Source organism: Mustela erminea, chromosome 14 (assembly GCF_009829155.1).
Source record: "Mustela erminea isolate mMusErm1 chromosome 14, mMusErm1.Pri, whole genome shotgun sequence".
Classification (NCBI taxonomy): Eukaryota; Metazoa; Chordata; class Mammalia; order Carnivora; family Mustelidae; genus Mustela; species Mustela erminea.
This window is the reverse complement of record NC_045627.1, coordinates 10,326,742-11,480,174: the sequence shown is the minus strand read 5'-3', so window position 1 is coordinate 11,480,174 and position 1,153,433 is coordinate 10,326,742. Positions and strand designations below refer to the sequence as shown.

At 39.5% G+C, this 1,153,433-nt stretch overlaps 3 protein-coding genes, 1 long non-coding RNA gene and 3 pseudogenes across 27 annotated transcripts; 3 read left to right on the top strand and 4 right to left on the bottom strand.

Moving 5' to 3' along the window:
- Positions 1–102,578: 102,578 nt before the first annotated feature.
- On the bottom strand, positions 102,579–102,782 carry LOC116573822 (annotated as a pseudogene).
- Positions 102,783–142,321: 39,539 nt separating this feature from the next.
- LOC116573598 lies at positions 142,322–232,851 on the top strand (annotated as a pseudogene).
- Positions 232,852–493,230: 260,379 nt separating this feature from the next.
- CHRM3 (cholinergic receptor muscarinic 3) lies at positions 493,231–1,000,017 on the top strand. Of its 16 annotated transcripts, none has more exons than XM_032314023.1 (6): positions 493,231–493,437; positions 638,306–638,411; positions 722,213–722,275; positions 768,395–768,497; positions 973,520–973,588; positions 996,755–1,000,017. In XM_032314023.1, the coding sequence occupies exon 6, from the start codon at positions 996,777–996,779 to the stop codon at positions 998,547–998,549; it is 1,773 nt and encodes a 590-aa protein (XP_032169914.1). In that variant the 5' UTR covers positions 493,231–493,437; positions 638,306–638,411; positions 722,213–722,275; positions 768,395–768,497; positions 973,520–973,588; positions 996,755–996,776; the 3' UTR covers positions 998,550–1,000,017. The 16 variants fall into 16 exon arrangements, 12 of the variants coding, with proteins under 12 accessions (XP_032169914.1, XP_032169916.1, XP_032169913.1 ...); XM_032314025.1 differs by lacking the exon at positions 973,520–973,588 and adding an exon at positions 499,014–499,124 and having other exon boundaries at positions 996,758–1,000,017; XM_032314024.1 differs by lacking the exons at positions 493,231–493,437; positions 973,520–973,588 and adding exons at positions 494,369–494,481; positions 499,014–499,124 and having other exon boundaries at positions 996,758–1,000,017.
- Positions 1,000,018–1,043,083: 43,066 nt separating this feature from the next.
- On the bottom strand, positions 1,043,084–1,116,328 carry LOC116573597 (zinc finger protein 33A-like). Its single transcript, XM_032313762.1, is given in 11 exon segments — positions 1,043,084–1,046,302; positions 1,058,881–1,058,976; positions 1,059,240–1,059,366; positions 1,067,919–1,067,976; positions 1,069,684–1,070,136; positions 1,092,443–1,092,618; positions 1,092,621–1,094,692; positions 1,103,052–1,103,147; positions 1,103,423–1,103,567; positions 1,114,971–1,115,101; positions 1,116,224–1,116,328. Coding segments are annotated over 10 exon segments (4,692 nt in total). The 5' UTR covers positions 1,114,986–1,115,101; positions 1,116,224–1,116,328; the 3' UTR covers positions 1,043,084–1,044,848.
- On the top strand, positions 1,108,634–1,109,231 carry LOC116573563 (annotated as a pseudogene).
- Positions 1,116,329–1,128,352: 12,024 nt separating the features above from the next.
- LOC116572649 (zinc finger protein 33B-like) lies at positions 1,128,353–1,153,095 on the bottom strand. Of its 9 annotated transcripts, none has more exons than XM_032311794.1 (8): positions 1,153,007–1,153,095; positions 1,152,172–1,152,575; positions 1,149,812–1,149,955; positions 1,148,454–1,148,584; positions 1,143,865–1,143,923; positions 1,136,703–1,136,829; positions 1,136,302–1,136,397; positions 1,128,353–1,132,510 (listed from the first exon to the last, which is right to left on the bottom strand). In XM_032311794.1, the coding sequence occupies exons 5-8, from the start codon at positions 1,143,877–1,143,879 to the stop codon at positions 1,130,277–1,130,279; spliced, it is 2,472 nt and encodes an 823-aa protein (XP_032167685.1). In that variant the 5' UTR covers positions 1,143,880–1,143,923; positions 1,148,454–1,148,584; positions 1,149,812–1,149,955; positions 1,152,172–1,152,575; positions 1,153,007–1,153,095; the 3' UTR covers positions 1,128,353–1,130,276. The 9 variants fall into 9 exon arrangements, with proteins under 9 accessions (XP_032167685.1, XP_032167682.1, XP_032167683.1 ...); XM_032311791.1 differs by having other exon boundaries at positions 1,152,976–1,153,084; XM_032311792.1 differs by lacking the exon at positions 1,149,812–1,149,955 and having other exon boundaries at positions 1,152,976–1,153,084.
- LOC116572652 lies at positions 1,136,836–1,139,189 on the bottom strand. Its single transcript, XR_004278457.1, has 3 exons — positions 1,138,009–1,139,189; positions 1,137,315–1,137,949; positions 1,136,836–1,137,083 (listed from the first exon to the last, which is right to left on the bottom strand). It is a non-coding gene; the product is annotated as an uncharacterized LOC116572652 (long non-coding RNA).
- Positions 1,153,096–1,153,433: the final 338 nt, after the last annotated feature.

The following is a 1,153,433-nucleotide window of genomic DNA, read 5'->3' as shown; positions in this document are numbered from 1 at the left end:
CTGCTCTTGGCTCAGGGAGTTCTCCTCAATAAGAGATACTTGTAATTGTCTTTTGTTTTCTAGACACTGGCTTAATTAAAAGAAAAAAAAATTCCACTCTGGTTGCTATGTTAAGAATAAACTGTATGGCAGCAGGAACATAATTAGGGATATAAATTTGAAACCTGTTCCAAAACTCCAAGAAATGAAGATGTAAGAGAATTTGTCAGATTCGAAGTTTGTGTTGAAGCAGAACCAGATTTCCTGGCTGACTGAATGTATGGCATGAGAAAAAGAGGTTGACTTTGATTCTAAGGTAGAGGCACTGATAATACTAGATGATTTAGAAAAATGAGGGATCAGGACTATGGTACAGCCTCCCTGAGTAAAGATATCCAAAGATCCAACCCTTTAATTCAGCAACAGCCTTTTACAAGGACTGTATTTCATCCAATGTCAATCTCTGCCACATGTTAAAGTGAAAAGAATGCTAACCATCTCTAAACAATGTTAACAATAGCGATTATCATAGAGACCCAATAATTAAGAAATTTGAGCTACACATGTAGGCAGAGTTTGTATTTCCAGAAAAGCCAGCAGCATTGAATAATGCACAAAGCAGTTTCTATATCAAAAAAGAAGCATATATTTGCCTATAATATTCTTTTGCTTTCATCTTCACATATATACTTCTTAAGAGTTGTTTATACTAAATTTGCTACTTCTTTTCTTCCTATTTCCCTTGAAACTTCTTGAAGATTTCTATTAATGCTTGCCACTCAGCTGAAACCGATTCTTGTCAAAGGAACCAACTTCTCTGAGAAATTCAAAAGACAAATTTGAATATAACTTTTTTCTTTAGGTCCCAAGAGAACTATTTCCTCCACTTGAAAATTGCTCTCTGTCCTTGACTTCTATAAATGGTATCGTAATCTGGTTTAATCATTGGCCTTTTTTTTCTCTCAATCTACATAACTCCTTTTCCACTGTTAATTTGTGTCTCAATTTTTTAAAAGATTTATTTATTTGTGTTTTAAAGATTGTATTTATTTATGTGTCAGAGAGAGAGAGCACAAGCAAGGGGGGCAGCGGGCGGAGGGAGTAGCAGGCTCCCCACTGTGCAAGGAGACCAATGCAGGATTCGATCCCAGGACCCTGGGATCATGATCTGAGTCAAAGGCAGACACTTAACCAACCGAGCCACCTACCCACCCAAAAGATTTGACTTATTTATTTTAGAGAGACAGAGCATGAGCAGGTGGGGCAGAGGGAGAAGAAGAGAGAATCCCAAGCAGACCCTGTGCTGAGTGCAGGACCCAATCCAGAGCTCTGTCTCATGACCCTGAGATCATGACCTGAGCCAAAACCAAGAATCCAACGCTCAACAGACTGCCCAGCCACCACAATTTACACCTCAAATCTAATGATAAATGAATCTGTTTGAGTATGTAGCTATCTTCTCCTGATTTTTAGAAACATACATCAAATTGCATGTCTACTGGATGCCTCTGTACCCAGTGCCCAAAATGGAACTCTTCATTCTTACCTTAACTTATTACTAGGCCTGAGTTCATATTTTTGAATAGCATAAGTATTTATGTGCCTAGCAAGCCATATAACTTCGAAGTTTTAAAAATTTTCTTCTCATTCCTACAACCATTTCCTGGTGACCTGTTTATCTCTTGAATCCATACTTAATTTTATCACCATTATTATCTCTCCCTGGATTATATATAATTATTTTAGTGGATTTTAATTGTATCCAGTATGGAGCTATGTCCAATACATTTTCATTGGATGAATGCATAATAGAATAAATTATATTTACCTAATCTAATTTTATTTTTTTAAGATTTTATTTATTTATTTGACATAGAGAGAGATCACAAGTAGGCAGAGAGTCAGGCAGAGAGAGAGGCGGGGAAGCAGCCTCCCTGCCAAGCAGAGAGCCCTATGAAGGGCTTGATCCCAGGACCCTGGGATCATGACCTGAGCGGAAGACAGCGGTTTAATCCACTGAGCCACCCAGGTGGCCCTTACCTAATCTAATTTTAGACCTTATCTTGCAGATCAAGATAATGGGTAAGGCTAGGAGTAGAGGTTTCCTAAGGTTTAGAGTCCAGCTTAATTTAACAATAGACATGGCTAAAAGATTCCTATCTTTAAGAGATTTTAAAAAGGTTTTAAAAGGGAGGAAAGAGCTACGGAGACCGTCTAGAGCAAGTTTAGAAGCCAAGTTTCAGTGACTTGGTTCAAGTTGAAAAACACTGGGAATAAGTGAGAAACAGGAAATACTGAGAAACAAGAGGAAAAGGGATTTGAGAAATTTTGTTCTTTAATATAAATTTAACTTTATTATTCCACTTGCTGGTATGTTCTTAGAAAGTACCAGAAAGATTTTAAATTGTTTGGTAATTATATTTGGATGCCACTCTGGTTTGTCTTTGAATGCTGTCCTGGATCAAGATGGAGCCACAACATAGCCCCAAGCTATAGTCAGTTTACAAATGAATGAGTGTAAAATCTTCCAGATCACATCTATGACTGCAGTCTTGAAATTTTCTAAATCCGTTTTGACAGTCAGAATGGTACCTTTTCAGCACAACCTTAGCCAAGTTAATTCTCTGCTTTAAAATCTTTGATGGCTTCATTTTTTTTTTTTAAAGATTTTATTTATTCATTTGACACAGAGAGATCACAAGTAGGCAGAGAGGCAGGCAGAGAGAGAGAGGAGGAAGCAGGCTCCCTGCTGAGCAGAGAGCCCGATGCGGGACTCAATCCCAGGACCCTGAGATCATGACCTGAGCCGAAGGCAGCGGCTTAACCCACTGAGCCACCCAGGCGCCCTGATGGCTTCATTTTTTAGAATAAAATCCTTACCACCATTTAGATCTATGCCCTACTTTCCTCTTCTAATGATATAGCCCCTATCTGACATAACTCTCTTTTTCTCCCACAAATAAATTGAGGGTTTTTTTGCATGTTCTGAATCATTTTTTTAACATCTCTTTGTTTTCTAATAATGTATACACTATGTTCTTTATTCACTCAATTTTGAATATCCTCATCCTACCCACTTCCACCTACCAACCCCACTCCTATTTATCCTTCAAGACTCAACTCAGACTTCTTCCATCTCATTGACCATTGTCTTACCCAGATCTTTTTTTTTTTTTTTTTTTTTTTTTTATTTGACAGAGAGAGAAATAGCGATAGAGGGAACACAAGCAGGGGGAGTGGAAGAGGGAGAAGCAGGCTTCCCATTGAGCAGGGAGCCTGATGCAGGGGTGGATCCAGAGACCCTGGGATCACGACCTGAGCCAAAGGCAGATGCTTAATGACTGAACCACCCAGGCACTCCTGTCTTACACAGATCTTGCTACAAATACTCAGAAGTCTCTCTTCTGTGTTCTGATGGTAAGATAATCTTACCAAGCAATGATTATGCAATTATTAAGCAGTGATTACCTTGAATATATTTTATATCATATGTTATATATTATATCATATATCATATCATATCATATCATATTATTGTGAGGATCTCAGAGCTTATCCTAGTGCTATCGTTTTAATGTTTGTGTCTTCCTCAAATTCATAGGTTTTAATCCTAATGTCCAAAGTGATAGTATTAGGAGATGGGGCCTTTGGGAGGTCCTTAGTTCATGAGGATGAAGCCCTAATAAATGGAATTAGTGCACTTATAAAGGAGACATCACAGAGCTCACTGATCCCTTTCACCATATCAGGACATAACAGGCAGTCAGCAGTCTGTAACCCAGAAAAGAACTTTCATAAGAACATGACCTTGCTGGAAGCTGATCTTGGACTTCTAACTTCTAGAACTATGAGAAATAAATGCAGCCATCCAGTCTGTGGTATTTTGTTATAGCAGTATGAATGGACTAAAGTACCCAATGATGTCTTAGTAACCATTTAATAAATATTTGTTTAATGAGTACATATCACTTCATTTACTAAATTTACTGTAAAAATACAAAAATAAAATGCCGATTATATTTGCAATGCAGTATTCATGCCTAACTTAATGCCCAAGAAGAAAAAGTCAAGATGACTCAACTATAAAATATAAGAAAAAAGCAAGAAGAAATTCTTTTTTTTTTTTTTTTAAGATTTTATTTATTTATTTGACAGACAGAGATCACAAGTAGGCAGAGAGGCAGGCAGAGAGAGAGGAGGAAGCAGGCTCTCACTAAGCAGAGAGCCCGATGCGGGGCTTGATCCCAGGACCCTGAGATCATGACCTGCGCTGAAGGCAGAGGCTCAACCCTCTGAGCCACCCAGGCACCCCACAAGAAGAAATTCTTTAAATCAGTAACAATGTTTAAGAATTCCATATATTTACTATACCCTTTCCAATATACTTAGAATCATTTGTCATCATTTTAGAGAAAAGAATATTGTATGTAATAAAAATGTAAAGGCAGCATCAAGTTCAAAGTGAATGTTTTTTTATTGGAAAAGTTTGTTAATATATTCTGTGTGAGTCTTTGCTTGATTCTCAACTCACTAAACTTGTATTTTATCTTCTCTCCAATGATATGGTATTTGACTCAGTGTAAAGACTTGTGATCATTTATTTGATTGCAACCATCTGTTCACTAAAAGTCATTTATCTCTCTCAGGATTTGGAATGATATCTACAGATTCCTAGGGTGCCCTCTTTCTTTTCCCTTGAGGAAAATTACTTTGTCTTGATTGCCTGTTTCTTTTTTATTCTCTCCTGGGTTTTGTCCTAAATCAACCCTGTCTATGGGGAGTTCAAAGGCAGCAATTATAAAGCTTGAGTCTAAGAATTACCACAGACAGCATATCAGAGAAAATGATTATGTGTGTTCAGTTGCCTATTGGGGCTTCTCATGGACTTTCAGCCTTTTAAATTTCCATGCAAAAGCAATAGCATACAGAAAAGTCAAACACTATAATATGGCTTTCTCTAGATAAAATATTGAGGTGGTAAGAAGAAATCTGAGAATTTACCATAATGGGCAGATAGTGTATACTCACCACCATGCAAGGTAATTTGCTAGTATAACCTATTAAGCTCTCAAGACAAATCAGAGTTAGGCATTTTTGAGCTATTTTTAAAGTAAGAAAATTGAAGATCACTGACTTGCCCAAGAAGCTCCACTTAGTAGCAGAGTTGAATTTAAACCCCGGTCTGGAAAACTTCAAAACATGTTCTTTTGTAAGAAACTCTTCACCTCATATGGGCATAGAGCAGCATTAGCATACTTTAAACTTAGGTCTTTAAAGTTCTCTGTCAACTTGGTAATTTGTAAGTTCTATGATTATCTGAGTATAGACAGGGGAAATATTAGATATGTCTCCATATTGCAAGGTGTTTATAGTCTCATTGGGAAGACAGGATATGAACCTGGGTTAAACATTTAATTTAAAAAGTTGTAATGAAAATTTAAAGGCACAAAACTTTTTTCCATTTTTTTTCCTACAATTTTTAAAGCTGGAGGGTCAATCCCATCCAGTTATTCCTGGCCAACACTAGAACTCATTATAAGCATCAAAGTCAAGCAGTATTTTCTTCCGACTTTGTTCATCCCTTTAAAAACAGTTTGGCTTTTCTGTGTCATTAATATTTCTATATAATTTTGTAACAAATCTAATAATTTCCAAAAAGATTCCTCTTGGAACTACAGATGGAATTCTTTGGAACTTATAGATCAATTTGAAATTAAATTACACTTTAAAAATATTGAGCCTTCCAATTTGTTAACACAATGAATGTTATTATCATTTGCTTAGATTTCCTTTATACCTGTCAGCAATTTTCAGTGGTTTTAGTAAAGAGGTCTTACATACTCCTTATCCCTAAGTATTCTATGTTTTTGGGCACCATCATCTCTTACAGTTTTATATATTTTTAAAAAATTTTCTATATACACAACTAGGCACTGTACCTTTTTTTCTTGCAATGACTAAGACGACCAGTATAAATAAGACTGAATAAAAATGTGGGAATGGGCATGAGCCTGCTGGCTTCATTCTCAATCTTTAGGTAAAGTTCTAACATTTTCATAGGACAGGGAGTTTTTTACAATAGTGTCACGAAACCAGCATAACCCCCAAACCAAAATCTGACAAAGACAGTAACAGATATAAAAATTATCAACATCCTAGGACATGCTATATCCTGTTTTGACAAATGTCTACAGGTAGGAAACCAAGGCCAGCTTAAGGCTCAGTGGATGTCTTTCCCTTCCTCAGAGTTCACAGCCCTGAGCTGCCTATTGTCCAAAATCAAAAAGAATCAACAGAAGTTATTCCATCATGGACAGAAGAGAAAATCTCCAGAAATGCTTTACTTTCTTTTTTTTTTTTTTTAAGATTTTATTTATTTGTCAGAGAGAGGGAAAACACAAGCAGGGGGAGTGGCAGAACAGAGGGGACCCTCCTCCCTACCTTGAGCAGGCAGCCCATGCGAGGCTTGATCCCAGGATCCTGGGACCATGAGCTGAGCTGACAGCAGATTAACTGACTGAGCCACCCAAGCACCACATGTTTTTCTTTTTCTTTTTCTTTTAACTTGGTCCCCCATCAAAACCTACCAAGTTTATATTTTCTGGGCACTCAAATAGGCTCTTGAATTATAGTCACTATAAAAATCAGCATATTTTAAGCCTGTTTTCTGATGTATAACCATCTTACAAAATGAGCTTCACTTTTATCTAAGTGCTGAAAAAGACTTAATGTAATCCAGCCATTTTGATTGGCCATCCATCAAATGGAGGCTTATCATAGTTGTTGAGGAGATCCGTCAAAGTTTGTACACTATGAAATGTTTAATTCAAATTATTAAAGTACAATACAATTGCCTCTTATTCTATGGTGAGAAATAAGGTGTATTTTTCTAATGGAATGGTATAGCATTTATTTTTATGTGGCAGTGTGTGTGTTGAGAAAATGTATTGGTTCACAAGAGTATTAAAAGATTGTTTTTTTTCCACTATTCTCAAATTATACATTTATTTAAATTACAGAATTTGTAAAGGCTTTCCATGTAATTTAGATAGGCTTTCTCAGAAGTTTTCATGATTAATATAAAAACACATACAGATCAAGTTTCCTTTTTGCCAGAATTGTTCAAAATTCCAAACTTTCTCTGCATCTCAAATATTGAGGTAATCTGAACATACAGTTCCTTTCAATTTAAAAATGCTCTCTCTATAATGAGCACAGGGTAGGGGAAAATAGCACAAATTTTTAAGTTCTTCAGAGAAAGCTCTGAAATAATGCATTTCTTCTATTTTTTTTTTCCATTTTCAAAGGGTGAACTGTATTGCCATGTACCTCTTAACTAATAAATGTGCTTGGTTATACAAGATACACTGCAAGAAAATAATTTGACTTTCCCTTAGTTCTTGCTATTAAGTTTTGTTTTTGAGATCCTTGGATAAAATTGTTAACATCTCTTTGTCTATACCACACTGTACAGAAACACACACAAACAAATGAGCTTTAGTTTATTTCTTAATGACTTTCCTGGAGCACTGTATATCAAATTACATTTGTTTATCTACGGGGAGAGAAAATAATAATGGGTCATTTCATTAGTTATTGTTCCTCTTTGCATTAGTCATGCCAGACATTAATTATCTTATTCAGTGATGCTTCTTTTATATTAAAATATTATAAACCTCAGGGGCGCCTGGGTGGCCCAGTGGGTTAAGGCCTCTGCCTTCGGCTCGGGTCATGATCTCGGGGTCCTGGGATCGAGCCCCGCATCGGGCTCTCTGCGCAGCGGGGAGCCTGCTTCCTCCTCTCTGCCTGCCTGTCTGCCTACTTGTGATCTCTATCTATCAAATAAATAAATAAAAATTAAAAAAAATATATTATAAACCTCAGAGTATGTCTGTAATTTAAATCCTTTATTTTTTTAAAAGATTTTATTTATTTATTTGACAGAGATCACAAGTAGGCAGAGAGGCAGGCAGAGAGAGAGGGGGAAGCAGGCTCCCTGCTGAGCAGAGAGCCCAATAGGGGGCTAAATCCCAGGACACTGAGATCATGACCTGACCTGACTGGAAGGCAGAGGCTTAACCCATTGAGCCACTCAAGTGCCCCCTTAAATCCTTAATATTAAAAAAAGTCTTGGTGAATCAATGCCTCTAATATTTTAAATATTTCTTAATTTCCAATAAGCTGAATAATCTCAAAAGAATGTTAGTCCCTCATAAAGAAGATGCTTGGTGGGATGCCTGGGTGGCTCAGTGGGTTAAGCCTCTGTCTTCGGCTCAGGTCATATCCCAGGGTCCTGGGATCCAGTCCCACATCAGGCTCCTTGCTCAGCAGGGAGCCTGCTTCTTTCTTTGCCTTTGCCTGCCACTCTGCCTACTTGTACTCTCTCTCTCTGACAATAAATAAATAAATAGGATGCTTGGTAAAGCTGACCATGGCATAGCAAATAGCAAGCAGCTGAAATTCCCGTATCTTGCAAATTTTCAAGAATATAATTATTCAAAGGATGATTTTAGTAGAAACCATTGAATATACCCTCTGAATTTTATTTGAACTTGGTCCAGCCATGATATTTGATCTCATCAACAGTGAGACCACATTTCCAAACTGTGGTTGCTGAATGCTCTTAACATAATGGTTACTAAGGATGGAATTGAGATTCCTGAGATATGTGAGAGCTTCGGTTCCTTTCAAAAGGAAATTGTCAGTGCTACTGCGGTGTGGCGTAAGCTCTTGCAGACAAGAAGTTCACATCTGACGTCACTAATGACCTTCAGAACTAAGCATAGAAATAAAAATAAATTTTATTTTAAATTCTATGCATGTTTTTATTCTTTCCCTCCTCTAGTGTACATTCCGTAATAGCAGTTATTTGCTATTTTTCCTGGTAAGTTTTGGGATCTGAGGCTAACCTAAGAAATGCAGAAATTAACCCGTTCTTAGATAAGGTACTATGTATACGGATGGGTACATTTAAAGACCTGAGCCACATGTGAAGTTATATTAAGATGATGCACTTCTGTTTCAGAAGACCAGACAGACTCCTATACGAACTGAATCCACAACCTGGTTCAGCCAAACACAGGAAAGATCTCAGTGTATTTCAACATAATGTCCACTGTACACCATGTTTGATTTACTGTGCTTGTGACAGGAACAGATTGCATCTACTGGAGTAGCATTAAAATCTCCAAGGACTTAGAAAAGCGCTATATGTGAAATCTACCCTTTACTCCCAAATATGCCCCCACACCCATAAAGGCCTTTTCCATACACCTCTGAAGTATAAAGTTGACACAGGACATCTTGAGGACTGTGCATATGTGAAGGAGTAATGTGGGAGAATAAGAGAAATCCTATCTGATTTACCACAGAAACATTCTAAAGGGGAGTTACCAAGTTATGGTTTCAACTCTGATACGTGAAACATGAGTTGTGTCACTCTTATCCTTATAGTAAGAGAAAGCTGAACTAAAAATTGGTGAATTTTCTTGGACTCATCAGATAACTCAAGACAGGATAAGTTGGCCATCTTTAATTTCAGAAAGAATTGTGAATCAGAGTCGCAGAAATGATCTGCTTACTCGAAGCAGAAGTCACAAGAACCATGAGCAGGTAAGAACACTTAAATGGTAGTTTTGGAGACTCTTCAAGGCTGAGTGAGATTGGTAGAAGAGGCCTGTCTTAGGGGTTTCCCACGATTTGGTGGATTTTGCCTCAAGGAACTCAACAGGTTCTCACAGTGAAGATCCTGAAAGACAATGTCATGGTTCTGGCAGAGGGAGCAGAAAATTTAACATTTGGAGTACAACCAGAGCATTCCTAAAAATAGAAGCTTACTCTCCAGGAAAAAGACTTTATCAGAGCCTTATTACACCTGATATGTTATTTACTTGATTCATGTCCCCACCAGGCTTTCTGTCTAACCTTAGGAGGCAGAAAGTGGTTTGGTACTGGACTCGTGAGCCAAACTGCCTACTAAAAGTATCTATAAACTGCAATATCTGTATCAGATTCCTAGTTTTTAAAATTCATAAAACCTGCACAGCAACAGAAAATTACAAATAGACAATCCCAATGTCATTCATTTTAGCCTTAATAAAATGTTTTTAACATGGAATAATACAAACAGTATATAGACCTTAAGATGTAGAAAAGGACTGAGATTGTTTTAGATCACTCTCTAGATGTACCTCCCCAGTACAGTAACCACTAGCCACATGTGGGTATTGAACACTTGAGATGTGTCTACTCCAAAGTGAGATATTTGTAAATAGCACTAGATTATGAAGACTTAGTAAAAAAAAAAAAAAAAAAAGTAAAATGGACATTTTATATTTTATATTATTTTATATTTTGTATTTTATATTTCATATTGATTATATGTTCAAATAATAATATTTTGGATATGTAGTGTTAAATAATAATATTTAAATTGATGTTAAATAGTAGAATACTGGATAATGCATATGTGGCTCTCATTATATTTCATTCGGACAGCCACTCTAGAAGGACGAAAACACAAAACTCCTGATCAGCCATACTTTTATCAGTAATATAATGAGTCATCTGATGACTTACAATAAAATGTGATAGATTAACTCAAAATATTTTTTTAGCTTATTGACATCATTTCACTGATCTTTTTTTCCAACAAGCTGAATTTTTCTATGAGGCTTGGCATTGCGAAGACACAAGTCAGAAAACACCATTATGAATTTGTCAGAATTTTAACTCAAAAGCAGCATGCATGAGTATTGTCTGGAATAATAATTTTTTGAATTTTAGCTTTAGCTATACCAATAGATAACAATCATTAAATGTAAAAGACTGAAACATTTATCAAAGTTAGTACAGCTGGTAATTTCCATTTCATTAAAATGCATGTGTTTCCATTTGTAAAGTTTCTTAAACTCTCTGAGATCCATGAAACCTTTCAAAGTTTATAGATGGAGATCATGAACTCAGTAAAATTTTTTTAACATTTTGTGGATTTGTTGATTTTTCTGTTCTGGAGAGAAGAGTCACAGATTTTGTCAGTTTTCCAAAGTACTCAATGATACCAAAAAAAAAATTGACTTCCTACTGTAGAGCTAGCTTAATTTCTTTACAGGAGTTTGACATCTTTTTGGTTGAGATAAAGACTAGCATAAATTTCTTCAATTTAGTCTCAGCTAATAAATTTTTTTAGTTTCTGAGTTTTAAGAAATTAACTGGAAGTATTGAAAGACAATAAATCCTTGGAGTACAGAGTGAGGGACTGATTTTTAATCTGAAAATGACAGCAAATTTATTTGGTTTCAATCACATTTGACATTTTCTATGTATCTGTTCTCTATAGTGGAAGAGTTAAGCCCTTCCTGAAGAGCAGTTGTTGTAAAAGGAACCCTCTTGCACTATTGGTGGGAATGCAAACTGGGGCAGCCACTGTGGAAGGCAGTATGGAAGGTCCTCAAAAAGTTTAAAGTAGAACTAACCTAGGATCCAATAATCACACTACTGGGTATTTACCCAAAGAATATGAAAACACTAATTCAAAAAGATACATGTACCCCTATGTTTAAAGACAAATACCATATGATTTCACTCATATGTGGAATTTTAGAAACAAAACAAATGAACAAAAGAAAAATGAAAGAGACACAAACAAAAAAAATAGACTCTTAATTATAGAGAATAACCTGATGGTTATCAGAGAGAACGTGGGTGGATGGGAGAATGGGCTAAATAGGGGAAGGTGATTAAAAGTACCCTTATCAGGATGAGCACTGAGTAACATACAGAAATGTTGAATCACTATATTTTACACCTGAAACTAATAAAACACCCTATGTTAACTATGCTGGAATTATCATTTTAAAACAAATAAAAAAGAATAGTTGAGTCTAAATTGTCAAAATTTAGCTGAATTAATTTTGTATGAGGGCAGTCATCAAATTTTATCCAAAAGGAACTTCCTTGTTGGTATTCTCAGACATCATTAACTTCATAGACACACAAGCTATTACAGAGTAAAACATCCCTTCAGCTCTATAAAAATAAAAACAAACAACTCTCCACTCTGTTCCTGCAGTCTTTAGCATATGAAACAGTGATTTCCCTATCACAGGAGCCAGATTTGCCTTAGAGAACACTAATTTCATGAATTTGCCCCCAAACTTGCTATAGTCTGAAAACACAACCCTTAAACAACAGAACAGTGTAAAGTCTTGAAAAAAACTAAACGATGTTTTTTTTAATAAAAGCTCAAAGTTTTATTTGGTCTTATGTCTATGCCAGCATAATAAAGTGGTCAAAGCTCAGTGCAGCAATTGCGAAAATCTGAACCCCAAAAGTGTGTGTATTAGTAAATAATGGATTTTTTAGATTCCGAAGTATTCCCACAATGTAACAATAACTCAAATTATTTTAGGATTGGAAGCAAAGAGCCACTGCCTACACAAGATACAGGATAGGCAGGGAGTCAGCTGAGTCTTGTGGCACTAACAATTCCAGGCACAAGCCTGGGCTAGAGTGGAGTCTTGAAGAGTCATGGCTGGGAGGCACCATGTACATACTATATTACCCATAGATCAAGGGAGTCCAGAAGAGAGACCAGAGGTTGGACTAGGGGTTGAGATAGACTCCAGAAGACTCAGTACAAGGAGTATGTTCTCTACTTTAGAGATGTTTTTGATATGTAGCTCTCTCTACAGGAAAGCCATAAACTTTGACCATAAAATGTAATTCCAGTGTCTCAAAAGCTATATTCATACTGATACTGATTTATTGTATGTCTGTTTCACTACCATTTTCTTAAGAGTGAAGAGTAGAGATTCCAGTAAATGAATTAATAAATGTTTAAAATTTTTTCTTAGTTTTAATTTCTAGTTGGCAAATTTTAATAGCATAACTCACATAAACAAATGTTCCTTGAGGTGCCCAGTAAATTTTCAGAGTATAAAGAACTCCTGAATCAAAAAATTTCGAGAATCATTATCCTACATTAACACATTAAAAATAGAGAAACACAATCTTCTCAAAGGGCATTTAAAATTCATTTTATACAATTCAACATTTTTCTAGCAAAGAAAAATGCAGAAGTTATTGTTAATAATAATTATCACAGATTCAGTCAAGCTATACTCACATATGCAAAGAAAAGTTTCCACCTGATTGAATAATCTGAAAATTTACACTTCCAAATCAAGGATAATTTGGTCTTTTCAAGTTTAATTGTCACTTTCCATACAAATAGTCAATATAGACAGCATCCAAGACTCATCTTCTTATTGGTTGCTGAATTAGAGAGTCTTTTTGATGACTTTCTCTCCTGAGTTAAGTGCTTTAAAAATCCACTTTTCCTTCCTCCTTCCCAAAGAGTATCCAGTTATGAAGATTTCCACTCTCTCTCTATGGACCCATAGGGTGTCTCACAGTTTCTGCCACAGTCTCCATCTGGCCTGTTACCTTGGTTGGCAACTCCCAAGTGCAGCAGATCCCACTGGGAATTTTGATTGGTTATATTGGGATACAGTATCCAATTGCTTGTCCTAGCCATTTCCTCATGCTTTCAGGGTCCTCTTCTCTATGATTAGGCCTCTGGGTGTCCAAAGTCCATTCTCAGAACTTGTGCATTTTTCTCACTAGGGTAAGCAGAAACTTATGGATCCTCTCACATCATGTCCAAGCCATGTGTACCAAGGAGTTCCTCTTCAGACTCTGCAATGAGGTCCCAAATGACCCTCATCTCTGCACCACCATGCCCACTCCCTGTTGGAAATTGCACTGGGCCAAAGTCTTGAGAAGCAGAACAGTGGAAACAATATTCTTCAACATTTATTTAGATGTTTCTAAAGCAATACTTTCTCATCAATGATCAATTTCAAGGAGTAGGTAGAGGAACTCAAAATCTAGTTTATTAATCACTGTCCTCTGCTATCTCTGCAGAATGTTTGTATTCTGCAGAATGTTTGATAATTCTGCTTGATATATGTTTGATAGCATTTGAATGTTTGAAAATTCAAACATTACACTTGCCATCTCTTGGGTCTAGAGAGACAAATCCCCTTTCAGTTTTACTGTGATCACCCTTGACTCCCACTTCTTCCATCTTGATTCAACTTTCCCTGATAAGCTCTCATATGAATAACAGAAGACAAATCAGTACTCATTTCAAAAATTTTACATATATGTAAATTTTTATATAGAGAGAACTTCTATTTTTTAATAAAACATGGAATAGATATCTTCAGAAATCTATAGCAGACATTATATTGAATAATAAAATGTTAGAAACATTTAAAGTAATGTCAAGGAAAAAAATATGGATGCTCAAGATCATCTGTAAAAGTCAATAATTGCCAGCAATTTCTGTGTAACAATCTTAAGACATTAAAATAAAAGAGATATAAATATCAGAATGAAAGAGATATAACAAATATCTTTATGGCAATGTTATTATTGCTGGTTTGGAATAACCAAGAGAAGTGTCTGTCACATTTGTAGATTTGTTAGAACTTCCAATAAAGTGGTCTTCTATAAAATAATAAATAAATATAAGAAAACCAGTAGCTTTAGGGGTGCCTGGGTGACTCAGTGGGTTAAGCCTCCACCTTCGGCTCAGGTCATGACCTCAGGGTCCTGGGATCGAGCCCGGCATCGGACTCTCTCTGCTCGGCAGGGAGCCTGCTTCCCCCTCTCTCTCTGTCTGCCTCTCTGCCTGCTTGTGATCTCTGTCTGTCAAATAAATAAATAAAATCTTAAAAAAAAAAAAGAAAAGGAAACAAGTAGCTTTAGGATACCTTAAAAAAACAAGTGAATTAAATAAAGTTCACAACAGCAATTAAACATCAACAATACACGTTAAAACACTTTGCTCCCTCTTTCATTTCTCCCTTTCCTCTCATTTCTCAGAAGCTATAGCTAACCAGCTGGAAAAGAAAAGCAAAGAAAGAAACCAAAAGTCAAAGAGCAGATATCTGCTTATCAATTATCCTTTCTTGCAGTACCTATCTGGGGATGGTAGATATATTTAAAATTAATTTCAAAGATTTCATTATATAATGGTACCAATTTAATTTGTGAAATGAAATGCTTTAATTTATAACATGAAGACATATGACATGTGAGTACAAAATTCAACCACCATCATAGTTTTCATCCAGGGCAAATGGAAAAAAAATTCTATGGCATGTATTTGAAAGAGACCGGGAAGACAAAACTAAGTTGCTTTGTGGTTTCATTTATGAGTAATGCTAGTTTAACTTGCTGGTAATATAAATTAATAGACATGTATGTATTTCAATGTCTGACTTTCTTGAGTCATAAAATAAATTATGTACAATGTGTTTTATATAAGTAAGTTATTCAAATTATGATCTTTGCTTTGGCATATGTTTGGAAAATTCAAAAGCAATTTTTAAAAATTGTAAAATTCTGATGTTAAAATGTACATATGCATTGTGTACTAACCAAAAGGAATTCTAAGCACTTTCACAATATAATGCTGGTTATTTTAAATAATGAAAAACATAATTGTTATAGGAAGTCATCCACTTGCACAACTTTAAGATACTCACAGTATTATGTATATCTGCAAAATCTTATAATGCTGAGCTCAATTGCCATGAACCCTGTCAAATCTTTTTCCTAAGCTCCCAAATAAAATTCACTGCTTCCTTTTTTTCACTTTAAATAATGCCTCCATTTGGGATACTTCAGTGAAATTAGATATCTCTTCTATTAGATAGGTTAAGCTCCTTAAGGACAGGATAATTTCCTCTTCATTGTTGTATTCTATGTGCTTTGTATATGTTAGATACCTTTTAAAAGAATGATGCATAATAATTCTGTTGAAAGAAATATATATCTCAGAATTCTGAGCCATTAATTTTTCTTTACTGCTGTAAATGTTTATGATGTTTATCTAAATTTACTACATTGCTTTTTGCTATTACCTCATTTAACATGTTTTATTACACAAATTCTTATTATCTGCATGACCTATACCTAAAAATCATCAAGAATGATTTCTTTTGAGAGAGGGGAACGATGGTGGCAAGTCTTACTTGTCCCATGAATACAACTGGATAACTATCAGATCATCCTAAATACTCCAGAATCCAATCAAGACTGGAAGAAAAAACTCCACAACTAAAGGCAGAGAAGAGGCCACATCAAAGAGGGTGGGAAGTGTGGAGACATAGCTAGGAGAGAAAGGGATCATGTCTGCTACGGTAGGGAGGGAGCTGCGGTTGTGGAGAAGAACAAACAGACTAGCGCACAGGACAGTACATTAGGAAGATGATTCCCCATAGCAACTGGCTTGGAAAGCAAGAAGGCCTGAATTTCATGAGTTCTTGCAACCAGCAGGGCTTAAAGCCTGGAGTTTTAAAGGTCAGAGTGCTTGGCTCTGGGAGAGCACAGAAGACATTGGGCTGCTAATGGAGAAAAGGCAGGGCAAACAGCCTGTGGACTACAGCATGGAAACAGTGAACCGAAGAGCACATGGGGTGCACAGTGGGGAGGTTATTTATTCATCTTGGAGCATGTCTCAGAGAGGCAGTGTTCACAGAGAGACACTTCCAGGAACAAATGAACTGGAAGGTGTCATTTCCTTCTCCCAGCCCTCAGCAATAAATAGGACCACTTGCAGGAACCATCACAAGGCTGACACTGGCTACCTAACTTGGTTAGGCAAAGCCCCACCCTCCATACTCAGGAAGAGTCACCCTTCCCAGGCATACTTTTCTCAGTTCCAGTGTAGAAGACAGGCCCAAACCCCTGCCGATATTGCATCTTCCAACTCAGGAGTTATCCAAGGCTTTGGTTTTGGTGGTGGCAGTGACAAGTCTCATTTTACAAGCAGACCAGAGCACACCTAGTTAGAACTCATCATGTTCAGACCAAGGACCAAACACTTCCCACAACAGACAAAGAAAGCCTCTGCAGGTGACTGGCCTGAAAATAACGTATACAGGACATGACAGCAGAAAGTAAGAAAAAGAAATCTCAAACAACCTAACCTTACACCTAAAGGAGCTAGAAAAAGAACAACAAATGAAGCTTAAAGCCAGCAGAAGGAAAGAAATAATAGAGATTAGACCAGAAATAAATGATATAGAAACTAAAAAAGCAATAGGACAATCAATGTAACCAGGAGTTGATTTTTTTTGGGAAAAAAATAAAAGTCAATAAAATTGATAAACCCTTAGGCAGACTTAACAAGAAAAAAAGAATAAGAAAGGACCAAAATAAATAAAATCACAAATGGAAGAGGAGACATTAACAACCAACACCACAGATACACAAACAATTATAAGAGAATATTGTAAAAAACTATATGCCAATAAACTGGACAACCTAGAAGAAATGGAAACATTCCTAGAAATATATAACTTACAAAACTGAAATAGAATGCAATCAAAAAATCTGAACAGACCAATTACCAGCAAAGAAATTGAATCAGTAATCAAAAAACTTCCAACAAACAAAAGTCCAGGACCAGATGACTTCACAGGAGGAATTCTACTAAACATTTGAAGAGTTAATACCTATTCTTCTCAAGTTATTCCAAAAAATAGAAAAGGAAGGGAAACTTCCAAATTCATTCTATGAGGGTAGTATTATCCTAATACCAGAACCAGATAAAGACACCCACCTCCCCACACACACAAAGAAAAAGGAACTACAAGCCATTATCTCTGATGAACATAGATGCAAAAATCCTTAACAAAATACCAGGAAACCAACTTAAAAAAAATACATTAAAAAAAAAATCATTCACTACAATCAAGTAGGATTTATTTCTGGGTTGTAAGGGTGGTTCAGTATTCTCAACTGAATTAACATGATACACCACATCAATAAGAGAAATGAAAAGAACCATAGGATCATTTAAATAGGTGCAGATAAGGCATTTGACAAGGTACAGCACCCATTCATTATAAAAAACTTCAACAAAGTAGGTATAGAGGACACATACCTCAACACAATAAAGGCCATAAATGAATAACTCACAGTTAACATCACCCTTAATGGGGAAAAATTATGGACTTTTTTTGTAAGGACAAGAACAACACAAGGATGTCCACTCTCACAACTTCTATTCAGTGTAGAACTGGAAGTCCTAGCCTCAGCAATCAGACAACGAAAGGAAATAACAGTCAAATAAGTAAGGAAAAAGTAAAACTTCCACTATTTGCAGATTATGTGGTACTATCATGAAAAACCTGAAAGATTCCACTAAAAAACTGTTAGAATTGATAAATAAAATCAGTAAAGCTGTAGGATACAAAATCAACCACAGAAATCTGTGGCATTTCTATACACCAATAATGAAGCAACAGAAAAAGAAATTAAGAAAATAATCCCATTTACAATTGCACCAAAAATAAGATACATAGGAATAAACCAAACCAGAGGTAAAAGATCTGTACTCTGAAAGTTATAGAACACTGATGAAAGAAATTGAAAACAACACAAAGAAATGGAAAGACATCATGCTCATGGATTGAAAAAATAAATATTGCTAAAATGTCTAACTACCCGAAGCAATCTACACATTTAATGCAATCTCTATTAAAATATCAATTGCATTTTTCACAGGTTTAGAATAAGCAACCCTAAAATTTGTATGGAACCATGAAAGACTCCAAATAGCCAAAGGAGGCTTGAAAAAAAAAATGGAGGTATCACAATTCCAGACTTCAAGGTATATTACAAAGTTGTAGTAATCAAAACAATATTGGCACAAAAATGAACACACAGATCAATGAAACAGAACAGAAAATCCAGAAATAAACTCACAGTTATATGGTCAGTAAATCTTCAACAAAGCAAGAAAGACTATCCAATAGGAATGTGTTTTTAACAAATGGTTTTGAACAAATTGGACAGCAGCATGCTGAAGAATGAAATTAGACACTTTCTTATACCATACACAAAAAATAACTTCAAAATGTACTAAAGATCTAAATGTGAGACCTGAAACCTTAAAAATCCTACAAGAGAGCACAGGCTGTAATTTCTTTGATATTAGCCATTGCAACTTATTTCTAGATATGTCTCTTGAGGCAACGGAAACAAAAGCAAAAATAAACTACTGGGATTACATTAAAAAAAAAAAAAGTCTTCTGCACAGGGAAAAAAACACCAAAAAAACTAAAAGACAACCTACAGAATGGAAGAAGATATTTTCAAATGATGTAGCCAGTAAAGGGTTTGTATCAAACTCAACACTCAAAAAACAAATAATCCAAATAAAAATGAGCAGAAGACACGAACGCTTTTTTTTTTTTCCAGAGAAGACATATGGAGGGTCAACAGACACATGAAAAGATATACATCATCATTTGCAATCACAAAAATACAAATCAAAACTGCAATGAGATATCACCTCACACCTGTCAGGATGGCTAAAATCAACAACACGGGAAACAACAGGTGCTGGTGAGTATGTGGAGGAAAAGGAGCCCTTGTGCACTGTTGGTAGGAATGCGAAGTGGGGCACCCACTATAAAGAGTGTGAAGGTTCTTCAAAAAAGTCAAAACAGAACTATACTAGGCTCTAGCAATCCACTGCTGTGTGTATTTACTCAAAGAATACAAAACACTAATTCAAAGGGATACATGCACCCCTATGTTTATAGAAGCATTATTTACAATGGCCAGGTCATGGAAGCAGCCCAAATGTACATCAACTGATGAATGGATAAAGAAGACTGACTTAGGGGTGCCTGGGTGGCTCAGTGGGTTAAGCCACTGCCTTCGGCTCAGGTCATGATCTCAGGGTGCTGAGATCGAGTCCCGCATCGGGCTCTCTGCTCAGCGGGGAGCCTGCTTCCCTCTGTCTCTCTCTACCTGCCTCTCCATCTACTTGTGATTTCTCTCTGTCAAATAAATAAATAAATCAAATCTTTAAAAAAAAAAAAAAAAGACTGACTTATGGAATGTAAGTCAGCAATAAAAAGAACAAAATTTTGCCATTTGCAGTGACATGCATGAAGCTAGATAGTATTATGCTAAGTGAAATTAGTCAGAGAAAGATAGATATGTGATTTCACTCATGTGGAATTTAAGAAACAAAATAAATGAGCAAAGGAAAAAAAAAGAGAGAAACAAAAAAACAGACTCTTAATTATAGAGAATAAATCAATGGTCACCAGAAGGAGGTAGACAGCAGGATGGGTGAAATAGTTGATGAGGATGAAGGAGGGAACTTGTGGTGAGCCCTGACTGAGGGATCAAAATAAAAACTTCAAATAAATAAAAATTTTTAAAAAGAATAGACAACTTCGAAAAAAGAATGATCCCTTTTGCTTCTGTCTTCAGAGTTACATTTACATAAACTAGGAAAACTGCTATAATATGTATATTAAAAATTACAAAGGATTTGAGTGACATTGTTATTACACATATTGTAATAAAAATATAATGTAATTTAAATTTCTGAAACTGAGTAGTAGAAATTTATAACATTTGCTATTCATGTCATGAAAAATGAGTAAAGATTTACTTTGAAAAAAACAAAGCAGTCATAAATTGGTGTACTGATTGATAACAAAGCCAGTATTTTATTTTATTTTATTTAAGATTTTATTTATTTATTTGACAGACAGAGATCACAAGTAGGCAGAGAAGCAGGCAGAGAGAGGGTGAAGCAGGCTCCCCGCCAAGCAGAGAGCCCGATGTGGGGCTCGATCCCAGGACTCTGGGACCATGACCTGAGCTGAAGGCACAGGATTTAACACACTGAGCCACCCAGGTGCCCCACAAAGCCAGTATTTTAAGGAAAACAAGATAATGGTTTAACATATTCCAACTGAATTTTAAATTTTATAAATAAAATATAAGTAAGTAGGAAGGAAATTAATATTTTAAAGTGAAAGGAAAACAGTATATATATGACAGAAGCAAACTAAAAACCACAATGTAGTTATCTGGTAGATACTCTATAATTTCACAGTGTACCATGAAACGATCTATACACAGTCTGTCTCATAACGTACTCCATTGCCTCAATTTGGCATCATGTAAGAAATACAGATGGTACATGAAATACAGATGGTGTATTTACCCTATTTTCTTCCTTTTAATGATGTCTATGTCCTCTTCTTGGAATGCAAAATTTACAACATATACGAGATGCATTTTATGTGCATCTTTACCTCCTTCTTTCCTGCCCCCTAATTTCCCTTCTTTCCCTCCCTCCCTGTTTCTTTCCTTCTTTCCTTCCTTCCTTCCTTCTACCCTTGACCTTTATGATTCATGAGAGATATGTTCATCTCAAGCCCAAAAATCTTTTTTGATGGATGTAAGTCAGTAACAGTGGTTCAACTGTCCTTACCAAAGGTTGGTTTAAAAGATGCTATGGGAGGGGTGCCCGGTTGGCTCAGTTGGGTAAGCATCTGCCTTTGGCTCAGGTCATGATCCCAGGGTCCTGGGATTGAGTCTCGCATTGGGGCTCCCTGTTCAGTGGGAAGGCTACTTCTCCCTCTCCCTCTGTTCCTCCACGCTGTTCATGATCCCTCTCAAATAAATAAATAAAATTCTTAAAAAATGCTATGGGACACCATTTTGGCTAATGAGACAAAAGGTAACTTCTGACAAACTTCTAGAAAATGTGCCTTTGCTCTTACTAATTAAAGAAGAGTCCCTTTTAAAACCTTGGATATTATAGAGACTAAATGAGATAGTCTGACACAAATGAATAAGTGTAGGATAATCTGACATAAAACAGCAAAGAAAAAGATTTTGAAAGTCTGGGTTCCTGAGACCATAATTGAACCATGGTGTCTTCAGTCAGCTGCTGTGACCAAATACCATAGACTATGTAACTTAAACAATACACATTGATTTTTCCCAGTTTTGGGGGCTAGATGTCCGGTAAGTGTCCTCCTCTTGGTTTGTAGACAGTTGTCTTCCCATTGTATCCTCACTTGCCAGAGGGAGAGGAAAAAAAATAAGCTTCTCATCTCTTGCCATAAGGATGCTAATGCCATCATGAGGACAGAAAAGGAGAGCCCTCCCAAAGGCCTCGTTTCTAAATACCATTACATTGGAAATTGGGGTTTCACCATATGAATTTTGCGAGGCCACAAACATTCCAGCTGTAGCACATGGATTCAACATATCCTAGCGCTCCCCTAATTCTGGACTACTTCTTTTTTTTCTTTTTTTTTAAGATTTTATTTATTTGACAGACAGGGATCACAAGTAGGCAAAAAGGCAGGCAGAAAGAGGGGAAAGCAGACTCCCTGCTGAGCAGAGAGCCGGATGCAGGGTTCCATCCCAGGACCTCGAGATCATGACCTGAGCCGAAGGCAGACGCTTTCACTGAGCCACCCAGGTGCCCCAATCCTGGACTTCTTATTTGAGAGACTAGTTCTCCTTTTTGTGCAAAAATCTGAATCTGAGATGTTAACATATAACTGAAAAGATACAAGATATAAAACAATTCTACGATCACATTATGAATGATAACACCTGTGAAGGTCGATGCTATAAATCTCTTTGTGAGTGTATTGTGCTTTCTTGTATCCATCTTCACTGAGTATTCCTTGAAATACATCATGTATTAAGAATGCCATTTCTTTTCTTGGTAATTTTCAGACTTTCTTGGTAAAATTACTGTTTTACATTTTTCGCTATTTCTTAAAAGTGAAATATAGTATGTATTCTGTGTCGGCAAGTACAGAGAGCACACTCCTACAACTCATTGTACAACTCAACAAACCAAGTAATCATGTAAATACAACTCAAATCAGAGAAGAATGCCAGAGCCCTGGAAGCCTCCTCCATCCCCACGTCGAAGCACAACCCTGACTTCTAACAGCAGAGATTAGCTTTACTTATTTTAGAACTTGTCATAAGTGGAATTACAAGGAATGCATTATTTTTATTAGATCATTTCTTTCATAAGAAGTATGGTTCTAAGATTCATGCATTTTTGTAAGTAGTTGCTGATTACCCATTTTTTTTTTTTGCTGTACAGAATTTTAATATGAATATACCATTATTTACCAATTTTAACATTGATAGACATTTATTTAAAAAGCATCATTAAAAATGTGAATATTCAAGCCACAGACCAGTGAAATGCATTTGAAATACATAAAGCTGACTGAGATCTTACATCCAGAATATATAGAGAATCTATGGCCATACCACCCTGAACAGACCCAACCTTGTCAGAATACATGAAGATTCCCCAGAATTTGATAAAAAAGATAACCAAGAAATAAAATGTACAAGAGACTTACAAGTGCTGTACAACGGATAATGTCCAAGCCTTCAATAAAAACCTGTAAAGATTATTTTTATTAGTAGTAATCCAAAAAGGGCACATTAAAGCATAATTAAATTCCACTATACAATGTCCCAGAATGGCAAAAACAAACGAAAAAACAAAAAGAAAAGCAAAGTCATGACAATACCAAGTACAAACAAGTTTAGAAACAGAAGTTCTTAGACTGTATGAAACTGGAATTGGCAAATAGTACAATATCTTGGAAAATATTTCCCTTGATCTTCTAAGCTTTAGCATTTCAATATTCTATGATCTGAAATTTTCATGCATAGGTATACTCTCACTTGGTGGTGATTTGTTTCAGAGGACATGTGTATGACTATTTTTAGCAGAATCAATCTGATTTATCTTTAAAAAAAATTTGAAATTAGGGGGAAGCAAGATGGTGGGGATGTAGAAGACCTAAATTTTGTCTAGTGCCAGGAATTCATCTAGACAGTTATCAAACCATTCTGAACACCTACAAACTCAACAGGAGATCAAAGAGAGAAATAGCAGCAATTCTAGGAACAGAAAAGTGACCACTTTCTGGAAGGTAAGGCATGTGAAATGAATCCAAGGTGACATACAGGAAGCTAAACCATGGGGGGATTGGTCAGCTCCCAGCAAGCGGTAGAGAAGCTGAGAACAATAACAAAACTTTTAGAAGTCTTCTTCACAGGGGAACATTGCTCCAGAGGCTAAGTGGGGGTGAAGCCCTCGTGGGGACAGTGTGGTCTCAGGACCAGTGGGATCACAGAAAGACCAGGGGTGCCCAAATGTGGCAGAGCTCCCGAGGTATCAGGGTGGGGAAGCTGGCTGTAAAGATCGAGCAGAGGAAAGGCTCTCAGCTCAAGGTTACCTTAAACCATGATCCGAGTCACAGTCGGGCTGCTGCTCTTCCAGCAGGGACCCCACAAGTGGCAGATCCAGGGAGACTCACCTTCCTCCCCGAGGCTGAGTGGCATTGGAGCAGGTGCGGGAATCTCCTACGTTTGGAGACTCCAAACGGAGCCAAGCGCCAGAGACAGAAACGCTCGGTCACAGGCCAGGTGAGCACAGAGCGGGGCCAGAGACCAGAGAGACAGGAGGAATTGACTGCTTTTCTCCGAGGGCACACTGAGGAGTGAGGCCCCGAGCTCTCGGCTCCTCCAGGCTGGACGTTGGGAGGCCGCCATTTTCATTCCCGTCCTCCAGAGCCCTATGGAAAGCGTTCAGGGAACAAAATCTCCTGAGAGCAAACCTGAGCAGAGTACTTAGCCCAGCCCCTGGCAAGGGCAACGCAATTCTGCCTTGGGCAAGCACACTTGAAAATCACTGCTACACGTCCCTCCCCAAGAAGATCAGCAAGACTGTCCAGCCAAGACAAAGTGCACCAATGAATGAGAACTGCAAAATTTCAGAGTTAGGGGAATATAGCACATAGAATTCATGGCTTTTATCCCACGATTCTTTAGTCTTTCAAAGTTAATTTTTTTAATTTTATTTTTTCTTATTCTATTTTTAAAATTTTTCCTCTTTCCCATTTTAACCTTGTTTATCATATCTTATTAATACCTTTCTAAAAATCTTTTAAAATTTTCATTGTTACAGTCATATTCTATCCCTTCATTGTAGTTAACCTTATTTTTTGTATACATGTAAGTTTTTCTTCCTTTAAAATTTTGGTATAGAGTTTCTTCTAACAGATCAAAATATGGCCTAAATCTAACGTAGGGCTTTATTCTAGTCTCCAGCTTAATCACATTTTCTTTTTTCTTTTTTCAACTAACATCTTATCAATCCTTTTTTTTTTTTAAGATTTTATTTATTTGTCAGAGAGAGAGGGAGAGAGCGAGCGAGCACAGGCAGACAGAGAGGCAGACAGAGGCAGAGGAAGAAGCAGGCTCCCTGCCGAGCAAGGAGCCCGATGTGGGACTTGATCCCAGGACCCTGGGATCATGACCTGAGCCAAAAGCAACTGCTTAACCAACTGAGCCACCCAGGCGTCCCTTATCAATCCCTTTTTTAAAATCTTTTCAAATTTTCATCTTTACAGTCATAATCTATTATGTTTAGCCATGCTTACCTCCATCATGTTTACCCTTATTTTTGTATATATGTAAGTTTTTCTTTCTTTAAAATTTGGGGAGGCAGTTTCTTCTAACAGACCAAAATCAAGTGTGTGGCTCTGTTCTATTCAGCAGTCAAATATCATATCTATATATCTATATGTCTCTATATATCTATATGTATCATATCTATATCTCTAATCATATATATATATTTTTTTTCTTTTCATTTCTTTCCTTTTTTTTTCTTCTTCCCCCAGTTTTGGGTCTCTTTCTGATTATTTTCCTGGAGTCCTTGCTACCCTTTTAGTATTTTCTTCTCTCATTCATGTATTCTTCTCTGAATAAAATGACAAGGTGGAAAAATCCACCTCAAAAAAAAAAGAACAAATGTTCTACCATACCAACTACCATAATGACCCATTATGCTGTCTGCAAGAAACTCATTTTATTTTATTTTTATTTTTTATAATTTTATTTATTTATTTGACAGACAGAGATCACAGGTAGGCAGAGAGGCAGGCAGAGAGAGAGGAAGGGAAGCAGGCTCCCTGCTGAGCAGAGAGCCCAATGCAGGGCTTGATCCCAGGACTCTGGGATCACGATCTGATCCAAAGGCAGAGGCTTTAACCCACTGAGCCACCCAGGCACCCAAGAAACTCATTTTAGACCTAAAGATACCTCCAGATTTAAAGTGAGGGGATGGAAAACAATCTACCATGCTAAAGGACAGCTGAAGAAAGCTGGGGTGGCAATCCTTATATCAGATAAATTAGATTTTAAGCCAAAGACTATAAGAGATGAGGAAGAACACTATGTTATATGTAAAGGCTCTGTCCAACAAGAAGATCTAACAATTGTAAATATATATGCCCCTAACATGGGAGCAGCCAACTACATAAGGCAATTAATAACAAAATCAAAGAAACACATCGACAACAATACAATAATAAAAGAGGATTCTAACACCCTCCTCACTGAAATGGACAGATCATCTAAGCAAAAGATCAACAAGGAAAAAAAAGCTTTAAATGACACACTGGGCAAGATGGACATCACCAATATATTCAGAACATTCCATCCCAAAGCAAAAGAATATACATTCTTCTCCAGTGCACATGGAACATTTTCCAGAATAGATCACATCCTGGGTCACAAATCGGGTCCCAATGGGTATCAAAAGATTGGGATCATTCCCTGCATATTTTCAGACCACAGTGCTTTGAAAGTAGAACTCAACCACAAGGGGAAAGTTGGAAAGAACTCAAATACATGGAGGCTAAAGAGCATCCTACTAAAGAATGAATGGGTCAACCAGGAAATTAAAGAAGAATTTTCAAAATGCATGGAAACAAATGAAAATGAAAACACAACTGTTCAAAATCACTGGGATGCAGCAAAAGGGGTCCTGAGAAGAAAGTATATAGCAATACAAGCCCTTCTCAAGAAACAAGAAAGATCTCAAATACCCAACCTAACCCTACACCTAAAGGAGCTGGAGAAAGAACAATAAATAAAGCCTAAATCCAGCAGGAGAAGAGTAAGAGTAAAGCTCAGACCAGAAATCAATGAGATAAAAACCAAAAGAGCAGTAGAACATATCAACGAAACTAGGAGCTGGTTCTTTGAAAGAATTAATAAGATTGATAACACCAAATAAGTACAAACAATTATAAGAATATATTCTTAGGGTGGCTGGGTGATAGACATTGGGGAGGGTATGTGCTGTGGTGAGTGCTGTGGTGAGTGATGTGGTGACTGATGATTCACAAAAAAGAACATATTATTAGCAAGTATATGCCAACAAATTAGACATTTAATTCTTTTAAAAAGGAAGCCTAGGATGCCTGAGTTGAGCATTCAACTCTTGGTTTCAGCCAGGTCATGATCTCAGGGTTATGGAAACCTGCATCAGGCTCTGAGCTCAAGAAGTTTGTCTGCTCGATGATTCTTTCCATCTCCCTTTGCCCCTCCCTCTGCTCATGTGCTCTCTCTCTTTAAAATAAATAAATAAATCTTTAAAAAACAAAAATTAAAAGGAAGCCCAACTTTGAACCCTTGTCTTAATTTAATATAATGTAAACTTATACACAGGGGTTAAATCTCCTCAGAAAAAGTAAATGAAATGGATAGTTAAATACAAAGGAAACCAATCTTGCAGGAAGCCAGGTGAGAGTGGAAATAAAGAAAATTGCAGGAATTTTTTAAAAATCTAAATTGAAAAAGGTAAAAAAATCACACCGAGAAGATTCTCATGCATGGGGAGAACATGTGACAATTTCAACAGTATCCAAAATATTACACCAGGACATAGGTTCAAAAAAATTGCCATTAGTATTTCTGTTGTAGCCTCCAAGGAACAAAGAAATCTTGCTTCTAAACTATTATTTTTAAATGGTAATATAGATACTTGTTTTATTTACTCATCTTGCTAACACTTATTTACCATGATGGTCTTTTGGAGAGTGGAAGGGTATATGACAAGGAATAGGTTTGGTTGGTTGTATATTCTAGTTGAAGAAAAATATTCATAAACAACTTTGCTACAAAGCAGTAACAAAGTAACTGTTATGCAAGATGTTAAGAGCCATGGGGATAAAAGAAGGGAAAGGTGACTGACTCCTCGTTGGTGTGATCAAAGAAGACCTCATAAGAAAAGTCACATTCGAGGGAGTCCAGAAAGATAATAAGATTTCAACACTCAGAGCTCTCAGGGTGAAGACAGTCTCATAAGGATAAAGAATACTTTGAACTGAAGCCTTAAAGCAGAAATGTAACCAAGGAATGATAAAGAGATCCCCTTGAGTGCACAGCAGAGTGTTTGAAGGATTGTAATGAGTGGCTAAATTAAAGGGTGACAGCAAGGCTAGATTTGTAGAATGTTTAAATCTGGATTGAAGATTTCTTTATAAATTTTGCAGAAAATATTAATTTTAATTTGACTAGTTTATTTTATCTAGAAGTTGTTATAAGTTGTCAGATTTGAAGAGTTGAGATTTGATGACATTATCATACATTAGCCAAATGATGCTTCACAAAAGTACCTTCCATTAATTCTAACTGTATCATGGACTGAACATTATAACAGCAGAGACCCAATCAAAGCTTAAAGGCCACCTGACAATTCAATGCTAAGAGGAGGAAAACCCCAGGGGGATCTAATTGGATATGACAATAGATCAGCAAAAATATTAGTACATTTTCCAAAATATTTGTTTTTTTTTTCTAAGATTTTACTTAATTATTTTAGAGAGAGAGAGCATAAGCAGGGAAAGTGGCAGAGGGAGAGGGAAAAGCAGATCACCCTACCAAGCAGGGAGCTCGATGTGGGGTTTAGTCCCAGGACCCTGGGATCATGACCCGAGCCAAAGGCAGACTCTTAATGACTGAACCACTGAGGCACCCCATTTTCCAAAAAAAATTAGTTTTGATTTGCAATCATCACTTTTATTGATGAAGTTTGCCTTTCAGATATAAACTAATAGGGGCGCCTGGGTGGCTCGGTCATTAAGCGTCTTTCTTCAGCTCAGGTCATGATCCCAGGGTACTGGGATTGAGCCCCACACAGGGCTCCCTGCTTGTTGGGAAGCCTGCTTCTACCTCTCCACTCCCCTGCTGGTGTTCCCTCTCTCACTGTGTCTCTGTCAAATAAATAAAATCTTAAAAAAATATATATGTAAGCTAATAAAAGTATAAAGCCATTGCAAATAGCTGGGTATTGAAAATACTGCATACTTAATCATTTTTAAAAATTCTTCTTTCATATTTTAATATCAAAATATACTGGCATAGTAACACATGCTACTTATTTAATACACATGCTGAGCTTTTAACTAATAGTAGTACTCAATCAGAAAATTTTAGAAATTCTTATAATGTATAAGACATTACAAGAATTACACATATCAAGAATGTGGGTTGTGGTTCAAGCCATGGAGATAGAGGTGATTTTCAGTGGAGGGTGTGACAGAGTTTCTTTCAAGAAAAAAATCTTAAGAGACATCCTCATTTATTCTACAATTTCATCTACATTAACATATTTTTCTATAACCACTCAGACTCCAAAGTTTTGATTTTTTTGGTGAATTAGAGTTGAGAGGGGGAAAAAATAAATCAAATAAAGTAGAATGTAGTCCCTAAAGATAACGACATTAAATCAGAGCTTGCAGATAAGAACTTTTAAGTGTTATTCATAAGAGGCCATTACTGTAAAGATGTACACATTAAATTCTGCTCAATTTAAAGACAGGGACGTATTAGCACTATTAAGGTCAATTTAATTAAAACTGGAAAAAAAAAATCACACATGCTAAAGATTCCATACTCCATTTCAGTGGCCCTGATCACAACTGCTTTAGAGAAATTCTTTGGTCTATTTTCAGAGAAATATTTTCTCAGCTATAGAATTGGTTGCTTTAAAAATGTATGAACTACAGGGTTTTGATTCCTTTGAAATGCCATTGTAAGCAAACCTCTTTTCTTCATCCTATGATAGTCAACAAAGATTTTTTTAAAAATATAAATTATTTGCTAGAACATACACTAGATGAATCATCATGTCATTTATACTATAGTTTCAAATATTTTCTTTTTTATATTGCCAGGTTACTACTGATAAGGACAAGATAGCACTTTTCTTTAAAATTGTGCTAAAAGAAAGAAATAAAATCAAGGTGTGATTTCTGTAAAATTAATTTAGAAGAGTTGCAGCTACTGAAATAGGCAACATAAAAGAGAGCATTGCAAAATCGACATGGATTAAGACTTTCTTGTCTTCATCGGTTTATACTTTAAGTTAACCTTTCAAGACTTCTTCCAATTTAGATCAGTCTAGAGAACACACAGGAAAGCTGAATACGTTACGTAAGTAAACAAAAGAATGAAATTAGTATTTAAAGGATTTTATAGCCAAAGAGATAATACCACTAACTGCTCAAATTTGAGGGTTATTTGAAATAATCAAATATTTTAAAATTTGATCATGTTTATAATTGAAAAAAATTCTTAACAAGAAAAATTTTGCTTATTTATTTCATAGAGAGAAAGAGCATGAGTGGGGGCAGGGGGTGTGCAGAGGGAGAAGGAGAAGCAGACTCCCAACTGAGCAGGGAGCCCTATAGGAGGCTTGATCCGAAGACCCTAGGATCATGACCAGAGCCAAATGTAGATGCTTAACTGACTCAGGCACTCAAACTGAAAGAAATTCTTAAATCATCTTCCTCAATGATGAATTTAACTAATCATGACAAATTTGAGCAAAACCTGAAAAAAAATTCTGTATGTTTATTTCTAGGAAAGACTCATAAATAGGATAACAACAGTAAGCTGTAAGGAATATTTATAAAACAGAATAAGTGCAGGTAATTGTTAAAATAGAATACTCTCCTAGAAAATCAATCCTTTAGTTGTGTATAATTACTATTTGAAGTAAGTAAGAACAGAAAAACGAAGTGTGTCCAACCAACATTCATTCTGCATCAACATGGGGTCTTAGTAAATCAAACTGGAAATTGAAAATATAATTAGAAGACACTGAGCTTTTTGACAGATGTTCAAAAAAGATACTATTGAACGAGTTCAATGATTCTGACAAACCCTGACCAAATATGTTGAAATACTTACAGAGCAGCAAGGAAGCAAAAATTAAAGAAGAAAGCAACTATGTATGTATTTACTAAGCAAGCACAAGCTAAGAATATACTAGAGGCTTAATTTGATTCATTTACCCTTTCACAAATCTATGAAGAGACTATTCCAGGGGCACATGCTTGGCTCATTTGATAGACCATGCAACTCGATCTTGGGGTCATGAGTTCCAACCCCATGTGGGGTGTAGAGATTTCTTTAAAAAAAAGGGAGAGAAAATATTCCACCTGAAACCATAATACATGAGAAGGTCAGAAATGAAAATAATAAAAAGCATGCTTCTTCACAGGAGAGTTTGTAGCTTGGTTAGGCATGAAGAGACATGACCTGACGTGTTTAAGATGGTGAGAATGGACACACAGTTCCCAGCGGAAGGACGAGGGAGGAAATGGGAATAGTGGGACCAAGGAACCATGACTACATTTGTTCAGCTGTGGTGAATTACAATGAAACTCAAGACAAAAAATTTCAAGATTCAGAGGACCCCCTACCCTGTTTTACAGAGTAGGCAGCATAAACCAACGGGCATACCAAGTATTACTCACGTAAGAGGAACTCAGAGATTCTATTCTAATTTCACAGTATCTCTGAATTTCACTCTTAGTCCGAGTGGAAGAGATTGTATTTGATAGAAGCGAGACATCAGAAAGTCTTAAGAAGTTTCTGACTGGACTAGAGTGCAAGAGAAACACCAATGATGAGAAAGAATTAGTATCTATAACTACTATTTGCTTCCTTATAGGAACCCAAAATGGGTCTCAGGTTTACTTAAGTATAACTGTTATGATTAGTGTATCTTTTCCTAATAGTTTTTTCCAGTTTGTTAGAATAAAATCAACAGAATTTCCTGGCTTTACCTTTAAGGTATTGATGTGGATCTTTTGTTTCGTTGTTTTGTTTTTTTGTTTTGATTTTGGGGTTTTTTTTCATTGTGGTCTTTTTGTTTTGTTTGTTTGTTTGCTTGTTTTTTAACTGTGTCAATTTTGCCAAGCTGAGATGACATTTTCCACATATCCCTCCTCATATAGTTCTGGGTTAAGGCTGACCACAGGAGAAGTCAGCAGATGTGGATGGCAGGAGGGAAGCAAAACTCCCATGTGTTGTTGCTGTTGGCTGGCTCACCTCAGTGACACGGGACAGCCAGGTCCTCAACCCTCCACCTCCCACTTCAAGGCTACCCATCAGCAAAAGCAGAGCCCACAGTTCTGCACAGTTTCTGTCCCCAGGTCCCTCTTTCATCTCTGGTTGGTGACTTTTCTCTAACCTACCAACCATTCCCATTCAGAATTCATTTCCCTGACTTCTCCCATAATTGCAGGAGGTCTTGACCTCATAATGAATATTTTATTCCATAGTATATACCAGATCTTACGAGATATAGGCATAAGATGAAGAGGTTTTATTTTTCTAGCTGAACTAAGAGTTTAAGTTCTACCTTTCTATTAGTCAAACTGCTTTCAAAATGAACTCAGCATTCATTTAAATGCCATTTTAGAATACTTTCCTCCATAATGGAAGACTTTACATTGAGAAGATGTTAGTTAAAATAACATAAGTTGTAACATGTTTTCTTCTGATAAGGGCTGACTCTGCTAAACAAAAAATTTGGCCATGACTATTCACCACATTATTTGAGTCTATCACAGTGGTTTTGATCTGTTCTTTGTTTTGTGGTTTATCTCCTCTACTGTGCTTCATTCCTTTTTAACGTATGGGCCTTCAAATAATCTGAAATTCATTCTGACAGGAAGATGTTTGAAATGACGGACAGGTCACCACTGAGCCACTAGAGGTAACAGCCATTTCTTATATCTGGTGTCACTAAGATAGCATTTCGGGGTGCCTGAGTGGCTCAGTGGGTTAAAGTCTCTGCCCTTGGCTCAGGTCATGATCTCAGGGTCCTGGGATCGAGTCCCGTATCGGGTTCTCTGCTCAGCGGGGAGCCTGCTTCCCCCTCCCTCTCTCTCTGACTGCCTCTCTGCCTATTTGTGAGCTCTGTCTGTCAAATAAATAAATAAAATCTTAAAAAAAGAGAGAGCATTTAAAACAAATACCATATGCCATAACATGTATTTTTTTAGATGTAAATTCACTTAGTCTTCTCTATCATTGAGCACATAGAAGTTGACATTATTCTTAAACATGAGGAGCTGAGATCTCAAAGACATTTTAAAATTGCTTGCAAGTCATTGCAGCTCCTAAGTGGCAGAGAAAATATCTGAAGCCAAATCTGCCCATTGTCAAAGACTAGATTCTTCACACCAGACTTCTGTCCTTCTCTTCACGAATGACCTGTTTTCCTCTTTTCTTTTAAATATTTTATTTATTTATTTGAGAGAGAAGGAGAGCACTAGAAGGAGGGGAGGAGCAGAGGGAGAGGGAGAAGCTGACTCTCCAATGAGCCAGGAGCCTGATGCAGTGCTCGATCCCAGGACCCTGAGATCATGACCTGAGCCCAAGGCAGATGTTCAAGTGACTGAGCCACCCAGGTGCACCTCATCTGGTTTTCTTTATTTCAAAACTCATTCTTTTTGTGAGAAAAATTTAACATACACCACAATAGAACATGCTTTCTTTGTGTCTGTGTGTGTATCCCTGCATATTAGTGATGTCAAGCTAATACATGAACTGTTTTGTATGGCTACCTTAAAATAATTTTTTCAAAGTTATTAAATCTGACAGGGCTGTTTTGGTCATCTAAAAGCAAAAAACAATGACAACAAAACAGAAAAGCATCGAGAGAACGTTGGAAGTTGGGTCTCCAGCCCAGAGTGGATCCTTGATAGAATGAAAAAATTCCAGCAATGCTTCCTCAACTCAGCCACCTTGGAAATAGGACAAGAACCATCTATCTCATGACATTACAGTATTTCACTTGTCATACATTTTAAGAGTAAAAAACAGAGAGAGATGTGTATTGGCTCTAGTCCCAGTTTAAAATGGGTTTGCCCACTCATTCCTAAAAGCACTCGTATAAATGCTGTCAGCCAGTCCACTCAGCCACTCGCATTGATAAGCTTTGTTTACTGAGAGGTTGTGATCTATGGGGCTGGGGAAGACCGTGTCTTTTGCTGTTCCCTTTTTACATTTCCAAAGTATTGAAATGTAGATTAAGAGATGGAAAGTGTAATTCCTCTTTTATGCTTTCATGCCCACGGACCGATTTCCCCGAAATGTTTTTGTCATGACAAAAACTGACGGCAATTTTGATGTTTCAAATAGAAAAGTGTAGAATATGAGAGTGAGAACATGAAAGAGAAAATGCTGAAATCTATGATTAATTGAATCAGCAAAGATACAAAGCTTGAGCATGAGTGAGAAATGATAAATTTATCTTGTAATTTAGCAATAGATAGCTAATAAGAAACCTGTCCTATCTAATTCTCTCAGTGGGAGGAGATTATTCAATCAAATAATCTGGCATTTCTCCCTGAAATAGCCACTCTCCTTAATTTAAAACAGCAAAATTCAGGGGCCCCTGGGTGGCTCAGTGGGTTAAAGCCTCTGCCTTTGGCTCAGGTCATGACCCCAGGGTCCTGGGATGGAGCCCCGCATCTCTCCGCTCAGAGGGAGACTGCTTCCCCCTCTCTCTCTGCCTAGTTGTGATCTCTCTCTGTCAAATAAATAAATAAAACCTTTTTAAAAAAAAAATTCAGAACGCAGCTGGGAAGTCCTAGCTTATTTTGCATCGTAACCTGACAATTCAGTTAACTCTTTACTCCTTCCTTCTATAAGCATCTCCGTTATTTTATTCAGGCGTGTGGGCATGTGTGTACAAGTGTCTCTGTCTAACCTATGAGTTGAGTAGTTAGAATTTTGGAGCTGTAGTTTGAGAGGAGAGAATGAACAAAGTTGATGGGATGCTTCACATATATTCACGCTAACTAGAAAGAACTAACTTCCAACCGGGGAGATCTGATAAATATAGTCAGAAAACGGGCTACAGGCATAGGAAATGCTAAGGCTTGTCCCCACTGCCCGGAAATCTCCTCAGTCCCTTCACCGGACCTCAACTCAGAAACAATTTCTTCAGAGGCTCTTTCTCCATGTCCCCTGAGGTCTCCTGAGTCTGTTAATTTGCTTTGTTGCATAATCCTTTCTCATAATTTTCTCAGTTCAGAGGATGATTTGAACAAAATGGGTAAGGCTTATGGGCAGACAACGTTTTGGGTCTTTGCCCCATTGTATCTCCAGTGACCAGAGACCAGCCCTGCGGTTAGAAAATGTTCAGTGCTCCTAAATGTATGTTGAAACAATGCTCAGATGAGTAACTAATCTACAGTTAATGAATGGTACAATCCAGCCAGCAATTTAAATTTGCTTGTCATGAAAGACAAGGGCAGAAATGTTAAGAGAAGCTAGAGGTGTATAACACTCTTTTACAGTGCAAAAGCAAACTTGATATTCCCTGACACTAAATGGTAAGAAAACTTACATGACACACTAGAGAAGCCAAATTGACTTTAGTATTAATGTTGCTACTTTTGTATTTCTGAAGGGCTTGGTACCTCAGACTCACTGTATGAGAAAGTCAAGGTTGGGGGTGGGGAGGGAGATTGCAATGCAGATCAGCCCGGGTACATATTTGATTTACTGACCGGCTGGTCTTTTCTGACCTTATCAAGGGTTGCTTGGGGTTCCTGGGTGGCTCAGTCAGTTAAGCTCTTGACGCTTGATTTCAGCTCAGGTCATGATCTCAGTGTCCTGAGATGGAGCCTTGACTGGGGCTCGATGCTGAGTGTGGAGCCTGCTTGGAATTCTTTCTCTCCGTCCCCCGAAAAATAAATAAATAAATAAATAAATAAGTAAATAAGTGAAAATTAAAAAGTGTTGCTCAGTGGAGTGATCCTCTAGCAGAAAGATCAAAGATTGATAATAATAGTATCTTCCTCATATCACTGTTATGAAGATTACAAGATTTTTGAAAGTTCAAGTTGTCTAGTTCTTGGAGTATAATAAACTCACAATAAATAAGTTCACAAAAATACAGTTCTTTTTATCAAACTAAAGACTTTGTGGATCTTTTCCAAAATGGAAGTTAGATACCATCATCACGATGATGTTCTTGTCATTTTTATTATTCCAATGTCGCCAGGGTGTTTGTCTTTTAAAGGGTGGGATTGTGCCTCGGATGTGTTGCTCCAAAAGTCGTATAATCACTGAGTAATAATGTGCAACATTTAAAGTAAAGTGTGTGAAAATCTGTCTAAACAAGCTAAGCTGATTAGGCTAATTTGCTGAGAATAAAAAACACAAAAAAGAAGCCACAGATTTGAAAAATAAACAGTATGTATGTTATTTTATACATATGCTGATGATAGAAAATTTGGACCATATTCACAGGAAGAAAGAATGATGTTTTTCTCTCAGATAATGGGATTGTATAATAAACAATTTTTTAAACTAGAGTGCCTTCTGTGTGGTTTACCTTTCAGGATATGCAAAAAGAAGTGGATGATATATTTTCTGAATTACAATGTGATATACAATATTGAGCCTAAAACATAGATTTTTCTCTTTTCTTAGTTTGAGAACTAACTCACTAGAGATTGTTCCAGTATACAGAAAATAGGAAAAGCTGTTTGCATTATGTATAGATTATTGATATCTGGTAATAGGCACAGATAACATTTGGTTGACATCAAATACAGGTAATTAGAAATTACTGCTGTCAATTCTATAAAAGTATCTTCTATTACCTCAATTTGAAGATCTTTTCAGCATTTATTTAATTTTGACAAGCTCTAGGGATGCCTGGGTGGCTCACTCAGTTAAGTGTCTGCCTTGGGTTCAGGTCATGATCCCAGGGTCCTGGGATTGAGCCCCAAGGCAGTGTTCTGCTTCTCCATCTGCCTCTGTCCCTCCCCCCACTAGTGTGCTCCCTCTCTCTCTCTCTCTCTGAAATACATGAATAAAATCTTTAAAAAAGAAAAAAATTTAGAGACGCCTTAGTTGAAGACAAAAAGCAAACATATTTTTAAGTATCAATCAAATCCTATATATCCATCAGTAAGACAAATTTAAGTTTATAACTAAGAGTCTTTTTTTTTTAAAGATTTTATTTATGTATTTGACAGACAGAGATCACAAGCAGGCAGAGGCAGGCAGAGAGAGAGGGGGAAGCAGGCTCCCCGCTGAGCAGAGAGCCCTACTCGGGGCTCAATCCTGGGACCTGGGGTCATGACCTAAGCCGAAGGCAGAGGCGTTAACCCACTGAGCCACCCAGGCGCCTCATAACTAAGAGTCTTAAAGGAAGTAAAAACTATTAGGAAAAAAATTTCTAAATTAAAACTGCTGGATAATCCATAAATTCTTTATGAATTAACTCAACATGAAATTCAATGGACAAATATAATTTTATCTTCAATATTAAATTATTCCAAAAAGAGATTCTTTCTTCATAAAATTACTTGCATCTTCCAAAAGCATTTCCATTAAAATTAACTGGGAAAAACAAGAAACGCTAATAATGGTCTTGAATTTCAAACGTGATGGTTGCCTCTTGTCACATGCTCACAGTCAGGTAATGAAGGACTTCTGGGTTTTTTAAGGTCATTGCCTTGTACACAGAATAGTCACACTGGAGAAACAGTGTCAAGGTTCTATGTGTTATGCTAGTGTTGCTCAGAAGTGTGGGATTGCTGAAAATATTTTCTTGTAGAAGTAAATCTAGCATTGTCCTTTGAGACCCAAACCCAGGAACGTGGGCAGTCATCTATAAAGAAATAAGAGCAGCAAGCTGGAAAAGGGGCTTGAACCAATTTCTGTTCTTCCCACACTTTAAGGCAATGTGAATCAAGAGTTCATTAAAACTGAAAAATCTCAGCAGGCATTCTGATAATAGTTCCGGCTACAACTTTTATTTTACTAGTAGGAAACACAAACGAACTTGCCCAACATAGTTAAAAAATCAAGTTCCTCTTGTCTCTGTCCTCTGATTTCATTATCACATTTTTCTTCTCTAGCTGAAAAGATCCTACAACCTATCTTGCCATTCTGATTTTCAAGCAACATTTTGTATTTAAAATGTTATTAACAGATTGTTATAAAAACAACCCCAGGCCTCTCTCTCTCTCTCTCTCTCTCTCTATATATATATATACTATACACACACATTTATATATATTTCAGCAACTAAAAATGATGGATGAAAAATGGCACCATCCAACCACAAGAAACTTTATAAAAATGTTAAGTATTAGTATTCTGAGTTTTATTAGACAGACACTGACGAATGTTTAATATAGTTGAAAGTCAAATGTTAAGATATGTATATGTATACAATAAAAACCGTTATTAACTGTATGTTGTATTGAGACCAATGGAGAAGTCTCACTACAGTTGCACAACTTCTTGCTTGATTGCTTAGATAAATTTTAAAAATGGCAAGTAACAGCTGCTGGAGCTACTGAACTTGACTCTACATTCATGACCCTTTTTTCCTTCTTCTTCTGCATATAATGTGGATAGAATTGCAACCTGCAGCGTTAGACATCCATTACAACTACTTTGAACATGCTACGTGTTATTTTTTAGCAAGGAGACACGATATTTTAATTTTTTATTTTTTATAAACATATATTTTTATCCCCAGGGGTACAGGTCTGTGAATCACCAGGTTTACACACTTCACAGCACTCACCAAAGCACATACCCTCCCCAATGTCCATAATCCCACCCCCTTCTCCCAAACCCCCTCCCCCCAGCAACCCTCAGTTTGTTTTGTGAGATTAAGAGTCACTTATGGTTTGTCTCCCTCCCAATCCCATCTTGTTTCATTTATTCTTCTCCCACCCACTTAAGCCCCCATGTTGCATCACCACTTCCTCATATCAGGGAGATCATATGATAGTTGTCTTTCTCTGCTTGACTTATTTAGCTAAGCATGATACGCTCTAGTTCCATCCATGTTGTCACAAATGGCAAGATTTCATTTCTTTTGATGGCTGCATAGTATTCCATTCTGTATATATACCACATCTTCTTGATCCATTCATCTGTTGATGGACATCTAGGTTCTTTCCATAGTTTGGCTATTGTGGACATTGCTGCTATAAACATTCGGGTGCATGTCCCCCTTTGGATCACTACGTTTGTATCTTTAGGGTAAATACCCAATAGTGCAATTGCAGGGTCATAGGGCAGTTCTATTTTCAACATTTTGAGGAACCTCCATGCTGTTTTCCAGAGTGGCTGCACCAGCTTGCATTCCCACCAACAGTGTAGGAGGGTTCCCCTTTCTCCGCATCCTCGCCAGCATCTGTCATTTCCTGACTTGTTGATTTTAGCCATTCTGACTGGTGTGAGGTGATATCTCATTGTGGTTTTGATTTGTATTTCCCTGATGCCGAGTGATAGGGAGCACTTTTTCATGTGTCTGTTGGCCATCTGGATGTCTTCTTTGCAGAAATGTCTGTTCATGTCCTCTGCCCATTTCTTGATTGGATTATTTGTTCTTTGGGTGTTGAGTTTGCTAAGTTCTTTATAGATTCTGGACACTAGACCTTTATCTGATACGTCGTTTGCAAATATCTTCTCCCATTCTGTCAGTTGTCTTTTGATTTTGTTAACTGTTTCCTTTGCTGTGCAAAAGCTTTTGATCTTGATGAAATCCCAATAGTTCATTTTTGCCCTTGCTTCCCTTGCCTTTGGCGTTGTTCCTAGGAAGATGTTGCTGCGGCTGAGGTCAAAGAGGTTGCTGCCTGTGTTCTCCTCAAGGATTTTGATGGATTCCTTTCGCACATTGAGGTCCTTCATCCATTTTGAGTCTATTTTTGTGTGTGGTGTAAGGAAATGGTCCAATTTCATTTTTCTGCATGTGGCTGTCCAGTTTTCCCAGCACCATTTATTGAAGAAGCTGTCTTTTTTCCATTGGACATTCTTTCCTGCTTTGTCGAAGATTAGTTGACCATAGAGTTGAGGGTCTATTTCTGGGCTCTCTATTCTGTTCCATTGATCTATGTGTCTGTTTTTGTGCCAGTACCATGCTGTCTTGATGACAACAGCTTTGTAATAGAGCTTAAAGTCCGGAATTGTGATGCCACCAACGTTGGCTTTCTTTTTCAATATCCCTTTGGCTATTCGAGGTCTTTTCTGGTTCCATATAAATTTTAGCATTATTTGTTCCATTTCTTTGAAAAAGATGGATGGCACTTTGATAGGAATTGCATTAAATGTGTAGATTGCTTTAGGTAGCATAGACATTTTCACAATATTTATTCTTCCAATCCAGGAGCATGGAACATTTTTCCATTTCTTTGTGTCTTCCTCAATTTCTTTCATGAGTACTTTATAGTTTTCTGAGTATAGATTCTGTGTCTCTTTGGTTAGGTTTATTCCTAGGTATCTTATGGTTTTGAGGGTAATTGTAAATGGGATGGACTCCTTAATTTCTCTTTCTTCTGTCTTGCTGTTGGTGTAGAGAAATGCAACTGATTTCTGTGCATTGATTTTATATCCTGACACTTTACTGAATTCCTGTATAAGTTCTAGCAGTTTTGGAGTGGAGTCTTTTGGGTTTTCCACATATAGTATCATATCATCTGCGAAGAGTGATAATTTGACTTCTTCTTTGCCGATTTGGATGCCTTTAATTTCCTTTTGTTGTCTGATTGCTGAGGCTAGGACCTCTAGTACTATGTTGAATAGCAGTGGTGATAATGGACATCCCTGCCGTGTTCCTGACCTTAGCGGGAAAGCTTTCAGTTTTTCTCCATTGAGAATGATATTTGCAGTGGGTTTTTCATAGATGGCTTTGATGATATTGAGGTATGTGCCCTCTATCCCTACACTTTGAAGAGTTTTGATCAGGAAGGGATGCTGTACTTTGTCAAATGCTTTTTCAGCATCTATTGAGAGTATCATATGGTTCTTGTTCTTTCTTTTATTGATGTGTTGTATCACATTGACTGATTTGCGGATGTTGAACCAACCTTGCAGCCCTGGAATAAATCCCACTTGGTCGTGGTGAATAATCCTTTTAATGTACTGTTGAATCCTATTGGCTAGTATTTTGTTGAGTTTTTTTGCATCTGTGTTCATCAAGGATATTGGTCTATAGCTCTCTTTTTTGACGGGATCCTTGTCTGGTTTTGGGATCAAGGTGATGCTGGCCTCATAAAATGAGTTTGGAAGATTTCCTTCCATTTCTATTTTTTGGAGCAGTTTCAGGAGAATAGGAATTAGTTCTTCTTTAAATGTTTGGTAGAATTCCCCCGGGAAGCCGTCTGGCCCTGGGCTTTTGTTTGTTTGGAGATTTTTAATGACTGTTTCAATCTCCTTACTGGTTATGGGTCTGTTCAGGCTTTCTATTTCTTCCTGGTTCAGTTGTGGTAGTTTATATGTTTCTAGGAATGCATCCATTTCTTCCAGATTGTCAAATTTATTGGCATAGAGTTGCTCATAGTATGTTCTTATAAAAGTTTGTATTTCTTTGGTGTTAGCTGTGATCTCTCCTCTTTCATTCATGATTTTATTTATTTGGGTCCTTTCTCTTTTGTTTTTGATAAGTTGGGCCAGGGGTTTATCAATTTTATTAATTCTTTCAAAGAACCACCTCCTAGTTTCATTGATTTGTTCTATTGTTTTTTTGGTTTCTATTTCATTGATTTCTGCTCTGATCTTTATGATTTCTCTTCTCCTGCTGGGCTTAGGGTTTCTTTCTTGTTCTTTCTCCAGCTCCTTTAGGTGTAGGGTTAGGTTGTGTACCTGAGACCTTTCTTGTTTCTTGAGAAAGGCTTGTACCGCTATATATTTTCCTCTCAGGACTGCCTTTGTTGTGTCCCACAGATTTTGAACCATTGTATTTTCATTATCATTTGTTTCCATGATTTTTTTCAATTCTTCTTTAATTTCCCGGTTGACCCATTCATTCTTTAGAAGGATGCTGTTTATTCTCCATGTATTTGGGTTCTTTCCAAACTTCCTTTTGTGGTTGAGTTCTAGCTTTAGAGCATTGTGGTCTGAAAATATGCAGGGAATGATCCCAATCTTCTGATACTGGTTGAGTCCTGATTTAGGACCGAGGATGTGATCTATTCTGGAGAATGTTCCATGTGCACTAGAGAAGAATGTGTATTCTGTTGCTTTGGGATGAAATGTTCTGAATATATCTGTGATGTCCATCTGGTCCAGTGTGTCGTTTAAGGCCTTTATTTCCTTGCTGATCTTTTGCTTGGATGATCTGTCCATTTCAGTGAGGGGAGTGTTAAAGTCCCCTACTATTATTGTATTATTGTTGATGTGTTTCTTTGATTTTGTTATTAATTGGTTTATATAGTTGGCTGCTCCCACGTTGGGGGCATAGATATTTAAAATTGTTAGATCTTCTTGTTGGACAGACCCTTTGAGTATGATATAGTGTCCTTCCTCATCTCTTATTATAGTCTTTGGCTTAAAATCTAATTGATCTGATATAAGGATTGCCACTCCTGCTTTCTTCTGATGTCCATTAGCATGGTAAATTCTTTTCCACCCCCTCACTTTAAATCTGGAGGTGTCTTCAGGCTTAAAATCAGTTTCTTGGAAGCAACATAAAGATGGGTTTTGTTTTTTTTATCCATTCTGATACCCTGTGTCTTTTGACAGGGGCATTTAGCCCATTAACATTCAGGGTAACTATTGAGAGATATGAATTCAGTGCCATTGTATTGCCTGTAAGGTGACTGTTACTGTATATGGTCTCTGTTCCTTTCTGATCTACCACTTGTAGGCTCTCTCTTTGCTTAGAGGACCCCTTTCAATATTTCCTGTAGAGCTGGTTGGTGTTTGCAAATTCTTTCAGTTTTTGTTTGTCCTGGAAGCTTTTAATCTCTCCTTCTATTTTCAATGATAGCCTAGCTGGATATAGTATTCTTGGCTGCATGTTTTTCTCATTTAGTGCTCTGAAAATATCATGCCAGCTCTTTCTGGCCTGCCAGGTCTCTGTGGATAAGTCAGCTGCCAATCTAATATTTTTACCATTGTATATTACAGACTTCTTTTCCCGGGCTGCTTTCAGGATTTTCTCTTTGTCACTGAGACTTGTAAATTTTACTATTAGGTGACGGGGTGTGGGCCTATTCTTATTGATTTTGAAGGGCGTTTTCTGAACCTCCTGAATTTTGATGCTCATTCCCTTTGCCATATTGGGGAAATTCTCCCCAATAATTCTCTCCAGTATACCTTCTGCTCCCCTCTCTCTTTCTTCTTCTTCTGGAATCCCAATTATTCTAATGTTGTTTCGTCTTATGGTGTCACTTATCTCTCGAATTCTCCCCTTTGGTCCAGTAGCTGTTTGTCCCTCTTTTGCTCAGTTTCTTTATTCTCTGTCATTTGGTCTTCTATATCACTAATTCTTTCTTCTGCCTCATTTATCCTAGCAGTGAGAGCCTCCATGTTTGATTGCACCTCATTAATAGCTTTTTTTATTTCAACTTGGTTAGATTTTAGTTCTTTTATTTCTCCAGAAAGGGCTTTATATCTCTCGAGAGGGTTTCTCTAATATCTTCCATGCCTTTTTCAAGCCCGGCTAGAACCTTGAGAATTGTCATTCTGAACTCTAGATCTGACATATTACCAATGTCTGTATTGATTAGGTCCCTAGCCTTGCCTCTTGTTCTTTTTTTGTGTGTTGAATTTTTCCGTCTTGTCATTTTGTCTAGATAAGAGTATATGAAAGAGCAAGTAAAATACTAAAAGGGTGGCAACAACCCCAGGAAAATATGCTTTAACCAAATTAGAAGATGTCTCAAATCGTGATGGGGGAGAAAGGGGATAAAAAGAGGTTCAAAAAGGAAGAAAGAAAAAAAACAAGAAAAAAGAAAAAAAAAGAAAAGAAAAGAATTTAAAAAAAAGAAAACAAATAAGAAAAATATAAAAAAGAAAAAAAATATATATTAGATAAACTAGTTTAAAAACGTTAAAAAAGAGAAAGGTAAAAGTTAAAAAAAAAATTTAACCAGAAGGCGAGAAAAAAAACAAAAAATGAAAAAGAAAAAAATTAAATTACCTGCAAGACTAAAAAAAATCACAGGGAAAAAGCCATGAGTTCCGTGCTTGGCTTTCTCCTCCTCTGGAATTCTGCTGCTCTCCTTGGTATTGAAACCGCACTCCTTGGTAGGTGAACTTGGTCTCGGCTGGATTTCTTGTTGATCTTCTGGGGGAGGGGCCTGTTGTAGTGATTCTCAAGTGTCTTTGCCCCAGGCGGAATTGCACCGCCCTTATCAGGCCCGGGGTGAGTAATCCGCTCAGGTTTGCTTTCAGGAGCTTTTGTTCCCTGAGCGCTTTCCGTAGAGTTCTGGAGGACGGGGAATACAAATGGCGGCCTCCTGGTCTCCGGCCCAGAGGAGCCGAGAGCCCAGGGCCCCACTCCTCATTGCGCCCTCAGAGAACAGCGCCCAGTTACTCCCGTCTGCCTAACCTCCGGCCGGGCTCCGAGCTCACCGAGCCTGCGACCGGTTCAAGGTAACACCGAGCTGTGAGCTTACTGTCGGCTCTGTCTCTGTAGCCGGCTTTCCCGTTCCAATACCCGCAAGCTCTGCGACACTCAGACACCCCTGATCCTTCTGTGACCCTGCGGGACCTGAGGCCACGCTGACCCCACGTGGGCTTCGCCCTGGTTTAGCCTCTGGAGCGATGTCCCTCAGCGGAACAGACTTTTAAAAGTCCTGATTTTGTGCTCTGTTGCTCCGCCGCTTGCCGGGAGCCGGCCCCTCCCCCCGGGGTCTATCTTCCCGTCGCTTTGGATTCACTTCTCCGCCGGTCCTACCTTTCAGAAAGTGGTTGTTTTTCTGTTTCCAGAATTGCTGTTCTTCTTCTCTTCGATCTGCCGATGGATTTTCAGGTGTTTGCAATCTTTAGATAAGCTATCTAGCTGATCTCCGGCTAGCTGAAGTAGTCTCAGCCTGCTACTTCTCCGCCATCTTGACTCCTCCCCCCGGAGACAGGATATTTTAAAAGGATCAGCTAAAACACTGAAGTGTGATTACCAAAATTCTTTCTGTCTGAACACCATTATTGCTTGATAGTTCAGCTGGTGAAAGACATCTAAATCCTTGAACGTGAGCTTGTTGTTTGGTTTGTTAATGGACTGTTTGAAAAAGAAGGGTAGCACAAAATCTACTAGGATAAGACTAGAGAATGCTCGGGAGTTCAGAGGAATGTGAAAACATGGTAAGAGGGTAGCAGAGGGGGAATACATTAATAGAGAATGTTACACTCTCTGCAAGATGGCAGCCTGGGGTTTGCATCCCAGTTAAGGCCAATGAGCTGTGGGAAACACGGGAGCTCCAACAGAGTAACACACAGGCGCAAAGACAAAAGTTGGGACATCACCCGTACCTGACTTTTAGAAGCTAGATCCATAAAAAGGGCCTGGAGTAATCTCTTGGTAAGTATAGTTTATAACACAATAAGGAAAGTGTTAATCAAGTTGGTTAGGAAAGGGCCTTATCATTTGATGACACTCAATTAAGGGCAAGGGAATACAATTTCTGCTTTTATAGTCCTACTCAGTTTTTGGCTTTATTTATATTTTATACTTAATTACACAATTACTATGAGTTCATTATAGTACAAAAATCATGTAATACAACCACGGAGGAATAAATTTTGTTTACATGCCACCCGTTTTCTTTATTTATTAAGATACATAATTGGGAGCCTGGATATATACAATTAGGTAATTTCTTCTCATTTCGTAACAAGTTAATTTTTTCTATATCAATAAATACAATACATATACACAAATTATTATCCTTATTCTCATTTATGTTTTTGATTACTTTTGAATTGGAACTCATCATATAATTAAGAATCATTTACACCCTAATTTTTTTTTTAATTTTGTGTGTACTTTATTTCTGTGTGTAAGACCTCTTGAAGGAAGGCATCAATTTCTGTTTAAGATGCAGATGTTTTCCAAACTGAGGGTTGCTGGGGGGAGGGGAGTGGGGTGAAGGGGGGTGGAGTTATGGACATTGGGGAGGGTATGTGCTATGGTGAGTGCTGTGAAGTGTGTAAACCTGGCGATTCACAGACCTGTACCCCTGGGGATAAAAATATATTATATGTTTATAAAAAATAAAAAAAATTTTAAAAAGATGCAGATGTTTTCATTTTTTTCTTAATTTTTGACATGTATTTGAATTTGTATGAATTAGAAAGTTTCACTTACTGGAGTTTAATCTATATACCTTTACTGTTTTGTCTTTGAGTTTATGCTTCAAAATCCTTCCCCACCACACTGACATTTCTCTTAATTATGGTTACAGCTTCTCTCTTTGCATTTAAATATTTGGTCTATACAGAATTTATTTGAGTAAATGATGTGAGAGAAACTGAACTATTAAATGATTTAGTTTATTTTTCCAAGTTGATAAAAGCAATAATATAATCCTGCATATTGATTAGAGATGCTCCTTTATTACTGATCAGAACTTTACATTTAGAAAATCTGTTTTACCCCTCTCTACTTGAAATTTATTTGGCACCCACCTATTTTACTCCTTCTATTAATGTGACTTAATATCTGGGAGGTCAATTTACATTACAAAATTTTTCAAAAACAATTTTTTTTAATTTTCAAAAAATTTCCTGGCTATTCTGTCTTTATTTTTCCACACTGATATGAGAATTATTTTTTGCAGAAAAGGAAAATCTTGCTAGTTTGATCCAAATTTCATCAAATCCCAGGTGAGTTAAATTGTTATGCATATATTGAATTACCATATTCCTCAGCAAAACTTGGTAATTGTTTCTTTAGAAATTCTAAACAATTCCTGTTTTACTATTTCTATATATTTTATAATTTTGTTGTGATCTCTTTTGTAACTGATTGCAGTTTTATTAATATCTGGTGGTCTAGTTTTTATTGTTGGAAGCAGTTGATGTTTCTTTAAGGAAATCACTTAAAATTATTCTTTTCACATGTGGAACAAAGTTATGTATGTAGGGAAGGATGACATTAATATAAGTATAGGTATGAATTTAGATTTTTCAATTTTATATATAGTTATAAATCAATACAAAAATCTTAACCATTTAGATTCTATGATTGATATATGAAAGATAAGTTTTTTAATAGTTTCTATTTTTAATATACTTTACAATTCTGCTTGATTTTATTTAAAAATTCTTAATTTGGCAAATCATCAAAGGATGGCTGCATTAAAGAGCAGTAATAATAAAAAATTCTTTATTTTTGTAGTAGCCAGCACTTGTAAGTGATACATGAGTTATATTTGACTTTACTTATTGCATTGTTTTGTTCTTTTCATTATTTTCCTTCCATTATTTCATAATTTTTCTATGATATTAACTATGACTGCTAGTGTTAAATTTCTTCTGTTTTCCAGAGTGTGCTTACAGGTGTTTTGGCTTCTGTTAATAATTATATTTCACATTTTCATAGGTATTTATTATCTGAAGCTATGTACACTTTAGAATCAAATATAAACCAGTTATACCCTGGTGAATTATATAAACATCAAGTCCTTCTTTAGTCTATGTTGGGCTCATACCACCTGTTACTTCCTTTTCAAATGTTTTGTTTGTAAATTACTATTCCGTACAATGTTACATTATATAAAACTTCTATGGAGAAAAATTTTATGTTTGCCTTCTTTTAGCAGTGACACGTAGAACGGTCATGTCATCTTATTTCTCTTTTAAATTATATAATCCACACAGACCACCTTTCTAAGCCTTGCCTTTCTTGTTCTTACCTATACTTGATAAATCTTCAGTTCCTTTTTTGTAGGCTTAAAAACTATGCTATGTATTAGAACTTTCTGTAGCTTTTATACACAGAAAAATGCAATTAAAATTCTCTGAATTTTTTTTTTTAAAGATTTTATTTATTCATTTGAGAGAGAGAGACAGTGAGAGAGAGAGCATGAGCGAGGAGAAGGTCAGAGGAAGAAGCAGACTCCCCATGGAGCTGGGAGCCCGATGCGGGACTCGATCCCGGGACTCCAGGATCATGACCTGAGCCGAAGGCAGTCGTCCAACCAACTGAGCCACCCAGGCGTCCCTAAAATTCTCTGAATTTTAATGTTTTTTAAATTTCGTTAATGATTCGTAGAAACCTGAAGCTATCACTTTTTTCTTAGGTTTATGCGAAGTATAACATTTCATTAGTGTTCTACTCTCCTTCCATTCCTCCCTTCTTTTAGAATATTTCTTCAATATTTTTCTTTTTTTTTTTTTTAAAGATTTTATTTATTTGTTTGTCAGAGAGAAAGGGAGAGAGAGCGAGCACAGGCAGACAGAATGGCAGGCAGAGGCAGAGGGAGAAGCAGGCTCCCTGCCGAGCAAGGAGCCCGATGTGGGACTCGATCCCAAGATGCTGGGATCATGACCTGAGCTGAAGGCAGCTGCTTAACCAACTGATGTGGGACTCGATCCCAAGATGCTGGGATCATGACCTGAGTCGAAGGCAGCTGCTTAACCAACTGAGCCACCCAGGAGTCCCAATATTTTTCTTTTTAAGAGAGTAAAAGGAGAGACACACACGTGGCGCGGAGAGGCAGAGAAAGAGGGAATCTTAGGCAGGCTCCACACCCAGCACAGCAAGGAGCCTGATGTGGGGCTCGATCTCACCCCCCTGAGATCACGACCTGAGCTGAAATCAAGAGTCCCATGCTTAACTGACTAAGCCCCCCTGGCGCTCTGAGGATATTTTAATAGTACCCTCTTTTGTAAAAGTCTGTCTTCCTAAAAGACAGTGTCCCTGGGTATAGGATTCTAATTCAAAGTTATCATTCCACTATCTCTTGGCTGTGTCATTATTTCTAAGAAACAAATCATCACACTAACTGTCCCTTTCTGGTGACTTTTAAGATCTTCTCTTTAATTAGAGAATCTTCTGTATTTCAGTGTTATGTCTCTGGGTACAGATTTCTGTTTGTTATTCCTGTTTGGGAATCACAGGGTTTCTGAAATGAAGGACCTGTGCCTTCCATCAATGCGGGGAACAATATCAGTCATTTTGAATTTTGAAAATCTCATCTCTTCTGTTCTTTAGATCATCTTCTTTGGCCTGTTGTTCATCTTTTATATATGAAAAAATTTGGACCTTGTATCAAAATATTTCTTGGTCTCTTCTCTATTTTAATTTTCCTTTCCTTCACATTTCCCAGCACCTCTTTGTCGCTTATCTTAGGTTTTCTAGTTTTCATTTGTCTTAATCCAGTTCACTCTCTTCCCAACTGTGCTCCCCACTGATTGACTTTTTTTTTTTTTTAGATTATTTATTCATTTTAGAGAAAGAAAGTGCCTGAGCAGGAGAAGGGGCAGAGAGAGAGCGGAAATAGACTCCCCACTGAGTGGGGAGCCTGTTGTAGGACTCATCTGTGGACTAGAGATCGTAACATGAGCTGAAACCCAGAGTTGGACGATTAACCAAGCAAGCCACCCAGGCACCCCTTATTGATTTTTGAAAATCAATTTTTAGTTTTTAATTTCTGAAAAGACTATTTGCTTTTAATTAAACAAGCTTGGTCACATTAATGGATATATTTTATCATAATTTATTTTTATGGTTTATTTTAACAAAAAAAGAAACACCATTATATTCATTATATATAAATTTCCTTATCTGCATTGTACACGTTGTTGGTTTTGTTGATGACCATTTTTTCCCTTATATATTAAAAAGTTTTCAATTACAAGTTTATGTTTCTTGCCAGTTTATTTAGAATTTTTTTAAATTTTTTATTTTTTATAAACATATATTTTTATCCCCAGGGCTACAGGTCTGTGAATCATCAGGTTTACACACTTCACAGCACTCACCAGAGCACATACCCTCCCCAATGTCCATAACCTCACCCCCCTTCTCCCAACCCCCTTCCCCCCAGCAACCCTCAGTTTGTTTTGTGAGATTAAGAGTCACTTATGGTTTGTCTCCCTCCCAATCCCATCTTGTTTCATTTATTCTTCTCCCACCCACTTAAGCCCCCATGTTGCATCACCACTTCCTCATATCAGGGAGATCATATGATGGTTGTCTTTCTCCGCTTGACTTATTTCGCTAAGCATGATATGCTCTAGTTCCATCCATGTTGTCGCAAATGGCAAGATTTCATTTCTTTTGATGGCTGCATAGTATTCCATTGTGTATATATACCACATCTTCTTTATTTTGAGGTGTGTTTTTAAAATGCATCCTTCAAAGAAGATTTTAGTATTCTTTTGTTAATTTCCTAAAAGCACTTACCAGATGGGAAGAATGAGAATATATATTTTAGCTTGGGTTTTTTGTGGCCACATAGGTAATATGAATTGCCCTAAATGCAAGTAAGATTAGGCTTCTGTTTAAAAGTTTCCAAGGGAAAATTTTTTCCCACTCTATTTAGAGCCAAGGTTAAGATAATTATAGATCCCACCATTGTCCTTTGTAAAAGTTTTTTTGTGTTTTGTTTTTGGTTTTTCCATATGGTCAGCTCACAGGGAATGTTATCAACTTTCAGTTGTTCCAGAATTACTGAATGGATTTCCCATTTGCTCTTCCGTTTTCTGATTCTTTAGTCTAGTAATACCTAGATTCTTTTTTTTTTTTTAAAGATTTTATTTATTTATTGGTAAGAGTGAGAGAGTGCACAGAGGGAGAGCAAGAGGGAGAAGCAGAATCCCCACTGAGCAGGGAGCCCGATGTGGGGCTCAATCCCAGGATCCCGGGATCATGACCCAAGCCGAAGGCAGCCATTTAGTGAACTGAGCGACCAAGGCGCCCCTAGTAATATCTAGACACTGCGTCAACAGAAATAAGCAATATGTCCCAGGCAAGCAATAGCTCCAAGATTTTCTTGCACCAATGAATTTGTCACTTCTGAAGAATTTCTTTTCTTCCACACCAGTTCAGTCATGTATTTAGGAAAATGTATTTTCATACCTCAACCAGCATTTCTAGCTGTGTGCCCAGAAAAGGGGGTTCTCTAATCATTCCATCCACAGTATTTGAAAAACAGTAAATCAATTTAGTTCTTTACACCCAAAAGTATTCATATATTTCTTTTCTTATGTTTTTCCTGATTATTTACTTCACATGTTCTCGGGGATTATCAAGGTAGAGTCTCACTTAATTGCATTCAACATGAATAATAGGGATAGAGTTTAGATACACATTTAAAAATAAATAATAGTGGTTTTAACAGGCTTAATAAAGGCAGAGTTTATCTCTGTCATGTAATATGGGTGTTCTAAGACAGGTATAGTGCTTTAAATATCACTGGAGACCTAGGATTCTCCACACTAGATTTCTTCCTCATAGTCCAGGTGACTGTGCTAACTCCAGCTGTCATATTGGCATTGAACCCAACAGAAAGACATAACATGGAGACACTGCCTCTCTTAAGACTTGTCAGAAGTGGGGTGCCTGAGTGGCTCTGTGGGTTAAAGCCTCTGCTTTCAGCTCAGGTCATGATCTCAGGGTCCTGGGATTGGGCCTCGAGTCAGGCTCTCTGCTCAGCAGGGAGCGTGCTTCCCTTCCCAGCTCTCTGCCTGCCTCTCTGCCTATTTGTGATCTCTGTCTTTCAAATGAATAATAATAAAAAAAAAATCTTAAAAAAAAAGACTTGTCAGAAGTTATACACACCACCCCTACTTATGTGCCACTGACTGTGACCAGAACACTGTCACATTGCAACATTTATCTTCAAGGTAACTTGGAAAATACCAGCTTTATACTGGGTAGTTACATGCCCAATTTATATTCTAAGTTCCTATTAGTGAAAAAAGATAAAAAGAAATTGGGGAAGAACCCTTGACCTCTCATACAATATATCCATCCATAAGCACTGATCCTTACACAGGGACCACACTGATTTTCACCCCCAAAGGGGCAATTCCGAAGTTGTCAGTTACCAAGCTTCTTCTAAGAATAGGATACCTAGGGGTGTTCGTTTTTTTCCCTCAAGCCAAGATATGACCTCGTATGGCCTGATTATTTATAAATGGTGAGTATAAACCCTGAGAGTAATCACAATTAAAGTTTCCAAATAATAAACAACTAGCAGGTCAATAGCAATCACCAAACCTTCCTTAATAACACCAAGAATGATTTCCTTTACTTGCTGTACAGTACATTCTTAAGCTTGTTCAGCTGCCAACACCTGATTCTGTTTTGAGGGTGGGGGCTCCTTTTCATCTGCAGCACCAGTCTCTGTCTTTGGGAGACTGTTCTTTGTCTGAAGATGTCCATCCTAAAGCATCCAGAGTTTCCTGTGACCTACAGATTTGGGACCCCTCCCCCCAAACTGATTATCTTAAAGGATGAGTTTTCACTACTCTTTATAGGTGAGGCACATGAATTTTCACTCACTTCAGTTATTTTCAAAGCCTGTTGATTTGTTTGCTTGGTCCAAGGTACAAGAAACCACAGCCAGGCATGTTTGTTTAGACATAGATTTAAGCCTAAAAGCCAATCTTACACCTTCTAGATCCTGAAGTCTTAGCCCATTTTTCTTTCCTCGAAGAAGCTAGATCATGTATTTCTAAGACAACAGTTTTGGGTAGAAAGACAATACACTCACTTGGTCTTTACCTCTAGGAGGCTTACATAATGGGAAGAGAACTCTTAACCATGGAAGTGCCTTCTGCCAAGGCTGTACCTACAGAGCCACCACTGGGAAGAAGGAAGGGGTGAAGGAGAATATTTTCTGCAGAATCTTTCCTGAAGGTCTCTTGTATTGTACTCCCACGGCCACTTCATCACGTTAGATCGATCCCATCTCTATGACGTCATCCCCTTTTAATAGAGCCAGTAAAATTCGTCCTATATGCCAAAAGAATACCTGAGAGGTCTATTACACTATACGTGGGGAGAAAAACATTCCAAGAGCTCTACCTGTTATCGTATGACTTCTTTGTTTTTAGTTCAGTTAAGAGCTTGGATTATAAGACAACACCTGAGTTCAAACCTGCATCTGTTACTTTCCTCTGGCAGGTTTGTTTCAAATGAGGATGATACTATTGCTTATGTCCTAGGGTTGTCACAAGAATAACAACAAATACAATTATGTTAGCAGAGTGTCTGGCATGTAAGTACAGAGCCCTATAAATATTACATAAAATTATACTAAATTATAAGCTTATAATAACAATGATAATGATTATATTATTTGTCCTGCATCCCTTAGATTTACCCTCAGATTTACAGTGCAATGAAACTGAAGACCATATTTCCAGTCAATTCTCTGTATCCTTATGTATTTAATAACTACTATGTACTAGACCCTGCTCAAGGCACTGGTTGAAGCGGTAGATAAACAAAAATCCTCCTCCAATGGAACTTAAAGCAGTCTCCAAGGAGCCTGATTCCCTGTAACATTCCAATGGGAATCATAATGTCCCAATCCACTGGATAGATACAGCAAATGAAGAACTACAATCTCCCAAGATGCACTGCTCTCAGCGTTTTTCCTGAAGACACATGCCTGCCTTTCCTCAAGAGATTACGCTCCCAGAATAAACCCTCAGTTGTCTGACGGCCGTCGTCTTTGCCTGGACTGAAAAACATTTCCCCAGGTAAGCAACACAGGTTGGAGTTCATCCTGTGTGAGTAAGCCTGATAACATACGGTGAAGGAGATACTTAGTGTCCTCCTACCTGTTTCAGGTAGACTCCGTTTCATGAAGCAGATTCAAAGTACACTATGTGCTCGAGTCTTAGAAGATTATACTCACTCCAGATCTGTCTACCTTATAATTACTGTCAAAGCTTCCAAGATTCTGGCTGTAGGTGTTCTGCCAGTCTTTACTTTCTGTACTTTGGAATTTTTTTTCTCTTGCCCCCTATGACTTCGGAAGAATTTTAATTAGAATTTTAGAAAGAATACATGCGGCGCTGCTAAGTGCGCACCATTCAAATCAGATACAGCCACCATTTTTCAATCATTTCTTCATTTTCCTAAACATGTTATAATTTTCATTGTTAATTTGACTTGATCTTCTCCCTATAATATTTTAGCACTTTATTTTGCTTTTTAATATCATAAAGAATTCTAACCAGACTTACTTATACAACATCCTTAACATCTATATAATTTTAAGATCTGGTTAAAATATTCTTTTCAGAACATAATTTTATGTTATGGTTTCTTAATATATCTACCACCTTATATTTACATTATTAAATGCATTAAATCTATTACAAAAATTATACCTAACCACCCAAAAATATATTTCTTGGGCTTCTTCTTTTCTTTTTTTTTTTTTTTAATGACTTTGAATATATTTTTAAAGTATTTTAAAATACTGTTTATTGATAGTATGGGTTGTTGGTGAGAAAAAAGGGATCCAATATTTACCTGAGTGCTGGAGCATATTTCCCAGCATCCTTAGAGACTGTATTTTGTTACGGACACACAGCAAATGTGGCCCTGGAATTACGTCCCAAGAAAAGCCTTTCACGCCATTCTCCATGCCTCTCTCCTCCCTGGCATCTAGAATAAGCCTGGATCCCCAGATGACTAAGCTGAGACAAGAGTCTCTTCTCTCACCACTGCTGGAACTTCTTACAAACAAGACATAAACTTCTGTTATGGAAACCCGTTTAATTTTGTGATTGTTTTTTAAATTTTTTAAACATTTTTTTAAGATTTTATTTATGTATTTGACAGAGAGAGATCACAAGTAGGCAGAGAGGCAGGCAGCAAGCAGGCTCCCTGCCGAGCAGAGAGACTGATGCGGGGAGTTTGATTCCAGGACCCCCCTGAGACCATGACCTGAGCTGAAGGCAGGGGATTTAACTCACTAAGCCACCTAGGAGCCCCTGTTTTTTTTGTTTTTTGTTGTTGTTGTTGTTGTTTTACAGTAGTAAAGTTAATCTGACTGATTCAAAAACCAAGTACAGTGATCGCCTTTCTATATTATCTCCTAAGAAAGGGTGAAGCAAGTCTCAATGGTTGGGTGCACAGCAAAAGGAAAAACTATTACAGTATTCATCTCTCCTCTTTGTTATTCCATCCCCTTTGGGTTTCCTCCTTTTTACTAGGATTCACTCCAGGATGAGCTTTTGACTCATCACAACTGTGGCCCCCAAATTAAGGAAAGGACCTAGGGCCCAGACTTTTGGGTTTGAGTCTTCTTTGTTTCTCCTTTGGCTGAGTCCCTAAAATATAACAAAATTGTCATGAATTTATCTTACTTCTCTCATTAGAAGCCCCAGTGCTCGATTTATCTAATCAGTGATAACATTAGGTTGTTGAAGAGAGCAATGAAATTTAGAACACCCTTCATGGGGACTCAGGTACACTACTTCCAATGGGGCTATACATACATAGGACTCTATAATAAGCAGTGTTTATGGTTGTGTTTTTATTTTTATTTTCTGCTGTATAACCAAACTCTTTCCATTACAATGACCAAAAATATACTGACATGGTAATAACTTAGGGATTTGCAAAGGTACATTCATATTTCTTTCATTACTTAAGTAATAATACAAATGACATAACATTTCCAAGACATACAACCATCATTCAATTTATAGATGATCTCTTGTCTGTGTCGGTTCTCAAAATCTCCCCAAAAGACTCATCTCCCTTGTAAAGGAAGTAGTGGCTGGCCAAAGGTCTTCAGTCAAAAAGAAAAAAATCAGAATTTTGTTATGAATAATATTTAGGTCCTGATCTCTTTACTGAAAGGGACATTCTAGCCACAAAACGGTAATAAGATCCCAAGCAATATCCAAAATCATCATCGTGAGAAAATGAAAGTTTTTGAGACCTACAGAATATTGCATGTGATAAAAATCCCAACCTTTTCAGCGTAATACAACCTCCTTACAAAACTGCCAGAGGGTAAAACAAAACAAAACAAAACAAAAACCCTTAGTGTGGATGGCTGAGGCTGAATCAGACAGGCATTCTTCAATCTTAATTATGTATGTCCCCAATAATCTCTCTATTTGAGATTACATATAGATAGATAGATAGATAGATAGATAGAAAGATACATATATACATAAAAAATATATAAGCATATATAATATACAAATATTATATATACATATAGATAGATATATATGTACATAAACATATATTAACATATATATGTGTATATATATATATATATATATATTCTGTTGTTGTTGTTCATGAAATTAGAATGTGCATTAAGGATTTTAACTCCACAACAATAGTGGCCAATAGCAATTCATAACCTATATGAACGTTTCTCCAGATCCAAGAACTAGAGCTTAACCTCCTTGTTTATGCACATAAAACAGCTTAAATAAAGGTAGATATTCCTGCAGCAATTGTTCTTGGCACACCAATGAATTGAGAGGTTCTAATGTTGATCAAAATGCATTACCCATAACTAACTGAGCATTTTTAAAAACTCCATTAATTTTAAATTACCACTGTTGGCTTATAAAGTGTGAGACTTAATAGGAGATCTTTATTCGTGCTTATGCTCTCAATGGAATGGAATTGTTTATAATATATGTTGTGGTACACAGAAAAAGCAACTGAAGAGTCCATAGAGAATATAGTGGAAGATTGCCATGAAAAACAAACAGTATTTTTACCTTCATGCATTAAGATAAGATTTTACCTTCATGCTTGAGATACTGAAAATACTAGAAAATGCTATCTAAATACAAAAGGTAATTCAAACATAAACAACGTGGCCCCAGCCTTGGGGAAAAAAACAAAGCAAAACAAAACAAAAACCATTTTGGCTAATATCAGGAAGTGTGTCCATTTTCCTGGCCAAGACAGCCACTTGATTGTGCCTGCAGAGGGTACATGAGCTAGATTTTATTGGTAGCTGTAAGATTGCGGCAATCCTGAATAGTCATTCCATACCTTGGACATTTCATACAAATTGAGGAATTTCATCTCTGTTGTTGAGGATGTAGCTGGTTCACGCCTCACCAGCTGTACTAATAGTCTACGCAAAGCCATGAAGAAAGGATACAGTTCTGAGCCAGATCCAAAGGACATCAGAGCTCCACAGGATAGAATTATCCTGTTGCTCATTCACAATTTTATTAATATGTGCTCACGATTATCTTAGAATCTCTGAATATTTTGAAAACCTCAAATCCAAAAAGACCATTGCAGTAACCATGGCAGAGAAACTACTGGACTGTATTTTTTTTTTAAGAGTTAATACATACAAGTACTCACTTTATTAGAATGATCATAAAGGAATTTTGTAAAACATGAGCATTTGATAAAAAATTTTATTACCTCCATCTTCTATATTTTTAGGAGAAATACAGCACACAAATAATACTATGAACTCAAATAAGCCAAGCTCACAGAAGATCTTGAATAATATTCCTTTGGCCAGGACTTTTGACCTTCATGTTAACGACCATTGTACATTAGTGGTTTCCAGATTTCACACACTAAACTCTATGAAATGACAACGGGAAGACTTATTATGGTCTAAGAATAGCAGTAGTCATCACTGATTCTGCCTTGACTCTTGAAAATCTGGCTATGTATTTTTTAAAGGCTGAGTCAATATAATTCTTATTATCTCCAGATATAAATTTCTTTTCTTTAACACCTATCTTCAAAACATATCTGTGTATGTCTTCAAAATTAAGTCTTCTGAAAGATATACTACAGAAAGTCTTCTTTGAAAATGCTCTAGAAAAGATACAAGTCATCCTGACAAACATTTGGGTAGCTAAATTACAAGGTGAATCCTGGAACTGATTCACTATAGTGTAAAATGAAGGCCAAAGCACAAACGTAAACACATATATTAATAGAAAAGAACAGAAAGTCAAGAAATAAACCCCGGATTATATGGTCAATTAATCTTCAACAAAGAAGGCAAGAATACAATGGGAAAAAGACAGTCTTTTCAACAAACAGTGTTGGGAAACTGGACACCTACATGCAAAAGAATGAAATTGGACCACTTTTTTACACCATACGCAAAAATAAACTCACAATGGATTAAGAATGTGAGACCTGAATCCCGAAAAATCCCTAAAAGTACTAGAAGAGAGCACAGGTAACGACTCTGATATCAGTCATAAGGATATCTTTCTTGTATGTATCTCCTGAAGCAAGTGAAATAAAAAGCAAAAAATAAACTATTAGGACTGCATCAATATAAAAATCTTCTGCACAGCAACAGAAAGACCAACAAAACAAAAACACAACCTACCAAATGTCAGAAGATATTTGTAAAAGAGATATCTGATAAAGGGTTAGTATCCAAAATACATGAAGAACTTACATAATTCAACACATGAAAAATGAATAAAACAATTAAAAAATGGACAGAAGACATGAATAGACATTTCTCCAAAGAACACATAGAGATGGCCAACAGACACATGAAAAGATGCTCAACATCATTCATCATTAGGGAAATGCAAATCAAAACCACAGTGAGCTACTACTTTACACCTATCAGAATGACTAATATCAAAAACACGAGAAACAACAAGTGTTGGCAAGGATGTGGAGAAAAAGTAAGCTTTACACGCTTTTTTGTAGGAAGGCAAACTGTTACAGCCACTGTGGAAGACGTTGTTCAGGTTCCCCCCAAAAAATTAAAAATAGAACTACTTAATGATCCAGTAATTGCACTGCTGGGTATTTACCCAAAGAGTACAAAAACACTAGTTCATATGTACCCCTATGTTTAAGGCAACATTCTTTTTTTTTTTTTTTTAAGATTTTATTTATTTATTCGGCAGAGAGGGAGAGAGAGCATGGCTGGGGGAGCAGCAAGCAGAGAGAGAGGAAGAAGCAGGGTCCCCACTGAGCAAGGAGCCTGATGTGGGACTCAATCCCAAGACCCTGGAATCATGAGCCCAACTAAAGGCAGATGCTTAGCCGACTGAGCCACCCAGGTACCCCTACTGTAGCATTCGTTACAATAGCCAAATTATGGAAGCAGCCCAAGTGTCCGTTGACTGATGAATGGATACATATACATATATATAATGGAATATATATAATATAATACATATAACATATAAACTGTATATTATATATAATTAATTATTTATGTGCTATATATATTATACACACACATATATAATGGAATATTATCCAGACATAAAAAGGAATGAAATCTTCTCATTTGCAACAACATAGATGGACTCAGAGAGTATAATGCTAAGTGAAATAAGCCAGTCAGAGAAAGATAAATACTACATGATTTCACTCATATGCAGAATTTAAGAAATAAAACAAAGCAAAGGGGAAAAAAAAAAAAGACAAACAAAAAAAAAGGACTCTTAACTATAGAGAACAAATAGATGGTCACCGGAGGGGAGGTGGCCTGGGGAGGGGGGAGATAGGTGAAGGCAATTAAGGGCCCACATTTTGATGAGCACTGAGTAATATGTGGAATTGCTAAATCATTATATTATACACCTGAAATCAATATAGTACTGTATGTTAACTACAGGGAATTAAAATTCTAAAAATAAATAAAAAATCAACATACACAAAAAATTGAAGGCCAAAGAAATTGTGTCAAAGATAACACTCATATTTTTAACCAAGCAATTAGTGGGATGAAGTCATCTTTAAACAGTATGGAAAAAATAAAGATAAAGTAGGATTAGTGCAGTTTAAAAGTAGAAAAATTATCTAGTGTTCACTACTGAGCCTGTTACATTAGAATGGATTTTAGACATCCAATTTCAAAATGCTGAGTTAAACTTATGAGTCTGCAGTTCAGAAAAAATTTTAGGGTAGACGTATAATTTGGGAGTTGTCATTATTTTTCTGTAGGGTTTTTCTATCTATTAATTAATTTATCTATGTATCTATCATCTGTAGTATATCTGCTGTGAACTGAATATTTGTGTGCCCCCAGGGCTCATATGTTGAAACGTAATCCTCAACAGGATGATATTTGGAGATGGGGCTCTGGGAGGTACTTAGATCCTAAGAGTAGAGCCTCATGATAGAATTAGTGCTCTTTTTTTTTTTTTTTTTAAGATTTTATTTATTTATTTGAGAGAGAAAGTACGTGCACGGGGGAGAGGGAGAGGGAGAAGCAGACTCCTCACTGAACAGAGTGCCTGACATGGGCCTTGATCCCAGGACCCTGAAATCACAACCTGAGCCAAAGATGGATTCTTAACCAACTGAGCCATCCAGGTACCTAAGTTAGTGCTCTTGTAAGAAGAAACATGAGCAAGCTTCCTTCTTCTCCCTCTCTTCATCATGTGAAAAAAGCAAGATGGCTTCCATCTGTAAACCAGGTACAAAGTAAGCCAGCACCTTGATCTTGGATTTCTCAGTCTTCAGAACTGTGAGAAATAAATTGCTGTTTGAGTCATCCAACTGATGCTATTTTTGTTATAGTTCCCCAAACAGACTAAGATATTGTCCATCTTTCAACCACCTATGCATTTAGATATAGAGATCTATTTCTTCAGCCAAAATCAACTCTCCTGAAACTTGATCTCAAGGAACCAGCCGAGGTAGGGATACCATTTTGCCAGAAGTCATCTGCTAAGTCAAAGACTAGTTAAAACTGTAGTTGAGAACTCCTGAATTTTCCTTATTTTATTAAATGTTAACTTCAGTTGTCAAGTACATAAAACTATGCACACATTTACACACACACATAAAAACACGCATGGACCAAAGTAACGGGAGTGAGAATAAATAGAAAATTAAAAAGCCTGGCTTTCCTGTAACTAGAGAGAATCATGTATATGCTGTTCCTAATTCTAAGAAACAAAATGACCACTATCTTCCAAGCACAATTAGACAATAAAACTTGTGAAAATGATCCACACATGTAGCATGAGGTAGCATCAGGAGGACCCCAAATGTTGATCAACGTGTCTTCATATATTCAAGATTCCTCTCATCGAATTGTAAGATGCTTTTCATTGCCCAGACTGTCTGAGGTACCACGTCTAAAGCACTTTACCCATCACAAGTTTCATTAAACTACGAACATACATATATAGAGTTAAGTGAGTGTTTGAGAAGGGCTAACAGCAAGTCTAAATGCTTCTTCTGTGAAAATAATGACTTAACTCTACTAGCACCGTTTCCCTGGAAACCTGATGGTTTAAGGTAACTGCAGCCCCTAAGTTCTGTTACTAAGCTGTGATGTTTATTGCAAAAATAATTCATATTTGATTAACTGCATTTGGGTTTGCAGGGCTGGGAGTGAGCTATTAAAACCTATCAAGGCCCCCAAGCTTCATGGGACATGGTCTTCTATTCAAGACTTCTCTTCTACAGAACCGACATTAAGTTGGAGCTAGCCTCAAGGAAAGAGTGGCAGAAGCTTGAGTAAAGCAACCCCCTTCTGCTGAGGCAATTCCCTGGAAACGATTCCTCTGTGAGCTGCAAACAGGCAGCTTTCCCAGCAGCTGGAGAAATGAGTGTGTGACCCGGAAGGGAAGCTGAGCAGAGGAACACTGGGTCCCCTGCAGCACCCTTCATGAGAGTGGATACTAAATCCATGTTTATTGAATTAATAATGGTGAGATAGTCTTAAGACGTATCATTTCGTGATTGTGAAATGACCCATACGGTCCTGTCTGACACAGTTTCCCAAACACCTGTGCCACGGCATATGGATTACAAGTGTCCATTTATGGATTCCCTCAGGCATCGGGACAGCTGGCTGGAAGTCATGGATCAGAGCTATGATTCGGTGACATTGGGCCATGAGGAGCCTTCTCCACCAACTATATTCGGTGGACTTTAGAATATTTCATTTTCTGTGTGTTTCATTACATGGCAAAGGTTGAGAAGCACAGGGACACTGAAAATGAAAGTAGAGGAAATATGCTGAGGACTCTTTAAGGCCTGAGACTATACCATTTTACTTACAGAAAGTGACAGGACATACACTTTCCTTTTACTAATGGAAGGCCATGACTTATATGTGAAAGAAGAAGAACTAAGGTGATTCTCCTTAAGGTTTAAATCACAGTAAGGAACCACATGTGGCTATAATCCTTTTCCAATTGAAACACAAGGCACACCCAGCATCTTTTATTCAAAGAGCTCCATCTGGTTTAGGGGTTTCTCTTTCTGTGAGTCAGCAGGCCTGGGGGTAAGGGACCCTTTGACTCCTGTTCTGAAGCACGGTGGAGAGACAGAAAACTTAGCCAAATTCATTTTCATAATCCATAGCTGAAAACTAAGAGAAATCCAGGAAGAAACTCAACTATGATAACTTAATATGTTTTCAAATCATTTCTGAAATCTATTCATTTAAAGTGTACTAAAGTAACTAAATGACAGTTCAGAGAACAACCTTCATTTATGACAACTCACAGAGAAAATCCAAAGGACTCCTGTATTTGCCTTTCCTAATGACTAGCCTCATAATTTGCTATATAATTAAAACCACTTCTTAACCTGGTTGTGTTTACCTCCCCAGGTTCTACGTGTTTTAAGAAGATATTCTTTACAACGAAAAAGAATGTCTCTAGGGTGAACATTTGCAATTTCAGTTAACCATAAACTTATTTTCCAAGTTTAGGATATGCCTGTGACTCTGTGTTACCCAGGATGCAATCCTGGAGTATACCGTCCAGAGCTACGGCTCTATGTATGGCTGGAAACTAGACAAGACTGGAAGGTCATTCTCTACCTTCAGTGCACCAAGTCATCTACACTGTGTGTCTCAAGAGTGTGTTATAACAGCTCTACAAAGATGTTTCCGATGTTGAAAGACCTGTGCCACCCATATCTGTTTAAAATCTAAAAATGAGAGTGTAAGACATTCAAGAAAGAGAACGTGGTGGCACACCACACTCTAGCAAATCTGATGAAGAAAGGATGATGAGGGCTATGGGTATACTATTTGACACCTCTCCAGTGCTGTTTCAGATTCTCATTTTATTCTGTTTTTGAAGCCCTTGATGCTTTGCTCATCTCTAGCTGCTGAGGAGGAGATCCACTCATCAGGCATGCTGAAAGATGCCAATACTGACCAATGGAAGATGCCCCTATTTTATAGAAGGAACAATTAAGCTTGACTCTGAAATACTAGGTACATGTAAGCATATGTTCATGCATCATCTACTCAGTGTATTGTAGAATTGTGCACTATAATACACTGCAGAGTTCAGTGTAATGTACTCTAGAGTTACATATATTGATTATTATCACTAAAGTCTACTTGGTTTCCTTTAGTTTTCTTACTCATTAGACACAAATTACATTTAAATCTCTTACTAATGAGAATATCCTAATACTTCTGCACCTGTAAATATTCAGATTAAGCTAAATATATTTATTTAGCAAAGATGAATGGCTGTCACCAATATAATCATAATTTGGAAGCATAATAACTAAAATGAAATGCATTTTAATAAATAAGTAGTAATAATTCTGCATTAAAGAAAATGATATTCTGTTCTAATTTGAGCCATTAAATAAATAGCTTTGTGGTTTAGAACAAATGATTTAATCTCCCTTGTCTTCATTTTCTTCATTGGCAAAATTTCTAAGCTGAAAACAATCTGGTTCTTTATCATTTAAACACAATTTTTCTGCATGTAAGCTTCTTATAACTTTTCATATGATTTATCACTCCTTTTTTGTCTCCTATTGTGTAGGTAATATTGTTTTGCCCCATTTAGAAACAAAGACTGTTTTGCCAAGGTGGCACACACTGAGTTTCCAATCCACTATGATATTGTGTAATGTTTTCTGTCTCCTTAAGAGAATTTTTATTGAGTTCTAGGGATTTTACATTGTTTTAGACACTTTCTATGAACCACAACAAACATCTGCTTTTGAATTCATTCTAAAACACTTGAAAAAAAATTTACTGTAACATGCGATTATAGTTTTAAAATGAATGACTCAGGACAACCCATAAGAAAAGCAATATGAAGGAACACCTGTGTGGCTGTTGAGTTAAGCCTCCGACTCTTGATTTTGGCTCAGATTGTGATTTTAGGGTTTTGGAATTAAGCCCTGGCCCCATGTCAGCTCCCCGCTCAGCAGGAAGTCTGTTTCTCTCCTTTCCCCTCTGCCCCTCCCCTGCTCACTCTCTCTCAAATAAATAAATAAATAAATCTTTAAAAAGTAGAGCCATATACAAATCCAGAGTCCGTACAAGTTCTTCTAAATGAAACAAGTATTTTGGGGGGCTTTTTATTTGTGGTATGCACAATAAGGAAGGAAATAAAAATGACACAAGAAATAATATAATAATATAATATTATTAATAATAGTATTAATATTAAAATATTAATATTTTAATGTATATTAAAATCAAGGCGAAAACCCATATTCAATGTATTAGCGATAAAATTTGAAAATCAACTCTAAAATTCAGAGCCTAACAAATTACAAGAAACACAGATTAACATTTTATTTTTTATTTTTATGTTTTGGGGTTTTTTTTTTTTTTTTTTTACTTTTTTTAAAGTTTAGTTTATTTTTTCAGTGTGGTCATTAAGAGTAGATTTGAAAATTTTTAACAGTCACTCAATAAATATAGAATAATAGGGGTGCCTGGGTGGTTCAGTCGGTTAAGTGTCTGACTCTGTTTCGGCTCAGATCATGACCTCATGGGTCGTGAGATGGAGCCCAGGGTCCAGTTCTGTGCTCAGTGTGGAGTCAGCTTGAAGATTCTCTTCTCTACTCTACCCCTCCCCACTTGGTGCATGCTCTCTCTTTCTAAAATAAGTAAGTAAATCTTAAAAAAAAAAAAAATAGGGATACCTGAGTAGCTCAGTCAGTTAAGCATCTTCCTTTGGCTCAGGTCATGCTCCCAGGGTCCAAGGATCATGTCCTACATTGGGCTCCTTGCTCAGCAGGGACCCTGCTTCTCCTTCTGCCTGTCATTCCCTCTGCTTGTGCTCGATCTCTCTCTCTCTCTTTCTCTCTGACAAATAAACAAATAAATAAATAAATAAAAATTAAAATAAAATAAATATACCATGATCTCAGAACTAAGTAGCAAGAATTGGGTAGGTAATTGGTGAAGTCCAGAAGACTCTTATAATCAGGGAATTTGCAGTCCGGTTGGGGAACAGAGAGGAAATTTTGATGCATTATAAATGGGAAGATTAAAATGTCCTGTTGGAGCATATGACATAGGTATTGCATTCATTAGTGAGGAACAGGAAAAATAAAGAATCGAGGGATAGGAAGAAAGACAATAATTTGGGCGTGGGATAATGATTGTGCCCCAGGTAGAATAAGCAGACTATAAGAAGGTCTGGAGATAGAAGCCAGCAGCGCAACTGAGGACTTCCAAAAAGCCCAATGCGGCACTTGCATAGAGTAAAAAGGTTAAGAGAAGAAAAGAAATAAATAAAAAGCAATAGTCATCAATGAATATTTATTAATTCCTTCAAATTCAAAAGTGGCTCTAAAAGAAATTCTAAAAAATTCCCCTAGTCTATATCCCACTTACTTTGGATACTTGGAGTTTTTTTTTTTTTTTTTCCTCTGTGGTAAAACACAAATGTTTGTTATTTTTACCACCACCACCATCATCATCATCGTCCCATCACTACCACAATCATCATCATCCCCACCGTCGTCACCATCGTCATCCCCACCGTCGTCACCATCATCGTCATCCCCACCGTCGTCACCATCATCGTCATCCCCACCGTCGTCACCATCATCATCCCCACCGTCGTCACCATCATCGTCATCCCCACCGTCGTCACCATCATCGTCATCCCCACCGTCGTCACCATCGTCATCCCCACCGTCGTCACCATCATCGTCATCCCCACCGTCGTCACCATCGTCATCCCCACCGTCGTCACCATCATCGTCATCCCCACCGTCGTCACCATCATCGTCATCCCCACCGTCGTCACCATCATCGTCATCCCCACCGTCGTCACCATCGTCATCCCCACCGTCGTCACCATCATCGTCATCCCCACCGTCCTCACCATCGTCATCCCCACCGTCGCCACCATCATCGTCATCCCCACCGTCGTCACCATCATCGTCATCCCCACCGTCGTCACCATCATCGTCATCCCCACCGTCGTCACCATCGTCATCCCCACCGTCGTCACCATCATCGTCATCCCCACCGTCGTCACCATCATCGTCATCCCCACCGTCGTCACCATCATCGTCATCCCCACCGTCGTCACCATCGTCATCCCCACCGTCGTCACCATCATCATCCCCACCGTCGTCACCATCATCGTCATCCCCACCGTCGTCACCATCGTCATCCCCACCGTCGTCACCATCATCGTCATCCCCACCGTCGTCACCATCATCGTCATCCCCACCGTCCTCACCATCATCGTCATCCCATCGTCTTCATCACCATCACCACCACCATCATAACTTTAAACTAGGATATATACATCTTTAGAAAAAATGTTTAGGTAAATATAAAGAAAAAAAAAATCACGTTTCAATGTGAGCGCAACCTAGTACGTGTCTACAGCCTTAGAATGTTTTTAAGGAGCTACAAGAATGCGGCCTGCATTCATAAATGCTTGAAGAGGATAATCTAATTTTTAAAAGGAAATATGTTCATTATCAAGGAAAATGAGCACATGGCTAATAATAAATGAAAATAATAAATCCCAATGAATAAAAATAATAAATTCCAATGAATAAAAATAACAAATATTTGGCATTATTAACAAATTTTCTTGTAAAACCTCCCCATGTTTGTGTATTTCACTTCCCTTATACTCCTACTTGATACTCCTCCATGGACTCTGTTTGGTTCCATCCTCCAGGACTTATCTCTTCCCATGGTGTATATTTCCACTAGTAATCTTTTGTTTTTCTTTCCTTGCAATTGAAAATAGACTGACAACTTCTAAATCGACTTCCTCATAAACAACTTCATCCCTGTTATATATGATCTTGTATGAGTAACTGAACAGTGGACATCTTCATTTTTTTTTAAAGTTTACAGCTACTGGATGCTGACAAATCCAATTTTTATATCACCAATTTAAATTCTTTGATGACTTTTCCATTATTCATTCAAGTCAGAAGGCTTATAGTTTGTCCTTATTCCATCCATCATCTGTTCTCATTCTTAGAATCTACCTGGTTCATAAGGCAGACCGATTATTTTTCCTTAAACCTGTGAATTCTTCTCTTCCCGGCTCCCTATAATTATAATTTCTGCCAAAGCTTGTTAGTCTTCCTGGATAAATCACACACGTTCACCAATCTCTTTTCCACATCTCAACAGAATGATTTTTTCAAAATGTAATTATAACAACAAGCCCTGAAAAAAAGTACTTAAAACCTGTATTGCCTCCCCAAAACCTTAAAGATAAAATAACAAACGTTTAACGTAGTACTTAAGAGACTTACTGATAAAATTTCTATCTTAAGTTAAACAATAGCAAGTTAAAGTTCCTGTTGCTCACTTTACTACTGTTTAGTCTTGTAAAACTTCATTCCTAAATAGGCTAACCTATATGTGTTTGGATCTTTGTACCTTTTACTTGGGAACATTTTTTTCATCTGATAGCATCTGTTAATTCTTTAAATTTCATATTCACATTCACATTTGAGAAATTTTTTAATACCTAAAATCTGGAATAAGATTCTCCTACCATGAAATCCTAAAGGATTTGATTATCTGTTAGCTTTGTTGTCTTCTTATAATTTGCACACTTTGAAAGCTATGGTTTTATAAGCTGTACTAGAAACTCTTTAAATATTTATAGAAAAAAATCAGGGAAGTTTAGAGTTTCAGACTCAGTACAGAAACAAAAGCATTAGGAGTTCACTTTCTTAAACCTCTGAATCTGGCCACCATCCTATGAGTTAGGCAGGAAACGTGTATTTATTTGACTTTTTAAGTGAAGGAACAAAACCTCAGAGAGATTAAGCAACTTTTCTGCAGACGTACAAGTTGTGTGGTATGTTCTCATTATCCTTAAGCTAAACAGAAAATGGGCAGGAGGAATGCAGTAGGGATACAGGTATGTCATGCTGAGTGAAGTTTGATTCAGTTCAAGAAAATTTATTGAAAGCCTGTGTTTAAAGCTATGTATTTTGGCAATACCTTTTTAAATTTTGAAGTAAGTTAGATTTATGAAGGAGGTGTGAAGTGTTCATGGAGCTCACATATTCCCTTCCCCAGGCTTCCCTTCAAGTTAGCAATGTATATAACAAAGCAACAATTATCATTCACAACATTATGAACTAAGATAAAAAATATTATTCAAATTTCACTATTTTTCCCTCATAACGTACTTTCCTTTTTTCTGTCCCAGAACCCAATCTAGTCTTTCACATTCCATTCTAATCTGAGCCAGCTCCTATTGACTTTGACAATCTTTGACAATTGTGATGAGTACTGATATTTTGTGGAATATATGTCCATTTGAATTTGTCTGAAATTGAGTAATACCTTTTCTTGAAATACAAAAGAAATTTGCCTCCATTTTCAGAGGGACACTATGATCCCAAAAAACATTGACCATGATAAGCACCCATTTTTCAAAACTCTCTAGTTTTTACACATTATGACAACACTATTCAAAAAACCAAAGTACATTGAGTTTTTATACGTATGCATTGAAATCTGGGAGAAAATCTACTTAGATTTTAAGAGAGGTTGTTTCTTATATATTTCAAAACTGTAGGCAGTTTTTCCTTTATTATTATTTATGTGGCATGCAAAATTGTTTACTATGTTGTGCAGTCTTTTTTGTAACCTATAAATAAAACAAAACTTTAAAAATATATTTCCAATTTCCCCATTATAGCATCTACACCTGTGATATTCAACATGATAGCCATGAGACTCATCTGGCTATTTAAATTTAGATTAATTAAAATTTAAAAATTTAGTTCATCATTTAAACTGGTCACATTTCAAGGGCCGAAGAGTAATATGAGGCTAGATGCTGTATATTGGACAGTAGAGATTACAGAACAGGCTAGTCATCACAGAATGTCCTATTGAGCAATACTATCCCTGGAACACAACTGTAGGAGACAGTCTTTGAAATACACAGAGACATTTTTTTTTTCTGTATTGTTGCTAGAGATTGAATGTTTGCATTTTCCCGAAAGTTCACAGGTTGAAACCTAATCCCCAGTGTGATGATATCTAAAGGTGGGGCCTTTGGAAGGTGGTTATTGCATGAGGGTGGCCAGTGCCCTGGTCATAAAAGGGAACCGAGAGGGTTTACAGCCCGTTCCGCCATGTGAGGACACAGCAAGAAGACAGCGTTTAAGAAAGTGGGCTCTCACCAAACACTAAATCTGCCAGTCTCCCTCTTGGACTTCCCAGCCTCTATACCTGTGAGAAATTTCTCTTGCTTATAAACCATCTAGTCTATGGTATTTTTGTAGCAGCTTGAGCAGAAGACAGTTGTCCTCCTAAATCAGGAAACAATGTTAATTTTGTTAATAACTACACAGATCTCTCAACTTTAAGTTATTCTGCTTTCTTCTGTCATTTATAAATATAGTTTAGTCAACAATCCCTTGCTTACCTTACGCAATAGTAGAAATAACATGTATATTGGCACTTACGTGGAGAGAATGCTATTTTAGTTCCTTACTTATTTGTCTTATCAAATCCTCACAACTCCATGAATTAGGTACTAAGAAATTCCCATTTCCACAAGAGGAAACTGAAGAAGAGAGTTCTCCAGAGTCACACAGCCAAGGAATGATATGTTCAGGATTTGTCCCTGTTCGTTCTTTTTTTTTTTTTTTTAATTTTTTATTTTTTATAAACATATAATATATTTTTATCCCCAGGGGTACAGGTCTGTGAATCGCCAGGTTTACACACTTCACAGCACTCACCAAAGCACATACCCTCCCCAATGTCCATAATCCCACCCCCTTCTCCCAACCCCCCTCCCCCCAGCAACCCTCAGTTTGTTTTGTGAGATTAAGAGTCACTTATGGTTTGTCTCCCTCCCAATCCCATCTTGTTTCATTGATTCTTCTCCTACCCCCTTAAGCCCCCATGTTGCATCACCACTTCCTGTTCTTGATCGTTTTCCTATGCTGAACCAGCCGGAGCGCCAATTTCTTTCTTTTTTTCCTTCTACGTTGGATTACTATTTCAAATTTCTATATATCTTCTGGGAAATTCCTAAAATGAGCACCAGATGTAATATATTTGGGAGATGTAGTAATCGATAAAAACCAAAGTTATGATTAGTTATCACCCTAGATATTCTAAGGAATATTTTTTAATACTGTAAGTGTTCACTTAGTTTTAACAGATCTGAGAAGGTTTAGAGAAATTAAGTTTTGAGCACGTAGTAGTTTTATTTAGGTAGGTACTGAAGGGTTGCTTTGAAATAGTCTTCAAGAGAAGTAAAAAAAAACAAGTGATATTGTTCTTTCTGACTAAAGGGAACTAGAGAATGAGGATCTGTTCTAGAGCCCATTAAAGAAGGCTGTGATTTGTTGCATGTTTCCGTGTATTGTTATTTCTTTTTTTTTTTTTTTTTTAAGATTCAGAAGGAGAGAGAGAGAAAGAGCAGGGCAGTAGCAGAGGGAAAGGGAGACAATCTCAAGCAGACTCAGCAGCTGAGCACAGAGCCCAATATGGGGCTTGATCCCATGGGTCTCCATCCCATGACCCTGAGATCATGACCTGAGCTGAAACCAAGAGTCGGACTCTTAACTAACTGAGCCACACAGGCACTCCGGTTATTTCCTTTGTAAATGAAAATGCATTCTCGTCCTCAGGTACAGACTTGATTTTAGCATTCCCCAAAGTTAAGGTGACATCTAACTCATTTATTAAAAGGGTATCCAGCCAGATCTTGAAGAGAAAATGTCACTGACATATCTGCCATATCTGATTAATGGAAGCGATAGTGGAGATGTGTGAACTGGAAAATGATAATTAATGTTAGTGATAATTCACCTTACTGTGCCATACATTAATAAAATGTTTTAAGGGTGCCTGAGTGGCTTGGTCAGTTAAGTGTGGGACTCTTGATTTCAACTCAGGTCATGATCTCAGGATCGTGGAATGGAGCCCCCTCTTGATGAGTGTGGTGCCTGCTTGGGATTCTCTCTCTCCCCCAACTCATGCACTCCCTTTCTCTCTCTCTCTCTAAAGAAAAAAAAGATAAAAGATAAATTAATAAAATATTTTATTTTTTTAAACATTACTGATTTTTTGAGAGAGCTTATGAGCAGGGGAGGTACAGAGAGAGAGGAAGTAAGAATCTCAAGCAGACTCCCTGCTGAGTGCAGACACCACTCCCCCCCAGTGAAGGCCTCTATCCCAGGACCCCGAGATCATGATCTGAGCTGAAATCAAGAGTCAAAGGCTTAACCAACTGAGCCACCCAGGTGCTCCTTAATAAAATCTTTTAAAACCCCACCCCCTGAGTCATTTTCATTTTATTAAAGCTGTAGACCTCTCAAACACTCAAAATGATTTCACTCCCATTTCTATAGGGTGTTCTTACATTAGATTCTTGAACTCACCAAAAGTGTTCATATTCAGAAATGTTAATTTCATCTGTTCTGGTGGGTATTTCAAAATTCATGACGTTCCATCTCTGGGTGAGTACGGTACTTTTCCCTCCTTCTTCTGTTCTGCACTTAATTTGTACTTTCTGTACTTGGTTAATTTCCTCCTCTAATCTCTTCTCTGCATTTATTTTCTTCCTCCTCCAACTAACCTCCTGATACACTGTAAGTCTCTACTGGTTTTTATCTTACAGCCACTGCACTTAACTTGCTAGGTCGCCTGCTTTCTGCCAACTACTGATGGAGCTCACCTCCTCCCATTCCTCTGCCCCTCCAAAGTAATCCAGGAGACACAAAGTGCTTGCTCAGCCAGTTAAACCAGGACATCAATTTTTAGCGCTCAATAATGAAACGGGCTGACTCTGCAAGGGAACTATAAGGAATTGCCCTGCTAACCCTTGCCCAGCTCATCTACATTTATTGATGATAGCACATTATTTCATACCATTTTCTTGGAGAAGAGTATAGAAACACTGGTGCTCCAATTTTAGGCAACAGAATTAAATGCTATATAAGCCATATAAAATCAGGGATTTTATTATTGCATCATTAATGACTACCCTCTCACTCTATGAATATAAATAATATTTAATCATTAGTTCAGATTGGTGTGCAAGCTAATGTGCAATATAAAGTTTTATCCATGCAAATTTTCTATTATCTTTACACTTACTTTTAGAAAGTATAAATTTGGGGGGTAAAAAAACATAATTTCCTATTTCATCCCCTAAGAAGGTATAATCTAGAAACAAGATTATAAATATATTTCATGTGATCACTTCTGAAACTGCAAATTTTTTCATAAACTATTCCTTAATTTAAATGACTAGGGGTCAGCACAATTTCCAAACTAAGCTGACAACTGTGGCAGGAAATTATGGCAAACACGTCATACAGACAATGTTGCATTAGGTCAATATTCTTTCTCCAAAGGTGCCACAGGTTAAGCGAGGCAGTCAACCTCCATTGCATCACCCATTCAGGTCATCAGTAATCTGGGGTTTCCATTTCTCCTTACATTTTTAATTAGATATTTATTTTATTTGTTTAGTTGTGAGTTAAAATATTGACCTTCTTCCTCTCTCTATTTTCAGTGAATGACAGTCATTCAAGTTTTCAACCTATCAGTTTTTTATTTTCAAACCACCTTCTGTTCTTATGCATTTATCTTGGCCACTATTGTCATTTAGTGCAGGGAGGGGGGGAAGCATGTGTCTAATTTGGAATGTTTTAAAATTCTCACTCCTGGTTTCTTATCAAAGATGTTATCTTAAGTAACAGTATTCTTTCTTGATTTTCACACACTATGCTCCCTTTCTGTGACAGGGGAAGTACATTCTTTGGCAGAAACTAAGCAGGAAAATACAGCTTGCCTGGAAGAAAAGCAGCGATGCAGAATTCACTTTTGACCCATGACTTGGCCCCCAATAAATCCAGTTACTTTCCACATCAGATGATTTCTTCTTAAAATACATTCCTCCTCTGACATCTAAGATGATATATTCTCCTGTTTTCAGGCGACTGCTGTTTAGTCCCTAACTATATTTTTCCATTCTCCCATCTACCTGTAAAGGCAGGTGTTTTTCAGAGATAATAGTAAATAACCTTCAGTCTTCCCACTGCCCACACTCTCCCCAGACACCCACAACTCACACTTTCACATGTCTTCAATTGTCATCTACATGCTAGCAAATCCTGGATCCATATTTCCTGACAGCACTTAACCCCCAGCTTTATACTCATTTAGTAACTGCTTAGCGAACACCTCTGTAACCACATCCCATTGCCATTACAGACTTCCCATGTCCAAAGGTGAACTTCCCTAGATAGGTCTCAGTTGATGAAAAATTTGCATCAAGCCAAAAACCTGAAGCTCATCCCTAAAACTTCAGATTCAATTCCACCTCATTTATAACCAATAAATGTCCAAGTAATATCCCATTTTCTAAACATAATCTCTTATCTGTCATATTCCCCTTACCATTGTCACTATCTTTGTGCAAGTACAGCTAACACATGTATACCACATTGTTCAAAGCGTTTCAAAAATATTGGCTGATTCTTACATGTTAGGTACTATTATTAACCCCATTTTATAATTTATTATTATTTATCGAGGTTGAACCAAACAGATGTTTTGTTCTACAAAAATGACAATTTGTTACATTTTAACCTATTTGTCTGATTATCTTTAGAAGAAATCCCAAACTCCTTAAAATGTACATAGTCTCTGAGCTAACTCCAGCTCAACCCTCCAGGCCCTGCTTATGCCATTACTTTCTAAATTTTGGCACAGCACAAAATTTTAACTCTATTTTCTCTCAATTACTGGCTTTTGCCCATGGAAGATTTCTGCCTGGTACATTATCTTCTTTCCTCATTTGTTTTGTTCAGCTCCTTTAGTTATATACACTTATTGAATTCTCATTTCCTTTGGGAAGGGGAATCTTCTCTACTACAGCAAAACTCCCTTGGAGGCAAGAATCACATGTGACTTGCTCACATCTAAATTTCTGCCTTTAATGCTATGGCTGCTACATGATAGACAGTCAGAAATATATGTGTTGGTTGAAACATTTGTTGTCAGTTTCATGCCTGTAAATTTACATTTGTTGTTTTTGACATGTAAAAAAGATTTTTAACCCAATTTTATAAATTATAAATCTGAGGTGCAGTTTTATAATTAATTGATGAAAAGTATATGCTTAATAAATATCAGACCTCAAAATCAAACCCAGGGCTAGTGATTCCAAAACTTAGGACTATGCAGCATTACTCCATATTTCTAACTAAGTATAGAAACTAGGTCAATATGAGTTAATTCAGATGATTAAAAATTTACTTCAACATAGTTAGGGTCATGGATTTAAGTTCTGTAAAGACTTCTAGTAGACAATATACAACACAGTTTTGTTTTGTTTTTTAAAGATTTTATTTATTTATTTGACAGACAGAGATCACAAGTAGGCAGAGAGGCAGGCAGAGAGAGAGGAGGAAGCAGGCTCCCTGCAGAGCAGAGAGCCCGATGCGGGGCTCGATCCCAGGACCCTGGGATCATGACCTGAGCTGAAGGCAGAGGCTTTAACCCACTGAGCCACCCAGGCACCCCTACAACACAGTTTTTGACACTACTATTAAATTTAATTGGATACCTATCTTAAGATGACTCATATAAAATAAATTATTCACTACGAACTAGATATATACTAAACATACGAAACCACATGTAGTTGTATCAGAAGAATAGTGCCTTTAAGAATCTTTAAAGCCTCAGGTGCCTGGGTGGCTTAGTCAGTTAAGAGTCTGCCTTTGGCTCAGGTCATGAACCCAGGGTCCTGGGATCACGTGTTGCATCTGGCTCTCTGCTCCACTGGGAGTCTTTTTCTTATCCCTCTACCCCTCCCCACTGCTTCTATTCACTCTCTCTTGCTCTCAAATAAATGAATAAAATCTTTCTTTAAAAAAAAAAAAGAATTTTTAAAATCTCAGTCTGGTATTGTTTTCTGGTTATGGTACCTTCATTTAAGTTTTTTAGAAGTGTGTGTATGTATGTGTGCACACAAGCGCATGCACTGTGAAACCAGAGGAATAGTGAGAAAGAAACATTCTAGTGAAAAGAAGTACTTGGAATACATTCTTATATTTTAATATCCAAATATATTTTAAGCTTGGGGCAGTGAAAAATAAATCAGATTGAACTTACCAGTGCCAAGGTATTGCAACTGTAATTTATATATAATAATCATTCCATTCAAAACTGTTAAAGAAGAAATCATTGTATGTTTTCTTGTCACCCTTTTTTCTTACAAATGTGTCAGTTTTCAAGGAGCTAATTTATAATGATATCATGTCATGCATAAGTATATAAAAATGTTACTAATGAAATGCAAATTCAAAATATAATGAGATACTGCTATACTTGTGTTAGAATATCCAAAGTACTAAAAGACCTACCACATCAAATATTAACAAGTATTTGGTGAAACTTGATGTCTCATACATTACTGGAATATATAAAGGTACAGTTTTGAAAAACAATTTGGAAATTTACATGTCCCATATGCTCTAGCCATTCTACTATGAGTATCTGCTCAAGAGAAAAAGCTTGCCCTTAAAAGGCTTCCATGCAAGTGTTCATAGCAGCATTATTACTAATAGTCAAAAACTGGAAATAATCCAAATGTTCATCAACAGCCAAATGGCAAAAACAAAACAAAACAAACAAAACAACTGAAGTATCTCCTTACAATAAAATAATTCTCAGAAATAAAAACAAGAAACTATTTATATAGACCATAATATGGATGAATCCAAAAATAGTTATGATGAGCAAAAGAAGTCAGACAAAAAATAGTGCATAATGTAGGATTCCATTAATCTGAAATTCTAGAAAATGTTAATTAGTCTATAGTGCCAGAAAGCAGCCCAACAGTAATGGAGAATAGAGATGGATAATGGGAGAGATAATAAGGAAAGGTTACAAAAGGCAAGAGAAATCTTTTGAGGTAACAGTATGCTAATTATTTTCACTGTGGCAATGATTTCACAGATATACATATGCCCTAACCTACCAGATTGTACAATTTAAATACATGCAGTTTGCTTAGTCAGTAATATTTTATTAGAGCCATTAAGAAAAAAAATAGGAAAAATACTTTAATCAAAGCTGAGGCTTAAAAACAGACATGGAGAGCTTAATATAGTGATTCATGAGGATACTAGCAAGAAGAAAGGATAAAGTGTTGAAGAGAATAAGTAACACTGTCATTATTCACAGATAGGACACATTAGGAAATTTATTTTAAAAATCTATCATTATTGGTAAATTTAGCAAGTCACTATAAAATTAATTTTATATCTCTATAGTAATCATAAACAATTTGAAATTAAATTTAAAATTATCTGATTTTTTAAAATAATTTACAATATCCCATCAAGAGTCTATGAATAAACTTAACAAAAGATATGCAAGACCTACACACAATGAAAAATTACTGAGATAAATTAGAGGAAACAAATAAATAGAAACATATACAATGTTCATGGAACTGATCTATAGACTCAATGTAATCTCAAAATTCCACAGGCTTTTTAAAAGTATATTGACAAGTTGCTTCTCAAATGAGTATTGAAAGGCAAATGAGCTAGAACAACCAAAGGAAAAAGAAAAAGAAGAAAGAAGGAGGAGGAGGAGGATGGGGAGGGGCAGGAGGAGGAAGAAGAGAAGGGGGAGGGGGAAGTGGAGGAGGAGGAAGAGGGGGGAGTGAAGGAGGGGGGAAGGGGAAGAGATGGGAGAAGAGGGGGAGGGGAGGAGGAAGAGGATGGCAGAAAGTTGTTTCAGAAAGAAAACTAAGTTGGAGGACTCTCAATAGTATCTGATTTCAAGACTTACTATAGAGCTATAGTCATTGAGATAGTGTAGCACTGGCTGAAGGATAACCAAATGTATCACTGGAACAGAATAAATTGTCCAGAAATAGAATCAAGTCTATACAATTCTCAATTCAATTATATTTTAAAAAGGAAAAATTACAAATTACAAATTACAAAAATTACTTTTTGTAATACTGGGCACCCATGTTTTAAAAAAAGAACCTCTGTCACTGCATACAAAAATTAACTCAATATAAAATACGGAATATAAATAAACATTATTGAATAAGTGTAAATACTAAACGGCATAGTTTTTAAAAGAAAGCCCAAGATGATACTTTTGCAAACTAGGTATAAGCAGAGATTTTTTTTTTTAATATAGGACACAAAAATCATGAATTAAAAAGGAAAAAAGAGATCACTTAGACTTCATCAAAATTAAAATTTTCTGCTTCTCAAATACAATTAAGAAAATATATCAGTAGGTCAAAGTGAGGTAAAAGACTAATATCTATAAAATATAAAGTGACACTAAACTATTAAAAGAAAAATAATCTACTTAAAAATAGGTAAAGAACACAAACAGATAATTAAAAAGAAAAATAAGTAAATGCCCAATAACAGCACAGAAATATTTTAATCTCATTAGTTATCATGAAAATGTAACCAAAACAATATTTAAATATATTTTATATCCAGTAAAGGAACTCAAATCAAAAAGACTAAAAATGCAAAATGTTGATGAGGATGTGGAGAAACTTGAACGCTCATACATTGCTGGAAGGAATGAAAATTGTATAACCACTTTGAAATGCTCTTTGGCACAGTCCTTCAATTTTAAATGCACACCTATCTTGTGATCTAATAATGATGCTACTAGGTATTTCCCCAAGAGAAAAGCCTTTTGCAAGGAAAATCTTAGGAGCCTTATTCATAGTCATCAAAACCTGGAAACAAATGTCCGTCAACAAGAGAATGTTTTAAAATAATTGCAAAATGTTTGCTAAATTCACTAATAGTAATAGAAAACAAATCTACTACGAGTCACAAAAATATCAGGTTGAGTAAAAAAAAAAAAAACAAAAAAACTTCTACGTAAGAATTTACCCTGATCCTATTGACGTGAGGTTCTAGAACAACTGAAATTAAGTTTATAGTGATTGAGATCAGAACAACGGTTGTCCATGGGTGAAGAAGTGTGACAGAAGTTTCTCTTGTGACTGAAATATCCTGTATGCTTTTTAGTAGTTGTTACATGGATATATATGATTTTCAAAAAAAATCAAAGTAAAACATAAATCTGTGAAGATGGAAACAACTGTATATTAATACTCTGTTAAACATAAATGCAAAAATCCTTAAAAATTAGCAGTTGAAATAAAAAATTAGTAAATTGAATGTAGCGATACATAAAGAGATATTGCAAGATAACCAAATGGAGTTTCATATGCAAAGATGATTTAGCATTATTCACCTTACTAAGAGAAAAAAAACAAACAAAGTAGTAAGACCATATGCTTACATTAATCAGTAAAGAAAAATAACTTAAGAAAATTCAACACCCATCAGTGAATAAACTCTCAATATTCTTGATAAGGATAGCCTGAAAGCTTTCCTCTAAAGATAAAGAACAAGCCAAAAATGTTTCTTCTCACCCCTACTCTTTAGAATCATATTCAAGATCTCAGTCAGTGCAAGGCAAGAAAAATAAATAATAGGCATACAGATTAGAAAGGAAGAAGTAAAACTGTTATTTGTAGATGACATGACTGATTATATAGATCATCTTAAAGCATCTGTAAAATGCTACTAAAAATACCAGGTTAATTTATTTTTTGTAAATATTTACTTATTTGAGAGAAAGAGAGAAAGCACATGGTGGGGAGAGTGGGACAGTAAGGGGCTGAGAGAAAATGCCAAGCAGGCTCTCCAGTGAGCATGGAGTCCAACACAGGGCTCAGTCTCATGACTTTGAGATCATACCTGAGCTGAAATCAAGAGTTGGAGGCTTAACCCACCTAGCCACTCAGAAGCCCCAAATCCTAAATTAACAGGATACAAGGTTAGTATTCAACACTCAATTTTATTCCTACATAGTAGCCATGAATAATTTCAAAATAACATGGCTGACTACAACTAAGAAACAATTTCCAATTTTATCAAACCCATAAATTGAAGGTTTACTTAACAAAATATGTGTAAGATCTGCATACTGAAAACTACAAAACACTGCTAAGAGAAGTTAAAGACCTAAATAAATAAGTATATATACAACGCTCCTGTTTGGAAAATAGTAGGAAATCAATTGTTCCTAGATTGACCAATAGATTCAATGCAATCCCAATCAAAATCCCAGCAGGATTTTTTTTAGTAAAAATTTATAAGTTGATTTATAGAAGTATATGAGGATAAACAGGGCCTAGCATAAACAGAACAATTTTGCAAAAGTAGAATATATTTAGAGCAGAAGGACTTACACTGCCTTGTTTCAGAATTCATTAACAAACTAAAGTTATAAAGGCAGTTGGGTTCATATAGATCAATGAATCAGAAGGGATCGAGGAAGTAATATGGGCAATTGATTTTTTAACAAAAGTGTCAAGGTATTTACATGGGAAATTAAAGTCTTTTCAATAAATGGTGCCAGAATAACTGGATATCATTTGGAAGAAAAAAAATAATAAACCTACTATATTTTCTTTATAAGATAAGGAAAAATTAACTAAAAATGGATTAAACCTAAAATCTATACCTGTAAAACTTCTGGAAGAAAACACAGGGAAAAAATAATCTCTCTCTCTTTCTCTCTCTTTTAAATTTAAAATAGGTGGAGATACCTTAGTTGGGTCATAAAATGAAAATAACTAATAAATTGGACTTCACCAAAAATAAAAACTTTGGGTTTTGGGTGAGAAGGCATGACACAGACTAGATAAAATTTCCTATATGTATATCTGATAAATCACTGGTGTCCAGAATGTATAAAACCTACATTGTGCAATTATATATACATTCTTTATGTCTATTAATAAGACAGTAAATGGGCAAAAGATAGATCCAAGCACCTTACAGATTTATGAATTGATAATGAACCACATGGATGAATCTCAAAACCATTTTGTTGAAAGAAAAACATTTGTTGAGAGGATTAAAAGAGTGCATACTCTCTGATTCCATTAATATATAATTCTAAAAGAGAAAGCTGATTGAGTCTGGCAGAAAGCAGATTAGTGGTGGCCTGGAGACAGGCACAGAGAAAGGCGGCTACAGAGAAAACACAGCATCAGGAGGGTACTTGTGGAAATGACAGAATATTCTCTTCCTAGGCTTTGAGTACGTATGTGTTGGGGGGAGGCATATTATATGATGTATATATTTGTCAAAACTCATTAAATGTGCTATTAAAATGGGTATATTTTATTTTATTACGCATTAATAAAATTAATTTGAAAGCAAAATGTGCCTATGTTTCATTATTTAAGTTATAATAATGAAAGGTATACAGAAAACTATAGTAAAGTATAATAATGATAGGGACCAAAATGAAAAAGAATATCTATTTTAATTAAGGATATCCTTTAGACCCTTTCTTGAGGGTTTAGATACTATGCATAACATAACATATGACCAATGAGCAAATGAACTTTGGCTCAAGAGCAGAAGGCTTTGTCCTTCAGATCCGTGCAGCTTGAGACACGGAGACAGAGCAGCGGACGGTTCATGCCGTTTAAAAATGGCTGCAATCAAGAAGCTGGCAATTTTCCATCAAATGTACCCATGTTTGCACCCCTGCTCTAGGGAACGTTTTGAGCTTTGGGAATGAAGTTTAGGTGGCCAAACTGAACTTTGGCCAAACTGAACTTGTAAGGACAATAAAGGGAATATGCTTGCATAACAATCCTCAAACCTTCACTGGAAGCAGGGACATTGATTTTTACTTTGAATAAAAAAATTCCTCGCTTTAGAAGCATATATTGAACTTTTACTAGCTCCTGATACAGTACTTAGCAGATTGCTGACTATGGGATTAGTCTAATATGATTTTATGGAAATAAATGGGCAGGGAACAGAGAGGTATAAAATCTTTTAAAATGGAAGACCTCCTTGATGATTCTCCAGTGCCTCTGTTACAATGTTACTTATCCTGGATTTTTGACTGCTGTGTCTAATGGCTCACCTCTAGCTACATTTTGTTTTGCTGAGAAAAATATTTTAAGCAGTATAAAATTTGCATTTGAAAAGGAGCTGTCAACACTGCAACCCTAAAGAATATATTGTGTGTTAATTTCAAGAGTTACAGAAAGGCTAGCAGGGGACAGATTCTTGGCAAAAAAAGAAAACTTTCCCTATGTCTACCTTTCTCCCCAGCCTCCTTATACGTTCATATTATTACCAGTTATTTTTCGGGAGTTAAAATGAAATCCAGTGCGATAATGTGCGTCCAGGTCTTCTTTTCTATTTTAAGGAGTAAATCATCAGTCTAGTAGGTAAGAAATACATTCTTTGAGAAAGACCAGCCAGTGGATCATTGTAGTGTGATTAAAAATCTGTTAGTAAATCAAATATGTATGGTAATTTAGTGTAGGATAAAACAAGACAATAAGCACATTATAGACTTCAGTAAATGGGCAACTGGACATCTATGCAAAAAAAGATGGATTTGGAGTTTCATCACAATACACTGTATTACTACCATATGGATCAAAGATTAAAATGGAATAACCCAATAATAATCAGATTCCATTTGAACAGTGTGGTGCAGAATACCTTCCTGTAATTCATCATCATAGACAATAAGGGAAAGCTAAATTGGACTATGTTAATAAACAGCAACAACAAAAATTTTAAATGTGAAACTTTAAATTGGCAAAATTTGATAAACAAATGTGAAAGAAAAGTGACAAAAATTTTGAAACTATCCTATGAGCAAAAATACTAAAGTTCAATGTCAATTTCTTTCCTTGGAGAGGCTATGATGAATTGGGTTCTTTCATATACTGCCGATGAGAGAGAAAATTCAACCTTAGTGGAGGAAATTTCGTCAATATTTTTCAAAATAACAAATACATGTATTTTCAACTTGGAAATGTTACATATAGGAATTTATTTTCCTGACAGATATATGTACATACTTGCAAAACGACCTCTGAATATTCATTGCAAAAATTGTGATGGCAAAAGATTGAAGGAAAAACTCAAATATACATCAATAAGGTACTGATTTGTCTTAAATTATGATGATTTAAGTTAAAATAATTTAAATGAGTTCATTTGTAATTCTAAGTAATTTAAATAAAAGATAATTAAATTTTGCCAATCCATAATGATATATGGGACTGTAAAAAAAAAAAAAAGGAGGAAAATATATACTGATAGGGGAAGGACTACAAAATATTTTAAATACAAAAACCAAGAGGTAGAACAGTGGTTTAATATGCTTTGTTATGTATCAATGGGGAATAGAGAAAAAGAAAATCTAGACAGATACAGAAGTCAAGAATAATATTCCATGGATAAACATAAAGAGTGAGCAGGTGGAAATAGGCCTGAAGTAGGCACTGAAAATTATATTTTTCTCCTTTTATTATCAAACTGATACAAATGAGAGTTGGGCTTGCCTCAACCTAGCATGAACCATCCAAGACTTGCTCCTTTCAGTATGTTCTGTCAGCCTTTGCTCCTTCCTCTTGACTCTTTTGACTACCACCGTGACCTTGGATCCAAATTCAGGACCACATGAGACCAATATTTTCTCCCTTCTCTTTGAGAGCCAGAGCATGGAATGCATGACTTAAGTTCAGCAAACCTATAGTCCACCTTTAGTTTGAACCTTGAGTGAGTGACAGAGAGTCACAAAGGCAGACGAGAAATCACTCACAGCCAGAGCAGTCCATCCCATGAGAATCCCGCAGTGACAGGGCACTGACCAAGGAAGGGGTGATGATGTCCCCCGCGGCACTGAGAAGCTCCATCAACACAACCATCAACCTTTGTCCCTTTGGATTTTATAAAGTTAAAGTCCTCAGCCTTCCCTCTACATCTCTGAATTTCCCAGTGTTCTTCCCATAAATGTCATTTCCTTTAAGGGTAACCACAGTTAGTTTATTTTGCTAGCTGATGTGGGAAACAAACACAAAAGAAAAAATTAAATTTCCTACTGCCTAAAGACCATTGACAACTCCTGGAAATAAAAACTAGGAACTCAGTTGCCTCGATATTGACACTTTGGGCAAAAGGCAATTTTAGCTTAACATTAGCCCCCTCCCCACCCCCAGGATCTTGTGAGTCTACTTTAAGCATATAGAAATTCTTTCAGAAGCTTCCAATCTCTACCTCCCAAGATATATGTTAGCAATCATCCTCCAAGCATATGGCCCACTGACACACATCTGAAGGGTCTCATGACTATGGTTTTACCACGCAGTAGTAAATGACCCTTTCCTAACAATAGCTAGCACCTCAAGGTCCTGGAAACCTTGCTTCTGAAATTCCTTAGAGAATTACGCTCTCCATAAAACTCTCCCAAATATATAATCACCCACTCCTCTTTTTGCCCACAGGTCTTGTCCCTATGCTTTAATAAAAGGTTTTTGCACCAAAGATGTCTCAAGAATTCTTTCTTGGCTGTCGACTCCAAACCCTAACATTTCCACGTCACTAGCCAAATTTAGTTATACGGCTACACTGAATTTCTTTTTCTACGCTCTTTACCATTCAACTCTGAGCCTTCAGAGGTCAAGAAGTTAGTCTTGTTTAATGCTCATAAGGCCTAGCGCTGTGCTTACCATATAACAGTAAGAGGTCATTGAGATAACTGATTAATTAAATGACTTAGATTAATATTTGTATGAGGGTTTTTATTCATTGATAATTAAAAAGCTTCAAAATAACAAAGAGCTTCCGATGTCTAAGCTCTGGGTTTGTGTAAAGTTTTTATGTTAACTGACTTGCTCAAGTTCCCAAGCTCTAATCTAAGAACAGATTGAATAATTTAACATTATAAAAAGAGGTTATTATTAAGAAGGCATTGAATTATTTTTGCTTAAAATAAAACAGCAGGGAAGTTGTTCCTAAAAATATATTTAATACTAAAATGAGTTGATATTTTCAGAAATCATTTCTTTTAAAATGATAAGTTTTACATTTTAAATTATTCTCACTTTTAATGACTATTATTTTACATCCTGGTCACTCTATTTCTCTTGCACAAAAGAGAGGATAATGTCTATTAGATCATTTTTCATTCAGTTAAACAGTGAGAAAATAAATTTTCTAGCAAGTAAGAATCCCTAAAAAATACAATGTTTACTTTACACATGACAACACAATAAAAAACCCATACTGGAATTTATATCCCAGAAACAACATTTTACTGTGTTAATACAAAATCCAGAATGTTACTGAAATAGATTAAAAAAAAAAATTCCCACAACATTCAATATCTTGAATAATATATTTACACAGCACTAACCATCTTTAGCTAACATAACCCTGGGAAATGAAAACAAATGTGAAATTTATTTGATTAATGTAATTAGAACATTGTAGAATCCCCTATTTTTCCTCTAGATAGAGACCGCTTTCCCTGTACTTCCTCTTCCTTGTTAACCCCAGGTGTTCCTATGTCGATAACATTGATGTGGCAATTTGAGTAACTTCCCCATCAGGGCACTCCAAATGGTGACTCTTTTTATATATGTGGTTTATAAAAATACAATGTCACTGATGAGCCCGGGGGTGTTATACGCAACTGATGAATTATTGCACACTACATCTGAAACTCATGATGTACTATATGTCAGCTAATTGAATTTAAACTAAAAAAATACAATTGTCAAATATAATTCTTAACCACTAAATCTCTCCATGTACCATGAAAAAGACAAGACCGTGTGAGCCACAGAGTTACTAGCTCAAGGATTACAGTGGCTTTGCTCAAAGGCTGCTCTGTCACTCTTGAAAAACCTTCAGGTACTGACACATTCTTTGTTCTCTTTTTCTGATTCTTCTGGATGAATCTTCTAACTCTGTTTTTATCTAATTATATTCTCTATTCTTTTTCTTCTTTACTTTCCTGCAACATTTCCCTCTCCTGCATTTTGAACTTGCTACTGAATGTTTAAAATCAGAACATATGCATAATGCCCTTCTCATGGCTTTTCTCCCCTTCTTTTCCTTGCATTCAATGCAACATTTTCTCTTAACTCTCAGTTTTGTAGTTTGTTTGTTTCAGACAATAGTTCTGTTTTCTCTTAGCTCTATGTCTTTGTTTATCCTGGACTCTCTTTCATGCTAGCAATTTTCCTCCACTTTGTGCTGGTTCTCACAGTCTGTGTAAGGCATATTTCATAAAATCTAAGGTTGCATAAGAAAAGAGTTCATTGCCAGTTAAATTACAGTAAATGTGTAATCCAGTATTTAAGAGAGAAATTAAAATCCTGGTTGGAAGTTGTACATTTATACAGAGGCATTTCCAAATCTTGGACTTCTCTGTAAGGTGATCATGATACCAAGAGGTATCTTTTTCTTTAGAAGAAACAAAATAGCACTTATCTGATCATTTTTCCCCCCAAGCATGGAGACTGATTTGTTTTTCCACTTCTATTTTTAAGAAGACACCTATGTAATTCACATTCACTTAAAAAATGAAGACAGAAATAAATTTGAAAAGAAGACATGGAAGCAATCCCCAAAATGTGATAGCAATTCATTTAGTTATCATCACTCATGGGCCATTAACTAGTGAGCGTTAATTTTTCAGACAAATTAGGCAAAAGCATTTGATCATCCAGTTTATTTCAACTTCTTTGGCAAAAAAAAAAAAAAAATCTAAAATATACCTCTTACTTCTCATTTTTCCTAGAGACTACTGAATATAATTAAACTTCTCTTGGTCATTACGAAGAACATAATAGTGACATAAAACAGAAACATGTCTTTTAGGGCTACTAAGGTATGGAATGCCATTTACCCCTTTCCTGCATTTACATAAACGTCTATGCTTTTTGAGTTATGCTGATTTTTTTAAGTCTCTATATCTCCTCTTAAATCAGCTGTCACTTTTTGCTGCAGCCTGTGTGTCTGCTTCCTGAAAAAGGCCCCTAATTTGCTTCCTAATCTGCTGTGCACTGAAAAACCGCATTGCCAAGCTTCCATAATTGTGTCTAAAATAAGAGTAAGTAAACTCAGAGATGGCTAAGGCGGCTTTCTATCAGCAAACTGCATGGGTAAGACCAGTCTCAGTGCTTGCTACTTTGTTAGTCTCTTAGCTCCTTACTAAGAGCTTGCCAAAATACTGAATTGAGAATGGGTTTGCCGTATTAACTCGTGTTAATTCAGTTTCATGGATGTTTCCGAATATCTACAACTCTGCTAATGAGTTCAATCTTTGAAAGAGAAATGGGTTTTAATAATTTTTTATTTTAAAAGATTTTATTTATTTATTTGACAGAGAGACAGAGACAGTGAGAGAGGGAACATAAGGAGGGGGAATGGAAAAGGGAGAAGGAGGCTTCCTGCTGAGCAGGGAGCCTGATACAGGGTTTGATCCCAGGACCCTGAGAACACGACCTGAGCTGAAGGCAGATGCTTAACAACTGAGCCACCCAGTTTTTAAACCAGGCTCCCAGGTTTTAATAATTGTTATATGTGTCATCAATAAATAATTGCATTTATTTCAGGGAAGTGCTAAAAATGTCATTGTTCTTAATTGTTTGAAATGAAACACATAAACGAAATTTACAGCACTGTCTATGTGACTTCAGATCTGTTCTCCAATGTATCTATTCTAGAACTAGCAGGTTGAGACTAAAAATGCATGGAGAATTCAGTAGGTTCTGGCTAGCTGGAATCTGGGGGAATGTGTTGCTCTAGATCCAAATTTTCTCTAGAGTTGAGAATTCGGCCACTATAAAGAACTCAAAATTCGGAGTTGATTTTTCAGGAAATTGTTATAAAATGTATCCTTATACATCACTACCTCCTAAAGTAATAAACAAAATACGTTTGTTTTTATGTCAAAATGAGCATTCCTAATAATAATTTTTTTATTTCTGCAGACTATTTTCCCTCATACTAACTGGATCTATTCTGATGTGCTTTTAAATTTTACATCAGGAGAATTTATTCAGCTTCATCGAGCTACTTTTAACCTGCTTTGGGTTTCAAAACCAGATAACTAAGATAGTTAGAATTCTGTATAAATTGAAAGTGAATTGAATCTGAATGAAGACCTGATACTTTGAATATAATTTTGTGCATGGACTTCATAACCTGTATTACAGTTAGTCATCTGCCTTCTTTGTCCATTATCTGTTTTTTGTGTCTAAAATAAATGAAGTTACTGGATTTAATACATGAACTCCAAATAGCTGAATTTTGATATACAACAGGAACCACTTTGTTTCTTCATTTTACCTTATTTGTAGTTAATTTTGTAATTCCTTGAGTCAGATTTAAACCCAGGCTCTCGAGTTTCCAGTTCCTGTGGTAATTTCCATTTGAACAGCATCCTTAACTAGATGCTGTTAAGAATTTCACAGTAGTATTCTAGTCTAGCACAACAATGTGAGGAACTCAGTGGATTCATTCCTCAATGATACAAGGGAAAATTATATATATACACATTGAAATTGTACAGATATATACATACACATTAAAATTACATATATAGGGCGCCTGGGTGGCTCAGTGGGTTAAACCGCTGCCTTCGGCTCAGGTCATGATCTCAGAGTCCTGGGATCGAGTCCCGCATCGGGCTCTCTGCCGAGCAGAGAGCCTGCTTCCCTCTCTCTCTCTCTGCCTGCCTCTCCATCTACTTGTGATTTCTCTCTGTCAAATAAATAAATAAAATCTTTAAAAATAAATAAATAAAATAAAATAAAATTACATATATAAAACACATATTTCATACACACACACAACAGTCTCTAGAAACGGTCCCATAGATAGATAGCAAATGAAGAAACATTTACTCAAGAAATTCTACTAACATTTGGTAGGAACAGTGAGAGTTTATTGTGTTTGAAGACCTGTTCTCTTCCTCCTACCAATTCATCCCTGTCTGGTACAGCCAAGAGAGGCAACCCAAGAGAGGCTGGGTTGCCTCTCCAGCCAGTGTCCAGATGGGGAGCTAATTTACTATCCCCGATACCTGTTGCTGAAACGAAGTTGTGGGCAAGTGCAGGTGAATAGTGAGGACCCTCTTCTTTCATCCATCCCTCCCCTCTTCTTGCCATCCATTCATACTTGGGCATGGAGCTGAGAAACTTGGGGCCCCAAACACCCTTCCTCTAGCAATGATTCCATGCCAGGAAAGGCATGCATAGAAGTCTTAAGACAGAGGTGCCTGCCTGGCTCAGTCGGTACAGCATGCAACTCTTGATCCTGTGATCCTGGTGTCATTGGGCACAGAATTTACTTTAAAAAAAAAAAGTCCTGAGTCCACTGCTTCTCTCCATTGAGCTTTTCACTCCCGAAGCAGTGATGTCATTCAGTGAAAAGTGCACTATTATCCTCAAACTTAGCTCCAGATTCAAGTCAGTTTTGTTTTTTTCCCTCCAGGGCACAGAATAAGGGTGTTAAACAGGTAGCTCTTAATGTTTACCTCAAAGACTGACTTCTTTTGCAATAGAGCATGAAGAAGTTCAAGCCTAAGGCCCCCTTCAAAGCAGTGGAACTTGTAGTGAAGGACAAAGAGGGGAAGCTTGGTGGACTCGTTGGCATGTACTGTATACATATAACGGGCATTGAACTATAGACTGGTTGGTTCATCTATGAAAACATGGACCAGAGACAGCCGCGAAGAGCCTGACTGGGGTCCAGACACAACCCACACATTAACCTCAGCAAATATTCTCTTTAAAGGAGTCTGAAAATGATTGGTAGGGTCTTTTGAGGAATTTAGGTCCCAGAACAGGGTCGATAACCATAGAGCAAACAGCAGATGGTCAGAGGGAACCATGCCAAAGCCACTGTCTTTCCAGGGTGACTGTAGGCATAACCAAGTCTGTGCCTCCCAAGAAACAACATTAGAGGCTTACTCTGTGATAAGTAGAATAAATTCAAATAAGTAACACAGTCAGTCACTAAATAAACTGTAACAAATTTGGCGAGGGCTGGTGAGTGGGTGGCGTGGGAGGGGTAAAAGGAGGAGTAATACCCAGAGTTGCTGCAATATATTACCTAAAATGTAGTTTATATAAAAAATCATGAAAAATGAAGGGTGCCTGGTGGCTTAGTCATTAAGCCTGTGCTTTCGCTCAGGTCATGATTCCAGGGTTCTGGGATAGAGCCTCGCTTCGGGCTCCCTGCTCAGCGGGTAGCCTGCTTACCCCCTCCCACTCCACCTACTTGTGTTCCCTCTTTCGCTGTGTCTCTTGCTGTCAAATAAATAAATAAGATCTTTAAAAATTATGAAAAGCAAATAAACAAATAAAACAAGTTTTAAAAAGTAGAAAAGAATGTTACACAAGGAAAAAAGAATCGGGTAATAGAAATCCTTATAATGTGGCCCCTGACTAGAAGTTACTAACTGAAAATTCTGTATAACCCATATGTAACCACTCATAATCTTCAGAATTTGCTTTGTAATTTTGACGGAAATGTTATAACCACTGAAAATAATGCAAGCAAAAAAATTTTCCCCAAATACAGATCATTTCCGATCTCCTTTCCCTTCCTTAGCTACATATTTTCAACAGGTATCATTTTCTTTCTGCCTGATGCACCTCTTCTGGTGATCATTTATTTCAGATTTTCCATGTCTTCATATGTCATTATACCATGTTCATTGTCAAGTATATATTTATTGGTACAGAATCCTAAGTTGACAGAGTTGTGGGTGTTTTATGCTTCTCAGTCCTGGAAAGGTGTTGCTCCACTGTCTTCCGGCTTGCATTGCTTTCAGCGAGAAGTCTGCATCATTCCTGTCTTGGTACTTCCATAGGGGAAATGTTCTCTGACTCCTGATGTCCTTTAACATTTTGTCTTTTTCTTTAGATTACTATAGTTTGAAGAGTATATGATTTGTTATGTCTCTGTTAGTGTTTAACCTGTTCAGTATTCTCTGAGACTCTTGGGTGGGTGGTTTAGTGTCCATCATTAATTTTAGAAAGTTTTCTGCCATTGTTGCTTCAAATATTTTTTTCTTCTCTTCATTATTCCTTCTTCCTTTGCTCTAGTTTATAGAGAAATTACACATTTTAGTAGTATTCCACAGTTCTGTGCTATTATGATTAGGGGTTTGTTGCTGTTGTTAGTGTGTTCATGCTTCCTTCTCTTTACATTTCTGCTTGTGGGCAGTTTCCGTTGACCCACATTCAAGTTCACATATTCTTTGGTCATGTGAAGTCAACCGATGAGCCAGACAAAGGTATTCGTTTTGTTACTGCCTTTATTTTTTATTCCTAAGATACCATTTTGATTCTTTCTTAGAACTTCCTTCTCTCTGCTTATATTACCCATCTGTCTCTGCATGTTGTCTCCCTTTTCAATCAGCTCTCTTAACATGTTATTCATGGTTATTTTAAATTCTCTGTGATAAGTCCAGAATGAGTGCCTGATTCTCATGTTTGCCATATTTCTTCATGGTGTGTGTGTGTGTGTGTTTTCTTGCCTTTTGTCAAGCTGTGTCACTCTGCTTTTTGAAAGCCAGACATGTATCAAATAACAAACGTGGTAAACTGTCCTCGGTGTGAGTATTATGTTACTCTGACTAGCAGTTGGCCCGGGTTTAATGTTTGCTCTAACTGTGACTATCTGAGGCTTTGTATTTCTCCAGAGTCTTGATTTCATCTGTATGCTTGACTTTGGGCTTATGGAAATACTTTTTCCCAAAGAAAGTCTACATCTTGCTGTTCTTTTAACTGTAACTCATTATTATTATACTGGAGCCCTACTGGTGTGATGTTAGAATGGAGAAAGGAGGAACACTCTATAAACTTCTGAATAATCCTCAGCCATTTAGTGGACCTGTTTTGCGCTGCAGATTTCACAAAGGATTCTTCCCCTCGTTTAGATCTACAGCTTTTTCTCCTAGCCTCCTACTGCCCTTCCTGGCTGTGGCATTTCCAGTCTTTTTTTTTCTTTTTTTTTTTTTTTTAAGATTTATTTATTTATTTGATAGAGGGAGATTGAGAGAGAGAGAAAGAGCACGTAAATGAGATTGGGAGGAGCAGAGAGAGAGAGAGAAAGAAACTTCAGCAGACTTCACACTCAGCATGGAGCCCAACACAGGGCTAGATCTCACAACCCTGAGATCACACCCTGAGCCAAAACTGAGAGTCCCATGCTTAACCAACAGCAACACCAGCCCTTCAATCTATTTTCTTAAAGCCCTATTCCCTGTTGAAATGTGAGCAGGGAGGACTTGCTTTCTCCCAACTGGGAAAAGGTTTCAGAACTGAGTTCAGGCACAGTCCTTTCTCTCCTGCCTCCCATATGACACATCCTTTTAAGCATTGGCTGGAAATGCTCTGGGTTTCTTTCATGGTGATGGCTCTTCTCTCAACCAGTCAGAGCTGAAAGGGCATGTTCTCAGGTCTTTAATGTGAAGAATGTGTGAGGGCCCCCTAAAAACTCACTCACTGTGCCTCTCACTGAAGCCTACACAGTCTCCAACAATTAATCAAAATGGCCATGTGTTTGGCCCTCCTGATTATGACTTCCAATGACTCTGATCCAGACAGTCAGATCTGGGCTTCTGGATCTGGATGTGTCAGAACATCAGTCTGCCCATGAGTTCAGTTACCTGATGAGTCCTAGAAAGGTTGCCAATTTGCATTTGCCCAACTTTTTCTTGTTGTAAGGATGAGAATAACAACTTCCTAGCCTTTTACATATTGGAGCTAAAGCAAGAATACTAGATTTATTTTTAGTTTTAAAAGTTTTGATCCATCTGGAATTTACTTGGATTTAAAAAAAAATGAAGTGAGGGAATCTTATTTAACTTTTATGGACCTGAGCTACTCAGTCTTTTAAGTCATTTATTAAATTGTCCACTTTTATTATCAGCTATTAATTGTCACCTTTATTATATTCAGAATTCCTATTTGAACTTAATCAAATAATTCTAGTATTAGAAATCATGAACTATATCACTTATTTTATTACTACAATATCTGATTTTGAAAACAATTATAATAGAATCATGATCATGGAAAATTATAAATCTGATGGACTAATTCAGTGATGTCATGAAATTATCTTAATTCATAAAACAGTGGTTATTAAATATTTAATGAAATGGTAAGCAGTTATTAATTAATAGAAGACACTCATTTAATTCAACAGACAGATAATACTGAATTTTGAGAAATTTGGCAATTTTAGGTCTTCCCGACTAACTTCAAATTAGTCTTAATATTTGTGGTGACTGACATGAACAATCTTGGCATAATTTTCATCAAAAAGGCTGAGTATGTTTTTTAACTGTTCTTGGTTTTTAGTTCACCCATTTGTTAAGTAATCAGCCTAAAAAAGTTCAAGTCTGTTGGAGGCTAGTCTAGAAAGTTATTCCTCTCAACAGCCAAATCCACAGTTTATATTTAAGCTAAGACAGAAGGTATTAACCCATTTAATCTGACACAATTACAGGCTAAACAAAGCCTCCCTTCTTAAAGAGAGTTAGTTTCTACCTGATTTTACTTAGTATCCTTACATTTCTTGGGTGAAAACAGAAAAAATAATCAGGCATTATACTGTGAACCATCTGAATAATGGAGTTAGCTTTGAAGATTTAGGTACTATGGAAAATATTCTATATTTTATGTGACATTAAAATGTTGAGAAGCAATCACACTCATAATTCTGCTTAAGTTTTGTATTGTCAGTATTTCCATTTATAATTATACCGTTCATAAGAAAGAAGACTCACTCTCAACAGTTTCACTTTTACTACCACGTTCATATTATTCTCCTTACTATGGACCTCATTGTATTGTACAAGAGATAGTGACAGCTGCAATTTCTCAGAACAATACAAAATTAAACAAACCAAAGTCTCCTACTATCCTCATTTTTCTCTCAATGGCTTTAAAAAAAAAAATCTACTCACATCTAAACTTCTTCAGATGGTGTATGTTTGGGGGCACGTGGTTGGCCCAGTCAGTTAAGTGTCTGACTCTTGAGTTTGGTTCAGGTCATTATCTCAGAGTCCTAGGATTGAGCCACAGTTGGGCTCCATGCTCAGCATTCAGTCCATTCTGCCCCTCACCCCATTCAATCTCTCTCCTTCTCTAAAATAAATACATAAAATCTTTAAAAAAAAAAAAAAAGAGAGCAATGTGTATTTTCCCTCACTCAACTGTAAGTCACAGATGCTGAGGTTTCAGATGATGTTCAAGCCACCAAAATGAGTGGTGACCTACCCGCGTCCATCTTCCTTCATCTCTCTATACCATCCGTTTTGATCAAGGCCTCCTCATCTCTTAAACTCTCTTCCCTTACAGTCTCGTTGCCTGTAATTCCAGTCTTATTCAGTTCCCTTTCCCCACTTCCTTATTTCCATGGCCTCACCAGCCTCCCCCAGCTGAACATTAAAAGCCAGTAGCTGTTCTAGATCATGATTTGCACTGTCTCCATCTCACATGTGTGACTCCGCCTCAACCCTGAGGTCTCAGCTACAAGTACTTCCTCAAGGGAGAGTTCTCTGGTCCTTCTGGTTATAGTTCATTTTTTTTGCCCCTCATAAATGGTATTATTTGTCCAAATGTAGTTAACTTGTTTAACTAGTCTGTCCTGCTTTTTTGGTTTCATGATTCATAAGACCAGGAATATATGTAATCTTTCGGACCTGCCACAGAATCTTATCCAATTGTTTTTACTTATTCAATAAATCGATGTGGAGTCTTATACAAATTCAGAATATGTTAGGGCATAATAAAATATTCTTGCCCAATAATTGGTTGGATTTCATTTCCTGCCGACATCTCAATATACATTCCATTGTCTTGCTGAATGTTATTAATACTTTTAAATATTAAAAATCTTAAAATAAATTTATCTCATATTTTTCCCTTTAAGAAATGCAAAAGTGAATAGAATATGTTGTAAGTTTAACCCCAAGTATCTGAATCTCCATAATACTTTTTAGGCTTCTTCCATAAGAAGACCTATAGAAAGTGAAGATTTTGTCCAACTGAACATTTTTCTATTTAAGCCCTTATGATATTGTATTTAGCTATTCTTATGTCTAGTTCACCCCATTTAACCTTTAACTCTTTGGGAATAATGAAAAACTTAAGATGCTTAAGATAAAACAAAAATGGAACCTATTGAAAGTATACTTGATTCTAATCTCTTATTGGAGTTAAGAAGAAATGTTTTAATAAAAAGGGAAGCAAATTTGCTTAGATATTTATCATTAACTGATTTTTTAAAAATATTTTATTTATTTATTTCACAGAGAGAAATCACAAGTAGATGGAGAGGCAGGCAGAAAGAGAAAGAGGGAAGCAGGCTCCCTGCTGAGCAGAGAGCCCGATGCGGGACTCGATCCCAGGACCCTGAGATCATGACCTGAGCCGAAGGCAGCGGCTTAAACCACTGAGCCACCCAGGTGCCCCTCATTAACTGATTTTTAAAGGGAATTTAAATTCATCTTTGAAGGATTTTCTCCTGAAAATAAGAATTCACAAATTTCTCACGAAGACATTTTTAAAAAGAACTTAAGGACTAAAATGAATATTATTTCCACAACATACCAAAGTGTTATTCATATTAGTGATTTTAATATTAGTTCTGTCCAAAGCAGAGATAATAATATTATGCAGGAAAATGATTAATGCAGCTGTGCTTAGGAAAGTGATAGTGGGTAGTGGGTTGGTCTCATATACTTATCCACATTAAGTTGAGAAAATGTATAGCTTATCTATCTGAACCCTCTCTCACTGTTTATAGAGCTTTCATCCCCAGCACATTACACCTTATCTATAACATATCATAAACACTCCAGTACCTATATACAGATATGGTCATGATGGTCTTCATGCTTCCACTCCCAAATTTCTAATCCCCAGTGAGATTACCATGAGATGTCATAACTTTTCACTTTACTGGATGTTCTGGAACAAATTCCTCTGGAAATAGTGCTGAAAATGCTCTGTATCTTGGCCACTGTGCCAGTATTGTCCCCTCTCCAAAGTCCTGTCAATACCTCCACCTTGCATCCTTCTTGCCCTTTGCTGCTCAATGACCCCCATGTCACACCCAAGGGCTGCTGGCATGTGGGAAGAGACACTGACCATGACTCAAGTAAGCAAACTGAGAGGCAGATGTCTTTTTAATGTTAAAAAAGTACAATGATCTCAAATCTGAGCAAAATTCTCGTTACTTACAACTGTCCTCAACAAATTTAGATGAAATTCTTCATCTAAGAATTTCCTGCGCTTATATTTCTTAATCACTCAGAGCTTTAGTGTTCTCATCCACAAAATGGGAGTGATAATACTAACATTATTTCTAAGAGATATGACCGTGGTTATTTTACCTTGAGAAAAGGGAAAGGGAAATCACATAAGGAAATATTTTGGTTTAGAACACATTATTCTAAGTAAATGAAATATACATGACTTTGAGTAGGACAATATCACCAGGCTTTGGTGGCAGTACTGTTTTCAAAGGACATTTATTTTCCCTGAATAAAATAAGGCAATTTATAAAATCAACAAGTCAGGAAACAACAGGTGTTGGAGAGGATGCAGAGAAAGGGGAACCCTGTTATACTGTTGGTGGGAATGCAAGCTGGTGCAGCCACTCTGGAAAACAGTATGGAGGTTCCTCAAAAAGTTAAACATAGAGCTACCCTATGACCCAGCAATTACACTACTAGGTATTTACCCAAAGGATGCAAACATAGTGATTCAAAGGGGCACATGTACCCCAATGTTTATAGCAGCAATGTCCACAATAGCCAACATATGGGAAGAGCCCAGAAGTCCATTGACAAATGAATGAATAAAGAATAAATGAATATATATATATATATACTGTATCATCTTTATTCATTCATATATACACACACACACACACACACACACACACACACACACACACAATGGAATAGTACTCAGCCATCAAGAAATGAAATCGTGCTATTTGCAATGACAGGGATGGAACTAGAGGGCATTATGCTAAGCAAAATAAGTCAATCAGAGAAAGACGAACATCATATAATTTCACTAATATATGGAATTTCAGAAGCAAAACAGATGAACATAGGGGAAGGGAAGGAAAAATAAAATAAGATGAAATCAGAGAGGGAGACAAACCATAAGAGACTCTTAACTATAGAAAACAAACTGAGGGTCCCTGGCAGGATGGTGGTTGGGGGATGGGGTAACCAGGTGACCCGCATTAAGGAGGCCACTTGATGGAATGAACACTGGGTGTTATATGCACCGGATAAATCATTAAATTCTACCTCTGAAACTAATAATATGCTATATGTTAATTAAATTGAAGTTAAATCAAAAGTTTTTAAAAAGTCAGCTTACATTAAATCATCATGCCTCCACTTCCCTGAGTATGTCTTAGCATGTCTTAGGATACATTTGCTTCTCTCCTAGATCCTAGACAGATGTTAAAAGAAAGACATTGCACTATACTGACTATAACATAAATAAGAAATATAATCAAGATAGCAGCAAAGTCAAGTTGGTTTGATTTATACCTAACTGTGGTTAAAATTAAATATTTTGAGCATCATATGGAAAATATCCAGAAATGACTGAATGTAAAAAAATAAAAATCCTGTTGTTTTTACTGCAAGGGCACTGAGCATCTTGAGCATACCTTATCATCAAGAGAAGACTCAGATTGTTTTTTCAATAGTAAGGAAGTTAGATGAAGAAAACAACGCTATTATTCTCGGTTTCCTCTATTGACAAGTAATCTGGGAGACATACAAACCATTTATTCCTGGGAAAAATGCTGAATCTTTCTCTAACAAACTAAGAAACAGCAGCATTTAACTTTAGTACTTGTTGAGAGATGAGCTTCCAACTGAGAGCTGTTAATTCTGACCTAGAGAAATAGTTTCAGTACCTGCCTAGGTCAGGCTCCATAGCTTGAGTTTCTTCTTGATTTAATAAGACTCACGTTTCACTCCAGTGATCACCTGTACCTCAGAAATACCAGTCCTCAAAATTCTTAAAAAATGCATTTATCCAAAGAAGCCATAAAATACAGCTCTTTTATGAGGGATACGTTAAATTATTTGGGAAGAGTGTGGGATAGATAGTGCCAGGGAGGTGTATATTGGAAGAAAAAGCTATAGCCGCATATTTGAATCAATCAATAAGAAGAATAAGAGAGTACAGTTCCTAGGAGAATGAATGAGGATGCATTTCTTTTCCAGTATAAAGACTAAGGGAGAAATGAACTACAATGTCAGTCTATCATTCTAATTTAGAACAGGACTGCTTCTACCTTTGAATGTTGTGCATCTTAGCTGCTATTTGCAAAAGGATTTAAAAAATAGATTAAGCATGGCTGGTCAAAAACTAGCCATACATATCACTTTGTTTTCAGATAAATTATACCCATATATCCATGCGTATTTTTTTAATTGTAAGGCACCTTATTAAAATTAAATTATGTTAAGTTGGGAATAGTAGAATTAAGAGATACATTTTAATTTAACACCATCTGAATTAAATATTCATGGTATTTTAAAATCAAAAGCTGTAGAACTATTTCTAAGACCAAGTTTCCATAACTCTGCACTAATAAGACTTGTTACGTTGAGTGCTGGCATTGTTAAAAATAAAAAAGATGAGGAGCAAGATATATTTAAATATGCCTGCCATAGAGTATTTTCATGGTTATAACCTCTATAAAGCAGTTCAGGGGCGCCTAAGTGGCTCAGTGGGTTACGCCTCTGCCTTTGGCTCAGATCATGATCTCAGGGTCCTGAGATTGAGCCCTGCATTGGGCTCTCTGCTCAGCAGGGAGCCTGCTTCCCTTTCTCTCTCAGCCGCCTTGTGATCTATCTCTCTCTCTGTCAAATTAATAAATAAAATCTTTTTAAAAAAGAATTTAAAGCAGTTCAATCCTGTCAGAAAAAAAAGAGTTCTGATTTTAAATATATTTTATAGCTATAATGGAATAGTATGAAAGTTAGAAAGAGTTTTAAAAGTTGCAGTGACTTCTTTAACTGGTATGCCTATACTAGTTAGCTATATTGTTGAATAACTAATTATTCTAAAACCTAGAATTTAAAATGACTGATATTTATTGTATCATTTATTCTGAGCATAACTATTTGACAGTGGCTTATCTGGGAGATTCCATCTCAGAACCTCTCATTAGGTTATGGCTAAGATGTTGGCAAAGACTTCTGTCATCTTCAGGTTTGACTGGCTGGAGGATTTTTCTAAGGAGGACTGCTCACTGTTCAAAAAGCCGGGGCTGGCTGTTGGCAGGAAGATTTTATTCCTTGTCCTATAGATCTCGTCAAGAGTTTACCTGAGGATTCTCATGGTGTGGTGGCTAGTTCCACCCAGAGAAAATGACTCAAGGAAGAAAAGCATTCATTAGAATGATACCATTTCCAACAGATCCATTTATCCCCTGTTAGGTAACAATCTCTCTTCTGGGAATGTGATTACAATTTTTTTTTTTTTTAAAGATCACATATACCCATGATATATGTATATGTGATATACGGCTACTTGGAAACAAACAAAAAAATTCAAGAGGAGAAGCATTATAAAACAGATATGCAAGCATTTCTGGAGGACTCAGTGAGTATGAGGAATGAAAAAGGAAGTCAAAGTCAAAGACCCATTGATGACTGAACCGTAGCCATCATTCTCATCTCAAGCTTTAGCCTTTTATCTGGGGAACTTGAAGCAAAATGACACCAGAATGGATAATGATGGAGACAGGGACTGTAATAAATAGATGACTTAAAACTAGGAGTTATGTTTTGGTCAAATGTCCTTACCTGATGAAGAGCCTTTGACAATTACGATTAAATTCTAAATTCTATTCACTATAATTTGAATAATCGCCTACAAAAATTCCCTCTTTTGTACCTGAAGTCTTGGATTTTAGTGTTTTATTTCAATCAACAAATAAATTTCTACGACAAAGAATAGGAGTAGTTCATTGTTCCATTTATTCTAGAGAATGAACATATCTACTTTTCATGGCATTCCTAATTATATAGGAGATGAGTTTGGGAAAATATTTCTTCTTATCGTCTCTACTCTGCATAAGAAAAACTCAATTAAATTTCTTACAGTTCTCTCAATAGCTCATATAAATTATATTTAATATTTGTAACGTCTCTTGTTGATGTATTTGCTTGACACATTTTCTCAGATATTTACTCAACTTTTTAATATCTCTATTCTTTTCCCAGAATAGAAAAAAGCAATGTATGCTTGAGAAGCTTCAAACACTGGCAGGTTGTATAAAACAGAAAGTGAAAGTGCTCTGTAACTGGAGTGGAAGTCAGGGTCAGGGAGATTTATACTGAGTACAGTCCTTGATAATACGTTTTGAAAGAAACTCATTTGTATAGATCATGTAAGATAAAACAAAAATATTTGAAATAACAAAAAAGAAAATAATTTAAAAATCTATGCCCTTTTACAATGTTGTCTGATGGCTGCAGAAGAATACTCATGGAGAGATGATGAACAGATAAAATCTGAGAGAGTTAACCCGAATCAGGCAAGAGTTGATGATGGCTTTAAGGACCCATGCATATTAAGAATCCCTGGGAATACAAGTAAGTGACCTTTACAGACAAACTACACAGATGCAGAAATACAGGGAACAGACACAGAATGGCTGTCCAAATGGTACGGGAAGGGAGCTTGGGCTCTGGGTGGACCAGAATAGGAGTTTTTGGAATGCAGGATTTTTGTCTCTTTCATTCATTATTAAATCACCACTGTCCATAACACTTCCTGGCCTTTATTTATATTTATTTAAAGACTTTATTTATTCATTTATTTATTTATTTATTTATTTGCGAGAAAGTGAGTGAGCATGTGCAAGCAGGGGGAGGGGCAGAGGAAGAGGAAAAGAGAATCCCAAGCAGGCTCTGAACTGAGCAGGGAGCCCTCCTGGGGGCTCCATCTCAAAACCCTGACATTAGGACCTGACCTGAAATCAAGATTTGGTCCCTTAACCAACTGAGCCATGAATGTGGCCCTGCCCACTTCCTGGCCTTTAGCACTCAGTAAAAGGCTGCAAAATAGAGCAGTGAAATAACAAATGAATTGGGACTCATAAGTATATTAAAGACGAGCTATTCTGTGCCCATCCTCTAGCTGAAAGAAAGTTCATTTAGGCAGTGGTACCACAAAGATGATAGCAGCAGCATAAGATTCTTAAATGAGTCTCTTTCTATTGGTTTGGCTTTTGAAAATCTTCTTTTGCGTTTTGGTGGTTTGGTTTTGGTAGTCTGTATATCATACAGTAGCTTCCAAACCGACACTGTGGTGAGTCTTTGGCAAATATCATAAACGTAGAAATGAGGGTTCACGAAAATACCTTGGGTTCTGTATTTTCCCATCCACTTTATCATTGAATATAATACTTCAGGGCACCTGGGTGGCTCAGTTGGTTAAGCTTCTGCTCTTGATCTCAGCTTAGGTCTTGATCTCTGTGTCATGAATTTAAGCCTGGCAGTGGGCTCCATATTATGCGTGGAGCCTACTGAAAGACAAACAAATGAACAAATAAACAAACAAAAATAAACAAACAAGGGGCACCTGGGTGGCTCAGTGGGCTGGGCCTACTGCCTTTGGCTCAGGTCATGGTCTCAGGGTCCTGGGATCGAGCCCCGCATTGGACTCTCTGCTCAGCAGGGAGCCTGTTTCCCCCCAACCTTCTGCCTGCCTCTCTGCCTACTTGTGATCTCTGTCAAATAAATAAATAAAATATTTAAAAAATAGAAAAATAAAAATAGTAAAAATAAATATACAAATAAAAAACAAAGCAAACAAAAAAAAATACTCTTCATTTCCCATGCATAAGCAATGAATTAATGTTATGTAAAGGAATATTAGATATAGAATTCCCAGGAAAAAAACATGAGTGTACTCATCTACAGCTTGGCTCAGTGGAAGTCAGGTTTCTTGAAGGCAGCTGTTATGTCTTATTTACATTAACCATAATGGGGCCTAATCATTCTGAAACAACACAAACTTTCATGAACTTTTTGATTTTTCACAACATCAGTGCTTTAAGCTCCCACCACATTTTAACTCTGAATTATTTTTCTTTTAATAAAATTTGTATATTTTATTTCTTGGGTCAGAAACTCTTCACTCATTCATTGTTATTGAATATCCATTATGTTAGTTGATAGGGATACAGAAAATGCATGGTGGGTACCCTCAATGAGTTTATAATACTGGAGGAAAAAAATAAAATTGTTTACATGTATAAGTCAGATCCAGACTGACCCCATGTGGGGAGCATGCCTCGGACTGCCCATCCCTTACTTGTCTCTGTCCTGATGTGGCGACCGAAACCCTAGTCCTCACCTTCCCAGCTCTGGTGTCCTCTCCCTGCACCAAGGACCCATGGGCCAGCCAAGGCAACTCCATGGCAAGTACTAAAAAATGCATTTTGTTCAAACAAATCCTACTTAAGCTGCTGCATTTTAACACAAAATAGCTATTCACATTTATTGCTTGGCCTCCCCTAGTATCAGATTCCAGATGTCTTCTCAACAATTGGCTTAATGAAGTTTAGAGCAACTATCTTCTCTCCCACACACAGAACTATTTTTAAGACTTATGTTAATGTGTTGTTCTGCTCACTTTTACTGAATTTACTCCTCTTTAACATTCATTTTGGCAGTGATAGCTTTAAGCAAAAAAAAAAAAAAAAAAAAAAAAAAAAATCAAAGTGTCATTTTCAGGAGAACACATTTCTCAACACCCATTAAACAATCCTGTCTATATTAGCTGTGCTAGAGGATAACATTCGTATTTCTTTTCATTGCCTTCATATAGCTCATGCCACAATACTTCCAATCTGAAGTAAATTTTATACTAATATCTTATCACTATTGATACTTATTTTCTATCTACGTAAAACATTGTCATGAACTTCATTTCCTAAGACTTCTTCCCTCCCCAGCCTTTTATACCGAAACTTTTTTCTTCCTCTTTCTAACAGCATCATTCCAAGGTCTCCTCAAATAGAATCTTTTCCTACTATTTAGTAAACTCAACTATAAGGAACATATCTGGAAGACCACAAAAAGGAAATAAGCAGCCATCTGAGCAACTGAAATCCAGAACAAATGGTGAGGTTTATGCAAATTAGTTACAGAGTTACAGCCTCTGACCTCTTTCATAGATTTTTATAGGACTTGCAGTGACTGTCATTTTCTATGGTTCTTAGCTTATACCAGTGCTTTTAGGACGCTGAAGAAAATTAGACACAGCCTAGTGTGCCCTAAAAATGCAAAGCATTAAAGTGGGTGAATGACACCGGCCTTCTGTGACCACCATCTCACATGACCTCAAGGAGATGTCAAAAGTAAGAACCAAAAAACCAGTCAAATAGGAGCATGCAAGAAGTACTTTGTAATAATCAGAGAGGAGAGAAATATAATGTGTTAAGATGATCTAAGGACCTTTCTCATGTCTCTGTGGAAATTAGTAAACCTTCATTTTTTTCAGCTGAAGAAATTATATTTCATGACATGCAAGGATGCCTTGGAGAGTGGCTTGCAAGCAGATACCCTTCCCCTTTCTGCCAGAAGCCCCTCTATGGGACAAGCTTGGGAGCATAGTTGAGAGCAATTAGAAAGACTTTCTCCTGGGCTACAACCCTCAGTAGGATAAAATAATCTAATCTATTTTGACAATGGCTTTTTTTTTTTTTCAGTTGACACTATAGATATAAGGACTGGACAGAGAAGTACAATTGTTAGCCCCGCAGAAAGATCAAAAGGGAAAACCCCAAAAGGCAAATCTATGAAGCACACTGAAGCCTAACATTCAGGGGCCATTTAAAGGAGGTGAGATAGAGGACGTATCAGATATTAAACTGATAAGAACAGATACTACACTTGATCTTAGCCAAAAGGCCGAGAAGCGATGCCTTTTGGCTAAGATCAAGTGTAAAGGAGGTGGGAGCCAGCCTAGGTATCAATAGAACCTGAGTGGTCTTTCCATATTAGAACACAACTTGTAAAGTTATGAATAGTGGTCACCTAGAATGCATACAAGTATAACTAATCATCAATTTGTTTCCTCATTTATTCATTTAGTCACCAAGTGAAACACGTGAAATGGATCTGTCCATGCTTTACCCCAAAATGGCAATCTCACAAGGCAACTGGGAACAAAAGGGTTTTCTGGAAATTCTTGACAGGTGGGAGACATACCTCACCAGGTTATACAGTGGATAATTTAAAAACAAAGTATAGATCTCTACATTTTAAATCACTTCAATCATTTCAACTAGTAAGAACACAGACTCTCTCCAGATGCTAGGTAGCCTCAACGTCCCCAGCTCTGTTTGTTTTCTTCCTTTATAGAAAGTTTGACCACATCCTCTTCCTCTCCTTCACACCTACATCATCTGACCTCACCTGGGACCTTTGAGGGATTCATTAAGGAATTTTCCTAAACGAAGACCCATTCTTTTGCTAAGAAGAATTTCTGTCTTCAGCTGGTAAATACAGTAATTTTTGTCATGTCTCTATAAGAATAGTATATTTAAGAAATATGATCCCGTAGTAATGTTTTAAAATGTTTAAAATTGCAAGGATTTAGTTTCTAAAATTTTCAAGAGGCCCAGATATATAAAGGTGACATGTTACCAATACATCATTGTATTGATAGTAAGTAAAAAGTCTACTTATTTGTTCAGTTGTGCTGAGTACAGAATGGATTATAGTTGGTTCTTTTCCTAGAGTCACTAGTCTCCAAAATTTTACCCTTAAAGATTGCTTCCATTGGTGAAGCACTGCCCTCTACAGGCAAAATTGGCAAAAGTATCAATTCTCACTAGACCACATACTTGGATCCATGAACATTTGCAATGAATTTAACTTGTAAGATTAGAAACTTTGTGAGGTCAAGCACATAAAAGCAAAACTCTAGGAAATGACACAAGTCTTGACCAAATCTGTGTAACTTTAAGATAAATTAATGAGATGTTTCATTTGTTTAAAGGCTGAATATGTATGATTTTTAATTCTCTGCAATCTCATGAATGATAAAGCCAAAAAGTAAGAAAAAGAGTACTTTAAGACTTGTGCAATGAACAACTCATTAGAAATTATTTCAAAAGTGTCAGTTAGGTCCACAGGCCTGAAATTGTTTTCTCCTCTTAGTAATAAAAAGAAAGGCATTGTCAGCTTATTGAAATGAGAACAAATCTAATCTCAGAGAAATACATTCCTAAATATTAATTAGCTTTTGCACCTTGTTTTAAAAATTAAAGAGTATTTCAATGACTGATGAGAGATCGAATTCTATTTAAAGGAAATGCTTTAGTGGCTAAAGGCAAGCTCTACTGGGTTATTCCTAAAAAGAGAGTATAAACTGAAGAGCCTCGTTGTAAACTTCTTCCATAAGTTTCATTTGCATCCCCAATTCTTCATTGTAGAATGAAGCATTGTGGAAACAAACGACCTTGTTAATTTTCTGTTGATTCCCACAAAAATTTTACATATATCAGTACATTTTATAAGACTACTTTTTGTTATCAACTTATTCATTCTGAGTAAAAATTTTAAAAATTGCCTTTATTTGAGTCCCTGATTACATCCTATGGGGACCTGGAATATAAATCTGGATTCATGACCCTAGACAATGAATTTCAAGTTGTGGACTCTCGAAGGAAAACTGTAACGTCTCTCAACACAAGAAATGTCTGTGACCTCTGGAGAAAGAACATGCAATGTGCCAATAATCAAGACAGACACATCCCAAAATATAAAACTACAGTCAATTTTTAAAAGTTAAATTTAAAAAATAGTATAATTGTGTCAGAGAATGTTTCTGTGACTGTAGTTTCTAAGAAAATCTGTGAAGTAAAAAGAAAAAAGATTTCAAATTAAACATTTAAAAAATCACCAATTTTGAGTTTTGTTTGAATCATGTTCCCAATAAAAGTATATATTAATTTAACTACTTTGTTGTTATAAGATGCATAACAATTAATCTACAAGCTTGAAAATCGATTAAAACTTGTTATAAAAACTATCTTGAAATGAACAGTAGGTTGGAAAATATCAGCTTTGACCAGTAGATACACAACGAAAAAAACTAAATTTGGAATGGAAAATGCTGGATTCAAGCTATATTTTCTTTACATTTTCTCATAAGGTGTGTGATTAGTGAAACAGACATGTTTTGTAGCTGGACTTTTGGTTTCAGTCATTGGCTCTACTCTTTACCAATTCTGTGATAGCCTGGACATTTGCTTCTGAGTCTCTGTTTCATCACCTACGAACAGACATATATACATATACATATATATTTTTTGAACAGACATATATTTCTTGTCTCTCAGGGTGTTGTGTGGATTAACTCAGACAGCAGAGAGGGATTCTATATCATAATGGGTGACACACAGTAAATGTTCAATAAATGTCAGTTCTGTTTGTGTCTCGTTCCTCTTCACTTTTGGAAGCATACTTTCCTTATCTCTAAAACTGGAGCTATAATAAAGCTAACATAAATAAATCTAGCACATTATTACTAAGATAGTTAATAAAATAAAGATATATTTTCCTTGAAAATGCTTTTTAAACTATTAAACTATTTCACCCTTTAGAATTTAAAGCATAGGCTAACAATCACACCTAAGTTCACTGCTTGTCCATTATCACCTACAGTAAAGGGTATAGTAAGAAAAATATATTTCTAAACGTAGAAGAAAAGGACCTACACCGCAGTATAGAAATACCCCATTCAGAATACTGAAATCTATTTTATTTGTATTATGCTCACCAAGTTTGTTCAAATAATTTCATGAGTAGACTTCCAAACAGGGGTCAGTTCCTCAGATAATCGGTCTCAATTATCACGCCAAGTTAATCCATCCTTGTAAAATCCGTTAGATATACCTACATTTTTAAATAAGTCTCTTATATGTCTAGTTCTGTGATGCAATAGTAAAGCGTCGGATACTAAATGTGATGTTTTAATATTATGACAGCATGAAGAGCAAAATAAAATCTCCAAATGTAAACCTGAAATCCAAGACCCTCCATTATCTGAATTTACATGTAATTCCAAGTATCTCCTCCAGTGGTTCTTCTCACTCAATCCAGATCCTGTATTGCAAGCTACTTTTTTTAGTCTATGTTTTAATGAAATTTTTGAGCTATAGTTTATGTACTCTAAAATGCACCCATTTTAGGTACACATTTTGATGAGTTTCCACAAATGTATATGCTTGTGTGCATACATGCACGCAGCTATCACACACATACACACACAAAAACGATATAGGATAAATCCATCCCCACAGAATGTCCCCGAGTGCCTATCGCTAGTGTGTCACTAACCCAACCAGGGACCAACGACACCTGCTCTGCTTTCTATCTTTTCTAGTGTTTTATTTAAACAGAAGTGTACAGTAAGTTTTCTTTGATACCTTCTTTAACACAGCATACTATCTTGAGATTCATTCATGTTTTGCACATATCAATTGTTGAGTCTTTCTTATGGCTGTGTACTATTCTATTGCATGACTATACCAGGGCTGATTCACCTATTTACATTTTGATGGATAGGCTGATTCCTATTTTGGGCCATTCTGAATAACGCTTCTATAAATATTTGTTTACAAGTATCTGTGTGGACATATGTTTTAATTTCTCTTGGACAAATGCCTAAGTATGTAAATATTTATAAATGTTGTTTAACTTTTTAAGATATTGACAAACCGATTTCCAAAGTCGTCGTACCAATTCACATTTGTGTGGGTTAATTGTGTATACCAACATTGTGTGGAATAACTGAAATCTTAATACTGAGTCTTCTCATCTATATGACATACATCTCCATTATAGGTCCTTTAATTTTCTCTCAGCATTGTTTTGTCATTCTCCTTTTCCATTCTTGCATGTATTTTTTTAAATTATCCCTAATTATTTCATGTTTTATGCTGTTATACATAAAAAATTGATTACCATTTTCCATTGCAAATATGTAGTAATACAATTAATTTTACATATTGATTTTGTGTCAAATAACCTTACTAAAATCATTCTTTTCCCTACTTGTAGATTTCCAGGACATTTCTGCATACATGATAATATTGTCCATTAATAAAGACAGTTTTACTTCTTTTTTTCCTAGAATGTATGCTTCCCCCCCTTTCCTAGTGCACTTGTTAAGACCTTCAGTATAATGTTCAATTTCAATGGTAACAGCAACATCCTTGGTTTTTCCCAATCTTCGGGGTACAGTATTCATGCTTTTATTCTTAAGTAAAATTTTAGCTTTAAAATCTTACAAATGTTTATTTTCAACTTTTTCAAGTTGAAATTTTTTAATTTGCTAAGGGTTTTTATTATGAGTAAATGCTGAATTATCAAATGTTTTCTTCTGCATTTATGGGGACAATCATGTACTTTTTTTTCTTTTATTCTGCTAATATAGTAAAATATATTGAATGGTTTTCAAAGGTTAAATTTTATATTTCTGGGACAGATCGCACTTGCTTTAACTGTATTATCATTCAATATAATTTGTTAAAGTCATTTTAATTTTTTATTTTAATTTTTTGTTTTTATTAACGTATAATGTATTATTTGCCCAAAGGGTACAAGTCTGTGGATCATCAAGCTAACACACTTCACAGCACTCACCATATCACACACCTTCCCCCAATGTCCATAACCCCACTCCCCTCTCCATGACTCTCCCCCCCCCCACCCCGGCAACCCTCAGTTTGTTTTTCAAGATTAAGAGTCTCTTATGGCTTGTCTCCCTCCTGATCCCATCTTGTTTCATTTTTTTTCCTTTCCTACCCCCAAAATCAAAGAAACAAATCATTTCAATATATTTTTAAATTTGATGTTAAGAATAGGAAAAATATTTTTGCATCCATGATCATAAGGGGTATTAGACTGTGGATTTCTTTCTTTTTGATGCCATTGTCTGGTTTTGATATTGTAGTAATGTTGGCTGTACAAAATGATTTGTTAAGTGTTCCCTCCTTTAGAATTTCAGACGAGTTTTGTAGAATTGATATTAACTTTCATTAAATGCTTGGCCAAAATTAGCAGTGAACTTACCTGAACTTAAAACTATCATTAGATAAAAATTGATTGATTCTATTGAGAGATACTCTGTTTGTTTGTTAGTCAGTTTTGGTAGGCTGCATTCCTGAACAAATTCGTCTGTTCCATCTAATATAATAAATTGGCATAAAGTTGCTTCTGATAATCCCTCAATGATAAACGCCTTCCATTGTTGGTATTAAGAATTTATGTCTCCTCGTTTTGCTTTGCCTTGATAACAAGAATATTTTCTCCATTTTTTGGACCTTTTTTATAAAGTCTGCATTTGGTTTGTTTTTTTTTAAATTGTTTTCCATATTTCATGTTGCCACTTTCTGTTTTTAATCTCTATATCATATTTTATATTTATATTTGTTACTTCCTCCCTATATTACTTTGGATTGAATTCACTCTTCTTTTCCAATTCTTTCTTTCTCCTCCCACTTCTTGTTCTTCTCTCTTCCTTCTCCTCCTCCTTTTTCTTCATTGCTTATGGTAAAAGTTTAGATTATTGATTCTACGTTTTCTCTTTTTTAACAATGGTGTTCAAAGATAAATTTCCCTTAAATCTATATCTCATTAATCACACAAAGTTTGTTATATTTTCTTGCCATCTTTATTCAGTTCAAAATATTTTCTACTTCCCATTGTAGTTTATGAGCTGAAGTGGGCATTATAATTTCTCCAATATTCAACAATTTTTCACTCTTTCTGTTATCCCCGGCTTAATTCCAATTGTCAGTTAATACATTCTGAATGACTTCTACTTTTATGAATGTATTGAGACTTGTTTTATGGGTCATCATATGGTCTATCTTCATAATTGTTCCATGTGCTTTAAAAGAATGTCCATTTTTTAAGTTGTGTGGAATGTTCTATAAAATATATTAGAACAACTTGGTCAATAACTTTTATATAAATCTCCCCCATCCCTAAAGATTTTCTCTGTACTTGTTCTATTAACTACTAAGCTGTGAGTTTTGAAAACTCTTATTGTAGACTTGCCTATTTTTTTTTCAATTCTGCCTATTTTTATTTCATGTATTTTGAAGTTAAGCATATAACCAAGTTAGAACTGTTTTTCTTCTTGATAAATTGATTTCCTCATCATTTTGAGTGTTTCTCTTCATCCTCAGAAATATTCTTTGCCATGAGGTCCACTTATCCTGAAATTAGGACACCTACTGTGGCTTTATTATGATCAGTGTGGAATTATATTGATTTATATTGATTACCTTACTCTAAAATTTCTACTTTCTTTATAATGATGAATATTTTTGTCTTTAAACCTCTGCTTTAACTAAACAAACTACGGAGAGAGGCCAAATGTCCATCCCCCAATGAATGGGTAAAGAAGGTGTGGTGTGGGGTGTGTGTGTATGTGTGTGTGTGTGTGTGTGTATATATATATATATATATATATAATGAAAATTACATAGTCATCAAAAAAATGAAATCTTGCCATTTGCAACAATGCGGATGGAGCTAGAGTGTATTATGCTAAATGAAATAAGTCAGTCAGAGAAAGACAAATATCATATGATCTCACTCATGTGTGGAATCTAAGAAAGAAAATAGGGAAGCCTGGGTGGCTCAGTTGGTTAAGCATCCGCTTTGGCTCAGGTTGTGACCCCATGGTCCTGGGATCGTGTCCCACATTGGGTTCCTCACTCAGTGGGGAGCTTGTCTCTCCCTCTGCCTGCCATTCCCCCTGCTGTACTCTCTCGCTCTCGCTCTCTCTGACAAACAAATAAATAAAATCTTAAAAAAAAAAAAAAAGAAAGAAAACAGATGAACATATATGAAGGGGAGAAAGAAAAAAAAAGGAGAGAAGGAAACAGACCATCAGAGACTCTTGATGATAGAGAACAAACGGAGGGTTGATGGAGAGAGGTGGGATGGGCTAGATGGGTGGTAGCTATTAAGGAAGGCACTTGTTGTGATGAGCACTGGGTGTTGTACATAAGTGATGAGTCACTGAATTCTACTCAAGAAACCAATATTGCACTGTATGTTGACTAACTAAAGTTTAAATTTAAAAAAAAAAAAAAAAAGCACCAGATGACAAACACCAACATGAATGACCCCAGGCAAGCCAAAAAGAACTGCCTGGTAAACACAGTCCAAGTTGCTTGCCCACAGAATCATGTGTAAACAAATGGCCAGGAAAAAAAAACAAAACCACAAAACAACAGCAACAACAACAAAAATCTTCTGCTTTAAGTCAGCACGACTAGATTATTTGTATAATAACATTTTTTATATGATTGGGTTAAATCAACCACATATTCCCATGTCTTTTCCTTTTCATGTTTTTTCCTGTGTTTTGTGTATGTTCTTGCATTCCATTTTATCTTGGGTTATTAGCTTATTAACTATACCACTTTGACTCACATTTTTAATAATTATCATATTTTGGGTTCTATAAGAAGCAGGCTCTGAGACCAAATTTAAGGCTTATTAGGAAGTACCTGTAGAATTAACGCCTATGATGGAGGAAGAAGAAATATGGGGCAGAGAAAAAAGGCAGATATGATATAATAGAGTTGAGAACTTCCCCTAACCCCACGGAGAGTTATGAAGCTGAAATAGTTAATCAGAATTGTCCTGTTTTGGACTGAAATTCCCAGAAGTATATAACTATGCTTTGGTCAATCATGATAGACTATTTGATATATGCCCTGAGGTCAGTAATAAAGTTCTGTTTTGTTTTGTCTTCATTTTGGACAGTTTATTTTACTGTGTATTCTAGTTCACTGATGTTTCCTTCTGCAATGACTATTCTACTTATAAGTCTACCAACTGACTCTTGCATTTTTAGATATTATATTTTTCATCTCTAGAAGTTCCTTTCAGTTCTTTTTTCCATGTGTTCTTTTCGCCCCTCACTCTGCTCCCAAAATATCTTTAAACATATTGAGCATCTTTAAGACATATTCTTCAGCACCCTAGTCTGCTAATTTTGTCGTCTGTATTATTTCTAGAAGTTTTTATTGACTAAACCTGTATCTGAATGTGGTTAATATTACTTGTATTAGATGTGTGATATTTTGATTATTACATTTTGGGGTGTTGGGTTTTGTTTTCTTCCTTTAAAGAGTTACAGGAGTTTAGATTTTGTTTTCTTAGATTTTGAAGTTTGCTTTTGTAGGCAATGAAGTTGCTTCCAAATCAGGTTGATCTTTTGGAGTCTTATTTTTTAAGCTTTTGCAGAGCAGGTCTACAGCAGCCTTTATTTGGAAATAAATTAGCCTTATGAATAAGGATTGACCTTTCTTGGGGTTCTACTGATTATTCTTCAAAAATTGTTCAAAGTGGTCTCCACACTAGCTGGATTTTAAATTTTTCCCAACTCTGCTGAAGACTGGGAATTATTCATATTTATGAGTCCTGTCATTCCCTTTCCTTTACGAGGATTTACTCGTGTATGTGTGTATCCTATTCAGCTAAGGAATCAATGGGACCCCTATTGTGATTTCTGGAGCTTTCTCCTCAGGGTGCCCTAATTTTCAGTGCTCTGCCCAGCAAGTTCTGCCTGCAGCAGATTTCCTGGACTTTGATCTCTAGCCCATCAACTCAGCAAGGCCATGGGCTCTGTCTCAGCTCCTCCTCTCTGCACCGTGATTCAGAAATTGTCTCTGAGCAGAAATCTGGAGCAATCACGAAGTTTACCATGTTTGTTTCCCTTCTTCAAAGAATCAGTCCTACAGTGGTTATTGCCCAACGTGGCAACAAGTTTTATGATGTTTTGTCATATTTATTTTATTGTTTAATGAGGGAAAACCTGATATCTGGGTGCCCCCAGGTCTAGGAATAGAAGTGTTTACTCAATATTCTTTTTTCTTCCTGTGACCTTCTAAAAGAAGCATACAGCATATCCTTCCCAGCACTAGAGTAGGCTATTTGGTTTCTTCCTTTTCTCCTGTTTCTTTCTTTCTTCCTTTCTTCTTTTCTTTTCTCCTTTCCTTCCTCCCTTCCTTCCTACTTTTCTTTCTCCTTCCTTCCTTCCTTCCTTCCTTCCTTCCTTCCTTCCTTCCTTCTTTCCTTCCTTCGTAGGCTCCACACCAGCATGGAGCCCAGTGTAGGGCTTAACCTCACGACAGTCAAGCACTGAACTGAGATCAAGAGCCAAACACTTAACTGACAGGACCAACCAGGCGCCCCTATTTGGTTTCCTTTTATTTCACACATCTACATGTCTCCCTCCCCAAGTCACATCTATCTTCTTTCTTAACTTCAATGATCAACGGCCCTACCGCTAGCCTACGTCTTCATTAGTGTTTTTATCTTGGGTGGTTATTGTAGCATAATAAACCATCCCCAAATTCAGTGGCTTAAAAAGTGACTTTTATAATTCTGTACGTTGACTAGGTTCAGCTGGAGAATTCTTTTCCAAATGATATTAGAAGTAACCTCAGTAATCTGGAATTCCAAGTCTGCTTACATATGGGGATATCCTGAAGGCTGAGCTAAGCAGAGATTCTGGTATTGAGTCTCTCTTCCCTTCCTGACCATGTCATCTCTCCATGTCATAGTTCCATATAGTCTCTCCAGCTGGGATTAATTATTTAAAGACTCATGACTCCTAAAAGTGGAAAGAAGAATCTGACAGCCTTTCTTGAAGCTTAATCACAGAACTGGCAAAGGTCGTTTCCACCATATTCAATTGTTAAAACCATCAGAGATACCAAAGATTACTATAAAGTTACAGTAATTAAGGCACTACACTATCAATGCAAAGGAGGAAAAATAAACCAAATAAGCAGACCCCACTGCTTAAAAATCATCTATTTATTTTGGAATAATTTCATATTTAAAAAGGATTTTTATATACGAAAATATAAAAATAATATAGAAAGTTTCCATATACCTTCACTCAGTTTCCTTTAATGTTAATATCTTACACTACTGTGATACATTTGTCAAAACTAAGAAGCCAACATTAGTACATTGCTATTAACTAAAATCCAGATTTTTTGAAGAATAACCAATTTTCCAATATCTGTTTCTGTACCAGGATCTATTCAGTGCATAAAAGCCCACTTTGATATGGTTATCTGATTAGGATAACATACGACTACAATCCATAGGGCATAGAATTATCTTTCAAAAAAGTGACACTGAACCAATTGAATATTGTAGAGAAACATGAACCTTGACCTTCCTTTGTGCCTTTTACAAAAGTTAATTTGAAATGAATGATAGCATTAAGTTTGACATGTTAAATTATAAAGCTTTTAGAAGAAAACATAGGATACTATTTTCATAACCTGGAGTAGGCAAAAGTTTCTTAAACAGGGCACAAAAACACCAAACATAAAACCAAAAGATAAATAAATTGGATTTTATTAAATTAATAACTTCTGGTAAATAACAGGCAGCACTGAGATTGGAAATGCAAATCTCTCACTGAGAAATGATAATTCAATACATATAGGAAACAAATGACTCATATCTTAACTCTATAAAGGAGTCCTAAAAATTCTCCAAATCCATAGAATATAGATCAAAATGGAAAGTAATATGGACAAAAGATTTGAACATATATATCATAAAGGGGCAATCTAAATGGCCAGACTATGACACATCAATACCCACCATTAAAATGCAAACACATGACTATACATCTACACAAATGACTTAAACCAAAATGAAGCCAGGGGTGGTGAGGATGTGAAGAAACTAGAATGGTACTATATTGCCAGTAGAGCCATGAAATGATAGAATAACTTGGAAAACTTATTTGGTAGAATCTACTAAAAACTAAACAAACTTCTTCCTTATGACCCATCAATTCTACTTCTATACATATTCCTAAGGGCAATGAGTGCATATTCCTAAGGGCAATGAGTGCATAACTTCATGAAAGGACAAGAATATCCTACCTTCACAGAAAACAGCAGTTTTATTCATAATATCCCCAAACTGGAAAAATTAAAACAAATGCCCACCAATGGTAGAAGGAATTGTTTTACATATCATATATATCCACATAATGAAATACATTTGGCACTAAAAAGGGACAAATTATTCATAACCAAGAACATATTCATACCCAAGAACACAGATCTATCACAAAAAAAAAACATTATATTGAACAAAAAACTTCAGAACAAATGTAAATACAACATAAGTGTGACATCAGCAAGATGGAGTTTAGGAGGTCCCGAAGCTTGTCTCCTCAACAAAGACAATAAATAAACAACTGCAAAACGAGGACAATAGCTCTAGGAAATCTCTGGACTCCAATAAAGAAACAGCAAAAACTCATGGAGACGAAAATCCAAGGTATAGGAACCACTTTACCTACAATGCCCTATCCCCTGGTCCAGAGAAGCATGGGGCCAGGAGATCCCTTCAGAGGTATTTCACTCCAAAGGGACAGGGAGAGTCAGAGAAACCCTATCATGTCTCACCACCACAGACTTTTGTATATTTTGCTACTGAGAATGCCCACAGTCTTTACTAATATTGAACCCAGCTGATGGAGCTGCCTCAAGTGTCTACTACTGTGTCTCTTTCCTAGGGCTGAAGCTGTTGCTGTGGTGAGACTGACCTCCAGGGAACCCATTAATTGCTATGCCCTGATCTCTGGGATCAGGACACCATAGAACCTCATGATCTGCAGGACTAGAACTACCACTGCTCTGTGACCCACCCTCTGTGTCCTAAGCTGGGGTTCATATCTGCCATAAACACACCTGAGCTACTGCTGTTCTGTGACTGTGCCCTGGGGCCACAATCAGGGCTTTCACCAACCATCCCCAAGGCATGCTGCTACTGTATCTGTCTCTGGGCTCTAGGTTCCATATCACTGCTCTTCCCCAATGCTCTCGGAGCCTGAGTCACTGTGGCAAACTCCAGAGACTCAGATCATGGTTCCATGGGAGAGGTATACCACCCATACCTCAAATACCAGCACCATCACCACAGCACATGTACCAATGCCCAACACCCAAGTGATACAATAGTTCCTGATGTACGTGATCCCAGATCCATAGTTCAACTACTGCTCTAAGTGCCAATATATCAAATTGGTGTCAAAGGGGATGTCCTTGGCTAAAACTTCCCACAGGCAAAAAGAGAGAATAAGAATACCCCAACAGCCTTTGCCTCCAAGGACCCTAATAACCCTAGTCAACAGAGACACACAGAGGACCTTTGCAGTTTTGACTTCAGAAGACCCCCAGAGTTCTCACTGATGTTGCCTTCAGGTGATGGAGTTACGCAGAGAGTATGACCACTGTGTCCACCCAGGAACCAGAGATGGTACATGCCAGCCAATATCCTTATATCCTTATAGCCACCCTTAAGGTAAAATCTTTCCCCACAAAAGCTAGTACAAAAAGGCTAGAAGAGATGACTGCTTCCTCAAATGCATGGACATCAAACCAAAGCCATCAGAAACAAACAAAAAGTAACATGACACCACCTAATGAAATAGTAATTTTCCGGTAACTGACCCAAAGAAAGACAGACCAATGAGTTACCTGAAAAAGAATTTAAAAAACCATTTTAAAGACGCTCATGAGATTCAACCAAACACAAACAGACAATTCAGTAAACTCAGGAAAACAAAGCATGAAAAAACAAGACATACAACACAGATAGAAATTATAGATAAGAAACAAATAAGAATTCTGGATCCGAAGAATACAATGAATGAAGTGAAAAATGCAGTAGAGAGCTTCAACACTGGGCTCAATCAAACAGAAGAAATAATCTGCAAACCTAAAGATAGATCTCTTCATATTACCCAGTTGAAGGAAAGGGAAGAAATAAGAATAAAAAAATTGAAGAAAGCTTATGCATATTATGGGATTCATTAAGCAAAACAATATTGGCATTACAGAGCCTTAGAAGGAAGAGAGAAAAAGGGACAGGAAACATATTTAAAGAAATAATGGTTGAAAACTTCCCAAATCCAGGGAGAGATAGGACTATCCAGGTACAAGAAATTCAGAGATCCCAAACATATTCAATCCCAAAAGGTCTTCACCAAGACATGTTATAATCAAACTCTCAAAATCAAAGAAAATAGAATTTTGAAAGCAGCAAGAGAAAAAAAAGACTCATCACATAGTAGGGCATCCTAATGATGCAATCAGCACAAGCTAGGTACATGAAAATGCGCTTGACATCATTAATCATCAGAAAACTGCAGATCAATATCACAATGTGGTGTCACCTCACACTCGTCAGAATGGCTGTCATCAAAAACACAAGAGATAACAAGTGTTGATGAGAATGTGGGAAAAATAAAATTCTCATAAACTGTTGGTGGGAATTTAATTGGTGCAGACACTATGGAAAATAGTATGGAAGTCCAGCAATCTCACTTCTGGGTATATATCCAATGGAAGTGAAATCATTTCAAATCATATCTGCACTCCCATGGTCATTGCAGCATTGTTCACAATAGCCAAGATATGGAAGTCCTTTAGTGGATGAATGAATGAATAAAGAAAATGTGATTTATATCTATAAATATATAGATATACATTATTATTTGGTCATAAAAAGGAAGGAAACCCTGTCATTTGCAAGGACAATTTCATAGAAAGTGAGAAAAGAATGGTGGTTGCCAGGGTCTGGGAAAAGGGGCAATGGGGAGCTATGGGGGTACAAACTTTCAGTTTTGGGAAGAATAAGTTCTCAGTATGGTGACCTGTTCTATATACTTGAATATCGCTGAGAATACATCTCAAGTGTTCTAGCCACACACACATACACACACAAAGTTAACTCTGTGAGGTAATGGGTATGTTAATTATCTTGACCTTGGTCATTATTCCACAATGTATATGTCTAAAAATCATCGTGTTGTACATTTCAAATATATGCAATTATTATTGTCAATTATTCCTCAATAAGGTTGGGGGGAATACATTCTGTGTGATTCCACTAATTTAAAGTTAACAGAAAAATCTGATCTGTGGAGATGGAATTCGTCATTAGAATCCACCAACCTATCCAGGTTTTCCAAGACTGTTCCTGATTTTTGTACTAAAAATCTCATATCCAAGCCTGGGCAGACCTGGGCAGATGGTCAATCTGGGTGATAAACTCTGGGAAATCATAATAGTTATTATTGCTGTAAAACAAATTATCTCAGAACTTCATAGCTTAAAACAACAAAGAACACTTTTCTCACATGGTTTATATGGGTTATAAATTGTGGAACACTTTAGCAGGGTGGTTTTAAAATGGGAGTGTCTCATGAGGTTGCAGCCATGCTATCAAGCATGAAGGCTGGCCTAGGGCTAGGGATGTGTTTCCAAGAAAGCTCACTCAGAAAGCTATCACTTTGGGGACCTCAGTTCTTTATCATGTGGACCTCCATAGAGAGTGGTTTGAGTTTCCATGTGATCTGGCAGCTGGCTTCCCCAGAATGCATAATCCAGGAGAAGCAAGAAAGAAGACATAATGTCTTTTATGGACCTAGTCTCAAATACAGCACATCATCTTATATGCAATAAAACAGTAATAATAAAAGAACCTTCTTTTTATGCAGGGGGACTAGACAAGAATAAGGATCCCACAGGTAGGGTTCCCTGGGATCCATCTCGAGGCTTGCTGTCACTGGTCCACTGACAGGGAAAGAACATGAAGGGATCTCCTGGGGATGCTGGAAATGTTTTATATCTAGGTCTGGATGGTGGTTACATGAATGTATTTGGAAGAGAAAATCCATCAAGCTGTGCACTTAGGAATTGTGCACTTTGTTCAATGTATAATATGCCACAATCTAAAAAATAGAGATAGAGAAAGAAAAAAAAAGTGCAGCTTTGAAAAAATGTGTGTGTATTTTATATATATATATATATATATATATATATATATATATATATATATCTGCACAACTTGCTCCTCTGCTTAAAATTTTTGAATGACTTCATAATTACATCGAAATGGAGACCAAAATCCTTACCATTGGCGGTAAAGCCACAATCAGGAGCATATCTCTTCTGGCATGATTTTACTTTCCTCACCCAGTCCTTCATTCTGCTGTTTACTTTCATAAACTATATCCCTTTTAAGTCTAGACTCTGAAATACTGTTCCTTCTGTCTGAAAAATTATTTTCTACTTCTTGTTCTTCCTTTTGGTCCTAGTTTAAAACTGTTTCACCAAATGAATTAGGAACCTAACTACTTGTTTAGAGAATTGGTAATTATAGGGGAAAAATAGGCATTTGTAAGGTCTTGTCAGTAAGGATTGTGTTTCAAGTTTATCAAATATCCCCAGTTGATATTGGAGAGGACTTCTTCAAAAACTATTAGCTAAACAAAAAATACTGAGTAATAGAAAACCACAATTTTGCAACTGTAATGGTATAATTGGTAACTGCATAAAATCACTGAACACTACTACTCTATCAGTAGTAACTGGACATTTGGCATATGACTTGAGGTTTTATCCCAGTTTACTTGCTAGATTTGGATACATTTATAACCTCTTATTGAAGACATCTTTCCAGCTATCTGTCAACCTGGAAATCAAGCTTAAAATAACTGATAATGACAAAAACTACATTATGCATTATATAACTTTTGAAACGATACAATAAAAAGTACACATGATTATCTATGGAGTGAATCTTCTTCATTCTGTAGACTTCAGTTTAAATTTACATAAAATACAGGATCTAGGAAAACAAGTTAAATATATGAAAAGGAAATGATTTAGACCTATCCAGAAGGTAAAATATTGCCCAAGCCAATGTCACAAGTGTGCATGCACATGAAGGGGATGATATTATAAATTAAAACAGATCAATGCAGTGCATGGCCTTGACTTTAGTCTGTTCAAAAAACAAAACAAAGCAAAAAAACCCTTTAATTATTTAAAAAAACAGTTTGAGAAAACTGAATATGACTGGGAATTATATATTAGGGAAATGTTGGTGCTTTCTTAGTTTTAATAATGATTTTTAAGATTATATAGAAAACATTCTAATATTTTAGAGATGTCTACTAAGCTCAATAAAATAAAATAATACATAAATATTTCAGTTTCAAAAACTCAGCAAAGGATGACATAAATATAGCAGAGTATAAATAATTTTTAGAGCTAATGGAAACATTCAAAAACCATTTTATTGGATGGGTTTCTCTCTCCTCCACCGAGTTGACTAAGTAAGAACCTATGAAAACACAGTCACAATATTTTTTATAGCATTTGTCAAAATTACAATTATTCATTTACTTAATTATATTCAATGTTAGGTTGTAACTCCTTAAAGTAAGACCCATGCTATCTTATTCAACATAGTTTGCAAATATTCAGTAAATATTTGTTAAATGAAAAAATGAAGAACATGGATGATTCCCAATTCTTTGATCATTTATTTCTTACCTTTTTTTTCATGTTTTTCCTTTATGTTAGCCAAGCTACTCTCCTAATCTCAAATCTATCAGCTGAAATTTTGCACATCTCCACTCAAACTCTACTGCTTCTGTGAAGTTTTCTTTCACTTTGCCAATCAAAGTAATTTTTTCATCCTCTGCGTGATTAGTAGTCCATCATAAAATGATGAAAAAAGACATGCATAATTTCTATGTAACCAGCTATTTATTTGGGTCTGTATTACACTCTATTTACACAAAAGCAAGGACTCTGCATTTTCGTCTTTTTCTCTTAACCACTTCAGTAGTTTGTAAGGGTATAATAAATACCCTTTAAATTGGGTTCTTATCAGTGTGCGCACGTGTACCTTTTATTGTATCTTTTTTTTTTTTTTTTAAGTTCTGGTATTCTTTTGTAAGAAAATATTGAGGGTCTTTTCCCAGGTGTTCTGCAGTTTCATAAGGATCCAATAATGTTAACTAACACAATAGGATTAACAACTTCCTTAGACAAATCCAATCTTTCATACTGATGCTCAGAACCAGGCTGGATCTGTGCCAGAGTCTAAGCCCACAGAATGCAGAAGCAGGGATGCCAACAAAACAACAAAAGAAACTGAAAGAGAATTTGGAGCATGGGATTCTGTCGGTCATACTGAGCCCCTGGGGAACTCAACTAGATGTGTTATCCCGAAGATTATAGTAAGATACTGGGATAAGTCTTTGGATGTATTATCCCAAAGACAACAGTAAGAGATTGGGAAATTTCTGAGCCAAGGAATTCAAAAGTACATGAGATGGGAGGAAAACCTATAGAAATTGAAAGGCAATCCCAGACCAAGACCCAAAATGCACAGAGTCACTTGTATTTTGGTAGGGTTGGCTGCAAAGGGATGACTCTTCGAGTTACTGTCTCTGTTTTAATTCCTGGTAATCTGCATGATAGCAGTCATGTGTGTGAGTGCACAAACATGAACACCTACTCTACAGCTTTCCCCTGCCTGCTCTCACCTATCCCTGCCTTCTGCCCATCTCTAGAATGGGACATGGAGAAGAGAAGAAGGGAAAAAAACCCCAAAGCCTCTCAACTGGATTTTCACAGAACAAGTGTCTACAGGAAAGCAAAGCACACTGGCCTTAGGCTCTGCATGTTCTGGGGAACATGGTTCTTCTATCACACCTTGTTGGGAGGAGCCATTGGGCTGGAATTCACATCCCAGTGACTAGGAAGGCCAGGGAAGCATGACTCAGAAGGGTTTCCAAGGAAGTAAATTATCCTTAACTTAGTGCTTTATTAACAGGGGAGAGCCAGCTGCTGCTCTACTCTTATTCCTAAAATATACCCTTGCTTTTATGTTAAAATGAATAGAAACTTTTTCATTCTGTAAGTATGTAAGTGTGTACATAATATACCTTTGTACTTCTGGCTAGATATTGTTATTCTATTATTAATCGATCTTCATTTTCCAGACCAATCATGTTATAAACTACTTAATAAATACTATGATGCACCACATTTTTTTCCAAGACAAATTGAATGGGGTATTGTATAAAATATAGCGTAAAGAAAGTGTGTTTTTAAGGATATACATAAGACAAGAAAAAGAAACTCATAATTCTATTATTTGGGGAAAATAATTATTATTATCTTAGTTTATAACATGATTGGTCTGGAAAATGAAGGCCAAGAAAGAAACTCTGAACCAAGCCTAGGCCAGAGCTTCATGCTGAGCAGTTGCTTTACAAATGTTAACTCAGATTGGAATGAGAATTTAACCAAAATGAAGACATGGTACAGCACTAATATCTTTCTTCAGATTATCCATGTTGCCCACTCTATAGAATTCACAATTATTTGGAATCCAAAAGTTTTCATGAATGTTAAATAAACTGGATCATCTGCAGATTTTTTTTTTAAATAGTTTATACACCCAACATGGGGTTTGTTCACAACCCCAGTATCAAGAATCACACCGTCTACAACTGAGCTAGCCAGGGGCCCCGATCATAAGCAAATTAAGTGTATAAGGACTTATACACTATGACAAATCTAATTTTGTATTTAAAAGTCATGATGATAAGAAAAGATCCACAATGGATTTTATATCACTAAGATATGAAGGAAATACTATTTTTAAAATAAAATTTTCTCCATTTAAATGTCATTGTTTATTCAAAGCAGTATTAGATTGTAGTTTGGAATTTACGCCGTTCTTTAAGTACAGATCTAAGCTAATCTCTTGATCTGAAATAAGTTTAGTGAAATATGATCGATATATAACATTATATTAGTTTCAGGTGTATAATGTAATGATTCAGTATATGTGTATATTGTGAAATGATCACCGTGATAACATTCATTCCTACATATAGTTACAGATTTCTTTTTCTTGTGATAAGAGCTATTATAATCTACTCTCTTAGCAACTTTCAAATATACAATATAGTTATAATACATAATCCAATTAGTGTATATTAACTATATAGTGACCATATCCCCAGGACTTATTTACTTTGTAACAGGAAGTTTGTACCTCTGATAGTTTTCTTACTACTGATTATTAATCACGGTCAAATCTAACATGTACTTAGTATTCTGTGGTCATAAAGAACTTTCACATTTTCTTTTGCTTGCATTTCAGGAACTCTCTGGAAAGACAGTATCATTATTATTATATTTCTTCATTTTTCTAGAGCTAAGTAATTAAGAAGCTTGCCCAAGAATCTAGTTAGTAAATATCAAAATCTTTATGATCTAAAGTCCTTCTGATTGACATTATAGCATGCCTAACTCTTGGCATCAACTTACATAGACACATCTTCACAAGCCCGTAAAACTGGAGTTCCCAAAGAATCTAAACATCATTTCAATATTCAAAACATATTATCGTTTCTATATTTGATTCCCCTTCCTTAAACATTAAAGCTGTACACAGCAAGAAGTTAAGAGCCGAATTATTCAAACTCTGTGAGAGAGTTAACCCATCTGACTTGCTAAAGAAAGATCTGTTCAGGTTATTTAAGCAGGTGAAAAAAAAAAAATGCTCTTCTGTCTGGTGTCCTAAAAATATGTTCTGAGAATATTGTAGAGACACAAATGCTTAGCTATCTCCTGGTGTCAAAATAAATTTGCTCTTCATTTCTACTGGAAACTTGGAAGGGAAATACAGAATTTAAGAAGACAAGACCCTGAATCAATATTAGTTCAGATCCACAGTGCACCAGGGAGGGGCTAAGTCCAGTCACTAGTGAGACAAAGAGCAATGGAAAGAGGAGAATTTTAATACGCCCATGATTTGACAACATCTCATATACAGAGTTCTTCTGTCTTATCAGGTGAGGTATAATTTCAATCCAATTTATACAGGAATGATGCTGATCAATTATCACCTACATTGGTCTGGAACAGTAAATTCCTTTTTTTTTTTTTTTTTTAAGATTTTATTTATTTGAGAGAGAAAGCATGGAGGGTGGGGGCAGAGGGAAAAGGAGACTCCCCGCTGAGCAAGGAGCTGACATGGGACTCCATCCCAGGACCCTGAGATCGTGACCTGAGCCAAAGTCAGCCACTTAACCAACCAAGCCACTCAGGTGCCCCTAGAACAGTAAATTCTTATAAACGACAGCATATTAAAAAAACAAAACAAAACACCCTGTTCCAGTATTTCATTCTAAAAAATTTGCAAAATAAAACTTCTTTGTCAAAAGCAATAAAGATTAAAAAGAGCATTGTTAGCTTTAAAAGCTCTACCTGCCACCTCTCTGTGTCTGAAATCATTGGAATGAGGATTACATGCTTTCCCTCTTCAGAGAACATCCTTAAATCCATGGCCTGGAAAATCATGAATTGAACCCAAAATGTTAGTTCTTGTTTACCAATCTTTACAAAACCATGCACTGCCCCTAAGAGGAAAAGGGTGTTTTAATTAAAAGAACTTTGCTGCTTTGGTGGACATTGAAATGCTAGCAATTTTAAAGATTTCTACGCAAATTCAGAACCATGAATAAATCACTGTTATCATATTATACCTGTGTAAGATAAAAGAACATCTTGAAAAGAACTTTTGAGATTTTTATTGAATTACTCATTGTATTTAAAGTTAGATGAAGCCCAACACTGCGGCTTTGGGATTTAATACAGTTGCTTACAGCAAAACCATCTTCCACCAGAAACAATCAGAGGAGTTGGGTAAAACACGCCATTTGCTTGAATACATTGCAGAGTTGCTGCAAAAACAATGAATACTGTTACGCTGGGAAAAAAAATAATAAATAAAATTAAATTTAAAAAAAAAGAAACTAGCATTTTGAGAGGTCAAGATCCTGGAGAAAAGGGAACCCCAGAATTGTGAACCTTTCTGCTCAGGATATTTGCTGGTATGTAACATAGAGCCAGAGGCTTATAAACCACTCGTAGGAATGAAGCAAAGAGACAGCAGAGTGAGGCAAGATTTGACAATCTCCTAAGGGGAAGGGAAGCAAAACTTGGAGTTTGCTTCTGGCCAGTCATTCACGATTCAGTGAGCCAAAATCTTGAGAAGGAAAGCGAAGGGAAGTAATGGCAAACTCAGGGGCTCCCCCCTGCAACCCCGCCCCAATGAATTTTTAGCCAGGAAAGAGCAAGATGCTAAAAATGAAACATAAAACCACCAAAAAGGCAGAGCTAAGTTATCCATAGTCTCAAGCTGATTAAGAGATGAAAACGAAGTCATGCTAAGTAAGAAGGGCCCCATAGAACAGTTGGTATCCCTGGAAATCCACACCCTACAATAGGGGGTAAAGCAAAGGTAGAAAAAGTCATGCCGAAATTGCACCTCAATTTTGAATTAAATGCCTGGTTGGATTAAGGTGATCCCAGTGATTTCATGTTCTACTTTTCCATGTTCAACACTTTTTATATTTTCTCTATTTTTATATTTCCTATATTCAACATTTCTTTCTCAACGGGCTCCTTCCCCAGCATAATTTCCACATGCTCAATTATTACCCTTTGTGGATGGGGGGGCCCCCAGGGCAGGGGGCGGAGGGACTTCTCTTCTCTTCCCACTCCTGTGTCGCACTACATCACTATCTTGGCTCCATCTCCATTTCTCACATTGCACTTACTCCTGCGCTCAAGGCTGCCTTCCTTCTGTGGCTGACACACCACAAAAATTGCTCATCAAAGACTCCAGTAACTCCATGACCCTCCATGTTCCTCATAATGAACATTTTTGGTCTTTGTCTCCGTAGCTTTCTACATCATTCCAATGAAAAGGTTTACTACTCTTCTTGTTCTGTTCTGTTTTTGTTTTTGTTTTTGTTTTTTTTACCCTTTCCGCCTCTTCTTTCTAATCTCTTTTAGGCATTCTTTATGTTCCTCAAACTGTTGCTATAATTTTCTTTTCCTTCCAATCTCTACATGCTTTGAGCTAACTCTTACAGTTTCAGATGTCACTTATATACGATGTTGCCTCCTAAATGAAAGCCTCTAGCCCTGTATATACTCACGGTTTCCAATCAAACACATCCAACTACTGTTTTGAATCTCCACCTGGGCAATTTAAATGCCCTTCAAACTCAGTATAATACAAATACTTCCTTGCAATAAACTGGGAGTCCTTCAAATTTTATTATCTCAACCCTCCTGATATGTTGTCCCCAAAATATCTTATAAAACTGATCTGTTTCACCATCTAGTCTGATCTTCCACCATTTTTTTTTCTTTGGCTGTGGTAGTTCCTTGCTAATAGTCCTGCACATCTACTCTTAGGATGTTCTAGTCCATTTTCCACCCTGAGATCCCAGGGGCCTTTTATACATTGCAGATCTAATCATGCCACCTCTCCACTTAATAAGAAATGATTACCCTGGTCACCATCAAGCCCTGTGGCATCATGGTGAGCGAGTTTTTTTCTCTTCATTCCACAGAATTGCTCAAATTTCAGTTCCTTAAAGGAATCATGCTCCCTTCTTCCCCAGAATTTTTGAAATGCCATTCCTTCCACAATGCCTCTGTCTGCTGAGCTAATTAACACCTACTCATCTTTCCAGTCTTCATCTAAATGCCATTGCCTTAGGACAGCTTTTCCGGACATCCTCTGGCCATATTACACTTCTCACATACTTTCTGTATGTTTTCCTGAAGGAGAATGTAATTTTGTGTTTGATTATTTCCTATCCATCACACATCCAACACCCCAATCCCAATCAGATTGGTAATTCCATGAAGATAAGAACCATATCTGTTTTATTTCCACTGTATTCCCAGCACCACATTGGCTCCTGGCAAACTGTAATACATAATACAGTATGTAATACAATAAATACATGTAAAATAAATGAAGACAAATGAATGAATAGATTCTAAGAAGATACAATACAGAAGTTCTTTGGGTATCCCCAGTTAACTAGCATATCAAGGTATAGTTGTTTGTGCTAGGCTTACTTGGATGGGCAACTTTCCTCCTCAAACCCTAAGTTCTCTCCTACACCTGCTGCACTATGATGGCTCCATGGAAACAGATTAAACATATCTTCATGGATTTAATTAGTAAGTCAGATTTCTCTCTCCCATTCATATTCCCAATGCACATGGATGTACGCACACAAAACACACACACACACACACACACACACACATACAGACTCAACTTCTGGGAAAAAGAAAATTGTATTATTGTACTTAGGGGTGTAATTTTCTCAGAATGCTGCCATTTCAAATTTGTATACAACCAACAGATGAGTTAAAATATAGACTATTATTGGAAACTTATATTGACTCATTGAACTGACCATTTAGTTTCTGGAAAGAATGACTCCAAATTATTTTGGTTTTTTTTCCTCCCAGTTCTTCCTCTTTTTCCTCTCAAACCTAAAATATATTTAAAATTAAAACAGAAAAGAATAGGTTTGAAGTATGGAACTTCTAAAATCCTCAATTTCTAAGTGCTTCAGTCTCCTGTAAGTTTCCTAAGAAGATGCTTGGCTGCCATTCAATCTTCAAGTGACATTAAGATTCCAGAGCAACTTATTTGATATGCTTACTTTCATACAGTGAAAAATGGGTAATGGAACAGAGAAAGTTATTTTAATATTTTACATTGTACCAAGTGCATTTATTACTGTCCCAAATTATTTGGTGCTAAATGTTGAATATGTAAATATCCTTCATATTTGGTCTGATAAAATCAAATTTTTTTACAAATAATTGGCAACTGATGAGTTTCTTAATATAGTTCATCAAATTATGTTCTTGAAAGAGGATATTCAGAAAATATATTAATAAAACTACCATTATTATCTGTAAGGACACCTATATTTTCATATCATAATTGCTGCAAATAGAATATAATTTTGTCTCAGAAAGAAAAATCTGAATGTGTCATGATTTAAGAGTGAAATATCTTTCCAGAGAAAAATAAGTCTTTCATTGAAATACTTGCTTAGAAAAGGGAAAGGTTTTGATGATAGTGAAAGCATTTTGGATGATTTATTCACATATACAGTCCTTTGGAGGCAATCTTTGGAAGATTCAGAAAACATGCATATTTGCTTCTTTCGGAGGCAGTTGGCTTTTGTACTCTCTGATATCTTAACAACAAAGAACTGCTATTCAAATGTATTAGCGGCAGAAGGAGCTAGTATTTGACTTTTTCTAAAAATCTTCTCATATTTCCTATGAAAATTAATTCAATATTTTTCCTTTTGTTTTTAAGACCATAAGCCCAATACAAATCAGAGTCTTAACTCAGAGTAGGTATAGAACTGATGTTACTTGAATGCATGTTGAATTCCCTACAAATCACAGTTTATTTTCTCATTATCCACACAATTTTCTTGTAATCATTGCTCATTTGTCTTACAAATAACATCCAACACTCCCAGTAATAATAGTGACTTTTGTATTTGGATTCTTCTGGTTATTCCAACTACAGTATAATTTTAGGGCTGGCTGTCTAATGTATGTGAAGTACGTTAAAAATGGCATTTATGTAAATATTTATTAGTATTTCCAAAGTGGGTCACCTAACTTAGGAGCTCAGAGTTTAAACACTTGTTCACCAACATAAACACTGCTTTCATATCTTTACCTAATTGTGTGGTTCCTTATCCAAAGACTATCCTTAAGGAAATAGAAAATCAGTGAAGAGTGATTTCACTGCCCCCAGCAACTGGTTTTGGAACTTCTCCCCTCTTTCTAGGATCTCAGTGTCTGTCTGTTATATACTACAAATGACAGTCTTCAAACTCTACTAAACTTTTTATTTATCCTACTGGGTAACTGACAGCTTGATTTGTTTCATTTTTTAGGCCCAATTATGCTTTATTAGCATTAGCAATAATAATAACCGATTTTTATTCATTGCTTCCTATATGCTAGACAACCTAAGTACTTTTCAAGTAATAATATTTTCTTTCCGTATTACCCCAGCATAAGCTACATTGACTACAAAATGTTCAGTAAAATATGTTCAACAATTTAAAGATGTATAACAGTATATTGCTTCTGGACCACTGAGTTATTGAGCTGGTCAAAAGTATGTTATATTCTCTATGAGACTATAGCTGTACTTGATGCAGTTTTAGAAAACTTCAGTCCAATACCAAAAACATGGATTTTATTTTTCCTCATAAAAAACGCTCAAGAGAAAAAAAAAATGACTTTATGTTGACACACATAAAAAGAAAAAGAGACAAGAAAACAAAACGAGAGTGAAGCAAATAAAGAATAAGAAATAGACTAACAGGAAGCCAAATTTATCTTGGAAAATTAAATTGGATGTACCCCCCCGCTCCACCTACTCTCTTGTCAAACCTTACAAAAATATCAGTGGTAATAAGAAAAAATATCAAAGATGTGACATAATCCTAGAGCTAAAAATATGCTTCAGATATAACCTTATCCAGCCTAAATCACATTCCGAGGCCCACAGAGGATCAGCGGCCACAGTCATGGGCTGATTGGCAGAGGAACAGAGAGTGCACACAGGTACTCTGAACGCCAGGCCAAGGTAACTTTGGCTATAGACACTGTCTTCTTTTTAACACTGAGTTCTTTGTAGGCATTTTATAGTATAGTAATTATGATTCAGAGTATACTAATTTGACTTCTGACTTAATTCCACACTGACTATATGACCAAAAGAAGGGTATTTACATTGGGAAACAAATTCACTTCTCTACAAAATGTTGTTAAAGATACTGACTTCAGAAGATTGTTTTGTTGATTAAATAAGTCTGCAAGGTCCAGGATGAAACCTAATCTGAGTGGACATCTGTGGATGATAAATAAGTCTGCAAATACCCTTTATGGGGCTTTGCCGTAAAAATAACAGCTGATATTTATTGAGGAATTACTATGTGTTAGACCCTGTTTGAATTTATCCATATGTATTGATTATCTTATCCCAGCATCAGCTTGAAGCATTTACCTTACAGAACTGGAAGGGATTATGCTGGAAATTAATGATATCAGGTAGTCTGCCCAGAGTCTATATAAATTAACACAATATACAGGAAAAGTATTGTATATAAGAACAATGTAATAAGAATGAGCAACCTTATTCCACCTCAGAGCTTAATATAAAGAACAGTACTAATAGCCTTAAAGATGGCATTGTGCCTTCCCTCATTGCGGCCTCCTTCCTCATGTCCAGAGCTGATCACTAACCTGAATTTGGGGTAATTGCTCCTTTGTTTTAACTCACAGTTTCCTACGTCTGTGAGAAAAAAAGAATGAGGGCACATAGATTGTTTCCATTTCCAATTTACCTTTTTTTAAGGTGAACTTTGATTTTGAAAAATTTTAATTTTAGGGTAGACACATTAACCAAAAATTTCCATTATGGTCAATGCCACGTTGGCAACCTATAAATATAAACAAATGTTACATATTAACACCATGACACAATCTCATTACTGGTCCATGCATAATCACTTTAATTTCTTATTTAGTTTTTGAATTTATTATGTATTATATTATATAATTACATTATATCATTCATTATGTGTGAAATCATCACCCATAACCAAAGCTAGGGCCTGAACTATAGCTTACATCTACCCCCCTTGTTTTTAATATATCATCAAATTTAAGTTCGATAATATGAAAATGACAATAATATACATTTTGATCCACAAGTGGAGAACCCTTACTATTAAATGGCAAAGTTTTGAAGACCTTATTAAATCAGTAGTAGCCTTTTCTACTCCTTAGCCTCTGAGTGATAGTTTAACAAGGAATATTTTGGTGATATTGTAAGTCAAAACTAAGCTCCAGTCTAACTAAACTCCATTCTACTACATAGCACTTTCTAGAAATTTCAGAAAACTTTTTGCTTAAATGATTCCATGAGTCCCCACTTATGTAAACACACACACACACACACACACACACACACACACACACATTTTACCACTCTGCTCTTGGTGTTAAAAAATGACACTTTCAGAAACAAGTTTCTTTTCACTATTTATGAGAATGATGTTGCTGTGAAAAAGATGACATTTGAAGAATTGCTGGAAAAGAATGATGCACTTAACCATAAAATTTAAGTCAAGGAATTTAAATGACTCCGACATTCCCATTATCTGTGCAGAATGTTCCCGTTGTACAATATCCAATATGCTTTGTTTGCTGTGTTTCTTCCAACTTTGTTTCTTCCCCTGTTTATCCAAGTCTTGGCAATAGAACGTTTCGGCCCTTATAACGTGAAGCTTATAACTTCTGAGACAAAGACTTGGAAAGCATGAGGAGACATACTAAATCACACAATAATTCTCCAGTTAGAAGTATTAAAATGTAAGGTTACTGGAATTATGTTTAGCTTTTATTTTTGTCATTTAGAGTGAATAGTTTACATATTTCTCTAAGGCAAACTCATGTTTCAGAGGTCTTTTGGCTTAATTGTAAATCATTTTGTTCTGAAAGTGCTATTACCTCAGGTAAGAGTAGGAAAACAGATAAGAAAACTTCCCAGTTTTTCAGTGAAATAACAGAAGCTCCTGAGAAGCATGCCTAGACATTTTGTTTGGGATTCAGTCATGGGAAAAATATACCTTACAAGTGGAATTAATCTACTTAACAATGGATCTACTCTACTCAGGAAAAATGTGTTAGGCACTAAAGTCCAAACTTAATTACTTCAAATAATCTTAAATTCTAAGCATAGAAACTATCTGGAAATCTCTTTGGTATCTACTAAAAGTGTTTAGAAACATGACAAGTGGATCAGTGTATCATTGCGTTGAGATAGAGAAGAGCTGCCTGTGATGTCCAGGGTCTGGCCTGGCATGTCCAGGGAGGCCACAGCATCTGCACTTTCATGGAATGTCAGCAAAAGGCAAGGCTCCTCTGTGACCATGATGAATTGAGACAAAAATCATGGAGAACACTCTAATTATGAACACTGTCTAGGCTACAAGAAGGACTAAATATGCCTCTATCTTGGATAATACGAATGACTGCTGCTCCTTTACCAACTATACTTTTGCCTTGATCTATACCTCCCATCTTCTGTCCGAGGTTTATTAAGATACCCAGTCGTAAATTCAGCCACAGTTCCCAAAACCTCCAATCGAGAGCAAGTACCCACATCTACAAGCCCTTTCTCATACTTGCTGATACATATCCAAATCCTGTAAGTCATTTTCAATACCATTTTACTTCTATGTGCCTTCTCCCTCCCTGAAATGGGTAATACAAGCAATTTATACAACTACAGGTTTGTTTTTGGAGCTAATTCTCTATCCCTTCAAATGGAAGACATTACAAATTGCAAGACATATTCTGATTTCATGGGTATTCAAGCATAGAAATTGTGCATCTTAGAATTGATGGAAAAATGCATTTTTACTACATTTACTTTCCAGATGCAGGCATGCATTTAGTGTATACATTAAACCTAAAAACTGAGGGAAATCTTTTATGTTTAAGGCAAGACACCCCCTCACAGAGATTCCTAAAATATTCTCTAAGGAAAATGAATCTATACATCATATGACATATGAAGCAGAAGCTTGGTAATTTTTTTTTTCAATTTGAGAATACACGAATATATAATGGATTTTTAAAAAGTATTCTAGACCAGAAATTGATAAATTATGGCCCATGGACCAAATCTACCCCCCTTTCTATTTTATAAATAAAGTCGAATTGCAATATAAGTGCATCTGTTCATTTATATATATTTTCAGTGACAAAGTTTGTTAGCTGCAACAGATCTGGTGGCAAGTGAAGCTTGAAATATTTACTGTCTGAAACTTTAGAGGAAAAGTTTGCTGAGCAATCATCTTTTAGAGTAAATTTAAGCAATTACCTAAAATTAGGAATAAATATATTCCAGGTTCATAACACTTGTAAAATACATAACCACTTGCATGTAAACCACATTGATAATGGAATAAACAAAATCTGTGATCCAATCTCCTCACCTATAAAATCAGCATTATAATCATAGCACCTACTTTACATAGCTATTATGAGGATTATGTCTATTAATATAGCTGAAGTGTTTGGAACAGTCCTAGCATATAAGAACTGCTAACATAAGTGTTTTCTGTTTTCATAGTTGCTTACAACCAGTAGCAGCCCTTACCTTTAAACATTAAAGCTCATTTCTGGAAAATAAAAAACACTGATGAGCACAAAAATAACAAATGAAGGCAAGCTGGTTTCTATCCTAACCCTGGCCAAAAATCACCCAAAAAGGAGAAAGAGAGAAAAAGTAAGAAAAAAAAGCATTACATGAAAAGTAATGCAATTATTTTATTGGAAACCAGGAAACAATTAATAAAACTGATTAGAAGCAACAACATACATGATAGCTTTTCTGGAGTAAGTGTTCCACCATTAGATTATGAACAGATGTGAATATAATAGAGTTTTGAAACACCCACGTGCTAATTAAATAGGAGAAACCTAAACATCCAGCCACACACCCGTCTTCTGGAGAAATACCGTGTGGTAATTAGTCTGTCCTCAGACTGGGAGTTAATTTCTGTGTCTTCCATTCTTACTTCACAATGTTCCTTGGAGGAGAAAACCCTCAAGTTGAGGCAAACTGATTGAGCAAATTAAGGAAAATACAGGGTAACTTCCTGTGAAATTTTATTATATCTATATAATCTATATATCTCCAGGTAGATTTTCTTGAAAAGTCATGGGACTATAGAGTCTGACTACAACCAATAACTTTGTTTTCAAAGGTGACATTGTTACAGATTAAAGATTGGCTTTAACATTTCTGTTTACCAGATATCATCTTTTATTATTGAAGGGTGATTATTGGAAGGTGATATGTGATATTGGGAATTTAGTAGATTTCCTGTTTCTAAAGACAAATATAATTTTTCTAGATACAGGAAGAAAGTCTTGAAATAAACTGTTTTAAGTGTCATTTTTCTCTGCTTCATTTAACAGGAAGGTATATGGAACACGTGGTCGAAGGTTTGGAGCCAAGAAATCAGATCAGCAAAAAAACACAGTGATTCAGAAACAGGTTTCTACATGCAATGAATCAACCAAGCATTCAAAGTGCAATGTTTCCTCTCTCCCCTTGTCATAGTTTGAAAGAGCTTTGACTCAAATATTTGACCCACAGAAATTTCTACATGTTCTTTTTATTACTAAGTGACACCAGCTCTGCATTTAGATTCACAACACCTAATAGTTCTGTTAGATTAATACAGTTATTACCATTTTCAGGTTTGACTTCACCATGGTCATATAATCAAGACTTTAGAAAGCTACAAATTAAGCTGAGAACACTGCCAATATTCTAATTCTCTTCACTAGGTTGAATCAAAGTTTGGGAGAAAAAACATAATAAAGGAGAAGTAACAAAGGGCTTGTCACTTTTATTGCTACATGGATATCAGTCTGGAGAAGACATAAGGATTTCTGAAAAATGGTTCTGTGGAATAGAATAAGTTCAGTAAAATATACTCACTTGCATATTACAAAGAGTTATGAGGCCTATTCATAATAGATTTCATGCTTTTCATTTCACACTGAGTTTTCCTTTATAAAATAATGCCAGCCAAAAATGTTATACATGGAAAGACTTATTTGTAGGTAAAAATATTAAGAGGTCATTTTAAGAAGGAGATATCTACACATATTTATATGAAATGACTTTCAAATTCTATATTTGGTGAGAAGAAAATGATGGAAAACATTTTGGTGGAGTGACTCTAAGATGTCCCCAAAGATTTTTGCCTCCAGTATTCATACCCTTATGTAATCCCCACACCTTGTGTTTGGTGGAAACTGTAACTTGTTTCTAACAAGAAGAATATGACAAAGGTGATAGGATATCACTTAAATTTAGGTTACATATGATTGTAACCTCCATCTTGCTAGTAGTTATGTCCTTGGTTTGCATCCTTTGGTATAGTGAGTAGCCATGTTGGAGACATCCCCATGGGAAGAAATTAAGGGAAGCCTTGGACCAATAGTCAGCTAGGAACTGAAGACCTCAATCCAATGGCCCAGAAAGAGAGCTTATACATGGAGTCTTTCCAAGTTTAGTGTTCAGAAGAGACACCAGGCTTATATGACACTTTTATTAAAGGCTCTGAAAAGCCCAGAAACAGAGGACCCAGCTAGGTTGTGTCTGAGCAACTGACCGTAACTAAAATATTGAATATGCACTGCTTTAGGCAGCTTAATATGTGATAATTTGTTATCTAGCGATAGATAACCAATACATATTTTGATACTTGGAAGTGGGATGCTTCTATAACACAGTGTGGAAGTGACTTTGCAACCAAACAGTAGTTGAAGGCTAACAAGATCTGGAGAAACATAAATAAAAAAGCCTAAATTCCCTTAGCCAGGCTGCTGGTAGAGATGTGAACATTGAGGGCACTGCCAATGAGGAGTCAAAAGAAATGAGGTATGTATTCCTGGAAACTGGAAGAAGGGGGATCCTTATTATGTAGTGGTAGAAAGCTTAGCAAAAAATTTTATTGTCTCAGTTATGTGGAAAACAATATTTACATGATAAACTTGATTACCTAGTTAAGGAAATGTCTGAGCAAAGTATTGTATATGCCACCTCGTTCCTTTGTGCTATTTATAGTAAAGTGCAAGAGGAAAAAAACAGAAAATGAATTGTCAAACAATAAAAGAACCAGAACTGATTATTTGCAAAGTTCTCAGCCTCATCAAATGGCAAAGGATGCTAACATTAAGAAATGATTTCCAGGCATTCTCAGAAAAATGTATTCTAGAGGTAAGGCCTGACTCGGAGATAAAGTTGAGTGTGTAACTGGTCAAACCTTTGTTAAAACTTCAGAAGATAAAATATTAGAGTATTAAGTCACCAAAAAAAAAAAGTCATTTAGAGAGATTAATGGTATGCCTAACAGGGACAGTCAATCAATCCATAGCACATTTGGGACCCTTAGAGCATTGTTCCTCAGCCTCTACTGGAGCCAAGGTAGAAGAAAACTTAGCCTGAAGACATTTGGGATATGGCTTTTGTCTAAGGGAGTGAATCTCAATGAAATTCACAGAAGGCCCATGGAGTTTTAAGAAAATCTTGTCACCAAAAACACTGACAGTTTTAACTAAAAGAAGCAAGAGAATAGAAAATGAAATGATACTGTTAGTGTCCCCTAAATTTCTACTGGCAGTGAGCACACTGAGAAAACTCTTCAGGTGCAAACACATGCTACTTTACATGAAAAATAAGCAGGGAGACTCAGAGGACAAAAAGAAGAGCACAGAACACAGAGCCAGGAGCTCTCAAAACTAAGACCAGAACAATGAAACAAACCAAGGGAAAACTTGCTTTCTGCATTTTGGCACCACCTACCATCTCTGTAAGGGCAATATTTTAACACTATGTTCCTCAAGTATACTCTCAGCTAGTCTAGAATGGATGTAAAAAGATTAAAAGGAAGGTGGCCTATGTGGGACTGTCACTTCTCCTACTGTCACAGACTGATGTTGTTAGATGTAGAAATAAAGACTTTCACTAGCTTCATAGCTGCAAACATATGTGTTCCATAAGTTTTTCCATATGTCCTAACAGGTGGCAAACTGAATAGCCAGAAAGTCATTCAATAGTAGTTAATTTTTTTTTCCTTCTTAATTTGCTAGGTAAGACCATTGGGATTTTGAAAGGTAGTAAATGTAGTAGAGAAATTAACACCTTTGAACAACTCCTGGAAAAAAAAATAATAAATTCTAAACTGGGTACATAAATCTATAAACAACAACAACAACAAAACCAGTTTCAAAGAGTTACTCCTAAACCTTGAACATAATCAAGGACCTTCTAATATTTGTGCAGATGGATTTCAAAATCATTATGGATTCTTATTTACTTCCCATCTGCTCTGTTTTGAATGTATGTGGCTGCTGTCCTATGCATCACTCACCATTGTATGCTGGGAAGACAGACAGAGCGCATTACAGGCAACTTTCTCTTTAGTTTCAAATGTCAGATCAAGAAAAATTGTGTTCCAAGATTTCTACTTAACAAGTTACACTTTTTTTGCCCCTGAACCTGACCCTGAAGATGAGATTTTGAACTTGGAGCAAATTCTGTAATAGGTTAGTACTCACAAGGACTTTGGGGATGGGGAGGTTAATGTGTTTGGCATGTGAAAGTGATATGAATACTTCAGAGTCAGGGACCAGACTTTGGGGGCTTCAGTGATGGCTGTTCACAGACTTTGGAAAGCCCTCCCCTTAAGAAACTTGCTTCTAACCAATAGGGTACCACAGAGTTAAGAGGTTATAACTTCTCTGATTAGAATTTCATATGACTTTAACTTCTGTATATCGCTCTCCTTATTACCTTCTCAGAGATGTCCATGTGCAAGAAACTGAGGATGGCCTGTGGAATACTACCAGTTAAGGACTGAGACTTAATCTCATTAGCCCATAAGAAACTAAATCCTAACAACAGATGTGAAGTTTAAAACATCTTTCACTGTTTGAGCCTTCAGATGAGACCACAGCCCTGACCAACACATTGACAGTAGCCTTGTGGGAAATCTTACAGCAGCAGGTGCAGCTAAGCCATCGTCAAACTCTTAATACATAGAAACCAAGAAGTAATAAATGTGGGCTGTTTTCAGCTGCCAATTAATTTGTTATATAATAACAGCTTATAGAGATAGTATTTATGTAAATGCATGCTTTAATATGTGTAGAACATTTCTGATATAAATACAATAAGGAGAAGAGGGTGGTATCTATGAAGAGAGAATAGGGCCTTTCTGAGATGAGAAGTCATACTTTTCTTTGTATACCCTTTGTAGTTTTTGAACTTTTTATTTTTCAAACTTTGTGTTACTAAAAATACTTATTATTTTTAAAGAAATAGGTCATTTTATATTTGTCATTTAAAAATTAACTAAGAATTCATCTTATACAACACTTACCCTGTTAATTCTTTTTTTAAAGATTTTATTTATTTATTTGACAGACAGATCACAAGTAGGCAGAGAGGCAGGCAGAGAGAGAAGGGGAAGCAGGCTCCTTGCTGGGCAGAGAGCCCGATGCGGGGCTCGATCCCAGGACCCTGGGATCATGACCTGAGCCAAAGGCAGAAGCTTTAACCCATTGACCTACCCAGGTTCCCCCCTGTTAATTCTTTTTTATCAAAATGAGACAGCTTGAAATCTAAGATGGTGAATTTTGAGTATAACAAACTTTCAAATCAAAGAACAGTCAAGGTGGGGACATACCTCAGTTCAATCACTTGACAAGAAGTGTTTTGGAGCTAAGAAACCAAATCTGTGATAATTTCTGTATAACCCCTTTGTATCAAAAGCAGGTATCTGAATGTATCAGGTTCCAGTAAAGATGTAAGTGGCAGGTTGTAGAACCCTTGCTTTCTTGTTATGGCTTAGTACGTATAATAGTGAAAAATCTTATTTAATTTTCTACCTCATAAGTTTATTAATAATTTTTATATCAGTAGTAAAATTCTTAAATCTGAGATAAAGTTAACCTGTAAACATTATTTTCTTCTTACACACATTATATCAATAATGAAATAGTCTCCTATAATTTATTTCCTTATAAAAACATATACTGAGGGGCGCCTGGGTGGCTCAGTGGGTTAAGCCGCTGCCTTTGGCTCGGGTCATGATCTCAGGGTCCTGGGATCGAGCCCCGCATCGGGCTCTCTGCTCAGCGGGGAGCCTGCTTCCCTCTCTCTCTCTCTCTGCCTGCCTCTCCATCTACTTGTGATTTATCTCTGTCAAATAAATAAATAAAATCTTTAAAAAAAACAAACAAACAAACAAAAAAAACATATACTGAGTACATATTAAGTACTAAGCACCAATGATGAACAAGGTAATTTCTACTCATAGGAAACTTGTGTTCTAAAAAAGAGAGGTAAAAATAAACCTTCGAGAACATGTCAGTATGGTAAATGTTATAAAAGGCATGTGTACAGGAAGGTTAAAGGAAAAAGATAGAGAGACACCCGAGTCTATGAATGGGGAGACCTGAAAACTTTCCCAGAGGAGCAAATACGCAAACTAGTGTTTTCTATCTCCTTCGTGACTGATAAAATTTAGAATTTTACTTTATTTGCCTTGGGATTTTACTCTTATCTCTTGTTTGCTGTTGTGCCTTTCTGCCTGATAATCCCATTTTATTCTCAAAAACACACAAGCTTGTTGGTGTAACTATCAGATTATGCCAGTAGCAAGTCTTGAAAAGACTGGACATCTTTGCAACGTTGGATGTGTGGGCTGGTGATACTAAGCCATGAAATAGGAGGGAAGAAGCACTGTGGAATAAAAGGAGCTATGCTAAAGGATCTAAAAGAATGTCAGTGAGTTGGCATGGGAGGACTTGAAGGAGCAGGAGAGGCACAGCAGGAAATGCTCTCACTGGACTAGAGCAGATGGCAGAAGGGGAAAAAAAATTACACACACACACACACATACACACACATTTAAAAGCTGTAGAGAGCAGCCTGAGAAGATTGAGTAGGCTGACAATTACCATACCATATTATCTATTATTTTTAGTTTGCAGATTCCTATTTATTTCACTCGGGGAGTGCTCTGCAGTCGACCGCATATTTTGAAATGCAGGATTTTAGGGAAGAGTGGGTGAGTTCAGGAGAGATCAGAGTGACTCAGTGGAAAGTAAGCACAGATGCTAGGGCAGACCGCCATCCTGTCTTCCTGGGAGTGCACATAGACTGACTAATGACATTTCCTTGGGGGCTCACAGTTGCTCCGAAGCTCAGCCCCACAGAGCCCACGTTAAGGCACATCAACTGCTTCACAGACTTACTCCATCTCTGTGCACAAGAACCATCACAGCTGAAATTGTGGCATCTCTGGGCGCACTCACTGGATTCTGTGAGTTTCAGTGTGAACACAGTTGTGTCATGATTCTTACTCTCTGAGAATGAAAAAAGAAAAGTTGTCCTTAAAAACAAAACTGTATGCCCCAAGATAGGAGGCATTTGCTGCCAGCTGGAAGAAAGATACTTCACAAATCTTTAGTTCAACAACCTTCCATTAGTCCAGCAAATCATACAATGGTCTGTATAGGCTGGTATGCTAAAAGAGGAAACATGCAGAACGTTATTGTTAAAACACATCGCTTACTCATAACAAGCTACTGAGAGCAGAAACGGGAGATAAGTGAATGCCATGGATGAATTAGGGTTTGGGTGAGTATTTTTGAATTTCAGTCTTATCCTCATATGTACTTTTGGTCCTTCCACTGTTTGAATTAACCTCACCTCAGCTACACTGTCTTCCCAAAATGTTGAAATTAGTTTGGCAAAATCAAGTGCTCTTATGGAAATAATAAACAAAATGTCAAAAATATGAAAAGTTTAAAGACATTGTCACCAATCCTTCATCAAGCTTTGATTTAAATGACAGGCAGGAAAAGGTTTTGTGATACAGATTGTTTTGGCTTTGTTTTGTTTTCTGTTTTCCTGTTGCCTTAATCTTCCTCTTTTCCTTTGCCAGGAGGTGAGTTATTTTTCTCAAGATCCCTCACAAGCCAGGATAAGAGTAGAGAGGTGTGAATTAGTGAAACCATTAAAGCTAGATTTTTTTTGTCTGTGAACCTCAAATTACTATAAATCCAAACAAACAATTACAGAAATACTCTTGATATGATACACAACAATCAGGAAAATCACTGCCCTGTTCACAAGAAGTCAAAAGGAGGGAGGAGTAAAACTGAAAGGTAAAGGGAGAATGTGACCATAGTTACAGATAAAATAAATACAAATGAAATTTATTTATTAATTTATTTCTCAGTCCTGTAAATTTTGCATTTTATTCTATAATTATTACTTCTACTAATAATGGTAATAATTATAACTTAACATTTACTGTCTATCTCTCTTGTGTGCAATTACAAACCTAGTATTCATTACCCCATTTAAGCCTCAACACCTGAAAAATGAATCCAATTAAAAAATGGACAGAAGACATAAACAGACATTTTTCCAAAAAAGACATACAGACAGCCAACAAACACATGAAAAGATGTTCAACATCACTTATTATTTTAGGGAAATACAAATCAAGACCACAATGAGGTATCACCTCACACCCGTCAGAATGCTTATATCAACAACACAAGAAAAAACAAAGTGTTGGCGAGGATGTGGAGAAAGGGGAACCCTCTTGCACTGTTGGTGGGAATGCAAACTAGTACAGCCACTCCGGAAGACAGTATGGACTTCCCTGAAAAAGTTAAAAATAGAACTACCCTATTACCCAGCAATTGCACTACTAGTATTTACTCAAAAATACGAAAATATTAAATCAAAGGGACAGATGTATAGCATCTATTCTTTGCAGCATTACTTACAATGTTTATAGCAGCATTATCTACAGTAACCAAATTATGGAAACAGCCCAAGTGTCCATCAATAGAAGAATGGATAAAGTGTGTATGTGTGTGTGTGTGTGAGAGAGAGAGAGAGAGAGAGAGAATATTACTCAGCCATCAAAAAGAATGAAATCTTGCCATTTGCAATAGGGATGGCACTAGAGAGTATAATGCTAAGTGGAATGAGCCAATCAGAGAAAGACAAATACCATATGATTTCCCTCACATATGGAATTTAGTAAACAAAACAAACAAGCAAAGTGGTGGGGGGCAGGAGAGAGGGAGCCAAACCAAGAAACGGGTTTTTAACTATAGAGAACACACTGATAGTCAGCAGAGGGGAGCTCAGGGGAGGATGGGGGAAATAGGAGATGGGAATAAAGCACAAGATATTGTGGTCAAGTGTTGAACCACTATATTGTACACCTGACACTAATATTACACTGTGTGTGAACTAGCTGGAATTTAAACAAAAACTTGAAAACATAAACCTTTCAAAAACTCTTTGAGATGCATGCTATCAATATCCTCATATTGTAGATATGGAGACGATAGCATGAGATTCTGAGAACTTCACCACACCTGATGCCTAGTAACTGAAAGATTTAATATTAAAATTCAATTCCAAAACTATACTTCTCTGGACCTCAATAAACACATTATAATTTTCTATAAATTTTAAGTGATATTTATATGTCTGTTAAATATATAAAAAGTTTCTTCTTTGCATCTCAGGATTAAATATATTCTTATATATACACCTATATGCATGATGAATATATCTATAAATATATTATATATATACATATAAATAAATAAATATATATATATATATGATGAACCACAATCCTCTTTAGTAACTGAAAATTTATGCTTTTTCCCCCATATTCCAAATTTGTATTAACATTTTTCAATAAGAGTCTGGTTAGAAGTATTTATTTTAACTTTTGGTCACAACAGTACTTAAACAAGATGTAACTTACTTGTAGGTCATCACTGTTATACCTTATCAGGGTGAAATACAGTGGAGTCTGGTACCCTAACATGAATGGCTGCATTATAGATATCCAAAATATAACTGGTGTCTCAGCAGGGGGAACAAGGTTATGATACCAAGAAAGGAAACCAAGAATTTTGGCAGAAAAGAAAAAAAGAAAAGCATCGGACTAACATCAAATACTCACTGTCACTGAGAAATGATACTCATTGAACTATGCTATCAGTAGAACACGGTTCTGATCCAGGAGTCAAATGCAACAAAATTGATTACTAAGAAAAATTAAACTCAACGAACAAAACCAGTGTTGCCATTTTGTCATTGCTAGAAGTAAGCAACAAAACTACACTTCAAATACTTGAGAACAAATGAGCTCAACAATATTACTGTGTGGGAAAATAAGCTATTATAGTTCAATAGATTTTTAATAAAAAGGCAAAATCAATTATTATTCATTTCTCAGATTAAAAAAACAAACAACTCAATATATTGTCTGAAAGGTACCAGTGGGTGACAGATCTTATTTTCAGAATAACAGTAATACAAGTAGGAAGTGTCACCTACTTCCTACTTTATTCCTCTCTTAATTCTTTCTGAAAAAGAAAAACAAAATGAAAAAAAAAAAAAAAATGAAGCAAACAAAAAAACAAAAAACCCAAAGCCCTCACTTGTATGTTTTCAAGGATTTTCAAGTAAAAGTTTAGAACTCTGATTTTAACACTGATAGTGTCTGTGAGGACTCAGACTCAACAGAGAATCTGGGGTGCATTTGGGCTGAGGTGCAAATGAAATATAAGCCATTATTGAATCAAGAGTAAGTGACATGCATGGGGCACCTGGGTGGCTCAGTCAGTTGAGCAACTGACTCTGGATTTTGAGTCGGGTCATGATCTCAGGGTGGTGAGATCCAGCCCTGAATGGTGCTCCACGCTCAGTGTGGAGTCTGCTTGACCCTCTCCCTCAGATCCTCTCCCCAACTCTCCCTCTCTCTTTCTCAAATAAATAAATACAGTTTTTTTTTAAAAAAAAAAAAAAAGAGGAAGTGACATGCATATTTGGAGAAAAATAAAGCCTTATTAACAAGGCAAATTTATTTTTTTTAACAAAGCAATCTTAAAAGGCATCTTATAATTCATGTCTAATCTTTGAGAAGTTGGGCAGAGAGACTAAGTTTTTCAGCCAAGGTCGTGATTATAAGATGCAGTATCTCCATGCAGATGACGAAGGGAAAAGCCTATGTGGGACGCCTTGGATCATCAGAAGGAGCTGAGGAGAAACAGCATCTGGCACAAGAAGAAAACCTAACACAGGTAAGAACTGCAGCAGTTCTCGGAGTCACATCTCCTGGGGCATTTTCTAACTAATCCCATTTGACTATATATGTAAATCAACATAAGGTAAACATATATCACGAGTAATAAAATATCTTCAATGTTGTTTAAGTAATTTTGTTATTATGCTATAGTAATCCATTAAAAATCAAATCTAGCAATAGATCTTACAAGGGAAGAAATTTCAGTGAATATAAATTTACTGTTAAGAATTGGGGAGGGGTCGGGGCACCTGGGTGGCTCAATGGGTTAAGCCTCTGCCTTCCGCTCGGGTCATGATCCCAGGGTCTTGGGATCGAGCCCCTCATCCGGCTCTCTGCTCAGCGGGGAGCCTGCTTCCCCCTCTCTCTCTCTGCCTGCCTCTCTGCTTACTTGTGATCTCTCTGTCAAATAAATAAATAAAATCTTAAAAAAAAAAAAAAAAACAAAGAAAGAAAGAAAATTGGGGAGGGGAGTGGCTCAGGGGGTTAAGCCTCTGCCTTTGGTTCAAGTCATGATCTCAGGGCCCTGGGATTAAGTCCGGCATCAGGTTCCCTGCTGAGCAAGGAGCCTGCTTCCCCCTTTCCCTCTGCTGCTCCCCCTGCTTTTGCTCTCTCTCCTTCTCTCACTGTCTGTCAAATTAATAAATTCTTTAAAAAAAAAAAGAATTGGGGAGGGTATGTGCTATGGTGGGTGCTATGAATTGTGTAAGATTCACAGACCTGTAGCCCTGAAACAAATAATATATTGTATGTTAATAAAATAAAATAAAATAAATAAAATAAAACAAGTGCAGAAAAAAAAACCAATTCATTTCAATTTCCTGTATAAATACAAAAAAACGTAAACTAATAAAACAATCATAAAATATTCCCCAAAAATTAGGTTTTATTCAAAAGGCCTTCTTTTGGGGTGCCTGGGTGGCTCAGTTGGTTAAGCACCCAACTCTTGATTCAGCTCAGGTCATGACCTCAGGGTCGTGAGATCAAACCCCCAGTCCATCTCCATGCTCAGCAAGGAGTCTGCTTGAGTCTCCCTGTGGTTTGTGTTCCCTCCGACTCTCTCTAAAATAAATAAATAAATAAAATAAAATAAAATAGGGGAGGAGTGAAGATGGCGGAGAAGTAGCAGGCTGAGACTGCTTCAGCTAGCCGGAGATCAGCTAGATAGCTTATCTAAAGATTGCAAACACCTGAAAATCCATCGGCAGATCGAAGAGAAGAAGAACAGCAATTCTGGAAACAGAAAAACAACCACTTTCTGAAAGGTAGGACCGGCGGAGAAGTGAATCCAAAGCGACGGGAAGATAGACCCCGGGGGGAGGGGCCGGCTCCTGGCAAGCGGCGGAGCAACGGCGCACAAAATCAGGACTTTTAACAGTCTGTTCCGCTGAGGGACATCGCTCCAGAGGCTAAACCGGGGCGAAGCCCACGCGGGGTCAGTGTGGCCTCAGGTCCCGCAGGGTCACAGAAGGATCAGGGGTGTCTGAGTGTCGCAGACCTTGCGGGTATTGGAACGGGAAAGCCGGCTACAGAGACAGAGCCGACAGTAAGCTTACAGCTCGGTGTTACCTTGAACTGGTCGCAGGCCCGGTGAGCTCGGAGCGCGGCCGGAGGTCAGGCAGACGGGAGTAACTGGGCGCTATTCTCTGGGGGCGCACTGAGGAGTGCGGCCCTGGGCTCTCGGCTCCTCCGGGCTGGAGACAAGGAGGCCGCCATTTGTATTCCCGTCCTCTGGAACTCTACGGAAAGCGCTCAGGGAACAAAAGCTCCTGAAAGCAAACCCGAGCGGATTACTCACCCCGGCCCCGGGTAAGGGCGGTGTCATTCCGCCTGGGGCAGAGACACTTGAGAATCACTACAACAGGCCCCTCCCCCAGAAGATCAACAAGAAATCCAGCCGAGACCAAGTTCACCCACCAAGGAGTGCGGTTTCAATACCAAGGAGAACAGCAGAATTCCAGAGGAGGAGAAAGCCAAGCAAGGAACTCATGGCTTTTTCCCTGTGATTTTTTTTTAGTCTTGCAGTTAATTTAATTTTTTTCTTTTTCATTTTTTTTTTTTTTCCTCGCCTTCGGGTAAATTTTTTTTTTTTTAACTGTTACCTTTTTCTTTTTTAACGATTTTTTACTAGTTTATCTAATATATGTATTTTTTCTTTTTTACATTTTTCTTAGGTGTTTTCCTTTTTTTTTTTTTTTAATTCTTTTCTTTTTTTTTCTTTCTTCCTTTTTGAACCTCTTTTTATCCCCTTTCTCCCCCCTCACGATTTTGGATCTCTTCTAATTTGGTTAAAGCATTTTTTCCTGGGGTTGTTGCCACCCTTTTAGTATTTTACTTGCCCCTTCATATACTCTTATCTGGACAAAATGACAAGACGGAAAAATTCAACACAAAAAAAAGAACAAGAGGCAGTACCGAAGGCTAGGGACCTAATCAATACAGACATTGGTAATATGTCAGATCTAGAGTTCAGAATGACAATTCTCAAGGTTCTAGCCGGGCTCGAAAAAGGCATGGAAGATATTAGAGAAACCCTCTCGAGAGATATAAAAGCCCTTTCTGGAGAAATAAAAGAACTAAAATCTAACCAAGTTGAAATCAAAAAAGCTATTAATGAGGTGCAATCAAAAATGGAGGCTCTCACTGCTAGGATAAATGAGGCAGAAGAAAGAATTAGTGATATAGAAGACCAAATGACAGAGAATAAAGAAGCTGAGCAAAAGAGGGACAAACAGCTACTGGACCACGAGGGGAGAATTCGAGAGATAAGTGACACCATAAGACGAAACAACATTAGAATAATTGGGATTCCAGAAGAAGAAGAAAGAGAGAGGGGAGCAGAAGGTATACTGGAGGTTCAGAGAACGCCCCTCAAAATAAATAAGAATAGGCCCACACCCCGTCACCTAATAGTAAAATTTACAAGTCTCAGTGACAAAGAGAAAATCCTGAAAGCAGCCCGGGAAAAGAAGTCTGTAACATACAATGGTAAAAATATTAGATTGGCAGCTGACTTATCCACAGAGACCTGGCAGGCCAGAAAGAGCTGGCATGATATTTTCAGAGCACTAAATGAGAAAAACATGCAGCCAAGAATACTATATCCAGCTAGGCTATCATTGAAAATAGAAGGAGAGATTAAAAGCTTCCAGGACAAACAAAAACTGAAAGAATTTGCAAATACCAAACCAGCTCTACAGGAAATATTGAAAGGGGTCCTCTAAGCAAAGAGAGAGCCTACAAGTGGTAGATCAGAAAGGAACAGAGACCATATACAGTAACAGTCACCTTACAGGCAATACAATGGCACTAAATTCATATCTCTCAATAGTTACCCTGAATGTTAATGGGCTAAATGCCCCTGTCAAAAGACACAGGGTATCAGAATGGATAAAAAAACAAAACCCATCTATATGTTGCCTCCAAGAAACTCATTTTAAGCCCGAAGACACCTCCAGATTTAAAGTGAGGGGGTGGAAAAGAATTTACCATGCTAATGGACATCAGAAGAAAGCAGGAGTGGCAATCCTTATATCAGATCAATTAGATTTTAAGCCAAAGACTATAATAAGAGATGATGAAGGACACTATATCATACTCAAAGGGTCTGTCCAACAAGAAGATTTAACAATTTTAAATATCTATGCCCCCAACGTGGGAGCAGCCAACTCTATAAACCAATTAATAACAAAATCAAAGAAACACATCAACAATAATACAATAATAGTAGGGGACTTTAACACTCCCCTCATTGAAATGGACAGATCATCCAAGCAAAAGATCAGCAAGGAAATAAAGGTCTTAAACGACACACTGGACCAGATGGACATCACAGATATATTCAGAATATTTCATCCCAAAGCAACAGAATACACATTCTTCTCTAGTGCACATGGAACATTCTCCAGAATAGATCACATCCTCGGTCCTAAATCAGGACTCAACCGGTATCAAAAGATTGGGATCATTCCCTGCATATTTTCAGACCACAATGCTCTAAAGCTAGAACTCAACCACAAAAGGAAGTTTGGAAAGAAACCAAATACATGGAGACTAAACAGCATCCTTCTAAAGAATGAATGGGTCAACCAGGAAATTAAAGAAGAATTGAAAAAAATCATGGAAACAAATGATAATGAAAATACAACGGTTCAAAATCTGTGGGACACAACAAAGGCAGTCCTGAGAGGAAAATATATAGCGGTTCAAGCCTTTCTCAAGAAACAAGAAAGGTCTCAGGTACACAACCTAACCCTACACCTAAAGGAGCTGGAGAAAGAACAAGAAAGAAACCCTAAGCCCAACAAGAGGAGAGAAATCATAAAGATCAGAGCAGAAATCAATGAAATAGAAACCAAAAAAACAATAGAACAAATCAACGAAACTAGGAGCTGGTTCTTTGAAAGAATTAATAAAATTGATAAACCCCTGGCCCGACTTATCAAAAAGAAAAGAGAAAGGACCCAAATAAGTAAAATCATGAATGAAAGAGGAGAGATCACAACTAACACCAAAGAAATACAAACTATTATAAGAACATACTATGAGCAACTCTACGCCAATAAATTTGACAATCTGGAAGAAATGGATGCATTCCTAGAAACATATAAACTACCACAACTGAACCAGGAAGAAATAGAAAGCCTGAACAGACCCATAACCAGTAAGGAGATTGAAACAGTCATTAAAAATCTCCAAACAAACAAAAGCCCAGGGCCAGACGGCTTCCCGGGGGAATTCTACCAAACATTTAAAGAAGAACTAATTCCTATTCTCCTGAAACTGTCCCAAAAAATAGAAATGGAAGGAAAACTTCCAAACTCATTTTATGAGGCCAGCATCACCTTGATCCTAAAACCAGACAAGGATCCCACCAAAAAAGAGAGCTATAGACCGATATCCTTGATGAACACAGATGTGAAAATACTCAACAAAATACTAGCCAATAGGATTCAACAGTACATTAAAAAGATTATTCACCACGACCAAGTGGGATTTATTCCAGGGCTGCAAGGTTGGTTCAACATCCGCAAATCAGTCAATGTGATACAACACATCAATAAAAGAAAGAACAAGAACCATATGATACTCTCAATAGATGCTGAAAAAGCATTTGACAAAGTACAGCATCCCTTCCTGATCAAAACTCTTCAAAGTGTAGGGATAGAGGGCACATACCTCAATATCATCAAAGCCATCTATGAAAAACCCACCGCAAATATCATTCTCAATGGAGAAAAACTGAAAGCTTTTCCGCTAAGGTCAGGAACACGGCAGGGATGTCCATTATCACCACTGCTATTCAACATAGTACTAGAGGTCCTAGCCTCAGCAATCAGACAACAAAAGGAAATTAAAGGCATCCAAATCGGCAAAGAAGAAGTCAAATTATCACTCTTCGCAGATGATATGATACTATATGTGGAAAACCCAAAAGACTCCACTCCAAAACTGCTAGAACTTATACAGGAATTCAGTAAAGTGTCAGGTTATAAAATCAATGCACAGAAATCAGTTGCATTTCTCTACACCAACAGCAAGACAGAAGAAAGAGAAATTAAGGAGTCAATCCCATTTACAATTGCACCCAAAACCATAAGATACCTAGGAATAAACCTAACCAAAGAGACACAGAATCTATACTCAGAAAACTATAAAGTACTCATGAAAGAAATTGAGGAAGACACAAAGAAATGGAAAAATGTTCCATGTTCCTGGATTGGAAGAATAAATATTGTGAAAATGTCTATGCTACCTAAAGCAATCTACACATTTAATGCAATTCCTATCAAAGTACCATCCATCTTTTTCAAAGAAATGGAACAAATAATGCTAAATTTATATGGAACCAGAAAAGACCTCGAATAGCCAAAGGGATATTGAAAAAGAAAGCCAACGTTGGTGGCATCACAATTCCGGACTTCAAGCTCTATTACAAAGCTGTCGTCATCAAGACAGCATGGTACTGGCACAAAAACAGACACATAGATCAATGGAACAGAATAGAGAGACCAGAAATAGACCCTCAACTCTATGGTCAACTAATCTTCGACAAAGCAGGAAAGAATGTCCAATGGAAAAAAGACAGCCTCTTCAATAAATGGTGCTGGGAAAATTGGACAGCCACATGCAGAAAAATGAAATTGGACCATTTCCTTACACCACACACAAAAATAGACTCAAAATGGATGAAGGACCTCAATGTGCGAAAGGAATCCATCAAAATCCTTGAGGAGAACACAGGCAGCAACCTCTTTGACCTCTGCCGCAGCAACATCTTCCTAGGAACAACGCAAAAGGCAAGGGAAGCAAGGGCAAAAATGAACTATTGGGATTTCATCAAGATCAAAAGCTTTTGCACAGCAAAGGAAACAGTTAACAAAATCAAAAGACAACTGACAGAATGGGAGAAGATATTTGCAAATGACATATCAGATAAAGGACTAGTGTCCAGAATCTATAAAGAACTTAGCAAACTCAACACCCAAAGAACAAATAATCCAAGCAAGAAATGGGCAGAGGACATGAACAGACATTTCTGCAAAGAAGACATCCAGATGGCCAACAAACACATGAAAAAGTGCTCCATATCACTCGGCATCAGGGAAATACAAATCAAAACCACAATGAGATATCACCTCACACCAGTCAGAATGGCTAAAATCAACAAGTCAGGAAATGACAGATGCTGGCGAGGATGCGGAGAAAGGGGAACCCTCCTACACTGTTGGTGGGAATGCAAGCTGGTGCAGCCACTCTGGAAAACAGCATGGAGGTTCCTCAAAATGTTGAAAATAGAACTGCCCTATGACCCAGAAATTGCACTATTGGGTATTTACCCTAAGGATACAAAGGGGCACATGCACCCAAATGTTTATAGCAACAATGTCCACAATAGCCAAAACTATGGAAAGAACCTAGATGTCCATCAACAGATGAATGGATCAAGAAGATGTGGTATATATACACAATGGAATACTATGCAGCCATCAAAAGAAATGAAATCCTGCCATTTGCGACAACATGGATGGAACTAGAGCGTATCATGCTTAGCGAAATAAGTCAAGCAGAGAAAGACAACTATCATATGATCTCCCTGATATGAGGAAGTGGTGATGCAACATGGGGGCTTAAGTGGGTAGGAGAAGAATAAATGAAACAAGATGGGATTGGGAGGGAGACAAACCATAAGTGACTTTTAATCTCACAAAACAAACTGAGGGTTGCTGGGGGGAGGGGGTTTGGGAGAAGGGGGGGGGATTATGGACATTGGGGAGGGTATGTGCTTTGGTGAGTGCTGTGAAGTGTGTAAACCTGGTGATTCACAGACCTGTACCCCTGGGGATAGAGTATTATGCCTCCATCAGAAAGGATGAATACCCAACTTTTGTAGCAACATGGACGGGACTGGAAGAGATTATGCTGAGTGAAATAAGTCAAGCAGAGAGAGTCAATTATCATATGGTTTCACTTATTTGTGGAGCATAACAAATAGCATGGAGGACATGGGGACTTAGAGTGGAGAAGGGAGTTGGGGGAAATTGGAAGGGGAGGTGAACCATGAGAGACTATGGACTCTGAAAAACAATCTGAGGGTTTTGAAGGGACGGGGGGTGGAAGGTTGGGGTACCAGGTGGTGGGTATTATAGAGGGCACGGATTGCATGGAGCACGGGGTGTGGTGCAAAAATAATGAATACTGTTATGCTGGAAATAAAATAAAAAATATATATATATATAAAAAAAATAAAAAAAAATAAAATAAAATAAAGGCCTCTTTTACTTAAATAATCATGTATGAATGTATTAATTTTAAAATATAGAAACCAAGAATCATCCTTCTCACATAATCAAAAATAATTTGGTTAGGATACTGTATCATTTAAGGATGGATTGGTCCCTTCCAATAAACACTCAATACAAATGTAAATCCATTCAATTAATGGAATTACATACCTAAGATTTGATATGAAAATGAACATTTTTGCCAAGTCTCTGATCAAATCCAAATAGTATCTCAAGAATAGAGGAGTTCATTTTACTTTATATTTTATTTTATAGCATTGCTTTTTAGTATAGCACCCACTTCTAGCTCTTGGTCAAAAATCTAGAAGTAATCTTATTTAAAGATTTATGAGCAGTTATGCTCTCAAGATATTTTTTGAGCCATATTCAGGTTTTGGGTTTTTTTTTACAGAAATCTTCAAACAATGCTCAAACGTTCCTACTTTCTGAAGCAATGTTAGAACATCAGAATATGCGTTTTCTTTGGTGTAAGCTTTATTACAAACTTGTGCTGGAATGTTCTTTTTATGTCAGTGCTATAATGGGTTTCTAAAGTATACCCTTGTACACTATCAGTCTTATAAATTATGAGCTGAGGGATTCTGTCTCTCTCAGGAAAGTAACTTCTCAGAAATATGTTAATAAATAAGTTCATATTTGACAGAAAATTTGTTCTTTTTATTTTTATGGAGCTATACATACATTCTTCAAGATTCATCTTCCTGAAATCTTTCTTATTAAAAAGAAAAATATATATATTTGGCTTTTAGGAACAGCAAACCAGAGAGAAGATAATTTTTGGTGTTTGAAAATCTTTCCTTTGAAATAAAATTCTACAAAGGGAAAGGCTCACTTTAGGAATGATTCTTTTCATATTAATTTTTGAGTTTTGGCTAATGTGTCAGAATCTACCAGATAGGAATTGTAAAATTTAATTCCACATGAACAATCATTTAACCTAAATGATTTGGTTAAATATTTGGAAGATGCCAAAATTAGAGGAGTTTCTTTTAATATTAAAGTGTTCTACATAATTTGACTCCATCTCTGAGAATAATTAATACTATTATATTGAGCATATTATGGAGGGTATTTTAAGGTGAAGAATCAAAGGATATTTCAAGGTAATAATTCATAGACTTCCATGCAGCTTTATGATGTTTTCTTATTCACTGACTTCATTTCAGGTATGCCTCAGACTCCTGGCATAAGCATATTACTTGCTCCGTCAGGATCACAAGTGGTTGTAAAAATATGCATTTTCTATTTCTGCCCACTGTGAGGGAATGAAAGCAATAGCACCCCAGGAGCAATGAACACACCTGGCACACAGGTATGAATTTATAAATGCCATTTACTTAACATAAGCTGGGCTCCTTAGAAAAGTTTTTCCAGCACTGGAGCAGGAAATACACAAAGAACCTGGAACAGCTTCTCATTCCAGAAAGCAAACACTTGCTCAAAGAATGACAGAGAATCCTCGTGAGAACACAGACATCAGCTTGAAGAAGCTCCCACTAACCGAGTCTGGGATAATTTCAGTGTAAAAGTAAGTGATTACATGAACGGACTGTATCACATTGATTAGAATCCACCGAATGAAATAGGAATAGTCTATCCTGAAAGAAATAAATGAAAGAAAGACATGCTCTTCCTTGTAATAGAATGTCAGCTAATAAGTGGAATAATAGCAAAGTGGTTAGAAAATCATTTGACACATCCTAGTAAAAACTGATGATGGATTAGATATCTCCCTGTTCTCAAATATGCTCCTAAAATATTAAAGTTAATGACATCAGCAAGGGCGTGAACCAACCACAGCTGGTCCCTGATACGATGCATTTGAGGACACAATCACTTTTGTGCTATGTCTGCAAAAATGTAAAACTTCTATCAAATCCTGTGAAAACCTCAGGCAAAGGCCAAATCTAGAACATTCTAAGACAAATAAATAAATAACTGACCAGTGGTCTTCACAAATCTCAAGGTCATGCAATAAATACAGGGTGAGACTGAGGAATTCTTCTAAATTAAACTAGAAAGACATATGGTTCTTGTTCTTTCTTTTATTTATGTGGATAAAAATATATGTTTATAAAAAATAAAAAATTTAAAAAAAAAAACCTTGAAAGACATGACAACCAAATACAACATGTAACCTGAGCAAATGTTTCTTTCCCTTCCTTCCTCCCTCCCTCTTACTCTCTCTTTCTTTCTTTCTTTCTTTTCTTTTCTCTCTGAATTTGTTTTTAAGTAATCTCTACGCTCAGTGTGGGCCTCAAATTCATAATTCTGAAATCAAGAGTGGCACGCCCCACCGACTGAGCTAGTCAGACAAGGAATTTTTAAGGATAATTTATGAAATGTGAACAAAAGATGTCAATTTTATTAGAGTGTGAACCATTAAATGACCTTATTTGAATCTGAAGCTATGTAAAAGAATGCCCTTATTCCTAGGAAACATACATAACTTTTACATGTAAATGGCAGCATTATGTCCTCAAACCTCAACTTATTCTCAATGGGTTAAGATATATGTAAATTTTATTTTATACATAAATTTTATATGTAGGAGTGTGTATGTATAGAGAAAACACTATAAAGAAAATATAATTAATATTAAAAATAAAGGAATCCAGAAAATTGTATGTGGGGATTCTTTTCACTATTATCGCAAATTTTCTGAAATCTGAAACTATTTCAAAAATTGAGACTTACCTTAGCGGAAAAGCTTTCAGGTTTTCTCCATTGAGAATGATATTTGCGGTGGGTTTTTCATAGATGGCTTTGATGATATTGAGGTATGTGCCCTCTATCCCTACACTTTGAAGAGTTTTGATCAGGAAGGGATGCTGTACTTTGTCAAATGCTTTTTCAGCATCTATTGAGAGTATCATATGGTTCTTGTTCTTTCTTTTATTGATGTGTTGTATCACATTGACTGATTTGCGGATGTTGAACCAACCTTGCAGCCCTGGAATAAATCCCACTTGGTCGTGGTGAATAATCTTTTTAATGTACTGTTGAATCCTATTGGCTAGTATTTTGTTGAGTATTTTCGCATCTGTGTTCATCAAGGATATCGGTCTTACAAAAATGCTTTTTATGCTATTTAGCTTTGAGTTCTTTGGAGTCATAGAAATTTAGTTAGCATCTACTCTAGAACACACTTCCTTTTTTTTCCCCTCTAGAACCACTTTTTTAAAAAATTTAGATATACTTGACAGGTAGTTTCAGATGTGCAACATAATGATTCAGCATTTCTATATATTACAAAATGATTATCACAAAAACATTAGTTAACAGTCATCACACAAACATTTTTTTTTTCTTGTGATAAGAATGTTTAAGATCTACTCTCACAGCAACTTGTAAACATGTGAAATGATGTTATTAACCATGGAAGTCAGAAGGGCAGTTTTAGCTGTACAAATGCTTTTTTTTTTTTTTTTTAAGATTTTATTTCTTTGACAGAGAGAGACACAGCAAGAGAGGGAACACAAGCAGGGAAAGTGGGAGAAGGAGAAGCAGGCTCCCGGCTGAGCAGTGAGCCCAATGAGGGCCTTGATCCCAGGACTCTGGTATCATGACCTGAGCCGAAGGCAGACAGGTAAGGACTGAGGTGCCCAGCATAAATGCTTTCTAAGTTTAGTTAGTTTAATGTAGCTTAGTTTTGCTTCCGATATACATAGCATGATATAAAATAGAATTAGTTTTAGTCACTTAAAAGAGTAAAATTTCATATGTCAACGCAATTTCCAGCTTTCCTGGAATATAAATTTGGAAAATCAAGGCCCACAACTCCACAAGACAAGAACCAGAGATGAGTCACAGTGCCCCCTTTTGATTGTGCTTCTGCTGTCCTATATCACTGTTGTGTTACTGACATTATGATATTGGTGAGACTGCCAAATGATCACATTAAAACATAATTATTTTATTTACCCATTAATGGATGAAATTACTCCTCAGTGGATATGTTTCCTAATGAATCCTGAGGGAATCAAAACAATCTGACCTCCCTGATCTTGGATTGCCATTACAATTCGTCTTCACCCAAAGCTCAAAAATGTCTCATAGCAGAAAAATAATGGGCATAATATGTTCTGATTTGTTAGGTAAAAAAGGCAAAGATTTTTATTTTAATTATCACTTATTTGGTTTTCTAACGAAGTTATCATTTGCATACACTTAGCAAACAGGCTATGTCCTTTATCAGCTTTCTAATGAAGCATTTGGCTCATTTCGTTCCCTTATTTCTCTTTTCTTTGAATACAAAAGTATCACATAGAGTTTTAGGAAAGTGAAAAATGTGAAAGCCAAGTGAACTAGATTATGCGCAGGCACTATTTGCATTTAATGTGCATGCTTCTAGGTGTTTTGCTCTATGCAAAAAAATTTTATATATATATATATATATATATATTTGGCACCAATATGTATATAGAAACACTTAAAATTTTTAGTTCAAGGAATCTATAAGTAAAGGATTGATGACACTACGAAAGAGATGATGCAGAAGTGTGAGCAGAAGGAAAGTAAGTGAAGGAGCTAAAGTAGGATCCTGCCCATGGGGCACAAGGGTCCTGCAAAGTGCAGACTGCTCAACCAGGTGACACTGAGGTAGTGTTCCGTAACAGCATATCTGAATGCTTGTAGAGGACACGAATGTTGAATCAGAGACTAAATTTCATTTGCAGTAATGGAACCAGTATAACCAATCTAAGTAGCCAAGGGATTGCTCCTCCATGTTCAAAAGATCAAGTGGTAGGTCAGTCTAGTTCCATAGCAATCGCAGGAAGATCCAGTGAACACGACAGGAATCCTGAGGATCTGGTCTTCTCTCAGCTGCCAATGGATCACATAAGCTAGATCCTTCTCCAGTACCTACGAATACTCTACTGAAGAAGAAAGGGAAGGGAAGAAGAGGTCTGGAACTTTCACCCTCTAACAGCAAAACAGTTACCTAGAGAGTCTCTTTAAGTTCAGGAGTCAAAATAAAATGATAAAATTAGGCTATTTTTAATTTTCTGACTCTTTTTGGATGTACCGATCACATCATCATCAGAACATTTTAAAACATCATTGGATGTACTGATCACATCATCATCAGAACATCTTAAAACTAATACGATTTTGTAATGAATAATTACACAAATTACCTGCACTATATTCTGTTAAATATGCATAACCTGAAAATCCATGTTAGCATATCCTCAGAGTTATACCACACTCTTCAGAACTTTCCTGAACATGTGATAGCACATGTGATATTTCTTCTATCTCATAGATTGATTAATTGACCCTATAACATGAATGACCACTTCATATAAATTAAAATCTTTAAAAAGAGTCTATTTATAAGACCCTCTTGCATTCCACTATGGAATCAACTCAAAAGCTCTTGAATTACAATTATAGACCCTCGGAAAAATGAATCTTATTTGGAACTAAAGCTCTATTCTACAGACATCTGGGTCTTCTCTCGGAGGGGAAGCATTAAGCCTACTTATTTCTTATATGAAAGATCTATTCCCAGAAGGAGAAAAGGCACTTTTCCAAAGTTTTAAACAAGTTCTTGGGTTTTAACAACCATGAGCAGTTTAATAAAGTCAAGTGTTTAACCAATAAAGTCCAGCTTTACAGTTCTCATAAAGTACAATCTTGTTGCAGCTTAGGATTATTAATATTTTATATTATAAATAGTATTTATCAAGCTCTTGCCTGTCCTTGCTTCCACTGATGGCAGGTGGTTCAGTTTGGGGGAAGTAATGCTCTGTGCAACAAGAGCCCTGGGTAAGGAAAGCACCTGAGTTCTACGGTTACATATCACTGCACACCCATTTATTTAACATGATCAAATTTTACTGTAGAGTCTAGAGATACATTTCTAGAAAGAACAGGAACACAATCCCGAACTTCATGAAGATGGTGTCATCAAAAGACAGATTTTTATGTTTTTTAAAAATATGTATGTATATATGTAATATGTATGTATGTATGTAATGTAAATATATATTTAGAGAGTGTGAGCAGGGAGGGGCAGAGAGAGAAGGAGAGGGAATCTCAAGCTGTCTCGATGCTCAGTGTGGAGCCTGACACAGGGCTCTATCCCACGACTCTGAGATCATGACCTGAGCCAAAATCAAGAGTCAAACACTTCACTGAGCCACTGGGTGCCCCAGATACAGATGTTTTTAAATTAGACTATTCTGCCTATACTGATGGCATATTGTGTAATGTCTACCAACCTTTTTACTAAGAATGGTGAGAAATACTGGAAAATATGTTTTTAAAATGTCTTTGAAGACATAGGAATGCTACAGCATAATGAATATAAAGCAGAGAAGTAAGAGAAGGAAACACTAGTAATTGAACTTAGCACTGGGATATCTTTTCTACATGGGGCATCTGCCATTTCCTGAATAGAGGGCGAGATACTGAGCAGTGATTGTAGCAGGCTCCAGGGGCTGGAGGATACAATTGAAATCCAGATCATGCCAAAGGGGTAAACCCTTATTGACTCCCACCCTTTGTGTAGACCATAAAGCACTGTATCCTAAAACAGAAGTTAACAAGTATTTTCTTTAAAGGGCTAGACACTAAATATTTCAGGCTTTGTGGGCCGTACTGTCTGTAGCAACTGCCTAGTTCTGCTTTAGTCACAGAAATGCAAGCACTGACAATGTAAATAGATGGACATCACTGTATTTCCTAAAACCTTATTTATAAAATCAAGCACCTGCCGTATTTGACCCACAGTCTATAATTTGCCAACCTCTGCCCTAAAGAAAGAGTGAGCCGGAAATATACTAGACTTAAAAGGAAATGAAGCTTAACCTAAATCATATTATTCTTTGTAACTGGGTTAAGGTAAAAATGCATTTCTAGCATCCATGGCTACCTTTAAATATCATACTTAAGTCATGTCAAATGGAAGGTAGCAGGATCCTACAAATTATGATTATCCACAAATGATCTCTAAAGCTTTTTCATGTATCTCATAATCAACTGAAACAAAGTCCCACAGAAAATAAGATAAATAATAAACAAACAAACAGGTGCAACTATACAAAAATCCCAGTTTTTTTCATTTTTTTAAGAACTTGATGAGTTCAGTCTACAATTTATATAGAAATTTAAAAGAGCAGCAAAGAGAAATACTCCTAAAGAGGAAGTAGAAGGTGGGATCAGATTCTCTACTAAATATTGTTTTGAAAATACAGTATTTAAGAGTGTCCTATTGAAGCACTGTTAAATAAATAGGCAAATAGAACAGAATAAAAGGCCCAGAAACAGATCCATATACACGGACATGTGATTTGTGATTGGGGTGACACTGGAGTGTGTATGAGATATCAAAGATGAATTTTACTTGAATTATAGCACTAAGTGTAAATGCAAAGAAGGAACCCCCACAAATATCATATGTGAGAATATCATGATGTGGAAGAGGGAAATATATTTTTAAAAGATGTAACTGTAGTTAATAACGCTGTTGTGCATTTGAAAGTCAGTAAGAGTAGATCACATCACAAGGAAAATATCTATTTTGTGTTATGATGGATGTTAACTTATTCTAGTGATAACTTGAAATATACACACAAATATCAAATCATTATGCTATCGTTATACCTAAAACTAACATAATGTTTTATTTTTATATTTCATCAAATTTTCTAATATAATGTTATATATGTTCTATTAAAAACAGAGGATTGGATAACTTTTCTTACATCAGTGAGGAAGAACTACTTATGCAACTGATTAATTATGCAAAAATAACATTAAGTATAAAATAAACACAAAATACACTGTAAATTTGAAAAGATCAAAACAACCATACCTGCGTTATGGTATAAAAAGAAAAGTGGGTAACCAAAATCACTGAGGACGTAGTGATTAAAGTAGGCATGTTGAGTGGATGCTCTGCCATGTCTTCTGATGTTCTTTTTCTTGAGAACTCTTAGTAGTTACATGAATGTTTCCTTTTTGATAATCCGTGTGTGTGTGTGTGTGTGTGTGTGTGGAGCCCAACGTGGGGCTCGAACTCACAACCATGAGATCAAGACCTGAGCTAAGATCAAGAGTCAGACACTTAACCAACTGAGCCACCCAAGCACCCCATTTTTGATAATTTTTAACTGCGCATTATGTTTTATTTCTTTTTGTCATGTGTGCTACAGTGCAATCAAAGTTTACATTTAATTATATGTATCATCCAATGATTCAACAACTACACTGATAAATCTATGTAGTTCTATGAAGTTCTATGACAGACACAAAAATATTAGTGTCTCAAACAAAAGACATTTACCTAATCCAAAGGGCAGGGAAGGCTGAATCTCTATAAAGATTAACAAGATTAGAGAGGTTGAGTAGAACAAGAGGGCAAGGGGGTCATTTAGAAACATGATAATAAGAAGCAGGACAAGTTGACTCACTTGCTAGGACACAACTGAGACATAGTAAGTTAGATGTTTCCACCAAGTGCTTGGGAAAGTCAGGGGCTAGATCTTGCAAAATATTGCAGACCATGATCAAAAATGTTTTTAAAAGATTTTGTTTATTTATTTGACAGAAATCACAAGTAGACAGAGAGAGGTAGGCAGAGAGAGCTCCCCACTAAGCAGAGAACTCAATGCGGGGCGTAACCCACTGAGCAATCCAGGCACCCCTCAAAATATTTTTAGAAATCATATTCTAAGTTGAAAATCAGTGAAAGTTTTTACAAGGAAAATATCAGATTTGGTTCTTGAAAAATGGCTGCTGTGCATGGACCATGCGAGTAAGGTGAGACCGCAGGTGGGAAGACCTACAGAGGCTATCCTGACCATCCAATGACAGTGACGATCACTTTTGCTGATGTGATGGCTGCGAAAGTGGCAGGTATTAAGATTTCTGAAATTAAGGGGTGCCTGAGTGGCTCAGTGGGTCAAGCCTCTGCCTTCGGCTCAGGTCATGATCCCAGAGTCCTGGGATCAAGCCCCGCATCGGGCTCTCTGCTCAGCAGAGAGCTTGCTTTTCCTTCCTTTCTCTGCCTGCTTCTCTGCCTACTTGTGATCACTGTCTGTCAAATAAATAAAAAAATAAAATAAAAAAGATTTCTGAAATTAAGATATACTGCAAAATTCAAGGTACGTTATAGTTTAGTTAGCAGTGTTTTATAATTTTAATGTCTCTTAAGAATATGTATGATATTTGTGCTTCTTACATGAGGACACTTATACTCAACGAAAATAACACTCCAGAGGTCATGGACCAGAACTTCAGATTCGATTGGATAGGCATGATGATGGCAAGTCAGTTATTATAGACTCACCCCAGCCATGGGTAATTGTGCCATTTTGTGTATGCCAGTTGTGTATGGTGGCATTTTTTGAGGGGGAAAATTGAGGAGAAAAGCTTAAATCAAAAGTTCTTGGGGATCACAAGTTACATTTTGGTGGGCTATGTTTGAAATGCCAGTGCTTCACAAGAGGATGATACCACAGAATCCACTGAGACCCAATGGAGCTCAAGAGAATGATCCAGTTTACTATCTAAAAAAAAATGAACTCTCTGGGCAACAATGAAGGACTATGTGAGGTAACGATCTAGTTACATATATGATATCTTGTTGAGGAATTCTCATAATCTGAATGCTGAAAGGCATGTTTTTATAAATTAATATCTCAGTACATACTAATATATGTTGTGGCATGGTATACAATCATTCCATGTGTCCAAAAGTTCCATTTTGACACTTCCTGATTGAATCTATGTTATTCTGGTATTTGCCATATAATAGAGAATTTTTTTATTATAAATTTCTAAATTGTAACAACTAGAATTATCTTCCTTCAGACTTTCTTTTCTGTCCAAGGATGTTGTTTATTCTTGTCAATAACACAAATGTTGATAATTTGGAGTTTGTAATTATTTGAACTTTCTTTTTTAAAGATTTTATTTTTAAGTAAGCCCAACACGGGGCTTGAACTTGCAACCCTGTGTAAAGGATAACTGTATTAACTCACCCACCTATAGTCACTGCAGAAAAGTACTATGATGGAAAACAATCTCTACTCTTTGGAAATACTTGGGAAAAATTCTTAGTTGCCTTAACATATCTTAACATTATACACACACACACACACACACACACACACACACATATATATACAGTATAACATAGACAGAGGCATGTAAATGTTAATATACATACCTCTGCCTATGCAGATAAACTTCAGCACAAGATAAAGTCATCTAGCCCAACAGACATGGGTTTTTTTCTGCCATGAGCCTAGCAACTCTTTATTTAGAACCTGATTTTAACTGGAAAACAGTTTATTTTTATTCTGGAAATCAAACAAGGAAATTCTAGAATAGTAAGCATTAGAAAGTCAACAACTTTAGGAAAATGAATCCAAATTGTCTGGTATGTGTGATTTTGCCTTAGAATCCTAATTTCCTCAGGCTTTTCTAAGAAATTGCATTACCTCCTTTAATCAATGATTTTAACGTACAAAGGAAAATCAATACTAATTTAACCAACTAAAGTCAAATTAATTTACCTCAGTTGCTGGTATATTTTAGTGGTTTATGTTTGGATGACCAAGTTTTCCATACAGTCATTTAAATACTCCACTTTAGAATACAAAATTATTTAAAGAGCACTTCAAAAAACAAAATGTAGAGCACTATACAAATAACTCATGTTTAATTCTCCTTAAAGAGTAAAAGATAATTTGGTTTTAGAACTTAGAAAAGTACTCCCAAGACATCTCAAGGTTTCTGGTTTGTTTTGTACTGTGTATCCCTGTCAGTTTTAATATAATCATTTTTAGCTGTCTTTGCCCTGTTGGATTGCTTTTCAGCTGACCCTAGCCCAAGTCTTTTAAGAACAAAAACTTCAGAGAGTTCTGTGAATTGCATTTAGGTTAAAAAAAAAAAAATAGGATTTTACTGTGGAAAGTATTTATATTTTTGTTTGAGCTTAGACCTTATGAGAAACTTTTACTGAAGAGTTTAGCAGGGTAGTAACTCAAATTTGAGCTCCATAAACTCAATGTTTTATCTCTGAAGTAATCAAATTTTCCCCCACAAGGATTTATATTTTAAAGGGAGGAATTCTAAATGACATAGAACCAAAAAATGATGTAAAGACAAGTGCAATTTTTAAATCTGACTAGGCATAACTGTCTTATTCTCCGCTTTTTTGCTGGGTAAAAACACCAAGATACTAGTAGCTGTTACTTATTTCAGTTAGTTAAAGCATGGGACTGTTGAAGCCAAGGTTAAAGTTTTTTTGGGATCCAGTTATTTTTCTACTTTGCTAAAGTCTCCAATCTCAGCTGCCTAAAGAGAAAATAGAATATTTAGTCATAAGGGACAGAGTGTTAGTGCATTTGCTCAAATTTATTCTCTCTCCATCTACAAAAAATGTAACCTTCCATGATTTATAAAAGCTGGGAGCATCACTTTATTGAGAAGCACCTACCACAATGGAAAGGGTCATTATTTCAGAGTCTAAAGACATTTGCTTGAGCACTAAAACCATCTCTAAACTAGCTGAGTGTCCTAGGAGACATACAATTTGAGCCTATCTTTCTTCATCTGAAAAAGAGTGTTAGTCATGGGTCTCCAGAGAAATAGTAATATATATATGATTAATAAAAAGGAAGATAAAGATATATAAGTAGATAGATAGACAGACAGACAGACATAGCCATAGATATATAAAGATATTGATTGTAAGTAATTAGTTCATGTGATTATGGAGGCTGAGAAGTCCCACGATTTACCACCTACAAGTTGGAGACCCAGGAAAGCTAGTGGTATATTTCTAATCCAAGTCTGAAGACCTGAGAACCAGGAGCACCTATGTTGAAAGTAGCTATCCATGGGTACAACAGCATCAATGTTACAGCTCAGCAGAAAGTTCCAGCAGAAAGATAGAATTCTACTTTCCCCCATCTATAGGTTCAATTGAGTCCCTCAATGGATTGCATGATGCCCTCCCACAGTGAAGAACAGTCTGCTTAAACTCAGTCTACAGATTCAAATGAAACACATTCACAGAGACACACAGAAATAATACCTAACCGTATTTCTGAGCAACCTATGGCCAAGTCAAGTTCACCTATGAAATTAACGATCACAAACAGGGTTGATAAAAATTATACTAAAGGCCATTTTGGTTTTTTCAATAGTAAGTCAAATGAGACAATGTATGTAATTTAATTCTGTATGTTAAATTTTGTGAAAAGTTTACTTACTTTTATTAAAGTATGCAAGTATTCTGTAAGATTTTTTTTAATGGCAGATTCTAAACCTGAGGCATGATGTCAATATAACCACCCAAGGAATGTGATGATTTCTGCCATTCTGGTAAAATGTTCCATGTAGGTGAATGAATTACGCTAAATATAATTATAGCAACTCATTATATTCTGTGAACTAAATATAGATTCTGAAGTTTAATTGACATTTTGAAAGATGTGTGGGAGAAAAGGGTGATATGTTTAAGAAGCTTTGATTCATTTATCTTTTTATTTAATTGAGTACTCTTGCATTATCAGTACACATTATAATGAAAGATCATCATCTTCCATTCATTTAGAAAATATTTTTTATTTTACTTCATGGTTACAGCTCATGTGTTTATCCAGTTAATTTTTCCCCTGAAGAACTAAGAAAGCATTTATGAAAATATTTAAAACATAGTTACAAGGGGAAATACAAGTCAATATTTTCTGTGACATGGGAAAAAAAGGTGGATGTGGTTTGAATCCTACTATGTAATGTTTTAAAACAGAATGTAATGAAATATGAGATGATTTTAAAAACAGAAAAAAATATAATGGCAGAAAATGATATATAAGAAATAAAGAGTAAAATCAATAATGCCAAAATTCTCTTCATCAATGATGAAGAGAATGACATTGAGAAAAACTCATACATAGAGGAAAGCAAGAACGATGTTGGAGCCATTATGGAGAAGACATTAGTGAAGGATTACAGGCAGTGAAAAGCTAACATATAATTAGATACAAGTTTTCTTGAAGAAGAGGGGAAACTGAATTCACAATATACAGAGCAATACTAGAAATAGAAATCTTCCTGAACTAAAAGTTCGAAGGTGTTAATTGTATGAAATTAATCATTAACAGGTAGGACCTAGATTATAACTTAATAATAAAGTATTTGGTTTTAAGAACCAACAGCATTATTGAGACATAGAGAAAATCTGTTAGATGCAGAGGTTAAAATAATAAAAGTATTTTTAGATTTCTTTTCAAGAGTAGATGCTAGTAGACCTCTCTAAATCAAATATATATTACCTGGATAGACACATGGTATAGAAATATATGTATGCAAAATCATCTCCCGGTAGAAAGTGGGGTGTTTCTCAGTAAGATGGGAGTACTGAATAAAGAACTCAATTATCCCCAAAGTAAATTAAAAAATTTAAGATAATTCCAGTTGTAATATCAATCTAATTTTGATGGACCTTAAAAATACAGATTAAATTTATGCCAAAAAATAAACGTGAAAGAAAAGTCAGGATATTTCTGAAATTTTAGCTGAAATAATAAGGGATAAACTCAATCACTTATTTAAAGTAGAAAACTAATTAATCAAAAGAATATGTTTCTTGGCCCATTATAGGAAAATAGATCAATAAAGTCAAGAAGCAGATTCAAGAATATATAAATTTTAGTCTACAGTAAGTCATCATTTTAGATTAAAAGAAATTAATAACCTTGTCAATATATTTAATTGGTAGTGTTTAGTTACATTATTTTAGAAAATACATCTCCAACACCAAAATAATATCCAAATAGACTATTTATATGTAAAATATGAAGACATAGAAGTAGAAGTAAATACATGCAGATTTTTAAATATTATGATAAAAAGGTCTTCTTGAGCATGATTAAAAAGCTAGAAATGAATAAATAAGATTATGAAATGTATTCACTGTAAAATCCCATAAATAAAACTGAAAGACAAATAAGCTCCCGGTAAAAAGCATTTGTTACATATGTCACAGATAAAAGTTAATAACCCTAATAAATCAAGAGATCATACAAATTTGTAAAGAAAGAATAAGCACCTCGTAGAAAAATAGGCAATTAGATAGATCTATCACAAAAGAAGAAATACAAGGGGTCAATAAACATAAAAAGGTATTTCCATAAACATGCATTACAATGAATATAAAGGAGGTCAGATTTTCAGGATTCATGTGAGTATAAAATAAACATCTAATGCATAAAGCTGGAACAGGTGTACATTCATGAGCAAAGTATAATGTATTAATAAAGTTATCCTAGAGGGTCAACATTTCATGTTGTTTCTTTTTCCTTTTGGCTTACTTTATTATCTCTTTGTTCCTTAGGTTTGGGTCCATTTAACAAAAATTAAAGACCTTACTTAGAGGTTTTATGTAGTGGGAATTGTATGTAGTGGGAATTGTAAAATATAGAATATTAACTAGAAAGTTTTCCAAGAAGACTAGAAAGAACATTTGACATTTGTGAACCTGTAATTCCTGTGTTGTCCTACTGTTAACTAAGGCTATTTGATCACACACTTTATAGCTTTTAATGACAATTTACTTTATCTCATTTCAGTTTGGCCCCTCTTAACTAAGAAAATGTTATAGTCACACTTTGCAGCACTCTGTGGGCTTTGAAAATAATGTAAGAACAGTAGAATTGTCCCACTTCATCATAGGTCAGTGCCACCATAGTGTGAAAGGTCTGATACACATTTCCAATAAAAATCTCAAAACTAAGTTTATTTTTAATAACCCAAATAATTCCCAACAAGCTCTTTTCAGTGATTTCTAGCCTGGATGATTCTGAAAGGCTCCCAACGATGTGATAAACGGCAGAGTTGCCCTCCAAGGTTAAAACACAAAAGGGGGTAGACTATGCGTAGCATGTCAGAGACACACTCTACCTGCCACATCATGGCTAAGTTGTACTTAGAAGAAAGGACAAATGGCAAGAGAAGGATATTAGCAGTTACTGCTGGATTATTGTCACATATACGATTCCCACCAAATTAAAACATAAATTTATCACCTATCTTTGATTCCCTTAAGACTGAATGTTGTAGGGAGTGCCTGGGTGGTTCAGTCAGTTAAGCACCATGATCCCAGAGTCCTGGGATCGAGTCTCAAATTGGGCTCCCTGCTTAGCCTAGCTCCTGCTTCTCCCTCTCCCTCTGCTGCTCCCCCTGCATGTGTTCTCTTGCTCTCTCACTCTCTCTGTCAAATAAATAAATAAAATTGTTAAAAAAAAAAAAGACAACATTGTAAAAATCTGTAGGTTGCCATTTTTCTATATTCATATACTGCTAAGTGCTTTAACTTACAACTTGTGAAAAACATATATCAAAAAAATTTAGATCAATTGCTCCCTTCAGAGATCTTTGAACTTTTGTTCCTTTAGGAAAACTTATCTCAAAGAGAGATTTGTCATACAATCCATCTCTTCTCCAGAAACCCACAAGTTTCTTAGAAGAACTCATACCAATTCTCAATGATGTGGATACAGTCTGTGGAGTCATAGGACGTTCAGATCCCTATCTCTCCACATGTTTTGGTGCTAGCTCCTTTTTTTTGGCTACTTCAGCATTACGGTGCATTTCTCAAAAGTGAAGCTGGTTAACACAAAGTGAGTTTCAGTGAACTATATTTTAGACTGATTCAATTCATGCTGTTAAACTTCTAATATTGAAGTTTTAATATTTTTATTGAAAACAAGTACATATGGATATAACTTACTGAAATTCTTGGTGTCAGCATTAAAAATCTACAAATCTAAGGGCGCCTAGATTTGTATGGCCATATTCCTCCTTAAGCTTTCCATACTTCCTACAATGGCGGTTCAAATTCCCCTCACACTTTGTTACTCTGTGACTTCCCTTCTGTCACATATGTCTTGCCTGCAGCTAGGGAAAGTTCTCTGCTTTGAAGAGGTCATGCGATTAGATTCAGCCCACCTGGATAATCCAAGATGATCTCTCGATTTTTAAGATCCACATACTTAATTACATTTACAAATCCCCTTTTGCACTGTAATGGGACAATTTACAGTTTCTAGATGGCTCAGTACATTACTTGTCTGCTTGTAGCTCATGTCATGATCCCAGGTTCCTGGGACTAAGCCCCATGTTAAGCAGGGAGCCTTCTTCTGTCCCTTCCCTCTAACACTCGTGCTCTCTCCCTCTCAAATAAATAAATAAAATGAAATCTTTTTAAAAAAAATCTATAAACCTAAAGTACTTCAGTGGAAATGTTAATGAAAATGATAGATTAAAGTTAAATATATATTTCTCAAAAAAATTAATTGAGATTAAAAAAAACAAAAACAAAAACAAAACCCTGGCTCTATCACCAGACCTTCCAAGCCCTAAAGAGTTAGGCTTGTAAAGCTTTCTATTCCCATTCAAAAATCACAGATTATTTGGTAGGAAAAATAGCTGCCTGAAGATGTCCACACCTTAATCTCTGGAATCTGTAAATGTTCCATTACAGTGCAAAAGGGGATTTGTCAATATAATTAAGTATGTGGATCTTAAAAATCAAGAGATCATCCTAGATTATCCAGGTGGTCTAAATCTAATTGCACGACCTCTTCAAAGCAGAGAATTTCTCTAGCTGTAGGCAAGACACATGTGACAGAAGGGAAGTCACAGAGTTACAAAGTGTGAGGGGAACTTGAACTACCATTGTAGGAGATATGGAAAGCTTGAGAAGGAATATGGGCATCCTCCATAAACAAAGCCTGGCTGACAACCAGCAAGGAAACAGGACCTTGGTCCTACAACTGCCAAGATGGGAGTTCAACCAACTCCCAGAATCGGCCTGCAAATGAATTCTATCCCAGAGCTTTCAGTAAGGAATGCCCGATAGCACCTTAATTTCAGCCTACACAGACCTAAAGCAGAGAACCCAATCCAATCCACCCAGACTCTTGACTTATATAAACTGTGAGATAATATGTTGTTTTAAGCAACCAAATTTGTAGTAATATGGCATGAACAGAAAACAAAAACAAAACAAAACAAAAACAACAAAAGTTATCAAAGGAGCATTCCATCCCAGCAAGCAGATTTTTTGCATTTGATCTAAAGCCACTTATCTTGTCCTTGCAAAACCAGAAACAACCATTTACAATTTAATCTTGCTTTCTTAGAGTTTCACTTTTAAATAAATCCATTACAATTCACTGATAAAGTGCATTTGAATTTTGCAAGCACGCTTTCATCCCGCAGTTTCCAGCTCACACAAATATCTCACATGTCTCACCTTCCATCAAAATATAAAGCCTGGGGTGCCTGGGTGGCTCAGTGGGTCAAAGCCTCTGCCTTCAGCTCAGGTCATGATCCCAGAGTCCTGGGATCGAGCCCTACATCGGGCTCTCTGCTCAGCAGGGAGCCTGCTTCCTCTCTCTCTCACTGCCTGCCTCTCTGCCTGCTTGTGATCTCTCTCTGTCAAATAAATAAACAAAATCTTTAAAAAAAAATAAAGCTTAACTTGAAGTAATATTTACTCAGGGGATTTTACTATCAATAAAAATCATTTATAAGTTTGGTAATTGTTCTTCCCTAATGAACAGAGAGAATATGTATGAAATGGTTGTAGAATACTCAATGCACTTCAGGGGCCTCGATTATGAAAAATAGCCACTACTTAATTAAGAACATCCTGGAGCACATGGATGGTTCAGTCAGTTAAGCATCTGACTCTTGATTTGGGCTCAGGTCATGATCTCAGGGTCATGAGATCCAGCCACGAGTTGAGCTCAGTGTTCCATGGGAAGTCTGCTTGGGATTCTCTCTTGTGAGAGAATCCTGCTTGTGCTCTCTCTTTAAATAAATAAATAAATACTTCAAAAGAAAAAAAAAAAAGAACATTCAGGTTTGTATTCATTTTGGATAGGTTTCTGTTTTTATTACTAATCTTAGAAACATAGTATAAATTAAATATATATGCACAACTAAAACTACAATGTTAACTAAGTAAACTATACAATGTGACATGATAATCTATCCACTGGAAATGATTCATTGTGCATTTACTATCTGGCCAAACTCTGCTAGGCACTGTCAAAGGGATATAAGACATTATTTCTGGAGGCAGAACCATAGTCACTTAGAAGGAAGTGATTTATTTAATATGTGATATAAGTGATTTATTTTATTTATGGGTTGAATGGTTAACCAGGTACCAAAGTCATTAATTCAGCAAATATTTATCACATGCTTACTGTATGTTGGGCTTTGTATGAACAATAGAGTGACCACAAGCCTGAAGACTAAGTCTGTGCTCTTAACAATCTAGCCAGGGAGTCAGGTATTAATGACAGGACTATATGAGAGAGAAATAAGTCAACAGACCTACACACAGTATCACATATGAGGTCCAGGAGTATCAGGCAATCAGGGCTCAAGAAGAGTTTTCTGTAAGAGAAACCTCTGAAAGGAGTCCTGAAGGATGAGCTAACTATCTCCCTTAAGAGATCAGGGCATTTAAACCAAAAACAGTTATCGCACTGAAAGGACCAGAGGCAAGGAGAAAATGAAACATTTGTGGCAGCCTGTACATGTTTTAGTGAGGAAAAACACACATCTATGAGTGGGGATGGGAGAGATAACAAAGGGCTGATTCCAAAGGGCCCTGTGGCATTCTAAAAAAGAAAGACTTTATCATGAAGGTGGCAGGAAGCAATTAAAGAGGTTTCAGTAGGATATCACATGGGCAGATTTGCATTTTAGAAAGTTCAGCCCGGTGGCAGAGGATAAAAATAGCTGGAGAGAGACAAGATTTTTCATAGGGCATTGTATAGAAATCCTATAGCAGCAGCGTCATAAAGTTATCACGAAATACAAGTACATGGTCTGTTGTCTGACAAATCCTATTAAATAAGGAAAAATAGATTGCTCTTTGATATTTAAATTATGAAGGTAACAGATAGTGGAAGAATTTGTTCAAACCCCACTAGCTTGAATAATAACTTGGGTGTAACAAAATAATCACTCCTAAGTCTGCCAATAGGGCTATAGCATTAGGCACCCTGCCCTTACTAGCATGTTCAGCTTTCTTCTGATATGAGTTCATCATTGCAAAAAAATGTTATGAATACCCCTAAAGGAAAAAATAAATAACAAAAGAAGATAACCAAAGAGCACAAGGTTGGGGGGAGGCATAAGTGTTTTCTCATTGTGAATTATATTAATATTTCATTCCACTCTTTAGTTCCCCTTTCTAACCAAGTCAGTTTCTCGTGGTTTGTTGATGGATTACTGACAAGATAACATCTCTCAAAATGGAGTCCTCAAAATGGAAAACCAGGGTCTTCAATGTGGTAAAGAACTTGAGTTACTACCACTAAATCTTTTCCTTCATGCAATTTCATGTCCTTCTTCAAATGGCTAAATTCAAGAAAGAATTCATACTTATCTGGAGAGAAGTGTGTGGATTGCAAAGATGGGAATAAAAGAGGAAACTTGAATAACTTCCAGCATTCTAGCGTGAGCTACTGGTGAGTAATATTGTTATTCACTAAAGTGGAACAGAATCAGGTCTTGACTTGGATACAGAGGGAAAGGAAGGAAGATGGTGGATCATATATTTAAAACATGCACATGTGAGGTGTCCGCTCTGTTTTGCAGCTGGAGATTTCTCATATAAATTGGAAAGTTAGGTATGAAACTTAAAAGGTGGTGACTGAAACATGAAATTTGAAGCCATCATTGTATGACTGAAATCAAAAGAGTGGGTAAAGTCACCCAGTGGAGGAAAAGGATCAACTAAGACAGGTGAAAAATTTGAGAGGAGATGGAGAATCGGGAGTATAAATAATAAAACTTCACTAATGAGGAGAATAAACAGGAAGTACAGGTTATGTGAAAGTGATCAGGAATTAACCAAAGCTCTAGGTTTGGTTTGAGGAATGTACTCCTTATGAAGTACATGGGGTTCAATTCAGGGTAAATATCGGAATTTAAGCATCATCAATATTTGTTCTGGAAGAACACTAGACAGAGAAATGACATAATTAAAGCAATGTTGCAGATTTGAGAAAAAGAATGGCTTGTTCCTACTGTAATATGCCAATAGTCATAAGGACTCAGACATAAGTAACAGTAGCAAAACATTTCTAAAGAAAGGAATAAAAAATTCTTAATTTCACCTGTTGTTTAATTTCCACTTTTTCATATTTTTCTTCTTTTGCTTCACTGGGAGAAGAAGGAAACTAACATTTTTGAGTGTCCGTACATGCTAACATTTGCTCTACCCTAACACTGAGATCTAATTTAAACTATATGACAACCTAGGAGGAGAAGGGCACTGCCAATTTCACAGAACAAAAACTCAGTCTCAGTGAATTTAAATTGCTTGGGTCATCAAACCTATGAAGTGACAAAACTTGTATCCCATCCAACTGAATCCAATTCCCAAGCCCAGGTGCTTACCACTACACCTGCTCTCTCTTCCTCAGGTGCTCCTTCTCCCACAAAATTTATCTGGAACTGTCATCACTTCTCTCTTCCATCTCTTCCAATCTCTCCACCTTCTTAAGGTTTACCTGAAGTTCTACTTTGTTCGGGAATTCTTGTTAATGACTTTATCTGAAAAGTGTTTTTCCATTCTCAGAATTCTTACAGAATATTTTTCAAAGTGTTTTCTGAAAACACTGGTTTCCCAAAACTCTACAATTGGGTCCTGTAATCAAATAAATTAGAAATCCTGTAAGTTAAATCTATTCGGGGTGCAACCTAGTATTTTTTAAATCTTTTTTTATAATGGAAAGAGTATTCTTCAGGCACCCTTATGGTTATATAGCATTAACCCAAGTCAACTGCTCACATGTTATTTTATCTTTGTTCTGGTAAGTCATCTTATGAAATAGATTTTAATCTTCAATGTCATGACCAAGCAGAGATTACTCTGCATGTTTAATTACATGAGAAGTAATTAAAATAAGTTAATTGATTCATTTGTGGGAAAAATAAAATATAGACAATTCTTTCTGTCTAAAACAGTAAGAAAAAAATTCTGGAGATTTAGAAAGTGAGTGGGGGTGTGACAAGAAAAAAAAATATCTTTTCTGCAAGTTTGAATCTATCTTTTTAAAATTTTATCACATCGAAACTGAGTAAACAGGTTTTTCTTATGACCCAAGTGGAGAAGTGTATAAAAGACCTTCACTCATGGGGTAACACCAAGATAAATCCAGATAAATTTTTTTTTTAAATCTTATGAATAAGACTGTCAAAAGCAGTGGACACACACACAAAACAATTCTTGATTAACTGGTTTTCAGAGAGAAGAGACTTTCATAGGTTATCTCTAACTTAAGGCAAACTCAGTAGGCAAACATTATGTCAGGTAAAGGAGAAGCCTTATAAAAGACAAAGAGTCAGACGTGCCACTGGCAAAGGGAAGGACAGGAGGTCATGGATTAGAGTCTGAAAGACTCCTAAATGCATTTTGTGTGTGTGTGTGTGTGTGTGTGTGTGTGCAGCATTACAACTATGCTCCCCTACAACCATGTCTGAATTTTGCTGAGAAAAAAGTAAGTATCTTGAGATTGTAAAGCAAAATGAACCCACATAGCTCAGTGTTTTTAAAGCTGCCATCAGGCCCCAAGAGAATAAAAACTTGGTAAAAATCTGAAAGATCATCACCTCCCTTCATCTTGCACACATAAGGGAAAAAAAATCACATTCTTTGTGAAAAATAAAAGATAATAGTCTACTTCAAACCCCACTAATTTTTATACAAAGTACTATATACTATCAAATATGATGAAATATACAAAGAATATAAATATGTTTAAAAAATAAAAAGAATGCACACACAGAAAAATCACAAATCCAAATAAGTAACCTAGACAGAGCAATATCTTCCATTATCATTTTCTATGACCTGACCTTGACACTCTTCCCATCCAAAGGTAGAATCTCTGCCCTTTTCACTTGAATCCTGGCAAGCCAGTGACACATGTTTAATGGAATGTGACAGCAGTGATGCTGCATGACTTCTAAAGGTGGGACAGAGAAAGCAGGAGCTTCTGCCATGTTGCCTGGGACACTCATTTTTGGAACTCAAAGTCACTAAAGAAACAGGCTCACTACCCTGAGACTTCTGTAGTGTCACAAGACCAAGTCTCCTGGAAAGTCCACATACTGGCATTTTATCAGCAACCATAGTGTCTGAGATATCCCAGGCCCAGTGCAATAAATGGTCTGAATCCAGCTTTTAGCTAACAAGTCACAGCAATATTTTAGTCTTCACAGACGATGAGGCGGTCCCAGGGGAGCAGATACAATTTTCCTGATTTGATTTTCTTAAATTACTAACCCACAGAATTCATAGTCATAATAAAATGATAGTTTTAAACAATTTAAAATTTTAGGATAATTTGTTACATAGCAATTGAAATAGCTGCTATACATTGCAGGGGACACAGATTTCACTGCCTCCTAAGAACTGAAAACAATAATTGTCAGATAAGCAAAACAAATTCCAGAGATTTCTATATCATTTATAATGTCTGGGTTTTGCCCCCAAATCACAAGATATGGAAAAAGGAGAAAAATGTGAACCATATTTAGGTAAGAAAAGCATTGGAATAGGATTAGACACTGAACAGTTTCAGATGATGGATTTAGTTGCTAAAGTTTTCAAAGCAGCCATTATTAGCATAAATTAAAGGAAATATATTTGGTATTCAAACAGTGCCAAAAGAAAAATGAAAATACTTTTTAAAACATCAAAATGGATATTCAAGAACTTGAAAGTATAATCTCTGAAATAAAAAAGTCACTAGACAAGATGAAGAGCAGATTTGAGATGCCAGAATAAGGAATCGATGAACTTGAAGACAGATCAGAGGAATGATCTATTTCCTCTCCCATCCTCCTACTCCCCCCCTAAAAAAACAAACAAACAAAAACAAACAAACAAACAAAAAACAGACAAAAAATAAGACTGAATGAGGAGGAATAAAGCCTTAAAAATCTGCAATACTATAGCAAGTGGTCCAACTCATATATCACTGATTAGGATATATAATAGCTACTTTGATTATCTGTTTAGAAGTTTCTTATAAAATATACCTACTTATCGGGTGCCTGGGTGGCTCAATGGGTTAAGCTGCTGCCTTCGGCTCAGGTCATAATCTCAGGGTCCCAGGATCGAGTCCCACATTGGGCTCTCTGCTCAGAGGGAGCCTGCTTTCCTCTCTATCTCTCTCTGCCTGCCTCTCTGCCTACTTGTGATCCCTCTCTGTCAAATAAATTAAAATAAAAATCTTAAAAAAATATATATATATATATACCTACTTATCTACCTGCAAGTCAATGCTGACATATAAACCCAAAAGAAATTCAAACATATGCCCACAAAAAGATCTGCACAAGAATGTACTTTGCAGCTATATTTATAATAATAAAATAATTGAAACAATATTAATCACCACCAATGGAACTGATTAATTGTGGTATACTTATAAAATATCCTACTTAGATGTAAAAAAAAAAAAATGAATTAATGATTTGTGCAAGAAGACAGCCAAATCTCCTAAGTATCATATTAAATAAAAGAATCCCCATATAAAAATGAATGCACTATATAATTCCATCTATGAAGTTCTAGGTGGCAGAAGAAGTCTACGTGGGTAAAAATTAGGGTAACTGTTAGCTCTCAAGGTGAAGGGGATTGTTCAGAATGAAGCACAGGGGATTTCTATGGTAATACCTTGAAAAGAATAAGGGTGAAACAAGTGTAATTATTTGCCAAATTCATCGAGTTATTCGGTTACGATCTCTGCATTTTACTCTATAGTTTTTTTTAAATTCCAGAAATTAAGGAACATTTGTGATATTTCTTTTTATTTATTTCTTCTTAGGAAATTAAATTGAATGAACTACTTTTTGGTTCCCTTAGTCACTTTTTTAAATTATTAAAACATTGAGATTGGAAACAGTATAGGAAATCAGAGTATTTTTGAGTAATCTCAAATGACTATAATAATCTCAAAGTGAATCATTTTCTGTATTTGGCAAAATTTAAGTTAGATATATCTTTATAGTTAACAGGCTTCACAAAGCCTCAGTTTAAATAAGGAAGTAAAGGGTCTCTGTTCGATAATGATGTACTAGTCTATTGTAAGCCACTAATGTATTTGAAGGTAATGAAAATATATTTTCTTAAATAAAATCTGTATTTCTGTTTTCTATTAATTCAGATTATTGCATTAGCTACATAGCTCAAGTTAATAAGGTAATGTTTTTTTATTGGTATAACAAGGATTTATTATATTTTGATTCCTATCACATTTCACTACCTTGAACCTTTTCTAGACATGTTACATAGATCTAAATAAGTAGGCACTTGTCTTAATGCTGTTTCATTTATGTTCTTACATAACACCAAGTATGGTGCTGAATAAAAAGCGGAGGTAATACTAAATGTAAGATCACTAAAGATGTTGTAAATTTGAAGTAGATGAATAGAGATCTGTGTACTATGGAAGTACAACCCTCAACAATATTTTCTTTCTTTTTTTTTTTTTAATTTTTATTTACTTGACAGATGCAGTGAGAGAGGGAACACAAGCAGGGGGAGTGGGAGAGGGGCAAGAAGACTCCTGGCAGAGCAGGGACCCTGAAGCGGGCTTGATCCCAGGACCCTGGGACCATGACCTGAGCTGAAGGGACACGCTTAATGACTGAGCCATGCAGGCGCCCCAACAATATTTTATTTCCACTCTTTTTTCACTTTTAACATGGAGATAACTTTTTTTAAAAAGACAAATTCAGGGCCCCTGGGTGGTACAGCCCATTAAGCCTCAGACTCTCGATTTTGCTTTAGGTCATGATCTCAGGGTCTTGAGATGGAGCCCCACATGGGACTCTAAGCTCAGTGAGGCATCTGCTAGAGTCGCTCTCTCTCTCTCCTTCTGCCCCACGGCCACATGCATGCATGCACGCACACTCTCTCTGTCTCAAATAAATAAATAAATCTTTTAAAAAATAAAAGGGAAGAAATAAAGAAACTCACCTTAAAATTAGTTCTAGATGCATTTAACTCATGAGATTCAGGTAATGATTAAATTATGTGCTATTTTCTTTTAGTCATGAAAAAGATGGTAAATATCTTTATCATGTCCAGACAGGTTGAAAACATAGAACTGCCTGTCACTTAATAACTACACCAGTTAAGGGAGAAAATGTTCAGTTTTCTGAATCTTGAAAAGATATTTTGTTGGAAAGATTTTAGGGACACCTGGGTGGCTCAGTCACTAAAGCCTCTGCCTTTGGCTCAGGTCATGATCCCAGGGTCCTGGGATGAAGCCCCACATTGGGCTCCCTGCTCAACAGAGAGACTGCTTCTCCCTCTGCCCGTGGCTCCCACTACATGTTCTCTCTCTCTGACAAATAAATAAAATCTTTAAAAAAATATTTTAACATTATAATTTTACAGAATGCATGAGAAATACTATGTATAATACGCCTGACAAAGAAGAGGCTTGTACATATGTAACTACATAAATATAAAACTTTTCATTATTATTACTTTCACTGTTATGGCCCATCCAGAGGAGGATACAATACAGAGGGTCCCACACATTCTCATTTCATGGCCCCCTGAGCATCTCAGAAGCCCTACAGCAAAGCAAACATCTGTTTCTTCATTAAGTAGATGACACTAAACAACTCAATAATATTCATGTCATAACATTTAGTATTTTAAAATATAATACAGATGAGGGATGCCTGGTGGCTCAGTCAGTTAAGCATCTACCTTCAGCTCAGGTTGTGATTCCAGGGTCCTGGGATCGAGCCTCACCTTGAGCTCCCTGCTCAGCAGGAAGTCTGCTTCTCCCTCTTCCTCCAATCCCCACCCCCTACCCCCACTTGTCCTTGTTCTCTTGCTCTCTCTTTCTCTCTCTCTCTCAAATAAATAATAAAATCTTTAAATATATATATAATACAGATGAATTAAACACAAAATAACAATTCACTTTCACTCTGAAATAAATCCCAATAACTGAAATATGAGATGTAGGCATTCACAACTTCTCAAAACTCAGAAACAGACAGTACAGCATTGTCCCCATTTCTTAGTTCACATCAATTTGTGCATAGCAACTACCAAAATTCAGCTTTGTAAAGATATACTCTAATCAAAAGAATGTAGCACGGCCTAATGTTGAAATTATGAAATATCTCAAGCCAGCAGCTTACACAGTGTTCAACATGCTGTTATCACTGTGATTCTTTATAATTTTTTTAAAGATTTTATTTATTTATTTGACAAGAGAGATCACAAGTAGGCAGAGAGAGGAAGGGAAGCAGGGTCCCTGCTGAGCAGAGAGCCCGATGTGGGGCTCGATCCCAGGACCCTGAGATCATGACCTGTGCCAAAGGCAGAGGCTTAACCCACTGAGCCACCCAGGTGCTCTCTTTATAATTTAAAAAGATATCATGGTGCCCCATGAGTTTGCCATCATGCCCCTTGGCACTTTGTCAAACAGTTTGGGGGATTGTGCATATCATTAAAAATAAAATAATAAAAACTTCTGATTATAAAGTACAAATTGAAGGAACATTCTCTGGAATTAGAATGAGAAAATATGTAATATATGAACAAGTATTAGACTGAGAAATTAGTAATTAATGAGTTAGTAATTGCCCCAAAGAGAGAATGAATAAAATTTAGTTTTTTTACTTTCATGAGACTTAGAGCAATTAGAAGAACTGTAAACCAGAAACAAGGCTGCCACACTGAAAAAAAAAAGTGTTTGAGAAACACAGAATGTTACTTTAAGATTTTGCCACATAATACAAATGTTTGACAAGCAGTAATCCTGAAAATTCCATGACTTACTCCTACATTTTGAAAAGAATTTCTAATGATTCCCTGAACTACCTTCAGCTCAAGAAATAGATGTAATAACCCTTTAAGATATTTCCCTTATAGAAACACACAACAAGATTATAAAATATGATTGGGAGATGATTGGGAAATGGCATCAATTTTTTATAAATGTTTTCAGGGAAAAATATATAGTTTATATAAAAATGAGTATGATATTTTCTTAGAGTGAAAATGGTAACAGATGTAGTTTGTGCTGATCCTATGATGTAAAACTGTGACTATAAGAAATAAATATATCAGAGTACAAATATTCGCCAGCATGAGATTTGACTGTGTGTGTACCTTAGGAGTTTGTAGCCTATGCGTTAGACCAAGTGAAGATTATAGTGGTCCACAATCCTTCACTGATAATTCTAAAACAGAAAGGCTCTGTGGAAATTTCTTTATAAATTTGGTAGTAAAACTTTTTGAGGAAGGGGTTGCCTGGGTGGCTCAGTGGGTTAAAGCCTCTGCCATCAGCTCAGGTTGTGATCCCAGGGTCCTGGGATCCAGCCCCACATGGGGGCTCTCTGTCCAGCAGGGAGTCTGCTTCCTCCTCTCTCTCTGCCTGCCTCTCTGCCTACTTGTGATCTCTCTCTCCCTGTGTGTCAAATAGATAAATAAAATAAAACAAAACAAAACTTAAAAAAAAACAAAACACTTTGTGAGGAAGGAATCTGTGTCTACAGTCAAGATGGAATAACAGAGACCAATTTACCTTCCTGCCTAAAACAAACCAAATGTTCTAACCAGGGTTGTTGTACCTTTTTTTCCTTGATGTCTGTTCATTGTTTGGTTATATATTTTTTGTCAACATTCCATGACAACCTGACAACAATCTTTCATTGGTTTACTTACATATTAAAAATGACAAAAAAAATCACTATCATTCATTTAAATTTCTTTTTTTTTTAACTTTTTTTAAAAGATTTTATTTATTTATTTGACAGAGCGAGATCACTAGGCTGGGATCATGACCTGAGCCAAAAGCAGCCGCTTAGCCAACTGAGCCACCCAGGCGTCCCAGGAATCTCCTTTTCATAGAACTCACAAACTATCCCAAGGGGAAAAAAAAGAACAAATAATAATCAAATGCCTGTAATCAGAGCTTATAAATATGGAATCTGGGGTCCAAGAACGGTCCCATGAGGAGGTTACATTCATGCTGCATACAGAAAGATGAGTCGTACACACCTTAACAAAAAAAGGAGAGAAAAAAAGGAGAGAAAATGGAATCGGGCATGACAAAATTAAATAAAAGTTATGAGTGAGTTTTGAGAGCTTTTAACTGAATTGAAATATTATTTTTAACTTACTTTAATTACTATATAATTACTTGTAGGTAGAATTGTCAATCCCAGAGTAAAAATAGGGAGAAAACATAAAGTTTAACCATCACAAATATATGCGTAGGCACTTGATTACAAGAGATCAATGAAAAATACTACTAAAATTTTAAAATTTAGAAAATGTTCTTTCTTGCCTCTTCAAATTCCAATTAATAATTCAGTGGGGGTTGGGGGTGCCTGGGTGGCTCATTCGGTTGAGTACCTGCCTTCAGTTCAGGTCATGATCTCAGGGTCTTGGGATCAAGCCCCACATCAGGCTCCCTGCTTGGCAGGAAGCCTGCTTCTCCCTCTTCTTCTATTGCTCCCCATGCTTGTGTTCTCTCTCTCAAATAAATAAATAAAATCTTTAAAATAAATAATTCACTGGAGGAAAAGATAGCTTATAATAACTTTTGAAGAAAGGAGGATAAAAAAACTACATTTGCCTGTATTATTTTGAATATTCAGAAATCAGTCCTTTTTTTTAATAGTTTGCATTTTAAAGATTTTATTTATTTATTTGACAGAGAGAAATCACAAGTAGACGGAGAGGCAGGCAGAGAGAGAGAGAGGGAAGCAGGCTCCCCGCTGAGCAGAGAGCCCGATGCCAGACTCGATCCCAGGACCCTGGAATCATGACCCGAGCCGAAGGCAGCGACTTAACCCACTGAGCCACCCAGGCGCCCCCAGAAATCAGTCTTAAGAGGCTCTAAGAAAAACAATAATTAGTAAAATGAGAACATTTAAAAATCTAGCATAAATATTAGCACACAATAAACGGCTCTTAAATTTTTTCGTCTCTTAATTCAGTATAATCTTCAATATATCATCAGCATGAATTTAAATTTTGAAGAATGCAACCATAATAACTGAAGGAAATCATATTATCTACCTTAGCAATAATTAAGGTATATATGTATAAATAGATATATATAAAAATGTAGACATAAATGTTTGTGTATTCATTATATATGTATATCTATATATATTCACTTTATATATTCATATATACGTATATTCACTTCAAGTACACTTGTTTTCTATATACTAACCAATTAGTTTTCCTTTAAAGTCTGGGTAAGCCTGCATGGAAACCAATACAATGACCTTCTTTTTGTTTGCTTCTTGAGCACAGTTATGAAACCAGTTTTTAAACATAAAAATACAAAACACACAAAAACAAATGGCCCTTAACTGAGAAAAAAAAAAAAAACTAGAAATATTTCAGACTATGATCAGATTCATGTCCTGTTTGAACATTGGCAGGTATTGTGTAAAGAGGCACTCGGTCGCCAAACTGTGGAAGGAACCAAGATGCCCTTCAACGGACGAATGGATAAGGAAGATGTGGTCCATATACACTATGGAGTATGATGCCTCCATCGGAAAGGATGAATACCCAACTTTTGTAGCCACATGGACGGGACTGGAAGAGATTATGCTGACTGAAATCAGTCAAGCAGAGAGTCAATTATCATATGGTTTCACTTACTTGTGGAGCATAAGGAATGACACGGAGGACATTGGGAGAGGGAAAGGAGAAGGGAGTTGGGGGGAAATTGGAGGGGGCGATGGACCATGAGAGACTGTGGACTCTGAGAAACAAACTGAGGGTTTTGGAGGGGAGAGAGGGAGGGGATTGGGGTACCAGGTGGTGGGTATTGTGGAGGGCACGTATTGCATGGAGCACTGGGTGGGGTGCATAAACAATGAATTTTGGAACACTGAAAAAAAATAAAATTAAATTTAAAAAAAAAAAGAGGCACTTGGTCTGGAAGACTCTTCAGTAATGAACAGCGAATTACTAGAGTATGGAATAGAAAAAAGAGTGATAATAGATATTCAAATTCAGTTCCACACTCTTTTTCAATAAATTTCCCTATATACTAAGGTACAAATGAGAAATTATCTTAAGTGCAAACCCTTCAGAAACATACTTCCTGAAGCACAACGCTTAGCTCCAATTTTTCTAAGACCAGTTGATCACAGTACAAGATTGTCCTTTGAAAGTAAAGATAGCCCACCGGAACAAATTTACCACCACTCAGAAAAATCTGACAAGGGAATGTCAAAGAAAACTATCACCTACTTTATTTTATTTTATTTTAAAGATTTTATTTATGTATTTGAGAGAGAGCGAGAGAAAGAGCATGAACAGAGGGGACAGGCACAGGCACAGGGATCATGATCTCAGCCAAAGACAGACCCTTAACTGACCAAGCCACCCAGGCACGCCCACTGTTCACTTAACACTTAGAAATGGGATACCATGAACCAAGCTTATTGCCAAACATCCAGGAAAACTGAATGGAGCCAGCAGGCATGCAAAGGAACCTACAATGATCAAGTATCAGGATATTTGCCGCACGAAAAACAACAATGGCAAGACCTTTCAATCTACAAAGATAAAGTTTTTAAGGTAAATAGTGAGGTATAAAAATGAGGAATACAGTTAACAAAGGCTCACCTAAGAAATTGTTGAAATATTTGAAACAGGCATTCTTCAACCCTGAGTCTAAAAAAAGACCCAGTAACGTAAAGGAAAGCATCAGTCACTACCAGAGAGCGAAATCATTAAAGTTCAATTCCTGAAAGAGTCGAGGAAAGATGTTTGCCATTTTTAAGGTCAAAGTGCCTAGGAGAAAAAAATTCACCTCTCCTTCCAACAAATAGATCTCCCTTTTTTCAAGTAGGATGATTTAGAAATAATTCCAGGTCTGAGTTATGCAAAAACACCTGCAATAATTCTACAGCATGGGGTTTGAGCCCACTATCAGAGTACTGAACTCATAGGTCCAATGCCCCAAGTCTACATTTCTTTGGGGCTATAAATACTATTAATACTACCATTCCTTTGGTAGGGTTTCTCCTATATGACACAACTATTTCTATAAAATGTTAATGCCTTCCTGTTAAAATGAAAAATTGTGTTATGGATTAAAGTCTGTGCACTGAATTTAAATGAGAGTGGACAGGAGTGCTGTGCTTTAACAGATGGTACCTGTACAAGAATGGGAGCCCCACTCTGTGTTGAAGGGTAATCTGCCTGAGGTGATAGAAAAATACATCAGGCTGACAGAAGCTAAGCGATAAGTAATAGATTCTGTTATGAAGAGAAGATACCGTTTCCTTGTATACACTTCTCTACTAGGTTAGTGAATGCTGCATTATTAGTAGGGGAAAAATAATTTGCTGTTTGTTGTAGCTAGTGGGATTGTCAAACCCAGACAGGTAAAAGTCAGAGTCAGGGGTTCATTAGAACCCTTTCTAGAAAGCACATTACCAAAACATTTCTGTAAAATAAATAACTATATTTTTAAAAGAACTTATAAATACAGTCAAGGTAGCTTTTTCCTCTTGTGTGTACAGTTTGTTCAGAGAAAGGAAGTTAATTAGCACATACGGAACATCTACTAGGAACCAGAAACTGTTAGGTGCTTCATATAATCTGTCACTTGACTCTCTAAAGAAACCTTATAGGTAAATATTATATGCTCTCCAAAGATCAGGAAGTAGGCATCACTTATTCTATCTCTTACTAAGCCAGTTCTCCAAGAAGTCTTACGTCCTGGGCATGGAGCTAACTTCTAAGGGTCATGTAGTGAGTAGAATGGGTACAGTCTCTTGGCCTCATGGGATTTACCCCTGTGAGTGAAGAAATACATCACATAAATTGTTGTTGTTTTAAATTTGTTTTTTTTTAATAACATCTATGCATAGTATGACAATTTTTAAATTATAAAAACATTTTTAATTTTATTTATTTTTTTCTCACCATAGTATATGCCCTTTCTACTGTCCATCATCTGCCCATATTATGACAATGTTAATAAAAAATATGACAAAAGCAGACACGAAGATGACCTGATTTTATTCAGGAACTGTGGAAAATTCCTCCAGTGAAAATAACTTTATGACTCAGAAGATTAACTTGTCCTAAGTTGTAGAGCAGCAGCTTGTGAAAGAAACACCATTTGACTTTGTCAGTCTGATACCACAGTCTATCTACTTCACTGTCATGTGTCATAATATTTAGTTAGTTAGATAGCCAATTAGTTGGCTATTCAGAAAGAGTTCGTGTGCATTTGCTGTATAAGTGTCTGTACAGAATCCGTGTCCAGGAGTATGTCATATGTGCCTTAACCACAAAGGAAATAACAGGCCCTGAAAGGACCTTGCTCCATCACCCACTAGTGGAGAATCCAAGGAGCACCTCAGAAGTAATCTAAACCAATGGCAATGGGCCAAGAACTAGCAACCCCAGACAGTCCTCTTTTCACATCAGGTCCCTTTGCACTGATGTTGGGTGACCTCAAGCCACATAGTTCAAAGCGGCAACCGACAGCTAGACTTCAGCTGCATACTTTCCTCCTATAGTAGCCTGTCTTCCATTCATCCATGACCTCAAGTCCCCCAATTTTTCAGATCTGAATTCAGTGTGATAACAGATGTGCTTGGGCCCAATTAATTCTGTAGATGTGTTTCCTCTCCGACACATGCGGCTTGCTGCCTTCACTGGGGCACTGGGGCTCACGCCCTGCTCCTTCCCCTATCAGGCCCAGCCCAAATATCTGAGTGACCCAGAACAAACGTACAGATAGCGGCCCACATACGATAGTCCTAATATTCAAAGTATATATGTCTCAAGCCAATAAACCAAGTCAGCTAAATCCAAAGTCAATCTGTAGCACTTCCTTTCAGACCCACTATGTGTTAAGTTCTATTTGTCTAAGTTTGAAAACTGTTTTAATTTTGCCACTGAATGAGTTTTGATGTGGGGAAAAAAAGGCAGAAGAAAAATTACGAAATTTCCTTACTACTTAGAGCCCACTGACAATGTCTTGAAACAGGCAGAGTGACATTCCTCTAGGGACTCAACTGCCTTGATGTTGACACTTCGCTAAGGGCAAAAGGCCTAGCCTAATGTCAGTCCTAGCCTGACCCCTAGGACCATGTAAGTCTACATTAACATATAAAAATATCTTTGGAAACTTCCTTTATCTCTATCCCCCCAAGATACATGTTAGCAATCATCCCCCAAGCATATGGCCCACTGATATACATCTGAAGGGTCTCATGACTCAGGTTTTATTAGACAGTAATAAATGACTTTTTCCCAATAATGGCTTGCCCCCTCAAGGTCCTGGAAACCTTGGATCCAAAACTCCTTAGCTCTCCCCAACCGCCTCCTGACTTGAAAGTATACAATGGGCCACTCCTCATGTCATGACCCCAGCGCAGCTCTTTCTACCCATGGGTCCTGTCCCCACGCCTTAATAAATCACCTTTTTGCACCAAAGACTCCTAAGAATTATTTTTAGGCTGTCAGCTTTGAACTCTAACATCTTTCCTACATCAAGTTTCATCTAACGGAAGTATTAGCTGACATTTTAGATGACAGTATTAATTAACACATTAGAAGACTAGTTTAGGGCGCCTGGGTGGCTCAGTGGGTTAAAGCCTCTGCCTTCGGCTCAGGTCATGATCCCAGAGTCCTGGGATCAAGCCCCGCATCAGGCTCTCTGCTCAGCAGGGAACCTGCTTCCTCCTCTCTCTCTGCCTGCTTCTCTGCCTACTTGTCATCTTTGTCTGTCAAATAAATAAATAAAATCTTTAAGAAAAAAAAAAAAAAAGAAGAAGACGACTAGTTTAATGCCTCCTCAAACACAGTAACTGAATTCTATATAATTCAGGCCAGTGTAAAACCAAATGGCTATAGCCAAAACGACATAGAAATGTGGCATAGAATTTACGCTGCTCCTCAGTGGGGGAATCTTTTTTCGCTTTAACTCAGCTTTGAGCTTACTTTTCTTACTAGAAGAGCAAATTTAAATTTTACCCTCTGCCAGGATCAAGGCACAGCAGCAGGAGGTGTGATGGGGAGGAGGAAAAAGGCCAGAGGGTGAGGCCTGCAAGAGAAACACCTTGGGGGGCTAAGGAGATAGCATCAGGGATTTGACAAATGCTGTGACTTTGAATAACACAATTCAAGAAGTAACGTTGAAAAACCTTAACTTTAAATAATGATGTGCAGAGTGAGACATCTCTATAACCAGTAAATAATGCTCCTTTTACCAAGAAAATACAGTACTGGGCAGTCTGACAAGGGTCCGAAACAACATACAACACTCCAAAAAGGAACAACTTTATGTTAAATATATAACATATAAAATATAACAGAATTGCACACTAGAGCGTATCCCTTTAGCCACAGTGGGTCAGTTCTTAGCAGAAAACATTATGTTAAGACTGGCCTATCTCTTTATTATTTTAAATGTTTGTACAAAATCACATTTAGCCATAAAATAAACCATATCCAATTTTCATTCCAGTGGCAGCATTCGTGTGTATAGGTATTTTCAACTTCTTCTTTTATTTATGATGAGTATTTATGACTACGATTGAAAACTGGATTTAAATTAGCACAAATAGCTATTTCAATAAGCATTCTCATGCATGGAGTGTGCAGACAAAATAAACACTTCGCTTTAAAGATTGTGAAATTGGCCAGGCTTCTTCCCTGTGGATTTGCTACACCTGACATTAGCATATCATACTCCATTTCAACTAATTTATTCCGGGAGAGGCCCTGTTAATAGGCCTCTTATGTTGTGTTTACATATTAATAATAGTAGTAATAAGTAATCTGAGAAATGAGACTGCTTTTTCAAACAGCCACTGAGAAGGTCCTACGTAAGTAAATCATCACAAAAATTACAAATCCAAATGCTGAACAAGGGTGAAAGCCAGGCAGCATACACATTTTTTTAAAGAAAGCAATACAAAAAAAAAAAAAAAAAGCGCAGCAGAAGAAGAAGCAGCCGCAGCAGCAGCAGCTAAACATCCCAAAGAAAAGTACTTTCTTTCCTATTTCTATGCTAATTCAGGGGGTTTACATAATAAAATAAACAGCATCAACAAGGTGTTTCCTTCATAAAAGACATGCATCTCAGTACCTGCATGAGACGACAGATTTAAAGACTTATCCTGCACAGATTTTTGATGACAACAGCATTTTGTATTTTAACAAATTTTAAGTTCACAGTTGTCTCCTTAATGATTTTGCCAGTGAAAATGTGCTGCTCAAAGGTAACCTTCTTCTCTGAATATTATTTTTTATCCAAGAATGCTACAGATCCACAAAAAGCCACAGGATGGCTGCGTTTGAGACCTTTTGTTTCATAATAAAATAATTTTTGAAAAGGAGAAAAGATAGAATATCCCAATATAATGAAATTCTCTGAAGGAAAATTCTATAGAGACAACTGATATTTAATTTAGTGAATCCTGATAATTGCTTATCTTTAAAGTTTGAACTATAATTGTAATACACGAGATACAAATTGAAATCTTAAGCAACTGCTGAAGGGATACTTTGATTCAATGAAGTAGAAATTTAACTAACTTAATCTTCCAATGTTGGAATAAGATTATTTAAATATAGTAAGTATCTAACTGTACATGTTTGCCACCCAAGTTACCAGAAATGTGGGAGTCAAAAATTGCTAGGCATTTGTATTTTTTTTTTAATGTAGTCTCTCCTTTCCACTGAAAAAAATGATAGCAATTTAAACTATGATTGCAGTTGGGGAAAAGCTGTTGAGTACAATTTGCATCATAGATAGAAAATATGTAATTAGAGATACCCAGAGAGAAATGCTGACAGGTCATCTGTCTGTGTTAGGTTGATGGTCATATAGAGGAGTGAATCTTGCATGATACAGGTTATTAGTAAGATGTTTCATTTACATCATTTGTATTGGAACTAAATAAAAAGTGGAACAGATAACCTAAACCCACAGAAAGGTGAACCTCCATATTGCATTACATCTGTTCTTTAACCTAACAAGTAACAGTCAGGGTACGATTTCCAAACTGTTAACCTTATCACAACAATTAACTGCTCTATGTTGTATGTGAAAGATAACTCCGTATGAGGCCCGTTAATGGACTCTTCTCCCAATCCCATCACTTCGATCTGAGTCTTGTGTTCCCACTCTTCTGGGATGTCATTCCTATAATGCTTTCAATGGCCATCAGTTTTCCGTTGGCTCTCACATCAAGATCCCCATCTCCATGCCCTGAGATCCTGGAGCGTACATCCAATGGCTCAGTGCATGTTTCCTTCTGCTTTTGATACAAACACCTTAAGCCTTTCTGCCCCCAAGTCAGTGCCCCCTCCACCATTTCCCAACCATTTCTGCCTTCAGTGCTCCCATTCTGCCATCTAGTCATTTATTATTGAATCATCTTTGACATATACCCACTATTTCCCCTTCACATGTAATCTACTGCCAGGGTCTTTCAGATCTACCTCCAGGATGTACCTCGATGACATTTTCTTCATACCACCTCCATGATGACATTCCTTGTCTGAGCTATTATTAGCATTTGGCCACACGGGTGTGATGCAGCCCTCCTGCTCCTTTCCAAGCCATTCTCCACAATTAAGCCAGAAAAATACCTCATGATGCAATGCCCTCATGAGTGCTTGAAAACCTGAACTTCTTCTAATTAATCTTGAGTGAGATCTAGAGGATACGAGTCATTCTCTCAAAAGTCATGGTCGGTCAGATAAGGTGACAAACAAAAGCAAAGGTGTCTAGCAGGCCTCAGATAATGCTCTCTTCTCTGTTTCATGTACCTTTTAACCACCTTCTGGCCCTATTGACCAAGAACAGCCCCAGGTTCTCTACCAGGTCCTTGGATGTGTACCTATAGGAGAAGCAGCTACACAGAGACAATGGGTTCCCATAACTCTCCCTCCAATCTTCCCCTTTTTGTCCCATCTACAGTGGTTGGACCAGGTTGACTTCTCATATTTTCCCATTATTCAACTACTAAAATACAAAAAAAAAAAAAAAAGGCAAATCTTAAAATCAGCAAGGGAAAAATGAAAGATGATGAACAGGGGAATGATGAGCAAATAAGTAGCTTTTTTTCTGACAAGAAGACATTTGCCTCGTTGGTTAGGTTTATTCCCAGGTATCTCATGGGTTTTGGTGTAATTGTAAATAAGATCAACTTCTTAATTTATCTTTCTTCTGTCTCATTGTTAGTGTACAGAAACACTCATGAAAGAAATTGAGAAAGACACAAAGAAATGGAAAAATGGTCCATGTTCATGGACTGGAAGAACAAATGTTGAAGTGTCTATTCTATGTAGAGCAATCTAGACATGCAATGTAATCCTTATCAAAATACCATCAACTTTTTTTGCAGAGCTGGAACAAATAATCCTAAAATTTGTATGGAACCAGAAAAGACCCTGAATAGCCAAAGGAATGTGGAAAAAGAAAACATAGCTGGTGGCATCACAGTGCTGGACTTCAAGCTCTATTACAAAGCTGTCATCATCAAGACAGTATGGTACTGGCACAAAAACGGACATATCAATGGAACAGAATAGAGAGCCCAGAAATTGACCCTCAACCTACGGTCAACTAATCTCCAACTAAGCAGGAAAGAAGATCCAATGAAAAGACAGAGTCTCTTCAACAAATGTTGTTGGGAAAATTGGACAGTCACATGCAGAAGAATGAAACTGGACCTTTTTCTCATGCCATACATAAAAATAGACACAAAATAGATGAAAAACCTAAATGCAAAACAGGAATCCATCAAAATCCTAGAGGAGAACACAGGCAGCAAACTCTTTGACCTCAGCCACAACAACTTCTTCTTAGACATGTCTCCAAAGCAAGGGAAACAAAGGCAAATTGAACATTAGGACTTCATTGAGATAAAAAGCTTTCACACAGCAAAGGATATAGTTGACACAACCAAAAGACAACCCAGAGAATGGGAGAAGATAGCTGCAAATGTCTTATCAGATAAAGGGCTAGTATCCAAAATCTATAAAGTATTTATCAAATTCAACACCCATAGAACCAGCAATCCAATCAAGAAATGGCAGAAGACATTTCTGCACAGAAGACATCCAAAGGGCAAACAGGTACATGAGAAAACACTCAACATTACTTGGCATCACAGAAATAAAAATCAAAACCACAATGAGATACCACACCAGTCAGAATGGCTAAAATTAACAAGTCAGGAAATGACAGATGTTAGTGAGAATGCAGAGAAAGGGGAACCCTCCTACACTGTTGCTGGGAATACAAGCTGGGCAGCCATTCTGGAAAACAGTATGAAAGTTCCCCACAAGTGGAAAATAGACCTACCCCATGACCCAGCAATTATACTAGTAGGTATTCACCCCAAAGAAACAGAAGTAGTGATTCAAAGGGGCAACTGCACCCCAATGTTTATAGCAGCAATGTCCACAATAGCCAAACTATGGAAAGAGTCCAGATGTCCATCAACTGATGAATAGATTAAAAAAAGATGTGATACACACACACACACACACACACACACACACACACACACACACCATGGAATATTACTCAGCCACCAAAACAAATAAAATCTTGCCATTTGCAAAAATGAAGATGGAACTAGAGGGTATCATGCTAAGTGAAATAAGTCAATCAGAGAAAGACAATTATCATATGATCTCACTCATATGTGTAATTTAAGAAACAAAACAGGCTCATGGGGAAGGGAGGGAAAAATGAAACAAGATGAAATCAGAGAGTGAGACAAATCATGAGAGAGTCTTAGTCATAGGAAACAAAGTCAGAGTTGCTGGAAGGGAGGGGATGGAGGGATGGGGTAACTGGGTGATGGACATTAAGGAGGGCAGGTGAAGTAATGAGCACTGGCTATTATATAGGACCCATGAATCACTGAACTTTACCTTTGAAACTAATAATACATTATATGTTAATTAACTGAATTTATTTATTTATTTAAAGATTTTATTTATTTATCAGAGAGAGAGAGGGAGAGAGCGAGCACAGGCAGACAGAATGGCAGGCAGAGGCAGAGGGAGAAGCAGGCTCCCCGCCGAGCAAGGAGCCCAATGTGGGACTCGATCCCAGGACGCTGAGATCATGACCTGAGCCGAAGGCAGCTGCTTAACCAACTGAGCCACCCAGGTGTCCCAATTAACTGAATTTAAATTGGAAAAAAGAAAGCAGAAATCGAAAGAAGAAGAAGAAAAAAAAAAAGAAACCATGGATGTCAGTTTAGAGTGGAACAACAACTATAAAATGTTGAGAGGGGTATCTGGCTGGCTCAGTTGGTAGAGCACACAATTCTTGATCTCAGGGTCATGAGTTCAAACCCCACACTAAGCTTGGATCCTACTTAAAATTAATTAATTAATAAATTATTTTTTTTAAATGCTAAAGAAATCTACCCAGAATTCTGCATCTTAATGAAAATACTCTTCAAAAATGAAGGCAAAATAAATTTTCAGAGGAAAGAAAACTAGCAGAATTCTTTGCCAGCATATGTGCTTTATATGAGATGATAAAAGAACTTCTTCAGGATTCATGGAAATTATATCAGACAAAAACTCAGATCCACAGAATAAGCCAAAGCATGCTAAAAATGTTGTGTCAAAGTAAATTTAAAAAGTGAAATAATTTTTTTTTATTCTTCTTCATTTCTGTATAAAACACATAACTGTTTCAAGCAAATATTAAACATTTCCTTAGGGTTTATAATCTATGTAGATATGATATATAATAATTACAACATGAAAAGTTAGGGGTAGTCATGGCAATATATAGTCACAAGGTTTGCTATATTTTACATGAACTGATACAGTATTAATAATAGACTTAAAAGTTAAGGGCATATGTTTTAGACAGGAGAGAACCTCTTTTTAAAAAAGAATTTAGCGGGGCGCCTGGGTGGCTCAGTGGGTTAAGCCGCTGCCTTCGGCTCAGGTCATGATCTCAGGGTCCTGGGATCGAGTCCCGCGTCGGGCTCTCTGCTCGGCGGGGAGCCTGCTTCCCTCTCTCTCTCTCTCTGCCTGCCTCTCCATCTACTTGTGATTTCTCTCTGTCAAATAAATAAATAAAATCTTTAAAAAATAATAAATAAATAAATAAATGTCAGTTCAATCTAAAAAACACCTTTACCAAAACATCCAGAATCATGTCTTACCAAATATCTGAGTACCACTGTCTAGCGTTGCAAAGTTGTCACATAAAACTAGCTATCATGTCTCCAACTTAACAAAAGACAAGCTACATTGGGCAGAAAATATTTGCAGAGCATAAATCTGGAAAAGAGCTTGCATCCAGAATATTTACAACACAATATTAATACGACAAATAATCCCATAAAAAACAGGCTACGTACTTGTTCGAAGCTGAAAGAACTAACATTATGTTGGCAAGAATGTGGAGCGATTGGAAGAATCATGCCCTGTCAATGGGAATGACAAATGGTATAACCACTGTAAAAATACTATGTCAACACACTCTAAGTTTAAACATAATTTTACCATATGACCTAGTAATCCCACTCACGGCGTTGTGCAACACAACAGCCACTAGCCACATGTGACTATTTAAATTTAAATATAAGTTAATTAATTAATTTAATTTAATTAATTTAATTCAATTAAAATTAAATAATAAATAATATCCAAATAAATAATATCCAAATTTAGCTTTTTCAGTCACACCTGTCGCACTTCAAGTTCCGAAGAGTCACACACGACTAGGGACTACCTTGTCATACAGTGTGGCTATAGGAACATATCTTTATCACAGAACATTGTATTACATCATATTCCATTAAAGATATTATCTGAGAGAAACCCAAGAAAACATATATCTCCACAAAGACTTGTCTAGTGATATTCACTAGCAACATTATTCATAGTAACATCAAATCAGAAGCAACCCAATTGTTCATTAACTGAAAAATGGATAAGCAAAATGTGGTATATTCGTCATATGGAATGCCACTGAACCACACAAAAGAACCAAATATTAATAGACACAACAGTAGGGATGGCTCTCAGAAAAACGCCAGAGAAATCAGTCTAATACTAAATTCATGCAGCACAGTATGTTCATACAGTACGGACATATGTACATGAAGTTCTTGAAAATGTAATTAGTGACAGAAAGCCTGTCTTTCTGTCGGTAGTTGTGCCTGGCTGGTAGTCTGGAGGGATCCTCCTGCAAAGGGGACTGAGGAAACATTATAGAGTGACAGTACTCTATATCTTGAACTGATGAGGCTCCTCTGATCGTATATAATTAGTGAAATCCATATCTAATATCAGTGGTTTTTTTAATATATAGAGTATATTTCAATAAGGGCGCCTGCATGGCTCAGTTGGTTGAACCACTGCCTTCGGCTTGGATCATGATCCTGGAGTGCCAGGATCGAGTCCCACATCAGGCTCCCTGCTCAGCATGGAGTCTGCTTCCCCCTTGGACCCTCCCCCTTCTCATGCTCTCTCTCTTTCGTCCTCTCTCGCTCTCTCTCAAATAAATAAATAAAATCTCTAAAAAAATAAAGTATATTTCAATAGAACTAAAAGAAACATGAACACACATACACATAAATACCAAACCACTATATATGACTTAGTTTACCCGAGTTTTGTATTTTCAAAAGAGAGACCAGCTACACACCCGCATGGGTATTTTGATAAAGATGTCACTGCAATGCAGGAAGAACTTTTTTCTTAAATAAATATTACTGTGTCAGTTGGATATGCGTTTGGAAAAAGTGACTCTTGATCCCAACCTCACACAGCATATCAAAATTAATACCATATTCATTGCGGATCTAACTGAAAAAAGGTAAAACATATATCATCTTCGGGACTTTGGAGGAGGCACAGATTTCTTTCACAGGGCATGAAAATAAATAATCATAAATAATAACAAAAACTTCAGTGGGTCAGAACATACTATTCAGGACTATCATGAATAGAGAGAAAAAGGCATGTCATGGAGTGGGAGAAGGTATTTGTGATATCTGAACAAAGGCTTGCATCCGTAATATAAAGAATTTTTACAAGGTGCTAAGAAGTCAAGATAAAATTTAAATATTGGCAAAAACTTACTCAGGAAATTTGTGCACGTATATTCTACTGGCCAAAACTCATATAATGTGTGCTCAACCTCTTCGATATGAGGAAAATGCAGGAATCATGCCATAGAATTATATTCCTATGAGAATGGATACAATGTGTAAAGAAGATGAAGGAAAGGGAGAAGAAAATATATACCAAGTTTCGGTGAGAATGTAGTAAAACTATGACTCTCATGTATTGTCAGTAGTGTTTATATTGATGTATTCACTTTGGAAAACTATCTGAGAGTGACTAATAAAGCTGTGTATGAGGTGCCTCGTTAGCGCAGTCGGTAGAGTGCTATGATTCAGCAATTCCACCCATAGGTATATATCTGATACATATGCATTTGCATTTACCAGAAGACATGCCAAAAAATATTAAAAATTGTTCATCAATAGTTAAGAAAGAAAATTGCCTTTACTATTAGTTACTGTTACTTCTGTAACAGTGAGAATGATCTGCAACTATATGCAATGATATCATAAACTCAATGCTGAGTCAAAGAGTCCAATCAGGGGGTGCCTCTGTGGCTCAGTGGTTTAAGTGTATGCCTTCGGCTCATGATCTCAGGGTCCTGGGATGGAACCCTGGGCCTGGCTCCCTCTCCCTCTGCCTCTCCCACTGCTTGTGCTTCCTCTCTCTCTCTCTATCACATAAATAAGTAAAACCTTAAAAAAAGAAAGGAAGGAAGGAAGGAAGAAAGAATCTAGATAAAAAAAGAGTACATAGTGTTAAATTCCAATTCCTGAAAATATCAAAAAGCAGGCAAAACTATTCAATGCTGTTAAGAGATTAGGACAGTAGTTGCTCTTTGTGGAGAAAGTCACTAGACATTAAGGAGAATTTGTGTTTTGTTTCTTTATCTCTGTGCTCTATATAAAGATGTGAGCAATTTGTACAGATTTTATTAAACTGCACGCTATTTGAATGTTCACTATATTTTAAGAAAAGTTGCTTTTAAAGACAGCAATTGAAGAAAAAGAAAGAAGTGGTTTATTATTGAAAGCATGACATCAAAAGCCCAAAGGGCTGGAGATGGGACAGAAAACAGGAATTTTCAAGCTACGCAGAGAAGCATTATTTATGGAGGTATGAAGAGCAGTTTTGTAGATACTTATCCCAACTTCCTCAGAGATCTATTAGCTAATTGAACAACATCACTTATTTTGCTTCCATTTTAAGTTGGTCCTAAAAACTGAAAGATCTCCGGATCTTCACACGGCAAATACAAAAGATGTCCACGTGAGTATCAGATGCTGACAATGAGAGATAGTACAGGAATGGCTCTCCCTTGATAGCCAGTAACACCATGTGAAATACAAACAAATATCTGCTTGTCTCATTGTGCAAAGTGTTTTCAATTCCTTATCACATTTTTTTTTTCAAGTTGAAGTTTCCCTTCTGTAAGATGCTGGCAAAACCTGGAGGAAAAGGTCTGACAGAGAATGTCTTTCAAATTCAGGAGATAAAACACCCTATATGTTAAAGAAACAGAAAGAAAAACTGCCTTTAATTGAGTCATTTGCATGATGTTATGAAGAGAAAACTCAAAATCTTATTCATGAAAAGTGAAAGATCATTGCAAATAATTGAAAAGGGCATGCAAGTTGTATGAGCTTGAAAAACCTAATGAAAACATATTAACCAAATACAATGGTTTCTGTAAATAGAACAAAGCCAAAGGGATTTTCCCTTTGTGAAACTGACATAGCAGATTTTCCACACAAATGAGAATCACATAAATTTTTGTCTACTTTAAAGTTGATAAATAGGATAAAATATTAAAATGTAGGCAAGGGTAAAAACCAAATGTCATTGCTATTTCTGTCCAAGTAAAATGTCTTCCAATTTGCATGTGAATTACCTGTGGTGAAGAAAGGGAAACTCACACACAGGCACACAAAAGAAAAAGTTGCCCTGATGTCCATTATCTGCACAAGCTATCCAATAATTTGAAGCCTCCCTCAAAAGCAAAAGTGGTTAAGTATAACTTTTTCAGGAAGATTTTCCTCATGAAGAGCTTCTCCCAGAAATTTAGCAATTAAATCTTCAGAAATTAATGTTAGTCTACTGAAAATGAATTTCACAAAACAAAGGAACAGTGGCACATAACTCTTGAAATCCTTGAAGGAAAAAAAAAAAAAAAGGAATCCCAGAAGAAAAAAAAAAAAAAAAAAAAAACAAGTAATAAAAGAAATCCCTTAGAAAAAAAATCAGGGTAAGTTTCAAGGAAAACAAGAGTTTTTAAAGTATTTTATACTATTCTTTATTTTCCATGAGGATGATAGAATTTTTGAGAGCTTAAAATTCAAGGTAAGCCCCTTTAGCTCAATTTCATCAGTTTAAATAAGTGGGAAATACATGACCAGCAAAGTTAGATCAAGTTCTCAAATCACATAATAATCCTGTTTCAGAGGCAGCCCTGGCCCCCAGCCTCCTGATTGTCTCATCCACGATTCATTGACTCTTCTACACCTCGTCTCTTTAGGACTGAGTTACAGTGGTTTGCTATGTCTTGCTGCAAGAAAATGAATGAAATTTTTCCCAAACTCCCAGTGCCCCGAATCAAACGTTGCTGGCTAAAAATCAAATTAACTTCCCAGGCTTTGCCTTCATAACATCAGCTAGAATCACTGTGTGTTTTTTTCACCGTGATTCTAGGAAGGTCAGTCTCCCTTCTTGTAAATAATTCTTTAAATATGAGCGTTCTGTATCTCCAGTTTGTCAACCCACTCTATCATGCCTGCACTAGTATATTTGCCAGAGCTGATAAAATCCTGCTTTTATTCCTTCAGAAGTAGCCCTACACTAAGCCTAGTACAAAAGCTGACAGGAGGGTAGAGGTTAAGTGCCAGTGTTTGAGTTTAGGCTAATTGAACAAGAAAGCCGTCTACTGGATGAAACATTGCATTTGAGATCTAGTCTCATCTTGCCCATGAGTGACGGTCCCCTGCAGCAGCTCTCTATCCCTTCTTTCTTCTCCAGATAAATGAGGTTTGGTAATAACATCTGAGAGCAGAATGGCAAGGATTAAAAAGCAAGCAGTTCCTTTCACGTACTTCCCATTTATCAAAGATACATGGAAGCTGGCATAAATAGTACAATTTCTGGATCCCTTCCACCTGAATTGAGCAGTAAGACATAACATATAGAATCTGGGTTCACTCTCAACTCTTTAACCTCTCCTCTAGACACTCGGAACACCCCAGAGGTAGGTCTCAAACTCTCAAGCTATCTTTCTGTTGATGACGACTATGCCTCCACTTACCTAAGTGTAGGGACTGCTCCCTATTTTCTTCTAAACAGTTCCATGTAGTAAGGACTGATAGGATTATATCATTGCCATGCTCAAGACAATGGAAGTCGGCTCACCATAAAATAGAGAACAAAGTCACTGGCATAGCACCCAAAGCCATCTACCAACTGGTTCCAACGTCTTTCTGTCTGCCAATATACCCTCAACCCACCACAGAAATTCACATTACTTTTCAAGTATTTCAAACACCTGTAGAACACTATCCTTCTATTGATTTTTTTTTTTTTTTTAAGGAGTCTCTATGCCCAGCATGGGCTCCCACGTGGAGCTTGAACTCATGACCTTGAGATCGAGTCCTGCCTGAGCTGAGAATGAGTTGGATACTCAACTGACTGCACCACCCTGGTGCCCCCTTCCTTTTCTTGAATTCTAGCTGTATCCCTTTGTCAGCTTTTCAACAAATAAATTCCATGTTCCCTATGAAGTTTCCCCAAACCTCCCCTGTTCAAATATTTTTAATTTCCCTTTGTGTTCCCTCTATTTTGCCTCTCAGATCATGTCGCAGGGTGTCTTACACAAGCTGTGTGCTTTCTCTCTTCTAGCACGTGTCCTTTGAGCTCCTGAATCCTATTTATGTCCATGCTTGATCAGTACCCCGGGCAATGCGCCTCATAAATAGTACACACACACTGTGGCAACTCGAGAAGTATGTATGTCACACTAAAGTGAGAGGTGAATTCGATGAGGCCTCGTCTGACTTGGCAAACATGAAAGGATTTGCTCTGGAATGAAATTTGAGATCCGTTGTTTTCAGAAATGAAGAAAATTAGTGTATCAGTGTTTCATTAGGGAAACGGACATTACAGCAGCTCTTCCAAGAAGGAAGGTATTCGATACAGAAAATTAGCAGCTCTCGAAACCATTTGGAGACCTCGCAAGCAAGGTCAGGAAAAATCTACTGATGTTCACGAAATTAGGAACTGCAGGAGACAACAGCCAGTGAGCTCACAACAACCTGCCGCTAGGTACAAGGAATGACTCGCAGGAGGATGCCCGAAATCCCTGGAAATGCCTCCCGGCTTCCAAGGCCAAGGCCCACACTCCTGCCCCAACCTGCCAAGAGGCATCATGACTTCTGTGTGTTTTCCACCTCCCAAATTTCATACAAGTGTCTCTAACTGATGCCTCCGAGTGCTGGCAGAGGTTCTGAGAAATGTAGTTACACGATTCTAGGCCCTCTTGTGTAAGAGGCAATATTGGAAAAGGAACAAGATTGTTAAATGTTTAATGGCTAATTGGGCACACAAAGACCCGGAGGTCACCCTGAGTCAGGACTGTTTTTTTTGAGCCGTGGAATTGAGATACAAACATACAGGACTAAGTGAGAGAATTATATGCAACGGCCCAAAACTTTAACCCAGTTCAGCTAAATGAGTTGACCCAGGATGTCACAGTGTAGTTATTTAGCTGACAGAGACCCAATTAAAGACTCAAAAACAAATAAATTATGCATTTCTGAAATGTGTCTTATTGCAAATTCTAAGTGATACCATTTTAAAAGATTAATTGATAAGAAGAAAAAAAGAACTTTGAAATTTCATTATTTTCATGTGAAAGAAAGATTGTTTTTACCATAACAGCGATCTCAGTATTTTAAGAGGCTGAAGTTTCCAAATCAGTACTAAAAACTATTACTTCAATGTGGAAGAAAAAAAAAAATCGAGCCCCTGACCTGAACTCCACCAGAAAGCCACCAGTGTTCCATAATTGGCTAGAAGGAAACCGACATTTTCCGTGCTTCTTTCTTTCACGTAACCACATTTATATTTGTAATGCAGCAGCTTCTGGAACATTAAAATTCTGTCAATTTCCACTCATTTCTTCAGTCTGGCTTTTTATTTCTGTATTCTTCAGGATTTGCATGAGCGTGTTTTAGGAAAAAAACAAGACCTGGATTGTAAGAAAAGCATGAAACCCACAGCTGTGAGGTTCAGCATGAGTAACGTTTAAAGCAAGTACTGTCAACATCTAGGATGACACATTTTAGGGCATTTGTCCCCTTGCCAAATAGGATGGGGGCTATAGGGGTGTAGAAGAGGGGGAAAGCGAGAAAATATATACAATGTATGTACGTCTGTGAAGCATTATGAGATGTTGGTGTTTATATCACTAAGCGGTATGTGATGTTCGACAAACTGTAAAATATCTCTGTTCCTCCATTTTGTTTGTTCTTTAACCGTATCAGTGATGTAAAACTGTCTGCCTATAGCCCAGTCAGGCATTTCTCTGACGGGAGCACCACAAACTGTGAGGCTCTCTGCTTCAGCCTGTGCAGTCATTCTCCCTGGGGAGTCTGCGTCAGAGTCCCCCGGAGCCGAGGACGGCTGAGCCCAAGAACAATTTCAGAAACACTGGTTTAGTGAACTACGAAAGGTGATGCCCTAGGAATGTGATGATTTCTTTTTGTCGGGTGGCATTAGATGAAACCTCCCAAGGGATATAAACATCTGTCTATTTTAAGAGGTGTCCAGGAAAGAAGACTTCATTATGGCTTTTGTGCTATATTCCTCAGCCTTACTTTCCTCCTGAACGTCTCTTTGGGGGTTTTAGTGTGGCTTCACCAGTAATCAAAGAAATAAATGAATGCCCCTATAAAAGACCATTTTTCACCTATCTGATGAGGGGGAAAAACAAAAAAACTCAAAAGGAGAAATTTTCTAAAGGATGTGTATAGACAACAATTTCTTATATTTCCAAAGAGGTTCTAAATTGAAACAGAGTTGTGGGAAGGAAATAAAATTCGTAATACATGTCGAAAGCATGCCCTGTTCCTGCATATTGAATCCATAGTGTTACTTCCATAAACGAAGCCTAAAAAACAGTCCAATGTTTCCAATTTTGTCCAACAATACAAAATTATTTGTCAATCCAGATACTCTTTCCTGCACTATTCTCTAGCACAGATTAAGGGTATCACATTAATTGTGCTACATACATGCATATACTGGTATATGTAGGCAATAAATACAGGCTTTTGAGGATTGTTAATGACACAGGAGACTCTTTTATGATGTAATGTTAATTGTAAGAAAACAGAAAATGCATAGCAGAAATGCTACAATACAGTAACAGGGGCTAAGGGTGGTGAATATTTGTAAGATTTTCCATTTATAATATGTTTTGTATTTTCCAAAGGATAAATATCAAGTTCATCATAAACAAAAGGTTATTTATATAGAAAATTGAGCAATTTTATATGCAGTGGAGCTGCTGAAAAAAAATGCGTGCATTCTACAAGATAACATATGATGTAATGAATGTGTTTTAGACTGTGTCTATCCTTTTAAGTCAAAGTGAAGAACATTGCTGGTCTACTTTATTTTATCTCAATTTCAATACAGTGCAAAGCATTCTTTCTTTCAGCAATCTATTGCTTGACATGAGAGTTGACATTTTACCTCATAGCACTGACTCATCTAGATTCAGTTTCCCAATACCTAAATTTAAAGATGATCACTCGTTTGCTAAACTACCATCAACAATGAACAAAGCCCGACACAAGTTAAAGTGATATGGACAGATTTTAATCAGTAATAACTATTGCAATATGGAAAAGAATGCACCTTGCACAGAACCCCACCTCGATTTGCAGACGACTGGACGGGTTGAAGGAGGAATGATGGAGTAGAAAGGGAGGCGGGCAGGTGGGGGCTCAGGAGACTCCGGGAAGTGAAGAAATCGCCAAGGGTTGGTCAGTGTAGATGTGATTCGGCCAGCTGTGTCCGCTCGCCGGTAGTTATCAAAGTTAGGATTCTATCCTCCCACAGAGGTCTGGAGACAGAGGCTGTGTCCTTCCTGATGATTACATTTGAAAGGATGGCTTTCAGATTCTTGAGAAAGACCCTCCCTTGTGGTAGTAGATACACATACACCTCGAACAGTCAAATGAAATATTGCCACTGGCAAGTCTTTTGAATAAATGCTTCACAAAAACATGGTCAGGGGTGTATTCTCAGGTGCTGTAGAGCAGTCCATCTTTGTGAGGGTCTGGTGCTTTCTCAGGCAGACACTTCAAGGGGGCTGGGGTCAGTCTAAGGATGCGACCTCAAGCTATTGGAAACTATGTTAGAGTGTGTTCAAGTCATTGCACTGCAGAGTTCAGACCTAGTGGAGACAAGAGCTCAGAGAAGCCTGGCTAGAATTTGGTCAAAGAGAAAATCTTTGTCAATACCAACATCTTCCGAGGGGGATCCCACTGCCTAAAGTACATCACACAAGAAAGAAGAAAGTTCTTGCAATTTAGAAAGTCCATGCATGATGTATTTATCCTTATATTTAGCAGAAGTTTTTTTCTTTTTTAGCTCCCAAGGATCTGACATATATGCTAGCCGAATAATATTGAGAGCTTGAGCATGATCTATTGAAGTTATTATTACTCTTTGTTTTTACTAGAGAAGCCCAAATAAAGTACTTTTTTTTAAAGAGTTTTTAAATTTATTTATTTGACAGTAAGAGACACAGTGAGAGAGGGAACACAAGCAGGGGGAGTGGGAGATGGAGAAGCAGGCTTCCCACTGAGCAGGGAGCCCGATGCGGGGCTCGATCCCAGGACACTGGGATCATGACCTGAGCTAAAGGCAGAGGGTTAACCCACTGAGTCACCAAGGTGCCCCCTCAATAAAGTACTTAAAGCAATCAATAATACATATAAATCAAGTTCATACTGCAGATTCAGCTATGTAAGGGTAATATTTATATATAAAAAGTAACTTGGGGAAAATAGCTAAATTTTTAACTCATAGACCTGTTCATAATTCATTCATTACATTCAATTCAACAGTCATTTATTTAGAGTCTGCTTATAACAGGTAATGTGTTTTGTAACTCAGTACCCATCTCAATGAGTTCTTCCCGTGGTAAGACAATAATTCAAAATGAATGTTTTTGTGGAAGATGTTTCAGGAATCTTTTAGAAATAAAGTTAGTAGTTGAGCAGGCTTCATCCTGATCTCTAGTGTGAATATTCCCATACTAAGCTGGGATACGGTATCTGTATTTTCAAATACAGCTGTATTTCAAGCTGTATTTTCAAGCTGTGTATGTTTGTAGTTTCAAGAAAGATATATTAGAAACTGACCAAAGACATGTATAATTTGATAACTTCCCAGAAGTAAGGTCATCTTAAAGGAAACTCCTAATATTGGGTTTAGAAGAAAGGTCTTTGGAGTCAGGCAAACCAAGAAATGATAGTTCAATTGTTCTCCAGGAGTGTGACCTGCACAAGTCACTAGGCTTCTCTGGGACTCCATTTCACCTGTAAATTAAGGCTAACAATTCTTGCCACATGGAATGTTGCTCTAAGGTTAGATGAGAAAATATAAGTGCAACCCCTGATACATCATAATGTATGTATGTATGATGATGAACTTCGACTCAGGTCACGATCTCAGGGTCCTGGGATCAAGACCCGCATCGGACTCCCTGCTCAGCAGGGAGCCTGCTTCCCCTCTCTCTCTCTGCCTACTTGCGATCTCTCTCTGTCAAATAAATAATAAAAATATTTTTAAAAAATACATTATTGCTAAAAAATGCTAATCATCATCTGAGCTTTCAGAAAGTTGTAATCTTTTGGCTGATGGAGGGTCTTGCCTTGATGTCGATGGTGCTACTGATCAGGGCAGTGGCTGCTGAAGGCTGGGGTGGCTGTGGCAATTTCATAAAATAAGACAACAATGAAGTTCACTACATCCATCAACTCTGTCTCTCATGAATGATTTCCCTGGAGCATGGGATGCTGTTTGACAGCATTTTACTCATGGTAGAACTTCTTTCAAAATTGGAGTCAGTCCTCTCAAACCCTGCCGCTGCCTTATGAATTAAGTTTATGTCGTATTCTAGATCTTTTGTTGTCACTTCAACAGTCTTCACAGCTTCTAGACCAGGTATGGATTCCATCCCAAGAAATCACTTTCTTTGCTCATCCTTAACAGTTTTATCATGACATTGCAGAGATTCAAATATAATAATATGAAAAAAATTTAAATATAGTGAGAATTACCAAAGTGTGAGACACAAAGGGAGCAAATGTAAAGCATAATAAAACAACGTATGCCTGACATTGGAGATTTTTTTTTTTAATATATAAACATGGAGCCCAATGCAGGGCTTGAACTTGAACTTATGACCCTGAGATCAAGGTCTGCACTGAAATCAAGAGTCAGACCCTCACTTAATGGACTGAACCTCCCAGGCATCCTTGTAATTAGATTTTTCTATGGGACCCCTGAATTAGAAGAATATAATGAAGTAGAGTAGACAGACCAACCAAATGGTTAATATCAATATATGAAAACACAAATGTGCTAAGTGTTCAAATGGAAAATGAAATATAACAGGATAATAGTTGATTTAAAGCTAACACTGCCTGAAGAAATTCCAGAAAGATCAGAGAAAACATAATACTTGAATTTAGTCTCAAGGAATAAATACATTTCCTAGGTAAATCAAAAGAAAAATTTGTATGTAAGAAGCATCATGTCCAAAAACTAAAGGATGAGGAGGGTGATCTGGGGAAAGACAAAATTAGTGTCATTGAAGTAGACACTTGGTTGGGGTGAGTGCAGTGATTTGGGGAGATTAAAGCTTCGTTTGGGTCACATTATGTGGGTGTTTACCTGGAGTTGTCTCTTTTAGATAGCATGCACCCAAATGAAGAATTATTATTGTTGTTGTTATTGTTATTATTTTAAATTTTATTTATTTATTTGAGAGAGAGAGACAGTGAGAGAAGGAACACAAGCAGGGGGAGCAGAAGAGGGAGAAACAGGCTCCCCTCTCAGCAGGGAGCCCAATGCAGGGCTCCATATGGGACTCCATCCCAGGATCCTGTGTGACCTGAGCAGAAGGCAGACACCTAACAACTGAGCCACTTAGGGGCACCTAAATGAAGAATCATTATATGCACATCTGTGTTTTAGGATGATGGCTTGGGCTTTGCCTCATAAAGTGTGCAAATCCTAATTTTTCTCTTACTGGACATACATTTTGAACAAGTTCATGAGTTACAGAAAAGAAGGGAGAACTTTCAGTTTGCAAATTAGTAATATTATTGAGATTTTTAAAATTTGTTTGCCTTGGCATTTACAACACCCAGCTTTACTTTTGGGCCTAGAAAAAGTACAAGTCCCCTCTCCTAAGTGCCCTGACACAGAACCCACAACAAATCTGCAGCTTAGGGTCTCTGCCCCATGTTCCCTTGCACCAATAGAGAAGGATTCAACACACACGAAAGTAGGGGTCAGCTCTGAGGGGATTTATTGCACATAAGGAAGCCAGGAAACCATGCCATCAGTGCACTAGTAGGCTTAAATTGGAGAAGAGCTTTCCATGTTTGCTGCTCTGTTGGACACTTGTGATAATATCTGAGGAAGATTTCTGTTTCTGAGGAAATTTATGTATTTGTTTTAGAAAGGGAGAGCGTGATGGGAGAGGCAGAGGGAGAGGAAGGAGAGAATCTGAAGCAGACTCCCCGCTGAGGACAGAGCCAATGTGGGGCTCGATCTCATGACCCTGAGATCCTGACCTGAGCTGAAATCAAGAATCAGAAGCTTAACCGCCTGTGCCATCCAAGTGCCTCTAAACTGTCCTTTCATTATTGCACCAAAATAAGCTGTTGAATACCCAGCAGTACCGCACCTTGTTTCTATGCTACCAAGTTTATTTCCTAACATAAATAATACACCTTTCAGAGTTTAAAAGTTCATGTGGAGAAATGGCTTCGCATACTTACTGTGTAGTGCAGATCGCCTTGATGGTCATCAAAACTCTTATTACAAAATTTATTTTAAAATCATAAACTGTTGGAAGATAATGCAACACATACTTCAGGCCTGTCATTTCACACATATAGGTTTCATCAAAAGGACTGAATTAATCTTTAGTAATATGATCATTGAGAATTGGTGACCAAGATGACAGTCTTGCAATGTCCAAAATCAAATCCTTGATATATCTGCCAACCACACCAAACCTAATTGTATTCCACATTCCATTTCCTCTTACTTCTGTTAATAGAATCACTATCCTTCTAGATAGCCACGCTTTAAACCTCAAAATTGTGTTTAAATTCCTCTCTCCCTTATCCCTTCAAAATCTGGTTGGCCAAAGCCCTATAGGTTGAAATATACTATTTCTAAGATACCTCTGATTATATACACATACATACATATACATATATATATATATATAGTGTGTGTGTGTGCATATGTATTTTGTGTGTGTGTGTGTGCTTGCTATCTCACTAGTTCAATCATTATTTCCTTATCTGGACTATTCCAATAACTTCTATTGCCTTCAGGCTGTCTCCACTTAAGCCAAACCACACAGTGTTGTCATAGGAACTTTACTCCCTTCGGTCCCTGATCAAATACTTTCAACAGACTCCCCTACACCTACAATATAACTCATTAGCTTTACATACCAAACTCTCCAAAAACTGTTTTCAAACTCTCTTTCACTAAACTTTTTCATTCACTGTCTATTCTTCCCAAACAGGATCTCACCATTGACCTGACAATCATCAGTGGTATTTTGAGATTATTTTGGTTTACATGATGCATATCAATAGTAGTGATAATTCTTCCCACTTAAAGGGCTAGAAAATTTGCTTCTAAATATTGTTGCATCTTATGCCTTCTAGCATGCATTATGCACAAGCATGCACACACACACTGCAGACACACACATACGCATGTAAGTTTATGTTATGTTCTCCATAATAGCATTTTTCATAAAGATTTTATTTATTTGACAGAGAGAGAGAGAAAAATCACATGTAGGCAGAGAAGCAGGCAGAGAGAGAGAGGGAGAGCAGGCTCCCTGCTGAGCAGAGAGCCTGATGCGGGGCTCGATCCCAGGACCCTGAGAGCATGACCTGAGCCAAAGGCAGAGGCTTAACCCACTGAGCCACCCAGGCACTCCTCTCCATAATAGCATTTTAAAGCTTTGTTAATAGGATCTAACTGGAGGGCACAGGGATAACTATTAGGAGAGAGAGAGAGACCTGGAGAGAACTAGCAATAGCATAACTCTTCACAGACCCAACATTACTTCAATCCAATAGCTAGGAATTTTTTTTTTTTACTTTAATAAAGTATCGTATGGTATTCAATTTTATTTTTTAAGTAGATGTATTGGTTGGTTGGTTGGTTTATTTATTTTAGAAGAGAGACAGAGAAGGAAAGTATAAGCACGGGGTGGAGGATGGAAGGAAAAGGAGAGAGACTCTAAAGGAGGCTTCACGCTGGGCATGGGCTCCATCTCATAAACTTGAGATCATGACCAGGGTGGAAATTCAGAGTATGCTGCTAAACCGACGGAGTCACCCAGGCACCTTCTCCCACTTTTTTTTTTTTTTTTTAAAGTAGTTTCTACTGTTGTTTTGTTTTTTGTTTTTTGTTTTTAAGTTTGGATGCTTATTTCTAAGTTAAGAGACGTTTTACCCTGACCTCCTAAGTATCTGTATGGACAGGAGATCTAACACACAATCTCTCGGGATTCTCCAGAATCAAACTTCCTCTAGGAAGGGGTAGTTCTCCCAAGAACTTCGAATGCAGCATCAAAGGTAAACTTTAAACTGAGACCCCCATACTCCAGGCCTCCGGCTGAAGTCTACTTAGTCTTTCCACCATTCTCTTCCCATTGTTTTCCCCCACTGCCTTGCGTTAACGTATTTGATTGCTAGAATGAAGTTCTGAAAGTTTCTTCTCCTAACCCTGGTTGTCCGGGCAAATCTTGAGAATGAACACAGAGGCATTGGGTATCAAACCTACCTTATCTAAAAATTTCAAAAAGGGTGGGATCTATTCTCCTGACTAATTCCTGCTGGGGCAGAATTTGTTCTAAGAGGCATGGTCCCAACATTTCTGATACCTGTCCTGTCCAGTTTGGTTTTTTGTTTACTTATTTGAGAGAGAGATTGAGAGAGAGAGAGAGAGATTGAGAGAGAGAGTATGAGAGTAGAGACGGTCAGAGGGAGAAGCAGGCTGCCCACTCAGCAAGGAGCCTGATGTGGGACTTGTTCCAGGGACTCCAGGATCATGACCTGAGCTGAAGGCAGTTGCTTAACCAACTGAGCCACCAAGGCACCCAAGGTAACTATTTCAGAAGTCAGCAACAGTTTCTCTGCTGACCAGAGGACGGCCTAGAAAGAGACCTTGAAAGACTAAAAATTTCTACTGTGGCACTGGCATTACTTTGACCCCCAGAACTTTCTCTCGCCCCCCCCCCAATTTTTACAAACGACTTTAGCCCCTGCAACATTTCCTATTCCACCTTCTTGCGAAACCTAAACTATCCCACCAGCCCCTGCCAACTGCAGGAGTAAGTCTTCCCTTTTCCAAAGATTCTTTGACCTACTCTTCCTTAAATTAGTTGAATTTTTCTTATGCCTCCAACGCTCTGGAAAAACTCCACCTTCTTTCCCAAGGAAGAACACTGCTTCAGAGTTCTCATGCCAGAGTATTACAAATAAAGGCTTATGTTTAACATGTCTTGGTTCATCTCCTTCCACATTACCCTACTCAAATCAGATAAGAACTGGCAGAGCGCCAACTCACAGATCTTCTGCCAATCTTAGTGGTATAGGACACTAACTCAAAATCACAACTGTCACATGAACATGAAGTAGAGAGAGATTTTTTCCTGGTGATAGGTGATGGGGCAGATGCTTAGGAAAATACAAAACTCAAGCTTAACACTCTGGACACAAACATGTAATGAGATATCCTTCTTGAAGGCATGTATGAAACAAACAAATACCAAGCAAGCTATAAAAATTTCACGACAACCTATTACTACTTACACTCATGGAGGAGCAACACTATCGTTTCCTGAAGTCCCTCATTTAAGAATTCTGCTTCTTTGCATTTTCACTTGTAGAGATCAGGAAGAACCTTGCTTTTAGTGTCCAAAATGAGCCAAAAACAATGTTGACATTTCATTTCTTCATGGATCAACAATTTATGCTCAAAGCCATGGAAATAAAGGTTAGAGCCCTCTTGCAGCTTGCAGGAATGGTCACTGGCTACTCTGAGTAGGAGCTCACGGGAAGCTGCTGTCTGGACGCCTCCATTGTCTGACCCCTTCCCTATCACCCCCGCCACCATCAAGCCACCAAATATACCAACTGTAAAGCTCGGGAGGGTCAGGACAATTAAAGTCTTCCACCCTCAGGAAAATCGCTAGAAGCAGGAAAGGAGAAACATGAGTGTGATGGAATAGGCCCTCTATATCAAGGATGCATTGCTTTTAGAGGCTTAGAAAGACCTTCGACTGATTTTCAGGTTTTTGTTCCCCTTGTATTGTCATTAAAAAACCAAAGCACGGCACAATTCAGAGATGTAGGAAGTACTAAATTCGGCAGACTGCATGAGATGTGGTTAGAACGCAAGCATATACCGAGATGAGAATGGTACGGAGCCTTGCACACTGTAAGGAATAGTTAAGCAGGGCAGTTCTTCACAGCTGGATATAGAGTGACATCTCTGGAATGAGGAGGCACCTAAAAGGATAAGTACTATTTATCAGCTCTGCCTCAAACTACGAATCAGTGATCAGCTGTCGTGCTGCCCAGATCCCCTCCTCAGGACCAAGATGCTCGATCCCCAGCTGCTGAATCCCTCTCTAGGTAAGTTCTTCAGGCCAAAGGGAGCTGCCTTGATCAAGGTTGTAACTCCATCCAGGGACACCCAGCAACCACTGACTGGTGGATAGGCAGTGTGAGGACCGCGTCTGATCTCCAGTTAGAGCAGTTCTGAAATTGCTGGGAACTGTGCTCTCAGTTTATAGTAGGTCAGCTTCTCCATCAGCCCAGTCCTATGCCCTGTTAAAGCACCCACAGAACACCTACAATAAACCTCCTGCACAAATTATATTTTCAGGAAACCTGGCCTAAGACAACAACTTTCCTAGGGTCAAACTTCTCAAATCACCAATTCGTTCATAGATGTTATAAAGCCACCAGCAACAGAACCTTTGAGTAAAAAAAGAGACAGCCGGATGAATCATCAGAATACATTTAACTCCAATAGAAAGATTTGTATCCTGAAGTTAATTTTCCTGATCTTACATGGGACACTCTGGGAACCATGGTTCTATTTTTAGAACCCCCCGGTTTAGACAAATGTGCATAATTTGGAGAGGTTTCAAAGGCAAGTTAAATGATTAAATAATGAGAATGAAATTAGTATAAAAGTGCTAGGAATATTAAGCTTTTTGAAATAAAGGGGAAGAGGCTATCTTAACAATAGCTTTCACATAATACCTATTTATTCAAGCAAGTTGAGGATAGAGGGTTGTGAGGCCAAACTGGAGGGACAGACAAGGATGGGGATCACCATGGACCCAGGTTCTTGCCCTGGCCTCTGTTCAAGGCACCCAGTCTCCAGTCTTGACCCCTTACATTTCAGTCTCTTATCAGCAATTCTCTAAAAAGCATCATGACAAATCAGTTTGTTCTTCCTCTCAAATCTGTCTCTTTGCTTCCCATGACACCTAGAATAAAATTCTAGGTCCTTATCATGACTTAGAGATGTTTAGGGATCAGGCCCTTGTTCTGTGGCCTGTCTCCTCCCATTGGCCCTGTACTGGGGTTCATGGGGGCCTCCAAAAGACCAGCCACAGTTGGGTATAGGGATCTTTGCATAGCTGGGCTGGTAGACCAGGAGTTCTACCACATCCAAAACCCTGTCACTCGGTCCCTGCTCAGTGGCTCCTAAGGAGGGATTTGAAGTAAGACTGCTACTTACACTTTATTCTCTTACCCTCATTTACAATGCCTCAGAGATTGTTTTAGTTCTCTAATAAACTCAGAGTATGTATAAGTTTTCAATTTTCTAATATTGGTATTGATAAATTGCTCTCTCTATATCATTATAGATTAATGCATATGTAATTTATATTTAATGCACATATGGATATTAAATGCATATATATTATAGGTTAATGCATATATATCATTATAGATGAATGCATATTTATATGTTCTTTTTTTTTTAATGTAGACAAATTCATTTAGACTCATTTGGCACCCCAACCAAAATGTAAGCTTCCTAAGAGTAGGGTCTCCAACACTTACTTAACTGCTCTAAGACCAATGTCTAGAAACATGTCAGACATTTTGGTAGATAATAAAGAATGGGTAGCTGGGCGAATGTGTGAATGTGATTGCTGTACTGTGTATCCTCACGTACCACCTCCCTTAAGGATCCAGTAGATAAACAACCCAAACTCTTTTTATCCACTCAAGGTGGGGGTGGCCCTGGTCTTTCCCTCCTCTCAACCTGCTACGATGGAGAGCCGCCCAGGGTTCCTACACCGCCAGGCTCCTTCTTCTGTTTGCTGGAATAGAAAGAGGATTATTTATTATTTATAAAGAGCGATCTAGCCCTGGTATCTTCGAGGAGTACTCAGGGTCAGGTTTTTGGAAAAGTTAAAGCTACATTGGATCTTTAGTGAGGAACACTTAATCACATGTTTGTTTGTTTAGTTGTACCATCTGTTTTCCCTCTTCCTTCATTAGAATTCTGATTTATCAGGGTGCTTGGGTGGCTCAGTGGGTTAAGTGTCAAACTGCTGGTTTGGGCTCAGGTCATGATCTCAGGGCTGGTGAGACTGAGCCCCGGATTAGGCTCCACTCTCAGATGGGAGTAGGCTTGAAATTCTCGCCCTCTACCTCTTCCCCAACTCATGCTCACTCTCCCTTGCTCTCTCAAATAAATCAATAAATCTTTAAAAACAAAAGAATTTTTTTTTTATTTAATTTATTTTTATTTCCAGCATAACAGTATTCATTATTTTTGCACCACACCCCGTGCTCCATGCAATCCGTGCCCTCTATAATACCCACCACCTGGTACCCCAACCTCCCACCCCCCGTCCCTTCAAAACCCTCAGATTGTTTTTCAGAGTCCATAGTCTCTCATGGTTCACCTCCCCTTCCAATTTCCCCCAACTCCCTTCTCCACTCTAAGTCCCCATGTCCTCCATGCTATTTGTTATGCTCCACAAATAAGTGAAACCATATGATAGTTGACTCTCTCTGCTTGACTTATTTCACTCAGCATAATCTCTTCCAGTCCCGTCCATGTTGCTACAAAAGTTGGGTATTCATCCTTTCTGATGGAGGCATAATACTCTATCCCCAGGGGTACAGGTCTGTGAATCACCAGGTTTACACACTTCACAGCACTCACCAAAGCACATACCCTCCCCAATGTCCATAATCCCACCCCCTTCTCCCAAACCCCCTCCCCCCAGCAACCCTCAGTTTGTTTTGTGAGATTAAAAGTCACTTATGGTTTGTCTCCCTCCCAATCCCATCTTGTTTCATTGATTCTTCTCCTACCCACTTAAGCCCCCATGTTGCATCACCACTTCCTCATATCAGGGAGATCATATGATAGTTGTCTTTCTCTGCTTGACTTATTTCGCTAAGCATGATACGCTCTAGTTCCATCCATGTTGTCGCAAATGGCAAGATTTCATTTCTTTTGATGGCTGCATAGTATTCCATTGTGTATATATACCACATCTTCTTGATCCATTCATCTGTTGATGGACATCTAGGTTCTTTCCATAGTTTGGCTATTGTGGACATTGCTGCTATAAACATTTGGGTGCATGTGCCCCTTTGGATCACTACGTTTGTATCCTTAGGGTAAATACCCAATAGTGCAATTGCTGGGTCATAGGGCAGTTCTATTTTCAACATTTTGAGGAACCTCCATGCTGTTTTCCAGAGTGGCTGCACCAGCTTGCATTCCCACCAACAGTGTAGGAGGGTTCCCCTTTCTCCGCATCCTCGCCAGCATCTGTCATTTCCTGACTTGTTGATTTTAGCCATTCTGACTGGTGTGAGGTGATATCTCATTGTGGTTTTGATTTGTATTTCCCTGATGCCGAGTGATATGGAGCACTTTTTCATGTGTCTGTTGGCCATCTGGATGTCTTCTTTGCAGAAATGTCTGTTCATGTCCTCTGCCCATTTCTTGATTGGATTATTTGTTCTTTGGGTGTTGAGTTTGCTAAGTTCTTTATAGATTCTGGACACTAGTCCTTTATCTGATATGTCGTTTGCAAATATCTTCTCCCATTCTGTCAGTTGTCTTTTGATTTTGTTAACTGTTTCCTTTGCTGTGCAAAAGCTTTTGATCTTGATGAAATCCCAATAGTTCATTTTTGCCCTTGCTTCCCTTGCCTTTTGCGTTGTTCCTAGGAAGATGTTGCTGCGGTTGAGGTCAAAGAGGTTGCTTCCCGTGTTCTCCTCAAGGATTTTGATGGATTCCTTTCGCACATTGAGGTCCTTCATCCATTTTGAGTCTATTTTTGTGTGTGGTGTAAGGAAATGGTCCAATTTCATTTTTCTGCATGTGGCTGTCCAATTTTCCCAGCACCATTTATTGAAGAGGCTGTCTTTTTGCCATTGGACATTCTTTCCTGCTTTGTCGAAGATTAGTTGACCATAGTGTTGAGGGTCTATTTCTGGGCTCTCTATTCTGTTCCATTGATCTATGTGTCTGTTTTTGGGCCAGTACCATGCTGTCTTGATGACGACAGCTTTGTAATAGAGCTTGAAGTCCGGAATTGTGATGCCACCAACGTTGGCTTTCTTTTTCAATATCCCTTTGGCTATTCGAGGTCTTTTCTGGTTCCATATAAATTTTAGCATTATTTGTTCCATTTCTTTGAAAAAGATGGATGGTACTTTGATAGGAATTGCATTAAATGTGTAGATTGCTTTAGGTAGCATAGACATTTTCACAATATTTATTCTTCCAATCCAGGAGCATGGAACATTTTTCCATTTCTTTGTGTCTTCCTCAATTTCGTTCATGAGTACTTTATAGTTTTCTGAGTATAGATTCTGTGTCTCTTTGGTTAGGTTTATTCCTAGGTATCTTATGGTTTTGGGTGCAATTGTAAACGGGATTGACTCCTTAATTTCTCTTTCTTCTGTCTTGCTGTTGGTGTAGAGAAATGCAACTGATTTCTGTGCATTGATTTTATATCCTGACACTTTACTGAATTCCTGTATAAGTTCTAGCAGTTTTGGAGTGGAGTCTTTTGGGTTTTCCACATATAGTATCATATCATCTGCGAAGAGTGATAATTTGACTTCTTCTTTGCCGATTTGGATGCCTTTAAATTCCTTTTGTTGTCTGATTGCTGAGGCTAGGACCTCTAGTACTATGTTGAATAGCAGTGGTGATAATGGACATCCCTGCCGTGTTCCTGACCTTAGCGGAAAAGCTTTCAGGTTTTCTCCATTGAGAATGATATTTGCGGTGGGTTTTTCATAGATGGCTTTGATGATATTGAGGTATGTGCCCTCTATCCCTACACTTTGAAGAGTTTTGATCAGGAAGGGATGCTGTACTTTATCAAATGCTTTTTCAGCATCTATTGAGAGTATCATATGGTTCTTGTTCTTTCTTTTATTGATGTGTTGTATCACATTGGCTGATTTGCGGATGTTGAACCAACCTTGCAGCCCTGGAATAAATCCCACTTGGTCGTGGTGAATAATCTTTTTAATGTACTGTTGAATCCTATTGGCTAGTATTTTGTTGAGTATTTTCGCATCTGTGTTCATCAAGGATATCGGTCTATAGCTCTCTTTTTTGGTGGGATCCTTGTCTGGTTTTAGGATCAAGGTGATGCTGGCCTCATAAAATGAGTTTGGAAGTTTTCCTTCCATTTCTATTTTTTGGAACAGTTTCAGGAGAATAGGAATTAGTTCTTCTTTAAATGTTTGGTAGAATTCCCCCGGGAAGCCGTCTGGCCCTGGGCTTTTGTTTGTTTGGAGATTTTTAATGACTGTTTCAATCTCCTTACTGGTTATGGATCTGTTCAGGCTTTCTATTTCTTCCTGGTTCAGTTGTGGTAGTTTATATGTTTCTAGGAATGCATCCATTTCTTCCAGATTGTCAAATTTATTAGCATAGAGTTGCTCATAGTATGTTCTTATAATAGTTTGTATTTCTTTGGTGTTAGTTGTGATCTCTCCTCTTTCATTCATGATTTTATTTATTTGGGTCCTTTCTCTTTTCTTTTTGATGAGTCGGGCCAGGGGTTTATCAATTTTATTAATTCTTTCAAAGAACCAGCTCCTAGTTTCTTTGATTTGTTCTATTGTTTTTTTGGTTTCTATTTCATTGATTTCTGCTCTGATCTTTATGATTTCTCTTCTCCTGCTGGGCTTAGGGTTTCTTTCTTGTTCTTTCTCCAGCTCCTTTAGGTGTAGGGTTAGGTTGTGTACCTGAGACCTTTCTTGTTTCTTGAGAAAGGCTTGTACCGCTATATATTTTCCTCTCAGGACTGCCTTTGTTGTGTCCCACAGATTTTGAACCGTTGTATTTTCATTATCATTTGTTTCCATGATTTTTTTCAATTCTTCTTTAATTTCCCGGTTGACCCATTCATTCTTTAGAAGGATGCTGTTTAGTCTCCATGTATTTGGGTTCTTTCCAAACTTCCTTTTGTGGTTGAGTTCTAGCTTTAGAGCATTGTGGTCTGAAAATATGCAGGGAATGATCCCAATCTTTTGATACCGGTTGAGTCCTGATTTAGGACCGAGGATGTGATCTATTCTGGAGAATGTTCCATGTGCACTAGAGAAGAATGTGTATTCTGTTGCTTTGGGATGAAATATTCTGAATATATCTGTGATGTCCATCTGGTCCAGTGTGTCGTTTAAGGCCTTTATTTCCTTGCTGATCTTTTGCTTGGATGATCTGTCCATTTCAGTGAGGGGAGTGTTAAAGTCCCCTACTATTATTGTATTATTGTTGATGTGTTTCTTTGATTTTGTTATTAATTGGTTTATAGAGTTGGCTGCTCCCATGTTGGGGGCATAGATATTTAAAATTGTTAAATCTTCTTGTTGGACAGACCCTTTGAGTATGATATAGTGTCCTTCCTCATCTCTTATTATAGTCTTTGGCTTAAAATCTAATTGATCTGATATAAGGATTGCCACTCCTGCTTTCTTCTGATGTCCATTAGCATGGTAAATTCTTTTCCACCCCCTCACTTTATATCTGGAGGTGTCTTCGGGCTTAAAATGAGTTTCTTGGAGGCAACATATAGATGGGTTTTGTTTTTTTATCCATTCTGATACCCTGTGTCTTTTGACAGGGGCATTTAGCCCATTAACATTCAGGGTAACTATTGAGAGATATGAATTTAGTGCCATTGTATTGCCTGTAAGTTGACTGTTACTGTATATGGTCTCTGTTACTTTCTGATCTACCACTTGTAGGCTCTCTCTTTGCTTAGAGGACCCCTTTCAATATTTCCTGTAGAGCTGGTTTGGTATTTGCAAATTCTTTCAGTTTTTGTTTGTCCTGGAAGCTTTTAATCTCTCCTTCTATTTTCAATGATAGCCTAGCTGGATATAGTATTCTTGGCTGCATGTTTTTCTCGTTTAGTGCTCTGAAAATATCATGCCAGCCCTTTCTGGCCTGCCAGGTCTCTGTGGATAAGTCAGCTGCCAATCTAATATTTTTACCATTGTATGTTACAGACTTCTTTTCCCGGGCTGCTTTCAGGATTTTCTCTTTGTCACTGAGACTTGTAAATTTTACTATTAGGTGACGGGGTGTGGGCCTATTCCTATTGATTTTGAGGGGCGTTCTCTGAACCTCCTGAATTTTGATGCTCGTTCCCTTTGCCATATTGGGGAAATTCTCCCCAATAATTCTCTCCAGTATACCTTCTGCTCCCCTCTCTCTTTCTTCTTCTTCTGGAATCCCAATTATTCTAATATTGTTTCGTCTTATGGTGTCACTTATCTCTCGAATTCTCCCCTCGTGGTCCAGTAGCTGTTTGTCCCTCTTTTGCTCAGCTTCTTTATTCTCTGTCATTTGGTCTTCTATATCACTAATTCTTTCTTCTGCCTCATTTATCCTAGCAGTGAGAGCCTTCATTTTTGATTGCACTTCATTAATAGCTTTTTTGATTTCAACTTGTTTAGATTTTAGTTCTTTTATTTCTCCAGAAAGGGCTTTTATATCTCTCGAGAGGGTTTCTCTAATATCTTCCATGCCTTTTTCGAGCCTGGCTAGAACCTTGAGAATTGTCATTCTGAACTCTAGATCTGACATATTACCAATGTCTGTATTGATTAGGTCCCTAGCCTTCGGTACTGCCTCTTGTTCTTTTTTTTGTGTTGAATTTTTCCGTCTTGTCATTTTGTCCAGATAAGAGTATATGAAGGGGCAAGTAAAATACTAAAAGGGTGGCAACAACCCCAGGAAAAAATGCTTTAACCAAATTAGAAGAGATCCAAAATCGTGAGGGGGGAGAAAGGGGATAAAAAGAGGTTCAAAAAGGAAGAAAGAAAAAAAAAGAAAAAAGAAAGGAAAAAAAAAAGAAAAAAGAAAAGAAAAGAATTTAAAAAAAAAAAAGGAAAACACCTGAGAAAAATGTAAAAATGAAAAAATATATATATTAGATAAACTAGTAAAAAATCGTTAAAAAAGAAAAAGGTAACAGTTAAAAAAAAAAAAAATTTACCCGAAGGCGAGAAAAGAAAAAAACAAAAAAATGAAAAAGAAAAAAATTGAATTAACTGCAAGACTAAAAAAAAAATCACAGGGAAAAAGCCATGAGTTCCGTGCTTGGCTTTCTCCTCCTCTGGAATTCTGCTGCTCTCCTTGGTATTGAAACCGCACTCCTTGGTAGGTGAACTTGGTCTGGGCTGGATTTCTTGTTGATCTTCTGGGGGAGGGGCCTGTTGTAGTGATTCTCAAGTGTCTTTGCCCCAGGCGGAATTACACCGCCCTTACCCGGGGCCGGGGTGAGTAATCCGCTCGGGTTTGCTTTCAGGAGCTTTTGTTCCCTGAGCGCTTTCCGTAGAGTTCCGGAGGACGGGAATACAAATGGCGGCCTCCTGGTCTCCGGCCCGGAGGAGCCGAGAGCCCAGGGCCGCACTCCTCAGTGCGCCCTCAGAGAACAGCGCCCAGTTACTCCCGTCTGCCTGACCTCTGGCCGCGCTCCGAGCTCTCCGAGCCTGCGACCGGTTCAAGGTAACACCGAGCTGTGAGCTTACTGTCGGCTCTGTCTCTGTAGCCGGCTTTCCCGTTCCAATACCCGCAAGGTCTGCGACACTCAGACACCCCTGATCCTTCTGTGACCCTGCGGGACCTGAGGCCACGCTGAACCCGCGTGGGCTTCGCCCCGGTTTAGCCTCTGGAGCGATGTCCCTCAGCGGAACAGACTTTTAAAAGTCCTGATTTTGTGCGCCGTTGCTCCGCCGCTTGCCGGGAGCCGGCCCCTCCCCCCGGGGTCTATCTTCCCGTCGCTTTGGATTCACTTCTCCGCCGGTCCTACCTTTCAGAAAGTGGTTGTTTTTCTGTTTCCAGAATTGCTGTTCTTCTTCTCTTCGATCTGCCGATGGATTTTCAGGTGTTTGCAATCTTTAGATAAGCTATCTAGCTGATCTCCGGCTAGCTGAGGCAGTCTCAGCCTGCTAATTCTCCGCCATCTTGACTCCTCCTCCCAAAAGAATTTTTAATTATCATTTATACTATTTGGGTTTTTAAAAAAAGATTTTTATTTATTTGAGAGAGAAAGGGAGAAAGCATGAGCAGGGAAAGGGCAGAGGGAGAGAGAGAATCTCAAGCAGACTCCAACCAAAGCATGGAGCCTGACTTGGGTCTCCATCCCAGGACCCTGAGATCATGACCTGAGCCCAAATCGAGAGTCTGCCACTTAACGGACTGAGTCACCTAGGAACCCCTGGCTTTGTTTTTCATTTATATTCTTTCCTTTCTCATTTCCATTCTAGTGTAGAGTTTATTTTTGGTTTTCTAACTTCTTGAATGGAACACTACAATAATACGTATTTATATGTGCTCTCATATATATTATACATACTTATATGAGAACATATGCATATTAAGTAAATATGATATATATTCTCTTAGATGACAGGTAAAGATATACATTATATTTTATACATCTTGGTAACTCTTAATATAGTTAATTTTTTAAATGTCTTGTATTTCTTGAAAAGAATATACAGGTTTTTAAAAGATTTTATTTATCTGAGAGAGAGAGAGAGCATGAAGGGGGGAGGGACAGAGGGAGAGGGAAAAGCAGACTCCCCACTGAACAGGGAGACCTGTGCAGGGCTCGATCCCAGAACTCTGAGATCATGACCTGAGCTGAAGGCAGACACTTAACCAAATAAGCCACCCAAGCACCCCAAGAATATAGTTTTATTTATTGCGTATGATGCTCTGTGTTTAGCTATTAAGTCAAAGTTTTTAATTATGTTTTTCAGTTCAACTCTAATCTTAATGTTTTGTATTTACTTCATCAGTCTCCAGGAGATTAACATTGAAATCAATTTCTGTAAGAAAACATGTTCTCAAAAGTCTGAAAAGTTGATTACTTTTAAAAGAGTTTACTTATACAGTATTTATTATGGCCCAGACACTCTTCCAGAACTTTGCAAATATCAATTCACTTAAGGCCAGCCTTATTGCATTTTTTAAAATAATTTTTTTCTGTTGTTATAAAGTACTTTTCCTATCAGGATTGAAGTTGTTAGATTTTCTTTTACATGATGTTTAGGATGTAAAATTATTATCTCACACATGATGCCTTAATTTTAGCAGTAGATTTAGTTTTAATGTGACGGTGTTTGGGTTCATTGGTCTCTTTTGCGCTACCTCCATTATTAAAGGGTATTTTACCTGGGTATGTATTTCTAGATTAAAGATATAATTCTGTTGCCTTTTAATGTCACATCTACTAACAGTATAATTACTGTGGATCTGAAGATAATCCTTTTTTTCTGGTTGCTTTTAAGAATTTTCTTTTTTTTTTATCCTTGATATTGTTAAATTTCACTGCATTTTATCTATGTGTGGGTTTATTTTATCTACCTTCACAACACTTGTATTACTCAGTTACCATTGTATAAAAACGACTCAGTGCTTTTAAAACATCACTCACTGATAATCATGCAGCTACAGTTACTCTTGGGATCAGCTGACCTAATGGGACTTGGCAAGAGGGAGCCTCCAGCTGTAGGCTGGCCCCGGGCAGAACACTCTCACCCTGCTCACATGTGATTGGCTAAAGTCAGACATGTGACCAAATACAGAGTCAAGACAGAGGGAAGGGGACATTTCCGCTAAGTGGAGGGACTGTCCCCCATGACAATGGGAGTGTTTCATAAGGGGGCTAAGATTCATTCTACCATAATCCTGTAAATTAGTCCCAGGCTGAAAACTCCCCTACCAATTTATTATAAATATTCTCAAACTTCATCCTTTAGAATATTGTTTCCAACTATTCCTTCTGTTTTCATCCTCGGTAGCTTTCTTCAGAACATGTGCTGCAGGCTGACAAACTATCCTCACGTTTCAATTTTATTTTTCATAGTTTTTTTCTATTGAGTGTATATCCCTTTTTTATTCCTGACAAGAAAAATGACATTCTAGCTAGTAATTTTTTATTCCTTTTGGGTATCTAAAAATAAGTTTTATTTCAATTACATTAATCACACAATAAAATATGCTCATTCTACAGAAATCTTAAAATGTCTATAATGTTAACTCTTCAGACTTCTCCTGCCTCTACTCAGATGCTGAATGTTAATTCCCAACTCCAAAAATAAACATTTTTGTGCATTTAGTGTATATTTGGAATTCCTAATCTGCTTGTTAGAAAATGTATATATACATGAATATATAAAAATACATCTTTGTTTTGTGAAAGCCTTTTTTACACATGTGATATTATAAGGTACATATTTTCAGGGGCAGATCCAAGAATTGGACAGGCCCCATGAGAGTGGTAAATTTGCCCATCCATATATACATCCACTTCTTTTTTTTCACTGAGACATTTACACTGGCTATATTTTCATTGCAAAATAATACATAGCTCACATAGTCTATTTTAAATATTGCATTTAGTGTTTGTATTAAATCATCATATTGTAGTTTTAATCAAAATATTTGTCAGCCGTGTTGTTAATGGATAAATATTTCTTCCGGATGCACAGCAAGAACCCTAGTCTTTGAATAAAAGATATACATATTTTTAACCTGAGCATATATTGTGAAATTATCCTCCAAAGAAACTGTTATAATTTATACCCTTTTTCAATAAGTGGTATTATTAATCATTTCCCCCATTTTTAAGCATTGCACTCACTGGTATATCTTATTCTATATTGATGAGTTTGAATTTTTAAAATGTGTGCTTTTCTTTGTTAAAGAGGATGAAACTCTCGAGGGATAAGATGGAAGAATAAAAATAAAATATGTATCATTTAATGAGCTTGAAAAACAAAACGCCAGGTGAGACAGCCCCATTCTACTTCATCAAAGAAAACATAAAACAATGGAAACACTTACACATAAACTTTGGAATAATAATGTGGCATTATCTACTGACCTGATGATACATGTAATCATAGTTTCCCCCAACAGTCCTAATTTACTTGTTGTGCCAGCATACTGTTCCGTTTAGTACTAATGGTTAGGGTACCATTGTTGCCCTTGGCTGCCACTTGGCTTACCAGCCAGCTGTTCCTATACCAGCATGCAGTCTGCAAGATGTGGAATCTTCCACATCTTGCAAGAAATTATAGTTAAAATAGATGTGAAATATACATTTTTCTTTAAAAGCTGAGCCATCCTGCCATGAAATTTCTTTTTTATTTTTTTTAAGATTTATTTATTTTAGAGAGAGCATATGCATGCAAGCAGGGAGGGGGCAGAAGGAGAGAGAGAGAATGTCAAGCAGATTCTCTGCTAAGTGCCAAGCCTGACACTGGCCTAGATCTCATGACCCCGAGATCATGACCTGAGCCAAAATCAAAAATGGGATGCCCAACTGACTGAGTCACCAAGGTGCCCCCAGGAATTTCTAAATAATAATCTGAATACTTTTGCTACAGTACCTTTGATATTTATCATAAGCTGTATATTTATTACTATTTTATTATGATGTTTGATAATATTCATTTTATTTTGTAATAACCTCTTTAAGAATAAATGGCTCAAAAGTCAAAAGTTACATATAAAATGTAAGTAATATAAACTGAAAAAATGAGCTATGGGATTTTCATTTCATTTCATTTCATTTCCATTTCTTAGAAAACTGAAATAGACAAACATTTCACAAACATTAACAATGTTTATAACATCATAAACATTAACATTAACAATGTTTATGATTTTCTTATGTGTTAGAGTGATATTGTTGTCAAACTTTTTAAAAAACTAAATAAGATACAATCCTGTAGAATGATACTCAATACCCACTTTAAAAGTTAGTAAATTAAACACAACTACCCCTAAAGTGGTGATTTAACACACAAAACTGGGGCGCCTGGGTGGCTCAGATAGTTAAGCATCTGCCTTTGGCTCAGGTCATGATCCTGGGCTCCTGGGAGGGAGTCCCTCATGGGGCTCACTGCTCAGTGGGGAGTCGGCTTCTCCCTCTGCCTCTACCTTTCTCTCTCTCTCTCTGTCTCTCATGAATAAATAAATAAAATCTTTAAACACACACCCACCCACACACACACACAAACACACACACACACACAAAACTGAAGAAGATGCATTTGTTTTGAGAGAGAGCACACACATGTGGGGGCGGGGGGGTTGCAGATGGAGAGAGAGAATCTTAAGCACGTTCCTCACCTAGCATGGAGCCCAGCTTCAGGCTTGATCTCAGGACCCTGAGATCACAACCTGAGTGGAAATCAAGTTGGTTGCTTAACAACCCAAGCCACCCAGGCACCCCAGAAGATGCATTTATACATGAAACATGTAGGTCTGTGAAGCACAACTTTTCATTTAGATCAGATGTCTAGTCTCTTAAATAAATTTTTCTCATATCAATGAGTTATTGTGAATAATGACAAAATGAATTGACTCCCGTTAATATGGTGACTCTAGCAGTTTCATCAGATGCTTGAAATAGAAATCAATTAATTCCAACAGCATTTTTTTTTCATGGAAATTAAGGAGTCAAAATAAAGTGTTTAGAAATTCATTCTGACATGACATTATAATAAATGCTTTGGTGAATTTATTAAAATGTTGGAAGATAAAACTGCTTGGTTCATGGTAATAATAGAAATACAAATTTTCATGGACCATGAGAATGTCCATGTTTCACAGTAAACACAAAGTTCTTACAAAATTAACAAACCTGGGCCACAGAAATAAACTTGGATCTGTGGTGCATACAAAAATTCATAAATTTGTCTGAACAAATTATAATATCTCAATGACCTAGACAGAAGCTGTAGTTGTTAAGCTTTACATATACGTGATCTGAGCAAATAAACCACAAAGATTTTATGATAAAGTTGACGTTGAAAAAAAAAAACAAAAAAATATCCTTCACCACCTTGGGATGCACCACACACTGGATTTTAGAAATGTCTGAGTCTTTGTGGCACCCGCTTGGTTCAGCCCTCTAAAAACATAAATAAAGAAAAGAAAAAAGAAAAAAAAAGAAATGTCTAAGCCTTTGAAGAATTATTTGGCAAAGCTCGACCTAATGGTACTACAACTGTATTAATTTTTTTTTCTTTGTAAAAGGGTCCTCCAAGAACCTTGTTTTTCTAACACCAGTAAAATATTCAAATTATTTAATAAATTTAGTATCAAAAATCTTTGAAGCTTTCACTGAATTAGTAATTGAAAATAAAGTATACAGTCAGTCCCCAAATTAAGATAGTTGGGCTTAGGATATTGTTTCTCTATACTGGTGTAGAAATGATATGCATTCTGGAGAAGACATTATTCAAATTTTGATTTTTGATCTTTTCCCAGGTGTGACATGTGGTAGGATACTCTCTTGGGATGCTGAATGGTGGTAGCCCCAAGGCAGCCACACTATTATGAAGGTAAACAATGGATACAACTAACCACTCTTTACCCATTCAACCAATCTGTTTTTCTCTTGCAGTATAGTATTTAATATTGTATATCAGCTTTGTGTTCCATATTTTGTCTAGCTATACACTAATATAAGTTTTCTGAAGATGATTAAGGCAGGCTAAGCTAAGCTGTGATGTTTAGTAAGTTAAGTGTATTAGATGTACTTTCAGCTTATGATATTTTCAAATTATGGGTTTATCAGGACATAATTGCATCATAAGTCAATATCTACACAAATAAAAATACAAGATCAAGAGGAGAACTGAATAAATTAAATAAAGACCATCAATCTTCTCACAAAATTTTATTTTTAAATTATACTATCCTTTTCTATAGAATCTTGTCTTGCAGGAGGAATTTTTTTTAATTATTTTTTATAAACATATAATATATGTTTATCTCCAGGGGTACAGGTCTGTGAATCACCAGGTTTACACACTTCACAGCACTCACCATAGCACATACCCTCCCCAATGTCCATAACCCCACCCCCCTTCTCCCAACCCCCCTCCCCCAGCAACCCTCAGTTTGTTTTGTGAGATTAAGAGTCACTTATGGTTTGTCTCCCTCCCAATCCCATCTCGTTTCATTTATTCTTCTCCTACCCCCTTAGCCCCGATGTTGCATCTCCACTTCAGGAGGAACTTTTTTATGGAGTTTCTATTTTTAATAGGATATGTGTTTTTGTGGGTTTTTTTTTTTTTTTTACGAGAATGGAATGAAATTAAAAAGGCCTATAATTTTGCAACTTGAACAATTTGAGAGGGTTTTTTCCTTAATGAAACTATTTGGAAGAAGAAAAAGATTCTTAAAAGAGCCTAAAAGATAGTATCTGTGAAAATACTTGGTGTAAAATAATAAAAATTTTCAATAAAAATATTCTTCAGTGAGTAAAATCTTTTCTGAGTTTAGATTTATGTCAGGCCCTTCATAGAATATCTTGCTCAATTACAGAGAAGAGTGGAAAATTCAGATTTATTAATCCAATAGATAAAATTCAAGGAACACTTATGGCAATTGCAGAAGAAATTTGAAAATATTAAGACTACATTAAAAAATACATTCAACATACAAATAGTGATGGATTAATAAACTGGTTAATAAAAGTTATTTATCTAAATCTAAGATTATTTTGATTATTTATTTAAAACCTTAAATAATAGGCATAAAGCCTTTTTTCAACTTCATATTCATTGTACACAAATACTATCCTTATTTTTCAGGACTAATTGTATTACTTAAAGCTGGTTTTGAACAGGACTATTTAATTAGCCAACCAATGTATTATAACCTATTTGTCAGTCAGTAAATACAAAAAAAAATCTTAAAATTACACAATGCTTTTTTTTTTTTTTTTTTAAGAACACTTCAACTCTCCAAGTATCCCAGTGTCTATAATAACTTATATGGTAACCCTGTCTATGACTAACACTGTTCTTATTATTTACCAAAAAGAACAGGAACTCGAAGTGACAGAGTCAAAAATGTTCATAGCTCTATTATGAGGTTGAAATCAAAATCCAATTGCTTGAATTGTGTGATATACAGAAAAGTCATGAGGAGAGTATATCCTAAGGGTTCCCATCACAAGGAGAAATTTTTTCCCCTTTTTTATTTTCTTCTTTCTTTTAAATTCTATCCATATGAGATGAAGAAGGTAGACTGGACTTACTGTGGTAATCTCCTCATGATATATGTAAATTAAACCATCACACTGTATGCCTTAAGCTTATACGGTGATGTACGTCAATAATTTCTCAATAAAACTGGGAAAAATCCAAGGGCTCAAAACCAGAACAATGACTAAATATAGTTTGCTATTGATTACTACATTACTAATGAAATGAAACTATAAAACACAGATGAATCATACCAACATAAAACTAAGGAGAAGGAGACTTACATACAAAACACCAAAACCAGATTAGATTATAATTATTACCCAGATATTCACAGGAGACAAAATAAAAAGAAATTTTAAGAGTGTTGTTACTGACAGAGAGAAAGAAAGAATCAAGGTTTTGGGGGTTCCAGGAATATTCTATTTCTTGACCTTGATGGAGTTCAGACAAATGTCTCCCTGACACTAATTAATAAAACCTACATTTGGATTTCATTTGTTTTATTGTAGAGGTGTCAAAAAGTTTTCATTTTAAAAAGGAATATAGAGAAACATTCTGAAAACGTTCTGAAAATTTTTACTCTAAAAGCCTCTTTTTGTCATTTGCCACAATAGTTGATACTTTTGAAATACAAAGCTATTAAAAATTATATATCAAGGTGATTGTTCTAATCTAAGTGAGCGTGTGTGTGTGTATGAGTTGTGCTTACATGTATGTTTCTGTAGTTTCTGCATGTATAAATGCACATCTCTGCTTATGTGTTTGTCTGCATGAGTGTGTGTGTGTGTGTACACATGAATTTGCACGTGAGAATGCTTTGTATGCTTTGGGGTAAAGTAAGGATACATTTTTTTTTACATGGGAAAATATGATTTTCACAGAAAGATCAAGATGAACTGGGAAATTGAAAATGAAAGCCCCAAAACAGAAAGCAAATTTCAAGTAAAGGAAATACAAGAAACCATGTATTGTTTTCATCAACTTTGGTGGTTTAAGATACATACTTTAATATTAGCTTATTCCCAGATTTTTGTTTTCTCCGTGTTTGGTTCATGCAACTCTAATGACTTGGTGAAAATAGAGCCCTCAGCTAGACGAAGAGGCGCTCCTCCTGCTATTCTCACATTACTCTCAGTTCATACTTCTTTTCACTACCTCCTTAGGAGTATTATCCCCAAACAAAAACAAGAAACACCTGCTGTATTATACACAACTTTCAATCAATTCACCAGTAGCTTTAGCATAATAGAAAGAAATCAAGCAAATTATTAGTCTGTTTGGGAACTGTGAGAACAGATTTAAAGGATGTGAGTATTTTCATTTCAAAGTAATTTGGTTTCTTTGCCTTTTTGTAATTATGGAGCACCAAATTCTTTTTGCCTTGCCACTTACAATTTTCATCATTGCCTTTTATGATATTTGTTGAAAAAGTTTCTGAATATTAGGCACCACCAAATATAAAGACACACACACAAACACACACACAAATACACACACCAATCCCACATACACAGATAACATTGTCCAACCTTTTCCAAGAGATTCAAGTTTCATGATAATCACTCTGCCATTCCCTCAAGTTCTGAATTCATTTATTTAATCCTCTCAGTCTTTAATTTGGTACTTTGATTCTCAGGTAGCAAAATTCACTTAAACTAACCTAAGCAAAGGTTTATTGATTGTTACATAATATATTGGATAAAAGCACAAGCTCTTACAGATCTGCCTTTGAATAGTAGCTCAAATGATAATTAATGTTGTACACATGGGGCACATTAGTTCATCTCCATACAATTCTACCTCCTCATTTATAAAATAATTATAATATCGTGAGATAAAACTTTAGTAATGTAGAAACTAGCTATCAAAATCAAGCAAAAATGAAGTCATTATTAGAAAGGTAGACAATTAAGATTATTGAGCAATTGTTAATTTCCCAGCTTTGTCTAGTAATGCAAATATTTGGTAATTTTTTTTCTTTTGTTGCTTGGTTTTACCTTAAATGAGTGGGATGCAAACCGAAGTATTTTATAGGGTTATATCAAATTTTATGGATCTATTGCAAAAGTTGAAAAAATAATAAATAATTGGACTTTATCACCGAAAGAAGTCACTTGTATTTTTGCATAATCAAATGCACATGCAAGTGCAAACCATGTGCTAATATTAGTAAATACAGCATAGCAAATAACTTCATTGCTCCTCATCAGTCTCCAGGTTGGAAAGCTTAGGGAAAACATACAACCCATTTTCATTCTATGGGATCGGTTTAGTGAAGAAAAGAAGGAAGGGAGGGAGGAAGGGAAGGGGGGAGGGAGGGAAAGAAAGAAGGGAAAAAGGAAAGAAGGAATGAAAGAAAGAAAGAGGAAAGGAAAGGGAAAAGGAAGAAGGGAGGGAGGAAGAAGAAAGGAAGGAAGAGAAGAGGGAGGGGGAAGGAGAGAGAGAGGGAGAAAGAGAGAAAGGAGAGAGAAATACGGGGCACCTGAGAGGCTCACTTGGTTAAGCAGCTGCCTTTGGCTCAGGTCATGATCCCAGGGTTCTGTGACTGAGTCCTACACTGGGATCCCTGCTCAGGAGGACACCTACTTCTCTCCCTGCCTACCACTCCTCCTGCTTGTGCTCTTTCTCTTTCTCTGACAAATAAATAAAATCAGAAAGAAGAAAGGGAAGACGCAAGGAAGGTAGGAAAAGACGGACGGAGTCCAAAGAACTAATGTTCTCATTTACCATCCTTAAGTATTTCTAAATTTTTAAAATCTTTTTTTAGTAAAGTTAAAATAATTGTTGGGCTGTGAGTTCTTTTTTTTTTTTTAATTTAATTTAATTTAATTTCTTTCAGTGTTTCAAAATCGTTTATACACCACACCCAGTGCTCCGTGCAATATGGCTGTGCATTCTATTACCATGTTCAAGGTACATTTTGAGTTTGAAAATGTCTGACCTGATCTTTCTAGTCATATAGGCTATTTACTATAATAGCCCAGGTTATTAGTACCTCTATTCCCTTGTGCAACACAACAGATCCATAAACTGGTGCAACTCTGGGTAGCGGGTGAAGAAAGCTCAGGGGGAGATGAGCAATGCTGAGAGCAAAGAGGTGACTTTTTTTGTTTTCTTTTTTTTGCAAAGCAAGAACTTTTTGCTTCCTCTTGTCTATGAGACCAAGTCCCGCTAATTCCCTCAGGTTGGTGGTTTTGTCTGTGAAATAGATGCGAGAAATAGAGTGGCAGTAGTATAGTCTGCTTTTTTATATGAAAGGCAAATTTGCTACGTTTGGGGAAATTATGAGTTTGATGCTCAGGACTATGGACACGGAAGCTCCAACGCAAATACAAATTAATGTCTTCTCACAGCCTGGGGCATGGCTAATGGACTGACTTGGCCTGAGGGCCGAGGGTGCTCAGAAGGCAAGTGTATTAATGGAAGGAAAGAGCAAGAGTCAGGCAATATGAAATCCAGTGTTCTGACCCTATACTTGAAAAAAAAGAAGGTACAGGGGTGGCAGTAATTCTGGAGGAGTCATGGCAAAAGAATACTTTGAGTGACTCTATTGTTCCTGCATGATCCCATAGAATGAACCTCTAACCTCGGTCCACAAGGACTGCAACAAGTAAGGAAGCAGTCCTATGTGGCTGGTGTCTGATCCCTTAAGCCCTTGAGTCCTGGATCACTCACCCTATAAAGACTCGTCTAGCTTACTGAGAAAAATATCAGCCTTCAGGGAATTAGCCAGGGCTTGTTCTCGCTGACATATGGAGGTGAAAAGTTGTTTATTTTCTCTCCAATATTGGTTGGCTCATAGTTTTCATTCATTTATTCAAAAATATACATATTTAGAAATGACTATACCAGGCTTTGACTTAGGTATTCAATCGCAGGTGTAACACATATTTCTTCTTAGAGCTTACTATCTGAAGGAAGAGAGAAATAACATAGAGTAAACAATCCAACACAAATAGTGAAATGATAATCTGAGAATACTATGGTAGAATCAAATTAGACATTTTAACTATATGAATTCTTCTGATCCATGAGCATGGTATCTTTCCATTTTCTGTGTCAACTTCAGTTTCTTTCACCAACATCTTATGGTTATAGGATACAGGTCCTTCCCCTCCTTGCTTAAATTTATTTCTAGGTATCGTATTCTTTTTGATGCAGTTGCAAAAGGGGTTGTTTATTTTCTCTTTCCACTAGTTGATTAGAAATGTATCTCATTTCTGTATATTAATTTGAATCCTCCAACTTTCCTGAATTCATTGGTTAGTTCTAATAGTTTTTTTTTTTTTTGAGTGAAAACAAGTTTTAGTCTGAATATTATTAACTTTTCAAAGCTTCTCTTAATTTTGTATGCTTCTTTATTTGGTTTAGAGAATCCTTCACTAGTCCAAGGCTAATTTTCTGCTAAGATTTTTTAAATTATGTTTATCACATTTTTCCTTAACCTATCTGGAACTTGTTCTTGCATATTGTGTGAAATAAAGACCTTATTAATTCTTTTAAAGTGTGATTCTTGAAGAGTCTGCCCAATCACTACTGACCTATAATACACGCCATTCATATACATGCATGCATCTGATCTTGGGTTCTTTACTCTTTTCCTTTTATTTCCTTTCCTTTTCTTTTTTCTTTCTTTTCTTTTTTTTTTTTTGTTGTTGTTGTTGTTGTTGTTGTTGTTGTTGAGAGAGAGAGAGAGAAAGAGACATGAGGTAGGAACAGAAAGAAAAGAAGAAAGAAGAAAGAGAATCTTATGACACTGAACTCATGACCTGAGCCAAAAACAAGAGTTGAACACTTAATCGACTGAGCCATCCAGATGTCCCTGTTTCATTTTTCACTTTCCCTATCATTCAACCAAAAGAATACACCCCTAGTTGCTACAAATATATATATTTGTATATACACACACTCCAAGTACAAATGTCCCCCCTACTCACTCTCTCTTTTTTTTTTTTAAGATTTTATTTATTTGACAGACGGAGATCACAATTAGGCAGAGAAGCTGGCAGAGAGAGAGGGAAGCAGGTGCCCTGCGGAGCAGAGAGCCCTGAGATCATGACCCGAGCCAAAGGCAGACGCTTACCCCACCAAATCACCCAGGTGCCGCCCCCCCGCAACTCTTACATATACATTGTGGAATGGAAAATAAATATTATTGGCATTCTCATTGGAATTACACAAAATAGAGCTAAAGTTTTCAGAAAAATTGATAATGTTATGACACCTAATGAGCCTTTTATATCTCTCTAGTCAACTTTGATCTTATTTAACATCTTTCATTGAAGTTCCAGTTTACTCCATAAAGGTTTACATAAATTTGTCATTTATATATACGCAGGTACTTATTGTTGCTGCTATGCAAAATGGATTTTTTGTTGTTGTTGAGGAATGTTCACATGCTTTTAATAGCATTCAGACATCCTTGGTACTTAATTTTTTTAAGATTTAATTTATTTATTTGAGAGAGTGAGAGGGCAAACATGAGGAGGGCAAGGGGCAAAGGGAGAAGCAGACTCCCCAGTGAGCAGGGAGCCTGATCTGGGACTTGATCCCAGGACCCTGAGATCATGACCTGAGCTGAAGGCAGATGCTTAACTGACTGAGCCACCCAGACATCCCAATCTCTATATAGTCATTGCTATGCTAGGTAAAAAACTTCCTTTGGATAACATAAGGAGAAATGAACTTCATTATCTAATCCTGCTCTTACTTTCAGTAAATTTGCTATTTTATTAATGTGAGTAATTTATAAGTCCTGCAGAATTTCTCTTGGAAGAGTTCTCACGTCTGTCCCTGCCTCGTGTCCATCCGTTTGCACACAATCGCACTTTCTTGCCGCAGTCCCCCATCACATCAAGCCCCGATTTCCAGAATAGCTTCTCAAATCAATCCATTGTCTAGTGCTCCACCAAACCCAAGTCTAGACTACAGAAAATCTCTGAATGAATGAAATGTACCTTATCCACGAATAAAAATGTTCAATGGCTAAAATTCAGATCCTATTAGATTTTCCCTGTCTCTCATTTAACTTCCTTTAGAAGAGCTTCTGTAATACGTACTCACAATCTGTTTTTCCATCTTGGTATCCTTCTTTCCCATCAAATCATCAGGCCTCTTTGCCATCTCTCTCCCCTTATCCCCACGAGCCACATTCACTCATATCCCCAAAAGCTTCTTTTATATTTGTCCCTGTCTCCTAATGTTTTCTATACCTCTCACAAAGAAAACAATACGCTCACCTTCAAAATCCAAGTTAAGCCCCACTTTGATTTTAGGTTTTCTCTCGTTACTCTACCCACATTCATAGCTCACAATCTTAAATTCTTTAGTAATTATTCTTCACACATTCATACTGTTAGAATCTAACCATATAATGTGCTGTTTTCGTGTTTTTATATTTCATCTGTTGGCAATATTGGATTGAGTTTGTAATATGGCCAGACTTTGTTTCTGCAACCAAACCTCTTTGGTATTTTTCAAATGGGACTTTTTGCATCTCCCAAAGGAAATGCATTAACCTAAAAAGTAATAGCTGCTCAAGCAATATTTGTTTATTAATTTCCCTTATTTACTCTTCAATTCCTGTAACAGAGCACTTGTGCACACATTAAACACTGAATGTTTATTTAACATACTTATGTGCATTATGTATCTCTCCTGAAGGTAAAATATGTAGTATTTTTTTCTCTTTCGAACTCGGGAAGTTTTTATAAAAATAATAGTGTTTCTCTGGAAAAATCTGTATACAGTGTAATGAAAATGCCAGAATCTTCATATAGGTTTTGTTTGATTTGCCTAATCTTTATTATTATAGTTTGCTTATTCCAAATCAACTTAACAGAATAAGAATTCAGAATAAAGCATGAACACTTCGTTGTTAACATCAAATGGAGGTATGTTAATACTTCATTATAAGTATATATTACTAACTTCTCTCTCATAGCCTATCAGTGATGAGTATATATGACTATCAAATACCTTATTTATAAAAGAGGATATTTTACTTTAATATCTTACAGATAACTAACCATTTATTAGGTACAATTTCTACAGTCTACCTATCTATCTAGGAGTCAATTAATTTGCTTCCAACTGCCTCCTTTAAAGACTGCAGCATTTCTAACTTCATCTACAGCTTAATCTGTTTGAACTTTAAGTTGTGAAAACTGTCATAACGGGAGCCACTTCAGAATGGAGCTGGAGTGGCCACTGCAGAGATACGGCCTTACCCACCTTTGTTTCATCTGGGCTCAGACCCCTGGCCTGGTTAAATGGCCATTGTTTTAAGCAATTACTTGAGGAGTCAGTAGGAGAAGGAACATTTTGATCACAACACTGATAAGGGTTTCTGAAGATAAAATCAGTCACCAATTGATGTCTAACTGAGTTAACTTGTTAACACCTAGAGAAAAACTGCTTTTTTTTCTTTTCTTCAACTTATGTAATTAACCCCCTTCCTATTCCTCAAACAACAACAACAACAAAAACAACAAAACAAAAACCAGTGCCTTCACCCTAGAAGGAGGAACACTATTTGGGTAACCTCCTGAATTCAGGAGGGCAACCTCCTGAATCTGTGCTCCCCAAATTGCAATGCTTTAACCCCAAATAAACACTCATTTGCCTCTCATTGTGGCTCTTTGTCTCCAGGTTGACAAAGACAGGAAGTAGCCATTAATGATTTAACACTTACAGTAAACTCCCTAAGTGGAAACGTATTTTTGTAATTCCAAATATATAAGTTTGTAATTTATAATTGAATGACAAATATTTTTAAAGATTTATTTACTTATAGGACGCCAGGGTGGCTCAGTGGGTTAAAGCCTCTGCCTTCACCTCTGGTCATGATCCCAAAGTCCTGGGATTTTTGCCTGCCTCTCTGCCTACTTGTGATCTCTGTCTGTCAAATAAACAAAATATTTTTTTTAAAAAGATTTATTTATTTATTTGAGAAAGAGAGAGCAGGTGGGGAGGGAGGAGGTAGGGCAGAGGGAAAAGGAAAGAATCTCAAGCAAACCCCCACTGAATGCAGAGCCAGATGCCAGGCTTGATTCCGGGACCCTGAGATCACGACCCGAGCTGAAACCAAGAGTTGGACATTTAACCAGCTGAGCCACCCAAGCGCCACTTGAATGAGAGGTATTTGAACAAATGAAGAGAAAAATGATCCATTTCTTCTGTCCCTTTTATTTCAGGGAAGTAGTAGATGATAAAAAATACTGGAAGTATGTTTCCAATTATAGGTCCTATTATTCTAGGGAATATGGGTATAGATAACTAGTTAAGCTCTATATAAATATCTTTATGAGTACAGAAAACTTAAAAACTATCAGCTTATACTCTTAACAGTTTCTTATAATCCAAGCTTATTTCTTCCAAAATGTATTGTCTATGATATTTCATCATATTTTTTACCATTGATATAATTTTTTTTTTACTATTATGGATAGTTACCATTTCTTGCCCTTTTTTTTCCCACCCTTCAAAAACTATATCATCTAAAAAAGAAATAAAGTGGCACCTGTGTGGCTCAGTTGGTTAAGCGTCTGCCTTCAGCTCAGGTCGTGATCTCAGAGACCAGGGACAGGGCCCCACATGGGGCTCCCTGCTCAGTGGGAGCCTGCTTCTCCCTCTCCTTCTGCTCCTCTTCCCTGCCCGTGCTCTCTTTTGTTCTCTCTCTCTAAATAAATAAAGTATTTTAAAAAAAATAAAACAAAAATTAAAAAATTAAAATAAAAACTGCAATAAGTCACCTTTGAGAAATTCCAACAAAAACAAAATTTAAACAATAGTTCAACTGAACGTTTTATCAGAGCTTTCTGCCTATGGATGCCGCCGTGTAGGCATCCATAAACTCTCCCTTCCCACCACTGTCATATCTAAGTCAGAGTCTCCTAAGGAGCCTGAACAGCTGCAGAAGCTCTTCCCCAGAGGCTTGAGCTTTGAAGAATCTGACAAGGAGCCATTATGAGCCATCAGGGACACTTACGGACTGTGTGGTGATGAGAGACCCAAATTCCAAGCACCCCAGAGGTTTTGGGTTTGTCAAGTATGCCACTGGGGAGGGGGTGGATGCAGTCATGAATGCAAGGTCACACAAGGTGGATGGAAGAGCTGTGGAACCAAAGAGAGAAAAGGCTCAAAGACCAGATGCCCACTTAAGTGAGAAAAGGATTTTCCTTGGTGGTATTAAAAAAGACACTGAAGGACATCATTATTTTGAACAGTATAGGAAAATTGAAGTGATTAAAATCATGACTGACCACTGGAATGACAAGAAGAGAGGATTTGATTTTGTAACACTTGATGACCATGACTTTGTACGTAAGATTGTCATTCAAAAATACCATACTGTGAATGGCCACAGCTGTGACATAAAGAAAGTCCTATCTAAGCACGATATGGCTAATCTTTCATCCAGCCAAAGAGGTAGAAGTGCTTCTGGAAAATTTGGTGGTGGTGATGGAGGTGGTTTTGGTAGGAAAGACAACTTTGATCATGGAGGTGACTTCAGTGGTGAGGTGGTTTTGGTGGCAGTCATGGTGGCAGTGGATATGGTAGCCGTGGGGATGAATAACAGATGTGGTAATGCAGGAAGCAATTTCAGAAGTGACAGAAACGATAATGACTTTGGCAATGACAAAAGTCAATCTTCAAATTTTGGACCCATGAAAGGAGGGAATTTTGGAAGCAGAAGCCCTGGGCCCTAAGATGGTGAAGGCCAATACTTTGCCAAACCATGAAACCCAAGCAGCTATGGTGATTCCAGCAGCAGTAGTAGCTGTGACAATAGCAGAAGGTTTTAATTACTTCCAGGAAACAGAGCTTAGCAGGAGAGGAGATCCAGAGAAGCGAAAAGAGAGCTACAGATTACAGGATTTATGAACCTAGTCAAGCACAGTGAATGCAGGCTCTAGCTGCTACAAAGAAAACGTGTTTTAGACAATACATATGTGTATGGGCAAAAAGCTCAAGGAGTGTATTTGTGACTAATTATATAAAAGGTTATTTTAGTTTTTCTGTTCTGTGGGAATTTTAAAGCATTTCAAATGATTTTAATGCCATTTTGTTTGTGCACCCATGCTATTGATTGTTAAATGCTATGGTCTGATCATGATGCTGAATAAATTGTGTCTAAATAAATAAATAAAAATTGTATCAAAGATTTTAACATTTTAATGTGCCATATGAAATTTCAAGAAGGACAGTACTCTGTACAAGATTTCCTGAAAATTTATAACCATGGAACTGAAGGACCAAAAATCTTCCATCCCAAGAAATGGCTCTTCAGCATGTTGATTATTTTCAGCTAGGTTTTTTTGTTTCTTGGTGGGTTTTTGTTTTTGTTTGTTTGTTTGTTTTTACATTTTAGAGCAAGAGAGACAAAAAGGAGGGGCAGAGAGAGAGGGACAGAGAGAATCTCAAGCAGACTCCATGCTGAACATGGAGCCCAATACCGTGTTCGACCCCAAGACTCTGAAATCATTACCTGAGCTGAAACCAAGAGTCAGACACTTAAGTGACTGGACCACCCAGGTGTCCCTGGTTATTTATTTATTTTTTAAATAAGATCTACACCCAATGTGGGCTTGAACCCATGACTCCAAAATCAAAAGTTGCGTCTTCTACAAACATTGAGCCACTCAGATTCTACCTTAAGATGGTTATTTTTAAGAAACTGCAGAGAAGGTCTGAAAACTGTAGAAGCTACTCCTTTGTAAGAAACTTACATTTATAATGTTGTAAGGGTGTCTCCCTCACTATACCTGGAAGAGGGAATGGCTCAATCTCTAGAAATTTATCTGTGGAGAAGGCAATAAGTGAAATCTGTGTAAGGGCCTTATCTTTGCTGACTGTTTTTCCTGGCAACCTCCCATTATGAACACCTCATCTCTAATACCTGCCTTTGTCTTTAGCTGAAGATGGTATTTAAGATGCTATGTTCAGTCATTTTGAGGTGTTGCTCAGCTCTTGGGTCTTTCCATGTATGTATACATGTTATTAAACTTTCATTTGTTTTCCTCTTATTGATCTGCTTCATATCAATTTAATTATTAGACCCAACTGAAGAACTTAGAAAGGTAAAAGGAAATTTTTTCCCCAACAGAACTGTTCTTTTCTCAACTTTACTGTAGGATTGAAGATATTTTGAAAAATCTTGGTATGGTGGAAACACTGTGCGTTTTTGGATGCCTGGAGACTACATTTAAATCCCAATCCCTTCCAGCTCTGTCTTTGTTAATTAAATATTTGAGCCTTGATATCATCATATGTAAACAGGAAATATTACTGACCTAATAGGACCATTGTATGAATGCAATAAGCTAATTCAGATAACTCATTTCAACATTTACTTAGGTCCTAGGCAAAGACCAGCACTTGGTTAGGAGCCAGAGATAAACAGATAATTAAGACATAACCCCTATTCTCAAGGAATTCACTATTTTCAAACTCACTGTCCATTTGTTAATATGGGAATTCTCTCTGGCCACAATGTTCTTATTTTCTATATTCTTCTCTGTATGTCTCAATCACTCTTTTGTGGCTGGCAGCTCAAAACTCACTTTCCTAATCAGAGCATTTTAGTTCTCCATTTCCCCAAACCAAATATCCTTCAACATCTAAAGCCCACAGATGGAAATCAAAAGGCCATATTCTGGATATCTGTCCTTACAAGTACAAAGGATGGAAAATACTTGAAATCAGAGATTTTTCATGAACAGAGTTCGGATAAGATTTGTAACAATTATCTCACCCAGTGTTGACATAGGTAGAGTGAAGCAACATCACTGTATTTTCTTGAAGGCCCTGAGATCATCTGGAAGTTTTTGTTACTATTATTTTGTCCATCTTCACTTGGCTAGTCCTATTTAAAATGATAACTTTTTCAGGGTGCCTGAGTAGCTCAGTGGGTTAAAACCTCTGCCTTTGGCTCATGTCATGATCCCAGGGTCCTGGGATGGAGCCCCACATCAGGCTCTCTGCTCCACGGGGAGCCTGCTTCCTCCTCGCTCTGCCTGCCTCTCTGCCTACTTGTGATCTCTGTCTGTCAAATAAATAAAATCTTTAAAAAAGGTAAAAAATAAAAAATAAAATGATAACTTTTTCAAGAAAACAAATTAAAATAAAAGCTTTTTGAGCCAAATACTATACATGCAAAGTGTGGATCTCTCATAAAAATCAGCAGTTGTTCTGATGAATATAGCAATGCACTCAAATAAGAAAAGAAAAAAAAAATAGATATAAAACAACAAATTCACACACAAAAAATATTCATATGATTATTAATGCTTATTTATTTATTTATTTATTTATAGATTTATCAGAGATGGGGGGGAGGAACAGAGGAAGAAGGATAGAGAGAATCTCATGCAGACTCTGCACTGAGTGCAGAGCCTGACACAGGGCTTGGGGCTTGATCTCATGGTTCTGAGCTGAAATCAAGAGTCAAACACTTAAGCAACTGAGCCACCCAGGCACCTCACATATTAAATGTTTCTTAAGTAATAGATTAGAATGTGCTTAGCTAAATAAATCATAATTTATTCCAATTCAAAATGAATGAGTAACCAGTATATCAAAGCAATAAAGGCAGTTGCAAAAAAATTTAAAAACAAGGTACCACCTCAGCATTGAAATAATTTAAATGTTATACCAATGACAAACAATAAAGCATTTATTGAACCACTGCTGTGTGTTTAGCACTGTTATAGGTCTTTTTGTTTTTGTTTTGTTTTGGATGTGAAGGAAAAGATTAGAAGCTGAAGCTTCAGATTAGAATTTGCAGGAACGAAAAAGAAAAATCTTGTAATCTGGGGCAGACAGGGCTGACTTCTACCTGTTAGATAGCAATAATCATAGAACACTTCAGATATATATCTTAAGGGAAAAATTCACCCAGCTAGTTTGTTAGTTTGGGTTGATTTTGTTTTCCAAGTTGGTTACTCTTAACTGAGGCTAGAGGCAAATCTTTTATTAAATTATGTTTTACTAAAACCATCAACAACAACAACAAAACCCAATAAAATACGGTAAAATTAGACATACCAAATAATAAAAATCAAAGTTAAAAATTTTTTTAGATTATTTATTTATTTATTATTTATTTGACAGACAGAGATCACAAGTAGGCAGAGAGGCAGGCAGAGAGAGGAAGGGAAGCAGGGTCCCAGCTGAGCAGAGAGCCCGATGCGGGGCTCGATCCCAGGACCCTGGGATCATGACCTGAGCTGAAGGCAGAGAGAGAGAGGAGGAAGCTGACTCCCAGCTGAGCAGAGAGCCCGACGCGGGGCTCGATCCCAGGACCCTGGGATCATGACCTGAGCTGAAGGCAGAGGCTTTAACCCACTGAGCCACTCAGGCACCCCCAAAGTTAAAATTTTTAATGTCCTCTGAGTTGGCACAAAAATATTTCCAACAGTGTTTTCCTTCTACTCTATTGCCTGCTTCAAATTTGGATAGCAAAATAAGCATTAGACACCCATGTTTTTTATCTCAATCCATAAAAATCCAGGAATGAGCATATATGGAAGAATAAAGATTATAAGGGCAAGATTGGATTCTTGAATCAACTAATGACTTAGAAAATAAGGTTGCTGTTGTTTTTTACATTTCATAATTTTATTCCCAACTCAGTAAAAATGTAACATCATCCTGTCTTACCTTATAATTTTTCATCATGCAAAAGGAAAATATTATTACTCACTTATTTCCATAGAGGTAATATATGGAAGGAAAACCTCTCCTCCACCCTATTAACTGTAAGGACTGGGGCTTAAGAATTAAATTGACAAAAGACAGATTAACAGGAGAAAGGGGATATACATTTTACTGATGTTAATATTCTTTCATTTATGGGAACTTCACAGAAAAGAAATGAAAATCCAAAGAGGTGGTTAGACCTGAGAGTTTATATACCATTTTAATGAAGGGTGATACTTTCTGGAGAAGTAACTAGGTAAGAACGAAGGGGTTTGGGGCTTCTAAGGACAATAAATTGTGGGAAGGTAAGTATATGGAGAAACTCATAGAAAATGAAGGTCATTTTGTTTGTGCAGAATCATTTCACTGTTTTCTGTCTTCTCCACAGCCATAAAATTCCCCTAGAGTGGGGATTTATGGCAATCTTCATTTCTTAGTAATTTCTGCTTTTCATCAGATAAGGGAAGCTCCAAGACCTTTCTGAATCTGTTAATTCTCAACTGCCGTCAGCACAAAATAATCCACATTCCAAAGTGGCATATTTCGAGGTGGCATATTCAGATCCCCTTCAGTTCAAATGGCAGCTCCAACAAAAGCATTGTCACTATACTTTCACAGTTTCTGTTACTGGAAACTAAAGTCAATTAACTCTTGATCATGAACAGTTGTCAGGAGTCATACCCAGTCAATATTCCAGCTGTAGTTTCATTTCCTGGAAGAGCTTCAGCTCAAGGTAGAGAGCCAGATTCCCTCCAGCACTTGGAAGATTCTTATTACTTTAGGTAATTCTAGAGGCTCCTTCCCTCATGAGTTTCACTTATATTTCCAAAGATCTTACAATGAACAAGTGTACCCACATATTCAGAACATGAGCTCTCAATTTTTGAAAATGCATTATTTCTGTGATGCAAATATCAAGGAAAAGGAACCTAGTCTCCCTTTATTCACATATTCCTGCATGATGCTGTGGATTCCAGAATCAGACCCATTAATCAAATCTGTTACCACGCAATCACCAGAGATTAATAGCTTCCCTTTGTATTTCATCTTTACATCTTGTTCAAATGCCAAACGTCTCTTGTTAACAAAATCCAGGTAGAATACTGCTGGCAAGTAAGTCAGAGAAAAACTGTTTCCGGGGTTTACCTTCCTTTAGTAAAGGGGAGACTTTAACAAGGTGAGGGTAATAAATGCATCCTGATACGTTACATATAGGTATGACTTCGAGTTATCTGAACAATTCACAAATATTATCAAGTAGCTCCCCTGACAGTTTTTGTTCTACTCAACAAAACATCAGAGTCGTCTTCCTTCAGATTACTTTATCTGCTATAGAACCTTTTATTTTTTTAACTGTACAATCATCAAAATAAGTTTTCCAGAGTTAAGTTCTTACTGAAAAGATAAGTGAAATGACTGAAGCATTCTGTTCATTTACCCCAAAAGAGTACTGTGTCTTTTCACCAAGGAAATAAGGCTTACATGCCAAAGCGATTACATGTAGGTTTCAGAGTTGGGTAAATATAACAAGCAACAAAATACCAAATCTAATGTCCCTTACTTTAGGCAAAAACTAAACCAAAGGATGGTGTTCTTCCAGGTGGTCCTTTTCAAAATTTTCCCTAATCTTAGTATTAAGAAGCATGTTAAGTATCAGCGATTCCTCCAAAATATTCACGCCCAAATCTGCTAAAACACTGTTTGCTATTAGACTATAAATTTAAAAAGTAGCAGTAATTCCATTAAGGACTAGATCTTGTCACTTTGGACTATCTCTTGGGTGTCTTATCAGCAAATGTGGAAACTGAAAGACAATGTGTCAGTCCAGTTCTCTATCCTCTCTCGGTCAAAGGAGCCTTTATCAGGCAGCACACTCAAACTAAAAAAGGATGAAAGAGCCAACTCCACTCATTTCTTTTTTGTGTATAGGGATGGAAAGTAAACTACAGCTCCCAAACCGGGCCACGGTGTATATTTTACTCAGTTGTCTAGATAAGCGCACTGTACATGCTATATGATATGAACAGAACCTATAGCAGTATGCACTTTTTTAAAAATGCCATTTCTATTACTTTAAATCAAAGATATGGGAGCTGATGAGCAACTGCCTGGGATGAGAGAGAAGATCAAGCACAGGATGAATGATCACAGTCTGACTACGGGGCGACACTGCAAAACAAAGGCAAATTTCAGTTTTGGGTAATGACTTTTCTATGTAACCTACATTTTTGAGTTTAGGTGATCTATCATTTTTGAGGTTACGTTACTGCTTACATTTTAAGAATGGAACATTGAATCGCATCTCCAATGAATTCAGTTGGGTAATAAAAACGTTGCTAAGTGAATTGAGTGTAAATAGGAATAAGAACGTAGGCATTTATTCAGTTGTAACTTGGAAGTTACAACTTCTTTTATCAAAGCAGCCCTTAGCAACTTCTCCTGTGCAGTATTTGGCTGTCAAGGTTACCAGCTGTTCTTCAGAACCAGCCAGGTTAATAATTTTTTCTCTGTTGCATAACAACAGAAACGGAGATAGGTTATATAAACCTTGGAACAAATACAGAACAGAGCGTGTGTTATTTTAAATATTTTGTAAGCTATAGATATACATGGAATTTAAAGTATCAAATGAAGCTAGGTAATTATCCTCTTAATTTGGAAGATCCATTTAATCAAACTAGAAATTTTGAGCAGTATCAGAATATCAGTATTTGGGACTTGGGGGTTAACTTAACTGAAGTGGTTGTGGGCTCTACAAATTCATTTTATTACATCAATGTGATTGCATGAAAATATATAACTTTAAAGTAAAATTGTAATCATGAATAAGGTAAATATCATCTAGGTTGTTCTTCCAACCCAAATATGATGGTTATTTAGTAAGTCTTTTATCAATATTTATGATTTCAGATCAATCATACAAAGAGCTTGAGAGACATCAGTCCCATTTTTACAAAAAGAAAAAAACTACACAAACTGAAAACCAATGACTTTTCTTAGATTCATCAGAGAATTGAGGTCACATGGCAAATAGCCTCCCAGAATTCCAGAGTACCAGGTATATTCCTTATGTGACACAGATCAGAGAATTACGGACTGGCTCAGCTTACCTAGAGCAGAAATCAGTGGATCCAGACACAGGTAGGAACATTAAAATGGTAAAATTTTCATGAACTACTAAAGGCTGAACATGGACTAGCTCAAAAGAAAAAAAATCTTGAAGGCTTTAGTTTTATGAGAACCCCATACTTCTATGGGTTATGCCTCTGGGTGCCCCACAAAATTCTCATGATGAAGAGCCAAGAATGATCCCCTCATGGCTCTGGTATAGGGAATTAGCCAGTTTCCATGATGAAGGGTTGCTCTTCAATTTAAAAAAATAAAGACCTTAGTTACACCTAGAAGTAAGGGCAACTTACCCACCTGCCTTTTTAGGCTTCCTGTGTCATCTAGGTTGGGAAAGGGAAAAAGAAAAAAAAAAATCGAAGATACACTTGCTAAGATTGTATCCCAAGCACACAAATGACTAAAAGACTGAAATTTAATCAAAAGATGACAGAGTACTTCCCATCCCCTACTCCTTACTACCACCAAAGGCTCTGGGATCATAGCAGTGGATGCAGCTGAATGAGCTGCCAGGGAGGGCTCTTTAAGAAGTTCTAGGGGGAAGTCAGAGACAGCATGAGAGACAAAGGTACCAGAGGAATCTGAAGACCCTAGCACCTGCACCAATAGCAAATATTACAGAGCACCCAACTCTTAGCTCAATTAACGTAAAACTTCACATTCATTGACCTCATTCTACTACTCAATATATCATGTCCATTTCAACAAAATTACAAGACTTGTTAATAAGCAAGAAAAATATACAATCTAAAGAGACAAAGCAAGTATTAGAACCAGATTCAGATACATGACACAGAAATTGGAATTATCATTTTAAAATAACTATAATTACTATAAGAATTCTAAAAGGAAAAGTAGGTGGGTATCATAAGCAGAATACAATAATAGATGGGTAATATAAGCAGAAAGATAGAAACATTAAGAAAGAATAAACAGAAATGCTAAAAGTAAAAAACACTAAAAGGAATGAAGAATGCCTTTAATGGGCTCATCAAAAGTACTAGTGAATTTAAAGATACAGAAACAACAAACTGGAATACAAAGAGAAAACAAATGAGAAAGGGAGTAAAAAGGGGACTTATACTTTTTATAGTGTTTTTTTTTAAATAATGAGTTTGTATTATGTTTGTGTTGAAAAAGAGAAAAAAATATATGTGAGAAGAATTGTCCTCCTTATGTAAGGCGTAAAGTGAGCTGCTAAGAAGTCTAAATAAAAAATCATCTCATGGAGTTATCATAAGTTTTATGATGAAATTTGTAATGTTTTCTATTATATGATTGTCTATCAATGGAAAATATTTTTTCACTAATTCTCATCCATGACCATTGGGATTCTCAATGATACAATCAGTAGGTGGCTGATGTATGTGTATTACAGAGACATGAAAGAGACATAAAAGGTATTCCCTTCTGTCATGTAGGTCACACTCTGCCAAGAGCCTGTAGTGCTAACAAACTTCTGCAATAATACCCAAGAACAACTAAAATACATTTAAAATTTTTAAAAAGGAAAGAAAAAAGAAATAGAACACCCCAAAACTGAGAAAATTTCAAAAGATATAATATCCATATAATTGGAATACCAGGAGAAAAGGTAAAGCAGAAGAAATATTTGAAGTAATAATAGCTTAAAACTTTCTAAAAATTAATGGCATGCACCAAGTCAGATCTAGGAAGCTCAGAATACAAAACAGGATACAAAAAAAAAAAAAAAAAAAAAAGCCCAAGTCTACAACTACTCATGTCCTATTCAACATATAGAAAAACAAATGAGAAGAGAAGGTTTGAAAGAAGCTAAAGGCAAAATATACCTTACCAACAAGAAAAAGAATAAGAAATCCTGCCCACTTCTCGTCAGAAACCATGCAAACAAAAAAAGAATGGAGCAACATATTGAGTGTTCAAAGCAAAATCCACCCACCTAGCACTCTATATATCCAAAAAGTTATCCTTCTAATGTGAAAGCAAAATACTTTCTCAGAAAGACAAAAAGTGAGGGAATTTATTGCAAACAAACCAGCACTGCAAGATGAAATCAAAAGAAGTTCTACACAAACAGAAGTGCTAAGGTCAGAAACTTGGATCTATGCAAATAAAGAAAAATAGTCAGGAAAAGGATAAATGAAAGTAAATGAAATATTTTTGCATTCTTAATGGATGTAATAGGCACCGTGTGTTCAAAGTAATGATAATAGCAATGTGTTGTGTGGATAAGTGAAATGAATCATAGCAATATTATAAGAAAAGGGAGGGAAGAATTGGAAATACTGTGTTATAAGTGAGTTGCGCTATCTATGAAGTGGCATCATGGAATTTGAAAGTGGATTTAAATTTGTTTTTAGTGTGTTCTGCAAGCAGTAAGGCAATCCATAATTTAAAAAATCAAAAAGAGATCCAATATAGAAGGAGAGGAGAGGAAATAAAGTTATATAAAAGCTTCTTCTAAAGCCAGAGTTGGCATGAAAAGAAAATATTTTTTTAAAAAGAAACAAAGAAGGGCACCTGGCTGGCTTGGTCCATATAGCATGCAACTCTTGATCTTAAAGAAAAAAAAAAAAAAAAAAAGGAAATAAATAAATAAATAAATAAATGAAGGGCAATGAATAGAATAGAAAACAGTTACAAATGTGGTATAAATATATATATATGATAAACACGTGATATAAATAATTGAATACATAAGTAAAAGGAAGAGAAGAGACAAATTTCCATTGTAGAAGTCTGCATTATTTATATAGATACTCTTCCTTCAGAGGGAGAGCACAACCACTCCCCTGCCTTGTTAAGTATTATTTAAAAAGCAAAATGCAACTGATACATTTTAAAGATTTTATTGCCTTCATTCAATGACTCATGAATTAGGCAGCATCCCTTCTAGTAGATAGATAAAAGCTCCAAAAAGCTGTACAAAATGAGAGACATTTATAGATGGAAGGATGGTGGATAAAGAAATAACTAGCCAAGCAAAAATAAAATATTGGGAGCTACATCAAAATAAAAAGATTCTACACAACAAAAGAAGCAACCAACAAAACTAAAAGGCAACCTATGGAATGGAAGAAGCTATTTGCAAATGACTTATCTCATAAAGAGTTATTATCCGGAATATATAAAGAACTTATAAAACTCAACACCCCCAAAAGAAATAATCCAAGTAAAAATGGGCAGAAGACATGAACAGGCATTTCTCCAAAGAAGATATCCAGATGGTCAACAGACATATGAAAAGACGCTCATCATACTTTCCATCAAGGAAATGCACACTAAGGGTACAATGAAATATCACTTCACACCTTTCAGAATGGCTAACTTCAAAAACACAAAAACCACCAGATGTTGGGAAGGTTATGGAGAAAAAGGTCTCGTGCAGTGCAAACTGTTGCAGCCATTCTGGAAAACAGTATAGAGGTTCCTCAAAAAGTTAAAAATGGACCTACCTTATAACCCAGTAATCACACTGGATTTGTATTTACCCAAAGAATACAAGAACACTAACTTGAAGGGATATATGCACCCCTATGTTCATAGCAGCATTATTTACAATATCCAAGATATGGAAGCAGCTGAAGTGTCCATCAATTGATGAATGGATAAAGAAGATGTGGCAGATGATAGAGAGGCAGATAGATAGGTAGATAGGTAGATGGATGATAGATAACAGATAGATAATAGAGAGATAGAGGGTAGATAGAGAGATGATAGATAGATATGGCATATATCTATGTCTACATCTATATGTCTATATTTATATATCTATAGATGTGGCATATATGTATATATGGATATCTGTTATTCAGCCATAAAAAAGAATGAAATCTTGCCATTTATAACAACGTGGATGGAGCTAGAGAGTATTACACTTACAAAATAAGTCAGAGAAACACAGTGCCATATGATTTCAATCATATGTAGAATTTAAGAAACAAAACAAGTGAGCAAAGGGGGAAAAAGAGAGCGAGAAACCAAGAAACAGCCTCTTAACTATAGAGAACAAACTGATGGTTACGAGAAGGGAGGTGGGTAGGGGGTAGGGATAGTAGGTGGATAGGGATGGGGGAAATAGACAATGAAGATTAAGGTGTATACTGGTTGTGATGAGCACTGTGTGATTTAAAATTAAAATTTTTTTAAAAATTAAAATTAAAACAAATTACTAGCAAAGAGGTAATTGTTTCAGGCAAGGTCACCTTCCTTTTGGGGACAACCATGTTCCCTCAGGCAGATTACTCTATTAGTTTTGACCAGGTAGTTCTAGAATGACTAGGTAAGATTACATTCCTGTAAGAAGCTAATACTGTAAATATATTAGGTATTAAGTCTTGTTTTGGGACACGGACTTAGCATAAGTGAATCCATTTTGAGAATGTTGTCTCTTTTTTAAAAGGGTGAACCACACATAGTAACTTCCTACTTACATACAAAAGTGTATTTGAGGGGGAGGAGTCAAAATGGCGGAGAAGTAGCAGGCTGAGACTACATCAGCTAGCAGGAGATCAGCTAGATAGCTTATCTAAAGATTACAAACACCTGCAAATCCATCCGCAGATCGAAGAGAAGAAGAACAGCAATTCTGGAAACAGAAAAACAACGACTTTCTGAAAGGTAGGACTGGCGGAGACGTGAATCCAAAGCGACGGGAAGATAGACCCCGGGGGGAGGGGCCGGCTCCTGGCAAGCGGCGGAGCAACGGAGCACAAAATCAGGACTTTTAAAAGTCTGTTCCGCTGAGGGACATCGCTCCAGAGGCTAAACCGGGGCGAAGTTCACCTGGGGTCAGCGTGGCCTCAGGTCCCGCAGGGTCACAGAAGGATCGGGGGTGTCTGAGTGTCGCAGAGCTTGCGGGTATTGGAACAGGAAAACTGGCTACAGAGACAGAGCCGAGAGTAAGCTCACAGCTCGGGGTTACCTTGAACCAGCCACAGGCTCGGTGAGCTCGGAGCACGGCCGGAGGTCAGGCAGACGGGAGTAACGGGGTGCTGTTCTCTGAGGGCACACTGAGGAGTGGGGCCCTGGGCTCTTAGCTCCTCCGGGCCGGAGACCAGGAGGCTGCCATTTGTATTCCCGTCCTCCGGAACTCTACGGAAAACACTCAGGGACAAAAGCTCCTGAAAGCCAACCCGAGCGGATTACTCAGCCCGGCCCCTGGTAAGGGCGGTGCAATTCCACCTGGGGCAAAGACACTTGAGAATCACTACACCAGGCCCCTCCCCCAGAAGATCAACAAGAAATCCAGCCAAGACCAAGTTCACCTACCAAGGAGTACGGTTTCAATACCAAGGAGAGCAGCAGAATTCCAGAGGAGGAAAAAGCAAAGTACGGAACTCATGGCTTTCTCCCTGTGATGTTTTTTAGTCTCGCAGTTAATTTAATTTTTTTCTTTTTCATATTTTTTTCGCCTTCTGGTAAAATTTTTTTTAACTTTTACCTTTTTCTTTTTTAACGTTTTTTAACTAGTTTATCTAATATATATATTTTTTCTTTTTTATATTTTTCTTTATTCGTTTTCTTTTTTTTAATTCTTTTCTTTTTTTTTTTTTTTTTCTTTCTTCCTTTTTGAACCTCTTTTTATGCCCTTTCTCCCCCCTCACGATTTGGGATCTCTTCTGATTTGGTTAAAGCATATTTTCCTGGGGTTGTTGCCACACTTTTAGCATTTTACTTGCTCCTTCTTATACTCTTAACTGGACAAAATGACAAGACAGAAAAATTCACCACAAAAAAAAGAACAAGAGGCAGTACCGAAGGCTAGGGACCTAATCAATACAGTCATTGGTAATATGTCAGATCTAGAGTTCAGAATGAAAATTCTCAAGGTTCTAGCCGGGCTCGAAAAAGGCATGGAAGATATTAGAGAAACCCGCTCGGGAGATATAAAAGCTCTTTCTGGATAAATAAAAGAACTAAAATATAACCAAGTTGAAATCAAAAAAGCTATTAATGAGGTGCAATCAAAAATGGAGGCTCTCACTGCTAGGATAAATGAGGCAGAAGAAAGAATTAGTGATATAGAAGACCAAATGACAGAGAATAAAGAAGCTGAGCAAAAGAGGGACAAACAGCTACTGGACCACGAGGGGAGAATTCGAGAGATAAGTGACACCATAAGACGAAACAACATTAGAAAAATTGAGATTCCAGAAGAAGAGGAAAGAGAGAGGGGAGCAGAAGGTATACTGGAGAGAATTATTGGGGAGAATTTCCCCAATATGGCAAAGGGAACGAGCATCAAAATTCAGGAGGTTCAGAGAACGCCCCTCCAAATCAATAAGAATAGGCCCACACCCCGTCACCTAATAGTAAAATTTACAAGTCTCAGTGACAAAGAGAAAATCCTGAAAGCAGCCCAGGAAAAGAAGTCTGTAACATACAATGGTAAAAATATTAGATTGGCAGCTGACTTATCCACAGAGACCTGGCAGGCCAGAAAGAGCTGGCATGATATTTTCAGAGCACTAAACGAGAAAAACATGCAGCCAAGAATACTATAACCAGCTAGGCTATCATTGAAAATAGAAGGAGAGATTAAAAGCTTCCAGGACAAACAAAAAATGAAAGAATTTGCAAACACCAAACCAGCTCTACAGGAAATATTGAAAGGGGGCCTCTAAGCAAAGAGAGAGCCTACGAGTGGTAGATCAGAAAGGAACAGAGACCATATACAGTAACAGTCACCTTACAGGCAATACAATGGCACTAAATTCATATCTCTCAATAGTTACCCTGAATGTTAATGGGCTAAATGCCCCTGTCAAAAGACACAGGGTATCAGAATGGATAAAAATACAAAACCCATCCATATGTTGCCTCCAAGAAACTCATTTTAAGCCCGAAGACACCTCCAGATTTAAAGTGAGGGGGTGGAAAAGAATTTACCATGCTAATGGACATCAGAAGAAAGCAGGAGTGGCAATCCTTATATCAGATCAATTAGATTTTAAGCCAAAGACTATAATAAGAGATGAGGAAGGACACTATATGATACTCAAAGGGTCTGTCCAACAAGAAGATCTAAATATCTATGCCCCCAACGTGGGAGCAGCCAACTCTATAAACCAATTAATAACAAAATCAAAGAAACACATCAACAATAATACAATAATAGTAGGGGACTTTAACACTCCCCTCACTGAAATGGACAGATCATCCAAGCAAAAGATCAGCAAGGAAATAAAGGCCTTAAATGACACACTGGACCAGATGGACATCACAGATATATTCAGAACATTTCATCCCAAAGCAACAGAATACACATTCTTCTCTAGTGCACATGGAACATTCTCCAGAATAGATCACATCCTCGGTCCTAAATCAGGACTCCATCGGTATCAAAAGATAGGGATCATTCCCTGCATATTTTCAGACCACAATGCTCTAAAGCTAGAACTCAACCACAAGAGGAAGTTTGGAAAGAACCCAAATACATGGAGACTAAACAGCATCCTTCTAAAGAATGAATGGGTCAACCGGGAAATTAAAGAAGAATTGAAAAAAATCATGGAAACAAATGATAATGAAAATACAACGGTTCAAAAATCTGTGGGACACAACAAAGGCAGTCCTGAGAGGAAAATATATAGCGGTACAAGCCTTTCTCAAGAAACAAGAAAGGTCTCAGGTACTCAACCTAACCCTACACCTAAAGGAGCTGGAGAAAGAACAAGAAATAAACCATAAGCCCAGCAAGAGAAGAATCATAAAGATCAGAGCAGAAATCAATGAAATAGAAACCAAAAAAACAATAGAACAAATCAACGAAACTAGGAGCTGGTTCTTTGAAAGAATTAATAAATTTGATAAACCCCTGGCCCGACTTATCAAAAAGAAAAGAGAAAGGACCTAAATAAATAAAATCATGAATGAAAGAGGAGAGATCACAACTAACACCAAAGAAATACAAACTATTATAAGAACATACTATGAGCAAATCTACGCCAACAAATTTGACAATCTGGAAGAAATGGATGCATTCCTAGAAACATATAAACTACCACAACTGAACCAGGAAGAAATAGAAAGCCTGAACAGACCCATAACCAGTAAGGAGATTGAAACAGTCATTAAAAATCTCCAAACAAACAAAAGCCCAGGGCCAGATGGCTTCCCGGGGGAATTCTACCAAGCATTTAAAGAAGAACTAATTCCTATTCTCCTAAAACTGTTCCAAAAAAGAGAAATGGAAGGAAAACTTCCAAACTCATTTTATGAGGCCAGCATCACCTTGATCCCCAAACCAGACAAGGTTCCCATTAAAAAAGAGAGGTATAGACCAATATCCTTGATGAACACAGATGCAAAAATTCTCACCAAAATACTAGCCAATAGGATTCAACAGTACATTAAAAGGATTATTAACCACGACCAATTGGGATTTATTCCAGGGCTGCAAGGTTGGTGCAACATCCACAAATCAGTCAATGTGATACAACACATCAATAAAAGAAAGAACAAGAACCATATGAAACTCTCAATAGATGCTGAAAAAGCATTTGACAAAGTACAGCATCCCTTCCTGATCAAAACTCTTCAAAGTGTAGGGATAGAGGGCACATACCTCAATATCATCAAAGCCATCTATGAAAAACCCACCGCAAATATTATTCTCAATGGAGAAAAACTGACAGCTTTTCCGCTAAGGTCAGGAACACGGCAGGGATGTCCATTATCACCACTGCTATTCAACATAGTACTAGAGGTCCTAGCCTCAGCAATCAGACAACAAAAGGAAATTAAAGGCATCCAAATCGGCAAAGAAGAAGTCAAATTATCACTCTTCGCAGATGATATGATACTATATGTGGAAAACCCAAAAGACTCCACTCCAAAACTGCTAGAACTTATACAGGAATTCAGTAAAGTGTCAGGATATAAAATCAATGCACAGAAATCAGTTGCATTTCTCTACACCAACAGCAAGACAGAAGAAAGAGAAATTAAGGAGTCAATCCCATTTACAATTGCACCCAAAACCATAAGATACCTAGGAATAAACCTAACCAAAGAGGCACAGAATCTATACTCAGAAAACTATAAAGTACTCATGAAAGAAACTGAGGAAGACACAAAGAAATGGAAAAATGTTCCATGCTCCTGGATTGGAAGAATAAATATTGTGAAAATGTCTATGCTACCTAAAGCAATCTATACATTTAATGCAATTCCTATCAAAGTACCATCCATCTTTTTCAAAGAAATGGAACAAATAATTCTAAAATTTATATGGAACCAGAAAAGACCTCGAATAGCCAAAGGGATATTGAAAAAGAAAGCCAACGTTGGTGGCGTCACAATTCTGGACTTCAAGCTCTATTACAAAGCTGTCATCATCAAGACAGCATGGTACTGGCACAAAAACAGACACATAGATCAATGGAACAGAATAGAGAGCCCAGAAATAGACCCTCAACTCTACGGTCAACTAATCTTCGACAAAGCAGGAAAGAATGCCCAATGGAAAAAAGACAGCCTCTTCAATAAATGGTGCTGGGAAAATTGGACAGCCACATGCAGAAAAATGAAATTGGACCATTTCCTTACACCACACACGAAAATAGACTCAAAATGGATGAAGGACCTCAATGTGCGAAAGGAATCCATCAAAATCCTTGAGGAGAACACAGGCAGCAACCTCTTCGACTTCAGCCGCAGCAACATCTTCCTAGGAACATCGTCAAAGGCAAGGGAAGCAAGGGCAAAAATGAACTATTGGGATTTCATCAAGATCAAAAGCTTTTGCACAGCAAAGGAAACAGTTAACAAAATCAAAAGACAACTGACAGAATGGGAGCAGATATTTGCAAATGACATATCAGATAAAGGACTAGTGTCCAAAATCTATAAAGAACTTAGCAAACTCAACACCCAAAGAACAAATAATCCAATCAAGAAATGGGCAGAGGACATGAACAGACATTTCTGCAAAGAAGACATCCAGATGGCCAACAGACACATGAAAAAGTGCTCCATATCACTCGGCACCAGGGAAATACAAATCAAAACCACAATGAGATATCACCTCACACCAGTCAGAATGGCTAAAATCAACAAGTCAGGAAATGACAGATGCTGGTGAGGATGCGGAGAAAGGGGAACCCTCCTACACTGTTGGTGGGAATGCAAGCTGGTGCAGCCACTCTGGAAAACAGCATGGAGGTTCCTCAAAATGTTGAAAATAGAACTGCCCTATGACCCAGCAATTGCATTACTGGGTATTTACCCTAAAGATACAAACGTAGTGATCCAAAGGGGCCCGTGCACCCAAATGTTTATAGCAGCAATGTCCACAATAGCCAAACTATGGAAAGAACCTAGATGTCCATCAACAGATGAATGGATCAAGAAGATGTGGTATATATACACAATGGAGTACTATGCAGCCATCAAAAGAAATGAAATCTTGCCATTTGCGACAACATGGATGGAACTAGAGCATATCATGCTTAGCGAAATAAGTCAAGCAGAGAAAGACAACTATCATATGATCTCCCTGATATGAGGAAGTGGTGATGCAACATGGGGGCTTAAGTGGGTAGGAGAAGAATCAATGAAACAAGATGGGATTGGGAGGGAGACAAACCATAAGTGACTCTTAATCTCACAAAACAAACTGAGGGTTGCTGGGGGGAGGGGGTTTGGGAGAAGGGGGTGGGATTATGGACACTGGGGAGGGTATGTGCTTTGGTGAGTGCTGTGAAGTGTGTAAACCTGGTGATTCACAGACCTGTACCCCTGGGGATAAAAATATATGTTTATAAAAAATAAAAAATTAACAAAAATAAATTTAAAAAAGTGTATTTGAAAAACAGAGAAAAAATATAAACTTTACAGTGTAGAAAACTGATAAATACTATGTCAGCCAGATGGCCAAGGTCAATATCAAGAGTGATATGTCACAATGATTTCATGTAACCCTGATAAGAAGTTAACATGGTACTTGACCTCTGTGGTCTTTCTCTTAAAAACCCATAATTCCAGGCTAAGCATGAGGAAAATATCAGGAAAATTCCACTATACATGAATCCCACAAAATGCCTGACTAGTACTCCTTAAACCTATCAAGGTTGAAAAAACAAGAAAACAAGGAAATTTTGAGAAACTATCCCAGCCAAGAAGAGACTAAGAAGGCAAGACATATAAATATAGTGCTGTATCTGAGATGGGATCCTGGAACAGAAAATGACATCAGATAAAAATAAGGAAATCTGAGTAAACTATGTTTATTTTTTTTTTTAAGATTTTATTTATTCGACAGAGATCACAGTAGGCAGAGAAGCAGGCGGGGGGCAGGGAAGCAGGCTCCCTTCTGAGCAGAGAGCCTGATGCCGGGGCTCAATCCCAGGAGTCTGAGATCATGACCTGAGTTGAAGGCAGAGGCTTTAACCCACTAGCCACCCAGGCACCCTGAGTAAACTATGTTTAATAACAATGTATCAGTATCTGTCCCTTAATGGTAACAAATGTACCACGCAAACATGAGATGTTAGTTATAAGGGATACTGGATGCACAGCATCTGGGTATATGGGAATTCTAATACTATCTTACTAGCTTATCAATTTTTCTGTACATTTAAAGAAATTTAAAATGCCAGTGTTCCAAAAAATTAAATCTATACTTAAAAAATGTTTTCTTTACATACTAGTAGTTTAATACAATGTCCTTATTGGCACTCTTAAAGAATATATGCCTATAATATTTCCTTCTGAAGGCATACACTGGAATTATGTTTTAATATTAATTTAATATGATTGATATTTCTTATATGGATAATTAAATAAACATAAAAGCTTACTTAAGAAATAAAATAATAACTGTTTTTATATATTGCTCAATGGTCTAAAATGCAGATTCCATGAATATTAGTGAAAGAGCTCACAATATGAACCTAAGAACCATTGTTGAAATCCGAATGAGCAAGAAAACACAAGAACTAGTTTAAGAGGGACTGGGCTTGGTGTCCTTTGAAACAGTCCAGAGGACTTGAAAGCAGGACGTTAAAAGAGTTAACCCTCCAAAGAAAATAGACACAAAGCACAGTGGTCCCATTTAGATGCTCCCTTTCATATAAAGGTGGACATAAAATTCTAGAAACTCTTCCTGAGACAGAATCTGGTTTTCTCCACACCAGAAGCTGTATATGCATCAAATTACAATCTGGTGTCCTTGCTGGTACTAGAAGCTCTCCAGGAATCCTTTAAAGTCTGCTTATTTGAAAAGATGAACTTTTTCTTAGTAGCAACAACAAGAAACATGAAATCATGGGGCAGAAAATAGATCTTCTGAGCTAGGGCAGAAGAACCCAATGTTGCATCCAGGCTTAGTGGTGAGAATATGCATTACGGAGGAGGAAAAGAACCCAAGTGTCTTTTTAGATTGTATTCAAAGAATAAAATGCCACCAGAGAGAGTGAATCCCATTATGAGGAGATTCGTTATAGGTCCAAATGGGAGAAATGCCTCCTGGGGAGCTGGTTTCCTGCTGGCGGACATGCTCAATAGTACGTAGGACTGTTCTATCTTTTGCAGTGTCCCTCAGTTAGAGATGATGAACCTGCCAGCGGAACTTCCACATGAGGGTCTGTACTATAACCAGAAGACAGGGAGGAGAATAAAACACCTTGGGACAAAGATAGTATTTATGGGTTTTATTCTATTAGGAGGCTGACATTGGGAAAGAAAGAAGGGTCTGGAGAGAAGAAGGATTTGGGGCCTTGGAAGGATGCCCACGTGTTTGTAAGTCCAGCTTCTTCCTAACCAACCCCCACCTCCACCGCCAATGAGAGTGGCTGCAACCAGGTGGGTGTCCACCAAGGCCTGCCTATTCAATATACGTCATAGCATCAGCCACTAATACTGCCCTGTCTTACTAGGCTGCAATAGAAGATGGAGACCATGACTTGCTGTGGTATTCCCCAGACTTGACTTCCAGGTCGAGTTTCATGAAGCATGCACCATGAAGAGAAAGGACAGCTGAATCTGGAAAAGAGGAGGAGTGAGCCGAATGGAACACCAAGGAAGAAGACAGTTTCTGTATCTCAATATAAACTCAGCATCTAGCATCATGCTTGGCATAGAGTAAAGTCTCAGCAAGTGTTTGTTTAATTAAATGTTAATTCATTACCGGGAGGTGGTGGTGTGCATTTTGGAAGGGGAGAAACCATTGGATTCGTGTGGACATGGACTTAAATCCTAGCTCTGACACTCTACTAACATTGTGACCTACAGGAAGTTATTTGAACTTTGGTTTCTATATGTATAAAGGAATAGTAATAATATTTATTTTACAGTGCTTTACACAGGATCACAGTGTACATATATGGCAATATAGAATAGAAGACGAGGTGTAGCAGACTGCAGACATTAGAGAAATGTCCCTATGATTAGTCTTGCTATAGTTTCACATTGCTTGTTCCCAAAATGTCAAGGGTTATTTGTTATCAAAAGTAGAAGAAATCTCTGATTCTGTCTATTGCAATGTCCTAGCTAAATACACAAATGCTTGTATTTAACCAAACCTATGTAACTGAATAAAACTATTTTCACTACAGGGCACCTGGCTGGCTCAGTGGGTTAAGCCTCTGCCTTCAGTTCAGGTTATGGTCTCAGGGTCCCGGGATCGAGCCCTGCATCGGGCTCTCTGTTCAGTGGAGAGTCTGCTTCCCCCTCTTTCTCTGCCTGCCTCTCTGCATACTTGTGATCTCCCTCTCTGTCAAATAAATAAATACAATCTTAAAAAACACTATTTTCACTACAATGTAGAGTTGATATTCAAAGCATGCAAAGATAGCATGATGCCTCAAAGTTATGTGTATATCTTCCAATGATATAGGGAGCATACGTATCCATTCGCGGTTACTTACTTCACCTAGAGATTCACAAATAGTGTAACTATGCATTCCAGAGCTCATCTACTTCATCTACTAAACCCTCTGCAATCAAGGAAGAGTGTTCAACCAGTAATTGAAATTAAAATTTTGTCACTTTTCAGCTATCACTCTGAGGATCTCTGTCAATCATGATTTCTAGAAACAGAACTAGCAGTTTCTATGTCTTCCTCAATAAATAAAGTACTCATCTAATAAACAAAGGCCCATTTAGTCATTTTCTGCCAATGCTGAAGAAACAAACCTCTGAAAATTTCATTTATTTCTACCCGCCAAGGAGGGTGACACCAGTTACTTACTTAATACATATCTTTCTATGATTACTAGTGGTAAAAATAATCCACTTCTACTTTTAAAGTTTGTTCTGTACTAAAATATGTAAAGAATCATAGCAAATTTTATGTTAGCTTCAGGCAGACTTTTAAAAAATATATTTATTACTGTGTATGCATTTAAAGAAAAATCAGAGATTTAAGGAAAACCTAGCCGGTCTCTTCTCTTGCCCTCTCACTCATTATTTTGAAAGGCTTGTAGCATCTTCTGAATGTTTAATACCAATTTAGAAAAAAAACAAAATCCAAGGATTATCTAGCCCTTTTTGGAAAGCTGCTTTCTCTCAAATTCACAAAAAAATGAAAGAAAAAACAAACCAACCAACCTCCTTGCCAATGAGGCCCCCTGATAACAAAGAAAAACTGCTAACTTTGCTCAGTCCTTACCTGAAAACATCCTACCTCTCTGCTCCTTCTGCCATTCACTGTCAAAATACGTTTCTGAATCTTTTGTTAATGCTAAGGGCCGAAGAGGAAGGTAGATGCTTGCCCTTTAAAAAACAAGCTAGAAATCAAAAAAACCAAAAGAAAATATTAATAGTAATATTAAGAGACTAACTTCAGTTTTTATGTCTTGAAAGAGCAACTGGATGGGATTTTTTTTTTTTAATTTCCATGTTTGTCTGCAGGATAAGAACAATAGCACATCATAGAGAGAGTGTGTGTGTGTGTGTGTGTGTGTGTGCGCGCGCGCGCGCGTATGCATGCGTGCATGTGTGTGCATGTTTGACTTATTTACATGGTAAATACAATTCTTCCTTCTGATCCCAATGTGCATAATCTCACTAAATATTTGAGCTCTATTGACAGAGTTTGTTCAGCAAGGGTTAAGACACCTCCACAATCAGATCTGAATATCAGGTTCCCTTGACCTCCCGTAACAACTCTGTATATGAATGTCTTCCACAATAGTGTCAGACTTATGTCTAAAAGGAGCCAGGCATAAGTGCACGGTTGTTCTTCTGCTTGACTTATTGATCTTTACATAATTCAGTGGACTCATTCCTATTCTTTTTAACAATAGCTTTATTGAGACTACAGAAAGAGTGTATGAATTATAATTTACATACGATAAAATTCGTCCTTTTAAAGTGCACAATCCAACAGTTTCAAGTATATTGCCAGAGTCATTCCCCCATCATTGTCTAATTTTAGAATATTTTTATCCCCACAACAGTCACTCTCCTTCCAGCCTCTGGAGCCCGACTCATCTACCTTCTGACTGTGGATTGGTCTCTTCCGGACAGGACATTTTCCTATTGCTCCTTTGTTTTTACACCCTTACATAGATTTTCTCACCACCAGTCGCCCAGCGTGTTTCATTTGGGCCTTTAAATCAGAGTTATATCTCCAGAGAGAAATTATATGTTAAAAATCCCTTCTTTTTCTATTTTATTATTTGAGGTGTAATTGACATTTAGCATGACATTGGTTTCAGGTATATAACATCATGACCGGGTATTTGTATACACTGTTAAATAATCACCACAATAAATCCGATAAACATCTGTCACCACACATCATTACACAACTCTCCCAGCAGCTTTCAAATATGCAATACAGTGTTCTGAGATGTGGTCACCGTGCTCTACATTACAACCCAGGACCTATTTATTTTATAACTGGAAGTTTATACCTTTGGACCCCCCTTCACCCATTTTACCCACCTGCCCCTAACAACCACCGATCTGTTTTCTGTATCTATAGGGGTTTTTTTCTTAAATTTGTAAAAAAAGATTTTTATTTATTTATTTGATAGAGACAGTGAGAGAGGGAAGCAGAGGAGTGGGAGAGGAAGAAAGAGGTTTCCTGCTGAGCAGGGACACGAGTGCAGGACTCCATCCCAGAACCCCCGGATCATGACCTGAGCTGTAGGCAGAAGCTTAGTGACTGAGCCACTCAGGCGCCCCCAATGTTTTTTTTGTTTTTTTGTTTTTTTGTTTTTTTTAAAGTTTTAAGAGAATTCTTTACTCATTTCTTTTTTTCTTTTTTTTTTAATATTTTATTTATTTATTTGACAGACAGAGATCACAAGTAGGCAGAGAGGCAGGCACAGAGAGAGAGAGAGAGAGAGAAAGAGGGAAGCAGGCTTCCTGCGGAGCAGGGAGCCTGATGCGGGGCTCGATCCCAGGACCCTGAGATCATGACCCGAGCCGAAGGCAGCAGCCCAAACCACTGAGCCACCCAGGCGCCCCACTTTACTCATTTCTTAAACAATAATAAATTATGAAATGATTAAGCTCCTTAGATGAATTTATTCATTCCAACAAATATTTACTGAGGCATTTAACCAGTGTGTCTCCAAGTGTGGAGTTTGCGTGACCTAAACAGAATCCATGGGGTCCTTTATAAAGAAGCAAAAATTTGGGATTCACCTCACACCTAATCAGACTTTCAAGCAGGAAACAAAGAAGGCTTCACTTTACAGGGCCTCTCGTTATTCTTCTTTTTTTAAAGATTTTATTTATTTATTTGAGTGAGAGCTAGAAAAAGAGAACCAGTGATGGGGGTGAGCTGAGGGAGAGAGAAAGAGAGAAACATTGTCCTCATTGAGCAGGGGGCCAGACACGGGACTCGATCCCAGCACCCTGGGATCATAACCTGAGCTGAAGGCAGAGGCTTAACTGACTGAGCCACGCAGATGCCCCAACTCTGGCTAATCTTCTGCACGCTAACATTTGTCACTTGGAGGCCAAGTACATCCTAGTGAGAACAGCTCTGTGCACTCAAGAGGAAAATGTGTCCATCTGCCAATACGACCTCGGTCTTTTCACTCCTTAATTGCTGAGAAGCAAATGGCTGACTGGATCCCTTCTCCAGATTAGAGAGGAAGAAGAGACGGAAGAACAATGTCAACCTTGTGCGCTGCGGTGGGGACTGAGAACCTGTTGTTGATCAATGACAAGCCTGTAAGTAAAGAATCTTGTTAGTTCTGCCGCTAATGGGGCTTTTTCCTCTGGACGTGCCCCAGGAGGTGGATCAGAGCATCAAGAAACAAGGGGAAAAAAACAATACTAGTACATCTAACACAGTCAAGCAAGGAAGGAGAGAGACAGGGGGAAAAAGGAGCTTAGATTAAGCATCCCAAAAATGTAAAAATTAAACCACTAGAAGAGATAGGCCAGACCAGGAACAATAGTGAGCACTTAGGGAGTTTCAATCATGCTACAAAAGACTTTATAGAAATATAAAACTAAAAATATTCAATAGATGTTGAAAAATAGGACAGTTACTGGTGAGATCAGAATTGGTGACCTCGATGATACAATGTAAGAAATATCTTAAAGCACAAAGCCAAAAGCACAAAGAAACAGAAAACTGTACCGGGAACCTGAAAATTTGGAAGAGAGATCTTATAGAAATGCATGTGGATTGTTCTGGAGTTCTGGGGGTAAGGACAGAAACAGACAGAGGACAAGAAATGAAATAAAATAAACATGTATGTTTTTTTCACTTGAGCTGAATAAAGAGCCAAGCCTGCAGATAAAAATTATTCATTAAAAAACCCGGGCAAAGTTAATGATTAAAAAAATGCTTGGAGAAATTCCAGAACTTCAAAGAAAAGGAGAAAACATGTACAAGCTTCCAGAGAGAAGAAACAAATTACCTAAAAAGGAAAATGGATCAGACCAGCCACAGGCTAAGTTGTCTGCCACAAGGGCAAAAACAAAGCAGCAGAAAACCATGTATAGAATATTGAGAAGTTAGAATTATAGCCTGATCATTCCATTCCTAGTCAAGATTCTAATCTCTGACAGGGAAAAAGAATGATACATGTGGATATATTATACTTCGGAAATATACTTTTCTTCTTCTTCCTCATTAACTAACACCATTATCAGGGAAAACCCCGAGAGACAGCAAGGCAGAAGGACTAACGGCAGAAGAGGAGAGGGATGGATAGGTACATTTCATATACCTATAACCGAAATGAATGCAATAAAATGGTCATAAAGATGCTCAAGATTTAAGAGAAATCTTTAAAATAAAATTACTGTAAATCATCAAAATCGAAGAGAACTGACATCGAGAGGGAAAATATAAGACGAATTTGGGATTGAAAAGATTAAATTATGTCAATTAAAACTCAGAGTTAGGTTGTTGTAAAGGAGAGGGAAGGTCGCCTGGGTGGCTCAGTGGGTTAAGCCTCTACCTTCGGCTCAACTGGGTCATGATCTCAGGGTCCTGGGATCGAGCCCCCATCAGGCTCTCTGTTCAGCGGGGAGCCTGCTTCTCCTCTCTCTCTCTCTGCCTGCCTCTATGCCTACTTGTGATCTCTCTCTCTGTGTTAAATAAATAAATGAAATCTTTAAAAGAAAAAAAAAAAGGAAAGGGGAAAGAAAGAAAAAAGAAAGCCTCTCTCAGATTGTAGCCAATAAGAAGACCAGGGAAATGAATATGTTCCAAAAACCTCAGCTTGGGGAGAAGCATGCTGGGAAGTGGGGAATGAAGTCCTCATGAGTTAATAGCTGGTGACCTGTCCCCAAGCCTAGCAGGGACACATGAGTGTGCCAAAGCAGTCAAGCTAGGGATGATGGCTACAAAGGAAATAAAAGCTATGGGAAAAATAAATACAACTTGTTAAATTCTTTAAAAAAAAAATTTAAGGATAAAGGAAAAAGAAACTGCAAAGAAACAGATATATTAGAGCACAAATAAATAAAAAGGAGGAAAATAATTGAGTAAGTAATCAACAAAGTTGAAGACATGCACAGGATACATATTAGAGAAATACAGATCACATCTCTATCCTAAAACAAGTGAAATTGGCAAGAAATTACAAAAACCATACCAACATAACCTAACCTACCTATAAATGAAATATAACAGTCCACAATAACTCTTGGATCAAAAAAGAAAATGCATACCATTTATAAATACAAAAGTATAGAAAGAACATACCATGCCACAACCCATACAATCTAGCAAACTGTCAGTGGAGAAATGGTATTGCTTTAAGTGCTTTAATTATTAAAGAAAACAGTTACTGTGCTGAAATTTCTCATTATCAAGATGTAATTTTAATACTTTATTTTGTATCTAATTCAAACTATCTTTTAAGATTCATGATTTTCAGTCATTTTAATATCTACATTTAATCTGCCCCATCAATCAAATAATTTCAACAGAAGTCAAAAGAAAAGACTAATAAAAAATAGTCCACATAGTAGGTTATAGGATGAAAATGGAAACATTCATTAAAACATTAAAATAAGAACATTTGAGATAACTGGATATTTTGGTGAATTTTTAAAAACAGCTTGGGCTGCCATAACAAAATACAACAGATTGGGTGGCTACAATGACAGTTCTGGAAACTGGGAAGTTCAAGGTCAGGGTGCCAGCCAGTTCTGTTCTGCAGTGAGGGCTCTCTTCCTGACTCGAAGCCAGATGCCTTCTCCCCATATTCCATGTAAGGAAACTTATGGCAGAAAGAGACAAGACTTTTGGTATCTTTACCTTTTTATACAATAATCCCATCATGACTGGGCCATCCTCATTTCCTCATCTAAATTTAATTACATCTGAAAGGTCCCATCTCTAGATATAATGAAACAGGGGGTCAGAGATTCAACCTATGAATGGGCAGGGGGGAAGAGACACAATTCAGTCCATAGCAGGACCCATCACAGATTTTTGCATTTTCACTGTCTTTATTTAGAATTTTTATTCAATTTAAAATTAATCCAGTTTCATATACAAGCACAAAGTTGTGAAATATATTTCAGCGTTATTATAAATGTTTATATGTACCGTGAGTTTGCAGACATTTTACTAGTTAAGAAGTCATTCTGAACTTGCTTCCTGCATATAGCCTAAGAAGGACTTCGATATCTAGGCAATCAGAGACCTGTAAGTACACTCTTTCTTCAAAAGCTTTTTAAAAAACAGTGCACAAACTAAACAGAGCCAGCTGTTGGAAGTATCCATTAAACATTAACTGTTCCAGGTAAAATTATCACAATCCACACTTTACACATAAGAAGCTATCTCTGAGATTATTACTGTAATACCTAACTATACTGCTAACAATGGAAGAGCTTAACAGCTAGTAAACTTGCCACTCCAGGTATTACAAAGAGAAGTTAATGTATTTGAAAGTAAAACAGCCAGGGCCTCATAAAAGTAAGGTGAACAGGGGTGCTTGTGTCTGAGCTTCTGACTCTTGGTTTTGGCTCGGGTCATGGTCTCAGGGTGGTAAGATCCAGCCTTGTGAGATCCCACTGGGCGTGGAAACTCCATGGAGTTTCTCTCCCTTCCTCTTCCTCTGCCCCTCACCCCCATCGTGTTCATGAGCACAATCTCTCTCTCTCTCTCTCTCTCTCAAATTAAAAAAAAATCATTTTTTGAAATTTATTTTTATTTATTATGTTCAATAAAGAAAATCTTTTAAAAAAAACTAAGATAAACAAAATCACAGAGTAGTAACGAATTAACAGGACAAATGCAAATCTTCAGAATTATTTGCTGCTTGAAATTCTTTATATTGAAAGATGATACAAATTCTATATATGAAATGATTTCACATAATCCTTTATGAAATTTTCTTTTCCTGTTCTGTAGCAATAAACAAAGCCCACCCAAATGAGAACAAGCAAAGGCTTTATTCAGAGCTTGCCATAACAAGAATCAGTCCCCACCAGTTGTGCCTGGCAGAGACTCAAAAGGCAGAGGAGTGGGAAAGCTTCATAGTGGGGAAAAAAACTGGAAGGTTTTGGGTCTGCCCTGATTGGAGGCATGTGGTTATGTGGAAACTGGAGGCAGGCTAAGTAGAAGTAAGTCATTCTAGATGACTGGTTAGGGGAGCATGTTTGGTTTTGTTTGATCATAACTTAGAAGTGGAAGCAGAAATTAGGAAAGCTGACAGTTATTGATTATTTCCAGTTTGGGCTGATCGCTACAGAACTTATGGTTTCGTGTCCTGGCCTGGTTGCTGCAGATTGTGCTCAAGGAACCATGAGAGACTGTGGACTCTGAGGAACTAACTGAGTGTTTTGGAGGGGAGGGAGGTGGGAGGTTGGGTGAGCCTGGTGGTGGGTATTGTGGAGGGCACATATCGCACAGAGCACTGGGTGTGGTGCATAAATAATGAATTCTGGAACACTGAAAAGAAATTTAAAAATTAAATAAAAATTTAAAAAATAAAATTGAATTAAATTAAAAAAAAAAAAAAAGATTGTGGTTGAGGGCTCTATTTTTATATGTGGTCTGGCTGTTGTCTATTTGTGTTCAGTCTCCCAGTTTCCATCCTGATAAATGTCTGACAGATATTGTCCCAATAGAATTTGAATTCAGGGGCACCTGGGTGGCTCATTTGGTTATGTGACAGCACTCTTGGTTTCTGCTCAGGTCATGATCTCAAGGGTTGTGGGATCAAGCCTTGGGCTCCTTGCTCAGTTAGGAATTTGCTTGAGATTCTCTCCCTCTGCCCCTTCCCCCATTTGCCCGCACCCAATAAATACATAAGCCTTAAAATAAAAAAAAATAAAAAAATAAAAAGAATTTGAATCCGTAATGATTTGGGGCAGTGAAAGAAGAAGCAGACAAGTCCTACTTCTAAGAAAATGAAAATCAATCTGATCATCTCTCATTTTAGATATATTGTTTTACAATAATAGTCTTCTTCCTTTTATTACTACATTTTGTGTTATATCCTGTATTAACTAAGTTGCTTTTCAAGCATATAATTTTAAGCCCATGAAAATATATATGTAGGGCTAAATAGCCCTATTTCATTTTACATCATATATATATATATATCTATGATATCAATGATGCATATATATATATATATATGATGTAAAATCCTTCAGAATAGCTGTCATTTTGTCATTTTATCATTATAACCAAAAATTCCTTAAGTGTTAAATTATATGATACATATTGATAGGGAATATATTCTAGGTATAGATTTTAGGTTCACTTGAATGAGGTTTTCAGTATCCCCAAGGATTCGTATCAACACAGATATTCTACCATATTACCTGTTTTCCAAGGGCTGATGTCAGCTTCAGGGTAATAAAAGCCACCACCACCATAATAACAATTATTACCATTTATCAAGCTACGACTGTCTGCCAGGATTTCTATGTATATTCACATTTAAGTTTACTTAATCTTTACTTAATCTTTACAACACTTTCAATGTAGTCTAAAATAGAAAGCCAAGTTTTACAGATTCATTCATTCATTCAAGAAACATATATTGAGCCCCTCTGAGGCCCGAGACTCAAGGGGACAAGCCAGAAGTCAGATCCAACCCTGTTAGCATCCACTTTCTGTGTTCTTATTCAAATGTGCCCAGTCTTCTTTGTGGGCTGAAGCTCATTCAAAGGAAATAAATCTTTTGAATTTTAGGCTCTAAATTACAGACAAGAATGTCCCCAATAAGTTTTTCTTTCACTGAAATTGAGTGCATTGGACACATAAAAAACAAGAATCCCAAAATCAAAGTTTATACTTGGTCTTTAATATATTCTTCTGAAGGGATGTTTTGTAATTTTTTTTTTTCCAATTGGCAAATAGTCATCATAACATGCTGCTTGGGGATGCTAAGGGGTTGTCCATGTGAGATGTGATGATGAGCAGAAGACAGGCGCTCATAACGCAGTAACAAATATATTCCACGCGATGGCTAATTTTAAGTGTCAACTTGATGGGGCCGTAGGATGCCAAGACATTTGGTCAAACACTATTCTGCGTTTCTATGAGAGAGTTTCTGGATAAGATTTACATTAATCTGTAGACTGAGTAAAGCAGATGGCTGTCCATAATGTGAGTGAATGTCATTCAGTCAAGTGAAGACATGAATAGAACAAAAATTCTCAGAAAACAGGAGATCCTCCTGCCTGAATGCTTGAGCGAGAACATGGACGTCTTTTCCCCCTTTGGACTTGGATTGATCATTGTATTTCTTGAGTCTCCAGTCTGCTGGTTTGCAGACAGGAAGTTACACCATCAAAACCCAGATACGTTCTCAGGACTTTGGAGTCAACCTGGAAATACATATTGACCCTGTTTGGCCCCTGGCTTGCCAATTCCTTATAATAAAACAATGTCTGCCTTTCTACAGAAAGAAGGAAAGATAGATGATAGATACATAGATATGTATATATATAAATGTGTGTATGTGTGTGTGTGTGTGTGTGTGTATACACACATGTATTCTATCCATCCTCTCAGTTCTGTTTCTCTGAAGAACCCTGACTAAAGTAAACTACCTTAATTCTCTGCTGGAGGGAGAAAGCAACACCACCACTTTTATAAAGGGGAACTGAGCTATTTATTAGGAATAAATATTTTTAAATAAATGATGCATTTTGGGAATGTCTCCATTTCACAGACCTATCATAAAAAAATAATTAGAAATAAATACAAATTAATTTCCACAGAGACCTGTTGAAAAAAATAAAAATATATAATTTAGATATACAATGATAGAATATGGTAAATAGAATGTAGAATAGCCAAGTGGGGAAATAGATAATTATAATTATCATGTTTTAAAAATCAAGTTATATGTTAGTATCTGGATAATTTTCATGTTATGTGTAATTCTCTGTTGTAGTAGGTTTCTTGGTTTGTTTGGTTGCTAGCTTTATAACGGCGACTATCTTATGTGGCAACGTCTTCAAGAATTGGGCTCTATTTCTTTATCCTTTGCATCTAGGTATGGTCATGTGAGAAACTTCCGGAAACATAAAAAGCATCTATGTAGTACATTATAATGTATGCACCCTTTAAACCATTTAAAATAATACTGTGTATTGTTTATAGATAAATTCATGGGTAGTAAGGTTAATAAATCACAGACAGGAAGGATAATCCATTACTTCATGATCATGGTTTGTTCTGATAATGAAGAGAGAGAAGAGGATTGAGAAGAGCTGTTGTAAAAGGATTTTCAACCGTCCGTCTTAATTTAGTTTTCCTTATATAACTTTTAAATACCAAAAATAAATATAGCTGAATATTATTTTTAAGAGATGGGCACAAATGTCTGTTATATCATTTTATGTGTTTTAAATATGTCTTCTTTAAATGAAAAGATATAATCAAGTTACCTTTATTATAGGTATTATTAAAGCCTAACAGATAGAAGGAAAAAATGTTTCAGATGAACACTGGCTAGTGATTTTATAAAACATCAAATGTTTCTTAGCCACCATTTTAACCAGTGAGGATGTGTAATGGAAAAAATATAATACTCAAAATAAATATGAAATATAAAATTCTTAGGAATATTTTAACGGGAAATATGCAGAACATATGACAGACTTAATCAAAGAAATGGAAAAATATGTGCCTGAACAGGTAGAAGGAAATTTTTCAAATGCTAATTCTTCAATTAAATAATTTTATATAATTTCAACTAAACCCTAGTGAGGTTTAAATTAAACTCCTGGGGAGACTGTAAATTCTGTGAAATCATAAATGGCCAAATAGCTCAGATATTTAATAAGAGGACATAAAAAGAAGGACCTTGAAATTTCAGTAATTAAAAGAACAGGTTACTTATGCAAAGATATTATCAAAACTTCAATGGATCCTGTTTAGAGAGATAGATCTTAGATATACCTTAGCATTCTTACTTATAAGAATTTCCATTTATATTTCTTTTTTATATGAATTAAGTACATAATTACCTTTTCATTACAAAGAGCTAGGAATGAAGTCAATCAAAAATAGTGGGGATTCAATTAACTACACTTTCAGGGAAAAAAATTAGTTCTCTGGGATCTCCATCAAACACGTTCTAAACAGAATAGTTGGATGCTGAAGCTTGGTGTCAGAACCACTGTGCCAGGTTTCATGCAAATACAGAAAATTCACTGAGGAAGGGAAGACCTATGGCCATGGCACCTGCTGGAGAAATTATCTCTGGGCCACAGAATCCCCAGAAGAACCAGCATCAGCTCCCTAAACGAGAAGCTACCCTTTCATTTTTTTTTTTAAATATAAGCAATCAGTATACAACACTGGAAGCAGGAGGAAAAGAGCAGACAGAAATGATAACTCCATGCTCTAAAATGAGAAAAAAAAAATCTACCAAAGAAAACAGAATTAATGCAAGAAATTAGAGAGGACTTTACAAATAGCTCATTAGTATTCCCAGGCAGATTCAAGAGAATTGCTGGGATAAAAACAAGAGCAAGTTGCAAAGAGAGGTGATTGGACTGCAGGGAAAGGTCTTGGAAATTGAAGGCACGATTGAAAAAATTCCTCCCTCATTCGTAAGTAAAGAACAAACTGCAGGGGCGCCTGGGTGGCTCAGTGGGTTAAAGCCTCTGCTTTCAGCTCAGGCCCTGATCCCAGGATGGGATCTAGCCACATCAGGCTCTCTGCTCAGCAGGGAGCCTGCTTCCCTTCCTCTCTCTGCCTGCCTCTCTGCCTACCTGTGATCTCTGTCTGTCAAATAAATAAATAAAATCTTAAAAAAAAAAAAAAAAGAAGAACAAACTGCAAGTTCCAGAAACAAAATTTGTGAAGATCAACTATTCAAACTATGGGAAAGTGAAAAGATTCAACACAGAGAAAAAAGGTAAAATACGTACTTGGCAAATGTAGGCAAACATATAGCATACAGAAAGAAAACATATGGAAATTAAATAATCAAGCAAATTAATTACAAGTTTCCATAGCCAATGAAAACATTTTAGGAAAACCCACACAGACAAATCTTATTAGAAATTTTGACTTCCTACAAGATTCCAGAAACACACATATAGACATGCAAAAAAACACAGAGCCAAAATAAATGAAAACAGTAAATAAACACACAAAACACCCAGGTTTACAAAAGAAAGAGAACAACAATGGCTTTGTGGTTCCTATCTGCAATACCACAGTCCACGTTAACAGAATTATAGGAAGTCCATGTTAACAGAATTATAGGAAATCATTACAAACCTCTCAAACTTGAGTTCAATTGGGAAAACAAAAGCAGGAGAAGCAGGTTAAGTTACAGAATATTAAACATGCTCTCCCCCCCCCTTTTTTTTTTTTACTATATATGCATGCATAGCCAAACAAAAAATATGGAAAATTTGACATGTTAGCTGTTTAAACACAATGATAGCATGATATATGTTAACATTCATGTCCAAAAGGAGTCTAAAAGGATACTCTGGAACCAATTCTGGGAAGTGGGGGGAGTGGATTTCCCCACCACCAACAAGGAATGCCCCGACACCAACTGGGTGTCCTTGGTTCTGACACTGGCTACGTGGAGATCAGATCCCACAGGTTAAGGACTCAGTTACACAAGACTGTCCCTGTCCCCCTTTGTTCAGATGCCATTTGCAAGCCCAGGTCATCACCTGTGCTTCTGGTCAATCAGCTATAAATCTGAGGTTCCCACCGTCTACTCCTCAGGTTCAAATAATTTGCTACAGCATCTCACAGAACTCAGGAACACTCTGTACCGCGTACACTGGTCTATTATAAAAGAATATAATAAAGGATCCAGATGGGAAGGATGCTTAGGGCACAGTATGTGGGAAGGGACAGGAAGCCTCTATACCCTCTCCAGGAGTGCCCCTCTCCCCAAACCTCCACATGTTCACTGACCTGGCACCTCTCCAAACCCTATACCTTTTTGAATGGACTGGGCGTGAGGGGAAGTGAGCACTGGCTGGAAATTCCAAGCTTCTGATCATGGCACAGTCTTTCTGATGACCAGCCTTCATCCAAGAGCCCACGCAGACTCACCTCATTAGAACAAAAGACACTGCTGTCACCCAGAAAATTTGAAGGGTTTCATGAGTTCAATGTCAGGAACCCAGATCAAAGACCGAATACTAGAACAAAAAAATGTTCCTGGTGTTCTTGTCATTTAGGAATTTTAAGGGGTTTTAGTTGGGCTGTGCCACAAACAGGGACGGAGATATACAGAAGAAAGATATATTTCTTGTTTATAAATCACAATCTCACAATGTCTCTGTTAGGGGCCAAACACTGTGATTTATCTGCCCACAAGGAGCCCTCCTTCCATTAGGGCAGACAGAAAACCCAAATGCAAAGCCAATGAGGACATATGGTGAGGACGACCTCTTTCCCACACTACACGGAAGCCAGGTTTGAAGGGATCCTACCCTGGCCACATGGATATGTGCAACGGGGCCCCTACTGCTGATGCTCAAGTCGTAGGGGTAGCAGGACTTAACCAGCTCACAGGAGAGGAGAAAGCATTGCAGGCAGAAGGCAAAACATGAGGCAAAAACAACACATTGTGTAGGAGGAAAGAAACAGGACTACAAGCTGAGCAGTTGTCAGAACGTTTACAGAATGAGTCATTATGTAGACAGAAATGGGCTGAAGAGTTTAGTGAGCTAGACCCAAATCATAGCGGGCTTTCTAAACCTATGCTAAATACTTTGAAGTATATTCTGCAGGGCATTGCTTTTCAATCTTTTGAAATGGAATAACCTCTTATTCAAACAATATCTACCCAGAGATCCAGTATATAAAACATGAAAATAAAAAACAGTCCCTTATTAGTATAATTACACAAGCTATAGTTGGTGACATCAACTTATACAGTCAAGCACTAAGTACAATGAGGCCACTTCAATGAACCCCCAAATCTCACCCTCAGCATATTTTATTTCCGAATTTAATTTTAGTGACATGTTAGCCAAAAAAATTCTTAAATCACAGAAAGAAATATTTCCAAATACTCATTCAACTTTTATGAAACAGAAGTGGCAAAAGAAGCATTATTCTGGGACCTTGGTGGACAAAGGGAGAGCTTGAGCACCAGCAAACCTGAAGCATGGGTTCATAAGCTGACCAGGGATGCGTCCTTCTGGTAAGTCCCCAGGACTGGCTAAGGATTTATAGTAGCCTGTCACCAGCAACCTTTAATACCTGCTTAACATTTTTTTAAAGGTTGTGGTAGGGCTGGGGTTCATTTAGGAAACAGTGTATTTCTCTGTATCCACATTTTTTTCATTACCAAGTAACAAAATCCAAATCTGGGTATTTAAACAAAAGGGATACATTCAGCGGGGACCAGCCAGCTAGGATGCAATTGTGTGCTGCAGGGCACGGTCTGCACGGTGGGGACCCTGCAGTGGGTTCATGAGTGATTCCTGTGCTACCTTGCACATGGATGTCTTCTTAGCTGATCTCAGGTCCTGAGCCCATCCTCGGCTATCTGGGGATAGGGAGAAAGAGGAACTTTCTCTGCAGCTCCTAGAGTAGAGGATGAGCAGTGGTGACTGCCAATGAGAAAAGGAGCTTATGCATGAAGTTGAGACCACGGGAGTCAGTCCATCACTGAGGAAAGAAACCGTCTACATTTTTCCTTGAAACTTAGAAGGGAATGGGAACTTTCTGTATGCTGTAAATGGCAGGGGCTCCTCACCTGTTGTTCCCCCGGCACCCTAGCAAATTCATAAAACATCAGTCTGGTAACCAAGGAGTTTTGTCTCTGGTGAGTGACCTTTCCTCTGGTTACAATGGGAAAACGCCTGAGACTGGCACCGGGTCAGAGAACCATTCCCCGTCGTGGGACATCATTATTCTTACAACACTCCACAGTTATCATCAACATGGACAGAACCTCCAGAGGGTCATTCCTTAAAACTTCTCTATTCCATGAGACTGGTAAACATGTCTAGGGAGGGCAAGTCAGTAGGTAAATACTCGGAGTATATCACACAGTTTACGCATTGAGAAGAGAAATCTTAATCTCAAACATTCACTGGATCAGACAAAAGTCACAGCATCTTACACATTAAACTCATTTTGTCGTCACATCACCCCATGTTACTAACATGGTACTAACATTATCCCGTTTTACTCACAAGGGAGTGTAAAACAGTGAAATTAAACAACAGACGTGTTCAGGAAATACAGAACAGGAGCGGGTTTCCAATCTAGGCCATCTACCTTCAGAATCCAGTTTACTTATCCCGAGGGTCTGCAGACCAAAAACTGATACCAACTACATTTGCAGGAAGCATAAAGTCTTTCTAGACACTGAGTACAACTTTTGGAATTATTTTTCAAGTTGTTCATCACTCCTAACTAGTTAACACCGGTTATTCACACTCATGAAGAATAGCGGCTAATAATTCCTTAAATTTCTTTTTAAAATTATATTTAATCTTGGGGCGCCTGGGTGGGCTTAGTGGGTTTAGCGTCGGCCTTCAGCTCAGGTCAAGATCTCAGGGTCCTGGGATCGAGCCCCAAGTCAAGCTCCCTGCTCAGTGCAGAGTCTGCTTCTTCCTCTGTCCCATCCCTCCTCACTTTTTTTCTCTCTCAAATTAATAAATAAAGATCATATACATATGATCTTTCCAGTCTTTTATGTGGGAAAACATTTCCTACTACTCTAGTATTCTTACTTTCTCTTCAATGTTCTTTTGTAATTTTCCAAATCAAACATTTTCCTGAAACACTCATTGAAGTTTTAAAAAATACAGAGTTACAAAATCAAACACATTCCTAATAAAAACAAGTGGGCCACTGTTTATTTAGGTTAGAGCGGATGGTTACTGGGACAGTCAACTTCAGGGGACTCTTGGCAAGGCATTTCACTTGATTGGTAGTGAGGTCTTGAGTGATTTGTAATTGATCTTGAAACACTTCCACAGAGACTGTTTTATACAAAACAAAACAAAACAAAAACCTTGAAAACTCACATTTAATCCTGAGTCACATTTAATCCCATCATCTGACAAGCCCTTGTTCTCCAATACTCTGCTAGTCGACCCCATTTCCTATTCTTCGGAGGATCAGGCAACCTCCCCCATGTTTCTTAGACTTCATATCCCAAGATCACCTCTGAAAGAATTAAATGATTTCTTGGATCCCACTTACTTCCTTCTAGTGAGGCTGGTGTTTACTCCGTGTCTTAAAGGTGGTTAGTAAACGATTCTGGTTGTAGTTGTCCTTTAAAAGTCTGTTATTCAGAAACTCACAGTTCAAATACAGCTACTATAAGTGCAAACACTTTCTCCATCAACTACAGAGAAGACTGTGTGACTTAGCATAATGGACCTCAGCATTTTCCAAGATATACCTATTGACTAGATTTTTTTTTAAAGATTTTATTTATTTATTTGACAGATAGAGATCACAAGTAGGCAGAGAGGCAGCCAGAGAGAGAGAGAGGAGGAAGCAGGCTCCCTGCTGAGCAGAGAGCCTGATGCGGGACTCGATCCCAGGACCCTGAGATCATGACCTGAGCCGAAGGCAGCGGCTTAACCCACTGAGCCACCCAGGCGCCCTTGACTAGATATTTTTAAGAAACCCATCCAAGAACCCACTGAGCCCCCTGTCCTACACGTTACAGAACGGTGCTCTAGGCTTAGGTTTCTGCAGCCATGAATCGGAGAAATATTCCCTTGCCCCGTCCAGAAAAGTAGCTGCTAACACGCTATCACACGTGGCTTGAGTGAATGTTTTGTATGAAGTGCCGGGACAGAGAGCTGGGACTCCATGGGTCTTCAGAAGTGATAATACAAATTTTTGTAATTTCTTGCTAACAGATGGCTTTTATGTGTGGTAGAAGCTGGTCTGGGACTCAACCTTCATTTTAACACTTTCTCTGGTGACACAGCTGGAGGGCAGGAAACCTACAGGCCCCCAGTCGGCTTCCACACTCAGAGCCGAGGCTGCTTGAGATCCTCTCCCTCTGCTCCTCCCCACCTCGTGCGCCCACACTCCCTCTCTCTGTCTCAAATAAATAAATCAATCTAAAGAGATAAATCGTAAATAAAGTTTATTAAAACACACTTGGATCTTTTAAAACGGTATGGAATATTAAAACTGTTTTAAACAAAAATCGTTTGCTGAATAGCTGGAGCACCTGCGTGTGACAGTGTAGGTGAAGGGAAACTACCACAGGATTTTAGGGAAGGAGATAATACGATCAGATTTACATTTGAAAGCCACGTCTAGCATCTGTGGGAAGAGCGAATTTGACAGAAAAAAAGGATGAAAAACACAGAGCCCCTTAAGAAGCAATTAGAAGGAGAGCAATGGTGCTGGGAACAGGGAGAAGTTGGACTGAAAGCTGATTTAGAAGTAAACCTGCAAGGATTTAAGTCATTCTCCCATCTTGTTGGTCTCATTTGTAGTCTTTCTTTGCGACCGTGAGATCTGCTGATGCAGACTAGCTGGGTAGGAATGGAACGAATGCAGACCTCAGATTAAGTCCCAGATCTGGAATTTATTGACTCTGGGATGTTCAGCAAATCACTTAGCCTCTTGTTCCTCCATTTCCTTCATCTGTAAAATGGGAATAATAATTTCTACCTCACAGGTTTAATAGGGAGAAAAAAGGGAAAAACAAACACCTTAAAGTATTAGGACAATGTCTACCTACACAAACAGTAAATGATTATTGCTTTTGCAAGAAAAGAGCAGTTTAAGACTAGACAATCAAAGTGGAAACTACCGTTTAGAAAGACATATAAGATAAGACTGTAGGCATGAAGCTGTACCTTCACATAGAAACCAGGCGATTTAAGAGAGAGGAAATAAAATGAGTAAAATGGTGTTACTTTTGCTTTGCTTGATTCAATCTTATTTTTTTCTGAGTGGAATTGTGTGGATAGCAGGGACTTCACCTGAAAAACTAAAATGCAATGATGAAAGGAGAAAAGATGAAGATGAATTATACGGGCCAATACAGAATCTGAGAAAGGCTTAGTCGTAGGCTGGCAAGTTAGCTTAGGCTTGTTACCTAAACAAGCAAGGATGCCTGGGTGGCTCAGTGGGTTAAGCATCTGCCTTTAGCTCAGGTCATGGTCCCAGGGTCCCAGGATGAAGTCCTGGCTTCTTGCTCGGTGGGGAACCTGCTTTTCCCTCTGCCTATAGCTCTCCCTCCTTGTGCGTTGTCTCTCTCTCTCTCTCTCTCTCTCTCTGAAAAATAAATAAATAAAATATTTTTTAAAAGGAATGAAGAAATGGAGGAGAGAAAGAAAGAAATAAAGAGGGTGAGGAGATTGGCTGAGGCTCCTTGCTGTTTGACTGAAGGACAGAGATGAGCAGCGAAATGCACCTCCATCCCCACATGAGCTGCCTGAATCATGAGCCCTGCACCTCCCTAGGCGCCCAGGTAAATCCCTTCCTTGAGAGCCAAGAAAAGCTTCTCACTGCCCTTCCTAATTAGGGCTGAGAATGAATGATCAACGTGTCAAAGCAGACGTGCCTGGATCTTCTTCAGCTGTCCCGTGGACATTTAATTCTCCATTGCCCTTAGGAGGCTGGATTTGGAGCGAAGAAGATATATAAATTAAATAAATAGGTCTGTGCATGAAGTAAAGTGTTCCCTCTATTCCAGAAGTATCTCCCTGATGTTACAGACTGGTTCTACTGAAATAGATCAAACCACCACAGATATCCTACAAACCCTTCTGTGTTTGCAGTTATGAGCAGCCGATGACCTCAAGGGAACAGGTGCTCATTTTTTCCCCCATTTTATTACCTTAATTTCTGTCATAAGATATCATTTTGTCACAGAAGGTAATGATGGATTGTGCTGACCTTCGAATATCACTAAAAAACAGACAAACTGGGTTTTAATTTCTTTTTTTCTCCCTGACACAGGTCATGAATTTTCACCACTTTTTAGAGTCACCTTAGCCCTGGATTCCTGTAAAAATGGTTTACTGACAAATTCAGCATAAGATCACCATGAAAGAATGGGACTAGGCTTTGGCATTGTCTCTAAAACTTATTCCCAATTGTTTTTATAGCTGAATACAACCTTTAGAGTAATTATAATTTAATATAAAAATCAACACAACCAACTGCTCCCGTTTCTAATCTCAGAGGCAGGTGCGATCATAGCATGCCTTCTCTTATGCCAGGACCTCCTCTGGGTACCTTCATATTTTCCTTTATGTAAAAAGATAAAGAGATTAGCTGATCCTTCTTCAACCCCCAAATATGTTTCAAACCATGGGTATTCTGCTTCCTACAAAATAAAAACAAATGCTAGATATACAGTAATACAGCATGAGGTATCATCAATTTTTATGTGGTTCATAACATGAAAATTCAGAATGACCATATATATTCGTCCGTCATTATTCTGTAGTTGTTGATCTACAAAGTGACACACCTATATTTTCACAGTCAATTCAAAGTCAGGGGTCGGTGTGGGTTGGAAGAGAGAAAAGCGATTTACCGTTGCCAATGCTTTTGTAAATTAAAAAGAAATCCACAATTAATAGTCATAGTTGTTTTTTTTTTTTTTTTGGTATCACCAGCATTTTTTTATCTTAAAAAATTCAAGGCTACATTAGTTGCTCTTGGCTGCATTTTAAAATAGATATTTAATAAACAACCATCTTTACTTTCTCTTTGTGATCATTTATCACCGTTTGCTAAGAAAAAGAAAATGTGAAGCTCAACATGGAATTGAATTGCAGAATTTTGTTTGAAAATGTAAATGTCTGGAGATTCTCCAAATCTCAGTTGATAATTTCAACTTTCAATTGCATGCCTTAAACACAGTAGTCTGGCTGATGACTCCATCTTATGGATGGATGTTTGCTCTCCCTAGACCTAGGCAGAAACCATTGTGCATGGTCCCAAACTTGGATATTTCTTTAATTGAGCTGAGACAGCAGTCTGAATTTCGTCACTAAAATACCAAGAAGTCCACCAATGAATGGCCAGTTTCCCATTAAAATTACAGAGTCTAAACTTCCAAGGTAAAAGGCTATTCTACATCTAATTCTAGTTTTATTCTTTCATGACTTCATTTGGCAAACAATTGAGAGCCTAAAAACTGTGACAAGCACAATTCCATGGTCAGTGGGTACAGCAACAATCATCAGAGACAAAAATCCTTGGTCTTAGGGAGGTTACATTTTAGTTGGATTTGGGGGACACAGTCCAGAAATAAATACATAGGTAAAATAGATACTATGACTCATGGTGATAAGTGCTACAGAGAGGAATACAGCAGAGAAGGGTCTATGTACACAGGCAGATGGGTTGTAACTTTCAACAGTGTGTCCAGGGAAGTGTGAACTTAGAAAACACATTTGGGCAAAGACCCGAAGGGTGCAAGTTGAGCAAAAACCATGAAATTCTTGGGGTCTCACTAGGAGAGGCAACAGAAAATGCCCCGTGTGTCTCATGTGCTCAGTATTGGAGGGACAGCAAGGAGGCAGGGTGGCCACAAGGGAGTGAGCCACAAGAAGAGGGGAGTAGGAGGCAGGTGCAGAGACGGGGTGAGCGAGAGGAGGCGGCAGTGGGGAAGGACTCGAGGAAGAGCAGTTGGGGAATAAAGATGAGCAATCAGTTTGGAGCATCTTGGGACCACATGCTAAGGCATGCGAGAGTGATGGTGAGGGTGTTGCTGAGTTCAGGAAGCAGTGCTGGGATCAGCATCCGGGGAGGTCTGAGCCATGCTGGCGGGAGAAACCTCCTTCGGTAGGGAAGAGGAAATGTTCCGTGGAAGCAGAGAGAACGTGGTGTTCGAAGGTTTCAAGTCACCTCTGGAAAAAGAATGAGGAGCATTTAAACATCCAGGTAGAAAGGAATCTTAATCCAAATGTGGAAAAGGAACCTAATGTGGGAAAAGCAAGTAAATTTGTTAAAGTTAAAATGACTATTCTACTCATTATTTGCTCTGTTTTTTTTTTTTTAAGATTTTGTTTATTTATTTGACAGACAGAGATCACAAGTAGGCAGAGAGGCAGGCAGAGACAGAGAGAGAAGGGTTGAAGCAGGCTCCCTGCTGAGCAGAGAGCCCGACGTGGGGCTCGATCCCAGGACCCTGGGATCATGACCTGAGCTGAAGGCAGTGGCTTAACCAACTGAGCCACCCAGGCACCCAATTATTTGCTCTGTTAACAACAGCAGCAAAACACCTGATTCTTCAGTGAGATGTGAGGGACATTGGACCATTAGCCATCAGAATCTAGAGATACTCTCCCATGAGAGCTCCAGTGGGGACATGCAGCTTGGCTGCTGGAGTGACTGCACACGGACCACTCCTCCGGGCAACCCACTCTCCATCCCGACAGCCCCATGTTAGCCGTGATGCACGCAGAGACCCAGAAGGAGGACTACTTTTATTGCCACTACCACAAATAAGAGAACTAAGCTTCCCTTTGGTTGTTTTCCTGTGTTTGATTATTTTTTAAAGACTTTGTTATTTTAAAGAGAGAGAGCGAGAGTAATCAAAAAATATAATCTATAGCAATACAGTCTGGGTGTACACATTTGTGTGTGTGTGTGTGTGTGTGTGTGTGTGTGTGAAAATGAAGCAGACTCCTGTTGGTCACGATCTGTCATTCGGATCATCTTTAGATGAGATTGGGAGACAAAGCAAGATCCATGAAATGAACCCATAATTAGAACCACGTCGTAGTGACTGCAGTTCTTAATCTGCTGGGAATCACTGACTCTGTTGAAAATCTGACAAAAGCCCCTGGACATCTGAGAGAAACCCAGAAAATAAAGTGCCCAGCATTGAGAGGAATACAAGCTTACATTTTAATTGAGATGCTCAGTTAGTTTCCCTGAAGACCATCCAGGTACCCCCTCTTAAAGAAAGGCTCTGACCACGTCCAACTACTGCGGAGCAAATCACACTAAAAAGGGGGCTGAGCCTCTTAACTTTGAGGTGCTTCCTGCTCCCCTCTCTCTTTCCTGGGTTTATGAACAGATGCTGAAATATAGAGACCTTGTTCAGTCGAGGCTTCTCAGCCCAAACAAGCGACCTAGGTTTTAAGACAAAGAAACGATTCCCTGCACATCTTCTCTAAGGAAAAACTGCCTCATAAAGATGCTGAAGGGAAAGCAGCTGTCGCTCTCACAAAGGCGGCTGTGCCTCGGGATGAGTCGTGAGTCACACATGCATATGGGATTAGCAAAATGATCCTTTGTTGACGTGTCAAGTCCCATCCCTCTCTGAAAGTCTGTTGTGAAAGTGCAAAGTTTCTGTGAAAATGCCAACAGCTGGCGAGGCACATCTATGACGGGCTAGGAGCTGCGGGCTCGCCCCGGGGAAGGTAAGACGGTGGAGAGAGCGCCTCGAGGGAAATGGGGGAACTACACAGAACGCCCTCACTGCCCTTGGAAGGGCGCTTTCAGCCCAGAGGCATCCGTTTCAGGACAGATGGACCTTTCTAGCCCCTTCTGCCAGCAGGCCTCCGGAGTTGGGTGGGTTGTGGCTAAAGACAGAGGGACACAGAACTAGATCTGAGAGTTAGCCCCTTGAATTGATTAAAATTCAATTCACTTTCTAAATCTGAATGACTCCTGCCTACCACTTTGGGCCTCAGTGAGACCTTAGAGAAAACTTGAGCAACGCTTCCTTCCAAGAAGACTTCGATGCGTGGAAAGTGGTCCAAGGCCCAGGGCAGAGGCTAGGGCACCTCAGGTCTTCAAATATTTAGATGCATGTCTGTGCTATGTCATCAGAAATCTCATTTTTCAAGGCTTAAAGAAGAAAATGTTCATTAATTGAAGCCTGGAAGTTGTCTGAGAGAGTGCATGACGCTTTTCCTAAGGAACACTAAAAAAAAAATAGCACAAAAGGGGTCTTTTTGACATTTTTTAAACGTTATTCTCGATAAAAACATCTTTTTTCTTAGGGAGACATGGCTACTAAAGAGTAACTATTAAGATAGTTGAGGAATAAATTATTCCCAAATCCCAAGTTCAAAGCTTGGAGATGGGCAGATTTTTTATTTTCTTTTTTTTTACGTCAGCGGTGAAGGCATTTTTAAAGCCATACTTTACATTTAATTTACAGTTTACACAGTTGATATGAAGACCACATGCTAATGAGGGCTTAGCAAATGCTGTGCAAAGCAAACAATGACACGATTAAACTTGGGTGGTTTTAATCAGCTCTGGAAAGCGAACACGTACTGTCTGTATGTAACGGTTAAGACTCTGAAGTTGAGACGCTTCCATTTGCTCTCTGCTTTGTGCTATTCTAAGCTGTTTAGTTTATCATTTCTGTGATATTCCAAGTCAACTGAGGACAGCTTGATTTTGCTGATAGCTGATGAAGCTGTAGAATGCTGCAAAATTAGATAGAAAGGAAGTATCTATTTAAGAAGGAAAATAAACATCCAGGAAGTTATTCTATGGGGTTGGGGGGGGTGGGATGTGAAAATTATTTCTTGCCCTGTTACCAGACTTTTCCAAGAACTTAGATTTAGCCTTTGTTTGCAGCATTAAGTCTGACATTCTGAAAAGTCTTTATTTCAATAATTGACATTTGAATAGTGCTTTCTGGTTATGAAACCACTTCACGTGTACGATCTGGTCGAGCACTCCAAAGGAGCTGAGGAGAGAGATACTATTGCTGCCCACTTTAATGAAAAGGACACTTGGGCAGCCTGAAGTTCAGTTATTTCCCCAAAGTTATACAAGGTAAGAGACAAAACTGTAAACTCCCCCAAGTATTCTGTCCTGCCAACAATGTGATACTTCCTTTCACAAGGAATTTCCAAGACACAAATGACAAGGAGCCAGTCATCTTGATTTCCCTAAACTATGGTAAAATCTCCCGACTTGTATCTTCCCACGGTCTCTTCACACTCTACCTTACCTCTCCTACACCCTGTGCTGGCACTTGCTACCCCCACGTACCTCAAGTACCTTGAATACCTACTCAGGCAGCCCCATATGTTTCAGCCTAGGAATGAAGATGCTTAAAACCAGCCAAACCTCGTGTTCACTGACAATAAGAGTAATTACATATAGTTTTTTCTTACTTCTTATATAGCAGGCACCATGCCAGAGTTTTTTACAATGTATTATCTCATCGAATCCTAACCAAAAACTCCTGAGACAGGTACTAATGTTATATCGATCTTCTACTAGAGGAAACATGAAAATCTGAAAGATGAAGTCACTCCTTCAGGAGGTTTTCCCTTCTCTCTACTGGGTTCCTTGCCCATCATTAGACAAGTGAGAGATAGGACTGGGGGTCTGTTTCATCTGGATTTGAAGTCAGTGTAGTGTCAGGAGTCAAGGAATTTGAAGTGTTTCCTAAATTCTGCTTACAACCAAAGAGAAAGCTTAGAGTGTCAGATTACTCAGAAAAATGCTATCCTCAGAATCTAAGAATCCAAGAATGAGGCACAATGGGTATAAGATGATCACATCCTAATAAACTGGGATAGCCCTCAAATTAGGTTACATAATGACATCCAACTAAATGCTGATCGTAACAAATGTTCACGAAAGGCAAAAAAAAAAAAAAAAAAAAAAAAAAAGTGACTGGGTAGACACAAAAGAAAAGAAGAAATGGAAATGGAAATTACATTACATAGCTAAATCCAACTATATACCAGTAATATGAAACACTTCCAAAATACACAGAATGTTTAAAAATGAATAAGGGAAAAGAAAATAATTAGCATGCAAAGAAGGGGGAAAAGAGAAAAGGAAATAAAAATATCAAAGTGCATTGATACAGACAAAAAAAGAGATTTGTTGTATCAACCATAGTGCCCTTTCGACCTCAGTAAGGAAACATGTTTGGGAGGAAAGGTCTACTATCTTTCCACTGCTTTCAAACCTTGTTGCGATTGGAGGAGGAGAGGAAAAGCCTCCAAAGGATGCCTCCCTATACAGTGGGGCAATTTAACTGGCTTTTGCCAGAGTAGGACTAGGGAGTCTCTGAGCTGGTTTTGGAGGCCTGAACTACAACAAGATTTTTCTGAATTAGAAAATTAGGGGAATTTTTTTGAAGTTGTTCCTGGCTCCTAAAAAATGAAGGAAGGAAGATCATATGAGGAAGTGGTAATGCAACATGGGGGCTTAAGTGGGTAGGAGAAGAATAAATGAAACAAGATGGGATTGGGAGGGAGACAACCCATAAGTGACTCTTAATCTCACAAAACAAACTGAGGGTTGCTGGGGGGAGGGGGGTTGTGTGAAGGGGGTGGGATTATGGACATTGGGGAGGGTATGTGCTTTGGTGAGTGCTGTGAAGTGTGTAAACCTGGTGATTCACAGACCTGTACCCCTGGGGATAAAAATATATGTTTATAGAAAATAAAAAATTTAAAAAAAATTGAAGGAAGGAGAAGAGAGATGTTTAGAATTAAATTTCAAGTTGTTTTGGTTTGGGCTATGTAAATGTCCTTGTTCATCTCCATGCTCTCATAAAACAGAACATACATCTTCACAGACATGCTTCTGGGTGTGTGTGGGGCTCCAAGCATGTAGCTGTGCCCATGTGTTTGAATTGGGTGTTTCAGGTGACTGTTGGTCAAATCCTGAAGTATCCAAACACCTTCTAGACTTCCCATGACTTTCTCCTTTTCTTCTTCAGCAAACAACAATTAGAGTAATTTGTGACCATTGACTATTGTTCTCAGCCATACCACATGAGCATCTGAGTGCACTCTTCTTGGAAATACAACTTTTGTAGGACTTAGAAATAGAATACGGTATGCAAGTAAAATGCAACTGAGAAATATCTACCTAAATTTGTGCCATTGATGCTACAGGACAGCAGAAAGAACTGCAGTCATTACTCTGCTAAAATAATGGTTTAAGATGTAGTGAGCCTCTGGGACGCCTGGGTGGCTCAGTGGGTTGGGCCGCTGCCTTCGGCTCAGGTCATGATCTCAGGGTCCTGGGATCGAGTCCCGCATCGGGCTCTCTGCTCAGCAGGGAGCCTGCTTCCTCCTCTCTCTCTCTGCCTGCCTCTCTGCCTACTTGTGATCTCTCTCTGTCAAATAAATAAATAAAATCTTTAAAAAAAAAAAAAAAACGATGTAGTGAGCCTCTCCATGGCCAGTAATTTCTGCCTGGAGAAATTATACAAGATCTTAATGCTCTCTCACTTTGGGTCAGATACCCGGTTTCACAGAAAGTAAAACTCCTTTACCTGCATCCATACCTCTCCAAACTGGGTCTTTTTAATCTAAATCATGAGTATGCTCAAGAAATAAGAAAACATAACACAATCATAAGAGGTTAAGGACATTCTAAATTACAGACATAGACATAGACGGACAGAGGATGCCTATAGTTGCAATTCTACAATTTAAGCCAAGAACAAATATGGAAACACAAAACACAGCCTAGATATTAAAGAATTTTTCTCCTTCCCAGTGGTCATAAAATTCTTAATTGATTCAAACTCAAATAGGCAGGCAATCAAACACACTGGGATAACAAAAGATTCTCCATCATCTCTCAGTCAAGAGATAAAATATCTCAATTATCCATTAATCCATTTATAGAAATCAGCAAGTTATCAGACCATAAAGCAAATTACCAATCATGCTGCCACCAATGGATCATAATTTATCTGCCCTAAACAAACCAAAAACACAACACAGCAAAACACAAAATTATTGGAGAAGAAAAATTAATTTTTCTACTTCCACTCTGAATTCATTATATTGAGAATTACCATGGGCATGAGGTTTCCCACTTTCCTGGTGAGGAATTTCATCCAGTTCCATCAGGTGAATCCACCGAGTGTCTTGCGGGAAGACCTCTAAAATTATATAAAATTATATAAAGTTACAATATTTAAGTATTGGAATACTAATACAGAAAATAATTCAATAAAAGGTGAAATAGCCTTAAGTCCATGGAATATATATAATAATTTGTGTTAGCAGAGGCATCAGAGATCAGTGGGAAAAATGACTATTCAATAGAAGACTGAGGGATTTAGTTATTTGGAAAGAAAATAAGATTAAATACTATCTAGTATAAGCAAGTTCAAATATATCAAATGACAAAATGAGAAAAATCAATCATTTTAATAACTGTCTGAAAAAATAAGATGATTATTTTTACACTGTTTGGGTGAAGACTTTGTAACATGCATTTTTAGAAAAAGATTTTTGTTTACTTGAGAAAGAACAAGAGAAACAGCATGATTCAGCAGGGAGAGGAACAGAGGGAGAAGCAGACTCCCAGCCCAGTGGGGAATGTGACTGAGGCTCCTTCCCAGGATCCTGAGGTCATGACCTGAACCTAAGGCAGACGCTTAACCCACTGAGCCACCCAGGTGCCTCCACAAGTTTTGTCTTTTTAAACTCAGATGGCAGATTTGATTCTGTCATACTCCGGTCCGTGGCACACTCTTGTTTGGATCGCCTCCAAGCTCCCCCCTTGTCATGTTTTTGAACATGTTAATGTCCATGTCTCATGCTCTATTCCCTTTCTGCTCCGCTCCTAGAGAATTATTTTGATGCTTTTAAGTGTTGATATTTTCTATTAGTATGTGCTCGTGTGTACAGGCATGTTTTTAATTTTTGCAAATGTCATTACGTTAGTATCTCATTCTATTTCATTATTTCTCTGGCTGGATATTATGTTTTAAAATTCCACGTGTTGCCACGTGTACAAATACAATAGTTGCTTCAAATTGCTGCGTGATTCTCCATGGAAGGGGGACATGGAATGCTTCTGCTTTCAGTTTGTTAGAGAATCGTTATTATTCCCCATTGGTGACAGCAATTGAGGATTTGGTTTTGTGGTCTGATTATTTGATGTCAGTGTAAATGGATCAATGGTTTATAGATATCTTTATCTCTTGAATGAGAGATGACAGAGAATCTGTTTTGCTATTGATCGGTTTGATTGCCTGTTCATTTGTTTGAACTCAATAAAGCCTTCACCTGATACTGACTGAACTCCAATTATAATCAGCTCCCTGCAACACAAATCATGCTTTAATGAACAAGTTCATGAATTCCCCTGGCTGAGGGTTTCTTTTGGATATATACCTAGTAGTGCATGTTGCAGGGGAGTCTTAGTTTTAATTTGAATAGATGGCATCGGCTTACACTCTAGAACAGTTACACTTCTCCAAATGGATTCGATAACCTTAAAATGACATAAGTGAAGTAGCAATTTTTAGCTTAGTGAAGACAGAGGAGTAGAAGCTGATGGGTTTCAGTTCATCTGAGGGGGCTAAAGGAGGAGGTTGTGGTATTCTTCGCCTTAACAATGCTACATTACAAGCCACCCTAAAAATCAGTGGCTTACAAGCAGACATTCCTTTTTCTTACCCATGGGTTTGTGTGGGGCTCTCTGCTTCAGCCCACAGATCCCCTGGATTTGCTTCTAGACTTTGAGTTAGGTTCAATCTGTTCTTGGGCATCTCTTCCCCCTCCTTGAAACCATGGCTTCTTGAGGCAAGTTGTCACTGAACGGCAGAGGGCAAGAGTGTAGATAGGAACGCAGTGTGGAATGTTGAAGCCTCAGCTTGGAGCAAACCAACCACGATGTTGCCCATACTCTACTGGGCAAAGTGAAGGCGATGCCCAGTGCAGGTGAGGGACAGTGCTTTCACTTAACCGAGAAACGTAGAGTAAAAATTGAGATCCAACAATCTGAGCTTCCACAGCGGATGTCTGCAGGAAAGGTTAAGGATGTCAGGAAACGTCTTGGTATTTCAGTAACATTTCCAGCAAACACCATTGAAAAAACTGGTAGAGGAACGAATGGGAATGAGTAGGGGCTGAAAGGGCCAAAAAAATAGCATGTTGGTCAGGAAATTAAAGGGGAAGATGGGTGGCCACAAATGTTGCTCTTAAGGTGAAGATTCTGGTTCCTCAGAAAGAGAAAGACAAGTATTTTGAAGAGTATACAGAATTAACTGAACAAATGGATATCAATTTCTCCAAATAAAAAATATAATGGGTTGGGGACATGAGAAAAATTCAAGCTGGCAGAAGTAAATACATTTTATTTTAAATTCTGTTTCTTAGACCAGAGCTGCTTAATAGACTCCTTTCCGTCTCTAAGCATTCCACATTCCTTTGAGAGAACGGGGGCCTCATGAGTCCCCTGCCTTCTGAAGCTCAATCCTGATAGAGTTTGAGCTGCTTTATGCAAATTATTCCAGCCTTTCTCCTCTACCTCTGGATCACGTTCCTGTTAACTGAATTATGCCCAATGAAATATAAAATAGTTTCAATGAATGACTATCCTTAATTAAAAATAAAAATGCTCACCTCCACATTGTTCTTCATTTGGAAATGGGAATTAGTCCCATTTTAGAACATGTCTAATTTAACCAGAACTTCAATGATATTAACTTTTTAATGGTAAGAGCATGGACCTAGGAAAATTCTTTTATTTTTAAGCCTTGGATTCATTCATCTACATATATAAATGAGAGTCACTCATTTATAACACTATTTCCCATCCATGTCTATTCCCATTTTCTATGTGCAAATAGATCTGTTCTTCAATGTAAGTATATTTAATTCATATGTAAGCACTCTGCTATCCACCACTGAACAAATCTGATTCTAATGCTATCTTCAAAAAAATTATTGATTAAACATTTTTTTAAAGATTTTATTTATTTATTTGACAGAGAGAAATCACAAGTAGTTGGAGAGGCAGGCAGAGAGAGAGAGAGGGAAGCAGGCTCCCCGCTGAGCAGAGAGCCCGATGTGGGACTCGATCCCAGGACCCCGAGATCATGACCCGAGCCGAAGGCAGCGGCTTAACCCACTGAGCCACCCAGGCGCCCCTTGATTAAACATTTTTAAAATTATTTTTATATCAATACCTTGAACTCATACCTAAAAATAATTCTTGTATTATATTTACTTATATATCCAAGAACCATGTTGAGAGCTGATGACGTACTATTCAGAAAAACATAATTATTGTCACCCCCTCAGCCTTCCAACTATAAATATCTAGAGCTTAAAGCATCCCTACCCTTCAATTCTAAATAAACAGCACTCTCAGGATGGTTCATCTCAGTTATCAACTCCTTATCAGGAATTAAAAGTATTTTCTGCATACAAATGAATCCCTAATTGTAAAGATGTGTTATGAGGTTTATAATGCTTCTCTTCAGCAACCAAAACTAGGTATCTATTATATAGAGTCTATTTTGGAAATCAGGCTGATGTCTCTTCTGGACTCTTAGTAATCCATGCTAGAAACCCAGGGATGACCAAATGCAAGCCGGCTTGTGTGGGCTTTCTCTGTCTTCAGAAATAGAATAACAATGAAAACTACTCTGGACTGCTGAGGGAATTCTCCCAGGGGAATAATTGATATTCCCAAAGGAATGCTTTCAAGCCCAATTTTAGTGCTAATATTTTTTTTTAAACACAACATTCCCTCCAAAATTAGCAATTACAATAATTATTTGCATTTTTTTCTCATGATTTCCTTCCAAGTAGCTCGGTCACATATCCACCTGACAGAGATTGATCCTAATTTCCTGACCCCTACAGAGATACGTGTGCACAGCGGGAACAAGTCAGGCATTTCATCTGCCAGGAGGCAGATAAAATTAATCTTACCTTCGAAGCCCATGAAATCAAGCAACTAGTCACCTAAGTGGCAAATTGATAATGTAGTTCTTAATGGATTTTATCTCTTTCCCTGCTTCCTAGCCCTGTCCCTAATGCTTTCTCCCAGGATGGTCTTCCAGAACCAACCAGGGGGACATATTTTTTCCCCCCTAAAGCTTTTTTTTTCCCCCAAAGCTTTGGGAGAACCCTCAAAAAGAAGCCTGTAGCTTCATGTCTCATTACGTTTGTTGATGTGTCTGGTTATCTTTCTATTCATTACCCATCCTTCTTAAGGACCTTATAATTTGGGGCCCCTGGGTGGCTCAGTCATTAAGCATTTGTCTTTGGCTCAGGTCATGATCCCAGGGTCCTGGGATCGAGCCCCGCATTGGGCTCCCTGCTCAGCAGGAAGCCTGCTTCTCCCTTTCCCACTCTCACTGCTTGTGTTCCCTCTCTTGCTGTGTCTCTGTCAAATAAATAAATATAATCTTTTTTTTAAAAAGGAACTTACCAACAGTGTAAGAGGGTTCCCCTTGCTCCACATCCTCTCCAACACACGTTGTTTCCTGTCTTGCTAATTTTGGCCATTCTAACTGGTGTAAGGTGGTATCTCAGTGTGGTTTTAATTTGAATCTCCCTGATGGCTAGTGATGATGAACATTTTTTCATGTGTCTGATAACCATCTGTTGGTGGGAATGCAAGTTGGTGTGGCCACTTTGGAGAACAGTTTGGAGATTCCTCAAGAAATTTAAACTACAGCTTCCCTATGACCCTGCAATTGCGCTACTTGGTATTTACCCCAAAGATACAGATGTAGTGAAAAGAAAAGCCATCCGTACCCCAATGTTTATAGCAGCAATGGCCACAGTCGCCAAACTGTGGAAAGAACCAAGATGCCCTTCAACGGATGAATGGATAAGGAAGATGTGGTCCATATACACTATGGAGTATTATGCCTCCATCAGAAAGGATGAATACCCAACTTTTGTAGCAACATGGATGGGACTGGAAGAGATTATGCTGAGTGAAATAAGTCAAGCAGAGAGAGTCAAGCATCATATGGTTTCACTTACTTGTGGAGCATAACAAATAACATGGAGGACATGGGGAGATGGAGAGGAGAAGGGAGTTGAGGGAAATTGGAAGGGGAAGTGAACCATGAGAGACTATGGACTCTGAAAAACAACCTGAGGGTTTTGAAGGGGCAGGGGCTGGGAGGTTGGGGGAGCCAGGTGGTGGGTATTAAGGAGGGCAGGTATTGCATGGAGCACTGGGTGTGGTGCAAAAACAATGAATTACTGTTATGTTGAAAAGAAATTTAAAAATTTTAAAAAAAGGAATTTACAATTTAAAACAAAATAATTGAACTGAGGAGAAAGCATAGATCAATGGATAATATGCTAATAAACACCAAAACATAAACACTTTTAATATCTTAGACACACTTTACAGAACCTTCCTTCAGATATTTAAATATTTATGCACCTTTAATATATTTTTTAAAAAATTATATTTTGCTATCATTTTAATATCCATACACATGCAGACAGATATATATACATGTATATTATCGATAAACATTAGTTCATTTTAGTTTCTTACTCTTATAAGGCACTGTTATCAGCTTAACTTTATATTCATCCTTGTTCAACAAAACAAGTTATTTTCTTCATATAAATTTTTGTGTGAACAGCATTCAGTTTTAGAGAATTTGCACCAACTGAAATTCTTGCCACAAGTGGTTTATGAGATGTATTTTATCACACCCTCGCAGGCAATTAATGACATTGCTTGTTTTCTTAGGTATTCTGACAAAGAATACACACACCTATACAATTATAGATAACTGAGATATGCATGAATATAATTTAACTTATATTTGTTCGTTATTGAAGTGTCACAAGTGTTTATGTTTGGGCACTTGTGTGTGTGTGTGTGTGTGTGTGTGTGTGTGTGTGTGTGTTTTAACTGCGGGTTCCTATCCTTCGTCCACTAGCTCATAATGAGCTCTTAAAACACTCTTTCATTTCAATGGCCAATAATATTTATGGAGGAACTACTACACACTCAGTAATATGTGGCAGGAGTGACAGAGAGCACTGTGAATATAAAACATGGTTTCTTCTCTCTTTTTCTCCACGTCTAGCAAAGAAGATGGCCACTAACAATGACACCTGTGGTGTGGTTGGCAAATGATTCCCTGGCAGAGAAAGTAAGGCAAGAGACCTGAGAGTCAGTCCATCAGAACACCAGGAAGCATAAGGCTTAAACTGGGATCAAAGAGTACATGAAAGTGAGCCAGATGAAGAAAGAGAGAAGAACATTCCATGGAGAGAAAAAAAAGCACAAAGGACAGTTTTCTTAGGGTATTTTTTGTTTTTACTCATTTCACCAAATGGAAATTTAATTTTTTCACTGTCAAATGTATAAACACTTTCCCTTATAGTTTAAATTTTTGTCATCATACCTAGATACTCCATCGTTACCATGAGGTCATATTGATATTCACTTATGTTTTCTTCAGTCCTTTAATTATTTTAGATTTTCTCTTTCAAGTTTTTAGAGGATCTGGAATGTATTTGGTTGTAGAGTATGAGATGGAGATCTTCTTTTGTTTGTTTCAGATAAATTTATAAACATTTTTGCCTCAAAAGCTTAAGTAGATTCCCCTACTTAAACAGAGAAGCTTTTTGAAGCAAATATTGATCTCCTGCCACATTGATCTAAATCTCCACAGTAGGGGTGCTTGGTCAGTTAAGCATCCAACTCTTGGTTCCAGCTCAGGTCATGACCTCCAGGGTCATGAGATCAAGCCCAATATTGAGCTCTGCACTGGACACAGAGCCTGCTTGAGATTCTCTCTCTCTTCCCTCTCCCTCTGTGCACTACCAAGGGGAAAAAAAAAAAAAAAAAAAGGAAAGAAAAAGAAAAAAATCCCTGCAGTAATCAAATATCCCTCAAACATTACCAAACATTACCTAATCTTGTCTGGCTCAACACATTACTCTCAGATTTGCAACACAAGTTCCTTTTAAAAATCTCACAAATTACTATATCTATGGCAGTTACTCCAAATTCGGTCAATTTGGTATTCTTTGTTAATCAAACCATACAAGAGACAGGTTAGAAAACGGATGTTAATATCCATTAGCCAGAAAGTAAAATAACAATCAGAAATACATTTTACCTTCTTTGGAAGTGTGCAATTCAGTGAAAGTTTCCAGTAATTTTATTCTAATATTTCAAAATAACTAAGAGCCAAGGAACTCACTCTAAAAGTAATTGGTACTTAGACTGCATGAAATTGGCACAGTGCAAGAAACAAAATAATTTAGAAAGGGTACTTCACCAAAATAAGAGAATTTGAATAGCCAAATTCTCTCAAGGAGGATTAGATTGTCCCCGAAGCAAAGGTACTTAGTTGGTCTTGTGAAACACAAAATACTTCTGCTTGTAACAGCATGAAGCCTGGCATACAGTCACAAAATATTACCAGAAATATGAAATAAACACCGTCAAATACATTCCATATGTATTTTTAGAGGCAACTCAACTAAACAGCTTACGACAACCTGAATTAGAGTCATTACAATACATAACTAGAAGCATTATTATTTTTAATGACAGTAATAAAAACACAGTCCATCTTTTCTCTATGAAAATTGTTTTCAAATTCTAAATATATTTCCCACAAGCTGAAAAATTGTCAGAGAGAAAGCATTAGGTCTTGGATTAAAATATTGGAGAAGCTATGATTACTCTTTTCCTGGAGAAATTTTATCTGAGATCAATGACTGCGTGTTAGCATATTAAGAGTTTGCCTGGTTTGGCAAACAGTATCTCTTCTCAGATAAGGTTTAGCTCCTGATTAATCTGGTGGTATCGTTGGGGTGGAAGGAGGGGGGATTCATGTTAGGAAAGAAACAAATGATTAATTCGTCACACTGATCTGAGTGCCCATTGTTCACACTGCTCAGGGGATCTCAGCCATGCAGCATGATGAGCAAGAATCGGCACTAGTGCACACCCAGGGCAGAGCCTAGAAGGGAGCCAAGAAAAGCAAAGAGGGTCTCAGTCTTGGGAACCTGCTCAAGGTCAGGAGGAGCGGCCAGTGCCACAGCTGAGAAGGTCAGTACAAGAAACAATGAGACATCATGTGCCATTGCGGAGACTTAAAGTGCAGACAGGGGATCATCTTGGAAGACTTTAATTATTATTAAAATTATTAAAATCTGGACCTTGTACCCTAATGTGCATCACATTCCTAGCTCTAAATGGCTGTCCACTCCACTACAAACCACTTTGTGACTTTTTCATTGGTCCATGACTGCAGTATGTCTCCAGACCTGTCCTATCCAGTCCCAGATGTCAGTCTGGCCACAAAAACAGACCAGACAGTGACCAGATCCACACCCTGAGAGAAGAGACACATTTCACCAGCAAGATGCTCGAGCATGCACTCAGTGCTAGCCCTCCCTGCAAAGTGGAGATACCCACTTTCTATTCGGAATCATTCCAAAGTCACCACTGATACTGTTTGTTGGTATCTCCAGTTACAACTTACAAAAGCAAACAAACGAGAAGGATCTGGAAGCATCCAGAAGATACTGCATTTCAGGAAGAGGCTCCTCTTCTGTGACTCAGGAGAACATGTCCATCCACAATCTTAAAAGGCAATGGAAGTATTTTGAGGGAAATACAACTAATATTCACAACCTTTATAAGAGAACATAATCCTTAAGATGATGTCTATTTTCGAGAGGGTTGGAAAATCTGAATCAATGCTAGTACTTCCTCAATAAAAATGGCAGATATCAGATGGATAGCGTCATAACAAGCAGAAAGGAGTGGTTCTAAGCTTCACATTGGATAAGAAATTTCAAGATGGCAGCCCTTTGATCACTCGTGGTCAGCATGGACAGCTTTCCAGGGAGATAATCTGAATGAGTACATCATAGGCCTCATTAATGAATTTGAAATCAAAGACAACTCCAAACAAGAAATGTAACTCAGAAGGGAGAACACCAAGCCCCAATAATTAACTCACTTCCAGTGGAAAACCAAATGTCAGACAACTGTGCCGGTAAAATGAAAACTGTTCAACCCATGCTGGGCCACAGGCCAAACCAGTTCCTTAATCCTGAACAGGTGCTGGCCAGGATGCAAATGAAGACTTGTGCTGACAAATACTCCATGATTACTACCCCACATCTGGGAAAATGACAGCAGAACCGCAAGCTAACTAGGAAACTGACTCTGCTGATAGATAACAGGCACCTATATCCAAGGATAACAGTTTCCTGGCATACCCCTATGTGAAGTCCTCTGCTGGCTGAGAGACCTTTGCACAACACCTGAACGACTGCTTGAGACTGAGGCTGCTCCCCAATCCTGCCTGCTCCTCAACCCTGCTTTCAGAGGGCAGCTCAACCAAAGTTGGGCTTTTCTTTTGGAAAATAGATTAGAGATCTGATTTGGCCATAATCACCATACACACTTCCAGGTCAACCTGCTTATCTCTTGCAACTCTGACCTGAGCTATGTTCAGCTGTCACTGAGGAAGACCGACATCTGGCTTCTGCTCTCAGGAGCATCATGTTTGCATTCTAACAAATTGGCACACACAGGAAACAGACAGACCTGAGTGGTTCCATTTAATTGGGCCTAATCCTCTGTGCTCTGCACCACGACTTAGTTTATACACAGGTCTTAAAAGAAGAAATTTTGAGCTTCTATAACAGCAGCCCCCAAATCCATGCATCCTTCTACCAGGACCATGTACAATTATGTGGATACTTCCTTTACCAGTTTATTAAAGACACAGCATGTTTTGTTTGCTGCTTTTCAGCTTCCAAAATTTGAAAAGGGAAATTAGAAGCAGAAGTCTGAAGAATGACTGGCAGATGCCAAGGGAAGAGGAAATTATTTGTTGCCAGATCACTAATAGAAATGAAGACGTAACAATGAATAGAGCAAAAGGAACCAAGTGGCATTGTACTGCCTCTCTGCACCAATGGCTCTGTAATACTGTCATGTCAAAAATAGTAATAATAATAATTTGTGTAGATTCGAAGAAAGCCCATGCTATTAAATCTCAGTGTCTTTCAAGATAAATAGGGATGAGGAGCGGGGGGGAAAGAGAATAATAAGGGCCAGGGTATGAACAAAAAGGATTCAGGCCTGAATGGTAAATGAGTCTGATTTCATTTGGCAACTCCATTTCATTCCTCAGGACGTCCTAGAGCACTGCAGGGCTAAGAAGTGGGCTACGTCCAGACGAAGGCAAACAGGGGGTCAAGGCTGATCAGTGGTGTCTGCCATGGTTTTGAGGGTCAAGGTACAGAATGCAAAGTTAGGAGGGGAATGAGGGCCCTGTACTTGCTATCCCTTGATAAAGAAAGTGCTGTTGCATGTCAAGGAATGAAGAGAACCAACTGGCACTTATAAATTATATACAGCTCACTCATAAAATATTTTAGATCTTACCAAATAGGGACATGCCTGCTGCTTTTACAGACTGAGTAACACAGCTACTTAGGACTTGAGTTGAATTTGCAAAAATCAAGACAGCATCATATGGCAAAAGAATCATTGAACAGGCTTCCAGTTAAAATACTTTGTGGGCAGTGTGATGCATTGTTTAAACAAGGAAATCTTTTTCAACTATATTTCCCTTTTGATGCTAACAGTGAATTTCTAAAGAATGAACTCTCTACTCTCTGATATGGGTTGGCCCTCAGAGGAATGCTTCATAAGGAGTTAAGAGTCCTGGGAAACTCTCCTGCTATCCGCCATTCTTTGGTTTTGTAACCCAGCCCAAGCCACATTGCCATACTTGTTTCTTCAGATGGCAATTAAGGGAGTAGGCAAACACATAATAAGTTCTCTTCCAGCTAAAAAACTATAAAATCATTATAAGCTCAGAGAAATGTATATTCTATAAAATACAGAGCTCCCAGAAGTAGTGGCATCAGAACACTGATACACCTGTAATGTTTTACAACACTTCACCAGTCATATGTTCTCAGAACAATCTTTCTGGGGGGGGGGGGGGAGGCTAATTAGCATGTGAAAAAGATGTATGACCTTTCTTGGTCAACGAAACAAGAACTGCAAATTAACACACTTTTCAGCCATTTATTTTAATAAACATGCCTCTCAAAACTACATTTGACATTTCCCATATGAGTTCATTTTTAAAAATCTGGTTTCTGACCCAAAAAACCCCCATCAAATTAAACCCTTTTGAGGGCAATTGTTTTGGGGTCATGTCAGTATCAAATGTCTGTGTCACGTCACAGGGTAGGTACACTTCCACTCTGTTCACATGGAAAGACACTGATGAGATTTTTGCTTCCAAGACTTGTTTTCATGCCACATTCAAAACCCAAACAGAAAGAAGAGGTACAATGAGGTGAAGTTGCTTACTGTATTCATCACCAGATCCAAACTGAAGTTTGTACAAGTTAGAGAATCCTGATATAAATATTGAGGCCTTTTCCATTTGTCCATTTACCTGGCATAACACGTTGACTGTAGCAGTCAGTGATATTTATTTTAATGAATGAACAAGATTATAAAGAAATGATTATAGACCATTAAGAGTAAAAGCATCATTAGATTTACTTTACATTTCTTTCTTCACAGGCCATTATCTACCTATGTAATTCTTAAGCATATTGTTTCAGTACGCAGAAATGTCCTAGCTCAAGGTAAAAATCGTTAAGCTTCTCTCCACAGTACAATATGACAGGCTAAAAGCATATAATGAAAAGTTTCCAAACAAATTCACCTTCCAATTAATTATAGAGGTAAAAAATTTTTTAAAAAATCAGTAAGTAGAATTTTACTAAACTTTGTGGTTGTGATCATGGGAAAGAATGAAATCACAGTACTACTCAATTCCCATCAATGCTTTTATATTATCAATTCTTAATTACGTGGCTTTAGAATATCTGAGTGTTCTCCATTTAAATAACATCTAAGGGTCCTTTTCAGTCCTATGGAATCGTCCTAAATATTGGCAGTTGCTTTATCTTGTTTTTCTGAGATTTACATGTAGCTTATCATTTTAAGTTATAGTTGAGAACATTAAAATACACACACACACACACACACAAATATTGTAGGAGAAGATATCTTGGTCTCAGTGAAGGGGGCACATCCTTTGAAGATCCTATGCTGAGTCCTTAAGACCAAGTTAGACCTTCCTCTGTAGTCCCACTGAACATGGTCCTGATATGATCATAGTATCTATCAAGATGACCTGTCAAGATGACCACTGACTTCCTGGGTGCCCGTCAACCCGATTATGATCATGAGTTTTCTCACTTTTATACCTACAGTGCCTGGAAAAATATATACCCCATCAGATATTAGCAAATTATTATTTTTCAAAGATTTTTAAATTATTTTAGGGAAAAAGAGAGAGCACACAGAAGGAGGGTCAGAGGAAGAGGGAGAGGAAGAGAATCTCCAGCAGAACCCCTGCTGAGCGCAGAGCCCAAGGCAGGGCTCAGTCTCACATCCCTAAGATCATGACCTGAGCTGAAATCAAGAGTCAGAGGCTTAACAAACTGAGCCCCCCAGGCACCCTTAGTAAATTATTTTTTTAATGAATGAATAGAATACATTATGGATGGGCAAAAAGAGTACAGAATGTGACCATAAATTTCTGTGTGGATTTAAAGTGACCATACTATGATTATGTAAATATTTACTGCTAGCAATTGTAAAGAGAAAAGCTCATTGCTCTTATAGCATAGTAGAAGATTAATTTGTTCATTAACACAAGGGTATAAGATTTACATAGTTCTTACCTCTAAAGTTTAGTAACATTTTAGGACATATGTTAGGAAGGAAATGTTTTAATATTGGCCTTAGCTTTTTAATAAATTGAATTTTTTTAACTGGTCCAACCTGAAAATTCACTATTTTAACAGGTGACAGGAAGTTAAACTAAAAAATAGGAGAGATCATGAGAACTTAAAAGTAAGCGCAGCCTGGTGATTAAAATATTCTCGGGGAAGTGAGGCACCTGGGTAGCTCAGTCAGTTGAGCATCTGACTCTTGATTTCAGCTTGGGTCATGATCTCAGGGTTGTGGGATCAAGCCTGGCTCCGTGCTAATTGGGGAGTCTGCTTCTATGCTTCCCTCTCTCCTTCTGCCCCTCTCCCTGTTCATACCGTCTCTCTCTCATTCTTTCTCTCTCTCTAAAATAAATAAATCTTTAAAAGAATATTCTCATGGAAGAAATGGAGAATTTTTAATACTGCATGTGATAAAGCAAATTTTATAATCTTATACAATTTCTAAAATGTAATCTGTACAAAACTTAAATTAACTATGTAATCTAATTAATTATTGGGTATTTTCTTGAAAAAAAAATCATTCATAAAGTGACTCCATTGAAGTAATTAATTCCCTTATGTGTACATATCCACCCATTCCTCTATGTCTTAGAAAGGGAATCAGGCCATGCTTTGAGTGAAGAGATTTATTTTAATTTGAATCATTATGGTTTACTTCTTTAAATAAAATAGAATTTTGAATAGCTTGGAATTATTCCATACCGTCTTAATTCTCTGGAGAAATATATGAAAAATACATATCTTTTCCTATACACTTAAATATGTTTCCTTGAATCTGCAGTGAACTCTCTACCTTAAAATAACTTCAAAGAGCAGAAAGGTCTAATTTCAAACTGTTTCTTCAAAAATGCAGATAGAATTGTAATGGCTGGTTTGAGCAGCTTTGTTTTTTAGCATTACATTTTAGAGTTGAGTGATATGGAATGAGATGAGATGCCATATGTCCTTTTTCTTACATTCAGAGCTTAAATAAACACATCATGATGATGATTCCCTGTAGACCATATCCGTCCACTCTGAAAAGATTGGGGGACTTGATTTGGGAAGTAGAATGATGCTAGTCAAGGGAGAGCAATTTCAGTTAGTGAAAGCACTTGGATGACTTTTGCTCATATCATCCCTGTTTTTTTGTTTGTTTGTTTTATTTTCCCTATGACATATTAAGTATCCTGTACTTGATTATAGACCATTAAGAGTAAAAGCATCATTAGATTTATTGCTTTCATAGATAGGTTTATGTACTGTTTACCTGAGTTACTCCACTTTTTATTTTATTTTTACCTTGTGTAAGCCCTGAGAGGAAATAATCTTTCATAAGCACCTTGTGGTGTTCTTTCCCAAAATTACTCTTTGGGGTTATTACAATAAAATTATATTTTTATGGATTCATGATCGGAATACAATCTATTCTTCACATGTCCTTAAAGTACACCGTCTATTTTCTTAACCTTAGAATATCATTTCCATCCCTGGTACATATTTATGTAGAAGGTATGGAATTTAAAAGAAAAATAATTTAGAATATTTGTTAAATCCTCTTTTAACAGAATGTACTGTGCTAGGAGACATAAAAAAAATTATGAAAATAATCCACATGACACATCTGACCTCATCTGTATTCATATAAGAAAGTGATCCAATGAAATGCTAAGAGGACATGCAAAGTTGTCTCTATTGTCAGTAAATCTTTGTTAAGATTGTTACTTTCTTCTAAAAAAAAAATAATTTACATGTAGCAATTACAGATTGCTCATATAAAAAATGCAGAGTCCAGGATAAACTCTTTACAGCAACTTCTTAATCAAGTGGAAATATGCCAAACTTTGGATGAAATCTCAATGAAGTAAAAAAAATTATTTAGAATTCACAAAAATTAGGATGGAAAGAATTTAACATGCATGTGCAAATGCATATGTAAATAGTATACAAACAAATACTGAAACTTCAAATGTTAAATCCCAATCTAGGTTAAATTTCATGATGGAAATAGGACTCAAATCATCAAAAACCTAAATATAAAATCATTTCCATAGTTTCTATTGTTGTCGACTAAAAGCATCTAAGTGTCTATTTGGTGCTTTTGTCCCCTTATTATTTTTTTCATTCTTTTCACATATCTTTTTTTTTTTTTTTTTTTTTTATTTCCAGCATAACAGTATTTCTTTTCACATATCTTAATCTGTGAAGTTCTCATTGCACTTAACATTGTTTAACCAAAGGGTATCTACTTGTTATTCACAAATCTAATGTTCAATAAAACAGAAAACAGAATTCTACACAAAAAATAGCAGACTATGGTGATGATCAAGCATTTTTTCCCAATACAAGAACCATGAAATATTGAATAAAATATCTAAAATTTTAAAATTGATTTGAATCCCAGAAAAAAAAAAAGGAAAATCACAAAAGCTTCATCAAGGAAGGGGGCACCCAAATAAATGCTGGAGATTAGATCAAGCCAAAAGTTTCATGTGGTTATCAGCCCTGGGTTTAAGCATTTGGTGCTACAATTTGAATGGTCTCACAAATACAGGAGATAGGAGTTCAGAGTTAGACCCATTATCAAAATAATGTAGAAATTCACTTCCTATATAAATCTTGGAGCCAAGGATAGCAGAATGTCTGTAAAGAAGAGAATAGAAAACAACTCTACTTAATGATCAAAGATTGGAAGTTGACTCTGGCCTAGGGTGTGAGTTGGTATCATGATTGAATATGACCTTCAAATTCCCACTATCTTCAGTATAAGATATTAATGTGAAAAATGAAAAAAAAAAAAACCAGATTTTTTTTTTTTTTTAGAGTGAAAGAGATAATGCAAGAATCTTGATTTGCTCCTGCTTTGAGGGGCAGGGGAAAATACCTAAGAGAATGAAAAATTATAGACCAGATATTATATGACATTATGGAATTATTGAGAATTTGCATATTTTTTCACCTCCAAATCTTAATGAGGTATCTAGGCATGCAATTAATATTTGTTCGATAAAGTAATAGTAGGGGCGTCTAGGTGGCTCAGTCCTTAAGCGTCTGCCTTTGGCTCAGGTTATGATCCCAAGGTCCTGGGATTGAGCCCCGCATTGGGCTCCCTGCTCAGCGGGAAGCTGGCTTCTCCCTCTCCCACTACCCCTGCCTGTGTTCCCTCTCTTGCTGTGTCTCTCTCTATCAAATAAATAAAATATTTTTAAAAAATTAATTAATTAATAGTAATATCCCTCCCCAAGATACACTGTAAGAATTCAAATAAAGGAGAAAAGCATTTAACACAAAGCCTGTTCTACATAAGCATTCAAATTCAAAAACCATAGTTATCATATCATCATATTCCTCAATATATTTTATTACTAGTATAATTGTTGTAAGTCAGTAAGTTAATTAATAGTATCACATTCAGGGAGATACAATTACTCTCCCAGAGTTTGAAAAGACTTTGCAACATATAATTTCCAGTGGACTGAAGAAATGTTTGCTTCTGAGGCAAAACTTCTGAGGAAATTATGAGCAGATTGCCCCAAATGTAGTGCCCATACAGGGAGCGGCTGCAAAGACTGGTCTGAAGTCTTTGTTGAACTCTGAACACTAAATATTATTAACAAGAATGTATTTTTATTTAAGTATATTTTTAACTGCTTATTCACATTTGGCAATAGGCTGGTGGGCATGTGGATAAATTAGAGCCCTCTAGGAATATTCTTCAGCTATAAATTTCAAAATTTAACAATTCTCTTACAAGTGAACAACCATCCAAGAGATCTGGATAGACCCCAAACTCTGATAGCCATTGACTTTAGTCCACACAAAAAAGATTTATTTTTCAATGTATTCTCTTGTCACAGAACTATCAGCCTTCAGGAACCATAATGCCATGCTTTTTAACTAGTTTTCTGTATTAAATTGACTCACTGCAGTCAGTATTTATAAGAGGCAACATCCAGGAAAAAATATGGATGCTTTCTTCTAAATTAAATTCTGAGAATGACAGCCTAGCAAACTTAGCTACTTAATGAAATATTCAGATTGGCATTTTATTTTACTGTATTTATTACGGATACAAACAATATGACCTTTAAATGTTATACTTTTTCTTCTTTAATTGAACAAATGTCACACTCAATGTAGATGTCATGTTTTAACACTAAATATGAGCATCTGTTAAAGACAAGTATGAATGTTGAAATCTTTTGTAATCTAGGTAGGCTGTGTATTATAAGCAACTCAAAGAAATAACCACAGTTTTGATTGAAGTGTAGATTTGATATGAATAATTAATAGCAATATTATCCTCAGTCCATGGAAGAGAAAATACAATAGGGACATCTCATCTCTACTGGACTAACACTTAAAAGCATAAGGTTTTTTTTTAAAGGTTGATAATGATAATATTTTTTAAAGATTTTTTTTATTTATTTGACACAGACTGAGAGAGATCACAAGCAGGCAGAGAGACAGGCAGAGAGAAAGAGAGGGAGAGGCAGGCCCCCTGCTGAGCAGAGAACCAACCCGATGCGGGGCTCGATCCCAGAACCCTGATACCAGGACCTGAGCTGAAGGCAGAGGCTCAACCCACTGAGCCACCCAGGCGCCCCATATTAATAGGTGTTTTTATTTAGATATATGCATTATCTCATTTAATCATCAAAAAAACCCACTACAACATAAAAATTATTATCCACATTTTAGAGATGAGATGATAGAGACCCCAGACTCAGGTCTTGAACTCCACTTCAAAGATGTGGTGCCAGAATGCCCTATCCGATGATTAATCCTTTTTTTTTTTTTTAAAGATTTATTTGTTTATTTGAAAAAGAGAGAGAGAGAGGGCAAGGACAAGCAGGAGGGGCAGAGGGAGAGAGACTGTCAAGCACAGTCTGTTCTGAACACAGAACCCAGTGCAGGGTTGATCTCAGGATCCTGATACCATGACCTGAGCCAAAACTAAGAGCTGGACACTTAGCCAACTGTGCTACCCAGGCATCCCGGACTAATTCTTATATTTTTGAGAAGTTTCTATATGCAAGTTCTGAGACAGGTCAAGCAACAGACATATTAATAAGGTAAGTCGCTTCTCTCTGTAGATTCAAAACACAGAGAAATAAATACCAGGCATCACAGCCCCACCCCTATATAATCTTCCACTCAGAAAGTCTTACAGCCTGTGGGTCCACTGCCTAGATGCCTCCAGAATTTATATCAGTTGGCTCAGGCTTTTCCTGTTTTTGAACTAATTTTGACAGAGGCAGTGCGGATGTTAAAGCTTCAGACCCAATTCACCCTCAGTTTCTCCTTTTATTGTGGTGTGTCTTGAGTTAACCTCTCAAATCTGAGCTCAGGGAACAATGCTAGGGTCTTCCTAAGAATTGGAGGCTGGTACACCTTGAATGGTCATATTGGTCAAAGCTTACCTAGTACTCTTTCTCTGATCTCATGCTTGCCCAAACATAGAAATTATATGGGCTCTACTTTGATGTCCAACCCCGATATTTGGCCTGGTTCTTCGATCCCCTTTTCTGGGAGGAGCTGCATCCTGATTATTTTTCTGATGATAACTAACTTCTTAAGGGTTGTCTTATCTTGAATCCTCAGTGTCACGGGCTATCTGCCCTACTCTACCTCCATTTAGAAATACTGGTATCAGGGTGCCTGGGTGGTTAAGTCAGTTAAACATTCAACTCTTGATTTCTGCCCATGTCATGATCTCAGGGTTGTAAGATCAAGCCCTCCAGGGACCTGCATGGTGAGTGTCGAGTCTGCTTAAGATTCTCTCTCTCGGGCACCTGGGTGGCTCAATGGGTTAAAGCCTCCGCCTTCAGCTGAGGTCAGGATTCCAGGGTCCTGGGATCCAGCCCCATATCAGGCTCTCTGCTCAGTGGGGAGCCTGCATCCTCCTCTCTTTCTGCCTGTCTCTCTGCCTATTTGTGATCTCTGTCTGTCCGATAAATAAATAAAATCTTTAAAAAAAAAAAAAAAAAGATTCTCTCTCTCTCCCTCGGCCCCTCCCCACCCCCGCTCTCCCCTCCCCACCCTTCGAGCACATGCTCCCTCTCTCTTTCTCTCTAAAATAGATAGTTCGATAAATGCTGTTACTGACCACTGTCTGAATCTCATCTGAACATTCCACATACTCTGAGCTCTGTGTCCAGCCACCCAGCTTTCCAGAAGGTCTGGAGTCAATAGCATTCCTTTCCTTGACAGCTCTCTCATCTTAAAGGGAATTGTGCTGATTTCCTCCATCTTGTCTTCTGTCCCTCTGTCCAGATGTAATCATTCCCCCAAGAATATTAATACAAAACCAAATGGAACACTTGTCAAATGTTTCCAACATGTTAAACATCTTTGGAGATTAAAGAGAGAATTATTCATTGTAAAAGCTGATGAAAGGTACTACCGGAACATGAAGCATACGGTACAAATTTTAAATTTTGTGACACGCAGAGCTAGTGGAGAAAGGTATGTGAAATAGCCTTATCGAACCGCATGGAGCACAGAAGTCTGTAACATCATGGCAAGAGGCCCAAAATGGAGTCGCTTATGCTAAGTTCCATATCACTAAACTGAGCCTTAACTTAATTGCAATTTTGGCTCTCTCAGAAATGGAATCTTAAACCAGTCAGTCAGGAGCTACCTCACTGGCACTAGTTAGATAATCTGCCTGATAAACCCCTGCCATTCTGTAAAGGAAGTAACGTTGCAATAACCAATCCAAATTTTTGCGTCCTGTAACTTCCTTAACTTCCTTCCTGTAACTTCCTCACTCCCTTCTGCCTATGAAAGTCTTTCCTTTTATACAGTTCCTCAAAGCTCCTTTTTGTCTGTCAGATTGGATACTGCCTGATCCACAAATTGTCAAATAAAACCAATGAGATCTTTACATTTTACTCAGTTGAAGTTTGTTTTTGTTTTTTTTTTAGCAAGTCCAAATCACATACCGAAATTAAATAAGTTGTTTTTGCACCTTTGCATGGTATATAGGAGGCACTAATGGGAGCCAAATATGAAAGGCAGGTTAAAACCACAGAGGGAAAAGTCCTGAATATCAGATCAATGAGTGCGTACAAAATATTTTAAGCAATACAAATTAATGGGAAGTTTCTTTCTATCTTTCCTTCTCTCTTTTAGAAGATGGCATAGGAAGAATTAGAACAGAAAAATACTAAAATATCCATCTATCTATATATGTGTATGTATATATATATTTAGGGTGAGATTATAACAATACAAACAAGATGAGGTATTAAATAACAGCCTGAATTAAAGTGTTGGTAGTATAAGAAAAAAAAAATACTTAGTAAAAAATAAAGCACAAGACAGAACTTGGTATTTGACGGAGAATCTTCTTGTTTAAAGAGACGGAAGAATGACCTCCCAACGTTCACCCTCCCTTTGGTGACTCTGTGGTTACCACTCCCGTCACTACAACGGCCAGTCAGTATCACTGCTGTCCCTCTGTTCTCTGACCTAGGTGTACACACCTGAGTTTCCTTCTCCACAGACCTCCAGCATGACAGAGACAGAACAGGAGCAATCAAGAAATAATATAATGAAGACTAGTCCACAAGTTGACAGAGTGTAAAATCTGGATAACGTAGCATATAAAGTATGATATCATCTTCGGCTTGTGATCCACAGAAGAAGACTGAGCTCACAGACTACTGAAGCTTCCTAGATTTCTGGTCATCACCAGAATGACACATCTGAATGTAATCTAAGTCAAAGGAAGGATCTAACCATGTAGCTATCTAAGTATTATCTTGGAGGTCTAGCTTACTTCCTGAGGACCTACTTCATTTCCTGGTTAACTTACACTAGGTATGAACTCATCCTGTTCACTCCCTTGTCTATTGTTTTATCTCTGATCTATTTTGGATAAGGGTATCAAAGCACAACATCAGGGGCACCTGGGTGGCTTAGTCGTTAAGCGTCTGCCTTCAGCTCAGGTCATGATCCCAGAGTCCTGGATCGAGGCCCACATTGGGCTCCCTGGTCTGCAGGAAGCCTGCTTCTCCCTCTCCCTCTGCTGTTCCCCTGCTTGTGTTCCCTCTCTCATTGTGTCTCTCTCTGTCAAGTAAATTAATTAATTAAAAAAAAAAAAAAAAGCCCAACATCACCAAACCTAACACCACTGGTTTGCTAGTAAATGTTTAGCAGCAGGCTTTCTAGAAAGACAGAAACAAAAACAAAATTTGTTCATATTGCTTGCCAATTTCTGTGGCAATTCCTTTCCTTGAGCTCAGGGAACAATGCTAGGGTCTTGCTAAGAATTGGAGGCTGGTACACCTTGAACGTTCACATTGGTCAAAGCTTATCTAGTACTCTTTCTCTGATCTCATGCTTGCCCAAACATAGAAATTATATGGGCTCTACTTTGATGTCCAACCCCGATATTTGGCCTGGTTCTTCTATCCCCCTTTTTGGGAGGAGCTGCATCCTGATTATTTTTCTGATGATAACTAACTTCTTAAGGGTTGTCTTATCTTGGATCCTCAGTGTCACAGGCTACTGTGGAACTGTCTAAGATGTAAATATCCCTACCACTTCCAATTTCGAGCTACCGGTAGAAGGTCACTGAAATAATGGTGGGCAGGATTCAGCTCAACACTGCTTTCCCTGTGTAACAACAGCTAGTATTTGTAAGTTATTACTAAATGTCAGGAAGAATGCTGAGTGATCAACATATGTTCTCTTTCACCTTTTCAATAGCTATCTGAATTCAAGGCATTATTTTCATCATTAAGTGTAACGATGAGGATATTAAAGATCAAAGAAGTTGAATCTTTAAAACTCACAAAACCAGTCAATGGAAGAGCCAACATTTGAGCCTCGTTCTGTCACTTGACTTCTGATGTGCATGTCTGTCTCAAAATCAAGAAGTTCTAGTGTTGACATCAGTGTTTCTTACCCAAAAATCTTTCCTCCAATGCTTACATTCTTGAGTATTTTTCTCTACTTTTTTGTTCTCTTATAAAATGGGAAGGACTAATATAGAGATTATTGCCATAAGAAGTAATAAACACTAAAAAATAAATAGGTATAATTATATAAATATTGCAGGTATAAACTCTGCATGAATAAGCAATGGGTTAAATGTGGTGACTAGAGGGACAAGAGCAACTTGGTTTTTATTCTGGGAAGACTGAAGAATGGAACTGTCATTAAATGTTTTGGAATCTGGAAATGGCCTCGGTTAATAAGGCCCATATTTTAAGAATGCTGGTTTAAGAAAAGGAAGAGCTTAAAGATTGACAAGGGAAGTGTATATTGTAGCATCTATTTCAGCAAGATAAGTAAGTCTACTAGAATTGGGATGGACAACATAGGAGCAAGGCAATTAATTTCCATGACTTTAAGTTTCTCTATTTTTAAGACCCAAAATTAGGAACTCTGCTCAAATTCACTCCTCAGAGAGTGATAGGAAGATTCACATATTTTAATCAAGAAAGCTCTCTGCCCTTCTCCAAGAGTTACTGGGGGAAGTTAGTGCCAACTGAGATTATAGCTTATCCCTCTCCATGAGGGAAACCATCAGTTGTAACACCATTGTGGTTACCAGATCAATTCATTTCCCCAATATTTTTCACATTCCCTTTTTTGTTTTCACCATGATACTTGTAAAGGACCTCTTAGTATGAAGGAAAGTGGTTTGTTGTTGTTGTTGTTGTTGTTGTTGTTTTAACAGCTATAGAGTTAGTAGTATGGTTTTTCACCAACGTTATGGTGAGACCTCATTATTATACAGAAAGTCATAATTCAGAATACAAAGAATAGGATACTTCTTTCTCTCTATTCACTGACATAAAATCTTTTTCATATGGCCTTAATACCTAAGAATCTGGAAACTAAATTAATATTTCCTTCCCTCTACAAGGTTGAAACTAGCCCCTTAGAAATAAATCTTAGCATACAAATTGTCTCATTTTATAGATCACATATATTCTATTACTTATTTTGTCATATTTTCCATGCCGTCTTGATCAGGACACAGACTCTTCCTTTTCACCCCTCTATCTCGGAACAAATACATCATATATTTGATGGCCTGAATAAAATAACAATTGGATGAATGCATGAACATGACAGGTCTGGGATCTCAGTTAGCTCTGAAAATAAGGCATTGGACCAGCTCCAGAATGTAGGTCGTGAAATTGGAGTCATAGGTGATTTCTTATTTCATTTATTCTATGCATACTACTTGATATTTTCTCCAACACCAGAATTTTTCTGATTCCTCATATCATGTCCTCATTCTTCAGTGTTGGCCTTACATTTATTAAGGACTACCCAGAAGTGAAACTGTGGCCATGTTGACATTGTCCTTCCTCAGCTGGGCTATATGTTTCCTGAAGGTAAAAAGAGTGTCCTTTTCTAACTCATGGTCGGGGAGCAGTGGTGTTCAGAACAGCAGTGTTCTGAGACCTTAGTCAAGGTCTTTCTTTAAAGGCTTCATGTCTGAATGTTAGAGATGTTTTTGTATTCTTCCTAGCATTTCTCTACTCTTTTTCTGGTAATATTTGGTTTGATTTATAAGGTAGTTCCATTAGATATTTGACCTTTGCTCAACAATTCAGGAAAGCATAGGCAGACTGGAGGCAGATAAGTATGATTTTTTTTATTATTATATAAATTTTTTTAATTTATTTATTTTCAGCATAACAGCATCATTATTTTTTCACCACACCCAGTGCTGCATGCAATCCGTGCCCTCTATAATACCCACCACCTGGTACCCCGACCTCCCTACCACCCCCCACCACTTCAAACCCCTCAGACTGTTTTTCAGAAATAAGCATTATTTTTAACAGATTATATTATTTATATTCAATACTAATACCTTATCTCTCTAATATTTGCTGTAAGAAATTTGAAAACTGTGGAACTCAACTCACTGAACATTGAAATAATTAATTGTTCTACCACTATCGTATCTTCTAACAACAAATGGCTACTTTTCTTATGTTTCTACATGGGTAAAGAAAAGCACTTATTTTGTGTACATAAATAGTGATAATTTGCAAAGCAAGTACCCAAAAGCAGTGTTAAAGGAAGAATCTTTTAGCAGATTTTAACTGAGGCACTTTCTTCTTTTTGTGGCAAGGAGTCGTGCATCAAAATCACTAAGAAAAGATAATAATTTGGTTCCTAATTATAGCATTAAATATAGCATAGTTTATTTTCTGTTAGAAAGCATGTAATTCAAATTAAAAATAAAATATAATTTTACCTTCTGTTAGCATTTTATCCTGTGCATTTAGAATTATTAAAAGACCACTCTCACTACACTGATTTCCCTCAAAGTAATTTTTAACAGTCAACAACAACAAAAAATAAAGGTTTTATCTTAATCTTCCTTTATATGGCAATGCCTTGAATATATTTTAGGAGAAGTCATGCCACCCACAAGACACTTAAAGGAGTAAACTCTTAGTACAACTGAATTAGCCTGTATTTGGGGTTGTAATTGAGAATGAAATTTTATCCTCTGGGAATTTGTAAAATAAATGTGACTGGTGGTCACAATTCTTTGTTTTGTAAGAGGTGAGAACAAAGACAAATCTATCTCTGAGAATCATACATTCTACTAAGTTTTCTAGAAAATGCCTCAAATAACTATTATTGAATTTTCCTGTCGATAGGTTGCTTACGATTATTTATGAATTTTTATGCTTATATTCAGATAAAAGTGTTATGTCACTGATCAAATTTTTTTCAAGGAAATCGATGGATCTTAACATCTTTTGGGTGGTTGTTACATTTACTAATCGTTGAAAATCCCAAATGCCTACCTTGAACATTCGTAAAGGAAACAGCTGTGATGTTCAGTTTAGGAGGTGCTAAACCTATCACATTCCTGCCTCACCCATCCTAATTTGATTTACTACAACATTCTTAACCTAAGTTCCAAGAACTAGGTGTCAGTAGGTTCGGGAATATGGGTGGGTTATTTTCACTGACCTTCAACCAAAATTTATCATTTCTGTCAGTAGTAAATCGGTCAACAAAACACAACAGAAATAGCAGTAAATGTGAATTTGTCCCAGATAGAAGTACATATATCTTTTTGGGTGCCTGGGTGGCTCAGTCATTAAGCGTCTGCCTTCGGCTCAGGTCATGATCCCAGGTCCTGGGATCGAGCCCCACATCAGGCTCTCTGCTCGGCGAGAAGCCTGCTTCCCCCTCCCCTACTCCCCCTGCTTGTGTTCCCTCTCTTGCTGTGTCTCTCTCTCTGTCAGATAAATAAAATCTTAAAAAAAAAAAAAAGTACATATATCTTATCACGTTATAGCTGTTGGAGATAGCCTAGAGTTAACACATACACTCATCACCTTGCGCTTATGTTGAACAGATTCACACCTAGATCTTTGATGTACGAGACAGTTCCATTAATGGATATATAAACACATGTATTATTATATCCCAAATTTATTTACATATGTACATGTATGCAGGTATAGACAACCCTGAGATCATGACCTGAGCTGACATCAAGAGTTGGCTGCTTAACAGACTGAGCCACGCAGGTGTCCCACCCGGAGAGTGAGATTTTTATCAAAAGCATTTTTTTTTAATGAGGTGCTATGAGCAGTCATAATTTTATCTTCCTGAAAGAAGAGGGAGTATCAATGCAGCGTGTGGGCTAGGTGAAGGTAGGCGACAGAGTTAAGGAATTTCTATATACATGTATATTATCTCTACAGCTTCCCACTGTACCTACAAAAATGTTGCTGCCAGGATTAATGTATAATCTATAAATACAATCTTCAATAAAAATATTTCCAGTGCTAGATGATTTTAAGTGTCATACTTCAGAAGACCCATGAAACAGCACTAAATGCAAATCCACTTGCTGTTAGAAAATTTTAAATGGACAAAAAAGCCTCATCTCTCAGAGTATGCGATGGTGACTTTCAAGGTAGCATATTTTCCCATGAGGATGGTGTCATGACTTAACTATTTTATGAACAGAATCTCCTTTATTACTACCGTCATCATCAACACGAAGCACACAAATCGTTCTCAAATCAGGCAGCTTAAAATGCATTGGAAAATTCTAACCAAAAAAAAAAGTTGTATTTAGAGGGAAGATGCATGCAACAGGAAAAACAATAATTAACTTGCATATTTGAAAAGCTCATCTAAAAACATTTGGCTTGGAGCTAGAGCCTTCATTTCCAGGAGTGAGGAACTTTGGATCAAGACTTAAGTTTGGGATACAGTCCAGGTGTACCCGACTCATTATGAAAAAGAAGACAAGTCATTTAAAAATTATTTTCATCTCTGTTCACCTCCTTATATTGGAGATGATACTGATTTTTTTGCTTAGGATTACTGTGAGCCCTGATAGTGAAAAGGAAAACAAAAGCCTATTTGAAATAAAGTGCTATGAAATTGTCAATAATAATTCACAGAAATGAATTTGCAAGGTCTGAAAAAGAATTAAAAAAATCAATATAGGTTTCTAAATATAAGTAAAGGTAATTTATCTCTTAAAATTAGAAGAATGGTTAACAAAAAATAAAATTTAAACATAAAACTTTGCATGTAAAAAACAATCCCTTAATTATAAAGTTTATTTAAAATGACTGGTTCTTTAATATCTTTCAATACTGGAATGAATATATTCACATAGAGTACAAGCTTTCCTAAAATTTTAACGTCACAATTCAATAAAGATTCACTTTCAACTATATGAAATACATTGTTCGGTTGCTGGGGAAACACATCGATATAGCTGCTATTCTCAATTAACTTGCAATGGATATTGTAGAGTAGAATTTTTTATTATTATTATCTGGAACTCAGTTTTGTAACAAAGCAAATGCAAAGCTGAGATAAAGTTTTAATGCCAAGTCATACCCGTCTTAACGTGACAGGGCGTGGACAAATGTTTAAATTAACATCATATCCTAAACATTGTTTTCTTGTCAAACGCTATGTTATATCCTAGGAAGCATAACTCCTGCCCCATGAGTCTCACAAGATGCTGAAGAAATATGTAGATATGGGCCCCTGGTAGCTCAGTGGGTTAAGCCTCTGCCTCCGGCTTGGGTCCTGAACCCAGGGTCCTGGGATCCAGCTCAGATCTCTGCTCAGCAGGGAGCCTGCTTCCCCTTCTCTCTCTGCCTGCCTCTCTGCCTACTTGTGATATTTCTCTCTCTCTTTCACTCTCTCTCTCTCTCTCTGTTAAATAAAATCTTAAAAGAAAAGCAAAGAAAATATGTAAATAATAAAAAAGAAAGGAGAGAAAGTAAAATATTTCGGGTCTTTTCTGGAATTACTATTTCCAGATGTGCTGCTTCCAGATGACATGTTTACTATGTCTGGAATTGTGACAGTGGGGTCACAGGGAAAGTCTGTTTGGTTCCATAAGATCAGGACTGATTCCTCGCCCCAGAAGTATGATATTGTCGTCACTCTGCACCACAAGCCTCCTCCTCCGTGTTCTGCTAAAGCACACTCATGTCGCATGGGTTTTGGGGCAGTAAACTTTATTCCATGACTCTAATGAGTTTCCACTACTAGGTTATATTTAGCTCCAACACTTGCTCGAATTCCACAGAGAGCAATTAAAATTTCTCTTTGTAAAACGGAAATATATTTCTGTTTCCATAATAACCCTTCTTTCAAAACATACAGGAATACCAAAGACAATGGATTATGCTACCTGATTTGAAGACAAATAGTTATTAAGACATTTATTTGTTACATGACAGAGACATGCTGCCAGATACTGAACACACACCATCGACAACAACAGAAAGAATGGTTCTCTGGACAGAGCCACCGGTTTTTCTAAATGACACATACAAAAGTACATCACATTTGGAGAATATGTTCTATACTTTAATTTTTTTTAAATTTCTGTATTTGACAAATAAAGGTGGAAAATGGGGAACTAACACGTGCTGAGTGTCTACTGATGAGTCAGGTACTTCAACATGCATCGTTTCACTCGATCCTCACAATAATATTTTCATAATTTAGGTGAAATATTCAAGTTATTAAAGTGCACCATGACCTTAGTGAAAGAACTAATATGCACTCCATATAGCTGAATGTAAGACATTAGAGATATTAAAATAACTCTGTCACCTCTAAATTATTCCATAGAAATACCACTCTGCAAAATATAGATTCCACAGAGTGCTGATAAAATTCATCATCAATAACAAAGGAAAATGGTAAGTCGAAGGAACGGAGTTTTCCTAGCTGTCGATACACTAACTTGCCTTTTGAACAACCAAGAAGGAATTGTAATATAGATTTCTCAAAATATTTAGCCTAAGTCTGTTTTCATGACTCCTTGCAGATACATTGTGTTAGAGTAAGTGCTATGGGAAGCATTCCATGGAAGCTATAAACAGAAGTGTGGGGATGATGTATGAAGAGGGACAGGAAGGAGATGTGCCAAGAACTATCTTAGGGCTTCCTGTAGGTGGACAATCTTTAAGGAAAGTGACTTCTGTGGGCCTGAGGAAGAGGTAATGAATTCTAAAATGGGAACTAGTGGCCCAAGTTCTCCTGCTGCTACGGATATTGCCCAACCCAACCACAGAAGCAGATGCTTCACTCAACGACTTCCGCTCACGGCTACAGTGAAATTACTGGCATTGGGCATGCCCTTTTGCCACACACACATACACACACACACACACACACACACACACACACACACACACACAAAGCCATAAAACCAGAGACAGACTATGTCATTACCAGGCAGAGGACCAGAGACAGGAATGATAGGATCCCTAAGAGAAAGAAACCAATGAAGTAAAGACTCTGTCTTAGTCTACTCAAGCTTCCATAACAAAGTACCAAAGACTGGGTAGTTTAGCCACCAAGAATTTTCTCTCGCACGTCTCTGGAGGCTAGAAATCCCAGATCAATGTGCTCACTGATGTGGTTCTTGATGAGGATTCTCTTGCTGGTTTACAGATGGGTGCGTTCTCACTGTGTCCTCACACCTCAGAAAGAGAGAAATCTCTAGTATCTCTTCTTATAAGGACTTCATATTGAATCAAAGCTCTACCCTTATGACCTCGTTTAACCTTAATTATCTCCAAATGGGCCCTATTTGTAAGTCACATTGGGTTTGTGGGCTCAACATGTGAATTTGAAGGGAATATAACCAATCAGTCTGTCACCCTGCCATCACTCTACCTTTCTTCCTATAGATATGTCTTAGACATATCTATATGTCTAAGGGGGTAAGGTTGGCTCTGTAGAACAAATGAAAGCACCTCCCAAATCTCTGACTGCAAGGGTAGTGAAGGCTCCAGCTCTGTCCTCAGAAATCTACTGCTGCATTTGCACAGAGGCAGTCCTTCCCAAGGGTTTGCTGTCAGTTAATAACTGAGCATGCTGGGAATATTAAAACAGATCTATTCTGGGAAGTACAAGGCAAGAATTAAGGAAATAACTTAAAATATAGTAGATGCACTATACAGTACAATATTATATACAATTTATTTTATTTTATTTTATTTATTTGACACAGAGAGAGAGAGAGATCACAAGTAGGCAGAGAGGCAGGCAAAGAGAGAGAGGGGGGAGCAGGCTCCCCGCCGAGCAGAAAGCCCAGTGTGGGGCGCAATCCCAGGACCCTGAGATCATGACCTGAGCCAAAGGCAGAGGTTCAACCTACTGAGCCACCCAGGCACCCCACGGTACAATATTGTAAAAAAAAAAATCAAGAGAGAAATTAAAAAGATTTAAGTATACACATACATACATACATAAGTACATATATAAATATCTTAACAAAAATATATATGTATATATATAACTTAAAACATACATGAAATTCAGAGAAACAAAATAAAATTGAAATATATATAGAGAGATGATCAGACTGGAATAAAAAACAATATACACAAACATACTGGTTCAACAGGGTCTCAGGATAAAAGGTCAATAGGAAAATGGATTTTATTGCTGTATACTAGCAATACACAATAAGAGATTGAAATGAAAGAGGAGTAAATTTTAAAATGACATAAAAGATATGATATACTTTGGGTTAGATCTGATGGAAGATCTCTTGGCTTAAAACTATAAATCATTCCTGAAAGAAATAAAGGAATACATAAATAAATGAAGAAATATACTGTTCATGAATCAGAAGAATCAATATTGTTAAAATAACAAGTCTCAAATTGGTCTATAGATAATGCTGCAATCATAAGCACAATGAAAGTTGGCATTTTTACGTTTTTATTTTTTTATTTTTATTTAAATTGTATTTAATTAACATATAGTGTATTATTAGTTTCAGAGGTAGAATTTGGTGATTCATCTGTTGAATATAACAGCCAGTGCCTATTACGTCAAGTGCCCTTCTTAATGCCCATCACCCCGTTACAGCATCCCCCAACCCCCTCCCCCTCCAGCAGCCCTCAGTTTGTTTCCTATACTTTTTTTTTTTAAAGATTTTATTTATTTATTTGACAGAGAGAAACCACAAGCAGATGGAGAGGCAGGCAGAGAGAGAGGGAAGCAGGCTCCCTGCTGAGCAGAGAGCCCGATGCGGGACTCGATCCCAGGACCCTGAGATCATGACCTGAGCCGAAGGCAGCGGCCTAACCCACTGAGCCACCCAGGCGCCCTTGTTTCCTATACTTAAGAGTTTCTTATGGTTTGCTATTTTTATCTTATTTTATTTTTGCTTCCATTCCCCTGTGTATATCTGATTTGCTTCTGAATTTCCAATATGAGTGAAATAATATGGTATTTGTCGTTCTCTGAATGACTTATTTCACTTAGCATGATATCCTCTAATTCCATTCGCGTCATTGCAAGATTTCATTCTTTTTGATCAATTCCTTAATTTCTCTTTCTGCTGATTCATTGTTAATGTATAGAAATGAAACTGATTTCTGTGCATTGATTTGATATCCTGGGACTTTGTTGAACTCCTATATCAGTTCTAGCAATTTTTTGGTGGAATATATACATAGAGTATCATGTCATGAAAGTAGAAATTTTTAGTTGACAAGTTATTTCTAAACTTATGTTTTTTAAGATTTTATTTATTTATTTGACAGAGAGAATGAGAGATCACAAGTAGGCAGAGAGGCAGGCAGAGAGAGAGAAGGAAGCAGGCAGATAGTCTGATGTGGGACGCGATCCCAGGACCCTGAGATCATGACCTGAGCCGAAGACAGAAGCTTAACCCACTGAGCGACCCAGGCGCACCCAAAATTCTTTTTTAAAAAACATTTATTTATTATTTATTTATTTATTTATTTATTTATTTATTTATTTATTTTAGAGAGAGAAAAAAAGAGGGAGAGAGCAGAGGGAGAGGCAGAGGGAAAACCTCAAGCAGAGTCCCCGCTGAGCATGGAGCTAAAGGTGGGACTCGATCCCATGACCTTGAGATCATGACCTGAGCCCAAATCGAGATTTGGATGCCTAACCAACTGAGCCACGAGGCATCCCTCTAAAATTCTTTTGGAAATACAAAAGACCTAGAAAAGTCAGAACAACTTAGAAATTATTTTTGTCACGGAGACAGTGTGGGATAGGCCTTGAGCTAAGCAAACATATCAAGGGGTTAGAAAAAGAGTATTAAAAACAGACCAGAATATATACAGTCTCTTCATTTCTGACAAAGGTTCATATACAATTCAATGGAGAAAGGCTAGTCTTTTTAACAAAAGATACTGGAACAGTTAGACATCCACTAAAAATGTAACTTCAATCCAAATGTCACAATGTATGTAAAAATTAACTTAAATTGGATCACAAACCTAAATGTATAACTAAAACTGAAATGTCCAAAGGAAAATTTAGGAGAAAATCTTTATAACTTTGCGTTTGCCAAAGACTTATCAGATCAACATCAAAAGCAGAACTGGTAAAAGTAAAATTTGGTAAACTGGACTTTTCCAAATTAAGAAATTCTTCCCTTTCAAGTGTCATGTAAAAAACAAACCATGGATTGGGAGTAAATATTTGCAACATGATTTACTTGATAAAGGACTTGAACCCAGTACCTATACAGAGCCTTCAAAATTCCATGATCAGAAAATAAACCAATAAAAAAAGTTGGGGGGGTGGAAGGAAGGATTTAAACAGTTATTTCACCAAAAATGATGGTAAATTAGCACACTGAAAGGTCCTCAATATCATTAGTCATTAAGGGAGTGAAAATAAAAATCACAGAGAAGGATCAAAATGCACCTAGTAGAATAAAACACACTTTAAAAAGGAGGAGGAGGAGGAGGAAGAGGAGGGGGGTGGGGAGGAGGAGAAAATAAAATCTGGCCATACTAACTGTTGACAAACTTTGTGCTGCAATTAGAACGTTCATATATGGTTGATGGGAATATAAAAAAGATACAACCATTTTGGAAAACTCTCGAGCTTTTTTGTTAAAATGTAAAATATATTCCTAATAGATAGACTAACCATCTCACTGCTACCAATTTATCTAGAAGAAATTGGAGCACAGACATAAATGTACAACTAAAACTAAAATTTCTAAGGACAACTGGGTGGCTCAGTGGGTTAAAGCCTCTGCCTTCGGCTCAGGTCATGATCTCAGGGTCCTGGGATCGAGCCCCGCATTGGGATCTCTGCTCAGCAGGGAGCCTGCTTCCTTCTCTCTCTCTCTCTCTGCCTGCCTCTGCCTACTTGTGATCTCTGCCTGTCTGATAAATAAATAAAATCTAAAAAAAAAAAAAACCCTAAAATTTCTAAAATGAAAATTTAGAAGAAAAATGCATCTGTAGAAAAACTTGGACATGATGTCTATAGCAGCTTTATGTGTGATGGCACAAAACCAGAAAAAATGCAAATGTCCATCAATAGAAGAATGGATAAACAGGTTGTGATGCATTGATATAACTGGATATTACTTGATATGGAGAACAAAAACAAAGAAAGGTAGGGGGGAAATTACATTTCTTTTGCAGCCCATGGGCAAGTACTTGAGACAAGCAGGGTGATCTTTCTCCAGGAACTCAACTTCCTCATGTGAATACTTAAAGGCATATTTAACTTAACATTAGATGGACCTCCAGGGTCCAGTAAATCTTCTTTAACATATAGAAAGTCTTTTCAAGGGCACCTGCATGGCTCAGTTGGTTAAGCTTCTGCCTTCAGTTCAGGTCCTGATCTCGGGGTCCTGAAATTAAGTCCCACAGTGACTCCCTTCCCAGGGGAATCTGCTTATCACCTCTCTCTTTGCCTCTCTCCTATGCTCATGCACTCTCTCTCTCTCTCTCTCTCAAATAAATAAAATCTTTTTTTAAAAACTCCTTTAGAAACTTCCTTTATCTCTACCGCCCCCCCACCACACACACATAAGATATATATTAGCAATCATCCTCCAAGCATATGGCCCACTGATACATATCTGAAAGGTCTCATGACTAAGGTTTCACCAGGCAGTAGTAAGTGACCCTTTCCTAACAACAGCTACCCCCCTCAAGGTCCTGGAAAACTTGCTTCCAAATTCCTTGAAGACTTACACTATATCTAATCTCTTCACAACTTTAAAGTATATAACCAATTACCCCTCACAATCCCAGTGCAGCTCTGTCTGCCCATAGGTCCTGTCCCCGTACTTTAATAAAACCACCATTTTTTTGCACTGACGACATCTCAAGAATTCTTTCTTGAACATTTGCTCCTGAACCCCAACATTTCACATTGTTATTCAACAATGAAAAAAATAAGCTATTAATGAATCTCAAAATAACTATTTTGAGTCTTAAGTCACAAAAAATACAGTACATACTGTATGACTCCATTCATATAGCATTCCATTTTCATTCTAATGAGTGATTAAGTAATCCCTACCTCCAATGAGGGGCTTGAATTCACAACCCCGAGATCAAGAATTGCGTGCTCTATGGACTGATCCATCCTGGTGTCCCTCCATTTCCAGTCTAGAAAATGAAACTAATTTATGATAACACGGAGAAGATCAATGGTTGCCTCAGAACAGGACACCGATGAGAGGGAACAGAAGATTCAACTTACTGTATGTCCATTATACCTTGAAAATAAACACAGTATTTCTTCTACCATCTTAAAAGAATCAGCAGTCTAGCTTTGGTTAGAGATAAGTCAGTGGTTAGTAGTAAGTCATTGGTTAGAGGTAAGTCAGCGAAATTCTAGAAACAGTCAAACTTATGAGTTAACTAGAATAGGGTGGCAATTGCAACAATGTAGGATAAATGAATCATTCACCATCAATCAATAATCTAGTGAGAAAAGGTGGGTTGTGGTGGCCTAGAGCACAGACTACAGATTTTGTGCAGTTAGTGCTGGCTCCACCACTTAAGAGAACTATGACTTTTGAAAAGTCAGATTTGTCAAAGAACAAAACAAGTAGAAATTTAATTTAACCTTGACCTCTAACTAACAATATCCCTAAAAATTAGCTCATCAAGGATCATAGATTTATACATAAAAGCAAAGATCATGAAATTTCTAGAAGAAAATAAAGGGGGAAATCCAGTTATTTCTGATGGTTGAAACAACTCCAGTCAGAGACAAGAAAGAGCCTTGTCTCTTTCAGGAGCAACCAGAAAAAGTGATCTCACTGCCAGACACAGAGCCCAAAAATGACTGATCATGCAACAGATAAAACATAACTTCAGTTTTCATTAATAAAGAATGGAATAGGTGTTTTAACCAGGCTCAGAGAAGACTATCATGAAGAAATATTACTTAATCCTCCTGTTCAAAATTCAGACAAAACAAAAGATTATACATCTCACTTATTCTTGTGTTTTCAGTCTTGCTTTGTCAAGCCAAGCCCAAGGCTTGCCTACATTTCTGTTTCCTTCTTAATTTGACTTGGTGCTCTAGGAAGAACATTTTCTTTGAAGTCATACAGAGCTGTGTTCAAATACCAGCTCTACCATTTCTTAGCTGGGCTATGTGAAGCAATTCTTTTAAACATTCTGTGCTCCAGTCTTGTCGAGAAGGAAAAACGGGGTGAGGTTCCGTGGGGTGGGGTGGAGAGTACTTTCTACCATGTACAGTGAACATGGTAACAGTATGCATCTGACTATAGTCATTTAAAAAAGAATAAAGTAAGATAAAAAATTAGTCTCCTTTTTTTTAAAATATCAAACCTTATATTTTGTTTATGTCCCTAGCCAGCCTAGCTTTTCTTCAATCCTTCAATGAAATCCATTCAGGGTAAAAATTATTTAGCACTACCCTAAGTAAAACCTTTGTTAGAGATAATGCTAGCATTTTCACAGTCCCTTTGCATTATCCTTCACCTTTTTTTTTTGTTTTGTTTTTGTTTTTGTTTTTGAGAATTCATAACATCAAGACAGAGGGAAAATGGCCCATTTTGTCTTATTTATACTAATGAGAACAACCAGTGACATAGAAACAATTGAAACCATAAGTAGCAACCCATCACATTCCTTGTTGCAACCTCCTTCCAACGCAGACCACTTATCGAGAAGGGAACAAGTAAAAATTTAACAAATGTCTCTCCTTTCCATTCTTCTCCTCTTTTCCCCAGCTCCCTGCTGGCCCTCTGTTAAAGCTGTAAAATTTTATAAAAGCAATCAGACACTTTTAGCAATAGAAGGAAAAAGGGTGGTGTTTGAATTGTCAACAACAGGAAATGAGTTTTAATATTGAAGAACAACCTGTTTTTCAGGAACCAGTACAAGACCATCTCGTGGTATGTCTGTGACCAAGCTTCATTAGCCAAAACACCTTTTATAACTATTATACCCCACAGCAGCATCAAAAACCTTTTCAGTCAAAAGAAAGGCTGATGCTATTTTTCCTCTCATTAGCAGGAGCTACTATCATTGTTCAAGGTCAATGTACAGAAAAGAAAGTAGAAATTGAGAGAAAAGAATGTGAGGAGATCCTGTGAGAAGAGAAAAAATATTGAAGAGTCTTGCACAAAAGCAGCGAATTTGTATTATCTTTCACAGAAATGATCAAAAATATTAAAATAAGTGTATAATATAAAAATTTCTTTTTAAACTAATTATGATTATTCTGATGATTAACTTTCCAAGGGGGGTAAATAACCCAATGTAATAGGTTTATTTCCTATTGATATGTAATATTCATATTATATTGATAATGTAGAAGGATATAAAAGGTTGTATTTTATATTTATATTTTATATTTTCATGACAGAAGATGTTTTCAGATACCACAGACCTTTTACCTTTAGCACCTGGCTGGCTCAGTCAGTGGAGCATGGGACTCTTGATCTCAGGGTTGTGAGTTCAAGAACGATGTTAGGTGTGGAGCCTACTGAAAACAATAAAATAAGATAAAATAAAACAAAACAAAATAAATTGTGATTATTTATAAAAATTCTATCAATTTTCCATATCTTGAACACAGATCTCACATATTCTGATATAGCTACTGAATGCTTACTACATAGTAGGTTCTCTGCTAAGTAATTTACAGAGATTATTTTATTTAATTCTCAAAACAGTTTCAAGTGATTTTTATTATCATCTCTATTTTGCACTTGTGAAAACTGACAATAAAGGAGATGGCCCTCCAATATCACTGTCAGTAGCTAGTGAAGTTTACATTTTAAAATAATGCCTATCTGGCTAACACGTTCAAAGCATTGACTTAATGTCTCTATGAAAAGCTGTTTCCATTTGTTCTCTTAATCCTTCTTTATCTTCATTTATGTTAGCCCTTCCATAGTAACTTCTTTTTTTGAGAGAGAGGGAACGCACACACAAGCATTAGGGGAAGGGGACAAAGGGAGAGAGAGAATCTTAGGCAGACTCCACACCCAGCATGGAGCCCGATGTGGACTCATTCTCACCACTCTGAGATCATGACCTGAACTGAAATAAAGAGTCAGACACTTAACTGAAGGGGAGCAGGAGAGGGAGGGAGAAGCAGGCTTCCAGCCCAGCAGGGAGCCCCACACGGGGCTGGATCCCAGGACCCCAGGATCATGACCCAAGCGGAAGGCAGATGCCCAATGCCTGAGCCACCCACGTGCCCACAGTCCCTATTTCTTAAATCATGTTCCTTCTTTGAAAATTAAAATATAAAACTATAATTTTATTCTTATGAAACCATAACAGTAAAAACTACTTTTCTAGGACTTAACAGTTTATAAGTTTCACATTTAAAAGAATAATTTTGAAAATGTAAAATAATGGCTCACACAAAGTTGAAATGCGCACATGTTAAATAGTAAATCATTAATGTGGAGACCAGTGAGATGTTAAACGGATTTCAAAGGAGAATCTAAAGAGCACACATGTATTTAGGCAGAGAGAATTACTGACATAAACTCCCCTATCATGCAAAATAAGTAAATTAATTAACTAACTAATTAATTAAATTCCCCTATCAAGCTAAACTGCCCAATACCGGCAAGGCAATAACCAACCCAATCTCCAAGGAAATATGTATTCCCATGGGCAGACCATTTCTATTAATATCAGTATTTGATAATTTACAGAAGAGCCCAAAGACAGGGAAAGTCACAGAGATTCAACAGGACCACAAATTCAATGCCTAGTCTTAATTTTTTTAAAAGATTTTATTTCTTTATTTGTCAGAAAGAGATGGAGGGCTCATAAACAGGAGGAGCAGCTGAAGGAGAGGCAGAGGCAGAAGCAGGCACCCCACCGAGCAGAGAGCCCAACTGGGGCTTGATCACAGGACCCTGGGATCATCACCAAAGGCAGACGCTTAACCAACTAAACCACCCAGGAGCACAGTCAATGCCCAGTTTTATTTTGAAGACACCCAGTAATCTTTTCATCCATTTCAAAGTCTCACATTTTTCTCCTAACTTCTCTAACCCCTCCTCCTTTTTTCTTTAAAAAAAAAAAAAAAGTCAATGTTACCTAATTCATAACATTGATTAAAAAAAAGAAAGAAAGAAAAAAGGAGGAGGGGTTGACTTATTTGACAGAGACCACCAGAGTCAATAGGACAACGGTGTTAACTTTGAGGAATCATCACAAATATGTACCTCCTTTCCCTCTGAAGCCTCACTAACTTGTGGTGCAGAAATGGAGGGGGAAAAGGAAAACAACCTCCTTCAAAACCAAAGAGAAGGTCAGGGCAGAAATGTTGAACCACAGGCATCTTGCAGAGAGCAACGTACAAGCCTGCTAGCTCTTTCTTCCCACAGGAGATCCATCCACCCTTTAATTTTTTATAGAAATTTAACCAGAAAAGCTCTGGGCTCAGTAATGTCAAGAGCACTTGATACAAGAGGGTTGTTAGCACAGAAATAAAAAGAGGAGGATTAAGTGAAAGATACCTTCGTGAATGATAAGAAGTTTTGCCACTTCGTGGTCTCCACGATATGACTTAAGACCCGAGATTTGAGGATTTTTCTCTCAAGACACTGAAAGTTCCCAAAGAAATGACCTTCATGTTATTGTACTGAGATTGCAGATCTGCCAAGTTACTGCCTAATAAGAGAGCCACAGGGTAGCAAGTGTTGGGGAGAACAAATTTTCCTGCCACTATGTTAGGTTCTTCTTTGGAAATCTGCAAATTAAACTGACAAAAGTTAGATCAACAAGAGACATAGGGCTCAAAGAGGAGATCTGGATTTGGGACTTACATACCATCTCAATAGGGAATAAGGAGGAACAGAGAGGTACTTCCACGAGAAACAATGACTTACTTGCAGGAAGGAGCAAGGGTCCTAACGGGAAAACAAATGAATTTTGGAAATAAAATGGGCCCTTATGAGAGTAGAAGCAAGAGGCAATAGTTTTGTGACACTATCTGTGTGCGGTGCTGACTGCTCTTCTCTGAGAAGAAAAGATTAGAGTTGCTCTGGGGCAGGAATTTAGGACAACTGAGTTCTTTCTGGAGGCTCTGCGTCTAGGCAGCTAGGAATTTCAGGAACTCAAATACCGTCAGCTCAAAATAATTTTTATGCCACAATGATTTATTGAGGACCCTTTCACAAACCTTCCCCACACCTTACCCTTACAGCAATGGAAACTGGGTACTACTTACAAGAGCAACACCACCAGAAACCTACAAAGTATATAAGAATTAGCATTTCTCTGTGCCTTATGACGGTTTCATACATCAATAACTTAATGCCTGTGTTTTAAGATGAGATAAATTGTTAAACATCCTGACAAAGGAAAAACAAGAGGAAGCTCTATTCCATGTATTTGTGTTTTGGCAAGGGCTATTTCTTTTCTGGTTCAGTATGACATAAATGGCATAAAATTACCTATGCAAGAAAATGCTTTTGTCTACAAACTTGAGGGAAGGTTAAGGGAGGGAAAGATATTAAGAGATGATCATGTTTTAAGATGTTATATTAGTTATGCTTTCATAGATTTTGATCCCAGAATATCACAGAACTACTTGAGTGACTGTATCATGAATCACCTGTCAGTCAGAAGCAGCAAAATAGAGACATGGCACACTGGAGACGGACAAAATCTTTTTTTTGTTTTTTTTTTTATTATAGAAGATTTTATTTATTTATTTGACAGAGGGAGAGACATAGCAAGAGAGGGAATACAAGCAAGGAGTGTGGGAGGGAGAAGCAGGCTTCCCGCCAAGCAGGTTGCCTGATGCGGGGCTCGATTGCAGGACCCTGGGATCATGACCTGAGCTGAAGGCAGACGTTTAAAAACTGAATCACCCAGGCACCCCGAGATGGACAAAATCTTAAGCATCATTTATTCCAACTGTTTCATTTCACAAGAAAGGAAACCAAATTTCAGTAAGGCTAAAAAAAAAAAAAAAAAAAAAAGTCCCGTAAGATTTCAAAGCATGCTCAAATTTCCACGGTCACCTGTCTTTGGCTAGCCCATATCAGTAATTAAGAGGAAGAAAAACACAAATCTGTCTCCATTAATTACAGATTAGGAAACCAAAACACAAATATTAAAGGACTTATTTAGAACCATATGCAATTTAATGTCTTGGTTTCTGACCGAGGACACTTACCATCACACCATACTGGCATGTCTTAACCGATTAAAAATAAGAGTGAAAAGTTTTGTTTTGGGAGTGTCTGGGTGGCTCAGTTAGCTAATGGGAATCTTAGTCCTATAACCACAATGAACTGAATTCTGCTGTACCAGAGGTGCCACCTATGTTCAGCTTTACTAAATACTGCCAAACAATTTTCTAAAATGATTTAATAATTTTTAATGCACAAATGAATATGATTGATATGAATATGGATTATTCCATATCCCCACCATATTCCATATTCCATATCCTCATAACACTACCAGCTGCCTGAAATAGATTCTTCCATATGATGTGATGAAGGGGTCAAAAATTGTTTGTTTGTTTGTTTGTTTGTTTTCATATAGATACCAACTTATACTGCACCATTTTATAAGCACTGTTCTTTCCCCATCCTATAGTTTGTTGTGTCTAATTTATGTGTAGAACTGTTGTTGAATCTTCTACTATATTCATTGGTTTGTTTTCCTGTCACATTGTACTAGTTAGTACAGCGTTGCAATCAGTCAAGTTTTTTGCTGGTTTAAGTTCTCCAACTTTGTTTTTTAAGGTTAATTTTCAGCCATTCTTATGTATTCATGCTTAAAATAAATTTTCTAGTATATCTTTTGTTTTCTGTTCTTGGATGATATTTTGAGTTTGACCCACAGACCAGTATGAAAGAATACACAGATATGTAATATAGATTTTTTTTTTCCTATTTAGGAGTATAACCTATTCCTCTGGTTTTCTTTGTCTTCCTCATTTCTCAAAGTAATGTTTTCTAGTTGTTCACATGGAGGCCTGTGGTAGACAATAGTCAATAACCTTTCCCCTGGTGTAATCTCCTCCCCATGAATGTGGGAAGAATCTATATATAAAAAGTAACTTCTATGGTTATGTTACATGGTGTAACAAAAGGGATTTTGCCGACAAGATTAAATTCACAAATCTGTTTACTTTAAAATAGGGAGATTATTCCGGTGAGACTGACCTAATCACACCAGACCTTTACATGTGGATCTAGATGGGAGAGGAAAACTCAAAGATTCAAAGCATGAGAAAGATTAAGCATGCAACTGCTGGCTTCAAGTCTGTGGCAAGATACATACATATGTATCTCCTTGAATCTGAGAAGAGTGCCTCAATGACAACCAGAGATGAAATGGGAATCTCAGTCCTACAACCACAATGAACCGAATTCTGCTAACCAGAATTAGCTTGGAGTTGAATTTTTTCCCCAGAGATTCCTATCCAAAAATCCCACCTGGCTGACAGTTTTCAAAAGAGAAAATTCAAGTGGTTAATAAACGTGAAAAGAGGTTCAACGTCACTAGCTGTCAGTTTTTAGACAAAATTAAAACACAGATGCAATTTCACACATAACAAATTCCTACATAAATGTTGGAAGGCTTATAATACCAAGTATTGATGCTTACATGGGATAAAAGGAATGCTCTGATAATTCTGGTGCGGGTATACAATAGTTCAATGACTTTGGAGAACAATGTACCAATGTCAGGTCAATTTAATAAAGATGTGAACATCTTAGGTCAACAAGTTCCACTGTTCTGTACATGCACTATAGAAATCCTCACAGTCATACACAGAAGGTTAGGTAAAAGAATGTCCATTAGGATGCTATTTGGAAGGAAGGAGAGAGGAAGGAAACAAGGAAGGATGGAAGGAAGGAAGAAAGGAAGGTAAAAAAGAAAGGGGGAGGGAGGTTGGAAGGGAGGGCGGGGAGGGCGGGGAGGGGTAGAAGGGAGGGAAGGGAAAAGGGAAGGAAGGAAGGAAGGAAGGAAGGAAGGAAGGAAGGAAGGAAGGAAGGAAGGAAAAAAGGAGGAAGGAAGAAAGAAAGGAGTAGGGGAAGCAAGGACTTAAAATGTCCTCAATCAGAGATTGAGTAAATTGTGATATATTACAGACAACTAAACAACAGTGTAAAATAAATTAAATATATAACTTGCCTTTGTAAATTTTAAAAACAATAAAAATACTATATAAAATTAGTTATGGAAGCATATATATGTAGGAAAGATTTTTTAAAAAAACAAGGATATGATTGGGAGGGAGACAAACCATAAGTGACTCTTAATCTCACAAAACAAACTGAGGGTTGCTGGGGGGAAGGGGATTGGGAGAAGGGGGTGGGATTATGGACATTGGGGAGAGTATGTGCTATGGTGAGTGCTGTGAAGTGTGTAAACCTGGTGATTCACAGACCTGTACCCCTGGGGATAAAAATATATGTTTATAAAAAATAAAAAATTAAAAAAAAAAGAATAAACAACAAATTTGATTTGTTGATTATGTACCTAGGAGGGCATAAAGGTGGATGGAACTTAGCAAGTGGCTTCAATTTTTTCTGTAATATAGTTGTCCTTCAAAAAACAGTAAACTGAGGTACACTAGATATATATGGTTTTCTGTTATGTGTGTGTGTGTGTGTGTGTGTGTGTGTGCACGTGCTTATGTCACTTAGTAATACATCTGTATAGTTTAAAGATCTGTATCATTTAAAGATTCGTACAGGTCCCATTTTTTTTAATATCTTGGTTTTTAAATTCTATCACAGATTAAACTACTTTACATCCTCCTCTTCCCCAGCGATACCCACATCAGAGACAGTCCCCATTAAGGAAGCACTCGGACTAGTCAGCAACTTCAAGCTCAGTAAGCCCTTCAAGGTCAAGACCTGCCTTTCCTTAGGGCTGTGTTGGAAGTAGCTAACTTAAAACAACAGGGCAGCAGTTTGTCCAAGGGAGCTTCCTGATAGCTGGATACTGTGATGGAAAGCTGCTCAGATATATCCTATTTCAAGTTTTGGATTTGTGGGTTTTTGTTTTTTGTTTTTTAATAATTTCACAACATTCACTGTTATCGAGTACTTCTGGCAACAACAAACAACAGGCTGTGAGAAACTTAAATGCATCTGGATTTGAGTTAAAGGTCTGCTTCCTGAACTGTGACATTAGGTAGACACATGTATAAGTGAAGACCAGATAGATGCCACCTAGTTGTTTTCTTGCTTCCCACCCAGCTCTCCTAACTGAGAATCATGTAGTCTCCTGTGACAAGCTAGAAGACAGCTCTCAGACTGGCCCAGGGCCTGGCTGACTTTCATTTGTTTTGCCCTCTGGTTGGGTTCCATGCTTGCCTTGGCAGGTCATTGCCTATTCATGTAGAAACCTCTATAGAGCTGAGCTGGCTGTGGGGAAGGGGCAGGCTTTTACGGCTTCCCATTACAAGGCTTTCTGCCTAAAATGGTGTTCCTTCTCTTCTGCTCCCACCTACCTCTTCGACTCGCCTCTCCCATACACTACCACACAGTTACATTCCAGCACCCAACTACTTAGAATTCCCTGACACGCCGAATTGTTTCTTGACTCTGCACCTTGGACTGGGCTGTTTCCTATGCCAGGAATGCCATTCTCTGTTTCTTGTCAATTTGGCAGTCATCTAAGTCCACCTGGCAAAGCCCTACTCAGACATCTTTCCTTCTCTCATAACTTCCCTGAATTTTGCAATCCAGAAATGCCGTGACCTAAAACAGAGCAGGAAGAAAGAACGAAATCGATTCACTGTGTCCTAAGAGTCAACATCTTCCACAATATGCCCCACATATTAATTCATCCATTTATGGATTTAAAATTGATTGCCTACTAAATTGTAAGCAATATATAAGGTATTAAAAAGATGTCTACAGTACAACCTCTGGCTATAAAGAGTTTTCTGGATAGTTGAAAAGATCAAAAATCAAACCAACAAACCTCCCATTCTGTAGGTTGCCTGTATAATGTTTTGATGGTCGTTTGCAAAATCTTTAAGCTCCCTATCATTACTTTTGTCCATTATACTCAAGTCAAAATGCCAAACCCAAGTGAATGCTACCCCCCCCCACACACACCCCTTCTCTGTAACTTTACCTTCACAGATCCACAACTCAGGGGGGAGAAAATATTTAACCAGATCAGCTGATTATATTTTAAACCAATAGTGCCTAAATCCAAGTGGGCACTCATCACCCTCCAGCTACCCTTATGGGCCAACTTTCCCATTATTGAGACCATTATAACAGCATCATTTCATTATTTTCTCCTGTTTCCTGACCTGAGAGAGCTTACACAGATCATACTTTATTGAATTCAATCTACAGTAATGTTTTGGGTGTTTCTTTTTATATCTCATTGGACTTGAAAAAATTATACCTTTAACTTGATATACATGTTTCTATCATACTTAATATCATAGAAATATGATATTTCTATCATACTTAATATTCATATCTTAATATCTTTGTTTGTTACAAAGAACTCATCTTTGTATTACCCAACATGAGCATTTCATTATTAGTTAAGTGTGGGAGTAAAATTTCATTAAAACTTCTTTTATGGTTGTACATTGCCATCTTAATTGTTCTGTATTGGAATTCAGGGTGCTTATTCATTATTAATTGGATTGAAAACAAGAGAGAGTACGAGGCCACTAATCATAATCCATGAAGAAGAGAATAGAAATAATGTGGGAGAGACAGTATTTGTAAAAACAATGCCTGTTATGGATTGAATATCTTCCTCCACCCCCCACCCCCCCATATCCCAAATTTAAATGTTGAAGTCTTATTCCCCACTGTGACGGTAAAGGCTTTGGGAGGTAATTAGGGCTAAATCAGGTCATGGAGGTACAGAGCAGTGTCCTTATAAGAAAAGGAAGAGACCAGAGTACTCTCTCTGTCTCGCTGTCTCTCTCTCTCTCCCCTTCTGTTGCATGAGGGCACAACAAAAAAGCAGCCTTGTGCAAGCCAGGGAGAGAGTCCTCACCCAAAACCCGACCATGTTGGTACCCTGATTTCAGACCTCACCGTCTCCAGAATGAAGAATAAATGTCTAAGTGACTCAGTTGAAGGCATGTGGGTACAGCGGCCCCAGCTGACTAAGACAATGCCTGAAGGTTTTTCACATCTAAGGCAGGACATAAACCCTTTCATGACAGAAACGGATTTACAGATTCAGGAAGCACAACCTACCCAAAGAAGGAAAAATAGAGAGTCCGGGCCTCACACATCATAGCAGAACTTCAAAGCACCCAGCAAAAGCCCTAAGATAGGTAGCAGAATCAGCGGAGCCTACATAAGGAGATGGGATCTGAACAGACAAGCCACTGAGAAGGAGGGAACCACACGGGCTTGCTCAAGGAGGAGCAAGAAACCAGTGAGCCGGAGCACATTTACAAAACAAGACGCGGTGGGAAATGTGCTTAGAAACTTCAGCCAGTTGTGTAGGCTTTGGAGGTCCCTGGAGGGAGACAGCTGTATTTTATATGGGAGGAAGAGCCACTGGAGGGCTCCGAGCCCAGGAATGACTTGAATGAACTTATCACTTAAAATGATCAATTGGGATATAACACTGTGGGTTAACGACATTGAAATTAAAATTTAAAAAATAAAATAAAAAGATCACATGCAGCGTCCTGTCAGGAACGCACTGTCGGATCCAGAGCGGAGGCTGAAAGGCTGTCGGGGCCGATGGACTTGCCATAATCCGAGTGAGACGTGAGAGTGGGTTCGAAGACTAGGATGCCAAGGAGAGTCAAGGAGTTGGCCTGGGGATATATTTTAAAAGGATAGCCTGGGGTCGTGGTAACGGGTTTGGACGTGAGTACTGAGGAGAAGACAGGGACAAGGAAATGACTCCTATGAGAAAAGAAAGGGATGCAAAACATTTTCACTTTTGCACATAACAAATATGAAATTAATATTAAGTGAAAGGTGATAGAAGCAATTGCACAAATGCGTGTTAAATTCAGATCAAAGTGAGGACTAAAGATGTAAACTTTGCAAGTTCAGCTTATTAATGCTATAAATAACACAAATAATATATGTCGACTATAATAGGTGATGACCAACTCATCTGTGGGTCCCCTGACCTGGGGAAAGCAGTGGAACTTCTTCCCAGAAAAACTTAAGTGAATACAACGGCTATGGCTAAATGTTTGGGTCCCCCTAAAATTCTGTGCTGAAATGCTAACCTCCAAAGTGATGGTAATTCGAGTAGGGCCTTTGGGAAGAGATGAGTTCATGTGTGTCGAGCCCTCGTGGCCTTAGTGCCCATATAAGAGAGATCTGAGAGAGAGCTCCCTTCCCCTTTCTCTGTGCGAGACACGCTGAGAAAATGGCCACCTATGAACCAGGAAGTCCTCACCAGACACTGAATCTGCCTATGCCAAGATTTTAAACATTCCAGCCTCCAGAAGTGTGAGAAATAAATTTCTGTGGTTTATAAGACATTCGCTCTGTAGTATTGTATGTAGCAGCCTGAACAAGCTAAGGCAACAACTAAAAGAGATTTTCGTGAGAGCCACCTGATCTGTTCCGAATCTCATTCTGATCGTGCCTCACAAGGATACTGAGGGATGCAAGGTGATTTAATTCAAATGGAGCAATACAGAATTTCATTTCCACTTTGCACTTTTTGAATATGTTTTTATTGAATAATAAATTAATGAGATTCTACTCCAATATTAAATATTTCTTGATGTTTGTCTCCCCAAAACATCTCCCTCCCCATGGGACTAGAATGGTCTATGCAGACTTGTTTGCAAAAAGACAAAAAATAAAACAGTAATAATAATACTTGAATTGCCATTTCCTTATCCCTCAGGGAGATCTTCTGTTTTTCTATTCCTTTCAGCCAAAGTTTAAAAAAATAGGGCAGGAAGACTGAATCTAATCAATGTCATCTCAAGCTGGCCAAGGGAGTACCTTTCCATGGCATCGGTGCAGATGACCCTGGGAGGCTGTTCAGTGTCATTAACTTTACAAGCCAATCTGCTCTAAGCATCTGGTTGTGAACTTGCCAATAATGAAAAAGGCTGGACTATGCCTCCTGGAGTCATAGCTTTACACATTCTGGGTATTCAGTGTGATCTTTCCTATATTTCTGATCATTTGCCAGCATTCTGATCTTTTAGGAACAGCCGGGGAGTTGGAAGGTAAATTGACAGGAACTAGAAGTCTGACCCTCGTATAGACTCAGTCTAGCATGCTGGAACTGTACCTTCAATTTCGTTACTTACAAGAGGTACCCAGTAACTCATGAGCCTGGTTATGTCAAATTTTGTACTGGAAACCTTAGATTTCCTACACGTCCAGACCAGTCATCTCCTTGGGTATCTTCATAACAAGACACATCATCAGTATTTCCCCAAATAAACTTCACTCTCCCTTTTGCAAGCTTATTTCATAACACTCAAAATTTTTACTTATGATGAAACTGAATCATGTTGAAATTTCAGTCACTTTTAAATCCTATAATTTGACCACAGAAACTTATGATTAAAATGTTAGTTCAGATATATGCAACCCCATGCTCACGCAGCATTATTTCTAATAACCAAGATATGGAAACAACCTAAATGCCCATGGATGGATACATGGATAAAGAGAATGCATGTTTATATACACATACATATATATCAGAATAGTATTCAGCCATAAAAAAGAAAAAAAAAGAGCCATCCATGTTGTTGCAAATAACAAGATTTCATTCTTTTCACAGCTGAGTAATATTCCATTGTGAGGATGTGTGCGTGTGTGTATGTGCGCATGTGTGTGTGTGTGTGTATCTTCTTTATCCATTCATCTATTAATGGACACTGGGGCTGCTTCCATAGTTTGGCTATTATAACAAAAATGCTACAATAAACATAGGGGTGCATATATCCCCTCAATTGGGTGTTTTCATATTCTTTGAGTAAATACCCAGTAATGTAATTCCTGGACCACAATGGTAGTTTTATTTTTAATTTTTTGAGGACTCTCCATACTGTCTTCCACAGTGGCTGCACCATTAAACTGTTAGATCATTATACTATATACCCGAAAGTAACAGGGCACTGTATGTTAACTACTCTAGAATTATAATTCCAAATTAATTAATTTCCCAATTAATTAAAATGTTTAAATAAAGAGACCTTGCCATTTGTGACAATATGGATGGGTTTGGAGGATATTACACGATGTAAAATAAGTCAGAGAAAGACAAATACCATAGAATCTTACTTATATGTAGAATTTTTTTTAAAAATTTCATAAGATACACAGCATAGATTAGTAGTTGCCAAAGGTGGAGGGTGGAAGGGTGGGTGAAATTGGTGAAAGGGGTCAAAAGGTACAAACTTACAATTACACAATAAATACCCCATGGGGGTATAAGATACAGTATGATGACACTAGTTAATAACATTGTCGTGGATAAGTCAAAGTTGTTAAGAGAATTCATCTTAAAAGTCCTCATCTCACACACACACACACACACACACACACACACACTCACACAATTTTGGAGCTATGTACAATGATGGATGTAGCTAGAATTATTATAGTGATAATTTTTCAATATATACAAATATCAAATCATTATGTTGTACCTGAAACTAATATAGTATTGTATGTCAATTACATCTTGATTAAAATGTAAAATAAAACAAAATAAAACTTCCTGACTTTTAACAATAGTACAGGGAGCCAGGACCAATGACATGACCACAGAGGAAACTGAGATCAATTTTTCTGAGGCATGAGAACTAAGTTGCATACAGGTATTATGTAACCAGTATCAAAGTAGCAGCAGGAATCTCTCAGCCACACAGGTCAAGCTGCCTTACCCAAGTTATTCTTGGCAAATTTCATAATTCCTAAATTAAACACAATACTGGAGTCAACACACATAAATCAGAAATGATATTTTTAGATAGGAAAATTACTCAGATAGCTATAGTGCTCTTGTTAGACTTTGACTTTGTACTTTCAGTGCCTCCAATCACAATTTAAGAACTGTTCTCTACTAGTCAAAAGATTACTGCGTATCATGAAAATACATGCGACATGCAATCAAGAAACCACACCCAGTGATATTTTTCATCCAATTTTCCTTGAGTGAATACAGAATAATGAATAGTATTCTCAAAAGCAGAACCAAATATTTGCCTCCTAAAAGGTGTAAATATGTTAATATTTCCTAACATTTAAAAAATGCTTTCAAATGTATCAGACCATCAATTTCTTTCAATACACCTTTGAGAAAAATTTATCTTTATTCCCTGTAAAGATGAGATTTAACGAGATTCAGACATGTTGTAAAGGGCAGAAATAATAGTCTCCAATCCAGATCATGTAATATGGCTCTTTCCCCACTAGGAAGCTTCCATCACTGAAAGATAGAGGTAACTTTTATAAACTATGATGAGGCTACTGGCTCAGCATTCTTGAAACACAAACTCTGGGTTGTTTTGGTTGATTTAGATGTATAGAAAACCTTTTACTATTCTATCCAGATAGCTTACCGTGCTCCCTTAAACCCAAATATGCAAATAAGAAAAATGCAAATGCGAAACAAATAAGAAAAAAAAAGGAGGCTAATGAAACAGGCGCAAGTTGTGGCAATATAACTTTTAAAAACCAACTGATTTGGGCACCTGGGTTGCTCAGTTGGTTAAGCCACTGTCTTCGGCACAGGTCATGATCCTGGAGTCCCGGGATTGAGTCCCTGTTCAGGCTCTGGGCTCCCCAGGGAGTCTGCTTCTCCCTCTGAACTCCCCTCTCGTGCTCTCTCTCATTCTCTTTCTCTCTCAAGTAAATAAATAAAATCTTTAAAAAAAAAAAAAAACCTGATTTTCATGAAACCTGAAACATATTTTTTTTTAAGATTTATTTTTATTTTAGAAAGAGACAGTGAGTTAGAAGAGAGGCAGAGGAGTGGGAGAGAATTCCAAAGCAGACTCCCCGCTGAGCAAGGAGCCTGATGCAGGTTCAATCCGAGGACACTGAGATCATGATCTTAACCCAAATCAAGATTCAGGTGCCTAACAGTCCCAGCCACCCAGACGCCCCAAACCTGAAACACAGATAATGAAGGCCTCTAAATCCACACAGCTGAGATAAAATGTCTGTGAATATTTTAAATATCCCACTAATATTTTAAAATTCCTTCCCCAGGTGTGAAATCCTGAATATAAAGAAAGCTTCTGCCCAGCAAAGGTGTATGTCAAATTGAAATTAAAGATAAAAAGGATCCATATACAGTTGCAAATTTCGAGTTCTTTCACTCTACAGTGATATGTTTCGCGAGTTCATTCGGATATTAAAGATAAGCTCTTAGCTAAGGATTTTGCAAAAACTATAAACTGTGTACAACTACATGCAGCAGCAACATTTTAATACTTAAAACAAGATGGGATCAGGAGGGAGACAAACCATAAGAGACTCTAAATCTCAGGAAACAAACTGAGGGTTGCCAGGAGGGGGGTGGGTAGGGAGAGGGTGGTTGGGTTATGGACATTGGGGAGGGCATGTGCTATGGTGAGAGCTGAGAGTTGTGTAAGACTGATGATTCACAGACCTGTACCCCTGGGACAAATAATACATTACATGTTATATGTTATATAACACATTATATGTTAATTTAAAAAAACTTGATAATCCTGTTCATTCCATTTTAACAGGACCTCAAACTGTATTTAATTAATGTTCACCATTTTAACTCCATCATTCTATTGTTGTCATTGACGATATAACACAAAAACAATAAGGACACATATCATCAGTACTTCACCCCATAGTGATCAATGAAAATACAGTTTCTAGAGACACGTCTACATGCTATAGACTCCTGCTAGTTCTATCTATTTATAAGTATATTGAAATAAGTGGAATTAACCCCTAAGTTAAAAACAAAAAGCAAGTTTCTATATTTGGTAAAGCTTGAGGTATTTAATGTCTGCAAGTTTGAATATTAGCGTGAAAGATAAAAGTGCTCAGAAAACACAGGGGGAAAAAAAGACAATATATTTTTTATATAGAGAAACTGGCATTAGACCCTGTTGGGGGATAAAAAGAAAGTGAACATCATTTGATCACATGATAAGCACAGAGGCAATTTTAAAAAATTAGACACAATTCCTTAACATGTCTAGATTTAGAAGATTGCCAAATTTGTTTAATCTTGGAATCATGCATTTGCCCTACATCCTAACCTTCTTTATATCCCTAGTAGTTAACCCAGTACTGGAAATGATAGTGGTTAAAAATGCTGTCTCAATTCTACTGAGTTTTGTAATATATGGATAATATCAATTGCCACTACTAAACCTTTAAGGTATTGAAAGGAGTATTTTGGTCCAAACATAACATGTTCCAAATGAACACTCTGCCATCCTCATAGAATTTTCCCAAGAAGGGGAAAATATCCATATGCTTTGTGATCAATTGGCTGAAAATATTGCTGTGTGCTTTGTCATAACAGGCTGTTCTGTTGTAGAGACTTATGAATACTGGCTCATGTCCAGTTTGTATAAGAGATTAACTTTATCAAAGTCTCTGAAGATAAAGGCTCAGACCGATTCATGTGACTGTGGTCACAATAGCATAGCCGATGTGAAAAAGCTTACAAAGGAACAAAGACTGCCTCATTCCTGGTGAGAGACATATATGCATGACTGCTGTAAGCTTCAGCAATGCAAGAAAAATTGGCAGAAATACTTGAATGTGGCCACCAAAACCAATTCCATTTTTTATGGAACTGCTACTGTGAACACTGATTAGATAAGGAAAAACTGTTGCCAGGACTTAGAGAAAAACATTTTCCATCAATTGACGATGAAACGCTGCTAGAGCATAAAATATCCCTCTTTCTAAGCCGATGACTTGCAGGGAAACAGAATCTCTTGTGTCTTCCCATGAGTCATTTCTTTGGTATTTACCTTTCCCCTCAGGATTTGTCTATAGCAAGATTTTGGTCACTGGGTATCAAGGCCACCAAGGAGGCAACAGAGTCAGATCTGGCAGAAGATGGTAGGGTGGTAACATTTACCTTAGCCTTAAGTTTGAAAAACATAGCTTGGCCACCTGCCAGAGATATTCTTTTGGTGTGCAGGAAAGGCCACCCAGCCACTGAAAGTAGAATTTTATACAACAATGGAGAAGAGAGGAGTTGGAAAAAAGAATGACAAATCTTTGGGGGCGAATAAGAGGAAAAAAGTCATCGGTTATCTTCCGCTCTGTTGATCAAGAGTTGAGGCTCACCTTTTCCATTTCCTGTTAATGATTCAAAATTGGCATTCTCAAAAATTAAAACTGAATGTTTAAACTCAACAATTCCTGGGGGGGGGCCTACTTCAAAATGCTTATGCATTAAAATGTAAAAAGCAACATTTTAATTTTTTCCTAAACTCTCTACATTAATGATTAGGAATTATGTCCTTGTATTGTGATTTCTCCTTACACATTTGCTCTAATAGTCCATGATTGTGGAGCTCATTTATGACATATTACAACAGCTATTTATGAACTTTGTTTTACTTTCTGAAGAGAACCCTAAAAACTGCATTTCTCATGATAGTCTACAAATGATAGATACATGTAAACTCCTAAGGAAAGGCCAAATGAGTATAATATTGAAAGATTTTAATTTTTTTAACTTTTATATTGCTTCCCTTTACCACGTAAACCCCAAACATGCAAAAACAATGAGTTTTAATCAGCAAGCCCCATTTGACACACCTATGAATGCAAAGAGTTTGACTGTCTTATCTAATGAAAAGAATTTGAGGGCTGACAAACCTACAATCGTGACTATTTGGTTCTCGGTCTTCTATTTTAAGTAGATTCCCCTTCACTCTATCTTATATTTTACTTCTGCAAATTAAATATCAACTCACTGCCCTCTTGAAGCAATAATTATCTGAGGTACTGTTAAAGTATGGTGGATATCAAAAAGGCTATGATATTGTAAATTCTTAATGCAACCAATATAAGAACTCATGTTCAGTATCATTTAGGTTTAGGATACAAATAGCTCTGTAAAAATAATTTTACTCTAACCCTTAAAATAAACAAAACTCATGAGAACTTCTCTGAAAATAATTTCAAAGAAAGCTGAAAAAGCAACCTTATTCTTTTGTTTGGTTGTGGGTAAAGGAAAGTGTCTGAAAAGTCAACCATTAATGGGTGCTTAGAAGTGCCATTCCCTGAGTATGTGATTTTTATAAATGATTTCAGTTCACTCTCACAGAAAGAAAGTTAATATTGATATTCTTACTTTACAGATGGGGAAACTGACACTTAAAGATATTAAATAACATACAAGTCATTAAAGATATTAAATCATAAAACTTAAAGTCATACGAGTGAACGCTGGATCCAGGATTCTAAAGTCCTTTTACATTCTACTTTGAGTAACTTATTAAACTGATGGCAGAATTTCTTCTGTTCAGTGACTTAATGACATAGATGGCCATCTTGCCCCCTTTTGGCATTAATGTCTTCATACGTTAACTCCCAGAGCATTTATTACTTTTATGAGCCTTAACATAGTCCACTTTTATTATGTATTATTTATTATTATAGGCATCACATGCTTGTCTGGATATTCTTGGAGATTTTAAGTTCCTATCAAGATTTGTGCTTTCTTCACATGTTCATAGCATGACATTTTATACATGGTAAGTAGTCGGTAATGAATGAACACTTGCGAGGAAGTTATTTTTGCAAAACATCCTAAAGATTCACTAACACATTGATCTTTATATTAGAGGTGACTATTCAGATTAGGTAAGTGAATGTTCGATCCACAACTCACCATATGGTAAACATCATTTAACTATTCATCATTAGCGTCTCCTTGCTCTCCACATTAAGTCTTCTAAATCTGGCCTCATGATTGTCCTGTTCTGCAGTCTCTCATTACTTATACAAACATATTTCTTTCCTAATTGCCATGTAACCAAGCTTGTACTCAACAATCATCACCACCTTCACAGAGAAGAGCTTCCTTTCATCTTGTGTTGTCATTTTTTTCCATTCCTCACAACCCAGTCTTAGGTTTTATAGTCACTTCTCACTGATAAGTGGAGCTTCCCCCAGATAAAAGCATTTCTGGCCCATATTTCCAGTATAAATATGCCTTATTTATTTATGTATTATAAATATTATTATTATTATTATTATTATTTATTTAATCTTATGTCTACTTATTGTCTAAATCCAATAATAAAATTTCTGGAAGAGAGGTATTCCAGCTCATATATGCCCTTAAAAATTACCTACATAGCATTCAGTCGAAGACTTTTGGTAAGCCCTTAGCCAATGTTAATAAAAGCACGGAAGTAGAAAATACTACCATGGTTAATTTCCATGGTTCGACAAATGAGCGCCAGATGCCGGGGGTGTAAGGGTTTTATCACTTTTTTTTACCAGTATTCTGAGTGATCCAGTCATTCCATATGAGTTTTATTAACATACTACATGAGGAGCTGATGTTCACTTACACGGAATTGACAACAGACACATTCATGTCAAGGTTTATTTGTATAACCGCCTTGTCCAACCGTATGCATGATCATTTGATCTGTGGGAGTTATTAGTTCACTTACATGACTCTCAGGATGTTAGAAAGCTGAAAAAAACCTGAGCTTTTATGAAAATGCTCCAGATGTTCAGCACCAATGTTGAGGACTTGAAATTCAAACAGCACACTGGATAATCCTTAGATCTGTTAATGTCTGCTTTCAGGGACCCTTAAATATGTGTTCTTTTCCTTCTGTGTCCCTAGTACATTCTATTTCTTTCCTCCAAACGGAAATACTTTACTGACACTTGCAAGATAACACTGCCGTTAATTATGATCCTAAAACATAATGATGATTACACATTCACACAGAGTGAACTAGATCGCTAAATTCTACCATTTATTGTTTATTCATATGAGCCAATAAAATAAGAGTAAATAGTTCAAAATAAGTGGTTACACACCTATACGTATGTGTGTGTATGTGATATATATATGTGTGTGTGTGTATATACATATATATATATATGTATATATATTCATACTCCTCTATCAAAATACTGAAAAACAAGATACCAAATCTTTGGGTTTTTAAAAATTGTATATAAAAACAAAATTATTATACTGTAATCAGAATTTAGGGTTTGTTTAAAGATTTATTTTTTAATAATGTTTTATAATTTTTTAAGATTTATTCATTTATTTTAGAAACGGAGAGACAGAGCATGCAAGTGGGGGGAGGGACAGAGAGAGGAAGAGAGAGAGAGAGCCGTGGTGGGGGTCGATCTTACAACCGTGAGATCATGACCTAAGCCAAAAATCAAGTCAGACGCTTAACCAATTGAGCCACCCAGTCATCCCTTGGGCTCAGTTAGATAAGAAAATTAGATTATGTCTATACCTAGACAAGGCTGGACATCACTGAACGGATTGTGTGAGTCGTGATCCAAAGGAAGGACCTACCCCAGGCCACTTTCCATATTTAGAGGGAAGTTGGGAGAGGACAAGAAACACGAGACTAGTTGATAACTTTCTTCTATAGTCAAAAAACCATGTTGAAGAGAAGAATCTCATTTATAGCCTAGCATAGCTACTACTTTAAAGAAAAAAGCCAGGGGCGCCTGGGTGGCTCAGTGGGTTAAAGCCTCTGCCTTCGGCTCAGGTCATGATCCCAGGGTTCTGGGATCGAGCCCTGCATCGGGCTCTCTGCTCAGTGCAGATCCTGCTTCTCTCTCTCTCTCTGCCTGCCTCTCTGCCTACTTGTGTTCTCTGTCTGTTAAATAAATAAATAAATAAAATCTTTAAAGAAAAAATCCAGACAGAGCTCATCCCTGCCAACAGAGGTCCTGGCTAGGGGTCTCTTAGGTTGGGGGTGGGAAGGGAGTGGAGAGAGCACAGAAACCATCCAGAGCCTTGTCTTTCTTCACCCAGTAAAGAACACTAAGAAGGTGCAGAAGGAATGCTGTGAAAAAGTGAAGTAGAAGGAAAAAGCTCTCTTGGATACGCTCTATGCATCAAGTTTTATCACTTAGTCAAGACTTTTCAGACAAAAATTGCTTACTGATAACCTCTGCATGTTCACTGCACTAGGAGACAGATCCCTGTTACCTTCTCCCACAGGTGAGGATCAAGCCAGCCGCACATACTACTTCCCCTTCGGAAGAGAGCCTGACAAAAAGTACTCCTGCTCACAAGCTGCTTCTCCTTGGGACATGGTGAAGTCTCTTCCTTACTTGTCCTTCTTAAATCCCTGTGATATTCTCATATTAAATAACTACTGCCCGGATATTAGAATGATTATGGATGACTCGTATTATTACACAAGTAATAAATACTCATTCTAGAAAACTTTTAATATAGATAAGATCACCCGAGGTCTTAGGAGTAGACTCCCAGGAGCGCCTGGGTGGCTTAATCGGTTAAGCATCTGCCTTCAGCTCAGGTCGTGATCCCAGTTCCTGGGATCCAGCCCCCTGTCAGGGTCCCTGCTTCATGGGGAGTCTGCTTCTCCCTCTCCCTCTGCCTTTCCCCCTGCTCATTCTCTCTCTCTGGCAAATAAATAAATAAAATCTTTAAAAAAAAAAAAAAAAGAGTAGATTCCAAATGAGGGCCGCTGTGGTGGTTCCTGTTTGTTGACAGTGCTGGATAGCTGTCTGGAAGATCATAAGACACATGCGGGGCAGACATGCACACAACATGTTTTCAGTGAGTTTAGCTGATAGGCAACTTAGTCTATGTAAAGTATGGTACATTGTTTTAGAGAAGTGAATATCAAACATCCTTTTATGTGCATGGGACCCTGACTTAGACAATATTTTAAAATCAGAGCTTCAAATGTACACACAAAGACAGCTATAAGCAGTCTCATTGAGAAGAAGAATGGATATTCACACTTCCTTATAATAATCTGGCAAGGATTTGCTCAGGGAATTTAACAGTTCTGGGTTAACAAAATGTTTCAGAAGCGCTATTATTATGAACTGGATTACATCTCTCTACAGTTCATACCTTGACATCCTCATCCTCCCACGTCAGAAGGCGACTGATTTGGAGATAAGGTCTCTACAGAGATAACTAAGCTAACATGAGGTCATTAGAGTACGCCCTCATCCAATCTGACTGGCATTTCTTAAAAGAAGAGGAAAATTGGGGGGCATCTGGGTGGCTCAGTGGGTTAAAGCCTCTGCCTTCGGCTCAGACCATGATTCCAGGGTCCTGGGATGGAGCCCCGCATCAGGCTTTCTGCTCAGCAGGGAGCCTGCTTCCCCATCTCTCTCTCTCTGCCTGCCTCTCTGCCTACTTGTGATCTCTGTCGGTCAAATGAATAAATAAAATCTTTAAAAAAAAAAAAAAAAGGAAGAGGTAAATTTGGACATAGACACAGAAGGAAGACGATGTGAAGACAGCCATCTAAAAGCCAAGGAGAGAAGCCTCCAAAGAAACCAATCCTGCCAACAGCTTGACCTTGGACTTTGAGCCTCCAGAATTGTGAGAATATAAACTTCGGTTGTGTAAGCCACCCAGTCTGTGGTGCTTTGCTATGGCAGCCCTACTAGATGAATACAGGTACCATCACCCTCGTTTCTGGCATGTAGGAGGCCGCAGATGCCCTCTGTGCAGATGAGACAGAAGCTTTCTTGGGTCAAGCCAGTTCTCTCTGAGGTGCTAAATTCGTGTCTGAATCATCCATACCACTACAGCCAAGAAACAAGGAGCTGGCCTTTCCATAATGACTTTGAGCAGGTTGGCTGCTGGAGTCAGGGAGTCATGCCATCGAAATCTGGGATTACAGCCAGTTTTAGGCCTATAGGCAGATGTGTCCTGTTAGAGTGCTGCATGGTTATGGTTCAGTCCTCATTAATAGGTTCATTACCTTTGCCTCACTACTGAAGGCAGGAAAACAATAAAAGGAGGGTATCATCACACACGATTAAAGGACTCATAGGGACTTGAATATGCGTGACCCCCATAATGGCAGAGATGAAACAGGCATGCTAGAAAATCTGCTCCACGGATTCAAACCAAAGTCCCAGCCCCAGCAAGGTGCTTCTGATCAGGACTGCGATGTTAAATCTGGCACAGTATGTATGTTTATAAACTTCCTCCAACTGTAAGAGTTGGAGGAGCATATACGACAACCCGCTGTAGAATTAATCTACTGAAAAACTGGGCAGGTAGCGAGGAAGAACACTGGTCTGGCTAAGGGAGGCTTTCTTAGGCAGCCTCGAGCAGCGTCAGAGGAACTAACAAGGTCAAGCAGACACCAGCCAGGAATGGACCCCATCTCTATCAAGGGAAGAAAGATTCAGGAAAGCGACAGGAATTCAGAAAGCAAGCCTTAGGCATTTTCTCCTCTCTTGTGCTACAGGCTTCCTGCTTTGCTTCCAGGAGATCAAGAACTTAAGCAAGTAGCATATGAAGAAGACAGAAAGACCGAGAGGATGTGAGAGCACTGGTCAGTCGTAAACCATTTGTAGCGCTACTAGTCAAGCCAGGATCCATAAATGCACATTTATGTTTAGGCGGTCATAGGACTCTTAACACTGACGGGGAGAACCACGGCTCAAGAAGACTCTGGGCACATGAAAACCCTTATATAAGCCTGTTCTGTGGCTGAGGAAAGTGCTTACTGCTCATTAGGGCTGCAGGTAATACCAGAAGCATGGCCACAAAAGCAAACAGAGCAGTGTCCAGGGAGTGGCATCAACACAGATTACTGAGCATACTTTGGAGACACGCCCCCTTGTGAAAACTTTGGGGAATAACATAGACAGCTGTCTTTTTCACCCACAGGCCCCTCAAAAAGCAGCATGGCCTCACCTTGTGATTGCAAAGTAATCACCCCTGCCTCATAATCTGAACAAGTATGGTTAGCAGCCCAGAGGCCAGAGAATCTAGAACATAGTAAAAATTAAGGCTATTATCCCAGGTAGTTGGCCCTAGAAGAATCTATTATATATGGCTCCATGTAAAGCAAAGTGATCACGGCTGTAACACATTAATCATTTTCCTCTCATAGCTTGTTGGTAATCTTCAGTAGGTTAATATGCATAAAAGAAAAAGTGTGCTTACTTTTTGTATCAAAGCTGAAGGTAACAGCTGGTTACTTTCCTCTAACAAAATTGACCCTTAAACAGTGAAAAGATCCCCATAGACTTTTTAAGTTGGAGCATTTTCCATTACTTTTTCTCTGCACCCTAGACCAAAGGGGAAGAAGTTGAGTTTCTTAGCACTGGAGAGCACAAGGGTTGTATTTCTCAAGCCTCCAGGCAGTATGATACATATTAATCACATCTTGATATAAAATTAATTGTTCCACATTATCAGAGTCAAGGGAGGAAAAACAGTTACGTCCGTGGATTAGAGCAGAGACAATGACAAAAACTGCAGACTGGAATATACACCCTATTAGACCAGATGACATCAAATGACAAATCTGGTTAGTCATCAGCCTTACCATGTAGGGTGACCCTTCATAGACTAGACCACTTCAGCATAAGTATTTCTCCAAATATCTCAAGCTTTGTCACCAACATACAATGACATCAGCAAAAATGGCAAAGTAAGGACCCCTGAGAATGAGCTCCTCCATAACGAAGTGTTTTAAATGACAGAATTTTAATTTTCAGGACTCTGAAAATCAACTAAAGGTTTGTACTGGCCCAGGTGGCATTTATTCAAGAAAAACAGTTGAATCTTAGTCAAAACAGCAACTCTTGTGGCTTTTTGATTTGCCCTAGTTACATCCCCTGCTCTCTAGCTTTGTGGCAGTTTCGAAAAATAATAGTCCACGGTCTTGTTGCAGACTGACAGCCATTGGAGATAGCAGAATAGGACTGGATCATTTTCATAGCCTTATTCCCAAAGAACTGTTACGATTTGATCTGCTAGTAGTTCTCTGGAAGAGCCAACTTACAAGGCTGTCTGTATTTGACCTACTTAGAAGCTCCCCCAGAGTGAAAATTCTCCACCTAGAAGGCATATGTCAAAAGTAATTAAAGGCAAGTGTTTTAACCTCCCATTGTTTGATGTAATGGAGGATAATAGTTAGTGCAAACAAAGGACTAACCAAAAAGATGAAAAGGGAAAGCAGAAAAATGAGATATCCATAAGCTTTTTGAAAAGTTATGACACATCCTGGGAATCTAGAAGGCCATTCACACGAACACTTGAAGAGAACAGACTTGAGAGAACCCTAAGCTCTCACTTCCAGCTGTCTTTGAAGCTCTACATAAGGATGAAGTGAAGGCAAAGACAGAATTGTTAACTGTTTCACTGAGTGCTAAAAACATGCCTGGACATAAACACAAGGACCCTGGCAAAAACAGATTTATTGGTTTCTGGTATTTAAGCAAATATATGTCCAATCATTAGTTAAGTGAAAACTAAGGAAGAGAGTAAAGATTTTGGTGATCACATACAAGAAAGAATATTGATTTCACAGAGCTTCTTCAAAAGTCACTATAAGATAAAACAACTAAAACAAATAGTAACAAGAAATGTTGGAAATGGAGAGAATCTGATTTCTAGAGTTGCCACACTATATTATTTAAAATTTCCAGTTATCAACAACAACAAAGAAATATATCACAAGCAAAGAAACAACTGGTGATGCAACATGGGGGCTTAAGTGGGTAGGAGAAGAATCAATGAAACAAGATGGGATTGGGAGGGAGACAAACCATAAGTGACTCTTAATCTCACAAAACAAACTGAGGGTTGCTGGGGGGAGGGGGTTTGGGAGAAAGGGGTGGGATTATGAACATTGGGGAGGGTATGTGCTTTGGTGAGTGCTGTGAAGTGTGTAAACCTGGTGATTCACAGACCTGTACCCCTGGGGATAAAAATATATGTTTATAAAAAATTAAAAATTAAAAAAAAAAGAAACAACAAATATCAATAAACAGAAAGAGTTCTTAAAGATGCCAAGGTGTTAGACTTACTGCACAAAGACCTTAAATCATGAGATACCACCTCACCCCATGCAGAATGACTAAAATTAACAAGTCAGGAAATGACAGATGTTGGCAAGGAGGCGGAGAAAAGGGAACCCTCCTACGTTATTGGTGGGAATGCAAGGTGGTGCAGCCACTTTGGAAAACAGTATGGAAGTCCCTCAAAAAGTTGAAAACACAGCTACCCTATGACCCAGCAATCACACTACTGGGTATTTATCCTAAAGATACAAATATAGTGATCCAAAGAGGCACCTGCACCCGAATGTTTATAGCAGCAACGTCCACAATAGCCAAATTATGGAAAGAGCCTAAATGTCTATCAACAGATTAATGGATAAAGAAGATGTGGTATATATATAGATAGATAGATAGATATACACACACACACCAAAAAAAAAAAAAAAAAAAAACACAGACACACACACACAATGGAATATTATACAGCCACCAAATAAATGAAATCTTTCCATTTTCAATGATGTGGATGGAACTAGAGGGTATTGTGCTAAGTGAAATTAGTCAATCAGAGAAAGATGATTATCATATGATCTCACCGATATGAGGAATTTGAGAAGCAAAACAGAGGATCACAGGAGAAGAGAGGAAAAAAATGAAACAAGATGAAACCAGAGAGGGAGACAAACCATAAGAGACTCTTAATCTCAGGAAACAAACTGAGGGTTGCTGGAGTGGAGGAGGGTAGGAGGGATGGGGTGGCTAGTGATGGGCACTGGGGAGGGGATGTGCTATGGGGAGTGCTGTGAACTGTGTAAGACTGATGAATCACAGACCTGTACCCATGAAACAAATAATACATTATATGTTAATTTTTTAAAAAAGACCTTAAATAAGCTATTTTTTATAGAGGAGGAAGCGACAGAGGGAAAGAATCTTAAGCAGGGGTGGAGAGGGTTGCTCAATCCACAACCATTAGATCATGACTTGAGCCAAAATCAACAGTGAGGTGATAAACCAACTGAGCCACCCAGGCACCCATAAAAAGATGAAAGTTCTAAAAGAATAAGCTAAATTTCTACCTTAGCGAACAAACAAACAAACAACAACAACAACAAAAAATAAACAAAGGCAAATGAAACTCAAAATATGCAGAAGAAAGGACTAATTTTAAAAATAGAAGAGAAATCAATTAAATAGAAATATATTTTAAATAGAGAAAATTTTTAAAATATAAAGTTGGTTCTCTGAAAGAATCAATAGTAGACAAACTTGAGCTAGATTGACCAAGAAATAAAAAGCAAGAAGATTCAGATTACCAAAGCTAGAAATGAAAGAGGGACATTATTACTGACCTTAAAAACTAAAAAGATTATATAGGAATACTAGGTAAGCTAGATATAATAGGTAATTCCTATAAAGAGCCATTCTACCAAAAATGATTCAAGAAGAAATAAAAATAATCATAACAAGTAAAAATACTGAGTCAGAGAACAAAAAACTTCCAATAGTGAAGAGCTCAAGACTAAATACATTCTCTGGTGAACTCCACCAAGTGTTGAAAGAAGAATTAATGACAATCATTCTCAAAATCTTCCAAAAGAGGGCATCTGGACCACTGTCAGCTCCTCAGGCATTATGCCATTTGGAATGTGAATGTGGGAGCTAAGAATGCACAGGACCCTACTAGGGAACCTTCTTCCCTCAAAGTCAATGGGGAATTAGAACCTAGGCACTGACAGGGGTATTGGTATCTGAACCAGATAGAAAGATGCTTGACCCAGCCACTATGTTGAGAAATGTATTTGTTTGCTAATATATTTATCCATTTAAAAAAATAGTAGAGCAGGGAACATGCCATAATACATCCTATGAGGACAATAATACCCTAACACCAAAACCAAAGACCTCACAGGAAAACTATAGACTAATATCCCTAATGCATATGGATGTAAAAATCCCCAAACATTAAAAAAAAAAAGACTAATAGATACAAAAAGTATTATGTACTAAGACCAAATAGAATTTACCCCAGTCACACAAGATTGGTTGAATATGCAAAAATTAATCAATGTACTGCATTGTATCAATTGAAGATAAAATTCTCACATTTATCACAAAAATGCTGAAAATTCACTTAACAGAATTCATCATCCTTTCATGATAAATACACTTAACAAACTAGGAATAGAAGGGAACTTCCACTACCTAAGAAAAGACAGTTCTGAAAAACCCACAGCTAACATCATATGTATTTAGCCTGAAGGTGTTCCCCTGAAGATCAGGAACAAGACAGGATGTCCATTCTCACCACTGCCTTTCAACATCATACTCAAGGTTTTAGCCAGAGTGGATTAAAAATGACAAAGTAAAACAATCTTTATTTGTGGATGACATAGTCTTAAACATAGAAAATCCGAAAGTAAAATCTCACACAAAACGACTCTTCAAGCTAATACACATGTTAGTGAGGTTGCAGGATACAAAATTATAAGTTATAATTACATAAAATTATAAAATATGCATAAGTAAGTTTCATTTTGATATATATGCAATGAACAATCTGAAAATGTATTTTAAAAATTTAAAAACTAATTTCATTTGCAATAGAATGGAAAAAACACAGAAAAAAATTAACAAAATGTTCAAGATTCGTATACTGAAAACTTTCAACTACATTTTTAAGAGAAATTTTAAAAGACCTAAATAAGTCAAAAGAGATCTCTTGTTCATAGATTGAAAGACCTAATGCCTGCTATAATGGATATACTCCCCAACTGATGTACAAATTACATATAATTCCCATAAAACTCACTATCTTTTTTGAAGAAACAGACAAGTTAATTCTAAAATTCATATGCAAATACAAGAAAGCCAAGCTAGTGAAATAAAAATGGAAAAAGGACAGAGTTGGAGAACTCATACTTACCAATTTCAAACACCCTGAAAGATTAGATAAAGACAGTGCAATACTGGTATAAGAACAGGTGTACAGATTGATGGAATAAAATTGAGAGTCTAGAAATAGCTGACTCCTGACAAAGACACCAATACATTTCAATGTGGAAAGGGGAGTCTTTTCAACAATGGTGTTGGGGTAACTGTATATCAGCTTAAAAAAGAATAATAAAGAATAATAAAAGAATAAGAATAATTAAAAAGGACCTCTAACGTACATCATATAAAAAAAATTCCCAATTGATTGAAGACACAAATTTAAAGGTTAAACTGTAAAATTCATAGAAGAAAACATAAGTATAAATCTTTATAACCTTAATTAGGCAACGGCTTCTAACTTATAACACCTAAAACACAAACAACCAAAGAAAAAATAGATGAATTAAACTTTATTAAAATTTTTGTGCCCCCTACTGGGTATTTACCCCAAAGATACAGATGTAGTGAAAAGAAGGACCATCTGTACCCCAATGTTTATAGCAGCAATGGCCACGGTCGCCAAACTGTGGAAAGAACCAAGATGCCCTTCAACAGACGAATGGATAAGGAAGATGTGGTCCATATACACTATGGAGTATTATGCCTCCATCAGAAAGGATGAATACCCAACTTTTGTAGCACCATGGACGGGACTGGAAGAGATTATGCTGAGTGAAATAAGTCAAGCAGAGAGAGTCAATTATCATATGGTTTCACTTATTTGTGGAGCATAACAAATAGCATGGAGGACATGGGGAGATGGAGAGGAGAAGGGAGTTGAGGGAAATTGGAAGGGGAGGTGAATCATGAGAGACTATGGACTCTGAAAAACAACCTGAGGGTTTTGAAGGGATGGGGGATGGGAAGTTGGGGGAGCCAGGTGGTGGGTATTAAGGAGGGCACGTATTGCATGGAGCACTGGGTGTGGTGCAAAAACAATGAATACTGTTATGCTGAAAAAATATTTAAAAAATTAATTAATTTTTTAAAAATTATAATACCTTGAAAAACTAAAAAAAAAAAAAAGGTTTTTGTGCCTCAAAAGACACTATGAAGAGAGTGATAAGATAATACACAAAGTGGGAGAAAATATCTGCAAATCATAGATCTGATGAGGGACTAATTTCAGAATATAAAACGAACGAAATCTTACAACTCAACAATAAAAGGTCTACTTGAATACAAATGGACAAAGGCTTGAAAGACATTTTTGCATAGATTTTATACAAATGGTCAGGTGCTCAGCATCATTAGTCACTAGGTAAATTAAAATCAAAATGGCAAGACATCTTTTCATTCTTATGAGGACAGCTCTAATAAAAACTGGGAAACAACAAGTGTTAATGAGGATATAGAGACCCTGAGACATTAGGGGTAGAAATTTGAAATAGGTCAACAGCTTTGGAAAAGAGTTTGGCAATTCCTCAGAAAGTTAAAAATAACATTACCATCTAACTCAGCAATTTCACACCTAGATATATATCCAAGGGACATTAACATTTGTTCATGCAAAAACCTGTAAGCAAATGTCCACAGCAACATGACTCTTAATAATCCAATGTGGAAAAAAACCCAAAGTCTATCAACAGATGAATGGATTAACAGTATATGTTATGTCTACACATGGAATATAGTCCCTTGAAAACCCAATGCTAAGTGAAAGAAACCAGGCGCTAAGTGTCACATATTGTATATTGCCATTTACATTAAATGTTCAGGATAGGAACATCTGTAGAGACACAAAGCTGATCACTGATTCCCAAAAGCCAGAGCAAGGTGGAGATGGGGAATGGCTGTTAGTAACAAGTTCCTTTTTAAGGGCAATGACATGTTTTGAAATTAGATAATGGTAATAGTTGCACAATGTTTTGTATGTATTATAAACCACTGGCTGGCACCCTTCAAAAGGGTGTATTTTATATGTTAATTGTATCTCAATTTTTTTTTAAAGATTTTATTTATTTATTTGACAGAGATCACAGTAGGCAGGGAGGTGGTGTGGGGGGAGGGGAGCAGGCTCCCTGTTGAGCAGAAAGCCCGATGCGGGGCTCGATCCCAGGAGCCTGGGATCATGACCTGAGCTGAAGGCAGAGGCTTTAACCCACTGAGCCACCCAGGCACCCCTGTATCTCAATTTGTAAAAATCTGTGGGAAAGGGAAGTTTAAAGAGACAAAAACAAAGTTACAGAAAATTTACAGTTAAACATGCACGTTTATTTCCACTCTCTACTCAAATTGCAAATTTTTTTCTAATTTTAGTTATAAACTCAATGGATGAATTGCATGGTATGTGAATTATATCCTTTTAAAGCTGGTTTTAAAAAGTATAAACGTATCAGCGTTCCTGGCTGACTCAGTCAGTAGAGTACAAGACTCTTAATCGCAAGGTAGTGAGTACAAGCACCACGCGGGGTATAGAGATTGCTTAAAAATAAAATCTTTTGGGGGTACCTGGGTGGCTTAGTGGGTTAAAGCCTCTGCCTTCGGCTCAGGTCATGATCCCAGGGTCCTGGGATTGAGCCCCACATCGGCATCAGGGCTCTCTGCTCAGCAGGGAGCCTGCTTCCTCCTCTCTCTCTCTCTCTCTCCCTCTCTGCCTACTTGTGATCTCTGTCTGTCAAATAAATAAATAAAATCTTTAAAAAAAAAAAAAGAATGAGTGTAGAGACTCATATTTCTAAAAATTTAAAAGATCTTTTTTAAAAAAGCATAAATACAGAACATAATGAGAACAAAAAAGATATCGCTGGATGGCCTTTGGTGACAAATTTTCGGAAAGTGGGTATCTGGCAAAAGAGTGGCAACTGTTAAGAGAATAAGAAGAGTTGTAGTCTAAGGGTTTGCTCCAGGAACCATAAAGAGAAGCACGATAATACAAACCCTAAGACCTGGATGAGGATAAAGAATAGGAACATCCAATTACCCCAGCAGGCATAGGTGAACTGTGGCATTAAAACCAGGATAACTTGTTGGATGTCTGTATAAGGAACCAGTTAAAATTCCAAGTTTCTTTTCAGACCCTAGCAAAGACAAGCATTTATTCTTTGAAGAAGTTGAAACATGAGGCTTTAGACTTAAGTCAGTGCAGAGACCAAGCATGTTGCCCCATTCCAAAACTGGGGAGATAAAGAGGCATTCTGTACAGTGCTGTTGACAACCTCTTCCCCAGCCCTAATTCCTTCATTCACTCCCAGATTGCTGGAATGCTTGCTAACTATCTTTAGGCAAAAGATTAGAGATCTTCCCTTTGGAAACCTAGAATAAGAAAGAATACCTACTGTTAATTATACTTAGGTATCCCACTGTGATGGTTGATTTTATGTCAGTTTGGCTGGGCCAAATTGATATTTGGTCAGACATTATTCTGGACGTTTCTGTGAGGGTAATCCGAATGAAACTTAACATTTAAATTGGTGGGCTTTGAATAAAGCAGATTTTCCTCCATAACGTGGGTGGGCCTCAAGCAATCAGTTGAAGGTTTAAATAGTGCAAAAATACTGGCCTCCCCTGAACAAGAGGGAACTGTGCCAGGAGAATGCCTTTAGACTTGAACTGCAACACTGGCTCTTCCCTGGGTCTCTAGCCTGCCAGCAACCCCGGCAGATTTGGGGCTTGTCAGCCTCCATAATCTCATGAGCCAATTCCTTAAAATCTGTGTGTGTGTGTGTGTGTGTGTGTGTGTGTGTGTGTGTGTGTGTCTTTCACACACACACACACACACACACACACACCCCTTACTGATTCCATTTCTCTGCAGTACACTGATTAATGTGCCTGCAAAGAAAGAAAAGCCAAGACCACCATCCTATTTCTTACAATGAGGTCCATCAGCTGACAAGTCCCATATATGAAATTTTACATATAAATGTTTATATACAAAATTTCAATCCTATTAATGCTTTAAGCCAAGAAAACAATCTGAGAAAAATTTGTGAGATCAAATCAAATAAATCAAAGAAGATTTCAGAAGAGAAAATGATAGCGCAGAAAGAAGAAAAGTTTTAAAAGTTAGAATTAATATCCTCATAGCAATGAGAGAAGATAATTTTTCCATTACAGAAGAAGAAAAATAATAAAGAGCAATAGATAAAAAGAAAAAAATGCTTCAATTAAAAATATGATAATTAGAATTTTAAAATTCAGCAAGGAATGTGGAGCTATTATTGAGAAAATCTTCCAAAAACACGTCAAAAAGAAAGATGGGAAATAAAAGATCAAATGAGAGGATAGAATAAACAGATGCTCAGACATGACAGTTCTCAAAAATTAACCTCATGGGCACCACACTCATTCTCATGACAGCAATAAAAAACTAACTCCACTAAAATGAACAGTGGACCAAGAAGATTACATCGAATCCAGGAAAGAGAGGATCCAATGCAGAATTCACACAAAGGGACTTCCTGGGCTGTGACTGACAGGCAGAGTCTGGGAACAGATGTGTCCTTAGACTAGAAAACAATCAGTCCAGATAGGAACAGGAGCACAGAGTCCTCCCAGAAGGGAACTGTAAGCCAATTTTTTTTAAATGAAATCAATAGATTATTTTATCAGAAGTGTATTAAAGTTCCATAAGAGAATTTGGGGGAATTTGTGACAAGTTTATAGAAAATGAAGCACATAGAAAAAGGAGCAGTGTAGGCACACCTAGCTGCGTCAGTTGGCAGAACAGACAGCTCGATTTCAAGGTCATGAATTCAAGTCCCACGTTGGGCATGGAACCTACTTGTAAAAAATAAGTAAATAATAAATAAAAAAAATAAATAAAAATGAGCAGTGTAGAAGAATAAGGATATATAATAATAATAACAAAGTATTAGCATGCAGATAAATAAAACAATGTAACTCAATAGATTAATGATGGAAGAGATTATTTACAGAATTACAACTTGCAAATAGCTAACGTACATAAAAGACCTCAATAGGAATTTTTAAAAATTGCAATTAGAGAAATTAGAAGTAAAGCAAGAGTAAGACATCATTTCATACCCATCAAGTGGGTAAAAGGTAAAAGTTTGATAATACCAAGTGTTATAAAGAATATTGACCAATGGGACTAGGTACATGTTGATTGTATGAGTATAAATTTTTCAACCACTTTGAAGAGCAATTAGGCTACATGTATTAAAGTTTCAAGGGTGCACAGTCTTTAATTCGGGATTTAAATACTAAAGAAACTCACAAGTTACACATCAACATATGAACAAAATGTTTACTACAGCCTTAACAATATGATGCATTTATCTGGATACACACATATTTTTTTTTCAAAGTATAAAGACAGATGTGGCATAACAAACACTTAAATTCAGGATTCAGGTTATTTGGGAAGAGAGGGGAGGGTGTGAAATTGTACTAAGAATGGGTATGATTGACTGAATGTATGATTGCTTGGAAGCATGAGTAGCCCTATAATTTTTTTTTTAATTGAGTAGCTACATGGTTGTTTATGATATTCTCCTCTATATTTTTAGGTATGCTAGAATTATGTTCTAATTTTAAAAATAGGGGAGTAGGTAAGTGAAGAAGAAATTATTAACTGTGGGAAACCAATCTGAAAAGTGTGGCGATGAGAAGAAAGAGTGGGGAGAGGCTGAAAGGCGAGAATGAACTGGTGAAGGGTCACCCAGGTCAGCGAGGACGCCATGGACAAGTCAGACCAACAGGAAGAGCACAATGCGAAAACCCACAGGAAATGGCTCCCAGGTCCCAAATGGCTGGAATGAGCCTTATAAGAATACAGCCTGGTTTCCTCCCTACAATGCCTGTGGTGAGTGGAGAATCTGGGGGCTGAGCTCTTCCCTGGCTTTGCCCATCAGTAGGGAGTATGGTACGAAAGTCAGCATTCCCCCCACCCCTTCACCGTTTCCTCGCCTGTGAAAAACTAGGGGAGCTCTTAGGTATATTAGTCCTGTCACATTTGCACGAAGATATCTGTGGCTTCCACTTTCGGAAGGCATACGGTTACTCTTGGCTTCTATTGGCAATGTGTTATTCTTAAAAGTAAATTAGCAAAGTATCTCCTCCCCACCCAGTCCCTTACAGCATTTGTCCCTTTCCTGTGACTCCAGATCAGCACTTTCAGCCTGGTTCTCTTAAAAGATCTTGGTCTCCACTCATTTTCAAACACTTCCTCTAATTCTTAGGGTTTTTTCCACACTAAACAAAATCCATTTTCCTATCTTTTTGTTAAATGTTTGTTCCAGTGCATTTTATTCAGTAACGAGAACAATTTCTGGGGGTGTCTTGGAAACAATTCTAAGACAGGGAGTCAAAATAGGATACAACTAATAATCACAGCTGAGGTTGATTTCTATTTCCTAACCCACATGCAAAAGATAATCCATATGCATTTATATTTATATCAGATACTTCCCATTGCAAAGGCAAAATAAGAATCAGGAACATAAGTGCCCTGGTAGTTTATTTGATTCAAAAGAAAGATAAAATCATTAAAACACCAAATAACTTCAACAGGAGCAAAAGAAATATCTTTTTCAGCTTAAGTATTGCTCAAGAACAGACCATTTGACTTGGGTAATGTGACAGAAAATCTTGGCAGAATTTGTCCTAGTCAAAGATTCATTTCAATAACAGCTTTAAGTTAAATATTTACAAATGAACTGTATAATTTCAGTAGTTCTCCCTTAATATCATATTGATTTAGCTGTGTTAAATACTAATAGGTATATATATCTCACTTTTCTTAGAATTTAGCTCAGTATTTTTACATCTTCAGTGTTGTACACTTTTTGGAAATCAAGAGCAAAGAAGCAAATAAGAAATGAGGGCCTGTAAACGAATAAGGCATTTTCTGTGAGAGAATGAATAAGGTCTTGGAATAGAGGCTAAACCTCAGCGAAATAAACAGAAATAAGCAAAAACTACAAAATTCTGCAGAAATACATTGTTTTTACATTCCTTTGCTTTGGTGATCGTGAGGGAAGGATATGGGTATAAAATATAATTACAATCCTTCAGACTGTATAATGCCAGTGAGATCATTTCTATCTTCCTCCTCTGTCTCTTTAAACATCTGTCCATTAGCAACATTAAGCACCTCACTGTAAAAAGTGTGAATCATTAGGTAGATGAAGCGTAAGTATAATCTGGAGGCAAAATGAGCAAAGCAATGAATCACCAAGTTAAAAAAAAAAAAAAAAAAAGTGCAGAAAGACTCCCTCCTGCTGAATCTCATATCAACCCTGCCTCCAGAGAAAGTGACCCTCAAGCAATTCTTAGCAGGAAGGCAGAAAGATAGACAGTTGGGTTGTCCGGAACACTCAAATGACTTCTGGACTTAGCAGCCAGTTAAGTGGCCAATACCAGCCTTGGTTAGATTCTAGGAGGTCTTAATCCTTAGATGAAACAAAGGCTCAGAGATCTCTGGGCAGTAAAGGATTATAAGAAAAAGTTATCATTTGTTTCAGAAGAAAACCTGCCGAGGGCCTGGCAATACAAAAGAAATGTTGGAAAAAATATTATCAGGATGAGCCAGATGATCTCCAACTGCACTGCCACTAGCTACAGGTCAATTTAAATATTTTAAAGATGCAGTTCCTCAGTAGCGCTCCCCACATGTACCCAGTGGCAGACATACTGGACAGCACAGATACAGAACATTCCCGTCATCTGGGCAGTGGTAAGCCAGGGTCTTGCTACTTAAAATGTGGTCCATGAATCAGCAGCACCGACAACACCTGGAAGTTGCTAGAAATGGAGAAACATCATGTGACCTGTGTGCACATTAAAGTATGAGGAGTACAGGTCTGCAGCTCATTCCATGAACCTTGTCATTGAAAGATAATGGAATACAAGTCAGAAGGCTGAGGCAGGATAACTCAGGGAACTATATGAAATGATTACTGTTCTGCCTGTTTGGTCAGGACTGGCTGGCTAGGTAACAAATATACAAGCAAACAAATAACAATAACAAGTAGCAATAGCACTTACTATTTGCTGGGCAATTAGGCTTTTTCTAAATTATTCACAGAAGTGCCCTTTAAGCAGTTTTACTTATAATTTAGCCTCAACGAGTCTAAAAACCAAGCCCAAGATCACATAGTTAATAAGTGGAAAAGCCAAATTTGAAGAAAAGAGGAAAAAGGGCTTTTGGTTGTGGTTTTTTTTTTTTTTTTTTTAATCAACATAACAGTTGGAGACATGTGCTATTATTTTTGCTTTCAAGTACTAGAATTTCTAACTATAATGAGCACTGTAGTAGAGATGAAATAAATCTTATTTGATATATGAATAAGAAAGATTTTGTGCCTGGGCTCATGAGTAGTGAAAAGAAATATTTATAACCTCTTCTGAAGAAGTTCTAATCTACATTAGCAGAGGTTCTGTCCTTGAAGTGACATTCAGTTTTATCTTCAGTGCGTTTAGAAAACTGAATTTCAGTTTCTCTCAGCCTTACTTAATGGAAGGCCACTTCTCTGCTTGCACTATTAATTTTAACTCATACTATTATTGCCCCAGAATCAAAAATCACCATAATCTCTCATTAGCTATGAGAGCCAACTGTAAAATTCTTAGTAATACAGGAAATATGGAAAGTTCTACTGGAGAGCAGGGAATTAGGTAGTATTACCAAACAAAGATATCAAGACAACAGTTAAAAGGCGCCTGGGTCTCTCAATGGGTTAAGCCTCTGCCTTCGGCTCAGGTCATGATCTCAGGGTCCTGGGATCCAGCCCTGCATTGGGCCCTCTGCTCGGCAGGGAGCCTGCTTCCCCTCTCTCTCTCTGCCTGCCTCTCTGCCTACATATGATCTCTGTCAAATAAATAAACAAAATCTTAAAAAAAAAAAAAAAGAGAGAGAGAGAGAGAGAGAACAGTTAAGAAAACATAGTTTTTATAATTTTTACACTGATCACCACAATTAAGCTTCTAGTCCACTCCGTTTATTCCTAAAGTCTGCTCTTACACAGGTTTAAGTATATGCCTTCTTTAAATCATCACCAGAACTACAAAAGAAGCAAACAAAGCTGGTCTTCTGCAAGTGCAATTTTCATTTTGAAGTAAGCAATGCAAGAAACTCTTCTGTTAGCAGAAATGTTAAAGAAAACAAAAGCCTATGGAGCAAAAAGAAAATTTCATAAAGATAAGCCATGAAATTCTCATGAAGTATAAGTCCATTTATATAGGTCTTTACCCTCTGCTATTTATTTATTCATGAATTTGACCTATCATACTTTTTGAATACATATTTCATATATTCTAAGTTGGTTTATATAATTATAACATAAATATCGATTAAATATTTTAAACGTAAATGTATGATTTTTTAACAACAAAATGGTTTGCTGAGGGATGGTAGTCTACAATATTTTCACATGTGTGCTGAAAATTAAATTTTAGAAACCATCATTTGTCCCTAGAAGACAATCAAGCTTGTTGAGAAGTTTAGAGAGGTCACTGGAGGAATTAAGAATAGAAGTTTAAATAATTTGAGGAGTTTCCTTGGAAATATCCACGTAGCATCAGAATGCAGATCTGGGGTCAGTAAATGATTAAACAATCCCAGAGACAAAAACCTAAAGCAATTGCTAACAATATGCTTTTTAAAAAATTCATCTCCTGGGCATCTGGGAGGCTCAGTCTTTTAAGCATCTGCCTTGGGCTCAGGTCATGATCTGAGGGTCCTGGAATCGAGCCCCAGGCTCTCTGCTCAGAGAGAAATCTGCTTCTCCCTCTCCCTCTGCTGCTCTACACTCTGCTTGTGCTCTCTCTCTCAAATAAATAAATAAATAAAATATTTTTAAAATGTTTTCATCTCAATAAAAACAAGATGTATTGTAGGTCCCCTTCTAACCTCTTGGGGGAGCTCATTTCATTTCATCCTCAGGGAGAAATGGCTCAAGGGAAAGTTGGAAATTCTGAAAGACCTGTAATCAGTACACCAGTGGGTGGAGTTTTAGGGGTGATATCAAAGAAGGTCTGAAAGTGCTTCCTCGTGTTTTTTTTTGTTCCTTTCCTCTTCTGCTCTAGCTATGATAAGGTGGCCTGCAGATTACTTCTGCCAGCAGGTGTTCTTAACACTTGGAAGGTAAACCAATGGTCACAATACAAAAGCCCAATGTACTGGAAATTAGTTTAGGCAAGCTTTGCTCCTGGTCTAAAGAAAAAGATGTTTATAGGCTTTGTGGTTGTCAAGGAAGCTGGCAAGGAGGGAGTTTCCCTGGCCAACATTTATGTGGGCCTTGAGATGAAAACAAAGAATAGCCATCTGAGCTTTTTCTAAATTGCCCAGCAATATAAAGTAATTGACAAAGAATCTCGTTAATACTTAAAAAAAAAAATGAAGAATTAGAATACTTGTTCTTTTACATTGGCTCCTTAGAAGGTCTAAGTTAACTTAGGTTACAATGTAGATATTTAACAAATACCAAAAATAAATTTCATAACTTACCTTCAGCAGGATATTTAGCAGGTCAGAACAATTATGAGCAGTAAGCCTCATTACATTGTTTCACATCCTTATGGCTGTTACAAATGTAAAGTCATCATCATATTATATGTTCTTCCCACTTATAAATTATGTTATCATTTCAATGAATTTGCTTTGACAACATGTACACATTTAAACGCATTTCTTTACAAAATAATTACCTGAAATTACCAATTGTTGATTACATCTCCAAAGAGTTGATTAATTCATTTATTAAGTCATCGTATGGTGCATTAAACCAAAGCTTTGACAGAGAAAAAATAACTATGTATGAAAGATTTCTTAAACATCGAAACCATTTTCTCAGTAGTCTTTCATCTGTATGTCTGTCAGATTGAGGTAGAAAAGTTGAGTCTGTTGTACTTTGATATGCAAAAAGTTCCTTGTTTTAACAGCAGACCACCCATCAGAACATGTCTAAATTCTCATCAGGTAATTTGAGAGTGACAAAAAAGACAGTGATGGAGTGACACTTTTAGGAAAATAAGACACATTTACAATAAGATAGAACAATAATAGAACGTATTATTAAGTGTTTACTAGGAACTAGACATGTACATTTCATTGGCAATAACAATTGTAACACTAAAGAAACTGCTATTAGGTATCACACTCTTCCAATGAGGCAAATTCAGATCACTAACATAGGATAGTGTTGGATTCAAAGCCAAGTCTCTCAACACCAAAACCCATCCTCTCAGAAGAAACCCCACACTATTCCTGCAACCAGTATTGTGGTTAATGATATGATTAACAAATATGAACACTTTCAAGATGGGCAAATAAATGGGGTAAAATCTGTGTAAACAGAACCTCACTATTGCCGAAGATATTACAAACTACACATTGAAGGTGTTAATAAAAGTTAGTTTCATGTTTTTGGAAAAGGTTAATTGGATTTATATTTCCAATTAGGATGTAGGAGAACATGAAAGAATTTCACTCCCATGGTAGCAGCAAGATGAAAATAGATATGCTAACAAGCATAATTTTTATAAAGCTATTGAAGAACACTGAACACAAAGATGTCTTAATGAACTAAATTCCAGATAGAGATGAGCCCTTCATAGGTTATCAAAGTGCTACTTCCATACCTGGGATCAAGGGCATAATGTGAGAATAGGTAAGTGGAAAAAGCTGGCCTGTCAAAGACAGAGCCTTGCAGAAATACTGTAAGATCAGCCAATGACAGATGGAACTTAGAAAATCAGTACTGGAAAAATTAAATACCTTGACCGGTCAATCCTCTCCCTTCCTTTTGCAGAATATTGCTGAGTAAAGACAATGGGGTAAGAAAGAAAAGCAGAGTCTTCATGCTGCCTTGCATAGCTATATTGTGCTTCACATTCCAGGGATCAGCTAGAGTAGAATCCAATAGTGAACCAAAGCTACCTGAAATTACCTTCTGAACCACTCCAGCTCAACCTCAGACAAGATCAGAGATTAGCAGAAGAGCAGAGAGAGGCTCTTAACCCAATTTGAAACCACAGGTGAACGCAACCAATTTATGGTAACAGACTATATCCACTCAATTCAACTCTTCATGAAATCTGAAATATCATTCCTTTATACTACTTGCCCCTGAGAGAAAAATACTAGTTGAATATCCTAGGGGAAAATAGTAATAATAATAATATGAAACAAAAACAAGAAAATTACAATTCTAATCTCTATTCTATTTAATGTAAATGCCCAGCATTAAATCTTTTTTAAAGATATGCAGAGAGGGATGCCTGGGTGGCTCAGTTGGTTAAGCAGCTGCCTTCAGCTCAGGTCATGATCCCAGTGTCCTGGGATCGAGTCCCACATCAGGCTCCTTGCTCAGCAGGGAGCCTGCTTCTCCCTCTGCCTCTGCCTACCACTCTGTCTGTCTGTGCTTGCTCTCTCCCCCTCTCTCTCTCTGATAAATAAATAAAATCTTTAAAAAATTAAAAAAAAAAGATATGCAGAGAATAGGAAATGTTACCATGATTATGAGAAAATGTACTCAAAACAAGCAGAGCAACTGGGGACCCAGATATTGGAATCAGCAGGAAGAAGTTTAAAAGGACTATGACTGAAATGTTAACGCATTACAAAAAGCAAGCAAACAAAAACATAAAACAACCAAATTAGGATAGATTTGGAGATGAAATGAAGAAATGCAAAATAGGAAACTATATAAATGAAACAAAAACTCTAAAACTTAAATAAATAATATCTTAAATGTACATTTTATTTCAGATAAGAAATTTAAAGTAGAGTAAATCAATTTCCCTCCTCCTAACCTAGGTGATAATTTTGGACATAAATTTGGACATAGCTTACACACAACAGGAAGAGTTAGTAAACCTTACGTAGATTGATAGAAATTATCCAAATTGAAGTAAAGACAAAAACAAGTTTTAAAAACAAAAAGACAGGAGCACCTGAGTGGCTCAGTTCGTTAAGCCTCTGACTCTTGGTTTCATGATCTCAGGGTCATGGGATCCAGCCCCGCGTTCGGCGGCACACTCAGTGGAGAGTCTGCTTGAGAGTCTCCCCTTTCCTCTCCCTCTGCCCTCCCCCTGCTCATGATCTCTCTCTCCCTCTCTAAAATAAATAAATAATATTTTTAAAAGATTTTATGTATTTATTTGCGAGATAGAGAGAGAGAGCATGAGCGGGGGAAGAATCAGATGGAAAGGCAGAGGCAGACTCCCCCACTGAACAGGGAGCCCTATCTGGGGCTCCATCTCAGGACCCTGAGATGATGATCTGAGCCGAAGGCAGACACTTAACTGAGCCACACAGGGGCTCCTAAAATAAATATATATTCTAAAAAAATGGAAAGGACAAAAAGTGACCCGCAGGAAAACATCAAATTTCTAACCCATGTGTAATTAGTCAGAAAAAGAGAAGACAAATACAACAAAAAAGAATTCATGAAGCAACGGCTAAAAGGTCCAATATTACTGTAAAACATCAATATACCTTTCCAAGAAGAACAGCAAACCTAAGCTCAATAAATAAACAAAAGTAACCACTTCTAGGCACATCAAAGCCAAACTACTGAAAATCTAAAATAATTTTATTTTTTCTGCTTTTTTCTTTTAATTTTTATTTTAATAGGCCCCACATAATGGTAAGATAGCTGGCATCCCATTAGATACAATAAAAGCTAGTAGACACCAAAATGAGACTTTTAATGTGCAAAAAAGGAGAAAAAGACATCCCTCATTCAATATTTAACAAAATATTTTACAAATAAAGGAAAAAATAAAAGAATAGATAATCAAAAGGTGAGAAAATTCACTGGCTCAAAAACCACCCACAAAAATACTAGCGAAATCTCTTCAGATCAACGATGAAATCCAGAAATATGTCTAAAAAAATACTGTAAAGATCAGGAAACACAAGGCCAATTTACAAAATTTAATTGCATTCTTACGTAACAGGAACAAATAATTGGAAAATGAGATTTTTAAGAAGAACAATACAGTATCAAAAACAAAACACTTAGAAATAAATCTAATGAAAGATATGCAAGAACTCTACAACAAAATATAAAAAATAAATTGAGAGATATTAAAGGTGAGTTACATAAATAAGTAGGTATGTCTTACTCATAAAATGAAACCAGTATCATTAAGATATTAATTTTCAGATTAAACTGTGATTCAATGTTATCCAAATCAAAATCCTGGCTTTTTTAAAATAAAAACGTAAGGTACTTCTAAAATTTATATGAACAAAACAATCTAGAAAAAGAAAAACAGTTTTAGAAGGCTTTCACTACTTGGTTTCAAAGTAACATCCTCCAGCATTAAATAGATTACTTCCTAATTGTAAAGCATACAATAAACCTACATTAATTTTGACAGCATGGTATTGACAGTAAGAGGCAAAGAGATCAATGGAATAGAAAAGAGAACCATTAGGAGCCGATGCAATTCAGTGGGGGAAACAAAGTTCTTTGCAATAAATGTTGTTGAACAAGTGGAACAATAAGCTCAGGCTCTACTTCATAACAGTCAAAAAATTAATTCGAGGGGTGCCTAGGTGGCACAGTCAGTTAAATGTCCGACTCCTGATTTTTGCTCAGGTCATGATCTTGGGGTTGTGAGATCGAGCCCTGGAATGGTCTCCAAGCACAGCATGGAATCTACGTGAGATTCTTTCTCGCCTCCTCTCCTCCCCCAGTTAGCATGCTCGCTCTCTCGCTCTCTAAAATAAATAAATAAATAATATCTTTTTAAAAAAACTAATTCCAAATAGATCATCGATCTGAATAAAATTAAACTATAAAGCCGCTAAAAGCCTATACAGGGAAATATTTTCTCAACGTGGGGTACACAAATATGTCTTAGACACATCATAAAAGTACCAATGACAATAGAAAGAAACAACAAATTGAAATACTGCTCATCCAAAGACACCAGTTAATAAAAGAAAAAGCCACAGACTGGGAAAAAATATTCATACTCCATATGTATATAAAGAAAGACTTGCATCCAAATTACACACAAAAAACTCCATCTCAGTAACATAGATCCAATATCCCAATGAAAACTGGCAGGAAATATGAACAGACACTTCCCAAAAGAAGATACCAAGATGGTTAGTAAGTCATGAGAAAGTGCTCAATATCACTAGGCATCAAGGAAACTCAAATTCAATCAACAAAGACATGCTGCCTCACATGAACTGGAATGAAAACAATAAAATGCCAGACAATACCACCGATGATCAAGGAGATGAAGCAAGGGAACTCTCATCTATTTCTGGAGGGAGTGTAAATCTGATAGGCAACTTCCTGTCAAGTTTAATATATATCATGTCCTGGCAGCTCCTCTTCTACATATAAGCACAGGAGATATGAAAGCATGTGATCATAAAAAAAAGGCACGTACAAAAATGTCCACAACAGGGAACATCTATCATCAAAAAAAATGGATAATCGACCAAATAGAATATTCTTCTCAGCAATTACGAAAGAACAAACGAGATATGCAAATTCTTTAAAAAATTATGTTGAATAAAATAATACAGAAATAAAAATATATACTGCATGATTTTGTTTATAAAGAATTCTGTAAGAAGCAAGATTTAAATATGATAATAAAAATCAAAGTAGTGTTTGCTCCAAGAGAGGCCTGAGCATTCACTGGGTAAAGGCAAAAATGTGATTTCTGGGGTAACAGAAACTGTTTTTTGATTAGGGTTTTTGTTATAGGGACATACATATTTCTCAGTATTCATCAGAATATAGGCCAAAATGGATACATTATAATATAAATAAATTATACCTTTATTTAAAAATTCCAAGGACAAAAGGACAGACTTGTTTTGAAGGACAAAAGGATAGACATACAAATCCCAAAGAACAAGAGTATCTCTTTTAAAATATCCAGAACTAGGAGAACCTGGGTGACTTGGTTGAGTGTCTGCCTTTGGCTCAGGTCATGACCTCTGAGTCCTGGATTGACACGTGCATCAGGCTCCCTGACTGGGGGGAGTCTGCTTCTCTTTCTCCCTCCCCCTCTGCAAAAGGCCCTGGCTTGTGTTCTCTCTCTCACTTGCTCACTTTCTCTCCTAAGTAAATTAGACCTTTAAAAAATAAAAAAATAAAAAATAAATTAAATTAAAATGTCCAGAACTAATCAAATAATATTCCTTTTTTTTTTTTTAAGATTTATTTACTTATTTGAGAGGAGAGGGGGGCGAAGGGAAAAGGGAGAGGGAGAGAGAGAATCTCAAGCAGACTCCCCACCATACGTGACCCAACCCCACAACACTGAGATCATGACCTGAGCTGAAACCAAGAGTTGGACACTAACTGAGCCAGAGTGCTCCAAATTGTATTCTTTATTAGGTGCACCCCCAGTCTTCTTGTCCAAGCTAATTTGGAAAAAGATAAACAGTAGATGGACAAATTGTGGGAAAGCAATTTTTTTAAGTAGAAATAAATAAATATTCTTCCATTTTGCCTTCCTGCAAACTCACACAAACTACACATTTGTGACTACACAAATTCTGGATCCTAGATCCACTGTAGCTCCCAAGTAGTGGGGGAAAAAAATGTTTTTTAAGACCTTAGTGTCAGTATCTCTCAATCTCTGATCCCAATTTGGGTTTTTGGTGTTTGTATTCTGCCTATTTGTTTATGACTAATATGACCCCATCCCCCAACTCATACCCTTGGTATTTAAAAGTTTACCTGATTTCTACATGACTACATAGATCTTCCCTACCTGGGGCTCAGGTTTCATAACGAAATTCTCTCCACATTTACTTTGCCATGTGCCAGACAGTATATGATAAGCACAGGATATATTGCAGAGAAAAATGCCATACAGTATTTTCTACTCCTTTTGTGTGACTGGACTGTGCCTTTGAATGAAGTAAGGGGCTATCCATTTGAGTAATTCATTATACATCATAGACACATGAAAAAAAGATGCAGTGCCTCCCAATGGAAAGAAAATTGCACAAAATTAACATTTATTTAAATAGACATAGAATAAAAAGGAAGGAAGGAGGGAAGGAAGGGAGGGAGGAGAGATTTTACCTGTAATTGTTAGCTTGGCGTTCACAAGATCTTAACTTTATCAGTGATTTATAGTTTAAACTTGTACAGTACAAAAACGACCAGGTTTATACTACAAGTATAGAAAACATACAGCCAGTTACATATTAAAGGTGTTCGTTTAGACATACTTCTAAAATCACCATTATAGATACCTTTTCAAAATTTTATGGAAACTATTTTTACATGGAATCTAAATGTCTTTTAGTATGCAACATATGATGTGTTAGTTGGGGAAGGTTAGGCCCGAGTATCAAATGGACCCAGAAATGTAATGGGTCAAAAAAATAAACACTCTTCATTCTCACACATTTAACAGTCTCAACTGGTTCTATGTGCGGACAATGCGCCTCGCAGGAGTCTAAGTTATTTTGTTTCATGGAGCAGAGTGGGGAACTTAACCTAAGTCATGTCCATGCGTGTTCTTTATGGCACACATGACTTTGGTCCACATTCCATTGACTGGAGCTCAGTCGTGTGGCCTGTCATAGATAGATTGAGACATGGAAGACTAGCGAGAGGAGCAGAAAACTGAGTTTGATGATCAGCTTATCAGTCTCTTGGTCTAGGAGTTCCCTAGAGATATTGAAGGTCATAAAATTCCTCTACTGTTTGTTACCGCTGCTTTTTTTTTTTTTTAAGATTTTATTTATTTTATTTGACAGAGAGCGAGATCACAAGTAGGCAGAGAGGCAGGCAGAGACAGAGGGGGAAGCAGGCTCCCCGCTGAGCATAGAGCCCAATGCGGGGCTCAATCCCAGGACCCTGAGATCATGACCTGAGCCGAAGGCAGCGGCTTAATCCACTGAGCCACCCAGGCGCCCCTGTTACCGCTGCTTTTTAAAACATGCATTTACTTACTACTTATCATCTCAGACAAGATTTTTCTGAACCTGTCAGAATTGACTCAATAGAAATTTACTTTTACTGAAAGAGACTACAATAGATATTTCTTTTACAACACACGTATATTCCAACCCTTTTTATAACAAAAATATCTTGGGTTTTTTTTGTTGATAAAAAGCAAAGAAGTGGCTTTTTCTAAATAGTTCCTTTGTATTATCACTAAGTGAAAATAATTTAAATATCCTCAAACCATCTTAACAATGAAACAGATACATCAATTTAAACTCCCATATGCATAAAATAAGGCTGCATTTTATATCTGTTCCCCCCGCCCTTAGTCTCAAGCACCAGACTGTACCCATAGTAAGTATTACTAAGTGTTTGATGAACAGGTTAGAGTTGCTCTGGCTTAAAAAGCTCTGTGATGCCTTTTATCACAGTTATTTTATGCAATAAAGTTGTTTAGAAAATTTGTGGATCCTCTTCAAGGATGTCTGAATCTTACTTTTTTTACACAATCCCTTTATTTCTTGTTGTTTGTAATTGTAGAACATCACACTTGGTACTATGAGGATTAGAAATATTTTCATGACACTGGTCCTTAACCTCAAGGAGTTCACTGTGAACATGTAGAGACTATGACAATGGATTAGCAGTAGAGTAAGCTACTGAGAAAGTGTACAAATGATAGAAACATTTTAAAATAAAACTATAAACTACCTATCTTAAATTTTTAATCATTGGCTTCCTGGAATGTCTCATAATGAAACCAGTTGACTTGTGAACATCTCCTTAAGATCCTCGATTTTCAGTATCATAAGTTGCTGTTTTAAACATACTTTTAAAATATGTTCCCGACTCCTTTCCTGTCTGTATTATTACGATGGCTAAACTTACAAACCCATTCATTTCAATTATTCCATTAACTTTAAACATATTATGATAAGCATATCTCATAAAGTTATCTAAAAGACTCAATTAATGGAGCAATGATTCATAGGAATGCTTTTGAAAGTATTTCTCATTTCTTAAAGTACTCATTGACTTCAGGGAGAAGGAAAGAAAATTGACTCACAACACTGGCCTTAGTGGTATTCCATTAGCAGTGATATACATGGGTGTATCTTCTCAATAGCTTAGTCACTTCAGGGATCCTCTAGAAGCCAAATTAGGATCTGTTTGTTGACCTTCGATGTTAATACTGATAGGCACTGGTATCCCTTGCCTAGCCACAGATGCAACTGAAAGCTCACACCATATGGTAGATTACAGGTGGCTGCAAATTTTTGTTGATTCTTCCCATCAAGACATGGAGTCCAGTTTCCTTTCCCTTGAATCTGGACTGCCCCTGTGATGTACCTGATTGATAAAAAGCAGAAGAACCAAACGACACTGCATGATTTCTAAGGCTGGGTCATATGAATCATAGTATCTCCTGCTTGGTTCTTCTGGAATGCCTGCTCTTGGAACTCTTCTTCTGAAAACCCACCTATCATGCTGTAGAATCCCAAGTCACAAGGTGAGCCCTTGTGTAGACATGCCAATGAACAGCTACACCTGAGCTTTCAGCCTAGAGCCAGCATCCAATGTCAGTCATCTGAAGGAGTCACTGGACATGAAGCCAGTCAAGGTTTCAGCTGACTGTAACTTCATCTACCACATGAGAGACCACAAGTGAGAACCACAGAGCTGAGCTCAGTGGTGCACAAAACTGGAAGGGGTAATAACTGAAGCCAGTAAGTCTGGTGGTCATTAATTATACATCAATACATAACCACAAATCAATGACCTCAGAAACCAGTGAACTTAGACACATAAGCATAGCCAAGTCATAGTTTCTCTTTTTCCCAAGATTTATTATAAGTGACATACAGCATAGCATAAGTTTAATTCTGTTAGTTTTCTGATCTCAGGATAACTATGATAAAAGCAAAATCACTAATGTATAATTTTATATGACTGGGAATGGAGAGATTAAAATGATCTGTAATTGGTTTCATTTATGGTTTGGATTCTGCTTTATAAGGTAGGTTTGCATACAGGTACTTACAAATTTGGAACTACCTTTTATTTCTTAAGAATGAAAAACTAAGAACATTTATTTTTAATGAATAATTTATAATTTATTGATAAAATTGAGTTATATTATAAGTTTTGTCTAACTGCACCTTAGATATAAACAGGTACACTCCTTTCTCCAAGATCTACACCAGACTGATTCAGATCCACATTTATTGATCAGAGAAAAAATCCAATACCTTCCCCCAATTTCCTGTGAAGTAACTGGACTGAAGGAGGATAGCCTTTATCTTCTCAAGGATACTTCTGATTTTAAGATTCCATCTCTGCTGAATTTACTCAATGTCAACATCTTTTTCATCTATATCTTACTGCAAGTCCTATAGATGTTAACCCAATCCAGTTTCTTAATTTCCTTCCAGAAAATATATAGATGTTTCACTGAGAACTTAAGTGAGAGACACTTACCAAAAATAAACTCAATAATAGGTATGCATGTTCCTTAATAAAAATTAAAAGAACAAACAAATTCTACAAAAGTGGCATTTATCACTCTTGCTCTTATTCTGCTAGTCAGGCTAGTCACAGGGTTAATCCACTATGGATTATAAGTAACATCATAGGATTGGATGAGAGTACAGGGTCAGTATAGATAAGATGAGAAGTCTAACACCTGTTCACTAGTGCACTATAATATAGCCAACAGGATGAGAAAGAATAAATGAAGGAGGGTGAAAAGGAACAGCAGTGCATTTAAAACAGAAAACAAACCAAGGAAACAGTTGTCCAGGAGTACAATGTCTCAAGAAAAACAGTGACAGTTTTTGCAGGCCACTGAGACACCCAGTGAGAGGATAACTTAGAATTATATATTATATTTAGATATCTGTGACTAAGATAAAAGTGATAGGGATCTTTAAAATTATAAGGATGAAAATCTTGTTAGAGTAATCCAAGAAAGATTGGGAGGTGAGGACGCATAAGCATAGTCAAATCATAATTTTTCTTTTTTCCAAGTTTTATTACAATATAAGTGACATACAGTTTAGCGTGTCCAGCATAATGATTCTATTTCAATATATTCTGTAATAGGGGTGGTGTTTCCTTTATCTTGGTATCAATTTTTTTTATCTTTCAAACAATCAACTCCTAGTTTTGTTAATAGCCATGTCATTTTTAAAGGACATTTGTTTCAAAGGGGAAAAGACACTAGATGGGTATAGAAAGTGTCACAATGACTCAGCAAATCATTCACAACTTCACAGGCTTCCCTGCCAAAACAGTAACCAAGAAAAAGTAGCCATAATCATTTCCAGCCACTGAAGGTATTGAGCTTCCATTGGTTAAACTTCCAAAGTCCCTGCTAACAACTTATCCTACACCAGAGCATGAGCTGTTCAGTTAGCTGGTACAACAAATGTCAAAAGACAGGGGAAGATTACAAGACAGACAAGCTCTCAGAAGAGAAGGTAGCATGAGAAGCAGTGGCCCATACATGCTGAGAGACATTAGTATTAATAATTTGTGTTTTGGCCTTTTACGGTTCACCCATTCTATAGGTTAGCAACTTTATTAATATTTCCAAAAATCAATTTTTGCTTCTGTTAATTGTGTCTAATATTTGTTCTTGATTTTATTGTTTTCTTCTTTTATTATTTTCTGCTGTCTACTTACTTTAATTTACTGTTGTTTTTCAAATTTCTAATAGTGAAAATTCCGATCAATGATTAAAACAATACACACAAAAAGTTATGTTTCTTACAAAACGCTGATTTTGCTGTAGTCCACAAATTCTGGTATATTTTGTCTTCATTACCATTTTGATTATAATCACCTGAAATTTTCTTGTCTCATGGGTTTCTAAGATGATTATTGTTTATTTTCCAATATCTGAGATTCTCCAGATATGCTATTATTACAGATTGTTAAATGGATTTTGATGTGATGAGATGACATATTGTAAGAGTTCAACATGATGTACCCCTATGCTTTCTTTTCTTTTCATTTTAAAGATTTTATTTATGTATTTGACAGAGAGGGAGAGAGCACAAACAGGGGGAGCATCAGGCAGAGGGAGAGAGAGAAGGAGGCTTCCCACCCAGTGGGGAACCTGATGCAGGGCTCTATCCAGGACCCTGGGATCATGACCAGAGCCAAAGGCCGATGCTTTATCAACTGAGCCATCCAGGTGCCCCCTCCTATATTTTCTCCAAACATTTTTATAGTTTAAGCCCTCACGTTTAGGTGGGTTTTTTTTTAATCTATTTGAATTTATTTTTGTGTATGTTGTGAGAAAGGTGTTCAACTTCATTATTTGCATATAGATAGCTAGTTTTACCAGCATCATTTTTGGAAAAGACCACTTTTCCAACATTGGATAGTTGGAACCCTTATCAAAGATTAATTGACTTCAAATGTGTGTTTATCTCAATGTTATTTCATTAATCTATATTTGTATTGTCATTTCAGTAATTCACTGTCTTGATTACTGATTACCATAGCATTTGGCAAGTTTGCTATCAGAAGGTTGACTCCTCCAACATTTCCTTCTTTTTCCAGATTACTATGGCTATTCTGAGTTCTTTGTATTTTTTAAGAGTTGTATTGCATCTATAGACTAATTAGGGGACTACTATAATGATGATAATATTAAGTCACCCCATCCATGAGTATGGAATGTCTTCCCATTTATTTTGACCTTCTGTAAATTTTAATGGTTTTTTTATACATTTCAACATGTAAGCCTTCACATCTTTTGTTAAATTCATCTCTAAGTATTTTAGTCTATTACTAATGGATTTTCTCTTTTAAGTTGATTTAATTTTCTTTTTTAGTAATCTCTACACCCAAATGTTGAGCTTAAACTCACAACCTCAAGATCAAGAGTCACAAACTCTTCCAACTGAGCCAGCCAGGTGCCTTTTTTTTTTTTTTTTTTTTTTTAAGATTCTATATACTTACTTGAGAGAGAAAGAATGAGAGAAAGGGGAAGAGGGACCACGAGCAGAGGGAAGAGGAAGAAGCGGGCTCCCCACCGAGCAGGGAGCCCCATGTAGGGCTCGATCCCAGGACACTGGGATCATGACCTGAGCCAAAGGCAGACGCCTAACTGAGTGAGCCACCCAGGTGGCCCCTAGGAGCCCTTATTAAATTTCATTTTCTATTCTTTTCTCAAGATTTTACTTATCTATTTGAGAGAGAGAGAGCACAAGCAAGTAAGACAGAGACAGAGGGAGAAGCAGACTCCCAGTTAACTGGGAGCCTGATGCAGGGCTCCATCCCAGGATCCTGAGAACATGACCTGAGCTGAAGGCAGACACTTGAACCATCTGAGCCATCCAGGCACCCCTAATTCATTTTCTATTACTTGCTGATACGTAGAAACACAATTGATTTTGGAAGTGTCTTGTTCATATATCCTGAAAACTTGAAGAATTCATTTATTAGTTCTAATAGTGTGTGTGAGTGTGTGTGTGTGTGTGCGCACGCGCACATATGCGCACTCCTCAGGATTTTCTGTGTAAGATGATGGCATCCACAAATAGAGCTGTGCTTTTTTCCACTCCAATCTGAATGTCATTTATTTCATTTTCTTGCCCAACTACCATTGCTAAAATTTTCAGTACAATGGTGAACAGAAGTAGCAAGAGAAGACATCCTTGTCTTGTTCCTTATCTTAAGGAAATAGCATTCAGTGTCTTACCATAGATTCAATGTTATCTTTGGGTTTTATGTAGATACTACCTATCAGATTAAGTAACTCAAAGTTTGTTGAGGTTAATTTTTTTCTTAATGACAAAGTGCTGTTGAATTTGTCAAATGCCTGTTCTGCATCTACTGAGATGATCACAGATTCTTTCTTTTTCTTTTTATGTTAATATGGTATATAACCTTGATTGATTTTCAGATATTTAAACCAGGCTTGTATTTATGGATTAAATCCCACCTGGGTAGGGTGTATAATCCTTTTTGCATATTCTTGGATTTGGTTTGATAATATTTTGCTGAGGATTCTTGCCTGTATTTTAATAAGAGATTTTGGTTTGTTGGGTTTTTTTCGTGAGATATTTTTGTCTAGTCTTGGTATCAAAGTAATACTGGATTCATAGAATGATAGGAAATTGTTCCTTCTTCTTTCATTCTTTGGAAATAGTTGTGAAGGACTAAAAATAATTCTTTCTTAAACATATGGGATAAATTGCCATAGAAGCCATTTGATCTTACCTTTTTGTGTATGGGTTTTTGATTATGACTTCAATTTCTTTTATTATTACAGGTCTATCATGATCTTCTATTTCTTCATCACTCAGAGTCTGTAATTTGTTACATACTAGGAATTTGTCCATTTGATCTAGGTTTCCTAATTAGCTAACAGATTGTTGATCATAGCATTCTCTTGTAATCCTTTTTTTATTTCTGTAAGGTTGATAGAACTGTCCCCTCATTCATTACTTACGTTACTCAAATGAGCCTTCTCTTTTTTCTTGGACAACCTAGCTAAATTTTCAGAACCAACGTTTTGTTTTTGTCAATATTCCCTATTATATTGCTATTTTTAATAGCCTTCTTTTTCTTTAGTAATAATTTTTCTTTTAAGGTTTATTTTCATGAGATGATTGTAAATATTCTCTTTTGATTACTCTTTATATGGTATATTTCATCATTTTACTTTAATCTATTTGTGTCTTTGAGTCTAAAGTATGTTTCTCACAGACAGCATATAAGTGAATCATGTATCCGTATCCATTCTTTCAATCTCTAGATTTTAACTGAAATGCTTGACCCATTCATTTTTAATGTAATTACTAATAAGGCAGGATGCACTTTTGTCATCTTGCTATTTGCTTACTATGTTTCTTACATATTTTTCTCTTCTTTCATTACTGACTTACTTTGTGTTAGCTAAATATTTTCTAGTGTACCATTTTTTTTTAAAGTTTATTTATTTATTTATTTATTTAGTAATCTCTACACCCAGTGTGGGGCTCAAACTCACAATCCCAACAGTCACACACTCTTCAGACTGAGCTAGCCAGGTACCCATCAAGGGTACCATTGTAAATCTCTATTGTCTCATTTACTGACTATTTCTGAATTATGTTTTCAGTGATTTACTTGAGAATTATAATTAAAACCTTGACAAAATCCATTTCATTTTAACACCAAGTTAATTTCAATAACATAAAAAGATTTGCTCCAACATAGATGTGTTCCCTCCCCATCCCTGGAGCTATTATCTTCATATACACTACCTGTTTATGCATTATAAGCCCATTATCCTTCAGTCAGGCATAAGAAGACAGATGTTACAATAAAAAAATACATTGGTATTGTATTTTATATTTATCCATGTAGTTATCTTTACTTGTGTTCTTTATTTTTCTGTGGAGATTTGAATTACTATTGAGTGTTCTCTCGTTTCAGACTGAAAATTTCTCTTTAGTAATTTTTGTTGAGCTGTTCAGATTCTCTTAGTTTTTGTTCATCTGGGAATGTCTTTTTTTCCCTCATTTGGGGGAAATTTTCCCTTATTTGGGGGGTCTTTTTTAATGAGTACTTTAAATAGCTCATTTCACTACCTTCTGATTTCAATGCTTCTGATGATAAGTCATCCATTAATCATATGAGGGACCATACAACATGAGTTGTTTTCCATTGCGGCAGTCAAGATTCTCTCTTTGTTTTTTTGTATTTCAACAGTTTTATTATGATGTGTCAAGCTGTGGACCTCTTTAAGTTTATCCTGCTTGGAGCTGGCTGAATTCCTTGGATTTGTCATCATGATTGTCCTAAATCTGGCAAGTCTTCATTCTTTCTTCAAATATTTTTCCTTCCCTTTCTCTCTCTCCTTTCCCTCTGGACTCACATTATGTATATGTTGGCATGCTTGATGATGACCACAGGTCTCTGAGGTTCCATTAATTTTTCTTCATTCTTTTCTCTTTCTGCTCCGTCTGGATAATCTCAAGGTTCTATCTTTACTTTCACCAGTTTTTTTCTTTTGATTTTTTTTCTTCAACTCTAATATGTTCATTGTCTCCTCTAGTAAATTTTTCATTTCAGTTACTAGACTTTTAAAACCCAGGGGCACCTGGCTGGCTCAGTCAGTAGAGTATGTAACTCTTGATCTTAGCATTGTGAGTTTGAGCCCCATGTTGGATGTAGAGATTACTTAAAAATGAAATCATTTTTTTTTAATTTAAAAAGTAAATAAATAAAACCACAAATTTATCTCTGGTTCTTTTTCTTTTTTTAAATATAATTCCTTTCTTTGTGTACATTTTCTACTTAATGAGATCTCACTTGCATATTTTCTTTTCATTCTTAAGATACAGTTTCCTTTACTTTCAAGTTATTTTTAAAAACTTACTTTAAGTCTTTGTTTAGTAAATTCTACCTCTGTGCCCCTCAGGAATAGTTTCTATTATCTGGGGGTTTTTTTGCCTGTGTAGGACCACAGTTTATTTTTTATCTTTGCATTTCACATAATTTTTTGTGTGTGTGAAACTGGATTTTTGAAATAATATAATGTGTCAACTCTTGAAATCAGACTCTTCCCATCCTCCCATTGTTGTTGCTACACTTTGGTATTGTTGTTTTTGTTGTTATTGTTAGCTTGTTTAGTGACTTTTCCAAGTCTTTTACTGCTTGTGTGTTGGGTTCACTCACTGGCATTTATGTAATACATTTTATTTTTTCTTAAATTCTCTGAAATTACATTATTTCATTTGCAGCAGGTCTCATTTTTCCTGTGGGAATATCCTAAGCCTGATCTTTGAAAGATCCTTCAGACAAGCTACACATTTCTTTTTTCCAGGTGCATAAAAGTGGCCACAGATATTAAGCAATTTACATTCACTTTTGATTTTAAAGAATGCTGACACATGGTTAGCCTGCATTTATTCTAAATCTACACAAAACATATGATTCTGTTGTTCACAGGATCCTCTTATTTTTTTCTTACATCCAATACTCAAGCAGCTTGCTAATTTCCTGGACTAATTAATGGTTTTGTTCTACTGAGGGTACAGCACTCAGAGTGTCTCACATTAAAACACGGTCACAGGTAAATTCCAACCTACCAGTACATAGGATTTTGTCTTTTTTTCCTGGCTCCTGGTCAGATTACCTCTGCCTCTTCTTCAGGCTTTTATAACCACACAAGCTCATTATTATTTTTCTAGCTCTTGTTCTCTGTTCCCCACCCCATGTCGCCTGGGAACTTCCCATCCTTCTTTTTTTTTTGTGGTTATAATTTACCCAGTGCTTCCAGGTATTAAAAGTAGGAGTTTTAGCTGAGTCTACCAATTTGCATCCACTATACATTCTCTCAACATAATTTTTAAGTTAATTATTGCTGCTACGTGAGGAATGGAAAAGAACAAGGTAAAAGTGAAATTTGTATCTCTAGAAATATTGTCCTTCAATATGAATGAATGGTTAAGTAATTTCTCAGTTACAACTTTTTATGCAATGTTACATTCAAGGCAATGAACTTATTATTTTCTGAGTCCTCTGGCACTCTCTCTCTCTCTCTCTCTCTCTCTCTATATATATATATATATATATATAAAACTAATGGTGTATGCTCCCAGGTTTTAGCCAAATTTCATAACAGCCAATTTAATCATATTTTACCTGTTCTTTTTATTTCCTGGATTTGAAATAGGGCACTGATTCACCAGCAACATGACAGATGACTGGATTGATTAAAGTGGTGTATCCATTACTAGATTAACTTCCCTCAGTAATCAACCTCTGAAAACACTCCTGAGAGGATAAAAATTGTTAAAGTTGACATGTATTTCAATTAAAAAAAAAAAAAAAAATATATATATATATATATATATATATATATATATATATATGGCACTTTGTAAAAAAATAGCTACTTTGGCCAATAGCAATTTAATAGGTTTGTTAGAGACAGTGTTGTCCTCATGTTTCTGAGCTGCTGGTAGACATCAAACATATTATTTCTGAAAGCCATTTTATCTTTTCTCTGTGTCTGCTATTTCAAAGAATTATGTGTTTCATTCTCATGTTGCTGCACTATCTTTTCCTAGCAGGGAATACCCTTCAGAGATAATATGAAGTCCACCTACTTGAGATGATCACAAAATGTATGTTTTTATTTTCATAGCATAGACAGAAAGTTCAGATGAATTCAAATACATACAGGTGACAAGTCTTTCATGTGTTATCCAGAGCAGGGAGTTACAAATAAGTGTTAGTGAAGTTGCATGGGCATTTAGCATAGCAATCCCAGGTTAAAGGAAAACATCTGGTAAAGGAACTAAACATGTACCTTTGAGATTTTTGATACAGAGATTTTTGATACAGATTTTCCATCAGTCCTTATGAGTATGGCTTAGGATAGAGAATAATCATGCATAACAAAGAGGTAATATCGTATCTCCCACTGATAAAGAGAGCAAAACTCGCCAGGTAAATTTGAAATCAAGCTTTTGTTATCTTATCTTAGGTATGAGGGCTGGGTTTATACATAAATACAGGAAATACATTAATTAGCCAGGAATTATTATTAGTTCCTCCAAGAAGAGTGAAGGTGAGAGTGTTCTCCTGTAACTATAATATTTAATAGTATAGTAGCAGTTGTAGTAAAAATACATTAATATGCTGTACCTATAGGCAATATCTTGCTCAAATTGATGGACCCAGTAATACCAGGTATAGACAGAGAAAAAGAGCATTCCTTATTAATTAACTAATAATTAGTCCTTAATTATTAGTTCATTAGCTGAAACTCAAGTTGGTTTCACTAGTATTCTTGTTACAGTCTGAATGTTTAAATTCTCTCAAAATTCATATGTTAAACCCTAACTCCCAATGTGATGGTATTTGGAGGGGGAGCCTTTGAGAAGTGATGAAGTCATGAATGTGAAACCCTCATGGTTGCCCTTATAAAAGATGCTCCCCAGGGGACACTTGGTTGGCACAGTCAGTTAAAGTGTCTGACTCTTGTTTTCAGTTCAGGTCATGATCTCAAGGTCCTGGGATGAAGCCCCTATTTGAGCTCTGTGCTCAGCAGGGAGCCTGCTTGGTATTCTCTCTCCCTCTGCCCCTGCCTATCACACACACACTCTCTCTCTCTTTCTCTCTTTCTCTAAAATAAATAATTAAGGTGCCTGGTGACTAAGTCAGTTAAGCATCTGCCATTGGCTCAGGTCAGAATCCCAGGATCCCATGTCAGGTTCCCTGCTCCTTGGGAAGTCTGCTTCTCCCTCTCTCCCTGCTCATTCTTTCTCTCTCTCTCTCTCTCTTTCTCTCTCCCCCTCTCTCTCTCAAATAAATAGAAATCTTAAAATAAATAAATAAATCTTGCAAATAAAAAAAGATGCCCCATAGAACTTTTCCTACCCCTTTCCACCGCATGAGGACACATACAGGAATTTAAAGTACCATCATGAAAATATCCAAGTTTTAAAATGAGTGAAAAGTTCTGAAACTTGGCCAACATGTTACTGAGAAAACTAGTACTCAACAACAACAAAAAAGTGTTCACTACAGGTCTGGTGGGGAGAAGGGATTAGAACAAATAAAACTTTTTTCTTGTTCATACTTCATTGTATGGAGATTCTCAACAAATGATTAAAAGTTAAATATATTCAAATGCTAGAGTGCGATAGAGGTGCTGTTCAGAATCTTAGAGGTCAACATGTGATCCTAGGAAGGGACATTTTTCACGCTTTGGTCTGAGTTGTTATCAAGAAAACAGGGAATTTTATTTCATTTTATTACCTTCACTAGATGTTACGCAAGCAAAATAAGCTTCGGTGTGCTATGAAGGGTCATTTAAGTTCTGATATTCCCTCCTACTTCATCAACCAAGAAAACATTTCATAATCATTTCTCCATTTCCTTTCCAAAATACTTGATATGACTATATTACAATGAAGCAAAGAAAAGAGAGAGAGAGAGGGAGAGAGAGAGAAAAAAAAAAAGAAATTCTCAGATGATTTATGGAATGAATCTCAGTATTTTTTTTTCATTCCTTATTCTTTTTTTTTTTTTCCATCTTGGATGTAAGTATTGATTTTAATGGATTTTTTTGGCTTATGAATCACAGGAAGGACATAGCTAAAAGGACTATTTTATTATAAAATATTCAAAAGCCATTTAAAAGCCAGAGTTGGTCACTTATTTATTTATTTGCTGGACATTTATTCACAAACTCCTATGTATACTCTACCCTTGAGACCCCTTGAGACCTGCAATGAATGAGAAGATGTTGTATAATAAATTACTACAAATTTAGTAGCTTAAAGAGCAGAAATTTATCACTTCACAGTTCTTGTGGGTCATGAGGGTGGGTGCCAGTTAGCTGGTTTCTCAGCTCAGGATCCCACCAGGCTGAAATCAACATGTCAATGGGGGCTTTGTTCTCCTCTGGGGCTCCTGAGTTGTTGTCAGAATTCAGTTCCTTGAGATTGTAGGGTTATGTTTTCCACTTTCTTCTGGCTGCTGGTTGGGATCACCCTTTGCTCTTGGCAGCAAGCCTCTGGGTCCTAAGTCCTGTGGCCCCTCCTCTCACATGAGAGCTCATTTTTCGAAGGCACCCCATGTGAATGCTTGTGAAGGTTAGCTTTTATCCCCAAAACAACACTAGGAATTGGTACTATCCCCATTTTACTGATGATGAAACTGAGACACAGAACAGTTGAGTGGCTGGTCTCAGGTCACATGACCAGCCAGGTTTTAGAGTGGAGACCTGTATATGGGTTGTCTGAGAGTCTGGCTCCAACGTCCTTCTTTTTAAAAAGGACACTTAAACTAATTTGGGTTTCTTAAATTTTAGGGTAAATAATTAACGTTTTATAAGTTTTATAAGTTTCAATAACGATGAATGTATTCATCACATTCTGTATTTCTTTCTTTCTTTAAAATTCTAGGTCAGGTTCTTGCCCAGCTGTCTGTTGTCATTTAACAGAGCTATTTGTAACAAAGGGAATTGGAAAATATGCTCCTATTGTGTTATAGCTCTTTTTTTCTTTTCTTTTTTAAGATTTTACTTATTTGGGGTGTGGGTGGCTCAGTAGGTTAAGCCTCTGCCTTCTGCTCAGGTCATGATCTCAGGATCCTGCGATCGAACCCCACATTGGGCTCTCTGCTCGCAGGGAGCCTGCTTCCCGCCCTCCCCCCCCACTACCTGCCTCTCTGCCTGTTTGTGATCTCTCTCTCCCTGTCAAATAAATAAGTAAAAAAAGATTTTACTTTTTTTTTTTAAAAGATTTTACTTATTTATTGAGAAAGAAAGAGAGCAGTAGAGAGAAAGAGAGAGAGAGGGAGAGAGCAAGCATGAGCAGAGGGCAGAGGGAGAGGGAGAAGCAGGCTCCCTGCTAACCAGGAAGTCCAAAGTGGGATTCAATCCCAGGAGCCTGGGATCATTAACTGAGCTGAAGGCATACACTTAACAACTGAGCCACCCAGACACCCCTGTTAAAGGTATTTTTCTGCAGTGCAGTCATTTTAATCTTATTCATATCCAGGTATGGTTTATAGTTATAGTTTCGTATTTAGAATAATTTCTAATTTGGTTATAAGTAGACATTAAAACACATATTTGTGCACTTTAATTTCTATTAATGTTATGATAATTGTTTTAAAATATACTATAAAATGATATTATGGCCAGGGGCGCCTGGGTGGCTCAGTGGGTTAAGCCGCTGCCTTCGGCTCAGGTCATGATCTCAGGGTCCTGGGATCGAGTCCCACATCAGCCTCTCTGCTCAGCAGGGAGCCTGCTTCTCTCTCTCTCTCTCTCTCTCTCTCTCTGCCTACCTCTCTGCCTACTTGTGATCTCTGTCTGTCAAATAAATAAATAAAATCTTTAAAAAAAAAATGATATTATGGCCAGATATCCATACCATGAGAGAATGAAAAAAAAGATTTTATACAAAATGAGAAATATTTCAATACTAAATTCAATAAAATGTAATCTAATTCAGTTTAGCTATGTAAGGTACATTAATGAGGAAAAAAAGTTTGGAAGAAAATACACAAACACCATCACAAATTCTTAGGGTGATAATTATGGGGCTTTATATTTTCTCTTGTTTTCCCCCCACAAACTAATATTTTAAAATTCTTTTGACATTTCTATGAATTTTTCATATAATGTGTGTACAGAAAAAAAAGAGTTTCAGGTTTTCCTTAACTCATAATAAATGTCAAGAAATATATATACTCACTCTCTCATACAGACGTCTCAGATACCTAGCTCTTTCTTAAAGCGTCTGCAAGTATGAGGAATAGTGTTGTCAGATTTTTCCATTACTTTTCTATATTTCCTGAAATAAATAGTCTGGTTACAGGTATTTTTAAAAGTAAGATGTTATTTCCCGAGAAGGGGTAATGAATCAGGAGAGGTAAATCAGGGGATGCAAATGATCCGGGCAGAGTAAAGGTGAGACCCACGCACATGGGGACACTGAACTCAGATGGCCTATGTGACAAGCACAAGCAAACAGGGGAATCTAAAGCAATGACGGTAGAACTTCATCAAGTGCCATGTTCTGTTAAAGAAGACCATAGCTGGGCAGCTAGGTGGCTCAGTCGGTTGAGCATCTGCCTTCGGCTCAGGTCATGATCCCAGAGTCCTGGGATCGAGTCCCGCATTCATCTCCCGGCTCAGCAGGAAGCCTGCTTCTCCCTCTCCTCCCCATTTGTGCTCTCTCTTACTATCTCTGTCACTGTCTCTGTCGCTATCTCTCAAATAAATAAAATCTTAAAAAAAAAAAGACCATAGTTTAACACATGATAGCTACATGTATGGTGAGCAGTTCGTAAACATACAGCATGGCTGAACCACTACGTTGTTCACCTGAATCTAATGGAACGTTGTGGGCCAACTACACTTTTTTTAAAAAGACCATTTCTATAGTAAAGTAGGAAGAGGCATTCCCATTCTCAGAAGCAGTGACTCTACTGAAAGTGAAGGTACTTATTCTTAAAGAATCTTCTTAAAAATGCAAAGCCTTAGGTAAATATTAGGTAAAGACATTTTACATATTTTACATTCATAAGCATATATGTACATGGATATAATTTTATGAAGTACACACATGAGTACATGCCTTTTTCTTTAGCTCCATTTATTACTCTATTTTTTAAAAGTTTTAAATATTCATTTGAGAGGGAGAGAGAGAGAGCACGAGCAAGGAGAGAGGGAGAAGCAGGCTCCCCGCTGAGCTAGAGCCTGCCATGGGTCTCAATCCCAGGACCTGGAAATCATGACCTGAGCCAAAGGCAGACACCCAACCATCTGCATCATCCGGGCACCCCTAATACTCCATTTTTGTATGTACAAGTGACTCTCCCCATCTGTGAAACTGTGCGTGTGTTCTGCATCTCTGGGTATTTTTTTCTTAAGTGGACTTATTAACTACTCTCTGGATCACTGGCTTTTAATATTAAATAAGTTACCTATACCTGTGCTATGGTGAGAATAATGATCAGAAAATTTGGTGACATAATGTAAAGCAAGTGTTAGTTATAAGAAAATTTAGTGAAATAAATGTAAAGCGAGTATTAATGAAATCACCACTGTTTTCTTCTTCTTTTCTTTTCTTTTTTCTCTTTTTTTTAAGAGAGAAATCATGAGCAGGGAGAGGGAGAGAGAGAATTAAGGAGTCTCCCCACTCAATGAGAACCCACTATGGGGCTCGATCTCACGACCCTGAGAGCATGACCTGAGCTAAAATCGAGTCAGATGCTCAAGTGACTGAGCCATCCACGTGCCCCTTATTTTTTCCATTTATGTTTTTCACATCTAACCAGATAGTTAAGAGTAAAACTTCTTTCACAATCAGTATAAATCTCCTCTATCACTGGAAAGAACAAAAAAACTTGGGATTTAACTGTTTTACAAGAAAAAATACTTGGAATATACTAACCAAATCTCCTGGCTTTAAACTGATATCACATCAACATGACAACAAATGTTCTAAGAGAACAAAGTAGCAATTACCTATTTGGCCAAGACAGTGAAAAATGCTACAGATTTCAAATTCCCCACATATGTCTTCCTTCATTAAAATTTAGCTACTTTGTGTATTAAGTCCCCTGGTATTGCGTGCCTGACTCATTTAAGTCACGCTCACATCTGCTCAGAATCAGTCACCATGCCCACTGGGTCTAACAGGATTCGCTCAGGTAGAAAGCAAGCAGCCCTCTTAGAATAGAGTAAGATCCTACGTTCTTTTCCTATCCAACCTACAGAGCAGAACTGCTGTCCAGTAGCAGGATACACTATTTCCAAAGGCTATGGAAATGTGTGAGCATGCAAGTTACAGGAGTCAAACTACAGTTTCTCATGGGTAAAACAGATCTCGAAACCATACTCTGTGACAAACATTTTTCACGATTTTACTGTCTCATCCATGTTCACTGAAAATAATGTGATATGAGAAAAACATCAGATAATAAGCAGAAACCAATTAATAGTTTCCACAGCATCTTGGTCATCCTAATTAAAACAATCTTGCAGACTGGATAAATAAATTACAAGTTACTCACTAGTCTGAAAACATCACTGTGATAAACGTATCCATTCCAATGGATACTATTAGAGGCCTTGCCTTAAATTTCCTTAAGTTTCCTTTCCTTCCTTAATGATTATCTCATTTGGTAGTCAGTCAACATTAGTGACTTTTAATTTGAGTGACCACCATTACCCTCCTGCACTTCCATTATCATCCTTTTATTTCTTTTTCCCCCCTAAGATTTTATTTATTTATTTATTTATTTATTTGAGAGAGAGAGAGAGAGAGAGAGAGAGAGAGAAGGAGAGAGAGAAAGCGTGAGCAGGGGTAGGGGCAGAAGGAGAGGGAGAAGCAGTCTTCCCGCTGATCCCTGAGCCTAATGCGGGACCCAATCCCAGGACCCTGAGATCGTGACCTGAGCGGAAGTCAGACACTCAGCTGCCTGAACCACCAGGCACCCCCCCCCCTTTTATTTCTTATGGATGTTAAGCAGCACCTGTGTTGGCTGCCAACCTATTTTAATCTTATTAATCTTTCCCATTATTAATCTTTCCCACAACTCCCCAATAGCCAAGCCCCTTGGCTATTCCTTGCACATTGTTATGGTGACTGAGGCCTCATAACTTCCATTGTTTAAATGCCTCCCCCGGCCTCTGTTACTCTGGAGCTCTGTCATCTCCATGGTCATTAATGAGCCTAGATCTCCTCCACTCTGCTCTGGCCTACAGAGGAGAGCCATCATGTACTCTACTTAGTGATGTCAGTGGCTCTAGATCTTGAGGGTGTGGTTGACCGCCTCAGTGAACAATGGAGCTGCGGAGCCCTCTCACAGGACATAATTGCTGGTGAGTCTTCGGTCCCAAAATGATAGATCCATTCCAGCATGCCCACTGCCCTCCTCCTCTTGGCTTCCTCCTCAGCTGTTTGCCAGGACAACTCGGGCACTCTCCTCCATTGGGAGTTAGCCATAAATTTATGCAGGCTTCTGACACCACCCTGGCACTGAGACTGCCCCTTCCCCAAGAAAATACCTCCAAGCCAATGACTTCTTCCTTATCCAGCATCACATCCCTGTACAAACCAATCAAGAGTGCTGCTGTGGATTAAGATGGTACATTCCAGTTAATCCTTGGATTCTTTAAAAAAAAAAAAAATCTTGGAGTCTTTAGATCTTTTTTCTTCTTTTTATTATCCTTTCCTCTTGTATCAAGTCCAGAATATCCCTAGCTTTTTACACTTTATATTATGTTAGGATTATCAACCTGGCAATGAGGACAGAAGGTAGAAGGACATCTGAGGGGCTGCCACTTGCTTGATTTGGAAGATATTTCTGCTACATGTTCTAGCACAACAGAAGTGCTAGCTCTTAGCAGGGAAGAGTGGACCGTCTCTGCAAATCCAAAGAGTCTGAGAGAGAAGGGGTGCACTGCAGAGTCAACATACTGATGAGCACCCAACGAAATGCCTCAGTCCAACGTTTGAGAGTTTCAGGGTTTCCCACCAAGGCTTTGGTCTCCATATCATAGACCTGCCTGCTTTGACTGAATGCCCACAAGTCCTCAGAGCTCTACAAGTTCATCAGCTTGGTCTTCAGCTTGTTGCCCTGATGTTTCTGTCCCTGCTAGTCAAGATAAAGGGATCTTTGTAAGCCACCACAAGGCTCTTTTGCTCTCACACTCAGCCACAAATTGTGACCATCCCTCAGTCTTCTTCACCGTTCTGAATAGCATCAATGCAAGTTAGCATCGGGACATCTGGGTGGCTCAGTCGGTTAAGCATCAGCCTTCAGCCTTAGGTCATGAGCCCAGGGTCCTAGGATTGAGTCCTGCATCAAACTCCCTGCTCAGCAGACAGCCTGCTTCTCCCTCTCCCTCTCCCTTTGCCACTCCCTCTGCTTATGTTCTCTTGCACTCTCTTGCTCTCTCTCAAATAAATAAAATCTTAAAAAAAAAAAAATACAAGTTAGCATCAATGCCACTATGTTATTTCTGTAGGCTATGTTCCCCCACATATTTCTGAAATGGCTGCATGAGTATACCAGCCACAGCATTCTCCTCCATGGGAACATCCTGTCAGATTACCACCAGTGAAATCTTTAGCAACTGAAAGTCTACCTTGCACCAGGGACTATATGTGCCTCATCTACCAACCAAGATGGCATCTTCTTTGCTTGTTGGGTGATGGGCAAATCAGTCCCACATCTTCATCTTACTGTAAATTTTCCCAGGTCTTTTCTGGTACCACTTGGGTTCTCTGAAAATAGACTCCAAGTCATAAAGAAACGTGCAATGATTTTATCCAAGGAAACACTTGTGACAGTCAGTGGGGGCTGGGGGTGCACTTGAGCAAAGTACTTCAAATTACAGCATCTGAAACCCTTGATAAATTATGTTCCCTGTAGTTGGGGATCTATGAGATACATTCTCGGTTATAATAGACCAACAGGCAAGGGGAGACTGTAGAAATATGAGACGTATCTGATGTGGGAGCTAGCCCTCAACAGGTATGGCCAACAATCCACGTTAAGACTCTGTGTCCCAACGACTTGCTCATATTTGACCTCAACAGGATCAGTCTTTGAACAAATATTGAAAAGCTGATTGACAGGTGATATTCTTGGCCCTGAAAGTCACCAAGAAATGAGACATAAAACCATCACTGTGGAGTTGACTTTTGGAAACCAGTTATCCATGCCTGGATATATGAATGCTTGTCAAAATGATTCCTTAGAGTGTGACTGTCAGAATCAGTAAGTCTGCTCACTACAATTTTTGATCCTTGGGTCCCAACTGAGACATACTATATACCAGAATCTACACAAAGAGGAAAGTACAGGGCACCTGGGTGGCTCAGTGGGTTAAGCCTCTGCCTTCAGCTCAGGTCATGGTCTCAGGGTCCTGGGATCGAGCCCCACATCAGGCTCTCTGCTCAGCGGAGAGCCTGCTTCCCCCTCTCTCTCTGCCTGCCTCTCTGCCTACTTGTGATCTCTCTCACTCTGTCAAATAAACAAATAAAATCTTAAAAAAAAAAAAGAGGAAAGTACACATTTTTTTAAAGATTTTATTTATTTATTTGACAGAGAGAGACACAATGAGAGAGGGAAGAGAAGCAGAGGGAGTGGGAGAGGGAGAAGCAGGCTTCCCGCTGAGCTGGGAGTCCAATGTGGGCTCTATCCCAGGACCCCAGGATCATGACCTGAGCCAAAGGCAGATACCAAACGACTGAGCCACCCAGGTGCCCCGGAAAGTACACATTTAAAACTAAGCTCTCCCCCTCATTCTGTAATTATTATGCATAATAAAGCAAAAGAGTTACTAGTTTGTATAACTGCAGTGGGGAGGAAAAGGGGAACATCTGGTGATTGAGGGGGATGTTTGATGAAGCTGGGATCCTCGGATATCCCTCACAGTAGCACCAGGCAATTTTTCAGGTTTGTATGGGATTCAGAGCTCCCCAACTTTGAGAACAGGGGTGGGCAAGAATCAGTATGTTCTAAGGTCCTCCGTCAGGCAAGCTGGGATTTGAAGAAGTTCTCAGAGATGTTGAGTGAAAACCAAGGATGAAACAAATTTGTCCCACAGTCAGAACAAATTAGAAAACTCAGTGGACATTTTGTTCTGTAAATTTCAACCCTGATCACTGAATGCTGTATTTAAGACTAATTCAAATCCCATTTATTGCTAAGGTAAAGCTATTTGTGTATTTCCCACTTTTATTAGGATTGTTTAAAAAAAAAAAATGATCTGGAATAAGCCAGAAGGGTCTGAACATTAGCTGTTCTAGTTTAACATATCTGAAGAAGGCAAGTGTTGAAAAATGTGTCAGAATTAAAGGGGACGACTTCATGGGAGCAGCTAGGTTTAGCTAGAGAGAGACAGAAAGAGAAACAGAGACAGAGACCCAGAGGAAGAGAGAGGAGGAGTTTTCTCCTAGAAACACTGCCCTTCATTAAACACTCCAAGAATGGCAGAAGTTCAGCACTGATAAGAGGAAGCATTATTAATACCGGCAAATATGCAGTGCTGGGAAAATTATTTCATCCTTGAGACAATGTCCCACAGCTTTTGAGAGTTCACAGCTAAGGTGATTTATTAACTTGAGGCAAGAAGGAGGCAAGACTCAGTGAACAATAGATACACATAATGGAACAGTCATTAAGGAGCACCTACTGCAAGGCAGGTAACTTTACCCAAGAGAACTTCACACACTTAAACACCCCTCACAAGGGAAATATTATTATTACCTTTTTACAGCAGAGGAGACCTGGGCTAGAGAAGTGGAGTGCCTTTCCCAAGATACCACAAGTGATATATTCCTCTGGCTCCTACTGAAGATATTCAGTTTAACCAATCCTAAACCCATGTCACCAGCCTAACTCGTGCTCACATTTTTTGTCTGCCTCTTTCTGCCTCCTGAATCCCTCCTGCATGCTTCTCTGTGTGCCTGCGCCCCCCTCCCACACCACGGCACTCCCTCTTCTTTTGCAGTCTGATGTGTAACAGTCTTTCAGTGACGGTCATCTCCAGATCTATTGGCCTTTCCATACCTAAATAATAATAAAACCTGTATTTTATAATATGTGTACGTGAGCACGTGTGTATAAAATATATAACTTTAGGTAAATATAGCACCAACTGACAACAATAAAGACATACTCTTAGAAACTAATAAACAGACAAAATGGCAAAGAGAACTTTACAACCATTGTGTGTTTTTCTACTACACCTGGAACACTTACCAAATTTTACTATGAACCAGGTCTCAAAAAAGCAGTCTTAAGTCTCCGTAAAATGTAAACAATCAAATAATATAGACTTTTTCCACTTGACCACAACACAATAAAATCAGAAATCAATTACCTGAGGACACCTCAAAATGGAATCACATTATGATTTCATCATATATTGCTAATTAATTTGTTAAAGTGAGTGGCATAAAGGAAAGTATACATAAGAGTAATGTCAATGAAAATACTATATACTGATATTTGCAAGGTAGTTCTGAAGTAATATTTATACATTGATATATGGCTCTAAATGTTCTTACCAGAAAACAGAAATAATGAAAATAGAGAACTAAGCACTCAAATCTAGAACCTAGAGAAAAGAAATGTAGCAGCTCTTTTAGTAATAAGATAAAAGGAAAAATAACTCTAAGATGAAAACATAAAAATCAGAGAACCAAAAAGTGGATATATTAACAATATATTGAACATCTGATTTATTGAAAAGATCAGTAAGGTGGCAAAACCTCTTGCAAAATGGAACAAGAAAAAAATAAAATTCAGATTAGCAAAATACATATAAGTAGAGGATAATTTTGGGTTCAGGTTAGTAGAACAAGGGAACAATACTGATCAGATATATGTACTCAATAGCCCAAACCAAATTGATGGGTTTCTGAAAAATATACAAAACACCAAAGTTGGCGCAAAAATAAACTGAAACCTTGAAGGGACAAATATCTTTAAAAGTTGAACAGTGGGTGGCTCAGTGGGTTAAGCCTCTGCCTTCGGCTCAGGTCATGATCCCAGGGTCCTGGGATCGAGTCCCGCATCGGGCTCTCTGCTCTGCAGGGAGCCTGCTTCCTCCTCTCTCTCTGCTTGCCTCTCTGCCTACTTGTGATCTCTGTCAGATAAATAAAAAAAAAAATCTTTTAAAAAAAATAAAAAATAAAAAATAAAAGTTGAACAGTAAGAGTAATAGATAATACCTTCCATCGTCTCCTGGAAGACCCCTGACACAGATGACTTACACCAAAATTTCAAGGAATAGAGAAAGACAAATCTGCTTAATCCATTTTCTATGGCTTGTACAAACTCTATGTCAAAACCACAATAAGTAGACTATAAGATGTAAACTATAAGTCTATTTCACTTAGAATTATAATTTTAAAATTTTTAATTAAAATGTTTAAAAAGTTACCCAACATACTCTAGAGTTTTTAGCTAAAATATGTATTGAATTTTATCTGTATTTTACATGCACTGAACAAAACACATGGTATTTTCTTTTCTCAGTTCATGTGGCAATTACATTGATAAACTGCTATAACTACCGGGATGTATATTTACCAGAAAATGTTTGCAAAGATCCAAAAGGAGACATGTACTTGAATTTAATCACTCTGGTTTTTGTGTGTGTAGAATAGTGATGATTTGGAAGCAACACAGGTGTCCAAAAATGGAAAAAATGAAAAATACAGAGGACACATTCAAGGGAAAAGTATACAGCAGAATGAAGGATTGAACTTGATAAAGGCATTGCATCATGGAGAGAACTCCAGATATCGAGTAATAAAAGTAAAACAAAATGAAATAAATAAAAATAAAAGTAAACAAAATGAAATATATAGCATAATTCAAAATATGTTAAAATATATAGAGAGAAAAATGATACTTCATTATTAAAGGATACATGCATATCTGGCACAATATGCATATTAAGTACATTACAATATGTATCATGGGCATACTACTGAATACAGAGCTCAATACAGCACTGCACAGTTTGGTAGTATAATGGAGAAAGTTAAGAATAGTGAGAGGAAGGATGAAAGTTGGTCCTAGTGAAAACGGACAAAATAAACAAGGAAAAAAATAACATGGCAAGCCAACATCTTTATACAAACTAATGAAATGGTGTACTTTGGATTGAGGAGTATACAAATTCAAATCTATGCACTTGGGGAACACCAAAGTTTTAGAATAAAAGTGAGATAGGAAGAATGTCATGTCGTGTCAAACTGTATTCTATTTCTCTTCTTCCTTTTTTTTTTTTTAAAAAAAAGATCTTATTTATTTATTTGAGAGAGAACGTGAGAGAAAAAGAAAGAGCATGAGCAAGAGGAGGGGTAGAGGGAGAAGCAGATTCTGTGTTGAGCAAAGAGCCTGACACATGGCTTGATCCCAGGACCTTGGGATCATGGCCTGAGCAGAAGACAGCTGCTTAAGCTGGCTGAGCCACCCAGGCACCCCTTCTCCTCTTCCTACACAGGATGACTTCCCACAGATCTTTAGAAGATACAGTGTATCTTTAAATGTCTCTTTGTTCAATTTCTACATTATGTTCTGTGGACACTGGAAGTCAAATTCTTAAAGTGAATTTGAGTCAACCACTGCCATGGTGAATTTCATGTGTCAGTTTGGCTACATCTTAGCGGCCCAGTCATTCCAACACTAATCTCGATGCTGATGTGAAGGTATTTTGTCAATGTAATTAACACCTACAACCAGCTGACTTTAGGTAAAGGAGATTATCCTTAATAACATGGGTGAGTTTCATCTAATCATTTGAAAGGCCTCAAGAGCATAACTGAAGTTTCTGTGAGAAAGAAGAAATCCCACCTCTCAATTCCATCCTCCACTCCAGCTGGAGACTTTCCAGCCTGTTGTTCCGGCATTTTGATCTCAGATCTACCTAGTGAGACCCCATGATTACAGTCACCAATTCCATGAAAAAATATCTGTGCACCTGTGTGTATGCAACTCTGTTTCTCTGTTGGGACCCTAATTGGTACAACCTTCAAAGGAAATGTCAAAGACAAAATTCAAAATTATGAACAAAATAATCAGTACTTTTAAAACCAATAGTGAATGTGTTTTAAAGTAGGACAAATGTGCGACTGACTCCGTCGGTGGAGATGTGACCCTTGATCTTAGGATCATGAGCTCAAGCCCCACTTTGGCATGGAGCCTACTTAAAAAAAAAAAATAGTAATAATAATAATAATGATGATGATGATGTAGGGCAAATCCCAGGAAAACAAGTAGGCCCTCTGGACTGTTTCACTCTCTTATGAATCACCTACTTTGAGTTTCTGACATTACTGCAGAAAAGTGGTATTACGTATGAGTCTATTTTAGGGGATTTACCTCATTTTACAAATATTCCTTCAATTCATATCGGCGTGGGTTCGTTTATGGGTACATATGTTCACAGACACCAGTGTACAGACAAGAAGAGAATTTTAGGTAGATAATTGATAAGGTCAAGCGGGAACAATAACGTGTCGTTAATAAAACATCTCAAGTATGTTTATTCAACTATGAACTGCTAACTTTCACATGAAGCATTTAGTAGATTTTCAGTAAACACAGCTGATTCGTTTTGGTCTGCCCCACAGTCAGATATGACGAAAACCTTGGTCTTTCTTTGTCATTTCAAAACATTCAGTCAACTACCTCAACAAAACAATCCCCTTTCTACTGCCCCTTGGGGAGATTAAAGCAGCCAGTCAATGGTTTATTCTCTTGAAATGTCAGTTTTTCTGTTTGAATATTCAAGCCACAGTGGAGGATGTCAGAAAAAAAGAAAAGCCTCAGCTAACCTTGTTTAAAAAAAAAAAAAAAAAAAAAACAAAGGCAGATAATTGATCTTAGAATAATGTCAAGCCTGAATGTGCTCCTTTCATAGAGGGTCCCTTCATGGTTCTCTTCTGCGTTTTCCTGTCTCTGCCCGTGGCTTTGCTGGCCTGTCTGGATACGGTGGTGCGTCCAGGCTGGACTTCTCAGCACTGACTCCATTGCCTGGGCCTCTGGCGCTGTCCGCGTCACCTTGATCCTGGCCTTGGAGGACAGGGCGCCTGTTTCCCTTAGCACTTTCATCTCTCTACAAGCTCTGCCTCTACCCTTTCAAGTGAAAAGGCACTGAGTCCAGCCTGCTTTCCTCAGAGGCCCCCCACGGCCTCTCTTTCTACTTCCGCCCCTTGAACCTACCATTGTCTTTGCCGGAGACGCAAATGCGTTCATCCTGAATATTCCACACACACTCTGAAGGCACATTTATTTTTGAATATGCATGTTTATCATCTCTTCCTTTAAACAGGGCTTGAAATTTGGGCAAAGGCAAAGCTAACACTTGACAATCATTACAATGATAACACAAATAAGGCTTTTTCTTCCCCAGATCATGTAGTTTCTGAGAAGGAAACATTAAAGCCCCTTATTAGCTTTGTGGTCTTGGACAAATTATTTAACTCTGATGATCAGCAATGAAATGCAAATGATATCTATCTTGCAGAGTAATTTAATGACCATGTGCATAACGTGCCTGGTACATGGTATTCAATAAACGGTAGCTATTGCTATCATTAACTTTCCCTCCAGCAGGGAGGAAAGGACACCATCACCCTCGATTATCTCTTGTCTGTGATCTATGACTGGGTCTCAGGATGGTCAGAGGAGCCTCTGTTCTAGCGAACCTCAGATTCTTTCCCTGCCCATGAAGGATGCTGCCTTTACTATTAGGGCAGCTTTGTTCCCTACTACCTGTTTGTGTGTCTTGACCCTAGAATACCAGAGAAAACCCATCATTGATGTCTTCCCCATGAACCTCATTCAGTTCGGACTTCAATATCATGAAATCGTCTGGCATGCATGCAAACTAGGCAATCCACTTTCCTCTAAAATATATTGTTGTTTAGTCCAGCCAAAGACTTTAAGCTGATATAGCCAGAGAGGTCAATATGTAACGAAATGTTGAGATCTACAGAGTCAGCACCATATATTCTGAAGCATTTATTTTGAACTTTTGCCTTTTAGATGTTTTCACTGAATTGAAAGACATGCTATATGCATGTAGAGCTTCGACTGATTTTTTTCATAATCCAACTAAGAGTGCTGCCTAAATGGCAAGGTGATCCAACCAGCTACAGAATTCAGGCATTGGAGATGAAATAAGGTGGAAACAGAAAGCCTGAGCCAAATCCCATATTACAGCCGTCATTCAGGCATCTGCTATACAGAATGTGTCAGTATTAACTGGAGGAGCCGAGACAACCAACAAGCCGAGGGCTGGACTTCACTCATTCTATAGAGACACCTGTTCTTTCAAAACCTTCTTCCATGACCTCCCCAAGATTGGAAGGACTTGAGCCTGAAAAACAAAGGGACTTGTCAAGATGATGACAAGCCCCCGCACCATTCCACCCACTTCTAGCTAGCCCTCACAAAAGGAAGAGAAGGACTTTGAATTGGATATGAAATTGGAATTTTAAATGAGTGAACTGATTTCAATGATAAAAAATGACAGAAGAGTTACAATCGGATCTAGATGTCATCAGGTACTTGAAATGCAGCCAGGAAAAGAGATTTGATGTTGCAATTTGAAAGCAATGATTGAAACAAAAATAAATTTTAGGTTCACATCCCCCAAATATTGAGAGACCATCACAAGCCAATCGGATATATAATCATCATTGCTATTCTAATAAACACGATGTACTCATACAGTAAATGCTTAAACACAGACCTAAAAACATTAGCAAACTATGATTACATGTATGTAAAATAAATAGGCTTCAGATAGAAGGTTTGATTGACATATATTAATATTCTGAAAAATTTATGTTTGGATACCAATATTTATATGTCATTTATTTTCTTCTCTCCACTGATCACATATTCTGCACAGTGGTTTTACTGCTTTATAACTTACAATTTTATAAGTAATAGGGATCACTTAAAATTCTTTAATCCCATCTCTCACTTGAGTTTTCATCTAACTGCCATGTAGAACGAATGGGTACTAACACAGTGTAAGTTCCCCCAACAAAGGACGGCACTCATGGAGCTTATTTTGGGAAGTAATTGCAAGGATTTACTCCACAAAAGTGGAGGACCGAGTGGAGGGTGAAACAGGGAAAGTTTGAAGACAAATTCAAGGCTACATGGTTACTGCCATGGACAGTGGGGGACCAGTTCCACAGGGGTCTCTGTGAGGAGCCGTGAAATACGGTCCTCAGGACTGGTTGCCTTAGTCGGGGAGGCAGGATGTACTTCTCCATTGACCTCCCTCCTCACTGGTTAAGGGTCTCCCCAGTCTTCCTGTTTATCTTACTCAGAACGGCAAGCGGTTCCCTTCAGGTGCCTCTGGAGGGCAAGGGCAAAGACCACAGAGAATTCTCAGGGCAAGAAGTAAGAAATATGTGACCAAGCTAAAGCACAGTATTTCAGGTCGTTGCTACATGTAGGGGCCACGCAAATCTGGAGCAAAGAGGTGGGTAAGGGAAGGTGAGGTGAGACACAAGAATGTTGCAAGTAGGTTAGAATAGCAGCATGTCTGGTTCTCAGTGGATAAGTGGATGAAGAGATGGGCAGTCTCCCTAGGGCAAGAGGAAGGACAGAAAAGCATTGTAGATGGAGCAATCATTGAGTGGCACAAAATACTGGCTTCAACCTCAATGAATTACTATAGCAAGAATGAAATGCTTTGGCAAAGTCAATGAATATAAAGAAGAGATTTTTCTATTTCCCTTCTTCAGCATCTTACTTACAGGAATAATTTCATTCTGGCTCTGCTTAATGAGTTTTATGACCCTGAGCAAGTGAATAACTTGGCTGGGCTCCAGTTTCTTCATTTATAAAATGAGATGATCTCTGAGCTCCATTCCGGCTCTAACATTATGATTGTATGAATCTATATCCACACACTATAGTAGAACCTAAAATTCTGCTCTGTTTCTGAAGTATCCACATCTGTATCACTCTATCTTGCTTTCCTGCTGGATTCTCTGGGAGAATTTTTCCAGTCCTGAGAGATCCCCCTAGCTGTATTTTGGTTACTTAAGTTCTGTTCTGTATGCTGAATATAATGATATGTGAATGACTCTGGGATTTCTTTTAACTTTTATGTGAAGAAAAGTCTATAAAGAATACCACAATGTGGGCGCCTGGGTGGCTCAGTGGGTTAAGCCGCTGCCTTCGGCTCAGGTCATGATCTCAGGGTCCTGGGATCGAGTCCCGCATCGGGCTCTCTGCTCAGCAGGGAGCCTGCTTCCCTTCCTCTCTCTCTGCCTGCCTCTCTGCCTACTTGTGATCTCTCTCTGTCAAATAAATAAATAAAATCTTTAAAAAAAAAAAAAAAAAAAAAAAAAAAAAAAAAGAATACCACAATGAAAAAAAAAAATAGTCTACACGGATTACATGAAACTCAGCATGTATGCTTTTGGAAATGGTGGCTTATGCCTGCCCATTAAATGGTAAATTTCCATTGTAACCTACCCTCAAACTCCTTTCAGTGACTTCCATGCCATACATAATCTAAAAGAATAAAAGAATAACTTTGCTCCCCCATTTCTTTCCACTTTTCCCTCCCTTTGCTATCTCTGACAACCCTGACTTGCTCTCTGCTCCTTGACCGCACACAGCCGTGTGTCATTTGTGCTCTCCCAACCTGGACCACTCTGCTCATCTGTCTTTTCTTCTCATTCATCTTTCAAAGCAAACATCACATCCGCGGAGAAGTCTGTTCTGGCCATCCAGGCTAAACTTGTCCCAGTCACCCTGTATTACTTCATTTTATTTTCTTCCCAGAAGTATCACCATCATATATTTTTGTTTATGTAGTCTATATTTAGTTATATATTTATTTATTGTCCCTAATAAAAGAGAAGCTTCATCATCCCCAGTTCCTAGGAGAATATCTGGAACATAATAAATTGAAAATAAATATTTGTTGGCCAAATACATGATTGCTGAGTGACACACAGTCAACATTCAAATGAAAGGCAGGCACACGGAACTGGAAGCTAGAATTCCTCTTTCAGTTCTGTTTCTGGTATGAGATTATATAATCTGAGCATGATATCTAGCCTGTCTATCTCACAGGTTGTTGCTTTATGTTTAGACTTAATGTCTGTTTATCGTAAACTTTCTCTCCACGAGGATTCCCGAAGAATGCGTTAATTCATGCTCTCACGTTTTATGTTTACAGTTTGAATCCCAGCTTCACCACATTATTAGCTGGAAAACCTGTGCGTGTTGCTTTACTTCCCTATGCCTGAGTTTCTTCATATAAAACAATAACAACAATATCTATTTTAGGTATATCTAGAGTCTTTGGGAAGAAACTGACACATACGAACCCTTACACAGCAGGTGTTTGCTACTATTTCTTTTTCATTCTGTGTCAGCCTCTTTCCCTGTTAACAGCTGGTTAATCCCAACCATGTTCTAAGGCAACACACAAATGCTAGGTCTTCCTTGAAGCCCCTCCTTCTATCCTCATTTCCCTTTTCTTTCCCCAACACAATTCACAAAACATTAGTAATTCCTTTCATTCTACTCACTTTAAATAAACACTTCAACACTTAGTTTATTATTTGGTTTTGTAACACACACTAAGGAATCATCATGAATTTTTCTCATACCTTCTTAAAGCCACTTCTTTTATGGATAGATTTATTTTCTCTAAATAAGTGGAATTAATTCTCACTGCCTTGATTTATTTAAAATATTTGTTTAAACCATTTGATTAAAACAATCTTCTTTGTGGGGTTATGGACATTGGAGAGGGTATGTGCTTTGGTGAGTGCTGTGAAGTGTGTAAACCTGGCAATTCACAGACCTGTACCCCTGGGGATAAAAATATATTATATGTTTATAAAAAATTAAAAATTAAAAATAAAAAAATAAATTAAAAAAAAATCAATCTTCTTTGTCATGAGCATCGGTCCTCCTGAATAGAGGAGAAATATCACACCTATCTTTTCAAGCCAATTATTGTTTCATTTCAGGTGACCTTAAAAAAGGTTCATGTTTATTGTATCATAATTTATTTATGTATAATCCCAAAGACATTTTGAAGGAAAAAGCTATTGAATTTGATAAAAATATCTGTATACACAATCCCAAATAGGTATGTTATCCACTAGGTTTTTTTTCTTTTTTTCAGAAGATCTGTAACTTTAAAAGTACAATAAGTTTAATGACTTCCAGGATAGTTCTAATAAATTTAAAATAGTTCATACCCCAAAATGAAGCACTGAGCCAAAATTATAACAAATTATGGTTTACATCGACTTTTCCAATGATAGAAGTGTTAATTTCTTACTAAGAACTTCATATGCTTCATTTTCTAATAATAGAAATACAGATGAAACTTCAAAGAAATTCTCTTAAATATATTTAGAAGTTGAACAAACATAATTTCTTGATTTATTTCTTGTCTGTCATCTATTCTGTTTCCCATAATAAATGATCTAAATCTTTTTTTTTTTTTAAGATTTTATTTTTAAGTTGTCTCTACACCCAACATGGGGTTTGAACTTACAACCCAGAGATCAAGAGTTGCATGTTCTACTGACTGAGCCAGCCGGGTGCCCCAAAGGATCTAAATCTTTACCACTCGTCCCAAGTCCCCAGGTATACCCCTGCAGGGACATTCATCTGCAGATAAAACAGAACCATCAGATATGAACTTTTTGATTTCCCTCTGCCTCCAGACACAAAGATCTCTGGTTTTGCTTATATTTGCTTCCTTTCCTTGTGTGGAAGATCAAAAAAATATCCCATTTCAAACTCAAAGCCTTCTCCAACTTGGCTTGGTGGAGGAAAAAGAGTATTAGCTATACCTGCTTTAGATATGCCTGAGTATGATCCCCAGTTCCATCACCTATTAACCATGACACAATGGGTTATTAAATTTGTCTGAGTCTCTTTTTTTTTTTTTTTAAAGATTTTATTTATTTGACAGACAGAGATCACAAGTAAGCAGAGAGACAGGCAGAGAGAGAGGAGGAAGCAGCCTCCCCGCTGAGCAGGGAGCCCGATGTGGGGATCAATCCCAGGACCCTGAGATCATGACCTGAGCCGAAAACGTAAACTTTCTCTCCACGAGGAAAGACATATGACAACAACAACAAAAGCACATGTGAGACAAAGAAGGGTGTCTGGACCATACTGGTATATGGGTGGGAGCTAAAAGTAGGGCAGCCAATATTTTATATGACAGGCACCCCTGTCTGAGTCTCTTTTTTTCTCAATTGTAAAGTGGTATATAAGCAGTATCTTATAGAGTGATGGTTACACGCATAATAAATCCTAAAACATGTGTCCGGCAACTAGTAATGTACAGGCCCTAATAAATTTTTATTTTCTTCCTCTGCTTTTTCTCTCTTAAATTCAGAATTCTCCAAGACCTCAATTGTCTTTTTCTCTTAGTCGCTGCTCAATGAAGGACAGTTTCTTTCATTCTCATTTCTAACATTTACCTAATTTTTATCTTGTCCTTACCCAAATCACACACTTAACTTCCTCTATCCTAAACTTAAACCTTCTTGCCTTACTACCTTTCTTCTTCTTCTTCTAACCATCAAAAATTTTCTCCCATCCTTATTTCCTTAGCTTTCCATGTATCCCTCCAGCTATAATAAGATGACTCAAACTCCAACCACGTTATTAAAACTTCTGCTTGCAAGATTAATAGTGACCAGTTGCCAATTTCAGCATTTCCACAGACTCCATCCTACTTCTCCAACATGCTAAGTTGACATGAGATGATAGCAGACTATTTTCTCCTTCTAACCTGTGTCAGTCTCCTTCATTGGCTGCCCTACTTTTAGCTCCCGCCCATATACCAGTATGTTCCAGCCACCCTTCTTTGTCTCACGTGTGCTTTTGTTGTTGTTGTTGTTGTTGTTGTTAAGATTTTATTTATTAGTTTGAAAGGGAGAGAGAGAGAGTGCACAAGTACGGGGAGGGAGAGGGACAAGCAGACTCTGCACTGAGCACAGAGCCCTACAACCCTGAAATCATGACCTGAGCCAAAATCAAGGGCTGTATGCCCAACCCACTGAGCCGTCCAGGTGCCCCATGTGCTCTATTTTAACAGAGCAGTATTATAATCTCCACTTACAATGGTTTACCTTGTTTCCAATGTAAGAAATAATTTCCTCTCTGCTGCTGTTGCCCCATCAAACTCTCTTTGCCAAGAACATCAACTGGCGAATATACATTTCCACCCAAATATCTTTCATGACATTGGAATGAACATCTAGAATCATCATCTTTCTCACACCCTCAAATTTATTGTTAATGGCTTTCTATTTGTTACTTACTTGAATAAATAGCCTTCAAATGTCCAAACTAGAGGCAAGTGAAACTTTCTAGATTTTTATTCTGTGCTCATTAAAACTGTCCAAATATCCAAACAGTGAATTCTACATTGTACCTATAATTCCATTGATTCTACTTTTTTTCCCCACTGCTTAAATTTAGGGCTTCAGGATTTTTCACCAATGCTATTATGATATTTCCCAAATCGTCTCTTCAATCATTAATTTCTCCCTTTTGTCAGTCATGATCCGAAATGTTACCAAAATTGTTAACATGCTAAAACCTACTACTTTTAAAAATATTTTATAGATTGTAATAATTCTAAGGTCTTTAATGGCATAATATATATTTAATGATATTTAGTTTAATTGTATTAAAAAACTATTTAATTATAGTCCCATGAGGTTGAGAGAGGGCAGGAAAAAGTTGAGGTCTATATAGCTCTTTCATGAGAACCTGAAAATATGAATACCTCTAAGAATCTCAACAACCTCCGAACTGTCCTTCCAAAATATGAAGGAAACTATAGTTGCTTTAAAAAATTACTTCAGGGGCGCCTGGGTGGCTCAGTGGGTTAAGCCTCTGCCTTTGGCTCAGGTCATGATCTCAGAGTCCTAAGATTGAGGCCCACATCAGGCTCCCTGCTCAGCAGGGAGCCTGCTTCCCCCACTTTCTCTGCCTGCCTCTCTGCCTACTTGTGATCTCTCTCTCTGTCAAATAAATAAATAAAGTCTTTTAAAAAATAAAATAAATTTAAAAAATTAAAAATTACTTCAAAGAAGTGATGAAGAATAAATCTTAATATCAGCAGGAAAAAGTCAAATTACATACAATGGAACAAAGATATGATGATAGCAGATTTCTCATTGGAAACAAGGTAAACTAGAGACAATGAAGCAAAATCTTAAAAGCACTGGAAAAAAGATCCACCAATCAGCATCCTAAATTCAATAAAAATTAACATACAAAAACAAAGGCAAAATAAAGACATTTTTAGACCAAAAAAAGCTAAAAGAATTGACTGTCTGAAGACCTGCATCATAATATATATTGAAGGAACTTCTTCAAGAGAAAGGAAATGACAGAAGCTAGAAATCTGGACTAAGAAATAGAGCACAGACAATGGTAACTGCATGGGTAAATGCAAAAGACTTTTATCTTACTAATTAGATCTCTTTAAATGGTAATTGATTATTTAAGGCAAAAATAACAATGTACTATGAGATTGTAACATTTGTCAGAAGTAAAACGTAGAACCAAAAGGAAAAAGAAAAGGCAAAGGACAAGATAAGATAAACAGAAACATATTCTTATTATTTTATATATAAGATTATATATAAATATATGAATATATATGTACATATTATATATATGTGTATGTATATGTATTTCTTATACTATAAAGTGATGGTATAATATCAGTAAACTGCAAGCTAATGTCATATATTAAAGTCATAAATATCAGATGACATAATGTCATAAAAATCCTAAAGGAACCACTAGTCTCACACAACAAAGAATTATAGTTTATAAGCCAAGAGAGTGCATAAATTAAAACCATTAAAAAAATTCAGTGAATTCAAAAGATATCAAAAAATAAAAAATTGAACAGAGAACACATAGAACAAAATATGAAATAGCTATCAACAGTCACATGAAATATAAAGGTTCTACATATTGCAATTTAAAAAGAGGATTTTAGATTAGATAAAAAATAAGACCCAACTTTCTGCCAAAAATAGCTCATATGCTATTTTTGTAATCCAACTTTAAGTACAAAAATACAAAGAGTTAAAAGTAAAAGATGGAAAAATAGATAGCATACTAACACTAATCCAAAGTGAGCTACAGTTACTATAGCCAGACAAAATATCTTTCAGAGCAAAGACTGTTACTAGGGATAAAAAGATCATTTTAAATAATAAAGAGGTCAATGCATCAAGAAAACATAAAAAGCCTAAATATTTGTTTACTTAATAATAGAACTTCAAAATTCATGAGGCAAAAACTCATGATATTTCTGAAGAGAGAAACAGAAAAATTCATAATTATAGTTGGATACCTCAATCACCCTCTCTCAATAACTAATAGAACATATAGAGAGTAAATCAAAAAGGATACAGAAGCATTAACCAACTCTATCAACTAGTTTGACTATTCCACACCACCATGGAGAATACATATTTCTTCACAAACATATGCAACCTTTAAGAAAATGTTCCATAAAAGAAATGTTAACAGGGGTGCCTGGGTGGCTCAGTGGCCTAAAGCCTCTGTCTTCAGCTCAGGTCATGATCCCAGGGTCCTGGGATGGAGCCCCGCATCCAGCTCTCTGCTCAGGGGGGAGCCTGCTTCCCTCCCTCTCTCTCTCTGCCTGCCTCTCTGCCTGCTTGTGATCTCTGTCAAATAAATAAATAAAATCTTTAAAAAAAAAGAAATGCTAACAAATCTAAAGGATTTCAAGCCATACAAAATGTGTTATCTGATCACAGTAGAAATGAACTAAAAATAAATCACATCTGATAAAGAATACATCCAGAATACATAATGGACTCTCAAAACCCACCAATAATAAAACAGACAACCCAATTAAAATAACTGGCAAAAGACTTTACCAAAGGAGATGTATGGAAGACAAATAGGCACCTGAAAAGCTCTTCAACAGGATTAGTTATTAAAGAAATGCAAATTAAAACCACAATGAGATACCACAAAATAAGTAAGTGAATGGCTCACATGAAGTGACTGGTTATACCAAAGGTTGACAAGGATGTGGAGGAAAATGGAGCTGCTGATGGAAATGTGAAGTGGTACAATCACTTTGGGCAATAGGTTGGCAGTTTCCTAATATTGTAAACAGACACCATGTGCCCTAAACTTCCCTCTCCCAGGTATGCCCAAGAGAAATGAAAGCATATAATAATACATTTGTACATGAATGGGGTTTTTTTTAAGACTTTTTTTTTAGGGGCGCCTGGGTGGCTCAGTGGGTTAAGGCCTCTGCCTTCGGCTTGGGTCATGATCCCGGGGTCCTGGGATTGAGCCCTGCATTGAGCTCTCTGCTTGGCAGGGAGTCTGCTTCCCCCTCTCTCTCTCTGCCTGCCTGTCTACTTGTGATCTCTGTCTGTCAAATAAATAAATAAAATCTTTTAAAAAAAAAAGTGGTTTTTTTTTTAGTGATCTCTATACCCAACATGGGACTCGAACCTTCAACTCCAAGATCCAGAGTTGCACGCTCTACAGACTGAGCAAACCAGGGTCCCCTGTATATGTATGTTTATAAGGGTTTTATCAGATCTCAAAACTGGAATCAACCCATATTTCCACCCACAGCTGACTACATAAACAAACTGTGGTATATGTACCCATTATAGTACTACTCAGTAATAAAAAGGATGAATTATGGAAATATTAAAATACATGAATGAATCTCAACCTGATTATGCTGAATGAAAGAAGCCAAATCCAAATGTACTTTATGACTCTCTTTATAGAATATTCTTAAAATTGCATGTAAATCAACAGTGAGAGAAGCAAATCGGTGGGGATATGGGCATTGCAGGAAGGAAGAACTACAAAAGGGGCATGAGGAAATGTTTGGTGGTGATGGATATGTTCATTATCTTTATTACTGTGAGGGTCTCTTCAGTGTCTTCATGTGTCATAATATATCAGCCTGTATACTCTAAATATGTCTAGTTCATTGTACACTAAGTAAACCCTGTGAGAAAACTTTAATTCAATGCGCAAGTTCTCCAGCATATTATAAAAAGTGCTCTTATATGCAAAGCCTTAATTCCTACCTCCCATATGCATGCATCTTATCCTGCAATCACACTACAATGCTACCTACTGTGCTCGAAGAGCCATTCTCATGACACCATACTTTAATATCTAGGCCTTCTTTCTAGAACAGACTTTATCCCTTCACTGAAAAATACCTAAATATCCTTCAAAATGTGATTTAAATGGCCTTGACACCTCAGTGCAATCAAAACCACAACTGTGGAAACAGTTTTGTTGGGTATGTCTTATTCAGTTTACTTACAGTGAGTGACAAAATCTTAATGTCAAAAATCAGAGGAAGTTCAACCAATCAGTAATCAAACCTCAAACATTCTTCAGTCTGGAATTTATGAAGACAAGAAAAATAATAGTTGAGAATGACTAATCAAACACTAGGAGTGAACGGTCATAGCTTACTAAAGAATTACATCACGCATACCTAAACTACAACTAATAGATAAATTGTATCCGGTGATTATTTTACCCTGGATACTACAGATATATTATTTCATTAAATGCAGAAAAGTTATTTTAGTTAATTGTCCTAAGCTTTTTTCTCTTTTCTTACAAATATGATAGAATGAACTCTTTTCAGTATATGAACTGCTAAACTGATGTCACAGTTTTAAGCTTCTGCTCAAAGTCCAGATCCTCAAACAAATCTTGTGTTAACCGCATTCATACTATTTCAGACATCCCTGTCTCTAGTTGACTATATGCATGCGTCTATATCATGCCAGTCTTTCCAAAGCTGCTTCTGCCATATGCCCCTTGTCAGGTGCTTCGAAGATGATGTTTGTCTCTGTTGTTTACCTGAAATCCCTTCAGGAGCACCCAAAATAGTATTAATATGAGTGGGAGTTCAGCCCTATCACAAGAAAGGAACATCTTCCAGACCAAGTCTCACTAAGATAAGGCTCCTCCACTGAACAGAAATAATTTATTCTTGGTCACTTACTGCATTAATATCTTCAAATATTTGCCTTCACTCTTAACACTTTTTCATATCAACACTTATGTGGTTCTAGCACATTTTCCCTGTACTCTTTCCCATCGCCCTCCATCAAGAGCTGTTACTACCTACCCCTTCTGTACTTCTGGCACTTTGCCTATAGTTGTGTTATAAAACCTGACCTGTTGAAGTACACTAGACTCTGATTACTCCCAGGGAAATGGCCATGTCCTATTTCTTCCGTATGATAAAGCCAATGGTGATTGCTCAGTCCTCAGCTTATGAGAACCCTTAGCAGCACTTGGCACAGTTGATTCTCCTTCCTTGAAGCCCTTGCTTCATTCGGCTGTCAGGTCACATGCTCTTCTCTTTCCTGCACCTACACCACCCCTGCTTCTCTGTCCCAAAGGGTCAGGGCTGTGCACGCACATGGCTATGCATGTAGCACTTGGCTATGGGAGCCCAATTCCCAGGACCAATCCTTTGAGCATGTATATTCTATTTGCTTCAATTTTTTTCACTATCCTCTCCAGTTCTGTGGCTTTAAAAACTATCTGTATGTTGACAACCCCTTCATTTATATCTCCAGCCACAGACTTCTCCATGAACCCCGACCTCTTATATCTATCTGCCTATTTGACATTTCCACTTACATATCTAATAGACATCCAAGTCCCAGTCTGTCCTAAAGTGATCCCTGAGATTTCCCTGCTCCCAAATCCTTTCTTAACACAGACTTTCACATTCAGTGGGGACAATTCCATCCCTCCTATTACTCAGGCTAAAACCCCTGGCATTGAGGCGTCTGGCTGGCTTAGTTGGAGTGTGCAACTCTTGATCTCAAGGTTGTGAGTTCAAGCCCTACACTGGGCATGGAACCTACTGAAAAAAGAATGAAATTAAGTAAAATAATGTAAAACTCTTAGAGACATTTCTGACTGCTCATTTGTCTCCTATCCAAGCAATGGTCCATTAACCAATTCTCTTACCTCTATGTTCAGTATCTGTTCAGAACCCACACACTTCACATCTCTTCTACTGCTACCACCTTGGCCCAAATGACCATCACCACCTACCTGGCTTCTTCTAGCAGCTTCCAAGTCTGTCTCCCAGCTGACACCCTCATTCTCTTCAACCTATTCTCAACACGACAGCCGAACCCTCCCATGGCTTCCCAACTCACAGTAAAAGGCAAACTTATTGCCATGAACTCTGGGTCTGGGGTTTCTTAAGATTTATCATCCCACCATCAGCCCATTATGCCTACACCTTCCTCCCTAACTCACTTGGATCCACAATGGCCTCTTCTCTGTTGTTCAAATACCTCAGGCAAACTCCTTCGTATTTGTACTGGCTGTTCCTTTCGCCTAAAACACTCTTCTCCAAAATATCTGCATGTCTAATTCTCTCACTTCTCTTCGGTTTTGACTCAAATGTTAGCTTCCCTAAAGCAACCCCCTTAATCCTCTCACGAAGGTGAAGTTTCCGTGACCACCTCTATCTCCCTTCCTGCTTTCTTTCTTTCCATAAAACTTACCGTCCGTGTCGTCTATTATATGCTTTAGTTATTTAGTTAATTGATTGTCTCTCCTCACTAGAATATAAAAGTCAGAAGGCAGGGACTTCATCGGCTTTTCTCACCACTGTTTTCCCAGCACTAAGGGCCCAATACACAGAAGACACTCAAAAAAGTATGTGCAAAATGGTACAAGTATGAAATAAGTGAACAAGCAAATGAAAGAACACATGAATGAACACTTCCCATGACCTAACCTCATTTCTATAATAGATAACCAACACAGCCAACGTTTAGTGAAGGTAAAGGGAGAGCTTGGGCGGAAAGGACAAAGTTAAAATGGGAAAAAGGACAGTGAAGACAAATGGAGAAAGACATGAGCACCGTACAATATTATTTTCTTTCTGGTCTTCACATTTGATTTAGTAAAAGGGAATTATTTTGGACAGCCTGTGCTGCTCTTTATTTTAGCACAGGCATTGAATTTTCCTTTTCAAGTTTCCTACCACCTACTTTCTTTATGTTTGTAAATAATGATGACTCGCCTTCTCAGTTGGCTTCTGTCAGCCATCCTGACCTTTGTTCCAGTCTTACTTTGCTGTTTGACCTACCCTACCATGCTGAGAAGACATTTAGATTTAAAACTGCTAAGTAAGTCAAAAAGGATATGTCAGTTCCTTTCAGGAGAGACCGTATTTTGGTTCTTGGGGAATAAAAGTAAAAAACTGTTTAGATGTTCGTGGAAACCTAACTGTTGTCTATGTGTGTATTTCTTCTCTTTACTTTTATATATAATCCTACGTCAGCGAAGGTATGTCAGAAATGTTTCCAAATATTTTCCCTCACTTCACAAAAGTCAGTTTTTTTAAAATATACCACAATCACATACTGATTATTTTTAAAATATTTTATTTATTTATTTGCCAGAGAGAGAGAGAGAACATAAGCAAACGTGGCAGGCAGAGGGAGAAGCAGGTGCCCCGCTGAGCAGGGAGACCAATGTGGGGCTCGGTCCTCGGACCCTAAGATGATGACCTGAGCCAAAATCAGACGCTTAACCGACTGAGACACCCAGACGTCCCTCACAAAACTCAGGTTATCAGCGTTCTAACAGAAAAAGCACTGAAGATAATCTCATCTGTGTCTATTCACTGTGGTTGGTATACACTTACACTATCAGTACAAGGGCCAATCCATTTCAAGAGGCATACTGTATGCAAAACTCTGTCTTTTTTCTGTAGCTAGGTGGACATTGTAATTTCTGTAATTTCTGTAATCTGTGTCCTATTTGGTGACACTTTGAAGACACCATCAAAGCACTAAGGGAAATTACTAGTCAATCAGTAATTATTTGTTGAGTGGGTTCCATGCCTGCAAGACGGGAATGATCCAGCTGAATGTTCAGGTACACACGTGAGTTCATGTGTTCAGAGTCACAGACGTGCTACTGTAACCCACACACATGGAGGCATGAAACAGGCTGCCTTTTGACTGCCGCTGAGACAGCATGTCTCTTTCTGCCCAGAGCCTGGAGTCCTCGACAAAACCAAACAAGGTAGGCAAGAACAGGAAGGGAAAGAGCTAATCCGGTGTGTTTTCTGCTAACACAGGGATCAGAAGACAATTCATGCTCCTGCGAAGCCAAAGGGCAGTCAGTGTGTGAACCAGCTCTTCCTCCCACCCATGCTCAAAGTCTTATACAGGCGAAGCAGCCTAAAAGGCAAATTTTATTTTTCAATTTTTTTAAAGATTTTATTTATTTATTTTCTCAGAGAGAGAGAGAGAGAGAGACAGTGTACAAGCAGGGGGAGCGGCAGGCAGAGGGAGAAGCAAGCTCCCTGCTGAGCAGGAAGCCTGTCCTATGACCCTGTCCCAGGACCCTGGGATCATGACCTGAGCTGAAGGCAGAAGCTTAACTGACTGAACCACCTAGGCGTCCCTAAAATGCAAATTGTAAACAACGGAGCCAAAAGAAGCTTCAAAGAGGCTGCATTTAAGTTCTCACAAAGCGAAAATGAGAACAGTCTGTCTTGCAGAAACAACCAGGCTGCAGAAAATGGAAAAGGGTTTCCCTGGAGGCATCAAGCTGAGGAATTCAGCCTCCTGACAGCCCCCAGGCAGGACCCCTGTGGTGTGGAAGACCCAAGAGTCAGAGGATTCTACGGGGCGCAGAACCCTGCCTCTCGTCTCCTTCTGGCTCCATTTTCTCAAAACAGATTTGAGGAGAGCCACTGGGTGACCTGGATGTAGCTGCCGAAGTAAGCACCCGGCACCAGTACCCCGGAGGCTTCCTGTCTCTCTGGTCCTGAGCCTGCATCTCTGAATTGCAGGATATGCCCTGTTTGCTCGCAGATCATTTCCTGACAGCCTCCCGCCTGCTCTGCATCTCAGGAAACTAGTTTCCATGCTCCCTTGTCCTCTGGTGTCTGGGGCATTTTGAGTCCGTGGGAAGCAGGGCTGAAGGAAGGCAGAAGCTCGCATACTGTGTGTCGGCCCCCTCATCCCCCCCACATCCCCTCCGCGGCTTTAGCTCCCACTGGATGGGACCTTGCTTCATGCCGCCACTCCAAGCAGGGAGCCGGCAGGCTGTTTTCTGCTCCTGCCCGTGTCCTTCAGCTTCTGAGCTCTGTTAACCCTGCTTCTTCTTGTTCCTCAGCTCCTAGACTGATGGTGGCTTCACGCTGTAGCTGAATTGAGGAAGGCTTGCTGTCTCTTTTTATCCTGGTGGGCTACTCTTCACCTGTGTAACCAATTTCTTGTATTAAATTATTTTATTCAGAAGGAGCTAATGTCGTTTCTGTTTTGCTGGTGAAGGCTGATTCACAGGTTATCAACCGCACTGAATCTTTCCACCTCCATCTTGGCTGGTGTTGCTAAGGCACAGAGGAGGATGATATTAAATAGACCAACAATCGTTTGTTCAGTCCAGCAAATATAACCCTGATGGGTCTATTAACTATATGTATATAATATTATATTAATATACATTGTATATTACATATAATTTATTAATTATTAAATACATACCCATAGATATGTATGTATGTATGTGTGTGTATGTATGTACACACACACACACACACACACACACACACACACGTATATAAATTCCCCCCCCCCACCTCCCTAGTGATGCTCTGGTATCTGAGGCCTCACTGACTGGTGAGACTGAACAGAGACTGTCCCTTCCAGGGGTAGCCAGTTCCCACAGAAAGCAAACAATTCCTCTGTGAGCAAGTCTTTCCTATGCAAACAATCCAAAGCCCACAGGCCAACCACCGCCTTTCTAGAACTCTCACACTTCTAGCTACTATCCATCTGCCCTAATTATCCACGGCCAGGTACCAGACAATGCTGGGCAGTCCCGACATTCCAGAGCCCACTGAAACTATGCCAACTAGCCAGTCCTAAGCCTGTCTACACTGCCTCACCCATTCCCTCTCACAGAAAATCACAATAAAGTCTTTTGTCCGTATTTTCCTCTTACTCCTCCTGCCTCCTGATTGACCCTGGTGCTTCCCCATGTGGTCCTGCATGGCCGGCCGTGACTCCTGTTTTTAGGAAGAGATCGTTGAGAGTAAAAATGTCTTTCTTCATGACCATTATTTCTCTGTGTGTGTGTCTTGCCATACCTGATTAAAACAAACCCTGGTACATTTTAAAAAATACAATAAAATCTGTGGTCCCTGTGGCTCCGTCTCCCCTCCCCTCGTGTTTTTCTTCTTCAGCATCTTCTTTGGTATTCCGTAAGGCAGTCGGTTGGGAGAGGAGATAACAGGGAATGTTAACTTGAAGCCACACTTTGCCGGACGCAAAACAAAGTCTATACACGTCACTGGTTAGTCTTAGCCCCTCTTGCTTAATGATCATTCTTAATTTTTACTGGTTTTATTAGGTCTCCCATCTTAAAAGAACCACATTCATGGTTAGCATAGCTTCTTGCTCTCTTATTTCACAAAGAAAATGGAACTGACCATAGGTAAACTCTCAGTTTCCTATTCTGCACACACAACAACGTCCTGCACTAGGATGCTACGAGCTCCTCACTGCTGTACGTCAGCCTGGTTCTCTCTAGGATTCTCTGCTATTTTTACTCATCTCCTCTGCTTAGGAAAAGTCCAAATCTTTTTCACCATTAAACAAAATGTTCACTTTCTGTGTGCTCCCTCTCCCTCTCTCTGTGCTTTCATACCCAAATTTCACAGAAGGTTACTTAAATTCACTTTCTCATTTATTTGTCTCCTCTTGATCCACATAATCTTCCCACCAAAACTGACCTTTCCGTGATGTCCAGTCTCCTGCCAATTAATGTCCTTGTAAATCTTATTCAGCATCTGCAGAATTTAACCATCTAACTTCTCTTTCTTCCTTCGTGTGACATTACCCTCTGCTCCTTCTCACTTTTCTTCCTCTCTCCTCTCCTTCTCTGTCTTTTGAATACTACAGTCCCTTTGGTTCTTCCTCTGTCATTCTCAAAGGTCTATTTATCCACTTTCCTGGTGAAAATGGTGCACTTGGAATTATCATTTTTAGAATTACACTATCAGGTTAAATCACCATTTTTCTAGTGGGAAATACAAGGAAACTATAGGTAAGTATAAACAAATACCTATAGTTAAAGAAATGCTATAAAAGGAAGTTTTCTCAGGGCACCTGGGTGGTTCAGTGGGTTAAGTCGCTCCCTTCAGCTCAGGTCATGATCTCAGGATCCTGGGATCAAGTCCCGCATCAGGCTCTCTGCTCAGCAGGGAGCTTACTTCCTCCTCCCTCTCTGCCTGCCACTCTGCCTACTTGTGGTCTCTCTCTGTCAAATAAATAAATAAAATCTTAAAAAAAAAAAAAAAAAGAAAGTTTTCTCAATTCAGAGAAGATCAAATTACAATTAACTGGGGAAAATTAAACACAGAGAGCATACCCGCAGTGCATCATTTCTAAAATGGCTTCATAGTTTAATAGGGCATGTATAAACATCTTTTGGCAGCACTGTTACATAGAAGCCACCTCATAAAATATCGGATGATAGCAATGTCTCCAAAGGACCTTGTATAACTTTGCACTAAGACATTAATTTATTAGAACTCTCTAATAAACTGTGCAGTGTTGGCACAAATAACACCATGTTCATCACACTAGAAGGTAACATGAGCAAGTTTTGGTAAAAAGGAGGAGAGAGGCATGTGGCAAGTTCGTACCATGCAAAAGCACAGTGCTGGACTAATTTAGACATCCTTGGAACTTGAGAATTCCAGGTGTCTGCAGGGAAGTAGGAGACATAATAAAGGAATGAAATATTCGAACAAGACTATTGTTCTGGGCAGTGATGGAAGAAGAGAAAGTTAAACATAATTTTTTTTTTTAAGTTTTGTAGGTTAATAAAAGAAACTCTTCAGTATATACACAATTTCATAAAAATAAAAGAACACTAAGAGAAAACCTTTGAAACAAAAAAAACCCTCTTTTCCTTTTTCTTATAAACAATTTTATTTCCTTTCACAAATGATGAGGTTATAACTAATCCAATTTACAGAGAGAGAAACCTAGTTTCAAAAGATAATTGAATTTGTGCTATTATATGCACAGAACTAGTCTTTGTTTTTCTTGTAGGTATGATTAGAAATAGGAAAATGAGGAAATAAAATTGAATTTTAGCTAAGGCACATATGAAAAGTTTAGTTATAAATATTTTGTGCATGTTCAGTTTCAAGCTGCAGTGAATACTTCCTAAAGTCATGGAAAGTTGTTCTAGACCGGGGTCTACAGCATCCTGACAAAAATCAAAGCAGACGTACAATTTCTTAGAAAACATAGTTTTTAGGGGTGTCTAGCTGGCTTGCTTGGAAGAGACTCTTGATCTCAGGGGTGTGGGTTCCAGGCCCATGATGGGCGTAACAATTACTTTAAAGAATTTTTTTAGGGGCACCTGGGTGGCTCGGTGGGTTAGAGCCTCTGCCTTCAGCACAGGTCATGGTCCCGGGGTCCTGGGATCGAGCCCCGCGTCGGGCTCTCTGCTCTGCAGGGAGCCTGCTTTCTCCCCTCTCTCTGCCTGCCTCTCTGCCTACTTGTGATTTCTCTCTGTCAAATAAATAAAATCTTTAAAAAAAAAAAAAAAGAATTTTTTTAAATCTTTTAAAAAAAGAAAATTTAGTTTTAAATTGTCCCTTCCCAAAACTGGAACAGTCTTCAAAACTTTCAGGGCACCTGTCTGGCTGTTAGTAGGGCACGAAACTCTTGATGTCAGGGTTGTGAGTTCAAGCCCCACACTGAGTGTAGAAATTACTTAAAAATAAAATCATTAGGGCTGCCTCTGTGGCTCAGTCTGTAAGTGTCTGCCTTCGACTCCAGTCATGATCCAAGGGTCCTGGGATTGAGCCCCATATCGGGCTCCTTGCTCAGCGGGAAGCCTGCTTCTCCCCCTTCCAATGTCCCTGCTTATGTTCCCTCTCCTGCTATGTGTCTCTGTCAAATAAATAAATAAAATCTTTTTTTAAAAATAAAATCTTTTGGGATGCCTGGGTGGCTCAGTCAGTTGAGCATCTAAGTCCTGATTTCAGCTCAGATCATAATCTCAGAGTCATGAGATCAAGCCTTGTGTCAGGCTTGCTTTGGGCATGGGACCTGCTTAGGATTCTCTCCCTCTCCCTCTGTCCCCCTTCCCCCACGTTCCCCACACCCCTGCCATGCTTACACACTCTTTCTCACTTAATAGATAAATAAAAACTTTTTTTTAAACTTTCAGTAAATTTCATTTATATTGACATTAAAATACTACACTTTTAAGTAGTGTCCTTTAGCTTCTATACTCCTGATGAACACAAAGTTAGAAAGTTAGAACACAGAGTTAGTTTACATCTGTAAACAGGAAATTGCTCATTTCAAGTAATGTTATGAAAAAAATAGAAAATCCTATTTTATAATGCATCTTTTCTCATTTAAAAAGTGTATCACAGATATTTCAAGATAATATCCCATTATGTGAAATGTGTTTCTTTCCTATGACTTACACATATGATTTTTTAAAATGGTGATTACCTGGGGTCAAAGAATGATGCATTTGGCTACATAAAAGTTTTACATTTTAAGTGTACACATTGAAAATCTGGATTACATCGTAACATCTAAAGAGCCAATATCACCTAGCCAGCAAGACTCAAAGAATGAAGCATGAAAATATGGGTATTTTAATTTTTAAAATTTTGTATGAAAGAGGATTTGCTATTTTCTCAAATTCTGACAATACTATTACCAAACTGCAGCTGACTTCTCCTAGATCCCTCTGGGAGTATCTATCTGCCCAGCATCTGCCCTTATTCCCAGCCTCCCTCTCAGTGTCACAGCATATGTTAAAGTGTAACATACTTCCCATCACTTAGCAAACTACTCTTGCTCACAAGCACAGATCTTGGGATTTCCGAGGCTTCCCTTCAAACTTGAGAATGTGTCAGATTGTAGCACCTCCCTGCTAATCCTTCCTCGTTTTCCATCTCAACATACACATAGGCAGAGAAGAAATAGAAACCTCAAAAAGTACAGTTTTGGGGGGAACTCTGTGTTGTGCAAGCACATGGGTCTTCAGGCATGGTGCAAGATGCTAATGTCAGCTCTGCAGGTTTATTCTCCCTCTCCTCCTGCCCCAAAGGCCCCCACTTGGTCTGGCTTACAACACACTCAGATAAAAAGTTTCGAAGTACAGGTTCTTTTTGCAATCAGAATGTAACTGAATGTGGCTAATGACAGATACATAATGGCACTGACAGAGGCTTCAGGGAGGGTTTTTTGTCTGTCTGTTTGTTTAAGATTTTATTTATTTATTTGACAGAAAGTGAGACAGAGAGAAAGAGAGAGAGCGCAAACAGGAGGAGCTAGGAGCTAGGCAGAGGGAGAGAGAGAAACAGGCTTCCCACCAAGCAGGGAGCTTAATCCCAGGACCCTGGGATCATGCCCTGAGCAATGGCAAATGCTTAACCGACTGAGTCACCCAAGAGCCCCGAGGGAAATTTCTTCTAAATCGGGGAGATTCAGTGTGTGTCCTTTGCCTTCTTTATTTCTTCTTCCTGCCTGGAACTCAGTGCAACCCTGGAGGCCATTGGGAGGTGACAATTACAACACTGTAAAGGATGGCTAGATGACAGGCTAAATCCCAACCAGAGTGGGGAGGACACAATACCAGTGCTAGGCAGCCTACTCTACTTAACATATCAAGACTACTTGCTATGTTGAAAAAAACCAACCAAACAAAACCCCTCTCTTTTTAAAGAGATTTTCTTTTGGTTTTCTATTACTTGCAGGTGAACACAATCCTACTACAGTAAGCACTGTCTATCCTTGTGAATTTTATAATACCAGCATGTGGCCATAGTATTTGAGCCAGGTAAGTATGAGTTTTTCATACTTACCTGGCTCAAATACTATAATTATAATAATAATAATATATATAATGTATGATGTTATTATATTATATATTAATCAATTATTATATTAAGTTAAAATGGCTTTCTTCAAATATCTAATATTTGAATATCTAATATTCAAAATTAGAATTTTCTGAATTCTAATAGGATAAAATACTAGACTTTATCCCCCATTTTAAATCTCTGTTTTTGTGGATAAACCTATAAGCAGAACAATCATTAGGACAATGGACATTAAATGTTAAAAGGAAAAGAGGCAAAATTTGAAAGTGTATTTGCATTGGGTGATGTTTAAGACCTTGAAATTTAGTGGTTAATAAATTGTACAAATGCATTAATTAAAATGGATAACTCTAAAATAACAAAATATGTGACATTTGAACTATTAACAATAACATAATCTCAATTTTAAAAGTAGTCAGATTCAAAATATTGTAACTTTAAAACTAGAAAGCCAATAATCAAATAGACATTACTCAAATGTGAAATTTAAGAAGGAAATGAGAAAGAAAGTATGCTGTTGAAGAACAGTATGCTTTTATAAAGAACAAAATGCTCATGTAGAATCCATGAGACCAAAATCTCAACTCTCTTATCAACTCTGACCACTCTGATAGATCACAGTTGGACAGATACATGGATGGGTGGACAGACAGAACCTGGCATTCATCCAGCCACTTGGATGGTTACAGTTGGTAAGCAGCAGATTCTTGTTTTCTGCTCAGATTGTGATCTCAGGGTTGTGAGATGGGGTTCTGTGTTACATTCCATGATGAGTGTGGAGCCTGCTTGGGGATTCTCTCTCTCTCTCCCTCTCCCACTGTCCCTCCCCATTCAAATAAATAAATAAATCTTAAAAAAAAAAATATGGCATGCCATGATGCATACTTCTTGTGTTGCCTTCATGACCATCAGAGAAGAGTCCCCAGCATCTTTCCTCAGCTCTAAATTTTCACCTACCCATCCCCAAACTGTATACTCAGATCAACACAGAGGCAGAAAAAAACAGGCCACAGATAGAAGGAGAGTGTCCATAGCAGAAAGGGGTCGCCACATTGTGCTTCCACTTAGTGTATTAAGTACAAAATGAACTGAGAGAAAATAAAACATGGGAAATGCAGTGCTTGTCCACGTGTAAATAATCTGAATGGCCTTACTTATCATTTAGGTTGTGTAAAATATTAGGTGATGGCTTTGCTTTAATAAACATGTATTTGAAGAGGGCGTGAGATCATTAATACTACAGTAGAGTTTTAACTTATCTGGTGTTAAGTTGGAATTAATAGGAATTCTCCACTCGTCCTATAAAAAATACTAATACAGGCCTAGTTACCTGAAGCAGGGGGACCTTCTGACCTCATCAGTTTACACCTTTCACTCATTATGTTCACCATGTATTTTTATTAGAGAGCAAAAAAACAAACAATACATAGTTGTATAAAGAGAAGTAAGGTAAGGGCACCTGGGTGGCTCAGTGAGTTAAGCCTCTGCCTTCAGCTCACGTCATGATCTCAGGGTCCTGGAATCGAGTCCTGCATCAGGCTCTCTGCTCCGTGGGGAGCCTGCTTCCTCCTCTCTCTCTGCCTGCTTCTCTGACTACTTGTGATCTCTCTTTGTCGAATAAATAAATAAAATCTTTAAAAAAAGAAAAGAAAAGTAAGATAAATAGCTGGAAACTCAGTAAAGGCAAGTGGTTGTTCCTTGCCCTGAACCCCTAAACCATCTGTGGAATTAGGTGTGGGATAAATAACTGTAAAATATGAGTTAAATTTTAAAAATACTGACTTTCCTGCACATGCTTCATAAGTGTTTGTGTTTAAGCAACCACTTGGCATTAAAAACTAAGAACTGAAATTTTAGTCAAAGTATTATGAATATGGTTTATTCAAGAAAGTCTTAGAGATATCCATCAGGGGCATTTATTTGAACAAAGGGCCTTTTTCCTACATGAAAACATGGGGTGAAAGGGTGGTGAAGGTATGCTGATAGGTTTTAAGTTACAGAAAGATGTTATGCTACTGGGTCAGACCATTACTTATCACCTCTGAATTATGAATCTGTTATATGATACTTCTCTTATAGAAGATGGGTGACTCAGAAAGGAAAGCAACTTAGCCAAGATCACATACTGAGTTCAGATTTGAACAAAATCTGCTTGAATCCTAAACTACTGTAAGCAACTATTGAATTCCTTCCTCAGAGGACAACTATGATATATTAATATCATTGAGAGTGGTTAAATTGGAACCACATATACATAAGTAGAAAACATATATATCCCTCAAGCAAACCACATTGATTTTTGCTTTTATTTGCTATGAATCACACAGGAAGAAACGCCAGCATTTTAGGATTAACATTTGTTACTGGATTAGTATTTGTTACCAACAAACTTTTAATGATTTTGAATTGGAATACATTCACTTGGGTCTTGGAGGATAAGATATTTACTAAGGTTATAGAGTTGCTAAGTAACAGATTAAATGCAACCCACCTCAATGATTCTAAAAAAATGGTTAAATGCCACCAAGTTTTAAATAGAAAACATTCAGTACCATAGGGTACACATTACTTGGTTCTTGAGTTACACCAAGATTGGAAACATTAACTTTTCCACTATGAAATTGTCTTCCTTCCTTTAGCCTTCTTACAATATGGCATTTCCTTTACCTTAGTCTTATCCTCATGTAAGAAAAGGTAAAAGAGAAATATGATTCTCTGTATGCAGCTCATAGAAATTATGGGTTAACCCTAGAAAGACGTTAAGACCAAATGGTAAGAAGTCATTTAATCATCTTGTTGGCGGTATAAATGATTTTGTTTGTAGCATTCAAAATGTAGAAGAAATTATTATTACATTAGATTAAAAAAATAATGCTTTCTTCAAGCTGGACTTACATGCTTATTTTTGTTTTATTTATAATCATAGGTTGAAAAGATCTGGACCATTAAATTCCTATCAATCTTCTTTTAAACTTAGAAAAATTCCAACACCAAGATCAGAACAATGTCTCTTTAATTAAGCAGTCTCTAATGAATTCTGTGCCTATTTAAGGAGGCATATTCATACTGCTTCCTTGAGAATCATCAGTCTCACAAAGGTATGCCTCATTTTAGAAAACATCATTTTGGGGGTGCCTGGGTGACTCAGTGGGTTAAAGCTTCTGCCTTCAGCTCAGTGGGTTAAAGGATGGAGCCCTGCATTGGGCTCTCTGCTCAGCAGGAAGTCTGCCTCCCCCTCCCCCTCTGCCTACCTCTCTGCCTACTTGTGATCTCTCTTTCTCTCTCTGTCAAATAAATTAAAAAAAAAAAAAACCATCATTTTGAAAAACCACCATATAAGGAAAAATGATAATATATATATACATCCTGGTACAAGTCCAAACAGCCTCTTACTTGTGTACAAATCTGTATACAATTCATGACAAATCAATAGCAGCAAATACCTTTGATGTGCTCTCAGATAGGCAGACCTTAGTTAAACAGATGAACAATCAGGATATTCACAGTAAGGAACAAAGAACCAAAAGGATTGGAGAAGCCAGCTGCTTTTAACTTGTACGTTTGGCTTTTAAAGAATGCTTATCCCAGATAAGACTTCATCTCCGAGAATATGCACCTTTGTTTGCATTACATTTCCTTTTTTTTTCTTTTAAAGATTTTATTTTATTTTATTTTGATAGAGATCACAAGTAGGCAGAGAGGCAGCAGAGAGAGAGAGAGAAGGAAGCAGGCTCCCCGCTGAGCAGAGAGGCCAATGCAGGGCTCCATCCCAGGACCCTAAGATCATGACCTGGGTTGAAGGCAGAGGCTTAATCCACTGAGCCACCCAGGCACCCCTGCATTACATTTCTTAACTTTTTAGAAGAAAATGACTGCTTTCTTTATATTTATTTATTTATTTTAAGATTCTATTTATTTATTTAGCAGACAGAGATCACAAGTGGACAGAGAGGTAGGTGGCGGGGGTGGGGGGGAGCAGGCTCCCTGCCGAGCAGAGAGCCAGATGCAATGCTGGATCCCAGGACGCTGGGATCATGACCTGAGCCAAAGGCAGAGGCTTAACCCACTGAGCCAACCAGGCACCCCTGCTTTCCTTATATTTAAATCTTTGGCTTTATCCTTGGTCAAGTTTTTATTTTTCATCTTGAGTACAGTGCATTTGTTTCTTAGGAACATATTTTTATTTTTGAAATGAAGCTTAAGAAAGAAGTGAAAAGTTCAGCTATTTGAAGTTTATTTAACATCTAGCTTTACTGAGCATGTCTCTCTCTGCATAATGATCTATACCTCAGCCTACAAATTTAGATATTGATTTCTTTTTTAAAATATTTATTTGTTTATTTGAGAGAGAGAGAGCAGGGGAGGGACAGAGGGAGAGAGAGAAAGAATCTCAGGAAAGGCGCCATGCTGAGTCTGGAGCCCAATGGGGGCTTGATCACACAAGCCTGAGATCAAGAATTGAGCTGAAACCAAGAGTCAGAGGGTTAACCAACTGTGCCACCCAAGCACCCCAGATTTTGATTTCTTTATAAAACTTGAAGGGTTTAAGTTTACTGTCAGTTTTCACTGGCTTGACTTTCCTTGTGCAGATTTGGGGGGGGTGGGTGTTGGTTAATTCCAGACATGAAGAGGAGGATTTTTCAGTGTCCAAGTTATTCTACAATGGCAAATTATGCCCTTTAAAAAAAATGCAGTAATTCTTTCATGACACAAAGGAAACATTTCAGAAAGAACTGTTGCATTCTAAATGGATACATATTAAGTGCTTCTGCCAGAACTGTCAACCGCATTGTTAGCTCAAATAGCGCCAGTAATTTCCTAATCTCCAAACCCCATTTTCAGCCTACACCTTCGTCGGTTTTTCCCATCGCTTGCCCCTGTTGCCTAACCTCTGTTTGACTTTCCCCCACAGGCACTCTATACCACTGCTTTTTCTGTCCTGGCAGTTGTTTCTCCTAACATCCCCTGAGGTGTGGTGTCCAGGCTTCTTTCTAACCACCTTTTATCTTCTTGGTTTCCAGCTCTCTGAAGTCATGCCTTCAGGTAGCTCCATCTCGGCTCTACCTGGATGACTTCAGGATCTGAAACCCTGCCTGCTCTTCCCCTGCATTCCCCAGGTCCAACTTCAGCTGCCTACAGTTGGGGGTCTTCCCAGATGCCTCATTCACAGCTCAGATTCTGTTTTCTTCACCATCAGGTGCAAATTCCTTACAACATTTGGTCCCTATCTTATTCCACACTTCAGACAAAATGAATTATTGGCCATTTCCAAAACACAGCTTATTCATTCAATTTTTTTGTCCAATCTGTTTTCTCTGGCTAAAATGTTTTATAATTTCTCTCAAAAAAATATTTTACACAAAATGTTTTTATTACTAATGCTTTGTAATTCAGCAGTTTCATTTCAGACTCTCTTAGACTTTATGTTTTGTTTTCGCTATGGATATTCGTGTCAGGATGTACTTTCCAACTAAGACCCTAAGTTTCTTTGGGCAGGAAACTTCATGTTGTATACAATGCCTGGGTAAGGTGCTCAGTAGATAACTGTTCGAAGGATACAAAACACCATTGTCACAGGGTAATGAACTCATTACCACTGAAATAGAAAAATGCTATTCTTGGTTTGAAAAACTGAACTCTACCACAAACTCTGAAAGAAAGAGTGCTAATGGTATCCTCGAGACATAAATTTGCTTGAAAAATCTAAATTCCCAAGGAGGGATATATGCTCATTGAGATAAGCTATTTCTATATTTAAAAATTGAAAGACATATTTTTGCAATTAAAATAATTTAATTAAATTATTGTGAAACTGCATTTTTCATCATATAAATGGCTAGGGAAGAACAAATCTGAAAATACATAAAAACATGTTTCTTTCGTATTATTTAGTCTCAAGCAACAGAGCTTTATTTAGGCAAAGTAATGCTATTGTCCAAATGCCTGAGCAACTGGTTTAATTTTTTATATTGTAGAAATGTGGAGAGCTCTAATTTCCCTTATCACTTCCAATAAATATCTAGAAGTATCTTTTTCCATCAAATTATTAAGTATTCAGAGAATTGGAAAAATATATATCACTCGAATATAACAAAGTTCAAATACCTTAGCAATACATTAATTCATAATTTTTTGCACCAAGAAAAAAACAGGTGAAAATAAATTGTCTGAAAAATTAAAATAGTGGTACAAATTTTTAAGAGAGAGGGACTGGATGATTATACTTATTCCCGTAAATGCTGTTGCATATATTGTACTCTGTTATTTGCCAGGTCTTAATAACATATTACATAATATGCTGTTAATCAGAGTTCTGGTTTGTGAGTCACAGTTTTATTCTGATATTTCAGGTGTCCTAATTTTTTTCCTATAAACTCATCTTATCCAAAAAAATTCTCCATGATTTGTTTTCACATTTTTGTTTTCTCCAAGACCAACAGCAGACTTGAAGTGCTTGTGAGAGAAAAATTTAGAGGAAACTTGTAACCTTTTTTTTGTTGTTGTTGTTGTTGTTTGTTTTTTGTTTTTTTTTTATTACTTTCCTATCTCTTGATTTCTAACCAAAAACACAACACAACACAAAACAAACAAAAATACTTCATCTTGAGAGAAGATAAGATGGAGAATCAGTTCCATATAGTCACTGTAACCTAGGAATTAAGGCTCTTGAATCAGTGTATCTGCTGCTGGCAAGGCAGCAGGGCTGCAGGTCACAGGCTCCCAGCCCTAGAGGATGGTGCAGATGCCCCTCCTTCCTTCACAGCTTCGTCCCTTTTAGAAGGACATGCGCTGCTGGCTTGGAGCAAGGCCAAACACACCACTGGTGCTGGAGCATGTGGTTTTGGGGTGGGTAGGGGTATGATAATGATTCTATAACTAGTTACTCCCATTAATTTTTCTTTTTCGGGATTTCTTCTTGGCATCTCCACTTTGGGGATTGATCTCTTTTAGCTCTATCCCTTTTGGAATTCTTGTTTCCTCCTTTGGACTGGATTTCTAGGGACTTTTCTGGTCCTTCCTCTCATCTAGTCTGGTACAGTACCCCTTCCTGCTTGACACGATGCAGTTAACTTGCTCTCACCCGTACACTGCTGCCTCTGGTCTGTACTTGAGGGTTGTGGAGGAACAGCAAAATTCCCTTACCCTGTGCTCCCCACACTACCAGCCGCCAAAATAATCAACTGACCTCCTCCACTAACTTCCCAGCACCTATGAGGCTGTCCTCAGCAGTGGCTGTGCCTATTCCCTTCAAGGGATTCTGAAATTACTGCTCCACAACGGAAATGGGCTGTGCTAATCAGTATCTTCTCTCGCGTCCAACAGATACGGCAATGCCGTGTTCTTCTGGGACATTATTAAGCCATACCAGAAGAGGGACTGGCATTCCTTGTGCAAAGGGGACCATACTTCTTTTTTGCCACTTAACCATCCTCCTCACCTGTGTTGGTTTGTGGAAAGGAGGGACGGCATTGTAAGAGAACACATTCTAGGAAGATGGGGATTGTGGTGTAAAGAGCTCAAGAGAAGACATGGTTGGCAGATGCGTTGTCCTATGTTTACACCATAAAATCCCAACAGAACATTTAACGTGACAAGAAAAATGAATTATCTTTCACATTATTCTAAATAATGGATAATATCTTTCACATTATTCTGAATATCCTGGATAAGATTTGCATCTGAGCTCATTCTCAGCAAAACACAGTAACAACCTGTGATTCGACAGAACCTAATACTCACGTAAGGCTCAGTGGATAATGTGGTGTCCTGAGGATCAACATACTCAACATTAGGTAAAGGTTAGAAGGCAACAGCAAAGGAAAGAATATCTTTATCATTTCAATAGAAACGGATTCTAAGGACCAGTAGCACTTCAAGTAGTAAAAGAAGTGCTACCTTTTTACTGTGGTGGACATAAGAAATTAACCAGGAAAGGTGCATTTGATAATAAAGTCCATGAGGAGACTGATAGTTCCTAGATCTGAACAGAAGATGATATTCATGCACTGAATGAACAATAAACAAATAAATAGACACCTCTTCTCCACCCATCCTTCTAAGCCCAAATCGAAATTGGTAAGTCGCCATACTTTACATGAGTCCATGAATTTTGTTTATAAAGACAAAAGCCCCCAAAACAACAACAAATTACCCATGTTCCCATAGACACTGGGAGCTGCCCTGTCTATGTTCTGGGGTTTGGCCGCCTGTTTGGCCCTTGAAGGGTCGGCACAGTGGTATCTTAGTATCCCTCCCAAAAAGGAGCTGAGCTTGTCATGCAAGAAGCCGCAGGCTTGTGGTCATTCCAGAGAGTCATTTCTTCATTGGTGCCAACTACAGTACTAGGAGATGAAGTGCAGCTTGGGTGGGGAAGGAGGAGTGTAGAGCAAGGGACTGAAGAAACTGGGAGACTCTTTTCATGATTTACTTAATTTCTATGACAACTCCCACCATCATCAGCTTCCAAAATAGACCAACAGACCAAAGTGTTAAGGTTTACAAGCAATCCCAAGACAAACCCCAAACGTTTCTCACTTGTAATTGTTAAGCCTTTCTTTTTTAGAAATCACAGTCAGCACTGTTAGCAGGATTGCTATCAACAGCCTACTCAGTAAGATAGTAAATGAACATTTTCCTGATTTTCAGCAATTCTTAATGGGTCCAAAATGGAGTCTAAAGAAGTGGTAAGCCTTCCTGCATGCTAAAGAGATCTCCTCAAATTGGAATTTGACATATCAAGAGCTTACTTAGAAAAGAAAGAACGAACCATATTAAACTCGGCCTCATCCCAACCCAGAAATTCAAACAAGACTGAGACATTTAGGGAAGGGGAGAAGTTATCAGGACTTCTCAGGCAAGCCATGTTGGATGGAAAGGAAAAAAAAACAAAGTGCTCTCTGTATCTCTAAACCCAGGTGAGGGCAGCTACAAGAGAATTTCTCATCAAATATAAAGAAGGTCCAGAAGGGGTTTCTGGATAATTGTTTGCAGGTCTATTTTATATTTATTCCTCATAGACCAATGCCAATAACGTTAAAATGATTCACATCCATCTAGCTCTATGTCTAAATATAGTGAATAAATGTTAGGAATATTGTGCTAGAATAGTTCTTCAATATCAATATAGACAATCATAAAATCATCACGGGAGCACCTGCGCGGCTCACTGGGTTAAGCATCTGCCTTCAACTCAGGTCATAGTCCCAGGGTCCTGGGATCGAGCCCCTGCGTCAAGCTCCCTGCTTCTCCCTCTCCCTTGCTTGTGCATTTACACACACATTCTCTCTCTCAAATAAATAAATAAAATCTTCTAAAAAAATCATAAAACCATTACAGTGATGGTGTCCAAGAGTGGAATTGAGATTTGTAACCCCTCTCACTGATTCTTTCTGGCTTAGCTTACAAATACATTCTAAGAAATTCTTATTTACAGGTAGCCCAAAGTGTAGGCAAGTACAGGACAAACTTAAATAACTGCTGAGATAATTTATCATTTCCTTCATTCCTCCCTGCCTCTTTGTGTCAACTGGTCATGAATTGCATAGATTTACTTTCGATAATGTTAAAGCTCATGGGATAAGCACACAACTCTACTTCTTGTCATATAAATAGTATTTCCTGTTGAATTTTTGAAAAATACCTACATTGGGTTTAATTGGGCTTAATTGCTTAGATATATTTCCAGAGTCAGAGTTCAGTGTTCTGTTAACTGTAAAAAATCAATCAATGCTTATTGACTATCTCAAAAGAGAAAGCATGTCAAGTAGTGTGTCTGGAGTTGAATCTGGTTAAACTCCTGGCTGACATGTACAATCCATGAGACCTCCACCATGCCAAGTTTTTAATTTATAAAATGAAGAGAACAGACTCAAACATTCATCTTGTGCTGCCTTATCTTCCATTACTTGCAATGACTGGCTTAGTTTTACTTAGAAGTCCAGCTGTTTTTCAGTCTGAGCAAGTGTCAACCCAAATTTTGGGGTCTATTAGCTAAGTGTCAAAACCCTTTCCTTATACTCGTCAAATCCATACAATTTAGATGCTAGCAGAAAAGCCGAAGGTCTGCTTTACTTTGACCCTAGAAAAGACCTCTCCTTGGACACCCACCTTGGATCATCTCTGGCTGACTGAGACCAAGATGCTTCCTGAGCAGGAACGATCACCCTTATCCTAAGAACAGAGCATACCGCAGGAGTAAATATCAATGGATACTAACTACCAGTGAACACCACTTGAGCGAATATTATGCCTGATGAGCTAGGAATGGAGGAAAAGATATTGGGAGTCTAAGAAGAATGCATTAGAAATGCCAGGAGCCTCATAAAAATTGTGTGTTGCTCTATTACTATTCTTCCTTTACTGAGTTTTGTTTTCTGATCTCCAAAGAAATGTTTGGCCATTTAATGAAAATTACCTTTTTAGTTACAAAAATACCACAGTTTTATATGTAAAATATTAGCTTTGTACAGTTCGTACCAGGAAGAAAAATAAACCATCTTCCTCTGAAAATTTTAAAAATTATAAGAACCTACCACAGTTCCTACATAAGATTCACTATTTAACTATATATTTGGAAGGGGTTAAAGAAATTATGATATTAAAAACATATTTTTTTTTCTTCTTCTGGACAGCTACAATACATTTGACTTGGTTTCTTCTTGTTAATTCTCTCCTCTGGCCGAATTAATCTTTAATGCTAAACTTGTTTTGGGGGATTTGTTGGGTTAAGACTGGCAAAGTTCAACTTATTTAACCATCTCATTTCTGCTTATTAACAAGCATCGACATCTTACTTTCCTAAATCTTTCTCCTTGTAGAAAATTCATTCTTTGAAAAGGTGAAAGAAGAAAGGAAATTAATAGAAAAACAATCATTCCTCTTAGAGGTAAGCCAACGTTTTGGTCATAAAATGCAAGAGTATTCACTATCAAGCATATTTGAAGATTTAACCATTTTCTAAGACCACCATGAATACCTTCATAAGGAATAAGATATCCTTTTGACTCTTAAATTTATGCATTTAATGTTATCTCATGAAAGATAATTTGTCTAATGTCTAGAATAAAGATAGTGAGGAATCAGTTTCACTTCAGGTAACTGTCCCACAAGGCACTGACCTGATAACTTGGTTACTGAAAGCCACAGGTAGGGGCTATTAACAATTAACTAAGGTAAGCAGCAACTGTGACCTATGATAAGAATGACCTTGTTTAATAATACAGTTCACAGGTGAGCCGTGAGGCTTAAGGAGCACTAGCCTTAGAACAAGTCTATATGTGCCCTAATGTATGTGTGTGCACAGAATAATTACAGTGTTCACCAATTTTATTCCAATATTTGCAAGAAATTTTATTTTTCAATGACAGAATCAGTCACAAGGAAGTTTATTTTACATGCCTGGATTTCATGAAATAATATGCAGCTTACTTCCTTATGTGAGCTAAAATAAGTCTTTGTGATTTCAGGAACACTATCTTATAAATTTCATGTCATATCCAAAATATTTAGCCTCCAAAATATTTTATATCCCAACAACCGTTTTTCGCATTCCACAGTAAGTATTCACTTAAGCATTTCTGTTCTTTCTATCATCGAAGTAGAAGAGGAAAATCATAAATATTGCAGTATTTGTTCGATGAGCAAATGGAAATGTACTATCTGATGCACTGTTTTCTTTCCTTCTTTTTATTGGTTTGACTTGAGCAATCATCCAGATTTTGATCAATTAGATATTCTGAATGATAGTGATATTGCACTGCAGAAAATACGGACGCAAAAAAAAGTATTTGAAGTTTGAGAAATAAAAACGTGAGATCTTAGTCTTTCAATCACTCACGTGAGCAAACATGTGAGGATCCTAACCTGAAATGACTTACTTAAGTACAGAAGCTCTATTTTCTGCTTATTGGGGATCTGCAGGGCTCAAGAGAAGACAGGGAAACCAAGGTATCTGCTGGTGCGCCAAACAGTTCCTGAAACATGGTCTTAAGCAACCTTCTGCATTACAAGGTTTTTCAATGCACTTAATCTGCTTTGGGTGCTTTGTTTATCTCCAAGTGGGGAACAGAGTAAGCAGAATCCTAAAAATTACATCCAGTGGAACTGTTTTTGACTGAAATACTGTTACTGTCTTGAGGAACACTAGTGCCCCACAAACACAGTTTGGGGAATGCTGGGCGGTAGATCTGTGTTTGAAATAACCAGTATTTATGTGGTATTAAATCCTTGAGACTATCAGATTGTTCACAGACAAAAGACAGACTAGAATGGAACTTTGCAAAAGAACAGTGGTTGGGGTGCAGGGGTGGCTCAGTTGTTAAGCATCTGCCTTCAGGTCATGATCCCAGGGTCCTGGAATAGAGCCCTACATCGGGCTCCCTGCTTGAGGAGAAGCCTGCTTCTCCCTCTCCTTCTCCCCCTCCCCCTGCTTGTGTTCCCTCTCTCGCTGCTCCTCTCTCTCTGTCAAATTAATAAACTCTTTAAAAAGAAAAAAAAAAAAAAAAAGACCACCACCTGTTTCTGGACAGGTAGAGTGTTATATTGAGTATATTATGCATGTCATAGACTCACAGACTTTCTAAATTAGAACAGAGATTGTTTAGTTGAACTTCCTCACTCCATAACCTGCTCAATTAGGGACTGAGCAATTAGCTGGCTTATTTAAAGGTGCACAACTAGATTCCTGGTTCCTCCTCAAAATCAACATAGTAGCCTAAGGAAACTTGCCATAAATAAAAACAGCAACTTCTGGTCACAAGTCATTAAAGCGTGTTAAAATAACTTCTTAGTATATTAGATGAAGGAATCCACTGGAACCTTCCTTACTCCGTGCAATTTCTCATAATGAGGGAGAAATGTTTTAGCTTGACCAAGTAGACGATACCCGTGCTAGTGCCCACCACACAAAGATAGTGGGCGTGACAATGATAGAAAGATGAAGAGAAAAAGAAAATCCCCACATTTTGCAGTTTTATGCAGCTTTTCATGGCTTCGTTTGAGAATGAAGAATACAGAAGAAAATAGAGTAATTTATTTTCATTTCTCTTGACTCCTCAACAATGATTTTTTTTTTCTCTTTAAGCAAAGGACACTGTGTAGGTCGCCTTAAAATAATTCAAAATGGTATAATCCAACTTCCAGCAGCATTTCACTCTCTGTTTTAGGAGATTTTATTTTTATTTACTTGACAGAGAGAGATCACAAGGAGGCAGAGACAGAGGGGGAAGCAGGCTCCCTGCTGAGCAGAGAGCCCCATGTGGGGCTCGATCCCAGGACCCTGAGATCATGACCTGAGCTGAAGGCAAAGGCTTAACCTACTGAGCCACCCAGATGCCCACCACTCTCTATTTTTAGATTAAAAAAATCAACCATAAGAAACGACTGGCTACTTATTCAGCACACTCTAAAAACGACAGTTTTGGAGCTGCTGGGAATCCAGTTTCTTGTCCTTACAGTCAACAGTGTTTGCTCACATGATACAGGCCACGGCACCTCTACCTGCTGCACAACTGTACCTTTGATCTGTTTTCATTTTCTACCTAATTAAATGTAAATATCATTTTAAATTATAAGCCAATGGAACAAAGTGTCATTTTCCCGTCCTTCTCTACATCTTCCTTATTTCCTGGAGCAGGTGCCATAATAGATATTCAACATAAATACCTGAAAAATTGAGATAACAGTAATATTGCCCTCACAGTCTTACTGAGAAGCTTAAGTGAGATATTATATGTGACCAGTCTCTATAAAAAGTAAAGCCCTACTTACACATAAGGGATTGTTATTATGATTACAAATGTTAACATTATTGTTTAAAAGACAATGCTGTAGGAGTGCATGGATGGTTCAGTTGGTTAACGGTCTGCCTCTTGATTTTGGGTCAGGTCATGATCTGTGTCGTGAGATCAAGCCCCTAGCAGGGCTCCACTCTGGGCTCACTGGGTGTGGAGCCTGCTTGAGATTCTCTCTCCCTCTCCTTTTGCCCTTCTCCCATCTCTCTGTCTCTCTAAAAAATGAAATACTTAAAAAAAAATTTTAGGTGCACCTGGGTGGCTCAGTCTTTAAGTATCTGCCTTTGGCTCAGGTCATGATCCCAGGGTCCTGGCATCGAGCCCCACATCAGGCTCCCTGCTCAGTGGGAAGCCTGCTTCTCCCTCTCCCACTCTCCCTGCTTGTATTCCCTCTCTTGCTGTGTCTCTGTCAAATAAATCAAAAGTCTTTAAAAAAATTTCTTAAAAAATTTTTCTTAATTTAAAAAATAAAAAACAATGCTGAAACAATGTAATGGAATAAAAAAGAATCAGAACATTTATAAAGCATAAGAGCACAATTCTTGGCACAGAATAATTCTTCAAAAGTGGTTTTTGAATCAAATATAAAATCAAAACAGCACAAACAGAACACAATGGAATGTGGGTACAGAATAAAAGATGAGTCCGAACCTCATGAAATTAATGTGGAAAATGAGTATTAAGGTAATTTCTTTAAAAGGTGAGAGATATAATTTCATAATTTGGTGAAGACAACGTAAGGAAAATCGCTAACATTGGCAAAACGAAAACTGGCAGGAGTAATTATGAGCAGGGAACTATAATAATAATGTACAAAGAATCAGGCAGTAACTAACGTATCATAATTAGGGTGAATATTTGTGATAATGATAAGGCTGGAGACTTCTCTGCGTATAGATATAAGAAAATGGGGCCAGGAATTGAATAAGAGGTAGTTCTCTTCCACACAATTTTTCAAAGGTGATCTTTGCTTCACTTTCAAGATCCCTTCTCATCTGTTTTCCAATGTAATCTTTCCTTTCAACTCCAGAATTAGACAACTAATTATTTAACATCCACACATGCATGACTCAGAATTAACACATTCAAGAATGAACTACCGCTTCCCTGCACCCAAAACCTTGGTGCCCCGAGTCCCTTTTCATCTCAGAAAATGGCACTACATTTCACCCCCTCATTAGCCTAGTAGGCTCAGAATCATTTTTAACTCCTTCATCTCACTCATAACTCAAATTGAAACCATCAGCAAATGCTATCACCTTTCCTAACAGAATATATCCTAGAACTGTGAATGTAGCATTTCTCACCATTCCTATACTACTGTGCGAGTCACACCCACAAATTCCAACAGCTTCTTAAATGGACACCATGCTTTCTCTCTCACCCTCCACTGTCTACAGTCCAAACAGCAGCACAAATTACTCTTAAAACATAAAAAAGCTAATGCTACTCTCTTGCTCGAAGTCCTGCAGTCTCACTTTGAATAAAGTCCAAACTTCATCCCATGACTTAAAGAATGACATGAACACCACCCTTACCTTCGACCCCTACATCACTTCCTCTCTATTTCCCCCCTAGCTTCCTGCTTTCCAGCCACAGTGGCCCCCCTCATATCCCTGGACACCAGCAACACATTCCCACTGGGGGCACTTTTGCACTTGCTCTTCCTTCTATCTGGCCACACTCTTCCCCTAGACAGTCACATGCTTCCTTCCCATTTCTGCTCAAATGTCACCCATTCAGAAAACCCTTCTCTCACATCTCATCTAATTATTAACCTTAAGCATTCCCTGTCCCCTTACCAAGCTTTCTTTTTCTTCATGGCAATTACCACTGCAGACCCTGCCTTTTGTAGAAATTGCAAATTTGCTTATAATATGTCTGTCCCGGTTATAAAGTAAGCAGCATGGGACATGCCATCTGTCTTACTACTGTGTTCCAAGTACTAGCTTGGAATATAATGGACACTCAATAGATGTTTGCGTATAACACTTAGTCTCCAGAGCTCTACTTTTTAATCAAGACCGTATGTGTTTAATATTTGTGATTCTTATATATTACCATCATTTGAAGAAAAAGACTAATTGAATCCTGCAATTTTTCAACAGTACCCATAGGGCATACACTTAGCATTATAGAAGTGAGTCATTACCTGACCCACCGCACATACTTCCAAGTGAATCTGTGTTTACAGCCCTGCACATGAGCCTTCAAGGCAAGGGACTGTTCCTCATTGAACCTAATGGCCTGCCCCAGCTTACTGACTTAGCTATGGTCAAGAGATTCATGGTCAGCCCCCACACACCACCTGCCTGAAAAACTGAGAAAAACCAATCTTATTCACCTCAAGAGTTCAGAAATAATGAATTTTGGGATTGAAATAAACCAAGCTGGATGATCAGAAGAGAATGGAAGCAGGAGTAGTCATTGTAGGTGTTTCGCAAGCAAGATCCAACAAGTAGGATGATGACCAAATATGCTGAGAGATGCCGAGATTTCTGAGTGAGGTTCCAGGAGAGTCCTAAGAGGGAGACAGGGAAGAGGACACCTTCCCAATTCAGCGCCAGCCTTTGTATATCTTAAAATTAATTCTGCTTTCTTTAGGCATTGAGGTAGACTGCTCTTCTTTGAACCCAAGAGAGCCATAACTCGTCTGCCTAATTGTAGACTAACAACTACAGAGCATGGAATATCACCCATAGTCTTCTTTTGCTTTTAACCAATGGCAATTACAGGTTAAGTGGCAGAGTTCTGTTAATGGTCTATGAACCTCATCTAGCTTCACGCGTATCTGTAATCACACAAGGCGCTTTACTTACCTGCTCCTTTTCCATGAAGTCAGATGTTGTATTCACCTTATAAAAAGTCAAATGAAACCAGCTACCAATAAAAATTCCAGGAATGAATGTTTGAATTAGAATTTCAGAGGCTATTTGCTGCCTAAGCCATACTTCCCAAGGTTAGCTCTTAATTAGCAAAGCAAAATATAGATTTGAAGCAATTATCTGGATAATTCAAGCAAAAACATTGCTTTGACTTGAATTGCCTGAGTAATTGCAAGTTAATCTCTTCACTTCCTAGCAAGTCAATTGTCCAGGTAATAGAGACAAAGCATGGTGGTAGCTTAAATTACCCAAATAATTGCATGCTTACTTTACTCAACCTTATCAATGAGTCCTGGCTATAATGTAAAGAACATTAGTGGAGAAATGACATGAGTTGATAGCTAAGGTCAGACCAATCAATGGGAGGTGAAAGGTCCCAGGACAAAATCAAGAAGGTTCTGTTAGGGAACACAAGGTGTGTGGAACGGGGACTGCTCAAGTGGGCAGACCTACCTTACTTGCAATGCCACTTGACAGGTAAGGGAATGGCAGTGGCGAATGACATTCTCTGACGATGAGAAATTCTCATACATGTGAGATACTTGGGGAATGAAATGGCCTTCCAAAATCCCAGTCACAAAGCACTAGGCTTAGCTATTGATAATGTCACAAAATTTTAAAAATTTAGGAACTTTAAGTCCAAAATAATGTCACTCCTGGGCTTACACATTGAATAATTTTAAATCCATTACTATTTTTATCTATTTATATATTTTATCTATAATTAACTATTAATAAAATTACATTCAACAAACTAAAAGCACAAAGAAATACTCCCCACTTATAACTGATTTTTATAAGCTTTTTTTTAAAGTGTGATTTCCTCAATTAACCTCTCTCTAATACTACTTCACAGGGGAAAAAAAAAAAAGAGGTGACCTTCTAAATATAAATAATCGGTGCTGCACTAAATCAACAACGACTACATTTCTGGAACGGAGGGCATTCATGAAACACTGACTGTATATCTACATTGCTTTAAATCCATCCTCCAGTAAAATAATTTTGCTGAAAGGCTGTCAGTCCTGTCAGATATTGGACATTTATGTTGTGAAGTTAATAACCAAATTATATTTTAAGATATACTGAATTATCACATTTATTCAAAAAGCTTTTACTACACACCTATAGTGTGAGAACAAGTGTGCTTTAACTTACGTTATCACATGAATTTCTCTGCACTACAAAGCAAGTCATATATCCTCAGGGTATCTCACCATGAGCTATTTTACTTTCTGTTATTAAAACTCTAGCTTTAACATGAAAGCAAAATAGAAATAAAAACAGGGCAGTGATAGCTAGTACCTGGATGTTAGTCTAGTCTCTGCCAAGCAACTATGTTTTCTTTTTTTTTTTTTTTTAAGGTTTTATTTATTTATTTCACAGACAGGGATCACAAGTAGGCAGAGAGGCAGGCAGAAAAAGAGAGAGAGGAGGAAGCAGGCTCCCCGCTGAGCAGTGAGCCCGATGTAGGACTCCATCCTAGGACCATGACCTGAGCCGAAGGCAGAGGTTTCAACCCACTGAGCCACCCAGATGCCTGCAACTATGTTTTCTATACAGTGAGCCTACTGATAAAGAACACCAAGGTTTTCCTCCTGCTAAAATTTCTGACCCTCTTTATTATTACCAAATCAGTAATATACTCTGTATGCTATCAATGATGGTGATCATTATTTATGTTGCCTACATCTCTTTGCTTACATTCCATGAGTCAAACAAATCTCCCTGATCATATTTGCAAGAGATCTGCTCTCGTGAAAGAAAGATTTGGGAAAGAAAACCTGACATATGCAGTTAAGGGAGTGGTTTAGAATTGCTTGAGGTTTTGTTGTTGTTGTTGTTGTTGTTGTTGTTGTTTTGATATGTAAGCATTGTTTCTACTTTAATTTATAGATCGCTATAAATGACAGTATACATGGAGATATGCCAAGTTACTCATATCTCCATATAGTATAGATGATTTTTCCTCTTTGATTGCTCTAAATTACCAACGTTCCTTCGCTTTTATTTTAGAACACACATATCCATGTTTGAAGATTCAATTTTGTAACTTACTGTTCCTAATGCACACTGGGTCAGATACGGATACTAGGTGAATGAATTTCTTAAGGTCACGCAACCTGCTGTGAAGGCAGGCAGTGAGAGCTTATCAGAGTAGATCAGCAAGGCATGGCACAGCTCTGAGTTTACGTAAGAGGAGGCAGAAGGTACAAATAATTGATATGCCAAATCAGGTAAGGGATCGCTCTGGAAGCCACACTGGGCTACAGAACCAGTGTGTGTTTGCTCAGATGTCTGCCTTGATCATTTTCCTCCCTTTTTTGCTCAGGGAATGCAAAATCTCCAGACTGATTGATCCCAGGGAAGAAGTCAAATGGGCTGCATGACCTATTTTGTGGCTCAGGTACCAATACCACAAGAGCAATTACATTCAATTAGATGCCACCCATCTGGCAGTTTTTACTGGGTCTCTGGTAAAGTGTGTCTGTTTGCCTCCGTGCATACACACACACACACGCATACACACATGCACACCTCTCTCTCTCTTTTTTCCATTTTCCCTCTCATCCTCTCATTCCTGATATAGCCACATGTCACAGTTGGCCCCAATTTGGCCCTAGAGTCTTGTCAACTATCTCACTGTGAGGCCATTCGGAAGGGTTCATCGGGAAGGGTGTTATTAGGAAAGCATTCCCATTTGCATTTGCTTCAATTTGGCTCTGGCTCTGTACACATTTGTTGTTTCTTTCTTTCTTTCTTTCTTTCTTTCTTTCTTTCTTTCTTTTTTTTAACTGCTATGCATGTTAGAGGGGAAGTTGGATGACATTTTATTTATTTTAAGTTGTCTCTTTTTTTCCCCTAAGAGCGGCAAAAGGAAGGATGTTTTTGAGAATAACCTTTTTTTAGTTACTGATTTCCACAAGTGAAAGCTTTTTCTTATATTTGAATAATTCCTTTTGTAAAACAGACAATTTAACTTTGAAAAACAGCTGCTATACACCCTTCCTGACTCCCACAGCAATTTTCTCTCCATAGGGTGTCCCAGTGCTGCACATAACCTTATAAAAAGTAGTCTCAATAGTGCATGGGTAACCTAATGAAGTCTTGTAACTGTCTGACACTGGCCCTTTCCTTTCCTAAACTTCATACTGAAAGTATCATGTGACAATCCCACAAAAAGGAACATGAAAGTGCACTGAATTTCTCAGATGGTGCGTTTGTGTTGTTGTTGTTGACATCTCTTTTTCCCTGTTTCTCAGGTTCAAGTATTTACTGTGTATCTGTATAGACAGGTGACACTGAAACATTCAAGTATGTAACTTCAACGTGTTACCCATCATGGAATATAAACTAAGGATATAAACTCTTTGCCTCTAACCCAAAACATAATGTTCCCTCTGAGAGGAGGAAAAGATATCTTCTCGATAAAGGATCTGAAGAAGACACCCCGAGGATATGCCATTTAAGGGAGAGGATGTTTAGGGGTTCTGCATGTGAGATTAAAAGTTGGGAATCCAAGGCAAACAGTGGGACCAAAGTAAGAAAGCACCAGCTGAGGTAACTTACTAGGAAGCCACCCGTTTTGATGAAACCATAGAAAAAAAATGTTGTAAGAGAAGGCTTGAAGATGAGGCAAGATTCATTTGTAGTAGGTCTTGAGTATCCATCGTCCACAAAACAGAAAGGATGAAGCTGATGTTCAGGGAGAAGGAAAGATAGAGACCATGATCCTCCAAAAAGAAAGAATTTAAGAAAGTCAATCCCTCGTAGCGTTCATATCCTACTTCCAACTTCTGATGCCCACACACATGACCTTCTCTGCATAGGTCTAGGACATCCCTCTGTGTGTGTGTGTGTATGTGTGTGTGTGTGTGTGTGTGTGTGTATTTTAATTCACATGCACACAGGCTCACATATCATAATCCTCCCTTCTTATTTTCCCAAGATACTTGTAGTGTTTTTTTTTAACTTGCAAATGAAGAAACAGTCATAAAACCAAAAATGAAACAGGGCTCATGGGAATCACTCACACACCTGAGTAAACAGCAGTGGCTCCTAGAAACAGGACAGGAAGAAGATACAAAGGTATTCCCTGCCAGATACAGGATGGCTTAAAAGTGTGAAGCAAAGAAAGAAAGCTGAGAATAACCAACAGGAAAACTAACAGCCTAACAATTAGAGAAGAAATCATGCGCTCACTGCTTCACAGCAACTTCTAACTGCATAGATCAAAGCTGTCAGCTAGGGTACTGCAGAGTCTGAATGAATCCATCCCAATTTCTTACAGTTGAGGTTTTGGTCTTTAAATTTTTTTTTTTTAATGTGAATGTTTTGGAGGTAAGAGGAAAAGGCTTCTACATGCATCCTGAATTACAAAAGTAAAAAACGGAATTTAATGTATTTTCAGCTCTATTCACCACCAAACCCTAAGGCCATCTCAAGAGGACACATCAGCTGGAGAAGCAATGTGGTCTTCGGCAGCCGTCAGATGTCAGGAAGCATCAAATAATCTAGGCAGCACAGTTAAGATGCTGTTTTCCTAGGCTTCACCCCTATGTATTTTGATTCCACAAATCAAGTGTGTGGCCAAGAATCTCCAAGAATTGTTAATTCTTAACAAATATTCCCATTGATTCTGACACAGAGGGTCCCAGAAGGGAGCCTGGAGAATGCTTATCACTGATCTTTACCAGGCAGCTCGGGGCAGTAGAATCATCACTGGTCTGTACATCAGAAGTCACAACTTTTCTGAGGCTGATTATCCCAACTAAGAAATAGTCATTCTATCCTTCCCATTTTAGTTATTGTCAAGTTAAAATAATATAATAAACTATAATTACAGTATTTCTTGATCACTATTCGTGTTACAAATCACTGGAGTGAAAGCATGTTGATTCCATGGGAAAGTGCCCTGAATATCAGAGTAGTATGTAACTGCAATTCTTTTTTTTTTTTTAATGTTTTTCTTTCTTTCTTTTTATTAACATATAAGGTATTATTTGTTTCAGGGGTACAGGTCTGCGATTCATCAGTCTTACACAATTCACAGCTCTCACCATAGCACATACCCCTGCCAATGTCCATCCCCCAGCACCCCATCCCTCCCACCCAGCAACCCTCAGTTTGTTTCCTGAGATTAAGAGACTCTTAAGGTTTCTCTCCCTCTCTGGTTTCGTCTTGTTTCATTTTCCCCTTCCATCTCCTATGATCCTCTGTCTTATTTCTCAAAGTCTTCATATGAGTGAGATCACATGGTAATTGTCTTTCTCTGATTGACTCGGTTCATTTAACATAATAACTGCAATTCTTAACAGGTATGAATTAGACTATAAAATCAAATGTTTGCAGGGGAGGATCCTCTCTTTGTTTTGATATAAAACGGGTTTCCTTTCTCAAGGCCTCATTCTTTCTCCGTGGCCAAGGGTTAACAAAATTATGACATTTCCAGGTATTCTTTTTTCTTTTAGTTTAAAACTTCATTTCCTTTGGGTAAATATTCGGTCATATTTGAGTATTATTATTTCCATCACTAGCCACAGCACTTTACTTCCCCCTGTCTTAAGGCCTTCGCCTCCTGCTCTTACTTCCTTCTCAGGCTGCCGGTGTCCCTTTCTACCAGAGCTGCAGGTGGGAAAAGGCGAGTGGGCTTATAGGATGGTCCTCCCTCAAGAACAGACACTGCATATGTGGCCTGGGTGGTCATTTGCCTTCTGCTGTTACTGTCAAACCTCATTCCATGCCTGGGACTGGCTGGGTCAGCCTGCACAGCAGTCAAAGCTGTCCCTTTTTAGGAAACAGTCTATGTATGTGGGCCCTGATGAACCCCAGCCGCAGGGAAGTATGGCTGCCCACCCCCAAAGAAATCCACTGCTGAGGGGGTTCCACACAGGTGTTCTGGGGCCAGAGCTCCATTGCGATGGGTGGCCCCCTGTGGTGGCTGGGAAAACAGTTCGCCCTTCCAGAGCTTTCACAGGTGACTGTAAGCCTATTGGAAATCTAGAATCAAACTGAGCCCTGAGGGAAACTAGGGACTATCTCTGCCTTCTTCTACCAAGTTCTGTCTCTCCCCAAACTCTGCTATCCACATTACCAATCTCTGTACTTAACTCTAGGCAGGTTTTGTTGTCAAGCAAACACCCCCAGACTCTAGTCCCCTGTACCCAGAATAGTCCCCCAAATGTCCAGCACTGACTCTAGTGGCCTCCATTTCTAAGGGGAGACAGTTTGAGCACACACCCCCAACCACAGGGACCAAGAGAACTCCAGTCTCCAACTTTCTTCTACAGCTTCTCTCTTCCCCTAGCTAAACTGTCTTTTTATAGTTCTTGTTGTAGTAAATTAATTTTTTTTTTGAGTGTAGTAAATTAATTTTGCCTCATTTGGTTTAAAACATAGACTTCTGAGGTACCTGGGTGGCTCAGTGGGTTAAGCCTCTGCCTTCAGCTCAGGGTCCTGGGATCGAGCCCCACTTTTGGTTCTCTGCTCAGGGGGGCCTGCTTCCCTCCCGCCCCCCACCTGCTTCTCTGCCTACTTGTGATCTCTCTCTCTCTGTCAAATAAATAATTAAAATCTAAGGGGGGGGGGACCTCCCTTCAAAAAAAAAAAAGAAAGAAGGAAAGAAAGAAAACAAAAACAAACAAACAAACAAAAAAACCCATAGACTTCTGACACCAGGGTGGAATATTCCTAAATATATATATATATATATTTAACTCTTTGGAATTTTTTTATTCCCTGCTGTGTGCTGTCTCCCAGGAACCATGCACGTTTAGTGTGGCTACCAAACAGGATAGCTGACTATTTGACTATTTGTGGCTGACTCCTTAAACATAACAGCAACAAGTGATTTTAAAAGAAGGAATTAAATATATTGCTTACGCTTTAAGGCATTTATAACTGAGTGGATGACGTGGGCAGATAATTATAACACAATGTGCTGATTCCAATAATAGATATTTGGACAGGATTATCCTGGAGTTCACCATGGGGCCCCTAGGACCAGACTGAGAACTCTGGGAACGGATCTGGGAGAAAGTACGGTGTAGCGCAAGGAGGTAAAGTACAGCGGCGCGCGGAGAAGGGTGACCAGAACGACCAGCAGATGCAACGACCAGCAGATGCAAAGGCGGAGAAGCAGGAAGACGCAGACACTGTGCGCACGAGGAATGTGGAAGAGGTGTGGGATCAAATGGAAGCTCAAGGAACAGGTTTTCCAGACAACAGTTAACAGCAAACATTCTGTGAGTCCACACTCTCTGTTACTGTCATCAGCAAGTTATGTTGCAATAGCTTGCCACAGTCAGCCATTCGGTTGTAAATGCCGTGACTATAGAAGCAGTCTGTTTTAGTTTGCCTTTCATCAACATTTTTGTATCAGTGACACCTATGACTACAACTTGGTAGAGGCTCCAAAATTTTTTTTTTTTAATATTTTATTTATTTATTTGAGAGAGAGACAGTGAGAGAGAGCATGAGCGAGGAGAAGGTCAGAGAGAGAAGCAGACTCCCCATGGAGCTGGGAGCCCGATGCGGGACTCGATCCCGGGAATCCAGGATCATGACCTGAGCCGAAGGCAGTCGTCCAACCAACTGAGCCACCCAGGTGTCCCAGGCTCCAAAATTTTTAAAACTAATTTACCAATATATTAATGGCGTTAAAACCAATGCAATTACAACAACCAATACTAAATAATGAAATTCTGCCTCAAAGATTTGTCATATAGTACATGAAAACTTAAATCGAAAAAGTCGCCAACAGGGGCGCCTGGCTGTCTCAGTTGAAGGAGCGTGCAAAACCTGTCCTGGGGGTCGTGAGTCTGAGCCCCATGTCGGGCGTAGAGATTACTCAAAAAACAAAACAAATAAAATGTAAATAAATAATAAGGAAAGAAAAAGTCACCAACCAGGTGCCAAAGCGCTGACATTAGATCCTTGCTCCTGGGAGTTCCAAGATGGTTGGTCAGAGTAGCTTTTCTGTCTACTGGGAAAGACACAGACAATTCTAATCACTGTGAGAAGGGTTCTCTGAGACACACAGAGTGCTATGGGGACATAGGCAAACCCTACTTAGGAAAGTCAGAAAGAAACATTCACACAGAGTGGATTCGAAGACAAAGAGCTTGCAAGGCATGGGAAGTCACGGACTGTGCCAATGCAGAAGATGCTGAAAATTCCAATCTGAGGCTCCCTGCTGGGCTGGTGTGGCTGGAGCGTGGTTTATGTTGACTGTGGTAGGAGGTAAGGCAGGAAGAGGCTGTCACATGATGAAGAAAGCTCATAACATTTATGAGCACCTACCGTGTTTCGGGATTTGGCAGGAAGCATAGGCGGTGCATGGAGTCCACGTCTGATCCTCCCAACTTGGTGTTAGGAGCCGTGTATATGGTGTAAAGAGCTTTGCTCAGAATTTCGTCCGTTACTGTCCATTATGCAACGAACAAAAGTCGGTTAATACTGGTTATATGTATTGATTATTAAATTTTGACTGCCCAGGACTTCACAGTGGTGATTATTAAAAACCTGAAGCCAGCAAATACAGCCCAAGCTAAGCCTCAGGGAATTAAGAACCAATCCCAGGAACTGGTTTAAGACTAAGTCTCACCTTCAAAGGAGATCCCTAGAGTCCTCCTGCTCAAAACGGGATATGAATCCATGTGCTTCCCGCCTGAACTCAATGCGATGCTAAGCTTTCAAATGGTACTTCTGCTCTGATTCCCAGTCTGCACAATAAATGTCCGCCGGAGCAAATCCTGTGAGATAACACAGGATTTATCCTGTAACTGCTATTCCTCGCCCTGGGGCTCCATTTCTCACCTGATGCTGAATTAGAACAAAGTACCTCAACTCTTTCCCCTCATCATGTCTCTAGATGGCTTAGCTTAGGACCCAAATCATCCCCTTAAAACTTGGAACTTGCAATTGGTACCAATGCTTACCCTCTTTAAGGTCAACTTAAAGGTCACTCTCCCTGAACACTGGCCCAGATAACTCTCCTTGTATATTTTCTTTTCAGACCAGGTCATCCCATAGCTTCTTCATGCCTTCTGCCCAAAGCCATGAAAGCTATAGAGTTGACCATGCTTCATAAGTAAATAAATAATGTAATATTATATTATATAGCATAATATAGTATAATATAATATAATGTTTACATGTGATACATTAACAGAACAATAGTCTGCCCAAAATGTCCACATTGTTGCTGATGTGATTAAATTAAGGATGGAAGATGCTTGAAATGGGAAAATTATCCTGGATTGTCAGATGGACCTAAGTAATCATAGGGAGCCTTATAAGATGGATGTAAGAGGGCCAGAGTCAGACAACGAGACAGGAATATAGAGTCAGAGTGTGGAGTGAGGCACATACAAATCAGAGGAAGCAGTCTGGAGCCAAGGAGTGCACGTGGCCCCCAGAGACCAGTTAAGGGCTCAAACACAGGTTCTCCACTGAACCCAGTAGAAGCATGTAGCCCTGCTGACACTCCTTTGTGACTTCTGGCTTCCAGAACTGTGAGATAAGTATATAACAAATAAGTAATAAATAATAATAACATATAAGTATATAATAAACATAAGCAGAATATATTATTATATAATAATATAATGGTATATTATATACTATGTTGTATAATATGTAATGTATTTATATAAGTATATAATATATAAGCATATAATAAGTATATATTTATATAAATACAGTATGTATGATACATAATTATATAATAAATGTATAGTAAATATACATAATAAATTTGTATTGTATGAAACTACGAAGTTTGTCATCATTTGTTAGAGCAGAAATAGGAAATTAATATACTGCTGCATCTTGCTGAAAGAAAGCAAAGGTATGCAATATATGACAGCAAAAACTTCAATGTTTAAAGATTTTGTTTGAAAGAGAATTTACAGGGGGCACCTGGGTTGCTCCGTCAGTTGAGTGACCTACTCTTGGTTTCAGCTCCGGTTATGATCGCGGGATGGAGCCCTCCTCGGGCTCTGTGCTACGCAGGAAATCTGCTTGAGATCCTCTTTCCTTCTGTCCCTCTCCCCACTCCTGCCTACTTGTGTGCTCCCTCTCTCTCTCGCTCTCTGTCTCTCTCTGGAATGAATAAACACACCTTAAAAAAAAAAAAAAAAAAGAAAGAAAGAAATTACAGAACTCCATTTCCATCCTTGACAGTAATTGCTATCTAACAGGTTAAATTTATGACAAAACTGTTTCAACTGCTGCAGGAACTAAGCCGCACACAGCACAGGACAATAACCTTTGGCTGAAGGGAAACACAAGTCCTGGGACACACCGAGTTTCTACTCCAAGAATAATACAGCTTCAGTGAGTTCCTGTGACATTCAAGTAAGATTTTATAAATGTCACAACTTAGGCAAAGGGAAATGTCTCATAAGAAGGGTCACAATTAAAGACTAAGTTTTATAAAAACTGAAGTAGTTTCATCAAACCAAAAGTAAAACCAATCCTGACAGAATAAAAGAGATACAATTGCCTCACTTATCAACATTCAACAACTTTTAAGGGAAGATGACCTAATTCAAACTCCCTACAACATGTTACACACAATACATACCAAATAGTCAACACTACTAGGAAATAAAACTACCAAGTAGAAAATATATCCCCATCTAGGAGGACAAAAATCTCTCCAATGTACACTGACCTTGATACAACCCAGGTATCTGAATTAGCTTGTAAGAGTTTTGTCACGTTACAGGGGTGCCTGGGTGGCTCAGTGGGTTAAAGCCTCTGCCTTCAGCTCAGGTCATGAACCCAGGGTCCTGGGATCGAACCCCGCATCGGGCTCTCTGCTCAGCGGGGAGCCTGCTTCCCCCTCTGTCTCTGCCTGCCTCTCTGCCTACTTGTGATCTTTCTCTCTCTCTGTCGAATAAATAAATAAAATCTTAAAAAAAAAAAAGAGCTTTGTCACTTTACTAAATATGTTGAAGAACTTAAAAAGAAAAAAGAAAGCCACAGTGAAGAAACAAAGAATCACAATGTACAGAGGCAAATTATAGATGAAAAGGGGGAATTCATTGTTTGAAATCAGAAATTAATTGAATGGAAGTCTGTAGATGACAGCTGGCAGAAGAAACGGTCAGTGAACTTGAAAACAGGTCAAGAGAATATATACAATGTAAATCACAGAGTGGTTAAAAACAACCAACCAGAGCTTCAGCTGAAGGAAAATGTCAAATAGTCTAATACATATGAAATTGGGTCCCACTGGAAAGAGGGGAAAGATAATAGGATAAAAACTTTTGAAAAATAATTAAATTTGCAAATATGACATTAAAAATTTATTTTGATATCCAAAAAGTTCAGGAATCACCAAGCACTATTTAAAAAAAAAAAGTACTTAGGTACATCATAGTTAAAAATGTTTAAAACTGGGGATGAAAAGAAAATCTTTGAGAAATCTGGAAGTGGGGGAGAAAGCACATGATAGCAAAACTATGAGTAATGACTGGTTTCTAATTAGGAATAATGGGAACAATGTGGCAATGAAATAATGTACTCAAAATACTTAAAGAAATTTGGAGAAATATCCAGAATTCTAAGGAAGTGTGTGGGAGATGGACTAGATGAGTGATGGATATTAAAGGGGATACATGTGATGAGCACTGGGTAATGCATGTAAGTAATGAAGCACTGAATTCTATCCTGAAACTAATATTGCACTGTACATTAACTGAAATTTAAATAAAAAATTTTTTAAAATCCTGAATTCTAAATAGAGGGAAAACACAACAAAAAGTAACATTTTCAGTTAAGAAATCTGAGAGTATTTATTACTAATGGACAGTCATTACGTTAAATACTAAAAGAAGTTCTTCATTCTAAAGGGAATGATACCACATTAAAACTCAAATATACAGTAAGAAATAAAGATTACTTGAAATGATAGGTATGGGGTGAACTTCATAGATTATATTTTAGCTCCTTTTATTTTCTTCAAAAAACAACTGATCATATAGACAAAAATATTAACTTTGAATGTTAGGGCTTAATACATCTATAGATATAAAATATATGACAACAATCACACAAAGGATGAATGGTAGATAAATAGACTTCTGTTGCTTTTATTTGTTTTTTTAAAGATTTTATTTACTTACTTGGGAAATAGAGAGTATGAGCTTAGACAAAGGGAGAGGGAGAAGCAGATGCCCCACTGAGCAGGGAACCTGATGCGGGAATCAATCCCAGGACCCTGAGTTCATGACCTGAGCTAAAGGCAGATGCCTAACCAACTGAGCCATCCATGCCCCAAATTCTGTTGCTTTTAGATTCTTATATTATGCATGACTATTAACATCTGTAGATTAATAATGCATATTGCAACTCCATATTCACCACACTAGAAAATAATACAAAGAAGCAAAAACAGTTGAAAGCCGAAGGAGATATTAAAATATTGTGTTTAATATTATTTATTTAATACAAAGTAAAGCAGGAATAGAAAATCAGAGGAACAAAAATTCAATGGATCAACAAGAACACATATAGCAAGGGTTGACTTAAACCCAAACATATGAATAACTACATCAATTATAAGAAAATTTACATTCAAACCAGAAACAGAAACTGTCAGACTGGTTAAGAAGGGAAGAATCAACTCTCTGATAAGAGAATTACTTTAGGGGCACCTGGGTGACTCAGTGGGTTAAGCCTCTGCCTTCAGTTCAGGTCACAATCTCAGGGTTCTGGGATCGAGTCCTGCATCGAGCTCTCTGCTCATTGGGGAGCCTGCTACCTCCTCTCTCTCTCTTGTCTGCCTCTCTGCCTACTTGTGATCTCTGTCAAATAAATAAATAAATTCTTAAAAAGAGAGAATTATTTTAAAAAGATAAAAGATACATAAAATATAAAAGAATGGGAAAAGGTTTTACATGCAAATAGTATGCACAAGAAAAAAAATGTGGCATTATTACCAGGTAAATAAAACCAGAAAAACAGTAGCAAAATTTGTTTCTTTGAAAAGACTAATAAAATTAACCTCTCATTAGAGTCATTCCTACTTCCCCAAAGAAAGCAAGACAGAAATTACCAGTATTTGAATTGGAAGATATAACTTCATATGAGTTTCCTAAGACTTCCATAAAAAAAGACCACACACTTTGTGACTTAAAATAACAGAAATTTATTCTCTGGAGTACAGAATTCCAAAAACGGAACTCTCTAGGGAGGATTCTTCTTTGCATCTATCTAGTTTCTGATGACCCCCAGACGTTCCCTGATTTATGGTAGCATGATTCCAATCTCTGCCTCCAGCTACATATGGCCATCTTTTCCCTGAGTGTCTCTATATCACTCTGTGTCTCTCTTTTCTTCTTACAAAGTCATATTGGATGAAGGGCCGCCTTACCCCCAAAATGAACTCACCTGAACTTAACTAATTATATTTGCAATGACCTCACTTCTAAAACAAGGTCACATTCACAGGGGTTCAACATATCTTTTGTGTGGACACAATTGGGCTCATAACACACCACAGTTGATCCTTGAATAATACATGGTTTGGGGTACTGACTCCCCGCAAGTCCAAAATCTGCATATAACTTTTGACTCCCTAAATTTAACTATGAGTAGCCTACTGTTGACCAGAAGACTTACAGAAAACATAAACAATTAACACATACTTTGCATGTTATATGTGTTATATATTGTATTTTTACAATACATTAAAATACTGGAAAAATGGTAAGACAATCCCAAAGAAGAGAAAATACATTTATAGTACTGTACTGCAAAAAAAAAAAAAAATCCACATATGCAAATAAAAAGAGAAAAAAAATAAAAAGAAAAAAATCCATATATAATGGACCTATTTACATTGTTTAAGGCTCAACTGTATAAGCATTAAAAAGATAAAGTCAACACAAAAACAATTTTATGTCAATAAATTTCAAACCTTAATGGACACACTCCTTGAAAAACATAAAGTACAAAACTAGAAAAGAATTAAGAAATTTAAATAGTCTTGTATTAAGTAAAAAAAAAGAAAAGAAAAAAAAGAAAACGTTAGGCACAAATAGTCTTACTAGTGGTTCTGTCAAACATAATGTGAAGAATTAGTGTCAGTATTACAAAAACTCTTTCAGGAAATAAAGGAAGAGAGTATATCTCCTGAGTCATTTTATAATGGAAGAATTACCTTGATACCAAAGTAAGACAAATATTTGATGGCATTTAAAAACTGTAACCAGGGTAGTACTTGGTTGTACTACCTGGTAGTACCAGGTTGTACCTCGTAGTACAGGGTGGCACAATGAGTTAAGCCTCTGCCTTCAGCTCAGGTCATGATCTTAGGGTCCTGGGATCAAGTCCCACATAGGGCTCTCTGTTCAGCGGGGAACCTGCTTCCCCCTCTCTCTCTGCCTGCCTCTCTGCCTACTTGTGATCTCTCTCTCTCTCTGTCAAATAAATAAATAAAATCTTTTTAAAAAATAAAAAAAAAAACTGTAGACAAGTATCTTTCAGAACCATACATGCAAAACTCCTTAAAACTATTCGCCAAAACAAGCAATATATAAAAAGGAAGCACATCATGACCAAGTAAGGTTTACTTCAGCTTTGTAATTTTGTTTAGCATTAGGAAAAAAGCAATCATCTAATTCACTATCAGGATTGAATTAAGGATTAAAAACTGATTATCAAAAAAACCCTGATTATCAGATAAAGCAGGTGACTGTATCTGATATTCATTAAAGATTAAAAAAAAAAAGTGAACTCCAGAGCAAACTAAAAATTGTAAGGTACTTTATCAGCATTGTAAAGGACATCTAGGAAAAATATATTGCTAAGTCCACAGTCAGTGGAAAACTGCTACAGGATGCAACTTTAATTTGCAATTGTATGTCAATAAAGAAGGGATATAAAATGAAAAATGGATTTTAAAGCAATTTCACTTAGAATAACATAAAATATAGAGAGCATTAGGATTCAATTTAACAGGATGTTTAAGAACAGTATACTGAAAACAACCAAATGGTACAAAAAAAAAATTGTTAAGACCTAAATAAATTAATAGATATATTATGCCTATTGTTTGAAAAACTCAAGATTACTAACATGGGATTCCCTTCAAACTGATGTATAAACTTAGGATAACTGATTCAAAATCTCAAAAGGTGTTTTTTAATAGAAATTAAAATTTTGATTATAAAACTTATATAAAAATGAAAATAGTCAAATATCACTAAACAGCCAAATATGATTTAAAATACTCAAATATAGACAAAATAATTTCTTAAAAAATTCAGAGGTTTTACATAACCTAATTTCAAATTCTTTCATTTATCTACACTAATCATGGCAACTGATACTGTACAAGAATAAACAAATGTATTAACAAAATGAACTTAGTACATATGTAATTGATAAGCTTTTAACACCTGAGATAATTAAATGAAAGAGAAAGTCTTCCAAAAAGTGGGGCAAAAACAATTGAATTAATATACAGGAAAAATTTAAATTGAACTCTGCATTATACCATGTGCAAAAATTACTCCATCATGGAACACAGCCATGAGTATAGGTGCTAAAACTATAAAACTTTTAGAAGGCATGCAAGAATATCTTTATGAATTTGAGTCAGACAAAATAATTCTTAGCATAAGAAATTAGCTATAATGTTTTCATGACAATTTGATTTTATTAAAATCAAAACTACTGCTAATGAAAAGATACCGCTTAAAAAATGGCAATCAACAGGATGGAAGAAAATACATATAATTAATATGTATAACAAAAGACTGTTATCCAGAATATATAAAGAACCAATAAAAAACAATAAAAGAAAAACTTGTATCCGGAGTATATAAAGAGTTCCTACAAAGCAATAATCAACAGAAAAATAACCCTATATAAGTGGACAAAATATTTTAAAAGATACTTCACAAAAGAAGATATATAAATGGCCAGTAAGCAACTGGCTCAGTCAGTTAAGTGTCTGCCTTGGGCTCAGGTCATGATCCTAGGGTCCTGGGATGGAACCCAGCATGGGGCTCTCTGCTCAGCAGAGAGCCTGCCTCTCCCTCTGCCTGTCCTTCCCTCTACCTGGGCTCACTTGCTTTCTCTCTCTCTGACAAATAAATAAACCATTTAAATAAATAAATGTAAATAAATAAATAGTCAATAAGGATATTTAAGTATGCCCAATATTATTAGTCATGAAAGAAATTTAAAATCAAAATGAGATACCACTTGTCAACCACTCAAGTGGCTAAAATTTAACAAGAGGCCAATGCCCACTACTGCCAAGATTAGAAGCCACAGGAGCACATTTACGTTGCCGAGGGGAGTGTAAACAGTACAACCACTCCTGAAATTTTTTTATTCAGTGTTTGTGTGTGTGTGTGTGTGTGTGTGTGAAATATGCATCGACCAGGGGTGCCAGGATGGCTCTGTCAGTAAAGCATGCAATTCTCAATTCCAGAAGGTTGAGTTCAAGCCCCAAGTTAGGTATAGAACCAGGAAAAAAAAAAAAAAAAAAAGGAAAAAGAAAAGAGAGAGAGAGAGAAAAGGAGAGAAGAGAGAGGAAAAGAGAGGAGAAGAGAAAATAGAAGAAAAGAGAAAGGAAAAGGAAAGAATGAAAACAAAAGAGAAGAAAGGAAAACAAAAGAATAGAAGAGAGAGAGAAAGGAAGGAAGGAAATAAAGAAAGGAAGAAAGAAAGAGATAGGAAGAAAAGAAAGAAGGAAGGATACATCCACCACCAAGAAAGAAAGAAAGGGGCAGGGAGGGAAAGAGGGAGGGAGGAAGGAAGAGAGAAAGAAACACACATCCACTACCTGACCCAGCAATGTCATCCCCAGGATCCACACAGAGAAATGAAAACATGTCCATAGAAACAATTGCACAAGAATGTTCACAGCAGATTTATTCATAATAACACAAAACTGAAAGAAACTCAGTTCTCATCAACAGATACATGGATTAACAAATTGACTCTTTGTGGGATGAGAATACTTGTTTTTTTAGAAATAAACTGGGGTGCCTGGCTAGCTAAGAGAATGAGACTCCAGTCCCACACTGGGCATAGAGATTACTTTAAAAATGTTTTTAAAATAAATGAATTAACTGTCCTCAAAGTGTTTCTTTTGTTGGGGAGGGGCGCGTGGGTGGCTCAGTTGGTTAAGCCTCTGCCTTCAGCTCAGGTCATGATCTCAGGGTTCTGGGATCGAGTCCTGCATCAGGGAGAGGGGGTGTCTCTGCTCAACAGGGAGCCTGCTTCCCCCTCTCTCTCTGCCTGCCTCTCTGCCGACTTGTGATCTCTGTCTGTCAAATAAATAAATAAAATCTTAAAAAAAAAAAACACTTTTTATCAAGATTTTATTTATTTATTTGACAGAAGGTGGTGAGGAGAGAGAGAGCGGTGGTGGGCAGAGGGAGAGGGAGGAACAGAATCCCTACTGAGTCCCAATGTGGGGCTCAATCCCAGGATCCTGTGATCATGACCTGAACCTAAGGTAGATGCTCAAGGACTGAGCCAACCAGGCGCCCCTTCAAAGTGTTCAATAACAAAGGTAAAAACAATAACTTTGCAGAAGAAAAAAACCTGGTGGACACTGACTTAACCAGGTAACCAATGTAAACATTACAACTAATGGGGCAAATGGACATTATGAGCCTCCTGATATGATTTATTGAGAGAGATACATCATCATTCCTATGGTATTCCTGCCAAAAAATGCATAGCCTGAATCTAATAATGAGGAAGTATCAGACGAACCCAAATTCAAGGACATTATACAATGCTACCACTCTTCAAAAATGTCAAGGTTATGAAAGAAAATGTCAGACTGAGGAACTGTTCCTAATTAAATGATCCCAAAGAGACCTCAAAAGTAAATGTAATACTTGATCCTATAATATTAGATCCTGAACCAAACCAAACAAAAACAAAAGCAAAATAAAACCAACACAAAGGAAAATATTGGGACATTTGGTGGAATTTTAATAAGGCACCTCAATTAGATGTTCATAATATTATCAGTGTGATATTCTGACTTTGATAATTGCACTGATGTTCTTTCTGCAAGAAAATGCTGTTTTGAGAAACTATGCATGGAAATATTTAGGGTTAATGGGGCATAAAGTCTTCAACTTACCTCAAATGGCTCAGAAAGGGAAAGAGAAAGCAAATGTGGTAAAATATCAGCAGTCAGCACCTTGGATAAATTGTATACAGAAATCTGTTGAACACTCATCTTACAACATTTACGTATGTTTGAAAAAAAGTTAAAAAAAAAACCTACTGGTATACACAATGCTGATGAAATTCATAATTATTATGTTGACTGAAAGAAGCCAGACATGAAAGTATACATACCGTCTAGTTATGTATAGTTCAGAACAGGCAAAATCAATCGATGGTGATAAACCTCATAACATTTTTTTCTATGAGGAGAAGGGATTGACTGGAGAGGCTCCCTGGAAAACTAAGAAGAAAACAAAAAACATGGAATAAAGACACTTCAGATTATATTTTGCAACGAAGCAGGAGGTACTGAAGCAAGCTCCTCTCTGGGCCTAGCTTAACAGATCAATTGTTTTGTCATCATTGATTAGGTAGAATATTTCTCTTCCAGAAGCATCCTATCAGGTAAATGGCATAGTGGAAGCATTTTTATATTATTTCTTTTCTTACTGACTTCTTGCATTAATTTCTATACAGATGAAAGTTGGACTCTTTAGAGAAACTGTTTCTGAGTCCACTAAGCAATTTTTTTAAAGAAATACTTGCTTTATGATGTCCACAAAAGCCAAACTATGAAAGGAAGCTAAATATCCATCAACAGATGAATGGATAAAGAAGATGTGGTGTGTATTTATACAAGGGAATACTATGCAGCCATAAAAAGAAATGAAATCTTGCCATTTGCTACAAAGTGGATGTAACTAGAGGGTATTATGCTAAGCGAAATAAGTCAAAGAAAGACAATTATCATATGATCTCTCTTACATGAGGAATTTGAGAGGGAGAGTGGTGTGTCATAGGGGGCAGGGAGGGAAAAAATGAAACAAGACAAAACTAGGGAGGGTAACAAACCTTAAGAGACTCTTAATCTTAATCTCAGGAAACAAACCGAGGGTTGCTGGAGGGGAGACCCCAGTACAAGTCTTTCTGCTCATGGGTCCTGTCCCCATGCTTTAATAAAACTACCTTTTTGCACCAAAGACACCTCAAGAATTCTTTCTCATCCATTCTCTCTGAAGCCCAACATTTTCACATCATTGGAATTATCTTTTTTTTCTGGCTTTATGGAGATACAACAACTGACATATGGAGATACAACACTGTATTAGTCAGAGGCATATAAATAATGATTCGATATATGTGAATATTGTGAAACACTTGCCAAATAAGCTTGGTTACCCTCCATCACCTCCCATAGTTATTTTTTTTTCTTTGTGATGAGATTAAGATCTACTCTCCTAGCAACTTTCAAATATACAATAGAGTTGTTAACTATAGTCGTGGCTGTATCTCCCATCCCTAGAACGTCTCCTACAATGGGAATTTTGTACATTCTGGCCACTTTCATTCAATTCCCTCAGCTCCCTATCCCCCGCACCTGGCAACCACCCATCTTTGTTAACTTCTTTCACAAGATGCAGATAAAACGCATTTCATTTGAACACGGTTGAAATTTTGTTTCTAATAAAAGAGAAAAAAGATTCATGGGAAGGTTTTCTGTTTTCACACTTTTCCTTCCACCTTTTTTGTCCTATGAATAGACGTCCATTGGAATGGGAGAGAAGCCAAGAAATATCTACAGAAGCTGACACAATACCCAGATATTATTGAATCGCTGAACCAATCCAGGAACTACCTCTCTCTATACTTTTTATAATGGGAGTTCTCTAATGGTCTAAAGCCACAGTGAATCAGCTATTTTATTATTTTCATCCCAAGTCACTTCCAATACATCTTTACTAATCTTTTTAATTCTACTCTCCATACACCAACTTCTGCAGGAATTCCATTCTTTCTTTCTTTTTTAAAGATTTTATTTAAGTAATCTCTACAACCAACATGGGGCTTGAACCCATGACCCAGAGATCAAAAATTGCAAACTCTACTGACTGAGCCAATCAGGCACCCCTGAACTCTACTCTTTCTGAAAAATCAATTCACCACTCTTCCTGGCCTTCTTAGTACTTGAGAGTTTGATTCTACCCCAAACAGAACAATTAATAAATTTGATAGGTGTTCACTTTTATCTTTATTTCTAGTTTAACAGTTGTTTTGTATTGTACATATTCTTTTACCTCTCCCATGAGTTTTGAAATAAATCCCTCCCCCCTTTACTTGACTAAAGTGTTACCATCATGTATTCCCATCCTGGAGGGCATCCATTTCCACTGCTCTCACAACCCGCTCCTGTGAATTCTCTCACTAATTTAGATCCTCTTTCTCTTCCTTCACGGTTGTCTATCCTATTTTCTACTTAACCTTCTGAAGCACAGAATCAGGTGAACCTCATCTTCCCCACAGAATGGTTTCCTCCCTTCCCTTCCTTCCCGGGAGCTAAGATATACTGATCCTGCCTCAATCTCTCTGGCCACCCCTGTGATGTCCCTCAGTGACTTATTTTCCTCTAAACATTTGCATTCTACATATTTAAGCCTCTTGAGTTCTTCTCCAGACAACCTATCTCCCCTTTGGGGAGTGCATTCATTCTCACAGCTAAAATGTCATTTTGATGGAAATGGTGCTAGACCTGAGCTGGGACAGATCCCTGAGCCCTATTCACAGGCTAATTTCTCAACTTCTTCAGATCCTACTTTTTCATTTGCCAATGAATATTCTTTGAGGGGACTGTTAGTTCTAAAGCATTCAGTAGCTCCTGAAATCTGCATCTCATATCCTTCTGATTGGGCATTTTCACCCAATGTTCCACTGACTTTTTTTTTTTTTTTTTGGTCAAATCAATATGATTAAAAACCAAACACTTCCTCTTTGTTAACATTTTTCTCTTCACTTGGTGTCATCATTCCTTCTTTCACTCCTGTGTCTCCTCCATGACTATACTCTCTCCCACCAGTCTTATTTTCATCACAGTATACTTTCTTCTTCTAAAAAGCTGATTAACTTTGTTTATTTAAGACACTGAAATTACTTCTGTTTTCTCACATCCAGTACCCTTTATAATCTCAGCTTAGTATACCTGTCAAGGTATACCACTCCCTTTTACTCTCTGCACTTCTAAAGCCAATTTCCCTAAATGTCCTGGGGGCAGGGGTGGGGGGGTGGGGGGGGTGGGGGGGTGGTGTCTCATGTTTGTCCCTTTTGCTTGTAGCTTTATTTATGCAGTTCTCTTAGAATTTTTTCTCCAGTTCCTGTAAACATCTACATGCCTATTTTAAACCCTCCTTTTCAATAATCTTTTAGGAATGGTCCTTGTTATCAATCATATTGCTCTTGTAAAATCTTACTCAACTAATGAGCAGCATATAACACATGATTATTTATTGTTAAGGGCTTAGACTTGGCACCTTAGGTTTCATTTATGTATGGTTTGCTAACTGCTTCATGTGGGTGAGTGAACATTTCCCAGTTTCCTACAGACATCCTGGGAGACAGGTCATCCCTCTTGCATCTATCATTTTGTCATTTGTCTGTGGAGTGGATCCCGTATAGTACCAAAATACTTCCCAAAACTAGGTAAACTGTCATTATTCAAAATTCAGAGCTGAAAACAATGAGGTTCTGAGGGATTCAGTCATTAACCCAAATTTACACAGTGATTAAGAGTGGGAGCAAAGACTTAGCTCCAAATCAGCCCTACTCTAAAGCCCAAGCTTTAGTTTGTAAACTGAGCATAGTAAAAAGCCTCAGAAAGTAATCACTCGTTAGCTAGTGTCACTAGCTCTGTGACTTTGCAGGGAGCAGGGGAGAAGTATAATGCAATTCAAGTATTTGAAACTTTTTAAAAAAATTTTTTTAAAGGTTCTATTTATTTGAGAGAGGGAGAGCACAAGCAGAGGGGAGAGGCAGAGGTAGAAGAAGAGGCAGAATCCCCATCCCCACTGAGCATGGAGCCCGATGCTGGACAGGATCCCAGGACCCTGGGATCACGCCCTGACCAGAAGGCAGATCTTTATCCCACTGAGCCACCCAGGAAACTTTATTTTTTATTTTTTATTTTTTTTTAGAGACCACCTTAAACATAGTGACCCAGTGCAATCAGGAGTAGGAAGTTCCCACATCTGAGATGATTCAACATTTCTAAGATTTCACAAGTGAAGTCTGTGTCAGCTTGCGACTTATCAGAAAATGTAGTAGTATTTTGGTCTTGTCACAGACATTGGATTAATTCATCCATTTACAGTGAATCATTGTTCTATACTATGAAGAAAGGAGTGGGAAAAAATAAAAAGTGTGGCCTTAGAGTTCATAAGTGCACAGATATGATATGCCTTAATCTGGGAAAAATGATCATCCACCTGATAAAATCTGAGTTAAAAACTGTAAAGTTCGGGACGCCTGGGTGGCTCAGAGGGTTAAGCCTCTGCCTTCGGCTCAGGTCATGGTCTCAGGGTCCTGGGATCGAGTCCCACATCGGGCTCTCTGCTCAGCAGGGAGCCTGCTTCCTCCTCTCTCTCTCTCTGCCTGCCTCTCTACCTGCTTGTGATCTCCGTCTGTCAAATAAATAAATAAAAAATCTTAAAAAAAAAAAAAACTGTAAAGTTCTGCAGGCGAGGTAAACACAACACAAGGCAAGGTAGGCGCAAGGCAAGATTTATTAAAGGCATCTCTGGTGAAGTTTCAGGGCTGAGGAGAAGGGGAGCCAGGAAAGTTGTGCCAGGAGGAGGTGGGCACCCTCAGGTGAGGTTCCTCGACTCTGGAAAGGGGAGTGGGGGAAGTCGCACTGGAAGGGAGTTGGCGGGGGTCTTTTATCGGGCAAGGCAGGGCATGGGCTCACATCCATATTTGGTGATCGGAAGGTGTGGGGTGAGGGCTCCTGATCCTCCTGTTTCCTGCATAGGTTATCCGGTTACCTATGGAGACGTGACCTGGGTGTACACCCTTTTGGTGAGAGAGTCTAGGGTTAAGGAAGGGGATGGGGAGCGGCCTGGAAGATGGTGCCCCAGCGGTCATTTCTATTGTTCCTCTTGCATTCCTGGAACCGCCAACCTAACAAAAACATTTGGAATTAAATACAATTATGTGATTAAAACTGTGAGTGTGTGCATGTGCACCTGTGTTTACACACATATGCATATAAATGAGCATGTAAATAAAAAATTTAGGATTTTTTTGTTGTTGTTGACTCTTTTTTATCTTCTCTCTACATTCCATTCTTATTCATCCTGAACTTGGTATAAAATTAACACAGACCTATTTTTATATTAGGATCCATAAACTTGCATTTCAGATACATCACCCATGGAGTATATGTGATTTTGAAAAAAATTAGTTGTGACAATGAAAATAGAGTTTTCTTTTTTATTTACCAGTAGTGAGAGTGAGGTAAATATGAAAATCCAGAGGGGGCATAGGATTGGTTGGTACATTCAGACCCCTGGGAGAGCAGATAGGAGGTTCACACAGAGGACCACACAACACCTGGGACCTAGCCAACTATGCCCATTTGCTTCCTTGAAACAATCACATCATTATTGTTAAGTTATGGAGTACAATTTAGATAACCTAATGGGACCTTCTCAGAGCAAACAGCACGTAAGTGAATTTTAGACCAATGATCTCAGAAATCTAACTTTCCTGAGAAACAATTTATAATATAAAAGTCTGTTTATTCATTTCAATAAACATTCTTTGAACACCTAATCTAGGCTATAATATGGCAATAAATGCTGTTGATGGGGAAAGTTAGCAAGACTGGACCTTGCCCCCAAGAATTTCCAGTCTCAATGAGAAATTAAACCATAAATTATAATATGACATATACCACAGGAAAAAAAAATTTAAGAGAGACTTGCAAAAGGAGCTGCGAAAACTAAACACAAGATGCTTACTTCTAAATGCAGTCAGGATTTGACCGAGCACTGATTCACGAATAAAGTTGCTGAACAGACCTTCCTAGCTTTGTTTGGAGTCAACTGCATACACTGCAGAGTAGTTCATGATACAGTTTCCACTACCCCTGTGCCAAGTTCAATAGTTTCTTGTCCAAAAGATGATTAAAATAGGTTTTTTATTGAAGTCATTCTCTTTCTTTTGGAGATCTAGGGAGGTTAAAAAAAAAAAAAAAAAAAGCCTTAAAGTCCCAGGCTTACATTATACATGTAGTACAGGAATAGGAAGAGGAAGCGTGTTCGTTAATATTATTTCGTAGAGCACGTACAGCTTTCGAAATAGTTTGACGTCATTTTCACCAAAAAATGGTGCATGAGTAATTAGCAAGAGGATGGCAAAACAGTTTCCAAACACTTATTAATTATGATGCAGGAGAGGAATTGAATCTATTGTCAGAGGATTGAATTGAAATATGAAGTTTGTCAGGAATAAGCTCCAAGACCCTGAGCATATCATTCCACATTTATGAGATTCGATAGTCTCATCTTTGAAATGATATTATATCTACACAGCAACATTATCATAAGAATTGAGAGGAAGAGAAAAGAGAGACCAGACAGAAATCCTGCATGTATCTCTTTCTACATATCTTGGCAAAGTTAAAAAATACTATTGTATTTTATTTTTTTTTAAACCTGATATTATTTTTTAAAGCCTGATATTATTTTTAAAAGCAGATTCATTATTTTGCAATATATAAAGATCACAAGTTTTTTTTTTTTTTTCATTTAGTAAAGTATCACACTCTAGGTAAGTGTTTTTGCTAAATATTTGAAACAAAACTTGTTTAAACTTGAAAATGTAAGATTAGCCTCTAGTTGAGTAGACTGTCTGATTCTAAATAAAAGAGAAAGCAAGTAAAACATTCTTGAATCCTTTCTGCTATACTTTATAAACATTAGCACTTTCAGGATTCAAGGTGAAAAGAGAACTTAGGCCATTTGTCTCATCTACAAACCTTCTGCAAAATGTGGGGAGAGAGAAATGACAAGGATCAAAGTGCCCTAGGAACTGAGCTTTATTCTGAAGACTGGCTTTAAGACATTATAATAATATAGGTCCCGATATTTACCAATTCCTAAACTAAGAAGTTCAAAAAAAAGAACAAGAGGGGGAAAAAAAAAAAAAACACAAAAAACCAACGCTACTCAATTCTACTCTGAAATTTAGGAATAGAACATGATGCACATTCTTGGCATTCAACAATCTGAAACCCACATGCTTTCAATATTGGCTCAGACCCGTCTGCATTCAAGACTCAAACACTTTTGCATAGAATTAATAATTCTCACATTCTCGTGTGAGGGGGCAGGAGCCACAACAGTGCTTACGTACATCTTACAGGGTTGGCAAGATACTGATGTAATGTTATCCAAAGCCATAGAGACTGTTGCCAAGACTATAGTTGATATCGGAACTGTAGTTAAAATGTAGTCATTATGGCTCTAAGAATTCTTTGTAACTGTAATCATCTTAAAATAAAAATGATGTAATTAAAATTTTTCCTGAATAAATATGTCCATAAAATAATTTTCTCAGCTGGGCAACCAAGTTATACTTGAGGTAAAGCAGCTCATGACAAAAGTGATAGTAAAGCTGAAAATTTAAATCAAAACTACTAAAATTAGAAATTTAGTATTTTAGTCCCATCCCAAATATTAATGGTCTTTTTACCCAATCTCCCAGCTTTAAATAGTGAAAACACAAAAATTTATATAAACCCTAGGAATTTTAAGCTTTTTGGAGATAATGCACTCATATTTTTAAAAAATGATACAAGATGGTATTAATATGAAAGACAGCTTTAATTTTTAGTGTGTCTTCTATGTGATAAGTGATCCTAGATGTCTTTAAAATATTATATTGCTCAATCCTCACCTCTACCTTTAAAAATAAGCCTTTATATTCCAATAATCCAGATGAAGAAATAAGCTCAAAAGGTAACATAGTTTGCCTAAGGCTAAATAGTTATACATAATAGAGCCAAAATTCAAGACCAGGTCTGTTGGAGGCAGTCCTGCTTTTTTTTCTCATTAAACCATGAGCTATATTTACAGTAAATGGTACCAGACATGAAAAGAATGAGAGAGATGAGTTGGTTCCCTAGACCTAAACTGAGCCCTTACAAAAAGATAGAAAATAGCTCAAGGCAGCATTCTAGCCTTGGCTAGAGCAAACCTAAGGAGCCCCCACTCAGTTCTCAGAGTTGACTGAAGTTCCTTTCCCCACAGTAGAGAAGTCTTGGAATTAGTACCGAGAGATCAAGCCCCCATAGTAAGCAATGGAGTAAACTGAACTCAAGTTTTAAACATAAGGGTATGTTTGATGGTAGTAATGAGATAAAGGACAGGCTGACCTGGAAGGAAATACTTCACAAGTCTTGGTGGTTGAGTCAACAAAAAGATTAGAAAGAAAAATGTATCAAATATTTCAGCTCTCCATCCCTTCCTGCAAGTATTGTTCTGTTTTTCTCCTAACTGGAGGGTATTTGTATGGCTCTGGAAAAGTCACTTCCCCCTCTGGCCTTAAGAACATTCACCTGAACAATGAAAGACTTGGATTAAAAGATCTCTAAGAAGTGGGGTAGCTGGATGGCTCAGTGGGATGGGACTCTGCCTTCCCCCTGGGTCATGATCTCAGGGTCCTGGGATGGAGCCCCACATCAGGCTCTCTGCTCAGCAGGGAGCCTGCTCACCCCCCCCCACCCCTGCCTGCCTCTCTGCCTACTTGTGATCTCTGTCTGTCAAATAAATAAATAAATAAATCTTTAAAAAAAAAATCTCTAAGAAGTTACAATATCTCTCTGAAGTCATTTAGAGGGCTAAAAGATCTCTAAGGATCCTAAAGATCTTTCTAGACCTGCATTTCAATGATGTTTGGGTTAGATGTTTAATAAATACTTCTTGAGTAATTGGGTCCCTGCCTGCCACATAGGGATTCATTATAACCTAATAAATGTAGAACACTGAAGCAAGTAGAGAGATGTCAACTAATGAGTGTTTTTGAGAGCACTGTTTCCCTTCCAATGAGGAAAATAAATTGGAAGATGAGAAAGGTAAATTATAAGACATGTTAAATTTCACATTTGATTGGGGCAAATGAACAACCAAAATAGCACTTATTTAGGGATAAGTGTTTTTCTTTTTTTATACATTCAGTGGTTTTTCTGGGCAAATCTGCTCCTATCAGTGCTGAGTGCCACTCAGAAAGAGACATCGTATGGCTGACAGCACAGGGAAAAACCTGATGAATTAGTCACCAGAGCACTGAAATTCAGTCTATAGTAAAACGATTTATACATAAAAAAATTATAAGAGTCAGACTTCTTCCCAAAGTATAAACCCATTTTTGCAGCTAATTAAAATTCAAAGAAAAGCTGAAATAAAATGAGGGGGGAAAATCACAATAATTCCATGAATTTTACCCTCTGAGAACAGAACTGACATCTTGAGGACTTAGGGATAATTTTCTCTTAAGAAAATGCTGCAGATGTTTCTAAAATTGCCTCAAGGAGAGATGTCAGTGCTCTTTGAGCATGGCTTAAAGAGATTTTTAAGGAAAATTAATAGGGAAAATAATTAACGAGAAGAAAAATAAAATTTTGGTTGTTTAAAAACCATAGCAAAATTTAGTAGTCAAAAGTAGCAACTGAATTAGAAAAAAGAATGATTATTATCAATGAATATTATCTTTAAATATTACTACCAGAGGGGTGCCTGGGTGGCTCAGCGGATTAGGCCTCTGCCTTCCCCCTGGGTCATGATCTCAGAGTCCTGGGATGGAGCCCTGCATTGGGCTCTCTGCTCAGCAAGGGGCCTGCTTCCCACCCCGCCTTCCCCTCTGTCTGCCTCGCTGCCGACTTGTGATCTCTCTGTCAAATAAATAAATAAAATCTTTAAAAAATATCTTAGTATCAGAAAAAGTATTACTATCTAGTAGTTTAGATTCAATTACTATTATCTTTTTGATACTGTTAAATACATTATGTTGACTCTACAGCCTTTGTGAGCATGCTTTGCAATCATGATCTCAACTCTGAATAACTTTGACACTTCTACCATTGGTTAAGGGTAATACTGGACAACAGAAAAAAATCAGATCTATTTCCACTGCTAGAATATCAACTCAGAGGCTATTTCTTACTACAATGGTTCAGACCATCCTCAAATATGAAGGCTGTCATGTTTCTATGATATTCACTGATGACAATAAGCTAAATTCTTGAAAGCTAGCAGACTAACAGGATTTACCTCATTTATTAAACCAAATATATAACTGTAGGTATTAGTGAAAATTCTGGGAATTAGGGAAGTGATTAGATTTTCATAAAATTCTTGGTGGTTTAAATGACTTGGATTTTAGTGAGAACCCTAACTTGATTTTTTCTATTTTGTAAACTTTAATAATATCTCTTTAATTACATGAGAATTGAATTAAAAGAGAAGTTTGTCTTCCCTGTAATTCATCTAAAGCCTTCCTTCTTTTATTACTTTATCTGCTGATTAAGGAATCAGTCTTTGTTACAGAGTGCAAATAATATATAAATGAAACCACACTGCTTTCCCATCTAAAATAGCAAGAAAAAGACAAGCAATACATTCTTTGTAGTGAATAATTTAGTTTATAGATGTTGACTTCTCTTCTGTACTTTGTATTACTGTTACTAAAGCTTTCAACCATTGTGATCATACAAGGAAATAATACTTTTTTCCATTTAATAGAGATGTAACTCTCTTTTGGACCTTCCTGATACAGTGGAAACTTACACAGTTCCTATTAGTGGCCCAGTCTTTCATTTCTAAATCTAGAAACAAGCATATTAAATCAAAGTTGTAGATATGCTTGTTTCTCGTTTACTATTTACAAGAGTTAATCTTAAATCATTAGAAAAATAGAAATAAGAGCAATGTCATGAACTCTCTAGTCCATACCATATTCAGGGTACTGATCTATATGTGGCAGTGATGACAGGTTTGGTACTAAGGGCTCAGGTTAATAGTCAAGAAACAGAGGGATAAGGAACTCCAAATGTCACACAACTACATGGGGAAGTTAGGATGTAAACCCAGGCACCCAGGCTCAAATTCTAGAATGACCACTGATGAGACTGCAAGGGGCAGCTTCTGCAAACATCAGCCTTTCAAGGCCTGAATACTACTTTTCACCTTCGCAGCAGAATGGCCCCAAAACCGGCATTCTAAGTTAAAAATAAAATAAACATTAACAAAAAAATGAGTATGTTGATTTTTATTTATTTTTGATGGTAAAGAAGTGGGGTGTCTGGGTGGCTCAGACATTAAGCGTCTGCCTTCGGCTCAGGTCATGATTCGGGGGATCCTAGAATCAAGTCCCACATCAGGCTCCCCACTCAGCGAAAAGCCTGCTTCTCCCTCTCCCACTCCTGCTGCTTGTGTTCCCTCTCTCACTCTCTCTCTCTCTCTCTGGCAAATAAATAAATAAATAAAATCTTACAAAAGACATTTTTTAAAAGTGTGCAGAAGTGTTTTGTAACATTATGACTTTTAAAATACAGTTTGAGGGGCATCTGGGTGGCTCAGTGGCTTAAGCCTCCACCTTCAGCTCAGGTCAGGGTCATGATCCCAGGGTCCTGGGATCAAGTCCTGCATTGGGCTCTCTGCTCAGCAGAAAGCCTGCTTCCTCTCTCTCTCTCTCTGCCTGCCTCTCTGCCTACTTCTGATCTCTGCCTGTCAAATTAATAAATAAATTTTTTTTAAAAATGCTTTCACTGTGTCTGGAAGAAAAAATTAAAAAAAAAACCATAAAATTCAGTTTGACTTCTTTTTATAAATATCTCACAACTAGAAAATCAATTTAAAAATAATTCCAAAAGTACAGTTATAAGAACCATCATAAACACATAATTATTCAGGTTTTGTTTCTTTGTACTTCCTAATACAATCAATAGAATAGTTCCTTTATAAATCTGAAACATAGTACAATTCAAATTGGCTCAAGTAGAATACTTGACATTATGCTTTCAATTCAAGAATCCATATTGGTCATCATTAATCCAGGGGATCAAGTCAGGATTCTACTTAGGTGTCCCTGTCTTTTCTGTTTCGAATTCTTGGACTAACCTATTTCAAATCTAAAGAGGGAAAAAAATTATACAATTGACTGACGTAAGCTTCATTGCTAGTATCATTTTCAACAGCTTCTACTAAAATTGGACAAAGAAGACAAATCAATAAAGTAAAAACAGCTGTCAAAAATGATTCTGAAGAAATGAAATTATTCAGGCCAGGCCTAAAGTGAAGAAAAGACATCCAGAACAATTAAGAAATGCAATGAACATAGCAATCCTGTATGCAGGACAGTCAGAGATGACAGGGAAGACCCAGGTAGAGACTAGTCTAAGCCTTGGGGTCTGTATTATTTAACTTTTTTTTTTTTTTTTTTTTTTTTGCTTTAACTGAGAAAAAAAGGGAGGGGGGGAACCAAAACATCCAAAAGTTGAAGTCCAGAGGACAAAGAAAAAACTCAGTTTCATGAATGTATTTTGGATTTGGTGAAATAAAATATACTTCATGCTAAACAGCATTCGTGTTATTCTTGGCTTATGATGAATACCAGCAGGCTAGTTCTCCGTGGATGACTTGATATGCAGAGCTTTAAAGGTTCAGGGCATAAAAGTAAATTCTCCTAAATACCTTTTACCAAATGTCCCACAATAACTCATAGGAAATTAAACACATTTCCCATTCAACAGTATTTTTAAATTGGATTTATTATTCCTTATGTAATACAAGCTAGAACATGTTCCATTGTCTGCAGGCAGGCCTATATTAGAAAAAAGCTAAATGAATAATGACTTTTTTTAACATAATCATGTTCTTATTCTGTAATTTAATAAATATTTACTGTATTTTGTTTATTGGAAGAATAACTGAAAAGCCTGGTCAGAACCTAATAAACTAAAGGAAATACTAAATATTTGGGCATTTTTATAGTGATCACAAAATATTTTCAGGTGGGCCAGCCAAAAATTAGTCCTCCATATCTTCAGTTCAGCATAAGATAATGTCAGGAGGAAATACCAACTGGAGGGACACCTGGGTGGCTCAGTTGTTAAGCGTTTGCCTTTGGCTCAGGTAATGATCCCAGGATCCTAGGATCGAGACCCACGTTGGGGCTCCCTGCTCGGTGGGGGGAGTCTGCCTCTCCTTCCCCCACTCCCCCTGCTTGTGTTCCCTCTCTGTCTCTCTGTCAAATAAATAAACAAAATCTTAAAAAAAAAAAAAAGAAAGAAAGAAAGAAAGAAAGCAAAAGAACGAAAGAAAAAAAATGCCAGCCAGAATAACCAACAGGAAGACCTTATGCTTACAAAGGAGTACAGCTTCACTTCGTATCTGAAAAAATCTATAGGCAGGTCTACCTACAAGCATATTATTTAGTTTTGTCACCTGATTTGACTAAAGTCAGAAATACGACTCAGCACTCAAAGTGGAATGAAACATTTTTCCTGCTTAATTAAATATCCTGTTCATCAAGTATATGTCCACACTAAACCATTATTTAATATACAAAGCTCTGGCTTTTACTATTGCACATAAATAACCATAAAGAAGATTGCACAAGTAATTAAATATGCTATATAGTGACTCAATGTGGGTATATAAATAACCTTTGATTATGCATATAATAGAGGTACATTTGCCACTTTAATAACAGCAATGATGAAAAATACATGTGGGAAATCAAAAACCAAATGATTCACTTTTTCTTGATACAGTATAGAGTGCCAATAAGCCACACCGGTGACACATTAAAGCCTTTGTGATTTCATTGAAAATAATATTAGGAGGGTCTAACGTTCATTAACAGCATGCAGGTAATGATAATCAGCATTCTGATTACAAGATTTGGACGCAAAGAGTGGTTTTCTTACTACCTAAAAGCTGCCAGTCGCTGGCATTTTTTCACAGGTTTGGCGGGTATAGATGTGAACTGCCTGGAAACTCATGATCTTTTTGTTTCTACTTTGTGACCTAGTCTCCCTAACGTTAGTACATCCCATCTCTTATTACATTTGGAAAGGAATTTTTTAAAAAAGGAGGGGCTGGGGAAGTGAGGGAGAGAGGCCCACTGAAGGAGTGATATAAAAAACCAGGAGCATAGAAGAACATGAAATTAAGCTAAAGAAATGATGTTTCAGGAAGAAGGATATTCTCTGGTTTGGGAAGAAACTGCCTTTGCAAGAGTCCATTGGCTCCATTGGTCAAGCACTGAAGGAACGTGGGAAAGGACCACACATGAATGAGACTCCAGGCAGGCATGAGTCATCGGGCTCCGTGAGTACAACAACGGAGCCCAGAGGACAGCCGCCACGTTGTCATTGGCTGGGGGGGTGGGGGGGAACTTTAAAAAAGGATGAAGACTGAGAAGAAGGTCTAGAAGGTCATTGGATTTGGTACTTAGAAACAAGTTTTAGGAATAAGCGAGAATTGAAAAAGTAAACAAAAAAATTTTTTTAATTAGGAATAAGCGAGGGACAAACCCAGAATGAAAAAGTAAAACATTTAAAAAAATAAAGTAAGAATTAAAAGGGGAGCCAATGCGGGCCCGGGAGCATGTTCTCCTCCTGAAATCGTGTATTGGGAAAAGAAAGAGGAGAAACGGGCCATGTGGGAAGAGGCAGCAACTTTAGAGAAGACTTGTCAGCTGGTTTGTTTCTTATTGTTTACTTTAGGCAGCAATGACTTCATCAGTTTTGTTGTCTGAGGGTCTGTAGAAAGGAAAATAGAGAAGTTTTGAGAGACAGTGGCGCAACTTATTCCCGGGGCAAAGACTGGTAAATAAAAAAGAGAAGGTGAATCCCAGTCCCCTTGAGCTGTGAACTGAATGAGGTGTGAACAACTGGAAAGTTTATACCTACCTGTTAATGATTAGACATGGTAATAATGTAGGAAGGTGTTTATTTGCACAGCAATATCACTGGCACTCAAATAAACTTCCTTGTAAATCCCTCCTGCCTGACATCTCTTTGTAGCTGTGGAGCCCTCAGAAGCTCTGGGAGATTTGCCTGACTCGCCACCTGCCATAATTGGATTATCAAGACCAATGACGCGATAGGGCCCCTGGCCCTCAGAGCAGGTTCCCTAAATGATTTTCGATTTACTGTCGCCCTGATGGAGAAGAAAGAGAACAAACATGTTCCATAACCCCAGAGTTTAATTCTTGGGAACTTAAGCAAACATTTCTCTGTCTTAAAACAAAACAAAACAACCCCCCCACCCCGCCCCCAGCATGTATGTAGTATTTATGGAGTTGTAGTTGAAGGATCTAAAAAGTCAAGTACCACAATATAAATAAATGCCTGGACTTTCCCAGTAACACATTCATGCGTCTCCTCAAACACTATGGACAGTACTACTAATAAACTACATGGGAATCACTGTGCAGGTGGCAAAGAAAAAGAGAAATGCAATCTAGTTCTTGTCTTTTGATAATTTAGAATGCTAAAAACAGGCTGCTGTCAGTTGATCACCCTCCTGACATAGTATTTACATAAACTATTCCCCACATTTCCCTTGCAGTTGGGGCTATGAATAGCTTTAAGAAAAAAGAAAATCTAACCCCTAGCCAAAGAATTTTTAAAACCATTAAATAATATAATCATTTATTTCCGTTTGAAATAGGAGTGGGTAAGAATAAAGAAAGTCATCTTTTTGCTAAGACTTCAGGAATATGCAAGAGTTCTTGATAAATATGATGTATATTGAGGTATGCAAATTTTTGGCTTTAGTATAAACTTATGTTTAAATAATATTTTTAAATTAGGCAAAGAATATTACTAGTTGATTCACAAAGTAGTAAATATAAACATTTAATAAACCCAGGAATGGATCTTCTACCTTACTAGTACTAAAAATGTGATAATTAAAAATACAAAATAAAAATGGAAAAAAATTGATATTATCTAATGTTGGCAAGGATATAGGGAAATGAGCTTGCTTACGGGACACTGAGTTTGTTTATGGGAGAGTGGCAAATTGTCTTAAAGTTTCTGAAAAGTAATTTGACAACAATTATTTGATCCAGCAACATCACTTTTAAAAATTCATCATGCATCCATAAAAATATTTAATCCACAAACATATTTTCAACACTTCGAGTAAACTGTATTTCTCACAGTACTGCATATCAAAGGGAAAATGGAAATGGAAATATTCTGAATGTTTATCAATCAAGAATATCTGAAAAAATGACACTATATTTATATACGAATTCAACTACGTTTTGTGGTAGTTGTTAGAATGGCCCAAAAATATGTCATCTCTCCCCTTCTGGGCATGTAATATACTTTGTGATTTCTGATCCTCTTAACATTAGGCATGGTCATGTGTCTTGGTTTGGCCAATGAAATAACATTGCTGTGTTAGGCTAAAGCTTATGTATAATTCGTGTTTTCTTTCTCTCTAGCATAGATATAACTTGCTGTAATACATTAAATAAGAACATTATAGAGCAGGGATCTCAGCAACTTCAATAAGTATGTAGTTGAACAAAAAACAATCTTTTGTTATTTTAAAATACTATAATTTAGGAATGGTTTATTATTATTATTATTATTATTATTGTTATTGTTATATTTATAATTATTGAAGCATAACCCAGGCTACCTTAACTGATAAAAAGTATTTTTGTACTTAAAATATGTCCATGATATAATGAAAAGTGAGGAAAGCAGGCTGTAGAAAATATGTATACTAAAATCCCACTTTTTAAAAAACTTGGAAAAACACATATATGTTACAAGAGAGAAGGAAAACTATCACAAGATAGACTTATAAATGTCAACAACTGATGACTTCTAGCAATTAAGAAATTATGAGTATTAATTTTTTCCAATACATATTGTGATTTTATTATTACTACTTTTTAAAATGTTGGTATTCTTTTTTATTGAGATTATTTACATTTATTTGAGAGAGAGAGAGCATGAGAAGGGGGAGAGTCAGAGGGAGAAGCAGACTCCCCACTGAGCAGGAATATGTTGTGGGTCTTGATTCTGAAACTCTGGGATCATGACTTGAGCCAAAGGCAGTTGCTTAACCAAGTAAGCCAACCAGGTGTCCCTGTAATTTTATTTTTAAAAACACGCAGTTATTCCTAAATTTGAAAATAATAAAGAAAAAGTTATTCTAATCAACCAGGTAAAAAAAAAATAGTAAAATTCTGTATTTATTGAAAAATATTACCTCTGCATGAGTATAAAAAAATTAGTGAAAGTGAACAGCAAGTCCAGAAACAGATTAAAATACAAGTGACTAAAGATGAGTTTATCATTTCAAGTTTGTGCAGAAATATCTATTCAATGAATAGGTTGATATATTGGTTAAACATTTGAAAAAGATTAAGGGAAATTTATACTTTTTCTTTTTAACAAAATTAATTCCAGATTCATTACAGTTATGACGGTAATAAAATAAATCACACAGACAAATTGTATATGTCTAGTGGATTAGAATCACCTTCTAAATGCGATGCCAAGGCCAGAAAGAGTTATGAGTAAGTTGACAGATTTGATAACATAATCAATCAGCCAAACCAATCAATCAATCAATTAGTTACAAAGTGGGGGAAATATTTGTGACACATGGAACACTGCTCAGTCAAAAATGGATAGTGATTGCATTCCTAGGTAAAATTAAGCAAAATATTATTTTTAAAAGTATTTTATTTCACTGCTGAGCATTAGGGGCAATCTGAATGCCCTTTCCTGGGAGACAAGACTCAATGTGATTAATGACTACAGAATTATTTTGCAGAAGTCAGAAGTAATAAACTAGATATACACGCAACAGTCTGGATTAATTTTTTTAAAAAATGGAGTGAAGAATGAGAAAATTATAAAATAGAACGAGACATCTAACATAATATGCAATTTATGTAAACTAATTTCCTATGTACATAAAGAACAACATACATACAAAAACACACACAAACAAAAAAAAAATGTACATTAAGTACTTTCGAATGAATATCTGTGTGGGAGGGGACTAGAAATAAAACAAAAGAAATGTGGAGTATGTAAATAAGTTAAAAAAAAAACAAAAACAAGGGAAGAAAACAGGATTGAACTATGCAGGGAACAAGGACAATATCATGCCAGATTATTGATGAGTACAACTCAACACCCCGAAGTCAAAAAAAATCACCAGTTTTTTAAAATAGGCTAAGACAGGAGCTGGTAAATTAATAGCAAAGAGACACATATAGGTAGTAAGAATATTAAAAAGAACTCCAGTTTTGCTACCAATTAAATAATTACAGATTAATACAGACATTGATTTGAGTTTATTGACCAGTCCATTGAGAAATAAGATCTTGAAGAGAAATACCATTCATAGCCCTATTACTAATGGCACTAGACAGTGGTAGAACAGTTTTGGATCACTAGACAACTGCCAAGTAATACTTGAACAAAACTTTTTATTGTAGCATTCATTACAGAAGCTAACAGCTGGGGAGAAATAACGAACCCTTACGGGTTTAATCACAGAAATGTTACATCAAAAATAGAGCATATCATATAGCCACTTGAGTTGATGAAGTACAGGAATTTTTCACTTTGTCCCTGCACTCTTAAAATCTTTCCACAATTAGCATGTATTAAATTTCATAAAACACAAGTAAATAATAAAAATTAGGATAAAATTAATTGGGGGTGGGGCACCTGGGTGGTTCAGTGGGTTAAAGCCTCTGTCTTCAATTCAGGTCATGATCCCAGGGTCCTGGGATCCAGCCCCACATCGGGCTCTCTGCTCGGCAGGGAGCCTGCTTCCTCCTCTCTCTCCGCCTACTTGTGATCTCTGTGTCTCAAATAAATAATAAATAAAATCTTTAAAAAAAATTAATTCCAGGGGAGGAGTCAAGATGGCGGAGAAGTAGCAGGCTGAGACTACTTCGGCTAGCTGGAGATCAGCTAAATAGCTTATCTAAAGATTGCAAACACCTGAAAATCCATCGGCAGATCGAAGAGAAGAACAGCAATTCTGGAAACAGAAAAACAACCACTTTCTGAAAGGTAGGACCGGCGGAGAAGTGAATCCAAAGCGACGGGAAGATAGACCCCAGGGGGAGGGGCCGGCTCCCGGCAAGCGGTGGAGCAACGGCGCACAAAATCAGGACTTTTAAAAGTCTGTTCCGCTGAGGAACATTGCTCCAGAGGCTAAACCGGGGCGAAGCCCACGCGGGGTCAGCGTGGTCTCAGGTCCCGCAGGGTCACAGAAGGATCGGGGGTGTCTGAGTGTCGCAGAGCTTGCGGGTATTGGAACGGGAAAGCCGGCTACAGAGACAGAGCCGACAGTAAGCTCACAGCTCGGTGTTACCTTGAACCGGTCGCAGGCTCGGTGAGCTCGGAGCGCGGCCGGAGGTCAGGCAGATGGGAGTAACTGGGAGCTGTTCTCTGAGGGTGCACTGAGGAGTGGGGCCCTGGGCTCTCGGCTCCTCCGGGCTGGAGACCAGGAGGCCGCCATTTGTATTCCCCGTCCTCCGGAACTCTACAGAAAGCGCTCAGGGAACAAAAGCTCCTGAAAGCAAACCCAAGTGGATTACTCACCCCGGCCCCTGGTAAGGGCGGGGCAATTCCGCCTGGAGCAAAGACACTTGAGAATCACTACAACAGGCCCCTCCCCCAGAAGATCATCAAGAAATCCAGCCAAGACCAAGTTCACCTACCAAGGAGTGCGGTTTCAATACCAAGGAGAGCAGCAGAATTCCAGAGGAGGAGAAAGCAAAGCACGGAACTCATGGCTTTTTCCCTGTGATTTTTTTTAGTCTTGCAGTTAATTTAATTTTTTTCCTTTTCATTTTTTGTTTTTTTTCTCGCCTTCTGGTAAAATTTTTTTTTTTAACTTTTACCTTTTTCTTTTTTAACGTTTTTTAACCAGTTTATCTAATATATATATATTTTCTTTTTTATATTTTTCTTATTTGTTGTTTTTTTTTTAATTCTTTCCTTTGTTCTTTTTTTTTTCCTTTCTTCCTTTTTGAACCTCTTTTTATCCCCTTTCTCCCCCCTCACGATTTGGAATATCTTCTAATTTGGTTAAAGCATATTTTCCTGGGGTTGTTGCCACCCTTTTAGTATTTTACTTGCTCCTTCATATACTCTTATCTGGAAAAAATGACAAGAAGGAAAAATTCAACACAAAAAAAAGAACAAGAGGCAGTACCGAAGGCTAGGGACCTAATCAATACAGACATTGGTAATATGTCAGATCTAGAGTTCAGAATGACAATTCTCAAGGTTCTAGCCGGGCTTGAAAAAGGCATAGAAGATATTAGAGAAACCCTCTTGAGAGATATAAAAGCCCTTTCTGGAGAAATAAAAGAACTAAAATCTAACCAAGTTGAAATCAAAAAAGCTATTAATGAGGTGCAATCAAAAATGGAGGCTCTCGGGACGCCTGGGTGGCTCAGTTGGTTAAGCGGCTGCCTTCGGCTCAGGTCATGATCCCAGCATCCTGAGATTGAGTCCCACATCGGGCTCCTTGCTCAGCAGGGAGCCTGCTTCTCCCTCTGCCTCTGCCTGCCTCTCTGCCTGCCTGTGCTCGCTCACTCTCTCTCCCTCTATCCCTCCAAATAAATAAATAAAATCTTAAAAAAAAAAAAATGGAGGCTCTCACTGCTAGGATAAGTGAGGCAGAAGAAAGAATTAGTGATATAGAAGACCAAATGACAGAGAATAAAGAAGCTGAGCAAAAGAGGGACAAACAGCTACTGGACCACGAGGGGAGAATTCGAGAGATAAGTGACACCATAAGACGGAACAACATTAGAATAATTGGGATTCCAGAAGAAGAAGAAAGAGAGAGGGGAGCAGAAGGTATACTGGAGAGAATTATTGGGGAGAATTTCCCCAATATGGCAAAGAGAACGAGCATCAAAATTCAGGAGGTTCAGAGAACGCCCCTCAAAATCAATAAGAATAGGCCCACACCCCGTCACCTAATAGTAAAATTTACAAGTCTCAGTGACAAAGAGAAAATCCTGAAAGCAGCCCGGGAAAAGAAGTCTGTAACATACAATGGTAAAAATATTAGATTGGCAGCTGACTTATCCACAGAGACCTGGCAGGCCAGAAAGAGCTGGCATGATATTTTCAGAGCACTAAACGAGAAAAACATGCAGCCAAGAATACTATATCCAGCCAGGCTATCATTGAAAATAGAAGGAGAGATTAAAAGCTTCCAGGACAAACAAAAACTGAAAGAATTTGCAAATACCAAACCAGCTCTACAGGAAATCTTGAAAGGGGTCCTCTAAGCAAAGAGAGAGCCTACAAGTGGTAGATCAGAAAGGAACAGAGACCATATACAGTAACAGTCACCTTACAGGCAATACAATGGCACTAAATTCATATCTCTCAATAGTTACCCTGAATGTTAATGGGCTAAATGCCCCTGTCAAAAGACACAGGGTATCAGAATGGATAAAAAAACAAAACCCATCTATATGTTGCCTCCAAGAAACTCATTTTAAGCCCGAAGACACCTCCAGATTTAAAGTGAGGGGGTGGAAAAGAATTTACCATGCTAATGGACATCAGAAGAAAGCAGGAGTGGCAATCCTTATATCAGATCAATTAGATTTTAAGCCAAAGACTATAATAAGAGATGAGGAAGGACACTATATCATACTCAAAGGGTCTGTCCAACAAGAAGATCTAACAATTTTAAATATCTATGCCCCCAACGTGGGAGCAGCCAACTCTATAAACCAATTAATAACAAAATCAAAGAAACACATCAACAATAATACAATAATAGTAGGGGACTTTAAAACTCCCCTCACTGAAATGGACAGGTCATCCAAGCAAAAGATCAGCAAGGAAATAAAGGCCTTAAACGACACACTGGGCCAGATGGACATCACAGATATATTCAGAACATTTCATCCCAAAGCAACAGAATACACATTCTTCTCTAGTGCACATGGAACATTCTCCAGAATAGATCACATCCTCGGTCCTAAATCAGGACTCAACCGGTATCAAAAGATTGGGATCATTCCCTGCATATTTTCAGACCACAATGCTCTAAAGCTAGAACTCAACCACAAAAGGAAGTTTGGAAAGAACCCAAATACATGGAGACTAAACAGCATCCTTCTAAAGAATGAATGGGTCAACCGGGAAATTAAAGAAGAATTGAAAAAAATCATGGAAACAAATAATGAAAATACAATGGTTCAAAATCTGTGGGACACAAAAAAGGCAGTCCTGAGAGGAAAATATATGGCGGTTCAAGCCTTTCTCAAGAAACAGGAAAGGTCTCAGATACACAACCTAACCCTACACCTAAAGGAGCTGGAGAAAGAACAAGAAAGAAACCCTAAGCCCAGCAGGAGAAGAGAAATCATAAAGATCAGAACAGAAATCAATGAAATAGAAACCAAAAAAACAATAGAACAAATCAATGAAACTAGGAGCTGGTTCTTTGAAAGAATTAATAAAATTGATAAACCCCTGGCCCGACTTATCAAAACGAAAAGAGAAAGGACCCAAATAAATAAAATCATGAATGAAAGAGGAGAGATCACAACTAACACCAAAGAAATACAAACTATTATAAGAACATACTATGAGCAACTCTACGCCAATAAATTTGACAATCTGGAAGAAATGGATGCATTCCTAGAAACATATAAACTACCACAACTGAACCAGGAAGAAATAGAAAGCCTGAACAGACCCATAACCAGTAAGGAGATTGAAACAGTCATTAAAAATCTCCAAACAAAAGCCCAGGGCCAGACGGCTTCCCGGGGGAATTCTACCAAACATTTAAAGTAGAACTAATTCCTATTCTCCTGAAACTGTTCCAAAAAATAGAAATGGAAGGACAACTTCCAAACTCATTTTATGAGGCCAGCATCACCTTGATCCCCAAACCAGACAAGGATCCCATCAAAAAAGACAGCTATAGACCAATATCCTTGACGAACACAGATGCGAAAATTCTCACCAAAATACTAGCCAATAGGATTCAACAGTACATTAAAGGGATTATTCACCACGACCAAGTGGGATTTATTCCAGGGCTGCAAGGTTGGTTCAACATCCGCAAATCAGTCAATGTGATACAACACATCAATAAAAGAAAGAACAAGAACCATATGATACTCTCAATAGATGCTGAAAAAGCATTTGACAAAGTACAGCATCCCTTCCTGATCAAAACTCTTCAAAGTGTAGGGACAGAGGGCACATACCTCAATTTCATCAAAGCCATCTATGAAAAACCCACCGCAAATATCATTCTCAATGGAGAAAAACTGAAAGCTTTTCCGCTAAGGTCAGGAACACGGCAGGGATGTCCATTATCACCACTGCTATTCAACATAGTACTAGAGGTCCTAGCCTCAGCAATCAGACAACAAAAGGAAATTAAAGGCATCCAAATCGGCAAAGAAGAAGTCAAATTATCACTCTTTGCAGATGATATGATACTATATGTGGAAAATCCAAAAGGCTCCACTCCAAAACTGCTAGAACTTATACAGGAATTCAGTAAAGTGTCAGGATATAAAATCAATGCACAGAAATCAGTTGCATTTCTCTACACCAACAGCAAGACAGAAGAAAGAGAAATTAAGGAGTCAATGCCATTTACAATTGCACCCAAAACCATAAGATACCTAGGAATAAACCTAACCAAAGAGACACAGAATCTATACTCAGAAAACTATAAAGTACTCATGAAAGAAATTGAGGAAGACACAAAGAAATGGAAAAATGTTCCATGCTCCTGGATTGGAAGAATAAATATTGTGAAAATGTCTATGCTACCTAAAGCAATCTACACATTTAATGCAATTCCTATCAAAGTACCATCCATCTTTTTCAAAGAAATGGAACAAATAATTCTAAAATTTATATGGAACCAGAAAAGACCTCGAATAGCCAAAGGGATATTGAAAAAGAAAGCCAACGTTGGTGGCATCACAATTCCGGACTTCAAGCTCTATTACAAAGCTGTCATCATCAAGACAGCATGGTACTGGCACAAAAACAGACACATAGATCAATGGAACAGAATAGAGAGCCCAGAAATAGACCCTCAACTCTACAGTCAACTAATCTTCGACAAAGCAAGAAAGACTCTCCAATGGAAAAAAGAGAGCCTCTTCAATAAATGGTGCTGGGAAAATTGGACAGCCACATGCAGAAAAATGAAATTGGACCATTTCCTTACACCACACACAAAAATAGACTCAAAATGGATAAAGGACCTCAATGTGTGAAAGGAATCCATCAAAATCCTTGAGGAGAACACAGGCAGCAACCTCTTCGACCTCAGCCGCAGCAATATCTTCCTAGGAACAACGCCAAAGGTAAGGGAAGCAAGGGCAAAAATGAACTATTGGCATTTCATCAAGGTCAAAAGCTTTTGCACAGCAAAGGAACAGTTAACAAAATCAAAAGACAACTGACAGAATGGGAGAAGATATTTGCAAACAACATATCAGATAAAGGACTAGTGTCCAGAATCTATAAAGAACTTAGCAAACTCAACACCCAAAGAACAAATAATCCAATCAAGAAATGGGCAGAGGACATGAACAGACATTTCTGCAAAGAAGACATCCAGATGGCCAACAGACACATGAAAAAGTGCTCCATATCACTCGGCATCAGGGAAATACAAATCAAAACCACAATGAGATATCACCTCACACCAGTCAGAATGGCTAAAATCAACAAGTCAGGAAATGACAGATGCTGGCGAGGATGCGGAGAAAGGGGAACTCTCCTACACTGTTGGTGGGAATGCAAGCTGGTGCAGCCACTCTGGAAAACAGCATGGAGGTTCCTCAAAATGTTGAAAATAGAACTGCCCTATGACCCAGCAATTGCACTATTGGGTATTTACCCTAAAGATACAAACGTAGTGATCCGAAGGGGCACGTGCACCCGAATGTTTATAGCAGCAATGTCCACAATCGCCAAACTATGGAATGAACCTAGATGCCCATCAACAGATGAATGGATAAAGAAGATGTGGTATATATACACAATGGAATACTATGCAGCCATCAAAAGAAATGAAATCTTGCCATTTGCGACAACATGGCTGGAACTAGAGCGTATCATGCTTAGCGAAATAAGTCAAGCAGAGAAAGACAACTATCATATGATCTCCCTGATATGAGGAAGTGGTGATGCAACATGGGGGCTTAAGTGGGTAGGAGAAGAATAAATGAAACAAGATGGGATTGGGAGGGAGACAAACCATAAGTGACTCTTAATCTCACAAAACAAACTGAGGGTTGCTGGGGGGAGGGGGTTTGGGAGAAGGGGGTGGGATTATGGACATTGGGGAGGGTATGTGCTTTGGTGAGTGCTGTGAAGTGTGTAAACCTGGTGATTCTCAGACCTGTACCCCTGGGGATAAAAACATATGTTTATTAAAAAAAAAAAAATTAATTCCTCTAGAAGAAAAGCTCTACTGTTTGTAATCTGATCTGTTCTATGACAAATAAAATTAGACTTCTAGTGTATTTTATTTTGCTTCTTCTCACATAGAAAACTGAAGTGAGCTTTACTGAGTTCAGAGTTCATACGTGCTCTTCCCACCATTAAGAAATGTTTATTCGGTTACAGAACCTGGACTGGATCCTGATGGAAGAACCAAGCGGCGCTCAGAGACTTTGGAGGACTGGAGGTTTATTTAACACCAGTGGGTTCAGAGACTGTTCTCCAAATGTCTGAGCCCCGAGCACAAGCAGAGAGGGTAATTTATACCTTTCTACTTCCACATACTTGGCACTTTTGGTGGGTGTGGAGGAAACAAGGTAGGAAAAAAGAACCTAGAAGGGATCTGAGACAGGGACTGGAATTCCCTTGCTGGTTTGGTTGGCCATCATGGAGTACAGTTTTTCCCTTATCAGTTCTTGCTATTAAAACTCTGCATGGACTATACTACATTATACTGTAGATAAATGCGGGGTGGGGATAGATAACGTGGGTTTTTCTGCAATAAAAAGACTTAGAAAATATGTGCTTAGCTAGGTTTAAAGACTCTTTAACAGGAAATGGCATAAAAAGGGTTTTTTTCCCCACTAATTCTGTATTACACTTTGATAACATGTAAAATAGTAATAATTACAAATTTGATGTATTTTATGTGACTTCTTGGTCTGTGGGTAAATAGTAAAATTTATGGCCAGCAATATCTGTATTAAGATTTTACTTTTTGGGCGCCTGGGTGGCTCAGTGGGTTGAGCCTCTGCCTTCGGCTCAGGTCATGATCTCAGGGTCCTGGGATCGAGCCCCGCATCGGGCTCTCTGCTCAGCGGGGAGCCTGCTTCCTCCTCTCTCTGCCTGCCTCTCTGCCTGCTTGTGATCTCTCTCTCTCTCTCTGTCAAAAAATAAATAAAATCTTTAAAAAAAAAAGAAAAAGATTTTACTTCTTGAGGTGCCTGGGCCGTGCAGTAGGTGGAGCTTCGACTGTTCATATCGGCTCAGGTCATGATCTCGGGATCATGAGATGGAGCCCCACAGGCAGCTCCACGCTCATTAGAGAGTCCACTTGAGATTCTCCCTCTCCCTCTGCCCCCTCACTCTCTCTCTCTCTGAAATAGATAAATAAATATTTAATTAGTAAATAAATCTTTAAAAAAAAAGAAAGACTTTACTTTTTTTTAGAGCAATTTTAAGTTCACTCCAAAACCGAGCAGAAGCTACATAGATTTCCCATGACCCCCTGGCCCTACACATGGATTGTCCCCTCACCCCCCCCCCCACCACCAATTATCAACATTCTCCACTAGCCTGGTCCATTTGTTACCACGGAGGAAGCCGCACTGACACATCAGCACTACCCAAAGTCCACAGTGCATGTCATGGTTCGCTCTGGTGTTGCATGCTCTGTGGGTTGGAACAATGTGTAAAGACATGTATCCATCACTGCGGTACTCATCAGAGCGATCTGACTACCCTGAAGATGCTCTGTGCTTCACAGCTCAGCACCCCACCCCCCAACCCACCGATCTTTTCACTGTCTCCATAATTTTGTCTTTTACAGAATGTCCTATAGCTGGAATCCCACAATGTGAAACCTTTCCACACTGACTTCTTTCACTTGGTAACATTTTTCCCTGTCATTTCATGGCTTGATAGCTCATCTGTTTTTAGTGCTAACCACTATTTTATTGTCCATCCTGACAGTTTATTTATCCACTCCCTGCTAGAGGACACCTCACTTGCTTCCAAGCTTTGACAAGTATGAGTAAAGTTGCCATATACATTTGTGTGTGGGTTTTGTGTGGACATTTGTTTTGAACTCCTTAGGGTAAATACCAAGGAGTGCAATTATAAACACAGATTTTTTTTTTCCTCAAGCTAATCAGACATTTCAGGTATCCAATATTGAACATCCCACACTCCAATAACTTTTATTCCCTCAGATATGGAAAAATAATTTTATTCAGAGATGAATCTGTCTTTGCCAATGAAGGTATCACTTAAAAGAAAAATCTGCCCTTCACATTATCTGGTCCCACAAACCTGTCTTTTGCCTGTGTAATTCTCTTTTCCTGGTGTAAAACTTATTTACTTTTTAACAAGATGTTTGTTCTATTTCTACTGGCACTCTTTCACAAAGAAGATAATTAAAGCAACAGTACCAAAGACTCCCGGATATAGTCTGGGTCAGCTGTGTGCAGCGAGGACACTCAGAAACAAAGAGCAGGAGTCAAGTCTTATTTTGCTGTGTGAGTTTATTTCACATTTTTTTTCCTTCCTCTGCAGCTATAGGAAATGAAGAATTCACTCTTTTATTTGTAGTCTGATGACAGTTTAAAGTTTCACTGAGGATGTGGTCAGGCAGTGGTAATCTACAACCCACACACAAAACATAGCACTAAAATCTTTATAATTAACTGCATATGATTTAGCAGGGTCATTTAGAAAGATGATTCATCGGCAGTAGGTGTAAACTGTTCACTAAACCTAAAGCTTAAAGGGAAAGCAGAGATAGAATGGTTTCTTTATTCCACTTTAGACTAACAGCCAGGTGATTCAGAGTCCTTAAGAGCCCTGATTCAGTCTTCATTTCTCATCACTGATCGGATGCTGAGGTGTCATGCCAAACAATTTATCCTTCTATACCTCAGTTAGGTCAATCTCTAAAATAAGTCTCTAACAGGGGTCTAGGGAATGTGCTGCTTGTAACCCTATGTTTCAACATGGTTCTTCATTCTGCTTTATAATTGTGTGTCTGTTTGTGTATAGAGGATTTTCCCCCAATATGATTGCACATTCTGGAAAAAGTGTATGGTGGCCACGGCTTTGGCGTCTTTCCATCTCCTTACAGGCCAGCCATGTCCAGTCTTCATATGCTCTCTGAGCCCTGGCAGCTTAGAAAACTCTATTGTAATAGACTCTATCCCGAGGCAGCCCTCACCTTTTACAGAAATTTTTACCCCTTTCTCCTTAAACTTTGCTTTCAGGAAGTTGCCAATGGAAGAAGACCTGAAAATCTCATCCTCTAAATCCCTAATAGCTGATTGTGGTATTGCCCTCTGAAGAACTTGCATTGTAGGGGGCACCTGAGTGGCTCAGTCTGTTAAGCGTCTGCTCAGGTCATGATCCCAGGGTCCTGGAATCGATCCCCACATTGTGCTCCCTGCTTGGCAGGAAACCTACTTCTCCCTCTCCCGCTCCCCCTGCTTGTGTTCCCTCTCTCGCTGCGTCTCTCTGTCAAATAAATAAATAAAATCTAAAGAAGAACTTGCATTTTGAAAGGGAACAGATCCTTGACTTCAGGCTGCGTTTCACAACTCCGGTCAACAGATCTCTTGGAATGAATGGTTGAGGAATGCAGGTTTGCAGGGCACGAGATCACACATGCATGCTGTAGCAAATCCTGAGAGGGGGAAATGAGAACCATTTACCTGCAGCAAACACGTGTGACATCACCATACAGAACTGCATCGTGAGAATTAAAGCAAGGGGTTTTAGTACCTCTCCAATATTTTCCACCATGTTCCCTAGAGTGACCTTGTATACAGACAATGAGTGCTATCATTTGGCCTGATGCCACATCAAGAACAACAGACCCAGATAACAAGCATTATCCGTCCATTACAACATCGAGGTAAAGTATGCTTTTGGTCAGCTCAGGATTACATGTCAGAACATTCAACGAAGGTACATTGCAAAGCAGCTAAATCTCTCATTTAGAGGAAATCATATTCACTTCACCAGGAAGGTGACACATTTTTTGATACCTCTGATTGCCCACCTAGTCTAAGCACCCAGTGGCTTCATAACATTTTTTGCTAGCTTATTACAAAGGCTTTTATTGTTATTTTTTATTCCAAAAATAACGTGTGTTTGTTAGAGCAAATTTAGAAAAAACAATGGAATAAACAATAGTGTGTGATCACTACTGCTAACATTTTAATGATTCCTTTATTCTTTCCTTTATACATTCACCCATCTTTTCTGTATTCCCCGAGCTGCTCTGAGCCCTAGGAATACATCTGTAGACAAGCTACATAAAGCTCATATGGTCTAGACAGCAATCAAGTGGTGCGAGAGAGCAGACACTAATGAAACACCTAAGTTTTATGAAAAAGACAAACTTGATTAATGGGACTAAGAGGGTCTGGAGAGGGAGCGCTACTTTACATCTAATGGTAAGGCAAGACCTTACCAAAGAGGTAACGTATGAGCTGATACCTAAAGGAGAGGAAGTTCAACTTAAGACACTCTGGGGAATCAAAATCCAGATGAGGGGGCTGGCAATTCAAAAGGCCAAAGATGGGAATAAACTTGGCATATCTGAAGAATGAAAGATCAGCTGTATGAGTGTGACTGAAGATGTGGAGACTGATGATAACAGACGTAGCAGAAGTAATTAGGGCTAAGCCATATACACCCGCACAGCCCAGCATGGGAGCCACAAGCCAGACACATCTACTGAACACTTGCAATCATGCCAGGCTGAATCAAGATGACCTGAATTGAAATACGCATTGAAGGTGAGGATCTAGTGTAGAAAAAGAACTCACCTTGTTTAATGTGTTGAAATGACAATTTTGGACATGTTGGATTAAATGAAATATATTTTTATCATTAAATGACTTATTAGCTTTTACTATTAAATTACTTTTTCTAAGTGAAATTATATGGTAGTTTCCTTCTCAGTCTCATTTACTCCACTTAACATAATACCCTCTAGGTTACCAAATGCAAGATCTCATCCTTTTTTATGGCTGTGTAATACTCAATTATATATAATATGTTTTATATATAATGCTTTTATATTTACTCATATAAATTTATATTTATGTTTATATATGATTATGTAGATTATTCATTTATTAATTATATAATATGTAAATAAAATACTCTCTATATATGTTATAGATACATAGTTATCACATTTTCTTTATCCATTCTATATTGTATATTGTATATTTGGGTTGCTTCCACACCTTCACTACTGTAACTAACTCTGCAATACATACGGGTGCATATTTTTTAAACTTTATTAATTTTTATAGTAATCTCTGCATTCAACAGGGGGCTCGAACTCACAATCCCCAAATCAAGAGTTGCATGCCCCTCTGACTGAGCCAGACAGGCAACCCTGCATATATCTTTTTGAATTACTGTTTTCGTTTTCTTTGGGTAAGCACCCAACAGTGGAATTATTGGATCATATGGTACTTCTATTTTTAACTTTTTGAGGAATGTCTCACTATTTTCCAGTTGTTGTACCAGTTTGCATTCCCATCAAGGAGTGCACAAGGGTTACTTTTTTTTCCACATTCTTGTCAACGCTTGTTATTTCTTGTCTTTTTTATTTTAGCCATTCTGACAGGTTGTGATTTTGATTTGCATTTCCCTGCTGATTAGTGATGTTGAGCATCTTTTCATGTGTCTGTTGGCCATCTGTATGTCCTCTTTGGAAAAATGTCTATTCAGCTCTTCTGTCCATTTTTTAATTGAATTGTGGTATTTTTGGTATTGAATTGTAAACCTTCTTTATAGAGTTTGGGTATTAACCCCTTATTGGATATTATCATTTGCAAATATCTTCTGCCATTCAGTAGTTGTGTTTTTGTTCTGTCCATGGTTACCTTCAATGTGAAAAAGCTTTTTACTTTATTTATATGTAGAACCTAAAAAAACTAAAGAAATGAATAAACAAACAAACAAACAGCAGAATTGGACCTATAAATACAGAGAACAAACTGATGGTTGCCAGAGGGAAGGCAGTTGCCGGGATGGGGATGGGCAAAATGGGTGAAGGGGAGTGAGAGATACAGTCTTTCAGTTATGGAATAAATAAGTCACTGGAATAAAAAGCACAGCATAGGGAAGCTAGCTGATGGTATTTTAATATTGATGTATGGTGACAGTTGGTAGGTACACTCAGCGAACGTAGATAATGTAACGTATAGAGATGCTGAATCACTACGTTGTATACCTGAAACTAATGTAACATTGTGTATCAATTATATAGAAATTAAAATTAAAAAAAAAAAAAGAGTGGCACCTAAATAGCTTAGTCAGTTAGGAATCTGATTTCCCCTCAGGTCATGATCTCATCAGGGATTCAGTGTAGATGAGATTGGGCTCCCCATTCAGCGGGGATTCTGCTTGCCCTTGTGACCATCCCCCTGGTTATCACTCTCTAATAAATAATTAAAATCTTTAAAAAAAGAAATTGAGTGGCCGCCTGGGTGGCTCAGGGTGTTAATGCTTCTGCCTTCTGCTCAGGTCATGATCTCAGGGTCCTGGGATCGAGCCCCACATTGGGCTCTCTGCTCAGCAGGGAGCCTGCTTCCCTCTCTCTCTCTCCCTGCCTGCCTCTCTGCCTACTTGTGATCTCTGTCAAATTAATAAATGAAATTTTTAAAAAAGTAAAAACAGAAAATGAGTAATGAAAAATTGTACGTACACTATTAAAGCAAGACTTGCATGTCATAATCAGGAGTTACAGTCTTTTTAGTTTTCTAATTTTTTTTTTTTTTTAGAAAGAGAAAGCATGTGAGCAGGAGGGGGGGTGCAAAGGGAGAGAGAGTGATCTTAAGCAGACTCCACACTGAGCATGACGTGGGGCTCCATCCCACCACCCTGAGATCCTGACCTGAGCTGAAATCAAGAGTTTGATGCTTAACCAGCTGAGGCAGCCAGGCACCCCCAAGAGTTGCAGCTTTTTAAAGACAATGAGAAATATTTGAAAACATTGTCTTAAAAATGGAAATATTTTAAGATGTCTATTAGATATCCAAGTAAAATTCACAAGAGAAATCAAGTAGAGGAGGAGTGGACCAAGGAAGATAAGCCAGTAAGTTGCCAGAAAACTGTATGTGGTAATGTCCCAGAAGTTAAGTAATAACTTGGTTCAAACAGCAAATAGTGCTTCACTATGTCATGTTTTGTTCAGTAGGGCAAGTAAGATGTGAACAGAAAATTAGACATTGCATCTGACAATGCAAGGAAACTCGATGAGAAAGTTTCTTAAGGTGTGACTATGAAGGTCCAACTGAAGTGGACAGAACAGTAAATGGGAGGTGATAAAATTAGAAAAATAATAAAAAATAAAATTTCAAAAAAAAAAGTGCTGTAAAGATAACCAGACAAAAGGAAATAGTGGCTGGAGAAAGATATGATATCTGTCTTTCTTTCTAAAGTTTTGACCTATAAGGGCTTTCCTATGTGCTAAAGGGACTTACTCAATAAAGTAAGAGAAAATGATGTGGTAGAGAGAGGGGAAGATTATAGACACAAGGTAAACTATTGAGTAAACTCTTGAGTAAGCTATTCAGAATAGGATCCAGACCTCAAAGGCAGTATTGGCTTTTGATAAGACTAGGAAGCTCCTTCCATTGTATCTGAAGTAAAGACAGTGTAGATGAGTAAAGGTGGGTCTCTCTCTCTCTCTTTTCTCTCTTCCTGTGTGTGTGTGTGTGTGTGTGTGTGTGTGTGTTGTGTGTGTGTGTTTACAAACCTTGTATCATATCAAACTTCTCAATTTGTAACATTTGTAGATACAATTTTGAATTGTGTCTACACAGATCCATGTGTTCTAGTTTCAAATGTCAATACAGAAAACTGTCATTACATGAAGCATATACATATGTCCCTTTTAGCTGTGATCCTTCTTATAACACCAGTCATTTTATTCTGGGAACTTTTATGATATGGTATTTAAAAGTGCGACTTGGTTAAGTCTTTTGTTTAATTCATTATTCTGAAGCCTCAATGATTCCCTGCAATCTGAAGATTGATATCCTTCACTTTAGGGAATTTTCTGTACTATTTCTTTGATTATTTCCTCTTCTCCAATGTTTATTTTCCCTCATTCTGGAATCTTTATAGTTGGATATTCCATGGAATGTTCCTAAATGATAACAACTTCATTTCTTATTATCCCTTTGGTCACCTGTGTATTCTGTTTTTTTCCCTTGATTTTAACCCCGAAAACATTTTTGCTTTTAAAAAAACCAAAGTTTGTATGCTGTTTTAAATTTCCTAGAGCTCTTATTTTGATCTCCATTCCTTCTTCACAGCCTTTGACTCTTCTTCAATCTTATCTTATGTCTCTTGAGTACATTAATTACTATTTCTTTGAGGTTTTCCTTGCTTTCAATATTGTTCCTACTCCTTCTGGGCTCCTTAGGCATGATTTGTTTGTTGTCAGAGATTTCTCTCAAAAGTTTTGAGATGCTTAGCTATTTGTTCATAATTTTTTTAAAAAATGCTTTTAAGCTCTGTATAAACAGCAGAATGACCAGCAAGACTCACTCTAAAATCAGGTAGTTTTGGGAGAACAGTACATGGCAAGATCTAGGTTTTCTCTCTGGAATGGTTTGGTTTATCTAGAGAAGGAACCTCCACATTCTTGGTCTTGGGCAAACACCTGATGGCTGGTGTTCTCTAACCAGGACGAAGGAAGAAGCTAGGAGGAGGGTGGCAGTTCCTCATGTAGTTGGTATGTGGACCTCCATCGAAAGCCCTCTTTTAATCATGCACCTCACCCTACATTTTTTTGTACCTGGTTTTGTTAATCTAAGCCTCTCTCATTCAGTTTCTCCAGAGAGCATGCTTCCTATTCCTAGGAAGCCTAGAAGCTATAGTTCCCTCGCAATGCCAGGTGGAGTTGAGAAATGGGAGTCTAGCTGCATCTTTTGTAAACTTCCAAACTGCCCCAGGCTTAACAGCTCATCTCCAGCAAGCTCTTTTATAGTCATGGTGCCACCGCTTCCTCTTTCCAGTATTCAAAGAACAAACCAGCTTCCTTCTCACTGTTAAACCACTTGTGACTTATACATGACTCACCCCTACTTTTTTAAAAAAATATTTTATTTTTGAGCAGTCTCTACACCCAACATAGGGCTCAAACTTACAACCCCACAAAGAAGAGTTGCATGCTTCATTAACAGAGTGAGCCAGCGCCCCTCATCTCTATTTTGATAAGTAAGTAAATTCCTACCTTTTCTTTCCAACTTCACACATTGTAATTCAGAATTATAGATCGCTCCTAATTTAATAAGAGATGAAGTCAGTGTTTCTGCTTATGAGCAGAGGCAGCAATATTGCTAAGTTTCCATCTGATACCAGAAAACAGAAACTATTTAAATTCAACACTAACAATAAAGTTCTTTTTAATAGTCAAGATTCTTAAAAATATTGTCTTTCTGGAGATCTAAATTAGTAGCAATATCCCCTCATACCCATGCTGTGCACTAGTTTTTGTTCTAAATATTAATCAGACTGGTATGGAAAAAAAATAGCATCCTTCTCAAATCTGTGTACTTAAAATCCAGAAATGTCATTGTTTCCTGAAAAAAGAAGAAGAAGAGAGGAGGAGAGGAAGAAGAAAGGAAAAATAGAAAGAAAGGAAGAAAGAAAGAAATCTTCAGAACCAAAGAGGAAAGCAACTAATTCTGCTTCCCTGGTGAAATAAGGAGGACTTAATAAAGGAACTGATATTTTTACCTGTATATTGAAAGATCTGCCTACCTTTTTCGAAGGCATTTAAAGAGGGGATTACATATCACAAGAGAGTGGAAGCAAGAAAAATGAGAGTGTTCAAAGAAAAATGAGATCCTTTGGAGGACAAACATGAGATAATGTATGAGATTTGGGGAAAAGTTTAAAGTTTACATAAATTCAAAGAAGGATTATTTTTACTGGTACTGATTCTACCTTCTGCCTGGAGTTTTGGATCTTCTCCCTGAATAACATGCATTCCTAATGGTCTAGTTTATAAGAACCCACAAAGCCACTTCAAGAGAGCCCTAGAAGATTCAATTCCATTTTCACAAGAATTATTACTTAATAGAGAACTCATAAAACGTCTTTTGTTTATTCTTTCACAGTTAAGATTCAAGTTATAATTGATGGTTCTGATGCATTGTGCAGACTCCCCTGAACACACCTGATTTCAGCCCACCAGCGGTGGACAGTTCCAAATACACTGCCAATGCCCCAGATCTTGAGTGCCCCTCTGCTTTGCTGCTTCTAGGCCTTCTCCTAAGCCACAGGAGGCCACTCACCTGTAAGTTGATCCAACCTACAAAGGTAGAGGAATTAATCCCTTGAGAGCAAACTTCTACAAGTGGAAGACAGAAGTCTTGATAAATGTCCCAGCCTTCCTATTTTGTATGGAGACAACATAATGCAGGTCCGTGGTGGGACTGAACTTCATTTGCTCACAGTGGCGACTGGATCATCAAAACTCATGGCTGGCTACTTCACCCTCTTTTCCCTTCATTTTTACCCAATCTTTTAGTTCTGCTCCTTGAAATTTCCCCTTGAATAATTTACCTACACCCATTTCCTTCTCTCGTGTTGTGCTTTTGCAAAAATTCAAATAAAACATATACTTAACTAATTACGTGCCTCTACTAATTACTTTTTTTTTTAAGTAGGCTCCACGCCCATTGTGGAGGCCAATGTGGAGCTTGAACTGCTGACCGTGAGATCAAGACCTGAGCCAAGATCAAGAATCAGAATTGCTCAACCAACAGAGCCACCCAGATGCCCCTCTTTATTTATTTTTATTAACTCCATATAATTTGCAACATCCAGCCTTTTCTATCACTTTATCTTAAAAACTGAAGAATAATTAAAAAATATGTGTTTTAAAATTTCTTGGCACTGATTACTTATAGTTAGAAGATTCACCAGTGACAGACAAAAAAACACTGAACTAAGAACCAGAAAACCCATATTTTAGTCTTAGATTTTGTAGTACCTAGTGGTGAGACTACATGAAAGCAATCGTATCTCTCTAAAACCCTACTTTCCCAATTTATTAAAATGCAGGAAATTATGTAAAATGTTATTCCTAGGCACTGATTTTATGAGCCCATGAAATTACAGAGGCAGGCCTGCTTTGGTTGAAGCTGTCAATCAGTCATGTTGCCAGGTGGTCAGTTGGTCATGGTTTGGTCATGGTCACCTGCACCTGTGGCCATGCCTGGAGCAACTTCTCCCCAGCATCCAATCCAAATCTGTCCCTTGCTTGAATAGTCCCTAATGCCTCTATAGCCTGCAGCTTTAAATATATATAATATCTGATTTGTGTAATAAGAGCTAACTCTCTTATACAACCCTCTTGGGTAACACAAATGAATATAAGTGACCATTTGTTACTCAACAGTGACTCCAAAGGTGAAGTTTCAAGACAAAAGGGACAGGGACACCCAGTGGTGGGGTGGAGCTGAGAAGCAGGAAAGGCTTCACTGCATTCTGCAAACCATCCCATGGACATGGTTGCCAATTCAGCTACACTGAATGCTGGCTCTGACAGAAGGCATTAAAAGGAGAAAGTAAAATAGTCCTTTGTTCTGAGCCTACAAATGCTGAAAGGAAATTCCTGCTCACAGCAGGTGATTAAACAAGCTTTATTAGAGGCCATTACATGAAGTCACTGGCACTGCTTTGTTGCAATAAAATGGTTCATTTTCCCATTTTCTCATTCTTTAACTTTCAAATGGTATTAATTAGATTTATCAACAATTTGGTAACACCAAACTGGCTGCCAGATCTTACAAGAACAATTTTACAACCTGTTCTCTTAAAGCAGTAGTGTAAAATTATCAGGCAAATTCTCCCTGAGACAGAGGAGAATGGATTTATGTCTTGGAAGGGGATGATGGTGTAGTTCAAAGTGTTTAACCACAAGCATGGAATTTCTTCAAAGCCACCTTCTTTTAGTTCATATGAATTTGCCTACCATTCAGTAGTAAACCTCAACTTATATTAATTTCAACATAATGTATGGAATTATTTACCAGTTCTACTATCACACCAAAATGTCTATGGAAGAATAATGTAATTTGGATTTTATGTTTGTTCTTGCACTCCTCATCTTTCTACAAGGATAAAATAGAAGTGTTCTTCTTTCTTCCAATGACGTCTTTACACTGTTCCTGTACCATATATTCAACCTAGGAGAAAGACTGTCCCATTCATTATGAAGGCTATATTTGGGCATCTGAAATCCTATACCATGTATAAACATGAATTCAAATGTCAACTCCATTATCCTTGTAAGAGAAACACAAGGATCAAAATTCACTGCCAAAGAGCAAAACTAAAAAAAGGCGTGTGTGTGTGTGTGTGTGTGTGTGTGTGTGTGTGTGTAATATTATGGTCTTTGTGTCTTCACCCTTCAGAACTCCTATATTGAGCATGATAGCTTTGCACCAGCTGAACAAGCCCCAGAATTCCTTTTTGCTGCCGGCATCTGACCTACCACAATAGGTAGGAGCAGGTTCAATGTTACCACATAATGTGCATCAGAAACATTCATTTCTTTCCCCATATTCCTTTTACTCCCTTGAACCTCACAAACTCATCCTTTTACTCTCTTCTTCCTTTTATCTTACAAACTCATTACTGTCTGCTTTAGGGTGCATTTTTTTTTTAAGATTTTAATTTTTTAAGTAATCTCTATACCGAACATGGGGCTTGAACTCACAACCCTGAGATCAAGAGTCATGTGCTCTATGGAGTGAGCCAGCCAGGTGCCCCAGGAGCACATATTTGTAATTTTGTTTCCATCCTATGTTTTCCTGTATGGTAAATACCACTGTTTTGGTGCACTGAAGTAAGGCAGAGATATTCTTCCTCCTTCCCCGTTAGCTACTCTTTTGGAATTTTGTATTAATAAAATCATTACATTTCTTTGCCTAATCAATTATTACTCTGCTACACATAAATTCAGTGAGTTTGATGGCAAAAATCTGCCAAGCACTTTGGATCTCACAGAATGGAAACCTCCATATAAATGTCTGTTATGATTTCTATTAGATGAAGACACTTTAAGGTATGTTTTATTGGCCCATTAATAAATGACTGGAGTGGTAAAGATATCTGGCTAGAAGCCCTCTTTTTTTGCAAGCACAAAAGATGTGGGTTAATGGAGCAATTAAACATACTTTTATATCCCAGGACTATAATAATATTGGGGAAAAGTAAGCGAACTACTAAAAAGAAAAGACAACTGTAAATACAGAGCAAGAACTAGAGGCTGAACTTCCATAAAAGTGATAAAGAAATATATGACACAATTTCAAACAGTTGGCAATTTACAGGGCACCAAAATTGATATCTTTATATCTTTTCTTGTCAAAAGAGATATCTTGTTTTACTGAAGAAAAAGAAATAAAGTGGAGAAAGAGTCCAACAAAAGAAGTAGACCATAGTACAGGATCAAGTCATATGGGGGAACAGCGGTCAAAAAGCATTTTAAAGAATATTAGCAGTTATCTGATCACCAGCTGCAGATATAGGAGGACTGTTGTGAAGATACAGAAGATGTGAGAGTTTGTAAAACAAAGGGCAGGTGCTGAGAACACTATCAATGCAGGGCTGAGTACTGGTCATCTTTGCATCCCTAGGATGGTGCACATTTGTTTCATGTAGTCTTTGCTCAGTGATGGGTAATATGTCCATTTTAGCATGTCCATACTTGGTGACAATAGCAGTAAAGGTGATAGAATGATTGGACTTATTGGGCAGTTTCTTGACAAAGCTAAGTTGAAGAATAGAGATCAGTGGAAGATTTATTCATCCTGATGTCAGTATCATGTACTTCTTTGCTTTTCTCCTTTTTCCTACGCAGCCTGTTTCTGAGACATCTAGTCTCCCCTCCTATCTGCCACCCTGATGCCGTCTGATGCTTCTACCATCCGGGCTCAGTGCATTTGTTATGATGATCTAACTTCTTAGCTCCTACACCCTGGAAGCTGAGGGTTCCTACAAATAGCTGCCTAACCATAAAAATCTTGTGGCATTAAAAGTTAGCTGAGACCTCAGAAGAACTTGCAGAATTTTCGTTTAATTTTTTCAGCTTCTTCTCTCAACTGCCTCAGTGACTTTTCCAAAGATCTCTGTTCTTTACTGGTCTCTATTAAAACTCCATCCTCCACACTACCAGGGACAATTTATCCCCTAATTCATGAGTTCTACATGGCTTACCCATTATGCATGAGCTCTTACCATATTCGTCCCCACCAATTACAAGCTCTGTGTATGTGTGTGTGTGTGTAAATCTTGGCCTCAACTCAGTTGCAGAGGAGTTTTGTACCCAAAGGAAACACAGTTTTTATTTCAAAACTATTGAAGAGTAATAAGTCTGTACTGAATTCCCCAGAGGAAGCCCTAGCAGGGCTATACAAATAGTAAGATGTCCCTAAGATTTTCCAAACTTCTACTAATCATTATAGCTACTGCACAAACATCTCTTATGTGTGGTTCTTAGAAAACAAAAAACAAAAACAAAAAAAAATTGCTGTGCCTTCCTCACCCAAATGATTTTCTCTCCAAGAGGAGTACCATGTCTTTCCTTATGGATCTCAAGTTTACTTGTGGACATCTCTTGCAATCTGTCCCAACAAAGGTTCTCTGTGGCAAGTCACAGAGTAAGCAAATACTCCTTCTCAGAATGGAATGAAAATCATGAGATGCTCTGAGTATTTGTGCTTCTATATCCACGCTTGTCTTTGCCTTTTCTCCTCCAGTTGTAAAAGACAATTATGCCAGCTCCTTTCAACTAACTCTGCTATTTATTCCTTTGACCACATGTCTTTCTGTCTCCAAGACATTATCCATCAGGACTTCAGTCTTCTACCTTTGTAAACAATATATTTTTTAAACTCTATAAGTTCAGTAATGAGAAAAAAAAAGTTTTAGAATGGGCAAAAGAACTGAACTGACACTTCACCAAACATGCACCAGTGACCAATAACCCCTTGAAAAGATGCTCAACGTTAAGTCATCACAGAAATGCAAATTAAAACTGCTATAAAATATCACCATGCACCTATTTGGCTAAAAATAAAAAGACTGACCATATCGAGTGTTGGTGAGGATAGGGAGGAACTGGAACTCTCACACACTACATGTAGAGTAACATAAAATGGCACAGTTTGGTAGTTTTTAAAACAAAAATGTACTTTCTGCATGACCAAACCATTCAACACCTGGATATTTATCCTAAAGAAGTGAAAGTATATATCCAAAGAAGATTTGTGCAGAAATGTTCATAGACTCTATGCATATAATAATCCAAACCCAAATGATCATTAATAAGTAAGCAGATAAACAAACTGTGATACTCAGCACTACACGAAAAGAAATTAAAGACTTATAATAACTATATCATGACTGAGTCCCACAATACTACACTGAATGAAAGAAGCCAGACCAAAAACAGAGTATGTCATGTATGAGTCCATTCATACACAATTCTAGAAAATGAAAACTAATCTACAGCAACAAAAAGTGAATCAGCAGTTGCCTGGGAGTTACAGGGGGTGAAGAACAAGGACAGTAGTGCGTGTGTGTGTGTGTGTGACTTCTGTGTTTCTCCTTTACTCTCACGCTGCTACTGCACTCACAAGACCTTTGACACCAGCTATATGGGTTTTGCACACATCTGGCAATTCTGCAACACTAGCTGGGTGCCTTATATTTCAGTGCAGTCCTGGTGCTATCTATGTGGAGTTACCATCAGGTACCACAGGTTAAGGATTCAATTCCACAAGACTTTTCTCTCTTGGGATGCCAATATCGAGTCCCAGGATGTCACCTGTAATTCTGACCAGGGGGCTATAAGTGAAGGTCCTTATGGCCCTCTCTTTGGATTCCGTAGTTTTCTAGAATGGCCCAGAGAAGTCAAGGAAATGCTAAGTTACATTTACTGGTTTCTTATAAAGGATATACTAAAAGATACAGATAGGATATAGCCAGATAAAGAAATGCATAGAGTAAGGTATATGAAAAGGGACATGGAGCTTCCATGTTCTCTCTCTGGGCCACTCTCCCACAATACCTCCATGTGTTCACCAATCCTAGAAGCTCTCCAAATCCCTTACTATAGGGATTTTAAAGGAGGCTTCATCATGTAGGCATGACTGACTATTAACTTCCTCTTCTCCTCTTTGCCCCTCTCTAGAGAATGTGGGTGGACTGATACTGAAAGCTCTAAGCTTCTAATCATGACTTGGTCTTTCCAGTGATAAGCCCCCATCTGGGAGTCTACTAAGAGTTGCCTCATTAGAACCAAAGACACTCCTATTACCCAGGACATTTCAAGGGATCTAGGAGTTCTGTGTCAGGAACCCAGGTCAAAGACCAAATATAAGAACAAAGATGCTCCTACTGCTTTTATTCTTTAGGAAATTGCAAGGTTTAGGACCTCTGTACCAGGAACCAGGGGCAGAGACCACTATATACATGTTTTTCTATTATCTGATTAAACACACACACGTCAAAACTTATCAAAACTGTACTTTAATATGTACATTTAAGTTAATATCAGTTATACTTCAGTAAATCTATTAAAATTTTCATATGCATGCTTTCGCATTTACTTCTTAACCCATTAAAATTTTATTTCTCTCCTTATAACTTTGAGAAAGTTTTAAGAAGATCTTTGTTAATATTCGAGTTGTTATCTAGCTATATCTACATATTTTAAATCTTTATTTTACCAGACCTCTCCAGTACCTTTGACTATGATAATTCTGACTTCCAGAATTCCTTTAACTCTGCTGACAAGTCTCTGAGAGTTTCTGCTCTGTCTTCTGTATGTACTCCCCCTTTCTCTTCCAATTTCTGAATGTAACTGTTTCCCAGGATTTCACTGACACCTCACCTCAATCTTAACATTATTCCTGAATATTCTCCTGGCCTCTCATCGACCCAACTGTCTCAAAGACACAGGTGACCCACATTTACATCCCTAGCATGAGACACACACTAATCTTCAAAGAGTTATTTCCAAATGTTTGATGGACATCTCCACTTTCATTTCCCAAAAAAAAGTGAACACAACAAAGGAAACATTGAAATCATCTTCACTCTTAAAGCCATTCTCCAGAACCAACAGTTTTTTAAAAAATAAAATTCCCAAAAAAAAAAAAAAAAAAAAAAAAAAAAAAAAAATTGCCCACCTCTCCCCCAGGAATCAGCCTTGAGTTATCCTCTGAAGTTACTTCCTCATCATTTCTTGCTTATGTTAACTGAAACAGCCTCCTAAGTAACCCCCTGCTTCTAACCAATTCCCCATTGAGTCCATGCTTGACACAATGGCTGCCATTTTTGTTCTTGAGATGAAAACCCTTCTGGGGTGCCTTTTTAACCACAATAGGAAATGCAAACATCTTATCCTGGTAATCAAGACAAAATCTTCAAAGATCTGGATGTATCTATCTTGTTACCAAACATCTACATTTACTTCTACCACAAACACTCTTCTATGCTAATCTCAAACAGCTTTTAGTTCTGTGCACACATCATGCGACATATGGCACCATTTTATTATTACCATTATCCTTCCTGCCTCAAATTCTCTTTCTTATTCTACTTTTCTGGATAACTGCTGCTTGCCTGCTAAGATTTAGAACAGATCATTCTAAATTACTGAAATCATTACTTATTTACTTATTTGCTGACTCATATATCAGAAGACTATGCCGTCTATAGAGTTTTGGAGTTGGTAGAGGGGAGGAAAAAAAGACTGACAAATGAAAATTGTCATGTAATTGAAATGTTGGTGAAGACATAATATCTAAATGGACTTAGTAACAACTTAAAGATACAACCAAACTTAAAGGAAGTTAAAGAACTTGAGTTAAGGTGAAGGAATGATGGGGGTGAGTTCTAATGCCAATAGTATTTGTGAATCCTGAAGCTGAATGCCCTCCCTGAGCTCTGAGAGTCTAGAGATAAGAAATTGACTTCATGGGTCTGTGTACTTTACGTTATCTTTGGTTTGAAGGAAGTTTAATTCTGGCACTCATAAAAAGCAAAACAACTATATGGAGCCATATAAACTTACTAAAAGATACACTTGTTAAAAGCATACCCAGTCTTTTGCAAAAGGTACAAAGATGGAGCTAAAAAACAATGAACTAATTAGGTTTTAAATCAGCTTGCTAATACACCTGAAACTTACGTAACACTGTATGTTAACTAACTGGAATTAAAATAAAAACTTTAAAAAATTAAAAATTAAAAAATAAATAAAATAAGGCAGGTTGCCAGTATCAGGGATTGCTCTATAGCTTCTGACAGCCCTTTATCAAGTAACTTGTGTTCTCATTTATCCATTTTGACTACTTCCACTGTTTTCCTATTTTATTGTTAAATTTTGACCAAATTTTGAGAGTATGTAAAATAATAAAACTTACTTTCTACTCATAAGGAACCTACAGTTTAGAAGAGGTAAATGCCTTTAGTGTCTTTATTTCCATTTGTTCTCAGCTAAATTGAATTCAGTCTTAGATCAGGTTTGTTTAGGATTGTATAGATAGGTATAAATAACAATGTAATCAGCTATACAGATTAATATATTTTATGAAGACAGTGATACAGGCAGTGATGTAGATTAGAGTAGAATTATAAAAAGGTGCATAAAATTATCTGAGTTGGAGACTCTGTCACGGCTAGAAAGAGGTAAGGCTTCAAAATATGTTATACATTAATCTTAAGAGCCAAGGGAAAATGTAGTAGAGATTGTTAACATTTTTTTCTGATATCCACTTTCCCTGTCTTTCTTATTTACAAATCTCCACAATTATATACTGACCAAGGAACACATTTCAAAGCCTCTTTTGCAAATGGAGTTGCCAATGAGATATAACGGGGTAGACGGATCCTTTTTTGACCATAGAGTAGGCTCTCCCAGGCTAGAGATTATCCCTTTCAACCTCCCTTCTTACCAAGCCCTCCTTATACTTGCTTTCAGCACAGACATTATTATAGGAACCCCAGCAGCTACCACAGACCATGAAGAGAGCTTGAAAATCTCTACAAATTTCTGGTGAAGCAAAAGCTAAAAGGAGCATGCCTCCCCTGGGGGCTGCGGTGTTACCATAGTTTGAGATTATTTTTAGGTTGAGCTAAAGAAGCCTCCATCTTGTCTAATGTTGAGGTTAATTTGAGGTTTTATTTCATATATATAACATTTAATCCTAAAAGTACCCATATAGGAAGAGGATAACAAGTTCAGGTAAGAGTCAAAAAATTCACCTGACCAGGTCAGACACACACTGTCCCTGACGAGTACTGACACAACTCCATTTCCAGCCTTCCCTTTGCAATTATAACTCATTTAAAATGTCCTTAGACTTGTTTAACACGTAGCCTCCAAATGCAACTCTTCGTTATTGACATCCATAATAATCAAGACAACTCTTCCACAGAGAACAACTAAAAATTATAGATTCAAAAATAATAATTAAAGACATTAAACAGCTCTCAGTGCAATCTAGATTCAGGGACAAAGATCTCGAGAAGAAAAAGGCACATTTGGGTGGGCCTGACAGAATTCATTTCTTTTCGAGACATTCCTTCTGAGCCAAGGGTCTGATGTTGATGGACAAACTTGGGAGTCCCCAGGTGAAATTCTGAAATGGCCTCAATACACAGAGGACAAGGAGAGTCCGAAGAGAGACAAAGGACTCCAGATTGGTAGGTGGTAGGTTTAATGAGCAAGGGGAATTACCTATGAGGCTTGTCTTGGCCACAAGCCAGATCTCTGTACCCACCTGCCAGAATCTTAAAAGTTTATATAGAGGCCTTCACAGATTTCCATCACAAATATAATGTCCTCATGGTCCAACCATACTTGATTCGCTTAAAACTACATCTTTAAATTGGCTCCAGCTATGGGAGCATAAATTTGTTTCCTGTTGGTTTACTTAAGCACAACTATCCCATCACCAGAATACTATTATTTGTAGGCAGAAATCATCACTGTGCACTGTCCTCATACTGCTTGCCGAAATGGGCAAAAACCCCGGGGCACCAGACAGAAAAACTGGGATATGGGACAGGTGGAAACACTTTCTTTCAAATGAGGCTGGTGCTCCGGAGTGCGTGAGAGCAAGAGCCCCACGAGCTGCCCACTGACCGGAACCAGCTGGAAAGGGAGTGTAAACAAAGATGGTGCCTCCTAAAAAAAAATAAATAAAAAAAAAAAAAAGGGAAGAAAGAAAGAAAAAAAGGAAAAGAAAAAAAATAAGAAAAGAAGTAAAATGAAAAAAGTAAAGAAAAAAAAGAAAAGAAAAGAAAAACAACACAGAAAAAAGGCACGCCAAAAAAGCGCGAGGCTTTAGGGAAGCAGGGAAGATGTGAGCAGGAAAGGTGACTCCCTTGAGCTCGGTCTTGGTGAGTCTCCCAGCCCCCGCTGCCCCTCAGGCCAATGCTCGCCTCTAAATTACCAAATGAGCCCCTTTCTCAAGAAGTCTGGGCGCTTTGAAAAAGGGCAGCTTCTGTACTGGGCCCTGGCTGGGCGCTCCTGCATGCGGTGGCTTTCGGAGCAGTTTCTCAGTCTGCAACAGCGTCCTGTGGCCCCTGCCTGGGAGCCCCACTGGTCTGCAAAGTCACGGGTTTTGGGGCCTCGTCCTTCAGGTGCTGGTCTTAAACTTGGGGTAGTCCAAGAGAAACAGGAACCCTTAGTGCCTCAGGGAGAAGCTTCAAGTTTTGAATGACCTCCCCCTTCTGGGTCTGTGCAAGGGCTGGCCCTTAAGGTGAGACTGTGACTTTTCTTACCTGTGACCACATGGTTTCTCTCCGGTTTGCTGACGCGAAGGGGCAGCTCCGCCAGTTTTAAGGTTTTTCTGGGAGGAAATGGTTGCATATATAACTGAATTCGGTGGTTCTGCAGGAGCTTAGCTTAGCTCTCCGTACGTCGCCATCTTGAACCGGACAACGTGGCCCTTATCGTAGGGGGTGGGGTGGGGGAGAAGGCCCAGAGGAAATAATCTGTGGGAATGACTCCTCCAGAGCCTCCTCTTGGACTGTGCAGCCCTGTGTTGATTGCTGTTAATAGCTGAACATGTCGTTTTATATAGTCTGTCCATATTTTGTAGTTACTTTATGGTAGAAAGGTAAGTGTGCTATCTTGTCCATAACCAAAGTTTTATTGATTTTTTTTTAAGACTTTATTTATTTGGAAGAGAGAAAATGAGTGGGGAGAGGGAGAAGCAGGCTCCAAGCTGAGCAGGGAGCCAGACATGGGGCTAGATCATGACCTGAGCCCAAGGTACACCCTTAATCAACTGAGCCACCCAGCCCCCTCCCCAGTCTTACTTAATAATTGAATACATGAATAAATCTTATGCTTATCCTCTGTGTGTGTTTGTTTATTTTTAAGCAGGCTCCAGACCCAAGTGGCACTCGAAATCACAACCCTGAGATCAAGAGTCTCATCCACTACCTACTGAGTCAGCCCATGTTGCTTTTTCTTTTTTTTCTTAAACCTAAAAAGTAAGATTTCAAAATGTTTTTATCTCTAGTTTATCTTCTTCTTTTTAGGATCAACATCTAAAATAAAGAACTCTTGGGGCACCTGGGTGGCTCAGTGGGTGAAAGCCTCTGCCTTTGGCTCAGGTCATGATCCCAGGGTCCTGGGATGGAGCCCAGCATCAGGATCTCTGCTCAGCAGGGAGTCGGCTTCCTCCTCTCTCTCTCTGCCTGCCTCTCTGCCTACTTGTGATCTGTCAAATAAATAAATAAAATCTTTAAAAATAAAATAAAGAACTCTTTGGGTTTGACTCTTAGCATCATAAATTATCACTGCCCCTGATTTGATTCATTCTCAGATCTAATAAGTATCCCTTTTATATTTTCCATATATATATATATATATATATATATATATATATATAGGTACCAAGCTCAAAATTAAACACTATTCTGATCCAGAATGAACATACTTACAAGACACTTGGGGAAGCTCTGTCCAAACTGTTAGTTTCAGTTTGTTCAATGCTGATATGCAATTTACATTTACCTTGCCCATAAAAATAATGGGAAAGTTAGATGAAATTGGGAAATGCTACATGTATGAGTTTAATGAAGAAAGTAAAATGAAGCAAGTCTGGTGAAATATTGTCATTAAATTGTAGTTGTTTTGTTTTCAGATTACTGGCAAATGATTCATTTCATGATCTTCTCTAGAATATTGCCAGTAATCCATATGACACTTCATCACCATATAGATAAGAGAATCTACCTTAAAATAAAAACTGGAATATTTCTATATGCCCATTCTTCAAGCCCCCTGTATGCTGCTTATGGATTTACCAAATATTATCAAAGGTACTCCCATTCCCACTGGCAAATAGCAATTCTATGTGATGCAAAATATATTTTAAATTTGAATATATCTTACTAGCTATGCAATGAGTGATTTACCTAGTCCTTTAAATTTCTGTCCTCCTTTATTAAATGGGGGTAAAATACTTCTTTGAATGTTTGCTTTGAAGATTAGGGAAATATATAAAGACAACTATTACATTTCCATCTGAGAGATATCCAAACAAATGGCTACTACTATATTAGCATGAAATTCACCTGAGCTTGGATATTTGGATTTAAGTAGCCACGTGGTTTCTCACCAGATTTTTCCTATTGTGACCTTTATTTTCTCTAAGCAATGTCTAGTGTCTTTTCTTCTAAAGATTGTTCTACCTAGAAGAGAATATGTAGACTCAGAATGGAAATTGTATACTTCTATTTCTCTCTTAACATGACTTATTTTCCCAAAGAAGAGCTCTTTTCCTGTTTATTTTCTTGCTCCAAATAGATTAATGAAATCATTTTGCCTCTTTCCTTTTTATTAAAACTTTCATTTCATACTATGCTCTTACTCCTTTTTTTTTCTTTTCTCCCCCACCCCCCTGCAAGAGTTATCATTATTGTCTGTCCTTCCTTATGGGGTTCTCCTGTAAATGTTCCTTACATGATCTTTAAAAAACCTTCAGAGTGCTGTGAAGCAGCCTTGTTGGTGTCTCTGCTACTCTGTCATCTTTCCACCTTTTCCTTATTTGGTTTGCTGAAAGAGTATAGTAAGACATTACTTTTCCCTGCCTACCTCTTTCATCTCCGTTTTTCTTTCCCTCTTTCTCTTTGTAGCTTCTCATTCCTCTTGAGTTAAATATAAAATTTAAAAGCCCGACTAGGAAGATCGTATCTTTTATCTTATGATTAAAAAAAAAAGTGTTTGTGCGCGCGCGCGCACACACACACACACACACACACACACGAGTGCGTCTTTTTAAATGCATGTTTTTCTTTCACTCCTGAGGTGTCAACTTCTGAAGGAGGAAAAGCCAGGTCGTCTTCTCTCTATTAACATTGTTCTTCATGATGAGACTCTCAAGAAAAAAGAAAGAAAGAAAGAAATTAAGAAAAGGAGAAAAAAAAAAGGCATCAGGCTGCTCACTAAGGAAAGATTCTCAACGGTGTCATTTATTGTAACTGAGCCGGGGTTCTTGCAGCCATAAGTTGTGTCCAAGAATTCACTTTCTTTCAATCCTTCTAAGGAGTCCAAGCAAAGCAGTTTGGACAGCAAAACTACCTGACCAACAGAAATCTGTCCTTGAAGTGCCAGGACCACGCAAGCTGGGGGCAAGTGGGTCCTCAGCGAGGCATCCAGGAGGCCTCGGGGCTCTCCCGCAGCCAGGTTCCTTCCACTCCCTCCACCCCCACCCCAGGCGCAGAATGTCAGCGGAGCCCGCACGCGGGAGCCGAGCAGGGCGCCAGCAAGGCAACTGGGCATGCTCAGAAGCCGGGCAGGTTTGGGTCTCCAGCAGGCAGCTTGAGCATTACACCCGTGCTCACAGTCCTAGGAGGAGGAGGAGCGCGGGAGGAAGGAGAGGAGGAGCGGCGAGCGGTAGCCACGATCGCCACCACCAGGCAGAGGAAGAGTTCCTGAGGAGGGAAAGACCCTCCTCCCACTTGGAGCGCCTGGTGTCTGCTTTCAGAAAAAGAGAATACAGGATAAAGGAGGAGAAGGAGAGAAGAAGGGGGAAGAAAGTGAGGAGGGAGAGAGACGGGGCGGGGGGGAAAAAGACGAGAACAGTGAAGGCCGGTGCGTGCAGGGAGCCTGAGGCGCGGGGGCGGCCGTGCCGAGCCAAGAGCGCTGCCGCTGGGGCAGGTGCCCGGCCGCTGCCTGGAGGCGGCATGTGACGCGGCCGCAGCTGCCCGCGGGCGGAGCGCTCTCAGACCCGGGAGCGCACACCGCGGGGCAAGTCGGTGCCATCCGGATCCCCACGCTCCTTGTGAGTTCGCCGGCAGCAGCCTTGCTTCTGCAAAGACGCGCGATGAACCGAAGGGCGGCTCCGGGCATGGGCGTGTGGTCCTAGGACACTCTCTCCGTGAGCTCCGAGCAGCAGGCGACTAAGGGACAGCGGACGGGGCGCCTCCCGCGTGTCGGGGAGGCGCGGGCGACCGCCCGTGGGACAGTCACCTGGAGCGCAGCGGCCAGGTAAAGACGGCGCTTGCCACCCGGGCGCTGGGCAAAGCGGGTGGTGGCGGCGGCTGACCTGGTTTCTTGCCTCATAGCGCTGCGAAGGGAGGAAAAAGTTTTCGGCCCGGGTAGGAAATGTCTTTGCTTCGGGGAATGCACAGAGGGTACTGGAGAGGGTCGGGAGAGCTGGTCTGTCGATTTTGGGGGGTGGTGGTGGGAACTTGAACGCAGAGCGCGATCGTGTGCAGACTTGGAGCCTGGCACCGAGGGTGGGGAATGCGGGGTCACAGCAAGGGTCGGGAAAAGGACGGCAGTAACAGGAGCGGCGGCCGGGAGAGAGCGGGGGACGCCCCACCCGGCTCTCCTCAGCTTGGATTCTGTCTCCGGAATGCCGGACCTGAGGCACGGAGTGTCCGGACCAGAGGAACTACTCGGCTTGGTGTGTGCTTGTATGCGCGCGCGTGTGCGATGTGCGTGTGTGGCTTCCCCCGTACGATTTCCTACCGCTTTTAAGAAGGCTAAGGCCGGCACCCGCCAACCTCGAAACGGGGTGGCTTGTTCGGATTGCGTTTCAGGGGGCGAAGAGGTAAATTTGACACGTAGTGTAACACCTGGGCCAAGGTGGATAGCCTGGGTGCGCATCTTCTCTGATCCGGAGAGAGTCTACACTCGCGGAGCGGGGATCGTTGGACCGCACCGGATCTCTTCTCTGGATCCCTCTTCCAGAACAGACTCCTGACAGCTGGGTTGATTTCTGCGTGTTTTTAAATGATGTGAGGGGCGGGGGCAGTTGAGTAGCAAAATTCACTTGTCTTCTTCGCGCTGTGCGTGTTGGAATTGTGATCCTGTTGGGTGTGCGTGTGTGCAACTCTCCTCGCACGCAGGTTGGAAGTGGTAGAGGAAGGAGGGGTTTGGGAATTGCATCCGCATGGACAGATTACAACGAATGTTAATACAAACATTCGTTGGTCTGCAAGTGTTGTTTGAACCTGCCTGATGGCTGTAAGGATATGCTTTCTTCCGGCTGTGTTGCGATGTAAAAAGGATGGCTCTTCTTAGGAGGTAAATGGATTTTATCCGAGCATTTATGTTGTTAAGGACTCTGGTTATGTCACTGTATGCCTTGCACAGACCTTTCATTTCTCTCTTGACCTCTGAGTTACAACAGAACAGCCTAATCCCCCATTTTAGGTCTTTCCGGGTTACTACGTGAAAAATAATCTTTTTTTTTTTAAAGTGTATTTGTTGATGATGTAGTCCCAAGTAATTTCATATTGTGAGATCATTAAATTGCATGAAACGTTCATCACTATTTCCTGTGTTTAAAACAATGCTCCTGTATTTATTTGAAAGAGACCCTGCCTAAGAATATATACTTAAGAAAGGGGAGAGCTGAACCTAGAACAAATATGTGCATATAGACAAGACTGTAGTAGTCATGTATTAATTTAAAAAAATTGAGGTCTTTCTGTTCCAAATGTGGTGGGATAGATATGCGTTGGTTGCACCTCTTGTTATGGAAGCTGGTATTGCGAAGAACACATTGAACATGCCTGCCTCTCCAATGTGCATTCAACATGACACAGAATTGTGGTTTCAGTCATACACTCCTATCACTGAATAGCCTATCTTGAGATTTTGTTTACATGGTTTGTCTTAATTAGCTTAATGTATAATTAGCTATTGTTCAGTTAGAAAGCATGTTATTTTAAAATGGGTTTCCATATGGAAATATAACTTTATCTTAAATGACTAACTTAAAGTTAATTACGTTGCAGGTCTGATTTAGACTGTTTTTATAAACTGGGGAGGTGCTAGAATATGAGTTTATATGAAAATAGTCGTATTAAAATGCCATTTATTTAAATCACAGCAAATATTTATTAAAATAGATGTATTTTTAAAAGAAAAAGAGATTAAAAAGTTTTGAAAAAGTCTTTGACAATGGATATCTTTTGCATGGAAAATTATTGTAAGACAAAAGTTTAATTTGGGAAAAGGGGAAATGTGTGTGGGACTGGTCAACATATAGAAAAAAACAGTGCTGTAAGAGTAGTTCTGCATTAAACCTACATTTAAACTTTTTTTTTTTAGGAAACTTTAGAGAATTATAAGAATGCACATTATTTTTCTTTTTGGGGAAAATATCACTTCAAAAGTACTAGTTATTTCTGAAGATGACTTAGGAATACTGGAGTTCTTGAGGATGCACGCAGTTTCTTTTCCTTATAAAGACAAATGATTTACTTTCTCACTGAAAGAAAATGTGTTGTTTAAGCTATGGTGTGTACAAGTATGAACTTTCTTTTAACAGCATTTTAGCTTTTAATTACAGGCAACCTGTTGAAAATGAGCCTGGAAAAAAAAAAACATAAAATTCACAAAATTGCATTTCTCGAATCCACACCAGTAAATTTAATAGAAAGAAAATTAAATGAAGTAACAAAAAGCAAAATTCCCTTGTGTAATTGCAAATTATAAAGTAATAATTTTGTTCATATTTTTACCTAAGATTTCTTCCATTACTTCCCGAGCCAACATTCTGTTCTTGCCTAACAAAGTTGTTAACATTGAAAGAATTACTTGCCTAATCCTTAATGGCCTGGGCATCATCAGTGCAACTACTAGGAAACTGGGTCTTCTTTGAAATGAAGGGAAGTTTATATTGAGAACAGCTGTGATGTAGTGGGACTTCAGATATGAGATGAATGAATTGTGAGTCGTATGAACATGGAGCCTCTGATGGGCATGCAGAAAGTTGCACCTGTCCTTCACTTGTGGAACTTAATTTTATGTCATAATATATTGTGACCCGTAGCATAAGCTTTACCTTGTGGTTCTGAAGTATTCAGTGAATAACCAGAAATGTTTTATTTTATACAACACATTTGTTAATTTAAAATATGGTTTTCTTGCAGGAGACTCTTAAAAAGACATACATGACTCCAATTTAAAAAAAAAAAATCAGTCAAATGCCTCTAACCATGGTTATTTTAAAAAGTTAACTGGCTAATAAATTGTGCCTTATGCTTAATCCTGGAATGTGATGTGTGTGATGGCCATGAAATATGCCATAGGTCTTTTTACCTATCCACCTCATTTAGTGCAGTGGAATCCCTATCCTAGTTATCAGTCTTTTTTTTTTTTTTTTAAAGATTTTATTTTGACAGAGATCACAAGTAGGCAGAGAGACAGGTAGAGAGAGGAGGGGAGGAAGCAGACTCCCTGCTGAGCAGAGAGCCCGATGGGGCTCGATCCCAGGACCCTGGGGTCATGACCTGAGCCGAAGGCAGAGGCTTTAACCCACTGAGCCACCCAGGCGCCCCCCTAGTTATCAGTCTTAATAGAACTTTGGGATAGAATTACAGCCTCAGTGGAAAGTTTTGATTTTAGGGGAGAAAGCTGAAGAGGTCATCTAATAAATTTGACAAGAGATGAAGCCTGTCAGGTTGGAAGTTAATTTCTCGTGTCTGATGGACTGTATCTTTTCCATTAAGGAAGTGGTCCTTGTTCAGATTGATCAAAAGTACCACAGAAAGTCTGTACAGGAGCCAGAGACACCCCCATTCAATTGTAAACCCACATTTGCATCCGGAGGGCTCCCTTAGACTTCTCCAGTCCCTAAAAAGTGCATATCCTAGACAGCCTAAATCTGCACTAGCATTTCCTTCAAACAAGGAAATAAAGACAGTTTTGTTGCCATGAAACTTTTGAAAATATTGACTCACAATGGGCCTTATAGGAAAGTGATGTTTCCTCTCCCAGCATTTCTTCCCTGTGCACATTGCAGAGTGCTTTTGAGGGTCCAAAGCCATGATGCATGTGAACGTGACTTTTGAACTATCTCAAAAGCGCTATTAAATATGGTGCACGATTTAGACCCTTAATATGATTTGACGTGGAGCACAGAGAACCAGAGTGGAGGTGTCCCTCTGGCTCGGTAGTTGGCTGCCTTGTGTTCCTTTTTGTCCACACGTTTTGGCAGCTGGTAGACTCCCCAGCCTCTGGCAGGCTCTCCCTTGCAGTCTGGCAGGTCTGCTGTCCCACCTGTTGAAACTTCCTTCTCATCCATTCCTGAGGGCCAAGTACTCTGGCTGGCATGCCCCCTCTTAGACTTTTCTCTGCCGAGGCCGCAGCTCCCCACATTGACACAAACGTGGGACCCACTGGTGGTGACGGCAAGCCAATTTGAGCTCCTGCCATCTTCTTCTCACCGACTGCACGAGCTCGTCCTGAAGCCAGCTAGAATATGAACACTTTGAGGAAAAACAATGGTGGGGAAAAGTGGGAAAATGAAATTTGACAAGCAGTAGCGGGCAGATGCATGGGGTCTTTGCACTCTGGCCTGCCCCAGCCCTGTGCTGCGAGAGACCGGGAAGCTGGGCTTCCAGAGTCTTCCACCAGTGAACTCCATGGAAGGGAGTGTGAGGTCGGTGCACCTGCCCTAACCCTAGTGAGCTCTAGTGTTTGCCATGCCCCGTTGGCCTCAGTTTCTCTTAACTCTTGTCCTATTTGCCATCTCCTAGGCTAGACTTCTTTTATGTTTGCATATTTAGTACTAAAGTTTTGCCTGGAAGGACGTTAGCAATGACCTTGCCCGTGAGCCTCACCCTCACCAAGAACTTCTCTCCAGGAGCACGACTGCATACTTTCTCTTCTCAGTCTCTGATGCAACCCCAACATGGACAACCCCCCAGGCCTAAGGTATAGCCACCCTCCTGACAGTGTATAATTTTTGCCTGGAGACCTGTGCTGCCAAGTTCCACTTGACAAATAAAATCTCCTTGTGTGTGTCATTGTTGGCAGGATCAAATCTCAGTTCTCCACACTCCTCCTGGCCACTGTAATTTGAGTTGCTGACTATCCACTACAGAATTAATTCTTCATTAGGTCATTTGTTCTAGCCTAGCCCTAGCTTATTTCCTGTCCCCAGTGTTCCCTTGAAATCTGGCACACCAGCTGAGCCATGACATATTCTACCTTCAGTCACCTCTACTGCAGGAAGTAGTGCTAGTATAGACATCCTGGGTCAGGCAGGATATCCTCCAACGACTGCTGTTCAGATAAAATTCAGGTAAGATTAAGCCAAAGTAAAATGTTACCAGCCTGTTTCAGAGAGGATGGGGCTACCTGATGTCTACTGCAGAACATGCATTTATGGTTGTGAGGTGTTCTTCTGCTAAAGCCTTCTAATTTATGACATGTAGCTATGGCCCCAGAACTGGATTCCCAGAATATCCTGCCAGTGAGCTTTAGGAGAAGGGATCCATTGACAGCCTTTGTCCTTTTTTTTTTTTTTTAAACTTATCACTTTGGAGGAGGTTTCTCACTGGAATTGCCCATGGGACACAGCCTGGAGAGAAACGCAGTTACTACTCAACTAAGAACAACTTCTTACCCACAACCATTAGGAGTTTCAACTAGCCAGTTGTAGTTGACAGATTCCAAGAACCCACACAAATTTCAAATATTACTGGGTTCTGTGCGTCTATATAACTATCTATCTGTATCTATGTCTATTCATTGAGAGGTGTTAATGAACACAGCGAGTTTTGGGTGATTTTCTTCTTCTTCTTTTTTTTTTTTTACTTCAGAATAGTCTGAAAGCACAATTTCTCTCATGTGGCGATCCCTCAAATTACCTGCATTGAAAAGAAGTTCTCATCTATAGAATGGATGAGGAGATTCTCCTGCCTTGTTTGCCTGTGAGTCCTCACGTGGTAATAACACATGCCAAGTACATCACCTTGTGGGAAGGGAGACATGGGGGAAAACTAGAATTGCCACGATAGTCCTTCATAGGGAGCCCTCCTTTCTTCCTTCCTTACCCCCAAATCCCCAGCCAAACTTTTCCAACTTCCCTTGAGTACAACTATCCTTTCACTTTTCTTGGGATAAATCATTTTATTTTTTTATTTTTTTATTTTTTTTTATTTTTTATTTATTTTTTTTTTTTTAAAGATTTTATTTATTTATTTGACAGAGAGAAATCACAAGTAGATGGAGAGGCAGGCAGAGAGAGAGAGAAGCAGGCTCCCTGCTGAGCAGAGAGCCTGATGCGGGACTTGATCCCAGGACCCTGAGATCATGACCTGAGCCGAAGGCAGTGGCTTAACCCACTGAGCCACCCAGGCGCCCGGGATAAATCATTTTAAAACCTTTAATTCGTTTAATTGTGAGAAATTGAACATTTAAGTTACTACAAGCCATGTGTCCTTCCTCCGAATTCTGGTTGTACCATCTTTATGAGTAAATGTGACAATAAAGAATAGCCCAGGTAGTATTTATGAAATTAACTTCATGAGAGTATAAGTAAATTTTAATGTACTTACCTAAGTAGAATACGTCTGTCTGGCCATGTGCCCACCTGTCGACCTAACATTTATCTATTGACTCTCTGTGTGTTTCCATCTCTCCTTTTCACTTACACACGTGAGTGTACATTTCTGTGATAACTCTCCCCGACATTGTTCACTGTTTCTTAATGTGTCAGGCGCCACGGACATCCTTTTTTGGATTCACACGAGAGTGAACCACGACTGTGCCTACCAGGAGCCTACGATCTGCTTGAGTTGAGAGCAGCTCCAGAAATCTAAGACTTGGAAGGTGATGTCAAGAGCTGTTTTGATATCCCATGGCCTAAAACAGAAGAAATATATTCTCTCATAATTCTGGAGATAAGAAGTCTGAAATCAAGGTGGGGGCAGGTGCGCAATGCCTCCAAAGACTCTTGGGGAAAATCCTTCCTTGTCACCTGTAGCTTCCCATGGCTGTCTACATTCCTTCACTTGTGCCTGCCTCTAGTCTCTGCCTCTGTGGTCACATTGCCTCCTCTTTTTCTGTCCGTGTGTCTCTTTCTCTGTGTGCCCGCCCATCTTATAAGGATACATGTGATTGTCTTTAGGACCCACCCAGAAAATCCATGATAAGCTCCTCCTTCCAAAAGCCTTAACTGTCACATCTTTTACCATATAAGGTAATATTTACCGGTTTGGGGAATTAGGATATGGACATGTAGTTTGAGAAGCCATCAGTTAGCCAGCTGCAGATGTCATTGATGAACAACATTCTACTTTGTGATCCCCTATAGCATCGTGTGGTCTGGAGGCTTTGAGAAATTAACCTTCACAAGGCGGCCTATTCCCTTTTCAGAGAGCAGTGAGGAGCAGATCCTCTTTATTTTGAGCCAAAAATCTAATTCCTACTGTGCTTGTTTGCCCTCCTAATCATTCTGAGAATTATGAAGAAAATACTTCTGATCTTTCTTCCAGAAGAAAATCCTTAAAGTTCAACAGCTTAAAGATAATGAAACCTGGTCTTTTATGCCCCTTTGAAATTTTCACCTTTGTTCTTAATCTATTCATTTGCACGCAGTGCCTAAGATCCAACCCACCCCTGCCACGCCCTCCCTGCCCCCACCGCCCACCTCCCCCACCACCTCCATATGTCTGCTCACGCACACGCACACGCACATGCACACACACACAGTTTCACTACCCTTAGACCCTAACCATTGGATCTCTGGCTTTCATCCTCACCAGGTTCACAAAAACCATTCTGCCATGTCACCTGTGACCTCTGAGTCACAAAACGAGTGGTCCTTCCTCGGGTGTCCCCTTTAGTCTCTAACCTTACCCCTCCCTTTATTTTTCAAAGCAGCATGCTTCCTGGCTCTCTTCCCCATGGCTCCTCTGCCTCCTCCCAGCTTCCCCCCACCACATCTCCTGAGCAGCTCAAGGCTAAGAATTTCTCCTCCGTTGACCCCCACACCTTTCTCACCCCCTCCTCCTTTTGTAACTGTGTTTATTTTTATGGCTTCCAAGAGTCCTCCCTGTGGATCACACTCATTTCATGATCTCCAGGCCTGGCTTGGCTCCTGGAGGGAGCATTTGTATGAGCTGGCTGGACCACAGAGCCTTCGTCTGTTTCTTCCTCATCCTGCTCTCCTGGGGTTTCCTATTTCTATGAATAGCATGACCGACCATCCTACAGCTCAACATTTCTGAGTAATCTTGATTTATTCTCTTCCATGGCCTCCCACATTTAGGCAGATGCCAAATTGTAATAATTCAACCAAGTAATAGCTCAAACCTCTTGGCTTCTTTTCTTTTCCTATTACCAGCACCTTGATTTATTGCTTTTCCAGCTTTAGTGTGCATTCAGATCACATAGAGATCTTGGTAAAAGGCAGACGTTGAATCAGGAGGTCTGGACTGGATCCTGAGAATCTACGTTTCTAACAAGCGCAGGTGATGGAGAAGCTGACCCGAGTCCTGCCTTCTGTACACCTTTCTCACACGGTCTCTGAGCTTTCCGGATGATTTCACTGACTGTGCCCTCTTCTACTAATCCATTTGCTGCAGATCACTGTTATTGAATACAGAATCTGATCATTTTTTCCCTCCTATCCTCAAAAAACTTCTTTGACATCCCCTTCTATTATTACTGAATGACAATTAAATCTATTACATCCGCATTCGGCTGGCATTTGACTTGTTCTGTAGCTTGGATTTACATTTTAAATTCAATTCCAAGTCTCAAGGTCGCCTTTCACTTTACCCTTAGCACTTGCTGTTCTGTATATGCTCTGCCATTTTCATGACTTTCATGTGTTCTTATGCTGCATAGAATGCCCTTTCTTCCACATCCTCATGGGCCCAGATTTTAGCAATTTGTCAAGGAATGCTTGAACTGACATTTCTTACTATGAATTCATCTTTTAGTACTTTATGGGATTTTCAGTTTCATCACTGGCCACATTTACTCATTTGTGTGTGTAAATTATTTCAAACACTGGAGTGCAAAGTCCTTGAAAATGCCATGTCTCATTTGTCCTTGTTTGCCCTAAAGGACCCTATATAGTAGAGTCTTCCTGTAAATGCTCAGTATGCTCAATTACATATAAAATATGTAAATATAGTATATTGGCTGTTTTCTCATTATGAAGGCAAAATAGAGATTGTACTAAAAATCAAACATTACAACAATATATATGATGTTGAAAGTAAAAGTGTGTCAGGACCCAGTGCCCCCATAAGAAAACTATAGTTAACAATTTGATGCATGATTTCTGATACTCTTTTAAAGTAAGCTGTACACCCAATGTGGGGCTTGCACTCATGACCCCGAGATCAAGAGTCACAAGCTCTCCTGACTGAGCCGGCCAGGCACACCAGCCCTCTCATATTTTTCTATATACACCCTCACATCTACTTTATACAAAACTGAGATAATAATCGATTTGTGACCTAACTTTAACTGTAAATCGACCTCCTTATTATTTTTTTTAAATCTGCAGCAAAGTCCATGAAGTCTACTGATTTCATTGCATAAAAATCAATCCACTTCAGATGGCCCAGCAGTATAGAAATACATTTGCTTTGAAATTCTGATCAGCATGTTTTTATTCAGCACTTGGGGGCACTTTCTCTGCCCCCAAGATTAGACACCTAGGATTTGTAAGAGTAAGGCATAATACTCCCCAGTAGGCACAAACTACTCTCATACCTTCAGGCTAATGTTGGCTGGTGGACTGGTGGAAATATAATGGTCACTCGTATTTGATGCTAGATTACAGTCATCATGTTTGATGACATGTACTTTCACATAGCTGAATTTTATGTTGAAATTTAAACTTTCACATAATTTAGATCTGTAAAGAGTGGATGATACATTTTGAATTCTCAATGTGGACGATATTTATTTATCTAACATACATGTATATACACATATATTAGTTTTTGTTTCATGAGTGAATCTAAACTTAGAGGAAAAAGAACCAGAAAATCTTTAACAAAGATCTAACAAAATCATTTTGTATATTTAACAAAACTGCAACTTAGGGAGAAGTACCAAGGAAAAACTAAAGGTCGTATGTACTATGTCTTAGAATGTCAATAAGTGAATGCACACTAAAAGGCATTTGTTCAGAAGAAAATTCTGTAGAAGTCAAAATCAAAATTTGTCTAGAAACAGAATTTTGGAGAGAAAACTCTCTCTCTCTCTCTTTTTAAAGATGTTATTCATTTATTTGACAGACAGAGATCACAAGCAGGCAGAGATGCAGGCAGAAAGAGAGGGGGAAGCAGGCTCCCCACTGAGCAGAGAGTCTGATGCGAAGTTTGATTCCAGGACCTTGAGATCATGACCTGAGCCAAAGGCAGAGGTTTAACCTACTGAGCCATCAAGGTACCCCTGGAGAGACAACTCTTAATAAAGATGACTGTTTGCCACTGCTACCATATTTCTCAATTTTTGAAAAATCAGTTTTGTGGTAGAATTGCAGAAGCTCATTTGCCTAGGTAGTGGGAGGGTGGAGTCTGTTGGGGGAGCCTCCAGTTGTCCATGAAGGTGGTTATGTCTCGTGAAGAAAAAACCTGGAAGGACCCATGGCAGGCAAGAAGTGGCCAACTCTTGGAGATGAATGAGACTGCTGTGGTCTGAGTTAGTGAAGTTGTATGAAATTTATTTCTACATTTTATGTCTTATATTTGAGGAAACCAAGGTCCCAGGACATTAAGTGATTCACCCAAACTTAGTAAGCCTGGGTCTTCGGACTCCACGTCTGGGTTTCTGTGTTCATCCAGGCAGTCATCTTGCCTGCTCTCTGTCTGCCTTCTCCAGCTGGAGATCTCAACTGTACTTGGGGCTTTGGTGACGGCAGACCCAATTCTCTTCCTTTGAGTGTGGGACATTGTTTCTGGCACTGTTGGACATTTCCACAGAGAATATCATCTGGGCCCCTCTAATGTTCTGTTTGGACATTGAAACCCTTCACCTGTCCTCAAAATATGCTATGCCTCCTGTCTTCCTGTATTAATTGATTGCATCACAACCACCCTGGGATTTCAGGTTCGAACCTTCTAATTTGTATTTCCTCCATGCCCTCACTGTTCTGGCCCAGTCTCTTCATCCTGATGGATTTTCCTGAGCTGTCCCATTCATTCCTTCCCTCCTCTTGCTGCGGCCTCTTCCTTGAGGCAGGCGTTTCCAGCCTCCCCCTCGCACAGTCCCCCGTGGCCTTGAACCTGTCTTCCCGCATTGTCTGCTTTTCCCTTTCCCTGTTCTGTAAGGAGGTCACAGTCATTTGCAGTTTCACTCGACCCAAATTTCAGTTCCGTCTTGCTTGTCTCCCTCTGCTGTGGCACTGCGGCCCCGACAGCCGGCTGGAGGGTCCTTGCATGGGCCTGGCTCTGGCTGCCTCCAGGGGTCCATCCAGACGCCCATGCTTCCTGAGCGGCAGCCCTGCTCTGACTGTGAGTGGGCTGTGGGCCCACCTTCCCAGAGAAAATTCACCTTTTCAATCCTCACACCCCTCGACTGTACTGTTCCCGTGTCTGCTCTAACATTTTGCTGGACTTGTTTGCACTGGAACCAAATTATGTCAATAGCAGGTTTTTCCTTTAGATTTTCAGTGTCTCATCAGGAGCCACCATTACTTATTTTTCTAGACCTAGGACATCATGGTGTAAAATCTGAATGAGAAGCTCATGAAATCTGCCCCTGTATGGGCAGAGAGTTTGATGTTCTGTTTTTTTTCACTGATAGATCCCATGGGCCAAAAATAGGACTTGGCACATAATAGACTTTCATTATGTATTTGTTGTTGAGTGAATTCTCTCTTACTACTCCTTTTGGAGAGGAAAATTAAATACGAGGTGTGGCAGGTTTCAGTGTATCTTGATAAATGACAAAATGCTTTCTATATTAATAAACAGTAAAGCAGTTCGTGTTGAGTATCTTACAGAACATAATTATCCCAGGTCAGGCTCAGAGTTTCACTTGCCTGGAGGGTTGTCTGTGTAGATATAATGGTTACACTGGTGACCCTAACATTTTAAGAGGCACAGTCCTATCAGGTAACAATCTCCACATATGGCTCCTCTCACCAACTAATTATACTTTTGAAGTAGTCATTACTGGTTGATCATCCTGAGGGATTCTTGTAACTGCCAGAAAGGTTTAGAAATGGTGATGTTTCAGGACACCTGGGTGGCTAAGTTGGTTGAGCATCTGCCTTCAGTTCAGGTCATAATCTTGGGGTTCTGGGATCCAATACCTGCTTGTCCCCCAGCCCCTCCCCCCACCAGGTCACACAGCTCAGTGCTCCCCCCTTCCCTCAAATAAATAAATAAGATCTTTAAAAAAAAAAAAGGAATTAATACCCAATAAAAGATGATTGGTAGAGAAAAAAATTTTTTTTTAAAGTAGTGATGTGTCTAAAGCCATGTAAAGCCTGAGATCGAGTGCACCAGAATCGTCTGGGGTGGTTGTTAAAAATGCAGCCTTGGGGATTAAAACCAGACAGCTGAATCAGAATAGGGTCAGGTTCTGTCAGTCTGCATTTTAAATAAATACCTCGAATGTTATTTCTGCTTGCTAAATTTTAAGACCCACTAGTTGAAGATTAACAGTGAGAGAGAGAGAGAGATACATTTACTGTTATTGTTTGTTTTGTTTTGTTTTGTTTTTTTCCTGAGTAGATTCTGAGTTTGGCAAAGGGTACATTATCTTAGACTGTTCACCCTGGTAAGATGAGTCATATTCAATTTAGGGTGTTTCTCAGGCTTTGAGGAAGGGTGGAGTGCTCTTTTCCACTGGAATTTAAACACAATCGAGCAAGGACTGAGATCTCAGGTGTAGAAATAAGACGGAACTCTTTTCATCAAATATACTCCATTGTATCTAAATATATGTTGTGGTTTTTAAAAAATATGGATATGTGTTCACAGGTGGTATTAAAATAGAAGTTCTTGGGGTGTCTGGGTGGCTCAGTGGGTTAAGTCTCTGACTTTGGCTCAGGTCATGATCCCAGGGTCCTGGGATCGGCCCCACATTAGGCTCTCTGCTCAGCAGGGAGCCTGCTTCCTCCTCTCTCTCTCTCTGCCTGCCTCTCTGTCTACTTGTGATCTCTGTCTGTCAAATAAATAAATAAAATCTTTAAGAAAAAAAAATTGAAGTTCTTATCTCAAATATAAGCAGTCCTCAACAATTTTTTGTTTCTTGATTATATTGTATTATTGAAGCTATGATAAGCAGACCATATTTTGTGCATGTTTGTATTGCTATATTTAAGGACTACCTTTCTGAGCAAGTATATCACATATATTATTGATATGAAGAACACAATGTCAAGAAAGTGAGACAGAGTAGTCTAGAACTGCTGCATGTGTGCCTAATAATTCAGTTATGGATATTCATAAAAATAGGCATAGAATCATTCTGTTCATTGATTAGAAGACATTCTATATAGATCTAGAAATAAGTAAGTTTTAAAAAGCATGTATAATACAATTGATAGCATTTTGCAATTTCAAAGTATTAATTTTTAAGAGAATTAAATAAAATTATCAACCGTGCTGTTCTTTAGAATTGTAGAAATTTTTATGGTAGGCAGCCCACAGTCTGGTCTGTCTCCAGTTCCTTCTCTGGTCATTCACTAATTCATTAAATTTATTAAGTGCCTTAATTGTTTCAGGCACTGTTCTAGGTGCTAGAGATAAAGGGATGAGTAAACAGGGCAAGATACTGCCTTCATGGAACTTCTATCTTTGTGAAAATCCGTAAGATCTCTAGTCCCAAGGGGTTTTTGTTTTTTGTTTTTTGTTTTTTTGGTAAGATTTTATTTATTTGACAAAGATCACAAGTAGGCACAGAGGCGGGCAGAGAGTGGGGGTGGGAAGCAGGCTCCCCACTGAGCAGAGAGCCAGATGCAGGGCTCAATCCCAGGACCCTGAGATCATGACCTGAGCCGAAGGCAGAGGCTTAACCCACTGAGCCACCCAGATGCCCCATCCCAAGGGGTTCTAATGAGGCCTCCCTTAAATTAGTGTCAAGAACAGACACTTACCTTTTAAACTTAGGGCTAAGATTGAATTGTTCTCAAAAAAATATTGAGTGTTTTCTAGAAAAATTAATCTGCTGATACTGATTTTGGCCACTAGATGGCAGACATCTGCATTTGTGTGTCCAGTGAATGGGTCAAACCTTGAAAAATTAAAATGAGGTTCAAAATGAGCCACTGGCCATGAGAAAAGGTTGTTAGTTCCATATGAGTGAGAGGTAGGGGTTGCTGTTATATTCCATAGATTTCATGCTTTAGATATGGCCATTCTTTTCTCCCTGGCATTTAGTTTGTCTTTTGTTTTTTTGTTTTGGTGTTTAGTTTTGGGTTTTTTTTTTTTTTTTTTTAAGATATTTATTTGACAGTGAGAGATCACAAGTAGGCAGAGAGGCAGCAGAGAGAGAGGGAGAAGCAGGCTTTCTGCTGAGCAGAGAGTCCGATGTGGGGCTCGATCCTAGGACCCTGAGATCATGACCTGAGCCAAAGGCAGAGGCTTTAACCCACTGAGCCACCCAGGTGCCCTGGCATTTAGTTTTTAATGTGACTCCCTGCTCTGTTTCCTTTTAAACGTAGGACAACCTGTTTTTGGAACCCTTTTTGAAAGTCACATATATTGCTGACGTTATGATGTAAGATATTGCCTTACAGTATCTTATTTATAATACCTTATAATATCTACATTATAAGATATGAGATATGATAAGAGATAGAATAGAAATTCTCTGCCATACTTTGACCAGTGTTCTCTTTATATAAATTTTAAAAAGAAGTTAAAATAGACTTCGCGAGTTGAGATCTAGATGAACACACGTGGTGGATCTAGGGAAAGTGCTACTATTCCAGATGTGTGAAAAACAAAGTTTTTTGTTTTGTTTTGTTTTTGTTTTTGTTTTTGTGGTGACAGAAAAAACAAAGATGCTAGAAACCCAGCCTGTACTTCGTTTCATCTACTATTGGTTGCAGGAATCCAAAGAAAATGAAACATGAACAGAAGTTATATTGGGCAACTCGTATGTGTAAACCAAGTTTAACATTACCATTACAGAGTGGAAAGCTGGCTCAGATCCTGCTAATGAAGATCCCACCTATCTATCCTCTTTTCAGCACAGAAGTAATCAGGCAGAGCCTGAAATTCAGCATGTCTTTTAGAAGACTGAGGGTGGCATCTTGTGTGTTTTCCAGGTCCAAACCAGACCAACCTGTAAAGAAGGAGTACTCACCGACTCTTCAGAATTGAGAAATCTCACACCAACTGTAGATGCCGTCTTCGACTTTCTAAGCAGCTTGGACATGTTTGTTTTAGGGCAGTTAGGTCCAGAAGGGCCTATATAAATTGTTGCAAGTCTTGCCCCTAGATAGTGTTTATAATGTACAAAAATGTTAATTTGTAAAATAGAGTTATTGGAGCCAAGTTGTTCTTGGGATTCAAAGGGTAGAGAAGCCAGATCTTTTTGGAGGGATTCCAGGAACTTCTTAGTTGCAGGCATTTCACTGGAGAGATACTTTAAAGGACCAGTAAGATTTAAAGAGCTGGAGATGCAAAGCAAGCTGGGCAGGCAAAACTTACCTGACTTGGGGAGACTCTGCTGTTTTTTGTCTATACAGGAACATTCCACCTTGGAGTCTTTGCATGAACTCTTCTGTCTTGAACACTCCCTAGAAATCAGTACAGCTTGCTTCTTCACTTACTTTAGGTCTTCCTCCCAGGTCACCTGACCAGGCATGCCTTGACACTCTCATCTGAAATGTCATGCACTCTCTTCCATTATTCACCCTCTCAATCTGCCGTCTTTCTCTTCATAGCATTTATCACCACCTGACATCTTGTGTATTACCTTTTCACTTATTGTCGGCTTATAATCACTGCAGCATGAGCTCTCTGAAACCAAGAAGTCGATCCTTTTTTAAAAGATTTTATTTATTTATTTGAGAGACAGAGTGAGTGAGAAAGGGAGCATGAGTGGGGGAAGGGGCAGAGGGAGAGGGAGAAGCAGACTCCCTGCTGAGCGGGGTGCTCGACGTGGGGTTTGATCCCAGGATTCCAGGATCATGACCTGGGCTGAAGGCAGATGCTTAACTGACTGAGGCACCCAGGTGGCCCAGATCTTTTTTTTCTTTTTAATCTTTAAATCTCTGGTTCCTAGAACACTACCTGGCCCACAGTAGGCTCACAACAAACACTAACTGAATAAATGAATTCAGTGCCGCTTTTGTGTTTCTTGTTACAGAAGCAAAACCCGACAAACCCACCACATGTTGTTCTTTGGACCATGACCTTCTCTTTTGTACACTCATATTAAAATCATCACTGGTAGCATCACTTACAGTGAACTACAGGATTCCAGACTGGAAAAAACAATGAAACAAACTAGCACATTCACTCACATTTACTTTGAGTCTGCCTAGCCTCTTTTCCAGTAATGCTATTTCCCTCTATTTTCCTATTACAACTCCGTGAGGGAAGTAACTCGCTACCTTCTAATTTTTAAAAATCCTATTTTCATAAATGCTCATTTACTTAATGATAAATGAGCATATGCATTTAAAAGGAAGTCAGGAACTTTCTTAGGTTATAAAATGGAAGGGGATGATGAAAATGGAGTTTTCTGAATTTGTACATTACACTAAGAATCGAGAGTGAGTACCTATTATGTGTCCACGATACAAAAATGTGACAGGTGATCAAGTGTATGTTGGCCTGGGATGCTCTTGAAATGTCACAAGATCCTTAATTTTCTACATTACTTGGCTAATATGATTTCCAATGATTTGGTTATTTGGAGGCTCTTGAAAATATATTAAGTATTATACTTTATTAGGTTTCTCACAACAAAATCTAGGTCTCAAAACATTGCTAAACATACTTGAAGAGAATGTATTCTATTTTTTTCATCCCTCAGTTAGTTTTCAGCAGTCGCTCGTGCCACGGCGCTGATCCAGGCTGGGGAAAGAGTGTCAGAGAAAGAAGACAGGGTCTCGCCCTCGTGGAGCTTGAGGCTTAAGTGGATCAACTAATTTTTCTTCTATTGAGAAGTAGCTTTAACAAATATTATAGTAAGTAATCTGGTTTGAAGGGTGCTGATCCATGGGCATAGTCAGGGGAAGACCAACGTTCCTAATACTGTACATTTTGCTCTGATGATGTTTGGATAGAAGGCATTTGCTAGAGACGCTGTTTCTCTGGATACTGCAGATCCAAATGCACGCACACATTCTAGTGTAGGAGCTGTCTCAGCGGCGCCAAGAACTCGGTGGGGCCTGAATTTTTCCCATTTCTCAGGTTTTGAAACCAGACATGTAGAAGAAAGACTTTGTCTAGCTTCTGAATCCGAGTGGGAAACAGTGTTTGTACAAGTGTGGCTTCGAAGCAGGTGTTTGGAATGTTAGGAAGATATTTTACTGGGATCACATCGAAGTCATTGTCCAGTAGATTTTTAAGTTGTCACGAGCTTGACTTACTGACCTCTAAAAGGCAGTGAGATGCATGGGATTGGTATTAAGAAGTTCACGGAGAATTAAAGAATATCTTTTGTTAAAACAGGCTCATTGGTCTAGGTACTAGAGCAGTTCTGATTTGAAATTATTTACGGCTCTCGCGTTTAATTTTATTTATTTATTTGTTTATTCATTTATTTATTTTTGGAGATTTTATTTATTCATGAGAGACGGGGGTGGGGGGCAGAGGGAGAAGCAGGCTCCCCACTGATCAGGAAGCCTGATATGGGACCCGATTCTAGGACCCTGGGATCATGACCTAGGCTGAAGGCAGCCGATTAACCATCTGAGCCACCCAGGCACCCCGGTCTAATACTTTAAAGACTGTTTTGGTGTGTGTTATTAGGTGGCTGATATTAACCTTGCCTATGTTTTTTTAACCACAAAATTCTCTTGTGCTCCCAGAATTGTAAGGTCCTTCTCAATTTTCACCAATTTCCATTCCAAAGTTCTCCAGCCTTTCTTTTTCTGTTAATTTTCTTTGAATTCAGTGTTTCTCATCTGGACTTTCCTCATTATCACCCTCCTAAGGAGCCGTTTCAGTGTTTGTTTTTTGGTTTTTGCTTGTTTGTTTGTCTTGGTCCTAATATCCTATCTAATCCATGAAAATTTAATAGCATATACTTGCTGTTAATCTGTTTTTAAAATGTGGCCATTTGGCGAGTTGGAAATCAATGCAATCTCCACTTTTATTTGCCCTGTAAGAACCCATTTTTACCCCCTAGGGGGTAATCTCACCCACATAGAGTGTGTACCTTCATCATTTACCAGGACAGTCTCTAGAAGGTGGAATTGATTCTGTGTCCCCTCACACTTCACTGTGCCTTAAGTCCCCTTTGTCGTTGCCCAAAAGTTCAGTACCATTGATGTGATTCCTTCGTGTAAGCAGTCAGCATCCCTCCTCCACGATCTCTTGGTTGGAATCTTCTGATTCTCCAGGACTGGTTCTACTCTAGACTAGACTCATCTGCTCTCTGTCAAGAAGGATTTCCAGTAAAACGTCTCCCACACTCTTGCCCCTTAATACTGGGTTTCTAAGCAGTCAAGAAGTCCAATATGTTTTTCTGAGGCAAAATAAGAAAATCCAAGTATAATTTCTTTGATCTTCCAGCTTTTTACTGTCTTGTTTGTCAGCCTCGTGGCTGTGGGTGTACTTAAACTGGCTTTGTTCTGACTGGCAAATCTGCCTGTTCTCAACACCAAAGTACAGTAGAGATAAAGGACAGCCTAGATAGAGCCGCTGTTTTGTTTTTTTATACGATTTACACAGTTGTTGCATTCCTGTGTCATCAAAGAGTTTTGAAGTTTTTGTAATACATCAGTCCTTTAGAGAATCACATGGCTCCCAAGACTGTGATTAAATCAGAGCAGTCGTCAGCACCCTGTGCCTCCCAGCTTCCCACTCTTGAGAGGCAAGCATTTTCCACTCTTTACGCCAGTTTTTTCTCCCCCCCTGTTATTTACTTCCAATTTATTTCTAAACTCCATGCTTAGACTTCTGTGTCTTGCTTTTGGGCTTTTAGAATCTACTTCCCACTATAGAAAATCTCCTTCCTTATATACCCAAGACAATCACATTAAAATTTTGGTCCTATTAGTACTCGATATTAACGTGTTTTGACTGTAAATTTTACTCACGACTAAACCATTTAGTGAATGACAATATTTTCATTTTTTGTATTTTTTTTTGTTTTCTCAGAATTAATACTTGTCTCATGTTCTCCTTTCCTTCTTTTCCCTTCTTTCCCTCCCCTCCCCCCCTCCCCTTCCCCCCCCTTCCCCCTCCCCTCACCTCCCCTCCCCCCTCCCCTCCCCTCCCCCCCCCTCCCCTCCCCTCCCCCTCCCCCCCCTCTCCCCTTCCCCCCTCCCCTTCCCCCTCCCCTCACCTCCCCTCCCCCCTCCCCTCCCCTCCCCCCCCTCCCCTCCCCTCCCCGTTGTACCTTCCTGTCCTCTTCCATCTTCTCAGGAGTCTTCCAGAACCCGTTGCTCTCTAGACCTACCACTTACCTGCACTCTTTGGGATTCCCTCTCTGTCCTCCTTCCTGCACTGTCCCTTGTCCTCGGAATGCCACCATTTTATCAGCTGTAGCATGAGAAGGATAATTACTGTACTCATTTCTTCTGGTTATCAAGAAGATTGAATGACTGTATGTGTAAGCATTTAGTGGACTTTTCACGTCATTACCCCCCAAAAGACAATAACTGCTATTTTTGCTGTTATATATATTGTTTTATTGTTACTTTTCTATTATCATCATACCTGTCTCATCGCCTAGTTTCTATGAGATGATACGATTAGAGTAGGAGATGACAGGGGAATAGGTTAAGGGCCTTGCGGAGTGCTTGTATAATCATAATTATTACAGTTATTAAGGATCTGTCACCCTGTAGACGTCTTCCAAGGGTAAATCAGACCAGATTCTCTCTGGAGGAGAGAGAGGTGCTTCTTTTCAGTCTGGCTGAGGGTTGCTGGTTGGCCATTGCTGGTCTTACCTCCCTGTTCTCTGGCTTTCCTAAGAAAGGCCCATTTTCTGTAAAGGTTAGAACTGAACCATAATCTGAATTTAAATCAAATGGTATTGTCTTCTTATAGTTTCCTACATTTTTGTGAACTTCAGTCCACAAGCTTTAACATTAGGATGAACGAAACAGTACAACCTAAAAGCACAAATGGCCGTGTCAAATAGAGAACTCACTCGTACAGGCTGTTTAATTAATTTGTTCAATGGAGAGACTCAAAATCGAGTGGATTTAGAAGTTGCTTTGCAGGTAGGGTGGTTTTGGGGTGTGAAGGGTACCCACACACACACATACACATACACACAGACACACACACACTTCTTTTAAAAAGTAAACACCAGCTTGTTTTCTGTCGTGATGATTTCCATTGCAAACGTTTGCTTTGGTGGTTTTAAAATCACATTAACGATATCGGAATTATATAAACCCAAGGCGGGGAAGTGTTTGTTGAAAAGAAATGAGGGTTCTTGACAAAGGGAATTTGAGTTTCAGACTTGCCTAAGACCTTGTCCTTTGTGAAACTTCCTGGGGTCGTTGGGTGAGTCGTTGGCAAACAGGTGTGTGTCTGCAGCTGACAAGCCAAATGTGTCTGAGTGAGTGTTGGGGCCCAGCCCGCCTCATCACTGCTCTGCTCTTTGTTCCATCTAATCCTTGGCTTCTTTGCGACTCACAAGTAATTCTGTATCGAGCACACTTGCTGTGGTGACAGCTGAGTCCTTGTCTTTGACATACATCGAAAGAAGAATTCCACAATGAGTCACACAAGTGGCTTACTTTTTTTTTAAAAGGTATTCATCCCTTTCCTCACTTAGATTGTAACAAACCTAAGCAGTTTTTCATATTCACGTGGGTTGCATCTACCAATGGCAACTGTTTACAACAGTTTGATGTTATTTGGATACACTTTCCAAGTTGCCCCTGTTATGGGACATTCAGCAAACCTCAGCCTCAACCTTATAGTTTGCTCCAAAGCAGGTAGGAAAAAAAACCTGGAACAGGACAAATTCATTTAGATCACATAGCATATTTTTTAGGAAAATGGGCAAGCATAAATAGCAGGCCTAATTTCATGTATTTTCTTAAATTCAGTTCAGCTGAGAACAAGGAGGCTTATTTCAATATATAGAGTAGAAATTGAATAGGCTGTATATGACTATAGGGTAGAATTGAATAGAAAATTTTATTTTATGATCAGTTTCTTGGGAGCTTCTGCCTTTGTGGAACAAAGGGCTAGTAGTAGAAATGTCAGTAGGTATAGGAATGACCCTTCCACTACAGAATGACTCACTGGCAATTATATATATATATATATATATATATATATTTATATTTATATTAATGTTTACCAAAAAATGCATGTGCTTGTACTGTGTTAGAACAGTGTTAAGTATTTCTTTTGTAATACCTCATTTATCCTTAAAACCATACTACAGAGCAGGCATCCTCTCTGATTACCCACCTTAAGGAAATAAAATCATCCTTCATATGATTTTATGTCTTCACCGATCATAGGTTGGTTTTTGTTACATGATAGTTTAGTTTTGACTAAGTTTTAGTTTAGACTAAGATTTATCTGTTCCTGTCACTCATTTTCCCCTGAAGTTTAAGTTCAAACAAGTGACGATATGCTGTCAGGGTAGGACATAACCACTGACATGTGTAGGAAAGGAAAGGAATTTCCCCTTCCACAAAATAGAAATGTTCTCTGTAGAAGAATATTGTTGTTGTCTGGGGTGGGGAGTAGAACCTCTGATGGACATTTCATTCACTTTCTTTGAATCTTATTGTTTTAATAAATGGTCAGGAATGGGAACTAGAATGAATTGTATTTGTATCTTCTTTCTAATAAAATACATCCATCTGTACTAATGACTATGAGGCATCAGAAGCAGTTGTGAACTATGTGTTCTTTTTGCTGCCAATTAATATTTTCCTTTTTTTCAGAAGATGATTTCAGGGATTTCTAGTTTGTACGTCAAGACAGTGGTGGTGGGGGGAGTTTGAAATAAAGAAGTGTAAGATCTAACAAGGACTGTGCCCTTACCTTTCAGACTCATTGCAGGTTGGTAGGTGAGGAGACCTTCTGGAAGGGTTTATATATACTCTTCATCCTCTCCCAGGGATATGGTTTGGCAGCCCAGCTTACTGCTATTTAATAAGCTGCTTTAACTCTCTCATCAGATAGGAGGATGTGTAGTTGGGGAACAGGAGGGGCTGGGTCACACCACTGCTGATGTAGAAGGAGGAGGGAGAAACCATTAGGAAAGAAAGTGGTTGCTGAAATTGTTTTGCAATTCATGGAGCAAGAGCAAGCACAAGGGAATAAGCTTATAACATTATTATATTTTATGGGAATTCGGGGGTTCATTTGTAGGATGAAAAAAAGATCTGTGAGAACAGAATCCTATGGTACCAGAGGCTGCCTAATAACAGACTGACTAGGTGATTTTGCAATCACCCAACCATCTGTTTCTGAATTTGGGGAAAGAAGATGCATGTGAACTTTTCATCATCTTTCTAAGATGCAAAGAAAACAATTTCAGCTGTGAATATGTGTTGCTCACACATGCTGTTTTCAAAAGAAAAAATGTGTGAATGGAGAAAATTTTAAGATGTGAAATTCATAGACTTCATGATAGAATAAAGAATTTAGTCTAGTATATTTTAGAACAAGTGGTCTGCACTTCTGGGTAAACTTTAAGTTTGTTCCATTTGGTTCTTTGAAGAAAAGAGAAAGAAGACTGCTCCAAACTCAGTTTTTCAAAATATTGCTATAGAAGCTGATGAAAGGTTAACTTTTTAATGAACAATAAATTAAAAGCTCATGGTGGTAGGGCGCCTGGGTGGCTCAGTGGGTTAAAGCCTCTGCCTTCGGCTCAGGTCATGATCTCAGGGTCCTGGGATTGAGCCCTGCATCAGGCTCTCTGCTCAGTGGGGAGCCTGCTTCTTCCTCTCTCTCTGCCTGCCTCTCTGCCTACTTGTGATCTCTGTCTGTCAAATAAATTAAAAAAAAAAAATCTCATGGTGGTATGGCTATTATCCTTGATACTCATAAATTATGTTTTAAACTAATATATGAAATATAAAATTAAGTTTTAATTATTTTTTGCTTTTTCATAATTTTACACATATATATGCATAGTTCTTTAAGCTTAAAGGCAGCTATTTTAGATATTCCTAATATTTTGACGTTGACAGGACATACTAATTTTGAGTTCTATAGATGTCCCTTTTGACTAAAGACCATCTGAAGAAATAGCACAAGTTTTCACCCCTAGACAGATGAATGCAATGAAGAAAATAAACAATTGGGTCATGAATTTTGTTGTAACTATTTGAGAGCAGATAGCCAGTTGTAACAGATTTGTTTTTCCTTTTCGACATTTTTTTATTTACCATCGTCAAACATTTGCTTCTCAGTTAAAAATTTATATAAGATAGGATGCTAGTACATCTTAATAAATAAAGCAGACTAAGTAGCAGATTTTTTAGACTATAACGCCTGCTCTTTTAACAAAATGTTTTCATAAACGTTTCCTGAAGCATATGGACATTTAGGCATTGAACCAGTGGTGCTAAACTCTGATTGCTTACGTCAGGGAGGTAGTGGGTCAAGTGCATTTGCAAACTTACCCCCCCCCCCCCCGGAAGGGAATCTACTCTGGACAAATAGATGTCTCGCTCCCCTCTGCAGACCACACACTGCTGGCTCTGAACCTGTCTTTGCAACAAGACAAAGTTTACCTTCTGTTGCCAGATCTGTTACATGTGTAAGAGATGCTTGAAGTTTCTTAACATTACTCTTACTGATGTTTAGATGTGGCTTTATATATTTTTTTATTAAAAAGTTTTAATGAGCCAATGAAAGATGTTTGTGGATCAGGTCTAGCTAGTGGGCAGACATCTCGTGATGTTTGTATCAAATATTTGTGTGGGGGCCATACTAGTACATGCCAGTGTTCTGTTACTTGAATTTTAACCTGCGTCTTAGAAGCATTTGTGATTTTGAGTCCATTAATTCGTGCATTAGGGAGACATTTGTAGGTTTTTTAGGATTTTATTTGTTTGAGAAAGAAAGAGCATGAGAGAGAGAGAGAGAGAGAGAGCGCACCAAGCGTGGGGTGGGAGGTGAGGGTGGGAAGGAACAGAGTGGGAGGGAGAAGCGGACTCCTTGCTGAAACCAGGCTGGATCCCAGAACCCTGGGATGGTGACCCGAGCTGAAGGCAGACACTTAACTGAGTCACCCAGGTGCCCCGATGTTTGTGTATGTGGTTTTCTTTTAATGGTTATGTTTTTCGTTTATTGAAAACCTTGAAAGATTTTAATTATTAAAAATAACTTATTTCAGGGGCGCCTGGGTTGCTCAGTGGGGTAAAGCCTCTGCCTTTGGCTGGGTCGTGATCCCAGGGTCCTGGGATCAAGCCCCACATCGGGCTATCTGCTCAGTGCAGAGCCTGCTTCTCACTCTCTCTCTGCCTGCCTCTCTGCCTACTTGTGTTCTCTGTCAAATAAATAAATAAAATATTTTTAAAGAAATAACATATTTCAAAAATCCATTTGCTTTTGATGAAGGAGCTGAAGTTCCTATGTATTTTTCCTCCTCCTTTGGATGTCTCTTAGGGAGAAATCATGCTGATATTGGCATTGAAGTAGGACAAAGTATAGTGCTTGAGAGGGAAGGTAACATCCGTGATAATCAGTCATTTGATGGTTGGTTTCCTCACTGCTATTTCATGGGATGTGGTTGGTGATTTTGTTCTTTAATGAGATGGGAGCTCATTGGAGGGAAAGAACACATCCAGTGTGGGCTCAGCATGAACATGTCTTTGAAATAGACCTTGAAGGATCTATAGGATTTCTGAAGCAGAAATGATGTTTATAGAGCGTATGCTGGGATGTGTGGTAGCCACATTTGGGGTGGAGGCTGGTTGCATGGCCCATTTTGTCTGAAGCTTAGGATAAAAGCAGGAAGGGAGGAAGGGAAAGACAAGACACAGCCATGTTCTAGTCTAAGGGTCCTGATTACTGCTGATCTCTATATGGTATACATCTCTCTGACTCGTCATGGTTTTGAAGGCACATACATCTGTTCTTTCTTTCTTTAATCCATTGTCTTGCCTCAATGAATTTGTGGATTTGACTTGGTCTGACTTTAGATATCGAGCTCTCAAGAGAGTTCTTGTAAGTACTTACTAGAGTCAAACAAATTTTAGTCCTGTGAGCTCCCACCCAACCTTTCCATATGGATTAACTTTTTTTTGGAAGAGTTAGAATGGGAGTATTATGCTTTTTGTATCTTTGACCATGTGGAGATATAATGTGCCTTGACATTTGGATTGTTCTTTAAGTTATAACAACATGTACAATTGGATTTAGGATCTAATGTTAGGAAATCACAAGGGAAAAATTTTATAAGACTGTTAAGTTTTATCTCTCTGCTTGAAGGATGTTTGAAGGACGATAGTTAAAAGGACCAGATCATATATGATGAAAGCTTTTGGATGTGAGGAGTCCTTTTATTAAATTCCAGAATTTAATAAAAAGAAATGTTAACAATGTTCACATATAACCATCAGAATGCAAATGGGGAGCAATTTATTGTATTAAAAGATCAGAAATAAGATAACTTCAGCCTTTCACTCTAGATTACGTCATTCGTCATGGTGTTGCTGTACAGCACTTGATCGAGGGGACCTTGAACAAGTTCAGCTCGTATGGGCTGAGTGTAAAGCAGCTGAATTTGTGTCTTTCTCCCACTGCCTCTTCCTGTCATCTCAGTGGGGCTGAGCATTCCCCTGCCCCTGTATGGAAGTTAACAGCCCTGTGACTTTCTGGTCCTCCTGTCATACCCCAGACTCGATTTAGTAATTAGACTGTATACGCCACCCAATGGTCGACATTCTAACATGGGGTAAGAGTGAATCATTCCTTTGCTGGCTCAGGCTTCTTGAGGAGCAAGGTTGGTAGGCAAAAGAAGGGAGTATGAAGGCTTCTCATTTTTGGAGAAGTGAGAGCTCTCACATAGCCTCTTGGTTCAGGGGTTCTTCATCATTGCTCCAGAGCACTCTGCGTGTTTACCTCTGTCTAACACTTACCTCACTTTATTGTAACTAAGTGCTTCCCCTCCTTAATGGGGATATAATATTTCCAACATCCTTGCTTTCCCTACACCTTGTAGAGTAGACACCATCAGGAATACACTTGGGTATCAGGAGACACATGCCAAAGGATAGGATCAGACTCCTAACTGGGGTTCCTAAAGGTCTTGTGAAGCTTTAAAGAAGTAGGGGTGTTCTGAATCTACCTGGGAGATTTTGATTCCATGGATACTTAAAGTTTCACAGGGGATTCTGATTTATAGCGGAGTTGAAAGCCAATGGAGCTGGATATTTATTAAGTTTTTGTAAATTTAATAGCGTCGACACACTTTAATTAAGGAACATTTAAATTTTAGTCTAAAAATGAGTTTCATAATAAGAAATCTTAATGAGGTTTTTTCCTCGCTCTGAGTAAAATTATTAAAAACACTCTATCTTTTGAGACTGGTAAAAAGGTAAATAGGTATTGATTTCAGTATAAATCTTCTGGGACGACTCTGTTAGCTTTCCCAGTTATTTTATTTAGTTAGTAAGTTTTATGCAAATGGTCAAAGTTGAAATGTAAGAAAATTACTTTTTAAGAAAGAAAAAAAATGACTGTTTTATAAGCCTCCTGTGATGTTAAAACATTGAAGCACCAGAGCTCTGTCGTGCAGATTGTTTTCGCTTCTCCTAGTTGACCTATAGGTCTCGTGGCCATTTAATAACTTTAATTTATGACAAGCTTTTCTGCTTTTTAAAAAGAATTCACGTTTTTAATGGGAAAAATGGCAAAAGAGTCAATAGAGAGTGCATAAAACCTCTGTAAAATATGCTAGGTAGAGTTGCATCTTTTCAAAGGAAATGAATAAGAATGCATTCCAATTCATTGATTTTTTTTAAAGATGTACCAGCTTTCTATAATAATTCAACAAATGTTTATTAAGTATCTATAACACATCCTGTATGTTTTGTTACCATAAAGGAGCAAAACTGTGCTATATGTTTAGAATGCTTGTAAAGAAGAATTCCTCCTTGGTGCCTGGCTGGCTCAGTCAGCAGGGCATGTGTCTCTTGATCGCTGGGTCATGAGTTCGAGCCCCATGTTGGGTCTGGAGCCTAGTTAATTTAAAAAAAGAAAAGAAAAAAGAAGAATTCTTGGAAACATTGTGCCATTAGTGACAATTAGTATTCTCATATGCCCATTTTATTTTCTGATTTCTTTATATAAAATGCCACCTTGTTTTTAGCCTTTTATTTGGGGGGTACTGAACGTTTATTAAAGTGACTTGAGGTGTTATCAACCTGCATTTAATTATATAAGCTTACTGTTTTGCTCATTAATATCTGTCATTTAAATATTTGTTGAATCCAAAACTCCCCTTTAAGATGCTCAGCAAATTTTTAAAAATCCCATTTATGTATTGTTTTCCCATATATTCACGTATGTACGACTTGCTCTTTATAAAGAGAATTTCTTTGCTCTCCAAATATATAAACTGGTCATTCTTGATTTGACCTCCAAAACATAGTTCAGGAAATATGAAGTTCTCTTACCCTTTTATTGAGAAATTCCAATCATCCGTGTGAAATTTATCCTGTGGAATGCGTCACCTCTAATGTGGTCTTCCTCTGTCCGTTTCTCTATATTAGGCTAGTTTTTCAGTCTCTGGTTTTCGTTGCCACACCACACCATACTGACGCCAGATTTTTTATTGGACTAACGAATGCGCTTAATTTTTTTTTTTATCTTGTGAAGAATGAACATTATAATTTATATTCCACTGTGGAACGCGCATAATACAATAATTGTAAGGCACATAGATGTAATTATCTTCTGTAGCTAACTTGTCTCCATTGTTAAATTATAACACAGATAACATTCAGGGAGATGAAGGTACAGTGACACCTTAGCCAAGACGGTATAAATAAAGCCAGAAGCTACTTGCCAATCATGGTCAAAAGGAGGGAGTTTACCTTTCTTTTATATTTTACAAAATGTTTTCCTTTGATGCAAAAATAAGGGACCATCTCTAGGTCCATAAGGAAGCTTTGGGATTTCAGAATTTGGACAGAGACTGCATTTTTCCTATAGTGGACTTCAACTGAAGTTTGAGACTTTTACCATGTTCAGTAATTTCATTCTTCTAGACCCTCCAAACCCTGAGAAAGTGACTTTGTACCGTACGAAGTCAGTAAATCATCTTTTGCTTTATTTCATCATTGTTGTTGTTTGCTGTGTTCCTTTGCTTCTTCAGAACCATCATTGGAAGAGTGTGGATTACAATTGTGTTATGCCAAGCTTCGCATACTTATTTTTAAAGGACAATCTAAAAATAAATAAATAAATAAATAAATAAATAAATAAATAAAAAGCAGAAGACAGTCTCAGCATTGAGAAGGCAAAGGTTTTGTAATGACAAGTTGTTGATGAAATCCTTTGACAAGAATATAGACCATGTAACACATGAAGGCAGTGATCACATAAAATAAGGCATTATGGGAGTTTTGCAACTAAGAGAATGGCTCTCAAGATCAGAAGGTGTGCGTGCCCCGCCAGTTTGATTTCCACACAGTCGCCTAAATTTTGTTTGGTTCTTGGTCTTCTTAGCTGTGAAACAGAGGTAGCCTGTCCATCTTGAAGGTCTGGAGCCAGGGTAAAATGAGCCAAAGTGTGTTAGACTCACCTGCAGGGCACCTGTACCTGCAGAAATCTTGGGAAATTGATTGAAATTCCACCTTATTTCTTCCTCAGTGTTTCTTCATCTTTTTAGGACATGTGTCAAAAAAAAAAAATACATGTACAGCAGGTGTGCGATGTTGATCCTCATATTTTTGCATTTAAAAGAAAATCTTATGCAATCAAGAAGTTAAAACTCTCGTGGTGATGATAACTTGTTTATGGAACATTTTGACTGGAATAGAAGCTCCTTACCACGTATGCTCAAAGACCACCTGGATTCCGTTTCTCCAAAAGTATGCACTAACCACTTAGCCTGTGTGGGGGGCGGCATCGTGGAGGAGGATAGAGAGGGGAGTGAAGAGGAAAGACAATCTCGGATCATAGCAGTATCGGAGCAGTACTTGGGAATCCAAGACCCTCAGTGAAATTATTTAACAGTTAATCAGTATATACTTGAGTGAGATGTTATCATAAAACTGTGTTACAAAAGTGTAGAGTCAGAAAAGTTTATGAAGTAGGATTAAATTGAAGAATTTATAAAAAGGTTCGATCAGAATGACTGGTACTGTGTAGAAGCCCAATGAAGAGTAGGTTTAAAAGTCACATATATTATTGTGATTTTTTTTCCTCCTCTAAGAAATGGAAAAACATTTAAGAAGAAAGCTTTAAAACTTCAGGCCAAATGTCTCTTCCGTTGTGAAGCTGCATTGAATATCCAGATGCTGTTAACCTGTTTCTCTACGAGGCATCCATAGATTTCAGCCCTATCTATATTGGTGTTCCTTCCACATAATATGGCAGTTGCTGGTGTATCCTTCTGGGTAGACCAGGTGTTCCTAGGGGAGTTGAGAGGATCTTATGTAACCGTGTAGTTCATGTCCTTATAACCCAGGACCTGGAACATAAGAATTCGCTCATGACTGTTTGTTGACTTAAATAATGGTTTTTGAGGTGGGCATGGATGAAAATTTAGATTTGTGTCCATGGCAGGACATGGGGTGGGGCACGGGTGAAGTATCTTCAGGAATGGGAACAATCTTTAAAGATGTGGAGATTGAAATGAGCATGTCATTTCATTCATTCATTCAACGAACACCTATTAAACAGCTATTTGGTGCCAAGCACTTGAGTAAAAACAGAGATAGCCTCTCCCTCTGGAACGTACAGGCTAGTGGGAGAGATCAGCATTAATCAAACAGTCATGACAGTAAGTACACATTTGTAGCTGTGATAAATTCCACAAAGGAGAGGTACATGGAGCTCTAAGACAGCGTCTGACCTAGTCGCAGAGGACAGAGTGTTATGTGCAATGCGGTGACAAGAGGAGGGGGAAGGATTCTTACCACATAGAACGGTGTTGCGGACACAACGTGATGATTTGAAAGAAGGCTGTGGGGCCGCTCCAAGAGAATGAGGTGGAGGGTGGTGGGTGTTAGCCTGCAGAAGGCAGTGGGGACCAGGCAATTTAGTGCTCTAGAGGACACTTTATAGAGGTCTGACTTTCTTGTAAGAACAGTCCAAACCATTGAGAAGTCTTAAGTCTTACATGAGCAGTGAAGGGGTGGCAGAAATCAGAATCAGACTTTCATTGTGGCATCTTGAAGAGTTGACTCTGGCTGCGGCATGGGTGATGCAGGGGGACACGGCCAGAGTGGATTCTGGGTGAGGATCTGGGAGGATGTTTGCAGTCCCTCGGAGGCTTGGACAGGAGTGCTAATGATGGAGACAGAGTAGTAGGATGATGGGACGAAGAAGGGTTGGTAACCTCACTACAAGTGATTTAGGAGTAACAAGAATTAAGGTTGAATTGCTTCTACTGGGACAGGAGCTGAAAGATGCAACCTTAAGGGGTCAAACCCAAATCAGATGACCTTTCACATCTCTGCCTTTATCTTTACTTCATTCCCTCAATCATTTCTTCAGCAAGTCATTGACTTATTCATTCACTCACTCAGTACTTACAGTGCGCCTACCATGTGTCCACACAAAACCTAGTATCCTTGCTAACCTCAGTCTCCCCTTCTTCTGTCTCTCAACGTGTTGTAATTTTTCTTACCAAAGTACAGCTCCAACCTACTTTCCCAAGACCACTGTGTGGGTCTTCCCAGTTAGAAATAGCAGCCTTCAGTCACCTTTCCACCAGGTAGAAATGTCACAGCTCTAAAGCAGCAAGGCATTCTGCTTGATCAGTAGTAGGGACAAAGACCTTCTTTTTTGGTTCCTCCCACTGTTCCCACTGGAGCAGAGACCCACAAACTATAGGCACATGGTAAATGCTTATTGGAGTAAGTTAAAATAAATTGAAGAAAACAAAGGAGTGAAGTTTTCCATAGAACAAAACTAAATGGTCCCCAAATGATGATCAGATTCCATTGATGTCTCTACCTTTATTTGTCATTTTTATTATTTTCCTGGCAAATGACTATTAATTTGTATTTTTTTTTTCATGTTGAGTCTTAAAACACCCCATTCTTTGTAATTGTGTTCTTTCAGAAATCCCTGCTGAGTTGGGTAATCTGACCTACCCTCTGACAAACATGGCTTTCAGTGTTATGCCGGACCAGCGTGTTCCAGCTTTCCAGCTCAGGAAAGCCTGATGCGCCCTCTCCTATCCAGTGATGTTGCTTTGGTAGCTTTAAATTGGCAATAATGACAGTATTTCCACCACAGAAACTGCCAAGTGCTACAAATCAGAGCTTTGGCCTCTCCCTCAGAAAGCTGGCAGTTAGTTACTTTCTAGCACACCACTGCTTTGAATCTAAAAACAAACAAAAAAATTAAGATTAATGGATTACATTAATTCCTAAACGTGTGTGTGTGTGTGCGCGCATATGCACACACACACACACACACACACACACACATATACACAAGAGGTTTAGGTGGTTTGGAACTGTTTGTAAGACCCATGGGAAAAAGTGAAAATTCTCTTATTGATATCTTATTTTGCACCTTATTCACTCATTCAAGAAATGCTCTTACTGGCGACAATAGCAAGCAATTGTCTTTTTCCTCAAACTGATCACAGCCCCTTGGTGGGAGATAACAGGGATGCCTGCACAGCATAATGAAGATGGACTTTGGACTGAAGTAGAAGCCATGCAGATAGAAAGGAAGGGGGCTTAAGACCTATGTAGGAGAGGGGCACCTGGGTGGCTCAGTGGGTTAAGCCTCTGCCTTCAGCTCAAGTCATGATCTCAGGGTCCTGGGAGATCGAGCCCCACATCAGGCTCTCTGCTCAGCAGGGAGCCTTCTTTCTCTCTCTCTCTGTCTGTCTCTCTGCCGGCCTCTCTGCCTACTGGTGATCTCTCTGTCAAATAAAATAAAATCTTAAAAAATAAAAAAGACCTATGTAGGAAAGAAAACTGAAAGTACTTGATAATAGGCCAGAGAGAGTGAGGACTGGAAGATAATTTCCAGTTTTCTAGATTATGCAGGTGGGTAGACAATCATCAGTCTACAAAATGAAAATTATGGACTGAGAAATGGGTAGGGAGATGATGGGGCAGGCAGATGTCAGTGAAGGGGTTGGGTTTAATTTAGGCTCTGTTAATCTGATGTTATTTTAGAATACCTAGATGTTATTTTAGAATACTTAGAATACCTAGAATACCTTGGAAATAGATTGGGTGGTGGTAATTTAAAGTCACTACCCCCTATGGCAGTCATCAAAGCTGAGAGAGAACAAGATGGAGTATTAGTCAAGATCCCAGCAGGAAGGAGGTATCATACTCAAATGGAGTAATCAAGGAGCATTTGATGATAAGATGGTTCATATATGGGCAGGTTAAGGAAACCAACTGGGTTGATAAAACATGCTGTGACTAGCAACAGCAGAGAGCCGCTATCACTCTTAGGTGTGGAGAGGCAAAGGGAAGGAACACAGAATGTGGACAAGCAGAACTGAAATCTGTCGATGTGGCTATAGGAGAGAGTTGCCTAATTGTACTTGTAGAGAAACTCGGCCACTGCCACAAGTCGCCGGGCAGGAAAAGAGGCTGGGGAGATACACACCTCCCTCCACTCCCACCATCTGAAAATTGGCCTCCCATTGGCCAAATCCACAGTGAAACCAAAGGCCAGGGAAATGCTTGGAGAGTCCACAGAGGTCGTCTTCCTTGGGCACAGAGCAGGGTAGGGGAAAGTGCACAGTGGGACTGTGGACTTGCACTGGCAAGCAGAAAACCTCTGAAGAGGCTGAGACAGGACAGAAGCTTGAGAAACACCAACACTAAAAGGAATGGTAGAAGGAGCCTGAGAAACTGCATCCAGAAAGGACTAGATGAAAACCAGGAGAGGATGGTTTTGTTCAAAGGAAGAACGTCATAAGAAAGAGGGAACGATCCATGCTGTCATATACAGGAGAAAAATCTAAGAACAAAAGGCCAAACCATGCCCAGGAAATTAGTCCTTGAGGGTCCTTGATCACTGGATTTGTTTCACAGTGTAACGTGTCCAGATAAGCTTATGAAATTGGTGGTGGCCACAGGAACAGATTTGTAAAATTGAGTGCCATTGTTCTTGCATCACACATGTGAAGAAGGAGCGTTCACCACCCTCAGAAGTGGCCTCCTCCCTCCCCGTACCCCTTGTACCATCTGTGCCTCTGACCCTCCAAACGCAGGCTCTGAAAGGTGCAGTGAGGGAAGGCGGGTAATGATTAACTTCGATGCACCACAACGCCGCTGTCCAAGAAAGGAGGGCAGTGGCGACTGCCAGCAACAAGAAAGGAGGAGCCTCCTGTTTTCCGAACCCACTGCAGTCTGACACTTCTCTTAGAGTGGCAGACATAGGAGCAAAAGTTCAGTGTTTTCCATTTCAGAAATGGTAGTAGATTATTTTACATAAGTGATTAATAGTTCCAATCTTTGGCACAGTATGAAGTGATATTTCAGAATGCAACATATGACCTGGTCGTGATTTGACAAGGAGTCAGAAATCATTACAGACAGTACTTTAAAGAAAAAAGATGAAGTCCTTGTGTTCAGTAGGAAATGTCAGGAGACTCGCACTTTGGAAGTATAAGTGAAATGCATATGGAGAAGGGCACAATACATAGCAAACATTCCATAAATACATGTTGAATAAAACAAAGGAAAACTTGGAGAGATGCTTGAAAATTTAGTCATAAGAATACTTGGTAGAAGGGCACCTGGGTGGCTCGGTCATTAAGCATCTGCCTTTGTCTTGGGTCATGATCCTGGGGTCATGGGATCGAGCTCTGCATTGGGCTGCCTGCTCAATGAGAAGCCTGCTTCTTTCTCCCTCTCCCACTTTCCCTGCTTGTGTTCCCTCTCTCGGTGTGTCTCTCTCTGTCAAACAAATAAATAAAATCTTTTTAAGAAATTTCTTTCAAGATTGTTGTGTTATGCCTTTTCCCCTGCATATTACATGTGTATTTACGTATATTACGTATAGTGTTTCCCAGTTAGCTTTATATGATGGGGTTCTCCATGTTACTAACATTTGTCATTTTTAGTGGCTGAATAATACCCTATTTGAAAGATGCAAGATGGTCTTCTTAGCTGTTGTCCTGTTACTAGGTGCTGATGATTTTTCATGTGTTTCACTCTTATAAATGTATATTATAACAAGGATTTTGTACCCTGAATTCTTCCCACTGAGTTTTGGGTTGTTTTCTTAGGAAATCTTTTTTTAAATTTCCTGAAATCTAATTACTAGATCCAAGAGCAAAAACATTGTCATGGATCCTGATTCAATTTAAGGCACATTGATACTACTATTTCTTAAGTTTGCCTTTGAAAATACACATTCAGTATCTCCAGCATTTTGTGTATCTAACAGCACTCTCAACTAAATAAACCTAGTGGTTTGTATCTGTAGGCCTGCAAAATGCTCATGGGGTTGGCTCTGTGTAAGAAGGAAATTAACAAAGTGACTTAAAACCCATCATCCTTGAATACAATGTGTAAGATGACAGATACTTATTAAACTGACTTGAATCTGGTGAGTAAGGTTTTAATACATGATTCTTAAGTCATTATGGGTGATTTATTTCAATCCAATTAAGATTAGCTTCAAACTAGATCAAAAAAGCTAGCTGTGACTTCGTACTCATACCGAATATAACATATGCTGTAAAACCAGGATGTGATTGTTACATACCAATACTTTCTTAATATGTTTAACTCTTGCCCTATCATTTTACACTGCAGAACTCAAGTGTATGGCACATATTTTCTGTGCTTTGCTCTTTTACACTTCTGACAATGTGTTGATTTTTTTTGTATCTGGTGTTTTTATCTGGTTTGTCTGATTGCATTTTTCTTCTCTTTGCATTTAATTATTTTTCCCCTTCTGTCACAGTTTTCTGTTCATCTTTGTTATCATTGTTTTTCTCCTCTAACAACTCAATGGTAATTCTTTTATGTTTTCCCAAACTGCCTGCACATGGGTTTTGCCATCTTACTACCTCTTTTTTTATTAAGCATTTAATAACAATTAAATAGGATAAAAAACCATTTAAGTAAAGAAGCACCCAGACATTTCTTTAAATATTTCTTGCACCGTATGAAAATAGGTGAAGTTCATAATTTAACATCTTTTAAATTTTCACTTTGGATTTTAAATTAAGCAAGTAAATGTCAAAAATACATATCATTTTACAAACCCTCACAAACTACCACTATGTATCTGCTTAAGATAGGTTCAACATTTATAAAACAATAGGTATAATTTTCATGTGACTGCTAGATACTTTTTCACTCATTGGCCAGAATAATAAAAAGAAAACCATGTTCAGCTGAATTTTAGGGAAACATTGCTATAGATAACTAGCTAGCATTAAACATGGTAGACTCAATTTTTAAAAATTGAGACTTTGTGTTTTAGAGTTTTAGGTTAACAGCAAAATTGAGAAGAAAGGTTTTCTCCTCAGAGAAGAGATTTTCCAAATACTCCCCTGCCCCCCAGAATGCATAACCTACTCCACTATCAACATTCCCCACCAGAGTGGTATATTTGTTAACAATTGGTGAACCTACACTGACATGTTGTTAATCATGGAAAGTCCATAGTTCACATTATGATTCACTCTTGGTATTTATTGTACATTCTGTATATTCAGACAAATAGATGATTATGTGTATCTATCATTATAGTATCACACCCTCTATGCTCTACCCACGCATACCTTGCCGTGCTCCTAATTTCTGGAAGCCACTGATGATTTTACTGTGTCCACTGTTTCGCCTTTTCCAGAAGGTCATATAGGTGAAATCATACAGTATATAACCACTTCAGATTGTCTTCTTTCACTTAATAATATGCATTTGAGTTTCTTTTGTATCTTTTCATGGCTTAATAGCTCATTTCTTTTTATTGTTGAATAATTCCATGACTGGATGTACCATCACTCACTGATTTATTCACCAACTGAAGGACAACTTGGTTGCTTCTAAGTTTTGGCAATTGTGACAAAAGTTGCTGCAAACATCCATTTGTGTAGACATACATTTTCAGCCGTTTTGGGTAAATTCCAAGGAGCTGGATCATAGACTAAGAGTATCCTCTTTTGTAAGAAACGAACCAACTGTCTTTCAAAATTGTTGTACCATTTGGTATTCCCACCAGCAGAAAATGAGAGTTCCTGTTGCTCTCTATCCTTATCAACATTTGGTGGTGTCACTGTACTTGGTTTTGGCCATTCTAATCAGTGTGTGGAGGTAGATATCTCGTTGTTATTTTAATTTGTATCTCCTGATGACATGGTGTAGAGAGTAGATTCAATTTAAAAGAGCTATTTTCATACCTAAAATCATACTAGTTTTTTATCCCATAGATATATGGGATAAAACACATATACACACACATCCCTAAACACATATATCAAATGGCTGATAGGAGTTTAATTCTTTGCTGTTTTCTTGTAAACATTTTTTTTTTTTTTTGCTTTGACATGTTCCCTGGTATATTGATTTTTCCATAATAAGTAGATTTTTTTGTAAGATAGGAGTTTTCAGAGCATGAGAGGGAAATAATGCCTAAGGAGATCTTAGTTACTTCTAATATTAAGTGAAAAATTGAAAAATATTTTCAACATATTAAAAATCATAACATCTGTTACTTCTAGTTGATATTGGAGTTTCTTTTTAAGTTCTATTTATTTATTTATTTATTTTAAGTGACCTCTATACCCAGTGTGGGGCTTATACTCATGTATCTGAGATCAAGAGTCACATTCTTTTTTAACTGAGCCAGCCAGCTACCTCCTAGATTTTCTTTTATAACACTCCCTGCCTCTGATCCATATATTACAGTATTGTGCCAAACCTTTTCCTGTGAATGATAGAATGTGATCTTCATAATCCTTATATATTGAAAAATCTAATGAAATTAACTCATTTATTCATTTGTTCATGAAATTTTTATAGGCAACTTCTATGCCTATAAAATGCTGTGGGCTACAGAAGGAGTAAAATTAATTTACATAATAAATCCACGCAACCCAGTTTATTTTCTCCCTGAAATAAATTTATAAGGAACATAAGGATCATGCAACAATTTTTTGTTCTATCAACCCTCCACAAATTATCAAATCTGCTTCACTGATTTTCATTATCAGGAAAAGGGTTTTTAAGGGCTATAAAAGAACAATTAAAATGCCTAGGGATAGAACTAGGTCTGCCAAATAATGAAATTAACAAGGTTCAGTGGCTCTACATAACACAATAGTCTCTTTACTAACAAGGAAATAAATATTATCCCTGAAAGTTACTATGTACAGACCTAGGTCACAGCAAAATAAACTCAGACAGAGTTCAAGGTCAGGCACTGCTTTTTGAAGAGATGAGTGACTGTTAGCCTAAATTCCCTGAAGCTCCCTGATTTTCTTTCCCATGCTCTGTAACTTTCAGTCAAGGATAGTGTTGGTTACCAATTGAGTGTACAGTGATTCATTTCATTCATTTAGTGGATTAAGTACTATGAGCATATTAAGTACTGTGAGAGATCCAGAGAGTTGGAAAACAATGTATCACACCCTTTGAAGAAATTATGCTAACAAGAATTCCTTTCTCCCCTGTGGTTTTGAAATGGTAATTAACTAACTAAACTTCTGGACTCTAATCCTAAACTGCTCTCATTCCCATTTTACTGGGTCTAGAGACTTCGCCTCCCCCACCCCACCCCCCACCCTGCAGGAAGTTGCCTGCTTAAGGTCAGTCTGTTAGAGTGCTAAACACTGTTCCGTGACCAGATATAAAAACTCAGCACACCCCTACTCTGGGGGAGAGTGGGGAACAGGACTCACCTTGCTGCTCATCACACCCTGACACCCTTTCTCTGTAACCATCTCCCTCCCTCAAAGGAGGTCTAGGTGGGGAAGAGGAGAAAGATAAGCAGAGGTTCCAATGCAGCACCCCATCTGGAAATGTCTGGCGATTACGTACTCAGTCATTTCATAAACAATTTTGCTATCTCCTGAGAAAATCTTGGGGACATTTTGCTATTGATTGGTAACTTCTCAGGGGTATAAAATGAGCTGATCTGTGCGCATAAATTAGACATGACATTCAAATTCTGTATTTCCATTGAGATATATTAATCTTCCTCCTCAGTCATCTGGATTTCATTTATGTTTAATCTTACTTAATTAGCTGTCACTGCTACTGCTGTAATTTGCTATATGAAGAGTGAGTAGGGAAGATGTTCTATAGGTAGATTATGTTTTTGCAAAAGTGGACTGATTTGGGCTTGCACTGACCCCACGATATGTCATTTGCAAGTGCTATGCTGGGACGTCTGCTTTGTTTACCCTGAAAAGTTGATTTTGAGGTTCATTGTCGGAAAGTGTGATGTGATAAGCATGTTTGAAAACAAAATGCATGAAAACCAAATATGGTACCATTTAATAATCTAGAGAGACGTTTCAGTTTTTTCTGGTCCTTCAGAATTAAAGAGAAATTGTCAAATTTGGTCAAATGCATTTTCTACCTGAAGGTAATATGTCTGTTAACAGATAATGGTGGCTTTCTCAGCTGAGTTTATAGGCTTATTTCCAAATACTGGGACTTCTTAAGGTATTATTTCTGGTCCTTTCATTAATTCAGCAATTATTTCTTGAGCTCTGCCCCCTTCTTCACCCTCCTCACCACACTCTGGCCTAAACAAATGTAATTCGTCCTTAATTGGGCCTTAGTCCTCCATCTCTTTGTGTTTCCTCCTCCCTGACCCTCAGCACTGGCATCTGAAGATCACAGTCTGATCCGATTACTTTTCTTGTTTGAAGTTCTTCAGTGGCTTCCCATCTGTTACACTTGAGCCTTGAAGCCTCTGTCCACGCTTCTCCTTAGCTGGGCAGGCAGTGCCTTGTGATGTCATACTTCATGCCTTTACGTGCCCTATTTCTTCTACCTGGAAGGCCCTTTCTTGCCTTGTATATCTAGCTGACTCTTGATCTTCTTTCCTAACTTAAGATAAACGTCGTCTTCACTTGGCTCTTTCCCAAGAGGACTCCATCTCTATCAAGTAGAATTACTATGCTGCCCTTCTGCATTCCAGGAGCATTTTGTGCATGTCTGCTATCATTACCACGTGACACATGGTTTATATGATAATCTTGTCTGTTTGCAGATATATAGTCATTGCCCTGAGAGCTGAAACTGAGTCTTATTTTTTGCTCTTTTCCCAGTAATGGGTGTATTCAGTTCAATTCAACAAATACTTACCGAGCACCTACATTGTGCTAGGCTCTTAGTGCTTATAAGACAGTGAACAGAAAGAAATACCCGTACGTATGAGTTCATATTCTAACATATAATATTTGCTTGGTCTGGAAAGAGAAGGAGAGAGAACAGAGAAAGAAGGAAGGAAGGTGGGAAAGAAGGATACATAGATTAAATTATGGGATTATAATTGCTCTGAATGGAAATAATAATGGGTATTTTGGTTGGGAGTTTGAGATCTCCAAATATCAGGGTGCGAAAGGGAAGCAGACTTCTTAAGATCTCTTCAGGAGTTTCTGTTTGTTTTGTTTTGTTTCCCCTCATACTGTCTGTTGCTTTAGGACTTCATTATAGGACTCTGCTGCCTGTGGATGGCAGTATTGTTCCCATTTCTTTCCTATTAATTAATGTCAAATGTATCATACAACTTGGGGGTAGAAAAAATTCTATGAACAGTTATCTAATTAATTTTTTAGAAATAAAAACACTTGTGAATAATGCTCAGTGCCTTTCAGGGTTCAATAAAAGGTTTTCCCACGATTACCAGTGGGACTGCCACTTGGTATTATCCCAAAGAAAGAGTGAGTAAGTGAATGAATGTTTATATCAGCAGCTTTCCTACCAATCAATATCTAAGGTAGGCTAAGCATTTGGAATTTTCTTTTTTTTTTTTTAAAGATTTTATTTATTTATTTGACAGAGAGAGCACAAATAGGCAGAGCGGCAGACAGAGTAGGCAGAAGGAGAAGCAGGCTCCCCGCTGAGCAGGGAGCCTAACAGGGGACTTGACCCCAGGACCCTGGGATCATGACCTGAGCTGAAGGCAGGCATCTAACCAATTGAGCCACCCAGTACCCGGGAAGTTTCTTATTTTTGATAAGAGTCCATGCTTTTTTTTTTTCTTTTTTTTTTAAGAGTCCATACTTTAAAAAATATGCTCCATGTTTTCTGTTTCTAGATAATGTCTAGAGGTAATGAACTCCACCATGTCTGTACAGTGTCTAGATTAAACTTTGGATTCAGATGGACCTTTGATTTTCTTGGAAAGCATTTTATGCCATTATTTTTCAACATTTCCGTAGTGTGATATTTTGCACTGCAGGGCTAGCAGCTATAAGGCATTGTTTAGAGAATCACACTTCTTTTTTGAAAATTAAAGATACATAGTATTGAGGGGGAGGATACTATGCTATGCTATGGTGAGGGGCAAAAAAAAGATATGTAGTATTTCTTAAAATTTTATTTTTAAGTAATCTCTCCACCCAGCCTGGGGCTTGAACTCACAGCCCTGAGATCGAGAGTCATATGTCCCACCAAGTAAGCCAGTCAGGCACCCCAAGGTATATGGTATTTAAAAAAATAATAATAATTTTGAAAGAAACTAAATATAATGGGAGACAAATTTTTAGAAAAATGAGTGTGTGTGTGTGTGTGTGTGTGTGAGAGAGAGAGAGACAGAGAGAGAGACAGAGACAGAGAGAGAGAAAGACAGAGAGAGAGAGATCGATCCTGGACACATAAGAAAGAAAGGGAAAGAAGTCTTGGCTATTTTAGTTTAGTATTCTAAGTGGCAGTGGGGTGGTTAGGGAGAGTTTTTTCTGATGTCTCCCAGCAGACTGGAAACATTAATTTCAAAGATCCCCATTTTGGCCAGTCAAGGCATTTCTAAGCTTGCGAGTGTGAGGGACACCAGCCACACAGAAGCTGGAGTTGGCCATGTACACTTGGCCCTGAGCATTCTGGGGCAGGGACCTCAGGACGTGAGTCTCTTTCCTGACGGTCAACAGATCTCTGTGTCCAGTGCTGCTGCTCTCACCAGACCCATTACGAAATCAACGGGCAGATTGCCCCTGCCCCTTAGCATTTTACTGTGGGCAGCCCAGTGGTGTGTGCCATCCGGAGATAACACGGCTTTATTTGTTCCTTTGTATCTGCTGCTGTACTGGTTCAGCTAACTCACCAACCTGTCAGAACCCGGCTGGGGAGAGGGACCTGCCCTTATTTTGATCCAAAGTTGGAGAGCGGTATGAATGTCTCTCACATTCATTAATTCTGCTCAGATACATTTTCTGTGGGGTGTTTCTTTGTCACCTTCTGCCTTGAGAGACTTTGCAGTGAGAAACCTCAGAATAATACACAGTTATTTTTTTCTAGGGCAAACATATTAATTTTAGTAGCATTGTAGGGTTTTACTTCTATGCCTTCATGTGTTTTTTTGTTTTGTTTGTTTTGTTTCCTCCCAGCTCTCCCAGATAAAACTCTGACTGGAGTTGAGCTATTTTTCCACCTTTATTGGGAGTTTTATGCCTTGGCTTCCCCATTTTTTGTTTGATCTTCTCATTAAGGATGCCCCAAGGAAGTGACCTCTCATGGGATTTCCGATTCCAGAACTGCACACGAATGGCTCACTATCCACACGTATCTCACACATGAACTCTTTTGTTTTTTAAATAAGTGGCCTCACCTAGTTTACAACCTAGTGGGTCAGGAAAATGTTTATTTCTCTTCCAGTTAAGTAATTCCTGTTGCTTGGTCTTGCCTCTTTCAGAGCTTTGAAATAACATCAGCATTTCTGCTTTGGGATTCTGCTCTGTGTACTCCCCCTTTGTGACCTGGGGGAACCCCGAACCCCAGGAGTGTGGCGGCATGGAGAGTACTTTCTTTCTTTCTTTCTTTTTTAAGGTTTTATTTATTTATTTGATAAAGCGAGAGATCACAAGTAGGCAGAGAGGCAGGCAGAGAGAGAGGGAGAAGCAGGCTCCCCACTGAGCAGGGATCCAGTGTGGGGCTCGATCTCAGGACTCTGAGACCGTAGCCTGAGCTGAAGTCAGAGGCTTCACCCACTAAACCACCCAGACACCCCGAGAGGACTTTCTTATTGGACTTACAGACACCATAGAAATAGCAGAAGATGAAAAGTGACAAAATATGGGTGCATGGGTGGGTCAGTCAGTTAAGTATCTGCCTTCAGCTCAGGTCATAATCCCAGGGTCCTGGGATTGAGCCCCACATTGGGCTCTCTGCTTGGTGGGGAGATTGCTTCTCCCTTGCTCTCTGCCTGCCACTGCCCCTGATTGTGCTCACCCATACTCTCTCTGTTAAATAAAAAAATAAAATATTAAAAAAAAAAAAAAGGAATGGGGCACCTGGGTGGTTTAAAGCCTCTGCCTTTAGCTCAGGTCATGATCTCAGGGTCCTGGGATCGAAGCCCGCATCGGGCTCTCTGCTCAGCAGGGAGCCTGCTTCCCCCTCTCTCTCTATCTGCCTCTCTGCCTACTGGTGATTTCTGTCTGTCAAATAAATAAATAAAATCTTAAAAAAAAAAAAGAAATAAAAAGAAACTTGACAAAATACAGTCCTAAAGATTCCCCAAACAACTCAGGGAATCTAGGACTGAAACCTGAAACCAGAGACCCCTGACAGGGTTTGTTAGCTCTCCTAACAGAACAAAGGTTTTATCTGCTTAAATGAAAACTTAGAGGCATTTTTGAATAATATTTGCAAGTTTTTAATGTCTTCTTATGTCCCTAATGCTTTGCCTCATGTGGAGCTGTGATTTTCACCGGAGTAACTGAAGGAGGGAATGGAGGAATCACAGGGTCTAGGTCACATGGAGGAGAAGTGGCAGGCATAACTCGGAGAGATCTTAAAGTCCATTAATGACTTCTTGTTCGTTGGCTATAAGCACATCACATTTTAAAGTGTGACAAAACATGCTGAAGTTCTCACCTAAATCTTCTTTCATGTTACTATAAGTACATTTACACTCATTTCCACCCCAGGGTGCTTTCTTAATAGTCACGAAAGATTTGCTCTCGGCAACTATAGCTAAAGTCTTGAGACATAAAACTTACATAAGTTATCTATAAATAGTGCTCATTTTTGACACATACATAAGCATAGGGATACATATTCAAGTAAAGCTAACTCTGAGTGTATTTTCAAACACATATCCATCTGAAAATGGACTTGTACTCTATAAACTATTTAAGGACAAGATTCTGCTTTGATTTGACCAAGCTTTAGACATGGCATTCTATTGTTTTATCTTGGCATCTTGACCTGAAGGAGTCTGTTTCTGTGTTTTACTTTCATACACCAAAGCCTCCTATATAATCTTCTCCTCCTAATTGCCTATATGACATGGACTCCCAGTAAACCCGTAGTTACTGTAAACTTGATAGAACTATTGTGTCAGTCACAATAATGACTCAATATTTGAGATTTGAAAACCTTTCCTGAGTTGCAAAAGCTTTAAGCGATGTGTGTGTTAGAAGAGATATGTTCCCTTTCTTCAGTTATGAATATCTTCTAAAGAACATTGAGGCTTCCAGATTCTGTGTGCAATCTATGAAAAACATAGTTATTATACAGGATTTTTCAGTAGTGATGAGCTTCTGACACCTACTCCAGAACTCAGGTGTGACTTAAAGAGAAGAATGTGCAAATGTGCCCCAATTGTTAAAGAATAGAAAACCAAATTGAGATAACCTACAGACTCTGGAAACATTCCGAGTCCCACGTTATCTCATGACACTGTCATGAACATAGTGACACTCTTCCTATATAATTGTAAAAATAGTGACACTCTTCCTATATAATTGTAAAAATCAAGCCCAACTTAATATTCAGTTTCTTAAATGGTCACAGCAGTATCTTCTCTTGGCATGCTTAGTGTGAAGATGGATAGGTTCACATAGGATAATGGAAGTTACTGATAAGGCACATTTCCTTAGGTAAACCAGCAATTCCACGGAAGGGCACTAGTTAGTAAAAGTACAATTCTGAAACATGCTCCTTGGGATCGGGGTACACTGGAAGTCCTGGATTATCCTAGATGGCGAGGTTAAGTCAGGCTCTCTTCTGAGACCGAAATCTGAATGGCCTCCTGCCGATGTGAATAATAATGAAAAAAAATAATAGTAATAATAACACTCCATAGCTTATACATTTAATCACTCCTGGGAAAATGTAAAGAGTGTTAGGGAAAGAGAACTAATATTGGCATTTGAGGTACTTCTGAGAACTATAGCTGATGGGAGACTAAGGTCACCTTTGAACTCTGCACCAGGAACAGCACCAGGACACTGGACACCTAGAAGTGTGTAAGGGGCATAAAGCAGAGAAATTGAAATAGGTCACAAACAAGGATCAGAGAGGGCTTGTTGGACAAATTCTAACTCTTTGTTAGTTTTTATTAGAATAATGGAGAAGGCATTCAACATACTACAAAAAGTTGATCTGGATAAACATACAAGTTGTTAGAATTCTTCCAATTTAGATTTCATTGGTTTATTAAGATCTGCTGTGGTCATTTCAATGTCATTGTACCCAGCCAGGTCTCTGTACCTGAATGGTGTAGACTAAATGGGTCTAGGACATAGAGTGGGACTGTCAGTACAGAGCATGGTCAGGAAGAAGCAGAAGACAGTCATTGTAACTTTTGTTAGGCCAGGGCATCAGTCTGTTAGCTTTTAGGAAATAATGTGCAAGAAGGTGATATCAGGAAGTTTAAAAGACCTCACTGCAGGGTCAGGAGACTGGCCAGTCTAGACATGGCCGAAAAGTGTAGAAGGTAGTTCTTGAGAGTGAGTGGCGAAAAAACGAGAGAAAAAAGATCAGAAAATCCAACCAGAAAGCTGACCTGGTGGTCTTATACAGTATCTATATCCCATTTATGAGAAATACTAGTATTAAGGTCATGGCTAATCTTGCGTGCTGGGTGAAGCTCTTGCAGTTTGGGGGATGGAGAACATATTTATCATCAAAGTGGTGTTCAGCTCCGTCACTCAGAAAATCCCTTTGTTCTCATCAACAGCAGTATTTGACGTGTATTATTTTTTGTCAGAGAACAGGTCTCAATGCTCTCTTGTTCTTCAGTGAATTAACAGATGTTTCCTTTACAATAATGCTAATATGGCACACTAAGGATGGCTCCAGAATTGTACCTAATTAAATAATCTCTTAATCCTTGCCCGGAAACTTGTGATACTAGCTCAAATCTTTATGGTTCAACTCCATAGACAGCTCAGTCTCCCCTGGGTGATTGAATCTGCATTTACTGTTCCTTTGTAAGGCAGACATTACTCTGGGTGGTGTTTTTCTTTGATAGTCTTTTGACTATTTAGTACTCTTAGCTTTGACAGCTAATTTCATAAGCTGGCAGATTGAGGACAGAAATGGAAAAATAAGCAAAGTAAATTCTCCTGATAATGGTTATTAACTAGTGGAGGGCTTTACAAAGTTTTCCAAAATAATTGATTATTATTGTAAGCACGTGCTGGTGCATGGATCCAAAATGGGAACAAAAATGTGAAAGAACATTTATAATTGGAAAAGTTATTAGAGCTGTTGGTTCTTGGCCAAGTTAAGCAAAAGTAAGACAAAACGAAAAAGCAAACAAAACACAACCACTACCTAAATGGGAGTTAGTTCCAGTGATTTTCTGTGCTATTCTAAGTAAGGTCTTAGACACTTGTGTCTTCCATCAATATCCACAAAGACATTCAAACATCTCTTGTCCCTTTAGAAAGTCCAAAGGGGTGAGTTGACATTTTCATTGCTTCATTTTTCATTTAGACCTTCTAGTATTTCTCTGCACATGAGCAGAATTGAATCTGCAAAGGGAGGGTACGGGAATTAGCAGATTTATAGTTGGGCCACACTTTCAGCAAACCTGGCCTTGTTCAGTCAGGGAGAAGGATGGACACGAGGTGGACGGTTCAAACCAATGGCCAGCACATTTTGAGAAGGTCCACAGACAATGTCAATGTGAAGTTGTTTGTGACCTGGCATAAAGGAAAGCTGTGAAGATCCTTTCAGGTAAGTCCTTAGGAGAGACTGGGAAACACTTCCCAAATGATTAAAGCTTTTGCTAATTTTTCACGGTTACAACTAAGAATTTTAAGTAAAACAAAACTCTTCTTCAGATCTTGCCTGACCCATTTGTTTGTAAAGGTGTTTGCGTGGTTAAGAATTCATGCACTTCTCACTGGTTGAACTACGGCCTCCTATTGCCATGCCCAGATGAAGAATCTTAAAATCCTTGATAACAAAGAGATGTTTAGCAGAAATTAAGATAAAATTATGGATACATCATTTTTTAGCATATGGTGCAAATCGTATTTCATTGTATACCTATAAAGAGACAGCCCATATGTTAATCTTCAAAGGGCATATCATTGTGTGTTTTCTCAAGTACTTCCCTTCAAATAGCAGGGTTGAATATCAGGTTGTCTCACGTTTTTTGTCATTTAGCCTTAAAGACCGATTAAGTACGAGCTCCTTCTTTATAGATACATAGACAGAGACAACTTGTGTGTGTGTGTGTGTGTGTGTGTGTGTGTGTGTGTTCTTTAGGTAATTAATTTTTCAGGCTGAGAGATTATGCACTGTCTCTGGACACAAATGTGTCTGGAGCAGAGGCAGTTTGTATTTCTTTACCTGTCAGGGGAAACTTGAGAAGTGGGGACCGTCTGTGGATTGGACCCTTTGAGGTGGCCCTGAGTGCAGACTTGTGCCTTTTGATTTTGCTCTGCTTAGAGAAGTAGAAAAAGAATATTATAAGCAGGGAGGTGTTTAAAGTTGATTAAACCTGTGACGGGTTTTATTTTTTCCTTTAGAAGGGGACCAGATGTGGCAGAGACTTAAACTTTCTCCCACGGCCAACAGACGTAGGAAGAGAAAATCAAAATACTCATTTCATAGTTAGAATCTGTTTAGTTTCTTTTCTGGTGAATTCTCTGTGCTGGTTGCCTTTCTGTCCCTGGAGGTGGACACCTGTGCTGTTTGGGTACACAGATCCTTGTAATCAAGTCTTAGGTATTCAAAATGTATTTACAAATAAGGATAAGAATATCAATTTTAATAGGCCCACCTATCTTTAACATTTTCATTTGATGGCACAAAGTATGACTACTTGATGGTTTTATGTGTTTAATTTATTGTGAGATAACAAAGCTTATTTTATTCCATTTAATAGTGAATTACAGAAGTCTGAGGTAATTGTTCTCACTTATAAAAATATTTGAAGTGAATTTACAGAATCCTTCTCCCCCCCCATACATGACTTGCAGTTTTTGGTGTTCGTAGAGGATGAAAGTCATTTATGGAATAGTCCTGTATTTGAGGGGTAAATTGATGATTGTGTAATTTGTCGTGAGTCATGTATCCTAATACGGTATTAAAACGAATATCTCTTGGTGAAGTCTTCTGCAGTTTACTAAAGAAAGCTGCTTTTTGCAGTGTGACTAATACGAAATTGATATCAGTTTTTCAAAAGAAATAATTATGAGAACCTCAAATCTGAAAAAAGTTGCCAATAAACTACACTTATGTAAGCACAAATGAAGTCGGAATTGCAAAGATCATATCTGTGTCTGTGAAGAAAAACCGCGGGTAGGATAAGATTTTTCCAGCTGTTTAAGGTGACTGTCACGTTAGAAGCTGTGTATAATAAATCTGGAGTATTTTGTTGGAAAGTACTTACTTTGATGAAAAATCTGAAGAAATGCTTAGGAAGTGAAAATGTGAAGAAAAATAATTTTCTTTGCTTGAGCATTAGTCATTGTAATATTTTGACTCATTGGAGGTTAGAGACACCCAGAATTGGTTGAGTGAAAGAAACTTCAGTCATCACAGAGAATTTGAGAGAGAGTAAACAAAGATTCAATTAAACATTTGTTGAGACCTTCCTCTTCTCCTAATTATATTATTTGAGCTCCCTTTTGTAAACCGTGTACTCCGTATTTATAGTTTTCAAAATCCTTCTCCATTTATTGTTATGTAATGCCTACCAAAAAATAACTTATGAGGCATTTGCTTTTAATAATTGCTATCGTGACCTTGATTACTAAGAGGCAAGCACCACGCCAAGCACGTCATATGTTTTCTCTGGTTCTTACAAGAACCCTTCAGCTAAATAATAGTATTCTTGTTTTGCTGATGAGAAAACAACACCTTAGGCTGGTTGTGGGTCTTCCCTCAACAGCCACATAATATTTACGTCCCAGTGAAAATATGAAAGCCCATTATATTTTATTCCACTTAGTTTCTCTGTCTTTCAAATTGTTTTCCCTTTTAAAAAAGAAAACAGGATCCAGAAGAGTTAAATAATAACACCTATCTCTCTCTCCTCTCTCTCTCTCTAATGGGTACGTGTCCTGCAAAGATAAATAAGGAATTTTACAGTATGATAGGAGAGAGAGACATTTCATACACAACTGAAATAAAAAGAATGTTTTAGATCCACTGAGGAATATAAAAATTTCTAAGAATTTATAAAAGATGAAACACTTAATTTGTGCTAGAATTAATAAGAAAGACAGACCTCTGCTGGATGAGCAGGGATTTGAAAGGTGGGTAGAAAAAAGAACTTTTTCAAGGAGAGAGCTCACATAGAAGAAGAGACTAGAGAGGAAAGAGGGAAGATGGGAAAGGGAGGTTGGAAATAAATCATGTGACCTGGAATGGTGTGTCAGTCTGGTGGATTTTAGAGAATTTGAGGGAAAAAATGAACTGGATGATAGAACTTGAATGATAACTCTGATTTAAAAAAATTGTAGAGTGTCTTAGGGGGGAGAAAAATACAAATTAAAGGGAGCAGTCGCCTCCAGGAGTGATGTGCGCTCAGAGAGAGAGAGAGTGGAAAGGAAGGGAGGCTCGCCATGGCAGAGAGATTGGATTTGATGGATATTTGTGGATGATTATATACCTGTAGGGGCGGGGGGAGGGGGAGAGTGGTACTGAGGTCTCTGGCATTCGTGATAGGGAGGATAGAAGGTTTCGAAGTTTTAGGGCAATAGATGATTTCGTTTCGTGCAGTAGACCAGCAGACTTAGCAATCAGGAGATGATGGACGCTGGAGGAAGTCTCTTCATGAATGGAAATCCAATTGTAATGCTGGAGAATATAGGAAAGTTGAGGAAGTTGAACTATAAAGGTATGAAATAGTTCTTTTTCAGACATTTGACTAGCTTGGCAGAGGAGAAGGAATGAAAATCTGAGAGATGTTGGTTGCTCTGACAATCATGATGTTGCTGATAATGGCTAAATGTTATTGAGCTCCTTCAGGTGCCAGGCACTGCCTTAAGTATGTCCCCATTTCCTCTTCATAGCAGAAGGAGATTGCATTTTGATGTTCTTTCTCCTGATGAAGGAGAAAAGACATAGGGAAGTCAATGGAGAGTGATCGTCCATATGACAGACTTGTTCCAAAGACCAAGGCATCTGAGCTCAGCAGGGAGAGAATGCATTCACCCCAGGAGCTGGAAGGGATGGGAGATGTCATCAGTGTTCTGTAGCACTTTGCAGTCATCTGTATTTTACTGCGGGTGGACAGTGCAGCCGTCGTGTAAGAGACTGGATGCAAGGAGAAGTCTGACAACAATCCTCTAATGCACCGTCATGAGAAAAGCAGGTTACCGAAGGTGGAGTTCTCTCTCTTTCTAAGATTGTTATATAAATGTGGTTAAGAATAGAAACTTTAATGCATCAAGGAGTTAATATTTATAAAGTGATTGGAACCCTGCTGAAGAAGTCAAATAACATTAGTCATTGTTATTACTGTTCTCTCCCATCCACCCATGCATCCATATATAAAACCAGTAAATATGGAGTGTTATTTACTAGGCACCGGAGAACTCAGGGAGGAAAGAAAGAACCTGCCATTAAGAAGCAGTCCAGTGGGGGGAAGAATGCAAAACAGCCAACTACAGAGGGTACTGATCCATTAAAAGAAAAAAAAAGTGGAGTTAATTACCACACATCTTAAGTGGTAAACACTTACTAAGGCTTGAAGACGGAAGCAATGACAAAGGCAAATAGAATTGAACACAGTAGTGTTTATAACCTTTATGCCAAGTAAGAAATTACATTCAGAGCTGACTCAGCTGTGAATGTGACGTGTAGCAAAATAAAGAGAAACTGTTTTTGGTATATAATAGCAATTAAACTGTTAAGAAATTAGTGAATGCCTCATAGATTGGTGATCAATGTAAGTTACCAGCCATTTACTAAAGAATAATTGACATGTCTAAACAAGAACAAAACCAACTTACGACCTAACTATTCCTTTGTCAGATCCAAATTTTAGGATATTTCAGTAATTGTCAATGTGCAGTAAAATGAGCTAACTCATGCATTACCAACAACAGTATAAGTGGTATAATCCCTTGAACAAATAATTTAGCAATGCATGAGCCTGAATGGGCTGTTCTATGAAATATGATTAAGTATGGTGAGAGCAGAGCAAGGTGCATCTTTGTTTCAGCACTGTTTATTTTTAAAATTTTTTTCTTGATGAAGTATGTTGCTTTTATTTTTTGTTTGTACTTTTTTGTTGACATACAGTATAATGTTACTTTCAAGTGTAGAATTTAGTGATTTATCGCTTATGTACAACACCCAGCACTCATCCCAGCAAGTCAGTACTATTTAAAGTAGGATGGGGCGCCTGGGTGGCTCAGTGGGATAAGCGTCTGCCTTCGGCTCAGGGCATGATCTCAGGGTCCTGGGATTGAATCCCACATTGGGCTCCCTGCTCAGTGGGGAGTCTGCGTCTCCCTCTCCCTCTGCCTTTTCCCCTGCTTGTTCTCTCTCTTTCAAATAAATAATTTTTAAAAATACAGTAAGACAAAATTGGAGAAATCCAAATGTTCATCTAGACATGGGGAGTGATTAGGTAACAGGGGTTCTAAGGGACCTTTTAGAATGATATTTAGTAATGTAATTTAACACCATGGAAATTGTCCATATAACAAAAATAAATAAATAAAGCAGATTAAAAATTAATGTATATAGAAATACAGACATTAAAAAAGAGAGAGAGGATATATTTTTGTGGTTATATTGGGTCTTGGGATACAAGTCTATAAGTAACTTTTTCCATATTTTTCACATTTTACAAATTATTTTTAATTAGAGTCTAGTTTGTGGAAATGTATGTATGTAATCAATTCCATCACCAACTTAAAATTAATTAGCATTTTAAAATGTTCACTGAATGATTTCACTTTGATTTTTCAGAATAACTTGTTAGATAGGTAATATATATTTTTCTTTTTAGAGATTAAGAAAGAGGATTTCATGACTACCCAATATTAAAAATATTTTGGGAAAAGTCTTAAGAATCTTTATACAAAAAAAAACTAGAAGGAAAAGATTTAAGTGAAAGTAAAATCCTAAGTTTAGTTTACCTATTTATTTTCTTAGACTGTTCTAAGAATTTGGGGTAAGAGAGAAGGAAGCGTACAGAAAGTTCTGGAGGGAAAAAAAATGCATGCATTTTTTTTTTCTTCAGAAACAACTGAGTGCCAGGAAAAACAAACAAACAAATGATTTATAAATGCTGATATAGCAAGAGCTTTGGGTCCAGGTCGAAGAGCCTTAAAATTGGAATCCGTTTATTGAAAGGCATTGTTTCAGTTGACAGCATAGAGTGTTTTTCTTGGCACCTACATGCCTTTTAGTATCTTGACAGGGCTTGGCGTGTCATTATTCAATGGTAGATCCATCCCAGCCACACCATTGGTTGTAAACCCAGCCCACCACCTAGTCCTTGAAAAAAGTGGCAGTTCAGATCAGACAGATCCAGATTCCAGTCTGATTTCTTCCATTTCACCATTACCAGGTCCTGGGCGTATCCGTCAAACTCTCTGAGCCCCTATGTTCTTGTATTGTTTTGGTTTTGAAACCAAAGACTGCCACCTTAGAAAGTGATTTGGGGGGATTAAATGAAAGAACATGGGGAAAGATCTAGAAAGCATCTGCCACTCAAGAAAAGTTCGTGAAATGTATCTTTCCTAAAGCAGCCACTGTCAAAGTGTGGGTTACTGTCTCTGGGTTCTGAAAGTGGATACAATGTTCCTATGTAATTTACTTCTTAGATCAGAGTCTTAGGCTTTTTAGTCAAATCATTAGATTTAATTTAAAAGTATTATATGTAGAATAACATATTTGGTAAATTATTAATACATTAGGTTGGAGCCTACCATATATTTCATTAAAGGATATCTCAAATTTAGTGAATCAAAGTTAATGGATTTTTAGAACATGAACACTTTATCAAGTTTGTAGCAATAGGGAGACTAATTTTACCTCAAACAAGAAAAAGTTACTCAAGTTGTCTAAAAAGGAAGTAAGTGTTCCTTTATAGAGGCTAAAAATGATATACTAGCAGATTTTTTTGTTGTGATTAAAATATCACTGTTGTAACAAGATAATTTTAAAGGAAAGCACAAGTATTGGTAACAATTAATACAATTAAATGTTATTTTAGGCAAATAGTCTTTTTTTCCCAATGTGCTTAAAGATCAGCTAAACCATGAAAAAAGATACTGAGGATTACACTAGTTGTAAAAAAAAAATACAGACCAAAATTCCCCATGGATCAATATTAGGAATTGAGGGTCTTTCTAGTTTCAAAATACTCTGGTCTGTGAATCTTTAGTATCACAAAGGAGGAACTTGAGGAATATCCAATCCTTTTCAACTACAGGACGAACCCTGAGCCTTCTATTTGATTTTTAACACAACGGCTCTGTTTATTATAACCGTTTGTTACCATAAAAGTATAAACTGAAAGGTAGCAATGATGGGTGAGTGTAATATATTACATTAAATAAACTTGTCCTGTGCGCAGTACATGGAAAGCTCTGTTTACATTACAGTAAGCTGTTTTCTGCTGCATTTACAATTCTGCTGAGCAAATAAATTAAGAGGGCTTCTGACAGCTCAATTTAGTTTATCTGGTCAAACCCCAAACACATTATTAGTATAATTTTAGCACATTTAATAATGCAATCTTAACCATTTTCTTTTGTAAAGGAAAGGATGTTTTAGCTGATTATTTAGGGAAAAAAGAGCAAAAAAAAAAAATCACTGCACGAAAACCTGAACAATACAATTCAACATACATAGACCATGCACAAGAGGTGAATATAAAGGTCATTGTATGAGCTTGAAGGAGACTTTAAAAATGGAAAAATGTGTAATTTATTAAAATAGTTTTTCATGCTCCTTCCTACAGGTCGATCTAGGACTCAGTTTGGGTGTGGACCCAAGGTCAAAGTGAGGGAGTTGGAGGGGGTGTGGTGTGGAACATGCAGACGGCTCCAAGTGCTCTTTTACAGGAAGTGGAATAGATGCCACCAAGACAAGGAATTGAGTTAATTACAGTATTTACTTAACCAGACTTAATTTTCTTAGTTCTCTATTATTTAAGATGACTTGTCATTTTATGGTGTGTGTGTGTGTGTGTGTGTGTGTATGTGTAAAATTTAGGGTAGAGAGGCAGAACAGCAGCATGGACTGGGAAGAGGCATGGATTTGGAGTAAGAAGACCTAAGTTCAGGTCTGTAACTCAACCACGTGTTAGGTTGGTGGCCACTTTTTTTTAATTGTCTTTATTTTAATTCCAGTATAGTGAACATACACTGTTATGTTAGTTTCAGGTGTACAGTATAGTGGTTCAACACTTCCATACTTTACCCGGGGCTCATGATCACAAGCGCACTCCTTAATCCCCATCACCTGTTTGCCCCATCCCCCCACCCCCCTCCGTCTGGTGACCTCCAATGTGTTCTCTGTAGTCTCTCTCTCTCTTTTTTTTTTTTTTCATTACTCATTTGTTTCTTACATTCCACATATGAGTGAGATCCTATGGTATTTGCCTTTCTCAGACTGATGTATTCCACTCAGCATTATACTCTCTAGCTCCATCCATGTCGTTGAAAACGGCAAGATTGCATTCTTTTCCATGGCCGAGTGATAGCCCATGGTGTATACAAGCCACATATTCTGTAGGTGACCCTTTAAGCCAAGTAAATTATTGGGGGCTTAGTTAAGACTCTAATCTGTTAATTCAGAGTTACATGGTAAATATGAGTGCTCTGGGCCTATTAGTAATACGGGAACTTTTGCATATTATACCTTTTGCGCCTTTTCAAGCCACTGTTCTTTACATTTCCCTCCAGTCAGGTAGATCCCCCTTGTCTTAAGCACCCCATGGCTCTGCATTTGCACAACCTCTTTCCTTTATCAAGAATGCTTTCCTGCTTCCCTCCAGGGGAGAGCTTGTCATCCTTCTGTGCCCATCTCAAATGTCCCCTCCATTCTAAAGCTTTTCTCTGGGGTACTTTTACTTATCTCTTATTTTGTTTTAAAAACTTTTATAGCTTCGGGGCACCTGGGTGGCTCAGTGGGTTAAGCCTCTGCTCACGTCATGGTCCCAGGGTCCTGGGATTGAGCCCTGCATGGGGCTCTCTGCTCAGCGGGGAGCCTGCTTCCCTCCTCTCTCTGCCTGCCTCTGCCTACTTGTGATCTCTCTGTCAAATAAATAAATAAAATGTTTAAAAAAAAAAACTTTAATAGCTTCTAAAGTTAATATAAGCACATTGCATAAAAATACAGAAATAAAAAGGTGAAAATAAATATGAACCATAACTCCATGAAGGGATAAATACCACTAGTATTTTCATATATTTTTTTGTCAATTTAACTTTATGCCAATCCATTTAAATAAATGAGTTGGTTAGGAGGGCTTGTGACAAAACAATTTATCTTGTCAAGTCCCCCAAATATTGTTGTATTATTTTAGCATATTTACCTCTAACTCTATTTAACCTTTCCAAAACACCTCGTATTTAACTCTAACCCCTCCAAAACACAGACAATCACAATAGCAACAAATCCTGCTCAGGAATTGGTATGCACATAATTTATATTCTTCTTTCCACTTAATATTCAATCATGTCTCTAAATATTCTTAGAAAACATGATTTTAATATCTTTATAATCGGCTATCATACAGGGAAAGTATAATTAATGTAATAGTTCCTTTCCTGTTGTCCTTCGAGCCTGTTTAGAATATTTTGCTTTAAAAGCAAAGCATTCTTGTGCACATCTAATATTATTTCTGTAGGACAAATTCCTAGAACAAGAGTTCCTGGGTATGTACATTTTTCATACTTTTGAAATGTGCGGCCAAATGGGCCCCCTGGGAGATTGCATCATTTTGCACTTCTGCCAGCAAGCTCTGAGCCGTGGTGCTGATTTTCACAGTGCTCTTCCTGGAAGGGCAGTGCTCATCGCGCTGTATGGTAATGATTTATTTACTTGTGTCACTCACTCCCCGGACTACAAACTTCTAGGTGATGGGAGCTGTATCTTACTCATTATGAGTCCTAGGGCCTTGTGCCGGCCACAGAAAAAGAAGTGCAGCATTAAAATTTGTAGAATGAGGGGCTCCTGGGTGGCTCAGTGGGTTGAAGCCTCTGCCTTCATTTTAGGTCATGATCCCAGGGTCCTGGGATGGAGCCCTGCATCTGGCTCTCTGCTCAGCGGGGAGCCTGCTTCGCCCCCACCCCCGCCTGCCTCTCCGCCTACTTATGATCTCTCTCACTGTGTCAAATAAATAAATAAAATCTTTAAAATTTTTTTTTAAAATTTGTAAAATGAACGATGCTTCTCTAGTTTTTGTGTCTGCACTGTCATGTTTTTTCTATACATTGATTCTAATAGTCCGTGATATTAAAAAATGGGAAATGCTGCCACTCCTGCCACTTCTGCCACTTCCTTGAGCAACCCTGTGATTTCAGGATGTTAAATTTAGGGCTGGCTTTGTTATATCCTGCAACAGGATATTTCCTCTCCTACACGGCTTTCGTTGTGTGGAGAATAAATAGGGTCATGAAAAGTGAGTTTGTAGCTAGTCTACTTTTGATTAGGAGTATTTAGCAGAAAAGTCTTAAGAAGCTAGATATAAAAACATCTTTGGAGAGAAAAGTATAGACTTTCTTGGCAAGGTAGGGGAGTTTCATGCTCTGGTGTGATTATCCCAGGTAACTCAGACTTACACATGTCCATATTGGTTCTATATTTGGTTTGTATCCTGTGGAATTAGATGTAAAAATTTATCTTTAGTTACCTAATCCTTTTAAGGATTCTCCTCAAGGCAGTATCAGAGTATTACTTACAAAATTAGAACATTTGTGGATCTGATCCTAAAAATCTCATTCTAGTGTGAATTGATAGATGAAAAATTCGGGTAGCAATATCAGTTTCAAATTTAGGCATTTTAAGTATAGATCCAGGAAATGCTTGTTGAGTCAAAGAAACCCACCACAATAGTCTAAATTTGAATGAAAATAAAGCAGCCTATCTTTTATAAAATTCTGCAGAATTGGATTTGTAATTTATATTGGAAAAGACCAAGACTGTGGCCAAGAATGAGTATTTAGGCAAGAAAAGACCAATTAAGTCAAGAATGTGGAAGGCTGGCCCTCAGAGTTCAGAGAGCATAGGCTCAGGAATGGACCGCCCAGATTGAGATCTCACTGGGTGGGGCCATAGGCAGTTTACTCCAAAGTGCCTCTGTTTCCTCCCTGGCATTCGGGGATAAGAATAGTACCACTTCACAGATCTCATACAGATTAAACGAATTCACACATGTAGGGGGGCACTTTTAACAGTGCCTGGAACATCTTTTTTTAAATCAGATTTTCTACTGAAGCAGGATTGTGAACTTCAGGAAGACATATATACATATATATATATATTTTTTTTTAATTTATTTTTAAGTAATCTCTATACCCAGTGTGGGGCTCAAATTCATGACCCTGAGATCAAGAGTTGCATGCTCTACTTGCTGAGCTAGCCAGGCACGGCAGGAAGATTTTTTTTTTTTTTTTAAGATTATGTATGTATTTACGAGAGAGGGAGAGGGCAGGGGCAGAGGGAGAGAGGTAATCTCAAACAGACTCCGCACTAAGAGCTGAGCCAGACACAGGGCTCCATCCCAGGACCCTGAGATCATGACCTGAGCTGAAATCCAGAGTTGGATACTCCACCAACTGAACCACCCAGGAAGATATTTTTAATAAACCTAACTTGGTAGCCAGCAGGAAAACATCCAGCAAAGAGATAGGAAAAATAAAATACACTTCACAATGCAAAATGTATGAGGAAAGGTGTTCAGAATAAACATAATGCATAAAATACTTGATCTTGTTTTCCTAAATTCTATTGCCTTTTCAAGTTGAATATTATATTTTAGAATACTTATTCTATTAGATTTTAGAAATAAAATCATTAACTGATTAACATGCAGTATATTTTGAAATAAAAGAGAATGTGAGATCTAAATACACTATACCTGTACTTTTTTGTTGTTTTACAACATTCTTGCTTATAGTTTCCACAAAATATTATGTCCATCCTTTAAAAATGGTGTTTATCCATTTCCCATCTCTATGTAACACAAACCATTGCCCACATGTTATAATTCAAATACCTTACATTCTACCCTGATTTAGGCCACATGAAGGAAAGAAAATTCACATGTTAAAATAATTGTGAGTACATGTGTTTGAGTTATTTTTAACCTAGGTTTGGATTTCATAAATGTAGCAGAAGTCACTGGCCATTTATAGAAGCTAATTATAATCTGGTTCTTTAAAAAGTTTATATAGCTTACTATTAGACGACAGTATTCTCATTCCCCATCCATGAATAGCTATAGCAATAAGGGACTGATGGTATTTCCAGGGGGTCGGATCCTAAAGTCCAAAAAAAGACCTCAGGAATTCTAGAAATTAATTGCTTCATTAAGCCCAGATTTTAAAGGTGGCGTCCTATTTTAAGAGTCTCTGCCAGAAGAACCACTGAGCTACTAAATATGCTCCAATATTTCTAATACTAATTTCCACTGTAGCCAAGATATTTCACGAAGGTTAAGTTCACCATGATAATATAGGATCAGTCAGAGTCCAGTTCCTGATGTCAGCAAACAAAGAATTAATCGATGTATCAGATTACCGAAAGGGAGTGTAAATTGTAGCAAAACTCCAGATTAATATCTGACAGTTACTTTAAAAAGAAAGCCATTCCTATTCCAGAAAGCAGGGAAAGTTAAAAAGATGAAACAGATTCTTTCTGAATTTAGGCTTGCTTCTAATTAAATGATGCGGGGTAGTGTTGATAAAAGAGACCAAGAGGAGGAGAATCAGCCCAAAAGCCTGAAAACTTCAAGTTCAGTATGCTGTCATGAAGATAATTTAACTTCTCCATTTTATTTCAGCATTGCTTCTGAGAAACGAGAAAAGGAAAATCTAATTTTAACTACTAATCTCTTATTCCTACCTTACAATTTTTATCAATATGTCACTACAGCTAATTCAGAATAATAAATGGAGATGGGTTTGTTGCTATCCCACGTGTTGCAGCCAAAGCTAAGTTAATATGCCTGCTTTGGGAAATTGATTACTTAATGCTGTTTAATATAAACATATGCAAATGTCTATAATTACATCCATGTCACACGTTAAATGACAAAGGTATGTCGTAAAATTTTGCACAGTTTTCGTGCAGATGTGCTATGTCATGTTATAAACAAGATGTTGCTCATGTATATTTCCTCACAATAAACAAAGATATATTGCAAAAGAAATCAACAAGTTTTGTCATTAAAAACAGAGGGGTGCCCGTAGGTATAAGTTATGCCCCGCATTAGACAAGACCTTCATTGTGCATTCTGTTAGATAATCTGAGATAACTGCAAAGATTCTGACGCAGGTATTATTACTCCCATGAGCAAATCTGTGTCAGTTCGGAAGCTGGATTTAGGTGCACAAGAGATTCACTGAGGGGAGACCCTTTGATGGTGAAGGGGCAGGAAGTGGGACTAGGTGGGGAGAGTGTCCAAACCACAGTACGGGTCTGGCATCTCTCATAGGAGCAGGGAAAGAACGTCGGGACACAGGAGCCTCAGAGGGCAGTGGCTCAGAGGAAGTCTCCAAACCTAAGTGTTGGGCCAGGAGAGCTGACTCTGGCTGCTTGACTCCTGGCTTAGAGCCACGGGAGTGGGGTGGTTGGGCCTGGGCCTGGCAGAAGGGCATGTGGCCCCCTGGAAACACCACAGTGGATCAGAAGGTACAGCGACTAGAAGCTGCCAGGCAGCCTCCCTCCCCAAAGCTGGTTCCTTTGAAGGGAGCTCAGAGCTGAGAGCTGGGGCCATCTTGCCGACCACCACGGTAAAAGTAACAATTCACCTTTACACACAAGCAGCCCTTGGAAGTTTACCTACCTCAAACTGGCTTTTTATCTGTTTATAGATGTGCCTTTTCACATTGGGTTTGCTTTCTTAGCTCCAGCCCTCCTGATTCTGAAGACTTGGCCATAGGTTAACCAGCTTGCTCCCGTTACCCCACAGAAAGGTCACCCCTTGCTTCTTTGGTGTCCGTGTCATGCTTCCTCAGTTCAAACCAGAAGGTCTTTGGGGTCTAGATTCAGCTGTCCACCTGACATTTTCTGTAGGATCATAGGCAGGTTACTGCATTTGTTAAGCTGCACTTTTCTCCCCTATAAACTGGGTAGAAGAATATGGAGTATTGAACGTAAGGATTTAACGACAGAACACACATGAACCACTTAATATGATGCTTGGCTTATGGTAAGTGCCCCAAAACATTAGCGATCTTTATTGTGGCTGCAGTTTTTGAGTATCCTTCTGTTATCTATACGTTTCGTAGTCTTACCCAGAAATATCTGAGTTGCTATATATATGACTTCCACTTGAGCGGACCAGCTTTGTTTTGAAAGCTCCAATTGTGTCCTTCAGGGTAATGTAAAATATAGAAGAAATGATGTCAGAGATCTATAAAATACCAAATCGGGGCCTTGTCTAGTGCGGTGGATTTTAAATGTGATGTTTTGCCTATTGGCAAGCAAAATCAGAGGCCCACGATGAGTACTATGATTTCATATTTCTGGGGAACAAAAATAAATGTTGATGGCTGGAAGGCTTCTGGATAAAAGGAAGCACACCCCTTGTCTGGACAAAGAGAAACATACCTGCAGTTCCGAGGTGCTACGTTTACTCATCAAGAAAGGAGGGGGGCCTGGGGGGCTCAGTTGGTTAAGTGCCTCCCTTCATTCAGCTCAGGTCATGATCCCAGGGTCCTGAGATCAAGTCCCAAGTCAGGCTCTCTGCTCAGCAGGGGAGTCTGCTTCTCCCTCTGCCTGCTGCTCCCCCCATTTGTGCTCTCTCTTTCTCGCTGACAAATTAATAAATAAAATCTTTAAATATAAATGACACAGCTCTTCCCTTACTTTTGTTGCTTTGTGAGAAATGCTCAGCACAAAATTAACTGCTTGAGAGTACCCTTGATAGATACGAGACAAGTAAAATAGATTGAGAAAGAGAGTATAAAGAGTAGGATAGAATACAGCAGCTTCTCGTGTGGACCCAGACCAAGTGACTTGTGAAACTGTTTTATCACTTGCCCCTGCCAGGGACAGAAATTGCTTCTCATTTGAAAGTATAAATTTGTGGGTGTCAGTTAAGTTTCAGTTATGCTGCCCTTGTGTTTTGTCCGGGAAATTACATACTACAGAGGCAGTCGAGTGTTGGGACCTCAAAAAGAAACCTGTTCTCAGGAAGCTTGTGTTATAGTTGGGAGATGAAAAAAAAAAAAAAAAATATATATATATATATATATATATATATAAAATAAGAAACTGTAGAAGGAAAGAGGAGACTATAGATTACGTTGGGTGGTGATAAGCCTATGGAAAAAATAAAGCTGAGAAGAAGGTCTTGGGTTTAAGATGACAAGATTTACCATCAGCTGTGACTGTTTTTCCAGGCATGCTCAAGCCATTGGTCTCGAGACCCATATTTTTAAAATGCCTGGCTGAGTACAGGGATGTGGTATGGGGCTGTGAAGCAAAGCTAAATGCATGAGCCAGGCTTTTTTGGTGTGGTTCTAGTTAATACAACAAGCTGGCAGATGAAAAGTAATATATTAACTTCTTCCCAAACAGAAGTCCCTACTGTCCTGGTACTAAAGCAATGAATTTAAATACATAGTACTTAAAATTAATACAGGACCATAAATAGATAAGGTGAAACAGGATAATTAAAATAATAAGCATATATACTATGCCTAAATCCCATAAGATATCATAAATATACAAGCCTTAAAATGCAAAGGGTTATCACTCTTGAATGTATTTGGAAGGAATTCCCAAATTTTGCAAACCCTTGATTTAGACAGCGACTGTTTTTAGCTTGTATTGATATTGTATACTATTTTATTTTTTTGCAAGGTCCTCATCACACAGAGTAAGGAATTACTTGGTACTGTTCTGGAAATACAGACCAGAGGCTCAAAAATTTTTAATTGTACAACCTGAAATTAATATAATATTGGGTGCCTGGGTGGCTCAGTAGGTTAAAACCTCTGCCTTCGGCTCAGGTCATGATCCCAGGGTCCTGGGATTGAGTCCCGCATAGGGCATTCTCCGCTCAGTGGGGAGCCTGCTTCCCCCCGGCCCCCTCCCCGCCTGCCTCTCTGCCTACTTGTGATCTCTGTCTGTCAAATAAATAAATAAAATCTTTAAAAAAATTAATATAATATTGTGTGTCAACTGTACTTCAATAAAATCAATCAATCAATCAATCAATCAAATAAGACCCTGTGGGTAATCAGCAGGCAGGAAGAAGAGTCAGGAGAAGTACCATCAGTGGGCAGTTCTGGATACTTGGTGCTTTGGATATGTGGCCTTCTTTATCTCCTTCATGCAGAAATGGCATATTAGGCTGAATAGAGCTGCCAGGAGATACTTTAAAAGAATTGTTTTCCACTGTCGTTAGGTGTCTTCCTCCCCCTCCAATTAGCTGGTCCTCCCCAGCTAGGTATCAGGGTTTCAGGGTTTCCTGTAATACCAAAATGATTTAGCTGGGATTTTGTAATGTTGGCTAGCAGCTAGAGGTATTTCTGATGAAGCAGGATGAAATTTATCATCTGGAGTCTGGGGTCCTTCCCCCACCACAAATGTAAAGGAGAAATCAGGTAGTTTCTATTTTTCTGTTTTAATTTTTTTTTAAATAAGGTCCATTCACTTCTTTTTGAGATAGGGGAGAGAGGCACAGTGAATCCTCAAGCAGACTCCCCGCTGATGGAGACCCCCATGCGGACCTCTATCCCAGGACCCCAAGATCATAAGCTGGGTTGAAACCAAGAGTCGGATGGATGCTCAACTGACTGAGCTACTCAGGCACCCCCCAAATCAAGTATTTTTATTTATTTTTTTTAGTTTAAGTTTAATTTTATTATTTTTTAAAAATTTATTTAAATTCAATTAACTGACATATAGTGTAGTATTAATTTCAGAGGTAAATGTCAGTGATTCATGAGTTGCATAGAACACATGGGGATCATTACATCTCATGCCCTCCTTAATGCCCATCACTCAGTTTCACATTCCTTCCCTCATCTCCCCTCAGCAACCCTCAGCTGTTTCCTATGATTAAGACTCTCTTACTGTTTTATCCCTCTCTGATTTCCTCTTGCTTTATTTTCCCCAACCTTCCCCTATGATCCTCTGTTTGGTTTCTTAAGGTCCACACATGAGTGAGATCATATAATTGTCTTTCTCTGAGTGACTTATTTTACTTAGCATGATACCCTCAGGTTCCATGCACGTTGTTGCAGATGGTAAGATTTCAATTTTTTGGTGGCTGTGTAGTATTCCACTGTGTGTGTGTGTGTGTGTGTGTGTGTGTGTACACCACATCTTTTTTTATCCATTCATCTATCGATAAGTATCTGGGCTCTCTGCATATTTTGTCTATTGTGGACATTGCTTTTTTGGGTAAATATCTAGTGGTACAATTGCTGGGTCCTAGGGTAACTCTATTTTTAACTTTTTGAGGAACCTCTATACTAATCTGATACTTTTAAAAGAAATAACTGTTCAACCTCTGGTTATTTGAACCTACACTACAGGAGCCTTGTTGACCATATGGTTGAAGTCCCAGGGATTGGGATTCCCCCTCCCCCACCATATGGACTTGCCAGGGGTGGGCAGCTTTCTAGTAGAAGGAAAGATTTGTGTCTATTATCGGATTCTACTTAGCCAAACCGATGGTCTGTAACCTAATCAGCAAGTCAGGTGCAGAAGAGGAATTTCTTGGAAGTGGGTAGAGCCTTAAAAAACACTAAGAGTCTTTTGAATGGACTGAAGCTTATTCAAAGAGATTGCAATAGGGCTCAGAGAACAGAGAGTATTAATTTTCTTCTTGTTTCCTCAAGTACCTGAATTTTGTTTTTTATTGCGTGAGTTGAATCTTTTCTACATCCCAGTAATTCCATAGGATAGTCCTAATTAAAACCAAGAAAGAAAGAAATCTTACAAGAAAAAATAGTTATATTAGTTTCACTGCATTTTTCTATTTATTCACATTACAACACAATATGGATGAAAATATATTGTTTTGAAACTGTTTATAAGAGTTTATTTAATCCTCTTAATTTTTTCTACACTCTGTGTATAGGAATCTTCCCCCGGAACATAAGTTGTTGGTTTTTTTTTAATATTTCATTTATTTTCCAGATTCTTCTTGTCCTTATGATCTTTATTTTGTCTTAAGCACTAGATTTTTAGAAGGATATTATCAGGATAATATTGAATGAATTTCTTTGAATGCTGTACATTTTTTTGACGATTTTATTTATTTAACAGAGCGAGAGATCACAAGTAGGCAGAGAGGCAAGCAGAGAGAGAGAGGGGGAAGCAGGCGGGGCTCGATCCCAGGACCCTGAGATCATGACCTGAGCTAAAGGCAGTGGCTTAACCCACTGAGCCACGCAAGTGCCCCATGCTGTATTTTTTCAATTAAGAATTACAATTATACCTAAAATGAAAGTATGTATTTTAATAAATACATTCTATTTCAATTTTTTAGAGAACGTTTTTTGGAAGGAATGTTCTGAGATTCTTCCTCTCTAACTCAGTATTATTTTAACACAGTTGATAGCTTTGTCTGCCAATTACGTGAAGCAAATCATGGCGATAAGTGAGTTTTTTTACTTTCTCCATAGTGGTGAGTAACTTCCAAATATCCTAAAGAAGTAACGTAAATGCATTAACATAGAATTTTGACATTAGTTAGCTATCACCTGAAAGATGTTAGTGTTCAGAGTGATCATTTTCATTTAATGAATAATTAACGCATACTGTACGTCAGGCACTATTAATTAAATTAATTCTTCAGACAACCCCACGAGGAAGATACTAATATCTCCATTGTACAAATGGAGAAATTAAGACGCAGAATGGTTACAAAACTTTCAACTGAAGAGTTGAAACTCCAGAGTATTAAGGAGAGCTCTCTCTACCTTTTATCAGCCTGAACTTGCCACCTTGGGTCAAAGCCAGCAAAACCTCTTCATATTTATATTATACCAAACTCCATTCAAAAGTGATTTGTCACCAATAAAGCTCAGTGGTTCAGTCACCTCAAAAGAGATGGTCTTTTCTCTTCTTCATTATTGCCTTGGGCAGTTCTCTGTTTTTATATATTATTTATCCTTCCATTTAAGGAAAACATCCTTTCTTATTCTATATTTCTTTACATCAAGAAAAAAAATTCTATACAACTCCCTGCAAAAGATTTAAGGTGATTTTCAAAAATACTCGGGTTACCATGAAAGACTATTAATCTCACAAAACAAACTGAGGGTTGTGGGGGGTGGAGAGGAAAGGGGGGTGGGGTTACGGACATTGGGGAAGGTATGTGCTATGGTGAGTGCTGTGAAGTGTGTAAACCTGGCGATTCACAGATCTGTACCCCTGGGGCTAATAATATATTATATGTTTATAAAAAATTTTAAAAATTATTAAAAAAATACTCGGGTTACAGCACAATAAAATTTAATGAGATCAGTAAGGGAAGTAGTGACAGAAAAAATTTAGTGGACTAGCAGTAAGGTAACATCAATTCAGGGGTACTCTGTTTGGGAAACAAGGTGTACTTTGTTTTGGGGAAGTTAACACAAAAAGGAAAAGAAAAAGTAAAATGTAGTGTTCTTTGGGTTAAAAAAAGACTCGTAGGAAAAGCGTAGTGATCCTTGTGCTTCAGGGAAGACATTCATGGTTCCTGATGCAGAGACATCATGTGATATGATGAGCAGCCTCTGTGATACCAAGAGAGTAAATGCAAAAATGAAATCGTGGGGCCGTTTGTAAACACGGCCTTCACTAGGTCTGTGGCCTAACATCAAAGAAATCTCCAACCAATGCAGTTCTGTTAAGGATCAAATGTGACGTGGTCGTTGTGTATAGTTCTTTATTATTTTGGCTTGATTCAAAGATAACACTTCATATGAAATTTTTTTTTTTTTTTTTTTTTTTAAATAGGCTCCACACTCAGCATGGAACCCAGGTCAGGGCTTGAACTCACGACTGTGAGATCGAGACCTGAGCTGAAATCAAGAGTCAGACACTTAACGGACTGAGCCACCTCAGCACCCCCTAATTTAATATATTCATAGAGAAGGAAGTTTAAGATTGTATTCTTTGACAAATGCTCTGTTATCGATATGCTGTGCAAACCAAGGAGTGACTTGATGGGTTATAGGTTCTGATCGGTTTACTTCTTAAATGGTCGTTTTCTCTTTACTATAGAATGAAAGCATTAAAATTTAGGAATTGTGTATAACTTCTGAGAGGAGGTATAAACTGATGCATTCTTTGTAAAGTATACACAGAAGATATGGTGTTTGAATCCTTTGTCATCTCAGGGAGAAAGAATTCAAAGGTGACAGGATTTGCAACAGCTGATATTATTTGTTTGTTTATCTGATTGGATTTTTTTAAACAAATTATACTGTGGGAGGATTGGCTTCCTATATCCTGTCACAATTCCTTTACATTTATGTTCCTTTGGTTCTGTGTTTGTCTAATGCAGATTCTATACAAGCAAACTTTAGAGAATGTGCTTGTCTCTTGTAGACACACAAGAATTAATATCATTCCCTTGACAGAATGAATTCTTTAAGTGGTATTTCTGGTTGATTGGCTGTGGTTCCACCCAACACAAGCAAACATATGCTCTTTTCCCTGAGAGGTAACTAATACCATTTTTGCCAACCTCGCTCCACCCCACTTACCCCCACTCCCCAGTTCCCTCCCTATTGCTGTTGGGACCCCGCATATCCTGTCTCCTCCTGTCTCCCCTGGGGACATCGTGGGCTACGCTGGGACTCCCTGACACTCCATTTTCTTCACCATGTTGCTTCCTACAAGCTCTCTCTCCTTCACATTCCCAATAATGTCCCATTTTCAAAAGTAAATAAAGGAGAGTCACAGGAAAACAACCTTCTGTCGAGCCCGCCCTTTGGCTTCTCTATCCTCAAGTAATAATCGCTTTGCTTCACAGATGAGTAGAAATTTTAACTTTTTAAAATTATGCTTGATTTAGTTTTGAGTTGAATTTCAGTTTTCTGCATGAATTTAAACAAGTAATAATTGTGATTTTTTTGTTTTTTTTTTCTGAAACATAAAAATGCATGAATGCTTAATTTGCTTAAAAGTGGAAAATGTGGGACTTAGGGATAGTTACTAAATTTGGGAATGAAGGGGGGCATTCACTGTATTTCCTTCAAGCGGGTTTATGGGAGCAGAAGTGTTTACCATTTGTTATATCACTGGGTATATAAATACTGTACCTTGGGTAAAATTGGACTAGTCCTATTAACAGAAAGCTGTTTTTGTGACCCAAAGTTGATCTGTTTCAAAAGTCATGATTCTGAAAGCCCACAGTGGTCAAAAAAAAAAAGAACTTTTCTCCACTTACATTCTTGTGCCAGATCATAAAGGCTTTTCTTTGGTTTTGTTTTTATAATATAATGCATCCCAGGGATATAAAAAAACAGACATAATTTCATTTTGTACATTCACACTTTTACAGCTGCTTGCAGGGTATATGTAAAAATAACTTGACTACAAGTTCACTTTTCTGGCAGATTAAGAAAGCAAAATAGATAATTGATGTTAAACTACTCACAAATGCTCTAATAGAGATAATTAAAAATATGTAAATTAATTTTAAATTAACTTTATGTACATATATTGTGTTTGACACTAAAAATGATCTTGGGGGGCACCTGGGTTAAAGTGGTTTAAAACAGTAAAACAGTGGGTTAAAGCCTCTGCCTTCGGTTCAGGTCGTGATCCCAAGGGTCCTGGAATGGACCCCACATTGGGCTCTCTGCTCAGCGAGGAGCCTGCTTCCCCTTCTCTCTTTGCCTGCCTTTCTGCCTACTTGTGATCTCTGTCTGTCAAATAAATAAATTAAATCTTTTAAAAAGCAAAAAAATAAAAATGATCTTGGGAGCTTTAGAATTTGTATCTCAAGTTTAGTTGAGAACCATTCCTTGATAGATGTATTTCATTAACGTCGGATTTTAAAATTCCACACTGTGAAAAAAACTTCTTTTCAGACATTTGATGGAATCAGCTTTAGACAGTCAGTGTTATGTTTCTTCTCCATCAGGTTGACAAAATTAATTTTCTGATCACCAGTCAGCAAATATATGATGAGAGGAATAGAGAATAAGGTGTGAGTCATGATTCCTAGAAAAAGGAGTTCACTTTTCTGCAGCTAAAATACATAACTACGTTTTTTGTTATCCCGCACTAATGTGCGATGCCTTCACTAGCTTTGAGCAACATAGATGACGACGTGGAGCATATCGAGGGCTTAGTGATGCGATGACATCATGTCATCCCCGGCACAGAGTCTGGTGTGGAGAGAGGACAGGAAGTCATCAGGAAGCGAGGACACAGAGAGATGAGCCACAGCCGGTTATAGCTGAGTCGCAATTTTGTGAGACACTATTTTCAAGCCCAAGTCAAACTTGTTCCCACATATGGTCTGATTTTCATCCCTTCTGGTGAGTTCTGAAAGGGTGTGCCCTGAAAGGCTTTCGTGACAACGTCCGTCCGTTCGGATCCTCCTGGCTCCTCCTTGCCTGTTCCTTTGCTCTCTTCCTGGCGCTCTGCTTCCCTCTCTGTGATTCCATATTCGCTCCGGAGCTGAGCTTTCTGAGTCTGTCACTGCCACCTTCATCCATCTTAACTGTTACTCCCACCACGCTGTTTCTCAGCGAGTATAAGTTTAGCTGTTACCTATCTGCTCTTACAGTGACAGTCTCAAGACCCGTGTGTCTGGCTTCCCCTCTTCTCGCTGGCACGCCTTCTCTGCTTCCGTCTGGCTTATCTTCCTCCTGTGCTAGACTTGACTTCCCATCCCTGTGAACTCATTCCTGGGTCACTTTCTGCAGGAGACTTTCTCCCTTTGGAATGTGCTCTTTTTTCATCCCCAAAGCTGTGTGATACTTTATCCTGCCGTACTGTAAGCATACTTGCCCTTTGGGTTTGTTTCTGGCTGCAGTGGATTAAAGATGACTGCAAATGATTTCACATTCTTCCCACTGAGATGTGATATCTGTGTCCCCTGCCTTTGAACATGGGCTGGTTCTGTAATGTTCTGACCAACACAGTATGTCAGAAGAGACTCTCTGCTGGCTTCCAGTCCAGAGCCTTGAGAGACGGGCAGCTTCTCTTTCTTTTCTCCTGGAACGCTCACTCTCCACTCCCTAAGCCTCCCTATAAAAAGTCTGACAACCCTGAGATGGTTCTAAAGAAATGACTGCAATGGGTTCTTGACTCTAACTTATATTTTTATTGGAGACATTCCCACTGGAAACAGTGTAAAAGACAATTTATTGGGTGTAGGAATTAAATATCATTTACATTTTGCTGCATATTTTAAGATTTCCATTTGGTGCATCATTTCTATTTTAGCAATATATAATGTGTCATATGTGTATAAATACACACCTATTTGAGGCATACGCATAAATATTTCTAATGAAAAAATTGCGCTGTTAAAAAGTTCAACGTCCAGGAGTCTATCAAAATAAAAGTCATCCTGTGTGTATACCTGCATACATATGTACCCTAAAAGAAGAGCAGTCCTTTACTTCCATGCCGTGTTGCAAATCCCTGGAGTGAAGAATGCACAAATAAAGAAGTGTGAGCCAAAGCCTCCCCTTACAGAATTCTAGAGCTACGCCTCTAATTCGATTTATCCCCCCCAAAATCAAATTCCATTTCTTTAGGTGCCTACACATTCTTCTCCATAAAAGTGTCGTAGGAATATCAAAGCGTGTAAGTGGAGACTTGGTGTTATCGGAGTTTCTTTTCTTCCCCCAGCGACCATTCAGTACTGATCACGCATGAGAAGCAGGTGCATCTCTGTGCCCCCGTCACAGAAGCGGGGACAGTGCAGCCCCGTCTCTCAGTTCACAGTCCGTTAGTGAAATCAATGTTTCTGGACTAGTCTGGAGCCAGGCGAGGTAACAGAGAGCCTCCCAGGCTTCTGGGCTGGCATAAAGAAAGGCAAACATCTGGAAAGGAGCACAGACAAAGTAGCTTCTGACACAGCAAAGAGGGTGTTTGAGCAGGAGACGGATGGGCTGTCAATGGTGCTTTGCTCCTCAGTTTCCTTCTGGGGACTCTTGCCTGTGCTGGCCATCGGTATGCAGCACCGTCCTTGTCTTCTCACCCGTGGCCAAGCTAGGACACGTGTAAGGTTAAGGATCGCTTTTGACTCTTCTGCGTCCCCCACTGCCTCGGGGATAAGCCCGGACCTTAAATTCAGGTAATGCTTAGCTGTGTTGTGTAATTCCCAGACCTTCCAGTCTGGCTGCTGGGATATGTTTCTGAGAACAAGGAGTCTTGGCTTCCAGTTTTGGCTTCGTATTATGTAACATTTATTATTTGAAATTATAAATTACAACTCGATGCCAATTATTTGGGTTCCTATAAATCTCCTTATATGGGCAGGAGGATGATACAATCTGTACTAGACACGTGAAGAAACTGGATGTGAACAGTTTCTTTCAGCTTCTCATGGTCCTTTATCTCAGCGGGTGCAGGACAGAGGCGCATGTTATGATGGTTGGGTCTTTTTCTTTGTCTGTCTCTTCTCGTCCCTCTAAAAGGTACTTGGAATCCTGAAGAAAGAGTAATGCAGTTTCTAAGGTTAATAAAGAACCGTTTTACTGTTGCCCTCTTTAAACAGGTGATGAAATATACTGAATTTTGTCTTCTGGTTATTTTTTATTTTTTTTTCTTCAGTGTGGCATACTTAGCAATTAAGAAAGTGACCCTGTCACTTGAAACACTACATCCCTCAGGACCTCGAACACGCACTGCATGCCTTGAAGAAGAATGTTTGTTTTTTAAAAAAATTCTCAATGATGGACACATTCCAGTGATGGGTGAATGACTTTAAATGCCTTTAGAACCAGAGCGAGCAGACACAGACCTTAAGAAAAAAGTATCTGGGCTAGATGATTGCTGCGGCACTGGATCTATTACAAGCTTCACCTGTTGGCTTCATTTCAAAGTACGCAGCTCTAGTGCTAACATTGACTAGCACGTGACACTTGCTGATATAGTTTCTTGCTTGGGTTAAAGGGAATTATGATGAACATCATTCTCTTCTTTCGCTGAGGGGGTTGGATCACTTTTATTTTCTGTATGTCCCAGAGTGCCATCCTTAAAATAGAACTCATCATTTTCTCCACCAATGTTTCCTACCCCCTCCCAACTTTATTCCAAGAAGAAAAGATGACAAAATGTGATCATTTGTCTCCTGGAGTCTGAGGGTGTTAAAGAGTTCTGAGTGGTAAAACAGATGGAATTATGCTAAAAAGCACATGGCCCCTTATAATTTTTTCTTTAAAAAGCTCCAAAACTTAGGCTTAGTAATGGAATAGACTTTGCTATTCTTGAGTAACACATAAAGATATCTTTGCTTCTCCCTATTCTGACTCACTGCTCTTTTGCCAGAGTGCAAAATGTCCATTTCAGATCAGTCACTAAGAAATGTTGATTAAATAGGCTTCTAGAAAAGGTGACCATGATAAGAGTAACTCTCTTGATAAGGGAAATGAAGCATATCAAGTTATAAGATTCTTACTAAGTTTTCTTCTGACTTTTGGCGACAAGGATAAGTCTTCAGCTGCTTTTGGTACTGTAGTCTATTTCTACCATTATGCCAATGTTAAATATATTTTTTTCCTATAAATAGTCAATATGGACTAATTTTAAAGTATAGTTTTTCTTCTTTGGAAAATTACATTCATTGAAGTTAATGTCTGGCATGATATTTCCGAAATGAGAGTGATAGGTGCCAATTCCATATGACTGAAATTTGCTGTTTTAGGAGTGATTTTTGTTAGCTCCCACAAACAGCACTAAAATTTTTATGTCGGGATTTTTAAATTCTTTGCTTTGGGTGTCACACTCAGGTATTTGAAACAATGTCACTGTACTATTTAACCTTTGACATACTGAAATTGAAAATAGGGGAACTGGACCTCATTCCTATGTATTTATCTTAGAATTTAGTGCCATAATACGCTTTAAATGATCAATGTGTAATGACTGTATATTCTTATGCACAAAATACATTGAAACAGTTCTTCAGACACAGATTGCAAACAGTGAAACTTAAACATCTATTGTGTTAAGATTAGGAAAGATAGGGCCAGTAAATTCACTAACAGGGCATAATTAGTAAATGATATCACCTTACTAACATATTCCTATAGAAGGAAAAATTGTTGTGGGATTCTAAAAGCCCAAATTAGTAAGGGAAGACCAGAAGTTGTTACTTTCTATGAAAGGCAAGCATAATGAAAAATATAAATTAGACTCCAAGTCAAAAGACCTGAGTGTTAGTTGATACTTCTCATCTACTTTACAAGGAAATCTGGGTAATTTATTCAGCGTGGGTCTCAGGGTTTCCTCCCTTCAAAAAAGCCTGTTTTGCAGGATTTCTGTGGAGTGTTGGAGGGCACAGTATGTTAAAGTGCTTTGCACCTTCCTGACTGTTTCTACCTATGGCTCTGCCCCTGTTTCTTCCATGGCTGGGACATGCAGTTTATTCTGCCCGTTTATTTTACATGTCTCTCTTCCTGTTAGAATGTAAGCTCTTTAAGGTCTCTTTGTGAATCATCTTGGTGTCTCTAGTTGCTGACACACTGAACATTCTTAGTAAATGTATGATTGAAGGAATGAGCACTATTTGCATAACCATTACCACGACGTGAAAATCTTCAGCCTGGGTGTTAAGTAAATGTAGTGCATTTCCTGGACACAAACTTTGAGCGCTCTTTTGGATTCCTTCAGTGCCCTCCTTCTTTCCAAAAGCACCACCTGTTCCTGGGACTGTGCCCACCCCTGCCTTTGTCAAGCTCTCTTAGGAGGCTGGAATCTGAGCTCATAGCCCGGGGGGCTGTGTAGCCTCTGCTCCACAACCACAGAGCTTTACCTGCACCATTCAGCCTGGAGGAGATGGAATAGTGTTGTCCAGATTCTAACCACTGGTACCTGTGGTTGTGACCTTATCTGGAAATAGCATCTTTGTGGGTGTAATTTAGTTATGGATCTTGAGATGAGATCATCTCCCTATATTCATGACTGCTCTTCTTATAGGAACACTTCCTTCCTCCCTTCCTTCTTTTCTTCATCCTCACCACTGTGGAATTGCACCTCACAAAGTGTCAGTATTTTAATACTTGCCTCAGGCCCTGCTTTGTACAAGATTTAGCTAAGAGATTGGTTGTATTAAGTTGAAGAATTGAAATAAGTCTTATTGTTTACGGAATTAACTTCCTGAAAAATTCTTGGTGAAATAGAAATAGTCTTTGAGAGAAACAGTCTTAAGGGGTCAAATTCCTGGCCTGGAGGCAACTATATCATTTATATAAACAGTAAGATTTCCTATAATTAGATATAAAGTTTATATATTTTTTAATTCTTTAGTCCATAGTCCTAGGAAATGGGTATAAATTCACTACATTGATTATGTCAGTCAATGAGTCATTAATTGTACTTTAAAGAATTTCAGAACAACTTACATATTTACCAGATTAAATTTTTGTTAGTATTTCATTGTTGCTAGACTTCCTTTTTCTACCAAAGAGTGGTGTCAGGAGCTCAGCTGAGAGAGAGAGAGAAAGCCAGGCTGCCAAGTGTTGGCGGAGGCGGAATAATTGAAGCAGCAAGCCAAGAACGAAAGAGTTAAAACTTTAATCACTTACTGAGGTGATATAGGCAGCAGTCTAAAACTGGAGGATGTGCCAAGCTCCCCCACTCCATTTGCCCCCATGAAATGGTGCCCAGTTTGGTGGTCAGGTAGGTTCAGCCCAAAAGTCTCACTGTAGAGACAGCCCTGATCAAAAGGCTGCTGCAGATTTATCAAGCCTGGCAGGACGGGGGTGGGGGGAGCAAGGGAGGTAAAAGCTCCTAGTGGAAAAGTACTAGTTACTGAGTCAGGGTGGGGAAAGGTGTCTTCATGTGTTTCCCCTCGCCTTCCCTTAAGGGGGCCTTGTGCAGAGGGCCCTGAAGAAAACCTCGACCCAGGACCTGAGATAAAGAGATCTGGGAACGAAGGCACCAGAGCTAGTTGTGCAAATGTGTAAGAGCATGACAAGCAAGAGACAGGGGGTGGAAGAGTGGAGGGTGAGGGTCCAGAGTTTTGACTGCACCTTCCCTCTTTCCGTGCACACTGTCTCTGCACAGGTCTGGTGTGGAGCGGGCAGCTTCACCCCCCACGACACCTGCCAGGAAAAGCCTTTATAATTGCCTGTGGTCAGTTCTGAAGAAATCACACACAGGTTTTAGCCAAAAGCCCAGTTCCTCAAGTGGTTTTGTTTTGTTATGTACTATTAGGAGGGGCACCCTGGTAAGGCAAAGAGGATAACTAAATATTCCTCAAATCGCTTCTTGGAATTCTATGCATTTATTATGCTATGTCTAACATCACTTCCTAGACGGAAGGAACACAAGTAAGCTTATGAGCCCCATGTGTAAAGATAGCTTATTATGTATCTCTACTGTTCTCCTTTTTTTTTTTTTTTTTAAAGATTTTATTTGTTTGAGAGAGCGAGAGAGCACACAAACAGAAATGCGGGACAGAGAGAGAGGGAGAAGCAGACTCCCTGAGTTTGATCCAAGATCATGGGTCCTGAGCCGAAGGCAGACACCCCACCAACTGAACCACGCAGGCATCCCTCTGCTGTTCTAATGACTCCATTTCTGGCCCATCTTCTTACAGACAACCCCAGATGTCCTTTTCTTATCTTTAGGTATGGGTGCTGAGAACTTGTCTTGTCATTCATCTTATTTTGGTTCTATAACGATTTTATTTTTCCCATGGATTTGGTGCTTGTGGTAACCTAATCTTGTACATTCTGTGATTTTTCTTCCTGCTTCTTGTAGCCTCCCTCTATAGGAAACTCTCATTGCGAGAAACTCCTGAAAAGAATGAACCGACTGATAGGCCATATTCATTGACAGCAGGCAAAATGCAGTATCAAAATAGGTCAATTCTCTTTAAATGTGGGAGATGAGACAGATTTATTTTAAAAGTAAGAGCAGGTAACAGTTTGCTTTTACAGATACCAAATTAGGAACCCATACTAATTAAAATAATATGGTATCAGTGCAGTTATAAACAATAAATCAAGAAAATATAACAAAGATCAGAAATAGCCTCACAGGGCACCTGGGTGGCTTACTGGGTTAAACCTCTGCCTTTGGCTCAGGTCATGGTCTTAGGGTCCTGGGATCAAGGCCCACATCGGGCTCTCCGCTCAGCCGGGAGCCTGCATCCTTCTTTCTCTCTGCCTGCCTCTCTGCCTCTTGTGATTTCTCTGCCAAATAAATAAATAAATAAATAAATCTTTAAAAAAAAAAAAGCCTCACTTTTGAAAGAAATCTTGATGTACGATAAATTGACATTAAAAACAACAGATAACTTTTCAAAAATTGGTGCTGGAATCAATGGGTATATGTAAGGACAAATAAACCAACTTAAAAGTAAATCCCAGGCCCATTAGACACTAATTTTAAAATGTGAAAATAATATAGAAGAATCTTTTTGTGAGTGAAGGAAAATCCATAAGTTCTGAAATGCCAAAAAGATATAAGCAGAAAGGGTGAAACATTTAACTAATTGAAGCATGAGCAAAGTTTTTAAAAAGATACGCAAAAGAGTGAAAAACAAGTCACAGATTTGGGAAATTCATCTGCTATACATATCGTCACCCATTGATGGTTATTCCAACTATGGTATACAGAAAATTCTTATATACAGCAAGAAAAAGTTAACTAAATTAAAAAAAAATGGAGAAAAGAATAGGCAGTTCACATGAGACATGGTCCAAATGGTTGCAACAATGTGAAGCAAACAGAGCCTCTGTGAAGTGTTGGCGAGTGAGGGGCCCCCAGATGACTTAGTTGGTTGAACTTCTGACTCTTGATTTCAGCTCAGGTCGTAATCTCTGTGTCGTGAGATCAAGCCCTATCCATGCTCAGCATGGAACCTGCTTAAGAGTCTCTCTCTCCCTTTCCCTCTGTCCTAACCCTCTCTCTTAAGGAAGGAAGGAAGGAAGAAGGGTTGATGGGTGAAGAATATGTATAATTAATTTAGACCATAATTTGACAACACATAATAAAGCAGTTTTATTCGCAGATGTTCATATTTTAATGACAACATTGTTTATAATAATGAGACAATGCAAACAATCTAAATGAAACTCAATAACAAAACAAATAAACCGTGGTATTCCTATACAGTGGAATAAAATAAATAACATAAATGAATGCATGCTTGCTTTGAAATCAACATGGATAAACATATTTCCTAAATACATTAAGTGAAAGCAAGTCAAATAAAGAGGAATTTTCAGCAGTGTACATACAGTATTATACTATTTCTGTATTGTTAAGACACATGTATTATTTATGTATACATGGTTTGTGGTAATACCAAATTCAGTGTAGTGGTTACTCTGAAGAAAATAACAGAGAAAAAATGGTATTAGGAAGGACTTCAATAGAATCATTAATTTTTACTAACATATTTAGTTTGGAGTACCAAAGTACCAGACGGATAGACGCTGTTAAGAGGAAGTTATGTGAAAAGCAACAAAACAATTAGGAAAATGGGATGATTTAACTGCTAAGTTGACCAAATTGTATACAGAGTGGTTAAGAAGTAATTAAGTTAGACAAACCCATCCATGTTGTATCTGTGAAGGATATACAGAAGTAAGAAAGTGACATGAAAAAATAAGAGCTATGTCAGTGCAAAAGGAATTTTAAACGTTGTTAGTTATATTAATATCAACAGTGATAAGACATGTATACATTGCAAAATGATTACCACAAACAAGCTAATGAGTATATTCATCACCTCACTTGCTACCATTTCTGTCCTTCCTTTCTCTCTCTCTTGTTGTGGTGGTGGTGGTGGTTGTGAGAGTACTAAACTCTCTTAGCAAACTTGAAGTGTGTATGTGCCCTCTAACATAGTCGAACCCACAGACGTGGAGAGTAGTGTTATGTTCCTGAGGCTTGGGGGAGGAAGAAATGGGAGATATTGGTCAAGGGATACAGATCTGGCATTATGTAGAATCAAATCACTTTTTTAAAGTATCTTGATTACATTTTCAAATAATATGCTCAATATGGGTTTTTCAACTTCCAGATCTCTTTTCAGGAGAGGTACCTCTAAACTTAAAGCAATTGGTCCCATTGTTATGCTGAGAAAATATGCATGGAACCAACCAATCAAAAAGTCTGGAAACACAGGGAAAAATAGGACAATTTTCAAAGGAGTGGAGGATATAAAGGACTACTCAGAAGACTAGATGAGGAATTTAGGTATTGGAAGAAGAATGAAAGATGAGTAGGAGTTAGATCTGCAGGCTCTTCAGTGGAGGGCAATGTAGGCTTTGAACAGATGTGCACAGGTGCTGGGGTAAAGTACCATGGCAATCGCACAGAACTACCCACCCCACCCAATCCTGTATAACTTAAGGTCTGGTTAAAACAAAGAGAATAAGAGATTACATTAGTCTCTTTCACTTAATATCTTGACTCAACCACCAACTGGCTGTGTAAATTGAGCAAGTTGATCTTTGTGTGACTCAGTTTCCAAGTCTAAAATTGAGGGTCATAAAGTCATGAGCATTGGAGTAATAGCACTTAGATGTGTGCTTGGGGAATTGCCACATAAAGGAAAGATTTAGAAAATTGTAAGAGACTGCTGTTATCATCCTAACAATGAGAACAATCTAGATATGCTATAAAATCAGGGTTTTTAAATCCACCCAAGATGCTGAGGAAGCAAAGAAACTTAAATGAACTGAAAATCCAAAAAGTGATAAAGAGAGGCAGCCCCCCCCACCCCGCCTCCAGCTGCTCTCAATCTTACAGAAGCAGCAAAAGAAAGAAGAGTCTGCCATTGTGGGGGTGAGAAGAAACCAGCTCAATTTTAATAAACTTTTAACATCTGCATGAGAGTTCATGTGGTAGTTGAGAATCCTGAGGAACTCCAGCTATAGAACAAGTCTGTATCTACCACACCTCAACTCTTTCTTGTGGGCCTTCACTGATTACATAGTAGCCTTTGCAAGTACAAAGCTTAGGGCATTGCTGCAAAGTTTGGGACATCTGAAGTAGGGAGGAGGGAACCAATATAAAACTGAGGTCCTGGCCCTATAGCTCAGGGGTTAGAGCACTGGTCTTGTAAAACTGAGGTCTTTTGTTGAGTGTAAAGCAGTGGAAGAGCAGGAAAGCTGAGAGAATCCTTTTGGAAGCGCTGCAGTGCAAGTAGTGACCACTCAAGACTTTGGAACGAGTAGGACATTCCCTTGAGGCTCTCTGGGCCTTTATTACATGCATTGCAGATGCTGTGTGAAGCTGGGGGAGGACAGAAAGCTCCCAGAGCACAGCACACCAGGAATCAGAGAGAAGGTGAAGTCCCCAGTGAAACAAAGAGCTGGCAGGGAGGTTATTAAGGCAGAGAAAGAGCTTGCACAGTGTGGAAACCAGGTGGCTGGTGTGTAAACAAAACTGAACATCTAGCCTATTTCTGGTGTTAAGTTCTCAAGTCCTGTTGAAAGGGAAGTGCTGTTTCTTCACTCAGTGGTTAACTGAATGAAGATATAAAAAGCCCAAACAAAGGTCAAATTCAGATAAGACTGACTCATCCCCGCACTAGCAGTCTGTCAGTGGAAGAATATGTTACTACCTTCTGGAAGAAGATGTTACTACCTGCAGTCCTGATTGTTCTTTGCATGTAATATTCAGCATAGAAGGAACAATGGCAAAATGTTTAAGAAGTAAGAAAAGGTCACTAACAGTCAAAAGTAGAACAGTCAATAGATACAGACCAAGAAATGCTATGGATACTAGCATTAGTAGATAAAGAATTTAGAATGCCTGTAAAGGAAGTTCCAAAAGATATAATAAAAAAGGTAGACAATGTGAATTAATATGTGGAATTTTAGCAGAGCAAATAGAGACATATTAAAAAAAAAAGACACACAATGGAAATACTGTACTTGCAAAATATAAGATTTGAAGGCTTAATTCCATGGATTTTAACAATAGAGTTTTTTTTTAAAACTCTTTAATAAACAAAAGAAGGAATCAGTGGATTTTAAGAAAGATAAATAGAAATTATGTAAATTAAAACATAAAGAGAAAATAAAAAGTGAAAAAAATATAATAAAATACCTGAGAACTATGGGACAATAGTAGCTGAAATCCCTCTAGGAGAGGAGAAACTCACTGTGGCAGAAGAAATATTTGACTAAATAATGGCCTTTTCTCCCCCCAAATTAAAGAAAGACTGTCATCTACAAATCCAATAAACTGAGTAAACCTAAATGGGGTGGATATAAGGAAAACCATACTTATATGTGCTGCATTCAAACTGCTGTAACCAAAGATATGAAAGAAACCTTAAAAGCTGCTAGAATAGAAAACTTACAAGAGAACATAGGTAAGAAAAACAGCTAACTTCCTGTAAGATATGATGGAGGCTGGAGGGACAATGGAACATCTTCAAAGCACTGGAAAAAGCATCTGTCAACCTATGATTCTACATCAAGGAAAAAATATCTTTCCAACATAAGGACTAAATAAAAAATTTCAGGTGGACAAATGTTAAGATAATTTGATGACAGGCAACTTTCCCTAAATGAAATACTAAAGGTTGTGATTTAAGCTGAAAGGTTTATGTTTCGGTTATGATACCAGATGAAAGTTCAGATTTATACAAAAGAATGAAGAACAACAAAAAGGATAAGTTTGTAGATAAAACAAAGGACTGTTTTTGTTTACATACACGTACGTTTGTGCATTTATCTTTAAAACTTATTATCTATTCAGAGTTTATATATAGGAATACACCATGAGGTTTAAGCATCTGAGCAAAATCTCATAATAATACAATCTATAAAAAGCTATAATTTATTGAATACATCCTGTGTGCCAGGTACCATACTTCATACATTTAAACTCAGGTTTAGAGCCCTTCTTTTATAAACTAGGAAATGCAGGCTCAGATTACTGAAGTAACTTGCCTAACACACCCAGCCACTCCGCTGCCAGGTGAGAACTGAGCTCATACATTCCAAAATGCGTGAACGAGTTTTAACATGTTTTGTATGAAAAGAACACAGAAAATAACTCAATTCTACTAAAAGGAAACTGATACAAAATGACAGTGTTTCCATTTAATGGAATATTATATCGCTGTTAAAATGGTTAGTAGATCTAAATATGTAGTTAAAAAATATTGTTAAAGATTTATTTATTCGAGAGAGAGAGAGAAAGTAAGCAGGAGGAGGGGCAGAGGGAGAGAGAGGGAGAATCCTGAAGCAGACTCCCTGCTGAGCAGGAAGCCCAGCGTGGAGCTCAATCCCAGGACACTGAGATGACCTGAGTCAAAATTCAGAGTTGGCTGCTTAAATGACTGAGCCACCCAGGGGCCCTGAAGTATGTACTAAAAATTTTAACAATACCAAAAATGAGTACTAAAGAGGTATCTCTTTTGAGATACATTCTAAAGTCTTTCTTTCTTTTTTTTTTAAGATTTAATTTATTTATTTGACAGAGTGTGTGTGTGTGTGTGTGTGTGTGTGTGTGTGTGTGTGTGTGTGTGTATACAAGTAGGCAGAGAGGCAGGGCCTGATCCCAGAACCCTGAGACCATGACCTGAGCCAAAGGCAGACGCTTAACCCACTGAGCCATCCAGACGCCCCTCTAAAGTCTTTCTAAAATTCAAAAACTCTCAGCAGTTCTTATGTATTGTTAAAAGCTAGTCTTTCTCTCTGTATGTATGTGCAGATGTGTTTGTACATAAAAGCATAAAAGTATGCACACCTATTCATACACATGGAAAAACCCAATCTTGTGATATTCAACCTGACTTTTCCCACTTTGCATTATGTCATGGATACCGTCCCAGGTCAGCACATTTAGATCTACTCATTTTTGGTATTGTTAAAATTTTTAGTACATACTTCAGGGCCCCTGGGTGGCTCAGTCATTTAAGCAGCCAACTCTGAATTTTGACTCAGGTCATCTCAGTGTCCTGGGATTGAGCCCCACGCTGGGCTTCCTGCTCAGCAGGGAGTCTGCTTCAGGATTCTCCCTCTCTCTCCCTCTGCCCCTCCTCCTGCATACTTTCTCTCTCTCTCGAATAAATAAATCTTTAACAATATTTTTTAACTACATACTTGGATTTTTTTTTTCAGTTTTGTAAAGCCCAGGTTTTAAACAAATCAATATTGGTTGAAATTTCAATTAGAGGATTTTGGTAATATTGGAGTAATATTCTTTGAAATACTGGTATGAGACAAACACACAAAAATAGGACTGCTTAGAATAACACATACTGTAGGAGGTACTATTTGAACAGATACTGGATGGGCATTATTTTGGGGTTTGAAGAACAAGATCTATCACATATATCACCTTAGGCAAGAATGATAGACTCGTAGGTGGGGAAGGCCAAAAGTGCAGATATATTTTGGTGAAGTGCAGTGTTTTTTGAGAAATAATGAGGAGGGGGAGATAGATCGGTGCCATACTGTGGGGCGAAGGGTGGGAGTAGGGGAATCATCAGTGGGTTCTGGACCTCAGACACAACAGTTCTTTAGGAAGGTTAAACTGGTGAGGAAGTCTTTCTTTCAGGCAAATTGTGAAGGCAATCCTCTTTGCCATTATAAGGGCTTTCTTTTTTCACTTTCTCATGTTCTTTCTGTTTCAGCCCCATCTTGCTGTGTCTTTGCTACACGTCCCCTTTCTTTACTCTCTCCCTCTGGTCCTTCTGTGCCAGCCTGGGCTTGGCGGTAACAGCCTGGTGACACCCTCACGCTTTTTGGAGCTGCTCGGATGACTCATAGAGCAAGCATTCTCTCACATTCCTGTTGGTTATAGCCTTTCTCTTTTTTTGCATCTCTGTTTTATCTTAACCTCTGTCCACATGGACATGCAACTGTGATGGGAAACACTGGCCCTTTCAGGGAGAAAAACAACCATAGGGCTGAAGACCAAAAGGACCATTTGCGTGTTTCTGTTCCACAAAATAACTGGTCTGAGCTTGGAAAGGCACATACCCTACCTGAAGGACAGTTTCTCCTCTCTGTAAAACAAGATAACATTTTTGCCTAGAAAGAGTGGCCCCCTTTCTGCCCCTCACCCTCAATTCACCTGGCTAACCCCTGGTCATCTTTCGTGTATCAGATTAGATAGCCCTCTCTGCAGGAAGCCTTCCCTGGCATCCCACCCACATCCCACCGGGGGCTGCCCATGTAAAGCTCCCTGAGCTTCGCAACGTTGTTACTACCCTGAGGTGCAGTTGCCTGTTTATATTATCCTCTGAGCCATAAATTTCGTTCTGCTTTGTATCGTATTTGTCATATTCATCTTTTATGGCCAGTACCTAGCTTAGTAGCTGGAATTTAGTAAACTCTCAATAAATATTTGTCCAGTGCATGAATGAATCACATGATAGAAAATATAGGGCAGTATTTCATTGTTTTCATGACACTGAATTCCTTCAGAACTCCTTTCCTATCCACAATATTTTTGGTATTCATGTCATCCTAAAGCATTGTTTCCCCTCCCTACCTTGAAAGATATTCCATAATATCCGCACTAATTTCAAAGTATGTTGGTAGAAGGCACTGTTTGAATCAAATGGATCTTTCAGGGTCTCTCTTTTGGTGTATGGCCCTCTCTAAGTAAATTTGAAAGAGGTAAAGGGAGTGTTTCGAAGATGCTAGTGTTAACACAGCAATAATTAACAGCTTTGTCAAAGTGTTTGAAAAACCTACAACTATTACTTGTCTGTTCTACATTTTCTAAATTCTCATTATTCTAATCTTCATTATACAGGAAGGTATTTGAGCTTTAGTGATGGAGAAGAGGCTCAGGAATGTTGCCCCAGTAGAAAAATGCATTTCCCCAGAAGCTGTTGAGAAGCTAGGCTCCCATGATAATTCTAAAGGGTTTCTTCCAAGGCTTTTGTAAAATTAACTAACCATATGCTGCTGGGGTTCCCCGTGTTGGTTCTCCATTTCCTGCATGCCACCCTGAAAGAGGCTGTTCCCCAGTGGACTTCCTAGTAAGATGGAGCCCAAGTAATCCAAGACCATAAAGCTCTCAAAAGAGTAGATGGGGTTGTGGCAGAAACTTGGCTTTGCAGGAGCAAATGGGAGTGGTTCACCCTTCTTTTGCAAAGCTTCTTTAACTGTGAAATTGTTTTTGACAAGATGCTTTGTCACATGCTTGACATCTTTTTTCTTTTTTTAATGAGGGAGTGACTGGAAGATAATTTAATCTGAAATGCTGCCACCTACGTAGCAAGAGATTAATTGGATACTGTCTGAAAAATTATGTGAGCACCTCAGAGACAGAGTCTACATCAACAGAAGGTGGTGTTAGACTGAATAAAGTAGAGTCAACTTATGCCCCCTTTTTGGCTGTTCAGGTAGGCTATGGGGAAGCCATTGTCCTTACTTTTTGTCCACCCTTAAATTGGCTAGAAAGCCGGTTTGGTATCACAGCAAACATAGGTTTTATACAACCAGGGTATGGTCTAATTCAAATACAGCTATCAGCTTAACTATCTTTCTTCGGATGCTTATTTTGTGCAGAAAGGGAAACGATTTCACTGCAGTGGACTTTGTCGAATAACAGAATGTCATTAACGAAATACATGTGTAGGCGTTTTAGCTCTGAAGCAGCCCTTCAAGATCTCCAAAAGATCTTCATTGTAAGTCGTTTCTAGGATATAATTCTACCATGCAGAACACAGTGACTAGAATGGAAGAAAGCCAGACATGGGAATAGGGGACAGGTGTGGACACTGTGTAGAGCTGGGCATTCTGCGTTGATGGAGGCAAGGGTATTGTGTGAAGGTCACAGTGTGAAGCTGATAGACAGATTCTCAGGTGGCTGTGTTCTGAGAAAGCAAAGATAAAAACTAGAGAAAATCTTATGACAAAGCCTTCTATAATATATAAACTCTAACTTATCCATTTCTAGAAACCTCTGTGTTCACCTATCCAGTTTGGTTGGACAGGGGAAAGTAGTGTACCTCCATTATAACAATCTTGAAATTAAGCTGATTTTTACAGAACAGTTCCCCATTCACTATCACCTTCAGGTTCTTCTGGGGCCATAGTATTTTCTTAATACTCTGGCCCATCAAGCTATGAAAACTTCATAGATTAGTTTAGCTGTCTTAGAATGCTTGAGAACCCAGCTCTTGGCCATTTCTTTGTTGCGTCTTGCATGAAGAGGACAAGTGCACAAAAGCTCAAATGTCTACAGGAGTCACATAGTGGGCCAGGGGGTTGCTGTTAAATTGGCAAGGCTAGTCTTTTCAGTCTCAGATAATATGCTACCTCCCATTTCTTTCCTCGAAAGGTGTAACAATCTCGGCCTATCTTAATCTTTCTTTCTTCTGATGTGGGAAGAGAAAAATTTATGTCCAGCTCATTGATTGCTTGCAGATCACATCTGGCCTCAGTGTTGGGATGCAAAGAGGAGTGGCAGGGCCGGGGCATACTAGGGAGCCATGCTTATACCTGGGGGGTCAGGGGAACCTCCTGCACATCTCCTGCTTGTCACTAGCATGCATACACAGGGCACAGTGTGGGCCATTCTTCCAATTATTTCAATAAATTTTCTATTTTCATTCATTCAAGGAGAGAAATTTAGTTTCCTCTCTGTGTCTTGGACACTGTGTGAAGTGGTTCTTGTTCATCTGTCTCTTTTTGCAAATACTCTGACACAGACACCCAGTTTATCTTTCTCTGTATCTATACCGATCATGTCCCCCCTTCTAGCATCTATAAATCCTTCCTGCTACCAAATGCATTCTGACCTGCTTAGCCCGACACTCAAGGCTTTCTGCAGTCTAGCTGTGATCTATCCTGTACTTGAGGCTCCGTTTATCACAGTGCCTGCTACAGACATGGCAGCCATGGGCTTTAGCTCCCAACTTGCTTCTCTATAAACTCAGTCTGCTCTCAGTCCCATTTACTTCCAACTGTCCTACCCACATACACAAACCGTGGAAACTATGTATTTCCATTCTGTCTGTGGAAACTTAGTCATGACATGGTTTAGAATAGGGGTTGGCAAATTTTATTTGTAAAGGACCACAACGTAAGTATTTTGGGCTTTGCAGGCTATATAGGATCTCTGTTGGAAATACTGTAGTGTAAAACCAGCTAGATAATATGTAAAAGAGAGAGCATGTTGCAGTGAAACTTTATTTACAAATAGGTGACTAACAGGCTATAGTCTACTGACTCCTGACTTGGAATCTCTTCCTCTACCTCTGTGTTCCTCAACTTTCTGCTCTGATGGTTTTTCATCATTACCACTAGAAAAGAATTCTGGCCTCTGATCTGTGGCGTTCACCTCTACTACTAGTCTGCTGTAATAATTTGATTACCTCCTTAACAAGATAGCAGAGCCCTGGGGAGAGGACCAGATGTCATTCTTCTTTCTATCTTCTGTACCAAATGTTGGTTAAATGAAAAAATGAAGAACCATTTGCTCTATGTTACTGAAATTTCAAACTTTTGTTATATACTGCAAATACCAACTTGTAGATAGAACTTACTGAGAAAAGCAATGAACACCAATTCAGGGAAGACCAAATTCTTTTCATGTGTGTGCTAATCTTCCCTTCACATATGAAAACCAATAAGGTAAATTGAAACCATCCATATATTGAACTTTATAAAGTCAATAAACTCAAAGTAAATATAAGAAAAAGCGCCTTGTTTAAGACATGGAAGTATGAAAGAATGAACTATTTTTTTTAACTATTTATTTAACTATTTTTTTTTAGGGTGAAGGACATTCAGAATCCCAATCATGACCTTGTTAGCCTTTCAAATGAACTATAATGTCCTCATTATTTTCAGATAACATTATCTGTTATAATCCTGAAGATCTCGGGGAAAACAAATGAAAAAAGAAGAGAATTTAGTAAAGGTTCTACTTTAAAAAACTTTGTATATAACTTGGCCTAAGTAAGTTTCCATACACACAACAAACAAACACTTAAATTTTGGAAGAAGAGCCTTCATGTACAATATCAACAAAAAGAATGACCTATCTGAGGAAGAAATTCAGTCAGAAATGTGTCAGACCAACATGAAAAACTTCAAACCTCTCCACTTTTGGCATAAAAGAATGACTGAATTCATGGAAACACATGGCATGTTTTTAGATAGGAAGTTGTGGTGTTGTGAAAATGTCAATTCTCCATAAATTAGTCTATAACTACATTGTGTTCCCAGTCAAAATAACAAAAGACTATCTTGGGAGTGCTTACAAGCATATGAGAAAAATTGATCTAAGATGATAGCACATTTATCAATCCTTTCAAATTTAAAAATCTTAATCTAGAAAGGAAAAATATTCCTTTAAAAAAAATCTGTACTACTAAATACACAAAACCAAATGACTGAAACATGCTTAAATATTTGGCCCCCCCAAAAAATCCCACAACATGGAAAGATAGACAAAGGAGAAATATCCTTAAAATACAAAGAGATGAATAGAAACCATGTAGTAGAAAATTATGCAAAGAGCACTTCATTGTTAAAGAGATATAAATGAATAGACAGTTATCATATGGGAAAAAAGAAACTCACCTCTTTGCTAAGTAGAGAAATGCATATTAAAATGGGTACTTTTTAGCCTAGAAGGATAGAAAATGAAAAAGATAATCTCAGTGAAGTAAAGTTGGTAAGTGGGTACTCTTCCTGTCCTCTGGGTGGGAGTGGTAACTCGTCTAGAACCGTCACTGTGCAATTTGGCAAACTTTCAAAATGTGAATTGCACATACTCTTTGACTACTCTTAGGAGCCAAATTCCTCTTGTAGGAAGAATTTTCTACTTCGGTACTTGTAAAGATAAGAAAAGTATTATCGAAATCCCAGCAGTCATTCCTAAATGCTCGTTGATAGGCTACCAATCAAATTATGATAAATCCCTATTTTGGACTCCTTGAGTAGTTGTTAAAATGAGTTACCTAGTTTTGTAGATGCTAGGACAAGCATCTACATCCTTTGTAGATGTAGGACAAGCTTCAAAACACAGGTGGGAACAAAGCAAGCTGTAGGCTGTTTCTGTTACCATTTCTCCTCCATGAATTGTTTTGCACCTAAAGCACACAGAGATTTTAGAAGAATTGGTAAGAAATTAGTGTCTGTAGTTTCTTCTAGATACCAGGTTAGGAGATCATATGGGAATGAATATTAAATACATCTAAATTTGTACCTTTCTGTTTTCCATTTATTCGTGTTTTGCTTTTGTAATAAATATCTGGTTGGAAATAAAGATTATCAGGTTTTGCCTGATACTTTGCAGGTAGAGAAAGGCAGGAAGCAATTTCCGACTACTCTTTTTTGAGCAAGGAAAATGCTTGAGTAGGTTCGTAACAGCCCAGCTTCTCATTACTGGGTATCAAATTCATCTGCCGGTTATGAATGTAATCTAAACCTTTATATATTTTCAGGACCTCCTGCCTCAGAGCTGGAAGTGTCAGGAAGCATGGTTTAGTTTTTTTTTTTTTTTTAAGTGAAATGTTCCTTTTCTATTCCTGATTTCCTGGAAGGTATTTTTGCCCAAACACAGGTGGTGTCGGTGTAATCCCTCAGTCTTCCCTCCTCCGCATGGAAAAGTGTTGTAGCAGAAACGGTGACAGAATAACCTGGCATGCTCTGATCAGCAGCACCGTCTTTTCTCTGCCAGTCTGCAAAGAGCAGGGCCTTTGCTGCCGTGGGCCAGGCTGGGAAGATGGGGGTTCAGTCCCTAACCTAGCAGAGGGGGCCTGCCTGTCTAGGGCTACCCCCAGGGAGATGAGTGAAGTTGACCTGAGTCTGCCCCTTCTCCAGACCAACTGTCATCAGACTCAAGGGGATTTGCTGACTCTTTGGTCTTACAGCTCCTTTGTCCAAAACTCATCTGAGATGAGAGCTGGTGTAGAGGAGTTTGCTCAGAACTCCATACCACACTGTTTAGGAACTGCATTCATCTTGAGAACTCACCAGTGCAAGCCTCATCAGTTTATAGGTAAAGAAACTGAGGTTCAAAGAAGTAAACTTGCACAGTTTGAGACAATAGCTGAACTGAAGCTGGGACGCAGATTTGGTCCTGTAATCAAAAGATTCTGCAAGGAAGAAAAGCTAATATGAAAAACCAAAGACTTTAGGAATTATGTTTATTTTAATGAAATTAAATCTTAGCGATACTCAACTGATGGAGTTACCTATTGCAGATGTCTTAGTACTTTGTGTTGATTCATGCAAGTTGATCAGTGCGGTTTCTCGTGAGATCTACAGCGTGCACCTGGGAGACCCCAGTTATTAGCTGAAGAACTCCATTTCACCGCTGGGCTTGCCCAGTTGTCCCTTTAGTTATGCAGCCCTATCAGATGAGTTTTTTAAAAAAAATTCTATCCCTCCTGTCCTGAAAATATCTCAGCTAAATTAATCTCTGTGGGAAGTTGCTCTTATCACATATTTGTAAGATGGAAGTTTATTTATGGCTAAAGTTTCTTGAAAACTTTGTTCAAAAATAGCTTTCAAAAATTATTTGGATACCACGCCAAACACACAGTAGGGATTTCAAAAGCAGTAGGCTAATAATAAATGTAAGAGCTTTGTACTTAGTTAATAGGTTCCCACTGAGGAGAAAATTAAAATTTCCAACTTGCAATGTGGTTTAAGTCTCTAACGGTGTATAAGGAGGAACAGGAATTCGGACCCTGGGTGTTATTTATGCTCGGTTAAAGTCCACTAGTCCAGGTACTGCTGTTTAATCATGTCTAGGAGCATTTTTTAAAAGATTTATTTATTTATTCTACAGAGAGAGAGAGAGAGAGAGAGAACAGGTGGAGGGGAGGGGTGGGGGAGAGGGATAGTCTTAAGCAGATTCTAAGCTGAGCTCCGAGCCCAGCGTGAGCTCGATCTCATGACCCCGAGATCACCACCTGAGCAGAAATCAAGAGGCAGGTGCTTAACTGACTGTGCCACCTAGGTGCCCCCACAAGCATTTGTTTTTTTAATGGTTCATGTATGTATTTATATGTATATAAGATTTCAGCTCCCTTACTGAAACAGTAACAAAGATAGTAATAGCTAGGTTTTCATTGTTGTTATTTTTTTTGTGTCTATAATTTTTTTATTAACATATAATTTATTATTAGCCCCAGGGGTATAGGTCTGTGAATCGCCAGGTTTACACACTTCACAGCACTCATCATAGCACATACCTTCCCCAATGTCCATAACCCCACCACCCTCTCCCTACCCCTTTCCCCCACAAAAGCATTCTTAAATACAAACTGTATACTAATGTTCACTTCAATGGACAGTTAATTGATAATGAATATATGTGTGGATGTTTACATATATGACAGCTAAACAAGTTGCCAAAAATATTTGTATAGTTTGTATTTTTACTCCATTTTCTTCTTTCTAGGGAAAACTTTTTTTCCCCTAAGTAGGTAAAATAATACCTTTGTCTGGGTTCTTCTGGGTCTTCTTTTGTAATCATCTTCATATTAAAGCATTTAATATTTTTCAGCATTTCATTTTTCATGTCTGTCTGGACTGGGACACTCACTTCCTTATATGGCCAGTTCTCATTCTAATGCAGACAATTCTTAGTGCGTCTGCTTATAATTTTTGGAAATTCAGATATGAGAACCCAGACTCATCACATACTTAGTTAATGGTTAGTCATAGAAGAACGAGGTTCCATCAGTGTCTTTACAATTAAACTCATTGGAATTCATATAGATGTTTGGGTTTTCTCCACATTAAACCATCAACTGTCAGGCAAAAGGGAAGAGCAAGAAAGCAGCCCAAGAAACAGGCAGGCAGTGGACCTGTAGCCCTTTCTCTCTCCTCTCTAATTAACCTTCCTTTTAGCCTCCTGCCCTCCCACCACCAGACCCCCTCAGCCCAGACCCCATGCAAATTTGGCTGTCTTTTCTCTGAACCACTCTCTCAGTCCATCCGTGAAACACCTCTGTGTGCCTCTCCATCCCTGTTCTGGGGTCTGAGTCATGCTCTGTTCTCCCAGTGGAATGGGGGAGAGGGTGCTGGATGAGCAACAGGCAGGTCCCACTTGAGATCAGTCTACCTCCCTCTGAATAGAGCTCTACCTTCCACCAGCCATGAGCCCTCACACTAGTATGCTCTGTTTAGGACCATCATGTATAAAATGGAGGTGATAATTATAATGGCTATTATAATACTGATGAGTAAATGAAACTATCTATCAAGTTTTCAGCACAAAGTAACCTCTCCATAGATATTAGCTATTATTATTAATTTTTACTGCTGCTGTTTTCACTGCTCATTCTTGCATACCGTATCTCAGAATTCCCTTCTACTCAAAAGCAAACAGACTTTCTTTTAATTTCTTACCTTTTCTTCCCACTTTTGGCAACTTATGAAAACACCAGAGTAAGAGGGTAATGGGGTATAGTGTATGGGAGAGGGATTCTGTACCAATAATACCTTGACCACTCTTTATTTTCAGATGCCTCTTTGTATCTCTCTTTCTTGGGTATATAGTACAGAAATCATCAAAGGGACAAACTAGATGAAAACCGCATGCGTGTTGGTGTCACCAGAGGGCAAGCCAGCAGGAGATGCCCTCCACAGGACCACTATACTACCTCCCCCTGATATGTGAGGGTTCCAGGCTTGGAGAGAGACACTGAACCAAGCACCTACATTCAAATTCCAGTCCTACCTATGCTGGTTTCATGAGTGGAACTTTCTAAGTCTCAACAAATATGGGTACCATGAACTTTTCTGCACTGACAGCTCTTTCTCATCTCTCCAGATCGCACCTCAAATGAACTTTGAAAGTAGCTCCTTGTGTCAATATTTAGAATTCTCCAGTTTGGGTGATGTGTTTTGAACATTATTTCACACAACTTTTACATGTATATTGTAATTCTACAGCCTGAAGGTTTTTGGCCCCCCCAAAAAATATTTATTTATTTACTTATTTGGGCGTTGGGGGGCGTGGTGTCAAGAGAACAGGAGTGCAGGAAGGAACAGAGGGGAAGGCAGAGAGAGAATCCCAAGCAGTCTCCATGAGCCCAATGCAGGTTTCTATCCACGGATCATGATGCAAGCTGAAACCAAGTGTCAGAAACTCAACTGACTGAAACACCTAGGCACCTCTACAGTCTGAAAGTTTTTAAAAATTTCATTTTGTTTGTTTTTAACCTATGAACAGAGCAGTCTGGGCCCTGTCTTAATGAATTCCCGATGTTTCAGGCTGAAGAGAAGCTGCTGCTAAACCCATTCTCTCGGCCTCACCCTTGCTTTCAGAAAATACCCCTTTCCCCCACCAGTCTTCTTATATGTGTGTGTGTAAACACAGATCCTGAGCTAGACTCTTTATGTTTCTAGTGAGGGTATTTGGGGTTGGATGTGTGCTACCATAACTAGACAGACCCAGAAAGGGCCATTGCATCTAAGTTCCCAAATCTGGGCTGTTGAGGATACTAACCAGAGTCATGGCTTTGGAGAGTAACTTTAGAGAGAAATGCTATTCCAGGGAACGTGAAGTGGGGATCACACTTATAGAAGATTGTTGGCAAAGATGATGGGGATCCGCATGGTCATTCTTTTTATGCTTTGGGATAGGAGTTCAATGCCTCAATTTTGCAGTTACATTTCATTTTTTTCAGTGCTTTCCCGGGACAATAAAAAGACTGATTAATGTACATTTAAGTTCAGCTGACTTGGAGAAAATAAAAGAACAAACAGATCAGTAAATAATTTCCCTTGGAGTAGTAATAAAGGCAGAGGAACCAGAAACTGAGTGTCACTAAGCCCCACAACATACTGAGGACATTATCCTAATGCCTATTTTTGCTTATTCTTTGGGCTTACTCCTTTGCTTGCTTATGAACTATTTCTCTAGCCCTTCACTTGGATGAAGTAGAAGCCAGTCATAGCATTGTCCTAGGTCTTTCTCTGCTTCTCTGGAAGTCACTATTTTTAAAGAATCATAGAAGGTCGAAAGGCTAGAGATACTCACTTTTTGTGCTTTCTTTCTTCTTCTTGAGGTGCCAGAAGAAAGGTTCAATGGCAGTATGAGGCTAGGGCAGAGTCATGGTTGTTGGACCCAACAGGGCATGAGGCCGTGGCCAATGCTTTGAGAAGACCAGGAGAAGACACTGGGTCTGAGGGAGCTGTGAACAATTTAAAACAACTGGAATAGTGGCAGCAGCCAACCAGATTGGATGTGGACATGTTGCTGGAGCCGGGAGCCTACCATGCCATTCACTAGCTCTCCAGTGGAAAAGGTGTCTAGGATATGAGCCAGGCCTCTCTGGGCAGCCAGGGGACAATGGAGATGTTTGAGTCCGTCTGCAGCTATTCACCAACTAACACAAACAAGTCTTAATAATTTATGATCTGCTGTGAGTATCTGTCATACGGCTGCTGGTGGAACAAGCCTGAGGTCTCAGGGGTGGAAACTGCTAGTCAAATGTGGACATTGAGCACCGTTGATATGGGGGAATTCTCTGTCAACGTCATTCAACCTTTCATTAGTCATGCATAAGAGCATATCAAGACACTTGCCTTGTAGAAATAAAAATCTTGTAAGGATTGAGTTTTTACTATAACCCATAAGAATTCAATTTATTTTTATTTTTTTAAGACTTTATTTATTTATATGACAGAGAGAAAGAGGGATCACAAGTAGACAGAGAGGCAGGCAGAGGTGGGGGGGAAGCAGGCTCCCCACTAAACAGAGAGCCCGATGCAGGACTCAATCCCAGGACCCTGGGATCATGACCGGAACTGAAGGCAGAGGCTTTAACCCACTGAGCCACCCAGGTGCCCCAAGAATTTAATTTATAAAGATGCAAGTGATTTAGAGATTTTTGAAATACCTAGCATATTAAATGTGATTATTAGTCACATGCTTTCTTGGTTTTTGTTGTCACTGTATTTGTTATCAAAGATAACTTAGTAATTACAAAAGTGGATGGCAAGAAATAGACTGTTCAATGAAAAAATGAATTTGATATAAATAAAATTAAGTTTCTACCTGGTGAATCCTATATCTCTTTTTCTGTGTGGAACCTCAGTTTATTTAAGAGGCAGGTGGACATACAGAAGACAAACACTTTGCTTTACTAATAAGTAAAACAAGGAAACATAAACCATAAGTGTAGACTTTCTCAGAGTTTATAAGAATGCCATCTCTCTCTAATAAGTGAATTATTCATCAACACTGTAATGGACATCACCTTAACAAGCTGAAATGTAGGTGTCTGGCAAAACCTGATCTATTTTTGGGTGTAAACTAATTTCCCAGAGTTGCATGTAAAATACTTGTCCTGCTAGATAGCTAATAAAATTTTAATAGATCAGTTCCCACTTGTAGGCGTTTACAAGCTGCTATACAATTACACCTTTGACATACTTTGATCTATGCCTCATCCCTGGAATGCTCTACAAATTTCATCTTATTTATCATGCTCTCTCCTATGTAGATCCTCCTTCCCTAGTAAACATGAGGAGCCTTGCATTCAGGAGCCTTTAACTTTACAACTTCTCAAAAGAGGATTATCTTTATTACCTTTAAAAAGAGTGAAATAGGGGCACCTGGGTGGCTCAGTGGGTTAAGCCTCTGCTTTCAGCTCAGGTCATGATCCCAAGGTCCTGGGATCGAGCCCCGCATCAGGCTCTCTGCTCAGGAGGGAGCCTGCTTCCTCCTCTCTCTCTGCCTGCCTCTCTGTCTACTTGTGCTCTCTGTCTTCAAATAAATTAAAAAATGTAAAAAAAAAAAAAAAAAAAAGAGTGAAATAACAGTGCCTCCCATCCCATGTGCCCTCCTTGAATTGGGCCACCGCCATCACCACCACCACCATCACCATCAAGAAGTAGAGTTGTGTCCCCTTCCACTGAACCTGGGGAGACCTTTATCACTGGTTTGATCTATGGATAAAGTTGAAGTAACTTCTGAGGCATTTCATGCCTGAAAATGGCATGCCCTGCCACCTGCTCTCTTGACATTTTAGCAACTCAGCCACCATCTTGTGAAGAATCCTCAAAGCAGACTAAGGAGGAGCCCATGTGGACAGGGACCCAAACCCCCTGCCACGCTCCCAGCTGGCAGCCAGCAGCCCCCTTGCCAGCCCTGTGAATGGGCACTTTGAATGCAGATCTCTCAGCTTATGGTGGAGCTTCTCCATCTGATGTCTCCCCCAGGGATGAGGCAACCCCACTGAGCCCTGTCCAAACTGCGGACTTGTGAACAAAATACAGATTGTGGGTATTTATAACTGCATATTAAAGTGGAGTTTGATAGCTATTTTTGACTATTATATTATCAATATAATCACTAAGTCTATATCCTGCATTTATTTTACATATAATTTATATTAGGTAATTGTTTCTTATATAACATTAATAAATAGTTAATGCTTACACAGTAGTATAATTGATAATATTAATAAATTACATTGTAATCATAACTAAAGACTTCACTACTCACTGTTCACTATTTTGGAAAAATTTTTGACCTCCCTTGGCCTTGGTTTCTTCAGCCTTTAAAGACTGGGGATCCTACAAGTACTTACCTCTTACTGTTGTGAGAAGTAAGTCGAATTAACATACAGAAAAGAACCTGAGACATATTGGGACACAGTAGTTATTTGTTGTGATGATAACGATGATGCTGATGATGGCAGTTCTTTTTTTTTTTTAAGAATTTATTTATTTGACAGGAGAGAGATCACAAGTAGGCAGAGGCAGGCAGAGAGAGAAAGGAGGAAGCAGGCTCCCTGCTGAGCAGAGAGTCCAATGCAGGACTCGATCCCAGGACCCTGGGATCATGACCTCAACCAGAGCCAGAGGCTCAACCTACTGAGCCACCCAGACACCCAGATGATGGCAGTTCTTGATAATGCTGATGAGCTGGACAAAAACATCAAGAGATCACCTTTCTGTGGGCTAAGTGCTTACTGTATTATATTTTCAATTATGTATTTATGGGCCTGTTTATGTGAACAGAAAACTAAAACTCACTGAATTCAGGGAATTGGTCTCATTTATTTTTGTATGTCAAGCACAGCTGTGCTTGTTGGACTGCTGAAGAACAGACATTCGAGTGAAAAAGATAAATTCTATTTTGGACCTTCTGGGGTTTAGGATGTGAGGGGGATATCCCTAAAATTTATATAGAAGTCCCTGAAAATAGGAGCTTTGTGCTTATAAGAAAAGCAGAGATTTGGGTGATAATTCAAGACACAATTGGAGAGAATCTCCATGGTATATGGCTGATAAGAATCCAAGGCAGAAGGCAGTAATCATTTCCGGCACAATGATACAGAGCCTGAGACTGGTAATACTACTTCTGACGAGGAAGACGGGCGGGGTGGGGGGGGTAGTTCACAGAGAAGATGGCGCCGGACAAGCCTCTCCTGTAAATCTTGAGGTCATTGGAAATGACTATTAATCATGTGCAGATCTATTTTCCAAAGAAAAAGATTAGATTGACTCTCCCCAAGTTAGTATTCAGAGAAAAAGGAGAGGTGAAACTACACATTTTTGATTTAAGAGCAGTTGATAGTTGACAATGGAAGCACAGTTCTGTATAATGAAATGAGACCTCAAACTATTTACCTCAGTATTTTCTGGAATTTCGGTTGGTTACCATGAATATCAGAAATTCTCATGGGGGCACCTGGGTGGCTCAGTGGGTTAAAGCCTCTGCCTTCGGCTCAGGTCATGATCCCAGAGTCCTAGGATCGAGCCCCGTATGGGGCTCTCCTCTCGTCAGGGAGTCTGCTTCCTCCTCTCTCTCTGCCTGCCTCTCTGCCTGCTTGTGATTTCTGCCTGTCAAATACATAAATAAAATCTTTTTTAAAAAATTAGTTCTTATGAAAATATGAATGTTTATTTGTGATATTCTTTCCCTCTTCAAAGGTTTAGGGTACAGATGACTCTACATCTTTGTTCTCTGTTCTCTTTCTCAACTCACTGCAGTCTTGCTTCTGCCCTGAGGATTCTGCTTTAAGTATAATCACCAGTAACCTCCTATTTATAATTTCCATAATGGGCACCTTATTATGGAAAGGACTAGATGCTTATAGAGAAGTCTAGAATGCTTCCCATATTGATACTTATTTCTAGAGCTTGCTAGATGGATCCTCTTATGAACAAAGGCCATAAGAATTATGTCAACCACTTTCATTTTTAAAAAAAGACTTATTTTCAGAGAGAGAGAGCACGCACAAGGGTGGGGGGCAGAGGGAGAAAGAGAAAAGACTCTGAAGTGACTCCCCACTGAGCACAGAGCCCAGCACAGGCTCGGTCCTGAGATCTCATGGTCATGAGATGGAGTGCTGAGCTGAAACTGAGAGTTGGACACTTAACAGACTTAGCCACCCCGGAACCCCGAATGATGGTTTTAGAATCAGCCCTAAGTCTTAACAAAATGCTTTTGACATAGTGGGTGTTCAACACATAATTTTGATTAATCGAACCATGAATCAAGTCTCAAGCAAGCACCGTTCAGTTTCAGCTCTGTCTGTGATACTAAAGTTGTGACATGGGACAACTCATTCAGCCTCCTTCAAATTAGACTTTTAATCTTTTGAACTAGGTGCACTTGAAGGCCCTTTTAGCCATATATTGTGAAGTGATGTTTTAGAAAATGTGGGGGGAAAATCAGCTTTGCATGAATTGTAAGCAATAGAGAAGACTAGGAAGCAGGACTTTTATTTCAAAAAGAAATTATTTCAAATAAATATCCTGGATACAAGATGAAGGACTAGGTATCCATGTTACACTGCGTCAAGTGTCTCCAGCCCAGCAAACACTTACTATATTATCTAAACCAGGCATTATAAAGATACAGAGTTTTTCACTTTAGTCCTAATAGAAGTTCTTCAGAATCTAGATGGTATTTTACTTTTTCTGCCCAAGTACTACTAACCAGATCTGACTCTGCTTGAGATTAGATGAGATGGGGCACATTCAGAATGGTATGGCCATAGTCTGTATTTTTCTTTCTCTCTTTTTTTCTTTCTTTCAAGAGAGGGAAGTAGAGGAGAGGAGGAGAGAGAGAATCCTAAGTGGGCTCCATGCCCAGCACAGAGCCTGACGCAGGGCTCCATCTCATGACCCTTAGATCAAGACCTGAACCAAAATCAAGAGTCAGGTGCTTAACTGACTGAGCTTCCCAAGCGCCCTTATATTTTATTTTCTTGATTTAAATAAACCATCTAATGAAAATGTTCAGGGTGTTGGTAAATATATTTGATTGATTTTTTTTTTCTTGAGAAATATTCTTTCTTCTTATCCACTCTCTCTGGATACGTTGTAAAAAGAAATTTTTGTTTTTTACTATCAAGTAATTGCATGCGCTCTTCTGGTCTTGACAATGTTTAAAATAAATTCCATCAATAGCAATACCCAGTTATATGCTTTTTCCCTTTATACAAAGAGGAAATTAACCTAGAATTCCCGTCCAAGAGCATTTATGCTTTTGACTCTGGTGAAATCTGTGTATAAAACACTAGCTGAGTTTTTTCCCCAAGGTGCAGACAGAGTTGGTTTCCATGTGATCTGGTTGATTCGTTTCCAGCCAGCAAATCACAAGCTTCTGGGATCATGTGAAGCCCTCCATGCCTCTTTACATAGAAATGCTGATGCTGTAGGTAGCAGAGAGAAATGCTTTTTTAGGAGTGACAGCTGTCCTAAGCTTTCTATATTTCTGTTATTGTGTGTCTATAAGAATAACATTATGTATTTTTACATGTTTTAGACTAAATTCAGTGTGTAAAGATATTTATGTGTGCCTTTTGAACATGAATTTTGAATTTGACTTTGGAATTGTGTTGATGAGTTTTTTATTTTCTTAGTCAACAACCAAAAAGTTTTAAGAGGTAAAACCTATTTACCCTGCATAAGAATTCTGAGATATCATAAAAGAAGCCATAGTTCTTTTTTTTTTTTTTTAAAGATTTTATTTATTTATTTGACAGAGAGAGATGACAAGCAGGCAGAGAGGCAGGCACAGAGAGAGGAGGAAGCAGGCTCCCCGCCGAGCAGAGAGCCCGATGCGGGGCTCGATCCCAGGACTCTGAGATCATGACCCGAGCCGAAGGCAGTGGCTTAACCCACTGAGCCACCCAGGCACCCCGAAGCCGTAGTTCTTAATGAGTTTTTTTCCCCTCAAAATATATCTTACTCCCAGATTGTTAGTCTAAGCCAAACAAAGTCTTCGTACTTTTTTTTTTTCCTACCAAATACTGATTTAGAAAAGAGCATGTGCAGTAATCTAGGTCTATGAGACATGAGCAGAGTCAGTCTTGGGACTTCTGCAGTTTTCTTGTTCATTAGAAAGAGAAATGAGAACAAATTGATCTGTCTTCTTTCTCTGGGTATTGAGGCAGGAAAATGCAGCCACCATACTGTGACCATCTCTGAGAAGCTAATGGCACCAAAAACCAAAAATTTCTTTTTACAACATATCTGGAGAGAGTGGATAAGAAGAAAGAATATTTCTCAATATGTGTGGTATAGGAGAACTGTCTTTAGTAGCATCTTTGGATTAGAATGTGCCTGAAGTCCATGCTAACCCTCTAGACTTTTGTATCGTGAGATAATAAGTTTTAGCTTGTTTGAGGTTTTTTCCCTACCTACTTCTTAACAGATACAGAATCGATACACGCTAGGAGTGAAATAGAATTGTCCAGAAGAAATAAATGCAACTATAGCAATAAAGAGAAATAAAATATTAAAGAAATACAGAAACACCTCTATATGAGAAGAGAATGCGGTGCCCAAGGGCTAATTAACAAAGATGTGAAGAACTGAATAGGGTTCGTCAATCCCATGTCGTGGTTATAGGTTATACACTCTAATTAATGCAAGAATCAGAGAGAGAGATTAATCAAATTGCACACAGTTTTATTTTATTAACGGCTATGAAAACTATCTAGAACCATGGGTGTTACTTTCCAGTACTAATGGTATCTTTAAAAAAATTAATTAAACACAGAGTAAACAAATTATCTGTAGTTGTGTGGTTATTGGTTATTATTTTCAGTTTTCTCATGGTTGTTACCTTGTAGATGTATTTAAGATCAAAGTATGATAAAGGTGAGATTTATTATTTGTTATAATTTTGTTACTCTGTAACTGAAAGTAGATGTTCACTTTCTTCCAGTAGAATTAAGTGTTTTAAAAGATTTTAAAAATGACAGTGTCAAGATTGATTTCTCTGGCTATTTTTCTCCTTAAAAATAAATTTCCAAAGAGGTTAGATATGTCTGTTCCATTTTTGTCATTATTTTGCTAAATGATTTCAACTCTATGGGATTTAAAAAACAAATCAGGTTCAATTAATTTGGGAGTTGTCCCAGATTATATTAGGAGAAGAGTTTGGAGATTTTTTTGTCTGACATGTAGCAAATTAAAACTTTATTTCTGATTAAGTTTAATTCCATGAAGTACAGACTGATACTTACTTTCAGATTCACTTCTTGATTGGAATGAAACATGTTTCATGGGAAATTAAGAGGAAGAGAACAAAAGTGAAAATCCTACCATTGCCAAATCAGTAGATTAAGGAAACAAAATACACTTTTTGTAAGGTAATTGAAATTGTAATGAATGAGCACGTTATATTTTTATTGCAAGTACATTTTAAATTCATTTGTACAAAGAGAAGGATATTATTGGAATAGTACTTGGTTATGATATGTACGTGGATTGGAGGGTTAAGGCTGAAAGAAGAAAGCTGGAAGGAGTTACTTATTCTAGTTGAGGGTTTGGGACGTTGGCATGGCAACTGGACGAAGGAAGCTGTGGGAGAGATGAAGGATTGACTTTGAAGGATGAGTCAACAGAGAACTACAAATCCAGGAAAAGGGCAGTCCAGAGCAGGTGCGGTTTGGGTGGAGATGCCCAATTCACTCTTAGACAGTCATTGTATGGAAAAGTGGGATCGTCAAGTCTGAGTGTTCAGGCTGCGGGTAGAACTCAGGGATTTAGTCAGGTGGGTGCTCAGGGAGTTGGGGGAGCCATCTGGGCTCTAGTGATAGCCACAGGATTTCAACTCCTTTCAAGAAATTTTACCTGAATGATAGCCTAGTCTGTATAGGAGATCTCGAGTGGCTAAAAGTGAAGGCATGTGAAGCAGCAGCGACTCAAGCATCACCACACTGTGTTCCTGAATCTCTATCCCCAGTCTCCTTTGTTGATTTCACCATAGTTTGACATTAACTTTGGAGTATTGTTTTTTAGGAGAACTTGGCCGGTTTATTCTATCTGGAAGCTTGTAATTCCTTCCCTCCTTCTCTTCCACTTTCCCTCCCTACCTTTCTTCCTTCTTTCTAACCCTCTAAAGAACCTAGCTGTAGGTGGAAGTTTCAATTCCGTACTTTGTGTGGGTGCCTGTCTTAACCTCTTCCCCTAAGAAAAATTCTAAGACTCAGGACCATTGGTTGAGCAGAAAGGCAAATGGCCCAAAGTAGCTATAGGTCCTGTGCCAATTCACCAGTCCAGCTGTCAGCTTCCCCTTCTCTCTTGGCTCACTCTGGTGATTTCTCTCATGTTGTTTTGGGGTATGCCATGCATTTGAGAGATGCCTGTTCTCATGCCCCCTCACCTCTAGCATTGATAAATGTTATTATATTGAAAGGGCTTTTTATGGAGCACCTGGCTGGCTCAGTTGTCAAGCATCTGCCTTTGGCTCATGTCATGATCCCAGGGTTCTTGAATGGAGCCCCACATTGGGCTCCAAGAGCAGAGGGCCAGCTTCTCCTTCTCCCTCTGCTCCTCCACCCCTGCTCATGCTTTCTTTCTCTCAAATAAATAAATAAAATCTTAAAAAAGAAAGGAAGAAAGAAAGAAAGAAAGAAAGAAAGAAAGAAAGAAAGAAAGAAAGAAAGAAAGAAAGGGCTTTTTTGTTTTAGGTCTTTTTCTGGTATCAGAAATCTAGATTTAGGAAATTAGTACAATATCAACTGGGTTCCTAATATGTTTTAAACGTTTTTATGGGTATTATAAAAACAAAATAGAAGATAACAAAAGGGTACTATTATTCTTTTGGCATCTTAACCTGATCCCTCCCCCCTTTTTATTTTGTTTCAGTTAATTTAAATCTGTTAATTTTAATTTTTTCCTTTTTTTTAAAATAACATTTTGATTTATTTATATATACATTGATTGGATTGTTTTCTTGTTTTCTACAAACTTTATAAATGTTCTAACAATTTGAAGTAGAAATGAGATACAAAATTCTAAAATTTTGAATTATCTTTTTATAAGCCATGTTACAAATATTTGAAATATTAATTAACTAATCCGGTCAGATAATTAGTTATTTGACAAATGACCAATTCATGGTAGCGGGCAGATACTGCCTGAGGCATTGGAAAGTTAGTTATTAGGGAACTTCCCGATATCATAGCACTTCCTTTCTTCTGGAGAAAACACATCATTTACTTGTTTTCAAGGAGATTCTGTTTTGTGAATGAAAATAATGATACTGTTGGAAACTGCCTTAAACTATAGCTTATGTACAATGTGCCTGTTTTTAGTTGGACATTAATTTTTAGAGAAGTTTTAAGTTTACACAGCAAAAATGAATGAAAATACAGCCTCCTTATATGCACTACCCCTTTCACATCCCCCACTAGAGAGGTATATCTGTTATAATCAATGAATCTACATTGACACTTCATTGTCTTCCAAAGTCTTTAGTTTATAGTAGGGTTTACTACTAGGGTTATACATCCTGTGGGTTTTGACAGATGTATAATTTATCCACCATTATGGTATCACAGAGAGTAATTTTACTGACCTGAGAATCTGGGCTTTGCCTGTTTATCCTTCATTCTCCTCTATTAACCACTGATAGCCAATCATCTTTTCATTCTCTCCTTAGTTATACTGTTTCAAGCATGTCATATAGTTGGAACCATATAGCATGTAACTTTATCAGATGGCTTCCTGCACTCAGTACTATTCAGTTTAGGTTCTTCCATGTATTTTCATGACTTAATAGCTCTTATCTTTTTAGCACTGAATTTTATCATTGAATTCTATTGGCAGGATGGACCATGGCTAATTCATCCATTTACCTAGTGAAAGACATCTTGTTTGCTTCCAAATTTTAGCAATTATAGATAAAGCCTCTATAAACATCTGTGTGGTATTCTATGGTATGAGTACCTTGTTTTGTGAGAAACTACTTAACTGTCTTCCAAAGTGGCTGTTTTACTTTTTCACCAGTAATGAATGAGTGTTCATTTTATGTTTTACGTTCTCACCAGTAATGAATGAGAGTCTGTTGCTCCACATCCTTATCGTCAGTTTGTGTTGTCAGTGTTTGGGGATTTTGACTATTCTAATTGTTCTGATTTGCAATTTCCTAACACATAGGATGTTGAGTGTCTTTTCTTTTCTTTTTTTTTTTTAAAGATTTTATTTATTTACTTGACAGACAGAGATCACAAGTAGGCAGAGAGGCAGGCAGAGAGAGATGGAGAAGCAAGTTCCCCGCTGAGCAGGGATCCTGATGCGGGACTCTATCTCAGGACCCTGCGATCATGACCTGAGCTGAAGGCAGAGGCCTCAACCCACTGAGCCACCCAGGCACCCTTTGAGTGTCTTTTTAAATGCTTATTTGCCATCTGTATATCACCTTTGGTGAGGTGTCTGGTAAAGTCTTTTGCCTGTTTTTAAATTTCATTGACCATTTTCTGATTGTTGAGTCTTAAGAGTTCTTTATATATTTCAGATATCAATCTGTTATCAGACAAGTCTTTTCAACTATCTTCTCTAGTCTGTAGCTTGTCTTTTCATACTTTTCCAGTCTTTCACAGAGCAGAAGTCTTTAATTTTAATGAACTGTCCTGCATATCAGTTATTTCTTTCATGCCTAAAAGTGTTATTTTTTAATCTAAAAAGTGGTGTTTTATCTAAAAAATTTGATGTTTTATCTAAAAATTTTCACCATACCCAAGGTCATCTAGGTTTTCTCCTGTGTTAACTTTCCAGAGTTTTATAGGTTTGCATTTTGCATTTAGGTCTATGATCCATTTTGAGTTCATGAAGGGTGTAAGGACTGTGTATAGATTTTTAAATTTTATTTTATGTTATTTATTTATTTTTTAGGTAGCTCTCCAGCTGTTCCAGCACTGTTTCTTGAAAAGACCATCTTTGCTCCATTATATTACCTTTGTTCCTTTGTCAAAGGTCAACATACTATATATTGGCCTATTGACTCTTTATTCTGCCCCTTTGCTCTCTCTGTCCTTTCTTCCCCCAGAGCCACACTGTCTTCATTGCTTTGGCTTTACAATACATCTTGAAGTCCAGTAGTGTCAGTCATCCAACTTTGTTCTTCTCCTTCAATAGTCAGTTGGTATTCTAGGCCTTTTGTTTCTCCATGTGTGAACTTTAGAATCCGTTTGTCAGTATCTACAAAATAGCTCGCTGAGATTTTGATTAGGATTGCTTCAACTCTATAGATCAAGTTGGAAGAACTGACAAACTAACAGCATTGGTTCTTCCTAGCCTTGAACATGCGGTAACTCTCTCTTTAGTTCCTCTTCATTTTATTCACCTATAGACTTTTAAAAATAATTTTCTTGTCTAGATCTTGCACTTCCCTGGTAAATTTATACCTAACTTTCATTTTTAGGTGTTATTATAAATGATACTGTGTTTTTTACTTCCAAATTCCACTTGTTCATTGCTGGAAAACTGGAAAGCAACTGATTTTTTTTGTATTAACCTTGAATCCTACAGTCCTATTATAGTCAGTTATTAGTTCAGGAGTTAAATTATTATTTTAGTTTTTTATATAGACAGTCATGCCATCTGCAAACAAAAACAATTTTATTTCTTCCTTCCCAATCTGTATATGTTTTAATTTCCTTTTCTTTACTTACTGTATTAGCTAAGACTTCCAGTGGAATGTTGAAAGGCATGATTGGAGGGAACATCTTTGCCTTGTTCTTTGTCTTATTGGGGAAGCTTCTTGTTTCTTCTAAGGATGCCCTTTTTTTTTTTTTAAGATTTTATTTATTTATTTGACAGAGAGAGACCACAAGTAGGCAGAGAGGCAGGCAGAGAGAGAGAGAGAGAGGAGGAAACAGGCTCCCTGCTGAGCAGAGAGCCGGATGCGGGACTCGATCCCAGGACCCTGAGATCATGACCTGAGCCAAAGGCAGCAGCTTAACCCACTGAGCCACCCAGGTGCCCTAAGGATGCCTTTTTTAAGCTTACTGTTTCAAATATTTTCTTTGTGCAGAATTTAAGTGTTTTACATGCATCACTTATGTCAGTGCTCCATCCTGATTACTGTCTACTGAACTTGACTAACAAGAAAATTTGCAAGTGGAAGTATTTCATTACTAAGTGTTGGACAACAGCAGAAATAAATTTTTAAAAATTTCAGGACTCAGTTCATCATAAAATCCTCTCTAAATCCAAACATCACTATAGAAATGAAAATTAAAATTACCTCATTGAATATTTAAGAACTTAAAAATATTTTCATTTGCTAATGTCCTCTACATTTATAGAAATAAGATACATGTTGGTAAATGTAATGCTGAACCATATAAGAAAAAAATATACTGATTTTCTTTATCAATAGTTGTATTTACTGGTCATATTTTTAATGCTTAAAATGTTGCCAGTGCTTGATAACTGTATATATTTCCCTATAAATAAACTAAAACTTTAAATTCAGACTCTTTTTAAAATGCTTAGTAAAGGGGCACCTGGATGGCTCAGTGGGTTAAAGTCTCTGCCTTCGGGCTCGGGTCATGATCTCAGGGTCCTGGGATGGAGCCCCACATGGGCTCTCTGCTCAGCAGGGAGCCCGCTTCCCCCTCTCTCTGCTCACCTCTCTGCCTAGTTGTGATCTCTATCTGTCAAATAAACAAAGAAAATCTTGAAAAAAAATGCTTAGTAAAATAATATGTACAATTTTTTTTTCCTAATATCCAGAATGAGTCCCTCGGGCTTTTAAATCTTCTGTTGATACTACCAATTAGCACTGGGTAAGTTAAAAATAGATACATGACTGAAAGGCAGAAAATACATCATATAATTGAAACTTTTAATGGGACATCTAGAATAATTTAGAATTATTCATTTGTCCTTTTAAAATTCTGGGATAAGGATGGGGTAAGGTAAAAAACTTTATCTTAGGTTGCAGAATTTCACAATATTTATACTTGAAGAAGAGCAATGTCTGTTGCAAACCTGTTTTTTTCTGCCATAAACAAAGAGAGAATTATTTCTCTGGACTGTAACTAGAAGCATGCTACATGACTTCAAAAACATGGCAGGCAAACGACTATCTTGAGAGATGAAAAGTGACGATGTATTTAACCCCTTGCATCATATTTTTAGGCAGGCAGAAATCTGCATCTGGAATGAGTAAAATGTGAGGACATATGCAGAACTGTCATCATTTTGTCAAGGTATTACAAGATGTGACTTATGTACTTCACGATAAGTAAAAGTATAATTCCATTAATAACCGGATACCGAAAATAACACTATATTTTTATATTCTTACGAGTTTTCTGTTTATTTTTTAAAAGCCTCATCAAAAACTTTGGGGAAATTTTAGGAACATGAACTATGAAATTAAGAATGCTGCGTTTTGGTTTGGTTGTTGAATAGAACCATGGGAATCTTATGCCGCGTAATCTTCCCTTTAATAGCCATGAAGAGGTGGATAACTCATTGCTTTCCCCTTTCTTCTGTCTGTATTGCCAGAAAATGGAGAGCTCATTTCTTGTTTATTTGCAACAACCATTTGTAGTCTAGTCTTTCTAGTGTAATATTTCCACCTCCTTTTTTGAGGGAATTTACCCCATGAAAGAGGGGACTTCCTAGCAGGGGATGCATTGTATGTAGTTATGCAAACATACTAAATAAAGGAAAACAGCAGAAAGAATTATGCTATTTGCAAGTAGTGTCTGCAGCCTCGACAATACATCACTTGAAAGCTCAGAACTTGGCATTTGGGTTAGCATTCGTTGTTTCTCTGCATTCCTTGGTTGTAAGAGCAAGGTAAAAAGAGGCAAATAGCTTGCCCAAGTTCACTCAGCGGATGAGAAATGTGGATCTCCCCACTTCCCATTGCTTTGACATCTGTTGCCTTTGCTGTGCTTTGCATTTAGACCATCAACAAACAACATGATTTTATCATTGATATAATATACCTTATAAATTTGCTCCAGAATTTAGTGGAATACATGAGGTGGCCAATTATCAGTAGCATCAATGATAGCTATACAAAATGTCTTTCAGACCTTCCAGCAGAATCTGTATTTAAGAAAATGGAACATCTGAATTATTTTTTATTTTTCTCTGGAGACTACTTGTATCTTTAGGAGTGAGCATTTTCAATGGACACGTTTTAGGAAGCACTACTTTGATTGTCTTCGTTTTGGATATTCTACTTTAAAACTAACTCTGTCAAACTGGGAATAAATAGTAAAGACAATTTCCACATGTTTTCATTTAATTGTCTTTTTAAAGAATCTTCATGTTTTTAAAGAAATCTCTACACCCAGTGTGGGACTTGAACTCACAACCCTGAGATCAAGAGTCATATGTTCCACAACTGAGTCATCCAGGAGCCCTTAATTTAATTGCTTTTTAAAGAGCACAAGTGGGACACCTGGGTGACTCAGTTGGTTAAGCAACTGCCTTTGGCTCAGGTCATGATTCCGGGGTCTGGGGATCAAGACCCATATCAGGATCCCCCTGCTCTTCAGGGGGCCTGTTTCTCCCTTTTCCTCTGCCTGCCATCACCCCCCACCCCGTTTGTGCTCTCTCTTTGTGTCAAATAAATAAATACAATATTTAAAAGAAATAATAATTTAAAAAAAGGAGCACAAGGGAAGAATAAATAAGCAAATAAATGTTCCAAGCTATGTGTAATAACCAGAAGTAATCAGGTCATTAAATATATGCAGGCAAACAGTAAATACAAAGGAAGACTTTGTCCCATTTATAGAAGAGAATCAGGTGAATGTGGATTTGAACGTATCTCAGTTCAATGATCAGTTAACCCAGTACCCCTCTTCTGTTACCCCAAGTCATTCTCAACTTTACCACTGGACTGGATGCATAATATGATTTCAGTGACGTTATGCTATATAGTCTACCCACTGAGGTCTACAAAAAAGACTTCCCATGAGGTGTTCCCTTGGTGGGTGATGGAGAAAGCAGATATGGCCAAATGTAAGCTGTCAACCTGGGTGAGGGCCCTTTCAATTTGCTATAGGTTTGACATTTTTCGAAGTCAGAAATCTAGATGGAGCAGGGGAGAACGCAGAAAGCTGAAGCTATTTCCAGTACGTTAACTGGCGTTAGAATTTAACCTGTAAATGCAGTGAGGACAATAGCATGATTTAGGGTCATGAAGGGAAAATCTGTACGCTAGTATTTATGAGGAGAAAGTTTATGTGTAGCTATTCTAGATGAATCCTCTTGTCTAAAAGACGGAGAGGTAATGATTGAGCTGCGCAGACACAGCCTTCCTGCCTAGAGTGATCTGAGCTCTTCATTCCTTCTCTTTCTCGTTATAGCGCAGTGCATTTTTGCTACAAATGCTTCTGTCACCACAGAATAATGGACTCATGGTCTTTGTAGCCTAACAATTTGACTTTGAAAGGTCGTCAGCTTACATTTTTCTTTGAGTATATTTTAGGGAGATTTTGAACGTAATTCTTCAATGTAAAGAATAGAAAAATTCAGTGTGTGGCACACATGTATCTAGATAAATAAAAATTGATGCAGATTCTCCTTTGTAGTAATTTAAACTCAGATTTTAACATTGTCTATTATAGTTCAAATAAAGCCATCCATTGTGAAGCAGTATTAAGAAATATAGCATCTTCTACATGTTTTAAGACATACCCAAATTAACTTGCAAACTTTTTTTTAATAATTTTTTCATTGGTATTAGAAATAACAATTTTCTGTGTTTTCCATGTGAGTTCTCCGTGATTCATAAATTAAGCAGTTCATCAATTGGGTTAATGTTCTTTTTATCATCCAAAGAAGACCTACTTTGAAATAAGTCTAAACAATTGTTAGCAGAGATTTTTAATGGAGAGAATATTCCATGTTCATTTACTTTATTTTGGCTCCTCGAATATTTCTCCATAAAAGAATTATTCTCTCATGCTCCTTGCCGTTTGAACTCACTTGCCATTTTCACATGGTTAAAAACTGGCTCGTTGGTTCTTATTCTTTTGCTTTCCCTATCTCCTAAAGTTCAAAATGTACTGTTTCACGTTCAAGTGCTTTTTTTTTTAAAGATTCTAGTGACAGGTAGAGATCACAAGTAGGCAGAGAGATAGGCAGAGAGAGAGAGAGGAGGAAGCAGGCTCCCTGCTGAGCAGAGAGCCCGATGTTGGGCTCGATCCCAGGACCCTGGGATCATGACCATGAGCCAAAGGCAGAGACTTTAACCCACTAAGCCTCCCAGGTGTCCCCAAATACCAAATGTTTTAACTCCAAATGTGCCCAATTATTGCTGGGAAAATAAACTATTTTTTTTAAATTCCCACAATGTATTAATATTCTGGCATCCAAGAAATGCATACAAGTATTATAAGTTGAAATCAGGGATATTTGGGGAATGGGAATGTTTTACGGTCTTCAAGTAGTCTTGTTCATAACAGCAAGGCAAGGGCATAATTCCAGTCAAATCAATAACTAAAACAACATCCCGACCAGGTTCTTCTGGTTCTTCAGGGCTTTCACAGCATTCATCTCCTTTGACCCTCTTTTAGGAACACTTTCATGTATTTGCAGAGGCATTCAAAAGGCAACTTCAACCCAAAGCATTTGTACATACATGGCATACTGTTAGTGCAATCTTATGAAGGCTTTCAAATGCATCCTAATAAAACTCCTGTCTCTTTCTAGTTACGTAATTATAGAGCACAGAAAAGACAGAGATTTGACCCTAGAAGAACTTGAAGGAATCAAGGTTGGCAGTAAGAGTGCAAAAATAGACATGCAGGAAATCCTTTAGAAAGTATTTTATTATTCAGATTTGTATTAAAAATAATTGGATTAGGTGTTCCTCTCACATTGCTGTAGTACCATCCAGAGCAGCAAACCTAGACTTCACCTATCAAAGACTAAAGATCCTCCTTTGTAGTCATTCCATAGCATTTTGAAGCTCACCAGTGATCAACAGACGGTCATTGCTGATATAAGTGCTGCCCAATGTCTGCTTCCCTTGGGACACACACACAAACAATTTTTCTGGCCATTAAGCCTTTAGATTTAAGGCTCCAAGGAAGCCATGGGTGTCTTTGTGAAGACACGGACTCTGAGTGATACAAGACAGTGGATCTTTGTCATGCTCCTGGAAGGCATCTTCAGAATTATTCACTGAAAATCTGTGCTCCACATAATTCCCTGAAATTCTCAAGTGTTGACATAGGAATGACAGCTCCCCATAGGTAGAATGCCTATGCACTCTGCATTTTGTGGTTCCTCACTAAATGAAGCAATTTCTGATATTGAAATAATATACCACATGAATTAGGCTGAGTTGTCAGAGGATTTCAGCATTGCATTAATTTTACAGAAAGATAGTGAAATTTCATTGCACACCTGGACATACAGGTTTACTATATGTTTTATACATGGAAGAGATATATTGTTTTGCTCATAGTACTGGTATTACAGTGTGTCACTGAAGGTTTTTGGTCAAAAATGGGAATGTGCTCTCATTCCTTGAACGTGGGCAGAAGTGTTGCTGCTGCGACAACGCTTGGAATAAGATGTTTTTGTTTTTTTTTTTTTTTAAAGATTTTATTTATTTATTTGACAGAGAGAAATCACAAGTAGATGGAGAGGCAGGCAGAGAGAGAGAGAGGGAAGCAGGCTCTCCGCTGAGCAGAGAGCCCGATGCGGGACTCGATCCCAGGACTCTGAGATCATGACCTGAGCCGAAGGCAGCGGCTTAACCCACTGAGCCACCCAGGCACCCCGGAATAAGATGTTTGACTTGCACGCCATGTCATGAAAGATATTACAGCATCCATCTTGCTGTCTTAAATTGTTGCAGTTAGGGAAGCAGGTGCCCTGTCATGAAGAGTTCGAAGCCACCCTGTGGAGGGAACCGGCCATGTGGACAGGGGCTGATGCCCTCAACCCCCAGCCTGTACCAATTTGCTAAACTTTTGAAAAACCTCCTGGGAAGCTAATGCCTCATCCCCACTCAAACTCTTTTTTTTTTTTTTCTTTAAGATTTTGTTTGTTTGTCAGAGACACACGCAGAGAGAGAGAACACAAGCAGGGGGAGTGGCAGCAGAGGGAGAAGCAGGTTCCACACCGAGCAAGGAGCCCTGTGTGGGACTCAATCCCAGGACCCTGGAATTGTGACCAGGGCCAAAGGCAGACACTTAACTGACTGAGCCACCCAGGTGTCCCCCAACCCAAACTTTTAATGGATCCTCCAGATTTAGCCAACCCACGACTAGAACTGCATGAAAGACCTTAAAGTAGACTTACCCAGTCACATCTTCCCAAGTTCCTGTCCAACAGAAATGGCATGAGGAAGAGCCACCATGTTTTCAGGTGATGACTTTATGGTGACAGATAGCAGGCATTAATTTTGGTTGGGCATACATGTTCATTATATGTTCTTTTGTGCATTTGGGGAAATGAGTCTTCTGGCTGCTGAAAATCAGGAGGGAGATACATTCTGGACAGAGGCCTTTCAACTTTGAACACACTTCCAAGAAATACATGGCCTTGCAGATGCTGAGCTTGATATAAGAAAAAGAAACTCAATGTGTCTACACATTGCCCTACAAAGAGTTCATACATTATCAATTTAAGTCCCTCTGGAAAGGTGATGGAAGCCTACAGAAGAAGAAAAAAATGGTGGTCTGGCAAAAAATTGGAGCTCCTCAGACCTGGCAGAATCCTTACTTGAGTAGAAAATATTACTCCCCCTGCAGGTGTCTGAGCCCAGGGAGGCTCTGCCTTAGAAATGTGTAGCACATAACATTAGGAAATAATGGTGTTCATTAGTTTTTCTAATAACAAAAACTCTATAATATAAATGTGCCTAGTACCTAACAGGCATCCAAAACATAACAGTGGAAGGGCTGACTACATTTCAAAACATATGAAATGAAGTTTTGAAGCAAAATCATTCCAATACCTAGACTTAACTTTTAGAGGGTAAATTATAGAAAACACCTTATTCCATAGCCATGACTGTTATCTGAGCAGAGATTGGCAATGATATATTCTGGGTGGGTTTTTTGTTGTGGTGGTGTTTTTTGTTTCGTTTTTTGTTTTTTGTTTTTTGTTTTGTTTTGTTTTGTTTCTTGTTTCTTTAAGGTTTGCTTATTTATTTATTTATTTACTTGACAGACAGAGATCACAAGTAGGCAGGGAGGCAGGCAGAGAGAGGGGAAAGCAGGCTCCCCGCCAAGCAGAAAGGCCAATGTGGGGCTCGATCCCAGGGTCCTGGGACCATGACCTGAGCTGAAGGCAGAGGCTTTAACCCACTGAGCCACCCAGGTGCCCCGGTAATGACACATTCTTAATGGTGACCTGAAGTTCATGCAGAATTATCAAAAAGGGCTTATGCTATTTAGTTTTACTGTTTGGAGAATAGGGTATCTCTCTTATATATGTCTTTTATATATATATATATATATATATATATATATATATATATATATATATATATATATGTTATTTGATCAAAAACCTTTCATTCTGTAGTGATTGCAAATTTGAGTCAGTATTGTCAAAAAATTTTAATAGCAAAAACCAGGATAATAGCTTTACACAGTGCAGGTCAAACAGCCCAGCAATTTGTCACAGCAACCTCACGTGTATTCTGTGGTTGAAAAACTGGAGTGCTGTTGAGCGACGTGTCTTGCTGTTTGATGTGAAGACCATGGTGGCTGCTTTCCAGCAGTTTCAGCACTGCTTTTTGTAGTCTCATAATTGGCCTTCACAGGTGTGCTAGAAGATAACTTTTAGAAAAGTTAAGAGTTGTACATTACACGTATTGTTTGGAGACTCTCACTCCCATTCTACATGGAGCGAATCAAATGGGATCAGCTCATTCTACTAAGAAATGTGTAGTTCTTCTCACCCATTTATTTTTCCTTTTCCAGTTATTTTTGCCAACATTCATGAGACTTTAAATCTGGGATCTTCCATGAGATCTGACAGTTCAATGGCAGTGGTGGGAATGTAGGGTCAGAGACACAGAAAAATGAGCCTGTGTACTTGTCCAAATTGCCCTTTCTTTTTTTTTTTTTAATTTTTTCAATTTATTTATTTTCAGAAAAACAGTATTCATTATTTTTTCACCACACCCAGTGCTCCATGCAATCTGTGTCCTCTATAATACCCACCACCTGGTACCCCAACCTCCCACACCCCCACCACTTCAAACCCCTCAGATTGTTTTTCAGAGTCCATAGTCTCTCGTGATTCACCTCCCCTTCCAATTTACCCCAACTCCCTTATCCTCTCTAACACCCCTTGTCCTCCATGATATTTGTTATGCTCCACAAATAAGTGAAACCATATGATAATTGACTCTCTCTGCTTGACTTATTTCACTCAGCATAATCTCTTCCAGTCCCGTCCATGTTGCTACAAAAGTTGGGTATTCATCCTTTCTGATGGAGGCATAATACTCCATAGTGTATATGGACCACATCTTCCTTATCCATTTGTCCGTTGAAGGGCATCTTGGTTCTTTCCATAGTTTGGCGACCGTGGCCATTGTTACTATAAACATTGGGGTACAGATGGCCCTTCTTTTCATGACATCTGTATCTTTGGGGTAAATACCCAGGAATGCAATTGCAGGGTCATAGGGAAGTTCTATTTTTAATTTCTTGAGGAATCTCCACACTGTTCTCCAAAGAGGCTGCACCAATTTTTATTCCCACCAACAGTGTAAGAGGGTTCCCCTTTCTCCACATCCTCTCCAACACATGTTGTTTCCTGTTTTGTTAATTTTGGCCATTCTAACTGGAGTAAGGTGATATCTCAATCTGGTTTTAATTTGAATCTCCCTGAGGGCTAATGATGATGAACATTTTTTCATGTGTCTGATAGCCATTTGTATGTCTTGATTGGAGAAGTGTCTGTTCATATCTTCTGCCCATTGTTTGATATGTTTGTCTGTTCCATGTGTGTTGAGTTTGAGGAGTTCATTATAGATCCTGGATATCAACCTTTTGTGTGTACTGTCATTTGCAAATATCTTCTCCCATTCCATGGGTTGCCTCTTTGTTTTTTTGACTGTTTCCTTTGCTGTGCAGAAGCTTTTGATTTTGATGAAGTACCAAAAGTTTATTTTCGCTTTTGTTTCCTTTGCCTTTGGAGACATATCTTGAAAGAAGTTGCTGTGGCTGATATCGAAGAGTTTACTGCCTATGTTCTCCTCTAGGATTCTGATGGATTCCTGTTTCACGTTGAGGTCTTTTATCCATTTTGAGTTTATCTTTGTGTATGGTGTAAGAGAATGGTCGAGTTTCATTCTTCTACATATAGCTGTCCAGTTTTCCCAGCACCATTTATTGACGAGACTGTCTTTTTTCCACTGTATATTTTTTCCTGTTTTGTCGAAGATTAATTGATCATAGAGTTGAGGGTCCATATCTGGGCTCTCTACTCTGTTCCACTGGTCTATGTGTCTGTTTTTATGCCAGTACCATGCTGTCTTGGTGATCACAGCTTAGTAATAAAGCTTGAAATCAGGTAACGTGATGCCCCCAGCTTTATTTTTGTTTTTCAACATTTTCTTATCGATTCGGGGTCTCTTCTGATTCCATACAAATTTTAGGATTATTTGCTCCAGCTCTTTGAAGAATAACGGTGGAATTTTGATTGGAATGGCATTAAAAGTATATATTGCTCTTATATATTCCATCTTTTTGTGTCTTCTTCAATTTCTTTCATGAGTGTTCTGTAGTTCCTCAAGTACAGATCCTTTACCTCTTTGGTTAGGTTTATTCCCAGGTATCTTATGGCTCTTGGTGCTATCGTAAATGGAATCGATTCTCTAATTTCCCTTTGTGTATTTTCATTGTTAGTGTATAAGAAAGCCACTGATTTCTGCACATTGACTTTGTATCCTGCCACGTTGCTGAATTGCTGTATGAGTTCTAGTAGTTTGGGGGTGGAGTCTTTTGGGCTTTCCATATAAAGAATCATGTCATCTGCGAAGAGAAGAGTTTGACTTCTTCATTACCAATTTGGATACCTTTTATTTCTCTTTGTTGTCTGATTGCTGTTGCTAGGACTTCTAATACTATGTTGAACAAGAGTGGTGAAAGTGGGCATCCTTGTCTTGTTCCTGATCTCAACGGGAAGGTTGCAAGCTTTTTCCCATTGAGGATGATATTTGCTGTGGGTCTTTCATAGATAGATTTGATGAGGTTCAGGAATGTTCCCTCTATCCCTATACTTTGAAGCGTTTTAATCAGGAACGGATGCTGGGTTTTGTCAAATGCTTTTTCTGCATCAATTGAGAGGACCATGTGGTTCTTCTCTCTTCTCATATTAATTTGTTTTATCACATTGATTGATTTGCGAATGTTGAACCATCCTTGTAGCCCAGGGATGAATCCCACCTGATCATGGTGGATAATCTTTTTAATGTGCTATTGGATCCTGTTGGCTAGGATTTTGTTGAGAATCTTAGCATCCATATTCATCAGTGATATTGGTCTAAAATTCTCCTTTTTGGTAGGGTCTTTTCCTGGTTTGGGGATCAGGGTAATGCTGGCTTCAGAGAAAGAGTCTGGAAGTTTTCCTTCTGCTTCAATTTTTTGAAACAGCTTCAGGAGAATAGGTGTTATTTCTTCTTTGAAGGTTTGGTAGAATTCCCCAGGGAATCCATCAGGTCCTGGGCTCTTGTTTTTTGGGAGGTTTTTGATCACTGCTTCAATCTCGTTGTTAGATATCGGTCTATTCAAGTTGTTGATTTCTTCCTGGTTCAATTTTGGTAGTTTATAGTTTTCCAGGAATGCATCCATTTCATCTAGGTTGCTAAGCTTATTGGCATATAACTGTTGATAATAACTTCTGATGATTGTTTCTACTTCCTTGGTGTTCGTTGTGATCTCTCCCTTTTCATTCATAATTTTATGAATTTGGGCTTTCCTCTTTTCTTTTGGATTAGTGTGGCCAATGGTTTATCGATCTCATTGATTCTTTCAAAAAACCAGCTTCTAGTTTCATTGATACGTTCTACTGTATCTCTGGTTTCTACCTCATTGATCTCAGCTCTAATCTTGATGATTCCCCTTCTTATGTGTGGAGTTGGTTTGATTTGTTATTAATTCTCCAGTTCTTTAAGGTGTAGAGACAGCTGCTGTGTTCTGGATTTTTCAATTTTTTTGAGGGAGGATTGGATGGCTATGTATTTCTCCCTTAGGTTGCTGTATCCCATAGGTTTTGGACCGAAGTGTCTTCATTCTCATTGGTTTCCATGAATTGTTTCAGTTCTTCTTTGATCTCCTGGTTGATCCAAGTATTCTTAAGCAAGTTGGTCTTTAGCTTCCAGGTGTTTGAGTTCCTTCTGAACTTTTCCTTGTGATTGAGCATTGAGCATTTCCAGTTTCAAAGCATTGTGATCTGAGAATATGCAGGGAATAATCTCAGTCTTTTGGTATCGGTTGAGTCCTGATTTGTGACCCAGTATGTGGTCTATTCTGGAGAAGGTTCCGTGTGCACTTGAGAAGAATGAGTATTCTGTTGTTTTAGGGTGGAGTGTTCTGTATATATCTATGAGGTCCATCTGGTCCAATGTGTCATTCAATGCTCTTGTTTCTTTATTGATTTTCTGCTTCGATGATCTGTCTATTTCTGAGAGAGGTGTGTTAAGATCTCCTACGATTAGTGTATTCATATCAATATGACTCTTTATCTTGATTAACAGTTTTCTTAAGCACCAAATTGCCCTTTCTGGAAAGCTTTCCCTCCACCTCTGCATTTCACTGTCATCCTCAGGATCCTGCCCAGATGTCACACCCCAACCCCTGAAAGTCCTGTCCTAACTATCCACCAGAAGCCATCCCGTCCATCCCTCACTGCTTAATTGCCTCCTTCCCATTTATTTCCTTCCTAGACAGTGTCACAGTGTGAGTCCCTGTTGATATATTTGTTTACTTGGGTATTGTCTGCCTTCCTTACTAATAGGTCATTCTCTGTGCATTTTATTTACTGATCTCTCCATAGCTCCTGGTACACAGTAGGTACTCATTAAATATTTAGTGAATTAATGAATGATTAGCTTTTATCTGAGTCTGTTGTTTCATCAACTGGTCATCTTACAATACTCTCTAATAAGTCAAGCACTTTTTTTGGTTTATCCTCTTCCTTCTCACTAAGGGAAGGTAGAGCATAGAGAGAATTCTTGAATCATAGAATCTTAAAGACCGAAGTAGCCTTTATCACCTTGCGAGTTCTGCTCTGTCATTTAATAGTTAAGGGTACAGATCTTAGAGGTTAGGGATAATGCCCAGGTTAGCATAACATTAGTGACATATGTCCAAGCTAGGCGTCCAGCTCATACGCCACTACTCTAGATGCTAGCGCTGCAACAGGAAATTAATTTCTCAGCAGTGATGTTTTGCAAATGAAAATATAATTTAAAAATTACAGATAAGCTGATGAATGTAGATAGTCGGAGTGACAGATGTGGTTTAAGACAAAAATAGCATCTGAATCCTTTGTCCCCCATATGTGAAAATGTTTTTTTAATTCCCATCTGATGTCTCTCTGTTATTATCATATTGTAATTCGGAAATCCTGATTTCACTTTATTTTCTTGATCAGAATAGAGCCAGGAACATAAATAGTGCCATCGAGTCCTCCAGTGACAATTAGCAAGAAACTATTGTGTGTTTTGGTAGAACAGTATGTTCAGAGGGACGTAAAGTATAGCTTGGAGGACAGAAGGTAAGACGGAGAGTAATGGGAAGAAGCAGTGTGGTAGTGTCAACTCAAACATTTTTGTTTGGATTTTTGTGACTCTGTGTCACACCTTTTCTGTCAAATCAATGAAGTCCTTTAGAAAAGTAAGATCTATAGGGTGGAACTGAGAACTGAGAACCAAGTGTGTGAGTTCTAGAGGCCCGATAAAATTTAAAGTCACATTTCTCAGCTTTTAAGTACTAAGCACACTCAAAACCTTTCTAACAGTTGTGAAAACCCAAGAGCCCCACCCAATTTATAATTCTAGATTCCTACTGACTTAAAGAATATGTATGTACCAGTTTCTCATAATATTGTTTGTTTTTTTTACCCCCCAAAACAGGCCTTCTGCAAATTTTACTGACAGCCTATATTTTTATCTCTTCACGAAGACAGTTCCTTGTCATTGTTCTTTCCAGCAATCTGGCATTTGATTTAAGTAACTTATTCTCCAGTTTGTAGTACTTGAGGTAACTACCCAGGGAAATTGCTCTCTATCTCTTTGGTGTTTTCTTGAAACCATGGATGGAACATTCAGTTATTTGTTGCCAAGCCCATCTGCAGCTTTGGCGCATGGCATACCTGGCTAAAATGTGATAAATGTAATTAAGAAAAGTGTTACCATAAGGGATTTTCAGTTAAATATAATCAATGAATGCCACAGACCAAATTCATACCCTGAGCATGAGAATCAGGTTTCTTTTCCATTTTTATTTAATTTTTTAAGATTTTATTTTATTTTTTTTTTATTAACGTATAATGTATTATTTGCCCCAGGGGTACAGGTCTGTGAATCATCAGGCTTACACACTTCACAGCACTCACCATAGCACATACCCTTGCCAGTGTCCATCCCCAGCCACCCTTTCCCGACACCCCCCCACCAACAACCCTCAGTTTGTTTTGTGAGATTAAGAGTCTCTTATGGTTTGTCTCCCTCTCTGGTTTCTCTAAGATTTTATTTTTAAGTAATTTCCACACCCAATATGGGGCTCAAACTCACCACCCCGAGATCAAGAGTTACATGCTCCACCGACTGAGCCACCCAGGTGCCCCTCCCTTCCATTTGTGAATTCTAATCAGGCTGAACCATGTCTTACCTCAGGAATAAAAATAAAGAAAATTAAATGATTAAATAAAAAACTTGAAAGGAGGCGGGGCACCTGGGTGCCCCAGTGGGTGAAGCCTCTGCCTTCGGCTCAGGTCATGGTTTCAGGGTCCTGGGATCGAGTCCCGCATCGGACTCTCTGCTCAGCACGGAGCCTGCTTCCTCCTCTCTCTCTGCCTGCCTCTCTGCCTGATTGTAATCTCTCTCTCTCTTTCAAATAAATAAAATATTAAAAAAAAAACTTGAAAGGAGGCAACGGTAACATCGAAGTGATTTCTTAAGCTGCAGTTTCTTCATCCTTCTGTGTTAAGCCTGGCTTAGGTCAGAAGGCCTGATCAACAAAGTCTGCTTCCAGATACTACTCTTTGATTTTTCTTAGATCCATCATCTTCCAGAAAAAAAATTTAATTATCCCCTCTTTCAATATTTGGATAAACTAAGATTTTAAAAAATATTTTATATTTATATAATACATATATAAATATATATATATTTGGAATAGAATATAAATTATATATAAATGTTAAATAAATGTATATTTTATATTATACTTATTATAGAATTATATAATATATAATATTATATTATGTTATATTATTGTAATGATATTTATATAGTGTATATAAATATATATTTGGAATTCAAGCATCCCAGTCTGTTCACCTGCACATCTGTTACATAATACTATCCAGAATATACTCTCATGCATTTTGCTTTATTATTCTTGTACAAGTTTTTGTGTTCTAAGATACTCCACCTAATTTTTACTTTCCTAGCCATATGATCCCATGTTTTTTTTTTAAGATTTTATTTATTTATTTCACAGAGACCACAAGTAGGCAGAGAGGCAGGCAGAGAGAGAGGAGGAGGCAGGCTCCCCGTCGAGCAGAGAGCCCGATGCGGGGCTCGATCCTAAGACCCTGGGATCATGACCGGAGCCAAACGCAGAGGCTTAACCCACTGAGCCACCCAGGCACCCGCAATGTTGCTGTATCTTAACTCGATTATCAGCTATTGGACTGTTAAGAAGTTTGGTTTCCTTTACTCTTTCTTTTATAAAACCTTTAAATCACATTTAGTATAAATACATATATACAGATTAGGCTGTTTATTTGGGGTTCACCGAACAGTTCAAGTGAAGTTGAATAATACAAATTATAACATATTCCCAGATTCTTCTTTTTTTTTTTGAGAAAAAGAACAAATTAATTGGCAACATGTGTGTATATACCACTTCAACTTCCCCCATCCACTATCTCATGACAGCTTAAATTTTTTGTTGTAATGCCTAAAAGTCGACTTAATTTGTGGCTTTTTAACCTTACTCAGGGTTTTGCATTTCTTCCGCAGGGCAATTTTCTCTTTTATCATTATGCAGAATAAAGGGGAATGAGATATGGTTCACAGCATATTGTAGACCCATGGTTCTCCGCCTTGGCTGCATAGAACCATCAACCTGGGGAACTTTTAGAAACCCTGATGCCCACGATACCCCATTTCCACTTAAATCTGAGTCCTCAGGAGGAACTCAGGCTTCTGTAAATTTTAAAGCTTTTTAAGTGATTCCATTGGGTAACCACATTTGGGAAGCCCTGGGCTAACCTGGTAATGAAGTTGCATCTGGGGATGATGGGGGACTGGGAAGAGAGAAGCAGCAGCCTTAGCTCGGGCAGTCAGAATTAGCTAGTGTTTCTTGCCCTGCTCGGATCTAGTCTGCTGAAGCAAACCCTACCTGACCCTGAATCTCCTCTTACTGCCTGCATCCTTTCTTGTCTAGTCTCTCCATACTGGAATGGCCTATGAGACGGGTCTTCCATGTATTAGTCCCACCTTACTCTGTGTGACTGGTACCACATCTGACTACTTGCATGCTTTTTTCTTATGCTTTTCCCTGCAGAGCTAAGTCTTGCTTCCTGAACTTCCAAACCCATCTGAAATTGTTCTCTCAGAGGATACCTGATATTTTATGACATTTTTATATTAATGAAGGGTCACAATAACCCTCTTTCAGCCCAGTAATTTTAGGACATACCTCATTACATACCCAGTAATTTAAGGACGTACTGGATTGACCTCTGTGGTGAATATGAATGCTGCTGGCCTGGGAACCAGTACTTGCTAGAGGCCCCCGGCTGCATTGGCCTTCCCAAAGCTTTAATGAGAAGGACATTTTCTGGTCTCAGCAAACACACTCCTGCTCTGATTCCTTTGCCACAATTAAGTGCAAGTGAAATACAGCAGTTTTTGCTGTATTTAATAAGACCAAGTCCTAGAGCAAGGAAAAAGAGCCCATTTTCATTTATTAGGCTTTTCCTTTTTTTTTTTTTATTATTCTTACTCTTATTTTCTACCAGCTGCAAACCAAGTCTGTCTCATCCATAATGATAATAACCACAATGATGAAACTAACTAACTTTCATCGGTTTCTTTTTACATCTCCACATCCTGAAAATTCTTTTACAAGTTTTATATCTCATTTGCTGCTGTAACAGCCTACGAAATAATTACTATACTTACTCGGATTTTCAGATGAAGAAACCATGGGTGAGATAAAGTTTCTTGGGCAAGGTATCATATCTGATAAATGACAGAGCTAAGAGAATCCAAGCTAGGAGTGATGGGTTCCCAGAGCCTGAGCTATTCCCCATGATCTAGTAAAAACTGGACTTCTTAAAAAATACGCAAGACCTTCAAAACATCTGTTGTCCAGCTCTGTTTATATCCTTTTATTTTCTCACTGTTGTCTTTACCTACCCTTTCCTCAAGCCTTCTGACTTACTGGTTGTCCCCTAACTGTGACCATGGTATGTCTTTCCATGTTGTTCCTTAGCTCAGACATTTTATTCCCTCCTTCAAGGTGAATGCTCATTTACAATTTTCAAACCTCAATTCAAATGTCAGATGATTTTGTGTGAAAATTTAACTGAGCTCCCAAGTTGTTCATTTGCTCTTTTTCTCCGTGTTCTTACAGCATATGGTAAATACCTCAATCATAACATTCTTCACTGACTAGTTAATAATTTTTGATGATTTAATTAACATCTGTAAGACTCAGTTTCCTCATCTACAAAAATAAAGTTAATCAGAGATCCCATGTCAGAGTCTTATGAGGATGATTGGACACAATGAATTTAAGATACTTAACAGCATGTTGTATCATAAGCATTTTTAAAAATATTAACTATTTTTATTACCATTTCATCATAGCACAGTTTCTTAAAAGTCTGTTTTCTCATTCTATATAGTTACTTTCTTTTTTTTTTTAAATATTTTATTTATTAACAGAGGGGGGGGGGATATCACAAGTAGGCTGAGCAGCAGGAAGAGAGGAAGGGAAGCAGGCTCCCTGCTGAGCAGAGAGCCCGATGCAGGGCTCGATCCCAGGACCCTGAGACCATGACCTGAGCCAAAGGCAGCGGCCTAACTCACTAAACCACCCAGGTGCCCCTATATAGTTATTTTCTATAAGGATGGGAACAGTGATGGATATCTTGTATTTCCACATTATACAAAGTGCTCAACACGCAGTAGACTTGGGAGCTCTTGCAAGTTACCTAACTCCTCCATCTCTCAATAATGAAGACCCCGTAGGGTTATATAAGGATTAAGAGAGAATGTTAAACTGATTAGCATGGAAATCCCTTAATAAATGTCAGCAACGATCAGTATGTAATAAGTCTGAATAAGTGGAGGATGAATTCAGGAAGGAGTAAAACTCTTTCATGTTGCTGGTTTCTATTTATTATACTGAGATGATGGCAAATCACAGCTGTCCATGTCAGCTGCCTCCTAGACAGACCTCTCTGTGTGATGGGATATGACGAGTCTTGAGACTTTGTCTTATCAATATGCAACAGGACTTACTCATGCTTTCATCCAGGGAATATTTTATTGATCAATGAGAGACCTGGTAAGTCTTGCTTCATGAATGTCTCTTCTGACATAAGATAAGCACTTTCCATGGATCCTTTCTATTCTGCATGGGGCTTCATCTGTTTGAAGGTGTAGGATATAATGGTGACGGAGGAAATAAAGTGCCCTTCTGTAAATTGTAGCAACCCATCTACAGTAAATGCCAAAATATGACTTGAATAGGTACCTGGCAATTTTTGTTACAAGTAGAACCTAAAGATCCTGCGCCAGCAGAGGTTAGAGAGGGAAATAAAAAGACATTAATTTAGTTTGGGATGGAGAAAACCATATCAAAATCTTTTTTTCCGGAATACCTCCCCAAAACAGTATGGAGATTTCTTTTCTTATTGAGTTGTTGTTGTTTTTTTCTTTCTTTTAAAGATTGTATTTATTTATTTGACAGAGAGAGAGAGTGAGAGAGCGAACATAGGCAGGGGGAGTGGGAGAAGGAGAAGCAGGCTTTCTGCTGAGCTGGGAGTCATATGCAGGGCTCCATGTGGGGCTCGATGTGGGGCTTGATGTGGGTCTCGGTCCCAGGACCCTGGGATCATGATCTGAGCCGAAGGCAGACGCTTACCGTCTGAGCCACCCAGGCGCCCCTTCTTATTCAGTCTTAAAAGAGCAATCTTTACTTAATGGATCCCCCTTCCAACCTTCCATTTACTTCTGAACACAATGATGTCTTTTTGAACAATTGTTTTGGCAATGGTTGCCTTTAAAGAAAGAAAATACGATTAAAAAATTGCACTGAAGAAATACTTGCAAGTCTTGCTTTGTTTGCAGAGAATATTCCGTGTCATAGAATACAGCATACTTCAGTTTAGTGATTATCAGCTGCTTTGATGTGGTAGTCGGAGAAGTGAATACATGAATTGCTAATTTCAGATGTCTTTCATTTTTAAATTTAAATAGCTAATACATTATGAGATGTCTTGTTAATTACCTGTTGCTTTACTTGATTAATTATGCATTCTCCCATTTCTGTCCCTGTATCATTCATCTTTACATCAACCCAACCGTCATTCGTCTTCAGAGACTACCTTTTACAGGTTCAATGGTAACTTCAGGTGCTGGTCTCACCCCTGTTTTTCTAATAGTAACACTTTTAATTGATGAACAAATTCTTTTCTTAAACCTTCTCTCCAACGCTAGCAAGCTCTCATGTCTCTCATTATCTTTGATAATAAATTTCTCCAAAAATAGATTAAATTAAATTGTACAATTGAATTAGCTACTAATTTCCCAATTTCTCAATTTCAAATTTCTATCCCACAAATGAGCTAAAACTAATATAACATTTTTATCTATATTGATTGATCCAGTAAAATTTATGTTGACATTAAAACAGTGAACAGCTCTAAGTAGTGTGCTTGTAAAAATTAATAATTAAAAATTTTAAGAAAATTGGACTTTTGGAGTGTGACCCATACTCAAGAAAAATAAAAAAGAAGAAGCATTTGATAGAAAGTATCAATCTGAAGGTCCAGGTGTGAAATTTAACATACAGAGACTTCAGTGCAGCTATGATAAGTATGTTCAAAGAACTAAAGGATTCTATGCTTTAAAGAATTGGAAGAAAGTATGTGAATGACATATCACCAGATAGAGAATATCAACAAAGAAGAAGAAAAAAAAAAATATATATATATATAGAAGGTTTACTAGAGGGAACTCAAAAGTAGTCTTGAGATAGTAGTAAGCAATGAACTTGAAGATTTATGAATGGGAATAATTCATGAAAAACAGGAAGAATGAAGGGCAATGAACAGAGCATCAGGGCCTGTGGTAGAGCATCAAGTGTACCAACATAGAGGAGTTCCAGAAGAAGGCAGAAAAAAACAAAAACTATTTGCAAAACTAATGGTCAAACTTTCCAAATTTTATGAAAAATATTAATCTACATATCTAGGAATCACAACAAACTTCAGGGGCGCCTGAGCGGCTCAGTGGATTAAAGCCTCTGCCTTCGTTCGGCTCAGGTCATGATCCCAGGGTCCTGGGATCGAGCCCCGCATGGGGCTCTCTGCTCAGTGGCGAACCTGCTTCCCTTCCTCTCTCTCTGCCTACTTGTGATCTCTGTCTGTCAAATAAATAAATAAAATCTTAAAAAACAAAAAACAAAAAACTTCAAGTCAAATAAATGCAAAGAGATCTATGCTTGGACACATCATCATCAAATTTTTGAAAGACAAAACAAAGATAAAATTTTTAAAACAGACTAACAGAAAGACAAAGACATTTAATAGAGACAAAGATGTTTATAATGCTAAAAGTATCTATCAGGAAGATAAAGAATTTAAAAACATATAGACACCTAACAACAGAGCTCCAAAATATTGGAAGCAAAACCTGACAAAATTGAAATGAATAGGAACAATTCAACAAGAATAGTTTTTGACTTCTACCCTTAACAATTGATAGAATAATGTGACAGAACCAGCAAGGATATAAAGACTTGAACAACACTATCAACTAACTTGAAATAAAAGAAATCTGTGGAACACTCCATCCAAACACTAAAATATATATTATTTTCAAATGCAGATGGAGCATTTTCAAGATATATTAAATGCTAGGCCCATACAACAAGATTCAATAAACTTAGAAATGTTCAAGTCACATAAACCATGGTCTCTCACTATGACAAAATTAAATTAGAAATCAATAAGAAAAAAAATTGAGGAAATCCCTAAGTATTAAACATGGAACAGAATACTTCTAAAACAACCTATGTGTCAAGAAGAAATCACATGGGAAATTTCTAAATATTTTGAATGAATGAAAAAGAAAATATAACATACCTAAATTTGTGAGATACAGCTAACACAATGCTACAGTAAATTTGTATCTTCAAGTTCCCACAATATAATAAAGGGAAATTTTAAATTAATAATCTAAGCTTCATCATAAAATACTGGAAAAAAGGAACAACGAAAAATGAAAATATGGAAGCAAATAATAAAGATTGCAGTGGAAATCAATGAAATGGAAAACAGGAAAACAGGAGAGAAAACTAATAAAAAAATAGAGAAAATACGTAAAACCAAAGGTTTGTTCTTTGAAAAGGTCAGCACAATGGACAAACTTTAGATCGATTGACCCTCTCCCCCATAAAAAAAAAAAAAGAGAGAGAGAGAGAGAGAAGTTACAAATTGTCAAAATCAGGAACATGAGAGGACATTGCCACCAATCCTACAGAAGTTAAAGGCATTGTAAGGAAATACTTTGAACTGTTTTTTGCCAGCATTGACAATTTTGATGAAATAGACAAATACCTAGAAAGATACAAATCCAGAACTGACAAAAAAAAAAAAAAAAAGAAGAAGAAAAGAAAATCTGAATAGCCAATAAGTAAAAATATAGAATTAGCAATTTAAAATTTCCAGATAAAGGAAAGCCCAGCCCCACATGGCTTCTTTGATGAATTGTCAGATACTTAAGGAAGAAATAATATTATTCTTTTACAAACTCTTCAAAATTAAGAGGAAGAGAGAACATTTTATATTTCCTTCAGTCCAATGTCATTGTCATGCCAAAGCCAGACAAGACATCACAAGAAAACTAAACCAATATCCCTCATAAATATAAATGCAAAAAACATCAACAAAATAGCAAACCAGGTCAATGTTGTAAATTGACCAACAGGTGTAAATTAAATAATTTTTTGTTTAATAACAAAATTAGTTTAATATTTAAAAATCAATTAATGTAATATACCAAATTAATAAAATAAAAGGGAAAATACAGGATCATCTTAAAAGATACAAAAAAGCCCCCAAAGATGCAAAATCCAATATCCATTCCTGATTTAAAAGCAAAAACGAAAACTTTCAGCAAACTACAGATAAAACAGAACTTTCTCAGTCTGTTAAAAGGCATTTACAGAAACATGTACAACCAACATTACTAAAGAATGAGAGAGTGGTATTTTATCCCTATCATAGAGAACAAGTCAGGATATCCAGTCTCATTACTCTTCTCACCATTGTATAGGACATTCTGACTGCTTGCAATAAGACCAAAATTAAATTTAAATAAAGTAAATAAAGGGGTGCCTGGGTGGCTTGGTTGGTTGGGTGTCCACCTCTTGATTTCAGCTCGGTTCATGATCAGGGTTGTGAGATTGGGCCCTGTGTCAGGCTCCGTGCTCAGCGTGGAGTCTGCTTGAGATTCCGTCTGTCACCTCTGCCCCATCCCCCCCATAAGTGTGCTTCTCTCTCTCTCTCTCTCTTTATCTCTCAGTAAATAAATAAAATCTTTCAGATAAATAAATTAACTAAAAAAAGGCAACAGGATTAGAAGAAAAGTAGATTGTTTTTATTGACAGATGTTGTGATCCTGTATGTAGAAATCCTAAGCAATCCACTGTTAGAACTAATAAAAGTTTTCAACAATACCAGAGTATGTAATATCAATAAGGACAGTCAATTGTATGTGTACATACTGTCAGTGAATTTTCTGAAAATAAAATTAAAATAACTTCATTCACAAAGAAATTAAGTATGTAGGAATACATTTAGCAAAAGAAGTACAATAGTTACCATCAAAAATTTAAAGCACTGCTGACAGAAAGAACATGTTAGCTGAGAGAAATTAATGAAGATTTAATTAAATAGGGAGACATTACATGGTCATGGATGGAAAGACTCAGTATTGTTAATATGGCAGTTCTTGCCAACTTCATCAATAGATTCAAACAATCCTATCAAGGGACGCCTGGGTGGCTCAGTTGGTTAAGCAGCTGCCTTCAGCTCAGGTCATGATCCCAGCGTTCTGGGATCGAGTCCCGCATCGGGCTCCTTGCTCAGCAGGGAGCCTGCCTCTCCCTCTGCCTCTGCCTGCCTGTGCTCGCTTTCTCGCTCTCCCTCTCTCTGACAAATAAATAAATAAAATCTTAAAAAAAAAAAATCCTATCAATATCTCTCTAGAATCTTTGCAGGAAGTGCTAAGCTCATCCAAAAATTTATTTGGGAATTCCCAGTATCCCAAATAAGGAAATGATTTTGAAACAGAAAATCAAAGTTGGAGAACTTAATACTTCCTGACTTTAAACCTTAATATATAACTACATTAATCAAAACAGTGTAATAGCATAAAGACAGATACATAGATTATAGATATCTAAGAGGAGCCAGATAGAAAGGGCTATTTGTAGGACTTCATTTGTATGGCATTCTGAAATAACTTAAAAAACAGAAATCAGAGCAGAAGTTGCCAGGGCTGGGGTAGTAGGACACTAACTACAAATGGACATAGGTACTTGTTAGGGTGATGGGAGTGTATATTGTGATGCTTGGCATGGTTATTGTATTATGAACATTTACAAAAACTCAACAAGCCATACACTAAAATGGGGGTTAATCTTACTATATGAAAATTATTTCTAAACAAATTCAATTTTAAAACTAAAAAAAGAACATCCTGAATGTATTTATGACAATATGTTAGTAAATACTGCCATTTTAGTTAAAAGAGCATAAAGCTTTGAACCAAAGGACAGTGATGCTTGGGAACTTAGTTTCCACCACTTACTAGCTGAAAAACTCATTTTCTCTTCATTAAAATGCAATGGTGGGACCCCTGGGCAGCTTAGTCATTTGGGTGTCTGCCTTCAACTTGCATCATGATCCCAGGATCCTGGGATCAAGTCCTGCATTGAGCTCCTTACTCAGCAGGGAGTCTGCATCTCCCTCTGCCTGCCGCTCTCCCTGCTTGTGCTCATTTTCTCTCTCTGACAAATAAATAAATAAAATATTTTTTAAAATGCAGTGGCAATAGCTTTCATGTATAAGTATTATATGGTTCTCAATTATTGGAAATGCTATCTTTAAAACAGTTATATGACTGCCACATAATTTTGTGTTAATTTTCTTCATTCTTTATCTTAAAATATTGAAAATATCAACTGAAAGTTGTGGATTTCTCTTTGTTTTTGTCTTTTCTGTTTTTGCCATTTCAAAGATGGAAAATTCAAATAAAGTGCATTACTTTTCCCTTTGCTGATTCTGCTAAATAGGCTTTATTCTCTAATGGACGGGATTTAGTTCCCCATACTAGACCAGTTGACTTGTCATCACTAACCAGGAGCTATCGCCCATGCATATAACAGGCCATAATTTCTTGTGTTTCTGTGTTGTCCAGTCCAAGCTCAGATAGATGTTTTGCGGGAAGCTTTTCTCAATCAAACCAGTTTGGCATCCACATCATGACATTATCTTCAATAACACTTCCTGTTAAAATGTACAAAAATTTATGTACACGTGATTTCTTTTTTTTTTAAAGATTTTATTTATTTATTTGACACAGAGAGAGAGATTACAAGTAGGCAGAGAGGCAGGCAGAGAGAGAGGGGAGGAAGCAGGCTCCCTGCTGAGCAGAGAGTCTGATGTGGGACTCGATCCCAGGACCCTGAGATCATGACCTGAGCTGAAGGCAGAGGCTTAACCCACTGAGCAACCCAGGCGCCCTACGTGATTTCTTTTATATATTGAATTATTCTTCTTATTCATGTCATAAGGTTAAATCAAGATTTATCTCATTGCATTGCTAAATATACTCTTGAAGAAGTGAGATTTTCTGCAACCAGAGCATGTGAGCTTGATGGCACCTAGAATTATGTTTTGTACTGTGCTTACCATGTTAATGGTTTGATAGTGATAATAAAAGAATAGGTCCTATTTCAGAACTTGTTTTGTGTTATTTCAGTTGAACACTGTTAAAGTTTTGAGGACAAAAACAAAGAAAAACCTATATATGTGATAGAGATGATGAATTTAGATGAGGAAAATTACATTTAAAAATGTTAGAGGATCATGAGAACATCTGATCAGAAAATTTTAAAAATAGATCAATGGCAGCCAATAACTGTACTAAGAGATTAAGTATAAGTCATATAATTAGATCATGTCATTACTCCTAAAATGTTAGAGAGTAGCACTCTGTAATTCTAGTTAAAATGGAACTATTCTGAATTAAGTATTTTAAGGTATCATGAACTTGGTTAATTCTAAGGAAAACTATGTCTATTATTCATTTTGTCTTGTAGAAAAGAATGTCTGCACAATTGGTTTCTAAGATTAAGAATTTTTTTTTACAAGGTATGTAGGAGTTCGGTTCCATTTGATAAGGTAGTTTCTGAAAGAAAAGCAATATAATGAAAACTGAGAGGTTAAGTATGAAAATAATCAAGAATATGCTAAGCCAGAAGGGAGTGGCATGGTATATTCAAAGTGCTGAATGAGAAATATTTGCAGCTAGGAATACTCTATCCAAAAATGCTGTCATTTGGGATAGAGGGAGAGATAAAGAGCTTCCCAGACAAACAAAAACTAAAGGAGTTTATGCCTACTAAACCAGCTCTGCAAGAGATATTAAAGAGGACACTTTGAGTTGAAAGGAGAGACCCAAAATGACAGTATAGAAGTAGGAAACACAAAAGCAGTAAGATTTCTGTAAAAAATCAGTCAAGGAACTCACAAAATAAAAAGATAAAAATGTAACAACATATACTTAAAATATGGGAAAGAGAGGAGTAAAGCATGGGTTCAGACCACTATTTGCAGAAGAAGTTATGTACAAACCTATGGTAACCATATATCAAAAACCACTAATAAACATGCAAAGAGTAAAGAGAAATAAATAGGAAATATATCACTAACAAAACTCAGCAAACCATGGAAGAGAATGACAAGAAAGGAGGAGAGAAAATCTTCAGAAACAATCATAAAACAAGTAGTAAAATGACAATAAATACATATCTTCAATAGTTATTTTATTTTTTTAAAGATGTATTTATTTGAAAGAGAGAGAGAGAAAGCCAGGGGAGAGGGAGAGAAGCAGGGTCCTTGCTGAACACAGATTCTGATTGGGGGCTTGATCCCACAGCCCTGAGATCATGACTCAAAACAAAATTAAGAGTCTGACACTCAACCAACTGAGCCACTCAGGAATTTATTCCTGGGTTACAAGGGTGTTTCAGTATTCACAAATTAGTCAACAGAATAAACTTTAATAATTATTTTAAATGTAAATGGACTAAATGCTCCAATCAAAAGGCATAGGATGACAGAATGTATTAAAAAAAAAAAAAGACCTATCTATATTCTGCCTATAAGAGACTCATTCAGACCTAAAGACACCTGCAGATTGAAAGTGAGGGGATGGAAAAACATCTGTCATGCAAATGGCTGTCAACAGAAAGCCAGAATAGCAATACTTATATCAGAAGAAACCGACTTTAAGACCAGGAGTGTAACAAGAGACAACACTACATAATCACAAAGGGGACAATCCAACAAGAAGATATAATAAAGGTAAATATGTATGCACCCAACATAGGAACACCCAGATATAAAAAATAATAACAATCATAAAGGAACCCTTTGATAATAATACAATAATAGTAGGGGACTTCAACACCCTACTTACATCAATGGAAGGTCATCAAAACAGGAAATCAACAAGGAAACAATGGCTTTGATTGACGCACTGGAAAATAGATTTAAGAGATACATTTAAAACCTTCCATCCTAAATAGCAGAATAGACATTCTTTTCAAGTGCACATGGAACATTTTCCAGAATAGATCACACATTAGCCCATAAGACAAGCCTCTGCAAAGTCATGAAGACAGAAGTCATATCATGCATCTTTTCTGACTGCAGTGGTGTGACACTAGAAATAAACTACAAGAAAAAATCTGGAAAGACCACAAATACATGGAAGTTAAATAATATGCTACTTAGCAATAAATGGGTCTACCAGGAAATCAAAGAAGAAACAAAAAACTACATGGAAATGAAAATGAAAACACAATGGTCTAAAACCCCTGCGATGCAGCAAAAGCAGTCATAAGAGGAAAGTATATACCTATACAGACCTACCTCAAGAAGAAAGAAAAATCTCAAATATAAAACCAAACCTTGCACCTAAAGGAGCTAGAAAAAAAAACAGCAAATAAACCCTAAAACCAGCAGAAGAATGGAAATAATGATGATTAGAGCAGAAATAAATGCTATATAAACTAAAAAACCAATAGAGCAGATCAATAAATGCAAGAACTGATTCTTAGAAAACAATCAATAGAATTGATAAAACTCTAGCCAGTCTTATCATGAAAAAATGAGAAAGGACTCAACAAAATCACAAATGAAAAAGGAGGACTAACAATCAATATAAATATAAATAATATAATAAAATATAATTATAAATAAAATATAAATATAAAAAATATAAATATAAACAACTATAAGAGAGTATTAATGAAAACTCTATGCCAACAAATTGTCAACCTACAAGAAATGGATAGATTCCTAGAAATATATAACCTACCAAAACCAAATCAGGAAGAAACAGAAAACTTGAACAGACTAATCAGCAGAGAAATTCAATCAGTAATCAAAAACTCACAACAAAAGTCCAGGACCTGGGGCTCCTGGGTGGCTCAACAGGTTAAAGCCTCTGCCTTCAGCTCAGGTCATGATCCCAGTGTCCTGGGATCGAGCCCCACATCGGGCTTTCTGCTCAGCAGGGAGCCTGCTTCCTCCTCTCCCTCTCTGCCTGCCCCTCTGCCTATTTGTGATTCTCTGTCAATAAAAATAAATAAAATCTTAAAAAAAAAAAAATAAAGTCCAGGACCAGATGGCTTCACATGTGAATTCTACCAACTTTTAAGTCTGTGTTTTTTTAAAGTATTCCAAAAACTATGGGGTGCCTGGGTGGCTCAGTGGGTTAAAGCCTCTGCCTTCAGCTCAGGTCATGATCCCAGGGTCCTGAGATTGAGCCCCGCATCAGGCTCTCTGCTCAGCAGGAAGCCTGCTTCCTCCTCTCTCTGCTTGCCTCTCTGCCTACTTGTGATCTCTGTCTGTCAAATAAATAAATAAAATCTTTAAAATAAATAAACAAATAAATAAATAAATAAAGTATTCCAAAAAATAGAAAAGGAAGGAAAACTTGCAAATTTATTCTATGAGGCCAGCATTACCCTGGTATTAAGACACCACTAAGAAAGAGAACTACAGGCCAATACTCTTAATAAACATGAACGCAGAAATCCTCAACAAAATACTAGCAAACCAAATTCAACAATCATTAAAAAAATATCATCATCATGATCAAGTGGGACTTTTCTCTGGGCTACGAGGGCACTTCAGTGTTCACAAATCAATCAACATGATATACCATATCAATTAGAGACATGGAAAGAATCATATGCTCATTTCAATAGATGTGGACAAAGCATTTGACAAAATACAACATCAATTCATGATAAAAACCCTCAACAAAGTAGGTATAGAGGGAACATACCTCAACGCAATAAAGGCCAAATAAGAAAAAGCCACAGCTAACATCATCCTCCGTGGGGGAAAAACCGAGGGCTTTTCCACTAACTTCAGGATCAAGAGAGGGATGTCCATTCTCACCACTTCTATTCAATATAGTCCTGGAAGTCCTAGTCACATCAATCAGACAAAGAAAAGAAATAAAAGACAATCTAGATTGGTAAAGAAAGGAGTAAAATCTTCACTTTTGCAGTTGACATGATACTCTGCATAGAAAACCTGAAAGACTCTCCCCAAAAAATACTAGAACTGAAACATGAATTCAGTAAACTGGCATGATACAAAATCAATGTACAGAAATCTGTTGCATTTCTATACACCAATAATGAAATAGCAGAAAGAAAAATTAAGGAATCAGTCCTAATTACAGTTGCACCAAAAACAAGAAGATACCTAGGAATACACATAACTAAAGAGATGAAAGACCTGAACTCTAAAAACTATGAAACGCTGTTGGAAGAAATGAAACACAACACAAAGAAATGGAAAAACATTCCATGCTCATGGATTGGAAGGACAAATATTGTTTAAATGTCTATACTACCAACGCAGTCTACATATTTAATGCAATCCTTATCAAATGCCAGCACCATTTGAATAGAATAGAAAACCCAGAAATAAATCCTGCAATTTTATGGTCAGTCTTCAATAGAGCAAGAAAAAATATCCAATGGGAAAAGGACAGTCTCATCAACAAATGGAGTTGGTAAAACTGGACAGCAACATTGCAAAAGAGATAAACTGAACCACTTTCTTACACCATACACAAAAATAAATTCAAAATGGTTTAAAGAGCTCTATGTGAGATCTAAAACCATAAAAATCTTATGACACTGGCAGTAACCTCTTTGTCAACCTTCTTTGACATTAACCATTGAAACTTCTTCCTAGATATGCCCCCTGAGGCAAGGGAAACAAAAGCAAAAATAAACTATATTCTAATAGATAGGTTTTCTACAGCAATAGAAACAATCAACAAAACCAAAAGTCAACCTATGGAATGAAAGAAGATATTTTCAAATGACATATCCAATGAAGGTTTAGTATCCAACATGTATAAAGAACTTACAAAATTCAATACCCAAAAAATAGTCCAATTAAAATATGGGCAGAAGATGTGCATAGACACTTCTCCAAAGAAGACATACAGATGGCCAACAGACACGTGAAAAATGCTCAACATCACTCATCATCAGGGAGTTGCGAATTAAAACCACAACGAGTTATCACCTACACCTGTCAGATTAGCTAAAATCAAAAGGATAAGAAACAACAAATATTGGTGAGGTGTGGAGAAAAATGTACCGTCCTGCATTGTTTGTAGGAATACAAATTTGTGCAGCTACCGTGGAAGGTTGTGTGGAGGATCCTCAAGAAGTTAAAAATAGATCTACCTTACAGTCCAGCAGTTGTATTACTATTTACTCAAAGAATACAAAAACACTAACTCAAAGGGATACATTCACTCCTGTATTTATAGCAGCGTTATTTACAATAGCTAAGATATGAAAGCAACACAAGTGTTTATCGAGTAATGGATCAATAAAGAAGATGGGGCATATGTATACAATGGAATATTACTCAGCCATGAAAAGGAATGTAATCTCACCATTTGCAATGACATAGATGGAGCTAGAGTGTATTATGCTAAGTTAAATAAGTCTGTCAGATAAAGACAAATACCATATGATTTCACTCACATGTGGAATTTAAGAAGCCAATCAAACAAGCAAAAGGAAAAGAAGGAGAGGGAGTGAGAGACAAATTAAGAAATAGACTCTTAATTGTAGCCAACAAACTGATGGTTATTGAAGTGGGGTTGGGTGGGGGGCTGGGGTTAGGTGATGGAAATAGGTGATGAGCACCAAATGAAGTAGGAAATTGTTGAATCACTATATCATATACGTGAAAGTAGTATAACACTGTTATGTTAACTAATTGGAGTTAAAATAAAAACTTAGAAAAAAGAATGTGTTAAAAGAAAATAATTAAGAGAGAAGAATGCCTGGTAAAGTTTAATATAATCCTTGCTCCAAATTTAGGCATAATCACCTCTTAAGAAAATGAGAACAAAAATGACCAAAACAGATTCTGTTAAAATGTTACTTTTTTTGTTTTTTGTTTTTTAAGATTTTATTTATTTATTTAGAGGAAGAGAGAAAGTGAGAGCACAAAAGGGGGAAGAGAAGGAGAGAGAGAAGAAGCAGGCTCCTAGCTGAGCAGGAGCCCGATATGCGGTTCAGTCGCAGGACCCCCAGGATCGTGGCCTGAGCCCAAGGCAGACACTTAACTTACTGAGCCACCCAGGTGCCCCAAAATGTTATTTACGTTTTTAAGTCGATTTTCACTCTAACTCATTAGTTTCCTGAATTTTTTTTTTTTATTTTTGCAAACTGCCCCTAATTAAAACCTTTAAATAATTCTGGGGCATCCTTGAACTATTCTGAGCACTCTGATAGAAATACATATTCTGAACGATTCTTATTCTCATTCTTCGTTAGGAGAGGAAACAAAAGGTCAAATTTTTCCACGTTTTTAGGGAAGGAAAGCATTGTAATCCTTTTTTCCCTCCATTTTTGTGTGAACATGGTAATAAAACATACTAAGGCTCCCATACCTAAGCCAAACTTTCCATGATGGGAAATGGGCGCATCCATGATAAGGTTAATCTGGTCGCCTCCTCTGCTGCTCCACTGAGTGTGAGTTGACTCAGCAGTCCCCACTATGTAGTCAGAGGCCCCTGCTTCCTTTCCTTACCATTATATGTGTGTCAGAATGGTCGTGTTCATTTTAGGCAAATACACACACACACACACACACACACACACACACACACAACACACATGTGCGCTCACTCTGATTTGTAATGATAGGTCTTTAACTTCCAAATAATTTTCATGTGTATGTTACTCTATTTTATCCCATGTAATAGATTGGGAAATGGATCCCAAACTAGCTCACTGTCACCTAACTACATGCTGATGCCAGAATTAGCACGACTTTTCACTGTAGACATCTACCTATCATTTCCAGTTTCAGGGACAGTCCCTGAAACAGAAAGTAAACAAAAGTTTAAGTTATCGTACGGTGGAAGGCAAATGAAATTTGGCATAATCCAACCTAAGTATGAATCACCAGTTTCCTCATCTGTAAAATGGGGCTAATGTACCTTTTCAAGGTAGTAAGAAGGATTAACTGACACAGTCCATATTGGGAACAATTAGCATTTGCCCTAGTCCAAAAAATAGCCATGTATAATAAAAATAATAATCTGTAGTAGTAGTAAGGCCTTCGTTAATCAAAGGATCTCGTATGCTGGTGGCTGCTGAGCTTCAGGAATGGCTTATTTGGAAGATCCTATCTTTCCGTAAGGATGTGCATCCATTGGAAACTATTCCAGTATGCATCAGGCACTGTGCTAGGCACTGGAGATGCAGAGGTGAGAAAGAGCCTCTGCTCTCATCCAGCTCACCATGTACATGCTTCCCTTAGCATGTTCAGGCTGGACTGCTTCTGCAACTTTCTTCCACCAAATGAGGTTATCAGAACCTCAGTGATGGAATTCATTCAGCACCGAGGAATTTTTGAGGTGAGGAGGATGGACAGAGTTCAACATGGCATTGCCCAGGATGCCCGTTCGTCAATGCCAGTGACCTAGCGTCTGCGTGCTGTGAACTTAAACTCAGTTGAGAGCAATCTTGTCATGGTTAATATTGGCATTATGCTCTCAGCCCACCTGAGGCAAAAAGCTCTTAATGCATCTTATCTCTTCTCTCCAAAAGGGAGAATTCATCCTGTTGTTTCTGTGTTACCATGCTGAGAACTCTGAGTGCAGACCATCACTAGGTCTTACTTCAGAGACCCTTATTTTCCATCTAGTGTATATTTTAAGTCCTTTACATCTCTCCTTCCCTCTTTGGGCCCTGTGTTTCTAGCACCCCAGAGCCACACCGAGTGTGGGATCTGCCTTGTGAAAACACTTTCACGTTCTTGTCAGGCAGTTCTTCAGGCTCCTGTGAGATGAGGACTGTAAATCTGGCTGTCCCCTGGGCTTTTGGGTACAGACTGCTGCAGTTTGACCTTGACCCAGAGAGGTGCCACCTAGCCCGGAATTGCTAATGCAGCAGACTGACTATTAGAAACATGCTGAACGGACAGTGTGCACGGTGTTCAAGCTGCAGGCCTGCTGCACCCATGAAGGACTGCTGAGACTCCATCATTACTCTCTTAGGACCGAGTCTTGGCGTGGCCCTATTATATCTGTTCCTCCCCATTCCACTCTCCACTCAGAGTCCTGGCAGAGAGACGAACACCGGACTTACATGGCTAATCCTCATGGTTTTCAGTTTAAGTATTGAAATTTTCACTTTGGCTCTGTTTTTCCAGTTCCCACAGTGCAGGGTGTTTGAGGAGCATGAGGTTCGAGTGCTCTCCGTTCAATCTCAACCCTTTATTTCGATGTTCCAGCTGGAGGACATGGCAACTAGTTTTCTTTTGGCCAAAGCCACCGTGCTCCTATGACAAACAATCTCTACTGAGATGGAGAGCACAGTTTCAGGATTAATACTAGGAGCTATGACCGAGGGAAGAGGGTGCATCCCACCGACCAGCCCCGGTGGTTAGTGGAGAGGCTGCCCGCCACCGTGTTCCTGTGTCCAGCAGGAAGCTGTATGCTTTTGGAATCCAGGAGAGCCCTGTCCAGAGGTTAATAATCGGAATGGGTGTGTTCTTTGTATAAAATGCACACTCCTAGAGCAGCTTAATCATGTGAGCCATATACCTGTATACCCTAAGACAGCTGCTTGTCCTTTGTATCTTAATCCTGTCCTCGATCTCACTTTGTACGTGGCCTGGAAACCTACTTTCTCTAATGTAGTGGAAATCCTTCCTCTCATCCACATTTAGAGTGCTACTTTCCTTGCTTAAATGTGTTGGATGGAGAGCTGCCTTGTGCTAAGAGACAGCTGGGTGAAGCCGTGCACTGAGATCCTGAATGCATTTTGCCATAAGCAAACCTTGCTGCTGCTCGTAAGCCATAAGTGCACCCTCCTTCTGCCCCAAGAGCACAGTATCCTATTGCCCTAAATGTTTGTTCTAGTCTTCCTTACTTAGTCCAGAGAATGCTGAGTATCAGCACTAAAGAATGCTTCCCCGTTTGTCTTGCCCTGGGCCCTGGCATTAAGAAGCATTATCACTTCCAAAGACTAAGGAGCATTTGTTAGGTTTGTAAATATTCTGACTCCAAAGTATACCTGACACATCTCTTTACCCAAAATACTAGTAAACCATCATCTTTTTTTGAAAACTGTAATATTCATGGGAGGTAGCTGTGCGATTTCTGAGTCATAAATCACTTCCTTTCAAGACAAAACTAGGAAAGTGTCCAAAGGCATTTGCGACGATAACCATCTAAATATCCAGGCTGGTAAGATGAAAAGAGAAAACCCCAACATTAATTTCTGTGTTCTCTTGGCTGCCTTTCTTCTTACTGTGCTTCCAGGAAACCAAGGCCTTTCCAGGTGTCAGAATCTCTGGGGCACTGGCTTCTCAGTACTGGAAAGTGAACCTGAACTCTAGTGATGTAAGATTTGTAAGGAAGCTGTTCCCATTTAGAGATAAATGCACACTTGCCTCTGTGGATCTATTCTGGTAGAAATCTTCCACATTCCAGTAGTGGGTTCCATTATGTTTTAAGAGCCTAACTGAGCTTTTTTTTTTTCCCCCTCCCTTTCCTTTTGTTTCTTAGACTTCAGAGATGACTCTTAAGTTTGCTTTCCTTGGGCTTCACTCTGGAATCCCTAGCAGATATCAATCAAATGACTGATTTCATAGATTGCTAATTTTGTTGCAGATCAGTAAAGGAATAACCCTTTAACCACTCGTCCAGTCTAAACATCTCTTGGTCGAATAACAATTATTTTTCTTCCCTTTTATCATCCATAAATTCCCTGGTACATTAGCATGGATCATGGTCCCTTTTAACATAAATATTCAAACATTAATCCCATTTGTTCCTTAAGGACTTACTCTATGGTTGTGATTTAAGAATGTTTAATCGAGAAGCTCTCTGATACAGAGTTAGGTTCTGAAGGGTAACTTAATTGAACTCCCAGTATCCTTCCCCACCCCAAACCACATCGTAATTCCTTATATGCTTAGGGTCTGTGATGTTGCAGTGAGTTCTGCATTATGCAGAGCTCTACTCCCAGGAAGCTTAACTTTTCTTTGTAAAAGAATTGGTTAGATTGGGCTTGGTTTCTGCCTCTGCCTATTCATGGCTCTTTGGCTGTGAAATTCAGTCTGTGAGAACCTCAGCTTCTTTGAAATACCAGTAGCAACAGTTTGGGAAGATTGTGGAAAGAAAACAAATCCACATGTAAAGTACCCATCAAAGAGCCTGGCACAAAGTAGATGCATGAGTAATGCTAACTGTTATAATGCTTCTGCTAAAAAAGACAGGGAGAGAGAAGAGGAGGAGGAGAAGCATAGGAGGAAAAGAAGAAAGAGACGAGGAGGGCCATGGAATGGTTAGAGTAATGAGATTCTAGAATGTACCATAGTTTGGGGGAGGGTTTTTCCAAGTCTCTCTTCATTGAATGTAATAGCTCTCATCTTCAGTGTGATCACATAAGGTGATGCGAGTCTCTAAAAGCCTTTTTTTATTTTTCCCTTCTCTCTCTTTTCAAGAAGATGCCAGTAGAAAGTGCTTCTCACCTTCTCTCTGCTGGCCCTTTGCCCTAACTTTCGACCGCCTCTCTGCATTAGCTAACCTCCGCAGTGCCCCTCCATCCAAAGGCTCGGCCACTTGCCTACCATCATGACATTCTTGATTCATAAGGGAGCTCTTTCTCCACAGCCTGCTAAATGGATATCTCAGCCCAATCAGATAATATGGGGGTTAGATTTATAATTGAAGAGTTAGAAGCTGCTGTCTCTGCTTTGTAAATTACATATGAAAAAAATTCTCCTGATTTTTTTCTAGTCAATTTAACAGTCCTTACTTAAAATTAATACAGAAGACTACTTGGAACATCAGGAAAGCAAATGTGGCATAAACATAGAAGTTAATTTTGGATACCACTTGTCTTTAAAGTTTAATAGCCAATAAATGTAAAGATGGATTGGCAATTGTCTCATTACAGATGTAAACACGTATCAACCTACCCACTAGCAATTTAAAATAAACTTAGAAATACACCTCCTCCTTTGGTTATGCCTGAGACTTTTCCACCAAGGCTGTCATTCTTTTTTATTTATTATTTCCTACCTTAACACTGTAGCTGTCTAATGCAGTTACTAAAATAGTTAATTCTTACAAAAATTAACTTTAGAGTCTTAACAGAGAAAGAGAAATAACCATCAGGTTATCCTTTAGATAGTGGGAAACCTAGCTAGAATGTATATTTTCATGTAGAAGGTCACTGTGTGCCCTGGGCATAACCATTACTGTGCTCAAACCATGTATATATCAGCTTTGGCTCTCTGGTCCTAATCATTGTATGGGAGAAAAGCCACCCACTCACACAGAAGGACCTGCTTCTGATTCTCAGATGATCAGATTTCATTGTTACACAATTTCATTGTTATACAATCAAGGTCACTTTTTGGTACTTTCTTTCATAGAAGATGCTTTTGATTAAACAAATTTTCTTTACATTATTTTGGCTTTGTTCTGTTAGAATGCAATGAGAATAAGATAATATTAGTGGCCTCATGAGTGAGGGGCAGAGGTGAGAACTGCCTGCAGATCAAAGTCTGAGACACAGATGAACTGTGAGTGGGGTGTCCTGTAGCAGTTAGCTTCCCCGTCCTGTCTGAGCACAAATCAACATGTTTTGAGTCTCAGCTGTTGCTCTTGTCAAATATTGTCTCCCTTTGTGGGCAATGACTTTTGTCATTATGTTTGATGTGGTTCTACTAAAACAGCATGCTTTCTATGTGATTATATATATATATATATATATATATATATATATATAATTTCCATCCATCCATCCTCCAAGGGCAGGAGTCAGCATCAGTGTGTTGATTGCTTATGCTAATTGGCAAATATCAAGGTAAACTTGTCTATTTTAAGTAGAGTAGGTGGTTTAAATGAATCCATTCCAGAGAGAACTTAGCTTCAGTAATGTGTGTGTGTGTGTGTGTGTGTGTTTTAAATCTGCTTCTAAATGATTCCATCTCCAACAGCAAAATAAATAGACAAACAAATAGCTCTTTGTAAAACTACAGTAAGCATTTCCTTTGCTGACAGAAAAAGTGAGATTTCAAATGTGGAGAAGTCTGAGATGTTACCACCACTCATAAAAATGTAGTCATGTCTGCTTTTTTTAAAACATAAATTTGAACTCAAGTAAGTTCGCACTTTTCTCAAATAAATTGATGAACTTCAAATAAATTAGCTACAATTCCGTCTTATTTTTGCCATAGTGTCTTCCAATATTTATTATTTCCTTTACATGAAATTGCCTATGATTTTAATGAGTCTACCATAGCTTCTTATATTCTGTATTATAGACACATATCCTTATGGTAGCATAACTTCCATACTTCTTATAGCAAACAAAGCATAATATAAGTTTTACAGTATACCATTCCATAGTGATAAACTGTTTCCCTTTTGTTGGGTTATAATAACAGTAGTAACAATAACCACCACTTATTGACTGTTTATACAGTGAGTATTCTGTTAAAAGGATCTTTCAACGAAGTAGACACTGAGCTTAGTTTGTTATATGGAAATGCCTAGAATTTGATATACTTAAGTTTCTACTCTTTGTGTGACATTAATCAAGAAATACTTCCTACACTGCTCACCTTTAAGTTCCTCCTCTTCAAAAAAAAAAAAAAAAAAAAAAAAAAAAATGCCTGGAAATAGCTGACCTTGAGGATGTACCCACTAGAGTTGGGCACATAGCAGATGTTCAAAAAGTGGGGAAGATCATCATTGAGAAGTACTCCTGAAGTTGATTTGCCCAACTTGATAAACTGAAGAGATGTATACAATTTTGTGTGTATTTCCAGATGGATTTCCAATTAAACAGTCGGTGTCCTCAAGAATAGGCTAAGTATTCATTTCTTATACACCAGATCCTTACTGGGTTTGCTTTTGCATTCTTCTTGTGTTCATTCTTCTTTATTCTTTCAACAAATAACAGATGCCCTCTGCACCAAGCATTTCTGAAGTCACCGTTACACTCAGGTTTCAGCTGGCATGAAGGAGATGTTGTCTGTCAGCAAGAGTCAAAAGACTTGGGTGTGGTCTACACTGCTAGGCCAGTAATAGGCAGAAGTGAATGTGGGGTGTGTGTGTGTGTGTGTGTGTGTGTGTGTGTACATGTGTGTACACATGCGCACACACAGTCATCTGAGTGTGTGTTGTTTGTCTTCTCCATGAGGCTATAGTTGGTCCTTTTGATATTACAGCATACCTTATCAATGAAGATGCTGCAGATACAGCCTTCTGGGAAAGACACATGTTAATAGAGAATACACTATGACTTGGGCGTCTGGGTGGCTCAGTGGGTTAAGCCACTGCCTTCGGCTCAGGTCATGATCTCAGGGTCCTGGGATCGAGTCCCGCATCGGACTCTCTGCTCAGCAGAGAGCCTGCTTCCCTTCCTCTCTCTGCCTGCCTCTCTGCCTACTTGTGATCTCTCTCTGTCAAATAAATAAATAAAAATCTTTAAAAAAAAAAGAATACACTATGACTTATAATAATAGATTTATGCACAAAAATTTGGGCTTGTATAATTCTGCCCAGGTGATTAAGGAGGGCTACAAAATTCACTACTGAATTAAACATTTTTCCAAGTGAATACCAATTTATCAGTATGATCAGAAAAGGGCTCGGTGTTAAAAATTGCAATCTACCCAAAGAAAGCAGAAAATGCAAAGTCAGGAGAGACCTACCTATGCAACAGCCATTCTCCTATAACTATAATTGGCATGGTGGGTGGCTGAGTATTAGTACAGGAGAGTGGGCCGGTGAACAGGGCGAGCCCTGAAAGAAGATAGGAAGCTGGTGAAAATATCACATACTTCCCATGTGACAAGCAGTATGGACATTTTGTGTGTATTTTTCTTAGAATCGTTAGAATGACCCTGTTTTAGAGATGATGTAAATGAGACTTTGAATACAAAGTTGTTCAAGGTCGTACAGCAAGCGCATGGTCGATTTGGTGTTCAGGGCCAAGACTTTGAAATCAGAACCCCTCTTCTCTTCACCACGATGCAGTTAATAGTTAAATGGGAAACCACTTAAATGGCTTTGCATTTATTTGGGTTTAATTCTGTGAAGAGAAATCTTTGGGATTGTGTTTTGTGTTGTCTCAGAGTTCACTGAGAGTACAAAATAGATGTTCTACAAAACTTATTTTCACTTTCTTTGGTGTCTTTCAAACATAAATGTTTCCTCTTCATAAAGACAGCATGGTTTTCCTTGTGCTATGTAACAGATTTTTTTTTAATAAGATCCTTAAATTATTTGTTATTTTTTGTTTTTATTTAAATGCCACCTAGTTAACAATACAGCGTAATCCCGGTTTCTGGTGTAGAGTTTAGTGATTCAGCACGTACATACACTACCCAGTGCCCATCACAACAGGTTCTTTTTTATAGGTGTTACGCTCTATCATCCCTTTATCCATCTATAGATATGGCCAGTGAGAACATCTCAGCTTGTTGGAGGACGACACTCCATCCATCCTCAACTGCCCAGCCTGTGTGCCACACTGAGTGTGGCTGAGTCTCACCTTTCTGGCGCCTCCCCCAGGGAAAAGCCCCGCTGTCCCCCAGCAAGCCTGACCATACTCCCTGCAGCTGTTGCATTGCCTCTGGGACTCTTCATCTTCTGGGAGGATCAGATTCCCAACCCCCGCTTCCAGTCTGCTCGAAAGCACCCTGTATCCCTAATAGCTTCCCCTCCAAAAAGGCGATGATCCTTCCAACCAGCCATTTCAATAAAAGGTCAGATAGTCCATATTTTAGACTTTGCGAGTCATGCTAGTTGTCACCACCCCTCAACTCTGCCATGGTAGCATGAAAGCAGCCAGAGACAAGATGGAAATGAATGCCTGTGGCTGTGTTCCAATAAAACTTTATTTATAGACTCCGAAATTTGAATTTCAAATAATTTGCAGGCTTCTTTTGATTCCTTTCAACGATTTAAAAATGTAGGACCCATTCTTAGCTCACAAACATGCGGCAGGCTGCAGTCCGTCAGTCTCTGCTCTAGACAGACAGTGCACCAACAGCACTCCCTCCCTCTTCCGTGGGGTCAGCTGGGGTCTGACCATTGGAGTGTCTGATGTAGCTCTCTCATGAGAGTCTCCAAACCAGAGCTGCTTTGCCAGTTCCTTCCTGGAGCCTTTAGTCATTTTTGTTTGCTCCTGTCTTTGTGCGGGAGAAGACCCACGATAGGATCTGGTCATAAGGGAAGGTGGCGAGGTTCTGTTCACTAGCTGATATCTGATCTGGGAGTAAAAGGCGAATTCTTTTTCTCTGGAAAATTTATTTGTTTGTTAACCTTTTGCTGTTTTCAGGAACCTCTGCAATGAAGTATATTAAACTGATTACTGATCACTTTGTAATTCTTTGAGTATATGTATTTGACCTTAATTCCCATGATTTTTCAGATCATTGATCCTAACCTTTCTTCTCTTGAGTTTGTATTGCAAATGGGACGATAACGTTGGCAAGTAAATGAAAGCATTGATCAAACAGAGTATGAGTTTAGACAAAAAAGATACACCAGTTCCTGGTTTTTGCCATTTATTCGTTCACTTACTCAGCAAGTATTTACATGTGGCCAACCCTGAATCCTAAAATGAAAGCTCACTTTATAGCTCTCCCACAGTGAAGAGCAGAGTATTATGCTTGTTGTCCAGGGACCGTGGGCGTGAGGAGTGCAGAGGTCAAGGAGATTCAGCTTCCTTTGGTCCTCTTTGTATCTGTTACTCATATTGGAGGATAGATAGGGTCCAAAGATCCAAGTAGGCATGGGACCATGCCTGTGCCTGTACACTCCACATGCTGTGGTGAAAGAGCCTGGCTCTGGAGGGCAGAATCTGGGGCCAGTAGCTCTACTTTCTGATCTTAAATGTTGTAAATGAAAAGACTGTGTTGCAGCTTTGTTGTGAAGACTGAAAAAAAGCCATACACAGGCCTGATAGAATGTTCAGCATGTAGACCCTAAAAAAATTCTATATCCAAGGATGTCAAATATACCTTTTGTTTGTTTTGTTCTTTTCTTTTTTTTTTTTTCCAAAAGATTTTATTTATTTATTTGACAGGCAGAGATCACAAATAGGCAGAGAGACAGGCTAAGAGAGAGGAGGAAGCAGGTTCCCCCCTGGCAGAGAGCCCAATTGTGGGGCTCAATCCCAGGACCCTGAGATCATGACCTGAGCCGAAGGCAGAGGTTCAACCACTGAGCCACCCAGGCACCACTTGTACCTTTTTTTATTTCCCCAAGAGGGAAAGTGTGTGGGGGGGGTGGGGGACAGAGATAAGATAAGATAGAGAATCTTAAGCAGGCTCCACCTTTAGCAAAGAGCCCTATGCAGGGCTCGATCCCACAACCAGAGATCATGACCTGAGCCAAAATCAAGAGTCAGATGCTTAACTGACTGAGCCACCCAGGCGCCCCTGTTTTATTCTTTATTGATAATTGTATAACCCTCCAGTAATGTTAAACCAATTTACTACTAAGTTTACTACTTCCTAATCAGACTTATTTATTGACTGCCTAGTGTGTTTCCACAGCTATACTGTGCATTGTGAGGAAAACAGAGACAGGTGAATCAAGGCCCCTCTGTTGGATTGTCAAACATTTTTTTTTTAATACTCTAGGTTGGAAAGCTACTCTTCTATGAATTATATAGAAAAACATTTATTAACTTTGCTATCTCTTTGTGTTTCTTTTTAGATCTGAACGGTTATGGCACACATTTCAGTTACGAGTTGCTCAGTGAGCTGTGGATTGACGGAACTATGAGGGTCCTTGTGATGTACACCTGGAAGACCCTTCACTAGTAAGTATTTTCTATTCAGTATCATTTATGTGGTTACATTGAGATCTTCAATAGAGTATAAACTTACAATGAAAAATGTGTAAGATACATATGTTCGTGTTGATGTTGTGAATATGGCTAGATTTATTCTGGTTTGTGCCAACCTATTGCAAAATGAAAGAGCCCGTTAAAATGTATCTGTTACATGTGTGTATGTCTATTAGTAAGATAGTACATATACATCTCTGTAGCAGAGTTTAAAAGAACAGAACTTTACCTCTCCTTTAACTGAGTGAAAAATGTCACTGGGAAGTTGCAATGTCTTTTGGCTCTTTAATGTCATGTAATCTGGCAGTATAAAAATTTCACCTAATAGAATGTTTTGAAATGGTTCGATTTTATTGTAGTTTTAACCAACAGCGCATCTGATAATGCTTTCGCTTACCCAACTGCCATATGGTAATTGACACATGATGTTTATGGTGCCATGGAAATGGAATTATACTATGTTAGAAAACCTTGATCTTCTCATTTGACCAGTTCCATATAACATGAAGATATACTATATCCATGTATAGTCCAGGCTTCAGTTTTCTCCATCTGCAAAATGAGAGGGAGAATTTCTGCTTTACCTAATTCATAAGATTACTTTATAGGTCCAGTGAGCTAATACTGTAAAATTATTAGTTAATTGCAAACCCCATAAAAATGGTATGGTTGTGGTTGACTCATATTTCAACTAGGGAACTGGATAAAAGTTGTGATCATATTTTGTTTTTGTTTTTTGTTTTTTAAGTTTTTTTAATTTAAATTCCAGTCATGTTAACATACATTGTAACATTAGTTTCACGTGTACAATGTAGTGATTTGGCACTTCCATACATCAACTTCTGCTCATCATAAGAAGTGCACTCCTTGGGGTGCCTGGGTGACTCAGTCAGTTAAACATCTGCCTTTGGCTCAGGTCATGATCCCCTGGGGTCCTGGGTTCGAGCCCCACGTCAACCTGCCTGCAGGAAGCCTGCTTCTCCCTCTCTCACTCCCCCTGCTTCTGTTCCCTCTCTCACTATGTCTCCCTCTGTCAGATAAACAAATAAGATCTTTTTTAAAAAGAGAAGTGCCTTCCTTAATCCCCATATACTCTGCTTTTAAGTTGGTTAATACAGTTTGATATTTTGTGTGTTATTCCCCTAAATCATAAATGATAAGCTCATACTTAATTTTAATTCATCACTAAAATGAATTTCTTATATTTGAGAAAATGATGTTTAAATTTTGAGAAACGTGTTTCTCAGGCACACTGCAAACGCCAGCCCCCACCAGCCATAGGAATTGTGTTTCTGATCTTGATCTCCAGGATACTTTCTTATTAGACTTAATTTGGGGTATTTACACTTTGAGGAGAACAGACACGTTAGATCCTTTTTATGTATAGTTTCATTTCAGGATACTAAGGAAATGATACAGAAATTCCATCAGGAATTATTCATTTGGTTTACTACATTTAATTCCTTTTTGCTGCGATCTCGTCACTACTTCATCTGCCTATTCTCTTTTGCTAACAGAACACAGCCACTCAGTTTAAGTAAAAGATTGAAAATAAGAATCTCAGCAAATATATTTAGTAAGATTGAGAAAGACTTTTTCACTAAAATTAAACGAGTTGTTATATAACCAGTCCAATGCAATGAGAGTGGTTTCCAAACTATTCTCCAGAAATTGGAGATGATTATTATTGAAAGGGCAATGATTTATTACATGAATAAAGTGTTTGCATTTAGGTGAAAGAAAATCCTTAATAACAGGTAGCATATAATCATTTGGTTGTATTGTAGCATAGTCCTTAAGTATGGGGGGGACTGTCTAAAGTCAGCCTGGGGTTGCGGCCCAATTCTTTAATTTTTTCAGCTTTGCAGTATTGGACAAGTCACTTAACCTCTATCTGCCTTTGTTTGCTCATCTGTAGAATGGGTCTAATAATAAGAACTTGTATCTCATAGGGTTGTTGTGTGGATTACATGAGTTAGTAGAGTCAGGTGCTTAGGAGCGCTGTGTGATGCTTAGTAACTAATCAGTCTTAATGGTTATTATTCACTGGACAAGTGTGGGATTATGGTGACCACCACAGATTTTGGAATCAGAAAGTCCTAGGTTCAAAACTATTAATTCATGGTGGAACCTAGTCACTGAACCTTTTGAAGTCTCAGTTTTTTGGGGGGAAGAAAGGAAATAATTAAAATATACTTCATACTGCTTAGGATGGTTTACCAGGGCATCTGGCAAGGAATGTTAGCCAATACCTGTGAAGATAGAATCACAAATTATTATGTAATGTTTTGAAGTAATTCAAATCAGAGATTATCTGATTCTGAAAATGTCCTTCTTGCCATATGTTATATTTAGGGGACTTTTAGAAATGTGCCCAATTATAAGACTTACTTTGTTAAATCCAGAATTTCAAAAAAGACAACCGAATAATTGAAATCGAAGCATACAATGCAAACAGAACTTATACATGGCATCCTGACTTAAGAAATAAACAAAACTCATTAGCCTTTTTAGGCCTATCAGGCATATCAAACCAATGTTTAATTTGTTAAAAGATTGGGCTGTTGCTGTATTTAAAATGATTCTCTTTTCTAGAAAAATAGGGGAAAAAGAAGAAAAGAGGTGGAAATGCAGAACATGTGTCACAAAACGATGGGGAGGAAGGGCTTGCTTTTTCAGTTCCATGATCATGGTGTCTAATCCATATTTTATGCTTATTCTTGTTATGAATAAACTTAAGGTATTGTCCATTGGGCTCATATTGGACAAAATTCAGTGGTTGTACTGGGTGGCATATTTCAAATGAATCATCATTTTTTCCCCCAAGGTGAGAAATACTGATAATTTGGGACAGTGATCTGAGCCAAGAGCTAATTGCCTGACTGCCGTATAGCACTCAGAATGGAAAGCCAAGTCTCCTTGCCTCACATGTTAATTATAAACCATCTGGAGCAGTGATGGTGCTTGGTCAGTCCAGGTCTGTGTCCATCCCAGCACCCAGAGAGTCTTTCATACATAAATTTAACCTGACTTATTTATAAGTCAGATTGTAATATTCTCAGTATTTGCTTTGTACCCTTCTGTTCTCCTTCCTATTTGTTGTTGCAGTAGGGTTAGCTTTTAAGAGTTTGCCCAGGATAAGGACAGTCTTGGGGGTGGAGGAGGCTTTTGAGTGTAAAGTTTTGGAGGGGAATTCCTAGCTAACAGCCCACATTCCATGTATGTGTGCTTGGGGACCTGGGTGACAGATGACCTTGGTGCTTCTTCTGACCTCTTTCCACAGGGCTCTGCATCTCTCCATACTTTGAATCTTTCATCATGGTCAACATTCACATCTTGAAGTCTTGTATTAGGATTTAGGGTGTAATAAAAAGAAAAACCAGAGTCAAGGTGCTCATCTAAACAAATGGGTTCTCATGTTGTCCTGCTTATTTCCCCAGCCATAATATATTTGTGATGTCTATCTCAAAACTTTTTGGTGGCTTTAGGAGTGTCCTTTTATACACATCCGTGGAAGATAAGTACTATTAATCAGAACAGGGGAAGGTGGAATTGTATATTGAGTAATTCAACATTCCTGTAGGTTTCAGCTTTTTTTTTTTTTTTAAAGAAATACAGAGATGGGAGTGTCTGGATGGCTCAGTTGGTTAAGCATCTAACTCTTGGTTTAAGCCCAGGTCATGATATTGGGTCTTGAGATCAAGTCTTGCATCAGGCTCTGCACTCAGCTCGGGGTCCCCTGAAGATTTTCTCACCTTCCGTCTGCTTCTACCTACGCACATGTATGCTCTATCTTTCTAAAATAAATAAATAAATCTTTAAAAAAAGAGAGAGAATAGGAAAAGAAATACAAGGGGAAGCAAACAAACAAAAATAATCTGTAAGTCAGTAAACAAAACCCTCATGATGTAGCCACAAGAAATTTTATCTGAAAACTTATTTTAGAAGCAGACTTCAAATAATTTAGTTTAATGTTGATTCTTGAATAGTACCATTTTACAGGAAAGACCATTGGTTACTCTAAACCAGTATTTTAACACTCAACATTCATCTTTGTTCCCTAATGTACATCAGTTATATAAAGAGGAGTCAGTGCAGGTTAACTATGGCAAACTTGATCTCAGTGACACAGGGTATCTCAAGCCATTCAGCATTCATAGATGACTGTAGGTAGGCAAGTGGAAAACATTAAGCCAGTCAAGATGTATTTAAGAGAGAAAAATGCATGAGCTATTTTAGATTGACGTGCTTCCAGCAAAAAGTGATAATGTTTGAATGAATCATGTATCAAGAATACTCATCCAGTTGTGTAAGCAGAAGTATAGGACTAATGTAGGACTGATGAATATTTATCTAGTTGTGTAAGCAGAAACACAGGACTAATGTAGAAGTATAAGACTAATGTAATCACAATATTAAAGCTTTGATAGGCTCCAGTAAGCAGAGCACAATACAGCAAGAATAATACATTATTGAAAGAAGTGGGTTTTTGTAATTCTCAAAGGTAACACTTGGAAGATTTCCAGATTGTTTCCAGATAACTTTTTAAGTCTTTATTTTATGTATTTGAAGATTAGAATATCTCAGTGACTATTTTCTTTTTAGCTAAAGAACTTACAGTTGTATGTTGAAATAGAGTAATAATAATGGTGATGACCATCTACCGAGCCAGTGAGTACGCAATTGGGTTTCATCTCAAATTGTGCCACATCATCAGGCCATCTTCACAAAAGCTATGCAGGGACAGCCTTATCACCTTCTTTTTACAAAGGAAATGTATAATACACATTGTACATTACTGATTCACATGCGAACTTACATAATCTAAACTTTGTAACGGCCTCTTTGATACAAGATGGCCACATACCTATGGAGGAATATCATATTTTATGAATATAGAAAACTAATATAATTTTTGAAATAAAATTAATTTTGAAAGTAGAATGCACTTCAGGTTTTCGGCCATGTCTATTTCACATTCTCGAGAATAAATAGCTTATAAAATTATAATTTTATAATTATAAAAGCTTTCCCCTTTTATCCTTCTGCAACAACTGATATGAATAAAAATGAGAATCTGCACTTATTTGAGATGTGTTTTCAGTGACAGATACAAGCAGGTGTTTTTCAGAAAATGCATGAAAAATGCATCTTTACGACTGGACAGTTTATCCTTAAAATTAAATAAATCTTACTTGACCTATTTTCTTAGGTCTTTTTTTTTCCCATAAGAATGGTCAGTATAAATGCCATGAAAGCAGCATGTGTTTCATAGAGAAATGGATTGCTTCCACAAAATTGAGCCTAAAATTCTTGGTCTCAACTAATATCTTCTGTACACCTCATGAAAGGCTCTCACATTAATTCTCTCTTTTCAATTCAGTCAGTTGAAAGGAATTTTGTTGATTTGTCTATGCTTTGCCTCTCGCTCCGATGGACAGATATTAACACTGTTTCACTCTCCCTTAGATGTGCACTCAATGGATCTATTTCCCCCAACAAGGAATACATAAATGTAATTTAAAAAAAAAAAAAAAAAAGCCTGGGAAGCAGAGATAGTTTTGAAGAAGCAGTGGTTTTAACACTTGCTTTTATATAGAGAGGATATTTATAATATGTTGGAGTCATTTAAAACCTAAGGGGACTAAATAATCTGAAAGAAAAATCATGACTTAAATTGCATTAGTTAAATATTTGAGGCTGGAGAACTCAAGTATTCTCTTTATGCATTCAACAAATATTTCTGGACCTACCTCTATGCAGTAGGCCCTGATAAGAAGAAACAAATTATTGTCCTCGTTGAGTTTTCTAGGTAGCCAGTGGGGAGTGGGGAGCAGGAGGTATGGAGGAGGGAGTTGAATGTGTGTGTGTGTGTGTGTGTATAACTTATTTATATATAACTTATTTATAGTGATATATATCATTAAATATATGTATATACAAATAGCAATAAATTTAACTTTACATAAAAGCAGGTGTTTTTTTTTTTAAAGGTTTATTTATTGATTTGACAGAGAGAGACACAGCGGGAGAGGGAACACAAGCAGAGGGAGTGGGAGGGGGAGAAGCAGGCTTCCGGCCAAGCAGGGAGCCCAATGCCGGGCTCGATCCCAGGACCCTGGAATCATGACCTGAACCAAAGGCAGACGCTTAATGACTGAGCCACCCAGGCACGCCAAGCAGGTGCTTTTTATATCAGGAAAAAAAAAACAAAACAAAACTTTCTTTGAACTTTCTAGAAAGTATAGTTTTAAATTATAAAGTTGGACATTCTTACTCATCAAAACTCCCTACTTTGATCATTTCCAGAAATGAAATTTTTGATAAACAATCAGTCTTTGTTTGAACATCATTCATGTGTTTCCACTCTTGTTTTCTTTATTCATTGTAAGATGATTTGTAGGTGCTCCAGAATCTAAAGGCGAAGTCCTCAAGGCTATTCTGTGCAACATCGGATAGTACCAAGGGGAATTATAGGGGCTAATGGGGACAGAAAACTCACACACCGTGAGACCCAAGGGGCGAAAAAATAACAGAGAAGAGAGAAGGAATTCCAATTTTTTATTCTTCAATTGAAGCTGAAGTTCTCTCTGCTGAAGCATGGAGTAACATGGGCGGGTTAAGCTTGTGAGCGTTGGTTGTAGAACCAGAGTCATTGATCCATAGACATTACTTAATTAGAAATGTAGCACTGAGTGTGTACTTAGAGCTTGTGAGGAAAGGAGCAAGCGAAAAATTAGATAAACAAAGTGTCATCGGGGCGCCTGGGTGGCTCAGTGGGTTAAAGCCTCTGCCTTCAGCTCAGGTCATGATCCCAGCGTCCTAGGATCAAGCCCCGCATCAGGCGCCCTGCTCGGCAGGAAGCCTGTTTGCCCCTCTGTACTCTCCCTGCTTGTTTTCGCTCTCTGGCTGTCTCTCTCTGGCTGTCAAATAAATAAAATCTTTTTTTAAAAAAGAATGTCATCCATACACTGTGTTGAGTCAGTTTTGCAAGTGGAAAGTGAGTCAATCATTTTTGGTGATTTTTGGATGCCATATAATGACCTCTTAAGCTGAACAAATAAATGGATATTAAATTCCAATTACTTGGACTGAAGCGTTCGCTGAAAGTTAACCCACCCATTCCTCTTGGGGGAGATGCGAAACATCCTAGCTCTGCATTCCTTTAAAAATATATTTCTTTTCTTTTCTTGAAGCACAGCTTCATGTTTGAAAACTTACATACTTTCTAGGTTTTCTGACTACATGATTTTGGTGGTGTTCCCAAACCAAGATCATTTATCTTTCCTGCCACTGAGGTAAAAGTCCGTGCTTGATACAAAATGGGCAGAAAAGATTTTGCAGCCTTTCTTGAGAGTGGATTTTTAAATGTATCTTTTTAACATAACCTAGGTCCAAAAATAATGTAGTCAAAAGATAATATCTAATGGCTTTTTGGACAATGGAGTAAAACAGGGCTGAGGTGGAGGAACAGGAATCAGGGCTAGTTTGCTTTTTTCCACTACTCCATAGAGAGCACAACAGCAAAGGATTTCTGCCAAAGTAAAAATTGTTGACAAAGTACTTATTATTAAGTCCCCATCCTATGTACTAACAACCTTCCAGGTATAGCATGCTAATAGTAGAGAAATTACAGCTGCATTTCCGTATCTAATACTCCTAGTGTTCGTCTACTAAAATGCACTAAACAAGTTGTAGAAATATCAGAGTCTTGGGGCTTCTGGGTGGCTCAGTCGGTTAAGTGTCCCACTCTTGGTTTCAGCTCAGGTCATGATTTTAGGTCATGAGATGGAGCCCTGATTCAGGCTCTACGTTCAGACCAGTCCGCTTAATTCTCTCTACGTCTCCCTCTGCCCCTCCCTCTGCTCATGTGTGTGCGTGCTCTCTTTCTCTCTCTCTCGAAGAAATAAAATCTTAAAAAATTTAAAAAAAAGATATATTAGAGCTTTTTAAAATTAAGCTGGATATCTAGCTTTCTCAAGGAAAAAGCACATAAGATTAGTTTGCAACACAGTAAGTCTCAGGCAAGAAAGAACTCATTGTATAGAAATTACAAGTTGTTTGTTTCAGTTTTGTTAGAACTCTCAGTGGGAAATTAACACAAAGGAGGGCACAGAGGAGGAAACAAATAAATGTTAGTTGACTTGAATGATCCCCCTGCTTACCAGTTTTTTTGAGAGATCAACTACACCCTTAGACCGTATTACCAAAGGTGTTTATTTTTTTTAAACTTTGAAAAGTAACTGACTCATGGACTTTAATCTCATTCTTTCCTTGATGCTGTGGGCTTGGAGAGCCTTGGGGGCTGCCGTAGAGTAAGGAAAAGCCATTTAGTAGAGAGCCTCCGCTTTGTTCAGATACTCTTTAGCCTGCTAATGAGAAGGGCAACTCAATCACATCGCTTCTGACACTCAGACTTCTGCGTTCAGCTGACACTGAACAAAGCCAGTCTTTCCATCGGAGTTCCCTGTCAGCGTTGCTCAAACTTCAAGGGTGACCTCTGAATCAATCATAAAATCAGCTTAGTAGAGTGCCAACAGCATTTTTAAATGAAACACGAGAAAATTAAAAAGAAAAGAAAAGAAAAGAAAGAGTATCTCCCATCCTCACTTTTTATAAAGCCTTTGTTTCATGTGTATTTGTATATAGTGGTGTCAGGTCAGAGATAAAGTGTGTTTATGATTAGGTGCCACGGTCAAAAAAAGAAAACCACTGTTACTTTTCTAAATTCTATCTTCTTAATTTGTCCCTTATAGTTCATCCATTTTCAAAATCTTCATTTCAGTACCTCCTTTATGTCCCTGTAGACAGCTCCTTGGTTCCTCAGTATCTCCCTCATCACAGCAGACCCATCGTATAGAGAGCCCCCAGACTGCTCTCTAAATGTCGTCTGAAGTAATGAGTTAATGGCATTCTAACAGCAGTTACAATTTTGTACGTCTGAATTTGAACTTAGTTTTTATTTCGACTCTTTCTCTTCCCTTAATCCCTGTTATGACTCCTGGTAATCATCACTGCCCATTGGAATTTCTGAGTCGTTTTCCCAGTTTCCTGGCCTCATTAACCAAAGTGACTGATCAATCCAGACAATTCTATCACCTAATGACCTTTAAAACAATCCTGTTCTTGGGGCACCTGGATAGCTCAGTCAGGCAAGCGTTCGGCTCAGGTCATGATCTCAGGTTCCTGAGGTGGAACGCAGTGTCAGTCTCCACGTTGCGAGAGGAGCCTGCTTAGGATTCTCTCTCTCCCTTTTCCTGTGCCTCCCAAACCCCTGTGCACACGCACCCTCCCTCTCTCTTTCTTTTAGAACCAAACACAACCAACCCTATTCTTCACCTTGCCGTGACAACTATTTGGTCCTATGATTTTATACCCAAACTATTATAATTAACGTTGTAATAAACTCTTCACTCCAGCATTACTGCCTTCTGGAGGGTCATTTCTCTTGCTGTTGGAATCCTTTCTAACACACAAATATGAATATTTTACTCTTTGGGTAAACATTTCCCTTAGCCACACTCCATTTGTTTTGAGATTAAAATCCAGACACATTTCAGTGAGAAGAAGAGGCCCTCTAGTGTATCTGACTGCAGGAAATTCTCCAAAAATGTACAGCCCTACCCATTCATACAGCTAACATTTGAACGTGAGTCTGTATTCTGAGCTATTGCCCATGTTACAATCTTCTTACTGGACCATCAAACTAACCTATGTTCTCTTCGCCTAGAATGTCGTCACCTTCTGTTATGTCTGGAAAATGTCTACACAACCATTAACGTATTGGTCCGAGTTTTTTACCTCATGTAAGAATTCTGAGTCCCGGGTGCCTGGGTGGCTCAGTGGGTTAAACTTCTGCCTTCGGCTCGGGTCATGACCTCAGGGTCCTGGGATCAAGCCCCGCATCAGGCTTTCTGCTTGGCAGGGAGCCTGCTTTCCCTTCTCTCTCTGCTTGCTGCTCTGCATACTTGTGATCTCTCCCTCTCTGCCAAATAAATAAATAAAATCTTTAAAAAAAAAAAAAAGAATTCTGAGTCCCCTGAGTCAGCTTCTCTGCCATTAATTATTAAGTATTTATGGAACCAAAATCTTTCATTGCCTCTATATTCATCTTCCTGTCCCTAATTGGGCTCTGAGCTCCTCTTACATCTGTATTGCCAATTCCCCTTTGTAATCCAAGACAGAACCTGTCAGAGTGCTGAGCACTGAGGGGATGCTCAGTCCATATAGACTGAGTGAATTCTTGTGCCAGAAACATCACCAGAACTCTTCCGCTGATATGGTCTTCCTTACCCTCTTGTCCCCACTGTACACCGGGATCATTCTTGCTAGACTCATAAGTATGACACCAAATGATATTCACAATAACCCTTCTCCATCACTTTCCCTAAGTCTGTGAGTTTTATAATCTGTGAAAAGGTTGTATAAGGAAAGAGGTATGTCTCCATTATTCACAGTCCGTGGAAACACCTTGATATTCTGGACCTGGGTTGAGATCATTTTATGTGGATTCACCAGTTTATGTTCTTACAGTATATTTCCTAAAAATATGTTCCAGTATGGTACAAACATTTATTTAAATACTTGCGTTTAAAATCAGATCTTGGTAGGGGGTGCCTTGGGTGGCTCAGTAGGTTAAGTGTCTGCCTTCAGCTCAGGTCATGATCTCAGGGTCCTGAGATCAAGCCCCATATCTAGCTCCCTCCTCAGCAGGGAGCCTGTTTCTCCCTCTCCCTTTGCCCCTCCCCAGTCCCCCTGCTTCTGTCCCCTCTCTTGCAGATGCTCTTTCTCACAAATAAATAAATAAAAACTTTAAAAAATTTTTTATATAAATAAAATCAGATCTTGGGGTTCAGCTTAACCTTGACCGTAACTTTGACCTAGAACACTGTTATACAACACACTTTCCCCAATTGCTTTGTGATAAGGAAAAGTTTTTAGTTGAATGCCAACAACTGACAGTTTGATCACAGCATCAAATTTTTTAACATCAAATTTTGAGGGGTTGAGTTTTTTAAATATAAGATTTTCTCCTTAAGATTCAGGGAAAGTTAGGAAGAATTTCAAGAGTAGTGCCTGATTTAATTCGGTAAAGAAGACATTTCTGTTGCAGGAAGCTAATCAGCACTTCTTGTGCCTGAGTTGATGACATTGATACATTTCACTAGATGGCCATGATAGTGTTAGTTTAATAAGGGAAAATATTGCATTGGTTTTATAATTGTGAGTGTTTGTGTGTGTGTGTGTGTGTGTGTGTGTGTATATATATATATACTGTTCCAGTGACTGTGATGTGCCTTACTCACATTTTTCCTCTTCTTGTCATTGCAGAGCTCAGTTCTTAAACAATTGATCATTTCCAATGTGTCATCCAAATTGACCATTAAGGAGAAACAAAACATTTCGTGGCCCTTTTGTTTTGGAATAAACAGCAGTGGATGTCACATTGCATTTTTCCAAGTAAATTTAACAGTGATGCATAGACTAACTCTATACCATTTATTCATAAGGAAAGGTACAAATAGTAAAGTATAGTGACTTGTATGCAACAATTCTCTGGGGCCAAAACTTTATGTATGCAAGGAACAGGAAAAAAATATTACGAAATGTTCTGTGTTGTAAAAAAAAATTAAACAATACCTTTATATAAGCACAGTAATTAGAAAATGTATCAATACTTCTACTTCTGTTAATAAATCTATAGAAATACTAGGAAAGGAAATACTGTTAAAACTGCTTTTGCTGACTCTTTCTTTAATATGTTCTGCTGTTTTATTGTAATTCAGAGGCTAACTGATGTTTTTATGGTCATTAATTTCTCCGTATTTTTATACACTTGAAAATACAAAAAATGATACAAAAAGTAATACAGAATACCTCTAATCTTATCACTGAAAAACTCTGAAGTAACTTCAAATATTTTTATCTTCTAGACTTTTTAAAATTGTATTTTTAAGTAATCTTTCACCCAACATGGGGCTTGAATTTACAGTTCTGAGATCAAGAGTCACACAGTCCACTGATGAGCCAGCTAGGCGTCCCTATATTCTAGACTATTAAAATTTACCTACTTTTACACCAATGTGGGATTATAAAACTCATACCTCTTTCCTCTTTATAATCTAATAATACATTCCCATTTTCCCATTTTTCTTCTTCTAAATATGATTCTTAAAGATAAGTTAAGGATGCATAACATTGTGTCTTTGGGGCGCCTGGGTCGCTCAGTGGGTTAGGTCCCTGTCTTCGGCTCAGGTCATGATCTCAGGGTCCTGAGATCGAGTCCCACATCGGGCTCTCTGCTCAGCAGGGAGCCTGCTTCCTCCTCTCTCTCTGCCTGCCTCTCTGCCTACTTGTGATCTCTCTCTGTCAAATAAATAAATAAAATCTTTAAAAAAAAAAAAAAACATTGTGTCTTTGGGTGTACCATAATGTGTTTATTCCATATTAGTGATCATTTCATTCATTTTTATTCGTTCTATGTATAAACTTTTTTGAAAAAAAAAAATTTAAACATCCATTGATAAAAATGTCTGACTATGTCTGGGTCCTAGAACAGCCCTAAGCCCTTCTCTGAAGATCAGACTCCATGTAACAAAGATGCTGTCATCACGTGAGTGCCTAACAGATATTCTAAATTAACACGTGTGGAATTGGACCGTGGATTTCCCCCATTCCACCCCAAATGTGCTTCTCCCCCATCTGTCTTGTTTCCCTTTTCCAAATTCTACTCCTTTCCCAGGAGAACCAGGCAAAGCCTAGGTGTTGTTTTTCTTCTTTCCTCATTTCCCACATGTAATTCACCAGTACATCTTTTTTTTTTTTTAAAGATTTTATTTATTTATTTGACAGAGAGAGATCACAAGTAGGCAGAGAGGCAGGCAGAGAGAAAGAGGGGGAAGCAGGGTCCCCGCCGAGCAGAGAGCCTGATGCGGGGCTGGATCCCAGGATCCCAAGGTCATGACCTGAGCCGAAGGCAGAGGCTTACCCCACTGAGGCACCCAGGCGCCCCCACCAGTACATCTTATTACGTCGGTCTTCAGTGCACGTGCTCCCACTCTAGGAGAACCGCCCATCCTGTCTGGGCACGCCTGGGCCCGTGTCGCCTGCCACTTCCCAGGCAGCTCTCCCTGTGACCATTCTCGACACCTGCCACACCTCTCTTCCGCTCACAGTCCTGCGGGAGCTTTCAGAACACCTGAATCAAGTCCAGACTCTTAATCCTGTAGCAGCCAGAGCTCCTACGACAGTCGCCCGCCCGTGCTCCCCCACATCTTCCACCACCCTCTTCCTCTTTGGCTCTTGGTCTGCCACGCTGGCTTCTTTCTGCCTCGTAGAAAATCCCCTCCTGTCACACTCAAGCTGCCTCTTCCTTTTCGCTCACGATTCAGGGGACGTGCCATGGCCCTCAGTGGCTTCCTGCCCAGTGCGTAGGAAAGGCGCCCTAACCACTTTCAAACAGACATCCACATTTTGTTTCCTGCCTCTGTGTATTATTTCTTGAATACTCATGTATCTGTTTATTATACATCTCCTCATCAGAATGTAAGCTCCGTGGAAACCGAGAAAAGATCCGTCTTCTTCACCCATAGCTCTAACCCTAGAACCAAGAAGAGTGATTACTGTGTGGTGGAGACTAAATATTTACTAAAAGAACAAATAAATCCATGGAGATGTATTACTGTAATTTGTATTAAATAGAATTTCTTAGTAAAAAAATTCTTTTTAACTTTTTTTTTTAACTTTTTGCTTCTCAATCTTTAGTCCCCATACCTCCAAAATACCAGTTTTCTTTCCCATTACCCATTATATGGCAGGGCTAAATTTACCGCACTGCCCCAGATCCAACAGTGTATACATAATTTTGCTTTGCCAGTATACAGTATTTAACCCATCTTTAAAATTTTCATACCAGTTTCTACTGATGGGGTCCAAAAGTTTGAAATTTGAAAATCCTTCTCATTAGAAGTCCACACACTTCTTCTTTTTTTTTTTTTTCCTTTTTTTAAGATTTTATTTGTGTTAGAGAGAAAGCTCAAGCTGGTGGGGAGAGGGTAAGGGCAGGGCGAGAAGCAGACTCCCCACTGAGCAGAGAGCCCAGGGCAAGGCTTGATCCCTAGACCCTGGGATCATGAGCTGAGCCCAGGGGACTCACTTAACAAGCTGAGCCACCCAGGCACCTCCTCACTTCTGACCCAGTACATATAGACCACAATATTTGATGATGTCTGGAAGTAAAGGATACTCTACTTCCCTAACTTCCTTAACTTCCTAACTTAAATGGGGACACATCTAATGAGATTCTGTTAGGCACCATACTTGTTTTCATTTAAGTATTTACATATAAGTCATTTGATCCTCATGACAACCCTAAAAATAGATAATTATCCCTTTTATCCATGTGAATAGATGTTCTCTGAAGGGTTATAGTTCATGGACCCAGCAGGCTGTAGGACTTAAATGTATGCCCAAGTCTGGCTGGTGCCTATGCCCGAACCGTTAATGCAACTTCATAAAAATAAATGGTTTGTGTCTATCCTCCAAACTTTCTGAGTCTTAATCATTAAGTTTTAGTGTGGATTCTGGATATTCATGTTCATTCAGAGCATTTTTAAAAGAAACGAACGTCATTCCTTTAGAACATTTCCACAGACTCAAACATATCTGATTTACTATAGAAAGGAAAGTTTTGCAGAGAGGGAAATGGAAGATAGTGGAATCCACCATTTATACAGGCAAAGAAAGGATAAACTGCTATTGCACATTTCAGCAAACCTTTTATTTATGCATTAATAAAATCACATCATCAAAATTGGTGCAGATGGGATTTATGTCATATTCTAGACATGCTTATAGGTGCAGACACTTACCTCCCTTCTCATAAAGGGTAGTGTGTCCTTTATTCCAAGGTTGATGTGGAGCAAAAAGGCAAGAAACTGTGAAGGGATCCATCCAGGTGCAAACCCTTTCTTTAGATTATATAATCAAAATTATGAATATTTATTTGTTTCCAAGAATAAGTAGATCATCAGAGAAATGGCTTCAATCAGGAAGATGAGGTCAGTTTAGAGCGTGCATGAAATTGTTGAAGTTCCCCAGAGAGCTAACTTCAGAAAGAGAGCTCAGAATGTCACAAAATAACCAATGTTTGGGTCCTTAAAAAGTAGAAGACTTATAATAAATAAGTAAAATCTTTAAAAAAAAGTAGAAGACTTAAGAACAGCTTATGGCCCCCCAAAAATAAATAAGAGGTTTGAATCATTTTTATTCTAGTTCTTCAGATGTATGAATGACCTTTTTTCATAGTGTTCTTTTTTCATCCCAAACATTTGGCAATATAATTCAATAATTGTGAAAAATTCCAAATGGGTTCACAGAATTCTAAGTTTTTATTATATAGCAGTGATCTATTTTGGGATAAGGAGGCAATATTTTAATGAAAAAGGTATGTTTTGTGTATTTTTTTTTAAATTAAAGGGACGTGGGCATAATGAACCAGAGTTTTTTTTTTTTTTAATGGTAACTCTGTGCACTTAGCTCAGTACACGTTTGACAAGAGGCTATTTGTAGGAAGCTAATTTCGAGTGGAAACAAATAGTTGTGAAAAATGAGGAAATCCTGCTGGAAAAAAAAGTGTGACAGGATCACATCAAATAGGAGTGTTAGAGTAATTTACTATTCTAGGCAATCCAGCAGCTGGTTTATCTAAAACGTTCCTCTTTTTCATGAGTACTGGAACAAGGACAGGAAATGGCTCAAAAAGCATGCTGACTTTCCTCTAACAGATTTCTGTAAAACTTTAATAGCAAAAAATGAGTTTTAGAAGCTCAATTCTTAGCCATTTTGGGGATTCTTTAATGAGACAATGAATATATTTCTAACTTTAGTTACTCGGAAATTATCCTAGAATGGAGATGTTTCAAATAGAGTAAGGATAAAAGGAAACAAATTTCTGCTTATGTCATTCATAAAATGTGTACTAGATTGAACTCAACACTTAGAATCAGTTTCATAGAATAATGAAGATTTTAGCTAACCATTGAGAAAATGATCCAAAGATCCCCTGTAAAGTAGAATATTTGTAACATTTTATTAAACTACTCTTAATTGTTCCAAATAAGGATATAGTAGGACTGGTATAAATAGTACTTGGAATCCCAAACAATACAAAGAGCTGAAGTAGATGAAGAAGGAAACAGGTATTTGGAAAAAACATTTTAATGCAACTAACAACCTAAGGGTAGGATTATCTTTTTAAAAAATTCATTCCAAGAGATTTGCGTGGAATCTCTTTATATAAATCACACACAAAAAGAATTTTAAAAGTTCCCTTACTAGGGGCTGGGGATGGGGAAGATGGGGAGATACTGGTTAAAGGATATAAACTTCCAGTTATAAGGTGAATATATGAGATATATATATCTTAGTATATATGATTTCACTGCAGTGGTTAGCCACCACAACTAACTATATTTTTAAGTAACAAAATGCATTTTTCATAGGAATTTTCAGTTTAGGTCATGATCCCAGGGTCCTGGGTTTGAGCCCTGCATCAGGCTTCCAGCGAGAAGCCTGCTTCTTCCTTTCCCACTGCCCCTGCTTGTGTTCTCTCTCTCTCTCTCTCTCTCTCTTCTCTTAAATAAATAAATAAAATCTTAAAAAAAAAATTACCACAAACTGTTTAATGTCTCACAGTTCTGGAGGACATCAGTCCAAAATCGAGATGGTGAGAGAGCCGTTCTGCTCCCCTCCACGGAGGCTCTAGGGAGACTTCTTGCTGGTTGCATTCCTTGCTTGTGGCCTCATCGCTCTTACCTCTGTCTGGATCTTCACATCACATCAGCTCCTCTGCCATATGGGTCGGTCTCCTTGGCCTTCCTCTTACACATGTAACACAGTTAAGGTGCACCTACATAATCTAGGATAATCTCCCCATCTCAAGATTCTTAACATAATCACATCTGCAGAGACTCTTTCCAAATAGGATCACACGTGTAGGTTCTGGGGATTAAGGCCTGACATCTCCTGGAGGGGCATTATTTATCTACTCTATTAAGTCTAATGTTGTTGTGGAACATATTAAAATATAGGTGTCAGGGCCTGGGTGGCTCAGTGGGTTAACACCTCTGCGTTTGGCTCAGGTCATGATCCCAGGGTCCGGGGATCAAGCCCCACATCAGGCTCTCTGCTCGGCAGGGAGCCTGCTTCCTCCTCTTCTCTCTCTGCCTGCCTCTCTGCCTACTTGTGATCTCTGTCTGTCAAAAAAAAAAAAAAAAAAGTCTTTTTAAAATATAGGTGTTAACTACAGCTTTTTGTTAAATGAAACTAATCAAAGCTATCATAGCTGTATTAGTACAGGACAGCAGGGATTTGGGCTGAAAAAAAAAATAGCTTTGTACCTAAATTACTTTTTACCCCAAATACTTATTCTGTTCTTAATTATTGAGCTCATCCTATGAAGCTCTATGATTCTGTGTTAATTAAATATTACAGAAATCAACTTTTAAATGTTTCAGTACAATTTATTTATTTTCCCAAGTTTCTTGCCACATTTTGCCTACATGGTCCTCGTTGATGTGTATTGAAAGTACATTAGAATACTTGGTATTAGGCATTTTAAAACATAGTAGTTAAGTGAACTCTCCTGTTTTCTAGTGATCGTTTCCTCACATTCAGGCAATTTGTTTTCATGGTAAAGGAATTAAGATGAAAAAAAAAAAACAGCTCGATCTGATCTTGTTTTATAGCATGTTCAACTGGGAAAATGATCCGTGTTAAAACACCGTGTTAACAAAACACTGTTTTCATCCCAAGCATCCTAATTTTGATTTAGCCGCAGGTCTGCCACAGCAGACCAAGCTATAGACAATTAATATGAATCCGGAGATTATGTCATTGTATCTTTTACTATGTTAATTAGGTTAAGTGAATTACCAATGTCCAGCAAGACATTACTCACTTTGGAATGCATTTCACTAGCAATTTATCATAGTAATAAGAGGCAGGAGAGACATATTAGTTCCCTAAGTGGCAGCAATTATACCTGCTAATGGAAAGAGAAGCTGTGGTTATTAAAACATAGTATATCTTTTATATCAGAGTTGTTCATCTTGACTTAGATGCCTGATTTCAGTTCCTTTTCATTCAGCTTCTGTGTATGTTTATTACCTTGAGGGACTCTTCAGGGCCAGGTTAATTATTTGCCTTTTGTTCTCAATTGCTGTCAAATAAAGTGGAACTTGAATTCCTAATGGGGCATGAAAATTTCTCCCAGGAATGTGGATTTGAAGGGAACTTTGAAAAAACTTGCTTGCTCTCCCTTGACCCCACATTCATGGAGAAGTATTGGCAGGTCAGCTACCGAGTTGCGGGTTCTTCAGCACCTCCAGGCTCCTCCCTTATGGAACAGTAGGTCTGGTGGCAGAGAGGTAGTGTGAGAAGAAAGGGTGCCCACCCAGTGCAACTCTTACTTGGTAACAAATACAATTCCTTTCACTGAACCCAAACATATACAATGTGTCAGGTACAAGCTCATTCACAATGATACATTTAAAAGTCTTTGCAGAAATGTACCAAATTTGTGTAGAATGAAATCAACCAGATCAAGATCTTTCTTTGGGGATGGCTAGAAGAGCATTCTAAGAATCACATCATTGTACTGGAAGGATTGAATGTAGTAACCTCTAATTCCTAGGGATCTCAGGAACTTAAAATTAATTCTTTGCCACAATTTCATGATTGCCCTTTCTTAATTGTAAACAATGTAATAGTATCCTATCAAAGAAATATTTAAGAATTATTGCTAGGGGCTTTCAACCTTCCTGTGACCTTATTAAAACCAGTAAGCTCTCTTGAGGTACTTTCTCTCTAATTAAAAAAAAGAACTTGACATCCTCTTGGTGCTGTAGTTAAAATTTTCACTCTCAGTGCAACAACATACATATGCAGAAAAAATACATTTCCTTTATTCTAACCCTAAAACACTTTCAGAATTTATTTTTAAGCAATAATCCAAACAGCGCCTTAGATACTGCTCATTGTTTAGGGACATGATCTGCTTCAAGTCACCCACCATTCCTACCGGTGACGATGACTTATATACGTGGAGGTGAATGCGTGGCTTCCATTATATCACAGGGCATGTGATCCACATCGCTGGGCACAAGGCTGTCTGCTCAGGGCTCCAGGATGCTGCCCCCATGTCCTCTGCCCTGCTTGTACTCTGGCATTTAATGATGAAATCTGCATAAGTAGTAACCTCAAGGCGGGTCTGTTTTGGCACAGAGTCTGTGCCAGCAGGTGGGTTCTCACTAAGCCCCGGGGGGTCTGCACTGTATCTCATTCTGCTCTGGCTGGGGCTCACACTCTTCATCCCTTCCCCCTGCTGTGATGGCCTGCTCTGGCCAGTCTGCAGACCACCCCTCAGCCACTTCTGAGCCTGTCTCCATCTCTGGGAAGGGAGCCAGGCTAGGAAATGGAATTTGCATGTCTCCCCTAACCAGTCATGCTGGGCAGCTGAGTTCCTGTTCATGGGACTACACCCCAGGCTGGTGTGGGCAGCCTCTTTCCAGAGTCCAAGATAGGGAAGTGAGACAAAAGCCCTGCTTCATTTTGCTTTGCATTCTCTACTATAACCTGTCCTCCACCCATCCCATGGACAACGCGGAAAGAACAAAATAGGAACACATGCATACCCCTTACCCTTTTCCCTTCTCTCCTTTTTCCTGGGCCTCCCCTCTTAGTCCACTCTTCCCAAGGACCCATAAAAGGCAGCTTTTCCTGGATCATATACTTCTTCTGGATAAAAGCCTAACCATTAATCCCTAAGAAAAATAGAGGCATGATCTCTACTCTCCAGGATATCTGGGCTCCGAGTACTCATCCGCTTAGCTCTTGGCAAACTAAATGAGAGCAACAGGAATTCAGCAAGACTGCTCTCTACGCATCATGCCTGGCTCTCATTGTCCCCTGCTAGAGAGAACCAGGTTCTTTCCATTTTAGTACCCTTGACAAAAGAGAAGGGCTACATTGGAACATCATTAAAGGCGAAAACATAGAAGATAGTGGTTTATTATTTACGATCACGTTATCTCTAATACTTATGGATGTGATGTGTGTATACATACATAGGTAAATAGAACAATCTCATCACCTGCCGGTTATATGACAATAAGAAATTAGCTTCATTCTGTAAGCCTTGGTTTGCAACTAAGATGGGGCTGTAAAAGCACATCACTTGTAGGGTGGTTTTTAAAAAATGGCCAACAGGGTTTAGCAGCTGAAATGATAGGTACAGGCTTCAAGAACCTTCAATACAGAAGTCTTCATTATTTTGATTGTGCACTCAGAGTCATTTCACAAACAGGCACAGTTAACTCGTTGTGTAATAACCCAAGTGGCTTCTTTGGAAGTCTACCAAAGGAGCCTTTGAAATTATTTTAAACTAAGAAAAAATGTAAATACAACGGCAAGGTAAATTATCAGGAAATACATTTATGTATTGGTAGTAGGTTAGTACTTTTAATCAATTCGTCAAACCTACGCCTTTGGAAGGTGATTATATCCATCGGGGTTGAAGAAATCCACCACCGTTCATACCATGAGTCCTGATTCTAATGAGAAATAAAGAATAATTGAGAGGGGGAAGAACAAGACATCACCTTTATTGTTAATCAAGTCAAGGCAGGAGAGCATTGGTTTATGTGGGTGTTGAAACTGCTTTCCCAATACTGAACATCATACAGACCTGGACAGCAGAGCTGGATCAAGTCCAGTGTCCCCCACAGGGCTGGAATCGTTCATAGGAACATCAAGAATGGAGGGACACAGAGGCGGCTCACTTTAGCCCTGAGATATTTGTATTTTAAGATACTTCTGTAGGTTTATGATTTCCCCCACCATGTGTTATTTTAGCAGTTTAACTGATTTCTGAAGATACATCTAAAATTGTCTAGCTACTCCCTTCCTAGGAAATCAGAAAGGACACGTTTTACCTTTAAAAAACACAACCACAGAACAAAGAGAGGTCAGAGTGGTGATTCTCACGTAGACAGGTCAGAAAAGCTCCTGCTTTCCCTGGGAGAGGGGAGAAGAGCCATCCCAGAGGTGGAAAATCTCTTCCCTTTACTTTGAGATTTTACCAGCATCAAATGGTGTGGTGACTTGCGAATGGCCAGATTGTTACACACTCAAATCTCTAAACACTTGCAGGTCAGTTGTATTTGCTTGATCTGTCCATTGTTTCAAATAATTGATTGTTGAGGGTGCTTCTCAAATAAAAACAGTGAACCGGATAAAAGATGTTCCCTTAAATCATGTATCTTGTTCAGAAATGTGGGGTTGGAAATACATTCTGGACAGAACCAAGTGACTTGGCTAGAGGTCCCTTTAGTACACGGGGCAGATTCAGATGATCTGAACCCCTAGCTTGGAGTAAAGATGTTCCCATTCCTTTTCATCTAATCACTTGCAAACTAAAGTAAAGAAAGAAACTCAATCTCCATTTTCTCTGATAGTAGAAAAAAATTCCAGGAAAACGGGAAGAGGGCAGGTGCTGGATTAAATTCAGGGATTTATGTGAAAGTTTACAGGGAATTGGAGACCATGATGCCAATTTCTACATGAGAGCAGCTGTTGAATAGGGATGCTGGACAGCTCTCTCTTGCTATACTGAGTCTACCCTGAGAAATAACCTAAAGATCGTAATAATTAAGGGACCACCACTGACCAGGCCTGCAGTCTCCCTGCCATGAAGTGGACAGACCTCTCCAATGGACCAGACTTTCCCATGAGCTTGTAGGGCTTTGCATGTTAAGAACAGACAACCAAGGAGCACAAGCTATTTGAGGAAAACCTCTAACAGAAATGTTCCAGAAACACAGTACCCAGAAAACCGCAGGGAAACATTTTAACAAGCAAACAGTACAAAAACATTTCTCAAAACTGAAGGACACACGTCTCCAGCTTGAAGAAGCTTGTGATTGGCCTGCAATTGAATGAATTAAGATTGACTCTGGGGCACATGACCATGAAATTTCAAACATCTTGGAGCCCTGCTCTTTCGTGTTGAGTAATCTCCAAGACAGGTCCTCCCTGACTTCCCAAGGAACCACCATGGACATATGCCTGTTTGAGAATGGCTGGGTGAAGATGGTCACCCAGCTGTCCCTTCCCACAGTAACATTCCATGTGAGCTCTGTGGATTCAGATTTCTTTTATTCTTAGTGATTTCTATCCACACATCTTATTACTCTCCCCTGCTCCATCAGGGCCATCCAAGGATGTCAGAAATCTCGGCAATGCCCAGCTCCAAATGGAAGTGGCTAAAGCTCCAGTTCTGTTTCTCTTACAAGTAATAATTGTACTGATTTACAAATGCAAATAGATACATGGGCATTGAGTACTAGCACCTTTCTTCCTGCTGGAATTCGATCTCTAGATACTGATCAATGTGTTGAAGGAGACCTGACTTTTTTGACTTCTTCTTCCAAGCTCCGCCTCAGCTACTTTGTCCTGTCAGTTACCATTTAATTTTAAAAAGTACCATGTGCCAGACACCATGCTGAGTGATTTGCATATAATGTCAAATTACTCTTACAAGCATCCTATAGGGAAGTAACAACATTTTACATTTTAACTTGGATTTGACCTAAGTCTATTTTTAGCCATTTTGCCTCCAAAAGCTCCTATAATTTGCCCCCTAGGACTTCACATGTGCACGGGAGTACCAATGCGGATGCTGGGAGTAATATTCCTTCATCCTGAATGATTTTGAGGTCTGGGGGATTCCCGCAGTGAATGCTGAAGATCCTGGACCACCTTGATGAAATGAAAAAAAGATGCCAATGCATAAGTTTTCACAAATCCAGTCCTCTTTTCCAAGCACTTAGGTGGATCAGAGATACTGCTAATTTTCTGTCTGAAATGGAGAAGATTTTCTTTTCTAGATTATATATCGGTAAATTGTTGTTAGAAATGTGACACTGATGAAGGTCATATTGAATAAGACTTCCTAATTCAGTGTAAACTTGTATCAGGATAATGTGCATGGTTTCCGCCAGTGTGCATCATAATTAATAATCATCAGCAATGACCAAATTCATACATTTTTATTTGTCTCCACTTCTCTTTTAAACAGTTTATCTAAATGAAGCCTTCTATTTCCATTAAGTACTTCATACATCAAATCTTAGATCTCAAGGATTATTGGATTTTTATGCATCATTTTGATGTAATGTGTCCCTGGCCAAATAGTTAAGTAAAGTGACAAGGAATTCCCAGGTCCTCATGAGTGTGATCTGGGATGTTTGTTATTTACACATATCCATTGTCTCAAATTTCTTTTAAAGTAACTATTTTTATTTAAGACGAATAAAATCATGTTATTAAGGATGACACAAAACATTTCCAAAGTACACAGAGAGGAAAATGAGATTGTATACTTCGGAAACCTAACCCTCCCTTGTTCGCGATTCTTTATATCCCTCTTGGAATTGAACTTTCACTTCTAATACTCCTCCTTCTCCAGAACATTCTTACCTTTTGCTTTGCTTAGCAGGTGGTGCTTGTTCTCTCATTCAGGCCAGGCTTCCAGGGGTACTTTGGCATTCCAAGGGGTTTGGCCTGATGCTTGTCTCCTGTAGGCATATAGAGCACGGAGACCCCCGTATCTTTTCTTCTTTCCATATCCCTTTCCATTACAACACTTACAATCCGGCATCACCCCTTCTCCTACTGCTGTTCAATGTAAGTTGCTCCCAACTTTTAATTTCACTTACCTCTTCCCTTCTAATTCTTCCTTCATCCTTCTGCTCTGCCAATTGCCTCACTGGCAGTTCTGTTAAGTCCCTTCTGTGAGGTTAATCTCACAAAGGTGAGGCTGCTGAGTAATAATATATTGAAATATCATGAAAAGAAGATTCTCTGTAGAAAACTACCTTGATTGGGGCACCTGGGTGGCTCAGGGGGTTAAAGCCTCTGCCTTCGGCTCAGGTCATGATTCCAGGGTCCTGGGATCGAGCCCCACATCGGGCTCTCTGCTCAGCAGGGAGCCTGCTTCCTACCTCTCTCTGCCTGCCTCTCTGCCTACTTGTGATCTCTGTCTGTCAAATAAATAAATAAAATCTAAAAAAAAAAAAAAAAGAAAGAAAGAAAGAAAGAAAGAAAGAAAGAAAGAAAGAAAATTACCTTGATTAATTTAACACTGATCCATCCCAGGGTCAAAACTTGGCCGTGGCTCTCTGGTGTGTCCCAGAAATTCTCTTCTTTAAGCCATATTCTTCCCCAGGTGATTGCCAAAGTCTCTTAATGATTTAACTACATGGTGAAGGGTTATTGGATGAGAACAAAACTATATTAAATGCACATAACTATATTAAATACAGCCCATTGTGAGTGCCCGTAATCGCATAGACTGAAGCAATAGTGGTCCCCATAAGTCATGCTTTTTTATCAGCTTTAATTCTCCTGTGGGTAGCAGCTCTTCTGGTCAAGGATCTCCCTTCACTGGCCATCAGGTTCCCCATTAAATCTCCTCACTCCGCAGTTGTCCTGCTTTCTTCTAAATTGTGCTCAGAGCATATCCCTGAGCTGAAACCCCCATTTTGGAGTTATATTAATTTCCTTCTTCTATTAACTTTTCATTTCTAGACCCCCCAGTCTTCCTGTAACTCCCAGAGCTTTAATATTCTGGACCTCGTCTTCCATACCAGGTCCCCACCACCCCTGAGAAAGATTCCAGTTGTTCAGTTCCTGCTGGAGGCTGGGTCTAGTCTCTTGTCTCCTGGTCGAATGGTCTTTGAAGAACGCTGGGACGACGCTGCTGTCATCACATCCGAGAGCAGTCCACGCCAACCCACCCAACAGTCCATCAAGAGTTAGTCCTTTATTCACACACAACGAGCTTTCAGTAGGCAGAAGAGATAGTCGGTTTCCCATTCCTTGCCCCATGTCAGCTGGTGCTCAGCGGAGCGGCCAGAGTGATCTTTGTAAAACATAAGCCAGAACACACTATTTCTCTCCTCATCTCCCTCCGTGGCTCCTCCCTTCCCGGAGTCAAAGCCACAGTCTTTACAGAGTCTGAAAGACGCTGCATGGTTGAATGCCCGTCTCCCACCCGGCCTCCTCTTCTGTCTCTCACCTTTCTCCAGCTCACTGTCCCCGCTGGTCCTCACTGGTGTCACACATGCTTCCGCCATGCGACCCGCACTCTGGCTCTGGGCCCGGAGCACTCTTCTCCAGATACGTGCTGGGACGACCCCTTCACTTCTGTCAGGTCTTTGACGAAATCTCACTTCCTTTATCAGGCCCTCCTGGACTGTCCTGCACAATTGAACAAGCTGTCCCTCCTGCCTACACTACTGGGACACTTCCTGTCACTCTCAGCTCACTTTATTTATGCCCCACCCCCATATTTTTTTTTGCCACATTCATGTCATTTTTTAGCATTCTCTGGAATTTACTTTTTTACTGGATTTATTATTTATTGTCTTATTCCTTCTGCCATCATTTACATTCAGAGCATATCCCTGAGCTGAAACCCCCACACGATGAAATGATTTTCATCGTGTGGCTATGATCATGGTGCTTCTCATCATCGTCACCCAGAACAATACCTGCCACATCGTGGGTCTTCAAAAATATTTGTTGACTAGAAGTAACGGTCTAACCCAATGGGCAACTTGGCCCTCATGTTATCCTTAGAATAGAGGACACCATTTCCGAATTCCCAGTACTGATCTTACAGGGTCAGAAACTGTGCCTTGCATTTGCAGTGATGTGGATAAAACTAGAGGGTATTATGCTAAGCAAAATAAGTCAATCGGAGAAAGACAATTATCATATGATCTCACTCATATGTGGAGCTTAAGAAACAAAATAGAATATCCTAAGAGAAGGAAGAGAAAAATAAAACAAGATGAAATCAAAGAGGGAGAGAAACCATAAGAGATTTAATCATAGGAAACAAACTGAGGGTTCCTGGCATCCCAGAGAAGGGTGGTTGGATGGAGTAACTGGGTGATGGGCATTAAGGAGGGCACGGGATGTACTGAGCACTGGGTATTATATGAGACTGATGAATTACAGACCTCTACCTCTGAAACCAAAATGAATGAATGAATGAGAGAAAGGAAGGAAGGAAGGAGCCATGCCTTGATTCTGATGTAAAATAAATGTCAGTATAGTGCAACTCTTTAAACCTCTATGTCCAAAGGAAAGGATTAAGGGATTTAAATTAAGGAGCCCCAGGAGCCCCTGGGTGGCTCAGTGGGTTAAGCTGCTGCCTTCAGCTCAGGTCATGAATCCGGGGGTCATGGAATCGAGTCCCGCATCAGGCTCCTTGCTCGGCAGGGAACCTGTTTCTCTCGCTGCCTCTGCCTGCCTCTCTGCCTGCTTGTGTGCACTCGCTCTCTCTGGCAAATAAATAAAATCTTTTAAAAAATTAATTAATTAATTAATTAATTAAGGAGCCCCAAGTTTTTGTTTTTGTTTTTCCAACTGGGATATTATTTTTGTGGCCAAATTTATCCTTTTATGAAGATGGATTCAAAACAAAGATTCAAAACAAAGATTCTCTCTATCTATTCACATTTAATCTTTTTAAAAGGCAGAACTCTTTGAGTAAAGAACAGAAAGCAGGGAGGGTTCTTACACCTCTGGTTAACTGAAGTCATCATCGTCTGCTGTGAATGAAGAGAGACAAACAGAAAATCCTAGTAAAGCCCAGGGACAACTAAAATAATTCATACTATTTTAATCCTAATACCTTCTAAGAATCTCCAAGGAGGGCCTAAGTCTTTTTTTTTTAATTGTTATATACTTTAGTGGTTTTTTAATCCATTTTATTTTATTGTATTTCTTTTCAGTGTTCCAGAGTCTTTTTTGACTTACTGTGTTTCTGAATTTGTTGGATCTCACCACCTCTCACTTTTTAGAGAAAGTAGAATACCTTTGAGAGTAATTCTAGCTTTGCATCATGCCCCCAGGACATAGAGTTCATTCTGACTCCTGATTTAAGTCACTGGCAGACATCAGTGTGGGTTGAAAGTCCCGAATGGTTTGTGGTGTCTTGTCAAGGGTTTCATGTTTAGCGTGAATCTTCTGGGTTCTCCGCTAAACTAGGGTTGCTTTCTAGAGGCTGGAAGAACTAGAAGCTGTCAGAGCCAGGAAGGTGGCCAGTCCAGCACAGGTGGCCATGCTCAGCGACCTCAGTGACAGCACCCACAGGCAGTCACTTGTCAGGGCTGGAGCCGGATGGCTGGTTGATGACATCCTGGCCCTGGAATGTGTGCATAGTCCCACAGGCTGTGTACCTTTTACAGTTTTTTGAACACACACACACTCATATTTTAATTATTTTTGTTAGGACGAAAAACCCACATGGCATTAAAGTTACCATCCTAACCATTCAGCGTGTACAATGGAGTGTTATTATGTACCCTCGCAGTGTTATTCCACACCCTTCCAGAATGTTACATCCTGCAAGAATGAAGCTCTACCCCATGAAACAGTAACTCCCCATCCCCCGCTCCTTCCGGCCCCTGCAGCACCACCCCCACTTTCTGCGTTGCTCAGTCGGACTCCTCTAAGAACCTAGCGTATGTGGAAACATGTGGTTTTTGTCTTTTTTGGTGATGGGTTTGTTTTACGTAGCTTGAGGGCCATTAGGTTCATCCGTGGGTAGCCCATGTCAGAATTTTCTGCCTTTTTTAGAGTCAGATAATATTCCATTGTGTGGATACACCACATTTTGTTTATCCATTCATCCCGTGAGGCTAGACCTCGCCCCTCGTCCTATGCTCCTCTCCCAGGAATTATAGCTAATGGCAATTTTAAGTGAAATAATCACGATTAGAAGAGGTACTTGAGATTACTCAGAAAGGGTCATCAGACAGGATATTAGAAAGACTCTTATTTTAAAGCAAGGTTGAGAGAAGTAACTGGTGAGCAGTTTGGTCCGTGATGAGGAAGTAATGGAAGTTCACCACTTCTGCATATTTCCTGCCACTCTCAAGAGCCTCTTCGCAGCAAAGAAACCAATAGCTCCTCATCGCAGCCCTCTGAAAAACACCCATTGTGCTCATGAACACCCAGGAGCAACATCTTTCTGGGGAAAGATTACACACAGAGAGAGAGATTTTAGCTTTCAAGCTGAGTTACTTATGCTCCATATAAAAACATTTCCAGAGAAAAGTGATCGCAGAGTCCAGAATTTTCAAGATCATTTGACATCTTTAAATTGAAACTGAAATATTAGAAATGTCATCTGTTTGTGATTCTTCCTCTAAATTTGTAAAGGTCTCGAATCCAGAGGCTTCTAATAAATCTCCAATTAGATGTTGTTCTCGTCTTGTCTTATGTAGCCTTTTCTTTCTCCTTCCTTCCTCCTTCCCTCCCTTTCTTTTTTCTTTCTTTCTTTCATTCCATATTTGTCCAATGATAAGGTTAGGTTATGACCTTTCAGTTTGACTTTATTTTTTATAATTTTTATTATGTTAGTCCCCTCACAGTACCTCTTTTTAATTTTATTTTTAAATGAGAAATTCTTTGTTCATATACATTTTGAAAACAGTAATGGAAAACAAGTTGTTCAGAGAAAATTCATGATAGAGCAGTTCTCACATCGGAGGGTAGGATGGGCCAACCTGTAGGTCAGCCCACTTGGGACTGACATGTGATCTTCTCATGTAAGGCGTGGGGCACACGGTGGGTGTCATTACCAGTACACGCATCGCCCCCTCCCCTGTCTTACAGTTGCAAAACGATGGGTTATATAAATTCTTGAAACTCTTAGTAGCATGCACTTGCTGTTGGGTTTTGGAATAATGATTGCTCTGAGTACAAACTATTTAATAACCTTTCGTTGCTACTTATTCCATTATAAAAATCCTGCATAAAATGCACTATGTTTGAATGCAAAATTCTAATTTTTTTCCCCAAATCTTGCATCCTGTCAGATTTATGTATTGGTTGCCATTTCCAATATGCCCAAGTCGTGCATTATCCTGAAGGGGCAGGTCCTGTTTACAGCATCCTCTCTTCCCCTGTCAATGACATTTCCCTGAAGTGCCCATCGTGGGCATTCTGATCCCTCCTGAGAACCATTACAGCTCTAGCAAAACCCTGTTCATGAAGGAAATGACAGACTTATTAATGTGAAGACATTAATATCTGAGAGGGTCTATTATGTCATTCTTCCCAAGGGCATGTACATTTTTATAATGGTCAATGCTTGAAGCCTGAGGAATAGCACACTTGCGGGTAGATTTTGAATATTTACAGTGAACCAAAGAAATGAGACTTCCTTTCGTGTGTTGGAGGCTGTGTTTTGACTTTCGTGTTTGACTCCGCTGAAATCAGATAACACAGATGATTGTCTTTACGGAAGGCCAGCTAGACCTTTTGCAGGTTACAGTCATTTCTAGCCCCATTTGCGTGTGCAATTATAGTGAGTACATTTCTGAATCTGTGTCTTGTGGCCTTGCAGTTTCTGGCATAAGAAATGTGTGTGTACATTTTTGTATTTCATATGTGATATTTCATATTTTTATATTTACCAGAAATATTTCCTGAGTTTTACTAAGATATATATTACATAACTTTTGGTGATACCACTTTGTTCGGGAAAATTAAGTTAATTATGCATCTTACTGATATTATTTAGTTCTGGATAACGGGACTTTTTCCAAAAATCGAATCTATCAATAAAGATCAAAATTTACCACTATCATCAACATTCAGAAGATTACACTACAGAATCTTAAAGTCATTAGAAGAGGCACTCTATCATGTTTTAATCAACTGATACTGGTTTTTTAATTAGTATATAACCTCTTCCGTGACTCTTCTGAAATGAACTGACTTACCAGAATGGGCAGAGAGGAGTGTGTTGAGTTTTTATAAAATGAATCTCATTATCCTTGGTTAACCCCTTTATTAATTACCTTTTTTTTTTTCAGTAGTCCCGAAGCCCAGAAGAATATCAAAACCACCCCAAAAGCGTTTTACACTAAGAGATCACCAGGACTCTGCCCAGAGACCTCACCCAGAATTTCCTGGTCTCCCCCACAAGATGCATAGTTGTAATTAGCTCCCTAAGTGGTTTCTATGCAACTGGGTGAACCCTTATTGGGGACCATTGAGAATCGTTAATGTACAGTTACCCTGTTCAGAAAACTTGGAGTGATTCTAAAGTTCCTCATCCCCATTTTATTAAGTAACGAGATCCTAATGACTTTACATTTTAAACTTATTTATTGGGAGGGGAGTGTAAATGGGGGATGGGAGGGAGAGAGAATCCTCAAGCAGAATCCCTGCTGAGCAGAGGGTCCATGGCAGGACTCCATCCCAGGACCCCGAGATCATGACTTGAACTGAAATCAGGAGTCAGCCGCTTAAGGGACTGACACTCCGACTTTACATTTTAAATTCTCTCATTGTCCCATTATTATATTTATGAGCATGAATGTCTCACCACTTCTCTCAAATAAGGGAATCAAATTCTATTCTAGCATATTTTAAGCATTTTTGAAATATCTGTTGAATGAGTGATAAAGTGAATGAATGAAGGTATCATGACAAATCTTCTTCAATGTCTTTCTGACTCCAGGTTTTATTATATCTCACATTTCCCTAAATTACCAAGCTGCCAACGTTAACAAAGGAAATGTTGAAGTTAGTTGGACATAGACTGGTTTTATTAAACTCGTAGTGATCCTTAGGGATTCCCCATTCTCTTTTCTTTTCTTTTCTTTTTTTTTTTAAGATTTTATTTATTTATTTGACACAGAGAGATCACAAGTAGGCAGAGAGGCAGGCATAGAGAGAGAGAGGAGGAAGCAAGCTCCCTGCTGAGCAGAGAGCCCGATGCGGGACTCGATCTCAGGACCCTGAGATCATGACCTGAGCCGAAGGCAGCGGCTTAACCCACTGAGCCACCCAGGCGCCCCCCATTCTCTTTTCTTGATGTCCTTTACTATGCTAATCCATTACAGAATCTTTTCAGGAATATCAAACACATTGGTCTCAATATCTAGAAATGACATTGCTTTTGGGAAATTGGGACAGCAGGTACATTTTCCAGAACTACAGGAACTCTTCATAATCTGTATATGGTTTTAAAAGTCTCAAGTCGGAGCTAAGTAGTCTTGCTTGTGGAGTCTTTCAGTACCTTATAAAGCTATTTTTTTGGAGGCAAGGCTATTGGAATTCCCTTCCAGAAGCCCTGTGTAATTCCTGCTTTCGTGTAACTGGGATTTGGATTTCATTTTAACAACTTCCCATGCACTCAGGAGCTCATTTTTCTTGACAGAGAAGACAAAAAATATGTTAAAACATGGAGAATTTTCTGACTCTTTCACTTTCCTTTTTCATCCAGAAACATAAACTTAATTGCCCAAAAGCAGTCAATGTGAGCTTTCTTTACTCCTGAAATAATCCTTCTTGCCTTTAATCAGTGCTGTGCCCTCTAACTTTATTTGACTGTTAGATCTTTTACAATGTTTTTTTGTCAGTCTTTCCTAATAGTTAATATTTTGTCCCCACAGCATGGCGAGCATTGCTGTAAGTATTTCTATGTATAGTTGAATTTATTAATCTTCACAGGAACACGTGGCAGTTGTCATCATTTTACAGAGGGGGAAACCAAGACACAGAAAAGCTAAGTAATTTGTTCAGGGTCCTACAGCTCAAGGTATTTGAGTTGAGATTTGAACTCAAGCAGCCTGACTCTAATATTCTTAACCACGATGGCAGATTGCCTCTTTACTTAGCTGTCTTCAGTTACATGCCATTGTCCACATCTTTAGTCCATAGTTTGGTACTGTAAGAATTCAATCAAGAGTTCTATACGCATCCACATGGTCCCTGTAGTTATCTACTCCCTCCTCTGTCACCAAGAGGATTTATGCATATATAGATGGCATTACTTCCCCCCATATTTTCCCAAGTGTCCTGGAACCAGACTGTGTGCTCTTCAGAAAACACACACTGACGTGCACATACACACACACAGAGACGTCGTTAACTGAAAAGAAATGGACTAAATATTGTTTAACTAAGTAATATGATCAGTTTCTATATTTTCTTTTCTAATTGAATTGTTAAGGTGTTATTATCTAACAAGGAAGGAAACTAAAATTCCCCTATGCTGTTTACACTTTTCGACTATTTATATAATCTTTTATTTTGGCAAAAAGTTTAGCAACTGTTTATGCCTTGCTGCAAAGTCACTCTTACTCTCCCTCAACCAAAGAAAAAACTGTTAAGTGATTGATTTGTGGTCATCGAGAATTTATCAAAACCGACAGTACAGTTGACTTTTTCTGCTCTGATTTTCAGACCCAGTGTCAAAATATCCACCCGGGCTCCCTCCACTTGTTACTTTACGTGATTTCAGCTACATCACTTTGCCAAATTTATATATGTATATATACATATATATACTCATATTCATTATATACAAGTTAAGAAATTTTATGTGATATTAAGATGCAGAAGTTTTCAGTGAAATTGCTTCTTGAGCACATCTCTCCACTGCTGGAATATAATACAGGACTGTTATCCTCTAGGGCGTCTGACTACCAAACATAGGCTCTTTAGGTCATACTCTGAGTACTTGGCAGTGACCCAAGGACATGGCCCTTTACATAGACCTTGAGGTAGTCCAGAGGCTCCGTTTTATCACCTTTTTTTTTTAACCCTATCAATGCAACTCTTTTTTTTTTTTAAGATTTTATTTATTTATTTGTCAGACAAAGATCACAAGTAGGCAGAGACGCAGGCAGAGAGAGAGGGGGAAGCAGGCCCCCGCTGAGCAGAAAGCCTGATGTGGGGCTCAGCCCCAGGACCCTGAGATCGTGACCCAAGCCAAGGGCAGAGGTTTAACCCACTGAGCCACCCAGACACCCCTATCAATACACCTCTTGATGTTCATTTTAACTAAGGATTTTTTGGTAGGAAGTTACCGTATGAGCCATGACAAAATGTGTGCTCTTCCATGGGTGGTCTCCACTGAGAGTATTAGTAATGAGAAGGGAGAGGAGGAATATGTTAAGGACTTACAAGAAAAAAGTTATTTAAATCCCCAAACATTGTTAAGAGATGGATATTGTTATCCTTCTGCTTCAGATAGAGAAATCAAAGCTTGCGGGGTGTTAGAAATTGTTGAACCTCACACGGCTGGTAAGTGGCAAAGCTAGAATGTGAACCCAGGACTGTCTGATACCAACACTCTCTCTTCCTAGGGAGGTTACTACTGAGATTTGTCTGTTTATGCATATGTGTGTGGATCAAATGCTCCCAGAGTTTCCACTGGGCAAATATTTACTGAGGACCTGCAAAGCCAGACTCCCTGTACTGGTCGCCTTGTGGGTGCTGCCATGATTAAGGCCCAGTCACTAACGGAACACAATTCAGTGTGCTGAACCACGTGTTGAGCAATTTATGGGTGGCCAGCACTGCTCTGCTCTAACGCCTTAGTTACGTTAGCTCATTTCATGCTCACAGGTAATCCTAAAACGTAGGTGATGTTCCGTATTACCGATGATGGAACTGAAGTTTAGAAGGGCGCGTGAAAGTGTCATTTAGCAAGTGAGTGGAAAAGGCACGACATGAACTTAGGTCTCCTGACTCCAGAGCCTTCACATGGACTCTGTGTCTGTTCGCTCTTCTGAAAAGAAATTACTAGAAATAGTTTCATACGTTCAGCTAGAGACAGAGCAGAGGAAAATAAGTTCCACGAATGATTCGTGGTATCTTTCTTTTTGTCCTCCTTCATCTCTGCCGTAATGTTGTGACAATACTATAGGAAAATGCATATAAATGAAAACATACCACTGTCTGATATTTGCAAGACTTTTTCGCCCAAGTGCTTTGCAAATAGGTGCCATTTAAAGAACTAAACGTTTGAATTTCTCATAAGAGAGCACAGGGAAGCTAAATTGTGTGCTGAGTGAGACCGTTTACATGCTACAAGCACGGGATACTATTGGGCGATACAAATTATGCACTCTGCTAACCTTTGTGACATTTTCCTCTGTGCTCTCGCTACCCTGAAAATGTCGAACTGAAGAGGATTTGGGCTGCACTGTCGGCTTAGAGAATTAGCAGACTGACTTCGCTAAAATACTTACTTTTCATCTATATTATTGCCTTATTAAGAAGACGAACCATCTCTGTGTAAAATAAGTCTGCAATACGTACCTTTTGAGCATTTGAGTTATTTTACCACAAATTCAGTTTTCTACCTACGGCAACATTGTTCCATCGAATGGTAACATCTCCCACCCAAGAGTCCACACACACTCTGCCTCCCGTCACCAGCCATGTACTCCTTGCTCCCCATTTCCCTGGACAGCGGAAGTGTCCCGGGCTCCAGAACAGCACATCTGACATTCTCGTTACTGTTCAGATCTAGTCTCCACGAAGTGCCAGGTGTGATGACCTCTTCTCTCCTCAGCTCAGGATGCATTCCTCATAATTCCTTCAAAATGCCAGTTGGAAAAGCATCTGTTGGTTATGTGGACATTGTGTTGACCAGTAGTATCTAAATTGTCTAATTTATTTTATTGTACATCCCCTCTTGTGTGCTCAGGCGTCTCAAACACACCCTTTCTCAAACTAAATATGCTTTTCCTTCGGTCCTCTCAAAGTCATCTTTCCAATGCCATCCTATCCATGGCGCCATTCTCTGTCATCTGAGTTACCGAAATAGCACCATAGCCATCACTAAGCTCCTTAACGAAATTCGGCCCTCTAGAATCTGTTCTCTGCACAATGACTAATGGCAACTTTCCAAGGTCACATGGGTCCTTCTGATGGGATCAAGTAGCGTGTTCACTCAGAACCCTTGAGTGTCTTCCATGGGGATCAAGTACGATGGCTTTTATTTGATTTCCAAGACCTCTTCCAAGACTCTCCAGAGTCACCATTAGCCACTCTCTCTTTCCTTGCTGCCTCCCACCAGGCTGTGTGCCTCTGGCCTCCTCTGATGATGAGAGTTCACTCATCCCCTTGTCCTCACTCAAGCTGACTGACTAGGCTCGCTGACATCCCCCCGTCAATCATTCAGTGAGTTTCACCCTGGACCATGTGACTATCCCATACCTCTACGCACCACACTTTAGTTCACAGTTTAGTGTCTGTTTTCTTTCGGAGAGTGAAATTTTAGGAGGGCAGGTCTCATGTATGAGTGAACCATATGGGAAGCAGGTATGTTAACACTATTTGTAGTATTTTGTATTAACTGTGCATATGTATTTGTTTATAGCTTAACAGTAAATGATTCATAGAGTTTATAAAATATGGAAATAGTCAAATACATCTTGAGTCTCAAAAAATGCTTATATTTACTAAGTGCTTACTAAATGATAGGCACATGAAAGAATGCATTTGTCCAAAAAATACTTAGCAAATGTTTCTGCTGTGTCTGGAACTGTGCTAAATATAGAAAGTAAGGCACACTGTGTGTCTTCAAAGTATAAGACCATTTAGTTGAGAAGATAGGACACAGACACAAAGAACTATGGTAATGTAGGTCAATTTAGTATGGGGATAGTAGGTCTCCAGAATCTATTTTTACTGGTTAATTGCTAAGCTAAGAATTACTTTGAAAGTAATTTCACTAATTTTAACTTGCTCTTCTCTCCCTTTTCTCCTCCCTTACACTCACTTTTCTGAGCAGAAATGTAAGATTTATTCAATTCCCCTCATTTGGCATCATGACAGTATAAAGTCATCAGTGTAATCACCATAAGAGGACTTTGTTTTAATTTTTATCACCCAGCACATTTTTATTGTCAGAATGGTTACTAATCATTCATTTTTATTTACTCTAGCTGGGGAAGTTTTGTAAAAATCTTGTGACTATTTAGAAAAAAATTGTTTTAAATTATGGGTTCTCTTCTAGCCTGCTTCCCAGTGAACACACCATAGACTCAAACCCTATGACTCCATTAGATAAAGAAGCCTTCACTAAGAGACAAGATCTTCTTCACCCCTTGACAATGACCTCCTGGCCACAGAGCCCCCTCACCTCCTTCCAGACCAGGCTCAGCCCCAGAATGTCACAGTCATGTTGTGTTTTTCTTGGGTTTGATTGGATTAACCCTCTGGATGGCTAAGATACAGGACACAAAAACACAGGTGATTAGAGTCTATTTCAAATTCTTCGGCTCTTAAGGTGTTTTTAAAATAACCATTATTTTATAGTTTTTTAAAGCTGAATTGAAATATTTTAGTAATTGTTTAAGAGCATATATAAAAAGAGAAAAATGAGAGTAAGAGTAAACATGAAATAGTCTTAAGAAATGCTATGATATAAACTAAATCTTTGAGAGCTGTTGAGAGTGGCTAAAACCTTGTGTTGAGAAGAGAGTCAGGAAGGTCTAGGTTTAGAAGATTCTCGTTACTGTTCAGATCTAGTCTCCACGAAGTGCCAGGTGTGATGACCTCTTCTCTCTTCAGCTCAGGATGCATTCCTCATAATTCCTTCAAAATGCCAGTTAGAAAAGCATCTGTTGGTTGTGTGGACATTGTGTTGACCAGTAGTATCTAAATTGTCTTCCCTGCTACTTAGAAGCTCAGGAAGACCTGGAATTCATGACTGAGATATCAGCATTTGACCTGATATCTGAGATATCAGATATCAGGTCAAATTATTTTGTGAACATGTGCACTCGGTTCTGGTTGGAATAATTCAAATAGGCCCATGACTTGCAGTGGTAAGTGGTGATAGTTCTTTAGGATACAACAAAATAAAACTTGAATGACATAAATGGCTGTTTGGAGATATGGTGAACATATACAAATCTTTACAAGCTTTCAGACACATATGTATAAGCAGATGTCTAAAAAGTTTGATACTAAAAGGACAATAATCTAGATATTTCGTTTGAGTAAGAAGTGTTGTCCTTCCTCTCTTTTAATTATCCAAATGTGTTATCTAGGGGAAAAAAAAAAAAAAAAAGATGTTCGGGACCTTCATAAGAGTCAACCAGCTGGTCAGGAGAGCAGGTTATTTCATTTGGTGATAATAGAGAGATATTTGAAGCTGGGTAATGATTTTGAGCATTGTATCTAACATTAGAAGAAGGTTTGGGATGATTACAGCAAGATAAGATGTGATACATTCATGGAAGGGGACCCTGGTAACCTTTTGTAGTTCAAAGGTGTGGAGGAAAAACACCTTGCTTGATCATTTTGTCATCAAAAGCCCCCAAATCAGCCTTTCCCAAAACAGAAGTGTTCAAGGGTAAACACTGAGCTGAATGGGTCCCCTGTCGCCTGTGTTGGATGATGGCAGTTTGGTGTGGCTGTAAATACTTGGGAGGCAGACCCCTACTTTCTTTCTCAGGCTGAATGTTATGAAAGCCACTGGAGGGTTGAAGAGACAGAATGGGAATTCTAAATGTCCATATCAAGATTAACGTGGTCTATAAACTGCGGTCACCATCTTACATCAAATTTTGCTCAGCTTGCCAAAGAACTCGATGTTCCTGGGGGCACTTTTCCTGCCCCAACTCTCTGCTTCCACTCTAAAAAAAAAAAAAAAAAACAACTTCCTCTATGATGTTGATTTTATTTGTCCTTCCCATTTTAGAGATGAGAATACTTGGGCCCAGGAATGTAGTCTTTCTAGGGAAACTCAGCTAATCAATCATGATGCAAATCCTGTTCCGATGGGTTGGCATTCTGTCTGCCCGCCATGCTCTCTCTGATGGAAACATTTCTATCTTCCTGCTCTGCCCAGGGAACAGACAGCCCCAGAGACCACTGATCTCTGTGAACTGATGTGATAAAGATGTTTAGATTCTTCATAAGACAGTATCTGAGCCCAAGGCGAGTCAGGACTGATGGAAAGTTATATAGGTTTTTTGTTGCTGTCTCTTAGTGGATTTAGCTCTGGAATTCCACCAAGCCTATTAATATATAACTGTGGCCCATGCAGCCATAAAGGTCTTTTTGTGAAAACTGCAGAGGTGAGCTTGGACTACAGTCTATTTTTTGCAGCCTGGAAGTTTCTCAAAGCAAATGTCAGGGCTTTGGATACTCATGAATCAAAACACGGACAGAAATAAAATTTTAGATACCTCCTAAACCCAAAACTAAAGGCTAAAAAATAATCCCCTTCCCATTCTTCAATGTCTCAGGGAGCTTATTCTTAAATTCACCATTAATTTATTTATAAATTATTCAGGTGTTCTTTGAGAAACACTTCAGTTCTTTTCATTATATATTTAGGGATGTTATAAAGCAGATATGTTGCACGCTTCCTTATTTCTATGTGCAGATTATAACTTTGGCACTCAAGGGAAAAATGTGCTAGGAGGTTTCTTAAATTTTTGGAGAAAGTTAAAATTATTTCCTTGCACTTTCTGAGACACATAATGAGCTCCAGCCAGTTCTCGGGTTGGTGCTGGAAGTTTGGGGTGCTGGTTTATGGTCTCTTGTTCCTTCTAGGTTCCCTCTAGGAGCGATGAGGAGGAAAAGCAGGGATGATGTTTCACTTTCATTTAGGATAGATAGAGGCATCTCTCAACACAGATCTTTTTGGTAAAGTTGGATTTGAAAATATGACCAGTGTACAATAATGGGGCTCCTACTGACTTCTCAGGGCTGTACCTTTCCAGGCTTGTAGAGAAAACTGGGGGCATGTCCTCTTGTCTCAACTAGTAGAGGAGTAACCTCAGCTGTATCTCCCACATTCTGTCACAGGCAGACAACAGTCAGCTTGGGATGATCCTCCCGACCTCCCTCTGGCAGGTGGGCCCTCAGCCTTGCCCACATGTGTTGAATGGAGCAACCATTGGGTCCTGGTTTCTTCTTACAAAGCTGTGGCACTTGCCACAGACAGACATGACATGTCTCCAGTTCTCACCTGAGCAGAGCTCGGTCCTCCATCTTGTAAATAACACGCCCCAGAGAGGCCAGTTTCTTACCAGTTGACCGCAGCTCCTTTCCTTTTGATGGAAACTACGGTGGGAAGGGAGATAGAAGGAGGATCTCCTCCTCCTACTTCATCCCACCCCTCAACACACGAACCAGAAAGGACTTTTCTTCTCATCAAGAAATTCCATCGTTTACAGGCCAAGTTAGGACATGGGGAAGCAGAGGGTGGCCCACGCAGTCAGTGCCCTGGGGAATTTTAAGCCAGCTATGCAATTAAAATAGTGAGGTTGGCAAAACTGTTTAAATTACCTACAGACACTAGTCTTTATTTTATTTTTCTGTTTATCGTCCTGTCTCTCTGTCCTACACTGCCTTCCTTTCTCCATTTCTCTAACCCTTAAACAGCAACCAAGTCATTTTTCCAGGGCTTATTTCAGGAATTATAGCCACAGTTACAAAAGCGTGTTCTGGCAAAGAGAAACATTTTCTCAGATTCATTTATAAAGAAACTTTCTCTTGTGCTAAGCAACAAAAGAAGCTTTATATTGACTTAAATTGTACATATCTGATTAGCCAATGTAGCTTTCTCTTGCTAAGTATATTTTTATTAGACCAGTAAATAAGCTTGTGCATTCTATTTTCCTACTTTTTTATTCTCCTATTTTTATACATGCACAAAGGTTTCTTGAGTTTGGTTTTTGAGCATTCTATTAGACCCATAGCTGAGCTACACATCTCTGCTCTCTTAATGCAAACCATGTAGCATATTTTTAATTCTATGTGAATACTGCATAAAAACTTTTGAATACATTATGCCATTTTCTAATTTTAAACAAACTTGATTTAAGCATGTATGCAGATTGGTTCTTTTGCTAGTTAGAATACCCTTCCTGCAACTCCCAGGGAGTAGATGAGCATGGAGATAATATTTATGAAACTATAATCTGGAATATCCATCAACCTTCCCACTGTCCAGTTGACATTGGTCTTTGTAGACCAAGTCCCATGTCTGGGAGTGTCTCTCTATTATTTGGAGGCATTTGTATTATTGTTAACCAAGTATTTGTCTGTATAATTCACAGACCTCCAAGAGGTAGCCTAGTGCATGGCAAATGAGAAAGCTCCACGAGCAATTGTTGTCTGAGTCAATGACCATCTACTAATGTGTGACTATAATCAAGCCCCCACTAGGAACATTCACTTGTTCTTTTCATTTTCCGTTGTCAGATGTTGTACTGCAGTGCTTCAACAGACAATCATCTTTCTTTTGTGAACAAAAGATGATTTTGAAAAACAAAAGGAAAATAAAAGGAAAGACACTGAGCCAACCTTGACAAAAGTTTATATGTATTATATATATACATATACACATATGCATATATATGTACATGTATATCTCCAGCTGTCTTGTGCCCTAGTGTCCTGCTCTGTGACAGAGGAACTAGAATATGAGCAGTTCTGGATGCACAAGCTGGGAGAAATGCTGCCTATACACATTTTATAATAAAAAAAATAGGCTTATCTGTGTAAAGAAGTGGAATGCATATATGCACATGTATGTGATAGTTCATAAATGCTCAGACAATTTGTAGAAAAAGAAGTGGGTTTATAAGCACATCTTAGACCTTCAGGTGTTAGGAAAAAGCAAAAGTGTTCCCTTAATGAGTTACTGAAGCAGCATTATAAAAGAACCAAACAATGTAATAACTTATGAATAGGTAATCTACTGATTTCAATGAGGAACCAAATTGAATATCTACTAAATCACTCTGCTGAATAAAATAGCCTCCTACGTTTGGAGACATCTCTCTGCCAAAGATGATTCAAGGTACCAAATGCAAGCACTGTTCATGAAAAAAAAATCATATATTAGTACATGAAAATTACATAAAACTGTATTTCTGACTTTGCTTCTGAAGGACTGTAGAGATCCCCATTAAATGCATGACTTTAGAAGTAAGACCATTTATTTACAAATGTCATAGAATGCCTTCGTTATAAATACAAAATAATAGGATCTTTGATTTTTATGTGAAAACCCACATTTTAAGTATTATTCGTTTTTTTAAAATCTTCTATTATTTTATATTTCTTTCTGATGCATATTATAATGTTTGTATGTAAAGGGCTTTAGACCTAAAACTGTGGATGTGATGGATCCATGAGACTCAAGGTCACCTTCATCGATCATCTAGTCTGTCTGACTCCCTTCCTCCATTCATCTCCTCAGGAAGCCAAGCAGTGACTTGTCCATGAGGATCTCTAGCTCAACCAGAAATACAGTAAATGCTGAGTGTTCCCTACTTGACCTTCATACTTTACCTTCAGTTCATCCAGTTATTTATTAAGTCAACCATTAAAAATCTTTAAAATCATTAAAAATTATTAAAAATCATTAAAAACCATTAAAAATGACCATTATGTATCTGGGAATATCAGGACCAATAAGATATGATTCTTAGCCACAAGAACTTCAGAGTTGACCATAAAAAGGAGACCAGAGGGCAAAGAAGGTCAGTGCTCTTTAACAGTATTATGATCTACATATAACATGAGCTACATTGGGGACACACAGAGAGGGTAACCAGTACTCTTGGAGACAGGGATAAAAGCTGACTTAAGGCATTATGGTTTAACCACTTTTAATAAGATGCAACTTGATAGTTAAAAAAAGGGCACTGATAAGTTTTTACAAAGTAGAGGCCAAAAATTTTCCCTGTATCTATTCTAGCTTCTCTGACCTTCCTTTAAGAAATTCTTTATATCTTACCCAGATTCTTCAGAATGCATTTTTAACTTGAAGTTCCTTGGTTTCTCCAGGGAAGATAGAAAACTGCTGATTGGTATCCCTTATTTAGTAATCTGAATTTTTGGCAGGCTGAATTTGAATTGCTGGATCAAAACCAAAAAGATTAAATATAACAGGAATAAACATAAAATCCTATATTTAAGTTAAAAATGTTATCTTACAGATAAAAGACAAGAGAAGCACTGACTTAACATGAAAAATGAAAAGGTCTAAAGAATTCGGTTGGCCACAAACTTCCGTAGAAGCCCATTGTGGGGTTGTAGCAGCTAAAAATCCCAACTTCAAGCTACCATTGATGGAAACCGTCTCCACATCACAGGAAGTATTAAGCTCATTATCCCAGGCACCGGTCAGAGAGCAACTGTAAAATAATCGGTTTCGTTCTGTGTATCACATTAGGAATACTCGAAAGCTCTGTGTGAGGAAGACATCCATCCACACACTTATCTCTAGACTAGCCCCAGCCTCCGTCTTGAATGTGGGTTTCCACCAACGGCTGAGCATGGTCTAGTTTGTAACAACTCTTAACTGTTCATCAGTTCCTCACTTCCAAAAAGTCTCAATCAGTTCTCTGAAACCAAGCCACTCTTCCTTCCCTGTGACAAGCTCTTCTCCTTGGAAGGCCTACATCCATTTTTTATACCACTGCTCTAACATCCGCCTAGTTGGAAAACATGGGGCTCATTGATTTGAATTAAGGCTTCACACCATGTCTTCATTAAAAATATATGTAGTCCCTGATATGTGACATCAGTATATTCCATAGTGTCCTGGACATTATAGTGACATGACTGCATTGAAAAGTAAACTCTCAGAAAACTTCATTACACTGAAGAGATTTTGCCCTTTTACTCTCAAAAATATAGCGAGTCTAGAAAGATGTACCATTTACAATTATTTGAGTATGAAGTGATCTACCATGACTGACCTGGAAACTAACATTTTTATTCTTCATCTGTAATATACCTGCTGCTTCTTTTCCTCATCAGAAATTGTCAGGTTTTTTGTTTCTGTTTTTGTTTTGGTCTTCATTCTCATGCCTGAAGGCCTTGATTTCTCCTTTAGTTTCTAAAATCTGTTTTGGTGTCAGCCAAAGTAATAACCGGATTTGCCTGATATTTATTTCTTACTTTAGACCATTCTTTAAAAAAATGATAAAGTTCAAATATTTTATTTCATTTGCCTGAGATCAATTCTGTGATCTGTTTAGCAGGCTATTATAATTCAATATTGAGTCCATATTATCTAGGAAAACTCTATTAATTTATGTTAAAAATGTAACAACTATATTAATTTCAGTAGCTTCCCTAAACGTTTCCCTGCTCCCATTTTCAAAGACAAACATCCAGCTTTCTATCTTTTCTCTTATTTCTGCTAATTCCTCTAAAAGTGTGCACTTATGAAACAACTGATATACAAAAGATAGCAATTTCAACTCTTTGCCTCTTTGTAACCTCATTCAAGAGAATATACACTTTTTTTATCAGGCTCAGAATTTCACCACTAGTGAAAGTTCACAACCCCGGGGTGATTCAAGGTAAAAGATGAATAACACTATGAAGAATCCAGTAAGGTAACATAGAGTGTCAATCTTTCAGGGAACACCACTGATAGAGAGACCTTCATTCAGGCCCAAGGAAAGCAGAAGTCATTAATGCATCTGACATATTACCACGGTTGATTATAATCTTGTTCAAAAGCAATCCTTAGCACCTATAACCCTTACTTAACAGCACTTGCCATTAAGGTGTAAATAAATCTGCAGAATTGTAATTAAACCCTGATGTTCCAATCCACTCTTAAGCAGGTTCATTATTTACTGCTGTATATTGCCACTGAAATGGTGTTCTTAGGTATTTTCCATAATACTAATGTGATTCCCTCTTTAAGCTGTTAGTGATGATTCAGGCATGGGAGATAGGAGAAAGTATTGTAAAACATGGAAATAGATAAGCTTTTTCTCCTTTTTAATGTCTAAAGTATTTTGCGAGGCACAAATTATTTCTGTATTCTGTGTTATAATACAACGATGTTACTGGTTTTAACACGTGGAAATCAGAAGTGAAGTACTTTTCAAATGACTCATTAGATTTACAAGCAAGGGAATGAAAGTACATTTCTAAAACCAGACAAACTTGATAAGCACAGTTGTACTACTTGGGAGTTTGTTGACTTTTGTTTAAGGAGACTAAAAGTGGTAACAACAAAGCTTTTCCCCAAGTGGTTGGATTTTCTAAATTTGGTGTGTATCATGAGATACATTGGCAAAGAACACATTTTGCAAGATGTTTGTGTTTGTAAGAAGCAGTGTTTGTATCTACACAGACACATCTCTATTGTGAATATAGCAGTGGTTCTGTTGTACCTGTGAATTTATTGTTGCTGAGTCAGCTTGTCATTGGTGTCAAGGTTCACTTAAGTTCAACATCAGCTCAAGATTGTCTTCAGTGTTTCAAATGTTTAAGGTGTTTTCAGAGTGTATAACTTCAGATGCATTTATGGCCATTTCTCAGTTTGATCGAAGCCTCCCTCTTTGATTTCTGATAGCGAGAATTCCAGGGCCATGCAGAAAACTGCTGGAATACACATTTCAATGCAAGTCTTTGAAGAAGGGAAATTATTTTGGTAACTGAGACAAGAACATGTCTTCAGAAGTATTTCCCATAACCTAAGGGATTGACATATGTAACTGGACCTTTCCTATCTTACTCATTTACTTATATTTTTATAAAGCATAAAATCATTGGATTTATTTATGTCTTCGAAAACCATGTATTTCCAAGGTGTTTCTTCTATCAGAAGATTTTCTAGACTTCTCTTTCAGTTGTCCAGTTCTCCAAGGCTGTGAACCTTGTAAGCTTTTGAAACAATGTTTAATATTTATTCATATGCGTGGCAGAGATTAGAATTTTTAGATAAACAAATCTAAATCTACTTTAACCATTTCAGCGAAAGATGGCCACATTAGCACCAGTGTTGTTGAAAATCGAATTGTGTACCAGGGAAATACGTTCTGATACCAACATTGATACCAAACTTTAGTCCCGTTTTTCTCTTTGATATTTCCTTAATTTTAGAATGTTTTTTTCAAATACTACTTTACAAGTAGTCCCCTGATTTTGAATATGAAGTTAGACCAGTCTTTTTCACTATATGTGAAGTATGCTATATTTAGGAGACAAAACTTGGCCTAAAGCATTCAGTGTCTTTTTTTTTTTAATACAGTTTTTATCTATTTATTATGTGAGAGAGAGAGTGTGTACGAGAAGGGGTAGAGACAAAGGGAGAAGCATAGTGAGCAGGGATGCTGGAGAGGGGGGACTCGAACCTGGGACTCCCGGATCATGACGTGAGCCAAAGACAGTCGCTTAACCAGCTGGGCAACCCAGGCGCCCAGCATTGGTGTCTTCATACTCAGAAGTGTTAGTGTAAATTCATGCTTCTTAGTTTTAATCAGAGAAGAAAAGATCCATTTTAAAGTATATTTCACTTGGCTGGATTTACAACATCCAATGTTTGAAACATTTTATATCGATTGTTTCTTCCACCTCTCCTGTTTCATTAGACCATTTGAAGTCGCATAGAAAAAAATCAATGTTGAGATACCTCCTCTAAGACTGCCTTCTTCTCCATTTTTTTCTTCTTTCTTTAAATCCAGTAATTTTCCATCTCTGACTTTTTACATGAAAAGCATTTGCAGCTCCTGGGACATTTCAGCTGTTGACACTTTAGGAACTTCCAACTCTGTGTAGGTGTTTTGAAGTAAATTTGAAACCTGGAGGTGGAAGAAAAGCCATATGTCCCTAAAAGTTTTATTTTATTTTTTTGAGTGAAAGAATTGCTGCCAGTATGAGAGACAGTCAGCAGCTCGTACGTAAGGCAAGTCTCTAAGAGAGCCAAAGTGCAACGTCTATTGTTTAAAAAAGTCCTAGCAAAAATCACAAACCATCATTTTACTACTTGGAGACTAAGACACCTTCAAAAATAGCTGTATGACTATGCCTTTTCTTCTTGATGGGCAAAAATTGTATTATCAAGAGTAGGTTGGGGCGCCTGGGTGGCTCAGTGGGTTAAGCCGCTGCCTTCGGCTCAGGTCATGATCTCGGGGTCCTGGGATCGAGTCCCGCGTCGGGCTCTCTGCTCAGCAGGGAGCCTGCTTCCTCCTCTCTCTCTCTCTCTCTCTGCCTGCCTCTCTGCCTACTTGTGATCTCTCTCTGTCAAATAAATAAATAAAATCTTTTAAAAAAAAAAAAAAAAAAGAGTAGGTAGGTGTATCATCTGATAATTTTTAAGTTTTTAAATTTTTAAATTTATTTATTTATTTATCTGAGAGCTCAAGCAAGGGTTGGGATAGAGGGAGAAGAAGACACAGGCTCCCCACTAAGCAGGGAGCTGGACGCGGGTCTCGATCCTAGGACCTGAGCTGAAGGCAGCTGCTTAATGACTGAGCCCCCCTGGGAACCTCTCACCTGATCAATTTTAACTTCGAGTAGTAAATTGATTAATTGTAAATCAGAGGCTGGCCGTCATCATCACATCTTGAGAGGAACCCCATCTTGCAGCAGGGCATGCTGCACTGTTTCAGAATGTGAAATACTTTCCAAGGAAACAGATGTAATCTCTGTTGATGATTTTTAAAAAGATAAAAACTTAATGGCTAAAGGGCCCCAGAATGACTTTTCCTTTGACTGTCTGCACGTAAATACAAATCCTTTGTATAAGCATAAGTGCTACACCAGAATTTTTTTTTTCCCCCACAAGATTCAGGACAGAGAAAGCCAAAGAAGCTTCATTTTTCTCTGTGCATCTCTAGGAGGGAGTGAGGGATAATCCAAGAACAAGAAACTTTGCACGAAGAAATGAGCAATTTTTTTTAATTTTCCAAATAACTCACAGTTTAAACGGAAGAGTCAAAAAAAATGAAATAAAATGAACACAACTACATAAATAAAATTAAACCAAAAGGCTTTATGGGTGAAAATTCAATTATGATTTGCTTCAGTTTATGTTTTTTGGGATTATTCCTCATTTTACATCGTCAAAATGCATTTTGGGACATTTCTGATGAGCAGGGCACTAGAGACACAAGGAGGTTTAGGGTGTGTGTTCTCTACCCTTCACTGTTTTGATTTTTGGTGTTACAGAAAAATAATTGAACAATTATTCTTGTTTCACTGGCTTTTTCAGGAGGGCAATTTATCTATGAAAGGTAAAATGTCATACTGTAAAACTATTGTCAGTAGCTGACCTAAGGGGAGGCTGAGAGGTCTCGTCCAAGGTACAAAGTGTAAGCAGTGAAAAAGCAGTGATCTCTAAAATTACCAATCTAGTGAGGGGTTTTGTCATTTTTTAATGAAATGACTGAGGTTCACTTTCTCATCATAGGTTGTTTCTAGGTGCTACCTTTTGATTTGTTTCCTTTCACAGCCAATGCAAAACAGGGCAACTGATTGCAATGCTGACTTGTGTTCATTCTTCTAGCTTTCCCTTTACCTCACTTAAAGCAGAGAGCTATGCTTTTATATTTTCCCACTTTTCATTTGATTTTTGTATTTTTTCTTTTAAGGAATTTATCTGTTTACCTACTAGTTGATTTAGAGTGTATGAGTATGGGGAGGGGCAGAGGGAGAAGGAGGGGGAGTGAATGAATCTCAAGCCGACTCTGGGCTGAGCAGGGAGCCTGATGCGGGGCTTGATCTCACAACCCTGAGATCATGACCTGAGCTGAAATCAAGAGTCAGGTACCTAATCAACCAAGCTACCCATGTGCCACTGTATTTTTTTTTCCCCAATCAGTGGCATCTCCTGTCTTCTTTAAAAGCCTAAACTTGTTGATGGGGTTTTTGCTATTGTGAGTCTGGCGGTGGGGGAGGACAATGGGAAGAGAGCAAAAATGATTTGTCAGAGCCTTCCCTTCCCTGAAAATACAATTCTGACAGGTGGGATCTCTGAGCATGGGGGTCCCTTGTGTAATTTAATGGCAATGCCTAGGGACATGGCAAGACTTCAGAGGATGTTCCAGCAAGAGGCTGGGCGTAGACATCCAGTTCTTAATTGTAAAATCAATTCCTCATCATGGTGCAGAGCTAAGGGCTCTGAAGGCAAGAGCCAGTGTGGACGGCTAACATGGTGGCTAGGGTGGGCGCCTGCGCTTTGGTTCTGTGGAAGACACGGGGACATTGCAAAGGCTGTGGTCATTGTTGAAATTATTGTGGTTGATCATTGTTACTGCTCAGATTTCCCTGCCAGCCCAGCTGAACAGAAGCTTCAAGCTGGATCTTTGTTGATTCTAGAAAATAAGAGGCATGTATTTCTTGGCTTCTTTGCATCTCGAATGTGCCCTGAGATATGTCTGTATCCGGTATCTTTATGTTCTCCTGAAGCTGGTATTGTGAAAAGGCTGCTGACCTAGCACTCAGGAGTGATTCTCTGCCTTTGTCTTGGGTCTGTCTTTGGATCGCAACTTTGTCTCATTATAATCCAAGACATAACTCTCTTTTGGTTGAATTGGCATTAACCATGTTGCTTCGTCCATGCCTCCCAACTTTAAGGGTGGTGTTGCTTGATTAAAGGTTCCTGATCAAGGATCAAGCAGAACCATGGTTCAAGAGCAGAGCTGCAGGTGAATCAGAGCAAAGTTGGTACCTCCTGACTTGTTTGGGAGAAGCAGCGACAAAGGTTTCAGTTTTTTAAACTCTCATTTGGTTCCCTAATTTGGAATGTATACAGACTTCTCTGAACTAATGTTTCTCCTTCACACACCACAGTGCTTTTTGCCCCTCTCCTCTTTCTCTTTTTCCAAAATTGAGAGTGTGAGCTATGATTGTGAGTCAACGGTGCTCCTGCCCCAACCCCAGCCCCAGCTCCACGCTACCGTCTAGGTCTGCACAGAGGCCACCAGAAGGCCACCTGACATTTTACTTACCCCATGTCATGTTATTGGCTCTTGCCTCCTCTGTTCCCAGCTGCTCCCTCTTCTTGTGACATCTCTTTGCGGATCTGTTTTCTTCTCTGTGTATTCAGCCCCTCTCTTGCAGCCTCCTTCCACAGACTCTACTCAGCTTTTACCTTGAAAAGAGATCTGCACCCCCAGCCCCTGCACTGCTGCACCACGTACCTGCCAGTCACCAGCCAACTTCTTCAGAGGTGAGAGGGATTTTCCTTTCATGCTCAGCCCTAGCAAGGGCAGCCTGTACAGGCAGCAAGACTATGCATCCCATCACTATATCCCCTGGATGCTCTCCACAGCCCCTCTCAGTCGTCGTCTGTAGTGCTGCCCTGCTCAGGCCTCTCCTCCCCCAGGATCTCCTACTATTTCCCATCCTTCATCAGGCTCAGTGCAGGCTCCTGGTGGCCCTTCTTTTCCTTCCTTGAACTCTGCAACATGAATAGTGTTGCACAGGGTTACTCCCTGATCCCTTGCCTTGCTTTCATGATGTCCTATCCATGCATTTTGCATCCTTTCTCTTAGTTTTAACATCTACCCATTTGATGATGACGCCCAAAGCTTACTTCCTACCCCTGCCTCCCACCAAGATAGTGTAAAATCCAACAATGCATAGTTTATGCCTGCTAGGCCACTCCTCAGACAAAACAGGCATACAAAAGAACATTTTTTCCTCTAAATCTGTTTTAATGTATGTGCCTTATTTGGGTTAAAAGTAGTGCTCCCCCCCCCACCAAATCCAGAAACCTCAAAGCCATGTATGAATATTCCGTTTCCCCCACTCACATCCAACTCAAAACCAAGTCATTTGAGTTTGACTCTCAAATAATCTCTGCTGTCTTCCCCTTCATCTCTTAGCACTGTTGCTCGTCCCCGTGGTCGAGCCCACAACAACTTACTGTGACACTATCCAGGAGCTATTTTGAGGGTTGGTCTCCCTTGGCCACCTCCATCGCGGTCCATTCTCTGCCCTTCATCTGGGATCGTGCCCTGGATGGCTGACCTCCATGTGGGCTCCTCTGCTTGAGCTAAATCAATGGGAGGCCCAGGAGGAAGGCAAGAAGGTATGAGGAGAGAGGTGGTCCCCATGGTTCTGGCTTTGGTTGCCTTCGTCTGGGGACACATGCTCCTCTGGGGAGACCTACTTCCAACCCCGGTTCTCTCCAGACTCCATAACACCATTCCTCTTGTCCATTCTTCTTCAGGCTGGTTACAGGTATTCATTGTTGCTGGTCCCTGGGAGCCTCACCCTTACTTGGTGGTTCCTTACCTCTGCTCACACCTCTGCAAACGGCCCCTTCCTTCACGTATCTTCAGCTGCACCTCGAGTGTGCCAGCGGCTTTCCTGCTGGGGCTCCGGGTGACGTACCTTTTAGCTAGTCTCTGTCTTTAGCTCTGGTCTTCTCCTACCCCTCCTTCATGTCCTTATGCAGAATGAGCTTTTATTTTATTTTTTTTAGAGATTTATTTATTCAAGGGAGAGAGAAAGAGAGGAGAGGGAGAGAGAGTTCCCGACAGACTCCCCACTGAGCACTGAGCACCAAGCAGGGGTCAATCCCATGACCCTGAGAACATAACCTGAGCCGAAACCAAGAGTCAGATGCTTAACCGACTGAGCCACCCAGGTGCCCCCAGAAGGAACTTTTAAATGTAAATCTGTTATCCTTGTACTTAAAATCCTGCGATGACTTCCTTCATTCCAAGAATGACGATGACAGCTTCTGTGGCAGTGTTTTCCATGACTGGCTGCCTCTCCAAGTAGGATACCAAGAAGGGTCGACCTCCTCAACCCTTCTTGGTATCCTACTTGGCAGAGCCCAGCTGGCGAAGTCTAAGTGCTTTTCAGCCTGGATCGGTAGGGACAGCCCTGCATGTGAGCTCTGAGGACTCTGGACTCTGGCCTTGTTCAGTCTGACCTGCACGCACCCCTCTCCCGGGGCATTGCCACCATGTGAACGATAGGTAATTGTTCAGATTGTGTCATTTGGGTGAATATCGCGAAAAACAAATGGAAACAAGAAAGAGAACAGTTCTTCTGATTGGATGGCTTTTCTCTTCACAGCATGTGAAGCTGGAAATAAGGCCCATCTTATTTTTCACGGAAACATGAAGGAGGAAATGGTGGGTTACTGTAACTCATGGAAACTCAAGACAGAGGCACTTTCCAATATAGACATCGACCTCTGAGCATATTGAAAGGGCATTTTCTCACATGGTGCAAAGTATATTTGAGAGTTTTAAACCCATTGATTTAAAGGATGTGGGCTGGGGAAGGGGGGGAGAGAACAATTTCAAAGCCCAGTGATAGGAGGCTAGACTCCTCTTTCTCATCTGAAATATTACCTTTAAGAACCCAATGGAGAGGATTATGTCATTCCTTAAGTGGATCTTCATATTTCAGGAAGGCTCATTATTAATTACGCTAAGGGAGTGAGTGAGTCCCATGCTGGAACAGCTTTCCCTCATCCTCCTCTCGCAAATCTTGTGTTTTCCTCAGTTAATTTGCTGAGGTCTGTGCAGCTTGTTGATTGATGGGAGACCTCCGAGAGGCCTGGAATGTGAGTCGTGGTGACATGACCGATGGCCATGGAGGGCTGCTTCCTGATCCATAAAACGAGCAAATAATCTCTGGGACCAGATTGATCTTCTGTGATGGAAGTGGTTTTTAAACTGTGTTTTCTTAAAGGAAACATCAATAGGCGTGAAAATCCGGAGGGGCTTATTGAGTCCTAAAGTGGGAAGGAATGGGAGTGGGGTTAGAGCCAGATAAAGGGTATGCATTTGCGAGGAACGTCTGGACCTCTCCTAGTTCGATAGATCCTAGGACCGATTAGAGAAAAGGTGGTGGGCCCGGGGATATCGACTACGAGATGCAGGGCAAATTACTTAAATTCGTGGAACATCAGTTTTCCTTCTAAAATGAGGGGGGAGAGAGTCCACCCCATGTATTTATTGTGGTGATTAAATACATGCATAACCTCTAAAGCATTGAATACAGTGCAAAGCGTGAGTGCTCACGCAATAGAGAACTGGTGGTTCCTGCTCTCTTTCTGTGGCTGCTCTCAGAGCCGGTGTTTAGACATTTTTATGCTTTTTAATGTAGCCTGTTGTCATGCTTTTTTATATACATTCAGTCACTCTGTTTTTGTCTTTCATTGTGCAATAGCTGCTTTCCACCACATCAGTCAGCGGGTTACAGCTCCCCTGGTGATGTCCTTCCTTCTTTCTTCTCATGAAACTTTTAATATATAAATACCCACAGTGCTAATGAGTTGGTCCTTTTTTTTTTCCCCCAAAGTGTTTTGAGCAGGAGGACGCACTTTGGACTTCAAGATTATGGTTTGATAATAAAGAAAATCATTCTAGTAGCCAGTGTGGACAGTTTGAAATATTGTTAGAGATGGAGTGTCCCCTTCAGATCATGAATTTTGGTATGAAAAGAAAGAAACTGGGAGTATGAAATGCTGAACTAATGAGGGGTTTCCAGTATGATGAGTTTAGATGAGCAAAAATGACTCTCTGCCTATCCTGTCTTCTAAAAAAAATTAATAAGTGTCCATTTGATTCCATTTGATGTTTATGCAATAAAAAGTATCATTTTTAACAACAGGCAAATAGGTGCTTGATACATATTTTTCTCAGTTAATGCTGAGTGTGCATTGCTGAGAGTGTGTCCATATAAACTAGAAGCACTTCCCGAAACATCTGTAGAACAATTCATTTTTTAGAGCTATGTGCAATGACAGTGTACGGAACTTGCTTCATTTCTAAGTGTACCGTTAGATTGTGTGAAGTACATTCGAGCTGTGCCACCAATGTGCAGAACTTTCCCATTTTACAAAATTGACTACTCTACCCATTCAATGACAACTCCTCATCTCCCTGGGCCCCTCGCAACCACCATTCTACATTCTCTTTCTGTGTTGTCGACTACTGCAGATACATTACCCATGTCGGTATTGGTCTTCTTGTGACTGGTGTATTTCACTCAGCACAACATCTTCAAAGTTCATCCACATCCTAGCAGATGTCAGGAAACTGAAGAAGACTCCATTGTGTGTATATACCACATCCACTCATCTGTTGTGTGGGCACTTGGGTTCCTTCTGGAACTTGTGGCTATTGTGCATAGTGCTGCTGGGCACATGGGGTACAAATATCTTTTTGAGATCCTGCTTTCCATTCTTCTTCATATATATACCCAGGAATGGAATTGCAGGACCATATGGCCATTCTAGTTTTCACCTCTTCTGAGGAGACTTCATACTGTTCACTAGTGGCTGTACCACTTTACGTTCTCCACATCCTCAACAATACTTGTCATTGTTTTTTGATCGTCATCATCTTACTGGGTGTCAAGAGATCTTGTGATTTTGATTTGCATTTACTTAATGATTAATGATACTGAGTATCTTCTCTTATGCTTGTTGGCCATTTCTGTATCCTCTTTGGAGAATGGTGTATTCATGTCCTTTGCCCATTTTTAAATTGGTTTTGTTGTAATTGTAGAGTTGTAGTAGTTCTTTATATATTCTGGATATTAATCCCCTATTATGTGTACGACTTACAAATATTTTCTCCCATTCTGTGGGTTGTCTTTTTACTCTGTTGATTATGCTCTTTGATGTATAGAAGTTTTGAATTTTAGTATAGTCCAATTTATCTATCTTTATAATTATTTCTTCAACTTTTGTTTTCATTTATATTGAAGGAATATGAAGTTCTGTCCTAATACGTTTAGTGCACTATTGTTTGTTGTTTAAAATTTAAGAATATTTAATAATCCCTTATCATAATAGGAAAATATTTTTTAAGAACATAATGCTCCTTATTTTTCATCTTGATTTTTTGGCAAGGAGTTCCTACTATTGAAGGCAAAAACTTAGACAAGTTAACTTTTTGGAGTAGATAGGTAAAGCATGAGTAAATAACAAAGCAATACTTTTGGAAGATATGAGTTTTTCTGAACAGATGTGGGTGCTTCTAGCATTCAGTGGTAGGTCTGTGTATGCTGTATCCTGGCAGGCATTCTGTCACCATGGACAAAGTAGGTCTATGCTCTTGCCATGTTCTACCTGGGGTCAATCAGACTTTCTTAGCTTTGGGAAGGAAGTTGGCTCTAAAGTAAGCATGTATAGTCCAAGCCAATGAGCTCTGGGTTTGACCTTTTTAGAAACCACAGCTTTCTCTTTTGGTCTTTATGAAGCTGCTTCTAGAAACTGACCTTCTGCTTTACCAAAGAAAATATATTAATGTCCCATGAAAAATGGCCTTATACAATTAATGTATGATAGGTTCATAGTGAACCTCAAAGGTAAACCGAGCTATGAGTGTTTAGGTGTTTCCTTTAACTTTATATGTGCATCCTCACACACCCATGCACATGCGTGTGCACACACATGCACACATATACATATACACACACACATACAATATGGACAGTTTATAGATAATGGTAAAATTCATAATAAAAATGAGTAGCCTTATATGAATTTCTGTTTGGAATTTCTGTTTGGAGTAATTTCTGTTATAACTATGAATAATTTTTTATAGCTTAGTCATTTGCTAGGAGATGGCAGTTTATGCCCCAAATCCTATTTGATTTTCCTCGGTGGTATTATGAAGCTTCAGCAATGCAGTAAAAGATGAACTTTGATAAGAACAGACTACTTAGTTAAGTTGGTAAAAATGGAGAGGATCCATAATATATAAATTTTAAAATTGAAATATTTAAAAACATTTTCTCTCCTCAGTTAAATCCTGTTCCTTTCAATTAAACATCTTCTTTGTGGTCAAGTTTAAGATTTAGATGTTGGATTAAACATTACATGGCTGTGCTTTTTGTGTTCTATACAGAAAGATGATGATTATTGCACTTTAAGAAGTAACATTTATTAAATTGGAAACAATACAATTTTAAATGAAATAGAAAACTCTTAGCCCATCTATAAAAACTAAGGCTAGAATTTTTTTTTAACTTTTTTTTTTTTTTTTTTGACAGACAGAGATCAAAAGTAGGCAGAGAGGCAGGTACGGGGAGCCAGGAGCAGGCTCCCCACAGAGAAAAGAGCCTGACGTGGGCCTCGGTCCCAGGACCCTGACATCATGACCTGAGCCAAACCCACTGAGCCACCCAGGTGCCCCAGGTTTTGTTTTTTTTAATCAAGAAAAGCAATCTGAAAAAAAGTCCAATTTCCCAAATATGACTTTTAAATAACGTCATGGTATTTATCCATTCCTTCATTTCATGTAGCCCTTCCTATAATTTCTGTGCTCCAGGAATTCTCAAACATATTTCCACCTCTCTTCAAATAAGGCTGAAATGATTGAGAAATGGGAAAGATTGTCTCCAGTCTCTGACAATGTGCCTAACATTATGCTTCCTTCTCTGAGACTTAATGTCTGGAGCCATGTGAGTCCCAGCTGGCTTTCTGCATGTCAAACCACAACTGCCCTCTCGTGAAGTGACAGACTCTGGGTCTCCAGAGGCAGGATCAGTTTCTGTGGCTTACAGATAATCCAAGAGAAATGGGTCCCGACATAGAGTTCATCCTGAGAACTTTTAGATACTTCTGTTGTTCCTTTAATCCAGGGATTTGCAGCTTTGTTTCCTCTGAAGTGGTACAGTTGGGGAAAGTGGAATACCACCTGGTATTTTTAAATTTCTGTGCCTTTCAAAGATTATTAGACTATTTAAATGCAGAGTAAATTCCTTCCATTTTACTTTCTGAATCTGAGATTACATGAGTTACTTCCATTAGGGTCTCTTTATTTTTCAATCAAAATGCTCCATTTAATGACTGAGATTTTTTAATAGGAAAATTTGATTTAATACTATTTTTTTAAAGGTTAGATGAATTATATATTTCATAAGATCATTTTTCAATTGAATTACACTGGTTTTTATGCCAGGAGGAGCCACATGAGCTACCCAAAATTTAATCAGGTAAGAGTTTAAATATCTGTATGGCTGTATGGTCCAGATAATATGAATAAATGAAGAATTATTCTCAAGTTCAAAGGTCCTTAGGAGAGAAGACATTTACATAGCTTAAGATCCAGACGTATTCAAAATCCAATCAAGCCACCAGCCTGCGTGAGAGTTTTAGACTTTTTTTTTTTTTTAAAAGATTTTATTAGTAGAAGGGCAAAAATAAGTCATGCCCATAACTGAATTTAGGATTATAGGCTACATGCTTTTTCCCCTCTTGCTGGTACAGAGCTATTGATATAATGACCATGTGGAGTCTAGTGCCTCTCATGAGATCAACTAATAAAATCCCATGAAAACACTGGCCAAAGGAACAGGTCAACAGGAATCCCAGTTAGACTGGGAAGATAATTATCTTCCCTACAAAGCAAGTATCTTTCACCTCTGAGAAGATAAGGAATTAATATAAATATTTAAGAGAATCAAGACCATAATGTTAGTATTTTTTAAGGAGAATTTGTGCATAATTGGTAGTTTATAGATATGTAATTTTAAGATCACCCTAATAGAGCTACAGTCTGATCATTCCAATGTAGAATGTATAATCATTTAAACTTGGGATTTGGGGAAGAAATCTCACGAAGTTTACTTTTTTCATTAGGATATTTAAGATAACTTAAAGTTTCTGGCATTTATTAGGTTGATGTATTAAATTCATGAGAGCTACTTATGTGCTTAGGAAGGTTTTTCATATGGGTGTTTGTAACACTTAAAGAGGATTAGACCTATCAGTTGGTAACTAACAGTATTCAAGGTCACTGCGGTGATTAGCTTCCAAAGGGTGCCTTGGGATTCTGTGGGGTCCCCAGGTCCGTGAGGGATCTCGTATGGTCAAAACTATTTTCATAACAATGCTAAAATTTCAGACTATTTGCTTTTCCTCTCTTACTGCCTCAGCATCGTCCAGTGGACTGGCCCACAGGTTTCCCCAAACGTGATATTCCAACAGACGGAATGCAGAAGCTGATAGGAGAACCAGCTGTCGTCTGTTAAACCAGTCACTATAGAAATTTGCACAAATATAAAACAGTGCCAGTTTTTTTTTTTTTTTTTTTTTTTTTTTTTTTTAAAGATTTTATTTATTTTATTGACAGAGAGAAATCACAACTAGATGGAGAGGCAGGCAGAGAGAGAGAGAGAGAGAGAGGGAAGCAGGCTCCCTGCTGAGCAGAGAGCTCGATGCGGGACTCGATCCCAGGACCCCGAGATCATGACCTGAGCCGAAGGCAGCGGCTTAACCCACTGAGCCACCCAGGCGCCCAACAGTGCCAGTTTTAACCACATATTTTTTTGTTTGTTTGTTTTGGAAAGCAGTTATTTTTCACCAAAGGATAAATTATTATTATTTTTTTTAAAGATTTTATTTATTTTTCAGAGACAGAGGGAGAGAGCGCGAGCGAGCACAGGCAGACAGAGAGGCAGGCAGAGGCAGAGGGAGAAGCAGGCTCCCTGCCGAGCAAGGAGCCCGATGTGGGACTCGATCCCAGGACCCTGGGATCATGACCTGAGCCGAAGGCAGCTGCTTAACCAACTGAGCCACCCAGGCGTCCCCAAAGGATAAATTATTTGTGTTAATATTTTTAGGGCTTTATTATTTTCAAGTGAATTAATTTTTCTCTAAATTTCTAGTTTTCATTTCTAATACAGTAAATATTGATAGGTATAATTTACTTAAAGAACAGCTCATTGGGGTCCTCAACTAATTTAAGGGTGTAAAAAAAGGGTGTGGAACCTAAAACCTCACCTGAAAAATACCCAGAAGCTCACACTCATTCTTTAGGTTTATTTGAAATAATTTTTGCAATTCAAGTCACAGTTGTAAAATTTCAAAGTATAAGATCAAGTGGGATTTATTCCAGGTATACAAGGGTGGTTCAACGTTGTCTAAACTCACTATGATATACCACAGTAAGAAACTGAAATATAGTGATCATACGGTCATATTAATAAATGCACAGAAAAGGCTTTGGCAAAACTCAATATCTGTTCTGATAAAAACCCTCCACAAACTCATTATAGAGGGAATGTATCTCAACACGGTAAAGCACACATGCGACAGGCCACAGTTAGCATCATTCTCAATGGTGAAAAATGATTTTGCTCTAAGATCAGAAACTAGACCAGGATGCCCACTCTTTCCACTTCTGTTCAGCATAATACTAGAAGTCCTAACCAGAGCAATTAGGCATCCAAATCAGAAAGGTAGATGAAAGAGTGCCTCTATTTGCAGGTTACATGATATGATAGTTAGAAAACCCTCAAGATTCCACCAAAAAAGGTTGGAAGTAATCAACTAACTCAGTAAAGCACAGGATACAAAATCAATGTACAAAAACCAGTTACTTTGCTATATATGAACAACAAACTAGCACAAAGGGAAATTAAGAAAATAATGCATTAAAAAGAGTAAAATAGGGGCACCTGGGTGGCTCAGTGGGTTAAAGCCTCTGCCTTTGGCTCAGGTCATGATCCCAGGGTCCTGGGATGGAACCCCACATCGGGCTCTCTGCTCAGCAGGGAGCCTGCTTCCCTGTCTCTCTCTCTCTGCCTGCTTCTCTGCCTACTTGTGATCTCCGTCTGTCAAATAAATGAAATATTTTTTTAAAAAAGAGTAAAATATCTAGGAAAAAATTTAGCCAAGGAGGTGAAAGATCTGTACGCAGTCAACAATAAGACATTGATGAGAGAAATCGCAGAAGACATAAATAAAAGATATTCTGTGCTCATCGATCAGAACAATTAATATTGTTTAAAATGTTCATACTACCCAAAGCAATTTACAGATTCAGTGCAATGAGTAGAAAGGTTCCAGTGGCATTTTTCACAAAAAAAAAAAAAATAGAACAAATCATCTTAAAACTTGTGTAGAATCACGAAAGACCTTGAATAGCTAAAGAAGTCTGGAGGCAGAGAACAAAGCCAGAGGGATCCCACTTCCTGATTTCAAACTATATTACAAAGCTGTAGTGTAAGCATAAAACACAAGCCTGGAACAATGGCATAACCCAGAAATAAACCCAGGTATATGTGGTCAATGAATTTGCAACAAAGGAGCCGAGAATACGCACAGGATAAAGGACAGTCTCTTCATTAAATGACATTGGCAAACAGGTCGGCTACATGCAAAAGACTGAAACTGGTCCCCTATCTTATACCGTACACAAAAATCAATTCGAAATGGATTAAAGACTTGCATGTGACACCTGAAACCATAAGACTCCTAGAAGAAAACTAAGCTCCTTGCCATTGGTCTTGGCAAAGAGTTTTAGGATATGACACCAAAAGCAAAGCGACAAAAGGAAAAATAAACAACTGGGACTCCTTCAAACTATAGAGCTTCTGCACAGCAAATACAACTCCCTTATTTTATTAATTTGATAATGAAAATATGCTTCACATTATTCCCTGTATTCTATTTTAAGATTATAGCATAATTATGCACTCTTTTGTTTATATTTAGAATTAGGGAAAGCTTTCATTAGGCAACCTCCCATAGCCTCCTAGAAGTTTATTTATAAATATATATATAATATAATTATATGACATAATTATATATTATATATAATAATAAATATTAAATATTATTTTATTATTTTAAGGAAGATGCTTTTTCCCTGGAAGAAATGACCAGGTATGTATTAATAAGCAAAGTAGTCTTCATAATTTCTGAGGTCCAAAGAATCCCTTTATTTTATCAGCTCCACTCTGTATCATAATGAGTAGAATAAATTGTACCCTAAGTTAAATATACTTTTTGTTGCAGCAAAGCTTTGACTTTTATGTATAATTATATTTTGAAATCATTTAGTTACAAATGAATCAAACTCATTCATCATTGGTTGAGCTTCCTTGACAAACACCACGGTAAATGCAGGCTATGACCCAAGTCTGCCATCTGAATCATTATGTGCTTATCACACAGGCCTCCTTTGTTCAAAAGTTGCTTTTGAAAATGTTCCCCACATACTTATTGTTTAAATAAACTTTCGTGAGTTCTAATAATTTAGAGTTTCTGAAAAGAGCAGCTCTGACAAAATTCTTGTTGGCAAGGATATTTCCTCCTAAATACTTCCATCTGTTTTAATTGTTCTATATGCTCTAAAATAACCAGCATAGATACTTCCACAGGCAAGAAAGTGCCAGAGCTCTCTTGCCAAACCGTAAAACAATAAATTTTGATAATTCTGAGGTTTAGAGTATGGACCAGTGCATTTGGTCCTTCTGAACACCACCTTGCAGGTGCGCCTAGTGACTGTGGCACCTCTGACCGAGGCCACACATGCAGAAATGACCATGGCACCCCTGACCAAGGCCACACATGTAGAAACAGTACTGAAAGTCAAAGTTGATCAGTTCTGTTACTCAGCTGTGGGGAAAATGGAGCGATCTTCATCAGGACAAAGGTTTTGAATATAAAAGTCTTGGGAATAATGTTTGCTTAAAGATTTTTAACTTCACAAACAGGCTTGACATACTATTTTATATAGCAATGCAATGAAAAATCATTTTTCTTGCAGACCCAACACTGTTGCTGCATAAATTGCAGGGAATTGACAAATAAAATAAATGGAAAGATACAGTCAATTTATTATTTTTCCAGATTTATTAAGGTAAAATTGATATCTATAAATTGCACACATTTAAAGCATCCAGTGTGAAGTTTTGACGTAATGTGTACATCTGTGAAACCATCAACAAAAACAAGACAATGAGAGTGTTTGTGAGTTTGTAAGGTTTTGTAATGTTGGAATTCTTTGCTGTGCCCCCTCTTCCCTGTCCCCAGGCAACCACTGATGTGCTTTCAGGTGATAGAGATTACTTTGCATTTTCTAGAATTTCATATAAATAGGATCGTACTCTAATAGGTACTCTGTTTTGATCTAGCTTCTTTCACTCAGCACACTCATTTTGAGATTTCTTCATACTTTTATGTACATCAGTAGTTTCTACCTTTTTGTCACTTACAAGTATTCTGTGATGTCGATATTCTATTTGTTTATCCATTCACCTCTTAATAGACCTTCGGCTTGTTTGCAGTGTGGAGCTGTTAAGAAAATTCTGCTGTGAACATTTGTGTACATAGCTCTGCATGGAAATGTTTTCATTTCTCTTAGGTAAATACCCAGGGGCAAAATGTGTGGGTCCTATGGTAGGTGTATATTGAACTTTTCGGGAGACTGTCAGACGGGTTTTCAAGGTGGTTATGGACTTGACATTCCCAGAGCAGCAGATGAGAGTTCCAGTTGCTCTATGTTTTTACTAATGCTTACGATGGTCAATATTTTTCATTTTAGTCTTCCTAACACATGTGCAATGGTACTTGTTTTTATTTGCATTTCCCTCATGGCTATTTATCCCGGGCATCTTTTCATGTTGCTTAATTGACATTTGTATATATCCTTGGGCAAAGTGTCTGTTAAGATCTTTTGTTCATATTTCCTTTTGGGGGCTGTTCAGTCTCTTATTGGGTGTTCATAGTTCTTCATATATTTCAGGTATAGTTCTCTAAACTAACACAGCTAATTTGATGCTGTTAAACTTTTTCCATAAATTCGTCAAACTAAATTCCTGTAACTTTTAAAATTGATGTTAAAATAATGATCCAAAGTGTGAATCATCTCTAATGTTACTATTCATGTTTCAAGAACTGGTCTGTCAGGGCATCTGCGTGGCTCAGTTGGTTAAGTGTCTGCTTTTGGCTCAGATCATGATCCCAGGGTCCTGGGATTGAGCTCCTCCTTGGTCTCCCTGCTCAATGGGGAGCTTGCTTCTCCCTTTTCCTCTGCCACTCCCCCTGCTTCTGCTCTCGAACTGTGCTATCATTGGGGTGCCTGGATGGCTCAGCTGGGTAAGCATCCAACCCTTGGTTTTGGCTCAGTTCATGATCTCATGGGTCATGAGATCTCTCCCCGTGTGGTGCTCCATGCTAAGTGGAGAGTCTGCTTGAGGATTGTCACCCTCTGCCCCCCTCCCCATTCACACACATGCTCACGCTCTCTCAAATAAAATAAGCAAATCGTTGTTGTTGTTTTTTAAAGAACTGTGCTATCATTATTTATGCCTCTTATTTTTTAATGCCTATGTCTTGTATATATTAGATTATAATGTCTTATTAAATGGTCTACCATTGTCCCATTTCTTTTTTTTTTTTTTTTATTTCCAGCATAACAGTATTCATTATTTTTGCACCACACCCCGTGCTCCATGCAATCCGTGCCCTCTATAATACCCACCACCTGGTACCCCAACCTCCCACCCCCCGTCCCTTCAAAACCCTCAGATTGTTTTTCAGAGTCCATAGTCTCTCATGGTTCACCTCCCCCTCCAATTTCCCCCAACTCCCTTCTCCACTCTAAGTCCCCATGTCCTCCATGCTATTTGTTATGCTCCACAAATAAGTGAAACCATATGATAATTGACTCTCTCTGCTTGACTTATTTCACTCAGCATAATCTCCTCCAGTCCCGTCCATGTTGCTACAAAAGTTGGGTATTCATCCTTTCTGATGGAGGCATAATACTCTATCCCCAGGGGTACAGGTCTGTGAATCACCAGGTTTACACACTTCACAGCACTCACCAAAGCACATACCCTCCCCAATGTCCATAATCCCACCCCCTTCTCCCAAACCCCCTCCCCCCAGCAACCCTCAATTTGTTTTGTGAGATTAAAAGTCACTTATGGTTTGTCTCCCTCCCAATCCCATCTTGTTTCATTTATTCTTCTCCTACCCACTTAAGCCCCCATGTTGCATCACCACTTCCTCATATCAGGGAGATCATATGATAGTTGTCTTTCTCTGCTTGACTTATTTCGCTAAGCATGATACGCTCTAGTTCCATCCATGTTGTCGCAAATGGCAAGATTTCATTTCTTTTGATGGCTGCATAGTATTCCATTGTGTATATATACCACATCTTCTTGATCCATTCATCTGTTGATGGACATCTAGGTTCTTTCCATAGTTTGGCTATTGTGGACATTGCTGCTATAAACATTCGGGTGCATGTGCCCCTTTGGATCACTACGTTTGTATCCTTAGGGTAAATACCCAATAGTGCAATTGCTGGGTCATAGGGCAGTTCTATTTTCAACATTTTGAGGAACCTCCATGCTGTTTTCCAGAGTGGCTGCACCAGCTTGCATCCCCACCAACAGTGTAGGAGGGTTCCCCTTTCTCCGCATCCTCGCCAGCATCTGTCATTTCCTGACTTGTTGATTTTAGCCATTCTGACTGGTGTGAGGTGATATCTCATTGTGGTTTTGATTTGTATTTCCCTGATGCCGAGTGATATGGAGCACTTTTTCATGTGTCTGTTGGCCATCTGGATGTCTTCTTTGCAGAAATGTCTGTTCATGTCCTCTGCCCATTTCTTGATTAGATTATTTGTTCTTTGGGTGTTGAGTTTGCTAAGTTCTTTATAGATTCTGGACACTAGTCCTTTATCTGATATGTCATTTGCAAATATCTTCTCCCATTCTGTCAGTTGTCTTTTGATTTTGTTAACTGTTTCCTTTGCTGTGCAAAAGCTTTTGATCTTGATGAAATCCCAATAGTTCATTTTTGCCCTTGCTTCCCTTGCCTTTTGCGTTGTTCCTAGGAAGATGTTGCTGCGGTTGAGGTCAAAGAGGTTGCTGCCTGTGTTCTCCTCAAGGATTTTGATGGATTCCTTTCGCACATTGAGGTCCTTCATCCATTTTGAGTCTATTTTTGTGTGTGGTGTAAGGAAATGGTCCAATTTCATTTTTCTGCATGTGGCTGTCCAATTTTCCCAGCACCATTTATTGAAGAGGCTGTCTTTTTGCCATTGGACATTCTTTCCTGCTTTGTCGAAGATTAGTTGACCATAGAGTTGAGGGTCTATTTCTGGGCTCTCTATTCTGTTCCATTGATCTATGTGTATGTTTTTGTGCCAGTACCATGCTGTCTTGATGACGACAGCTTTGTAATAGAGCTTGAAATCTGGAATTGTGATGCCACCAACGTTGGCTTTCTTTTTCAATATCCCTTTGGCTATTCGAGGTCTTTTCTGGTTCCATATAAATTTTAGCATTATTTGTTCCATTTCTTTGAAAAAGATGGATGGTACTTTGATAGGAATTGCATTAAATGTGTAGATTGCTTTAGGTAGCATAGACATTTTCACAATATTTATTCTTCCAATCCAGGAGCATGGAACATTTTTCCATTTCTTTGTGTCTTCCTCAATTTCTTTCATGAGTACTTTATAGTTTTCTGAGTATAGATTCTGTGTCTCTTTGGTTAGGTTTATTCCTAGGTATCTTATGGTTTTGGGTGCAATTGTAAATGGGATTGACTCCTTAATTTCTCTTTCTTCTGTCTTGCTGTTGGTGTAGAGAAATGCAACTGATTTCTGTGCATTGATTTTATATCCTGACACTTTACTGAATTCCTGTATAAGTTCTAGCAGTTTTGGAGTGGAGTCTTTTGGGTTTTCCACATATAGTATCATATCATCTGCGAAGAGTGATAATTTGACTTCTTCTTTGCCGATTTGGATGCCTTGAATTTCCTTTTGTTGTCTGATTGCTGAGGCTAGGACCTCTAGTACTATGTTGAATAGCAGTGGTGATAATGGACATCCCTGCCGTTTTCCTGACCTTAGCGGAAAAGCTTTCAGTTTTTCTCCATTGAGAATGATATTTGCGGTGGGTTTTTCATAGATGGCTTTGATGATATTGAGGTATGTGCCCTCTATCCCTACACTTTGAAGAGTTTTAATCAGGAAGGGATGCTGTACTTTGTCAAATGCTTTTTCAGCATCTATTGAGAGTATCATATGGTTCTTGTTCTTTCTTTTATTGATGTGTTGTATCACATTGACTGATTTGCGGATGTTGAACCAACCTTGCAGCCCTGGAATAAATCCCACTTGGTCGTGGTGAATAATCTTTTTAATGTACTGTTGAATCCTATTGGCTAGTATTTTGTTGAGTATTTTCGCATCTGTGTTCATCAAGGATATCGGTCTATAGCTCTCTTTTTTGGTGGGATCCTTGTCTGGTTTTAGGATCAAGGTGATGCTGGCCTCATAAAATGAGTTTGGAAGTTTTCCTTCCATTTCTATTTTTTGGAACAGTTTCAGGAGAATAGGAATTAGTTCTTCTTTAAATGTTTGGTAGAATTCCCCCGGGAAGCCGTCTGGCCCTGGGCTTTTGTTTGTTTGGAGATTTTTAATGACTGTTTCAATCTCCTTACTGGTTATGGGTCTGTTCAGGCTTTCTATTTCTTCCTGGTTCAGTTGTGGTAGTTTATATGTTTCTAGGAATGCATCCATTTCTTCCAGATTGTCAAATTTATTGGCGTAGAGTTGCTCATAGTATGTTCTTATAATAGTTTGTATTTCTTTGGTGTTAGTTGTGATCTCTCCTCTTTCATTCATGATTTTATTTATTTGGGTCCTTTCTCTTTTCTTTTTGATAAGTCGGGCCAGGGGTTTATCAATTTTATTAATTCTTTCAAAGAACCAGCTCCTAGTTTCGTTGATTTGTTCTATTGTTTTTTTGGTTTCTATTTCATTGATTTCTGCTCTGATCTTTATGATTTCTCTTCTCCTGCTGGGCTTAGGGTTTCTTTCTTGTTCTTTCTCCAGCTCCTTTAGGTGTAGGGTTAGGTTGTGTACCTGAGACCTTTCTTGTTTCTTGAGAAAGGCTTGTACCGCTATATATTTTCCTCTCAGGACTGCCTTTGTTGTGTCCCACAGATTTTGAACCGTTGTATTTTCATTATCATTTGTTTCCATGATTTTTTTCAATTCTTCTTTAATTTCCCGGTTGACCCATTCATTCTTTAGAAGGATGCTGTTTAGTCTCCATGTATTTGGGTTCTTTCCAAACTTCCTTTTGTGGTTGAGTTCTAGCTTTAGAGCATTGTGGTCTGAAAATATGCAGGGAATGATCCCAATCTTTTGATACCGGTTGAGTCCTGATTTAGGACCGAGGATGTGATCTATTCTGGAGAATGTTCCATGTGCACTAGAGAAGAATGTGTATTCTGTTGCTTTGGGATGAAATGTTCTGAATATATCTGTGATGTCCATCTGGTCCAGTGTGTCGTTTGAGGCCTTTATTTCCTTGCTGATCTTTTGCTTGGATGATCTGTCCATTTCAGTGAGGGGAGTGTTAAAGTCCCCTACTATTATTGTATTATTGTTGATGTGTTTCTTTGATTTTGTTATTAATTGGTTTATATAGTTGGCTGCTCCCACGTTGGGAGCATAGATATTTAAAATTGTTAAATCTTCTTGTTGGACAGACCCTTTGAGTATGATATAGTGTCCTTCCTCATCTCTTATTATAGTCTTTGGCTTAAAATCTAATTGATCTGATATAAGGATTGCCACTCCTGCTTTCTTCTGATGTCCATTAGCATGGTAAATTCTTTTCCACCCCCTCACTTTAAATCTGGAGGTGTCTTCGGGCTTAAAATGAGTTTCTTGGAGGCAACATATAGATGGGTTTTGTTTTTTGATCCATTCTGATACCCTGTGTCTTTTGACAGGGGCATTTAGCCCATTAACATTCAGGGTAACTATAGAGAGATATGAATTTAGTGCCATTGTATTGCCTGTAAGGTGACTGTTACTGTATATGGTCTCTGTTCCTTTCTGATCTACCTACCACTTGTAGGCTCTCTCTTTGCTTAGAGGACCCCTTTCAATATTTCCTGTAGAGCTGGTTTGGTATTTGCAAATTCTTTCAGTTTTTGTTTGTCCTGGAAGCTTTTAATCTCTCCTTTTATTTTCAATGATAGCCTAGCTGGATAGAGTATTCTTGGCTGCATGTTTTTCTCGTTTAGTGCTCTGAAAATATCATGCCAGCTCTTTCTGGCCTGCCAGGTCTCTGTGGATAAGTCAGCTGCCAATCTAATATTTTTACCATTGTATGTTACAGACTTCTTTTCCCGGGCTGCTTTCAGGATTTTCTCTTTGTCACTGAGACTTGTAAATTTTACTATTAGGTGACGGGGTGTGGGCCTATTCCTATTGATTTTGAGGGGCGTTCTCTGAACCTCCTGAATTTTGATGCTCGTTCCCTTTGCCATATTGGGGAAATTCTCCCCAATAATTCTCTCCAGTATACCTTCTGCTCCCCTCTCTCTTTCTTCTTCTTCTGGAATCCCAATTATTCTAATGTTGTTTCGTCTTATGGTGTCACTTATCTCTCGAATTCTCCCCTCATGGTCCAGTAGCTGTTTGTCCCTCTTTTGCTCAGCTTCTTTATTCTCTGTCATTTGGTCTTCTATATCACTAATTCTTTCTTCTGCCTCATTTATCCTAGCAGTGAGAGCCTCCATTTTTGATTGCACTTCATTAATAGCTTTTTTGATTTCAACTTGGTTAGATTTTAGTTCTTTTATTTCTCCAGAAAGGGCTTTTATATCTCTCGAGAGGGTTTCTCTAATATCTTCCATGCCTTTTTCGAGCCCGGCTAGAACCTTGAGAATTGTCATTCTGAACTCTAGATCTGACATATTACCAATGTCTGTATTGATTAGGTCCCTAGCCTTCGGTACTGCCTCTTGTTCTTTTTTTTGTGTTGAATTTTTCCGTCTTGTCATTTTGTCCAGATAAGAGTATATGAAGGGGCAAGTAAAATACTAAAAGGGTGGCAACAACCCCAGGAAAAAATGCTTTAACCAAATTAGAAGAGATCCAAAATCGTGAGGGGGGAGAAAGGGGATAAAAAGATGTTCAAAAAGGAAGAAAAAAAAAAAAGAAAAAAGAAAAGAAAAGAATAAAAAAAAAAAAAAGGAAAACACCTAAGAAAAATGTAAAAAAGAAAAAATATATATATTAAACTAGTAAAAAGTCGTTAAAAAAGAAAAAGGTAACAGTTAAAAAAAAAAAAAAATTTTACCCGAAGGTGAGAAAAAAAAAAAAACAACAAAAAATGAAAAAGAAAAAAAATTAAATTAACTGCAAGACTAAAAAAAAATCACAGGGAAAAAGCCATGAGTTCCGTGCTTGGCTTTCTCCTCCTCTGGAATTCTGCTGCTCTCCTTGGTATTGAAACCGCACTCCTTGGCTGGATTTCTTGTTGATCTTCTGGGGGAGGGGCCTGTTGTAGTGATTCTCAAGTGTCTTTGCCCCAGGCGGAATTACACCGCCCTTACCCGGGCCGGGGTGAGTAATCCGCTCGGGTTTGCTTTCAGGAGCTTTTGTTCCCTGAGCGCTTTCCGTAGAGTTCCGGAGGACGGGAATACAAATGGCGGCCTCCTGGTCTTCGGCCTGGAGGAGCCGAGAGCCCAGGGCCGCACTCCTCAGTGCGCCCTCAGAGAACAGCGCCCAGTTACTCCCGTCTGCCTGACCTCCGGCCGCGCTCCGAGCTCTCCGAGCCTGCGACCAGTTCAAGGTAACACCGAGCTGTGAGCTTACTGTCGGCTCTGTCTCTGTAGCCGGCTTTCCCGTTCCAATACCCGCAAGGTCTGCGACACTCAGACACCCCTGATCCTTCTGTGACCCTGCGGGACCTGAGGCCACGCTGAACCCGCGTGGGCTTCGCCCCGGTTTAGCCTCTGGAGCGATGTCCCTCAGCGGAACAGACTTTTAAAAGTCCTGATTTTGTGCGCCATTGCTCCGCCGCTTGCCGGGAGCCGGCCCCTCCCCCCGGGGTCTATCTTCCCGTCGCTTTGGATTCACTTCTCCGCCGGTCCTACCTTTCAGAAAGTGGTTGTTTTTCTGTTTCCAGAATTGCTGTTCTTCTTCTCTTCGATCTGCCGATGGATTTTCAGGTGTTTGCAATCTTTAGATAAGCTATCTAGCTGATCTCCGGCTAGCTGAAGCAGTCTCAGCCTGCTACTTCTCCGCCATCTTGACTCCTCCCCCATTGTCCCATTTCTTATGTCATAGTTATCAAGTTCTCTCTAATGCTGTTCCTGATCTATAATAGATTCATAACACCTTATAACTTCATAGAGATAATCTAATCTCTAAAACTGAATAGCTCTTTTCCTTGTCAGGCATTATGCTAAGCCATTCTAAGGTCTTTACATACATTAAATAATTTGGTCCTTGCAACGGCATGAGTGTACTACTGTGATCCCATTTAGAAACAAGAAAACCAAGTCACAGAAAGGAAAGACATTTGCCCAACATCATGAATGACTCGGCAGCAGAATTAGGGTTCACATCCAGGCTGCCTGGTTCTGGTCTCCACACTCTCTACCTCGCTCAAATCCTTGGGAATTTTCTTTTAACAAAAGCTATGGACATTAATGATTTTTCTGTTAGCCAATTAACCTTTGTATAAACAAAATAAACAAGTTTGAGTGCTTTTTTCTCTTTAAGTAATGAAAATGTCAAAATGCATAGGAGAAAAGCAAACAAAGTGAAGCTTACTGGAAAAATCTATAAATTCTAAACTAAGCTCTAATCCATTAAACACGTTGAGTAAAATGCACTTATATGCTAATTTTTACAACATGTAAATAGTACAAATAGACAATTTAAATCGCATAATATATAAGTAGATAATTCATTAAACATTGGGTAAATCCAAATTTTATTTTATTTTATTTTTAAGATTTTATTTATTTATTTATTTATTTGTCAGAGAGAGAGAGAGAGAGAGAGAGCACAAGCACAGGCAGGCAGAGTGGCAGGCAGAGGCAGAGGGAGAAGCAGGCTCCCTGCGGAGCAAGGAGCCTGATGTGGGACCTGATCCCAGGACGCTGGATCATGACCTGAGCCAAAGGCAGTCGCTTAACCAACTGAGCCACCCAGGCATCCCCCAAATTTTATTTTTTTAAAGTAATCTCTACACCTAACATGGGACTTGAACTCACAGACCTGAGATCAAGAGTTGTGTGCTCAACGTACTGAGCCAGCCAGGCATCCTGAAATCCATCCTTTTTTTTTTTTTTAAATTTACCATTTTAACTTTTCTTTTTTGAAAGATTTTTTTTTTTTTTTTTTTTACTTGACAGAGAGAAAGATCACAAGTAGGCAGAGAGGCAGGCAGGGGGTGGGGATGGAGGGGGGAAGCAGGCTCCCTGCTGAGCAGAGAGCCCCATGCGTGGCTTGATCCCAGGACCCTGAGATCATGACCTGAGCAGAGACTTAACCGACTGAGCCACCCGTGCACCTCCCCCGAAATCCATACTTTTTAAGTGATGTTTTTTGCATCTAAGAGAAAATTTTTCTGTAGACAAGTTTTCATAACATCACAAATTCAGGCAAGTCTACCTAAAATTTATTGTCAGTGGGTTATAATTAAGAAGTATGTGGTATTGATGTTTATGAAAAATGAAAAAAAGAAGATTCTCACAGATTTTAAGAATTCTAAGTACAATTTATAAAATTCTAATTTATAGATTTGAGTTTATACACATAGACTCATTCATAAAATAAGTTACTGACTCGTAGAACTAGGATTGCTCTCATGGGTTTTCAAATTGGTTCTTTTCCTTTACCATGTCCTCATGAATCGAGCAATAAACTCTCTGCTTAAAGATATTCAGAGATGGAAACATCAAGTCTTTTTTTTTCTTCATAAATGTGAGTATTTTGTTATATTAATGGGACAATTGCAATTCCTACTGCTCTGACCTTCTTGGAAGGAAGACTCTTAGAAGACATGTAACAGATTTTTAATTTTTATTTTAATTAGTATGTCATGAGACATCATATCACATAGCACTTAGCAGTTTTCACTTAAATTTTTGAGGTGATTTTATTAATTGACACAGAGCGGTAGAGTGCATTTTTGTGTATTGAATTGCCACTTCTGAGAAGTCAAGAATATCAACATTTTCTGAGTTTTGCATTTAAAATTCTTCCTTAAATCAGAAAATATGTATTTTCCTCTTCTATAAATTGCATGCCCTCTTCCTCAGACAGATAAGAAAAAAGCAATCACACCCACAGATAAACAGAAGCCGGCCTATTCCTCTCAGCCTGCCAATCCCACTCTCCATCACACACTGAGAAACGTCTGTCTAGACAGGGCATCATTCAAAAGCAGTCTCATTTCTAGTTGGCTTTTTCCCTTCTCCATCTTTTTCCCCATTCCCTGCAGCATACAGCTGAAGAAACGCTGCCCATTGTCTCACATTAAACCATGGAGATCCACCATGGGACTTGGTCCCCACTGAACGTTTCCCTGTGATGTGGGTTGGGATTCATTCCCCAAGCAGTGTTGTGGAGTCGCATGGTGGTTAAGAAGCCCCTTTATGGAGCCACACTGCTGCCTACTACCTGTCGTCTTGAAGAAGCCACCCGTCCAGACCTTGCCTTGCCCTTCTCGGTGATGTGGAGGATAGCAAGAGTGTCTTTGCCATGGCTTTTCATGAGAATTAGGGGTCGTTCCTGAAGACCGTCAGGGATACCTCAGAAGCTTATGTGTGTGCTGTCTTTCTTTTCTGATCACGAACTCAGGATTAGGAGAATGCCCCCGGCACAAAATAGGCAGAGGGGATCCAGGGTGTCCTCACTCATCTTCCATGTGGCTTTCCCAGGGCTCCTGGGAGGACCTACACAGGCAGTGAAAGCTGATGTGATAGTTCATCAGGCACAGGCTTTTGCCAAGTGAATTGCACTTACCATGTGCAACCAGCAGAGGCTGAAGGCACCATCCTTCTTACTCAGGGTACAGAGGGTCTCTAAGGAACCGCTACTGATTTGGAGCAGAACAAGCCCAACAAAGTGCTTTGGTTTTTTGGTTTTTTGGTTTTTTGTTTTTTAAATAGAATGAAGACATCATACATTGTTATGCATATTTAAATGTAGGGTTTGTATATAGAGAAATGAAGATCACACAGATTATATATTCTAAAAATCTCCCAGTCTCAAATACTACATACGATAGCACTATTCACAGTCAGCCTGAGGCCCGCACACCAAAAGTGGAAGTCTGAGGAGTTGCAGGCCTCCAAATGAGTAATGTTCGTTGATGAAGGATCTGCGGGTAAAGAGGAATGAAAATAAAGGGGCCATACATGAAGAAAAGCATATGGCTGTCTATGTCTACATCTGTCTGTGTGTCTGTCTCCCTCTGTCAGTCTTTCCGCTTGTGTGTGTTTCTCACTCCCTGTTGCTCTCTCTCTATGACACACACATGCACACGGGCATGCAGACCCCCTCTCCCCACATTCATAACTCTAACGATTAATCAGAAATGCGAGGTCATCACAGCAATTACCAGGAAGGGTACAGTATCTCATAAGAGAAAAAGAAGACTGAGGTAGGTGAGGTAGCTCTGGATCTCCCTTGTGCTTTCTTAAAGACCAAGTTTCTACTTACTTGAAAAATGCTTGCAGTCTTACTGATCCCTCCCAACTGAACCAATCAAAACATCAAGTGGATAGTATGATTAGGATGAGCCACCAAAAGATTCAAGACAACTGTGTTACATATAATGTGAAATTCCAAATTAAATTCTTGAGTTTAAGGATTCATCACTTTATGGATGTGGGAGAGTGGTTGTCAAGTCACACTAGGGAGCCATGGAAGTAATTGTTATGATTTTAATGTTTATGCACAGAATAGGCTCAAACCAGGCTTGGGAAAAATAAATCCTGAACCTAAGTTCAAATGTCTTTTCTTTTGCTGTAATTCAGGTTCCCAGTGATTCCTTTTAACTTCTGGGTGGTCAAAATGCCCAGTTTTTACCTCACCCAACAAAGCATATATTTTCCCAGTATAGCTGATGCTCTATGTGGTATAAAGAAAATTGTGCTTTAATTTATGGAAAAGTGGAAATAATTTCATGGACTATAGAAATATTTTATGTAGAATTTTTTTGAATCTTTAATTGATTATTTAATTGCAGAAATTCAGGTCATCTTTTTCAAAGTGATAAACACCTCATAGAGTAGGGTTAACAGAATTTTGGAAAGCAAAATGGAATACAAAGGTATTAGATTCAAATAAAAATACCCTTCATTCAGCTTGAAAAGTATTCACTTCTATCCAGTCTCTATAATATGGGGAAAATTTCATAAATTTTTTCAAGAGACATTAATTATTTGGTTGGCTATTTCTTTTTTTGTCTTATTTTTAAAATTATTTTAATTCCCATGAAGTGAAAATACAGTGTTGGCTGACTCTTCATTAATAATGCTCATTGGTTTTTTTTGAATGACAAGTAATTTTATTAGAGTCTAGTTGTTTTCTTCTTCTCCCAACTTGCCAATGTTTTGGAGGGTGGGGGAGGTGATCTCATTAAAATGGGTGCTTGTTATGAAACCATTTCTACGAAATCCAGACATCCAGACGGACTTATATCCGGATTGACTTCTCTGAGGGAAGATACAAATGCCTTCATGATACGAGACATCAATCAGGAGAATGCTCCTCCCATGGCCCCGCCTTGGGGCTCCAGCAAAATGAGAGAGATGACACTCCTTTGTAATGAACGGATTTCCTTAGTCCTGTAGCCTCACGACTCTAGGGATCCTTCAGACTTCTTTTGTTTTTTTCCTTGATTTTTTTAATATATAATGTATTATTTGCTTCAGAGGTACCAGTTTGTAATTCATCAGTCTTACACAATTCACAGCACTCACCACAGCACATACCCTCCCCAGTATCCATCCCCCAACCACCCCAACACTTCCACCCTCTCCCTTCCAGCAGCCCTCAGTTTGTTTCCTGAGATTAAGAGTCTCTTAAGGTTTGTCTCCAGCCCCGGTCCCACCAGACTTCCGACTTAGAAAGCTATAGCCTTGATTATCAGACGGTGGTATATGTTAACTGTTTACCTGCTGAAGATACTGTTTAATCCAGCAGAAATAAATTATACTAACTGAGAACATTTGAGCATTTTCTGAACGATAATTTAACAAGAAAACTCCAGGGGAACTGATTAAATATTTGTTTTCCACTACCAACAACATTGTATTGCCCCAGAACAGCTGTAGACTAGGAATTGCAAAATTATAATTCATCACATCAAAATTGACCTTTCCAAATATTTAAGAGGTTGAAATTTTAGCTAAATACAGTTTCAGAAGCTCATTAGATTTTCAAGAGTGTATCCTAGAATGCCATGATTACATTTCAAAATGTGGTGTTAGAAGATACATTTTTTGAATATTGCTATTGCCTTTTTTTCTATCCCAAATCAATGAGTTTTTGTTGCACAACACAGCATGCCTTATTCTCTTTTCAGAAAGACAGATTTGTTTTTCATGGTGTTATAGAGTCTATGAATTTGGGGAAAATACTAATCCTGACTCAAGATCAAATCATTTTCCAGCTAGGCTAGGAAAGAAATTGACCTTTTTTCTGTACTGAAGTAACAAAGAACCTTGAGCTGTATAGTGCAGCATTTACCCCAGTTCTCTTAAGAGAAACTCAACGTGGGAGTACCTGGTTGGATTAGTCCTTAAACTTCCAGCTTTGGCTCAGGTCAAGTCGTGATCTCAGAGTCCTGGGATCAAGCCCCGCATCAGGGTCCCTGCTCGGCGGGAAGCCAGCTTCTCCCTCTCCCACTCCCCGCTTGTGTTCCTTCTCTCGCAGTCTCCCTCTCTGTCAATAAATAAATAGAATCTTTAAAAAAAGAAAGAAGAGAGGAAAACTCAACATGGCTAAACAAAATTGGAAAAGCAAACATCACAATGCATCTGGCTTTATGAAATTCAAAATGTGTATCTCTGTTTTAATTTCTGTATGATCCCATTTCAAAGCTAATAGTAGCGTAGCATTTAACCCAGAAATTCCCAATTTATTTGAGCACCAAATCTTTTTTTTGAACACTGTGGAGCTCCTAGGACATCGGGTGCAGTTTGGAAAATGTTGTGAACACTTGTAAAGAGTCTTCTGATTGCTTGGCTTTGCCTACTCTGAACACTATCTTCTTGGTCAATTAACAGGATCCATACAGTTAAGGTAGCTCATTACGACAATGCCAGCAAGAATTAATTTTTATGTAAGTGATAGTTTTGTGCCCAAAATTTTGAATCTCCAATATGTTGTTAATATGTCTGTATTTGTATATGCATATTATATAGAGTACAATATATATGATACAGAGTTCTAATACTAATTTCCTTTGCTTGCCACACACACGCACATACATACATACACAATGGATAACGATCTATAGCTCAGATGACCACTGTAGTGGTCCACTAGAGATTCCTTTTGTGTCTGGATTTGAACAGTGTGTGACGGTCCCTTTTATGTCCCCACACTGTTATTATATTGTCTCTAAGTATTCTGCTTATCTTGTATCTTAGAGAAGCATTTATAAATATCAGATTCTGCCTGCAGTTCTTAAGTTTCTTTGCTCAGAATTATATTCCTGAGGAATCTGGCTTAACTGTATTATACTCTGATACACCTGCTGTTGAGAATTTGCCAGGCATGACTTCATTACTTCCTCTGGTCTTAGCTGTATGTCCACCTCGAAAGCAGTGTGGACTTAAGGGAACATTTGGGGCACAGAGTCCTTACCTACAATCTGGTAAAAGAGCTAGACACATGAATAGAAAGTAAGGCTAACTTTTAATTGCAGGGAACATGTAGCTGCTGATGAAGCCAGCAGCCCAGAGCAGGAGTGTGGGGAGAAAGGAAGCACAGAGAGGGGGTCAGGCTTGGGGGATCCTATCTGACTTGGAGACGGGCTCAGCCTTCATATTGTGGGAGATTTGTTTCAGATGACTTTGATATCAGAATGTAATATCTGCTTATATTAAAAGTTGAAAACAAGAATGTTAGGGGAAAAAAAAATCACATAAATTCCCATCATTCCGAACACAGCCATGTTATTATCCTTTAGATGTAGTATTTCCTCTCTTTTGTACAAGTTTTTTTTATCATTCCTCCAAGCTGAATTCATGGTTTCAGCTTCAAGCTGTGGATGAGAAAATCAAGACACTGAATCAAGCGACTGCCTGAAGTCCAGACTCAGCTATGGCTCAAGAACATCGGAATTTAGGGCGCCTGGGTGGCTCAGTTGGTTAAGTGTCTGAATTTGGCTCAGGTCATGATCCCAAGTGTCCTGGGATCGAGCCGTGCATCAGGCTCTCTGCTTATCAGGGAGCCTGCTTCTTCTTCTGCCGCTCCCCCTGCTGTGCTCTCCTATGCTCTGTCAAATAAATAAAATCTTCAAAAAAAAGAAAAGAACATGGAAATTTCCTGAGTACTGAAAGGAAGAATAAAGGGGGGGAAAAAGGAAAACATTTTTCTCCAAACAAGCAAACCCTAGGCACAGAGAAAAATCTACTTACATTATTATTTTTTTAAAAGTATATCTGCCTGAAGTGGGTTGTTTTTGTTTTTGTTTTTGGAAGATTTTATTTATTTATTTGACAGAAAGAGATCACAAGTAGGCAGAGAGGCAAGCAGAGACATAGAGAGAAGAGGAAGCAGGCTCCCTGTCGAGCAGAGAGCCCAATGCGGGAGTCAATCCCGGGACCCTGAGATGATGACCTGAGCTGAAGGCAGAGAGGCTTAACCCACTGAGCCACCCAGGCGCCCCATTACTAACTAATTCTTAATCACCAAATCAGTTCCATAATGTAGTGGATGAACTTGCTGTCCCGCTACCAAAAGATCTTGGGCTCCACATTCATTAGTGGTCCTGTAATGTGTTTTTCAGATGTCTCGTGGAAGCCCCCCAAAGAATATTCTACACAAGATTCTAGACTCCAGACACCTTTTTCCATCTTAAAATTCATTCCTGGAAACATTGCTCTTTGATCAGGCTTTGGTACACTGTTTTGACCAAAAATAAGAAATATTCCTTTCTCGCTTTCACAGTCGTATTATGACTTAACTTCAGGGACAGGGAGAAAGACTGAGATTTAAAGGACTATAATTACAAGCCACCTGAGTAGGGACTGTGGAAAGGTTACCTGAAGAAAAGGGTGATTAACATTTCCAAGCATGTGAACTGAGTCATTTCTGGCTGAAGGGTAGCATTTTAAAGATATAATATTGTTTATAAAATTAAGGAACTTCAAGACTGGACCTTTTCCTTTGTTATAGATTTTTTTTTTAACTTTTAAAGAATACAGGAAGCCATTTGGTGGGTTAGACATTTTAAAAATCATAGTCTTATGGAGAAAATAATAGACTTTTAAGTTAGAATGTATTTTCCCATGTAGAGCAACTTCCTGAACAGAGCGTTTCCTTGTTTTCACTCAGTACAACACCTGTACACTTTCTTTCTCTGAATAATAATTACTGTTGTTTTTCCTAAGATATATTTTCTAAGGATTATCTCCCTCTTCTGCCTTGACATTGGAACATTGGCCAAAGATTCTTTACAGAGTGCCCTTAGTACAAAACCCTCTCTGAGACCCAACAGATAATAAAGAGATAATGCAAGGAACACCGATTTTCTTGCTAAAAAATAAGACTGATTGATTAATAGATAGAATGATAAAGATAATACACAATTATGGAACATGGGAACCAAAATTGCTACATTTTTGACCAGTAACAGGCATGATCCATTTAACTATAAAGTATGAAGACCCTTTAAGCCATAAATCATAGCTTCTGGAATATGTGACTACAAAGTGAACATACATATACACAAGGATAGTTATTGCTAAATTGTTTTTAATAGGAAAAATAAAAGGAAGCAATCCTCATCTCATGCACAGTAAAAGGATTAAATAGATTTTGTCACTTCATGCCGAGGTGGGTTCCATCTGCTCTTAACAAAGCATGAGTCCAAGCTATATGGACTGATGAGGAATATGTGTTGTACTGTTTCCTGAGAAGATCATGTGCATAATAACATGAAAGGTAGGGTGACAGTCAAGGAAATGGATATGCTGAATGATAAGACAAAATATAGGGAACAATAAACACCAAACTATTAAATTCATGGTGACTGAATGATAATGTGGGAAAAACAGAAATCATTGATTTTTTTTCTCCTCCTATAACTAGGTATGATTTGGTTTAAGTGAGCTTCATTACTTTATAGCAAAAAAAAAGAAAATATTTTATTATGTATTATTATGCATGAATGGTCATTTAGTTCCATTTCTAAATCATTAGGTTGCCAGGAATTTAGGCTCCAGAACAAAAAAAAATTAATGGTGGCACCTGGGCAAACAAAACCACCTCCTGCCCCTACCTTATTCGTTCCACTCTGTTTCCATAGACTCCTTAGAATTATAGATAAGTTAGTCTCCTAGGCTCACCCATAAATGCATATATCAACTCGTAAATACCTCTATATCCAATGTGGATTAAAAGGTGGAAGTTAGTAGTTTTTCTGTATAAAAGGAAAAGTGAAAATATATAAACCCATGGCTACTTTTCCTTCCCACATCATTCCTACCAGTAATAGAGATTAACTACTTTTTGACCAACCTACCTCATCAGTTTTAGAAATATCACGATAAATCACATGCAATAAATGACTCTTTCCCTCTTTAATTCAGATACAGGCCCACATCATATTCCTTGCTATGCATTGCCTTCAAATTCATTATGTAATGAAGGGAGCCGAGGTTTCAAAGATTCTTTTTTATCCTTATTCTGCAAATTGCCAGCAAGGGAGGATATTTCTGTCTTATCATCATACATACTCTACTTAAAGTTCAAATTTCATTTTAAATCCACCACTTCTGACTGAAGGACAGAATTCAGAAATGGTAAGATTTGGGCTCAATTGTTCTTTAATTCTGTTTATTTACTTTCAGTATTCTAGAATTTGAAGATTTTAAAGAAAAACACCAAAACTATAGGTGAGGTTCAAAATAATCTCCATCAGGTTCTTGTTTTTATCCACTGGAGAGCTGATTATCAAATTGGGAGTGTATTGGTGTATTCACACCGCTGTAACAAAGTGTCCCCGGCAGGGTGGCTGAAGCAGAAGCTCTTCTCTCACCATTCTAAAGGCTTGGGTCCCTGGACAATGTTGGTTTCTGGTGAGGCCCCCTCCTTGCCTTGTAGACAGTGCCTTCTCGTTGTGTCCTCACATGATCTATTGTCTGGAAGAGGGAGAGTAAGAGAGCTGCCCACACAAGAAGGACAGAGAGCAGGAGCAGGCCGGGCAGAGGGAGAGGGACTGAAAAAATCACAAGCAAACCCACATGCAGCTCAATCTCACAACCCTGAGATCATGACCTGAGCCGAAATCAAAAGTCAGACTCTTAACCTGCTGAGCCACCCAGGTGCTCCTCTTCCTCCTTTTACCAGGACACCAGTCCTATGGGAATAGGGCACCACACTTACAATCTTTTTTAACCCTTGCCATCTCTTTAAAGGCTCCATCCCCAAATATAGCCACATGGGGGATAGGGGCTTAGGGCTTTCAGCATATGATATTGAGAGGGACAAAATTCAGTCTGTGACAGGGAGAAAAACAAACATTGGATATTACGGTATAATTTTGTGAATATTTTATGCTATGCTAAGTTTCTCCCTTCTAAGTTTTCCTTGTGTCTTTTAGTAAAAGAAACATTGAAATGACATTTAACTGCCTACTCCCACCAGCAGGCATAATCTATAGAGTCTGATTTTTAGAAGGTCATGAATTATTTCATTAAATTGTTAAATGTCTTTATATTTAACATAATATGTGATATATGTACATATATCCTTCTCAAAAGTGACATTTTAAACTACGCCTTTTTAGAAGTTTTTCTTTTGCTTTTTAAAAAGCTAATGCAGAAAGAACCGGTTAAATGTGTTAAATTCGAGTAAAACGTCAGTTTCTTGTTATTTAACTGGCCCTGTAGATATACTAGTTAGTTGACTAAAAGTAAAGACTTTTTCTTCTAATGTATAAGAAAAAATTAAAGCACACAAGAATCACACCAAATTATAGAAAGAGTCAGCCAACAGTGTTAATATTATTAGAGAAGCTCTTTTTTGTTACTTTTTTATGTACAGAGATAATGTGAAATTACAAACTTTGGATAATCTTTTCACACAGTTTTCTACATCTTGTTGAATCTAGCCTCCAACTTTTATCTCCACAGTATGAGATTAGATTTGTGGAAATTGAACAGAGAAGCAGTCCTTTTCCACGGAGAGGGTCAAGTTTTCTTCTCCCATTCCCGTTTTCTCCAAAACTGAAACGGAGAGCAGTACTTTTCTCCGCATTTAATTGTCTATTGGTATGGCCTTGAATTTGCAGAACCCTTGGCGTAATGAGACTTTATAAGAATCTCAGTAGCCACTCTTGCGGACTCTGGCTCTGGGAGCTGTGAGAATTGAAAACCACCAGCCAGTAGGACTCCATTGCTGTGCAATGAATAAGTACATTCATCCCCTCTATGTGGCGGCTTCTGGGAATCTTGTGACCTCTGAGAGGTCTAGGGTGGGTCTTAGTGATACACTATCGAGTGGTAGCATTCCTAGACAGCAAACCCCAAAGAATGTCATTCCCACTTACTGTCGCTTCCCTTCCAGAGTGTTAAGTTTTCAGGAATACCCAGGTAGAGCCTATCTACCATAAAGCCCTCAGCGTCCCCTAAAAACTCTCATTGCACTGCTCTGACCAAGGTCTGTTGCCTAACAAAACAGCCAAAGCAACATCTCAAAAACGTAGGAATTGCTGGGCTTGTTATACTTCCGCCCACTCAAACCAGGAGGTGTGTGAACTTTGTGTCTTGGGTGAAGTAAAATGAGAAGGAATGGACAGAGAAGGGAAAGGGTGAATGGGAAAAGACGGAGCAGGACCAAATTTTGTCTCAATGATCCTTCTAGAGCTGTGGTTCCCCTAGAAAGAGCGAATGGGGAGCTATTTCTTTATCTATACAATGTAGACAACAACAGATAGAGCAGTGATGAGGCCACGATTGGGTGTACACAAAGGGCTTGCAGTAGCAAATATTCAGTAAATACTCATCAGAGCTGTTGTTCCTGCTACCATTATGGGCATTTGGAAATGGAAAGGGTCCAAGCTTGGACAACAGTTTTACCCATCGGTCACTGGACGGACAACTCTGAGACAGTTCCTTGATTCCTGAACCTCATCTGCAAACTGGGGATTATAGCAGAGGAATTGCACAATTTCATTCCTAAGAACAATTTCATGTGTTAATTATCTCTGTCTTTCGGGGGGCCTGAGTGGCTCAGTTGGTTAAGCGTCTGACTCTTGGGTTCAGCTCAGGTCGTGATCTTGTGGGTTGTGGGTCGAGTTTTGAGTGGGCTCCTCACTCAGTGGGGAGTTGACTTAAAGTTGTGTCCCTCTGCCTCCACTCCTCCCCTCCATGTGCTCCCTCACTCTCTCTCTCCGGTAGATAAATCTTTTCTAAAAATCTTAAAAAAAAAAAAAAATGACCTCTGTCTTTCCTTGTCTGGATGGGATGGCTTAAAAAATGAGAAGACGGACTTTGAAGGGAACTGGTTAGCATATAACGCGACATCTGAGTGAGCACAGATACTTAGTGAATCCTGTTTTTAAATAAGAACTTAATGCAAACTAGAGTTAGCATAATATATACATTTTTAGAACCGTATTTATCCTATTCCATAAAACAAGCTGTCAGGCACAACTTTGTCAAAACACTTGTTATTTTGGTCTTCAGATAAGGCAAGTTAAAAACTAAAGCTATATTGTGAAATTAAAAAGGAATATTCTATATCTTAAGAGGCTGGGATCTGATTTCAGCTGAACACAAGAAGTTAAATTAGTTAATTAAGCTTATTTATTTCAGAGCCGTGAGCAGGTATGATGCTGTGTAAATCAGATGGCAGTGGATTGAGTTATCATTCACTTAGATTGCAAAAACATCTGCATAATTGGTCTGTGTCTTCCAGGATATAAGAGCAATACACATGCTCACAATAATTAGAAAGCAGGCGGGCGCCTGGGTGGCTCAGTTGGTCGGGCGACTGCCTTCAGCTCAGGTCATGATCTCGGAGTCCCAGGATGGAGTCCCGCATCGGGCTCCCAACTCCATGGGGAGTCCACTTCTCCCTTTGACCTTCTCAGCTCTCATTCTCTCTCTCAAATGAATAAATAAAATCTTAAAAAAAAACAATAATTAGAAAGCAGACAAATGATGTTTTGGAAAAGACTGAAGGAAATGCAACCATCTAGATGCTTCTGCTAAAAGTCCAGACCTGTCATCACATTGCTACTTCATGATGTCTGTAAAACCCAGCCATTTAAGGACAATAACAAAACACCTACCTTTTTCTGTATACATCCTAAAAGTAATATGGTGTTGGCCTATTGAAAGAGATGTCTCTTCTACTTTTCCTTAATTATTATTCTGTCTCAGGCTTTGTGTTCCTCTTTATTTGGCTAACTGCAAGATTATGACAACAATCTCTGGAATCACCAATCATATTTTCACTATATAACCCTTTGAACCATGTTTGGTGGGGTTTGGTAGAGCCTGTCATCTACACTCAGAGATTTGAAGCTCACCCCTAAATGAATGTCATGTGCAATTAATTTGCAATAGAAGTAATTTGAAGTTAGAATGAAAGCCAGATCTCTCACTGGTTTTCAAAATGAATGCTTTCCCGAGTCTAACACTAGAGAAACTCAGAAATATTTCAAGGTATTCAATCTCAGTTGTTGTTCCCCAGTTCACTGAGGGAACAAGGCATTTTTATTCGCAGATACTTTAATGACTGAGTAGTGTTTATCCTTACTTATGTGACTTAATTTTATTTTATTGAGAGGTATGTATTCACTTATTAAAATGATCTGAATCCCAAGATGTAGGCATGTTGGGAACTTCTCCTTATAAATTAGGCAAATGTGTTCTGGATAACTGTTATCCATCTATATCCATATTATCCATATAACAAATACTTACTGAGCAACTAGTATGTGCAGGACACTCAGTAGGTTACAGTGACTGGACTGACATGCGTCTCTGTGGGATTCACTCACCCTTGGGCTCATTAGATTCTAGAAGGAATCAATGGTCAAAGATGAAGTCTAGGCTCACTGGCATGCTCCATATGGCCCAAAGCGTCTGTGTCCTAGAGACCAGAGACCAAAATGCCTGCATCCTCCCACTGAAGTGTTATTTGGTGACTTTCCCCCCACTTCCACTGGCAAGAACGGGAATGTCGATATTGGCGCATATTCTTCTGAAGTTCCAGCTGCTCATAGGTTATTTCCTGAGGAGACGCTGGTATCTAGAATAGAATGTTGTCTAGGACAATGCTTCTCAAATTGATGTAGTATGAGTGATTTTTCTTTCTTTTCCTTTTTCCCAATCCTTTGTAGACAGATACTTTAAAAAAGAGAGACATGCAAAACAGAAATCTGTTTTTTACTATGACTGAAACATTTCTTTCCACCTCTAGCTTAACTTGTAGATGCTACTCTCAGAGGCTGCCCTGAGGTCCTCTAGTCATACACATCCCGGGAACCCTCAACGTTTCACCTCACAGACTCTCCCTGTGCTGTCGTCTGACCTCGCCTTCAACCCCCAGGAAACTACAGGGTCCTCCTTTCAAAAATCCACCAACATCTCAACATCTCAGTCTCCATCCCCAAGTTCTCCCATAGCCCTTACTTTTCCTTCCTGACCCTCTGTCCCCAGGGACATCCTTGCCAAGGCCACACTTCCTTCGTTCTCTGCTCATGAAAATCGGTGCCTCTTTTTCATTCTCTAGTCGACCTTCTAAAAGCTTTCCTAAGGTTCTGGCCTAAATGTCAGACTCTGTACCCTTTAAAAATGTGAATGCCAGTGTCCAAAATGGGGTTGGGGAATTTCTTTAAGATTTGACTCTAACCCTATGTGTGAGTGCATGAGTCTGTGTAGGGTGGGGCTGGGGAGGGTAGCTTACAGGAGCTTCTAAGGGTGGTTGATAGTACTAACCCACCAGCTGAAAAAAGGAGAATGCCGTCATTAACACGGAAGAAGGAATGTGCAACTTCTATTGTTTCCTCTCTTCTAGTTTCTAGCTTTAGATCCCTTCACTGTGACCAGAGCTTTGGTGGGTGTGAGGAGTGGAACTATACACACACACACACACACACACTCACACAGGAAGAGCATTTTGTAGAAGGTCAATAAATGTGTTTCTTCTGCCAATGACAGGAACCTTCAGTCTCCGACCATGTGTGTCCTCATCTGTTACATGAGATGGTTAGGCACCATGATCTATGAGCTCACTTTCACTAAAAAATTCTATAATCTTCTGACATTTCCTCAAATCCTTTTGTGTAACCTACTGACTTTTCCCCACCTAAGACTATATGTTAACCCCATTTTCTTAATTCTCTTCTAGCAACTGTGTTCTGATCAGAGGCCAAATAAATGACATTTGGAACTTCCACTAAGGTACTATAAGGTAAGATCTTTGTTGGGGGAGAGGGTTGAGTTCTTTGCTTTAATAAAAGGATTTAGGGATTGATCAGTGAAATAGATTAATGAGAAATAGGGATTTCTAAATTGGTGTTTTTCAATATGATTTCTAATTGCTCTCTGTGCATCTTAATATAGCTTATACAATAGTGCTTGATTTTTGAGTCTTAATGAAGATATTGTTTTTGCTTATTTGCTGATCAGATACAAAACTACAGTGAAAGCATGTTTGTTAAAATACGAAATAAGTTGTTTTATTTCAAATATTCCTTTGTATCTTAATTATAGCAATATGGGGTTATTGGAAATCAATGCAAAATGTTTGCATTTTTAGTGTATATAGAATTTTATAGCTCATCTAACTCATAGAAGCTTAAATGTTATCCCTTGATTTATATCATCTTATCCAAAATGCCATACAAAAATCTGATAGGGAATATAAAGAGCGATATTGTAAAAAAAGGTTAATCTCCCTTAAACATTGTTAATACTTTCTCCATTCAGCAGACAGTGCAACTAGCCTACCTAATATCCTTTCTCCCTTCCAAATAATAATAATAATACCATTATTACTATTATTATTCTGATGTTCTTAAGAACAGTGAAATGCCAAGTTTAGAATCTTTGCCTTCCCTGATTCCTTTATTGAGGCCGCATAACCCAGCTCTGGCTAACGAACTCTAGATGGTGAGCTCCAGATAGGGCTTCCCTTCCTGAATTTATTCCCTTCCTGACATAGTAGAGCAGGGCTTCATGAGCAGACTCTCTTTGAAATATTTTCCTTATGAGGACTCCATCTACCTACCTGGAAAGCTGTTCTAAAATTTGGAGCCGCTGAGTAATGACACAGTCAACGCCATTGAAAGGAGAACTTCTTACTTACATATCCTGAGAGAAGGGCCACTGCCTGCCACCAGGGCCATCTGAGGAAGCACCAGGTTAGACAGAAGAGAAGGAGAAGTCTGAGAGTCTTTACTGGGAGTGTCTGCAGGAATAGCTGTGCAGAATGGGACAAACAGCCGAGAACTGGCCATTTGGAAGAGTATAGGTAGGCGCTGGGTTGTAGAGGTTGTCTCTGGCCTCCGGGTCCCAGGTGCTAGGGAAATACTGGTGTGGGGTGCAAGAGTGAGAGGAGAGCTAGGAGGATACAGCTAGGACTGCTTGGTTTACCTGTGATAGGTGGGCTCTGGTCCTCGCCCTTTGCTATCTCTAAGAACTGGCTAGTTCTGGGAAAGGCAGTCTTTCCCTAGGCAGCTAGCTTTTAAGATCTCAAAGCATCATAAAATACAGGAAGTAAAAACCATGATGAGTACCCAGCACAGCCCCCATCTCGTAGTCTCAAGGACAGAAGCCCCAGCCAGAGATGTCGGAGCCGAAAGCTAAAGGAGCTTGACTCCTTGATGACGTTCTTGAGTTGTCGTGAACCTACCATCAGCTCTCCCGTGGTATGACCTTGATCGGTTAGGTCCCCTGAGCCTCAGAGCCGAATGCAGACAGAGCCGGTTCACGGTCATTCAGATCCAGGCGCTGTGCTAGTCGTGCCTCTTTAATGTCACAGGAGTACTGTCCGGGTGTTAGTATCCCCATCTACAGATGAGGAAGCTGAGATGTTGAGAACTGTGTCCTGTGATCATAGGTGTTACGGACGAGGTTTGGACTGGACCTGTCAGGCGCCCTTCCCAGTGCTCCGCTGCCTTGATGCTTATCCTGGCAGTGTCTGGCGGGCCCCCGGGCTGTTGCTGATCACATCTGCTGGCTAGTCTGTGGCACTGCCGGCTCCAACCCTTTGAACGCTTGCTCTTTGGTAACACAGAATTCCCACCAGATTATCCATTTATAAAACTAAGTGAACTGAGACTCTTCCCCATTAAGAAAGAAAAATGGAAAGAGAGCGAAAGTCTGGTTGTGGGGAATCAAAAGGAATTAGAATTGCCTATGAAAGCAGGTGAAGGAACTGTGAATTCCAAGGTGGATTGTTTTTGCTTTCTTTCATTCTTTTTTGAAGTAAACGCTTAGAACTAATGGTCTCAATATGGCCACCAAAATTCAGCTTCTAACCTACAGTCTTGATAAGAAATATTCTCTTTCTCACGGTCTCTTACTTTACTCATATTTATTGGGTTAAGGGGGGAAAAGGCAGGTGAAAGATAAATTATGTAAAGAAACTCCTTTCCAAAGAAATCATGCACAATATTGAATAACGTACTGAGCTGAGTCGGGGAAGGACAGGGAAGGAGGTGCTTGGGTAATGGAAAAGTCTCTGGGCTGGAAAATACGAGAGGGGCAGTGCAGGTGACAGCCAGCTCTGCTGTCCTTAAAAATGCCATCTCACCTCTCCAGACCTTTGTTCTTTATTTGTAAATTGAGGGAGTCAGATATTCTGATACTCTCTTAGTGTAAAATAATAGCTTACCCTGTCGGATCTCCTTTGCAAAATACGGGGACATGCTGTGTCTGCTAAAGCCACGCTTTCCTTTTGGCCTTTGAATTTCTGCGTTCAGTGATTTTCCCGTCTCTTTCCTTTCTTTCAAATAGATCTTGAATCTCCTCATTTCTTTCTATGTCTTCTGTTACGACCCTATCCCAAGTCATTCTGTCTTGCCTGGACCACTGCATGAGCTTCCTCCTGGCCTCCTGACGGGAGTGCTTGCCTTGCCAAAATCCTTTCCATGTGCCACAGTCCCTGCCTGGGGAAGCCACATCACATCTCTGCCTCTCCTGCTTGAGACCTGCTCAAGACCCTTCCACTCCCCTACATCAAGGGGCACACTCCAATGCACAGCCATGACTTACGCATCAAATACTTTTCTCCTTGTTCCCCCACTCTGTCGTCTGTCCTTCTTACCATTCTGTGAGTGTTTCTTTGTGTCCTTGCCCCCTTCCTGGGGCCCTGCCCATTCACATTTCAGCGGCTACAGCCTTCCCTAAGCACTCTCTGGAAACGAGCACTAGCCCAGGCATGCAAATTTAAGTCCTTCTAAAAACTAGACATTTTCTGTTGTGAAATACCCCGCTATGGTAAAAATACCTACCCCTACAACTTAAGGGATTTAGGCAAGACTGACCAATGCAGCCATGAGTATTTGTTTAGGGTTTGCTGTTGATCTCTTGCCCTAGAATGATCCAAGCTCCATGAGAGCGGGACGTTGTGTGTGCCTGTGTTGTCGAAACTACAGTGCCTATAGGGCTGCCTGTTGCCTCCAAGAAGCTTTATAAATATTTGCTGAATGGATGAATGTAGAGGCAGAAAATGCTGTGTCAGTTATCCCAAAAGAAGTTACGTTGTGCTTATAGATGTCTCCCATGAGTGTATTACTTAGGAAGGAAGGGGAAAAAAGGTAAAGATGGAGGGAAAAAAAAGAAAGAAAGAAAGAAAGAAAGAAACCCCTCTGGGAAGAGGGACGGACAGCAGTGCACACAGAGGCAGCAGGTAACCTGGGAGGGATGGCTTTCGGTTTTCTTCCTAGCCACATTTTTGGTCTATAATGAGGAGTGGCAGATGCGGACCTTCTAGATATTACTTAGATTTATCAACTAAGCCTGGCACATACGTAATCAGAAATGTTTGTTGAGTGAAGGCCTCAAAGAATGAAATAATAAATTATTGAACTGCTAAGAGCCTTTTGCCTTTTTTTTTTTTTTAAATGGGCGTGATATGCAGCCATCAAAAGAAATGAAATCTTGCCATTTGCGACAACATGGATGGAACTAGAGCGTATCATGCTTAGTGAAATAAGTCAAGCAGAGAAAGACAACTATCATATGATCTTCCTGATATGAGGAAGTGGTGATGCAACATGGAGGCTTAAGTGGGTAGGAGAAGAATAAATGAAACAAGATGGGATTGGGAGGGAGACAAACCATAAGTGACTCTTAATCTCACAAAACAAACTGAGGGTTGCTGGGGGGAGGGGGTTTGGGAGAAGGGGGTGGGATTATGGACATTGGGGAGGGTATGTGCTTTGGTGAGTGCTGTGAAGTGTGTAAACCTGGTGATTCACAGACCTGTACCCCTGGGGATAAAAATATATGTTTATAAAAAATAAAAAATTAAAAAAAATTTTTTAAAAATGGGCGTGATAATATTCCCTGGATGCCAATATTCAGTCCGTGTTGGTAGCAGGCATTCCAAATACTCCGAGTGTGAAAAACGTTCCTTGAAACAGAATTGAGTTACTGTGCTCGGCATCTCCCCCAGAGCATTTCAGAATTCATTCTGTCTTCAAGTAAATTGTCACAGTGACTATCCAGAGTGGCACACCATGCTAATGTATTAAAATGCTGATGGGAAAATGAAAACGAGAAAAACGTCTTATCTGTCAATTAAATGATGTAGCCTCGTGGTTGGATTACAGCAACTCCGGGCCTTTTTGTTTTCTGCCAATTGAGATTTGACAGCTGTTTATAAAATATTTACATTCTGATTTCAGTCACATTGACAGCACTTTTGGGTCTTTGGAAGATGATAATTACATGTTAGGAAAATGTTAAAAAATTTTTTGAAGCTGATCTGTTGAGGGGGAAAAGTCTGTTTTTTTTTTTTTTTTCAAATTGTGCAAAGGAAGGAAATGTACTTTATTAAAGGATATATTTCTAATAAAATAAAGAAATAATAGGTTTTTGTGATCCAGAGAGATACTGCATGTAATATGAAGGAATATTCTCCATCTTGCCTGTTCTGGGCACCTTAGCTTTTCTTAATCAGCCCTGTCTAGCTAGATACATGCCTCTCACCTTTTTTCACTTTTTTTATGCATCCATAACGTTTGTGTGGTATATGGGTAGGCAAATTACACTGGATTTGAGAGCATCCATACAGAATTTTGCAGATAAAAAAAGTGTATTGTTACTATTCAAAGAAGAGAAAATAAGTGTTGGGAACAATATCAAGTACTGAATTTATATAGAACTTTCCAATAAAATACTCTCAAGTGTTTTCATGAGAAATGTCAATTTATGAATCGCTTCTTTTTATCAGGTATTAGGTTAGAAAGAGTGACCTGTATTTCTTGGTCAGTGATCTTTCTGGAGTTTTGACAGTCATTTTCTGGGTTATGCTTTGTAGGAACAAGTAGATGATAGAAAATTTAAAACCTGGTTTATAACCATTCAAAACTTTCCTGCAATTGAAATTCTGTTTAAGAATCTAACAGCAGTTACTTTCTTTCACTGAAAAACGCTATGTTGAAATTTCTTAGGGCAAATGATTTTGGAATTCAACCTAACTTTTTGAGTATGAAGTATTTTTTTATATATTTCTTAAGATTTTATTTATTTATTTGACAGAGAGAGAGAGCATGCACAAGCTGGGGGGGGGGCAGAGGGAGAGGAGAAGCAGGCTCCCCGCTGAGCAGCAAGCTGGACATGGGGCTCCATCCCAGGACCCAGGGATCATGACCTGGGCCGAATGCAGATGTGTAACCCACTGAGCCACCCAGGCGCCCCTAGTATCAAGTATTTTAAAACTGCATGAAAAGCATAGATTTTTTTTGCTAGCCATCGCCATGCACGTAGCTTGGCCCCCTCTAAAAAGGCAAAAGTGGACTTGAGCCTATGTGTAGAACCAGGAGGAAAAGTCTAGCTCAGGGCCCTGGGCCCACCCGCTCTCCACCCCTGCTCTTCCCTGCTCCTCCAGGGGCCTCGTTCTGGGACCATTCAGGTGGACCCCCAGCCTGAAAGTCTACCATGCCCCTTTCCCCACTGGGTCACAGCCGTGCTCTGGCCAGCCATTGGGCCCCAGGCACACTAAAGGATGCATCTGGTGATTGCTTATGCCCGAAGCAGTAAGCAGACCTGAGCCTCTGGAAGGGATTCTGAGGACCTGCAGATACGAAGCTGATCTAGAAGAACCTGGACTCCTTGTGGGCATTTCCCTTTCAGAAGGCATTTCATGGCCACAGGAAATCCAGAGTGAACCTTTGGATGCAGCACTTCTCAAACACGAATGTGTAAACACTTGTTAAAATACAGCTTCTGATTTGGAAGGGCTGAGGCGGGCCCGAGCTTTGGCATTTCGGACGTGCTCCCCGATGAGGCCGATGCAGATACCGACTGTGCTCTGAGGAGGAGACAGTGACACGACGAGACCACAGGGACATGACAGGGACATGGCAGTGGGTCCCGCTGCCTGGTTGCATGCAGTGCTGGACAGAAGTATCTGCTTTAGGTGAAGACGGAGACCAGGACCTGCCACAGAGAGCCGTCCTCACCCACCAAGATTCCCCAGCCTGGATCCTGTACAGCGCTTACCTCCCAGTTCTGCATCAGGGCCCTTGGCCGTCTGTCCTACCAGGTGTACCTCTAAGGGCTCACAGCCCCTTGTGCATGAGAGCAGCTCACTCTGTGGCTGGGCACTAAGTTGGATGTCCAGGGGGCAGGGCCCACCTTGGCTGTGCTCAGAGCATCCCGAAGTGGCCGCAGGGGCCAGGTGTTTCCATCAGGCTTACAGCCTGTGAGAGCTCAGCACCAACCTGTGCTGGGCCACACCTGCCCTCTAGGGGAGTGGCACCTCCGCCCAGGCCCCCCCAGCCACAGAGCAGCTCTGAGAGTATCTGGGGGGTACCCCGCCCATGTGCTGGAACCCCACATGTGGGAAGCCCTATAACTGGGTTCAAAAAAGCACATTAGGGGGAAGTAGTTAATCCATTAGTTCTCTAGCAAGACTGCAATACGTTATGTGGGACTAGATGAAAAAGTATTCAGAAATGACCCAAATAAAAGCAGTGCATTAAAAAAAAAAATGACTACATTCTCAGAGAACAGTTGAATAAAAGGGAAAAGAACACCCAAATCAGGAAAAAAAAATTTTAAAAATGAACCTTTGGGAAACAAATACCTGTGTTATGCTATATGCAAAAGAAAATGCCACCCAAAGTTAATTAAATTATCAAAATATATCACAGAATCAAAAATAAATGAAGATGGGAATCAAAAATAAATCTTATGGGATGAACATAAAAACTTGTAACAGAAGAGCAGCTCTTGGAAACTAGTCATCGAGTAAAGTCATAAAGGTCATTCATTTCATAAAAATCTGAGTTTGAAGGTGACACTTTTTAACTAGGTAGGTGACACTTTTTAAGTTAAAAGGGGTTTTAGACATAGCTCCATAACATACAGAAGTTCAGTCACATTCCAAGAGAAATGAAAGAGCTCGTTACAATAAAAACATTATAGAAAAGAATGTGAAAACCAGAGGCGTAATCTTCCAGTTTTCAGCGTGTGTACAAGTATAAGAAGGAATCAGTGCAGGGTGTCTGGGTGCCTCATTTGTTTGAGCGACTGCCTTTAGCTCAGGTCATGATCCTGGAGTCCAGGGATTGAGCCCCACATTGGGGCTCCCTGCTCAGCAGGGGGTCTGCTTCTCCCTCTGAGCTCTGCCCTCTCATGCCCACTCTCTCTCATTCTCTTTCTCTCTCAAATAAATAATTAAAATCTAAAAAAAAAGAAGAAGAAGAAGAAATCAATTCGAAGCACATATAAGAATGACTTGGAAAAAACAAAGATCTCATAATGTGATAAAAGGCCAAAGCTTTGGATGTGCTGTATTTACACTGTAGCATATCCCAGGGAGGAAAAAAAAAAAATTCCATTCACACAGCTTCTTCTTATTCTAAGACTGCAAATTCTGTCCGGTTTTCTTTACAGCAAAATAGTTGTTCAGTTCCTGCTGTATGTTCCTAAGATAGAAATCTTAGATGATCTGTACCTATGCTTTAATACACAGCTTCTTTCCTCAAAGAACATGCTGTCCAGTTTGGATGAGAAAGCTAGACACATTTTTGTAATGATGTCAGTGTTAAATATAAGACCAGATATAAGGAACATCACTAAGTAGTTTAAGTAGCAGAGACATCCTGACCCAGTGCTTGTCGTGGGCTGTAGATTTAGCGGGTTTACGTCCCTGATGCTTTTCACAGTGATAGACCTACGTGAGCTTTGAGATCACCTTCATGAAAAGGATGTGCTAATGACATACCAGGGCAGAACAAGAGAGGTAACATTTTTGTTTAGTTTCGGGGACGTTAAAGGGGTGACATGCATAGAGACTTGGGAGAGGGTAGGACTTAACATGGGAAGAAAGAAACCCGTGGGCATTTCAGGGGAATCAGGGGACAGAATTCAGGGGCAGCTTCAGATATCTGGTGTGGGTAGTGGGGGGGAGACGGTGGGCTCCAAGGAAGGAGAGAGACAGAGACAGGGAGGAGCAGACTGAGAAGGACTTTGCAATTCTAAAGGAGTTTGGGTTTTATCTGAAAGATCAGTACTGCTGAAGGAGTATGAGCGGGAGAATAACGGGAGGAAAATTAACTGGGCAAAACTGTGTGGAACTATGGGGAAGGTGGGAAAAGAGGTCAGTCACTTTCATCAGGAACAAGGACTATAGAGACTGAAGAGGAAACGGCCCCCTGGAGGGAAGGGAGAGTAGATTCATAAAACAGCGCTAAGAAGCCTCAGTCTCATTCTTTCCTGCCTCCCCGTGCTGTTTGCTCTCTCCTGCTTCTCTACAATTTTCAATTCTTTTGATGATTCCCCTTTCATATGTAAATTTAAAATGGATTCTCATCATAAAGAAGAAGTAGACAACACCCAGCTAGGTTCTCTTTTGATTTCTGTCTCCCCGTCCAGTCCTTCTCTTCCTCCAACCCTCCCTGACCCTAATTCTTTCTTCAGGTCTCCTCCTCTTCCCTGTTTTCCTGAACTCACTGCAGCCTGGCCCCTGGGTCCCCCCGGTTCACTGGGTATGCTGCTGCACAAGTGACTGATCTCCTCGTAGTTGATGAACCCCTTCAAGGGTTGATCCCTAACTTTCCTGATGTCTCTGCAAGTGTTGTGGCCATTGGCCTTTTGGAAGTTCTCACTTTCCTTGGTTGCAAGCAACCTCCCTCTCCTTGAATCTCATTGTACCTCTTGCCCCTTCTCAGTTTGTTCTCCCTCTCCTTCCTTCTTTCCTTCCTTCCTTCTCTCTCTCTTTTCTTCTTCTGTCACCTGCCTAAGTGCACATCCTCTTCCCTACCCCCACAAAGCTCTGTTCAGAATTCTTCTTATGTCACTTAAAGTCCAGGCTTAGACTATGACCTTTAGCCCAGTGCCTCAAATCTGTGCCTCTAGCTTAGCCATCTTTGCCAAGTCCACATCTGTATATTGAGCCAGACAACTCTCTCTACAGGTTTTTGCCCCCTAACTCCACAACCAGAACAGCAGAACTGAACATACCTGCCCTCTTGTGCTCCCTGGGTCTCCACGTGTCTGTCCTACAGTTATGTGCATTGTACAGGTGCAACCCAGAAATATCCCTTTACCTTTCTCAAGTGAAAATCTAATCGGAATTCTAACTGAGCCACTTCCTAGCTGTGTGACCTTCAATATTCCTTAGCTTCTATGGCTCTCAATTTCCTTATTTATAAAGTGGAAAAAATAGTTACCACCTGCCTCACAGAGGTGTTGTGAAGATAATAAATGGCACATTGCAAGCCATCAATAAGCATTAACTGTTGCATTGTTTGAAATAGACTCCCTATTGACTTAAAGAGAAAAAACCAAAACTAGTCTTATCATGTCTTTTAATTTTTGCTTAATTCTCAAACTTCATTTCTCCCATTTCTCAACTTCCACCCTGTTCTCTGCCCTTAAAAAAAGATGCTCTTAGGTCTGTGCTCTGTGCGCCCCTCCCCCCCCAGCTCCCTGGTGCATCTTCCTGGTATTAGATCATGACTTAACCATGATCATTTCCACCGATCCTCATCCTCAAAGTGTTATCTGGAGTAGCTCTTCTTTTTTTTTTCCTTCAAGATTTTATTTATTTATTTGACAGATAGAGATCACAAGTAGGTAGAAAGGCAGGCAGAGAGAATGGAGAGGAAGCAGGCTCCATCCCAGGACCTTGGGATCATGACCTGAGCCCAGGGCAGAGGCTTAACCCACTGAGCCACCCAGGTGCCCCTGGAGTAGCTCATCTTATTTTGTCTCCCCAGTTCTCAACCAGCTGTCCCACATGGTCTTCTGGAAATGCATTATCTTAGAGATGGTTCCTTCTCCATTGCCATTGATTATGCAACTTTATCTGCATCTCTGTACCATCAGTTCCTTGGTGGTAGAGGCCACACTATTTATCTTGAAGTGGGAGTGGTTTTGAGAAGAAGTATGACCAGGGTGTGGACAAAAGAGAATAAGCATAGGACACACCAATGATACACCTAGAAATGGCTCTAGATAGAAGGGAGTCAACTCCCTTTCCTCTTCAGTTGAGTCTGAGAGAGCTGAAAAGGGGCAAGTTTAAAGAGGAGAAGGCAGAAGGGAATACGGTGATATTGAGGGAAAGTGAACCAGAGATGTGGGGGGAAAAACAGAAGCCAGCTGGTAGACTGCTCAAAGGATTAGAGAGCTCCATGGGTCAGCGTGCAAGAGATTACCACAGGGGTGGCTGGCAAGAGAGTAGGGCTCATGCTGACCTGGTAATAAATTTGCATCTCCATAAAATCTTCCAGAAAAAGATCCTGAAGAAGAAAGGCTTTCAGTGTCAAGAATGAGGAAGGGACAAGACATACATAAATTTGTGATATTTAGGAAGCTGAGAGAGAATGCTAACATATACACACAGTTTCAATGAGTCACAGTATTTTGTTACAATATGTATGTAGTGCCATATATAATAGCATATTATAAATATATTTTTATATACAGTTGACTCTCAAACAACACAGGGCTTAAGTGTGCTGACCCCCTGCATGGATAACTTCTGACTCTCCAAAAACTTAACAACTAATAACCTGTTACTACATTACTGAAACCTTCTCAGTAACATAACAGTTGATTAAAATGCATTTCATATGTTCTATATTCTATATTGTATTCATATGATAAAGTGAGCTAGGAAAGAGAAAATATTATTTAAAAATCATAAGGAAAGAGAAGATACATTTATAGGACTATAAGAGAATCTTTATATCAGCAAAACTGTGCAGTTCAAACCCGTGTTGGTCAAGGGTCAACTGTATTTTGATTATAACAGTACAGTGTTTATTATCGAAATATCGGCCATCAGAGAAATCAAAGGCTGATATGACATAGGGTTCAAAACGGAGGTGGAGGTGAGGAAGCAGGGGTAGGCTGTATAGACAGTGTCATAGGCAACCTTGATCTCACAAGGGAGCAGAAACATGGTGGTGGTCCAGATAAAAGGGGACCCAGCGAGGATGGTATTTTGTTTGTGGAATGATGGATGTGATGGAGGAAAGAAGGGAGGACAAACCCACAATGGCTGAGAGAGAGGTTGTTTCAGGAGTAAAGCTCTGTGAGAAGTGGAGGAAGAGAACCATGATTGGGATGTCTGTGGCAGGTGCAGGGCAGGAAGGCCGACTTCACAGTCATGGCTGCCAGAGAATGGATAGAAAGTGGTGCTCAGAAAAGGAAGCAGTTCCGAAGCATTATCACTTTTCTCTTTTCCCCGGCCCTGAGAGACTTGGCAGCAGGGCTCCATGTTCCCTTGAGTTTAAATGGTTTGGATTTAGAAGAACGGCTCAGAACAAAGCAAGCCATGTGCCTAATGACTGACCTCAGGGGTGTTTCCAGACAGACCTCTGTGTCCTGACGCTGCCACCTTCCTTCACCTGCGGGGCCCTTGTCACTGCTGGTGGTGGTAGGGGCTGGACTGGACTCTGGCTGAGCTCCTGTGCCAGGACCCTGGACACGCACAAATGTTGTGAAAATAAAAAAGAAGTTGCACATAAAGTTCCCAGGACATGACAAGGGAGCTTAAAGAGAAAAGGAAAACTAAGTGAGTGTCAGAGACATCTTTCCTGGGCATCTGGACACTGGTGACATTCCAATGAAGATGGGGAGATCGAAAGTGACTTGTGGTTTGAAGACAAAGTTTTTGAATTTTAATTTTTAACAGAATGGAAGCCCATGGAAGCCTAGGGATGTAGCCAAGGCCCAGCCTTTCTTTAGAAGCTGATAAACTTATAAAAATGCATTCCTTTCCACTTCAGTAAAGACGAGGGGAGATTTCGCATGTGGACAGGCACATTTCAGAACACGTATTTGCAGAGGCTATCTTAGTGAAATGAGATTTTATATTGGGAAGTGACATTACCACATTATATCAGAGCATCTGAACAAGGATACAGAATGGTTGAAACTAAGTAAACTGAACTACTTAATTAAAATACTGCATTTCATAGTATCATGAATGTAATATAAAAATAGTATGTTAAAAATGTTTATATTATATGTCTTGATTTTCATATGGAAGTACAAGGATCCAAGGGCAAACCTAGCACAGTGCCTGGGACATGGTAGCTACTAGAGAATGGAGAACAAATAAAATGAGCCAATAAAGCCCATGTTGGCAACTTGTGTGGCTTATACAACAGTTCTCCACCTCGGAAAACAAAAACACAAACAAACAAACAAACAAAAAACATCCAGTACATTCTATTAGTTTCTTGTAAACACATGTAATACAAAATTATGCTTAATGAGGGACACCTGGGTGGCTCAGTGGGTTAAAACCTCTTCCTTAGGCTCAGGTCATGATCCCAGGGTCCTGGGATGGAGACCCGAGTGTCCATCTCCATCTCTGCTCAGCGGGGAGCCTGCTTCCCCCTCTCCCTCTCTGCTCCCTTCTCTGCCTACTTGTGATCTCTGTCTGTCAAATAAATAAATAAAATCTTTTAAAAAATTTTTGCTTAATGATAGTCCCATAATTAAGGAATTTTTAAAGGATTTATTTATTTATTTTAGAGAAAGAGAAAGCAAAATTGGGAGGGACAGAGGGAGTGGGAGAGAGAATCTCAAGCAGCCTCTGCTCTGAGCATGGAGCCCGATGCAGGGCTGGATCCCACAGTCCCAAGATCACGACCTGAGCCGAAACCAAGAGTCAGACGCTCAACCCACTGTGCCACCCAAGCACCCCTATAGTTAGGGAAATTTATATGAGTTGATGTATCAATGAACAAGGCAAGACATTCTGAAATGCATTATAATCCAAGTGTAGATGGGATTGTGTTCCAGACAGTTGGAAAAAGATTAAGGTACCAAATGATATCCTTGAGAATTACCTGAAATCATGTTATATGTGCTGCAAAAGGGAAACATTCCTACAAAAGCACAAGGAAGGCAGAATTTAAAGCTGGAGGTGATACAGCATAGCACAGTGACAGTGAAGGGGGGTTCAGAGAAGTTTGAGGAGTAGGTTTGGCTGAGACAGAATCAAGGATCCTTTGTGTTTCCTTCTTCCCCTGCCCCAGAATAGTCCCCAGAATGGGAATGTCCATGACCTGAGTGAATAACTCTAGCACTTTCTGAATGGAGTATAAAGAAACGGGTGTTTAAAGCACCACCCGTGGACCACAGGCTTCAGCATCACCTGGGAACTTACTGTAAATGCAGAATCTTAGACCCCACAGCAGCCCTACTGAACCAGAATCTGCCATTAACGAGTTCTCTAGGCACGTGGCATTCAATCTTGAATAAAATTTGAGAGGTATTGGTCTGGCATTTAGAAACATGGGCTTTAAGGCAAAGGGATTTGGGCTCAAATCTCATTTCCACCTGGGTCAAGCTGATTTTCTGACACCGTTTCATCGTCTGCCCCCTGCAGTTAGAGCTATCTCATAAATATCGTCATCTCATGTAAATGAGATCATTACGTGTAAAATGTGTAGTGCCCACCCTTTAGTAAACACTCGATAAACCTGAGCTACTTTTATTATTTCCCTTCTGCTGAACTGCAGGATAAGTAAGTGGTGAGGAAGAAGAGTTCTCCCCGTGATCTTTGTCTCTCCGTTCCCAGTCTTAGACTCAGCAGCAACTTGCGAGTAGATCTGATGGTTTCCCTGAGTCTCCTTCGGCCACCAAACGTTTTTTTCTTGTACATTCCTATGAACAAGTCAGTTAGCCTCTTTGAGCCTCCTTGTTCTCCCCAGAGGCATGGGATGGCCACATTAACCTGCCTTCGGGTTGTGAAAACCAGGGGGAGTGATCCATAGAGAGTATATTGTTCCTTGTTCAAAGAGCTCGTATGGAGGATGGAGCATAACGGAGCCCAACTGGGAAGAATCATCTTGGGTAAGAGGCTGAACAACCACCCTCAGGTGCTAAATTACGTCATTTGCTAGTAAAGTGTGGTGCAGCGACTGAGAAGGCATTTCCTTTTGATAGGAAGAGACAACGTGGGTTCTAGAAGCCAATAGGGAGGGCAGGAAGCTAGTTTCATCTTCCAAGACAGAAGCCTCTGTAGAAACATCCCAGAAAGATTGTTCCTGAAAAATATGACCTCGATTTTCAAGAGCTACCTAAACGTTTTGCTCTTTACCTTATGTCACAGCAGAAAAAGAGATACATTCACTGGAAGAGTAACATAAATTCAGTAAGCGGACCTAGAGGACAGTTTCTAAAGAGGATCACAGGAGGGAATGATGGCCTCTGGTTGGGTGTCAGCAGAGCTTCTGAGAAAGAAGACTTTTATGGTTGGCTTTGAGGGATGGATAGACTCTTGAGAGGGAGTTGCTGTCTTCGTGGAAGAAATAGCCTAGGAAAAACGAGTCAGAAAATGTTGAGGTGCCTGAAGGAACGATGAGGAAAGCTCCAGATTGCACAGGGCTGGAGAGGGAGAGTCTGTTGTGAAGGTAGGCAGGCATCCGATTTTGAAGGACCTCGATGGCTCAGCTCCTCATTTCTCTGCGATGGCCGGGCATGCACTCTTGGGGATTGGGGGACTGACGTGATCAGGAACGTGTTTCAGAACATGTATCTGGCATCTCTGTGTGATTTGGTTCAAATCAGGAAGAAGTTAGGGAGACCAAGTCCATATTTGTGGCCCAGGAAAAGTAACCAGGCCCTGGATTTGTAACAGTGGGACTGAAAGGAAAGGACAGTTTGGAACAGTGGCCTTTGGAACAGGACTCCTCCCTGTCAGCAAGAAGCCTCGATATTAGAGGAAAATATAATTCACTCACCTTACAGTTGCTGTTGCCAAGCTCCAGGTTTTGATATATTTTTTTAAGGTAGTGTGAGTAGCAGAACAAATATACTAGTTACTTGTTCTATTTTTATGTCCTTGTGTAGGGAAAAGAGAAAAAGGAAGAATTCTTTTGATGTGTCATACTCTGAGACTTATGGTAGTTTGCTAATTATAAGTTCTATTGTCTCCGTCTCAAAAGGCATTCAAGAGCTGAACCAAGTATAGTAAGGTCTCCCAGACCCCAGTGATGACACAGCTGCAAAATTTGTAGCCGAAATGTCAGAACGCCTTAGTATTTTAGCAGGCCAAAAGGCCAAGCAGAGTAAAGTTAAACTGTTTCTTGCTTCTTACCAAAACTTGCAAGATCTAACAATAGAGCCCAAGATCTCATCAAAAACGTTTCATCCCTTCTTTGACCCCCTGGACTGTTGGCTGAGCCTGGTTTTTCCCACCTGTTGAATGGGAAATAATCATACTTCCATCTATTCCTGTCTTTCTAACAAAGGCCGTTTGAGCGCCTTGGTTTCAGGATATTTTCGTAGAGTCCAAAATTAAACATACTTTGGATGTCCTCATCCACATGGCTCCGGGCCAGCTTTCTCTCTTAGTGTAAACTCTTGAAACTGAGGGCTAGCCACCTTCACCCCACTTACTCTCAGAGCTGAGTGCCCACCTGACTTCTCATCTACAAAGTTAGTTCATTAATCTGCACAATCAGGCATGATCTTAGTGTCATCTTCAAATGTCTTCTCTTCAGGAACAGTTTTTCGTTCTTTTTGTTTGTTTGTTTAAGATTTTATTTATTTGAGAGAATGAGAGAGACCAAGAGAGGAGAGAGGTCAGTGAGAGAAGCAGACTCCCTGCAGAGCAGGGAGACTGATGTGGGACTCGATCCCGGGACTCCAGGATCATGACCTGGACTGAAGACAGTTGCTTAACCAACTGAGCCACCCAGGTGCCCAGGAATGGTCTTTCTAAAGGCTTCCCAAATAATATGAGTTCAAACAATTGACTTAATACCATTCCCCCCCACCCTTTCTTTGGTAAAAGTAAATATTTAGAAAATGTAAATAAAGAAGTCTTTTTTAAAACTTTTATTTTATTAACATATACTGTATTATTTGCTTCAGTGATACAGGTCTGTGAATCATCAGTCTTACACAAATCACCATATTCAACATAGCACATCCCCTCCCCAATGTCCATCAACCAGCCACCCTCTCCCTCGCACCAACCCCCAACCTCCAAGCAACCTTCAGTTTGTTTTGTGAGAGAGTCTCCTATGGTTTGTCTCCCTCCCGATCCCGTCTTGTTTCATTTTCCCCTCCCTTCCCCCCATGGTCTCCCACCCTGCATCTCAAATTCCTCATATCAGAGACATCATATGATAATTGTTTTTCTCTGAGTGACTTATTTCACTTAGCATAAATGCCCTCTAGTTCCATCCACGTTGTTGCAAATAGCAAGATTTTGGGCTCTTTGATGGCTGCATAGTATTCCATTGTATACATACACCACATCTTCTTTTTTTTTTTAATTTTTTATTTTTTATAAACATATATTTTTATCCCCAGGGGTACAGGTCTGTGAATCACCAGGTTTACACACTTCACAGCACTCACCAAAGCACATACCCTCCCCAGTGTCCATAATCCCACCCCCTTCTCCCAAACCCCCTCCCCCCAGCAACCCTCAGTTTGTTTTGTGAGATTAAGAGTCACTTATGGTTTGTCTCCCTCCCAATTCCATCTTGTTTCATTGATTCTTCTCCTACCCACTTAAGCCCCCATGTTGCATCACCACTTCCTCATATCAGGGAGATCATATGATAGTTGTCTTTCTCTGCTTGACTTATTTCGCTAAGCATGATACGCTCTAGTTCCATCCATGTTGTCGCAAATGGCAAGATTTCATTTCTTTTGATGGCTGCATAGTATTCCATTGTGTATATATACCACATCTTCTTGATCCATTCATCTGTTGATGGACATCTAGGTTCTTTCCATAGTTTGGCTATTGTGGACATTGCTGCTATAAATATTCGGGTGCACGTGCCCCTTTGGATCACTACGTTTGTATCTTTAGGGTAAATACCCAGTAGTGCAATTGCTGGGTCATAGGGCAGTTCTATTTTCAACATTTTGAGGAACCTCCATGCTGTTTTCAGAGTGGCTGCACCAGCTTGCATTCCCACCAACAGTGTAGGAGGGTTCCCCTTTCTCCGCATCCTCGCCAGCATCTGTCATTTCCTGACTTGTTTATTTTAGCCATTGTGACTGGTGTGAGGTGATATCTCATTGTGGTTTCTCCATATCACTTGGCATCAGGGAAATACAAATCAAAAACACCACATCTTCTTTATTCATTCATCTGCGGATGGACATCTGGGTTTTTCCAGTCAGGTGTCAGGTGTGCATGCCCCTTCGGATCACTACATTTGTATCTTTGGGGTAAATACCCAGTAGTGCAATTGCTGGGTTGTAGGGTAGTTCTACTTTTAACTTTCTGAGGAACATCCATACTGTTTTCCAGAGTGGCTACACCAGCTTGCATTCATACCAACAGTGTTGGAGGGTTCCCCTTTCTCTGCATCCTCTCCAACACCTGTCATTTCCTGACTGGTTAACTTGAGCCATTCTGACTGATGTGTGGTGGTATTTCATTGTGGTTTTGATTTGTATTTCCCTGATGCTGAGTGATGTTTTCATGTGTCTGTGATCATTTGGATGCCCATTCTTTGCTGAAATGTCCATTCATGTATATCGCTCATTTCTTGATTGGATTATTTGTTCTTTGGGTGTTGAGTTTGATAAGTTCTTTATATATTTTGGATACTAGCCCTTTGTCTGGTATGTCATTTGTAAATATCTTTTCCCATTTTATCAGTTATCTTTTGGTTTTGTTGACTATTTCCTTTGCTGTGCAGAAGTTTTGATCTTGATGAAGTCCCAGTGGTTCATTTTTGCCCTTGCTTCCCTTGTCTTTGGTTGTCTTTCTGGGAAGAAGTTGCTGCAGCTGAGGTCGAAGAGGTTGCTGCCTGTGTTCTCCTCAAGGATTTTGATGGATTCCTTTCTCACATTGAGGTCATTCATCCATGTTGAGTCTATTTTTGTGTGTGGTGTAAGGAAATGGTCCATTTTCATCCTTCTGATGTGGCTGTCCAGTTTTCCCAACACTATTTGTTAAAGAGACTATCTTTTTTCCATTGAACATTCTTTCCTGCTTTGTTGAAGATTAGTTGACTATAGAGTTGGGGGTCCATTTCTGGGCCCTCTATTCTGGTTCACTGATCTATGTGTCTGTTTTTGTGCTAGTACCATACTTTCATGATGATTATAGCTTTTTAATAGAGCTTGAAGTCTGGAATTGTGATGCCACCAACTTTGGCTTTCTTTTTCAATATTCCTCTGGCTATTCGAGGTCTTATAAATTTTAGGATTATTTGTTCCCTTTCTTTGAAAAACGTTGATGGTATTTTGATAGGGATTGCATTAAATGTATAGATTGCTCTAGGAAGCATAGACAGTTTCACAATATTTGTTTTTCTAATCCATGAGCATTGAATGTTTTTCCATTTCTTTATGTCTTCCTCCATTTCTTTTGTGAGTACTTGATAGTTGTGTGAGTACAGATTCTTTGCCTCTTTGGTTAGATTTATTCCTAGGTATCTTATGGTTTTGGGTGCAACTGTAAATGGGATTGACTCCTTAAGTTCCCTTTCTTCTGTCTTGCTGTTGGTGTATAGAAATGCAAATGATTTCTGGCATTGATTTTATATCCTGACACTTTGCTGAATTCCTATAGTTCTAGCAGTTTTCCAGTGGAGTCCTTTGGGTTTTCCATATAAAATATCATATCATCTGCAAAGAGGGAGAGATTAACTTTTTCTTTGCAAATTCAGATACCTTTTGTTTCTTTTTGTTGTCTGATTGCTGAGGCTAGGACTTCTAGTACTATTTTGAATAGCAGTGGTGATAGTGGACAGAACTGTTGTGTTCCTGACCTTAGAGGAAAAGCTCTGTTTTTCCCCATTGAGAATAATGTGGGTTTTTCATAGATGGCTTTTATGATATTGAGGTATATCTCCTCTATCCCCACACTATGAAGAATTTTTCTCAAGAAGGATGTTGTACTTTGTCAAATGCTTTTTCAGCATCTATTGAGAATATCATATGGTTCTTGTTCTTTCTTTATTAATGTATTGTATCATATTGATTGATTTGCAGATGTTGAACCAACCTTGTATCCCAGGAATAAATCCCATTTGGTCGTGGTGAATAATCCTTTCAATGTACTGTTGGATCCTATTGGCTAGTATTTCGGTGAGAATTTTTGCATCCTTGTTCATCAAGGATATTTGTCTGTAATTCTCCTTTTTTGATGGGGTCTTTATCTGGTTTTGTGGTCAAGGCAATGCTGGCCTCATTAAATGAGTTTGGAAGTTTTCGTTCCATTTCTATTTTTTTTTTAAACAGTTTCAGGAGAATAGGTATTAATTCTTCTTTAAATGTTTGGTAGAATTCCCCCCAGGAAACCATCTGGCCCTGGACTCTTGTTTGTTGGGAGATTTTTTATTGCTTCTTCAACTTCCTTACTGCTTATGGGTATGTTCAGGTTTTCTATTTCTTTCCGGTTCAGTTTTGGTAGTTTATATGTCTCTAGGAATGCATCCATTTCTCCCAGATTGTCAAATTTGCTAGCATATAGTTGTTCATAATATGTTCTTATAATTGTTTGTATTTCCTTGGTATTAGTTGTGATTGCTCCTCTTTCATTCATGATTTTATTAACTTGAGTCTTTCTTTTTTCTTTCTGATAAGTCTGGCCAAGGGTTTATCAATCTTATTAATTCTTTCAAAGAGCCAGCCCCTAGTTTCATTGATCTGTTCTACTGTTCTTCTGGTTTCTGTTTCATTGATTTCTGCTCTGATCTTTATTATTTTTCTTTTCCTGCTGGGTTTAGGCTTTATTTGCTGTTCTTTCTCCAGCTCCCCTTGGTGTAGGATTAGTTTGTGTGCTTGAAATCTTTCTTGTTTCTTGACAAAGGCTTGTATTGCTATATACTTTCCTCTCTGGACCGCCTTTGCTGTGTCCCACAGATTTTGAACAGTTGTGCTTTCATTTTAATTTGTTTCTATGAATTTTTAAAATACTTCTTTAATTTCCTGGTTGACCTATTCATTGTTTAGTAGGATGCTCTTTAGCCTACATGTATTTGAGTTCTTTCCAACTTTCCTTTTGTGGTTGAGTTCTACTTTCAAAGCATTGTGTTCTGAAAATATGCAGGGAATGATCCCAATCTTTTGTTACCAGTTGAAACCTGATTTGTGACCCCAGATATGATCTATTCTGGAAAATGTTCCATGAGCATTAAGGAAGAATGTGTATTCTGTTGCTTTGGGATGGAATGTTCTGAATATATCTGTGATGTCCATCTGGTCCAGTGTGTCATTTAAAGTCTTTATTTCCTTATTGATCTTTTGCTTAGATGATCCATCCATTTCAGTGATGGGGGGTGTTAAAGTCCCCTACTATTATTGCTTTATTGTCGATGTGTTTCTTTGATTTTGTTTAGATAGTTGGCTGCTCCCATGTTAGAGGCATAGATATTTAAAATTGTTAGATCTTTGTGTTGGACAGACCTTTTAAGTATGATGTAGTGTCCTTCTTCATCTCTTTTCATAGTTTTCGGCTTAAAAGCTAATTCATCTGATACAAGGATTGCCACCCCCACTTTCTTTTGATGTCCATTAGCATGGTATATTGTTTTCCATGCCCTCACGTTAAATCTGGAGGTGTCTTTGGGTCTAAAATGAGTTTCTTGCAAACAGCGTATCGATGGGTCTTATTTTTTTATCCATTCTGATACCCTGTGTCTTTTGATTGGGACATTTAGCCCATTTACATTCAAGGTAACTTTTGAAAGATAAGAATTTTGTGCCACTGTATTGCCTTTAAGGTGACTCTTATTGTATATTGTATATTGTCTCCGTTCCTTTCTAGTCTGTTACTTTTAGGCTCTCTCTTTGCTAAGAGTACCCCCTTCAATATTTCCTGTAGGGCTGGTTTGGTGTTTGCAAAATCTTTTAGTTTTTGTTTGTCCTAGAAGATTTTTCTCTCTCCTTCTATTTTCAATGACAGCCTAGTTGGATTTAGTATTCTTGGCTGCATATTTTTCCCATTTAGTGCTGTGAATAGATCATGCCAGTCCTTTCTGGCCTGCCAGATCTCTGTGGATAGGTCTGCTGCCAATCTAATCTAATGTTTCTACCATTGTGTGTTACAGGCCTCTTTTCCCTATCTGCTTTTGATATTTTCTCTTTGTCTCTGAGACTTGTAAGTTTTGCTATTAGATGACGGGATATTGACCTTTTATTGACTTTGAGGGGGGGCTGTTCTCTGTGCCTCCTGGATTTTGATGCTTGTTTCCTTCCCCAAATTAGGGAAATTCTCTGCTATAATTGGCTCCAATATACCTCCTGCCCCCCCTCTCTTCTTTTTCTGGAATCCCAATTATTCTTATATTGTTTCATTTTATGGTATCACTTACCTTTTGAATTCTCCCCTTGTGGTCCAGTAGTTGTTTATCTCTCTTCTGCTCAGCTTCTTTATTCTCCATCATTTGGTCTTCTATATCACTAATTCTCTCTTCTGCCTCATTTATCCTAGCAGTAAGAGCCTCCATTTTTTATTGCACCTCATTAATAGCCTTTTTGATTTCCACTTGGTTAGATTTTAGTTCTTTTATTTCTCCAGAAAGGGATTTTATTTCTCCAGAAAAAGAAAAAAAATTATATTTTATATATAAATTAATTTTATAAATTATACAAAATTATACACACACACACATATTAGCCTGGTGAATCGAACAGAGCCACATACTTTATTCTGATTATATTTTGATCTTTTAGAGGAGACTACATCCAAAAATTTGAATGAAAGAAAAACTTATATCTATAAAAATATAAGGATAAACACAATGAAGGAATGGAATATGACTATAAAGATGAAAATTTTAAAAGATTTTAAAAAAGGTATTGATACCATGAGATGCTGCTTAAAGAAAGAAAAAAAAAAGATGAAAGAATGTGATCAGGCTGGAGACTAGAACAACGCTAGATTAGGGTGTATTTTGTTCTGTTCAGGAATATTTTGATCTGTTAGAAGAAACTGTATCCCAAAATTTTTAAGAAGGAAAAACTTATATGTATACAAAAAATTAAGTTAAATACAATGAAGGATAGAATATGACAATAGAAATTTTAAAAGATTTTTTTAAAAAAGGTATTGATAAGATAAAATATATTTTTAAAAAGGTTAAAATAGGAAAAAAGTAGAAAAAAGTAAAATAAAATTTTAAAAATTTTAATTTTGGAAGACTAAAGAATCATGGGGGAAAAGCCATAAATTCTGTGTGTTGGTTTCCCTTACCTCTGGAGTTCGGCAGTGCTCATTGGTCAGTAAACTTTGTCTTGGTTGGATGTTCTTGCTGACATTTTCGGTGAGGGACCTGATGCCATGACTTTCAAATTTCTTTGCCGGAGGCAGAATCACACCGCCCTTGCCAGGGGCCAGACTATGTAATCTGCTCGGGTTTGTGCTCGGGAGCTTTTGTTCCCTGAACACTTTCCCTAGATCTTTGGAGGACGGGAATGAAAATGGCGGCCTCCCAATCTCTGCCTGGTGGAGCTGAGAGCTCAGAGCTGGGGCACTGCTCTTCAGTGCGCCCCTGGAGAAAAGCGGACCATCCCTCCTGTCTCCATGGTCTCCAGCCGCCCTCTGTGCTCAGCCGGGCTGTGACCCAGTGTTTCTGTCTCTGGCACATGGCCCCGTTTCTAGTCTCCAAACCCAGCATATTCCTGCCACGTGCTCCAGTGCCACTCCTCCTGGGGGATTGGGGGATGAAGGTGAGTCTCTCTGATCTGCTGCTTATACAGTCCCAGCTGAAAGAGCAGCAGCCCGGCTGTGCCTCAGATCATGGCTTAAGGTAACCCAGAGCTGAGACCTCCTTTCTCGGCTCTGTCTCTGTAGCTGGCTTCCCTGCCCCCGATGCCTGGGAGCTCTGCCACACTCAGGCGCCCCCGATCTTTATGTGACCTTCGGCTTCTGAGACTACACTATCCCAGTGGGGGTTACACCCCCTGCTTAGCCTCTGTCATGTCCCCCAACAGAGCAGACTTGTAAAGATTCCTATTTTATGCTTCACGGCTCTATCACTTGCCGGGAGCCAGCCCCTCCCTCTGTGGTCTCTCTCCCCATATATCCACTTGGATTCACTTCTCTGCAAGTCTTACCTTCTGGAAAGTGGTCATTTTTCTGTTCCTAGAATTGCTGCTCTTCTTCTCTTCGATCTCCTGTTGAGTTTGTAGGTGTTCAGGATGGTTTGATAACTAGCTGAACCCCTGAACCCCATGATATTTAGGTCTCCTACTCCTCTGTCACCTTGCTCCTCTCCCCACAAATAAATTTGATATTGATAGTGGTTTTATTGATAAACCACTATTGATATTGATAGTGGCATTATAAGTGGTTTTATAATGATTTTGTTTTTTCTTTTCAAATCTTTGTAATAAACAAATATTGCTTACATGAATTGGAAAAACTTGTTTTTTTAAACTAAGGTATAATGGACAAACAAGTTATATTAGTTTCAGGTGTTGCAACATAATGATTCGGTATTGTGAACATTGTGAAATGGTGAGCACACTAAGTCTAGTTAATATCCCTCACCACACATAGTTAAAGAATTTATATTTTTCTTGTGATGAGAACTTTTAAGATTTACTCTGTGAGCAACGTGCATATATGCACTATATATGCACATATATGCACTGTAATACTATTAACCGTAGACACCATGGTGTACCTTACATCCCAGGACTTACTTATTTTGTAACTGGAAGATTATACCTTTTGATTCCCCCCCTCACCTGTTTCACCCACCCTGTACCCCCACCTCTGGCAATCACCAGTTTGGTTCTCTGAGTCTTTGAGCTTGGTTTGGGATTGTTGTCTTATTTTAATATAAAACTTATTTTTTTTTAATTTCACATATAAGTAGACCATGTGGTATTTGTCTTCCCCTGTCTTATTTCACTTAGCACATTACCCTCAAGGTTCATCCATATTGTCACAAATGGCAAGATTTCATTCTTTTTAATGGCTGAATATCATATATCATCATATATAATATACATATATATATATACACATATATATGTATACACACACAGACCTATATATTTACCACATTTTCATTATCATTCATCTGATATTGGAAAGGGATCTATTATTTAAGAAACTTTTTTTCTAAGCATAGTCATCATACTTCATTTTTATAATTTAGATTTTTATTTCTAAAAGACATAGGCATTGAAATGTTTTGATGATTGTGCACATCAGAGTTATGGTTCTTAAATTTTAGGATTTTAAAATAGATTAGGAGGCTAATAGGGAATTATGAATTTTTGGTTTTGAAAACTGAATAATTTTTAAAAAGCTGCTAACCTTTGCTTTCAATTTTTAAGAAAAGGCAAGGATGGGGCACCTGGGTGGCTCAGTCAATTACACATCCGACTCTTGATTTCCTTTCAGGTCATGATCTCAGGGCTATGAGATCAAGCCCCACATCAGGCTCCCTGCTAAGCGTGGAGGCTGCTTAAAATTATCTCTCTCCCTTTCTCTCACTTTGCCCCTCCTTCTGCTCTCTGTCTGAAAATGGAAAGGATATTCTAATACCATACAACTATAACGAACTTGGTCTAAGAACAAAAGAGGACCCTTCAGAAGAAAGTCCAATAGGTATATTTTTGCAAACTTTATGAGTGTTATATTAATACATGTATTACCATTTCAAATCCCTTAAAATTCTATTTAATGACATTATTATCAAATAAAATTATTTTGGAGACAGTGAAACATGAGGAAGAGATGGAACATCTCCAATGTCTCAATTTCTCTTTGTGTCCTTGTCATTATAAAATTATCCAGTTTTATGCAAGACTATTAAAGAAAATGGAACAGTACTCCTTAATATTTATTACACGCAGTTTGGAACGTTCTAGGTACATTGAGAGAAACCAAGGTACAACCAGCCATCCTGCCTAATTTTAACTTTGAAAAGCCTGGAATTTAAGGAGTCAGGGGACTAGCTACCAAGGTGGCGTCAGTAATTCTGGACCCTGCTGATTCAGCACAGAAAAGGCAGCAGCTTCTATGAACAGTTCATCAAGATTGGTACCAGAAGGGGCACTGGAGAAGACTTTTTCTTCCTTAATTGCCTTTTTCTACTCTGACTATCCACCCCGCCCCCTCAGAAATATATTTTAGGTACTAAATCTCATGATAAAGCCATTTTAACTCTAGTTTGATTCTGTGATTTGAAGCATGGACAGGTTAGTCATTGGCCCTCAGAAAATGTTCACTTTGGTAGGCTGCTTTTTAAAATAAAGCAAAATCCCATTAAAAATAACATCTGTCTCCACTGCCCTTGGTGACTTTGTCCTTTATATAACTAATACATCTATATTCTTCCTTCTACATTCCTCGGAGAGAAATTACAAGATTTATCTTTTTACTCTGACAGCTGTGTTATTGCATAAGTACTGAGAAACAGAACAATGCAATATACTTTAGTGGGGTTATTTTTAAGTGGTCTAGTATGTGCCCCTTTGCTAATATTAATTTGCAGTTCTTAATATGCTCTATTTATGGTTCTCTCAAATAAGGAAAAGTCCCTAGATTAGGGGTTGAACATCTAGTAGAGTTGAGACCAACTGTTGAGAGCTACTTTGTTTTTAATAACAAAGGGAGTGATTAACTCTTATGGATTTCAAATATTGAGATGAGTTTATTGTAAAAGAAGAAGTTATAGCTTCACCATAGACTTCCTGTATGTGGTTCACCACACAAATCTAACATTATTTGTGTGCAGTTTACCAATAATTTTTAGTCCTCATACTAAGTGGTAGGTTGAATAATGGGTATTGTGTTGAAAGGTGCCTGAGGCTTCTTTGGATCCAACCAGAAGGAATATTAAGACAGATTCATAATGTCCACAAAGGGATAGGAGCCAAGACATACACATGACTGCCTGGGCATTGCCAGCCTAGTTTAAGGTAACTTTTTTTTTTTTTTAAGATTTTATTTATTTGAGAGAGAGAATTAAAACACAAGCAGGGAGAGAGGCAGAGGGAGAAGCATACTCCCCTGTGAGTGGGGAGTCCAACATGGGTCTCGATCCTAGGTCCCTGGATCATGACCCAAGCCAAAGGCAGATGCTTAACCAACTGAGCCACCAAAGTACCCCTGAGATAATATTTTTAAGTTGTCCCCTATAATTTAGTATCTGTTTAGACTGTTCTCTAAGCTTCTTCTTGAAGTCCAGACTTTCCAGTTTCATTGTAAGTTTGCTCAGAATCCCTGGTATGTTAGGACCCAATCAAAAATGGTAATTGATCAATTGGCTAATGGATATAAAAATGAGCAAATATTTGGCACCTGAAGGTTGCCACCTTGTACACTGTGTCTGTGAATCCTTGTACCTTCTTCAAAACAATTTTATGATTTGGATTTTCTGTAAGGACATTTATTCCATATCCACTTTGGGCAAACAGTAGCACAATCTCATTCCATCCTTGTCCATGGCAGTTTTGCTATTGCTCAAAGTTAATAGGTATGAGTTCCATATCTTCTATTTCAGATTCTGTTTGTGTCCTCACTATCTACTCCTTATGTCTCCAGGAAGAGGGGGCTTTTCTCCTTCACCTTAGGTAAGCCCCACTCTGCCATTACCTTCACCTGCATCTCCTGGGATCTTGTGCCTCCATTGTTCCCAGGATTGGTAGTAACTGCCTTGTCTTTCTCTTGTCTGGAGCTTTGTCCTCTCCTTAAAGATCTACTAGTCTCCCTGTTTCAGAGTAAACTTCACTTTGCTCTCTCTTGCTCCCTTCTAGCTCCCATCTCATTTCTTGCTGCTCCCAAGTGTCTCTCCAGCCTCGTGCCCCACTTCCTCCCAAGATACTTTCAACAGTGATGGAAATGTCCTAGACCTGTGTTGAGCCATTCAGCACAGGTGGTTCTCGAGCTCTTGAAACGGGAGAAGTGTAACGTGGAGAAATGAATTGTCAATTCTCGACATGTCATTTAAATTTGGAACAGTCACGTAGGGCAAATGGCTGCAATATCAGATAGTACGTAGACTTTCAAAGCCAGGATCCCTCACTTGAGCCACAGAACACAGAACATCATGTGACTGCATCTTCTCCATTCCCCCAAGGACAGTCCTGAGCGAGTACTGTCCCACGTTGGGGAGAAGTGAAATCCACACCTGCATCAGGACTTTGTTCTCTCTGCTTAGGTAACTAAAGCCTTCCTTTCCAGCCCTTGGAAAGAAGAAGTTCTAATATATGTCATTTGCAAAGGTCATTAGCAACTCTAAAAGGCGGCAGTCCAGTGCTGGTTTCTCAATTCTGTCTCCTAACTGCTTTAATGTAATTAATTTGTTACTATCCTCTGAATGCTACCTTTACTTGTCTACTTGTCAGCCTCAGCATCCTCTCTGCACTCACCAAACTACAGAGATTCTTTGAGGCTCCCATCTTGACTTTGCTAAAAATTAAGGTTATGAATATTGGAATCCTTCAATATTTTAAAAATATCTATTGAAGGGGAGTTTGGCTTAGTCAGTGAAGCAGCCAACACTTCATTTTGGTTCAGGTCAGGATCAAACAAACCCCTCATTGTGCTCTGTGCTCAGTGGGGAGTCTGCTTAAAAGTTCTCTCTCTCTCCCTCTCCCTCTGCCTCTCCCCCCAAAATAAATAAATAAATCTTTTTAAAAAGTATCTATTGAAGTTTTATTAGAGTTCAGGCAAGACTATCCTTTCAGGGATCATTTCTATAGTTTGTTACTAGAGTTCAGGCAAGCACCAAAGATAAAGTGGTTGCTAATAAAAATAATAATAATAATAATAAATAAATAATAATAAATATTTTAATAAAATATTTTAATAAAATAACGTACCAGGTCTCACAATCCATGACTGACAGAACTCACGTGCTTCTACACAGTTTATATTGCAGCACCAGCCCGTTCTTCCTATTCTTCAACAGTATTAGGGAATTCCTAGTTTGTTTGTTTGTTTGTTTCTTTCTTTCTTTCTTTTAAAATTTATTTACTTATCTGAGAGCAGAAGAGAGAGAAAGAGCAAGCAAGAGCAGGGGAAGTGGGGCGAGGAAAAAGCAGGCTCCCAGCTGAACAGGGAGCCCAATGTGGGGCTTGATCCCAGGACCCTGAGATCCTGACCTGAGCTGAAGGCAGACGTTCAACCAACTGAGCCACCTAGGTGCCCCAGGAATTCCTAATTTCTTATAGCTCTTTTACCTTTGTTTTGTTTTGTTGTTGCCCTTTGTTTTGTTCTTAACTTTTTGTTACTTAACTTCTCACATAATAGACTTTTCTTTCCCATGAACATCTAAGCTCCCAACATAGGGACCAAATGGTTTCACCCTTTGTGTTCACCAAAAACCCAACGTCGTATTTTAGGCTCTAGTTTTAAAACAACAGATATGATGCTTCTGAGGTTCTGAAATCAGTTTATCATTTACCTAATTTACAACCCAGTTACTTTAATGAAGTTGAAAGCAATAATATGCAAATGTGGCATGTCCATACAATGTAATATTATTCAGCAATGAGAAAATAGCTCTAAAAAGTATTGAGGAAGCATAAATGTGTAGTGCTGTGTGAAGGAAGCCAGTTTGAAAGGTTACATGCTGTGGGATTCCAAATATATGACATTCTGGAAACAGTGAAACTCTGGACACAGCAAAATGGTCAGTGGTTGCCTGGGATTCTGGGGGAGGAGTGAGTTTCTGTTCAATTTTTCTGCAAACCTAAAACGACTCTAAACAGAGTAAGTTCTGTTAGTTTAAAAAATTGAACAGAAAATCATCAGAGCACACCACTCACTGTGAAATAAATATTGTTTCAAGAAATATTTTTTGCTGTTTTTAGATTTGCATGCATGCGTGCAAATGGGTGCCCTAGGTTGGGTAAAAACAATATATATATCGTACTGTGGATGAGAAGTCAAAATAATTTAAAAGCCATTGTTTTAGAGATCACTGCAAAATCAATACCTATTTGCCACCTGACTGAAAAGCCAACTTGGAATTCTGGGAATGATGGTGAGTCGAGCTCACGTAAGAGGAAACGGTCCTTTATCCACAGCCTTCAGTTAGTATGAAATGTGTCTGATGTAATAGGTCTACTTTCTAAAACAGTTGTACATGATAATTACGGGATCCTCTCTGAAAGTGTTTAACCACAGGGTATGACAGAATTAACCCAAAAGTTGTAGATGACAAAATGATTTTTGTCAGGGTATTTTTCAGCGTTCCTGATTGGATGTAGTAGCTACCTTTTCGAGTTTGGGTAACATATTTGGAGTGTCTTGATTTTTGTTTTAGGTGCAGCAGAACAGAATGATAGTCCCTAAACAGTATCAGCCCAGGTTTTTTGCTTGTTTTTTATGTTCAGTTAGCTAGCATATAGTACAGGATTAGTTTTGGATGTCGTGTTCAGTGATTCGTCAGTTGTGTTTAACACCTAGTGCTCGTCACAACACATGCCCTCCTCAGTACCCATCACCGTGTCACCTCCTCCCCACCCTCCCCTCTGAAACCCTCGGTTTGTTTCCCGAGGTCCATGACCTTTCACGGTTCATCTCCCTCTGATTTCTCCCCCTTCATATTTCCCTCCCTTCCCCTGTGGTCCTCTGTGCTATTCCTTAAGTTCCACATACAAATGAAACCATATGACAACTGTCTTTTTCTGCCTGACCTTAGCATAATCCCCTCCAGTTCCATCCATGTCCATGCTAATGGTGGGTATTCCTCCTTTCTGATGAGCATCAGCCCAGTTTTTACCAAATATTTGAAGGAACCTGTGAACATAAAGACTGTGTGTATGTGGCTCCTGCAATCACGCTCCCACCTGGCTCAGGAGAGGTGCCCAGGAGAATCAAGTCCAAGTTTAGACGGACTCCAGTTAGTGGTTTTCTGCAGCTGGCGTCAATACAGAACAGGAGCGTGTTTACGGGGTGACTGGTTTCTGTTATTGTTTGGTTGGTTCTTATTTCCCCTCCCTCTTCCCAACCTTCCCCCTTTCCTCCTCCTCCTCCCATCTCCCTCCTCCTCCTCTTCTTCTTCCTCTCTTCTTTCTTCTTTGTAAAATAGCTCTCCTGGATTCATGTGTCTGGGAAGTGGAATGTCTTAACTGAAAAGTCCAGGCCGTCTGGCGCTGGGGCATCTGTCAAGCTGGAGACGAAGCAGAGTTTCTGGCCTTGGTGCCTCTTCAGGACTTTCCATCTCACCCCGTTTTGCTCTTCCTTTGTCTTCACCCCCTTTCCGTACAGATCACCATGAGGACTTTGACTTCTGTATTAGTCTACTCAGAAGGATTCCAAAAGAATGAACATACAGAATTTCGTCAACACAGTGCTAAACTCCCGGATCCCGTGTAACTCACTTCCGGCACACGTTTCTTTTTCTTGCTGTACCTCCCCAGGAGAGGGAGACACAATGCTTCCCTGCGGCAGATATACAGAGGGTGATCTCATCCCTTTGAATCAGAGTCAGGGGAGTGGAACCATAGAGAAAGGAAGAATATACAGTTAATTCATTTCTTGGTTGCTGCCTAATCATCCTTAAGCTCATTTATGTTTTTAAGGAGCAATAAATAAAATGAAAACCCATATGGGCGTTCCAAATGACACAAGTGAGTCTTCTATCCGGCATGGGAGTTGCGCAATGCTAATTTACTCTTAAATTTTATACAGCACCAAAGGAAATCTATTTATTTTGTGGTTTGTCAATTACAGTTTACAAATAGAAGGCTCTTTCAGTATTTCTTTAGAGACTTTTTGTAAAAATACAGATTCTTGGTGTCTGCCTCAGGCCTCTTGAATCACAGTCTCTGAAATTTTTCCTTTTATTTATTTATTTTTTAAGATTTTATTTATTTATTTGGCAGAGAGAGAGAGTGAAAGAGGGAACATGAGCAGGGGGAGTGGGAGAGGGAGAAGAGAAGCAGGCTTCCCGCCGAGCAGGGATCCCCACACAGGGCTTGATCCCAGCATCCCGGGATCACAACCTGAGCTGAAGGTAAACAGACGCTCAATGACTGAGCCACCCAGGCACCCTGAAATTTTTCCTTTTTAAGAAATTTCTTCTTGGGACGCCTGGGTGGCTCAGTTGGTTGGACGACTGCCTTCGGCTTAGGTCATGATCCTGGAGTCCCAGGATCGAGTCCCGCATCGGGCTTTCAGCTCCACGGGGAGTCTGCTTCTCTCTCTGACCTTCTCCTCGCTCATGCTCTGTCTCACTTTCTCTCTCTTAAATAAATAAATAAATTTTTAAAAAAAAAAAAAAGAAAGAAAGAAATTTCTTCTTTAAGAGAATTTTATTGATTTCACCAGGCTAGGGAACCAGTGGCATGCTGTCTTGGGTGGTAAGTGAAAACCTCTTAAATATCAAAAAAAACTTTTAAAATATATATAACACTTTTGAAAATTCATCTCTTTTTTCTCTTAGTCACGACACCATGTTTACATAATAGTCAGGTTTATCTTTAGGGTGTCCCTTCTGGCCCCCAGAAGAAAGCTACCAAAATTCAAAGACAGTCTTCATTCAAAAAATATTTTCATGACATCAGAAAGCAATAGATGACTATTCACTTGTCCAAGAACCCTCTTTGTATGTAAATATTTACAGAGTTCCTTGTTTCTGACTATAAAGCACTATCTTCAAGTAAGTCGTCCTACTCAACCCAGCTCTGTTAGATCATGTGTGTAGTTTGAGAAGGAAAGTACCTTTATTCCATGTTTGATTTATCACTGATTGAACAGTACCAAAAGCATTTTTTACATTCTAGCTTGTGTGTGGTCCTGTTCTTGGTGCTCTAGAATGAAAGTCCCAAGCACACTGGTTCTTGCTTCCTTCGAACAAACCAGGCCCTCTGTGTGTATCCAGATACTTTCCAAACATGTTCCTTTTTTATTCTGTGAGAGGGAGAAAACAATTGCCTTTACTCCTTTGGCAGAAGGACCCCTTTCAGTGTCTATTTTGCTCTCTCGCATCCCTTATCTTCAGAATCTCTCCTCGTGAATTGTGGGTCCTTTCGTTCCTCAGAGTCTCCTGGGGAGGCAGCTCTGTGAGTCCCCTTCAGATAACACAGACCTCGTCCGACCCCACCCTGCCCTTTTCTCTCTTACCCCAGCCTCTTTCCCTCGTCAGGCCTCCGCGGTCACTCTCCATGAAGCTTTCCTCCTATGTCATTATCACAAGACACTATTGGAAGCTCCCACAAACCATGTAGACAAGGCCCATGGTGAATGTGGGTCTTCCTGGCTTTTCAGCAGGCCTCCTGTCGGCCTTCCAGAATGTCCGAGTCTCCTCATCACAGTGGCTTTGCCAGTTCTCCTTCACTCTTCACCCCCAATCCTCCATGTTGTCCCTCTAACCCAACTACTCTTAGGATACCCTGTCACCTGCTTTTCTGAGGAACCCAGAGCTCACACATGTGCCCTGTAGGCATCTTCAACACGTCCGGCCCTACCCTCCGGCTCTCTCATCCCTCCATCTGTCTCTGGAGAAGTGTCTCTTCAAAAACATCCCCGTTTCGACCCAGACTTTTCATACTATCTCTCTGGCCTTGGACATCTGCCCTTTGAGCTTACTACTGTTTCCTTACCCTGGTATTTTAAACTTTAAAAATTAAAATCTTGTCTTAAAATCTTTTAAATGTTGGATGACCTCACCTCCCTGCCTTCTTTTCACTCATTCTAAAAAATGCTTGAGTGCCCAGGGTGCCTGGGTGGCTCAGTTGGTGAAGCGTCTGCCTTCAGCTCAGGTCTTGATCACAGGGTCCTGAGATTGAGTCCCGCATCAGGCTTTCTGTTCAGCAGGGGGTCTGCTTCTCCCTTTTCTTCTGCCCCTCCACCCCACTTGTGTTCTCTCCCCCTCTCAAATAAATAAAATCTTTAAAAAGAGTCAAAGGGGTGCTTGCGCGGCTCAGTTGGTTGAGCATCTGACTTCCGCTCAGGTCATGGAGTCAGTCCCACGTAAGGCTCCCTGATTAGCAGGGAGTCTGCTTCTCCCTCTGCCTGCAGTTCCCCCTGCTTGTGTTCTCTCTCTCTCAAAGGACTAAATAAAATCTTTGAAAAAAATAAATAAAAACCTTCAGTGCCCCACTGCTTGCCTGGTGCTGTCTCCCGCGAGCATGCATTTTCCTGTGTTCCCTTCATCGTAAGACTCCGCTGTGTCCCCTGCCCTTTAACTCACCGTCATTTGGCTTCTCTTTCTTCATTTTCTCAAAATAATGGTTTTCAGTGAACACTTCTCTTCTCTAACCTAACCAGTTTTTCCAGCTTTTCTACCTGGAACCTTTTTAGAATTTGAGGCAATTGTTACCCTTTTTTTTTTTTAACCTTGCCATCAGTAATATCTGAGAATCTTTGTGTTTTTCCACTTTCTCTAGTTGGTTCTGGGGTTTTGGCTGGAGTCTTCTTTTCCACCTCCTGCCTCCTAAAATAGTTATTCCCTAAGAATGAGTCTGCCTCTCCTGTCTTACACTCTCTCCTTCCGATTCTGCATGTTTCTGCTCACATAACTCTCACAGCTGCCAGGCAGGTAGGTCGCCTGTATATTTTAATCTTTAAACTATCTCTCCAAGGCTTACTTTCTGTGTTGTTAATTGTTTAAATGACCAAATGAGTCACCCTTCCATCAAAATTAACGGCTCTGAAACACAGAACTGTTTACATTGCTCTTGAAATTTAAACACACACACACACACACACACACACACACACACACACACACACACGAGTGCATTTCCTTCTCCTTTTTATCTCAAAGGAGTTACTGTTCTCCTGGTAACTGGGCCTTCAAAATATGTGAATAACCTCCTTTCGCTTTTATATCTGTTCAGTTGAGAAGTTCTTGTGTTGGTCTCTGCCTGCTGGAGTCACCTGGGCCCATAGGACCTGCACTGAGGCCCCCCCCCCGACTTTTCCCCGGTCAGAGCCAATATTGGGGCTCAACCAGTCCTTGTAGTTCTTACAGTTTCAAAACACATCTCGGCAACAATCTTCGGGGAACTTTGAGGAAGAATATTTATTCTTCACAGATTCTAAAAGGTGGAAGGGACACCCAGGGGCCCACAGTGAAGTCATGGGTAGGAAGAGGGAGCCCCCTTTTTTGGGTCCAGGGATGGGGTGTCCATGGGTTAATGGGCTCATGAGGGACACATTTAAAACATGAAAGTGGGAAGTAGGGCTTAGGTAGGAAAGCGTGGGATCACTGAGGTGGTCGGTTACCTCAGTGACCCAGGGCTTTATAGAAGGGGAACTTCATGTGTGGGAGAAGCCTGGTTCCTTCGCTGGGGGGTTTTACGAGCAGCCATGTCCCACAGTGGTAGTATGTTGACTTGAGATGAGTGTCTTGGAAATGGATGCCTCAGCGATCAAAAGCGATCTTGCGATCAGAAGCAATCTTGTAGTATCAACGTCTAGTCAACTGTGTTCTTCATGAGGCTCTTCAGCGCCCATCCCTTCCATTCCAGCCCTGCCTCGGCATCTGCGTCAGTCGCTGTGTGCCTGGACTCTGGGTGTGGTCCTCCAGCTCCTCCAAGGCCTCACTTTTCCCTCACGATCCCCACTGTTGACTGAGCCCCATCACGATTCTGTTTCAACTCCCTGTTACAGATTGATTATCTTTCAACTTATGACGTGAATTCAGTGTGAATTCAAGCTATAAAATGTTGCTCTCCATGAGGAGACGGAAACCCAAAGGGGATTTCCTTGAAGAAGCCTCCCCTCTATCTTTCCTTTTGCAAGAGCCACTTCCGTAAGTACAGATGCACCAGGCAGGCCATATACCCTGTTCCCTAATGCAGCCTCTGGACATTTTCCTGTGCTCCTCTGCACCTGAATCCCCTCATCTCCCTTGTCTTTCTGTCAAAACTCTACCCCACTTTGCAGGACCAGCACGAATCTCCCACCTCCTCCTGCCTGATGAGAACTGAACCCACCCTTCTCTGTGTCCCTATAACTTCATAACTCTGGTATAAAACCTGCTGCTTTCTCCCACAACTCCCAAAAGATATGGAATCAGTGTTTTGTGTTGAATTGTCTCGAAATTCGGCAATGTGTGCAGACTTGAAACACCTTTTTTTTTTAAGATTTTATTTATTTATTTGACAGAGAGAGAGATCACAAGGAGGCAGAGAGGCAGGCAGAGAGAGAGGGGGAGCAGGCTCCCCGCTGAGCAAAGAGCCCAATGACCCTTGCCAAAGGCAGAGGCTTTAACCCACTGAGCCACCCAGGCACCCTCGAAGCACCTAATTTTATTGGGAATTTACTACTACTTAGAAATGTTCTTCATTCATCATTTGAGGATATACTTTACGAATTTCATTTGGCCTCCACTACTTTGGTCCCTGGCTCCTGGTTCGTATTCAGCATTGACTACAAGTCTCTTTCACATAACGATCTCTATCCCATCAGCCTTCTACTCAACATGTTCAGTGAGTGACTCTGCTTTGCTCTCAGGATAAACCACAAATTCCTAATGACCGGCGTTCAAGGCTTTTCCCAGTCTGGCTCCAGCCTAATTTCCTTTAACTGAGCTCAGTGTTATTCTGCCGTTGGTCCCACAGTATATCATCTTGATTCTTGATTCTTTGCCTTTGTTTTAATTGCCCCCCCCTTATCCTTGAGGCACTTCCCTCCTCTGTTATTTTATGAATTATACCCAGAATTTAAGATCTAGCTTATCTCCTAGAAAGCATTTCCTTCTTTTTCAGTTTATCTTTTATGGATCTACGGCTTTCCCACAGTGCTATAGGACTCACTCCCAATAACACTGAGCACCACGTTGGAGGAGGATGGATGGATGGATGGACGGACGGACCCACACCATACATGTATTATATGTGTGTATATGTAACTTTCTATCATTATTCTGATGACATGATTATTTTTTTTCTCAAAAAACGATGTAAACTTCCCAAAGGCAAGGATAATGATTTACTTCTTTACATCCACAGAAATGTTAGATCCCTAGCGTATCATACTCTCTACCTGAGGTCCTTCAGAATAATTAAATACAGAACATCTTGGAAAAGAAAGAAATGTAAGACTTTTCTATTCTAAATATTTTTCTGGGGGCGGCTGGGTGGTTCAGTCGGTTAAGTGGCTGCCTTCAGCTTGGCTCATGATCCCAGGATCCTATGATTGAGGGGCTCCCTGAGCAGGGAGCCCGCTTCTCCTTCTCCCTCTGTCTGTCTGCCTACTTGTGTTCTCTCTCTAGTTCTCTGTCAAATAAATAAATAAAATATTTACAAAAGTAAAATAAGTTATTTTTTAAAGATCTTACTTATTTATTTGACAGAGAGAGCGCACAAGTAGGCAGAGAGACAGGCAGAGAGAGAGAAAGAGAGGGAAGCAGGCTCCCCGCTGAGCAGAGAGCCCGATGTGGGGCTCAATCCCAGGACCCTGAGATCATGACCTGAGCCTAAGGCAGAGACTTAACCCATTGAGCCACCCAGGCGCCCCTAAAATGTTTTTCTGACCCTTGTTCTGTATAGTCATACTCTTCCCTTTGGAATTCTTTAAGCTCCTGTTACTAAGGTGAAATGTGTTACAAGGAGTTTAAGTTAAAATTTTAAAAAACTGTGTCCACAGGAATATTAGAGCCCCACAATAATGGGATTAAGCATTGTTTCTGTACAGCTTGCACTGTTAAACATCCTGGTGTTGTGTTGTTCTAGTTCAACATGAAGAACAGTTCCCAGTTCATCCATAATGTGTTGGTTTTAGAAAACAGAACTCTAATTTATCACATCAGAGTGTGATTGCAGAAGTGTATGTTCTTTGTTGGTAATCAGTACGTGGTTTTGGGTTTGGGTGTTTTTGTTTTTGTTTTTTGGTCCATTCTTGCTCATTAGAAAAACAGTTTGGGGTGTTATTAACAGAAAGAATGGGTGGTTCTAGAGATAATAGGATCAAGAAGGAAATGCCATATTCCATTTTGTACAACACCAAGAAACTGGAAGGGACATTAGTTTCTCTAAAGGGCATCCCTGCCTACGTAGTTGAACACTGCCTTCTACTTTGTTCATCAGTTTCTATGCTGACGGACTGCATTCTGAGCTTCGATCTCACTGGAAAGGCTAGGAGGCTTTGTCAGCGTGGAGCCTGTTAGAGTCTTGTGTTCATCGGGACGGGGCTCAGTGCTTGTGGACCCAAACCCCTCTCATGTGACTTCGAGCCTGCCACTCACTTTCCCTGAAGTTAGCAAGAATTCTGATGCCTTCAAAGGGAGAACTAGGATGAAGATAATGAAGTCCCACTTCCTTTCCCTTTGAAAAATTTTCATGACTGTCTCTTGGTGTTCACTGTGTTGAACTGGCTTCTTGGTTCTGTCCGTTTCTATCAGCTTGTTAAAGCAGACTTGACATTCAGCTCATGGAACCAAGTGGGTGTTTCTCTACACTTTGTTTATTCCTGAAAGAGCCTCTCTTCTGCAGGCCAGGTTTACTGAAATTCATTATTGTTTCATAGAATGAACCAGCCTCAGATTTAACCCATTTCCCCTCAGATTATTCAGGTCTTAACTTACATGTGTGACACACGTTGTTTCACATCTGAGAGCTGCCATTGACTAAAAAATAAAAAGAGAAAAGCGAAGGACAGTTGAGAAAACATAAGAAAGACCCAGAAAGACTTCACCACACTATCTGGGGATGAGCATAGGGACAGGAGCAGGTTAAAACATACATGTCACCCTAACATATGTTAAAGATAATATCTTAGTTAAAGAAATGCAATCTGCTAGGTTTGAAAAACATTTCAGATAAAAAAAACTGCGGATTCATTCCAAAGTTGACAGAGGAGCATACTCACCCCGTAGCTTCAGTATGTAGCAGCACACAGACAGCTTGTGTCTTCTACGTGGCCCCCTTGATCCATGGACACTGGATTATTTTAAAACAGATGCAAGATGTGCATATTCCCCAATGCCCCTAAATTAATATCTTAATATTAAAAATTGTTTTTTAAGATAAAATATTTAATCTTGAAGAGATCATCTCTGGTATTTTAAAAGAATTAAGAAGCCAGTTGTTTTATTTTAACCAATGATATTGAGGTATAATGTATATATGATAACAAGCACCATGTTAAGTGTATATTTGGATGAGGTTAAACAGATTCATCTGGGGCACCTGGGGCGCTCAGTCAGTTAAGCATCTGACTCTCGATTTCAGCTCAGGTCATGATCTCAGGGTCCTGGGATCGAACCCCGTGTTGGCCTCTGTGCTCAGCGCTCAGTCTGATTCTTTCTCTCCCTCTCCTTCTGCCCTTCCCCCACTCTCTCTCTCTATGTCTAGCTCTAAAATAAATAAAATCTTTTTAATACCCCAGGGATGCCGGGGTGGCTCAGTGGGTTAAGCCTCTGCCTTCAGCTCAGGTCATGAGCTCAGGGTCCTGGGATGGAGCCCCACATCAGGCTCTCTGCTCGGCGGGGAGCCTGCTTCCCCCTCTCTCTCTGCCTGATGCTCTGCCTGCTTGTGATATCGCTCTCTCTCTCTGTGTCAGATAAATGGATAAAATCTTTAAAAAAAGAAAAATAAAAAAGCTATATACCCCAGATTTATCTACCATGTTGTTATCACTAAGTCAAGTCGTATAATACATTTCTATTACCGCACCAAGTTCCCTCATGGCCCTTCTTTTTCTGTCGCCTCAGGCAATCACTGTTAAGCTTTCTTACCCATTGATTAGATTTCATTTTTCTAGAGTTTTGTAAGAATGGAACCCTCTGATAGACATTTTTGTGCCTGGCTTCTCTTGCTCAGCATAGTGTTTTTGAGGCTTCCACGTGGTATCCAGGAATATTAGCAGTTCACCCGTTTTGTTGCATTTTTTTCCATTTTGTTGCATTTTTTAATCGCATTGTCTGATATTATCTAGATTTGCTTCTCTATTCCAGCTGAGGGACATCTGCTTTTCCAGTGCAGTGTAACTGTGAATGAAGTTACTATGAACATTTACGTAAAGTGTCTTTTTAAAAAAGTGTCTGTATAGTTACTCCTGGATGGTTCAGTTAAGCATCCGACTCTTGATTTTGGCTATGGTCATGATCTCAGGGTCGTGGGATCAACTGCCATGTGAAGCGTGGAGTCTGCTTGGGATTCTCTCTCTCCCTCTTCCTCTGCCCCTACCTCCTCGAACTCTGCTCATGTGTTAATCTCTTTCTCTCTTAAGAAACCCTCTCTGTACAGATACATGTTTTTATCTCTCTTGGGAAAGGAACTACGAGTATAATGGCTCAGCTATGTACACAGTATATGTTTAACTACATAGTAAAGTGCAGACTGTTTTCTAAAGTGGTTGTACCATTTCACATTCCCCTCAGCCACATATGGGAGTTAGAGCCTTTGCCAACATGAGTACGGTCATTCATTTTAATGTCAGCCATTCTTAGGGGTGTGGGATGACTTCTAATTGAGATTTTATTTAGCATTGCCTGATAACTCACCTTATTGAGCACCTTATATGTAGGCTTTCTGGACTCCTCAAACTCCGATCACCGCTTTCTCAACTCAGGGAGGCAACCACCCTCTGCCCAGTTCCTCTGCCCACTTTCCAGAAATCTCTTCCACACAAAGAGCCCAGGTGTTGTCTTATCTTTGCTTATTAGTTTCCTGTCTTTCAGTCATCACAGTCCTGCACTATCTGTTGGCTGGTTCCTGAAAACAGTTATTTATTTTGTACATCTTCTAAGGTGCTTTTTGCGGGGGCTGTGGGGTACAGCTGATCAATGTAGGTTACACTCCATTCTTGTGACTCTGGCATGGCTATAAAGAGTTGTTCAGGGCATTTTTTTTGTTTGTTCTTTTTTTTTTATTTTGTTTTGTTTTTTAATTTTCTAGTTTTTTGTTTTTGTTTTTTTAAGTTTATCAAGAGCCAAGCCCAGAGAACTCATGTCATATTCTATTTGGGGGGGGGGGACAACTTAATACCCTTAGGCTCACTCTCTGCTAGTAAGAGAATATGATGCCAAGAAAGAGAAGGGAAAGCATACTCCTTTGCTGAGCCTGAGGAATTCTGCCAAAAAGGAATGACAGTGGAAGGGAGGAAATGAAGCTGCAGAGTGTGTGCCTGCCAACTTTGTCTCTTGGCATTTTAGCCCAAAGAATGAGAGGTGTGTCAGTGAAAATGAGGTGTGCACCAGGACAGGAAGCTATGTCCTGGGCAGCCTCCTACAGCATCCCAGTGAGCCCAGCAGTTCAGCACACTAGGTCAGAGGGACGCCTGGAAACTTGGGTTCTTATGTAGCAGAGATAGGACTCTGAGATAGCCAGACAAATTGTCCCTGGCACTTGGGTGCCATCACGTAGCCAAGGGCACTTCTGACCTGAGCACTGCAGCCCTAGGCTGAAGGGGCATCACAGCCACACCCCCAGAAAAGGCTTCATTGTCAGCAGGAGGCGAGATGAGTTAAACAGAGATGTCTACCCAACCAGAGCAGATCAAGAAAAGGCAGACGGCTTACCTACCAGTGGTGAATTTAACTATAACGTCAGCACAGTCAAAAGCATGCAGATCCATAAGGAAACCTGCCCCGTAGTCAGAGCAGATAGAAAAAGTCATGTCTGGAGACAAACACCTTTTTTTCTGTTCCCAAATCTATTGAAGGCACATCTCTTTCCACTATGCATCTCTCTCTCTCTCTTTCTCTCCCTCACACACACACACACACACACACACATTTTAGAATGAAAGAGAAGGTAAACAGAGGTGCTAACCGGTCCAAAAGAAACAGAACAGTACCTGAATTCCACTTAATTTGTGTTTCTTTTTATGCACAAATGAGTAAGTATAATGTGGAGGGAAGGGCAGGGACATGGTTTGTGAATTTCTAATGATTTGTAACATTTATAAACTAGGAAGCACCTTCGCCTTCCAAGAAGCTTCTCTATTTTCATCTCACTTCTAGAAGACAAAGGAGCAGCAAATGCTAAGGTTTACTGCCTAAAACCAAGAATGAGACCAAGAGTGGACAGAGATGAACATGAGACCGTATGAGACAGATGATGCACGCTTGCTTGCTCACCTTTAGTCTTACATGAGGCTGAAGCAAGTGCCCGAGGACTTGGTTTTGTTTCTTCAAATGCTGCTTCTTGCCTGGACAAAGACAAAATGACTTCCCAGAGTTGGAAGAGACCTTGCTGGGGACATGGGTGACATTATAGAGCAGAAAATGAAGGAGTAGAAGAATTCCATAGCTGAGCTAATTTCTTGAGCTTTTTTTCCTAGAAAATGGGATTGGCAGGGCAGGGGCTGGGGGCTTCCTGGGTGGCTCAGTTGTTTAAGTATTTGCCTTCGGCTCACATCATGATACCAGGGTCCTGGGATCGAGTCCTGCATCGGGCTCCCTGCCCAGCAGGGAGCCCGCTTTTCCCTCTGCTTGCCACTTCTGTTTGCTCTCTCTCTCTCTCTTTCTCTGTCTGTCTCTCACACAATAAATAAATCTTTTAAAAATAAAAAGGAAATGGGATGGAGGGACTGTGAGAAGGTGAAAGCTATAATACACAGTGGAAAAGACTGTTGGTCATAGAGCCATTTAAAATCATATACAGTTTATAAAAAATTTTTTAATATCATATACACTGACAATTATGTCAACAAATCGTAATCTTATCTAATTTTCCATGGACTGCCGTGATATAAAAACAATTGATTTTCACCATTATGTTAAAATAGGTCTATTTTATCCTGGCATCATACAAAGTGTATCTCCTTCCCTCTTCCTCCACTATCAAATGGTTAATGATGTAACAAAATAATATTGTAGATGCTGGAAACCATTTAACCACATGAACACACACTCCGATGATATTGTGTTTGTGGGTCTGTATTTTAATTCAATGGATACTTTAAATGAGTACAATTTTAAATTATACGGTGAGAAGGGGATTAAGATTTCTTAAATGTGTTCATAGCTACTTTAGCCTAGCATGACTATTATCTTTTTTGTGGTCACTAGCTAGTATTAACTCACATATATATTTTGTTCCTACTTATAATCAGAACATACAATTTTATATACGGTGTTCTTTATCATTCTCCATATTGACACTTATTTGTTACTTTAATGCTTACTTAATGTACTGTGGAGTTAATATAGCAACATTTTTTTAGATTCTCCCCTGTTGGATATACAAATTGTTTCCATTATTCACTATAATGAATAAGGCTGCAGTGAACATTTTCCTAAGTATGCCATTTTCTAATTTTGAATTGCTATTTTGGATAATTTGTAAGATTACTAAATCCAAGGATATAAATATATTTAGGGACTCTTAATATAGGTATAGGTGAGATTGGGGATTCAATGGGCTGTACACATCTAAAGTACCACCAGAAATATATGAGTTTATCATTTGTTTTCCCAAGAACCTCATCTACATTCACATTTTATGATTTATAATTTTAGTTAACATATTCTGTGTCACTTTCTTATTTATTTGTATTTCTTTCATTGCTACTTAGAGTTTTAAAGTTTATGTATGGCTTTATATAAGCCATACTATTAGTGAGGCTTAATCAAGGAAATCACTTTAATATCAGAAAACACAGATTCAAATTCCAACTTAGGCCACTTCTTGTTGTCAATCAGCCTCTTAAAAAAAACCAGTTTGTTCATTTATGAAGAACTAATGACAGTGAGACCCACTTCATGAAGTTATTGAAATGATTTGATGAATTAAGAGATGTCTCATGTGTTAGCAGCAAAAGGGAATGATTACTACTTCTTCCCCTGCTCTCTGCCTCCCTCATCTCCTCTACCAATTCTCCTGCCCCTGACTTCTTCTTGTGAGGATTATCTATTCAGATTCTCTTGGTACAGAGTTTCACAGAAGCTGCTTTGTCATTCCAGAGTCTACATCCATGCGGGCTCATTGTCAGCGTTTTCTAGGGAACTGATCTCTGTCTTGCCAGGAAGTGCTGAGTTCTATTGCAAAGCGCTGAGCTCAGATCTGTTGGACCCTATGAGTTAACTAAGTGTTCACACAAACACATGGGGAATACACTTGACACAGATGTCTTCCCATAGATCACCCATTCTAGGATTCTGTGGATAGTCCAGTTTCTCTATTAAATGTCTTATCTCCAGGTTTCCTCCATTAGGGGGTTTCTCAAAGAATCTTTGATTTTTTGCCACTTTCTTTTGGTTTGGGGAAATACTTTATCTTAATACTCTATCTGTTGCATCCCACCCAAGAATAAGCTTCCTTCTGTGGTAAAAAAGCACAGTAGGTCAAGCAGTCAAAAGGCAAGACAATTGCTAGAAACTGCATTCTGGATGATGCCATTATTTGGATATTGTCTGACATACCTCCAGTGTCCATTTTCCAGGCATTACTGCTCAGTGGTGGCCTGGAATTGGTATCCACTTGGAGGGTCTTTGTAGCAGGAGCTGTCTTTCCAAGCAGATATTCTTCTTGAAAGCAAAAATAATTCCTAATACATTATCAGGTATGAGAAAGCCCATTAACAAGCATATAATTTCTCAATCGGAAAAGCATTGAAAGTAGAAGTCGCTCTCCTCTTCCTTGAGGGTGGGGCAGTTTGGGGGGCTACCAGAAAATGTTCCAGTCTCTCACCTTCCTGATGAGAAGTTGAACTGGGGAAGTCATGTTTTAAGCTGATTTCATTTCTGGATTTTATTAAAGAGAAAAGCAGGAGGAGAAGGAGGGGAATCGCCGTCTGCAGTCTCTTCCAACCTCGGTAGCTGTTCTTCTTTCTCATCCTCTGGCAAATGCTACGGGCTCCTTTTGATTTTTTTGTTTCTTACACAAGCGTTTCCTTTGTGTGTCACGCACAAGGCATCTTCACTTTGGCATCGCTAAACCCGCTTTCCCCCCATCTCCGCACCCCCTCGCCCCGTTTTTGTCACAAGTGAGCACTGGCCTCTTTTCCCATCTGAGTGTGGATGCAACCATTCCAACTTCTTACCGACGTCACAGCCCTTCATCCTCACAGGGCATCAGCAAAGTTATCTGAGTCTTGACGATTTCCACTGCAAAATCCCACCAAGCCTGAGGGAGGCTCCTATAACAGTTAAGTCCACAGAGGGAATTCAGGGATCCCAGCAGGGTTTAGGCAGAATGACCAGTGTTTCCACTGTGGCTGGGCAGCCCACAGAAGCCACCATTGCCTGCCATGGACCGTACAGAGACACATAGCCTCGAACTTATCCCAACTCACAGGTGAAGAAGTGCGCACTTAGAAGCACAATCTGGTGTTTCCACCCACACTTGCACTCGTGAGGCTGGAAACAGAAAGGGTGATATTAGAGATGGTGTCCTTGTGCCCAGAGCCCCCTCTGCCACACACAGCGAGAAAGCTCCTGACAGGAAACAGGACGGTGACTGGAATGACCCTGCGATGTTCATCATACCACATGCACTTGCTGACGAATCCTGGCCTGGGGAGCCTCTCCTTGCAGCCAGCGGAGGACTGGCCCACACCTTCAGCCTCAGTCTGTGTGACTGACTTTGTCCTTTGGGCAAACCCCTCAACCATGGTCTCCCCTCAACCATGGGTCCCACTGTCCTCTCTTACAGCGGTTGTGAAGCCAGAAGGAGACAGGATTTTGGAACAGGGGTCACATTCTCTACACTTGGTGGGGCAGGTGTCTTTGTTAGTCCTGTCAGGCTGATGTATAGTAATTGAAATCCATAAAAAGATGTTCTGCCATTTGTTTGTGTATGTTCTGTTTTCCTCTCACTATTGTGCGCCCATTAAGGCGGCTTTCGGAACATGTCGTTCCCCCTCACGGCTTCCTGCATTTGAACATGCCGCTTGAACATCCTCCTCCCTTCCGCCCCCAAGCCCTTTGTCCGTCTGCCACTTCCCCACTCAGCTTTCAAGACTTGGCTTAAAGACCCTCTGTACCCTCTCTGTACCGTGGTCGGGCAAGTAATCAGATCTCCATCTAACGTGGCCTCTTCCATTTGACTGGGCTCAGGCTTTTTGAAGGCAGCACCAAGTCTTACTCAGTTTCCAACCCAATATCTGATTCCTCTTATTCACTCGGTAAAGGCTGATCAAAATGATGCGTGAATGTCACATACTTGTTGCCATGAAATAAATTGTATTAATTAGGTGAGTGATTCTTTGCTCATTTGCTATAAAACTTAGGAAGGAATTTCAACACTTAGCTTTTTAATACAAATATATATATGCATTATGTATACATATTAAGGGGGAAGGCTAATAAGGTACTCCCAATTATTGCAAGTTTCAGACTGAGGGCATGAGACCCTAGGACAGAGGCCGCCAGATGTGATATTTGTGTGGACAGGTGGGTTCCACAAATTCATTGTTCCCCCAATAGCTGACGTGACTCACTCATTCAGCAGGATGCCAACAGGTATTATAGAAGAAAAGGTTTTCTTGATGAATATCTGGAAAATGCTGGCATACATCTCTATTTATAGAATTTACCATTTAATTAAAATGCCATCTCTGGAGGAATAGAAGAAGGGTGATCAAAGGTGCAAACTTCCTGAGAGTTCTCATCACCAGGAGAAAGAAACTATTTTTCTTTTCTTTTTTGCTTTGTTTTTAAGATATCTGTATGAGATGATGGTTGCTAACTAAACTCAGAGCAGTAATTATTTCACAACGTATGTTGTGATGTACGTTGTGTTATATCTCGATAAAACGGGGAAAAAATAAATAAAATGCTCTCTGGGGGCGCCAGGGTGGCTCAGTGGGTTAAAGCCTCTGCCTTCAGCTCAGGTCATGATCCCAGGGTCCTGGGATCGAGCCCCGCATCGGGCTCTTTGCTCAGCAGGGAGCCTGCTTCCTCCCCTCTCTGCCTGCCTCTCTGCCTACTTGTAATCTCTGTCTGTCAAATAAAATAAATAAAATCTTTTAAAAAAAATAAAATAAAATAAATTAATTAAATGCTCTCTCACAGTTTAGTGATCCAAGTAACCTCCTTCATGTTTTGTTTTGATTTAGATTAATTTTCCTCTTCTTTATTTGTTTGATCTTCAGCTTTCTTGGGGACATGGCCCCTGTTTTCTTCCTGCAAGAAAAATTCAGCGCACAGCAGAGTCCTTAATCAATTGGGTTGCTTTAAGGATCCTACCTGGAATAGGTAATGTAAACTTTGCACAGATGCTTCCCCATGGTTTTGAATCCTATTTATGATGCAACAGGAACCGTTCCTGTCATTCTGGTTCTTCACGGAGATTACAGTATGTCCTGAGGAGTAAAATTTTTGTGTCAGAGATGACCTTTGTCTTTTCTGCTGTGAAGTATATGTTTATAGCATGACTTTCCATCCTCCCAAAGACCCCTTTATTTTCTTTCTTATGTGATACATAGTAAGCATACTCTCATTCCAGGAAAGAGGGGAAATTCTATGCTCATAGGATTCTGAAAATAATAAGATTTATCTACAATTTCATGGAAATCAAGTATTTGAGATATGACAGATCCTCTGGTATGTTTATGATTATAATATCTATAGTTCAAGGTCCAACAGAAAGGTATAAACGTCTTTTCTTTTTTTTTTTCCTAAAAATTAGTCCAGGCTTAGACAAAACTGAATGCTAAATTATGAACTAAATAATTACATGTGTGAATCAATAAGTGATCCCTTCATCTCTGAGGTTTGTGACAATTACTCCCTTGGTGTATCACGATATAAATATGATTTAAGAAACAAAGTATAGAGTGTCTGACAGTTTCACTATATAATGAATTCTCCTGAAGGAAATGTTCTAAAATGTAACTCTTGATGTGATCCGATTCAGACTATTTGGATAACTACTGCGTGTGCACGTGTGTGTGTGTGTGTGTGGTGTTACCATCAAGGTTGGTGATACCATCAAGGATCCTTGATTACAAGATTCATTGTGTTCTGGTATTCAACTTTTAAAATATTATTAGAAATATGGTAGGCTTTGTTGAGATACTGACATAAATTTTTTAAAACTCCTATCTACATAAATTATATTTTCAAAATTAAAACTCTATAACTCCCCCCCCAAAAAAGTGCTGGAAATCACTTTTGGAAAGCAGCACAGACTTGAGAGTTAATCAGATATGAGGACCTAGCTTTACTACTTAACCCACTACCTTGCAAAAATTTTTTTATGTTGCTTTACAAAGAGTGTTATAACTCGACTTGGAAGGGAGAGAGGGAGGGAGGGTTACAATGTATCAAGTACACCAGGTCACCTTTATTCATAATGAAGGATCAGATAATTAATTACGTGTTTCCAAGAGTCTCCAAAGAATTTCACTCCTATTCTGTGAATGTCTGAAATCCATAATTAGAGTTTAACTCCCTGATTTAAACAGAATTTGCAACTGGTCACCTACATGTCAGATCTTTCTCAGTTTGTTTTTTTTGTTTGTTTTTTTTTTTACATTTGAAAGACTTTACTAGAGTTAATGTGCCTGAGGGGCCAGCAAGCAGATCAAGAACAGAATATGATCGTCATCTGAGAATCCTCCCTTGTGATCCTTCCAGCCACTAAGTCTCCCCAAAGACAGCCACTAGCTTGACTTCCATGGCCATACATTCATTTTTTTTTTTAATTTATTTTTTATTTATTTTCAGCATAACAGTATTCATTGTTTTTGCACCACACCCAGTGCTCCATGCAATCTGTGCCCTCTCTAATACCCACCACCTGGTTCCCCCAACCTCCACCCCGCCCCCGCCACTTCAAACCCCTCAGATTGTTTTTCAGAGTCCATAGTCTCTCATGGTTCACCTCCCCTTCCAATTTCCCCCAACTCCCTATTTTTTATTTAATTTTTTATTTTTTATAAACATATATTTTTATCCCCAGGGGTACAGGTCTGTGAATCACCAGGTTTACACACTTCACAGCACTCACCAAAGCACATACCCTCCCCAATGTCCATAATCCCACCCCCTTCTCCCAAACCCCCTCCCCCCAGCAACCCTCAGTTTGTTTTGTGAGATTAAGAGTCACTTATGGTTTGTCTCCCTCCCAATCCCATCTTGTTTCATTTATTCTTCTCCTACCCACTTAAGCCCCCATGTTGCATCACCACTTCCTCATATCAGGGAGATCATATGATAGTTGTCTTTCTCTGCTTGACTTATTTCGCTAAGCATGATACGCTCTAGTTCCATCCATGTTGTCGCAAATGGCAAGATTTCATTTCTTTTGATGGCTGCATAGTATTCCATTGTGTATATATACCACATCTTCTTGATCCATTCATCTGTTGATGGGCATCTAGGTTCATTCCATAGTTTGGCGATTGTGGACATTGCTGCTATAAACATTCGGGTGCACGTGCCCCTTCGGATCACTACGTTTGTATCTTTAGGGTAAATACCCAATAGTGCAATTGCTGGGTCATAGGGCAGTTCTATTTTCAACATTTTGAGGAACCTCCATGCTGTTTTCCAGAGTGGCTGCACCAGCTTGCATTCCCACCAACAGTGTAGGAGAGTTCCCCTTTCTCCGCATCCTCGCCAGCATCTGTCATTTCCTGACTTGTTTATTTTAGCCATTCTGACTGGTGTGAGGTGATATCTCATTGTGGTTTTGATTTGTATTTCCCTGATGCCGAGTGATATGGAGCACTTTTTCATGTGTCTGTTGGCCATCTGGATGTCTTCTTTGCAGAAATGTCTGTTCATGTCCTCTGCCCATTTCTTGATTGGATTATTTGTTCTTTGGGTGTTGAGTTTGCTAAGTTCTTTATAGATTCTGGACACTAGTCCTTTATCTGATATGTCGTTTGCAAATATCTTCTCCCATTCTGTCAGTTGTCTTTTGATTTTGTTAACTGTTTCCTTTGCTGTGCAAAAGCTTTTGATCTTGATGAAATCCCAATAGTTCATTTTTTCCCTTGCTTCCCTTGCCTTTGGCGTTGTTCCTAGGAAGATGTTGCTGCGGCAGAGCTCGAAGAGGTTGCTGCCTTTGTTCTCCTCAAGGATTTTGATGGATTCCTTTCGCACATTGAGGTCCTTCATCCATTTTGAGTCTATTTTTGTGTGTGGTGTAAGGAAATGGTCCAATTTCATTTTTCTGCATGTGGCTGTCCAATTTTCCCAGCACCATTTATTGAAGAGGCTGTCTTTTTTCCATTGGACATTCTTTCCTGCTTTGTCGAAGATTAGTTGACTGTTTTTGTTTTTTTTTTTTTATTGGGTTTTGTGACTTACACAAAATGGACATGTATATGTTTTTCAAAATTACCAAGTCAAAAAACCAGGAGAGTTCACATAAAAATCTGGGTCCCCAGTCTCCTCTTTCTCTGTCACTGGCACTGCCATTAAACCACTTACTCATTTTAGAAATCTAGTTGCCATAGAAGAGAATATTCCCTCTACTTAACCTCTCCACATCTACTCCATCTAGTTCAAGTTTAGCCCAGACTTGGTGGTTCTCAGCCCTCAGGGTGAGAAGATGCAGGTGCCCAGGTTGTACCCAGAAAATTAAGTCCAAATCTCAGAGTGGAGCTGGAGCTTTGGAATTTATAAAAAGCTCTTCAAATGATTTACAGGTGCAGCTGGGGTTTCAAACCACTGCTCTGAAATCTCCATTCGTCTCTCTGTTAGTTTTCACACACACCCCCTCCCCCCAGGTACACGTGGCATCCATTACTTCCTTGTCTCATTGATGTGCAGCCATGGTCCCCAAATCACCTTCTCGCTCTGTTCTGGTCCCCCAATCAATCTGTTCTCCACCCAACAGCCAGCGTGATTGTTTATAAATAGGAAATTGTCTGGTCAGTTCTGCTTACACCTCTTCAGTTATAATAACAGAAATGAAGGAAACTGCTAATGATCATTTACGCTTCGGTGGGATGAAGACCAAGTTCAGGCTTTGTTGAAAGACGGAGGCACTGAGGCACTGAATTTTAGGAGCAAATGGAAGAAAGTGCCTAGGTGTAGCTGAAGATACCGAGGCAATTTTCCTCCATCTGTGCATCGGTCCTTGGACTAATCTTCTGCTTGCCTGCCCCTCCAGGCAGTGACTCAGAGGCTAAAATGTTATTGACGTCTCCCACCAATTGCCACTTAATGCATTCCTGGTATCTTGTTACCATCAGGAGCAAAGAGATTTCGTAATTTGTCAGTGACACTATTATAAGATTAATTTTATGGCACAGCCACCGTGGTTTATTAAATGTCCCTCCCTCGTGGTAAATTTTAGGCAGAATAACAGGATTTGGGGCATGTGTTTGTTAGGTGGGGAGGTGATGGTTATAGCTGGGATCATTTCATCTGTGACTCAGATAAACAGGCCTTTGTTTTCACCGATACAGAAGATAAATCCAATATTTATCTGAGCTGCACCAGAGATCTTGGTGCACTCATGGTGACTGTCCGGTGACTTTATAAACCACTGTTTCAGCCACTGAAATCTTTCCTTTAGATTCTAAACACCCATCCCTGTAGATGTTCCCTTCCCATTGGAAGGGACAGAGATAAGTTGTCATCAAAATGCTTTCGTCAAAAAGGACACCCTTTGAAGGATAGCGATGCTATTTTAATCAGAATTTTAAAAGAAATCAATAAACGTAAGGTGCTTTGCTGCAGAGTGGAAACTTGGATCCGTGTCAGCACCCCTTGTACACGGCGTAATCAACTTTTATTTCATGCTTTTGTCTTCCACATAGAACCTTGGGCATTTCACTATTTACATTATTAAAAAGCTCAAGAAGCTGCATGCATTAAGAACATAATAAAAATGTGCACTTGACATTCAGGTAATGGAGACCAGTGGTGAGGTTATCAATGTAGCTACACCTTCTTTACCCTAAATTATTTTCATCCGTGAAGCTAAAGTGCATTTGGGGAACTAATTTAACCAAATAGCATGCCTGCACAGTACTATCTTTCTCCTAAAGGTCTGTTTGGTGGTGGCGGGCAGAAGGAGGACAAAATACACAGAGAGAGACAAACACACAGACACTGAGTGTCCTTAGAGACCCAGGACAGGACAGTGCTTAAGAGACGCCCCTGCATTTCCTTTTGTCCTCAAGGTGGATTGGTCTTGTGTAGAATTCTCTCTGGCGAATTGAGCTTTAATAAGGCCACAGATTCTTTTCATGCTGTTTTAGGAATTTATTTGAAAGGATTCAGGCAGCGATGCCCCTTATGTTTTAGAGTTTTACATTAGTGCAGGCAAAGCTTTTCAAATAATATAAAGCCATTTTTTTTCGAATTCCTTATATCCCCGAGTCTCTGGGTTCTGGACAGAGGAAGATTAAAATCTCTATAAAATCTACCATATTGCCACCACATGAAACAGCTATTGAGAGAGAAATTAATAGTACCTAAAATGAACCTTGGGTTAAGTGTACTTTGCTTTGTATTTTCTATGACTTTTTTTCATTTGCCTTGATGTCTTTTTAATCAGAGTTTCCCTAAAACTGACCTACAGCTGGTCCAGATTAACTTTAAAAATTGAATATGAAAGATAAATACATCCTGTGTTTGTTATAGGTCAGACACACTATGGTGCTTGATAATACCAAGTTCCTTATCAATGTTTGTCTTATTTTGTTTTAATATGTAAAGTGGTTCCAACAATACACTTTTGTCACAGATATTTACTAGTACATCTGACTTTTTCTTATTCATCTCATTCCCCTAGCACTTCATGATGAGTCTTGAGAGTGAGTATTTTAGAACAAACATAGTCTTCCAGTACCCTCCATGTTTGGACTCCGCATTAGATGTTAGTAAATATTTATGGAATTTGTGGAATGAATAATTCCAATGCATTTTACTTTTAGACACAAGCTAGGAAGTGACTTGGCCAGTGAACTACACAAATGAAATAATGAGCAATGAAAATGGTAATTCATCAGATCAGAGACTGTATCTGATGTGCTCTGCCGAAGCAGAGAGATGGGCATCATTTTTAAAGGATTTGGACAAAGTCAAAGGGCCAGGAAAGCTCGTATTTTGTTAGCAGCTCATTCTGATGTTATTAAAGCCATGGATGGTTACTTCCTTCTTCTTTGCCAATATTTTCATCTTTAATTTTTTCCCTGCCATGTTGAGATGTTCTAGTCTAAAAACTCCTATCGGAAGTGCCTTATCTTTTGAAACTTTGCTAAAGTCATGTGGACAAACCTGAAAACGTAGAACATTACAGAGTGGCTATCAATACTAGTCTGGTAAAGAAAGAGTTGTACTAGTGAACAGCTGAAGAGCTTCTGATGCATCCAAGTAGATGGTCCGAATGGATATGATGTCTGCACAATTCTAGAAGCCCTTGATACATGAAGTTGTTTTTCTCACTAGTTCTGAAACTTCACTTTGAAACTAGATTGCATTTGTCATGTAACAACACACAGTGTTGTTATAAAGGGAACTCCGAGTTGACTCATTTGGAAGGCCCTGCAAATCTTGATCTTGGTTGTGAGTTCCAGCCCCAGGTTGGATATAAAGATGACTTAAAAAATAAAATCTTAAAAAAAGGGGGGGGATTAACTCAAAAACCAAAGGTTGAAGGTAATAATAATTAAAAGATATTCTGGAAGATATATTTGTATTATAAAGAGAACAGATAAATAGATATAGATAGATATTAGTCCTGGTTTGTTTTAAAGTAGCGTAAACCTCTTTAATTCTCTCCACAGGAGTTTTTAATAACAATTGCATAAAAATGCGATCTGCTTGAATGTTACTAATTTGTTTTCTTGAAAAACACAGAATGAGATTTTTTTCAGTTAATTTTTTTGGGGGGGAGGATTCTAGTTGAAGCGTCACACATTAACATGCAGGAGGAATGATGAGTAATAAAATACTAATAGGACCAATTGTTGCCTTAGCTTCCAGCATTTCCTCTGTGCGGAGAAGGATTTACAACCAGGCATGGGCTAAATAAACATTTGCATAAAGAGGTGATGAGAACATGATTAAAAATGTAAACTTCTCTGATTAGAATTTTTTTTAATGGGAGTGAAAAGAATTGTAAAATAGCAGGACTTATAAATTAGATTTTTGATAATGCTGCGGGTTACAAAACATAAAATCAGTCCCCAAATGTAAGATTATTTTGTATTTGGAATGTCCTGTAAGTTGCACTATGTCTTCCTAGAACATATGTTTCCTCTTTTGGAGGGATCTTAAAACTGGGACATTTACTGGCTACATGCTTTGTGTCAGACATCCATAGGCACTGAGGCTGTGATAGAGAATAAAACAAAAAGCTGTGCCTTTTTGGATGTCATGTCACAGTAGGAGAGAGAAAGTACAGAGATACACATCAAATGTTGAGGGTCAGGGAGATCAGTCTTAGTAAGGGTATTAGAGCAATGGAGAATCTTGGTGGGAAAGGCATGTGGTGCAACATTCTTTCAAAGAGATTGTTCAAAAAGTCCTTTTTAGTAATGTGACATTGGAAGAGAGACCAGAAGAAGGGCAAGGGACCAGCATCTGCAAAGGCCCTGAGGTAGGAGTGTGCTGGAAGTGTTGAAGAGCGTGGCAGGGAGGAGTCAGGAGCCTGGGCTAGAGAGTAGGAAAACCATGAGAAAATGGAATCAAATCAGAAGTTGGTGGACAAGGAGCAGATCATGGAAGGCCAAGTAGACTACTGTAGGACCTTGAATTCTAAGCAAAATGACCTGGGAAGCCTTTGAAAGACATAATCTAAAGATTTTATAGAAGGCTCATTCTGACTTTTCTGTGAAGAATAGACGGGAGAAGGGGTGGCATCCATCGATAATTTACAGGGATGTGAGGTGTAGACCAGTATATGTCTCTTTCTTAGGGAAGGTCTCTGTGAGACCAGCCAAGAGTCTGGGGGGCTTATTATTACACGAATAGGGAGAATGATTGTAAGTACACAAGGATCTGTTTCAGCATCATTCATAGAGTAGGATATGGGGTAGGAAGGCCAAGTTTGTGGAGCGGGGGGGTCTTGAGTTAGGGTTTGAGTGTGAAAAATATGAGGTACTTAGATGAACTCCTAGTGGAGTATTTGGGAGGGGTATCAGGGAGTTATCTGGTTGGAGAAGATTTGAGGTTCTTTTCTATTGTTATGTGTTGATGCAAGCCCTGAAAACAAAAGTATGTAACGTGACGGAGGCAAGAACCCTAGGGATGTTGATGCTGCTAAGCATGGTTGTGGAACATATTCCAGGGGTCAGCTCACCCTCAGAGGGAGAGAAGGTGCTGGTGGGTGGAGTTCTCTTTTTCTTCGGTTCTCTTTTCCTTTTTGCCCTAACATCCAGAATGCCATGGATTCGCATTCCAACCGGTCTCTCCAACTTAATGTGAGCGCCAGTTTTTGGACATATAATACTTGAAATTCCTAAGTTGATCCCAGCGAGGCAAAATAATCACCAAAAGAAGGGGCTGTATTAACATAAATTGAGCATATTTCATGCAAAAGTACTTTCTCATCTTAAGAAAAAAAGGTTACTTAAAATAGGACTGTTTTTCTCAAAAAATCACCCCTTATATGGAAATTCACAATAAATTATTTTCTCTCTGCTTTGGGAAAGGATCACCATTTAAAAGAGTTGCATATGGTTGTTTGTGTTAGTATTCTTAAAAATTCATAATGTTTGTGTGACATGTAGTGACTGGTAATTTTTAAATATATATTTATCTCTAATTCATCTGCTTATAACAAAATACCTAAATACACACACACAGACACAGACACACACACACACACACACACACACACACATACTATATATGTAATCCATGAATTATCTCTAATTCATCTGCTTGTAACAAAATACCTAGGCATACACACACACAGAGTAATCCAAGAGAAAGGAATCCGAAGAGTTGATGAGAAGCTATAAAGTATCCAATGTTGAATTAATTACATTGTTTGGACACTAGCTAAGACTAGCAGAAAGCAGAAACCTTTGCTTAGAGAGTGGTCTCTACATGAGACCAAAGGAGCTCAAGAACCAGCATCACTCGGGAAAATTTGCCAGGCTAGGGTAGGAGTTGTTAAGGACTGAAGCCTTGCTGCTCGGCTAGAGGAAGCCACTTAGGGATCAGAGAAGCCATGAGATAGTCCCGATCCGGTAAGGAGTCATTCGGGGTGGCAGATCGGGAGCTGGGCAGGGAGGGTCTTGAAGTGCTGACTCAAGATCTTCAGGAAGCAGTTGGGTTTCATTTGAAACCTGTAGGAAGAGCTCATCAGGCTTGTGAAGAGACACATTGGTAAATGTGATTTAAGACTTTCAAAGAGTAATTTTTCTTAAATGTGGTGGATATGCCTTGCGTTTGCTCAAAGAATTTTACCTTCCTCAACATGTTTTTAGAAGTTTCCTGACTCCTACCAAAAAAAAAAAAAGGAAGAAAAAGAAAATATTTTAAAGGTCAGAGGCTACAAGCTTTTCATTCTTTAGCCAAGAGACATAGATAATATAGTCCATGTATTAGGTTTAATTTAATTAAAATGTCAGCTGGAGGGAATAACTGCTAAGCAACTATCTGAAGATAGATTAGAGTGACATTATACTGTGTCCCTCATGTCCACCTGGGGATCTCAACATATAGTAATTCATCCATTTTAAGCTTTATATATTGTTCCTAGGGAGAAAATAGCCAATCATAATTTTAAATGATCCCTAAATGTTTTATGTTGTATTTGCCTTTTCTGTTCAGTCGTGCTGACATCTCCTAATTTGGGTGTGCATAGGACTAGTGGATTGCATGGTTCTCTCCATATTTTGTTGTGAAATAGAATGTCCACTTTTAGACTCAGGGCTTACAGTTCCCCAAGGCACATCATCTGAGGATTTTCCCCCAAGACCAAGTGTCTAGAAAGATCAGTTGTGAAATAATAAAATCAAAGTGTACTTATTTTAATGTTTTGACAGGGATCCTGAAGCAAGAGACCTTAGGGAATGAAAGTATCTCAAAGTGAATTAGCAAATTCAGATGTCATCAGTATCTTATGTCCGTTCCCCCTAGGCTTGTTTCCTGGAATCTGTTCCAGGTTCTTCCTCTTGAGTCTGAAAGGTGGTCTCTCTCTTAGGCATCTTGAGCAAAACAAATACATCTTTGAGATAAGTGTTCAGAGACTGGAATCAGTCTCTGAAGGAAAAAACAATGGGGCGTCTGTCTTTTGAAGAAACCTGCTTTGTTCATGGTACCGTTTGTCGTCCATAACATTCTGCATATGCTCAGGCCACGTGACTCAATAGGGGGCAGTATGGAGCTTAAGAGAATTAAGGTTGCAGAATCAACACTCTGGAATTTAAACTCTAGTTAGAGATGATTTTCAAAATACCTCAAAGTAATTAATGATAATTCCAGACAATGAAAGGCCTGCAGTTGGTTATAATTTTGAAAGACAAAATAAGACAAAAAGAGACAGAATAAGAACTAGCAGTTTAGGTGAGCTAAGAACTCTCATGCCTCCCTGTTTGGCAGTGTCGCTGGCTCTTTTCAAAAATAGCGAGCTAATCCCGCTGTTATGCTCAATACTGATGAGACCCTAATGAGTACATTGGTTCCATTACTCAGGAGGAGCATGGAGAATTTGAAAAGGATTTAGAGGGTAATCACAAAGGTGAGTAATGGAACAAAAAGCAGGAACAGTTAAGAAAACCAAAGCGCTTCTCAAGAAGAACTTTGATTACGTTTTTAACTCAAGAACAGCTCCATAAGAGGAGATGGTGGTCCTGTCTGCCTTCCTTCTGCAGGACTAAGCAGATAGCAACTAGGCATAAAGGCTTTGATGCTGCAGGACGAAAAATTGTTGCTCAACCGTGAAACTGGGAAATAGCGGGCGTGGGAGCTAAGAGATTGTAAAGTTTAATTGTTCAAAGAATTGGGATATAGAGAAGATGTGTTTTCATGTATTTGTCTGGGTTTCTGTAAGTCCTGTCCTCAGATGGACTCCTTCATCTTTTCTAACCATTTCTGTGCATTTCTTCCTTGCTCTGGAGAAACACATCTCAGTGCATTTAGGAGTAGAAATCCGATCATCAGAGGGCATGCAGCATTTGTACTGCTGCTGTGTGTTCATCACATTTCTGTTTGCTCCATGTTTTCTTCACACAGGTTTCTAAAAAAGGTATTGAGGGACGCGCCTGGATGGCTTTGTTGTTAAGCATCTGCCTTAGGCTCAGGTCATGATCCCAGGATCCTGGGATGCAGCCTTGCTAGGTGGGGAGCCTGCTTCTCCGTCTGCCTCTGCTGCTCCCCCTGCTTGTACGCGCTCTTTCTCTGTCTCACTCTCACTCTCTGCCAAGTAAATAAAAAATCTTAAAGAAAAAGGAAACTATTGTGATTGGTACCTTCAGCTCTCTACACCATCATGGTCAAATAGTTCAAAACAGGCTGCTTCCTTTTTTTGTTCACAAGATTACAATAATGTTCAAGAGCACCATGGATTGAATTGCATGCTCCCAAATTTATATGTTGAAGCCTTAACCTCCAGTGCAATTTTATTTGGAGATAGGGCTTTTAGGAGGTAATGAAGGTCACATGAGTGCATAAGGATGGGTCCTAATCCCATAGGATTAGTGGCCTTGTTGAAAAAAAAAAAAACATACAACATAGCTCTAGCCTCCTGATCCCCCCACCAAGAATCAAATCCTTCAGAACTTTCATCTTGGACTTCCATAAGCTCCAGAACTGTGAGCTGTCTGTATTTCTGAGCCACCCAGTCGGTAGCATTTGGTTATGATAACGTGAGTAGACTAATAAGAGGAAAGTTTGCTGCTTGACTCTCATAATCTCATTTGTCTCAAGCTGGCTTTAATTGGCAGAATATTAGAATATTATAGACGATATTATAGATGACTTTCCTCATAAGTTTTGGTGTAGAGGTGAAGGGCTGGGGGCGTTTGGTAGTGGGGATAAGAGCAGGACGGTAGGATAAGAAAGGCTTATGCCCACCTTGGACCCTGAAAACAGACTTTGGTTATGCCATACGTGGGGAGCATCAGAACACTCTCTAAATCAGACCTGTTTAATGCTTTAGTAAACAGATCAGGAGATAAACCTACAGGGTTTCCTTTGATTTCATACATAGTGGGGATTATTTTTCCAATATTAATAAAAGATGGACTAGCCTCTGGCCAACCCATAAATGACAGGAAGCCACGTTACAGAAAGATGATTTTCAGTTACTTTTCACACAGCGTTAATTTACATATTAGATACTGCGTATTAGGATGCAGTGAGTTTTACACTATTTGTATGGTAAACAAGTTTTAGGTCTTTAGGTATCTGTGAAGTTTAAGGGAATTAAGAACAAAAGTCAAAATATAATGAACAAGAATTACCTATCAAAAGCAATTACGACTGAGGTTGTCAGTTGAAGACTTTGATCTGATTTTTACTCCCAGTACAACAGGAACTCAGCCAAGAAAGGCACTGTTACGAATTACCTGAAGAAGATAACTCAAAGATAGGGAACTTTGGCATATTTTCTTCTCAGACATCACCGTGTTTGAAAATGTTTTGTTCCTACATTTGTTTATTCATACAGATGACAGCAGTTGCTCAGTAAATATCTTGCATGAAGGAGTGAATGCTCGGAATAAAAGATCGCTGTGAGGAATAGATATTAATCTAAGAACTGACTCACAGATTTGCTACAGATGCTTGGAATTAAATGTCTTAATGATCCTCGCCGGATTCAGTATGATCTGGCAAATTTAGAAAATCACCAGGCCTAGAATACACTGAGACAGAGGAATTCCTAAGGGTTTTGCAATTATTAATTTCTCATTTCATCATAGTGCTCTTCTTTGGGGTGGATGTTATGATCATCATTTCTATTTTGCAGATAAGGTAGTTATGGCTAAAAATATTGTTGTTCGCATGAGTCTCAGGGTAGGAGCTGAACCTCAGTGGTCCGGGTCCATAGTACTTCTAGTCTCTCGACTGCATTTTACTAGTTCTGGTCTGCCTGCATTCCCTACTGCCTAACTAGTGAGCTTCTCTACCTCTCAGATTTGTTTTATTTGTTTTTTTCTTTTTTTCTTTTTTGAGAAAGAGAGAGAGCCCAAGCAAGGGGAGCAGCATGCAGAGGGAGAAACAGATTCTCTGCTGAGCAAGGAGCCCAATGCAGGACTTGATCTCCGGGATCGTGACCCAAGCCGAAGGCAGACACTTAACTGACTAAGCCACCCAGGTGTCCCTCAGATTTCTTTTAATCATAAAGAATTTGATCAACATGGAACAAAAAAATTTATAGTTACAATGAAGATAACATTATCTTAAGATGTGAGGTCACATCATGCATGCAAGATCTGCTTCATTTTCCACGAGGACAGGCATGTGGGAGCACCCCAGGTCAGGAAATGAGGCACAAATCCTTTGCCACAGGTTATAGGAAGGGAGCTCAGCCAAATCGGGCATATGACCCTGTGTCTGTATGCACATGCCTTATGTAAATGAGCCATCCAAGTTCTGAATCTTTAAAAGGAGGTTAGATGTTTCAAGAAATAAGACAGGGGTGCTTATGTGGCTCAGTCCATTAAGTGTCTCAGGTCATGATCCGGGGGTCCTGGGATCAAGCCCTGCATCAAGCTCCCTGCTCAGCGGGGAATCTACTCCACCCTCTCCCTCTGCCTCTCCCCCTGCTTGTACTCTTCATCTCTCTCTCTCAAATAAATAAGATCTTAAAAAGTAAAAGAAATAAGAAAAGGTCTTTGGTTTATTAGGTAAAGTGCTTATATAACGTAAATTTGATCTTGCTATATAAAATCTTTTTTCCTATTTGGTATTAGAGTAGTAGAGACTGCCCTCTCTCTGAAAAACATTTTATTTTATTTCCTTTTTACCTTGAGACTCTGGGGTTAAAATTCAAAAGAATGAAAGTATTCCATTCTCTTGTACATTAATGAGCATATAAAAATGATATTGAAAAAATTGAGTCATCATTTGTATTTTAACACAAGCTTAACATCCTAAAAATTATCACACTAATTTTGATCTGTATCATCAGTCTATGAGAAAAGGTAATTTTATTGATAATATGTACAGCTAATTTTAATAAAAACTGCTTTCACTTTCATATTTTTTTTACTTTTTAGAGTTTGATATTTATTTTTCATTAACATCTATGTTGCAGAGCAAAAAAAAATTCACTCACTTAAAATAACAAAAAAAATCATAGAAATTACAACATGGGTAAAATTGGCATTGATTATGAAAGACTATTTCTACTTTACTTGGGAAAAATATTCATATTTTGTATATCTTACCATATACAACCTAACAAAATGAATTATTATTTTTTGATTGTTGTTAATTAGGAAAATTTAGTATACTGCTTTGATATGTTCATACATTGGTATTACTCACATATTTATATTATCTTAATTTCATTAGAAATCTGGAAGATCTTGAGGGACCAGTAACTAAACCCATCACCCTCGCTGTGATCAGCTATAGTCATTACATGCAAAATTACATGTAAAGCAATAATGGCTTTCATGCATGTTATAAACTTGGGTAATAGAAATTCAAACTTGGCCCATAATAATTTTTTAAACTATTATGATAGTTATATGAAATGACTTTTTCCCTCAGAGTAGTAATATTTAGAGGAAATGAAAAGGAAAGAAAACTCATTTAGAAAATTATTTTTAAGAACCAGAGAAAAAATTTTTATTGCCCTTGAATTATTTCAGGTTTGCTATTCTATTATTGGCTCTTAAACTACACTTACACAGTTATTTAACTTCAATTGTTTCGGTAACATGCTAGAGAGTGTGCACAATTCAAATAACCTAATTACCCCAAAATGATTTATCTTGATTTCTGTTTTCTTTTCTAATGAATGGATGACATCTGTAGTTACCGTGATATATATGTATGTATTACCACTAAACTCAACATCTTCTCCATCCTTTCCATGTATGCATTGACATTATCTCTTAAGAGTTATTTACAATACAGTGAGTAAGTAGACTGTCGTTATCAAGTAAAGTACTAGAAAATACGTATCTGGATTTGAAGCCAAAAGACATGATTTCTGGGTTTGACTTTGCTATTTGCTAAAATGTCTGGTCTTGAGTAAGACACTTAACCTCCCTAAGGTTCTGTCTCTTTTAAAATAAAGGTTCTGCTTTATTAAAATAGAGATAATGAGACCTCCCTTGTGGCTTGAATGAAAATCCTATGTCAAAATATAAGTGCTCTTATCTTGTAAACTGTAAAGTACAATAAAAATGCAAGCTCTTAGAAAAAGAAGAACAAACAAAACCCAAAAGCAGTAGAAGAAAGGAAATAATAAAGATTAGAGCAGAAATAAACAAAATAGAGACTAAAAAAATAGAACAGATCAATGAAACCAGCAACTCGTTCTTTGAAAAGATCAATAAAATTGATAAACCTTTAACTAGACTCGTCAAAAAAAGGTGGGGGACAGGGAGAGGGCTCAAATTTAAAAAAAAAAAATCCGAAATGAAACCCACAGAAATACAAAGGATTATAAGATATAATATAAAATATATAACCTCCCCAAACCAGGAATCCAAATCAGAAAGAAATAGAAAATTTGAACAGAGTATGAGCAATAAAACTGAATCAGTTACCAAAAAAACTCCCAACAAACAAAAGTTCAGGAACAGACAGCTTCATAGGTGAATTCTAAAACATTTTAAAAATATTTCACTTATTTGTGGAGCATAACAAATAGCATGGAGGACAAGGGGAGATGGAGAGAAGGGAGTTGGGGGAAATTGGAAGGGGAGGTGAACCATGAGAGACTTTGGACTCTGAAAAACAATCTGAGGGTTTTGAAGGGGCGGGGGGTGGTGGGAGGTTGGGGAACCAGGTGGTGGGTATTATAGAGGGCATGGATTGCATGGAGCACTGGGTGTGGTGCAAAAGTAATGAATACTGTTATGCTGGAAATAAATAAAAAATAAATTAAATTTTTTTTTTTTAAAAAAAGAGTTAATAGCTAGTTCAAACTATTCTAAAAAATAGAAAAGAGAGGAAAACTTCTAAATTCATTCTGTGAGGCCAGCATTACCATGGTACTAAAACTGAAGACAACAAAAAGAACTACAAGCCAGTATCTCTGATGAACATAGATGGAAAAGTCTTCAACAAAGTATTAGCAAACCAAATCCAACAGTACATTTAAAAAGTCATTCACACGATCAAGTGGAATTTATTCCTGGGATACAGGGCTGGGTCAGCATTCTCAAATCAATCAACATGATTTGTCACATCAACAAGAGAAAGAATAAAAACCATGTGATCATCTCAATAGATGCAAGAAAAGCATTTGACAAAGTACAATATCCATTCACGATGGGAAAAAAAAAAAAAAAACCTGCCGACAAAGGAGGTTTAGAGGGAATATGCCTCAACGTAATAAAGGTCATGTATGAAATACCCACATCTAACATCCTACTCAATGGCAAAAACCAAAAGCTTTTCCCCTAAAATCAAGACAAGGATGTCCACTCTTACCACTTTTATTCAACCTACTACTGGAAGTCTTAGCCACAACAGGCAGACAACAAAGAGATTTAAAGGGCATCCAGATTGGTATGGAAGAAGTAAAACATTCCCAGTTTGCAGATGTCATGATAGTATATATAGAAAATCAAAAAAAAAAAAAATCCACCAAAAAATTACTAGAACTGATAAATTCAGTAAGGCTGCAGGACATAAAATCAACGTACAGAAATCCATTGCATTTCTATACAATAATAGTGAAATCACGAACAGAGAAATTAAGAAAACAATCCCATTTAAAATTGCACCAAAAATAATAAAATACCTAGGAATAAACTTAACCAAGGAGGTGAAAAACCTGTACTCTGAGAATAATCAAACACTGATGAAAGAAATTGAGGACAACACAAACAAGAAGACATTCCGTGCTTATGGATTGGGAGAAGCAGTATTGTCAAAACGTCCATACCACCCAAAGCAATCTGCAGATTCAGTGCAATCTCTATCAAGATAACAGTAGCATTTCTCACAGAACTAGAACAAATAATCCTACAATGGGTATGGAATTGCAAAAGACCCCAAATAGCCAAAGCAATCTTGGAAAAGGATAGAACTGGAGGGATCACAATCCCAGATTTTGAGACATACTACAAAGCTGTAGTCATCAAAACAGTATGGTACTGGCACAAAACTAGACACATAAATCGGTGGAAAAGATTAGTGAGCTTGGAAATAAACCCATGATTATATGGTCAATTAATCTTCAGTAAAGGTTGCAAAAACATACAAATGGAAAAAAATAGTCTTGTCAACAAATGATGTTGGGATAAGCTACTTCCAAAAGAATGAAACCGGACCACTTTATTACACCATACACAAAAATAAACTCAAAATTGATTGATTAAGGGCCCAAATGTGAAACCTAAAACCATTAAAATCCTAGAAGAGTTCACAGGCAGTAATTTCTCCATCGTGGGTCCTAGCAACTTTTTTCTAGCTGTTATCTCTTAAGGCAAGGGAAACAAAAGCAAATATTAATTATTGGGACTACATCAAAATGAAAGACTTCTTCATACCAAAGGAATGAATCGATAAAGCAGAGGTGATAAAGAAGTGTGTGAGGCACACACACACAGACACACACACACACACACACACACACATACACGCACACATAAAATGGAATATTACTCAGCCATAAAAAGAATGAAATCTTGCCATTTGGAATAACATGGATGGATCTAAAGGGCATAATGCTAAGTGAAATAAGTCTATCAGAGAAAGACAAATACCATATTATTTCATTCATAGGCCAAATTTAAGAAACAAAACAAAGGAACAATGAAAAAAAGACAAATCAAAAAAGCAGACTCTTACTATCAAGAACAAACTGATGGTCACCAGAGGGGAGCTGAGTGGGGGGGATGGGTGAAATAAGGGAAGGCGATTAAGATCACACTTTTCATGATGTGCACTGAGTAATGTATGAAACTGTTGAATCAGTATATTGTACACCTGAGACTAATATAACCCTATGTGTTAATTATGTTGGAATTTTTAAAACTGCAAACTTTTATATGTTGTCACTTACCTTGGAAGTTGAAAGTTATTAAGAAAATAGATCATATATGCTCTCTTCAACAAAACAGTAAGTAATTGTGTATGGGGACAGAGGTGTCATTAACCTTAGTATGGCCATATTTTGCAGTATATACATATATCAAATAATCACGTTGTACACCTTCAGCTGGCATTGTAAATCACTAATATCTCAATAAGCCTAGAAAGTAAAAAAAAAAAAAAAAAAAAGAATAAGTAACAAAAACAGGTTATTACAAAAAACAATATAAATCTGTGGCTAGAACTAGTATCCAATTTGGTAGCCACCATCCCAGCCACGTGACCATTCAGCACTTGAAACGTTCTACAAGTGTGAAATAGACCATATTATGAAAACTTACTATAGAAAAAAATGTAAAATACTTCATTAGTAAATTTTATTTGATTAATTTTTGAAATTATAGTATTTTGGATATTTAAGGTTACATAAAAGACTTTATTAATTTTTTTTTAATCCAAGTTCTCAGTGTGCAGTAGTGTAGGTGTCTTGATCGAAGCATAAACACTGGTGGTCTCCTGTGTGGTTTATCTCTCACCTGTCATTTTTGACAACTCTGTGACTTAGGTTAAGATCCTGAACCTCTGTGAGTTTCAACTTCTTCATCTTTAAATGAGGGATTAGGAAAACATTCCCCTCCGAGGGCAAAGTGAAGTTTAAACAAGAAATACATGTAAAGTATTTACAGAAGAGTCTGGCAGGTAGTGAGCATAAAATCAATAATAATTCATATTGTATTCTTTTAAAACATGCATGTTCAGCATCATACTGGCACTTGTAGGACCTGCTCAGAGGGCGATGAGTGTGTTAAGAAGAAAACGTGATTTTTTTATTTTAGTTTTGTAATGCTGTTATTTTGTAATATTTATTTTCCCTATCAACTGAGTAATACATCTTTGCTGTAAGAGCTCAGAATATACAGAAAAGCATCCGGAAGTAAACAAAACGACCATCAGCCCAACTACCCAAATAGAACCACTGTGAATCATGTTTTAGAAGGGAAAAATACTTGAACCAAAATAATTTCAGGGAAAACAGGGGATGGACAGGGAATGGGTTTGGGTTGTAGAGAAACCCACATTAAGCATGGAAACCAATGGAGGGGAAGGAATTTGGGAAGTTTAATAGAGAAAGAAGCAACAGACTTTCAAAACTACGATAGTTTTAACAAGGACTGAGACCCACTTTAGTATTCCAAAGACTAAAACACATGTCCTTGCTTTGGGCAGAGTCACCCCGATTTTACCATTTCCCCCACAGAATTTCTCCGCTCTACCGGCAGGGATGTCACCAAAGCCGGTTTAGAGAGATAGCCCTGCAGAGAGGGGTCAAGAGGTACACATATAAACCACTTTCCAGTGTTTTCCCCCAGAAAAATAAACTATGGAAAAAAAGAAAACTAATTCTCTAACTCATTCCCATCATACTTGTGATGTCAGAAACCACTGTCATTGGTGTCTAGGGAGGGAAAAACTGACAACATAAAAAAGTAGGCAGAGAACGTGGAGTAAATTTGACATCCCTGGCTCTCTGCAGACAGAACTGGGGGATTATTCATACACCAGGGCAATTAAGAAAAAAATATTCTGAGAAAGGAATGACAAACCAACTTCGTCAAATTCGGTTTCTAAAAACAGGCATTAATAGGTAATTATTATTTTGTAGAACCGTGCACCATGACAGTATTATAAATGCCACGATGTCTACACTTGACATTACTACATAATTAAGAAGAGATTATTTCAGATCTCGAGAAATCACTCTCCTATTTCCTTCTCAAAAGGTCATTTATTTCTAAGTCATTAATCTAAAAGCAAATTTAAGGTAACATATAGGAAAATAGCTTAAAAGTTTAAAGCAGATTTATTCTTTACACGCTGCAGTAATTTAATTTACGATTGGGGACCCCTCCAAGCTCAGAATCCTGCCCGCCTGCTATGCCTGATGCTCTGGAGTGCCGCTTAGTATTTCATCAACAATGAGCGAGGGGAACCAAGTGCATTTGTTTCTTTCCTCATTTTGTTTTGGAAATAAAATACGTCTTGCCATGAGGCCACTAAACTGTTCAACAGTACATAGGATTTAAGACACAATAAACATTGACGTACTCCCAGTGAAGTATACACTTAACTGGCAGAACTTAATTCTTCCAAATAGAAAAGCTAATTAGCTAGAATACATTCCCTTACTTAGGAGGAGCCACACTGATTTTCCCTCTGACCCTGTAAGGATCAGCTGCTACCTTCCTGCAGAAGCAATGAGTTCAATTATCAGTTACTGAGGGTCGACTGTGTGTCCTATGGGCTCTGTCTATGGTGTGTGGGTAGCGAGGGTCCTGGTTGTCTGGTCTCAATTGTCCCTCAGGACCATTTGCCTAAGGAAGGTAGTAGACTATCAATTCCTGATAAGCTGGTTAACAGTCATGGTCCCACAAATTTAACCCTTTCACCAGAATTTTAAAGTTGTATATACGTATCTATTAAAGCCTGTAAAATAAACAGGTTTGAAAAGAAAAGAGGGGTGCCTGGATGGCGCAGTCAATTAAACAACCAACTCTTGTTTTTAGCTCAAGTCATGGTCTCAGTCAGGGTTGTGAGATTGATTCCCGTGTCGGGCTCCATGCTCAGCATGGAGTCTGCTTGAGGTTCTCTTTCTCCCTCTCCCTCTGCCCCTCCACTAATAAAATATTTCTAAAAATATTGTAAAATGTTTAGAAATAAAAGAAAAAAGAATAAAAAACACTCATAGCCTGACACTAACACAACCACAGCTAGCATATTGATATTTTTCTTTGAAGACTCTTTTTTCTACATCTGAGTTTTTCTTACCATGATTTTATTAACATTATATGTGTAATTTCTGAATCCTCTTTTTTCTTTAATCTATTAAAAGTATGTTCTGGTTTATTACATAGTTTTGGAAAGTTCATTGTTGAGTGGTCTTTTTTTTTAAGATTTTATTTATTTATTTGACAGACAGAGATAACAAGTAGACAGAGAGGCAGGCAGAGAGAGGAAGGGAAGCAGGCTTGCCGCTGAGCAGAGATCCCGATGCTGGGCTTGATCCCAGGACCCTGGGATCATAACCTGAGCCAAAGGCAGAGGCTTTAACCTACTGAGCCACCCAGGTGCCCCTCATTGTTGAGTGGTCTTATGGACTGAATGTTTGTGTTCCCATCCCAACTGCATATATGTTGAAGCTCAAACCCCCAGTATGATGGTATTTGGTGGTGGGGTCTCTGGGAGGTATTAGAATTATAGGGGGTCACAAGAGTGGGGTTTAGTGCTCTTAGGAGAAGAGACACCAGAAAGCTCATTCTCTCTCCATGCAAACCAAGTAAGAGGTCATATGAAGACACAGCGAGATGGCCATCTACAGGTCAGGAGAAGAGAGCCTTCACCAAGCTGACCTGGTGGGCACCTTGACCTTGGACTTCCCAGCCTCCAGAACCTTGAGAGAGAAATTTCTGCTCTCTAAGCCTCCCAGCCTGTGGTATTTTGTTGTAGGAGTCTGAGCTGACTAAAACAAGTGACTATGTCCCATACTGTTTGATTATGTCTAATTATTCATAGATGAACTCTGTCGAGAGTTGTGGATACATCTTTGTGTGTAAAGTACTTTTCTCTAGTTCACATTGCTTCCTTTGTGCAGATTCTCAGAAGTGGAATTATCTGATCAAAGATAAGAATACTTGCTAAGTATTTGTAAATTGTTTGTACCAAATCACACAGCCAAAAGGAATATAGAAAAAGCATGTCTTCTGCTTAACAGTGCTGAACAGAAATATATGACAAAAACCCTCAGAATATTAGAATAACAGAACTGAATTTGGAACCAGCCTTAAGAAAATAGGGAAGAAAGTTAGGTTTATTTTCTTTCATGTTTCCTTTTTCCTGTGCTTTGTTTTCCCTCACATTCATCCGGATTGTATTTTCCTTCACTTGAAAGAAAAAGAATCCTGGATTCCTGTGCTTTTAGATCTTTAATTCATTCTTTCACATACGAAGATGGTGTCTGGTAATTAGAGGTTCATGAAAGAAATGCCAGACACACACTCTGGGCTCTTCCCTCACCACGCCTTGTATGGTTCTGTCAGGATACCAGTGTTTTCTCCCATCCTCTCCCATTTGAGATGCTCATGTCCTCCAGTGTTAGAATTTTAGATTTGGGAAGGATCTTGGAGGCTGTCATCCCAACCTCCCATCCAACATTGAGTTATTCCCTCTATATCATCCTCACCGAGTCTCGGTGTGAGCATCTCCAGTGCCCAGAAACCCACCAGCTCACTGGTCAGTTACATTTGCTTATATCCATCCTCTGGAGGGATCACAAACAAATCTAATTCTGCTCTGAGTTGAAAGCCTTCAGAAATTTGAAAAGAGCTGTCAAATAAGCCTTGTCCTGGATAAATCTTTACCAGTCCATCCCCTGTCCCTTGGGTGATATGGCTTTGAGTTCCCATTAACATCCTGTCACCCCCAGAATGGTCTCCTTTGTGGGCATGTTCCTATTAAAGCAGATGTCATAAACCCATAGCCTGCAGCCTGGCTTTTGATCCTTGAGTATTTGGGAGGGGAAAAAAGAAATAGAAAGATCTGAGGGGCTTTATTTCTTTGGTTTGGCTTGTTCCTCCCAGTGTTCTTGCCCCTAGAAGTTCTTACTCATCTAAGTTACCTGCCGACTTTTAAATGCATTTCTGTTTGTGACCTCTGTTTGAAAGGGCAGGTCCCTCAACGGAACACAAAATCATAGGTCTGATTTGAACTGCTTGGAGGAAAAGAGAGCTGTCCGGTCCCTCATTTTACTGACATTCCACAGATGGGTTGAAATCCATTTCCTGCATGTATCAGCCATTTGTACACTTGGCTTTTGTTTACTTTTCATTTATCTTCTTCATAACACCTAAAGTTCCTGAGGCTTTTTCCCACTGTTTGTATGCCCTTTTGAGTCATTTCCCTGACTTTATTTTGTGCTGTTAGTTTTTCTGGACCAAAGCATAGGACTCTCTGTACTTCAGACGAGTGAGCATCTCCTCCTAAAGTCAGTCCAACAAGGCAAAATTTGGGTGTCCTGGTTCTGTCCATCCTTCGCAGGATTGTGCTACACACCCTCCTCTTCCCCCTGGATTCCACATGCTCCTTGTTCTTCTTCGAGTCTGTCCTCCTTCCCTAGGCCTTGGCACCAGTGCGTGGTCCGACTATAAAAGGGCCATCAAGGGGCGCCTGGGGAGCTCAGTGGGTTAAGCCTCTGCCTTCGGCTCAGGTCATGATCTCAGGGTCCTGGGATGGAGCCTGCTTCCCTCTCTCTCTCTCTGCCTGCCTCTCTGCCTACTTGTGGTCTCTGTCTGTCAAATAAATAAATAAAATCTTTAAAAAAAAAAAAAAAAAAAGGACCACCAAGTTCTCCTCTTCATTCTCACGGTTGAGAGCTGTTCCTCATCCCATTAGGTCTCAAGTTTTGTCAGGGGTTACCGACCTCATTTGGCTACCTGGCTCTTACTCTGAATTTCAGTCCACGCTGCATGACATTACCCTACTGTTTTCCTAAAATATCTCATTCATCATATCCGTTCTGATCCTGAGATTTTAAAACACATTCTTCCCTGTGGGGGGCTTGGGCTCGGTGACCCCATTCCTTTCTGACCCACCCAGTGTTCTGGGCAGCCTGGACTCTTACAGCTTTGCTCCATTCCTTGCTCATACTATTTCTTTCACTTGGAATATTTTCAGGCTCCTTATGATCTATCCAAATCCGACCTGTTCTTTAAAAACCAGATATAGTCCCCTTCCCCTGTAATCTTTTTGCTCTGGTCCACACTAATTAGCCTTAAGTCAGCTCCTAAAGAATCTATTATCACTTCTTTAATAGTTCCCGTTGTGTTACATCCCTCGTTCTGGGCTGGAGGGTAAGCGCCTTGAGAAGGGGCCATGTCACTTAATGTTTTGTCTAAACACCTTTCCTGAAATAGCATAAAAAACATACAGTGGAGGCTTGATGAATGTTGGTTTTAGGTTGATATAGTTACCCTTAAAGGCATGTGGTGCTTAAAATAATCACTGATCGATCGCTCATTTAATTTGACTGATTATGGAATTTCAAATCGACGACAGCATTTGGGGGCAATTTACATCCAACCCTTCTAACAAGAGCTCTGAAGAGCCTTCTACTTGCCCTGTGACCATGGCTCTCTCAGATTCAATCCTGGCCTTCCTGTGAAAGGAGAACACTATAGGTCGATCCTGTTTTGAAAACTTTACAGGGATTTTTCCCTTTGCCGAACCATGAGTGTTACTTGAGCTGACTTTCACAACATCGCCTGTGTGTTCACTGTACGTCTAGGAAAGTAAGCATTGTCTGTCTCTCTGGTTTTTTCCTTCACTTTAATTTCATAAAAGGCATGCAAAATAAAACCTTAGTATTAATAAAGGTTGTAGAAACTTCTTGTCTTATGTACTCAATCAGTCTCATATTTACAAAAATAAAATTCACCTCATTTGCTGCCTAAAAACAAAACATGAATCCAGTCCACCGAGTTTCTGTGGAGACCTGAATCTCTATTCCACAAAAGTGGCATACCACAAGTAACTTACTTCGTTGTGATTTTCAGTGTTTATACGTCAGCTTCATGTCTAGTCTTCAACAGATATCATGTGTGGACTGATAATATTTCAAACTGCTTCCAGAATTTCACAGACTGTTATCCTGTCTCCTAATTCAGAGTTGTATCCCCACCACAGAAATAATATTAAGTCCCTCATTAGATGTGGCGCTGGGCTCGGTCTTACAGTAAAGGGAGCAACGTGGATAAGCCATATTTTTTCTCTCCTGGGAAACTCTATTTTGCTTGGTTCTCTTATGAGTTTACATCCCTTTCTGGTTCCTAGAGTGACAGAGGAAGTTTCCAAATAGTCTGGAGATTGCATATCCCCATATGCAGAAATCCTTTTAGGTAGAAGAGTTAGCTTTCACTGCTTCTGTGCCTGTAGACTAAAAGCCAAATAGGGGAGTCAGCTCCTAGTCCCAGCCACATTTGAGAGGTGTCATGTTAAGGACAACAGATGATGAGTCCTTATTAATACAGTACAAATCAAGAAATTCATAAAGGTCCCCAATCAATGACAAAGTCATCTGGAGATCCTTCAGTTTCTTTTGGCTGCCAAATACATGTCCTCTTATTCAAGCCAACGCAAGCAAAGTCTTATTGTTTTTGTGAGATGATAACTTAATAAGCATTACATTGAAACTATCCCCCAATTTGATATACCTACCTTCAAAATTTTAGACTGGAAATGGTTTAATCAAGTTAACTACAAATCGATAGAGATATCACTTGAATAAGTGCTAATGTCATCTTGTAAACTTTAGTTGGTGAGTCCACTTAAAATTTGTATTTGATTCACTCCTATTCAAAATGTATTTGTTTATTAATTACTGCAGGAGCAATTCATTTTTGCATCAAGTTTGCCATCTCCACTGGAAAGAAGGGGGAAAAGTTTGGGGGAATAATTCTGTGGGTGGTAATAAGCATTTAGCCTCTGGGCATTTCATGAAGGTCACAGAGGCTTTATCCAGCTTTGTTCATTTTATTTTTTTAAGATTTTATTTATTTATTTATTTGAGAGAGAGAGAAAGAGCACAAGTTGGGGGGCAGAGGCAGAGGGAGAAGCAGACTCCACACTGAGCAGGGAGCCCAATGCAGGGCTCGATCCCAGGACCCCAAGACCTGAAGGCAGAGGCTTAACCAACTGAGCCACCCCAATGCCCCCAGCTTTGTTCATTTCAAAGACTGATGTGAGAATTTTTGGAAATGCCCTCCCACAACATTTTGAAAATATTCTGTATCAACAACAATTTCTGCGTAAATAACTTTGAAGGTAGATTACTCAAAAAGATGAGTAGACACACCTGCATCCCGAAATCATGCACCGTATCAAAGCCAGTCTGCAACCAGTACCAGTCAGCAGGTGTGGGATGAAACAGATAATGAAGTGCCGGCTGTGGAAATTAGTAATGAACGCACTCTTTCTCCCACTGAACTGATGAATCGGTTGATGAAAAGACCTTTGGGCCCAACTCAGACTTGAATGTTTATATTGATTACAAAAGGGAAATGTGGTACACCAGATCCTGGGAGAAGATACAACTTGAAAGGACGTGGAGAAGAGAATAAACCTTCAGAAGTTCATGTTAGCTTCTTACCAGGAAAGCAGAAACACAGTTCACCACAAGCTTTTCCCAAGGAGCTAGACTTCTCTTACGCAACCCAGGTAACAGAATAAACATGAAGTACCTTCTCTGTGCAGAGCCCTGGGACCGGCATCATGAGCAGTACCAGAAGGAGGAAGAGGTAGTTCTCACACCCCCCCAAGGACTTGGTTTATTTTTTAGAGGAAGATATGTATACAAGTAACAACAAGGCAAAGTAGAATTTATTAATATTTATAATAAAGATACAAATAAAGTGCTACAGGGACTGCAAAAAGAAATAAATTTATTCCAGCTAGCCATTTTGCACAATTTATGGCGGAAATCATCTTCGGGCTAATCGTAAATGATCATGAGGAATTCTCTAGGCATATATGAAATAAATAATTTTTGAGAAGTGAAAGTATGGCACATGGCTGGGGAAAAGCAAATCATCCTTTTTGAGTGCAGTTCAAGTTATGACTTTACTGGGACTGCTGTAACACAGTATCACTGATTGAGGGGCTGACCCAGGAGAAATGCATTGTCTCAGAGTTCTGGAGGCTGAAGTCTGAAATCACAGTGCCTGTAGGGTTGGTTCCTTCTGAGGGCTGGAAGGGAGAATCTGTTCCATGCATCCCTTCAGGAGGTTGCCTACAACCTTTGGTGTTTCTCGGCTTGGAGATGCTTCACCCCCATCCATCTTTGCCTTCATCTCCACATGGCCTTCTCCCATGTGTTTGTGTCCCAATTTCCACCTTTTACAGGGACCAGTCACACTGGATTAGGGCCCACATTAACAACCCCTTTTTTACTTAATTACCTCTGTTAAGATCCTCCTCTAAGTCAGATCACATGCTGGGGTTAGGATTCCAACACATCTTCTGGGAAGGAAACAGATCAACTCACAAGAGTATATAAAGGAGAAAAAAATGACAGGCTGGGAGAGAGTTTCACTATATGTATCTAGTGGACTTGTTATTCAAAATAAGGTATGTAGATAATATTCTAAGCATTGGAGCTCTGTGGCCAATAGATGCAAGGTATGCAAATTACCTCGGGATGCTACATGAGCTTTCATACACAATTAGGATATAAAGTTGTGAAATGAATGATTGAGGTAGGTGATACTGAAGATAAAAGAGAAATTATAATTAAATACTTTAAATCTGAGAGGAGGAGTTTGAAAGCAAGGAGAATGGTTAATTTATTGAGATGGAAGGATTATGAACTGAGGGAAAGAATACCTTCATTCAACTTCCAAGAGATGACAAAGACGCTGCCACAAGGGCATCCCATGACCCAGTGTGCAGACCATCTCCTCCCTCCAGAAACGTTGTTGTTAAGCACCCTGTCCTGTGTTAGATTATCTGTCTCCTTGTGGGTTTGAAGAAGGAGAATTTCTTAGCCATGAGGATTTCCACTACTTCCTGAAACTCAGCATCTAGAAAAATTTTTTTTAATTTTTTATTTATTTATTTGACAGAGATCACAGGTAGGCAGAGGCAGGCAGAGAGAGAGGAGGGAATCAGAGTCCCCGCTGAGCAGAGAGCCCAATGCAGGGCTCCATCCCAGGACCCCGAGACCATGACCCAAGCTGAAGGCAGAGGCCCAACCCACTGAGCCACCCAGGCTCCCCTAGAAAAAATTTTTTACTGCCTTTCTACTTCACAGACCCTCTCCACACACATGTGTGCAACACCCAGAGACATGTGCAGACATACACATGTATGTGCATGATGTTGGGAAGCACTAAGGAGGTACTACAAAAACTAGATTTATTATCATAGTAATTTCCAGGGAAATGTCAAAAACACTGATATTCTTCAGCTTGTGTGATAGAAGCGAAGGCAGTGTATGGTAGGAGAAGGAACAGACTTGGAGTCTGGTGGGCAGCCTTGCACATGTATGACATCACCCCTCTCTGGGTGACTGTGGACATATGAACTAATCTTACCAACCTTGGTTAATGTACCACGTAAGAGGGGGATAAATGTGTCCTAGACTCATTTGGACAATTAGATGAAATAAGCTATGTGAAGAATATAATAAGTGTTGCATATTTCTTTCATTATTATGAATTCTAATTATCATAACCAAAAGGATTCCAGACATAGCTCCTTAAAGATTTAAACATGTGCTAATGCGCCCACTGATTTTCAGTCCTGCTCATAATTGAAAATAAATTAGCCAGGGGCTCCTGGGTCGCTCAGTGGTTAAAGCCTCTGTCTTTGGCTCAGGTCATAATCCCAGGGTCATGGATCCTGGGATCGAGCCCCGCATCCGGCTCTCTGCTCAGCGTAGAGCCTGCTTCCGCCCCCAACCCCTGCCCCACCTGCCTCTGTGCCTACTTGTGATCTTTGTCTGTCAAAATAAATAAACTCTTAATAAATAAATAAATAAATAAATTAGCTGGGAAATAAAAATTCTAAATCTCTGGATGGAAAAACCCATAGTTGTTACAGGACTGTGTGATGAGTCTCAGCGAATGTGGTAACTTTTTGTGTAAAGTTTCCTTCAGTTCATTTAGTTTTGCAAACCCAACACAGAGCTTGAACTCACAACCCTGAGATCAAGACCTAAGCTGAGATCTAGAGTCTCTTAACGCTTAACCAACTGAGCCACCCAGTTGGCCCTGCGAACCTGGAAGTTCTGAATAACGAGACACTTGTTTTAGAAGTAAATATCATCCACATTTTCAAATGAATATACTGATGTTTGTTGGAAGAAAACTTCAGGAATGATTTTAAACATTTTACGCAGATGTGTGATCCTGGTCTCACAAAGACATTATTAATAACACAGAGGCATTGGTTTTGAAAAAGGATGTAAATAAAACATCCTCCCCTTTTTTCATTGCTTTTGTATTTCTTGTGCTCAATAATTCCAATAGACATTTTCTGGGCAACAGAGTTTGTCAGCAATTATTCTGTTGAGAATGTAGAAGAGAAAACAGTAATTAAATACCTTCACTTATCCTACTTTATCCCTGACTCTGTAGCTAAACTTAAGCATAGATTGAAAAATAAACATACCTTGGGATAACTCAATATATAAAAGAACTGGCTATCTTTGGCCATGCAGCAATTTTTTGTACAGCTGTAGACATTAAATGCCTTTAAGTATACTATTTTAGCTGTTCCCTTCGATCTGTCTCTAACTTGGTGAATAAATACTATGGGATATTTCATTAAAATACGTATTCATCTCCTTAAAAAGGACTGTGTCAGTATCAGAATGTAGTAATTCTGGAACATGAGAGACGATATGGCAGCAGGATGTTTGAGTCGGGAAGTAGCTTGGGGATGGGTGAAAGCGGTGATGGGGATGAAGGAAGGCACCTGTCATGATGAGCACTGGGTGATGCCTGGACATGTCGGATCACTACATGGTACACCTGGAATTCATATTAAACTGTACACTAACTGGAATTTTTTTAAGATTTTGTTTATTTGACAGACAGAGATCACAAGCAGGCAGAGAGAGAGAGATGGGGGGGAAGCAGGCTCCCTGCTGAGCAGAGAGCCCAATGGGGGGCTCAGTCCCGGGACCCCGGGATCATGACCTGAGCCAAAGGCAGAGGCTTAACCCACTGAGCCACCCAGGTGCCCCCACTAACTGGAATTTAAATAAAAACTTAATCATGACCTGAAAGATGAAACAAAACAAAATCCAATGCTAGCAATATAACACTATATAGTGTTTCAGAAAATAGGAAAAAATACTTATTATTTCACTCAGCTATTAACATTTTTATCCTTTTTTCTATTTATGATCAGAGTGTGTGTGTAAAAGTTTACATGCATTTTATAAACCTTAATTAAATATCCCATTATAGTGTAGACTTTTACATGGCTTCATTGGATAGATAATTCTCGTTTTGTCTGATATATAATATTTTGAAAATAGTCTTTCATCTAGTTGAGTATGTTTCTATGGTTGGACATTTATCACGATCTCAGTGTTTCAATATTTTCTACATGATAAATGATCACATAAGGAGCTTCCTCTTAAATAGCTAAGGATTCATGATATCTGTGTTACCTCAGAATGTAGTTCCTGAGGCTGGACGATTCAGGTTTTCGCTCCTCATAACCAAGAAAGAAAATATACTTCAAATTATATAAATGTCTTGGCAGATGGGTGCCTGGGTGGCTCAGTGGGTTAAGCTTCTGCCTTCGGCTCAGGTCATGATCCCAGGGTCCTGGGATTGAGCCCCACATCCAGCTCTCTGCTCGGCAGGGAGCCCACTTCCCCCTCTCTCTCTGCCTGCCTCTGCCTACTTGTGATCTCTATCTGTCAAACAAATAAATAAATAAATCTTTAAAATAAATAAATAAATGTCTTGGCAGAGTTACTCTGAAGGTGTGAAGTGTTTGAAGAACAGATACCCTTACAATGTAAGCATTAAATATTCCATGAAGGAATGGAAAATTAATTTTCTGAGAAATTAGGGAATCCAAATGGATATGACTTTGTGAGCTGAAGCCAAAAGAGGCAGAGAAAGCTTTTCTTCCATCCTGGAAATGGAGTTCATGAGTGAGTAAGATGCCTATTTTCATTTCTTTTGTGAAATATGCAAGGTAGCTGAAGACAGCTGCTCCTCAGAGGCTAGAATGGTTAATTAATAACGGAACTTTCAGGAATGTCCAGCTTGTCCTCCACTTGGAGGTAGAAATGGTTTCTGAGCCTGAGGGTGAAAGGTAGCTTGAAGTTCTTTATCTGTGTCTTTCATTGGGCCAATAAGCTGTTTCATCTGCGGCGGTTTGTTCTTCTGGTTCCATGACAAGTTCAGCATGAACCAACCTTCACGGTCTGCATCAGCAAAAAGACATTGTCATTAAACATAAAAGCGCTTATCCAAAACGTATGGTTTCTGTCTAGTCCTGCCTAGTATTTACGTATCCTGGAAAATATAATCCTTGTTGTGTTTTGTTTTGTTTTGGTTTTGCTTCTTATTTTCTGCAGCTCCACTCAGTATTTTTCAAAGGTTTTAGCCCTCAAACGCACTCATGTTGACCTTCTTGCTGCTTCTTGAACACGTGAAGCTCGTTCCCACCCTGGGCCTTTGTTCTCTGTGTCGCTTGTCCGGAGTGCTTTCACGGACTGCCCTCTGGGGAGCAGGGCTCGGAGCAGCTGTCTCCCCCTCAGGCAGCTATCACTGACCCCGGATCTCAAGTGGTCATACCCCTCACATCCCATCCTCCTCTTCTCTGGTGTCTCCTTTGACCCACATATCCCGCTTTATTTTTTAGGTAAAGCACTAGTGTTATTGTACACATTCAGTTGCAGTTTTGTGTCTCCTCCTGAAATAAAATTGCTTTTAATTACTAACTTTGTCTGTTTCATCTCTGTGCCCCAAGTTAAAGCAGCCCTTGCTCTGTTGCAGGGACTGTGTATTTGTTGAAATAATTATGAATGAATGAATGAATGAAATCCTTCTTGTAGACATGGAACTGCTGAAAGGGGTTTGCAGGTCCCCTTATCCTGTTCAGTGGCTGCTTTTGGAAATCCTGTTGTCAGAGACGGGTTTTGAAGAGTTCTCTTTGATGCAATTTCTGTAATTTATGATTTGTTGTGAAGTTATATGAAGTAGCTAAATTCTAGATAAGCTTAAAGAGATAACCATCGGTATACCTAACTTCTTCACTACTAACAAATATTGCTCAATAGCAAAGCATCCGTGTCTTCCTTTATCTTTAAAGCCTAAGTGTTTTTCTTAAAAATCACGATAATAAAACAATATCTGCATTGTGGTAAGTTCAAAATGATATTAATTGGTCTTTGGCATGAAATGTCATTGTATCATGGGATACTACTAAAAGAAACTGCAGCCCTATACCCCGGTCAGCTAAGAAAGGGACTGATCACAGTGTTTGCAATGCCAATTTCTTTTTGCCAACATTGACCTTGAAGGCTGGTTAATGTTGAGCTTGTCATAGGCCCCCAGGAATAAATCATTATGAATTAGATAATTTCATAGCTCAACTAATGACTAAAAGATAAATAGCCTTTCCACCTATCAATATCTGTATGTCATCTATATAACTGTATTCGTATCAAGATCAATCATGGCAAAATAGCCTGGTCTAAAAAAATTCCATGAAATCGTAGGAATTTCATATCAGTAGGTAAAGCAGATAATGCAAGAAAATGCATCAGGACAGCCTAAGTAATGACAGAGCACTGTGGAGCTGGATGTGGGCTGGGTCTGTGTGTGTGACATGGGGGAGGGAGACGTGAAACGGGGGCTGAGGTTTGCTTCAGACACAAGCTTCAATTAAGCATGCAAATTTCAATGCATTACTGAGTATTATTTAACCAGGTATAGTACAGACAATTTGATGAGTAATTGAATACCAAGTCTGAATTAAATAATTTAACAAGTTTTTCTTACGTCTCATTCTGGAGAAATCGCTTCTTCCTAAGCATAAGGACAATAAATAGAGTCTTTAGGTGCTGTCTCTGAGCACTCCTCAACCGTGTGTCCAGCACCTTTCACTGCCCACCTCCACCCCCACCACCAAATTCCTGTGTGTGTCGCTGGCCAACTTCATTCCTGAATATCCCTTGCTTGGAAAGTTCTTCTTCTTTTCCAGTTTCGTGTGGTTACTTTTGAGGGAATTGAAGGGGTACACTTCTAAGTTCTCAAAATTTTGTGGCCACTCATGCTCATTCTCCAGTACCTACTATAAAAATTACCTCCCTATCCCTATCCCAAGGTAGGATAAAGGAGCCCTTCGTTGGAGCCCCACAACGTTGTGTAGACACAGCCTCTGTGGTACTAGTGAGATTCTCAAGGTTTTGTTCATTGCTTGTCCATCTGTCTTTCCCTCTGCACCATGAGGCTTTGGGGTCATGCAGGGACCGTATCTGATACCCTGATGGCAAGATGGAATTTTCTTGGACCTCTGAGATTCAGTAAACAGGACTCACTGCATCTTAGAGCCCAACCCCCTATGGGTCCTGGAATTTACTCAAGTGTTTATTTCCTTATAGTCACTGGTGTCTTTATTCCTAACTCCATGTGTCCGGTAATGATCTAGGGCCCAGAACCACCCCTCAATCCTCTTGCAATTTTGACTTTCTCTGGAAAGTCTTTTGACTTTCTCTGGAATTTGATAAACGAATTAACAAAGATTTGAGGGGTTTCTAAGAGAAGAACCTCGAAGCAAGCACAACAAACGTCTTCTACCCAATCCTGAGTTCCCTACCGGTCTCCCTCCCTCTGCTTCTCTCTGTCTTCCTTTCTCCCTTCAGGCTACAACCAGATTCCCCCCCCCCCCCACAGAGCTCACACAGGGCAGCCCCTCCCGATGAGGCTCCTCATCACTCTGGCTTTTATCCCCAGCAAGCTTATTCAGAAATGCTCCCAACAAAAAATTTCCTCCTGTAAGAGAAACTCTCAGACAATCCAGAAAAGGAATAATTCCTTTTATCTCAATTACACATCTTTGTCATGAGCATAGGGTCAAGATTTTTAGAGATGTTAAAAAAACAAACAAACTTTCATTGATTGTAACTCTGTCCATTAACTCCATCCCTGATCAAGTTCAGGTAATTTCAAAAGTCTTCTATTTTAGTTTTTCTTGCTTGTGATTTAAATGACTTCATTGATTGGTGAGCTATTTTAATTTTCCCTTTGTCCTTTACCGAATTCTTCTCAGATTAAAAAAGAAAAAACGATGGTGTGAAAATCATCCCCTACCTAGGAAATATTTCTGTAAAATAAATGCAATATATTATTGTGAAAAAGTGAAAATACCAAAGTTCACCTTCAAGTTTGTTATTAAGATCTTAGACTAATGGAACTCTGTCATTGGAAGGAATGAAAACCCAGAGGTCTTTGTAACAGGGGACAGGGTGGAGTTTGACTCTCGAAAAGTCTCAACATTGTAACGAGTTCCTCTTGCTAACCTTTAGGAGAATAAGTATGATAGCACATTGCCTTTCACACCCTAATTTCAATTTCAAAAAAAAACCAATTTCTTATAAGAACTTGAGAACGGCGAAAGATCTATTTTGTAAAGGCTGAAGAGGACCCCCCAAAGCACCAAAAAATTATAATTCATCTGTTAACTGTAAGGTGAAATGCTTCATGGGCAAATCATGGAGAAATATCCACATTTTGTGTGGTAGAGATGGTCTCCGATCCCCAAGACTGGAGTGGCCATAGCTGGACTAGTTCTTTGCTCCCTTATGTGAAATCTGGCCACACAGTAAAGACTTAGTTTTGCCTCTTTTAATTTACCCAGGATTGAAGCAGAGGTATGATAGAATGACAAACCAATCAAAGTTTGTGTGTTTGGCATTTTAAAAGTCCTTTAAATCCTTGTCACAGGGCCAATTCTCAGTGCCTAAAAAGGAAGCCTTTGCAGACAACACAAACTGAGCCTGGGCACAGTCTGCCTCTGCAAAGATTGTGTAAAGGTTCTTTATGGGCATTTCTGTGTGGTAGCAGACAAGGACATAAAATACTTTCCAGTGTGCCTTCCCTGTTTTTGGAGGCAGCTTAGCAACATGAATGGATCCCTGACCTAGAAGCCAGAGATCTGACTGATCATTCCAGCAATGCAATTTATTATCTGCATTTCTGAGTTCTGGGGGCCAGTTTCCTCATCGGTCAATACGGACAATATTTGGCTTTCTACTTACACAATCGAGTCTCTAGGGACAGTCTTGATGTTGTTCTTTGTCTTCTTCTTCTTGTTGTTCGTCTGCCATTCTGCCGGGTCCCGGGGCTTTTTGAGGAATCTGGGTTGATGGTGGGGATCAAATAACATGATACACAACATAAGCTCTGGATAAAAGGCAGGATGATTAAGGCAATTGTATTACCCATGATCGTAATTGCAATGCATTACTCATTCCACAATTTGCACAGATACCAACACCATGTTATAAGGAGCTTGCTTCTGTAATGAATTTGGTCATTCTCTGGCTCCAATCATATTTCCCTCTGGACAAAGAATTTTGCACTTACTTATTTTGTCAATTATTTTGTCAACTAAAACTAAGGTGGCCACTGGGCCCAGATATCTGGAGATCAGCACCACTAACCTGTGTTATCTTGGCATAATTATTAATATATTATTAATATCACTGCCTTTCACCGACAGATATGCCCCAGCTTGCATAACAAATTATATTGTTATCCTGTTTGAGCAGACATAGAGACTGAGCATAAACTAGGAAAATGTATATAGGTCTTTATGATTGTAAACCTTGATCTTTAGGCAAGACATACTGTGAAGGCAACAGATTCCTCTTCTTTCGTTTGAGTAACTCATCTCTGTCTTCCCCACGATGTTTACTAGTAATCAGGTCATGTCTCTGTCAGAGTCTTCATTTGCTGGCTTAGAACTGCTTTCAGCTTGTCTGCAGGAAATCTAGTGTTCTGCCAGTGTCCCCGCTGCAGAAATCCTGGAAGTTCCCAGGATCTGCATTCATGCATTCTGTAAATATTCACGGGAGTAGCGCTGCTAGCAAGACATAAACTGCTGGCTGCACACTTGTTGTTTTTTAAGGTTTTGCTGGGTTTTTTACAGATTTTATTTACTTATTCAGAGAAAGAGAGAGAGAGAGGGAAGGGGCTTGCTTCTGTGCTGAGCTTGGAGACCGATGCCAGGCTCGACCTCACGACCCTGAGATCCTGACCAGAACGGAATCTAAGAGTCGGATGCTTAACTAACCAAGCCGCCCAAGTGCCCCACCTGGGTGCACATCTGTGAGCAAGAAGGGACAGTCTTGGCCTCCAGAGAGGTCACTGTCTGAAGAGAGAAACAGATACTAACTACTGTCTTGAATAAATGTGTCCGCGTCAGGCTAGGAAAGAACGCAAATGAATGGTCCCTAAAAAGGACCCTAAGAAGGAGTGACAAGAAAGGTAAAGGAGAAATTCAACACACAGTGATATCCTGGAAGGCAAAGCACGAGAAATATAAGAAGGGAGCTTCCAATAGGATTGGATTCAGTTGGTAATAACTGCAAAGCAGCCATTAGATTTATCAACTAGGAGGTTACTGATTACCTCGGAAATACCAGCTTCAATGAAGAACTGGTAAGAATTAAAGGCATATTTAGAGGGACACATGTTTATTTAGGAGGGAATGATCAACTGAGTACACACTACATTTTTAAGTAAGACATAGAAGGAAAGGAGAGAAGGTAACGTAACTAAAAAGGGACAGAGACTAGATGTAAGAATTTTCTTGTCCGTATTTTTGGCTTTCTGGAGCAGGGCTTATGCGTGGTGGTGTCTTGATAAAAGCAGCTTCCCAGTGCGGGGGGTTGATGACCAAACCTCCGATTTGTAGCTTTGGCACATTGCTATGGGGTCAGAACTCCCACCATGGCTGATATCCAGTTGTCAGTGTGATATTACCAATGCAGATAGGAGAAGAGACACAGAATCAGCCACCAGCTCCAGCACACCACCTCGTAGAAGCCAGCACGAGGGAAGTGGCTAAAGTTTTGTTTGCGGAATGCAGTACCTCATAGAGCAGGTAAAGAGGAAGCGGGTAGAGTCGAGAATAAAGGTCGAAAGATCAGTGTTGGACAAAAGAAAAGATATGTCTTCTCATGAGTTGAGAGTCAAAGAACCGGGGTAGAGTAAATTCAAAGGGAGGAGAAGGAGTTAAAAGAGTTCTCATTTCGTTGGGCTGCTTTATCTGTAAAATAAAATCAGGAAATGAAGGCTTTGTTGATAGTGAGGAAGTTGTGGTTGGTATACAGTACTGGATCGGAAGGAACAAAGGTGGAAGGAAAGATGGATGTGGTCCGATAGTTGGGCACTGTTGGGGTTCCACGGGTACTGAGGACCAAGGCTCTGTACCAGGACCATTCTGTGGAGCCATGCGGATTTTCCCCAAAACTTAACAAGCACAAGTATAAGACCAAAGAAATAAAACAATTGCAAAAAATACAAGAACCCAAGTTCTTGGGTTAAAATTTTGCAAGGGGGTGTGGAGGGAAGGCAAGAATTCAGGGAAGCAGTAGGTACTGGTGAGACAATGTTTGAAGCGATGGGCTATGGTCTCTAGGGTAAAGAGTGAGAACAAAAATTAGAGCCAAAGGGAGTTTTTACACTGAAAGAAGATGCTGCTTCTAGGAGATTCAAAGTCTTAGTGAGGTTGGAGGACAGATGTAGTAGAAATACGAAGTTGAGAGATGAAACATGGAGAAGGTGCCCCTTGGAGAACATCCCAGAGTCAGCAAGTGAAGAGGTAACCGATCTGTGTGTGGCTGTGCATGGACCTGGCTGAAGCAGGATGGAGGGGTGGGAATCACGACGAGTCAGCTAGGGTGTTAGGTAGGTCATTCAAAAGGACATGGACGTCACCCCAGATCTTGTACTGGTTACTAAGACTTTAAACCATGTGTTAAAGTCTCTGTGAGAGGTAGGGGGAGCTCGCTGAGGCTGCAGGCATTTGCAGGGAGAAATGGGGTATAGTTGAACGGTATGCTCCTTACATGAGAGTGTGTTTTATAGGAGAAGAAGTAATATTTGTTAAGGTGGTAATGAAGAAAGCTGGCCAGTGGATCCTCAGATAGTAAGACTGTGTGTGTGTGTGTGTGTGTGTGTGTGTGTGTGTGTGTGTGTGTGTGTGTGTTGGGGCACCTGGGTGGGTCAGTCGGTTAAGCCTCTGTCTTCTGCTCAGGTCATGATCCTAGGGTCCTGGGATCGAGCCCAATGTCAGGCTCCCTGCTCAGTGGGGAGGCTCTTCTCCCTCTACGTCCTACCTCTCCCCACTGCTTATCCATTCTCTCTCTCTCCTCTAATAAATAAATAAAATCTTTAAAATACACACACACACACACACACACACACACACACACAGGAGAGGCCACGGGTGGCTTTGAGGAAACGCAGATCTCTCTGGATATGAGAACGCAAGGGAGGGTTTTGATTGGTTCGTGTGTGTGTGTGTTTTGGACTTGGTTTAGGTTTGTCAATTTGCATTGATTTCAGCCATCCACACAAGCATATTTGAAGAATGCTTGTCCAGAAGGCAGTTGGGGAGTGATACTTTAGGGAACAATACTGAATTGTCTTCAGTTCCAGAAAGACATCAGTGTTCTTAATAACGTTCATTTGTCTTGCATTAAGAAGTTGCCATGAGTACATGAAAAGAGAAAGTTCAAGGGTAAGATCTGAGATGAATCATGAAGTTCTCAGAAAGTGCTTTTGGATTCATTTCTCAGTGGCAAATGCTGGGACCCTGAATAAGATTGATACATGTGCTGGGCCCGTATGTTTGTTGAAGAAGTCGCCACTGAGTTAGGAAGCCGCTAGTGATGTTGACTTTGTCATGCCGGCACCGGGGAAGCATTGAACAGATTATTTTTGAAAACTTAGAGTGTTGCTGGACACTTCAGTGTCACAGAGGGAAGCTGGAGCGATTTCTTTGGCAGATATTGAAATACTTTTCTTAACTGACAATTCCATCACCACTGAAAAATCCTAATACAACACTTAAGAGACGTACATAGACATGTTTCTCTTTGTGAGTAAACAGTAACTAAATGTGTTTGATGGAGGGGCTCCTGGGTGGCTCAGATGGTTAAGCAGCAGTCTTTGGCTCAGGTTACAGTCCCATGGTGCTGGGATAGAGCCCTGCGTTGGGCTCGGTCAGAGGCTACTTCTCCCTCTGCCTCCTGCCTCTTTCCATGGCTCATTTTTTCTCTCTCTCTCCCAAATAAATTAGTAAATAAAATCTTAAAAAAATAATAAATGCTATTGATGTTTATAATCAACTGGTTAGGGATTAGAATTCCATTTCTTCAGATCTGCAAAAAGACCCATGTAATAAGGTCCTTGTGTGGCCATAAATGGGGGTCAAGATGCTTATAGCATTTCCTTTCTTTAGGTGGGTTGACTCTTTTATGCTACCTGTCATTTCTGGCTTAAACATGGTCCAGGAAATCCACCTCCACTGAGCAAAGAGCCAGCTCCCTTGCTTGGGTTTGATCCTTCCTCCTCTAAAATGGGCATTCCTTGAGGCCATGTCCTGAAATGACTTGCCCTCTTCTAGCCAAATGGTAGTAAACCGTGTTTAACTCAATTGATCAGGCGATCTCGTTTTCTGTCATGTCAGAGTATATGGTGATATGGATTTAACAGGATAGAGAGGTGATTTTTGTTTTGTTTTGTTTTGTTTTGTTTTTGTAGTTTGGTTTTTGTAAATGTATTTCTACTTCATTTGAAACACGATTTTGTGTACGGACAAGCAAATGGTATAGGTGTCACAGAAAGAGTAGCAACCATCCTATTATTATGCCAGAACTCCCTTTACTGTATCAAAGAATGCCAAGAAAGAGAACAGCGGAGGTTAAAACATTCCTCTCGATTAATAGCAAAGCTTTACTTGACTGACATAAGAACCCACTCAGGATTGAAATGCAGCTTGCAAGGGTGAAACATGACAAGTGGTTCATTGAACGCTGCATAGAAGGTAAATTGGAGTGTATATTTTCCAATCACAATAGGAATTTTAAATGACTGGAATGGAATAAACCCAGTTTGGAATTCGAAATAAATTCAGCTTGGAATGTGTCTCAGAGCCCCAAGGTTTACACAAGAGCTATACAAAACTCTCAGCATGAAACATGACACTAGGTAAAATTTTCCTGGCATCTGAGAGCCAGATATGGATTTCTGAAAGAGCAGGGTACAGACATCTGGTCAAAAGTTCTTTGTTTCTACTTGGGAAAGGAAACATAGATGCTTATTTAATACCCTGGTCAGGAGTAATATTGCACCCGATAGATGGAATTGTGTACACTTTCTCAGAAGGTGGTGTTTTTAGTTTGGTGTTACCAATAAAATATTTTATCCTATTTTCATTTTACTTTCTCTTGACGTCCACTTCAATAGTTCTAAGTAATGTCATGGATCACACATAATAAAACTGAGAAAAAAAGGAGAAGTGGTTAGAGAAGACACAAGAGTCAACTTCCAGTAATTCATAACTAACCACTAGTAGCAACTTTCCTACCTTCTTGCCAAAGCTATTTTCTGAAATTATAGATCCTCATTAGCTAGTAACTTTGCAGGGGATCATAAAGGGAGAATAGACTCTGTGTGCAAAGCTGAAGAAGCAGTTGGTAACTAACAATACATCTTTTCCAAGGTAAGTTCAAGTCCCCCAAAAGACTGAGTCTGTAGAGTCGAAAAACTTCCATATTTCTTAGGAGCTCAGAGATACTGGGTTAGTTGGGACAGCAGGCAGGTGCATTGTGCGAGACTTGAAAAAAGAAGCCATCTTTTGAATGCAGAGGAAAGGGAGAATGCCGAGAGTAAGGGAGAAAATAAAGGGTGCAGGGCTGTGGACTAAATTTCATGCTTAGAGCTCAGGCACTTTGCAAGGGAAATGATGAAGTGGGTGAGCTCCAGGAACGCAGGATATGTTGAATTAACAGTCAGGTCTAGTGGACTGCATGTTCTGAGTTTACAGTTGTTGGAGGGATGGAATTCGTCCCTCGTACTACATGTTACACTTTTCCACTTTCAACAGGAGCTTGTGATTATGTGACCCTCGTTTGCATTCAGGTAAAAAACCAAGATAATGCCCTCTAATTCCGCAAATATTTGTTTTCCTGGCGGGGACGGACCTGCGTGGATTACAGTCACAGGGCAGTTCTAGAATGTTTACAGTTTCCACTGCTTGGAGGTTCTGTATATTTATCCCTGGATTAGGCTCAAAGTAAGCTGATTTTCCTAAACCACTGGGCAATTCTGACCATTTCATCTGGAGATTTTAGTACTGTTGTCGCAGCTGACCTGTGTGCGTAGGGAATTACTGGGTCACCAGCTCAAGGAAATGCCTTCTGATTATGAACGCACTTTCAGCATGTGTGCACTGAAGGTAAGCAGGAAAGAGAATAGCGCCATCAACTTTAACGCCGGTTTTACCTAAGTAAAAGTGGGATTTCAGGCGTGGGTTAGTTGTCTCTTCTTAAATTTAAATAGAAGTGCCGCGATTCAGTGTAGAAACAAGAGGTCTTTGAAGAGCTGAACATTCAGATGAAGCAACCGTGTCCTTCAAACCACATCCTTCCTGCTGCCTGTGGGAAAGGGGTGGTATTTGTGTCCTGCTCAGTGCACATGCAGAATAGATCTGTGTGTATTTCCATAAATAAAAGGACATTGTGTGTGTATTTGGCACCTGTGATGGCAAGAGTCGTTGATTGCTTCCGAAAGCTTTGTTCCAACTCCAGGATCAGCAGGATTTTTAAACACTGATCTAGGAACTGGGCACTAAAAATACATACACAGGAGACCTATGATAGCATTAGGTTTTGAAGAGCAGAGTGAGGACTTGCAAACTTCGTGATAGCTGTGTCATTACTCCGATTACGATGGCTCAGGGGAAGAGATTTGACATGTCGCATATCCAACCTCCGACTAAGGAGCCGTGTGGTAGCAATATTTTGTGTTACTGTTCGTTGTTTCAGTGAGGATGTCCGGAATATAGAGAATATGAGTGTATGTTTGGCTAAAACCAAAAACATTTTTTATTTTCTTGGCTTGTATTTTTCATATTGTGTTCATAAAGCTACTGGCAACTTAATGATTTTGTTATATATTCAGAGACAAAGTAGCACCCAATTAAAAAATAAAGCTTAAAATAGAATTAAAAGTTGTATTAAAAATTCAGTGTGAATTATCAAAATGAAATAGTAATCCAATTTGCCTCCATCTTTCTCAAGGTGTAAATCAAGACCTATCCATGCTACAGATAGCTACCACGTAAACAAATAGCTAAGCGTGAGCATATTTTAAATGCTCCTGATGTTTCTAAATGCCTAATCCCAAACCTTAATGGGCTTTGTCTGTAGAGATATGAGAAATTTGAGTGGTTTTTTTTTTTAATCATTTTTTTTCTATTATGCAATTCCTCAGAGTTTTGACTATAAAATGCATGGAACTGGCATAATTTAAAGAGAAAACAAAGTCCAATGTAATTCATGTTGGAAATCATGATTATTGTTAGGTCTCCTCACATATGACCAAAGAGGTCACCTCCTTGGATATAATGAAAATAAAGACAAGTGATACCCCTTAGGTTTAGTTGGATGCAGTTTTTTCTCTGTGAATAAAATTTCCTTCTTTAAGCATCTCGGCCAGAGAGTGATTTTGTTGAGAGGCAGTATGCATTTTTAAATTTTATTTTTGTTTTATTAACATTTGACTGAAATGGACTTGAGAAGAACATTTGTTTATTTAAGCAAGGGTCTCCATAAATTAATATGATATGGAAATCATTGCAAAATTTAAAATAATCATAATTTTGCCCAATTAAAAAAGTACTCAGTTGCAGGATGAAAAATGTGTCAAAAGCCCAAACTCTGTGTTGGTAACATGATGCCTGGTTCTCAGAAAAAAAAGGAGTTCCTGTCTAAATCTGTGAAATTCTCTTTTGAGGGAATGCTGAATACAGAAGATGAGATGAGTGATAGAGGGAAAAGAATGGTCTTCTCTAGTTCCCCTGCTAGAGTCACCTTTCCCACCAGCTCAGAGGGTTCTCCTTTGATCAGAATCCCTGATGCTGCAGGTTCTAGAGGGAAGAAGCATGTTTAAATGACAAGCATGGCATTAAACCTTAAGAATGGCATTTTTATTGAATAATTATTACTGTTTCCAGGGCTTCTGAAACGTTAGACAGAAAGCGTAGCCCATGGATGGTATAAACGCATTTCTTTAACAGGCAGGACAAAGTTTCAAACTGAAAGTCAAGATAAGAGTTTATATTTTAATCAAGTACAGAACCCATCGTTCCCCCCCACCCCCGCCTGCCACCGGTAGATTCAAAAGAATGAAAAAAAATCTCTTACTTACTGTCAGCCCAAATGAAGAACATTTCACTGAAATGGTTCCTACCTTGAAAACTCAGCATGGGATAATCAGTATGGATTATCTCTCTATAGTATGGGAAATAGAAAACAAGAAGGGTTGAGTGTATAATCTGGGTGAGAATTGTGTGCACTCCGGTGTTATATGTACTCGTGAAACAACTGGAGAAAAATACAAACGAGAGCAAAAAGAAATATGTAACAGCGTAGCATGAAAAAATAAATATTGTAGAAGGCGAGCGAGGGAACCAGAGTTGATATGGAGAAATTTCAGGACAATGATTTTTATGACAGACATTGAAAATGGTAGGAAAAAAATGGGTCCCCTCAGCAAAGGGTTAGGAAAAACAATCCAGACCATGAAAAAAGTGAAAAATAATTACTTTCCCAGTTCACATTCAGCTTTTGGTTCAAGGGGCACGTGTTTAGATCTGATTCAACTTATTTGATCTTCTCCTGCATAAATCGTTCCATCTCTTTCATGCTCCAGCTAAAGCCTGTGAAGCCATGTAAGCACTTCCTCTTTGCCAGGAAAGTTATAAAGATGCACTCTCCCGGAAGATGCTAAAAGGATCGACAGAAAGCAATTTTCTTCCAATCTTGTGAAGTGCTCCTTTGCTTCGGTCGGGCTGGCTGGACAGCTAACAAAACAAAAAGAACCCGGTGGCCATGCTTCTTGGTGCTTGTTGGCCTTCCATGCCGAACCACTCACTTATACCCAATTAGCTGCGTGAACAGATATTATATCTCCCTGCCCTCCCAGCCTGGTTTAAGTATTCTTTTTTACCAACTTACCCAGTCTTTCCTCTTGCAGTTTAATAGTAAAAAGGAAGCAGTAAAATCTGAAGATTTAGATTCTAATCTTCTTGTCTTTGCCTAATGGATTTGTGACTCTGGTCAAGTCATTTAACCAACCTTCATTTTAGTGTTTCTCCACTGAGTTCTTACTCATTAAGCACTGAGCAACCCAAATGCATTGTCTGCTATGCAAGTATATTAGAGTTAATGATCTTCATTATTTAAAGTAGTAAGTGAACACTTGTACAGATAATACACTTAATTTAGAGCTAACCATGCAAGAGTGGCATTTATGATGATCATTCAGATGAATTCTTTCTTGCCTGAAAAAACTAGTTCATAAACATGATTGTGCTTTACTGACTCTCATATTTCTTCTACCTTGGCTCCTTAAATGTGAGCACATCCCAGAGTAATTAGAGAACAGGCATCACTTAAGAGATTATAAAAAATTAAGAGGGGAATAAAAGCTAAACTAAATCTGGATGACTGTCGACACTATATAATTTGTTTTGATTAAAGATGGACAGTTGCTTATTGATGTGTGCGTTGTCCCCAGATTAGCCCTTGGAGTTGAGGCGACAAGAATTTAATCAACATCCTCTGCTTTCTGCCTCTTCCTTCCTCTGTGTACCGTGAGAAATATTGCTGAGTTGCCATGCCAGTAGCATCTAAATCTGCTTACACTGGAGGAGAGGTCCTTACTTCAGTTTATTTAGCTATCTGCAAGTCATCATTTCTCAGCTAATTTCCAAAAATACCAAATAGATGAAGCATTTCCCTTCAGTAAGCGTAAGACAGTGCCCAAGTGATTGCTATAAGATACTTTATTCTGAGGATAAAATTGTTTTTACAGTATTATCAAATCACACTTTTCATATTTATTTTTCAAAGATTTATTTTAGAGAGAGAGGGTGGGAGGGGCAGAGGGAGAGGGAAAGAGAGACTCCCACCCAGACTTCTCCCTGAGCACAGAACCTGACACAGGGCTCGATCCCATGACCCTGAAGACTAGGACCCAAGCCAAAATCAACAGCCCGGCACCTAAACCGCTGAGCCACCCAGGTGCCCCACACAGCTTTTATTTTTTATAAATTTTAATGTATCATCGGTATTTTTTTTGAAAGGTGAATAGTTTAGATTATCTTTAATAGAGATGTTTATTTTGTTTTGTTTTTTACTCATTCTGGACATGTTATTTTTCAACTTTATCTTTAAAATATATAGTGGGTCATGGGGACTGGCAAATTCAACAATGAGGCAAATGGTTATTGAGCTCCCCTACAACTGTTAGGAAACTATCCTTCCACAAATTGTGGTAATAAGAGCTAACATGTAGGGCGCCTGGGTGGCTCAGTGGGTTAAGCCGCTGCCTTCGGCTCAGGTCATGATCTCAGGGTCCTGGGATCAAGTCCTGCATCGGGCTTTCTGCTCAGCAGGGAGCCTGCTTCCTCCTCTCTCTCTCTCTGCCTACTTGTGATCTCTCTCTCTGTCAAATAAATAAATAAATAAATAAATAAATGAAATCTTTAAAAAAAGAAATAAGAGCTAACATGTATAGAACAGTTTGGGTGTGGTAGACCCTGTTTGGGGTTCCATACACTGTTTCTCACTATACCAATCCTATAAGATCAAAGCTGATTAAATATGATCCCTGTCCTTTGGGGCAAATTGGATGGGATGTTTCTAGACCAAGATTGGGAATCGCTGTGGCCAATGTGACTGGCCCAGGCTTATACACCACTTCGCTTCTACTGATTCTAGAACTTAAATAGGAGGCCCCAGGGTACAAACCTGTAGCATTTTGCTTCCTTAAAGCACCAATTCAGTTGAATGCCCAGATTGTAGAGGTCGCCAAAAATTCAGAGGCTTTCACTGCAGTAAGTAGGGAAGCAAACTCCACTTTATGAATGGGTGTATTTTGGCCCTTAGTTGATATTCACTGAAGCCAAAGCTATGTAATTTCCATTACTTTCAAATGTGGTTGAAAACGCACAAATCTGGCTTTTTGTCTCTCTGTAAATTAGCCCAAGTGAGAAGTCTTGCCTTGGTTGGCTGTGTTGTAGATGCTGGAATGCTGGATCAGCGTCATTTTGGCAAGAATGTTGACTTAGGAGGACATGAATGCATTCTGGCCCATATAAACCTCCCCTATTTACGAAAGGCTGTCCAGAGTTCCCAGTGGAGTGCAGGAAGCGTGATTCTTTTTCAGAGATAAGACACAGGGCAAAGCCCAGGCAGCACCCCTGTGGGGCTGACCTTAGCAAAAGCCATCCTTTTTTGCAGTATTCTTCAGATTTTATTTTTTATTATCACAGTGAGGTAGCGGCTAAGAGTTCATTTATCCTCGTAGACGTTCATTCCTTTGCCAGTACAACGTGTACCCCAGTAGAGCTTTCCTGGGGATTCACAGAGATTATGCATGTGAAGTGCATAGCACAGTTCCCAGTACAAGGAACACATTCAACAAATGTTTAAGTTAGAACAGTTTATAATAATGAGTTGCTAACCTAGCATTTTATCTTCATCCCCTGCTGCTTACTCTTCCTTCCCTGCCCCCTACCTATAACCGAATTACCGAAGCCTGGTGATTTTACCAGCTAAGTAGTCTCCATTATGCCCTCTTTCCCCCATTCCTGTACCAGTGCCAAATTTCAGGCGATTTCATCTCTGGACCTGTTGATAAAGCAGCCAACCACTTATTCTCGTATGCTTTTTTTGTCTTTTTTTTTTTAAGATTTTATTAATTTATTTGACAGACAGAGATCACAAGTAGGCAGAGAGGCGGGCTGAAAGAGAGGGAGAAGCAGGCTCCCCACTGAGCAGAGAGCCAAACGTGGGGTTCGATCCCAGGACCCTGAGATTATGACCTAAGCAGAAGGCAGAGGCTTACCCCACTGAGCCACCCAGGCACCCCCCTTTTTTTTCTTTATTAAAGATTTTATTTATTTGACAGAGAGAGTGCATGTACACAAGCAGGGGGAGGGGCGGAGGGAGAGAAGCAGGCTTCCCACTAAGCAGGGAGCCCTAAGCAGAACTGGATCCCAGGACTCTGGGATCATGACCTGAACCAAAGGCAGACGCTTAACCAAGTGAACCACCCAGGTGCCCTCTTGTGTGCTGTCCTGCCCTACATTCCCCTATCACCCCCTCTGCAGCATGTCCTCCGCCAACCCAGTGATTCCCATGTCCTGTCCTGGAAATGGAGAATCTCTTTGATCTAGGAGCTGTCTGGCTCTTTAATGTAATTTCCTTCCACAACATGCTTTGCCCTTTGGAAATTCCTTAGGAAATGAGTTTTTACCATTATTTTACATTAGGAAAAAAAATCTAGCTTTATCATTGGCTGGGGAATAAGGATGCTATATTTTCTTTGCTGTTGTGGTCTATATAATATAGGATACTTTACTAAACAATTATGCCATTTTTCTAATACCACTGCAGTGAAATTGAAGCTTGGGAAATGAATATTAAGAACCGAAAATCAGTAAATTACTGACCATTTGTTTTCAAAATATTTTAAGTTTGAATAAACACGTTAAGTAGAAATATTCACACATCAACTAAAATTGAATACACTTCGAACTAAGATGGGTGCAGATATACTAAAATCATTTTTAAGCTATACTAGAGTATATATTTTTGTATACGGGAATAATTTCATCCCATGCAGCCTGATGTAATTAATTGTTTCTTGTTATTAGACATACACGTTTTTTCTATAGATGTTCATACTTTTTTAAATATATTTTTTATTTTTTTACAAACATATAATGTATTATTAGCCCCCGGGGTACAGATCTGTGAATCGCCAGGTTTACAGACTTCACAGCACTCACCATAGCACATACCCTCCCCGATGTCCATAACCCCACCACCCTCTCCCTACCCCCCTCCCCCCAGCAACCCTCAGTTTGTTTTGTGATTAAGAGTCTCTTATGGTTTGTCTCCCTTCCAATCCCATCTTGTTTCATTTATTCTTCTCCTACCCACTTAAGCCCCCATAGTGCATCTCCACTTCCTCATATCAGGGAGATCATATGATAGCTGTCTTTCTCTGATTGACTTATTTCGCTAAGCATGATACCCTCTAGCTCCATCCACGTCGTCACAAATGGCAAGATTTCATCTTTTGATGGCTGCATAGTATTCCATTGTATATATATACCACTAGATGTTCATACTTTTTAAGTCAGGTGTCTCACTGCATACATAAAGATAATATAGTTGCCCACAACTATTTTAAGCTTCTTGACAAGGGAACTCTTGTAATTGTGTATTCCCCCTGTGCTTAGACAAGACAAAACTCTTCATAACCAATCTTTAAATGCTTGCGGCCCAACTGATCAAGACTCAGTTCATTAATTTTGAATTATTTGACCAAAAGTAATGAGAGTTTTGTTGCCTAGCTAAATATTTTAAAAAGACTCCTTTCCCTAAAATCTAGCCTAGAATTTGCAAACTATTTCAAGGGGGTAAAAGAGGATTAGATTTTTTTTTTTTTAATGCTGCTAGTTTGAATTCAAATGAACAAATGTGTAGCTCGATTATTGAAATGTTTAAAATCCCCCCCCTTTAAAAGGTATTAAGCAATATCAGAAAATATTACTAAAAAACACTAGTGTAAACGTCTTTAAACCCTTTCATATTCCCATGGTCTAGCACAGAAGTCAGCAAACTACAGCCCTCAGCTAAAATTCACCTACTGCCTGTTTTGTCAATAAAGTTTTATTGGAAAGCAGCCATGCTCATTCATATGCACATTGTTCATGACTGCTTTTGCACTAAACGTGCAAAATTTGAATTGAGTAATTGCAACAGAGGCTGCAAACTAGAAACTCTCAGGCCCTTTAATGAAAAGTTTGCTAATCCCTGATTTAGCGAATTCGCTGTTTTAAGTTCTTCTGTCTAGATATGGTTATATTAATAAGCAATTGGGTGCATTGCAAGCAGATATATGTTTTGTCTATGTATCACAAATGATGTCCACTCATAATACCCATGGAGTCAATATGCCATATTGCTAAGTGAGGCTTCATATTGGCCATTTAGTTCCTTTTTATTTTCTTATATTTTGGTTCATTCTGATTTACCTTTTAAAAATATGAATGCCATATCATTTAAAATATTAAAGTAGCTTCTTGAGATAGAGAGTTCTACCCCCCAGTGATTGTACTACATATGGGAGTTCACGACTCATCTTTATGACCTCAGAAATTAATTTCCTGACTCCCTACCAGATACATGAGTGTTGTTTCATGGCCTGAACACTTGGGTGAAATCAGTGGGCAGTAATTCCGTTTTCAGTTGAGTGGACAATCTCTGTGTTGGTATCCCTTCTGTGAAACAGACTTGACGATAAACCTCTTACTACGCCAACGCCAAGAAATGATGTGTTGATGAAACTATATGTTTGTGGAGAAATAACATCCGTTTCTTATTTACCACCACCAGGCCTGATGGATAGCAGTGCTTAGCAGATATTTATTGTCTAAATTAAATTGTCTTAATCAGTAACGATGCAAGAAGTAGCCTTCCAGAACCATAGTTGGAAGTGTTGCCTCTCGAGTTAACAGCCCCGGGTTTGGATACTGGCTTCGCCACTCAGTACGCGTCTGTCACTTCACACACATTAAACTCTATGCCACAGTTTCACAGAGTTTAACTACAGTTAAACCCACAGCCACCGTCATCTGTGTGCGAAGGATAGTAACAGTGCCTACTTCATAGACCTGTTGTCAGGATCCAATGGTAATATGCAAATAAAGCTCTCACAACACGCTTGGCCCATAGGCAGCTCTCCGTGAATGCAAGTTATTATCCTGTTTTAATATAAATCTGAAGTGCAAGAAAGATAGCCTATTTTGAAGATAATTCTTTCTGAGAGGTCTTCATCTTTAGTTTGGATATAATTGTTATTCTGAGTTGCCTGCCCCAGAGCCCCTGAAAATAAGTATTAAAATGTCCTCTCATTTCAGAATGTCAGTTTCACAATTTCTTTGCCAATGGAACCCTTGAGAGTGAGGCCCTCTCGTTGACCTTTTTTGGTATCACCAATTGTTTAAAAGTCTCCATTTAATTTTAAAAAGCTTTTGTGCTACTTTTCCTTGATGCTTATTATAGGTTAGGAATCGCGTGCTATAAAAAGTATTTGGCTGTATGTGCTTTTATAATGAAAGTAATTTAATTGGGCACTCTGCCTCCACAGATCAGCAAGGGTCAAAATGACTTTTTTAAAGAGAAGTAATACTGAAGGGGAAGGGGAAAAAAAAACAACCTTGCCATTTGCTTTCAGCACTGAATCCTGCTTCATTAAAGCCAGTGGCAAGTCTCCCATGTTGGATATTTGCAAACCTGTTCCTCTGACAGACAAGTTCCCCACATGTGTTCTCCTGAAGTGGACAGCTAATCACCCCTCATTGGTTAAGTCTGTGCCTGTCCAAGTTGACAACACTAGACAAGAACCCTTAAACACACTCCATCAGATACACTTAACTATTTTATCAGAAATTCTCCCTGCCTCTCAAAATTCCTTGTTGAACTTTTCCAGGATTGCCCTTGTCACTCTATAAGAGTACAAGAAAAAAAATGCCTTTCTTAAAGAGGGGATATCCCAGCCTGATTAATTTACATAACCTACTTCCTTTTCACACAATGTCAGCAGGGTTATAAAGGTAACTACTTCTGCCTCTTACTGATAAGGGTTTCCCATAAGTGGAGCACACACTGTGTTTCTCTCAGAACAGACACTTCATGTCACCCCCACTGACAGAGTTACATTTAACATTAGTGGTGTGGGTCATACACCATTTGAATGAGATGAGGATCTAACAGAATGAGATCTTAGGGATTCTGGCAAAAATCCCAAGTTTCTGATACATATAACATTACAATAGACCTATTTCTTTTTTTTTTTTTATCATGTTTGTTGTTTTTTGTTTTCTGGGGTTTTTTGGGGGGGGTTGGTAATTTTTTTTTCAGTGTTCCAAGATTCATTGTTTATGCACCACACCCAGTGATCCATGAAGTATGTGCCCTCCTTAATACCCACCACCAGGCTCACCCATCCGCCCATCCCTCTCCCCTCCAAACCCTCAGTTTGTTTCTCAGAGTCCACAGTTTCTCATGGTTTGTCTCCCCCTCCGGTTTCCCCCAACTCACTTTTCCTCTCCAACTCCCAATGTCCTCTATGTTATTCCTTATGCTCCACAAGTAAGTGAAACCATATGATACTTTACTCTCTCTGCTTGACTTATTTCACTCAGCATAATGTCCTCCCGTCCCATCCATGTTGATACAAAAGTTGGGTATTCATCTTTTCTGATGGAAGCACAATATTCCATTGTATATATGGACCATATCTTCTTTATCCATTTGTCTTTTGAAGGGCATCTTGGTTCCTTCCACAGTTTGGCGACTGTGGCCATTGCTGCTATGAACATTGAGGTACAGATGGCCCTTCTTTTCACTACATCAGAATCTTTGGGGTAAATACCCAATAATGCAATTGCCGGGTCATAGGGTAGCTCTATTTTTTATTTCTTAAGGAATCTTCACACTGTTTTCCAAAGTGGCCGCACCAACTTGCATTCCTGCCAACAGTGTAAGAGGGTTCCCCTTTCTCCACATCCTCTCCAACACGTATTGTTTACTGTTTCATTGATTTTGGCCATTCTAACTGGTGTAAGATGGTATCTCAATGTGGTTTTGATTTGAATCTCCCTTCTGGCTAATGATGATGAACCTTTTTTCATGTGTCTGTTAGCCATTTGTATGTCTTCTTTGGAGACGTGTCTGTTCATGTCTTCTGCCCATTTTTTGACATGATTATCTGTTTTTTGTGTGTTGAGTTTGAGGTAGACCTATTTCATGGCCAGATCTCTAAAAGAAAATAATGCAGATATGATGGTGGAAGGAGGAGAAGCTAGATCTAGAACATATCATGTTCATCTGTCAATATTCCTTATTCAGTTTGGTTGAGTGAGTCTTTCAAGTCTTTTCATCTTTGTCCCATATTTCATAAGTTCATAAGAGTATTTCAGTTAAGGAGTATGTAGATAAATTCCTTTTCAAAATACTTAGGATAGCACTAACTGACAAGTGTATATAAAATGAAGCAACAGTGCTCTATTCCTTTTTAGCTGAAGGTGATGAACTTAATGGAATAACTAAGACCTTTCCAATTGGTATATTCCCAAATCAGAATGGACACTTTTGGCACACAACCTCTGTTTTTCTTTTTTTCTTTTTCTTTTTAAAATTTACTTGACACAAAGAAAGAGACAGCAAGAGAGTGATAACAAGCAAGGGAAGTGGCAGGCAGAGACAGCAGGAGAAGCAGGCTCCATGCTGAGCCAGGAGCCCTTCCTACTGAGCAAGGAGTCCAACGTGAGACTTGATCCCTGGGATCATGACCCAAGCCAAACGCAGACGTTCAACCGACTGAGACACCCAGGTGTCAAACCTCTGTTTTTCATTCAAATTTTGACTCAAGGGTCTACTAAACCATGTATCAAACAGACCAGGTCTCTATGGTACATACACACACACACGCACGTGCACATGTGCACACACGCGCACACACACACACACACCAGGTGAATGCACACTCACATATGTCCTTAAAGCCATCAGAAGGACTCTGGTTATAGATGAAACCAACATGGATTCGTTCCTTCAGAATATTCTGAGAGCTCATTGTGTTTTAAGTGTTGTCTAGACCAGCAGTTCTCCAAGTGTGGTCTGTTGAGCTGTGTGGGTCTTCAGGACCTTTCAGTGGAGTACACCAGGTCAGAAATCATTAGGTTATAATACTAAGAAAATGTGCACTCTGTTGCCATTTGTATTGATGGTAGTAAATCAGTAGTAAGTAAAACTGCTGGTTCCTTAGTAGGAATCCAGGCAGGGACACATATTTATACTAGTCCCTGCCAGTTCTCACTGCCCCTTGCCCACATTTGTGATGAAGCTGTTTTTTTGTTTGTTTGTTTACTTAAACCAACTAATTTTGTTAATTCTCCATCCTTGAGTACACACAAATTTTTAAATATTCAGTATTTTTAATACGTGTATGCATAAGTTTATATTTCATGCTGAAGCATGATGTTTGCCTTGAAAGAGGCACACATGTCCTTGCTTGAGATGCAAGCTGAACTAATCACTTTTTTCATAGGACACCATTTGTACTTAAAGACTGACAGATAAACTTGGGTTGTTCAGACTTGGGTGTTTTACAGATATTTTCTCGATAATGAATGAAATGAGCTGTTACTTCAGGGAAAAGGGTTGACAGTATTTGTTGCCAATGATAAAACTTAAACTTTCAAGTAAAAGTTAAAATTGTGAAAAAATTAAGTCCACCACTGTGAGTTTGACAGGTTCATAATATTTAAGAGTTTTCTCATGAGATGCTACAATATTAATGTGACTTTTTGTATTTTATCATGAAAAGTGTTGAAATTTGGGAGATCTGCATAATTCAGGGAATCAGGTTTTTTTTTTAAGATTTAATTTATTTGACAGAGGGAGAGAGATCACAAGTAGGCAGAGAGGCAGGCAGAGAGGCAAACGGGCTCCCTGCTGAGCAGAGAGTCCAATGTGGGGCTCGATCCCAGGACCACAAGATCATGACCTAGGCCGAAGGCAGAGGCTTAACCCACTGAGCCATCCAGGTGCCCCCAGTTTTTTTTTTAATGCAAAAATCATGGGCAAAGATTCATTCAAAATACGAGGGATTCTAATATAACTCAGCGTGAAAACCTTATAGATACGGTTTTGATTCCACATTGCATCTCATATCTTAGAAAATACTACTCTTGACTTTGGGTGTATTTTCTTCTTCTTCTTTTTTTAAGATGTATTTATTAGAGAGAGAGAGAGATTATAAGCAGGAGGGGCAGAAGGAGAGGGGAAGCAGACTTCCCCACTGAGCAGGGAGACTGATACACAGGGCTGGATTGCCAAACTGGGAGATCATGACCTGTGCCAAAACCAAGAGTCACACCTTCTTAAAGAGCTGGGTCACACAGGCACCCTGGGTGTATTTTCAAAGTGAAATAGCCACAAGCATCTGAAGAAACTATTAAAATATGCTGTTCTAACTATAAATTTTTGTGAAGTTGGAATTTCTTTATGCATACCAACCAGAGCAGCATATCTCATAATATATTGAATTTAGGAACAGAAACAAGAATCTAGCTGTCTCCTATAAAGCCAGACATTAATGCAGTTTGAAAGGGAGAAGAATACTACTCTCAACCATACAATTGTGGCTTTGGAAAATACAGCCACTTGTCCACAAAAAAGATATGATTTATATTGACACGTAATTGGCTTGCTTTTAGATTATCCCTTAAATTCTCAGTTTTAACTTTTAATATTATAAATATTGGTATCTTTACCCCATAAGCAAAAGGTTTGGTATAGTCAATCATCTTAATAGTGTAAAGAGGACTCAAGACCCTGAATTTTGAGATGCGGGGTTTTAGATATGGGGACTGCAGACTCAAAGCCATGTTCTTCACTGTCACGGCTTCATGGAAGTAGAACAGGCAATAGGGCTGCTCCATTTACTGTGACTCGTACATAGAAGTTCTGTAAGAAGACTATAGGTGCAGATGCAGGACCTATAACTCCCAGAAATGGAACAGGGAAGGCTTCTCAAAGGAAGTAACACTGTATCTGTCTTTTTTTTTTTTTTAAGATTTTATTTATTTATTTGACAGAGATCACAAGTAGGCAGAGAGAGAGAGGAGGAAGCAGGCTCCCTGCCGAGCAGAGAGCCCGATGTGAGGCTCGATCCCAGGACCCTGGGATCATGACCCAAGCCAAAGGGAGAGGCTTTAACCCACTGAGCCACCCAGGCGCCCCTACGACAGGATTATTAAGTAGAAAGAACCAGTGTTCACTTGAATGTACACCTCTTTTAGAAGAAACACAGAGGCTGAAAATACAGATGGGGCTGCCTTCAGGATGGAGGCATGGATCCCCCATTCCAATTGAGATCACCCAGACATTGGGCATGGGTTGACCATGGAAGATGGCTGAGGATACCAGTGTCAAAGAGCTAAATGGGGCAAAAGGAATTATATTGCAGATGATGTTGGCTTTTATAGTAACTGTTGTCTTATTTAGAAGAGTTTTGTTTCAACCTTTGGTTTCCCTAAGGCTGAGATTAAGGAGGATCCCAGCTAGTGATCTGTTCACAACTGAAGAATTCAGTGGTTGAGCCTCTGTCACAGTTGGTTTTCATAGGCTATGACCATGTGTTGATATCTGTATGCATTCCTGCATCTGAGTAAGAATGAAAGAGTGGAGGGAGCATGAGGTGTAGTGAATGTATATGGAAACTGTGAACATTTTCTAGTACAAATCTGCTCTTTTTAAATATCTGGCAGCATTTGGATGATTTAAAACATTTTAATTTGGTTCAGATTCAAATGTATCTTTTGCCAACCATTTATGACCCATAAATACCCATTAAGATTATTCCCTCAAAAACATTTAAAAATCTTTACTGCTGTCCTCAATGGTTTGGCAAAAATGTTAGTCCCAAACTGAAAAAATTAACTGGTAATTAGCTATATGTGCTTGTGTTTTACATTTTAAAACATATATTCAACTGCCTTCTGAGGATTATGGTTTTAGAATATAAAGAGTAAATAAAAACAGGTTCCAACACAATTATTTAGCAACCCTCAAATTTGAGTTCTAACAAAGAAAAAATCTCTGAATGTAGAAAATGCTTGGTGGCATAACCATGGGAGACAGCTCCTTGAGCAAAGGGCTTTCTTCCATAGATTTGCACTGGGTTGGACCTCTACTCACATACAGATGAAATTCAGTGGTTCACATGAAGTTGTTTAAAACATAGCCCATTTAGGGCGCCTGGGTGGCTCAGTGGGTTAAGCCGCTGCCTTCGGCTCAGGTCATGATCTCAGGGTCCTGGGATCGAGTCCCACATCAAGCTCTCTGCTCAGCAGGGAGCCTGCTTCCTCCTCTCTCTCTCTGCCTGCCTCTCTGCCTAATTGTGATCTGTCTCTGTCAAATAAATAAATAAAATCTTTAAAAAAAAAAAAAAAAAAAAAAAAACATAGCCCATTTAGATAATCATATTAATATTTCATTTTGTTTGATTAATTGGGATAACGTTATCCAGACAGAGGGACAAATGTCATTTTGACCTTCCTTCCATTCATAGAAGCAACATTTTCCCTCCAGAAGTCTCCATTGTCTCAATGCCATTTTATTACCAAAAAAAAATGTATGTCTTCTTATCCTTTCATCCTCTGTTTTTCTGGTCCTTTAATCAAGCGGACCAAATTCTTTCTGTTCCCTCTAGCTCTCTACCTGTTTGAGTTAACTCTCTGTGGCTGTAATCCCAAACCATACCACCAACTCTCTCCATCAGACTTGAGCCGAAGTGGAGACCAGGTCCAGCTCCAGCATCTGGACAGCTCCCTGAGTGTGCGAAGTAGGAAGAGGCTTCCAAGGGCAAGAGGGATGCAGAGTAGAATGGAATGAAGACCCTCGCCTCAGAGCTTTCTCCAGCTGTCTCAAAGATTTATGAGCAAAAGGAAGGAATTGAGGCAGAAACTTCTATTAACAGTAGGCACTTGGCTATTTGTACATATATACTTGGCACACAGTATGCATCCAAGAAATATTAATTCTTATTATTTAGTATTGTTCAAGGTAGATAGTCATAAGTTACAGACTAGCAATAAACTCCTCTTCTGCTCTCACCTTTGTAGATGCAGATAAAGGTATTGTAGTTTTTGGTTTTTTTTAAGATTTTATTTATTTATTTGACAGAGAGAGATCACAGTAGACAGAGAGGCAGGCAGAGAGAGAGAGAGGGAAGCAGGCTCCCTGCTCAGCCCGATGCGGGACTCGATCCCAGGACCCTGAGATCATGACCCGAGCCAAAGGCAGCGGCTTAACCCACTGAGCCACCCAGGTGCCCCAAGGTATTGTAGTTTTATCACAAAGCACAATTATTCTCATTTTAGAGGGGAAAAAATTGAAGTAAAATTAAAGGGTGAGGACTAAATAGGAAATTGGGTTCAGTCAAGAAGTAAACTCAAATATTCATTTCAGTATGGCTTTGCTACACTTTCCTCATGTAGGGAAATGTGGAAAGGAGTAAACCCTCATCAAAGATTTCTGGTGTATCAGACATTTCTAGGGCCTTTTGCAAACTTTATTTCATTAAATCCAATTTAAAGGATGCCTGGGTGGTTCAGTCAGTTAAGCGTCTGCCTTCGGCTCAGGTCATGATTTTGGGGTCCTGGGATCAAGCCCCGCATCAGGCTCTCTGCTCCTCAGGGAACCTGCTTCCCCTTCTCTCTCTGCCTGCCTCTCTGCCTACTTGCGATTTCTCTCTGTCTCTCTGCCAAATAAATAAATAAAATCTTATATATATATAATTTTATTCCATAGGCTATATCATTTGAAATACAGGGCATTTGCATCTGCTCCAAAAAGGTATCTGCCTAGGGAATTAATTTTCCATACCTTTAATTTACCCATTTTTGTAGACAAGAAAGCAAACTGAATATATGTGCTCAGACACAGACACATAAAACTCTGTTACAAAGTCAGTGTCACATGAGTTTCTCATCTCTAAAGTCACCCTGGCTAAGATCATGTAACCGATCTCAAACTCGAATGGCTTCGCATGAGTCTTCTTTCAAAGCAAAAGTCAAGTCGTTTCTACACTTGTCTTACAGACGACACTGATTTGCTTCATCCATATACTGGGTATTCAGAGCACACCGTCTGTGTCTGTTTCCCGTAATGCCAAATAATCCTGTTCACACTGTCTATCCGCGGCAGCCACACAGGTCCTGTGTAACTGACAAGCTTCAAATGAGAGACCGTTTCTTCCCTGCTTTTATTATTCTTTTAAAAATGATAACTCCAGGTTTAAAAATCATGAAGTAGTTCTGAATGGTTTTGTCAAAACAAGTCACTGTCAAGCTTTCTTTTCCCAGACATAGATTCATTACTTTTGAATAAAATAAAAGCAGTGAATAGAAACAACAAATAATAAATGGAGCCGTAATTTGGCTGGAGGTGTAAATTGCTGTCACATTTCTTTGTCTGACCCCCTATGTGAGGACTGAATGCAGTTCAGTTACTTCTTTTCTTTTGTCCTTGAAATTCGCCAGCCAGAGAAAACTTCCTCCCTTAAGATGACTGCTGACAAATTAACATTATTGTATAATTTACACAAATAAAATACATCCAAAAAGTAGTTAGGCTGAAATAATTTAGCAGCTGAGCCCACAAAGGAGGGTTTCCTTGGAGATGCATGGGAATGCCGTACTGTGCGTTTCTTGCCACTTTCAGCAAAAAGGGCTCCTGCAACCAGTCTGGACCAATAAACTAATGGCATACCAGTCCCCATCGTCACTACTGCCCTTGTGAGATGGGAGCCTAGACTAAACCAACACTATACTGTGGTATTCTCGACTTTATGGTAATGTCTTATAGAACCTGAACCCTTCCTGTGCACTCTTCACAGACATTCCTTGAGAAGGGAGTGACTTATGATTATAGGCATATATGTCGTGTGAGGAACTGTGGCAGAGGAAATGAGCTGCTCCAAAGCCAGAGAGCTAGACTGTCACAGAACCAGGATTTGACCTCTACAGTCTGAGCTGAACCCCGCACTTTTCATCTCTACTCAGCATGGCCTCCTTAAGGATGAATAGCTTCTTACTATCAGCTGAAAGATAAGGTATCATTGAAAACATAAGCAATCATCAAATAATACAGAAGATGCAAGAGAAGAAGAATTTAAAACGTGCTGTTGTATCATCATTGAAGTCCATCTTGACTTTAAAACTGCCCTTCACAAATAATACCAGCCTCAATTGCATTATACATGAGGACACTGGTGGGATTTATTTTAGGATATATCATCAGATGTTAAACCTAATGACTGACAGATTAATACAGAAGGCTACTGATTTTGCTTTATGTCAAGGATTTGAAACTCTCCTTTTTTGCTGTTGTTCTTGAAAATTTTCCAAGCTTAATCGCTGATCTTGCTCATTTTCTTTCCATAACAGATGATGCCAATAAAATTCACATTTCCAGCATGAAATTGGCAGCATTCCATTTTTAATGTTTTATTTCCTTAAACATAATAAGGTTTAAAAACGTAACTTGTAAAGAGATTGCCTATCAAAATGGCTCCAACTTGGAATCTACTTAGAAGAATCCATTTGGTCATCATAGAAATCAATTCTCTGCTCTTAGTTTAGTTTTGTGTGAAAGTTCAGTCTTACTCAAAAATGGGATACATTTACATAACACATTTGTATTTGCATAGAATTACTGCTACTGCAGAAGTGGGTTGTTTTTTCTTAATTTATTTATTTGACAGAGAAATCACAAGTAGGCAGAGAAGCAGGCAGAGAGAGGGGGAAGCCGGCTCCCCGCCGAGCAGAGAGCCCAATTCGGGGCTCGATCCCAGGACCCCGAGACCATGACCTGAGCTGAAGGCAGAGGCTTAACCCACTGAGCCACCCAGACACCCCTGCAGAAGTATTTTTAAATAGTTTAATGTTTGGGGTTCATTTCAAGAATTTTTTTCATTTGTTCATTTCTCATGGTCAGTTCAAGAAAAAAATAATTACTCTTGGATAGAACTTCTTTAGTTGACCTATGTTTTTTAATGGCCAGCAAGAATGAAGAGAAACCTGAATACCTAATAGGGATTGAGGTTCACGGGTTTCATTTCCATGAGGGTTTTGCACTGACGCATCGATGTAACCCAACTTCTCTTTATCGAATCTGCATTTTGGAAAACAGCTTTTCGTCCCTTCTCTCAGCCCCATCCTCATCCCTGGTAACCCAGTGCCCTTCATTTCCTCACTCTGATGCCATCTGTAGTTGTAGGATGCACCTCTGTTTGTACAGAATTAGAGAAAAGCTGTATCACGGCATGTAAGCATCCACCGCCTCCCCCCCATATGGAGAGCCCTGGCTTGTGGTCAGCCCTGGGGCTTAGTGGTGGGGATCCCAGCCAGCCAGATGGGGATTACCCATCCCAGGGTCAAGCTCAGAGAGATTTTGGGAGCCAGGGGTTGTGTGTAAATGGGACATTAGGATACACAAATCCCAAGATGGCCAAAAACCCGTTTCTCCCGTGGGCAAGCGTGACTCTGATCTTTAGAGGGTAAATGGCATCGGTTTGGTGTTAGAAATCTGTGAGTTAGATGTTTGGATGCAGGGAATGAAATGAGAGAGAGAGGGAGAGGAAGGGAAAGAGAAAACCCAGTTAAGGCAGATCTACAACTGACTTTCTTTTGCTGGTTCTTGTGCCCTGGGAACAGAAACTGAAAACTGACCACATTGGCCCTCTCTCTGCTCTCTCTTAAGATATGTAAAGCTTCCTCTGTGCACTTGGCAGAGCACTGCGTAAACAAGGAGTTGTGTATCTCTTTAAAAAGGACTTAAAAATCCACTCATGGCCTGGAAAAGATAGGTCTCATCTAAGACATGTCTGTGATGTAAAAGTCTCCATCAACACTCTGAAGCCTCTTACACATCCTGTCTTTTCTGGGCTTGCTCCCTGGGAGTTTTCACTCTCCTCCCAGCCCTCCTCCCCGTCCCTACCTGCCTGCATAGATTCCAATCGTTTTGTTAATGTTCGCTACAGGAAGCACCTAAGAATAGACTTGCTGCTCTGAGCAGATTCTATCTTGAGATGTGATGGGGTGGAGAACAGCCAAGAACATTGTAGCAAATAGGTGACCAGTTGGGCGTTTCGATATTATGTATTTGACAAGGCACACCAGCACCAGCAGGGATAAGCATTGGAAAAATGCATTGCCTCGTTCTGTTTGAAAGCTCCCTGTCATTTCAGAAGCACTTGGAAACGAGTGTGCACTGGGCTTTGCTACATCTCTCGTGGGGACTATTAATAGGAGTTCAAAACTTGTACTTGTATTGCCCTTTATATGGTAGTAGGTGGGGCGGGGGGGGGGGGGGAATCCGAAAGCTTTTCTCTTCCAAAACATTACCAATCAAGCCAGCTGAAGCAGTCTCCCACCATACCCTCACATAGCTGTGAGCACTTTAGACAGGAGAGCTAAATCACATTCACTCTTAGGCACGATACTTCCTTTGTGCCCAAGATAGTATAGAATTCAGAGTGAATGAGGAAGATGAATGCAGAGGTCCCCTTACTTAGTTTGGGAAACACCCAGCTCAGCGATACTGTCAAGACATTGAACTATTCTGAAGAGCCTAGCATCCAATTACACACCCAGACAGCCTTAGTCAATACCCGGGGGTTATATATCTATTTGGCAGTGGTGAGGAGGGAATATTGTTTTAAACACTATACGGAGTGGGACGCCTCGTTGGCTCAGTGGGCTAAGTCTCTGACTCTTGAGCTCAGTTCAGGTCTTGATTTCCGTGTTGTGAGCTCAAGGCCCATGTCAGACTCCTACTGAAAAAAATAAAAACAAAAGAAATACTATACTTAGAAAAATGGGGCCTGTCCCGATGATCTTGGGGGAAACAGCAACAATGATGTCAAAAACCATAGTGTCCATGTTCTTTAGCAGACTGATATTTTTTAAAGAGAGTGATTTCTCTCATACCCTGCTAGCTGGGGGAGGCTTAGCAACCGGGGGGCAGCTGACTTTGCTCTTTGCCCTGGTGTGTGATGAAAGGACATGAGCTGCTTTACACAGAAGAACGGGCCAGTGAGATGCGTGCCTGTGTGGGACCTCACTTCTCTGTGGGTGTTAATGGAGTTAAGTGTGCGAGTTTCCAAGTCAGAAAGGCAATAAGGAAGGGAACTGTTCCAAAAGGGGTGGAGCACGTGACGTGGTTGTCCTGGAAGAGTTCGTCTGCTCTGAGGCATCTGGGTGTCTCCTGCAAGGTCACTTTCTGTCATACAGCCTTCTTCCCGTCAAGGAATAGGATGTTCTCAAGTCCAGGAATGTTAGAGGCTAAAACCGAAGTTAAGAAAACTATTGTCTGTTAACACAACACCTGGAAATCTCCTCAAAATAATATTGTGAAGTGCTTTGCCCAGGGTGTGAGGAAAAATGGCGCCTTTTTTTTTTGTTGTTGTTGTTGTTTTACCATTGTTTCCCCATTTTCAAAGCTGGGAGTCTGGAATTTTGACAAGATGTTCTAGGCTCAGTCTGAGCTGCTGAGGCAGGAAACATGAGCACCGCGTGCCCTGAGGTACCACGGGCTACCAAGGAAATGGAGGGTGTTTTCACAAACAGTACTGAGGTGATGGGGAAGGTCAGGTTTAGGAAAATAAATCATTGTTGTTTTTAAAAATGTTTCCCCGAGCTTAATCTTATTATGATTCCCTGTTTTTCTTTTTTCTTGATGTATTCATATGTTTTCTTCTCAGCTCTTTGTATGTGTTCTGTAAGCGATCTCATATCCTTTTCGTAAGACATCTGGGTTTGAACAAATAAATGAAAGGAATTCCGTCCTTGAAGCCAATTGAATATTGGCTGAGTTCAGTCAGTTAAAGCCTTTTTATTTACAATGGAAGCCCCCACACCCCGTTCATATATACATACAGTCACACCACACACACACACACACACCTTATATTTGTAGGGAAACCTAGTCAAAAGCTACATTTAGCTTCACAAAGAAGAAGGTGTTATGGTAAATTAAAAGAAACTTCTTTCTAAAATGTAAATCTGATTCCATCTTGTCCATCGGCCACATCTCTGCCTGTGTCCCTATGAGGTGACGTCAGCCCCACACTTTGTGACCATCCTTGGTCCCTCATCCTGTCACCACCCTCCCCTCCAGCACAGTGGCCATGCCCATACGGCCTCACGCTGCCCACAACCCCAGGCCTCTCTCATCTTCTATCTGTTGCACTTGGATTCTGAGCTGTAGGTCCCAGGAGTTTACATGGTTTTTTCCTTCAGTCGTGTGACATTTCTGCCTTCTTATCATGTCTGTGTAAAAGTAGGTGTGAACTGTGTGCCTTATGGGTCACAGACTCAAGAACCCCGCGAGGCACCAAAAAGGAACATCATAGTTTCAATCAGTCAAGACCTAATATAAGTATTGGTTTTATAATACACCTTTGGAGAAATTCCTCCAAACTTTTCAGTTTCTTTAGTGATATAATGAATACATGTTTTTCTTTTCCCCTGGGGGGGGGATAAAAAAGATAAGCCAAAACATCCTGAGCAAATGTTACAACTCATGGTGCATATGTTTTCCCTCATCTGTTTCTCTGTTGAACTTAATGCAAGAGAAACTTTATGTTAAAATGATGTATTTTAGAAAATCTCTGTATCATTTAAATTATTTTAGGAACTGCTGTCACACTTACCTGTTGCTACAGATCCACCCCCAAAATTTAGTGACTATTGGTAATAACCACCTGCCGCCACTCACTTGGTGACAGTTTGGGCTATTTGCAGCTGAGCAGGTCTTCTGTCCCACCTGGGGTCACTCATGCAGCTGTGGACATCTGGGGTCCAGCTGGGGCCAGATGGTCCAAGATTGTCTCACTCACCTGTATGGCTGCTAGGGGGGCTGACTGAAGGCATCTCAGTTCCCCTCTGCAGGGCTGATCCAGCCCGAGAGCCAGGTTTCCAATGACAGTCTTGCCATTCTGAGAGGGGGAGAACAGAAACAGGCCTCATCACGGCCGGACTTGGAAGTCCCATACATCAGGACCGTCACATGCTCTTGGTCAAGGCAAGTCACAAGTCCAGCCTGGATTCTAGAGCTGCAGAAATACACTCTCCCGTGGTGGGAAAGTGCATAAATCTTTGAAAGACCTTTAACTTGCCTTCAAAGGGGAGATCACCTCACCCAAGAACTGGAGGAAATATACAGCTCTTTCCTTAATACACGAGTACCTGCGTTGTGGCAGAAACATGCCTATAAGTCCTGTAAGCCCCTGAGTTCCTGGGTTAATGATCTCATCCAGCGAGTAAATTTCTTCATATTTGGGCCAAAATGGCTTACACCGCAATATATCATCGGGATATGAGAGTCGTCACAACCTGGAAGCATTCCATGCCATCACCTGCTTAAATCCCCAGATACCCTGATGATGAACACAGTGATTTCTTTGAAGGATTTCCTGCAAGATACTGGCTCCCAGCTATCTTCTTTCCACAAGCCTTTCTAACTGCTGTGCTTCAAGACTGCAAACGGTCCAAGGACTCCCTAGACATCCTCATCGTTACCCCTACGTGACCACAGATGCCACTGACATCAAAGACGAGGAGGTTTCCATAATCATCCAAAAGAAGCTCAACATCATTGGGAGACCCTTTAAGGGCACAGACAGCACACACATTAGAGTGCACATTTTTGGTTTATTCATTGAGCGGGCAAGGTGGAACCATGGACAGAAAGTTCTAGAAGACTTGCCACCTCATGAGTTGTGCTGCAGTTTTCCTGAAATCTATTTCTTGCCAACAAAGATTTCGACTGAAAGAGCAAATGCTTCTGGGCAGACAGATTCCGAGCTCTACATGTTCAAATGCCCCATCTATCAGACACCTGAGCAGTCAAGAATTTTGACAACCCTCAAACTTTGAAACCTCAGTGCACTTACCCATAAAGAGACCTCCTAGTCACTGGGTCACAATGCAGGTTGCACTGCTATGTGAGAAGAAAGAGAAATAACGTACACACCAAACCAATTAAAAAAAAAAAAATCACCTGGGACCATGTTTAATCTACCACCATTGTAATGTGTGTCACATTCATTTAATGAGTAGTAAATATGCAAATAAAAGAAATAACATGTTGCAAGTCTGAACATTAACGAAACAAGAGTCTGGTGTCATTTTTAAACTTCTAACAAGATTCATTTAAAAATCAGGTCCTGTGATAATTGAAAGAAAACCAAAAATCTCAATTGCTGTTGCCCATGTTACTTATTCATACTATCATTTGGTTCTATGTAAACCTTGCTGAGTATAGATCTTTTTAGAATGCTACTAGTTTCTATAATTTATTAAAAGGGGAAAGAGTTTGGGGATGTGTTCAATGCCTACTAATATTTAATCAAAGCCATGACTTGGGGTCCAAAGAAAAACCAATTCTAAAAAATAACTTCCAGGGGCTCCTGGGTGGCTCAGTGGGTTAAAGCCTCTGCCTTCGGCTCTGGTCATGTTCCCAGGGTCCTGGGATCGAGCCCCACAACAGGTTCTCTGCTTAGCTGGGAGCCTGCTTCCCCCTCTCTCTCTAGCTGCCTCTCTGCCTGCTTGTGATCTCTGTCTGTCAAACAAATAAACAAAACCTTTAAAAAACTTTGATTTAAATGGAAGCTCTAACATTTGCTTATGTAATGAAGATGCCTCCAATTTACTTCTCATTTTATTTACAGTTTGCAGTCAAAGTTGAAATCAGTTTTCAAACAAAACAGAGAATTTTTTTTTACTAGCGGCAGGTGACCGTTGGATACCATTCGTCATCACTTTTTATTGTATTCTGGGTGCTTTTCTCAATATATTCTTTTCAGTAAACTCCAGTTAAACATAAGTATCCTTTAATTATTTTAGCATTGATCATTGATGTTCTCTTGCTGGGGAAATTCAATTCCTAGTAAAAGTCATGCAAACCTATCAACACACTTCCATGAAACATGGCGACTAGAATACTGTGTGAGACACCCATCAGTGGGCCCCGTCATTTACGATCCCAGCCACAACAAAGAGAAACCCAGCGTCCATTTGTCAATTACACTTCCGTGAAGCAGGGATGGAAGTCTATTTGGGGAGAATGGACCTGTCTCCAAAAGACAATATTCTTCCTCATGACCTCCACATGTAGAGGAGATTTACAGTAAGATTTCACAGTTTCCCTCATAAAGCCAAAAAGAACCACAGCACACATTTATTTGCTGAGAAACATTTTCCCTATTCCCACCGCCAAATTAAAGAGTCAGTTACAAATTCACTACTTCTGGCCTTGTAAGCTCACAAGTTAGTTTGAATCTGTGGGAAAATCTGAATATTTTATCTCAAATCTGACTAATTCCAAAGGAGTAGTGTTAGAGATGGGCATTGGCTTATACACAATACACAAGTACAGTCCAGGGAGCTGTCAAGCGGTCATTGACTCATTCACCCACATCTTTGGAGAGCGCGTGGCTGGGGCACTGAGGACCGGACTTCCCTTCTGTCTCACTGTTTAATTCAGCCTATGTCATCAGCCCACAAAGTGTTGCTATCCTGGTTCAGAAGAGAAAACTAGGTGCCATCAACAACTCGCTGCAAGTCTAGCCCTAGCAAATGCTCAGCTAGGATTTTAACACAAACCTGTCTTTTTTTCCTACCAAATCTGTGCTGTAATGTAATTTACAGTTTTAACCTTTTGTCCTTCAAGGCTTTCTGCACATGTTCCCTCTCTTCTTTCAATGCACTTGCTTTTATTTGCAGATGGCGTAGTAACAGTTTGGGCGTCCTTCCAACCGGGTCTTTATTCCTTGAGTATTTGGAAGAAAAAGGCGCTTTTCATTAACACCACTTACAAAAGGGCTTCTAGCCTCTAGAAATGACAGACCCTTAAGAAAAAACAGGGTGGGGATAACTCAACCAGTGATCCTGACTCTCTGTCCCCCAATTTTTCTCTTCTTTCCTTTTCTGGGGGTCGGGGGTTGGGCGGAGGGAGAAGATTGTCTTGCTTTTAACCATGATCTGGGCTACAGTGATTTCTCTTGTAAGTTCTCCATGGTTCTTTCTTGGAGGATTGTAGGTTTGGATCATTTTAGGAGTGATTATCTGGCCATGTGTTACTTCAAAGTTAGCTAATGATGAAATCAACAGCAACAGCTTTCATTGCACTAATGTTTATTGAGCACGAACTGCACTTTGGGTCAGCTCCCCAGGTGCACCTGGAGGACCGTAAAGATTGTGAAATCTGTGGGGCGCCTGGGTGGCTCAATGGGTTAGAGCCTCTGCCTTCGGCTCAGGTCATGATCCCAGCGTCCTGGGTTCGAGCCCCGCATCAGGCTCTCTGCTCAGCAGGGAGCCTGCTTCCTCCTCTCTCTGCCTGCCTCTCTGCCTACTTGTGATCTCTCTCAAATAAATACATTAAATATTAAAAAAAAATCTCAGACTGCTTTAAAAAAAGAAAAAGATTGTGAAACCTGTGCGGGGTTATCCAGAGCTTAGATCAGAAGCTAGTATGTCTAACCTCTGCTCACTTGTTGGAAGTCAGAGCAGACATTATGCCTTCCAACACACTTCTTCTGTCCTGCTCTCTGAACAGAATTCGAGCCCATCAGGCTCTGTTTGTTAGTCTCCTCTGTGGTCAAGTGTCCACTCTTTAAGGCCAATTTCTCATTTGAAGTTTAATTCCTAGAACCTACCAGAGCACCCGATGTATGTTCCTTAATAACTGAACTATGGAAATAGGGGTGTGATCTTTAGTGGGGATGGCCTGAAAATAAGAGTCCTGGGAGCTGGATCTGGGGATGGTAGCAGCTGACCTTGACTGAGAAGTTAGGACCAACTAGATCTTGAGCAGCCTTCAGATGAAATCCCTGATTCCTCCCACGTCACATGGAAGCAAGCCGAGACAGACCGGCTTGGTCATATGTTCGGAGCCACTGGTCTAGTACGTGGCAGAGTCAGGATCAGAGCCTGGATCCAAATCTACTCTCTTAAAGTTTTATTCCTTTCCCAGGCTACTCAGAAATGATCACTCCATTTCTCCTTTCCTCGGTGACTTTATTTATTTTTTTTTTTAGTCAAATTATTTTTATTTATTTTAATCTTGACATAATGCCCTCCATTTTAATGGTAAAATTGATATCTATTTCACTCAACGTGTGTTCACCGAGCCACTGTGTGCCCTAGGCACTATCATAAGCCTCTAGGCCCTAGAGATTCAGCAGTGAACAAAACGAGCCTAGTTCTTGCAGTTAAGCCCACATTCTGACCAGGGGCACAACAGCAGCAACAAAAAATGGGAATGAAGTATATAGCATGTAAGTAGGTAATAAATACCATAAGGAAAAATAGAAAAACGAGAAAAAAGGGAAGGTGCATGGTGTGGGGGTAGTGACAGGGAGTCCCTGAATTGCAGTTTTAGGTAGGGAGGTCAAGGAAAGCATCACTCAGAAGACAGCAGCTCAGCAGAGGCCTGGGGGAGTTAGGGGAGGGGCCAGTGGCTAGAGAGGAAGGTTGTTCCCAGCAGAGGGAAAAGCACAAAGTCCTGAGGCAGGAACGTGAATGGCTAGTTCAAGAAAGATCAAAGAGGCCCATGTGGCTGGAAGGTAGCCAGCATGGGGAGGTTTGCTGAGAAGGGGGACAGGTGGGAGGGGAGGATTTGTTTTAGCAGTTTTCATTTTGAGATGCTTATTAAACATCCATAGGGAAAGGTGGAGGAGGCACCTAGCTAGATGCCAGAATCAAGAATGCCAGGCTGAGGACATCTGGATTGGCACATCCATGCGGAAGTCCTCAGTTCATAAACCATTTAAGTCTGTGGCAACCCAGAGAGGGAAGAGAACACGATGAGTTGCCCTGGAGGAGATGGTATCTGGGCTGGATCCTGAAGAATTTGCTTCAGATCAAGAAGCAGAAATCGGGGACAAGGACACAGCAGGCAAAGAGTGGACTTTGTGCGAGGACACAGGATGAGGGAAGGTTCAGAGTGCTGGAAGCAGTGTCAGACTGTAGGATGGCATGGTGTGGATGGGGTGGGAAGGGGCCGCTGGTGAGGTTAGAGAGACAGACTGGGGAGCCAGATTGCTAACATCTTTAGCCGACATGCCGAGGAATTCAGTATTTGTTCTGCAACCAGATGGGAGCCATCCAAGGCTTTTAAACAGGAATGTCACATGATTGGATACATTGTTTAAAAAAGTAACTGGCAGTACAGAGAAGGTTAAACTGAAGAAGAGGAGGCTTAACTCATGTGCATAGTAACTATCAACAAGTTTGAAAGTGACAGTCACAGGACATCAGGTCAAGCACTATGGAAAGATTACAGGTACCTCTTCCTGTTGAAAAAAACATTCCTGAAGAAAAAACAATGGCCTGTGTTTAAGGTTACTTATTGTTACCACTTTTGGGAGAGCATAATATGATGGGTCTGACTTCTTTTTCTTGAAGGGCTTAAGTAATTTTCCTCTTAAACTGATGGTCTGGGGCCCCTGGGTGACGTTAAGCATCTTGCCTTTGACTCAGGTCATGATCCCAGGGTTCTGGGATTGAGCCCCACATGGGACTCCCTGCTTGGTGGGGAAGCCTGCTTCTCCCTCTCCCACTATTACTGCTTGTATTCTCTCTCTCTATCTCGCTGTCTCTCTCTGTCTAATAAATAAAATCTTTAAAAAAATAATAAGTAAATAAGCTGATGATCTATTTTGAAATGTGAGTACATTGTAAATACATTTCTCTCCACAGAGCGAGACCCTCGGGTGTCACAGTTAACTACTCATTTTACTTGATTCCTAAGGAAATGGATCCAACTTACTTGGGACTAAATCACATTTTGATTTATTTTGTTAAAAATTATACTTGTTTGCTTGATAGGCAGGGAGAGAGAGAGAGATCATGAGCAGGGGAGGAGAGAGAGAAGCAGTGTCCCCCCAGTGAGCTGGGAGCCCAACATGGGGCTCGATCCCAGGACCCCAAGATCAATACCTGAGCTGAAGGCAGACATTTAACCGAACAATTCACCCAGGCACCTCCCTCCATTTTGATTTAATATATGGGGGAAATTGTGGCAATCCAGAAATACCCCCATATTTTTGATCCCTGAATAGCATTACTCATATCATACTGACCAAATTGCAGTATTTCTTTTTGGAAAAACAGTGGGGGGCGTCTTACCGGAGCAGAAGCTATAGGAACCAGGAATATGCATACCTTACAGCTTGTTGAAGGGAGCCCCCCACAATCAAAGAGGAGCTTATCCCTGTGTTGATAGAGTCAGAGTACAAAGTCACATTTCTTGCTTTCTTGACACATTCTGTGTCACATGAATTTTTATTTAATTTTTAAAACACTATTACATGTGTAATTTTACAAGTGACAAAATTGAGGCTCAGAGATTTAAATAACTTGGCTAAGGACAAAGAGCTCTTACCCAAGGTAATAGTTACTCCTGTTGACCTCTGCTTAGCTAGCCATGAGAAAGCATACTTGATGTGTAAAGCAAAATACCCAGAGATGGGTAGAAGGGTCCCACCAATACTGTTTCTCATAGAAGCTTCGGAATGCTGTTAATGAAGAGTGATTTGTCTCACCAAAAAACATCAATTTTCTTTCTAAGTAGTTCATTCTCTCCCTCGTCAGGATGTGGTTTTAAGTATGAAAGGTCCCCCAAAAAATCAAATAAAGAGATTTTGTCTGTTTGCTCTCCAAGACTTAAAAGCCTTACTAAAGATCTGGGGCGCCTGGGTGGCTCCGTGGATTAAGCCTCTGCCTTTGGCTCAGGTCATGATCTCAGGGTTCTGGGATGGAGTCCTGCATCATGCTCTCTGTTCAGCAGGGAGCCTGCTTCCCCCTCTCTCTCTGCCTGTCTCTCTGCCTACTTGTGATCTCTCTTTCTCTGTAAAATAAATAAATAAAACCTTTTTAAAAAAAATCTATTTTAAAAAAACCTTACTAAAGATTAAAGTTTATTACTCCAAACATTCCAATCCACTAACAAGAAACTTGGCTCATTAATTTTGGATAATGGGTGAAATAAAAGGAAAAACTGAAATTTATTCTTGTTTGATGTAAAAAAAAATCAGTTATTTGACTTTCCATATATTTAAATGGACTGATTTCTATAGTTGTTTCCTTTCCAAGGAATTCATGTCATTCATGGCACAAATATTTATTAAACACCTACTAGGCATTGTTCTGGAAGCTAAATAGAGAGCAGTGAACAACATATACAGAAATTCCTGCCTTGTGAGAGCACTTAATTTTGCAATGCATTCAATTGAAGACATGCATCAGAATTACTTGTGGCACTTTGAAGATGAATCCCATCAGAATCCCATCAGAATCCTGAAACGTTTGCCTGTTTGGAAAATTTTGCAGGGTTCTGATTCGGGACCTGGGATGGGGAGCTTTTGTAGCAGGAAATGATGATATATTATCCATCCATCCCAAACCATTCTTGCTCCTCTTTTTTTTAATCAAATGTTCACTTTTTGGTCAAACATGGAGAGCAACTTGAGAAAACACAGGGCACAAAGATTTTGCTTTGACAATTTGTAATGTGCTCAATATTTTAAATGTATTGATAAAATGTTTCTGATCAATTTCATAAGCAGAATAATGTTTTTAATTCCATAGGAATACTGATGTGCAAAGGACTACTGTCAGAATAGGAATAAGGAAGTAATGTTATTTTAACTTGAAGAGACACCTGTAGATTTCACTGTTTTGTAAAATTGTACTTGATTATCAGCTATATAGATAATCATATATGATCATATATGATATATATAGTCATATATAATCATATAGACAAGATATCTTGTCTAGTTTTGTCCAGTATCTTGTCTAGTTTTGCTTTCGTTGCCTCTGTTTGGTGTCATTTCCAAGTAATCATTAGCAAGACCCATGTCACAATTTTCTTCCATGCTTTCTTCTAAGAATTTTATAGTTTCAGTCTCATTTTATGTGTCTTTTTTTAAAATATTTTTTTTATTTATTTTACAGACAGAGATCACAAATAGGCAGAGAAGCAGGCAGAGAGAGAGAGGGAAGCAGGCTCCCTGCTGAGCAGAGAGCCCAATGCAGGGCTTGATCCCAGGACCCTGAGACCATGACCTGAGCCAAAGGCAGAGGCTTAACCCACTGAGCCACCCAGGCTCCCCTGCTATTGAGGTCTCTTAAACCACCACTCAGGAAGAAAGTGTGCACACACTCGCCCATTATCTGCACTACTTTGAAATGTATTGGGTGTTAACAGCTTATCATTAATCCTCACGTTGAGAGTCACATTCCTCATTTTTGTTTTATTTTGTCTTTCCCAACATCAGTTCTCTCTTGTTGTGAAGGCAGTTTTTTATGGTCACTTTTTCCTCATTCTCAGGCGGATCAACCTACCATCATATGGTGGGCTTTTGTTCAGCTCTTGTTCTAGTAAGGGGATAAATCATAATACCCATCTGTCCTTGACTCTTTTTAATTCCATAGAAGTTTTAAATACCCAATGTTTTTCAGTTAATGAAATGTCAGGACAGTTAAGTAGTAAATTCTGTGCAGAAGTCGATTTCTAGGTCAGAAAAATTCCAACTATGAAGTTATTAACTGGAATCAATTAGCATATAAGTTATTTCATTGTCACTTCAGTGTTAGGAAGGAAAGAAGGAACAGCAAGGGAATATATGATTAGTCCAAAATGGATGGATAGAATTCATTTGACAAATATAATTAGCCTTTAAACACCAACATCATTTAAAAAGAAACAATTAGGAGAAGACAAAGGAGGTTTATGCAAATCCTGGTGTGCCTTCTGTTTTATGAGTTAGCCTTGTCTAGATTTATGCAGGGCTGAAATACTTGACCTTCGTGTCAAGTGGATGGCTTTTCTGAGGAGGACATGATTTCTGTGCAGTATCAAGGCTGTACTTGTGGCTCTGTGAAAGGTTCAACTCTGTGAAAACAGGCATTGAAATGAGCATCAGTAGGAGCGCCTAGGTGGCTCATTTGGTTAAAGATCTGCTTTTGGCTCAGGTCATGATCCCAAGGTCCTGGGATCGAGTCCCAAATCAGGTTTCCTGTTCAGTGGAGAGTTCGCTTCTCCCTCTCCTTCTGTACCTCTCCGGCCCTCTGGCTTTCTTTCCTCTTCCTCTCCTTTTCCCTTCTCCCCCCATTCATAGGTTTGCCCTGGTGTGGTAAGCACACACACACACTCACTCTCTCTGTCTCTCAAATAAATAAATAAAATCTTAAAAAAAAAAAAAGAAGGAAAGAAAGGAAGGAAGGAAGGAAGGAAGAAAGCAGCATATACTGAAATGCATAGGAAAGATGACTCCCTGTTAGGGTCCAGGTGAGGAAAGCCCACGCAACAAGCAGCGTAGCTGCCTAAAACTCAGGCAGGATTTTCCCCCCAAGATTTGTTTTATATTTTAATAAAATGTGGGTTTGGGTTCAGCAGTACTTGGCAAAGAAAGAGGAATCATTATCAGTCGTGAAACTTTACCTTTTGACCCCTGACAACTTTGCAGTAGTGAGCTTCAGTGGAATCTCCCTTTTTGTTTTTGTTTTTGTTTTTGTTTTTTTTCTCTTGGGAGACTGGTTTTGATCAGACTGCTGTGCATGCTGAATTATGCCCCACAAATCCTAAAGTAGGAAAGCAGAAGTGTTCTCATTATCACTCCGAACAGTGAAGAGCTTGGCATAAAGTTTCAGGGGTAGCTTTGCATCGGGTGGGAGCATCTGAGCTTTGGGGTGCTGGAAACCCTTTTTAACAACGGTAGTTTAATCGCGAGCCAGAACAACTGTATTGTTATTTAAGAGTTTCTGTTGTAAATAAAATTAAAACTTAGGTTGGACATCTTGACCTCACATTATAAAATGCCCATTTAAGGTATTAAGGAACTTACTTAGGTAGGACACCTTGACCTCAGATTATAAAATGACCATTTAAGTTATCGAAGAACTTTACCTGCCCAAATGGGTAGAAGATATTTGAGTCATAAGGCCCTTTCTGAATGATACAAATGAAGCCAAGACCACAGACTTTGAGTCTCAGTTAGTGGTTAGGATAGTCCATGATGGCTGTTGAAGAAATGATTATTTGTAGGTGGAATTTTTATTAATGGGGATAATACTTGTGCAGTTCCTTCAAGCTTTATCTTAAATGTCACCCATTCTGTGACACCTCTTCTTCCCACTCTCTTCTGGAACGCAGCTTTTCCTAACTGCTCTGATGGGTGTGTACCTCCATCTTTCTACCTGTAATTCAGCATCAGAGTTTGCAACCTAGTTGATGGACTGGCTGGAAAAGGATTTAGTAAATGTAACAAGATACGTTATAAGATGTAACGTGTGTATGTGTATCATGTATATATATAATGTGTATATAACATGTAACATATAACATGTAACAAGATACAATATAAACAAGATGCAAATGAAAAATGATAAACGTTAGACAAGTAGATATAAATGTGATTGGAAAAGTACTTCATGTACGTTAGAAGGAAGTACATGAAAGACTATTAAAAATAAGATTGAAAAAAAAAAGTCACAGACAGAACCCACAGTAAAAGCATTCTCTAGGAAGACTCCAGTAATGTGTATTTATTGTCAAATGCATTTTTGCAATTTATTTAGAAGTTTCTTTAACAACTTATGTTGCTGCCATTATTTATTTGGTCAGCTCTCCAAATTCCATTTTTGTGTGAGGATTTCCCCTTCAAGGATTCCACATTGCACTCCCCGAACATGTTCTTCACACCAAATGTCTCCTGATGGATTCTTTCAGCTTACCCTTAACAAAGGAAAAGATGCCAGATCAAGATGTATACAGTAATGACCCCTTGAGAGGACATGCATGGAAGAGTCATGGCCACCTTCTGTTTGCATCTTCTGTGTTGCTCTAAGGGAAACAAGGGTGCCAGCCCACCTGTCCATGTCTGCCATTCAATTTCTGCAGTGTATATCTGCAATTTACATCAGTTATCTTTTTTTTTTAAGATTTTATTTATTCATTTGACAGAGAGAGAGGTCACAAGCAGGCAAAGAGTCAGGCAGAGGGGCGGGGGGATGCAGGCTCCCCGACGAGCAGAAAGCCCAATGCGGGGCTCAATCCCAGGACCCCAAGAGCATGACCTAGCTGAAGGCAGAAGCTTAACCTACTGAGCCACCCAGGCGCCCCTATATCAGTCATCTTAAACTGACTTGTGCTGATGAGCTAAGAACTAGTGGATAGCAGTCCTCTTGATAAAGTTCATATTTCTGGGATTCTTAGATTTTTATCAAAATGTTTTTACTCCTAACATCATTTCTTTTAGATGCTGGAATTGTGGGCCACTGCCCATTTGTATAACCAGCTAGTGTAACTCCACAGAAACAATGATCAGGTCAGAAGAAAGAACATAAGGAAGGGCTCAGACAGATAGACGTGCACTTTCATGTCAGCTTCACCAAGTTATTCAAGGACCCTCCACATTCTCATTTACAAAAGGGGGTCAACAATGCTGTCTACCTAAGATGGTTTGTATGACTAAATAATATAATCCAGGGAAAGTGTTTAACATTCGGTGGAGCACAGACTAAGCATTTAAAACTAAGAGCTATAATAATAACCCATTGTGACTTTAAAGTAATGTGACAAAACACAAGAGAGAATTAATTTGCTGGAAGAGTCCATCAGGACTATGTGTTAGATGGGGAATGCTACGCCACTCTAGCAAAAGATCCGTTGTAGTTCAGGAGCTCAAGGAAGCAGAAGTTTATGTATTGTCTGCATAAAGGTCTTCGAGGGCTGTTCCAAGTCAGTGAGTTCTACATCGTGAGGTCATTTTCCAGATCTCCCTAGTTAGTATCATTCCAGCACACGGAGAGGACAAAGAACATGGAGGCACCAAGTTAGGAAATTTGGGATCAGGCATGGAAGTGACATCTGTCCAAGCAGACCCCACTGGGGAAGAGCAGTCACAAAGCTGTGTACCACGGCAAGGAATGTGGCTGGGCGATCATACTTCTGCTTCTTTGGAAGACAAGGAGAGTGAATTTTCCTTGAGTTGTTAGTCTTCTGTGGGGAGATTGGCAGAACACACACAGGCCCAAGGAAGTTGCCTACTTGGGAAGTTTGTGAGTCAAGCCTGTCTCAAGCATAGAGTCTTGTGGTTTTCTTTTTATTAAATGAGAAGTGGGAATAAACCATTTACACAATCACTTCTAGTTCTTGGTACCATAGAATTAGAGAATACTGACTTTTAGCAAAATACCACTTTGGTTAAATATTTTCCTAATTGAACAATTGCCAACAAAAATATAGGATAAGTGCTGTAAGGATTTATTTTGTTTTCCATTTTCAAATATGAAATAACATTAAGCGAAGTTAGGACAAACAACTGCCAAATTTATCCATCCAAACATTCTTAAAAACAAAATAGAAAAGGTTAACACATGCCAGTTTTCCTAAGCTGTTTTTCTAAATTGGAAAATCCTGAAATTCCTATGATTGTCTGTTAGATGGGATCATTGTATTTTTTAAATATTTTTTCACCAGGCTTCAGCTGTTGTGGGATTCACATCAGAAATCAAAGAGAAAAGGGATTAAGGTCAGGGTTAGTGTTAGATTTTTCAGATCTTGGTTAAGGGAATGAAAAACTTCAAGATAGACACTATTTTTATTAATATTTACATATAAGAAGCTAGGTGATGTTTTTTAAAAATTCCTCTTTTGGGCAGCACAGTATTTGTCGGGAAGAAGGACTTTGATAAACTGCCAAAGGTAGAGGGCAAGACCACAGAGGTGTAAACTACTCCGCGTTAGATTAGAATGATTTCTGTTCCTTCTGAAATCTAGAGTGAGCATAGGAATCTCTTCCAAGGAATTTGGCATTGGGAATATGGAAATTTCATTATAGTTTCCTGGAGTAGGAATTGTCTCTGTCCTGTTCGCCAGGACACAACCCCAGCATTTAGAGGGATGCCTGAGACACTATAGATATAAATATAAATATTTATAGCTACAGACAGAGATGGTAAGTTCTCATATTTTGTCGAATGCATGGTTGGTTATAGAAGTTGGAGCATCCGGGAAGCCTCCGTTACTCGTTTACTCCTGGGTTATATAAGAAACATGTAGGTGGAGAAGATGTCATTTGGCAAATGAACATAGTTGCTACAAAGACAACAGTGGGTATTTCCCAAGGGATTTTTTTTTTTTTAAGACAGAGTAAGAAAAGTAACACAGTAGAAGTAAACTGTTTCATCTGTTGACATTTTGAGTATCCTAAGTCATGTGTGACTGAGCCCTTTTGATTCTAGGCGTCTTAGATGGTTGTTAGAGGCTTTGCTGTGTCCATTCACTTACTCATTTATTTGTTTTCTTTACAGTATTTATTTATGCCAGACACTGTGCTTATTAGCACTGTGATTATAGTGACAAACACTGGGGCAAGACGGTGTTTGATGAGCTTATAGTCCAGGGGCCAATACAGATAATACACTTATTAGTATATAATACTAATACAATAATACATATATACAGAATAATATACAATACATATACAGTAATATACTTATTATTATATGCAGACTTGTCTGTGTGTTTATATACAGGGTTAATCTAGGATATGTAGGATTTTTTAATTAAGAGATCCTCCAAACAAATGTCTTTTTTTTTCTTAAGATTTTATTTATTTAACAGAGGGAGAGATCACAAGTAGGCAGAGAGGCAAGCAGAGAGAGAGGGTGAAGCAGGCTTCCGGTTGAGCAGAGAGCCCGATGCGGGGCTCGATCCCAGGACCCTGAGATCACGACCTGAGCTGAAGGCAGAGGCTTAACCCACTGAGCCACCCAGGTGCCCCCCAACAAATGTCTTTCAATTGCAATGGCTGGAGCAAAGGAAATGTGTCTGATAGCCACGATTAGAAACTGTAAAGATTTGAGTACCAGGTGGACAAATAATTTGGAACCTAAACACCTTCGCATATTGGCTCAGCAATCATTTCATGGCCCTCCCAGTTGCTAATTGTCCCCTGTATAGTTGTTGTTGGGATGGTGGTGGCAGGAATGGTCCTGCAGACGTTTCAGGACAGCACAGTGTCTGAAGTGGCCCTCACGTGGGGCTGGTACGACCCCTCCAAGAGGCACTCGCAAATATGCTGGTGCATTTTCATTTCCCACAATGACTACACGCTCCTTGGATGTCCTAGGGTACGCTGACAGCTCAGTACCCCGGAGAGTTGTTCGGTCCCAAATGACACTTAATGACACCATTAAGAAGCACTAGACAGATCAAGTCCTTTTTTTTTTTTTACTGTGTTCTGAAGATTCTGCTTTTAAATATTTGTCTTTGGCTAAGCATGGACAATCCATTCACACCCTGGAACACAGGTCAAAAAGAATCACACCAGAATCAGTAAGAATTAGTGCTATGTTCATGAAGGGAACAGTGATCTTGGGGTCACTCCGACCTTAGGACACCAAGGAAGAAAAACTTAAAATCTTTGAGTTATGGGCTAGTCCTTCAGAGGCTGAAAGAGACAGAAGAAGGGAGGAAGGTTTTCTTTCATAGTTTGTCTGATGATGGAAAAAAGAGGCCTGATCTTATTCTCAGGTTAAGACCATTAATGAATTTAAAATGTACAGACCCAAGGCTGTCCTACCCGGTCTTAAAAGGATTATGGATTGGATTAAGGGACTTTTCTGTTCCAGCAAAGCTTACAAGAACTTTCCTACTTTATTGAGGTAGAATTCTCTTTAATTTTAATGCGATTTATCTTTTCTTTGTTCTCTTAAAACCAAATCCTAGGCATGTCTTTATCAATGCTGCTATAACCAGGTTAAATATTCTGGAGGACTCTTTTTTGAGGGAAATCTTTTCAGAACCACTGGGGATGTTATGATCAACACTCTGAAATGTTTCCTTTACCTTAGGTATGTCAGGCCTTGAGGCTGAATTTTGTAAACCATTGTGTTTTATTTCAGTAACACAATAAAACTCACTTATCAGGAAGTCCCTTATCTGTCAACCTCAAATATCTAAGATAGAGTAGACCCAAGCAACAAAGTGCCTGATTTTTATGCCAAAAATGAAAAACTTTCAGGCTCTCCTGGGAGTCAGTGGATTCTCAGTTTGTATACAGTTCTAAGAAGCTTGGTGATCTGTTTCCTTAGCCCACAATGGACTGAATGCCCGGATAGAGACCTGTAGAATTCAGGCTGCAGACCGAAGCAGGACTGCCCACAGCCTAGCAAGGAAGAGGTACAGGACGAGGGTACCACACGTTTATTTGAAAACAGTAAAGAAACTCAAAAACCATGGGAGTTTGGAACTGGGATTTTTTTTGTCCAGAGGAGCCATCCAGCTACACAGTCCCTGAAACACTACATGTTCCCTAGGTATGGTCCTTCATGATCACAGTAACAGCATGAAAAGAAGCAAGAGAACTTTTACGAGGTTCCCCTCCAATATGTATTTTTTTAACGACTTTGTAATTTCTAAAAATTGTACTGGTATAAGACTAAGCCACAGTTGTCTGGCGGGGGAGAAGAAACGCTTATTTAGACTAGTTTACTCCCTAATAAAACAAGATTGATGGGGCAGTTATATGTGAAATTTAGTTTGGAAAACCACCTTTGGATGTGGGAATTATTCAAAACTAAACACAGCAAATTCTGCATTTTCTTATGCCCTCCTCACAAGATATTTGTCTTTCTGACTTAGAGATTTCTTGATACCGTGTGTAGTTGACTTGATTTCCTCATGAGCACATTTCACTGCGTCATGACGGAATCTCAGGCTAACCTGAATCTTTGGGCTTGTTCATACGTGAACCCGCAATTTCCAACACCCCTTAGAACTGAGGGAGAGAATGTCTTTTATTCATTGTGCACCAGCCTCGGTAAAGAGAATTGAGGAACTGGGCTGAAATCAAATGCCACCCAAGTGGAAAATACCAGTTATGTAATAATTAAAGCTTACATATTGGATTATTTTTATCTCTTTATTAGTAACTCTTAGATTAGTATAATTGCATTTATGGAGTACGTTCTGCCTATCAATTTATTTCAGAGAAGGGCTAATCAGTACTGACAGAGTAAAATGCATAGCCGTAAAATGTTTGTTATATTGGATCACTATTGTTCTAGTACCCCATATCTAATAAGGAAGAAAAATAGACTATTATTGAAATAATGATCAACTGTGGGTGGCGGTGGGCTCTGAAAGAATGAACTGGATGCTGAGTGTAGCAAAGATGGACGGGCTGCCCTGTTTTCTGCCTGAAGTTTGAGGTCTCGAACCACCCAGTTGCAGTTAAATTGTGGTACCCACAGTGCGCAACATCAGTAAACTCTTGTCCTTAATCCCTTCTCATCTTACTCTTGCCTAAGTCTTTTTTACAGAATATTTCTGCCCTCTTACTACACCAAGGTAAACATTTTAAACTATTACCACTAGCTAAGGAGGAAATACTGAGGTGTAGGTTATCTGCATTTTTTTTTTTTTAGATTTTATTTATTTATTTGACAGAGATCACAAGTAGGCAGAGAGGCAGGCAGAGTGAGAGGAGGAAGCAGGCTCCCTGCTGAGCCTAGAGTCTGACGTGGGGCTTGATCCCCAGACCCTGGGATCATGACCTGAGCCAAAGGCAGAGGCTTTAACTCCCTGAGCCACCCAGGCACCCCTTATCTGCATTTTTAAGCACTGGACAAGTGACTTGTAATCGTCAGAGAGTATTGTTAATGTAAACCGTCTATTTAAATAGACCACATGCCTTGCTATACCCTCCTGTTTCTCTCTTGAAAATAAAACACCATTTTCTTTCACATGACCATGTCGTGCATATTATTTGTGAAGGATTTTGAGAGTTTCAAGACAAAGGTGCTGAAGGCTTTTGAGGACAAAAATGAATATTGTTGCAATTTTTAATTGATCTCCCTTATCCATGAAATAGTTTCAAATTCATATTTATCCCAGACTTTCTTTGATTGTTCGCTCAAGGAGTGAGGCACTGAAAATCAGCTTTTCACGCATCCTAACTTCTCTTTACTAATGAATGAGTCTATATGTCAGCATTCAATATTGACACTCTATTTTAAAATAACCATAGGGAAGACATCCTGATTAAGAATGTTTGGATTCGGGGCGCCTGGGTGGCTCAGTGGGTTAAGCCGCTGCCTTCGGCTCAGGTCATGATCTCAGGGTCCTGGGATCGAGTCCCGCGTCGGGCTCTCTGCTCGGCAGGGAGCCTGCTTCCCTCTCTCTCTCTGCCTGCCTCTCCATCTACTAGTGGTTTCTGTCAAATAAATAAATAAAATCTTTAAAAAAAAAAAAAAGAATGTTTGGATTGGGGGTCACCTGGGTGGCTCCACTGGTTAAGCGTCTGACTCTTGGTTTCGGCTCCAGCTTTGATCTCTCAGTTATGGGGTTGAGTCCCACATGGGCTCTGTGCTCATACGGAGTCTGTTTCTTATTCTCTTTGCCTCCCCCTCTGCGCCTCCCCCTGCTAGCTCATGCTTTCTTGCCCTCTCTCTAAAACAAATAAAATCTTTTTTTTTAAAGATTTTATTTATTTATTTGAGAGAGAAACAGTGAGAGAGAGCATGAGCGAGGAGAAGGTCAGAGAGCGAAGCAGACTCCCCATAGAGCTGGGAGCCCGATGTGGGACTCGATCCCGGGACTCCGGGACCATGACCTGAGCCGAAGGCAGTCGTCCAACCAACTGAGCCACCCGGAGTCCCAACAAATAAAATCTTTAAAAAAAAAAAAAAAAAAGAATTTCTGGATGATAGATGTGAAAGTCATTTTTTAAGTACTTGCCAGGGGCTGTGTAAAATAGGAGTTCAATATAAGCAATCCATTTTAATCCTTCACTTTTCTTACCTTAAAGCTCAGTAAACATTTGGTCATTGAATGTTGAATGCTAATGCATTCTGTTTGCCCATCTCATGAAAGAGACAAAGGGAGGCAGGTACCTTAATAAAGGCAGCAGGGACTTAAGCACTTAATCCTGGTGAAATGAAGATGTTTAAGTGCCACTCACTCTTCCTGAGTGACTCTTGGGTCAGAAGCAGTCAGTCAACTGCAAACATCTTATGTGCAGTTAAGAAATCCAAGTTAATTAGTAGAATTAAATAATTCCCAGCACTGCCCAACAAAACCGTAACAGATCTTAGCAGTTTGGTGCATAAATTGCAATTATTGGAGGTGGTTGGTAATGCTGAATATCTAATGCAACTCTTCTGAACTTGGCACGAAGGCCGGGCACAGCCTAGTCTCACTGACCATTATTCTAGTCAAGGCTAACACATTGCAGAGGAGTACTCTCTGTTTCCTGTCACCAATGTAATCTCAGCCTCTGACATCTGCCCCCTCAAATCCAAACAGGAATGTAGAAATTTAGCTAGCTACCTAGATTTTTTTCAGAAAGAGAATCAAATATCCAAATTGAAGACCCCAGTTGAGGGTAGATTGGGGATAAGGAAAAGCTTGCCTTGACCTTAGATAATTCTTTTAAAGGACTATAGCTCTTGAAACTTTAAATAAATGTCTCAAAATTGTCATTAGGAAAGAACCTTCTGTATCCGACATTTTTAACCATTGTGTCTTAAGTGGTAGTCAGGACATATATTTTGTTCCCCTCTGTCTCCCCTTGCAGCATCAAGCTCTCGGCCCTACATAGTAGCTCTTGGCGAATGAATGCTGAGTCAGTGGAGGGTACCTTCCGACCCCAGCAACCAAGGTGGAAAATGGTTGGCAAGGGCTTACTGGAACATGAACACATAAAAACATATATGTAAATGATTCTATATTTACCCGACATTCTAAGAGTTATCTTCATGCCTCACAAGATTCAAATAACTAAAATTGTTAAATGCTTCAATTTTTTTTAAATTGGCTTATCTATCCAAAGCCCTTTGGAATATAACTGGTACAAAGGGAAGATTTATAATAATACTGGTTTTGGTTTTCTTCTTCCCCTGTTAGGAAAACTTTTTTTTTTTTAAGATTTTATTTATTTATTTATTTCACAGAAAGACACAGAGATAGAGGGAACACAAGCAGGGGGAGTGGGAGAGGGAGAAGCAGACTTCCTGCCAAGCAGGGAGCCTGATGTGAGCCTCCATCCCAGGACCCTGGGATCATGACTGGAGCCGAAGGCAGCCGCCTAATGACTGAGTCACCCAGGCGCCCAGGAAAATTCTTATATTATAGACACTATTGTGGTTTTGGTAAATTATTGCTGTTACAGGTGAATCTCAGAAGCAGACAACTTTGTTTTATAAATATTCACATAGTAGAATTTGGACTTGGTGAATGCGATCCCCAGTTCTCACACAGCTGTCTGTAGAAGGCCTCCTCTCAGGAAACTCAAAGCTTGAAGCATCTTTTGGAAGGGATTGGGGAATGAGCTGTACAAACTGTCTTCTAATCAGGTCCTTGGTGCTTGAACTTGTAGGTTCCCCTCCGTGTCTGTGGTTGAGCATTCAGATTTATAAATGGCTCCATACCCAAATCATAAAAGCAGGGGTGGGCATTTTCCTCCTAACTCCATGGTTCACTTAAGAGGGTCCGGAAGGCTTGTGGACGTCAGCAGAAAGGAAACTCATACTTTAAAATGCATGCAAACAGAGTTTGGGCTGAATGTTAACTCAGTAACAAGCTTTTTAATATATCATCTCTTCACTATTACCTGGGCTTTTGTTTTGTATCAGTTTATCAAAGAGGAAGCAAGGCTATGGATGGGTACCAGTCATACTTTAAGAAAGGAAATATAAGCAAAAAATAATAATAATAAGTAAATAAAATGAGGGGCCTTCAGTATGCTGAATAAAAAATGGCCATGTAACCACAAAACGAGAGATTACAGAAACTACCCCATTTTCCAACCTTTTTATCATCCAAGATGGAACAACACTGACCATATCTCTTCAGATCCCTAAATTTGGTCGGCAGTTTGTGCATAAAAACAGCAACAGTAATCATATTGTTACTCTCCATCTGTTTTGAAAGAAACTATAAAATTAGGAGATTTTGAAATGGGCACATGGGTGTGGCTGTGCCATGTGTTGTGTTTTTGCACGGGCAGGAAGTCACAGGGGAAATGAGTGCCGGCCTCGTGCTCTTTCCTTAAAACCCAATTTTGAGTACTTAGCTGAGGAAGGAGTAAGCATGTCATTTTTTTTACGTAGGCCTCATGGAATAATTTGTAACCAGCTTCTAAGATGTGCCTTTTATTATCTGTGGATCTATTTATATTTAATGGTCATATTATCAATAATTATAGGTTTTCTGTAATATATTGTTATATAATTTTATATACATACACACATGCACATACATGCACACACGCACACACACCAAAATTTGGCACACCAGTTGGTTCTCCAGTCTTTAATCAGGACAGGGTTTCTAAAATACAGGGCAGCAGCATATCATCCTATTTTAAAGTTTCCATGGGGTGTCCGGGTGGCTCAGTGGGTTAAGCCTCTGCCTTTGGCTCAGGTCATGATCTCAGGGTCTTGGATTGAGCCCCACATCAGGCTCTCTGCTCAGCAGGGAGCCTGCTTTCCTCTCTCTCTGCCTACTTGTGATCTATCAAATAAATAAATAAAATATTTAAAAAGAAATAAATAAAAATATAAAATTTACACAGATGTGCCGACTGGGCTTTAAAAAAATCATTTATTTTAGCATGAAAGTCAAGGGGCCCTTCAGTCTGTTTTCACCTGTCTTTCCACCCTCTTGGCCACTCTGCCCTTCCGTGAACCGCCCTGGTACCTTTCTGGTATGCTCCCTGATTTCACAGCACCTCTTCTCGCCAGCATACCTTTTTACATTAGTGAACTCCATCTCTTCTTCTGTCACCCTTGTGTTTGAGCTGTCCTCTAAGTTCCAGGTGGATGGCTGGTTTTTCTCTCAGAAGGGGTTGCTCTTTTTGCTTGTGGTTTGCATTGACTCGGACCAGGGTCTGCAGTCATACACACACACACACACACATACATGTATGTGTATATATATATATATTTTTTTAACCTTTTATGCTCCACATTATTGGTGTTTTTCTCCAGGTGCTTTTAGGATTTTCTCTTTATCCCTGGTTTGAAGCAATTTGATTATGATGTCCCCTGGTGAATTTTTTTTTCCTATTTCTTCTCTTGGGCATTTTTGGAGGTTCATGAATCTGTGGGTGTATAGTTTTCATCAGATTTGGAAATTTTTCTGTCAGTATTTCTTCAAACATTTTGTCTACCCCCCTTCCTCCCCATTCTGTCCCCTTTTAGGGAAATCTCATTCCCATTCATTTGGTCATCTGATGTCCCACTTCTCACTGAAGCTCCATTCTTTTTTCTTTTTTTTAATATCAGACACTGTATATTTTTCCCACAGGAGTTTGATTTGAGTCTTTTTTTTTTACTTTAGTTTTATTAGAGAGAGATTACAAGTAGGCAGAGAAGAAGACAGAGAGAGAGGAGGAAGCAGGCTCCCTGCTGAGCAGAGAGCCTGATGTGGGGCTTGATCCCAGGACCCCGAGATCATGACCTGAGCTGAAGGCAGAGGCCTAACCCACTGAGTCACCCAGACGCCCCTTGATTTTTATTTTTTTTAAAGATTTTATTTATCCATTTAAGAGAGAGAAAGTGCAGCAGACAGAGGGAGAAGCGGGCCACCTGACGTCCAAGGAGACTGATACAGGATTCGATCCCAAGACTTTGGAATCATGATCCAAGTCCATGAACTACCCAGGCATCTCTGATTTGGTTCTTCTTACGTCTTGTATGATCCTATTACCATCCTTCTAGTTGACTCTCTCAACACTGTGTGTGTGTGTGTGTGTGTGTGTGTGTGTGTGTGTGTGTGTGTGTAAGCTCCTTCAATGTCCTTATCTACTAATGATGCCATCAATTTCACATCCAGACTCATTTCTATTGATTCTGTCTTCATTAGAGATCGCACATTTCTGTTTGTTTGCATGTCTCAGGACTTTTAGATTTGATGCCAGACATTGTGAATTTTATTCTATGGGTTACTGTTACTTTGTATCCCTCCAAAATGTTTTATCTTTGTTCTGGGATGCATTTAAGTTGGAAACACTTCAAGCTCTTTGATACTTCTGTTTAACATTTTTAGGAGACTCCCTGAAGTCTCTTGTCTAAAGTTACTGTGGCCTTACTCCTGCAGTGGTGCCTTCGGAGTGCTTTGCCAGATGTCCCACGTGTCAGGAGACCTTTCCACTCCAGATGGGTGAAATACAAATTCTCCCCAGCCTGTGTATTCTGAAGATTGCTTTGATACTCCTTTCTTGGGTCCATCTCCCAACCTGGGGTCGTTTCCTTCTGACCACGCAGTGGGCAGTCACACCCAACAGAACTCCAGAACTCTCCCTCTCTTTGCAGCTCCTCAAATCTTAGTTCAGCCATCACGTCCCAAATGAGAGTCTGTGGATTTCTTTTCCCCCCAAGAGAAGTGTTTATGACTTCATCTTCAGTTTTTCAGCTTTTCACTTTACCTAGCATCATGGCATGTCTCTGTTTTATTTTGTATTATTCCTTGAGGCTTACAAGTTACCTCTCAATAAATTGCAAGCCCCTTGAGAGCAGAATCCATGACACACCCTTTTCGAATTCCCCACTGCACATCACAAAATGTGTAGTGCGCACACGGTGCATCATAAAGGTCAATGGAATGAATGAATAAAGGCATTTGTCATATGTCCTCATTAATTAATGTGGGAGAATTTGGGCCTCTGTCTAACATTGCAGGAAAATGAAATACATTTTCCAATAGTTGCCTTTGCTCAGCTTTCTCCCCCTCAGTCTTTCTGCATAATTTCACGAGTGACAGGAAGGAGGGCATAATAAGCACATTCATTAAATTTGTAGAGGATTCCAAATCCAAAGGGAATCGTAATCTCAAAATATAAGATTAGGGTTAATTCTATCCTTGGCAAGTAGGATGAGCAATCACAAAGTAAGTAAAATTAAATGAAACTACAAGGTATTAAATTTTAGAAAGAAATTAAGCCACCTGCCATGATAGAGATGGTTGGAACCACGTAAGATTGTAGAAGCTATAGTGAATCACAAGCTGAAAATGTGTCAAAAATGAAATTTCCTGTTGTTATAAGATGCTTTGTAAAAGTGGCAAAGATAATTATCCTTTTACAGTCATAATTGTACAACCCTTATAAAATCCTGTGGCAGTTTTTGAGGTCTGTTTTTGATAGCATTAGCAAATAAAGGGTTTTAAGATGAAAGCTATTAAATTGTTGCAAATGGAACCCATGAAGAGAACTTATTCCCTTTTTCCCTTTTGCTCTTTTATTTTTCTGCAAGAACAAGGTGCATGTACAGAAAATTAGCTTCCTGTAACAAAGAAAACATGCAAACAAAAAGGAAAAACCACTGCCTATAACTGAAACCAAAGCACTAGCCTTAGCGTTGGGAGACAGTAAGTGAGAAACATGACACACTATTATGAACATTGACTAGCATTTAAGTGGGGGCTGCACTGACCTCTTCCAGCATGCAAAAGAGTGTCTAGCATTCAAATAGCTTTTTTAACTTTTCAGTATATCATAAATATAATATCTAAACCTCACAGTGAATTTGTGAAATATTATTTCCATTGTACAGATGACAAAATTGAGTAGTTTTTAAAAAAACTTTTTATAAGGATTTATTTAGTTATCTGAAAGAGAGAGTGTTGGGGGTAGGGCAGAGGGAAAGAATCTCAAGCAGACTCCTTACTGAGTGTGGAGTCCAATGCGGGGCTCGATCTCACAACCCTGAGATCATGACCTGAGCTGAAATCAAGAATCAGATGCTCAACTGACTGAGCCACCCAAGCCTCCCTAAAATTGAGTGATTTTGAAGACATGAACCCCATTTTAAGTCAGGTGGCTAAGCAGCATAGTCTAGACAGAAATAGCAATCTGTACAATACTGTGTCAAATGAACAGTAATCCCAAATAAATATGGTGTCATATTTTGAAAGCACCAATGTGCTATGAAATGGAAGATGGTAAATATTATTTTCTGTGGCCTGGAGATTGGACCCTCCTGAAAAAGTACTCTTAGGAATTCCCATGAATTCCTTCAGTATTCAGGGGAAAAGAAAATGTATTAGTTATTTTCCAGATTGTGACACTAAGAAACCCAAAACGTTTGTCTTCCATGAGCTTTCTTCTTGGGGGTAAGTTGAGCATTAATATTATAAGCTTACAGTGCTGCCAACTCCTTCCCTATTGTGCATGGGTCAGTGATTTAAGTGACTCTGCCACCTCCAATCACTTATTTATTTTTAGGTTGTTTTATATTCCTCTTTAGAAATGATAAGTTGGAGTACGCAGGTGGCTCAGTCCGTTAAGCATCTGACTTGATTTCAGCTCAGGTCACGATCTCAGGTCGTGAGATCAAGTCCCACAGTCGGCTCCACGCTCAGCACAGAGTCTGCTTTGAGATTCTCTCTCTCCCTCGCCCTTTGCTCCTCCCCACACCACATCTGCTCATGCTCTCTCAAATAATAAATCAATAAATCTTGAAAAACAAACAAACAACAAAAACAAACAAACAAAAAGAATGTTAAGTTAATGACAGGGTCCCTTGAATTTCATGTTGAAGATTTGGACCCAAAAAAGGATAATGAAATTGATGTGGACGTGGAAGAATTATGCTTTGTAAGCAGAAGACTGTCCTTGAGAACAGAAGGGAAAGAGGAGGGAATTAGCACAGAGGCTGTTTGGTAGATGGACCACGAGTGAGTGTCCACCCAAGGTGGACGCTTTCTCTGGGAGTCCCCGGAGCAGATCAGCTGCTCCGAGGTGTGGATCGGACATGAGACTTGGGTCTGGGACAGATGGGTCAGTGGAATACGTTCTGGATCCGAGGGGTTTCGTGCAGCTGCTGTGGGAACCCCACTTCTCAGAGTCCTTTCCTGTCCTTTCTGTGTGTGCCTGCAGTTTTTCTTCACCGAAGAGAATTTTGCTGGCTTGGGAGTGTCTGACGACAGCAAAATAGGTTGATAAATTAGGCTTTGTTAACTCAATAGAATATTTTTGGCAAAGAGAGGCTGTTCTGTAGCCACTTCTCCTCATATTTATCTCCTGGCTTGACAAATCCCAAACAGGTAAAGACATACTCCACATAGTTACTATTCAAAAGTCTTGTCCCGTGAGCCTAAAATTGCCTTTTGTGGGATAACAAGTGCGATCATGTGAAGGAATTTGGTCATTCAGTTGACTGACCACCACTGGTGTGAAATTATATGACCCTAGAAAGCCTTTTCTGTCATTTTACCATGCTCTGCAGCTCGGGAAATTCCGGGGTTGGCGGGGGGGAATTCCTAGGTCTGTCTGGAAACATAAACTTATAACAGTCTGGAAATGAAAGAGACCCGGAGATCATTTTATTCCCTCATTCTAGAGATGAGGGTACTGTATCACACACAGGGTGCCTCACTCGGAATGTTCTGGAAGGTACTAGTGTTGTCGCCACTGTTCTGTCCTGGCTTCTCTGGAGAGATGTTGGTCTTTCACAGTGTAAGCCAGCAAACCTCTTTATAGGTCTCTCTCTATTCATGAAGTCTGGGAATCCATCTCTGTCCTCCTCATTGCTCTCCATTGCCTCCCAGGAAACCCAAAGGTCCCTTTGCCACTGGCCCCTGGGCCTCACTGGCTGTTTGTTTAAGTCGGCATCCCTATGGCAATAGGTCCTGTTCAGGGTCAGGTGTGGTTAATGCTTTATTATTTTGTAGTTATGATGTTTGTGATGCTAACTGTTTATAGCAGCAGACAGTAGAAGCCTATGCAGACTTTATTTTGACAATCTGGCATTTGACAGGAATAAACGGAAGACACATTTTGAGGATAAAAGACCAGCAGTTTAATCTTGGTGTCACGGGTGTCAAGGTGGTCATAAAAATTGAAGGTTTCTTACCAAAAGTGGCTTTGTGGGGAAGAGCCCAGGTTCTGACTTTCACCCACTTTATTTGGTATAAGGCCGTATGAAACGTGGTAGAATGACCCTCAAGCAGGGAGTATATCCGGTATGCATTTATATGGTCAAATTGGAAGGGGTCGAATCAAACTAGTGATGCAATAAACTGAATAAAATGAGTATTTTCTTAACAAAAAGCGATGCCAGAAATGGGAGAGAGGAAGTAAGAAGAAAAGGCTTGTATAAATAACTGGAATTCTGAGAGCTTATCACCAAATAGTCATGTTGTCCTACAGAGAAAATAAAATGCAGAGAAAACAAGAGGGAAAAAAGTACATGTGTCACAGCACACGGTCTCACCAAGGGTTACTGAAACCCACGATGAATAACCAAGGTCAATGTAGACTACCAATGCTGCATCATAAGTCAATGTAGACTACCAATACTGCAAAGAGAGGAGTTTCAAACATTACCCTCTTCAACTTTAGGCTACAGTAAACGCTTAATGTTATTTGTGGTTTTGCTTGACATTTGTTGAGCAGGAATACTATTAATTCCTATTATTTATTGATTATCATGGGCTAGGTGATTTATGTATTACGTTTGCCATGACCACACAAGATGTGTATTTTTTTACAGGAGAGCATGTGATTTGTAATTGATGGAATCAGATGGATCTGTCTGGTTCCCAGGCTAACGCCCTTTCCAGGACATCAGAGCTTCCTTCGGTGTGTTCCGTAGTGTTTACAAACACTAATGTGTGTGAATCACTGGGGGTGTTTCTGACAGGCTCCGTGGTGATGTCCGTGCTGGTGACCATGGGGACCACACTTAGCACACTCACCACAAGTAGCAAAGTTCTAGAGTGCAGTATTTCCAGAGTATTTCTATAGATATGATTAAAACAAAAAACGTACTCTTAGCAAAACAGGGAAGACGGGGCTAAGCAGGACTGAACTGATCTTCTTACAGGTCTTCTTGGAGCCTTGAACTTGCTCATGTACATTGGGAACTGAGAGGAGAAGAGCATATATCCCATCTTTCAAATCTGTTTGGCTGCAGAAATTTTTTTCTCATAAAGCATACCTCAGGATCAGCGTTCACTTTCAAAGTATTGCTTTCCATCAGGTTGTTTCAAGGGAATGCCTTTTCTGGAAAATACTGAAACAAAGACTTGGCAGCAGTCAGAAGGGGGTAAAATTATATGACCGTTACGATGCCTCGTGGTTACTGGAGTTGGGAAAGGATGGAGGGGCATGAGGGGGAGACAAGGATGAATAAAGTGGGACTTGTGCCTTCAAGGAGAGCTCAGCCTGCTGAAAATACATGTAAAAAATCCACTGCAGGGCAGGATGAAATGAATTCTAAATGTAAGTTTAAAAATAAAAAAACGGGGGCGACTGGGTGGCTTAGTGGGTTAAAGCCTCTGCCTTCGGCTCAGGTCATGATCTCAGGGTCCTGGGATGGAGCCCCGCATCGGGCTCTCTGCCCAGCAAGAAGCCTGCTTCCTCCTCATTCTCTCCGCCTGCCTCTCTGCCTGCTTGTGATCTCTGTCTGTCAAATAAATAAATAAAATCTTAAAAAATAAATAAATTAATTAAAAATAAAAAAACATGCAGCGAGAAATAGAGGGGGTAACTGTTCTAAGCTTTTGTTAGTAGTATTGAATTCTTGTTTTTTTCCTGTATCTGATGCTTCCTTTAGTGAAATCCTTAGATCTTGTGGAAATTGCTTGTTTAGGGTCAGAACATTTTCCAGATTGAACATTTTCCTGCATTAGAACTCTGGCCTTTCCCGACTTCTCCATGGGGGCCAGGCCAGAACATCAGTGATTTTTTTTTTTCTCCCCAGAACGTGTCCTGCATGATTTTACACATCAGTGTTCTGAATTTCTTCTTCAATTCAGCTATTTTATGAGGGGGGGGGCGGGGAGTGGTGAGGACTTGGATCATTCCAGAGGGGGAGATCTGGGGCAGTCGGTAGCAAAGGGCACGCTGCATTACCACCTGCATGTGGCACCCTTGGGTGGCCATTAGAAAGGGCTTTGTTGGGGCACCTGGGTGGCTCAGTGGGTTAAAGCCTCTGCCTTCGGGTCCTTGGGATCGAGCCCCGCATCAGGCTCTCTGCTTGGTGGAGAGCCTGCTTCCTCCTCTCTCTCTGCCTGCCTCTCTGCCTTCTTGTGATCTCTGACAAATAAATAAATAAAATCTTTTTAAAAGGGTGGGGGGGCTTTGTTTGTCCTAGCCCCTAGTTCCCTGGATCTGATCTCAGAAGTCTCAAGCAAATGCATCTATGTCGCTCTTTTGTCAGCCAGAGCTAAGAACTCTGGTTCTCCCAGACAGAGACAGCCACAGGATCTTTGCTTTCAAATGGAAAGTCTGGTTGTATGATTGCTGACCTATTCAGTATGTAGAACAGTTGTATAAACCCCATGTTCCAAGAGGAATCACGAAATTTTGCTGTCAGCTTTGCTGCTGTAGCTCTTCTCTTTCTAGATCACTCCGTCATTCCATCACTTTTTCCTCCTCAGGATCTAGAATCATTTGTTTTGGGTTTACCTATTCTTTTGGACATTTAGCTTTCTTTTGGTCAGATTGTCTCTTATGGCAGCTCCTTTTTCTCTTAAAAATTAGCAATGATGAACAGCAAACAAACCATTAATGTGGTCATCAGCTCATTTTTCTTTAAATATTTTATTCATTTATTTGACAGAGAGACACAGCGAGAGAGGGGAACACAAGCAGCGGGGAAGATAGAGGGAGAAGCAGGCTCCCCAACGAGCAGGGAGCCCAATGCAGAGCTCGATCCAGGATCCTGGATCATGACCTGAGCCAAAGGCAGATGCTAAATGACTTTTTTAAAGTGTTTTTTGATTAAAAAAAAAAATAAAGTGCTTTTTGGATTTTAGAGCATTCTGGTTTAATAGTCACAAAAACTCTGTATTAAAACATGTTGAACATGCTTGGAGTGGTACCAGCCTGACCCCATCGCATTTTTCAGATTTAGTAATTTTTATTTTGGCCACATGGTTCCTCTCAGATTCAATGAACGTTCGTGGCACCTAGATCCGAATGGTTCCAAAGGGCCATGAGGTGAACCTAGACGGTACCAGTGTCTCTCTGTATCATATGACTTTGTAGTCCTCTGGTGATCTGAGTGTAATCAGTAATGCCTATGACATGGAAATTTAATTCTTTGTGAAAAGGTCATCAAGTGAAAGAAATAATTTTAAAAAATACAAAATATGTTTAACTTGTGGTATGAGGATAATAACACAGTAACACCGTGATTTCCTATGAAAATGTGATGCAGAAAAAGGCACCTGAATAAACATCTCAGTAATCTCAATTTGAGGGACTCAGGGATGTTAGCCTCAGGAGTGTGTTCACCCACCTTTCCGTGCATGAGGGAAAGCATTGTAATGAAGATGGCTTGCCTAGGGGACCTGAGGGAAGGCTCACAATGGGCAAGGAAGGTGGAAAGACAGCAGGCTTTAGATGGCCACACAAGGAACTGTTGGGTTTAAGTAGCTGACTTTGGTAATACAAAGAATCACAAATCTTAGTTCAGATCTTGCTTGTCACAAAATGAAAGTGCATGTGTGAGTTTCACATGGCTGTGTCATAAAAGTGATGTTCAGGAAAATATGTTGCCTCTAACTTCACATTTCTGTTGTTGTTTATTCTTCTTCTGGGGGGGTGAGTTAAACACCTTGTGATTTCAGGAGCATTTTAAAACCCAGAAGCACTTACAACACCCCTTCGACCTTGACTTTATCCAGTGTGGCCTTCTTGGTATTTCTTGCTTCAGTTCTAACACTTCTGCCCATTCTCACCTTCGGGCTTTCCTCATCTCTGGCCTGGATGATAAGAACAGCCTCCTAATTGATCCATTTGTCCTAAGATTCCTTACTCAGACTCCCCTACACACTGCTACCAGGATTCTTTCCCAAAAACAAAACAAAACAAACCTTAACGATAATCTGTTCATACAGCAAATCCACTTCTAGAAGATTCTCCTCACACATAAGGGTATGGATGTATGTATCCAAACATTTGTTCCCATTTTATTTGTGACAAAACAATTGGGTGACTTAAGTGTCTATCATATGGAAAAAATGTACATTTTTTCTAATGCCTACCTACTATACCAGAAATCAGCAAACTTTTTCTGTAAAGAGCTAAATAGTCATATTTTAGGGGTTTCATGCTATATGATCTCTGCCATGATTACTTGACTCTGCTCTTACATCAGGAAAGCAGCAACAATGATGGGCGCCTTTGGGTAGCTCAGTTGGTTAAGCCTCTGACTCTTGGTTTCAACTCAGGTCATGATCTTGGGACGGTGGGATGTAGCCCCACATCGGGGTCTGTGATTGGCATGGAGTCTGCTTAGGATTCTCTCTCTCACTCTGCCCCTCCCTTGTGTGGACTCATGCATGCTCTCTCTCTTTCTTTCTCTTTCTCTAAAACAAATAAATAAATCAAATCTTAATGAAAAAAACAGAAGTGGCCAAATATGATACATAAAAAAAATGAGCATGGCTGTGTTCCAATAAAACTTTATTTGCAAAAACAGGGACATGCTGATTTGGCCCCTCGGCCTGAAGGTTGCCAATCCCTGGCATAGATTACAGTATGTATATTAAGGATAAAAAGATAAGGGCACCTGGGTGGCCCAGTTGGTTAAGCAACTGCCTTCAGCTCATGTCATGATCCTGGAGTTCTGGGATTGAATCCCACATCAGGCTCACAGCTCCATGGGGAGTCTGCTTCTCCCTCTGACCTTCTCCCCTCTCATGCTCTCTCTCACACTCTCTCTGTCTCTCTCAAATAAATAAATAAAATCTTTAAAAAGAAATTGATGAGATAAATCTGCATGTGCTGGCAGGGAAGGATATCAACAATATACTCTTGGACAAAATAGTATGCTACTAATATATCCTATATTTGTCATTTTATCTTTCTTGGTGTTTCTATCTTTGTTAAAAAGATAAATGTCTATATTTATCTTTGTATATTTATCTACATACCTATATCCATATCTCTCTATATCTATCTATATAGAGAGAGATATATACAGACAGACATAGGGATATAGAGACATATGCAAGCAAAGGAATAAATAGATAAAATAGATGGTACAGTATGCACAAAAAAGAAAAAATCCAGAAGAATAGACAGAAAATATTACTAGGAGCTCTTCTGAGAGAGGATAGGTAGGAAGGCAAGGAAATCCTCCATTTTCATATACTTCTGTGTTGTTTAAACATCCACCTGGCTATGTATTATATTTGCTTACAGAAAAATACTGAAATGATGAATCATCTGAAATCTGAGCCTATCTCTCCACTGGTAAAAGACCTCCTGTTGTTTTGCATTGTCTATAGGATAAACTGTAAGCAATTTACCATGATCTGCCCTGGCACCTGCTCTGGTCTCCTCTCAAATCATCCTGCCTGCTCTGCAAGCCCCCTTACTCCCCACAGCACACTGGGCCGTTTTTTGGTGACTCCCTCTCTGCACACATGATGCTTCCCTTTCTCTCTAGTCGGCTCCTTCTTGGCTTCTCCTGCTCCCCCTTTCCTGCTCAGGGGGCAGGGGAGGGCAGTTTTTAGTGCAAGACAGGTGAGTGCTCTTCGTCCTATCCGTCACCGCCCCAGCTAGACGTCCCTTTCTTTTCTCCTCTCTCGCATCTTTCCTGTCTCCTACAGGCAAAAGTTGCCCCCATCATTTTAATATGTAACTCTTTCCATTTTCATATCCCCCGTTAGCCTGGGTTTCATCAGGCGGCCTATTGTCTTGTCATTTCTGATTCTCCATACTCAGCACAGAGCCTAGCACAAAGTAAAGACTCATTAAACCTACACACATGGAGACTTCTATTTAAGGAAATATTTTAAGAATCTTAAGGTTACAATGGGGAGATTTTTACACTGAAATTTAAAAATGTTCAGTCAAGTCTACAACAGAGACTCATATGGAAAAACATCCCCATATAGAAAATTTTAAATATCCCCATAAAATTATTCATATTATTCATTAATGATCTGTAGGAGAAGGGTGCACGTGTGGGTCTGCTTTCTTGTTTGTGGACTTGGGTGTTTTCAGCATCATCTAAGTAGCCAACACAAACACTCTAAGTCAAATAGCCCAGTCTAAGATGTTGATTTATAGCTATATTCACGGTGAATGTATTCAGCTGTAGTAATAGAATACGTTATTAATGGGCTAGATAATGAGTGCTTACTTGTCTCAAATATGAAGTCTATAGGAAAGCAGGTGTGGATTTTTAATGACCTGCTCAACGCTGGCATCTGGGGCAAATGTCCTTTTTCATCTTTAATCTTTTTAAAAAATATTTTATTTATTTATTTGACAGAGACACAGCGAGAGAGGGAAAATAAGCAGGGGGAGTAGGAGAGGGAGAAGCAGGCTTCCCACTGAGCATAGAGCCCAATGGAGGGCTCATTCCCAGGACGCTGGGATCATGACCTGAGCCAAAGGCAGACACTTAACGACTGACCCACCCAGGCGCCCCTCATCTTTACATTTACTATTTCTTAGCACATTTCCATCCCATTCTTGTTGCTTCATCATTGTGGGCTTGCCTGGCACCACCGAGAATTACATCCATATTTGAGGCAGAAGTTAAAGACTAGGAGCAAAAGTCCTCTGTTCTTGGTCTTCAAATTCTGAAAGTGAAGTCTTGACTAGCACTCTTTCCCTTACATTTTTTTTCCATCTTTTTTTTTAATAAACATATAATGTATTTTTATCCCCAGGGGCACAGGTCTGTGAATCGCCAGGTTTACAGACTTCACAACACTCACCATAGCACATACCCTCCCCAATGTCCATAACCCCACCCCTCTCCCTCGACACCCCCCCCAAGCAACCCTCAGTTTATTTTGTGAGATTAAGAGTCACTTATGGTTTGTCTCCCTCCTGATCCCATCTTGTTTCATTTATTCTTCTCCTACCCCCCTAACCCCCCACGTTGCATCTCTACTTCCTCATATCAGGGAGATCATATGATAGTTGTCTTTCTCTGATTGACTTATTTCACTAAGCATGATACCCTCTAGTTCCATCCATGTCATCGCAAATGGCAAGATTTCATTTCTTTTGATGGCTGCATAATATTCCATTGTATATATGTACCACATCTTCTTTTTTTTTAAGATTATTATTTATTTATTTGACAGACAGATCACAAATAGGCAGAGAGGCAGGCAGAGAGAGAGAGGAGGAAGAAGGCTCCCAACTGAGCAGAGAGCCCGATGCGGGGCTCGATTCCAGGATGCTGGGATCATGACCTGAGCCGAAGACAGAGGCTTTAACCCACTGAGCCACCCAGGTGCCCCACCACATCTTCTTTATCCATTCACCTGTTGATGGACATCTAAGTTCTTTCCATAGTTTGGCTATTGTAGACATTGCTGCTATAAACATTCTGGTGCACATGCCCCTTTAAATCACTACGTTTGAAGTGCAATTGCTGGGTCATAGGTAGTTCTATTTTCAACTTTTTGAGGAACCTCCATGCTGTTTTCCAGAGTGGTTGCAGTAGCTTGCATTCCCACCAACAGTGTAGGAGGATTCACCTTTCTCTGCATCCTCGCCAGCATCTGTCGTTTCCTGACTTGTTAATTTTAGCCGTTCTGACTGGTGTGAGATGATATCTCATTGTGGTTTGGTTTTGTATTTTCCTGATGCCGAATGATGTGGAGCACTTTTTCATGTGTCTGTTGGCCATCTGGATGTCTTCTTTGCAGAAATGTCTGTTCATGTCTTCTGCCCTTTTCTTGATTGGATTATTTGTTCTTTGGGTGTTGAGTTTTCTAAGTTCTTTATAGATTTTGGACACTAGCCCTTTATCTGATATGTCATTTGCAAATATCTTCTCCCATTCTGTCAGTTGTCTTTTGGTTTTGTTAACTGTTTCCTTTGCTGTGCAAAAGCTTTTGATCTTGATGAAATCCCAATAGTTCATTTTTGCCCTTGCTTCCCTTGCCTTTGGCGATGTTCCTAGAAAGACGTTGCTGCGGCTGAGGTCAAAGAGGTTGCTGCCTGCGTTCTCCTCAAGGATTTTGATGGATTCCTTTCTCACATTGAGGTCTTTCATCCATTTTGAGTCTACTTTCATGTGTGGTGTAAGGAAATTGTCCAATTTCATTTTTCTGCATGTGGCCATCCAATTTTCCCAACACCATTTATTGAAGAGGTGTCTTTTTTCCATTGGACATTCTTTCCTGCTTTGTCAAAGATTAGTTGACCATAGGGTTGAGGGTCTATTTCTGGGATCTCTATACTGTTCCCTTGATCTATGTGTCTGTTTTTGTGCCAGTACCATGCTGTCTTGATGATGACAGCTTTGTAATAGAGCTCGAAGTCCGGAATTGTGATGCCACCAACTTTGGCTTTCTTTTTCAATATTCCTTTGGCTATTCGAGGTCTTTTCTGGTTCCATATAAATTTTAGGATGATTTTCTCCACTTCTTTGAAAAAAAAATGGGTGGGATTTTGATAGAGATTGCATTAAATGTTAGATTGCTTTAGGTAGCATAGACATTTTCACAATATTTGTTCTTCCAATCCAGGAGCATGGAACATTTTTCCATTTCTTTGTGTCTTCCTCAATTTCTTTCATGAGTACTTTATAGTTTTCTGAGTATAGATTCTTAGCCTCTTTGGTTAGGTTTATTCCTAGGTATCTTATGGTTTTGGGTGCAATTGTAAATGGGATTGACTCCTTAATTTCTCTTTCTTCTGTCTTGTTGTTAGTGTAGAGAAATGCAACTGATTTCTGTGCATTGATTTTATATCCTGACACTTTCCTGAATTCCTGTATAAGTTCTAGCAGTTTTTGGAGTGGAGTCTTTTGGGTTTTCCACATATAGTATCATATCATCTGCGAAGAGTGAGAGTTTGACTTCTTCTTTGCTGATTTGGATGCCTTTAATTTCTTTTTGTTGTCTGATTGCTGAGGCTAGGACTTCTAGTACTATGTTGAATAGCAGCGGTGATAATGGACATCCTTGCCGTGTTCCTGACCTTACCAGAAAAGCTTTCAGTTTTTCTCCATTGAGAATGATATTTGTGGTGGGTTTTTCATAGATGGCTTTGATAATATTAAGGTATGTGCCCTCTATCCCTACACTTTGAAGAGTTTTGATCAGGAAGGGATGCTGTACTTTGTCAAATGCTTTTTCAGCATCTATTGAGAGTATCATATGGTTCTTGTTCTTTCTTTTATTAATGTGTTGTATCACATTGATTGATTTGCGGATGTTGAACCAACCTTGCAGCCCTGGAATAAATCCCACTTGGTCGTGGTGAATAATCCTTTTAATGTACTGTGAATCCTATTGCCTAGTATTTTGGTGAGAATTTTCGCATCTGTGTTCATCAAGGATATTGGTCTGTAATTCTCTTTTTTGATGGGACCCTTGTCTGGTTTGGGAATCAAGGTGATGCTGGCCTCATAAAATGAGTTTGGAAGTTTTCCTTCCATTTCTATTTTTTTGAACAGTTTCAGGAGAATGGGAATTAGTTTTTCTTTAAATGTTTGGTAGAATTCCCCTGGGAAGCCGTCTGGCCCTGCGCTTTTGTTTGTTTGGAGATTTTTGATGACTGTTTCAATCTCCTTACTGGTTATGGGTCTGCTCAGGTTTTCTATTTCTTCCTGATTCTCTTTTGGTTGTTTATATATCTCTAGGAATACATCCATTTCTTCCAGATTGTCAAATTTGTTTGCGTAGAGTTGCTCATAGTATGTTCTTATAATTGTTTGTATTTCTTTGGTGTTAACTGTGATCTCTCCTCTTTCATTCCTGATTTTATTTATTTGGGTCCTTCCTCTTTTCTTTTTGATAAACCTGGCCAGGGGTTTATCAATCTTATTAATTCTTTCAAAGAAACAGTTCCTAGTTTCATTGATTTGTTCCATTGTTTTTTTGGTTTCTATTTCGTTGATTTCTGCTCTGATCTTTATGATTTCTCTTCTCCTGCTGGGTTTAGGCTTTCTTTGTTGTTCTTTCTCCAGCTCCTTTAGGTGGAGGGTTAGGTTGTGTACCTGAGACCTTTCTTGTTTCTTGAGAAAGTCTTGTACTGCTATGTATTTTCCTCTCAGGACTGCCTTTGCTGTGTCCCACAGATTTTGAACAGTTGTGTTTTCATTATCATTTGTTTCCATGAATTTTTTCAATTCTTCTTTAATTTCCTGGTTGACCCATTCATTCTTTAGAATGATGCTGTTTAGTCTCCATGTATTTGGGTTTTTTCCAAATTTCCTCTTGTGATTGAGTTCTAGCTTCAGAGCATGGTGATCTAAAAATATGCAGGGAATGATCCTAATCCTTTGATACCGGTTGAGACCTGATTTATGACCCAGGATGTGATCTATTCTGGAGAATGTTCCATGTGCACCAGAGAAGAATGTCTATTCTGTTTCTTTGGAATGAAATGTTCTGAATATATCTGTGATGTCCATCTGGTTCAGTGTGTCATTTAAGGCCTTTATTTCCTTGTTGATCTTTTGCTTGGATGATCTGTCCATTTCTGTGAGGGGAGTGTTAAAGTCCCCTACTATTATTGTATTATTGTCGATGTGTTTCTTTGATTTCGTTATTAATTGGTTTATATAGTTGGCTGCTCCCACGGTAGGGGCATAGATATTTAAAATTGTTAGATCTTCTAGTTGGACAGACCCTTTGAGTATGATATAGTGTCCTTCCTCATCTCTTATTATAGTTTTTGGCTGAAAATATCATTGATCTGATATAAGGATTGCCACCCCAGCTTTCTTCTGATGTCCATTAGCATGGTAAATTGTTTTTCACCCCCTCACTTTAAATCTGGATGTGTCTTCGGGTCTAAAATGAGTTTCTTGTAGGCAACATACTGATGGGTTTTGTTTTTTTATCCATTCTGATACCCTGTGTCTTTTGATTGGGGCATTTAGCCCATTAACATTCAGGGTAACTATTGAGAGATATTAATTTAGTGCCATTCTATTGCCTGTAAGGTGACTGTTACTGTATATTGTCTCTGTTCCTTTCTGATCTACTACTTTTAGGGTATCTCTTTGCTTAGAGGACCCATTTCAATATTTCCTGTAGAGCTGCCTTGGTGTTTGCAAATTTTTTCAGTTTTTGTTTGTCCTGGAAGCTTTTAATCTCTCCTTCTATTTTCAATGATAGCCTAGCTGCATATAGTATTCTTGGCTGCATGTTTTTCTCATTTAGTGCTCTGAATATATCATGCCAGTTCTTTTTGGCCTGCCAGGTCTCTGCAGATAAGTCTCTGCCAATCTAATATTTTTACCATTGTATGTTACAGACTTCTTGTCCCGGGCTGCTTTCAGGATTTTCTCTTTGTCGCTGACTTATAAATTTTACTATTAGGTGACGGGGTGTGGATCTATTCTTGTTGATTTTGAGGGGGGTTCTCTGCACCTCCTGGATTTTGATGCTTGTTCCCTTTGCCATATTAGGGAAATTTTCTACAATAATTCTCTCCAATATACCTTCTCCTCCCCTCTCTCTTTCTTCTTTTTCTGGAATACCAATTATTCTAATGTTGTTTCGTCTTATGGTGTCACTTATCTCTCGAATTCTCCCCTCATGGTCCAGTAGCTGTTTGTCCCTCTTTTGCTCAGCTTCTTTATTCTCTGTCATTTGTCTTCTGTATCACTAATTCTTTCTTCTGCCTCATTTATCCTAGCAGTAAGAGCCTCCATTTTTTATTGCACCTCATTAATAGCTTTTTTTAAATTTCAACTTGGTTAGATTTTAGTTCTTTTATTTCTCCAGAAAGGGCTTTTATCTCTCCAGACAGGGCTTCTCTAATATCTTCCATGCCTTTTTCAAGCCTGGCTAGAACCTTGAGAATCGTCATTCTGAACTCTAGATCTGACATATTACCAATGTCTGTATTGATTAGGTCCCTAGCCTTCGGTACTGCCTCTTGTTCTTTTTTTTTTTTTTTTTTTTTTTTTGGTGAGTTTTTCTAACTTGTCATTTTATCCAGATAAGAGTATATGAAGGAACAAATAAAATACTGAAAGGGTGTCAAAGACCCCAGGAAAATGCACTTTAACCAAATCAGAAGAGACCTCAAATCGTGGGAGGGAGAAAAGGGATAAAAAAAAGTTTAAAAAAAAATTAAAAAAAGAAAACAAATAAAGAAAAAATATTAGAAAGAAATATATATATATAGATATACAGAGAGAGATTAGATAAACTAGTTTAAAAAAAACATTAAAAAAGAAAAGGGTAAAAGTTAAAAAAATTAGCAGAAGATGGGGCGCCTGGGTGGCTCAGTGGGTTAAAGCCTCTGCTTTCGGCTCAGGTCATGATCTCAGGGTCCTGGAATCGAGCCCCGCATCGGGCTCTCTGCTCAGTGGGGAACCTGTTTCCTCCTTTCTCTCTGCCTGCCTCTCTGCCTACATGTGATCTCTGTGGGTCAAATAAATAAATAAAATCTTTAAAAAAAATTTAGCAGAAGAAAAAAAATAAAATTAAAAAAAATTTAATTAACTGCAAGACTAAAGAATCATGTGCAGAAAGCCATGAGTTCTGTGCTTTGCTTTCTCCTCCACTGGAATTCTGCTGCTCTCCTTGGTAGGTGAACTTTGTCTTGGCTGGATTTCTTGTTGATCTTCTGGGGGAGGGGCCTGTTGTAGTGATTCTCAAGTGTCTTTTCCCGAGACGGAATTGCACAGCCCTTACCAGGGACCAGGCTAAGTAATCTGCTTGGGTTCACTTTCGGGAGCTTTTGTCCCCTGAACGCTTTCTGTAGAGTTCTGGAGGACGGGAATGAAAATGGAGGCCTCCCTTTATTGAGCTCAGGGCCCCACCCCTCAGTGCGCCCTCAGAGAAAAGAGCCCAATCACTCCCATCTCCCTGGCCTCTAGCCACGCTCCGAGCTCACCCAGCCTGCAACCCGTTCAAGGTAACCCCCAGCTGAGAGCTCACTCCTCGACTCTGTCTCTGTAGCCCACTTCCCCGGTCTAATACGTGCAAGCTCTGCGACACTCAGACACCCATGATCTTTCTGTGACCCTGTGGGACCTAGGGCCACGCTGGCCCCGTGTGGGCTTCACCCCTGTTTAGCCTCTGGAGCTATGTTGCTCAGTGGAGCAGACTTTTAAAAGTCCTGATTTAGTGCTCCATTGCTCCGCCATTTGCCGGGAGCCAGCCCCTCCCTCCGCCGTCTATCTTCCCTGTTGCTTTGGATTCACTTCTCCCCCGGTCCTGCCTTTCAGAAGGTAGTCGATTTTCTGTTTCTAGATTGCTGTTCTTCTTCTCTTCAATCTCCCGTTGGATTTGTAGTTGTTTGCAATGGTTTGATAAGCTATCTAGCTGATCTCCTGCTACCGGATGTAGTCTCAGTCTGCTACTTCTCCGCCATCTTGACTCCTCCTTTCCCTTACATTTCATTGGCCCCTTACCCATGGCCACTCAGCTATCAACCATTAGTCAAGGGAAATGAAATGATGATGACTAGTTTAGGCCAATCACGATTCAACCCCTAGACTTGGGAGGATGAGCATGGCCTCCCTTTTTTAAAAGAATTCCCTACTTGTTACCTCCAGACCTTTTTTAGGATAGAAGGAGGAGGAAGCATGATTGTCTGTGCCAGTGTCAATTACTGTAACCGGACTAGCAGGTGACTGGACCTCAGTATATGAGGGGAAAAAATCACGATATTCAAGGTTAGACAGTGTTCTAGTTCCACTATTTACAGCTATGGGAACCTGAAATAATTACTTAACTTCTCTGTACCTTTTGTCCTAGCTACAAAATAGGAGAAAACACCATTTACCTCATGGGATTATTGTGAGGACAGAATCAAGATGGCTATCCTCAAGCCCAGTATTGTGAGCGCCATGGTTGGCATGCCAACAATACCAGGGCATTTTGCTCTTGCTCTGGGTTCAGGGAAGGATCTTCATAGATTCTTCCATGCCTTTGACTTTCAGTCTCCATTTGAGCCCACTGGTGCCATTGTTCTTTGTATGGCCATGGCTGTGTCTGGTCGGATATAAATTAGGTGCTTTTTTCAAGTGTTCAGTCAAAGTAGAGATTCCCAGGCAACAGTTTTGTTTAAAGAGAGAGGTGTTTAGCAGCTCCTGTGTTGTTTAATCATGAAAGCCAAATATTGTTTCAATGTGGAGAAAAGAAAGATTTGTACAATCAAGATATAGAAAAAGAACATTTAATTTAGGGACCCGTGCAAAATGAAATTTCTTTTGAATCTCAAGTTCTTGGATGACATACTTGGTTTAAAATCGAGTGTTTTGTTCACCAACAATGACAGACATAAATTACATAAAATAGGAGGCTGAGGATTGCATCCTGTTTCAGAATAGTGCTGACCTTCCGGGGATCTCCACCCATACTTTCCAGCCAGCAGCTTTCTCCAAAATCTGGGGTTGCATTGGCTCATAGAAGGATGTGGGTGAAGTCCCACGATTTAGAAATGGGAATTATCTGATCCCTGCCTTGTCAGATATTCCTACTGATAAAAAGGATCAGAAAGGCTTTCCCTTCACAGAAAAAAAGGACAGCGTTACCACTCAAGCATTTCCTGATAACTGCTTGGGGGTGGAGAGAGGGAGGGATTTGGGGAAGGGGAAATGTATTCCTTAAACCTGAGTGTGCAATAGTTCTGGAATCCTTCCTGTCATTGGAGAGAGAATCAAGCTTCATGGGGCCAAAAAAAGCGGGGGGTGGGGGGGGGGATCTGAAAGTAAAAGCCAAAAACCTCACATGTATTCTTCATATGAATTCTGTCCTTTGGAACTTTACTGAATTGAAACTTGGCAATAATTACTATTTGATATTTCTTCCTTATCTGACAGCCTCCTTTGTCTGTTCCAATTTGGGACCATGGCCTGAAAGTTTATTTGACTTCCCTAGGTGAGTTAAAAAAAGAATTTAGATCAGTTTTGCAGATTGCTAAAATATCAAACAATAACTTTATCTTTGACATCCACATTAATAATCCAGTAACACTTTTATATTTATTATTCAAGAAGGAGTTTGAAGCTTGAAGTTTTTCCTATGTACTTCTCCAAGCATATTTGAACCTCAGCCTTGCACAATTAAATATCAGTCTCTGAAAAGTACTTATTTGGGAAACTCCAGGTGCTCTTTTTCTGTGTAAGACAGTCAGATTTCTAGAAGATGAAGGACAATCTATGAGACCATTTAAGATTTCTACCCAGATGGGAGGGATTTTTGCAACCTTCAAACCTTACCCAAAAGGATTCTGCTATGAAAAAAAGGCTTAAAAACACATATTATCTTTCATAGTATGAATGAAGAAGTGTCCCAAATCTCCTTAAACAGAAAATGCAATTCGATTTTAGCTCGTATCTAGAACTTCGCAGATGTCTGCACAGAGTCCCCGCTGCAGTCGTTCCCCTTACCACCACCACCACCACCACCCCGCCCCCCGCCGCCTGTGTAACCATGGCAATACCTGGAGCACGTTTGCTCAAGATTTCTGTGTTCTGGTTCCAGGTGGAAGAAAGCATGGGGTGTTGTAATGGGCTGTTGTAAACGACAAATTGTGGACTAGATCATGTTATGGGATGAATTAACGTGCAGCATATTGCAACACTCGGAGTGTTATCCATGGAAAATGGAGCGGAGAACTGGATTATCCCAGAGCAGAATTTGAGGAGAAGTGGCCTGAGGTTTAATGCTGCTGATGTTAGTGAGCGCAGAAGGGGGTGGGGAGTTTTTCGTTCAGTAGAGGTGAGTGTGTAAGAAGGGAAATTTGTAGGAAAGATTGAGCTAGGGAGGGTGCCTGTTGTAGCTCCTCAACCCTAAGAGGCTTTTTAACTTGCAGAGGTATTTGTAGACCTCATGTCCTAGCATACATGTTGTATGCATGTTGTAGTTCCAGAAGTCTGATCAGTTTTACACAAAACTGTGTGTGCTTGTTTAATTTGTGCGCTTGTTTGTTTGTTTGCCCATTCATTTGGTTTGCATTGTCTTCTCTGTTGAAAAAGGCACTAGGTGATGATTGGCCTCTGTGGAGATTTCTCCTCTTCCCTCTATAATAGCATAGTAGAGTGGCTGAAAGCAGAGACCATGGAGCCAGACTGCCTGGGTTTAGGCCTCAGTATTCTCGTCTGTAAAATGGGGATAAAAATAATTTCTACCTTATAAAGTTGTTACAAAAGAGTACATGAATTAGTGATTTTAAAGTCCTTAAAACAGTACCTAAAACAAAATATCCTGGGGCTTTCTGAGTGGCTCAGTCAGTTAAGTATCCAACTTTTGGTCTCAGCGCAGGTCTTGATCTCAGGGTCATGAAATCAAGCCCTGTGTCATCGCTGAGCATGGAGGCTGCTTAAGATTCTCCCTTTCTGGGGGTGCCTGGGTGGCTCAGTGAATTGAGCCTGTGTCTTCAGCTCGGGTCATGATCTCAGAGTCCTGGGATTGAGCCCCGCATTGGTCTCTCTGCTCAGCGGGGGACCCGCTTCCCTCTCTCCCTGCCTCTCTGCCTGCTTGTGATCTCTTTCCCTGTCAGGTAAATAAATAAAATCTCAAAAAAAAAAAAATATTCTCCCTCTCCTTCTGCCCTTCCCACCTCTCCCCCACCACCATTCACTTGTGCTCTATCTCTTAAAAAAAAAAAAAAGTGTCTTAAGTAAAATTATTACCAGTTATTAAGGAGATAATAATATAAAGGATTGCTCAATATACGCTTATCTCTCTTAACATTGCTACTCAGAACTAGATGCCACGCTCTATATCTCACTTCCCCACAGCCCTGGGGCAGATAATAAGCCCTTCACACAATTTCAAGAAAGCAAGGGAGGAAAAAGAACAAAGGGAAGGCCTGGAAAGAAGGACTCTGCCCCCAGAAAAGGATCTAGTAACAGAGGTCCCTGCCAGGGGACTGCCCATACAGTGCCGTGTGAAATACTACAGCCTTCATCCAGGAGCTGGAGGGCTCATTCTCTGTCTCAACCGGAGTTTTTCAGCTGTCTCTGTTATGCACTGTGCTATTTGTATTCTAGAAAAAGTTATTAAATGGATGGTTGTGAACAACAGATAAGTAGAAGAGGGATAAACAAGAGCCCACCAAAAGAAAGTCAAGCTCCAACAGCACCAGCATCTACATAATAGAAGAGACGGGTAAAGCAAAACCTTGTCCCTCTTGATTTCAAATGAGAGCGTCTTGATTTCAGAACGATGTTTGACAAAATGTTTCAAGGCACGACGATTGGAAAAAAAAAAATATATGGATTGCTTTAATAACGCAATGAGACAGGGGCGCCTGGGTGGCTCAGTGAGTTAAGCCTCTGCCTTCGGCTCAGGTCATGATCTCAGGGTCCTGGGATCGAGCCCCGCATCGGGCTCTCTGCTCAGTGGGGAGCCTGCTTCCCTCTCTCTCTGCCTGCTTCTCTGCCTACTTGTGATCTCTCTGTCAAATAAATAAATAAAATCTTAAAAAAATAATAATAATGCAATGAGACAGATGTTTATAGATCAGTCATTAACATTACAAGTAACAACGAAACGAACATCTTTCCATAAAACTTTGTTCCGGGATTGTTCTGTTTGCGGTGGGATAGTTGGAATCAACTGAATTGCAGGGAAGACTTCAGGTAGAAGATACATTAAATCCAGCACCATTAAGTCGGCAAACAGTAAGCTCCAAATTTGGAAAAGGCACACAAGTTTGGTGTAAAGGACTGACGGGGAGGGGGGGTGCACGAAGGTGGAAAATACACAGGCTTCTGTTCCGTGAGCATACGGGCTGGAGGCTGGCAGTGATCTCCGCCCTTCAGACACCAATTCAGCACCCAAGAAACCAAGGAAACCACTTGTTGGTAGACAGCTGGCTGTATTCTGGGATTTACGAAAGACAGTAGCAACGAACTTGAATCCTTCAGATCACTGAGAGGTTGCCTTTCTGGACACCCGCAGGATATGCCAATTTCTTTCCTTCAGGGGAACCTAAAAGCACGGAGCTGGGTGTGACCCTTGACCACCCACCCCAGTATTCTGCTTCACTGGGACACATTCAGCAAGACCATATCCTTAAACTCAAAAATATAGGGTTATCCTCTCAGAATAGTCTACATCCCAGCATGTTCGGGATCTAGTCTCAAAACATAAAACGGATCTATGAGACCTGCTATGACATAAGCCACCCTGTGGAATTCTCTGTATTTTCAGCCTTTACTGGTTGTTGAAGTCATGAGTGATAGAAGTTTACTATACACGGTTAAGTGGTACGCCTATTTATGCTCAGTTTACCTCTGACGTCTCCCAGGCATCACCTCCACCGCCTCTCCACAATGGCAGGTTTTAACAGCATCTGGTTCTGAAGTCCCATGTCTCGCCTGCCCACGCCTTTCTGATCGACAGGCCTGCATCAGCTTCTCTTACACACTCGCCTTGGCAGATGAGAATTTAGACAAGATTCTCGGGCTGCCCTGCCCTTCCCCATCTCCACCACCTCTATCTGGCCCTTTACCAACAAGGAAGATTCTGGAAGGACAGCCACAGGCCCGCACGTCCCTTGCTGTGAGGTGACGATCGTGGGCTGCTTGGTTCGCACACAGTGTTTTCCTGATAGTAGCAAGGGGATTTGGATTGGATTCAGAAATGACTTGGACATGACCCACACACGATCCTGTCATTCCTCTCCTTAGAGCCACAATTATGGGGGATGCCAGATCCTATTCAGTTTGGCCTTTTTTGTCCAACTTTTCCTTCCCTGATTATAAACACTTGCCATGACCATAAAAAGCCCTATCCTTAAAGGAGAGTCACTTATAGTGTCAGAAAGGTGATGTCTCTGACTCTGGGTCCATTCCCACTCTTACTGCTTCCAGGAGGAAGGATGAACATTATCTTCCCATCACTTGTCAGAAGGACGAGGGGACTGTTTTTTCTGTCTTTGTGTTCAGCATGATCACCTACTAATCCTAAACAATCTCTAGGTATGGGTTTTTTGTTTTGATGTGCTTATATGTTTAGGGACTGAATTGACTCATCAGCAGCAAGGCCTTACACAAGTCATGTGACGTGTGTCTCCTCCCTTGATAAATATTTGGGTGGGGGGGAACTACGTTATTTTTAATGTCTCTCCCAACTCCGGTTTTCAGTGATTTGGGTTCAGTCTTTTTCTCTTTCTATTGCTTACTAGATTTGCATACCAAATTGTTAATTAAAACCAAACGGCGTAGTGTCCTACAGTTGTCCAGCATCCCCATTGTGTCCTCTGTTCCCTTGCTTGCCTTCCAATTTGCCATCTGGCGGTTTGCTGACTTGGCAATATCTCCACCCCCCGCCTGCTTTGCAACCTCTCGGCGAGGCTAAAGCTCCTGCCGCAGGATTTGAGGGTCTCAGAGTAAACAGAACCCAGGGAGGCCGAGGAAAGCCTTTCAGTCTCTGCAACACAGTCATTTCCCTTATAAAGCCACACAACTTAAGGCCATCATCCCCGTGACCCACTACTATAGATGAACCCCCCCCCCCCGACTTCATGAAGGGGTATCTCCTTGGTATAGTTCGGGCGACATTAGCGGGACGGGGAACACCTTATAAAACCTGGCTCTTTGGCTTCTTGACATTAAAATCTGTGCTATGAAGGCTGTATTATTTTAAAAGGATTTTAGAATTTAGTTGAGATGAGCATTTGAGGGTATGAACATAGAAAAATAAAGCACTTAAGCTCCCTGGCTTTCTGTCTACCTTCCTGGAAACCACATAGATGGCTGGTTCTTTTCTCTTCCAGACTTTGTGACTTCTCTGAGTCCCTTAGTCTCCTGGTCCTTGTTTGACTTTTTTCTTTTCTCTTCTTTTGGTGTGATACTTCTTCCTCGCCCTTTCTTCCTTCCTTCCCTTGTTCCTTCCTCTTTCTTTTATGATCTAACTTCTTATGATCTTGATATTCTGTGATCTTCTCAGCTGGTTTTTGCCTTGGACGATGATTTCTCCTGATCCCACATGTATCACCTGAGACTGACAAGGGTTAACTCCTTCACAAAAAATGGGGACTCGACTACAGAAGCCACCATCGTCAGTGGGTTATGGTTTTCGTTTTCATCTTCATGGAAAGATTTACTTTGCAGATCCATCCTGTTGGGGCACTTATGAGCCTTTCCTCTGCAAGGCAGGGAAATAGTCTCTTTTGGTACAATTGTGTTTTAACAAATCCTATCAAGTGTGCTTGTGTGTGCATTTGTGGGTCCAAGGGCTTTCACGGTATCAACAAATCTGATATTTTAAATACATTATCTCAGGTGACTTGTTTGAGTACACAGGGAACCCTTGAACATCACAGGGGTTGGGGCACCAACCCAAGAACAGTTGACATCCTGCACAGTACGACTTCGGACTCCCCCAAAACTTAACAACTGATAGCCTGCTATTGGCTGTAATCCTGCTAATAGCAAGGACAGTCAATTAATACATATTTTGTATGTTATATATACTTTTTAAAGATTTTATTTATTTATCTGAGAAAGAAAAAGCATGAGCAGGAGAGAGGGACAGAGGGAAAGGCAGACTCGCGGCTGAGCAGGGAGTCGGGCACAGGACTCGATCCCATGACCCTGAACCAAAGGTAGATGTTTAACCAAATGAGCCACCCAGGTACCTGTATGTTATATGTATTTTATACTGTATTCTTCCAATAATGTAAGCTAGAGAAAAAGAAAGTATTATTAATTAATATTCATTAATAAATCATAATTATAAGGAGGAGAAAATACATTCACAGTACTGTCCTGTATTTACTGAAAAATATCCATCATATAAGTGGGCCCATGTAGTTCAAACCCGTGTTGTTCAAGGGTCTACCGCAGTAATCCTGAAGGGGTTCATCAGCTGCACTTTGAACCCCTCTTCTGTTTCCCCTGCAATCACATCAACCTGTTATTCTGCTGATGTCAATTTCATTTCTGGAAGACTGGGTGTCGCTTTAACCAAGATGCAGTCTGGTTTAGTTTTATTTTTTAAATGCACAGTAAGAACACTTCCTCCCCTAGTTGTATGTAGCTCAGTATATTCACATTTTCTGTCCACTGGCTGAGGCTAGCAAGGCAAAAGCAAATCATAACTCTCACCAACACTTTTGAGTACTATGAGCCAAGTACCGTTCTAAACACTTGACGTATGTTACCTCATTTAATCCCCACAACATTCCTGTGGGTAGACACTGTGATGAGGCAAAACACACAGCGCTGTGGTGTCCACCAGCTGGAGGAGTCCACGCTGTGCTGCCATGGAAGGCGGGGCAAGAGCCGAATGAGCAGAGTGTAGGAGTTTGGTGAGCAGGACACCAGGTTGTGGAAAATCTCATAGCTAAACCAGGGAGTCTGATGTCCTAGAGAGCCATTAAAGGACAATATGCAAGCAAATTCACTGACAAGGTGTGTTTTTGAGAAAGAGCACTCTGGCTTGACTGTGGAGGTGGTGAGCCGAAGACCCAGACAGAGGCAGAAAGACTCATTAGTGGGCAACGGCTATTACCTAAGGAGAAGGTCAGGAGAAGGTTCACATCTAGGCTACTGGCTTTTGCAAATAGGTCAATGATACCAGTTCAGATAGGGAAAGCACTAAGACCGGTGGAAAAGGAAAGACTGTGAGTTTAGATGTTGGATCTCTAGAGTCTGAAATGCCAGAGTCGTCATGTCGTGGTGTAGTCACCAGGCAGCTGAAGGGCTGTGTCTGGAATGTGAAGAGACAAGAGGTTCTGCCTCAGGGTGGCTGGTACCGACAAGGGGGGATGCAAGCAGTGGTGGAAAGCCACCCACACGTGGAGTGAGAACTTCATGGGTCAGGTATAACAAATGCTATGGAGAAGATTGAGAGAAGTTTGTGAGGAGTAGAGCTCACCCAGAGCAAATCAAGTCTTAGAAGCCAAGACCAGAGCTTCTGGTGGCATGAGTGATCCAGAGAGGGTCATCAGATTGGGCAACTCAGAGGTCTTTGTGATCTTGAGATAGGTCAGTGGAAGGAAACACAGCCCAGACTCTGTGATCATGTCGGCCCATGCAAGAGGATGTGGGAACAACTCTCTGTGACTCATCTTTTCATGAGCGTGAACATGAACATCAGCACAAGTGAGTTCAGATTGCAGCTCTGTCATTGACCAGCCCGCGCGACCTTAGGTAAGTGACAAGACACCTTACAACCGTGGCTTCTAATGTGTAAAGTCAATACTGGGTGTCTCAAAGAATATTTGGGGGATTAAATGTGCCAATATGTGTAAAAATATTTTACATATAAAATATGTTCTGTATTTATATGCTACAAATATACAAATATAGAACATATATATTCATATGGATAAATATATTTAGATACATAAACTACATTGTGAATGAGAATAGTTGCCATTTTTATTGTAATTCTTAGATTGAATAATTAAATATTTTTCTTCCTCTGAATCCCAAGTAGGGCCAATATTTTAATATTGGGAAATCAGACAACCACTGAGCTGTAGAAACTACACTTTTTTAATGTTTTTTATTTTGATGATCCTAAATGAAAGATTCTGCAGAGTATGTTAAAACACCAAAGAAGGATGAAATTTCATTCAATTTTAGAGTATATTTTATGCTATTTTAATTCTTTGAAAGGATATTGAATATGTATTAATTATGGCAGTTCTAGCTAATATAATTGATAAACTCTAAAACCTCAGTGGAATAAAACAATATTAGCTTGTTGACCATCTATCTATACGTTTTCCTTGGAGAAATGTCGTTCATGTCTCCCGCCCATTTTTTTAATTGGATGATCTGGGTTTTGGTGTTGAGTTATTTAAGCTCTTTGTATATTTTGGATACTGACCGTTTACTGGACGTGTCATTTGCAAATATCTTCTCCCATTCTGTAGGTTGCCTTTTAGTTTTGCTGTTTGTTCCCTACACTATGCAGAAGCTTTTTATTTTGATGTAGTCCCAGAAGTTTATTTTTGCTTTCTTTCTTTTCCTTAGCCTCAGAGTACATATCTAGAAAGATGTTGTTGTGGTCAATGTCAGAGAAATTATTGCCTGTGCTCTTTTCTGTGATTTTTATGGTTTCTGGTCTCACATTTAGAAACTAATACATTTTGAATTTATTTTTTACAAGATTTTATTTATTTATTTGACAGAGAGAGAGAGATCCAAGTAGGCAGAGAGGCAGGCAGAGAGAGGTGGGGAAGCAGGCTCCCCGCTGAGCAGAGAGCCTGATGTGGGGCTCAATCCCAGGGCCCTGGGGATCATGACCTGAGCCGAAGGCAGAGGCTTTAACCCATTGAGCTACCCAAGCACCCTGAATTTATTTTTTTAAGAAAAAAATTTACCATGTAAATTTATGATGTAAGAAAGTGGTTCAGTTTCATTCTTTGCATGTAGCTGTCCAGTTTTCCCAACACCATTTGCTAAAGAGACTATTTTGTTCCCATTGTATATTCTTCCTCCTTTGTCAAAGATTAATTGATCATATAACTGGATTTCTTTCTGGTCTTTCTGTTCTGCCCCACTGATCTTTGTGTTTATTTTTGTGCCAATTATCATATTGTTTTGATTACTAAAGCATTGTAATATAACTTGAAGTCAAGAAAAGATGCTCAACATTACTCATTGTCAGGGAAATGCAAATCAAAACCACAATGAGATATCACATCACACTTGTTAGAAAGGTTAGACTCAAAAACTGTTGACAAGGATGTAGAGGAAGGGGAAACTCATGCACTGTTGGTGGGAATGCATACTGGTGCAGCCGCTGGGGAAGACAGTGTGGAGATCCCTCAAAAGATTAAAAACAAAACTACCCTCCACTCCAGGAATCACACACCTGGGTACTTACACAAAGAATACAAAAACACTAGTTTGAAGGGACGTTCAGCCCACGTTTATTACAGCATTATATACAATAGCCAAACTGTGGAAACAGCCCCAAGTGTCCGTCAATAGATGAATGGATAAAGAAGATGTGGGATGCATGGAATATTTTTCAGCCAATAAAGAATGAAATTTTGCCACAGAGAGTATAATGTTAACCGAAATAAGCCAGAGAAAGACAAATGCCATATGATTTCACTCATCTGTGGAATTTAAGAAACAAAACAAATGAATGAAGGGGAAAGAGAGAGAGAGAGAGAGGCAAACCCCAATCAGATTCTAGGTAGGGGGAGGTGTGAAATAGGTGATGGGGATGGCGGAGTGTACTTGTCGTGATGAGTACTGAGTAATATATGGGATTGTTGAGTCACTATATTGTTCACCTGAAGCTAGTATAACACTACATGTTAATTGCACTGGAATTAAAATATTTAAAAACAAATGAAAATTTAAAGACCTGAAAATTAAGATGCAATCCCTGTCCATCGAGGAAATGAAAATTACCTTTTAAAAAACCAAAAAAAGAAAAAGAGAGAGAGAGAGAAAAGAAAGCAAGAAAAAGAACTGGTACTAGTTTGTATTTAGTTTATGCAAGAGTCTACTTTGGGTTTGCTTGGTCAAGTGTCTCTTCTCTGAGCAGTGGTTTGGTGCTCATTCCCTCCTCTGGCTCCGCCGTGTTCAGATAGAGTGCCTCCTCTGCAGCCATTTGGCAGGCGAGAATTCTACCACTGAACCACCAATGCAGCTGCAGCCATTTGGAAGAGAGAGGGAACACACGCAACTGGTCGTGGGAGCATGCAGTGTGCAGGGCTTGCGGTGGTCCACATTACTTCTGCGCATGTCTGCTGGTAGCACCCAGACCCTACCACATCAGGAAGGAGGCTAGAGAATGTCATCTGTATGCTGAGGAGGAGGAGAAAGTTCATTTGAAGATTAGCCAGTCAAGGTACAGTATATAAACAATAGGAAATAGTGCATATTGTTTTTCAATATTTTATTTATTTATTTGACAGAGAGTGAGAGAACACAAGCAGGGGGAGCAGCAGAGGGAGAACGAGAAGCAGGCTCCCCACTGAGCAGGAGCCTGACATGGGGCTTGATCCCAAAACCCCAGGATCATGACCCAAGCCAAAGGCAGATGCTTAAACAACTGAGCCCCCCAGCCCCGCCCCCCAGTGCACATATTTTTACTGTTATTTACCAGAATAAGCACCTTCCCAGCCACCTTGAGTAAATATGCAGTTCATTCCATTTTAATCTTTTGAGATTCCTCCTCAGTCTTCTGAGGATTATTTATAATAAATACCCTTTCTTTAGCCTGGCAATTGTGTAAACCTAAACAGAGGCAAACAAAAGGCTGTTAGTAGCAGAACTAAAAGTGGAAGATGAGTTCCCTGCCCTCTTGCAGACTATCGGTTCCTAAATCACATTAATCTGCCCGAGCACAGACACAGGAGAGCCAAGACCGGGCTTGTGTCTCCAAATACAGCTTTACAGACATGGAAGTCAGAGTTGGATCCCCTTCTACTCTGCAGTTACAGAAAAGGTGTGACTTCATGGCAAGAATTCTTAAAAATGTACAATGAAATGATTCACAGGCTATTTTTAATTAGTAAAATTACACACACACACACACAATACAGGAAGATATCCACAAGGAGTCTCCCCTGAAGAAAAAAAAAAAAAAAAATGGCCTGGGCAGCTGGATGGCTCAGTGGGTTAAGTCTCTGTGTTCACCTCAGGTCATGATCCCAGAGTCCTGGGATCGAGTCCCGCATTGGGCTCTCTGCTCAGCAGGCAGCCTGCTTCTCCCTCTCCCTCTGTGCTCTCTCTCTTTCAAATAAATAAATTTTAAAAATCTCCAAAAAAGGAAAAAATGGCCTGCCCCACAGTTTGTCACGATGGGCAGATTTTCTGGAAAAGGGCAGGATGGACATAACATACAGTCAGTAGCATCCCTGAAGCTGTGCTGAAGCAAATGGATTGTGAGCCGTGAATACGTCTGGGTGTCTTTGCCTCCTCAGCCTCCACAGACTCGCTGCGGTTGATGTCTCAGCGTTTCTAATCAATTTTTTTTTTTGAGATTTTATGTATTTATTTGAGAGAAATAGAGAGTGAGAGAGAGAGAGCATGAGAGGAGAGAGGTCAGCAGGAGAAGCAGACTCCCCACTGAGCAGGGAGCCTGATGTGGGCTTTGATCCCTGGACTCCAGGATCATGATCTGAGCCGAAGGCAGTTGCTTAAGCAACTGAGCCAAGCAGGCGCCCCTAATCAACTTTATTTTTTGTTGTCTGAGATAATGATACACTTTTCTGGCCATCCAAAGGGTTGCTTCATTCTGGGAGATCACAAACCAAACAGAAGGCTCAGGGTCTTCTCTGCCAGCTCTGAGAGCTTGAGGAGAAAAAACCCAACGTGTTTCATTAGGTGCAGACACTATGTTCCATTATTTGCAGACAAAGATGGTGTGGAGGGAGGGAAACAGGTCCTGATGGGCTCAGGTAAGAGGGTCAAAGAGACGAGAGAGAAGCTGTGGGGTGAGAAAGAGATGGGGCATAGGGATCCCAGAACCATCCGGGGTAGGAAGACAGAAGCTAGGAGGCCTATAATAGTGAGCATGCATATCTATAAAAATCTGTATTTGGGGGCGCCTGGGTGGCTCAGTGGGTTAAAGCCTCTGCCTTCGGCTCAGGTCATGATCCCAGAGTCCTGGGATCGAGCCCCACGTCGGGCTCTCTACTCCGCAGGGAGCCTGCTTCCTCCTCTATCTCTGCCTGCCTCTCTGCCTTCTTGTGATCTCTGTCTGTCAAATAAATAAATAAATAATCTTTTAAAAAAAAAATCTGTATTTGGTCTTGTAAACGGTACTCAGAAGACTGATTTTTTAAAAAGAAGAAGACGAAGAGTCCAGTGAACGGGGTGGGCCCTTGGACAACTCCCTTTCCTATGGCTAGTGTGGCCACAGTCACTGTCCACGGGGAGGGTTATCATCAACCTCTGCCTCTCTAAGCTGCTTGGCCACTGGGGAGTAAGGCTAATAGGAAAAAAATATATATATTTTTTCCTGTGTCCCCCCCCTTTTTTTTTTCCTCCCTCTGATTTTTACTGCCAGGATCATAGAGGAGAAAAGGCTCTGCTCTTTATTTATTTGTGTGTTATTGAGTATCTGCTAGGTGCCAGGGATTGTACCAGACACCAGGAAGGGATGATGAATAAGATAGGAGTCTCTGCCCACTGGGTGCTTTCAGTCTGTTCATCAAAAAGCTGCAGAGATGCAGAATTAATGTCCATACATCAGCTAAGAAAGCCCATCTGCCAGGCTCTGGGCAAAGCCTTGGGACAGACAGACAAGAGGTCACTTCCTTTTCCCCTGTAAGTCCGACTCAGATCCTAAGAAACTTTCAATATCAACACGCGTTTTAATATTCACAACTGGATGAGATCATTTTATAAGATTTTCCTTCTTTCAACAAACTGTAAGTGAGATGACTTTCAAATTCATTGTTTCCCTATTGTTTATAGCTATCTGTTAAGACCGAAACGGGTCTGTATAAAGCTACAGGATGTTAAGAGTTGAATGGATTTCAGAGCTGGTGAACTTCAAGGCTCAGGTACAGGAACTGGCTCTTTCCACAGATGTTCTGGTGGTGAACCACAGAATCAAATTTAACACTTAATACTTGGACCCTGGGCTTGAGGTTGGCTCACCAAGTTACAGTGTTGCTAGTGTCTTTGGTAAATTATGACCTGTTTAAGTGACAGAGTTGTGATTTGCATTTTACTGCAAGACCTAGCCTGTACTTGTGAATGGTCTAGCTGCAGAGGCCATTAGAGAGAAAATAATGATCTCTCATAATGCGAGTATCAATAAGAAGGCAAACCCTGAACTTGCTGGCTGTTCTTCCTGGCTAGAGAGAGTTTGACTGGCCTCTCAGTTATTTTTTCTAAAAAACACTACAAATGTGCTTTAGTCCTTTCTCAATATTAGTCACACACTTAGATACTTTCCCAACATTAGAATGTGAATGAATTATGGAGCTTTCTTTAAAATCAGTAGCCATTCTAAATGATATTGGGGCATCGGTGTTTCAATTCTCTAGGGATATTTCAGGATTGTTTATTTTAGTACAGTTCTATCCTTTGTTTCAAAAGATTAGGATTTTGTCTGTCCCTGGAAGAGTGCAAAGTAAGATTACAATGGCCCGTAGTTTTTCACTGGGATGGAGCTCCCGGGAGGGTACTAGCAAGATCAGTGACCTTCCCTTGGAGGAGAATTACCTCTCAGATTATCTACCAAATTATTTTAATTCCAGAAAACAATGAGAGGGAACAGGCCCACATTAGAGACTTTTTAAAAACTGAATTTAAATTAGAAAAAAAAAGAAAAAAGAAAAACTGATGGTAAGCAATGAGACCATAAATAAAAAGCAAAATGATTCCTAGAAACCTCTAGAATGTTACTTAACTGCTCAGGCAAAAAAATTAGACAGATTAGCAGTCTTGGAGTGAACGCTGCTGTAGATGGCCTTATCTTTTGAGCTTCTAAGTGCGAAAACATTTCGTCTGCTAGGATTAAGCAGAACTCTCTAATGGGGAGAATCTGGCATACCACCTCAGCTTTCTGAGGACTTTTGGGGAATTCCCACTTTATCACACCCTTCTGTGTTGGCAGTGAGCAGATGTGTGACTTTCAGGAAATTACAACACATACTGCTTCCTGGGCTCCCCCTTCCCATCAATTGTTTAGGTCAGAAAATTTGTATTTTCTGTACAGCAAATACTTGTGAATGGAAAATACAGAGATCACAGTGAAACAAATTGCGTACCTGCTATTAGCTCTGACACCCAACTGAGGAAAATATAGAATATGCAGTAAAATAAAAGGCATACAATTTGTTGTAATGATGGCAGGTGTGTGGGTAGGGTAAAGTCTCACAAGCCTAGCACACACCTCAGAATTAACTTGAGTTTCGTCTCGCCCCTTTAAAAGCTTGTTCCTTTTTGGTCTTTTTCCCTTGGGCTGACCTGTAATTTGTACTGGATTGATTGTGTGACCATTCTAGAACTCAAATGGGTGTTTTCAGTAGCATGCCAAGATTTCAGACAGTAGAGCAACGAGAGTGGTAGCTAAGGACCTGCTGCATATATTCCAGGCTTGGTTTCAATTAGCGCCCAGGGGCTACTTGATACATTATCTCTTGTGTTTTTATTCTCCTACCAGGAAAATGTGGGAGTTGGGCTGTATGGATTCAGAGGTTTCAGCTCTAACTCTTTGCTTTTAGTTACCACTCTCTGAACAAGCAATAGTGTTTCTGTTTATTAATTTGCAAGTTTTATGAGCTATTAAGCCACTTCTAATATTAAACGAGTAATTGATATTACATCGTTCTATCTCCATTCCATCATTTTTTCATGAGTTTTATATTTCCAAGATGGGTTGCATCAATAACTTTAACAAGTGTTTTAAACAGTAGAATAGCCCTTATGTTGTAGCAACTACTTGTTGTAGTAGATAATGGTATTAAATTGCTGTCACATTTCTGTAACTATCCAATTCTGGATAATTTCCCAAGTAGCTTACATTATCCATACCTGAGGACAGATTATCAGTCCATTAGATAACTCACATTTGCAAACTAACTGTTGATATTCAAAATCTTTACAATATAGTACTGATCCTTTTTTACTGACATTGTATATATATTTTTTTCATAGGAGTATAGTTGCCACACAATGTTACATTAGTTTCAGGTGTTGGACATAATGATTCACAAGATTTTACATTATGCTGCACTCATCACAAGTGTAGCTACCATCTGTCACCATACAGCACGATTACAATAGCTTTGACTATGTTCCTTACACTGTGCCTTTTAGCCTGTGACTCATTCATTCCATAATTGGAAGGCTGTACCTCCCACTCCCCTTCCCCCATTTTGTTGATATCGCTACCCCCTTCCCTCTGGCCACCATCAGTTTGTTCTTCATTGTTATCTGTTTTATTCTGCTTTCTGTTTATTCATTTAGGTTTTTGTTTGCTTTATGTTTAGATTTTACATATGAGTGAAATCATACGGTATCTGTGTCTCTCATTCTGACTTATTTCACTTAGAATACCCTCTAGGTCCATCCATGTTATTGAAAATGACACAATCTCTTCCTTTTTTATGGCTAACACACACACACACACACACACACACACACACACACACACACTCCATTCATCTGCTGATGGATACTTGGGCTGCTCCCGTATCTTGGCTATTGTAAATAATGCTGCAGTAAACACAGTAAACATACAGGTGCATATGTATTTTCAGATTAGTGTTTTTGTTTTCTTTGGGTAAATACTGAACAGTGGAATTACTGGATCATATGGTATTTCCATTTTTAATATTTTGAGGAATCTGCATCCTGTTTCCCATGGTGGCTGCACCAGTTTGCATTCCCACCAACAATGCATGAGGGTTCCTCTTTCTCCACATCATCACTTGTTCTGTTTTGTGTTTTTGATTTTAGCCATTCTGACAGGTGTGAGGTGATATTTCATCGTAGCTTTGATTTGCATTGCCCTGATGATCAGTGATGTTGAGCATCTTTTCTTGTATCTCTGTTTGTCTTTGTTTGGAGAAATGTCTGTTCAGATCCTATGCCCATTTTCATTGGATTATTTGTGTTTGGGGTATCAAATTGTATAAGTTCTTTATATGTTTTTGATATTAATCCCTAATCAGATATATCATTTACAAATATCTTCTCCCACTCTGTAGGTTGCCTTTTTGTTTTGTTGGTGGTTTCCATCTCTGTGCAGAAGCTTTTTATTTTGATGTAGTCCTAATAGTTTATTTTTGCTTTTGTTTCTCTTGCCTTGGAGACTTAGCTAGAAAAATGTTGCTACAACCAACATCAGAGAAATTATTACCTGTGCTCTCTTCTAGGATTTGTATAGTTTCAGGTCTTACATTGAGGTCTTCAATCCATTTTTAGTTTATTTTTGTGTGTGGTGTGAGAAAGTGGTCCTGTTTCATTCTTTTACATCCAGCGGTGGTACTGGTTATTCAGAGGAGGGTAGAATTGTCTTTAATAATTATTTTGCCCTTTCTATGTGAAAAAAAAATGATTACCTTTGCTGCAGCAAACACATTTCTTTTAACCAAGAGTTAAGAAAATATTAGCTTCTCTGGTGTTAACGTATATAAAATCCTATGGTTTGTTGCACTGTATTTTTGAAAATGAGAGGGTATAGAAAGTAGGTAGGAGATAATGGATACTTTCTGATGGTCTTTTTTTTTTAAGATTTTATTTATTTATTTGACAGACAGAGATCACGAGTAGGCAGAGAGGCAGGCAGAGAGAGAGAGAGGAAGAAGCAGGCTCCCTGCTGAGCAGAGAGCCTGACACGGGGCTTGATCCCAGGACCCTGGGATCATGACCTGAGCCGAAGGCAGAGGCTTTAACCCACTGAGCCACCCAGGTGCCCCTTTTCTGATGGTTTTTAAGAGTAATTTTACTGGGGGCACCTGAGTGCTCCATTGATGAAGCATCTGACTCTTGATTTCCACTTTGGTCCTGGTCTCCGGGTCATGAGGTCAAGCCCTACATTGGCTCCATGCTGGGTGTGGAGCATCCTGTAGATTCTCTTTTTCTCCCTCTTTCTCACCTTCGCTCATGAATGTTCTCTCTCTCAAAAAAAAAATTTTTTTTTTCATTAAAGCAGATGGATATTTTTATTGGTGATTCTTTAATTTTTCTCAAGATCCTTCAAGAGGCTGTATGCCTTTGAGTGAAATGACTTTAAATTTTGTTCACCAGTGAGTTTAATTGCACTGTGAATGACTTGTATTACTGCTGGTCATTTTGACCCGTCATGCTGTGAGTTAGCACATCAGTGTCTCAGGGAATGTTTTCTGATTAATCTCGTGTGAAGCAGGTCTCCTCCATGGTGTTCCAGTGGCTGTCTTTCAGTCCTGTTCGTTGTCCAAATACAGTACTCAAACTGATTGGACTCAAAAAGAAGAATAAGGCTGAAGGCCGTCTCTTAATTTTTTCATTTGTTTCCTCCATGCTATAAAATGATTTTTAAATCTGTAATAGATTACTTCTTGAGTGGATTCACTATAGCTTCAGAAACTGGAAAGATGTTGAAAAGCTTCACAATTTTTATTTTTGTAATTTATTTTTCTATTTAAATTCAATTAGCCAACATATGGTACCTCACTAGTTTTAGGTATAATCTTCAATAATTTATCAGTTGCATATAACTTTTACTGAAGGTAGTTCATCCTTGCATTTTTATGAAAAGGGTTTTTTTTTTTTTCAGATTTAGAAGGACCCCGTTTTTAAATAACTGAAATTGTTATGTGCTTAGTTGGCAGCATATTAGATCGGACCAATTCATCTTCGTCTGAGCTGAGTATAAATAAACTGTGGTCTCCACAGGATAAGGTGTAAGGGGAGTTTATGCTGATATTTTCCCACTGACGATGCTCAGTGACATTTACATTCTGGCACGGGGAACACAAACGAGACATTTCTAAGTGTCTTCTAGCTAAGCGTATTTTTAAGTTGGTCAAAGAAATGCAACATGTTGAAATTCTTGTTGCTATTATAGTTTGTTCTAAGACTTTTGTTAATATTCCTGCTTTGAACAAATACACGTTGAATTCTCACCGGGATCGGACCTCATCTCTCCAGAGCCTCCGAGCTTGCACGTGTAAAGAAGTCTGGAGTTTCGATGTTTTCCTTCTTCCTCTGTACTCTGTCTTTTCCTTCAGAGTTGAAGAAAAAAACTATAGTGAGATGAAGGGAGAAGGGAAGGGGTCACCGGAAACAGGGAGATGGAGAACACTGATTTTACCCCTAAGTCCCCGGGGAGAGAAAAATCACTGTTTTTAAGGGATGGGGGTCTTTAAATGAGCATTGCGAGGGGCTCTTTCAGATAGCGGCGTTTTCACTGTCGTTTTTCACGTATCTCATGAACAGCTAATAGGAACTGAAAATCAGTGGTGTGGCCTCCATGCACATGTTGGTACAATTCGCTCCACGCTCTAGACTTGCGCGTGTCCTAGCAAAGCTCCGTGGTCGGGGCACCCCGCTGACCCGCCTTTCCGAGGCTCTGTTCCAGTCGTTAACAGGCGTCTTCCCGCTATCCCTCCTTGGCGTTCACCAAGGCATCCTGGAGTAGATTTGCTCCTGTGGTGTTTGTAAACGGCTGAGTTCATTAGCCATGGGACGACGTCACCTTCCACTACACTGACAGTTCTGGCGACAGGGGTAAGACAAAAGGCATGAATTGTTCCAAAATAATGGTTTAAAAATGAAAATGGTGATTTGAGGGAATAATCCAATTATGTAATGGGAACAGCTTCAGGCGGTAGATGGCTGTGTGCTCAGCGTGTAGCGTGCAGAAAGGTCTTAGCAGGCTGTGCGATGTGTCTCGTGCCTTCCCCTGTGTGGTCGATGTCCTTTTGCCACCCAGCATTTGAGAAGCTGTATTTTCAGTGCAGTAGTCTTCTCAGAGTGAGGCATCTAGGGCATATATAACAAATTACCTTTTTGATGCTTCACCTCTACACCAGCTTATGCCACCAACTCAAAAAGCCCAAAACCAGATCCCACATTCCCATGGCCACTCCTGGGTCTCTTGACAGCGCCTTCTTTCCAGGTCCTCAGATCTAACGAGTTGAGGTCATTCGTGTTTCTTTCTCTGTCTCCTGCTGTTGGCTCTGTCCTTAAAAATAAATCCGTATCCAGTATTCTGAGCAGTTCTACAGCCCCTCACCTACTTCCCAGCCCAACTCACCATCGGCTCCCACCTGAACTCTTTTAATGCATTTTATTCTCCTCACTATACTGCATGCTTCTGTCTCTGATTACCTCAGTCGCTCCAGCCTCGTCTCAGCACTGGAGTCAGACCAGTTCTTGAAAATGTAAGCCAGCTTGTCATACTCTTACTCAAAATTCCATAATGGCTTCTCCTGTCCTTCAGAGGAAAATCGGAGGCTTTGCTGGGAACTGAGGCCCTCATTGATCCATTCCCTGCTGCTTTTCTAGTGTCCTCTGCCCCCACCACCCCTTTCCCTCACTGCCTGACCCCCACACACACACTGTTTTCCTCACTGTGTTCCCTACACAGCAAACATGCTCTGGGCCCTGCCCCAAATGCCCTTTCTGCAAATGTCTCAAGCGTGATTTGCTCTCTCTCTTTAGATCTCTGCTCAATATCAGTCCATCAGAAAGTCCCCTCTTATGACCCTAAATAAACAGCCCTCCTCTATAAACACACCATGTCCTTCCCTCTTACTTGATTCATTTTTCTTCATGATGGTTATTACCACCTGAGATAGGTAGGTAGGTGGGTACATGATTGGCTAGACCCCTTCCCATTCTGGAATATAAGCTTCTTGATGGCAAGCTACTTTTTGTTAACCTCTCTATTCCTCACTGTGTGAACACTGCCTGGCACACCGTAGACACTCCATAAATATTTGTTAAGTCAGTGAGTGATGCAAGGCAGAAATGTTACTCTGCATCAGACCACTCCATCCTGCACTGTCCTGGGGAGAGAAGGAGCTCGGTGAAATACCAAAGAGCAAAAATTACTGTGCAGATCTCAACGGGCACCATTCAGTAGGAAGAGAGAGGTTGTTCGAGGCTTGTAAGTCGTGAACCGTTTCATGGTGCTAACAAGACCACACCGCTCAGCCTGGGCAGTGGTTGTGTTTAGAGTTGACGCTCGTGGATGGAGAGATTGTCAATCATATGCACATGCGCAGGAGACAGCGGGAGAATTCTTATTCCAACCCTGAGGGGGATAAGAACCTCAGATGCTGATCTGTGTATGCTGATAGTATTTTCAGTCAAGCATCATTTGAAGCTGTTAGAGTGGATGCATATCTAAAAGACAAGAGTAGTACTAGACAAAGATGGGGGCTGGGCCCCAGGAAGTGACAGTTTAACAGACGGGCTGAGGGGTCAGGCCATTAAAGGGAACAGAGAAGAGAAGACCAGACGGGTTGAGAAGAAGCAGACTAATGAGATGCCACTAATGAGGAGACTAATGAGGAGGGTTAAAGATAGACTCTTTGAAAGATTGGAGTCAAATCCAGTAGGAGATCCTCTGGAAAGCCATTGGACTTGAAACCTAGGAGGTCATGGGCAGACTGGGTGTGTCTGGAGGGGAGGAGATGAGCCGGTGACAGGGACTGAAATGTGCAGTGCGAGGAGGGGTGTGGGCGCTGGTGCTGGGAATTGCTGGGAATACCGTCAAGAGTTAGACGCGAAAGGATTAAGATCTCGTCGAAGCCATCAAGGAGTGAGGCCACACTGGTGGGATCTGCACTTCTTTCTTGAAGATTTTTATTTATTTATTTGACAGACAGTGATCAGAAGAGAGGCAGTTGGGGAAGGTTGGGGGAGGGAAGCAGGTTCCCCGCGGAGCAGAGAGCCCGACGTGGGGCTCGATCCCAGAACCCTGGGATCATGACCCGAGCTGAAGGCAGAGGTTTTAACCCACTGAGCCACCCAGGCGCCCCAGGATCTGCACTTCTGATGGGCAGGGTAGAGGCCCTCCTGTCCGTCCCTGCGCGGAGGGTCACAGGACCCAGGATGCCCCTCACACAGTCCCTCACATAGCTCACCAGCTCTGTGTTTACCTCCCTCTTCTCCAAAGTGCCCAGCTCACAGACGACTCTTGGCCGCAACTTATTAGATTTAGTGGCACCATCCCACGTGTCAACTTCAAGAGAAACCACCAGATTGGACTCCCATTGACTTTTTGCTTTTTCTGCCTTGAGTCTTTCGTAACAGTGCAGATCCTGTGGTTTTCAGGCGAAAATGTCACTCTGCACAACATCAAATTTTAACTGCTCAACACAGCCCTGTCTCAGAGAGAGCATAAGGGCTCTATAAAATACAGAGACGCATTCATTCCCTCGCAGGTTTCAATGAACCCAGGAATTATTACCAACAGAGTCAAATGAGAGCATGTCAGAGGCTTAGATGGTAAACAGGAGTCTACAACACACAGACAATTCAGTATACATCCCCAGAGTTGCCTTCAGAAAACTGCTTACTGCCGGGGTCTTGTCAGAATGGATTTTTATTTCTTCTTCACACCAGGTAGTTAAATTTTTTCAACTCTAATGATATGTGTAGGAATGAAAGAATAATATATTAAAACACTGAAGGATATTTTAATAGGGCTGGAGATGGGTTGGAGCCAGAGAAGGAAACAGACGGAGGGAGGATTATGGCCATTTTTCTAAGAACTCCAGGTTCAGATCACCAAACTCCTTTATGATCACTGCTCTTTAAAGGTAGAAAATCTCTAACGAATAGCTGAGCAGATTTCTAATGGGGCTGGTGGCAGGTTCCTGTGGGGCCAGGTCTTTGCTGTCCCCTTGTTCCCAGCTAGAGAACCCTTAAAAGAGGGAACAAAGCATTGTCATCTCTGTGTTCCTCACATTAATTAGCACAATGTCAGGCTCCCAGGCTCAATAACTGTGTGCTGATTTCCGCCTCCTCTGACTTCATCAGAGTAGGTTAGTGCCGGTGGCCCCTTGGAAATCAAGTGCAATGCTTCTCAGCACTAACTGGCATACTAATACGCAGAGATCTCAATAAAATGCAGCCCTGACCCTGTGGATCTGAGGCGACACCTGGTTCTGTGTTTCTCACAGGCTCCCAGGGGGCACCTCCAAAGCTGGTTTGCAGACCACGCAAGTCCCACATCTTGAGCAGCAGGAAGGCACCCCTCTACCCGTGAGGTAGACCCATAGCATGATCCAAGTTCCTCTTCCTGAAGCGTCAGATGTGGCTGAACAGAACTTGAACTCTGATATCTTTTAAAGTATTTAGACAAAGTTATATTATGAAGGCAAACGCAAAATTTAATTATAAAAAATTGCAACTGTGATTTTAAAATTTTTTAAAAAAATGTAAACTGTAAAACAACAACAGCAACAAGAAAAAATAAAGGCTGTTTTTGTAGTTGAGACCACCCCCTGCAGGTGACCATGCCGGTTGGCCTCTGGAAGATGTATTCGGATCAGAAGCTTCTTGAGTGCTTTAGAGGACAAGGTTCAGAAGCACTAATGTAGGTTGGGAGAAGGGGGGTGGGGTTATGGACCTTGGGGAGGGTATGTGCTTTGGTGAGTGCTGTGAAGTGTGTAAACCTGGCGATTCACAGACCTGTACCCCTGGGGATAAAAATATATGTTTATAAAAAATTAAAAAATTTTTTTAAAAAAAAGAAGAAGCACTAATGTAATCCCAATGAGGAAATGGGGACCGGGGGGACTGGAATAGCTAGTTAGCCTTGTAACAGCGCTGAGGACAACAGCTAACATTTATTGTGTTCTTAACTATGTATGAGCCAGGCGTGGCGCACAATACGTGTGTTATCACGATATTCTCAGCAATTTTCTGGAGTATGTGTAATGGTCGTTTCCATCTCGATCTGAGGAAACAGAGCCTTTAGAGAAGCCGGGCAGTTTGCCCGAAAACACACATCTAACTTTCGTCAACATCCCTGCTGTCAACCACAGGATTTCAGTGCCTCCCAAGGAAGGGAGAGCCAGGGCTGGAACCAGAGCATCTCCCCTTCCGTCCAGCACTCTGTGGAGAAGCTGAGATAAAGCAGGTCGGTGCCTTTGGCAGAGTGCCTTTGGAAATTCTAGAAATGTGCCTTATATGAACCTGGAGAGTTACTCCTCCCTTATTTCTTTCATGATAACAACCAGCAGATTAACCAGGTTTTCTGTTCAGGTGTCTGATCCGTAGGCTCAGAGACCATCAGTACATTCTCACTCATGTGCACTTCTGCTGAGCGGCCATATATTAAAGGAAAAGAGTGTCTAAAATGAGTTTTTATAAACTCATGGTTAATGGGCTTCATATTCCTTCCACAAATGGAATTTACAAGGGTAGCACCTGGAGTGTTATAAAGAATAAGTTCTCTTCTGTGCATTTCAACACAGCATTCTAGAAGCTACCCAAGTCAATCTTTCATAGTAATTTTGCATGCTACCCAATATTCACCACTGCCTTTTGGGATGTGGATGAACTTGCCTTCTGCCCACAGAGTGACCTGGGGGCCAAGAGCAAGTGCAGCAGGAGCTGTCCCCCCAGGGTGAGCCGCTTGCTTTCATGCATGATGGCTCTCCAGTCTATAAAAATAGACTTAATTTTCTCCTTCTCCCTATAACAAATCCCTGACTCTCCCAAAAGCGAGAAACTCTGGATCATTTCTATTAAAGGAGATTCTGTAGAGACTCGGGTTTGGAAAAAGTCAAGCGGTTTGAAATGATACAATCTGATGTTGCTGAGACCATCGGTAGACCCCAGGATCAGCAGGAACCCTGAAGTTTTGTGTGTCTCTCCTTAAGCTAAGAACCCTGAGGTGTATGCTAAAGAAAATATTATTCCGCTCCATACAGTACCATAATTTCTCAAATTACTTCATAGCAGTAGCTGAGAATATGTAAAAATTCAACACAGTTTATCAAGCAAGAAATACAAGAGAATTCCAAGTGGTAAGGCAGCTCAAAGCATCACTACCTCTGTTGAGTTAGTTGCTGAAGGTCCATCTAATGGCTTCGCAGCGCCCTCTGTTGTCCAGCAGTAGTAGTGAAGCAGCACAGAGCCTTTGTGAGGAAAGGAGGCTGAGGGGCATAGGACCCCACATACAGACTGTGTGTGGAATCATCTCTCAATCTTACTTTGAGATTTGATTGAGTCACAGGGAAGCTAAATATTTCCTCTCGTGGAGCCTACGATCCACCATATGCAATCCAGAATTCATGCTAAGTCCTGCCATCTTCTTCTCAAATGTCCCTGAGACAGGTGACACATTGAGTTCTTAACATTGCAGCGTGAAGACACTTGTAGATGCCCCTTTCCTAGGGTAACTGAGCGGAAAGCTGTATTTTCCCAATGAACAAAGAGGTCGAACTTCCACCTATCTTCCTTCCTGCTCGTTTTGGTGAGGGCAGGTCTCCATGGGGCTGGTAGTTCCTTAGTGCAACACAAAGCCTAACGCGTGGCAGCAAATTCAGAGAACGCTTTCCTTAGACCCGCTCCTGCAGGTGAATGGAAGTAGATGTTAGCTTGCCACTTAACGCCATTGACTATGGTGAGGAGAACGGAAAGGAAAAAGACTGAAGACACAAGGCAACAATGTCCATCATCACGTTTCCTTCAAAACCATGAATCTGTTTACCAACTTCTTTTTGAAAGACCTACGTTTCCTGGAGAGGGTGTTTATGTGAGGCAAGAATCCTGGGAAACGTTTTCCCTTTTCATCAGCTACAGCTGACACAAAGAGCTTTGAATTTCAAGAGGTGCCTGGTCTCTCTACCCATCTTCACTGATCGTCAAAATTATGATCATTTCAGTGTCAGATTTAATCATAAGTTTTTGAAGATCAACCTCCTTCTGAGAGTGAATATTATAGCCTTAGCCACCAAAATCCAATCCGAAAGACATGAGGTAGGAGATCATGGCTAACAAGTTGAATGATGAAGGCTACGAGTATGCCCCATGTTGCCAGGCAGAGCAGGAGTCTCATAGATCGAAGAGGAGAGGCAGGGCACACACACACCCCCTTTCAGGATGGCCTTTTGGAGATCCCAGTAACTACCTTATGTCACATTCACATTTTTCTGAACTGAACTTTCAAAGGTAGACCTGGGTCCCACAGGAGACAGACTGGTATCTTGCTATTCTGAGATTTGCCAGACTTGGTCAACCAAACCAAATTTCTTTTAAACTCTGGTGATCAGAGGATTTATAGTCTTCAGAAGCAACAGGCATTGTGTTAATGGGAATGACACAGTATTCCCCCTCTCCGGGAACATTTATCTGTCCTCAGTGATGACAGCTTTATGATTTTACTGAGAAAATCTACAGAAGGTGCTTTCACAAAATCAACTGTCTTTTGACATATTTCCAAGGGCAGTGGCATAGGAAAGAGGAACCACATTATGAAGTAGAAGCTGAATAAAACTCAGGAGTGAAAAACGACTTGTCATTACCATGAAGGGAAATTGACTTTTTTTCCCCTTGATTTATCACATTGCTGCCTCACATGTCACCCACTGTTTTTCTTTATTCGTAAAGGACCACGCTGTGGAAAACTTTCTTCCTGTGGTAAAGACCTGTGCATCTGCTGTGTGACATTGTCTCCTGGGAATTCCTCAAAGTTGGCAGCATTTGAGTTGCCTTGTCCCCACTTTGCATAGGCCGAGGGTCCGCCTCCCACTTCGTACTGTTGCAAGTTAGATCAAAACTGCCTTGTGTTTTATAGGGAGTTTGTTTTATAGTTGGGTTTCTGAGGAAGCCAAGTTGATGGTGAACCTGAACTCCACGGCATCTTTCCTGAAGAGCCAGATGGTCCAAAGAGGGCCGTGTGCAAGTTCCCCCCCAAATCCTAGGACTTGACTTGAGGTAAATATAGCCCCTTTTTCTTAATTGCGGCTAAGGGGGCAGCAAAAGACAGAATTATCATTCTTCTGAATCTTCCTGCTTCTCTCACATCAGTCCTTTTCTCTCTATCACTTGCACTGTGTAAATTTTCCCCTTCATTTCTCTCTGCTGGTCTGTGACTCATGCAAGCTCTTTTCTTCTCTTGAAAATGTTCCCTTTTATCATGTCCTTGTATTTTTTAAAAAGTTTTATTTAATTTGTTTGACAAAGAGAGGGTGCACAAGCAGGGGGAGTGGCAGAGAGAGGGAAGGAGAAGCAGACTCTCCACTGAGCAGGGAGCCTGATGCCGGACTCAGTCCCAGGACCCTGAGATCGTGACCTGAGTCAAAGGCAGACACTTAACCATCTGAGCCCCCCAGGCGCCCCTATTATATCTACCCTTTAAGCTCCTCTCATTCATCCCCAAAATCATGAACTCATTTCCACCTCCTGTTCCTTCACTATTCTGAGATCATCCTCAGCTCATTTCCTTAGCTGTTAACATTATTCCCCTTCGAGACCTAAAATAAGTCACAATGATGAGAGTAGTGGTGGTTGTATATTGAAGCTGTTATGTTCCAGGACACACTGGGCTCCAGGCTTCACATTTGGCATCTCATTGAGTCCCTGGAAGGAGAGGATGGCAGCGTGCCCCTTTAATTGATGAGCTTCGACGAGGTTCATACAGGGAATTGCTGGCAGAGCTGCTGGTCTGGTGCATTTTCTCTGACTCCTGGTGTGCGAGAAAGGGCATGGCTTGCTTCATTATGAGCTATAACTCACAGGCCTCGAGTGAAGCTTGATAAATATTTACACCATCTCCTTCACTCTGGGCCATTCATTGACCCATATCCATTGATGCAGATAAGTTACTTTTACTGCACACCTTCCAATAATTACATATTGGATATCTGAAGCAGCTCATAAATTCAGGTCCTAGAGGTAGGCATAGTGACGAACTAGGATGAGGAAGAGAAGAGTGGGGGATGGGAACAGCAGCCGGGATAGCAAACAGATGAGAAGGACTCGCGTTTCTAAGACTTGAAGGACTTTGCTGCGGCTGAGCTCCCAGGAATCTGGGGCGTGACGGGGGGTGAGGTGAGGAGTCACTGCCTTAAAGTGGGTGGGCCAGGAACGGTCAGGCTCATACCTGACCTCTTCACCTCTTCCCATGAGGCTGGAGAAGATTTGTGCAGGTAGCAAAGAAAACAATGAATATATTTTTATTTTTGTAAGATTTTATTTATTTATTTGTCAGAGAGACAGAGAGCATAAGCAGGGGGAGAAGCAGGCAGAGAGAGAAGCAGGCTCCCTGCCGAGCAAGGAGCCCAATGTAGGACTCAATCCCAGGACCCTGAGATCATGACCTGAGCTGAAGGCAGAGGCTTAACCCACTGAGCCACTCAGGCACCCCTACTATAAATATATTTTTATACTGCAAAGTTGTTTTAATAAAGTACACAAATCTCCAAGGTTGTTTTTCCATCGAAATCTATAACATGCTTATGTCATTCCAAATCACCCTGCCCTGACCCACACAGTGTGAAGTGGGTACCTTCCCTCGTTTCCTTCAGCTGTAATATTACCCTGAGAAATGCCAAATCCATAATGAAACCATTAAAAAGGCAAAAGGAGTGGGGGGAGAGGTTAACCAGCAAGGGTTAGCATCAGTGGAACACACGTCTCGGTCTGAGTCCCAGCTCCGTCCCTTCTGTCACTTCGTACATGTGGTACATCTCTTGGTTTACTTTTTTTGAATAATGGGAACACCAGTGCTGTATATCCTACCATGTTATTGTAAGGACTAAATGAACGAGGGTACTTTAAAATACTCCATGAAGTATAAAACACACTCCGAGGAAGACTGTAATTAGTTTCATCATTTTTTATTATTATTAACTGTACTGACTTCAAAGCACTTGATTTCCCTTATTGGTTAATTCCAAAGAGGTTTGCTTCCATGCTGTTTCTTTCCAGCGTCTTAATAATTGGTATGTAAGTGCTACATTTTAAGGGGGAAAAGAGAGAGAGAGAGAGAGAGATCTCTTCTAGAGCTTGATTCTGTTTTTTGAAAGCTTTTGATCCATCAGGAAACCCAGGAAATGCTCAGACACTTTCAACACAGCCCCCTGTAAACCCCCACCCTGCTCTTGTCTGCAGATCCCCTAAGAGAGGTTCTGAGGTCTGTCATGAACCCCCAGCTGCCAGCCTCCAATTCAACAGCAGCTTCTGCCTGGCTTCCTAAAGTAACCGTCTCATGAAGAAGAAAACTGAAAAATCTCAGGTTTCTGCTCCTCCAGTATCCTGCTTGCCTCAAATCGCTTTGGCCTCCCTCACTTAAAAAACCCACCTGTGCTCAGTTGTTCAGCGGGGACCGGCAATACTGAATAGAATTACACACCACACACACGTCTGTGCACAGGCAGAGATTATAATTGCTGAGTCCATTGTGAGCAGATGGACATGCTTAGCAAAAGAATAGGATTGACTGTGAGAATTACCCCTAGAGCAGTAAGGGAATTAGTAGACCAGATGTATCAGTCCTGCAGAGTAATGATGGACAGTGTTGCAGGTCATGTGACACATTGAGAGTCACACGACATGTCGCGGATCACACGACTATTGCAGGTCACATGACCTAGAGCATGGACGAGCCAAACAGGAAGGCTTCCTTCCTCTGGGAGGTGGACCATTACTGTGTTCACTTCTAGAAGAAACACATGTGTTGTTGAAAACAAATATATACCTACACACTATTTCCCTTTCTGAAATACAGATACATTTTAGCTTTTTTTTTTCATCATTCAGAATAGGCAGTGTTGGCAAGGAAAGAGAAACATGGAAAGAAGAGCTGGAAATACAAGAAATCTGGCAATATTAGGTATACTTCCATTATCTTTCAAAACATAAAGATAACAGAGTTCACAGAAGAAGCAAAAAGAAGTTACGTTTTCTTTAGAGAGTAGCATCTGCCATCATTCCCGAGGCTGCTCCCTGGCCAGGGAATGTTCCAAAGGGTTGTGGCTGCATGTGGGTTTTGATGGTGATGATGATGAAAATTCTTATTGATAAAACTTTTTTGCTTGACATTAGCTTTGGGTTGTGTCCTGCGATAAAGGACAATTTGACAAATACATTCTTCTGCATGTTTTAATCATGAAAATGTAAGAGAAGAAACAAAAACTTTTCTTAGGTAAAGATCTTTAGAAATTCAGTTCTTTTTTACTACTTTAGAAAAGGAAAAGTAGCTCAAACTCGTTAATACATCATTGTAAATAATTATTCTTCTGGCCTTTTTATTAGTGGGTGTTAGTTTATAGTTTAATGTCAAGAATAATGTTTATAGGTTGGCACAATCTAAAAAAATCACCTTGTTTAAAATTGACCTACCATTTAAATATCATCATTTTGGCAGTGAACACCTTCTAACCGTACCCTTCTCAATTGTGGGCATTAGGCCCATAAATAGGAATGCTTGAGGGGGAAAGGAGGGGGTCACTTCCAGAAGAGGAGCCTTGGAGAAGTGAATGGAAAATGTTGCCTCTGTTTAGCATGAATGAGCCTGGGATTTAAATAACATTGTTCAGGCCAGATAAATAGTTTCTCTTTGGCTTAGTAATCATGTGTTGCATTCAAATATTTAAGTGAAATGTTGTCTGGCTTTCCTCACTTTGTCTTTGATCTTTACATGCTCTGTTGTATTTTAACTTATCAGCCTCACCAAATAAAAGATCTAATTTATGCATTTTAATACATGTAAGAGAGGCAGATTTGCTATAATGCATTGGAAACACACCATTGAGTTTTTGTTTTGTGTTGCACATGCACATACCCCCAAATGCTGAGATACACCAGAATGTTAGAAGTAGTTGGTGACTACGATGATCTAGCTGATAGATTGCTTTTTTTTCTCTCTGTCTCCAAGCTGTTCTACAATGCCTATACATTACATTTATTAAAAAGCAGAAGAAATTTAAAGAAACTTATTCCAAAATCATTTAAATTCTTTTTTTTTTCATAAACTGCCTTTATTTTTGGATATGACTTTACCATTTTTTTTTAAATTTTTTTTTTGATTTTTATTTATTTATTTATTTGACAGAGAGAAATCACAAGTAGATGGAGAGGCAGGCAGAGAGAGAGAGAGAGGGAAGCAGGCCCCCTGTCGAGCAGAGAGCCCCACACGGGACTCGATTCCAGGACCCCGAGATCATGACCCGAGCCGAAGGCAGCGGCTTAACCCACTGAGCCACCCAGGCGCCCCTAATTTTTTATTTTTTTATAAACATGTATTTTTATCCCCAGGGGTACAGGTCTGTGAATCTTTGTCCGTCAGTCATCATCCTCCGGTTGTCATTTTGAGACCCTGGTTTCTTTGACCCAGATCAGAAGAGTCAGGGTCTAGTTTCAGTACTCTCTGACGTAAGCGTCTTTATGGGAGCTCCACAAAGACAGCCTTACAGAAAGCGCTCACGCTTGCATCTACCCACGACAATGCCGAGCTGATGTTAGAGTCGCAGAAAGGATGTGCGATCCTCTCTTTTTCTCCTCCCACCATGTGAACCTCGGCCATGGGACATTTGCACAGCCTGATCTCACTCAGTCAAGTGCCAGGCTCTTCTCTGGGCAGGATTCATCTGCACCAGAGAAGGTGGGGATTCGTGTAGGGTGCTTGAGCAAAGGCGGACAAAGGGAATTCGCCTATGAAATCCTGCTGTGGCTGAGGAGACTACCTCAGGCTGCCTTAATTACATGCCATGTGAACCATTTTCAGTCTTAGCACAGGTGATCTTTTCTAGGCGTAGACATCAAATCTAAAGGAATGACGCAGATAGCCCTTATTTATCACCTCAGAAATGCCCGGCGATCTTCTTTGCCATGTCTACAGGGCTGATGAATCAAATGGGACACGCCTACCATGATTCCTACTTCTCACAACTCGAAATGGATCAGGAGGGAAAAATCAGGGTGAACCACTGATTTTATTCATAACCTTAGACCTTCCACAGACTCTGTAAAAGCCTTCCAGACAGTTGCCCAAAGTAGTTTTACTTCCTAGAAATACACTGATTCTATAGAGAATTAATCAGCCCTCTTCTAGAAAACCCATCCAAGATGACTCGTTGATACAGGGCAGGAGCAGTCGTTGAAAGTCTTGTCTGTAATATTGCCTTTCCTGTTACTCCTATCTTTGCAAGTTCCCAGGTACAAAAAGGAAAGTAAGGGAGTTCGGGAGTTGATGTTTTCCTCACCGGACCAGGATCTGCACAGGCACGCCTCATTTTATTGTGCTTCCCTTCTTGGGCTTGGCAGATACTGGTTTTTTGGTTTTTTGGGTGGTTTTGTTTTTGTTTAACCCCATGAAAGTCTGTGGCCAGCCTGCATCCCACCAGTCTTTTGCATGTTTTTCCAACAGCATTTGCAACTTTGTGTCTCTGTGTCATGCTGAGGTAATCTCACGATTTTTCAGATCGATATTACTCATTGCTACTCTCTTTGTTATGCTGATCTGTGATCAGTGATTCTGACTCACCCAAGGCTCAGCTGGTTGCATTTTTCAGCAATAAAGGATTCCTTTTTTTTTTTTTTTTTGACAGACAAGATCACAAGTAGGCAGGGAAGCAGGCAGAGAGAGAGAGGGGAAGCAGGCTCCCCACCGAGCAGAGAGCCTGATGTGGGCTCAATCCCAGGACCCTAGGATGGTGACCTGAGCTGAAGGCAGAGGCTTTAACCCACTGAGCTCCCCAGGCACCCTGATAAAGGATTTCTTAATTCAAGTGTGTACTTTATTTTTTTAGACATGATGCCGTTGCACACTCCACAGTCTATAGTGTGAATGTAAGTTTTATAGGTACTGGGAAGCAAAAAAAAAAAAAAAAATTCATTTGACTCACTTTGTTGTGATAATTAGCTTTGTTGCCGTGGTCTGGAACCAAACCTCAATAGCTCCGAGGTAGTCCCCTTTGCCACTCCTGTACCCCCAACCCTTCCCCTTCCTGGAGGAAGTTTCCTACCGACTTACTGCTGTTTCCTGTTCACTTCCGCAAAGGCTCCTTGTGCCCTTTGAGCGAAGTTGCCTGGCCACATGAGAAGATAGATGGGGAAGCCACACCCCTGTGCTCTGGAGTGGTCGGGAGGCCCAGGAAAGGGGAAGGTCCATCTGCTCAGCTGAGGAGGAACCAGTGTGTGGCCGCTGCGGGGTTTGGTCCTGAGACCTGCAAAGCTTCCTCCTTTGTGTTGAGACTCTGTTCCCTCACAGGGAGCCCACGTGCAGAACGTGGCCATACTGTTGTAGTGCTTACGGCCCCAGGCCAGGCCCCACGCTGGGGGTCCCAAGGCGATCTGTGCACTGCAGTTTCCACACGGTGTCGTGGCTATGCTTCCTGATAACCTCTTGCAGCCCTGGGGGCTGGGATGAGATGCCAGCTGGGAGGTGATCCTCACCATAGAGGGATCTGTGCTGTTCTGGATTCCCAGGCTAGTAGAGCATTGAGGGAGAACTTGAGCTCGTGCTGAAGCTCAGTCAAAACACCCACGGGCACATGGGGCCCAAGGCAGAGCCGTAGCCTCCCGGTGGCTCCGGGGAAGGCCAGCCGGGGGTGTTGACTTCCTGCGGTGAGACTTTTTAAAAAAGCTATGCCAGGAGGTATGCTTTCCAAGATCTTCCAGGGGAATGGGCCTGGAGGACTGGGAAGGGGAGGACTTCCGAATCAGGTGCTTAGGATCCCAGAATTTAAGGCCAGGCCAGTTACTCTAAATGTTCTCTCTCTGGAATTTACTGGAAATTTCATTTCCCAGTAGCTATTATTGAGGGCCTAGTGACAAGTGCTCAGTTTTAGCACAATCGCAATGATCATTCACAGATCCCCGGCCAAGGCCAAAGGCACTTTGATCACGTTACTGAGAACTAACAAATGGGATGGACTCCGGGTTGTAATTCAACACTGCCACCTGCTTATCGGCACTAAGGGAAGGGGCTATCCTCCTCTGACCGTTCACATCTCGTAATATGCATTGCTGGCGTTTCTGAAAATGCCCATCTGTAAGAGTCAAGTTCACTGCCGAGCACCTGTGCCTGCATGTGATTCCAGCTGAGGCACGGTTTCCAAAGAAACCCTAGGATCCCCTTGTTTTACTTTTAAGGGCATAGAGGAACCCTGATCCTCTGCATATTCAGGAGATAAGCATACTCAGTGCATACATGGGAATCAAAAGCCTCTTTCCTTTTAGAGCAAGATACAGTGTGTGGACTTGCACTTGGCCATGATTTGACTTTGTCGGTAAAAGCCATCCTGCTTCAAAGTCTGGGTAGCATTTCAGGGGATCACTGAGAATGCTCTCTGCAAACTGTGAGCAGATCGGCACTACAGGGAGGCTCTGCCTTTGTTTGCAGGTAGTCTGTGATGGGGTTTATTTTAGCACTTACGATGTGGCCACTCAGTTGGCACTAGAGAGCATGCTGACCACAAGACCTATTGTCCCATTCAGGCCATCCAAGACCGCTGTGAAAATTATCCTCCTTGCCAGCCACTTTGATCCTGTCACTTCCTCCCTGAAAGCTTCTGACTGTTTCCTAAAGCCCCTCCTCCCTCTGGCTGTGGCAGCCCCCAACCCCGCGCAGGTGCTCGCCTAACCGTACATCGTCACCTGCCTTCCCCTGACCTCCTGCCATCTCCTCTACTTCAGCCAAACACGGCTATCCTCAGACATCTTGAACACGGTCTGACGTTGTTTTTGTTGTTGTCTTTTAAGATTTTTATTTCTTTGTGAGAGACAGAGAGCACGAGCAAGGGGAGAGGAGGCAGAGGGAGAAGCATGCTCCCTGCTGAGCAAGGACCCTGATATGGGACTTGATCTCAGGATCCCAGGATCATGACCTGAACTGAAGGCAGACACTTCACCCCGTGAGGCACCCAAGGCGCCCCACAGTCTGACATTCTCAACCTTATTTTCACTAGGACAGTTACCGAAACAGAAGGAGGACAGAGAAACCAAAGTTTATGTGTCACATGCGCTATTTCCACTGGTCCCCTAACCTCTGGGAGTTAGGAAGGGATGCCCGGGATTGAGACCTGAAGTTGATTCGTGCTTTAGATGGCTGCTGGACCACCTAATGTCAGAGCCCCTCCAGGGGAAGGTTCTGGGGGCAGAAGGCAGCTTTCCATCTTATTTTAAACAGTTTCAGGATGTTTTAAAGCCATTTAAAGACAAGAGGGAAAAAAAATAATTTGTCAGTGCAGGAATGTCACAAATAAGGAGGTAACCAGAATGAATGGAAGGAAAAGCTATCCAGTGACCCCTGAGTAGATTTTACAAGTGAACAACATGGGATGATGTACGAAGCCCAGATCGTTTTGTAATTACACCCACTTATGCATTCATTCATCTATTTGACAGAACCTCTCAGAAGTCTGATACGTGTCAGATGAAATTCAAAAAATAAGAAGACGTGCTCTCTACCTTCTAAAACTAACAAAACAAGTCACTGGTTCCAGGAACGCAGGGCATAGAGAACGTATGACGGTGGGGACAGAAACTGTAGGGAGGTCTCCTTTTAAGTCTTTTTTCATAAGGATGTCTACTTTCTTTCTTTCTTTCTTTCTTTTCTTTAAATCTTTTTTAAGTAGGCTCCATGCCCAGCATGGAGCCCAACATAGGGCCTGGATCTCACGACCTTGAGCTGAGATCAAGAGTTGGACGCTTGACCTTCAGAGCCACTCAGGCGCCCCCACTTCCTTTAAATAGTATTTAAGTTTCATGGTTGCTACCAAGAAGACTTGGGCAAGTTTTATAATAATACTAATCTCTTTGCAGTCCTATCTGTGCCGTTTTCAGTCCATGTCTTAGACCTTATCTACTGTATATAGAGAATACCCGTATCTACTCTATATAGAGAACACCTGGGCTGTACATTCGAACTTAAAACCATGGCTGCCAAGTCAGCAGCACAGATCCTAGGCTCGACACCACAAGTAAAGCTTGATTTCATTTCAGTCATGCATGAACTGGTTGATCACCTCCATCCTGGAGAAGGATTTCTGTCTCCTGGAGCCTCTTGCTAGAATCTAGGAGCTAGTGGAAACCATCCCTTCTCATAGAGGAAAGATGATCCGGTCCTGTTATTGTAACAAACTGGGATGGGCAGCCCAAAGTTCTTCGTATTTGCTGAGCAACGAAGGCCTGGGTCTCCTTGAGGAGCCCCCAGACTGGGATGAAACATGAGGGAATTAATTTCCTTAGCCCAATTTTTGTGGAAATCTTCCCTGTTCAATGGAGAATATTCCTGTAAGCATGTACACGTTTACTTATAAGCTATATGTGGTAGGGCTTCCCAAAACCTGTAGAGTATATCGTGAGACATTTCACACAGGAAAAAAAAAGATTAATTTGGTCATATTTATATAGGATTCAGCATGTGCTGACTGGTGTACCCAAGACCACTCGAACGATGTCAATATTAGGTAGTAAGAAAGATGCCCCTACATACTGCATAGCATAACTCAAAAGGCTATTTTTTTTTAAATTTTATTTATTTGACACAGAGAGAGACTGTGAGAGATGGAATACAAGCTGGGTAGTGGGAGAGAGAGAAGCAGGCTCCCCGCTGAGGAGGCAGCCCAATGCTGGGTCCGATCCCAGGACCCTGGGATCATGACCTGAGCCAAAGGCAGAGGCTCAATGACTGAGCCATCCAGGTCCCCCTCAAAAGACTATTTCAAATGAGAAATAAATGCAGGAGGAGTCCAGGGTTTCTGCATAATTAAGTACAAAGTAGGAGGGACTTAATTTCAAAGATTCCACCTAACATGGATTTGTACAAATTTGTACAGATTTATAAAAGCCTGACTCTGTTGGCAACAAATCACATTTTTCTACAATTAATTGCAAGAAACATCTATTTTCAACCAAGATGAGCGTAATGAGCAAACTTAAGTCCGTCGTGGAAATGAAAATCATGGGTCTCTGCCTGTGCTGGCCCTTTGCCAAGCACATTACACAATTTCTAACCCAGCAACCTGGAAATACAGGTATTTGATTTTACAGAGGAGACACAGCGCTCATAGGACTTAAGCGCCCAAGGTCACATACATGAAGAAGGGCAAAGCCAGGGTCTCCCCTGCAGTGTGTCTCCTTCCAAAACCTGCTTCCTTTCCCTTTATTGCCCCACTTCCTAAGCAGGCTTCTGAGAAAGATGGCCGTGTGAAGTTTCCTTCAAAAAAACAAAATTTTGTGGGTTGTTTGGGTGGCTCCGTCCGTTAAGCACCTGACTTTCAGTTTCATCTCAGAGTCATAGGACCCAGTCCTGCGCCAGGCTTCGCTCTCAGGGGAATCTGCTTGAGATTGTCTCCCTTTCCCCCTGCCCCTCCCCACTGCTCCCATGTGTGCGCGCTCTCTCTCTCTCTCTCAAATAAGTAAATCTTTTAAAAATAAATAAAAATCAAAAAATAGAAGAACCAATTTAGTAAAGGATGCCGACTACAGTCTCCTATTTAGAGAGTCACAGTACATGTCAGTGTATTAAGGATTCTAAGTCGTAACATCGACAGTTAAAAAAAGGAGGCAAAGGACCTGATTTGGACTGCCTAACATTTCAGACACTTGATTGATCAAACAAAACCAAACGAGACAACTTTTTCCCAAGAACTAACTTTGGCTAATATTTTTCTGCCTCGGCTACTTCAGCAAATACCTCATCTTCTACTCCACAGTCTTATTCCATGTAGAGGGAAAGGCATTAGGAAGTACCAGCAGCTGTCACTCTGAGAGGTATAGATGGCTTTTCTTTTTAGTCACTCCCAGGTCTCCAACAATCCTGTGAACGTTATTAGCGTGCTAAAACAAACGAACAAGACGAATGAAGCCATCTTAAAAGGCCAATTGGGTTTTATGGATTTGTTTGTTTTGGGGGTTTTTTGTTGTTGTTGTTTTTGTTTGTTTGTTTGTTTGCTTGTTTGTTTGGGCTACTTAAATCCAAATTTAAATGAATTGAAAGCATTTTTGGTATCCTTGGACTAGAAGTCAAATGGTTAATTTCGAAGTAAAAATGAAGATTAGTGTGTGGCTTCTCTCTCTCCTCTGCTCGCTCAATATCATAAAATTCATTTGTGTTATCTAGGTCTTGCTCATTGGAGACCAAGTTCGATTTTTAAGAAGGTCACACTAGGGGTTGTTAGATGTATTTCTCAGCAAACCCAGGCTTCTTTGTTTTTCCTTAGTCACCTACAGGAGAAATTGTCCTGAGTCACTTCAAAGCAGCCTGGAGATGAATATATGAATATGGTGCTTTTTGGAGGCACCCAAAGCTTCCTCCCCCGCCCCACCTCCCTTGGAGAGGAAGCGCACCTGTTCTTCTCTCATCGGTGGGAACTGCCACGTGTACCTGCTGGCATCTTCAGCATTATGGAAGCCAACGAAATTGGCTCCAATGCTGACTCAGTCATCCCAGGCATGAGGCACACTGGGAAGGTGTTCCACGGAAGCCACCCCACATAAACCTTGTCAATGCTGGCATTGTGCTTCAGCCCCAGCGAGTGGTTTCTGAGGGTGACTCACAGCCTGCCTCAGAGATAGGGGCAGGATTTCAGCCCCTTCTGATCCCTCACATTTCTGGCCATTGCCTTTTCCTCCTTTTTCCTCTGGCAACCCACGGACCCCTTGTATGCATTTTAGCTCTTTATCATGTTCTCAGAAGGTAGGGATAAAGTCAATTTTGCAAGTCAAAGAGTCGAAAGGGATTCATGAATAAAATAAAAAACATCTCCGCTGTATCGTCATGGCCATTCCATGTGTACCCATTCTTATGACTCTCTTAGTAAAGGCAATGTGTGACTTTGCCCTAGGCGTTTAGACTGTCTGCACTTTGTTCTGTGGAATTTTTTCTCTTCTGGTTTTAATCACATTTCTCTATTTGCAAAATGAAGAGATTTGTCTAAAACAGTCTCAGAATTCTGTAAACTATGCATAAACCCATAGCTTTACCTAATTAGTACTCATTTTAGAAGTTATAGTAATTAAAACCAAAGTGCAGAAGGACAATCCTTCTGAAAACTTCCCTCTTGCCAAAAAATAATTTGAAAAACGGAAGAAGGAGAGCTCTCACACACCCAAATATAAAGAAAATGCTAGAATATTTACTACAGGCTAGAATATAGTATAGTATAGTCCTGTATAGTAAATACAGACAGCTCAGCCTACAGGCTGTCAAATCAAATGTAAAACAAGACAATGTTACTTAACATTGGACCGAGGTAAATTGATTCTGGGAGGGGGCAGATGTTTTCATCTGGGAACCTGACTTTGTGGTTGGGTATGCACCGCCTGGAGTCTGAGGCTACCTCTTCGATCGAGTTCTGTGTATCTTTAAATCGCACTTTTAATGGACTCTTCTGCAGTTGAATGACATGTAGTGACAGCAGTTCAGCAAAACCATTGCAGCACTTTGACCTCAATGACAACTTGGATGCTGGGTCCCTATCATTTGCCAGAGAGCAGTGTATTTCCCTCCGGTTTGGTTTTGAGTTTTGTTTTTGGCTACGACTCTCACTCAAGAAAACAAACAAACAAACAAACAAAAAACCACAGCCAGAATTCCATGTCAGTTTTCTCCTCTCATATTCTCTCCCCGCTGTTCTCTCTTGGGAGGATTCACCCACTGGTGACTATCATCCCGATGCTCTTGTAGCCGGCCGAGACGCGGGGCTGTGAAGAAACATCTAGAATGCAGAGGAATGCAGGGGAAGGCAGTGTCTCAGAATGATTGAGACTATTGCTGCCCACTCCCGTGAGGCTGATTCAGGCTGAGGGAATGTGTTTGTCTTGCTTCAAAGAGATCGTCTTTCCTAATACAGTCTTGCCTTACGATTCCAGCTGTGCTGCTGTGTTCTTACATTTTTTTATCCCCATAATCCTGTTTTCCTGAGGAGCTTTATTAATAACGTCTAAGCATTCCCTCCCTAATCCCTGCGGAGAGTGTAAGTAAAATCTATATGGAATGGCACTGTTTAAAGCAAGGCAAACAGAGACACTGGTGGGTTAAAAAAGGATTCAGCGTCAGCCCCTCTAAGACTAGGCTCAGACCTTTGCCTGCCCCGCCGATCAGCCCTTCTCCCTGGTGGAGGAAGTGCGGGGCAAGGTGGGTTTCTCCAGGGCGTCATCCGGGCTGCCATCTAGTGGTCAAGAGCGGGCAGTGAGTCTGCCTGGGCTCCGCACCTATTCTCTTTGCTGGCTGAGGGACCCGAGAAACCATCCAACCTCTCTGAGCCTCTCTTTAGTTCCAAATGAAGGCTATTCGCACCTGCCTTATGGAACACAGGTGAGGCGAGACGCGCTGATGAAAGCCAAAACCCTTGCCCAGCACTTGGACGTCTGCCTGTCACCCTCCACAGAGAGGCAGTGGGGCAGTGAGATGAGACTCTGAGGGGCCTGAGGCTGTCCAACTGCCAGGGACACGCACTGAGAAGTTAGGAATCACCCTGACTGACCCCACAGCCCCACTCACATCCCGGCCAGCCCTCCCTCCAGGTCTCCTTCCTCGAGTCATTTCTCCTCACTGTTCACTGCCTAACAGGGGCTTCCCGGTCAGTTTGATGTGAGGTCACATTCCCTAACTGTCCTACCCTCCAGAGCCACTCACATCTTCAAGAGGGACACAGCCCCGCTGAGATGGCCCAGAACTTACATGGGTCTCTAGGGCCTCTGAGAGCTCCTCTAAGATATGCGGACACCCCACAAGCTGCTGGGGGCACTGCCTTTGGCTTCCGCCTTACCTTGACCTTTCGCCAGCTCTCCCAGCAGTGGCCTCCTCCAGTGCATGCGTGCAAAACCCCATCGTGTCCCCAGGAAACCCACACATGTGCACAGCTCTTTACCTCTTGAGGAGATCCCCCCTCTCCAGATTCAGGAAACTGTGATTCAGTGAATGAGCCTCAGTATTCCTACAACCACACACCACCACCCCCCCCCCCCGCCCCGGTTCAGATGTCCACAGGCTCTTAACAACCACGTAGCTCGAGAGAAATGACTTTGTTTTTCTGAGGCTGCTTCTCTGTGTATAAAATGGAGACGCTCAGCTTGCCTCACACAGAGGTTCTGAGAACTCAGGGAGCTAATGGCTGGCCCAGTGAGCCGCTCACCATCTCAGTCCGCCCCGGTGGCCATCACGTACCACGGGCTGGGTGGCTGAGACAGCAGACGTTGACTTTCTCACAGATCTGGAGGACAGAAGTTCAAGATCAAGGTGCCAGCAGAGCTGGTTCCTGGTGAGACCTGTCTTCCTGGTTCACAGATGGCAGTCTTCTCGCCGTGTCCTCAGATGGCCTCTCCTCTGCGCACGCCTGGGCAGAGATCTCCGGAGTCCCTCACTCTTCTTACAAGGACACCAATCCTGCAGATTAGACCCCCATCCCCAAGACCTCATTTACACCTAAATACCCTTTTTAAAAGCCCTATCTCCAAAAAGAGTCACATCGGGGGTAGGATTGCAACACAGGAATTGTGAGGGGGCATTTCAGCCTCTAGTGCAGAGCACAGGTGCAAGTAAGTGACTGTCGCTCGTTCTTCCCACCCTTCTCCGATCCCCCTGGCTTCGCCTTGGTTTCCACCTTTCAGTCAAACACAGTGAGGCTGTGCTCAGGGTCTCTGGTCAGCCACAGAAACATGGGTCCCTGTCGGATCTAAAAGAACAGTGGCTCTCAGGATCCTCTGCTCCACTTAACATACTGTAGCCTGTGAGGCAGATCCGAGGTGTCTCCTGGAAAACGTGGCAAGGGGGCCTCTCTGCCGCCCTTGCTTTGATGTCATCATTGGTCTTTCGATGACATTCCAGGCTCATTGGTCATCAGGGGATCCCCAGAAATCCTCTGGTGCGCCTTTTTATTCTACCTGCTTTCCAGTCTCAGCAGAGGGCAGGCACTAGCCAGTGCTGGGCGGGAAATAGGAACCGTGTGACACATGCCATGGGAGTGACAGTGATGAGGGGACAGGGAAGCAGGGCTCGGACACAGCCTTGTCTGTGCCAGCCTCCCAGACACTGGAGTGAGAAACTAACCCCTTGACCTGCCCACCAGTGCTTAATTCCTTAGGGAATTAAAAACAAAAGTCAAATTTGGGATGACTTTGTTGAGGGTTAAATTCAGCTGGAACAGAATTTTTAAATTCCAGAGTCAGAGTACGTTTTTCTAAACTGTACTCTGAGCCTTCAGAGCCTATGAGATAAAAGAGAAGCAAGCATTCATGCTGAGTATTTCTAGATGGAAATCTAACCCATTAAATTATAGCCTCCTTCAAAAATTATGGTACCACAACCAACACAATTAAATAACGATTACTGTTTTATAACCAACAAACGATACCTATAATTTAGTCGTGACGTTGGTGCTCCTGAAGAGGGTCTTGTTACTTGTACCTGTGTTTCTAAAGCCAGGATAGACTGACACAAAGATAACGGAGTTGGAGTTGCAGGAGAGAAGCTGTGCTACTCTCTAGACATGGTATATTTGCCTAACCAGAATCCTCTTCGGCACATCCAAGGTGGGCATGCCCTGATCAGTAGGGATTTATACAGTGAGAAACCTGGGCACGTCGAAGAATCGTCATTCTCCAGAAACCCAGTCAGCACTTCTTCCAATAACTTACACAACTCGAAAAATTCCTGACACCGATGAAAAGGTTTAGACTAAGACCCAGATCCTCCTTTTCAATGTCAATCTGGGGAGGTAATTTTCTGGTTATATTTCAATAAATTATCATCACCCTGGTAAGCACAGAGGTTCTTCTTACCTATACCTTTACCCTAACATGCCAGGCAAGAGAATATGATTGATCAATAGGAGGTAAACTTGGGTTATGGACACTAACACCATTGCTCATAAATGAAATGTGAAGTGAGGTTTTGCATTAAGGGATCCCTTTGAGGAATGTAGGAAATTGCAATGGTGTCATCATGACTGAAGTAACAAGTACTCAGAGAAGCACTGACCCAGAAAACGGAGTGAAAGAGAAAGAGGTAAAGGACACGCACGGAGACCCAAACCCAGGAGTTGTCATTTCCCCACAGTTCAAGTGGCAAAGGAATAGGATAGAACTGTGGCCTCTCCCCCGATTTATTATTTAATTAATACCATAAAGGACTGATCCATCAGGGTGCTCAGGAGCTTGAGGCTGAACTATTACAAACCAATGGCAGAAAGTTTATCATAGATTTATGTCAAAGAGTGATCACTGTCGTTATAAATCACCTAATTTCTATCCATAATCTCTAATAGTTGTTGAGCAGTTTATAAATTTTAAAACACTATGTCCCACATCATCTTATCTGATTGTCTAGACAGTTCGATGAGGGAAGCAGATAAGGTGACATCCCTCTGGAAAAATGAGGCTTGGAGTCAGGAACATGATTACAGTCAGCTGGGGATGTAAAATCCAACAGCCTTATGGAATAGGAGAGCTAGAAAAGGCCTCCAGGCACCATATGGTCATGCTTCGTGCCTTTAAGCAGGATCAAATCTGAAGCCCCCAGGAAAGGGAAAAACCACTGATGACAAAGCCCCCAGCCTTGCTCCAGGAAGGCCACCTATGTGGTGCCCAAGGCAGAGCCAGGGTTCTGCCCACCTGCTGTGCGTCCTGTTTCCCAGCATGTCAACCCACACGCCCAGGTTCAGCTTCCTCCTCTCTCAGCCTCAAGTTAGTTTCACCAAAAGAATATATTAAGGTTGATTATTCAAAATATTCCCCATTAAATAACTTACTAATGAGTCAGGTCATCTTTAAGAAACAATGCAGAAAATAGTCATAAATTTATCACACTGATAAAATTATTTCTTTCATAAATAAGAGGTTTGTGTGAAATGTTCCCAAGAGGAAAGGCAAAAAAAAGTGGACCCGTCAAGAACACAGAAGACCATTTCGTGATTTTTTTCTTTTTAAGTAAAAAAAGCAAACTAAGGTAAGAAAAGTTTTCCAGGGACGCCTGGGTGGCTCAGTGGGTTAAAGCCTCTGCCTTCAGATAAGGTGACATCCCTTCTACCTGCTTGGCCATTTTCTCTTCAGTTCCTTCTGGAAAACTTGTCTTTTCTTTTTTTTAAAGATTTTATTTATTTATTTGACAGACAGAGAGGTAGGCAGAGAGAGGGAGGGGGAAGCAGGCTCCCCACTGAGCAGAGAGCCTGATATGGGGTTCGATCCCAGGAACCTGGGATCATGACAGAGGCATCTGCCTTCAGATAAGGTGACAGGTAGAAGGTCAGGTAGAAGGTCAAAAGCAAATGAAATGAAGGAGACCATGAGGGTGTTAGATGCTGACCCCGTGCAAATACCTAAATCTCACAGCCACCCCAACGGATAAGACTGAAAACTGCCAAGAGTAGCCGAGGGCCACCTGCCTGGTGGTGGCTGATACCCCAGGAACTGGGCCCTGGTGTCCACACCTGCAGCGGGGGATGGGCCACAGCAGTGCCTTACTGCACTCCAGCCTCTCAAGCTATGTGTGTCAGACATCATAGTCGGTAAATATATTTTTTAAGATATTATTTATCAATTCTAAAGATAGCACAGGAGGTGGGGGCAGAGGGAAAGAGAGAGAGAAGCTGACTTCCTGCTCAGCGTGGTGTCCCATCTGGGATCATGACCTGAGTCAAAGTCGGATGCATACGACCATAGGGCCACCATGCATAGGGCCACCCAGGCTCCCCCGAAGTCAGCAAATACATGTATCATCTTCCATTTAGAGTCCGCGAATACACAAGGTGGTCTCCAGGCCTTCAGCTGAAGCATTTCCAACGTGGCATTGTGAATGAGACTTCCTTTCCAGGCTTGACACATAAAGCTATCGGATGCCAGCCTCCGGTGCCTGCCCAATGCCAGTAGCATTCCGTTTATTGCTGGCGTGTGATCACATGCTTGGTGAAAAAAATAAACACCTCTGCAGTCTGTGAATAAACAGCAGATAATTAATGAACATATTGTTTCTTTTTCCCTGGAAGAGGGAAAGGTAGATGAGCTGAGAAAACAAAATTACCATATCCATTAATGAGGGTCCTGGTTGCGATTACATCCCTTAGAATTGTATCTTCCTGTGAAAATACTACAAGTGAGCCTTGTGAAGAGAAAAGAATGATGAGGAACACACAGAACCTAGGGCAGAAGGAAGGAAATTAACACCTGTTAAAAATCCCCATCAGTTATAAATCAGTTTTCTTAGGACAAACCAACCCATTTTGCCATTGAGAACAAATAGAACGAAAATCCTAACCAAAGAGTTCCAGGATCTTGTCCTGTAGATTCTGGACCTTCCGGTGCAGAACGTTTGTTATTTCACAGTGTGGGGCATCAGCCCTAATTCCTGCAAGGGAATTCCAAAACATGCTACTCCAGCTTTTTCTCTTAGCCTGTATCCTTCCTGACAGTCATCCCCTGCCATTCGCTGGCTGATCATTCATGGGACAGGGGCAGCCAGCCCCTGTCCTGTTGCAGGTTCCATGCTAGGCAAGGGATCTGCCATCACTGCACGTACCATCCAATGGATGCCACTGCAGTTCTGAGAAACTCAGTTTCTTCCCTATCTGGATTTCTTTAGACACATGTTACAGTCACAGTCTTTAATGGTTTATGTCAGTTTCCTTCTCATTCATTCCAGCCAGCACCATATTTCTAGCCTAAGCACTGCCCCAAACCCACTCCACCCCATCACTCATTTCTCAACTTCTGTGGTTATTCCGTGTATAACTCTAGTACGCCAAGTGTCCTCCCCCCCACCGCCTCCTCACTCTCAAATCTTATCTCTTGCCACTTTGAAAGCACCACTCAGTAGTTCCCTCTTTTGCCCAGCCCCCATCTGGCTTGAGTCCTTCCCGTGACACCCTCAGCACCACGTGCAGCTAGCCGTAGATGCTTACCATGTGTCTGCACTATTCTGTGACTTTGAGCCTCTAAAATCACATGTGCTCCAAAGACCTCACTGTACATGCACGTTCACAGAGTTCACAGAGTGTTATTCTCAATAGCCATAGATAGAGTCTTTGGGCATAGAGGTGAATAAACAGAGTGTGGTGGATACGCAGCCTTCAGGAGGAAGAGCATTTTGACATCGGCTGCAACATGCAGGAGGACATTGTGCTGAGTGCAGTGAGCAAGGTGTGGCAGGGCGAACATTGTAGGACTCCACTTTTGCAAGGTAGCTGGAGGATCAAATCCATAGAGATGGAAGGCAGAACGGTGGTTGTCAGGGGCTGGGGAAGGTGGGAGGTGGAAATGGAGAGTTGGTGTTGAATGGGTATATAGAGTTTAGTTTTGCAAGATGGGAACATTCTGGTGATGGTTGTAGTAAAACAAGGTGAATGTACTGAATGCCGCTGAACCGTGCACCTAAAAATGGCTGAGGTGGTATATTTTCTGTGTATTTTACCACAATTTAAATATATGTTTGTAAGAATTACTTGTGCTCATTATCCCCGCCCCGTTCAGTGGTGAAGAACTTGAGGGTCCCAGCCTTTTGCTATTTTACAATGCTGGCATCACGTGTGTTATTCTGTAGACGCTGAAAACATGAGATAAAGATGCTCAAGAGACATACTTGAATGACTGCAAAATGACACTCTGTGGGAGAGAGAGAGGGAGAGGGACAGAGGGAGGAAGAAGGAGAGGGAAGGAGAGAGGGAGAAGGGCAGGGAAGGAGAGAGAGAAATCTCTCCAACGTCAAAGCATATCTGACCTCTTTCTGGTCTCAGTGTCATGTGGCAGCGTCGCCTGATCAAACCAAGGTCAATGTCACTGATATTTTGAGAAGACTGTGGCAAAGAACCCAATAAGCAAAAAATTACCTTAATCCCCGGGGTTGGAAAAAAGAAAAGAATCAGATAATCAAAGAAAAGCTTTGAGATAAACCTAGAAGTAGGGCCTTTATTAAGTAGATTTTAGGTGGAAACAAGCACCAGCATGAACAAAAGCAACTTATAAGTCATATAAAGAAATATGGATAAAATGAGAGAAAGGACAGCAGGATACTGAGGGAAAATGCAAGAAATATCACTTCTATAATAGAGGGAAAGACATAATTCTGTGGAAACAGCAATAATATATCTCTTTCCAGGCCAACAGTAAATGCAAGTTGCAGAGCTGGCCTGCGGTGGAACTCCCAAGTTTTATTGGCAGTGCATGTGAGGAGACAAAAAGCAGCATATGGAGAAATACAAAAATATACTCTCTGGAGACACTCCCTCTTCAGATGTCAGGGAAAACCTGGATGGAATTGTGCAACAGGAGTGGCAGGCTGCAGAGTCACAGTCAAGGCCACCTACAGAACCGAACATTAAACCTTCGGCAACTTACTGCTGAAATAGTCCCTTTCTCTTGTGGGTTCAGGAGAAGATTCTAGGGAAGAATGAGGGAGACCCTGGATCCCACTGTGGTACTTGAATGACCCCACCATTAAAATGGGAATACAGATGGGGAAGGGTCTGAGTCCTTGCCCCGTGAGCTGGTCCTGCTGTACCTCTTCCCATGTTGCCCTCTTGGGCAGGCTAGCGTCTTGTTCATGCCTCTGTTCCAGGGGAGAGGTGGGCTCTCATCACGATGACAATGTTGCATCCTTGTCACCCAACTCAGCACCCATCACATTGTAGCTACATAAAAGTGGATTTTTTTTAAGATTTTATTTATTTATTCATCAGAGAGAGAGAGAGAGAGTACAAGCAGGCAGAGAGGCAGGCAGAAGCAGAGAGAGAGAAGCAGGCTCCCCGCTGAGCAAGGAGCCTGATGTGGGACTGGATCCCAGGACCCTGAGATCATGACCTGTGCCGAAGGCAGCGGCTTAACCGACTGAGCCACCCAGGTATCCCTAAAAGGTGCTTTTCAATGAACATATATAATGTATTATTTGTCCCAGGGGTACAGGTCTGTGAATCATCAGTCTTACACATTTCACAGCACTCACCATAGCACATGCCCTCCCCAATGTCCACCAACCAGCCACCCCATCCAACCCCACCACCCTCCCGCCAGCAATCCTCAGTTTGTTTCCTGAGATTAAGATTCTCTCATGGTTTGTCTCCCTCTCTGGTTTCATCTTGATTCATTTTTCCCTACCTTCCCTGATGATCCTCTTTCTTGTTTCTCAAATTCCTCATATCAGTGAGATGATATGATAATTGTCTTTCTCTGATTGACTTATTTCGCTTAGTATAATACCCTCTAGTTCCATCCATATCATTATAAATTGCAAGATTTCATTTATTTGATGGCTGCATAGTATTCCATTATATATATATATACCACATCTTTATCCATTCATCTGTGGATGGACATCTAGGCTCTTTCCATAGTTTGGCTATTGTGGACATTGCTGCTATAAACATTGTGGTGCACATGCCCCTTCTGATCACTACATTTGTATCTTTGGGGTAAATACCCAGTAGTGCAATTGCTGGGTCATAGGGTAGTTCTATTTTTAACTTTCTGAGGAACCTCCATACTGTTTTCCAGAGTGGCTGCACCAGCTTGCATTCCCACCAACAGCGTAGGAGGGTTCCCCTTTCTTAAAAGGTGTTTTTTAGATTAAAAATGGATGAGTAAGGAAAACTGGGAATAGATGCTTTAAACTCCATATCTCAGTTTCCTCACAGGTAAATCAGAAGTAATAACCATTACTGCTGCAGAGGTTTTTAAAGGGTGAAATGAAAGAGAACTGATAAAAGGTTTAGACCAGCGCCTGGAAAGAGCGTATCTCAAGGAGCATTAACTATTTGTCATATTATTTTTGTTATTACTTTTGCTAAGATACATTTGGTGATCATCATAAATTTCACTATGCATAGAGGATATGAAATATTTTTACAGATGTATTTATTTATTGAGAGAGCATGTGCACACTAGCAGGGGTGGGGAGAAGGCGGAGGGAGAGTGTCTTCAAACAGACTTCCTGCTGAGTGCGGAGCCCAACATGGAGCTCAGTCTCATGACCCTGAGAGCATGACCTGAGCCAAAACCAAGAGAGTAATAATTTTTAAAAGCACAAATTTATCCTACTTAAAAAAAAAAAAAAAAGGCAGCTCGACATTGTTTCCACCCAACAGTGAACCTCAACTATTTATAAATTTTAGGCCATGTACCCATTTGAACTACAGAGGTTTTTTTGGCACCTGAGTATCAAATGCTAGGATAATTTTAATGTGCTTAAAGTTAAAAAATCATTATAAAGTACATGATATAATTTTTTTTTTAGAATATGTAGGAGAAAATTTAATTTGCCCTTTGTGTCTCAGGTTCACTATTGTGGTCATGAGGTATTTGGTCCTCACTAGATACAATGTTACGAAGCAGCTATTATGTTCCAGACCATGTTCTAGACACAGGGTTGCGGTAGTGAATTGAACAAGGCCCCTGTTCTGATGGAGCTTATATTTCTATGTGGAAATACACACACACACACAGACACACACACACACACACACACACATACACACAACATTATGGAGCAACAATAGCCATGAAGGAAAATGACTACGGAGAACATTGCATGAACAGGATGGTTATCTAACATAGTCAGGGAGAGACACTGATACCATGACACTTAAGCAAAGAACCGATTGACATGACAGTGCTCTCTGGAAGGGACCAGTTCAAGGAAGGAGGACAGGCTCTGTGTGCAAAGGCCCTGGGGTATAAGCATGTTTGGAGTGTTCCAGGAGTAGCATAGAGAAAGCATGTATGGCCAGAGGGGAAGAATGGTATGGGAGAACTTCGAGAAGGGAACTGGGAGCTAGAGCGTGGATTTGTATTTTGTTGTAAGTGAATGGAAAGAGACTGGAGAGACTGTATGCCTCGAGTAATATGACTTTTACTTTACAAGTGTCCCTCTGGCTGCTTTGCGTGTAGGGGACTGTATGAGATCCAGCATGGAAGAAGACCACTTAAGAGACCTCTGCGTGTGATGGCCATGGCATGGAACTAAGATTCTGGGTATATTTTAAGTCGAGATAAAGGGGTCTGCTAATGGGTTTGATGTGCTAAGGGTAGTAGATGCCGGTGCCCATTCTGTGGGACTTGCCTTCTCAAAATGGCCTTTATGTCAGCTTGCTTTGGTTGTCGTGGTTTGGTTTGGTTTGGCTTGGCTTTAACTTACTCTGTCTCTTTGTGAAATAAATGAATCCGTGTGGGGAGTAGGACGGTTTAACTGCAGATACGTGTAGAGCTAACCGTTCCAAGTCTGATTCGAGCAGTGGGAATCTTGGCCTCTCTGAACCTCGTTTCCCCCAGCTGAGAGCTGTATGTAAGCTATAAACTTCTTTCCTCTACCAGAGCTTCCCAGTGGTGTAGCTATAGTTGACTCTACCAACTGCAAAGCCTTCATTTAACTGAATACAGGGACTCTGATTTTTTTTTCTTTCCTTTCTTTTCTTCCCACTTACCTCACCTCCACCTCTTCCTCCTCCTTCTTCTCCCCCTTCTCCTTATTCAACCTCTTCTTCTTTTTAGAATGTTTAAAGTTGATTAGCCTGCTTCCATGAAGGTCTAGAATTATTCCAATATTGGGGTTCTCAAACACCTGTGATCCATTACCAAATTTTACTTTCTGTATTTAAAACGCATTTCTTTTCCAGTAACTTTTAGTCTATCCATCTTTGGTGTCCCTTCTCGTACTAGCTTTACCAGACACCCTTTGAAGTGCATAGTCTGTTGGGAGGTTGGAGAGGGTAAGAGAGGACCACACCATGGGGTGGCTAAACCTAGGTCTCTGTAGCCTGACCCCTGGGATTTCAAACCCAACTCTGCCTCTTACTAGCTGTGTGATCTCGGGCAAATTATTTGACCTCTCTGTGCTCAGTTTGCTCATCACAGAAATGGAGATAATAGCAGTATTCCCTCACAGGACCAGTTAATACCCGATAAGCAGTTAGAGCCTTGCCTGATACATAGACAAACTATATAGGAGTTTCCTATAATTATTAGTCCTTCTACCTACTCAAATACTGTGCCCACCTCTACTTTTAAAGAATTTAGGAAATGCTTAATATTTAAAATCTCTGTGTCTCTTCCAAGGAATTCTCTTTCATGGTGAAATGATACCCGGGCCCTGAAACTGGGATTTAACACTTGACCATCTGTGAAACATGCTCTTTGAAACACCTTAAATTTTCAACTCAGAAAGAACGCCATTAATCCCATGTCGCTCATTTATTGACTCTGTATATCTGGGGAGATCCTGAGTTTCTATTCCTACATCTGCCAACTAGAGATTAAAATATTTACTTCTCAAGGTTGTTGTAAGGATTAAAAGTGAGAATGGAGGCAAAGTGCTGGAAAATATCTTTATCATTCTTTACGGCTCCCCGCTCAGCCGCAGTGTGTGTGTAAAACCTGAGGCAGGATCTGTGGAATTGCACAAGATACCCCAAGATTCAGAAATGAAATGTCTCGGTGGGACGCATCTCTCTTGGATGAGAGTCACTGACAAGAGAATGGGGCCACAGGTGGCATCACTGTGGGTGTGGATGGCAGGGGACACATGATGCCCTACACGGGACCCTGCCCACATGTCATCTCCACAGCTGTCATGCCTGAAACTGCTGGATGTTTGTTTGATGTTTCCTCTGTCCCCGTTTCCGAACATTCAGTACCAGTTGGCTGAGGAGGCGGAAAATCCCCTTATTCATTTCACAAGGAGAATTTCAAAATTGTCTTTGTGCTTAGCATTTTTCTCTTTAATGTGGACTTTGTATTTTAAGGACATGTGTAGGAAATGGTTTTGCTGGATCATGCTGCATTCTTTGCTTTTCTGCCACAAGGCCCCCCAGAGGGGTGAAGGCAGCATTGCCAAAGGGGGGACATGGCCAGAAGCAGGGACACGTGAGGCTCTGAAAGGAGCCACTCTATCTCTCTGTTCTCTCATCTCTAAGTGGAGTATCTCCAGTGAGGTGTGCCCCAAGGTCTTCCCTTCATCTGCAATCCTCGGATCCCCTGTGATCAGATTGTTTGAGAAGGGAAATTCAGAAGTGGCCACACCCAGGCAGAGAGACCAGGAGGGGGGCAGCCCGATGGTGTTGTTGGAGGCTGGCTCTTCCAACAGAGCCTTTGGGCACCAAGTGTTTTACAAATACCTCTCCACTGACTTGGGGGAACGAATACACTATTAGAATACTGGAAGGAACTATTTTTCTTTGTATATTACTTTAAAATAGATATTTATACTCCTGGCCGAATGATGGTAAGTGTTCTGGCACTTTCAACAGACATGGGCAGAAAAATGGGAACTCTTTATCAGCAACGTCCTCTCCCCCTATAAAAGGACTACAGACACGAACCAAGCTGTTGAGAGCGCTCAGGGAAGGCGACAGTTTCTCATTGCAAAGTCGGCTTGGCAAATACCCATTCTTTGCAAGCGCAGTCCGAATTCCAGCAGCAAAGCTGAGGTCTGGAGTGACCTGACCCAGAGTGCCGACAGGTGGCGGGAAAGTCCTCTTCACCGTGGGGACAGAATTTACCAAGTGCCACAGGATGAGATCAGGAGTTCTATAGGTTGAAGGCAATATTTTTATATCTTATCAGGAATGAAACAGTAAGACCGTGAAAGCAGGCAGAAATATTTTTTTTTCCTTTTCCATTGAAAAGCACTCGTGTTCTTTAATGCTTATACTTGACTTATTTCCAGAAAGATATATATTTGATATATTTCCGGAAAGCCTCAGCTATCATGCGCAGTTTTTGTTTGTGACCTTTATGGAAATGAGGAAAAGAATTAGACCTCCCTGCTTGCAGTCTAGGATAGAACCCAGCACTTAAAGCTTTACGGTAAAATCACTTGAGAGGAAACTGGCTTGGTGAACCTTCGTGGTCCCTCCATCGCAAAGCTGACCTTTTGGCTTCTGGAGGAAGCAGTGCCTCTCCCCAGGTTAGTTGCCCGCCGGTGACCTTTCATCGTATTCTTGCTCTTCGTTTTTAATCGTATCAAACTGAGACTAAAAGTGATTGTTGGGATCTGTGCTGCCCAAGAGGACATCTAGATGTCTGTGGCTACTTGTTCAACTTTGAATCACTTTTTGTCTTTGCAGAATCCATGGTATTTGTATTCATTCTTAGAAATATAGGTACTTTCATTGCATCCATTCCTTACCTGAACATGCTAAGAAGGCACCCCAGCCTTCCTTAACAATGAGGACATGGCAGCTGGACCCAAAGGTTCATAGCTCCACCCAACCAGAGAGTTAGTACCATTCTGCTTTTGTATTGACTTGATTTGGGGTTCATCTCTCCTGAACCAGAGTTAATGACTTGGTGTCTCCCAGTGGAAACAAGGCTTTTTCCTTGGACCTAGCTTATTACCTAGACTCTACTCTCCCTCAGGATGAGATCTTTCTCCACAGACCTCTTGATCGCTCGTGCAAAAACACCAGCGTTGTCCCGTCACTGGAATGAGTATGGTCTAGGCTCAAGGTGGAACCCTAGGGAGGTGACTAGGTGGCTCAGTTGGTTAAGTTCAACTCTTGATTTTGGCTTGGGTCATGATCTTAGGGTCCTGGGATCGAGCCCCTCACTGGGCTCACCACTTAGTGGGGAGTCTGCTTGTCTCCCTTTCCCTCTGCTTGCTCTCTCTCTTTCTCTTTCTCAAATAAATAAATAAATAAATAAATCTTAAAAAATAAGTAAATAAATAAAGATGGCACCCTACAACCCAGAGCTTGACATCCACGGAAATCAGAAGGTAGTGCCCTTGCAGGAAAGAGCCAGATGAGAGGAATGTCTCAAATTCCTCCAGGTTTTTCAAAGCCTCTTCCTGGGTCACATTGTCCTATGATCTTCACACTACATCCCAGTGGCGGTCCAAACAGGACCTGTTGGAGGAGGCTGATACTCTCAGACCCGGTATATACATGGGATTCCACCTCCACCCCAAAACTCATTTTTACCAACAGAGGAATTCTTGTACACCAAGGGGAATTTCATTTCAAATCCCCAAGATGTCCTGTGAGTGTTGTTCATGACTGAAGGCAACAGATGTCCTAGTGGAATCCAGGAGAGGATCTCGCTTATGATTACTTTCAGCAAAAAAACTGACTCATTACCAAGTCCTTCCGGTCCCTCTGTAGCTCTGTTCCCTTGGACGGTGTCCAAACCCAAGCTACCTTTACACCAAATTGCTCTGTGCCCTGAATACTGAGATTATCGGTACAACAACCGCCTGCTCCCACACTTCCTTCCTGCTTAATTTAAATAAACAGTGAGTTGTTTTTCTTTTTGACTAAGAGCCAGTCTATACAACAGCAGCAGGAAGATTGCTTTCTATCTATATGCAAATAAGCTGAATTCTCTCCAAACCCTGGGAAAAGACCCTTTTAACCAAATGACTTATACTTCTGTTTCTTCATGTATAAAATTGGTGGTTTGTATAAAATAACCTGAGCTCCCTTCCAGCTGTCTAACTCCACATCACGAACACTGGAGAGGACCAGCTTTGCACATACTCGACAATTAGAGAGTAGACAAAGTGGTATGTGTTTAAATGCTCAATGAATACCCAACTCCCTACCATGGTACTCCAGTTCCTTCTCAGCTTGATGTCAACTTATTCCTGCCCCACCTACACCATAAACATTTAGGCAGCGAAAACACCCAGCCACTCAGGGATCTCCAGAGTATCCTTCACTTAACCTGCTGCTGGCAGTCAAGTTCTTATAGTCCCCACTCACCTGAATGCCCCTTACCTTAACTTCCACTTTTGATGACTCCTACCCAGTCTTCAAATGGCTCCTCTTCTGTGAGCCCTCCCCACCACCACCCCCCACCCTACCCCTCACACTCAGCAGAAGGGTGAGCTCCATTTCTGGGTATCCATGGTTCTTTGCTGAGACCTGGGGTGTTACACTTGAAATATGGTAGCAAAACCTACTATGGATTTGGCTCCTTCTGTCAACTAGACCGAGAACTGCTCAGCTATCACTTACCTTTCTGCCCCCCATGATCTAGCATCATGCCTGACATACAGCAAGTTCTCAATGACACCTGTTGAGTACAGCTTGAATAAGTTTCATCAGGGAAGGTTCTTAAAATAAATCTGTTTAAAATAAAGTTTAATATATGCACAAGGCTGTATGCTTAAGGTCGATGCTAGAGGAAAAGCAGATAAGGATATGGGCAAGCTTTGGCTCCTGGCTATTTAGCTCATTTTCAATACCTGGAGATGTCAGAGGACAAGTCTGCTATGGATTTAGGTGATTGGGCTGGGGATCAAGGGAGAAGTGCTGGTTTACCTTAAACTACTATTTTGATTTAAGCATGATTTTCCGTTAGCAATGTTTTGTCTGGTTATGATAAAATAGGAAGCACATGGAGCTCTTGCTGGCCAACATGAGACTCAGCAAATCTTGTCATTTGGGAGTCTCCGTGCCAGCTCATTCTTGTAACTTTTGTTTGAGGACAAACAGAACTGATTCTGCTTTTCTTTCTCTTTTCTCCTTTCCTTATTCCTTCCTTCAATGAAGACATAAACGTGTCTATCTTTTATAGATTTCTGTGGTCTTTAAGTGAACCAGTCCCTGCTCTGTTCTCAGCACCATAGGAAACGTGGGGCAGGGGATCAAAACATCATTTGGGCAGTGCTTTTTGAGAGATTATTCTTTTTACTTAGAAAAAAAAATAGGTAACAACAGTTGAATTTCTTCTGTGTGTGAAGCCATTATAAGAGACAGATGAATAAAGCATAGTTGTCGACCTCAGAGTCTTTAGACTTTCAAACAATGGTTTTCGGGGCACCTGGGTGGCTCAGTCGCTAACTTTCTGTCTCAGGCTCAGGTCCTGAACCCAGGATTCTGGGATCGAGTCCCGCATCAGGCTCCCTGCTCAGCAGGAAGCTTGCTTCTCCCTCTCCCACTCTCCTGCTTGTGTTCCCCCTCCTGCTGTCTCTCTCTCTCTCTCTCTCTCTGTCAAATAAATAAACAAAACCTCTTAAAAATGTCTTTCAAGTTTCAAGACATGAAATCAATGTAGGAGATGGAGAAGTGCATTTTTATTTAGACTAGTACAGAATAGAGAGCATCCGAGTACCTCTCATGAAGTGAAAATACTACCCCACGTGGTGGCGTCCCAGTAGAGTGGCTAGGTGTGCACACCAGAACACAGTAAAGAATGTCTTTCCTTCTGTGAGACACAGTCAAAAAAGTCAGAAGGCCCTGGTTCAGAGGAACCAATGAAGATGTACATGAGTCACTGTGATTCGGGTTGTAAGAAATTAGAGTTGAGAAGAGAAGTGTGAGAGAGTCCAGTGTCAAATGAACAAGCGTCCAATGTCAGAGGATCCAGACTGCCCCAGCTGCATCACATTCGGCCCACTTTGCCTCTCTCCCTTCCCCGGAGCACTGAGCTCTGTATGGAAGTGGTACCCTAAGCATCCCTTCATACAATAGTGAACTCAGATGAACTAAGTCTGGCTGCTGTGTTTTAGTTGTTAGCATTCATAACGTGTAGGAGGAGACAAATGAAAAGATCTCACATATGTCTTCTGCCATATAATAATATTTACTATCTTTATTATAGCAATAAGACATATTCACCATATTATAGTGCAAGATGTAGAAAAATGACCTGTAACATCATTCCCCAGAGATAACCACTTTTGGTATTTTCTTTGAGGCCATTTTCTGTACATACCATATACTCTGCATTTATATACAGATCGCTTTTTTGGATATCTAAGTGTGTCTGAGTAAAGCTTAGGTATTCAGTCTTGTTCAAGAAAGAACCAACCACAGGGCACCTGGGGGTCTCAGTGGGTTAAAAGTCGGCCTTCAGCTCAAGTTGTAATCCCAGGGTCCTGGGATCGGGGCCCCCCCACCTCCACTAAGCCCCACAAAGGGCTCCCTGCTTGGGGGGAGGTCTGCTTCTTTTCCCTCTGCCGCTTACCCCCAGCTCGTGCTCTCATGCTCTCTCTCTAGCTTGCTCTTCTATCAAATAAATAAATAAGATCTTTAAAAAAAAAAAAAGGAACCAACCATATCCGTGACATATCTTTTTCAGCAACTGAAGGAAAACTTTAAATATTTTGAAGCTAATAATCTTTAGAGTTTTATTTTCAAGTTAAATGTAAGAAATAGGCATTAACCATCTTTGTGCTAATCAGCATGAACACAGAGGTATAAAACATGGTCCTTGCCCTTAAAGAGTTTATAATCTAGTAAGGAGAAAGAAAGCATTAAATCGCTATCAAAACAATGCATTAAGCACAATAAAGAAAAGCAAGTACCAGGTGCAGAGGAGAAAATGATCCAGCTTATTTGAGGGTTATCAAAGGAAGTGTTCCAGAAGCTCACCTGGGTAGAGAAGGGCTACTGGAGTTGCCAGGCAGTAGAGAATCTACCTAATGGAAAGCCAATCCAAGAATAATATCCAATGCTGGCCATGAAGTTTGACACTAGGTAAGAAGAGCAAAGTAGAAGGAGGGAATAAATCAGACTCTTTTGCTCAACCTTTGGATTTTCATAACCCCACTTGCATCTCAGGAAACACGGGTTTCTCAGGAAACCCGTTCATTTTCCCTGTGAAACGTCTATGCGAATGCCCAGTAAATAATACCAGGTACCGCCTGCAAAGTCAACGCAAAAGGACAGGTGCGCCTGGGCACATGCGCACTCACTAATATATTCAGTGCAGAAAGAATACACTTAAGCAGGGTAATTTAGAGGAGGGCTTCCTTTGCGCTGATGGTGATGCATTCGTGGAGAAGAAGGTGGCCGCTGCCATCCGTGCACAGGCACACATTTCTCCAAGAAAGGAGCTCCCAGCCAGTCACCTGGTGTGACCTCTTGTTTCAACCGAGGAGTATATTGGCTTCAAATCGATGAAACTCGCGTGACCAACTCCCCATCCAGCAAATTCATAAGTGAGAAATAGGAACACTTAACACAACATCAGGAAATGCAAGCTGCTCTGGACCCGTCTCTCAAATCTATTTCAAAAACAAAGTCTTATCCTCAGACCAAGAAAGGGTGTGGCTTTGGAGGAAGTGTGCTTTTCTCTTCTGTCCCCCGCTGAGCATCTGAGCCTGGCACAGCGCTTGCTGAATGAAGCCATATCAATTCCTTCTCTTTTTTAGAGAGCAGAATATAAATATATTTCAATTGATAAAAATATAAGAAACCCTGTGATTATGTGATTCCTATCCCAGTATATTTCTTGGCTGCGAAGCCACACTAAGGATTCTGTCCTTAACATCCTGCTCTGCTAGAAGTGTGGGATCCAGTTCATTCCCACCATTCCTGAACACAAACCTCACAGCTCCTTTTTACCTGAGACCAGACACTCCTAGGATTGCTGGGCCACCGTCGACGAAGCAGGAAGCCGTAACAAAAGGGAAAGTTCTTAAAGTATAAGATGGTTAGAAGTGGGCAAGGAATCTTGGGCGCACGTAGTCAGCATCATTCCCCACTGTCAGAAATGCATAATAAATAGGGCTGTAAAGAGAAGAAATTGAGTCCTTTTGCCTCGTGCTTCATGCATCACCCACTGAAATGCTAGCTAAACCGTGAACTGAGAATCTGTCATGCCTCACGGTGTACGAGCAGAGAGAACACATCTTACTTTTCTTTCAATTCCATGCTTGCCCTTTGAAGTGTCTGTTTAGAGCCAATAAAATGACACATTTGACACATCCTTAATGATAGCTCGAGAGAGCCAGGAAAATATCCAGGGGGCTGGAATTGCAAAATTAGAATGATTCCATAGAGGGTGTCCTCTTGTCTCCAGATCTTCCTGAACCTGACATTGCCAATTAGTTTTGACAGGGGAGGGACCCTGCTGAGGGGGTCAGGTACCGGTCCTCACTGCCTCCCCCTGTTTGTCCTATCCTCCTCCAAAAACTGCAAACTCTGACAGACATTTGCAACCAATTAATCCAGGGACTTAAGGGCTATGTCACGTTATGTAAGCTTCCGGTTAGATACCCCAGAACTTAAGGCGGAGCCCGGCAATGAAAGCTGTCCAATCATAGTGAATTTCAGCTCCTGCAAAATATCTTTGCCCTTAAGCTCCTAACTACCCAATTACATAATGACGGCTAGACATCTCTCCTTCAAAATTGTATAGATTGCTGACTCCATGTGTTGATCTGGAATCCATTGCCAGTCTCTTGGAGAGGGTTATAGCAAGGGTGTCCTTTGGATATTCTGTGACCTGTGTCAACTGAACGCCATCCTTCTCGCACGCCTTCCTTCATCCATCCATTTGCATTTGCCGAGTTTCTATTAAGTGTGATGTACTGGGCCAGGCTGTACGGGTACGCAGAGGCTGAAACAGGATGGCTCATGCTCGGAGAGTCTGCAGTATAACTGGGAGGGTGCAGTGTGTGCGTAGGTGACAACACTAAAAGGTAGGAATGGTAACATGGCAAAGCTTGGCAGAGTTTTCAAAAAGAGAGAGTGTCGCTCAGTAGGCATGGTTCAGAAGGATCATGAAGACAGTGACATTTGGCCTGAGTCCCGAAGACCAGGCAGGACGTATGAAAACAGGAGAGAGCCTCACTGATAAACAGTGAGGAAGGAAATTTCAGGGAGTATCTGGTGGGTGGGGGGCAGTTTACTTTGAAGGACGGGGTTTATAAATGGAGCTACGGGACACCGGGCGGAAAGGGAGAGTGGAGTCCGACAACCGTAGGCAATAGAACTTCAGCTTGAGTCTGGATGGTGGGGACCCATGGAAGGTGTTTGATCGGAGACAGATGTGTGTGGGCAAAGATTCCGAGCTACGCCACAAACACCATCTGTTTTCAGGCAGTTTGGGATAACACTACAGTATATAGGTATCATGTCGGCTATAACGAGCCAAGCAGAACACACATACAGAACGCATTCCTTCTTTCGTTGCTCCTGCTCACACTTGTAAACTCTTTAAAACCACCAAATCCGTTTGGTATGCATCTGATCTCATTTATCCCTTGCCGCAAGCCTGTGAAGTTTTTTCCCACTTTAGGTGAAGAAAACAACGATCAAAGAGGTTAGGTGATTTGTCATCTGGTCGCATAGCTGGTTAGTGACAAAGTAGACACTGGAATCTTTTGCATGCAGATCCAGAGAATTCCCTATTATGTGACAGGGTCCCCAGCATATAGTTCTCATTGTACTGCTAACCACCACCCCATAAAATATGGGTCCTCATATGTGGAAAATAGTATCCTAGGGAAAGAAGAGAGCTCTCGTTGCAGAAATATGAAATTATTTTCTGGAAACTGATACTTCTGGAAAATGCAGCTAGATATTCTTTTATGTATTCAGGACAGGACCAAGAAAATTCAAATTAGATTAAGGAAGATGTAAAACAAAGCATCAGGTCATCTAAAAAAAATTCAAGCTTGGATGGGGACAGATTTTCTAAGAGGACAAGTTCAAAGAAGGGTGTGTTACATTCATCTTTGAAAATGTAAAATGCACAATAAATACCCCTTCCATTTGATTTGTCCTTCAGGGCAATCTCAAAACAGCTGATCCTTCAAATAACCCCTTAGCATAGGCATGGTAAATATTAGTATGCCTTCTTTGGTAAATGAGAATATTGAGGCTCATTAACTTGCCCTGGGTCACACAAGTAAATACGGGGGCTGAAACTCAGGTGGTTTTTATAGCTCTTAATTCAACTTTCACTGCCTTTAGATGCACATCAGGCCGTTTGAGATGAATTAATAATAAGGTGTTATAGACTGTGTATTTGATTCGGGATGCATAATCTAGTCTAGTGGTTCTGCCAACTGGTCAACCATATCTTTTAAGTTTTACTGGGATATATTTTTGTTTAGGCTTTGGGAAGCACTCTCCAGGTCAGAATAGGATGCTTAGGAATATTGCCATTTATATCCCTAAGTGTTTAAATGCTTTAAAATATCCAGAGTTGGTGATAAGAACCTCCTGAGGTTCCATTTACTTGTATTTACTCTTTGAACAGAGAGGCAAGTGTCAGCCAGCTTACAGGGGAGTAGCTAGGGCCATACACAATTTGGGAAGCTTGATAATGAATTTGGTAGGGGCTGTGAGCAGGGCTTTCTCATAGTGCTCTCAGGGCTGGAACAGAAGCAAAGAGAGAGGGAAGGAGAGAGGGACACCCGGGCTCTTCTCCCAGCACACAAAGAAGAACGTCATTCCCTGGTGTGGAGGGCAGTCCAGCTCATACCTCAGTTTTTAAATCCATTCATGCAACCGTTACAAATTCTGTTTCTTTTTAACTTGGACAATGATGCATGAATAATACATTCTCACTCTAAAATCTTCTAACAGGAGAGGTGGAACTACCATCTCCCGTGACCAGCACTCAGTCTCTCTCTCCCCTCCCCAAAGAATTTTCTCCCTCAATTTTGGGCATATTCCTCCAGACAATTGTCTGTAAATTTACCTTTATTCTCAATGTGCATTTGGAATCATATAGGTCTATTTTGATAGTGGCCTTCCATTAAAGAATGTTTCCCATTATAATGCCACCCATTATAGTGACATCCCATTAAAGATACTAAGAAGTCAGTTACCTGAAGACACTTTGTAAGTTCTAGAATTTGCCCCATTAACATGATCTCTATGCCCCATAATGCATTTAAGAACCCATCACAGGTCTCAGCACTCAGACCCTTCATAGGGAATCGGTCTCCTATGCTCAGTCATGCCCAAAGAAGCACAGTCTAGTTCAGCAATAAACTCCTAATAAACCGCTATTTGGGAGAAAGTGACAGTAATCTACAAATCCATATTCTAATTCTGCAAACAAGTAAGTTATAGTGAATGTCAAAATAGGGTCTCCTGGCCTGGAGGAAAGGCTTGGGCAGCACAAGTGGACACCGTCGGTGCATATAGAAGGATGTTAGACTTGTTCCTGCCCGAGGTGCAGACTGTTATTCTGGGATAAAAAGAAAACGGCTTTAATGACCTGATTTTAAAAGCCAAACCTAATAAAATCTTCAGAACAACAGAAACGTCATCCTTTGCATCTGTGGGTTCCTCCAGTAACTCCAAGAGCATTCGCTTGAAGAAGAGAAAGTCACGGCGGTGTTTCCTCTCTAGAACTTCCGGAATGATGTCAGTGTGTAGTATGCTAATCAGAGACGGAGCACAGTCACTGTTTGTTCCATTCCCTTGTGATTAATATTCATTGCTGTCGCCCTGGCATATGAAGTGATTGTCCTTTGTTCATGGTGCACGTGTGGGCAGCAGCAGACTCTGAGGAAACACAATTTTAGGCCATTTACAAAAGCCCAGCTTCCAGAACAGATGGATCAGAGGCTGTCCACCTACGTTGTGCTTCAAGGCACCCTACCTCTCTGTCTGCTGCAAAACTGACCCGAGGTGTCTTCTTCAGTAATGAGCAAGGATTGAGAACATGAGTGTTGCCTTTCACTGATCCTGAAAGGTTGAGAAATGATTGTAGCTATGATAAAGCTCTCTACACTTAACTGAATTTTCTCATGGAATCAACCTCTCCTTGAATAATACCCATGGAGTACATGTTAGTTATTGGCACTTGGGCAACAATTTGCTAGAACTTTCCATATGAGCCTTGAGCTAATATGCTCTGGAGATGAATTTTAGAAGAAATGTGGGGTTTTGGTGGGGCATGTCCAAATCTGTATTGCATGCTGATAAGGCAGAATTATGTTCGTTTTCAGTGACTATTATGGAGTCACAGTAGCATTTTATTGTGTGCAGAATCACAAACTGCCAGCCATCTTCAAAGAACGAAAGGAAAGACGAAAATGCCATTATTTGTTGACTTGCTATTTTTTATTAGGCCTGCAGGGCCCCAGTTTTTTCCACAATGAAGAGGAATTCCATGTGGTTAGAAATCCAAAAGGGTATGGGACTTGATCTCCTAAATTCATTGGCAATTAAGGTAGAAACTGTACTCCGAGAGAGAGAGAGATGGCCAAAGCCACAGGAGCTGACTAGACTCGCCTTGTTTTCTTCTTGGAGTCAAGAGTAGTGTGTGGCTCTTGAATAACATGGGTTAAGGCATTAACATAACTGGCTTATTTTTATCTTAGTGGGTAGATGGACGACTTCAGAAGCCCCAGAAAGTGGTCTCCGTCTCTAGGTGCTGATAACTAGAAATAAACAGTGTTGAATGAGGAAATGGCCTGAAGAGAAGTTGTGCAAAACAGAATTCTAGAATAATAAATATTTAGATCTGGAAGGAAACATGGAACTCCCTTACTGTAGGGATTCTCAGCTGGTAGAGGTGGGGAAGAAAACTGTATCAAAATCTTGGGGCTCTGTAGTTTGAAAAATCTCCTCTAGGTAATGCTGAAATGGGCTGCCCCTCATTTTACTAATGAGGTTCAGAAACAATGGAACATTTATTTCAGGTTATATAATTTATAAAAAAGCTAGAATTTGAGTCTAAGTCCTATGGCTATTGCCTATCATGCAGTTATAATATTTCTTTTTTTTAAGGTTTTATTTATTTATTTGACAGACAGAGATCACAAGTAGGCAGAGAGGCAGTCAGAGAGAGAGGAGGAAGCAGGCTTTCTGCTCGGCAGGGCTTGATCCCAGGACCCTGAGATCATGACCTGAGCTGAAGGCAGAGGCTTTAACCCACTGAGCTACCCAGGCGCCCCTGCAGTTATAATATTTCATCTTGAAATCCCGTTTCCTCCTCCTCCTCCTCCACCTCCTCCTCTTCCTCCTCCTCCTCCTTCTCCCCCTCCTTCTTTATTGATGATGGGTAGGGAGAGCTGAAGGAGAAAAGAAGAGAAAGGGGAAGGATTGATCAACACATTACAAGAATAGAGCATTACTTTTTTGTCCCAGATTTTGATCACTTTGATATATCAGGAATCCAAGTGTTTTCATAAAATACCAGTTGGATGGATCATCTAGGTCACACACACACACACACACACACACACACAAAATAAGGGATAGCAGCAGATTTGGGGGGAAGTGTTAAAATGATGTCTGCATTTCTCAGACTCTTGGGTTTCCATTCTTGTGGCCACCACCCAGGACTAAGACCCTCATCACCCCTCCCCTAGACAATATCACTAGAGTCCTAAATGGTCTCTCTACCCATAGACCTCCATTGTTTTTGACCATCCTTTAGACGAGAACATACAATTTTGTGGCCACATCATTCTTGTCTTCCATAAACCTCAGTGTATCTGATCCTACCACTCACTGAGTAAGGATAAAACCTTTAGTTGGGTTTCTTGTCCTGCGTTACTTTTGTTGCTTTTTAAGCCCTATTACTCCTTACTTTCCAGGTGATATAAATGTCCTGTCCCAAAAACAAGGACCATGCTTTAGTGACTTTGTGGCTTTTCCCATATTAATCCCTCTCCCCAGACACTCATTACTATACTTCTTTTCCCCACTAACCAAATTCTGCCCATCCTTTCAGAACTTGAGCACAAATGTAGAATGTGTTATTTAGTGCTTCCATAGCCCCAGCAACCCATGATGACTTATGTCATAGTTACTTATAGACATCGCTTACCTATTCCATTAGATCATAAACTCTGTTGGACTCTCACGTTTCTTAGCATTCCTTTGAGGCCTTATTTGTTTTGGTGTAGCAGGTCAGCTGGAGGCATGAATGACTCAGCAATGGTCTTATACAGGCAGAGGAAGAAATCCAGCACAAGATTTAGCTATGAGTAAAAGAAACAGTACCAGGTGGTGGGTATTATAGAGGGCACGGATTGCATGGAGCTCTGGGTGTGGTGAAAAAATAATGAATACTGTTATGCTGAAAATAAATAAATTTAATTTTAAAAAAAAGAAACAGTATATCCCTCACTAAAATATAGATTAACCCTGTACATTTGGTATTCCTACATGTTACCAGCATGAACATGTAAATTGTCCATATAGAAGTACTGTGCCTCTATTCTTCTTCCAGCAAAAGGAAGAAACAGATTAAAACTTTTTTAATTTCTTTAATTCCAGAATATCAATGTACAGCATTATATTAGTTTCAGGTGTGCAATATGGTGATTCAATTTCCATACTTTACTCAGTGCTCATCATGATAAGTGTATCCTTAATCCCTTCACTTATTTCACCCATCTCCCACTCCCCAACCCGCCAATCTCCCCTCTGGTGACCATCAGTTTGTCCTCTAGTTAAAAGTCTGCTTTTTGGTTTTTCTCTTTTTTCTTTGTTTGTTTGTTTTGTTTCTTAAGTTCCACATATGAGTAAAAGCCTATGGTACTTGTCTTTCTCTGACTGACTTATTTTTTTTAGCATAATACACCTTAGTTCCATCCACATTGTTGTAAATGCCAAGATTTCATTCTTTTTTATGGCTGAGTACTACTACTACTGCACACACACACACACACACACACACACTAGGCTAATGTGCGCCATTTTAACTTGATTGAGGGAGAATTCCCTGATATTTACTATTAAGGAGAGAGCAAACTGTGATTTGTTACTCTGCTCAATCCTTCCTCTCAGAAGATTACATTATTATCAAGCCGATTTCACCAGTAAGGACACTGAGATGCAAAGAGACTGAACAATTTGTTCTGAGTTACTTGGTGAGTAAGGGGCAAAACAGGAAGTCACCCCCATGAGTCTGAGTTTAAAGGTCAGGCTCTTAATAAAGACACTGACACCCATCTTGGTAATCAAGTGTGCAGGGATGCAGAGAACTTGGTCTGAGAACGTTGTAGATGGAATGCAATGCCGACAAGGGGAAAGGGCTTATAGATGATTCTGGAAAAATTTTTTCCAAACTCCAGACTCAGTGGAGACTTAGTCGATCTCTAAAAGACATGTTCACTTTAAAGAGAACAGAGGTCACAGATGGGCTGAGTGGCATGATACCTGAAGAGGAGAGGTTGTAGTCCGTTCGGTGAATTTTCCCTTATACCCCACTTAGTCACAGTAGGAAGAAGTTATATAATGCCTGTGCAAGAGCCGATTAAGAAAGAGATACTAGAAAACTGTAGGAAATGCTTCCTCAATGAGGTATTGAGTGAGGAAATAGGATGGTACAAATAAGATGTAGCAAACTAGCGGCCCCTGGGCCAAATTAGACCCACCGATATGCTGTTGTTCATTAGTTTTTGGTTGATTTTTACCCTGCTCATTTTTGTGCAGTATTTTTGTTTTTGCTTTTTAAATAATTAGTTACCGATATCTTAAAGTAAGGATATTTACCATGTTTTTCTTGGAGAGACAAATCTGGCACCGTTGGATCAGAATGCACAGGTCAACCATCCAGTGTTTCTTACCATGCCCTGTCTTCTTACAGCTTGCCTGCTTCACTCAGTATGCCAGCTCTTTTAGTCATTTGGGCATAGCCCCTGCCCTTTACACTAGCTTGAAGAGTATTTTTTAAGTCACTGGAGTTCATTACATGGAACAAGGCATAATTTATTCTGAAGTAATTTTGCATAAAGGAGCATTAAAGAAAACAAACTTGCAGTATATCTAAAGAACATCCACAGAACAGTTGAAAGCTTAGGTCTTGCATACCAAATTCTGACTTCTGGCCTGTTTTACAGATACACACTAAAATATACTTTAAGTATGGACATTTATTTATTACTGTAACCATATACTTCCAGCTGGGTCCATGCTTTTTTTTTTTTAACATTTTTTTTAAAGATCGTATTTGTTTATTTGACAGAGAGAGAGATCACAACTAGGCAGAGAGGCAGGCGAGGGGGCGGTGGGGATGCAGGCTCCCCATTGAGCAGAGAGCCCAAAGCAGGGCCCGATCCCAGAATCCTGGGATCATAACCTGAACTGAAGGCAGAGGTTTTAACCCACTGAGTCATCCAGGCGCCCCTTCATGCTTATTTTTTAATCTTACTTTGTGCTTTTCTAAAATAAGATCACTCTTAAGCATTGCATTTACAGAAATAGATCTTAAATTTATACTGGTTTTTACAGAAGATAGGTTTGGTAGAAAGTAATTTATCAGTAGAGAGACAGGAGGGCACATTTTTTTAAATACATACTAATGAAATTTTAACTGTTGAAGAAGAAAATGTATCTGATACACTTATCTCAGGTTCAGTCTTTTGTTTTGTTTTGTTTTAAGTTATGATTGAGGTGCCTGGGTGGCTCAGTTGGTTAAGTCTGACTCTTGATCTCAGCTCAGGTCTTGATCTCACGGTCAAGCGTTCAAGTCCCACGTTGGGTTCCATGCTGGGCATGGAGCCTACCTTTAAAAAAATAAAATAAAATAAAAGATAGAACTTAATAGATATTTCTAGGCCAGGGCTCCTACTGCTGCCATAAGTCTGCACTTTGTTTCCTTGCAAATTTTCTGACATAGATGGCAATGGCAATGTCATTTTTAAAGTAAGTTCCAGAAAGTGTTTTCTCTTGAAAGGCCTATAACAAAAATTATATTCTTGGGACTACTATAGTTTTTGGCCTGAGCATTTATCTAGACATAAAGGAAAATTATTACTCCTAGTAGATATCTACTAATCTGTTGTTATAAACTCAAGAAAAATCCAACAGACTTTATCTAAATTCGGTCAAACTCATCACCTCCATATCACAGAAAGAAAGGACTCTCAGCCTAACGCATCGATGGACAAAATGATGAAGAATATTCCAAAACTGCCAGCTTGCCAAGATCTGAGAAAAAACTGAGGGACAGGTCTCCCCACACAGCAAGTGAGCCAAAGACAGAGCAATATGGTCAGCCCATGACATATGCTAATTCAGAGGAACAGGCGCAGAAATAGATCTGCATTTCCCAGAGTGCACTGTGAGGAAGGAATACTGATAACCCTAGATATTAGTAAGTGTTATTCGAAAAATTTTAAAATCTCTGATTAGATAAATTTGGAGATAAATGTGTAAATGAAGTCAGGCATTTTTATTATAGGATTCTCTGAGTTTTTATTCATATGAATTCAAGATATACAGCATACAGTGATTTACCTAAAAGAAATCCAGTTTGGATAGAATATCTCTTTGGATAAGGACTCTACATAAAATACCCTGAGTATTGACTAAGGTCAAGTTCAGTTGCAGGAGACAGAATCCTAAGCTTCAGTAATAGTGACTTATTTCTCTCACAAGTGAAAAAGAAGTGTAGAAGCGGGCCAGAACTGACGTGGCTCTGTTGTTGTAGGGTACTCAGACTCCTTCCAGTGTTCTGCTCTGTTCACCATAGAATTTTTTTTAAATATATTATTTATTTATTTGAGATAGACAATGAGCACATGCGGTTGGGAGGTGGAGAAGGAGAGGAACATGCAGGCTCCCCACTGAGCAGGGAGCCCAATACTGGGCTCGATTCCAGGACTCTGGGATTATGACCTCAGCCAAAACAGGCACTTAACTGACTGAGCCACCCAGGCACCCCTTCACCACAGAAGTTGATCCACTGTGTTATAACCCAAGACTGCTGCTGTAGCTCCCCCCGTCACATCTGTATTTCAAAAATAAGACGAGAGTGGGTGTGGTATGCCACTTGTCTTTTAAAGAGACTTCTGTACCATCAGCACTTCTTTTACTTAGCCGAAATTTAGTCCTAACACCAGGATAAGAAATGCAGTCTTTTAGTGAGGTAGTCGTGTGTATGGCTAAAAGTAGAGTATCTCTTTATTTCAGAGAAAAAGAGAGAATGAGTGCGGCGCCTGGGTGGCTCAGTCATTGGGCATCTGCCTTTGGCTCAGGTCATGATCCGGGAGTCCTGGGATCAAGCCCCGCCTTGGGTTGCCTGGTCAGCGGGAAGCCTGCTTCCCCCTCTCCCATTTCCCCTGCTTATGTTTCCTCTGTGTGTGTGTGTCTCTTTTTGTCAATTAAATAAATAAAATCTTTTTTAAAAGTGAGAGAGAGAGAGAGAGAGAATGAGTATTTGCAGACCTATGCTCAGCCTCGGAAACCACTAAATAGATGATTGAAATAATATAAAACATAAATATTTATGTTTGATTTAGATACACCTAAGTATTACTTAGAATGCCTTTGATTTTCTTTTTTTTTTTTCCTAGTATGACTCTCTTGAACCAATAACAACAACAAAAAAACAGATGTAGGATTGAACTACATGGGGAAAATAAGCAAAGGAAAAATAACTACATGAATAGTGAGAAGCTTATCTCCTTTGAAACCAATCTTTAACACCCTTTAACATAGTCTTCACCCTCGTATTAAAATACCTTTTTGTTAAGACTTGTATGCAAATATTTGCCTAATTATAATAGATATCTCCATCTATCCATGGTTGGGGAGACAAAGTCCAAATCCAGAAAATGTTCATCATCCAATCATAAAATAATCATAAAATAAATCACTACGTTAATGCTTTTAAAAGGAGGGAGAGTTGTGATCAATCTTTTCTGCTATTCAGAATTAGTCTGGGAATAGTTTGACCTCAAAATTATCTTGGTTTGCTCAGTCACTATTGGTGCTGGGTTCCAACCCATAGAAAATTGCAGTATAATTTACTTATCACTATTTCGCTGCTGCTGAGGATGATTCTGCAGTTGACCCTTGAAAACATGGAAGTTAGGGCTGCTGACCCCGCACTGTTAAAACCTCCATGTAACTTCTGACTTTCCATAAACCTAAGTCCTAATACCCTACTCTTGACCAGAAACATTACTGATAACACAGTCAATTAACAGATATTTTTATGTTGTATGTATTATACACTACATCCATATAATAAAGTAAGCTAGAGAAAAGAAAATGTTACGAAGAAAATCATAAGAAAATAAAAATACAGTTACAGCACTGTATGTCTCTTTATTGAAAAAAATAAACCCATGAGTAAGTGGACCTATGAAGTTCAAATCCTTGTTGTTCAAGGGTCAACTGTATATGATGTTAATAACCCTCCACAAAAATTATAGAAAACCAGTACAATTCCTGACTGCTAGGTACTGTGTTAAGTGGTCTGTTATAACACTGTCCCTTTACCTTCCTCAGATTTTATTGCTATTTTTCAAATGGAAACTAAGACATGGAGAAGTTAAGTAACCTGACATTCATATCTAGGAAGCAGCAGATGCTGGGTTTGATCTTAGTTTCTGAACCCCTATGCTGTATGTCTCCAACCTGGGAAGAGATGATTCATCTGCTCGGTAGTATTTGTACATATTTGACATTATTTCTGTAAGGGACTCTCAGTATTCCATGTTTGCGTGTAACAGAACAATGCACACTTCTTTTTTTTTTAAGATTTTTTTTTATTGACTTATTTGACAGAGAAAGAGATCACAAGTAGGCAGAGAGGCAGGCAGAGAGAGAGGGAGAAGCAGACCCCCTCCTGAGCAGAGAGCCTAATGCAGGGCTCGATCCCAGGACCCTGAGATCATAACCTGAGCCAAAGGGAGAGGCTTAACCCGCTGAGCCACCCAGGCGCCCACACTTTCTTGTTTATTATCAAGAATAGGTAGAATGCCCCCTTGACTCGTTAATCTAATCATGGTGCCTGTGTGTCATGGTGTTTACACAGCACGTCCAAGAATACAATCCTGAACATGCTTGGTCCAATAAGATTTGAAAATAATTTGATCCTCTATAAATAACTTCACCAAATCATCATTGCAGTACAGAGTTTTCAAAAGAAATTATTCCATTTTCCCCATACAATCTTTGAGGCTTAGTTTCATAGATAAACTTTCAACAATTTTAAGAAAAGGGATTGAATGCTGGTTTCAGCTGGTTATATAAAAAAGTGATGATGGATAAGTGGTCTTTTAAAAATCAACATCTGTTCCCTGTGTATCCTCTAGTCATATTTGCTTAGTTTACAATTCAGGCAAAATCTGGGCTGTTTTTAGCAAAGCCAACACATCAATGGAGGAAAACCGCTGAATACCATTCTGATTTGCATATTTACTTTACTGTCCTCGGAGTCTTTTATTACTGGTGATGATTCAAGTATCATTGTAGCATGAAGATAAAACCAACAGCTTACACTCTTCCATCTACAGACAGTTCCTCATATAGGTGCATTGAACGCCTGGGGGTTGAGTCTTAAAACAGAAGCTAACCCCGACTGCATAACGGGATTGTCGACTTCATCTCTTTGAATACTAGAAAAACTGCCACATGAGACGATTAAAATTTACAAGAAATAAAATACCGATATTTATTGTGCAATAAAATGCAAAGAGGTCCTGTTAAAATATGTTGCCATTTCCCCCGTATTCTGAAGTAGTGAGGCAACAGGTGTTTGAAGGTAGGTGATTCTGACTTGGATCGATGAAGCTCATTGTTTTGCTAGCTGTGTGACTTACTTGAGTCATCTGGTGTTTTCTCAAATTCCTCATCTATAAAATGAAGATAGTACAGTAGTACTTGTCTCACAGAGTTTTTCCAAGAAATAAGTGAATAGGGGCACCTGGGTGGCGCAGTGGGTTAAAGCCTCTACCTTCGGCTCAGGTCATGATCCCACGGTCCTGGGATCGAGCCCCGCATCAGGCTCTCTGCTCAGCCGGGAGCCTGCTTCCTTTTCTCTTTTTGCCTGCCTCTCTGCCTACTTGTGATCTCTGTCTGTCAAATAAATAAAATCTTTAAAAAAAGAAAGGAAGAAAGAAAGAAGAGAATATAGGGAAAGCTGCTAGTGCATCCCCAATGAATGTCAGTTCTTGTTAATATTAGTAATAGATGTACTTGTTCTCTCAGGCTCATGAGCCCTAATTTTCCTACTGAAATGATGTGATCCCTTTTTTACACTTGCCATACACTTCTAATATAAAGTTGCTGAATTACTGGAAAAGTACTTAAGAAATGTATGATCTTTTCAAAACTTTCCCATCTGTTGTAACCAGCCGTCGATGGAGTAAAGGTTTCGAATTACGGGATATGCCAGCCTCTCACAATGTTGTTTGCTGTATGTTCCCACCAGTAAGAGATAAAGTAGAATGACCCAAGACAGAAAAATGAAGTGACTCTAGCATTCCACATATTTTTATCAAGCGGAAGAAAAATCACACCTGTGTTTTCCAGACTATGGTTATCCATGACACATGCAACATTTTTTTTAAAGATTTTTATTTTTATTTATTTGAGAGAGTGAGATCCAGAGAGATCACAGAGGGAGAAGCAGACTCTCTGCTGAGCAGGGAGCCTGACGTGGGGCTCAGTCACAGGACCCTGAGGCCCTGACCTAAGACGAAGGCAGATGCTTAACTGACTGAACAACCCAGGGGCCCCCACATGTCATGTTCTTCTATCTGTTATGAACCTTGAGAATCAGAGGCTGTATCCCAAAGGACAGTAATGTTCTGGGAAAAAAGTGAGTAAAATCAAGGCTGGCTTAGGCAAAATCATATTGATAAGGTAAACTCACTGTTAATACTTTCCAGTGAAATACATAAAATGAACTGAATGAATAAAAAATTGCACTTCATTTTCAAAAGAAATGGTTATCTAACAAATCTGATCATTGATCTCTGAAATGAAAAATAAAAAATTCAAGGAAACAATCGAGTGATTTTAAACCCTTCACTAAAAAACAACTAGCTGTTTTAGGGAGGATTCTCATCACTCAAATATGGAAATTTTAAGAAAAAAATAATTTCCATCCTTTTAATTCAAGAAGAACCATCTCTTTACTAAACTATTGCAAATGTAAACAAAGTGTTTTTATTTTTCTATATGATGTGACTGGAGCAAGCAACACTGTAGACTGCAGGCTTAAGCCTCTTGCTTCTTAACAACTTTGAGAAAAAGCTTTTCCAGATAATGCAATCGTCCAACAAATGACATTTACATCCATAGGAATCCAAATTTGATTTTAACTGTGTTCGATGAAAAACCCTCTCTGAAACGTATTAAACACCCACAGCCCTTTCCAAATAGGAAATAAATAGCAAAATCTGACACCTTCTCAGGAACCGGGATCGTGGTAATGGGGACACGGAGGGAAGCGTGTGCTGCTCTCAAGCAGTCGCCTGGAGCTCGGTTTTGAAGGAAGCATGGCTGCCATCTGCTTGCTTGCTGACTCTTTGCTCTATCCAGTAAAGCTAGCATAGGAAAGGCGTTGCTTCCTTCGCTCCAGAGAGGAATCTACATAAAAGTTACTAAATGAAAGCCTCTCTCCCAAATGGCTCTCTTACCATCTGGTAGACACCCACTTCTCAAAGTGACCAGCAACATCAGCATCACTTGGGAGCTCATCGTCAGAGCTGAGGGATTTCAAGTCCCAACCCAAGCCCCCTGGAGTGGAGTCTGTTAGTGAATCAGGTTCCTGGCTGATTGGTAAGGCACGCTGAGGTTCGACTAGTACCCATTCCGATCTTTACTATCACGCATCAGATACTAGCTCTAGTTCAAACCCAGTTACCTCGCTCTGTTCTTACTAACACTGAATTTGTTGAGGGTTCGTAAAGGGTTTTTTTCTCCTCACCAATCCAAGGAACCATGCTCCGGTACTTTGGAAAACACTTATTTTTTTACACCTACGCTTGTTTTGTAGAAGAGAGGTGGAGGAAAAAGGGACTTCGACAAATTTGAAAGAGCAATGCATTTGACATTGCCCTTCACTGTAATGGGAACTTGGCCTAGTCATTGCAGCTCTGCCGGTTTCCGCCACCTGAAAGTCCTCAAGTCCCTTCCCACGTGTAATGACTGTGCGCTTGTGCAAGTGTAGCAACAGGCATGTTTTCAAGTCTTCAGTTACGTTCTTTTGGAGCAGAGTTTCAGATACAAGCAATATCATATCCTCCAGAGAAAGGAGTTTTTTTCATTTGAAACAAAGACCATAAAGTCGTACTTAGTGGCCAAGATGGGAATCCAGGTCTCAGCATTCAGACCACAGTGCCAGTAAGTTCTCCAGAAATGTGTAAATCAAAAGGGGCTCATAGGACTCTTGGATTATGAACAGCCAATCTCAATGTTCCAGCTACCCATATTTTTATTAATTCTTCTTATACTCCAGAATTATTGAGTAAATATTTTCAATCATGAGATAAAATATTTTCAAGAAATCCCTAGTGGGGCTGTATGGTATATTTGGAAGTCATTAAGAAATAAATCCTGACTTCTCATCACGAGGAAGAAAAGTTTTTCTTCTTTGGTTTTTTTTTTTTTTTTGTATTTACAGGAGATGATGGATATTAATTAAATTTACAGCAGCGATCATTATTTTTTTTTCACCGTTTATGTAAGTCAGATCATTATGCCATACAGCTTAAACTTTCACAGTGCCGTGTGTGATAATTATGTTCAGTAACACTATAAAAATAAATGAACAGTGAAGGAATAAATGAGTAAAAGAAACTTAACATGTCAAAAAGGACTTTCAAGTGGGGCGCCTGGGTGACTCAGTCAGTTGAGCATCTAACTCCATTTCAGCTCAGATCATGATCTCGGGGTCGTTAGATTGAGCCCCATGTTGGTCTCCATGCTTATCACGGAGATAGAGTCTGCTTGTCCCTCTCCTTCTGCTCCTCCCCCTCGTCCCACCAGTCCTGTATGCTCAGTCTCTCTCACAAATAAATAAATCATACTTTCAAGAAATTAAATGGAAATTTAAAAAAATATTGCACTCGATAGCATTACTAAGGGGAATAGCTGAACCACTCAACTTCATGGTCATCATTCCCACCAAAGGTTATGTAAATGGTATTTCCCAAAATATACTTTACACTGAACAAAACACATGCTTTTTCACTTTGCTCCATCCATGTTACAAATAATAATCAAATTCATTCTTTTCAAAATGATTAGGAAAAATAACTCAGTGCTAGAATTTTTCTCAGGGACAAGGATGATGGTAAGGATGGAATGATACTGCACTGGGTGGCTCCGTTACTTATCAGGCATTTTAAACTGTAAACTATGGTTCTCAGCCCTGGGGATGCCGTACTGAGCCACAGGGGATGTCCAGGGAACTTGTGAGCAGAAAAAATGACAAGGACAGGAAAGCACCATGCGTTTTACCTATGAAAGTACAAGTGAGAAAACAAGAGGTAAGAGGAAGAAGGAATATTAATCGTTAACAAAGTTACAGTAAACTAGTAATAAATGTTACCCAGAATACCGAGTTCTGACAAGGGACTATCAGTAGGGGGCAAGGACTGCAGAGAAGCAAGCAGTCGGAAATAGGAAGAAGCAGAAACCTATTTCTTTTCATAGGCTTTCATCCACAGTATAGGTTTTATAAGTTCTTAAGCCCAATCTGAATTGTTCTTGTTCTCTCAACACTAAATTGCATAAAGTAGAAAGCATTTAATGGAATGCTGGAGAATAAAATGTGAGTTATTAATATATGGTGTAGAAGACAGGCTAAGAATGTTGCTCATATACTTTTGAAGAGAATGAGGTTTCAGGAGAAGTGTTTAAAATAAAATGACTAGTATATACATATAGCTAAAGATATGTATATAGACATATCCAGAGAGAGAGAGAGAGAATCATTTAAAATATCAATACAGGGTGTCTGGGTGGCTCCATCGGTTAAGGGTTCCCCTTCGGCTCAGGTCATTATCCCGGGGTTTTGGGATCAAGCCTGGCAATGGGCTCTCTGCTCAGCAGGCAATCTGTTTCTCTCTCTCTCAAATAAATAAATAAAATCTTTAAAATATCAATGCCATCTATGATAGAGAGCAATTTAAAATATTTGAGTTACAAATAGTTTATTGAAGTAGAATACTTTCAACGTGATTTTTGTAACGAATAAATATTGTGTCGAGACATAAATAACTACAGTTCATTTATAATGTGTTTTTAGGCTTTGTGCTTTTAGGTATTTTATAACATTCACAATGTGTTATATGAACCAATATACATACAGAAGGAATGGGGAAAGAATGTGGGAAAAGAGTGGAATTATTTATTATTTTTTAAACTGGGGTTTTTGTTTTTGTTTTATTACTACTTATTTAAATTGAGGTATAACTGAAATATAACATTATATTAGTTTCAGGTGTACAACATAATGATTTAATATCTGTATATATCACAGAATGGTTGTCACATAAGTCTAGTTAACATCCACCACCACATGTGGTTACAGATTTCTTTCTTATGATGAGAACTTTTCTTTAAGTTTTTTTTTTATTATGTAAGTAATCTTTACACCCAACGTGGAGCTCGAACTCACCACCCTGAGATCAAGAGTCACATACCCCTCCGATTGAACTGGACAGGCACCCCCTTACGACAAAAGCTTTCAAGACCTATGCTCTTAGGAGCTTTCACATGTCAATACAGTGTCATCAACTATAGTCACCATGCTTTTTGTCACATCCTTGTGACTTACTCATTTTTTAAGTGGAAGTTTGTACCTTTTGACTCCCTTCCCGCATTTTGTTTATCTCCCACCCCCGACCTCTGGCAATCACCAGTCTGTTCTCTGTATCTATGAGCTTGTCTTTGTTGTTGTTGTTATTGTTGTTTTAAGATTCCACATGTAAGTGAAATCATACGTTGCACTTTTTCTATCCATTCGTTGGTCAGTGGACACTTAGGTGGCTCCCATGTCTTGGCTCTTATAAGTAATGCTGTGAACATAATGCTGGATGTATATATCTTGTGCTTTTCTTCCCTTCAAATAAATACCCAGGAGTAAAATTACTGGATCATACGGTATTTCTACTTTTGATTATGTTAAGGCTGTAGAATTTTCCATAGTGGCTGCACCAATTTAAATTCCCACCAGCAGTGCACAAGCATTCCTTTTCTCCACATCCTCGCTAGCCCTTGTGACCTCTTATCAGTTTCTTTCAGGTGTGAGGTGACGTTTTATTGTGGTCTTGATTTCCATCTCCCTGATGATGAGTGACATTGAGCTGTATCTGTATGTCTTTGGGAAAATGCTTATTCAGATCCTCTGGCCATTTTGCCATTGGATTCTGTGGGGGCTTTTTTCTATTTCATTTTCAAATAAGGAGCAGTGAAAAAGTGAACTCTATTGTGAAATATAGTTCAAAGGGCTTTTATAATGGAAGTTACTTTGGGTCATCCTATGCAACTTGAGAAGTCATTTACAAGGTTATCATATTTGCAAATAATTATTAGGAGGAGTGTAGGACAGATATGCATGGAGAGCCAGCTGTGTGTTGTGAATATTTTGAAACGTAGTTACATAAGAGTAAATTAGCAAATCTAAAATCATCCCCATGCTGTTCCTTTCCAATTGAGATCAAAGTTGGAACCAAAACAATGACAGACCTGCAAAGATGATTTGAAAATTAAATTCCGTGATTTCTGCTTTTTCTTTCATTTATGTAAAACTAGCAATACTCCTCAAGAGACAAGCATGACAAGGGCAACAATGACATTTTCTCTGTAAGTTATTTAATCAGTATATTGAATTTAATTGAGCTAGCTGAATCTCTTTCTTCCATGAGCTTCCGACCCTCCCAGTGCTGTAGAGATCTAACTCAACAGAGGTTAGCAGTACATTGATAACTGCTAGAAGAGTTTAAAGCAAATGCTGTGTCAATTCTGTGTAATTTTTGTGTCTCACCACTAATTAATTTCTATAGTCTATGCTGCCATCATTAGTATGCCTTTATATTGGATCTTTTGTCACTCGCTAATTGTTCCCAGCCAGAGTACAAGCTCTTGAAAGGCCATGCTTTGTGCTTTTGACTTCTCTTATGCTTCACCATAGCACTGAGCACACAACAGGCCCTTAATACCACTTGATTGATCATTTGAAATGCAGGCAGCATGTGAGTGGGACAGTCAGTGGTTTACGAAAGCTGAAGTAGATCGTTTCCTGGTTATCCTGGAGAGCACATTTTATTCTATGTCTGAATCTCTTTGTTGAGAGCACCTGGAAAATTCTTAGTTAGAACCCAGCAGTCCAAATGTAAAGAAGCTAAAGAAATCGTCCTTTTCTATGAAGACTCTTCTTGTCTGTTAAAGTCCTCTGGTTTCTTATTAAACCATCTCTGTTGTTTAAAAGCATTAAACAACACCATCTACCATAGTGGCCATGTCCCTGTAATGAGGGAATTTATCAAGATCTATTGAGTTCATAGACATTTAAGCTTACATTTATTCTTTGCCCGATGTGTAAAAGCTTCTACTGGGCATGTTAAAAAACAAAACAAAATGCAAATGCCAAAACGCTCAACTTTTATGGGCTATATCTAGCGTGAGGTGATTTACAGAAAACATGACTCACACGCCACCTGGGTTCGTAATGTAAAAGACTAAATACTCTCCAAACCACCTGTTTGTCACCTCATCTTTCATGCCTAAGGAATCCTATCCAGCATGATTCGTGGGCCCTCTGCCATTATTACTCCCAAGGAAGAAATATAATTCCAAAGGTCTTACCAGTCTGTTCTTCTAAATCACTAAGGCTGTTAGAGACTTCGGAAATATTTTTATGTGGAAAATTTACTTTAAGCTCTAGCATGTTTCCTTCACTCTTTTAAAGCGTAATGCGGCATGACTCAAAAGAATCCAGATAAGTGGAAGGCATTTTAAAGTTAATTGCTCCATTTTATAAATTGCATTGCTTGAATTCAAGAGTAAAAGCCATTTCCTAGTTTTTGTCAGGTACCTCTTTCCCTGTGTTTCAGATGTCACTTCATTCATAAAGTCTACAAAGATTGAACAGCCTCATTATGCAGTTCTTTCTGGTAATGCCCTTCACTCTTGACTTTGCAAATTGAAATATATTTTATTGATCAGATGCATTAAGTTTTCAGGCACTCTCCAGCATATTCTACCTCACTGGCCCTTTAATAACACCTGCTTCAACATAAACAATGAGTGTCCCTGCGATAAATCCTTGCCTTTCAGTAATGGCTTTGAAATGGCCAAAATGCTCCTGAGTCCTCATACGTTCCCAAGACATTTCTTAGCACTTGAATAAAAAATTACAGAGGGGTTTTTAGGCTTGAAGTTGACCTGTTTTGATGAGCCACTTCCTTGTGAAATCCATTCAGAAACCACATAACTCATTCTCCATCAAACATCTTTATGTAAGCTTCAGAAGAATTACTATTTCCAAAGCACTGCCTCCATTTCCTTCACTATACATAGACAAGGCAGACTGTGAATGAGATGAATGCACATTAGCTGAATATACCAATACGTCCTGTGAACCTAGTCAAGATTAATAGGTTTACTACCAAATGGACCGTTTTACAGATTCACAACACATAGCCAACACTCACCCGTGCACGCATCGGCTTTATTGACAGATAAACCATCTGGGTGGTTTGAGCAGTGGGTGAAGTAAGAGATCAGCTCTTTTTACATCGTAACTAGCTTTTCTCCAACAATGAATAGAAAAATTTTTCAATACTAAAACACAAAGAATTTTACACTGAGCATCTCTAAACCCACCTCCTACAGTCAGTAAGCAGTGCTGCCACCCTACTTGCTGTAGTACATATCTGCGTCTGTCCACCCAACATGCCATCATATTTATTCAAACATGATCCCCTAAATATTTCAGCAGACCTATCAATGTAACTAATTCTCTCTTTTTTTTTTAAGATTTTATTTATTTATTTGACAGAGATCACAAGTAGGAGAAAGGGAGGCGGGGGTGGGGGGGAAGCAAGCTCCCTACTGAGAAGAGAGCCTGATGCGGGGCTCGATCCCAGGGCCCTGGCATCATGACCTGAGCCGAAGGCAGAGGTTTTAACCCACTGAGCCACCCGGGTGCCCCAGTGTAACTCATTCTTATATAACCATTTCCAATAAGGCATCATTTCAGGTATCTTAAGTATCATAAGCTATTCACAATTTTCATCTAGTTTGTCTGGCTTCTGCAAAGATCCAATATTCTCCCTTCTCTTTTTTGGCTTTATCCACTGCTCCCTTGGGCCTGAGGCTAATTGCCCTACAGCACACTGACTTGTGTATGCAGCCATGAATCAGTTTGAGGCCTTGAACCAAGGTGCTTAAAGCTGTGCAGATGGTATGAAACCCCTACCAGAAAAGACGGGTGATAGCCACAGAATATTATAAATGCTGAAAGCCAGGGGTGGTTGATAGAGTGCCTCACACAGTGTCTGACACATAGATGGTACTCGATAAACATTTATGTATGGGAGAATGGAAGGATAGAAGAAGAGAGGGAGGGAGAGAGGGGGAAAGGGAGGAAAGGGATGCCATTAGCTAGGATGCTAAGTGAAGGCTCCTTGGAAGGGTTGACACGTACTTGAATGAGATTTCATGAAGAGAATAGACTCATCTCAGTAGGAAATTTTAAGCAAGCCCTCCGCTATACATAATCTTCTTAACACATTGATTAAAAGTGGAGATGGCCAATGAGGACTTATATTCTTGGTGGTGGGAACTCGACTGGGGAAAGCTTCCAGAAGACAAAGTAGCATTCAAGAGTGTTTTTAAAACAGATGATTTTGTAGGCGGCTGTTTCAAGGACTTAAGATTCAGATAGAAGCTGCAGGGGTAGAGATGAGTGAGTGGCAAGTGTGGGACACACAGGAAGTTGCTAAAACCAAAAACAGATGCGTAACTTTAAGTCAGTGATCCCAGTATTTATAAGGAAGATGAACATGTCTCAACACACATCTTCTACAGAAAGAGCCAAAATAATGTTTTTGACATTTCCATTTGGAACCAGAATCCTTCCTATTTAGTACATGAACACAAAGCGCCTTTCCCAAGTTGATTCATGATGATAGCCCAACACATAGGCATAATATTGGTGTGTTCCCCCAAAATTAGGAGGTGAAGTTTATTGCTTCTGACGGTCAAAAATATTTACTAATCAAGAAAACTGTGTGTGCATGCATAATAAAAATCAAGATAGAAATAGAGCATCTTTCCAAAATTTATCTTATAATTCCAAAAGATTCTAAAGTGACAGCCTGGGTGTGAGGAAACTGAATTAGGATGTGTCGTTATCTTATTTATTTAAATCACTTTTAAATTATTCTAATTATTTAGCAGTGCCAGAGGCTCACTTTAAGTAAACCGGACTGTCTCTTGAAGTGCTTCTATTTACTCTGTCTCTGACCATACCCAGACCTGGAAGGCAGCCGGGTAAGCCTAGGGATGAGACAGCACCGTCGGATACGAGAGGTAAAATAATGTATCAGCTGACAAAGGGCTTGTTCAGTTCCGCATGGTCTCTAATCATGCCTCGCCACTGCTGCTCTCTCTCTGAAGTCTTATGTAGTAGAACATGATCTGAACTTGCACGGGATATTATCAGTGTGGTCCCTCAGGAAGATAGGCAGTTATGTGATACAGATGTTAATTAAAATGGCTTACCTTCTGGATATAAGGCTATAAATAACAGGTAGATATTATGCAGTTCATACTGCGTCCGTCATAACTCTTCTTGGTTGCCAAAGAGCGAGATGACTGCAATTTAATTGGCCGAATGGCACACTGGCCATTTTATTAGATAGACGGGAAGCCCCAACAGTTAAAAATCCTTGACCGGTTTTCAAGAGCTCTCACAGCCTGGCATTGTGCTTTCACAATATTGCACAAGCAGGTGGTGTTCTTTAATCACACACATGAATGCGTTCCCTCTTCGTATATATTGGATCATCCTTTTCCTTCGCCACACTTCCCCCTCTGGAGCTGGCTCTGAGCTTTTATTGGCACTTGTCAAAGAGTAGCAGAAAGGAGTAACAAGAGGAGCGTTAGTGTGCCGTTGCTTCAGTGTGTGTTCTGAAATCAGACTGCTGAAACTTCTACTGTAGTTGTTCCATCAACTGCCTCTGAAACCCGCAGTGTGCGGTGCCCGGCAGGCTCAGTCAGTGAAGCAGCTGCCCTCGGCTGGGGTCGGAGTCTTCTCCCTCTGCCCTCCAACCCAGCTCGTGCCCTCTCTCATTCTGCTGCCTCTCCCTCTCTCTCTCAAATAAATAAATGAATAAATCTTTAAGAAAGAAAGAAATGAAACCCACAGGAAGTTACTTAACCTTCCTATATCTGGGAAGTTTCGTTTGTAAAAACGGAGATAGTAACCGTAGTCACTTTATCCGGTCTTCTTAATGGATGTAAAGTTTCCATGACCTATTAACCACTAACCATTTTAATTCAGTGACATTTTAGGATATTCACAGCGTTGGTCACTTCCCTCTGTCTGGTTGCACGATCTTGCCTTCACCCCTGAAGCCAGCTCCATTCACATTAAGCAGTCACTCCCTGTCGCCCCCGACCTCCAGCCCCCAGCCACAGCCTCTCTGCTTTCCATCTCTATGGACTTATTTATTCTAGACATGTCACATAAATGGAATTATATGATACGTGACCTTTTGTTTCTTGTTTCTTTCACTGAGTGTGATGATTTTGGGGCTTATCCACATTGTATCAAGTGTATGTCATCACTTTTGATGGCTGAGTACTAATCCATTACATGGAAATAGCACATTGTATTTACCCATTCTTCAGCGGATGGACATTTAGGTTGTTTCCACCTTTTGACTGTTGTAAGTAATGTTGCTGAGAACATTTGTGCATAGGTTTTGGTGTGCGTACATGTTTTCATTTCTCTTGGGTGTGTACCTGGTGTGGAACTCCTGGGTCACTTGGGAAGTCTGTGCTCAAGCATTTGAAGAAGTGCCACACTGTTCCCAAAGTGGCTGCCCCACTTTATGTCCTCACCAAGAGTATGAGGTTCTAATTTCCCTGTTATATCCCTGTAGATACTTATTTTCCTTTTTATTTTTAGTTTTTATTATGCCTTACCCAGTGGCCATGAAGCGGCATCTCTTTGTGGTTTTGATTTCATTGACCTAATAATAAATGAGGTCGAGCATCTTTTCATGTTCTTGTTGGCCTCATATCATTTTTTAACAGAGATTGAGTAGTAGATAGTATGTGTACAGTACATGCCATATGTCAGGCATTGTATTATTATTACATATTATTAACATATATACACTCGTGTACACACATCATCATTTAACCTCAAAATAGGTGAACTATTATTATATGTGAAGTATTTAAAAGAGTACTTCACAAAGGATAAATGTGAGTTAGGATGGAAAACCAGAGAGCGCAAGCATAGAAAAGAACACGGTGTCTTCCTTTTTCTTACTACATCATTAGTTAACATTTTCACTGAACCCCCAAAAGAGATCAGAGTTGTTTCTCCTGCCCTCTCTGTCATTCCAGAACAGGCCAAGGTAGGACGATCACTTCATTGCTTGTAGTTCATCAACAGCGAGGATATTGTTCTTGAGGTAGACCAGAAGTGCTTTTAGGGTTCCGTTCACGCATAAACCTGAAAGGAGCCCTCTTCTGGATGTTCATGCGTTCATGTGTTCCTTCATTCTTGCAACAAACATGCATCGTGCTTGTCGTTTGCCAGATGCTGTTCTAGGAGCTTCGTAATAGCGATTTACAAAAAAGAAAAAAAATGCGGAGCGGGGAAGGATCTTCTTTTTGGAGATTACCATCTTAAGGCAGAAAACCAAGAGTGACAAATAAATAATAATTATGCCACATCACGTGGCAGTGAGCACCGTGGAGGGAAAGAAACTGGAGGAGAGTGGAAGGGACGGAGCGACTGGGCGATGGGTATTGGAGAGGGTGTGTGTTGTGGTGAGCGCTGCGTACTGTGTAAGACTGATGAATCAAGACCTGTGCCCCTGGGGCAAATAATACATTATATGTTAATTTAAGGAAAAAAGGGCAGAAGAGATGTGACCTAGGGATGCACAATGCAGGGTGAGCTGAGGAAGTGAGATGAAGTCCTGTCCCTCTGCTCCTCAAGACAGATTCCCCTCCTGTCCCTCACTGCCCCTTTGAGTCCCTGTCTGGAAGTGGGAGGAAGGGTAGGGTCATGATGAAAAGAGAAGGCACTACTGAAATGCAGCCACCCTTTTAATCCACTGTGGGAAAAATAAGCCTCTAATTCTCATATCCATAATCTTGACAAGGAGCAAGAACACACCTATCTTACTCTTTCCTTAGTATTTGCATATGACTTAGAGATTTACTTCTTTCATCTATCATGGCCCATTTGGAGAAGCAGGAAATAGAAGGTTTGCCTTTGGCAGGGCCATTGCAACAAACACAGACTAATTATTTGGAAATGTCCAATGAAGTTCTGGGCAACCAGAAAGGAGCCAAGGATGTACGTAACATCAGAGGTTAGCATGAAAGTCTTTACCAATAGACGGGGCTGGGTTCCTAAAGCTCAGAAAAGATTCTGGCCTTGAACAGTGATCTGCCCGTGACCGTGTGTGTTAGACTCACACCAGTCTAAAGCCACTCTTTCTCTTCTGTACTTGGATCCTCTTGTAAGAATTAAAGAGGCAGGGGGAGAGTAGGAAGAAATTAGACCCAGACAGACTTGATTTTGATTCTTATTGCTAGCATCAAGCAGTCTGACCTTGGGCAAGTCCATTGCTTTACTATAAAATGGCTACAGTAACACCTGTTTTGCAGGATTATTGTTAAAATGACATATAACGGGTTAAAAAAAAAAAAGACCCAGGACAATATCTGAAACAGATTAGGCACTCCTACATTACAATGGTAGGAGCTACAGTGTTTACGGTTACTGTTGGTGGTGGCACCTGGCCAAAATCACCCTGACCCCAGGTGAGCATGAGAAGAAGCTTCAGGAGGTGCCTGGGTGGCTCAGTTGGTTAGGCGACTGCCTTTGGCTCAGGTCATGATCCCCAGGTCCTGGGATCGAGTCCTTCATCAGGCTCCCTGCCCAGCAGGGAGCCTACTTCTCCCTCTTCCCCTTTCCCTGCTTGTGCTCTCTCTCTCTGTCAAATAAGTAAATAAAATCTTAAATAAATAAAAAATAAATAAAAGAAGCTTCAGGGAGCACCTGTGTGTCTCAGCTGCTTAAGCATTGACTCTTGATCTCAGCTCAGGTCTTCATACCAAGATTCTGAGTTCAAGCTCCATGCTGGGCTCCATGCTGGGCATGAAGCCTACTTAAAAAAGAAGAAGAAGAAGGGAGCGCCTGGGTGGCTCAGTGGGTTAAAGCCTCTGCCTTCGGCTCAGGTCACGGTCCCAGGGTCCTGGGATCAAGCCCCACATTGGGCTCTCTGCTCAGCAGGGAGCCTGCTTCCTCCTCTCTCTCTGCCTGCCTCTCTGCCTCCTTGTGATTTCTGTCTGTCAAATAAATAAACAAATCTTTAAAAGAAAAAAGAAGAAGAAGGAGAAGGAGAAGGAGAAGAAGAATGAAAAGAAGGAGAAGAAAAGACAGAGCTTCAGGGACACTAACACCCAACCTCAAACTCTACTAAGGCTAAAATATGCCAACCAAAGAACCAGACACTCAGCAGTTGGAAGGGAAGTCCACATTTTATACCGTTTGCAGCCATAAGGAGAAGAAATCTGCCTAGGGATCTGGAAGGTGGTGGGAATTCTCAGGGAGTCAGATCTGAGCTTGACACTCGGACAGAAGATCTCCACTCAAGTATCAGCTCTGTGTCCTAGACCCGTGAACCCGAGCAACTCACCAGTCACCTCGCATCAAGAGAGCCTCTTATTATCTCAACTGTGAAACGGGACCCTCATAATGTCTATAAAAGCCCAGCATAAAGGACAAAGCACTATACAAAAACATTATTATAATTAACATGTGGGAACACCTCTGTTTCTGCATCTAACAGCAAGCACAGAGTCAAAAGTATCCAAGCCTTTTAAACTACGAATTATTACAAATTTGCTTGTCCATGAATTATTTCTAAATATGCAGATAGTGACTGATAGGGATGAATTGAGAAATTAGTCCAGGTAGCTCAAACTTGTGGCATCAAACGCTCCAGTCATTCAGTTTATCCAAGAAATCTGAAGCATTTCAAATACCCCTTAAATTAATCCCAAGCAGTTACAGTTATATCTATGGCTTTGTTTTTATACCATCCTTTGAACGCTGTGGTTATTGTCCCTATCCACGGGCTGAGAACATGGAGGACTGAAGCAATGCAGTCCCCAGGTCACAAAAGGCACTTAATGGGAGAAATTTGACTATGATTTAGGAGGCTGTTTTTCTTGTTGTCACTAGTGTCTGTTATTAATAGTATTCAGTGCATACTCTACTGGGTGTGTTCCCTGAGTTGGGGCCTGGATGCACCGTGCAGGAAAGAGGCCACAGAGCTTCTAAAGGGGAAAGGAGCATGTGGGCCGGGAACTACACAAAGTCACAACTGGAGAAATGTCCTTGCGTTTGGGAATCATGGCGTCTGCAGGGAGACTGAGGCCGATCAGGAAGGACTTCCCGGGGAAGTGACGGTGGAGTTGACATCTGAGCGCTGGCTGTGGATGGCTCAGCAAGATGGATCCAGACAGAAGAAAGAGCCAGAGCTCACTGTGGCCACCACGGCCACAGAGACTGTGCGGGGGAGGGCCCAAGACGAGGCTAGGGATGCTGACGGGGCCACGCAGGGCCTCATAACCGTCCCCAAGACCAAGAAGGGCAAGGTGGGGCAGCAGATGCTGAATCACGTGTTCAAGATCACACGTATTCAAGACCCCCTTTTCAGAGGCTGCCTTCTCCGTGAAAGCACATCTCTGATGACTTTGGAAATGTCCCTGGGAAACTCAGGGCTAGGCCACTGAACCCTGTATCTCATTGTGTTTTCTTGTTCCAGGGCTTCTTAGTTTGAGTGATTTTAGTAATTGATGAACTGATCCAATCAGAAGAAAAAAAAATAGTGTTTTAATAGAAAGACAAGAATGGCTTTTGGAGAGAGGAGCAATTTTGCCAATGAGAAACGAAATTCTCTAAAACAGGCCTCTCTTTGAGACTGTCTGTGGGCCCATGCTAGAGGTCTCAGAAAGATCCAGAACAGCTCGCAGTTCGTGAGCCTCCGTCCCTGGTTTCCAGGAGGTGACGGCACGTCTCTCTCCAGACCCAGCCTCTCCGTTCACGCAGGATGGCTTGTCTACAGGAAGCCTGCAAAATCAGAGACCACGGAGCCCTCTAGAATCCGTGGAATTCTCTCACAATTTTCTGTCTATTACAATCCAATGTGAACACAAGAGGAAGTTTGCTATGTTTCTCAGTAATTATTCAGACTTGGAGAAAACATAAGTTTTAGATTAGTGGATTTCCCTCTTCCATGAGCAATCCAGGTATTAAAAAGGGAGCCGTGTCAGAAAAGTGAAATGTCTCTGCAGCATCACGGCTCGTCCCTTTGACTCCATTTACAGATTACATCAAAGAAAAACACTCGCGAGGACAGGTGCGTCCGTGCTGTGATGACTAGACTAGGAAGTCGTGGAATGCCAATGCCAACAACATTATTATTTTTACTTTGTTGTCTTCACTGAGTCCCAAGAAGATGATAGAACGTGAAAAAGAAAAAAAGAGGACTGACATTTTAAAAATAGCACTTCGAGATCTTCAGGTGGGATATGTTGAAACATATAGGCAAATCATTAAATTTCATGTTTTGGGAGTTATTAACTTGCTTTCTGTAAGTGGCCTATTACTTAGTAACAGGCTGTGAAAGTAAACATGACTAATACTGTCACACCGCTTCCCGGCGCAGGAAGCAAAAGACAAGAGCTCAGAGGCTGAGTCACCCAAGCGTGGTTCACGTTCGCAAGCGCTCCTTCCACGTGCCTATACGGGTCAAAGCACCTGTGCCCGTGAAGTTCAGGGGCACTTTACAGAGACAATCACAGCAGTTTTCCGATTTACTTTCAACTTTATAATTCTAAATGAAAAGCATGCGAAAGCAAGACTTACAGAAAAATGCCTCTAACCCTTGGATCATTAAAGTGGATGCGAGGTGACAGAATCCACTTGTTTTCATAGATATCTTTGAGCCTCGGGATATCAGGAGGCATTTTTGCCTTGAGGAACCTTCCAGGCTGGTTAGGAGTCTTGGCGCAAGTGGTGGGAGGCTGAGGGAGGTGAGGCCAGAGCTCATACCCAGGCCTGCTCCACTCCGAACGCTGTACCCTTTATGGCTAAGCCATATCTTCTCGTGTTGTTGGGTTCTTAATATTATTGCAAGGAAAAGACACTTGGCACACAAGCTCAGCGCAGGTTGTTCTCAAGGCCATCCTCTGAGATCATGGGAGTACCTACTGGCTTTATTCGGGCTGTGGTGCCATGCCTGCAGGGACACGGTCATCATTTTCCAAGGCCCTGAGCTGCCCGGGCTGCTTTCTCTTTCTTCTGTGCAGGCAGCTCAGGTGCAGAACCCCACGGGCTGAATGCATCAGTTCCCAAGTCACTGTGCATTGAGGTGACCTTACCGGCCAGAAGCTTGCTCCAGAGCACCTGACTCCAGCTGCTGGGTGTCACCCCACGGGAGCCTAGCAGCAGGGGCAGCCGATGGAACCACTATGCGCTAGTGCCTTAAAATGGGACCATGAAGGGCAGCCTGCTCTCTCCCCTTGCCTGTGTGTTCTCGCTCGCTCGCAATCTGATAAATAAATAAATAAAATCTTAAAAAAAAAAATGAGACCATGAATAGCGCTGGATGTAGGCAGTGTCCAAGGGGAACTGTATCAGACTTTTCAGGAAGAGACGACCCGGTGCTCTTCAACTTGTTCAGGACACAGTGTGGAGTTGGCAGGGAGGGCAGAAAAACCTAACAAAACAAGCACATGATGATATAAAACTCACCAAAGGACAAAAATCACCAATAATATTCTGTTTGAAAAGGGATGGACCAACCCTTAATAGGACAGTGGCAGCCAGGACACAGAGCCCTTCAGATTAGGATGAAATGCCCCACGACCAAGCCTTGCTTATTCCAGGAACGGAAGGACAGTTTGCCATAATGAAAACGATTAATACAGTTCCACGCACTAAGGGATCAAAGGAGAAAATGATAAGATCTGCTGCATAGATGCTACATCTTGAGTCCCAAACAAGCACCGAGCCTAAAGGGGAAAGACCAGACACATTGCAGTTCGATTAGGAGTAAGACAAGGAGGGTCTGCCCCCACGATCACTAAAATTGTCCTGAAATTGCTGCCATCAAACAAGAAACTAGAAGTAGGGGTATTTTATTAGCTGATTCCCAACTGAGCAATTCTCGAAGAACAGACTCATGTGCAGATTAAACTCCTCAAGATCTCCTCTGTCAACCTCTCATATTGGAGAAGACTAGTAAGAGTGAGCCGACTGTGGCCCGCTCGCACCTTGCTGATGGGAGTGTGAAATGTCATGTCTTCTCCGACAGTGGCTGTGGCAGCCTCAGTCACAATCACAAGTGTACATCTCTCTCCACGGTCAAGTGCACTGCTGGGAATATTTACACGCACCAGTTACACATGTTACCTAAGGGAAGGACATAGACGGCAACATTGTGTCTAATAGTAAAAACACAGAAAGAACCAAAGTGGCCGCCAGTGGACTAAGCTATCATCCATCCATCCATCCATCGTGATCCATCCGCGAAGTCGAATGCAGCCATAACGGGAAGGAGGACTCTCCCATGGGAAGGGATGTGGACACGTTCTCCTCCGTGGTATAGCAAGTGAGAAAGAGCAAGACAGAGTACAATATCTATAGTAAACTCCTGTCTGTGTACAGCATGCTCCCACTTCTATGAAAAGAAAATAGTATACACACATATATGCATAAAACATCCTTTAAAAGGAATCATGGGACACAGAAGGCATTGCTAGTCTGTGGGGCAGAACACTCAGTGTCCGAGGGATGAGAATGTCAGGGAAACATTTTCAGATGGAGGTTTTGGATTTTGAACCATCTGAATATATTCCCTTCTCAAAAAAATCAGTGAACAAAATGCACATGAAGGAAGAAAGGAGAAAGTAGGAGAAGAGCAGCGGGATAGGGCGGGAATCGCCCTCATAGGCTGATGGTGTCCCAGCAGATAGAAGGACGCACCCTGTGGAGGAGGGGTGAGGGGAGAGAGAAGGGGTGAGGGGAGAGAGGAGCAGTGTGGGCGTGGTCTCTGCTGGGACTCCTGGAGCAGGGTCTGGGCTGGAAAGTGCAGGAGGGGAGGGTGTTCAGAGGGTCACAGGAACTCAGGTTTCACCGGGATGAGCAGAGCAAGAATCAAAGGCAGAAAGACTGGGACAGCATTGCACAGGGCACCAGGCTCCAGGCTTGACGGGGTACCTTTTATTTGGCAGACAATGGAGAGTCATCAGAGGCTTTTCATTGGAGGAGAGACATGATCAAAGCTGTGCTATTAAGGGCTTAACCTGATGTTAGCTGGGAGAATGACTTTAAAGGAACCACATGCCAGACACTATTTCTAGCATGTTCCATGAAGGGCTTCATTTAACCCTGGTCACAGCCTTAAGAGGGTGCTCTACTATTGTTCCCATTTTGCAGATGGGAGAAATTGAGGGTAGGGTTCATTGAAACCTTTGCCCGGAGTCAAGGCCAGGCAGGGTGGAGCTGGATTCACCAAGCACTGTGGCTGTGTAGTCTGTGATCTTAAAGAATATTAAGCTCTGTTTAAACGCCTCTGTAAACTAGGATTGTGGTGGTGGACGTGAACGGGAAGGCAAAAATTCAGAAGAAATCCAACAGCACACTAAGCCGGGAAATGTTAGGCTGATACCTTCACAGTTGCCATTGAATAGGATAATGAATGAGAAAGAAGTTTAAGGACAAAGAAGACATAATGCAACATATGTCTTTATCTATTCAACAAATATTATTAATTACTGCATGCAAAGAAATTCAGCGGACTGGATTCAGGATGAATAGTAAATACAAGCCCTATTTCAAAACATATATTAAAAACAGTAAATATCAGGGGTGTCTAAGTGGCTCTGTCTGTTAAGCGTCTGACTCTCGATCTCAGCTCCGGTCTTGATCTCAGGGTCGTGAGTTCAAGCTCCGTGTTGGCCTCCATGTTGGGCATGGATGCTACCAAAAAAAAAAAAAAATATATATATATATATATATATATATATATATATATATATATATAAATAAAATATCCTTTATCATTAATCACTTGGGATTAATAAAGCTTTACTTGCAATTTTGTATAGACCTTCTCCTGGAATTCAGCAATCATGCAATAAAATAGATATCACTATTCCAATTTTATCTAGGAAGAATGGATACGTAGGAAACTGCCTTGCCAAAGGCCACACAACTAGTGTGTGGTAGACCTTCAGGCCTGCGTCCTTGGACTCTGGAGCCCTGGGCAGACTCCCGGGGCTCCCCCTCCCTGCCAACCTCCGAGCAGCAATGGCTGCACAGAGAACTTTTCTAGCCCAAAGCCTCCATCAGGCACCCACAGTCTGGAGGGACTTTGCTCTATTCCAGTCCAAGTAAAGTTCTAAGACGAATAAATACAATGCCGTTTCCGGGACACCAACCCGGGAGAGGAATGGTTTTTAAATGCAGACTGTGCTGAGAATCAGTGAGTCTCCGACTGTGTTCTGCATTTTTGAAAACGGTATCAGATGGTAGGGAACAGAAATATGCCCTCTTGGAGGACGGCATTTTCCAAGACACACTGACAGTCACGTGCCGCCTGTGACTTCCGTGGCGCGAGCCCTAGGAGCCCACCAGAGAGGTGCGGTGTGCTCTTGTCGCCATGTCCCTAGCCCTGCCCTTGGGCCAGAGACCACACACGGCCCCTCTCCAAAGGAGCTTTGACTGTGCATAGAGGGGGCGAAGCCCCCGGCCCGGGGAGGGGTGGGGCCACACTTCTCCTGGTTGTGAGCATCCAGAAGGGCCTGCGGCCTCCCGTCTTGCATTTAGCGGGACCCGTGTGAGCCCAGGAGGAAAATGAGGCGGGGCAGAAGCCCACCAGCTGCATGCCACGCAGCTCTTCTCCAGATGCCGCCTGCCTAAGCCTCTCCCGCCTTCCACACATCATAAAGAGAGCCCGCAAGCCAGACCTCCGATGGGGTTTGCAGGAAGGTAGGACCCCACCGTGGGGACCTCCTGATGCAAATTCCTATAAGCCGCATCCCAGGACTGGAAAGGATTCTGCTGCTTCAGGGGACAAATTTCCAGTGGGCGTGTGACTACATAAATGCTGCCTGTGCAGCTTCTCATGGAGCAGCTGCGCTGCCAGGCAGGGGCCACTAGAGGCGCTGTTCACCCTACATTTTCTCTCCGTCTCTGTCTCTGTCCATCACTGCACCCAGTAAAACCCACTTGACTATGAATGTCCAGGATCTGTTTATATCCTCACCCATGGCTTCAAACCCTCAATCCATGACCTCCGCTCTAGAAAGTTCTTCTATCCTTCCCAAGCCCCAGTGGCAGTCTACATTCTTCTTTACCTCCTGCCTCCTTACCCAGCTGAATGAAAGAAGGCCCAGCATTTCTTTTCCGCACAGACTCATCCAGGAATCAGGTAGGGGCCCCGGAGCCTGGGGTCCACTTTCAGCCCCGCAGAAAGAGAGAAGGAATTCGTGATGTTTGACGCTGAGAGCGAGTGAGCCTGGTTCTGTAGGGGACCGGTTGTCACTGTGACTTTGTGAGTGGAAGCCTCAGCTTCAGCTGAGCGAGTGTAGATAAACAGCCTGCCTTACTTGAAGTATACCTGCGAAATTGTGTTTTAAGCCTTAGGTCCAGTTCCTGAGAAGCAGAGCCTGAGGAGAGGGTTCATGTGTCCACAGGGGCTGGGAATGAGGCAGCATGCTCTCAGGAGCTGAGCAAGGATGGGTCTGGGCTGGAGCCTGCTTCAGCCTGATCCCTGGATGGCTCTGGAATCCACCTGTCTGCAGAGTTGTCCCCACCGTGGTGCCAGGCCCCAGCATAGCCAGGTGGAAGGGAGCCTTGCTAATGTCAGCTACTGGTCAGTGGGGGGCCATGTACAAGTGGGATCTACTTGAGACCCCAGCAGCAGGTACTAAAAGCAGCCACAAAACGTCACACCTACAGATTGTCAACCGGGTGTGGTGATACAAACAGGGCTTAGACTCGGAAGGAGATGGCGGTGAGTCTGTCCAATAGCAATGACCAGAGGCTAGCCAGGAAGGACCCAACCACACTCTCCCACTTCCAACACTGACCTCTCTGTCTGGAAAGAGCCTCGTAAGCCGGGGCGGGGGAATCAGGCAATTAGGTGGGGCACTGGATCCTCTTGACCTCCAGGCCTGCCCTCCCTTCATGTAGGTGAGCCTCTGTGTGGCCTCGCCCCAGAGCCCCGGTCCCCACTGTCTGGAACAAGTGCTTCCCAGGCTGGCCTCGCCCCAGGAGCTGGGTGCGTGCCTGGTACAGGTTTTATTGCTTCTTATTAGGTATGATCTCTTTGTGTGCCCAGATTGTGAATTCTTGTAAGCAGGGACTATGTCGAAATGTCTCTGTGCCTCATTTTTCAAGGGTGTTTGGCAAATACTCAATGGGTTGGTCACTGTTTGACTCGTTGGGGGTCAGAGGCTCCAGACAGCTGCAAAGGGACAGTCTGTGGAGGAAGGAGCACTCGGGGGGCACTTGCAACTCACTGATTTCTGGTTTTGAGAACATTTTCTTCTGTTTAGAACAGGTCATTTTGCCATTATTGCTTTTTTTTTTTTTTTTAAGATTTCTTTTTCAGTAATCTTTATACCCAAGGTGGGGCTCAAACTCACAACCCCGAGATCAAGAGTCGAGTGCTCTACCGACTGAGCCAGCCAGGCACCCCTTGGGATTCCTGTTTTTGCTGCCATGTGAATTGTAAGTTGAGGGGGCAGTGCCGGTGTTCTTGTTCTTGAGTTGTTCCTTGGTACTAGAAGCTGGATAGGACCGAGGCCCGCCCTTGAGCTGCTCTGGGAAGATTCTAAATGTGTAAATGGTACAGTCTTTGCACACAAGGAGTTTATTATCTGAAGAAGGACAGAATAGGTGTTTGTATGCTGTGCTGAAGAAGGAAATAGGGCCAGAAGTCACGTCTCTGCAGAGTCACATGTTTTTACTCCGGACACTGAGAGAGGCTGGGGGCAAAACGCTGAGTGGCCATCCATCTCCCAGGTACGCACAGTTGTCCAAATAAGCAGAATTGTCCCTTCCGGGCAGGCAGGACAGATGAAACCTTGTCTTTTAGCTTCCTGTGCAGGCCTTCAATTAAGTCATATGATAAGGATTAATATTGTTTGTTGAATGTCAGCAATGAACCAGACATACGACACCCTCCGCTCCCGGGAGTGCTAGACAGACGAGTAATTCAAACATAAAATGGACCCGCTGATGGGCTGGCCGAGGCTCGGAGGTGAGCACTTTCAGGGTATCTGGGCTGGTTCGCTGTTTGTTCTTTGGTGATTTTTCCCCAAAATTCCACCCGCTGCTCTGGGAAGGAACGCCGTCCCCTCCTGTGTATTCCGCGCTCTGGGTTCACTCCGTGGTGACGCTTCTAGAATAGCTGTGGCCCTCGTTAGCCACTTTCTTTCTTACGGAAATCTGGTCAAAGCAGAACTGCTCTGAGGAGATCCTGCTTTCCATACATTCTCACTGGTGCATTAAGTGCGCGCCAGATCGTGGGTGCTGGGTGTGTTTATCCTCTCGTTGACTCAAATGACGGTCATTAGTTTTCGCCTGAGGCATTCCTGAAAGCAAGCTTCACTTGGAGGGAGCAAGGCAGAAACATAACAGCCAGCCACAGAGGTGATTTTGCGTCTCCCTTCTCCCTGCATTATCCAGACCCCGGGTCGTGTGCTCTGGTTCTGATCTAAAGTACGTTTTCTGACCATCCCAGCAGGGTCCCCCCTCTTTGAGATGTGCTCCCAGTGGGTTTTGCAAATTTAGGTTTGTGGAATCAGTCCACACACGTAGTAGTGAGAGAAGACGATCAAGAGAAGTGGATGGGGCACTTGGGTGGCTCAGTAGGTTAAGTCTGCCTTCGGCTCAGGTCATGATTCCAGGGTCCTGGGATCGAATCCCACATTGGGCTCCCTGCTTAGTGGGGAGCCTGCCTCCCCCTCTCCCTCTGCTGCTCCCCTGCTTGTGCAAGCTCTCATTCTCAAATAAATACATAAATAAAGTCTTTTTTTTTTTAAGATTTTTATTTATTCATTTGACAGACAGAGATCACAAGTAGGCAGAGAAGCAGGCAGAGAAAGAGGGGGAAGCAGGCTCCCCGCTGAGCAGAGAGCCCGATGTGGGGCTCGATCCCAGGACCTTGGGATCATAACCTGAGCTGAAGCTTTAACCCACTGAGCCACCCAAATAAATAAAATATTTTAAAAAAGAAAGTGGAACGTTCGTACTCTAATAGCATGGACGGGCACACATAATATTACAAACAAAGAGGCCGTCTCTGTTTGAAAGAGGAAAGGCCGGCTGGGATGGAGCGGAGACAAGTTCGTGGCTTGTTACACTCTTCTCCGTGTATCAGTCACAGTGTGGATGGAAGCAAGTACCGCGGTAAACCTGAATCACAGTGTGCGTGCTTTCAATTTGTTCCGTCTCCTGCTTTGTTCCAGTTTGCTCATTAGTAATAAGCCCCTGTTGTCACATTTCGTGTGGAGACTTGCAGTCTGTGAACTCCCCGGCCTGAAAGGGATTCTGGAGCTCTTAACGCTCACAACGTGAGAGTTTATATGGGGCGCCTTCCCCGAGTTTCTCCTTTGCTCACCAGTAAACATCAGCGCTCCCAGATATTGCAAAGTATGAGGGCAGCACTGAGAATTTTAGCCGCGTCCAAGAATGAAAAAAGTTGTCAGGCCATAAACATACCTGTTTGTGTGCAGCCTCTCCACTTCTTGCTGATTAATCTGAACGGTCGTGCAGCTTGGATTCTGAAAACAGAAACAAAAATCAGTAAGACCACAGTTGTCCCGATAAACTTGGGAAGGTAGCCAGCACCCCCCACCCATAGCTCCCCCTCCCACAGCCCCTGGTGGATAGGGAACCGCTCGTGCTCCAATCCTGGGGAAGCCTGTGTCCCAGGACCTGTGTAACCTGGAGCTACAGGTCAGAACACCAGGTCAGCGGGAGTCTCGGGTGTTTACAAACATGGCAGCAAGTGTGGTCAGAATACAGACGCTGGGAGTCCAAAGATCTGAGCCCTGGCCGCACTGCCACTTTCCAGTTACAGATGGGAAAGGCAAGATCTTGGTTTTCATGTCTGTAAGATGAGGTGACGGTTGGCATGTTGGTTGACACCCTCCAGCTCACAGCCCGTGACAAATCACACCACCAGTGAGACCCAACAGACATGGGGAGCCAGCTAGGCCAGGGAGGGGTGTCGATATGGTGAGAATCCTCCAGATGCACCCCCACATATGAGAGGGGCCCAAACCCAAGATCAGCTCCACGGACAAGCCCCTGGGGTACATGCTCAGCTGGGAATGATGGCCCACGACATGCGTCCTTTCCCAAGGCTGCCCTCCCTAAGCCTGAGTCCACCGCCACCCTTTTATTCAGGAAAAAGAAAAAAAAGAAGACAAAAAAAAAAAAAAAAGAAAACCATGGTAAACACCATACTTGTGAAAATGTCCAAATATCAGCAGGAAGTATAAAAATCAGAATATAACATTCTGACAGTCTGCCGTCGGGGTGGACTGTGGAGTATTTTTAGCATCGTGGGTATGTTTTTTTCAAGTCCTATACATGCTGTGATAGATGTCAGGAACAGACCTCAAAACTCAGCAGGCTCTGAATCCCTTGGAGGCTACAGCCACCTGCACAAAACTGTGTTTCAGGCAGAATTCCTCTTGTTCGGCTTGAAAGTTTGTCCATATTTTTCTTCCAAAACCGCATGTAGAGTCTAGAGCCAGAAGATTGTTGTTTCCAGAATGTACCTGTGAAATGACGCCAGGACAGGACTTGCTAGGGAAACATAGCCCTTCGTGAGATCCGCGGGTAGTTTTAAAGTCGCGGGCGGGGCAGCAAAGTACATCGGGATGGACACCGGGGAACACATCCGGGGTCTTCCAGGCCCGAACAGTACGTGGCTTGATAGTGGGAGGGAAATTTTCCAAACACCCCCTGGAGCCTACCTCTCCCTGTAGAAACACCTTTAGCAGAAGTTCCTTCTTTTTATTTTTTAATAAAGATTTTACTTATTTATTTGAGAGGGAGAGAGCTTGAGAGTGGGGTGAAGGGCAGAGGGAGAAGCAGACTCCCCGCTGAGCAAGGAACCCAACGCAGGACTCCATCCCAGAACCCTGAGATCCTGACCTGAGCCGAAGGCAGACACTTGATGACATGTCTGTTCAGGGTCCCTCGTTAGGTCTCAAGGCAGGGTCAGGATAGTCTATATCTTTGTACGTGTCTGCCAGGGAAATTGTTTCTAGTCCAGTCGTGAGACAAATACATCTAAATGCCAACGACGCACAAAGCGTGGGTCACAATCTGAGTAAACGGCAGTCAGGAGACAGACACGATTTCCGCCCCTGGGGACCCGTGGTGACACTGGAGACAGACGCAGGCTGCAGAGCAGGCTCGGCTGTCCCCGGGGCCGGCATGCACACGTGCTCTCTGCACGGGGCCGGAGAGCACAGAGTGTGGGTTTTGCCGTCACACACTCTTGATTACACTATTCAACTCTGTTGTAGCGTGAAGGCAACCACAGACGAGACATCAACAAACGGGCCTTGCTGTGCTCCAGTAAACTCTATTTATAGACACCGAGGATGGAATTCCATATCCACTCCTTGCATCACACAAAGTTCCTCGTTTGATATTAGTCTGAACTTCTTATTAAAAAAAAAAAAAAAAAAAGAAAGAAAGAAAAGAAATGGGAAGCCAGTCTTCGCTCAGCAGTTTTATGAAATCAGGTGACTTGACAGATTTGACCCACAGTCAACCCCAGGTCTATGGGACAGTATGACAGTTGGGAACCTAACTGAATTCTGGTTTTTTTATTGACAATAATGGTGTAAGAGGCGGTGTCCTAGGATGGTGTTGGATAGCCATTGGTTCTGCCACAGATCATTGGTCTTGGTGTTGGAGTTAGCATGTTGGGGGAAAATAACTAGCAGTTCGTCAAAATTAACTATACATCAGTATCTTTCTATTTGATGCTTCTTATAATTTCTCCTATTATTTCTTCCAAGACAATAGCAAATGAATTAAAGGAAAGAAACTTACATATAACTGCTCCCTCCATCCCCGAATCAGAGTACTTCCTGCCACCCGGTCTTCTCTCCAAACTCCCGCTGGGAGGTGGTTTCACACCATGTTTATGCAGGTGTTGGCAGGAGACATACAGAGCATCTTAATCCTTAAATTGTGGCAATAGAGGGTTTCAAAAAACTGATTGGCATCCATCCCATGGGTAACGTGTTGAATAACTCCACTTCTGTTTATGATCCAAACCGAAGAGGCAAAAACCTCACTGGTATAGTGTCAGCTCTCCCATACGTGTATGTGGTTTTAGCCCATTCCATAGGAAGTCATTAAATAAACCACCTTCTTGTAAGGGGTTTTCTTCCATAACTTAAGCATCGGTCATATGCAGCGATACTGAGCCCCACCCTTAACATCGGTCTGCTTTCTGAAGGTTAAAATCATCTGCATTTACTGTTGACACAACACTACTTATGGCCCGGGTGGTTATCAGCTGCAGAAGAGAGCTGGAGAAGTGACAATGAGGTCACAGGGGTGCAGGCCCCGGGAAAGGACTGGCGGGAACCTGGAGAGCCTCTAGGACCCCAAGCAGGACAGTGTCTTCTTTTGAGCCGAGTCTCCTCTGCAGATGAGCTCTCTCACTGTCTCTCTGGGCACTAATGGTGAGCAGACGACGACATGCCCGTAGGCAAGATACACACCCCACTCTTCGTGACACTGGGCCCCCCGGACAGCTGCCTGCCGTTCAGTCCCAAATACACAGAATGCCTCAGTGTGACCTCTGGAGGGTCATCCTGAACGGTCATATGTGCGAGGTTGAACAGCAGAAACTAGGAAGCCAGAGGCACTTTTATGGAGGTAACTCTACATTTGGGGAGCCCCATAGAATCTTTTCTTAAATTTCGGTTATGCCAACCATCAGTTTCCCATTGTGTTTATTTGGCAGTGACTCTGTGACCCTTCCTTTTCTTAGCTTAGCTTTCGAGGTCACCAAGGGGTTTCACGGACCAGGCCTGTTGGCAGGAAGTCACTTGCTTATGAACAGCCCTGGGAAGAATCAAAACTGTCGCTTTGTTCTCCCCTTCCGTTCCCTTTGTCCGGTGGCAGAGGGAGCTCAGGCACAGGCACCGTGTAGGGGGAAGTGCTCCATCAGAAGGGACACGTTTGTCTAAGTTGGCCCCCTCCCTCCCTGTCTCTGTCTCAGGGGAACACGCACACATCCACACACCTAGTCGTCTTGTTTGCTGTTTCGATCTCTCAGTCACTCAAGTCATTTTGAATTCAGTTGGAGGATTTCTATTTGGAAACATAAAAGCATTCTTTCCTTCAAAGTCCTCTAGGAATCTGGAGACATTAGGGGAACTACAGTCCTGTTATTTAAAAAAGACCAAATCTATTGCTTTCACTGCACAGTGTATAAAGTCTCACTGTGAAAAATAACACCGGTTGCCCTTTATTTAGTGGGTATTCTATGCTAGATAGTGCTATATATGATTTCTAGCTTTCCAAACTACTGTAGAAAAGCATTCTCTTCCATTTTAGAGATTAAGACACTGAGGCCTCAAGATGGAAATTGACCTTAAAGCTATATGGTTTTGTGAGAAGATCCAAACCCTGGATGTTCATTTCACGGCCTGATGCTTCTTCCTATGAGAGGAAAACACAGAATTTTTTAACAGAAAATTGTATGCGATGACTGTCTTCTCAACATTTTTTAAGTCGCTAGACGTTAAAAATAAAACCTATCTCCTTTTCCCCCCACACCTGGGTGCTGTGCGACAGTGTGACAGGGTCACAGGTCCCAGCCTGAGGAGGAGAGGCTCCAGCAGCATCCTCCTGGGCTTGACCAGGTGACCCGGGAAGGTGAGGCCAGACTTTCCAGGTTGAGAGAGTGCCAAGTGCAGGGATACAGCAGAGACAATGACTCTTTTAATTTTTTTAAAAAGACTTTATTTATTTGAGAAAGAGTGAGCGAGCACAAGCAGGGGGGAGGGGCAGAAGGAGAGGGAGAGGCTCTCCGCTGAGCATGGGCCTTGATTCCAGGACCCTGGGATCATGACCAGAGCCAGAGGCTGTCTCTTCACCGACTGAGCCACGCAGGTGCCCTGATTGCAGACTATTTTAAACTGAAAGTCCTCAGTCCCAAGTGCATATTAGGATCCCCCTGTGGGTGTCACCCCCAGACTTTCTGGTTCAGTAGGTAGCGCCCAGGGACCTGCACTTCTAGCAAGTTCTCAGGCAACGCTGGTGCTGCCAGACCACCCTTGGGAAGCAGAGCTCTGAGATCACAGTTCAGTAGCCTCCATCACTCATTCAGACTGGGCTGTGCTTTCCAGGTTTTATCAGTTCAGTGTTCCCATCCACATGTGACCTCAGAAACCATCTTTGCATTGCTTATGTTTACTAAGACATCCATAAATCTGTCAGGTTTCCTTTTTTTTTTTTTCTTTTTGGTCTGAAAATTCCCCTGGCAAGCAAGTAATGAATCATGGAATTGAAAATCAGGTTCATGGACGAACCAGCCAGTCCAGGCACAGTGCCACCGGCTGGGGTAGTCAGTGTGCAGATGCCTGTCCAGCCCCCACCCACCCACCCCAAGATCTGCTGGCCGGTCCCGAGCAGAGCTGGTCAGCCGCACGTTCTGCCCGCCTCACGCACAGCTTCTTGTCTGCTGGGTCTGCTTCGAGAAAGATCTCCCCTCCCCAGTCTGTGTCTGGGGGCCATGAAAACAAAACGGGTAATTTCAAACATCAGCTTGTTGCTCCTAATTTGTATATGCCTGAGCATTCACTGGAGGAAACCAGCAATCCTAGTTTTCAGCCGAGGCAGCGGAGGGTAAGACACTTAGGAATAATGGCAGCAAGCAATCACCAGAGAAAGGAGTGGGAACCAGAAGGGAGCTGGTGCCGGTTGCTAAAGCTACTGCCAACGGGCCTAACAAGGAAAGTAGGAGAGGGGGGAGGGGGGGAGAGGATGAAAAAAAATGCAGGAAATAAAAAGACGCATCTCTATTTCGGGCTCCATCCCTAGATACACCGTCTTATCCTTGCGGCGATTGTCAGTGCCCTCACCCTGCCCTCAAGGGCATTGTCCCCAAAGCTTCCAACATCCTAAATCAAACAGAAGAATCCACATCTCCAGATTTTACCTTAATATTCCCAGGGTTCTTTCCCAAGCCACTGACTTGGAACTCACACTCAACCATCTGCTTCCTATGCCCTTTGAATAACTATTTAAAGTAAGTTGTTTGAGCTTGAGTTGCACCAATGGAAGAAAACCTTTTTATGGTTCTTCCCCTGCAAGGCAGAAGAGCTGGACCATTAGCGGAGCCCAAGAGCAACAGCAGTGAGGAATTTAGAAACAGTTCTACAAAGTTACAGCTAGAGAACAACTCATTACCTCCATTGTCCTCATTTTACCCAGGAGAAACAGAAGCCCAAGGGGGGAAACTACTTGTCCAAATCATATGCTAATTAGTGCAGAGCAGTTCCTATGTGTGGGTGACCCTTAGTTGTTTTCTTTGCTTCTACTTTGTTGCAAATTAAGTTTTCCTGGTGATATTAGTCATAACTATAATCATTTAATACCTGGTTTTTGCTACAAACTAGACACTGTTCAGAATTCGTGTATTAATTCATTCGATCCCAACACAGTCGTATGAAATGGGTGCTATTATCTGTCATCTCCTCTTTGCTGCCTGGGAAACTGAGGCACAGAGAGATCTGGTAACTTAGTCTTACACATCCATATGTAGGAGAAATGGAGAGGGGCTCAAATGCTACCTGGAGTGGGAGCCGTAAGAAGGCAAATTTGAAGGAAAGCCTCATCCATGCTGAATTATAACCTGAAATATATCTTTATAATAAATGTGTCTGTGACTACCAGGCCATGTAGCCTAGTGCTTTGTCATAGGCTGTGAGCTACTAGGAAGCAGGTCCCTGCACCCCTGGTGTGTGGGGCACGTTGGCTACACCCACTAGCAAGAATCTAAGAAACCTGTAATGAGGTGACATTTACTCATGGGTGTGATTTCTGTTCATGGAGACCCCACAGCTCGGAGGCTACTTTGTGCATAGAAAAGATTCTCCTCTTCAAGATTACTGGAGGATCGTCCTGCCATAGCAGTTAAGGAAATAGGTATCCAAGTGTTTCCCTTTTCCTGCTGGCTGAGGAGAATTTCCTGTCTGTTTCCACACTCTGTAAGGCTACTGTTGAAACATACAAATTATAACAATGAATCAGTTACTCAGGAGAATGAGTGCCCCCCCCTTTCAGAGCCATCATTGTAAAGTATAAAACAATTAGTCTTATCAAGAAGCAACATCTCAGCCCCTCATGCTGCTTCCCCCCACTTTCTGCGTGGCTCAGCTTGATTGTCAACCTTGGCAGAAAGCAGTGCCCGCCTCACGTTTTCTAAAATAGGACCCCCCCCCATCCTGTGTATCATTTAACCCACTAAAGAGCCTGTTTATTTCCTTTGCAGGACCTCAGTTGTGTTCAGTTTATTTTTGGAAGGATTCTCTTTTCTCCTGGGATGTAACCTTTTGTTTGTCTTGTTCATCCCAAAAGTCAGCTCAGAACCTGGCACGTTTATTTTCTTTATTTAGCAAACAGTACCTGTTCCCTAGGTACCCAGCATTCTGAGTGCTTTATTAATTTAATCCTCTTTACAATCCCACATTTAGGGACTCCATTTTACAGATGAAGACACTAAGGCACAGAGAGATCAAGTAACTTTCCTAAAAGTCACAAAATGGGTACGTGGGTTTGAACCCAACAGGTTCTAGCTCTGGGTTTGTGTCCAGCCATTCCTTTTAATAAATACATACACACTTGATTCTTACTTGTAAGGCATATGAATAATTTTAAGAAATGCATTGTAAGGAGCAGAGAATGAAATGTCTCCTACTTAACTGTATCTGCTTTCCTGCTGCTTTACTTCTTAACACCTTTATATTTACCCTCCACCTCTAATCTTGTCTTCTTTTCTTCTTGAAGCATTATCGAAGTGCTCCTCTCCTTGTAAAATCTTTCTAATACAAATGAAAAACCTGCGCTGGCCAAGCTAGAGTTACAAAGGAAATATATGTATCATAGGAAAAGGGAAACCCATTGACAAACCCTCACGCCCTCAGCTCTGCACTTGATCAGAGTTCTGTTCTCGGGAGGGCTCCCCTTGCCTGTTTTATGTTTGCAGACGACAGCCCTCACAAGACAGGTCCGCGTCCTCATCTGCCTGAATCTGTGAAATGTTACCTTAGCTGGAAAAAGGGTCTTTGCAGGTGTCATTCAGTTCAGCTTGAGCTGAGACCATCCCGGATGCTCTATGCGGGTCCAGTGACAAGTGTCCTTCATAAGACATGGGAGAATGTGAGAGAAGGCAGCGTGACCGTCGGGGTAAAGGGACCAGTGAGGCCACGAGCCAAGGAGTGCGTGGAACGACTAAAAATGGGAGAAAACATGGGAAGGATCCTCTCCTAGAGCCTCTGGAGGGAGTGCAGCCCTCAAATACCCGGATTTTAAAACATGGAACCACTGGGATAGTGAGAAAATACATTTTTGCTGTTTTAAGCTGCCCTAGTTGTGACTGGTTAAGGCAGGCACCGGAAACTAACGCATGGCCGTGTGAAGACTAAGCGCTTCTCAGTTTCATAATGAAGCAATTTGGTTCATCTCTCCCATATAAGCAGATAACAAAGAGTTAAGAAAAATAGCTTACCTCGCACATCTTGACATAACCTTTTTCTTCTCCTTACTCTAGCTTTACTGACTGTGCCTGGGGATGGATGTAGTGGCAATCCAGCATGTGTGTGGCACTTGCAACTAGGTTTTATTTTTTTTTTGAAGACTTTATTTATTTGACAGAGAGAGATCACAAGAGAGGGAGCATGAGCAGGGAAGAGGGTGAGGCGGAAAGGGGGGAAGCAGGCTCCCCACTGAGCAAGGAGCCCGACACAGAGCTCGATCCCAGAACCCTGAGATCATGACCTGAGCCGAAGGCAGGTGCTTGCTGACTGAGCCACCCAGGCACCCCGCTACTGAGTTTTAAAAATTTCTCTTCCTGGGTTGGCTTGGAGCAGGTCCGTGAAGAAGGTCTGCCCTGGCCCCTCACTGTACTGGGCGTTGCAGAGGGAAAGTCAAGTGGGAGCCTGTCTGTAACTTTAATCTTTTAATTGTTTCCTTCTGCTCAGCTGGACTGTAATTCCTTGAGTTTAAAAACATGCCACGAAGTTTGTTAAATATCCCTCAAAGCCTTGGGAGGCTATATTCGTAGGTGCAGAGTGAATTCTTGCTGAGCGGCTCATAGAAAACAAGGGTACTATGCTTAGCCACCAGCAACAGATGTCTTCCCAGATAAGAGACGTGAATCATGCTACCGGTCTTGATTCCTTCTCGCTGCCACTGCCAAAGAACTTGCCGTCCGCTGTCTGTGTAGAATCTGATGGGCAGGAATTGGGGTTGGGGAGGTGAGCAAGACGAATGCCTAAAGAGGATGTTTCGAGATCACGGCAGGAATTGTAACAGGCAGATGTCTTAGAAGAAGTGGGACACAACTGCTGTCCTTGAAACACCGCTATGCTCCCCAGTGGGTGTCTTGATTCTGCTAACAGATGAGGTAGAAGACACATGCCAGTTGTCCAGGACAATGGTTCTCGAATGTTCACACGCTTTAGAACTACCCGGAAGGCTTGTTAAAACATGGATTGCTCCAGAATTTCTGATATAGGAGGTCTGCAGTGGGGGCCAAAAATTCACACGTCTAACAAGTTGATGTGGATGCTGCTGGTCCCGGGACCACACTTGGACGACAGCGGTCTAGGAGACGCATGTGGGGGAAGGGTACACTCATCTAATTAAACTGGCTGGCTTACTGCACGTACTTGGGATCCCTCGTTATTCCCTGAGAGAAATAGCCCTACCTGGTTCGTGCTCCAGCGCTGTCTCCTTTTCACAGCAGATCTGTTTATCTGGTGACGACTCTGGTACCAAACAATGACTGTGTGATGGAGACTCCAGCAGCCACATCAAGGAGAGGGCACAGCTGCTCCCTGCTTCCCACGTACATATGGTGACGAAGCCACAACCGCTGCAGGGGCTTTTCCCTCACAGGCCCCCAAGGGCGTTTTGAGCTCGTCCTCGGCCTGTTTCAACGAAGTGCGAGGCCATTCAGCTCAACAGCTGACCGTTCCGAGTGCCCCGGATTAAAATGGTTCCTCCGACCCTCTCCCCTGATCTGTCCCACGGAAGCTAACCTCTCTCAGATGCCTCCCTAGAGAGTTGAGGGGAATGCGAATCAAAAAGGCTTTCACAGCGATTTCTCAGTGGTCTCATGGTTATATCTCATTGATCAACAAAATTCTGTTCAGATACTGAGTAGCACGTAAGCTGCTCCCCTAATTCCTCATTGGGTGTGCTTTGTTACTGCACGCCAGTCACGTGACATTAACATTTCTGAGGAAGCAAGTAAGACAGGTTTGGCTCCTGATGTTTGTTGAGGCAGAAATTAAGCCTTGACTTCATCTTCTCTGGTGCCCAAACCTTGGTGAAGGCACAGAGTCTTGGGTTGGAACTGTAGGCAGCACCCTGCAGCCCCTGAGTGATGGATGGCCGGCAGAATGGGACAGGAGATGTGCCACAGACCAGTGATTTGGGGTATGAGCCTGAGGGTTTCCAACCCTGATGGATATGTATTCTAATTTAAAATATCACAGGGAGGAAAAAAATAGACGTTCCCATGGAAACATTTTCTCAGGGCCAGCTCTTCTGTCTCATTATCATATCTTATTTAAATATTTCCTGGAATCAGTTTCAACTTGATCCTTCTGGAGGTCTTCTATCTTCAGTGGCCATGGATAGCATAACATCTGGTCAGAGGTTTTCTTTAAATAAACTGCAAAATTGTAGGCAGTTCCATGGTTTTCCATATGTCTGCTTGTTCTTTCAATAGTTGCAAGTTTCATACCATATGAAGATGTCATTAGCATTCGTTTCTGGATCTCTCATTAGGGATGTTAAGTTGGCTGAGCCGAACATTCCTTCAAGAACCACAGTAGACACCTGCCTACAGCTGGAGAGGGTACTGTTTGTCACGCGTTTGCTAATTGTACTCCAGCCCGGTTCCAATAAGCATTGCTGGGTCTCCTGGTTGTACCCATTATGTAGAGGACATTTTCCCCTAAATGTTTCTCTGACATATGAGCATATGAAAGTCTTTACCATTCTCAGAAAAACTAAATTGCCTGGGTGGCTTGGTGGGTTAAAGCCTCTGCCTTTGGCTCAGGTCATGATCTCAGGGTCCTGGGATCAAGGCCCCCACTGGGCTCTCTGCTCAGCAGGGAGCCTGCTTCTCCCCCCCCCCAACCTTCTCTGCCTGCCTCTCTGCCTACTTGTGATCTCTCTCTGTGTCAAATAAATAAAATCTTTTAAAAAATTATAGAAAAACTAAATCAAATGTGAGGTTTGCATGTCCTGGTGTGCCCTTTTGTCATCACTGAAGGACCGCGTATGTGACTTACAATTCGCTCACATTCCTGGTGTGGACAGATGGATCCCTTTACTTCGGGCTCTGCGCTGATACAAGCTTGCCAGCAGAGGGAGCTCACTCTTCCTTCTTCTTCTTTTTTTTTTTTTTTTTTTTTCTTGAAATCCATCCCTCTCCCTTATTTGAATCTCGCTTATTTGGTGGCATGCAGTGGAGTCTCATGGATTCTTCATTCTGGAAGCTAATTAAACTTCCAGAAACCTAATTCGTGGGAATATATCCTACCTAAGCAACTTAAATTTCCTTCCTCCCAGCATCAGACTGTCCAGCCATTGTATCTGCATGTTTGCTTGTTGAGCTATTCAACAAGAGAAGAGAATTTCACCACCTCCCAATATACAGATACACATATTCAGCTGGTTAGATGCAGAGTTTTTTGTTTTGTTTTGTTTTGTTTTTTTAAGATTTTTTATTTATCCATTTGACAGAGAGAGATCACAAGTAGGCAGAGAGGCAGGCAGAGAGAGAGAGAGGAGGAAGCAGGCTCCCCGCTGAGCAGAGAGCCCAATGCAGGACTCGATCCCAGGACCCTGAGATCATGACCTGAGCCGAAGGCAGCGGCTTTACCCACTGAGCCACCCAGGCGCCCTTAGATGCAGAGTTTTAAAAACTTTCAGTTCCTCAATCGTAACCAGATTATCTCAATTTGTATTAGAATTAGGAGAAAATTCACTGCGAGGCTAATAAAGCTAAAAATTCAAGTTCTGTCCCTTTACAAAGCCCCAGGGGGAGATCGGAGTGACGGCATTTTATACTCATAATTTTGTATTCATTCTTTTAAGGTTTTATTTATTTATTTGAGAGAGAGAGAGGGCAAGCAGGGGGAGGGGCAGAAGGAGACGGGGAGAGAGAATCTCAAGCAGACTCCACACTCAGTGTGGACCCTGAGATCAGGACCTGAGCCAAAATCAGGAGCCAGTAGCTTAACTGACCCAGCCCCCCCAGATGCTCTTTATTTATTTTGTTAAAGGGAGACCATAAAGTTATAGAAGCTCTGGTCTCCACAGAGTCTGTGTCTTCCCCTGACAGGAATATATTGAAATATTAACTTTTATAGAAAGTCTTTTCTTGGGGCGCCTGGGTGGCTCAGTGGGTTAAGCCTCTGCCTTCGGCTCAGGTCATGATCTCAGGGTCTTGGGATCAAGCCCCGCATCGGGCTCTCTGCTCAGCAGGGAGCCTGCTTCCTCCTCTCTCTCTCTCTGCCTGCCTCTCTGCCTACTTGTGATCTCTCTCTGTCAAATAAATAAATAAAATCTTTTTTTTTAAAGGCTTTTGTTTCATTGCCTGTTTTTATAGTCAAAAAGTTTCTTCTCATTGCGGTGGTGGTGGTGCTTGTGGTCACTGTGGTGTTCTTCTCTGGAGACAGCTGCCTCCTGCCACCAATGCCCATGTGTCAGTAGGAATGGCAACGAGAAATAGCCTGGGTAGAGCTCTCTGGTCTGTGCCTTCACAGAGAAGCCCAATGTGTTCACCAGCTTCCCTGAACAATCAGCTTTCACCAGAAGTTTCCACAGTCAGGTTTCCCATTTTTCCAGCATCAGGGAAGGGAGCGTAGTGTGACCTCCTCTCTCATGTCACACCTGCCCCGAGAACTCACCTCACCTCCGCGTACAGCTCTGCCAAAGGCTGGAGCGCACTGGCCCCCCCACCCCAGGCCACGGCAGCGATGGAGATCGACAAAGTGGTCTGCCGTGTCTGTGGTGGGAGCTCACTCTGAACCAGTCCACTCACTGTCTCCGTGGCCCATGGAGATGGCATTTCGGCCTTCAATCCCAAACTGCGAGGTGCTGAGCCCATGTCAGAGATTTAACTAATTCTAAGTGACGGTCCTGCCAGAGGACACCACAGGGTTAAGCATGAGGTTATGCCAGTTGCAAGAAGACCCCGTTGGTGGTGCAGGAGGCTGTGGTTCGGTGTCAGACAAACGCAGTCTGTAATCCCAGCACGTAACTAGTCCGCCAGCCCTTGGCCAACGTCTTAACCTCTAAGCCTGTTTTCTCCAACATAAAATATGAAGGATAGCCATCTTACAGAGTCATTACAAGGACTTGCCCTAACAAATAAATGTATATTTAGAATATATGTAATAAATATGCCGCAGAGGGAGTAGGCCCTCAGTAGTTTATGGTATGACCCATTACTGTAGAAGTGGTTACGTCACGGGTCCCGCTGTGCACGCCAAAATAGAACAGTTCAGCCCTACACACAGCTCTGAGCGACACGGCCATTCAGCCTCCCATAGTGACGTGATGGGACATGTGGAATCGCCAATTTCGGTATCGTTTTTTTTTTAAGATTTGATTTGAGAGCGAATGAGAGAGAGCGTGAGGTGAGTGAGGGTCAGAGGGAGAAGCGGGACCCCCTGCAGAACAGGGAGCCTGATGCGGGACTCGATCCTGGGGCTCCAGGATCATGACCTGAGCTGAAGGCAGTCACTTAACCCACTGAGCCACCCAACCTCACCGCCCCCACATCGATACTGTAAAGATTTTAAAACATTTGGGCCCAGGAATTGGCAAGGTATTTTTTGATTTAATAAGATATCAGGGACATCTTTCCTGTTCAGTGCAAATGTATCTATGTCACCCAGGCTTCAAAGGAGCCCGAGAACAGAAGGAGGGACCATCCGGCATTCGTTCCTACCTTATGACCTTGATCTCGTCCTTCAGAGAAGCATGGCCACTCCACGGTGGTCTATTAATTCTATAAAGCATTTGACGCTTTGTAGATCAACAGGAAGATGTGGTTAACCAGGACCACGGATAGAGACCTCACATCGTGGGCACGGAAGCATACGCTTTACGAATATTACCTGAGGAAAGAGAAACACAAGCCTCAGATGGGAGGTCACCTGTCCAGGTCCCCTGGGGTGCGCACTGTGCGATCAGGTGGGTCTGGCCTGAATTGCGCCCCTGCTGGGTTATACGTGCATTTGGATGCCGTTCCTTGTCCCTCAACTCCTGGAGCTCAGGGGCAGTAGGAGACCCGATGCTCCTGAACTCATCGGGGTGGGGACCCTCCACACCTAGACCCCTGAATGAAGCCCCGACAGCACGTGGCGGGATGGCTCAGAGGATGTGCAGTTTGATGGGGATTTCTAAAAATAATTCTGGGCACCAAACCTCAACACTCACCCCAAAGTTTTAGTTTGTTCTGCGTTTATTCCGAATTCCTAGGATAATTTCTTCTTTTCTGCCTAAATACATCTTTTCATTTTATCGACTTCAAACTTCTGGTATTTCATTTTTTCCAACTGTATTCCTCTCAAGTTTTAGAAAAAGGATTCGCCCTGTTTTGTTGAACTGTTTCAACCTTACTCCTTTGCCCCTTTGTTTTTAATCCCATGGAGCCAGAATTAATAGTGATATGAGTTCTACTTTCCATTTGGTTTCAGGAAATCCAAAACAAGAGATCATTGTTTTCTAATATTTAATTGTCTGGGCTCTGCCAAAATATACATTTTGCTACTTTATTTAATTCTCACAGTTTCTGTTCCCCTTGTTTCATTTTCACAGAAAGGAAGTACTTTCAACATAGCAGTCCCTTTTCTACGCTTTATGTACTTGAAGAATTTAATTTCCATTTTCTTTCATCAGCATTATCTGCCACTGTTCTTGGGGGTCGGTGTTTCCGAGGCCCCTGCATCTTCACCATCAGGGTCCTCCTGTGTCTGTTCATCAGTGTGATTTTCTGCACGGCCTTGTGATGCGGGCCGGACAGTCAGTGGCCAGGGGCCGTGAGCGAGGACACAGGGCCCTTTGCCTTCTTACTAGGATTCCAGGGGAGCAACTGGGGAAAATGAGTCTGGAAACAGCCATGTTCTTTCCCAGGGGATCTTAGAGCTTTGCACTGGCCACACTCCCACTGCTTTCTGCAACATTTCACTTAAAAGGAGTTAGGATCTTTAGCAGACACTGTGTCTCATGCACTTTCCTGCTCTGAAAACTCTATTTGAGTCGAGGTCATAGGTGTGAGTGAATCCCAGATGGTCCCTCTTTATGTTCTTGGGCTCCTTTTAAGCCTGGTGACATAGATATGTTTGCACTGAACAAGAAAGGTATCCATGATATATTGTTAAATGAAAAAAAATAGCAAGACAGACAACATAATACACACTGGGGGGGCTGGGAGCATTATCTTGGGTTAGACTGCCTGGGTTCAAATCTTAACTCTGTCACCTAGAGGCTGTGTGACCCTGTCCTACTCACTTAACCTCTCTGTGACACTCATTTTCTCAGCTGGCCTTTAAGTAAAAGAGTTTTTTTTTTTTTTTAAGATTTTATTTATTTGACACAGAGAGAGATAGTAAGAGAGAGCGAGCACAAGCAGGGGGAGCGGCAGGCAGGCAGGCAAAGGCAGAGAGAGAAGCAGGCTCCCCACAGAGCAAGTAGCCCGATGCGGGGCTCGATCCCAGGATCCTGGGATCATGACCCAAGCCGAAGGCAGCCACCAAACCGATTGAGCCGCCCAGGCACCCCTGAATATAAGACTCTTAACTCACAGGATTGTCATGAGGATTAAATGGCTTCAAATATGTATAAACATAGAGAGCAGAGCCTCACACACAGTAAATGCTTAAAAACATATATTTATAGTTTCACAAGTGAACACATTTTGGAAGGACACATTCATTCATCTAACTTACTAAATAAACTGTGACCTAAGTCGTTACCTCTAGGGTCTGGGAGCGAGAGAGACAAGGGCAAGAGGACCAGATTTATGCTTTATACACTTAGAGGTGTTATTTGGAAGTTGCCTGTTCGTAACAGGCCCACTAGGAGGGTTGAGGCTAGGAAAAGATGGGGGTCCGGCTGCATCTGCATCTTGCAATTAGCTGGGGGACCCGGGCAAATCTTTGCACCAGCAAGTGCATGTGCTTCCTCGAGCTTCAGGTGAAAGGCCCACCGCCCCCCTGGGATGACCATGAGGGATACACGAGTTTGTACACCCACACCTGCCGGAGCACCTGGCCCCATAACGGACAGACGGTCCCCATGGCAGTAGTGGGAGGAAATGGAGGTCAAAACCCACAGCCCCGGGTCATTAGGATGTTTGTCTTTAAAGCCTTGAGAGGAGAATTTAGAAGACAAGTCCCTGAAAGGACAGTAGAAATTAAATGAAAATTGTGGGGTCTTGTGTTCCTTTCCGTTGTTTCCTCCCTCCCGCAATGCCAGGGAATGTCTCGGCCACGCGTGCACTCTTCACCGAGCATCCCAGAGCCGTCTTGCCAGCGTGTTCGCTTTTTTCCTGTAACTGGAGATTAACTCTCCCCGTTCTCTGTCTCTTGCTCTGCTTTGTAGAATTCATTTGATCTTAAGGGGTTTTTGCTTTCAAGTTACTGAGAGGAATCACAATTTTGCTATGTCTTTCTCTTGCCTCATCTGCTTTTGTAAGAAAAGGTGAGGGGCACCTGGGTGGCTCAGTTGGTTAAGTGTCTACCTCCAGCTCAGGTCAGGATCCCAGGCTCCTGAGATCAAGCCCCATATTGGACTCCGTGCTCAGCGGGGAGCCTGCTTCTCTGTCTGGCTTTCTCTCCCTCTCCCTTTGCCCTTCCCCCTGCTCACTCTCTCTTCCTCTAATAAAATAAAATCAAGTCTTTTTAAAAATGATAAAAAGTGAATATTATTAATGCGACCATATGCATCAAATATTGACCCACTGAATGTGTTACCTACAGAGGATCCGTTTTACAATTCTATCATGGTTATGAATTCTAAGACTTGGAAACTCCAAAAAAAAAGTGTAAATATGTCTTTCCACGTTGCCCCCAAGAATTTACAATTTACAACCTAGTAGTAAAATGAAGATGTATAGATACAAGAAACGACACATCAAATGTTTGAGTGGCCATCAGTGACCAGTGCGTGCCTGGGACTTCAGGTCTGGGTGTGACCATGCAGTCGGAGAGAAAGGCCCCCTTTTTACACACCTGCTGGGTGATGGCAGTTGTGTCCCTTGCTTTATTTTCTCCTCGAATGTGCTTAACGACCAAGCAGTGTTATTATTCCTGCTGTGGTTCCTGAGGGTTTCGGAGGTCCCACACTCAGAAATGACAAGGCAGGACCCACACCCAATCACCTCCCTCCCAGCGCCTTCAAGGGATGTGAGGAATGTCACCTGTGTGAGGTCCAGAGTATGGTCAGGGACAGCAAAAGGACAGTCACAAAATGATCTGTGGTGCTTGCTTTCCCACGAGACTGGATTTGCCTTGTGCCCATGACAGAGGGACAGTTGAAGGGACAGGGTGGCTGAGAACTCCTCTTTCTCCACAGCAGAAGAAGCTCAGCCCCTTGATGATGGGGACTCCTCTTTCCCAGCCACACCTCCTTCCTGTCCCCAAAAACCGGACTGCACGGATTGTGTATCTTGTTGAGTTACCCCCGCTGAGTGGCACAGAACTGGGAGTGGTCGAGGTGGCCATGAGAGTGCCGAGTGTTTTCTCAGCCTTCCCTGCCGCCGCCTCCGGAGCCCGCCGCTTGCCTTCCCTTCCAGCAGCCGCTCACCATGCAGCCTCAATCTCTGCCTTCCTGCCTGCCCTGCACCTGATCCCCTCCTAGAGCCCTCCCGTCACCAGCTCTCCTGCCCTAAGTATAACTGTGTTCATCCCAGTTATGTGGGAGTGGAGGCAACACTTCTGGGTCTGCTGGGGGAAAGAAACTGTGGCAGATCTCAGAGTAAAACCTCAAGTGGGAGAAGATGGAACCTTCCCCCAAGGAGGTGTATCGAGAGAGAAAAATTGAAACACCTTGCACTCTGATGGGAACGTGGGGGGGTGTATGCCTGCAACACTTCGCATAGGCTGTTCCCACCACTTGGAATGCCGTGCTCTTTCTCTCCTGCTTGGCAGCCTGGCATTTTCCTTCTTGAGATGTATCAGAAATCCTCTGCTTGGCCACCTCCTCGATGCCTCAAGCAAAGATGATTATGGACAGTAGTCCTTCTGTCGCTACGACAGCGTAGTTGATGGTGTCTCCAACCAGTGGTTTCCGGGGAGCAGGAACCGTGTCCCCAGCCTGATGCATGCAGTAAGCAATCAAACGTGTGGGCTGTCTCAGATCACAGCTGAACAAAGTAGGACAAGGTTGGTTCCAGCTGGGGTGGGGTGCAGGGGAGGGGAGGTTGGAGAGTGTGATTTCCAGAGGAATTAAACGTCATCTGATGCTTGAAGAGACTTTGCCAGGGAGTTTGCTGGGTTAAGGGCCAGGACAGGGTCCAGATTTTCTTGGAAAATGGGATGCTCCAGTTTTCTGGATCTCTGTTTTCCCTACTGGCCTCTTGGGCCGGGTAATTCTCCCCGGGTAGAGGGAGAATCTGGTGCCTTGTAGGGGTGTATCAGCATCTGTGATCTCCCTCCCACCCCCTAGGCACCAGGAGCACATTGTCGGCAACCGGGGACAAGAAAAATGTCTCCAGACACTGCCGAGTGTCCCGTGGGGGCAAAGTCGCCCTGGGTTTAGAACTCAACAAAGCTTGGCTCTCGTTTAGCCTTGAAAAAGCCGTTCTATAAAATCAAGCGAACAACCACAGAAACTTATCATTCCTACTGGTGTTGAGGAACTGCTACGGGCCAGTCAGGCTATGCTGAGTGTTTTCTACACATTCTATCTAATTCTCAACTAGGATAATTCTCATTTTATAGACGAGGAAGCAGGATCCCAGTGCTCAGGCAGCTGCTCACAGGGCAGAAGGTACATGTCTCCTGACTCTGATGTGAAAGACTCGGGGCACCCTTGTCTGCATGCCTTCCTAGTGACTGCTGCCCCCTTTGCAGTGTTCAGTACGTGTGGGAACTGGGGGACACAAGGGGATATGCAAATAGGCTGAAGGCTAAAAGCAGATCAGATACAGGAAATATGTCGATATAAAAATACTCTGATAAATACGGATCTTGAAAAGAAATCATAACTAGCTTACCTTCAAGCAATCCTAAAACATAAATATCAAGCCAAAAGAATGTCCTTTGCCAGCTGTCCTTGCAGTGTACATGTTAGAAATACATAGTCCAAATGACCGCTTTCACTAGATTTTTATTCATCAGCATTATTTCTGCAATTATATTAGCTTTGATCTCAGTTCTCAAGCACTGTTCTTACCCATTGTTCGTAGAAATCATAAGTGAATCTTGGATCCTGAAGGTCTGCTGTGGGCAGGATCCGGCCACACTTCTTCCCTCGTTTTCCCTGAGAAAACAGTAAGGACAGTAAGGGGGTAAGGAGTTGGCCCCTCAGGGTAAAGGGGCTTGATGTGTGTTTCAATTAGAACTACTTCTCATTTGATTTCTCTTTCTTGCTGTTTTGCTGGAAATTCTATTAACAAAAGGTTTGGGGCTTGAGAGTGCTGATGCAGAGCGTGGGTCCAATGTAGACTTTTGGTTTTGAGGTAAAACCCTGTGATTTCAACAGCCACTGTTGTGCATAAACAGCAGAGATGCAAACACTTTGCCAAGCGTCCTTCATTTCTGTGGTCAAATTGCATAAAAACCTCTGAAAGGCAGCAACCAAGGGAGGCAGCATGATACATCGACTCTTTAAAAACAAGCTTTGTCTTTTTTTTTTTTTTTAAGTGGAATTTGATTCCCATTTTGGCATTCCGGAATGTTCTGTTCGCGACATGAGCAAATGCTCCATATTAGGGCACATCTTTCCTCCTGGCAGCTCGAACGAATAACAAGAGCTCAGTTCACAGAGTTTGGTTCTGACTGTGCGAGTCTGCAAAGGCTGGATTCCCTTAAAAGACACGTTTGATTGCAGAGGGTTTGCTGACCCTCTTTGATATCCTCCACGGACTGTGCGACTGAGCTAAGCGGAGGTTCCCCGTCCCCAGCCTGGGGAAACTCGCTGCCTCTCCTCACCTGCCACAGAACTTGTTCTTCGAGTCGACTTTGCCACCTAGTGGCTGGCTCTGGTGTTGCGTCATCCCGGCCAACAGCTTTGCGGAAAGTCCCTTTAGCTGCCTCAGACGGTGGTGAATGGTGACTGTCCGGGTTCGGGATACGGAGGCAGCACCAAATAACTGATCTTAGGGAAAGGGCATGGTTGTGAACTGCAGAGGTATTTTGGGGGTTTTGCATGATTTTTGGCTGTTTTTCAAAATTACAGTAATAGTGGTAAGAATAATAGAGATGGAATTAATTTAGACCTCTGGAAGATATTAATTTGCTCATTTTTCATCATTCCAGGAGGTATAAACGTTGACAGCCCCCAGTCCTTTTTTTTTTTTTTTCCAGAACAGGTAATGCCAGGACGGTGTATAGAAAGGAAGGACTTTTGTCTCTAAGAATCCATCATTAGAAACATACCTCACACTTACACTGGCCTCTCAGGTTTCTCTAAGAACTGGCACATGGGTTTTCAGATTGGATATTTACACTTTTTAAATTTTAAAATGCTATCCAGCTATTTTACGGACTTATAATCCCAGAAAACATTTTCTACCACTAATGGGGAGTAGGTTTCTCAGAGCCATCCTTCACTTCCCCTTAAACTTTGTAACCTTAAATACTTAGCCCCATTTTGGTTCCTTTTCTCATTTTAAATATTAATAAAAGAGACCAAGCTGCCCACGGTGGTGGCTTTCAGATGCTGCTGACCACCGCCCACAGTTCAGATCCCATCTTACGTCATGACCACATATATGAACACGTTTTTTAAACGGTCTGGAAAAATATACACTCAGAGAGGAACTCAAGAGCCGAGCTACAGATACACAGATGTGAGTAATCCACATGGAAGGCAAGGGCCTCCCTCCCAGAATCAAGGAGTGAAGGCGTTCAAGTCAACACCCACTGGCAGGATCGTGTTGAGTTGAAAAGCACGGCTTCCCTTCGGTCTCCTCACCAGCAAGAGTCAATCCAGTGAGCAAAGATTATGAAGTCCCTTGATTAGAAACGGACAAGCTCTACAGCTTGGAGGCTGTTGGGTCAGGACGAGGAAGAGGATGGTGCCAGGGAATCCCATCCTCCTCTCAGAGACTACACTGTAAACAGAAAGCCCACATTGATCATTTCATTCGGATCTCATCCAGGACCCCTGGTTCTTCGGAATAAAATGGCAGATGCATATGAGGAAAGACATTAGGCGATCTTCACTTCCAATAAGTATTTTTAGATATATCTATGGAAGGCTTTTCTTGACATTGTGATCACTTTCCTCGGATGTCATACCAGCCAGACGTCCACTGCTGGGCCTCCAAGGCACGAAGATGCTTTCAAGAAGAGGAATCTGAGGGGCGCCTTGGTAGCTTGGTGGGTTAAAGCCTCTGCCTTCGGCTCAGGTCGTGATCCCAGGGTCCTGGGATCAAGCCCCAAATCAGGCTCTCTGCTCAGCAGGGAGCCTGCTTCCTCTTCTCTCTCTGCCTGCCTCTCTGCCTACTTGTGATCTCTGTCTGTCAAATAAATAAATAAAATCTTAAAAAAAAAAAAGAAGAAGAAGAAGAGGAAGAGGAATCTGGCACAGAGGCAGGGAGAAGGTTATGGAAAATGTCTCAGGTACTGGAACCTGAGTGAAAGTTGGGAGGAGGGGGAGGCAATGGTGTTCCCTGGCCATATCCGGACACCCCCTGACTAGATCTGACCTCATTGTGAAGAGAACAGGGACACCAGAAATGTACCCCACGGGGCTGGGGATAGAAGATGAGTGCTGTGCAGAGGCATGGCCATTGTGAAGGTCCCCTCTGAAAAACGAAGGGAAGAAAGTTCCCTACAGTGGCGGGGAGTGAAGGTCCAGGACTGACGGAAGGACTAGGATTTACTGTATCAGACAGGATATGAATCATTTACTCATAAAGTATATATCATCTTTTCAGGCCATTAATACACTGATAAGGGAGTAAGGAATTTTATTTTTAATTTTTCTTTATTATATATATTTTTTTAAAGATTTTATTTATTTATTTGACAGACAGAGATCACAGGTAGGCAGGGAGGCAGGCAGAGAGAGAGGAGGAAGCAGGCTCCCTGCTGAGCAGAGAGCCCGACTCGGGGCTCGATCCCAGGACCCTGGGACCGTGACCTGAGCCGAAGGCAGAGGATTTAACCCACTGAGCCATCCAGGCGCCCCTATTATATATATAGAGAGAGAGATTTTTTTTTTTTGAGAGAAATTGCAAGGGGTGGGGCAGAGGGAGAGGAAGAGAGAATCTCAAGCAGGCTCTATGCCCAGCACGGAGCTGGATGCGGGGCTCAATCCTATGAGCCTGAGATCATGACCTGAGCCAAAATCAAGAGTTGGGTGCTCAGCCAACTGAGCCACCCAGGTGTCCCAGGAACTTTATTTTACTTATTTTTAAAGATTTCGTTTATTTATTTGACAGACAGAGATCACAAGTAGGCAGAAAGGCAGGCAGAGAGAGAGAGAGGAAAAAGCAGGCTCCCTCTTGAGCAGAGAGCCTGACACGGGGCTCTATACCAGGACCCTGGGACTACGATCCCAGCCGAAGGCAGAGGCTTTAACCCACAGAGCTACCCAGGCGCCACCCAGGAGCCCCCCAGGAATTTTACTTTTATGTAACAAGTTAAACTTCTGTTTTCAGGCCCCATCCCGCACCAGGAATCAGCACACACTTAACGGTTTACAACATCCGTTTACTATCTACCATCGCCTGTCCTCCTGGAGAACCAGGCTCGGGGTGGAGGGCAAGATTCCAGGCTCTTCCCCTCCGCTCTCTTCCCTGCCTCCCTCTGGCTTTGGAAACGTGTAGTTTTCTCCTCAGGGACATTACAGGTCAAGCTGAAGCCCTCTTTGTCCGTCTTCCTCACCGTTGTCATCTTCCCCATCCAAGATGTCACCGCCAATGTGCGATTGGCATCCTTGTCTTTTTATGGGACTTTCAAGCACACAAATATCTATATATGATACACGCTGTTCTTGTATGTGTTTTGTTGCTACCTAAATCATATCATGTTTATTCATCACCCACAACTTGTTTTTTCTTATTCAACAACATATTTTTAGAGCTTTTGAAACTTTCCTATTTATGTGTACATCTGTAACTTTCTGTATATGTATGTATCCAGCCATGAAAGCATTGCCAAGACCAGAGTCATGAAGCTTATCTCCTGTGTTTTCTTCTGGAAATTATAGCTTCATGAGAAACATATTGGCTTATGTTTAAGTCAATAGATGATTGATAGATACATAGATTGATTGATCGGTAAATTAGCTTTTTTTCTGCTGTATTTCCCTTTATTACCAGATGTTTTCTAGCCACTGTCAAACTGATGCTCTTTTCCTGATTTTTGTCATGACAACACATGCTTCAGCAAACATCCTACGTAACCCCCCTTGTATATGACTATATGCAAGATTTTCTAGAGGACAGTCACCTAGAGATTAAATTGCTAGCTTGTGGTGCACAGACTTTTTCCATGGGATTGATAGCTGAGTCACCTTTTCATAGTCGTAGCAGTGCATTTTCCTTAACGGGGTGAGGAGGCACCTGTTTTACTGTACTGTTTGGGCCAGTACACCGTTCCTTGGTGTTTAAAGACTCTAGTGTTGTAAGCTCTGTCTCTACCAGAGTGTTTCAAGTCAACTTTAAAAAGCCAACTTAAATGGGGGCCTGGGTGGCTCAGTGGGTTAAAGCCTCTGCCTTCGGCTCAGGTCATGATCCCAGGGTCATGAGATCAAGCCCCACGCCCGGCTCCCTGCTCAGTGGGGCATCTGCTTGTCCCCTGCTCCCTCTGTCTCTGTCTCTCTCTCTCAAATAAATACAATAAAAAGCAAACTTTGAGCACGGTCTCCCTGAGTTCCTGCAGTTACAACCCTACGCTGAGGACCTGAGAGGTTGGCCGTGGTGGAAGGCACGCAGCCGATCAGGGAAGACTTCCAAGAATTAGCTCACCACATGTTTCTTGCACTCTTCATAACCCACGGGGTGGGGGGGGGGGGGGCTGGCCTTCCCGGGGTCCCGTTTGTTTTTCTTGCGATAAGAGCATTTAACATGAGACCTACCTCCTGAAAAGAATTTCACCACACACTGCAGGTCTGTTAGCTGCAGACAGCGCTGGCGTGTGCGGCCCGGACTCACCTTGTATCACGTGTATCCCGAGTACGGGGTTTCTTGTCCTTCGCTGCCCCCACATCTGGCTAGGCCCATCCACTCTCCGCTTCTCTGCGTTCTGCTGTTTCCGACGCCCCACATAGGTGACTCATGTGGTATTTGCCCTTATGGGACTGGTTTATCTCACGAAGCACCACGTCCTTGGGTTCCCCCATATTGTCACATTTCCTTTTCGAAGGCTGAGAAGTAGTCCACGTGTGCACGCACTGCATTTCCTTCACCCGTTCGTCCGTCCGTCGATGTCTAGTTTGTTTCTCTGTCTCGGCTACTGTCTGAGAGCGCTACAATGGACAGGGGAGGGCTGAGAGCACTCGAAGATGCTCATTTCAGTTCTGTGGAAGCATGGCCAAGGACTTTCATGAAGCTCCTCCTCCGTGTTTCCTCAGGAGAGCTTTATAGTCGCAGGTCTTATGTGCAAGTCTTGTGTCCATTTGTGTTGGTTTTGTGTTGACTTTTGGGTATGGTATAAGACTGGGGTCCAGTTTCGTTCCTTCGCCTGCGGCTGTCCGGTCTTCCCGGGGTCCTTTGTGGAAGAGGCTGTCCTTTTCTTGTTGTGTTCTTGGCTTCCCCTGTCAAAGATCAATTGACCGTATATAAACGGATGTTTGTAAGCCCTCTTTCTGATGACACCGGTCTGTGTGTCTGTTTAGGCTGGTTTCATACTCTTAATTACCATGGCTTTGTGACCTTTTTTTTAAATCAGGGATTGTGGGGCGCCCGGGTGGCTCAGTGAGTTAAGCCTCTGCCTTCGGCTCAGGTCATGATCTCAGGGTGCTGGGATCGAGCCCCGCATTGGGCTCTCTGCTCAGCAGGGAGCCTGCTTCCCTCTCTCTCTGCCTGCCTCTCTGCCTACTTGTGATCGCTATCAAATAAATAAATAAAATCTTTAAAAAAAGCAACTTTAAAAAACTTAAATCAGGGATTGTGTTTTCTCTAGCTTTGTTCTTCTTTCTCGATGGTTTTGGTTCTTCAGGGTCCTTTGTGGTTCCCTATAGGTAATCCATTTTTACGGAGTAAGAAGTGTGGTCTCAGAGAAGTTAGGCCTTTGGCCAAATATTCCCTCCTTCTCAGCCAACCCCAAACTCAGACCCAAAAAAAACAGGCTCTGAGACCATGGTTCTTAACTACCTTTCATTGCTTTCCAATAAAAAGTTATTAATGAAAATACCGGCTTCATTTTTTTTTAAAGATTTTATTATTTGACAGAAAGACAGTGGGAGAGGGAACACAAGCAGGAGGAGGGAGAGAAGGAGAGGCAGACTCCCTGCTGAGTGAAGAGCCTGATGCGGGACTGGATCCCAGGACCCTGAGACCATGACCTAAGCCAAAGGCAGGCGCCTAATGACTGAGCCGCCCAGGCACCCATAGCCTCGTATTTATTAACAGAAGTGATTTCCATGAATCTCATTGTCTTATAGCATCACAGGAGTGCCCGTGATTTCCTAGACATTTCTCCCCTTGTAGCTATAAGTCATAACAGGTTTTAATAATGTGCTTTTGCCCATAATTTCCACTTCCTACTCAGAAGGCTTTTTCTTCAATGACATGTTCACCTGCCAGATTCACATCCTCCTTTTTGCTTTCACACATATGAAGGTATCAGGAGACAATTATAGTTATCTGGAGTGAATGAATGATCATTAACTATTAACTTATTAATTATTGTCCTTTGGATGTTATACCATATGGGGGGATGACAGGTCACTCTCCTTGAAGGGTCCTTTTGCAACAGGAAAAATCCTGCTCATTTCACAGTCTATATCTGTGGTATGATGGAGGAAACGGGAATATTTTTAAAATAAGAAAAAGCACCTATCTGAAATTTTATGGGGTATTTGATATTGAATTGGTTTTGAATTATAAAGAGAACAATGGCCACTGGTAGACATGCCAAAGAATTTAGGTCAAAGATCACCTGCCTAACAGTGTGTGATTCACAGAGTTTCTAGTGATTAGCCAAGAAGCCGCTAGGTTCCAGGAGCCCCGGAGCGGGTATCTAATGAACCCAATACAGAGAGCTGGTCTCACCCATGGGTAGGACTCAACTCTGGTTTCTTTTATATTCTGTGTTCTCACAAGGGACAATTGGAATGGAATATTGTATAATTTGTGGTGTTCTACAGAATCACAGCATGAAATGAACCAAAAGAAAAGAATTGCTCTAAGGCATGTTTCTAAAATCCCTACTTACAATCTCCACTGACATTGGTCAGCTGAGCAAATTATTTGGCTCTTGAATTCTTACACACATAATGTGATTTGACATGTTGTTTGTAATTTGCACGGAACAATTTGACATTGCCTAAAATACGTGGTGCTTTTAAAAAACTATTATATTCCGATGCCATATCTCATCTATGGGGTAAGTCTGTGGAGGGGAGAGTCCCGACTTCCCGAATTCAGTGGCACCGGTGCGAATGACCTAAAGTTACCAGTGGTTCTGTGAGAGGCGCTGACGTTGAGGGTGGCGGTTATGTTAGTTGGGACCGTTTGGGCGGCAGATGGCAATAACCTGCCTCAGCAGTGAAGGCAACAGAGGAAATGGTTGGCTCCCACAACCTGCAAAGTCAAGGGGGAACTTGACTTCAGGAGTTGCTAGGTCCAGGTTTTTTGAGAAGACATCATGGTCATGCTGTCTCCACGCTCCACATTGCCTGCCATCTCTCTCCTCTACATTTGCTTGCTTCTCAGATTTTCCACGAGCACATAAATGGGTTACCAGTGCCTAAAAATCCCAAGAACATAGAGTTCCCCTCTCTCTTTCCCAAATCTGTATCAGCTCCCCTCCTTAACTTACCGCTCCTGCTGGCATGTTCTTCAGGCCCACTGCTGAGGCAGAGGCGTCAGGGACCGTGTACTGGATGCCCTTCCAGAAATACTTACTGTGGAGGACAGGGCATTTCCAAAAGGATGGCTGAAGGAAAGACACAGAGCAGACACCCACTGTCTGACATTGACAAGAAGAACAAAGAGGAAAGGAGACGTATCATCAACACAAACATAAAGCACAGGGATTACTGGCCATTACAGTTATTTATAAGAAAATCGGCAAGGCAGGAGCTGTGAAAGTTAGTCAGCAGAACATGATCAGCATCATGGGACAGGATGGCAGAGACTTAGAAGGTGTTTTAAGAATTTTAGGGCACCTGGGTGGCTCAGTGGGTTAAGCCTCTGCCTTTGGCTCAGGTCATGATCTCAGGGTCCTGGGATCGAACCCCACATCAGGCGCCCTGCTTGGCAGGGAGCCTGCTTCCCCCTCTCTCTCTGCCTGCCTCTCTGCCTACTTATGATCTCTCTCTGTCAAGTAAATAAATAAAATCTTTCTAAAAAATTTAAAATTTAAGACAAAAAAAGAATTTTAAAAGGTGCTGTGGGAGGTCATGTGAGATTCAGAGCACACCCCAGGGGCCGGAGCAGGGAGCAGGAGGGAGGGAGGGAAGAATGTAGTATGGGTCGCAGTCCAAACCAAGCATGGACAAGAAACTTAGCCACTATGTCTAGGAAGCTTTGGAGCTTTGGAGTGAAAGACACTGGGGAGAGAAAGCTGTCCAGAAGGTGTGTAGAAGATCAGCATGGCTAAGGGGCAGATCAGAGAGAAATGCAGGACTAAGGGTGGTCGTAGGAAGGAGAAAGTAATACTCGTGGGCACATGTTGGGGAGGACACCTCGCCTCCCCAGGAGGAAGTGGCTGTTAAACTCAAGGACAGGACTTCAAGCTGAGGTGTCTGGTTTCAGACGGGTCTGTTCTCCTCTATCCGTGTGGCTGTAGGTGTGACGGGGAAGATGGGCAGACACCCTGTAGGGACTGTGGGAACCTGGGAAGCAGGTGGAGGCAGAGATAGATAGATACCCTGCATTTGCATCTGGGAAGAAACCCTCAATGTAATCCAGTACCCCAACAGCATGTAGCATTTCCCAAATACAGACAGTCCTTGGTGGGAATGAGCTAGAGGTAACGGCAAGTTGACTGCCCCAACAAAACCCTCAGGAGTGAAAAGAAGTAAGGAAGAAAACCCCATCCATCACCCATAATTGGAAATCGGTGCCTTGTGGGGAATTTCATCTCTGGATTATACAGGTGTTCTTTTCTGTAACAGAACAATATGTTAGAATATTTAGACTATTTTTTTTTTGCTATTTTCAAATAGTGCTGAAGTAAATATATATAAGTGTATATATGTATGTAAGTGTATATAAAATTATATGTGCATGTTGTGTATGTCCAACCACTTAGGTATTTTATGTGTAGGTAAACACACACCCACAATACATAAGTACCTCACATACATGCATCAGCTCCTGGGATCTGGGAATTTGTGCATGATTCTGACAGATGCTGCTAAATCACCTGTCACATTGTCGACCAATTTACACTGTAGCCACGACCACGAAATTCTGTCCTTCACACCTGTCCACACTGCCTGCCTCCAATCATTTATATTTTGCTCATCTTTTAGGTGACAAATGGAATCTCATCTAATTTTTAATGCACCTTAACTCTACTTTAAGGAGGCAGATAACACATTTTAGCCAGTTGGAACAGGCTAGTTGTATGCGGCATCTGGATAGACCGGTGGAGAGTTAGAGAAACATCACAGTGCGACTCAGAGTGGGAGGGCTCGAGATGATCTGGGTGAGAATCTCTCCCCCCTCCTCCCTCATGCATCGGCCTGATCTCTGGACACATTACTTAACTCTCCGTGTCTCCATTTCTCATAAAATGTGATTATTTTAAGGATTCAATGAGATAAGCATGTGGTGATTTGCACAATGTCTGTCACGTAGGAAGTGTCCGATCTATATTCTCTTTGGATCACTTATTATTGCACTGTGTTGGGCTTTGGGCATCCTGAAAGCCAGAGCAAAGTGAGTTCATTGTTCAAGAAGAAGAGGAGTAAGATAACAATAGACGTGACGCTTCTGTCGCACATTGCTCTGTGTCAGGCTCCGTACTAAGCCCCGGACATATATTAAAACATTTCAGTGAAAAACAAAGTCTCTTTGACCACTTACTATTGAATTCTAGGTTAAAGTTCTCAACAGTTTATTTCACTAAGCAGAATGTTTCATTCTTATTTGTCTATGAGGCACGTGGTTCACCAAAATAGTTAAGTCACCCCCAGGAAGTGGCTGACCTTCCTTTAGGACTGCAAAGCTCTCCTGCCACTCGCTGAGGCCACTCCAGAAGGCGGCGTGTGAATCTGATGGCTCTCTGTGGAAAGACTTGATGTGGGGCTCTTGCCAGGGGATATGTGTACCTGCTCGTATGTGACAGTTTACAGTTGAACCCTGTTTAGATTAAGAGCCTAAACACAACACAAGTGCTCCCAAGAGTCTTGTGCTAGGATTATCGATGCTGAATTCACAGGATGACACTTGTTGAGGAAGGATTTTGGGTCAAGTGCACCGTGACTGCTGATGTGAGCAATCTAAGGGGAGAAGGTGGGTCCCACCCAGAGCTGTCCAAGACAGCCTGGAGGTCTTCCTGGTGATGTTCTCACTGGAGCATCTCACTTATTTATGTATTTTGGTTAACAAGCGTTTGAAGGAACTAGCTGAAGTTCTGCAAGCCTTTGTACACAAACGTGTGCGTGTGGGTGCTAAAATACTTTCTCGTCACCGAAGGGAAACTGTCCAAATACTGGAAATATCCAAAACTTGGTTTGGTCAGTACAGAATATTCTGGCAAAGCTACTTCATATTATCAAGCAGATAACAGCTGCCGTGTATACTGTTATCAACCGTTACACAGAACCAACACGCTGCTTCTCTAGCCACGTCTTGAGGTGACCCAGTGTGTAGTGATTCACACCCGTTTCCTCCCTTGTTCCGGGATGAGGCTTCTCATGCCCAGGGAGGCTTAAACGCTTGCCGACTCCCTAACACTGCGTACGCCTCCAGCCTGGGAGAGGCCCGGGTCTGGCCGGACTAAATGCAGGTGACTAAGACCAGTGTATCACATAAGCAGCACAGACACATCTCCTCTTTCCCCCTTTCTCTTTAAAATAAGAGAAGGAAGATTTTGTTGGGGGAGCGCATGACGTGGAAGTGTAGGTGGAATAGCTTAGAAATAGGGAGAGTGTGGATGGAAAGAACAAGGCACAAGCAGGTGCATGTCACCTGCTAACTGTGCTCAGATTGGTCTCCCCTAGCTCCAGGCCCCTCACCTTTCAAGTAAGAGAAAGAGCTGGATGTTTCTGGCCTGAGAGTAAGCCTCATGTCAGAGGTCTCCCATGGGTTTTAAAAGTTGTGCAGTGCAAAGAACCAATCCAAAGAAGGCAGACATTCTCCTAATGGCGCTTCTTCTCTCTTCTCTCCCCAGACTATGTCCGAGAATCACAATGAGCTGGCACACTAACAGTACAACCTCACCTTTGTTTCCAAACATCAGCTCGCCCTGGGTGCATAGCCCCTCAGATGCTGGGCTGCCCCCAGGCACAGCCACTCACCTTGGCAGCTACAACATCTCTCGGGCGGCCGGGAATTTCTCCTCTGCCAATGACACCACCAGTGACCCGCTGGGAGGCCACACCATCTGGCAGGTGGTCTTCATCGCCTTCTTAACAGGTGTCCTGGCCTTGGTGACCATCATCGGCAACATCCTGGTGATCGTGGCCTTCAAGGTCAACAAGCAGCTGAAGACGGTCAATAACTACTTCCTCTTAAGTCTGGCCTGTGCCGATCTGATTATTGGGGTCATTTCCATGAACCTGTTTACCACTTACATCATCATGAATCGGTGGGCTTTAGGAAACTTGGCCTGCGACCTCTGGCTCTCCATTGACTATGTGGCCAGCAATGCCTCGGTCATGAACCTTCTGGTCATTAGCTTTGACAGGTACTTCTCCATCACGCGGCCGCTCACGTACAGAGCCAAACGAACGACAAAACGAGCTGGCGTGATGATCGGCCTGGCATGGGTCATCTCCTTTGTCCTCTGGGCCCCGGCCATCCTGTTCTGGCAGTACTTTGTCGGGAAGAGGACGGTGCCACCCGGCGAGTGTTTCATCCAGTTCCTCAGCGAGCCCACCATCACGTTCGGGACGGCCATCGCCGCCTTCTACATGCCTGTCACCATCATGACTATTTTATACTGGAGAATCTATAAGGAGACCGAGAAACGTACCAAAGAGCTCGCTGGGCTGCAGGCCTCGGGGACAGATGCAGAGGCCGAGAACTTTGTCCACCCCACGGGCAGCTCTCGGAGCTGCAGCAGCTATGAGCTGCAGCAGCAGAGCCTGAAACGCTCGACCCGGAGGAAGTACGGGGGCTGCCACTTCTGGTTCGCCACCAAGAGCTGGAAGCCCAGCGCGGAGCAGATGGACCCCGACCACAGCAGCAGCGACAGCTGGAATAACAACGACGCAGCCGCCTCCCTGGAGAACTCGGCCTCTTCCGACGAGGAGGACATCGGCTCTGAGACCCGCGCCATCTACTCCATCGTGCTCAAGCTGCCCGGGCACAGCACCATCCTCAACTCCACCAAGCTACCCTCCTCGGACAACTTGCAGGTGCCCGACCAGGCGCTGGGGGCAGCCGACCCACAGAGGAAAGCCAGCAAGCTGCAGGCCCAGAAGAGCATGGACGATGGCGCCGGCTTCCAGAAAAGCTTCTCCAAGCTCCCCATCCAGCTAGAGTCCACCGTGGACACAGCCAAGGCGTCGGAGGCCAACTCCTCGGTGGGCAAGTCCACGGCCACTCTACCTCTGTCCTTCAAGGAGGCCACTCTGGCCAAGAGGTTTGCTCTGAAGACCCGAAGCCAGATCACCAAGCGGAAGCGGATGTCGCTCATCAAGGAGAAGAAGGCGGCGCAGACGCTCAGTGCCATCTTGCTGGCCTTCATCATCACCTGGACCCCGTACAACATCATGGTTCTGGTGAACACCTTTTGTGATAGCTGCATACCCAAAACCTATTGGAATCTGGGCTACTGGCTGTGCTACATCAACAGCACCGTGAACCCCGTGTGCTATGCGCTGTGTAACAAAACATTCCGAACCACTTTCAAGATGCTGCTGCTCTGCCAGTGCGACCGGCGGCGGCGGCGGAAGCAGCAGTACCAGCAGAGACAGTCCGTCATCTTCCACAAGCGCGTGCCCGAGCAGGCCTTGTAGGGGGGGCTCGGCCCAGCGTGGCGGCCATGCGCACGCATCCACCCGCAGACCTCCGGGGGGCGCCAGCCGGCAGTAGGGTGATTGCCGGGGTGATCAAAAGGGGTTTGTCTTTTTATCACCCAGATATGAAGGAAGCTGCCTGTTTACTGACCCAGTGAATAAACCCATTTTAATATAGAAAGACACCAAGTCAGCAAAAAAACAAAACAAAACATATTCCTAAATATAAAGAAATTTATTCTGAAATAGACTTTGGTTTTTTTTCCCTCAAAGAGGGGGGAAAAATGTTTCATAGTAATTCCACACCCAAATCGGTCTGCTGGGTTCTCTGCATCCCCGTTAGTGCGGGAAATCTTAGCTGACCATCACTAGCTGAGCCCGGGGCCACGTTCCTTCCGAGGAGCCCACGCAGGGCGATCCAGGTCCCACAGGGAACATGTCAGGCTAGTGAATCAGAGGTTCAGAAATTACTTCATACGTTGTAAAGCTGAACCTTCTTGTCCCAATAGAGCTTCCCCGTCTTCTTTGGTGTGTTGTTCAACTCCACTTGTGGACTTGATTCTTGCAAAGTACTATTTCGTGCATTTCCAGTTTCGTACCAATAAAAATATACAAGTATATATATATGTGTGTGTGTGTGAGAGAGAGAGAGAGACTTCTGCACACACACACAGTGTATATAATATACTGGGAATCACTGAGATGGCAAATTATTCTTGCAATATATGCTTTCAGTACTTTGATAACTGAAGTTCTCTAGGATCCTGACACAACATAAAAGTGAAATAAACCCAGTGTGATATTTTGGAAACCAGGGCTTTTTTTTTTTCCCCCACAAACCATCCCGGGGAATGCAGCAGCGCACATCCAGACTCTTGAGTGTAAGCCGTGTAAGCTGGGTGCTTTGCTGATCTCGACAGAGCTCCAGCAAACTGGAGCCCCTCTGAGTGAGCCCCACCCACGAACCACGTCCACAGGGTTGAATCTAATTGTCCAAATCTCAATGTTGCCCAACAATGTTGCCCAACAAAATTTCTGCTATCTCAGCTGCTTGAAACTCATCATGTTGCACTTGAATGTCACACGCAGCAATATCTATGGCAAAGTGCCCCGGTGACACTGTGGGGGCGGGGGGAGAACGTGGTGTTGGAGGTCCTGCTACCTGTCCCCTTCTAGATGCAAAAGGGCATCCCCCTGCATTACCTAGCTGTGGCCAGCGCTCTCCGGGGTTCCTTGCGCAACACTCAGTCACAGTGGGGTTCGGGAAGTCTCCTGTCCTCCGAAGAAAGTATTAACACTTTTTAAAAAGTATTTCTTCAAGTTGATTTCCTTAACCTTTTGAAAAAAATGATTCTGTATCTCCTTTGAATTGATCCAAAAGCTCAATGTTGTACTAGGGGGGTGGGTGGGAGGGGGTGCCACCGTGGCTTGTCATTTTTGTCACTGTTGTAGTTGTTGGGGTTCCTTCCTTTCCTTTCACCGGGGCTGTGTGGGGAGCGGGAGGGGAGGGGGCGGGGTGGGGGGGTCGAGAAGAAATCTCACCTCTGTACAGGGCCTCGGGTCGTGGACCCCGGGCCGGGGTAGAAGCTGCTTCTGTGTTCACTGTGAGCTGGTGTTTACAGGTGACAACAGTGGGTGTGGGCTCAGTGGTGTCTGTGTTTCTGAACTATTTAATTTCATGTTCTGTTTATATGAAGAAATATTTATGCATACTTCACCAAGTGTCTATTTAATGTTGATAAATATTACCCTTCGGTCTTCAGCCGTGGTGTCCCTCGAAAGTGATTCTTTCAGGTCCCCCCAAGCAATCAGTGCGGTCTGTCGAGCTTTTCACAAGGCTGAGGAGAAGACGACGGCCATCCTGCTGGCAGCAACAAGTCCCTAGCTCCTGGGGAATAAAAAGTCAACTGTGACTTTGACAGAAACGTGGAAAAACCACTCTTTCGTTGAACCCGATGGGAAATGAACGAAGCAACCCTCCACCTTGGTGTTTGAAATTACATGACAATGGTAAAAAATAAATAAATAAACCAGATCAGCGTAATTGAAAGAAAATATATATATATATATATATACATATATATATATATATATATTGGGCCCACATTCAACCAAAGAACAAGAAAAACCAGAGACTATTTTCTAATACATAGAGCAAACTACGGAATGTTCTGTGATCCACTTGTGAACGTCTGGTGAGCAACAGCATCTCTGTTTTCCTACTCTGGTTGGCCTGACACTAATAAACATATGAATGCTGATCCCAGTGTCCCTGGGCGTCCGTGATTCCCCTTCTTTTTGAAACTCCTGTCCTGCCTTCCTCCCAAAGGGCTGTTTCCTGTATTTCCAACAAAATTAGAGAGCATTACGTTTGAGAAATGGACAAACCCCGAGCTTTGGCACAACCACGAAGGTCAGTAGCAGCTTGGCTTGAACCTGATCCTCTCTGACCCTGTCCTTTCCTTAATGCTGATGATGGCAGAAAAGAAACTACTCCAAGCCTTTTGCTCTCCCATTTTAAAATCTCTTATGGATAAAAGCTGTTTTTGTATGCTAAGTACTTCCTGTGTTTGTAGAAAGGTATGGCCAACTCTTAGGAAGTTTTCTGAGAAGGAAAATAAGAAAAACAGAATCCTTTTGAATATGGGGGACTTAGGATATGGGTGATCAAAGAGGTAGGAGTGTTTATAACTGGACAGAGCTACACGTGTCTTTCCCAAAGGGCTTGTCGTGAGAAAAGGTATTAGGCATTTACATAAGATCAAAATATCTTCATCGTCAACCTATGTTATTCCACATGGAGGAGGTCTGCAGAGCTTTCGTGATAATTCACTTTAATGGAAAAAGCAAAATAAGCCTAAAATAAGCCGCACATGAAGAACACCCCCCCACACACACATGCACACATGTGCACACACACACACACACACACACACTTGCACGCACACACATCCATCCTCCCAAATTCCCTTCTCCAGGTCTTACCAGATGGGTAAGAGAAGTAACCTGTCTGGTCCCCTATTTCCCTTGGCTCTGTTCTCTTGGCCCATTCCCTACCTGTGGTCTCTCTGCTGGTTTCCCTACTATCCTGAATCATCCTTGCCTTAAATCCAGCCTTGACTACACCCATTTCTGCTGACCCTTTCACGTACAATAGTTCTACACTCTGACAGAGAAAAAGGATGCATTAGGCATCATTAAGCATTAGAAGCTGCAGTAGATAAAGATCTAGAAGCACCTCTGCTTTCTCTGTCCACTGCCCTTGAAGAAGATAGGCAAGTTCATGGCTCTGGAAAGGGATGGGAGCCCCTAGGCATCACCCAGGAGGAGCGGGAGGGCGGAGTCGGCTGGAGAGGGCGGCCTCATGAGGGAAGTGGAGCACCAGGGCTCAGGCTGTTGGAGGAGGCTGATACCACATGGAACTAGGGATTGCTCTGGTGTCCCATCCTTGACTCCCAGAGGGGGACATAATACTGAGACATCGGACAGTCCATCACTAGCAGCTTCAGAGGACGAACAAAAGTAGCACAAAGAAACACTAAAGGTCACTAGGGACTTACATGTCCTCTGTGCACCCCTGCATGTCGCTTCGACTCCCTGGGTTGTCTCCAGATGCTCGCGCTAATCAACAACACAAAGGCATCTGAACTTGGCCTCTGACAGCAGACAGATCAAAGTTGAGGCCCGGGGCAGGTGTAACGGTGTGTCTGACAAATAGGCGAACACATCACAGACCCAACAGACTTACTGTCTTACGTTTCCACACTGGAAGTCTGGGGTACCCACAGTTTGTTGGTGAGCCCGGGGACGGACTGCTCACAACGCCCCTGCAGCCCAGGACCCACCTGAGGCCTGACGGCCTTGCAGACAGAGCCACTGGGGAGCGGGTGCTCTCGGTGCTGCCCTCGTAGCTCTCCCAAAGGGACCGAAACCGCAGAGCACGACACCCAGGACAGGAACCCTTTCCTCAAGCAGCCTCCTCTAAAAGAACATGTTCCCTCCACTGCCGTGTGCACGGAGCTCAGCTCAGCTGGGAGCCACCTGGCGTGCACGTAAAGTCTGAGGATGGTTTCTCAGCTTCCCTCTGTGGGAGCAAGCCATGGGCTCTCTCTCCCTGTGCTCTCACAACTCTATTTGGTATATGCTCGGCCTCCACCAGGATTACTGCTCCAGACCCAGAGGCTGGCTCTGGGGACAGTAACCCAGACCTCTTCAGAACCAGGTATTTCCATCTTCTTTTTCCGGCTTTAGTGAGGAAGGAGGCTGCTGAGGGACACCCCCCCCCCCAAAAAAAGAGTTAATAAAGCGACTCTACCCCATGAAGTTTGCACCTGCCAAGTGCTCTCCTGGGCGGGCTCCGACACGGGCAGGTGTTCCTGCCGCTCCTGAGTGGACACAGCTACATTCACAGCCTCACGTGCACATGGGTGGACAGGGCACTCGGACGTGTAGATGAGGACCCCAAATGCTTAGTGAGAGCCAGTGTTTCAGAAGAACGTTAGGCCTGTGGTGGTCCGAGCAGAACCCTCCGGCTCTGGCCTGGCCTGGGGTCACCCCCACTCTGAGTTGCCTGAGACAGCCTCATGAAAGGCAAATGGAAAAGGAAGCTGTAGGCTCCGTGACAGGAGAGGTACTGATAACACTGTCCGCACCCAATTCAGACTCCGTAATTCTATCTTAACCTTAAAAAAAAAAAAAATTATCTCTAGAATATAAAAGTCTCTTATTGTTCCTTCTCAAAGTCCAAAATACTCCTTAACAATTCTGCAATTTGCACATCAAGCCCCAAACTATTTTTATCCTCAGTTCTGTGAGTTCCTTGACAATACCAAGCAGGTCTCACGCCTGTCTGCCTCCCCATGGCTGGCACGATGTCCGTCAGGGAGCAGACACTCAGTAAATGTTGTTGAATGTTTAATGAAAACCCCTTCCAGCCCACAGAATGAGTACTTATCAGAACTGTGTGCAGCCCAGCCCCATGCTGCTGCAGCAGTCAGGGGTCACCAAGCTGGGAAAGTCCTTACGGGAAAAATATGATGATTCTTAGCTCAAGAAACGTTCCTGAGCAAAAAGGGAAAATATTGTAAACAGACCTGAAGTTGTTGATGTAATGAAGAATACAGAAAGAGGGGGGAAACCAACTCTCTCTTTTATCCCTAGAACTCGGGAACTTTTTACCAGACTGGTGAACTTCTGTGGTCCTTCCTGGGTGTCCGCGTGGAAGTACCGAGGGCAGAGGCCAGGAAGACACGTTTTCCACTTGTGCACGTGAAGATCTGTCATCGGTGCCAAAACTGGTCTGTGTACAGTTCTGATCGGTGTGGGAATTTAGGGGAGAGTCCATGCTGTTCTGCAATGTCACAAAAGTCCAGTTTTAATCCCTTCCTCGTCCAGTCCCCGGGCTCTTCAGCTTCCCACCTACCACCCTCCAGAGAAACTTCCTTGGGGCTCATGCTTGGAGCCATGGAAGGCAACATTGCGAGTGACACCTCTTTTCTTTTCTTTTCTTTCTTTCTTTCTTTCTTTCTCTCTCTCTTTCTTTCTTTTTTCTTAAACACACAGGAACTAAGTTGGTGCAGGTCTGAGGGATAATTAAACGAAAACAGGCCTCCCAAGTTGGGGCATGAGCACACTGATTTCTGGGGGCAGGAAGCCTTGGGGGCAGCACCTGTGATGTGTCTGGTGATCACACCCTTCTCGTTCATGAGGCTGTAGTGAGAAACCACTATACAAAAAGAGATGACGGCTCTATATTTGCTTTGTAAGCAAAAGGCATGTATCATAGTTGCATCTAAAATAGTGTCCACATCTTTACCAAAGGCACTGAATTTTACCCATTTTTATGACCTGGTGGCCTCCCCTTCCTCGGGAGGCATTTCAGGTGCCCCCTACCCCACTCCATGCCACGCTCATTCTTTCTCCCGAAAATACATCCATTGTCTGTACTATAAAATGATGCCTGCAACTTTGTGGTGATATTATCCCATGAGTTTAACAGTGAAATAAGGAAATAAAACTATTAATAAACAAAGAACGTGTTTTTCTTGCTTTGTAATCTACTCGGCAACAGCCGTTTATTGTGTAAAAGGGAGAACACACAGAAGGGCTCGATCTGGAAGAGGCCAGTATTTGCACTGACTACTCTTTCTTTTTTATTTTTTAGAGTTTTCTTCAGCCACCAAGACTGCTGCTGTCATTACCCAAAACAATCACTATGATGTGTTTAGGGGTGTATATTAAGCATGCATAAAATACATCTACACACACAGTCCTTATTCCAAGAGTGTAGGTGATGAAACCTACTTCTCTCTAGATAAATGCATTAACAAGGAGTTTTATTTCCCTCCTTTCAAAAGAAATGCTTATCTTCTTTTCTCCTTTATTTTAGAGTTGTCTGTCTATTTCCTTGGACCCATCAGAAATGTTTTCCTACCAAAATGCAAGCATTGTATTTTATCACATTGCCTTTAAAATTATTACAAGTGTAGATACAAACGGAAGTCACTCTTAGCAAGAGACATGATTTTTTTTTAATGTCTTGCTTGGTTAATTTATGGCTGTTAGACACAGCCATAGAAACCAAACACTGTCTCTTCGGTGCAGAGATTTCCTGACTTTCACCTTGCAAGTAAAAGCAAGAATATGTCTTCTGAATCTCTCTTTCTCCTTTGTCATTAATTAAATCCTCATTTTGGGTTTACAATTTGGGCACATGTTCTCTGGACCCTAGGACAAACCCATTTGATGATGATTCCCAAGGACATCCGAGCAAACTGCTTCTCTTACACCCTATGATAACAGGCAGTTCTATGTGAAATTAATACTGAGATTGAGGAAGAAAAGTTTTCTGTTGTGCCAAAGTCTTCCCTAACTCGCTACATCAATGTGGTAGATGTAACTATAACTACAGGGAAAAAACCCAATGGCTGAGAGTTTGGAAAAAATTAATGAGGCATAAGAACATGTTAAAGCTGGAAAGACCAACGAGGCACCAGTTAATTTTTAACTGAGAGGGACTTTGGAAGGAGTGATAAATGGCTTTTGGGAGGCCTTGCTATTTCTTTTTTTTTTTTTTTAAAGATTTTATTTATTTATTTGACAGAGAGAAATCACAAGTAGACAGAGAGGCAGGCAGAGAGAGGAGGAAGCAGGCTCCCTGCTGAGCAGAGAGCCTGATGCGGGACTCGATCCCAGGACCCTGAGATCATGACCTGAGCCGAAGGCAGTGGCTTAACCCACTGAGCCACCCAGGTGCCTGGACTTGCTATTTCTTAATCTGAATGGTTATAGGGGAAGCAATTCGGTAAAACACACCTCTGCTGTCTTGACCTCAGTCAGTGAATCCAAGCGTTGGTACCTAGTTGGACTGATGAAAAATTTCCCGTAGAATTTTTAATTTGGGGGATAGAGGCTCTGGGGCCAGTCTCCTGTCACGCAGTCAGGACTGGGAAACCCAAGCCAGCAGCCATGTTTTATATCATCTGCGTCACAGGAACGCATCGGAAACTGATGTGGAGGAAACGGGGAAACGAATCGGATTCGAGAGACAAGACAAAGATGCCATCTACCCCGGGTTTCCCCGAGGTTCGGCGGCACCGTTGCACTCCTCCCAAACGCGGCTAATCGGAGGTAGTTGGCCTGTCCCGGGTGTTCACCAAACTAATCTAACATTTTAGTTTAAAGGCACTGGGTCAAGTATCTATTACTTGTGATTAAACAGGACTACCCACTCCCAGTGGAGTGAATTAGTTAATACAAATGTCTGTGAAATCTTAAATTGTTTCACTGAGAAAATGGGATTGGCCATTCAGTCTTGATTGACCATTCAGTTGATTTAAGTATCCCACAATTAACTAAATTTCTATTTGAATTTTTTTTTAAGATTTATTTATTTGACACAGAGAGACACAGCGAGAAAGAGGGGACACAAGCGGGGGCAGTGGAAGAGGCTTCCTGCCAAACAGGGAACCTGATTCAGGGATCGATCCCAGGACCCCGGGATCATGACCTGAGCCGAAGGCAGACACTTAACTGACTGAGCCACCCAGGTGCCCCAGGGGGATGTTTTAAATAAAAAGTCAGTATTGGTGGCCTTCTCTCTCTCTGCCTGCCTCTCTGCCTACTTGTGATCTCTACCTGTCAAATAAATAAATAAAATCTTCCAAAAAAAAAAAAAGTATTAATGATCTGGATTTACTAAATAATCTATCTCTTATAATATCTTGTTTGTAAATGACATATCTATCATAGTTAGTCTTTAATCCATCTTACCAATTGTTCTTTTCCATTAAAAATACAGGGATTTTTGGGGCGCCTGGGTGGCTCAGTGGTTTAAGCCGCTGCCTTTGGCTCAGGTCATGATCTCAGGGTCCTGGGATCGGGTCCCGCACTGGGATCTCTGCTCGGCAGAGAGCCTGCTTCCCTCTCTCTCTCTCTGCCTGCCTCTCCATCTACTTGTGATCTCTCTCTGTCAAATAAATAAATAAAATCTTTAAAAAAAATACAGGGATTTTTTATTTTTGAATGATTTTCCTTATTGGATTTGGAGGAAACTATTTGCAGTAACAAGATGGGCTGGGGATGGATTTGACCTAATCCCAGGCAGTATTTTTCTCGTGACTAAGACCGACTTCCCCCTCTCTTAACTAACTTACCTTTTTTTTTTTTTTGAGTCAAAGCATTCTCCCCGAGTAATTAATTCATAAAGATGACAAATATGGAATGTGTCCTTCTGCTGTGGACAGCCGCTCACGAGCTAGGAAAAGAGACAGAAAGCAGTGATGACAGTATATTCATACACTCGCCGTAGGAATGATTCTGTGACATTTAGTTTGGTAAGGCCAATGAAATTTTAATAATAATCTAGTTCAGTAAATTGTTGGCACACAGACAAACAGACCTCTAAGTGACACAACCCCCCAACCCTGGCTTCTGAAACACAAAGAGCCGGTAGGAATCTGACCACATCAGCGGTTCCACCAGCAGGGACAGCTATATTTAGAAGTGGTGGACGGTGCTGTCATGCTATCCAGGTTAGCTTGAAACAAAAAGGGCCGGTAGAGGCTCCTGCGAAATCGAGAGGAAGGTCGTAACTAGCAGGGATCACTAAGGAGAACCAACACTACCCATCCGCTGGCACGGAGTGCCTTTAGCTGTGGCACTCCGGAGAAGAGCCTCCTGTGAAATCAGCTTCCGAATGATAGAGAAAGGCCCGAATGATAGAGAAAGGCCGGTCCTTTGCCACTGAGCCAGAAGTTAAGTACTTTCCTAGCAGCCTTGTAGAAAGTCAGCCCCACCCAGCCATGGTTATGGGGACACAGCCCTAGCTGGTCACAGCAGTAGCGGGAGCACAGATGGGGCGGTGATCAGCTGTGGGAGGGCCCTTCTCTCACATCTGTCCCCCTCCCCTACCACTCTCCACACCCACCAGCTTCAAGATCGGACTCACTTGAGACTTCTGGAAGCTCCATCTAGGCTACCTACCAAAACTGCCTTCCCTTTATGGTTGTATCCGAAACAAAACCTACACACCTGAGCTCTCCTTACCAGGATGGAAAGCCTCGGTTAATACACCAAGCTCTCTCACCGTCCTGCTGTCCCCGCCCGCCAAGCCCCTTAAGTGAAGTCTCCTCTTGTTGACACCAAACATACAAACTTCATGTTTGCTTTCTAATTCGACTTAAGACTTGCCACCTCTGAAGTCCTAGAAATAATGACTGGGTACTATCAAGCAAGTGGTAGCTCATTGTGTTAGCTCAGCGCTGCCAAACAGAAGTGGCTTTGACTGAGAAGACAGAACCCATGTGTGAAAACAGATACAGAGATAAATAAAACAAACAGTCACAGTTTGGTAAGATATCATAGGTTCCTCTGTTTTCTTTCAGGATTCCAAAATAAGATTGGGATCTTAACACACGAAATTTGAGCACTCCTGGGTGAAATATCATAAATCCTTCAGTTGGAAAAAATCCTTTACATTTTCTCCAAATTTATATTCAACACAAGGGTCCCTCCTTCTATCACATCTTTGACGGCTGACCCCCAGATTCTGTGCCAATAATTCTAATGACAAGAAACTCATTAAGCCAAGCAGGCCACTTTGTATTTAGAGAGTTTTAATTGTTTTGTTACACTTTATCCACTGGCTATCGCCTTCCCCTCTAGGGCACTGGTCTTCCACGTAGGCACTGATATCCGTGTATGCCCTACACGGATATCAGTGTGGACACACAAGGACTTTCCAGAGAGTACTAGAATACTAGAGTATTATTATACCAGATACTAGATAGTAGTATTATACTAGAATATTAGAGTAAGAATGCTAGAGTACTAGAATGTGGTCAGTTTAAGGAAGTCACTTGCCAGGTCCTCAACTGTCACAGGTGCTTCCTGAAGCTGACCTGCCTGAAAGATCGTTTCCTCCTTCACACCTGCCTTTCTCCTATTTCACCTGACATGCTTCTCACCCAGCCTGAATCTCACTCGTGTGCACAAATAATCTGGACAACAAACAAAAGGACAGTTGTTTTTTTTTTTTTTTTTTAAAGATTTTATTTATTTATTTGTCAGAGACAGAGGGAGAGAGAGCGAGTGAGCACAGGCAGACAGAGAGGCAGGCAGAGGCAGAGGGAGAAGCAGGCTTCCTGCCGAGCAAGGAGCCCGATGCGGGACTCGATCCCAGAACCCTGGGATCATGACCTGAGCTGAAGGCAGCTGCTTAACCAACTGAGCCACCCAGGTGTCCCCAAAAGGACAGTTTTAAAACGCACAGGTCTCAGAGAATGTCCTGTGGCAGAAACACAAACAGAGCCTCCAAGGAACACTGAAGAGAGCAGTGTCTTACTTTATCCAGACAACAAACTTATGCTAAAGCTCCATGCTTCCACCTACCCAACCACACATCTGTCTATCCGTCCGTCTGTCTGTCCATCCATCCATCTATTCATGAATTCTAACTCAAAGGTGAGGCAGTTGTCAGAAGAGCAAGTATGGCCACATTTATTTAAATTGGAAAATTGGGTCAGGTTTTTTCTAACAAAGGAAATGAATCTGGTTGATTAGCGATGAGGGCTGCCTTTGCCAATTAGATTACAAGGTATACATTTTCCATAAAGTGAATGAAAAAATCTACATTACAAAGTTGGGGTTTTTAAATATTATATTTATTGAGCAAGAAAAAGAGTGACCCCCCACCGAGCAGGGAGCCCAAGGCAGAGCTCGATCTCACGACCCTGAGATCATGACCTGAGCTGAAATCAGGAGTCAGCTGTTCAACGGACTGAGCCACCCAGGCGCCCTCAGAGTTTTGATTAAAAATATATTTAATGAACAGAGATCATATGGCATATGCAGGAAATTATAGCCTTTGAACTTATATCCAAATGATTTACAGACAAAAATATGCAAGAGGCAAATGGCTTTTACATTTTTATGTAAATGAGGGGGGAAGCAGTGCGACAGAAGACAGAATAAGAAGCCCCTTCATCCATATGGCGTATCCCTGAATATACGAAGACAACACTCATTTCTCCCACACCACCGACTCTCCACTCGAAACCTCGCTGACAGCCTAAGACATCCCTCATAATTCACGGTCAAGGGCACCACTGAGGTGGAAGGAGCGAGTGGTCCCAGCAAGTCCCAGGTCTGCCTTTCCCGGGGGCCCAGCGGACACCCCCATGCAGCCCTCATGCTCAGGAGGAGACTGGTTCACCCTCACCGTCCACAGAAAAGCACCAACCAAAGACAAGGCCCACCCCGTCGGCGTGCATGACCACAGCTCGAGGGTCCCTGACTCCTGCGAGCCGCAGAGCCCAGGTCTGTTTCAGGCACCATCGACAAGCATAAGAGAGCAGGAGCCCGCGGAGAAGGGCTGTGGGAGGGAGGTGTGTGTCCACCAACGCGGAGAGGCGCGGATCAGGAACCACTGACACTGTGGCTGGGGTCAATGGCATTTTAGAGACAGAGACATCACACAGGAGGCTACGCTCCTGAGAGGTAAAGGCTGCTATGTCCTTAGCTTCATTCAGTCCCTTACTTCTCTGTCACCACCATGGCACTCCCCACCCCTCCTGGCCAAATCTTGCGCCTGAACCTAGAACTGTCTGTCAGTCCCCCCTCAAGGCAAAGGCCGAGGCAAAGCGACAAGGAGTGGAAAATCTGAACTTCTGAGCGTCCATGACTTTTCCAGGAGAAAAAGACGTCTTCAAAGCCATAGCTCTCCAAAGTCACAGAGAAAGAGAAAAATGTTCTGGGAATTTCTAAAACCTCCCCTGGGCTCCTGCCCACGGACATCTGCCTCTGGCCACCACGCCTCTTGCTCATTAGTTTCTGCAAGGCCATGGCTCACCGCTCCTGCCGCTGGCCGAGCCGGGGTCCTCAGCCCGCGTAACAGCTGAGCCTTCGCGGGGCCCACGGGAGCCCCATTTCCCTGCCCTCTGTATCTAGTATTGTCTTCTCCGGCTTGGAGCTACCATTGTTGCTGTTTGCTTGTTTGTTTCTGGCTCAAAACTCTGGCTGCTTTCCAGCTCAGCTGCAAGTCTCTGTTTCCTGCCTGATAAAGGCTTCTCACTGCGCTGCAGAGCAGAGGTCAGTGCGGAAAGGACAGGCCCTCGGAAAAGTCTTCCCTCCTGGCCCAGGGGCCCACAGCCCCACGCGCCTCAGGTTCGCATGGACAGCAGAGTGCTGGCATGTGTCTCTGGGAAGTGCAGAGCTTTCTAACTGCATTCCTCACACCGTCACGTGTTACCTGGTGGGACAGGAGGTGAGGTCCAGGCTGCTCAGCATAAAAGGAAGGTCTCCAGGATTCTCGCCATCCCGGATGCTTCTGCCCACAGTTGAAGCCTACTCTAGGGGTTGGTTATACATGTCCTGTGTTTGTATTTTGCGGCAGGGGCTTTAAGGACTAGCACAGTGGGAATGTTCTCGAGTCCAGAGTGCCTGTGTGGAGCAACAGGAGGAAGGGCAAACTGGCTTTAAGATGATCTGTTTTGGGTGGCAGTTGAAGCTGGGGACTGAGTTGCCCAGAATTCTCTAGTGACCACCAACAGGAGAGAGAGAGCTTCCTGAGGTTCAAGCAAAGCTCGCTTCAGCCACATGCCTTTAGTTTACTGCCATCTCCACCAAGATCATGCCTCTCCCAGCTACCAAGGAGGCTGCTTCATGGAAAAGCAAGGACTCTGCTCTTCTGTTACCTACTCGGAGCAGCGTCCCTACACGGCCTCTCCAAAACAGCACCTCCCCGCCCCGCCCAACCAACTTACCCCACTTTATGCTTCTTCGCACCACATATTACATTACACATTTCTAAAAGATTTATCTATGGGGGCACCTGGGTGGCTCAGTGGGTTAAGCCTCTGCCTTCAGCTCAGGTCATGATCTCAGGGTCTTGGGATCGAGCCCCGCATCGGGCTCTCTGCTCAGCAGGGAGCCTGCTTCCCCCTCTGTCTCTGCCTGCCTCTCTGCCTGCTTGTGCTCTGTCAAATAAATAAAATTTATATTTTATTAATATAAATAAATAAAATAAAATAAATTTAAAAATGTATCTATGTATTTGGGGGGGGAGGTGGGGAGGAACAGAGCAAGAGAGAGAATCTCCAGCAGACTCCCCTCTCAGCGGGGAGCCAGATGCAGGGCTCGATCCCACGACCCTGAGATCATGACCTGAGCTGAAACCAAGAGTCAGATGCTCAACCGACTGAGCCACCCAGGTGCCCCTACTTTACACATCCTTAAATGCATTTATTGCCAATCTCCCCTTACTGGAATGTAAGCTCCACGGAAACTGAGTTTTTATTTTTCCTGTCTGTCCTCCACCCCATGTGCACACAGAGCCTAGAAAAGCATTTTGATGCTTGGCAGACACTTAAAATGTATTTGTTAGGTGAATTAATAGACTAAAATCCAAGAGCTGATCTTCCTACTTTCACATTTCAATTGATTTGAATTATTCTTTCAGTATATGTGGTTTTTATCTAATGTGTAATCAATAATTCCTCAAGCAGAAATCTAATAGATCTCCAGCCTTCGTGTTAACCAGTGAAATGAACACTGTTTCCTGCTCCCGAGTCGAGGCCTTTCTGTGCAGGACATGCTATGATTTCTGCTATTTTTGTTCTTACTTCTAAGGCTCTAGAAATAACCAAGAGCTCATTGGAATAAAAGCTTAGGAAATACTTAATATCACATATTTGGATGGCGATGTGAATTTTCACATGGTCTAGATATTTTCCAGTCTTTAGTATACTATTTTATGTTTCTTTCCTGATTTTACACTGAAGTGTACTCATATTTCGAAAATTTCTCCCTATCTACATAAAATGTTCATATAGTATACTTATATATCAATGATTTTTTATATATAGAAAGATATAGATTTATGTATATGTATATATAAGTACATATATTTTAAAATAAGAATATATTTGTATGACATTAATATAATATAAATATTTTATATAATGAATATACACACATATATATATTTGAATTCTTCAATTTTGATACTATTCTCTTTTGCCTTTCATCCTTCAAACTTCAAACTATTCAGCAAGCCAGCATTTGGTGTCTTTCTCCTGCCTTAGAGTTATCCTAACTTGAAACTGGTTCAACATCAAAACCAACCGTGATCTCTATAACACCCTTCATGTCCCACATTTTCTTCTTATGCTTGTAAGTTATTACTCAAAAAACAAAAGAAGAAGAAAAACAAACAAACTCTGTCTCTTCCACTGAAAGCCCTCAGACCTCCAGCAGCAGAACCCAGAAACACATCCCAATTAAATCTCCCCGGTTGATCATCTGGGGTGTCCCACACTCCCCACCCTGGCTGAGACTTTTTCTCATATTTCATGGGCACTGACTCGCCCTTCCCCCAAATCCTTTGTACTACAGAGAATACATGGGAACGAGTTGTTTCTCTCTTCTTTCTGACGAAGTGAAGTCCGGTTACTTAAATGTACTTTGCCATCACAAGAGAAAGCTAATGCTTTGGACACCTGGAAGGTGTCGTGGGATGAGAAGGGACGTGTGTGCACGTGAACGCAGCCCACCGGCTCGGTGCAAGCAGCAGCAGCCTTACATGTGAGAGGAGTCCTTGGGTTTTGTTTGATTGTTTGCTTTTCAGGCTTGTTGTGGGTTTCTTCAGTTTGGCTTCTGGTGTTTCCATGTGGTCATTTCCAGACAAGGGGAAAGGAATGCAAAAATACATAAACTCACATATTCACACATCTTTTCATTGTTTTTTTGAGGGGTTCTTTGGGGTTCCCCCTCCCCGGTTCCTCCTTGTTCCAAGTACGTACTGACTGAGAAGAAACAGCTACTTCAATCACTTCACAACAAGATGTGAGTGGCACCTTAGTCACTATTTCTGTTGCCTCAAGTTTCCACAAATGTAGTGACTTCTGACAACACAAATTTATTCTTACGACTCTGTAGGCCAGGGACCAAAATGAACCTCCTTGGATTAAAGTGAAGGTGTTGACTTCCAGAAGAGCTGAGGGAGAATCCACGGCTTTGCACTCCTCCAGCCCTAAATGCTGCCCACCTTCCCTGCTGCTGGCGTCTTCCCCCTGCAACGCCAACAATCTCATCACCTCTGTTTCCACTCCTACATCTGTTTCTCTGAGTCTCTGCCTCCCTCTTTCACTGATAAGGACTCAGGATTAAATTGGGCCACCCAGATAACCCACATTAATCTCCCCATCTTAAGATCCTTAACTGAATCACATCTTTAAACTCCCTTCTTCTACCATGTAAAGTAAAATATTCACAGGTTGCAGGAATGAGGACACGGACATCTTTGGGGGCTGTTCTTCGGCCTCATGGAAGTGGCTTTGTGGTATGCACCCTCCCACCCTCCCCAAGAAGGACAGACATTTGTACTTCAGAAGAAAAGCCTACCACACGGATTTCTAAAAACTGGAACTCAAGGCACGCCATCATCTGGGTGTGAAAGAGGAACAGAGGAGAGGGTGGGATCCTCCCAGTGTGTTAAAAATGGTACAGAAATATCTCTCTCAATGACATTGTGTGCAGAGAACGGATTACAAGTTCTAGTTCCTACGGCTCCTCTGTAGTGATATGTAACATGAAATGTATTTAAATTCCCCTGCTCACTGAAAGTACATTATGTCTGGAGAGAGCCAGTGCACCTGGAAGGGCCATAATAAGCTTCCCAAATCCTTATGAGTTTATTTTTACCACTAAGTGCCCGTTTTTCATACAGGAATCCTCAAAACCCCATAGATAACGCTTGACTTCACGACACAGGGTGGCCGCCATGTGCTGGGTGTCTGCGACCCGCAAGGCGCTAACACATTCTATTCATTCCGCCTCCGCTCCTCGGAGACACTTAGTCCACAAAAGGAAACCAAGTCTCAGGGAAGTCATGTGCCCGAGATCACGCACGGATGACTGGCTGACCTAGAATTCAGATATTGGTCTGTCTAATTCTAAAGGCTTCTTAGCTCCCCTTCCGCGAGGGTGCCACAGACTCTGCGTGGGTCCTTCCACATTCCCTAAGCCCATTTTGTCATCACTCCTCTCACTTCCTCTACTTCTCCTGTGCAGTGCTCTTTGGGTCAGATCCCGAACCAGGACTATCCATGTCTGAGATTGGGGCAGGGCCTATGAATGAAATCTGATGAGCACGAAGACTCAGGGCACAGGGACATGAGGTGTGGGCGTGGCTGAGTCATGGAACTGAAGCTGATTCTGCCCCAGGATGATTTCGAGGAGCCCAGGCTCCCACAGACTTTGGACTTCACAGCTGCCAGCGAGTCCTGGGTATGTCCCATGACTGTTGCCTGGTGTCTTTGTCCAGCCTCTGGTCCTCCGTGGGCCATCTTCTCCGTGGACCCCTGACCCTTTACATGTGCATGAATAGTCCCTGTTATTGGTTCCTGGCCCCACACAACAGCTAACATCAGGCTTCCCCAGCTGGCTGCCCCCACATCCTCAAGCCCCCATGGCTTGTTTATCTTTCAAGGCCCCAGGAACTTGTCTGGTAGGCCCCAGCTGCCCAGAGTGCTGGTTTTGAGCCAACAATGCATATTAAACAAGAAGAATGATTAAACATAAAGTTTGGAACAATGTATATTTTTCTTTAGTGTAGGACAAGTCTATGATTTAAAAATGTAGGCAAAACTTTAATTTCAACCACTTTTCTCTCTGACATGAAAACAGGGATGATACAATTACAGGTATGTTGCATTGTTTGTTATATGGCCCAGCCTGGTTGGGGTAAGGGGTTGGGGGAGGGCTCCCAGAGATGAGAAAAGAATTAATGTATTGCACGTGTCCCATGACTCACACACTTTTCCTCATTTCACACGCATCTGAAGTTGACTGCATCATAAAAACACAGTGGTCCAGTTGGGACTGTGACACGTTTATGCCTGCCTTTAAACATGTGACTTTAGTGGTTAAGACTTGGTACCTGTCTGGACAATGACCATGACCTGTCGTCTGAGTCAAAAAAAAAAAAAAACCATGGAAGGACCATTAAGGAAGGGAGTCCCTGTTCTGGTCAACTAAAAGCATTCGGATACCTGACAGAGAAGGGGCCATGAGTCAGACTTGCAGAAGGAACATAAAGCAGGAAGAAAATCTGAGCAATCAGATGGGGGCATGCTTTCAGAAGTTGTGGCATCACCAAGGTTCCGTGAGCCAACGGGGTAAGGAAGGAAAAAGTAGACATCGGGGACTTTGATTCAGAAAGGGGAACACTGAACATCAAGAAGCTTTGGGAATGCATGAAATTACTTTGCTTACAGTCCTTTCTTTACAGATGCATGAGAAGGATACATGACTTAAATCCATACCTAAAGTCTGCAAGAGCTCTTTCACTAAATGTACAACGACAATATTAATGACAAAAAAGCTCAAGGTTCTGTAAACCTCAAACTGTTCTAAAATATAAAGTTTCCTTAAAAAAAAAAAAGCACTGGTTAACAGTAAAATGAAGGAAACTTTCTGGTATATAAAACAATGTACTCACATAGGATTTTACTCATATATGGAATTTAAGAAACAAAACATATGAACAAATGGGAGGTAGAAAGAGAGGGAAACAAATCTCAAGAAACTCTTAAGGATCGAGAACATGCTGAGGGTTGATAGAAGGATGGGGGGGTAGGCTAGATGGGGGATGGCCATTAAGGAAGGCACTCATGAGGAGCAGCAGGTGTGGTATGCGAGTGATGAATCACTGAATTCTACTCCTGAAACCAATTTTTCACTGCATGTTAACTAACTAGAATTTAAATCAAAAATTTGAAAAATAAATAAATAAATAAAACTATTCCCTACACGGAAAGAATTTTTAAAAATTAAAAATAAAACAATGTGTACACAATTGATTACTAAGATTCAGTGAAATACAAAATTTTATTTTTCACTTTGTGTCATTTTGTCACTAGAGTTGACAGACAATAACTTCCTAAAACAAGAGAGTGATTTTTTTATTATGTTACGTTAGTCACCAAACAGTACTTCATCAGTTTTGATGTAGTGTTCCGTGATTCATTGCTTGCATGTAACACCTGGTGCTCCATGTGATCCTTGCCCTCCTTAATACCCTTCCCCAGGTTCACCTGTCCCCCTATCCTCTCCCCTCTTAAACCCTCAGTTTGTTTCCCGGGTCCATAGTCTCTCATGATTCATCTCCTCCTCTGACCCGCCCCCCTTCATTTTTCCCTTCCTTTTCCTAATATCCACCATGCTATTCCTTATGTTCCACAAATAAGTGAAACCATATGATAATTGTCTTTCTCTGTTTGACTTATTTCACTTAAATGTCTATGCTGCCCAGAGCAATCTATACTTTCAACACCATCCTGATCAAAACACCAATGGCATTTTTTCAAAGAGCTGGAACAAATAATCCTAAAATTTGTATAGAACCAGAAAAGACCCTGAATTAATCTTTGACTAATCAGGAAAAATATCCAGTGGAAAAACGACAATCTCTTCAGTAAATGGTGCTGCAGAAATTGGACAACTATGTGTAGAAGTATGAAACTTGACCATTCTCTCACACCACACACAAAGATAAACTCAAAATGGATGAAAGACCTCAATGTGAGACAGGAATCCATCAAAATCCTAGAGGAGAACATAGGCAGTAACCTCTTCAACATCGGTCACAGCAATTTCTTTCAAGACATGTCTCCAAAGGCAAGGAAAACAAAAGTGAAAATGAACTTTATCAAGATCAAAAGCTTCTGCACAACAAAGGAAACAGTCAACAAAACAAAGAGGCAACCCACAGACTAGGAGAAAATATTCACAAATGACACTACAGACAAAGGGCTGATATCCAAGATCTATAAAGAATTTCTCAAACTCAACACTGAAACAAAAATAATCCAGTAAAAAAATGGGCAGAAGACATGAACAGACACTTCTCCAAAGAAGACATACAAATGGTAACAGACACATCATCTTTAGCCATCAGGGAGATTCAAATCAAAATCACGTTGAGATACCACCTTACACCAGTTAGAATGGCCAAAATCAACAATACAGGAAACAACGTGTGTTGGAGAGGTAGTGATTTTTAAACTTTAATTTATGCTGATGTTTCCAGAAGGGTAAAAAACCTGACTCCTTTCCTACTTTTGCACCAAATAGAAAATCAAACTATCTTAATAGAAGAAAGGCTATTTGAAGTTAATAAAGTGTGATGTGGTTTCATCAGTAGGTGAGTCTTTGTGTTTCATGTGTCTCCACACTAACAAGTCCCATGCTTGTGTTGCCCATAAATAAGGCAAATCAGATGGGAGTGGGATTTTGAGAATTTACCCACATTCATGAAAGGAGACATATCTCAATATGACTCATTTGCTTTTTAATATAATTCAGGTGCAAATGAAGGGTATCTTTGATAATTACCAATTTCCTACATATAAAATTTGTTCCACATAGCCTTCTTTTTTCAAAAAAGATTTTATTTATTTATTCGAAAGACAGAGATCACAAGTAGGCAGAGAGGCAGGCAGAGAGAGACGGGGGCGGGGGGACAGGCTCCCTGCTGAGCAGAGAGCCTGATGCAGGGCTCAATCCCAGGACCCTGAGATCATGACCTGAGCTGAAGGCAGAGGCTTAACCCACTGAGCCCCCCAGGTGCCCCTGTTCCACCTAACTTTCAATTCATGATGTTATACAACCATTTCCTATAAACACACCCATTTCCATCTGGATGGGAGTCGGTTTGTGATTTATAATGTTTCTAATTCTGTAATATTAATATAGTGCTGCATCAAATTCCAAAGAAAGAGTGTGACTTTTGTCATGAAACAGTCAGAAAAAGTTCTGCACGTTTGAAGTTTTTCCTCAAATATCTCTCTTGAGTTGTAACCAGAAAATCTGTTGTTAAATGCCATATGCTTCACTGTTGCTCAGCGGTTGGCGTATGTAATTGGTGTTTATTAGGCATGCCTGCTGATCAGAATAGAGTCTGAGAAGCTGACAAGTGGTGGAGTGTGCTTCTATTTATCTTTGGGTCTACATTGTAATGACTTTTATCCTTAAAAACCTCTTTTCTTGCCTTGTCAATTCTTGCCATTCTAACTGGTGTAAGATGCATCTCAGTGGGGTCTTGATTTGAATTTCCCTGATGGGGAGTTGTGGAGAAAGGGGAACCCTCTTACACTGTTGGTGGGAATGCAAGTTGGTGCACTCACTCTGGAAAATGGTGCAGAGGTTCCTCAAAAAAATTAAAAATAGAGCTACCCTGTGACCCAGCAATTGCACTACTGGGTATTTAGCCCAAAGATACAGATGTAGTGAAAAGAAGGGCCATATGCACCCCAGTGTTCATAGCAGCAATGGCCACAATAGCCAAACTGTGGAAGGAGCTAAGATGCCCTTCAACAGCCGAATGGATAAAGAAGATGTGGTCCATATACACAATGGAATATTACTCAGTCATCAGAAAGGATGAATACTCAAGTTTTGCATCAACATGGATGGAACTGGAGAAGATTACGCTGAGTGAAATGCATCAAGCAGAGAAAGTCAATCATCATATGGTTTCACTTACTCGTGGAAAATAAGGAATAGCATAGAGGACATTAGGAGAAGGAAGGGAAAAATGAAAGGGGAGAAATCAAAGTCTAAGACAAAGCATGAGAGACTATGGACTCTGAGAAACAAACGGAGAGTTTCAGAGGGGTGAGGGGTGGGACAGTGGGTGAGCCTGGTGGTGGGTATTAAGGAGGGCATGGATTGCATGGAGCACTGGGTGTGGTGCATAAACCATGAATCATGGAACACTCCATCAAAAAGTAATGATGTACTGTATGGTGACTTACATTACACAATTTTTTAAAAATTAATTAATTAATTAATTAAAAAATAAAAACCTCTTTCCAAGTTCATCTATCTAGCAAATATTTATTGGGTATTCACCATAAGCCATGCACTCTTATGTTAAGCTCAATTAACAAGGGCCGCAAAATAAGTCAATATTTGTATCGGGTGAAATGTATAAGACCTTCCACAGAACTTTAATTCAGAAATTATTAAGATAAGCAATGACATCTGATTAAAGAAAAAGATTTGTTTCCCATAAGAGTGTGATCTAAGAATCAAAGTCCCACCTAATTTAAAACATTTATACAATATTTTCCTTCCTTGCCTACAATGTCCACCTTTACCCACATTTGTTTTATAAAGGCAAGTCTGAAAGAGCAGTCATGGAAAACTATGTTCCACAAAACCTAAAGAATTCATCACAAGAGTTACACCACAAGAAATACTAAAGGGAATTCTTCCAGCTGGAGAAAACATTTTCTACTTGAAGCAGGAATAAGCAGGAGCTAAGAGTGAGAGAGAGAGAGAGTGTGTGTGTGTGTGTGTGTGCGTGTGTGTAAAATACAAATATGTAAAGAGGAGCAAATATATATGTATATGTAAAAGAGAAAATGTTTACCATTGACTTTAAAAAGTAACAATCATAATAATATGTAACACCTAGAAGTAAAACATAGCACAGCAATACTAACAAGGGCAGAGGATGATAAATGAATGTAAAAAGTCTTCGAATGTTTTACTGTTTACAAGTAGTAAAAATAACACAAGCCAGGCAACTCCAGGTATATGTTGACTCTCTAGAGTAACTACAGACTGAATTAAAATATGTATATCTATGTATACATATATAGAAATAGATATATATAAAAACCCTAACTAAAAAGCTTGTAGAAAAGTAAAATTATAAAAAAGTAACCAGAAAAAAGTAGGTAGCCACCAAAAAATAATACCAATTAAAATTATTAATAGGATTGGGAGGGAGACAAACCATAAAAGACTCGATCTCAAAAAACAGACTGAGGGTTGCTGGGGGGAAGGGGCTCGCAAGAGGGTGATGGGGATATGGACATTGGGGAGGGTATGTGCTTTGGTGAGTGCTGTGAAATGTGCAAACCTGGCGATTCACAGACCTGTACCCCTGGTGATAAAAATACATTATATGTTTATTAAAAATTTTTTTTAATTTTGCAATAATAAAAAAATCATTAATAGAGAGATATGACATAGATATCATTAAAAAGATAACAGAGGAGAAAATGGAATAATTGAAATAATTCAAAAGATAGGTAGGAGAAATAAGTCAATTGGAGAAAGACAACTATCATATGATCTCCCTGATATGAGGAAGTGGAGATGCAACCTGGGGGGTTTGAGGGGTAGGAAAAGAATAAATGAAACAAGATGGGATCCAGAGGGAGACAAACCATAAGAGACTCTTAATGTCATAAAACAAACTGACGGTTGTTGGGGGGCGGGTGGGGTTATGGACCTTGGGGAGGGTATGTGCTATGGTGAGTGCTGTGAAGTGTGTAAACCTGGCGATTCACAGACCTGTATCCCTGGGGCTAAATATACATTATATGTTTATAAAACAAATTTTTAAAAGAGAGCTAGGAAGGAGAAATCATGCAACAAAAACCAGAATATGGAAATAATGTAGCAAAATGGTGAACATAAATCCAACTATACCAACGTTAAAGTAAGTGGCCTAATCAAAAGGAAATTAAGCAAAAATATTACCAGACAGAAAGAAAAAAACAGACTCAAGTCTATGCTGCTGACACATAGCACACACAGACTAACCTAAAAAAGGACAGAATAACGGCCATGCAAACAATATGGCAGGGTGGAGGGGCAGATATTGCTCTATTCCTATAACACAAGGCGAGCTTCAGGTGAGTAATTACTACCAGAGACAAAGATGAGTATTTCATAATTAGAAAGGCCAGTTCATCAGGACAATATAAACATCCTAAATGTGTCTGCATGTAATAATCTAGCTTCACGATAAAGGAAGAAACAGGGGCACCTGGGTGGCTCAGCAGTTAGGCATCTGCCTTCAGCTCAGGTCCTGATCCCAGGGTCTTGGGATCTAGCCCTGCATAGGGCTCTCTGCTCAGCAGGAAGCCTGCTTCTCCCTCTCCCACTCCCCCTGCTTGTGTTCCCTCTCTTACTGTGTCTCTCTCTGTCAAATGAATAAATAAAATTCAGGTGAATTAAAAAAAGGAAGAAACACACATCCAGAAACCTAGGTGGGGATTTCACACACCGCTGGCATAAGCAGGTGCAACGTGGGGGCAGGACACTGGGGCAAATACAGTGGGAAATACCACACCAACCAGAGGCAGGATAAACATCTGTTTCCACCAAGAACGGAAACTTCACCAAAATAGGCCACATGCCGAAGAGTAGACCAAGTCCCAACAAATTTTGGAAGACTGGAGTCACACTGAGCATGTGCTCTGAAAAAAAGGGGAATGACACCAGAAATCAACACCAGAAAGAGCCCTAGAAAACCCCTGCTGCTGAGAAATGAAGCGACATGCCTCCACGCGACCCATCTATCAGAGAAGATGTTGCTGTAAAACGTATAAAATGTCTTGGACCAGATGGTAATAAAATTATGATATGCTAACACTTGTGGATGTTGCTTAGAGGGGAAACCATAGCTTCAAATGCTTAGTTAACTAAGCAAGAATCCAGAGAAAGAATAGCAAATTCAACAAGAGAAGGTGGAAGCAATTAAATTATAAATGTAAGAGCAGAACTTAATAGAAGACAAATGTGCACTAGGGAAAACCAACAAAATTTGGTACTTTGAAAAACTAATAAAAAGTGACTCTTTTTTAAAAGGGCTAGTACACCAAAAAGGTGGCATTGGCAGGGGTCAAAATGGAGATCAAGGCAGTGCTGGAACAAGAACCCGGGTCCAGAGGATCAGCAGATACAGATGAGGACACATGGGGAAAGCAGCTCAACAAGGTCCTGTCCAGCATTTGAGCGGTTCTCCTGGCCTTTCCCTCAGAGCCACAAGGTGGCGCCAAACCTCAAGACTTTCCTTCAGCCGCTACTCCCGCCGGGTCCAGCGTTCTTCCAGCCTCCATACTCCGATACTCCGGAAGTGGGAAACTTGGGCATCCACTTTCACCATCAAAATACAGAGCTTCCGTCCTTAAGTACCTTACTTCTGGATTAAAATTCAGATCTAATTGGTGGGGTCTGTACCCTAGCTGCAACTTCTGTTATCTTCAGAGTTATTGTTATCCCTATTAAATAGTAGTTACACTTAACAGTGAATAATTCATCATATTAAGGTTTCCCCTTTCAGATTACGGTTTGGTTTTCCTGCACAGATCCCGACCTTCAAAAGTAGCAGCACGAGTCTGACTTTGAACTGCACAGGCTGGTGTTTGAGTTTTCTGTCTAGTGTAGACTGTAACAAAACTAGAAACGTTATTTTTTAAAGACTGCATAAGATTATTATAGGTTATAATGTGACCCATGTGCATAGAAGTTATGCAACGAGTGCAAAATATAAGCCAACATAATTTAGGTAATTTGGGCTACACATTTAAATCAAATGATTCCACGTGCTCCTTACTACCTATGATTCTACAGTTTACAAATTGACACAATTCCTCTTTATTGCACTCCATTCTCTTTTTCCTAACAAGCATATTGGTCAAAATTTAAGGATTTCAAGTCACATTACCTCAGTGAAAATCTTTCTCTGCAGTAGTTTGCACTTTGCCAAAGTAATTGCACATTCCAGGACAAACAGGCACAAAAGACAGTACATTCCATGATTCCGTTTATCTGAAGTCTGAAAACAGGCAGATCCCACCAGAAAGTGCCAAAGGGCCAAGGGTGTTAATGGCCGGGGTGTTAATGTTATATGTCAGCTTACCTAGGCTATCGTCCTCGTCTACCAAACACTAGACTAAGCGCTGCTGTAAAGTGACTATCATCCACAATCAGCTGACTTTTAGGAAATGAGTAGATCCTGCATGACCTGGGTAGACCTTAAAATAGAACTGAGGTTTTACTGGGGAAGAAGGAATCCCACTTGGGGCCTGGAGCACCAGCTCCTGGTGGGGAGGTCTGGCTGCCCCTCCTGACAGGGAGCCCTCTGCATTTCAGACTTGCCCAAACAATGCCCACATTTCCTGTTACATGCAGAGACAGACAGAGATGCATGGGTCTACCTAGCTGTCTAGGTTGCGATCTATCTATGTCTCTAGCCATCCCTCTGTCTATCTATCTATCATCTATCTATGTTATAGAATGAATGTTTGTGTCCTCTCAAAATCTCTATGTTGAAACCCTACCCCTAGTGTAATGGATTGGAGGGTAGAGGGGTTGGGAGGGAGTCAGGGTTAGATGAGGTCATAGGTCTCCACCCTCAAGAATGAGTCACAGAGAGCTTGCGTCCTCTCACTAAGGTGAGCTGAGTACCCAGTGACAACAGCCACCTGTGCATGAGAAAGCTGCTGTCACCATACACCAAAGTTTCCAGTTCCTTGACCTTGGACTCCTCAGCCTTCAGAACTGTGAAAAATTAAATGTCTGGTTTGTAAAGCACCCAGTCTATGGTATTTTATAGCAGCCAAACTAAATATAAAGGTAAATATAGATATAAATATACACATACACATATACATATATATGTAATTTCTAGAGTGAGAGAAATGTTCTGTATCTTCATTTGGGCAGTGGTTACAAAGACTGTAAAAACTTTCAGAATTTAGTTTTACCATTTGTATGGGGAAAAAATAAAGAATCCCCCCTGCCACTTACCATGACCCCAAAATTAATTTTATATGGACAATAGAACCAATTATATAATCTAAAATTATAAAGTTTTTAGAAAGAAAATTTAGAGAATATCTTTATCCCTCTCCAAAAATCTAATAGACCTGTATATGAGAAAGCCTTTTTTTTTCCTGTTTAAGGCCTTGCCTATTGAAAGCCTTGAATCCAAAAGGTAGATCGTTTTTATATATATATATATATATATATATACACACACACACATATATATATAATTTATTATTTATATATTGTATAATTAACATTATTTATAAGCATATATAAAAATGTATATATAATAATATATAATATATATAATGTATATATTATATATATAAAATATTATATATTATATATAACATATATAATATATATAATAATATACATATATGTGTATATATAAAATGTATATATATAATAATATACATTTTATATATACACATATATATGTTTCCCTAATAACTAGTCATGCTGACACAGTATCCCTATGTGTTAATCATTTGCATATTTTCCTTTGGGAAGCTTCGTTCAAATATCAGGTTGTTTTCTTTACTATTGAAGTATAGGCATATATAAAAATGTATATTATTAAGGGCGCCTGGGTGGCTCAGTGGGTTAAGCCTCTGCCTTAGGTTTAGGTCATGATCTCAGGGTCCTGGGATCAAGCCCTGCATCAGGCTCTCCACTCAGTGGGGAGCCTGCTTCCTCCTCTCTCTCTGCCTGCCTCTCTGCCTACTTGTGATTTCTCTCTCTCTCTCTCTCTGCCAAACAAATAAATGAAATCTTAAAAAAAAATGTATATTATTATATGTATACATTTTTATATATATACATATATATGTATACATATATATTATAATATATATACATTTTATATATGCCTATACTTCAATATATATTGAATATACTTCAATATATATTTAAATATACATTTTTATATATGCCTATACTTCAGTAGTAAAGAAAACAACCTGATATTTGAACAAAGCTTCACAAAGGAAAATATGCAAATGATTAACACATAGGGATACTGTGTCAGCATGACTAGTTATTAGGGAAACACAAGTTAAAACCACAGTAAAGAAGGCCCACTACACAACACTCTAAAGGGCTAAAACTTAAAAAGACTAAAGATACCGAATGTCAGAGTGGATGTGAAACATTGGCATTCCCACCCGGCTTGCTGGAGTGTAGGATGGTACAGTCACCACGGTGGTTTCTTATAAAGGACGTGTGTGTACCTGTTCTATAATCCAACAATAATGACCTTAGTATAAATAAAATACATGCCCCAAAACAGACTCCTGCCACAAAGTTCCCATTTTATTCATAACAGCTCCAAACTGGAAAGAACTCAATATTCACCAAGAAGAAAATGCTGAGTATATAACAGGAGGATTGTTGTACAATAGAATACTACTCCATAGTAAAAGGAAGAAACTACTGATAAATGCAATAAAATTGAAAAACCTTTAAAAACATCATGGTATGCAGGAAAAATCAGATAAGTACATGAACCATAACCCCTCCTCCCACCTCTACAGGCATGTGTGGGGCTCACTTCGGACCTCTATCGTGATGAGCACATACACACACCCAGGGAATCTGCATGCAGCCAGAGGGTGAGGCCCCACACCCGGGACTGCCGGACATTATTAACCCAAGTCATGGATAATTGAAGGAAAACTGGCATAACCCAGCTGAGCAGAACAACACCCCAAAAGAAAGGCAGACTTTGAACAAACTGTTAATCCTAAAATGGAGCTCCATCTACCCTTAATTCAGCTTTGAAGACAGCTACACACAATATCAAATCTGCCTCATACCCACTTGAATTTTTGAAGCTCACATGACTATCAGACAAAGGGCTACCTTCCTGCTCTGACACTGACCCCCAGCTGAGAGTGACAGCTGCTCTGTCACTGTTTCCGTCCGCTACATGTAACAGAGATCCCAAAGTAAATGATTTATACAAAAATGCAAAATTTATACAAAAATAATTTTTTCGCTCTCATATGTCTGAATGTAGGTAATCCATGAGATCCTCGTAGCCAGGCCCCTTCTACCCCACACTCTATCATCCCTCATGCATTCATCCTCATTACTCAGGATTGCAGGCAGGGCTCCAGCCATCATATCTGCATTCCAGAGAGCAGAATGGAAAAAAAGAATCAAGAAGAAGGGGGCACGCTGCATCAAGCATCTCTCTTTTAAGGAAGGATTCTGCCAGCTATTACATGATGCTGCTGGTTATATCCTATTAACTAGAATTAGCCATTTGGCCAGATTTAGTGACATGGTCACACCTATGACACACAAAGGGAGCTGGAAAATGTCATTTCATCTTTATTCTTAGCCACTGGGCACCTAGCTAAAGTCAGGCATTTCATTACTGTGGAAGAAGAGAACAGTGAAGACTGGAAGAAGCTAGTGGTCTTAGTCACATCTAGTTAAGAAGATTTATCTAGGGGCACCTGGGTGGCTCAGTCAGTTAAGTGTATGACTCCTGATTTGGGCTCAGGTCATGATCTCAGGGACCTGAGATCGAGCCCCGACGCAGGCTTCACGCTCAGGGCAGTCTGCTTGAGATTCTCTCTCCCTCTCGGTCTGCCCCTCCCCATACTCACGCATGTGCTCTCTCTCTAAATAAATAAAATGTTTTTAGAAAGGTCAATCTAGCAAACTCATTTTTAGATGTGATCTGACATGAGTAATGCTTCATGGCGTCTACCTCACATCCGTAGTACTCAGGTCAATGCTGCATGTTAAAACCCACGGCCCCCACAGCTCAGTGGCCTGACATAATGGAAACATGTTGCTCGTTCACGCAACAGGTATCTCCCTCCAACGGGCAGTTTTCCTCCTCAATGCCATGCAGAGATAGAGACTTGGAGTTGGCCAGAATTCACCCAGCAGAAGAGAGCCGAGTGGGCAGAGCTGCACTTCGGAGCCGCGGCCCAGGTGCGACACCCTCCACTCCCGTCGTACTGCTTAGGCTCGGCCTCAGCCACAGCCAGGGCCGCTGTGAAGAGGCCGGTTAACGCCTCTCGGCAGGGAGCCGGGTCTCTCTCCGAGGCAACGTGCGTGAGCACACGCGGCAGCTCCTCGCCGAGCGGCGTCACTGGAGTCACCACGGGAAGCTGCAGCGCCGCCCTCCGGGAAGACGGGGAGTGCGCCGGCGGGAGGGGCGGCCGTGTCCACCGCGCTCTGGAGATGAGCGCTTGCGGCGGGAAGATAAAGCCCCTTCATCTTGCTGAGACGGGAAAGAGAGAAGAGCCTGCCATTTTGCCAACATTTCTTTGCGTATGAAAAATTCACTAAGCCAAGAAAGCAGTCAGATTTTTTTCTTCCCTCTAAGGAACTTGTCCATTTTGTTTAAATTTCAAAATGTACTGACATGAGATTACAGAAGAAGACACCCGCAGAGTGAGGTAAGGGATTTGGGGCCAGAAGTGGGGGCACCTCTCCCCGCAGGCCGTGATGTGTGGGGCTGAGGCCAGCGAGTGGAGAGGTGAGCCGGTGTCCAATGCCCCGGGCGGGTGAGGGGTGCAGCCGAGGTGGCCCACCGACACCTCTCACGGGAGCCCCCGCGCGTCTGGATCTGTTCCCCGGTGGCGGCCCTTCAATTCCATTCGAGGCACACCTTGGGACTCATCCATCCCACGTACCCCTGGGGGTCCCGCTGGTGCTCCCATCCTTGCCCCACCTGGGTGAGAGCGGGGTTCCTACTCACACATCCTGGTTTGAAACCAAGACTTTTTCTCTCTCTGTGGAAACAAATGAAACCAAGGAACACGCGGCTGGTGGGATGTGGTCCGCATGCCCCGCCCATCTGGAAAGAGCTCCACTGCGCCCCCTCGTTCCTGGGGTTCGGCGCAGGGAAAGAGCCCTGGCCCCGGGGAACGTGGCGTCGGTTCTTCTTTTCCTAACCTCAGAGATTCGGCTTCCTTGAGGGTAACCATTCGCCAAGCGAAAGGCTCTAGTTCCTCACGTTTCGCAGCTGACTGACCACGTGAAGTCTGGGCCAATCTGAGTGAGCGAAAGGACTTTGGGTGACCTTGGGGAGGCTCGCATATCTAGGCACCCCTTAATCCTTCCCTTTTCCTTTTTGCCCTCGGAAATGCTCGGCCACGAGCACCACCACCACCACCCCCCCCAGCAGGTGTGTGGTGGTCTCGTGTTCCTGCGTGCGGCGGCAATGCCAGCGTTGGCCACCAGGGGGCAGGCGGTGTCCCCCCCGTCCCCGCATCAGCCAGCGCAGACTCACCGGCGGTCGTCCCGGCCATTCTCTAGCACCAGCCACACAGGCACCTTCGGTTACGGGCACCAACTGCACAGCCCGAGCGGATCTGAGCGGGGCTGCGGGCTCCACGGTCCTCTCGCTCGTTCGTTTCCGCAGCTAACTGAGCCCTGACAGGAACGCTGAGGACGGCCGCTGCCCTGCCCCTCCGAGCGCACATTCTTGGGGAAAGATGGACATCACCGCAAAAACAAACAGACGTGAAGAAAAAAGCCCAAGGCGTGCGTAAATACAGCAGGGCGCCGGAGGTGCGGGGGCCTGAACCGGCCGCCGTGAGGTGCCGTCTAGGCTGTGACCGCGAAGGACCAGGGGAAGCCGCTCCGCACAAGCCTGAGGACGGCGGGGGTGGGGGAGGGGGAGGCTGCTCCGCGCAGACACTGGGACCGAAGTGAGTGCGGCCACAGCAGCGGCGACAACCGCACCAGCAGGGGGGCAGCACCGGGAGAAGAGGGGCGAGGGAGGGCAGCGGGTGGGGCTGGGGCCTGGCGTCCATGACCTAGTTCCCTGCGGAAAAGCCCCAGTCCAGGCGCTGGCAACAAAGGACGGGTCTCATTCGCGGCTTCTCGGGGCCAGGACTGGGCTGGTCCTGGGAGCCTCTCCTCCCAGAGATCCCCAGAGGCTGGCGCTCCGCTCTGCCCTGAGGCCCCATGGGCAGGACGGCAGCCCGTGCACTCCCTGGTGCCGGCAGGACTTGGGTGGACCGAGGGCCTTCTCGGTGGTGGACTGCGTGAACCTCTCCTAGCACGGCCCCAAAAATGTCTGCTTCTGCCTCAGAATGAGGGATGTGAGATGAGAGAGAAAGAGGGAAAGGGGGAGACAACAGGAGAAAGAGTGAGCGAAACTTAACTCAAAGTCATTTCCAACTTTTGGAAGTGACAGTGTGTGGGAGAGAGGTCAGGAGGCCCAGTCCACATCCGCAGAAGGGAAGTGCACAGGGATGTGTCCACTGGGACGTGAGGATCACAGGGAGCCACTGTGGAGAGAAGGGAAAGGCCCAAAAGGTTCAGTGACTTGCCCAGAACCCCAGTAAGAAGATGGAGCCCCGCGTGAACCCAGCTGTGCCCTCCAGGTGGGGCCCCCAGCTGCAGGCTGCAACTCGTGCTTTCTCAGGAGACTCTGGAAAAGGCTGTGTTAGCAGAACTTGGGGAGGGGGGCACTTGGCAGCCTGGACTAGCATTTAACAACCCTAGCATCTGGGCAGAGGGAGCTAAAGCCACTGCCCTACTGAGTTCAAACTTATACAGCTCCTGAATCTACTGCCTCATTGGACAGTTGGGAAACTGAGGCCTACATAGAGGCAAGACCAAGGAAAAATAAAGACTTTCCCAAACAAAGAGAAACTGAGGGAGCTCATTGTCATCACAGCTTCCCCACAAGAAACGATGAAAGGCATTCTTTAATTGGAAATAAAAGGATGCAAATAAACATCATAAAAAGTATGGATATATGTGTAAAATTCCCAGTTAAGAGTAAATAAATAGAAGTCATATTCCTCAATATTGCAATGGGACATAATTTACTTATAAGTCTACTTTAAAAATTTTAAAAATATAATAAACATAACTGCAATAATTTGCTATTGGATGCATAATATAAAAACATATAAATTTTAACATCAATAACCTAAAATGTGAGGAGGGTGGGGAGTAAAAGTGGAAAGTTTAGGAATGCTATCAAAGTTAAATTGTTACCAGCATATAATAGAGTATTACATATATAAGATCTTAAGAAAGTATTAGGTACCTGGCAATCCCAAGAAGAACAAAGGTGGGAGCATTACACTTCCTGATTTCAAGTTATATTACACAGTTGTAACAATCAGAGCACTGTGGTACTGGCATAAAAACAGACACATAGAGACCAGTGGAACAAAAGAGAACCCAGAAATAAACCTCATACATACAGTCAACTAACATTTGACAAGGGAGCCAAGAACACTCAATGGAGAAAAGACAGTCTCTGCATTTAGTGGTGCTGGGATAACTATATCATCACGTGCAAAAGAATGAAACCAGCTCTCCGTCATAAACCACTCGAAAAACTAACTCAAAATAGATTAGACTTAAATGTCAGCCTGAAACCATAAAACTCTGAGAAGAAAACATAGGGGAAAAACTTTTCGCCATGGGTCTTAGAAATGATACCTTTTATATGACACCTGTATCACAAGCAACAAAATGAAAAATAAACAAGTAGGACTATAACAAACTAAAAATCTTCTGCACAGTGAAAGAAAGAAATCAACAAAATGGAAATGAAACCTACAGAACTGGAGAAATTATTTGCAAACCATATATCTGATGAGAAAGGGATTAATATTTAAAATATGTAAATATATGTGTAACATGGACACATGTAAAATACATAATATGTAAATACGTAAAATATAAAATATGTAAAACTGAAGAGCAAAAAAAAAAAAAATCAATGTGAAGATTGAAAAATAACCTGAATAAACATTTTTATAAATAAGATAAAGAAATGGCCACACTTCAAGGTTGCAGGTGGGGGAAGAGGGGCTAGAATTCTGCTTTTATTGGTGGTAAGGATGGGGGCCTAGGGTTTTTGTGGGCTCACTTTTTATGGTAAATTTTTATGGTGGAAATCTAAAGCATGGGAAGAGAAAAAAATGAGTGGCCCATATGGTCAGTTACCAAACCAACTGAGAAAAGCACAGGAGCCCCAGGGGCAGACGCTCAACAACTGAGCCATCCAGGTGCCCTATTACATATTATTTCAAACACTTCTCTCCATTCAATACAAAAAAGTTATCACACCCACTCCCTGAAACAACTCTTAGAGCCACTCTTCCTCCATGTGGTTTTAAACTCTGTTCAAAATGCCTTATAGGACAGACAGAATATCCACACATTGAAATAACAGCCCTCCCAACAAAGGATTCACGTATCACTCCAGCAATGATCTTCACTAGGTGTCTGTTCAAATCCTTCCCTAGGTAATTGATAGAATGGCTAAAATAGCAGTTTCCTAATACAACATTGTACTCAAAGTCCCATTACTCTTATAACCATTTTTATTACATGTGTTTCAAACACTTCTCTAAATGCATTCTGAAAGCTTATCACATCCCTTCCTTGAAACAACATTATTAATACTTTAAGAACACCTAGCACATTCTTAATACTTTAAGAACACCTACACCTAGCACTATAGCCATCTCTATGACTTTTTAAAAATTCTCTTAATGGGTCACAGACACAGCTACCATCCCTGTGTCCATAAATTGTAGTCTTGTCAGGGTAGGTTATATGTGCCCTCAGAAAGCCATCATAATTACATAGTTTTAGGCCTGTCTCCAAATGCATTACAGAATGTCTACCACATTCTTTCCATTAAATGACACTCCTCTGGGGTAGAATATAGGTTCCACTTTTATAAACACCTTTACTCCATGTGTTTTTGCCCCAATTTTATTGAGATATAATTGATACATAGTATAAGTTCACCTGTACAGCATAACCTGACATATATATATCTATATATAAAATACATTTTATATAAATGTAAAGAAGGAAAGAATATATATAAAATACATTTTATATATATAGATATATAATGTATTTTATATATAGATTACATATATATAATGAAATGACTATCACAGTAACTTAACATCCATTGTCTCATATAGATACAAAAGAAAACAATGTTCCTTATGATGAGAACTCTTAGGATCTACTCTCTTCACTATTTTTGTATATACCACACAGTAGAGCTAATTCTAGTCATCAGACTGGACTTTACATATGCAGTACTACTTCATGACTTACAGTTTATACATTTTGATCACCTTCATCCAATTCTCACATTTCCCACCCACCCCCTCAGGTAAGCACAAATCTGAATTCTTTTTCTGTATGGTTTTTTGTTTGCTTGGTTTTTACATTCCACATATAAGTGAGATGATGCAGTGTTTGTATTTCTCTAACTCACTTCACTTAGCATACCGTCCTCAAAGTCTATCGAAGTTGTCTCAAATTGCAGGGTTTCCTTCTTTTTATGGCTGAATATTCCACTATGTGTGTATTGTGTGTACCACACCTTCTCTTCCCATTCATCTGCCCATAAAAACTTGGGTTGTTTCCATGTCTAGCTAGTGTAGATAATGCTCCACCTGACTTGGGGATGCAGATCTCTCATTGACATTTTGTTTCCTTCACATGTGTTCCCAGAAGTGGAACACCTGTTTATATGGTAGTTGCACTTGTAATCTTTGTGGAACCTTCTTCCTATTTTCCACAATGGCTGCACCAAGTTACAGTCCCTCCAGCAATGCAGTTTCCCTTTTCCCCACACCCCTGCTAGCATTTTTCTCTTCTTTTTCTTTCTTTTTTTTTTCCCTTCTAATCATTCTAACAAGCAAAAGATATCTCATGGTTTCCATCTGCACTTCTCTATTGGTGATATTAAGCCCCCTTTTTTATGTACCTGATTGCCATATGAATATCTTCTTTGGGAAAATGTTTGTTTGGATTCTTTGCCCATTTTTAAATGTTTTGTTTTTGTTGAATTGCATGAGTTCTTTGTATCTTTCCGATATTAACCCTTCATCAGATATATGGTTTACAAATATTTTTCCCATACCACAGATTGTCTTTTCATTTTGTTGATCATTTCTTTTGCTGTGCAGAACTTTTCAGTTCAAGACAGTCCCGCTTGTTTATTTTTTGTTACCTGTGCTTTCGGTTGTTTTATGAAAAACAATCCTCACCAAGACCCATGTTTAAGAACTTTTTATCTATGTTTTCTTCTAGGAATTCTATGGTTTCTTGTCTTCCATTTAAGTCTTTTATCCATTTTGAATTCATTTTTTCTGAGCAGTGTAATATAGGGTTTGTTTCATTCTTTTACATGTGAATGTCTAATTTTCCCAGCACTATTTATTGAGTGTTCTTGGTTTCCTTGTCAAATATTAGTTGACTGTATAGGCATGGGTTTATTTCTGGGCTCTCGATTTATTTCTATCAGTCTATATGTCTGTCTTATGCCAGGACCATGCTGTTTTGATCACCTTAGTTTTATAAGATAGCTTGAAATCAGGAAGTGTGAACCTCCCACAGGATTGTCTTTGTTATCCAGGGCCTTTAGTTGTTCCATATAAAATTTAAGGATAACTTTTTTCTACCTCTGTAAGAACTTCCATTGGAATCTTGATAGAAATTGCACTGAATCTATAGATGGCTTTGGTTAATGTGGAGATTTCAAAATATTAGTTCTTGTACCAATGATATGGAATATCTTTCCATTCATGTTTTCTTCCATTTCTTTCATCGATGTCTTATACTTTTCAGTGGAAAGACCTCTCATCTCTTTGGTTAAATTTATTCCTAGGTATTTTACTATTTTTCATGATACTGTGAATAGCAATTTTATTTTTTGAAAATTTGTTTTTAGTGTATAGAAATGCTGCTAATTTTGTATCCTGCAACTTTCCTGAAATCATTGCTTAGCTCTAAAAATATTTTGGTGGAGTCTATAGGATGTTCTCTATATAAAATCATGCCATCTGCAAATATAGACAGTTTTACTTCTTCCAACCCTATTCTAACAACTTTTATCTCTTTTTCTTACCTAAATGTTCTTTTGGTATTATGCTGGATAGGAGTGGTGACAGGGGACACCCCTGTCTTCATTCTGATCTTAGAGGGAAAGCTTTCAGACTTTCACCATTGAGTATGACATTAGCTGTGGGTTTGTCATATACAGCTTTTGCTATGTTGAGATGTGTTCCTTCTGTAACTAATTTGTTATGAGTTTTTGTCAGGAAAAGATGTTTAATTTTGTCAAGTGCTCTTTCTGCATCTATTGAAATGATTATATGATTTCTTTTGTTCTTTTAATGTGTTGTATCACTTTTATTGATTTGCATATGATAAATCACCCTTGCATCCCAGGGATAAATCCCACTTGAACACGGTAAAAGATCCTTTCAGCGTGCCATTAAATTCAGTTTGTTGGCATTTCATCAAAAATTTTTGTATCTATATTCACCAGAAATATTGACCTATGGTTTCTTTTGTTGTAGTGCCTCTTTTTGGCTTTGGTATCAGGGTAATGCTGGCCTCATAGAATGAATTAGGAAGCATTCCTTCCTCTTCTGTGTTTTGGAATAGCTTGAGAAGGATAGCTATTGCTACATTCCAATATGTTTTGGTATGTTGTCTTTCCATTTACATTTGTCTCAAGATATTATTTTACCCATTAAATTTATTCTTTCATACACTGGTTTTTAAGGGAATATGGTTTAATTTCCATGTATTTGTGAGTTTTTCCAATTATCTTCCTGTTATTTTTTAAATTCATACCATTGCGGTCAGAAAAGATATTTGGTATGATTTCAATCTTCTTGAATTTGCTAAGACTTGTTTTGTGGACTAACATACAGTCTGCCCTAGTAAAGGTTCCACGTGGGCTTGAGAAGAGTGTATATTCTGCTGTTGTTGGGTAGAATGCTCTTTATATGTCCATTAGGTCCATTTGGTCTACAGTGATGTTCAAACCTGCTGTTTCCTGGTTGATTCTCTCTCTGGATGATCTCTCCTTTTTGAGAGAGGGGTATTTAAGTCCCTTAATATTATTGTATTGCTGTTTATTTTTCCTTTTAATGGTTAGTTTTACTTTATGTATTTAGTTGCTTTTATGTTGGGTGCATAAATATAAACAAATATTTTCTTTTTTATGGGTTGATGCTTTTACCATTATATAATGAACTTTTCTCTTTTTACTATTTTTAGTTCAAAGTTGATTTTGTCTCATTTAAGTAATTACCTCTGCTATTTTTGGTTACCATTTGCATGAATATTTTTTTCATCCCCTTGCCCTCAGTCTGTATCTTTTTTTTTCTTTTTAAAGATTTTATTTATTTGACAGAGAGAGAGAGAAATCACAAGTAGGCAGAGAGGCAGGCAGAGAGAGAGAGGGAGGAAGCAGGCTCCCTGTGGAGCAGAGAGCCCGACGTGGGGCTCGATTCCAGGACCCTGGAATCATGACCTGAGCCAAAGGCAGAGGCTTTAACCCACTGAGCCACCCAGGCGCCCCAGCCCTCAGTCTGTATCTTAATGCTAGAATCTCTTGCAGGCAGCATATTGTAGGATTTTATTGTTTTATCCATTCAATCATTCTATGTCTTTGAAGAAGCCATCTTTACATTAGAGCAGTATTGATAGGTAGGGACTTAAAATTGTCATTTTGTTCATCGTTTTCTGACTCTTCTGTAGATCCACTATTCTTGCTTATCCATTTGTTTTGATGTCTTTGGTAGGTATGCTTTGACTTCTTTATCATATTCTTTTGTTTAAATGCTGTAGGTTTTTCCCTTGTGGTTACCATGAAATATATCAAGTATCTTAAAATTGTAACTATTTTTTTAAAGATTTTATTTATTTATTTATTTATTTGACAGACAGAGATCACAAGTAGGCAGAGAGGCAGGCAGAGAGAGAGGAGGAAGCAGGCTCTCCGCCAAGCAGAGAGCCCGATGTGGGGCTCGATCCCAGGACTCCGGGATCATGACCCGAGCCGAAGGCAGAGGCTTTAACCCACTGAGCCACCCAGGCGCCCAAAATTGTAACTATTTTAAACTGATAACAACTTAAATTTAACAGCATTCCTAAGCTTTACACTTTTACTTCTCCTGACACATTCTCATTGAGGTTACTTACAATTTAGATATTTTTATATGGTATATACCCAATGAAGGATATTCACGGTTATTTTTAAGTTGTTTCTTTTTTACCTTTTAAACTTGTGTTGTTAGGGAATTATGTACCACCACAGAATAAGCCTAAGGACCACACACACACACACACACACACACACACACACAGAGTCTTGCAGGGCCTGGAGCTGGTCTCCCTTTCACCCAGTCAGAGAGGCTAATATATAGCCCCACCCACTCCTGAATGAAGATGCCCACCCTACCTGATGAAAAAGCCTGACATGAGCACTTGGGAAGCTGCCTTGAGTGGAAAACATGGTCCACAGCACTCCACATTTGCAGAGTGAGGACTCTGGTGCCATCTGGCCGGGGACCAGGAGCATAGTTGGGCCTGACCAGCTTCCCAAACAAGAGTTTGGCCAGCCTAGAGGCCCATTCTGCAGCCCTGCCTGGGCAGGGTAGCCACACCACTGCTCTGCCTGCCACTGATTACAACCTGCAGCTATTCTCTCTGCAGAACAGTTAGAACAGACAGCTCATCACCTCCTCATGAGCCCTTCACTCTCAGCATACCGTCCTAGGTCCACTGTCCTCCTCTGAGGGGCGCAAGACAGAACTAAGTGTCAAGGCCAGACATAAAACATTTCGGCTGGGTAAGAAAGAAACCTTCTCCAGAAGTTTCCAGAACAATTCTGCAGACAACTCTGGTGAGAACTAGAACATGTGCCAATCCCAAACAAATCTCTTGAGGAGTGTCTTTAGTGACTGGCATACTCCAATCAACCTTTACCTCTGAACCTTCCAAGGCTAAGGTGAAAAACAAGTTAAGGCTCTGCCATCAAGGGAAAAACGAGTGCTGGGTATAAAGAGTCTGTAAGAACCTATCAATTCTTCGAAAGTTAATTGAAGAAATAACACTTAATGCATGCACAGCTCATATTAAATTGCCCCTATAAGCTAGCTACTATTAATGTCCCCATTTTACAGATGAGAGTCTGAGTACAGACAGTAATTGGTCTCAAATCTATTTAGTGATAGAGCCAGACAACATCATAAGAACCCAGGCAATCTGGTCTCTAATTCTACAGCCTCTCCCATACTGGGAGAGAAATGAGTAAGACAAAATATGTATATACATCATAATACAAATGTAGATAGTTCCTGTTATACTGGGATATGCAACTCATACCTAAGAGGATTTCTCACTGGAACATTTCGGCTGGATATTTTCTCATATAATGGAAAGCAATAGTGTGTTGAACTCTAGTACTCTTCACATCTGCTTTCATCAATTAACTCAATATTGTTTATTTTTTAAAAAGATTTATTTTAGAGAGAGAGAGAGAATGTGCATGTGCAAGGGGAGGGGCAAAGGGAGAGAGAGAATCCATAAACAGACTTCTAGCTGAGCACACAGCCTGACTCAGAGCTCAAGCCCAGGCCCCTGAGATCACAACCGAAGCCAAAACCAAGAGCCGGCTGCCCAACCGACTGAGCCACCCAGGCACCCCAATATTGCTTATCCTGTATAATTAGTATTTTCACTACAACCACTGGTGGACCCCGAGGCAGGTGAAAACTTCAAAAACACAATGTTTGAATTCTTTATTGAAGAATTAATGTAAAACACTGGCCATATCCACTTTTATATGCCAGGAGAGAGTGAGAGAACATGTAAGAGATATGGTAAAATTGGGGAATGTTATTTCACTTAACATATAAATTGAGTAAGGTAAATTGGGTAGCTTTTAATAAGGAACACCACTGTTGTCACATAGTGAAAGGAACAAAATATTTTACATAGTAAATTCACATATATAAGCACTTATTACACAGGGTTCTTCACACACATGCTCACTGCTGCTGTTCTCATTATTCATCTTGTGCTGTGTTTTTAAGTGAGATGGGAAGCTGCGGGAGGACTCTAAACAGAGAGCGAACAATGTCAGACTTCCTGCTTTTATTAAGGAACATTTATACTCAAACATGAATATATATAAATAAAAATTTACCATGAATTTTGTAAATTGAATACACCGACAAGCAATATTGAGATAAAAAGAACACTATTAGCACCAGAGGAGCCCCCTTAAGTCAATCTCTGCAACCTGCCACCATCCAGGCAACCACTATCCCGACTTCTAACACCATGTATTACATCCGCCTGCTTTTTGAAGGAAAAAACACAGCACTTAGTCTTCTGGGCATGTAATTGTGGTTCATTCATTCCTACTGCTGTAGAATATGGCACTGAATGAAGAGCACAATTTATGCGTGCATTTTAGCGTTGGTGGCCGTTCGTGCTGTTTCCACTTCTGGGCTATTAAGAATACTACCACCATGATTGTTCTTTCAAGAAACATGTATTTCTTTTCTAGATAAACCTAGAAGTATAATCATGCAGGCAAAATTTACATGTATGTTCAGCTTTAGTAGAAAGAGCCCATTTCCCAAAGTGCACAACCTACATTCCCACCAGACTCATTTATTTACCAGTTGCTTCAGATCTTCATCATCAGTTGGTTTCATCACTGTAGTCATTCTCATGTGCAGTGGTCTTACGTTTTTGTTAGAATTTGCTTTTCCTTGATGACTAATAAACTGGGTAATTTTCCACATTTACTGGTCATTTAAATATACTCTGAAATTATGTTCAATCTGCTATTTTTCTTTTTCTTGTTGATTTGTTGGAGTTCCTTCTATATTCTGTAGAAGAGTGCTTGGTTTGAGATATGCATTGTGATTATCTTCTCCCAGTCTGTGGCTGGCTTTTAACTCCTCTGCTGCTTTTGGTTTTTGTTTTTGAACAAACAGCAGTTCTTAATTCTAATGTAGTTGAATTTATCTATTGTTTTTTTTTTTCTTGTTTAAGGTGTCTAAGCCAAAGTCATGATGCTCACCTATATTTCTTCTAAAAGTGTAACTGTATTACCTTTCACATTTAGATGTACAATCCATATGAAACGAATTTCTGTGTAGGGTGGGTGGCTATAGTCAAAATGTTTTTCTTACACTTACAGAGAGCCAATTAACCCAGCAGCATTTATCAAAAATACTATCTTTTTACCACAATATTACAGAGTCATCTTTGTCATACATCAATATATTGGGGCCTGTTTCTGGACACAGTTTATGCTTGTGCCTGTGCCACAGTCTTGATATCCAGCAATTTAAGTCCTGTAGATCTATTTTTCTATTTTCAATCTATTTTTCTAGTTTCTAGCTATGGTTAGTCAGTGTCTCTGCATATACATTTTATAAATTCAGATTTGCTAATTTCTAATTAGCTGCTAGATGGTGATTAGGGTTGCATGTACAGTCATCAACACAGTGAATATATCCTTCCATTTATTTTGGTCTTAAACATCCCTTAATTTGGTGATGCAGTTTTTGGATTTCTAGAACTTACTGTTTTAGGACTATTGTAAACCTAACAGCAATGTAACAGTAGTAAAGTCTACATCCTGATTTAATTTGATAAATACTCCTGTATAAGCATCACCACAATGCAGCGAACCCATCACTAGCAGGGATCCCTGCCCCTTTACTGCCTTCAGTCCACCAACATGAAAACAATTATTTCCTAGATTTTATCTGTTTCCCTTTTCCTTGTGTTTTTAGGCAGGCAGGTAAATCTGGTCTCTGCTCTCCTATCCTGGGTGGATACAGCTCTCCTGGTATCAATTTACTTTCTATTGGTAGTTTATATATAGAAACAATTTTTTCTATAGTGAGATTGCTAATTCACTTACTTCTGATAATATCTCCATAGATTTTTTTGCACATTTCTATGCAACGATACCACTTACCAATGAGTTATGCTTCAAGTTTCCCAGTTTTATTCCTTAAATTTCTTTTTCCTTTTTGTTTTATTGATGAGCTAGAGAATTCAGTCCTATGTTAAACACAAGTGGTAACAAGCATTCTTGTCTGATTAATATCAGGAAGAGATACCTCAATATTTACCTACTTAGTATGATGTTTGCTGTGTATCGGTTTCCTTGTTTTGAAGATTTATTCATTTGAAAGGGAGAGAGGCAGAGGCAGTGGGAAAAACAGACTCCCCGCTGAGCTGGGAGCCAGATATGGGGCTAGATCCCAGGACCTGGAGATCATGACCTGAGTGGAAGGCAAATAGTTAACCACCTGAGCCACCCAGGCACCCTGGTTTCCTTGTTTTTGATGAGCATTCCTAGTTTTGTTGTTTTTTAACCACAAATGGGTATAAAGTTTTATCAAATATATTTTCTGCATCTGTTGAAATAAGTGGCTTCACTTACTTTTTCTACTGATGTAACTTAAACTTTTATTTTACTGAAATAGTTTCACACTTACAAAACTCACAAGCACAATACCAAAAAAAACCTCTCATATCCCCTTCACTCAGATTCCCCTAACTGCACCACACCTCCTCCCTCTGTCCCTTACACACTTGCACTCACACACACGAATTAGTCTTTCTCTAGAGCATCTGAAAATAAACTGCAGACACAAGGCTCCATTACTACTACCCAATCCAGTGTGTATCTTCCACAAAGGCAGTAACATACAGAACCACCCAACAATCATCCAAGTCAGGAGATAAACACTGATAAACACCACCATTCAAGCCATACACTGAATTTTGCCAACTGTTCTAACAATGTCTAGTCTTCCTTTTTTGTTATTTTAAAATATCTACAGTCTTGGAGTGCCTGGGTGGCTCTGCCAGTTGAGTCTCTTGATTTTGGCTCAGGTCATGATCTCAGGGTTGTGAGATCAAACTCCGCTTGGGGCTCTCCACTCAGCAGGAAGTCTGCTTGAAGATTCTCCCCTCTGCCCCTTCCCTTACTTACCTGCTCACTCACTCTCTAAAATGAATAAATAAATAGCTCAGTCTCCTCCATCCGGAGCAGTTTTCATGTCACTCACATTTTTAAAGACTATAAGCTTTGCATTCAGTAAAATAACCTTTCAAATGGGTTCACCTGATATCTCCTCCTGAGCAAACACAGGTCACACTTTCTTGGCAAAAATACCATACAGATGATGCTGGCTCTTCTCAGTGCATCCCATCAAGGAATACATCATGTTGACCTGTCCTATTCCACTGGTGAGGTGAACTTTGATCACCTAATCACGTTGGTGTCTGCTGGGTTTAATCATAAAATCACCACATTTACCTTTGCAGCTGATTAGTATTTTGTGGAGAGATATTTGAACATTTTGCCCATACCCTATTCTTCATCAAACCTCTACCCACAAACCCTATCCTATGTTGGTAACTACCTCCTAAATCAACCACCACTCCAATGGCTGCTGAATGGTATTTTCCTATTTCATTATTCTCCTTCTATTAACTGGCATTTTTATGTAAAGAAAGTTTTCCCTTCTTGTCCATGAATTTACTCATTTATTTACATCACTATAAATTAACGGATTCCATTTTATTAAGTCTCTTGTGTTCTGATTCTATCGTTATTTTGATGTTCCAACTGTCTCAAATTTGGCCAGTGGAATCTGTCCAAGATGGTTCTTTTGTTTCTAAGATTCTTTGAACATTTTCTGTCTGGTAGCTAAGATGATTCAAGTTCCTCTATTTCTTCCTATCTCTGACCTTGAATCAGCCATCACTCCAGAGACCTGGTTCCTTTTTGGGTGGAGGACAGCATTTAGAAATGAGTAGCCTGGTACTTCGTGTGCTGCTTCTGGGGTGTCACTGCGCATAGGCCCTCTCAGCAGACAGAGACATAAAACACACATACACATACACGATTTCTATGAGTTACATTCCAATCCAACACTCTGCTGTTTTCCAACTTTCCCCTTCTCCATTTTTATGAAAGCCTTTTCCAATCTGTCTCCCATCATCCTCAACACATTTTCTTATTTGCTCAATGTTAAATATTTCAGCCATGCTGATCATCTTTTCCAGCTGTCCTCAATGCTCTGATGCTAGTGGATACCTCACCACAATACCTTTCTCATCCCTCATGGCACGCCTGTTCTGACTTCCATTCTAGGAAAGGAAGGCAGGAAAGAAATATAGAAATCACAAGGGAGAAAGGAGATAGAAATCACAAGGGAGAAAGGAGAATGTGAGAGGAAGAAATGGCCAAACTGATTTCATTTTAAATATGAAATCCTTGACTCCTCTAATAAACATTACTTGGTCCACGGATATGACTGAATTTTTTTAAAACTTCGGATTATGCACTTTAATTCATAAAATATTGGTAACTTTACTTTCCTGAAATGTCTATTACAGGTTTTGGTATCAAGGTTGTACTCAGCTCTCAAAATCAATTAGTAAAGTTCCATCTTCCTTTCTCTGGAAAAGTTCAGAAAAGCTTGGTATTCTCTCCTTCTTAAATATTTGGAACAACTGCAGCGAGGCCATCTGTTCTGAGAGTTTCCTTTCTGGGCAGGTTTTACTTTTTTTTGTTGTTGTTGTTAATACCAGGTATCATTTGCAGCTTGCAATAAGGTACAATCTACCTTTGGTATAACCTTGCTTTTACTAATCGCATGCTATGCTCAGAAAGGGCCCATCCTACAGGCAATTCCCAAATTCTAATCATATTTTCTCAGTACTGAAAAAAAAAAATCTACTTTCAGCATCTTTTCCTCCTGCCCTGTGCTGAGTCTGTCTTCTAAAAATTTCTTGGAAAACTGGTTATGTGTCTGATCTCTAATGTTTAAGAATTTTTCACTCCAGCCTTGACTGCCAAAAGTACCACTGGCTTCTGGTCTTCATCCTCCTACAAAGAGTTTCAGCCTTTACCTGAGCCATGCTCAGTACTCAGGTTCCTCTGTGTGGCCAGAACTGGCAAGTGCTCCCAGGTGAAACAGCTGCATTTTGCCCATGTGCTCTCCACGATTCATTCCTCTCCTGAATTAGTCCTCTGCTTCTGCAGCAATAGGCTGCATTCAAATAGATGCTTTTTGTGAAATTTTTCTAGTTGTTCTCAGTTAGTACACTGATCTGCTACAAGCTACTATAACCTAACCAAGAGTATTATCTACTTGTGCTTTTTTAAAGCTCTATATTTAAGAATGTACTTTCACATATAAATGTTTCACTTTGTTGAAACTGTTACATCACATATGAAAAGTGTTAAGTACAAGAAGAAATACAGTTGGGTACCGTAAGTCACTCACAACAGGATGACACCTGCCAGGGCAGAAACCACCTATGCTCCACACACACTTCTACAGTCACTAAGCTGCCTGCATAGCAACTCACCTTTCCCCTTTGATTCACTCTTCCAGAATGAGCCACTCAAAATCAGTCTGCCCCAGAATTAATAAAACATCCTGCTAGCAAGCTCCTCCTACGTGTATCATGAGATCCAGAATCTCTCTCTTTTACCTGGACATCAGAAGGTCCTTTTGATGAATCCTCTTGCTAAAAATCTTCTCTCATCCTGCATATGCCTGAGCAGTAAACCTCTTATGTGCTTACAACTGCTGGTCCCAGTGTGGTGTGTTTTCATATCTAATACGTTTTTTTTTTGTTTTGTTTTTTAATTTCTTTTCAGTGTACCAGAATTCACTGTTATGCACCACACCCAGTGTCACATCTAATACCTTAAACAAGGGAACAGACCTGGCAATGGGTCAAAGTGTATCTTAACAAAAATAAAATGCTATTTCTAAATGAAAATGTTCTCACTTCCTAAATTGCTAGAAACCCTTCAATTCAAAATCTGATGTATAAGAGTAGATTTTAACTTAAAGCTTCCACATAATTAATACATTTTCTCTAGTAACTTCCAACATCCACCAGATGCTACATCAAGAATATCACACAAGCCTAATAAAATATCACCGCATAGAAAATGCTTCCCTAAAGTGTCCTACAATTTGTGCATTTTCTAAAGCCTGTGAAGTAAAATCTTCTCTACCTTATGAATGCTGATAGAGGTTTCTAACTTAGATGTTTTCTTTGATGTTTAGTGAGATGTGGCTTTGGGCAAAAGGTTCCCTATATTCATTCACCAATAGGTCTTCTCCACTGAGTTTTCTGATATACTCTATGGTTCAAATTCCAACACAAAAGTTTTCTATATTCTATAGCTTCATATCATTCATTCTCTCCCCTCTGTAAGTTCTCTGCTATATTGTTAGAACTGACTTTAGACCAAAGATGTTCTCAAAAATGATTATATCAATTGATTTTTCTCCCCTTTTGTGTTTTTTCTATAAACTCTTAACTTCACCCAGAGTGACTTCCCTCATTTATTACATTTATAGGGTTTCTCCCCAAATGTGTTCGTTGATGTACAGTAAGTTTAGACTTCACATAGAATGATTTTCTACAAACATTGCATTGATAGGGTTTTTCCCCCGTATGTGTTCTATGATGTGCAATGAGTTTTGACTTTACACAGAATGATTTTCCACATTCATTACATTCATAAGGTTTCTGTCTTATGTGAGTCCTCTGGTGGACAATTAGGGCTGACTTCTGACGGAAATTTTTCCCACATTCAGTACACCCAAAAGGTTTCTCCCCTGTGTGTCTTCTCTGATGTTCTGTGAAACCCGAGTAGTAGCAAAAAAATTTTCCACATTCAATACATTCATAGGGTTTCTCACCTGTGTGAGTTCTTAGATGCTTGGTGAGAGTTGACTTCTCAGAGAAGGATTTTCCACATTCATTACATTCGTAAGGTTTTTCCCCTGTGTGAGTTCTTTGATGTTTAATGAGGTCTGATTTTCTGAGAAAGGCCTTCCTACATTCATAACACTCATAGGGCTTCTCCCCCGTGTGTGTTTTTTGATGTACAGTAAGGACAGACTTAAATGAGAAGGCTTTCCCACATTCATGACATTCATATGGTTTCTCCCCTGTGTGTGTTCTCCGATGTTGAGTAAGAGTAGACTTTTCACTGAAGGATTTCCCACATTCCTGACATTCAAAAGGTTTCTCCCCTGTGTGAATTCTCTGGTGTTTAATAAGGTCTGAATTCTTGTAGAAAGTTTTCCCACATTCAGGACATTCACAAGATTTTTCCCCTGTGTGCGTTCTCTGATGTCTTGTGTGGGCTGACTTCTGGTTGAAGGTTTTTCCACATTCATGACATTCATAAGTTTTTTCTCCTGTGTGTGTTCTCTGCTGTACACCAAAGACTAACTTTTCACTGAAAAACGTTCCACATTCATTATATTCAAGTAAATTGTCAATGGAGTGGGTTCTCTGAATTGGAATGAGGTTTGACTTCTGGCTGAAAGGCTGAACACTCTGATGGTTATAGAGAATGGATTCCTCAAAGAAATTTTCTCCACATTCATTGAATTCATAGTGATTCTCTCTTGGATGTGTTCTCTGACAAGCAATGAGAGATGACATATCACTGAAGATCTTCCCATATTCAGTGTACTCACAGGTATTCTTTCCTGTGAAAGCTTTCTTATGTACAACAAAGAGTGCATTCTCATGGAAAGCTTTCCTACATTCACTATATTCAAAAGGCTGTTCCAAAATTTGAATTTTCTGATGGTGAACAAAGTCTTCATTAAGGTGGAGGCCATTCCCATTTTTATTATATTCATAAGGTATCTCTTCAGAATGAATTCTTTCATAGTTACCAATATGGAGCCAATTTCTACCTTTGTTAAACCCACTGAACTTCTTTCTTGAATAGTTTCTACTGTTATTAATTAATTCTGAAATATAAATAGAGTGACAAGGAAGATTAGTTGACAAGGATATGTAGGAGAAACAATTAGTTAGGTTTTGGGGAACAGACAAACTTAGTTCATTATTGCCTCATGTCTTGATTATGACAACAGTATACATACTTCCAGTCTCATCTCTCTTTTCCATTCTGCACACTAGCAACAAATCAAACTTCTAAGAACTCTAATTCAAAAGGGAACAGTACTATAACCCAATCTCTAATATCTTTAATTCTGTTTCTAGCTCTGATGCACTAGGAATAAAAACACACAACACAGGAAAAACAATGAGTGGTCAAGCCATTCTTGCCATAGGATCAGATTTACAGCCCTTTTGATTATGGTATTTTTCCCTTTATTCCATCAGAGTTGTTCAAGAGTGGACTTCTGACCATCAGACCCTCTTCCAGTGTCTTCTGGCTTTCCCCCAACCAAATCTCATCTGATTTAACATTAGCCTTCAATCCTGCATGTGTATGTATGTATATACATATATACATATATGTTATGCTTTTATATTGCTGCATAACATGAAAGCGTACAATTCTAAACCTGATCCTAAAACTTTCATTTACCTGTACATTAATATTTTTTGGTTATGTATACCTGTCTTTACTCCTCTGTTACCTATAATACTATAATTGTAATGATGTATCATACAATTCTATAGAATGTCAATACTAATACTACTGAGTCCAATAACCTAAGAACTGACAGTATTTTTTTTAAAGGTATCACACTGAAGCAAACATATTAACCTGTATTCAGATTAGAACCAAGCCATCAATTTACAAATCTAGAATGAATGTTTTTTATTCTTGTAAGCCCAGCTGTTTGTCCCCATAATTTGTTCATTCTCATCCATAATCTTATACTCAAGTTGCTTCATTCTGTTAGAGCTTACAGTCCAATAATGTTTTTAAAAACTTGCTTCCTAAATCTACCCAACACTTTCAGCATCATTTGCTAAGAAAGAAAGACCGACCTGTAACATTTCCCCAAAGAAAACACATAGATAAATGGTCAACAGACACATGAAAAGATACTCATCACTCATCATCAGGGAACTGCAAATCAAAACCACAATGAGAGATCACCTCACAACAGTCTGATTGGCTAATATAAAAAACACAGGAAACAACAGGTGTTGCAAGGATGTGGAGAAAAAGGAACCCTCATGTACTGTTGGTGGGAATGCAAACTAGTGTAGCCACTGTGGAAAACAATATGGAGGGTCCTCAAAAAGTTAAAAATAGAACTACCCTATGACCCAACAACTGCACCATTGAGTACCCTACGAATACAAGCACACTAATTCAAGAGATACATGTACTCTTATGTTTATAACAGCACCATTTTCACTAGTCAAATTATGATGGCAGCCCAAGTGTCCGTCAATTGACAAATGGATAAAGATGTGGTGTATACACACATACACAATGCAACATTACTCAGCCATAAAAATGAAATCTTGCCATTTGCAATCACCCGGATAGAGCCAGAGAATATAATCCTAAGTGAATTAAGCCAGCCAGCCAAAGACAAATATCATGACTTCACTCACATGTGGTATTCAAGAAGCAAAACGAATAAGCAAAGGCAAAAAAAAGAGAGAGAGAGAGAGAGAAATCAAGAAACAGATTATAGAGAACAAACAAGATGGTTACTAGAGGGAAATTGGTGGGGGGTGGATGAAATAGATGATGGGGATTAAGTAGCGCACTTGTCATGATAAGCACCCGGTGATTTTTTTTTTAAGATTTTATTATTATTTATTTATTTGACAGAGAGAGAGGGAGATAGAGATAGATCACAAGTAGGCAGAGAGGCAGGCAGAGAGAGAAGGGGAAGCAGGCTTCCCACTGAGCAGAGAGCCCGATGCGGGGCTTGATCCCAGGACCCTGAGACCATGACCTGAGCATGGTCATGAGGGCAGAGGCCCAACCCACTGAGCCACCCAGGCGCCCAGCACCAAGCGATTAAAATAAAAAGTTAAAAAGTATGGGTACCAGGTGGTGGGTATTATAGAGGGCACGGATTGCATGGAGCACTGGGTGTGGTGAAAAAATAATGAATACTGTTATGCTGAAAATAAATTAATTTTAAAAAAAAGTATGTTTGTATAATTTACTTTAACATGAACATGAGATACGCTGCTAATAACAATGTCTTTGTTAAACACGGAATTTTTAAATATTCAATGTAGCTCTTATTTTTACTCAACTATGTTTCTGGCAGCCATAACTCCACCTATGATTTTCTTCCAACACTCTGAATAGATATTACGTCAATCATGTTTAACAAATGGTTTTTATCAGAATTAACGGGAGAGCCTTACCAAACACAAGTTTTTAGGCATCATACTGAAAGATTTAGTGGTTTAATGTCTGTACTTTAAAAAAATATATTTCTGTAAAAACCAGCAAAAATGGTAAAATGCTAATGAAAGATTTTTTAAAAGCATGTATAGAATAAATTTAATATTCATGATATTGTTAGTTTTGTTGTGAAAATACATATTTAAATGTTATTAAGAAATCTATATAAACTCCATCAAAAGTGTCCTGTTCCTCCTAACACTTGATGTGTGTGTATGAGGAAGATGAAACAAGAATGATAACAAGGCATGATTTTTCAGTCTCTATGTCAATGTATACCTGGCAACTCAGAGTCTAATGCTTGATAAACTGGCATGTATGTTTACAAAGTTTGTGGTGATGACCTTCACCTGAATTATTATGAAAATCTGGCTCTATGTGGCTGCATGGTCAAGCAAAATTGTTAATAATGTGTAATTCTGGATTATTAAAGAGTGAAACCAAGATCTTTCTCTTTGGAAGAGCAAAATCCTGGGGATTAGAGAAGTCTTATAAAATACTAGTACCTAATTATATGACCAGGAATTAACTTCTTAATGGACAGACATAGAAGGAGAAGTGAGCTTAAGTATTCAATGAGCTTGTTTAGTAAAGGAAATTTGGGATAAAAATTATAAAACATATGTAATGAACACAAGAAGCCATTACTTGCTGTTATGCACTGTTTCCATACCCTCTGTTGTTTCGGTTTCTCATTTATAACCTCCATATTTCCTACAGTACTTTCAACATTATCTTTTCTACCTGTATTTTTTCACATTGTGTTTTGATCACTGCAGTGATTTTATTCTTTTTTTTTCCAGTTATTTCCTGTGATATAAAATGGGTCATGATACAACTTCTTGTGGTCTTATCTCTTTTAGAATGTCTTATCTCTTTAGAATGTCTTTTTTTTTTTTAAAGATTTTATTTATTTGACAGACAGAGATCACAAGCAGGCAGAGAGGCAGGCAGAGAGGAGGAAGCAGGCTCCCTGCTGAGCAGAGAGCCCGATGTGGGGCTCGATCCCAGGATCCTGAGATCATGACCTGAGCCGAAGGCAGAGGCTTAACCCACTGAGCTACCCAGGCGCCCCTCTTTAGAATGTCTTATTTGCCTATTTTATGCTCTTGCACACCCAAAGCCATTATTTCATTGTTAATTTATAGTACAAACTAGTGACAACATTTAGGCATTACATGACAACATTTTTCAGGTGAATTACCACTTGCTTATCCTGTCTTCTCCTGTTTCCTATAATAACTTCAAATATATCTTGTGATGGCTGTTGTTGTTGTTGTTGTTGTTGTTATTATTTTAATTCCTGAGCACTAAAGGAGGTGAGTTTTTCCTGATCCAGGCTTTCCCATGGGGTGAACAGAGAACCGTACTCCAAACTGGCAAGAATATTTCTTAACAAGAGCACTGCATCCTATCCTCAATCTTTACTATTCTTCATCTGAGAGAAGTCTTTTTAGTTTTTTCAAGTATAAAGTCTTCTTCATTTTCTACTACTTCACAGATGGACTAACTGCAGCTTTCCAACACAGCCTGTGCCTGCGAATCCTCCTTCTACCCCATCCCTCTGCTCCTCAGAAAGCAAGCCAGTACAGAGATCTACCACCACCATGAAAAGTCCTTCCTGCTGTTCTAAGAGATCAGGTTTGACAATGTGAGGTTCCACCTTCGGAAGTAGCAGCTCTGAAATCTGTAGCTCGGCACACACCTCCAGCGGGTATTTCACTGCTATTAGCAACCCTTCCCCTTGTTGTGTCATTTAACTTTCTTCTTGTTATTTCAAAAGTGGGGTTTGATTTGCATCTGTTAGTTGTTCTTGTATTCCTTTCCTGAGAAGTCAAGGTTACAATGCCAACTTTATGTTTCCATCTTCAGACCTGAGGTACATTTACTTCTCCTTGAAATACACTCTTCTCTTGGCCTCCAGAATATCATATTCTCTCAACTTTAGTCCATCCTCACAGATTCCTCCAACTGTCCTCACCACTCAGTCCCCCTCATTTTCATCACTTCTAAACCCCTAAACCTTGTGGGGCCCCAGGAATTCAACCAAAAGATCATGTCTCTCCTTTATTTATACTCACAAGCAAGAAGATCTCATATAGTTCCCATGACTCTGAACATCTTCACACTGCTGGTGTCCACACTTACATACCGTTACACATAGTTTAACCTCTGAAAGACTAAAAATTTTCTGAAAGAATGTATAACTAAAAACTAATAGAGGCAAAAGAGTATAATTTTTTTAAAAATCCAAAAGGAGTTGTTAAATGAGGAATAAAACAAGAAAGAAGAAAAGAAATAGCAAGACTGCAGGCTTAAGTCCAATTATACTAGTAAACATAAGTGGACTAACTAATCTAAATAAGAAATTTTAAATGTCAGACTAGATTTAGCAAACAACTACTGCTTTCAGTTTATAAGAGACACACTTTAAATATAAGAGCACGGTAAGGCTGGCAGTAAAGAATAGAAAAGAATATACCATGAAAACGCAAAAAAATGCTGCTGTAACAACACTAATACCAAAATCAGCCTTAAAGGCAAAAGTATTACTGCATATATGGAGACAGGCACTGCATAATGGTTGAAGAGTCCATTAAAAAATGGGATATAAAAAAAAAAAAAAAAAAACGGGATGTAACAATCCTAAATTTCCATTTGCCGAATTAATACAGCCTCAAGAAATATCACAGCTGGGAGATTTTAAAACACCTTTCTTAGTATCTGACAGGACAGCAGACCAAAGACAATCAGAATACAGAAGACCTGAAAAAATACCAGTACAGGGGGTGCCTGGGTGGCTCAGTGGGTTAAAGCCTCTGCCTTCAGCTCAGGTCATGATCCCGGGGTCCTGGGATCAAGCCCCGCATCAGGCTCTCTGCTCAGCAGGGAGCCTGCTCCCTCCTCTCTCTCTGCCTGCCTCTCTGCCTACTTGTGATCTCTGTCTGTCAAATAAATAAATAGAATCTTTAAAAAAAAAACAAACAGTACAGAACATTATACAAAACAATTACAGACTATACCTCCTTCTCAAGTGTGCATGGAACATTTATGTATTGACAAATTTCAAGCAACTGAAATTATTTCAAGAAACTGAAATTCTCTGTATTAAGTTAGAACTCAAGAACTGAAGGATAACTAGAAAAAAATGATTTTAGAAGCAACTCACTTCTCAACAGCCCATGGGTCACAGAAGAAATCCTGAAGGCTGTGGGGGGGGGACCTAAAAGAAATGTCCATGGCAGGCCTGCAGCCTCAGCTCTGCCCCAGCCGGGGTCCACACAGCTGTGACTGTGAACCTGCCAATGCTAAATTAGCTGTTAGGAGTTGCTGCAAAATATGCACTAAGGGAAGGGGGGGGAGGAATTTTTTAAAACAGGTTGTATTGTTTTGTGGCTACTACACCCAGATATGTGGTAGAAAAGAATATGGCGTAAGTCCTAAAGACAATCATCCCCATCGAGGAAAGAAGGTAAGGAAATTTTTTTTAAGATTTTATGTGTTTGAGAGAGACAGAGCACACACGCACAAGCAGGGAGAGTGGCAGAGGAAGAGGGAGAAGCAGGCTCCCTGCTGAGCAGGGAGCCAGATGCAGCGCTCGATCCCAGGACCCTGAGATCATGACCTGAGCCACCCACGCACCCCTATGGGTGAGGATTTAGTGTCCCTGTCTAGAAGCTTACAATACTGGAGGTAGAGCAAGACTCCATGACTGAGGATTTTGCCCCAGAGAGGGATTATGCAAAGGAGAGAACATGACTAGGGAGGCAATGTCCAAAAAGAGACTTTGGAAGCTGTCTTTTGGAAAAGTCATTTTGAGCTTGCTAATGAGCTCTTGTTAAAATCTGATGCTTAATCCACTGGAGACTGATGATGGGTCCCTAGCCGAACCCATTTTTTGGGTAGATCAACTTGGAATCTACCACGGGCAAGGTGAAAAGACTTTTTACAATAAAACCCTGCAAGAAAGGCTTTGCTGGTAGCTCTCCAAAGTCTGGAGTCACAGAGGTTTTTCCTAGCTGCTTGCTCTGTTGTAACCTTCAGCTCTGCCAAGCAGATGAGGTCAACCTGTTCAGGGGCAGAATGCTGTGACTATGATGATGCTGGAAGCCAGCCCTGTGGTGCTGTGAGCTATGGAAACACCATGGATCCTGGCAGAACCATCCAGGTCATTACCATGGGGCTAGCTCTGCTGCAAGGACCTGCACACAACCCAGACCACAGAAGCAGACTGTATTCTGACCTCAGGATTCCTGTGGAAGGTACAAGGTGGTGGGGCAGTCAATCAAAACTCAATTTTAACTTCCTCTAGAGGATATCTCACCACTGTTGACTTTCCAAGAATGAGCAAGAATAAGTTTATCTGTGCCACCTCCTTCCTGGCACTCACACCTTAGCAAAGCAAACTATTAAATGCAGCTATCCTCAAAAAGGGATGGTCTCAAGTCTATTTACTGGGTATGATTAGGAAAAAGGGGATGCATGTGTGGGAGCGGTGGTAGTAGATGCACTTATTTTGAAAATTCTGAAAATTCAAGATCTCACCCTGAACACTCCCCCGGACATGACCTATCTCTTTCTCCTGTCAGCAACTCCAGGCCAAGAGGATGGCCAAAGAACAGTTTCAAGGATTAGAATTAATTCTGTTTAAACTATGTAAAAATGTTTTTCTTTTAAAAGGCTTTGGTCTCCCTTGCACTCAGACCCTTGAGATCAAAGTTCTGGTGGAGAGTAGAGATAACTGGAAAAACATGAAGTTACAATTATCAGTAAGATACACCGATTTTGGGGCACCTGGGTGGCTCAGTTGTTAAGCATCTGCCTTCGGCTCGGGTCGGGTTCCCTGCTCTGCAGGAAGCCTGCTTCCCCCTCTCCAACTCCCCCTGCTCATGTTCCCTCTCTGGGTGTCTCTCTATCAAATAAATGAAATCTTAAAAAAAAAAAAAAAAAGAAAGATACACAGATTTTTAACAATGGAAGTAAAGCAAAAACTCTGACACCTGGGAAAGTGAACCTTTATAACAACATGGGGACAGAGTTCTTGTTCACCTTCGTCCTTCCAACCCATCCTTGGAGCTCTCCCAGAGGAGAAATGCCTCTGCTGCTCTCCCTAACTGCCATCCATCCTGCTTCGCCCAACGACAAACTGTAGTGGATCCCAGGCATTCAAACTGGCAGCTGCTTCTCTCATGCGTGCTTGATGCTCTGATCGAAAGACATAAGATAACAGTCCCTACCTTTTCCCTGCGGAACACCTTGAGGTGTCATGCACACCTTAGAGAACTGGGGCGGCTGGAATGGATCATAGACAAGCAGGACTGTTTGGAACTGACTGATTTAAGGCAGTCCCTCTGAAGAGACAACAAAATCAAAGATTTGGACTGGTGGGGGTGGGGATTCCAAAGCTCCCCATACAGTGAAAGTCATGCTAGGGGCCGGGTTTGGGGCGGGGTGGGGGGGTACTCCTAACAACTGGAAGATCTTTCTTTCCAGGTATACCCTCTGGGATTGTGCTTTTGTGTGTGCATGTGTGAAAATCAACCACTCATTTGCAATCTAAGTGTGATCTGCAACCAGGAGTGATTATCAGAAGCTTTCAAGTATTTGAGGAAATACCCGGTAGAGCAACAGACCTCGGACAAGCCCTCTGGGAGCAGGTTGACCTATACTATGGTTATTAGAAAGTGGTACAGAATCTGTTCCGGTCTTGAGCTGAAACGCTTCATGACCCTGCCTCAGCCTGGAAGGCATTCAAGTCAGTTTCAACTGGCTGGCCAGAGCTCTATGGGTAACAGAATGTGCCACAGCTCTATGGTAACAGAATGTCCTTGTAAGCCAAGGCAAAGTCTGGGCAAAATGCTAAGACAAATTGCTGGCCCTGGTTTGGCACCCTGGGCCAGGTAAAAAGGCAAACGGAAATACCTGAAGAGCATCTAGCTTTCTAAGACACATCTTGGTGGTTAAAGACTAAACCAAAATGACTGAGAAGTGGCATGTACACAGAAAAACTGGCCAGAAATCGGAAATAAAATGAGTGGTATGTGGGACTGTAGGGAAAATAAATTTTATGTTTCTACACAGCTAGGACTTTTTAAGCAAATGTAAATAAAACTTGGAGCTTAAGGTAAAAGAATGAGGTTTGGAAAGTAATTTATGACTAATTAGATAGGGACAGACTCCAGGGAGACTCCCATTTCAGTGGGGGTACCAGAACCAGGAGCCCTGGTGACATCGTGGGTATAAGGCTGGAGACACTGGTCTTCTCTCTCCTCTGAAGAAATTTACTCATAGTCCAAAGGGTAAAGTGCAAACTCAGGATCCTTTCCAAGGGAGCAAAGGTTTTCCTCCCTCCTTTTAAAATGGTAGGGGGTAGGTGCCTCGTTAGCGCAGTAGGTAGCGCGTCAGTCTCATAAAATGGTAGGGGGACAACTAACTCTCTCTTCTATAGAAACACCCAGATTCATTTTATCAGTATTTTTCACCCAAAATACCAACTTTGTATATATATGTAGAACACCTGATTTCTATCTCATTGCTCCAAGAGTAAGGAACTGAGGTATACTGGAACCACAAAGTTGTTACTTAGTTTTAAGTAAATACTAATTCACCTGCTCTGTTCCCAAAATCTCATGTGTTGTACTTACGGTAAAATTAACAAAGATAAATACTTAAAATTTAACAGTCTAAAATTTAAAATCTCCATCAAAAGATAACCTCAGACCCCAGAAACTTCATAGGTAAAATCTTCCAAACATTAAAGAATAACATAATCTCACATAATATCATCCACAGAATAGAAAAGTGTGAAATGCTGCTCAACTCATCTTATGGAGGTAGTACAATCTTTCTTTTTTTTAAAGATTTTATTTATTTATTTATTTATTTGACAGAGAGAGGCACAGTGAGAGAGGGAACACAAGCAGAAATGGTGGGAGAGGAAGAAGCAGGCTTCCTGCTGAGCAGGGAGCCCAATGCGGGGCTCGATCCCAGGACCCTGGGATCATGACCTGAGCTGAAGGCAGACACCTAATGACTGAGCCAATCAGGTGCCCCCAAAAGTAGAACAGTCTTCAACCCCAAACCTGAAAACATTACAACAAAGGCTAATTACAGGATAATAGGTCTTATGAACACACACACACACACACACACACACACACAGAAAAATCCTACATAAACTCATAAAAAGTCAAGTTCAGAGATTATGAGAGCAAAATACATTATGACGGAGAACGTATTTCAGACATATCAGGTTGGCTTAATGTTGGAAAATTAATCAAGATTACTCACCATATTAACAGAATAAATATGAAAAGTCATGATTATTTCAATATATGCAGAGAAAACTTTTGACAAAATACTCATTCATGATTCAGAAAAAAAACAATAAGGGGGAGCACTTCAGTGGCACAGTCAGTTAAGCATCCCCACCATGCACGTGCTCTCTTTCTCTTTCTCTCTCTAGAATAAATAAATTTTTAAAAACAAAAACCCTCTTAGCAAACTAAGAATAGAAGAGAACTTCCTCAAAATGATAAGGCACATTTATAGAAACCCCTCAGTTAAAATCAAAATTAATTCTAAAATACTAAATAGTTTCTTCCTGAATTCAAAAACAAGACAAAGATATTCACCTTCACCACTTCTATACAACATGCTATTGGCATTCTTAGCCAGTACAAAATTAGGAAAGAGAAGTACACTTGTCTTTATGCACAGACAACACAATTATTGACCTAAAAATTTTTAAAAAACTATAAAATAACTATCAGAATAAGTAAACTTAGCACGATTGCAGGATACAAAGCCAGTGTGCAAATACCAACAATTTTTCTATATACTAGAATTAGATGCTGTTAGGGTCCGTGATCAAAGGAACAAGTCTGATACAAAGCGAAGGTCAAGCAAAGCTTTATTTTGAGCCAAGCATCAAGAATCACACTGCCCTGCCCCTGCATCCTGAATCCACAAGCAAGTTCCTCTGGGAGGGGCAGGCCCTTACAATGCCAATTCTCTCCGAAATGATCAATGCAACCCCAATAAAAGCCCTAAAAGAGGAGGTATAGGGGTATGGATGGTGTGTGTGTGTGTGTGTGTGTGTGTGTTTGTGGAAACTGACAAGCTGATTCTAAAATTTATATGAAAATGTAAAAGTTCATAGTACTATAGCACTGTCCATAATATCTGGAAACATAGAAATTATTTTAATATATTTTGTAGATTAAAGATATTCTTGGCAACATTCTGTATTCATGCCAAAGCCAAGCAACCTTGAAGAAAACAGCACAGCTACAAGGCTAACACTGCCAGATGTCATGAGTTATAATTAAATTATAAAGATAAAAGATAATGGCATTGTCAAGAAGATGGATAAATGGAACCTTTACTAGACAGCCAATAGGGGCACCTGGATGGCTCCGTTGGTTAAGCAACTGCCTTCAGCTCAGGTCATGATCCCGGACTCCTGGGATCAAGTCCCACATCAGGCTCCCAGCTCCATGGGGAGTCTGCTTCTCCCTATGACCTCCCCTCTCATGCTCTCTCACTCTGTCTCTCTCTCAAATAAATAAATAAATAAATAAATAAAAAGGACAGCCAATAGAACAAAACAGAAAGCCCAGAAACAAAACCACAAATATATGTTCACCTGATAAATGACAAAGATAAAACCATGATTCAGCAGAAGAAAGGACAGTCTTTTTAACTGTCATCAGAAGTCATCAAGAAAATGGTACGACAAGGCTTATATAATTGAGAAAAGGCACTGTCAATACATACATTTGCCAAAGATTCATATTTGGAATCTATTTTTTTTTTAAGATTTTATTTATTTATTTGAGAGAGAGAGACAGTGATAGAGAGCATGAGCGAGGAGAAGGTCAGAGGGAGAAGCAGACTCCCCATACAGCTGGGAGCCCGATGTGGGACTCGATCCCGGGACTCCGGGATCATGACCTGAGCCGAAGGCAGTCGTCCAACCAACTGAGCCACCCAGGCGTCCCTGGAATCTATTTTAAAAGTTCTATAATTCAACAGAAAAAGACTAATGGTCCGATAAAATATAGGCAAAAGACCTGAACAGTTAACTTTGCTAAAGAAGATCCAAATAGCCAACAAAAATATGAAAAGATGCTCAACATCAGTCATCAGAGAAATGGGAATTAAAGCCTAATGAGATAACACAACAAAATGACTAAAATGGCCAAATTAGACTGACAATACCAAGTGCTCACAACAATGAAAGGCAATTAAAGCTCTCATACATTGCTAGCGACAACACGATTTAATACAACCTCTTTGGAAAATTATTTAAATTAAAAAGTGTGTTAAAGTTAAGTATGTGATCACTCTGCCCAGCAAGTCCATTTCTGGTCACACAACTAACAGAAGAGTTTACATACTCCTCAGAACAACACACACAATAATTTTTATAAATGTTTTTCACAAACCTCAAACTCAAAACAAGTGTTTCAAAACAAATATGTTTCAAATATGTATCCTAAATAAGTTTCAATAACATAATAAAGACATAAACACTGTGGTAGTCACAGCGGAATGCTACACAGCAATATAAAGCAATAAACTAATCATAAACACAACGTGAATATTTCTCATAGACATAATACTGAATCAAAACAGGCAGATACTAAATATACACACACACACACTGTGTGTTTATACGTATATTGTATATACACACATATATAGTAATGTGTATACTTAAAATCTGTGTATTTAACTCTATATAATTAATTCCTAAGGAGAAAAACAAAGATAACATTGTGTATAAAAGTGACACTGGGGGGTGCCTGGGTGGCTCAGTGGGTTAGGCCGCTGCCTTAGGCTTGGGTCATGATCTCAGGGTCCTGGGATCCAGTCCCGCATCGGGCTCTCTGCTCGGCGGGGAGCCTGCTTCCCTCTCTCTCTCTCTGCCTGCCTGTCTACTTGTGATTTCTCTCTGTCAAATAAAAATAAATAAAATCTTTAAAAAAAAAAAGTGACACTGTGAGATACTGGGTGATTGAGTGACACTGAATATTTGAGTCACGTCAACATGCTACTTTCGAAGGTCCAGAGCATCTAAAAAGTGATTCTTAAAGACCATTTCAATGGCCTTAAAGCTCTGAACTAAGGCTTTGTGATCTAATTTCCTCCTAAACTCCATCTGGCTCATACGTACTCACTCACCTGGGTCGTTCTGGCTCAGGAACTCTTCCTCTAATATCCACGGCTCCTGTCCTTGCTCCAACTTGAGGATCACTTCTGGTTTAGGGATGGAATACCCTGTGAATGAGAAGTGGGACAAACTGGATGAGTTTTACGGCCTCTGAAGGCGGAGGACATTATAACTCAAAGACCATACAATAAAAAAAAAAAAATTAATCCCTGTTATGAGGGAAAAGAAAACAAATCCCTTTGGATAATCAAAAGGTCATCCTTGACCTACAAATTTCAAAACTAAATATTATATTCCAAAAACTGCAAGTTTCTGTAAATAAAAAAGACACACATACTGGGGGTCTACATGAGAAACAAACACTACCTACCCACTGAGACAAGGTGGCTATAGTTCTCCAGCATGACTTCCCTGTACAGGGTCCTCTGAGCAGGGTCCAGGTGCTGCCACTCCTCCTGAGTGAAGCCCACGGTCACATCCCTGAATGACAATGATCCCTGGAAAAGCACATTTCTGCTTAGTCTGAAGTAGTCAAAATCAATAGGAAAAAAAGGAAGTTCAAAGACCAATTCTTGGGGGTATAGCTCAGTGGTAGAGCATTTGACTGCAAAGACCAATTCTTACCATTTTTTACTGCTGAAAACTGGCCAGAAAATTTTACTAAGGACCTCTATTATAGAGCTTCTTTTGTGTTATGCTTTTTGAGTTAAAAAAAATATATATAATAGGTTGGGGTACCAGGTGGTGGGTATTATAGAGGGCACGGATTGCATGGAGCACGGGGTGTGGTGCAAAAATAATGAATACTGTTATGCTGGAAATAAATAAAAAAATATATATATATATATAATAGAAATACCATTTTTTTGTTATTTAATACAAAAAATCTGAGTGCCCACATGTACCTGTAACTGCCCTAGTCTCTGAGAATTCCAAGTTTAAAAAAATACTCTTCTTGGTCTTAAAGAAGTTATTCTCATAAGGAAACATACAAAAACATAGCTACCATAGGACTTAAAGAATCCATACCATAAACATGTGCAACAAAGACACCATTCATAAAGGGGTTCTGTGCAAGTTCCCGTGCTCTGAGGACCAATGCCTCTGATCACACGGGTGCAAAGAGGCACACAGCCACTGTTAGTGCATTTCCCCAGATGCTGCAAGTCCCCTTCAGTTTGTGTTTTCCCCTTTTCATTTTCTCCTCCTTCATTCTTTGCCTTTCCCCCTTTAGGAATCAAACACTGAAGACCAAGACATTAAAAAATAACTGCATATACTAGGAGAATCAGAAAGTGAGGGTGCATACCCAAGGACAGGTTCAGAAAACACTAAGACATTAAATGTACACATCAGACAGATCCTTGGCACAGAGACAGCCTACAACAATCAAAAGATAAAAGAAAATAAACAAAATCAGTAAGAAAATATGGCAAACATTACAGAATGGGAAGAATCTGATTTCCAGAGTTACCACATTATTAAGAGTCCAATGCTCAGTGGTCAATCGAAAAAAATCACAAGGCATACAAAGTAACAGGAAAATATGTAAACATAAATCTCTAGGAAAAACACAGGTGGTAAGCTCCTTGACACAGGTCTAGGCAATGATTTTAGATTTGACACCAAAAGCAAAAGCAACAAAAGAAAGAATAAATAAATGGGACTACATCAGAACTAAAATTTTTATACACCAAAGAAAAATCATTAACAAAATGGAAAGGCAACTTACTAAATAGGAGAAAATATTTCCAAGTAATGTATCTAATAAGAGACTGATATTCAAAATATATAAAGAACACATCAACTCATTTTTTAAAATTAAAAAAAAAATCTGATGAAAAATTGGGCAGAAGATCTAAATAGTCTTAATTCAAAGAAGACATACATATGACTAACAGGTTTATTCAAAAGATGCTCAACATCATTCATTATTAGGGAGATGCAAGTCAAGACGAAAGTGATATTACCTTACACCTGTTAGAATGGCTATCAAAAACACAAGAAATAACAACAGGTGCTGGTGAGGATGTTAAAAAAAAAAAAAAAAAAAGGAACCCTTGTGCACTATTGGTGGAAATGTGAATTGGTGCTATAGAAAATGGTATGAAGGCTCTTCCAAAAACTAAAACTTGATAATATCATCCAGCAATTCCACTTCTGGGTATTCATCCAAAGAAAATAAAAACATTAACTCAAAAGGTTATATACATTCCTATGTTTATTGCAGCATTATTTAAAATATCTAAGATATGGGAGGGTGCCTGGGTGGCTCAGTGGGTTAAGCCGCTGCCTTCGGCTCGGGTCATGATCTCAGGATCCTGGGATCGAGCCTCACATCGGGCTCCCTGCTCGGCAGGGAGCCTGCCTCCTCCTCCTCTCTCTGCCTGCCTCTCTGCCTACTTGTGATCTGTCAAATAAATAAAAATCTTAAATTAAAAAAAAATATATCTAAGATATGGGAACAACCTAACTGTCCATTGATAGATGAATGCATAAAGAAACTGTGGTATATCTATACAATGGAATATTATTCAACCATAAAAAAGAATGAAACCTTGCCACTTACAGCAACATGGGTGGACTTTGTGGCATTATACTAAGTGAAATAAGTCAGAAAGAGAAAAAGACAAGTGCCATGTGATCTCTCTGATATGTGGAATCTTAAAGAAAATACTCTTAATACAGAAAACAAACGGGTAGTTGCCAGAGGTGGGGAGTAGAGTGGGCAAAATGAGTGAATTCTTTTTTGTTGTTGTTTAAATAAATTATTTTAAAGAGAAAACTACTGGCCAATATCCTTTATGAACACTAATGTAAAAAATCCTCAATAAAATATTATCAAACAGAAGGATTATAATATACTACAATACTATAGTAATCAAAATACATGGTACTGGCACAAAACAAGACACAAAAATCAATGGAACATAACAGAGACCTCAGAAATAAACCCATACCTATATGGTCAATTAATCTACGACAAAGGAAGCAGGAATAAAGACTGAGAAAAAGACCTTCTCTTTTTTTTTTTTTTTTTTTTTTTTTTTTTTTTTTTTTTTTTTAAAGATTTTATTTATTTATTCTACAGAGAGAGATCACAAGTAGGCAGAGGCAGGCAGAGAGAGAGAGAGGAGGAAGCAGGCTCCCTGCTGAGCACAGAGCCCGATGCGGGACTCGATCCCAGGACCCTGAGATCATGACCTGAGCCGAAGGCAGCAGCTTAACCCACTGAGCCACCCAGGCGCCCCAAGACCTTCTCTTTAACAACTGGTGCTGGGAAATCTGAACAGCTACGTACGAAATAACGAAACTGGGCAACCTTCTCACACCATACACAGAAATACACTCAAAAGGTACTAAAGGTTATAAAACTCCTATTAGAAAACATAGCAAGTAATTTCTTTGACATTGGCCAAAGAAAGATTTTTCTAGATAGGTCTCCTAAGACAAGGGAAACAAAGCAAAAATACACAACTGCAACTATAAAAATAAAAAGATTTTGCACAAATGAACCCATCAATGAAACAAAAAATTTACCCAGTGAATGGAAGAAAGTATCTGCAAATGATATATCCAATAAGGGATTAATATACAAAACATATAAAGGGCATTTACAACACAACGCCAAAACAAAACAAAACAAACAAATGAAAAAAGCCACTGATTAAAGAAGACATAACAGATGGCCAACAGACACATAAGAAGATGCTCAACATCACTTATCAAGGAAATGTAAATCGAAACCACCTCACACCAGTCAGAGTGCTTACTATCAAAAAGAAATAACAAGTGTTGGTGAGGATGTGGAGAAAATGAGATGCCTGTGTATTTTTGGTGGGAATGGAATTGGTGCAGCCAATGTGGAAAACAGTATGGAGTTTCCTCAAAATATTAAAAATAGAAATATATATGATCCAATAATTCCACTTTCTTTGGGTATTTATCCAAAGTAAAAAACAAACAAAACTAATTTGAAAAGATATATGCAGCATATGTATGCTTACTGCAGCTTTATTTACAATAGCCAAGATACGGAAGGAACCCAAGTGTCCACTGATAGATGAATGAATAAAGAAGATATGGTATAGAGACACAATAGAATATTACTCAGTCTTAAGAATGAGATCTTGTCATTTGTGACAAGATAGGAGGACCTAAAAGGTATTATGCTAAGTGAAATAAGTCAGACAGAAAAAGACAAATACCATACGATTTCATTAACATGTGGAATCTGAAAAACAAAACAAAGGAACCAATAAACAAAATACAGATCCATAAAAACGGAGAACAAATAGTGGTGCCAGAGGGGAGATGGGGAGGAGACAGCTGAGGAAAAGGATTAAGAGTTACAAACTTGGGACGCCTGGGTGGCTCAGTTGGTTAAGCAGCTGCCTTCGGCTCAGGTCATGATCCCAGCGTCCTGGGATCGAGTCCCACATCGGGCTCCTTGCTCCGCAGGGAGCCTGCTTCTCCCTCTGACTCTGCCTTCCACTCTGTCTGCCTGTGCTCGCTCTCGCTCGCTGTTTGACAAATAAATAAATAAAATCTTTAAAAAAAAAAAAAAAAGAGTTACAAACTCATGGGGCACCTGGGTGGCTCAGTGGGTTAAGCCTCTGCCTTCAGCTCAGGTCATGATCTCAGGGTCCTGGGATCGAACCCCACATCGGGCTCTCTGCTCAGCAGGAAACCTGCTTCCCTCCTTCTCTCTCTTCTTTCCTCTTTGCCTACTTGTGATTTCTGTCTATCAAATAAATAAAATCTTTAAACAAAACAAAAAAGAGTTACAAACTCACAAAAGATATAAAATAGATATAAGAAGAGTTATAAAATACATAAATTATGCAGATGAAAGGATAGAGCAGTAAATAAAGTCAATAGTACTGTAATCATGTATGGCAACAGTTGGTGATTACCCTTACTGAGGTAAGCACTGACTAATGTATAGAATTGTTGAGTCAGTATGTTGTACAACTTAAACTAAATAAAACTGTATGTTACACTTCAATGAAAAAATAAAATAAAACAAAATAAAATGGATTATATGCCCTGACCAAGTAGATCCATTCTTGGAATCCAAGGATGGTTCAACACACAAAAATCAATCAGTATAATACACCACATCACACAATGAAGGAAAAAAAACAAATGACCATCTAAACTGATACAGAAATAGCATCTGACAAAATTCAACAGTCTTTCATGATAACAACACTCATTAAAATAGAGATAGCAGAGAACTAACCCCATATAATAAAAGCCATGTATGCAAAAAATACAGGAAAAAATTAGACTCAATGGTGAAAAGCTGAAAGCTATTCTTCTAAGATCAGGAGCAAGGCAAGGCTGCCTGCTTTCATCACTTCTATTCAGCATAGTATTGGAAGTTTTAGTCACAGCATTAGACAAGAAAAAGAAATAAAAGTATTCAAATTGAAAAGGAAAAAGTAAAATCATCTGTGCAAATGATATAATCTTATATGTAGAAAAACCTGAAGACTCCACAAGAAAAGCAGTTAGATCAACAAAATGAATTCAACAAAATAGCAAGATATGTCAACATACAAAAATCAGTTGCATTTCTATACAGGAACAATGAATAAGCTGAAAAAAAAATTACAAAAGCAAATTCATTTACAAAAGCATCAAAAGAAATTTTAGGAATTAATGTAATCAAAGATGTAAAAGATTTGCACAATGAAAACTATAAAACAGTGCTAAAAGACATAAAAGACGACATAAATAAATGGAAACACATCCCATGTGCATGGATTAGGAAACTTATTGTTAGAATGTCAATATTACTCAAGGCAATCAACAGATGCAATGAAATCTCTAGCAAAATTCCAATAATATTTTTTGCAGAAATGAAAAATATTCATCCTGGGGCGCCTGGGTGACTCAGTGGGTTAAAGCCTCTGCCTTCTGCTCGGGTCATGATCCAAGGGTCCTGGGATTAAGCCCTGCATCAGGCTCTCTGCTCAGCGGGAAGCCTGCTTCCCCCTTTCTCTCTCTGCCTGCCTCTCTGCCTACCTGTGATCTCTGTCAAATAAATAAATAAAATCTTAAAAAAATATTTCATACTAAAATTCATACAGAATCTAAAGAAATGAATATCCACAACAATCTGGAAAAAGAACAAACCTAAAAGAAGGTCTCAAAAAGATGTCTGTACACTCATTTTTATAGCAGCATTGTTATTCATAATAGCTAAAACAAGGAACAACTCAAGTGTCCATGGATAGATGAATGGATAAGCAAAATGTACATATACATACAATGGGATATCACTCAGCCTTAAAAATGGAAAAAAGCCTGCAGTATGCTACAACATGGATGAATCTTCAAGATTCATGTTAAGTGAAATAAGGCAGTCACACAAGGACAAATACTACAGGATTCCACTTATATGAGGTACTTAGGGTAGTCAGAATTACAGAATCAGGAAGTATCATAGGAGTTCCCAGAGGGGAGCTATTGTTTAATTTAGGTACAGAATTTCAGTTTTACAAGATGAAAGACTATGGGGATGAACGGAGTGACAGAAGCACAAGAATGTGAATACACTTAACACCACTGAAGCATACACTTAAAATTGTTTAAGATGGTAAATTTTACGTTATGTTGTATTTTACCACAAAAAATAAGAAAAAAAAAAAGTGAAAATGTACTGGTAAGTACTTCAACATGGATGAACCTTGACAACATGCTAAGTGAAGGAAGCTAGACACAAATGCCCATATACTGAATGACTCCATTTGTAGGAAATACTCAGAATAGTTCAGTCCATAGAGACAGAACACAAACAGCTTTCTGCCAGGGACTGGGTGAATAAGAGAATGGGGAGAAACTCCTTAATGAGTAACAGGCTTTATTTAGAATGATGGGAATATTCTGAAACTCAATTAAGGTAGTGGTTGCATAACACTCTCAATGTACTAAGTGCCACTGAACTCATTTGGTCACTTTAAAATAGTTAATTTTGTATGTGAATTTCACCTCAGCAAACTTTCTTAAAGACATAAAAACAAAGTGTGGAGAATAAAATTACAATGAAAGATGAAGGAACTAAAACCATGTATCAGTAACCACAACAAAATGAGAACAGATTAAATTCTCAATATAAAGGACAGAGCATCTCATACTAGGCCAAAAATGTCTAGAGACATATTCCTTATCAAAAAATTATGCTCACAAAGAATACGGAAAATCTTACTAAGGTGCAACACCCTCATGATCCCAAAACCCCCAAGGCATTAAAGTAAGGAATGGATGGTGAGTGAGAATGGATAACATCTCCTTTTCGAATCAAGCAGTTTTCACTTACTTGCTTTCAACTAAGTTGAAAGAGAAATTAGAGTTGAATTAAGAAAACGGTTTCATTATAATAACATCTAAAAGAATACTTAAGAATAAATTTAAACAAGGATGCGTAAGCTTTGCATACTGAAAAACTACAAAACACTGCTGAAAAAAACTGAAGAAGACCTAAGCAAATGGAAAAACACCTCACGTTAACAGACTGTAAAACCTAATACTGTTAAAATGTCAAAATTCCCCAAAATGATGTACAGATTCAATGCAATCCTTACTAAAATCTCAATAGCCTTTCCTTTGCAGAAAAAGAAAGGTTAACCTAAAATTCAAATGGACTTGCAAGGGACCTTGCTGTAGAAGAGTTTGGTTGTTTCACAATAAATGCGGAATGACCCATCAATTTTACTTCCAGAAAAGAAGTGAAATAGGACTTGAAACAAAAACTTGTACAAGAATATTCATAGCAGCACTGTTCTCAATACCCAAACATGAAATCACTCCAAATGCCCACCAGTTGATGGATACACAAAAGGTGGACGACACATCAGTGGAGTATCATTCAGCCATTAAAAAAAAAGTAGTGGTACATGCTACAACATGGATGGGTATCAAAACATTAAGTGAGAGAAGCCACACATTTCAGATTTCATATTGTATGATTCCATTTATATGGGATATCCAGAATAGACAAATCCATAAACAGAAAGCAGATTAGTGGTTGCTAGAGGCTGGGGAGACGGGGGAGTAATTTGCTCATTAATTATGGCACCACTCAATAAAGGTATAAGGTTTCCTTTTGGTGTGATGAAACTATTCTGGAAGGAGAGGGTGGTTACAGTTGCACAACACTGTGAGTGTGTTAAGTGTAACTGAGTTCTACAATTTAAAAAGGTTCAAGTGTGAATTTTGTGTCGTGTATTTTACCACAATTGAAAGAGGAGAGTCAGTCCCCAGACTGCAAAAATTTAGATATTGCCCAATCCCCAGGACTGTCACGAAGCCTATCTCATTCTACTGATTACCCTGGATCACTGTGGTCTGCCCAAACTTGCTCCTTCTTTGACAGCCATGGGCCCTAATGCTGGCACAATTCATGTGCAATTCAATTTTTCCTCTGAATGGACAAGAATTACTCTATGCCCACCACTTCTTTTTATCATTGCAGGACTGTCACTGGAAGGTACATAATGCCACCAAATGAAGCTTATCAAAAAACTTTCTTATGTTCTGGTTTCAAAACTCAGTAAGATCACAAGATGTGATCATTTATCTACAAGGCCTCTTTGCCCTACTGTAGTAGAGGTCAGCAAACTGCAAACAGTTCTGGCAAATGGCCACGTAATAAATATTTCAGGCTTGCCAAGCTACACAGTCTCTGTCACAACCACTCAGCTCTACCCCTATAATACGAAACCAGCCACAACCACTTCATTCAAAGGAATGCGGATGGCTGGGTCCCAATAAAACTTTATATAGATGCTGAAATCTGAATTTCATACACTTTCCCATCACAAACTACTGCTCTTGATTTCTCAACCACCTAAAAGTTCATGGTTTGTGGGCCATGGAAAAATAAGCAGCAGGCTGTATTTGGCCCATGTACTGTGATCTGTTGACTTGTGCTCTGCGTTTTCCCTGATTTCTACTATTTCATATGAAGGTAGAGACATTTTATAAACCTCACATATAACAATCACTGTTAGGCAAAACTGTGAACAAATGAACAGCTCACCTGGGATGTGATCATCTTCTGCTGGCCCTGAAGGGTGTGGATAACCATGAGGGTACAGCTGAGAGGAAAGAACCAACATGAGAGATGCCGTCAGCCTGAAAAACTCCACACAGCTGTGGGCAAAACACCCCTGAAGCAGAGATGCCTTGAGAAAGGGAAGAAAGGACGACAGGAAGGGAGGGAACAGCCCATGCACAATTCCATAGTGCTTGGACACACTAGTTTTTAAATGCAAAAACATTTGTTTTCAGGTCATCTGGCAGGCTCAACTGGTGGGGCAACCAACTCTTGATCTTGGGGTTGTAGGTTAGAGCCCCATGTTGGGTGTAGAAATTACTTAGAAATAAAATCTTTAAAAATTTTTTGTTTTCTCCTGATTTACTAACAACATGTGCTCTAAAACAGAAAAATGTAAACAACATGGTACACTAAATAAACAAATTAGGAAAAGCCAAGGAATGGAACGTAATGCTTTCATTAAAACTGATTCAGAGCAAAATATTTCAAGTTATAATGGTCATTATAAACCAGAGAATCCTACTAGTTTCTGAAAAAATGGATGGGGTTTTAAGGGCTGGTCTTTTTCCAAAGGTGGGGGGGGGAGTTTGCTTTAACTCAGTTTCAGGTTCTCAAACATATCTTTTGATTAAAAACAACAAACTGCTTCTGACTTATCTGTTGTCAAAGCAGAAAACAGCTGCCTGGGCCATCAAGCGATTCAATGTCTACTCTTATTTCTCCCACAACAAAATGCATGAGTAGGAGCAGGTACGAGAAAGAAGACCCATTTCCTTCCCACCCTATCCCAGTCCCATCTTTAAGCAGAGCACAAATAGGTAAGCCTTAAAGACCTTTCCTGCAGTTCCATCTCGGATTCTATCAGACCAGGACAGAGGGATGGCGCTGGCTGTGCTGTAGTGAGCCGGCCGCTGAGAATCTGGGAGTGGAGGAAAGAGGAAGGGATGGAGGCGGCAGTTTGCTCCTCTGTGGCTGCTAAGCACTTCTTTCCACATGATGCCCCACAGCTCTCCAACAAGCTGTACCTTCGGTTCCTGTTACCCTACCCTCCTCTCCCAGCCATAGCTGACATCCCTCCTGAAAGCTGGGCAAATACATCCACCATCACCCAGTTTGCCAGAATCTGGCTATGAACGTGGTTCTGGCAGCAGGACCCAAACTGCTTCGAGCTAAGCAAGTCTTTGCCCCTTCCCCTTCACTCTAGATCTGGGGACCAACTGACTGGCGTCTTAGGTGGGGTCCCTGCTCCTGGAACCCTCCTTCTCCCTCACAAGAGCTGCCTTGTTCCAGGAACACCAGGCATAGCCAGCTGGAATCCCCATCCAAGATCTAAAGCTCTTGGACCTTCCCGACTCCCTCAATCACAAGCTGGACCTTCCGTAAATGCCAAGTGCTGCTACTGAGGGAACAGGGAAGGGTGCAGCGGGTGAGCGGGGCCGGATGCCTCCACTCAGGTGCCAGGCTCACAGGTCAGGGCAACAAGGTCAGGGCTCCTGCAGCTGTTTGCTGTTGGGTCTGCCTCACGCCCAGGTTTGATGCGGGCAGAGGATGAGGCAGGTCCTTCTAGGCCACCTGGGGCTTGCTCTAATCACCTCCCGGCCCCGCACGCGGTTGCCATGGGGACGCTACACTGACCACAGGTGAACTGGAAGACCAAGAGGAACCGTGAGTGGAGAAGAACAACGTTCCCCCCAAAAGAGAAGCGCCCAGCGACAAGCGTCCCGAGGCCGGTTTCCGCCGGTCTTACCGAGGCCTCTGCCGAGCCCTCACGTCGGAGATGAAAACACCAAGCTTCGCTCGGTAACAAGCGCTGGGACGTGCTGGTTCGCATTCGATGCATGAAGACGGAGGAGGACTCACCCCGAGCTCAAGTACCAAAGCCTCTTCCTCCGTCAATCGCCTCTCCGCGGGGAACCTCCCATTTAAAGGGTCACCTACGCCCAAGCCCCCGGGGCTCACTGGCTGCTCACTCACCACCTGAGGCCGTGCTCTCACCGCGGAAGCATCAGGGACGGTTTTCTCGCGAGGCCGCGGCCGCCTACGCGAACTAGACGGGAGCGGCGCAGCGCACATGCGCAGAAGGCCAGGAGCGACTCCCGTGTCCAGCCGCAGGGTGCCCATCAAGTTTCCCAAATACCTGTGCCACCGCGCTGGAATACGACCTTCAGACTTGGGGGATGTTCGGTAGAACTGCTTGATTTAGCAAATAAGGTATAAGCAGGGGACCTACTGGTAATACAGTTTTATTTTTATTTTTTATTTATTTATTTTTAATTTATTTTGTATTTATTTCAACATAACAGTATTCATTATTTTTGCACCACACCCAGTGCTCCATGCAATCCGTGCCCTCTATAATACCCACCACCTGTTACCCTGACCTCCCAGCCCCCGCCCCTTCAAAACCCTCAGATTGTTTATTTATTTTTTAAGATTTTATGTATTTGACAGATCACAGGTAGGCAGAGAGGCAGGCAGAGAGAGAGGAGGGGAAGCCAGCTCACTGCTGAGCAGAGAACCCGACGCTGCCGATCCCAGGACCCTAGGACCATGACCCCAGCAGAAGGCAGAGGCTTCAACCCACTGAGCCACCCAGGCGCCCCTATTTTTATTCGTTGTTTACCCAAAATTATTTAAGTATCTAAATACATACCTATTTCATTAGTTTTTTTCCCTGATAGATGGGCTCTCCTGGCAGTTCCTTGTTTTGCAGAATGCACTTGGCAGAATTTCTTCCAGAGACAGTCTGTGTTCCGTTTACATTGTAACGTATCTTAAACAGTATCCATGTCTCTCGCATTTCCTTTTGTCCTTCTGGACATTCACTGATGAGGAAACACACCCGATTTAGCATTATGTGTGGCATGAAGTTAACACTGGGAATTGCTCTTCAAAATCTGATTGCAGAAATACATAATACCGTCTTTCATGGCGTAATTTGTCTTTCCCATTCTTCAAAATTACATTGGCTCTCTTGATTAATGACTTTTAAAAATGTTGTCCACTGACAAAAGAGAACTTTTTTTTTTTTTTTATCTTTGCCAACTTTTCCCTTCCTCTTTAAAACTACACGTGATAATTCACTTGTTCCCATGCTGGAAAAGCACTTAGTAACATTTATGTAAAAAAAAAAAAATCAAATTCTTCAAGAGATGAAACTCATTTCATAAGACAGTCATGGCAAGTACAATGATGATTATCCATAAGTCAATTTATTTTCCTATTCATAAGCATTATTTTCCCTTTTAAGAACAAGCTTGACACAAAGATTTCATCAATTCTTCCTTTGATGCTTTCAGGTTCCACTGAAAACTGGAATATTTAATAATACTTTTTGCTTTTCTTTCAGTTTCCATAATCCTGTTGCTAAGAAGATACTGAAAACTATAAACAAGAGATAAGCAAATTAGTTTCACTCAATGGATTATTTAAAAAGACAACAAGAAAAAATAGTCAACAATAATATTGGGACATTTTCTTGAGAATTGAAATATGATTTCAGTGCTTTAAATAAACAGAACTCCCTTAACAGTGTTTGTTAAAGAGAGCCAGTGGGTTCCTGAATGCAAGATAAGTGAAGAATACTGAATGCCAACAAAAATCACATAAATCTCTTAGTCACTCAACTCAAACACAGCATAAATTCAATTACTTCAATGTGTATAGAGAGAATATCAAAAGCTATTTGAACAGCAGGTATCATGCATAGAGGCATATGACAGCCAACAGCCCACATCTTCCATAGAATCATTCATGCTTTGTTTCAACTTGGAATAAACATGTCTGCACCTTTATGCAAATATCCTCCAAAATCTGTATTAGTATAGGTATATATAGGAATTATTATAGCTCCACCAAAAGCAGCACAGAAGCAAGGGGAAAATATTTATTTTCTACATTGTAATTACTTGAATCCATGTGATGCTGTAAAAAGGTGGCACCATTTGACCTTGATAATCTCTGTAATCATAAACGGAGCTATTATTTTTGTTGTTAATTTCATCCTGGCACCTGAAATTCTGATTGCAATTTCAGAATCAGAAAACACTTCTGTCAGCAGTACATTCGAACAGTCTATCTGAGCTGAGAGACTGTTGATGATGTACAGCATACTGGGTGCTTACAACTTCTGTTGAAATTACTGTATCTCAATCTGAATTCCTCATAATAGTAAATTTATTTTATCACTTTCTATAGAACTAGTTGAGGAAATAATACAACTCTTATGTTAAACTATTAGTATATGCTGGTTTATACCTGACTGCTATCTTTGCATCCTGGACAGAAACCTTCAAAGGAAATTTTTTCTTGCTTAATCAATGTACACCTTTTAGAAAATCTATCACATGATTTACACTTGCATTTTGACATTTTAGGATTCAAATATATGCAGATAAAACAGATAATACCAAGTACTGCAAAAATTGAAACGATAATCTCATAACTGCATTACATCAGAACTCATAACTAACCACAAAAACGCTGAATCATTGAAAGCATTGCAAACTTGCAAACTAAAAATGTATTGAAGTCAGGTGCCTGGGTGGCTCAGTGGGTTAAGCCGCTGCCTTCAGCTCAGGTCATTGATCTCAGGGTCCTGGGATCGAGTCCCGCATCAGGCTCTCTGCTCAGCGGGGAGCCTGCTTCCTCCTCTCTCTCTCTCTGCCTGCCTCTCTGCCTACTTGTGATCTCTCTCTGTCAAATAAATAAATAAAATCTTTTAAAAAATGTATTGAAGTCATATTATCATTTAAGTGGATGTAAACAGCTGTCCTTAGAAGGCCTGCTTATAAGTTTTACCCATGGTTAGTACCTGGGAACTTGGGTTTTAAAAAGGCTTGAGAACTTGGACTTCTCAAGTGTTCCTACAAGTCTACCTGATAAAAGTGGCTTACATGTGGGCGCCTGGGTGGTGCAATTGCTTAGGTGACTGCCTTCGGCTCAGGTCATGATCTCAGGGTCCTGGGATCGAGTCCCCCCTCAGACTCCCTGATCAGCGGGGGGCCTGCTTCTCCCTCTCCCTCTGCCTGCTGCTGTCCCTCCTTGTGCTCTCCCTCTCTCTACCTTGTCAAATAAATAAATAAAATCTTAAAAAAAAAGTGGCTTACCGTGTGCCTAAATTTCTTTGTACAAACAATATGGTTTATGCTGAACACCTACTTTCCTTCTGAGAATCTGGAATTTTAGTATGTGTCAGGCAGAGGGACATACATAACCAGCCCCCATAAAAACTGTGAGCACAGAGATTCTAATGACCTTACACGGTAGAAAACATTCTACATGTGCTATCATAGTTCATTGCTGGAGTTATTAAGCACATCCTATGTGACTTCACTGGAAGAGAACCTTTGGAAGCTTATGTCCAGTTTCCTCTGGACATTGGCCATGAGCCATTCCCCCTTGCTAATTTTTCTGGAAAAATTTTAGCTATGAGTATGACTATATGCTGAGTCCTATAAAACTTCCTAGCAAATCACTGAACCCAAAGATGGTCTTGGGATCTCCAAATCAATTGACATCAGAAGTGGGATTATCTAGAACAGAACAGCACTTACTCATAGAAATATGGCTAAATAATTGTTTTGTCAAGGAAGAAACAGAGCTGAACAGTGAAGCCAAAAACAAACAAATAAGCAAACATTTTATTCAGGGCTGTTGCAGTAGGGAAAAAGAGATCTCAATACACAACCAGGCTAAATTCTAAATGCAGCATGGGCAGTAGGAACTTATAGTTGAAGAGCAGGGCTGGGATCACTGGATAGAAAATTACTAAGAGGAAACATCAGGGTTAAGGAGGACTTAGGCTAAATCAACCTAACAAGAATCTTGTTAAAGACAGGCCAAGGCAATCAAACATCACCTGGAGGATGAAAAACCAATCAGATATCCAGAGTGATCAGTTACAGACGATGAAGGGTTCTGGTTAAACTGATTTACCCAAGAAAGCTACCCAAAGAGTGGGAATCAGAAATTTCCAGCCAGACTTGTCATTTGGTCTCCAATTGCCTGTACCCCACCTTACATGCTTACTTTGCTGATATATTCAATTTCAGCAAACTCCAACTCACAACACCATTGCCTCAGGTTTGCCTTCAATTATATACCCCACTAGTTTTCCATCCCAATTGCTCCTTAAGGAGCTTGTTAGAAGTCCATTTAGGGGTCCACTTGCTGGACCAGAACTTAAAGAGGAATTGTTTGAGAAGACAATTATGTCTCTCCCAGAATTGTGTATTTTGAAAGATAAAATATGTGCTTTGGATACAACTAGTACTGTCTTGTACTTTGAAGGGAAAGAGGAATGTCTTGGCAAATCCTTGTATCATAGTGTTAGTATATAGAGGGACATGTGATTTTTTAAAAATATTTATTTATTGGGGGAGGGCAGGAGGAGAGGGAGAGAGTCTTAGACAGACACCATGCTGAGCAAGGAGCCCAATGTGGGACTCGATCTTATGACCCTGAGATCAAGACATAAGTCCAAACCAAAGGTCTGTTTAAGACTGCACCATGCATATACCTGAGATGTAGGATTTTTGTTTATATTTTTAAATTTATATTGTATTTTGAGCATCCATGAGCAAGAGATTCCCAGAGTTCTTTGAAGGGATCAGCTCTTAAGGAATGTGTCCATAGTTCATAATAAATGTGGAGATGGGACTCTTTTTTGGCAAAAGCATCCAGTGCTAAAATGACTACCTGAAGTTTGGCCAATTTTGTTGATTTTTTTTGGGACTCATCCTTTAAACAAAGACCTCCCAAGTGAGGGATGGAAACACCAACATCCCACCAAGTTATATCATCTTTATGATGAATAGTAGTACCAACAAACTCCTATTGTTCATTTGACTAATCCCAAGGGACTCTCCAGGCAGTTCAGGGGTCTTGAGGAAAGGTGGCCTCCTCTTGCACCACGGTATTTGGCAATGGACTGGGGACAGGGGAGGCCACCCCACCACTGCAGGTGGATTAGGCCAGAGATCCCAGGTTTGGCTCCATCCTATATTAAAGAGGCACTGGTAGCTAGTGAAGTTTGTGAGGTGTTGTTTCCACCACCTAAGTATAATGGGCATCTGCATGTGGAGGACCATAGGCTTAGGGTCTCTGAGAGCCTTCATCCCTGAGATACCCCAGGATATAGCCAGTAATTTGTTGTTCTAATGACGTACTACATGAAGCTAAAAGGTTCAGTCTCTTCTATCAGAAGCTCTTGGGCAACTTATGGCCATGATATGCAGTCCAAGACTCTAGGAGGCATGACATGAAGCTGTCAAAGTCTCTTTAATGAAGGAGTTTCTAAGCACTCACAAGAGTGCCTGTTGATTTCAATATGGACAGATCTTAGAGTTTTTTGGCTGGAGAGAGCCCCACTTGAAGTGAGTTAATTTGTAAGAAGCAACAGCAGTGACAGTAAGCAAAATTTATAGATGAGGATTATGTTATCACTAGAACCTCCAAAAGACTAAAAGATATTGGATTTCTATGTCTTTAATGAGTGTGTCAAAAGAATCTCCTCATAGGAGGATGTCACCAATATCATGTCATACCTGTGCTGCAATGTCAGCCACCTGGACAAAGAGTGGTGCAGTTAATAATTTGTCTGCCAAGATTGAGAAGAATGGCAGAACCACTGAAGTATGCTGTGAGTGGTCTGAAAAAGGTGTGTTGTGTCCCTTGGGAACTGAAGGTAAACTGCAACTGAAAGGTTATTAAAATAAGCACTGAATAGGACATGCTAGCCAAGTCTACAAGAGCAAACTATTTATTAGTTGCTGATTGGACAGAACCAGTAATTTAAAAAAATATTGGATAGTAGGAGGGCTGTTATGGCCTGAATATTTGTGTCCCATGAAATGTGTATACTGAAGACCTAACTCATCATGTGGCTATATTTGAAGAAAGAAATAAAGTTAAATGAGGTCATAAGGGTGGGGTCTTGATCCAATAAGATTAGTGACCTTATAAGGAGAGCCCAACAGTGAGCTTTTTCCTCTTTCTCTCCAGGTGCCAAGACCCAAGAGAGCCAGAGAGGACACAGCAAAATGGCAGCTGTTTGCAAGCCAAGAAGAGAGCCCTCAGTGGAGCTGCACACTATCAGACCTTGATCTTAGATGTTCAAAGAGATCGTTCTGAGGTCCTTGAGAAAGACATATTAGGTTGTAAAACTGCCAAGAGGAATTTAAGAAGATTTATGTTCATTCTCAAAGGCGCAGAAAAAGAAAATACAAAGAGAAATGTCTCTTGGTTTTTAGAGGAATATTAAACCTCATCCTTTTAATTTTTATTTGTCCTCACACCACTCTTACCACTTAAAGTTAATATTGTACTATGATATTGTACTAAGGGCCTAGACAGGGCAATTAGGCAATAAAATGGAAGAAAAGTGATCCACAGCGGAAATAAAGTGGTAAAACTATCTCTGACTGCAGATGATGTGACCTTATTATTTAGAAAATTCTTATGAACCTGACAAAAACTTCAGAATAAATGATCACAGAAGTTTGCAGGGTACATGATCAATATATTAATATCAAATGAATTTGCACATGTTAGCATTGAGCAATCCAAAAACAAAGTTCTCAGTAATGAATTTAACAGAAGGAGTGTAAGACTTTTTTCCAGCTGCACCCTGGATAGTTGTATAATGTTAGATGGAGGAAGTATGACTTTGTTATTGTCCTTATTTGGAGATTAAATATGGAATATGGTATTAGAAACTAAGATCTGGGCACTGCATGTACATACTGCTTCTAGAACATTGGTGCACCTATATCCTTAACTGACAGAGAAAAAGATATATTTTGTGTATAATGCAGTTAATAATGCACTGTGTATATAAACGTAAAAACATATATGCAAGCATATGTATCTACATTCAGTTAAATATGAGTTCACATTGATTTTTCCAGCTCTCACCCACTACCACATGGATCACTCTAGCATCCTTTTCTTGCCCATCTGTGACATCCCAAAGCAACAGTGATAAACCTAGCTCTTCCCATCTGCTACACATTTACTTAATTGTTTCATCCCAGAGTAAATGTATAGCAGTACCAGAATTGTTAACCTGTACCCCATGGAAAACAACTTTTTCAACTAGGGTAGAATGGTTATGTGCAGTTCTTTGTCTTGAGGCTTATAGTCTCCACGCATTTCCATAGTTACTTAAATCAGCACACGTCACCCTCCACCTCCTTCAATGAGGTGGTTCCATAATTAGTTTACAATCCCTTCTGGTATCCTTGGAACCCCTCAATGGCTTTTTAAATCTGCCTACATTAAGTTTCCTTATTTATACTGTAAAGTCCTACAGGTCTGAACAAATGCGTAAAGCCATGCATCCACCATAATGGTATCCTACAGAATAATAGCTTCACCACTGAAAAACTTTCCTGTGAATCATCTGTTCAGTCCTCTGAACCTCCCCTTGAAGCCTTCTAAATGTTAGTCTCTATAAATCTGGTTCTCCCAATGTCATATAAAAATGCCTGGGTGGGTTAAGCCTCTGCCTTTGGCTCAGGTCATGGTCTCGGGGTGCTGGGATTGAGCCCCACATCAGGCTCTCTTCTCAGTAGGGAGCTCCCCCACCCCGCCTGCCTCTCTGCCTGTGATCTCTCTCTCTCTCTCTCTGTCAAATAAATAAATATAATCTCAAAAAATTAAAAATAAAAATCAATCATACATCAAGTAGCTCTTTCAGACTGGCTTCCTTAACTAATATGCATTTAAAATTTCTCCATGACTTTTAGTGGCTTAATACACCATTTTTTAAATGACTGAATACTATTTCATTGTATGGATATGCCAGTTTGTTTATCCTCTCATCTACTGAAGGGTATCTTGGTTGCTTCCAATTTGGGACATTATGAATAAAGTTGGTATAAGTATTCGGCTGGCATATTCGTGCCTAGAAGGGGTTAACCCAATAGAGCAACAGTTCTTGGGAACCTCTTCAACCGAGGACCTTCACAGGTGTCTCCCTGGTGATTGTTACGAGAACATTGTAAGGTTTGGCTTGTTTTCATTGCAGCTTCTGTCTCAAGACTAAGCTAATAAGGCTCCTGTGTTTTGAGAATATTGAGTTATGGCCTAAGTGTCCAAACCACGAAGGTCAAAGCTGTCTGATATCCCTGCATGGCAAGCTACTCTCAGGCCAAAATAGAAACTAGATGTACAAAAGGCGATTCTCTTACTGTGTGGTATAAATCGGAACTCTGCAAAATAAACTTTGGCACTTGCTCGATGCGTTTGCCTGTGTCCCTCCTGTTCCCCACCTTCCCTTCCTTCATTCTATCCTTCAACCCTGTTCCCTCCTGTCTCGCCTGCCGTGACAGTATTCATATGCAGGCTTTTGTGTAAATGTTAAGTTTTCAAATAAGTTGAGTAATTACCTAGGAGTGCAGTGCTTGGATTACACCAGACTATGTTTAACTTTGTAAAAACCTGCTAAAGTTTGCAAATATTTTTAACCTCAATATATAGTAAGAAATACACTTTAATTCATGATCCAATATAAACAAATATTCATTTGATATTTATCCATTGAATATTTACAATGTGCCATAACCTAGGCACTGTATTTATAGTACTAACTAAAATAGAGAAAACTCCCAGTTTTGATGGTATTTACATTCTAGTGAGGGAATATAAAGAAAATAAGCAAGACATTTCATATGCTAAATAATGCCTCTGTAAAAAGTTACAGTAGGAAAGGGAGCAGTTTACAGAAAAGGAAAAACTATGGAGACAAGATAAAACAACAAATCAACACTTCCCTTGTCACCCGGTGTGAAGCTATTTAGCAGCAAATGCTTTATTCCCCCTCTATAGTTATTAGTAAATACCATCATAAACTGTTTGCTTTCTGCTGGCAAGGCCAGCAATACACCTTCACTGTCCTATCTCATGGGCTTATCAACTCTTCAGCCCAATATCACAGTCTAGGCTACAGACAGCCGGATTGTCTTTATCTTCCACCTGATGTCTTGCTGATTCATTAAACTGGTGATATAATGCTGGTTGAACCTACTGTGCTAGGGAAGTAGCAAATACTCAAGACACATTGGTAAGACACTTGTCTGCTTCAGGGTGGGATCTAATCCCACAGAAAGGCAGGGGAATGCCACCATGGTAAAATTTCTAAGGGTCCAGTGTTGTAGGGCATGCCAAGGTATTCCTTCTAAGGTAAAGAATGAATTGCTCCTCCTACCAATAGGAAAGAGTACAACCATCATCAGGCCACCTTGGATTTTGAAGACAGTATACACCACATTTGGGCCTGCTACTCCAAGCCATTTACTAAGTGAACAGAGAAGCTACCAATTTTGAGTAGGGTCCAGAACAGGAGACTGTTCTGCAACAGATCCGAGCTGCCAAGCACACTGCTGTGCCATTTGGGCTGTATTAATCAGCAGATCTAACATTGCTTGAAGTATTGGTAGTGGAGGGTCCTGCTTAGAGTTTTTGGCAGGCAACTATATGTGAATCACACCGCATACCCTTAGGATTCTTTAAGCAAAGCCATGCATCCTCTGTAAACAACTATTCTTTTGAGAAACAGCTTTTCGCATGCCTGGTGGGCCACAGTGTTAAGACTGAACACTTAACCCCAGGCTACCAAGTTACCATGTATCCTGAACTGTCTATCAAGAACTAGGTGTTGTATGATCCACCAAGCCATACAACTGAGTACTCAAGCAGCTCTTCATCATTTAATGAAACAGCATATACAAGATTAGTCTCCAGCAGATTCTAAAAACTCAAGTATGTCCATGACCTCTACTGACGCCTATATTCTACCCTCTTACTGTCTTCAGTTCAAGCTATAGTATCATGAGAAGTTTACGACCAGCTGACTGAGAATGAAAAAGCTCAGGCTCTATGTACCGAGTGCCCAGTATATGACCAACAACTGATGCTCCAGTGGTGTATATGGCAGGGCCGAAGAAGGTAGTTTCTCATGCCAGAAGCTCACAGGCAATTAATGGCGAAGATGGATGGTCTACAAACTCCAGGAGGCATGAGAGGAGATTGCTAAGGTCTCTAGAGGGAAGGAAGGGCATTGACAGGAGTGCCTGTCGATTTCAATCTGGATTGATTCTAGAGTTTATTTTTGGAGAAGGTCCTGTACAAGTTGAGTCAATTTGAAATTAACAGCATTAGTGAATTAAGTGAACCTTGTAAGTGGAGAACAAGTTGCTTGCAGAACCCAAAAAGGACTAAACGATGTATTTGCCTTAGCATCCTGTGTGCTAAGAACACACAAGAGAGAGAATCGTCAATAGTTATTTCTTGATAGTTCCAGGGATGGAGCAGCCCTTGGTTTACCAATACTGAGCCAGATCTTTGCAAATATGTATGGGAAAATGAATTATCCACTTTTGTGATTCTTTTGTATCTGTATGTCGCCAATGAATGTGTGAAATAGCTCCTCAGAAGAGGATGTCATCAGTATCATACCTGTGCTCCTAAAGAAATGTGGATGCAATTAAGATACTGCCTGCAAAGACTATGTGCAGAGGCAGAGGTGCTGAGATATCCCACTGGTAGCCTGGGAAAGGTGTACTGTGCCCCTTCAGAGGTAAAGGCAAATTGTGGCAGAGGCTATTGAAGAGGGCACTGAACAGAATATAGTAGCCAATTTTGTGAGAATAAAATCTGTAGTGGTGGCTATTGGGATAGAAGGAGTAATTTCAGTAAAGTGGTGTTGGGTCCTGAACAGATGGGCCATAGCACCGAGGTTACTGTAACCCACTGTGACGTGCCATCAGCATTTCCAGGTTTAAGAAGAGACTATACTGGACTATTAAATGGAGAAGCAGTAGTGATAATCACTTCTCTGAACTTTACAATGGTTTCAACTAAAGGTGTACAGTACATGAGGGGTCCCATTTTGTCAACTGACTGTTTAGTGCCCAAAGTTTATATTCACTGGATCAGAACCTACTGTGGGATGGTGCTTTAAGTCAAAGGGTGCTATACCATGGAGAACTTTGGCTACAGTTCTGTTGGTTAAGGTTAAATGAACCTATTTATCCTGAATGTCTCAGATTGTTCAGGTTGTTAAAACAAATTATCAGAGACCAGGTGGCTTATAAACAACAGAAATTTATTTCTCACAGTTCTGCAGGCTGGCAAGTCCAAGATCAAGTCACCCTGCAGTATCAGGGTCTGGTGAGGGCCTGCTTCCTGGTTCACGAACAGCTGTCTTTCTGGGTTGTCCTCATGCAGGCAAAAAGCTGAGGGAGTTCTGGAGTCTTATTAGGGCACTACTCCCATTCATGAGGGCTCCATGCTCATAACCAAACTTTATCCAGATACTATCACAATAGGGTTTAGATTTCAACAAGTGAATTTTAAGGAAAACACCAATATTTAGTCTATGGAACTCCTATTTTATATTCAGTAACTCCTCCAAGATTTTAAGGAGTAACATGATTAAATTGAGTGGAATGCCCAGATACAGCCGTAATCTGAGCCCTGTTTTAAGGCCACGGAAATTTGCCAATGGTGCATTTCAGCAGATATTTAAGTCATTTCAGAAACTAAATAGTAGAGGTACTTTTGTCTTTGTTGTATAAATTAAGTATGTTCCCCCAGTTGGGTCAATCCGTGGACCTTCATTTTCATCATTTTGTGGTCGCCTCTTCCTGTATCCAAGACCCTCCCCCTTCCTCATTATTTCTTTCTTTCTTTCTTTCTTTTTTTTTAATTTTTTATTTTTTATAAACATATATTTTTATCCCCAGGGGTACAGGTCTGTGAATCACCAGGTTTACACACTTCACAGCACTCACCAAAGCACATATCCTCCCCAATGTCCATAATCCCACCCCCTTCTCCCAAACCCCCTCCCCCCAGCAACCCTCAGTTTGTTTTGTGAGATTAAGAGTCACTTATGGTTTGTCTCCCTCCCAATCCCATCTTGTTTCATTTATTCTTCACCTACCCACTTAAGCCCCCATGTTGCATCACCACCTCCTCATATCAGGGAGATCATATGATAGTTGTCTTTCTCTGCTTGACTTATTTCGCTAAGCATGATACGCTCTAGTTCCAGCCATGTTGTCGCAAATGGCAAGATTTCATTTCTTTTGATGGCTGCATAGTATTCCATTGTGTGTATATACCACATCTTCTTGATCCATTCATCTGTTGATGGACATCTAGGTTCTTTCCATAGTTTGGCTATTGTGGACATTGCTGCTATAAACATTCGGGTGCACGTGCCCCTTTGGATCACTACGTTTGTATCTTTAGGGTAAATACCCAATAGTGCAATTGCTGGGTCATAGGGCAGTTCTATTTTCAACATTTTGAGGAACCTCCATGCTGTTTTCCAGAGTGGCTGCACCAGCTTGCATTCCCACCAACAGTGTAGGAGGGTTCCCCTTTCTCCGCATCCTCGCCAGCATCTGTCATTTCCTGACTTGTTGATTTTAGCCATTCTGACTGGTGTGAGGTGATATCTCATTGTGGTTTTGATTTGTATTTCCCTGATGCCGAGTGATATGGAGCACTTTTTCATGTGTCTGTTGGCCATCTGGATGTCTTCTTTGCAGAAATGTCTGTTCATGTCCTCTGCCCATTTCTTAATTGGATTATTTGTTCTTTGGGTGTTGAGTTTGCTAAGTTCTTTATAGATTCTGGACACTAGTCCTTTATCTGATATGTCGTTTGCAAATATCTTCTCCCATTCTGTCAGTTGTCTTTTGATTTTGTTAACTGTTTCCTTTGCTGTGCAAAAGCTTTTGATCTTGATGAAATCCCAATAGTTCATTTTTGCCCTTGCTTCCCTTGCCTTTGGCGTTGTTCCTAGGAAGATGTTGCTGCAGCAGAGGTCGAAGAGGTTGCTGCCTGTGTTCTCCTCAAGGATTTTGATGGATTCCTTTCGCACATTGAGGTCCTTCATCCATTTTGAGTCTATTTTTGTGTGTGGTGTAAGGAAATGGTCCAATTTCATTTTTCTGCATGTGGCTGTCCAATTTTCCCAGCACCATTTATTGAAGAGGCTGTCTTTTTTCCATTGGACATTCTTTCCTGCTTTGTCGAAGATTAGTTGACTGTAGAGTAGAGGGTCTATTTCTGGGCTCTCTATTCTGTTCCATTGATCTATGTGTCTGTTTTTGTGCCAGTACCATGCTGTCTTGATGATGACAGCTTTGTAATAGAGCTTGAAGTCCGGAATTGTGATGCCACCAGCGTTGGCTTTCTTTTTCAATATCCCTTTGGCTATTCGAGGTCTTTTCTGGTTCCATATAAATTTTAGAATTATTTGTTCCATTTCTTTGAAAAAGATGGATGGTACTTTGATAGGAATTGCATTAAATGTGTAGATTGCTTTAGGTAGCATAGACATTTTCACAATATTTATTCTTCCAATCCAGGAGCATGGAACATTTTTCCATTTCTTTGTGTCTTCCTCAATTTCTTTCATGAGTACTTTATAGTTTTCTGAGTATAGATTCTGTGTCTCTTTGGTTAGGTTTATTCCTAGGTATCTTATGGTTTTGGATGCAATTGTAAATGGGATTGACTCCTTAATTTCTCTTTCTTCTGTCTTGCTGTTGGTGTAGAGCAATGCAACTGATTTCTGTGCATTGATTTTATATCCTGACACTTCACTGAATTCCTGTACAAGTTCCAGCAGTTTTGGAGTGGAGTCTTTTGGGTTTTCCACATATAGTATCATATCATCTGCGAAGAGTGATAATTTGACTTCTTCTTTGCCGATTTGGATGCCTTTAATTTCCTTTTGTTGTCTGATTGCTGAGGCTAGGACCTCTAGTACTATGTTGAATAGCAGTGGTGATAATGGACATCCCTGCCGTGTTCCTGACCTTAGCGGAAAAGCTTTCAGTTTTTCTCCATTGAGAATGATATTTGCGGTGGGTTTTTCATAGATGGCTTTGATGATATTGAGGTATGTGCCCTCTATCCCTACACTTTGAAGAGTTTTGATCAGGAAGGGATGCTGTACTTTGTCAAATGCTTTTTCAGCATCTATTGAGAGTATCATATGGTTCTTGTTCTTTCTTTTATTGATGTGTTGTATCACATTGACTGATTTACGGATGTTGAACCAACCTTGCAGCCCTGGAATAAATCCCACTTGGTCGTGGTGAATAATCTTTTTAATGTACTGTTGAATCCTATTGGCTAGTATTTTGTTGAGTATTTTCGCAAATGTGTTCATCAAGGATATTGGTCTATAGCTCTCTTTTTTGGTGGGATCCTTGTCTGGTTTTGGGATCAAGGTGATGCTGGCCTCATAAAATGAGTTTGGAAGTTTTCCTTCCATTTCTATTTTTTGGAACAGTTTCAGGAGAATAGGAATTAGTTCTTTAAATGTTTGGTAGAATTCCCCCGGGAAGCCGTCTGGCCCTGGGCTTTTGTTTGTTTGGAGATTTTTAATGACTGTTTCAATCTCCTTACTGGTTATGGGTCTGTTCAGGCTTTCTATTTCTTCCTGGTTCAGTTGTGGTAGTTCATATGTTTCTAGGAATGCATCCATTTCTTCCAGATTGTCAAATTTATTGGCATAGAGTTGCTCATAGTATGTTCTTATAATAGTTTGTATTTCTTTGGTATTAGTTGTGATCTCTCCTCTTTCATTCATGATTTTATTTATTTGGGTCCTTTCTCTATTCTTTTTGATAAGTCAGGCCAGGGGTTTATCAATTTTATTAATTCTTTCAAAGAACCAGCTCTTAGTTTCGTTGATTTGTTCTATTGTTTTTTCGGTTTCTATTTCATTGATTTCTGCTCTGATCTTTATGATTTCTCTTCTCCTGCTGGGTTTAGGGTTTCTTTCTTGTTCTTTCTCCAGCTCCTTTAGCTGTAGGGTTAGGTTGTGTACCTGAGACCTTTCTTGTTTCTTGAGAAAGGCTTGAACCGCTATATATTTTCCTCTCAGGACTGCCTTTGTTGTATCCCACAGATTTTGAACCGTTGTATTTTCATTATCAATTGTTTCCATAATTTTTTTCAATTCTTCTTTAATTTCCCAGTTGACCCATTCATTCTTTAGAAGGATGCTGTTTAGTCTCCATGTATTTGGGTTCGTTCCAAACTTCCTAATGTGGTTGAGTTCTAGCTTTAGAGCATTGTGGTCTGAAAATATGCAGGGAATGATCCCAATCTTTTGATACCGGTTGAGTCCTGATTTAGGACCGAGGATGTGATCTATTTTGGAGAATGTTCCATGTGCACTAGAGAAGAATGTATATTCTGTTGCTTTGGGATGAAATGTTCTGAATATATCTGTGATGTCCATCTGGTCCAGTGTGTCGTTTAAGGCCTTTATTTCCTTGCTGATCTTTTGCTTCGATGATCTGTCCATTTCAGTGAGGGGAGTGTTAAAGTCCCCTACTATTATTGTATTATTGTTTATGTGTTTCTTTGATTTTGTTATTAATTGGTTTATATAGTTGGCTGCTCCCACGTTGGGGGCATAGATATTTAAAATTGTTAGATCTTCTTGTTGGACAGACCCTTTGAGTATGATATAGTGTCCTTCCTCATATCTTATTATAGTCTTTGGCTTAAAATCTAATTGATCTGATATAAGGATTGCCACTCCTGCTTTCTTCTGATGTCCATTAGCATGGTAAATTCTTTTCCACCCCCTCACTTTAAATCTGGAGGTGTCTTCGGGCTTAAAATGAGTTTCTTGGAGGCAACATATAGATGGGTTTTGTTTTTTTATCCATTCTGATACCCTGTGTCTTTTGACAGGGGCATTTAGCCCATTAACATTCAGGGTAACTATTGAGAGATATGAATTTAGTGCCATTGTATTGCCTGTAAGGTGACTGTTACTGTATATGGTCTCTGTTCCTTTCTGATCTACCACTTGTAGGCTCTCTCTTTGCTTAGAGGACCCCTTTCAATATTTCCTGTAGAGCTGGTTTGGTATTTGCAAATTCTTTCAGTTTTTGTTTGTCCTGGAAGCTTTTAATCTCTCCTTCTATTTTCAATGATAGCCTAGCTGGATATAGTATTCTTGGCTGCATGGTTTTCTCTTTTAGTGCTCTGAAAATATCATGCCAGCTCTTTCTGGCCTGCCAGGTCTCTGTGGATAAGTCAGCTGCCAATCTAATATTTTTACCATTGTATGTTACAGACTTCTTTTCCCGGGCTGCTTTCAGGATTTTCCCTTTATCACTGAGACTTGTAAATTTTACTATTAGGTGACGGGGTGTGGGCCTATTCTTATTGATTTTGAGGGGCGTTCTCTGAACCTCCTGAATTTTGATGCTCATTCCCTTTGCCATATTGGGGAAATTCTCCCCAATAATTCTCTCCAGTATACCTTCTGCTCCCCTCTCTCTTTCTTCTTCTTCTGGAATCCCAATTATTCTAATGTGGTTTCGTCTTATGCTGTCACTTATCTCTCGAATTCTCCCCTCGTGGTCCAGTAGCTGTTTGTCCCTCTTTTGCTCAGCTTCTTTATTCTCTGTCATTTGGTCTTCTATATCACTAATTCTTTCTTCTGCCTCATTTATCCTAGCAGTGAGAGCCTCCATTTTTGATTGCACTTCATTAATAGCTTTTTTGATTTCAACTTGGTTAGATTTTAGTTCTTTTATTTCTCCAGAAAGGGTTTTTATATCTCTCGAGAGGGTTTCTTTAATATCTTCCATGCCTTTTTCAAGCCCGGCTAGAACCTTGAGAATTGTCATTCTGAACTCTAGATCTGACATATTACCAATGTCTGTATTGATTAGGTCCCTAGCCTTCGGTACTGCCTCTTGTTCTTTTTTTTTGTGTTGAATTTTTCCGTCTTGTCATTTTGTCCAGATAAGAGTATATGAAGGGGCAAGTAAAATACTAAAAGGGTGGCAACAACCCCAGGAAAATATGCCTTAACCAAATTAGAAGAGATCCAAAATCGTGAGGGGGGAGAATGGGGATAAAAAGAGGTTCAAAAAGGAAGAAAGAAAGAAAAAAGAAAAAAGAAAAAAAAAAGAAAAGAATTTAAAAAAGAGAAAACACCTAAGAAAAATGTAAAAAAGAAAAAATATATATATTAGATAAACTAGTAAAAAATCGTTAAAAAAGAAAAAGGTAACAGTTAAAAAAAAAAATTTTACCCGAAGGCGAGAAAAAAAAAAAATGAAAAAGAAAAAAATTAAATTAACTGCAAGACTAAAAAAAAATCACAGGGAAAAAGCCATGAGTTCCATGCTTGGCTTTCTCCTCCTCTGGAATTCTGCTGCTCTCCTTGGTATTGAAACCGCACTCCTTGGTAGGTGAACTTGGTCTCGGCTGGATTTCTTGTTGATCTTCTGGGGGAGGGGCCTGTTGTAGTGATTCTCAAGTGTCTTTGCCCCAGGCGGAATTACACCGCCCTTACCCGGGGCCAGGGTGAGTAATCCGCTCGGGTTTGCTTTCAGGAGCTTTTGTTCCCTGAGCGCTTTCCGTAGAGTTCCGGAGGACGGGAATACAAATGGCGGCCTCCTGGTCTCCGGCCCGGAGGAGCCAAGAGCCCAGGGCCGCACTCCTCAGTGCGCCCTCAGAGAACAGCGCCCAGTTACTCCCGTCTGCCCGACCTCCGGCCGCGCTCCGAGCTCACCGAGCCTGCGACCGGTTCAAGGTAACACCGAGCTGTGAGCTTACTGTCGGCTCTGTCTCTGTAGCCGGCTTTCCCGTTCCAATACCCGCAAGCTCTGCGACACTCAGACACCCCCGATCCTTCTGTGACCCTGCGGGACCCGAGGCCACGCTGACCTCGTGTGGGCTTTGCCCCGGGTAGCCTCTGGAGCGATGTCCCTCAGCGGAACAGACTTTTAAAAGTCCTGATTTTGTGCGCCGTTGCTCCGCCGCTTGCTGGGAGCCGGCCCCTCCCCCCAGGGTCTATCTTCCCGTCGCTTTGGATTCACTTCTCCGCCGGTCCTACCTTTCAGAAAGTGGCTGTTTTTCTGTTTCCAGAATTGCTGTTCTTCTTCTCTTCGATCTGCCGATGGATTTTCAGGTGTTTGCAATCTTTAGATAAGCTATCTAGCTGATCTCCGGCTAGCTGAAGTAGTCTCAGCCTGCTACTTCTCCGCCATCTTGACTCCTCCCCCTCTTTCTTTCTTTTTTTTTAAGATTTATTTATTTGACAGAGAGAGATCACAAGTAGAGAGGTAGGCAGAGGGGGGCAGGGGAAGCAGGACCCCTGCTGAGCAGGGAGCCTGACGTGGGGCTCGATCCCAGGATCCTGGGATCATGACCTGTGTCTGAAGCAGAGGCTTTAACCCACTGAGCGACCCAAGCGCCCCCTCATTCTTTCTTGCTGCATCTTTCCTTTTTGTTGTCACTAGATAGACCTCAGGGTGTTTTTCTTTATTCTGATCAAATTTACAAATTTCCTTCCCCAGAGATCCTCCAGTCAGGATCTTCAAGGCCATGGGTCTGCTCCATGGTAATAGTCGCTTCTTACAGATTAAAGATCCTGGGCTTAAGTCGCATTCGAATAATCCCCTTTGCTGAGGCACAGAATGAGTGTTTTCCCCTCTAAACAAGAGGATGAGAATTTCTTTCCAACACAGGCACAGGGAGAAGACTGGAGCAGCAGGAGTGTGCTTGGCCCATTACTCAGTGGTTGATGGATCATCTTCTCTATGGTTGTCTCTTTTTTTCTACCATGCCCATCATCTTCTCTCTCTCTTTTCTCTCTGTACAAATTCCCTCAGAGTATTTTGGATTTCTAGCCATGTAAAGTCACAGGTTTCTATTTTCGTCACCTGTAGCACGGACCTGGGTGGTCAGAAAGCAAAGCACCAGGGGCGCCTGGGTGGCTCAGTGGTTTGGGCTGCTGCCTTCGGCTCGGGTCATGATCTCAGGGTCCTGGGATCGAGCCCCGCATCGGGCTCTCTGCTCCGCAGGAAGCCTGCTTCCCTCTTTCTCTCTCTCTCTCTCTGCCTGCCTCTCTGCCTACTTGTGATCTCTGTCTGTCAAATAAATAAATAAAATCTTAAAAAAAAAAAAAGAACAAAAAAGAAAGCAAAGCACCAGAGCCTAGCAGTCGGCCTCTTTGGCAGTTGTTGCTTCCTCCAGGGAATGCCAGTCAATCTCCCGGGGGTCAGGGTTCACAAAGAGTAAGGTCATTTGTCCATAGCCCGGGTCAAAGCCATTAAGCTCCATAATTCCAAGGCTAGACCCTTGGAGTAGTGATAAAACAGCAGTGCTGAGCAGACCTCAGGTTCACTGGCTAAAGGTTTTGCATCAGAAGAGCATTTGAGCTACTTTCTCTGGCGATTTGGAAGGGATCTCTTTTCTTATCACCAACTGAGCCACAGGATACCATAAATGTGCACCTCAAAACCATCGGGCATCAGATGTGTACACAATGGCAGCAGGGGAAGGAGTAGCAGAGGAAAGAGGGAAGGCTCCTGCCCTGAATAATGTGAGTTCTTAATTTTTTAAGTATAGAAGAAAGCAGCTTCACAGATTCATCTACACTGCTACATGCAGGCAGGGTTGTTTAATACACTTTATTTTTTAGAGTACTTTTAGAGTTACAAAAAAATTCTTGAGCAGAAAGTACAGAGTTCCTATATACCTCCTTCACTTTTACCCACTGCTACAGTCCCCTTATTCCAATTTTGCATTAGTGTGGTACATTTGTTACAACTAATGAGCCAATATTGATACATTATTACTAACTGAAGTCCACAGTTTACCCTTTGTGTTTTACACTTTTGGGCTTTGACAAATAAATGACATGTATCTACTATTAAAATATCCTACAGAATTGTTTCACTGTCTTAAAAATCCTCTACAATCCACCTATTCAACCTTCCCTGCCTTGCCCCGAACCCCTGGCTATCTCTCATCTTTTTACTGTCTCCACATGCTTCTGCTGTTATCAGAATGCACTATAGATGGAAACCAAAGTGTAAAGCCTTTCAGATTGGCTCTCTTCATTTGGCAACATGTAAGTAAGTTTCCTCCATGTCTTCTGTTCCTGAGAGCTCATTTCTTTTTACCATTCAATCACTGTACCTTGTAACCTTGTTATAATTGCTTACCAGTGTCTAGGTATTCTATTGTTGACTCCTTGGAATTTTCTATCTACAGAATCATGTCATGTGTGAATATAGGCAGTTTTATTATCTCTTCCTTCCAAATCCAAGTTTATTTTCTTTGTCATACTGTGTTAGCAAAGACTTCCAGAAGGAGGCTGAAAAAGAGAGGTCAAAGGGGCCCCCTTCCTCCTTATCTTACCGGGAAAGCATCTATTCTTACCATTAAGTACAATGTTAGCTATAGGGCTGTTGCAGACGTGTCTTACCGAGTTAAAGAAATTCCCTGTATTCCTAGTATGCTGAGATTTCTTATTGTGAATGTGGGTTAAGATTTTGTGAAATGCTTTTCTGCACCTATTGGTATGATCATATGGTAATTTCTTCTTTTGCCTGTTGATGTGATGGGTTACATGAACTGATTATCAAATGTTGAACCAGGACTACATACCTGGAATAAACCCCACTCGGTCATGGTGTGAAAATGTATACTGTTGGATTCAATTTGCTAATGACTTGTTGAGGATTTCTGCATCTATGTTCCAAGACATAGACTTCTGTCTGCAGTTTCCTTTTCTTGTAATGTCCACCTCGTTTTGGTACTACAGCAATGCTGGCCTCACGGAAGGAGGTAAGAAGTACTTCTGCTTTTACTTTTTGGAAGAAATTGTAGAGAAATGGTATCACTTCTTCCTGAAGTGTTTGGTAGAATTCACTAATGAACACAATTTGGGCCTGACACTCTCTGATTTGGAAGATCAAATATTAACTCAATTTCTTTAACAGCTTTATGCCTAGTTAGATCTGTGAGTTTGGGCAGATTGTGTCTTTCAAGGAACTGGTCTATTTCATTTCATCTAGGTTGTGAAATATGTGGACAGAGAGCAGTCCATATTATTATCCTTTTAATGTCTATGGAATCAGTTGTTATGGCTTTCCCTCATTCTCTTGTCAGCACCTTGTATCTTCTCTTTTTCTTAGTTAATTTAGCAAAGATGTTTATAAATTTCATTGACCATTTCAAATAACTAACTTTTGGTTCTACTGACTTCTGCTTGAAGTATTATTTCTTTTGTTTTGTTTATGCTGGATTTAATCAGCTCCTTTTCCTAGTTTCCTAAGATGTAAGCTTAGACTCTTTGTGCAAGTTAAGATCATTTGTTTCTGTAACCTTGTTTGTGTAATCTCACTGATGGTGTAATTTATCATACCACCTTTATACCCTGTTAGTCAATAAATGCCCCACTCCAGCGCCACCCGCTCCAGTCTCAACCCACCTTCTCACAGAGCCAAAAATCTCCAAGGGCTCAGATCTGTCTCTAGCTACACCGGCCTCAGCCTTAGAGGGCAGCTACTTGCAGAGGGTTTGTATAAAATTTGGGCTGAAAACTAGAGGACTCACATATGTACATTCGAGGCACCTCCTGGTTTGACATGAACCATGAATGAATGGGGAAAATGAGACTAGGAACTAGATATCCCTCTGTACTGAATACATTCTATTTGCCACTTTGCTATTTTGATTTATACATTCTAAAGGGTTACACGTGAGCTCTGTGGGCCTCCTTTTACAAACTGCTCAGCCCTTACACACATGGGCAATGTGCCTGATATGGTAACAACTGCCAAATTAGGAGTGTCTGTTCTGTGTTCACAACCAGATTAAGATGCATGATGCAGATGAAGCACATATAGTTTATATAAGGTACTGTATGTGGATGAGCAAATCCTGCACACTTGAGGGACACTTCACATAAGGATTAAAGGCTGTGGCCCTAATTACTCAGTTTATTTCTGCTTTTAAAAAGCTTCATATTCACATGATTGTCAGAATGAGGGCTGCAGTATGATTAACACGAGGAAACTTCTCGTGATGAAATCGTGAATCCTTTGTAATCCTAATGCAACAGAAACTCCAGATTCCATTTCGATTTTGTAAGCTATGTTGATGGTTACTCAAACTATTAAGTGATAAAATTTCACGGAACTACACGTACACACAAACTGCATGTAAAAACTGAAGTGGGGATAAGGACTGTATGTGACTTAGTACTGTGGTACCATCAACTCCCTGTGCCTGACAATATACCATGGCTGTGGAAGACAGCAACAGAGGAAGCTTGCTGGAGGGCACGTGAGAATTCTATGTACGACTCCAACTTCTTTTAAGTCTATTTTTTCATTTTACTTTTTTTTTGTTTGCTTGTTTTTAAAGCTTTACATGGCACAATATACTTCTATAAATTACAATTTCTTATGTTTCCTAAAGATAAATACGGCATCAAAACCCAAAACTCAACTTCTAATGTTGTACTACTTCTAAAAATAATCTTCAAGCTATATACCTCAAATTGAAAGATTTCTCTTTAATATAAATTCTGACATAACCTAGTTTGTATTTTTGCTAAAAAAGCAAACAAAGATACTTTTACAAAATAAAAAAATCTGTAATGTTTCATACCAGTATTTCCTTGGTGATATTCAATGGAATGTTACTTAACAAGACTGTCCTGCATTTGTTGCAGTCTACTTTGGAGTAAAATAAGGCCAGTTTGTGTGGAAGAAGGTTCCCGAACATTCAGGATGTCAACAGAGCTTCTGCCAATGTGAATTCTTGTATAATGGCTGCTGAAGTGCAGCTTGACACTCCTAACATCCACTTCAATTGTTAATATTTTTCTCCTGTGTGTGTTCTCTGATGTACAATGAGGTTTGACTTCTGAGAGAAGGTTTTTCCACATGTGTTACATTCATAGGGCTTCTCCCCTGTGTGTGATCTCTGATGTTTAGCAAGGTCTGACTTGCGGTAAAAAATTTTCCCACATTCATTACACTGACAAGATTTCTCTCCTGTGTGAGCCCTGTGATGTACTGTGAGGGATGATTTGTGACTGAAGGATTTCCCACATTCGTTACATTCATAGGGTTTCTCCCCTGTGTGTTTTCTGTGATGTAAAATAAGTCCTGACTTCACACAGAAAGATTTCCCACATTCATTACATTTATAGGGCTTTTCTTCTGTATGAGTTCTCAGGTGGACAATTAAGGCGGACTTATGACAGAAAGCCTTTCCACATTCATTACACTCATAAGGTTTCTCACCTATGTGAATTCTCTGGTGCTGTGTGAGCTGAGACTTCTGACAGAAGGTTTTCCCACATTCATTACATTCATAGGGTTTCTCCCCTGTGTGTGTTCTATTATGTTTAGTTAGGTATGATTTATTATAGAAGATTTTCCCACACTCATGACATTCAAAGGGTTTCTCCCCTGTATGTGTCCTATAATGTTGAGAGAGAGTAGACTTATGGCTGAAGAATTTCCCACATTCAGGACATGCAAAAGGCTTCTCCCCTGTGTGAGTTCTCTGATGTACTATGAGATCAGACTTCAAGCAGAAGGTTTTCCCACATTCAAAACATTCATAAGGTTTCAACCCTGTATGAATTATCTGATGCCGGGTGAGAACTGACTTGTGGTAGAATGTTTTCCCACATGCATTACATTCGTAGGGTTTATCCCCTATGTGAGTTCTCTGATGTTGTGTAAGATGTGACTTCTGGCAGAAAGATTTCCCACAGTCAGGACATTCAAAGGGTTTTTCACCTGTATGAGTTCTCTGATGCACTGTAAGGTGTGAATTCATACAGAAGGATTTCCCGCATTCATAGCATTCATAAGGTTTCAGTCCTGTGTGTGTTCTCTGGTGTTTAGTGAGGTCTGACTTCTGATAAAAAGTTTTCCCACATGCATTACACTGATAGGGTTTCTCACCTGTATGTGTTCTCTGGTGTAACGTGAGGGCTGACTTGTGGCTGAAGGCTTTCCCGCATTCACTGCACACATAGGGTTTCTCTCCTGTGTGTGACCTCTGATGTTTAGTGAGGTTTGACTTCTCCCAAAAAGTTTTTCCACATTCATTACACTGAAAGCGTTTCTCTCCCGTGTGTATCCTCTGATGTCGAGTGAGGTGGGATTTCTCCCAAAACGCTTTCCCACATTCATTACATTCAAAGTGTTTTTCTCCTTTATGAGGTTTCTGAAGTTGTGAAAGGCATAAATTCCTCCTGAAATTATTCCCACTTTGATTACATTCATAGTGTTTCATATGTGCCCCATGATGTTTCAAAAGGGTAGACTTTACACATAAGGATTTTCCACAACCACTAAATCCACAGTGATTTTCCTCTGAGGGATTTATCCGATGGATTAAGAAGGAGTTATCAAAGAAGGTTCTCCCATATTCATTACATTCACAATCATTACCTTCTGCAATCTCTCTCTTGTATGTACTAAATATTGCCTTTTCAAGGACGGTTTCTTGATAAATATTATAATCAAAATTTTGCTCTAACATTTGAATCTTCTCAGGATGAATAGAGTCCTCATCATGACTCAACGTTTTCCCATTTTTAAAAAATTCACTTTTCTCTCTAGTATGAGTTTTCTCATGTTTAATACTGAGTAGCAATTTTCCACAAGCATTAAATTCATCAGTCTTTTTTCCTAAATAGTTTTTCTTATCGATAAACAATTCTGAAATACAGCTGAAATTCACTCCACATGAGTTCCACTGACAGAGAGTTCTTCTGGAAGGAAAAGACTTTGTGTCCAAGTTAAGTGGTTTTTCTACTACATTACCTTGTTCTTTAGTTAGTGTTTTATTATTGATGAATGCAACTTCCCACACATGTTTAGGCTGGTTTTTGTGGCTTCTTTCTTTCTTGTGATCAGTTTTCCAGATATCTAAAAATAAGAAAAATTAACCTTACATAGAAATATTAACACATTTTTAATGGAATGCAATATATATACAAATGCCCTATATTATAGCTGACTTGGATTTCTTTTTTAGTCTCCAGAGAAGAAAATAATTTTAAGCACGTATGTTTTTTTTCTATTCTTGAGATTGATATGAAAAAACAGAAATGAAAACACGAAACAAAACCTGGCACAGTGCAAAAAGGGAGCAGAAACTGGCTATTACAACGTGTGCATCTGCATTCCGATGTCTAAAAATTAACAGCACTGGTTAAAATATCAATATAAGGAGAGCAAATAAAATTACCTACAACAACCCACGACTTTGGCATAACTAGGAGATACAAAGTACTACGAAATTCAAATCACCACTAAGGAAAGAAACATTTAAATACAGAAGAAACTGATAATGAGCCCACATCCATTGAAAGAGTCAGCTACATACTGTAGCAACCACACATAAAGAAGAGACAGGGAACTCAGAGATGATTAAATGTAAATAGAATCATTCCCAGAAAGGGAAAGTCTCACTATGAGTGGGGCAATACTGAGATGACATCTCAGTTCTGATACATGACTATTCAGACCACTGGGAACTCCAAGAGTATATGGGAACTAAGGACACAACGCTTAGTGATCTAGGTGAGGAATAATATTGTAAAAAGGACAATGTGATCTTGGAATAGACTTAAGTTACAAGAAGCCAGATATGAACTGAACTGTCCCTCTCCCAAATTCATATGCTGCAGCCCTAATTCCCAATGTGACTGTATCTGGAGACAGTGCCTTTAAGGAGGCAATTAAGGTTGAATTAGGTCATCAGGGTGTAGGGCTAATCTGATAGGAAGAGCATCCTTATTAGAAGTTGAAGAGACACCAACTTCCTTGCTCCCACCATGTGCACAAAAAAAAAAAAAAAAAAAAAAGGAAAAAAAAGACAATGTGAGGCTACAGCAAGAGGGTGCTGTCTGCAAGCTGAAGAGATAGGGCTCACCAGAAACCAACCCTGCTGGCACCTTCACCTTGGCTTTACAAACTCCATAAGTGTGAGAAAACAAATTTCTGTTATTTAAGTCACCCAGTCTGTGGTGTTTTGTTGTAGTAGTCCAGGCAGACTGACAGAGAGCCCAAAGAGAAAAGAGACTTCACTGGAATTTTAATAAATAGCACTGAAAAAGGCATGATGACAGAGCAGAAAAAATGACAATAAAACTAAAGAAAGAAGAAATGGATCACAAAGAAGGCCCCGGCTAAAGAAGGTAGTCTGCAAAATAAATAAAAATTTTAAAATAAAATTATATGCATATATGTAGGATTATAGTCTCTATAGAGGAAAAACCCTAGATTAGAGAAAATTAAACCCAAAAGCAATAAGAGAAATAAGGAATAAACCCAAAAGTAGTAAGAGAAGTAAGGAATAAAGATCATATGGAAAATAATGAAATCAATGAAATACTATATACATACTTCATTTCCAATATAAAAATTTCCTATATGTTGATTTCCCACAAATTCTGTTTTCATGAACATTCAGCTCAAAAGAGTTTCTTTTTTTTTTTTTTTTTTTTTTTAAAGATTTTATTTATTTGAGAGAGAGACAGTGAGAGAGAGCATGAGCAAGGAGAAGGTCAGAGAGCAAAGCAGACTCCCCATGGAGCTGGGAGCCTGATGCGGGACTTGATCCCGGGACTCTGGGATCATGACCTGGGCCGAAGGCAGTCGTCCAACCAACTGAGCCACCCAGGCGTCCCTCAAAAGAGTTTCTAATTTACCCTTCAAATTCTTCTCTGAACCATCAAGTTATGCAAAAGTGTGCCATTAAGTTTCTAACTACTTAGGAATTTTACAGCTCTTTCTGTTACTGATTTTTAATTCGGCTAGATTTAACTCTACTCTGGTAAAAAAAAATATTTTATATGACTTGACTCCTTTTAAATTAATTGAGATTTGTTTTAGATCTTAGAATGCAATCTACCTTGGTTTACATTCATGTGTTCCTGAAAAGAATGTGTATTCCACGGTTTATTTGTGTGTGGGGGTGGGGTATATTATATAAATGTCAATTAAGTCAATTTGTTTACTCAGTGTTCTTCTATTTATCCGGAGAGAGATGTTGAAACAGACTGTAACTGTGCATCTTTTTCTCATTCAAGTTCCATCAGGTTTTCCTTTCTAACACTTTGAAAAACTTATCTGTCAATCCTAGTAACACTGGGCACCCCGAAGGCAGAGCCCTCTGACAAAAGTCATTAGAGATGTACACTGTGGAAGGAAACGACTTCAAATAATCCAATCCAGTCATTAAAAAAATAAATAAGCAAGGAAAAATAACAACAGGCCCTTTCAGAGAAAGAAGGAATCAGTATAAGGCTAGGTACAAAATATCTAAAATATCCCTTTTGTCAAAAAAAAAAAAAAAGAAAGAAAGAAAGAAAAAAGATTTGTCTTGTGATTCACAAGACAAAAAGGAAAATTTCGCAAATAACTGCCCTTGAAAGAGTCCAGATATCGGACTTAGCACTTCTCAAAGCAGCGTTTACAAACACGCCCAAAAGGCAACCATGTCCAAGGAAGTATAGGAAGGTGATGATGGCACCCTCATCACATAGAGAACATCAACAAACTGAAAAGAATGAAACAAAAATTCTCAATTTGAAAAGTATAATACCTGCATTGTAAATTCGTTAGAGAGGAATTATAAATTCGTTGATTCAAGCTTATAGAAGACGAATTAGTAAACTTGAAGATACATCAATAGATATCATTTACACAAAAGAAGTAAGAATGAATAAAACCGAAGAAAGCCGCAAACAAATGAAAGACAGTGCTACCTGCACCAACATATTCGTAATGGGAATATCAAAAGAACAGAAGGAAGAGTGAGAGGAGAAAAATCATTCAACAAAATGAGGGCAAAATCCTGCAAATTTAAGAGAGTGATATGTCAATTCAAGAAGATAAACTCCATGTGAGATAAACAGAGATCCATGCCAAGATGCATCATAGTAAAAATATTTAAAAAATCATAAAAAGAAAACTTAAGTATCAAGAGAAATACAACTCATCACACATAGGGAACTCCAGTGAGACTGATACCTGACATTTCTGTATGTTATTTTAAAATTTTCCTCTGGGCTGTCTTTCATTCATGCTTTACTTACATGTGTCTTGTTTAATCCTGAAGTGTTTAGGTCTTTTTCTATTGCCTTTTTTAAAAAGATTTTATTTATTTATTTGACAGATAGAGATCACAAGTAGGCAGAGAGAGAGAGGAAGGGAAGCAGGCTCCCCGCTGAGCAGAGAGTCTGAATCCAGGCTCTATCCCAGGACCCTGGGATCATGCCCCGAGCCGAAGGCAGAGGCTTTAACCCACTGAGCCACCCAGGTGCCCTCTACTGCCTTTCTATTACTGATTCGCAGTTTGATTTCCTTGTGCTAAGAGAACATAGCACAATTTTGGTTCTGCTAAATTTACTAAAGTTTGTTTATGGCCTAGGATATGTTGTATCTTACTGATGCTCCACAGGCACATGAGAAGAATGCATATCCTGCTGCTTTTAGGTACTATCTACAAATGTTCATTCAATCCCACTGGTTGATGGTACCATTCAGTTCTTCTACATCTGCCATTAATTTATATCTGCTGTCTGAAAGTTTTACCAATTGCTGAGAGTAAGGTGCTGAATTCCCCAAATATAATTAAAAATTTGTTTATTTCTCCTTTCAGCTCAATCAGTTTTGATTTGTGTACTGTGAGGTTCTTTCTGTTGTTTGGTGGGGTCACATTTTGGATCACGGTCTTTTTTGTTAGAATACTGCTTTTTCTACAATAATTTCCTTTGCTCTCAAGACTACTTTATCTGATATTAATGGAGTCAGTCTTGTTTTTTTTTTCATTAATGTTTGAATAGTGTATCTTTTTCTTTCTCATTTTTAAAAAAGATTTTATTTATTAATTTGACAAGGAAAGACACAGAGAGAGGGAACACAAGCAGGGGGAGTGAGAGAGGGAGAAGCAGGCTTCCCGCCAAACAAGGAGCCTGATGCAGGGCTGGATCCCAGGATCCTGGGATTATGACCTGAGCTGAAGGCAGACGCTTAATGACTGAGCCACCCAGGTACCCCAGTGTATCTTTTTCTATTTCCCATCAACCTCACTATGTTGTATTTGAAATGAATTTCTTTGTAGATAACATATTTCTGCCTTTTGTTTTTTGTTTTATCCAGTCTGCCAGTCTGTACCTGAATTAGTGTGTTTTTAAATTTTTTTTTAAAAGATTTTTATTTATTTATTTGAGAGGAGAAGGTCAGAGGGAGAAGCAGACTCCCTATGGAGCCGGGAATCCGATGTGGGACTCCATCCCAGTACTCCGGGATCACGACCTGAGCCAAAGGCAGTCGCTTAACCAACTGAGCCACTCAGGCGCCCTGAATTGGTGTGTTTGGACACCAATTTACGGTATTGCTTTTTACATTTACATTTACAGTAGACATTGCTATGTCAACGTTTAAGTCTGCTGTTTTATTTTTCTATTGTTTTCTCAGTTTCTCATTCATCTGTTCATAATTGACTTTCTTATTGGTTACTTGAACATCTTCTTAAAGATTCTGTCTTCATTTACTTACAGTATTTCTAAGTTTACCACCTTGTGTTGTTTTTTTAGTGGTTGTTCTAAGTATTCCAAATCCATTTCTAGGTAAAATGTACATATATAATTTATTACAGTCTTCCTGGAACAACATTTTACCACTTCAAGGAAATATAACACTTTAATTCCAATTAAATTCCTATATTCTATTTTGAAAATATATCACATCCTCCACATGCAGAGCATCAAATCATAGTATTCTAAATTTTGCTTCAACAATCAAATATGAGGGCGCCTGGGTGGCTCAGTGGGTTAAGCCACTGCCTTCGGCTCAGGTCATGATCTCAGAGTTCTGGGATCGAGTCCCGCATCGGGCTCTCTGCTCGGCAGGGAGCCTGCTTCCCTCTCTCTCTCTCTCTGCCTGCCTCTCCATCTACTTGTGATTTCTCTCTGTCAAATAAATAAATTAAAAAATCTTAAAAAAAAAAACAAAAAAAAACAATCAAATATGATTTCAGAAACTCCTTAGATGGAAACTCCATTATAGTTACCCTTATTTTTTGCCACTTCCAATGTTCTTTCTTTTTTGAAGTTCCACGGTTTCTTGTGTTATTTCCTTTCTATTTAAAGAACTTCCTCTAGCCATTTTTAAGAGGTAAGTTTGCTAACAACATTTTCTCTTTTTTTTTCTTTGTAGGATACCTTCAGTTATCTTTCTTTCATGAATGTATTTTCACAAGCCACAGTTCTGTTTTGTTTGAAAGTTCTTTTCTTTCAGTACTTGGGGAAAAAATGTATTATTGCCTTCTAGCCTCCATGGTTTCAGATGACAAATTCACTATCATTTCCAAAGGAAATGAGTGGTTTCTCTCTTCGCTCATAATTTTTTCTCTTTTGGTTTCAGAAATTTAATCATGACATGCCAATGGTATGAATATCTTTTTTGTCAAATTTGGAAAGTTTTCATCATTATTCCTTTAAATACTTCAAGTGCCATCATCTCTTCCCTTTTTAGTTCTTTTTTTTTCTTTCTAAAGATGTTTTTTATTTATTTGAGACAGAGACAGAGAGAACATAAGCAGGGGGAGAGAGGCAGAGGGAGAATAAGGGTAAGAAGCAGACTCCCCACTTAACAGGGAGCCCAAAGCAGGGCTTGATCCCAGGACCCTGGGATCATGACTTGAGCCAAAGGCAAACACTTAACCAACTGAGCCACCCAGGCGCCCCAATACAAATGTTAGTTCTTCAGTTATTCCAAATACAGAGAAAATCCAGCCTCTTCTCATTATCTCCATTCCTCTCTAATTTTGACTAAATGACCATAATCACCCTTCAGGAAAACTTAAAAGGTTCCACTAGTGAACTCTCTTAAGTGCTTACGTTCTTTCCAACATTTTCTCTACAGAGGTGAGAAAGATCTTATAAACATAAATCAGACATTGTTTGTTTCCCAAAATACACTAGTAAGAATAAAATTAAAAACTTCAGTAACACTTATGATATTCATCTTTTTGGACCATAGCTGCCTGATACCATTTCCTGCACCACTTCCCATCAAACATTCCCCTTGGCCACTGTGACTATTTTTGCTATTTCCCAAGAAATACCAAACACATTCCTCCTCATTGGCTTAATAGCTGCTATTATCCCTGCTGTGAAGAGGCAGGATCCTCAAAAAAAGATTTTATTTATTTATTTGACAGAAAGAGAGAGATCACAAGTAGGTAGAGAGGCAGGCGGAGTGAGAGGAGGAAGCAGGCTCCCCACTGAGCAGAGAACCAGATGTGGGACTTGATCCCAGGACCCTGAGATCATGACCTGAGCCGAAGGCAGAGGCTTTAACCCACTGAGCCACCCAGGAGCCCCTCAAATTCTGCTTTGATGGTGATCTCCTTAAGGTTTTCCCTAAAACTCTTTCTAAGAAGAAATTCTAAGATTCTAAAATTCTCTAAGAAATTCTAGAATAATTTTTACCACTACAGGGCTTTAATACACATAAGTATATGATTTTAGTGCCACCTTTCAAATTTATATTTGACATATAACTGCATAAATTTTCAGTGTACAATCTGTTAATTTGATACATTTTTATGCTGTGTAATTGCCACCGTACCAATAATTAGCAACCCTGTTATATTACATAATTACCATTTCTTATTAGTAATTAGAATAATTAAGTTCTAGTGTCTCAGTAAGTTTAATTATTGTAACAAAATATTGTATTCATTATATGATATAAAACATCTCTAGGGCTTATTTATTTATTTATTTTTTAAAAATGGTATTCATTCACTTGACAGAGACACAGCAGTAGAGGGAACACAAGCAGGGGAAGTAAAAGAGGGAGAAGCAGGCTTCCCACTGAGCAGAGAGCCCGATGGAGGGCTCGATCCCAGGACGCTGGGATCAAGACCCCAGCCAAAGGCAGATGCTTAATGACTGAGCCACCCAGGCACCCCTCTAAGGCTTATTTACTACTCGTTACACTTTTATACACTTAAACAACATCTCTTCTTTCTCTCCCTCTCCTCTGGGTAACCACCACATTACTCATGTTTATAACAAATTCAGTTTTTCTAGATTCCATACACAAGTGACAACATGCAGTACTTGCCTTTCTCTGTCAGACTTATCTCACTTGACATAAAGCATTCAAGGTTCACCCGTTTTGCAAGTGGCAGAATGTCCTTTCTCATGGCTGAACAGTACTCTATTACTCACACATACCTATCTTATTTAGTTATTCATCCACTGACAGGAACCTAAGGTCATTTCCATATCCGGCTATTGTGAATCATACTGTGATAAACACCAGCATGCACATTCTCTCTTTGACAGCCTGTTTTCATTTCCTCTGGGTGTCTTCCCAAGCAGAACTACTGGATCATACAAGATAGTTCTATATTTTACTTTCTGAGGAAACTCTATACTGTTTTCTATTGTAGCTGAACCAATTTACATCACAGTCAGCAGTGCACAAGCATTCCTTTTTCTCTGCATCCTTCCCAGAACTAGTTATCTCTTCTCTTCTTGGTACTAGCCATTCTAAATGGTGCGATGTGTGGTTCCGATTTGCATTTCCCTGATGTTTAGTAATGCTGACCATCTTTTCATGTATTTGTTGGCCGCTACTGCTATTTGTATAAGCTCACTGACACGTAGATAATAGCAATTACTCAAAAATTATTTGAGTCAAAAAATGAGCATATGAAAGAATGCCTGATGACAGTAAGGCAGGCAACTGAAACTGCTTTGGGAAACAAAGGAATGAAAAAAACAACAGTAAAAATAAGGTAGGCAAAGACTGGTCTTTTGAAAGATGTAAGAATGGTAAATACTCAAAAAGTGAATCAAAAAAAATTTTTTTAAGAGTGGTTTCTGGAGGGACGCCTGGGTGGCTCAGTTGGTTAAGCAGCTGCCTTCGGCTCAGGTCATGATCCCAGCGTCCTGGGATCGAGTCCCACATCGGGCTCCTTGCTCCGCAGGGAGCCTGCTTCTCCCTCTGACTCTGCCTGCCACTCTGCCTGTGCTCGCTCTTGCTCTCTCTCTCTGACAAATAAATAAATAAAATCTTTAAAAAAAAAAAAAAAAAAAAAGAGTGGTTTCTGGAGATTTGGTTAAAAAACCAGTATTCCCAGTCAGTTCCCAGGATTAAGACATCTAAAGAGATATTCTTGAAATTGTCAACCTCTGGGTTAATCATGGGAAAATACTAAACGCCCTGATGTTCATCTGTGCAGAGTCCATTAACTCACCAGGGAAGCTCTGGCTTGGGAATTCTTCCTCCAGTATCCATGGCTCCTCTCCTCGCTCTAGCCTGAAGATCACTTCTGGTTTGGTAACACAATACCCTGACAAAGCAAAACAGTTCAGGATTCAGACCAGAAGGCCTGGACTGCAGGGTCTCTGAAAGAGCAGCAAGCTTCTGGAGCTGCTCGACGAAGATGCTATTGAACATTTCACTGGAGAGGTAAACACAAATATCTTCCTGGTACCCAAAAGAGATCAATCAACACTGATTCCTCAGTTCCAATATTAAAAACCATTCAACTCTACAGTGTCTATATGCTTCAGAGTTAAAAGAAGGAGAACATGCTACTTAGAATTATAAAAAAACAGACCTTACCCAGTGAGACAAGGTTACTGTAGTTCTCCAGCATCACATCTCTATACAGGGACCTCTGAGCTGAATCCAGGTGCTGCCACTCTTCCTCGGTGAAGCCCACAGTCACATCCTTAAACGACACTGATCCCTGGAATTCCTGTTCAATCTGAAATGTTCAGAATTGGGTAACATGGAAAAAGCCATATGGGAACCAATCCTCACCAGGATTACCAAAATAGTTTGCAAAACATCTGGCTCTATACTTTGAGGGAAGATGAAAAACCATAACGGAAATACTATGCCATTGCCTTAAGGTATTATTCATGTAAAAAATGATCAAATCGCACACTGTATCTGGAACCATTCTAGTTCTTAGAAATGCTAAGATTATTAAAATTCTTCTTGGATTCAAGTAGCAATAATATAAGAAAACACGCAGTAGTATGTTATAATCGCTAAGGTGAGAGTACACAGCAGACAGACTGAAATAAATAAGGAAGAAAATTAGTTCTATTTTGAGCTTCACTGAAGAACAGCTACGGGACAAAGAGTAATGCTGTGCTATTCACACAACTCCATGGTACATGCGAAGGCAGGGCTCCTCTAGCACATTTGGGAAATGAGCAGCAGGGAAACAGCACAGGAAATGTTGAGAAACAGCTGGCGCTGTGAGGACAGAAAGGGCCATGAAAAAAGCAAGCCATGGAATGGATTACAGAGTAGTTTCACACCAAGTCTCCAACATATGTGATCACCACTAATCTTAGAGAGTATTTCTGAGTACTACACAAGTTTGTATTTATGAATTATGGAAATAAATTATCAATATATTTTGTGGCAAGCTTTATTTTTCCTCAACTTTAAAAAATAAAGACAGCTTAATATTTTATTTCACTGCAGTACACATTCTAGGTTTGAAGTCTTCAATTTAGAGCCCATAATTAGGACATGTAGAAAATGAGAAGGGAAGATTTTAGAACTGTTACACTTGAAATACCTGTAGAACACAGAGAAGATACCAACTGGATTGTTTGGGATGTCATCTAAAGTGCATGCCTCTACTTTACGACTCACTGTTTCAAAGAAAGGGAAGCCAGAGAAGAGATCTGAGTGTATATAAAAATTATGTGACTTGGTTTTTATTTATAGACCAATTCTCCCAAAAAAGTAAAGGGAAAGCTAAAGGACAAAAACCACCACTTAGAAAAACTACTACTGCAAAAGCTGTGAAACAAATAGGGAATTGATAAGCGGACAGAGAGTGATAGAACATGGCCACCAATCATCGGCAGAAAGAAGTTTCCTCAGAATATATGCACAAACAGCTGCATAAACACAAGAATCACAAAATAAGAAAGGAAAAAATAAACTGGACACTGTATTTTAACAAGACACATTTTAAATGTGAAACATAACACTGTAGGTCTAGAATGAAAATAAACATTTGACAAACATTAATAATTTGGTAGCATTTGACATCACCAACAATGAATCAGAAAGCTCTCAGAGAAGTAAGAGACTGAAAATAATCAAGAATGCAAGGTGAGGGGCGCCTGGGTGGCTCAGTGGGTTAAAGCCTCTGTCTTCAGCTCAGGTCATGATCTCAGGTCCTGGGATCGAGCCCCACATCGGGCTCTCTGCTCAGCGGAGAGCCTGCTTCCTCCTATCTCTCTGCCTGCCTCTCTGCCTACTTGTGATCTGTCAAATAAATAAATAAAATCTTAAAAAAAAAAAAAAAGAATGCAAGGTGAGAAAAAATCACTTTGTAACTGGAAAACAGAAGAACAGGCCATGAAGGAATTTTCTGAAGGTGGAAATAAAAGTAAGAATGAATAATTATAAAAACTAAGAGATGATAAAATGATCATCTGAGTATATACACAAAATCATGATTAAACAAAACAAAACAAAAAACAACTAGTGGCAAACTAAAAAGAAATTTCCCTTCTGTGATAATGGACTTTCACATATACCTACAGCAAATATTACACTTAATGGTGAAATATACAAGTGTTCAATTTAGGGGTGCCTGGGTGGATGGGTCTGTTAAGCATCTGACTCTTGATTTTGGCTGATGTCATGATCTCAGGGTCGTGAGATCAAGCCCTGCATCAGGCTCCATGCTGAATGGAGTCCACTGGAGATTCTCTTTCCCCTTTCCCTCTGCCCATCCCCTAATCATGCACGTGCTTATGTGTGCAGTCTCTTTCTCTCTTAAGAAAACAAAAGGAAGGAAACATGCTGAAGAATTCTGACCTCTGGGGGCACCTGGGTGGCTCAGTGGGTAAAGCCTCTGCCTTCATTCAGCTCAGGTCATGATCTCAGGGTCCTGGGATCGAGCCCCACATCAGGCTCTCTGCTCAGCAGGGAGCCTGCTTCACCTTCTCTCTCTGCCTGCCTCTCTGCCTGCTTGTGATCTCTCTCTCTGTGTCAAATAAATAAATAAAATCTTTAAAAAAAAAAAAAAGAATTCTGACCTCTGTATATGAAAAAATTAACGTTATTCTGACTCCTGATTTTAGCTTAATGATATCCTTGAGACTTCTTTAGATAAGCAATTTGTCACTGTCAACTCTGTGATTTTTGTAAATTTGTTGAAGTATGAATATACATAAAAATAACACAAAAGTGAACCTTGGAGTACAAAGGCTCCATGTAGTTTCACACAGTGAACATATGCATAAAACTAGCATTTAGATCAAGAAATAAAACATTAGTGAAACTGAGAAGCTCCTTCATGCCCCATCTAGTATCTACCACCTACCCCAAACCTAACTCTCACATGATAACCACAACGACATACACACTGGGATGTCTGAAATGAAAAACTCAGAAAATACCAAATAGAGATACTGGCAAAAATATGAAAACAACTGGAACATTCATACCTTGCCAGTGGGAGGATAAACAAGTACATACACCTTGGGAAAATATTAGGGAATTTCTATTTAAAGCTATTGTATTAATTCCTCTCCTAGTTATATACCCTTTGTCAACCAAAGTGTCTATAGGAAATATTCAGAGCAGTTTTATTTATTAGCCAAAACCTGGAAACAATCCAAAAGCCCAACAACAGAATGGAGAAATAAAACTGCAGTATGGTTATATAGTGGAATACGTAACGAAGATAAAAGAAAAACTGATACACTCGACAAAATGGATGAATCTCACATACGATACTGAGTGGAAGCCAGACATACAAGCAACACTAATCAATGATAAGAGATGTCAAAGTAAGATGAACCTCAAGTACCAGAGAAACTTCTGGGGTACTGGATAGTAATTACACAGGGGTGTATGTGCGTGCATGTGCACACATACACACACACACGTAAAAATTCATGAAGCTTGACACATAAGTTATATACAGCTTACCTCAATTAACAGATAAAAAAATACTTTTTGGAACTTATAATACACACTAAGTTCCTGGCATAAAACTGAGGATATACTATTCATAAAACCAACAGACTAAAACAAAAGATTCTGAACTACAATAGCAAAACCAAGGCACTTATTTGGAAGTGATGTGGAAATGTAGTATCATTCTGACATTTTCTAGTTTGGATGAAAGGGAAGAAATGGACAATCAAAAGATCCTGAAGATAAAACATTACTCAATGAAGATGTGTTAACAGAGAAATATAGACTATTATAACAGTAATGTCTTCATAATCAAAACTAGAATCCAACAATTTATCAAATTAGGAAAAAAAAAAAGGAAAATAAATTTGACCAGCAGTGCAACGAGAAACTGAGTGTATGACAAAAATTAAAATGACACAGAACACACAAAACATCAATGATGTTACACTAGGATATACTATAAACAAGATTGTAAAACAAAAAACCTAAACTATAAGATGGTATATGAATGTGCTAAATTTCTTACCAATGGGTGACATAACTGATTTGAAAACAAAACCAATTATTTGCAACATCAAAAAAATTTGAAAACAAAATAAAGGGCAAATATCAAATATACTGCAAAAAATATATATGCAAAATAGGGGCACCTGGGTGACTCAATCACTTAAGCATCTGCCTTGGGCTCAGATCATGATCTCAGGGTCCTGGGATCCAGCCCCATGTTGGGTTCCCTGCTCAGTGGGGTCTGCTTCTTCCTCTCCCTTTGCCCTTCCCCCGCTCCTCTTTCTCTCTCAAATGAATAAAAAAAAATCTTTAAAAAATATATAAGCAAAATTAAAGTGGCTTAATTCACAGCAGATAAGGTAACACTGAGGGCTAAAAGAATGAAATGAGCAATGATTCTTCAAGAAGAGAAAGAAATCATTTATCTTTTTTGGCACCAAATATCGGAAAAGCCAATCACTTAAAGAAAATAGGTGTTTGAGCATTGCATCTGTAATTTAAACTCTTCCCATGCAGGTGCCTGGCTGGCTCAATTGATGGAACACGTGACTCTCAATCTCAAGGTTGTGAGTTCAAGCCCCAAGTTGGGAAAGAGCTTCCTTAACAAAAGAGAGACAGGAAGAAAGAAATCTTCCCATGAAGGCAACTCCAGGCACAGATGGCCTCACATATGAATGAAAAACCTAAGAAGTAGCAACAAAATAAAACATTCTGTAGAGAAAGCAAGAGGAAATACTCCAAATTGATGTTATAAATTCAACATATTCCTGATATTAAATACTAAATCGTAACAAGAACATATCCTCCCCTCTCTCTACACCAAAACACTTACTGGTCTGTCTTTCTCATGAAGGACACAAATATAAAAATGCAAAACAAAGTATTATCAAACTAAAGCCAGGAATATATAGAAAGAATACCATGGCCCAGCTCAGTTTCAAGAATATCTAGTTTGTTTTACATTTAAAAATTAATGTAATTTACCAACTAAGAAAATAGAGGAGATAAATCATATGATAATTTCAATAGATGTTCAAAACCATTGAATAAAATTTAATAGACACTCACAAAAACAAGAAAAACTTTAGATAAGAAGGGATAGAAGGGGACAGCCTTGGTGTGGTAAGAAATGAGAAATAAAGGGCGCCTGGGTGGCGCAGCTGGTTAGGCGTCCGATTCCTGGTTTCGGCTAAGGTCATGATCTTGGGGTTGTGGGATCAGGTCCACGTTGGGGTCTGTGTTCAGTGGTTCTGCTTGAGATTCTCTCCCTCCTTCCATCCTCTCACTCATGTTCTTTCTGTCTCTCAGATAAATAAAATAAATCTTTAAAAGAAAGAATAAAAGTGAACACCAGGGACATTGTGCAAGTGGCCGGCACCATGAAGATCTGGACTTCAGACCGCGTCTTTGACCATCCATTGGAAACTATTACAGCTGCAATGCAGAAAGACCCAAATGTGGTTGGAGGTGATGTGATGTACTGGACAGACATACAGATCACTCTGGAAAGCTGTACAAAGACTTTTCAGAATAGAGTGGGGGCTGCCTTCCATTGTGAAATCTCATATTGCAGCAAAAACTAAAACATTTGTGCAAGAACACTCTGTACTTGATTCTGCAGAGAAAACGATGGAACTTAAATCTACTAATATTTCACTTACAAATACGGTTTCTGCAGTTTATACACAAACCACACACTCAGGACCCAGAAAAAAACATTTTGACTCAAGAAGCTGTGATCACTGTGGAAGGAGTCAGTCTTAGCAGTTACCTTGAAGGACTGATGGCAAGCATGGTATCTTCAAATGCCAATAAAGGCCAAGAAACAATGGAATGGGTAATACATCAATTAAATGCTGAGACTGAAGACTTGGAAGCTTCGGCAAGAGGGAGCATGAAGACACCAATGGCAGTGGCAGGGTTTGTAAGAGAAATGAGGATGAAAGCTGTTACATGATACACCCGCCCCCCACATCTCTGCAAGCTGGCAATATACTTGTTATTTAAAAATCAGAAATATATTTTAGGTAGGATTTTTTTTAATAAGCTGAAAAGCTATATGATTTTTGATCAAAACAAAGAGGTGGCAGATTTCTAAATAAAAGGGATCATCCAAAAGTAGTATTGTTTGAAATTTCCATCTAATTCCTGAGGATTCTAGTAGTTATGTGAAAATTTAGCAATTTCTGGGGCGCCTGGGTGGCTCAGTGGGTTAAAGCCTCTGCCTTCAGCTCAGGTCATGACCTCAGAGTCCTGGGATCAAGCCCCGCATCAGGCTCTCTGCTCAGCGGGGAGCCTGCTTCCTCCTCCCTCTCTCTGCCTGCCTCTCTGCCTACTTGTGATCTCTGTCTGTCAAATAAATAAATAAAATCTTTTAAAAAAAATTAGCAATTTCTGAAAAGTACCTAGAAAATCATATTGGCATATTACATCTCCTTTAATGCAGAACTGTAAAGCTTTTCATGCATTAGTACTCTTCCCGGCTTTGGACTAACCCCAGAACAAAGCTGAGCCACCTAAATACATATAATTATCTTGCTACAGTAAACCTAAAGAGCTTGCATTAGGGAATGCTTTAAAAAAAAAAAGAGAGAGAAATTATAGGGGCACCTAGGTGGCTCAGTTGGTTAGGCATCAGTCTTTGGCTCAGATCATGATCTCAGGGTCCTTGGTTCAAGCCCCACATCAGGTTCCCCACTGAGCAGGGAGTCTGCTTCTCCCTCTGCCTTTGCCTCTTCCCCCTGCTTGTGTGAACACTTGTTCGCACTCTCTAAGTAAAATCTCTAAAAAAGGAAAAATTTTACAGTTTTAAAAGATGTTGATTTGTATAAAATAACTTGCTCTTTTATAAACCACCATTAAAAACCATAGTGTTTTGGGGCACCTGGGTGGCTCAGTTGGTTGAGCAACTGCCTTCAGCTCAGGTCATGATCCCAGACTTCCAGGATCGAGTCCCGCATCCAGCTCCCAGCTCCTCAGGGAGTCGGCTTCTCCCACTGACCTTCTCCTCTCTCATGCTCCCTCTCACTCATTCTCTCTCAAATAAATAAATAAAATCTTTAAAAAAAAAAAAACACCATAGTGTTTTGTTTGGTACTTAAATGACATTTCTGGAGTGAAAATTATTACTAAAGTAATACATAACTCCAACAACAACAAAGGATTTTATTGTATTAAAGAGTACTGTACTAATTTGCTACAGTTTTGTAACTTAGGAAAGGTATTACCTTCCCTGGATTTGTCCTTTATGACTTAGTATGTTATAAAGTGGGCTTAAGATGTTATCTGAAAAATAAAGTCAACCTGGAACTTTGCAGCACTCCAAAGAGAGAAGAGCTGTTCACATCGTTTAGCATTTCACATTTGAATAACTTGTCAACTGCCAGGTGTCAAAACCATGGTTCTCTAATTGCTAAAGCATAGCATGCCAGGTTATTTGGATAGAATTACTTTTTGAAGTAATTGTGACTACAAAACATCTTTTTTATGCGATCGGGAGGGAAACAAACCGTAAGAGACTCTTAATCTCACAAAACAAACTGAGGGTTGCGGGGGGGGGGGGGGGGGGGGGGGGCGGGAGGCGGTTAGGGAAAGGGTGTTTGGGTTACAGACACTGGGGAAGGTATGTGCTATGGTGAGTGCTGTGAAGTGTGTAAACCTGGCGATTCACAGACCTGTACCCCTGGGGCTAATAATACATTTTATGTTAATAAAAAATTAAAAAAAAAAAACCTTTTTACATGAAGAACTCCACGTTATTTGAAATTATTCAATCATTGTCTTTCTGAAGCATATATCCCAGGCACTTAATGTTTTTAATAATATGGTGCAACTGCAGGGGGGTGGGGCATGGGGGGGTAGTGATAACGAGAGAAAAAGTACTGATCTAAACTAAGCCCTACATGAATTGCTTTGGAGCTTTTATTTACAGGAAATCCTTAAGGAGCAGCTGCAATCTGAAAAACAATCCAGTAAACATATTTTGTTTCAAATTTTGTAGCAATTATTAACCAGTAAATACCTTTGATATTTGCAATTGTTACACAGAGTACTATAGTTAGAAGGTAATTAGCTCTTGTCCTGGATTATGTAATGCTTGATGTGATAAACTCATTAGATTTCCTATAAAAGAAACCAGTTGATATGTTTATAACCACAGAAACAGTATACCAAACTATTTAAAAGTTCATGTTCTCCTGCTTAAAATATTGTTTAGCTTAAGACTTCTTAGGATATTGGTAAAATCAAATTAAATCCAGAGTTTTTTGTGTTTTAAGATTTACTTATTTTATTCTTTTTAAAGATTTTATTTATTTATTTGACAAAGAGAGATCACAAGTAGGCAGAGAGGCAGGCAGAGAGAGAGAGGAGGAAGCAGGCTCCCTGCTGAGCAGAGAGCCTGATGTAGGGCTCAATCCCAGGACCCCGAGATCATGACCAGAGCTGAAGGCAGAGGCTTTAACCCACTGAGCCACCCAGGCACCCCTTGATTTACTTATTTATTTTAGAGAAAGCGAGCACACAAGCAGGAGGGGCAGAGGGAGAGGGAGAGGGAGAAAAAATCTCAAGCAGACTCTGCGCTAAGCACAGAGCCCAATGTGAGGCTCGATCTCACCACCTCAACACCATGACCTGAGTGGAAAACAAGAGTCAGACGCCTAACCGGATGCACCGCTTAAGCACCCTCCAGTAAGGTTTTTGATTACTTTTTGCAACTGAAGATGGTTTTTACAACTGCAATAATATTCTGGCAAACAAAACATTGCTAAACATTGGTATTTGATAAAAAGCTGCCTTCTATAATTTCTGTAAATTATACTTGTTCTGAAAAAGATGTAATGCCCTAATGATAAAAAGATTTCTCAACAGGGTGCCTGCATGGTTCAGCAGGTTAAGCCTCTGCCTTCGGCTCATGTCATGATCTCAAGGTCCTGGGATCGAGGTCCATATTGGGCTCTCTGCTCAGCAGGAAGCCTACTTCCCCCCACTCTCTCTGCCTGCCTCTCTGCCTACTTGTGATCTCTGTCAAAAAAATAAATAAATTCTTAAAAAAAAATTTCTAAAGAAACAAAAGTAAATACCAAGTCCATTAAAACAGGCATAAATGTGAAAGCAAAAAAAAAAAAATTTTTTTTAAATAACAGAGGAGATTATCTATCTGGCCTTAGAGTAGGAAAATTAATTTTAAACAGGACACAAATGACAGCAACATTAATAAATTTAATAAACTAATCCAAGGATCTGGAAAGTCTTCCTTGTAAAGAGCCAGACAGCAAACACTTTAGGTATAGAGGGCCAGATGGTCTTCATCATTTCACTACTTAATGCTACCATTGAAGCCACTGATTACACACAAATGAATGACCAGCATAGTAACAGGTAGGGATTGTGAGAGGAGCACAAGGGAGGCTTTAGAAGTGCTGCCAGTGTTTGCTCTGACCTATGTATTAGTTATGCAGGCATTAGATTTGTGGTAATTCACTGGGCTCTACACTTATAATCTGTGGATTTTTTTTTTCTTAGATTTTATTTATTTATTTGACAGAGAGAGAGAGAGATCACAAGTAGGCAGAGAGGCAGGCAGAGAGCTAGAGGGGGAAGCAGGCTCCCTGCTGAGCAGAGAGCCCGATGCAGGGCTTGATCCCAGGACCCCCGGACCATGACCTGAGCCGAAGGCAGAGGCTTAACCCACTGAGCCACCCAGGCGCCCCACAATCTGTGGATTTTTTAATACATTTGTTGTATGTATAAAAATAAGATTAAAGGGGCACCCGGGTGGCTCAGTGGGTTGAGCCTCTGACTTCAGCTCGGGTCATGGTCTCAGGGTCAAATAAATAAAAAAATCTTTAAAAAAAAAAAAAAAGATTACCACCTAAAATACGTAAGAATTCTTACAAAACTCCATAGCCTGAAAGAACTTAAAAAGCCAGATTTATGAAAGTCAATAAAACTCAACAACCAGAAAAATGGAAATTAAAGTTTTCACCCCTTAGTGTAAAAATACTTTATATATCTGGAGAGGAGAGAGGAAAAGTAGTCTTCTAATGAATAAGTTTACCTAGAAAAATTAGAAATGCTCATATCCTGTAACTCAAAAATACTAATCATTAGACTACAGAGCAGTAATTCTTAAACCTGATGTGTATGAGCATCTTATGCACACCTTGTTAAAAATATGGATTGCTGGGGCACCTGGGTGGCTTAGTGGGTTAAAGCCTCTGCCTTCAGCTCAGGTCATGATCCCAGGGTCCTGGGATGGAGCCCAGCCATCAGGCTCTCTGCTCAGTGGGGAGCCTGCTTCCTCCTCTCTCTGCCTGCATCTCTGCCTACTTGTGATCTCTGTCTGTCAAATAAATAAATAAAATCTTTAAAATAAAAAAATATGGATTGCTGGGCCTTGCCTCAAAATTTTTCTTCCAGAAGGTATGGGAGCATACATAAAAATCTGCATTTCTGACGAGTTTCAAGGTGATACTGCCATTTCTGGCCAAAGAACCTAACTTTGAGAAGCACTGCTCAAGAGTCTGGAGATACATTTGCATCTATGCAGAGAGAACAAGTATATTCACAGCAGCATTTATATTAATGAAAAGTGGAAATTACCTAAATGCCTATCAATAAAATATAGTATTTAGAATATAGTGTACTGTACAGTGGGAAAAATAGAGCATTAAAAGGGCTAAACTATATATGAATAGATCCCAAGTTACTGGTCAATTGAGGGGGAAAATGTCCATTGCATATACATGAAGATAATTTATACATTTCTAGGAGTATTCAAAACAATGAACAGTACTATTTAACTCTCTACGTATCTTTTCAATGTTTGCATATTGATATGATGATAAAGCTAGTAGACAAAGGATAAAAAACTGGAACCGAATCATACGGCTCAATAAGGAAGACTCCACGAAAGAGCCATCAGAAGACTGATACAAGAAGACCTGCCCCAGGAGCTGCAGTAGAGTGATGCAGCAGTTCTTCGAGGAAAACAATTACAATTAAATCTTTGGCCACCTTTACCTGGATAGATCCCAATAGCAGAGGGGAAAGACCAGGACAGAATTCTATGGGAAGAATTTGACTGGGAAGCTCAGACATACTTACCAATGAATTTACCTCTGAACCACTGGCTGTGCAACTTAAATACACAAGCTGGCTAAAGTCCTCACGGAGAGTTTTTCTAACAAGCATGCAGGCCATTCATTCCTCTGAACATACCAGCTCTTATAGCAGGACCAAATAAGACCATTATAAATGCACTACTTTAACTATCTCTTGGACCTTACTACTCTCAGTGAGGAATGGCTTTAGGCACTTCTTTCAGGGCTGTCACTGGAAGGTGATCCACTATGTGTCCCTATGTTAAGACCAAAAATTATACCTTTCAAGAACTTTTTGTGTTAAAAAAAAAAAGGTCTGTCTGTATCCAAAATACAGTGTCTTCCTTTTTCCATGGTTATCAGAAACAGCAGAGATGTATTTGTGGATCACCTTAGAAACTCTAAGATATATAATGATCAGTATGTATCTATAAGCCAACCTGGCCTTGCTCCTGATGTTACTTTATATTTTTCTGTAAAGTTAGATTTTTATCAATTACTAATTTTCCCCATCTTAACATATGGACTCTTAAAAATCTCACAAAGTCCACTGTAAAAAAAAAAAAAAGTAGGGGAATGAACAAATAACTTACCTGGGACTTGTTCATTTTCCGCTGTCTTGGATAAATGCAGACAACTCTGAAGATGTGCTGGGTTACAAGAGGGAAGGGGCCATGGAAGATCTGGCGTGCCTAGCAGCTCCAGAATCCTCCTGCCCTAGAAACTACACACATCCAACAGACAGGAAGAACGTCAGTACCTCCGACCTTCGGATGCTGAAACACCCCTTATATAACATGCCTCTGATATCATCATGTAGTAGCTCCTGGCCATAACGTTTTTCACTGGGCAAATGTAAATATTTGCTCCCTGAGGATTTAACAGTTTAAACCTCCCCTGATGCTCACACACACAACAATTTTTAAATAAACCAATTCAGACCAAACAATACACCCAGGGAAATAACATTAACTCTTCACCGAAACTGTTCAAAAAATACTCCGACTAACCCGTTTATCAATTTCCCTACTGTTACTAAACCCTTGGTTAGTGATTCCGCAGAAAGTTGTAAAAAGCAGTGCTTTAAGGAAAGGTCTAGGTTTCAATTTCTGTATGTTTGTTGCCATTTTTCAAAAGGAACTGTAAATGTAATTTGCTCTTCCTTGCGTGTAAAAGCAGACAGTTCTCTCTCACGAGTCAGGAGACACGCCTTTTAGTCCTTGCCACTAACAGGGTGATTCTGAACAAGTCGCTAACCTTCAAGAGGGGAATTATTTATTTTTTTTTAATTTTTTAACTTTTTTTTTTTCCGTTAAATAAGACAAAAGCAGAAAATTCTTGAAGACGCTTCGTGAACGCCAGGGCAAGTCAGGACTGATTAACAGCGCACATCGGGATGCAGTGACGGGCACGGCTAGTGGGCAGCTCAGCCTCCAGGAAGAATAAAGGGAGAGCGGAGGGAACGGGTCTCCCCTAGGCCGGGCGGTAACCGCACAGCCATGGCGGTAACCGCACAGCCCGGGTGGGCGCGCCCCGCTTCCCCGACCACCGCACGTAAGCACCCACCGCGCACGCGAAGACGTCCTCCCCGCAGCGCCACCCCCTACCCAAGGGTTCCGCACACCCACCGTGCACGCGCACACCCCCTCCTCCTTCGGCCTCCAAAATGGGGCTCCACGAACAGCCCCGCACGCTCCGCGCAGGGGCCGATCACGTGGGGTCTCCGACCCCTAGTCTTGCTGCAGACGTCCCCATCCTGCCGTGGGCGGGCCGCAGGTTTCCTCCACACTACTGGGCACAGACCCCCTACACTCGACCGGCGACCCCGGACAGCAGGGCGCCACACCTCGGCCTTTGTCCAGCTGTTCCGGGCTCACCTGTCGGTTTCTCGTTGGGAGGGACTGGCCCGGCAAAAGTGCGGACATTCAGCAGCGCAGGAATCGCCTCCCACGCGAGAATTGAATAGAATGGGGGCTTTGGGAGTGGTGGAAGGAAGCGCACAGAGGCAGAGGGCGGAACTAGGCATGCGCAGAAACAGGCATGCGCAGAACCTGGCAGTCCGGGCAGTCAGTGCTACCAATTGAACTACCTTTCCCCGCTACCCGTGGTGCGAGATTGGCTGAGAGTGCAATCTTCTATCGAGCACGAGAAAGTTTGGGGCTCTTGAGATAGCTCTCCAAGCAGTCAGAGCCCGTCAGGGACTCCCCACAGCTTACTGATTATAGCTGAGTTCTCTGCAAGTGTGCAATTTAGAGCTGTCAGGGAACGGGAACCTGCATGTTCACTTTTCAATGCTAGGAAGTAGATTCCACCAATGCCCTAAAAGAATGCTTACAGGCGCCTGGGTGGCTCAGTGGGTTAAAGCCTCTCTGCCTGCCGCTCAGGTCATGGTCTCAGGGTCCTGAGATCCAGCCCCACATTGGGCTCTCTGCTTGGCAGGGAGCCTGCCTCCCCCACCCTCTCTGCCTCTCTTCACTATTTGTGATTTCTGTCAAATAAATAAATAAAATCTTTTTTAAAAACCCCATAAAAGAATGCTTAAAAAAATTGTATCTGACACCATCAGCGATTCTCTCAGAAAATGAAAAGCCAGGGGGCGAGGGTGGGGTCAAGAAAGCTAGTTCATCAAAAATCATGAAAGCAAGAAACTAAAATTGTAGATAAATCATAAAACAGTCCAAAAATATATATATTCATTTACATAAACATATTCTTTCCTCTGTGACATTAAGGTTATTGAATAAATGAAGATCTACCCTTTCAGAGAATCAATATTCTTTGAAAACATTCCACTATGAATCTCATAAACTTTTATATACATCCTTTTTCTCTTTGATTTTTTATACCTTAAGTGTACTTCACAAAAGCATTCTCAACTTCATCTGGAATAAGTAAAAATCCAAAGGAACAGAAAACCTTTCAAAAAGAAGAATTCCTAATAAGTACCAATATGCATAATTTTACTCCACTAAAGATAGTTTGCCATCTACTTCATGGAAACAAAGCCATGATTAGGTGTATGTTTTGAATGTAGTATAATAAATGTAGCACTTCAAAGTACTGAGGAAACAATCCCTTCCTAACAATTTGGTGTAAAGTTATGTACATAGATCACACATGGTACAATTCACATAGATTCAAGATTTAAAATAAAACACTAAGTTAATTAAAATAGAGGTGACACGTTGTGTCACCAAAATTAGAAACCATAAATTAAGTATCTGATACATTAGAAAAATAACAACTCAGTTCTATTTTTTTAAAAGCTAAAAACAAGTAAACCAGGAAATTCTATTTTTACTATTTGAAAGAAAAGATTTATTTGTTTATTTATTTATTTAAGATTTTATTTATTTATTCCACAGACAGAGATCGCAAGTAGGTGGAGAGGCAGGCAGAGAAAGAGGAGGAAGCAGGCTCCCTGCTGAGCAGAGAGCCTGATGCGGGGCTCGATCCCAGGACCCGGGATCATGACCCAAGCCGAAGGCAGAGGCTTTAACCCACTGAGCCACCCAGGTGCCCCAGATGCATTAATTTAAAGAGAGATCTTTAAATCGACAGAAAGAAAATTTTAAAACAGGGTACAGAACTAAGCACTAATACAATGAATGACAATATATAAAGTGAAAATGATTGACAAATGTATATAAAAGTCCATTATCAGAATTGAAACAATGCAAATACTTAAATAAAAACATGTAAGATTTGAGATTTAATTTTTTAAAATTTCTGTACACAAAAATTCACTCTGTAGTTTTATGAATTTTGACAAATGCATAGGTCTGTGTAACCACCACCACAGTCAAAATACAGAACTGTTTTATCACAGCCCCCCAAATCCCTTCATGCTACCCTTTTGAAATCAAACTTTCTCACCACTCTTCTCCTTTGGCCTCTACTATCTCTTCTTCATGCCTACAGTTTCCCTTTTCTGGAAAGTCACATACATAGACTCTTACCATGTGTAATCTTATGAATCTGTTATCTTTTACTTAGTACAATACATTTAAGATTCATCAACGTTGTTTCATATACCAATACAGTTTTGACTTTTATTTCCCAGGTCCTACTCCATGGTATGAATTCACCACACTTCACTTATTTCTTCCCCAGCCAAGCAACCTTAACTTCCAATCTGGGGAAATTATGAATATGTGAAATTCCATTTTGAAGTATAAGACTCGTATTTTTTAAAAAGAGTAATACAGAGTTAGAGTGTGTGCTTGAGAAAATACTTATTCCTCCTCACTTTTACTGAGGGTTTAATGCATGTAAACTCACTGGAGGTTCATTTTTATCAAATTCTGAAGGAATTTTAAAGATTTATTTATTTATTTATTTATTTGACAGACAGAGATCACAAGTAGGCAGAGAGGCAGGCAGAGAGAGTGGAGGAAGTAGGCTCCACACAGAGCAGAGAGCCCAATGCGGGGCTCAATCCCAGGACCTGAGATCAAGACCTGAGCTGAAGGCAGAGGCTTTAACCCACTGAGCCACCCAGGCACCCCTGAAGGAATTTTAATCTGGCAATTCCACTTCCACAACTACACATGACTTTATAATAATGCAATTAATTTCCACTGATGTACATACAAGAATGTTTACATCCGTCAAAGTCCAGATGGGAACAGAAACCAAACATGACAAGAGAGGGAAATTTTTTTAAAGACTTTATTTATTTATTTGACAGAGAGAGATCACAAGCAGGTGGGGGAGGGGGCAGAAAGCAGGCTCCCTGCCAAGCAGAGAACACAATGCGGGACTTGATCCCAGAACCCTGAGATCATGACCTAACCGAAGGCAGAGGCTTAACCAACTGACCTAGCCAGGCGCCCCAAGAGAGGAAATTTAACAGAATAGATTAAAGCAGGTATTTTATTTTATCTTAAAGATTTTATTTATTTGACAGAGGTCAAGTAGGCAGAGAGGCAGGTAGAGAGAGAGGGGGAAGCAGGATCCCCGCCCGAGCAGAGCACCAGATTCCAGGACCCTGGGATCATGACCTGAGCCGAAGGCAGAGGCTTTAACCCACTGAGCCACGCAGGCGCCCCTAAAGTAGGTATTTTAAAGGCAAAAGTGAACACCGGGGTAACAGGGATAATGGAAGACGGCAGCTACTGCCCCAGGGTAACATGATGGAAGAAGTCAAAGAATCCAAACAGCCCTCAAGAGAGGATTCCACACCTGAAGCAGGGGAGGTGCCTGAGGCATGTTATCGTACATATGGAGAGAAGAACCCAGCAGAACTGGAATTCAGACCTTCAGAGGGGGGCTGTCCAGTTCCTGCAGGCCTGTCAGAAAGATATGGGGGGGGGAGGATAACACCTCTGAGGGGTATCCTGCTCAGCTGGTGCTGCCTGTCAGAGAGGGATAAATATGGTTACATGTGAGAGAGCTAAAAGAAGCTGGAGAGTGAGAGAACCTGCTGGGATTAGATACTAGTGTTGGTGGCACAACTTTGTGAATATATTTGAAACCACTGAATTTTCTGCTCTTAAGGGAGTGAATTTAAAGATTTGTGAATTATATCTCAATTTTTAAATTTTATTGAATTAATAAAAGAAGCTGTAGTGTACCACTAGTGATCAAGGTGAAGAGCCACTGCTGGGGTGCTGTTAAGGAACCATTCTGCAAACAGGAAGAAGGAAGTTGGTCCTCCAGTAACCCTGCCCTCCAAACTTCCTGTAGGATCTCCTAGGGAAAAGCCTAACAGGCATCAGGGTAAGTATAAAATGTGGTTTACACAGTCCAAGCACCAATATCCCAATGCACGGTAGAGAATTCTAGGTTTAGTGCAACTAAGTTGTAACAACATAGCTATAACTAAGAGAATTCTGTATGACTTAATTTATAAAAGCAAATACTAGAAACAAAATGTCCTTTTAGTTTGTGTAAGTAAAATAAAATTAATACCATATAGTGGAATGCTAAGATGCTATGATGCTCAACAAAAAGAAACTGGTAGGGGTGCCTCAGTGGCTCAGTGGGTTAAGCCTCTGCCTTTGGCTCAGGTCATGATCCGAGAGTCCTGGGATCGAGTCCCACATCAGGCTCCCAACTCCATGAGGAGTCTGCTTCTCCCTTTAACTTCCCCTCTCATGCTGTCTCACTCTGTCTCTTTCTCTCAAATAAATAAGATCTAAAAAAAAAAAAAAAAAAAAAAACTAAAAAAAAAAAAAAGAAAAAAACTGGTAATGCAGAGGTGTACTAACTTACACGGGGGTTGATTACAAAATACCGTGAAATTAAGAATTTGGTTTATATAAGAATATCTAAGACAAGATCACATTAAAAATAAAACATAGAGGGGGTGCTTGGCTGGTTTTGGCTGCTTGGCAGGCAACTCTTGATACCAGAGTCATCGAGTTCGAGCCCCACACTGGGCATAAAGATTACTTAAAACAAAAGTGGAAAACAAAAATGTTCTAGAGAGTGACATCAACATGATGCTGTAGTATAAGACATTGGTTCCTTTTTTTTCTCTCTCTTTTTAAACAACGAATTTGACATCCATGCATGAACAAAAATTCCATGGTTGTAGTTGTAGAACCCAACACTATATGCTAAGAGACCCAGAATGAGTCTCCTCTATCTGTGTACTTATTAATAGGCAGGCAGACCTTCGTAAGAACTGCATAACCAGCAGAGCCAGCAAACCTGCCTCAGTCCCTTTTGCCTTGGGAAAAAAACCTGGAGAGTGCTTACTTAGGACAGATGGATGGCAAAGAAAATATATAAATACATTCATAAACAAAGACAAACACCAATTTTATTCAGCCACGAAAAGGGAAATCTTCCATTTGCAATATTGGCGACACATTGAGGGCATTATGCCAAATGAGGTAAGTCAGACAGTGACAGAAAAATGTTGTATGATCTCACTTATATGTGGAATCTTTAAACAAAAACAAAAACAACCAAAATCATAGTACAGATGAGGAGTTGCCGGAGGCAGGGTATGGAGAGTGGGTATAATGGGCAAAGGAGCTGAAAGGGTATAAACTGCCAGTTACAAGATAAATAAGGCTGGGGGACATAATGTCTGGCATGGTAATCATAGTTAACAATACTGCATTGTCTTTTGAAAGGTGTGAAGAGAGTAGCTCTTGAGTGGACCTTGAACCTGGATAAAGGTTCGATGCCAAATGAATTTTTCCTACAGACCCAGGTCCCAGCACAATGAACAGGAATCCAACCTGGAAGACAAAACTCTCTTACCTGAGCTCTCTCTCTCTCTTGAGCTAAATCACAGAGACAGAAACCCCCTAAAGAGCTTACCTTGCATTTCTGTGATCAGAATTTGTTATTTATCTCCCAAGAAGTGGGAAAAACCTGCAGGATGTCGCCATTCTCAGAAGCCATCAAAGATTATGATCCCAGGTTCCAAAGGGAGGACCCGCTGGAGCTGCAGGACGTGACACCAGCAGTCTGTGCAGGATATGTCACTTGACTGAAGGGACAGCTCCTCAGTCCTCCTTGTCTTGCACAACCTTGACACTTTGATGAATAGTTCCTGATTACTTTGTAGAATGTCCCCCATTATGTTTGCCTGATGTTTTTTCATGATTGGGATGATGTATGTGTGGGACAATATACCACTTGAGAGATGTGTGCTTGTCAGAGCATCCTATCAGGGATTTCATCATGTTGCCATGTCATATGACAAGATATGTTAACCACTCTGTTAAAGTTATGTCTGCCAGGGTCCTCTGCTGTAAAGTTACTATGTTTCCCATTGTAAACTTAACTAATATCTCAATATGAGCATCTGTCTGCAGTAATCATTGATGTGTGGTTTGCCTTATGATGGCTTTCTTATTTCCTTCACTTAGATGACTTTTAAAGATTTTTAAGAAATATTTTCAATTTTAACGTGTAATTTAAAAGAAGCCCAAATCATTAAATCAACCATAAAACCTCCTATGCACTTATGTAAGAGTGGGGCTCATTCACAGGATACCAACAATTATAAAATTTAGGCTTACTAGTTAAAATATCATTACCACATGGCAACCAGAAGCACAGTTTCATTTGGGAAGTTAGTTTTAACATTTTATAATAATTATTAATAATTAATTAATAATAATTAATAATTCAGCAGTTATATTATTTTAACATTCCTAATAATAAATACCAGACTTCATGAATGTTCGCTATATTATTTTAAATTGGCATACCAAAAAAGTCTTAGACATGGCATTCTTATTATATATTCTTTCTATGTACATATATGTGGGTTTTAAATATACAGGAAAGGAAGATGTTAAAGGTTACACACTGAACTAAAAGCAATGGTTATGGCAAAGAAGACTACCGATGTATAAGGGGGGTCCAGAGAAACTAATTATTTAATGGTTTATTTTGAAATAATCTGAAACTTTAGGAAAATTGCAAGAACAGTGCAAAAAATTCCCATATCCCCCATTCCTACATTCCCCAACTGTTAACATTTCCCTGCATTTGTTTCATATCTGTCTGATCAACTATCCTATCAGCATTATTCTCTTCCTGAGTATATTAGGTAGAGCTGCAAGCGTCATACACCACATTTCCAAAGGGCTCCACTAGGCATGCTCCTAAAACAAAGACACTGTCTTACAGAACCACCAACCAAATAAGTCAGAAAATCAAGCTTGACAGAACACCGTTGTCAAATCCAAAAATGCCATTCCAATATAAACAATTGTCTCAACAAAGTCTTTCCTTTCTAGACCTGGATCCCAGCAGTCTGGATCTGTCCTGTCGTTTCTTCAGTATCAGACTTAGGTTATGCTTTCTCGGTAGTCACTGCAGAAAAGATGGACCAGTCAGTACCATGTCAGGGCCACACAGTGCTGATGACCATGGTGTCATTAGCCTGGATCATCTTGTCATTTTGGTATCTGCCAGGATTCCCTGCCATTATAGCACCATTAAGTCCTTTGAAATTGCTAATTGTGGAGATATCTATTCTGAAATTATGCCAATAATCCGTTCCTCATCCACTCACCAATCTAAGTATCTATTAATAATCTCACCTGAATCAATCACTATGATGGTGACCAAATACTAATTTTCCATTTCCATTATTCCTCATACATTTACTAGTAAGGAAGAAACTTCCCTTCTCCCCACTTATTTCTGTATCAATATGGATTCATAGCTTTCCGTTTTATAATGCAGGTTATATTCCCAAGTTACTATTCATTTTTATGACCAAGTTGTTCCATATTTGGCCAATAGAAGCATCTTCAAGATGGCTTTTATGTACTTTTGCTATGCCCCCCATTATTCCTTGAGCCATTCCTTTTCCTTTTCTCACAGGAAGATGTTTTAGGCGCATTGGCTTTTCCAAGTCCAGGCCTGGAATCAGGCATTTACCAAGGGGTTCTGCTTCCTTCAAGTGGAAAATAGTATCTAGAAACCAAACTCTAAAAGCCAGGCCTCATTGCTACTGGGATGGAGTTGCTCCTAAGCAATCTCAGCATAAAGAGCTAGGAAATCTGTGTAAGGAGGACATTCACACACACACACACACACACGTACACCTGCATGTACATGTGCATCTGTCTACACACATATGTACACATACACCCATAAATGGATCTAACAGTGCATGTATATTTAAAAAATGATCAGTTCCTACCAATACCTCCAATTCTGATTCAACAAGTCAGGGTTATGTTCAGTCTTCTGCCTTTCTATATTTATAAATACTTTCAACAGGAAGAAACTTGGCTCCTATTTTCAATACATTCATCTTCCCCTCAATGTGATCCATCTCCAACCATGCCAGTAATTTCCTCTATAATCTCCTTAGCCACCAAGTCCCAGTGTCCCATGTATCTGTGATAGGAACAGTTGCATTACTCTTCTCCTCTGTGTGGACATTCTCTCTTCAGAGACCTCAAGAGAGGTCTTGACCTCACTGACCTCCAATGGGACTGCTGTCCCTGTGCTGGGAAGGGAAGGGAAAAGAAAGGAATAGATGTAATTTTAAAAAAGAACCCACTCCAGTATTATCTGTAAAATAGAAATAATAAAAATGAAGAAATAACATTATAGATTGTTTATGTCCCATATCAGCTGTTCCCTCCAAAACAAATCATGTGGCAAAACTAATTCCAATGTATTAATATTTAGAGGTGGGGCCTTTGGGGGATGATTAGGTCATGAGAGTAGAACCCTCAACGAATGGGATTGGTGCCTTTATATAAGAAACCCCAGGGGCACCTGGGTAGCTCAGTGGGTTATAGTCTCTGCCTTCAGCTCAGGTCATAATCCCAGGGTCCTGGGATTGAGCCCCACATTGGGCTCTCTGCTCAGCAGGGAGCCTGCTTCCTCCTCTCTCTTCCTGCCTCTCTGCCTACTTGTGATCTCTGTCAAATAAATAAATAAAACCTTTAAAAAAGAAAAAAACCCGAGAGATCCCTTACCACGTCAGCCTTGTGTGAGAACACAGGGACAAAAGGGGCTTCTATGAACCAGGAAGTAGGCCCTCAGCAGACACAAATTCTGCCAGTGCCATGATCTTAGACTTCCCAGCATCCAGAAGTGGGAGAAATAAATATCTGTTGCTTATAAACCACCTAGTCTATGGGCTTCGTCATAGCAGCCTGAATGAACTAAGATGTACAATTATACAACATGGGTTTAGAGTTTTTGGTCACTTTAAGGATTCTAGGAGGTTCCCACCCTTAGCTCCTACATTCCACAGGCTGCTGACAGTGGTTTCTCCTCTCTGATTCACATTCTCATCGTCATTACTACAGCCATTCATTCACTGGCTCAGTATGAGTTAAATTTGACTATTTCTAGCTCAAGACCTGACAGGAAGTAAGTGTTCAGTAACATACGTTTAGTCACTATACAGAGGGCCCAGAGAGGGACAGTTACTTAGATAACCCAGCCACTCCCTTCATCCACACAGGACATTCACAACGCCTCTTCCTCCCAATACAATGGCTGGTGCCAGCCCAGGAACAAAATGCCTGATCCCAGAGACCACCAACTCAGGAGTAAACATGGGTACCAGTCACAGCTGCCAATGCCCTCCAATTTCCTTTACTTTTTTTTTTTTTTAAGATTTTATTTATTTAGTTGACAGAGATCACAAATAGGCAGAGAGGCAGGCAGAGAGAGAGAGAGGAGGAAGCAGGATCCCCACTGAGCAGAGAACCCAATGTGGGGCTCAATCCCAGGACCCTGGGATCATGACCTGAGCCAAAGGCAGAGGCTTAACCCACTGAGCCACCCAGGTGCCCCTCCCTTTACTTTTTAAAAAAAGTGACCCAAAGACCCATGTGTGAGGAATAACACATGGAAGAGATATGAGTTCTAAGTACACAATAATCAGCTCAGAGTCCAGGCTCTTCTGCTCGGGATATGTGAGCTTCCTCTAGAGAAGCCTCTTAGAACCAGTTTAATTTTTAACCAAGCCTAAAATTAACCAATTTTAATTTATAGCTTAACATTATTAACAAAGTTAAAGAAACAAAGATTAGGTGAATTATCTATCAAGCACAAACTATATTATTCTTTGAAAATAATCTTAAACTTAGGAAAAGTTTGCAATAGTGCAAATAACCTTTTATTCTCCAAATTACTAAGAGCACGTTGTCGACATGCTCCAAATACTTTAGTAACAAGCATATATAATCACATTTCAAACATCAAAATCAGGAAACTAACACTAACACCTACCACCTAATACTCGGACACCATTCACTTTTCACCCATTCTCCGTATCATTCCCTTTACAGCCAAATGATTTAATCCAGGATTACACGTTGTGATTTCATCTCTCTTCAGCCTTCAACCTGGAACACTTTCTCAGTTTTCTTGACTTGTATGAACTTGGTATGTTTGGAGATTACAAGCCACTATTTTAAAGAGTGCACCTCACTGTGAGTTTGTTTGATGGACCCTCCTGCTTAGACTCAGGTTAGACACTTTTGGCTGTATTCTCATTGTCTCCTATTAGATGGCACATAAATTCAATACTACTGAGTGACATCAAACATCAGTATTATTCATGTTAATTTCAATCACTTGACTAGGTTGGGCCCGCCGCCTTTTTCTACCGTAACCACACTTAGGCTTTACCGGCTGTCATGCTGGCCAACAGTATTCACTTGAGGGCTGCAAGGATGGAGGAGGGCAAAGAGACATGCATCTTCCTGTTGGTCTCCTGTGGGCTTCCTATCAGCATCCTGAGCCGTCAGCACCTTAGCAATACTGTGTCATGCCAGTCAGGCACAGGGTCTTCCCAGAGCAGCAGCTAAATACAGTTTGTGGTTTTGGTAACACGTGGATACTGGCGTCATCATGCCCCATCAGAGAAACCAGTGCCAGGCAGCCAGCACTCTCTCCTCAGCTAGTATGGGCCCTAATCGCGTAGGCCCCTGCTCTGGACTTGGACACCCACATCAGTGGAACAGGTTCCTTTCAGAGGCCTGCACTTCAGCTCTGAGGGATCCTCCCGTTCCCTCCATTTGACCAGTCTAGAGCTGGTAGCTGCTGCCTGCAGTTGCTACTTTAGTGGTACACTTGACTTTTATTCTTCCCTTTCAGATTCCTGCCATCTTCATGATACTCAGTGTTCCTCTTACCCTTTCAGATCCCTAGTTAACAACTGTACATCAAGTTAACAATGCTCTCTATCATATTGTTTTTGTTTAAATCACTGCTATGGTTTCTGTCTTCTGACAACTCTGATACATCTCACTGGAACTGAATCTCAGGAAGAGGAGAACTTTTGTTTTATTTACTGCTGTACAATGCCCTCTACTTAGTAAGTGACTAATAAATACTGATCGGATCAACAAACGTTTGTATTTACAGTCACTAAAACCTTCTCACTGTGGGTTGAGAATTCAGCTCTACTCTGTATGAAATACTCAATGTCCAAAATAGTATTGTTCATAATTGTGAAAAATTAGAAACAAGAGGCCTTTCAACAGAATTAACTAATATTAATAGAACAGAATATAAGATGCTATAAAGTAGCCAGAGGTACATATATAAACATGGATGTAACCCAAAACCATTTTGCCGTGGATTTTTTTTAAGATTTTATTTATTTATTTGACAGACGGATCACAAGTAGGTAGAGAGGCAGGCAGAGAGGAGAAAGCAGGCTCCCTGTGGAGCAGAGAGCCCGATGCGGGGCTCGATCCCAGGACCCTGGGATCATGACCTAAGCAGAAGGCAGAGGCTTTAACCCACTGAGCCACCCAGGCACCCCCATTTTGCTGGTTTTAATAAAGGAACAGTGCTCAGGATAAGGCACAAAGCGTGACATGACAAAATGTTACTAGAACCATTGAAATTCACAATGAGTTTATACAGAGCAGCAAAAAACAGAGAGTGAAGAACAGTGAAATCATCAGTGTGGGGTAGTAGGGTGGTGTCCCATGGTTGGCCCATCCACATTGTGTACCACCAGTAGAATAATGGGGACAGGAATACAGGGCCTAGAAATGTAACAGCCACACCAAAGGATACATCTGTATACAATAAAAATGTGGTTCCAAATCGGTGAAATAGGGGTGAATGAATCAAAAGGTGAAAGATCTACTGGCTATTCATTTGGAAAAAAACAAAGTTGGGGTTTTTAGTTTACTCCATATTTAATCGGCAAGAGAAAGAGATCAGTAGATTATTCCATTTACCTTAAACACATTTGTTTCGTATGTTTTAAGGACAAACCTGACAAAACAGAAGGTTTTTTTTTTTTAAATTTTATTTATTTTATTTATTTGTCAGAGAGAGAGAGAATGAGAGCAAGCACAGGCAGACAGAGTGGCAGGCAGGGTCAGAGGGAGAAGCAGGCTCCCTGCCGAGCAAGGAGCCCGATGTGGGACTCGATCCCAGGATGCTGGGATCATGACCTGAGCCGGAGGCAGCTGCTTAACCAACTGAGCCACCCAGGCGTCCCCAGAAGGTTTTAATAAGAGTCTTCTCATACCAACTCAAGAAGCAGAAACACATTTCATACTGCAGGATGACAGACCATTTTATTTCTAATGTTCAAGTTCTAAACATAAATGCCTTTAGCTCTAATAACAGAAAACTCTGACCCTAACTGTTCAGTATCTGTGAGGTAGATAATATTATCTCCATTTTGTAGATGAGGAAATTGAGGGAGAGATTAAATCACTACATAGGTCACTCAAATAGTAAGGGACACACAGAACGGCTTGTCTGAAAAGACCATGTATAATTGTAGGAGGAAACGTGTCATTCTATCACACTAAATACAAATGCAGACAGTTCTTTGCTCACATAAAATTTGAACTTCACTCTTAAAACTTATGTAAGTATTCTTTGGACATAACACAAATATAAAGTGGGGAAAATTTCTTCAGTGGGCACTGCTTTAAATCTGTACAGTATAATAAGTACCTAACGTTCAAGACCAATGTTGAAAATTTCAGGTGTGTATTTTAAATTTGTACTGAATCACTGTATACATCAAGTAAATCTTGATTTTATCAGTCATTATTTGACTTATTTTCTAAAAGAACGGTTTGTTAACAATGCCTGTACTGATTTACATGTGCCACCAGAAAGCAGAACACATACACGACATGTAGTATTTCACGCATTCAATGTTTCTTTTAAAAATAAATATTGTGGTAAAAGTATGTGATGGGACAATACCAGTTGGTGTCAGAAAACACAGTGTATGTCACAAAAATTACTTGGGTAGGAGTGCATTGTTCCTACTATAACTATTTGGGAACCTAAAACCAAAATCAAGCATACAGAATGTAGGCATTGAAGGGCACACTCATATGTTTAAGCCTGATTAAGCTCAGAGGCTTATTATTCACCTAAACACATAATGCTGTTACTTTATTCACAGAGATACTTAGTGCTGTTACTTTGTTTACATATATTATTCACACATATACTTAGTGCTATTACTTTATTCATATATACACTTAGTGCTGATGTTTACAAAGTGCTGCTATTTTAGTCACATACACACAATACTGTTACTTTGATGTCTCAACCCACTTGTGCAGTCTCAAAGCCACATGTTGACCATTGTGGTCAAATAAATATCCCACAGTAGATTATTAATAAGATTATTTAGTCTTGCATCCAAATTGGATGTATTAGAGTATTGCTCTACTTCTAAGTAGATTGTAATACTTCTAAGCAATTAGCAGTATTGCTTCTAGAATAAGATTATTTCTAGACAAGGATGTTTTCCTCAGTTCCTAAACTGACAATTTTCCTTTGTTACGTATTCTCTGATAAATAAATTTTGAAGTGTTTTTCAAGTTATTAGCTTCTATTCTCAATTATATGATGGCCAATCAGAAGCAGATTGTGAAAATTCTCCTACATTCATTTCATTTTAGGGTGTCTCAATTTGTAAACTTCTGATTTACAAAATGCTTGACTTGTTCATCAAAGTTTATTAAGATGCAGAATACTGAGAGATATTTCCCCCCTAATGAATTCTCTGACAGAGTGTTTCTCATGCCTTCATTAGATTCACAGGGTATATGAAATAAGGGATGGCTAGGATATACTATGACAACAAAAAGCCCTAAATGTGTAAGGTCTGAACAAATCTGAAATTTATTTCTGGTTCATGAGAAGACTTACAAGGGATGTTAGAGAAGGCAGAACTCTGCCCAGGACCCTGGTTTCTTCAAACCTGTGAATCTATAATCTCTAATGATTAGCTCCCAAGTACCCTGAGGATGATCCCCATACCTTTTGATACGGAAAGAAAAATGGAAGTAGGAAAAATTTCAAACAATGTCCTTTATAGGCTTGGAATTTATGCCAGAGGTCACATGGCCTCATGTGAATGGAAAGCCAGAAAATCTTGACTAGTAGGTAACCACAAAGAAAAATGGGTATGAGGAAAAACCCAGCAAGTTTTTGCTACAGAGTTTCTACCCTAGGTGAATTCCTTGATGATTAGTAAGGGCTGATTTCCGGCCAAAAGTTTTTCCACATTCACAGCATTTATAAGGTTTCTCTCCTGAGTGAATTCTCAGATGGGTAGTGAGGGTAGATTTATGACGAAAACTCTTCCCACACTCGTTACATTCAAAGGGTTTTTCTCCTGTGTGAGTTCTCTGATGATTAATAAGAGTCGACTTTGTAAGAAAAGATTTCTCACATTCATGACACTGAAAGGGCTTCTCTCCTGTGTGAATTCTCTGATGTACATTAATGGCTGACAGATGACGGTAAGTTTTACCACATACATTACATCGAAAGGGTCTATCTCCTGTGTGAGTTCTCTGATGTTGAGTGAGGGCAGACTTCTGGCAGAAGGTTCTCCTACATTCATTACATTCATAGGGCTTTTCCCCTGTGTGAGTTCTCTCATGTCGAGTGAGGGATGATTTCTCATAAAAGGATTTCCCACATTCATTACATTTATAAGGTTTCTCTCCTGTGTGAATTCTCTGATGTGCATTAACATCTGACTGCCGATAAAAAGTTTTACCACACTCATTACATTGAAAGGGCTTCTCTCCTGTGTGAGTTCTCTGATGAACATTAACTTCTGACTGCCGATAGAAAGTTTTACCACATTCATTACATCGAAAGCGTTTCTCTCCTGTGTGAGTTCTCTGATGCACATTAACGTCTGACTGACGATAGAAAGTTTTACCACATTCATTACATTGAAAGGGTTTCTGTCCTGTGTGAATCCTCTGATGTGCATTAACGTCTGACTGACGATAGAAAGTTTTACCACATTCCTTACATTGAAAGCGTCTCTCTCCTGTGTGAGTTCTCTGATGAACATTAACATCCGACTGCCGATGGAAAGATTTACCACATTCATTACACCGAAAGGGTTTTTCTCCTGTGTGAGTTCTTTGATGTGCATGAACGTCTGATTGCCAATAAAAAGTCTTACCACATTCATTACATTGAAAGCGTTTCTCTCCCGTGTGAATTCTCTGATGTGCATTAACATCTGCCTGCCGATAGAAGGTTTTACCACATTTGCTACACTGAAAGGGTTTCTCTCCTGTATGAATTCTCTGATGTAGCTTAATGTCTGACTGCCAATGGAAAGTCTTGCCACATTCATTACATTGGAAGCGTTTCTCTCCTGTGTAAATTCTCTGATGTACCTTAATGTCTGACTGGCGATGGAAGGTCTTACTGCATTCATTATGTTGGAAGTGCTTCTCTCCTGTATGAATTCTCTGATGTTGAGTGAAGGCTGACTTCTTGCAGAAAGTTTTTCCACAATCATTGCATTCATGGGGTTTCCTCCCTGTGTATGTTTCCTCATGTCGAGTTAGAGATGACTTCTTGCAAAAGGACTTCCCACATTCACTACACTTATAAAGTTTCTCCCCTATATGTGCTAACTGATGGTCTGTGAGGGGTGACTTATGACTCGTTTTCCCACATGAATTAAATTCATGGGGTTTCTCTCCCATATGTGTTTTCTGATGCACTGTGAGGTTTGACTTGTAGTTGAATGTTTTCCCACATTCACTACATTTGAATAGACCCTCACATCTCTTTTTTTTCTGAACTTGAGTAACATGTGACATCCTGCTGAAATTATTTTCAATTCGATTGCCTTTGCATTGTTTCATTTCAAAGGAAACTCCATGACATTCCAAGAGAGATGACCTCTCACAGGTTTCTCCATGTCCATTATATTCACAGAGTTTCTCTCCTGTGTCAATTTGCCTGTGTGGAATTACTGTGGTCTTTTTTCCTAAGGATTTTCCACCATCATATTTTAAAGTCTTCTCTGAAGACTGTGTATTTATATGCTGAATAATACCATTCTTATGACCAAGGGCTTTCTCATATTGATTATTTTCATGAGAACTCTCTTGAGTATGAGGTTTTTCCTGCTTTATATCAAGTAACTGCTCATACACATTTAACATGTGAGGCCTTCTCCTTGAAGAATATCTATTACTACCAATTGATACTAAAATATTTTTCAAATTCATTCCATGTAAGTCATGTTTACAGGGTATTTTTCTTGAAGGAATAAAATCTGTACTTTTATTAGATGATTTCCTTAAAGCATAAACTTTCTCTAAGGTCACTTTTTTGCTGTTGAATAAAACTTGTGGCAAGTATTTGTCTTGGTTTTTCTGGATTCTCTCTGCTATGTAATAATCTCTGCTGTCTTCTAGAAATGAAAATATTGAACAAACCGTAAGAATTTTACAGTTCGAATGGAACTGGATTAACATACAAATGTGCTTTTATATATTTGACTTTGGTTTCAGTAGTGTCTCAGGATCAAAGTGCCTCTTTCCCCACCTAGTTTGAGAAAATATGTGGAAAAAGGAAGAAAAGCTATTAACATGCAGACATATAATTATTCAGCACTTTACAAGTAAGACATTCAAAATGGACAAAAATGTAGAGTTTTAAAAAGATTTTATTTATTTATTCATTTATTTGACAGACGGAGATCACAAGTAGGCACAGAGGCAGGAAGAGAGAAAGAGAGAGGAGGAAGCAGGCTCCCCACTGACCAGAGCCTGATGTAGGGCTCGATCCCAGGACCTGGGATCATCACCTGCGCCGAAAGCAGAGGCTTTAACCCAGTGAGCCACCCAGGCGCCCCAAAAATGTAGATTTAAATTCAAGAAGCAGTGAAGAGAGGATGGAAGATTCTACAGTGACAGATTCAGGTAGGAGAAAAATCACAGGAAATAAGATGGGTCCAATTGAGCTAATGAAAAGTAATTGGAGTAACAAGAAAAATGAGTAGGAAAAGATGTTGGTGGAGGAAAATGTGACATTAAGGAGACAGAGTAGGTCTAATACGTTCCAACCTGTATTGTTTTAGTAATATCCAAACAAGTTCTCATGCTTCCAGTTAAATTTCCCTCCCACACAATAGCAAGATAAATTTCTGAAAGCACCAAAGGCCTTATATTCAAGGAGTCATCAGACTGTACTCAAATTCCCCTCCCAATAGGAATGCCAATGTCCCAAAATGAAATACAAAATAATGACAAAAGAAGTAATAGATTCAATGATACATAGATTCAATGTATCTCCCTATTTTGGCTTTGATACGCTCATATTGCTCTACTGTAGCCACTCAACACGTGAACCTATGTTCACTTATTTTTCCTTAAAATAGCATTGCCTATGCCAAAATACTAATATTTAACTTTCCTTTATCTTTCACATCTCACACTTGCACATTTCGGGTTTCTGTTTATTATCAAAACTTAAGGATCATATGTTTCCAAACAAATCTCAGGAAATGAGTAACATTTATATTGATTTACCATTTAAAAAATATTGTCCACGTTTGCTACCCACTGCGAAAAATTCTATCCCAATCTAAAAAACCACTGGCCTGACCCAACTACCACATGACGACTCTTACAAGTCATCATTCTAGCAAACAAAATTTATACCAACTAAATCCACATCACATCTTCAAACTGCCATCTTACAACTCCTCAATCAACATCCTCTCTGTCAGTTTAGTTAGTTCTTTGTCTTATTAAATTATTCATTCTTGACTATAAGGTCAAAGTATGTTCTTTCACTCAGAGCCACAGCTAGGGTATAGGCTAACTACTGTCTAGGAAAATGACATAATAATACCATTATTCCAACCCTTCAAGAATGCCTTTTCAAATCTTCATACTTGTAAAACTTTCAAACTTATATTTGTTCTAAATCTTAAAGTAGTTCCAATGTAAATGAGCTCTTTCTAACACAGTCATAAATAGCACTGCTTTGTAATATACTGTATTTCTTGAATATACACATATTTAACGTCCTAAAATCTAAAATCACCCAATATAATATACACATATTTAACTTTCAAAAATGCCTCTTATAATTGATCACAGATCTGTACTCAGCAGGTCACACTATAATAAGCAAGATATTTTTTACTTAGTGGTTCATCACATAATGATCTAGTTACAATCTATGGCTTCTTAGAGTTGAGAGAATGACAATTTTTTCTTAACTAAATGCTGAATTTAAAGTGTTTCACGCAATTTTATTCTCATTCTTCAGTCCAAAGGATGGCAAACTTTTCCTTAAAAGGCAAAACAGTACACCTTCTAGGTCTTGCAGGTCATACCCGTCTATCACAATATCAAACTCTGTGATTAGAGCATGAAACTGGCAAAAGCCCATATGTAAATGAAGGAGTATGGTTGTGTTGCAAAACCATTTTATTTACAAAAACATGTGGTAGGTCTGCAGACCATACTTTATAATCACTGATCATTACAGGTGTTGTTAAGCCTAATTTTTTAAAAAATCTGAGTAATTTGAAATCAATAGACTTCAACCAGCTATGTGTATCAGCATTACCTAGAAAGATTTTTCAAACACAAATCTTTAGACACTAAGTCATCTTATACCTGACGAATCAGGAACTATAGGTTCATGTAAGTAATCAAAGATCCTTCACAATGTTTTCAGAATATGAAATTTTTCCTTTCCTTGATCATGCTAATCAAATGTTCATTTCAGATTATATGCCAAAGTAAGAAAGAATAACACGATTGCCGTTCTCTTTGTTAGATCATACCTCAGGTATTATCAGGTAACGGATCATTTACTTTTGTTTCTTCTGAAAGACCCACTACATGCTGAGCATTGAGAGAAAGAAGACATTACACTGGCTCAAACATTCAAAGTCTCTTCCTTCTTGGAAGCAGGTACACTTAACTTTTACTGTAACAACATTCAATATAATAAGAGGAAAAATAGAGTTTTACTTATACACTAAACAATGTTCTGAGTAATTTTCATTTGTTAATGCATTTAGTATCTAGTCAAGGAAAGCACACAATGAAGAAAGGTGTGATATGGGAAAGCACACAGGATGCCTAAGTGACATTTAATGCGAGTGGATCAAATGATGTTTAGCATGAGTATAAGCAACCTAAAAATAAAGCTGGAGCAGCCAAATAAGGTCAGAATATAGTCGTCAATAAAAGGTACATTAATTTAAATTTCATGAAATAAACAGGAGCACAGATTTATTTTGTCACGCTACTGAAAAAAATAGATGTTCTAGGCAAACAAAAGCACAAAAACACCACCATCAACAACAAAAGAATTCTAACCAACTACGATTAGGAATGGGACAAAATAAAAGTATGAGGGAATATAGTTCTTACAGATACTGACATAAAGCAAGAACATGAAAACTATCAGAAATTTACAAAGAAAAAATAATCAAAAATAAAAAAAATATAAAAGAACAAGTTTCTCATGTATGTTTATTTATTTATATATTTTAACCAACCTCTACTTTTATCAGACTATAACTAGGGAATGTTTTATTTCCTACTTCCTAGGATTTACCGAGGGTTTCCTTTTAGCATCATATACTTCCACTTGTTTGCAAATGTTTTTTAAACACTAAAACAGGTCTTTTCCCCATTTTCTTAAGGTACCCACAGAAGTACGACTGTAAAATTAAGGCTGTAATTTTGTTACATTAATCTGGTAAATATGAATTTGTAATCTTATTAATTTATAGGTAATTTTAAAAAATAGTACCAAGTACTACAATACAACATGTAAAATTGAAAACAGTGTTTCTTCCCTTCTCCTCAAGAACCAAATTTTAGTAGATTTTCTCACTTTTCTTAGTTTTACCTTTGTGCTATTAAACGCAATAAAGCCAGTATTACTTGCTTATGCATAAATGATATCCTTGGACCCCTAGCTTTGAATAATCAGAAAACCAGTTTACATTCCTCTGTAGCATTACCATTTTCTTTTCCAATTTTAGCACATATATATATGTATATATATTATATATAATACATATTTTACATTTCTCTACTTCTAAAGTAGGTGCCACTAGGAAGAGATTCTTAGAAAACATTTTAAATAATGTCTAACTCCTAAACTGACTGCCTAGATTATAATTTCCCCTCGCTTCCTCACTAACCTTTCCGGTACTCAGTAACTCACCTGGGTAGTTCTGGTATAGAAATTCTTCCTCTAATATCCATGGCTCCTTTCCTTCTTCCAACTTGAAGATCACATCTGGCTTTTTAATGGGATACCCTGTAAAAGGAAAAATGACACAGAATTTGGACATGGGCTACAGCAATTCTTCTTCTTCTTCTTTTTTTTAATAGCAATTCTAAAGGAGAGAGAAGACAGACTTTCTGGAGCTGCATGTTGATGAGGCTTATTTAAACATTTATGGGATGTGAGCATACAAAAATTCTTCCTTGTGCTCAGAAGAGATTAACAACCTCAGATCCTGAAGCAAAAGTCTCAACCACATAAACTATAAAAGACCAAACATTTTGGTATCTAAGAAATGAAGTGCATGTTATACAAAATTTGACATGAAAACTGCTTACCCACTGAGACAAAGTTGTGGTAGTTCTCCAGCATCACATCCCTGTACAGGGTCCTCTGAGCAGGGTCCAGGTGCTGCCACTCTTCCTGGGAGAAGTCCACAGTCACATCTCCAAATGACAGTGACCCCTGGAAGAGCACATTTCTGTTCAGACTGAAGTTATTAGAATTGGGGTAGCACAGGAAAGAAATATGGAAACAAATTCTTCCCAGGTTCACTGTTGAGAACTGATGTTAAAATATGCCTACTGCATACATTACCTTGTATTAGATTTTGTAGAAGTAAAAAAGAAAAGCAAAGTAAAAGTAAAAATTATGCTTATTTTAGTTTATTAATGCTCTAAGCCTTGAAATGTGAATATTAACAAGAATAAAACACTGTTCTTTTTTTTTTTTTTTTTTTTTTTTTAATTTTTTATTTATTTTTCAGAGACAGAGGGAGAGAGTGCGAGCGAGCACAGGCAGACAGAGAGGCAGGCAGAGGCAGAGGGAGAAGCAGGCTCCCTGCCGAGCAAGGAGCCCGATGTGGGACTCGATCCCAGGACCCTGGGATCATGACCCGAGCCGAAGGCAGCTGCTTAACCAACTGAGCCACCCAGGCGTCCCTAAAACACTGTTCTTATTCTCTAGAAAGTTAATACTACACAAACACAACACACTGCAAAACTAAAAATAAAGTATTACTAGAACATACTAGCATACATATAAAAGCAAAGGAAAGAAAATGTAAAATGTATATTAAAGCAGAAAAGAAAAAATGGTAACTATTTTGTATCACAACTTGTGCTTAATTAAAGAGTTAAAGCTGTAGGGCCTGAAATGTGATGGATAAATGTTCTTTATGACTATGAGGTAACACAACATAAACTGAAGGCATTAAAAACACGTGGGTTGACTTTGCTTCTGCTCCAGGATGCATAAAGCAAGGAAGAAAATCACTTTCTCTCCTACAATGAAAATGAGTCAGACTAATTTCAAATTCACAATTTTTTCCCTTACAGGGGAGGCATGATTACAAAGCACCCACGTACTTCAAATCTAGGAAGACACAATTCACACAGGAAGAGAGAAAATGTCTATTTTTGCCTACCTGAGTTGGACCACAGGTAAGAAATCAACCAGAATAGAGGGAATTTAATTAATGAAAACAGAGTGTGAGCTGACACAACAATGAGAAACCCCTTTGGACCACAGACATGGAGGAGACTTGTACCTTTTTACAAGCATCTTTCTTTCTTCTCCTTCCTTCCTTCCTTCCTTCCTCCCTCCCTCCCTCCCTCCCTCCCTTCCTTCCTTCCTTTTCTTTACTTTTTTTTTTAAGGATTACTGATTTATTTTAGAGAGGAAAGGATGGGTAGGGGGTGAATGAGTCTCAAGCACATTCTACACTGAGCAGAACTCCCTGAAGGGCCCAATGTCCTGACCCTGAGATTAAGACCTGAGCCAAAACCAAGAGTAGGATGCTCAACTGACCATGCTACCCAGATGCCCATTTACAGGCTTTTTCTCTGTGAACCCCACTGGGCACTTACTCTATTACTGGGGAAGAGCAGGATTATGCACTGAGTTGACAACTACAGCTGGATGGGTGGTGGGGGCCAAGAGAATCAAGAAGGCCACATCCCCATGACCCAAGGACACAGGGACGACTTAACACTAAGGCCATATTGGAGTAAGAGAACATATTCAGCCCATAACTTCTCACCACCAAGCTAACAAGCCTGGAATAACAAAAGGACTAATGGAATATTGCTGACAGAAAGACAAGAGATAAATAAAAGCATGTAAAGAGACCCTCTCTGAGATACACACAAGGAGAACCCTTAAAACTCAAATGAACAGAGAGCTCTGGTAAATGAACCTGTATCCTACACACAAGGTAACTCTTTAGAAAGTGAAAGCCTATTCTTCCCTGAGAGTAGTAACAGAAAATTAATTCTCAAATTCTGCCCAACTCCTAACTAGTTAAACTCGAACCTGTGAACTAAAGGCCTCATAGGGAATTGCCATTTCTAGCAATAAAATCTAGTTATCCCAGTTTAGAGTCTGACCCAAGACATATACACTTCAACAAATAATCACAAAGCATATGAAAAGGAAAGAAACTAATAAAATACTACAAAGATATAAAGTAACCATCAGAAATAGATATTACATAGATGTTGAAACTATCTAACAGGATTTTAAGTAATTATAACTTTATGTTAAAGACTCTAATGTATGTTTAAACTCAAAAAGTATAGGACATGCAAAATCAAATGGATAATTTCAGCAGAGAGAACCAAATGGAAATCTAGAAATGGGAATACAGTAAGAGATGAAAAACAACCACAATGGGGCAAAACTAGAAATCAATTACAAGAAAATAACTAAAAGAAATACAAATATGTGCCAATCTAAATCTAAACCTCAATAACATGTTCCTCAAAAATGAATGCGTCAATGAAGAAATCAAAGAGAAAATCAAGAAATATCTGGAGAGGGTGCCTGGGTGGCTCAGTGGGTTAAGCTGCTGCCTTCGGCTCAGGTCATGATCTCAGGGTCCTGGGATCGAGTCCCGCATCGGGCTCTCTGCTCAGCAGGGAACCTGCTTCCCTCTCTCTCTCTCTCTGCCTGCCTCTCCGTCTACTTGTGATTTCTCTCTGGCAAATAAATAAATAAAATCTTTAAAAAAAAAAAAAAGAAATATCTGGAGAGAAGTGAAAAGAAAATGAAAACACAACAGTCTTAGAGATGGAACAAGAGCAGTACTAAAGGAAATTTACAGTGCTCAAGACCTACATCAAAAACAAGAAATAACTCAAATACATGATCTAACCTTACACCAAAGGAACTAGAAAAACAAAAAACAAAACCCAAAGTTAGCACAAAGAAATAAATAATAGAGATTCCTGGGTGGTTGAGTCAGTTAAGCATCTGAGTCTTGATTGCAGCTCAGGTAGTGAGCCCTGTGTTGCGTTCTGCATTCAGCAAGAAGTCTACTTCAGATTCTCTCTCTCTGTGTCCCTCTGCACCTCCCTCCCCCTTTGCACTCTCTCTAAAATAAATAAATAAATAAATAAATCTAAAAAGAAAGAGAGAAGGAAATACTAGAGATCAGAAAGAAATAAATGAAACAGAGATGACAAAAGAAAGAACAAAGAAAAGATCAATGAGGCTATTGATGAAAGATCAATGAGGCATGTATAACCACATACATAGGTCAATGGAACAGAACTGTGAGTCCAGAAAAAAAATACATATACACATAAAGAGAGGGAGAGAGAACAACAATTAATCAATGACAATGGAGGCAAGAATATACAATGGAGAAAAAAGACATTCTCTTCAATAAATGGTGCTGGGAAAATTGGACAGCTACATGCATAAGCATGAAATTGGGCCACTTTCTTACACTACAGACAAAAATAATCTCAAAATAGATTTAAGACCTAAATGTAAAATTTGAAACCATAGAACTCTGAAAAGAAAATACAGGTAGTAATCTCTTGGATATCAACTTCTATAATACTTTTCTGAATCCGTCTCCTGGTACAAGGGAAACCAAAGGCAAAAATAAACAGGAATATATCAAACTGAAAAGCTTCCACACAATGAACGAAACCATCAACAAGATGAAAAGGAAATCTAATGAATGGGAGAAAATATCTGCAATGACACGTCTGAGAAGGGGTTAATATCCAAAATATATAAAGCATTCACACAAACATTAAAAAAAACCCAAACCCAAATAACCCAATTAAAAAGTGGGCAGAATGGTGGAAAAGCAGGTGTTGCTCCCACTAAGATAAACAGTATGGAGGGTCCCCCCAAAATTAATATATTAATATGAACCAGTAATTCCACTACTGGGTATTCATACAAAGAAAACAAAAATACTAATTCAAAGATATATGCATCCCTATATTTATTTACAATAGCCCAGATATGGTAGCAGTGGTAGTGTCCACTGATAGACTAATGGATAAAGATAGAGATTAATGGATAAAGATAGAGATTAATGGATAAAAATGGATAAGGTTGAATGGAATATTATTCAGCCATGGAAAAGAACTGGAGCTTGCCATTTGTGACATGGATGAACCTAGAGGGTATTATGTTAAGTGAAACCAGACAAAGACAAATCCATATAATTTCATTTATGCTTCACTTACATTTAGAATCTGAAAAATAAAACAAATGAGCGAACAACAGCAATAGAGAAACAGACTCGGGCGCCTGGGTGGCTGAGTTAAAGCCTCTGCCTTCGGCTCAGGTCATGATCCCAGTGTCCTGGGTTTGAGCCCCACATCGGGCTCTCTGCTCGTTGGGGAGCCTGCTTCCCCCCCACTCTCTCTATCTGCCTCTCTGCCTACTTGTGATCCCTGTCTGTCAAATAAATAAATAAAATCTTAAAAAAAAAAAAGAGAGAAACAGACTCATAACAAGAGAGAGAAACAGACCCATTAACACAGAACTAACTGGTGGTTGCAAAGAGTACAGGGGAGGGGAAGTGGAGAGATTAATGAAGCAGATTAAGAAGTACAAACTTCCCAATTGTAACATAAATAAGTCATGAGGATGAAAAGTACAGCCTAAGAAATATACTCAAAAATACTGTAATTTACTTACAATGATGAGCATTTCATGTTATATAATAGTCAGGTCACTCTGTTTTTCATCTAAAACTAATTTAATATGTCAACAATACTATATTAAAAGTTAAAAAGATTTCAAAACTAAAAAATAAAAATAAAAACACCCCCCCCTACAAATAAAATAACTTCAACCAAGAATTATTTATTGAAAACATCTTCAAAATTGAAGAAACAGGGGCATGTTGGTGGCTCAGTCAGTTAAGCATCTGCTTTCAGCTCAGGTCATGATCTTGAGGTCCTGGGATCAAGCTTCATGCCTGGCTCCCTGCTCAGCAGGGAGCCTGCTTCTCCCACTCCCTCTGCCCTTCCCCTTGCTTGTACTCTCACTCTCACTCTCAAATAAAATCTTAAAAAAAAAAAAAAAAAAAGAAGAAATAATGCCTTCCCAGAAAAACAAAAATTTAAGCAATTCTTTATCAGCAGAACTACTCTGCAAGAAATATTAAAGGAATATGGTGCCAATGAAACTTGAATCTACACATAAAAATGAAGAGTAATAGAAATACAATAAAAAAGGAAAATTTAAGTTAATTCCTCCCATCCCAATTTTTAAGTGTTCTAAAGCAAAGGTTAGAAATTTTTTTCTGTAATGAACTAGATAGTAAACACTGTATTGTGAAGGTAGCCCCAGACAACACATAGAAGAAAGCATGAGGCTGTGTTCCCAGGAAACTTAATTTGTAAAAGCAGATAGGGAGCTGAATTTCACCCATGAGCTTCAGGTTGCCAATAATTATTCTAAAAGATAACTGTCTAAAGCATAAATAGTAGTATTGTATTATGTGTATATAGCACATGTTAACGTAAAATGTATGGTGCAAGAACACAAAGGACAGGAAAGAAGAATTGGGAATATACTGCTATAAGGTTGTTATACTATAACATCATGTGGTTTAATATTTGAAAGGAGGCTCTGATTATTTAAAAATAGCTATTATAAGTCTTTCGCTAACTATTTTAAGTAAAAAGGAAGGTATAAATAATAAGTCAAGGAATGCCTAGGTGGCTCAGGTGATTAAGCGTCTGCCTTCAGCTCAGGTTTAGGTCATGATCCCAGAGTCCTGGGATCAAGCCCCACATAGGGCTCTCTGCTCATCAGGGAGCCTGCTTCTCCCTCTGCCTGCTGTTCCCCATGCCTGTGTGCGTGCACTCTCTGTCAAATAAATAAAATCTTCAAATCAAATAAGACAATAGCAATGATAAAACGGAGTAACAGAAAACAAATTCAAAAGAAAAAAGATAGGAAGAATAGAACAAACAGAGAAATAGCTAGCAAAATGGAATATTTTAATCGCCATATAAATAACCAATTTTTAAATACAGTGTTCTAATCAAACCAGACAGATCATCAGAGGGGGTTAAAAAACAGAACCAATTATATACTGCCTATAAGAAATTCACTTTAATTATAAAAATATATGTTAAAAGAAAAAGGATAAGGAAATATAACACAAACAATAATCCAAAGAAAGCTGGAGTTGCAGCATTAATATCAGACAAAACAGACTATGTATTAGGAGATATTATTGAAGATAAATAGGTACATTCAATTCACATTACATTAATGACAAATGATCAATTTTCCAAGATAAAATTAAATGTACATGTACCTAACAAAGCAGCTTCAAAATATAAGAGGTAAAAACTGATAGGACTGAAAGAGAAAACAGACAAAAATTAATACAGCTGGATGGGACACCTGGGTGGCTCAGTGGGTTAAGCCTCTGCCTTCAGCTCAGGTCATGATCTCAGGGTCCTGGGATCAAGCCCAGCATCAGGTTCTCTACTTAGCAGGGAGCCTGCTTCCCCCCCACCCCTACTCTCTGCCTGCCTCTTTGCCTACCTGTAATCTCTGTCTGTCAATAAATAAGATCTTTAAAAAAAATTAATACAGTTGGACACTTCAATATTTCTCTCAGTAATCAATAGAAGATAACTGAAAAGAATATAGAAGTCCTAAACAAACCATCCCTGAACTAAACCTAAGTAACATCTGTAGAACATGCCACCTCACAATTTCAGGAAAATCTTTCTGTCTCATTAGGAATCATTATCATCTGGGGAGCCTGGGAGGCTCAGTTGTCAAGCATCTGCCTTCAGTTCAGGTCATGATCCCAGAGTCCTGGGATTGAGTCCCATGTTGGGCTCCCTACTCAGCAGGAAGCCTGCTTCTCCCTCTCCCACTCCCCTGCTTATGTTCCCTCTCTCACTGTGTCTCTGTCAAATAAATAAATAAAATCTTAAAAAAAAATCATTATGGGTTATTCTCACTTTCATTGCACTTCGTGTAATAATGTTTGCTATCACTATCAGATACAAATGTATAGCTCAGCACTGACAACTTCAACATTAAGTACTTGAAGGTCATCACCACAACAGCCCCTCAGCCCTGCTACTAACCTGCTACTCCATATTTCTCCCAAAGCTGACATTTATCTATTTCCACATTTACATTTTAAAGGTTATATCTTATTCATAAGAGCTAATGTAAAACAAAGTAGGAACTAAAAAACAAAAAACCACTCACCTGGGGTTTGTTCATTTTCTGCTTTTCTTAAAGAAGCATGAAGATGTGTGAAGATACAACTGAGAAATAACAGAACAGAGATGAGTCATATATGATCCTGCCTCCCCTCCAGCTCCTTGCCTACAGATACTCTTCATACCAGTAGGTAAAATGTCCTGTTCGTTCCTAAAAAGAGAGGGAATGGACACATAGACGTAATACCAATTGACTCAAATACTTATGAGCAGCCTCTCAAAAAAAAAAAAAAAAAAAAACCCACAACCAAAAAAAACCCTCAAAACAAAATAAAAAGTTACCCCAAATGCCCCCCCCAAACCCTCAACTTTTAGTTGCGAATTTCAGATGCATAAATACTCCTGCCATGACCAATTCCATACAACCAACATAACATCACCGAGCACAGCTGGGAAGAAGTGTGCGATAGCATACCATTATATAGGATTTTTACCATACTGAGAGATAAAGAGTCTCAAGAACACAGAATCCAGTGAAAAGAAGGAAATTACTTAGGAAGTCATGAGTTTTGAGTATGATCATAGCCACGAGGAACTTAAGCAAACAGCTACTAAATGTAATGCAGTATCATAGAAAGGAACCCAGAACAGAAAAAAGAACATTACAGAAAAACTGAGGAAATAGGAAAACGTATGCACTATACTGGTTCATTAATTGGGACAAACATACCATACTACTTTTAAATGTTAAAAATAAAGGAATTAAATTAATGTAGCATCTAGGGAGTTGTCACTGGGTGAACTGGTTAGGGTTAGGGTTAGAGAGACCCTGGGCTGGGGGGCTTCAACCACGCCCATCCCAAAGATGTCCTCAAAGGTTCCTGGTCTCAGCCACGAAGAAGAACTCAAGGCCAGATACAACAGAGAGGGGAAGTTTATTATTTTAAAGTGAAACTACATTCTCAAGATTTGAGAACAAGAGAGAGCGAGCGTGCTCAGTAAGTGTGGGTGTTGGGAGTCTGGGTTTCTCTTTTATGAATGACAGTTGTTAACTAGGGAGTAGAATATTCATTAGGTGGGGTGGGGATTTCTTAGAAGCAAGGTTTTCCCCTCCTTATTTGGTCAGGAGTCTCCTGTCATGGCACCCACCTTCACGGACCTATCTTGATTGAATCCAGCTTTCTTGTAGCTTTGTTTTGGAGTGATTCCAGCTCAGGCCCCCAACTTTCCCCATAGCTGCCTATGACTTCTTTGTGGATGGCCTCCCAACTTCCTGTTAGAACCCGGCTAATTGCCTCTAACAGAATCTCGGCATTATACTATCTTAAGTCTATAAATCTAGAAACTGTTCTAAAACAATTTACTTAAATTCATCAAAGGTGGGGCGCCTGGGTGGCTCAGTGGGTTAAGCCGCTGCCTTCGGCTCAGGTCATGATCTCAGGTTCCTGGGATCGAGTCCCGCATCGGGCTCTCTGCTCAGCAGGGAGCCTGCTTCCCTCTCTCTCTCTGCCTGCCTCTCCATCTACTTGTAATTTCTCTCTGTCAAATAAATAAATAAATAAAATCTTAAAAAAAAAAAATTCATCAAAGGAAAATCTAAAGAATATCCACTTAATACAAAAGAAGGCAGTAAAGGGACAAACAAAAGAACAAAAAAGACATGAAATACACAAGGAAAAGTATAGCAAAATGGTGGGCATAAATATAACCAAGTCAGTAATAACATTAAATATAAAGGGTTAAACATGGCAGTTAGGGGTCTGATGTGGTGGTGTCTCCAACTAGATCCCAAAACCTGACCTCCACAGCCTGCTTGTACCCACCTCTGTCACATTTGTCCTTCAGCTCTTCTTTCTGGCTTATCTCTTAACTTAGACAAACTGAAACTGAAGCCACCTTTCAGGCCACTGCCCTGACGAAACCTCCAGCCAGCCCAGACCACCCAGACCAGTTGGAGCTTAACCTCCTACTCTCACCTGTGCAGATGCACCATGGAGCAACCTCTGGAATGACCAACAGCCACTCTACCTCATTGTAATACTAAAATCTTTGCCCAAAAAGGAGCACCAGTCTCACTTATTAATATACACTCTATGTAGGGGTGCCTGGGTGGCTCAGTGGGTTAAGCCGCTGCCTTCAGCTCAGGTCATGATCCCAGGGTCCTGGGATGGAGCCCCGCATCGGGCTCTCTGCTCAGCAGGGAGCCTGCTTCCTCCTCTCTCTCTGCCTCTCGGCCTGCTTGTGATCTCTCTCTGTCAAATAAATAAATAAAATCTTTAAAAAAAAAATACACTCTATGTACAAGCAAGTTTCCTTAAGACATAAGCTTGACCTCATGCTCACCTCTACATATAATGACAAAGTTTCCCTATCTAAATATTCATACTAACCCTAAACAAAAGAACCATCCACCCTTGATAGGAGAGTCAGGGCTTTGGAAGTTCCCCACAATCCCCTTACTTGCTTCAAATAAATTTGACTTTGTGCAACAACCCCACCTGACATAGTGAGCAATTTGCTCACAGATTTGGCAACCCACTTGGGACTGTTCTCCCTCTGAGGTTCTGCCCTGGTTTTCAAAGGACAGAGCAGTGAGAACCGGCAGTCCTTTTGGGCTAACCCATTCAATTAGCCAGGACTGGGGGATGGAATTCTTGGGGGGGGGGCTCTCCTTTCTTGGGGCTTGTTTTGCTGGAGAGGTGTTGCGGCTCCCTTAAAGAGACTGTGGCCACTCCAAGCCTCTTGCTGAGAATCTCTCCACAGAACTAAATGGTACCAATCCTATGGCACTACTCTCTAAGAGTATTTTCTTTGAGTTGTCTCACAAAGCCTGGTAGGTCGACAGTCAGTTAAGAACAGGGCCTCTCTGGTCAACACTGCAGGGGATTAAATGCTCTTTACAGTCGAGTCCAGACATCCCTGGTGGCAAAGGATAACACAAGCTGGCCATTCAGAGGCTGAATGCTTTAGCCTGGCAGATGGGAAGTGGCCCAAACGAGACTAGTCTGGAATCAGCAAGGGTGAAGGGTATCTCCATCTTATCTGTTTGACCTGTTAACATTTGATGGGGACATCTGACACTGTTCCTGGTTTGTTTTTCCTCTTAAAAAGAGAGGTGTGCTTTGAGTTACTGAATCTAAACCAGATTCTCCCTGAGCCATTCCCCAAGTAAATCCTTTAAGACTAGGTGGACGCTGAGGGGCTGGAAGAGGGGCAGCCTATGCACCACGCCACTGCTCCTCAAGGCACAGCTACCCAGACCCACTTGGATTACCTTAGCATTAACCCACTCTCCTTGTGGGCTTGGTTTTAAGTCAAACGAGTCTCATACGTATTGTGGGTAAGGCTGTACCGCACCTGTGTCACCAGTAACACTGAAAGTTACCTTGAGAGAGGGTGAGAGGAGACCCTAAGAAGGAATTCCAGATTATGGAAGGGACAATTCCACCCTGAAGGAAAGCCTCCATTGGGCTGTAGCCTCCAGAAATGGAAAGTATTTGACTACCTTCCTTTAATCCTAAAACAGATGACTTTCCTCCTTAACACAGGGTGGCCACAATAATAGACTCTAGAGGATGAAGAGAAGTGGCCAGAAAATGGGACTTTAAATTTTACTATGACACTACAGTTGAGCTTATTTTGTGAAAGAGAAAGAAAAATGGAAAGAGATTCCATATGGTCAGTGCTTTATGGCATTATATCAAAATGAGGGGTTGCAAAGGAAGTTTAAGATTTGTGAAATGAAGGTAGAACTGAAAACCCTAAAAATGCGTCCTGTACTCTTGGGGTCAGGTAACTTTGTCTCCATCTCCATCTCCATCTCCTCCACCTCCTCCAAACCACTGGATTGTAATAAGCCTCTGCCTTATTTCTCTATTTGGGCCTCAGCTATGCCAGCTTCATGAATACCAGGCTCTAATCCTTTGCAAACACTCCCAAAGCCTTCTCAGATGTCTCCAGCACCCTTTTATCCTCCCTTGTCAGATAGCACTACCAGATTAGGGACCTATTTTAAGCCAAGGATGGGAATGTTGCCATTGAGATGGCTGTCTCATTAATGTGCATGTCCCATTTTTTATCTCAGACCTGTATAACTGTAAGGCACACACTAAAGGGTTATTATGGGCTGACCTGATTGATTTATACATTTAATAGAGGATACCTTTTCTACTTACAACCCGTCTGGGAAGATATGCAAGCTTTGCTCACCACTCTCTTAATGGCAGAAGAAAAGTTTACTGTGTTAGCAGAGGCCAGACAGGAAGCTGATAAAAAAAATTCAGCCAGGATCAAGTTCTCAGAGACCAAATGAGGAGGCAGTGCTAAGAACTGACCCTGAGGGGGATCCCAACTCCCACAACGAGAGAGAACATTTTGGCCATTATTGAGGGCTTCTTTTAAAAACTATGAAGGAGGTAAGTAGATCTCCTGGTCCAAATTATGGGACATTCAACAAAGGACAGATGAGAATCCATCAGCCTTTTTGCAAAGGCTATAAAATTGCCTAAGACGAAATACAAACTGGGACCCTGAGGTTCAGGGTAGTTGAATGGCCCTTAATAACCTATTTCATATCTCAAACTGTTCCGGACAGCCAAAGGAAACTCCAAAATTGGCATAAGTGTGGATACTAACCCTGCTCAGCTTCTAGAACTAGCTTTCAAGGTGTTCCATAACTGGATGTGCTGCAGGATGTAAAAGAAGACCAGAAGATGAGAAGGCAAGTTGCTCTTTCAGTGGGAGCTCTCCAGCCTACGTGAAGTAACCTGGGAGAGGAAAAGATGATACCCATGAGTGAGTGCCCCAAGCCCTCTCTATGGGACCAAGAGACCACCAACAAAGTTGGGGTCCAATCAATGTGCACATTGTAACCAGGAAGAGCACTGGAAACAGGACTGCCCAAACCACTCCCGAACAGAAAGAAGGGCAAAGCGCAATCATTTCGGCTGTCACTCACTGAAGATGAGATATGATAGGGCCACAAGGCTCCCCAACTGGTCTTGGACCATTAGATTCTCATCTCCCACAAGAAGCCCTGAGTAATCTGGGCAGTGGGAGGGAAGTTGTTTGAGTTTTAACTTGATACTGGAGTTACTTTCTCTGTACTCAACACCCAGAAGGGTAGCCTTTCTAACAAAAATTGTAATATGAAAGGAATCTCAGGAAAAAAAGACATGAAAAGGTTTCTGGATCCTTTGACTTGTGAAATAGGATCAAAGATCTTTTTTTTTTTTTTAAAGATTTTATTTATTTATCAGAGAGAGAGAGGGGGAGAGAGCGAGCACAGGCAGACAGAATGGCAGGCAGAGGCAGAGGGAGAAGTAGGCTCCCTGCTCAGCAAGGAGCCCGATGTGGGACTCGATCCCAGGACGCTGGGATCATGACCTGAGCCGAAGGCAGCTGCTTAAACAACTGAGCCACCCAGGCGTCCCAGGATCAAAGCTCTTAAAACACTCTTTCTGGTATGTGCCAGAATGTCTCATATTCTTTTAGGATGAGATACTTTAGACAAATTGGGGTCCACAGTAAGTTCAGAATAGGACAAATTAGAAATTCAAGTTCCTAGGTACCAAGGAACTGAACTCATGTCATTATCACAACATATCCTAGTATTTAAAAGAAAAAATTCCCCTCAAAATATCATAAGGCAAGTCAACCCGAAAGTCCGGGTGTGAGGGCAGGTGGGGGCATGCCATTAACAACACATTTGTAAAAGTGAAATCGAAACAGACTGCTAGCCCCAGATGCTATGCAAAGGATCCACCCAGTAATTAACAGGCTCTTAAAATGGGGGTTGATTAGGTCATGTAGATCTCATATAACACCCCAATTTTACCTATTAAAAAGCTGGGAAGTGAGGAATACAGATTTGTTCAAGGCCTCAGAGCTATTAATGAAGCTGCTTGAAACATTCAATCTGTAATACCCAATCCCTTTACTCTACTGACCAACTTACTTAGTAAATATTACATTGTGTAAGAGCAAAAGAATACCTTTTTCTGCATCCCACTAGATCCTGAATTCCAAGTACTATCTGCTTGAGCGAGAAGATCCTCTCTCCCACCAAACACAACAGTACTGCTGGACTGTTTTACCTCAGAGTTTCAAAAACCTCCCCCATCATCTCTGGGGAAATTCTGGGATGAGATTTAAGAGAATTAAGTTTAGAAAAATAGCACTGTATTATGGTATGTAGATGGTACTTTGATAGCTACTCCCACCCACGAGGTTTCTGACCAAAATACCTTATCCATGTTAAATTTCCTGGCAGACAGGATATATAAAGTCTCAAGGAAAAGGCCTAATTTCTAAGGAAACTGTACAGTACTTGGGGTTTATTATTTTTTTCCAAGATTTTATCTATTTAATTTTAAAGGAAGAGAGAACACACAAGTGAAGAGGATGAGGGGCAGAGGGAAAGGGAGAGAATCTCAAGCAGACTTTTGATAAGCATGAGCCTAACAGGAGGCTTGCTCCCACAACCCTAAGATCATGACCTGAGAGGCAATCAAAAGCCCACCTCTTAAGTGACTGAGCCACCCACGTGCCCCTGGGTTTATTATTTCAAGAGAACAGTGAAGTCTCCCTCAAGAGAAAAATGGTAGGGGCGCCTGGGTGGCTCAGTGGGTTAAGCCGCTGCCTTTGGCTCAGGTCATGATCTAGGGGTCCTGGGATCGAGTCCCGCATCGGGCTCTCTGCTCAGCAGGGAGCCTGCTTCCTCCTCTTTGCCTGACTCTCTGCCTGCTTGTGATCTCTCTCTGTCAAATAAATAAATAAAATCTTAAAAAAAAAAGAAAGAAAGAAAAATGGTAATACAGGGCTAGCTAGCTCCACCAAAAACCCATACTCGGTCTTCCCGTTGGATAAAAAAAGCCTCAGAACTAATTCTGGCTGGTGTTGGATTGGCTGTTGGGAGTAGATGCCTCCTGGGGAAGTTCTATAGGTTATAAAGTCACTGCAAGGAAATTAACTGATGTCATAGGAACCTTAGCTAAAAACACAGGATATGCCCTTGAAAACTTAGTAATGTCCCTAGACTCTTTAGCCAACATAGCGCTAGACGATGACTAATCCTACAGTACTTATTGGCAGAAGGAGGAGGAACTCATTCTGTACCTGGATTAATACTTCAAGTGAAGTGGAAATAGATATTTTATTTATTTTTTTTTTTAAGATTTTATTTATTTACTTGAGAGAGAGACAGTGAGAGAGAGCATGAACGAGGAGAAGGTCAGAGAGAGAAGCAGACTCCCCATGGAGCTGGGAGCCTGATGCGGGACTCGATCCCGGGACTCCAGGATCATGACCTGAGCGGAAGGCAGTCGTCCAACCAACTGAGCCACCCAGGCATCCGGAAATAGATATTTTAAAAATCTTCAAGCAGACAGCCTGGTTACATACTTTCAACCAAAAAGGAAAATTCCCCTGATGAGGTCTGCAGGCTATTAAAACAGTGTTACCCAATACTCCATGGTTTCTCCCCTTCCTGAGACCACTAATAATCCTACTGCTCCCAGACTGCCGTTTAGACTTTGCATCATTGACTGATAAAATTCTCTACGAATGCCTGGGGGCTAAGAATTACAGCTGGTAGTAACACAAAGATAGGAGCAGCTTAGGGCTAAAGGGTTAAACCTGGTGACCCAGACACATCAAAACCTGAGGGAAAATTCTGCTCTGCTAACAATTTCAATGACCACCCTCATGCCCAGCAGGAAGCAACTATAGAAGATGGACCTTTGCCCTGTGCCCCTGAAGAATGAGCAGCAGAATAAAACTAGAGGATGGATTTGTCACCTGCTAGACCCCAAGACCTGACTTTTACTGCCCACCTGCTTGTACTCAATGCCCTCTGCCCCACATTGTTTCTTAACCTCTTCTTTCCAGCTTCTCCTTCAAATCAGGCAAATGGAAACTGAAATCACCCCTCAAGCAACAGCTACTGCCAGGACCAGGTCTAGCTCATCCAGACCAGTCTGAGCTTAACTTAACCCTGACTCTCACCTGCGCAGGTAGGACCATGGAGTGACCTCTAGAATGACCACTTTTACCTCATCACAATACTAAAATCTCTGCTCAAAGAGCACATGCACCACTAACATAACATAGAATCTAATTTATTTATAGTATAAATACTATGTACATAGTATTTATGTACTGGCATGTTTCCTTAAGAAACAACTTTATGCCTGCTCTACATACGATGACAAGGATCCCCTTTCTAAATATTCATTCCCTCTCTAAATAAAAGGAACCCATCCACCATCTCAGGGAGTTATGGTTTTGTTAAGTTATTCCTCATGATCTCATTTGCTGCAAATTTTCCTTTGCATAACAACTGCATAGTTTCTACCTGTGACTCGCCAAGTAGCTAACTCAGGTTAGTTCAGTTACAGCGACACCGCAACAGGAAAATAAAGAACTGCCATGGTATGCCCTGCAGTTCTAGGTTCTACCCCTTTCTGGGACTGTCTCCATTCTGGAGCTCTGAGATCCAGCGTCTCTAGGGCTCTCTTCAGGATGAGAATTCTGTTTTGGGTGTTGCAGTTCCTTAACCCGACAGGGGCCCATCGGTTCCTTGGAAATCAGGATGTAGGATTAGAGGATAGGGGCGCTTGGGTGGCTCAGTTCGTTAAGCATCTGACTTCAGCTCAGTCATGATGTCAGTCCTGGAATCCAGCCCCTCGTCAGGCTCCCCACTCTGCGGGGAGTGCGCTTCTCCCACCGCCCCTTTCCCGGCTCCGGCTCTAATAAAGCCTTTAAAAAAAAAAAAAGAGCAGAGGACAAATTCATATTGGAGCCCTCACCCAGCAGCCGAAATCTGCATCTCTCGAAACTTACTATCCCCAGAAATGAGAGCCACTGACGCCAAAGTCAAAGGAGACCAGGTCCAGGGCACTTGCTGTGGTGCTGAAAGCCTACCCAGACTCTAAGTCACGGGGCACCCCACGCAACCAGAGCGCACCCTCACGCATGCGCACGCGCCCCATCCCGGGGCGTACGGACCGGACCACTCGCGCACAGCTGAGGACTCACTCACTCAAACCGCTGGTCCGCACCCAAAAGCCCCCGCCCGCCGTAAGGGCCCCGGGGCGGGGTCCCGGGCCGCCTCCCCACCGAGGGCCTCCGCCGTTTCCCACCCGGCCAACGCTCAAACCTCTGCTCTTAGGAAGGTGGGCAACCAGGACCTTGAGCGTGACTGGGAAATCTGGTAACGGGATTTCGGGCTTCCTTAAACCCGTGGGCGCAAAAGGGGCACCAGGAAGATGGCGAAGCTGCGCGTGCGCAGCACTGTCCGCAGCCAGGGCGCAAGTTCTGCTGGGTAAGCAAACAGTCTCAAGACTACGTCTACCGTAATCCTTCGCGTCCACTTCTTTAAATAAATGTGTAAATAAACCTGTCTTGCTGGGGCATGTCTGTTCTTCTGGCGTTTTCAGGGACCGCGACCTACTCCACCCCCGGAGGTTAAGCCCTACGTATAAGAACTACTAATGTAATTTGTTGTCTTTTAGTGCATCCTGATTTGGTAAAAACAAACAAACAAAAAAAACGAACCCCGCCCCCCAACTCCCAAACTCTTTGAAAGACTTTTGTGGACATTACGGGAGTTTGATT

Excerpts from the sequence above, each read along its gene's own strand:
- CHRM3 (XM_032314021.1), top strand. The coding sequence starts at position 837,122 with ATGTGCATAGTAACTATCAACAAGTTTGAAAGTGACAGTCACAGGACA. Across the intron at positions 837,199-996,757 it reads GCACTATGGAAAGATTACAG|ACTATGTCCGAGAATCACAA; the intron begins GTACCTCTTCCT and ends TTCTCTCCCCAG.
- LOC116572649 (XM_032311794.1), bottom strand. Across the intron at positions 1,136,398-1,136,702 it reads CCACAACTTTGTCTCAGTGG|GGTATCCCATTAAAAAGCCA; the intron begins GTAAGCAGTTTT and ends TTCCTTTTACAG. Across the intron at positions 1,132,511-1,136,301 it reads TCTATACCAGAACTACCCAG|AAGACAGCAGAGATTATTAC; the intron begins GTGAGTTACTGA and ends TTTCATTTCTAG.